General features: G+C 36.1%; 1 protein-coding gene, 1 non-coding gene and 1 pseudogene across 2 annotated transcripts; all 3 read left to right on the forward strand.

The window, feature by feature from the left end:
- The first annotated feature begins 7,955 nt into the window (after nt 1-7,955).
- Nucleotides 7,956-969,914, forward strand: NEGR1 (neuronal growth regulator 1). Its single transcript, XM_061121612.1, has 7 exons — nt 7,956-8,226; nt 416,155-416,387; nt 571,968-572,093; nt 645,682-645,813; nt 747,363-747,483; nt 768,308-768,459; nt 965,417-969,914. The coding sequence occupies exons 1-7, from the start codon at nt 8,051-8,053 to the stop codon at nt 965,539-965,541; spliced, it is 1,065 nt and encodes a 354-aa protein (XP_060977595.1). The 5' UTR covers nt 7,956-8,050; the 3' UTR covers nt 965,542-969,914.
- LOC133041214 (baculoviral IAP repeat-containing protein 2-like) lies at nt 55,003-102,025 on the forward strand (annotated as a pseudogene).
- On the forward strand, nt 760,106-760,178 carry TRNAC-GCA (transfer RNA cysteine (anticodon GCA)). Its single transcript has one exon. It is a non-coding gene; the product is annotated as a tRNA-Cys (tRNA).
- Nucleotides 969,915-1,153,433: the final 183,519 nt, after the last annotated feature.

A 1,153,433-nucleotide genomic window follows, 5' to 3' on the forward strand; every position in this document is an offset into this window, starting at 1 on the left:
GGTATCAGTTCAGTTCAGTTCAATCGCTCAGTCATGTCTGACTCTTTGCAACCCCATGAACTGCAGCATGCCAGGCCTCCCTGCCCATCACCAACTCCTGGAGTCCACCCAAACCCATGTCCATCAAGTTGGTGATGCCATCCAACCATCTCATCCTCTGTTGTCCCCTTCTCCTCCTGCCCTCAATCTTTCCAAGCATCAGGGTCTTTTCAAATGAGTCAGCTCTTCGCATCAGGTGGCCAAAGTATTGGAGTTTCAGCTTCAACATTATTCTTTCCAATGAACACCCAGGACTGATCTCCTTTAGGATGGACTGGTTGGATCTCCTTGCAGTCCAAGGGACTCTCAAGAGTCTTCTCCAATACCACAGTTCAAAAGCATCAATTCTTTAGCACTCAGCTTTCTTTATAGTCCAACTCTCACATCCATACATGACCACTGAAAAATCATCGCCTTGACTAGATGGACCTTTGTTGGCAAAGTAATGTCTCTGCTTTTTAATATGCTGTCTAGGTTGGTCATAACTTTCCTTCCAAGGAGTAAGCATCTTTTAATTCCATGGCTGTAATCACCATCTGCAGTGATTTTGGAGCCCAGAAAACTAAAGTCATCCACTGTTTCCCCATCTATCTGCCATGAAGTGATGGGACCGGATGCCATGATCTTAGTTTTCTGAATGTTGAACTTTAAGCCAACTTTTTCACTCTCCTCTTTCACTTTCATCAAGAGTCTCTTTAATTCTTCTTCACTTTCTGCCATAAGGGTGGTGATATCTGCATATCTGACATTATTGATATTTCTCCTGGCAATCTTGATTCCAGCTTGTGTTTCCTCCAGCCCAGCACTTCTCATGATGTACTCTGCATAGAAGTTAAATAAGCACGGTGACAATATATAGCCTTGATGTGCTCCTTATCCTATTTGGAACCAGTCTGTTGGTCCATGTCCAGTTCTAACTGTTGCTTCCTGACCTGCATATACGTTTCTCAAGAGGAAGGTCAGGTGGTCTGGAATGCCCATCTCATTCAGAATTTTCCACAGTTTATTGTGATCCATACAGTCAAAGGCTTTGGCATGGCGATGTCTTTTTAGACCCAACAAAAAACACACAATTCACAACAGAAATAACTGATAAGCTGGACTTCGATAAAACTAAAAATGTCTAGTCTGTGAAGGACAATGTCAAGACAATGAAAAGCAAGCCACAGACTGGGATAAGATATTTGCAAAAGACATATCTGTTAAAGCACTATTATCCAACACATACAAAGAACTTTCAAAACTCAACAATAACAACAAAAACCTGATAAAAAATGAGCCAAAGACATTAACAGACACCTCATCAAAGAAGACAAACAGATGGCAAATGAAAAGGTACAGCACATCATATATCACCAGAGAAATGCAGATTAAAGCAACAATGAGATACTACCACACACCTACTAGAGTGGCCAAAGTCTGGAACACTGACAATGCTAAATGCTTGTGAGGATATTTGGCAGCAAAACCTCTTGTTCATTTACTGGTGGGAATGTATACACAATGGTACAGTCACTTGGGAAGAAATTTTGGGATTTTCTTACAAAAGCAAATATATTCTTACTGTATGATCCGGCAATCATGCAGCTTGGTATTTACCCAAAGGAGCCAAAAACATATCCACACAAAAAGTTGAATATGGATGTTTATGGCAGCTTTATTTAAAGTACCCAAATTTAGAAACACCAAGATGTTCCCTAGTAGGAGAATAAATAGACTGTGGATATCCAGATAATGGAATATTATTCAGCACTAAAATTAAATGAGCAATTAAGCCATGACAAAACATGGAGAAATCTTAAACACATGTTGCTAGGCAAAAGAAGACCATCTGAAAAAAGGCTCCATTCTGTATAATTCCATGGATATGACACTCTGGGCAAGGCAAAACTATGAAAACAATTACAAAAAATTTTGGAAGTTGTCAGGGGAGAACTGAATAGTCAGGGCACAGAAGATTTTTACCATATGATATTTAAAATGATAACTACATGTCATTATATATTTGTCTAAACTCATGAAGTGTACAATACCAAGAGTGAGCCCTATGGCAGACTATGAACTTTGGGTGATTTTAATGTGCCAATGTAGGTTCATCCTTGCCAAAAGACATATGTGCCATTCCAGTGAGTGATGTAAGTACTGGGGGAGGCTACCCATGTTTGGGGTCAAGGTATTTATGGGAAATCTATATTTTCCATTAATTTTTTTGTAATCCTATGACTGCTCTAGTAAAGTCTTTATAAGTATATACAGTTTGCCCTTGAATAATGTGAAGGGTAAAGAGTACTGATACATGAGTTGTGGAAAATCCATATATAGTTTTATAATCAGTCCTTCATTTCTGAGGTTCCACACCACAGGGACTCAGTCACTATACTATAGGGTGATACTATAGTATTTATTGAAAAATCTGCATAAAAATGTACCTGCACAGTTCAAACCCTTGTTGTTGAAGGGTTAAATGTATACAAGATGTAAATCTCTGAAATCAAATCATAAACTTTTAGGAAACAAAATGAGATAATATAAAAAAAAATAGAATGCCAGCTTCAGAGTATAAGATTTTACATTCCTAATAGTCAAATAGAAAATATCAAATTTAACATTTATTTTTAAATAGATGTACTTGAGGTTCCTAAAGTCCTTCTGGAAGTAGGTGAGGAAAAGTCTTAAGTAAATAATGATAGAAGTATTTATTACTTTCTCCAGAACCCATGCAAATATATGAGGATATGTAGTTAATATATACTCACTACAAGTGAAAAGAATAAAAATTTCAGTACTTTAAAATTAATTTTCACTAACATATATCCTCAGACTTCTCATTCTGGCTTCAGAACTCAGGTAAAATTTTCAGAGCCTTTCTACAGGAATGGTTTGAAGAGCTTTGAAAGTACCCCTGCAACATCCCTCCAGCCCACAGTTCTTACTTCTTTGCTTACCATCAAGGCCGGTGGTATTTAATAGATAAGATGGAAAAAAAAAAAAAAAAAAGGTTAAGTGAAGGAATATAAGATTTTTACATAGAGTTATTCAAAAGGGAAATTACTTTTGTTTTTCCTCTTTTATTTAATAGTCGTTTCCTGAGTGCATACCCTGTAGCTGTCATTATGTAAATAATATAAAGATTTAAGTTAGTTCTTGACCAAAAGAAGCTCACCATTGATTTACATTTTTATTTAAACAACCACAAAATGTCAGTTTCTTTTAAAAGTAAGAAATATCCATTCAACTCTGACAAATAAAAGTATTCTAATGGAGACATCATGGAAAGATATTTACAGTCAGCCATTAAATTAATTATACTCCCACTAAGTTGGGCTACTCAGTCATTTGACAGGTAAATGCAGAGACCGAATTGATGATGAGGAAGATCTATTTTGTAGTATAGAATTCAAATAAACCACTTTTGTTTTGACTGCAATCTGTTTTATTATTTTACTTGAAAAGCACCAGATGGTATATATTTTTAGAAATGTAACCTATAACAAAGTGTTTCTCAACCTGGGGTATTTTTTACCACACTTCTCTACCCTGGTCCACAAAGCATTTAGCAACCTCTGAAGAAATTTTAGTTATCAGAATTACTGGCATCTACTGGTGCTATTGGCATCTAGTGAGTAGAGGCCTGGGTTGCTGCTAAACAATTTCCAATGCTAGGGCAGTCTCTACAACAAAGAACTACCTGGTCCAACATATTAAAAGTGTTTAGGTTACATCACTGTTGCACATCTGAAATTAACACAGTAATGCAAATCAACTATACTTCAATTAAGGAAAAAAAAAAAGCGCCTAGATTGAGAAAACTCTCTATAAAGTAATATTCCCCTTCCCCAGCCCCCGACATGAAAAATTTCCCAGGGTTTGTAGTTTCTCATACCAAGCTGCAAACCACCACAAGCCAACTTAAGTTGGCAAGGTCCTCCAAACTTAAACCAGCTTAATTCAAATAGAGACTCAATTATGACCCAAGTTAGAGAGCTATTATTCATATGTCCTGTTTAAAAGGGCTTCCTGACCCACTCTTTCAGGAATTACAAAGTGCTCTCATTAGCTCTTATTAGCTCCTGGAACCTGTCTTGCCTAAAATTTCTCATGCCTACACAGTAATAGAATGAAAAATGTATCTGTGTTTACTCACCATCAGAAAACAAAAGTGAATTTATATATAATTTTTTCAAAATAACAATTTCATTTACACTGTCAATTAAAAATCAAGCTTATTGAACTAAAGAAGCATAAGAAGCTTTCTTATTACATTACTCTTCCAACATACCTGAATTCAGAGGACATGAAAAACAGCGGTGTAAATCGGTCCAGTTAAAGGCATAATTAATTAGCAAAGTCAGGCTCCACCTTCCTCCTTCCATATTGGTCATGGAGTTTCTCCAAATATTAGAAGTCCAGCTTTGAAAGCAAAGTAAGGGTACCTGATTCAACAGGAAACAGTAGGAATTCAGGCCAATGTCAATTCCTAAAAACTCTTACCAAATGAATATCCTACTACACCCACTCCAACCCTCACCATCTAAAATGTTTCAACAATGCTGTTATCTATTCTGATACTTAAAAAAAAAAAAATCTGCTAAATAACTGTGTGCTAACTGAACTTAGAGGTGTTTTTTTTTTTTCTGTCATTTCTTGTTATTTGTTTTTGTTCTGGTTTTCTCTCAGGAGCTAAGACTTATAGGATTTAAGTCTCTGCTTGAAAGAAATCTAGGACCTCAAAAGCAAATACTAGAAACCCTGTAAAATCCTCTCAGATATACGCCCATAGAAAGGTTGAGGAGAAAATAAAGTAATAAGCGCTTTTAAAATAATTTTCCTCCCTGGTCAAAAGGACAGCAAAAATACACGCAGGAATAAGGTTGCCCCACTCAGTATTCTTGCACTCACTTTAAATAATAGTGATGCACATGTGAATAAGCTTTCCAGCAGTCCATGAATCTATAAACTAGGCTCGGTTACTGTTTCCCTTGGATGGGTTTTGTGAGATTTAAGTGCTTTGTGATCAGTGACTGGAAGTTGAGCTAAAAACTAGAAATAAAGAAAATAAACTCTTTGCCTTTAAACAGAAGTGGTCCCAGTTTCCTTTCACAACCCTGAAGGGTTGTTGTACATATTAAAACTGCTGCATAGCTCCATCTCTGGTCACAGATGCCCCCTTCTCCTCCCTGCCACCCCCGCCCCGAAGATGTCAGATCTCTGGGAAACAGCGGTTACAAAAGGATGCTTTTCATAGCTTGTACTAGAAAAGCTGGCACCCCCATCCCTGCATAAAATAACACGAAACTGAGTCACAATGCTGGAAGCCGCCGTGCCTTCTGCTTCTCTTCGATGGAATCCAGATATTTTCTATGAAAATACTAAATAATATTGCGAAGTTTTTGCTCCTATATACGACATGCCGATTCTTCTAACCCTCGGTTTGCCCTAGATAATTTTAGGCTTTATCTATCAGTGTACCACGCAGGAGAGAAAAACGCAGTTAACAAGATGACAGTGTTACCTAGGTATTTGGCATCAATATTAGCAAGAGTCTGTCATTTGACGATTATTTCCCTAGCATACCAGACGGTAAAGAAAATGTTTTCATTCATCCGCAAGTGACTAACATTTATTGATGTTTCAAAATGCGGTTGAATACTGTTGCACTCTCAATTTCCGAGACGGATTTGAGAGTTAAGCTTGAATACTAATAGCATCAGTAACTCCCGCGGCAAGCGTCTCGGGGGGCTTTGGAGTGTCACTTCAGCAGGGAGGTGATGCTGGCTAGAGGCTCTTCGATCAGTCAGTCTGGGTGGTCACAGGTGATGGGAATCCTTCCCTTTCCCCATATATCCTCATGCACTGCGATAAAAATCACCGCGAGCACCGTTACCGCCAAGCAAAACGACTCCCTGCCTGCCTCGTAAAGAGCTCAGTCTGGGGAGGCAGCCGGATGCTGACCCCTGCAGAGATTATTGCTTCTGTGCGCTTTGCCAGTGGACCCTGCTAGCATTATGGAAAACGAGTTAGGGATGTGTGAGGTTTTTGCTGTATTTATTTCCTCCAAGGGAGGAAGGGCTGGGGCCAGGCGAAGAAAATCTTCAAAGACTGCTTACGGCGAGGGATAAGGCTGGAGGTAGGGGAGGGGTAACCATATTTTTTAATTACTTGTTTCTCTTTTTCACTTCCCTGTCCTGCTTCCCAAACTCCTCTGTGAACAAGATTGATTGGCGTAACTGCTATTGACTCTAGCCTCGGTTCTCGCATTGATCTGCAAATGGCCCAGAATAGCTAAAGGATCGCCAGCCTGGACAGGAGTTCAAGAAGGGAAGAAGTAAAAAAGGGTAGTGGGTGGCCCCATGCCCAGCACCCCCAGTGTGCCTCGGTCCTGGACAGCGGCTCGCAGCGGCGGGGCAAGCGGCTAAGGGGATGCGGCGGCAGAGGAAGAGAGGGTAACCGCTCTGCCCGCCCGGAGTCGGAAGCCTGTCCAACCCCGCTTAGAGGCTGTTAAATGATATAAACCTGTGACTCGTTAAACCCCGTAACTTTGCCCTACCTAGATTCGAATGCGCTGATCATTCCGCCTGATAGGCTCAAATGGGTTAAGCTCCCTCTTACATAACAGGACTGCCTGGCTGTACACAATTAAAATACTTGATTGCAGTCTCTTCCCGACTCCATCCCGTCAAGACCCACCCTGTCCCTCCCAGCGCGCCTGCGTGCCGCACGCGCACAGGCCCCCATGTGCACGATTCGCGCGCATTTCAGGAACGCGCTTACTACACACACAGATCCGTGCACTCTCCGCTCTGACCATACCTCGCACACACACACACACACACACACACACACACACACAATTTAGTGTCAACATGCATGGGGTCGGGGGTGGAGGGGGACCGCCTTCCAGTCCTTAGCGACTGACCCAATAGACACGCCAGCTGCTCTACCCTAGGCTTTGCAAGCACCCCCACCCTCCTGTCCACTCAAAAAAAAAAAAAAAAAAAACAGTATCCCCCGCCACCGTCCCTACCTATTTCCGAAAAGAGGTAAAGAGTCAACTATTGGGCGGTCGCTCGGGCAAGATGGGAAAAAAAAAAAAAAAAAAAAACAAAACCTCACAGTCCCTGGCGTCATGATGGCGCCTACCACAACTTGGAGGACTTAAAAGTTACGGTGCCTCAAGAGGTAAAACACACCGGAGAGGGAAAGCAAAGCACCGCTCTGCTCTCTTCACCTCAGCCCCGACGCGGAGACTTTTCTAGCAAAGCATCACTCTAGTGCGTACGACAGGAAGGGAAGCGTTCTGTCTCCGATGTCTCTCTCTCTCTTTTTTTCTCTCAGTTTGTGTAATAATATACCTCTTCCCGATTTTTTTTTTTTTTTTTTTCGTTTTCTTTCTGCCTCCCCCCCCCCCCCCCCCCCCGCCACTTCATTTCCCCCTCCCTGCTGCATCCTCAGTCCCCGGGCGGGGTTGCTAAGGAAACGGCCGCTTGGCAACGCGCGCGAGCCCGGGGGCCGCCGGCCGCCGCTGCGCTCCGCGCTGCTTGGGCTGCTGCTGCTGCCGCTCTCGCAGCCTCCGCCGCCGATCGCCCTGCCTCCGCCGTCGCCGCGCCTCCTCTCTCACTCGCCGGCGCGCTCCACTCCTCGCTAGATAGTGCGCGAGCCGCCGGAGAATTAGACACACTCCGGACTCGGCCAAAAGCAGCCGAGAGGAGGTGTATAGTGCTGCTAGGGGGTGGGAGGGGAGGGAGGGAGGGAGAGCAAAGAGGAGGAGGGGAGGCAGAAAGGAGAGAAACAACACCCAACAACTAGGGGGGGGGGGAGAAAGAAAAGAAACCCGCCCACCCTCCAAATTAAAAAGAATAAAAAAAAGAAGAGGAAAGGGGGGAAAAAAGAAGAAGGGAAAAAAAAAAAAAATCCTGTGGCGCGCCGCCTGGTTCCTGGGAAGACTCGCCAGCACCAGGGGGTGGGGGAGCGCGAGCTGAAAGCTGCTGGAGAGTGAGCAGCCCTAGCAGGGATGGACATGATGCTGTTGGTGCAGGGTGCTTGTTGCTCGAACCAGTGGCTGGCGGCGGTGCTCCTCAGCCTGTGCTGCCTGCTACCCTCCTGCCTCCCGGCTGGAACGAGTGTGGACTTCCCCTGGGCGGCTGTGGACAACATGATGGTCAGAAAAGGGGACACGGCGGTGCTTAGGTAGGAGGAACGTCGTGCTTTTCGTACTTGTCTCCGTCTGTCTGTCTGTCTCTCCACCTTTCTTGCGGTCTTTTTAGACCAAGTCAAGAGGCTGGTGGTGATCACTCTCAAAAGACCGCATTTCAGGAAGTCCGGGTGCTGATTCTGCCTGGAGCCCTGGCCCCTTTCCTCCCGGGCAGGTGGCAAACAGAACTGGTGATGCTTAAGCACTTTGCCGGAACGCCAAGTAGCCCTGAGATGAGTGAAGTGGGAGGTTTAGGAGGGGCCGGTGCCACTTGGAAACTCAGTTCACAAGGTCTCTGTTTTACTGTCCTGGGGTACTCTTGGAGAGTCTGACAAGTTTATCAGGTTTGTTTCTATTTTGCTGTAACCTAAGCGACTTTTTTCAACTGCTGGCTCCCTGCTCCCATGTATTTTCCCTCTCTTGGACACTTAGGCTCAATTTCTCCCTTTTCAGTTTTCTTTCTTTCCTCTTATCGCTTTGTCCCCCCGCCCCCCTTTTTTCCCTTCCTTCGTTTTGTTTTTATTTTTTTTCCAATTCCCCTCCTTCTTACTCTTTTCCATCCATTACCTCTTTTTATTGCTTTTCTGTTTTTCCTCCCATTCTGTTTTCACCTCATGTTTCCTTTTTCATCTCCACCACTCTAATTTTTGATCCTTTAATTTAATACACTTTCCTCCATTCTTTACCTTTCTCCATCCTTCGTTTTTCTTTCTCCTTAACATCCCTGTTCTGCGAGCTTGACTTCTGTCTCTCTCTCTTTTGACTCACGTTTCCCGTCTCTTTCCCCATATTGTTTCCCATCCCTGTCACACACACATGTGTGCTCCCTCTAACCCCTTACAGTTCCATTTTTCTCTCCCTCACAGATCTCTTTTTCATAACCACACTCCCTCACATATTCTCTGTTTCACATTCTCATACATGCTGGCATTTCCATACTCTCCCTAACAACCCACTTTCACATTCAGATTCTCTTTTACTCTCTAAAAAGGCACCTGCTCGCTCCTTCACTGTTCCACACATTGTCACTCACACATGTATACACACAGTCTCTGCCTCTCTCTGCTACTCTCTATCCCCTCATCTTTCCCTTTTCCTCCCTTTTTGCATTTTAAGTCTTGCTTCTTTTTCTCACTCTTCCTTCTTCCCTTCTTTTCCCCAAGCTTGGGCATTGAAATGTTTTGTCACTAATGAACATCCGTAGCCTAATTATATCTATAAACAACATTGCTCTAAGAGTCTGGTAACGTTTTTTCTACTGTGAAAATATAAATTGATGATCAGCAGTGCTTAGATCTAAACAAGACTAAACACCCTTATTCCTTCATTTCCCATCACCCTCTCATCTGCCTGTGACACCCCCACCTGACATAGATCCTGAAATCTCCCTGAAAGATATCCTTTCTCTCCACTGGGTGGTAGTTGGCTTATAAGTATAGATTGCAGAAAACCAGTGTATGTGGCACGTTTAAGGTGAAACAGAGAGGGCTATGTTTTATTTGAAACATGCAATATATTATAAATTTGATGATCTTGGATCTGGGTGTGGTAAACGATTTACACCTTCTTAAACATGCTTAGGAGTCCAAATTCATGTAGAATACTATTACAGTTTCTAATAGACACTAGTTTAGAGTGTATAGCCCTACTGTAAACAATGCCACTGGATGTGTAAAAAAGTAACAGCTTGTTGTCACTTAGTAAAATACCTTTCATTGCTGGTAAAAGAGATGAACTTCTGGTCACACTGAGGATATAAATTAAACCCTTGGTGATATTCTTTATATTAAGTTTGTTTTGGAAGTTTAAACAACAGTGGTAAGGATGAAGTGCTGTCTTCAGAGCCTGCAAACACATATCATGGGAACTGCAATCTATATGATTGTAGTAACATATTGACTATTTGTAATGAGCATTAACATTTTCAGTCTAAAGGATTTGATAGACTGCTTGTCACTTGATGGTATATCTTGGGTGTTTTGTTTATAAAGAATAATCTAATGAATACTATGGCTAATTAAAATAGCTGAACTCAGGGTCTGCTTCTAGGAGACCTATGTGTAGTTCACTCACTGCTGCCAATAGTGAAGCTTCTCTAACTAGCGGCAGCAATATCTTTCCAGTTTTGTTGATTTGGTGCAGTCCTTGTTTACCTGTGTTCACCTACCTCATCCACTTATACTCTGTATCCTGAATTTTGTCATATCTTAGTTTAGAGAACTTTTGACTTTTAAACTTTTTAAAGAGAATAGTATCTCTGTTTCTTTTGAATAATGTTTCTTACCAATTACGGTTTTCTTAAAAAATAAACAGAATCTTTCTCTTTTTTTTTGTCATATGAAACAAATCTGATCCGCATTACTCAAAGTAATTAGTTTACAGTAATTCTAGAATCCTCTAGGAATTGATTCCATTTTTTTTTATCCTTTTACAATGACCATAGGTTTTAAACACTTTTAACATATATAGTTACAAGAACCCCTCTCTCTCTTAAAAAAATGTTAAATTGCATCAGTTATTTTTCCTGCAACTGGTATTTACTCTGTTCATAGACCAGTACAGAAGAGCTTAAGGACTATTTGAGTGTAAGTCAGGTGAGATATTTTTCATCAAAAGTAATGTCTCAGAGTTATAGTTTATGTTTTCCACTTTGAATACTTGGAATTGTATTTAGTGTAATTATCTAATTCATTAGAAAACAAAACAAAATCTTCCCTCATGCAAACACGCCTTCGCATCAAAGTATAGAAATCTAGTACTCAAGAGTACACTTTACTGAGTTATGTGATATTGTTTATTAAGCTTTACATGTTATACTTTATTTTTAATGTAACATATTCCTCCAAGTGTCTCATAAAAAGCAAATAGTGGCATAACAGTTATCAAATAACTTTAAGTGCTAAAGGCCTGAAAGTGCAAATGTGTCAATCAGTGACTCTGTTGCTTGTGGTTACACTAATGAAACAGAAGTTTAAAGGTCAAATGATACATTTCTATCTCCTAAATGCCAGAGTGTCTGTTTTAGAGAAAAGAATCAAGAAAAGCAAACCTTTTCTTACGTTTTGTTATCATACAAAAGGGAATCCATTCTGTGATCCACCAACTATACCTATCATTCTATAAATCACCTTCTCTGTTTGGATTAGAAGACTTATAATGAAGTTCAATTTAATAATTTCAACATTCTTATCATTTTAACTTTGCCTGTTAAGGTTAGTTAAGCAATATATTAAATGTCAAAATGTCCCTTATGTCTAATAATGATATTCACTGATAAGTCTCTGAAGGATTCACTTGAGGTATTTGGACATTCTTGTTGAAGTATTTAATGATGCATCTATTCAGTACAATAACACTTGGTACCTCCCTTACTTTAAATAAATGCATGGATGTCTGGAACACATTGTAATTTGCTACCAATACAAATTAACATTTTCACTAAATTATGAGATACTAGATATTAGATTGTTACCACATTTACTACTTATTGATATTTTATACTTAATAGAACTTGTTAATCTGTATATGGAGAAATGAACTTTTTCTGTAGTCTTCAAATTGTATTTTGTAGTACCTGGAAGATCTAACTTGATGTTTCACCAGGTGATGTAGCAAAGAACAGGACATTCCAGAACCACACTGGTCATGCATTAGCACCCAGTGTTTCTAGATCTAGAAAATCAAGGGGAACATAACTCTGCTCTAGCTTAATACATAAATTTCAGATGACTTTTTTTTGTAGCTTTGCAGCTGCTTTAATGTGAATCAGTCACTTTATTCTTACCTTAGTAACAAATACAGTTATGTCGACATGCCCAAAAACATTTAATATTCTTTTGAGATAATACAAGGAACAACCTCATTCATATCCTCCCAGTTTTTAAAAAGACATGTCATTTTTAAGCAAGTTCTTTCATCTGTTTCTACTTCAACTCGTCTATGAATTTTGTACATTTTAAGCTGCCATCCTGATATGAATTCAAAATATCCTATTCTCTACTTGTCATCCTTTAATAAAGGAAAGGAGATTCTTTTCTTAAATGTGATATCTTCTTTTACGTTAGCAAAGTTGAACATAACTTTGTCATTTTAATGCAATAGATTTCAGTGAAAGTTATATGAGATCCTAATAATGATATTGCAGTAGGGCAAAAGACTTTTGCGTCAATCACAGAACATAGAGTGCATTTACACAGAAGCCATTTCCATTGGAAATCACAAAACTTTTACGAGTAGATTTATAAATGTATATCACAAGTATTTATTACTTCTCAGACTTTGCTCAATTCATTTGCCTTTTGATTAGACTACATTGAATTAGTTTTGTTTTGAAATGCATGCTATTGGATACAAGAAAGTAAATGATGTCTAAGAATGCAGAATTGTCAATAGCAATATACCTCGATTATACTGTACTTTCTGAATATCATTGAAGAGTGTCTTCAATGGTAGAGTCTCTTCAAACTCATCTGTTGAGTCATTCCTACCTATTTATGTGTTCCAAATATACTGTTCAACTCTACAGGCTTTTGCAATTTATAACATTAAGGCATTATTTAAAAACCTATATGCTTATTGAATAGTGTTATTGAGCAATTTTTTTTTTTAATTCTGAGGTTTTTCTCATTCTTTTCAAAAGAGAAGGGGTAATAGATGGTCATGCTGAGTCATTTTGGAAAAATATGCTCCAAAATATGGAATAAAATGCTACAATGTTACCTGTAGTGATATGTAGAACTGTTGTATTAGCATGAGGCACTACTTGATACATTAATACATAATCATTCATTATATTAAAGAACAACATAGCATTTTAAAATTTTCGAGATGGATTTGTTTTTTTCTAGTCTTTTTAGTCCAGAAGAACTAATTAACCCATGTGGTTGTATAAATCTTTGAGCACAAGCATGTTAATGAACTACTTGTTTTAAATAGTTGAATTTACAATTAAATAGCTCCATGAACTAAGTTAATTCTGAAATACCTGAGTTGCAAAATGTTTGAAGAATTACTCACATCCTGTAAGTGACAGTTCTGGGCCTTATTGACCAGATCCAACTTTTATCCTTCTGCTATCCTCTGCTATTGGAGATAGACAATGAATCTAATCCCCAGGCTGTATTCCCTCGTTCTTCATGTCAGCTGTTTTCAGACTGTGGTTGTCCAGTGGCTGGTAGTTTTGGGAGAAGGGAGTACATGATGAGTGAGAGGCCAAGGTGTTTCTCCCCTCCTACATTGCTTTGGGCAGTGTTCAGCAGTGTCTCCATCTCCCATTGGAACCTCTTTGCTCCAGTTTCCACTGGATAACCAACTTGGGCTTCTGTATACAGCTTCACCCATTTCTTCTTCCATCCTAAGAGTAGTAGTGGCTTCCTAACATTCTAACTGTCAGGTTATCTTACCATCACCTATTCTTCTCAACTTTTCCATCATCTTTGCAGTCAGTTCTCTGTATTAAACCCTCTAAGTTTTAAATATTCAGAGTGGTTTACATTCTTCTGATAGAACCCTGATTAATATGTGTTGAAAAGTAAGAGTTTTAGCGATTTTTAATTATATTGAATATTGCTCATGGTAACATAAATATTTGCTTCCTAGCACTGGATATAATTATTGTTTAAAGAGGCAAGAATAGAACCATAATAACACTGGAGCATATTACAAAAAAGAAAGATGGATACTTGGGGTATTGTCCACACCTAGATTATGGTGAATACAATGAACCAATTATATACATTTTAAATTAAATATAATGTTAAATAATTAAAGTATAAATAATATAGCAATGCTATGAATGGGAAAAATAGTTGATGAATATAAATTGGAAAGAATCAATAATACTGTATCTTTTTTTTTTTTGACTGAGCAAAAGGAGAACCAGGGCTAAACTCTGTTTGTGGATATGTGATCAAAATTTTGAACTAATTCCTACAGTGTTGACATTGAAATCAATAGGAATTAAAGACCTTTCTTTTTTTGTAGCTTAATACCTGAAAAGCAAATCAAAGTTTCCAATTTCTTATGAAATATATGAAGTGTATGATCATAACAGTGCATGTAACCACTGTAGAAATAAGCCTCTCGAGCCATTTGAAACTTTTGGTTAGAAATCAGATCACCTTTCTACCATATCCTGTTCAAAATGTCATACATACAATAAAACATTATAGACAACATATTTCTAACATGGAAGAGCTACGGGAAGCTTTATTTGTTGGTATTTTTTTTTTTCAACTCTCTCGTTTAACAGAGTATTAGATGATGCAGTGGCCTTGCCCTTACATGCTTCAAAATAATATCTTTCTAAAAGATATTATATAAATGTCTGGCTCCAATATAAACAGCAGTCATCATAAAGTCCTACTTTTGCTGCCTTTCTCCACACTTTTGCAGGAAAGATGGTAACTTTAAACCATAAATGATGCAGTTATTCAGTTGCTACGTTGTACCAACTCTTTGCAACCCCATGAACTGCAGCACTTTAGGCTTCCCTGCCCTTCACTATCTCCTAGAGTTTATGCAAACTCATGTCCGTTGAGTTGGTGATGCTATCCAACCATCTCTTTCTCTTTCACCCCTTTCTCCTCCTGCCTTCAATCTTTCCCAGCATTAGGGTCTTTTCCAGTGAGTCACCTCTTTACATCAAGTGGCCAAAGTATTAGAGCATTTGCTTTAGCATTAGTTCTTCCAATGAATATGCAGTGTTGATTTCTTAATAGTCATCTCTAAAGGATGCTCTAGAGAAGATTTTCCTGAGTTGGGACAGAAGTTGGACTTGACTCATTTCTGCATTTCATTGTTCTTAAAGCTTTGTTGATCCATTACAGATTGCCATGGACATGTCTATGTATAAGAGAAAATAAAATGTATTGCTCTTTTTTTTTTTGGAGCACTGTATTGCCTGCTTTCTTGCTTTTGTAGAAGAATTTTTAAATGGGATCACATGCTTTTTTGTCAGAAATTTTATGTGTTTCAAATTCAACAATGGTACTAAACTTCCCAGGCTATTAAGAGAGTAAAATCCAGGATTTTTCTACATAAGCACTGTCATTAGCAAATTGGATTTTAATTGGACTTCCCTGGTAGCTCAGTTGATAAAGAATCTGTCTGCAACACGTGAGACCCTGGCTTGATTCCTGGGTCAGAAAGATCCCATAGAGAAGGGATAGGCTACCCACTCCAGCATTGTTGGACATCCCTAGTGACTTAGCTGGTAAAGAATCCTCCTGCAATGTGGGAGACCTGAGTTTGATACCTGCACTAGGATGATCCCATGGCAACCCACTACAGTATTCTTGCCTGGAGAATCCCCATGGTCAGAGGAGTCTGGCGGTACACTAATTAATTAGTACACCATATCTAAAATATGACAATTTATAGGATATTGGAGAAATTTAATAATAGAAGTTTTTTGATGTTTTGTTCAAGTATATTTCTTTTATACTGTGTTAAATTTGATTGGCAAAACACCTGGGTTTGTAAGCTTTATGACTGCTGTTCATCCAATTCTAGGGCCTTAATATTGAACCTTGCCTATATCAAGCCAGCTTCCCCTATATTTTAAATTAATGAATCTTTGGAAGGATAAGCAAAAGATTAAATGTATGTGTCCTTTAGATGATTAATTATTTCAAATTTTAATAATTGTAGTATCTTTATTGCTACAATAGATCTGTGTGCTTATCGTGATTGAATACTTTTTATTGACTCCATTTATCAATAGTCTCTGTCTTTAAATAATGCCTGCAGAAGTCCTATTGGATTGAGACACACACATTGTAATCATTCAGTGTCTTTAAATTGCAGGATACAAGCTATTAGTGAGCCTTGAAGAAAATGTATTAGCTACTAAAGGTATTTTTTAAAATAAATTGTACTAAAATAGGGTAGAAAGCATTATACATAGTAAAGGTAAGTATTATTTGATTAAACTTTTATGTTTTATGTTTGTGTGTTTGTACTCTGTCAAGATTTTGGATGTATTTTTTACTGTAGGTTTCATCAGAAAAAGTTTGTAATGCAATTGTAAGGTACAGATTTAAGATTATTGAGATGCATTTAATAGTTTTCAGAAGATCTAAGATTTTAAATTTTATAGGAAGGCTATTACTCTTTGCAATTATAATTAGTAGATGACAGGAATAATTCAAAGTAGCAAAATGTCCATTGTAACCTTCTAACATATTTTCTTTTCCTGCCTCAACTCATGGAGTCTCCTCTTCCTTTCTCCTAAGGTCTCAATTAAATAAAATCAATAAAGATACAGAGGTAGAGAGAATTGGCTATTTGTTGAGAATGAATAATCTCAATTGTGAAAAGTAGCTACACTCCCCAAGCCAGAGCTTAACTTTTGTATCGTTCTGACTATCTCCCAGAGGGAGGTCAACTGTACTTTATAAGCCACAGTGTATTGATACTAGCTGATAGAATTTTAATGTGGTCATATGGCTTTGATTTATAATGTTGAGGAGGTTATCTATTAGCATAGTGTTTTCTAAGCCATATCAAGTTCTGAATCCTGACAGAAGACCTTTGACGCTCTTAAGCATCCAGCTGGCATGAAATTTGGTCTTTTAATCACTTTCTCTAGGAAAAGGGGAATATAGGAAAGGAGGAATTTGGCAGTGTTGCTAGCATTATTGTTGCTCTTTTGAAGAGAAGCCAATGCATTATACTTTCTGGATAGCTGGTAATTTGTTCAATTTAAGGAAGATGTTTATAACCCTTTTTCGTCCAGAACTAAATTATTTTTCACTGAATTTCACTATCCTTTGGACACAGGTCTAGTGCCCATACTCATGCTACAAGATTGGGCTTATTTAAAACTATAGATACTGCCATAAAGTATTGAAAGATTTTGGATGATTTAAAGGGCACTGAGGGGAAAATGTGTTTGTTCTGTTGTCTTCAGAAACCCCCTTTCCTCTCATGCAACTAAGTTAAAAGATACTATAAGGATTTAAGAGATACTGTGATCGTATGAGCTATAATCAGAAGTCAGGAGAGTATTTTCTGTATATTCTCTCCGTTATATCACATACTATTGTTTCAAAATATTGCATAAATAAATCAAAGGGATCATAAAGTTTTCCTAATGTTATGATATTTCTTATAGGAGATCATATTTAGATATATCTGATTTGTAAATAACTTATTTTCAAATTAATGTCTTGGTAACTGACCAGCTAAATAGAAAGTGACATCTGTATTACTTAACATATTGCTGGCACATTGTTAGTTCTCAAAATCTGAATAGGGAGTGAAAGAATTGAAGGAGAGCTGAAGGAAAAGAGAGAGGAAGAAAGGGCAGGAAGAAAGTATGTTATGATATATAAGTGACTTCTAATCAAAACCTAAGACTTTAGATCAGTGGGATACATAAAGTTCAGCCTGTATTATCCTACATGGAATAATTGCAAAAACAGGGAATCAATTTTATTTCATATAGTTTATTAAATAATCAGAATAATCCTAAATTTATACCCTTCCCATGATGAAGTGATATATATATATGTGTGTGTATGTATATATATATATACGTACATATACACACACTGTGTATTCTGAAGTTCTGAAAAAATACTTTACACTAAGTATATATCTTCCTTCGATGTTACTAGTTCATTTATGTTTATTTTAAAAGGCAGATTAGCACATTACCTTGGCCTGCCTGTAGTTAGGTCAGAGGCTAATATGGAGAGAATGTGTTCACAAAAAGAAATTATATATAAGTCATTGAGTTAACTGCTTACTTGTCTTCTTCGGTATATGTTCACACATTGCTTATATGAAATAATGGATACAAAGAGTTAGTTTAGCTTATCCACAGAGTTTGTCTTTTATTGTAATTGTTTAGTTGCATTGAAACCTGTGATGCTTTGAGGTGTGCAGAATGGGAATAATGAGAGTTTGAATATCTACTTCTCTATTTCCTGGCTATGTGACCTTGAACAAATGCCTTTAGTTTGCACCTCCCTGGCAGAACAACATGGATCATATGAGGTAATGCATGTAAAATGCTAACGTATTATCTGCCTTTTAGTAAGCACACTTATATCAGCTGACGGTTTTATTCTGCTTTTGTTCTCCTAGTCTCAGTCTGAAATTTGTTGGCAGTACTTATTGATATGGGCATATTTTCCTCATTTAAATCATTTTACCAGTCATTTGTGAAATCACTGTATAGTATCCATTGAAGATATATTTTTGTTGTGATATTGTTAAATAATGCTTAAGTGAAACCCTGTGGTATCAGATAGTGAGCTGAGCGTTGGGTCAACAGAAGGCTGCAGGGAAATTTGAAATAAAGAAGTTTTTACTCACAGGGCTTAGAGGAAGTAGACTGCACACCTCTAGGGGCTGCACAAGGAGGTCAAGGCAGGATGCCTGTCGAGAGAGCAGCAGGACCGGGGGCACGTGACTTTATCGTGGTTCCTGGGTGAGATGATTTAGGGTTCCCTGGTGAAGGACAGATTGGTCAATTCCAACCAAAAAGAATTAAATTTCATCTAAAGGGAAGGCACAGGTCAGGAGGCAGGGGAGAATGTTGGTCACAGGGACTGCTGAGAAAATGATGGCAGGAACTTACATTTGCCTGTGAGTCTTCTCAGCTTATCTAGGACATGCACTGGCCAGAGCGACAAGTGTCAGCTCAGGGTCTCTTTGGCCACTTAGCGCCCACTTAGTCACGCAGGCTGGACGCATGGGCAGCGATAGCATAGAGTGGTTTAGCTAAATCTTGACATTTTATGTTTTAAAGATCCTCTTTAATGGGCATACTCGTATTTGTTGTTGCTGAGCCCAATGACCAAGTCAGAAGACTCCAAATCTGGAAGTAGAAACACTCTATAAAAGGTTTTATCTATAGGGTGCAGACCCAGATAACTCAACAGTAGCAAAACCCCAAATTTTAAGCTCAACAAACTGATGGTGATTTGATTCACTTACCAGAAGTAAGAGATCCCTGTAATTGGGTATTCACATGAAACATCAAGGACAGAAGGAAAAACGAGAAGAGACAGAAAAGAAGAAATAAGAGGGATTAGAAAATACAATGAGATGGCAGTGGATGAGTTTAGAGGGTGAAGATGAACATTTGTGACAGAGTTTAGAATGGAAGAGGTGATGACTGGTGACAACATTGGAATTGTCGATAAGAGGGTTAGAATAAAAAAATAGCTGTGTATTCTGGATAAGGCAGCAAATAATTATTCAGGATTAGACATGAACTTATCGTTTCTTAGGGCATCTATATCTTATGCTAAAGCAGTGTAGTTCAGATAGAGTCTATGGGCAAGAACACTCTGTCTGTATTGCTATTTTTATTCATAGACAATATATTCAGTAGAAGCTCAGAAAATATGAATGCTTGCTCTAATTCTGCACATTTGCCAAATGCACAACAGCAAGATTTAAGTTCATAATCATGACGAAGCCATCAACATCATGATTCAGATTCATCTAACATGTATTGAGTACCTACTATATATGACATAGTTTCACGACAATATGCAATAAGGTATTGCTTTTCCAGCTTTATAGCCAAGTAAATTCAGGCTTAAAAAAGCAATGTAACTTGCCTCAGATAGAACAGGTAGTGACTGAATCAGAATTCAAATCTAGGACTTTTATTCCAAGCCTCATGACTTGATTATTGTGTGTCTCTCCCTAAAAAGATATAAAAACAATTGATAAATTTATTGCTTACTGGGCTTTAATGCTTATTAAACATCATTAAGGACCAGCTGCATTTTAGTAACTAAGTTGACAATCATTTTAAAATAATCAAGAATGTGTGTTATGTATTTGATGAAGACTGTTAAATTATTTTAGATGAGAGTAAGTATTAAACTATATCATATAGTCATAACTATTTAGAGGGCTTCCTTGGTGGCACAGATGGTAAAGAATCTGCCTGCAATGTGGGAGACTCAGATTTGATCCCTGAGTCGGAAAGATCCCCTGGAGAAGGGAACTAGTAGTTGGAAAATAGTGAATTCTTAAAACTGTAAATATGCTGGGGGAAAAAAAAAACCCTCTCATCCCCAAATGATTTTATCCATGATGATTACAAGGTATTTATAATACAAGAAAAAAAATGAACAGCTTTTGAATGTCATCTGTAGTTAGGCATTATGTATTTGTTACATCCTCAGATCTTTGCAACAACCTACAATTTTTCTCCTTTGTAAGTGGAGAAAACAACTCAAAGAAGATGAATATCTTTCTGAGCTTTAACACAGCTAGTAAATGGCATAACCAGGGTTTGATTCTAGACATGTGTGTCTCCAAAGCCCTTGCTTATTTTTTTAAAACCATAATATTTCTTGGAGCTTTTTGTATACTGTAGTCCTTAACAGAAAGGAAAAGAAGCTGTTACTTGCTGTAGTATTCCACATCCCCAAATTAGTCTTTTGAATGCTAATTCTGGTATAACTAAACAGCTGAATCAAGTTGAATTATAACCCTCCTTTGAAAAGTATTAGGCAGCCTAGAGTGTTGAGCACTATTTCCCAAGATGGGAAGATTAAAAAAAAAAATTAAGGATGAATAAAAGATGCACTTATACCAAATTCATTAAACATGTCAGTAATATGTTATAAAGTTTTATGTTTAATTAGAGTTGAATAAAGTGAAACATTGGAATTAGATAGTTTGCCTTTTTCTGATGGCTGGTAGGAGTATATAGAGTTTATAGCCTAATTGAATGAAAACTTTTTTTATCTGATGCTGTGTAATTTAAGAATCTTCTGAGATGTGTTTACATATCCACTTTCTATAGATTTTATCCCAAGAGGATAGTGTATTTTATGATGACTTGTTTTTCGGCTATCTAAAGTTCTCCCAATATAAAGTCCTGTTTTTATCACAATCATTCAAGAAAATTTTCAGCCCTCTATAACCCAATTCTAACTCCTCCTCCTCCTCTGAATTCTGTATTCTTCTACATTTTACTTATTTTATAAATTTCACATTACAGTATATTGTTATCTATTTTGCCTTTGCAAAAGACTACAACTATCTTACATAGCAATCATTCACTTCTATTGTTGAAAATTCTTCAAGAACTTTGTATTTTGTAATTCGTATAGAATATGTTTACTAATTTCTAGGATACTTGAATTGATTTTTTCATTTTCCTTTGTTCTTTCAGGAATTTCTTTTGTGTTTTTTCCATTCATTTTTTTTTCCCCTAGAGAAGCATGTTCTTTTTCAGACATTCATTCACCAGTTTTTCAACATATATTTATTGAGTCCTTGGCTTATGCTAGATGCTTTCTTTGAGAATACAGTGATATAAGAGATAAGGTCTTGGCTATTGAATTTATGTTGTAGTTCAGTCTGTATCCTCAAATAGTATTGTGTAAACAAGTTATGTTTGACTTTTTACTTCACCGACTATTAGTTCTATGGTCACAGGGATGTTATTTGGGTTTTATTAGACTCAGTTTTCTTGTCTGTAAAATAGAAATACTTACAGCTACTCCTATATATTTCTGAATCCTGGTAATAATTCATTGGAATGTGCCCAAAGCAGTATTTAGCACACAGTTGGGACTCAAGGTCAGTGTCTTTCCTTTCTCTCTTTCTCACCCTTCCTTTAACATTATAGCTGTAACTAATGGCCAGGACTATCTAGTTAAAGAAATTGTTGCATGTTATATTATGCTTTTGGTGTTCTATTTGTTGCCTAATACCTCCTGAGGCTCACTTACTTTTAATCCAAGGCATCCTTTTGATGCCTTGAAAAAGTAGACTTATTCTGAACATGTGATGACTATCATTCATCTTGTTTCTATTTCTCACTCATTTTTTCCTTCATTTGAGATGCTTTGCCTTCATACTGTCCTCTCTTTAATACTATTTTACATGGATTTTCCCATAAACTTATTGTCAGTTTTTGACGTATTCTGAATGTCCATGAGAAATGTATTTTCTTCCTGACAGTTGCTTCTGCAGGCATCAAAACCATCTTGTCATCATTAAATGTTTCTTCTAAAATCCTACACTTTTCTCAGTATACCTGAATTAATCATTTTCTTGGTTGGAATAGTATTTTATGTAAGGAACACTTGGTAATTATCACCTGTTCCTCTGTTTGATCCTCTGTTAGAACAAACAATATTTGATATTCTTTTGCAAATAATTCTTCATTACAATAGCATTTCCATGCTTTAGCCACTTAATTTTATGAATTAATTTGAACTTTCTACCGCCAATGGAAAGTATGACTCTTCTCTCTAATCTCAATAATTGGTGAACTGATTTTCTGACTTCCTGGGCATTCTAAAAAAATCTCATCATATTTAATCATTTGATTTCTGGCAGACAATATCTAGTCTGTTCTATATCACCTGGCTTCACATAGCATACAATTTGCATGATTTTATATGAGGAAATCACTAAAATGTAAATTATTGTTAATTTTCTTCATTTGCATTAAAATTAAGGGACTTCCAGCATATTAAAAAGCAGAGACATTACTTTGCCAACAAAGGTCTCTCTAGTCAAAGCTACAGGTTTTCCAGTAGTCATGTATGAATGTGAGAGTTGGATGATAAAGAAGACTGAGTGCCAAAGAATTGATGCTTTTGAACTGTGATGCTGGAGAAGACTCTTGAGAGTCCCTTGGACTGCAAGGAGATCAAAACAGTCAATCCTAAAGGAAATCAGTCCTGAATATTCATTAGAAGGACTGATGCTAAAGCTGAAGCTCCAATCCTTTGGCCACCTGATGTGACTGATTCACTGGAAAGACATTGACACTGGGAAAGATTGAAGGCGGGGAAGAAGGGGACAACAGAGTATGATATGGTTGGATGGCATCACTGAATGGACGGACATGAGTTTGAGCAAGCTCCGGGAGTTGGTGATGAACAGGGAAGCCTGGTCTCCTGTAGTCCATGGGGTTGCAAAGAGTCGGACATAACTGAGTAACTGAACTGACATTAAAATCTCGATTCACTTTTCGTCTCCTATACAAAAAAAGAAATTTTTCAAATTTATTTAAACCTTTTTAATATCCTCATCATCTTTTTTTTTTACTTCCAGCTACGAATACATGTGCACTTGAGCTTCATTGACAGCTCAGTAGGTAAAGAATCTACCTGCAATGCAGAAGACACAGGAGACAGGAGTTCGCTAGCTCGATACCTGGGTCGGGAAGATGTCCTGGAGGGGTAAATGGCAACCCACACCAGTATTCTTGCCTGGGAAATCACATGGACAGAGGACCCTGAGGGACTACAGTCCATGGGATCACAAAGAATCAGACCACACCCAGAGACTGAACACACACACACACACACACACATATGCATTTAGGTTGGAATCTTAAAAACAGTGTCATACTTCTTTGAATCATTTAAAAAAACAACTGGATCAGGAAACTGATTAAGTTTAGTTACTGCTCAATAAAATTATTTAATGATAATATTCAACCTACAGGTTATGAGATAAGCTTTGCAAACTCCTTGTCATCATTCCTGATACAAAGTAAATAATAAATTTTAGCTATTATAATTTTTATGAATATCATTAGCAATAGACTTTCATTAATTTAGGGGATTAGCTGACAGCAGCCAAAATGAAGATCCTCTGGTAATGTGCTTACTTCTATATGCTCCAGCATACTTTAGGGACTTATTTCATTACTTATTCTTTATTTTAGGTAGGTCTTCTTGCTATGGTCTCATCTTTTATGGGGCTTTCTTTTCCTCATCAGTTGATTTTCCAAAATGGCTTTTCAATAATTTCCAAGTTCTATTCATTTTCTAAATGTAGCTAATGCTGTTTTTTCAGTAATCTTTATTAATTGCTCAAATTAAAAAAACAAAATTTAAACACATGGAGGTATATATATCTTCATCTTTATATACCCAAATACCTATACATGTACATATTTACAGATTTACTTCACAATTTTGTAAGACCACATAATTATTTTGCATTATTGTTGAACTTAATAAAATATGTTTGAGGAACATAAGCAGTTCTTTCTTTGCATTTTAATTATTTTTATGCGTATAAGATACCTCTATCCCACTATAGGCCTTGAAAAGAAAGAATTTTTACCTTACTTGCCCTTGTATTCTCTGGTGCACTGAGTGGCTTGGTGAGTGGGAAAATATTTGTGAAATGAGTAAATCAATCTACAAAAAACTAGTTTCTCATAATAGAGTCTTTTGCATGTTTGGTTTTTGGGTATATCTACTTATGAGATACATATGCATTTTTAATTTGTGAATTTATTATAGTTTATACTAATTAACATATTTTATATACAAGTCCCTCTTGGAGTATAGGTTAAGGTGGATATGTATCCACATTTCTGTTTCTTAGTGTTCATTTTACTGTTATACAAATCACCAGAAATTTTGTGAGACGGGGGACATGTTTGCCCTGTAAATGTTACTGTTCAGTTTAGCTCAGTTGTGTCTGACTCTTTGCAGCCCCATGGACTGCAGCATGCCAGGCTTCCATGTCCATCACCAACTTGGAGCTTGCTCAAACTCATGTCCATCGAGTCAGTGATGCCATCCAACCATCTCATCCTCTGGTGTCCTCTTCTCCTCCTGCCTTCAATCTTAATATTACTATTGTACTCCCAGAAAATATTGATATCAGTAGCATTATAATGATACAATAACATGGATGGAATATACTCTCACAAAAGATCATCTCAGGAATTAATCAGTGTGTTATTATTTTTTCAAGTAACACCACCTAAAAATAAGAATTTTGATATTTAGTTAAATAAAATAACAACTATGTCATAATTGTTAAAATATATTTAATTATTTTAGTATTAATATTTACACATTCAAAAGCCTTCAAAATAGAGTCTCTGGTTATTTATTAACAAAATTCATTAAAGGAGAAATCAAGATATGATTATGAATATATATTATAAATTTTGAATTAAAATTTACACATTTATTTCATATTACCAAGTAATAATTATATAATAAAATATTGCTCATATGTTTTCTTATTTAAATATTGCAACATTTATTAAGGAAGTAGGACAATTGTTAAAATTCCAATTTTACAAATGAATAAACAGGTTTAGATGTTTAAAGACTTCTTTTTGGTTATGAATGATAATTGTTTCTTTGAAATATCAAAACTTGGGCAGAAATTCAGTCTGAATTCTTGTTCAATATACTTTATTCTTATTATTGATTGCATAGATATAAATTACTCCATGATGCAGATTTTATTTTAATTTAAAGGGACTCTAGAACATTTCATTTTGGCCTCCATATTGAATGTACCTTTCATAACTGACTTAGTGATGTCTCTAATCCAGAGGCTACTATTTCCTATTTTGATCTATTCCCCACTAGTTTTTACCTGTTCCCACTGAAAAAAATTATGTGTGGAGTAAGTAATGGACACTTCTAAGAAGAAATGAAACCACATAATGAAAAGAAAATTAGGAAAAAGGAATGAAGTGAAATGACCTAATCTTTTCCCACTATTACACTATTGTCATTATCATTCTCTCTCTTTTTTTTTTCTCTTTGATGCCTTCTTTCCTTCAGTCTGTACCCCAAAAGAAGAAGGCAACAAGAGATGATAAATTACTTTTAATGCTATTCTTTAGCCAATTGCACAATGGAGAAATTATCTTATCGCTTCAATTAATTTGAGAGAAGGAGGTCAGAAGATAATACTTTACAGAAAGAAGTGGCTGGGTAGCAGTAGTTTGAGAAAGATAGAACAGGCTATTCAAGTAAAGAGAGCATTAAATTCTATAAGTGTTTGTTCTTTGTCGTTTTTGTTTGTTTGTTTTTTTGACTAGATACATGCATCACAAGCTTAAAAAATGTATATTATTTAAGTTTGTTTTTATTAAGCATATATTTAACTTTGACAGTGGATTTTCCCTTATTAATTAAGGGGGAAAAAACCCAACAAAAACAGCAATCTACTTACACGTAAAAAAGGAATATTTCCTTTGGAGAAATAAACTTCCAATTTGTATAGGTAATTTCCAATAATAAAATAAAGGACTGATCACTGTGATCAGCATTCCTCCAGTGTTGTTATGGGGAAAACTGATCTATACATTATTACTACAAAATAAACTATTTCAGCTGACCTGTGTTTGATCAACACTTTATTTCTTCTAAAAAATTCTAACTGGTGTCCGTAGCATGCAAATTCTCTTTAATATATACATGGAAGTTTCTTCCTGTGAGTTTTAATTCTGAGATTAGCAGAGTCAAAATATGAAATGGTTTCTGAAAATACTCAGCAAAGACTATTGGTAAAAATAGATATAGGTAGAGTAAGTAATAGATTTGTAGACAATTAAAATCTAGATGCATTCTATATTCAGAATGCTTCATAAATGTCTGTAAATTCTCATTCCACTTTGAGGAATGATAAACTGAAAGTACAGTCATCTTAATTAGAGCCTTATGGGAAGGACAGGGAAGCCTGGAGTGCTGCAGTCCGTGGGGTCTCAAAGAGTCAAACATGACTGAGAGGCTGAGCAGCAAGTGGGATATAGAAAGATAGTGTGGGACTTTAAGCAGCAGTCATACTTGCTGTTTTGTTGTCAAAAAATTAATTTTTAGAAAGATTTTTAAATTGCAGGACTTCTCAATATTTGACAAGATGATGTTGTTGTTCATTAACATGACAATGTCAAAATGTCTATTTTACCAAACATGTAGCTTTATCAAAAACATTTTATCTTGGATTTTTTTTTTTTTTCCTAAATACCTCTTCAGATTGGGGCTTCCCAGGTGGCTCAGTGGTAAAAGAATCCAGCCTGCCAATGCAGGAGATAGGAGATGCAGATTCAGTCCCTGGGTCAGGAAGATCCTCTGGAAAACCATTCCAGTATTCTTGCCTGGAGAATCCCATGGACAGAGCAACCTGATAGGCTACAGTTCATAGCGCTGCAAAGAGTCGGACACTGACTCTGTGTGTGTGACTGAGCACGCACATACACTCTTCAGATCACTGTTCTGTATAACGTTTGGGAAACATATACATTAGAAGAGTTGCCTATTAAATTTTATCTTAAAAAGTGATCAAACTTAGAATATTTTAAGCACATTATCTTAGGTGTCAGAATCACAATACTAGTCTCCACGTTGGTTGTGGATTTAAATGATAACTAGTAAATGTGTAAAATGGTAGTAAAGAAAAAGTTATATGTTTCCATAGCCATCTATTTACTTTCTAGTTGTGTATTCAAGCAATTCACTTAACATTTCAAAGCCATGCTATCTATAAAGTGAAAATGAAAGTCCCTCTCCTGTTTGACTCTTTGCAACCCCATGGACTATACAGACTCTTTGCAACCCCATGGACTTTATAGTCCCTGGAATTCTCCAGGCCAGAATACTGGAGTGGGTAGTTCCCTTTTACAGGGTTCTTCCAAACCCAGGGATTGAAGCCAGGTCTCCCACTTTGCAAGCGGATTCTTTACCAAGTAAGCCATCAGGGAAGCCCATCTATAAAGTGGAGATTAATCTATACTTCACAGAATTTCTGTGAGGATAAAAGGAAATTACATAAAGCACATGATGCAGTGAAGGATATAGTAAGCCACTGATGAAATTTGTTATTATTACTGTTATTGCTTTAACTTTAAAGAAACAAATCTACAACTGCAAAAATCACAAGGTAAAAATTCAAACAATTACAAACTACTAAGAACTGAAGAGTAAGAACAATAAAAGAGGTGACACCTCTGAGAAAAGATAAACTTTACTTGCTTTGCAATCTTGCCTTAAGGGAAAATCACATACAGTGAAGTCGTTCAGTCCTGTCTGACTCTTTGTGACACTATGGACTGTGGCCCAGTAGGCTTTTCTGTTCATGGAATTCTCCAGGTAAGAATACTGGAGTGGGTTACCATTTCCTTCTCTGGGGCATCTTCCCAACCCAGGGGTCGAACCTGGGTCTCCCGCATTGCAGGCAATGCTATTCTTGTATGTGGTTTTTTTCTGCACCCCCTGCAGTTTTGCCTAAGGGAAAAACCATACAAGAATAGTTTATTTGCATCTCATTACTATCAGTAGACACTTATTTGGCTTACTCATGATTGTGTTCTTATAAGGATCAATTAAATAGGATACTTACTCTTTAGAAGACTATAAAGAGATGTATGTTTTCTGTGTATAAGCTTCCTTTCTATGCTAAGTTTGGTATGTTGGAAAACTTTCCTATGTTGCTGTGGAATATAATAAAATAATTGCATTTTCTCCTCTCATTACAGATGAGGTAAAACTCTCCCTCTGACTTTGAGAGACAGCCTTTAAATACTAGAATCCACTACCGTGGTTTAGTTGATTCTTTGATGTCATGAAGCATATCTTCAGTTATCACAGTCAGTCACAATGTGACTGAGTGTGTATAAGAAAAAAGGGATTTGAGGAACAAATAACACATACCAATGTATAAAAGGGAAAGAGGAGAGAATGGTAGTATGAAGAGGACTCTAAAGTGCTATCTAGACTCATAACTACTTCCTCATCTGTTAACCATTTCTTTAGGAAGCTGGCTTTTTCCCAGTTGTATCCTCAGCACCTAGCATACTGCCTTAATTAAGTATACTGCACTGAATTGAATTGAATTGAACTGATTACTATTCATTGCTTTTTGTTTTTAATACAGTTTTCAATTGCTGATCTGAGATACATGGTAAATGTTGACATATCCTACACTGCAAACTTTGGCTTGCTTAGGTATAGTCATAAACCATTTACATACATATGTAGTCTTGTCATTGTTCAGATCACATGATTTAAAACAGGAGAACATAAACTATAAAAATATGTAACAATAAAGATCTTGGATGTCAGCAGAAAAAACATTTTCATATTTTATATGGAGATACATTTTTAAAAGAACTTGCATAATTTTCTCTTTGTTTCTGGTGATCCTCAGAAAGGCTCAATGTGGGGAGAATTATAAAAGAAATCAAATTACCAAGGTCATGTAGCTATAAAGTAAACAAACTAAAATGAGATATCCTGCCTCTTGTTGTTTTATGAAACTAAAAAGTGAAGGGTTTATTTTAATGCACAAAAATGTTAGTACTTTTAGAATTTAATAGATTATTTTCCAATTATAGGTTGTTTTCTCAGTATTCATTATTCTTTTCTTTTAAGGTGGAGTTCCAAAATAACAAATTACTTAGATTCTATATATTTGTATCACATTCATTACAAACTTATGGTACATATAGTACTTCTGTCATAATACCCTGTGGACTTCATGGTAATTACTAATTTTATTTCATAAACGCCAATGGCTTATTTATGTGAAATTTTTTTTTTTTGGGGGGGGTGGTTCCCAGGTGGCACTAGTGGTAAAGAATCTACCTGCCCAAGCAGGAGATTCAAGATATACGGGTTCAGCCCCTGGGTTGAGAAGATCCCCTGGAGTAGGAAATGGCAACCCACTCAAGTATTCTTGCATGGAAAATCCCATGGACAGAGGAGCCTCGCAGTCTATCGTCCATAGGGTGGCAAATAGTTGGACACGATTGAGTGAGCAACTTACTTAATCTCTTTTTTCTTTGTGTACTCTCTTTTTTATTGATAATATTGATAAGAACAGTGGTCCAGAAGTGGGGCTGGGGGGTCAGTGAATGTTGAAACCCACGTGAATTCCTCAGTCTAGGCACTGATGATGTTTTGGTCTAGTTAGTTCTTTATTGTGGGGGCTAGCCTGTATGTTGAAGATGTTTAGCAGTATCTGAGACCTCTGTCCACTTGTACCAGTAGCACACAACCCCCTGAGTTATAACAACCGATAAGGTCCCTACATATTGTCAAATGTCCTTAGTGGGCAAAACAACTCTAGAATATGTTTTGTTAACTGCTTTGTTACCTAGATTTTATTTGCATGTTCCCATTTTTGTTGTATTTATCCTTTAGTATAGATTCAAATGTTGTATCTATAATGTTGTATTCAAATGTTATATCAAATGTTTCAGTTGTATTATATCTCTAATCAAAATTTGATTAAAACAGTAGATAAAACTAATAATTTTGTTTACACACAGAATATATATTCTAATTTTTATATGCATTTTAAATCATTGAATTTCTTTTCCTTCTGTGAACTGCAGTAATGAAATAAATGTTAGGAAGCAAATTATGGTTCATATGTATAATGAAGTATTGAAGTTAAATTGTTAGGGTAATTTAATTCAATTTTAATGTTAAATGTGTATTTTCTAGCTCCTCATTGATTTAAACTAGATAAATTACATAAACAAAAGAGAAATTTCTGTTCTCTGCTGTTGAGAGTGGGATAAAGGGAGAGGATCTGGCTGGCTGGTGAAGTGTTAAAATTTACAGTGAATGGCAGTGAAGACAGACTTGTTTGCAATGTTCAGCTGGGTGAGCATTGTGTCAACACTTTTCTGGTATTTCTTGATGATATCATGTTAATTTGAAGAGGACTTAGCAGATACTAATTATCATCTGGTGAACACTCTTCAGTGGGAAAGGTGAAAATCAATTCAGTAGGTACAATGCCTGCTCAATTGTTAACCCAAACTGCAAGCTACCAAGCCTTAATGTTTTGGTGATAGTTTAGGTGTAAACAAAACAAATTCTGTGTATTGTTTTATATAATATATATTTCCTAGTGATAACATTACGGTTTCTGTTATTTATATTTAAGAGTGGGTCAAACAACTTAACTTTGCTTATTGCAGATCATGTTATTGTGTGATTACTATATAAAATACAAAATACAAATTTCCAGATTGCTCTTCATATGATTTTAAGCTATTATTTAGTTTTCAGAAAAGTAATAGTCATTATATTTCTGTGAAAGTTTAATGTTTTAAAATTAATGTGCATTTTGATAATTATAGTAGACATTCTTAAATGAGCAAATTTTAAGCATCATATGTGAGATAGAGTACATTAATACCTGTCTCAACTTCAGCTGAGTTTCTCTTTGTTGATTCCTTTTTCTTCCAACAATGTATCCAAGACAAGTCCCAATTTCTTGAAATTTCCACTTCAATATCTGGAGTTGGCACACATTCAATTATGATTTTTTGTATTATTATTGACTCTGTTATCAGTATCCTGATATCCAAAAATTATTTTTACAGATTTTGATTAAAAATGTATGTATTGGATTAAACTTTTCCTGTACCTTTTTTCTTATGTATACTTAGTTAAGAATGACTTAAAAATCGGTTACACTTTCTTATTTTCATTACTGCAACACAAATGTTCTAGTTTTTAGCTCGTCCTGTGTGAACACTTATTTATTCCTGTATGAGTACTTCCTATATAACACTTATTCCTGGCTTGTTTTTCTATATCTCCATGCTCTCTTCTGTAATTGATTGGAAAAGATTCATACTTAGCTGTGTCCCAAGATATGGCAGGAAGAATTCTATATTGAGTGAAGATGCATGCATGTGTGCTTAGTCACTCAGTAGTATACGCCTCCTTGAGACCCCATGGACTGCCTGTAGCCTGCCAGGCTCCTCTGTTCATGGGATTTTCTAGGCAAGAATACAGGAGTTGCCTTGCCCTCCTCCAGGGGATCTTCCTGACCCAGAGATGGAACCTAGGTCCCCTGCATTGCAGGTGGATTCTTTACCGTCTGAGCCACCAGGGAAGCCTGAAGTGAAGATGAGTTTTGATTTATTATTTAATCCTGTTCAGACTTATTGTCACTCCGTAAAAGTATCCTGATTCTGTGACTTGATCTGAAATTCACTGTATTACTTTATGCCTAAACTTCTGGGCATTTAGCCTAATGAAATGGAAGGATTTCCTAGAGAGTGCACAAAGCATCCCAACATGAACTTTTCCATTCTTAAAGAATTTTCAAAAGAGATAGAATTGAATTCTACTATTAGAGATGCTTTGTCAACAATGAGGAAGAAATAATGGATGAATTATTACCCCATATCTTAACACTGTCCAATGAATTCAGTATAAATTCTGCCCCTACATTATCAGATGATTTGAAAAAAGCTCCACATTTTTGGACCTATATGAGCCAACTCACCCAACTACATGAAATTTCTATAGTATTTACACTTGTCAAACTATTGCTTGAGGTAAAAGGTTTTTTTAATGAAAATGGCAAATAAACTCAATAGCAACAATAAAACAACCTGCTAATGTGTATCCCTCTTAAGTAGGCATCACCATTTCAGTATTCAATGTCCCTTAGCAATTTAATTACATTCTAGTCTTAGAAAATGCCACCTTTTCTTAAATGTGACCATTTTGTAATCAGAGGTCTGAACTGGGTGGTGGAAGGATATAGCATATACTACTAGATCTATAAATCTGTATACTATGTAGCATAGATCATATATTACTTATGGAACTATATCTGCAGACCCTCAAATGAGCCCTCATCCTGGTTAATCTGGAGTGCCTAAAGAAATACTGTTTTTTTAATTAAAAACCATCCTCCCCTGCCTTCTCTCTCTCACACACACAACAGTGCCTCCTGTCTGGAAAAAAAAAAAAACAAAAAAACATTTAAGATAAATGTATAAAGGATTAGATGATTGGATGAGATGAGATGGTTCGATGGCATCACCTACTCAATAGATGTGATTTTGAGCTAACTCTAAGAGATAGTGAAGGACAGGGAAGCTTGGAGTGCTGCAGTCCATGGGATCACAAAGAATCGGACATGACTTAGTGACTGAACAACAACGAAATGTATAAACTATAGAGTCCACTTTACATAGGAATTGTAAAGTAAGAGAACTTAATTCTTAATTGTGGAAGAAAAGAAATCAACATACATGTTACAGATATAAATTAGAATTCTAAGTAGGACTGGAGTTTATCAAATTCAAATCATGGTAGTAGGGCTTGGAACACTAATGTTTGAAGTGGTTTTTGAGCCCTGAGATAACCCTGATGTAAGACCACAGTGGTAACAGGATTTTTTAATAAATTCACTGATAAAACCTAAGAGGCAAGATTGTACATATTTTTATGTAAAAATTCAGAAATGGATTTAAATAAGATATGCCTAATGTGAAAGTGTGCTTTTATATAGTCAATTATTTGTAGCCAAAATATCATGATGTCTGCAAAAAAAAAAAAAAAAGTGCTGAAATTTTTCTAAATAAAACTTTTTTCTATAGTCAGTCATCTTTTTGAGGAAGAAATTTAATGTTTTCCCAGACTGTATCCTTTAGTACAAAGGAAAATTGTTTTGAAGAAATATGATGAGAGAAATGTTTTGTTGTAAGGATATAATTAAATATATAAATAGTATGTATTTTTGTCTTTTATTGTGTTGCTTTTGAAAATATATTTTTGTAAAACATATTTTGCAACTGTGTATTAATAGATTGTTAATCTGATTTTTATGACATGTAATTCATAGGACAAATAAGATCTGCATGCTGCATAAAGCTTCTTTTGTTTAAAATGATCCCTTGCTTCAAAAAAATCTATGTGAAACTGATAAAGAAAAGACATAGTGGTCAGCAATACATAATATGCCCCTTTTAAGATACATTACGACCTTGCAAGTTATAATATGTTCCTAGCCTGCTCTTTCTTGTATGCATTCACAAGAGAATTTCTAGTAAATAGGAGTCGATTTTAATGTCTCATTACTCTTTCCATACTTTTTCTATTTTGCCAAAGGATCTTCACACAGGCATGAGAAATCCTCTGGTGAATTCTGCTGGGGTTCCCTACAAGAAAATAATTCATGAGTTCATCAATCTTTTAGTCCCTTCAATTTATCTGGAGAGTTATGGATAGCATGCTGGGTGGCAGTACATGGAACAGATCATCTTGAAAAATAATGCCATCTCCATAATGGGGAAGTTGCTATTTCCCAGTGGGAGTGAGCTGTTTAGGCTCTATAGATATGGTCCTATTGCAGATTGCTGCTGGCAGAGAAAATCACATTCTTCTTGGTTTCCCATATTACTTTAAAAGTATTTCAGTGACTGAGACTTTAATTATGCCAAAAGTAGTACATATAGTCAGTATAAAAGTCCTAATAAAAATCGACAAAAGGAAGGAATTTCATAGTTAAATGTATCATTCTCTTATTAAAACTTTCTAATGTATGAAGGTATTACAGGATCCTAAGATTATTAAATAATGTTTTACGTTGTATATGCTGTTTCTGTAGACACAATGGCAAACAAGAAAGTTGGCTTCCCTCGTGGCTCAGATGGTAAAGAATCTGTCGGCAGTGCAGGAGACCCAGGTTCGATCCCTGGGTCAGAAAGATCTCCTGGAGAAGGGAGTGAAAATCCACTCCAGTATTCTTGCCTGGAGAATTCCATGGACAGAGGAGCTTGGCAGGCTACCGTCCTTGGAATCACAAAGAGTTGGGCACAATTGAGTAACTAACACACACACATGCTGTGTCTGTAGACACAAGGGCAAATAATAAAATAGTCTTCGTTGGCTTGTTTTGTATATTTCTTTTAGGTTTGATTATTTATTACTTGAAAGAATGGATTTGTATTTCATTGTCGCTAATTAAGCAAAATAACTGTTAAATTACCAATTATTTATTTTAACAAACTATCATTTCTCTTTTGCTGAATGTCACAATATCTGTGTATATGTTGATGTAAAAATCCTTTTCTTCTCCCTAAGTAGAGAGAAAAATAATTAGTTGAAACTCAAAGGTAGCATATTAGTCTGAGTTCTCCAGAAAAATAGAATCAATGGAATATGTGTGTGTGTGTGTGTGTGTGTGTGTGTGTGTGTGTATTCCAATCCCAAAGAAAGGTAATCCCAAAGAATGCTCAAACTACTGCACAATTGCACTCATCTCACATGCTAGTAGGTAATGCTCAAAATTCTGCAAGCCAGGCTTCAGCAATACATGAACCATGAACTTCCAGATGTTCAAGGTGGATTTAGAAAAGGCAGAGCAAACAGAGATCAAATTGCCAACATCCGCTGGATCATTGAAAAAGCAAGAGAGTTCCAGAAAAACATCTATTTCTGCTTTATTGACTATGCCAAAGCCTTTGACTGTGTGGATCACAATAAACTGTGGAAAATTCTTCAAGAGATGGGAATACCAGACCACCTGACCCACCTCTTGAGAAACCTGTATGCAGGTCAGGAAGCAACAGTTAGACCTGGGCATGGACCAACAGACTGGTTCCAAATAGGAAAAGGAAGGTGGCAATATACATCAAGGCTGTATATTGCCACCCTGCTTATTTAATTTATATGCAGAGTACATCATGAGAAACGCTGGGCTGGAGGAAGAACAAGCTGGAATCAAGGTTGCCGGGAGAAATATTAATCACCTCAGAAATGCAGATGACACCACCCTTATGGCAGAGAGTGAAGAGGAACTAAAAAGCCTCTTGATGAAAGTGAAAGAGGAGAGTGAAAAAGTTGGCTTAAAGCTCAATGTCTGGAAAACTAAGATCATGGTATCTGGTTCCATCACTTCATGGGAAATAGATGGGGAAACAGTGTAAACAGTGTCAGACTTTATTTTTTGGGGCTCCAAAATCACTGCGGATGGTGACTGCAGCCATGAAATTAAAAGACGCTTACTCCTTGGAAGGGAAGTTATGACCAACCTAGATAGCATATTAAAAAGCAGAGACATTACTTTGCCAACAAAGGTCCATCTGGTCAAGACTATGGTTTTTCCAGTGGTCATGTATGGATGTGAGAGTTGGACTATAAAGAAAGCTGAGTGCTGAAGAATTGATGCTTTTGAACTGTGGTGTTGGAGAAGACTGTTGAGAGTCCTTTGGACTGCAAGGAGATCCAACTGGTCCATCCTAAAGGAGATCAGTCCTGGGTGTTCATTTGAAGGACTGATTTTGAAGCTGAAACTCCAGTACTTTGGCCACCTCATGTGAAGAGTTGACTTATTGGAAAAGACCCTGATGCTGGGAGGGACTGGGGGCAGGAGGAGTAGGGGATGACAGAGGATGAGATGGCTGGATGGCATCACTGTCTTGATGGACATGAGTTTGAGTAAATTCTGGGAGTTGGTGATGGACAGAGAGGACTGGCGTGCTGTGATTCATGGGGTCGCAAAGAATCGGACATGACTGAGCGACTGAACTGAACTGAAATGAACTATATATATATATATATATGTATATATACGTATATATATATATCCTGTACATATTTGTATTTCTTGTGTGAGTGTATCCATCAGTTTATCTATTGATCTGTACCTACCAGTGTAGCAGTCCTGAGGAGAATTCCTTTGGAAAAATGCAATCTTTGTTCTCAATACTTTCAAACAATTGGATGAGGCCCACTCACTTTATGGAGGGTCATCTACTTTACTGGGTCTACTGATTTAAATGCCAATCACACTTGAAAAGTACCTTCATAGTAAACTCCAACTGGCTTTAACCAAATAGCTAGACACCATATCCCAGCCATGTTGACACATAAGATTAACAGACTCAAGTAGTAAAAAGTAGATTTTGTCATTTCTGACATCCATGCACATCTCCCAAGTACTGAATGGAAGATCTGGAGTATTTCTAAGAAAAAGAAACCTGATATTAAAGTGAATCTGACTTTTTTTCCTAGGAAATATGTTGTATTATTTCTTAATTCTTTTTTTAACCAGTACTTCTTTGCCTGAAACTATATTTCTCCTTTCTTTTTCCCTATTTAAACTCAATTTAAACTGCAATATAAATGTTAAGTTTTATTTACTGTTTCATGCTCACATTAATCTCTCAACCAATGTTCACATATAATTATTCATATTCGATAAAAGTAGTATGTTAACACAAAAATGCATGTAAATGTATATACAATTAGATTGTGTTTCTTTTTGCCCTAACATATTTATTTGTTAAGACAAATAATTAGCATGTTTTTTAAACAGAAAAATAAGAATTACTTTCTGTGAGGTTATTTCCCATGCTCATACATTTATCCCTTTAATAAATGATCAAAAATATAATATAGAATGCATTAATGATATTATTATATATTTAATAAATATATTCATTTAAAATATGATTGTTTCTTCTATAAAAGTCACTAATCTATGACTTTTTATTACCCTGTGACTTTAAATACTAGACCAGTCACTCATTAATTTATTCAACAGATATTTATTTTTTTATCTCTAGAAATTTTAACAAAATTATGAGGAATATTTTTAGAAAGGCTCATTAAATATTTTATGAATACATAGATATCTTAAAAATTGCTCAAATCATTAGATTTTCTTATTGCTATATAAACAAATTCATATGCTATCCGTGGGAAGATGAAATTTTCTGAGATATTTATTAGGAACTTTTATTTATTCATTTTGTGTGTGTGTGTTAGAACAGATTCAGAATGAGAGAACCTCTCCAGTTATAGAGGCTCTTTGATCCTCTTTGAACGTTATTTAAAATACTTGTTTCCATTCATGAAACAAAGTTATAGACCAGCACCTGTAAAGTATTCAATGTCCATTATTTATAGTATCATTAATTTTGCTTTTTTCTCTTTTCACAACGTGTTCTGTGTGTTTTTAACTATATTTATTAAATTTTAAATTATATAGTTATTTGGGGATATATTTACCCAATGCGAGTCTCACTCGTTAGACTTCTATAGAGCAAGGACCAGAGGTTACCCAGGTTTACTCCACATGTATCACAGGGCCTACCACATAATAAACTTTTAATTAAATTTGAGAATGGATTGTACATGTTTTATAGGTTTAGAGAGCAAAGATAAGAGGGATAAATTAATTTGTTGACATCCACAGAACTAGGAAGTGGAAGAGACTGGTTTTCGGCGTGTTTGACTGCAAAGTTTATAGTGTTTTTGTACCATGTCTTGCTGACTCTCTTTTTGTTGGTCCTTAGGCAAAAATTTTGTTAATAATACATGGGATGAAAAGTTTTATCATTTATCATGGGTTAAATAATATTCAAGAAATGCCTTATTTGGAAGAGCCATAAAAGACTTACGCTTGTAAATTAAATAGAACAAGAGAAATGCATTTATGACTATTTTTGTGTAGACTGTGTATGACAGGGTTTTCAGCAGTTATCTCCATTTGCCTAAAACCTGCAGTATCTGCCATCCGACTGCTCTCCTTGCTACCACTCTTCTACCGTGACCCTCCAACAGTCTTTTCTCAACACAGCCGCAAAATGTTGAGCAATCCTTTATGAAAGGGTAAGTCAGAAAATGTCAATCCACTTCTCATACTCTCCTAATTACTCTCTCATCAGATGTACAATCCAAAGACCTTAAAATGACTCCGAAGGCCCTGTATGATCTGCCTGCAATTTATTTGATTTCATCTCCTACTACTCTGCCTCTTATTTTTGCCTTCCTAGCTAACCATGCTCTTGTCTAAAGACCTTTGTACATGTTACTCAGTCTTGAAACATTGTTTCCCTCATCATCCCCATGGCTTGCTCCCTTACCCCCTTCTGTCTTTTAATCAAAGATTATACTTTTGTGACTAGTGCTTATCACCACTTGACATATTATATTTTTTATATATTTATTTGTTTACTGTTGGATGTAGGGTATAAGCTCATAAGGGGAAGGGTTTTATTTAATTTGCTTGCTGCTCTATGCCTGGCACTTAAAAAGGCATCTGATGCAAAGTATGCAGTAAAAATTTGTTGACTGAATGAATGGATATTTGAAAGTTTAATAGGTGTACAGTCTTTTCATAGCTCTTGTGTTTTTGTGTGTTAGTTGCTCAGTCATATCAGACTCCTTGAGACTCCATGGAATATAGTCTGCCAGGACCCTCTGTCCATGGAATTCTCTAAGCAAGAATACTGAAGTGGGTTGCCTGGTTACCTCATCCAGGGAATCTTCTTGACCCCAGGGATTGAATCCAGGTCTCCTGCACTGCAGGCAGATTTTTTTTTACTGTCTGAGCCACTGGGGAAGCCCATATTCATAGCTCTAGATACTTCAAACTTATTCCTTACAGTAAGTTATAATATCTGAACTAAAGAATTTGGGTAATTTTAGCTTAATTACTTACAGAAATAAAAATATTCACTGAAACTCAATTTAAACATCTAAATTTCCATCCAAAGTTGTTTACTCTGACAATGAGCAAATCACCTAAATATGCTTTCTTTTCTCAAAAAATAAAATGATACTAAAGCTATTTTAAAACTTTTATTCAATTAATCAAGAAATAGTATTTATTAAGATAACCATACATGTCCCTGTACTATAGAATTGTTTTTGTAGAATTATATGTAATGTATTTGTTTCAGAGTAAGATTTTGATAACCAACACGCATTTGCATTTGCAATGAGTCAAGGAAAATGTAGACTGTAATTTAATGATCAAATCAAACTGTTCTTTCATAGTAAATGGTCTAGTGACATCTACTGCATCTTTTTTTTTCCACCTGAACCAGAGAGAGTGTCAAGTAGTGATTAAGAGCATAAGCTTAGAGTGGGACAATTGAATTTGATTCTGGCTCATACACCCACTGGCTGAGTAATTTGGGGCAAGTGTTTTGTTTTATTTATTTTTAATTTCTCTGTTTTCATTTTAATTTGTTTGTAGTGAGGATGGAGAAACTAGCACCTGTGTAATTTCATGCCATGAAGATTAAATGAATCAATATAGCTAAAGTGCTTATAAGAGTTCCTAGCTGATAAAAGCATTCTTTGTTAGCTGTTATCTGTCCTATATTTTATTGCATTTAATTTCTACACTTACACAATACTTCCGGTCTTTTTGAAAGTATATGGTATTTGAATCTAAGATAAAAATAAAACTAAGTTCAGTTAGTGATATTTATGAACTTCTCAAAAAATGCCTAATACTTTTAATCTTCTTAATGTGGTTTTTGCTAATATGTATAATGAAAATATTTCTCCATTTTATTATTGATGAATCTTTACTGCATGGAGAATTATTAAAATACTATTGTGTTTTGTATTAAAACAAATGGACAGTGAATATGCAGTGGACAAAGGGTCTTTTGAATTTCATTTTGTCATTCAGTGAACATTTGTTGACCACCTACTTTGTGATGAGCTTTGTGCTAATATTTGGGTTACAAAATAAAAATGCAAACTAAAGAATATTAATAAATAATAACACTCTAAGTCTTTTGAAAGTCTGTTCGTATTTGATAAAGGCGGCACCAAGTGGATATGAAAAGCTCTAAAGTAAAAAATGATCAACCTATTTCTCAAAGCAAACAGGCAAAGCTTCATAGAGAAGGCAACGCTGGAGCTGAGTTTTAAATAAGTAAGAATTCTTTAGGTAGGCTAAAGGGAAAAGGATTCTAAGATAGAGATGCAGGGAATGGAGATGTAAAATAATAGCACAATTTGGGGTCAATTAAAGTTATTACATTATTATTAGGGTATAATGTGTGGAGGAGGCATGGCAAGAAGTGAGGTTTGAAAACTAGACAAGGACACTGTCATAAAGGGATCTGTAAGACTGGCAATTGTTTGGATTTAATTGTTGTCTCTGAATTATTCCAAGCATCAGAATGATCTGGTCAAGATTATATTTTTGGAAAAATCAAGGTGGAAAGAAAAAGCAAATGACTGGAAGTTGGATTGTTAGTTTTTAAGTGTTAATCAGTCATATTTGACTCTGTGACCCCATGGACTGTAGCCTGTCAGGTTCCTCTGTCCATCAGATTCTCCAGGCAAGAATACTGGAGCAGTTTACCATTCCCTTCTCTAAAGGATCGTCCCAACCCAGAAAAAGAACCCGGGCCTCCTGCATTACAGGCAGATTCTTTACCATCTGAGCCACCAGAGGTTATTGCAAACAACCAGTGGGCAGATAAAGTCAAATTTATTTCATTGAATGGGATAAAACACTTTCTATAAGATAACTGTAATTCATCTAACTGTAAAAATGGGATTTAAATATTTTAAGGGAGCAAGCACTTTCTGACAAATACTGATAAGTATTTAGTTGAGTAGCTGATTATTAATATTTTGATTTCTTATTTTGAAACTTGTGTTTCATTTGTATAAACTATTAATTTACTTTCATCTGGTATTTCATTTTTAATAATATATAGTTTTTGTCAATAATTTTCTGAAACTAAGGTTGAGAGAGAAAGTTATAAAACTTACTTCTAGAAACATACTAGAAGTCTAGAATTTAGAGTTGCTTTGGTTAATAGAATATTTACTTAGCAATTTTGTTTGATGAAATATTGCTATCATATTTCATCACTAGATATGCAGAGAATTTAATGCCAAGTTAAAATATTTATCTCATCTATATGTATTTCTCCTATATTTAAAATTGATACTCAGATCTTCTAAATGAATACCAATTTTATTTTCTTATAGCCAATAGAATTCTTCTATGCTCTTTGAAATAGTATTATTTAATAACTGATGTATTTGAATACTGTATTTGCAAAATCTAATTTATTAAAATATAATTTTATGCCATACTACACGAAAATGTGATGCCCTCTGTTAGGAAATATTATTGGTGCTACATCACTCATTGACTCATAAGCTTACTAGAACTTGTGACATAGAGGAATTTTCTTTGCTTATGTAACTCATACTGTTCCAGTAGGAGTATCATTATAAGTTGTTTTGTCCTATGGATTTCTTTAATAAATTTTAGTTCATTTACTTAATACATTATTTAGAATCTATTCATTCTAATCATTCCTCAACCAATTAGAAAGCTTTATCAGACTTAATGACCAGCATGGAAATTAAGACAACATAGAATTGATCCTTACTATTTTATCTGCAAATATTATTCCATATTTGAAGAGTCTCTTTATTTGTAGCCCCCAAAGTGATACTCAGGGCACTTCACAGTCATTTGCACACAAGTGCAGATTAACAAAAAATTTGTACACATTCCCAGGTGAGGTCAAAAGAGGTGATGTTCTGTCTTTCTGTTTCAGCTTTCATACTGTAAACAATTTTGCAGTCTATTTATGGTCTCATATTCTCCATCATTTTTGTTCTTGATTTCACTGTTTAAAATGGCCCCCAAGCATAATGCTGAAGTGTTCTTACATATTCCTTGGTAGAAAACACTGTGATGTATCTTATGGAGAAAATGCATGCCTTAGGCAATTTCATTCAGGCATGAGTTATAGGGCTGTTGGCTGAGAATTCAATGCGTTAATGAGGGTTCAACTCATGTTAAGGTTGTGAGTGTTAATGCCTTAGATGCTAAAGGATCTTTAATCAGAAACACACACACAAAAAAGGTTATGTATTTATTGGGTGATAAAAATTCTGTGGCCAAAGGTCCCCGTGAACATAACTTTGTATTTCCCCCATAAGCAGTGGTTCACTATTTGCTGATTCATTTGGTTGCAGCAACTTAATTAAACATAAAAACACCATGAGTAATAAGAATTAACTTTATTTACAATTTCCCGCTAGTAACTTTGGCTATACAAGATAGAAGATGCATAAGCAATGTTTTGCTTTCATGCATAATATATTAAGCAAAGTTAAAAATATGTGTAAATTCATACTGTTGGGTAGAAAATTACTGAATCATTTATCATCCCATGTAGAGCAGATTGAATAAGATTATAGAAATTAACAGATCTAAAATTTCTTATTCTCTTGAATAGTTAAAATAAGATATCAAAATGTCAGAGAGGATAAGTTATAAAAAAGTGTATATCTCAAAATTAATAACTGAAAAGCTAAGTCATTTGTAGCAGCCTTGATGCAGTAACCCTCCCTTGCATCCTGGTATATATATTTTAAATATGAATAATAAGGAACTCACATGTATATGTCAAAATTTTTCTACCACATGTTGTTACCAAAACAAAGCAAGAATGTTAAATAAAATATATTATTAATGAGGAACACAGAATTAACTTGGGATCTGAGACTAAACATGGTGTACTGGAAAATCAGATTAAGAAGCTATACTTAGGTAAATCTGAAAGGATAAATCTAGCTTTCCCTATAAATCTCCTATTAACCTAAAACAAAGAGAATTTAATTTCCAATTCAAACTTAAAAACTGTGATCAAACATATACTAATAACATAAATATATTTATCCAGACTTCACATAATACAGAAATTAATATGCTTATTTTTAGAAATAGTGTGGAGTGACATAAAGCAATTCTACAAGTGATATAATATTTGAGATTCTTAATGCGTATAATCAGATAATGAGTTAATATTTATAGTGGATATAATCCAGTAAATTTATATACATAACAGACCTCATTTTCCTACATTGTTATAATTGTAGTCAAGTTATGGTTTTGTTTTTGTACTTTTTTATTGGAAAAATAACTCCACTTAGTCATAGTAGCAAACATGATGGATAGTAACGCAGAAATGTGACTCTGACAGACTCAGCCCCCAAATCTGATAGTGAAAACAGACACATAAACCTTTCTTAACATTCTAGATTATTTCCTATTTAGCCCTCAGAATAGCCATGTAAGATAGATACTATTTCCCCCCATTATATTAATATCAAAACTTATTCATATGCGTATCTAAGACTTACCTTTTGAAGAATTGAAGTAACCTTTGTATGGTTAGTGTTTGTAACGACATGTTCAGTGATTTTAGTTGAGACAAGAAGTATACCTTTATGGTATACAAATAATTTGATATGATTTACATGGCCTATTTTCATTAACACAACTGAATCATTCTATATTATTGTAAATATTATCAGAGTCATACAGAGATATACAACATGTTATTGAAAATTATTTTAAGATACATAAATAATGAAAAATAAGGGCAAAAGTTATTTATCAATACGTTTAATTTATAGTTCACTCATTTGTCTGTTATAATCGCATGAATTATATGAGTATTATTAGCATGACTTTCACTAATCATATTATATAATGGTTTTCAAATACAATATTAATATAAAGCAGTCTTTGTCTTTCTAGACATATATTACTTTATAGAAACATAACATTATATGCTGGGAACTTAATAACAATATGCTACAGGAATATTTACAGTTAAATTATTTAATTCACTTCCAGGCAGAGCTAGTGCCCTCTTTATCTGTAGCTATAACTCTTTGCAGTTGTGTAAGGCATGTCAGAAATGAGACAGAGTTAGAATTTCAGCTTTATCATTTACTAATTTAGTAACCTTGGGCAATACAGTTAACCTGTCTATGCTTTGATTTTTTCTCATTATACAAGTAGAAATAAAGTATTTCATAGCTTTGTGGTGGGGATTAAATTAAAGAATGTTATGTTGATCTACTAACATAATCTGGCACATAAGTTCCTGATAAGTGTTACAAGTTACTATTACTTTAAATATATTTTATATAAAATGTCATGGGTCCTCATTCAGAATCTGGTGATAGAGATAGAATCCAAGTCTTGCTCCAGAGTTTGAATTATTAACCACTTCTATGTCATACTGTCTGTATAATGGAGTTGTTTCATTTTGGATATTCTGGATATAGAGGATATTAGGATTCACTAAGTTTGGATTTAACTCCCCCTTGATATCTTTTTCATTCTTGTATTTAAAGACCTAAAATATGTAGAAGAGTAACATATGCAATGACACATTTCTAATTCTAAAATATGGTAAAAAAAAAAATTCAAGATTGTTTAATAACATGCATTGGATAGATTTATCTTGCAAGTTTAAGGATTATTATATTGATTAGTCCTTATTAATTGTTCAGTAGTTCTATACAGATTATTAATTAATCTAAAATCTAAAGTCAAAATAGATCTATGCAGTCATAGATTTCATTTTATGATGAAAGTGATTTTAAATTTGAATGATTTCTGAGTAAAGTATCAGCTCAAGAAAAAAAAAAAAAATACTTCGAGGATTTAAACTGTCTAAAACACATGTGCCGTGTGCTGTCGCTTCAGTTATGTCTGACTCTTTGCAATCCTATAGACTGTAGCCCACCAGGCTCTTCTGTCCATGGGGGTTCTTTAGGCCAGAATACAGGAGTGGATTGCCATGCTTTCCTCTAGGGGGTCTTCCGCACCGAGGGGTCAAACCCACGTCTCTTTTGTCTCTGCAATGGCGTGAGGGTTCTTTACCTTTAGTGCCGCTTGGGGAGCCCACACACATGCTATCCCTCTAATGTGATTGTGCAGATATTGCCTGCTGATTATAAACCAAGGCACAGCTTCAGGCTTGTGACACATCTTGGCAGCCTCTAGGCACTGGTCAGAGTTAGTATATAGCAAGAAAAGCATTCGTGTGCTCTGTTTCATGAATTTTGTAGAAGATAAGAAGTTGTGCCACATTCTCAGAGTTCAAAAGAAGTGAGAACATTAGAACAAATATATATATATATATATGTATATATATGTTTGTTATGTTTATTTTATATATATATTTGTTACATATATATTTGTTATATACATAAATATCTGTTATACACACACACACACACACATATATATATTATATATATTCGTTCCAAAGTTCTCACATGGAATTAATTAATCAGTGCTGAATTAGCTTACTTACAACTTTGGTGGAAAGGGAAAATGGGTATCTGAATATCTGGGTTCTGGTCCTATTTGTGATTTGAATTTAAGTAATTCATTTAATCTCTAGGACTAATTTTTTTTTCTTCTGTTAGAACAAATAGGGGAAATCCTCGTTTATAGAGTTATATTTGGAATGACTGTATAAGTATAGCAACAAATACTAGTTTCCAAAACAAAATACCATGTTTTAGACATTTTTTTATATTAAAAAAAGCAAATATCTCTATAAAATTACCATGGTTCAGTTTCCATTTCCATTCTTCCCATGTTGAATTTATGCATATTATGGTGGGAAACAGTCAGACTTTTCTCATTAGATGTTTTATTTCTTTTACTAACTGAAAACAAAAGTCAGTTATAACCTTTTTTTATATATATATATATATATATCCCTTTGGAGCACAAAATAGTGGAAGATAATGGGGCAATTTTTAGGTAAATTCTATTCCTAATTCTAATATTTCCTCCTTTAATATATGTTTATTATTTGAGGAACTTTGCATTTCTGTGGAATGAAATTTCATTGCTTTTCTTCAGATTGCCTTTGCAGATTCTGGTTTCAGAGCAGTTTTTGGCCACTCAAAGCAATAGAAATTTATGTGATCAACATAAGAAAAAAAAAAGAAAGTGGTCGATAAATCATTATGTTGAAAACTTAAAAGATTGTTTATTTCTAAAGCTTTGGGCTTCCCTGGTGGTTCAGAGGGTAAAGCGTCTCCCTGCAATGCGGGAGACCCAGGTTTGATCCCTGGGTCAGGAAGATCCCCTGGAGAAGGAAATGGCAACCCACTCCAGTGTTCTGGCCTGGAAAATCCCATGGACAGAGGAGCCTGGTAGGCTACAGTCCACAGGATCGCAAAGAGTCAGACATGACTGAGCGACTTCACTCACTTTCACTTTTTCTAAACTCAAGCTAAACAAACAAAAAAGTACAGAGAAAATAAGCAGATAAGAATAATATCTGATTTTCCTGAGTGCAGAGAGTTGATTGCTTTCATTTGCAGTTTGTTGTACTTTGGGATGGGCTTCCCAGGTGGTGCTAGAAGTAAAGAACGCGCTTGTCAATGAAAGAGACATAAGAGACACAAGTTCAATCCTTGAGCAGGAAGATCGGCTGGAGGAGGGCACAGCAACCCACTCTCGTATTCTTGCCTGAACAGTCCCATGGGCAGAGGAGCCTGGAAGGCTACGGTGCATATGGTCACAAAGAGTCGGACACTACTGAAGCAACTTAACATGCTTGGGTTAAAATTTTGTTGATCTTGGAAAAGGAACGAAGATTAGGAATACATTCTTCTCATGTCAGAAATTGAGTTTCCATACAAAAGAATGATTGGCTGACATTGTCATCTTTCACTTTTTCTTTGCCTTTTTTCTTAGTTGAGAAATAGGATAATCTTTTTGGAAAAGCCATTTCCTAGATCTGAAAGACCATGTGAGGTAAGATTTCTCATGGTGGTTTTGAATGTAACGCAAACCTTTTAGGGTAGATATCTTACTGCGAAATGCCTTTTTTCCTATAACTCAATCTGAAATGATCGCTAGGCTCTGTGATGTGAAGTACACAGGATAATGCTTCTGCTCCACAGGTTTTATCCTATCCAATTTCAGTACTTTATATTTCTCTTATTCACAAAGAGTCCTCTTTGCATTTTGTCTAAGTTTGGGGAAGACAAGTACCTTACTGACTTGTACCAAAATGAGGCTATTTTTGAAGCCTGTATGAAGGGAGAAACACTGATGCCCATGAGTCATTATTCCCGATTAAATGCAGAAGTCTTTATCCTAAGTCACATTGCTGCATCTCCAGTGACAAATGGAAGGTGACACCAGCGTCTCAGGAACACCATACTGACATTCCTGAGTCACATATAGCTCGACTTTCATTGTGGTCCCCGAATGTTGTGTCCTTATAGAGACTATTTTTTAAAAATTCCATCAGCCTAGCACATAGCAGGTAATAAGCAAATATTTACTGAATCAATTAGATATGGATATTTTGCATGGTTTAAAGAGTACACTGTAAAATTAAAAGATGGTTTAAGCTTTGCATGCATTTTAATGATCATTTATTTAAGTGTATTTTAATTGTTTGCATGTCTGTTTCTCCTACTAGAAGCTGAGATTCTTAAGGGCAGGAACCATATGCTATCCTTCTTAGTACTGTTAACATTTACCACAGTACCAAAGAAATGGATGCTGTATGATGAAGGAAGAAGTTATGAGGGATTCCTTATAGAGACCTTACTGAATGGGTTGCATAGTAAAGCTAATGATTTGACCTTTGTCAGAGTACCTGATGGAAATTAAACAGCTGTAGATTTGTCCACCTTATGTAAACAGCCAATTCATTAGAAAAGACCCTGGTACTGGGAAGGATGGAAGGCAAAAGGAGAAGAGGGCAGTAGAGGATGAGATGGTTGGATGGCATCACCAACTCAATGGACATGAACTTGGGCAAACTCAGAGAGATTGTGAGGGACAGTGAGGCCTGGGGTGCTGCAGTCCATGGGGTCACAAAGAGTCAGGCACGATTTAGCACCTGAACAACAGATTTGTAGATATTTAAATAACAAATAACTAATTTTATGTAGGGAACAAAAAATGCAACACAGTCTTCAAGGTGGAGAGAAGGAAGTAAGGAGAACAGTTATTGAGTACCTGCTGTGTACTGGAACTTTACTAAATTATCTCATTTATTGCTTAGAGCAACACCACATAAGGAAGTTATTGACTTCACTACACATATGTATTATTGATATATAACTTGCCTAAGTCCATGTGGCTAATGTATAGCAAAACCAAAAGGAGAACATACATCTCTAGGTCTTACAAATTTCTCTACACCACTGTTTCCCTAATAAAATTCTCTGGAAAGAAAGGGTTTAGCATGAGAAAGTTATAGACAGTTGTCTTTCACACTTTTAATAATTGGAAACTGAGTAACAATGCCTTCCATTTTATAATATTCTTAATATATACAAACCAGCAGTTTTAGTCTGATTTATACCTAATTGATACTGATTTTAAATTCTCTGGTTTAAGAGTCCTCATCAGATCGCTGCACCTGTAAACAAATCATCACATGTAATAGAGCAGCTCAGTATTTAGAGGAAGCTTGACTCCCATAGCAAACTATAAAAATCGCACTTATTTTAAATAGTTTTTACAATTCTGAAATTTACTTTGGTTTTCATATGTGAGTCTTATCTGTGAAAAATTAAGTGTGTGTTATGACTTTGTAAAAACAATCCTGTATGTCTTTTATTGGAGTAGGAAATGGTAACCCACTTAATTATTCTTGCCTGGAAAATTCCATGGACAGAGCAGCCTGGTGGCCTATAGTCCATGGAGTCGCAAAGAGGCAGACATGACAGCACACAAGCGTGATACCAGTGGTTCTTTTATTCAAAAATACTTTCGTTACTAGTGTGGCATAGGACTCAGATGAATCTGTATGTTGTTATGATCATCCCCAATTTTAACCTTCATAATTTGTGAAAACACTAGAAAACTTTATGTAAGATGATACATTAAATAATAAAGAAAATATGAATATTAAAGGTTGAAATTTTGCATTTTCTAATTAAAACCAGGAATGTTTGTTTTATTAGAAAAATTAGCATAGTATAGAAAGCATTTTTTTACTCTCCTGATCAAACTGAAACTAGAATTAGAACAGTATAATTTAACCCTGGGTTAGAATCCTTAACTGCATAGAACATAGTTCACTTGAGTCTTAATAGCCCTTTCTTCATAATAGAAGGCTCTGTAGATTATTTTGCACATGGAAACTAAAATTGTATTCTGAAATATTAGAAAAATGAATCTTCTTGTATTAGAAAATGCCCAGGAAAACTGAAAGTGACTTGTTCAGACTTCCGAGGATCTCAGTGGAAAGAGAACCCAAAGATAAACTTGTTAATACCCTTTTGCACTCTCATTCCTGATATAGCATAGACAGCATCTTCTCAGAGAGAAGTATTCCATAATCAGGATTAATATTGAAATGATAAAATACAATTACGTGTATGACTGAATACACAAAGGATAACCAATCATTGATCCTTTTGAATTTTGGACTAGATATTAGCATAGGTATTTTAAAATTGTGTTTAATTCAAAGTCTTCACATTTGGTTTTTTAGATCTCCATAATGTCACTTTAAAAGATTAACCTTCATAAATATGTTTTGCTTAAGATTATTACCAGTTCTTAGTTGTCTCAACACATAATCAATCATGTTACTTTGTGCACAGAACCTACAGTGGCTTCATCTTAACAATGAAGTTAATAGGGGACTTGTCAGAACTCAACCTTATTCACCTCTCTCATTATTTTTTTATTTTCTATTATCAAAACGTAATTCTGTTTGCTATGCAAAGTACCATACTTCTCACCTTCAGGTCTCACTGCTTGTTTGTTCCTTCTTCCTAAAAATAAAAAATAGTTCTATTTTATTCATGGTTAATACTTCATAAGTTTTAAAAAATACTCTTACAAATCTGATTGTATTTTTCTATCTCCTTGCTACCCTCCCATTGTGTCTTCAAAGACATACCAGCCTTCACAGACACACCAACCTTCACAGACACTCAGTATTCTACCACAGTATATGTTGATATACCCCCCAAATGGCTACACATTCCCATTTCTGTGCCTTAGCTCAATTTTCTGCTGAAATCTATAGTGATACCTTTCTCCTTCTATCCTTTCTCTATTCTCTTCATATTCAATGCATTCTCTCCCTCTCTCTCTCTCTCTCTCTCTCTCTCTCTTTCTCTCTTTCTCTTTTATTAGGCTGCACTGAGAGGCATGCAGAATCTTAGTTCCCTGACCAGGGATTGAAACTTGCAGTAGAAGTATGGGCTCTTAACCTCTGGACTGCCAGGGAAGTCCTCAAATTCTTCTAGGCCAGAAAGAAACACAATTTCCTTTGTAAAAATTTTCCTGCTCAAAGCTGTCATAACAGATTGCTATTCCCTCCTGAAAACTATCTCAATTTTTATATTTTACTTTTAACAGGGACTGCATCTTGATATATACTCAAGTATGTGTCAGTATCTCTTTGTAGATTTTTAATTCCTTAAGGATGGAAGTTACATTACATTTCTCTATACCTCAGAATTGCCTACATTATTCTGTTTGTAGTCAGATTATAAATGCTTATTAAAATTTGGTTAAAACCAACGTGTGACAAAGATATCTTTACTTTGTAACTATCTGGATTGAGAAATGAGAAGCTGGCTGTATAGCCAGCTGGCTATTTTTCAAGACATTACTGTGCACACCTTTTAGTTCACTTTGATCTTCCTGCCTTTCAGATGCCTCATGTCCATCTGTTGTTTTCTTAGAGGGTACAAAAAATAGACTCTGAGGAGATTAGATAACTTCATACTTGTGTGGTAACAGGATGCTATTCATAGGTATATAAGGATGAATAATAGTCTATAGTGTTTAGTTATCTCCTTTCTCCTTGATTCTGTCCTGTCCAGCTCCACAGAATGGACTGTATATTATTTATCCTTTCATATATACAAAAAAAATTGATAAAAGTTAAAGCAACAATAACAACAACCACAAAAAAACACAACTGAAATTATTTTCTGTTACTTTGAGGGGAAAAAGTATTACTTAAAAGTCTATCCCAGCACATGCGTTTATGGACATTGTTTTTCAAGGCCAGGCTATGACACAATTAGGATCATGGTAATAGTTGGTAACATAGCTCTCTAAAGAGACTTTTCTCTGTCACCTTTTCTCCAAGGAAGCCAACTATCCTTACTTGAGTGGATTAAAATGTAGCATAGACATGGCTCAGGCTTCCCCAGTGGCTCTGTTGGCACAAATGCAGGAGACCTGGGTTCAATCCCTGGGTCAGCAAGATCCCCCAGAAAAGGAAATGGCTACCCACTCCAGTACTTTTGTCTGGGAAATCCCAGGACAGAGGAGCCTGGCGGGCTACAGTCCATGGGGTCACCAAAGTCAGACACGACTGAGTGACTAAACTACCACCACCACCATGGACATGGTTTATGTGCCTGACTGTGCATTGGAATTACCTTTAAACTTGTTAAAATGTAAACTCTAGGGCCACTCTAAGAGATCTTGTGAGCGTGTCTTGTTTGTAGTTTTTAAAATGCCCATCTTCCATATGATCCAGATGCAGGCAGTTTACGAACCAGTGTTAATTACTAGATTCCTTCTGACTCTGTTTGAGGGAGTCTGTATATTAGTGACTCATATGAGGACTTTACCAAACTTATGCTATAAAGCAAGACCAAGACCTTACTTCCCTTACAAAGCTCTACTTTATTTATTCCTTCTTTCCTTTTACTTCCCATTCTTCCTAAAAGTTAATTAACAACCATCTATGTCCAGAAGATCATGATTCATATGACCTGACTCCTGATCTCTGGTTGTTCATATTACATGGGAACCACACAAATTAAAAACAAAAGTTATTACAATGTTATATATTCTGAAATAGATATGAAGTAATTTGGAAGAAACATGATAAATTCTGTCAAGGTGAACAAGCTCTCACATAACATCAATAACTGTAAACAGAATAATAATTGCAGACACTCAAGTAGCACTTGCTATATTTGTAAGTTCTTTTCCTATGGTGGCTCATGTAATCTTCCAAACAATCCTGAGATAGGTACTACGATTATCCTCATGCTAAAGAAGAGGGACGAGAAGCAAAATGAGGTTATTTACTTGTTGCAGATCTTAAATAGTACAGCAGGGACTCACATCCAAGCAATCTTGAATCATAACTTTTTCTCTTGATCAAAAAGAATTTACAGTGGAGTCAATATTTTAGTAGATATTAAAGGGAAAGAAAAAATCATTTCACAAAAGGAAAGAAAGATAGAAAGGGAAATGTGAAAAGAAGCTATGGGAATTGCTGGCAGGGCAGTCTTAAAGTGTTTGTTTAAGGAACAAATATGTAATTGATAAAAATACAGTGACAGTCTAGCTCTTTGTTCTGTTCTCCTTGGTTGCTTCTCTAGGCAACAAGTTTCATGCATTTGTTAATCATAAACTCACTTTGTTATTCTGGATAGAGTTTGTATCTCTGATATAAACCCTCTTGGTCACCTTTGGAATTATACCATGACCATTAGTGAAAGTGAAAGTCACTTAGTCATATCCAACTCTGCGACCCTATGGACTATAATACAGTCCATGGAATTCTCCAGGCCAGAATACTGGAGTGGCTAGCCTTTCCCTTCTCCAGAGGGACTTTCCCAACCCAGGGATCAAACCCAGGTCTCCCGCATTGCAGGCAGATTCTTTACCAACTGAGCTATCAGTGAAGCCCCATACTATGACCATTAGAGGTTACAACAAAAAACTTTTAGAAATACTAATGATTGTTAGCAAAGTGAACATCTTATTGAAATAGTTTAATGTTGTATACTTACTAACAAGCTAATGTTCAGCACAAAGTTATATTGAATTTTAAAAGACAGAATGTAGTTCCAGGATCAGTATTATTTCATAATACTTGGGAGACTAAAACAAGAGACTGATTATTAAGTTTTGGACAACAGGAAGTTGGACACAGTTGATGGAATCTTGGATACCATGAGATTAGAATTCAAATTAACTTTGACAAATTAGAGAAATAATGAATAAGGCCAATTCACTTCTTTGGATTTCTAAGATAAAATGATGGAGAGTGACTAGCTAAGGGAAATATTTTAGAAAGAAATCTGAAATTCAAGGACTAGCTAAAGGCCATTTTTTCTTTGTTTATATTAATTCAACAAGTCTATATTTTTGTTTGTAATTAAGAACACCATAATTGATTTCTATATTAGAGGACTTGTGAAATACATTCGAAACATATCTGGGATTAACTTATATCAGCAAATCAGTTATTAGAAACAAGGTTATACAGGTAGTTTCATAAGTGTTATTTGTACCAATCAGCACTATAAGTTTTTGAAAGTTAGGTATTAGTTATAAGTAATTTTTGAAATCAGATGTATCATTAAGCTAAAGAGAATTTGCAAGGGATATAGGTAATTCTATTCTTAAAGAGCAGATTTTAACTTTTAATTTGAACTTTGGACTGCTTGCTTTGCTAGAATTAGTTTGATTCGTGTTATATCAAATGCTTCATGTGATATTTCCAGCAGTGAAATCTGCCATGTGTCCTCCTCAGTGTGGTTACTTAAACAGTTAAGTCCTCTGTAATCAAAGAACTCCCACTGAACTAGTGATTATCTATACTATATATTCTAATGTACTGAGCAATTGTGTAAAGATCATGTGAATTGATTGTTCATTTTACTAACTTCTTAAAGGGAATGACTAGAAAAAATTACACAATGTACGATTCACTGTACAAAATCTGCTTTTTGATAAAAGCAGTATGTCTTAGAAAAATGTGGAATTTAGAAATGTAATTTGCATTACATTTTGGAGCAGATTTTCTTATTTGGGAAAATGTCTTGAAATCAGAAGCTAATTCTCTATACGAATTTTCATTTACAGGCATTTTAGAATACATTAAAAACTGTGATCATTAGGTCTCTTTAAAAATCAACTGAAAAAAAAACCCTGAATAAAATGATATATTGATTAACATGAATATAAACTAAAGGAGTTAACAGTTTAAGTGCATATTCCATACTATAATTTTACTTGTTTCAGACTTGAGCATTGCTTTTGTAATAAAGATGAAAAATTCTCAATTGATAAATGCTACCTTTGTGGAGATTTGGAGCATTTATTTTGGAAAAATATGAAATTTATATAATTCTGACCTATTTAAAGATATTAGGTAATAGAGTTGATTCTTGATAACTAAACTAACATTTACAATTAACATGTTGATTGACATATGTTCACATCTCTGTGTAATTATCTAACTGTAAAAATATCAATAAGAGTTAATACTATAGATTCCAGGATCACCTTGCTTAAGCATTACTATAGCATGTATGTGTGTGTTAGTTGCTCAGTCATGTCTCTTTGTGACCCCCATGGACTGTAGCTCACCAGGCTCCCCTGTCCATGGAATTCTCCAAGAATAATGCTGGAGTGAGTCAGCATTCCCTTCTCCAGGGGGATTTCCCGACCCAGGGGTCAAACTAGCGTCTCCCACATTGCTGCAGATTCTTTACTGTTTGAGCCATGGAAGCCCACTGTAGTATGAGTGATATTACTCATGTCAAAATTCTCTGGGCAGAAGAAAAATTTCATGTAAAGGATTTTAGCTGTCAAAAGTAAAATCACTCATGTACAAAACTACCTTCCAAAGATTTGTCCCAGATCCCTTGTATCAAAAAATTTATAGTGTGATGGAAAATAGCACAATCTTGTCAAATTGGACAATTGGCAACAAACAAACAGTGACATATGACTTTTCATGTGAACTCTACCAAATGTCTACATATTCAGCTTTCCCCACTGGTGTTCCTGTCTCAGAAAGGAGTCTTGCTCATGCTGGTTTTTATTACATTGGTGTGAATAACAAGGTCAAATGCTTCTGTTGTGGCCTGATGCTGGATAACTGGAAACAAGGAGACAATCCTATTGAGAAGCATAAACAACTGTATCCTAGCTGTAGCTTTATTCAAAATCTAGTTTCTGTTACTAATCTGGAATCCACTTCTAAAAATGCTTCTTCTTCAATGAGAAACAGTTTTACTCATTCATTATCATCCACTTTGGGACATAGTAGCTCATTCAGTGGTTCTTATTCCAACCTTTCACCAAACTCTATTACTTCTAGAGCAGTTGAAGACTTTTCCCCATTGAGGACTAACTCCTACAGTTATGCCATGAGTAATGAAGGAGCGAGATTTCTTACTTAACCAAATGTGGCCATTAACCTTTATGTCACCATCAGAATTAGCAAGAGCTGGCTTTTATTACATAGGACCTGGAGATAGGGTAGCCTGCTTTGCCTGTGGTGAGATGCTAAATAGCTGGGAACCAAAGAATGATGCTATGCTAGAGCACTGGAGACTTTCCCCCAACTGTCCATTTTTGGAAATTCTCTGGAAATGCTAAGGTTCAGCATTCCAAATTTGAGCATGCAGACACATGCAGCTTGACTGAGAACATTTATGTGCTGGCTATCTACTGTACCAGTTCAGCCTGAGCAGCTTGCAAATGCTGGTTTCTACTATGTAGGTCACAATGATGATGTCAAGTACTTTTGTTGTGATGGTGGCTTAAGATGTTGGGAATCTGGAGATGACCCATGGGGAGAACACTCCAAGTGGTTTCCAAGGTGTGAGTTCTTGATACGCACAAAAGGGCAGGAGTTTGTTGATGAGATTCAAGCTAGATATCCTTATCTTCTTGAACAGCTATTGTCAACTTCAAATACTCCTGGAGATAAAAATGCTGATCCACCGAGTTTTTGTTTTGGACCTGGAGAACGTTCTTCAGATGATGTAGTCATGATGAATTTAACTGTGGTTAAAACTGCCTTGGAAATAGACTTTAGTAGAAGACTGGTAAAGCGGACAGTTCAGAGTAAAATCCTAACAACTGGAGAAAGTTAAAAAACAGTTAATGATATTGTGTCAGCACTTCTTATTGCTGAAGATGAAAAAAGAGAAGAAGAAAAAGAGGAAGAGACAGACAAAGACAAAATGAAAGACAAACTGAAGAAACAGCATCAGATGATTTGCCATTACTTTGGAGAACAGAATGGCTCTCTCAACGGTTGATGTGTGTGCTTCCTATCCTGGATAAGCTTTTAAAGGCCAATGTAATTAATAAACAGGAGCATGATATTATTAAGCAAAAAACACAGATACCTTTACAAGCAAGAGAACTGATTGATACCATTTTGAAGATGTGCCTTCAACATCTTCAAAAACTGTCTTAAAGAAATTGACCCTACATTATATAAGAACTTTTTTGTGGAAAAGAATATGAAGTGTATTCCAACAGATGTTTCAGGTCTGTCATTGGAATAACAGTTGAGAAGGCTGCAAGATGAAAGAACATGTAAAGTGTGTATGGGCAAAGAAGTTTCTATTGTATTCATTCCTTGTGATCATCTGGTAGTATGCTGGGAATGTGCCCCTTCTCTAAGGAAATGCCCTATTTGCAGGGGTATAATAAAGGTACTGTTTGTACATTTCTCTCATAAAAGAAAAATAGGCTATATGTTAGCTTATATATAAAAACCTTTAAAATATTGTTTGAAGCTCTTTGAAGTTAAAAAAGGGGTTACTGATTCTTTAATTACTAACTTGTGTTTTCTGCTTTCTTTGGTACTAGTTATTTTGTTTCAAAAAAAAAATGGTGTCATATATAATATTTAATCTTAATCTCTGTTTATATGAAAAGTCAGATTTATGTTTGAGCTATATTAGTGTACATGTGTGCACACAGAAGTTAAAGGAGCAGTGTTAATGCTGTTATGTATCATTTTAAGAATGACTGGATCTGGTATTCTTTCTGAAAGCATTGAGTACTACTTTAGAGTATACTTGAAAAGAATTGGAAACCAGGAACTTTGGAGTTTATCACAGTTACATTGCCAAATTCTCTCTCTCTCTCTCTGTTTTTTTTTTTTTTTTCAGTTTTGTTGTAAGGATTTTTCTCATACAGGTATAAAAGTTTCTCCCCAGTTTGTGAGAAACATTTTAATAAAAGGTCTTTAAAAAGACTACATCAATTAAAATAAAACAAATTATCGGCTTTTCTACTAGTGGAGTTGGGAAGACTATTTTGGTAATGTTTTAAAAAAATTAAAATTGGTGATTTAATGAACTACACATGTGGAAATGTAAGCCTCAAGATTTATTCTTTCAGAAGAGAGAGGTGGAATAGGATAAATTAAAAATGAATACTATTCAGATCCTTCTTTGAATTTTTTTTTTGAATAGACATTTAAACAATATAGTGAGAGCTGTATATTCAGCAGTGTGAATTTTGGTAGTAATTCCCTTATTCTATCTTCTGTCCCCTAATAATAACCTCTACCTTAATAACCTAAATTGTGAGAAGCAAAATTTATTGAAATGCCACAGCATTAGAATTTTGGATTTCATTTCTCTCAAAGAAATACAGCTGAATAAAGACATGGGAACTTTACTGTTCAAGTTTCTGATCACCTTTGGTCATAGGTGTCTCAATACTTCCTTATCAGGACGTTTAAGATTTTTATGTAACTCACAATTATAGCTACTGATAGAAGGTTGACTGCAGTTTTCCCCATAATAGCAGTAAGCTATATTTAAAATTCTTTGTATATGCCAGGCATTGTTCTAAAAGCATTGCTTCTATTAACTCATGTAATGCCTACAAAATTGTCAGTAGATACTGTTATAATTATAATAAGGAGAGTAATTTATTTGCCCAAGGACATAACAATAGTTCAGTTCAGTTCAGTCGCTCAGTCATGCCTGACTCTTTACGACCCCATGAACTGCAGCATGCCAGAACTACCTGTCCATCACCAACTCCCGGAGTTTACCAAAACTCATGGTCATTGAGTTGGTGATATCATCCACCAATCTCACCCTCTGTTGTCCCCTTTTCCTCCTGCCTTCAGTCTTTTCCAGCATCAGGGTCTTTTCCAATCAGTCAGTTCTTCGTATCAGGTGGCTAACATATTGGAGTTTCAACATCAGTATCAGTCCTTCCAAAGAATATCCAAATATTCATGACTGATTTCCTTTAGGATGGACTAGTTTGACCTACTTGCTGTCCAGGCGACTTGCAAGAATCTTCTCCAACACCACAATTCAAAAGCACTAATTCTTTGGCGCTCAGTTTTCTTTATAGTCCAACACTCACATGCATACATGACTACTGGAAAAAACATAACTTTGACTAGGTGGACCTTTGTTGGCAAAGTAATGTCTCTGCTTTTTAATACGCTGTCTAGGTTGGTTATACTTTTCTTTCAAGGAGCAAGTGTCTTTAAATTTCATGGCTGCAGTCACCACCTGCAGTTATTTTGGAGCCCAAAAAATAAAGTCGGTCACTGTTTCCACTGTTTCCCTATTTATTTGCCATCAAGTGATGGGACCAGATGCCAAGATCATAGTTTTCTGAATGTTGAGTTTTAAGCCAACTTTTTCACTCTCCTCTTTCACTTTCATCAAGAGACTCTTTAGTTCTTCTTCCCTTTCTGCCATAAGGGTGGTGTCATCTGCATATCTGACATTATTATTTCTCCTGGCAATCTTCATTCCAGCTTTTGCTTTATCCAGCACAGCATTTCTCATGATGTACTCTGCATATAAGTAAAATAAGCAGGGTGACGTTATATAGCCTTGATGTACTCCCTTCTGGATTTGAAACCAGTCTGTTCCATGTCCAGTTCTAGCTATTGCTTCCTGACCTGCATACAGATTTCTCAGGAGGCAGGTCAGGTGGTCTGGTATTCCCATCTCTTGAAGAATTTTCCAAAGTATATTGTGATCCACACAATCAAAGTCTTTGGTATAGTCAATAAAGCAGAAGTTGATGTTTTTCTGGAACTCTCTTGCTTTTTTGATGATCCAGAGGATGTTGGCAATTTGATATCTGGTTGCTCTGCCTTTTCTAAATGCAGCTTGAACATCTGGAAGTTCACAGTTCACATACTGTTGAAGCCTGGCTTGGAGAATTTTGAGCATTACCTTACTAGCGTAATGTGTGAGACGAGTGCAATTGTGCAGTAGTTTGAGCACTCTTTGGCATGACTTTTCTTTGACATTGGAATGAAAACTAACTTTTTTCCAGTCCTGTGGCCACTGCTGAGTTTTCCCAATTTGCTGGCATATTGAGTGCAGCACTTTCACAGCATCATCTTTTAGGGTTTGAAATATTTCAACTGGAATTCCATCACCTCTACTAGCTTTGTTCATAGTGATGTTTCCTAAGGCCCACTTGACTTCGCATTCCAAGATGTCTGGCTCTAGGTGAGTGACTATACCATTGTGATTATCTGGATCATGAAGATCTTTTTTGTACATTTCTTCTGTGTATTCTTGCCACTTCTTAATATCTTCTGCTTTGGTTAGGTCCATACCATTTCTGTCCTTTATTGTGCCCATGTTTGCATGAAAGGTTCCCTTGGTATCTCTAATTTTCTGGAAGAGATCTCTAGTCTTTCCCATTCTATTGTTTTCCTCTATTTCTTTGCACTGATCACTGAGGAAGAGGAACTCTTTCTTATCGCTCCTTGCTATTCTTTGGAGCTCTGCATTCAAATGGGTATATTTTTCTTTTTCTCCTTTGCCTTGAGCTTCTCTTCTTTTCACTGCTATTTGTAAGACTTCCTCAGGCAATCATTTTGCCTTTTTGCATTTCTTTTTCTTGGGGATGGTCTTGATCCCTGCCTCCTGTACAATGTCACGAGCCTCTGTCCGTAGGTTTTCAGGCACTTTGTCTATCAGATTTAATCCCTTGAGTCTATTTCTCACTTCCACTGTATAATCATAAGGGATTTGATTTAGGTCATACCTAACTGGTCTAGTGGTTTTCCCTACTTTCTTCAATTTAAGTCTGAATTTGGCAATAAGAAGTTCATGATCTGAACCACAGTCAGCTCCCGGTCTTGTTTTTGCTGGCTGTATAGAGCTTCTCCATCTTTGGCTGCAAAGAATATAATCAATCTGATATCAATACTGACGATCTGGTGATGTTATGTGTAAAGTCTTCTCTTGTGTTGTTGGAAGAGGGTGTTTGATATGACCAGTGCATTCTCTATTAGCCTTTGCTCTGCTTCATTCTGTACTCCAAGGCCAAATGTGCCTGTTACTCCAGGTGTTTCTTGACTTCCTACTTTTGCATTCCAGTCCCCCATAATGAAGAGGACATCTCTAGGAGAGGGCAATATTCTTAAGTCAGAAAGTGTGGCTCCATTGTCTGGACTCTTACTCATCGTGCTCTGATTATCACTGGCTAAAACTATGTGTACACATCCTAGGAAATCAAACCTTTTCCAATACTTTGTGAATTCACAGTGATTTTTTTAAAGCTCACTCATGCTTGTTTGCAAATATGCAATCACTTATCCATACCACATCAACCAGTGTCTCTTACTTGATTTCCACAAGGTAAAACCCTATTTAAGCAAAAGGTTTGTTATGGTAAAGGAAGGATCTAAGCAAAGCCAAACACTACAAATATAATACAAACATTCACAGTCTCAGTATTGTAAATTTTTCTTTTTAAGCCTCATCACTCCAAGACAGTGTCAATGCCTGTTTCCCTATATAGTCTCCAGCTTTGTAATACCAATCCTGGTTTTCCTGATCCTTCCCTCTTGAGAGCAAAATGATTCTTCTTATTGCGTGCAAAGCAATCTCTTCCCAAACTTTTCCTTCATGGCTTCATCATCAGAATGGACATTACCTTTTGGCTCAATCTGTCTGTTTTGGAGGTATTTTCCTAGCAAGCACTTCTCATCCATAGAGAACTCTGGGAATAACAGTCAGAATGATTCAATTTAAACAACTTCCTCTACCACTTATTAAGTGCTTATTATTTATTAGACACTGTGTTTTATAACATTGATTCTCACTCTCCCACTTTTTTCCATGGGGTAAGCTTTTATCATTCTCATTTTAGAGATGGAAACTAAGTTCTAAGAAAATTAATTCACTTGTCCAAGGTTTGAAAACCATCAAACACAGCAGTGCCTGTCCCAGCTCTGATTCCAAAGTCCAGACTGTTTTCAATATTGTCTTCTCATTTAGGTCATGATTATTCTTAAATTTGTGATTTAACTATAGTGTGTTGTAATCAAATGCTTTGTAGGCATGCAGGTCCTATTTTTCTCTGAAGGAGATCCATTTGGTAGCTGTTCTTTGAAAATGGAACGGATAGTCAATTTTCCTATTAAATTATTATAACAATTAAGCCCTTACAGTTATTTGTACCATTTTTAAAGTTATAGAAGTGTAACAGAAACAATACTTTGTTTTGTTATAAATGTAGAGCTCAGAAATATAAAAGTAAATATACATGAAAAAAGTCATTTAGTTTCTGAAGCACTTCCTTTTTTTTAATTTCAAAAGCCATTATGAATGGGAATACCATCATTTTACCAAGAAATAAATATTTAAAGAGTATATTGTGAACATAATTATTTATTTTTGATAGTTGTATATAACTAATAAATATAGCTAGTTATGACCAAAGGTCAATCAATCTAATGAAACTTGAGAATTTCTGAATGTATGAATTTATATAAGGAGTCAAATGTAAACTTTCCCTAGATAATTAGGAATCGAAGGTTATAACATTTGCCATTGAGAAGATCATTATTCTCTAAATATTCACTACAGTCTGTGCCTTGATGACATTAATGGCTCAGAAAGCAGGTATATGTCTTCTGTGAAGTATTGATTTTGAACACAAAGAGGGCACATGTGTCATATGTAACTTTTTGATACTTAAGGTTTTTGCTTGATCTCTCATTTTTATAGTCATTTATTCCTGATGTTCTTATTTTTAAAAAGATCTATGATAGTAAAATGACATTTGAGCTATGTCTACAATTTTCTGCTTCTAAAAATGGTTGCCTTTTGAATAATTTAAAAAATTCATAATTTGTAGTATATTTTAAGGATACATAACATAAATACCCACTTCCATAAAAGTTTAGATCCTGATTAAGCCATTAGATATTTTGAAGATTTGCTCTCTCCTTTGACTTCCACTCTGACAATATTTGTGGCTACTTTGACTATAATACGTTTAAGCCATAAGTTAAATATTTTTTTTCTAAATTTTGTCTTCCTAAGTCTTTTATTCTAAAATGTATTTTCCTTCCTAAGTCAATTCCTTCCTATAAGCTCACCTTAATATAATTCTGTAAATCCTCAAAAACATATGCTCTTTCAAAATCAACAAATATCAATCATTTTAAGTCAAAACTGGAAGTTAATTTGGGTTAAATTTGAGCCTAATTATTGGGAAGAGTAATTGCCCTGCCCAAGAATTGATTTTCTTCTCTATGTCATACAATAAGTAATGACATGAAATGACCAGGCTTAAAGAAATAAAAATTACTAGCCAAGATTAGCTGAGTCATGTCCAACTCTTTGCGACTCCATGGACTACAGCACACTTGGGTTCCCTGTCCATCACCAACGCCTGGAGCTTGTTCAAACTCCTGTCTGTCAAGCTTGTGATGCCATCCCACATCTCATCCTCTGTTGCCCCCTTTTCCTCTCACCTTCAATCTTTCCCAGCATCAGGGTCTTGTCCAGGTCTTTTCAGAGAGTCAGTTCTTCACGTCAGGTGGCCAAAGTATTGGAGTTTCTAGCTTCAGTATCAGTCCTTCCAGTGAATATTCAGGACTAATATCCTTTAGGATTGACTGGTTGGATCTTTTTGCAGTCCAAGGGATTCTTCAGTCTTCTCCAACACGACAATTCAAAAACATCAATTCTTCGGCACTCAGCTTTCTTTATAGTCCAATGCTCACATCTTTACATGACCACTGGAAAAACCATAGCTTTGACAATACGGACCTTTGTTGACAAAGCAATATCTCTGCTTTTTAATATGCTGTCTAGGTTGGTCATAGCTTTTCTCCCAAGGAGCAAGTGTCTTTTAATTTCATGGCTGCAGTCACCATCTGCAGTTATTTTGGAGTCCAAAAAATAAAAGTCAGTCACTGTTTCCATGGTTTCCCCATCTATTTGCCATGAAGTGATGGGACCAGATGCCATGATCTTAGTTTTCTGAATGTTGAGTTTTAAGCCAACTTTTTCACTCTCCTCTTTCACTTTCATTAAGAGGGTCTTTAGCTCTTCTTCACTTTCTGCCATAAGGGTGGTATCATCTGCATATCTCAGGTTATTGATATTTCTCCCAGCAATCTTGATTCCAGCTTGTGCTTCATCCAGCCTGGCATTCTGCATGAGGTACTCTGCATATAAGTTAAATAAACAGGGTAACATTATACAGCCTTGATGTACTCCTTTCCTGATTTGGAACCAATCTGTTGTTCCATGTCCAGTTCTAACTGCTGCTTCTTGACCTGCGTACAGATTTCTCAGGAGGTAAGTCAAGTAGTCTGGTATTCCCATCTCTTGAAGAATTTTCCTCGGATTGTTATGATCCACAGTTAAAGGCTTTGGTGTAGTCAGTAAAACAGTAGTAGTTAATTCAGATACAGCCCCTTAGTAAAATGTATAGTAAAATACACATTTAACTATATATATATATATATATATATATATATATATGTGTGTGTGTGTGTATATATATATATATATATACACATACATACATACATACATACTAGATACCTGTTAGTGATACTGAACATATATCTAATATGTATATTTATAAATGGCAAATATTTAGAAATAGTCTTAATTTCTTAACTATGTTTTTTCCTTATTTTTCAGTTTCTGTTTCTATTCATAGGAATAATCTGCAAAACACAGGATATGTTAGGGGAATTTTGGTGAATAGTTTCTTTTATTCAGTCAGTATATGGTAAGATGAGAAGCTATTTTATATATATATTAAAATTGATTTTTATTTTTTTAAAAATAAAATACTAACAAGGTACTGTTCAAATATACTAGTGTAGAATTCATTTAAATGAAATAGTTTGATGTACATTCTAGTTTTGACAATCATAAGGTAACTTTATATATTATTATTTATAGCTAACACTATAAATTTATCTCATTTAGTTCAACTCTGATGAGAAATGGACACTTCATTTTGAATAATAATTTACAGTTACTTGAGTCAGGCAGTCCTGAGTTCACATTAAGTTCTGTCATTTATTCCTGAGGAAATCTTTAATAAGTTACTTCTCTGTTCCTCAGTTCATTCATCTGTAAATAATAATAGACATTTCCACAAGACTATTGTAAGAATTATATGAAGAAATATATACATGGTATGTGGCAGTTATAATAGTACTGAACCTGTAATTTTAGCATACATAATTTTAAAGATATTTTAAAATTGTCTTAATCAAAGCCCAGATGTGTTCTTTTTGAATCATTTTTAGAATACTTTCTAAAGTGCATTACCAATTTATTTACTTAGTATGCAAAATATGTTAAAATACTTAAAATTTTTCTTGACAGAAGCATTAACAAGAATATTATTATTATTTTTTTTTGGCTCATAAGTAATAACAGTACAAAGACTATTGTTTTTAATTATAAAATTTTTTTTTTACTATATGATATAGATACTGCTTGAAGGCCTCAGGCACTGCAGCCCAGCATGTGTATAAAAGCATGGACATTCACTTATTCAATGCACATCTGTTAGATTTCCGTTGTCTGATGGAAAAACACAGGGCCATAAAATTCAGCTTTGTAATCAGGTCTTTCCTTTATGTTCAGATATTTTCATTCAATCCCTTATTCAAAACTATTAGAGAAAACTACTGAAAAACATTCCAAAATAAATTGAAAGGCATCATTTTTAAAGCCACTGGAAAAAATTAATAGTCTGTAACATAAATCATGGCAATAGTTATTATAATCACTCATGTCTTTGCGTAATGTTTACTTAACTCATCTTGGATATATCATGTTAAACCTAGAAATAAACTGTCTTTAGATGGAAATAAATTATCAAGTAAATTTCAAGTGTACTTGAGTTTTTGTCTCTCTCTCCATATCTATCTTCATCTCTGTCTGTCTCTTTTTCTCTGTTTCAGGTATCAGAGGAAACATCTTTTTGCAGTGAATACAATGAGCTCTGTAAAAAAAAAAATCTTTTACTTCAAATTGTAATACACTGTATAACCTCAGTGAGGTTGCAAGTTACTTAGTTTTGTAAGGTTGGATTTATTCATACAGAAAGAATGATTTTACTTTTAATAGGACCTACCTATGGTGGCTCAGCTGGAAAAGAATCTGCCTGCAATGCCGGAAACCTGGGTTCAATCCCTTTGTTGGGAAGATCCCCTGGAGAAGGGAATGGCAACCCACTCCAGTATTCTGGTCTGGAGAATTCCATGAACTGTATAATCCATGGGGTCAAAAAGTGTCAGTCACGACTGAGCAACTTTCACTTTTCACCTATTTTGATAGGAACTACCTCATGGGGCTTCCCTGGTAGCATAGTTGATAAAGAATCTGATTGCAATGCAGGAGACCCAGGTTCGATCCCTGGGTTGGAAAATCCCCTGGAGAAGGAACTGGCTACCCACTCCAGTATTCATACCTGGAGAACCCGTTGGACAGAGGATCCTGATGGGCAACAGTCCGTGGGGTCACAAAACGTCAGACATGACAGAGCAATTAACACTTTCACTTTTCACCTCATGGGGAAGTTATGAGAATTGCATAAAATATTATATCTAAAGAGCACATAATTCAGTGTATTTGTATTTCTGTATCTCCTGCTGGAACTCTTCTTGCAGATACTTAAGGCACTTTATCAGAGAATTTTTTTGACCCCATGTTAAATAGCATCCTCCACTTTCCCACCTCCTTTCGTTACCTCTAAAATAACCTAACCGTACATTAGGAAAAGAGGTCAATGAATTTGACATATTTCCTGACCAGATTTCTTTACAGGGTCATTCTTACTGACATGATTCTCAAGATACATGTTATTAAAGAGGAACCTACTTTTTAAAACTTAGACAGAAATGTTGGATACATACATCAGTGAAACCTTGAGTTCTTGGGAGACAGAAACTTTAGCAGTCAATCTGGTATATTTAAACATGGAGTAGTCCTCTAATCTTTGTAAAAAAATTCTTTTTTAATTAAGGCAAATGTCATGCAGCTGTAATGTTGTCATTTATCAGCATAATGAATTTAAACTGAAGGCTACTCTTACTGTGAGAATGAACTGATTAACTGGAGAGACTGCATTGATAATAATTAGTCAGAAAAGTGCAGTGGCGCAAATCAATATCTTGGTGCTGAGACTTTCCTTGGGGAATGTAAACCATAACAAAGCTGTCAGGCTGCTGAGAGATGGGGATGTTGCTTATTTGTGTTGCTAATTTATTCTGTGATACTTTTAAGTTATATACTGAATGCATCAGAAATGAAAAAAAGATATTTCACTTAATAAACTGTATTGAAAGCTTAAATGGTAAACTGATCGTAACATTTCTTTTGAGGAGTGGGAGAGGAGTATCAGGATTATTGTGATGTCTTTTGTTAATATTTAGTGACTATGTATCACGTGCTATTTAGTGTTATAATTTCTATGGAAGTAGTTTTAATTCAAAATTTTCGATTTTAAGGGAAGATAATATACAATAGGCCGGACCTGTATTTGACTAGTGGAATGGTAGTCATTCTTCTGGACACTCATATACCACATTTCAGGAGTCCATTAAGTAGAAGAGAACTGTCACTCATCATAGTCTTTCAGGTCTCCACGTTTGATAACTATTAAAAGAGTCCATTCCTGGTAGGATTTACTCTTTCCTGTATTATATCCTTTTTCCAGAATCCAGTAACAAAATGTTGTGTAAAGTGTAATTTTTGGACCTCAGTTTTTCTCTAATACTTAAGAGGTTGGAATTCCATTTCAGTTATCTATTGCTGCATGACAAATTACTCCAAACTTTGCAGAGTAACACAAAAATGCTCATAGGATTTGTAGCTCATGAACTTGGACAAGATAAAGCAAGATGACTTGTCTTTGCCCTATGATCTCTGGGAAGCTACAGAGGGTGATGCAAATGGCTGGGGGCTAGAATTATCTGCCCATTTTCCAATAGGGTAGCCACCATTTATATTAAAATTTACATTAACTAAATATAATTAATTATTTAGTTCTTCAGTCATACCAGCCATATTTTAAATGTTCAGTAGCCATATTTTAAATGTTCATGTGGCTAGTGATTACCCCTTGGCCAGTGTGTATATATATGACATTTCTATCATCACAGAGTGTTCTCTTGGACAGAGCTAATCTAGGGCATCTTTACTCATATGTCTAACATGTAGCCTGGGATGACTCAAGGGTTGGGGACAGATGAGATTGTTGACTAAAATACATAGATGCAAGATTTCTATTTAGGGTTCTTGGAACCTAGAATTTGAGATCTGAGAGGAACTTCTCAAGTGCATGTGTTTGAGCCAGGATGAAGCTGTGTGGCCTTTAGGACTTAGCGTCACAAGTCACAGAGATCACTGTGCCTTACTTTACTGGACAAATAAGTCCACTGGTAATGAGCCACTAGATTCAAGGTATGGGGACTCCTCCAAACAGGAGGAGTGTCAGATGTTCTGAGGCCATGGTTTAGAACCACTGCAGACTAAATCTTTGTATCACAAATGGTGCTTTGGAAAACTAGACTTTATTTTTATTTTTTGAAAACTAGACTTTAATATACATGATGGGAAAGGTCTCAGTGATCAAATAAAGAAGACTTCGTTTAAATAAAATCTAACACTTCAGGATTTTTATGGTACTTAGTACGCTGATGTTCAAGGTTAGTTTCTAAGGTGGCATTGTATGTTATGGTTAGTGTAAGGTAAGGGAGTTAGAGAAGGCGAGGTTCCGAAAAAGAACGAGACCAGCACTTTACAGGAACAGATCACCTTTAATGAGGCGAGAAGGGGCAGCAATCAGATTATTGGGCTGCTGCGCTAAGTCAAGAAGAGAGTAGGTATGTGTAGAAAACATATATATGTGGAGATACATCATTTTGAGGGGGTCTTTTGCTGTTTGTCAGCATTAATATAATTACAACAAAGTCAAGTGTGAGGTTGGTAATGTTTTAGCCATATGCAGGATCCTTTTCACTTAAATTTAAATATTTCTATTCCTATATTTTGATTCATTCATAGATAAGAGTGACATATAATAAATAGTATAGTAGATATAAGCAGATAACTTTGTATCAACTAATATTTTTTCCCATATAATCCATATATAATCCAGAATGTGTTATTACTGTTCAGTTGTTGTCAGGTTTCTCTGTCAGGTTCCTCTGTCTAAGGGATTTCACAGGCAAGAATACTGGAGTGAGTTGCCACTTTCTTTTCCAGGGGATCTTCTCTGCAACATCGTAAGAGGGTTCTTTGCCACTGAACCACCAAGGGAGCCAAAACCCAGAATACTATTGCTTAAATTAATTTCAGTTTGTAAAGAAAGTATTTACAAAATATCAAGTTTGTCTTGGTACTATAAAATAACTTAATACATATCACTATTGTTATATATGAGAGATTAGATATAAAATTTCTATAATATGGCAATTCTAATAAATATCAATTTTATTAAGAACATAGAAGATGTTCAAACCATCCCTGTAATACTTTATTATCTACGGCAAGAAGTCCAAGATGGACAAATTCTGTTTGCTTGGAGATATTGTTTCTCAATGATTTTATGGTCCTGGCAACAGTGCTTATACATTCAATAAGAAGCTGTTGAATACCTACTGCTAAATGCAGGTCTGAAAGCTACCCTCACAGACATTGCAGTGTAAGCGTGTAGTCAGACAACTTCAGCTACTACGATGAGGGCCATATTAGAGGTAAGAAAGAGTACTCTGTGAGTATGAGGTTGGAGGACCTCATGTGTGCAGAAAACCAGCTTTGTGGCAGAGAGAATGCCATCCTTAGTCCTGACATTTGTGTTTATAGGCATATGTGAATTCAGCTGGTCATTATGACTGCATTCCCTCTCTGTGATGACAGGGATAGTTCTTTACGTGGTAGATTTGTGAAAGCTTGTGGTACTACAAGTTCTTTGCAATTAGGTATTACAGATGAAATTAGTGGTAAAGAACCCACCTGCCAGTGCAGGAGACATAGAGATGCAGGTTTGATCCCTGGGTGGGGAGGATCCCCTGGAGGACGGTGTGACAACCCACTCCAGTCTTCTTGCCTGGAGAGTCCCTATGGACAAAGGAGCCAGGAGGGCTACAGTCCATAGGGTCACAGAGTCGGAGGTAACTAAAGTGACTTACCATGCACACAGGAAATAATTATCTCTTGAAAGCTAACTTTTATAATATAAAATTAAAATATTTATGAAAAAAAAATTTATTGTTGGATGTGCTGGGTCTTTGTTGCTGCACATAGGCTTCCTCTAGTTGTAGCAAGCAGAGTCTACTCTTTTTTGAAGTGCCCAGTTTTCATATTGCAGTGTTTTCTCTAGTTGCAGAGCACAGGCTCTAGACACACAGGCTTCGCTAGTTGCGGGACGAGGGCTCAGTAGTTGCCACTCCCAGGATATAGAGGATGGGCTCAGTAGTGATGATGCACAAACTTAGTTGCTCGAAGGCATGTGGAATCTTCCTAGACCAGGGATTGAACTCATGTCCCCTGCATTGTCAGGGAGATTCTTAACCACTGGACCAAGAAAGTCCAAGTTTAAACATTTTTAAAAAATTCACCAAAGTATGCCATTGTATGAACAATATACTTAATTTCTAGATTAACCACATTTATTGGTGTTTGAAATAATTCATTTTCAATGTACCCTTTTTCCCTGTAATATAATATACCTGGATACTTTCTCCTAGGAAGGTGATTTAATAGTTGATACTAACCAGAGGTATGTTTATAAGTAGATGTATTTCTTTTGTGAATTATGTTCATGAGTGTCTTCACAATTCCTAGTGTGAAACTTTTTGTTAAGGCTTTTTATACACTGCATAATTTATCACCATGTCAGATCCATGTGTATTATTTTGTTGGAAGAACAAAAACAATAACAGCAAAACGATCTTCTAAGCATATGGTAAGCCTGAGTCAGTTTTGCAAACGTTTCATAAAAATCAACAAGACAAAAATATATCTGGCTCCATAAATACTGAATTTGTCTTCCTTCATTCTTCTGAATTACACCTTGCTTCTACAATATGCCCATCCTATCTTCTGGTCCCCAATTAAATTTCCAGAAAAGAATCTCAACATTTGACTGCAATTAATAGCTTTAGAATTTTTATACATCACTGAACTTTTCAATAGTGTGATCAGAAAGATGCAAGATTTATTCCTCTCCATAGAATTATTATTTTCATGCCCTTGGCTGTGCTTATTCACCTTGAATTCCCTCTTACCCTTCCTGCTACCCACTGCACTACTGCCTTCCTGATTTCCTGCCTCAATTGCCTTGTCTTACGTAGTCTTTTCTGACTGTTCCATGAGGGTACTTAGTCTCCATCATACACCTGACACAAAACGTGGCCTCTCTGTTAAAGCCTCTTTCCTTTATACTTTTAAAATTGTGACTTTGTAAGTCTTAATAACATTAAAATGTTTTAAATTTCAGGAAATGTGAATATTTTATATTTTTCTTTATCTTATTCATGGCCACAACTCTTTCCATATCATATTGTTTGTATGAGTGAAAAGACTTTCAAAATTTTTATTTGATCTTTCATAATTTTATATTTATCAATTCTGCACAGTTTTCATGTGAACACTGTTTTGATTATCACCTTATTTTTCTACCTGCCTAGAAAAAAAAAAGGCAGAAAAGTTTATAAACAATTAAATACTCAGAATGTGGATGATAATGAAAGGTGAATGTTCAGTAGTGATCTGGATTATAAGACTCTCTTTGGACATTGAACATTTGTTCCTTTAGAGATTAATCTTGGCTTCAATTGTTGTTGGTTTTTTGATAAATTTGGTGTCCAGCTGCCCACCACCAAGCTTGGCTTCCTGAGATAAGTTCCAGCCAAATGTGTTAATTTGGTCCTGTCCATTTTAGGCACCTAACCTATGAGCCATCTGCCATCCTGGATATAAGTATTGAGAAGAAAATTATTTCAAAGCACAATATGACAAAAGACAAAAAGACTTTGGAAGTATTATTTAGCCAAAAAATGTTCATTCAATAAAATTAAAAATTGTTTTTAAAGGAAAAAGGGCTCTGTGACCTTGCTGCAAAATTCGATATGATATTGTTTGTAGTATACCAGTTTTTTCAGAAAATTAGCTGTTCATTCTAAAAACTAGCTTAGATTTTTCATTATAGTCTTTTATTAAATCTAAAATAAAGTGAAATTACTTTCATGAAAAACTTACGTAAGACACCAAAGAGATTATGTGTATTTGGGCTGTGTCTATATTTATCTTATTGGAAATTAAAATTGATAAATTAAAAAAATAACATCTATTCATTTATAAATAAAAAATGAATCCATTGCATATTAATACTGTATAAAACATATTATTATAAAACAATATATATACATATATTATTTTAATGAGATAAGTGGCTCTGTCTTACACTTTTAATGCTCTTAATAACTATTGTCTGCCTTTGTAGAAGACAGCTGGATTCTCATTTTAAATCTGCATTTAGTCTGTGAGGATATTATATTTGATTGAGTATAGAAAGAAAATCTTGCCTTAACAAATACAGAGTTCATAAAGGATGACTACAGTAATAGTTTTTTTCCAGAAAATGTTGATATTCTTCTTTTATAGTCCCTCAAAACTCAACAAGTAGTAAATGATTAATTGCAATGTGAAATCTCAAACCATATCAATAAATTTTTCTACTCTATTACATTAAAATTCATTGGTTTAGCCTGTACTTTGACTATATACTAACCCATGCTTGCATTTGTAAGGTCATGCATTGATCAGTTGGTTCAATTAGTCTACAATTACATTAGAAAATATAAGAAAAAGAATTATATTTATTAATATTGCCACCAGTATAATCTAAGCATTACTGTGTGAGCTAGAAAGCCCTCAGGATTATGATGACAGAATCAAGATGTCAGAAGTTTTAAGTTTTGCTGGTTTTCATCCTTATAACAAAAACTGTTGTAAGGACAGTGACTTATTTCCAACCAAATGTTTGCCAAAACCCTAACTTAGTATAATGTTGATTTTTGTCCATCAGTTATTCATTTAAGTAAAAAGTGATACGCCATGAAAAATGTGACTAATTCAGCTTGCATCTCAAACAATCACACAAGTACTCTTTTTGAGACAACCACTGTAATGTGAAATTCATAAAAAGTACTTTATACATACCTTCCATTTCATTTTCTTGACTATTGAAAACATATATGCTTAAGGTTTTAGTATTCTTTTCAACCCAGTGATACACAGCATGCCTGAGTTGATTATTGCTAAAATTCCAAGGGTTTTACCCACTGTTGCTTTTGCAATGTATTTGCAAATGTCAACATAATGAAAAAGGCAAGCAGTGTCTCATAATTATTATAAAAATAGTTTTTTACTGATAGAATAGGTGACATCTGGGGACACCCAGGTGTCTGTATGCTTCCCTTATGGCTCAGATGGTAAAGAATCTGCATGAAATGCAGGAGACCCGGGTTCAATCCCAGTGTCAGGAAGATCCCCTGGAGAAGGAAATGCCAACCCACTCCAGTATTCCTGCCTGGAGAATCCTATGGACAGAGGAGCCTGGCAGGCTACAGTCCTTGTGGTCACAAGGAGTTGGACATGACTGAATGACTAAGCACACACAAGTGTTTGTAGACCAGTTTGAGAGAACTGCTGCACTAAAGAATAAAAATTAACCTTTTTTGTTATTGTAGGGACATCTTCCAAAATCTACTTTGTTCCTTCATCACCTAAACCTTATTATATTAAAGTGAATAATGGGCCTAAAAGATCAAATGCATTTCAGTGAGTACTGTATTTCTGTTGTTTGATTAGTACAAGGAAATGTGCTGACATAATAATTGTTATATATTTATAGCTACCATTTACTGAATACACAGTATGTATCTGATATATAGACCCTGGTACTATAAAGTACATTGATTCCTTTTAATAGTCTACCAAGTCAGTACTACTGTTGTCCTTTCATAGGTAAGCAAACTGAGACAGACAGATTAAGAATTTGCTTTTAACTTCAGTCTATGTATTCTATATTTACTTAGAAAAATGATTGAAAAAAAGGATTCCTTAGTCTATTTTAGTATTGAAGAAGTATATCTCCTCAAACCACCCAGAAATAAAAGTGCCCAGTTACTACAGAATAAGTGCATCTTTTTCCCCCATTAGATTTTATATCACTATGAAATCAATGGAAAACTAAAGTTATCAAAAACTTTAGAAATTGCTACATTAATAATTGTGTTGTGGAGGAAGAGGTGACAAGTACTTAACTGGTTTTTTTTGTTTGTTTTTGCTAATGTGCTATTTTTAACTGATGAATCACCCATTGTTTTTAAAATTCTTGCAATATACTATGTCAAAATAAGACAGCTTGACTGCTTAATTTTGCATCTTGTAATCATACATATCAGATTATTTTCTAGTGGCAGTGAATATAAAATAGCTAGCACTTTGTTAGAATATAAACATGTAAAATAGCCTAACTAGAAAAACGCTTTAAATTATTATATCATTTTCAAAAGAAAATAATGATATATTTCTCTTTGACTCAAGGTTACCTCAGGAGACTGGTATAGACTGTAATGAAAAAATATTTTCTCATTGCTTAATTAAACCATATTTCATAGATAATGCTCTTTAACTATAATCTACTTTATTTAATATTTCTATCAATGAAAAGATACCAATTCTTATCTTCCTAAAAGTGCTTTATTAGAAATTCTAAGGTCCTTCTACATAAAAATTATACAGGAAGAAAAAATATCTGCATATTTCTGTGGAGAGCCAAAAATGTGTAACTCTATTTCATTACTTGTGTGAATCACTTAAATGTAAAATTAAAAAATTCTATTTCTTTCTATTCAGAGAGTTAATAACAAATCTTATCACAATGTAACAGAAATATGTTGACATAAACTTGAAGTATACTTTTTCTGGTTTATCTGTATTTTTAAAGTTAAGATCACAGAGACTAATATTTGAAAACTTATATCACCATTTCATAGTTTGCCAAGTTCTACATGTATATAATTATTTCCTTTCCATTCTATTGATAGTATCACTAAATATGCTAAATTATTTAGTATAGATTATAGTCCCACGTCACAGTTAGGACCTCTAGTTTATGGATAAAGAGTAGAGATGTCAACTTTTTCCCAGATCTGAAAAATTATTCTTAAAATCAAATGGAATTATGTCTAGTTTCTTATAGTTCTATTTTCTGTTCTTTTGTATTATTGAATCTTCAGATTTTACTCAACAGCATAGTCAATAAAATTACTGAGCAGTATTTTTATGAAGGGGATTCTTTGTTCACTTGTTCTGTTACGTATATTAGATCATGAGGATAAATATTTTTCTAAAATATAGACGTGCAAATTATTGGTTAAAAAGTTATTAGCTATGTTTTCCAATAAATTGCTTTTTTAATCCAAGAGATTTTAATTGACAGTGATTCAATAAATATTTTTCAAGAGATGAACATAGACACTGAACAGAAGGGCATATCAAATATATTACATCTCAATATTTTCTCAACAGTCACCTTTCCATAGTATAAAATTAACATTTTGTTGAACTTGGATTTCACATATTTGTAAAATATTGTTAAAGTGCTATACATAATATGTATATCATTATTTAATATAAATGGATTCTTTATAAGCTTAGTTTGCTATGATTTGGTTTTATGAAGCTTTGTTAACTGTTTTTGTTTTATCCACCAAAGTTTTTCTAAGTCTTAAATAACCTGCTTATCTGTTTCCATTTTTTTCTGTCTCAAAAAATGACTGCAATTTTTATCTTAAGTAGAAAGACCAAAGACCTCTCTGTGAGAGTGTACACAATACCCTCCACGTCTGTACTACATGTTCTTTCTCTGTCCTGGCGTCCCCTTTTTTGGAATGATCTCATTCCAGATGGTTCATAGACACAGTGTTTGTCCATTTTTACCCCTGATCCAATCCATATTTCCTTGAGTACTGACTCAACGGACATAAGTTTAAGCGGACTCCAAGAGATGGTGAAGGACAGGGACGTCTGGGTGCTGCAGTGCATGGGGTTGCAAAGAGTTGGATACAATTTAGAGACTGAACAGCAACAAATAAGTACTTTGAAATGGTGAAGACATCATATATAATCAGGAAGAAGGACTAATGAGATACATGTATTGAGACCATCAAGTGAATAAAAGTAAGACAAACTCAGAAGCAATTTTTTTAGGTTCTCTGCACTGATGACAAAATAAAGATAAGTAACTTTAAAACACCAGCTATTGTATTATGCCCTCTTGAATGAAAATGAAGCTAAGATATAATTTCATAAAATATAACATGAATAATTCTTCTCTCTCTTTTAATGATTGTCTCAATTATGAGGACTCAGCCTCTTTGATCTCTAATTCTTTGCTCATCTTTGTATACTGAAAAAAAAAAAAAAAAATCAACTCATGGAGTGAGAACAAAATAAGATATCAAAGTTAGTTCATTGGAAGATGTGGACATTAAATAATTCAAGATTATAAATGTAGAAAGATAGCAAGTCATGTACGTAGCAGCATCTAATTATGAGGCACTTTAACACCCCATACAAAATTAGTATCACTGGGTACTTGTGTGCAGTGAAGTTTAGGATGCTGCCATTTCTTCAACAGTCAGTGTTCCTATTGGCTCAAATATTTTCATAAATTATTTGTGTTTTCTTCTTATGCTACATTTTTCAGAAATAGGTCTGTGCCAAAACTCAAGTATAATCATCTGGTAACAATGTGTATTTGATGCTTTTAAAAATAGCATTTCTCATACACACTCACAAGATTGCCTGACCTTCCTCCTCCACAGAATTAATCATGCCATCTGTGCTCACATTATATTTAATCATACTTCTGGTATAACATTTATCACATCACATTGCATTAGAGTTAGTTTTATGTCTCTTTGTTTTTCCTATTAAACCATGTGCCCATGAGAGTAGAGACACCTCATTTGCCTCTGTGTTTCCACGAGCTCTAGCATCAGGTCTGGCACATAGTAGGCATTCAGTAGGACAGCATTTGCATATATTTGGAAAACCAACCCAGTAAATGGATGGAGGTTTTTGTTTTTGTTTTTGTTTTTGTTTTTAACAAAAATCACCTGTCACATCTCACTCCTGAGTATGAAACTTTGTTTACAAATAACAAAGGATTGTGACTGTAAAGAATATTAGAAGATTAACACAATTGAAGTTCTGATTCCAATTTAATGCACATATAACTAGGCTTGAAGCTGCACTTCTAGTCTTTGTCCAGTATTATGTTCAAGGCAACCTTTAAGTGGGTGAAGTTCAGAAAGTCAGTCCCTCACTCTTCTGACTCTTAAGAATCTTGCTGTGTCAACCCAATCTGGTTTTCTGATACCTGAAAATTCAAGTAGGGAATGACTGTAGAATGAGACCTTCTAATACCAATATGTGGGTTGGATGAGAAGATAAAATTAGAAGTACCTTGTCACTGTAAATTGAGCATCAGTATTTTATTTAAAAATAACTTTCAAACTACATATTAGCCTTGAAATTTAGTGACTGTTTTTTCCTAAATACAATCATTTATTTTTATTGTCTTTCTAACTCTAATCTTGTGTTAGAAAAATTCTACATTTGCAATATAATAGAGTTATTCATACTTCAAGCACTTAGCTATGACTGTCATCAAAACAATTTCATGTTTGCTTATTGTTTTATATTGTATTCCACAAGGGCATATAATTTTATTTTTAAGCATTGTTATATGTCCCTGTGGTTCTGAAAACTTGACTAAATCTTCCATGACAAGTTGTAAAAGGGAGACTGAAAATATTTTTGGTGTTTCTCACAAATAAGAATCAATGACTACAACCTAGTAACATCTTTAATTCCATAATATTTTATTCTCATTTGAAAGTAAATGTAAGACTCTTAATTGTTATGTATGTGTAAGAGCTTTGGAGTAGAAGTGAAATCAGCATATATGTATATACACATCACATAGCTCATTGACACTATTCTGATTATTTTTACATGGTTTTTTTTTTTTTTTTGGTCCTTTTAACACAAACTGGAACAATACTGGAAAGAAGTCAGCATGTAATTAGTCTGAATATATGAAAAACAGATTGTATTGTTTCACATGCTGTGAACTGTGAGTGAGCCACAGTGTTGTGAGAAATAGCAAGAATCAACAGTTTTCCCCCCTTAAAATCTCAGCATTCTTGACTTTTTCACACATCACTGCTTAGGGAGCTGAAAAACACAGAGGTTCTTCTACTGATATGATGACTATTGACTGAAATGGCTGGATTGGTTAGCATTTATTGACTTATGGCTTATCTCTAAAGATTCTTTCATTCTTGAAATCAATTTTGATCTTATTTGAAGCCTATGTGCTGAAGAAAAAAAATGATGGGGGAGAAGGAAATGATGAATTTTTTTTCTCACTAAGTGGAAAGCTTAGAAGATCTAAAGATCTTTACAAGGAACCTATTGAATGATCTTTATGATTATAGGCAAGAAAAACATTATGCAGTCATTTACATAATTCAGGTTGTCATAAAGGCATCACCATATAGCTTTGTTATATGCAGTTTTAGCATTCTAACATTTTTATTCTTATCCTAACATTTTCTCTATATGACTCTCTAGTAAAATTAAGCCAGTCATATTAAGCTTGAGGGATTTGGTGATCATGACCATTCCTATTTTAATTTCTTATACTTGTCATTAAAATCAGATGTTTCATTAAGATGAATTTAATCAACTTTTAAGCATAAAATGACTAGGCAGAAAATACATATACTGCATTTAATTGATTTTTAGACATTCCCCCCACCCCTCCCACATTTTAACACCTTTAAAATAATGATGCTTCTTAAGATCCATGAATCTTACACTTGTGGTTCAGTCAGGCAGTAATAAGGGCATAGTTGTCCTTGTTTGTGCATGTACAAACCTCATCTAAGCTATCCTTATTTTTGTCACTTCATTTGAGTTATATGCATTGTTAAGAGTACAAGGGTGTAGTTTAGTTACCATTTAAAATGTTTTCAAATGTTGAACTAGTGATGTTAAATTCATGAGTATTCTGTTCACAGAAGGCATGAAAAAAAGAACAAAATGTATAAATTTGATATTAGTGGAGAAATTAATGCACTTTTTTTTTTCAAAGCTGTAAGCAAGGACCTTATAGGACCTAACAAGAGAAGATACACTTAATTGAAGATGTGTTGTTGTTTCTGAAATACTTGTAACATAATTGTATGACATTTTCATATCAAATGAAGGCAGTAAACATTGGCAGATCTTTTGGACTAAATGAAAAAAAAATTCAAATTTTATAGAGCTAATATTAACCATCATATATCAAATGTAACTATTTTAAGTCATTTTATAATAGCACATAAGGAGAATTTTTATCACTGGTAATGCATAAAGAAAGGGTCCATCTTACAATTATAAGAAACTTAAAATTATTGGAATATCCCCAGTGGCTCAGATAGTAAAGTATCTTCCTACAATGTGGGAGACCCAGGTTTGATCCCTGGGTTGGGAAGATCCCCTGGAGAAGGAAATGGCAACCCACTACAGTACTCTTGCCTGGAAAATCCCACTGATGGAGGATCCTGGCAGGCTACAAGTCCATAGAGTCGCAAAGAGTCAGACATGACTGAACAACTTCACTTTAAAATAAAATAGACTCCAAACTCATTCTTTATTGAAAAATTGAAAGATTATAACACAAAATAATAATCTATCTTACATTATTGTCAAAATCCTTAGTTGCCTTATCTTCCATATAGTTGGGGTGCTTTTTAATTTTTTAGTTTATATTGCATTTCTTTTTAAGCCTAGGGTAACAATGTCATTGGTCACCTCCTCTTCATGTTCTGGCCAGCAACCTCTCCAGATTTATCAAATTGTTTTCTAAGCTGGTATGATATATTTAACTTTTTCTAATTGTTCTTCTAGTCAAAAACATGAAGTAGAAAAAAGATAAAAGAAGAAAATGATAAGCTGGAAAACATATTTTTAAGAAAAATCAAATTGAGTATTCACTTCTATATCAGGAGTAGCTTTGGCTACAACTGAGAGAAAGCACTAAATGACACTTATTAAAACAAGATAGCAACTGATTTCTGTCACACGTTAATTTCCAGAGGTAGATGGTTCATTGTTAGTGTGGTATTACTGAGTGTCACAGAACCAGGCCCTTTACGCGTTGTTAGAGTTTACATCTTCTTTATCCCCAAAGAGACCTCATGGCCTACCGTCTCTCCAGTACCAATATCACAGTATTGTTCCAATCATTGGGAAAGAGGACAGGAAAAGAAAAATCCATACATTCTCCCATTTTGCCAGACCAATTGTCCTTTCCATTTCCTCTACCTCCAATCTTTAGGACAGAAGTGTGTATGCCCCTGGCAATGCAGAAGGCTGAAAAACGTGACCTTTATTATGGGCAGTCAACTCAAAAGCAGAGGTAGTTTTTCAGCTCAAGAAGCTGAGAACTGGTAGGGAAATTTTCCGGCTCATTTCCCTACCAGTCATAGGAGATCTTTGAACAATCAAGAGAACAATGATACATTATGGTCATTGAGAGAAAGTTTTGTCTTATTTTGCTTGAAATTTTTGAGAAAAATATTAATTTGCCATTGGAAGTGAAAGTCACTCAGTCGTATCTGACTTTTTGTAACCCTATGGATCATAGTCTGCCAGGCTTCTCTGTCCATGGAATTCTCCAGGCAAGGATACTGGAGTGGGTAGCCATTCCCTTCTCCAGGGGATCTTCTTGACTGAGGGATCAGATTGTGGTCTCCTGCATTGCAGGCAGATTCTTAACTGTCTGAGCCACCAGGGAAGCTCCAGTTTGCCATTAGGGCTTGGTTACTCCTGAAATGTCTTTAAAAAACCATTTCATTTAATAAACATTTATTAGTTATGAACTCTGTGCTTGTTACTCAGGCACCTTTTTGAACAGTTCCGGGATTACTCTTCAAATTGAATATCTTACGAATGGTCCTGATGGAGTTGTGCAGTGCAGTGGTCCTGACACTTTACCAAAAAATGTAAATATAAATACTGAACTGAATTTTAACTAGTTTCATCAAAATCTGCTTTTGATGTGAATAATCTAAATTGGCTCAATCTGTAGCTTTGGAAAAACCTTATTTTGTCTTTTAGATCATAGACTCTTAGCAAATGTAGAGGTGTCTTTTTCTGCTTTTAAGCAAAATATCTTCATTACTCCTTTGTTGTGATCTTTTATTCTTAGATCTATAAGTTGGGCATATAAGTGCTTTTCCCTGTTGGAATATCATGTAGAAGATATTTTTTCCTATAGATGAGAGTAGGGAAAGTTTCAGCATTTAGAAGCTTATGTCGCCAAGTGTTGGACCATGCACTGACATGCTGCTGGATTAAGTGGCAGGTTATTAGCTGTATATATTTAGCCAGTTTATGAGCAATTGCTTTTAAAAAGCTCATTTTAAAATATTTAATCATCAGTCTACAAGAATCTACGTCTTTTGTCAAAGATACTGTAAGGTGTCTAAAGTAAAATATACTGTTTTGAAATCTAAAAGTATAGTGGTTAAAGTAGAACTTCTGCTGATTAAGGTTTTATTTTCAATCATGCCACTTTGCAAAATAAGATGGAATAAATTAAGGTGTTTTACGCAATTTTTTGCTTTTGCTTTTTTAATACTGAAAAATAAGATTTTCTAATCTTTGACTAGCATTTTTAGTACTATAATTGCTAAAATTAATTTGAACACTTATTCTCATGTCTCATCACCATATTTTGAGAGCAAGAGCAATAAAACATTAACTGTTGGTAGAACAAAAAGGACTCATATTACATAGCTTTTTGTACTTTCCTCAATTTCTGTGACTGAGGTAATATCATTAAAATTTTCAGATAATTTTAACTACGTAGTCTAAGGAAATCTTATAATATTCTACCGAGATAGAAATTTGAAGCTAAGTTCTTTGTTTAATTATCCTGAAATACATGTTGTCTAAAATCTACTTGCCACTATTATATGGAACACAGGGAAAGGAGGAAAGGATATTAAAAATTTAATTTTAATCTCAATTATTAAAATGACTTCTTGTGAGACTATGTCTTATTATCTCAATTTGCCAGAAATTCTTTTATTATAGTTACACTTATGTCATTTTCTCTCCTTCAGTGATTATTTTTGTAAGTACAAAATTGCATTTTCTCCATAATTTTCACAAAGAAATAGTCAGTATCTCACTCAGCATGTATTAAGGCAAAAATAAATAAATGTTAAAATGAAGTTCAAACTTGAAACAAATAGAGCATTATTAAGAATTTCCTGTGGTACTGTTGTGCTTAGTCTCTCAGTTGTGTCTGACTCTTTGCAACCCCATGAACTGTAGCCCACCAGGCTTCTCTGTCCATGGGGATTCTCCAGGCAAGAACACTGGTGTGGGTTGCCATGCCCTTCTCTAGGGGATCTTCCCAACCCAGGGATTGAACTCAGGTCTCCCACATTGCAGGCAGATTCTTTACCAACTGAGCCACCAGGGAAGCCTTAACCTTTTCCAAATACTTTCTTCATTGTCATAACATCATTTTTTAAAATTGTAAATTGCTTTTAGTGTTCTTCCTGGTGTCTCGGATGGTAAAGAATCTGCTTGCAAAGCAGGAGACCTGGGTCGATTCCTGGGTCAGGAAGATCTCCCAGAGAAGGGAATGGCTAGCCAGTCCACTGTGCTTGCCTGGAGAATCCCATGGACAGAGGGGCCTGGTGGGCTACAGTCCACTGGGTCACAGAAACTCAGACATGACTGAGCGACTAAGAACAGGCATGCATTGCTCCACCCAACTTAGCTCATTTGGAGGAAGAAGGAGGCAGGGAGCTGGTGACCCAGAGTGAGGAAGAAAACACAGATTTCCGGAAAGCTAATATTGGAAATATCTTTGGGTTATGCCTATGTAACTGCTCTCAGTTTTCCTTCAACTTGAATCACCACCATCACACCAACAGAGAGAAAAATTATCCTTGGTTTTGATTTTTAAGACACAGTATATACCACCTTAGAATTATTGCCCACAATAAGATAAGCATTGTTACTCAATCTACAGATGAAAGGCTCTAGTCATGGCTAATTCATTTTGAATTTCTAGGAATTTCATATTGAATATGATCTTTGGATATCATGATGCATTTCCCCCATCCCCCAAAAAAGTTCACTGTCTATATCTTATAGGGCTTTTCAGAAATACACCATAAAATACTTGAGTTCTTTTCATGCTTTTATAAAAAATACCTCATTTTTCTCTCCAAGTTTTAAATTTTATGAGGTTTTTTTTTTTTTGGGGGGGGGGGAAGGTGGTCAGGTTGCTAGTTTAAAAATGAACAAATTATATTACATAACAAATTTTTATTACATCCTAGAAGAATAATTTTAATTAAAATTAGCATAGGTGTTTAAAAGAATTTATGCTTGGCAACTAAAAATGTAGAAGCAGTTTAAATTTACCACCCCCTAGGAAAATAATTTATCTGAACTATGTACTGGAAATTAGGAATGTGTAAAATGTGCAGTTATTAGGAAATGTTGAATAAGCACCAGGAACAGTAACTCTTCACCCTCAAAGTGATATACTCACTTTTCTAAAGTACTTTAGTGATGGTTGTGTGGTATGTCATGATTATGTCTCCTTCAATTAAGCCATTATTGACTACACTGAAGACTTTGCTTGTGTGGATCACAGCAAACTGTGGAAAATTCTCTAAGAGATGGGAATACCAGACCACCTTACTGGTATCCTGAGAAATCTGTATACAGGACAAGAAGCAATGGTTAGAATTAGCCATGAAACAAAGGGCTGGTTCAAAACTGGGAAAGGAGTACATCAAGTAAGTACACTATCTGCTTCTTTAACTTCTATGCAGAGAGCATCATGTGAAATGCTAGTCTGAATGACTCACAAGCTGGAATCAAGATTTCTGGGAGAAATATCAACAACCTCAGATACGCAGATGATATCACTCTAATGACTGAAAGTTGTGAGGAGCTAAAGAGCCTCTTGATGAAGATTAGAGAGGAGAGTGAAAAAGCTAGCTTAAAATTCAGCATTCAAAAAACAAATATGGCATCTGGTCCCATCACTTCATGGCAAATATATGAGGAAAAAATGGAAACAGTGACGGATTTTACTTTCTTGGGCTCCAAAATCACTGTCGAAGGTGACTACAGCCATGAAATTAAAATATACTTGCTCCTTGGAAGAAAAACTATGACAAAAGTAGGCAACATATTAAAAAGCAGAGATACCACTTTGTCGATAAAGGCCCATATAGTCAAAGCTATGGTTTTTCCAGAAGTAATAATTAGAGTCGAACCATAAAAAAAAAACTAAGCACCAAAGAGTTGAGGCTTTCTAATTGTGGTGCTGTAGAAGACTCTTGAGAGTCCCTTGGAGAGCAAGGAGATCAAACCATGAACTCGACCCGGAAGATTTATTGTAAGGGGTGATGCTAAAGCTCCAGCTCCAGTATTTTGGCCACTGATGCAAAGAACTGACTCTGATGCTGGGAAAGGAGAAGGTAGAAGACCATCAGTGAAGACCCTGATGTTAGGAAAGATTGAAGGCAGGAGGAGAAAGGGGCAGCAGAGGATGAGGTGGTTGGATGGCATCACCGACTCAATGGACCTGAGTTTGAGCAAACTCCTAGAGATAGTGAAGGACAGTGAAGCCTGGAATTCTCCAGCTCATGGGATCTCAAAGAGTCAGACATAACTTAGTGACTGAACGACCTATTACAGTGAGTGAATGTGGGTATTGAATAAAGTGCTATGTGATTATCCTTGATAAATCTCTGTGCCTCATTGTCACGATAAGACTGTGATATGATTGACAGAAGGGTGCCAACAGATATATGCATGAGAGAGGAGTCCTTTTAATTTTTAAGATACAATGTACTGTGCATGCACAGTGTGTCTGTGGATCTCATGCCATAAAACAGATTAGGCAGCAGCCATTGTCCTTATTTGGGCCCCATATGCCTGGCCTTTCATGAGGCCAATGAAGCATCTGTTAAACATGAAGATCAAATTAGAAACTTTGAGAATCTCTTTTTTTGCCATTCACATGACATATAGTTATAAAACCAGGATCTTCAGAAAAACAGGGATAAACAAACAGAAATTAAAAAATGCCCTGTGTGAAAGGCACAGTGAGCTTCCCCCCAATCCTGACCAGAACTTCACGTTTATCAGAAGCTTTTATGATACCAGTAGTCTCCTTTGTGCTGAAGAAGACTTTCTTTACTGTGAGGTTGTGGAACATGGTTCATTTCCCTGTTTACTATCCCCTTGGGAAGCCAAATGTATATATGTACCTGGTCGCAGACTAGTTCAAAGTCATATAATTGTTTCATGTTTTTGAGAGAACCAGCTTGCAAATCTTGGCAACTTCTCAGAACATGTTTCCTCTGAACTTTGACTCTTAACAGGAAATACTTCCTGATAAAAATTTCACTTCTCTGGATTCTCAAAGTTAGATATAACATATTTAATTAGAACAGCATGCTACCACTAAAATAAAAACTTCTCATTAGTTTCATCCTGTGGTTTAGTACTTTTTACGAAACAAGCTAACGGAAATATCAGCCCTCTTCCCTTTATCATTCTGATATATATATTTACAAAGGAGAGCAAGACTTGTAGCTCTGTAACATTTATCTTCTTCTAGGAAAGAAATAGGCCCCTGTTTTCATACATATGGGGAAATTATGAGAGAGATAAACATTTGGACAAATATTAATGGCACTTATTGTGTTCAAATAGTTTCTGCTGTAATTTCATGATGGATTGCATTTCCTGGTGATTTTAATGGATTTTCCAATTTTATACTCTTTTCAAATATTTATAAGAATATTAAAAAGTTTACTTTATGTATTATTTTTATGTTGTATAGGGATTTTATTAATTGAATTAAAGTAATGAAATGCTACCCTAGACCAATAGCATCCATACATTTTGTATCTTCCTAGATTTTGTATTCCCTGAGGATGACTTTATATTATGATGGTAAACTCTGGGAGTTGATGTATAGGGCTAAGTCCCAAAGAGTTAAAATGCTGTATTGCAGATGTTTTTAGGGTTATAATTTGACCTGGGGTATATCCGTATGTGATTACAAATGAACTATTTAACAAAGTATACCTATAATCTTCTACAACAAAGAATACAGTATCATCTAGGAATAAAGGAGTATTACATGAAAAAATCATGTCCCTGATACTAAGTTAGAAAGATAATTAAATTATAATTCTGACCTTAAAATGTATTTTTCTTTTGTAAGGATTTTATGTGTGCAATTCTTTCCTGCCCAATAATCTCAGCAATATGGGTGGTTAGAAGAAATAATAGAATAATATAGTTCCTGTATATTCCATTTTGAGTCACAAGAACACCAATACTAAAGTGATATTAAGAAGTGTGTGCCTATTTGATACTTGCTGTTACATTATGTTGAATTATCAGATTTTTTTATATACTGGACTTTCTTGATTAGTCTGTATGAAATTATTGCAAAGATAGGCAAAATTCCTATTTTTTTTAAATTATAATTCATCCTAATATAAGATTACCTTGGTGACACAGACATACCAAAAGCTCTACATATTCAATTGCCTGAAAAATCAGACAAGAATGAAAATTCTTTTGTCTGTTGGAGGTGTTTGCTTCTTTTATTTTAGGCACAAAAGGTTAAGTGTATACTTAGTGAATGATTCCATCACTTACTTGTTCTATAATATGACTTTAGAAAAGTATTTGTCTCTCTTCACAGAGATCAAAAATCATAACCTAGAAATTGATGTTCTTTTACATGAAAAATGTGTTAAATATTGCTGAGGTACTGGATAAAAATAATAAACAGGAGAGACATAATCATCAATAACTTTATACATGGAAATAAATATCAGGAATTTAAACTGAGGGGAAACTATCCTAGCATTCAATGCCAGAATACCCAGGCAGTTATAAAGAAAAAATGTAGGTTTGATAAACCCTTTAATTCCCAGGTGGCGCTGGTGTAAGGTGCCTAACCAATTCAGAAGATGTGAGAGATGTGAGTTCTATCCCTGGGTCGGGAAGATCCCCTGGAGGAGGAAATGGCAACATACTACAGTATTCTTGCCTGGAGAATCCATGGACAGAGGAGCCTGGTGGGCTACAGTCCATGGGGTCGCAAAGGCTTGGACTAAAATAACAGTACTAAGTCATACACACAGGCATAATTCATAAACTGTAACCTGATAAGTCAAAGTAATAGCTAAAAGAAAAAAAACCACCATTCTAATTTGGCATTACCTAATTTGATTTAATAGTGGTAATACATAGAATATTTGAAACTTAATTAGTATTTTAGTTGCATAAGTGAAATATTATTCTTCTTACTGAATCATTGCTAAGCATATGTCTTGTAAAGACATATGCATATGCCCTCCTAGACTGTAATTTACATTTTTAATATTTATAATTTGCAATTAACACTATCATTTGCTTTTTATTTAGGAAAGTATACTGAATCAGCACTCTTAAAATTTTAAGGAAAAAAATCCGTATTTTGTAATGTTCTTCCTAGAGTATATTATACTGTGATGTATTTTACTGTCTGCCAAAACTGCTCTCTTTTAAAGCAGAAGATAAATTGTTCTTTATCTCTGAGCAGTGCCTTTTCACCATAGCCAGTGGGATTCAATACCACTGATTCTTTTTACAATCTTGGTTTAGAAAATTAAAGAAACGCAAGTAGCACTGCTGCAATCCATTCATGGCTAATACATCTTGTCTCGCATGACTGAGGACAAGTGCCCTCCAGATTAAATTTTGCTGCTCAGCACCCTGCATTTTCATAAAATATAGTCCTTACATAGCTCCATGAATATCCCAAGCATGTGGTTTAATTTAAACTAACATGCTTGAGTCACCTATTTAAATAAAAGGTTTGTAATGTTCCAAAACTATTTTATAAATGAATCTTCTTAAAATACAATAAGCAAACACTATAATTTCAAATGAGATAAAACAATAACTATAACAGGAAGATCTCCAGGGAGGATTACCTGAGTTACTGAAGGGAGTAGGCATTTGTTTCTGAACGTTGATCTGTGGAAGGGGATAGTGGTGCTGCCAGCTAATGCTGAAAGTCATTTTAAGTGCTGGACCAACACAGCCTGCTTTCTTATCCTCTGTGGCTATGCAGCAGAGATATAGTTGAGATGAATGGCCTAAAAAAGTTATCCTTTCCTGCAAGGCTCTATTTAGGTTGCATGCTGCCCCATTTTCAATTACCGTTTAAAGCTAGGCTTGATATGTACTTTGATAAAGTGTATTCATAAATTGATAATATGTATGTGATTTCCATAAGGATAAATAAGAGAAAAAGGGATTCAAGACTCTGTTAAAAAAAAAAAAAAGCCCCCAATAGGGAGTTACTTATTGTGTTGTATACATATGCCAAATGGATGTTTTTTACTATGAAGTATACATCCTGAAGTCTAAGCATGCATGTTAGATTTTTGTGTGCTTGTTAAAACAAAGCAGTCGAAGTAAACTTAGATACTGTAACTTTCTCTTCTGTGTGTGTGTTTCTGGTTTTAATGTAATCAGTCAGATAATGCCTCACAATTGTAAAAATTAACTTTGCTTTAGAAATTATTCGTGGAAATTTTGACCACATAAGAATGATGACATGATCAACATGAACCTAATATTTTATGGAGAGAGGATCAGTTCACACTCTAATGATCTGTGTACATACTTACTAATGTTTTATAAATCATTTGGAGGGATAGATTATTAGGAGAATATTATGCATACTGGACCCTGTATGAGTATTGGAAATTTTAAGGGAATCACATCAAATGATCTGTTGTATAGTTACTGAGTCATCATATAAACTTTTAATTCATTTATTGTTTTGCTTTTAAATGCTATCCAGAACTGGCAATAAATCATTCAAAAATTAAATGCCAATTCTCACTTGACTAGTGTTTAATAAAATAAAAATAATAATTTAATTCTATTTATAATATTAGAAGTATAATGCTCAGAAAATTATACATCCATATTAATATCACTATGAAGTAGAAGGGTAATAACTCAATATAATAGGGAAACAGCTATTCCTTTAGATTTTCATGAATCGTGCAAATAATGTAAAGTTTGCAAACATCCCATGAGAAGTAATAATAACATATAGGACTCAGAAGGCTGCCAACTCTATCTCAGATATTCAGGAGAAATAGACATCATTGACTTTAAAGGAAAGTCACTAAAAACTCATTTTTAGAAGTACAGGTACTAAGAGGAAGAATATTATTCATTTTCTTCCAATCAAGAAGCTGTAGCCAAGAATTAAACAATGTCAATTCCATAGGGGGAGTTACCTTCAGGCAGGTAACTTATTAAATATAGAGCATGTGAAGATTTAAAAAGAGATATGACATTGGTGGTCACATTGAAAGAGAAAGTTGTGCCTGTAGTTATTGAGAAAAATTCCAAGCTTCTTGATCTCTATACATTTATAATTTACTGATAAAACTGAACCGTTTGAATGATTCATCTTTCTGAAATAGTTTAGCTTTGAAACTTAATTATGCCATTTTCAAGCAAAGACAAAGCTAGAGAATGGCATAGGGTAGCTAGTATGAGTCCCTTCATATTCATCTCATGAGAGTACAGTGATCAGCATTTAACATCAATTTAACATTTCTTTGGCTTAAAGAACCAAAATTGTCCTAAGGCTTAGAATTATTTAAATATGCTTGATTGCACTAAACTCTCCCTTATGCATTGGCTAAATTGACCAGAGTGGAGAGGTCAGAAAGAACAATGCATGAAGCATATATGTAATTAACAAAGTCTATCATGGTAATTATGACTTTTTACAACAGCAAGATATGCCTGGATTTGAATAGTGATTCTACCACCACTTAATTTCTTTAAGTCTCAGATACCTATTCAAAATAGGAGTTTGAAAAGTACCTAACCCAGGAGGGTTTGGGTGAAGATTAAATAAGATCATGCATGTGCAAAGCTCTTTCCACTCTACCTGGCCAGTGGTTCAAATGTTTGTTGCTATTATTGTTAGTCCTTTAAAATATACTAACTTCAATTAGGTGTTACATGGAATGTTCATAAAAATAATGTTTGTAATTCTTTTGTCTTGGACATTTAATAAAGAATTAAAAAGTAGAAGAAACTCAAAATGTTATTGTCTAAATTCAAGAAAATATAGCAAAACCAGACTAGGTTGTACTATCACTTGTTAACTATTTTGTGTAGCATTCGAGTAATTCATAAGGCCAACTCTTTGGTATAATTGATCAAATCAAATAAGTTTCAAATTAAGTTTCAACAAATATGCTTCAACAAATTGAATACTTGACATGTTTTGAATACTATGTTAAGACCTCACCCATATTATTTCAATAACTGTTTTCTAGGAAAAAAAAAAAAAACATTTAATACAAATTAAACATAAATAAAGGTCCCTTGGGTGATCAACAATGGTAGAACTTGCTGATAAACTTTTGTAAGTTAAAAAATTTTGTTATTAAAGGCTGAGTTCTGTAGAACTCTCAATTGTGATGGATGAGGATAAACCTAAAATAAAGAAAGCCCTGCCTGGCTAAAAAGAAAGACACTGGGAACCAGAACACCTCCTTTCTAGTAAAAGGAGAAAATGTATTTTTAGCGCATTGAAATTGGTCACCAAAATGACAACATCCTAAGTTCAGACCATTGGACTACAACAATGATTTCCTTTGACTCAGCAAAACAAGAGAAATTTGACCTTGATTTTTATATTTCCTGTTGAAGAAGAAAATTGGCAAGCATTTTACCTGCAAGAAAGAAATAACAGCAATAAAACCCAATATGGATATCATTTTCCTCTAGTGGCCAGTGAAGATCTCATAAAGGGCAAGACTGATGACAGTCTTGTAGAACATTTATTTTTACATTTTCAACATTTTTCTAAATGTACTATCTGAGTTCTCAAAGAAACCTATGAGGTTTTATCATTTCTATTTTAAAGATAAGGAAGTATATTCTTACGATAGAATAGAGCACAATTCTAAGAGTAATGCATTGAGAGTTCAGAAGTTTCAGATTAAGACCGTATTTTAACATTAATTAGATTTTTAGTTTCTTGAATTTATATAAATCAAGTGGAACAGCCTTAGGAAAACATTAAAATGCATCATAATAACATATTATATCAGCTTCTGTCAGTTCTGTGTCTAATTAGTGGCTGAACTGAGATATTAGCACTGAGGAGTCATATGGCCCAGTCCACTTTTTTCCTATTGCTGCCTCTCCGGAATGATTTAGGATATATACATTAGCTTAGTCAGGAATGAATGCGATGTCCAAGATAAACTGTCCTTAATGATACAAACTGTGTACTAGAGATCAGTGGAGAAATAACTCCAGAAAGAATGAAGAGAGAGAGCCAAAGCAAAAACAACACCCATTTGTGGATGTGACTGGTGATGAAAGTAAAGTCCGATATTGTTAAGAGCAATGCTTCATGGGAACCTGGTATGTTAGGTCCATGAATCAAGGCAAACTGGAAGTGGTGAAACAGATGGTAAGAGTGAATGTCGACCTTTTAGGAATCAGCGAACTAAAATGGACTAGAATGGGTGAATTTAACTAAGATGAGCATTACATCTCCTACTGTGGGCAAGAATCCCTTAGAAGAAATGGAGTAGCCATCATAGTCAACAAGAGTCTGAAATGCAGTACTTGGATGCAATCTCAAAAAATGACAGAATGATCTTTGTTCATAAAGATGATGCTGTGAAAGTGCTGCACTCAATATGCTAGCAAATTTGGGAAACTCAGCAGTGGCCATAGGACTGGAAAAGGTCAGTATTCATTCCAATCCCAAAGAATGCTTGAACTACCACACAATTGCATTCATCCCACACACTAGCAAGCAATGCTCAAAATTATCCAAGCCAGGCTTCAACAGTACTTCAACAGGGAACTGTGAACTTCCAGATGTTCAAGCTGGATTCAGAATAAGCAGTGGAACCAGAGATCAAATTGCCAACATCCGTTGGATCATCAAAAAAGCATGAGAGTTCCAGAAAGACATCTACTTCTGCTTTATTGACTATCCCAAACTCTTTGACTGTGTGGATCACAACAAATTGTGGAAAATACTTAAAGAGAGAGGAATAGCGGACCACTAGGCCTGCCTCCTGAGAAATCTATATGCAGGTCAAGAAGCAACAGTTAGAACCAGACATCGAACAACAGACTGGTTCCAAATAGGGAAAGGAGTAAGTCAAGGCTGTTTATTGTCACCCTGCTTATTTAAATGATATGCAGAGTACATCATGAGAAATGCTAGGCTGGATGAAACACAAGCTGGAATCAATAATGCCAGGAGAAATAGCAATAACGTCAGATGTGCAGATGACACCACCCTTATGGCAGAAAGAGAAGAACTAAAGAGCCACTTGATGAAAGTGAAAGAGGAGAGTGAAAATGCTGTCTTAAAACTCAACATGCAGAAAACTAAGATCATGGCGTCCAGTCCCATCACTTCATCGGAAATAGATGAGGAAATAGTGAGAGACTTTATTTTTGGGGGCTCCAAAATCACTGCAGATGGTGACTACAGCAATGAAATTAAAAGACCCTTGCTCCTTGGAAGAAAATTTATGACCAACCTAGACAGCATATTAAAAAGCAGAGACATTACTTTGCCAACTAAAGTCCATCTAGTCAAAGGTATCATTTTTCCAGTAGTCATGTATGGATGTGAGAGTTGGACTATAAAGAAAGCTGAGTGCTGAAGAATTGATGCTTTAGAACTGTGGTGTTGGAGAAGACTCTTGAGAGTCCCTTGGCCTGCAAGGAGATCCAACCAGCCTATCCTAAAGGAAATCAGTCCTGATAATTTATTGGGAGGACTGATGCTGAAGCTGAATATCCAATACTTTGACCCCCTGATGCAAAGAACTGACTCATTGGAAAGATCCTAATGCTGGGAAAGATTGAAGGCAGGAGGAGAAGGGGCAATAGAGGATGAGATGGTTGGATGGCATCACCGACTCAATGCACATGAATTTGAGTAACCTCCGGAAGTTGTTGTTAGACAGGACAGCCTGGCGTACTGCAGTCAGTGGGGTCACAGAGTCGGACATTACTAAGCACTGAATTGAACTGTCCAATAAAAGCTACGTAGATTGAGTAGGGAGGAGAACAAAATAAGAGGAAAATAGCAATGGGTATTCATGTATCACATGCTTTCTTGAGAAGCAACTAGCAAATTTCTATGAGTAGAGAGAAACATGATAGAACTTGATTTTTGTTATTTTTTTGAAAATCGGGTAGGAAGTTGGAAAAATAGCAAGTTAACTTTAGTACATTGGGGCAACTCAAAGGCAGCAGAATGATCTAAACTTTGGTTAGATAAAATCTTTCAAGTTAGATGTGAAAAGAACAATTTCTATCAGATGCTTCACTGAATGGAGATAGGTCTACTGTTCTGTCTCCTAAGATACATTTCTGGCTTGACAAGTTACAGAATGAGTAATAATTAATCATTTCTGATGATCTTGAAGATTGCAACTACTGTTTAGCAAATTCAGTAATTTTTTAAATCTAAAGCCTCATTATATATAATCTTTTATACTTCACATTATATCAGATCAAATGAAAACGTACAATGCCAACATAGAGCAATTATTTTTTGCCTATTTGGGTGATTGTAGTTCATGTATGTGTAGACTTTAAGTCAGCCAGTGATTGGAAGGTTTTATGATTCATCTCAGTTTCTTTGGATGGAGGAGGATTTATCATAAATATGGGTCTTCCACATGTCTGTGTTTATTATAAAGCTGGGCAATATATTAAGAAACATCTAAATAGTAGTTTAAGAATAATTCTCACCAGATACTGCATTTCATCTCAGATTTTGATGTAATAAAATATCAAGTTAGATTTTAATATTTTTCTCCTCTAGTTTCCTCTTATGTTGGTAACCTCATGTTGGAAATATCCTGGTGATGTTGGAGAGCCCTGTTTAATGCATGGAAACATCCCGGTGAATATCATTTCCATTTATGCAGTTTTCCTCCTGCTTTTCTCTTAGCCTTTCTACAGCTCTCCTGGGAAACGGCAGCTCTTGTTGTTTCTAAATTCTCAGACCCTGAGCAAGTAATTGCTGAGTTCATGAAGTCAGTCACGAAAGGTATATCCATATCTGATTGATTACTTTGGAGAGTTCAGCTCTTGGATTGTACCATATTTTGTTGAACTATCATGCAGTCTTCCTTGTGCTTATAGTTCTTTAATGCAAAGGGAAATATCACTACAGAAGTGAGTAATTTCAGCTCTATTTTCCTTTGATAATTGGATAGCTTTGTCTAATAAATGGCAAAATAATAATAATATTAGTAATAATTAAGAGCATGAAGATTAACAGAGAAGGGAGGAAAAAAAAAAAAAGAATTAAAACCATACCATGTGCCAGGCACCATGGTAATTGCTTTGTACTCATTGTCTTTAATCCTTACAACATTTAAAACTAGTGTTGTTATCCTCACTTTAAAAATAAGGTATTTGGGGTTTGGAAAGGTTAAATGACATGGCAAAGACAAATTAAGCTAGTTTTTTTTGAGAATATCTTGTATGCCATGACTGAGCTAAACCCTTTTTCATGTGTCATCTCATTTAATTCTCAGAATAACCCTGAAGTAAGCATTGTTTTTATACACTTGTGCAGGTGAAGAGACTACAGATAAGCTAAATAATTGCCTGAATTGACAAACTAGGTGGAATTGCTTAGCCTGGATTCAGAGCTTAGTAATTAGTGTAAGGGCTTCCCAGGTGGCTCAGTGGTAAAGAATCCACCTGCCAATGCAGGAGATGTGGGTTTGATCCCTGAGTCAGGAAAATCCCCTGGAGGAGGAAATGACAACCCACTCCAATATTCTTTCCTGGGAAATCCCATGGACAGGGCATCTTGGTGGGCAACAATCCATGGGGTCACAAAAGAATCGAACACTTCTTAGTGACCAAACGACAGACTGGTACAAGGACCAGCTTGTTCAAAAAGATCAATCAGACATTGAGGATACTTGCTGGAGTTTGCTTGATACAAGTTTGTAAAAGTATGATATTATTAATATGAGCTAATGTTGTGTAACTCATGTGGATTTTGCTATGCTTAAATCACATTAAGAGAAAATCAAAACTCTTAGCCAGGAAAGCCAATGGCTGCTGTTCCAAGCCTGTTATCTAGTGTCTCTAATGTCCTTCCCATCTTTTTCTTCTGTCATCTCTAGTGCATGGCATGAAGCTCAAACTCTAGTTATTCAGGACCTAACCATTATTCTTTCTCTCACGAGTGATGTCCTTTACAAAGCTTTAATTTGTCATGCTCTGTCTTGGAGTTCACCAAATGTATCCTTTCTTGAGCTCTCTTATCCTGTACTTTTTCCTCAGTTCTCTGGCACATTGTCTGTTTGGCATCTCCTTTACTAAATATCTTTCTTTTGGCTTCTTGCAGCCATCCTCTGTGTCCTGCAGTGAAAACAGCCTCTCTGTTGCCAGTGGTGTTACTGTTGCTGCTACTGACCCAATTAAGCACAGAGATAAATCTTCATACTGAATGTACTCCCTTATAGCTTCTTTTATTTGCGCTTGCTGCCTGTGAAACTCTGCTTTCCCCTCAAAGCTCCTTCCAAAATCTGTGGCACAAAACTGCCCTCTCCCTAAAGCCTGAGGTTCTTTTCTTAACCAGTTCTACAGAGAGAAGGAACATATATCTCTTGACAACTAAGAAAAAAATATAAAGGAAGTAAATCAGTAAAATTTTGTCCTTGGAAGCATCTTGTATGTGGTTTTTCATTATAGCTCACCGATAAGTTAAAGTTGTTGGATATCCCTTTAAACATGTCATGTGCTTTCACACGGCTTTATCTGTATTCATGCTGATACTGCTACTCAGGAATGTCCTCTTCCAGCCTCCTTCCCCATAACTATTTTCCATTTAGGAAATATTATTTGTACTTGAAGGCCAATTTCAAATGTCAGTTCATTTGTGAAAGCTTTTATAGCGTCTCCTCTGGCAGAAGAAATAACATCTCCTCAAGTTTTTATGCATTTTTTAGACCTCTGGGTTGTAGGATTTAGCAAATTGTACTGAAGGTGATGCAAATAATTGCTGCTGATACTAAACTTTAAACCCCGTTAGTTAAGACAGTTTTTCTTACTTGTTGACCTAGTACTCAGCATCTGGTATTTAAAACACAGTTGGTGATCAACAGTGTTTGAATTATTTATTTAGAGTGTGTCATGTTAGGTTCTCTGAGATGTAGTCATCAACCCAAGATTGGATGTGTGATACCTGTAGACAGAACACTTGAGAAGGGCAAATGGGATGAGGTAGAAGTAGACAGACAGAACCTGCAGACACTAACCTGGGCCTGACACCTGTGGAAGGGGAAATGGATGGAACAAGGATTGAGGAAGTAGAGTCTCAGAATGTGGCACAGTTCTGAGACATCTTGGCCTTGCTGATGTTAAGTCCCTAAGCAGAGTCTGGAGGGACTCCCAACAGTAAGAAATAATTTAATTCTAATGTCCCTGTGCTTTGTCATTAACTGTAAGAAACGCAACATGCTTTTGTTGTTCAGTCGCTCAGTCATATCCGACTCTTTGCAACCCCATGAACTGCAGCATGCCAGGCTTATCTACCCTTCACCATGTCTTGGAATTTGTTCAAGCTCATGTTCATTGAGTCGGTGATGCCATCCAACCATCTCATCCTCTGACATCCTCTTCTCCTCCTGCCTTCAGTCTTTCCCAGCATCAAGGTCATCTCCAATGAGTCATTCTTTGCATCAGGTGGCCAAAGTATTGGAGCTTCAGCTTCAGTATCAGTCCTTCCAATGAATATTCAGGACTGATTTCTTTTAGGATAGACTGGATGGATCTCTTTGCAGTGCAAGAGATTCCCAAGAGTCTTCTCCAACAACCACAGATTTAAAGCATCAATTCTTCAGTGCTCAGCCTTCTTTATGGTCCAACTTTCACATTCATACATGACTACTGGAAAAGCCATGGCTTTAATTGTTCAGACCATTGTTGGCAAAGTAAATGTCTCAGCTTTTTAATATGCTGTCTAGGTATGTCATAGCTTTTCTTCCAAGGAGCAAGTGTCTTTTAATTTCAGGGCTGCAGTCACCATCTGCAGTGATTTGGGGGCCCCCCAAAATAAAGTCTGTCACTATTTCTGTTGTTTCCCCAGTGATTTGCCATGAAGTGATAGAATGGGATGACATGATCTTTGTTTTTTGAATGTTGAGTTTTAAGCCAGCTTTTTTACTCTCCTGTTTCAACTCTGTCAAGAGGCTCACTAGTTCCTCTTTGCTTTCTGCCATAAGGGTGGTGTCATCTGTTTACCTGATATTAATTGATATTTCTCCCAGGAACCTTGATTCCAGCTTGTGCTTCATCCAGCCTGGCATTTCTCATGATGTAATCTGCATATATTAAATAAACAGGGTGACAACATACCGCCTTAACACACTCCTTTCCAGATTTGGAACCAGTCTGTTGTTCCATGTTTGGTTCTAACTGTTGCTTCTTGACCTGCATACAGGTTTCTCAGGAGGCAGGTAAGATGGTCTGGTATTCCCATCTCTAAGAATTTTCCACAGTTTATTGTGATCCACATGGTCAAAGGCTTTAGCATAGTTAGTCAAGCAGAAGTAGATGTTTTTCTGGAATTCTCTTGCTTCTTTGATGATCTAGGAGATGTTGGCAATTTGATCTCTGGCTCCTCTGCCTTTTCTAAATCTTGAAAAGTTCTCAGTTCACTTACTGCGCAAGCCTAGCTGAGGGTTTTGAGCATTACCTTGTAGCATGTGAAATGAGTGCAATATGTGGTAGTTTGAACATTCTTCGACAATGCCCTTCTTTGGCATTGCAGTGAAAACTGACCTTTTCCAGTCCTGTGGCCACTGCTGAGTTTTCCATTTTTGCTGGCATATTCAGTGCAGCACTTTAATAGCATCATCTTTTAGGATTTGAAATAGCTCAGAATGCTTGACCTTGGCATAAACACCATGGTGGATCTGAAGATGCACAGCTAGAAATTGTCTATCAACCATACTCTCTGAAGCAGAATATCTTAAAGGGAGTTTTGAGGTGCCCAAATCCCCACCACAATAAAATGGTCTAATGGAATATTTCACTTTGTATTCTCAGAAAGTTAGTATACTGGAGGAAGGGGACCTACCTTTGTAATAATTATGCCAGTAGTACCAAATTTGGAGGCGGAAACCTAGATTTTGGTCTTGTTTTTAGTATTTAGCGTATGAATTCTGCATGTCACTGTCCTTTGTGTGCCTGAGTTTTCTTATGTACATTAATATAAAAAATGCTTTGTTTCCATTTTAAGGAAAATATAGTGCCACAAGCAGTGTGACAATTCTTCTAGACTGCAAAGCAAGTCCCCCTTTTCATCCTTTCCTTTTTTAAAAAAAAGCTGTATACATTAATTAAATATGTATACATATATGTATGTATACATTTATACATCTCACACACAAGTAAAGTAGTGCTTAAAATTCTCCAAGCCAGGCTTCAACAGCACATGAACCATGAACTTCGAGATGTTCAAGCTGTATTTAGAAAAGGCAGAGGAACCAGAGATCAAATTGCCAACATCAGCTGGATCATCAAAAAAACAAGAGAGTTCCAGAAAAACATCTACTTTTGTTTTTGACTATGCCAAAGTCTTTGACTATGTAGATCACAACAAACTGTGCAAAACACTTAAAGAGATGGGAATACCAGAACACCTTAGCTGCCTCCTGAGAAATCCGTATGCAGGTCAAGAAGCAACAGTTTGTGCTCAACATGGAACAACAGACTGGTTTCAAATCAGGAAAGGATGGTGTCAAGGCTGTATATTGTCACCCTCCTTATTTAACTTATATGCAGAATACATCATGAGAAATTCCAGGCTGGATGAAGCACAAGCTGGAATCAAGATTGCTAGGAGAAATAATAACATCAGATTTGCAGATGACACCACCCTTATGGCAGAAAGCAAAGAAGAACTAAAGGGCCTCTTGATGAAAGTGAAAGAGGAGACTGAAAAAGTTGGCTTAAAGCTCAAGATTCAGAAAACTAAGATCACAGCATCTGGTCCCATCACTTCATGGCAAATAGATGGGGAAACAGTGGAAGCAGTGAGAGACTTTATTTTAGGGGACTCCAAAATCACTTCAGATGGTGACTGCAGCCTTGAAATTAAAACATACTTGCTCCTTGGAAGAAAAGCTATGACAAACCTAGAGAGCATATTACTTTACCAATAGAGATTACTTTACCAACAGAGGTCCACCTAGTCAAAGCTATGGTTTTTCCAGTAGTCATGTATGGATGTAAGAGTTGGACTAAAAGCTGAGCTCCTTATTAAAGCTCAGCTTAGAAAGCTGAGCACCAAACAATTGATGGCTTTTGAACTATGGTGTTGGAGAAGACTCTTACTTTGACTGGAAAATAGAATGAAGTATCTGACCTTTCATGCTGAAGTAATTTCCATAATTTTTTATCCATTTACTTTTATAAAATGTTTTGCACCTTCTTTGTAAACAGTGTTCTCGGTATTCTGAAAAAAATGAAAATAGCTGAATAATAAATCAGTATTTATTGAGCACATAATAGCATTGTTCTGAGCATTTCACAGGCATTTTGCTTCTAACTATCCTGTATTGGTTAGTTATGTTCACAAATATGCAGTGTAGAAAATAATTGCAGGAACTCAGTGGTAGTCAAGAATAAATATATAATGAGGCTAAAAATCTACAGGACTGAGGAGTGTGTTGATCTATTCAGAACCTTTGTTCTGTTTTCAGCTTAGCTGTTTCCCAGAGTTGTGGTTTTCTGTGCAGTGACTCTGGCTCATGTTCCTCTCACTGTCCTCCTGAGAACAAGAGTAACCTGGACATGATCTTTTTTATTTTTATTTTTTAGTTATGTCAAAAGTGCTAATGGGTAAATAAAAACACTGAAGGCATTTTAAAGTCTAGAACTAGCCCATTATCAACCTCATTTTATTGATCAGTGCAAGCCCAATCTTCTAGTCACAAAGAAGTAAGGCATGCCCACAGTGGAAGTGTCCTGCAAAGTTCCATGGCAAAGTGTGACTGTAGAAAGAGTTGAATTATTGAGACCAATAATATAGGAGCAGAAATTAAGAGCAGATAAAATCCTAAAATATGTAATTGCCTCAAATACTACAAACACATCTACAAAAAATTACTGGGTTTGACTTTTTTAGGGTATTGTTGATCTAAAAGAATGCTGTTTCTAATAAATTCTGCGTGTTTAATTAGAAAGAAAAGAATGAGTGGCTGGAGAGGCTCGAAAGGGACAGTAAATGGATCATTCAAATGTTCAGAAATAAATAAAGATAGCACAATGATTAACAACATGGGGAGTAGAGCCAGCAGTTGTTCCCAGGAGGAGGAAAATGTATCAGTCCCTGAGGATAGTTTTAAAAGGAGCATTTGGGCTTTTGTCCTGCTTTTACACCTCTTTGACATTACTTTTGCGGTGATGTGGAAGATCAACACTCATATATGTACATACATTTATTTGCTCATTATTAACTTCTGTAAAATAAAAACTTACCTTGAAACAGTATATATCATCACAGTGATAACAGTGAATAGATTTTTAATTTTAATTAGATTATATTTTATATCGTGTTGGTTATCCTGGTAAAGACTTTAAATGGTACATAGTGATAGATAGTATGCACATAGTAGTAGATCTGCACGTAGTAACAGATCATTTCATGTAAATGTTATACATATGCAATAAATCAAGACTATCGGCCAGAAAACAATTTCATGTAAACATCTTACAGTCCCTATTAGTGTGCCTTTCTATTATTCTTTACTTGATTAAATCAATAAATGTCAAGTCCTGTAATAGGTGCTGGAAATAAAACTGTACAAACCATCGCTTTCCCAGCAGTAACACATATATAATAATGTCTTTTGCTTTGTGTATGTGCTTAGTTGTGTCCAACACTTTGCGACCCCATGGAGTGTAGCCCGCTAGGCTCCTCTGTCCATAGGATTCTGCAGGTAAGAATACTGGAGTGGGTTGCCATTTCCTTCTCCAGCAGATCTTCTCAACCCAGGGGATCAAACTCACATTTCCTGTGTCTCTTGCATTGGCAGGTGGATTCTTTACCAGTGAGTCACATGAGAAGCTGAGTAATGTGTTTTATATACGTACAAACACAGATATAAATACATACAGAAATTATACCTTACTTTATTTAGTTAATAGTGCCCATAATTTAAGTCACTAAATTACCTGTGTACCATTTCATTGAAGACTCACACTTACACTTGCTTTTTGAGGTAGATCAGTACGTAATTGAAGATGTACCTTTTCAGTCCTATTAATGAGCACTTTTTCATCACATTCTTGATATATTTTATGTAGTGAGTCAGTCATTTCAAATATTAAGTGCTTTTAACTCACACCATGCATCATTAGAGTGTAAAATTTTCATTTTTTAACTTTTGAGTTAATGCAATCGAGATCATAATAATGATGATAATAATAATGATTAGTGCTAGTGCATTCCAGTCTAAAGCATTTTGCCAACATTCTTTGGTCTGTTTTATCAAGTCTCTGAGTAAATTCTGTGCAGTACCTAGCAGGATGATAAAAATGTAACCAACACATCTAACGAGCAGATAATTTTTAGAGGGAATCTCCTAACACATGGGAGAAAAAGAAGTACTGCAACATTCCTAGATATAATGTAAGGAAGAAGAGCTGTACAGGGTCCCAATTCTCTGTGAGTCATTGGGATCCTGATTTAGCCTGCTTGTTCATACCAGCTATCAAGAGGAATCGGGAGAGAAAGGGAGGTGCTGTGACAAGGTGCCACTGAGAGGAAACTAATTGGATTCTGCATGCCAGCCCATATGGGGTTCAGAGAAGTGGATCAGCTGATGGAATACACCGTCTTTAGGGACTGACTGTAAAGTTCACAAAATACAATTGACTATTGATCACAAATTCAACATCTGGGATTTTTTAAAATAAAAATTAACTGCTGAGGATAAAAGAGTATAGAAAATAGTGATAATTATTTTGATTAAACTTGACAAACTGTTTCTCTGTGTCTAAATGCCTCCCACTAAAAAATGAACAAAAACACAATAGAAAAAAAAATATTTATGCAATATCCTTGACTGCCAATTTCACTGTATTATATAAATTGCATGCATGTCTTTGAAAAAACTGCCCTTTTAAAGGCTTCTAAGAAATTAGTTAATACTATCCTTTTTAATTTTTAAGATCTTGAGCTTCTAGAAAGGTATGCCTTTTTCAAAACCCCTAGTTAGGATCTAAGAAGGAACAAGCTAAGGTTTATCTCATTGTCATCGTGCACGTCTCAGCAAAGACCTTACTGGCCCTCCTTGCACTGCATGTGATGCAGGTGTCCTCTAGTGATTGTAAAAATAATCTGTGGATGCACTGACCTTTTAAAGAGGCTTAGGGAAAGAAACAGAAAAAAAGGATATGTTCTATAATTAGATTTAATAGTGTTGCTGTTATTTTGGGGAGGAGGGTTATTTTTTCATCCAGAAGGTAAGACAATTAACATTTTAGGAAGAAAAATAATAGCCAATATGAGTAAGCTTTTTGAAGAAATTATTACTTTCATATATTATTGGTATAAAGATTAAAAATACATACATTGGTTTCTATAAGAAATAATTCAAAATATACAAGTGTATATATTCACTGAGATCCAATACAACATTGCTTAGAAAAAAATATTGGAAATAAATAAATGTCCAATAGGAAAATGGTTGAATTGTGGTATACATTAAAATGAGCTTTTCTCATTGTTTCTCCACCTCAGTTTGAGGCATTACATTCTAGGAAATTTAACTAGAAACTAGGCATTATCCTTGCTCTGTTTTCTTACTCATCATATTACATCACATGTGCCTGGTTTTGAATCTTGACTCTGCCTGTTCCATACCTGCTCCATAACCTAGTTTATTCATTTGTGATGTAAGGGTAACAGTAGTACTCAGCTCATTAGGTTAAACACGACCTTATAGCTAAAGCACTTCAAGCAGTGTCTGACAATTGATAGATCCTCAATGAATATTACTTTTCAATATTACAAAGGTGATAATATAATCATTTCTTTAGTCATTTCATTTTATATGCAGAAAGTTCATTGAATTCATCTTGAAATGGACTTTAACTGTTTCTAAATTTGACTTCTTGCTTCATGTAAATCTAGCTCCTATTATGTAGCCATTATATGATATATTTGGATTTGGCCATCTTATTCTCCTGCTTAAAATCTCAGTGAACTTTCCTGACTTATAAGACGTGTAGGCTTTCAGTGACTGTCACTGCTTACAAACTCAAGCTCATTTCTCACCATTTATTTTATGTTCTAGCCATCCTAAAGTGTTTATTCTTTCTTTTGCGGAATTCCAGGCTGTTTTTCTTAAGCCAGTGTGTTTGTCTGTGTCTCCTTTGCCTGGAAATACTCATTAATACTTTAATTTTGACTGACTAACTTCATATCACCCTTTAACAGTTAGCTGTATAAATTTGACATCTTTCTGGAGTTAGACTTAGTTTGGGTATCCCTTTTCTGATTCTCATGATTCTATGTAATATTATCACATCCACTGCCTTGTATTTTAATTATTTAATGTCTTTCTTCCCAACAGAGTTTGAGTACAGTGATATAAAGTTCTTAGTATTATGTATCCCTTGTGCTTGGCACAGTGCTTAGAGCATAGTAGCTGTTCTTTAAATGCTTTGAACAAATGAATATTATTTAATATAATTGTTATGGACATTTAAAAATAGTTATGAAAAGTTACATAGCCATAGGAAATGTTTGCGATATCCTATGAGGTGAAAAAGCAAGGGACAAAATTCTATATAGAATTCTACGTACCACTGTTAGAATTGTGTAAAAAAAGTCAGTGGCAAAATTGTATTAGTTTGTGAATATATTTATATAAATTTTCCAATTAATTTCTAAGATAGAATACTTAATATGTACTTCAGTACTAGTGCAATGTATATACTTAGAAAATCTTCCTAAAATATTTAGTCATCTCGTGATTTTTAACTGTCTTCTAAAGGCCTGCAAAATATCATACAGTGTTCATAAATCTTCACTTCTCTGTTCTTATGTACATGAGGGTTACATGGATACATTCAAAGCAATGGCTTGCAATAGTTGTATTCACAGTGCCTTGCCTCAATGCTAGGTTGGTATAAGATATGAAGTGTACGGAATCTCAAATTAAAAAGTGTAAAAATCCATTTAGAGAAAAATAGCTATAATTCTAATTTTCAATGCCTTGATTCTGTAATATTTCTCAAAATTAAAGTCAATAATTTTTCTTATAGGTACAAAATATCAGCATTTGTATTCACATATGATTCCTAAGTTTACCTCCAGTGTAAACATTTATTTGAAACTAATGCATAGTTTTAATCTCCAACATATTTTATCTCAACACTTTAGTGTGATGGACTATTTCCTAGAGAACTCCAACCAGTCATGATGCTATCACATTAGTAGCAATTTTAGACAGTTTGAAAGAGGAAAAGTGAACATTTTTCCTTTTAGATGACTTTTGGAAACTACATCTGAAAGCCCATTTAGACTATCAAACTTACCATTGTCATAAATAAAGGCAAGGACAGGAGCGACAGAACATTGACTGGAATCAGGAGGCCAGTAGTGACTTCTAGATACCATTTCGCTTCTCTGTGGTTAGTTTTGGATAATGGCTAGTTTCTGGTCATTTTCTTTCTTTCTTTCTTTTTTTTTTTTTTTTTTTTGTGATCATTCAATTGGTGAGCATTGTCTGAATCCACTCAGACTGCATTCATTTTTTATTGATGGCAAGCACATCTAATAATTACAATGATCCATTATGCTTAAAATAACTTTTTAATTTATAAAGCAATTACAGATGCACCATGTCTAGACCTAATCTACACAGTTCTTACTGGTAGAAAATATTTCCCTCACATCACAAATCAAATCTCAAAAAGTCTGAAGAATGTGCAAAAACTTAGTGAACTCTTGCCTTCTAATTCTGTGCTTTATTTTTTCACTACCCCACACTGCCTTTCTTGCATCATGTTGTGCAATAAAATAGAGGTTCAAAGTTGTGTTAAAATTTTCTTTTCCATCTTTTGAAATTTTTATATAATATAGCATCCTGACCTTTTGATCCATGTATATTTGGATGCAAACTTATAACATCATTTGGAAAGACCAGTGTAGTTTACAATAAATGCACTTAAGTAAGTAGGACCAAAATATCTTTGCACTAATTGAGTTCCAGACACTTGCATTTCTCATGAGGTGAAGTAAAGTGAAAGCCGCTCAGTCAATATTTGATATTTCCTATAAAACTTCAAGAAGCACATTAGTGTTCCTATGAAGGTTCTTAGAAATATATCAATTTTTCTCATTTTTTTTTTGGAGTTCTAAAGGAGATGGTGAATAGAAGTTGGGCAACATTCAAGTGTTGATGTTTTCGTTAAAACCTTACTTTTAAACCTTCTGTAAGTGTATCAGTAGTATTTGTCAAGAATGAATTATAATAATTATCTATGGCAAAAATAAAAACAATACTTAGATAGAATCTGAAATTATTTTAAATAACAGCAGATTAACTTCATTTAAACTTCAGGAGCCTAAGATTAAGTATCATTGCCTGTTTCTAATAGAAAAACATTTAAATACCAATGCTATTTCTACATTTCCACAGCTTTTGAACTTGACATTAATCAATATTTCTTTGATAGAATCTTCAGTAGATACCAGAAAGGGAAAAGGAAAACTTTTGTGTGTTCTTGTAGCCATGAATCACATGAGGATTTTTGGTCCTCAGTATATACACCCAGATTTAGAGAAATATAGGATTCTAATATCATTATATTGCAATTCTTATAAATGGAGTATTATTTGTAGCAATTAGCAAATTCTTGAATGGACACTTCTTTTTTTTTTTTTTTTTTTTCTACATTAAATTAGTTTAGAGACATAGCCCCTCATCCTTCTGACAGGAAGGGAAAAGTAGTCATTACTGAAAAACTGTTCTCCCTCAGTGAAGCATTTTACCAGAGCCTACCTGACTTGCAGAAGTGGGAATATCCAACTCCAATCCCTGCAGTCTTCCTGTTTCATCTAAGGGTGGGTAGAGGGAGCAGGGGAATGCGAAGTACTTGTTAAGGTCACAAGCCAGGGGCACAGGCTCATTTACAATACTGAGACTCAATCACAAGGAATACTAAGTCCTTCCTTTTCCCACCACACTTCACCACCATGCCAGTAGGGTTCCTGTATAACAATAGGTGATTAGACCTGAAAAAACTTATATCTCATATTTTATCCCATAAGAAATCTCTTGATGGAAACTCAAAGACAATGGGGATGCATAACCAAAGACATCAGAGGAGATGTGACCTCTGATATGTAAAACTATGGCAAGCAGTAAATATGACCAATTAGCCAATTTGAGCACTTAAATGTAGAATTGTAAACAACTGCAGTTTTTTGGTTTTTTTTTTCCCCCTTTGCTCATTGAAAAGAAACATAGGGCTTCCAAGGACTCACAGATTCATGTCAATGTATGGCAAAAGCCACTACGATATTGTAAAGTAATTAACCTCCAGTTAAAATAAATAAATAATTTTTTTTAAAAAATAGAAAAAAGAAAGTGTTTTCCTGGTTTGTGCTTGTGCTATGTTGCTTCAATGTGTCCGACTCTGCAACCCCACGGACTGTAGCCCGTTAGGCTCTTCTGTCTACAGGATTCTCCAAGCAAGAATACTGGAGTGGGTTACCATTTCCTTCTCCAGGGGATCGTCCCAACCCACAGATCGAACCCATGTCCCTTAAGATTTCTGCAGGTGGGTTCTTCACCCCTAGGGCCACCTGGGAAGCCCCTTGCCTGGTTTAGCAATCCCTAAAAGTTTCTGAGTTTCAAGAGTGATAAAATATGCATTTACCTGTTCATTCCACATTTCATTTTTGACCACCGGGGTTCCCTGGTGGCTCAGGGGTTAAAGCGTCTGCCTGCAATGCAGGAGACCTGGGTTCGATCCCTGGGTTGGGAAGATCCCCTGGAGAAGGAAGTGGCAACCCACTCCAGTATTCTTGCCTGGAGAATCCCATGGACGGAGGAGCCTGGTGGGCTACAGTCCACGGGGTCGCAAAGAGTCGGACACGACTGAGTGACTTGACTTAAATTAACCATGGGGTAGACACTGGTGTTGCTGTAGAGATCACAGCAGCCCAATACCCTGTCCTCATGAAGCTTACATTCTAGCTATAGGGAGGCAGACAATAGAGAAATAAATGAATAAAACATACAATGTTTTAGATGGTAATAAATTCTGTGAAGTAAATCAGGGGAAAATGAGTGTTTGACATTTCAAGTAGCATGTTCAAGAAAAATCTTATAAAGGTTATAGTTAAGGCAAGTCCTGAAATACAGCAAAGATGTATATTAGACATTCATTCCTTAAAATTCAAAACATATTTGAATAATAGGTAGTGTGAGCCTCTGAATGCTTTGGAGTAGCTCAAAACTACCTAATATTGCTTAGGCAGGGGGAAGATTGCTAATGCCTGGAGGTTTTATAATCTATTAGGACAAATTTCACAGTAAAGTTTTTAAAATAGATACAAATAAGGGGATTTTGTGTGTGTCTAAATAAAATAATTTATATAATGTATAAGGAAATGTAGATTTGAATTCTCTGATTAATTATAAACTGAATGGTTCTACAGTTTCATTATTTTCCAGCATGATAGTCTCAAGAGATACCTCTTATTCCTCTTCTACTGAACATTTGTGTGTTAAGTCATTCATTTGTCTTTCTATTCACCTCTAATTTGTCAGTGAACCTTTAACTGACATTTGTTAAAGTTCACTAAATTTGGAAAAGATTCTTGAGGATTAAGAAGTGTCAGAAATAATTCTGTGTTAAAAACAAAGGGTCAGAAGCAAAGCCTCATTAGTATAGATCTATTTAATGGAGAGCTTGGCATAAATTTTGGATTACATAAAAAGAAAATAAAAACTTTGCAGAAAAAAAAAGAACTATTTGGATAAAGATAGCCATTGGAGAGTTTATACTTCATTAACCTGTTGAATCTTATAAAAGGTCAGAAGCAGAAATCATATTAAAAACCATAAAGAAGAACTCAGTAGAGATAATATACTTAATTCCTAGGTTATAAGATTACTCACTGAATCTAGGCCTGAGGTAAAATACCTTAGAACAAATAATTTTCTTAAAAATAGGAATTGAAGTGCTCTACAAAGTATATGTATTATTAAATTAATATATAAAATAATAAAATGTTTATCAAGGACATTTGAAGTCTTTTTAAAGTTCAGTAAAGCATGCTTTAATAGAGTATCCAGAAAATTGCACTTTGCTGATATTCAGGGAAAAAGTTATCTAAAGCTGATTCAAAAATAAGTATCATTTTTAAAGGTCTGATTTACATTTAACAATTTCCTGATATAAACATTATAAGAATTTTGTTTAACAACACTTATTAAATTTTCTTCATAATAACTGCTGAATATGTATGACTATATGACTCCTTACAAGTTCTTACTAATTACCCTGATATTTTATTGTGGAAAATAAGTTTAATGTATTTTTCTTACCCTAGATTTTTTTTTTTAATACAGCAATTATTGATTTATTGTCTCCTTTCTCTTTTACATCTTCCATTATTCTCAGTTTCACCCTAATTATCTCAGCTACTCTGCATTTGATAAATTTTCCAAACCTTCACCAAATGTGTAGCTACTTTCCCTACCTCACAAACAGTTTCTGTAGACTGACGTCACCTCCATGGCTGCTTCTATTTAGAGCTGCTGCTGCTGCTGCTAAGTCGCCTCAGTCATGTCTGACCCCATAGACGGCAGCCCACCAGGCTCCCCTGTCCCTGGGGTTCTCCAGGCAAGAACGCTGGAGTGGAATGCCATCTCCTTCTCCAATGCAGGAAAGTGAAAAGTGAAAGTGAAGTCGCTCAGTCGTGTCCGGCTCTTCGCGACCCCGTGGACTGCGGAGCCTACCAGGCTCCTCCGTCCATGGGATTTTCCAGGCAAGAGTACTGGAGTGGGGTGTCTACTAGAGCAGAGTGCTTTACTAAAAAGATATTCCCACTAATTCTACCTAAATCAATGTTAACTTTTTTTTTTTGGGCAGCCACGCTATTCAGGTCCAAAAGAAACTATCTTCATTTTCCTCCCTTCAAAATTACTCATGTGTACATACTTGTGGTTGTATTTAGACAGAGAGAAAAGAGAAGTGAACAAGAAAGAAAAGAAGAAACTGTCTTTTTTTCCACTTCACCAATTGCTCTCCAAGACTTAATGTAAATGCCTTCTAAATAATGGCCTTGCTTTTCTATTTCTGGAATATAAGTTACTGCAAAATTTGTGAAAAGTTTCACCTGTAAGTTTGGAACAGTTAATGAGATTATTTTATATAAACCAATCAGAGTGACATATTCATTTGAAGGAAATCAGTTGATTCCAAAGTAAGAGTAATATATAATCCTTAAAATTTATTAGAAGGATATTAAGTGAAACTCTTTCAAGTTTAATTCAAATTCCACATCCTAAAGAAAGCTCAGTTAAAATAAACTGTCTTGAGCAAACAAAAGTTTTTGTTGAAGAGATGCAAGAAACCAGAAATTAGAGAGCAGTTTTACAATGTCAATAAGAAGCACTAGACATAGTGGCACAGACAGTAATGAATGCCTGCAATACAGGAGACCTGGATTCTATCCCTGGGTCCAGAAGATTCCTTGGAGAAGGGAATGGCTACCCACTCCAATATTCTTGCCTGGAGAATTCCATTGACAGAGGAACCTGGCGAGCTACAGTCCATGGGGTAGCAGAAGAGTCAGAGGTGACTTGAGTGACTAAAAAACATTTTTTTTACAGTGTCAATAAAAAGCACTAGAAAGACAAATATCATTTGCATTTTCTCTTTTGCTTTAGATATACTAATTTGATCATTAAAATTTATACAAATTATCATGTATTATATACCACCATATGTCCCATTTAACAATTATTTATTTGATTTACTATAAAATTTTTACTCTGCAAATACTGTAATAATGTGTGAAAATACTCAATTATCAAGTACTTATTTATCCATATTTCAATAATTTAAAAATTATGTTTCTTGATTTTTTTAATTTAGCTTCTCTGTATTATAAAATAGCTGAGCAATTTTTTTTAATATTTATTTTATGATGTTTTCATGTCTCTTTATACTTTAAAGAGTGGAGCCTAAGGGAATCTTAGTCAAATAAAAGATTAGAAGGAGGTTTTGTTTGTCATACAGTTAATATGGTAGGACATTGTAATCTGGCCAAGCAGAATTTCTTTCTCATTATTGGAATAGTATCTCCTTGTTTTTAACAATTGCTTCCTACCTCAAGCTAGCAGTTAGCAGTATTTTCTGAGTGGTAGTGGCCATGAGTTTATAAAATCTCAGCCATGTACCCTCAGGGGCTTTCTAAGACATTAGGGTCTAACCTAGGGTTGGTCATGCATAGCACTTAATCATTTTTGACCATAAAAATTAATTCAGGAGACAGTCATTTGAACCAAACTTTTTTTTTTTTAAACTGGGATTTTATCTTTTCAGCCTGATTCTTGGCAGTAAAAGTCCTTTTGCTTTTTAGTGATTAAATGAAAAATATGTGCCCAAAGCTTCACTGGCTCCAAATCTAAAGAAAAATCTCTGTTTTGAGATTTCTTGTTTAAGAGAATGATGAAAAGGAGAGAAAGTAGACAGAAAGTGCCTGATCTCTAATTTAGTCAACTTTATATCATTTTCTTTCCTAATCATATAAACTCTTTACTTCTAAAGTAGTTCAATTTGAATTCCTGACACTGGAAATCGAAAAAGTTCCTAATAAGATAGTAGTTAACCAAGCAGGAATATCATTTATTCACTCATACCTAATCACAAGTTAATGTGATAGTTGTCGTCCATGAGACGCACATTTAGAAATTACCCACAGTCCTCCTTTCCCTCTTGCTACCTGTCTCCCAAGATAACAGCACTAAAGATGGAAAACAGTGGGGAGGATACTTCCCAAATTAAAGGATATATTTTATCCAACACACAGAGTGCTGCTGCCAGTTCCATAAATATTTATTTAGATGCCAGGGATAACATCACATCTTGTTACAAGATCTATTTCCAGCTTTCAAGAAGTCAGACTTGGTAAGGAAGAGGCAATTGCTTAGAAAAATGGAAGGGGTAGAAGAAAGGACAGTTGCCTAGAGGAGTGTGGCAATGAAGGAAAACAGAGTAGGAAACTCTTCTTGAACTGATGCAGGTGCAGGAAAAAATAACACCTAAAGGAAATTTGGAGTGCTTCAGCCTCTCCAGAATTCCCTAGGTGTGGTATTGAACTAATGATTTAGGAAACCTGGTGTCACAGATGTAGCAAAATCACTGGTTTTCCAACTCCTGATGGCAATCTGTGTATATATATATCTGTACTCTCTCACTTGTTTTTATGAATATCTTATTATTAATTAATATATATAAGATTTTTTTGACCCATTGTTTTCCTCTACCTAACCAATGTATATTCTGTGTAACAAATTACGCTTCACCACAAAACTTTTCTGAATGAGAGTGACCTTTCTAATTAAAAATTTTAATGCTGCATTCCATATAATAGTTGGGTACAACTGTTGTTGATGTTTTGCTATTCCTCTTTTCAGTACTTTTATTTGTTAATAGTTATTTCCCAGCAGGTATTGTTCTGATAAATCACTGTTTAATATAATACCAATAACTCCTGCTCCAACAATTCTATGGAAGAGAAAATGGTTATACTTAGTTAACCTCAAAAAAATTACTGAGTGTCAGATTTTAAAAACAGAGAAAAAAACATTTTATTTATTTTTAACTGGGGAGTTATTATCGTGCCATAAGCAAATGATGTTTTAATTTAAAAACCTTCGTTTTTTCTGTAAGATTTTCAGTGTTATATCTACTAGCCTAACCATTGCACTAGTCAAAAATCCCAAATAGATACACTTTATTTGTTTCCTCCTACCTTGATTATCTTTCTGTTATGGAAAAAGAAGTGAGAAAAAATGGAAGAAATAGCAAAACAAGAATAGATATCTGTGAATGTAAATATTTGAGATCCTGATAATATAGACAATTGTAAACATTAGGTACTGTACAGAAAAAAAAAGGGGGGGGGGGTTAAGCAAAGAAACTATTTAAATAGCACTGATTTCATGAGATTTTCAGGTTGAGCTTAAAGTATTTGTAGGAGTGAAATGATAAACATTTGGAAGTTGAAAAGGACTGAATGTCATTTAAAGGGGCTTCCTTCATAGTTCAGCTCGTAAAGAATTCACTTGCAATGCGGGAAACCTAGATTCCGTCCCTGGGTTGGGAAGATCCCCTGACGGAGGGCATGGTGACCCATTCCAATATTCTTGCCTGGAGAATCCCCGTGGACAGCGGAGCCTGGTGGGCACACAAAATACAAAATGGAATATTGGGGAAATACCAGAGTTGACTTCAGATGTTTGTGAGACAGCTTTTGAGAAAGTTGGTCTTAAGAGTGAAGACAGCAGATGGAGCCAATAAGTAGGGATGACAAACGTAGCATTACTTGGCCTCAGACCACTCAAGGATATCCCTACTTCTGTGACACTCACAGAAAGAAAAGAGTTTTCAAGTCAACGAGTTATGTGTTGAATGTAAGTTACATTCTTTTAGAAATGCATTAGGTCTTCTAGAGGGTCATTTGGGCTCTCAGAGCAGGAGTTCAACATAAGCTGCAGCTTGAAGGTAATAATAGGCTCCATGCCAGACTCCAGGGACACTTAATTCTGCACACTTGCCAAACCTGATGATGCCTACCTTCACATCTGCCCTGTGGTTCTTAAATTTTAAATGATCTTGACTTAATTTTTAAAATATATTTATCTGAAGATTTATGTAAGTTAGAATTATTTTACAGTCCTCTTGTATTTAGTCCTGTGGTATATCTGAATGCCAAGCGTGAACCTGTATTTACAAGAAAATGCTGTCTATGATGTATTGTTGTTCTGTTTTTGCAGTTGTTCATTTCCCATCTTCTCATAGAAAATATGACCCATGTTGCAGTAATCAAACAACACACTTTATTTTTATTTTCTTATGTTAATAATTGAAAAAAAGAAACATATATATGTGCATATTTGACCCAAGGAGAATAGTGTATCATTTGCCTTGACATTGTTTCAGAGAAAGACAAAACTCATGTCTGAGTTTTGACTTGGCTTTTGTAAAGAGACACCTTCAGATAACTTAATAAATCAAAGTGGTTCAGCTCTACTCCAAGCCTAGCTTAGCTATTAAATTGTTCTAATACAACATTCTCGTATCTTGGTTCAGTTTATATGTTGTTCACATTTCTAACTTGACTATTTTCAGTAATTAATCCTTTCTAATCATATTTGTGTGTTTGTGGTCTAGGGCATGGTAGAAAGAAACCAGATCAAAGAAAAATAAGTATAAAATAATATCAAGAATTCTTTTAAAACATATGGTTATTAACCAAAGGCTTTACTGCAAATGCTTAACTTCCTGTCAGAGGTTAGCAGTATAAGAGTGTAAAAAAGAAAAAGGTCTGCTCTCTTGAAGGCAAGGTTAGGATCAAAGCCCCATTGCTTACCAAAAAGCTGACCGTAGGCAGGTTGTGTATGCTGAGTTTCCTTATATGGAAAGCAGGAAGAATATGAGTATCTGTTACAAGGAGACACTGGCAATTTAATGACTATGCAATATATGTAATCATCTTACTCTGCTTATTGTAAAATAAATATAATCCAGGAAACTAGTAGCATAGGATGGCACCATTATAGAGTACTGATGAATTAGTGTATTACAACATTTTTGGTGACTTTCACAATGTTTTTCTCATCCTTTTCCCAAGAGAAAGCTGGCTTTTATAAAATTTTATTATATAATTTTATTTCAGGAAGGCATAATAAATGAGAGATAATATAAATCTGTATTTCCTAAACACCAGCAATCTGTAACACTACTCAGAAAATTGTCTAGGATATAGCTTTCCCATCTTAACAGAAAACTATCTCTCTCAAAAACATGCAATTTTCACTAATGATATTTTAATTATATACTTTCTTGTTGCTGTTCAGTCACTAAGTCATGTCTGACTCTTTAAACACCCATGGACTGTAGTACTCCAGGCTTCTCTGTCCTCCACTATCTCTCAAAGTTTGTTCAAACTTGTTTCCATTGAGTCTGTGATGCTATCTAGCCATCTCATCCTCTGTTGCCTCTTCTCCTTTTGATATACTTAGGTATATATTATTGCAGTTACTTTTAATTTTATTTTATTTTTTTCTTTTTTTTATTTTTATTTTATTTTATTATTTTTTTTTTCCAGTGGGTTTTGTCATACATTGATATGAATCAGCCATGGATTTACATGTATTCCCAATCCCAATCCCCCCTCCCACCTCCCTCTCCACCCGATTCCTCTGGGTCTTCCCAGTGCACCAGGCCGGAGCACTTGTCTCATGCATCCCACCTGGGCTGGTGATCTGTTTCACCATAGATAGCATATATGCTGTTCTTTTGAAATATCCCACCCTCACATTCTCCCACAAAGTTCAAAAGTCTGTTCTGTATTTCTGTGTCTCTTTTTCTGTTCTGCATATAGGGTTATCGTTATCACCTTTCTAAATTCCATATACATGTGTCAGTATGCTGTAATGTTCTTTATCTTTCTGGCTTACTTCACTCTGTATAAGGGGCTCCAGCTTCATCCATCTCATTAGGACTGGTTCAAATGAATTCTTTTTAACGGCTGAGTAATATTCCATGGTGTATATGTACCACAGCTTCCTTATCCATTCATCTGCTGATGGGCATCTAGGTTGCTTCCATGTCCTGGCTATTATAAACAGTGTTGCGATGAACATTGGGGTGCACGTGTCTCTTTCAGATCTGGTTTCCTCAGTGTGTATGCCCAGAAGTGGGATTGCTGGGTCATATGGCAGTTCTATTTCCAGTTTTTTAAGAAATCTCCACACTGTTTTCCATAGCGGCTGTACTAGTTTGCACTCCCACCAACAGTGTAAGAGGGTTCCCTTTTCTCCACACCCTCTCCAGCATTTATTGCTTGTAGACTTTTGGATAGCAGCCATCCTGACTGGTGTGTAATGGTACCTCATTGTGGTTTTGATTTGCATTTCTCTAATAATGAGTGATGTTGAGCATCTTTTCATGTGTTTGTTAGCCATCTGCAGTTACTTTTTAATGTTGCCATCAAGAAAGCAGTCCTTTATCTTTTTATACTGTTGCATTCCTAACGCTCAGACATTGTTTATGGTATTATAGATACAGATTTGTAAGAATTGGTTTTTGAATGAAGTGTCATTTAAGTGGTTCTAGCTTTTGCAGTCTACATGAGGTCATGTAATGAAATCAAGATGACTCTTATACCCAAATTATTAGTATATAAGTCTCCTTGGTATAAATATTTCCACATGACTCCTGGTGATTTCTGATGTATCTTGGAGCTTATTTCATGTGCTTCTAAGAGCAAATCTCATGTTCTACTCTAACTTCCCATTGTCTTGGTTGTATTGCTGTGTTTGCTCCCCATGTTACGTAAGATGTCGTTGCTGAGCGCAACAGTTTTCACCGATGGTGGTAGCTCTTGGTTTGGTGCACTGGAGCAATGTTCTTTGTTTCTCTTGTCATTTCCTCATGCATTCAGTTAATATATAGCTTAATTTGACTGAATTAAATACTTTAAAGCTGGCTGTGACTATTAACTTTTCGATAATTTTTGATAGCACAACTAAGCTTAAACTGTAATTTTTAGCACTAGTTGAGGGAACAACAGGACATGCAGAGAAAGTAGAAAACAGAGAGAGGCATAATACCTGGCCTGCATATAGGCCTGAGTTTCACAGCAGCTATAATATGGACATTTTGGGTTGGATATTCTTTAATGAGTAGCCACCCTATGCCTGGTAGGATATTTGGTAGTATACATTACCTAGAAGCCAGTAGCATCATTCCAAGCCATAGCAATCAAAAATGTTTCTGGACATTGCTAAACGCCCCTGGGGAGCAAAAATTCTGATTGAGATCCATTCATCTGGGGACAAGGACAAGCTTACTTCTATCCCTAGAAATATTTCAAGCCATCACATACCTAAGAATTTAGACCCAAACTTCCACAAAGGTTGCTAGAGAGGTCCATCCTCAAACCAATCTGAGAGCCACAACTTAATATCTTTTCTGCTATTGCAGAGGTGGCCTCTTCACAAAGCATAGGTACAAGTCCATCATTTTTCAAAATCTGTCCCAGACTATGGTGAAGAAACTCCCAGGGCTTCAGGCCTCTTTGGCAGTAATTCTTTTTATTCAAACCCTGGAGTTCCGGAAACAACTGCTCAAGGTATAACAACTTGTGACTATGGAATAAAAGTATCTACCTAATTGAATTGTGCTAAGCACAATAATTCTCTTCTCCTTTCACAGAATTCAATCTGCCATGAAACATGAGTAGATTCTTGTTATGGAGCCACTTAAATAATAGTTTCAGTGTCCTGTTTTTATCTATATTTCCCTAAGTACCAAAGGACTGATGACAAATAGAAAAACCCAACTCTTAGCCTTATTTTCACACTTCTATGTGGCATTGTTCTACCTTCATGTAGGAGAGATCCCCTGGAGTAGAAAATAGCAACCCTCTCCAGTATTCTTGCCTGGAATATTCTATGGACAGAGGATCCTGGCAGGCCATAGTCCATGAGGTCACAAAGATCTGCACAAGACTGAGCACACATGTAATACATGTAGTCTTAAATTCTAGTCTCAAAAATAATGTTTTGTTAATACACTTTTTAACATTCTGAGAATGCTCCATTTATATAAAATGCTTTCTAATGACCTTTCTGGAAAAATAACACAAGTGGAATCTCTTTTGTTAATGTTTTCAATGACATGACATTATCATAATATAATATATATATTTATTATTGGAATTGAGTTTATTTTAAAGTTCAAAATTTGGATTTTAATGTTTGGACCATTTGACTTATTTCTTCTTTTTCTCTGGTACTTCTGCTATTGAAACCAATTTTTTATTTAAAAATATTTTCATATTGAGTCATATAAAAAATAAAATCCCTGCAATGTAATATTCTTTTTTAAAAGTTATATTTCATATAATTGTATATTGGATTGATAAGGGGAAGGAGAACTAATGAAACTATTGAGATATTCTTAGACTTTTTAAAGTTTAATTTGCCTGTTCACCTGGGCACTTTAGGGAATTTAAAAGTATTTTGATATAATATTCCAGTGAGAAGAGTCATCTTCAAGTGGCCTGTTCTTTTTAGTGCTAATATTGTTCACGCGTCAACACCTGCTTCTTCAGAGATGGTAGCAGCTGTTTGAGCTGGAAAAAGGAATGAAACCTTGATAGTTTCACACTCAGTACTGCTATCTAATGAGCTCAGCCAGCTTCTGAAAATCCACTTATCTTTTGGAGGAAAGTGAGACATTGCTTGCAGAAACTTTGTTTATTCATTCATAAATGAATCGTTATAAACATATGAAGGCACATTTTCAAAAATACATATGTAATGAACAAATTGTATAAAACCTATTTAATTTAACCAAGAATATACATTATCATGGTGTCAAAGAGACAGGAAGTTCTTTTTGAAGCCATAATATACCTTGGTTTTATGTTCATTTATAGTATGCATATAGTCTGTGAATTTATGATTTATATTCAATGGCTAAATTAATATATAAAACATAATGCTCCAAATGTTCTTCTAGCCATAAGATTTGTATGTTTGCCCATCTATGTCCTTCTGATACAGTCTTTCGGACAGTATCTCATTTAAATATGAATCATAATGTCCCCTTAAAATATCCAGTAGTGCTTAGAAAACAATCATAGCATTTAATAATAGATTATATTCAAATGAAATGTATGACATCAGGCACAAAGAATATTGAGATATGTAATGCCTAAGCAAAACTGCATTCCTCTGTGTTTTTTAAATTTGTAGAAACAGAAAGAAGTAGTTAGTTTGTGGAGAATGGGTATGTGACATTACTTGCAGTATTTAACATTTGAAGTTAGCCAGCAGTTGTCCTTCTTACTGAAATCCTGTAATACTTTAAACTTGTAGTTGTCCTTGAAGACCATGGGGAGGTTTTGTGCAGAACTCAGTGACCCATTTACTTTACGAATTTGAACCCAATATTGCACCTGTGCTTTGCAGTGCTTGTTTTACCTCTGAGTGATATTCAAGGTGTTGTGTTTAATCAACCAAAACCTATATGGTTTGGCCTATCATTTTCTTAGAGATAAGAGTTTCTTCTCACTTGTGAAGGATAGAGGTTACAGAAAAGTGAGGAGACTGTTGGAAAGACAATTTGTAACATAAATACTCTGATTCTCTGCTGGAAATAAAAGTTTACAGCTGAGACTATAACCTAAGTAGATTTTTAAACCAAAGTATCAAAATTGGAATGGCAATAGACATCTACTAGGACTGAGGAAAATGCTGTCTAACCTTTAGTAGACATTTAGGATCTATTATACTAATTTCACATTATCTAGCCAAAGTGCTTACCACCTGCCGCATCGGCAGATGTATTATTCAGCCTCTTAAGGACCTTACACCTGTGTTTGATTTCATTTCAGCTTTAGTTTAACATCTTGAATTAGATCCTCTAAGGTATCTTCATTATCACCTGGATTTTTAGACAATTTATACCACAGAGTATTTATGATAAAACACACACACAGAGCAGCATCTCATTTCAATTCTGGTCATTATATTTTTAAATGCAACCAAAGTAATGACCTTAGGAAACTTGATCAACCAATGTATACTGTAGATCACAGTTTTTATTATTCATTTTCATATAATAGCTCAGTTTACTACACAAATCTTGAATGTAGTGATCTAGCAAAAAGGCTTCATTGTTATTTCTGTGGGAACAGTTCTGTTTCATTCTATCTGATTTAAAATTGAATCCAAAATTTTAGAAGCGGGCGCACCATGCAGGGGCAAAAAGAGAAAGGGGGAAGAGGAGCAGGGATCACTGAGTGTGCTGTGCATAGCTGGGGAGGGAGCAGGGCCGCGGGGCCACAGGAAAGGCAGTGCACCATCCTTAGGCCCAGCCCTTTTCTCGCCCAGTAGCGAGGTGCTACCTGGCCTGCCCCTTAGGGCAACCAGGCAAGCACTATGCCTGCATCTGAGAGCTCCACTAAAGGGTACAATTTCCACACAATATCCTGGTTCCTGTACTACATCATCTAATACACTTCACATCCTGCCAATATTAGAGAGTATTATATTCATAGAATGTTTCCTCAGGATGTCTTTTGACCTTGAGCCAACACCTCAAAGACTTTAAGTGCCCATCTTTCACAGATGACAGCTTATTCTCTCTCAGGTGGCAAAGAATGCCTGGCTCGAGCATAGAGCTTTTCATATGGGCCTCAGAAAGACCATTCCAGAACTTCTAAGCCCTTCCAAGGCTAATCTTCACGTGTCTTTTTTTTTTTTTTTCCTATATAGGCCTACATTCTGGTTTGGAAAACCTTTGCTCTATCTGCTAGGACTTCTGTGAATCACATGGTGAAAATGCAGGAGATATGCTGAAGCAAATACTGCCAGATGTTTTTTCTGACAATGGCTATTTTCTGTACACGTGGACAGATCATTGTGTGTGTAGCTTTGTTTAAGAAGATATGTAGCAATGATAACTTTATTTATCAGGTTACCTTCTGTTCTCGGTCTGTAAGGAGAATGGAAAAGTCTTCAAAGGGCATCAAATAGCGTGTACTTTAGAGCTGATGAATGATTTCGTTCTTACTCCCACATGATGGGATGGTGCCATCTTGGATTCATAGCAAATGGTAGCTGTGATAGGGCCCCCAAATTCATTTTTTCAGTGTCCTCATCATGGTAGCTCAGCTGACATGCTCACATCAGATAGAATGTTTCACCTGGCCTTCCTCAAACTTAATGAATATTGTATTATCTTCATGATAATAAGCATAGCAATTTTACAATCATGCACCCAGCTCTAAGCACCCAGTTCTAAAGGGCACTCCAATTAAACTTACATATGTATCTGTGTATAAGAAATATACTCAGAGTCACAACATGCAAAAAATGTCTTTATATTTTGAAAGTGTGAAGCGTTTCTATTAGCGTCCAATATAACATTAAAAAAAAGAAAGAACCCACATGTGCTCTGTATTAGTTAGAGTAGAACAAGTAATCTGAAAGAGTAGGGAATTTTACATCAAATGAATTGCAATAATGTCTTTATTATCAAAAAATTGAAAAAGCAAGACAATAACAAAAAACAAAATTTTTATGTTAAGAATTAGAAAAGAAAAACATTTTTGTTATTGTTGTTGTTCAGTCACTTAGTCATGTCCGACTCTTTGCAACCCCATGGGCTGCAGCACGCCAGGATTTCTTGTCCATCACCATCTCCCAGAGCTTATTCAAACTCATGTCCATTGAGTCAGTGATGCCATCCAACCATCTTACCCTCTCATCTCCTTCTCCTGCTTCCTTCAATATTTCCCAGCATAAGAGTCTTTTGCAATGAATCAACTCTTTGCATCAGGTGACCAAAATATTGGAGCTTCAGCTTTAGCATCAGTCCTTTCAATGAATATTCAGGATTGATTTCCTTTAGGATTGACTGGTTTGATCTCTTTGCAGTCCAAGGGACTCTCAAGAATCTACTCCAACACCACAATTCAAAAGCATCAATTTTTTGGAGATCCTACTCTTACATCCATACATGACTACTGGAAAAACCATAGCTTTGACTATACGGACCTTTGTTTGCAAAGTAATGTCTGTGCATTTTAATATGCTGTCTAGGTTTGTCATAGTTTTTCTTCCAAGGACCAAGCATCTTTTAATTTCATGGCTTCAGTCACCATCTGCAGTGATTTTGGACCCCAAGAAAATAAAATCTATCACTGTTTCCACTGTTTCCCCATTTATTTGCCATGAAGTGATGGGACCAGATGCCGTGATCTTAGTTTTTTAAATGTTGAGCTTTAAGCCAACTTTTTTACTATTTGTGTTTATTCATTTGTGTAACTTTATTCTCTTCCACTTGTTGTAGTCTAGTAATGGTGCTAACTGATTTGTATTGGATAGAATTTATGAAGTGAAGGAGGACCATTCTAGAAATATTGTAGAACCTTTGTAAAAAATGTAAATAAATAAAATATTATGGTTGTGACATTAATGACAACCAAAAAAGCAATACAAATTGAACTTTTGCATTGATTAAAGACATAGTTCCTGTATGTGAAATTTGCCATAGACATACTATAATGCTATCAAGTAAAATCAATTTCTCACTGTAGAAGAGGAAGAATATTTTGCTTATTAGCAAAGTACATTTAAAAGATAAAATAATTTATCATTTAAAAGATAAAATAATTTATCTACAGAGATGGTGTTTTTTTCTACTGCTTGCAAAACAAAATAGTTTTATTTAGTTCTTATTCAAGACCTATGTTAAGTAATTCTTTTAAAACCTTTTAAAAAAGGTACTAGATACTCTTCTTGACTCTTAAATCCCAAATTAGTGCTAAATTCTAAAGACTGATTTTTATATAAATTGTAGATTTGCAACAGCTCTGAAATATTATTCAGTATATAAAGTATAAAACAATAAAACATGATTGAAAACATGAAACTAGAATATATAAAATCTGTGAAAGTTTCCAGAACCTTTACTCCTATATTAATTCACCATTTGTTATAGAATATCTTCCTCCCAGTTGATTACTGTTCTTTTTATAAGGGTAATTGTTGTTGTTTCGTCACTAAATTGTATCTGACTCTTTTATGACCCCAGGCTCCTCTATCCATGGGATTTCCCAAGCAAGAATACTGGAGTGGATTGCCATTTTCTTCTCCAAGGGATCTTCCTGACCCATTGATTGAATCCTCATCTCCTGCATTGATAGGCAGGTTCTTTACCACTGAGCCACCAGGGAAGCATATGGGTAGCAGATGTTTTTCGAGTGTTATCATTCAGACAGTTTTCTTACATGTGAACCTCCTACCTCCTTTATAAACAGGATCACTCTTATGCCTCAACCTAATGAGCTTCCTACAAAGGTGTTTGTTTGTTTCATTTGCTTTGCTTTGATTGCTTAGTTTGGCCTGGCTTGATTTGGTTATCTTGGTTTATTTTGGGGAGAAGGTGAAAATAACCTTGCAGGAAGAAAATATAACAAAAGTTATATGTTGAGGCAAGGATTGTGCATGTGTCAATGACAGTTGACATGTAGTCTTGGCATGAAGCTGATATCTGCAATGTATTTGTAAAACGTTAGTTCTTGTATCCCCATTCAGTTTTTTTTTGTCCCTATGAGAACTTTTTAGTTAAGTATCTAAGGTATAGGAAAATGGCCAGGCATACCTAGAAGACCTGAAATGTGAAACGGAGAAGTATCCAAAGCATATTTCCTAATTTTGTTCCCTATTTCTTGAATGAATCAAATGTGACACTTCATTTACACCTGCTTTCTCACTTTTGCTACATCTTGACTGTCAATTTAATTTTCCTCTTAATAGCTTACCCACTATTGAACATTTTCTGTGTATCAGGCACTGATGTTATATTACTTTCATGGTCTTATATATTATCTGTGAAGTACTTAATATTCCCATTTTACAGATGAGAAAACTGAGGCTTAGGTTAAATAATCTGTCCAAGTTCTATGCTCTTACTTAGCACATCATTATGCCTATAAAGAACTTGAAAACCTGAGCTGGCTCTGCAAATAGTAGAATAAATTATTCCTGGCTTAGCAGATACATTAGCTATTTTATATAAAAGAACAATGAAGACAAATATTTAATTTTCAGTTAATAATCTCAGTAGGTGAAAATGCCCAGATCTTATGTGAATCACAATGTGGTTAATAGATAATTTTTGAAAAATTTGAATTATGATAAAATAACCTGCTATAAAGAGATACTATCCTTGCTAAAATGTTAATTATTTCAAAATGGAAATCTGATTGTTCTTAGGATAATTGACTAGGCCACTGGGTTACGTGATTTGGCTGTTCATGACATTTCTTCCCTTAAATTGTGCTTTGGAAATATTATGAAAGATGGGCTTCTTTCACTGAAGTCGATAGTTAATTTTTCAGTGTCCCTTAACTGCTAACATTTGAAGTGAACATTTTTATTACTGAGAAGAGATGCTCTTGGAATCACTACCGGAATAAGAGTCATAGTGGTTTTTGCAATGATGGAAAGGTTAGAACAATTAGAAAGTACTCATGGTATAATTGGGATTATGAATTACTGGTACATTATGAAACTGTTTTAAATGATTGGAGAAAAAGTAGAGTTAAAATAATAAAAGAAACACTAATTTTAAATCACAAAGGTCATTTAAGGATTGTTATTTACTCTATCATGTATTTTTTTCCTTTAGGGGACACATTTTTTCTTTAATATTTATCATTGTGTACATTATATTTTGTATTTATTATTATGTCCAAAAATAAAGTTATTAATAGCCATTCCTCTAATAATAGTCTCATCTTTCATCTATTCTGTTAGAATATGGCATGCTGACATTCATTCTGAAGGATAATTTATTAATGTATTAATGTACCCAGTGACCTGTAGACATCTAATAACTGCCAAAACAGCAGGACTGAGATTTGTCCTGTGAGTCATATGTAAAAAATATTAACCTAATGTACCATCTTGGGATGTGACTCTGAGATAGCATTATAAAGTTCTATTTACGCACTCATATTCTGAGTGAAGTAGCTTTTTCATGACATTCACAATCACTAATATTTTGTTGATGTTTGAAACAACTCAAACACTTTTCCGACTGTTCAGTGTTTGCTTGGTTTGGACATTCCTAGTCTCTTTCCCAGTATGAGAGTATTTGTTATGCTTCTTCTCTTGAAATTCAAATAGTCCCAATGTGACCTGAAAGAAGTACAGCTTTCTGAGTTACCTTGATAACGGAAATGAATTCTGTTAGAGGTCTGGAAGGACTGAATTCAGCAACATAGACTCGAAGTTAGAAAAAAATTATTTGGTCTTGATTTGAGTATCAGTGAATTTGGGTGAAACAAATTCCTGGATTCTCAGGGACTATACCTCATCCCTTAAAAGGTTCACTCCTGTGTTTTAAACTTCTCCCTCTTTATTGCTTCATAGTTGTTGATATATGTACATGCTCAACTCTTGCTAAAAATCAAAAACAACCAAATTCATATACCAATCTTCTCAGCCCAGATATATCCAGGTACTACAGTACCTCTGTCCACAATCTGAGAAACTGTTTATACTTTATCTAGATTATCCTTTGGCATCATTGATCTGCCCTACTGTCTATTTGCTCCCAATTTCAGTATTTATTTTTTTCATAGTTTCACTTTTCCTCTCCTAGTTTCCTTATGTAGATAATTTTGATTCCTCACCTCTTAAATTGGATACTAGCTTATTTACACCTGTCTTCTTTTCAAATATATTTGTTTAAACATGCATATGTCCCTTTTAATACAATTTTCACTCCATTCCTTAGCAACTGAGATGTAGAATGTTTGTTGTCATTCAATTCTAAGTCTTTGAAAAATCCCATTATGATTTATGCTATGATTATACATCAATTATTTAATTAATGTATAATTCTATTGTTTTTGTTATTTATTTTTTCAAAGCCATTTCAATTGTGGTCATAGAAGGTAATTCTTAGCTATTTCTTTAGATAAGTCAATACTTAAGTCTCAGTATTTAGACATTTTGGTAATTGCCTTATATAAGCTTGAGAAGGATGAATATTCTCCATATATTTTATTCATGTCCATTAAATTTATGTTATTGATTGTGTTTTTAAAATATTTTATACCTATATTTTTTTTCCAACATGATGTCAATATTGAGAGAAACATGTTAATATCTGCTACTTTGGTAGTTCAGTTCAGTTCAGTCACTCAGTCCTGTCCAACTCTTTGCAACTCCAGGGACCACAGCACGCCAGGTCTCCCTGTCCATCACCGACTCCCGGAGTTTAACCAAACTCATGTCCATTGAGTTGGTGATCCCATCCAACCATCTCATGTTATGTCGTCCCCTTCTCCTCCCGCCTTCAATCTTTCCTAGCATCAGGGTCTTTTCAAATGAGTCAGTCCTTTGCATCAGGTGGCTCAAGTATTCAAGTTTCAGCTTCAACATCAGTCTTTCCAATGAACACCCAGGACTGATCTCCTTTAGGATGGACTGGTTGGATCTCCTTGCAGTCCAAGGGACTCTCAAAAGTCTTCTCCAAAATCACAGTTCAAAAGCATCAATTCTACAGTGCTCTGCTTTCTTTATAGTCCAACTCTTTCATCCATACATGACCACTGGAAAAACCATAGCCTTGAAGAGACAGACCTTTTTTGGCAAAGCAATGTGTCTGATTTTTAATATGCTGTCTAGGTTGGTCATAACTTTCCTTCCAAGGTGTAAGTGTATTTTAATTTCATGGCTGTAGTCACCATCTGCAGTGATTTCAGAGCCCCCCCAAAAATAAAGTCAGCCACTGTTTCCACTGTTTCCCTATCTATTTGCCATGAAGTGATGGGACTGGATGCTATGATCTTATTTTTCTGAATGTTGAGCTTTAAGCCAACTTTTTCACTCTCCTCTTTCACTTTCATCAAGTGACTCTTTAGTTCTTTGCTTTCTGCCATAAGGGTGGTATCATCTGCATATCTGAGGCTATTGATATTTCTCCCAGCAGTCTTGATTCCAGCTTGTGCTTCATCCAGCCCAGCATTTCTCAAGATGTACTCTGCATATAAGTTAAATAGGCAGGGTGACAGTATACAGCCTTGATGTACTCCTTTCCCTATTTGGAACCAGTCTGTAGTTCCATGTCGAGTTATATCTGTTTCTTCTTGACCTGCATACAGATTTCTCAGGAGGCAGTTCAGGTGGTGGTATTCCCATCTCTTGAAGAATTTTCCACAGTTTACTGTGATCCACACAGTCAAAGGCTTTGTTTTGGTGTAGTCAATAAAGCAGAAATAGATGTTTTTCTGGAACTCTCTTGCTTTTTTTGATGACCCAGTGGATGTTGGCAATTTGATCTCTGGTTCCTCTGGCTTTTCTCAAACCAGATACTTTGGTAATTACTATATAAATTTTCTTCTGATTCTGTGAATTTTTGTGTATAAAATTTTCGCTTTTTTATTAAGCGTATGCATTCTGGGGGTTATTATGTATTCCAAATGGATTGACCTAGTTATTGTTATATAATGACATTCTTGTGAGGTAGTAATAGTCATAAAGTTTTTATGATTTGTCTGATTTTTGCCTTATTAAAGAAATCAAACCTTTCTGAGCTCATAGAAATATTTTCTATATTTGTTTGAAATGTTGGCAATACTGTTTATTTTTTAAATAATCATATCTTTCCTTTGTTTCTCTTGTCTTACTGTATTGACTGTAGTTTCAAGTAAACATTGTATAATAATAATGTTAGTAAGTGTTCTTATTTTTTAAAGTGTTTAATTTATGAAATGTCTTTAATATTTGACCAAGTATTATGCCTTTCTAAGCATGTGTGTATATATATGAGTACATATAATTTTATACAATATTGCATTGTCATTTCTGATTTATCTATCCAGCAACATTTTGAGCTGTAAATTCCTTCAGGAGAATTTTCTTTTTTCAACAATTATATATCCATTGGCTAGCATAATGCCTAATACATTAATGAGACATTAAATTAGTATTTATTAATTAAATGCATATTTATTAAATAAATGAGTAGATAAATATATACCATCAGAAGAAAGTGTTTATGCACTAAGTAATAGATAATGAGAGAATTGTTGTACAAACCTTTGATCATTATTTCAGGGGGTTGTTTTTGTTTGTTTTTCTTTCAACAAATTACTTCTCTGACATAATGCTCCCTGTGTAGCATTTGAGATATTAGTTCCCCAGCCATGGATTGAATCCATGTGCTGTGCAGGGGCAATCTTAACCCCTGGACCTCCAGGGAAGTCCCATCTCTGAATTTGTTAAAATATGAAGTTATGAGAGTAGGGTTTGTCTGTTTAGTTGGCTAGTGTTTATTGTTGTTGTTTTTGTTTTGTGGCTCAGTGGTACAGAATCTGCCTGCCAGCACAGGAGAGGCAGGTTCAATCCCTGGATTGGGGAGATCCCCTGGAGAAGGAAATGGCACCCCACTCCAGTATTCTTGCCTGGGAAATCCTATGGACAGAGGAGCCTGGCAGGCTACACTCCATGAGTCTCAAAGAGTCGACATGACTTAGCGAGTAAACAGCCAACAGTATTTATTTTATTTTTATTTTATTTATTAAAAAAAAAATAATCCTTGCTAAGGTGTTGTTGATGAACCAAGATATAAATCAAGCAACAAAAAGGCAGATGAGTCAGGAAGATGGTAATTATATAAGCTTTGTGTTATTATTACATTTTGTTGTTCAAGTTGCAGAATGACATTGTGGAAATTACGAGAAAATAATTAAAATTACCATTTTGAGTTTATACAACTGTTAGAGCCTTTTTATAGTGTAAACATTAATGTGAGTGTTCATATTTTAAAAACCAAAAAATCAACACAGAATCTAACCTTGTTATAGTTTCTGGTCAATTATGACTGTAGAAATTCAGGTTTTTCATAAGACTCTAATCAACAATGTTACAAAATCACTCATTTTATAAAGTGACTACTAGCCAAACACCACCAAAAATACCTCAGTTACAAAATTTAAGATTTCAAATAGACTTAATAAAATTTGACATATTGTCTTTGACATTTGCTAAGGAGCCATGTAAACTCATTTAGTTTTGTCTTGCTTGGCAGTCATCAAATAGTTATTAGATCTGTCCTCTTCAAATGCATTTCAGTTAAGTTTTGTAATGGTTATATTTACTCATTGTAGAAGCAAAAATTCCTACCACAGTCCCCCAGATTTCACATTCTTAAGAGGAATTCTCAGCCAGGTTGCCTCCTTTATTACACATTCTTTTTTAAAATAAGCAATGAGTGGCTTTTCCTCTCAAATCAATGCATGTCAGTTACAAATTCATAGTAGCTTGAAAGGCTTGCGCTTCATGACAGGTGTCAAGACTGGTGATGATTTAAATTAATACTAAAGAATAGTCAATGAGAGACAGAAGAATTCTGCAAAGTCTTCTCTAAGACACTCAGTTTTGGGACTTTAATGTCCATAAAAATGAATTGCTACTAGGCAAATTATGAGAGGATTTAGAGTAGTGATATATGAAGAGAACAACACAAAGATATGTGTGACAGGCTTTTTGGATGTCATTCTGATATTCAAGTTATAAACTTGTATTATAGTTATTATACAAGGATATTAGTAATTGACAGATTCAAAGTACTAACTTTCTAGGTAAGATTAGCTGGTGTTTTACTATTTCTGAACAAGGCTATATATTAATATATATTACTTCTCAATGTTAATTTTAAATTTAGTATATAAAAAGTGTATGGCACAGAACTCCTGAAGATTTTAAGAACTTTCTGTATTTGATTTAGAAAATTTTATAAATCCTTTAGGAAATATTTTATCAATGAAGATACCTTTTTATGAGCACATATATTTCTAACTGTGCAATTTTAAAATAAAATAACAGTGTGTGTTATGCATACAAATACTAGAATACACAAAAAACACACACATTTTGCTGTTTCTAACAGTAAGTGAGATTATCAAAGCCAGCCAAATCAATGTACATTAATTAAAAGTGTAGGTCAATGAAGAGAGTATGCTGAGTCCTGTGGAATTGAAAGAAATTGCACAGCGTCATTTAGTAGGAAATCCCTGTTTTCCCCAAATCCTAAATGCATTCTGCTTATAAACGCAGCCTCTGAATCCTGTGAATTCACACAAAATTACACCCGCTATGTTCATTTATGCCACCTACCCACTAGTGTTAAAATGGCAAATTAAAACAGATTTGCAGTACAGCATTGCTGTTGACACAGTCAAAGAATTTGCTCTGCCTTGAATTACAATGTAGTTTGGTGAAGACATCTTACCCCACTTCCCACCACCACAGCCAACAACAACAACAACAACAAAAATAATAAAATCACTACCACCAAGGAAAAGAAGAAAATCTGAGAATTCTGAGTAATATTCTTCAACTTGCAAAGAAATGATAGCTTACAGTGAATGGTGTCAGACTCATGATCTCCAAAGATGATTTAGCTTCAGGACCAGGGACTCATGATTACTCAAGAGCTTTTGTGTAGTAGAGTTTTATTAAAGTAAGAAAAGGGCCAGAGAAAGCTTCTGACATACACATCAGAAGGGGGACTGAGAGTGTCCCCACTTGCTAGTTTTATCAAGACCTTATATACTTTTACCAGACCCACTTCCACAACATACATCTTAAATTAACAAGATTAGAACTAAAAATAGAAAGGTTTTACAAGACCTACTCCCACAACATTTGTCTTAAAATAACAAGATTAGTCAGAAAACCTTCTTGTTAAGGAGAAACATGTCCTCAAGCAAGATACATTGTTATATTGACTAAGACAAAGCAATGTAGAAAAAAATGTTTGTACTTTTCTGCTTGAGAGCCCCAGACCCCTTTCTCCTTCTCAAGGACTCTGGACCCCTTTCTCCTCTTCAGGGACCCTGGACTTCTTATCAACCTACCTAGGAATTGATTCTCTCAGAAAGATGAAAGTAATTTTATTCCAGAATGATGAGTCAGGCAGATAAAACTTTTTTGTTTGTAAGTAGAAATAAAACTATATTTGAAAAGTAGGTGAAATTGGTAGAAGTAAGCCCTAATTGGACTGACAATTACCGAAGAGAAAATCCTTCAAAAGAAGAAACAGGGTGATATTTAGGAGTGTTATTTTATGATAATACTGAATAAGGGGAAAAAAGAAAAATAATAAAGGGCAGAATAAAGATTAGAAAGGGATCACACAGAAAAATACAAAGTCAAAACAAAATTGTTCTTAGATATTGATGTCCTCTGAGATGGGCCTGTACCACCAAATGCTCATTTATCTATGGCAAGGGAAAAAAGCAATTTTTACCAGCCTAGCACAGCAAAACTTAATATCAAAATACACCACTTCATGTAGCACAAAAAAACAACATATATTTTAGAAAAGCATGTTGTATGTGTGCTCACCTGTGTGTGTGCTCAACTTCAGGTTTGTACATGGCTGCTGAATGACCAAAAAGAGAAAAGAAAAAACCTCTCTTATCACCTCGAAATTCTGTTTTCTGTCATTATGTTTAGTGTTCACAGCCAACAAAATCGCTGTTCAACAACTTGATTTATTTGAAATGAACTCTCAATGATTAATGTATCTGGAATAAACATAAAACTACATGGGCATACCTTAGTAAGTCAGAGGAACACAAACATATGTAAATTTTAAGAAGCTGAATCTAAGGATTAATGTTTTTGAGCATGTCTTTCTACTTACTACCCAGAACACTTGATGTATTAGTATTATCTTATCCCAGATAAATAGGCATTTTATACTCATTCCAGATTCATTATTGTGAGTTACATACAGTTTTTTTACTAAAATTGACGATTGAATGACTCTCATGTGCTCTTATGATGGCTCATTTTAAAAACATATAAACAAATATGCAAAATATATAGTAGGACAGTCAAAGCCTGGGTGTTGAGCAGCATTTGATTTGAATGAAGGATAGATTTGAATGAAGGGCTGGGATCAAGTCTTGCCTTGTAATTTTCTAAGATAAGAAAAATCATACAGAATCAGAAAAAAAATGGTATAGGTTCTGAGGAGTGTAGAGGAGAAGTCAAAGAAGCAGATGATGTTTTATTTTTGTTTTTTCCCAATTATTTTTATTAGTTGGAGGCTAATTACTTTACAATATTGTAGTGGTTTTTGCCATATATTGACATGAATCAGCCATGGATTTACATGTGTTCCCCATCCTGACCCGCCCCCCGCCCCGCCACATCCCTCCCCGTCCCATCCCTCTGGTTCATCCCAGTGCACCAGTATTTTATTCTTTTTGTTGCAATGGTGAATGGTATTGTTTCCTTAATTTCTCTGTTTTCTCATTGTTAGTGTATAGGAATGCAAGGGATTTCTGTGTGTTAATTTTATATCCTGGAACTTTACTATATTCATTGATTAGCTCTAGTAAGTTTCTGGTAGAGTCTTTGGAGTTTTCTATGTAGAGGATCATGAAATCTGCAAACAGCGAAAGTTTCACTTTTTCTTTTTCTCTCTGGATTCCTTTTATTTCTTTTTCTGCTCTGATTGCTGTGGCCAACACTTCCAAAACTATATTGAATAGTAGTGGTGAGACTGGGCACCCTTGTCTTGTTCCTGATTTTAGAGGAAATGCTTTCAATTTTTCACCATTGAGGATAATATTTGCTGTGGGTTTGTCATATATAGCTTTTATTACGTTGAGTTATGTTCCTTCTATTCCTGCTTTCTGGAGAGTTTTTATCACAAATGGATGTTGAATTTTGTCAAAGGCTTTTTCTGTGTCTATTGAGATACTCATATGGTTTTTATCTTTCAGTTTGTTAATGTGGTGTATTACATTGATTTATTTGAATATATTAAAGAATTCTTGCATTCCTGGGATAAAGCCCACTTGGTCATAATGTATAATCTTTTTAATATGTTATTGGATTCTGTTTGCTAGAATTTTGTTAAGGATTTTTGCATCTATGTTCATCAGTGATATTGGCCTGTAGTTTTCTTTTTTTGTGGCATCCTTGTCTGGTTTTGGAATTAGGGTGATGGTGGCCTCATAGAATGAGTTTGGAAGTTTACCTTCTGCAATTTTCTGGAAGAGTTTGAGTAAAATAGGTGTTAGCTCTTCTCTAAATTTTTGGTAGAACTCAGCTGTGAAGCCATCTGGTCCTGGGCTTTTGTTTGCTGGAAGATTTCTGATTACAGTTTCGATTTCCATGCTTGTGATGGGTCTGTTAAGATCTTCTATTTCTTCTTGTTTCAGTTTTGGAAAGTTATATTTTTCTAAGAAATTGTCCATTTCTTCCAAGTTGTCCATTTTATTGGCATAGAGCTGCTGGTAGTAGTCTCTTATGATCCTTTGTATTTCAGTGTTGTTTTTTGTGATCTCCCCATTTTCATTTCTAATTTTGTTGATTTGGTTCTTCTCCCTTTATTTCTTAGTGAGTCTTGCTAATGGTTGGTCAATTTTGTTATTCTTTTCAAAAAACCAGCTTTTAGCTTTGTTGATTTTTGCTATGGTCTCTTTTATTTCTTTTGCATTTTTTTCTGCCTTAATTTTTAAGATTTCTTTCCTTCTACTAACCCTGGGGTTCTTCATTTCTTCCATCTCTGGTTGCTTTAGATGTAGAGTTAGGTTATTTATTTGACTTTTTCTTGTTTCTTGAGGTAAGCCTGTAATGCTATGAACCTTCCCCTTAGCACTGCTTTTACAGTGTCCCTTATGTTTTGGGTTGTTTAGTTTTCATTTTCATTCATTTCTATGCATATTTTGATTTCTATTTGATTTCTTCTATGATTTGTTGGTTATTCAGAAGCATGTTATTTAGTCTCCATATGTTGGAATTTTTAAGTTTTTTTCCTGTAATTGAGATCTAATCTTATTGCATTGTGGTCAGAAAAGATGACTGGAATGATTTCAATTTTTTTTTAATTTACCAAGGCTAGATTTATGGCCCAGGATGTGATCTATTCTGGAGAAGTTTCCATGTGCACTTGAGAAAAAGGTGAAATTGATTGTTTTGGGGTGAAATGTCCTATAGATATCAATTAGGTCTAGCTGGTCCATTGTGTCATTTAAAGTTTGTGTTTCCTTGTTAATTTTCTGTTTAGTTGATCTATCCATAGGTGTGAGTGGGGTATTAAAGTCTCCCACTATTATTGTGTTATTGTTGACTTCCCCTTTCATATTCGTTAGCATTTGCCTTACATATTATGGTGCTCCTATGTTGGGTGCGTATATATTTATAAGTGTTATATCTTCTTCTTGGATTGATCTTTGATCATTATGTAGTGTCCTTCTTTGTCTCTTTTCACAGCCTTTATTTGAAAGTCTATTTTATCTGATATGAGTATTGCGACTCCTGCTTTCTTTTGGTCTCCGTTTGCATGAAATATTTTTTCCAGCCCTTCACTTTCAGTCTGTATGTGTCCGTTGTTTTGAGGTGGGTCTCTTGTAGACAGCATATATAGGGGTCTTGTTTTTGTATCCATTCAGCCAGTCTTTGTCTTTTGGTTGGGGCATTCAACCCATTTACATTTAAGGTAATTATTGATAGGTATGGTCCCATTGCCATTTACTTTGTTGTCTTGGGTTCACATTTATACAACCTTCCTGTGTTTCCTGTCTAAAGAAGATCCTTTAGCATTTGTTGAAGAGCTGGTTTGATGGTGCTGAATTCGCTCAGCTTTTGCTTGTCTGCAAAGCTTTTGAATTCTCCTTCATATCTGAATGAGATCTTTACTGGGTACAGTAATCTGGGTTGTAGGTTATTCTCTTTCATTACTTTAAGTATGTCCTGCCATTTCCTTCTGGCCTGAAGAGTTTCTATTGATAGATCAGCTGTTATCCTTATGGGAATCCCCTTGTGTGTTACTTGTTGTTTTTCCCTTTCTGCTTTTAATATTTGTTCTTTGTGTTTGATCTTTGTTAATTTAACTAATATGTGTCTTGGGGTGTTTCACCTTGCGTTTATCCTGGTTTGGGACTCTCTGGGTTTCTTGGATTTGTGTGACGATTTCCTTCCCCATTTTAGGGAAGTTTTCAGCTATTATCTCCTCTAGTATTTTCTCATGGCCTTTCTTTTTGTCTTCTTCTTCTGGGACTCCTATGATTCGAATGTTGGGGCGTTTCACATTGTCCCAGAGTCTCTAAGGTTGTCCTCATTTCTTTTGATTCTTTTTTTCTTTTTTCCTCTCTGCTTCATTTATTTCCACCATTTTATCTTCTACCTCACTTATCCTATCTTCTGCCTCTGTTATTCTACTGTTGGTTCCCTCCAGAGTGTTTTTGATCTCATTTATTGCACTATTCATCTTTAATTAACTCTTTTTTATTTCTTCTAGGTCCTTGTTAAACATTTCATGCATCTTCTCAATCCTTGTCTCCAGGCTATTTATCTGTACCTCCATTTTGTTTTCAAGATTTTGGACCATTTTTATTATCATTATTCTAAATTCTTTTTCAGGTAGATTCCCTATCTCCTCCTCTTTTGTTTGGCTTGGTGGGCATTTTTCATGTTCCTTTACCTGCTGGGTATTTCTCTGCCTTTTCATCTTGTTTAGATTGCTGTGTTTGGAGTGGTCTTTCTGTATTCTGGTGGTCTGTGGTTCCTTTTTATTGTGGAGGTTTCTTCCAGTGGGTGGGGCTAGATGATTGGCTTGTCAAGGTTTCCTGGCTAGGGAAGCTTGTGTTGGTGTTCTGGTGCATGGAACTGGATTTCTTCTCTCTGGAGTGCAATGGAGTGTCCAGTAGTGAGTTTTGAGATGGGTCTATGTGTCAGGTGTGACTTTGGGCAGCCTGTGTGTTGACGCTCAGGGCTATGTTCCTGTGTTGCTGGAGAATTTGCGTGGTTTGTCTTGCTCTGGAACTTATTGGCCTTTGGGTGGTGGTTGGTTTCAGTGTAGGTATGGAGGCTTTTGGATGATCTCTTATTACTTAATATTCCCTGTAGTCAGGAGTTTTCTGGTGTTCTCAGGTTTGGGGCTTAAGACTCCTGCCTTTGGATTTCAGTCTTATTCTTCCAGTAGCCTCAAGACTTCTCCAACTATACAGCACTGATAATAAAACTTATAGGTTAATGGTGAAAAGATTCTCCCCCGTGAGGGACACCCAGAGAGGTTCACAGAGTTACATGAAGAAGAGGAGAGGGAGGAGGGAGATAGAGATGAGCAGGAGGAGAAAAGGGGGGACTCAAGAGGAGAGAGACAGATCTACACAGTACTCTGTTCCCTAAGTGTTCTCCGTAGCCCAGAACACCCAAAGAGATTCACAGAATTGGATTGAGAAGAGAAGGGGGAGGGACAAAATAGAAGTGATCTGGGGGAGAAAAAGGAGAGACAAAAGGGGGAGAGAGTAATCATCACACTCCTGAGTAAAAATAGGTACTGAATATTGGATTCTTAAATGTCCAAAATTGATATCAAATACTGAAAAACAAAGATTAAAAATCTAGAGTAGAGGTTAGACTCTTAAAAACACAATATTAAAAACAAAAACACAAAAAATTTAAGAAATATATATGAAGTTTGCTTTAAAAATAGGGTCTTTTTTTTTTTGGCAAGGTTATAGTGAAATGAAAATGAAAATTAAGGAGTAATAGAGGAGTAACAGGGAATTTTTAAAAGAAAATAAAAGAGAAAAAAAAATTTCTTTTTTTTTTTAAATTAAAAAAAATAGTAAAAATATATCTAGGAATTTCTCTGGAGCTGTTGCGGGCAGTGTGGGTTCAGTTCAGTTTCAGATAACTCCTTGTTCCAGCTTACACTTGTCGATATCTATAGGCCCCTTCAGTGTAGTCCGTGTTAACTACAGGGATTTTAATCTGTTGCACCCGTCACTTCTGAAGCGGCTCCCTTTGTTTATTTGGCTTCTGTTTCCAGGTCTCTTCAGTGTCTAATTTCCCCCCTGACACAAGCCGGCAGAGGTGGTCTCTTGTTTAGGTTCACTTGTTCAGTCGCGCTGCGGGGAGGGAGGGGCGCTGCAGACAACTGTCACTGGCCTGTGTGGGGAGCACTCAGTGTTGCGGCCACACTGGGTTTGCCCCCGCTCACGGCGTGTGCTTTCCCCGTCCACACTGCTCAGGCTCCAGGCTGCTCTATAGGGAGCAGGCCCTGAGTTGCGTGTGGTTCCAGTTTCCGGGTACTCCACAAAAGCGCAGACTCGGTTGCGCCTGCGTTTTGTGCCTTCCCCACCCGAGCAACTCAGGCAGCCAGGGGCTTGACAGGCTCACTCTCCCTGAGTGCGGTGCGCCTTCTCCCCGCCGCGGGCCCAGCCTCAGTTTCCGTGCACGTGGGTCCCCTGCGCCTTGTGTCTGTTCTGGGAAGCCGGTCTCTAGCTGCGACCCTCCAAGGCGGATGTTAACCATCCAGGATCTCATCTTTGGTTAGAAACTGGAAGCCTGTTTGCCGTTTGGTAGGGGATGCCGTCTCTGGGGCCGAGTTTGCCCCTTTCCCCTCCCCCCTGCCTCCTGCCTCCTGTAGGGGATGGGCCCAGCTAGCTCTTCTCTGGAATTGCTCCGTCTTTCCTTTGTTCTGCGCACAGGCAGGCCATGTGTTCGGTTAGCGCTTTTCACCGGTTAATTTTCTCTTTCTCTTTCTGCTATCCCACAGTTTAAGCTGCTATCTCACGTTAGCTCCCTCCGATTGCCCTCAGGACAGTCAGGCCCAGTCCTTACCCTTAGGAGCACTGCTGCCCGCTCCTCTCCGTGCCGCCCCCATTTGCTGGTGGCAGATGCAAGCGTCTGGGGTACTTTTCTGCTGGGAGTTGCTTTTAGGCATGTAATCTGTGGGTTTTATTTATTTTTCCTCCCAGTTAGGTTGCTCTCCGAGATTCAAAAACTTCCCCCAGACCCACCAGTGAGAGGGTTCCCTGGTGTTTGGAAACTTCTTCTATTACGACTCCGTTCCCCGGACGGGTCTCCATCCCTAGCTCTTTTGTCTCTCTTTTTATCTTTTATATTTTGTCCTACCTCCTTTCAAAGACAATGGGCTGCTTCCTGGGTGCCTGATGTCCTCTGCTAGCGATCAAAAGTTGTTTTGTGGGGTTTGCTCAGCGTTCAAATGTTCTTTTGATGAATTTGTAGGGGAGAAAGTGGTTTCCCCGTCCTATTCCTCCGCCATCTTAGCTCCTCCCCCCAGCAGATGATATTTACAAAGAAGACACATGCTTTTCCTTCTGAAGTGTAGAGATCAACAAACCCCTCTTCAGTGATATTTTCATCTGTAAAATGTGTATATTATCAGAGAGGTGAGAAACTATCTGTGGAAAGGTGGTCAGGTCTATGCAGTTTGTTTGTAAATGGTGGACTATCAAGTAGCACCAACTTTGTTAAAACTCTAAACTGTTTTTGTTTTTCTTCTTTCACATGGGTAATATGTGGATATCTGATTATAAAAGTGTGTGCTCCGTGCACTTATGCATTTTATGTGCTGAATTTCCAATTCATATCCCATAGTAATTACAGTTTATATGCATATATAGGTGATTCATTACTCATCCATTTTAACAAGATCTCTTGTAGTTTTGTGATTATATCTTCTTTGCACTAGTAATAAATACTTCAAATGCAAATAATAGTAAGAATATGATATTAATTGATTAGGTCCTTTCACTCACCTTTGTATCACCACATGTAGCCTCATAGTCGAGCATATTCCTATCTGTTCAATCTTATATTTTTTAGGAAAAACAGAGAATGAATGAAATGGAATTTGGGTTGCATGCAAGTCATTTAAGATTTGCATAATTTAGAATAAGTAGAAAGACCATGTTTGTTTGGAACATTCAACTCAGGGTTGATTATGCACTTATTTCTCTGATATCTTTCCACTTTCAGCAGTGATTTTCTTTAAAAAAAATTCTACTCCAAAACCTAAGGGATCCATCACTTCTCCTATCAAAAGAGAAATGGGCATTAAGAAAGTCCCAAGTCATTCTGACAGATCCTTCTCCAATTGAAAAGTACTAAATTAATATGTATGTACATTTAAAAACATTTCCTTTGTTGTCAGTACATTTTCTTGAAATAAAACTAGAGTGACATCAATTCACAGTTTAATTGAATACTAAAACACCAGTAATATTGAATAAACTGTGTATCTAGGAAAAGATTTTTCTATTGCTTTTCATAATTATTTCTAATGTATTCACTGTTGGGTAGAAAAAATGGCTGCTTTAAAGGATAGTTTTTTTTTTAAATCATAAAATGTGGCTACTTAATCATGAGATGCAAATCCTACAAAAAGTTAATTACAAAAACAATTGGCTAGAGTTACCCCTTGAACTCCATGGGCTTTAACAGATCAACATATAGGTGGATTTTTTTAATGGTAATGCCACTGTGCTATACATTAGCAGTTGGTTGAATTCACAGATGCAGGAGGCCAACTCCTCCCACATATTTGGATTTCTGACTGCATGAAAGATCAGTGCCCCCTATGCCCCACTTGTTCAAGGGCTAGCTGTGGTATAATTTTTGCAAATTAAAATAATTTAAAAATCTAAAATTATTTTTATTTTATTAGAAATATTCAGTATAGTTTTGGTTTTGTTTGGCCACAGTGACTCCTTATTCCCCTCTCACGACATTTTCTCCAGTATGAAGGTAGATCAATTTATGTATCTATATCCTGTCCTCACCTTCTCACTCATGCTACCTTAGGAGTAACTTGACTGTCTTGATTGGTGAATATGAAAAAAGTATTTGCGAGTGCATGGCCAGAGAAATATGTTTGTATAAATCTATCATCTTGGGGTTCAGATTTAGTAAGCATAATTGCTGGCATACATAAGTCAGTTTCTCCATTATCAACTTTAAAAATATTTCTGTGTACATCTGCCTTTTTGTTTTCCTTGTTTTTTTACAGGTAGTTTAGAATTGAAGCAGAAAAGAGAATAATTACAGGACTCCTCAGCTCTGACAATTTTTTTCCCAACACTTAGAAATTGATTTTTATTGTGTTACAAATACAAAATATGGGAATCTACTCTTTTAATTGATTTTGAAATGTACAATGTGTGCGTGGTCAGACATGTCCAACTCTTTGCGACCATATGGAATGTTGCCCATCAGGACCTTTTGCCATGGGATTTTCCAGGCAAGAATACCAGAGTGGATTGCCATTTTCTACTCCAGTGGAACTTCCTGACCCAGGGATCGAACCAATGTCTCCTGTGGCCCCTGCATTGGGAGGCTAATTCTTTACTACTGAGCCATTTGGGAAGTAAAATGTATGATACAGTGTTGTTAATTATAGTTACCATGTTGTAGAACAGATCTCTGAAACTTATTCATTTTATACAATTGAAACTTTATACCCGATGAACAGCAATTTCCTGTTCCCCCTCCTCCCAGTCCCCAACATCCACCATTCTATTCTGTGTTTCTGTGGTGTTTGCCTGTTTTAGCTATCTTATACAAGTGAATGCATGTAGCACTCAGCTTTCTGCAACTGGCTTATTTCACTTAGCATAATGTCCTCTAGGCTCATCCATGTTGTCCCACATTGCAGAATTTCCTTCTTTTCTAAGTCTGAATAATATTGCTTATTTTATTATATATACACATACACAATATATTTATCCATTGATGGGCACTTCAGTTGTTTCCAAATTTTCACTATTGAGAATAATGTGATGAACATAGGAGAGCGTATATCTCTTTGAGGTCTGGATTTCATTTCTTTTGGATATTTACCAAGAAGTGGGATTGCTAAACCTATAGTAATTCTATTTTTAATTTTTTGAGGAGCTGCCATAACAGCTGCATTATTTAACATTCTCAGCAACAGTGTGCAAAAGTTTTAATTTCTCCACAAATCCTTGTTACTTTTCTTTTTCTTTTTTTGATAAGGCTTTTGACCATTTATGCACCTTCTTTTAAGGAATATCTCTGTTAATTCCATACTTCAAATTTATCCTCCCCACTTCCCCTTTGTTAACCATATGTTTGTTGTATATGTCTGTGAGTCTGCTTCCACTTTGTATATAGAGTCATTTGTATATAGAGTTGTTTTGTTTTATTTTTAGATTCCACAGATAAGTGATATCATATATTATTTGGCTTTTTCTGTCTGACTTACTTTTCTAAGTTGAATATACTCTTAGGTCCATCTGTGTGTTGCAAGTGGCAATATTTCATTCTTTTTTTTTATAACTGAGTGTTACCCATTATATATATATATCATATTTTCTTAAGCCAAGTATCCATTAGTGGACACTTGGGTTGTTTCCACATCTTGGCTATTTTAAGTAGTGCTACTGTGAACATTGGGATTTACATATCTTTTCAAATTGGAGTTTTTCTTTTTCCAGATATATACCCAGGAGTGGGATTGCTGGATCATATGGCAGCTCTACTTTTAGTTTTTCAAGGAAACTCACTGCTCTTTTCCATAATGGTGGCAACGGTTTACATTCTCACCAGCACGTAGGAGTTTTTCCTTTCCTCCACATCCTCTCTAGCATTTATTATATCTAGACTTTTTGATGAGTAAATTCTAACCAGTGTAACATGTTACTGCATTATGGTTTTGATTTGCATTTCTCCAATAGCATTGTGGAGCATCTTTTCATACACCTGTTGGCTATTTGTATATCTTCTTTGGAAAAATGTCTATTTAGATCTTCTGTCCATTTTTTGGATTGAGTTGTTTTTTCAATATTGAGTTGTATGAGCTATTTGTGTATTTTGCTAAAATTTACTGAGGATGTTTACATTTATGTTCATCAGATATTTGGACATTTAGTTTTCTTTTTCTGTAGCATCTTTGGTATCAGGATAATTTTGTCTTCATAAAATGAGTTAGGAAGTGTTCTGTACTTCTCAATTTTGGGGGAGATTTTGAGAATTGGCATTGATTCTTAATATGTTTGATATAGTTCAACAGTGAAACCATCTGATTGTGGGCTTCCTTGTTGGAGGTAGGGTTTATTAAAAAAAAAAAAATAACAAGAAAACAAAACAGAAGGAAGCTTTCATTTCAATATTTTTATCAGAATACTTATACTCCAATATTTTAGCAAAATGATGGGATTTATGCAGTTTTTCACAGTTTCATCAAACTTCTATAAAATGTCCCTCTTTCATGTCAATGGTAAAAATATTTCATCTAACTATCTGAATGTTAATCACTAGACTGATGTAGTTAAACCTGAAAGTGAAAGTTGCTCAATTGCGTCTGACGCTTTGCGACCCCATGGACTATGTAGTCCATGGAATTCTCCAGGCCAAAAATACTGGAGTGGGTAGCCTTTCCCTTCTCCAGGGGATCTTCCTAACCCAGGGATCGAACCCAGGTCTCCCACATTACAGGTGAATTCTTTACCAGCTAAGCCACAAGGGAAGCCCATTGTGTAGTTAAACCTAGTTTACCTTTACTTACTTCCTGGTTTACACATCACCTAGCCACTATCCTTTTATCATAAAGAACAATTACATGATGACAGATATTCTCATTGTATCATTATCTGACACAGCAAAGTCTTCCAAAGTGTATTCAACAAATGCTGAGAGAACGTTTTCTATTTTACAGGTGCATGGTAAGTTTTCTGTACATATCTACTGAATTAATAAGTAAACTATACACATTTTTTAAATATGTGTATTTATGGATACTTACATATAAGATGAAAATAATCCACTTCATAAGTAGTTTGAAAAATCTAAAAGACAATAGAAGCTACTATAGAAGTTTCTTTTTTAATTTTCACTTTAATCCTCAAATTATTAAATACTATGTTATCTTTCAACTTGATGTTTGTATATTACTGAATTTGAGTTGGGGTGATGTTTATTTAGGCTAAAGTCTACTTCACTAAACATTTCCAAAAATCTGAAGAATGTAATAAGGTTCACAGCAATGTTATCCATAATTAGCTTTATTTTTTGTTAATTTATGTCAACTGTTTGAAGTTTATTGCTTGCCACTTGAAGATTAATAGCTCAACAAGTGGAACTCTGTACTTTGAACTTTTTGGAAATACACTACATTATTTTCTATGTAGTATGATTAAGTATTTATTTATTTGGATAAATATAAATCCTTCATAATAATAATTTAATCCTATAATAGACACTATTATAATCCCCATTTTAGGCAAGAGAAATGGAGGCACGTAAGAGATGGATACATTCCCACAAGATGTGTCTCTGGAGTCTGTGATCTTCAGTCAGTCATTTCAGTAGTGTCCAACTCTTTGTGACCTTATGGACTGCAGCACACCAGGCTTCCCTGTCCATCACCAAATTTCAGAGTTTGCTGTGATCTTAACAAATTCAAATACTGCCTCTCTGAAAAGCTGTTTGTAAATAAATGGTTATGATCATGGGTGAATGATGGTTCGCAATTTTTTGTCCCCTTTGCCATTAACTAATTGATAATGAAGGATAATTTATTCCTGGATAATGAGAGTTATTTTAATATTTCATCCTCATGTTATTCAGATTGTGTTTGTTCATGTGCTTTTTACTATCTCACTCACTAAACACCACCTATGTGTTAGGTTCTGTGCTATGCATTGAACAAAACCAAAAGGTTTCCTGTGTTTGATTACCTGAAGAGTGAGGAAAAGCTAAGATACATAAAGAGAATCAGTTAGTTATTTATTATTAAAGGCTTGTTGTTGTGCAGTTGCTCAGTCATGTCTGACTCTTTATGACTCCTGGACTGCAGCATGCCAGGCTTCCCTGTCCTTCACCAGCATGCCAGGCTTCCCTGTCCTTCACCAGCATGCCAGGCTTCCCTGTCCAGGAGCTTGCTCAAACTCATGTCCATTTCCATCATGTCAGTGATGCCATGCTGCCATCTTGTCCTCTGTCATCCCCTTCTCCTGCCTTCAGTCTTTACCAGCATCAGGGTATTTTCCTACGAGTCGACTCTTCGCATCTGAAGGCCAGAAGTATTGGAGCTTCAGCTTCAGCATCAGTCCTTACAATGAATATTAAGGACTGATTTCCTTTAGAATTGACTGGTTTGATCTCCTTGCAGTCCAAGGGACTCTCAAGAGTGTTTTCCAACACCACAGTTCAAAAATATCAATTCTTCGGCACTCAGCCTTTTTTATGGTCCAACTCTCACATCCATACATGACCACTGGAAGAACCATAACTTTGACCATACAGACCTTTGTTGGCAAAGTAATGTCTCTGCTTTTTAATATACTGTCTAGGTTTGTCATGGCTTTTCTTCCAAGGAGCAAGCTTCTTTTAATTTCATGGCTTCAGTCGCCATTGATAGTGATTTTGGAGCCCAAGAAAGTAAAGTCTGTCACTATTTCCATTGTTTCCCCATCTAAAGGCTAAACAAAATTAAAACCACAATGTCATATGTGAAGTCTCATTGCTGATGGTACAGGAATAGCAAAACTTGTGAAATGTTATCTCCTGAGGTGACCTTCGTTCTGAATCTCTATCAATCATAAAACATATTTATGAAGCACTCATTGCCAGTCATTGTACCAGATGTGCAAATAAAGCAACACAGAAGATGACAAACATATCTCTTACCTCCAATGAGTCTAACCACCCCCAGCCATCTCCATCACCTGTTGCCCATTCACTCTCCATTTGCTAGTGCTCTGTCTGTCTGTCTTCAGTTACTATTTCTGATTGCTTGCAGCACAGACACAGATGCCACACAAACATGCTCACACACATTCAGAGATTATGAATCACTCATCAGATAATGGAACTAATTGGAACATGCTAGCAAGAAATGTCTAACAGGAGATTTTGGATACTCTCCTTCTTTCTAGGTATTGTGCATTTTAGCTAAAGGGATATGTTTTCACATAAAGATGATTGGACCAGGAACTGAAAAAAAAAAGACATGTTTAAGCCAGATTTAGTATTTGAGTGACTGTTGCAGTTAGGATTAAATGATATTGTGTACATAATGTTCCTTCGAAGATAATAGACATTCAACAGAGTAATTTGTTGCTTAAATGAGAAAATATATGAAAGCATTTTTAAACCATAAAGCGATATGTATTCTCTCCTTTTATCTTGCTCTCTCCTATCTCAATCAATCAATCAGATTATTATGTTTAATTTTCAATTTATTTTATTGCCTGTTTAAAGTGACTGTGGTAGTGGAAAACTATCTTTTATGTTGAGTCATTCACATCACATTGTTTGTGGGACAGTTGTTCTGGTAGCAATAACTTCGTTGTATCCTAAAATTATGTTTAAAATATGAAAATTGGCTTATTTATGTGGAATATCAGTAGTAGTTTATTTCCATGCTTTCTGGTTCAGAATTACCTGTTGCTTTGTATATATTTTTTTAAATCACACTTTGACCAAGGGAAACCTCCCTAATAAAGCATTAAATTATGAAATCTAAGTATGAATTATCTCTGTGGTTAGGAGGGCATGGAGTTAGAGTCTGATGAAGTAGAATGAAAAATGATCTACGGATCCTCTCCAGTTTCTGCTGTTTTATTCTCTGATACAGAGTTGCTTTGTTAAAGAGACAGCTTCTCTATCAGGATATTTATGATGATTGCATGGGTATGGTGTGCATGAAGTTACTTCATTCCCTTTCTTTATTAGCTTCTGACTTTTTTATTATCATGCTTTTTCTTTTTGCTATAAATAGTTAATTATTACCTTGATAGCACTGAGTAAAAAACTTCTAGTTTTTCACTTCCAGTAACTGTCATTGTTTGACTAACTGTTACAGAGATTTATTTTTGCTAAACCCCTGCCATGCTAGACAGCCATAAACCAAGGGACACATTAAGGGAAAATCCTTCTTTTGTGGCAGTTCAACCCAAGGGAGTGTGTATGATTCCAAGTTCATTAAAAGAAAAAAAACTTTATTAAGGGCCTGTAGACTTTGTCAAAGAGGTGTAGTTACCATCATTTAAACAAAGAGTTCCACTAGTCAAATCCTAGAAAAATATATTGCTTTAATTAAGCTGTCACTGTTGACTAATATTATTATTGTTGATTTGTTAAAATAAAGTTCAATAAAAGGTCTCAATAAATTTAGTAGCAATCCTGTTGATTGTGGAGTATTGTAATAAGAGAATAAATTATTCAAATTTTAGTAACCAACTGCCAAATAAGTTCAAGATAATGCATACCATAAGGATGAGTGCGCAATCCTCTTTATTGAAGGTGTGATATGTTTCTATCTTTTAATCTAATTCCATGGTGTAAATTCATGTCATATCAATACTAAAATGTCTCGATAAAACTTAGCATTTATAATTTTGTAATTCCTTAGACATGACAGGTACAGAAACTTGCTTACTTCAGAAATAAGCCATGTCCATGGATTAGTCCATGTGTTTCCAGTTGTATCTTTGGTATTCACGGTCTGTCTGTCTGTACTAGTGAGCTACTTGGTGGTTTCTTGAATTGACCATATGGATTACATATGAATTATACACATGAGTCTTTTTCCCTGGGACATCCCCCTCTCTCCCCTTTTCTAACATGATATTCTTAATTTAATATGCTCCCAGGTAGTTTGTGCTTACTTCTGTGTTGCTGTTTTTCAGCGGCTCAGTTGTGTCTGACTCTTTGCGACCCCATATACTTGTTTCTCCATCTATTTGCCATGAAGTGATGGGACCGGATGCCATGATCTTAGTTTTCTAAATGTTGAGTACTTCTGTGTTAGTACTTATTATATTACATAGCATTCATATGATGTTGGTGACTATAATTGTAGTGTCTACATCTTTAATCTTTATAGCCATATAAAACAGAAAATTATCTGGCACATGTTAGATGTTCAAGATATCTCTATTGAAAAAGATGAACAATTTTAACTTCCTTTCAAATCTAAATATATCTTTTTGAAAAATTATACTGAAAGAATGACAAGGTGAAAATTTCCTTTCTTATCTAACCATAATATTTATTAATAATGTATCTAATTGATGATGCCCCAGAAATAATTGGTTATTATTTTTTATGTATTTCATTGCATACAGTGAATTGAATGCATTGTTTCATTAAAAAATTAACAATTTAGTTCACATGAAAGATAATTTATAATTTATATTCAAAATAACTGTCTAAAAAAAGTATTTTTTTTTTTAAAAGTGGTTTTTATATTGTTCATGTTACTTGGTATAAAACTAGATTTCCTGAAACAAATATATATGTATTATAGTCTGCCTTTAAAAATAAATTACTAAAAATATGTGTCTTTTTGGAATCAAGATAGAATCTGACCCAAAACTTAAGTCTTTGCCCAATTTCTACTTATTTCTAATACTATATTGCTATTAAACTCTTTCCCTTTACTACAGAATATGTGAATTTCATGAAAGCAAAATTCACTTCAAATATCTATCTTAACTTATCTAACTTAAACAAGAGCATGTTTGTTATTTTTAAGCAATAATATACATTTTAAATAAAATATGGAAAATTTTCAGTAAATGAAAATTTTCTAGTATCTCTCAAAAGTGTTCCTTAATTATTTCCTCTTCTTTTTTTTTTTTTTTTTTTTTTATAAATATGAAATTGTCTGAAGTCATTTGAAGTGCAGAGTACAGACAAAAGAAGAAATAGAGGCTGGGGAACTGATAACGGTGACATAGATTCAGAAATCAGATCCTCCCTTCACAACCAGTTTTTCTCTGTGGTTTAGTTTATTAGAACTAAAGGTCTCTTTCAAAATTATTTGATCATTTAATTCTTGATTATTGGATATAATTTAACAATATGATGCTTCTGGAGACTAGCAAGCAACAATGAGATGGTAAACTTACCTATTGGCTAGACTCCAAGAACAAAGGAAAGTGTTAGATCAGCTGTAGTTACCAGTACTAAACATCTAAAACAGGATAGAGAAAATTTTAGCCCAAACCTGGCTATTGTCAAGGGATACATTGTAGATGGAGAAGGAATAATTTAATTGAAATTATTTACAATATATAATAGAAACATAGTCTAAGGAAATAAATACTCCTGTTTTATAACTTCTTCCATGCTTTTGAAATTTTTGTAATGTTTAAGTTCTACTGCCTCAGATTAAAATATTTTATGTTTAAAAATAAATGAAGAATAAATAAAGTATAAAGAATAACATAACACCCTACCTCCCAAAAAGATATAACAACTGCTGACACTGCTTATTTTGTATATTTTATTTTTAAAAGACTAGCATATTACAGCAAGAAAAACATGAAAAATAGAATATTATAGATCAAACTCAGAATTTTTCACTCCATAATTTTTTCTCCTAACCTTATGTCATAAGCAAAGTGAAGTTGGCATGTATCTATACCTCCATTTTTATGCTATATATAAGAATAATACTAATTTTTTAATACACTTAAAATGCATAAATTGTACCATGCATGCATACTAAGTCATTTCAGTCATGTTCAACTCTTTGTGAGTCCATGACTATACTCCGCCAGGTTCCTCTGTCCATGGAATTCTCCAGGCAAGAATACTGGACTGGATGGCCATGGCCCTCTCTAGGGGATCTTCCCGACCCAAGAATTGAACTTGCATTTACTGAGGTTCCTGTGTGCAGGCAGATTCTTTACCTATGGGAGATTGTACCATACATTATCTATATTTTGGCCATTTCCCTTTTTTCCCACTAACATGCCATTTTGGTGGCTTATTCATGTCAAAAATATTGCTCTAATTCATTCGTGTTATCTGCTTTATAGTATTGTATGAATATATTTTCCAGGATTTTTCTCTTTATTCATTCCTCCCTTCTTTTCTCTCACCCTCCTTCCCTCCTTTCCTTCCTTCCTTGCTTCCTTCTTTTAGATATATTTTATTTTGTTGTTGGGCATTCAGTCTGATGGTTGTAATTCATATTCCTTTCCCCATGATACCACTTTTAAATTGTGCATATTTCTGTTCTTATAATAGTTGTCTTTGGATTTTAACAAATATATTCAATTTGACAATACACAAAAGTTGTTTGTAGTTTTATCCTCTGCCTAAACATTCCAGGATTCAGAATGCTTAAATATTTATTTGCCTCACATGTAACCTTTGATGTTATTCTATATTGTCTTAATTCTATAGTTTTAACTCACCATTGGATATTATTGTGGTGCATATTGAGATTTACTAAAATCATTAATTTTTATGCTTACTGTTGATATTTTCACCCTACTCCCTTCTGAGTTTTGTATATTTCTTTCTTTTCTACCCAAGTACATTGAGCAACAATATATGAAGAACATTCTGTTGTATCAGAAAATGTCTTCATTGACAGTGAAGTTCAAATGGGTCTCTTCAGTGACAGTTCAGATGGGTCTAGAATTCAAGGGTCATAGATATTTTCCTTAAGCAGCTTGAAAATTATATTGTATTTATATCTTTTATTAATGTTGGTTATAAATCACTTAATAATCTAATTGTTGTTCCTCTATATATATTTTGATTTTTTGTATGATATTGCTTGTATGTGGAATAAAAAAAAAGAGATACAAATGAACTTATATACAAAACAGAAATAGACCCACAGACACAGAAAACAAACTTTTGGTTACCAAAGGGGAAAGCAGAGGGAGGGATAAATTAGGAGTTTTGGATTAACATATATACACTGCTATACATTAAGTAGATAAACAATAAGGACCTATTGTATAGTACAGGGGACTGTACTCAATATTTTATAATAACCCATGAAGGAAAAGAGTCTGAAAACATAGATATACATGTGTCATGATGCATGTATACACGAATCAGTTTGATATACACCTGAAACTGGTACAACATTGTAAATCAACTGTGCTTCAATAAAAAAAATCAGTCAATCATATGATTATCTCAATAGATGCAGAAAAAGCATTTGAAAAAACTCAACATCCAATTTGTGATTTAAAAGAATTAACTCATAAAAGTAAGTATAGAGGGAATATATCTCAACATAATAAATGCCATTTATGACAAAGCCACAGTTAAAAGCCTGCTCAGTATTTTCCTCTAAAATCAGGAATGAGGCAAGGATGCCCACTCTCACAGGTGGGAGTGTGGGACTCAGAGATACAACCTACTATGTATAAGATAGATAAGCAACAAGGATATATTGTATAACACAGGGAAATATAGGCATTATTTTATAATAATTTTATATTAAGTACACCCTATAAAAATATTGAATCATATGATGTATGCCAGAAATTAATATTGTGTTATCAGCTATACTTCAGTTGTAAAAATATGGCTGTAAATTCTGTTTCTGGCATCATATAATTCTCCCATTTATATGTAAGTTTTGGAACTTCAAAAATATGAATATTTCTAAGTCACTTTATAAAATATGTAATTTAGTATTTTATATTTTTGTAATAAAAAAAAAAACTCCACATCAGCTAGGGCTGCTTTATTGTCTGATGTGCTTCATCACATACTTAAGTCTTAGAATTTGTTCACATCATTGGCTAAAATTCTTAGTACTGTGGCAAGGGACGTGGTGCATGTGCATCTGGAGCCTGAAGAATTGCTTACGTCACACTGTGTGTGTATGGAGGTTTGTTTGTGCATGTGTGTTTAGGATGTTAAGTTTTGAGTATTCTTTTTTACCAATACATATTTAAACAAAATTTGAATTTAGGTCACTTGTTAGATAATTTATCAATATCAAAGCTTTATGATCAGAAATAAGCATTACAAAAATCCCCCAAAACTCAATTGCAGTGAAATAAGGAATTGAAAAAAAAGACTAGAGCTTATATTTCTGTTTTCTTTAATGTTATGTTTTATGTCATATTAAGAATAATCTGAATTTCCTTGTGTAACATTTACAATAAAAGATTGTGTCTTTCCCTTCTTTTAAAATTTCTTAAGAGGAAGGCTGACGTTACTGAATTGAGACCTGTTTTACTTCCAATGTAGGCCTATGAAAGTGAAAGTGAAAGTCACTCAGTCATGTCCGACTCTTTGTGACCCCATGGGCTATACAGTCCTTGGAAATCTCCAGGCTAAAATCCTGGAATGGGTAGCTTTTCCCTTCTCCAGAGATTCTTCCCAACTCAGGGACCAAACCCAGGTCTCCCACATTGCAGGCAGATTCTTTACCAACTGAGCCACCAGGAAAGCCCAAGAATACTTGAGTGGGGAGCCCATCCCTTCTCCAGCAGATCTTCTTGACCCAGGAATGAAACCGGGGTCTCCTGCATTGCAGGCAGATTCTTTACCAGCTGAGTTACCAAGGAAGCCCATCTAGGTCTATAGTGCTATAAAATTCCCCTGAATACTGTTCAACAGCATGCCATACATTTCTTATTTTTGTTTTTTTGACTCATGAGTTATTAGAAGTATTTATCTAGTTTCTACTTTGGGGAAATTTCCAGAAAAAAATTTTTTTTTTTAATTGTAATTTAATTTCACTATGGAAAGAGAACATATTGTCTATGACTTGAATTTTTAAAAAATCTATTGAGACAATTTTTTATGACTCAGAATAAAGCCTATCTTGATACATGTTTCACTGGCACTTGAAGAGAATGTATACCATGCTGCTGTCTGGTAGAGTATTCTATAAATATAAAATTACATAAGTTCATTGATGATGCTAAAGTGTTTAATATCATAGATGATGCTTTTTCTTATTCTATTAAGTATAGATATTTAAGAAACCTGTAACTTTAACTGTGGATTTGCCATTTATTCTTTCAGTTTTAGAGCATGACTTTATGTATTTTGAAACTTTGTTATTAGGTGAAAATAATTTAGGGTTTTGTCCTCTTGATTTATTTACCTCTTATAATTATGAGCTCACCTTCTTTATCTCCGTATATATTCTTTGCTCTGAAGTAAGGTTTTTTTTTTTTTTGGTTGTTGTTGTTATTCTGTTATTTGTATAATCATCCCAACTTCCTTCTGATTAGTCTTGTGTAGAGTATGTTAGCCCATCTTTGACTTTTAACTTATTTATGCCTTTATATTTATAGTATATTTCTTCCTGGCTATATAGAATAGGTCCTTGCTTTTTTTTTATCCAGTTTGACAATCTGCCTTTTAACTGGGATGTTGAGAACATTTTCTATTTAATGTGATTATCAGTATAGTTACATTTAGGTCCATGATCTTGCTTTCATTTATTTTATTTTTTTGTCTTATTTGTTCCTTATTCCACTTTTGCTCTTTTTTTTTTTTTTTTTTTTTGCCTTTTGGCATGTTAAATATTCTCACCACCAAACAAAAAAAAAAAAAAAAAATGGTAGCTGTGAGATATGGTAGAAATAGTGGTGTAAACTACCTTTATGGTTGTACTCATTTTGATTTATATAACTGTATCAAATCAACACGTAGGACCCCTTAAACTTACACAATGGTATGTGACAATTATATCTCAAAAAGCTGGAAAATAGTATTTGACTATATAGTATAAAAAATTTTACTTTGTTTTGTCTCATTAGCTTACCTTCATGAAAGAAGAAATTTTTATGGGAAAAAAAGGCATTTCTCATTGCATTTTTATTCTCACTATGAAATGCACAATTTAACATCAAAAGGTACATTTTTCAGATATGAAAAGAATTTTGTATTTATTAATTCATATCAAAAGATTTGGCTTCCAAGTAGTAATTTAGACTGTAGGAGCTATATATTTAAAGCTAATCAAATTTATGATGGATTTTTTCCTGCATATCTACAAAAGTGACAAGCTATTTAATTTAAAAGTATGGATTGATTAATAACTCTGTTTATGAGTCTTTGTAAATGAATATAGTCATGACAAACTAATTTTTTAATTTTAAAAGAATGATATGTACATATTGTTAAAGCTATTTTTAAAAAGTCTTGTAGTTTTTCAAGAAAAGAAATCTTAAAACTAGCTGAACAGATATCTTTACTTCAAATAAATAAAATCTCAAAAACAACTTGAAGACTCCATGACTGTTTAATAAAAGAAAAATTGTTAGCTCTCTTCCACTATTGGCTAGTTTTTACTTTACCAATAGATCTTTGTAATCCTCTGGCCCTTGCACTACACACTTTAGATTCTGTTTCAAATTTTAAAATAATCATCTTTTAATTTTACAGCATAAGTGCCTTATATGGAAGGTGGCAACTGTCTTTTAGAACATAATTTACATGTTATTTTTGTTCTTGATTGCTATAAAATCAGCTGAGGTTTGGTGATTTCTTTTCTCCTCACTCACTGGAGTTATAAGCTGCCCTGTGTTAATAGTAAAGTTCATGAATAGTGGTATCATATTAATTAAAGAAGTGTCATTTCAAAAGTGTACTACATTTCAAAATGAAGCGAGGAGCATTAGGGAGTTTGAGCAGAGGGCTTCCAATAACAGAGCTATGTTTTTAACAGGACCATTATAACAATAGGACTAGGTGTGAAGCTGTCTAAGCAGGGTACCGAATTTCAAACTATTGTCATAATCCCAGCAAGAGGTAATGGTAAATTGGTTGGGGTACTAACAACTCAGTGAAAGGGATTATATTCTCAATATATTTTGAAGGCAGAGTTAGCAGTATTTTCTGATAAACTGGATATGAAGTATGAGAGTAAAAGAAGGAATGAAGGACGACTCTAAGCTATTTCTTCTGAACAATTACAAGTGGAATAGATATGCCATTAACTAAGAGCGTAATAAACACTATTTATTTCCATTCATTTCATTCTTAAACCTGGCAATTTGATTCTACTACAAACCCTGGAAATAAATTGAACCTTCAAATGCCTTCCTACTTGCTTACCCTGCAGCATTTTATTACTTTGATCTCTTAGGAAACTCTTCCCCTTTAACCTTCAGATCACTTATTATTACTACTTGGTCAAAAGTCTTTGCTCTATGTTTCTTTCTCAGTCGCTGTTTGTGATTCACTTTCACTGATTTTGGTATACAAAGCAATTAACAAAATTGTGTACCTATTAATAATTAAGTATAACTTAAATGCTTTTGAACTGTGGTGTTGGAGAAGACTCTTGAGAATCCCTTGGACTGCAAGGAGATCCAACCAGTCCATCTTAAAGCAGATCAGTCCTGAGTGTTCATTGGAAGGACTGATGCTGAAGCTGAAACTCCAGTACTTTGGCCTGATGCGAAGAACTGACTCATTTGGAAAAGACCCTGATGCTGGGAAAGATTGAGGGCAGGAGGTGAAGGTGACGACAGAGGATGAGATGATTGGATGGCATCACCAACTCGATGGACATGGGTTTAGGTGAACTCCGAGAGCTGGTGATAGACAGGGAGGCCTGGCGTGCTGCGGTTCATGGGGTCGCAAAGAGTCGGACACGACTGAGGGACTGAACTGAACTGATAACTTAAATGTTGACTGAATATGATTTATTCTTTTTTGCTCTAGGATGTACTGCTCTTAGCATGACTAAATATAGAAAAACAAAGACATTTTTCTTGAGTGACTAATTATGTATCAATCAAACAATATAAATATGGCTTCAGAAATTTTAGCCTTATTCAAGAAATTTAACAATATCATTTAAAAGGATTAAGCATTCTTAAACCAGAGCAATTTAATAGAAAATGTTTGTTGCATTTTGTAAAATGACTTTACTTAAAAATGTATAGAATTTCTGAAATGATTTCAATTAACATGCATGGTCACTTTTAAATGGCCTCCATATGTATTCATATGTATAAAAATCATTTCATGCAATTTAGGAATATTTTCTATTATTCTGTCAATTTCAAATAGTTACTGTTAGTTATGTTTATGTTGTGGCACCTCTGTTTATTATCCTTCACACATGGGGCAGTGATTTATTTTTCAGATATACAGATTTCATGATTTATTGGTGTACTTTAATATTTTCTGTCTTGATTGCCCAAATGTTCTACACCTGTTCTTGTGAATATGTTAGTCTTAAAGTGATTTAACACCATCATAAACCCTTAATGTAATGCTTTATCATGATCCAATGTGATTATATTGTGTAATGCTACCTTAGCTTATGTTTTTACACTCCTTGAGCTTTTAACAACCTATATCCTGCAGCTAATGAGAAATATTTCATGCTTTACTTAATGTGATCATCAAAGGGAGATAAGATTTTTATCCAGATAATTCAAAGTTTAGATTAAGCAGTTCTTTAAGATTCTCTGGGCTTCCCTGGTGGCTCAGAGGGTAAGCCTGTGAAAGGTCAGTATCTTTAAATGAAGTTATTAATATTCATTTGAATATATATTCTCATACCATTTACTTTCTTCCTAAAATACTTTTCTAATTAATGTTTAGCAGTGATTTGTTTTGTGTTTTGTTTTCCTTTAACCAGTTAGAAATAATGTTGTTTACTTCTACTTTCTTGTTTAGATTTTGGAAGGGATGGTATAGGATTGTAAATATATGTTTGTGTTTATTTCCCTTTAGTTTTAGAAAAGAAACATTGCCTGTTAAATATTCTCTGATTGTGATGAACTGTGTGTCTTTCCAAAGATGTTTTATCAAAGACTTGAGGGCACTAAAGGCAGTTGGCTGCTTCTTTGTTAATTTGTTTATTTTACATATAAAATGCATATGTGTAAAGTGGCAGGCCTTATTGGGAGTTAATTAACAAATTAGACTACAATGCCAACATAAGAACTTTTTAATTTTCAGCATTTCATTAAACAAAAACTAAATATTTTTAGAAAATTTCTAGTGGTAATAACTAATAACATATAACAAATTTCATTTTTTTGCATTTGTGAGTGCCAGTATTCATATGGACTGGCTCACAGGGATGGTGTTATTACTTGTTGGGAGGCAATTTTTCATGGTATTTCTGTACATTGTGTGACAACTTTTGTCCTTGACTATCTTTTCAAGGATGTTTCTGAAACAGACTTAGAAGAAAGAGATATTATCTCCCTCCATGGCAAAAAATGGATTGTTTTGAGTTTACCTTAATCAAAATAACATCTCCCTCTTGGGAAAGTGTTGAAGAGGCTTGCTGAAACCCTCTTATAGAATTGGGTTTTTTCTAAATTCAGAAATCCTCCACTGTGACATAAGCCTACTTTATAGTATCCATCTAAGTCATTCAGCATCACCTCCTTGGTTCCTGGGATGGAAGGGAATTGATGAGAATCTGAAGCTTGTATTGAGTAATAAGTTTCTTGTCTTTGATCCAAGAGTCTACTGTCAGTCTCAAGTGTGGAATGCTGACATATTAACTATCAAATAGGATAAAATCTTTGACCTTTGACAGTTCTTGACACTGCAGTCATTTTACAGAAGAAATAGCAGGCTCAGGCAAGGTAAAAGACTAGCCCAACTCCCTAGAAGTCATTAATAACATATTATAGAAGTAGAACCTTGTCTCTGGCTCTAGGTCTGTGCCATTACATGATGTTGTTTCTAAGCATGTGGACTTTTACCCTATAATGTTAAATTTATGTATCGTGGAAAGTGACTGAAGCTGAAAACACAGGACTCTTTCTGGCAGTTAATTTTAGTAGTGAAGACTTAATCAGACATTAATAAAACAACATATATTCATTAAGCTTCAGTTATGTATTCAGTATAGCTAACAGAGATAGTTTTAAAATAATATTTTTTTATATTTAAAAAATTGACAAAAAATAATGATGTTTCAAAGTTTTGTGGCTGTAGTTTTAAAATTGTAGTTTGGTTTTGAAAATCTTGTTCCTAGAATTTGTAAAGATCGAGAAATAGATAATATGGAGAAAGTAATACAAAAATCTCTTCCCCACCAGTACCTTTTTACTCCAAAATGCTTCTCTCACTCTCCCTCTTTTGCTCTCTCTCTAATAAGTGCACACGCAATTGTATTTTGTGATGACTTTCAGGAGGAAATCACATCGCCTAATAGACTATCACTAGTAGTCCTCCAGTTTTTGTTTAGGATTTAGTACTCTTGCTATCATAAGGCAAATTTACTTCAGTGTTGGGAAAGCTGTCTGTGAGGAACACCAAAATGTAATAAAATTTTGAATTAAAAGTTTAGACACCACAATCTACTCTCATCTGTGTCACCCGCTGTATGACCATTGTCATATCACTTAACTTGTTTGTTTTTTAATTTTTTGTCCTAGGGGAAAAAAGTATTGATCTCTTTCAATTATGTTAAAGGGCTTTCATACACTTTCACCAGTTCTAGCAGTTGAAATATCTTGATTTGGGGTGAGAAATATGAAACTTTCAAAAGAAACATAGGTCTCATTATTGCATTACATTACTTCATAGATAATTTGAATACAATAAGCATTAGCTTCCCTCATAACTGTCGGTAAAGAATCTGCCTGCAATACAGGAGACCCGGGTTTGATTCCTGGGTCGGGAAAATTCCTGGGTTGGAGAAGGAAATGGCTATCCACTCCAGTATTCTTGCCTGGAAAATCCTACGGACAGAGAAGCCTGGCGGGCTACAGTCCATGAGGTCACAAGAGTCGGACATGACTTAGCAACCACCACCACCAAGCATTAGCTACTACTATATTTGATCTATTTAATATTCCTTTTGTGTTCTATTTATATCCATACTGGCAGTAATATTTCCTTGCAATTTTCATAAAATAAACTGCTGTTTTATTTTAATGCTGAATTTCATAATAATCTTATTTGCCAATAACTTATAGATAGTAGGTGTATGTAGTTCATATATCACTACCATGTAATTTATGGACCAAATTTAAAATTTTAATTGCAAATAAAATAAAGGGCATTTTATATTGTCCTCTATATTGTAGTCCAACTCTTGGCATCCTATGGTAATTACAGTGCTATGAAAATTATGTTATTCTATTATTACTATAGAAGCCGTGAACAAACTTTAAGATAAAATAAAATTCAATCTTAAAAAAGTGAAAGTAATAGCAGTCACAAATTAAAAGACACGTGCTTCTTGGAAGAAAAGCTATGACAAACCTAGACAGCATATTAAAAGGCAGAGACATCACTTTGCCTACAAAGGTTTGTATAGTCAAAGCTATGGTTTTTCCTGTAGTCATGAACAGATTGTGAGTTGGACCATAAAGAAGGCTGAGCACCAAAAAATTGATGCCTTCGAATTGTGGCGCTGGGGAAGATTCTTGAGAGTCCCTTGGAAAGCAAGGAGATCAAACTAGTCAGTCAGTCCTAAAGGAAATCAATCCTGAATATTCATTGAAAGAACTAATTCTGAAGTCAATTCCAATACTTTGGCCATCTGATGCAAAGGGCTGACTCATTGGAAAAGACCCTGATGCTGGGAAAGGTTGAAAGCAGGAGAAAAAGGGGACGACAGAGGATATGGTTGGATGGCATCACCAGCACTGAGTTTGAACACAACTCCGGGAAATGGTGAAGGACAGGGAAGCTTGGCATGCTGTAGTCCATGAGGTCACAGAGTCAGACATGGCTTAGTGACTGAACAATAATGAAAATACATATGCCTCAGCTTATGTGCTCATGTAGAGTTTTATTTGGGACATTCAGTTTTTCATTAAAGAAGGAAGGCTTTTTACATAGCTTGTATAATAATCTTTCTTTGTGTTTTGTTAGGTAGATATAGTAGGAAATTTGAATGAAAAATCATCACAGTAATACATTTAGCAATAGTGACTGTATACATATGTCACTTCTTTCATCCTAACAGTTTGTTTACTAAGGTTGTTTCTGGGTTACAAGTTATTGAGTGAAATGTATCAACTAATAAGTAATTTAGAGTAACTTCTGACTTTAATCAAACATGTTATCATTATTGATATTGAAAAGTATAATATTTTTAAGTGGAAAATTGGTACTTATTCTAAAATGTGACTTATATGTTATACAATAATGAAATTATTAATAATGAATAGTCCCTTGATCATTCAGGTGATTTTGTTCTTTGAAATGAAATTATCTGTACCAATATTTTTATCAGTGAAAATGTTAGCTCAGAATTCAACATCATACCTCACATATTTATCAATGATTTTGTTGTAAAATCCAGTCTAATTCTATAAATGAAAAATATTCAGTGCCAAGAGTGAGCTAACACATATCATTTCCATCACAAACTTACTTAAAGGCAGTTATTAATATAACAGAGTATAAACAATGGAATTAGATTTCTTGTAATGTTGTTCATCCATATTGGCAATCAAATTCATTTTGGTTAGAAGTGTGTGTTAGTCACTCAGTCCTGTCTGACTCTTTGTGATCCCATGGACTGTAGGCAACCAGGCTCCGGTGTCCATGGAATTCTCCAGGCAAGAACACTGAAGTGGGTTGCCATTTCCTTCTCCAGGGTATCTTCCCATCACAGGGATTAAACCTGGGTCTCCTGCATTGCAGGTAGACTGTTTACCGTCTGAACCACCAGGGAAGAGGATCATTTTAGTTAACTTAATCCCAATTCTGTGAGCTATTTGCTCTTTAATTTCTGCTTAAATGTTTCTATGTATTATTGAGTTTCCAAGTAATTTTATTCATCGTCATATTGCTCAAAGTTTTGCTGCTGTTTTGCTATTTTGTTTTGTTTGTATGTTTTTTTTTTCATTTATTTTTATTAGTTGGAGGCTAATTACTTAACAATATTGTAGTGGTTTTTGCCATACATTGACATGAATCAGCCATGGATTTACATGTGTTCCCCATCCCGATCCCCCCTCCCACCTCCGTCCCCATCCCATCTCTCTGGGTCTTCCCAGTGCACCAGCCCTGAGCACTTGTCTCATGCATCCAACCTGGGCTGGTGGTCTGTTTCACCCTTGATAGTATGTTTTATATACCCCAATTCTAAAAACTTAAATTTTGTTCTGAACTTTTTAAAAAAATTTTCTTTAAAAAGAATTCTCAGGAATTCCTAGTTGTTATAACAAAGCATCTTTTGAATTCTATCTTTTAAATAATTACATGAAACAATATTTTACCTCCTCCTTTTAGGTAATGATTTTCTTATCAGTTCAGTTCAGTTGCTCAGTTGTGTCTGACTCTTTGCGGCCTCGTGGACTGCAGAGACTATGGAGATTATGTACTTACAGAGTTACAGAGATTATGGGAGAGCAAAAAAACTTCATTGGTTATGGCTCAAAAATTCTCTATTTTCTAATTTTCTCACTATTAATTATCATCAAACCTTAAGGCAAGAGATTTGCAAGACAGCAGCTTCTACAGTTGAAGGGAAAAGTATGTTTTCATTATCTTTCCAATTCTTCAAACATTATATCTCACATTATATAAACTATACCAATGATAAATTTCTAGTTTCAAAAAAGATGATTTATACATAACTTTAAAAGTCATCTATTTCTTATTGTGGCTGAAGCAGTACCAATACTAACCGAGGCTAAATCACCCCGTTGGGCCAGTGGTTGTCTTTCGCTTCTGTAATTTTACACGTTTAGAAAATACCAAATAAATTCATCTTCCCCTTGTGCTTTTATAGGTATTCAAGTGCTCACAACCATAAATCTAGTTGTTATAACAAAGCATCTTTTGAATTCTATCTTTGAAATCAATTACATGAGACAATATGTTACCTCCTCCTTTTAGTAATGAACTTTTCATAAGTTCAGTTCAGTCGCTCAGTCATGTCTGACTCTGTGACCCCATGGACTGCAACACACCAGGCTTCCCTATTCATCACCAACTCCTCCCGGAGCCTGCTCAAACTCATGTCCATCCAGTAGGTGATGCCATCCAACCATCTCATCCTCTGTTGTGCCCTTCTCCTCCCACCTTCAATCTTTCTCAGCATCAGGGTCTTTTCCAATGAGTCAGTTCTTCACATCAGGTGGCCAAAGTATTGGAGTTTCAACTTCAGCATCAGCCCCTCCATTGAATATTCAAGACTGATTTCCTTTGGGATTGATTGGTTGGATCTTCTTGCAGTCCAAGGGAATCTCAAGAGTCTTCTCCAACACCACAGTTGAAAAGCATCAATTCTTCAGCACTCAGCTTTCTTTATAGTCCAACTCTCACATCCGTACATGACTACTGGAAAAACCATAGCTTTGACTAGATGGACCTTTGTGAGCAAAGTGATGTCTCTGCTTTTTAATATGCTGTCTAGATTGGTCATAGCTTTTCTTCCCTGGAGTTGTTTTTGCTATTTTGTTTTGCTTGTGTGTTTTTTGTACTCCGATTCTAAACACTTACATCTTGTTCTGAGCTTTTTTTTAGTTCTCATTAATGGAGTTCCTCAGAGTTCTTTGGGAGCAAGCAGGGAAATTAGAATGGCCATAACAAGAAGAGACAAGAGAACTTATCTTGAATATGCAGTTAGCATGGAGAGCACACTGTTTTTACTCACTGTACATTGGTTTAAGAGTTGGAAGGGTTACAGAGATTATGGGAGAGCAACAAACCTCATTGGTTATGGCTCAGAAATTCTCTATTTTCTTATTTTCTCACTATTGATCATCAACAAACCTTAAGGCAAGAGATTTGCAAGCCAGCAGCTTCTACAATTGAAGGGAGAACTGTATTTTCAGTCTCTTTCCAATTCCTTAAACATTACAGCTCATATTATATAAACATATCAATGATAAATCTAGCTTCAAAAAAGATGATTTATACATAACTTTAAAAGAACATCTGTTTCTTGCAGTGACTGAAGCAGTACCAGTACTAACTGAAGCTGAATCACCCCCCTGGGCCAGTGGCTGTCTTTGACTTCTGTAATTTTACATGTGTGGAAAATGCCAAATAAATGCATCTTCTCCTTGTGTTTTTATAGGTACTCAAATGCTCATAATCATAAATCTAGTTGTTGTAACAAAGCATCTTTTGAATCCTATCTTTTAAACTAATTACATGAAACAATGTTACCTCCTCCTTTTAGGTAATGATTTTTTCATATTTCAGTTCAGTTCAGTCTGTCTGACTCTTTGTGACCCCATGAACCACAGCACGCCAGGCCTCCCTGTCCATCACCAACTCCCGGAGTCCACCAAATCCCATGTCCATTGAATCGGTGATGCCATCCAACCATCTTATCCTCTGTCGTCCCCTTCTCCTCCTGCCCTCAACCTTTCCAAGCATCAGGGTCTTTTCAAATGAGTCAGCTCTTCACATCAGGTGGCCAAAGTATTGGAGTTTCAGCTTCAACATCAGTCCTTCCAATGAACACCCAGGACTGATATCCTTTAGATAGAACGCATCACCTCGTGAGCTACCAGAGAAGCCTTGATCTCCTTTAGGATGGACTGGTTGGATCTCCTTGCAGTCCAAGGGATTCTCAAGAGTCTTCAACACCACAGTTCAAAAACATCAATTCTTTGGTGCTCAGCTTTCTTTATAGTCCAACCCTCACATCCATACATGACCACTGAAAAAACCATAGCCTTGACTAGACGGACCTTTGTTGACAAAGTTAATGTCTCTGCTTTTTAATATGCTGTTTAGGTTGGTCATAATTAAGACTAATTTATTAGGCTGAGACTACAAAAGGGATACCATTTCCTCAGCTACATCACACCCCTCTGAAGGATTTTTTCTATTGCTTGAAAGCTGAAAGAAGCTTTGTATTTTTTAAATTTTACTTTCCTTCGTAAACATTTAGAAATGTAATATATTGTTTCCTGCTGAGTTCTTCATCTATACCTAAAGCATTTGCCTTTATCTCCACGTAAATGTCCACCTCTAGTTAGAATTTATGTTTGCTATAATCTTAGAGCATTTTTAAAGCACTTTACACTGTGTGATATTAAGCAAAAGATATTTCTGTGTTTGCTCGCATGTTTCTAGGGGAATTTTATCTTTCTACTTGTATATACCTACATGAGTTATACTAACATAATGACGGGATTGTATAATATAAAGTTAAAATTCTATTGGAATTATTTTATTCGTGAATTTTTTACTTACATGACCAAATTTGATTTGTGAAATAAAACATTCTCTCACTGTAGCAAAAATGCATGGAAATTAACAGTAAGGGATAGAAGCAATTAAAACAATATTTGGGTCTATGGTTATAATTAAAGAGGTGCTTATCAGTTTAGGAATTTTGCATGAAGATTGAATAGAGCTCCCAAATAAAATTCTGCCATGAGACTTACTTCAGATGATGTAAGACAATTAAAGCTTTTTAAAGGAGTATATTCCAAAAAAATAAAAAATAAAACAGTATATTCCAGGAAGTGTTATGTGTTCTCAAAGTATATCTTACATTATTTTGACATGTTTAGAATATGTCTACAACCTGTTAGTCATCATTATGAAATACAGAGTTATTTTATTTTGTATTTTGAAAATTATTTTAGACGAATCACAGTTTAACTGCTACTGGACCTCACTGTTTTGTGTTAAGGTGGTTATAGAATTATAGAGACGAACTGCATTCCAACATGTTAAGGAGTAGTGACATTTGCTACTGTAAATACTTTCTGATATTCAGAAAAATTTTTAAATATAATGATCCCTAAAAATTACTTCAGTGGTAAAGTGGACCACCCTGTCCAACATAGTTTCACTCCTATTCATGTCACGCTGATAGTTTCTGTAAAGAACTTACTGCGCAAGTCCTAAGAACTGCTGTTAAATCATATGTATGGTACATATGTATGTAGAATCCAGTGTTTGTGTCTGCATAACTATATACTATCATGTAAATATGCAGTCATACATACAGAATCTCATATATATATAATACACACACACACACACACACACACACACACACACACGCACGGCCTTCCCTGGGGTTCAGCGGTAAAGAATCCAATGCAGGAACTGCAGGAGACGCAAGTTGGAACCCTGGGTTGGGAAGATCCCATAGAGGAGGGCATGGCAACCCACTCCGATTATTCTTGCCTGGAGAATTGCATGGATAGAGGAGCTTGGCAGGCTCAGTTCATAGGGTCACAAAGAGTTGAACATGACTGAAATGACTTAGCGTGCATACACACATACAGAGACACACACTCACACATACACACACACACACATATGTACATAAGTATATATGATCTTCATAAACATGTCCAAAGTCACAAGCTTGTGTATGTTTAGGTATATGAAAAAGTATAAGTTTACCAAATGAATTAGTGAAAAAATTCACAAGTTTTCTACCAAATCTGACACTGCACGTTTGTGCATGTTCTTGCGAAGGCCATTTCTTTACAAACAGGGATCTGTGGGATTGTTAATGCTAGCTGAAGCTTCCTGTTTATTCACCCATTCTGGGATTTCCCGTTTGCCAGCACTACAAATGCACTGTATTATAAATGAGAACAGCTTGTTGAAGGCTGCGTTTTAATGTTTTCTGGAAATAGATGAAGACAACATGTTCTGATATATTTGTAGCAAATCCAGTTAGGAGCTTATTTAGGGAGTTTTTGTTTTTTCCTTCTTTAACAAACATAGGAAATATGTTTTTGTAATGGGATCAATAATAATTACAAATTCTTCGTAAAGAAAATAATTATGCATGCTTTAAAGTTAACTTCCTTTTTGGAATACAATTGATATTCAGTGTTTTGTCTAGGTAAACAATATTTACATAAAAATACTAGAAAGTTATTTTTCATATAAACCTTAAAATTCCTCTGCATTGCCCCACAAAAAGTTAAAGTAGTTATAAATTGTTTATATTAGTATAGTATAGTAATGATATTTTTAGTAATGGTTTTGTTTAATGATCATAAACTCTTGTTATTCCTATTTATTTATTTTAGTGGATTTTGAAGAAGTATCTGGATAATAATCATTTTTCTGGAAAAAAAGAGTGAGAATATGATAAAGTCCCTCCTACTTCACCTGCCAACGTATTTTGCTTTCTGTATCCTTACATTTTTGCCTGCTTCAAAATCCTAATCTAGACTGTCACTTCTTAGGAATTCCATACAATTTTTGAAAGTGTTCAGCAATTTTTAAAAATAGTAGATAAAATTTTGATATTTGATAAAGTTGACCTTTGCTTTTTGATATGTGTGGGTGTTTTGTGGATGAGTATGTGTGTGTTTATGTGTTTCAAATGTCAATGGAAAAGATGTATCACAATATAATAGTAGAATTTTAGATATATTAACAAACCTAAATTTATGCAGTTTTAAATGGGACAAAGAGTTAGCGTTATAAATTGTAGCAGTTTATAATGAAAGTTGTTTACATTAAAACTGCACGACAAATGTAAGAAAATGACTAAGTGCAATATGAAAGAAAAATTACATCATTGAAAAGCCCCAAATTTGAAGTTTAAATATAATCATGGTATATATAAATATGCAAAAATTTGTTCTATTCTTCCCCAGTGGTTTATGTTTCATCAAGTGTAGTTACCTTCATTACTGATCATTTTTTAAAACAAAATTTTATATGACAACACTGTTTGTTAAAGTGAACAACAAAACTATTTAAAATTGTGCAGCTTCAGAATGATGCATGGTTCACTGCAAATTGCAAAGGATAAGGAAAAATGGAATGAATTTCTAATAGACCTTAATTTCATCTTTAAAAAATAGCTTTTGTTAAATGAGCATCTTAAGAAGTGTTAAATTATGCACACATATATAAAACATTAAAAGGATATTTGTACTGGGTGGCTAATTTCATCCTTAATTGTTGAGTTTATTTACAGGATACATGGTACCATTACAGATTCCTATCTTTTCAGTTATATTGTTAAATTGCTTACACATTTTTCCTAAAAATTAAACTTCATCAGTAAATCACTCTTTCTATTCATAAAATATATTTTGCAGATTGACCTCCTTTTTGCAGTGCTGTCAAAATACTTTTTGGATGTGAAAAAAAAATGTTTAACCTTCTTTTTAAAATATTCATTTTACAGTATTTATGCATGGTGTTTTCTTTTTTAAAGTTTATCATCTTTTAAATTATGTCTAAAATAGATATAATAAGAAAGTGTACAAATATGAAGTGTACAGCTCAATTACTTTTTACATATGATTCCTCTGAATAACCATCATCTTGATCAAGATATAAAACATTTCTATTACATTAGAAAGTTCTTTCCTGCTCCTTATCCACCCACCAAGGGTAATCACTCTTCTGACTTCTGTTAACATCAATTCATTTTACTTGGGACAAAATATCTGTGGGATTCACACATGTTGTTGTGTTTATCAGTTATTCATTGCTTTTAAATTGCTTGTTTGTTTTCCGTTATAGGGATACACAACAGATTAGTATGCCATTCTCTTGATAATGACCATTTGAGTAGTTTCTAGCTTTCTTCTGTAATGAATAAAGGTATAGATATTCTTGTTCTTGTGCTTTGTTGGACATATATACTCATCTTTCTTGGTCATATACTTGAAGTACAATTGCTGAATCATAGAGTAGGTATATGGTTAGCTGTAATAGCTAAAATTTTAATAGTTTTCAAAAGTTACACTTCTACCAATAATCATAGGAGAGTTCTAGTTATTCCACATCTTTCCCAATGCTTGGTATTTTCAGTTTTTTTTTAATTTAAGACTTTCTGGTAAATGTATTATATAGTGTATTGTGATTTTAAGTGGCATTTCCCTGATGAATAATTGTATTGACTATCTTTTCAATGCTTATAGGCCATTTGGTCAGTTTCTTTGGTATGCTACTTGTTCAAGCCTTTTGACTATTCTTTATTTATTTTTGTCTTACTTGATTTGTGCTAATTCTTTATACATCCTAGATATAACCCCTTTGGTAGATAGATAGATAATGAAAGTGTTACCCTAATGTGTGACTTGTCTTTTCAGTCTCCTACTGATAATTTTAATTAACTGAAGTTCTTAATTTCAATGAAGTCCAATTATATTTTTATTTTGTTATGGTTTTTTACTTTGTACCCTGTTTAGGAAACCTTTGCTTACATTAAGTTCATGAAAATATTCTCCCATGATGTATTCTATATGCTTGATTATCTTAATTTTGCACTCATATTTATGAATCATCTTTCATTAATTTTTATGTATGATGTAAGTTAGAAGTAAAGTTTGTGGGTTTTTTCCTCCCATATAGATATACATAAGTTATAGCCACATTTGTTGAAAATAAATCATAGCTCTTCTTCCATAGCTTTGCACTGGCACCTCAGACGGAGAGTATTCAATAGTTCACCACTAAATATATCAGCTGTAGCTTTTTTATTTTTATTTTTGCCAATAGCTTTATTGAGATATACTTGATACATGATAATGTATTAGTTTAAGGTATGTAACATAATAATTCAATATATACATGTATATATTACAAAATGATTGCCACAATAAGTTTAGTTAACATCCATCAGCTCACAGTTATAATTGTTTATTTTTGCAATGAGAACTTTTAAGATTTTCTCTGTTAGCAGCTTTCAAATATATAACACAGTCTCAATATTTTCAAAATTCCATGTTTCCAAAAGAGTGGCCAGCTTAGACTACATGTGCTGTCATCAGCACTGCTCTGACAGTAGGCTAGCTATGAGAAAGCCTAAATGTGATTAAACCTGCATGTATCCCAAAAGTTTCTCATTTTTTCAGGTTATAGCTTGAGATTTAATATCCATTTAAGTCATTCTTCTTATTTATTCATTTATACATGATTATTTTAAACTCATCATGAGACCCAAATAAGTGAAGCTATCATCCTGCAGCTTATGCAGCCATTTTAGATGATGACCAAGTGAGACAATGGTCTGCAAATTCACTATGAAAAGCCCTCTTTAAAGATATTTCAGTGTTTCTCAAATTTGACATTTTGAGCTGGTTACCCAAAATGCCAATTTTGTGTGGAGTACTGTCCTGGGCATTGTAGGATACTCAGCGGGATTCAAGTCCTCTACCCATCATGTACTAAGACCAGTTCCTGTTGTGACAATCCAGAATATATCCAGACATTGCCAAATGTCCTTTTTGAGGGGTTGGAGATGGTAGGGAGGATAAAATAATCCCTCACTGGAAAATCACTAAGATATTTTGATATTCACCACAATACAATTACTACCTATCTTTTGTGATATAATTTATTCCAATATGATAACCTGATCAGTTTTTGTATCATACAAGTAACATGGTTTTCCTCTAATTTAGACTGTTTTTTATCCTCATAACCACTCCACCCTGCTTTTTTAAAATATTGGGGTAATCAAACCATTAATCTTTCCATGTATATTACATTTTGGGGATGGGTGTCTGACTTCATCATTTCTTAAAAGACAGTCTATAAACATACTATAATTTTTAATCTAAATACCTTTACTAATAAGCTTTTGTCATTTTTTGCTTATTTAACAAAATAAGACCAGTCTTATTCTTACCAAAACAAAAAAAAAATGATTATTATATTTTTATTTCAGGAAACCTAGGGCTTATGGAGAGCATTAAATTTACTTGATGTTTACCTGTTTCCATTTGTTTTGCCTTTACTGCACTATGAAGTTACAGTGTATAACATCATTTTCCTTATTTAAATTGACATTTATACTCATGGCTTCTTTCTTCATGTGCTAAATTTCTCTTCATCCTTCGAGACCCATTTTTCACTCACTTTGATAATGTCTTCCACAATCCATTTGTTGGGGAAAAAAAACACACCTCATCTGCTCCTAGAACAATTTGTTCAAACATTTATAATTGCATTTACCATATCACACTGTAATTTATTGCTTCCTCTTAGCCTCTTAGCTTATCTAACATATCATATCCTAGAATGAAATAAATCCTGATCAACTTACTATAGTTCTTTAATTTATAAATTAGCATTTATTTTCCAACTGAGGGTTAAATATTTTCAAACTGCCAATATCTAGCTTAATACCCAACACAGCTATCATATAAAAAATGTCAGTATTTTAAATATTAAACCTGATGGACAAGATCATTAGATGAAAATAAAATAACCTTAATTATTTTTTAACTTTAAGGCTGGTTAAAAATCTAAATAGATTAACTATAATGATAAATTTAAAGATCTTAGGTTATACTCTAGGAACTAAACAATTTCAGTACGATTCAGAAAATTTAAGATTCTTTATATACACACACACACACACACACACACACATATATATATATATATATATATATATATATAATAGGTAGGCCTAAATTGTATGAAAGTTGCTTAAGAATAAAATGTCTAATCATCATAACAATGTTTATTTAAAATTTGCTTAGAAATAGCTCCCAAAATATAAATACATATCTGTGTGTGTGTGTGTGTGTGTGTGTGTGTAACATATGTATATATAATGAAATGAAGTTGAAGTGAAGTGTTAGTTGCTCAGTCCTGTCCTGCTCTTTGCAGCCCCATGAACTGTCACCCACAAGGCTCCTCTGTCTGTGGGATTCTCCAGGCAAGTATAATGGAGTGGGTAGCCATTCCCTTCTCCACGGGATCGTCCCAGCACAGATCAAACCCGAGTCTCCCACACTGTAGGCAGATTCTTTACTGTTCATATTACCTGTATATTGTATATACATGTAATTAATTTATACAAATTATGATTTATGTGTATATAATAGTAAAGATATATATATATATATATATATATATATATATATATATATCTCAGAGTTTAGCCAAGAGAAATACCTACAGTCATTTTAAACAAAAGAGATCTAATTTAGGAAATTGGATGCTTACATTGTCAGATCCAGTGATGATCCCTAGGGAACATTGTAGAACTGCTACTTTGCCACAATTAGGAAGTAGGGAGCTCTGGGAATAATCCACTCTGGCCGCTATCAGAATTGTCATCTAAGACAGAAAATACCTGCTCAGTTCAGCTCAGTTCAGTAGCTCAGTTGTGTCTGACTCTTTGCGACCCCATAAACCGCAGCACACCAGGCCTCCCTGTCCATCACCAACTCCCGGAGTCCATCCAAACCCGTGTCCATTGAGTTGGTGATGCCATCCAACCATCTCATCCTCTGTCGTCCCCTTCTCCTCCTGCCCTCAATCTTTCCCAGAATCAGGGTCTTTTCAAAGGAGTCAGCTCTTTGCATTAGGTGGCCAAAGTATTGGAGTTTCAGCTTCAACATCAGTCCTTCCAATGAACACCCAGGACTGATCTGCTTTAGGATGGACTGGTTGGATCTCCTTGCAGTCCAAGAGACTCTCAATAGTCTTCTCCAACACCACAGTTCAAAAGCATCAATTCTTCAGGACTCAGCTTTCTTTATAGTCCAGCTCTCACATCCATACATGACCACTGGAAAAACCATAGCCTTGACTAGACGGACCTTTGTTGACAAACTAATGTCTCTGCTTTTTAATATGCTATCTAGGTTGGTCATAACTTTTCTTCCAAGGAGTAAATGTCTTTTAATTTCATGGCTGCAATCACCATCTGCAGTAATTTTGGAGCCCCAAAAAATAAAGTCTGACACTGTTTCCACTGTCTCCCCATCTATTTCCCATGAGGTGATGGGGCCAGATGCCATGATCTTAATTTTCTGAATGTTAAGCTTTAAGCCAACTTTTTCACTCTCCTCTTTCACTTTCATCAAGAGGCTCTTTAGTTCTTCTTCAATTTCTGCCATAAGGGTGGTGTCATCTGCATATCTGAGGTTATTGATATTTCTCCTGGCAATCTTGATTCCAGCTTGTGCTTCATCCAGCCCAGCGTTTCTCATGATGTACTCTGCATATAAGTTAAATAAGCAGGGTGACAATATACAGCTTTGACATACTCCTTTTCCTGTTTGGAACCAGTCTGTTGTTCCATGTCCAGTTCTAACTGTTGCTTCCTGACCTGCATACAGGTTTCTCAAGAGGCAGGTCAGGTGGCCTGGTATTCTCATCTCCTTCAGAATTTTCCACAGTTTATTGTGATCCACACAGTCAAAGGCTTTGGCATATTCAATAAAGCAGAAATAAATGTTTTCTGAAACTCTTGCTTTTTCGATGATCCAGCGGATGTTGTCAATTTGATCTCTGGTTCCTCTGCCTTTTCTAAAAACAGCTTGAAGAATTTGCTGAAGCCTAGCTTGCAGAATTTTGAGCATTACTTACTAGCGTGTGAGATGAGTGCAACTGTGTGGTAGTTTGAGCATTCTTTGGCGTTGCCTTTCTTCTAGATCCTTACTATTAAAGTGAACACAGTATGACCCGCCACCTCTCTTTCCACTTTCTAATTCTGACTGACTGAACCTAAGACTCCCTGTTGGAGTCTCAGCTGCAAGGAAGTATGGAAGATATTCTGAACTCTATATCCACTGTCATGCAGAATGGTACAAAAAGGAGATTAAAAGAAAGACTAAAGAAGCCAACTGGATCCATTCCAGTTTGTAAGTGGCTGAGTCAGGATTTGTCCACAAATAGAGTGATTTCAAGGTCAGAGTTTTACAGTTCAACCTTACAAAGTGGATTTACAAGACTCTACTATATTCTCCTTAATGAAACTTGTATGATCTTCAGCATATGCCACTAACCTGAGAGCTATAGGGAAATGAGTCTGGGGACACAGAGACTAATTAAGTCTGGGCCCTCCAAAATTGTATCTGGTTTGAAAATTAGGAGGGGAAATATGGTTTACTGCTTAAAGAGAATCTCAGCTATGCTCCATGACTTGCTTTCCTTTCACTGCTAGCAAGGCTATGCAGGTGAATTTCTAGAGTGAGTAGCTGCAGTGTTTAGATAGTCCACTATCGTCACAGGATTTTTTGCCATACTTTATGCCTCTTCTCTTAGATAACACTTGGCTGCAGTTTCTGGAGCAGGTGGCATTTGAGAATCAAAAATACCTTGAGGCAAGTGAACATCCCTCTGCTTATAGTCTGGCCTATACAAGGAATGTTAAACTAGCAGGTGTCCACTCCCTGAAACAATCTGCCCACAAACCCAAAACAGATATTTATTTTTCATTAGGGAGTATATTTCTGACTTTGCGGGATTAAGGAACAGAGGAAACTTCCTGAAATATTAGCATTGTAAGGAACATTGCATGTGCAAGTGGACAAGCTGTCCCAAACTCCTGTCATACTGCAGAGGTGGTGTCCAGACACTGGTATTTTCCTTTTCTTTTTTCCTTCCAGAGAACATTAGACATGTCTTTGTAGATGTTTTCTTTGTGCCTAGAATGCTGGCAGATTAAAGCACATAAATTTTTGTCAGTCTTGCTCAAGTCTTGTGTATGTTAATACTCTATGTTCGCACTGCTAATATGAATAGTAAAATTAAAAAATAAACACTAAATAAACCCTTTTGTTTGGAGATCATTGAGGAAAAAAAGTAGCCAGGAATAAGCATCTCCAGATCTTATAAAAATAACTGATCTAATTAGACATAACTTTAAAAAAACGTATATAAGTTGTTTTAGATCTGTGAAAAGAATGGGAATGAATTGTTCCACTGAGTTTTTAATGTTTGTTAGTAAAAATCACCAAGTAGATATAAAGTTAAGAAGATGGAAGAAATAAATTAAATTCAGCATGGTTTAAAACACTATCACCTGTGTTTTGAGTCAAAGGATGCAGAAAACTACATAAGCATTTACTTGAGTTTTTGAAGCACCAATAATAATCTCAGGTGAAATGCATTCTTAGAGATTCAGTTCAGTTGCTCAGTCGTGTCCAATTCTTTGTGATCCCATGGACTACAGCACTCCAAGCTTCCCTATCCATCACCAATTCCCGGAGCTTACTCAAACTCATGTCCATCCAGTCAGTGACACCATCCAACCATCTCATCCTGTGTCATCCCCTTCTTCTCCTGCCTTTAATCTTTCCCAGCATCAGGGTCTTTTCCAATGAGTCAGTTCTTGCATCAGGTGGCCAAATTATTGGAGTTTCAGCTTCAACATCAGTCCTTCCAATGAATATTCAGGACTGATTTCCTTGAGGATAGATTGGTTCGATCTCCTTGCAGTCCAAGAGACTCTCAATAGTCTTCTCTAACACCACAGTTCAAAGCATCAGTTCTTTGGTGCTCAGCTTTCTTTATAGCCAACTCTCACATCCATACATGACTACTGAAAAAATGATAGCTTTGACTAGACAGACCTTTGTTGGCAAAGTAATGTCTCTGCTTCTTAATATGCTGTCTAGGTTCTTAGAGGTATATGGTACTAATATATGTATATGTGTATATGTATACAGATATATGGCAATGAGTGAACTATTTTATTAAAACATTTCAATTAATATTTTTATTTTTAGGATCAGTGGAAAAGCTTTATTAATCTCTCCTATGATTGTAGATATAGTAGGATATTTTTGTTCTAGCTGATTGTTCCTAAAGAAATAAGTGGAAATAAATAACAAAAATAAACATTTTCACAAACTAGTCATTTCAGCATTTAAATGTTAATCTCTATCAACTTATATAATGTAAATGTGTTTTTAAATATTAAGCTGTTATTTGAAAGTCCATGTAAATACTCCACTTAAAGCAAACTAATTAAAATAACTTCTTATTGTTAATGCATTTTTGACTAAATCTCTTTGTATGTGTTTGTGTGTGTGTGTGTGCGCTCCTGTGTGATGCTAGGGTAGCATAATGTTGGGATATTTTATTTTCATGAGGCAGGGATTAAATTAACTATGGTTAAAACTACTTTGGGCTATTTTTATTCAACAAATATTTATCGATTATTTTCTGTGTATAAAAATGAGCTAATGATTATCTAGCTAAATCACTTAGGTTGCATATAACTTTTAAGGAATTCCAAATTGCTAAATCTGAGATTGTAAATTGAATGTTATTACTCACAATTCAAAGGAATCTGTGCTTTGCAAAGCAATTCTTTTAAAATGCCATGACTAATTCATTTGCTACTTTACAGATCATAGTTACTTTTCAAAGAGATTTGATGGATAGATAGATACATTTTTAACTCAGAGTTGATGACTTTACTTTCCTTCTAAATGATGTTTAATGTGCACAAATTGAAAAAAAATTAAAAAGTGCAGAATGTGATAAAAAAAATAAAGTCTTACACCAACATTTCCCTCTATTGCACTCCCCAGAATGAGACTTTTATTACTGTGCTTATTTGGAGATTAAAAATATATATTATCCTTCTATTGAATCTTCAAATGGAGAATCATATTATAATACTATCCAGGATTGTTTCCTTGCTGACTCAACATGCACCTTCTGTTTTTAAGAGGCTGATCAAGTTTTGCTTAATATTATTTTTTGTTAAAAAATATAACTTGTTAATTAATTTATTTATTTTTAGCCATGCTGGGTCTTCATTGCTATGTGCAGGCTCTCTTTAGTTGAGGCCAGTTGGGGCTACTCTGTAGTTGCAATACAAGGGCTTAGTTATTTTGCAGCTGGTGGAATCTTCCTGGACCAGGGATTGAAACTGTGTCCTCTTCATTGACAGGTGGATTATGAACCACTGGATCTTCAGTGAAAACCATGCGTAATTTTAAATTTAGGTTCTATATTAGAATAAAATATATTTAACGTAAAAATATCTAAAGTTTAAATATAATCCAGATTTTCTTAAGTGAAGTCCTATTCCTAGGTAAATCCTACTTACTCTCTTGACTTCATGACTCTACATGTGTGTTATCAGAACATTCTTACCACCATCTCACCATCAGGATAGCATGGCAGAAAGGTCAAGAGGTAAAACCTGCACCCTCAGCACTCCGTATTTGAAGTTTCCTTTCTTTGGTGGGTACCCCATACTTGACTGGGGTCATTCGATGCATTTTCACCTGGAGTGCTTCCTGTATATGGCAGACATACTGCCATCCCTGACATACTGACTAAAGGCCTCAAGCCTTCTCAGATATGTCAGTCAAAACTACCATCCTCCCCTACTCCCAATGTACACACTTTTCAGGTACTGTTCCCATTTGAGACCCGGGTGTTTAACCTCCTTTGTCAGATTGTAATCTGCTCATGTCTGTTCTGTTCAGAAGCCATTGCTAGTTCCAGATTTAGTGGCACAAGTAATATGCCCTGTATCCGCTGCTACTATCCCTGTGTTCTTGACAAGATTAGAGACCCACTTTGTTGAGACCAGGCTGAAACTTTGAACAAAACTTTTCATACAATTGGAGGAATAGAAGAGAGCTATAACATGAATAAACTTAAAACTTGCTGTTAGATATCACTATAAAATCTAATACCAGTCACATTCCCTTGGGTCCATTTAGGATATCTCCATGTCTGACTTTTGATCTGTGAATTATGGTGGGAATTCTTATTCTTTTCAGGGATATATTCATCTCAACCCAGGACTGTGTGGCATTATTCTATATGCTTAATGAAAAAGTATGTAAAAATAGAAAAGGCCAAAATCAGTGCATTGATCCCAGCTGCTCAAGGACTTACATTCCTGAGTTTGTCCTTTTGCTTTTCACTGACATAACTAAAAGATTCACTCCAGGAAGTTTAACAAAGCAAAAATCTGAACCAAAGGTAGTTCAGGTCTCTATCTTTTACAACATGAAAGGAGCTTCCAGGTCTGGAAGGCCAGGTTTTCAAGATTCTACTGATCCTACTTTGCTGTCAAAAGCAACAGTGACATATATGATACTACATCTCCTTGTAAGACTCAACTTGGTCAAAATTTCAAGCTTTTCATCAGTACAGTAGCTTCTTTTTGCTGATAAAAGACATGTTTGATAAACTAGAAGTGTGATTCTTCTGTGTGATCAGTTTACTCCTAAGGAATATGTGCTTCTGTACCAGAAGATGGAGGAAAGTAAGATAAGTAGAATAAGGGCCAGGAAGATCCCCTGGAGAAGGGAATGGCAACCCATTTCAGTGTTCTTGCCTGGAGAATCCCATGGACAGAGGAGCCTGGTAATCTACAGTCCATGGGGTCACAAAAAGACAAGACCAAGCACACACACACACACACACACACACACACACACACACACACACACACATATATACATAAATGTGTCTTATAGCCTGATTGGAGGTATACAGAGTAGACGGTGGTGGCAGTTGGGAAGACTGAAGGACTGTGCGGGAAGATGAAGCACGCTGAGGCCTGGAGTTGGCTTCATTCTGTTTAGGTGTTCAGTTTGGGCATGGGTCTCTGAAGGCTAATGGTTTGATGTATTTGGAGGCATGGAGCTCTGCAATGGACTACATGACTGTTTTCTGCACCTATATTACTTCCCATTTGAAGTAATGGGAACTGTGCCATATTGCAAATAAGAAGGGTTAACAAGTCCCAAATCCACAGGGTAAGCCCAAAGAAAAATTTCAGTTTGAGTTCAGGGACAGTTTTCAGGCAGCATCCTTCTTGTTCTTTGCTCTATTAAGGCCTCCAGCTGTTGGATGAAGCACAGTCACACTGTTGATTTAAATGTTAATCTTATCTAAAAAAAAATCTTCACAGAAAATTCTAGAATATTATTTGATCTAATATATGGCCAGTGTGGCCAGCCAGATTTATACATAAAATTAACCATCACCTTTAGTTAGTTAATTCTGAACTTTTCAAGCATAAAGGTACATCTTACATTGTTTTAGGATTAGATGTTTGTACATTAAAAAAATAGTAGATATAGTTCATATGGTAAATGTATAAGCATGATACAATAGCAGTAGTGCCCTAATTGATAAGTCAGTCTGTGCGGTGCTGAGTTAAATTTAGTTTTAAGTATTATGTGAAGTTATCCTGGCTGAGACACTGATAGCTTGACAATATTTGAAGAAAATGAAAGCCACCTAACTTTGAGAGGACAAATTCTACAGGAAATCCTGGATTAGGTAGGGAAAGATTGAAGTCTCAATTTGTTTAGAAAAAAGTAATTTGAGATACTAAAGTAGTACAATTTCTTAGCTTTACTGTCATGTTCTTACCTACTTTTCTCCTTATTATTTTCTTTTTTGTCTGACATTGCTTCTAATATTCTCCCTTTTCTCAGTACACACACACTATATTTTTTCCTATAAACACCATTACCATCCATAACTCCACTCACCAAGAACAGCAACTGTAGATCTTAGTCCATCAACTCATATATGCAACAAATAAACTTTATTTACCTTCTCCACTTTATCTGAACTTGTGATGTTGAGACAACACTCAACTAGGTTTGCTATAAGCCCAGTTTTTCTTCTGTCTTTCACCAACTCCAAAGCTGAGTCCCCAATTCAGAGCCTCATGTGGCACGATGACTTAGGCCATTGGTTCAAATAGTGCTAGTAATAATAAATCCATATCCTAGTCCATGAAACTCTTGGATCTAGCAGCTCTCTGTACTTCTCTCTGTCTAGGCTGGCATTCTTGATTCTGTCTCCCCAGGGCTCATTTTTCCTAGATGTGTCGTGTGGCAAGACTGAGTATGCAATACTGACTTTCCAGACTGCTGAAGAATAAATACATTAAAATCCAAAACACTAAGTGAAATATATCAGACTCATTCTGAGTCATTGCCTCAGATAGCTTGTTGCCAAAGAAAAAGAAAAACTAAAGAAAATTTTGGTAGGTTGGCCATGTAGTTGAGGCTTAAAAGAAGGAACTTGAAGAAAAGGAAAAATTGAAAGGCAACACCTCAAAGTAGGAGGGAGAAATTTTGGAAAAACTCCAATTTCCTCACAGAAAACCTATTTAAGACACGATCCTAGATTACCAACTATACTTTTGCTAAAGGTGGTGGTGAGTAGGGGAGTCGGGGGTGAGAAAAGTATTTTCAGTGGGGACACCATTTAAGTCTGAAGAAGAGAAATCAAGGGTATAAATATATTACCTGTATCCACCAGAAGTACTCCTCAAAGCTGAGATCCAAAACCTTCACATCTTTTCCAATAAGCCACCCCTAGTTGACGGGCTTTTTCAGGTAGAGGAGAAAGAAAACAGGCATGGAGGGTGAAAACAGGCTGTGTAATCAGCAGCAAATTGAGATTGAGAGGTATTCTTCAATGGTTGGGATGTTGCACACTGCTATTTCTTGCTCCTAGGAAGAAGGAGTCGACCCATTCTCTTTAATAACCTGCAGACTACTCTCTATCTTCTCTCCACCCCCTTTCAATCCAGATAATTTTTTTCCCTCTGTTGTTCATCACTCAACATGTCCCTTTATCTATGTATGTCAATTCATGTATGGATGTCATTCCTACTTTATTATTAACAAAACAGTCCTTAAAATCATCTCTGCATATAGATTAGTCCTTACAAAATAAATGTTATCTGGATGCTATTCTGACTTCAAAAGCCCTTTGCTCATTTGAATGAAAAGTTAGACATTGCTTCTAAGAATGACAAAATTTGATTCCCACCAGTGAACCCAGGTGGTAAAACCCTTGTTACTCCATATTCGCATATAGGTATTTTGTTGGTATTACCTTTTATATCTACTCCATTCTTTTTTCATCACCATTGCCACTCTCCTGGTTTAGATTTTAAATTATTTAATGCAATAGTGTCTCCTTTTAAGATGAAAATAGTGTCTTCTTCAGGCTTATTGATATGTTATTGACACAAAAAATATGAAAGTTTAAGGTGTCCAAAGCAATGATTTGACATGTGTATATATTGATAAGGTATGTACATATTGATAAGGTTACATACCACAGTAAGATAACAAAAATCTCCATCCATGCACATTGTTAATTTTTGTTTTGGTGGTGGTAAGATTTATAGTCTCTTCTGGCAACTTTCAAATATATAATATGGTACTGTTAATTATAGTCACAAACTGTACATTAGAGCCCCAGAATTTATTATCCTTAGAGATGGAAATTTTGGGGAAATTATTTTACAGTAAGAAAAAGTTATCTCCCTCTGTGTTTATGACCAAGAGTCATATTCATATGCTCTTTGAATCAATGGGCATTCAGTTCAGTTCAGTGGCTCAGTCATGTCTGACTCTTTGCAACTCCATGGAGTGCAGCACGCCAGGCTTTCCTGTCTGTCACCAGCTCCCGGAGCTTGCTCAAACTCATGTCCATCCAGTTGGTGATGCCATCTAACAATGTCATCCTCTATTGTCCCTGTCTCATCCTGCTGTCAGTCTTTCCCAGCATCAGGGTCTTTTCCAATGAGTCAGTTCTTTGCATCAGGTGGCTAAAGTATTGGAGCTTCAGCATCAGCATCAGTCCTTCCAATGGATAATCAGGACTGATTTCCTTTAGGATGGACTGGTTTGATCTCCTTGCAGTCCAAGAGACTCTCAAGAGTCTTCTCCAACACCACAGTTCAAAAACATCAATTCTTCAGCACTCAAGCGTTCTTTATGGTCCAGCTATCATATCTGTACATGACTACTGCAAAAACGATAGCTTTGACTAGATGTACCTTTGTTGGCAAATAATGTCTCTGCTTTTTAATATGCTGTCTAGGTTTGTCACATCTTTTCTTACAAGAAACAAGTGTCTTTTAATTTCATGGTTGCAGTCATCATCTGCAGTGATTTTGGAGCACAAGAAAATAAAGTCTGTCACAGTTTCCACCATTTCCCCATCTATTTTTCATGAAGTGATGGGACCAGATGTCATGATCTTTGTCTTTTGAATGTTGAGTTTTAAGCCAGCATTTTCACTCTTCTCTTTCGCTTTCATCAAGAGGCCCTTTAGTTCCTCTTTGCTTTCTGCCATAAGGGTGGTGTCATCTGCATATCTGAAGTTACTGATCTTTCTCCCAGCAATCTTGATTCTAGCTTGTGCTTCATCCAGCCTGGCATTTCACATGATATACTCTGAATATAAGTTAAATAAGCAGGATGACAATATACAGCCTTGATGCATTCCTTTCCTAATTTGGAACCAGTCTGTTGTTCCATGTCCGGTTCTAACTGTTGCTTCTTGACTTGCATACAGATTTCTCAGGAGGCAGCTAAGGTGGCCTGGTATTCCCATCTCTTTAAGAATTTTCCACACTTTGTTGTGATCCACACAGTCAAAGGCTTTGGTATAGTCAATAAAACAGAAGTAGATGTTTTTCTGGAACTCTTTTGCTTTTTTGATGATCCAACAGATGTTGGCAATTTGATCTCTGGTTCCTCTGCCTTTTAATCCAGCTCAAACATCTGAAAGTTCTCAGTTCACATATTATGGAAGCCTGGCTTGAAGAATTTTGAGCATTACTTTGCTAGAATGTGAGATGAGTGCAGTTGTGTGATAGGTTGAACATTCTTTGGCATTGCCTTTCTTTGGGCTTGGAGAAAGCTGACCTTTTCCAGTCCTTTGACCACTGCTGAATTTTCCAAATTTGCTGGCGTATTGAGTGCAACACTTTAACATAACTTTAGCATCATCTTTTAGGATGTGAAATAGCTCAATTGAAATTTCATCACCTCCACTAACTTTGTTTGTAGTGATGCTTCCTAAGGCCTGCTTGACTTCACACTCCAGGGTGTCTGACTCTAGGTGAGTGATCACACCATCGTGGTTATATGAGTCACTGAGATCTTTTTTGTATAGTTCTTCTGTGTATTCTTGACACCTCTTCTTAATATCTTCTATTTCTGTTAGGTGCATACCATAGGTCCATAAGTCCTTAGACTTAGGTATTTCCCTTAGTACAGGAAAAAAACAAAATATTAATATATATATATTATCCAAGCCAAACAAATAATACATCGACTCAGAAGCAGCTGATTATTAGAAAACTTTGTGGGAATGTAGAAGAAAAAATAGGATTTTAGAAAATGAAACATGAAAACAGTGAACATGTGGAAAATTTTTGGTGAATTATGGAAAATATACTGATGATAAAATCTGTAATGAAGATGTACTGAAGACAGGATTCTATCACTCAGAATTTTCAGATAATTATGAGACAAATAAGTCAAAAAGGTAGAAAAAAATAAAAACAATATGACTAAGAACTTCAATATTCCAAACATAAATGAAAATTTTGAAGAATTAGTTCTATTTTGCAAATGTTCAAGTTGAAGAATGAAAATGGAGAAATTAAATAGACTACCTTGTGTTATACATATACCATGTAATGTACAATAAATCAGAAGTGAATTAAAAATCTCACTCTGCTACTTAGCCATTCTGTGGCCTTCTTCATATTAACAACTCTGAGCCCCATTTCCTTTTCTGTAAAATAATTTCTCTTACAGAACTACTATGACGTGATGATCACCAAAGTGAAAACAACTTAGCACATGAGAGATGATCAGGAAAGTAGATTACTTTTCTGTTGCATATCTCTTTTAGGAAACATAGGGATGTATGTATGTGCCACAAGCATATCAGGATATTTGACAATAATCCTTATCATTCTCTGCAATTTTCTTTGCATGACTCTCAGACGTTCCTTTGAAAAATCATTAGCTCTTTTACTCATGTCCATAAGGGGTTTTTATGAAACAAAAAGTTTTCATGACTTCAAGTTATGAAAACTTCCACATAATGGATTACAAAAAAAAATGAGGATTTTTATATTCATTATTAATCTTTGGAGATGTTTTTTATCTGTTTGCTACCATTCAATTCCAATGTCTTTGTATATCCGTGTTATATCTTATTCATCTTTTCGTATCATACTGTATCTGATACTTTGCCTAATACTTATTAAAATTTGAAGCAAATTGACTTAATAATAATATTTTATGCATGTTGCTTTAATTATATAAATTAATCATTTTTCTCATGCTATTAAATTCATATTATACTGTTTTAAGAAGGGAGAGAAGAAATGAAGCCAAATAGTTAACTTTTATAAAACCTTGAATCAGAAGCCAAAATTCATGTAATGATTATAATAGCTAATATTCTTTAGTTTCAGTGACATACTCTGCTACCTCTTTTTCAAGGGTTACCAGACTTAATCCTCACAATTCAGTAAAAATAAGGAAGCTAAAACTTAGAAAATTAGAATAAAAGCCTAAAGTCAGGCCACTCATGTACAGTATACACGGGATCCTGAATAATCTGTATGTTGCTCTCTAAAACTATCAGATTTCTGTCACTACCATTAGCTCCTATTCAGTAAGTCAGAACTAAATACAAAGAACCAAATTATGCATGCAATAGGATAGAATAACTGATTCATATATTGTGTTTCCATTTGTTTTCCAAAGATAATACCTATGTTATTGCTAATTGTATATTGATTATGAAAATAGTTTTTCATCAATTAATAATAAATTATTGGAATTAACATAATTTGCTGAAAAATCATGGCTCTAATATCAGTAATGTAAAGTCAAAACAGAGCGGAAAGTTGTGAAAACCGAGTATTTTGGGATCTATACATTTTGCAAGAGTGTCCTATTTCTAAGTATGTGTATTCATAGGTTTAACAGTATCCTTAAATTTCAAAATTAATAGAAATTTTCTTAGAAGTAATTAAATGCTGATTATATAACTTTTGATTAGAGAAAAAAGCTGTTTCTGGTTTACAATATTTTTAAATTGTGCACAAACTGAATTTTAAAAATAGTTCAGCATCAAAAATGGCTAATGCTGGAAAATCACTTCCTCCCATAGAGAGCAGTTAATTACCATGGCTACCATAATAAATAAAAAGTAAACAAGTCTGAGAGATTTTTTTCTTACTTTTTCATCCCTTTATTATTTTGTTTCTACTTTAGACCTATCAGTTTATCAAATGCGTTCATTCTAGTGACTGTTGTTTTTCGGTCACTGAATTGCGTCTGACTCTGCGACCCTATGGACTGCAACATACCAGGCTTCCTGTCCTTTACCATCTCCCAGAGTTTGGTCAGACTCATCTCCATGGAGTTGATGATGCCATCCAATCACCTCATTCCCTATGGCCCCCTTCTCCTCCTGCTCACGATCTTTCCCAGCATCAGAGTCTTTTCCAATGGGTCAGCTCTTCACATCAGGTGGCCAAAGTATTGGAGCTTCAGCTTCAGGATCAGTCCTTCCAATGAGTCAGTTCAGTTCAGTCCAGTTGCTCACTCCTGTCTGTTTCTTTGCCACACCATGGACTGCAGCATGCCAGGCTTCCCTGTCCATCACTACTCCCAGAGCTTGCTCAAACCCATGTCCATCAAATTGGTGATGCCATCAAAACATATCATTCTCTGTCATCCCCTTCTGCCTTCAATCTTTCTCAGCATCAGGGTCTTTTCCAGTGAGTCAGTTCTTTGCATCAGGTAGCCAAAGTATTGGAATTTCAGCTTCAGCATCAGTTCTTCTAATGAGTATTCAGGGTTTATTTCCTTTAGGATCTAGTGGTTTGATCTTCTTGCTCTCCAAGGGACTTTTAAGAGTCTTCTCCAGCACCACGGTTCGAAAGCATCAATTCTTCGGTGCTCAGCCTTCTTTATGGTCCAACTCTTGAATCTGTACATGACTACTGGAAAAACCGTAGCTTTGCGTGTATGGGCCTTTGTTGGCAAAGTGTGTCTCTGCTTTTTATTATGCTGTCTAGCTTTGTCATAGTTTTTCTTCCAAGGAACAAGCATCTTTTAATTTTGTGGCTGCAGTCACTGTCTGCAGTGATTTTCAAGCCCAAGAAAATAACATCTGCCACTGTTTCCATTTTTCCCCATCTATTTTAATGACTGTACATCTGCAATTAAAAGAATAATTCTTAAGTGTCACAAGGCAGGCGTGTATATCTTTCTCATCATAGGAAGCAAGGTTCTTGTACATTGTGTATTATTTTTATACACATGAATATTAAAAGTGATGGTGGAAATTATATGTGTAAAACTCCTTTTTGTCCTCATATCAAACTAAAAATTAATCTTTTAGAGTTTTATAGTTGCCTTACTTCAAGTTTCTCTGACCAGGAAATGGACACATTCTAGTATTCATTTTTAAACCTTTGCATTCTTATCAGTATGAACAATAGAAGTTCCACATTGTGGGTTTCTAAGCAATAATATCAATAATTTCATTCTGCCATCATCTGTAAGCTTGACAGAAAAAAAAATGGAAAAGAAAAAGGTTTTTAAATTACATTTAAGAATTTCTAGTAACATAACTAGGCTTTTACATAAAGGCATAAACCACTTCAAATTTTTTTCAGTGGTCCTAATAATCACATTTTCTTGACTAAAATGAAGAAAATAAATATGTTCTTTCTCAATATAAACTTTGGGTAGGTTGTTTACGTCAGGAGCTGACCACTATCAGTAATTTTTAAATTTCTTATAGTGGTTTCTTATTTTAGGGAGGAATTAAAGACAATTCTAAAGTTGCTTCCTTTTTACTAAGAACAATTAAATTTCTGAAGCAAATAGAGAGATAGAAATAGTAATAGCATTTGTACTTTGGGAAGATAAAAAAAAACTCTCCAAGAGAAATAGTGATTATATATATATTTTTCTCAAGAAGACTATGGGGAATAAATTGAATGTTAATAAGTTTCTGTAGCCAATTTTCCAGAAAATTGTCATCAATATACTCATTTCTATAGGTCTTACAAGAGAAACTATAGGGTATGAGTCTGTTGTACTTAACACATGTTGAACTTTAGATAAAACATTTTTATTGATGATTCTTTCTTCTTTTCCTCTGAACCAGTAACCTCAGTCCTCCCTGGAATGAAATGAAAGATTCAGATAAATCATAGTGACATAGTGCTATTCAGTTCAATTCAGTTCAGTTGCTCAGTCGTGTCTGACTCTTTGCGACCCCATGGACTGCAGCATGCCAGTCCATCAAAAACTCCCAGAATTTACCCGAACTCATGTCCACTGACTTGTTCATGACATCCAAACATCTCATCCTCTGTCGACCCCTTCTCCTCCTGCCCTCAATCTTTCCCAGCATCAGGATCTTTTTAAATTATTTAGCTCTTTGCATCAGGTGGCGAAAGTATTGGAGTTTCAGCTACATCAGTCCTCCCAGTGAACACCCAAAACTGATCTCCTTTGGGATGGACTGGTTGGATCTCTTTCAGTCCAAGGGACTCTCAAGAGTCTTCTATAAAACCACAGTTCAAAGCATCAATTCTTCAGTGTTGAGCTTTCTTTATAGTCCAACTCTCACAGCCATACATGACTACTGGAAAAACCATAGCCTTGACTAGATGGACCTTTGTTGGCAAAGTTATATCTCTGCTTTTTAATATGCTGTCTAGTTTGGTCATAACTTTCCTTCCAAGGGGTAAGTGCCTTTTAATTTAATGGCTGCAGTCACAATAGCTGCCATGAAGAGATGGGACTACATGCCATGATCTTAGTTTTCTGAATGTTGAGCTTTAAGCCAACTTTTTCATTCTCCTCTTTCACTTTCATCAAGAGGCTCTTTAGTTCTTCACTTTCTGCTGTAAGGGTGGTGTCATCTGCATATCTGAGGTTATTGATATTTCTCCCAGCAATCTTGATTCCAGTTTGTGCTTCCTCCGGCGTAGCATTTCTCATGATGTACTCTGCATAGAAGTTAAATAAGCAGGGTGACAATATACAGCCTTGACGTACTCCTTTTCCTATTTGGAACTCATCTTTTGTTCCATGTCCAGTTCTAACTGTTGCTTCCTGACCTGCATACCAATTTCTAAGGAGGCAGGTCAGATGGTCTGGTATTCCCATCTCTTTCAGAATTTTCCACAGTTTGTGATGATCCACACAGGCAAAGGCTTTGGCATAGTCAATAAAGCAAAAGTAGATGTTTTTCTGGAACTCTCTTGCTTTTTCGATGATCCAGTGGATGTTGGCAATTTGATCTCTGGTTCCTCTGCATTTTCTAAAACCAGCTTGAACATCTGAAAGTTCACGGTTCATATACTGTTGAAGCCTGGCATGGAGAATTTTGAACATTACTTTACTAGCATGTGAAATGAGTACAATTGTGCAGTAGTTTGAGCATTCTTTGGTATTATCATCAGACTTCTTGTATGTGCGTCCCACATGCATAGGCAAAGAGTTGGGCATGACTATAAAACTAACATTTTGAGACTTTGGACATCTTCTGAATTCCGAAGAAGTTTGTAATATTCTAAAGTGCATTTTAGCTCTAATTTATTATAAGTATGCTTACCTTGCCAAATAACCCTGCATATACTCTTGAATCACATAAAACATTTTGTCTGAATTATCACTTATTTCTTCTTATAAACATGCCTTATCATTGAATTGGTATGAAGTATTCCTTTTGCTAAAATTTTATATTAGAAATGAATCATATTGAGCTGTTTTGATATATTCCCAGATTCTAGTCTTATGTTCTAAAGTATAAATATTGTATTATTTATCTAGTCCCAGAATGATAAATCATATTGCTTATATGTTGTATTTGTCATTGTAATGGTATACTTCTGAAGGTACTCAAATGATTATGACACAAAATGTATAAAAATAGCAACTAGAAGGAAGAACTCACCGAGAATGCCTCTAATGAACTTAAGAGAGAATGTTTAAAGTATTAAAATATTCACTTAAACAATGAACACAATGATTATTGTAAAATTGAGAAAAAATCTTTCTGAATCTCTTTGTCACAGTTATGTGATGTTATGGTTGTATGAGTGCATGAACAGGAAATACAAGGTCACTTTAAAAAATATTCAGTTGTTTTCATCATTCATTAAGACGTCTTAAAAATTATTTGGCTGTAAATTTTATAGTCCCCCTCTAAATCTTGATCTTTACTGAAAATTGGTCTTTTTTCTAGAAATCCCTGCCTGCACATTAAAAAATATTAGCCTTTATTAGACGTATTTTGCAGACTGAACCATAGATGTCAGAAAAGAGTTGAGATTAAAAAAGGGCTCAGACCAATGTAGGCTCAGACCAATGTAGTCTAGATTTAAATAAAAATGGTACACATAAAACAAAATGTACTAACTGTATATATATATACACACATGCATGTATATACATATATATGTGTGTATATATATATATACACACATGCGTGTGATTGAGGATTCTATTAATACAATGATGTGCTTAAATAAGTAAAGCAAAATAGCTTTAGAGAAGAAAGACTAATTTTAGAGATGCTCAGAATAAGAAAACAATTTTTAAGTCTAAAGCACAATGGATATGACATCTTTTTGCCTAAAAACTGCTAAATTAAGTTGGTCTTTGAAATGAGACTAGAAACCCAGCCAAAGGAAACATGAAACTTTGGCTTTAAGTAGGTAAAAGTGTTTAGCATATTTTAAAATTTAATGTAAAAAGTTTCTGAAAAATTACATTTATGCATCTATCATAATTTTCCCAGACTATTTTTTTCATATTGCTCAATACAATTTTTTCCTTGTTCTTTAGCAGTTGAATATGCTGAAATGTATGTAGGATTTATGAAGTTTCTGAAATAGATTATTCTATTTATAAGTATGATTTCACAAATCTTTAGTGTTGTAATTTCATATAATGAACTTTTTAACATTCTTAATATAAGTTAGTTTTCTTCCTATGTTATAACTGCAAAGCAGTTTTGTAATCAGTTGATTTACTGTAACTTACTTTTAGAAAGATGTGTGATTATTTTCCACCTTAATGATATTTCATTCAAATCATTGTATATAGACTTAAGAAGGAGACAAATTTTCTTATCTGAATAAATGGTTTCTTAAAGAATAAATGGTTTCTTAAAGAAGCTCTATAAATCAACCTTGAACCTTTTAGAATTTGAATATTCTTGGATTGTTACAAAGCAACTGAATATCTCTTTCTGATATTATGATAGGAAACAGGAAAGTTTCATATATCTAAATCTGTATTTATCTATGTTTTAATGACACTTCTGATTTTGATAGAGAGGGAACACTGAAAATATTGAATCCTAATGATACTTCATTCACAATTGTGTCTAAAGATTTATCCAGAGTTTAGAATTCCAAAGTAGTAAATTTATCTCTAAATTACCATTGTTCTGAGCCATTCAATTTTTCTTTGTTGAAAAGGTTGATGAGTTTCTTATTCTAAATGTGTTACTGTCTTCCTGAGTCATATTTTTATTTTAGTTTTCCATTCAAGGCAATGGGAATAAATTTATAACCTGTCATTTTAGAGGCTAAATCCAATCATCCTAGAAATCAAAACTCTTATTATTCAAGTCAATTTTTTTTTCCTCTCCTCGCCTCCCCATTCCATAACCAGGATTGAGATCAGATATCTTAAATTTAAAATACATAATTTAAACTAACATAGTTAGCAATATCTACTGAACTTTTCCAACATAATGAGGCATGCCTGTGAACAAAGAACTTTGGAGACGTGGACAGTGAAAATTTCACATTGCATGTTCCTGGGTCACTGCTTCCTCAAATTGAATTTGAGTGTTCCAAGGCATCTACAAAATAGAATAGCAGGAAAAGTTAACTGTTAAATTTCAAATCTGCCACTGAGATGAAACTTTCATTCCTTTTGTCTAATAACTTTGATGTTGCTTACAAATGATGAATATTTTTACTCTGTGCTGTTGCTGCCTTTCTTAAATGTTTAACATTGCTGTTATTGTTTCTTTAGAGTTAAAGTCAATATGTCAGCTAGTACTTATCCTAACAGTTCTTTACTTTTTCTTCAAGTGAATGCATTAATTTTAGAAAAGTTATAATCTAATATTTTTTTCCTGCTCAAAAGAATAAATGTAGATTCTAATTTTTGAGGGTAAATTCATATTCATCTTGGTTATAACTAGGTTTTCCCTGTCATCTAGTATCCCGTATAAACCTTCCATTTTGTTTATATTAAATGTTTCCAAAAATCTTCTGCTCTCAGTAAACTTAACCCTGCCCTTTTGTCTCATTTATGAAAGTAACTCTGCTAAGATTAAGATCATTTCTCCTTTCTTGGCTATGCAACATCCACCTCCATCCTTCCTCCTTCTTTTTCCTGTCTCTTCCCTTTATTCATACCCTAATCTTCTTTTGCTATCATTATCTATGTAATTATATTTATATATGCTTTAAAAATTACAATCCATGGGATTGTAAGAGTCAGACACGACTTAGTGACTAAACCACCATGTCCATGCTTAAAAATATCTTCAAATTTTTCACATCCTAGGGAAGATTTTGGCAAGCCTTGCTGATCCCTACCTTTTATTTATTTAATCTTTCTGTTAGTTTTTCATTCACTTCAAAACACTTTTGGTAAATAATCTATATATTCTGCCAAATTTTTTTCATCACTTATTCCTTGTAGTCAGATTTCTATCTTGTGTTGAAATTGTTCTCTTAAGTATTGACGGTAACTTCAAAATGCAAACATATGTTCTGTCCTCTTCCCAACCATCATTTTCAAAACATTCAACACTGAGTGTCACTTTCTTTCATTAAAAACTGTGTTTATCATTAACTCTGACTCTTTTTAATACCACACACTTTAGGACAAGCTAGATTCAGTAACAGGTACTACCAAGTCCCATTAATTTTACAAAACAAAGTTTTGCATTTTCATTCACAGACTACTCTAGTTGGCAAGACTGTGCTATCCAGGCTGATGGAGACTTCATAATCATAGAGCTACACCAGCAGGAACACAAGGTAGTCTCAGTTGTGGGTAAAACATTAGTCAGAGAAATCTTTAGGATAAAAGGTAAGATAAGTAGATCTAGAAAGCTCAAGAAATTCAGTAAGGCTGAAGCATACAATGTTGGAAAGGGAGGAGAAAGACCACAGGTAGACTAAATGTGAAGGAAAGACCACATCTTAACAATTTCTGTTTGCCTAGACCAAATGATTCATTCTTTATCCTCAAACGAAATAGGCTACATGCAGAATTTAAGGATGGAGATGACACAAAGTCAGACATGGTTCCATCTGTAGTGCAGAGAATAGATTAGAAATGGGAAATATTGAATTTATTGTGGAGGCATTATGATGAGAAGTTTTATATATATATATATATATATATAAAGAGAGAAAGAGAGAGAGATACAATTTTATCCTTTATTATTATTTATTTATAGTAAGAAAAAAAGTTTTAAAGCTCCATTTAAACCATTCTTTGTGGGAATGGGAGTCTGTCTTCATTCATTTTTAAGAACATAGTGACTGAGGCCAAGGACTACTTTCTCTGTCCAGAATTTTTTGTTTGCACTTATTGAGTTACATGCTTACAGAGAGATGTGCTTGTTTACCAACAACAATTTGTTTTCATAATTAGAAAAGTTAATTTAATACTGTGTTAAGCAATTTAGGTACAAGGGCAGAAAAAAGAAAGTATTTTCATTTTTATAAAACTAAATGGAATGATTAAGAAATAGCAATTCAAGGTTCCTAAAGGATTTTATCAGATGAGTTGCATATATGAAAACTGCACAAGAAAATGGTAAAAAAAGATGTATTAATATCCTACTGTTGTTGTACCATATTACCACAAAAATAGTAACTTAAACAACACAAATGTCTTATTTTACCATTTTAAAAGTCAGAAGCCCATAATAAGTCTCAGGTAGCTAAAATGAAGTTAACAGCAAGGTTGTATTCCTTCAGGAGGCACAAGGGTAGGATCTAGTCGTATTTGCCTTTTCCACCTTCTATAGCAATGGTCCCCAAGCCTTTTGACACCAGGGACTGATTTCGTAGAAGATAATTTTTCCAAGGACTAGGGGTAGGGGGTGGTTTGGGGATGATTCAGTCACATTACATTTATTGTACACTTTTATCTAATGTTGCTGCTAATCTGACAGGAGGTACCAGTCCACAGCTTAGAATTTGGGGACTCCAGTTCTATAGGTTACCCTTATACCTTGACTTGTGATCCTTTTCCATCATCAAAGCCAATAATGGCATCATTCTGGCCTCTGCTTCCATGGTTACATCTCTTTCTCAGACTCTGACCTTCCTGCCTCCTTCTTATAAGGACCCTTTTAATTACATTGTTGTTGTTATTTAGTTGCTAAGTCATGTCCAGCTCTTTGTGACCCCCTGGACTGCAGCCTGTCGGGCTTCCCTGTCCTTCACTGTCTCCCAGAGTTTGCTCAAACTCATATGTTCATTGAGTCGGTGATGCTATCCAACCATCTCATTCTCTATTGTCCCCTACTCCTCCTGCCCTCAGTCTTTCCCAGCATCAGAGTCTTTTCCAATGCGTTGGCTCTTTGCTGACTTTAATTACTTTAGGACCAATCATATAGTACAAGGTAATCTCCCAACACCAAACTTCTTTACCTAAGAGTGCAAAGTCATCTTTGCCATATGAGATTACATATTCTCAGGTTCTGGGGTCTAAGATATGGGCATCTTTGAGGGAATCATTATTTAGGCTGCTATGTGAATAAAAAACAAAATTTATAATGATTCTGTACTCAAAACTGTATGTTATCCCTGGAAAGAACAAATCCAGAAAATCCCAAGAAGCATATGGATATGGTTTATAGAAAGGAAGGAACGAAGAAAGGAAGCCCCAGAGGAAAGAAGGGGCCCACATGCCAATTCTTAGAACGTAGCATGAGTTTCAAAGTCCTTAGTCCTCTCCGAAAACACACATATGTTCACAACTTAAAATCAAATGTATCACTTTTTGAAAAATATTCCTGATATACCTTAATAAAAAAAAGATTCACAATTTCTTCTTTAAAGCACCATTCCCTGTTGACTTGTAATCATCTGCTAGATCTAGAGAGAGTAAACTGACCTAAAAAGTGTTCCCCTTAGAATTGCTCTGTTTCATAGTCACTCTTCCCCACACCCTGTCTCCCTCCCAGGACTGAGTAAGACAACAGTTCTCAGGAGATGGCAGGGAGACTGAAGGAAAGAAGAAAACTCTAATCCTGAAAAATAGGAAGATACTAACCATTCTCTCCTGTGCCACTGCAGATATTCCAGCTTAAAGCAGGTCTGGGTCAAGGGAGGAGGTTACTTAACACTAAATCAAGTTGAGAGTCTTGATTAATATTTTGGACTTGACATTCTTAGCAAATTGAGATGGTGACCCAGTGACTGCCTGTTATCTATGAGTGAGCGGGAAAGTCATGAAGCATGCTAGATATCTCATCCATGAGCAGGGGCAGACTTTGCCATAAATAAAGCATAAAGGAACTGGTGGGAAATAGAATATAAGACTGTATATCGATTCCCTAGTGATTTTTAAAATTATTTAATATGCCCTGTCAGCATACTATAATAGGAAAGGAGGGTTGGCCCCAAGGAGAAATGAACGCTGTGTATTTTTAAATTTTCTTCATTCACTCTTTATTCAGTCTTTACCTAGACGCTGTGGGACACAGTACAAAATGAGAAACATGCTCATAAGTTTTAATACCTTACTAGCCAAGTGAAGTGATCAACAGAGCTGCTTTAGACAACATCATTTCACTCAGTGGCAGATAAAAAAGACATGGTGTGATGTTGTGTATTAAAAAAAAGCACTTTTAATAGGGAAACAAAAGCATATATGTTAAAATAAAAACAGAGTTGGAGGTAGTGGTGAACATTGCACAGTAAGAAAATAAAGAGTTAAAGGGTGGTTGCTTATGTTATGCACCTTTTTCCCCATCTATTGACTTTGCTTTGATTGAAAACAGTTGCCATTTACCAAATGCAGAAATTTTTTCTTTTAAAATGATTTCATATAGTAAGTCTGCTGCTGAAGTGGCTTGCATCAGATATTTCTGGTGCTTATTGAGATGGAAGTTCATTTTACTTTCCATATTACTGCTTCAGCAATAACATGAGCAGTAATTAGGTAAAGTTACTATGTGAGTAAACATAAATATATTCATTCCATTAAAATATAGATGTAAATATATATGTCTGTGCATATATATGTATATGTTAGTATGTGGTATTTTATTTCTTTGTCACATAATGAGATGTGACACCGCAGTTTGCTTTGGTGAGGATTAAGCTCATGAAAGCCTCACTTTAAAAGCTTTTCAGTTACAGCCTCATTAGCAGAGTTATATTGCTAGCATGTTTACCGACCCAAGCTCTTTTTAGTATCTTCCAAATGTGGAGTATTTCATTGAACCTGAATGTTCTTTTCTCCCATTTTATGGGTGCAAGGTCACAGTTATAGCATAAGATATTGCCTGAGTTTCTTTTAAAATAGCAAGGCTGCAATATTTATGCAAATTGGCACTTTTCTCAATTTAGCATTTTAATTTTGAAGGTCACACTCATAAAGACCATGGAGACTTCTTACCGTAAGGCTTCTGAAATTTTTAGAGCACAACTGAATTGTCTGGATAGGTGGCAGATTGAAATACCAGCTATGTCATCTAACTCATAATATTACTTACACACATTTTTTTCTTCATACTAATAAAAATTTTTATAAGTATGCTTCTTTCTTAAATTGGCTATTTGGTTCTTTGTAAAGAACACTTCTTTGAGAGGTGTTGAGAAACAGAAGTGTGTCTTTAGTTTTCTATAGAGTAATACATTTCTCCTGCCTGTGTCCTCTAGTGATCAAATACTACTTATTAGAGACATAACGTCAGCACAGGAATTTAGGATTAGATAAGAGATGAAGGAAATATAGAAATGGAAAGATATACCCATCTGAATGCAAAATTCCAAAGAATATCAAGGAGAGATAAGAGAGCCTTCCTAAGTGAACAATGCAAAGGAATAGAGGAAACAATAGAATGGGAAAGACTAAAGATCTCTTCAAGAAAATTAGAGATACCAAGGGAATATTTCACACACAGATGGACATAAGAAGGGACAGAAATGGTATGGACCTAACAGAAGCAGAAGATATTAAGAAGTGGTGGCAAGAATACACAGAAGAACTATATAAAAAAGATCCTATTTACTCAGATAACCATGATCTTGTGATCACTCACACAAAGCCAGATATCCTGGAGTGTGAAGTCAAGTGGGCCTTAGGAAGCATCACTATGAACAAAACTAGTGGAGGTGATGAATTCCAGCTGAGTATTTTCAAATCGTAAAAGATGATGTTGTTAAAAATGATTCACTCAATATGCCAACAAATTTAGAAAACTTAACAGTGGCCACTGATGCAAAGAGCTGACTCATTTAAAAAGACCCTGTTGCTCAGAAAGATTGAAGGCAGGAGGAGAAGGGAACGACAGAGGATGGCATGGTTGGATGGCATCACCAATTCAATGGACATAAGTTTGAGCAAACTCCAGGAGATAGTGAAGGACAGGGAAGCCTGGAGTACTGCAGTCCATGGGGTCGCAAAGAGTCAGACACGACTGAGCAACTGATCAAAAAATGAAGGAATGGATGGATGGATGGATAGATGAATATTGAAGATGTAGGAAATGGCAACCCACTCCAGTATTGTTGCCTGGAAAATCCCATGGATAGAGGAGACTGGTGGGGTAAAGTCCATGGGGTTGCTAAGAGTCGGACACAGCTGAGCGACTTCACTTTCACTTTCATGCATTGGAGAAGGAAATAGCAACCTACTTCAGTATTCTTGCCTGGAGAATCCCATGGACGGGGGAACCTGGTGGGCTGCTGTCTGTGGCGTCGTGCAGGGTCGGACACGACTGAAGTGACTTAGCAATAGCAGCAGCAGCAATGTCTTTAAAGTATCAATGTAGTGTTGTTTAAACCTCAATAAGTCAATTTATGCAAAAACAGATTGAAAATCAACTATGAAAACTGTAACCATTTCTAATTTGACTTTGGGCATTTATTTTAATGTGTCTATATTAGGAGTGCCTTCAGTCTCCTTAGGTAAAATTGTCAGTCAGCAGTGCCAGTTCTTTGCTGTGTTTGAGGGAATATGTATGCGCTGTCTAGAAGAATCGAAAACAAAGCTCTCAATGTGGTTCATCATTCTGGATTAAGCATCTCACTTTCTCTTTGAATTTTTAAACAAATTCCATATTTTTATTTTCCTATTAATTCTTGAAAATGAAAAATCCTTAAAAGTGTCTTGAAATCTTGGCAAATTCAGTTTCCTTAAGTTTATTTTATTTAGTTCAAATCTTCACCCTAAAGTAAGAGTAGGGACTTAGTAATTTAGATTTTTAAAGAGCTAAATTTGATTTAATACAGTTATTACATTCAAAATTGATCACCCAGCAACTAGTTTGTATTCTTCTTGTTAAGTTTTTTTTTTTTTTTTTTTTTTTATGATAAATATTGAGAAAACTTTTACAGGGCAACACATCTTTTCCTGATGAAGAATTATTCATTATATATTTTATTATGCAATAAATTTTCATCTTTACAGATCTCAGGTTTTTATTTTGATTATTGTTTTTGTTGGAACTCAAGTACCCAGTTGCCTTCTACTGATCGTTATTCTTTAGGATGTTTTATAAGAGAGGAGAGAGAAAGGCAGAGTCAACTGCATTTGTTGTCCCTGAGCACTGTGATGGGATGAGTTGTCCAATTAAGATCCATGTTTCCAGGAGGGACCTCTCATTGAGAGCCAATTAGGATCAGATGAGACTATGAGATTTTGTGAGATCTTATGAGAGAGGAACACTGGTCTGATGATGATGTCTTATAAAAGAGTGAGAGACCATGGAGCTCTCTTTGCAGGTACATGAAGGAAAGGACATATGAAGACACCACAATAAAAAGTCCAGGAAAAGATTTCTCATCAGAAACTGAATCTGGTGGCACCTTGATCATGGACACTAGAACTGTGAGAAAATAAAATTCTGTTATGGCAGCCCAAGCTGATGAATAAAAACAGGCAGTATGAATATAACTGCAGAAACTTGCCCTTTAAGTCTTAGCTCATTTTGTCCTCAGTAGATGAAGTTTCATATCTTGAAAAACTCACCAAATGATTTATAAATAAATAATTTAGAACTGTTTATATGGGTAAATGATGGAAACCAGGCCTACCCCCACAACTGGATTGGGATATGTCATTGAATTCCACCTAAAACTGATGTTAAAATCTAAATATATACTAAAAAAGTGCCAAAACTTTGAACCCTGCAGTATACTGAGTGAACACATGGTTAAGTGTATCTTGTGCTGCTCTTTTTTTATGAGCAGATACCCAATGAGTTAATGGTTTGGGGTGATTGTGATAATGTGCAATAAAAGGAATATGCAATAAATAATTTTGATAATTTGCAATAAGAGCAAGAAAGTACTGAAATCAGATAAAAATCAATTTTAAGTGAAAACAAGAACATTCACGTATGTGGTTTGCTCTGCGGAGACTAGCATGGGATATTTACGTTATATTCCTAAAACTTCCCATGTGAGTGTTTTAAAATTAAGTATTGATTTGATTTTTAGCTACACTCTCAGGGCCTTAGTAATAACTATAGTTTCAAATTTTTCTCTTTATGCTCAGAAATAGAGAATCAATCAGAGAGACCATGTAAGTGCATTTTTAAAATTTATTTATTTTTAATTGAAAGGTAATTGTTTTACAGTATTGCACTATTTTCTACCAAACATCAACATGAATCAACCATAGGTTTACCCATGTCCCCTCCCACTTGAATATCCCTCCCACCTCCTTCCCCATCCCACCCCTCTAGGTTGTTACCGAACCCAAGTTTGAGTTCCCTGAGGCATACAGCAAATTCCCACTGGCTATCTATTTTACCTATTGCAATGTTGTTTCCATGTTATTCTCTCCATGCCTCCCACCTTCTCCTTGATTCCCCAGCAACCATGTCCATAATTTTGTTCTCAATGTCTGTGTCTCCATTGCTGCTTTCAAATAGGTTCATCAGTACCATTTGTTTTTTTAGATTCCATATATGTGTGTTAGTATTTGCAATAGCTAGGACATGGAAGTGACCTAGATGTCCATCAACAGATGAATGGATGAAGCAGCTGTGGTGCATATATATAATGGGATATTACTCAGCCATAAAAAGGAATACATTTGAGTTGGTCCTCATGAGGTGGATGAACCTAGACCCTATTATACAGAGTGATGTAAGTGCATTTTAAAGAGTTATTTTAGTTCTTAGAAGACTGAAATTTAAATACTATAATGCCAAAAATAAAACAATTTTATTTTATTCTGTGTTGGCAATGCCAAGAGCACTATTACTTTTTCATATTTCAGTGGTCATATAATATTAAATGTAAGAACATTTGCCACTTAAGATCTTCGAAGATTGAAAGATATTTGAATTTTTATTTACTTAAAATTGTATCAATTAAAAATATTTTCTCTTCTGTTTGTACAAGACAAAAATAAATTTGCTTGTATCATATTTAAAGGTAACATCAAAATTTTATTTTATCAGATATAAAACAGCTTAGATGCTAATAACTACATTAGTAAGAAGTAAACTGGTGAGCAAATCAAAGTTATAATGTATATGAAAGGTCAAGTCATTTTGTGTAGTATTAAACCTGTGAGGCAAAAAGTTTTCATGAAGTTTACTTACCAGACCCAGTGTGAATGATGTCATTTATTGTGTATTACTAAAGATGAAAATTCACAAGTGTAAAAGAGTCTTATTTATTTTATGATGTTTTTATATCATCCAGCTAAGAAATTAGCAGGGCTAAGGCTCTATCTGTTTACAAATATGCTTATTTATTTCCTTGAAACAATTACACTTTTTCCATTTTCCATTTAAGAAAAAATCAGCCTCAAGCAATTTTTTAATTCTTAGTTAGTGAACAGGACATATTCTTTTTAACATCTCAAACCATGGAATTCTCTAGGCCAGAATACTGGAGTAGGTAGCCATTCCCTTCTCCAGGGGCTCTTCCCAACCGAGGGATTGAGCCCAGGTCTCCTGCATTGCAGGCAGACTCTTTACGGTCTGAGCCACCAGGGAAGCCCCCTTAACATCTCACCCATGTTTAAGTCTGGAGGAGAAAGTGGCAACCTACTCAAGTATTCTTGCCTGGAAAATCCCATGGACAGAGGAGGGTGGCAGTTTACAGTCCATGGAATTGCAAAGAGTTTGACACAACAAAAGTGACTGAGCATAGCAAAGTATACAATTAATTTGTGCAAGGTTGGGAAAAATATATATTATTTGATACAAAATCATCTTTACTCACCAAGGAATTCTAAAATCTATCAATGAGAAATGATAAGGAACAAAAGAAAATTCCATTAAATTCATTCCTCAAAATAGTCCCAAATTCTTAAAAATTATCCTGTGAAACTTTACTGAAATGGCTTATAACAATTTGAAAGAATTGAGAATAATTATAAGATTTAAAATTCCGTATCTTGCATTACAGCCAATTTCAAAATGAAACATTAGTAAATTTAAGGAAAGTTAGAAGTTTTTTGTTTTGCTAAGTTTATTTTTAAAATTTTTGTTTTGTTGTGTACTTTTAAAGAAAAAGGCCATTTACCCACAGAAGCTGAATTTTAACACAAATGTAAAGTTTGGTCAAAAGAAAGAAAAGAAAGAAAAGTAGCTGTTAGATTTGCAGAGAAAAATAAATGAATTATCCTGTGACTTGAAATAACTTTTGTTATAATGAGCCCCAATCTGAATAGAACTTATAATGTAACTCTGTTTACTTACAACTTAACTGTTATTATTAGATATTATTTGTTGTAGACTTCCCAAATGCTACTAGAAAAGCTTGCTGATAAAGCAAAGGCAAACATCACATCCCTAGATTCTTAGATATCCCAATTAGGAAAATCAGAAAGGCTATTAGGAGGTTTTTGGCTTAGTGATTTTAATATAAGTATTGCAGAGTGAATGACTAATTGGTGTTGGCTAGAACTGTGTAATGATAACTTGGGATTGGGAGGCACAAAATTGTAAGAGTGTTGAAGTAATCCTTGGTGAACAGTCTGTTTCATATCCAGCGAATAAATATTTCTAAGCCAGCACACACACACACATGCCCACACACGCATATATATATCACAGTAAGTGGACCTGACCCCTGTATTGTTTAACATTGAGCCAGGAGAGGATGGCTGATTCTTGTAGCGTTTCCTACAGGCACAGGAGTTATGTTGATTAGTTCTTTGTTCCTCACTTTGATTATTATTCACCCTAAGCTAGAAAATAAATCATTATGGTCTGGAGACATGATAAACCCAGGTCTACACAGTTGTTTGATTTGTCATGGTCTTAGATTTTCTGAGGGTAGATGTTTTACATTCTTGTTCTTGTTAAAAAATCACTTTACCATTTTGCATGATGGTGGGTGTGTGGTAGCATTTAAAACTTGGAGGTCACATTTGACCCTTAACACAGACAAAAACTGAGAGAAGGGCTATAATTAGAGTTTTTAATCCTGGAGCCTAAACCTAGACAGCATATTTAAAAGCAGAGACATTATTTTGCCAACAAAGGTCAGTCTAGTCAAGCTATGGTTTTCCCAGTGGTCATATATGGATGTGAGAGTTGGACTAGAAAGAAAGCTGAGCCCTGAAGAATTGATGCTTTTGAACTGTGGTTGGAGAAGACTCTTGAGGGTCCCTTGGACTGCAAGGAGATCCAACCAGTCCATCCTAAAGGAAATCAGTCCTGGGTGTTCATTGGAAGGACTGATGTTGAAGCTAAAACTCCAATACTTTGGCTACCTGATGCAAAGAGCTGACTCATTGGCAAGACCTGCTGGGAAAGATTGAGGGCAGGAGGAGAAGGGGACGACAGAGGATGAGATGGTTGGATGGCATCACCAACTCAATGGAAGTGGGTTTGCGTGGATTCCGGGAGTTGGTGATGGACAGGGAGGCCTGGTTCACGGGGTTGCAAAGAGTCAGCTAGGACTGAGCGACTGAACTAAACTGAACTGAACATAGAAAGACTTATGGGAGTATTAAGCAAAATACTTACATTCTTGATTCCTTTGATCATTTTTAAGATCAATTTAATGATCTCAGAGATCTCTCTGAAAGCATGGGGTGTTTATTCCCTAAAAATAAATCAACTCACTAAACCAATATTATATGCAAAGTAGCTTGTTTGATTTCATAAACCTTTCAGGCAAGGTATTCTTGGGTCTTTGTGAAATTCCCTGATTCTCCTGCTATTCTCTGAACAAAAAACATGTAAGAATCTTCCCACTTTCTAGGCCTTTCATAAAGCATGATGTGGGAAGGCTTGGTGGCTGAAGAAAACTTCAAAATTTCCATTCAGTGGTAAAATTTTTGAACTCATACCAAGGCACAGTTGATTTTCTGTTAGGAATTAAAGATCTCTTTGTCTTAAAGCAGAAATTGATGGGTAAAACTGAACCCTGGAAGCCCCAGAGTTCTGTTATAGAAGAAGGTAAAGAAGCAGGGCAGAAAAAGCCTGATGATTTTCCTTTGACAGTATATACTGTCAAGGAATCTAGACAGTCTGGAAATGATAGTTAACATTTGTACTTTGTGTGGGTGTCAAACATACAGCTGTTTCTTGTCTGTTACTGTCTTTACAATAACCCTAAGAAATAGGGTACTTCTATAGCCACCAACTTACTGAGACAGTTAGTTTAAATAACTTCCAAGTATCTCTTAACTAGTAGATAGTGATGATGGTGGTGGTTTCAAACCAAACCTCAGGAAACTTTTTTAACTATTATACAATATCACCTCTCAGATAATAGATATGTTAATTAACTCACTTGAGGAATTCCTTTCACAAAGCATATATCAAACCATCATGTTGTACACTTTAAATATATTACAATTTTGTATGTTCTTCATAAAGTTAGAATAAAATAAAATAACCTCCATATAGTTAGAATAAAATAAAATAATCACCTCTCAAAAGTCAGTAGGACTTTAAGGAATTTCCCTGGTGGTTCAATGGTTAAGACTTCATGACTCCGTGCTTCCAAAACAGGGAGTACAGATTTGATCCATGGTTGGAGAACTAAGATCCTGCACGCCATAAGGAGCAGTCAAAAACAAACAAACAAAGTTAGTAGGACTTTAAAAGAAAATAAAAGTTAAAACCAAACAATCTTTGCAAGCCTTTATAAAATTTATTTTGCCTGGAAATTTAAAATAAAAAGTCTTAAAATATCTACTCAGTATGATGGACTTTTGGAAGCAAAAGAAGATCTGAATTTTCTGAAAATTCAGAAAATCTGAATAATAATGGATGTACTATTTTTCTAATGAATTAAACTGTAAATATATCAGAAAGAGTAATTAATAGACTTTTCAGTGACTGTACTTATGAATTTCTGATCTATATAAAAACTATTCTTTAATGTGGAGTTTTATATTAGGCTACATTTGTTTTGACTCCATTTAATGTGAAAGTAAAGTTGGACAGAGCTTGACAGTAGTTTTTGAATGATTCTAACCAAATTTCACTAAATTGTCCAATTAATTAGCCAGTTATTCATATAGCTAAATTCTATGTTGAGATTTTTTTTATATACTGAAAATAATTCTTTGCTTTATTATCTTATCTGATCAAGTTTTTGTTTACTCTAGGTATGAGGTCTTCATAAGCCAAAAAAAAAAAAAAAAAAAAGAGCTAAATGAAGCATTTGCTATTTTAAGAACATTTAAAATGAAATGAAGTTCAGGTTCACCTTGAAACATCAAACATCGTTTCTAATTATTTGGTTTTTCTTCAAACTTAATTGGAAAATTGATCATTTAAAACTTGTATTTGAAGTGTAAAGAAATGTGATCCATGGAGAAAAGAAAAGTACTACATACTGGATTTGAAGCTTCGTGAAAGTCTTAACAAGATGCTTAGTCATACTTTAAGAATCATGTACCCAATACTTTGGATCAGAGCTTAAAGACAAAGACATTTTTAATCTATTATTTTGGCTATTAGTGTTAAATATGGGAGTGGAGAAGGCAGAAATAAGAGGTAGAAGGAAGGATTGAAAAGAAACACATTCATGCCTAACTTGGAAAGCAATTTGTTTTCATTACAAATAAACCTTACTAGACATTCATAGGGAGAAGGCAATGGCAACCCACTCCAGAACTCTTGCTTGGAAAATCCCATGGATGGAGGAGCCTGGTAGGCTACAGTCCATGGGGTCTCGAAGAGTTGGACGTGACTGAGCGACTTCACTTTCACTTTTCACTTTCATGCATTGGAGAAGGAAATGGCAACCCACTCCAGTGTTCTTGCCTGGAGAACCCCGGGGACAGGGAAGCCTGGTGGACTGCCATCCATGGGGTCGCACAGAGTCGGCAACAACTGAAGCGACTTAGCGGCATCAGCAGCAGCAGACATCCATAACCCAGTGTTGGCTGGGGTTATGGCTTCATATCAAAATGGCAGCTGTTTTGGACTTGGTAAATTTCAAAGTTTTGCAACCTATTAAATGTTTAAGAAAAACTGAAATGCCAACTGTATAAAATATCTAAGTTTCTTTGTAAGGTCTAATTTAAACAAAAGCATAATGTAAAATATGCTAGGAAGAAGAGATGCCCTGACTTTGAGAAATGTAATCTGCCTGCAGTACAGGAGATGCAGGAGACATGGGTTAAATCCTTGGATCTAGAAGATACCCTGGAGGAGGGAATGGCAACCCAATCCTGTATTCTGGCCAGGAAAATCCCATGGACAGAGGAGCCTGGCCGGCTACAGCCCATGGTGTCTCAAAGAGCTGGACATGACTGAAGCGGACTGAGCACACACAGAACAATCAATATGCTAAACTGGCATTTTGTAAATACAAAAGGACAGAACTTAATCTAAACACAGATTTTTATTACAAGGGGTAAGTAAGTAAAAGGGAAATTTACCATATTAATCAATTAACAGAAGTGTTCCTAAATCTTTGCTTGATTTCTATAGTAAAAGATATATACTCTTACAAGTTGTATAATTTTTCTTAAAAAAATTACCAATCAGGAAATTAATGATAAAGTAAGAAAAGCATAGCTATATACTCTAAGGAGTAGATAACAGATTTTCTTTTAGATGTTCAAATTAATATTCATGTTTGACGATGCAAAGTAAATATATCAATTATTATTGAAGTCTTTGAAATATAGTATTTTAATCCAGTGCCCATTAATATGTATATATATCCTAAAATGTGAGTTTTAATGGAGATTTATATAGATAATATAAAAAGGCAGCTAGAAAAATTAGATGTGCTATTTCATGTTCATGTTTAGATAACACAGCTTTATTATTTTTAATTGGTACATTTTAACTTTCAGATGTCATCACAGGTAGAATAATCTTTTTTGTATATTCTGGTGGTTTGAAGAATACTACAACATGTTGTATTAAAAAGGGAACTCACCAGATGAAGTTTTATGATGTTCATATATAACATTTTGGGAGCTATGATGCACTAACTATTTACCTTTATGCATTCTGATATTTTAGGACATAGATATCCCACTAGGCTCCTCTGTCCATGGGATTTCCCAGGCAAGAATACTGAAGTGGGTTGCCATTTTATTCTCCAGGGGATCTTCCCAACCCAGGGATCAACCCAGGTCTCCTGTATCTCTTGAATTGGCAGCCAGATTCTTTACTAATTGCGCTGCCTGGGAAGCAAAATATTTTACTAGTTTTAACAATTCACTTATTTTTTTAGTCCACTTTATATAATTATTACATTTATATTTTCTGCTAAAATTGATAACTTTCCTAACATCAGCTTTATTTAAATATTATTGCCTTTCAAAATTATTTGCAATGAGATGGTGATCTTTATAAAGAAATTATTATTGAATATTGAGCTCTATTTGTTTGGTTCACTTAATTTTCAAGTGTTGAGTCAGAAGAGAAAACAAAATTCCATGTTCTTTTTAGAAGCCCATTATAGTTTGCCAAAATGTCAAAGTACTCAACGTTAACTTGAATAAAGTGAATTTGAATGATTGTTGAGCAATTCATGGAAGAAAATTTGAGGTGAAAATGGGGGATAATTCTGTGACTGTTAGGAAGAATAGTTCCTGGAGTTAGCTACTTAATGCAGTTACTTAAGTTCAATTAGTATATATGTGTGTGAAGGCTAAGGGAAAACATTTTTCGGTTCTGTTAGGACATGAAGAAAAAGAGGGAGAGGTGCAGATAGCCATCCAAAAAAATAGGTGCTAAAATAAGCAGAAGATTAAGTATCTGGAGTGAGTGCTAAACATTTAACTAAAACCAGACAATCAAATGCTTGTGGCGTAGATAGATATTTTACAAGGAAGGTGAGGATACACCTAGGAGAAAGCATTGCGGTTATTTGGGGAGGAGTCTTGTTTCCTATACTAGATGGTTGAGTTATTTGGATCAGAGTAGTTTCAAGATTAAGTGCCAATATGAAATAAATGGGCTTCCCTGGTGGCTCAGATGGTAAAGAATCTGCCTGCAAAGCAGGACACCTGACTTCGATCCCTGGGTTGGGAAGATCCCCTGAAGGAGGAAGTGGCAACCCACTCTGGTATTATTGCGTGAAAAATCCCATGGACAGAAGAACATGGCAGGCTACAGTCCATGCGATCACAAAGAATCAGACAGGACTGAGTGACTTTCAGTTCACTTCATGAAATAAATATTTTTTGTTTAAAAAAAAGCTTACATTATTAAAAATTGTTTTCAGAAGCAATCTTTTAATTGGGATATGGAATTCAATTCAGTTCAGTTCAGTCACTCAGTCGTGTCTGACTCTGCAGCACCAAGGTCTGCAACATGCCAGTCCTCCCTAACCATCACCAAAACTGGAACCTACTCAAACTCGTATTCACTGAGTCGGGGATGCCATCCAACCATCTCATCCTCTGTCGTCCCCTTCTCCTCCTGCCCTCAGTCTTTCCCAGCATCAAGGTCTTTTCAAGTGAGTCAGTCCTTCGCATCAGGTGGCAAAAATATTGGAGTTTCAGCTTCAGCCTCAGTCCTTCCAATGCATAGTCAGTATTGATCTCCTTTAGGATGGACTGGTTGGATCACCTTGCTGTTCAAGGGACTCTCAAGAGTCTTCTCCAACACCACATTTGAAAAGCATCAATTCTTCGGTGCTCAGCTTTCTTTCTAGTCCAACTCTCACATCCATACATGACTACTGGAAAAACGATAGCTTTGACTAGACGGACCTTTGTTGGCAAAGTAATGTCTCTGCTGTTTAATATGCTGTCTAGGTTGGTCATAACTTTTCTTCCAAGGAGCAAGTGTCTTTTAATTTCATGGCTGCAGTCACCACCTGCAGTAAGTTTGGAGCCCCCCAAAATAAAGTCTATCATTGTTTCCATTGTTACCCATCTATTTGCCATGAAGTGATAGGACCAGATGCCATGATCTTATTTTTCTGTATGTTGAGTTTTAAACCAACTTTTTCACTCTCCTCTTTCACCTTCATCAAGAGACTCTTTAGTTTTTCTTCACTTTGTGCCATAAGTGTGGTGTCATCTGCTTATCTGAGGTTATTGATATTTCTCCCAGCAGTCTTAATTCCAACTTGTGCTTCATCCAGCCTAACATTTTGCATGATGTACTCTGCAAATAAGTTAAATAAGCAGGGTGACACATTGCAGGCTTGACATAATCCTTTCCTGATTTGAAACAAGTCTGTTGTTCTATGTCCAGTTCTAACTGTTGCTTTTTGACCTGCATACAGGTTTCTCAGGAGGCAGATCAGCTGGGCTGCTACAGCATCTGTGCTCATTAAATATTTCACTTAGGTAGAAAGAGTAGAAACCTCATTTCTGACTTACCTCAGGGCCTTTGCACCAAGCTATTCCTCTGCCTGGGACTCTTTCTCTGATTAATGCCTGTTAATCCCTAGAATATTAGACTTTTCTTTACAGACCCCTACAAAACATAGATTAGTTTTCCTGTCATTATTTTCTCTTATAACATTTTCTCTTATAATTGCTCACACTTCTCGGCACTTTACTTCATAAGTAAAGTGAAAGTCTTTCAGTTGTGTCCAACTCTTTGTCACCCCATGGACTATACAGTCCATGGAATTCTCCAGGCCAGAATACTGGAGTGGGTAGCCTTTCCCTTCTCCAGATCTTCCCAACCCTGGAATCAAACCCAGGTCTCCCGCATTTCAGGTGGATTCTTTACCAGCTGAGCTTCAAGGGAAGCCCAAGAATATTGGTGTGGGTAGCCTACCCTTTCCATATTTGTAATTATGGGCTTATTTTTGAGATTGTTTTTCAAGTCAGTTTTTCCTATTTGTAAATGCCAGCAGTGTATCAGACATACTATTTTAAATTATGTGAGGCTATGTCTGATCTCTTATTTAATAAATGACACTGTTAGTCATTAAGTTATAAGAAAAAGGGAAGAAATTAGTCTAAACATTTATACCTGGATATTTTATTGTTACTGATTTTTAAGCAACAAAGTTTTACAAAGTTTGTTAAATTGTTCATATCTTTATAAGAGATGAATTAATCATTTCTATGATTTTCCTTCTGTTTTGAAGATAGATGTTCATTCTCCCAGAAATGTTAGGATGTATGCTGGTTGAACACCAGCATGATAATTATCTAACCTTTTCTGTTGCAAAGAGCTCATTAGGAAATCAGAACATTAAATTGAGAATATTTACTGACAAGATTTATAAATTTGATCTATCCCAGCTGTGGTTTTAGTAAAATGCTGATTTACAAGTAATGGCCTAAATGAGCCTCACTATTTTATAAACATCTTTTTAGGTAGAAAAGCATGGTATCTCATAATACCATGTTAGAATATTCTCATATCTCATTAGGTTTTGATATGTAAATACAGTTTGCATTTGGAATAATAAGTCCCTGACATCAGAAATACATAATAGCCACAGAATAATCTTGCTTTTACACATTTGTAAGCAACTGATGAATTTTAATATGGCTTGTACATATATTCTTTCCTAAATCTCTAAAGGGTCAGAAGCTGGTTGCACAAGTTTGCTAAGGGAAAATATTAAATAATGTGAAATTGTTACACTCATTTCCCTAAAATATTTTATATTTTGCCTTAACAGTTGAGTCTCTCATTTTAAGGAACTTTTGTAATAGGTACAATGTTTTTAAAATATGCAAAGAAAAATTAAAGGCTCACAGTAATGATAAGAATTTGTGGAAACTATACATTTTGTTGTAAAGCAGACAGAAAGAATGTGTCTCTAATGTGTTCATTGTGGACTGGGAATAAGAAGCATAATTGCATTTCACTTGTTGATTGGGTCCTTTGTATTAAGTAAAACTTTTCTAGGTAAAATTGTATGACAACATAGTTTTTTTTAACTTATTTATTTATTTATTGAAGGATAATTGCTTTACAGAATTTTGTTGTTTTCTCTCAAACCTCAGCATGAATCAGCCATAGGTATACATTTATCCCCTCCGTTTTGAACCTCCCTCCCATCTCCTCCACCCCACCCCTCTAGGTTGATACAGATCCCCTATCTCCTTTACATATGGTAATGTAAGTTTGACAACATAGGTTTTAAGACAAATTTCTTTCAGAATAAAACCTCACTGCGTAATACAAGAAATATATGTATTTCCGGTTCATGTAAAACTCTTCCGTGTTTTACCGGTACCTCACAGTGTGTTGTTCACAGGAAGTGGAGCACATTGTGTCAGAAACTCTCACTGACTGGAAGAGAGAGAATATGGACTAGACTGAAACGTGCTTGTAGTCATCCAGCTGTCATAAAAGTTGTCTCAGGATGCCCTCTTCCTGCTAAGGAGGGTATTCCAGGCTGGTCTCTACCCTTCCTGTCTTTTTCCTGACACTTCCAGACCTGAACCCTATTGTGATGAACTGTTTGTATTACCTGGGACATAGAACCCTTACCTCTCCATCACTCAACTGGAATGACACAAAGCTCACCTGCTTCTTGGTGTTATGGACTGAATGTGTATGTCTTCTCAATATTTTGAGACCAGAATCCCCAGGGTGACCATATTTGGATACAGGGCCTATAGGAGGTGAACATGAAAACTGAAAGTCTTAGATGCTCAGTCATGTCTGACTCTTTTTGACTTCATAGACTGTAGCCCACCAGGCTCCTCTGTCTGTGGAATTCTCCAGGCAAGAATATGGGAGTGGGTAGCCATTCCCTTCTCTAGGGGATCTTCCTGACACAAGGATCAAACCTGGGTCTCTCGCATTTCCGCCAGATTCTTTAGCATCTAAGCTACCAGGTGAAGATAGCTGACCACCAAAAAGTTGATGCTTTTGAACTGTGGTGTTGGAGAAGACTCTTGAGAGTCCCTTGGACTGCAAGGAGATCCAACCAGTCCATCCTAAAGGAGATCAGTCCTGGGTGTTCATTGGAAGGACTGATGCTTAAGCTGAAACTCCAGTAGTTTGGCCACCTCATGCGAAGAGTTGACTCATTGAAAAAGACCCTGATGCTGGGAGGGATTGGGGGGAGGAGGAGAAGGGGGAGACAGAGGATGAGATGGCTGGATGGCATCACCGACTCGATGGACATGAGTTCGAGTAAACTCCGGGAGTTGGTGATGGACAGGGAGGCCTGGCGTGCTGCGATTCATGGGGTCGCAAAGAGTCGGACACGACTGAGCGACGGAACGGAACTGAAAGCCATCAGGAAAGCTCTGGTGATTAAGGTTAAATAAGGTCATGGAGGTGAAGCCCTGATTCAGTAGAGTTGGTATCCTTATAATAAGAGACAGAAAAGCACCCTCTTTCTGCCTCCCTCTCCTATTCTTTCTCCTCTGGCACACAAGAGATCACAAGAGAACTTGATAAGATAGCAGCCACCTAGAAGCCAAGAAAAGTGGCCTCAGAATAAAACCTACCTTAACCGTACATTGATCTTGTATGTTCCAGCCTCTAGAACTTAAGAAAATAGATTACTACTGTTAGACTATCCAGTCTATGGTATTTTGTTATGATAGCCCTAGCCAACTAACATAATTAGTTTGCTTATTCTTTAGAACTAAGATGGTTAAGCTAAGATAAAGCCTCTGGAATCCTCCTGACTTTCCACTCAAGCAAAATCTATTTCTCCCTGCTTTGTACTCCTATGAGACTTGCATACAACTGTATTATCCAAATGTCTGGTTTATTACTGTAATTACTTATTAATTTCTATTTTTCCTTTGGGGTTGTTATGAACCTGAAGACACCAAGCTCAGAGTCTTATACAAATGAAGAAAGGAAAGAAGGAAGGAAAGAGGGAGGAGGGAAAGAGGGAGAAGAGTCAGGAAGGGAGGAAAGAACAGATGGAAGAAAAAAGGAAGGCAGAACCTGGTAAATAGGAAATCTATGATATAATCAGAACCTGGCAAGTAGGAAATCTGTGATATAATCAGCTTCACCATCATCATATATTTGTAATATGTATGAAAACTAGATGCCCTAGTATATCTGAGAGAATATAATTTTAAATATTTAAGCGTGTCATATTCTTTTATTGAGCAGTCTGTAGCTTTGTCCCTATCCCTAGTGTAACTTCTCTAGATTTTTAGAAAGATGGAAAAAAGACTGATTGAAATCATCATTTACAATTTTGAGGAGAGAAAGATTGTCCAAAAATATGAAATATTTTCATGTATCACAGGCAAGTGATGATACATGTTTTTCCAGAAAGCTTCATATCTGGGTATTATGTCTTTTGGATACTGAAAGTTATTAAAATATCTGCAAGAGAATCCCCCAAATTTTTTCAGGGATACTATGGCATTTCATGAAATATGATCTTGATGAATCTTGGCTATTAGTGCAGTCCCTTATTTTTTTCGATGTGAAAACAAGGCCCGGAGGGTTAGATGACTTACCCAAAGCCCGACAGCTCTCAGGTTTACCCAGAGAGAAGGCAAGTAAGCAAGTGTTCCGACTCCCTGTAAGTGGGCCTATTGCCCACTGAGAATGTGCTCATTTTAATTTTCATGAATCTAAAGTTGTTGTTAGGCAAGCTTAGCAAATGTGTTCAGTGAGCATACTTGCTTCCTGTTAAAAAAAATATATATCCAAATTATCAGGTAGATGATTCTAGAGTTATTTTAATTAAAGGCAATGGGGAAAAAAATTAGGCACTTAGATAGGTTTCTTGGACTCATAAAATTAAAGAGTCTCTTCTGTCAATATGTTAGGTTAGAGGTAATTCCTGTAAATGTGAATGTAAATTAACTGTGTAAATTCCCATGCATATTAATTACAAAATAAACCTTTACTACATTATCTTTTATTTCCATGGTAGAAGCTCCTATTTTTTAAGAGAGAGAAAAACATAAGAATACTTCTCTGAAGTTGACATATTTTAGATCTCCTCTTTTGATTCTCACTGGCTCCAGACACTGATATATAATTACTCTTTGATAAACTTTTTGCCTCAGGTTATTCCATTTATATGAAGATAATATACCTAAAGGACTCAAGTGGCAACATCCTGCGGAAGTCAGTAAATCTCTAGGGATTCCTGCTTGTACATATACTTAAAGAGAGAAATACACTTCTAGCCTCTAAATAGGAAAATGTGAGTTAGTTGTTTGGAGTAATGATTTTAGATTTTTGTCCAATTTTTTGATAGAAGTTAAAAATCTAATGGTAAGCTGTTTGTCATCTGGCAGATTCCTAACTTCCAACTTTAATTTCCAGTTTGACTACTTACATGATGAACAGGCTTATAAAATATAATAGTAATCATTTTCTATTTAAGAAATTAGGAGAATCTAAACCACAAATCCCTGAAGTTAGGTATGATTCAGGATTTCTTACCTCAACTAAATTTGAAATTAATCACTGAACTAATTAGTTACATATATTTAATAGCCCATAATTTAATCTTCTGTCTTCAGGGCAAGAAATTATTTAAAGTGCCCCAAGTGGACATAGACTATAACTAACGAGATAGAGTTTAGAAAGAAAAAAGACTATCCAGGAAAAAGGTTTATGTAGAATTTATTAGGATGTCATTGATGGAGACAGATATAAGCACTAAGAGTATGTAATTTGAGCTAGGACTCAAACTGTATTTCATAAAGAATAAAACTCTATTATTCTACAAATTTAGTAATTATCCTTTTTTTCTTTAGGATTTACTGGTTCAAATGCAATATTTATGCATTACTTACATGAATTAGTCTCTTGAAGTCATGCTTGAAAATGACATATATTTTGTAGTGATAGGTAACTTTTTGGTCTAAATATTAAAAGCTAAAGATTAGTATTAGCTTGTGTGTCAGACTAAGTTACTTTGACTATCTTAAAAGATAAGCATTTCTTAATTTAAAATATAGAGGATATTCCTATCTGCATTTTAGAGATGGCACCTAGAAAACTTTTATAACTGGCTTAAACTCACACTGTTATAAGTGGTAGCTGGTGGTTCCAATCTGACTCCAGAGTAGGCCACTGCACCTCTTTATACTTTCTAGACAAACATTCATGGAACAACAGCAGGGACATCCTCTAGGAGCTTGTTAGAAATTCAGAATCTAAGCCCAACCCAGGTCTAATGAGTCAATATTTGAATGTTTTAAGGTTTTCAGGTGATTCATTAAAGTTTGACAAGCATGACTTTGTAAATGTTGCCTCTTCATAAAGCATTTTTAGAGTTACATTATATATTGTTTTAAATTCTTAAATGATAATTGTATGTTTCAGTTTTTCTTAAAAAACAAAACAAAATTAAATTTCCTGAAGTCAGCATATTTAAAATAGAATTTAAACTCAAAGCTAAGATTTAAGGTATGGGACCAGCAATGTATTCTATTATTATTCTAATATCCTTGTTCTTGTTTCTTAATGGGTGGAGTGGCAGTAACACAATTGAACTCCTGTTTAAGGCAGATTTATGTTCATCTGGTTCACTTAGTGCCTGCTGGCTGCTCACCTAAAATTTGTTTTCCATGATATAACTTAGATGATGTATTTCAGATATATTAGAGATTAATTAGGTCTGTGGGTGGTAGTTGCTCAGTCATGTCCGACTTTGTTACCCATGGACTGTAGTCCATCAGGCTCCTCTGTCCATGGGATTCTCCAGGCAAGAATACTGGAGTGGGTTGCCATTTCCTTCTTGATGAGATCTTGCCTACCCAGGGATTGAACCCAGGTCTACTGCACTGCCGGCAGATGCTTTACAGTCTGAGCCATCACAGAAGCCCGCAATTAAGGTCTAACATACATGAAATATACCATGTAAGTAGCTGCTTTCTTCATCATTCATAATGCCAGCCCACTGATAACCTAAAGTCAGTAATTCTTAAAGTTTAGCATGTTTAAGCAAATTCTTAAAGTTTGCTGGAAGGAGGACTCCTTCCAGGACCCGAGAGTGTGCTCTTGTCTAACACTTGGAAATGAATTGTCCGAGGAGACTATGTGTTGACAAATAAAGGTACTTTGGGAAGTGACACCCAGGCGGAGAGCAGATGGTTAAGGGAATGCAGGAGGACCACTGTGCCATGTGGCTCGCAGCCTCGGGTTTTATGCTGATGGGCTTAGTTTCTAGGTTGTCTCTAGCTGATCATTCTGACTCAGAGTCCTTGCTGGTGGCACATGTATTAATCAGCCAAGATAGATTTTAGCAAGGAAGATTCTGGAAGGTTGGTAGAACATACGGAGCAAGGTCTCCTCTCTCTTTTTGACTTTCCCTAAATGCTTCTGGCTGGTGGTAACTTGTTAGTTCTGAGTTCCTTACCAGGACCTCCTATTCAGGATAACACATGTAACTGTTTACTATGGAGGCTGTCAGTGTTTGTCCCAACAGAATCACTGTGCATATACTTGCATGTGTACTCAGTCATGTCAGACTCTTTGGATCCCATGAACTGAAGTCCTCCAGGTTTCTCTGTCCATGGGATTTTCCAGGCAAAAATACTGGAGTGGGTTCCCATTTCCTCCAATCAAACTGTGTCTCCTGCATTGACAGGCAGATTCTTTACCACTGAGCCACCTGGGAAGCCCCAATAGAAGCATTGAAGATGTTGGTGAGCCAGATTATTGCTTTATTCTCCCAGAGTTTCTGATTTCTGTAGGTGGGGGGTGAGATCTAAGAATTTGCTGAGAATTTGTTTCTAACAGGTTCACAGTGATGCTCTTAGCTACTGAACTAGGAACCACAATAACAAGTCACTCTCATGTTTCCTGATTTCATCTATGTTGATTACCAATGGTATTTCCCAAATTAACTCAATTAGCCATTAAGTAAGGCTTCAGGCTATCCAAGAAATCTCATTCTATAGAAGAAAATTCTGAGTCTACAAAGTTAGAGAAATGATTCCAAACCGAGTTTTGGAATAATCATAACCAAACTTCAGAATTTGAAGAACAGCTAGAATTTTTAACACAGATATTCACAGATATTCTCTTCAGTCATTCATTCTGTTTATTCTTCCATAAAGGACATCATTTCCATATTAAGCAAAAATGCTCTTATAAATTTGTACTGATTGTCTCTTCAAATGTAGTTCTTATCGGTTAATATTCTAGTGTCATTTCTTAACAACATTTTAATTCTTATTGAAATTTTTGAATATAAGACCTGCAATGTGCGTATGACTTTTAATATACTGAGGTAAAGCCAAAATATTTTACTTGTAGAGTCATAGGATTTTGAGATCATTAGGATTTATCTTGGCCATGTATTTCACAGATAAATGCAATCTGGTGAATCATACAACCAACCACAGAGCTAGTCCTACAATTGAAATATAATGAGATAATTACAACCCATATTTCCTAAATCCTAGCCATGTTTTTTTTGTCACAGTGTAATTTACTGTACTGAATGACAACTTGTTTGTGTTGTCACAGAATTTTTAATAATTATATTTAAGTTATTAAATCTGTATCAAAATAAAAGTTACAGTGTTATGATAGATGGGATTGAAACAGAATAGGACACTATGAGGCCTTCCTGAGTACAAATGTCTTTTTATGTCCCCAGTTTTTTGTTTATGGAAAAAAGGCTTCAAGCCTCCTGACTTTCCCTGCATTCCAAAGGGCAGATTGAAACACTTTCTAATTAGGGAAGTTAAGAGAATGTAGAAACAAAGAACAGTCTAGAAGCAGTACTTCAGCAATGGGGCAGGGTCCTGTTGTTATACATAACAATTGTTATACATAACAATGTGTCTTTGAGATCTTCAGGAACTGAGGTCCCCACCTTGGTGGAGGATGGTAACTTCAGTCTGAGCACAAGATTCCTGGGACACCTACTATTATCTCATCACCAGACAATCAGAAGTCATACACACCACAGCCCTCACTCCAAATTTTGCCTGTAAAAACTCCCTGAAAATCACTGGAGATGTTGGAATTTGTGTCCCTGAGTCACCTATTCTCTTTGCCTCATCAACTTGCAATCTGTAATAATTTTGACAAATTCACTAGACAACAGGATGCCTGATAAAGATTAGGAAAAAAAAAAAAAAAAAAGATGTGCTAATAATAAATGTAATATCATCTTATACCAAAAATGGCTCCCATAACTTTAAATATTCCTATCAAAAAATTCAAGATTCAAGAAAGTGTCAAATTGACCTGAACAACCCTAGTTTTAAAGGAAGACAAGTAATCAGAAGTTACAACATTACTTGTTAGTGAAATATTTTTGCAGCACAGAGAATGATAGCAATGGCAGGTTATCTGAGTCCACGTAGTAAACAAAATATTTGTTCAAGTTATGAATATAGTTGGGTATTGAATGTTCTAAACGACAAGAATGATATAGGAAAGAATCAGTGTCTCTTTTTCTTTTCCTCTCTCTTCTTCTCTCATTTTTAGTCTTATAAAGTATATTAGGGATACTTAATAGAAATTTCTAGAAAACAGCAAAACAACAAATATTGCAAACAGTGAGTGGAATGCCATTTATGCCTTTACAAATCCAGGCAAGGCTAGTCTAGAATAGTCTGTTTATGTTCTTCCAAAGAGATTATATTATTCGCCTCCTGGAGAGAGCATGTTAGCTGATAGTGTTGACAATAATTGTAAATGATTCTGTGATACAACTCCTAACTGGTAGGTTCAGTTCAGTTCAATTGCTTAGTCGTGTCCAACTTTTTGGGACCCCATGGACTGCAACACTCTAGTCTTCTCTGTCCATCACCAACTCCCAGAGCTTACTGAAATTCATGGCCATGAGTTGATGATGCCACAAGCTGGTCATCAAGTCGAGTGAGTACCATAACTGGTCACTCAAATACTTTTATTTTAATATAAAAATGACCATAAATGTCATAGAAATGAGAACACTCTTTTAGTAGGTGGTTTATGAGAAATGACTACTGTTGCTCTTGTAAGCATTCAGCATTAATTAAAAGTCCTTAGTCTGAATTCTTATTTGTAAGAATCTAATTTGTTGGGTAAAATAAAATTTGAAGGAAGAATATTAGTATTTGTAGTTTCATTTATTTCTTGATTGTATTATTTGTAAAGCAGTCAGTATTGTTAGATAGTGAGGAATATGGAAGCAAGCAAAAGACAATTTAGCTCAGAAAAAAAATTGGCTAAGAGAACAAAGAAACATGCAGCATAATACTTGGACTGACAATAGTAACTGAGGGTAATAAAAGAAAATAATTTAAAACTTTTTCAAAACTGAAACTACAAAGTAAGCAGTCTTTTAATAACTGGTTCTGATAAGAAGTATTCTAGTGCATACCTAGACCAAAGTTAATACACAGGAGAATTGTTAAAACACTCTCAAAGCTGAAGCTACAAATAATGCCAACTTTTTCTGTAAGACTAAACCCTCCCTGAAAATATAACAAATGTTAATCATTTTATCTCTCTGTCTATGTAGGAACTTATATCTGTGTATATGTGCAAATATTTATAATTATGCATCAAATTCATTTCAATGAAATGTATCATCTTAATTGAAGCAGTCTCGCTAAAATAAAATAATCAATCATAATCTCCTGCTCTTTTTCACCTCTTGAGACAACCATCTTCCTAAATCAAGCTTTATCTATAAAAACCTGAACTCAAAATCTGCTCAACCCACAAATGTTTTACTTTTTCATTTTGAGCTGTACATCTGTCTGACCACTCCACAAAAGGTCTTGACCCTAAAACATTTGTGTTGGTTTCACTAAATTTAATGCTTACTTTTATAATCATTTCCTATCATTCTTAATGTGACTGAATTTTTACTTTATGATCTTGGTAATGTGAATTTTTAACATATTTTAGGTAATAAATGATCAGTTTTTCATTTCTTTTTCTGTTCAAACAATTCAATATGAATTTCTTTTAAGACATGCATAATTAATTGGTCACCAATTTAGAAATTTTAAATGATGTAATGCCTTCAAAAATGTTAATAGATTTGTATTAACTTTTTTTTGCAAATATTTTATTCCTTTAATGAATACATTATTATTATGCAAAACATTCTAGGCAGTAATATGGAATATAGGTATGAATAAACTAGACAAAAATTCACTTTCTAGTATAGGAAAACAGACAAAAATTAAAATATATATTATCTTAATTAATGATAATTATAATTGATAATGAAGAAAAGAGCCTAAGGGTTATGAGAAGTAGCTTTTATAATTATAGGTGGAGTGTACACGGAAAGTCTCAATGATGAGATAAGATTTAAGTGAAGTCCTGAGAAGGGGGCTATGTTCATAGGTAGAAGTATGTATACCTGTGCATCTGTGGCTGGGACATATGATGGACACATAGGCTTAAAACCTCATGAGCCATCTCTGGGACTGAATGTAAAAGTCAATCCTTTCTATACTCCAAGGCTGAAAACTAGGATGGGTGAATTTCTCAATAGACAGTTAAAATAATGCTGAAAAGTCTATATAGTGTATTTGATTCTAGCTATATTACATTCTGGAAAAGACAAAACCATGGAGATAATAAAAAGATCAGTGGTTGCCAGGGGACTGCAAAGAAGGAGAAATGAATAGACAGAATGCAGAAAATTTTAAGGTCAGTGAAAGTATTTTGCATGATACTAAAAATGGTAGACACGTGTAGTTATACTTTTGTTTAAAACCTTAGAATATATAACACCAATAGTGAATCCCAGTGTAAATTATGGGCTTTGGGATATGATTGTATGAGAGCAAATAGTATTAGGGAACTCTATATTTTCCACTCAGTTTTTCTGTGAACCTAAAACTACTCTAAAGATATATTTTTAAAAGTATATAAACCATTGAAAGATACTCTCTCCCTAAAAATAATGCTAATGATAAAGGAGGGAACAGACAATTAACATCAGTTAATTGCTAGCAGACAATTAACAAAAGCTCACTATTATTAAAGTAAAATTGGAGAATATTTTTCTTTATCAAATATGATTGATATTTCTTTTTGGATTTTTTTTTTTTAATTTAGCTTTTAAGTACAAGCACTGACTCTGCCTATAGTGCAGGAGACCTGAGTTTGATCCCTGGGTTGAGAAGATCCCCTGGAGAAGGGAATGGCCATTCACTCCACTATTCTTCCCTGGGAAATTTCATGGACAGAAGAGCTTGGAGGGATACAGTCCATAGAATTGCAAAGAGTGGGACATGGCTAAGCGACTAATACAAACACACAGACTCTTTTACTCTAAATTTGTCTTGTGTATTATAAATTCATACTAAATATTTTAATTATTCATATAAACCATTGGGAGAATTAGCATATGCAGCTTGTCTCTCTAATACAGAAATATTAACTTAAGATTTTTAGATCATGGTCAATTAGTATTTTAATTGATTTAATTCACTTATTAAAAAGAAACTCAGAGCATTTTTTTGTGTGTTTTGGAAAAATCAATTGTTATACTGAAGCAAATGACGATTTATTCACCAACAGTTAGACATACAGTCCATAATTTCATATTCTAGTATTGAAGTGTACAGTTAAATATTTAGGTTATAGCTTGATTTTGGATGCCATTTCTATTGGCTTTGAAAAATGGAATTTAAGCTTGAAATTGATACAAAAAATGATTAAGAAAATACTGAAGAGATATTTTATATAACAGCATAGCAAGAAGGCTAAAGGAAATTATTCTTTGATATAATTTTTTCATTTTTTGTTGTTTTGTAAGCATAAAATTTTTATGTTCATTATTAGTATCCTTTCCTTTCAATGAATACTCCAGGAAGAAGTATTGTTGAGAAAATAAAATACTTGCTGCTGTGTTGTGGTAGAAAGACTAACATAAATTGAAGGTTTTCTTTTTGGACAGCTTTTCTTTTTGTGTGTCCTCAGATAATACCTTGGTTTCCATCTTCAAGGTGGAATTTTGGTTGAAAAGAACAGCAAATATCTTTAGACAGAATGCAGGTTCTTATATGGACATAAGAAATAAGTAACTTCTTGTACATAAGTTGACATATTCATAAAATTACATCTGAGATACAATAACATTATTATCTCTTCTCACTTTAATACCATTCTTTATCGTCATCTTCTAAAGAATCACTAGTTACTGAACACTGCATGGTTATAGCTGTCAGTCTCCAATATTAAGGGTCTCTTTCCTTCTCTTCTCCTGCTCCTTCCTTGCTCTACCTCTATGCTAGTCCCATTGCTTAAAAACTTGTTTCTTGAGAAACAATGGTGCGAACAAAAAAGCGTATTACCTACTCTCATGATGGTCTTACCATAGTAGGGGGAGAGACAGAGATTAATCAGGTAATTATGCAGATATATAACTTCAAAATGGGTAAGTGTAATGAAGAGAATTTATAAAGAGCAGTAACAAAGTTTTGTGTGGTTTGGGACAGTATGGTTTCTGAAGATCCTTTCAGTTTTAAAACTTTATAGAGTAATTAGATAATTTTGGATGCAGTGGGAGAGATACTTGCATGATGTGTAGAGGTAAGGAAACCTCATCTAGCTCCTCTTACCCTATTCTAGAGATAACTTTATTTTCTGCTTTCATTTAGGAGGAGGCTTGAGGATAGCATGTTACAGTATTCATTTACTTGGTTTCTCAGAATGTCCTGAATTTAAGACTCTGCTTTCTCTGTATGACTTCTAGGAGAGACCTCCATGTCACTTCTAAATTGAGCCCAGGTTTATTTTTCTGAACAGTACTATTGGAAGTGTCTGAACAGTTATAACCTGTTCACAGTGCATTGTATTTTTTCATCTATATGATATTGCCTCGTGAAAATATTCATTGTGTCATTGAACCTGCTCTTTCATATTTCTGTTCTTTCTCACATAGTGAAAGTGAAAGTAGCTCAGCCGTGTCTGACTCTGCAACCCCGTGGACTCTGCAGTCCATGGAATTCTCCAGGCCAGAATACTGGAGTGGGTAGCCTTTCCCTTCTCCAGGGGATCTTCCAGACCCAGGAATTGAACCAGGGTCTCCTGCGTTGCAGGCAGATTCTTTAGTTGAAATACTAAAATATTATATCTCTCAGAGTTCCCTCCACTCACTCATTCATTTCCGGCATAATGCTAATTGCTAGAGACCAGATTATCTACTAGAACTTGTAGGAAGCCTTCCTTGATTCCTGTAGGGAAATTTCATTGTAAGATTATTAAGTATCACGTATTGAGTGCTTTCTTTGTATGAGCCTCTGTGCTAAGCATTCTTTTTTTTTTTTTTCTTCTTTTCATTTCATTGAAACCTTGCAACAATCTAAAAGGTGCAACAACACTATGAAATGATTCTTATTGTTATTCTTATTTCACAAGTAAGGAATTTGCAACCCATAGCTGGTGGATAGCTAGATCAGAATATAACTCTTAAGTGTGTAATTCTAGAACCACAACTCCTAACCATCACATGACCCTTCTTCATTTTCATAACACTTGACTTATCTCAGAATAGTGCTTAGTGCTAAGCATTCATTGTATGCTTAATGTATATAATTAATGCATGCTTAATTCATTAAATATGAAATTATTGTTATCAAGACACATATTAAGTTTTCTTATTATCCACAGTACCTAGAAAACTATGTTTTACAAATGCATGAATTAATGAGTCTTCTATGGTATCTGAGAGTCTGAAAAAAGTGTTTAAGTTTTGAAGGCTTAATGCAATAAGTTTTGAAAGCATACTTCTAGAATGAGTATCTCAATAAGAAGCTATCTGAATATTTGTATTTAAACATTTAAAATACTAAAAGTTATCAAAATAAAAGGCTACTTTCACTGCATCATGATATTGAATATTTTATTTATATTAAAAAAAAACCCTAATGTAAACTCTACAAGGATATCAAAGGGATGTATTTATAACATCAAAGCTCAGTTGCAAAAGTCTGATAATAACAGCACCAACATATAAATGTAATAGATTGTATACATTGTCAAAAAAAAAAAAAAGAAGCACTCTTAACAGTAGGTTTGTATAAATTAGCTGAGGGCTCATTGACTCAAAATAGCTGACACTTCTCCATTTGGTGAAAGAAACCATAGTAATTGTCGGGAGATATTTTTTCAAATAGACCAATACAATTTGGATCCTATTAAGACATCTAAAAGGTTAAATGAAATTAAAAAAAAGAAAAAAACATGTTTCTTATTGAATAATCTCTAATTTTTAATATATAAAGTTTAAGATAAATGTATATACATATATGAATAGATATAAATGGATATGATTAAAATGAATGAATAAAACAATTTCATTTTGAAACTTGTCACAGATCACTTTTTAATACATGGATATTCAAAGCAGACTTTGTGATTCTCTTTTATGCAGGTGGAAGGTTGTAGAGGTGTATTTAGATCTTTCTTTTGCTTTTTTAATTGCTCTGAATCCAAAAATAAATTAACTGGCTCAAATTTTGATTATTTTGAAGTAATTCACACATGGTCCATCCATTTACATTTGTGTTGACTTAATACTGAATGTGAAATAAAGGAAAACGTGTGTTTATTTTAGTGACTGGCATTATTTTAGTTATATAATTCTTAAGAAAAAATATGGACTTCTCTGTAGTTAATTATTTTTTTGCTCTTGTACTAATATTTGTAAGTAGTTCTGATTTACCTCTAAAACTGATAGTGCTTTTTATTTTTAAAATGCAAGGAAAAAATGATTACCAATTAGCATAATATTTTCCTATGGAATTTTGATAACTGGGACAATGACTTAATTGGTATATTTCTTTTCCCATTAGTATACTAATTAGGTGAGATATACTGAAAATTAGAACTGATGTGATGTTGTAGAGTTGCTTATGAAAGTAAAAAAAGTAAACTCTGATTATCAACCAACTACATATTACTTAAAAATCAACTGGGAGGTATATTCTTAAGTTAATGAGTATTAGGAATGCTGAAATTACTGTCATTTTTAACTTGAATTTGTATTATTTAGTCATAGACATGTGAATATTACATGTGGCACTAATTTAATCTGGGGATATATATAAGGTTAAAGGTAACCTTGGGGCTTCCCTGTGGCTCAGCTGGTAAAGTATCCGCCTGCAATGTGGGAGACCTGGCTTTGATCCCTGGGCTGGGAAGATCCCCTGGAGAAGGGAAAGGCTATTCACTCCAGTATTCTGGCCTGGAGAAGTCCATAGGCTGTATAGTCCATGGGGTTACAAAGAGTTGGACATGACTGAGCGACTTTCACTTTCAAAGGTAATCTTTGATGTAGAGCTATTAAATATGTTTATATGTTTGTGATCTAAATAGTATCATTCACTTATTCTTCTAATTTTTTTATTCATTACCATATCTTTACTTATGAACTAACAGTTTATTCAAAAACAAGAGATCTGTCATGAAAGGGAAATAAAATTAATATTATTCTATATGTACTTAATAACCTGTGGTAATAAATTATATAAATAACTATTTATATATTTTAATTTATACTGACAGTGAATTTTCACACTTAAATACAAATTCTTTCAACCAATACCGGTGAAATTTGTGAACACATATCCAAAGGCAAAAATAGATCCATAGAACCTCTGGTTTTCAAGTTTATGTTTTTATGTGTATGTGTGTATATTTTTGTGTACATATGCTTTCTAAAGAACCATGTATGAATTTTAATGGGACTTTAACCTCAAAGGCAAAAGGTTGAAAGGAATCAGTGATGTTCAGATTACTTTCAGTCATTTTGTGTCCTTATGTAAAGTAACTCTCTGAGATGCTGCAATGCTACAGATGCTTTTTCTGGTTTTGATCTTGGCATACTGAGAAATTACCTTCAACATCTCTGCTGCATTTGACTTTTCCTGTGACTTGGATAACTCTTTGGGTTAAATTAAGGAGTGCTAAATTTATGCTCATAGTTGATCATGCATGAAAAGACTACTGTCTAATGGATGGGGATCTCAGGATTATACTTTTTTGAACCAAGACATTGTTATTCTAGGCTAATAAGCAAGGAATATGCATCTTTTCAGCAGGGTTGTCTTTAGTTGTTCCACATATACACTAAGTTCTGATTATTTCTAATTATTTACTACACTGTAATACAGAAAGGCTATAAAAAGAGGCTTAAATCAGTAGATGATGTATTCTAATTTCTAGGAATTGTCCATTGTTCGTTTCTAGTAATTTCACTTCCAATTCTTTGTGCTTGATTTGAAAAAGAACAGTTCTAAAAATAATTATGCAGTAGGGAGATTTACCCTGATGTGGCAAGGGTTTGAATACTTTTTTTCTAGCATTTTGTAGAGGTTTTCTGTGGAGAAAAGGAGGGCTAAAGGGTTGTGCTTCAATTAACTTTAGATCTGCCTGAAAGTGATAATACTTGCCCCGCCTCCTGCACCCCAAACAGTAGCTCATTCTACGTTGATCCACCTTCCTTAACACGACTGATATCTCATTGTCCTACATGGCTGCTCCAGTCACAGACATCGTATTCATGTTTCATTATCAGGATGAAAAATCATATGAAAAGAGTATGAAAAAAGTGCACACTTCCCTTTATTCATAGTTGTTGAGGTTTCTGAAAGTTGAATGCCAGTTGTGCTCACCTATCATTGGCTGGGCTTTGTTTATGACTACATTTAATTGCAAGGGATCCTAGGAAACATAGATCACATTTCAAAGTTAAGAATTCAAAGGTCTTTGTAGAAAAGGAGGAGAATGAATACTGGGGGGAAACCAGTAGTTTCCTCCACAGGGTCAAATAAAAATCTTATCAAGACTTAGGCAAAGAGAGGCTTTGTTCAGAACTGTTGTAAGAAGAATAAAAGGCACTATTGCAATAGGGGGATGAGGACTTTTACTATATGCTCTGACCAGGAGATCTGCAAGCATGTCAAAAATTACTCAGAAAAGGGCTTTTCTTTATTAGGGAGAAATCAACAAAGCTAGAAAGAAGCACATGTCCGGAAATGGGATAAATGAGGGTCCTGTGATTGGACAGCAGATCAATGAGTGTTTTACCCTCAAGTCAGCCTGTTCTCAGGGCTTCCCAGGTGGTTCAGTGGATAAAGAACCCACCTGCAATACAGAAGATGCAGGAGACACGGGTGTGATTGCTGAATCAGGAGGATCCCCCACTCCAGTATTCTTGCCTGAAGAATCCCATGGACAGAGGAGCCTGGTGGGCTATAAGCCATAAGGTCTCAAAAGAGTTGGACACAACTGAAGCAACTGCGCGCACACATCCAGCTTGTTCTCTGGAGTTTTATGCTTAGGGTTGAGGGCAGGCCAAAGTCCAATAGTCTGGGGGAAAGTCTGATAACAAGCATTTTATTCTGATTGATTGGTGGAGACAAAACAGTTCAGCTAGTCATTAATGAGGCGAAGAAAAAGAATTTGAGTTCTGTCTGACCGTTGCCACAAGTGAAAAGGGAGCAGCCATAAGTCTTATCTAAGCTATGTAGGAAAGAATGTTTCTTTCTTTTCTCTTTTAACTCTTTATTTAAATTCAATGGCCTATTTTTTTAAATGAATTATTTTATTTTAATTGGAGGTTAATTACTTTACAATATTATGGTGGGTTTTGCCATACATTGACATGACTCAGCCACGGTTGTGTACATGTGTCCCTCATCCCAAACCCCTCCTACCACCTCCCTCCCCATCCCATCGTCTGGGTTGTCCCAGTGCACTGGCTTTGAGTTCTCTGTTTCATGCTTCAGACTTGGACTGGTCATCTATTTCACATATGGTAATATACATGTTTCAAGGCTATTCTCTCAAATCATCCCACCCTTGCCTTCTCCTACAGAGTCCAAAAGTCTGTTCTTTATATCTGTGTCTCTTTTGCTGTCTCACATATAGGATCATGATTACCATCTTTAAATTCCATATATATGCATTAATATACTGTATTAGTGTTTTTCTTTCTGACTTATTTCACTCTGATATTAGGCTCCAGTTTCATCCACCTCATTAGAACTGATTCAAATATATTCTTTTTAATAGCTGAGTAACATTCCATTGTGTATATATACCACAACTTTCTCATCTATTTGTCTGCCAATGGACATCTAGGTTGCTTCCATGTTTTAGCTGTTGTAAACAGTGCTGCGGTGAACATTGGGGTACATATGTATGTCTCTTTCAATTCTGGTTTCCTCAGTGTGTATGCCCAGCAATGGGATTGCTGGGTCATATGGCAGCAGCATGGCAGTTCTATTTCCAGTTTTTTAAAGGAATCTCCACACTGTTCTCTGTAATGGCTGTACTAATTTGCATTCCCATCAACAGTGTAAGAGGGTTTTCTTTTCTCCACACCCCCTCCATCATTTATTGTTTGTAGACTTTTTGATAGCAGCCATTCTGACCGGCATGAGATGGTACCTCATTGTGGTTTTGATTTGCATTTCTCTGATAATGAGTGATGTTGAGCATTTTGTTAGCCATCTGTATGTCTTTGGAGAAATGTCTGTTTAGTTCTTTGGTGCATTTTTTTTATTGGATCATTTATTGTTCTGGTATTGAGCTGCATGAGCAGCTTGTGTATTTTTGAGATTAACTCTTTGTCAATTGCTTCATTTGCTATTCTTTTCTCCCATTCTGAAGGCTGTCTTTTCACCTTGCTTATAAGTTTCCTTTGTTGTGCAAAAGCTTTTAAGTTTAATTAGGTCCCATTTGTTTATTTTTACTTCTATTTCTATTACTCTGGGAGGTGGGTCAGAGAGGATGCTGCTGTGATTTATGTCAGAGAATGTTTTGCCTATGTTTTCCTCTAAGAGTTTTACAGTTTCTGGTCTTACATTTAGATCTTTAAACCATTTTGAGTTTATTTTTGTGTATGGTGTTAGAAAGTGTTCTAGTTTCATAAATATACATGTTCATGGATTGGAAGAATCAATAGATTGAAAATGAGTATACAACCCAAAGCAATCTATAGATTCAATGCAGTCCCTATCAAGCTAACAATGGTATTTTTCACAGAGCTAGAAAAAAATAATTTCACAATTTGTATGGAGATATGAAAGAACCTTAAAGAGCCAGCAATTCTAAGAAATAAGAAGGGAACTGGAGGAATCACCCTGCCTGAATTCAGACTATACTACAAAGCTACAGTTGTCAAGACAGTATGGTACTGGCACAAAGACAGAAATAAGGATCAATGGAACAAAATAGAAAGGCCAGAGATAAATCCACGCAGCTATGGACACCTTAATTATGACAAAGGAGGCAAAAATATACAATGGAGAAAAGATAATCTCTTTAGTAAGTGGCTGGGAAACTAGTCAACCACCTTTAAAAAACTTTTTATCTTGTATTGGGGTATAACTGATTAACAATGTTGTGTTAGTTTCAGGTGAACAGTGAAGGGGCTCAGCCATTCATATATGTGTACCCATTCTCCCTCAAACTCCACTGCCTTCCAGTCTGCCACATAACATTGAGCAGAGTTCTCTGTGCTATACAGTAGGACCTTGTTGGTTAGACATTTTAAATATAGTAGTGTGTACAGTGGTAATAGTGGCAAATTTTATTTTCTTGGGCTCCAAAATCTTGATTGCAGCCATGAAATCAGACGCTTGCTCCTTGAAAGAAAAGCTATGACCAACCTGGACAGCATATTAAGAAGCAGAGACATCACTTTGCCAACAAAGGTCTCTATAGTCAAAGCTATGGTTTTTCCAGTAGTCACGTGTGGATGTGAGAGATGGACCATAATGAAGACTGAGCACCAAAGAACTGATGCTTTCAAATTGTGGTGCTGGAGAATACTCTTGAGAGTCCCTTGGACATCATGGAGATCAAACCAGTCAACCCTAAAGGAAGTCAACCATGAATATTCATTGGAAGGACTGATGCTGAAGCTGAAGCTCCCAATACTTTGGCCACCTGATGCGAGGAGCCAACTCATTGGAAAAGAACCTGATACTGGGAAAGATTGGGGGCAGAAGAAAAGGACCATAGAGTATGAGATGCTTGGATGGCATTATGGACTCAATGGACATGAGTTTGAGAAACTCTTGGAAATGGTAAAGGGCAGGGAAGCCTGGCATGCTGCAGTCCATGAGGTCGCAAAGAGTTGGACACAACATAGTGACTGAACAACAGTTCATTATACAAGTCATTTTCCAAAACACAAATGGGTGGGTGGATTTCTTTAACCATTTCTGTTTTTATTAAGATTATAGGGCTTGGGTAAAATCTATGTTGTCACTGGAATGAGAATAAAGTTAACTCTAAATTCTATGTGTATTGACTTAGAATGCATTGGATATTTATAGTGCTAATATATAATAACTGAATATGTTAGTTAAACCCATCCTGCTAAACCCATTGAATCAGTCAGTGTTTATGGGGTTCACTGGAATGGATTGTACCCTAAAGGAGGATTGAATTTACTCATGAAGGCTGAACCTTGGACAAACTAGATTTCCAAAGGCAGAGTTTGCAAATTAGTAGAAACTTTTTTTTTTCTCTCTCTTTTTGACCCACTCTTTTGAGTCTGGACTTTCAGTTTAGGCTATAAACTTAAGAAAAATTTAAAGATAGTCTCTGACTATGAAGGGAGGTGGGGGTTTAGGCCAAGGATATGCTTGAATGTGACAAAATGTGGTCCACTGGAGAAGGGAATGGCAAACCACTTCAGTATTCTTGCCTTGAGAATCCCATGAACAGTATGAAAAGGCAAAAAGATAGGACACTGAAAGATGAACTCCCCAGGTCAGTAGGTGCCCAATATGCTACTGGAGATCAGTGGAGAAATACTCCAAAAGGGTGAAGGGATGAAGCCAAAGCAAAAACAACACCCAGTTGTGAATGGGATTGTTGATGGAAGCAGGGTTCGAGGCTGTAAAGAGCAATATTGCATAGAAACCTGGAATGTTAGGTCCATGAATCAAAGTAAATTGGAAGTGGTCAAACAGGAGATGACAAGAGTGAATATTGACATTCTAGGAATCACTGAATTAAGATGGACTGGAATGGGTAAATTTAACTCAGATGACCATTATATCTACTACTGTGGGCTGGACTCCCTTAGAAGAAATGGCGTAGCCATCATAGTCAACAAAAGAGTCCGAAATGCAGTACTTGGATGCAATCTCAAACACGACAGAATGATCTCTGTTCGTTTCCAAGGCAAACCATTCAATATCACCATAATCCAAGTCTATGCCCTGACCAGTAACACTAAAGAAGCTGAAGTTGAACAGTTCTATGAAGATCTACAAGACCTTCTAGAACTAACACTCAAAAAAGATGTCCTTTTTGTAATAGGGGACTGGAATGCAAAAGTAGTAAGTAAGAAACACCTGGAGTAACAGGAAAATTTGGCCTTGGAGTACAGAAAGAAGCAGGGCAAAGGCTAATAGAGTTCTACCAAGAGAACGCACTGGTCATAGCAAACACCCTCTTCCAACAATATAAGAGAAGACTCTACACATGGACATCATCAGGTGGTCAACACTGAAATCAGGTTGATTATATTCTTTGCAGCCAAAGATGGAGAAGCTCTATACAGTCAGCAATAACAAGACTGGGAGCTGAGTGTGGCTCAGATCATGAACTCCTTGTTGCCAAATTCAGACTTAAATTGAAGAAAGTGGAGAAAACCACTAGACCATTCAGGTATGACCTAAATCAAATCCCTATGACTACAGTGGAAGTGAGAAATCGATTTAAGGGACTAAATCTGACAGACAGAGTGCCTGATGAACTATGGATGGAGGTTCCAGACATTGTACAGGAGACAGGGATCAAGACCATCCCCAAGAAAAAGAAATGCAAAAAAAGCAAACTGGCTGTCTGATGAGGCCTTACAAATAGCTGTGAAAAGAAGGGAAGGGAAAAGCAGAGGAGAAAAGGAAAGATATTCCCATTTAAATGCAGAGTTCCAAAGAATAGCAAGGGGAGATAAGAAAGCCTTCCTCAGCAATCAATGCAAAGAAATAGAGGAAAACAATAGAATGGGGAAAACTAGAGATCTCTTCAAGAAATTAGATATACCAAGGGAACATTTCATGCAAAGATGGGCTCGATAAAGGACAGAAATGGTATGGACCTAACAGAAGCAGAAGATATTAAGAATAGGTGGCAAGAATACATAGAAGAACTGTACAAAAAAGATCTTCACAACCCAGATAATCACGATGGTGTGATCACTCACCTAGAGCCAGACATCCTGGAATGTGAAGTTAAGTGGGCCTTAGAAAGCATCACTACGAACAAAGCTAGTGGAGGTGATGGAATTCCAGTTGAATTATTTCAAATCCTGAAATATGATGCTGTGTAAGTGCTGCACTCAATATGCCAGCAAATTTGGAAAACTCAGCAGTGGCCACAGGACTGGAAAAGGTCCGTTTTCATTCCAGTCCCAGAGAAAGGCATTTCCAAAGAATGCTCAACCTACTGCACAATTGCACTCATCTCAAATGCTAGCAAAGTAATGCTCAAAATTCTCCAAGCCAGGCTTCAGCAATACACGAACCATGAACTTCCAGATGTTCAAGCTGGATTTAGAAAAGGCAGAGAAGCCAGAGATCGAATTGCCAACATCCACTGGGTCATCAAAAAAGCAAGAGAGTTCCAGAAAAACATCTATTTCTGCTTTATTGACTATGCCAAGTTTGGACTGTATTGATCACAATAAACTGTGGAAAATCTAAAAGAGATGGGAATACCAGATCACCTGACCTGCCTCCTGAGAAACCTGTATGCAGGTCAGGAAGCAACAGTTGGAACTGTACATGGAAAAACTGACTGGTCCCAAATAGGAAAAGGAGTACATCAAGACTGTATATTGTCACCCTGCTTATTTAACTTATATGCAGAATACATCATGAGAAATGCTGGGCTGGAGGAAGCACAAGCTGGAATCAAAATTGCCCGGAGAAATATCAATAACCTTAGATATGCAGATGACACCACCCTTGTGGCAGAAAGTGAGGAAGAACTAAAGAGCCTCTTGATGAAAGTGAAAGAGGAGAGTGAAAAATTTGGCTTAAAGCTCAACATTCAGAAAACTAAGGTTATGGCATCTGGTCCCATCACTTCATGGCAAATAGATGGGGAAACAGTGGACACAGTGGCTGACTTTATTTTTGTGGGCTCCAAAATCACTGCAGATGGTGACTGCAGCCATGAAATTAAAAGATGCTTGCTCCTTGGAAGGAAAGTTATGACCAACCTAGATAGCATATTCAAAAGCAGAGATATTACTTTGCCAACAAAGGTCCGTATTGTCAAGGCTATGGTTTTTCCAGTGGTCATGTATGGATTTGAGAGTTGGACTGTGAAGAAAGCTGAGTGCCAAAGAATTGATGCTTTTGAACTGTGGTGTTGAAGAAGACTCTTGAGCGTCCCTTGGACTGCAAGGAGATCCAACCTGTCCATCCTAAAGGAGATCAGTCCTGGGTGTTCACTGGAAGGACTGATGTTGAAGCTGAAACTCCAGTATTTGGCCACCTAATGAGAAGAGCTGACTCATTTGAAAAGAGCCTGATTCTGGGAATGATTGAGGGCAGGAGGAGAAGGGGACGACAGAGGATGAGATGGTTGGATGGCATCACCGACTTGATGGCTGTAGGTTTGGGTGGACTCCGGGAGTTGGTGATGGACAGGGAGGCCTGCCGTGATGTGGTTCAAGGGGTTGCAAAGAGTTGGACACGACTGAACGAGTGAACTGAACTGTTCTTGAATGAGCTTATTTTGAAACTAAATGATCCAGTGATGTATAGCTTTCTCTGGGTATCCCATTTTTGTTGTTGCTGTCAGTATTCCAAACCTAGTAGAGCTTTTAATATCTGTAAATCACTTTTAAAATTTAAGCTCTCACTGGTGCAATAAAGAGGCTACCATGGTGGCAATTGAAATAGTTTGGAAAGAATTTAAGCTGCTCTTTTGGTCTGAAGATACTTCCGCTTTGTCATTATTCTTGATGTGATGGGTTGCAGGTGAAGAGTCTGCTGCCTTCCTTGAGAATGATATTTTATTCATGGAACCTTAGCAAAAACATACTGATAGATGCATGGCCCAATAAATGTGTTTTTAACCAATTGAAAAATTAAGCAAGCAAACAAAATCTAATGTAAATGGAGTTCTAACAAAATTACTAATAAGATCTAGATTGGAAGACATAGTTTAGTGTGAGTCAGATTAGGTTTGCTAATTCCTTACCTTTTTGGAGCATTATTCAGGGATTTGGATGAGGGAGAATTGAGGGATAAAATCATCTTTCTTGGAAGTTTTAATAAATAAGAAGTTTTATTAAAACTTCTTAAAAAAAACAAACATAATTTTTAAAATGTGTTCCAATGATTTTTGTTCACCATCTAACTCACTATTGTATGTAATAACTGGAAGGATCTTGCCTTTTTATCACATGGTCCCCATACTCTATTGTGTTAACCTACATTCTCATACAAAATTATATGGTAAGATCATTTTGTACATTTTTTGACTTGGACCTTGGAATGAGCCATTTATCAGAGGAATCTTATTTACTCTAGGAGGAAATTAAATTTAGAGGCTACAACTGTATACTAGGAGTAAGCTTCATATTATGATTTACATTCTCTTACTTCATATAAAGTATTCATCAGTGAATGATTCTTATGGCCATTCTTATATTTTTCTTATACAAATTGCTTTTCTTTTAAATTACATAACCATTTAATCAAGCAGAATAGTAGTCATAATATGACAGACACGTAATCTAAGATTTAACAATGTTAGTATTTATCTTACTTGCTTTATATCCTGTAGATAAAGATACATACAAAAGTAGCTATCTAGAAGTTGATGTGAATTATATACAAAACAGTGTGTGTGAATGTTTTTTATATTGAAAATGTAGAGAAATGGCATAATGAGGTATGCATATTTTCTCAACCTCCTCTTTTAGTCAATGTGCTATTTTTGAGACTTGCCCATGTTAATATGAAAATGTGGTTTGATTGCTGTATAATATTGAATTGAATGAATAAACATCAGGTTAATTGTCTATTCTCTGACTGAAAGACTGTTAAAGTTGTACCATGTTGATCTTATATACAGTACTGCAGCAAGACATTCTGTCTCATGTCCCCTTGTAATTATGTACAAGATTTCCTCCAGGGAGGTTGTCTACAAGTAAAGTTGCTGCCTTGAAACAGGATAATAGGTACCTGTTTCATGTTACTAAGTATTAATAGAATTTCCTCTGAAAATTGCTTGCACAAACTTATACTTTTACCATTATCAGTGTTTCCATTACTTCAAGTCCTTATTATTATTTGAAGTTATAAGATATTAACATCTGTAGAGAAACAGCTTTTTAATTTGTATTTTCCTGATTAAGTAAAATCCTGCAGTTTTTTTAAAAGTCTATTTGGATTTCTTCATCATATTTATATTATTTGACAGTACTAGGGATAGTCAGATTTTCTTTTTCATAAGTCACATTTGATAACTTATTTGTCTAGAATGTTGTTTAGTTCTTCTGAATTTTTATATGTATTTGAATAAGTTAGTTCCAACAGTTGTTTATGATTTTAAATATGCTTAATTTTAGTATTTGTGTTCTGCTTTTCACTGGACATTTATTTGTCCTTCTCTATTTTCTTTTTCCTCTCAGCTTTATTGAGATATAAGTAACATGATTTTATGTACATTTAAAGTGTAAAAAGTGATGATTTGCTACACATGCACATACACATATGTATATATTGCAAAATGATTACAAAATAAGGTTTATTAACATGTCATTGCTGCACATAATTACATATTTTGGTGAGAATATTTAAGACCTAGTCTCTTAGTAACTTTCAGATATATAATACAGTTGGTCTTTGAAAGACACAAGTTTGAATCATGCAAGTCCATTCATATGTGAATAATTTTTCAATAAATATGAACTATAGTACTAAGATATTAGAAAGAGGTGGGGAGAATACACAAAAGGACTCTACAGAAAAGATTGTATTGACCCATATAACCAGGATGGTGTGATCACTCACCTAAAGCCAAGCTTCCTAAAGTGTGAAGTCAAGTGTGCAAACTTAGTGGAGGTGATGGAATTCCAGCTGAGCTATTTCATGTTCTAAAAGATGGTGCTGTGGAAGTGCTTCATGCAATATGCCAGCAAATTTGGAAAACTCAGTAGCGGCCACAGGACTGGAAAAGGTCAGTTTTCATTCCAATCCCTAAGAAAGGCAATGCCAAAGAATGTTCAAACTACTGCACAGTTGCACTCATCTCACACGCTAGCAAAGTAATGCTGAAAATTCTCCAAGCTAGGCTTCAACAGTACGTGAACCAAGAACTTCCACATGTTCAAGCTAGATATAGAAAATGTAGAGGAACCAGAGATCAAATTGCAAACGTCTGTTGGATTATCGTTAAAGCAAGAGAATTTCAGGAAAAAAGAAAAATCTACTTCTGCTTCATTGACTATGCTAAAGCCTTTGACTGTGTAGATCACAACAAACTGTGGAAAATTCTTAAAGAGATGGGAATACCAGACCAGCTTACCTGCCTCCTGAGAAATCTGTATGCATGTCAAGAAGCAACAGTTTAAACCAGACATGGAATAAGGAACCTGTTCCAAATTGGGAAAGGAGTACATCAAGGCTGTATATTGTCACCCTACTTATTTAACTAATGTGCAGATTACTTCATGTAAAATGACAAAATGGATGAAGTACAAGCTGGAATCAAGATTGCTGGGAAAAATATCAGTGACCTCAGATACACAAATGACACCACCCTTATGGCAGAATGCAAAGAGAAGCTAAAGAGCCTCTTGATAAAAGTGAAAGAGGAGAGTGAAAAACTGACGTAAAACTCAGCATTCAAAAAACTGAGATCATGGCATCCAGTCCCATCACTTCATGGCAAACAGATGGGGAAACAGTGAGAGACTTCATTTTCTTGGGCTCCACAATCACTGCAGATGGTGACTGCAGCCATGAAGTTAAAAGATGCTTTTTCCTTGGAAGAAAATCTATGACCAACCTAGACAGCATATTAAAAAGCAGAGACATGACTTTGCTAACAAAGCTTCCTCTAGTCAAAGCTATGGTTTTTCCAGTTGTCATGTAGGGATGTGAGAGTTGGACCATAAAGAAAGTTGAGTGCTGAAGAATTGATGCTTTTGAACTGTGGTGTTGGAGAAGACTCTTTAGAGTCCTTGGACAGCAAGGATATCAAACCAGTCAATCCTAAAGGAAATCAGTCCTGAATATTCATTGGAAGGAGTGATGCTGAAGCTGAAACTCCAATATTTTGGCCACCTGATGCAAAGAACTCACTGATTAGAAAAGACACTGATGCTGGTAAAGATTGAAGGCAGGAGGAGAAGGGGACGACAGAGGATTAGATGGTTGTATGGCTTCACCGACTGGATGGACATGAGTTGAGAAAGTTTCAGGTGTTGCTGATGGACAAGGAAGCCTGACGTGCTGCAGTCCATGGGGTGACAAAGAGTTGGACACAGCTGAGCGACTGAACTGAACTGATAGTACCACGTGATCCTCAGTTAGTTGAATTGCAGGTGAAGAACCTCAGACGTGGGGGGCATATTGTAAAAGTGCTATTCAGATTTCCTACTGCACATGGAGTCAGTGCCCCTAATCACCAAGTTACTCAAGGGTCAACTGTAAAGTATTAATTATAGTTGCAATGCTGAATATTAGATCCTCAGAGCATATTCATCTTCTAACTGGAAATTTGTAGCCTTGGACAATATCTCTGAATTTCTTCCACTCCTCAAACTGCCATTCTACTCCATTTCTATGAGTTTGGCTGTTTTTTCATTCCATATATAAGTGAGACCATACAATATTGTCTTTCTTTAACTTATTTCACTCAACACAGTGTGCTCAGGGTCCATCCATGTGGTTGCAAATGTCAGGATTTCCTTCTTTTTATCGTTGAATAGCCTTCCATTGTGAGGGTGTCTCTGTGTATGGTATGGTACATTTCTTAAATTTATCATCCATCAGTGGATGAATAGCCATGTCTTGGTTATAGTAGGTAACGTTGCAGAGAACATGGAAGTAAAGGTATCTCTTTGAGGTAGTAATTTCATATCCTTTAGATATATACCCAGAAGTAGGATTGCTGGATCCTCTGGTAGTTCTATTTTTAACCTCTCAAGGAACCTCCGTATTGTTTTCTACTGTAGTTGTACTAACAGTGCACAAGGGCTCCCTTCACATCTTCTCCAACACTTATCTCTTATCTTTATTATAACAGTCATTCTAACAGGTGTGAGGTGATATCTCATTGTGGTTTGGATTTGCATTTTTTCTGAAGGGTAGTAATGCTGAGCTTTTTTTCATGTACCTGTTGGTCTTCTGTGTATCTTCTTTGGAAAAATGTCTTTTCAGATTCTCTGCCTGTTTTGCTTTGTTTTATTTTGCTTTTTTGCTATTGAATTGTATGAGTTCTCCATATATTTTGGATGTTGTTGCTGCTTCTTAGTTGCTGTCATATCCAACTCTTTGCAACTCTATGAACTATAGCCCCCAGGTTCCTCTGTCCATAGGATTTCCCAGGCAAGAATACTGGAGAGGGTTGCCATTTCCTTCTCCAGTGGATCTTCCTGACCCAGATCAAACCCATGTCTCCTGCTTGGCAGGTGTTTCCTGCTTGGCAGGCACATTTTTTACCACTGAGCCAGCTGGGAAGTCCATATTTTGGGTATTAACACCTGATATGATCTATGATTTGCAAGTATTTTCTTCTGTTCTGTAGATTGCCAATTCAGTCTGCTGATCCTTTCTTTCTATATTGTAGTTTTTCTTTGATATAATTTCACTTGTTGATTTTTGCTTTTATTGCTTGTGCTTTCAGTATAATATCAAAAAATAATCATTGCCAAGATTAATGTCAAAAATCTGTTTCTCTATGTTTTCTTCTATGACTTTCTGATTCTAGGTTGGCCTTCTCTGTTTCTCAATCAGCCTTACAAATTCGTTTCACTGTTATTCGTTTCACTTTATAAACAAACAACTGCTTTGTCTTCCTTATTTTGTTTGATTCAAATGTTATAACAATTTGTCAACTACATATTATTATCCCTATGAAAAGATGAACATCCTTGAGTTTAGAGAGTTAAGAGTTTTTTTCTCTCTCACACACACACATGTACACACACACACCAAACAAACAAAAAACAGGAAAAGTGTTAAAATTTGACTTAAACCCAAGTACTGTACTCTGACTCCAATCTTAGTTTTCTGAATTTCCTTACCAGTAACCAGGAACTGAAGTCTTATTTATAAAGTTTATAGAAACATAAATTAATATGTAGAAGAGAAATTCTATACAGAACATACCCAGGCACATTTCCACTTTTCAGCATGTTGACAAATTGACTTCCTAAGGATCAACCAAAATATATTTTTCCATAGCAGCAGGCGTAACTTTAGCTTCTGTTGAAAGGACCTGGGTAGTCATCTGTAGCATTCATTCATCCAGATGGTCAGCACCATAAAAATTTGGATGAAAATTAGGATATGCAGATGAGCTCTAGATGCTTCACAGCTTGACACTGCTGAAATGATTTTTTTTTTTTTTTTTTTAAACTGTGCCTGAAAGCTCAGAGTCTTAGTGTGGAATGGAGGGAGAAGCTATTGTTTACATAATAATTGTTATAATTCCAGTATAAAATCTTCTATAATCTCAGTTGTCACTTTGTGTCATATTTAGAGGACAGTTGTCTTAAGCTTTTTTTGTAACACAGACTTTAGAGAAAACTAGTCTCCCTCATTAGACTGAGTTGCCTATTTGCTATAACACTATAGGTAAGCATGCTCTTTAGTATAACAGAGTGAAACCAAACTTCCTTGAAAAATTCATCAAAGCTATACCACTTCTTTGCTGTCTAGATTATTATTAATTTTAATGCTAATATGGTGGGTTTCTAACTTGTATGAATAAATATTTATTAAGCTTCTTCTAAATGTTTGGTAGCTTGAAATATTATGTTTTAAAAATATCTAAAATTGTTTAAATGTAATTTTCAGAGAAAATTTTAACTCATTTTATTCCATGGTTCAAATGTCATATCTGTTGGGGATTAAATTAATTAAAACTGTAATATTTTAAGCTCAATCATTGTCCATATTTTGTTCTTAAATTTGAATTTAGAAATGTCAGGTAAATATATACAATATATGTCTGACTCTGAAAAGAATTCTCACTTATTTAAATTAGAAATATTAAGAAGAAAAAACAAAGAATGTAAAAGAATGAAAGTAGAACATTCATTAAAACCATATACAAAAATAAACTAAAAATGGATTAAAGATCTAAATATTAAGATCAGATAATGTGAAATTCCTAGAAGAAAACATAAGCAGCCCACTCTTTGACATAAATCACAGCATTTTTTTTTTTTTTTGGTGGGGGGGATCTATCCTCTAAAGTAAAGGACATAAAAGCAAAAATAGACAAATGGAACCTGATTAAACTTAAAAGCTTTTGCACAGCAAAGGAAACCATTGACAAAATGAAAAGACAACCCGCTGCATGGGAGAAAATATTTGCAAATGATACGACAGATAAGGGATTAATATTCTAACATATTTAAACAACTCATACAACTCAACATGGAAAAAAAACAAACAACCTGATTAAAAAATGAGCAGAAGAATTGAATAAACATTTTTCCAAAGAGGAAATGCAGATGGCCAACAGGCATGTGAAAAGATGCTCAGCATCACTAATCATCAGGAAAATGCAAATCAGAACCACAATGGGATATCACCTCACACCTGTCAGAATGCCTATCATCAAGAAGAACACAAATAACAAATGTTGCGAGGATGTGGAGAAAAGGGAACTCTTGTACAATGTTGGTGGGAATGTAGATTGATGTAGCCATTGTGAAAGACAGTATGGAGGTTTCTCAGAAAAAGAAAAACAGAACTACTATATGACCCAGCAATTCCACTGCTGCCTATATATCCAAAACAACAAAAATACTAGTTGGAAAAGGTATGTGCACCCCAGTGTTCATAATAGCAGCATTTTCAACTGTGAGGATGTGGGAGCCACGTAAGTGTCTATCAATAGATTAAGGGATAAAGAAGCTTTTGTACACACACACCAACACATACACAACGGAATACTAATCAGTTATTTAAAAAAATAAATAACAAAAGTTTGCATATGCAGCAATATAGATGGACTTGGAGGGCATTATGCTAAGTGAAATAAGTCAGAGAATGACAAGTACTGTATGATATCACTTCTATGTGGAATCTAAAAAATACAACAAACCTATGAATATAACAAAAAAGAACAGACTCAACAGATATATAGAACAAACTAGTGGTTACTGGTATGCATGTGGGGGGTCGGAGGGCGATGGGGAGTAATTTAAGGGTGCAGAAGTGAGACTTTAAATAAAGAGATTTGTTTGAAGTCATAAAATCATCAATTCATAATAAAACATATTACAGTAAGGCCAAAAATGGAGAATGCATTATTTTCTGAGTTGTGTAATATAAGAATAATAATCTTTTGTGAATACCATATTATAGCTAAGATGTGTTTGAAAAACATAGAGTAAGATAAAAATAAATAAAATCTATTCTTATTCACAATTTTGAATAGGCATTACGAGACATTCCTTTTCACTGTCAAGACCCAGCAGGAAGAATGACAGAGAATACCTTCTAAAACTAAAGCAATAGTAGACAGATATAATTTTTCCCTTCCTGACAATATATGTGATATATCTGCACATAAAATATAATGGTAAAGACTAATATTAATGATAGTATAATTGAACCATATAACTTTATCTAAGGCATCCTGAAAGCCTAACAATTATTTCATAGCAGTTCTTATATGAAAAACTTTATCTTGATTTGGGCTTTGCTGGTGGTGAAGGATGTGGAGAAAGAATCCACAGAATTGGCAGTGGTAAAGAATCTCCCTGTCAATGCTAGAGATGGGTTCAATCCCCAGGTTGGGAGGATCTCCTGAAGAAGGAATAGCAGCCACTCTAGTATTCTTGCCTGGGAATTCCCATGGACAGAGGAGCCTGGTGGGCTATAGTCCATAGGGTTGCAAAAGTGTTGGGCACTGCTTAGCAACTAACCACCACCACCATATCTTGTGTTGCAGTCAACTGACCACCATATAAACCTCAGGACTATAAATCAGAGTCATTTATAAATTTATCAGACTTATTCAATTATTTTCATATTTATCAGTTTTGAAACCCATACCATATTTCATCAAATCCAGAATGATCTCTGTTATAAGACATACTATTTTTTTGTCACTATGAAAGAAAAAATTCCAATTAAATGACCCTCTATTAATTCTAAATTCAATCCTAATTTCAGGGGTGATATAATGTGACAAGTCACATCTTAAAATTGAGGAAATGTGATATTCCCTTATGGCAGAAAGTGAAGATGAACTAAAGAGCCTCTTGATGAAAGTGAAAGAGGAGAGTGAAAAAGCTGGCTTAAAACTCAACATTCAGAAAACTAAGGTCATGGGATCTGGTCCCATCACATCATGGCAAAGAGATGGGGAAACAATGGAAACAATGCGAGACTTTATCTTGGGGGGCTTCAAAATCACTGCAGATGGTGACTGCAGCCATGAAATTAAAAGATGCTTGCTCCTTGGGAGAAAAGCTATGACCAACCTATTCAGCATATTAAAAGTAAGAGACATTACTTTACTGACAAAGGTCGGTCTTAGTCAAAGCTATCGTTTTTCCAGTAGTCATGTATGGATGTGAGAGTTGGACTATAAAGAAAGCTAAGCACCAAAGAATCGGTGCTTTTGAACTGTGGTGTTGGAAAAGACTCTTGAGAGTCTCTTGGACGGCAAGGAGATCCAACCAGTCAATCCCAAAGGAAATCAATCCTGAATACTCTTTGGAAGGACTGATGTTGAAGCTGAAACTCCAATACTTTGGCCAACTGATGCAAAGAACAGATTCATTGGAAAAGACCCTGATGCTGGGAAAGATTGAAGGCAGGAGGAGAAGGGGACGACACAGGATGAGATGGTTGGATGCCATCGCTGACACGATAGACATGAGTTAGAGTAGGCTCCGGAAGTTGGAAGCCTGGCATGCTGCAGTTGCAGAGTCGGACATGACTGAGCAACTGAACTGATATTGTCTTAATATGCTTCTTCTTGTGCTTAATCTTCCACATTTCAGCCTCCTCATTTTAAAGTGTTGTATTCCATTATCAAGTATTATTTGTCATTTTGTTATATTAGTTCATCTCTCTGTGGTTCAGTATCATATAAAATCAACTGATAGTCTATAGTGTTCCATTTTGCTTTTGTATGTCACTTATTTTTTTTAATGAAAAAGACAATATTTTGTGTTATTACAGTGACACTTTAATGAATATTAAGGACATCTCTTACTGAGTTGTAACTTAGAAATGCTTCAGTTTTTAACCCATTTTTTTTAAGTTGACTATGAACTAATTTATTTTGTAGAAATTTAACAATGAATCCATGTGTGTCACATTGAACATAAAATGAGTGTGCTACAAAGATTTAAATGTCATTTTAAATTAATGTATCAAATTATATAACTCTTGTAATAATTATAATAGCAAAGTTCTTATAATATTGCTAAATGTTTTAGTTTTAGACTTTTTCTTATCTTACCTTAATGCTTTAAGATAGATATGTGGATAATAGAAAAGCAAGTACAGAATGAAAACAAATAAAAATTTAACTGTGATTGATGTACCACCCAGATTAGTTTCAGGAATTAATAAACAAAACAAAACCTGCCTTGCTCAAGGTCATATATTGTTCTAGAAAGTCTGCATCCAATGATTGATCATCCCAGAGCATATAAAGGCCAGGTGTCCTTGATCCAAATGGAAATGACTATGAAAGCTTGTCACATCTTCAGAGTACCACATAGAGTTGGTTGAAGTCTTTCTTTAGACTGCATCATTGATCAGATTGTCCCTCTGTTCAGTCCTGTCTCCCACCTTTAGGTGTTTAATTCTAGGAGCATCCCCTAATAAATATCCTATTTTCAAGTCCCTATATAGAAGTCTACTCCTTGAGAAACCTAACCGGGACAGCAAACTGACCAAAATTTACAAATGAAATACATAAATGTTTTCTCTTTACCCAGGCTATAAAATACAAGATGGACATATTTTGTGGTCATTGTATATGGAGGAAGAATTTAGTCATATTCCTTCATCAATTGCTTAGCAATATTTCAGTGAGAGTACACTGACAAGTCATTCTGTTAACAATAACAATAATGCTATTAGTGAACAATAACGAAAGGGAATTATCTTTTCTATAAACTAGGGGTCAGATCCACACATTGGAAAACCCAAAGGATAAGCAACTCTAAATTGGAAAACACCAAGTGAAGAAGACAGCCTTTGTTTGACCCAATGAGTCCAAATCCAAGAGCTTTAGAAGCTAGATAAATCCCGTTATTTTCCTTAGTTTTTATTCTGAGGGAAGGATTGTATGCAAAATAAATTGAGTTTCATTTCTCTTGGATTTTGTTTGTGCAGTTGTTTTCCCAAGTGATTGATACTGGTCTGTGTACAAATAAACTTTATTTGTAAATTGCATATTGTGAATATTTAAAGAGTTGTATCCTGGCATGAGAAATGATGTTTTATTTAATCTTCCATGTTTTGGTCACTATTCTAGGTATTGGGAATTCAGTGATGATTAAAACTGATCTGGGTCCTAAATATCTTGGGGTGAAGACAATTTATTCTACTGCTAAAGGTATATTTGAGAGATGTATAAAAACAAAATACAGTGTGATTACAAAAGATAAAATAAATTCTGTCTGATATGTTGGGGTGTCTTACAATATAAAGGGGTTATATTACAGCTGAATTTTAGGAAATAAATAGAAATTCACTATATTTGGAAGGAAGGGAGTCTGTCTCAATGCTAAGAAACTGAAGTTAAAGAAAGCAGAATATATTCATATAGACGGGCTTTCTCCAAATGTTCTTGGAAGAAACTGACAAAAATATAGGAAAGGCTGAGGAGTCTGGACTTTATTCTAAAATCCACCAGAGCCATCAGAAGTTCTGTAAGCAAGAAATCATGATGTTTAAATTTGTTTCAGAAAGCTTGTAGCGCAGAGGAGGATTGGGAGAGTAAATTAGGGAGTAAAGAAATTGATGTCAAGAAGACCCTTTAAAACACTAGTTGTAGAGAAAACATTAGAGTTTCTATCTAGGGAAGTGATTGTGAAAATAGGGAAAGACCTTTTAGAAAGATATTTCAATGGTAGATACAAAAGGAATAGGAGACTAATCAGACATAGTACAAAAGTGGGGTGAGAAAAAGAGAAGAATCAAGACAATAAGATTTTGTCTTTTTATTACTATTGTTATTATTTTTAATATTTGAGTATTGGGTTTCCTAGTGGCTACAATGCAGGAGACCCAGGTTCAGTCCCTGAGTCAGGAAGATCCCCTTGAGAAGGGAATGGCTACCCACTCCGGTATTCTTGCCTGGAGAATTCCATGGACAGATGAGCCTGGTGGGCTACAGTCCATGGGATCACAAATTTGATCAGATTTGACTGAGCAACTAACACTCTAACTTTTCACTTTCATAGCAGATTAACCAATGTTGTGATAATTTCAGGTTGGCAGCAAATGAACTCAGCCATACCTATACATGTAATCCATTCTCCCCCAAACTGCCCCCCACATCCAGGCTGCCACATATCATTGAGCAGAGTTCCATATGCTGTATCTTGTTGGTGGTCCATTTTAAATAGTAGTATGTACATATCGATCTCAAACTCCCTAACTATTCCTCCCCCATCCTTCCCTCCTGGCAACCAGTCTTGAGGAAGAAGAAGAATACCTTACCAGGAATCATCATAAGCAGCAGGTGTATTTAACAGTCTCTAATGGAGATGCTGAGAAGTGGGTCAAAAGAATGCCTAATGCAGTTTTTATTTGTTTGTTTGTTTTTAAACTGAACTACATTGATTTATAGGGCTTTACAGGTGGCACAATGGTAAAGAGTCCATGTGTCAATGCAGGAGATGCAAGAGACTTGAGTTTTTCCCCGGGTTAGGAAGATCCCCTGGAGTAGGAAATGACAGCCCTCTCTAGTATTCTTGCCTGGGGAATCCCATGGAAGAGGAGCCTGGTGGACTACCGTCCATGGGGTCTCAAAGAGTTGCCCGTGACTGAGCACACATACACACACACGCATACACACATTGATTTATAGTCTTAGGTCATTGACAGCTAAAATATGATCATTGAAAGGAAAGTGTATATGTATTGAGTTAACTTGGACTAGTTGTTTCTAGTGGTATTGTGATTAAAATGAGTATGTTGTTCAGTTGGAAAATATATACAAGGACATGTGTATTTGGTTTTGATAGAAATTTTAGAAGAAAAGTTGTAACATTATAAGAGAGTACTAAATAAGAGAGTTCTCTTATTCAAAGAACTTTAAAACTCTGGGTTCTGTGCTCTGGTTGTTAAAAACAATGTTCTACTTACTCATAGGAGGCTACATAAGTGTAAAACAGTTATTAGTTGGGTTTTGACATTCAGGTTCTTAGAAATTGCCAAGGTTGGACAAGTTTATATAAATTTAAAGGAAGGATTTTACAAGCTGGAAGTGGCATAAATTTTTACATTGTATACCTTCATTGCAAGTATATATATGTGTACACACACACACATATGTATGTATAACTTGCTTTTAGAAATTTTAATTTTTAAGATTGCTTAAGGGCTTCCAGGCGGCGCTAGTGGTAAAGAACCCACCTGCCAATGCAGGAGATGTAAGAGATACGGGTTTGATCCCTGGGTTGAAAAGATCCCCTGGAGGATGGCGTGACGACCTGCTCCAATATTCTTGCCTGGAGAATCCCACGGACAGAGGGAGCTGGTGGGCTACAGTCCTTGGGGTCACAAAGAGTCAGACGTGACTGAAGTAACTCAACATGCATGCAGGCAATATTCTTAGTACGTAGCAAATAACACGATTAAGCAACTAAAAGTTTAGTTGAATGTGTTTGTATTTTGAGTTATATTTTGTCTTTGATTTTATCGTGGGTTACTAGTAGCAGTGTTTCCTTACATTAGCATTAGTCTGAGGTTTTATGTTGTACTGGTATAAAGCTTAATGTATAATATCTCATATTTTATGTTTTTATATAAATATTCAGATTTTTTTACTTCATAAACATAGCTCTTTCTTTTTAAAATTATATCCAAACCTTCTGCTAAACAAGTCTATAAAACTGAAACATAGGAAATTACAATATTAAATGTGAAAACTTTCTTGACCAAGTTACCACTGATATCTAATATTGACATAACTTCAAATGAGAATCTTATTTCCCTTTTGGGAAAAGAGAGAACAAGTACAAGAAACAGCCATTAGGAGAGAAATTTCAATTTTGCAAGTGCAAGAAAGAAGCATTAAGCTATAATTAAAAAGAAGTTACTGGAGACTTCTATAAAGCTCGAAGCCAATTTAATTAATGCAACCAATCTACTTTTCTCTGTACACTATAAAAAAAAAAAAATAGTAATCTGAGAATCAGCTTTCAAGGTCTATGGAATTTTGCAACATATATTTTAAAAGCTAAATAAATTTTAATTTTCCATGAAATTAAAATAATCTTAAAATTATCCTGGGTTATAGATTATGATATAAGTAAATCATTATGTTACTAATAAGAGTCACACATGACAATGTGAAAAATTAATACAACATATTTTAATAGAACTAAAATATAAAGACACATATTTGATTTTATCTTCTGAGTTTTGCTATGCCATAGAGAAAGAGAACTACACTGACGGACTGCCAAGTAACATATCATGCAGTTCTGAAATGACTAGATCATCAGTGTCCACAGGTTTTCTAATAAGTAGAATCAGTGGAATGCTCAAATTTCCTTTCCGCAGTAGTTTTAGTGTTCACACAGTAGACCTCAATTACAGACACAAAACAAACTCTTTTACTAGGATACCATTTTTTTGTACTCTAGAGTGCTGTTTCAGTGTAGAATACTTGAAAGGCATATCGAATAAAGAGAGAAAGAAAAGAAGGCAGAGATAGTGTGCATGGCAGGAGTCAGATGGAGAGAGGAGGGTCTTCATTTGGCAGGTAATAGAAGTAGACTGATGACAGGTATACACAATATTGATATAAACTCCCTTAAGATTCCTTCGTATAACAAACATGAGTAGTTTTAGACACTGTCATTGATTTAAAAGATACACAATAAAAGGACATTATTTTAGCTTAATTATTTAGTTGTGAATTACAATCTGAAGATTCCTTTGTTAACCAAGATATTAACCATAAAACACAGTGCTTTATCTAAGAAAAATAATCATTTTGCCAGATGTTAGTTGACTAATATATTACTAGTTTAATACATCCTTAGATTTTCTTCCTATTAAGTTTATATAGTACTTTCAATAAACATGTTACATTACATTTATTATTTCAATATCAATATGTGCTTTTATCTATCCAGTTTCTCAAAGATAATTCCAAGGTGGTATTTGGAGATGAGTCATTTGATAAAATTATTGTATAATTGCTAATGATAACTATCAACAGTTATTAACTCAGATAAAATATTTTCAACCTACTTACAAAGGTACTCTTCTGTTAGAATAGCTTCTGATTATATAAAGTTGTATTTTACTTCAGGAAGTTGTGGTATCTTATGCAAGCTTTTTAAAGCATTAAAGTAGAATTGTGCATGCTAAAATTTATAAACTATCTATTTCTTCATTCTCTTACCCACCTATGTATCCACTGACATGATAAAGTGTACTGAACTATAGTCAGTGAAGCACTAATTGTATTTTGTGAGATTACTGAAAAGACATGATTCTCTTCTGTAGCGCTAGTTTTCTTGTGCGGTATGGTGCTAAAGAAAAACGTGTCCATAAGCATTTCACAGCTTAATGTCAAAACCCCTGCATAAGATGTAAAGGAACAAGAACTGTACTTTGATACTTTCTAGTAGGAAAGTGCCCATCAGATATTTTATAATGAATACAAACTTCAGTATCAATGGGTATTATACCCAGTTCAACCAAATTTAAAAATAGATATCAGCTATTTATTCCCATGCCTTAAATAGAATAAAAGTTTTAAACAATTTAATTCAAATGCTATCTTTTAAGAACAGTTTGATTTTTTTTTCTTCCCTAGAATGTCATGTCTATTCAGATCAACAAACCTGATATTATTATGCATCACTGACTATGCCTCTTGTTGGAGTGGACAACAAAATTGATAAACTCAAGCCCAGATTAGGGAAATCACTCAGTGTAAAACCACAGTTCAAGAAGGATTTGGAGCAAGTAAATTATCTGTAAATTATGGTACCTTATCTTCAAAGTTTTACAAATTGAATAAGTTGTACTGCTTAAAATTGGAGTAGACATCTAGTCAATTTTTTCCTGTAGTAAGAAATGGTTATGGTGTTAAAATATGCGTTTTATCTTCTGTATGGAGCTTGAGGTATGGCAAGATGAATCTCATCTTTACATAAAATCAGAATGTATTTCACACTGTCAACTTTTTACAAACCAGTTTGAGCAGAACACTCATTAAGAGTAATGGAAATTGAACATATACAGATACTGTTACACCACAACAAAATTTAAATCTCTAATATACAGGATATTACCAAGTATGAAAGATTCATGAGTTAAGTTAGGATCTTAAAATTAAAAGGTATATAATTTGGTTTACAAATCAAGTTGATCTTTCTCTTGTTTGCAGAACTTGCTATTTTGTCACCAGTGTTGCTGCAACTAAAAAGGTAGTTCTTTACTGCACTAACCAGGTGTGACACATCTAGCATGAAATAAGTGTAGGGTAAATGAATGCCTGTGTGATCATATTGGGAATTTTTGGCAAAATTTTCAAAGGGTGTTGAAGGCCTAAAACATATCCTTCCCTGCTCTGGAAATGTTTCACTAGCATTCCATCTAATTTTAAAATTATTTTTAGGGCATTCTCCCCCACCCCCACCTGTTCTTTAGTTAACAGATTTATATTAGATTTTGGTGAATATCTTAGTCAGCTGGCGCTGCCATAACAAAGACTATTTAAATAACAGAAACATGTTTTCTCCCAGTTCTGAAGACTGGAAGCTCCAAAATCAAGGTGCCAGCAGGATTGGTTTCTCCTGAGGCCTCTCAGCTTGCAGACAAATGTCAGCTCACTATGTCTTGCATGGCCTTTGTTTTGTGCATACATATCCTTGATGTCTCTCTTCTTAGAAGGCCACCCAGTCCTATTAGATTAGGGGCCCCACCCTTATAACTTTATTTAACCTTAATTACCTCCTTAAAGGTCCTGTCTTCAAATACAGTCACACAGGGGGTTAGGACTTCAACATGAATTTTGAGGTGAAAAAAATCAATCCATACAGTCAATCATTATTCTTTATCTTTTTACACTAAAAAGTTAAAAGCTGGTCTTGTTTGCAAGCCTCCATGGGTGTCGGACTCATTCCATGTATTCAGACCTCATTTTACACAATTATTTTGCTGATGGAAAATGTTTAAATTGAAATGAATGTTAATGATAAGCAGTTTAGTAATTGAGTTTAGAAATTAATAAATACCTTGGATCTAGGCCAAGCTGTCTGGATTTGGATCCCATCTCCACCATTTGTTGGTTAAGACCTTGAGGAAAGTTATTCTCTGTGCCTGAATCTTATTTGTAAAGCTGGAATATGTAGTGCTTTAAAAGTGACTCACAAAGTATTATAAAAACTTCTGACAAATAGTAAATACCTTATAAGCATTGTACACTTTTCTATATATTCTAATACTTAAAGGAATACATTTATTATAAGTGAAGGAGAATTAAATAAATACATATTTTCTGTTGCAAGTTGGTGAAATGTATGGACTCTGGTGTCTGGCTGCCTTGATATGTATTCCTGGCTCTGTCACTTTTTAACTTAATGTTAGTTGAGAAGTCACTTAATCTCTCTAAGCCTAATTTTGCTTATGGGCAAAACGACAATTAGAAATAGCACTTCATGGGGCTGTTGTGTACATTACATGAGATAATGTAGATAAAACACTCAGAGCATTGCTAGGCACAAAATGGAAATTATTACTCATGACATTTCACTTATATAAATATTAATAGAAAGATGAACATCCTTTGATTTGACTATACTAAATGCTTTAACTATACTAAATGTTTCATGCTTGGTTTTATTTTTTAATTCAGCCAAAGCTGAACCATAGTCAGAGTCTTTCTAACTGCCATTGCTGCAATTCAAGGTTTTCCTTCTACTTTTGGGGATGGCTCTGAGTAGGAAAATGGAGAAGGTGTTCAGCTCCTAAAGCAGTCTCTGCAGGTTGATTCTTTTTGTCTGTTTGAAGTTTGGGTAGATGATGAGCAGTGCCAGTGTTTCATTTCAAAATCTGTGGCTAGGAAATGGTTAGGTAGATATGGTATTGTGATGAAACAAATCCAAGTCACCGTATTTATGGCCAGTCACTAAACTGTTGGTGCAGTTGGGTAATGATTTCCAAGGAACTATAAAGTTTTAAGGAGGAATTGGGTGATTTAACTGGGTCAACAAACTTAATAGGGTCCTTACAACTTTGCCCACTCTTTGACCCAAAAGTTACACATCTTCTAATTTATCCTTAGAAAATAATAGGTCAAGTGCACAAAATGTAAATATGATGTCCCATAAAAGATGAAAAAAATAGTTTGCAATCTTGTATGATTACACTTATTTATATGCCTGCTTTTACTGTGTATGTATATGAAAAATATACATATATATATGTATATATATATATATAGTGTGTGTGTGTGTGTGTGTGTGTGTGTGTGCACGCTTGTGTATGTGCTAAGTTGCTTCAGTAGTGCCTGACTCTTTGCAACCCTGTGGTCTGTGGCCTGGAAGGCTCCTCTATCCATGGGATTCTTCAGGCAAGAATACTGGGGTGGGTTGCCATGCACTTCTCCAGGGGATCTTCCCAACCTAGGGATAGAACCCATATCTCTTATATCTCCTGCATTGACAGGCAAGTTCTGTACCACCCAGGTGGCACAGGGGTAAAGAATCTACCGGCAATGCAGGAGACCCAGGTTCAATCCCCTGGGTTGGAAAGATCTTCCAGAGAAGGGAATGGCAATCCATTCTAATATTCTTGCCTAGAAAATTCCATGGACAGAGGAGCATGGCAGCCTACAGTCCATGGGGTCACAACGAGTTGGACACGACAGAGCAACTAACACTTTCACTTTCCAATATGCTTGTCTGAAAAATTCCACGGACAGAGAAGCCTGGCTGGCTATAGTCCGTGGGGTTGCAAAGAGTCAGACACATTTGAGCATGCATGCAGACCTATATATACTATCAATAAAATAATAGTGGTTATCTTGGGATGCTTATAGTTTGATTTCTCCAGATGTTTGATATTTGATCTACAGTTATATATGCATTCTAATAACAATACTATTAATAAACAAGATCTGAAATTAATGATAATTCATAATTCAGACACTGCAAGTAAATGTCATGACCCTAGAATGAATGATGTACACTTTCTGTTTCTTAGTTTGCTCATTTATTGAAAGAAAACAAGAAAACAGACCTTCTCTGCCTCATACGATTGCTGTAAGAATAATACAGAATGAAGAATAGAAAAATACCGTGCAGTGTTGAAGGAGCAATTAGGGTTAGTGACAATAGTAAAAATAAGAATGATGATTCTCATCTGAGATGATTAAGGGATACAGTGTACATTTTGGAGGTTTTTTTGGAAAGCATATTCTTTAGAAACACAAATTCCATTAAAAGCCCATTCTGGGCAGAAATTTAAACTAGGGAAGATTGACTGTATTTGGACACCGCTGATAAAAGAATGGGGCCAGCATAACGAAGCCATGGCACTTAGGGCCTCTGCGCTCTGGTTTGATCCCAGCTGGCCGAGCCACAGGAGCTTTTGCACAAACACTGTCAACATATTGCTTGTTCAGTCAGAGTTTATCTTGCTTCAGTTATTGGGGCACTAACAAAGCCTTAGAGGTAAAAGAGCCTTAGCTCCTCTACATGCCTGGAGAGAGGATTAGAGGGCTTCTTTCCTTTAGGTAACTGTGTCCGGTTTCTGTGTTTGGAGGGCTTATTTTTAATAACTGAAGAGAAAAAGGCAAAGTGAAAATGTTCTTTCTGAGAACCTGGAAAGGCAATACAATTTGTGATAAAGGACTCTTCTTTCTTCAGAATAAATGACACAGACTTAATTAATTATCCATCACTTCTCTGCATCCGACTTAAAGCCTTGTCCTCTTGGATAGCACAGTTTTGAGTAAAACAAATTTAAGAAAGGAGGATTTTTTTCTTATTTTAATTTTTTTGTAACTTTTAGATTTTTTTTTGATCCAGTGTAGGAGAATTTATAAACAAAACTTTTGGATTGTTCTTTAAGCTGAAATTGGGTCTATAAAGGCATCTCATCACTATGTATTATTTTATAGGATGGTAGTTGTCAAAAACTACATTATATTGAATATATGGCAGAACGCATCTTGGAGGGAGATTTTTGGTTATAAATCTTAGGAGGAGCACATAGCCATGTAATCAACACTAAAATCTTGGCTTTATAGCTGGTTACTACATTGAGAAACCTATATGCAGGTCAGGAAGCAACAGTTAGAACTGGACATGAAACAACAGACTGGTTCCATATAGGAAAAGGAGTATGTCAAGGCTGTATATTGTCACCCTGCTTATTTAACTTATATGCAGAGTACATCATGAGAAATGCTGGGCTGGAAAGAAGCACAAACTGGAATCAAGATTGCCAGGAGAAATATCAATAACCTCACATATGCAGATGACACCACCCTTATGGCAGAAAGTGAAGAGGAACTAAAAATCCTCTTGATGAAAGGGAAAGAGGAGAGTGAAAAAGTTGGCTTAAAGCTCAACATTCAGAAAACTAAGATCATGGCATCTGGTCCCATCACTTCATGTCAAATAGATGGGGAAACAGTGGAAACAATTTCAGACTTTATTTTTTTGGGCTCCAAAATCACTGCAGATGGTGACTGCTGCCATGAAATTAAAAGACGCTTACTCCTTGGAAGGAAAGTTATGACCAACCTAGATAGCATATTATAAAGCAGAGACATTACGTTGCCAACAAAGGTCCGTATTGTCAAAGCTATGGTTTTTCCAGTGGTCATATATGGATGTGAGAGTTGGACTGTGAAGAAAGCTGAGTGCCGAAGAATTGATGCTTTTGAATTGTGATGTTGGAGAAGACTCTTGAGAGTCCCTTGGACTGCAAGGAGATCCAACCAGTTCATCCTAAAAGAGATCAGTCCTGGGTGTTCATTGGAGGTACTGATGTTGAAGCTGAAACTCCAATACTTTGGCCACCTCATGGGAAGAGTTGACTCATTGGAAAAGACCCTGATGCTGGGAGGGATCAGGTACAGGAGGAGAAGGGGACATCAGAGGATGAGATGGCTGGATGGCATCACTGACTCGGACATGAGTTTGAGTAAACTCCGGGAGTTGGTGATAGACAGGGAGGCCTGGCGTGCTGCGATTCATGGGGTTGCAAAGAGTTGGACATGACTGAGTAACTGAACTGACTGACTGACTGACTGACTGCATTGAGGGCCAACAGTCATGTTTCAATTTGTGCACATATGCAGTTGTTGGCCAAAAAAGTTTGTTTGGGTTTTTCCATGACATGTTAGAGAAAAAACTGAATGAACTTTGTGGCCAACGCAATACATGTTGGAGAACCCCTGATGCTCATTTTAGGATGGCATGTCATATGGTTTTATGAGCTCCTAAAATGTTTCATCTGCATTTTTAAGTCTACACAGTTACATTTATAAGAGAAACTACACCCTAGATTCATAATGTGCTGGGAATAAAAGTGGCTTTAATATATATGAGACTTGGGTTTGGATTCAGGCTCTGTCGTTTATCACTTTTGACCTGAGACAAGTCCCTAGTGGCTCAGATGGTAAAGAGTCTGCCTGTAATGCAGGTGGGGAATATTCCCTGGAGAAGGAAATGGCAACCCACTCCAGTATTCTTGCCTGGAGAATTCCATGGACAGAGGAGCCTGGTGGACTACAGTCCATGGGGTCAAAAGAGTTCGACACAACTGAGTGACTAACACTTTCACTTTCCAGTTAATTAAATTATGGAAGTCCAGGGTTTTTATCTTATTTTGTACAGTACAGAATTTTAGAGGATTGGAGAATAAATATGTAAAACACAGTGCCTATGAATCAAGGGTTTTCAAGGAGGATATTTAGTTTTAAAACTTGTAAACATATCATATACATTTTTTTAATGATCCTTATTCATGAATAACTTGAATCCAAATTGAGCTTTTTTGTTTCAAAATATATGCTGCATCCAAACATTTCCAAAACATTTGAATCTTTAAAAGTTCAACATATAGGACCGACTTCTTTCTTTGCCTTCCCTCGCATTTTTTAGTACCATTGATTGATATCATTTCACTCAGTTTACATACTCATGTGTGTCCTTCCAAATGAATAAAGAAAAGAGTTGGAGATAAATTCTCTCTGAAAGTGGACACCCTTTTAAGAGATACATGCACATATATAACTGAATCGCTTTGTTGTACACCTGAAACTAACACAACGTTAATCAACTATACTCCAATATACAATAAAAATTAAAATAAATAAAACATACCATATTACACAATAAAATGGTCATGGAAAGTAAAATAAAATAAAATTGGTTAATAAGAGTCCTTGAGCAGGCCCCTAGTTTCTCCTTCAATGCAAGCTATCTTGGGAAAACATACCCACTTGAGGTTTGACAGGCAGAGGCCACTATGGTCGGCTCAGTTGACAAGTTGGCTTCTGCCCCAGGTATTAGAGGAGCAGTCTATCTGCATTTACTTTGTACTCAAAAGTGATTTGCCAGCAAGAGGCTACTGAGACACCTGCAGAGCTCTCTTTCTCTGACACTGGCAACAAAAGACTACAGGAAGCTGCACATGTCTTTTGGGAGTGCATCAGTCTAGTCACTGGGCAAAGCATGTGTCCTCAAAGTCCTTTGTGACCTCTTTATTTCATGCTCTGTTTATATTTATTGAACTCATCTGCATCTTCACACTATTCTAGAAGCTAGGAATTTAAAGATGAATAAGGGGAGTCTGTTTTCCTCTCAGAAGACAGAGAGATATAAATGCATGTAGGACAAGTTATAGCACCTAACAAATACTATTATTGAATATGGTCAGTCTTGTCACAGAAATACATAGTAAATATTATCATATCACAGAGTAGGGAGTGAATAATTCTGCCTGAATGATTCTGGAAACCTTCAAAGAGTGGGTGATATTGGAGCTGAGTTTGACAATTGAATATTGAGGGTTGGAAATGGAGAAATATTTTGTGGGCAAAGGAAACAAACTAAAACTGAGAGTGTTAGTTGTTCAGTTGTGTCCGACTCTTTACGAACCATGTAGCCCATCAGGCTCCTCTGTTCATTGGATTTCCCAGTCAAGAATACTGGAGTGGATAGTAATTCCCTTCTCCAGGGGATCTTCCTGACTCAGGGATCAAACCTGGGTGTAGACTTAGACCATCTGAGCCATCAGGGAATCCCAAACTAAGGCTGAGAGAAAGGTAAATTTGTAATTCTTAATAACACTCCTATGTGCAGACTGTAAGTATATTTTGTTTAGAGTTGTAGTTCAAGAAATTAAGTTCAGACCCATTCAGGAAAGATCTTGAATAATGTACTATATTCAGTTCAGTTCAGTTCAGTCACTCAGTCTGTCTGACTCTGTGACCTCACGGACTGCAGCACTCCAGGCCTCTCTGTCCATCACCAACTCCCAGAGTCCACTCAAACTCATGTCCATTGAGTCGGTGATGCCATCCAACCATCTCATCCTCTGTCGTCCCCTTCTCCTCCTGCCTTCAATGTTTCCCAGCATCAAGGTCTTTTCAAATGAGTCAGCTCTTCACATCAGATGGCCAAAGTTTTGGAGTTTCAGCTTCAACATCAGTCCTTCCAATTAATATTCAGGATTGATTTCCTCTAGGATGGACTGGTTGGATCTCTTTGCAGTCCAAGGGACTCTCAAGAGTCTTCTCAAACACCACAGCTCAAAAGCATCAATTCTTCGGTGCCTGGCTTTCTTTATAGTCCAACTCTTACATCCATACGTGACTACTGGAAAAACCACAGCCTTGACTAGACAGATGTTTGTTGGCAAAGTGATGTCTCTGCTTTTTAATATGCTGTCTAGGTTGATAATAACTTTCCTTCCAAGGAGCAAGTGTCTTTAATTTCATGGCTGCAGTCACCATCTGCAGAGATTTTGGAGCCCAAAAAACTAAAGTCTGTCACTGTTTCTGCTGTTTCCCCATCTATTTGCCATGAATGCACTGTGTAGCTTGGACTTTATTTCTGAAGCAGTGGTATCCCAGCTATTTCAAAACTGTTACTAGGGAAAGGTAAGAATGAAACCATGTTGCAGAAAATTATCTCAAGTAGCAATGGGGGAAATAGCCTAGGGTTAAGGATTGAGCTGAAATTCCAATACTTTGGCCACCTGATGTGAAGAGCTGACTCATTTGAAAAGACCCTGATGCTGGGAAAGATTGAAGGCGGGAGGAGAAGGGGACGACAGAGGATGAGATGGTTGGATGGCATCACCAGCTCTATGGACATGGGTTTGGGTAGACTCCAGGAGTTGGTGATGGACAGGGAGGCCTGGCATGCTGCAATTCATGGGGTCACAAAGAGTCGGACATGACTGAGTGACTGAACTGAACTGAACTGAAGGATTGAGCTAGGAGGAAACTGCAGGCAATGAGTCCATTATAAGAATCCTGAAATAATCTGAGAAAGGAGCCCAATAAGGTCAGCATTGCTCATAATTTGGTATCAAAGTCATGTGGCTCTTCCTTGTAGAATATGATTTTGTTGACTGTAGAACATTAAGAATCTCCATGAGGCAAGAAAATTTATACCAGTAGTAGACATAATTGTAGATAAATTATTTGGATGAGGCTGAAATTTCTGAAATCTTTTTTGAAATTTATGTTTTTCATGTATTCAGTCTTCATTCAATAAATCTTTATGGATTGTCTTCATCTTCATAAGATAGACACTGTGCTAAGTGTAGGATGTTGAATTAGGCACAACCTCTATGTATGGGCATTTCCTTGTTCAGTGACTGAAAAAAAAAGTGATGCTATTTGTCAGAAGATGTTATTGTATTGATTTTAAATTTCAAAATTCTACGTGTTGTATTTCTGGGGAAAATTCCCATTAAATATCCAAAATAAACCCATTTTTCAGTGCCCAATTTCTCCATTATATTTTGAGGAAGTAATTGTACACCATTGGTAACAAAACAGATGTCATTGTGCTAAACTATCAGTACAGAGAAAGGTTAATCAGGTTACTGTATTCTTATATTTTAGCTAATTTTGGACCATAGAAAACAACTCTTACCTCTTTAGTTTAGCATGTAAATGGAGGATGTTGATTTTCTTTTTACTCTCTTTCTTTATTCATCTAACCTAAATCCTTCCTACAAGATAAAACTAGAATGCCCACAATAGATATCAAACATTTTATTGGAGGTAAGGAGTGACTATGCCATAGATTCTAACCCAGAGTGAGAAAATCCAAAAGTGACCATTTATTTCCCATTTAGAGACAGGATATATTTACCCAACCACAACCTTTGCACAGCAGAAAATATAGTTTGGGAGTAGGTGAGCATTTGAGATTGTGCTGCAGAAAATGTTAGGATAGGTTGCAATAGTTTTGTTGCTGAGGAAAAAAATCACCTTTAAAGGAATATTTATCCATAAAATAAATGAATTTTTCATATTCAGTCTTATCAAAATGGTCTTGCTTAATACCAGGAGTCGAATTTACAGAGTGGAACACAATAGATGACACTAATGTACTCCTCTTAGTTAATTACATAGAAACTTTTGGAACTTGAAGAATGTTTATTGTTGATGTCCATTTCCTGCTGAGTGCTGCTCCAACTGAACATTACAGAATTTTATTTATCCTCAATTTTAAAAGAGTGTTCTATAATCTGGGAGCTTATTGTATTAACTCCTCTAAACAAGGGCAGAGATGCAAATAAAGAGGTTATTAAAATTGTCTGTGAAAGACATAGATCTTTCATTAAAAGTTTCTAGACAAGCAGGAACACATAAGCTTAACTCAAGGAGATTAACATGGTTAGGTTAGAGGCTAATTGTGTTTTGCATCTGAAATGTAATAAAAGTTTGTACCCTTCGGGGGGAAATACAGCTAAGGTTCATCAATTTTTACCATCTTTAATTCTGCAAACCCTCGAAAACTAATTCAGAGCAATAGTACAGCTAGTTAAAATGATAAATCTCTAATTAAACAAGAAGCTATCTTCTTAAATGAATAATCTGTATCTAGATCTCAATGTCTCTCGTTGTGTTTAACTGTCTGTGTGTGGGAGAAAAATCAAAGTAGATTCATAATTTTCAAGGTAGAGAGCTTGAGTTATTTTGGAAATGCTATTGACATGAGTGTAAATTATTAATATCGTAATTTCCTAAAAGCAATTTTTGTCACTTCATGAATGTGAACTTTATGAAAATTTTATTATAATTTTTCCAGCCAATTACTTTGTCAGGACTGCAAGATGGAATCTTTAAAGTCTGAGTTTCTGTCTAAATAGTGTTTAAACCTGAAATGCTTCAGGCCCTGTCAATGGAGGGACACTGGTGTTGTGTGAAACAAAAGTTGCAAGTCAAGCAGGAATGTTTTGTTCTCCAGATGTGATTTTTGCTATTTGATTTATGTCTGTAAAATAACCATTAGGAAAAAAATGTTTTAAGATTTAACATGCATGTGTACAAATGTATTAGAAGTACTTGAATTTATAATTATTGAAACACATTTGTTGAATGAATATTCATGGTAGTTCAATCTTCAATAAACTAAAGCTAGAATTTTATTTATTTACTGATTTATTATTTTTATTGGAGTTTAGTTCCTTTGCAATGTTGTGTTAGTTTCTGTATAGCAAAGTGAATCAGATATATATATATACATATACATACACACACACACACTGATGTTTATAGGCTCCCCAGGTGTCACTAGTCGTAGGGAACCCACCTGCCAATGCAGGACACGTGAGAGACCTGGGTTCAATTCGTGGGTCGGGGATGCCCCTGGGGTGGGGGGAGTGGGGCATGGCAACTGACTCTAGTATTCTTGCCTGGAGAATCCCATGGACAGAGAAAGTTGGTAGGCTACAGTCCATGGGGTTGCAAAGAGTCAGAAATGCCTGAGCGACTAACACACGCTATACACATATACATCTACCCCCACTTTGTCACCACAGAGCATTGATTAGAGTTCTGTGTGCTTTATAAAGCTGGAAATTTAAAAGGGAGGAAACCAGTCTACTTAGCTTTGCTATTAATACTTGTATATATTATTATGTACTCAAGTTATGTATTAAAAATTGTGTATTATTGTAAAAACAATTGTTGGCAAGATTGTCCATGTGTGTATAATTGTATATTGGATAAAGTCAACAATACTACAAAAGGAAATATTTTAAACTTTAAGTAATTATTATTTATAAGTGAAATGAGTAAATCAGGTTTCATTTGAAAGAGTGTCTGGATCTGATAAGCAACAACTGGGCCTGGTGAGGCAAAGAAATTTTTTTTTTTTTTTTTTTTTTGAGACAAAGAAATTTTTACCCTCCTAACCCCCAAAGAATTAATGGTCTACAGGAGAAAGGGTGTAAAAAAAAAAAAAAAAGATGGAGGGTCTGTAGTGTTAGTGGTCATTAGACTATTTTTTGTGGACTTGGATTATAGACAGAAATTACTGACTTTAGATGCACATAATCCTTACCCCCAGGCTTACAACTAGATAATCAAAGACTCTAATAAAGTAGATTCAAGTTGTAGCTAGCTGCTGGCCTCTATGCAGCTGCTTTGACACCTTATCACATTAAATTCACTAGAAGTTTGAAGTAAGATAAAGACAACAAGAAAAATGGGGGGGAGAGAATCAATATGTTCACTAGGTCTGGGGACGAATCTGAAAGACAAGCTTCTAGTTGTATTTCCGATGTGCCTTTTTCATTCTGTGATGTTGTAAAAGTAAGGTCTTCATTAGATACCTCTGGTGTTTACAATCCCCACAACAGAAATAAAAAGGAAATGAGATGTTCCATTTTTAATATTACACATACAATCATTTTAGAGTGTGGAGGTTAATTCCTCCCACAAAAGTGCATAAAAGGAATTAAAGGAAACAATTTGAACATTTTAATGTTTTTCCTGGATTTCAAGGAGAGGAATTAGGCACCAAAACACAAAACAATTATATGTGTAATTTAAAATACATATTGATTTTTTTTTCCAGAGCAATGCCACTGCAGTGTAAAGCTAACCTTGCATAAATGAAATATTTGCCTACCTAATAACAAAACACTTAAAAGGACAGCTGTAGCAGATTCCTAGCTCATCAAGATAATACTGGAATGATAACATGGAGCCTAGTATTTGTTATTTAAAAGGAACACATGGAACAATCTAGACATCAACTAAACTATTTACATCTTTCTTTAACTCCCTACTATATTACCAACTTTACTGCTGTGTTTCTTCAGAGACCACTTGAATTTCCAGAAATCTTTGACACAATCGGCAGACTGAAACCCTTCAACTTGCTGATAATCAGATAGCATTCCAGACATCATAGAATCTAACCAAAGTATGCTTTGCGTTATAATGTTAGAGATTATAAAGGAAGTCTTTCTTGTGATACTCTTCACCAAGTTCCTCTACTTTTGGCACTTTCAAATGCAAAACGTTTATTAGCTCCATTTTTGTTGGTTTCTTCATTTTATTCCAAATTACCAGAATGAGTCATATTATATGCAAAAATTCATCTTGTATTGGGATGGTGAAATTTCCATGTGAAGAGAATACCCAGATCTGAAGCCCAAAGGCAAATGTATTCTCTGAACTAAAAGGTGTGTCTTGTTAGGTATATTATGTTCAGGTGTATTCAATTAAGTCAAGAAATAACAGAAAAGGAAATGCATGAGAACATCAGAGTGTGTATGTTACAGACTGATTGTGTCCCCTAATATTTATGTTGAAGCCCCAGCTCCCAACCCAAAGATCCCCAATGTTATTGTATTTGGAGATAGGAACGTTAGGAGATCAGTTCAGATAATTGAGGTTAAATGAGGTTGTTAAGAGGTCTTAATTCCATAGGCCTGGTGCCCTTATAAGAGGAGGAAGAGGTAGTAGAACTCTTTTTCTTTCTGGTGTGTGAGGACACAGTAAGAGGGCCGCTCTCTGAGAGCCAAGGAGAGAGCCCTCTAGACGCTGATCCTGCTGGCACCTTGATCTTGGACTTTCAGTCTCCAAAACTGTAAGAAAATGCATTTCTGTTGTTTAAGCTACCTGGCATTGTTGCAGCAGACCAAACTGATTAACAGTGGATGTTGGGGCAGGTTTTGTGGATGTCTCCTCTTGAGTTGTGCAGAACTGAGGAAGATAACTCCTATTTCTTAGGTCCAGCAGACTTTCAAGTATACATAGTGGTAGAGAGTGAAGAATGAAGAAATCTTTATCTTCAGCCAGATCCTAAGCTAAGGGAATTGTGATAACATATTTGTGTGCATGCTTAGTCGTGTCCGACTCTGCGACTCCATGGTCTGTGGCCTGCCAGGCTCCTCTGTCCTTGAAATTTTCCAGGCAAGAATACTGACATGAGTAGCCATTTCCTACTCCAGAGGAACTTCCAGACCCAGGGTTCAGACTCATGTTCTGGCATCTGCTTCGTTGACAGGCTGATTCTTTACTATTAGCATCAAATGGGCTTATTTGAAACTATTGCCTAAGGAAAATATGAGCATTTGAATGTTTCTGTAGAATCCAGTTATGCGGACTAGTACAGAATATTACTTGTGCCAATCTAAGGTGTAGAAAACATTTGTTTAAAATGTTTTTAAAAATATGTAGTTGAATTTAAATGTATCCCAGTAATGCATGATCTAAATTTCATAACCATGAACATAACAAGGATTTCCTTTTTATACTAAAATTTAGACTATGGTAAGCAAGTTTTTCAGTTCGTTATATTATCCATCTACTCATCCTTCATCCCCAAAATAATTTTATGTACCAGTAATATTACCAGATACTTAGAAAACTAATAAGGTACTGCTGCCCTTTTCAGAAGTTTCAGCAGAGGAGGTGTATGTGGGAGGGTCTATAAAGAAGAGTGACTACTGCTGAGATAAAAAATGTATCAAGGGCTATGCTAGCACAAAGCAGAGAGGGCTGGCTCTAACTACAGAGAGTCTTGACAAAGAATGTTAACTAAAGGAACAGTAGTTCATGGACACGAAAGAACTTGTGCAATTTACCTGTGTGGAATCAGAAAAAAATGGTTCAGAAACAAAGTAAATAGAAGGTAAATTATTTGACATATTAGTGAGCAAGTAGAGAAAATAGGGTTCAAAAAGACTTCAAAACAAAAGTTAACTTTTGCACCCTATTTTTATTTAAAACACTGTTATGTGTAATGAAAAGGAACTGATTCAATAAAATTAATTAGTGGCTACTGTTCTACATTTTAAATGTAATCAAAGGACATAGATCTGTGAAGATAATATTTCTTAAAATAGTAACAATGAGAATCTAATGATATTCTTATCACTTTGATAAACATCTAAAGTTATAATTCCAGCAGGGACTTCACTGACTAGATAGATTATTCTAATTTCAATTTCCAGCACAGTATCTGGAAAATCACTAACACTGAGAAGTTTTGAAGAAAAACTGTTCTCATATGCTTATCCAGGCCCAGCCAAGAATCTCCCTTTTATCCTCTTTGTGGTCATTAACAAAGTAACCCTCCTTTGAATTGCCTGGAAAAAGAAAAAAAAAAATTCAATAAATGAATAGTTAATTTCTCATTCTATTTCAGGCATGTGCAAAATTAAGGTCTCTTCACTCAGTCTCTCCTTTGAATCAAGCAAGACCCTCACAAGAGAAAAATTGACTAATCCTCAAGAGGAATAGTTTATTAGCTAAAATCAAAACATTAAGAAGTGTTATTGACCCATTATACTTAACTTATCCTTTTGGAACTCAAATCCCACATAATATATACTCATATCTTTCACAGAGCTTACTGACTTACTGATGTAGTAATAATAATAAATAGGAAATGAAGAAAAATACACATTCAAATTAAAATATCATGGGATTAACTCTGGAATTTTAACAATGATGCAACTGGAAGCCAGAAAGATTAAAAAATAATAATAATAATCAAAGTAACAGAGCTAGTTATTTTCAGACCTGGTATTAGAAGCCATATTTCTCAGTATGTTGAGCTTCCATTTTTGTTTTTTTATGCTTTCCAAAGGGCTAAGTAATTGGGTTGTACAGATAGCATGTATAATGTGAATTTTATTTTACAAAAAAGATTTTGTCCAAACTATATATTTTCCCAAAACATCCTTATTGATTAAAAATATATATATATTAACATTATTTGGTATTGATAGCTTACAGTGAATGATGTCAGATTCATGATTTCCAAAGAAGATTTAGCTTCAGGACCAGGGACCAGGCTTGATCACTCAAGAGCTTTTGTGTCTCAGAGTTTTATTAAAGTGTAAAAAGGGACAGAGAAAGCTTCTGACATAGACATCAGAAGGGGGACGGAGAGTGTCCCCACTTGCTAGTGTTACAAGGGAGTTATATACATTTTTTATTTAGTTATTATAATAAATCAAAAGAATGTCTCCAGTTGTAAAGATCTTACTAGACCCACTCCCATAATTTACATTTTAAGATAACAAGATGAGCTAGAAGGTTTCCAAGAAGGAAAAACTTCCTCAAGCAGGATACATTGTTGTAATATAATCCTCAGTACAGAGTTTAAACAGTTATTTGTTGTGTAATCATGAGTTCCAGGCTTAAAGAAAAACATGTTTTATGTGACTAAGACTAAGGAATGTAGAGAAAAAAAAGATGTTTGTCCTGTCCTCCTCCTTGAGAATTCCAGACCCCTATCTCCTCCTTGAGAGCCCCAGACCTGTTTCTCCTCCACGGGGACCCCAGACTTCTTATCAACCTGCCTAGGAATTAACTCTCTCAGTATAAACATTTAACATATTTGAGAATAGAAACCGCCCTTTTTTCACCTAAAGTTGTCAAAAAATAGCATTTGGTGTTTCTGAATGTTGAAATCAAGACATAATGTATGTATCTGAATATTCAGATATATTTCATTTCCTCCATTTTGTCATTAGTTTTTTTTTTTTAATATTACATTTTTATCTCCAAAAAAATCAAAGGAAAGTGCTTAAAAAGCAGAGAGTTCTAGAATGGGTCAACAGAATCACAGTAGAGAGGGAAAAAAATGCCAATACAGGGTAAAGATTTAGTTGTGTTTATTGAAGCTAAGTATAAACACCTTGTTCAAAAGGCCTGCATATCATAAAAGACAAAAATAATGTAAACTTCACCTTTATCTTCAGTAACTATTCTTATAATAGTAAACTTGAGCAGACATTTATAATGACTAATAGAGATACAAATTTGTGGTATTTATTATGTGCAATGAATATGTACACAGTTTGCCACAAACCATAATTTTATAGAGAAGTCTGTGGTTCACATGTCACCTATTGAATGTGTAATCTTGCTAATTAATTAATATTCAGAAATAGGCTTTGAAGATGAGAAGCACTATATGTGTTAATATTATTACTTGAGTATTATAGCCTTCATAAACTGAGTGTATTTGCAAATGAAATACCATTTCTTTGATCTCTAGGGGTAATTAGTGATTTCTGCCCTCTTCTAAAGTTGAAAATCATAACTGCTCAAACTTATATTAGAATTCTGACCTAATGTAGGGAGAGTACTTTTAAAAATATGGATCTTAGGGATAAGTTTTTATTTGATGTACAAATAAGGAAGATGATGTATTCAAAGATGGTATTTTTATTGTATAGATGGCATAGATGGAAATTCAAACATTGGTTAAAATCCCACAGCATATTAACAATGAAATACTGTGTGTTTATGATGAATACCATCTGGTTAGCAGAGATTGGAAAACTAACTTTACAGAAGAAATCTATCATCAAAACAGTTATATATAAATAAATAGGGAACCGTGATATTTGTAGATATTAATTATATGTGTTTGGCAGCAATTTTGAAAAATAAAATTCACTTCAAAAATTAATTGTTTGAAATCATGCACCTTAGTTTGTACAACTGAGCCAGGCAAGTTAAATAATAAACTATTCTAAAGAATCTGTTTCCTAAGATTAAAAGTTCCGGAAAGGTTCAAAATAGCCAAAATAAAAATGAAAAACACAAGCAGATGGAGAAGGCTATGAAATAGCTACAGATGTGAATATGTAGAGGGTCAAATGCCTCACTCATCTGGTCAGCAAAAGGGAATTCCTAAGTTACGTTCCTACTCACTGAAGGTTTTCTGGTTCAGCATGAAAAATCTCTGACTTACTTTGTGCTAGGTTAGAAAAACAAAAAGACAAAAAGATATGACATTGAAAGAAGAACTCCACAGGTTGGTAGGTACCCAATATGCTACTGGAGAAGAGTAGAGAAATAACTCCAGAAAGAATGAAGAGATGGACCCAAAGCAAAAGCAGCACCCAGTTTTGGATGTGACAGGTGATGGAAGTCAAGTCCGATCCTATAAAGAGCAATATTGCATAGGAACCTGGAATGATAGGTCCATGAATCAAGGGAAATTGGAAGTGGTCAAACTGGATGGCAAGAGTGATGGCCAAGATGGCAAGAGTGAACATCAGCATTTTAGGAATCAGTGAATTAAAATGGACTGAAAGTTCAGTTCAGTCGCTCAGTCTGTCTGACTCTTTGAGACCCCATGGACTGCAGCACGCCAGGCCTCCCTATCTATCACCAACTCCAAGAGTTTACTCAAACTCATATCCATTGAGTCAGTGATGATATCCAACCATTTCATCCACTTTTGTCCCCTTCACCTCCCGCCTTCAATCTTTCCCAGCATCAGGGTCTTCTCAAATGAGTCAGTCCTTCGCATCAGGTGCCCAAAGTATTGGAGTTTTAGCTTCAACATCAGTCCTTCCAATGAACACCCAGGACTGATATCCTTTAGGACGGACTGGTTGGACCTCCTTGCAGCCCAAGGGACTCTCAAGAGTCTTCTCCAACACCACAGTTCAAAAGCATCAATTCTTCTGTGCTCAGCTTTCTTTATAGTCCAGCTCTCACATCCACACATGACTATTGGACAAACCATAGCTTTGACTAGACGGACCTTTGTTGGCAAAGTAATGTCTCTCCTTTTTGGTATACTGTCTAGGTGGGTCATAACTTTTCTTCTAAGGAGCAAGTGTCTTTTAATTTCATGGCTACAGTCGCCAGATGCAGTGATTTTGGAGCCCCCAAAAATAAAGTCGGTCACTGTTTCCATTGTTTACCCATCTACTTTCCATGAAGTGATGGGAAAGGATGCCGTGATCTTAGTTTTCTGAATGCTGAGTTTTAAGCAATATTTCACTCTTCTTTCACTTTCATCAAGAGGCTCTTTAGTTCTTTTTTGCTTTCTGCCATTAGGGTAGTGTCATCTGCATATCTGAAGTTATTGATATTTCTTCCAGCAATCTTGATTCCAGCTTGTGCTTCATCCAATCTGGCATTTCTCACGCTGTACTGTGCATATAAATTAAACAGGGTGACAATATACAGCCTTGACATTCTCCTTTCCTGATTTGCAACCAGTCTGTTGTTCCATGTCCAGTTCTAACTGTTGCTTCTTGAGCTGCATACAGATCTCTCCAGAGGCAGGTCAGGTGTCTGGTATTCCCATCTCTTTAAGCCACAATTTGTTGTGATCCACACAGTCAAAGAATTTGGCATATTCAAAAAGCAGAAATAGATGTTTTTATGGAACTCATAGTCAACATCATAGTAAAAAAATGAGTCCAAAATGCAGTACTTGAATGCTAACTCAAAAACGACAGAATGATCTCTGTTCTTTTCCTAGGCAAACAATTCAGTATCAGTAATCCAATTCTATGCTCCAACAAGTAATGCTGAAGAAGCTGAAATTGAATGGTTTTATGAAGACTTAAAATAACTTCTGGAACTAACAAGAGGACAACTAAAAAGATGTCTTCTTCATTATAGGGAACTGGAATGCAAAAGTAGGAAGTCAAGAGCTACTTGGAGTAACAGGAAAATTTGGCCTTGAAGCAGATCAAGGGATAATAGAGTTTTGCCAAGTGGATGCACAAGTCATAGCAAACACCCTCTTCTGATCACACAAGAGAAGACTCTACACATGGACATTGCCAGATTGTCAATACCAAAATCAGATTGATTATATTCTTTGTAGCCAAAGATGGAGAAGCGCTATACTGCCAGCAAAACCAAGACTGGAAGCTGATTGTGGCTCAGATCATGAACTCCATATTGCCAAATTCAGACTTAAACTGAAGAGAGTAGGGATAACCACTAGACCATTCAGGTATGACCTAAATCAAATCCCTTATGATTATACAGTGTAAGTGAGAAATAGATTCAAGGGATTAGATCTGATAGACCGAGTGCCTGAAGAACTATAGACGGAGGTTTGTGACGTTGTACAGGAGGCAGGGATCAAGACCATTTCCAAGAAAAAAAAAACAAAAACAAATGCAAAAAGGCAAAATGGTTGTCTGACGAGGTCCTACAAATAGCTGAGAAAAGAAAAGTAAAGGCAAAGGAGAAAAGGAGTATGATTTGAATGCAGAGTTCAAAGAATAGCAGGGAGAGATAAGAAAGCCTTTCTCAGTGATCAATGCAAAGAATAGAGGAAAGCAATAGAATGGGAAAGACTAGAGATCTCTTCAAGAAAGTTAGAGATACCAAGGGAATATTTCATGCAAAGAGGGGCTCAATAAAGGACAGAAATGTTATGCAGAAGCAGAAGATATTAAGAAGAGGTGGCAAGAATAAACAGAAGAACTATACAAAAAGATCTTCATGACCCAGATAACCACCATGGTGTGATCACTCACTGAAAGCCAGACATCCTGGAATGTGAAGTCAAGTCGGCCTTAGGAAGCATCTCTATGAACAAAGCTAGTGGAGGTGATGGAATTCCAGTTGAGCTATTTCAAATCCTAAAAGATGATGCTGTGAAAGTGCTGCACTCAGTATGCCAGCAAATCTGGAACACACAGCAGTGGCCACAGAACTGGAAATGGTCAGTTTTCATTCCAATCCCTAAGAAAGGCAATTCCAAAGAATGCTCAAACTACCACACAATTACACTCCTCTCACACGCTAGCAAAGTAATGCTCAAAATTCTCCAAGCCAGGCTTCAGTAGTACGTGAACTTCCAGATATTCAAGCTGGATTTAGAAAAGACAGGGGAACCAGAGATCAAATTGCCAACATCTATTGGATCATTGAAAAAGCAAGAGAGTTCCAGAAAAACACCTACTTTTGCATTATTGACTACACCAAAGCCTTTGACTGTGTGGGTCACAGCAGACTGTGGAAAATTCTGAAAGAAACGGGAATACCAGATCACCTGACCTGCCTCTTGAGCAACCTGTATGCAGGTCAGGAAGCAACAGTTAGAACTGGACATGGAACAGCAGACTGGTTCCAAATAGAGAAAGGAATACGTCAAGGCTGTATATTTAACTTATATGCAGAATATATCATGAGAAATGCCAGGCTAGATGACGCACAAGCTGGAATCAAGAATGCCTGGAGAAATATCAATAACTTTAGATACACAGATGACAGCACCCTTATGGCAGAAAATGAAAAAGAACTAAAGAGCCTCTTGATAAAAGTGAAAGAGGAGAGTAAAAAAGTTTTCTCAAAACTCAACATTTAGAAAATTAAGATCATGGCATTTGGTCCCATGACTTCATGTCAGATAAATGGGGAACCAATGGAAACAGTGAGAGACTTTATTTTTGGGGGCTCCAAAATCACTGCAGATGGTGATTGCAGCCATGAAATTAAAAGATGCTTGCTTCTTGGAAGAAAAGCTGTGACCAGACTAGACAGTTTATTGAAAAGCAGAGACATTACTTTGCTGACAAAGGTCCATCTAGTCAAAGCTATTGTTTTTCCAGTATTCATGTATAGATGTGAGATTTGGACTATAAAGAAAGCTAAGAGCTGAAGAATTGATGCTTTTGAACTGTGCTGTTGAAGACTCTTGAGAGTTCCTTTGGTCTGCAACCCCTGAACCCTAAAATAAGTGAGTACTGAATATTCATTGGAAGGACTGATGCTGAAGCTGAAACTCTAATATTTTTTCCACCTGATATGAAGAACTGACTCATTGGAAAAGACCCTAATCCTGGGGAAAATTGAAGGCAGAAGGAGAAGGGGATGACAGAGGTTGAAATGGTTAGATGGCATCACCAACTTGATGGACATGAGTTTGAGCAATCTCTGGGAGTTAGTAATGGACAGGGAAGCCTGGTGTGCTGCAGTCCACGGGGTCACAAAGAGTAAGACATTACTGAACAGCTAAACTGAATTAGAGATAGAATTTGACTGGTGATATGTTGCCTTTGAGTTTAATGTAAATTACCTTACCCTGGTTTTTGACACTTAAGTCTTACAAATGGATCAGTTGAATTGGATCTAGAACCAAGCACAATTTTGTGTTGTGAAAACTTAAATGGTGATTTTATAAAATTTTCATATTACATAGGTTTTAAATTTAACTTAAATAGGCTTAATTGCTATTTTTCTTAGCATAAACTGTTCTAATTTCAATATACTCTAAAGTATATATATATATATATTTATTTTAATTTTATATATTTATTTTAATTGTGGCTAATTACAGTATTATGGTAGTTTTTGCCATACGTTGACATGAATCAGACATGGGTTTAGATGTATCCCCCATCCTGAACCCCTTTTCTATCTCTGCCCCCATCACATCCCTCTGGGTTGTCCCAGTGCACTGGCTTTGAGTGTCGTCTTTCATGCATCAAACTTGTACTGGTGATCTATTTCACATATGGTAATATACATGATTCAATGCTATTCTCTCAAATCATCCCACCCTCACCTTCTAGCTCAGAGTCCAAAATTCTGTTCTTTATATCTGTGTCTCTTTTACTGTCTCACATATAGGATCGTTGTTACCGTCTTTCTAAATTCCATATATACTGTAAAGTATTTTTTTTTATAATTTACAGTTGACAGCTTATTTGGTACTAGAGAAAAAGAAAAACTTTTGCATATAATTCATTCATGTATGGTTGGCCTTCACCAGTTAGAGATCAATTCCCTTTACTAACAATGAAGAAGGACATATCTTCCCACATATAGTCATTTTTCCTATGAACATAGGCTCCTAGGAAAAAAAAATTAAAAAGTAAATAAAAAGTGTGTTCATTTGCATTTATTCACTCATGAAATATTTTGTCAGCACCTATCATTTGTAAGGGGATACTAATTAATATGTATACTGAATATATATTTCCTGTCCTGAATAATATCACAATCCAGTGACATGAAATAAAACAAAAATTGCAATAAAACTTGATCAGCACAAGGTAGGAACAGAGTGTGGTGGGAATACAGAGAGTGGCAATGCTGCTGACTTGGTCTAGGAAACTCAAAGCAAGCTCTGCCTAAGAGGTGAAATTCATGGCTCTTAATTAGTATGGTTACCAAATCCATTGGGAATCTATTGAATCCAGTGGAGGCCCTAAACTGGAAAAATGCAGATATAACATAAGCACAACAGTATTCATAAAAGTTAGCATATGTCTTATCCATACACCATGTTAGGCTATTCACAGAATGTTGTTATTTTTATGCAAAAGTGAATGGGCCAATTCTATAAGAAAGAATAAGAAATAGAACTCAGACAAATTAAAATAAACTCTGTTCAAAATTAATTTTCTTTTTTTTTAAATCTACAATGCTACCTATTCTCTATTTATTTACACATTTATCTTTTTGTCAGTAACCTGTTGTGTTTATTAATTATTTTAATTTTTTTTTATTGAAGGATAATTGCTTTACAGACTTGTTGTATTCTGTCAAACCTCAACATGAATCAGCCATAGGTATACATATGTCCCCTCCCTTCTGAACCTCCCTCCCATCTCCCTCCCCATCCCACCCTCCAGGTTGATACAGAGCCCCTGTTTGAGTTTCCTGAGCCAGACAGCAAATTCCCATTGGCTGTCTATTTTACATATGGTAATATAAGTTTCCACGTTACTCTTACCATACATCTCACCCTCTCCTTCCCGCTTCCCATGTCTGTAAGTCTATTCCCTGTGTCTGTTTCTCCATTGCTGCCCTGTAAATAAATTCTTTAGAACCATTTTTCTAGATTCTGTATATGTGCATTAGAATATGATATTTATCTTTCTCTTTCTGACTCACTTCACTGTATAATAGGTTCTAGATTCATACACCTCATCAGAACTGACTCAAATGTGTTCCTTTTTATGGCTGAGTAATATTCCATTGTGAATATGTACCACAAATTCTTTATCCATTCATCTGTGGATGGACATCTAGATTACTTCCATGTTCTAGCTATTATAAATAGTGCTGCAATGAACAATGGGATACATGTGTCTTTTTCAACCCTGGTTTCCTCAGGGTATATGCCTAGGAGTGGGATTGCTGGGTCATATGGTGGTTTTATTCTTAGTTTTTTAAGGAATCTCCATACCATCTTCCATAGTGGCTGTATCAGTTTACATTCCCACCAACAGTGCAAGATCATTCCCTTTTCTCCACACCCTCTCCAGCACTTATTATTTGTAGACTTTTTGATGAAGGCCATTCTGACCAGTGTGAAGTGATATCTCATTGTGGTTTTGATTTGCATTTCTCTAATAATGAGCTATGTTGAGCATCTTTTCATTTGTTTGTTAGCCATATGTATGTCTTCTTTGGAAAACTGTCTGTTTAGGTCATTTTCTCACTTTTTGTTTGGGTTGTTTGTTTTCCTGGTATTGAGTTGTATGAACTGCTTTTACATTTTGGAAATTAATCTTTTGTCAGTTGTTTCATTTGCTATTATTTTCCCATTTTGAGAGTTGTCTTTTCACCTTGCTTATCATTTCCTTTGCTGTGCAAAAGCTTTTAAGTTTAATCAGGTCCCACTTGTTTACTTTTGTTTTTATTTCCGTTACTCTAGGAGGTGGGTCATAGAGGATCTTACTTTGATTTATATCGTTGAGTGTTCTGCTTATGTTTTCCTCTAAGAGTTTTATAGTTTCTGGTCTTACATTTAGGTTTTTAATCCAATTTGAGTTTATCTTTGTGTATGGTGTTAGGAAGTGTTCTAATTTCATTCTTTTACATGTATCTGTCCAGTCTTCCCAGCACCATTTATTGAAGAGGCCATCTCAAAATTAATTTTCCTGGTGAGACAGCTGCTTGAATGAGAATTTGTGTATCGTGTGTATGTATGAAACATAGGTACACATGATCTTTGACATCATTTGAGGTTGTCCTCCTTTTTATTGGAAATGCTATGAATGCCACCAGTGATACCAAAAAGAAGCAGGGTCCCCATATTCAGTTCTGTGCATGCGGTGTTAGCTAATTTCTATGAAAACAACAAAGTTCCCCCTAAATCCTTTATTTGAATGCAAGTGCCCAAGTTGTTGGGGTCAGATTTGACCAGTGCTTCTTTAATGTCAGTATCAGAATTAATTCAGTCTGTGCTTAATTTTAAAGCTGTTTTAGGCAAATTGAGAGTTCTCTTGTGACTCCAGGGGTCTAAATATATCTTCCTGAAAGAATTTGGCAACATTTGGCACTATCAACCCTGAAAGAGTGCTTTCTATGGCATTTGGCTCGTGTAACTGTGAACCTCCAGATTTCTCTTCAAATTAAGTGGGACAAAAGTGTGTGATTTATGTCATTTGTGGTTTAAGATTGCTGTCACAGGTCCAAACAGAAGAGAGTTTATTCATTCTTACAACCAGAAATACCTGTAAGTCAGTCAAGCCACCAAGAAGCTCTATAAAATTGTTCTGATGATAAACTTTCTTTCTCTTGAACTTTTTTTTATTCAAAATTCAATCAAGGGCTTTGGAACACATGCTCTGAAAAGTTGGCAAACTTCTGTGTAGTGAGATGAACTTTGTATTCTCTTTTCACCTTTTTGACAGATTTCTTTAAAAGGCAGTGATTCAAGACCCTTGCTCTGGAGAAGTTGAAAACTTTTAGGGCAGTAGACAAAAATCCTCTCAGCTTTGCTGGTAGTGTTTCTATCGCCAGTATATGCCGGCACAGAAAGCAGTGAGCTTCAGTGTGGTGAGGGGCTCCTTTCTTCACCAAGGCAGCAAAGCCATGGATGTTGCCAAGCCTCACAGGTGCTCCTACTGTGCTCAAGTTACCAGGCCTTTTCTTCCAAGCTAGGTTTTCTTCGGCAAAGAAACTTTTCACATTCCAAGCGTGTCAGTGGGCCTTGTTATTTTCAAAAGGGGATCTAGAAAATAGACAGTGTTCTTCACTGCAATAAAAAGCAATACATAATGATAGAACTGCCAAAAATTTTGTGGATATATTGCTGTTCGGTTGCTAAATTGTATCTGACTCTTGGTGACCCCATGGATTGCAGCATTCCAGGCTTCCCTATCCTTCAATATTTCCTGGAGTTTGCTCAAATTCATATCCATTGAGTCGGTGATGCTGTCTAACCATTTCATCTGCCGTCATCACCTTCTCCTTCCTAGATACAGTCACTGACAGTCTTGCTGCAAACCACAAACAAGCTAGATTCTTTCTAGGGTTCATAGAATCCTCAAGGTCAGTCTAAAAGATGCATGTCTTACTTTGTTTGGAAATGTAATACTTGAAGATTTTTGTTGAAAGAATCCAAAGTACAAATGCATCCATTTTATATCAAGTTGTCTTCTCATGAGAGAAACTTTGATTGTACTGTATATTTATTTCCATGATGGACAAATGTAATATGCTTCATCAAAATTTATGGCCTCAGACCTCTTTTCACCATTCTTGCTATATATCAAACACTAACTATTTGTTCTATAAAATTTAATGATTAATGAGTTACTATTAGCCATTCACATAAGGCCTAAATGCTGGGCCTAAAATGCATAGAGAATGTCATATGCAAAGGCAAAAATTGGAAAGTACCTGTGAGATTTTAAGGATTGTGGGTAGTTTAATGGGGTAGAAGTTTAGCCTATTTGGGGATTAGGGAGAGGATAACTCCAGAATATAAGACAAGGATCCATGAACAAGCTCCTCAGGTTTATGAACCAAGTATCAAAAAATGATAGATTTCTTCTATTTTCTTTATTAACTAGGAAAAAGTTTCATGCCAAATGAAGGCAACCTATTGTTTAAATTTGAACATATTTATAGTATCATAGGTTTAATTATTTAAAGTGAGATCTGAAGGCTTGATTGGACTGAAGGATCTGATTCCAATATGGCTCTCTTACATGGCTGGTGAATTGGTGCTGGCTCTTGGAAGGAGATTTCAGTTCTTTTCTATGTGAACCTTTTCATACTGCTCCTGGAGTGTCCTCAAGACACCAGCTTCTGCCAGAGTAAATAATTCAGGAGAACACAGGATAGAAGTCAGAATGTCTTTTGTGACCCAGTCTCCGAAGTTGCATGTAGTTCTTTATCTGGTAGACAGTTGATAACAGCTTTCTTTAACGAGGGGAGGAGCTATCCAAGGGCATGAATATGAAGAGACAGATTATTGAGAGTTCTTTTGGAGACTGCACACTATGTGTGAAAATACTCAATTGCTGCCATCGCACAAGTGGAATGTCTGGAATAGTTACCCACTTTCGTTGTTCAGTCGCTCAGTCAGATCCGACTCTTTGTGACCCCATGGACTGCAGCTCACCAGGCTTCCTTGTCTTTCATCATCTCCTGGAGTTTGCTCACACTATTATCCCTTGAGTCGATGATGCCATCAACAACCTTGTCCTCTGTCATCCCCTTTTCCTTCTGCCTTCTATCTTTCCCAGCATGAGTTACCCATGGGTAAGAATAAACAAATCACTTTTCTAAGTCACTTAGAATTGAAGTGGACAAAACATTTTAGAGAGTAATCTAGTTCTTTGAGGAATTGGAGTAAGTCAGCTAATAGATCTGGCAACTTTCAGTGAAATTTGCAGACAGAACATAAACAATTATTCATACATTTATTTGAAATGGTATGAGGATGCAATTTTGTGACAGTTGTTCCCAATTTAAGGTTTAAAAGCTATTTAAAATAGGCTTATTGACTTTAATTGTAGAAATACATTTTGATATCAGTGAGTATATTATGTCTATCTGCTAATTCATAAAACATTTAGTTTATTAATGATTTAAATTTATTTTCTCAATATAATTTTAATACTATAACTAAATTTAATTTTGTATAATCTGTTAATTTGGGAAACATTTATGATTTTCTTAAATTGTTTGACCTTTCCTTTTTAGAATAGAAAAATACTACTTTCTCCTAAAAATCAGTAATATTTTTAAACATTTACTAATTATTAATTGGAAGATAATTGCTTTATGGTATTGCATTGGGTTTTGCCATAAAGCAATATGAGTCAGCAATATGCTGTATTGCTTTAATGTCCAACTCTTTGTGACCCCCATGGATCATAGCCCAACAGGCTTATCTTATCTATCCCACGGACAGATAAGTCCATGGGATTAACCTGGCAAGAATACTGGAGTGGGTTGCCATTTCCTCCTCCAGGGGATCTTCCTGACCCAGGGATCAAACCCACATCTCTTATGTCTCCTCTATTGGCAGGCCAATTCTTTATCACTAGTGCCACCTGGGAAGCCGATAACATGAGTTAGCTGTAGGTATACACATATTCTCTCCCTCTTGAACCTCCCTCCCACGTTCCACCCTATCTCACCTCTCTGAGTTGTCACAGAGCACCAGGTTGAGAGCCCTGTGTTATGCAGCAGCTTCCCATTAGCTATCTATTTTACATATGGTAATATATACATTTCAGTGCTACTTTCTCGATTCATCCCACTCTCTCCTGCTCCTGCTGTGTCCATAAATCAGCAGTAATGCTTTAACAGAATCAAATATTATGAGGTAAATTAAATTTATTTTTATCAAATATCGGGTGCCATGTTTCGCTATTAACAATGCAAAAATGCTCAACTATTTATCTCTACTAGTCACTCAGTTGGACCTGACTCTTTGCAACCCCGTGGACTACAGCCTACCAGGCTCCTCGGTCCATGGGATATTCCAGACAAGGATACTGGAGTGGTTTGCCATTTAAAAAGAAGTCTTCCTACCTAATGCAGAAGCAAAAAATGTTAAGCACTTTCTTCCACATGAGCTATATATATATATAGTTTTAGCACTTGTTAAACTTGCTGTTATGAAAGATTCTACCATTCTGGACTTTTAGTTAATTTATGGAGTGCAATAAAATGTAATACAACATTTCAGTTTTATGAATGCAGTGCAGTATACTAAGAATTAGCATACAGAGATGACTAAGAGATGGTTCTTACCCACAGAGATTCATTTTTTAGCAGGGAATTGACATATCTATATTTAGCCTGCTTAGTGATGATGAAGTGATGGTTCTTACACAAATCTTCATTTTTTAGTGGGGAACTGACATGTCCATATTTAGCCTACTCCTTGGTTAAAGAGATACACATTAGCCATGTGCACAATGATGGTGGGAACACAGAGGAATGAGCCTGAGGCTACCTGCTCTGTGCTGTGGTGCCCTACATCCAGATCAAAAATATATGCAGACAACTTTCCATTCTACAACTTGACATGGTTGATTCATTTCATTTAGAACCATGGAAAAATTTAGTTTCTGATCAACAAGCCACGCTACCACCTGTGATCATGAAACTCTATCTTTGCATTTACTGTTAATATTTCCTTAGCCTTGAGTAAATGTCTTCACATTCTTCCTGAGATTGGTTCACTTTCATCTCCCATTCTCAATTTAACTGTCAGATAAATCTTAATAACCACTCTATCTAAATTGGGCCCCCAAATTATTTTCTATTTCATTGTCCTATGTATTTCATTAATAAATTGCACAACCTACCATTTCTTGCTCATTTCTATTTACTTTTCTGGCTACATTATTGAAGTGAAAGTGCAGCCTATATGATTTGGAGCAGAAGGTTTAAGGGTTGTACTGGGAGAAGGACTACTCTGGATGTTCTTTTTTGGATATTTAAGGCTGTTTAGTTGTCCAAGAATATGGTAAAGGCAGAAGAGAACTAGCTTTCTGACTAGTACTTTACTTTAAAGATGACATATATGTCCCACTGCAGTTGGGTAACAGGAAAAAAGCTTTTTTTTTTTTTTTTTTTTAGTTCTAGTGTGTTACTGATAATTTATGAAATTTCATTTATTGGTATCTGAATTATGCATGATATTACTAGTTTATTTATGTTAAAATGTGTATATTTCTTTAACATACAATACATGCTATTTAAAAATCATGGATGAGGTACACTTTTAGCAAACAGGATCATCTATCATAATTATTAATTATAATTGACCTTTCTTTAGATTTTAACTCTTATTTCTCCTCCTCTTTTTGATTGGCATATATACTGGGTTACAATGGGTACTCGATATAAATATTGTTATCTAGGAATTTAATTTTATTTATCTCATTATATAGAGCCCATTTTGCATTAACTGTTCCCTTGGTATTTCTAATTTTCTTGAAGAGATCTCTAGTCTTTCCCATTCTATTGTTTTCCTCTATTTCTTTGCACTAATCACTGAGGAAGGCTTTCTTTTTCTCCTTTGGTTTTTGCTTCTCCTCTCACAGATATTTGTAAGGCCTCCAGAGACAGCCATTTTGCTTTTTTTGCATTTCTTTTTCTTGGGGATGATCTTGATCCCTGTCTCCTGTATAATGTCATGACCTCCGTCCATAGTTCATCAGGAACTCTATCAGATCTAGTCTCTTAAATTTATTTCTCACTTCCACTGTATAATCTTAAGGGATTTTATTTAGGTCATACCTGAATGCTCTAGTGGTTTTCCCTACTATCTTCTATTTAAGTCTGAATTTGGCAATAAGGAGTTCATGATCTGAGCCACAGTCAGCTTCCAGTCTTGTTTTTTCTGGCTGTATAGAGCTTCTCCATCTCTGGCTGCAAAGAATATAATCAGTCTGATTTGGGTGTTGACCATCTGGTGATGTCCATGTGTAGAGTCTTCTCTTGTGTTGTTGGAAGAGGGTGTTTGCTATTACCAGTGCGTCCTCTTGGCAAAACTATTAGCCTTTGCCCTGCTTCATACTGTACTTAAGGCCAAATTTGCCTATTATTCCAGGTGTTTCTTGATTTCCTACTTTTGTATTCCAGTCCCCTATAATGAAAAGGAATTTTTGGGGGGTGTTAATTTTGCAACATCTTGTAGGTCTTCATAGAGCCGTTCAACTTCAGCTTTTCAGTTAGTGGTAGGGGCATAGACGTGGATTACCATGATATTGGATGATTTGCCTTGGAAATGAACAGAGATCATTCTGTCGTTTGAGATTGCATCCAAGTACTGCATTTCAAACTCTTCTGTTGACTATGATGGCTATTCCATTTCTTCTAAGGAATTCTTGTCTGTGGTAGTAGATATAATGGTCATCGGAGTTAAATTCACCCATTCCAGTCCATTTTAGTTCGCTGATTCCTACAATGTCAACGTTCACTCTTGCCATCTCCTGTTTGACCACTTCCAATTTTCCTTGATTCAGGGACCTAACATTTCAAGTTCTAGCATTATTGCTCTTTACAGCATCAGACCTTGCTTCTATCACCAGTCATATCCACAATGAGCTCTTGTCTTTGCTTTGGCTCCATCTCTTCTTTCTTTCTGGAGCTATTTCTCCACCCTTCTCTAGTAGCCACTGTTTCCCCATCTATTTGCCATGATGTGGTGGGACCAGATGCCATGATCTTAGTTTTCTGAATGTTGAGCTTTAAGCCAGCTTTTTCACTCTCCTCTTTCACTTTCATCAAGAGGCTCTTTAGTTCTTCTTCAATTTCTGCCATAGGGTGTCATCTGCATATCTGAGGTTATTGATATTTCTCCAAATAATCTTGATTCCAGCTTGTGCTTCCTCCAGCCCAGCGTTTCTCACGATGTACTCTGTATATAAGTTAAATAAGCAGGGTGACAATGTACAGCCTTGATGTACTCCTTTTCCTATTTGGGACCAGTCTGTTGTTCCATGTCCAGTTCTAACTGTTGCTTCCTGACCTGCATACAGGTTTCTCAAGAGGCAGGTCAGGTGGTCTGGTATTCCCATCTCTTTCAGAATTTTCCACAGTTTATTGTGATCCACACAGTCAAAGGCTTAGACATAGTCAATAAAGCAGAAATAGATGTTGTTCTGGAACTCTCTTGCTTTTTCAGTCATCCAGCAGATGTTGGCTATTTGATCTCTGGTTCCTCTGCCTTTTTTAAAACCAGCTTGAGCATCTGGAAGTTGACGGTTCACATTTTGCTGCAGATGGTGACTGCAGCCATGAAATTAAAAGATGCTTGCTCCTTGGAAGGAAAATTATGACCAACCTAGATAGCATATTAAAAAGCAGAGACATTACTTTGCCAACAAACATCTGTCTAGATAAGGCTATGGTTTTTCCAGTAGTCATGTATGGATGTGAGAGTTGGACTATAAAGAAGGCTGAGTGGCTGAGTACATCATGAGAAATGTTGGGCTGGTGCAAGCACAAGCTGGAATCAAGATTTCTACCAGAAATACCAATAACCTCAGATATGCAGATGACACCACTCTTATGGCAGAAAGTGAAGAAGAACTAAAGAGCCTCTTGATGAAAGTGAAAGAGGAAAGTCAAAAACCTGGCTTAAAGCACAACATTCAGCACAACCAAGAATTGATGCTTTTGAACTGTGGTATTGGAGAAGACTCTTGAGGGTCCCTTGGAATGCAAGGAGATCCAACCAGTCCATTCTAAAGGAGATCAGTCCTGGGTGCTCATTGGAGGGCCTGATGTTGAAGCTGAAACGCCAATACTTTGACCACCTGATGCAAAGAGCTGACTCATTTGAAAAGACCTTGATGCTGGGAATGATTGATAACAGAAGGAGAAGGGGACGACAGAGGATGAGATGGTTGGATGGCATCACCAACTCTATGAACATGGATTTGGGTGGACTCTGGGAGTTGGCGATGGACAGGGAGGCCTGGCGTGCTGCGGTCATGGGGTCACAAAGAGTTGGACACAACTGAGTGACTGAACTGAACTGAACTTCTCTGCTAGCATATTGGGCACCTACCAACCTGGGGAGTTCATCTTTCAGTGTCCTATCTGCCTTTTCATACTGTTCATGGGGTTCTCAAGGCAAGAATACTAAAGTGGTTTGCCATTCCCTTCTCCAGTGGACCACATTTGCAGAACTCTCCACTAAGTCCTGTCTGTCTTGGGTGGCCCTACATTTTCTAGCTTAGTTTCATTGAGTTAGACAAGGCTGTGTTCCATGTAATTAGACTGGTTAGTTTCTGTGATTGTGGCTTCAGTCTGACTGCCCTCTGATGCCCTCTCTCAGTGGCTATCATCTTACTAGGGTTTATCTTACCTTGGATGTGGGATATCTCCTCATAGCCGCCACTACTAACCTTTGACGTACGGTATCACCTCTCGGCCAGAACCACACAGCTGTGCCACAATCATGGGCTCAATAAAGGACAGAAATGGTATGGACCTAACAGAAGCAGAAGATAGTAAGAAGAGGTGACAAGAATACACAGAAGAACTATACTAAAAAGATCATCACGACACAGATGATCATGATGGTGTGATCACTCATCTAGAGCCATACATCCTAGAATGTGAAGTCAAGTGGGCCTTAGGAAGCATCACTATGAACAAAACTAGTTGAGCTATTTCAAATCCTAAAAGATGCTGCTGAGAAGGAGCTCCACTCAATATACCAGCAAATCTGGAAAACATAGCAGTGGCCACAGGACTGGAAAAGGTCAGTTTTCATTTCAATCTCAAAGAAAGGCAATGCCAAAGAATGCTCATAATACTGCACAATAGCACTCATCTCACACGCTAGCAAAGTAATGCTCAAAATTCTCCAAGCCAGGCTTCAGCAATATGTGAACCGTGAACTTCCAAATGTTTAAGCTGGTGTTAGAATAGTCAGAGGAACCAGAGATCAAATTGCCAACCCCCGCTGGATCATCGAAAAATCAAAAGAGTTCCAGAAAAACATCTATTTCTGCTTTATTGACTTGCCAAAGCCTTTGACTGTGTGGATCATAATAAACTGTGGAAAATTCTGAGAGAGATGGGAATACCAGACCACCTGACCTGATTCCTGAGAAATCTGTATACAGGTCAGGAAGCAACAGTTAGAACTGGACATGGAACAACAGACTGGTTCCAAATCAGGAAAAGAATATGTCAAGGCTGTATATTGTAACCCTGCTTATTTAACTTATATGCAGAGTACATCATGAGAAATGTTGGGCTGGTGGAAGCACAAGCTGGAATCAAGATTTCTACCAGAAATACCAATAACCTCAGATATGCAGATGACACCACTCTTATGGCAGAAAGTGAAGAAGAACTAAAGAGCCTCTTGATGAAAGTGAAAGAGGAAAGTAAAAAACCTGGCTTAAAGCACAACATTCAGAAAACTAAGATCATGGCATCCAGTTCCATCACATCATGGCAAATAGACAGGGAAACAGTGGCAGCCTTCTTTTTTGGGGCTCCAAAATCACTGCAGATGATGACTTCAGTCATGAAATTAGAAGACACTTACTCCTAGGAAGAAAAATTATGACCAACATAGACAGCATATTAAAAAGCATAGACATTACTTTGCCAACAAAAGTCCGTCTTGTCAAGGTTATGGTTTTTCCAGTAGTCATGTATGGATGTGAGAGTTGGATTGTAATGAAAGCTGAGCACCGAAGAATTAATGCTTTTGAACTGTGGTGTTAAGAGAAGACTCTTGAGAGTCCCTTGGACTGCAAGGAGATCCAAGCAGTCCATCCTAAAGGAGATCAGTCCTGGGTGTTCATTGGAAGGATTGATGTTGAAGTTGAAACTCCAGTAATTTGGCCACCTGATGCAAAGAGCTGATTCATTTGAAAACACTTTGATGCTGGGAAAGATTGAGGGCAGGAGGAAAAGGGGACGACAGAGAATGTGATGGTTGGATGGCATCATTGACTCAGTGGAGATGAGTTTTAATAAACTCTGGGAGTTGGTGATGGACAGGGAGGCCTGGTGTGCTGTGGCCCATGGGGTCGCAACGAGTTGGACAAGACTGAGTGACTGAACTGAACTGATTTCATCATATTAAATCTTATTCTTTCTCTCTGTGTTTGAAATCCTTACTAAAATGGTTGAGTAGATATTTGAAAGGCTAAGAACAGAATACTGACATTAAAAAAAAAATAGAGAAAACACAAAACTAATCTTTAAAATGAACTTGAACAGAAACCAAAAATACAAGACTGGTCAAATTAAAGTAATCTGATCTTTTTTTATGGTAGGCATGGGAGAGCATTTAATTTTTTTATATAATCTTTATACCATTCTGCCAGTTCAAAAATGATAGATATAAAAAGGATTAGATGTTTATAGGTCACAGACCCCATCCCAACTAGTCCATAATATAGCATCTCAATATTTTTGCCTGTTATAATTTTCTTTTTTCTTATTGTAGATATTCTATTTTATTAGAATTTATTTTCTTTCTTTCTGGGATTTTTTTTTTTGAATTAATTTTTCCTTTCTCTAAGTTTATTATTTTTTAACTGTGTTCATCCTGTTAAAATAGAGAGTAATATACATATGATATACACAGAACTCCATAAAAGTTCTGCAAAAACACCCAATTACCATTGGAAAAAGGCTCATATCCTATTCTACTTTGAATTTTTTCTTTATTTTTTTCTTTAAATGTTTAATGTTTAATCTTTAAACAAATAAAGATTACTTTATTCACTGCTTACTAAATTGAGTCATTTGCCTGATTTAATATATTCTAAAATAGACTCCTGCTGCATCAGGTCATTTTTTTGGCTATAACCTAGAACCTATAATTTATTATTTTGAAAGACTGCAGTGACCTGAACTCAATGTCGCTGAACTGAAGAATTATCTCTTTCTGAATTTCTTTTTCCTTATATCAGTTCAGTTCAGTCACTCAGTCGTGTCCAACTCTTTGTGACCCCATGAACCACAGCACGCCAGGCCTCTCTGTGCCTCACCAACTCCCAGAGTTCACCCAAACCCATGTCCATTGAGTTGGTGATGCCATCCAGCCATCTCCTCCTCTGTTGTCCCCCCTCCTCCTCTATTTGTAACAGGACATTTATATTTCTTTGGACTAGGTCTGGTAATTATATATGTGGGAATGAGCTTTGTGGTGAATGACTTGTTTGACAATCAGAAACATAGGGTTATTTTTCCCACTCTTCCTCTCTTAAGACACTTTGAATCATTCTGGCTCCATTTGCTCTATTTAGATTACTGTATTTTCTATGATGCTTTTCTTTCTTATGTATCTTATTTTCAGATTTGAACATTTCATTCATTTACCAAAGTAATTCACAATATCTGATGAAATATTCCCTCAAATTCCTTGAAAATATATCTGGATTCATGTTTTTTTAAGACAATATGACATATTTTTATATCACATAAATATGTAGAGAGAGGTATAAAATTACCTATATTTCTTTCTAATCTCTTTTACACTGTTCTTTTCAAGATCTCCTGTTTTGGATATTGAATTTGACCTATTGTCAAATGACCAGTTCAGTTGCTCAGTCGTGTCCAACTGTTTGCAACCCCATGGACTGCAGCACGCCAGGCTTCCCTGTCCATCACCAACTCCCAGAGGTTGCTGAAACTGATGTCCATTGAGTCAGTGATGCCATCCAACCATCTCATCCTCTGTCGTCCCCTTCTCCTCCTGTCTTCATTCTTTCCCAGCATCAGGGTCTTTTCAAATGAGTCAGTTCTTCATATCAGGTGGCCCAAGTATTGGAGTTTCAGCTTCATCATCAGTCCTTCCAATTAATATTTAGGACTTGTTTCCTTTAGGACTGACTGGTTGGATCTCCTTGCAGTCCAAGGGAGTCTCAAGAGTCTTCTCCAATACCACATTTGGAATGAAACTATGAAATGTGGTGAATTTAGATGCCCTACAAGTAGATAAGAAGATAGACACTGACTTATCAAACTTGTTTACTTCCTAGTTTTAAATAGATTATTTGATGTAATGTTAAAGATTTTCTCCCATAATACTTTTTTCTTATACTAGGATGTACCTTTGAGTTGTCATTGGTATATATACTTTTGACCCCTTGAGATTTCAGAGAGTAGGAAATTTTAATGTTGCAGAATTTTAATTCAAGTTGTGTCATGATGAATGAGGTCAAAATAATGTTGAAAAGGTAAAAATCTTCAAGTATTATATAATTGCATATACCTAATAGTATGGTTATTAGCAGTGTCAACACAATTATGCTACATTTTGCTATAGAATATAAAGGTTTTTTAAGGAAATTCTATGTTTAACGTAACTTTTACTTTTTTTAAGTATGAGTTAAATTGATCTTTAATATTCATGCTTAAGTCCCTTAATATTATTTAAGAAAATGCTGTACATTTATTTCAACTTTATCCTCCAATATTTATATTAATATATTCAATTAATATGTAAGCCAGAGTTAGTGAGTCTATCAATCATGGCTCAGTCAGGGAAGCTAAAGCAATGCTAGTTATTTTAAACAGATTTGATAAAAAATAAATGATATACAAATGTACTGAAAAGGCTAGAATAGTAAAAAAAAAAAGGGAATATGAAATAATCCAGAGATTCCTAATTACAGGAGGAAAAAAAAATTGTGAAGAGAGAACAAGAGTGAATTTGGGACAGCTGTGCTCACTTGCAGGGGCTTCCCAGATGGCTCAGTGGTAAAATTAATCTGCCTGACAGTGCAAGAGGCTCAGGAGCCTCCAATTAGACCTCTGGGTTGGTAAAATCCCCTGAAGGAGGACACAGCAACCCATTCCAGTATTCTTGCCAGGATAATCCCATGGATAGAGGAGCCCGGCAGACCACGGTCCATATAGCTGCAACGAATCTTACATGACTCAGTGACTGAGCTCGTATGTGCACGTGCTCACTTGCAGACTGCGGAGTAGTTGCCTAAACCACAGTAGATAATGGACTGGCATAGACAGCTACTACTTGTCCTTAGGGATACATGACCTAGTAGGTTTCCCAAAAGCAAAATAAGTGCAGATTCATATGTACATAACTGGATATGCTTTGAAAATGTAGAACTGTAGAGTGCAGCTTTGAAAAACAGTTTCATCTCCATCTGTGTTTCTCATGTTTGAATCTACTGTATGACACAGGCATGTTGGCTGATACTTAGGATAGATCCTTTGAATTCTCAAGATGATTTAAAGAAACAAAAAAGTGTCCTGGTCATATTTATTCAGAAATCATGTGCATGTTAGGAGCTAATGTGTCTACTATTCCTAGGCAAGTGTAATTGATACAATTCCAAATCTTATTCCCTTAGTTTAGGGGTGTCTTGAAGTTGTAGTCTGTTCTGGGAAGGAGAGACAGTATTTCCAAGTGACTTTGATTTCTCTATTTCCTACTCTAGTGCTTATGTGATTTCTGAACTTTCCAGAATTGATGAGAGAGATGATAGGCTGAGAAGAGATATGAAGTAAAGAAATTGCTTTTTGCCTTGTGCTGTTATGTTCTGATATCAGTGTTCTCTGTGCTTGGCAGATCTTCAAAACTAATAGTTTCTTGAATGTTTGCCTTGAATATATCTGCACTGAGAATATCCACAGATATTCCCTCTTATGCAGGATAAACATTCTCTTGCTGAATTCTTAGGACTTTACTTGTTGTTCACTTAAGTGGTGTTGCGCAATTTGCGACCCCATGGACTACAGTAGCACACGAGGCTTCCTTTCTTTGTCTACTGGAATTTGCTCAAATTTATGTCCATTGCATCGGTGATATTATCTAACCATCTCATCCTCTATTGTTCCCTTCTCCTCCTGCCTTCAGTCTTTCCCAGCATCAAGGTTTTTTCCAATGAGTTGGCTCTTTGCATCAGTGGCCAAAATGTTGGAGCTTCAACTTCAGCACCAGTCTTTCCAATGAATATTTGGGGTTGATCCATTAGGATTGCTTGGTTTGATATCCTTGCAGTCCAAAGAATTCTCAAGAGATTCGCCATCACAATTTGGAAGCATCAGTTCTTTAGCACTCAGTCTTCTTTATGGTCCAGCTCTCACATCCTTACATGACTACTAGCAATATCATAGCTTTTGACTTTATCTCTCCTTCTGTAGTTTCTTTAGGCTCACCATGACACAAGAAGCAGTATCTTAAGTTAGAACACCTCTAAGTTTTCCCAGGCTGTTTTTTTGTTGTTGTTGTTGTTTGTTTGTTTTATCTTCATCATGGTCTACAAATGGTTCAATTGATGTACTTATGCCCCTTTGTTCTGACAACCTCCAGAAGTGTTAGAAATTCCTTAGCTGGTCACTTTAGCAGCTTTTGCTATTTGAGGAATATAGGAAATGCAATATATTTCCTTTGTATCTGTGGCTCAAAGACTCCATTCACTGAGTGTTGAAGGTCCTTTCACCTTACATGAAGTGAAGAGATTCATGCCCATAAACCTGCAAGCATTTCTCTCTCACACACACACACAAAACCCTCTCCCAGTGTCTACAACATCAACCATTAGTTGCTGCTTGAAAGCAATAGCACAAAGATGGCTTAGCATCTCAGTTTGGAACATCAGAGTGCCTTGTCATTCATGCTTTAGTCCTCAGTCTTTGAATATGCAAACAATTTGAGAGGGAAAACATCCTGTTTTAAGAGAATTTATAATTTTGTAAATTGGAGCTGAAGCTCCAATATGTTGACCGATATGAAGAACTGACTCATTGGAAAAGACCCTGATGCTGGAAACGATTGAAGGCAGGAGGAGGAGGGGACGACAGAAGATGAGATGGTTGGATGGCATCATCGACTAGATGGACATGAGTTTGAGCTGGCTCTGGGAGGATGGTGAAGGACAGGGAAGCCTGGCATGCTGCAGTCCATAGGGTCACAAAGAATCAGATATGACTGAGCAACTGAAATGAACTGACTGACTGACAATTTTCAAATACAAAAGAAAAGCAGAAGAAAAAGACACGGGTTAAACTGATGTAAAAAGAAGAAATATTAAAATCCTCAATATTTGTAATAAAGAGAGCAAAACAAAACAGGTATATATTAACTGAATATTAAACATGTGAAGAAGCCCTCTAAATCCTTGCAAATTGTGCTCTAGAGTAGCTAAAGGGATATAAACAGAAAATAAATGACACATGATTGGGGTGGTGAGATTGGCATTCAATTGATTACAAGAAAGTGGTAGAATTTCTTGTTTGCCAATCTATTACAAACAAATAGAAAACAGATTTGATAGCCAAAGCTAACCTGGTATGCATATGGTTTATTTTCAATTATTTTATGCTTAATTTAACTTTTTGATTAAAAAGGTGCTATGTTATCTGTAGGGAAATTGGTATTCTCAGAAAAATGCCTTTTTTTGAAACAAATTTCAGTTAGAACACTGAAGTATGTACCATTGACTGCTTGAAGCATATTGACATGTGAATGAACCTAAACAGAAACGAGATTATTAAACTGTTTTAATCAGAGAGGAATAAGACTGTTTTGTTTTTACCTTAACTCATGGTCTTTAGTGGTGAGGGGAATGTTTAAGATTCTGAAAATAATGTCCTGGGAATAGTTATAAGGTGTTGTTTGAGTTGGATTCAGCTTCACCAAATTTAAAGTGCTGTTTTTTATAACTTCAACTGGAGTTTTCTTTTGTATTCATTATAATCTGCACATACTTAGTCACATATTTCATTACAAGAACCTTGTAATAATCATTAGTCTTCTTTCTTGCATGTGTATGCATACACACACACACATACACAATTGCTTTCCTTTTGAGAAGGTTCAGGGTTGATGGACTTGTTCTCTGATTTTTTTGTCGGTGCTCTTACTGAACTTGCCAATTTAACTGCTGAGGGTTAGCAGCTGACAAATTCATCATAATCAGCATCTATTCCATTTCCATTTTATACTCAAGGTCTATTGTTGCCAATTCATTCAAGAAGGTGTTTTTATTTAAGTGGTGCTTAAGTGCTGGCTCTGTGCACTGTGAATGCAGTCCTCCTAGGGAACTATTCTGTAGAATGGTTCATTCTATGTGATTCTAGGCTACTGTGATGCTCTTGTCTATTTCAGATTCATCTGAGAATTTTCTTTCTCTAATTCAAGAAATGTTTATCAGGCTTGAACTATCCTCCAGCACTTTGTGAGCTGTGTGAGTGTGGAATTCAGAGGAAGATTTTGACAAAGTCTTTGCCAGCAAGGAGTTCCATATGTATTTTGGATTTGACAGTTATAGTATGTAGTAGACAATCTATATGTAAATATTAAGTGTGAAAATATTCAGTAGTTTATCAGGAAATAAAATTATGGAAGAGTTTTTATGTCTTAATATCTTATTTTTTTCATCTGCTTATGTGTCTAGCAATTATGCTTTGCAGCTGGGTGTATTGAATACTTTCTTTACCTCAGGATATATAGGAAATCTTTTCTGAGTTAAATGCCTACAACCAGCATTTTATTTCATCAGGACCTCTTAAATATTTACCAGAATTACCAATGATTACTAATATAAGTAAAAACTGAATGTCTTGTGACTCCTTTGATCATAAAATAATTCCATATTTCTGTGTATCTGAAGATCTTCTCTCCATGTTCTTGACATGCTATTGGTGTTTTGTACTTAATACAAAAAGATAGTCCTTGCGTATTTATTACTTGATAACATGTCATCAAGTTGCTGAGTTTCTCTATCATGCTTTATATCCTTCAGGGATTCTGCACAGTAGAAAATCCAAAATCCTTTTTGTCTTCTTGATCACAGTATTGAGCTGGTGTCCAGGAACACAAAGGATTCTGTTTTTTTTTTTCTTTTTTTCTTTTTTTCCTTGAACATTTAACTGGGTACTTATTGTTAAGTGAAGAATAGATTAATGTTGGAAAATTTTAGATGCCTGATGAAATGTAATTCTTCATTTTATAGTCTTATAAATATCTCAGTTTCTTTTATTTTCCTGTTATTTCTAGCTTGATCTTCTGTCTGGACATCTACAATAGCCACGCCATATCCATTAATGCATCCTTTATCTTGCTTACATATTGTTCTCTCTGAAATGAAGAAAGGCTCATGTCCCTTACCTGCTTAGAAACCTGAATGGCTTCTCCAAATTTAGAGGAAAGAAATTACCTTCCTTAGCATAATATTCACATTCCTTCAACATCAGACAATCACTGTTATCATCTACATATACTAAATGTATTTTAGTTTAGTATCTTAACATGTACTAGACTCTAATCACATCGCATGACTTGATGTTTTCTGAATTTTTCACTATCTATTCCACCTCCATGCATTGATTCATTGTGTTCTGTTTGCCTGAGATGATCTTTCCCTATGTAGTTACCCAATAAGATCGTAACAATTTTTCAAAGTTTAGGTCAGATTCTACTGCCTTCATTCTTAGGGAAAATTTCCCTTTCAAGTACTCACAATTTGTTTTGTTTCTATTCATATTAAAGAATATATCATACTCTGATTCATATGATTGTTAGATATAAGTGTTCTCCTTATCCTCCCTCAAGAACATGGCCATATCTGCACTGGTAGGCAGTGCCTTCTGTTTGGTGTTACATTGGAATCTCTTTATTTTATTAAAATATGTTGAATCATGGAATATTGGTAATAATGTCTTTCCTGTATTTTTCTAATGTTTCTTGGAACACAAAGATCTTTGAAGGCTTGTACTTCAGTTATCACCAGTGCTCATCAATGAAATGATTATTTTAGAAAGATTACATGCTTTTGGAGACAGAGATGATCTCTTTCATCTTTGTACACCAATGTGTTTTGAGCAGAAATCATTTTCAGATGGAGATATTATATAAGTGATATTTTTTAAAAAAATTTACTGTTCTTGTACATTAACTGGTGGAAGGCAGAGCCCAGTGCAGAGCTGAATCCCCTAACATACAGAGTAGTTCCTTTGACATTGAAAACTACTTTTTATTGAAGCATCATGGTTTAGTGGAAGGGATATAAACTTCCCCTGGGAATAGATCCAGCTCCAATCTCAGCTTAAACATATTAACCTATGATTTGTTATTTAATTAAATATAATAATGTTATTTATGCATATAATGCTTTGCAACCTGTTATTTAATACTTCATCATGGGTATTTATCCTTGCCAGTGCATGCAGAGCTAGCTCATCCTTATTTATCACTACAGAAATTCAGTGGATGTAAGAGACTTATTTAAAGGTTTTTCTAAGAGGGAAGCCACTTAGAAAGCATTGACAGCTTCATTTAGATTCATACTTTAAACCTTTTAAACCTTAATGCACTACTTACCGGTTATGTGACACCTTTGCTAAGGTCTGACATGGGAAAACACAGTATTTAGAAAATTGCAAAGAATTACTAATGCTAGAAAATATTTAGCAAAAGAAACTTTTAGCCTTTGTATAATAAGGGAATACTACCAGCAGGTGGCAGCAACTTTGAGTAGTAATCAAACTCCAAAACCAGTGCTTTGTCAATTATAGTTGACTCAGGGAGCAAATAACCTGGTAAATATTATATCCTGGGATTTCACTTTGTGTTATATTGTTACAGACTGTAGTATTATATAAGAATGAAATGACATGTGTGCCATCCAAAATGAAAATACAACAGGTGGTCTTAAACTATATTTTGAATTTCTTTCTATTAAATATCTTTCTATGCCTATATTTTATTCAGATCTTCTGTGCTTGAGTCAGTCTCATTGTTTCCTGGATTTTATGCTTATCAGAGTTGATTTAAAAACTATGCATTTAAAATAAATATCCAGATACAAATTGTTTGTCACAAAGATGTTGAAGTGGCAAGACACTGTAGTAGCCAGAACACAAACTAGCATCACCATAACCTTTGTACCATCAAATAGATCTGACATGTGTCTGAAAAATTAGTAATTTTCTTATTAAGTAAGAAAAATATTACTTACATCATCCATTTTAAAAAGTTCTCATTTTACTATGTTTTCCTCTACTTTGGTGCTATATACTTTAAATTAATATACACTTAATTATAGCTGGTCTTTTTAATAAGCAAAAGAGAGAATTAAGTGTGCTGCTTATTTGCAATTATTTGGCCTTATTTACAGAATCTTTAATTTTTGCTTTAGAGTTGAGAGAAACAATTTAGAAATATATATATATATATATACACTCATATATATATATATTCCTTTTGCCTATCCTAATAGCATAACATGATACAATTTTTAAATAAATATTTAATTTTCAATTTGTGTAATTTAATACAGCTTTTAACTGTGACCTAATATGTTATGTGTGCATTTTTTGCTACACCATAGCATTAGAAGACACAGAACTATATAATAATTTGTGAAATTCAGAAGTGTTAAATGCTTATTGGGAATGCTTCACACACGTTTCTGTAGAGATCTTGCATTTGAAGACTAAATTCACTTCTATATAAATAAACACTTTATATGGAATATCTAAATAATCAGGCTAGGAAGAAAGTTTACTATACACATTTCTAACAGCTTTACATCTGGGCTCACTGAAATGTACTAAATCAGAGTACCAGTTGACTAATTGTGAATTGTTTTCATGGTATTTGAAAGATTCAAACATTTATAGTATTTGGGAAAACAACTTTTGAATCATGTACCTTAAAGATTTTCAACTATGATGCAATTGCTTACATTTGAAGTTATTCATAAATGTGCAATTGCTTACATTTAAAGTTATTCCTGAATTCCCATCTGTGATCTGTGAAACTAGTGTAAAACAGTGAGTGGGGCCAAGGGCATAACTCTCCTGAGAGATGCGTGCTGGTCTTAGTCGCTCAGTCATGTCCTTTGCTGCCCCATGGACTGTAGCCCACCACCAAGCTCCTCTATGGGATTTCCCAAGCAAGTATGCTGGAGAGGGTTGCCATTTCCTTCTCCAGGGATCTTCCCAACCTAGGGATCAAACCTGCATCTCGTGAGTCTCCTGCATTGCAGCTGAACTCTTCACCACTGCGCCACCTGCGAAGACTGGGAAAGCTAAAAATTCTCCTAAGCAAGGATCAGATGAGTTTTCACAGATTATTTTAACTTTCTGGTCTGTTTTCTCATAAGTAAAGGTGCATTGTAAAAGAATCTAAGCTCATAAAGAATCTGCCAAGAGACTTGGGTTCAATCCCTGGGTTGGGAAGAGCTCCTGGGGTAGGGAATGGCAAACCACTCCAGTATTCTTGCCTGGAAGATTCCATAGGCAAAGCAGCCTGGCAGGCTACAGTCCATGGGGCTGCAAAGAGTTGGACAAGACTGAGCAACTGAGCATACACACACAGTGAAGATTAATGGAATAATAACGTGCCAAGCAGATCTGGTTCATAGACTTTATCAATTCATGGTCGTGATTTTTATCTTTATAGAATGTGTCAACCCTTTAAATATTTTCTTTCTGAGTCTACTTTCCTAGTGGTACCACTGGTTTCCTGCCTCATACCCATCCATGCTCACTTCTAAGTCATGATGTGTAGAAATAACTCTAGACATAAATTCTAAACGAATAGGCTTTTGTGTCTGAACTCCATGATGTATTAACTATTTTAAGAAACACAGTCAAGCTTCTTGAGCCTTGTATATATCTATAAACCAGGGGAAATGATCCTTAATCCAATGAAATCATGGGGGATATGTCTCAGTCCTTTCACATTACCAGATGTGAAAATCATTTATAGACTGTCATCAGCTATCCATGATTCCTTCGTGTCATTCCACAGTAAGATCCAGAAAAGGTCTTTTGAGTCAGGGAGGTAGTAGCACTCGTCCACGAACATTCCGGCTCCTTATGAAGAAATACTTCTTGCCTCCTCTGTCTGTCTGACATTCTGTTTAATAAAGTGTCACAAAATAAAGTTTCTTGGATAAGAAGGAAATGTAATATGTTTACCAGAAGAGAAAAACAGATATATAGAGGTTGTGATTTTTCCAAAATTGACCTCTGAGTTAATTAGTGACAATCCAGGAAATAAATACTCAACAGCATGCTTCCCTTTCCTTTCCTGCTCATCTAAAAAGAGATACAATTTATACTCCACAGTAGGTGATCACACCTGCATGCACAATAGAACCCCCTTCTGGTGTTTTCCAAGGGCTAAAGAAATAAAAAAGTAATACAAGAAAGTAACGCACCTGTGTACTTTTTGCTACAACTGCCATGTATTGTAACTGGCCAAATGTTTTCAAATAAGAGTATTCTGAAGCTAACTTTATATAAAAACAAAATGAAAAAGACAAAAACTCTATCATTTCATTCTGCCTGTGCTCAGGATGCCTCTGCCACATGACTGCTAATGTTATTTTCATTATAAAAAGGGAAAAAACAAAATAATGTTGTTTGGTTATTTTCCCTCCTTCTTGAAACACATGCAAGGAACTGGGATTTACATTCTTGAGCAAAAGATTATTTTGTTGCTTTTCTTATTTAAAGTTAAAAAAATAAAATTAAGCAATAAATCATAGCAGATTTGTGTTACTAGATGATTATAGCACACTTTAGGGCATATTTTAAAGTGTGAATCCAAGTGGCTTTATCCCCTTCAGGGACATGTAGTAATCCCTCTGAAAAACACTGCCTGGAGTATTATATTGATATTATGAAATATAACTTATTTCAAAAGGAAATCATGTAGATCTGTGCTTTTACTAGGTGATATACATATGGCAAAAGATGGATAAAATATAAAAATGGTTAAAACAATTTTGTTGATATACCTAGTTAAATGTCTTACACTATTGATGTCTCAAGTATTTGGAGCATTTCTTAGAATCAATTAAATGATTAAAACTAGACAATTGATCATAAGTTGACTACCTCTGTTAATGTGGTTAAAATTCAAGGTGTACGAATTTACTAGAAAATGAAATGGTGTGAAAGTTGAGGATTAATGTTTCATACTTTAAGAAATGGCATCATTTATGGAAATACATAGTTTCAGAATAAAATTCTAACCTGTAAAAGCCTCCCTTTTGACAGAGCTTTAAAAAATCTTTCCATTATTGCAGGGTAATAGCTTGACTGTAATGTCTGCTGTTAAAGGAGCAAGTGCCTGTACAAATATTAATCTTACATTATTACTGCTAAATATTCAACTGATTTGAATATTAAAATAGCCCAAAGGCTCTTCAATAAAATATGTGATTACTGAAATAGTACAGTCCTTTTTATCATGCCAGGCATATTCCATACATATATTAACAGATTTCATAGTTGCTTCAGTTAAGTAAATATATTAATTTATAATAGTGGCAAAGCCTGAAGTTTAATTTGGGGCCTTTAGAAATGTTCTTCCCATTATTATTTGAACTTATCTAGTACATTGTAATAAAATTTTGATTCTGTGGGTAAAAGTTTAACTGTGGAAACTTTATATTACATTTTTATTTCTGGAAACTCAGATATAATTCTTAAGAATATCTTTTAAAATAATAATAGCTAACACTTATATAGCAATTTCTATGTCAGGCTCCAGTCTAAATACTTCAAGTTATTAACGTTTTTAATACTTGTAACAAATGTATAAGGAAGGTTCTATTAGTAGTACCATTTTGTAAATGATTGAATTGAATCTGAGAGTGTTTAGGTCATCTCTTCAAGGCCATACAGTTAGGAAGTGTTTAAGCCAAGATTCTAGTCCATATGGTCAGATTTCATAGTCTCTGCTTTTGCTCAGATTTATTTAATGAAGATGGATTTTAAATAACCAGGATGCTTTTTTAAAAGAATATATTCAGATGCTAAATATTACTCTGTGAATTATAAAATTTTGTGAAAACACTTTATGTGTGTGAAATGGCCTCATCATTCTATGTGTGAAAACTGAAAGGAAACTGACTAAAGTGAACTATGAAATTGTGTCCCAGTGTCCTATTTTACAGTATGTAACTTAGAGTCTGTAAATGACTCATTAATGCTGAGGAGAGTACAGAAAAGCTGAAGAATTTACCTGAAGTGCTCTATCGCTAGCTTTCTCTCTGCCATTGCAAGGTTAGAGAAACTATAAGCAAGGACAAACAAGTATAATTTCAAAGTTGGCAAATGTTCCTTTCAGCTTCCCACCGTAGTCCTTATTCTCTAAGTTCTCCGTGGTTCTTGCTTTCCCTGTTCACAAGTTTCCCGTCTTCTTTATTTGCATCTCAGTTATTTAGAATTCTTAGTTTGGCTTGCCCTAGATTAACCCATACTCACAGAATCCAGATTTTAAGGGTTTTTAAGTTGGCAAAGCCAGTTATCTTAAAATAATTGAATCAGTTATAGAAACATACTCAATGAATAGTCTTTTCTGTATTAACAGGATTTATTAGCAGGATGCTTCTTGTTAATGTCGACAGGCAAGTGTTTTGTAGTCAGACAAATCTGAGTCTGTTTTCCAGCTTTGCTATGCTTTTCACTCTGTGAATTTGGGTAAGTTACTTTATCAATTCATTTTCTTATCTGTAAAATTGGAGAAAATAGTATCTACCTCCTTGAGTTAAGGTGTTGTTTTTTTTTTTTTAATGAGTGTAAAGTGTTTACCACATGGTAGACACTTGATGAACAATTCTCCTTTTTCTCATATTGAACATTGCCAGTGGTGGAAAACACGACATGCTGAGGCAGTTCTTCCATACCATATCCTTGCATTAGCCTCAGCCCTCCTCCCTTTAGATCTCATTGGCCTTTTCTGGTTATTTTTGTATTCTGCAGGGTTTCTGACTCATGTAAACTGGTCCCGGTACCTGTCTGGATCTCAGTGTTCTCAGCTGAAAGGACAGATTTCACAGGACAGGTTTTACAATCTCTTCCCCTCTTCCTGTCTATAATATTTGGCAATACTTTGTGACACCCTTAGATTTAAGTCTTTCCCATTTTGCTACTCAGTAACTGTGAAGCTAGTGACAATGTGAATATATTTTCCTGCCCTTAACTTGTCATTTTTGGAAGTCGATTTTAAGGAGGTAATTCTAATGACAGTGTTTGAGGCAGAAAAGCATTTCATTTTCAAGCAAAATCTTAAGTTGAATTTCAATATCCAATACAATTACAAGTGGAATAGCTCCTGAATAAAGTAGGGTTGAATATAAAGGACACCTCTCTGTTTGGCTTCTTGGCCTCAAATTCATCTTACTGCCACAGTTTCCTTATAACGAGTGGCTCTTAAAGTAACTCCATGGAGACTTTGAATTTCTTGAAACATGATTTTTAAAATTCTTATTTGGCTGTGTTGAATCTTAAGTGCGGCTTGTGGGACCTTCGTTGTGTCAGGCAGGCTCTTGCATTGCAGCACATGGACTTTGGTTATGGCACAGCAGCTCTGTCGTGTAGGGGATCAGGAGTTGTGGTGCTCAATCTTAGTTGCTCCTTGGCATGTGGGGTCTTAGTTCCCAGGCCAGGGATCAAACCATGTCCTCTGCATTACAAGGTGGATTCTTAACCATTGGATCACCAGGAAGCTCCTGAAACACAATTTTTAAACCACTGCTTTAAGTCAAAGATGGTTTTTATGGGGGGTCTTTCAATAACTATGGCAAACCGAAGTGAACTACCTGTTCTACTCAGGGGCTTAAGGGCCCAGGGGAGATTTAATTTCAAGGCAGCCTCAAGCTGCCATTTTTCTTTCTCCTGCTTCTCAAAGAACTGATTATCCTAGTGATTAAATAGGAAGACCTTTTAGGGTGGTTAAAGCTCCATGTAAACAATAGAAAACAAACATGCAATAGAAAACTTTAAGACAATTTTAAGAAATAGTGCATAAAATATGGTTGTTTTAAGAGTACTACCTCAAATGTCTCTTTTCTTCTTTTGGTGTTCTTCCTATGTCTGAGGTCAGTGTCTTCCTTCCCAGGAAAGTGTGTAGAATTCTCAGACACTATTGTTGTATGATTACAGTGAACGTTAAAATATTTGTCATTCTTTCCAAGGTATGGAGTGTTAACCCAATGATGTGACAATTTCATTAACTCTAATTACATTTGGTTGAGTTAGTGTTCTCACGTGGTTTCAGTTTTCTTCTTTGAAAAAAAGTATCTTTAGTTTTTTTCAGCATAATTATTACATTTAGGAAGAGCCAGGGTTGTTTATCTTACTTGTATAATTGATAGACTTACTCTTATTACTCCATGAGTAAGTATAACCTTACATCATATACTATTATAAGTTCTAAATTATAAAATTACATTTCTTCTCATGCTACTCTTACACAACACATAGTGGTATGTGGTATTCTGTCTTGAATATGCCTCCCCATAGACTTTTCTATGTTTCTTAAACCTTAAACAGATGATAGTAGTTCAGTAGTATTCCTAGTTGTGACCTGACCTGTAACAATTTTGCAATCTGGATTTTCACTTGTGCCAAGTGAACAATAGAGAATGCTGATTTGACATATTTTGCAGCTATACGAGGACTGGCTTCGTATTTTTTACAACCTGTTTGCAAAACTTTATGCATTTCTCTACATTTCATCTCCTTTATAACATTTCTTAAGACATATTTTAGACGGGAGAAGGAAATCAGTAAAAAATTTTATAACAGGTTTACATTTTTCAATACAAATATATTTTTTTCACATACTTTTTGTCCATAGACCTACTTCAATTTCCAAATTAGATAAGGCATAAAGACTGAATTGGGTTACTATTTTTTCATGTTCTAACTTATTTCTCTTTAAGATATTATTATCCCCTTAATTAGATAATGCATAAGCACAATTTCTGCACAATTGTGAGGATTTCTGGAAATAGGTTTCAGTTTTAGAATTATCCCATACTATTCAAACACTACTTTTTCTTCCATTCTGTTGCATATATCTTTTGAAGCACAAAGTATAAAATTTGATTTTTTTTTAACTTGGCACATTGTTTTCTATGAAAAAAAAAAACATATTTTCTAATGAAATAAGCTTATAGAAGGCAGAATTATTTGTCAAAAAATACATCAAAATGACTCTGTTATGGGCACATGATACTTGATAGAGTGTTAATGATCCATTCTATGAGTGCCACAGATTTAATGACCCAGAGTTGCCTACTCACACAGCCATTCTAGTTGCTAACTAGCCATCCCCTTACTTGCTTTTTCTTGTATCTTGATCAGCACACAAAGCAGTACTGAAGTTGCCCCTATTCCTTTCTCTTTTCTTCTTTCCATCTCTAAGTAGATGTCTTTCTTATTTTGTTCCCTTTCTCTTCTTCACTAGTCTATTCTATATTTTTCAGTTTTTGTCTGTGAACTTTAAGATTCAATCTTTGCATATGAATTCAAATAATTGGTTGATATCTTCTTTAACCAGTCATTGGACTCAATTGTCTTTGTCCCCAAACATTTTAGAGGTATTTATGCTATTTAATATTCTTAACATTTGATTTTTATGATTGGTCAATTCTTTTGCACCTTTCATTTTATTTAATTCATTTCTTTACACATTTTGTTGAGCATCAGGCCGTAATTAGGGATATAAGACACAGTTCTTGCCTTCAAAGAGCTCGTGGTTTAATAAGGGAAATAAACATTGAAACTCTTGCAATTTTTGAATTAACAATCCGTTTACTAGAGCTGGAAAATGACTGCTAAAGCAACCAGACAAAATGTTGTATTCTCATTTCTTTCCCATCTTTCAATTCTTAATAATAAATCAGTTAAATGAGAACAACTTCACAGGTAGAACAGGGTAGCACTTTAGTTGATCCAGCGAACTATCTGCATTATGTCACTTCTGGAAATGTTTTTGGTAGGAACCACAAAGAAAGACAAAATTGCCCTTCTTTGTATCGGTAATATTATCAAATGCTGCTAAGTGAAAATCAGAATTCAGTGTGTGATTCTAGGTAGATCACAGAAATTAGAGCTTTGCTTTATTTTCTCATTTTAAACCTGGGCTTGTTTATCTCCCTCAGTTACTTTTTCTGTCTTAGTGCTATATACTGGTTTGAGATTGATGGTGAATTCAGAGTTTTGATAATATCTTGTTAACTTTTGATTTCCAGGGATTAGCACAATGCCTGGAAACTTAGAGATGTTCTCTCTAGAGAGTTATTTACTAACTCATTCAATAAATTACTGTATTCCTTAATAAGGACTTTTAAAACCATGATACAGTAGTATCAAGCTAGTTAAAAACCGTTTTGTGAATAAGTTTTATGTGACTAATTAGGCACTTTGGAAATACCTGGTCTTCAATATGGTAAGAACATTCTGAGATAATTTGGGTTCAGTATAAAGTTCAGTATCTGTATGTGTGCTAAGTTGCTTCAGTTGTGTCCAACTCTGTGATTCTATGGACTGTAGCCCACCAGGCTCCTCAGTCCATGGGATTCTCCAGGTAAGAACCTAGACTGGGTTGCCATGCCTTCTTCCAGAGGATCTTCCTGACCCAGGGACCAAACCCACAGTTAAGTCTTCTGCAGGCAGATTCTTTACCACTTAGTGCCACATGGGAAGCCCCCAGTATCTGTATCCAGTTCCAGTTCAGTTGCTCAGTCATGTTCAACTCTTTGTGACCCCATGAATCGCAGCACGCCAGGCCTCCTTGTCCATCACCAACTCCCAGAGTCCAACCAAACCCAAGTCCATTGTGTTGGTGATGCCATCCAACCATCTCATCCTCTGTCATCCTCTTGTCCTCCTGCTCTCAATACTTCCCAGCACAAGGGTCTTTTCAAATAAGTCAGCTCTTCGCAGCAGGTGGCCAAAGATTTGGAGTTTCAGCATCAGCATCAGTACCTCCAGTGAAGACCCAGGACTGATCTTTAGGATGGACTGGTTGGATCTCCTTGCAGTCCAAGGGATTCTCAAGAGTCTTCTCCAACACCACAGTTCAAAAGCATCAATTCTTTGGCACTCAGCTTTTCTTACAGTCCAACTCTCACGTCCATACATGACCACTGGAAAACCCATAGCCTTGACTAGACAGATCTTTGTTGGCAAAGTAATGTCTCTGCTTTTCAATATGCTATCTACGTTGGTCATGACTTTCCTTCCAAGGACTAAACGTTTTCTAATTTCATGGCTGCAATCACCATCTGCAGTGATTTTGGAGCCCCCCAAAATAAAGTCTGACTGTTTCCACTGTTTCCCCATCTATTTGCCATGAAGTGATGCCATGATCTTAGTTTTTTGAATTAAGCTTTAAGCCAACTTTTTCACTCTCCTCGTTCACGTTCATCAAGAGGCTCTTTAGTTCTTCTTCACTTTCTGCCATAAGGGTGGTGTCATCTGCATATCTGAGGTTATTGATGTTTCTCCCAGCAATCTTGATTCCAGCTTGTGCTTCATCCAGCCCAGCATTTCTCATGATGTACTGTGCAAATAAGTTAAATAAGCAGGGTGACAATATACAGCCTTGACGTACTCCTTTTCCTATTTGGAACCAGTCTGTTGTTCCCTGTCCAATTCTAACATTGCTTCCTGTCTTGCATACAGGTTTCTCAAGAAGCAGGTCAGATGGTTTGGTATTCCCATCTCTTTCAGAATTTTCCAGTTTATTGTGATCCATACAGTCAAAGGCTTTGGCATAGCCAATAAAGCAGAAATAGATATTTTTCTGGAACTCTTCATTTCTGCCATAAAGTTGGTGTCATCTGCACATTTAAGTATCTCTATAGACCTCCCTATTTTTAAACTTGTAAATACATGGAATTTAAGCAGTGTCTGGCTTTTTTTTTTTTTTTTTTTTGATAGGGTCAATGAGAAGGTTATACTACATGAGACATAAAACTTAGCAATATGTTTTTTTTTTTTTTTTTTTAGCAATATGTTTTATGAGTTATGTTTTGGTGTGTAGACCAGAAAGTGTTCCTTAAAAGTTTAATAGACTTTCTTGGTTTTTGGACCATAAATCATCTGTGGGAAAGTGAAATTTGATTGTTTCACTGTAACTCCCAAGTGGCAAATCATTTCAAGAGCTCTATGAATAGGTGCATTTGCAATCTGATTGGCTACCCTAAAGGCAAGAGCAATTATATTATGCTAATGTGCATGTTATGCTCAGAAATCTGAATGTACCATTCTAATACATCAATGTATATTGTCTTTTTCAAGAGGTGAGCTTATAGCTGTCAAGTTTTGTGTAAAGAAAGGTTTCAAAGATTAGCAATTGTCAAGTTTAGGGAGCTTGAAGCAGTCTTACATTTCATGATAATGATTGAACCTTTCCTTTGACAGTAAATACAGAGCTGAATATAGTGATAACCTTGACTAAGTATAACGTGGCTGTGCAAACATTCTGGGAAAGGCTTTTTACATCTTTATGTGACAATGATAACAACCTGAGGAAAATTATTTGGAAATTTGCTCATTAAGAACTTTGCAAAATAGCATTTTGTTTGCATTGCCTAATAAAATGGAACAGTGGATACATAATTTTTCCTAGAGCATACAATTTATGCTAAAAAATGCTGCAACTTTTTTGACACTGTTTACCAAGGATTTTTATTTATTTTATTTTATAGCTCATCATAATCTGTAACAGGAAGTTCAGTTCAGTCACTCAGTCATGTCCGACTCTTTGCGACCCCATGAAGGGCAGCACGCCAGGCCTCACTGTCCATCACCAACTCCCGGAGTTTACTCAAACTCATGTCCATCGAGTCGGTGATGCCAACCAGCCATCTCATCCTCTGTCGTCCCCTACTCCTCCTGTCCCCAATCCCTCCCAGCATCAGGGTCTTTTCCAATGAGTCAGCTCTTTGCATCAGGTGGCCAAAGTATTGGAGTCTCAGCTTCAACATCAGTCCTTCCAATGAACACCCAGGACTGATCTCCTTTAGGATGGACTGGTTGGAGCTCCTTGCAGTCCAAGGGATTCTCAAGAGTCTTCTCCAACACCACAGTTTAAAAGCATCAATTTTTCGGCGCTCAGCTTTCTTCACAGTCCAACTCTCACATCCATACGTGACCACTGGAAAAACCATAACCTTGACTAGACAGACCTTTGTTGGCAAAGTAATGTCTCTGCTTTTTAATATGCTATCTAAGTTGGTCATAACTTTCCTTCCAAGGAGTAAGCGTAATTTCATGGCTGCAGTCACCATCTGCAGTGATTTTGGAGCCCCCCAAAATAAAGTCAGCCACTGTTTCCACTGTTTCCCCATCTATTTGCCATGAAGTGATGGGACCGGATGCCATTATCTTAGTTTTCTGAATGTTGAGCTTTAAGCCAACTTTTTCACTCTCCTCTTTCCCTTTCATCAAGAGGATTTTTAGTTCCTCTTCACTTTCTGCCATAAGGGTGGTGTCATCTGCATATCTGAGGTTATTGCTATTTCTCCTGGCAATCTTGATTCCAGCTTGTGCTTCTTCTAGCCCAGCGTTTCTCATGATGTACTCTGAATATAAGTTAAATAAGCAGGGTGACAATATACAGCCTTAACATACTCCTTTTCCTATTTGGAACCAGTCTGTTGGTCCATGTCTAGTTCTAACTGTTACTTCCTGTCCTGCATACAGGTTTAACAGGAAGAATCCCCTTTAAAATTCAGGAAACAAAAGTAAAAGCTACATCTCTTGCTTCAACTAACACAGAAACATAAGAAGATGTATAGTATACACTACAGACTTTTCACTTTTTATTTTAGATGTAGAAAAAAGTGAATGATGTGATGCTTAAAATCTTTAGTACATAAAATTTTTCTCAAATAATTTCTAATACATTCTTCAGTAATAAGTCATGTAGCTAGATGACTGTGCATGAGAAATTACTTGTGTAAGACAAACATTTTATTCTAAATTTTGCAAGGGTGATTCCATGAGTTAAGAGACAATAACTTATGTAATAGCTGAGTTATAAAAGGTGATTTTATTTTGAAATAGATTATATGGTGCTTTTAAAGGTTTTTCTTAATATGATGAAGTAAGTGATATGTACCCTAGTTTTAAGCAGTTGGTTGAGTTCACTATCATTGTCTATGACTATGATTACTTTTGTTTAAACGATATAGTGTATCAAGACTGCACTGTGGCATAATTTGATAGGAGAACATAATAAAATATAATGACATTTACTAGTCCCTTATACTCCCACTATGTTATTTTGTTAGTTTATTAAAGTGTTTTCTCTTTCAGTTTAATTTTTATTGATCCCCAGTGAATACAAAAGCCTTTATGTAGCTCAACTCTTTAATTTGTTATTTCAGTAATTATTATTCTTGTGTTGTTTGTTAAGATTTTTTTCATTAAAATGTTTTAAACATGGAATGTATTCTAGCAGGGAAGCATTATATTAACTTTAAAAATCCCTTGCTTTAATTTACAAGATTTTTTTTTAATCTCATTATGGGAGATTTAGCAGCAAAACTCTCATTTACACAAAAACAGGCCTATTGGCCTCTCTATGTAGGGGAATTTGCATCTGCATTTTAAAGCACTAAGCCTTTTTAATACCCCCTTGATAAATTAGCTTTCAGGATTCATCCAGCAAATAGGTGTGGGGAGAAACTGTAAACACTTAGCTAAGTGGTTACAGATACATAAGCAATTAAAACGAGGTAATTTTATTTGTGTAAAGGGTTTGGGCTTAATTTGAATCAGAAAGTGTCAAGGGGTCTGCTCGGGATCCAATGGCACCACTGCCATTGCCACCACGGTAACAGTAAAAATCCATTAACAGTAAATAAAAATCCAATGACAGTAAAAATCCAACAGAGAAGTTAGGAGTTATGTCAGTTTCTTTTCAAAAACTTCTGTCACAGAAATGACGAAGATGACACTGAAATGCAATGAACGGAGAGAATGGAATACTCTTTAATTAAAATGATTTGGATATGTACATATTTTATACTTCAGGTGTTTTTATTACTTGGGACATTCATTGGACTGAAATGTGATGACTTAGAAAGAAGAAGGATATGTAAATATTTTATTCTTACTGTTTGAGTCTTTCCATTGTTCTATATCACAAGTCTTTGGTAACTTTAAAAAACAATAAAATTAAAAGACCTTAGAAATTATCATATCTTAAGAATTTTTCAAATTCAGTGAATTTCTTATCTTTGCTTTTTTCAAAACACTTAACTTGTTAATTTTTAAATGTTGTCTTGTCAAATTTATCCTTAGATAACCTGCAATTTTGTTGTTTATCTTTTTAAGGTTAAATAATTCAAAAATTTACCACTAGTATGTAAAAATGCAATTTTTTCTATTATGTTGATTTTTATAAACAGCAACCTTGGGAAGTAATTATCGAATTTAATTACAAATTGTAAAATTCTTCTGATACCTCCATGTAGATACTCATCTCTATGAATAATGATAATCTGGATACTTCTTTAACAATGTATACTTCTTATTCTCTTGTCACATTGTACTGGCTAAAATTTTTGTTAGATTTTAAAAAAAGATTTGATTATAGCAAATATTTGTGTCAAGTTATAAAGGAAATAATTCAGTTTTTCATTATTGACACTACTATTAACCTTTCATTACTGACAATACTATTAAACTTTACACATTTAAGCTTTTTGTCAGTTTTTGAAGGTTTTAAAAAAATAGATATGAATTTTATTGACTGTAATGTCATCCACTGGGATATGAGACTTAGTAACAACCTAGCGGGGAGGGAGGAGGGATGGATGTCCAAGTGCGAGATGACTTCGGTAAATCTATGGCTGTTTCATGTTGATGTTTGGTAGAAACCAACACAATAATATAAAGCAAGTATCCTTCAATTAAAAATAAAGAAAAAATCTATTATCAAAGTAATCAAATCCTCAAATAACAATGTGGTCAGAAGGCATGATTCTTTTTTACAAACTGTTAGTTTCAGTTTACTTTTGAACACTTACTTTCATATTTATGAAATTTGGGCTTCCCAGGGCGCTGGTAGTATAAAGAATCCACTTGCCAATCAGGAGATGTAAGGGATGCAGTTTCAATTCCTAGGCCAGGAAGATTCTCTGGAGAAGGGCATGGCAACCCACTCCAGTATTCTTGCCAAAAGAATCCCATGGACAGAGGAGCCTGGCAGGCTACAGCCCTTGGTGTTGCAAAGAGTTGGACACTACTGAAGTGACTTAGTATGCATGTGTGCATGCATTATGAAATCTGGTTGTAATTTTGTAGTCTGAGAGTTTGTTTGCATGGTTTTGGAATCCAATGCATAGTTGTACCAGTGAATGAAAATAGAGTATTTCCTTTACTTCTAGTCTTTGAAAGAATTTAACATTAGATTATCAGCTCTTCAAATAACTGGAAGAATTTTCCAGTAAAACCTGAGCCTGATGGTCTTTAGGGCATGATTTTTTTTTTTTTTTTTCTTCACCAGTGGTTTGTTTGCTTAATAATTACATGAATATTATAAAAGTTCTAATTATTGAGTAAGTTTTTTGAGTAAATATTTCCAACACTTAGCATTTTGCCTAGGTTCTTAAATACATTGACTTAACATTTTCCAACATATTTTTTTTTTTTTTTTAATTAGTTGGAGGCTAATTACTTCACATTTCAGTGGGTTTTGTCATACATTGATATGAATCAGCCATAGATTTACACGTATTCCCCATCCCGATCCCCCCTCCCACCTCCCTCTCCACCCGATTCCTCTGGGTCTTCCCAGTACACCAGGTCGGATATTTTTTTGTCAATTAATTTCTATCACACCTATAATTGTTCTCCCCTTTCATTTGTATTATTGTTTTTATTACTTCTCTCTTATTATTTATGTTGTTAGATATTTGTTATTTTTCTTAATTTTCTGAATCAACATTTAATTATTTGGAAGTTATGATCATTTCTGTATTTGGTTTACTCATATTATTTCTGCTGTTTTCAAAATCAATTTCGTGTTTTTACCTCCTTTGTTTGTCCTCTTGTTCTTTTTCTGGCATAAATTTAAATGCTTCGTGCATTAATTTTCAGTCTTCTGACAAAATATAAATAATTTATGTTTATAGTTTTTTCTTTATGCTGGGTATGTATGCTCCTCAAGTTTTGATAACATAGTATATTTAATTGTTGGTATTGAGTTTTTTAAAATAATCATTATTATTTTCTTTCACTCCTAAATTCTTAGAATTTATTAAATTTTCAACAAATAAGGTTCTTAAAAATGAAATTTTCTAGTTTTCATTTCTAAATATTATTGTAATCATAGGATAGTCATTATGAAATTTTCAGCTTTTTAGTATGCATTTAATATTTGTAAACATTTCAAGAGTTCTTAGAAAATTGTATTCTTTCAAGTATTGTGAACCCAGTTCATTTATGACCATCATGTCAGTCTCATTACTTAATTTGTTCACATCTTCTGTGTACTTTCCTATTTTTTTCTTTTAGTCTTCGTGATCTGATAATTACCAAAAGAGTTGTTAACACCTGCCATTATAATGATATATTTGTCATTTTATTCTAGAGACAGTGTTGATTTTTTGCTTAAATATTTTGTAGCTGTCTTACAAGTCCATCTAAAATTAAGCAATTTTAAGTAGTTTTTCTGTCTGCTGAATTGAACCTTAAATCAGCTTGTAGTGACTTTCATTAGCTCTTTTTTGTGTGTTGATTTGTTACAGTATTTTTTCTCTTGATTTACTTTGAAATTAAAATAACTATATCAGATATTTTTTGTCTGTTTGTGTAGAAATTGCCTGACATCTTTATCTGTAACTTTATCTTACAGTGTACTTATGTTTTAGGCATTTTCTTGTAAATGGCATAAAGCCAGGCTGTGTTTATTTTTAACTAGTGTAATAGTTTTTGTTGGTCAATTTATTAAGGCCCAATTTAGCAAGTATGCCTACTATACTTTTTTCCTAGGGGGACAGGGGTTTTCCTGTTTAACTTACCAAGAGTATTGCTTTTTAGAAGTCTGGTATTATGGGAACTTAATTTTTTCAATCTGCCACATTTTCTAGGTTCCAGGTTTTATCTGTTGCCTTCCAGATTAGCTTGAGAGATCTACACTATGCTTCTTAAGATAAAGGGGAATTTTTAGGATTTACTTTTCTTTCTCCAGACATTCTTATAATTTTGGCCTCTGAATATTTTCTTTCCCTGAATTTTCTATCATCTCAACCACACATGTAATAATTTTAGGTGATCTATATCAAGACTGTTTTTCTTAAAATCTGTTATGCTTTATTGCCAGAAACAAAGGGATACTTTATTTTTTAAAAATTTTTGGAAAAAGAATACTTTAAAAAATGTAGTATATGAAATTAAAATCTTAGACTCCGTAGGAAACTTCAGTGTCCTAGCCAATTTTTAAAATTTATGTAGGCCCATAGTTTCTTCATCTGAAAAATAGGAATGTTAATATCTTTTTTCAGCATTAGTGCTTTTTATTATAACTTGAATATGTGAAACCCTTGGCTTATCATTAGCCATATAATAATTGGTAATTAATGCTATTTTCATAAAGACTATTATGTTAAAAAGAGTATTAAGTGAGGAATGCTTTTAAAAACAGAACAGATGTGATGAAACATAAGCTGTCAATGACACTGTGATTTTAGGTTAAAATGTATAGCTTCAACTTTGCAGTGATGCAGGGAACAAAATAAGGAAATGTGATATTGTATGGCAAATTAGGCACAGTATTGGAGCCCAACCATTATTCAGTTTTTATCAAAAAAGAAGTGGCAACTTCAGAATTAATACACAGCCAATTTAATCATGCCATTACTATCTCAAAGCTTCTAACTGGGTTGAAATTTATTCACTGACCTGATCAAGAATTCATGTCTGTCTTTAATACTTTCATTTTATTTGTTCTTCCTAGCTTTTATTACTCTTAAAGCATTTCAGCTTCATATTGATGAAACTAGAATTTGGTAGAGCTGCCTTAGAGCAAACTATTGACTTTGTCTTTTTTTTCCTGTCACTGTTTTCTAGCATGGAACAAGAAAAGGCTCTTTAGAGTGTTTTATAGCTCTGCATATACTTATGAAAATATGCTGTGTCCTTATGATTATTCTACATGTCCATGTGAAAGAGAATCTTGAATAGATTGTTTTACCATTCTGTTACGAGACACTAAGACCCATTTTTATTTTTTCAGTTAGGTGAAAATACATAAGAAGGAATTCCAAGAGTTAAAAGCATAATACTGCTATCCACTTCATTGCTTGAACGAAAAACCCTGGGATCATACTTGACCATTCTCCTTTTTCCTCACATCACAAACATGAAGATGTACTCATTTCTAACATTAAAATACATATTGAATCATATTTCATTATTTCCAGTGCAACCATCCTCTCCAAAGACACTGTCACCTCTTGTTACTTCCTGACCTGTCTTGCTGTTTCTACCGTTTCTCTTCTATAGCATACTGTCTGCAGAGCAGCTTGACAGATGTTTTTGAAATCAATGTTAGATAATGTTATTCTTCACTAGGATTCCTCCATTGTTCTTTCATTACAACTAAATGAAGTATAAAATCCTTATTGTGGCCCCTGACTATCCCTTTGGGGCGGGGGGAAATTCACCATCCTTCTTTCTGCTTCATTCCAGCCACACTGACTTTCTTTAGTGTTCCCTGTTCCCGAAATGTTCTCCTTCAATACATACATGGCTTTCTAGCAGCACTTAGCATTTTTCTCCCTTGACTTCTGTTTTGCCTCATGGCACTTATTATTTGGCATTGTATTTTATTTCTGTTTATTATAGATGTCTTTACCCTAGCTGACCATCAGAATTACCTGAGATGTATCAAGAATCATGAATTACCCCACATAGCAGAATTACCTGAGACATTCTATATATATGAATCTTCTTGGTGGGGTAGGAGGAGACATTTTAGACATTGGTAGCTTAAAAACTCTATACCCAGAGTTGAGAACCTCTGTGTATTTTTTTTTTCCTGCTCTCAATAGACTATAAATTCAGTAAAGGCTTGGCGTTATGTATTTTGTTCACTGCTCTGTTTCTAGCTTTCAGAATAGTACCATGCACATAGCAAACTTTTCATAACTATTTGTTCATAATTTTAAAAAATAGTAACCCCTTTTCATCTGGAATATATTTTTAAAAATGAACTATTGGCTCTACACCTCTCATTTCTTCATCAGTTTTTTTCACTAATTTAAGAAATATTTACTCAGTGCATTTAGGGAAGCAGACAATATTCTAGGCTCTAAGATACCAAGAGTGAAATAAATGTCTCTGTTGTTGTGAGGTTTTCATTCTCATACTGGTGGTACACTTTGTAGATAATTATAGTTTTAGAAATTAAAAAAAAAAAAAAACTAAGTTCTTTCAAATAACTTTTCATCATTCCCGTGTGCTACTTTGAGAAAAACCACTTCACCTCTTCGGGACTAGTCATAAAACTATTTTAAAGAATCCTTTTCCTTTAAATCAGTGTAATTGGAACTGTTATTTTTGTTTTGCTATTAAAAAAAATTTTTTTAAGTAATTTCAGAAGATTCTTTCTTCAACTATGACCAGTTAAAAGAAAATCAATTTTTTGCAAAAGAAAATCATTAGCTTGTAACAGATTTATAAGACCCACTACATCTGTCTTAAGAAAAGCTCATAATCTGCAGAATAAAACCAGCTTGAGTGATAGCTCTGGGATTACCCAATGGCAAAAGTGTTAGAATCATTTAAAAGTTCATTTGAGTTTCGCACTCACAAACTGATCATTTATTTTTTCTTCATTCATCTATTAAACAAATATCCCTGGTTGGTAAACATTACTAGGCTGTTTGCCAGGTCAGAAAGTAATAATGTATATTCTCTGTTTTTAAGAAGCTCATCTTATCATTAATTTTGTAAAGAAATAATAGCAAATATCACATCAAAGATAAATACTGCAAATTGCAAAAATGTACATAGAGTTAAACTTAGCCCTTGCCCTTAACAAGGTCACAAAATCTCTCCCTCTTTTGATTTTCTATAACATTCAGCTTGTTTCATGTCAACTAACATAGTCTACTTTTATTCTAGTTTTTCATCTACTCGTGCTATACTTTAACTCCTTATAGTGTATGCATATGAGTATTACATGTATATTATATTTACATGAAATATTCACATTGCCTTGTATACCATATTCACTCAATACATATCTTGTATCAAATTACATAGAATAAATTTAAGTGACTATAAGAGTTATAGTTATAAAAATCTAGAACAAATAAATCCAAATGCATATCACCCTCAAAGGCTTCCAAAAAAACTAAATTCAAATAAATAACTGTGCTCAGGTATAAAACAATAATAATCTGAGTTTGTAATTAACTGGTTACAAACCAGAATGTCTGGAAAGCTTAAAAGCCATGTGGCATTGTAATGACTATATATGAAATGCAATTCAGTAAACACTTGGGCTGTAAGGTAAGGAAGGAGTTAATCTAAGCACCAGTGCTCTTGGAAGGTGGGCTTTTATAAATTGTTGAACACCTTCTTCCAGGATTACAGGTTAGTATTTTCCCTGAGCCTGAAAGCAGATCTCGATATTAAGAGGAAAGTATTTTGGGCCCAGTCCTTCTACCTTCATTCCCAAGTATTTGGGGAGAAATTCCAGATACTTCAAGGCTTCCCAGGTGGCGCTAGTGGTGAAGAATCTGCCTGCCAATGCAGGAGACACAAGAGATGCAGGTTCTGTCCCTGTGTTAGGAAGATCCCCTGGAGAAGGAAATGGCAACCCACTCCAATATCCTTGCGTGGAGAATCCTCATGGGCACAGGAACCTCGTGGGCTGTTTCCATGGGGTCTCAAAGAGTTGGACATGATGAGTGTTAGCACTCCAGGATCTTCAGTTTTCCAACTTATTGACTATTCTATCAAATCTTTAATGGTTTTCTGGTCCTTTTTGTTTGGGGAAGCAGAAGTGTAGAGAAGAGCACAGGCTCCAGAGGCATACAGACCTGAATTTCTAATCTGTTTCTGTTACTCATGATTGTTCCACCTTGAAAGAAGTAACTTTTCTAAATCTCAGTTTCTGTTTGTAAAATAGGAATATGATATTTCTATCACAGGTTTTTCCAAATGATTTCATTAGACATTATTTTGTTGTTGTTATTAACGATGGTAGGTAACAAATGTTAATTACTTCCTGCCCTTTTTTTTTTTTTTTTTTGCATTTTACATAAATTACATTGAGTTTAATTCCTGGTCTCATTTGGGTTAGTCTGGGTTATTGTTCCTCAAAGATTATATTCAAATCTGTCAGTGATACAACAAGAACTTTAATAAATAAAGGGCATTGAAACACAGAAGTGTAAAATGACATGAATTCAGAATGAAGGACAAGATCTTAAATTGAAAAAATTAACTTTATGTAAAAGTCACTGCACTATTTTTGCTCTTCTCATTTCTCTTTGGACCAAACAAAATGTCACCTTAGTACTGTATTCATATTTAGAACTGACTAGATAATTTTGGGGACCTGTTTTCACTCTGATATTCTTTGTGACTGTTTTGGTTATGGACATTGGAGCTACTAGCAAATTAGGCTAAACAACATTAACATTTTCTCAATGGTAAAAATCTGAAGGACAAGGTTGTCAATGACTTAAAGGTTTTACCCACCTAATAAATTTGGTAGAATAGAGCAAATGGATATGCAAGTCCATAAGACAACAAAACCTGCATTTTTTGTGACTGTAGAATTTTATTACATCAATGTATTTGTCTTTAGATTTAAAAAAATATACACAGCAAGACAGTAACTAATTTCACTTATGCTTATAAAAGCATCACAACTGTGATAAGTTCTTTCATTCATTGTGTTTCTTCTATATAGGTTTCTATGACAAATTCAAGGAGTTCTTTTTTTCTAAAGTATTGAATTTTCTTTTTAAAATTCTATTTTATAGTTTAACTCATATTAGTGTGTCTTTCTAAAATATGTTTCCTGGATGTTGACAGTAATTGGAACAAATATGATGTTAGCTGTGTTATTACATGGAATATAGTCTTTAAGAAACTTGAAGTCTTTAAGAAATGTGTTTCTTAAAATAGATCCTTAGAAAACAACAGTGTGGAAAATACCCTGAAATATACTTTTAATGACAACCAAGTGCCTGTCCTTTTGGTGGTGCATTGCTTTATGAAAGAATATCTTCATTTGACATATTTCAGAGACCTCTTAATTGTTGCATTTCTCCTCATATTAAATCTGTGAATGATTTTTAGAAATTATTTTGCAATGAACATATACACAGTGTTTCTGACTTGATGGATGCATCATAATAAAGTGGAAAAACTACCTTGAAATGCCCAATAGCTACACTGGTTTAATGAGAATACAATATGTTAGTATATAAGAATATATTAGTATGGAATTATTTGAACATATTTTAAACTAAATCTTGGTATATAAATATTTTAATATACCTAATGAAAGTTCAGTATTTTAAAGATTTCATAAATATTTAAATAACCATTATATATTATAACATATACAAGAATATATGTTGACTATAACTTAGAAAAACATTAAATAACTTGAATTTTTAAGTGAGATTAGTAGTAAAATATTAACAATGTAACTAAGAAACGTTACATAAGCTCTCTCAGAAAGCAGTTTTCAAGTGAGTTAAAAGAACAAAAATTCTTTGTAAGTAACATAGTATTATGTGAGACTTGTCTAAATGTATAGCTTGTGGAACTCAACAGTCCTAGGTTTACTCCCTGTTCTGCCAGTTGTGGGACTTCAAAATAGTTCCTTACATGGGCCTTAGATTCCTCATTTGAGCAGAGGTATGAAGGAGACACAAAAGACATGGGTTCAATTCCTGGGTCGGGAGGATCCCCTGGTGTATCAAATTGCAACCAACTCCAGTTTTTTTGCCTGGACAGTCCCATGGACAGAGGAGCCTGGTGGGCTACAGTCCATGGGGTCACAAAGAGTCAGACACGCCTGAGCACACACACGCGTAACAAACCATAAACAACAGGATTATTACCCAAGATAATGTTTGTCTGGCAAAATTCTTAGTAAAAAGTAAGCACTCAATAAGGAATAGTACTATGAAGATGATACTTTAAAATAAAATAAGTTTTATGGCTAAAGAAACTTTGGAAATGCCCGGTGCAAAAAAGACAGTTTCTTTTCCCTCTTGGTGTTCCTCAGAGCCTTTAAGATGCTAATGTGCTTGTGACTCACTTAAAATCCTACAATGCCCAAGTTTAACTATGGAGCTGCTTTTTTTTTTTTAACATAGAGCTTCTCTTGGAACTACTATTCTTCCCACGCACTTTCTTAAATGACTTCTTAGGTAAACACCTACCTATTAATCATAATTCATGTGAGATTAATAATGCTTAGGTTTTCAGCTGCTTGAATTTTTTTTTAATTAAATGTCAAATGTCAGACTAGTGAATGTTTAAAAAATTTTTCATGAACATGACAGTCTGACAACCAGATTTTTAGGAGTAAAGTCTTCAGTGGCATCAAAACTAGTCTTTCCATTCTTGAAGTGCTCATAATCACCAGAGTATAATATTCCATGAAGTCCCTATCATTAATAATTATGCATTAATAAAATATTTTGTTAAAAAATAGTAAATTAGAGTGTTTGAGATTGTTTACAGTTACAATTCTATTTAGATTTCAACAGTTTACTTTTTTTGTAGAAAAACAATTATAAAAATTAAGAAGTACTGAGATGAGTATTACTTGACTCTCCAAAACAATTCATGGATTATTTTTTATGGCTGATTTTAAGACTAGACTATTCAATATGTTCATGTTTGATATATATACTTGAAATGTAAGCCTTAGAGTCTCAAATACTGCCTTAATCTCGTACTGTATTTATTCTAATTGGACTGCCTGTCTACAGTTTGGAAAATACACCATCCATATTACACCAGAGGGATGTACTTTAACAAAGAGCTTTTTCTTGCTTTCAAGGTAACCCCTAGCTCTTTGACACAACACAGGACTCTCTGCAGCCTTGCACATGCCCGCTTTCCATCTCAATCACCACAACCACTGCTGTGCACTTAAGCACTTTATGCTCTCTCACCACTTAGATTTTGATAGGTCCCTGCACACTTTATGTATCTTTGTTGGCTTGCCTCTGTGCCATACTGCATATTGTTCTTATCGGCAGCTAACTACAACTCATTGTTCAAAATTCCACTGAGATATCACCAGTTCTGGAAGGCTTCTCTAACCCCCAAAGTCAAAAACTAGATTTAACACCATTCAATTATGTTCCCATTTCATACTATTATTTGTTATTTTCAGTGACTGTGATGTAGTTTAGTAAATTATTTGTGTGCCTTTTCTTAGGAATATAAGCTTTTTTTTTTTTTTTGCAATTTTTTTAATTTACTTTTTTTTTTTATTGAAGGAAAATTGCTTTACAGAATTTTATAAGCTTTTTGAGGGCAAGTATTATGACCGGTTAATTCCTAGCATCTCATTGGTATCTTGCTCATTCTATGGTTGCTGTCTGTGATCTACTTCACTGTGTATTAGGAAATATCTCCATTAGGCAGGTTAACTTAGATATTTGTGAACCTTCCAAGTTCCCTATCTAGTATCTGGCAGTGTTTCATCTACTAAGTCATTATTCCTATGTGAATGTTATTGTATAACATTGAAAGGCTGTTCTTTCAAACCCTAAACTTCCCTTTCCCAAAGATATCAGCTCACCCACTGATTTTATGAAACATTCAAATACCAACTGCATCTTACTCAGGCACTTACTAGTAATGAATTTCTCAGACACGCTGAGCCCAGTAATATCCATTGAATTCTTATATTCTCCCTCAACCCTCTTTCTGGGAAGAATCTCAGTGTTCATCTGCCCCCATGGTGCACAAATTGGTCTTCATTGTCATGACCAAAATCATGCAGAGGGTGCTATATTTGATAATCCAAAAGCAAGAACTTGAATGGAATTTTCATTTTAAATACATACTTAATTTTCTTGTCTTCCTTTATTCTTTAGCCTAAATCAGTCATTTTCATGGTATCACTCTTACATTTTCTACAGTCAGTTGCACTAAAGTCCTATTTCTAGGTCTTCTTTTAGAACAAAATTATCACAAAATGAAGATACTGATGAAGGTTAGGACACATTTTATCATGAGTTGCTATGTGTAACTTTGAAACTACCTTTAAAATCTAACTGTGGTCATGATAAGTGCATATGCACTCCCCAACCCCCCACCCCCCACCAAAAAATCATTCCCACCTACCCAGTCCTCTTCCAGACTTCCATCAGCTAGTAAATGCTCACATCTCCCTATACCTGTGCCCACATGACCCCTCGGAGCTGTAGCTAAAGTCAAAATTCCCTTGAGTTCCACGTGTTTCTGCTCACAGAGAATAGATCTTTTATTTTTACTGAGCTGGTGTGGGTGAGAAGGTAGGGAAATGAGGGAGGAAAAAGAAATATAAATAGCAAGCACGGAATGTTGCAGTGTTTTAGTTGAGCCTGGCAGGTATGTAAAGTTGTATACAGCACATAAGGCCAAAAAATTTATTTTTATCCATTTTCATCACATTTTCTTTAGTGAACAGAAGGAGGAAAAAGAAAGAGTATGATTTTGTACTAATTAGAAAAACAAAGATAAAAATGGACATTTTGAAATTGGACATTTTATGGGTACCTTTTGTTCTTTTTCTTCTGTTTTTATCCAACACCATTTTTCTTGTGACTTGCTTCACCTACTTGTGTCCTCACCTCATTTTCTCAGCTGTCTTTAGCTGCTTCTGACCTATCTCACAGGCATGGGATGTGGCAACCACAGGTGTCAGCAGCTCTTCATAGCTGATAGAGCCATGCTTTCACTTGATTTTCCCCCATTAAAAAGAGAAAAAACACAAACACCTGTTTTGACTCATCTCCCTTCCTTTTCTCCAATTGCAAATTAAACTGACAAGCTGGCTGGACAGTGGCAGAGGGGACTTACTTTTCAGTCAAATTATTTTAGTCTCTTTTTTGCCAATGTATTCTCTACCTGTCATTTCCTCCATGTAAGTTTTTGACAGCTAGAATTGTTTTTATTGTACATTCCAGTCTGTGCTTTTAATAGCTAAGAATTTTTTTTTTTCTACTTCCCGGATTTAACTAGCCTAAAATAACTGTCTGACCTCCATTTTGAGCTATGTTGCTAAAGTTACAAATATCTACCCTGGATTTTATTCATTCTTTGAGAACACAAGTATCTATAATATGTCAGTGTTGCCAGGTGTTTGGGGCCAAATATATGAATAACACATGATTCCTGGCACTATTTCAGCCTGTAATAGCCAGTTAAATACAGCATGAGTGAATACGGAGCCATGCTGGGAGGCAAACCTGGATGTCCTGATTGGATAACTCCTTAGGATGCATGGAAACTATCATGGAATATTACTTGCCCTAGTAGCTTTAGGATGCTACTTGTATGTTTGTAGATTGTCGTGTAGGGTCTTTGTGGGCTACTTTGTCCAATGAGGGTTTTCCTGGTGGCTTAGTAGTAAAGAATTCACCAGCAGTGCAGGAGACTTCCTGCAATGCAGAAGACTCAGGTTTGATCCCTGAGTCATGAAGATCCCCTGGAGATGGAAATGGCAACCCCCTGCAGTATTCTTGCTTGGGAAATCCCATGGACAGAGGAGCCTGGTGGGCTACAGTCCATGGGACTGCAAGAGTTGGACTCAACTTAGTGACTAAACCACCACCATTGTATGATGAATTTTTTATCTTGAGGTTGTGCCCAAGCCAAAACCCCTACATTTAAAAAGAGAATGATTTTAAAAAGAAAAAATATGGAGAAAAAATATTTTAATTTTGAATTTCAATGAAATTAAAATTAGAGTATTACATAAGGATCCATATGCTAACCATCACTTTTCCTCAGTCCTCATGTGCCTCATTATTACCTCAAATACATGATGGGTCACTTAACATATTTTCTTTGAGAAACAAATTGTAAGAGTCAAGTCTTTGGTAAAATATTAATATGCTTAATGAAATAGCTAAAATTAGTAAATGACAGAAATTCACCTTTATCATCAGAGTTTATTTTTGTAGAATGAAATTAGGTTTTCTTTAAATTTCCAAACTGGAAACATTTAGTTTTTGAGTATAAGAAAATAAATGAGTAAATGATTTTACCTAGCTCAGTTTTATGTATAAAGCTATAGTTTTGGTTCTCTTCTTTCTGTACTGGCTGCAGTACTTGGCTTCTTATATCCATTTATTCAAATTTGGCCATAGGACAGTGGGTAACAGCATAGCAGTGGCAGAAAAAAGTCACAGCTGGTGGAGAAAAGTGACCTTCTTCAGGAGCACCCTGGCTTCCCCGTCTGCCAGTCAACCCAGCTCACAGTGAGCCTGACCCAGAAAAGTGGTCAGTTTAGCTAAGAAAGAAGAAAACTTCTTCTTCTTTTGTTTTTATCCTTTTGACTTAGAGAAAAAGTTTTAAATGGATTTAATGCCTCCATTCATTCTGAGATACTAATTAACAAAAAAAAAAAAAAAAAAAAGAAAAGAAAAAAAAAGAAAGAAAGAAAGAAAACACCTCTAAACAGGGAGAAACATATGAGAAGTTATGAAGGAAATAGTCAATCTAAAAAATGAGCCCAAAGACATTTATGATTGCAAGTGAATTCTTATCAGCATGTTTCCTTCTAGGATAAATTGAGGTATCTAAACGACCCCTTCTCATTTTAATTGCCCCAATGTTAATGTTTACTCTCCTTTTCTCATGAAAAGATAGCAATTATTTTAGATGGAGATTTTTGACCTCTGAAAAGAAAAAAAAAATAGATCTCACTAACATAAACACATATGCAGTTAAATATAGACTTATTGACACACACAAAAACAAACAAAAATGTGTACCATTAACTTTGACCTTGATCTCTCATTTTACACTCTCATCAAAAAACAGTTAACAATGTGCTTATCCCCACTGTGCTCCGTAAGGAAGGTAAGAATGCTGCAGAGACGATTTGACACTGGGTCAAAGAAACTTGCTAAAGACAGTCTAACCTTGTCTTTGCAAACCACATTATTTTGAATAGTTTTTCCCCCAGTAAGTCATGCCAGTACCTTAGAAATGGAGACTCACCTCCATGTTACTTTATTTATTTTTTTATTTTTATTTTTATTTTTTTTTATTAGTTGGAGGCTAATTACTTCACAACATTTCAGTGGGTTTTGTCATACATTGATATGAATCAGCCATAGATTTACACGTATTCCCCATCCCGATCCCCCCTCCCACCTCCCTCTCCACCCGATTCCTCTGGGTCTTCCCAGTGCACCAGGCCCGAGCACTTGTCTCATGCATCCCACCTGGGCTGGTGATCTGTTTCACTATAGATAATATACATGCTGTTCTTTTGAAACATCCCACCCTCACCCTCTCCCACAGAGTTCAAAAGTCTGTTCTGTATTTCTGTGTCTCTTTTTCTGTTTTGCATATAGGGTTATCGTTACCATCTTTCTAAATTCCATATATATGTGTTAGTATGCTGTAATGTTCTTTATCTTTCTGGCTTACTTCACTCTGTATAAGGGCTCCAGCTTCATCCATCTCATTAGGACTGGTTCAAATGAATTCTTTTTAACGGCTGAGTAATATTCCATGGTGTATACGTACCACAGCTTCCCTATCCATTCATCTGCTGATGGGCATCTAGGTTGCTTCCATGTCCTGGCTATTATAAACAGTGCTGCGATGAACATTGGGGTGCACGTGTCTCTTTCAGATCTGGTTTCCTCAGTGTGTATGCCCAGAAGTGGGATTGCTGGGTCATATGGCAGTTCTATTTCCAGTTTTTTAAGAAATCTCCACACTGTTTTCCATAGCAGCTGTACTAGTTTGCATTCCCACCAACAGTGTAAGAGGGTTCCCTTTTCTCCACACCCTCTCCAGCATTTATTGCTTATAGACTTTTGGATAGCAGCCATCCTGACTGGCGTGTAATGGTACCTCATTGTGGTTTTGATTTGCATTTCTCTGATAATGAGTGATGTTGAGCATCTTTTCATGTGTTTGTTAGCCATCTGTATGTCTTCTTTGGAGAAATGTCTGTTTAGTTCTTTGGCCCATTTTTTGATTGGGTCATTTATTTTTCTGGAATTGAGCTTCAGGAGTTGCTTGTATATTTTTGAGATCAATCCTTTGTCTGTTTCTTCATTTGCTATTATTTTCTCCCAATCTGAGGGCTGTCTTTTCATCTTTGTAGTGCAAAAGCTTTTAAGTTTCATTAGGTCCCATTTGTTTAGTTTTGCTTTTATTTCCAATATTCTGGGAGGTGGGTCATAGAGGATCTTGCTGTGATTTATGTCAGAGATTGTTTTGCCTATGTTCTCCTCTAGGAGTTTTATAGTTTCTGGTCTTACATTTAGATCTTTAATCCATTTTGAGTTTATTTTTGTGTATGGTGTTAGAAAGTGTTCCATGTTATTTTAGTTACTAGTATTATTCTCTTTACGGCTTTCTCAGGTGGTAAAGAATCTACCTGCAAAGCAGGAGACCTCAGTTGAATTCCTGGGTCTGGGAGTTCCCCTGGAGAAGGGATAGGCTACCCACTCCAATATTCTTGGGCTTCCCTGGTGGCTCAGATGGTAAAGAATCTGCCTGGAATGTGTGAGTCCTGGGTTCCCATTCCTGAGTTATGAAGATCCCCTAAAGGAAGGCATGGCAACCCACTCCAGTATTCTTGCTTGGAGAAATCCATGGACAGAGGGACCCGGCGGGCTACAGTTCTTGGGGTTGCAGAGTCAGACGTGACTAAACACAGTACAGTGTGATTCTTTTTAGTGGAAATTTTGAAAATATTTTTATTCTGTATTAATTGTAATATTCTTCCTCATCAGATTGTACAGTTAGGTACAGTTAGGACTAATCACTGTGTGTTTAATGTCCAAATATAATATACCTGAATGGAGCATTCTCTTCCCTTCCTAACACCCTCACCAACATTAAGCTATGTACTGACCAGGAGAGAATGTGAACAAGTCAATTGCTTTAGTGGCACTGGTACTTATACAGGGAAATAATTATTCTGATAGAACATATATTACATTTTGTGGTGGAGAATTATGATTATAGGCATTTAAAATGCATGGAATGTTTCTGCTTTAACTACGTGGTCTGGAAGGCCTTTTTTAACACAAGGCTTATTTACGCTCAGAACTCTAAATTTACCATGTCATTTTAACACATTCTTGGGGGCTGACAGAGCTGGAATACTTTCATAGGCTAATGTAAGTGGACACACAGAAGTGCCAAAGTGCATTAGGAAAATGGAAATCTATTCTGCTTCACGGTTGAATTTACCCTTCTCCAGAGACTGAATTTATTTGCATATTTTATTTCAAATATATGTGAGTTACACTGAAGAGGGTTTGAAATTAAATAAATGCCGCAATTAAATGACAGACATGGCAATGGCACACCTAGTAGCCTCTCATAAATTTTTCTTTTCATAGGAATTTACATCTTTCTTACTTTTTTGATTAAAAAATCTGTCCTGTAAAGTGAGTGAAATATTATTGGAAAAGGTTGGCCACTGACAGGTTTATTTGAGAATTACTGTTTGGGTTACTAATACTTTTTGAAGAATTAAAAGATAAATTGAATCAAAATATAGGTAAAATTATATAGTTTATTTTTCTAAGGGGTTCCTTTTGCTAAATATTCTTTCCTAAATCTGTGCATGATAGTCTGTTGCTGAATATTTTCAAATATTGAAGTCACTGACATTTTACAGATGATTGACTTACTACTTAACAGCTTTCTGTGGCTCAGATGCAAAGAATTTGCCTGCAGTGCAGGAGACCTGGGTTCGATTCATGGTTGTGGAAGATCCCTGGAGAAGGGAATGGCTCCCTTCTCCAGTATTCTTGCCTGGAGAATTCCATGGACAGAGGAGCCTGGCAGGCTACAGTCCATGGGGTTGCAAAGAGTTAGACATGACTGAGTGACTAACACATATTTATTTAAAAAAAAAAAAAGACACTTTTATACCATGTATTTAGTATAACTCAACTAAAATTCTTTATAGCAATTTGGATCCAAGTTTTAAAAATAAGCTTTTATAAATTTCAAATACATACAAATCTAAATGTGTTTAATTATAAAACATGAGTGCTTGCTTTTTATAAATAATAAAATAATTATTAACACTTTGATACTTTACTGTTTTCTTTAATACTTGTAAGAAGAAATATTATATAGGTGAAAGTTGCTCCTAATACCAAATAAGTATCTCATCAATTAGGATTTGTATTTATGACTTAGAGTCATACATGCATTTACCTTAGTAGTTTAATTCTTGATTTTGTTGTATACTCACACACACACACACACACACACACATACATAGTAAATTGGGCAAAGGGAGAAGATAAGAGACAAATCAAATTGTGACTTAAACTAGTTGGTTGTTATGGGAAGTTTACTGACCTCTGTTGATAGGACTGAATATTTGCGTCTCCCAAAACTTCATGTGTTGAAACACTAAAACACTAATCCCTAGTATGATGGAACTGAGACTTTTGGGAGGTAATTAAATTATAAAAGTGGAGCTATTATGATGAGATAAGTGTCTTTATAAGAAGAGCAAGAGAGACGTTGCTCCCTCTTTCTCTCTGTCATGTGAAAACACGGCAAAACAACTGTCTGCAAACGAAGAGAGCTGTCACCAGGACCTAACTGTGCTGGCATCCTGATCTCAGGCTTTCTAACCCCAGAATTAAGGGAAATAAATTTCTGTTGCTTAAACCACCCCATCTATAATATTTAGTAGAACAAAAACACTAAGTTACCTGTTTTCTCTAAACTTGTTTCCTCCTCAACTAATAAGAGATGTTGATCATGCAAGATAAAAGAATTGGGAGGAAACTGCACCTTTTGTTTTCTACCCATTAATTTCTGAGTCACTTATCTATTAATTTCTCCCTTACTACATGAAAAATGTCTGCTGTAAATGAACTATAAGTCTGTGGTACTAAGTTGACTAAATAGTGCTATAACAATGTAAATTATAAGCGTTATAGTATTATAAAAATATTGCAGTGTATATTCCTTTAAATTGATGTTCCTGTGTAAGATTTTGTATCATTTTCTTGTATCATGGTTGTTTGCATAAGCCCAACACAATGAAGAAAATCTACTAATGTAACCAACTTCAATTAATATGATCAAAAAACAAAATTTAATCTGGTCATCCAATAACTTCATGCTTTCCTTCATGGCTTTTTTGATTTGCAAATTCCCAATTTTTCTTAAAAATACCCAAAGAGTAGCTTTTTATTTTAATGTCTTAACTTTTGTGCTGCCATCCTTCTCCTCTTTTTTGTGTTACCCTCCCACCAGTATTTCCTCTTTGCTTATTTAACTCTGTCTTTAAAGTCTGCCAAATCCCTTGAGAGTAACATTGAATGTTTGCTGGAAGGCTGAATCTTGGTGTATTGCTTCAGCTTGAGTTTCACTACAAAATGTTGAAATTTACAAAGCATCCCATAAATGTCTGTATTGTATCAGGCAGGGCACAGCTGAATCAGAATTGTAAAGGCTAACTTGCAAGTTCAACATTTCAGACAGGTTTAAGGACATCAAGGCTAAAAAAATACTTTAATCATTTGAAGAAGTATTTTAGGTTATTCCTGTATCAGAAAGTTTGTAAAAGAGCCGCTATCTAAACACAGACTTGAATTTCTTTCAAGCTTTTCTATAAATCTGTATTTCAGTTGTGATTTGCTAACCTTTAAAGTGTCCATCTGACTGTTGCTTAGTTTTAAGTGCTACTTTCAAGTCACTTTACAGGTTAATAACAGGTGTAACCTCTCAAAATGTTTTTATTCATGTGCTATTTAAATTGTAGCCCATTAGCAGCAATTATTTTGAGTAAACTTAGGGGCATGGAGCATTTTACATTTGATGTGTCCTTGCATTGATTTAAGGAAACTGTGAAAGATGTGTGGTCAACTCTTCAGTTCAATTTGTAAAGAATAATTAATGAATTGCTGAACTGCATTTTTGAAAGTTAGTATTGATTTACATTTAAGAGTAGACAATCCATATGACATTATTGATTAGCAATGTGAATAAATTTTTAAATATCATTTCCTCATGCAATATGGTTGTATTATTCCAACACTCCTCCACCCAATTCTTTAAATTGTTGTTGAACATTTAGTCTATAGGCCACATAATAAAGTTCTACCAAATACCTATATGCTATTCTTTCTTGTTCTCTAATGATCAATTTATCACTCCACTGGACCATGTGTTCCTTGAGATTCTATCATGTTGTTCTCCTGGACCAGGCATTGAACAGCTCTTATTAATTAGTTGACATTAGAATTATCTTTTTATTTTTCCAAGTAGCATTGCTGAGTTATGCTTTACTCATTCTCTATAATTAGGGGGCTACTAGGAATTCAGTGGGGGAAACTATAGAGAAAAATATGTAATCGGAAAAAAGGCAAAAGCTATCACCTTGCTGTACTTTAAATTTTCTATTTTTCTGATTTTATAACAAATCTCCTACCGTTGATATGAAACTTTATTAAAATAATAATAATTAGTAAAGTTACTACATTCCCAGATTCCCAAGTTGTTTTCTGCTCCTGTTGCATCATAGCACAATTTAAAGGCAGGAAAGAAATGAGTTTAAGTCCATGCCAAAGATATTTTTCTCTAAAGCAATTTAAGGATTTTTGCATATGATCAAAGAACTGCTTGTATTAAACTTTGAGAATCAGTGTCAACAAACAACAAACACCAGAAGGCTGGAATTTGATTAATACCACAATTTTATATATGTGTGTGTGTGTATATATATATATATATATATATATATATATTTATGTATGTATGTATGTATGTATAAATTTATCAGTTCAGTTCAGTCGCTCAGTCGTGTCCGACTCTTTGTGACCCCATGGACTGCAGCACGCCAGGCCTCCCTGTCCATCACCAACTCCCAAAGCCTACTCAAACTCATGTCCTTCGCATCAGTGATGCCATCCAACCATCTCATCCTCTGTCATCCCCTTCTCCTCCTGCTTTCAATCTTTTCCAGCATCAAGGTCTTTTCCAGTGAGTCAGTTCTTCACATCACGTGGTCAAAGTATTGAACTTTCAGCTTCAATGTCAGTCCTTCCAGTGAATATTCAGAACTGATTTACTTTAGGATGGACTAGTTGGATCTCCTTGCAGTCCAAGGGACTCTCAAGAGTCTTCTCCAACACCACAGTTCAAAAGCATCAATTCTTCAGCGCTCAACTTTCTTTATAGTCCAACTACACCCATACATGACTACTGGAAAAACCATAGCTTTGACTAGATGGACCTTTGTTAGTAAAGTAATATCTCTGCTTTTTAATATGCTGTCTAGGTTGGTCATAGCTTTTCTTCCAAGGAGCAACCGTCTTTTAATTTCATGGTGTAAATTCACATGCTATTTAGCATAATTTACTTGGAATGAGACTTGAAAGTAAATCTCGAGTATATTCACTGTAGGCTAGCTTCTGTAGAGAGGCATTCTTGGTATAGCTTTTGGTCAGTAATCATTTCATTCTCTTCAGTTCTCTGAAGTCCTGACCCACTGATGGGCTGGTTCGTTGTAACTACTATGTTTAGCAGTGCCTGCAGTATTTATGGTGCCCTCTGAATTTCAAAGGACTTGACGAATACCTAGTTGCCCACCTATCATTTTGTTTCCTTTTGCCTTTCTTGGATAGTGTCTGACGATAATGTTTATATTTTAATATTCAGCACTTTTTTTCTCTGTGGCAACTCCAGTATACTAACTCGCTGTGGGTCTGTAATTATGCATCAAATTTGATGCCTAAATGAGTACTCCTCAATATCAGTGTGTATGCAGATCACCTGGTAAGCTTGCTAAAATGCAGATTCTGATGTAATGGGTCTAGTGTGAAGCCTGAGATTCTGCATTTCAGTAAGATCCTGGTGATGCTTGTTTTGAGTAGTTACTCTAAGCATAGAGACTGAATGGTGGAAATTATACACTAAAATAAACAAGGGATGCTCCAAAGCACCCTTACCTGAGGATAGGTTAGTGAATCGCTCATAGGTTCATTGTTGTATACTATTTAAAAGAAGGAGGGTCTGTGACATAAGACTAAAGAAAAAATTAATGTTTCTTTTAAGAGCATGACACATGTTGAAAAGAAATGCATTCCTCTGATATAGGTGGTAAATAATTGATGAAAACACAGAAAAATTAACATATTATTAAATTTGTAAAACTAGGCATTTAAAAGAAATTTAAATAAACTTTCAAATTATGTTTTTTGTTGGGTATGTTTATACTAGGGCTTCCCTGGGTGCTCAGTGGTGAAGAATTAACCTGCCAATGCAGGAAACACAGGTTAGATCCCTGGGTCAGGAAGATCCCCTGGAAAAGGAAATGGCAACACACTCCAGTATTCTTGCCTCAGAAATCCCATGGACAGAGGATCCTGACAGGCCACTGTCCATGAAGTCACAAAAGAGGTGGATATGACTTGGAGACTAATCAACAACAACTGTTTATACTGTCAAAGTTATTAAAGCTTAGACTGCACAAAGTTTTTTTGGACATTTCCCTCCAAATCTATTTTCTCATCTGTAAAATGGAGATAGTGTAATTATGGGGTTTCCCTGGCAGTTTAGTGGTTAACACTTTGACTTCTAGTACAGGAGGGGTGATTTCTGGTTGGGGAGCTAATATCACAGATGCCTCTGGGTCAAAAAATCAAAGTTATAAAATGGAAGCAATATTGTAGAAAAAATCAGTAAAGTCTTTAAAAATGAAAAAAAATATGATTATATGAGTAATATGCTTAGCACATAGTGAGTATTCAATAAATAGAATTCATTTTAATTATGGGCATACTTATTACCTTTACCCAAAGTTCAAAATTAAGAAATAAGGACATTTATTAAAATGGCCTCAAATCATGACTTTTCTAGAACAGCCATCACCATGATATTCCAGTTGTCAGAGTAAGCTAGGGATCTAAAAATAGAATTTGATGTCAGATTTGAGTGTATACCTAGACCCTTGATTATTTTGCTTAGCTTTCATGAGCCTTGGATTTAGCATCAATCTTAGTATAAATAAGATGATGGATGTTCAGTTCCCAATATGGTGACCAACTCAAAACAGAGGTCCAGGTGTCTTGAGAGAAAAAAAAAATGACAACAGTGAACACAGTGAAATTTAAAGCAGATTAACTGATTACAAAATAATAAAAATACTATACCCCATCAAGGGGAAAGTCTTAAGAGTGATGCTATAAAAGCTCAATAAGTGTTGTTAGTATTCTGTAAATTGAGTGAAAGGTACATATTTCAATGATCAAAAGTGACTGATGGAAAGCCAAGACCACACAGATCAAGAGGAAAAAAAAAATATGTTGGTCAAAATGCAAATACCTTGGAATCTTGGGAATAAGAAATAGTGTATTTTAATATTTTTAAGAAGACAAAATTAATAAACCTGAATGAACATAGATGCTTGTAAATAGATGAACTTTAGTTCTGAGTGTTTCCCTGGTGGCTCAGTGAGTGGAGTTTGCCTGCAATGCAGGACACCCAAGTTCACTCCTTGGGTCAGGAAGATCCCCTGGAGAAGGAAATGGCAACTCACTCCAGTATTCTTGCCTGGGAAATCCCATGGACAGAGGATCCTAGCAGACTGCAGTCCATGGGGTCACAAGAGTCTGACATGACTTAGTGACTAAACCTACCATTAGTTCTTAAGCCAAGCACCATCTGTTAAAGTCCTTGCATATTGTGATTAACTTCCTTAAAATCTTCTGGTGTTATGTTATCTTCTTAAGACAGGAAAAAAATGGAGAAAAAACACAATAATGCATCAATTACCTTGAGAAATAATCTCAAGACTGTCTGCAAAAACTAATAGTGGACATTATTAAACATGAAAGGGTTGAGTGAAAGGGGAAAGTTATAAAATCCTATTCCAAGTTGAACTCTTTAAAATATAAGATATTTCCTAGGTAATGATGGCCTCATTGAAGCCTGGGTTGGACATTATTGTATTCTTTTTCATTCCTATAATTCTGTGAAGTCAAGATAATTGGTACTCAGAATGTACATCTTAGAAATTGAAACATATCAATGAGGCAATACTGAGAACCAGTATAAAGCCTGGTGTTTGTGTGTTTTGCAGATGATGAAATAGAAGGCAACTAATTCAATCTCATATTCACAAATTTTAGAAAACTATTGATCATTTAATATAGGCCAGATGCTATGCTAAAATATATATGTCACATGGCTCGTGACCTAATGGAATAGAAACTCATGTACCTGAATTATTATAATCGTAGTGTTTATGCTAAATAAAAATGTTTTGTATATAATATGTACACACATGATTATAATTTTTATAAATTTATGTGTAAATTTATACATTTTATATATATAACATATTCTTAAGACATAATATGTAATATATATAAGTAAGAACCTATATAGGAAAAGGAGTAGGGGCCAGGACAGGCATTGTAGGGAGAAAAAAAAATAACATGAATGTAAAAAGTACAAAAATAAATCTTTTATTTTGCTTTAGTGTACTGTGTGTGAGATAAACAATAGCATTGTAAGACTGGAATGGTAGATTAGAATTCTGTTATGAAAGGTATTGAATTCTATTCCAGCAACTTTGGGTTTTATTTTGGCGAAAGTAGGAAGCTATGTGAATTTCCTAAGCAGTAGAGAGTCATGATGAAACTTTGGGTTAGATAGGTAAATCTGACAATAATAGGAAGAGATAGGAGTTGTCAATGGCCAAGATTGGAGATGATGAGAGCCTGCCCTAGGGTAGTAGCAACAGGAATAAGAAACTGAAAACTCAATCACTGAAGATCTGATCAATTTTCATAGAGATTGCATCCCCTTAAAAACTGACCTTTATTAATTACAAGAATTCACAAAGTTACAAGAGACCTCGTAGTTACTGTGATAGCTCTTGCTTGTTTTTCTCCTTGCATACTATAATATTTCACTATATAAATGGGGGCTTTACTTAAATGATAAAACCAGAAGAAATGGGTAAGAAAAGATTTTCAGGCTATTTTCTGAAATTTAATTTTTATGACCTGAATTATTATTCAGGTATATGTAAAATTATTCTCATTGAAAGAGCCTGTCTAGAAGATGGGGAATAAAATAAAATTAATGTATAAAAACATACATCAATTATTGAATTGCATGTCACCAATCACGGAAACACTTTATATGCATAATTTTGTTTAACCTTCACAAAAACCTTTGAGATAGTAGTAATGCTAGTCATACATAACAAAAATTCAGAAAAATTTAGGGAATTTAAGTATATTGAAAACACAGGTTGTTGATTTAAAAATTCTGGTGTTTTTCCCTTATGTCAAGACTCTTAGCCTTACCATTCACAATTGTAACTCCTTCAAAAGTTTCTTCTTGAATAGGGAAAATTAAGAACGAATTTTAGAATTATTAACTTTTAGAAACTAAAAATAAATCTATACAGGTTAAGAAGTGTTAGTGCAAAACCTTCAAGAGTTAATTATACTCGGTATGACTATAGGTAGGATTTTCCTGGTGGCTCAAGGTAAAGATTCCACCTGCAATGCAGAAGACACATGGGATTGATCCCTAGGTAGAGAATATTGCTGGAGAAGGAAATGACAATCTAGTATTCTTGCCTGGGAAATCTCATGGACAGGGGACCCTGGCAGGCTACAGTCCATAGGGTCACAAAGTGTAGGACAGGACTTAGTGACCAAAGAGCAACAGCAGCTACAGGTAGAGTTAGTACAGTGTCAAACCTTATGTCAGTTTTGAAACATTATTGGCAAAATGTTAGAGATTATGATGACAAAATATCTAATTTAATAGATGTAAAACATTTATTGAATGCTACCAAATAAGTAATTTATGCATGTAAAAAGAAAATGTAAGGAAGATAAGTATAAATTAATATATGAATTCTGATGCCATGTTATTTAAAAAATTCAGTGAACATTCATTGGATTCTTAATGTGTACAAGATATTATAATGAATTCTCAGGGAAAAACAATAATCATATGGTTTCTATCCTCAGGAAATTCATAAGAGAAAAGTACATTGGGCTTTTTCCAAAGATGTATACTATGGGACATACAATTATAAGCACTACTGAAAAATTTTAAATAGTGTTAATAGTAGATTAACTCACCATGAAGTAGATGATGCTTCATGGGGAAAGGATATGAATTTAAATGATGGATAAGATTTGTTCTTGGACACTTGATGAGAAGGGCATTGCATGGTAATTGAGATATGACTTTAAAAAAAATATTTACCGTTTGGAATGCAGATGTGATTAACTGCGGTCTACATTTTAGGAAGAAAAATGAGGAAGTATTGTGGGATTTAGACTTGGAAAAGCAATTTGAAACTAGATCGTGTGGAGCCTGATATAACCCCTTAAGGAATTTGGACTTTATTCCATTACACATTTTGACTCCATAGATCGATAGAAGCCTTTGAACTTGTAGTCACCTGATTGATGGTCTATGACTATTAATCTATCAGCAGATAGAAGATTCATAATATGAGAGAAGATATTAGAGGTAAAAAAAAAAAAAAAAAACAGGATAAGTTAGAAGAATTTTAGATAAAGCTAAGCATGAGTGCTGAGATCCTAAGTACAAAAGATAAACACGAAAATAAAACAACAAAGTTTGTTATCTAACTGGTTTCTTGGTAGGAATCAGGAGAACTTCAAAGTTTTGAGGCTGGGTGAGTAGGATAATTTTTTTGTTTGTTTGTTTTTGACATATACAGACCTAGAGAGAACTGTTGAGGTGGAAAAGTAATTTCCCTTCTACCTTTCTAGGTTTTTGGCTGAGACCTCCCTTTAGTAAAAGATAGGTTAATGGGGGAAAGACAGAAATTTTAAGATATGCTGTTTTTATTGTTGTTTAGTTGCTAAATTGTTTTCTACTCTTGTGACCCCATGGACTGTTTCAAGAGGGAGGGGACGTATGTATACCTATGGTTGATTCATGGTGATGTATGGCAGAAACTAACGCAATATTGTAAAGCAATTACCCTTCAATTAAAGAAAATTAATCCTGGAGTAGTGGTCATTTCCTTTTCCAGGGGATCATTCCAACTCAGGGATTGAACCCACGTCCCCTGCATTGGCAGGTACATTCTTTACCACTAGTGCCAAACATATGGAGGTGAAAGATATGGATAATGGGGAACCAGTTTGGGGAAACTGTGGGGAAAAACATGGTGAACAAGTATGAGGTTGTTATACATGCTTAGGTAGGAACCTTCTCCATTGGTAAGGTTCTAGTGATTTAGTCATTCTCTTTTTCCTATTACAGAAGAAAACACCCCTGTAAATGAAGATTTGTAAAAGGAAAATAAAGCTTTGGTGTTTTTCCACAAATGTTCAAGCTTTCCTGCAAACTTGAAATAGAAAATAGTACAATAATAATAATAATAAAACAGACAAAAAGCTTAAAACACTGCTTGTAAATGTTACTTACAAAAGGGTAACCTCTGTTAGGTTTACAGAGCTTCTCCTTTGTCTGGTGTTTCTTAAAAATAAGCAGCCTAAAATAATCCTTATGTCACAGAGGAGTATTTTGGATTGACAAATTATGCTCTCCTTCAGAACCATATAATTTTAGGGGTAAAATGAGAACATTGATTTAATCTATGTCAAATTATAGATAATGGCAGTTATTCAACAAGTCATTTGAGTTATGAAACTGAAGCTGATGATGGGGATGAAGGCTGGATATTTAGTGATAAGAGATATCAAATAGCTGTGACATTAATGCTGTGTAATCCTATTGTTTAGAAACAGATTGGGGAAAAAATGGAGCATACTTCCTTTTGTTGGGTTATAGTAAGCAGAATGTGGTTGGAAAGAAAAGGAATTTTTCAAAATAAGTTTTATAGAAATAAAGGAAGGAACATGTTTAAAAGCAGATCAGGGAAAAACAAAACTGGAAAAGAAATCATTTCAGAGATCTTTAGTACATTTAGAACACATTTTACTCAAAGTGTATGGGTCAAAAGTGAGAGGTGCTTAGAACAATGAAAGGGAGCTCTTTGAAAGGAAAGATCATCTTATTTATTGTTGTGGCTTTTGATCCTTTTATAGTTCCTGGTACTTGGTAAAAATGAAAGATTAAAGATTTCTCAGAGGTGAGGATTGATGAAAGACAATGAGAAGGAATGAAATCAAGATCATATATTGAAAAAGTAGACTTTAAGGATGGTTTCCCTGAAAGGAAAATTGAGCAAAAAATTATATTGTTGAAGTGCTTAGAAAGACAGATTGTAAAAGTATCCACCTTGGTGACTTTGATTTTTTTTTCCAAGTTGTAGAAAGAGAAGTCATCTATTGAAATGATGAAATTGATTAGATGTGGGGTTTAGAAAAAAGCTAATAATGAATGGGGAAATAATAGGCACAAATAAACAGAAAAATTAGTGGCGATCTATTGTAGTAGGATAGCATGACCCTAAGTTCTTTCAGCAAAGATAATTTTGTGACTTCTTAGTTATGTTTGACTGCAAGTGGGCCATATATATGTATATATATACATATATATGTATATATATATATCATATTTTATACAATTTGAGCATCTTGGCTTGATTTTTAAGTAAACTCATATTTTTATAGTGTTGTCATTGTTATTCCATTTTATTATACATTCAAAGGTAGACAATGTCTACAAAAGACTATATAGAAAATAGTTATTCCAATGCAATTTCCAGTGAGTAATGTATTATTTTTCCATCAAGTTAATTGGTATCCCCAACTCTTCTTGCAATTGCAAAGTTAACAGATTTACATACATAGATATTTCCAATTATAAAGGAAATTTATTCTCTAAAATAATGTCAAATCATTTAACATTTTTAACAAAGCAAACTACTAGGAAAAGCAAAGAGATTTTTTTTATAACTTCATGAATGACATTAAAAATTGTTTTTAAAAATTCAATAATTTTATTTTGAAAATTTTAGAATATTAAGACTGAGTTATAATTGGTGACTGATGAAATAATCAAAAAAAGTAAATGTTGATTTCTTGTAGCATTAAAAAAAATGAGTTCAGGGTTTTTTTTTTACCATAATTATGCACACATAGAAAGCACCAGTGGTATCTTTTTAGCATTTTTTGAAAATGTTTCAGGCCTGAATGATAAAGGAGGATGAAGGAAAAGAATCAAAATCATCTAAGATCTATAGTGATACACTCTAAATAAATTAATTCTAGTTTATTTAGTACAGTGAAGATGTAATGGGAAAAAAATTAAACATGTAAGAATTTCAACTACTCTTTACATCCATGTTTATTTGGCCTATTAGTATTTCTCTAATATATATGCCTGTATCCTGATTTTTTCCAAAATATTTTTCTGTGACAGTGTTTCCCTAGGCATGTGTAGAAAGCAGTGCTATTCATTGTGTAATCAAAAGGCATGAGATTGTGTTTGCAGATTTCCTTCATAATCTGTACAGAGGTTTTAAGCCATCAGGTTCACCACTAAACAGAATTGAACTGGACTACCCCAAGATGGTTATCCAGCTGAAGCTTCTAATGTCTATGCTTAGTCTTTTGAACCATGGATGAATGCAGCCTCTTAAATCTGATCCAGATATGACTTGGTTACTACCTTGGAAGGTTTTCTCTGCAGGTAAAGGCATTCCTGGGATTCATTGCTTAGGTTTGATCTGAGATCGTGAATTAGGTTTGACTTTAGACAGTCTTCTTTTAGAAAATGTTATCTATTTTGGGAGACTTCCTTAAGTAGGAAAGTTGCTACTTTTGTCATACAGGCAGTTTAAGTGAAAGTGAAGTCACTCAGTCGTGTCTGACTCTTTGCGACCCCATGAACTGTAGCCTACGAGGCTCTTCCATCCATGGGATTCTCCAGGCAAGGATACTGGAGTGGATTATCATTTCCTTTCCCAGGGGATCTTCCTGACCCAGGGATCAAAACCGGATTTCCCACATTGCAAGCAGACGCTTTTACCATCTGCGCCACCAGGGAGTTTAGGATTTCCTTAAATCCCATATTCTTCTGCTGTAACTCCTGGCATACTGACACCTGTCGGGAAGGGTTAAATGTCTGCTACTGATGCTGCTATAGAATTCGAGGTAAGGGTGAAAGAAATGAGTCATGATACCGTCTGTTTCTAAGGAGCCCTGACACTGTCATAACAGGAAATTCACAGAGCAGTCCCATGATTTTAGGTACTGAACATTGAAATGAGCACTCAGTCTAGGTTTGTGTGATGTGGGGAATTTATTAAGTCTTTTCATCCAAGTGTGCCAAGTGGAAGCCAATAAACAGTGACGCGCCACCCACCCACCAAAGTCTTATAGTAATACCAATAATCTTGTGCTGTTCAATTTCTTGGCTCTGAACAAGTGAGAGGATGTTCAGATCCTAGAACAAATAAGGTATACAGGCATGTGAGTTTTTTGAGTTTTATACGTCATATTTAATGTCTATGGCTTTTTAGGCTCACAATTCTAGAAGAAATGGGTACTGTCTCATTCATTTGAATAATACAATAGCAGACTGAAGATTGCCATTTTTTAGAGGTAATTGATACACTTCAATTGTAGGCCTCATTCATTCATTTGTTCATACATTTCTTTAATTAAAGAATCATGCTGGATGTTCTGTTAGCTCTTGAGGATATAAAGACAAGACTTTTTCACATTGTAAGTGGTAGGAAGAATGGAGAAATTATAAGAGACATATTAGTGGCTAAATTGGACATGCCCAGATAGAGAAGAACAGTTGAGAAATGTAGATTTGGGAAATGCTCTAAATGTCTTTGGGTATCTTTCATAGATAATAACTGTGGTTAAGATCATGGCATTGGAGTTAATTTTTATTTGTATCAGATCTGCCACTTGATAACTTCATGACATGGAGGAAATTCTTTATTCTCTCTTAGTTTATTCATCTTTATAAAGGATATAATAATAATTCCTGCTTTCTAGTGTACCTCTGAAGATTGTCAGGTAATGCATTGATCACATTTTGTGGCACACAGAAAATAATTAGCATGTGGCTGTTATCATTATTCAGTTCAGTTCAGTCACTCAGTCATGTCCGACTCTTTGTGACCCCATGGACTGCAGCATGCCAGGCCTCCCTGTCCATCACCAACTCCAGGAGCATACTCAAACTCATGTCCATCAAGTCGGTGATGCCATCCAACCATCTCATCCTCTGTCATCCCTTTCTCCTCCCATCTTCAATCTTTCCCATTATCATTATTACTATTAAAATCATTTCTTAAGTGTTATCCATCTTCCATTTTCAAATAAGCAGATAGTATCTATACTTAATTTTATTTTTATGTATAGTGTTAATTTTCACAACATTTGGTTTTTCATGGATCTGAGTCTTGCAGATCATATTATCTTTACAAGTAAATTTTTGTCAAGTAAATAAATGAGATATTCTTTTTCCAAGATTAGTCATGTTTAGATTGAATCACAGAGAGAGTAAATTGCTGACCTACATTGCCTATCAGTGGTCAACTCGAACCAGAAATTGCCCCCTATAACTCCTCTCTCTCTTCTGTGCCCATTATATCATGTTCCCTTGCTTAAAATAATTAGTTTGCTGCCTGCCAAGTCCTCTTAGACAGTCTATGATGGTTATTAAGGAAATATGTAACATTCTAATAATTTAGAAGTTATTTAGGTCCATGACTAAGGAAGACATGAAGACTGAATCCTCGACTGAGAAGACTATGAACTGCCAAAGTAAGCCATGCCAAATTGAGCCTTGAAGTGATCTGCTGAGCAGTTTTCTTCATAGAATAAACTATGTACAATATTAAAAACTGCCTCAGGAAATGTCTAGTAGAGGAAGCTGACCCTCCTTAATTTGCCTTCAAATCTGCAATCAGTATGTTTTGTTCCTTGGATGTAACTTATGATAATGTGACAGGGAAATCCCATCTACCACTGTGTGAGTCATCCTTAAATTATACGGAAGCTATCCCACCAGGTTAATTCTTTTAAAGTAATTTTGAGTTTACTTTGGTCATAGTTATTACTGAAAAAACAAACAAACAAAAATGAAATTCCCTAGCTGTAATTCAGATTTCATTCAGAGCTATAGTTGAATGGATTTGTCATGAGTAGATTTTAACCTAACAATCTTTATGAGTGCCCCAATCAAGTAGCCATTATTCGTGTAGTTGCTAAATGTTACAGTGTAGCTATTCTACATTTAAATGGGTTGTAACTATAAAAGTCACATCAAAAGTTGAAGATTTATTAGAGAAACTGTTTGTATAACTCTTGCATGATTTTGCATTGATTACATACTGAAATGATATTTTTGATATACTGAACTAAATAAAATATATTAAAATTAATTTTACCTGGTTTTGTTTTACTGTTTTATTAAAGTAGCCACTAGAAAATTTTAAATGACATATGTGACTCCCATTATATTTTCATTGGATATTGCTGTTTTAGACATGTAATTATGGATACCTTAAGGGATAGTATGCATTAGTGATTCTTTCAAATATTTAAGAAATTTTATTGGTGCAAGGTTGAAGTCTTAAAGTAACTTATATTTAAAGTCTAATTTTTCCCTTTTATATTTTTATATATTCCTACTCTTGAGAGTCCCTTGGGCTGCACAGAGATCCAACCAGTCCATCCTAAAGGACATCAGTCCTGGGTGTTCATTGGAAGGACTGATGCTGAAGCTGAAACTCCAGTACTTTGGCCAACTCATGCAAAGAGTTGACTCATTGGAAAAGACCCTGATGCTGGGAGGGATTGGGAGCAGGAGGAGAAGGGGATGACAGAGGATGAAATGGCTGGATGGCATCACCGACTCGTTGGGCATGAGTTTGAGTAAACTCCAGGAGTTGGTGATGGACAGGGAGGCCTGCTGTGCTGCGATTCATGGGGTCGCAAAGAGTCGGACACGACTGAGCAACTGAACTGAACTGAACTGAAAACATTTCTGATAATTCAGTTTCTGATAGCAAACATAAGATATACACATATATATGCTATAAATAGTATTAATCATAATGAAATGTTGTTACTGAGCGCTGAAGAATGCCGGGATTCTTGGCCTCCAGAGGAGAGGAATTCAATCCAGAGCCAGTGATGAGGCTTGATCACTCAGAGATTTTGTGTAATAAAATTTGATTAAAGTATGAAAGTGATAGAGAATGTTTCTGACATAGACATCAGAAGTGGGCAGAAAGAGTTCTCCCCGCTAGTCTTTAACTTGATATTATATAGCTACTTGAAGTCTGCTAACTAGAGAAAGGAAATGTCTCAAAACTCAGAGACGGGCACCAGACCCCTCACACATAACATGCATTTTGAGATAACACTGGCATAAGGTGAGTTGTCCTGGGCCATAAAATGATTGACATGAATCTTGAAGAAAGGCAGGTTTCCAAGCAAATACAGGCTCATTAGCATTCTCAAATAGCTTAAGAGAACATTTGCATGAGTAAAACATACTGGTTTGTCAAGTAGATTCTGAGTCTTAGGCAGAACCAACTTAAAGACAGGGTCTAGGGTAAATACAAAGTTTGTTAACATTGCTTAAGACAAATATTTCATGTAAAGATGGGCACAATAAAGGACAGAAATAGTATGGACCTAGCAAAAGCAGAAGATATTAAGAAGACCTGGCAAGAATACACAGAACAACTATACAAAAAGATCTTCATGATCCAGATAATCATGATGGTGTGACCACTCACCTAGAGCCAGACATCCTGGAATGTGAAGTCAAGTGGGCCTTAGGAAGCATCACTATGAACAAAGCTAGCAGAGGTTATGAACTTTCAGTTGAGCTATTTCAAATCCTGAAAGATGATGCTGTTAAAGTGCTGCACTCATGTGCCAGCAAATTTGGAAAACTCAGCAGTGGCCAAAGGACTGGAAAGGGTCAGTTTTCATTCCAATCCCAAAGAAAGGCAATGTCAAAGAATGCTCGAACTACTGCACAATTGCACTCATCTCACATGCTAGCAAGGTAATGCTCAAAATTCTCCAAGCCAGGCTTCAACAGTACATGAACCATGAAATTCCAGATGTTCAAACTGGATTTAGAAAAGGCAGAGGAACCAGAGATCAAATTGCCGACATCCTCTGGATCACTGAAAAAGCAAGAGAGTTCCAGAAAAACATCTACTTCTGCTTTACTGACTATGTCAAAACCTTTGACTGTGTAAATCACAACAAACTGTAGAAAATTCTTAAAGAGATGTGAATACAGACAACCTTTCCTGCCTCCTGAGAAATCTGTAGGCAGGTCAAGAAGCAACAGTTAGAACTAGACATAGAACAACAGACTGGTTCCAAATCAGGAAAGGAGTACGTCAAGGCTGTATATTGTCACCCTGTTTATTTAACTTATATGCAGAGTGCATCATACGAAATGCTGGACTGGATGAAACACAAGCTGGAATCAAGATTGCCAGGAGAAATATCAATAACCTCACATATGCAGATGACACCACCATTATGGCAGACAGTGAAGAAGAACTAAAGAGCATCTTGATGAAAGTGAAAGAGAATGAAAAAGTTGGCTTAAAGCTCAACATTCAGAAAACAAAGATCATGGCATCTGGCCCCATCACTTCATTGCAAATAGATGGGGAAACAGTGGAAACAGTGGCTGACTTTATTTTTTGGGGCTCCAAAATCACTTCAGATGGGTACTGCAGCCATGGAATTAAAAGATGCTTGCTCCTTGGAAGAAAAGTTATGACCAACCTAGACAGCATATCAAAAACCAGAGACATTACTTTGCCAACAAAGGTCTGTCTAGTCAAAGCTATGGTTTTTCTAGCAGTCATGTATGGATGTGAGATTTGGACCATAAAGAAAGCTGAGCACCAAAGAGTTGATGCTTTTGAACTGTGGTGTTGGAGAAGACCCTTGAGAGTCCCTTGGACTGCAAGGAGACCCAACCAGTCCATCCGAAAGGAAATCATTCCTGAATATTCTTTGGAAGGACTGATGTTGAAGCTGAAACTCCAATAATTTGGCCACTTGATGGAAGAACTGACTCATTTGAAAAGACCCTGATGCTGGGAAAGGTTGAAGGCAGGAGGAGAAGGGGGCAACAGGATTAGATGGTTGGATGGCATCACAAACTCAGTGGTCATGAGTTTGAGTAAGTGAGAGTTGGTGATGGACAGGGAGGCCCTGCATGCTGCAGTCCACGGCGTGACAGAGTCCGACATGTGGAGCGACTGAACTGAACTGAAGACAAACATTTCCATAAGAAAAACATATTGGTTAGCTCTAGGTTTGAGCAAAGTTAAGTTCAGGTGTAACCAGGTGTCATTATGGCAACCTAGAATTTTAAAAGAAACCTCTTTTTAAATTTGTTCAGCAAAGGGGAAAAGAATCTAACACTTGTAGTTTGTTTCCTCCTGCTATTTGAGCGAGATAAAAAACATCTAACACTTGCAGCCTAATTCCTCTGTTTGTAGACCCCTGGCCTTCCTGCCTGTTACCTTCTCAATAATATTAATATCATTCTTCAAAAATTACACTTATGCCATTGATGTTGCTAATATATTATGTATTTAGTGGTGACATACACTCACTTCTGTCTTTGCTGACATTCTAAGAAGGCCTAGAATATGTTACATTTGGAATTAAAATTAGGTAATACTTGGTTCTTGTTTTCAAATACCTAACAAAGTAGTAAGTTAATCTGACAGGAAAATATAAATGAGAGTGTACAGAAATGCATTTTGATAGAATTCAATATAAGTTGCCATGAGAGTACAGAGAGTAAGAAAGTCTTCCCAGCTGAGTTGAAGCTGAGTGATAGAAGCTCTGTGGACCAATTAATATTCATGAAATGAGAAAAGCTAAAAGGATTTGAGGAGCAACATTAACCAAGGCACAGAGGTGTGAAATGTGACCTATTTATGAAATAAATGTATTTTCTGTGACTTCCACAAAGGGAACAATTGTTTTTGGTGAGAGGGAATAGAGAAAGGGAAGGAAATAGTGGCAAGGGCAGAGATTGGAACAGATGATGCTAAAATATGTGATTCTAAAAATAGAAGCTCTATCATATAAGAGGTGTTAAGGAAGGGGTAATTTGCTACTTGGGCTAAGTGTAATGGAAGACCTGAGTTAGATTTCAAGAGAAGAATGGAGGTGAGGAAGTCAGTTAGGAGTTTACTGCAATTGTACAGGCAAGAATCTAGGACCACTTTAGCTAAGGGACTTGTATGCTATGAGACAGGTCAGGGAATAAATACAATATAGACATCTAGGTAACACTTAGGTTTCTGTCTTGGATTATAGGATATCATTTTCAAAGGTACAGAATACAAGGAAATGATCAGCATTGGTATAGGGAAGATTATTCAGTTTTGAACACTGTATTTGAGATTTCTGTGACTATCTAGTCATTAATTATATATATGAATATGAACTTGGAGATATAGAATAGGAGAGTCATTACTTAAGAAATAGTGTTTGTGGGTTGAGCTCTCTCAGAAACAAAATGCAGAGAGACAAGAACAGAGGCCCAGGAACTAACTGAGTGTTTTGATGAAAATTAGGACATACTAATTCATTCGGACATGACTGAACTACTGAACAATGAGGAGATATTAAAGATGTATCCAGAAAAAATTCATATTATGTATTTTTCAAACTTACTAATGTTATCCATGGGTTTGGTTGCTGCTATTCAGTTGCTCAGTTGTGTCTGACTCTTTGAGATGCCATGGACTTCAGCACACCAGACTTCCCTGTCCTTCACCATCTCCTGGAATTTGCTCAAACTCATGTCCATTGAGTGGGTGATGCCATCCAATCATCTCATCCTCTGTCCTCCCCTTCTCCTGCCTTCAGTGTTTCCTAGTATCAGGGCCTTTTCCAACGAGCTGTCTCTTTGTATCAGGTGTCCAAAATATTGGAGCTTCAGCTTCAACACCAGTCCTCCCAATGAATATACAGAGTTGATTTTCTTTAGAATTGACTGGATTGATCTTTCTGTCCAAAGGACTCTCAAAAGTCTTCTCTAGCACCACAGTTTGAAGGCATCAGTAATTTTGATTTATGGGTTCAGTAGCCCAGGACTTGTTTTAAAAGAGAGACAAATTAGTGAAATTTTGTAATTTCACCTAATTATCATCATTTTTCCAGTGATAAATGATAGGAACCCATACTGTTATTCAAAATTATGTAAATCAAATATATAAATGTATTTATGGGCATGAATTTTATGGCTATGACCCACAATTTCCCCAGCAAATCATAACTGATATTAACGTTAGGTCTTAAGATGTCCCTTATAAAGCTGACTGAGAGCAGAGGCTGGGACTATGGAAAGAGTAACAAAATATGCAACTCTCAATTATAACTACCATTTACAAAAATCCAAATAAAATGGTAGCTATACTATAGAGAGTGCTGTGTTTTGTTTACAGATATTAAATAATGATGCTATTGAAGAATATAAAACTACTGAGGTGTTTCAGCACACTTAAAGCATTCTAGGGGATCAGATAGCTGTCACAGATGGAATTCAACTTCTCTACGTAAGACCAACAACTTTCATAAATCCGACCTGCTGTTTGTAGATTAAACTGTTGAAACTTTTGTATTTCAACCATTTGGATTCTGTGAGGAAAACAGCACTGCAGATGCTGAAGACAATTTTCTGCTGCACTTCAATAGTTAATAGCAAAAGTGTTTTGTGCACAAAGAAAAATCTTTACTAGTAAAATGACATAATGACTTCATATCAAATGATGCATCCTTATTGCATATGGTCCAAGTTAGAGAATTTCATCTTAAGACATATATCAGAGATCAACAAGGTGCAGATAAAACAGCCAAGAGAGTTAGAAATGCATTAGAATTTACATATGATGAGTGATTGGAAAACTACCATTGCAATGTTATATAAATGAGAAAATCTTGACAAAGAGCTTTGGTTGAGAGAGTCACAAATGCAAAAACTATGATAGAAAATGAACCCAAAGTCTTCTTTATTCCTATAAAATTTACATTTTATAAAAGAAAAATGGAGACTTTTGCTTTTTAACTTTGTTAGAAATATACTGATCATTGCAATTTAATAGAAATAATTTGTAGTGATTTCAGTAACGTGCTTATTGATGCAATCTATGGTCAGCTATAGGCTTTATCTTCCCAAAATTTAAAGAACAAGCAGGCTGGCAGGAATTTTTTTTAATGAATTGGGTCATTTTTAAAGATGGATTAGAATCATTAATAACATTTTCAATTATATAAGCTCATGCCATAAAATGCCATTACTCATTTGCTCTACTTAGGCAACACAAACTGCAGTTGCTAGATTGATCAGATCTGCAGCTGGATCACTTACTGGCTCATTAATTTTTATCATATATCGAGTATTCTGACCTGGAACATCAACTTTTGAAATAGCCACTTGTCTTCTTTCCCTGGGCAAATAGCTACTGGATGCATTTTTAAAATGTTGATCTAATTCATTTTGTTCTCATTGAACATCTGTGGGAGAGGAAAGCTGGTAAACATGTGTTTAGGTTTACATGTACTTTGGGACTCATATCACCTCTGTGTACATTCCTGCAGGATTGACTTAGGCAAATTTGTTTAGATGGTAAAACAGGTCTTCAGCATTTTATATCTTTTCATTCTACTTTTCCGTTCTCTTTCAACACCTACTCCCAAGCATTTAGTTTTTTCTGTTCATGTCCCTTGGTAGTCCCAGAGAAACAAAGTAATTCGGATGCTTGAGATGAAAAAATATTTGTAACAATACTCTGTCTCCTTAGTCTTGTGTTTCTCCCCAGTGTTTTCCTCAGTGCTCAAGAAAACCTTTCCCACCTAGTGTGATAAAGTGCAATGCCTCAACATCATGAATCTGCATTCCAGATTTTCAGTCCCTCCTCCTTCAGAGTCACAGGGCACAGGATGACAGTGTATTTTAGGGACTTCACCTCCCTTTTAATGTTTACTTCTGCTGTGCCAGTCAGTTCAGTTCAGTTCAGTTGCTCAGTCGTGTCCAAGTCTTTGTGAACCCATGAATCACAGCATGCCAGGCCTCCCTGTCCATCACCAACTCCCAGCGTTTACCCAAACTCATGCCCATCGAGTCGGTGATGCCATCCAGCCATCTCATCCTCTGCCCCCCCCTTCTCTTCCTGCCCCCAGTCCCTCCCAGCATCAGGGTCCTTTCCAATGAGTCAACTCTTCACATGAGGTGACCAAAGTACTGGAGTTCCAGCTTCAGCATCAGTCCTTCCAATGAACACCCAGGACTGATATCCTTTAGGATGGACTGGTTGGATCTCCTTGCAGTCCAAGGAACTCTCAAGAGTCTTCTCCAACACCACAGTTCAAAAGCATTAATTTTTCAGCACTCAGCTTTCTTCACAGTCCAACTCTCACATCCATACATGACCACTGGAAAAACCATAGCCTTGACTAGACGGACCTTTGTTGGCCAAGTCATGTCTCTGCTTTTTAATATGCTATTTAGGTTGGTCATAACTTTCCTTCCAAGGAGTAAGTGTCTTTTAATTTCATGTCTGCAGTACCCATCTGAAGTGATTTTGGAGCCCAAAAAAATGAAGTCTGACACTGTTTCCACTGTCTCCCCATCTATTTCCCATGAGGTGATGGGCCCAGATGCCATGATCTTAGTTTTCTGAATGTTGAGCTTTAAGCCAGCTTTTTCACTCTCCTCTTTCCCTTTCATCAAGAGGCTTTTTAGTTCCTCTTCACTCTCTGCCATAAGGGTGGTGCCATCTGCATATCTGAGGTTATTGATATTTCTCTGGGCAATCTTGATTCCACCTTGTGCTTATTCCAGCCCAGAGTTTCTCATGATGTATTCTGCATAGAAGTTAAATAAGCAGGGTGACAATATAGAGCCTTGACGTCCTCCTTATCCTATTTGGAACCAGTCTGTTGTTCCATGTCCAGTTCTAACTGTTGCTTCCTGACCTGCATACAGGTTTCTCAAGAGGCAGTTCAAGTGGTCTGGTATGCCCGTCTCTTTCAGAATTTTCCACAGTTTATTGTGATCCACACAGTCGAAGACTTTGGCATAGTCAATAAAGCAGAAATAGATGTTTTTCTGGAACTCTCTTGCTTTTTCGATGATCCAGTGGATGTTGGCAATCTGATCTCTGGTTCCTCTGCCTTTTTTAAAACCAGCTGAACATCTGGAAGTTCTCGGTTCACGTGTTGCTGAAGCCTGGCTTGGAGAATTTTGAGCATTACTTTACTAGCGTGTGAGATGAGTGCAATTGTGCATTAGTTTGAGCATTCTTTGGCATTGCCTTTCTTAGGGATTGGAATGAAAATTGACCTTTTCCAGTCCTGTGGCCACTGCTGAGTTTTCCAAATTTGCTGGCATATTGAGTGCAGCACTTTCACAGCATCATCTTTCAGGATTTGAAATAGCTCAACTGGAATTCCATCACATCCACTAGCTTTGTTCATAGTGATGCTTCCTAAGGCCCACTTGACTTCACATTCCAGGATGTCTGGCTCTAGGTCAGTGATCACACCATTGTGATTATCTGGGTCATGAAGATCTTTTTTGTACAGTTCTGTGTATTCTTGCCACCTCTTCTTAATATCTTCTGCTTCTGTTAGGTCCATATCGTTTTGGTCCTTTATCGAACCCATCTTTGCATGAAATGTTCCCTTGGTATATCTAATTTTCTTGAAGAGCTCTCTAGTCTTTCCCATTCTGTCGTTTTCCTCTGTTTCTTTTCACTGATCACTGAGGAAGGCTTTCTTATCTCTCCTGGCTATTCTTTGGACCTCTGCATTCAAATGGGAATATCTTTCCTTTTCTCCTTTGCTTTTCACTTCTATTCTTTTCACAGCTATTTGTAAGGCCTCCTCAGACAACCATTTTGCCTTTTTGCATTTCTTTTCCTTGGGGATGGTCTTGATCCCTGTCTCCTGTACAATGTCACGAACCTCCATCCATAGTTCATCAGACTCTCTATCAGATCTAGTCCCTTAAATCTATTTCTCACTTCCACTGTATAATCATAAGGGATTTGATTTAGGTCATACCTGAATGGTTTAATGGTTTCCCCTACTTTCTTCAGTTTAAGTCTGAATTTGGCAATAAGGAGTTTATGATCTGAGCCACAGTCAGCTCCCAGTCTTGCTTTTGCTGACTGTATAGAGCTTCTCCATCTTTGGCTGCAAAGAATATAATCAATCTGATTTCAGTGTTGACCATCTGGTGATGTCCATGTGTAGAGTCTTCTCTTGTGTTGTTGGAAGAGGGTGTTAGCTATGACCAGTGCGTTATCTTGGCAAAACTCTATTAGCCTTTGCCCTGCTTCATTCTGTACTCCAAGGCCAAATTTTCCTGTTACTCCAGGTGTTTCTTGACTTTCTACTTTTGCATTACAGTCTCCTATAATGAAAAGGACATCCTTTTTGGGTGTTAGTTCTAAAAGATCCTGTAGGTCTTCATAGAACTGTTCAACTTCAGCTTCTTCAGTATTGCTGTTTGGGGCATAGGCTTGGATTACTGTGATATTGAATGGTTTGCCTTTGAAACGAACAGAGTCATTCTGTCCATTTTTGAGATTGCATCCAAGTACTGCATTTCGGACTCTTTCCTTGACCATGATGGCTACTCCATTTCTTCTAAGGGATTCCTGCCCACAGTAATAGATATAATGGTCATCTGAGTTAAATTCACCCATTCCAGTCCATTTTAGTTTGCTGATTCCTAGAATGTTGACATTTACTCTTGCCATCTCCTGTTTGACCACTTCCAATTTGCCTTGATTCATGGACCTAACATTCCAGGTTCCTATGCAATATTGCTCTTTACAGTGTCGGACCTTGCTTCTATCACCAGTCCCATCCACAACAGTGTGTTTTTGCTTTGGCTCCATCCCTTCATTCTTTCTGGAGTTATTTCTCCACCGATCTCCAGTAGCATATTGGACACCTACCAAGCTGGAGAGTTCCTCTTTCAGTATCCTATAATTTTGCCTTTTCATACTGTTCATGGGGTTCTCAAGGCAAGAATACTGAAGTGGTTTGCCATTCCCTTCTCCAGTGACCACATTCTTGCAGACCTCTCCACCATGACCCGTCCATCTTAGGTGGCCCCACATGGCATGGCTTAGTTTCATTGTGTTAGACACGACTGTGGTTCTGTGATCAGTTTGGCTAGTTTTCTGTGTTGATGATTTTAGTGTGTCTGCCCTCTGATGTCCTCTCGCAACACCTAGCGTCTTACTTGGATTTCTCTTACCTCGGCCATGGGGTATCTCTTCACGGCTGCTCCAGCAAAGTGCAGCCGCTGCTCCTTACCTTGGACGAGGGGTATCTTCACATGGCTGCCTCTTCTGACCTTGAACGTGGAGTAGCTCCTCTCAGCCCTCTTGTCAACTCTATCTCATTTCCCTTCCCTCAATAGTCTGTTTCAATTTCCCAAATCAATTTATACCAGGATTAGTTCCTGATATGTTACATTACCCCCAAGAGAGTCAAACCAAGATCTTCAAAGAGGGCAGGCAGGGTTAGCACAAAGAGATGACTGATGTGATTTCATTGATAATAAGGGATTAAGACATGGATATGTAAATTTTCTTGCATTCCAAATCATGTATGTTCAACTACATTATCATAGTCATTTTATTATCTGATTTCCCTTTCTCTGGCCATGTATTTCTCTATTTTGTTGTTGTTAACTTTGTTGTTGTTGTTGTTCATTGGAGGGTAACTGCTTTACAGTCTTGTGTTGGCCTCTGCCATATACATCAACATGAATCAGCCACAGGTATACATATGTCCCCTGCCTCCCTTCTGAAACCCTTCCTTTTCCCAGCCTGTCCCACCCTGTCCCACTCTATAGGTTGTCACAGAGCACTGGGTTGAATTCCCTGTATAACACAGCAAATTCCTTCTTGCTATCTATTTTACATATGGTAAAGTATATGTTTCCATGCTATTCTCAAATTCATCCCACCCTCTCCCTCTCCAACTGTGTTTGCAATAGACTTTCTTGGCATGAGGACTATTGTAAAATCTATACCTATATTCAGATCAACACTCTGCTCCCTCTTTAACTTTAGCCTCCCTCCTCCCTTTATGTACTTCCATTTTATATTTTTCCTCACCTGCAATGTTTATAATTGTATCCTCTCTCTTTCCATTTCCTTACTCTTCAGGTCATCCCCAGGACACCTTATTTTTCCTTCTTCCTTTATTCAATGTCTCTGGTCTCTGTTCTTTGTGTTTGTGTATTTGACGGAGACGACCCATCTCTTGTAGGGAATTCGTAACCCAAAATGCAAGTGACACGTATATGATTGCCACAGTGTCAGCAGCATGGAAAACTCTTCTCGGTGTAAACAAGACAGCGGTCACAAGAGCCAGAGGCTTCTTTCCTCCATGTTCACCCATACCCTTGGAGTGGTCTTGAGAACAAGACACGGTATCTTTCTTCATGAGATACTTCAGAGCTGCTGATGAATTTCTGAATGATGTTCAAAACAGCCCCCAAAGCATCCTTTATGAAGGGCTGTTCATTCCAATTCTGTGTGGCAAAACTGATGATTTAACACACATCCACATCTTTTCAATGAGTTAATTGTATAGAAAAGGAAATAAAAAGAAACTCAGAAAATAAAGCAGATTTTATAAAAAATCTCCTGATTTCTTCAATTCATCATACTATTCCAAAGACTTTCCCCTGGCATGAACGGATATAATTTTCCCTTTTCTGTCGCAATGGGGTGTTTATTTTCCTCCTGCTCAATGGTAGCTGAAATGCTGTGGGGGATGTGCTTTCAGGCCATCTCCTCCAACGTGCTCTATCCCTGTGCAGTCAAATAAATTGGATCATTGAACATCACTAGGTGCATTCATGTTCCAGCTGTAGTGATTGAGAGGGTCAGTGTCCTGTATTTTGTGTCTGCTCCTTTCATTTTTTTTGCTCAGCAGTGCACTATTTGGTCGACATTATTTAGTCGTATTTCTGTAATGTCTCCCCCTTTGCCTACCCTTTCCACTGTATGAGTGGTTTGTATTTCTCCCTGGTAGCTGATGCTTTCCACTCTCTCTCCTGCCTGTCTCTTTATCTCCTTTCCTTGTTTGCCAGACATGAAGCTGCCACCAGGCCTTGATTGAAACCCTTGAGTAGTTCTTTCACCTATTCTATTCACCTATGCTATTCCTTTTCATACTGTTTATGGGGTTCTTCGGAAAAGACCCTAATGCTGGGAAGGACTGGGGGCAGGAGGAGAAGGGGATGACAGAGGATGAGACAGCTGGATGGCATCAATGACTTGATGGACATGGGTTTGGGTAGACTCCGGGAGTTGGTGATGGGCAGGGAGGCCTGGTGTACTGTGATTCATGGGGTTGCAAAGAGTTGGACACAACTGAGTGACTGAACTGACTGACTGATGCTATTCTTACATCTTGTTTCTTTTATCTAGATTCAGTAAGTGTTATAGAGCATACAGGATTAAGTAGGTCTGGGCGAGAACTGGACATTAACTCTTTAGGAATTCTAGTGTGGCTGATGAGGCCATCTTGTTAAAAAAGCAAGGTAGTAACTTTTCAAGCAGCTTAATTCCAGAGACAGTAAAGCAGTGCTGCTTCCTGGAAATCTTTTGTTCACAAAACACTCAAAGCCCTGCTTTTAATGCACTGAGGTCTCGAGTTAAGTGTTTCTCTCTCAGAATATCAGCATTAAGGTAGACATAGCAAATTTTTACTTTTATAGTTTGTTATAATGATCTGGCATTTCTGCAGTTCCCTGTTGCAAATATATCATCACCTTTTTGCTCTCAAGAAGTTTGCATTCAAGCAGAGTCAAAGGACAGAAGGACTCTGAGAAATCTCTGTCAGGGGAATTACTACAAAGCAACACTTCAAAGATACTGTGAGAGAGGGCTCTGGAAATCTACAGATCTGGTACAGCCCGATGAAGCTGCCTGTGGTAGATCAAGATGTCAAGAGAGGATCTCCCATAGGTGTCACAGGGAGACCAGACACTTAGGAATTAGTTTGAAACATCAATCTTCTTTCTATACTACTTGTATTTAATGAATAAGCTCATGAGCCTCTCTGCCTGTGTCTTAAATTTCAATCACTTCATGGCATGTGTTCTGGGAGGAAAACAAGAAGGTATGTGGAGAGCTATGAGAAGGACCAAATAGGTAAGCAGTAAAGTTGCCAAAGGGTATAGAGAGGAAGGAGGGTCCATAGGACCAGGCCACATGTGGCAGGATGCCTTAGTTGTAGAGTCCAAGATACTGGAGAAGAAAACTTTTAAACAGTTGCTCAGGCAAGACAAATGTTTCTCTTAAAGTCTCATAATGCACTATTCTGTAGAACATATCTGGTAGATTAATGACCAGCTGTGGTGAAGGCCTAAAGCCCAATTTTAGGCTAGTGATAAATATCTTGGATTTAGAGGTTTAAATGTTTTTAGTAGCTAAGATATACTTTATGAAATGATAAAAACAATTATTCTACCACATGTAGAATTCTCACACACCAAAACCAAATTTAATTAGCTATGTCTGTCCAGATGAGATTGGAGAACAAATAAATATAAATATATATAAGCATTTTCAGTTTCATGTATACTAAAGATTTTGCCTTTCCCTTTTACAGTATTTTCTTATATATTTTCTCAGCTAGCATATTTCAAATGCTCTCTTTTCCAATTTCCTTCTCATGAGCAAAGTTATCCTCATTTCAAACATGAGAAACCCTGGTGGTTGGAGAAAATTATTTCATCAAGTATAATGCACTTCCAAGTAAGGTGAAGCAATGTAAGTTGTCTATGAATTAGAGACTGAATAAACAAGTCTATCAAATACCCTAATTTCCTAGATAGTCTGGGGAGGCACTGATGTAAAATAAATAGAATTCTTAATGGATTCAATGAGATAAAGTACTTTTGCTTCTTTTCTATGCATTACTATATGGTTACCATTTCTACAGACCATAAAACTATATATGTGTAATTTAATATATTTATCCACACATTTTGAAAGTTATTACATGAAAATCTAGGGCATGAATATACTCTCCCCATTTCCCATAGAAACTGTAAAACAACATACAGCTATGTAGACTCCAGTGTTTGCTGCCCACCTCTAAATCTTGATTCTGAGATTTATCTATGGTTGAACCTTGGTTAAATAATTTAATCTCTCTTTATACTCCTATGGATATTAAATGAACATTAACAACTAAAGTGCCTACCACAGTGCTTTGAATATTTTTATTTTATAGAATTACAGGGTAAGATTTTCATGACTTGAAGGTAAAATGAAGGGAGAAAGTTCAAGGGAAATAGATCCCATCTTCATATGTTTACAAAATTTAAAACACTTTAATATATGTGATACTTCACAAATTTTTATGATTTATGCTGTTTTTTATTCTGATTATAATCATAATATGAAATTATGATTATAATTTCACCTAAAAGGGGGAGATCATTCTTTTATTACATAAAAGAGGAATCTAAAGCTCACAGTGATTAATGAAAAGTGATGTAAAGATTCAGAACCGAGATCCTGGAGACAGACTGCCTGGTTCAAAGTCTGGTATTCTGTTGCCATTTACAAGCTTGCTTACTGGGTGATTAGCCTGACTGTGGGTCAAATTCCTCATGTGTAAATTGGGGATAATAATAGTACTTATCACCTCTGATTGTTACAAGGATTAATTTGGTTATCATATAGGTAAAGGGCTTACAAAAATGCTTGACTCATAGTAAACACTCTATATGTATTAGCTATTATTTTTATATCATTAATGCTATTGAAAGCATACTTACATTTACACAGTTGGAAAGCAGTGAACAGACCTAGAATACAGGCCTTGTGATTAAAAATATTTATGTTGCTATTAGAATATCAGAATTTCTCTGAAAAATAGTATTGGACATTTACTCGGCTCTTACTGTATACCAGGACTTCTTACATGCACTTTACATGGATTCTTTCAATTATTCCTTACCACAGCTTTATGAGAGAGGACTTCATGTGCCAAATTTTATGGATCATCCAGCTGAGACTGAGAGGGGTTAACTTATTTGATTAAGGCCTTCAGAATTCCTGCAAAAGTAATCTAATTCCAGACCTTGCATTGTTGTTGTTGTGTTCAGTCGCTCAGGCAGGTCTGATTCTTTGCGACTCTAAGGACTGCAGAATGCCAGGCTTCCCTGCCCTTCACTATCACCTGGAGTTTGCTCAAACCCATGTCCATTGAGTCAGAGATGACATACAACCATCTCATCCTTTGTTGTCCCCATTTCCTCCTGCCTTCAGTCTTTCCCAGCATCAGGCATAATATTATGCAAATTTAAATATTTTTCTGTAGTTTCCAAATTTTCCATGATATACATATGTTAGTTTTAGAAGTGGAAAAAATGAATAATAAAAGTTATTTCAACAAAATAACTATTTTGTCAAGTAGAAGAAGCTGAGGGAATTGCTTACAGTAGGTGATGGCTAAGTTGTAGAACCAGCAGAAGTTGGAATCAGGTAGCTATGGGTAGGCAGGAAGCTGTATAACGGGAAAAAGGGGGAGAACCAAAGGTGGTAAAGAGATAACTGAAATGGCAAACTGACTTCTCAAAGCTTTTACTCAGGGCTAGATTTATATCACAAGATGTAATGCACAAAATGTTTCAAAGAGACACATTTTATCATCCTTGGATTAATGAAAGCCTTGCCATTCCTTTGACATTGTGATTCTGACTCATAGAATTTCATGAGTGTTTTAAATCACAAATCACTTGAAAAAAGAGCCATTTTCAGTTGAAAAAAATGTGTCGAGTATATTTTAAAGTTATGGATAGAAAAATGAAACTGATCAATTATGAAAAAAGTGAGCTTTACTCCAGTGTTTCTTGTCTGAAGACATACTTACTCTTGGGCTCAGTTGATTTCATGTTTGTGAATACCTGTGCACTGCTTGTATATACTCATATCCCTTTGCCCAGTCTCTGAGTGTGAGGCTCACAGTCATTTGTTCTTTGTACGTCTTTTCTTTCTGAGGCTGTACTTGACCTCAAAGCTGTCTGAACTCTTAAAGGCTTGACAAGAGCAGTTAGGGGTAAATTGTATCTGATTCTATTTACTGAAAGTAAAACTAACTCATGAAAGTAAAGCTAACTTGATGAAAGTGAAAGAAAAGAGTGAAAAAGCTGGCTTAAAAATCAACATTCTAAAAACTAAAATCATGGCATCCAGTCACATCACTTCATGGCAGATATATGGGGAAAAATGGAAACAGTGACAGACTTTTTATTTTGGGGCTCCAAAATCAGTTACTGCAGCCATGAAATTAAAAGACGCTTGCTCCTTGGAAGATAGCTATGACAAACCTAGACAGCATATTAAAAAGCAGATACACACACACACACACACACACACAGAAGCAGATGATACATTACTTTGCCTACAAAGGTCCATATAGTCAAGCTATGGTTTTCCAGTAGTCATGTATGGATGTGAGTTTTGGACCATTAAGAAGGCTAAGCACAGAAGAATTGATGCTTTTGAACTGCGGTTTTGGAGAAGACTCTTGAGAGTCCTTTGTACTGCAAGGAGATCAAACCAGTCAATCCTAAAGGAAATCAATCCTGAATATTCATTAGAAAGACTGATGCTGAAGCTCCAATAATTTGGCCACCAAATGTGAAGAGTCAACTCATTTGAAAAGACCCTGATGCTGTGAAAGAGTGAAGGCAGGAAGAGAAGGGGACAAAAGAGGATGAGATGCTTGGATGACATCACCGACTCTATGGACAAGAGTTCGAGCAAGCTCCGGGAGATGGTGAATGACAGTGAAGCCTGGTGTGCTTCAGTCCATGGGGTCGAAAAGAATCAGACACGATTGAGCAGCACAACAAAGTGAACTCAAATCCAGCCTTATGGAGGATGCTGAGATTTTTGGAAGGTGGTGCATTATACTCTGCTCTACAAATCCCAAGCCACTTATACATGGCCCAAAGGAGTAAACTATCAGTTAAAAATCCCATTTTATTTGTCTTTGCCAGTAGATTAAAAAAATAACTTATCAATCTGATTTTTCTCATGGAAAAATAAATGTGTTTTCCATTATTTCATCTTCCATATATCACTGTATACAAGTATTTATATCTTCATCAATGTATATAAGTGAAATTGCTGTTTAACTATTAAGTTTTACAATGATTAATAGTTTTAATAATTTGAAGTTTAATCTTGAATCAGTATATTTCTTAGCTGTTGCACATATTGTCTACAATAAGTAAAATGATTTCAATTACAAAGTGATCTTAATGATTAACAAATGATTATGATCATGTTATTTTCTCTATGGTTAAACTATTAAACATCATTTTAAGAGTACAGTTATTATTTTAAAATTATCAAAGCCATCTGGCATATTTAGGGATTTTGTTTTATGTATTGGATTAATAAGAACAACAATGATCCAAAGTCACATAAACAGCAAAGAGAGTTCCTGGAGGAGAAATATTCAGTGAATTGTGCATATGTGAGGTTGAATGCACTTATCTTTCCATCTGTGCTGATAGAAGGAGGCTTAGTATTTTCTTGATCTTGAATGTTTAGCCCTTCAAGGATTTCTCCCCTTAGAAATAGACTTTTGTGAATTATACTTCATTTGTACTTGTTGATATCCTACTTAATTAATCTTTGTGGCAGGCACTCTCTAATTGAACCCAATTCAATTAAATAATTTTGCTTTGCTTGTCCCTCTGTTTGAGTATCTGAATCTACTTGGAATTTTAAATATATCTAAACACTGTGCAGTCTACTTCATGTTAATCAGTCCACATTTATTGAACCCCTACTGTATGCAATGCAATAAGTATTGAGGAGTTGTTTGAAGGAAATAATAGGTAGAGCTGCTAACTTTATGCACCTGGGAAAGCAAGTAGAAAACAGGACACAGGCATTTCAAAATTTAAAAAAAAAAAAAAAGTTCTTTTGTAGAGAGAGAAATGAACTAAAACTAAAAAATGTTAGAATTTTAGACTGGCTTCCCTGAGCTATCAAGGTGCTGTGTTTTCTGTGCTGTGCCAAATACCAGTTGGGGGAAAGGAATCTGACTCTGTGAGCCAGGAATCAGTGGGGATTAATGAGAGGTTCATTGTGATATGCTGAAAGTTTCTTGGAAAACCAAGAATCATGTAAATTCACATGGTTTTAAAATTGAACTTGGATGTTTTCAGGTTCAAGCAAGCCCATATTTATAGCTGGAATTGAGTTTGAATTTGTAAAGCCTAAAGGAAGAAATACTTCATTTTTAAAAATTAGATTTTAATTTACTATTATATTTTTAAAATCGTATATCTTGACATTCTTATTTCTTCTATAAAATGAAAGACCCAGATAGTTGCAATGTTACAAATTACTTGTTTATGGGACAGTACTCATTCATTACATGTAAAATTCAAGGGTAATTGAATATTGGTACCTCCACGATGTTATGCAGTGCTAACATATGTGATTCATTATCCTCAATGAGAGTAGAATGGTTCTAATCTAGGTGTGTATGTAAAATCCTTAAATAGCTCACATCATAAATATAAGCTGCATGGCAGGTTTCGTTATGTTTCACTGTGATCCATGACACGTCTAGCCTCTTTCAACTGTCCCACATCTCAGTAGATGACCTTACTTTCTACTGACTGGAAAATGTTGGGGAAACCAGATATAAGATGTAACTCTCTTTGTAGTCCTATATTCTTCAGAAACTAAGATTCAAAATCTCATATCCATAGTGACATCGCCCTCTTACTTCCATTATTGTTCCCACTAAACCATGTGGAGCCTATCACCTAATAGGTCTTCCATAACCCTCCTTTGTTTCTCTTCACTTGTATGTCATGATACTTTCATAAATATCTTTTTCATCAGTTTCATTTTCACCACTAACTCCATTCCCATCAACTATACATGTGTCAAACACTTCTTCAAATACCAAGTCCTATTCCTACCATTCAAGTTCCTCTAAACTCTGGAACTAAACTTTCCACCCAACACATTCATTGAACTAAACTTCTTCCCTGAAAAGAGACTGTTTTCTGCTGGCATTGCTTAAGACCTTCTTCTTTCTTTCACTGGACATTTCATCCTGTTTTGATTACATTATCAGCCTAACCAAGGCTTCCTCATGCAATAAACTCTGAGATACCACCTCTCCCCAAACTCTCAAAAATGTTGCCCATTTCTCACAGTAACTCTCAATATTTGTCTCCAATTATAGCTCTCCATGTAATTTTTCTATCTCTACTATTAGATTATAAGTTGTTTACAGTGAAGCGCATTGTTTGTTTTCCACAGTAGCTCCTGAGGTACAGTAATTAATATACAAATTCTCTCAGAAAAAGTATTAAGCATCTGGTGTGTATGAGGTGAGAGAGATTAAGATATTGTTTTTATGAAAGCACAGAAGAGGGACATGTAACTCAGGCTCAGAGTTTGAGAAAACTTCTAGAAGGGGATCACACATAGGCTGTATTATAAATAATGAAAAGGAGAGTGCCAATAAAATAGGATTAAAATATGCTTACTCCTTGGAAGAAAAGCTATGACCAACTTAGACAGCATATTAAAAAGCAGAGACATTACTTTGCCAACAAAGGTCCGTCTAGTCAAAGCTATGGTTTTTCCAACAGTCAAGTATGGATGTGAGAGTTGGACTATAAAGAAAGCTGAATGCTGAAGAATTGATGATTTTGAACTGTGGTGTTGGAGAAGAATCTTGAGAGTCCCTTGGACAGCAAGGAGATCCAACCAGTCAATCCTAAAGAAATCAGTCCTGAATATTCATGGGAAGGATTGATGCTGAAGCAAAAACTCCAATACTTTGGCCACCTGATGCAAAGAACTGACTCATTGGAAAAGACCCTGATACTGGGAAAGATTGAAGGTGGGAGAAGAAGGGGAAGACAGGATGAGATGGTTAGATGGCATCACCAACTTCATGCACATGAGTTTGAGTAAGCTCCCGGAGTTGGTGATGGACAGGGAAGCCTGGAGTGCTGCAGTCCATGGGGTCAGAAAGAGTCGGACATGACTGAGTGACTGTAGTGAACTGAAATGAATAAAGTAGGATAGGAGAATATTTTAGGCAGAGGGAATGACGTGGGAAAACGGGAGCATTGAGTTATGATGTTCAGTAAAGACTAATTAATAGGGCTAAGTGTATGAAGAAGGAAATGGTGAACACATTAGGCAGCTTGAGTCATGAGTTTATTTATAATCAAACTATCATGTGTGATATTGGAGTTGAACTTTGGATTATAGTATATGATATGCTAAAGAGCTTGGAGTTAAACATTTGATAAGTGAAAACAAGACACTGAAAGATTGAAGGTGGGGACTGGTTATGATAAAGGGTCTTTGAAAGCAGACTCAATATGTTTATACTTCAGCTTTGCCACATTTTGTGTACCACTGTGTATTCATGTATATGTGTTTGTGTAGGGGTTTTCCACAATATCTGCATATCTGTAAAATATGCAAATTAATTTTGACTTATTGTTGAAAGAGTTAAGTGATATCTTATGGAATACTCCTTAGATATTGTTATTTTCCTCTATTGGCTAGAATAGATCCTAGCACATGGAAAAACAATACTCTTTGTTCATTGAATGACAATTCTGTGCATGAGAAAAAGAGCCTTCATTGACACTGAGTTGTCACCTAGTAAAGATACACATTTGAATTTTTCTTGTGTTTTTCATTGAATTTTAATTTTTATCAAAGTAATATAGATTTATAGTTTAAACATCAAAGAGTAATACAGTGCTTCCCACTATGACATCTGGCTCTTCACAAGCAATTCTTTATAACTCTTGTGGTTGTATCTTCCAGCATGTATTTCCATTTTTCTAAAACATATTCAATCTATGTATGTTTTATTATTTGGGAATTTTTCAATTTGAGCCAGTTCTAATGAGTTATAAATTTGGAAGGTGAAAATTAAGTTGTCTTGTCCCCTCCCCACTTGTATGTGTTTTCCTACTCCTTTGTCTCTCTTAAAACTGTATTGCATTTTGAAGTTATATGAATAATCATTGACCAGAATAGCATTACTATACAGATTGAAAGAGATGGGAATACCAGACCACCTGACCTGCCTCTTGAGAAATCTGTATGCAGGTCAGGAAGCAACAGTTAGAACTGGACATGGAATGACAGACTGGTCCCAAATAGGAAAAGGAATACATCAAGGCTGTATATTGTCACCCTGCTTATTTAACTTATATGCAGAGTACATCATGAGAAATGCTGGACTGGAAGAAGCACAAACTGGAATCAAGATTGCTGGGAGAAATATCAATCACCTCAGATATGCAGATGACACCACCCTTATGGCAGAAAGTGAAGAAGAACTAAAGAGCCTCTGACGAAAGTGAAAGAGGGGAGTGAAAAAGTTGGCTTAAAGCTCAACATTCAGAAAACTAAGATCATGGCATCTGGTCCCATCACTTCATGGCAAATAGATGAGGAAACAGTGGAAACAATGGCTGACTTTATTTTGGGGGGCTCCAAAATCACTGCAGATGGTGACTGCAGCCATGAAATTAAAAGACGCATACTCCTTGGAAGGAAAGTTATGACCAACCTAGACATTATATTAAAAAGCAGAGACATTACTTTGCCAACACAGGTCCCTTCAAGGCTATGGTTTTTCCAATAGTCATGTGAGAGTTGGACTATAAAGAAAGCTGAGTGCCGAAGAATTGATGCTTTTGAACTGTGGTGTTGGAGAAGACTCTTGAGAGTCCCTTGGACTGCAAGGAGGTTCAATCAGTCCATCCTAAAGGAGATCAGTCTTGAGTATTCATTGGAACGACTAATGTTGAAGCTGGAACTCCAGTACTTTGGCCACCTCATGGGAAAAGTTGACTCATTTGAAAAGACCCTGATTCTGGGGAAGATTGAGGGCAGGAGGAGAAGGGGACAACAGAAGATGAGATGGTTTGATGGCATCACTGACTCGATGGACTTGAGTTTGGGTAAACTCCAGGAGTTGTTGATGTACAGGGAGGCCTGGTGTGCTGTGGTCCATGGGGTCACAAAGTGTCGGACACAACTGTGCAGCTGAACTGAACTGAACTGATACTGATTGTTTATACCTGAACTACAGAATATACTGTGATCACACTTTTTCATTTACATCTTTTAAAAAACTGATAAAAGTCTTTATTTATACTTGCATAATAGTTTTACACCTATATTTCAAGTTACCTGAAGGCTTTCTAAAAACATTGTAGATGTTCTATTTTTTTCTTGTGTACTTATTGTTTTCATCCAGTAACTCTATTCTTTGTTCTCTGTGGCTGCAGTATCCTCTTTCACTTCTCTGAAACCATTAGTGATGTGTTATTTTTTTTTCTTTCTTTCTTTTTTTTTTTGTTGAATGTTCTGCTTATTGCATCAACTTCTTTTTGGAGTGTTTATTTTGTTAAGTTCATTTGTTTTTCTCAAGTGCTCGATGATCCTTTCTGTTTAATTATGAAAGAAATTCTAGGCAACTGACTGGTAGAAATGTGTGTAGGACTAGTAGGCTTCACTGTTGAAGAATTAAGTGTATGTAATCCAGTTGTTTCTTTTGTTTTGTTCAGTTGCCTAAGTAGTGTCTGACTCTTTGTGACCCCATGGTTTACAGCATGCCAGGCTCCTCTGTCCATAATCTCCCAGAGTTTGCTCAGATTCATATTCTTTGAGTCAATGATGCTATCTAACCATTTCATATTCTGTCACGCCCTTCTCCTTTTGCCTTATGTCTTTCCCAGCATCAGGGTCTTTTCCAAATATCAGTATATCCTGATTATGTCTTTGGGATATGACCCAAAGTTTACTTCAAAGAAAATCTTCCTATCTTCTTCCTGTGTATGGGGAGGTTGTGGGGGGTGGGGGGGTGGGCAGTGTGGAAGTGGGATGAGAGCTTGTCTTCCAGCTTTCTCATAGATGCACATAGATGCACAGTGATAGAAGCTATGCATTTCATTGTTTAAATAATGTTTACCCCTATATTCATTATGAAGTTTTATCCACTATTGGGCATAGGGTCACCGTATTTAGAGTCTCTGGTGTATTTTCCCTGGAAGTATATGGTAGAAATTTGTCTCAGTTATGCCAAATTTGAATCAGATATCTTTTTATTCAGCTCTGATTCTCACTCACACTTTGTAAATGAGCTGGTGCCTCTGATTTTCTAGGCCTCCTAAGGCTCTGTGACTCAGATTGGTTTGCTTCTTTTTGGTCATAACCTCAAAAGGAACTTGGTTTTCAGCCCTATCTACTAAGTTTTTGGCCAGTCATCCATGAGTTTTTCATCATCTAAAAAGATTCCTCATCTATCGTCATATCTATTTTTGTCTTTGTCCTCATGGGTTATTCTTTGATATTGTAGTTGTTGTGGGAGAAATTTTAGATATAAGCACCTTCAGTCTAGAATCTTAAGCCCCCATTTGAAAATGTCAAGATGCTTTTAGGTCGATCATCTTATTTAATTCTCACAACTTCTGGAATGTTTCACAGTTGGAATAGCATTCATCTCTGTTTTATGATTTGTGGAAACCACTTCTTGAGTTGAGTTTGGTAGTTGTTATATGGCAATTTTAGCTCAATACTTCCATTATATCTTTAGTGCTCCTTATAGGAAATCACAAGGTCCAAGGGAGAAAACATGGGAATGTTTTTAGAACCTGAGAAATACATACAGGAAGTGAAGATATAAACTTTAGGACCTTGACTCAAAGATATGGTCTTTGCATATCAAAAGAGCAGACCACACTATTGAAAATTTACATATGACTCATGTTCACTCAAAGAGGACAGAACACTCTCCATATTTAAACTAAGTGATGTTTGTTGCTGAATCTCACATGTTTCAGGCAGCACTCAAGTTACAGTACTTGGTATGACCTACGTCTCTCTTGTGGTGTTGGAGAAGACTCTTGAGAGATCCTTTGGACTGCAAGAGGATCCAACCAGTCCATCCTAAAGGAGATCAGTCCTGGGTGTTCATTGGAAGGACTGATGTTAAAGCTGAAACTCCAATACTTTGGCCACCTCATGCAAAGAGTTGACTCATTGGAAAAGGCCCTGATGCTGGGAGGGATTGGGGGCAGGAGGAGACAGGGACGACAGAGGATGAGATGGTTGGATGGCATCATCATGACTCGATGGACATGAATTTGAGTAAACTCCGGGAGTTGGTGATTGACAGGGAGGCCTGGTATCTGCGATTCATGGGGTCGCAAAGAGTTAGACATGACTGAGTGACTGAACTGAACTGAACATCTCTCTTACCATTACGAAGAGACCTTTGATTATGAAACAAAAAGCTCCTATTTCTTAAATGGTAGAGTTCATATAAAAGGTTCTAAGAAGATTTCATCCTGTGTTAAGCACACTTTTGAAAATATAGGGTTAGCAATTTCAAAGATGCTCACCACCAATAAGCATAGGCAGCTCACTTGGATTGTGCTGTTGGTAACTCATCACTCATACCTGCCCCATCTTACTGAGACAACAGCAGTGGCAACTGAGGAGACACTATTTGCAATTAAATTTATTCAGGTAGATAGTGAAATTGGCTATTGAATTGTATCTTTTAAGGATGCTAGAGTTTTCTTTCTTCTGCTTTTGTTTTTTTTTCTCTTTGTTCTATTCCTTGAGATTCCTTTTTTTTTACTTCTATCTTGTTATTATTTTCCCTAGTATTTTGTCTATTATGGTTTTTGGAAAGAAAAATATTCTTATGAAATTTTTAGTAATGATAAGACAGCAAAATCATGCAATATGATATGTGATTAAATGTATATATATATATATATATATACATTGTTTATATATATATACACAATACAATATGCATTGTATTGTACAATATATATATTATACTATATATATATATATATATATATATATATATATACAATATATATATATAGACTTAGCTTTAAAAAATGAAGGTTGTCTAGATTTAGTCTTTAAAATAATCAGCTAGAAAATTCACTTGTAAAGTATACTCTTTGACCATTATGAAGGTCCCTAGACTTATTTCAGGGAGTGAAGACATCTCAGCAGTAGCAAATAACATCTCTAATATTTTACAATCTTTGAAGTCCATGAACAAACAAGGATTTTCTAGTTTTATTCTTTATACTGTATAGCATTCTATAATCATTATATACATTTCCCAGATTTAATTTGCTTTGAAAAATCTCCAGTGGATGAAATAAATAGACAATAAGGCACAATACTGTCTAAATTAAAAGTTGTTTCTGTTTTTAAAGGGTTTGTATGTGCAAACTCTGCAATTAAATTCATTGACAAATATACTGACTTTTTTTTTTTTTCTGCTGACATTTTACTCAAAACATATCTGTTGCTTTTAAAGGCAGTGAGATAAATGTTTGGAAAGAGAGATTTGTGCTCCAAAAGTCCTATTGCAAAGACAAAAGCAAGTTGTAAAAATAAAATTGCACAGTAAAATGTCTATTTATTTTACTTACAAACTGCAAAAGCATTTTGTTGTAAAAGTAACTTTTTAAAAAACTGTACTAAATCCCAAATACTTGAAAGAGAAATAATTGTCTATAGTTGAAATCACTCAGAAGCACTCCTCCAGCTCTTACAGCTGGAGACCAGCCAGGCTCCCTCAATCAGATTCACTTATCAGGTGTTAAAAATAAATGAAATGGAAATTCGCAGGTTGTATCCGGTGTATTCCAAGTGTGCATATTCACAGGAACTCTTCCAGTAAATCATAAAACAATAAAACTGAAATTTTGGAGAAGTGTCAAAGGCACCTGCCTCATTATTCTTTTATCTCTTGGTCCATGTACATATTACATAAGCTTATGGGCTCTGCATTGCATCAATGACCTATGTTTGCGTAGAATCTCATAGCTGTTTAAAGGTTATGATGTAGTGATGTGAGTTCTTAACATGAAGGAAAAAAAAACCACAAAACTCAAGAAAACACACTTTCCCTTTTGGGAGTTTTAGATTAATTCATTTTGTTTTTATGCTTATGAGTCATATAGGCTTACCAGGTGGCACAATAGTAAAGATTCTGCCTGCCAATCAGGAGATGTAGGTTAGATCCTTGGGTTGGGAAGATCCCATGGAAAAGGAAATGGCAACCCACTCCAGTATCTTGCCTGGGAATTCCACAGACAGAGGAACCTGGCAGGCCACAGTCCATAGGGTCACTGAATGTTTAGTAACTAAACAGCATCAGTGGCAGCATATCTAAACTGTTCCATTTTCAAAATGAAAAAATGTAATTATAGAGCCCAATCAGTCAATCAGTTCAGTTTAACAGTCATGTCCAAATCTTTGCAACCCCATGGACTGCAGCTTGCAAGGCTTCCTTGTCCATCACCAACTACCGGAACTAGCACAAACTCATGTCCATTGAGTCAATGATGCCATCCAACCATCTCATACTTTATTGCCCCTTTCTCCTCCTGCCTCAATCTTTCCCAGCATCAGGGTCTTTTCCAATGAGTCAATTCTCATCAGGTGGCCAAAGTATTAGAACTTTCCACATCAGTCCTTCCAATGAAAATTCAGAACTGATTTCCTTTAGGATTGACTGGATCTCCTTGCTGTCCAAGGGATTCTCAAGACTCTTCTCCAGCACTACAGTTCAAAAGCATCAATTCTTTGGCTTTCAGCTTTCTTTAAGGTTCATCTCTCACATCCATACATGACTACTGGAAAAACCATAGCTTTGACTAGACAGTCTTTGTTGGCAAAGTAATGTCTCTGCTTTTTAATATGCTGTCTAGGTTGGTCATAGCTTTTCTCCCAAGGAGCAAGCATCTTTTATATTCATGGCTGCAGTCACCATCTGAAGTGATTTTGGGAGTCCAAGAAAACAAAGTCTGTCACTGTTTCCATTGTTTCCCCATCTATTTGCCATGAAGTGATGAGACCAAATGCCATGGTCTTCATTTTTCGAGTGCTGAGTTTTAAGCCAGATTTTTCACTCTCCTCTTTCACTTTCATCAAGAGGCTATTTAGTTCCTCTTTGCATTCTGCCATAAGGGTGGTGTCATCTGCATATCTGAGGTTATTGATATTTCTCCCTGTAAACTTGATTCCAGCTTGTGCTTCATCCAGCAGGGCGACAGTATACAGCCTTGATGTATTCCTTTCCCGATTTGGAACCAATCCATTGTTGCCAGTCTGGTTCTAACTGTTGCTTCTTGACCTGCATACAGATTTCTCAGGAGGCAGATAAGGTGGTCTGGTATTCCCATCTCTAAGAATTCCACAGTTTGTTGTGATCCACATAGTCAAAGGCTTTGGCATAGTCAATAGAGCAGAAGTAGATGTTTTTCTGGAATTCTGTTGCTTTTTTGATGATCCAAGGGATGTTGGCAATTTGATCTCTGGTTCCTCTACTTTTTCTGAATTCAACTTGAACATCTGGAAGTTCTCAGTTCACATACTGTTGAAGCTTAGCTTGGAGAATCTTGAGCATTACTTTGCCAGCGTGTGAGATGAGTGCAATTGTGCAGTAGTTGGAACATTCTTCTGCATTGCCTTTCTTTGGGATTGGAATGAAAACTGACCTTTTCCAGTCCTTTGGCCACTGCTGAGTTTTCCAAATTTTCTGGATATTGAGTTCAGTTCAGAAGGTGTCTGACTCTGTGACTCCATGGACTGCAGCACCCCAGACTTCCCTATCCATCACCAACTCCCAGAGCTTACTCAAACTCATGTCCATTGGTTCAATGGTGACATCCAACCATCACATCCTCTGTCATCTCCTTCTCCTCATGCCTTCAATCTTTCCCAGCATCAGAGTCTTTTCCAATGAGTCATTTCTTTGTATCATTTGGCCATATATTGGAATTTCAGCTTCAGCATCAGTCCTTCCAATTAATATTCAAGACCAATTTCCTTTAGGATTAACTGGTTGGATCTCTTTGCAGTCCAAGGAACTTTCAAGAGTCTTCTCCAACACCACAGTTCAAAAGCATCAATTCTTCAGTGTTCAGCTTTCTTTATAGTCCAACTCTCACATCCATACATATTGAGTATAAGATATACTTTAACAACATCATCTTTTAGGATTTGAAATAGCTTAACTGGAATTCCATCACCTCCACTAACTTTGTTTGTGGTGGTGGTTCCTAAGACCCACTTGACTTCCCATTCTAGGATGTCTGGTTCTAGGTGAGTGATTACACCATCATGATTATCTGGGTCATGAAGTTATTTTTTATACAGTTCTTCTGTGTATTCTTGCCACCTCTTCTTAATATTCTGCCTCTGTTAGGTCCCTACCATTTCTGTCCTTTATCGAGCCCATCTTTGCATGAAATGTTCCCTTGGTATCTCTAATTTTCTTGAAGAGATCTCTGGTCTTTCCCATTCTATTGTTTTCCTCTATTTCTTTGCATAGATCGCTAAGGAAAGCTTTCTTATCTCTCTTTGCTGTTCTTTGGAAGTCTGTATTCAAATGGGTATTTCTTTCCTTTTCTCCTTTGCCTTTAGTTTCTGTTCTTTTCTCAGCTATTTGTAAGGCCTCCTCACACAACCATTTTGCCTTTTTGCAATTCTTTTTCTTGGGGATGATTTTGATCACTGCCTCCTGTACAATGTTATGAACCTCTGTTCATAGTTCTTCAGGTACTCTATAAGATCTAATCCCTTGAATCTATTTATCACTTTCACTGTATAATCATAAGGGATTTGATTTAGGTCATACCTGAAGTATCTAGTGGTTTTCCCTACTTTCTTCAATTTAAGTCTGAATTTTGCAATAAGGAGTTTATGATCTGAGCCCAGTCAGTTCCCAGTATTGTTTTTGCTAACTGTACAGAGCCCAATACTGGTACACTAATGGGGACTTGATTTGTTAAGAAAGTATTTGTTGAGAATCTGTTGCATGCCAAGCACAGCACTTGGGAGACACTGGAAATATGTACCTTTTTCTTTCCAAATATTGAGTTATTAAATTTATTGATATTTTCTTCTCAAAATGATAGTTGAATTTGGTTGCATGCTAAAAGAAATCTACTAATTAAAAATTTTGTACTGGAGGGGGTCTTGGAGATGAGCTATCTTAACTAAAGCCTTTGTTTTGTAGAAAAGAAACAAATCAAGAGAAATGAAGGGACTTAACTTCAGTCACAAGGCTAATATATGTATGTCTGTCACTCAGTCGTGTCTGACTCTTTGCAGTCCGATGAACCATAGCTCACAGGCTCCTCTGTTTATGGGATTCTCCAGGCAAGAATGCTGGAGTGGGTTGCCATTCCCTTCTCCAGGGGATCTTCCCAACCCAGGGATAGAATCCAGTCTCCCACATTGCAGGCAGATTCTTTACTATCTGAGCTATCAGGGAAGAGGGTCCTGCAATTAGTACTCAGTTCAAAACAGTGAAAAATAGTTCAGATTCAGAGTCAGGCCTATTTTCTTCTTCATGAGATAAATTTTATGGAAGACTGTGGAAATTTATCTAATACTAGATTATGCCTGTGTTGGTTCCTAGATTATGCCTATGCTGGTTCCATTGTGAATATGAAGAAGCTCCTGTAAGTGTAGATAACTTTTAAAAGGTGGCTGATTTCCAAATTTTGCATGAAAAATGGGTCAAAATAGCTGTTAATAGAAGTGATAGTGATTCAGGTTGATTCTATAATACTGCTCCTATTCCACAATATCACATCCTTCTCATTCTAATTATCTGTACCTTTTTAAGTTGCAGTATTTTTAAGGTCCTAAGATAGCCTGTGTATGTTAGACACAATTTTAGAGGACTATGAATAATGCAAAAATAAATATAAGAAAGCAAAAAGAAATGAGAAGACATGACCAGAAAGAACATAGCCACCATCAAGGCCCATTCACCTAAGAAAATGTATTTACATTGTTTTTCTACCTGAAATTATGGTGACTATATTCTTCTTTGCCATAGAAATGCATTTGTACTCCTTCTTTAGGTGATTCTTAGGGGAAGTCTGAATTCCTCTTTGACATTTGTAATTCTTGTTCAGTAAGTGATTTGGCATGCATATCGTAGAGATAAATCTTTCTGAAAGTGAGAACTGTGACTGAAGACAATCCCAAGGTTAAGTTTTCCACTATACTCCTATTAGCATGAAGTCTTTTCTGTGAATGCCAAAATGAACATTTAAGTATATTAGTGAAGAAAGCACTGACATAAAGAGGAAAACATTCATTCTAAGTCTTGTGTTATTCTCAAGCTACTTAAAATTTCCATTAATTTCAGTGGGAATTTGAATAAAACAAGGTGGAACATCATGATAAGTTAAACATCTTTTAATCAATCACCTGTATTTTTCTGTCATATTTATGGAAAAAGCAAGAGATGCTAGTCTCTGATGTTGATTAAATATATTCAGATGTAGGTATTTGTAAAAATAATTAATACCTCATTGGATAACACTGATTTTAAAATGAAAATAATCATTAATTTTATAAAGTTTAGAAATATCTTGCCTTTAAATTTTAAATATTGGTAGCTGATTGGACATATGACTATTACTTTCATTAATTTTTAATAGTTATATCATTAGTGCTCTAGGCAAAGCTAGGAAACATCATGTTTAATTATAATTTTATACATGATCAATTTGTGGAATATTTTTATATTGAACAATTCTTCTATCAAAATAGTTAAATTTAGTGATCTATAAACAGCTCAAAGGAATAAAACCTAAATTTAAATTGAAGTTTTAAAACTGTATAGAGATTCATTTAATATCCTTAATGTGTAGAAATATGATTTTTTTAAAATTTTATTTACTCAGATAAGAATAAATGTTATTAATCAGGGTCTAACTAATTTGGCTGAACTCTTATCAAGATAGGAAAATCTCAAGCCTCCTTTATGTCAAACAGATACTGAACTATTTTATAGAGAAAACTGGCATGTCAGAATCAATAGTTATGAATTTCTTGAGTTAATGTGGTTAATGTTCATGGACCATTCTTTAGACTAGATTACTGAGGCAGTGATGTGAGTGTCTGCAGTGAGAAGATAAATAACTCTAGGTGAGTAGATATGATGGTTTTGCAAAGCAATCTACTTCCTTGACTGCATTCTGTAAAACATTAAATTCTTGTGGTAAAATTTCTTTTGCACATGAATAAATAAATCAGTTGGAAATACAGCATGAAAGGCTGCTCAGAAAAAAAAAAAAAAAAAAACTTAAGGGAGGAAAGAAAAGGAGGGGAAGAATGGAGAGAAAAGGAAATCATCCTATTAAAAGTAGCAGGCACAGGAAGCCATAGCAAAACATCAAAACTAGGTCCATTCAGTCTCTTTGGGACACCCTTAAAGTCTAAAATGCCCTATTCTTATGTTCTGTGCATATAGTTCCAAATAAAATTTCAAATTGTTTCATTCATATTTCATGCATTTGGCATCTTTTTTATCATCTCCTGGTGTTCTTTTTCCTGAGTACTGAGGAAAAAATATAATCATCAGTCATTCATTTTATATTCCCAAACAATTTTCAAAATTCTTTAAACATGTTAAAAGTAAATCTTTGTTCTGTTTTTGCATGGTAGATTAAAAATCCCAGTGGGGTCTGAATTAAAATTAAAATCTGTATTAGTTTCCAAACTCAGTGTCTTAAAACAACACAAATTTATCCTCTTGCAGCCTGGAAACCAGAAGTCCAAAGTCAATGTAACATGGGGCTATGCTTCCTCTCAAGGCTCAAGGGGGAGATTCTGTCCCTCGCCTCTTCTAGCTCTTGGTTATTCCAGGTATACCTTGGTTTCTGGAAGCATCACTTCAATCTTGACCTCCATTGCCTCCGTCTCCTCCTCTTCTGTCTGTGAAATACCTCCTGTGTGTCTCTTATCCTAATACTCCTCAGTGGATTTACGGCCTATTTGGACAATCCAAGAGTTTCCCTTGTAGCTCAGCTGGTAAAGAATCGCCTACAGTGCAGGAGACCTGGGTTCGATCCATGGGTTGGGAAGATCCCTTGGAGAAGGGAAAGGCTACTCACTCCGATATCCTGGCCTTGAGAATTCCATGGACTATATAAACCATGGGGTCGCAAAGAGTCAGACACGACTGAGTGACTTTCACTTCACTCACTGGACAATCCAGTAGGATCTTCACATCTCAAAGTCTCTAACTTAAATATATCTGCAAATAACTTTCTTTTTTTTTTTTTCCAAATAAGGTGATATTACCAGATTCCAGGAATTAGGATACAAAACACATCTTTGAGGGGCCAGATTTTGTTTTGATTATTTAAAAATGTTTCCTTCTATATGCAATCCAATGAGAAGTATTCAATATAATTCTAGGAAACAGTGGAGCAAAAGTAGAGTTTTGCTCCAGTAGAGCAAAAACAGTAGAGCTGAAAAGATCAGTTTCAGAGTCAGATGGACCTGGGTTTGAATCATAGACTTTATTACTCAATAGGTATGTGGCATTAGGTAAATAATTTTAATCTTAGAAAAAGATATAAAATATAGTATTCTAGGTACCATGGCAATAATACAAAGACTTCAGATATGGTACAAATACCATCAGGGTCCATAGTAATGTTCTAAGGCCTATGTAAGTACTTAGCAACTTCTTGGTGTTATATTTTCATATGATTCTTTCCTGGGCTTCCCTGATGGCTCAGATGGTAAAGAATCTGGCTGCAATGCAGGAGACCCAAATTTGATTCCTGGGTTAAGATCCCCTTGAGAAGGGAATGGCTACCCACTCCAGTATTCTTGCCTGGAGAATTCCATGGAATGAGGAGCCTAGCAGGCTACAGTCCATAGGGTCTCAAAGAGTTGGACAGGACTGAGTAACTAATGGTTTTTCCTAGAAGTGATCCACTTGAGAATAGGCCTGTGGCTGGCCTGGTTCCAGTTCCAATCTTATGTAATTATGATGAAAATTAAATCAGATAATATGAAGTTTCTGGATCTATGTCTAAACACTGAAAGTGGTCTGTAAAATATGATTTTTCAAAAAACTATCTTTATTCCATTGTATTGTTCTTCTCCTTTGTTAAAAATCAACTAACTATATACGTATCTATTTCTGTGAAAAATTTCATTGATATATTATTTTTCTATTCTTTTATCAATACCATAACTTCTTGATTATTGTAGCTTTAGTACAGATAATGTCTATAACATAAGATAAAGTCAGATAATGTCTGTCTTTCAATTTTGAGCTTCCCCTTCAATATTATGTTGACTATTCTGGATATTTTGCTTCTCTATGTTAACTTTAGAATCACTTTCTTTCTCATATATGCTAAGTAATTTTCTGATATTTTGATTGAGATTGTATTGAATATAGAACAAGTTTGGAAGAACTGACATCTTGACCATATTGAGTCTCCCTATCCATGAAAATGAAATATCTATCCATTGATTTGGTTCTTATTTTCTTTCTTTTATCAGAGTTTTATAGTTCTCATATAGAATTTATACATATTTCATTGGATTTGCATTCATTATTTCATTTTTTGAAGCATGTATATAAATGGTATTACATTTTTCATTTCAAATTCCACTTGTTCATTGTTAGTATATAGGAAAAAAATTAAATTTTTATATTAACCTTGTATTCTATAAACTTGCTATCATCATCTATTAGTTCTAGGAGTTCCTTTATTAATACTTTTGGATTTTCTACTTAAATGACATGTCACCTGCAAGCAAAGGCAACTTTATTTTTTCTTTCTAAAACTATATATCTTATATTTTCCTGTCTTATTGCATTAGTTAGGGCATCTGGTACAATGTTGAAAGAGCAGTGGTAAGAGGGGACAACCATGTCTTATTTCTGATTCTAGGGGAAAGCTTTGTGTTTCTCACATTTAATATGATGTTATCTGGAGGGAGTTTTGTAGTTATATTTCTGTTGAGGAAGTTCTCTATTCCTATTTTGCTAAGAGTTTTTATAATGAATGTATATGGGATTTTGTCAAATATCTTTTTTACATCTATTGATAAGATCATATAGCTTTTCTTTTTTAACTTCTGGATGTGCTGGATTATATTAATTGATCGTTGATTGTTAAACTAGCCTGTCATACCTGGGATAAATCCTACTTGGTCATGGTTTAATTATTTTTGTGCATCATTGGATTCAATCTGCTAATATTTTGTTGAGGACTTTTGCTTCTATATTCATGAGAGATACTGTTGAAAAGTGAAAGTGATTGTTGCTCACTTGTGTCCGACTTTTTGCCACCCCATGGGGCCTCTCTTTTCTTTCAGTGTCTTTGTCTGGTTTCAGCATTAGTGTAATGCTAGTACTAGGATAACTCATAGAATGAGTTAGGAAATACTGCCTTTACTTCTATCTTCTGAGATTGTAAAGAAATGTTATAACTTAGTCCTTAAAGGTTTGTTAGAATTCATCGGTGAATTCATCTGAGCCTGATGCTTTAATTTTGGGGAAATGTTAATTATTGATTCATATTTTTAATAGATACATGTCCATTCAGATACTGGTATATACAGGATTTGTCTGTTTCTTCCTTTGTACATTTTTTTAGATTGTGTCTTTTAAGTAATTGGTCAATTTGATATCTACTTTATGAAATTTGTGAGCAAAGAATTTTTTGTAAAATTTCCTAATTTTTCTGTTAATGGTCATAGGATCTTTAGTGTTGGACTTTTTTTATTTCTGATATTAGTAGCTTGTTTTCTTTCTCTTTTTCTTAGTTAGCTTGGATAAATACTTATGAATTTCCTTGGTCTTTTAAAAGAACCATGTTTTAGTTTTATTGACTTTCCTATTAATTCCCTGCTTTGACTTTCAGTTATTTTTGCTCTAAATTGTATTATTTCATTTCTTGCTTTGTGTTTAACTTGATCTTTTACTAGTTTCCTAAGGTGAAAGAGTTGGACACAGCTTAGAGACTAAAAAACAACAACAACAAAGGTGAAAATATAGATTACTGCTTTTAGATATGTCTTTTTTTCCAATATATGCACTCAATATTCTAAATTTCTCTTAAGGCACACTGCTTCTACTTCATCTCACATATTTTTGATAAGTTGTATTTTCATTTTTGTTTAGTTCAAAATACTTTTAAACTTTTTTTTTTTTTTACTCATATGCTACTTAAAAACATTTTTTTTTTAAAAAAAATCTCTGCATATTTGGGGACTTTCCAATTATCTTTTTGTTATTAGTTTCTAGTTTAATGCCATTGTTTTTCTGTATGGTTCCTATTCTTTTAAATGTGATAAAGTGTGCTTTATGGTATAGAATGTGGTATATCTTAGTAAATGTTCCATGTAAGCTTGTGAAGAATGTGTGTTCTGCTTTTGCTAGGGAAGTAGTCTATAGCTATTAATTATATTCAGTTGATTTATGATACTGTTGATTTCAGCTGCCTCCTTAATGCTTTTCTACCTTCTAGAACTTTCAGTTTCTGAAAGAGGGTGTTGAAGTCTCCAACTGCAATAGTGGGACCATCTGTTTCTCCTCGAACTTCTATCAGTTTTTGCTTTGTGTTGTTTGTCACTCTGTTATTAGATATGATAGATATTAGATAGTTATTAGATTAGATAGATAGATACATGTTAAGAATTATATTATGTTCTTGGAGAATTGACCCTTTTATCATTATATGATTCCCCTCTTTACCCCTGATAATTTTCTTCACTTTAAAGTTAGCTCTTCCTCTCCTTCCTCCACCCACAGACTTCTTTCAGAATTTTCCCTTCATTTTTGATTTTCTGTAGTTTTAAAATGAAATGCTAAGATGTCCTTTTTTGGCATTATCTTGCCCGGTGTTCTCTGAACTTCCTAGATATGTGACAAAAAACCACAGGGTTTAGTGTCTTACATTAGTTTGGAGAAACTTTTGTATTGGTCCCACAGTTATTTGGATATTCTTTTCAGGTTTTATCAGTTTTTGTTCCTTTTGCTTTTCAGTTTTTGGAGCATCTATTGAAATATCTTCAAGCCCAGACACATTCTTTCTTTCACCATTCCAGTCTGCTAATCCACTCATGAGCCCATCAAGGCATTCTTTATTTCTGTCACATTTATTTTTTTTTTTTTTTTGCCATTTCCATTTGGTTCTTTCTTAAGATTTTCATATCTCCCTTAATGGTGTGCATCTATTACTATATGCTGTCTATTTTATGCATTAAAGTCTTTAGCATATTAATCATTGTTTTAGATTCCTTGTCTGATCATTCCAGCATTCCTGCTGTACATGAGTCTGAATATTGTTTTGTCTCTTCAAATTGTATATTTGTGGGTTTTTTTGTCTCATTATTTCTTATAATTTTCTCTTGGTACCCTGATATGATGTACTGGGTAAATGGGAGTGCTCTAAATTGGATTTTAGTAATGTGGTGATAAGACAGGTGTGGGGGGGGAGGGGACAGGAGAGTGTTCTATAGTCCAAAAATTAAGTCTTGGTTTTTAGGGAATCTGTGACTCTGGACTTTGAACTTTACCAGTGCTTCTCCATGTCTCCCTTCTCCACCTCCACCTCTCCAATTATGTGGGACAGTATATCTGAAATAGTATGGAGTTAGATATTTATTCTCTTCCACATAGAACGATACAGAGTGCTGGAATTATTTCCCTTTTCTTTTGGGAAAGCTTAGGCTGGCAGAGTTTAGTGTTTTCCTTCCCCAGATTACTTAGGCTTTAATAACATCCCAGGAAGTTAGACTCTGGTTAGACAATTTCTCCCGAGGGCATAATGTCTTAGGAAGACCAGAGTGCTCTAGTGTATTTCAAAATGGTTCCTTTTCTGCTCCCATTAGAATTACAATAGCTTTTTTTTTTTTCCTCTCCCCAATGTTATTATGAGACTCTGGCTAGGCTCCTGAAGATACAGCTCACAAAAGCATGGGGGCCTCTCTATTACTGGGTACTCATGAAATTTTTAATTTTCTGCACCAAGCCTCTAGAAAATTATCAGTTATAGTTGAAGTTTTCAAACCATGGCAGTCATTTCCACTTGCGAATATCAGCTCTGGTAAACTGTGACTCCTAGTATTCTCCCATCTGTCTCTCTAATCTTGGGGGCAACAGTTTCCTCTCTGTCCTCACCTTTATTCCAATCTTGGAAGAATTATTGATTTCTCAATCTGTTCAGCATGTTACTCATTGTTTTAGTGTTTTACAAGTCTTTTACATGTAGGACTGGAGACCTGAAGTACTACTATGAATATGAATATATATATATATATATAATTTTTTTTTGAGCAGAGAAATATTGGATTCACCAAAATACACTTGAATTTTATTTTAATTAAAAGAATTGCAAACATGCATTGGGAAAAAATCATTAAGATGTGATAGCTTTTATGCCAACAATTGATTTCTTGAAAATATATAAAGATAATTCTCAGAAATAAAAGCTTTCTCAGTAAACCCAAATTTTCACTTTGTCACATGCCTATTTATTTTTGTCCAAATAATAACCAAACCTACTCAGAGAAATCTAATATTAAGGCAGTTTATAAAAAACAATGTAAGGACTATAACAAAAATTCAGGCTAAAATGATTTTAAGAATAATTAAAATCTTTGTGCATGTTCTCATTTTATTATAATTTGAAGGAAAATTACATAATTTATATTTTTAAATGGTACCCTTTCCTATACCATTCTATATGTATTCATCTCTTCACTCATTTCTGCAAATGGATCTTATCATAACTCTTGAGACTTAGGAGACTTAAGATGAGACTTAGGAGAGGGAAACCTTAAACATCACTATTAATCCTACAGTTTAAAAATGTGTTTACTGCATTTCTATTTTCCAACCAAAGGCAACAATAAAATGTACAGTGTATATCTTAAAGTGAAAAGCCAACTTGGGAAGAAATATTATTACTGAAATAATCTGTATTTAGTTCTACCTCATAAATTAACTTTGATTTCTACTATATCAAAATAAGTGGAAATTTCATAGCATCCTATAGTAAATAGGGACTGGTTGAATATATAGTATCTATGGAGCAGAAAATAAAATTGTAGCTGTTATGCAAGATTTTGAAATCTTCTCTAGAGAGACAAATACCACCAGCAAATGTAGAGTGACCCTTTATATACATCAGAAAAGCAGCACAAATAAAATATAAATTGTAAAAGGAAAGAAACAAAATGTAGTGGAAGTTAGGTATGCTCAAATTTTTCTAAAGTGATATAAAATTAATTTAATGTGATATAAAGGGTGTATAAGCAGAGGATTTATTTTTTAGTTTCTTCTGTTTTACATTTATCTCACTTATATATCTATATCTTACTTTATAGATACAGTATTCTGACTTAATATCTAGGTGTCTATTTATATACCTGCCATTTATAATATGAAAAGCTTTGTAATAACTAGTAATAAATGCATTCAAAACCACATCTTCTCTAATCACTACAGTGTCTGCACTATTTGGCACTCATTAGCTGAAACTGCCATTCACCTCTAATTTATGACTAGCATACAATTATGCATTATCACTATTCCAAGTGATTACTACACTGAATCTTTCTCAGATAGTGATATGCAACACTCCATGATAAATTGTTCTGCAGTGGATAGTTCATTTCTGTCATTTACTCTATTATTTTCCTTAAAATAATCTCAAGAGAATTATACTGAAATGTGAGTACTTTCTTACAGTAGACTTCCCTGCTGGCACAGGTGGTAAAGCGTCTGCCTACAATGCGGGAGACCCGGGTTCCATCCCTGGGTCTTATGATCCCCTGGAAAAGGAAATGGCAACGCACTCCAGTACTCTTGCCTAGAAAATCCCATGGACGGAGGAGCATGGTAGGAAAGAGTCGGACACGACTGAGCGACTTCACTTTTCACACTCTTCAGTTCAGTTCAGTCGCTCAGTCGTGTCTGACTCTATGCGACCCTATGAATCACAGCACGCCAGGCCTCCCTGTGCATCACCAACTCCGGGAGCTTACTCAAACTCATGTCCATCGAGTCGGTGATGCCAACCAGCCATCTCACCCTCTGTCATGCCTTTCTCCCACCCCCAATCCCTCCCAGCATCAGGGTCTTTTCCAATGAGTCAGCTCTTCGCATGAGGTGGCCAGAGTATTGGAGTTTCAGCTTCAGCATCAGTCCTTCCAATGAATATCCAGGACTGATCTCCTTTAGGATGAACTGGTTGGATCTCCTTGCAGTCCAAGGGACTCTCAAGAGTCTTCTCCAACACCACAGTTCAAAAGCATCAATTCTTCAACACTCAGCTTTCTCTATAGTCCAACTCTCACATCCATACGTGACCACTGGAAAAACCATAGCCTTGACTAGACGGACCTTTGTTGGTAATGTCTCTGCTTTTTAATGTGCTATCTAGGTTGGTCATAACTTTCCTTGCAAGGAGTAAGTGTCTTTTAATTTCATGGCTGCAATCACCATCTGCACTGATTTTAGAGCCCCAAAACATAAAGTCTGACACTGTTTCCACTGTTTCCCCATCTATTTCCCATGAAGTGATGGGACCATATGCCATGATCTTAGTTTTTTGAATGTTGAGCTTTAAGTCAACTTTTTCACTCTCCTCTTTCACTTTCATCATGAGGCTTTTTTAGTTCCTCTTCACTTTCTGCCATAAGGGTGGTGGTGTCATCTGCATATCTGAGGTTATTGATATTTCTCCCAGCAATCTTGATTCCAGCTTGTGCTTCTTCCAGCCCAGCGTTTCTCATAATGTACTCTGCATATAAGTTAAATAAGCAGGGTGACAATATACAGCCTTACAGTAGGATTATTGGATCAGTGCTATTCCTACATGAAGAGGGGAAAACTATATTCATAGAAGGAAGCAGGCTTGGAGTTAACAAACATATTTGAAAATATTCTGATAAAAATGAAAGATTGGGGCAACATTAAGGACAGAGCTTGAATTTTTCTTTAGCATGAGCATATTTTGTTTGAAGACTGACAAATTTATTTAGTAATTTGACAATAAAAGTAAATATTTTAATATTAAAGACCATGAAGTATGTCATGAATAACTGGAAAAAAAAAAAAAACACAAAACTATTATTTTGGATGTGGTCATTTATAATCAAAATGTTTTATATTTTTTAACACTTTCTTTTCATTATCTACCTAGGATTTTCATAGTAGATATAAGTACTAACATTAACTATTTACTCTGTGTCTGACAAAGTTGTGCACTAAATATTTCACAGGCATAATCTCATATAATTCATATAGCAACCCTGTGAGTTTGGTATTAATATCTCAACTGTACAAAGAAGGAAATAAGAGACAATAAAGTTGCATAGCTTGCCCAAGAGCAAAGCAGGACTGCATGATTGTATTCATTTCCTAGGGTTGCCATAACAAAGTACCACAGACTGAGTTTCTTGAAAAAAAACAGAAATGTAATATTCTATTAATATCAGAGTTCTGGAGGCTGCACGTCCAAAGTCTAAGTACTGATAGCTCCAACCTACCTCTGAGGTTTGTAGGAAAGAATCCGTTCTTGCCTCTTCCAGATCTGGTAGCTGTAAGCATTCCTTGGCTTGAGGCAGCATCCAATCTCTGGCCCCTCCTTCACAGGCCTTTTCCTGTGTGCCTCTCTGTGTTCTTTCCTTATAAGGACACCAGTGTATTAGTTTTAGGTGCCCATTACTCCCCCACCATGTACAGGAAGAATCATCTCAAGGTTCTTAACTAATTACATCAGCAGAGATTCTATTTCCAGATAAGGTTGCATTCTGAGGTTTCTAATGAAATTGACTTTGTGGGGAATGCTCTTCACCTTGCTACAGTGGCGGAGCTGGAGGCTCTGTTCCCATGCAGGCATACTCTAGAGTCTGTTCCCTTTAATACCACTTCTGCTGTGTTGTCCCTTCTAACAACCTAAAGGAGGCCCTGTGAATCAGCTGTGGGTTCCCATAGTAATCTAAGCTGCACCTACCCTAACCCATGGTACCTTGTTATGATTGCTTCTTTAATCGTCCATCAGTTTGTAAAAGCAAATATCACCAGTGTATATTCTCAGCTGCATTTTCAGTACCTAAATAGAATGACTGCCACTCAAATGTATGTTGAAAGAACAAATGAATGCAGTGAATTAAAATGGAATGCATAATATGTTTATGCATGAGACAAAGCAGAGACAGAAAACTACCTAGCTACTCAAAACAGTATCTTCATCTTGTTTCAAAGAGGCTTATTCTGACTTTTGGTGCACTGCTCCTCAAGAAGGAAACACCTGTGGGCTTCCAGCAGGCAGCTGACTTGCAGTGTATCCTTAGTGTCATTTAGACCTCTTTTTTCATGGGCCTAGAACTTCCTAATCATCTAAGAATTCATACGGAATACTCACATTTCTTATTCTATTTGTCCCCACTGCAATAGTAAGTGTTGAAATACAGTGAGAAAAGTATGGCAGCAAGGAATAATGTGCTTGATGGGACAGTCATGACTAAGAAGGTGATTGAGCTTGTTGCTTGGTCATGGTCCTGCCTGCATCCGGGAGTTACACAAAGCCTATACCCCACCATATGCTTCTTTCAGAGCTCACCAAATCTTTTAATGAAAGGGCAAGGAAGCACTATATGAAGTGCAGGGAAGATCTATTTGACAGTTTGACTGAGGAATTTCAATTGGTAGAACATGATGATGGACATATACCACCTGTAGTACTGTGTGTGATGTGTGACCTCCACTCACTCAGTATGGTAACACTCATGTGGAATTCATGCAAAACATTTTACCAGGAAGCCACCTTCCCCTATTGTAGAATACACCATTTTGAAACAGCATGACATGTGTATTTCAGAAAACATTTTTCCCTGAGAAAAACATCACCACCTACAACAGGGTCTCTGGTCAATTTATCTCTTGCCCCCTACTCCAATTCCAAAAAAAAAAGTTTGTCATTGTGAGAGTATTTATAGATTTATATAATGCAACCTAATTGTTTCCAATTAGAAAATATCAGAGCACATTTATGGAGGGGTAACCTACCTTGCCCGGAGAAGGCAATGGCAACCCACTCCAGTACTCTGGCCTGGAAAATCCCATGGACGGAGGAGCCTGGTGGGCTGCCGTCTATGGGATCGCACAGAGTCGACCACGACTGAAGTGACTTAGCAGCAGCAGCAGCAGCAGCAACCTACCTTTCTGAAAAAATAATAAAACTTTTTAGACCTTTTAATCTTTTTTAGCAGTATACTTTGTAAAATGTTTTCTATGCAAAATGTGGTAAATCTCTCTTCCTAACAGTGTTGTTAAGCTTATTAAGGGTTATTCCCCCTCTAATGAAAATTGGGAATTGATGAGTTGATTTTCAGTTCCAGAAGATATGTAGGTATTCTATTCACTGTTGCACCCCCAATGTCTAAAATCAGTCATAGTAGGTGTTCAATAAATATTTAAATAAATACACATCTATGAAAGAAATGTACTATTGCTTTAACTCGTTCACTGACCACAGAAAACCTGATATCCCAAGGAACTTTTCAAATTTTTCATATCAACTTGAGAATTTATTGTTTACCATTTAAATCCATTATTTATGTATATCATTGGAGGATTGTGTCTCACACCAATCGAGGGAATTGATTGAGAAGTTTTTGCTGCAGTGAAGGATTGGAATGGAAAGTCTAAGCGACATTTTCCTGTTTCATCTTCCCAGCACTACTTGTACATTTTCTTATAATTACACAAATTTAACTTCTAGAGGGAAAGTTGTTAAAGTTTTGGAGGTGTTAGAGAAACAGATAGTTGAAGTGATTTGATAGCAGGCTGAGCGTGAAAGTGATATTCTTTAAGGCATATTTGTTTAAAACATGACAATCTGAGAAATTTGCTTGGCTTCCACAATGCTATTCTCCATAGTTACAGAAAGGTGTGGTCTGGCTATATTGCAAGTGTTCTATGTGATTAATCACCATACATTACTACAAAATGGGTTGCCATTTCAGAACATGAGTCTTTAAAAAACAAAGTTACGAAGTAATTTCGAGAACACTGACTATAAGCATTTGGCATAGCACTTTGCAACCACTTATCCTCCAGTCATATGTTTATTAAGAAGATAATATAATTTACCATCATATATTTGCTTCATTCACTTTATGAAGAAATATAGTACTTATGGATTATTTGCATTTAAAGTAAAACATTTAAATGAAGGACAAGTACTGACTAGTCCTATTCCCTGGATGCATTATTTTATTCTATTTTACTTTATTTTCTTTTCTTTTGGAATTAAACAAAATTTAACCAGAGTTTTTAATAAAATGGAATTTTTTGAAATTTATTTTATGTTTAATCAAAACAGATTCATTTTCTGATTGTTTTATAATTTATAATTGATTTATGTTTAAAAATTATTATAAAGTATGATCTCCAGTTATTTAACTTGTCCATAAAAAGATTTCCAAGTTAAATAAGATCATATTTCTTTAAGAAATCCAATCTTAGTTTTTCCTTCCCCACAAAGGCCTGTGGTGACATATACATATGCACCATTCTCTGAAATACCATAGAAGAAAATTATTGGTGCCTTTGGATGATGGTTGGGTTGAATTTCTCTATTTTCTTTCCCTACATGCTTACTATGAGTAGGAATACCCAGCATACCCACCATCATAATCCATTTATTTTATAGTTGTGGCATTTAGTTGAATTTTGCAAGTATAATATCAGTTCTCCATTCATTATTTTTTCATAAGTGCATCTTAGTGTAATAATCCTGTACTCTCTGCTCTCATGTTTTTGTCAGAACATATTACATCAGTGAAGAAATCTTTGTTTCTTTCGGGTCTTGAACGTGCTCAGAGCTCATTTAAGTTTTCTAAAGCTGAAACAAATCCAGCTAATTATCCCTTGACCTGTATTAACAACCCAGCTGGTGGAGCCCATATTTAGCCTATTGAATATAAAATTATAATAAAATTGACTTGCACCCTTCCTCCACGTTGTGAGCATGTTAAATATTACAAAGAATTTTAAAAGCTGCTTATTTTTTTCCCTTTTAGGCTTGATCAATCATTTTTATATGGTCTCAAATCCTATATTGCTTTTAAACTCCTTTAATATCTGTTCCTATGCGACAGAGGAGAAAATCAGAGGGGAAAAGTTACCATCTGCAATGGTTGTCATCACCTGCAGGAGTTTTTGACTTGCCTGCTGATGTGCTTGAGGCATGGTTGATTTTCAGCATACTACAAGCGATTTCTTTGTTTCTCTGAAAACTCAGTATGTGATATCTTATGTACACTTTAACTCTTTAAAAGGCCATTTGATTCTTTTTTATGGGTTGATAATAAGTTTATTACTTGCAAAAACACTTGGAAAATCAAGTGTAAGACATTTTAAAACCTGCTTTTGAGGACTGTTGCAAAAAACCACCATCAGTTATTCAGGAAACTATACCTAAAATATGCATGGTAGGCATAAGCAATCCTCTACTCAAGTCTGGTTGAAGGAACACGAATTCCATATTTTTCTCAAGGTATGGAAAATTTTGTGTTTCATGCACATATTAAAAGAAAGGTGATACTTTGGACAAAGGACATGTGTTAGCTAAAAACCATAAACTGAATTAAGTTTGTCAGATTAACTAGCTGTCATATGAAGAGATAGCTGTGTTACAATGAAATTAGAAGGATCTATGTTTGATGAAGTGCTAAGAATCACGAATTGTACCTCAATTCAGTTCAGATGCTCAATCGTGTCCAACTGTGCAACCCCATGAACCGCAGCATGCCAGGGTTCCTGTCTACCACAGACTCCCGGAGTTTAACCAAACTCATGTCCATTGAGTTGCTGATACCATCCAACCATTTCATCCTCTGTTGTCCACTTCTCTGCCTGCCTTCAGTCTTTCCCACCATCAGGGTCTTTTCAAATGAGTCAGCTCTTCGCATCAGGTGGCCAAAGTATTGGAGTTCAGCTTCAACATCAATCCTTCGAATGAACACCCAGTACTGATCTCCTTTAGGATGGACTGATTGGATCTCCTTGTAGTCCAAGGGACTCTCAAGAGTCTTCTCCAACACCACAGTTCAAAAGCATCAATTCTTCGGTGCTCAGCTTTCTTACAGTCCGACTTTCATGACTACTGGAAAAACCATAGCCTTGACTAGACAGACCTTTGTTGGCAAAGTAATGTCTCTGCTTTTTAATATGCTGTCTAGATTGGTCACAACTTTCCTTCCAAGGAGCAAGCATCTTTTAATTTCATGGCTGCAATCACCATCCGCAGTGATTTTGGAGCTCAGAAAAATAAAGTCAGCCACTGTTTCCACTGTTTCCCTATCTATTTGCTATGAAGTGATGAGACCGGATGCCATGATCTTAGTTTTCTGAATGTTGAGCTTTAAGCCAACTTTTTCTTTCTCCTCTTCCACTTTCATCAAGAGGCTCTTTAGTTCTTCTTCACTTTCTATCATAAGGGTGGTGTCATCTGCATATTTGAGGTTATTGATATTTATCCTGGCAATCTTGATTCCAGTTTTTGCTTCCTCCAGCCTGTTTCTCATGATGTACTCTGCATATAAGTTAAATAAGCAGGGTGACAATATACAGCCTTGATGTACTCCTTTTCCTATTTGGAACCAGTCTGTTGGTCCATGTCCAGTTCTAATTGTGCTTCCTGACCTTCATACAGGTTTCTCAAGAGTCATGTCAGGTGGTCTGGTATTCCCATCTCTTTCAGAATTTTCCACAGTTTGTTGTGATCTACACAGTCAAAGGCTTTGGCATAGTCAATAAAGCAGAAATGCGTGTTTTTCTGGAACTCTCCTATTTTTTGATGATCCAGCAGATGTTGGCAATTTGATCTCTGGTTCCTCTGCCTTTTCTAAAACCAGCTTGAACATCTGAAGTTCACGGTTCACATATTGCTGAAACCTGGCTTGGAGAATTTTGAGCATACTTTACTAGTGTGTGAGATGACTGCTATTGTGCAGTAGTTTGAGTATTCTTTGGCATTGCCTTTCTTTGGGATTGGAATGAAAACTGACTTTTTCCAGTCCTTTGGCCACTGGTGAGGTTTCCAAATTTGCTGGCATATTGAGTGCAGCATTTTCACAACATCATCTTTTAGGATTTGAAATAGCTCAACTGGAATTCCATCACATCCACTAGCTTTGTTTGTAGTGATGCTTCCTAAGGCCCACCTGACTTCACATTTCAGGATGTCTAGCTCTAGGTGAGTGATTACACCATCATGATTATCTGGGTCATGAAGTTCTTTTGTATACAGTTCTTCTGTGTATTCTTGCCACCTCTTCTTAATATTCTGCTTCTGTTAGGTTCCTACCATTTCTGTCCTTTATTGAGCCCATCTTTGCATGAAATGGTCCCTTGGTATTTCTAATTTTCTTGAAGAGGTCTCTGGTCTTTCCTATTCTATTGTTTTCCTCTATTTCTTTGCATTGATCGCTAAGGAAGGCTTCCTTATCTCTCCTTGCTATTCTTTGGAACTCTGCATTCAAATGGGTGTATCTTTACTTTTCTCCTTTGCTCTTCGCTTCTCTTCTTTTCATAGCTATTTGTAAGGCCTCATCAGACAGCAATTTTGCTTTTTTGCATTTCTTTTTCTTGGGGATGGTCTTGATCCTTGTCTCCTGTACAATGTCCCAAACCTCTGTCCATAGTTCATCAGGCACTCTGTCTATCAGATCTAGTTCCTTAAATCTATTTCTGACTTCCACTGTATAATCATAAGGGATTTGATTTATGTCATGCTTGAATGGTCTAGTGGTTTTCCCTACTATCTTCAATTTCAGTCTGAATTTGGCAGTAAGGAGTTCATGATCTGAGCCACAGTCAGCTCCCAGTCTTGTTTTTGCTGACTGTATAGAGCGTCTCCATCTTTGGCTGCAAAGAATATAATCAATTTGATTTCAGTGTTGACCATCTGGTGATGTCCATGTGTAGAGTCTTGTCTTGTGTTATTGGAAGAGGGTGTTTGCTACCCAGTGCGTTCTCTTGGCAAAACTCTATTAGCCTTTGCCCTGCTCCATTTCATACTCCAAGGCTAAATGTGCCTGTTACTCCAGGTGTTTCCTTGTTTCCTACTTTTGCATTCCAGTCCCCTATAATGGAAATGACATCTTTTTTGGGTGTTACTTCTAAAAGTTCTTGTAGATCTTCCTAGAACCGTTTAACTTCAGCTTCTTCAGCCTTACTGGTCGGGGCATAGACTTGGATTACCATGATATTGAATGGTTTACTTTGGAAACGAACAGAGATCATTCTGTCACTTTTGAGACTGCATCCAAGTACTGCATTTCGGACTCTTTTGTTGATGGCTGCTCCATTTCTTCTAAGGGATTCTTGCCCACAGTAGTAGACATAATGGTCATCTGAGTTAAATTCACCCATTTAGTCCATCTTAGTTCGCTGATTCCTAAAATGTTGACGTTCTCTCTGCCATCTCCTGTTTGACCACTTCCAATTTTCCTTGATTCGTGGACCCAACATTCCAGGTTCCTATGCAATATTGCTCTTTACAGCATCAGACCGTGCTTCTATTACCAGTAACATCCACAACTGGGTGTTGTTTTTGCTTTGGCTCCATCCCTTCATTCTTTCTGGAGTTATTTCTCTACCAATCTCCAGTAGCATATTGGGCACCTACCAACCTGGGGAGTTCCTCTTTCAGTATCCTATAATTTTGCCTTTTCATACTGTTCATGGGGTTCTCAAGGCCAGAATACTGAAGTAGTTTGCCATTCCTTTCTCCAGTGGACCACATTCTGTCAGACCTCTCTACCATGACCCTACCGTCTTGGGTGGCCCCACATGGCATGGCTTAGTTTCACTGAGTGAGACAAGACTGTGGTCCTGTCATCAGATTGGCTAGTTTTCTGTGATTTTGGTTTCAGACTGTCTGCCCTCTGATATCCTCTCTCAGCGCCTACTGTCTTACTTGGGTTTCTCTTACCTTTGTTGTGGGGTATTTCTTCATGGCTGCTCCATCAAAGTGCAGCCACTGCTCCTTACCTTGGACGTGTGGTATCACCTCACGGCCACTGCTCCTGATGTTGGATGTGGGTTATCTCCTCTCGGCTGCTCCTGAGCCACACAGAATTAAAAAGAACCCATATTTTAAAAATTTAAGCCTGTAAATTATTTCTAGATTCTACAAATATGAAATATTAGTTGAATGAATTAGGGTGGTTATTGATCAAATGATGGCGTAGATGTTAGCATTCTACATCAAAGTTTTGCACATGGTTACTGAATTACTGAATAAAGCAAAAGATATAATTATTTCTAGATTGGCCATTTTATCACATGGTATACTACACAAGCCCAGAAAAACACTGATGCATTTGTAACCTCTTACTCTTTAAATATGCTGGATGAATACTGGCATTTTTATTATCTTTGTTACCAGCATCAAATGATGCTATTGCCTAAGGCGAGGAGAAAGAGTAGCCTCTCAAACATTTTTCAGGTGATTGGGATTTGAGTTCAATATTCATTTCCCAAATGTAACATTCTAAATGCTAGTTTAAATTAGTGGGTTCTATTAGGAAGATCATACATGCTTAATTAAAAATGAACCATTATATTCCAACATAGGAAATAATATGTAAAATCCTAAATTGCAAGAAACAACGGGTAGATGAACAACTCAGGCTTTCCTTAGCCCTTTTCCATGAGCAAGTAAAGTATATTACCTTAAGCCTCACAAACTTCCATGCAAAGCAGAGATCCTAGGTCCAGGATATATAATCGGTCAGGAGAAGCTTAAGGAAAATCAAACATCCTTGAGAAGTTTAAGAAGGAGACTCCAAAGCATTTTTTCAAAGGATCTTTCAGACTAAAATGTTTCTCCAAAAGAAACAAAAATTTGTTGAGGGTTGGGGCAGTTCTACAATTCATTTTGGAAATCCACAGGAAGTATTTAAAATGTGTGTGATACAAATCCAGTATATCATTCACATCATAAATTATGAAGAACTGCCTAAGTATCCATCTGTGGAGGGTAACTTTGTCTAAACCCTGTGTTGCATTTATAATACATCAAGCTGCAGGTGACAAAACCCCCCTAAATCTAATTGAACTTTACAGACATACATTGTCTTGCTTAAGACTGGAGATAGAGTAGTCCCTTGGTATGTGCAGGAAATTAATTCCCAGACTTCCCTGGGATATAAAAACCTGCAGGCACTTAAGTTCCTTTAAAATTGCATAGTAAAGTTGGCCCTGTGTCTAGGGGATCCAGTGATAGGGAGGTTTGACTGTACATGCTTCTAGGTTTTGTTTAGTGGATCAATACTGTCATACATTTGATTTGGTTCAGAATTTTTGTATTTCCCTTGGCTCTAGCTTTACATTCACAAGACAGCCAGCATTGTTTCCAACATTAAATCTCAAGTCTTCATATACCAAATATTAAGCACAAAGACAGTGATTATTAGAACAGGAAATAATTCTCTGTGTGACCCTTGATTACTGTATCAGGGAAGGAAATCATTTCCCAAAACTTCTCAAATGGTTCTTAATCTGGTTTTATTGTCCAGAACTTGTATAGAAGTTAAAGGATACAAGTTCATGGCTAAACTAACAATTAGCCGAAGGAATAGAACCCTGTGTGGTTTAGACCCATTACTGATCACCATATAGGGCTAATGGATAAACAACTAATATTGACCACTGCACTGTATCTGGTATTTCCTTAGGGTGAGCATGGAACTCTCTTTCATGAACTCTCAATCACTAAATATACTATGGAGAGTATTTTCTTTTGTTTTCGTATGATTATATGTAAATGAAAAAGTTAAATATTCTTTTTATTTTTCAAATATAAAACACTCTGTAAGTGACATAGCTATCTATTACTGTGTAACAAACCACCCCAAACATAGTGGCATAAAATAGTAACAACTTGATTTTGCGGACAGTTTCTGTGGATCATGAGCTCATGCAGGGCAGAATGGGGTTGGCTTGTGTCTTCTCAGAAACGGTTGAGACCTCATCTGGGAAGAGTTGAATATCTGGGAGTGACTTGGAAGACTGAAAACTCTTCATTCATATGCTTGGCACCTCTGTTGTAGGAGTCAAATACTGGGCTTAGGTAGGACTGTTGACCAGGTTATCTATAATGGCCTTTCCCTGGCAACTGAATTCCAAGAAAGAAAAATCTAAGAAGAATAATCTGAAGAGTGAGCACTACAAAAGAACAAAGTAGAACCCATATGGCTTTCTTTGATCTAGCCTTAAATTTCTTGTTTCATGATTCTATCACATTCTGTTGGTAAGCTAATCACTAAGGCTCAGCAAGATTTGAGAGAAGGGAACTTAGATTCCACTATTTGATCAGGGTCTTAATGCAGAAGAAGAACATGTTGGGTATAAGAAACTACTGTTTTTGTTATCTTTGGAAAATACCATCAGCTACAAGTATAAGATGAAGGTGATAAACATGGAAATAATAATGGCATTATGATTGATCTTACTTAAACATTTTCAGGTATGATCTTTGTGCAACTTGAACTTTCAACTCAAGATATGTTTTGAGGCTAGAAAAGAGTAACACCCCTAATAATGTTGATGTTCAATATTCTTCATGTAGAATGGAGTCTGATGTAATATAGAACCATAATTCCTGAGCAACATTGCTGTACAAATTAACAGAAAGATTCACAATATATTATTTTTTGGATCTCAGTTCATATTTACTTCAGAACAAGTTCTGGAATAAGTCATGCTTGTCTAACAAATGTATGGTTCAAAAATGAGGAAGTGATTCTAAATATGTTTAATCAATAGGGTTATCTTTGGGAGCTTTTAAGAAATGAATATGTGTATTCAATATAAATAGTCATAAAATGTATATTTTATTTTATAAAATAAAAAATCCCACAGGGATGGTGGGAGTATTAATTAACATGACATTTCAGAAAGCAATGTGGCAAAATGAAGGTTCATATAACCTTTGATGTAGCAGTTGCACTTGTATGAATTTATGCTTTAGCTGTATCTACATTCTTAGCATTCAAAGGCTATTTATCAGCATTGGATAAGCAAAATATCTATTTATTCCACCTAAAAGACATGAAGGTTAACAGTGTTCTGCCCTCTCTCTGTAAAACAAAATGAATGCTGATGACCTCTCAGAGCTAGTGGCTGCATTTTCTCTAGTACACCCCTGACTCCGGGTCATGAATCGTCTAGGGCATTTTCTACAGTTTTTGGGTGACTCTTCAAACACAGAAAAGAAAGAAGCTATATCTACATGTATGCATTATGGAAAGATATTTTAGGTATATTGTAAAGGTAAGCAATCTGTTTATAGTATATTATGTATAGGATGATCTTATTTATGTTAACAAAAAGTCTTAGATATAAAATATTCTCATTTATATACTTTCTGGAAAGATATGCAAAAATTAGTTCCCAATTTCTTGGAGGAGTGATACTGGTGGTTTTAGAACAAGGAATGATTATTTATACTTAAAAAAAAATAGGAATTAAAAAAAAATTTTAAATGATTAGAATATTTTTGTTGGTGGTGTTTAAAATACTACAAAGATGATTCTAATACTCATTCAGGCTTGAGAACCATTGTCATTAATGTAGCCAGATTTTTAGGTGAGAGGAAGAAAAATGAAAGATGTACTTCCAGAAAAATACATGAAAAACTTAGAAGGAATGGAGTAAAAGTCCAAGATTTTTTTTAATGGTGTATTCTTTGAGGGAAATCAATGGGAGACACTTTTTATTCTCCTAAATTAGCATTTGTAAATGCAATAATAAGATATGCTTTAGCATATCATTATCTAAGAAATAGGTGCATCTTAATTTCTAAAGGATTTTTAAGTATACTGAATAGTGCCAGCTAGGACAGATTTTCATTATAAAGTGATACCATTATACCAATGATTGCAGGCTAATTCCCCACTTATACAATCTGACCACTGACCATGCTAGATCAAGAGGGTTTAATTTCCTTTGTAAATGTTCATTCCTACTCATTTTACATGTGAGCAAGTAAAATGGTAGTTTAATAAAGCAAGAAATCATTTTTAAAGGGAGAATATGTAAAAGCAAATGCTGTGGATTTTTGTCACAATAATTATACACTTCCCTTTACCATCATCCCCTGACATATCTGTGTAAAACCAAAAGGAAATCATATTTTCTGATTTGTTTCCTATAACTTTTTAAATGATGCCCATGACTGTATTGACGTTTAGTGTTGGCAAATGCACATTGGACTATTGTCTTTAGGAAATAGGTTGTAATAATAGATCCTTTTCCTCCTGTCTTATCTGACATTTTGACATTCATCACTTTTAAAGATTGTATTGGATTTTTTTTTTCATGAAAGCCGTACTTTTACTTGCCAATAGTAGAATTTGTCTGTCATTTTCCCCCATTCCCAAGGATTCTTAAGATGAATAAAAATATTACTATTAATAAAAATAGCATATTTAGATATTACCTTCAAGTTTAAGATTATTTTATTAATTCTTATAAAAACTGTTGTCAGATTTATTATCCCAGTTTTACAAGTGAAAAATATTGGAGCTCAGATAAGTTTGTGATTTTTCTCAGCTCACATATCAATGCGTATGTGCTAAGTTGCTTCAGTAATGGACTATGGGGCTCCTCTGTCCATGGGGATTTTCCAGGAAAGAATACTGGAGTGGGTTGCCATACCTTCCTCCAGTCATGACCCAGGGATTGAATCCACGTCTCTCTTTGTCTCCTGCATTGGCAGGCGGGTTGTTTACCACTAGCACCACCCCAGCAGTAAATGTCAAAATGGAATTCCAACGGAGGCCTATTTGATTCCAGATCTCTGCTGTTATACACCTTTTTTTTTTTTTTTTTTAATAAGGATGTTATCTTTGCAAAGTTCTTTGCAGTTTACCAAATATTTTTATTTATAAACATCTCATTTAGTCATACAAACTTCCAAGTATGTTAAGTGACTAGAAATAATAAATGACAGTGCTAAGGGCTAAAACCCCTATCTACTGACTCCAAAATCACTTCTCACTGGAAGGCCTCTAATTTAAATCCTCTTAGCATTTTACATAGTAGACAAACAACGTTGCCCATAAACATAGAAATTAACTTTGTAGCTCTGTTTTCAAGCCAGGGACAAGCAATGGTCAATAAAGCCTGTATCAGAGATGATTCAAACATTCTACTTCAAGAAATAGGCAGAGAAAATTCTTGATTTGGAATTAGACACAAACTTTGGGAATGAAAGTGCTAAATGATGGGCAGCTAGGGATTTGAGCATAACCTCTGCTCACTCACAACTTAAGTTCAGTTCAAATGGATGAACTTCATAAGTTGTTTCATCTGTTTGGACTGCTATAACAAAAATACCATAGACTGGGTTGCTTACAAAAAGCAAAGATCCATTTCTTATAGTGCTGGAGATTGGGAAATCCAGGATGAGGGCACTTCCAGATTTGGTGTCAGATGAGGGTCTTTGTTAGTTTGCTTGCTAGTTCATAGACAGCCATCTATTTATTGTGCCCTCCCAGGGCAGAAGGGGAAAGTGAGCTCTCTGGATCTGAGTCTCACTTATCTGCACTCTAATCCCACCTCCCAAAGCACCTACCTTCTAATGCCTTCACATGGGGGATTAGATTTCAACATATGAATTTGGGGAAGACACACATTTCCAGCATATAGCAATATGTGAGTGATGCTTCTTAGTGAGCCTAAAATATTACCAAGGAACTGCTTAGGCACTGTGACAATATGATAAAAATCTTCTTCTGTTTCTGCTTGATAGAAGTCTGATATATGGGCATTATCGTAATTTGTTTATGGGAAAGTTAAGAGTCATCAAATTACACAAGCTATGGAGTTAATATTATGCTAAATGATGCCTGAGGAAAATGAACATAATTTTATTTTGTATTCTGGCTTTCAAGGAATCTTGTCTCAATGGATTTTTTTTTTTTTTTGCTTTCCACAAAATACATAGTACATTTAATAAAAGGTAATTTTATAAGAACTGTTTCCAGACTGAGCTGAACTTACTACTATGACCTAGGCAATAAAATTATCCAAATTAGATTCCTGCTTATTTCTAAGTCTGGGAAAAATAGACCTTAATGGTGGAACAAATGTTTAGCCCAGCAGATTAACTCTAAGTGTCCTAATGAGCCACCAATGTTCATGGGAATGTTGGACAGAGTTTAGGATGGATACAAGAAATAAAAGCCCTATAATAGTAAAATAATTACTTTGAGACCTGTTCTGGCCATTAAAAATTCTACTTTAATAGGAAATAAAGGTAACTTACATTTTCATTTTATGCTATGATAATTTTCTAGACAGTGTAACACCCTTGTAAAATTATATGTAGTTGCTTTTTATCAGATACAAATTTGTGTGGCAATAAACCTATAAGGAACTACTTTATTAACAGATGTCTTCTTGTAACTTTGACCTTAGAATATAAAACAAAGCACAAAGAAGCTAGTAATCTTATTTTTAGTAGGATCACTAGAAGAACATTTTTATTCAAGAACCAATTTCACAAGAAGTTTCATAGGTCAAGCCCCCATGTCTTTTACATAGTAGATGGTCAATAAATTTCAATGAGTTAATTTGATTAAAAGAGGTGTGTGAGGTGTTAACATTTATATTAACATGACAAATACTCTATAGACTGTTTTTTAGATAGTTTAAGACAATCTTGTTGACCTAAAAGTGTACCATACACTAATGCTAATACCATCTGTTGACACCTTTCTGAGTGAATACATATTTGCCTTAGTGCCTACCCATAAAAGTTCTTAGTTTGAGATTTAGGGGATCAAAGATTATCTAAGTGAATTTACCTTGATATCATTTCTATGATGTATAATTTTTGACATAGCTGATAGAGAAAATATTTAATATAATCTGAACTGAATTTTCATCTTTTGATTATATCCTGCCTTGTGGTTTTTACTTATTTACTCAAATTACCTGTGGAAACTATTGGGGAAAAAAATGTTTTCCTATGTGTAAAGGTTTTCATTTCACAAAGTATCGGTCAGAAATAATGTCTTAGGTCACTTAATGGGATGTTGTCATGAAAATAATTAAAATAAGAATTAGATATGAAGAAATAGGTATGAGTCTTAAAAACTCTGTGAAAACTTGAAAAATAAATCATTGGTAATTAAGCCATTAAGAAACACCAATGTTAAGAGGATGACAAACTTAAATATCAGGTTTTAATGTTAGCATTAGTTGTTCAGTCATGTCTGACTCTTTGTGACCCCATGGACTGTAGCCTGACAGGCTGCTCTGTCCGGCTGCTCTGTCCGTGGGACTTTCCAGGCAAGAATACTAGAATACTCCAGGGGATCTTCCCAACTCAGGGATTGAGCCTGGGTCTCTCATATTGCAGTCAGATCCTTTACTGTCTGAGCCACCAGAAAAGACCAAATTAGGTTTATTTAGACTAAAAATAGATCAGACTCCAAAGACACAGAAAATTATATTTAGCATGACCATGTGTTAATATTGTATTTTAAATTCTTTGCCATACATGTTTATAAAATAACTTACCTAACTCGTATCTTCAAACATTAAGGAACATTGTGGAAAAAGATATTGTAAAAGTTTGACTGAAATTTGAAATTCCCCAGTTCGGTATAGACTAGGAGTAAAAAATATATATATATTGTTTAACCTGGTGGGTTGTGTTACTAGCTTGAAAAATAGTGAAGGGGTGAAGAGATATAGGATTTGGAAGAATGATTAGTTCATTTTTTTTTTTTTTTTAAATCAGATGGTTCCAGAGGTCTGGAATTCATGGGAGAGATCTTGACTAGATGTGTAAATTGTCATGTTATAAACATAATAACAGACGAATGCAAACACATTAGATCAGGCAGAGGGGGAAAAATCAGCAGTCATTTGTCCTTTGCAGACAAAAAATACTGAGATAATATCAATAAAGGATCCATTTAATCTGTCTGGGAGGAATTAAGGAAAATTTCATATAGATGACAACATTATGACCAAAAAGCTTGGTCCCAAAAGATTAATTAGATCTTGCAGTGGTAGTGTAGGACGAAAGGGAGATTAATATTCTGTGAGTTGATGCCCCTGACATTTTTGAGACTAAGTACTCTACTCATCAAAATTTTGAAAGTGATGAATCAGTGTTATATCAGACAGTCTTGGGAGTAATGTGATTCCCTGGACTATAAGAAAGTCTCCTCTTAGTCATTTCTTTATCTCCATTATTTCATAACTTTTGTTTGGACTGATTTATGGGGAGACAAAAGTTTCATTTTCCAGTTAAAAGTTAGGCTTAAATGTGAAAATGTCTGGTTAAGTTAACATACAGATGTGAATAAATATACATCTTGAAACCTGTTATCTCTCATTTTGGGGAAAGGGATTAGAAAGTTAGAAGATATAGGTGCTAAAGGAAATGATATCCCTAAGTGGGAAAATACAATAAAAAGGGAAGGCTAGAGGCATTGAATTTCACCTCACAATTTTGTCATGAAAATGCTACAGTTATACTCAGGAGATGTAGACAAACAGAAAATGTTAAAAAGGTCCTTCATGACCTATACTAATTGCATGCACTTCTGTGAAAACCTTATTAATTTAGAATGATACAGGAGAACTTGAAAGAAGAAATTTATAACAGACATTACAGGATGGATGAGGTTCTAAAATATGATAAATACAATGTGGATATTTTAGAAAAATTTATCATTAATGGCTCAATTTAATAAAAATATTCATGAAAGACAGAAAAAAAAGTCTATTACCAGTCATATTGTAAGGTTGTAGATGAAATATCTGGAAAGTGGTTGAAAGTGAAAAGTGAAAGTTATTTGCACTCTTTGTGATTCCATGAACTATATAGCCTGCCAGGCTCCTCTGTCCCTGGAATTCTCCAGGCAAGAGTACTAGAGTGAGTTGCCATTTCTTTCTCCAGGGTATCTTCCTGACTCAGGGATTGAACCCAGGTCTCTGCATTTCAGGCAGATTCTTTATCAACTGAGCTACTAGGGGAGCCCAGAAAGTAGTTAGAGGTCATATTATAAAATATCTTTAATTCTAGAATAATGCCTTTGAACTTGAATCTGTGGCAATGAAGAGCTATTTGATGATATTAAGCACAAGACTGCATAATCAATGTAGAATTTTAGAATAATTAATTAAATAAAAGTGCCTCAAATGGTGGTAAAATGGTAAGGATACTCTGTAGGTTCTCTAATGGCAAGGGGCCTTATTGATTTGCTAGCAGTAAGTTTTTATTCATATGAACATTTGGTCTATGTTAAACAATTTTATAGTACCAGTGAATATAGGTAGGTGTGTTGAATTGTTTCCTAATTGACATGTAAGTTGTAATTATTGAGAAATATTTGGCCACATATAATACACTGTTTTACAAAGAGATTAATTAGTATAGGCTTTATTCCTCTAACTGAAAAAAAAAGGAAGCATTCTCTTGCTATATGTCGTCAACAGTGTTATTTTCACTGATCATGAATCACTGTGTATTGATTTGTGTTTACCCATAAAACTCTGATTTTATATCTATTTGTTTCAGTCCATTTTTGTATTGTGTGAAATTCTCCACCAAGAATTGGTTTATGTAACTTTAGTGCTTATAAAGCTGGGTTTTAGAGACTCAGATTACCCAAGTAGAGCAAATAATCTGATGATATCTTGCTTACCCTTGAATTTAATCCTGTACTATGGCTACTTTGTGTTCAGTTTTCTGTACTATAGACTAAGCCTCAAAATGAGCCGGAGTGGACAAAGCGAAACTCACTGAAGTATGCACTAGGATATAGGCATGGCTTTCAGCCTAGCATCCTTTCTGCTCTCTGAGGAACACTAATTGACAAGATTAATCTTGAATACCATGTTCAGAGACAAATCAGTTTTGGAATACCTATGGATTACCTCTATGGCAGAGCCCTTATTGATATTAATATACTAAATGCTCTGAGAGTCCCTGTGATAAGGAAACCCGATTATTTTAATTAGTTTTTATGTACACAAATAGTTCATGTAACCCATTTTGGAAAATGCTTATTTTGCTTCATAGATAAGGCAAACGAGGTTTTCAGAGACCAAATCCTTATAAGCAGTTGGTAGCAGAATAAAAACCATAGTCCAGGTCTTCAGGTTTTATTTTCAAGCTCTTTTTCCTAGGCTGTGTTACTACAAATCTCAGAGGCTCTGCAGTGAGAATTTAGACCAAGTAAACTTTGCTGACCATTAAGATGCACAGAAGGTAAAACAGGGATATTTCCTGCTGATGTACCTGACATGTACTGACAGATGATTTCACAAAGCCTGTATAGCTTTTGAAGTATCAGTGTTAAAAAAAAAAAAAACATTGATTTTCCTTTTTTATGTTGACTGTTAAAGCAAATTTTTACTAATCAAGTTACTTATTTCTTATTATTTTTTTGATGTATAGAAAGAGTTCTTCACCACCCTTAGAGAATCTGCAGCTTTAGCCATAAATATGCTTAAAAGAGAAATTGAAAGTTGCAAATTTAATTTTGTAAGAGGATGCTCCTTCACCATTATTACTTAAGGTTGGTGATGTGTTTTTCAGACCCTTTAATAAACTTTGATATGATATATGGATCGTTGTTGTTTAATCTTTAAGTTATGTCCTACTCTTTGGGACCCCAAGGAAACTAGTCCACCAGGCTCCTCTGTCCATGGGATTTCCTAGGAAAGAATATTGGAGTGATTGCCATTTTCTTCTCCAGGGGATCGTCCCAACCCAGGGATCAAACCTGCATCTCCTGTGTCTCCTGCACTGGCAGGCAGACTTTTTGCCACTGAGCCACCAGGGAAGTCCATGATATATTGGTAATTTATGTCATTGATAATTATGCTGAAAGAAGATTTATTCAATTAGTAACCTGTGCAATAATTGCTGAGCACTGGGTAGATGTCAGACACTGTGCTAGGCTCTTTTAATATATTGGCAGCAAGAAAACCCTTATTCTCAAGAAGCTGGCAATCAAGTTTATATTTTCAAGCCATATTCAGTATGGAGATAAATCAGAAAATAAAAGATCAATTTGTTGACATATCATTTGTTGGCACAAACTACTCAATGTTAGCACTGCCTTCTTAAAATATGTACTTATATTCTTGTGATATACTTGGTTTCCTGGTAAACTCAAATGAAAAGAAATGGACATTAATGCTGTCTTTAGCATGTCTTCATTTATTGAAACAGAGCAAGTGTCCTGTATAGACAATAGGTGAACATACCTAAGTATGATTTTTTTATAAGCCCTTTCTTTCCTAGGCAATAGCACAGTTAACTAAAACTGATGTATCTGTAGAAACTAAATTTCATGCTCTCAGCCACAAAAAACAAAAGGGACTCACATCAAAGATGTGTATCATGGTGTGTGCCATTGCTGACGTTTAATTGAGGTTTGGATAGTTTAACAAACATGATTCTAATAATTTCCATTGCTAAACTGCTAAAGCAGACAACTGATCTAAAGCAACTCTCAAATGACCTTTACTGGTTCATTTGGAAGAGTAAAGACCTGGACTGTGTTTATGGCCCCTGGAGTATCAACTCAGTTGCTCAGTCGTCTCTGACTCTTTGTGACCCCATGGACTGAAGCATGCCAGGACTTCCTGTCCATCACCAACTCAGGGAGTTTACTCAAACTCATGTCCATTGAGTCAGTGATGCCATCCAACCATCTCATCCTCTGTCATCCCCTTCTCCTCCTACCTTCAATCTTTCCCAGCATCAGGATCTTTTCAAATGAGTCACTTCTCATCAGGTGGCCTGAATGTTGGAGTTTCAGCTTTAGCATCAGCCCTTCCAGTGAACACCCAGGACTGATCTCTTTTAGGATGGACTGGCTGGATCTCCTTGCTGTCTAGGGGACTCTCAAGAGTCTTCTCCAACACCACAGTTCAAAAGCATCAATTCTTCAGTGCTCAGCTTTCTTTATAGTCCAACTCTCACATCCATACATGACCACTGGAAAAACCATATCTTTGACTAGATGGACCTTTGTTGGCAAAGTAATGTTTCTGCTTTTTAACATGCTTTCTGGAGTAACAACAAGTGAGCAAACAAAAAGTTTGGAAGTCTATGTAAGATACAAGTGTATAAGTGAATAGAAACATTCCACTCTTTCTTCCTTTGTTTTGTTGGGGAGTCTATTTAACCTTTGGTCAAGGCTGCCTTTAGGGAGTTAACAGTCTGTTGTGTCAGATGATTCCAAAGCCCCAAGTTCACTCCCATCTGTATCTATAGGCTAAGGAAATAGCAATGTTAATTTTCAAGATATTATCCACTAATCTGTAAGAGCAATTACTTTCAATACAATAGTTCCCCCCCCCCCCCCCCAGCCACCACCCCAACCCCCGCCCCTCCTCTTTTGTTACTATGCTCTTGGGCCCAGGCAAAATCTGACCATGGCCTAACAAAAAGTTCTTTTTTTTTTTTTTTTTTAAATTTCCTGGCCACATTTAGGCAATTTCCTGTAACATATTAGGTCAAAAGAGCTGCTCAGTGACATATAGGTAAACTGAAAGATTCTTTAGAAAATTACAGTTTGTATTATTCTGGAGAGTCTGGTGGAAAGGGCGAGGAATTTGGAATCAGTTGGACCTTGAGTTCAAATCCCTGCTCTTACTATTTCTAGTTTTTAATTTTGGACTATTAATTTCCTTAAGACTCATCTTATTCTATAAAATATAGCAACAGCAGCAACTTTATAAAGTACTTTTGAATATTTGATTAGTGTTAAGAATATCACTAATGATGAAAAGATTGTGATCATCACTTGATCATCTACTATCTATGATTGACAAACATAAGATTGCAATACTCTTTGTTAGAATTGATTGTATCTTGCACTGTGTATTTTCAGAAATGTGCATATATGGATTTTTGTTTCTAATATCTTTGTTCCTCCAATTTCCTTTCTGGAAGTGAGAAAAGCATAGATCGTCAAAAATGATAATTATTCCCACACTTCCCTCATCCTCAATTTAATTCTCTTTAGTTCTGAAGTTATTATCTATTTGAATTATCCCAGTAATTGCTTAAGTCAGTGAGGTTTTATAAGAGTCTTCCATGTTATTTAGGCTTATATCCAAACAACTTTAAAATAAACTTTTCAAAGCCTAAATTTATGAACTGTATTGTATGGTGTCTCAGGAAGATGGAAAAGTTGGACTCATGATAATCAGTATGCAGTAAATCAATTTATGTGAAAGCCCTTTTTCTTAAAAAAAGTAAGTTATTCCCTCCTTGATTTGTCTTTGTTCTTCAAATATACCCATATAGCTGACTATAAAGTATCTATGTTTTATTTCAGTAAGAAATGGGAAGAAATGTAAGAATTTAATGATTAAAAATACCCCTCTGCACACAATAATTGAAAATATAATGAGGAGAAGACAAACAATCTAACCATTATTATCTTTTGAGATCCTAAATGAGTATGAAACAGTGTCATATGCTGGTCCTAAATCCATGTACTTACAATTATCCAAATTACTTAAATGAGATAGAAATAAAAGATATGGAAATTATATTACTTTGAGAATAGGAATATTTATTAAATGCTAAAGAAGCTTTAAAACAAAAATGTTAGTTGCCTGAAGACAGACTTTGAATACATTTTTTAAAAATAAAATTGCTGGCAATTAAGTGATGCCTACTAGTTGGACAATGGCCAGATGGGGAGTTTGTGATTTCCGGTTTCAAGGGATGCACAAGATCATCTATTTGGTCAGCTTTACCTTTAATTAAAGCCTTTTGTATATAAGTAGTAAACTGAAGGATGAATATTTAGGAACATCAAAATTCAGTGAGATTGAAATGGAGAAAGATTGGGAATGCTATTAAAAATTCCCAGTTTGCATGCATCTAGTTCTTATAAAAAGAATATGATTGAATACTGATGAAACTATAGTTTTCTGTTGATTCTCCTTCTCTCCAATAAAACCTTCTGGAAGGCTTACATCTTTGCATCATCACCTCTGCACTGAAGCTTCTCTCAGTAATGCGACTGAGAAATGATCATCTAGGTCATGATATATTTTTCAGTCCGTCTTTTGACTTCTTCATAATGTTAGAGAATTAAAAAACAAAAAATACCCATTCTTGGTAAAACTTTCCTTGGCTTTCATGTTTGGATATGTTTTTTCCTATTCTCAATACTACAATATTCAGTATCTCCAAGCTCCTGTCCTTTCAGTTCCTCACCTATTCCCATAGGTGGCTCAGGGGTAAAGAATCTGCCTTCAATGCAGGAGACGTGAGTTTGATCCCTGGGTTGGGAAGATCCCCTGGAGAAGGAAATTGCAACTCACTCCAGTATTATTGATTGGAAAATTCCATGGACAGCAGAGCCTGGCAGGCTACAGTCCATGGGGCCACGTGAACTGGACATGACTTTGCAGCTAAACCACCACCACTACCAGCAGCATGATCATACTCACATAAATTGTAAAAAAAAAAAAAAAGAAAGAAAGAAACTCTAAGTGTGCCTCTTTCCCAGTTACTGCATTTATAATTATGTATTGACCATCTCCTCTTGGTGATGCCAACAGTGCCTCAAATGCAATATCTTAAAGAAAGAAATTATTACCTCTGCTCTCAAGCCAAGTCTTTATTCTAATTTCTCTAGATTTAATAGTATTTGTATTTTTTTGAGATATATAAATGCACAGAGTTAGAAAGAATGCCATCTGTTTGTTCTATTTTTTTTCTTTTTTTGTTTAAACTTGATCTCTCATCTCTTTCAAGACCAAAATTTCTACCTCGACTGTGACCCCCTATCCATCTTTTCCTTTGAATTTTCTTTATTGACAAGTCAATCAAGACTGTCACAACTTCAGGCTAAGATCATAGCTTCTAACTAAATATTCTGCCTGCCTTAAGAATCCTCATCTCAATTCAGACTACACAAGGATTTATGCTTTCCTTTTTTTAATTCTCTTTGGACATTTTACCTATGTGCATTATATTACTCATCACGGTATATCTTTATGATCTGTTTACCCCTGTGTCTCCATGCTGTTCTGGGAATTTCTAGAATTTCTGGACCATATATTTCCAACTCAGCATCCCTTGTCAAAAAGCATCCCTGAAAACAAGTGGGGAGCTTAATAACTTCCTGTGGAAAATGATTAAATGACTGAAGGTAGAACATTTAAAATACTTCTGATTCTCCTCCCTTGGGAAAATTATTAATAGCTCTGAAGCCTATTTTTTCAGTATAAAAAGGGATAATAATATATATTTCAGAGGGTTATTATGAGAATTATAATGCATAGAACATATGAAATCACTTAGCTTACTATCCAGTTAATATGATATAATAATAATAATAATAAGTCCTCCTCTCTAACTCCTTCAAGGATATCCCTTTTCTACTCTAAAACATCTTTACTAACGACTGACATTGTTCCAAAATTCACTGGTCAGCATCTGAAATCATCTATCATTCACCTCCAGAAGAATTTTGGAACTTTACTCCCCACTTTTCTCATACACTCCTATTCAATAGTATCAGATTGCATGTTCCACTAAAACTCATTTCCTATTTTGTACTTCTCTCCCTGTGCTTCTCTTGTTCTCTCATGCCGAGAACTGTTCTGTTGGCAATGCGGATTCATCCCCTTTTCTAACTCTATAAAAGATTCCTGTCTATAAAGAACTGTCTCAAACTTCTATATCCCTAGGTAGTTTTCCTAATTCTTCTGATGCAGTGAAATATCATTGCAACTCTCTTAAAGTTCTATAAACCATTAAGTGTCTTAGAGCACTTCTATCACATCTGTCCTGGCATAAATATTTTGCATATCCTCCATTGCTGATCATAAGCTTATTTAAAGCAAGGAATTTTTGTTTTGTCTTTTACTTTATTGAAGAAATTGAAATGGAACTTGACTCAGACTATCTCAAAATAAAAATCTTGAATTCATTTTGAAGTGTGGTTATTTTTCAGTAACATTAGACAGGTATATCTCAGTTTCACCTTGATTTCTGTTCAAATACAAAGTGGAATTTAATCGGTGGTTATATTGGTGATTTGCCTGCCATAGCTGCCTGCCCATTACAGCTGATTGGGATGACCACCTTATTTCACATGGGTCACTGAACATCTGTTAGATAATGATGACTTTCAGTCATTGCTCTAGATGAAAGACAAATGTTTCTCATTATTTATAAGACTATTTGGAGTTTGGCAAAAATCAAAAGTATACTTTGCCAAAAATAGTTTCCTTTAATTATTGGACTCATGTGTTTCAAAGGAAATTAAATCCATTCACTATATGTAACTCCGTAAAATGTCACTTTAAAATCTATTAGCTCTCCATAGAGTCCTATATTTGTTTTACAATCCATCTTTTTTTTTTTTTAATTTTGTAATAAGTACATAAAATATAAGGTAGGCCTTTAAAGAATTGTGCAGTGTTGATTTGAAATCCTGAAAACATACTTATGATAAACTGGTATTTTAAAGAAAACAGAAAGAAAGATATATTAGCTTCTTTCAAAAGCTCATAATTAGAGTCCAATTAGAGAGAAAAAAGATTCATGTGTAAATATGGTATGACATCCATGAAGTCCTTTTGAATAAGAACTGAGTTGTGAACTAAGGAGCTCAGGAGACAAGCAAGCCAGGGAACAATAGTCCTGTATGTTCAATATTGATTGCAGAGACAATTGTGAAATGTTAGCAACAGAAGAGGCGGTAAGGAAAGTGTGGCTGTATTCCTAACATGATTTTTACAAGGCAATTTGTGCTTAACTAACTTGCTGGGATGCTTGAAAGTAATGCACTGTGAAAGATAAGAAATGTGGATATAGTATAGTTCGATTTTCATAAAAGATTTTGACAGCTTTACGTGAGAGATTAATGGCTTAAGGTAGAGAATTGTAGAGTAAACGCTTAAGAAGTGTCTTACATAGAAACCATTTCAAGAATAAGACAGGGTCTTTGAGGATGAAATAATAAAAAAGAATTTCAAATGTAGTAACCCTTAAAATTATAGGGGGTCCCAAGCTTTAAATTTCTAATTTTAGAAAGCACTCAATTTTCATTCTTCTTCATGTTCTACTCTAATTTATCATGACCATGTATTTATTACATTTAATTATGTTCCCCAAATATTTATTATGTTAACTACAAATTATACTAAAAGCAATTGCTAGTGTGTTTGCACAAAAATGCAGATACATTTAAGGACAGTGAGTGACGTATTTATCTTTTTCTGAGAAATGAAAGGCTTACTGGAGGAAGAACATAAATATGGATAATGAGTATGTTGTAGATCATCAAATAAAAATTTAAAAACATATCTTTATATGTGTAAGAACAACAATTAAAAATATCATATCGTTCCAATCAAATCAGGACCAAATGAGCAAGGTTTTTCACCAAAGATTTTTTCATTTATTTGGTTTTCTTTATGCCTTTACCTTACTATCTACTTAACCCAGCCCTTGAGCATTTTTCCCATGTTCCAGAAATTTAAGAAAAAAAAAAAAAATACTGTGATTGTGAGTAGCTTCCATTTGTTTTTCTGAGACAAATAGGAGTTTGTTCTACTTTCATCAAAGCTAGAAGTTGGCCTCACTAAGTGATATATATAGTATCACCATACTTTTACCTATAGTATCACTGTATTTTTACCTACACAGATAGGTCAAAACAAACTTGATAGACAGTGGGCATTCCTGTTTGTTCCAAATGATATATTCCATTTTGAAACCATAGAGGAAATCCAGAGATTTGTGTGTGTGTCTCAGTTTAGAATAATCAGCAGCAAAAGCTCTAAAGTACAGTGGGAATTGGGTGAATGCCAGTGCTTCTTCTTGTACTAATACTAAACCTACTCTGGACTATTTGTACCCTTTTGGTATATGCAGAAGGATGTGATTTCTTCTCTTTTATAGAACATTTGTACAGTCTCTTATTTCAGTTATTATATTATTTGATACATACACATATGCTTTTTTACACACTGTGTAATAGTGCTGCAAGCATGCGTGCTAAGTCACAGAAATCGTGTCCAATTCTGTGCAACCCTATGGACTATAGCCTGCCAGGCTCCTCTGTCTGTGGGATTCTACAGGTAAGAACCAGTAATAGACATTGTGCTTGTTACTGGTCATCATAGTGAATGAGTCAGTCAGATCTTTAACAGTTTAGCAGGGGTGATATAATCAAGCAAGGGATTTTACAGTGCAGGGTAATAAAGCAAGATAGTTAATGCACTGGAGGCAATGCAAGCTTTAGGAAAGGTCCCTTAAAACTGTCTAGGGGCATGGTGCAGACGTTACAGAGGGTTTTTCAAGAAATGACATCTAAGGTGAGGTGTTTAAGTCTTATCACCTGGGACATTTCAATTAATCTTCACAAAATACCTTCTTCAATTACATATTACTATCCCCATTTTAAAGAATGAAATGTGAAAGCTTAGAAAAATTAAGCAGCCCCCAGACTCCTAAGGCTAGTCAGCATCAATAACTATGATTCAACCCCATGTTGTTCTGAGTTCAACATAAATTTACCTTAGAGAAACCATTGATAAATATTTCCCCCATATTTCAGTTCATTTCTTTTTAGAGAACATCATAGTGATGGCTTTCTTCTTTACTCTTCAGATTTGATTTTTATAGTGACTCAAGGAAGTAGTGACTAATATCACAAGAGTTCTGACCTTGGGAGATGATACAGTCATGGAGTTAGGAAAATATATAGCAATCTAGTAAGGAGAAAGCCATGGCTGAAATTTCAGCTTTTCCTAAATCACAGTGGAATTTAGATTCCTTTTTTTTTTTTTTGCAATTTAGATTCCTTGGAAGCACTTGCTCTCCTGAGCCAGCCAGGCACTGAGGTATAAGAGGGTCAGCTCTCCATCAGATGATACTACTAGATGGATCGTCTAGCAAGAGAAGGATTAATATTTGTAGAGGTTCTGGTACTTTCTGTAAAGAAAGCACTCAAATGAAAATAATATAAATTATATGTTGGTTACATATTCAGATTTGGCTATCCTTTACTATTCTTGAAATTATAAATATTCATTTTCATTTCTTATGCATTTTACAATGAATATGTCTCTCCCTCCCTTCTTTCACAGCACAAACATGCACAAAAACACAACTTTTGAAGCACACAGATATGTCTTGAAGCAGCGAAGATTTAACAATAATAAAAGAACTGGTCGTGGAGAAAAGATAAAGTATTTTAGAGTTCTGAGAAGGAAAATAAACTGAAGAGACTAACAACACATATTTAAAATACATAGGTATTGGCTAAATTTTTTCAAGTGTGTTTTAGTGTTGAGTAAACCAAAAAAATAAATAAATAAATAATTGCACTCAGAACATTTAGCAAATTAAGATATTCTTATCAGTGGTTTTAAGAGACTAGTTAATTATTTTTAATTTACTGATAAGTAGATACTTTTAATGTAGCTGGCCTCAGATTTCCAGCAACCTTAAGCCTACACTTGAAATAGAAAGAAGTGAGACTGTTTAAGCAATTATTCAATAAGTCCATGTTCTTCATGAAGAATATCTTCAGGGCACTACAGGCAATCTGTAAACTAATATTCTAATAGTTCTTACATAGATTCAGTTATCTATTTTTCCTATACCTAGGCAGATAGAAGCTGAAGGTTGAAAAGGAGAAAAGTTAGAGGAAACTATGCTGATAGCTTTAAATAAGTAGTTAAATGGTTTAATAGTGGGAAAATATACAAAATATAGCATGCCAAGTATCAAAAAGTTTCAAACTATGATATAAATGTCCTTAGGCTATATGATGACTTTAAAAGCCCTTATAGGAATATATAATTTTTTAAAATAAATTTTTGACTTAAATTTTCATATGTGCTCTTATCGAAAATTGGCCTGCCAGAGAGTATAGATCTGAGAGAATTCTTTCCAATTCCTACCTCTTGCTTTTGCACTCATCTTTTGCTAAATCTCTCAAACATACAAAATCATATCGTGAAGCATAGTTCAAAGTATAAAAACTAAAGGAAATGAAACAAAGAGACTCTATAAAATATTGTTGTTCTCTTGATCCATGCATGTTGCTGAAATGACATTATTTCATTCTTTTTTATGGCTGAGTAACATTCCACTGGGCTTCCTAGGTGGCACAGTGGTAGTGAATCCACCTGCCCACGCAGGAGACGCAAGAGATTTGGGTTCGATCCCTGGGTCAGGAAGATCCCCTGGAGGAGGAAATGACAATCCACTCCAGTATTCTTGCCTGGAGAATTCCAAGGACACAGGAGCCTGACAGGCTGTAGTCCACAGGGTCACAAAGTGTTGAACACAACTGAGTGAGCATAAATAACATTCCATTGTGTATATGTACCACATCTCCTTTATTGATTCATCTATTGATGGACATTTAGTTTGCTTCCATGTGTTGGGTTATTGTAAGTAGTGATGCAGTGAACATCGAGATGCATGTATCTTTTCAAATTAGAGTTTTATATAACTGGAAGTGGGATTGCTTGATCATTAGGTAACTCAGTTTTTATTTCCTGAGGAACCTCCATATTGTTTTCCATAGTGGCTATGCCAAATGACGTTTCCACTAACAGTATAGGAAGTTTCCAAAAAGAGATTTATTATAAAACACCTCTCAACCCATAACTATCCTAACTCTAGGAACTACCTACTCTCTTCTTGGCTATAAGGTACCTCATTGTCTTTGGAACAAAATGCAAATTCTTATGTAATGGGCCATAAAGCTTTACACGATCTAATTTCTGCACTCTTTTCTACAATCTTGAGAGAGAAGAATGGAGCTGGAAGAATCAGGCTCCCTGACTTCAGACTCTACTGCTGCTGCTAAGTGCAACCCCATAGATGGCAGCCCACCAGGCTCCCCTGTCCCTGGGAGTCTCACTACAAAGCAACAGTAAAACAGTATGGTACTGGTGCAAAGACAGACTTAGAGCAATGGGACAGGATAGAAAGCCCAGAATCAAATCCACACATCTTTGGTCAATTAATCAGCAACAGAGGAGGGAACAATATACATTAGAGAAAGAGTATTTTCAATAAGTGGTGCTGGAAAAACTGGACAGCTACTTGTAAAATGATGAAAGTAGAATGTTCTCTTAACACCAAACACAAAGAATAAACTCAAAGTGAATTAAAGACCTAAATGTATGACTGGATGCTATAAAACTCTCAGAAGAAAACATAGGAAGAACATTCTTTAACATAAATCATAGCAATTTATTTTTTGATACACTTCCTACAATAATGAAAATAAAAACAGTAAGTAAGACCTAAATAAACTTTTGTAGTGCAAATGAAACCATAAACAAAACAGAGAGATCACAGCTTGAGAGAAAATGTTTGCAGATAATACAACCGACAAAGGATAAATCTCAATATATACAAACAGCTCATGCAACTCAATATCAAAAATACAAACAATCCAATCAAAAAATGAGCAGAAGATCTAAATAGATATTTATACAAAGAAGACATAAAGATGGCCAAAAACCTATGAAAAGATGCTCAACATCACTAATTATTAGAGAAATGCAAATCAAAACTACATTGAAGAATCACCTCACACCAGTCAGAATGGCCATCATCAAAAAGTCTGCAAACAATAAATGCTGGAGAAGGTATGGAGAAAGGGGCCCCCTCCTACATTGTTGCTGGGAGTGTAAATCGGTATAACCACCATAGAGAACAGTATTGAGGTTCCTTGAAAAACTAAAAACAGTTACCATGTGATCTAGAAACCCCACTCCTAGGTGTATATCTGGATAAAACAGTAACTTGAAAAGATACACGCACACCAGTGTATACTGCAGCACTGTTTACAACAGGCAAGACATGGAAGCAACCTAAATGTCTATTGTAAGAAGAATGGATAAAGAAAATGTGTTGTGTGTGTATACAATGGAATATTATTCTCATAAAAGTGAAATAATGCCATTTGCTGCAACACGGATGGACCTACAGATTGTCACAGTAAGTGAAGTAAGTCAGACAAAGACAAATATCATAGTATGTCACTTATATGTGGAATTTAACAAGGTGATACTGACGAGTTGGTTGCAAAGCAGAAACAGACTCAGAGACTTTGAAAATAAACTCATGGATAGCAAAGGGCAAAGGTTGGGAGCAGATTAATTAGGAGTTTGGGATTGACATATACACACTACTTTATATGGAATTGATGGTCAACAAGGACCTACTGTCTAGCACAGGAAGTTTTACTCAATATTTTATATAAACTATATGGGAAGATAATCTAATAAAGAACGTGTATATGTACACGTATAACTGAATCACTGCTGTACATCTGAAACTAACACGACATTGTTAATCAACTATACTCCAATGTAAATAATACGGTAAAAATAAAACACTGGTGTCAATGTTGATACAATAATTCTAGTCTGCTAAATTCTACTATAATTTTGGCAGTTTCCAATTTGCTTTTAACACACCTTCATGAACACCTATATGAATGTATAATAGAGTTATAAAAGATACCGATTTGGTAGTGTTTTTGATGATAGATTATTATAATCATATCACTCAGATGGAGTTAAAAAAAATGGAGTGGCATCACTATAACAGGATTCTTTCCATCTCATAGTTTTATTTAAGAAAACAAGATTTCCCAGAATTGAAACTATACTCTATTTCATGTAAGTAAATAGTATCCTCATTTGTGTAAGAAAGTTTATCTCTGCATCTATAGATAAAACCAACTCATTAAGATATCCATGATTAATTATGTAAAATAAAAAAAATTGAGTATTTATCAAAATGTATTACATATAACTTGTTCAACTGTACACTATTAATGACTGCAGATGGTGACTGCAGCCATGAAATTAAAAGACACTTGCTCCTTGGAAGAAAGTTATGACCAACCTAGACAGCATATTAAAAAGCAGAGACATTACTTTGCCAACAAAGGTCCATCTAGTTAAAGCTATGGTTTTTCCAGTAGTCATGTATGGATGTGAGAGTTGGACTATAAAGAAAGCTGAGCACCGAAGAAGTGATGCTTTTGAACTGTGGTGTTGGAGAAGACTCTTGAGAGTCCCTTGGACTAGCAAGGAGAGCCAAATAGTCCATCCTAAAGGAAATCAGTCCTAAATATTCATTGGAAGGACTGATGTTGAAGCTGAAACTCCAATGCTTTGGCCACCTAATGCAAAGAACTGACTCATTGAAAAAGACCCTGATGCTGGGAAAGATTGAAGGCAGGAGAAGGGGATAACAGAGGATGAGATGGTTGGATGGCATCACTGACGTGAAGGATATGAGTTTGAGTAGGCTTCCAGAGTTGGTGATGGACAGGGAGGCCTGGCATGCTGCAGTCCATGGGGTCACAAAGAGTCAGACATGACTGAGTGATTGAACTGAACTGAACTGAATGATTGTAAAAATAAATTCCTCCATAGTATTTTTTACTTAGATCCTTACAGTCACAAGAATTTTTATAGCCAATTTACATATAAGGTATCAATAATAGATTTTAATTTTTAAAATTAGATTAGGACCAAATTATATGGCAAAAGTGGATTAAAAATATGAGTTTGAGGAGAAAGAGAAACAATGTAGCATTTTTTAAAAGATAGAGCTTGTTCTTTTTTTATTTTTTTAAAATTACTGGTATCACTGTTATGTAGATTCTTGGATGCATTTAAAAGTGAGAATTAACACATTTAAAGTGAGGATTAACATTTTTATTTTAATATACCCATGTTTATAGTAATCAGAAATTATAATTTTTGCAAAGACCTTAGCTTATGATAAAAAATTTAGTTGACATTTTAAAAGCATGCAATACTTTACATAGTGTAGAAAATCATTTTATGGATCATAAAAGCAAAAAGAAAGCAATTGCTCACCTTTACTTCATCATCCTGAGTTTGGGAAGATCGTTGTACTCATGCAATCTGCAAACAGAGATGCATAACCATGTCCTAGAGTTATGAGGGAAATTAACTCATAAAACCTCATAATAATTACAAAGTATTCATATACATATTTTGCCTTAAAACTTTATAAATCTATCTCCTGTGCACAGTCTCATTTAATCTTTTACCAAAATAGGAATTACTTAGTATAAGTGGTGCTATCTCAATTTTGCAAATATGTGAGTAATGCTTTAATAGTTACTTTTGAGTTGAGTTTACTTGCCCAAAGTAATTGCTAATAAACCAGGGGGTTGATATCCAAAACATAAGTTTTAAGTTTCAATATAACTTTTAAAAAAGGTAATAACACGGAAGCTCTCTTTTTCTTAACATGTTCTGCCTATAACATGAGGAAATACAAAAAAAAAAAAAGGAAAAGCTTGTTTGGAAGTTCAAGGAAGGTAAAATAGGAGTACTTTAAGGTATAACCTTCATTTATGTAAAAATTCTTTCTCATGAACCAGCCCCAGGTTATGACAATGTAGATAAGTAACATTTTGCTCTATCAAGCCAAAATTCCGAATGCCTCTTTTTTATTCCTTTTAAATTATACTTCACAGCATAAGGGATTTTGGTCATTGAGGATGGTGGTAGCTTGTTTTGTTTTAAACATCAACTTAACTGTAGGAAGGTGATGGATGAATAATTGCCCTTAATTACACACTTACCAGGTACATTTAACAAACATCCTAACAATCTTGTCAAATAATTTTAGACAATCTTGTCAAAAAATCTAAAAACCCAAATTTATAGATGAGAAAACTAAGGCACATTAATTTGCCCTACGTCCCACTGCTAGTACACAAGAAAGCTAGCATTTGGACTCCAACATTGGTAAAGAATCTGCCTGCCAATGCAGGAAAACAGAGACACGAGTTCCGTCCTGGGTCTGAAAGATTCCCTGGAGTATGAAATCGCAACCCATTCCAATATTCTTGCCTGGAAAGTTCCATGGACAGAGAAGCCTGGCAGGCTGCTCAGTCCATAGGGTCACAAAGAATCAGATATGACTGAGCATGCGCGTGTGTGCCCCTGCGCGTGCACACACACACACACTAACTATAATTGATCACTCTGCTATGCTGCTTCTCAAGGACATATAATGTGTCCCTGTGATCTAACAAAAACTCCAACTTGAGATTATTTTTAACTTTTAACAAATTCTGAAAAAACATAGTTTAAATTTGTTTGCAGGAAGCAGATTAAAAAAAGAAAACCTACACTATTTTCCCTCTGAGATACATTCCCTAATTTGTATTTTAAGACATACCTCATATTGAAATATGACTTAGTCAATTTTCTCAAGAGAGGACAGATAAATATGGATTAATGGCTACTTTAGTTAATGATTGCAAGGCTGGTTTTAATTAATTGTGCTATATACTCATTCTTATTCATAAAATAAAATTCGTGCACAGAATATCTTTTATTTAAAAAAAAAAGGCAAGAAGAAAACTCCATCAGTGACCAGTAGAAAGTTTAAAGGTCAACATAAGCAAAGACAGAATAATTATTTTTGCTTTTATTGATGCTGTAAAGTGGCATATACTTAGTTTGACAAAACAGTTGAGTTTGTAACATTTCTGTATATCCATTTGTTATGTTTCTTATTTTATCATCTGTATTTATATGCAAATAGAATGCTTTCCAAATGATTTAAACACAAAGATATTTAATGAAAAGAAGTAGATGTTTGGTGGAAGGCACTAGGATTGCTTATATTGCTTTGGGTACAGAGTTCCATGTGTGTGTGTTTTTTTTTTCCTCTTGTTTTAAGAGTGAGGTGTCTGTATGTGGCTCCATCCCTAAGAAGATGGTATAGAAAGACTTGCCTGGACCCTAGAGCTTTATCTCTGTCACTTCTCTGGACCTGGCTGCATTCTCCTTCTCTGATGTTGCTATTTTAAACACCTCCTGCCTGCATTCTGAATGTAGTGTTCATTCCTTTTATAGCACCTGAGGTGAAAGTCCAAATTATCCAGGAAGTAGCTGCCAGGGAGATAGCTCTGCAGACCGAATTCTCCCCACAGTGGTTCAGAGCACCTGCCAGTTAGCAAAACTCCTGAAGCCCTTCCAGACCCAAATATCTCATACGTAGGTCCATGTGGGAGAAAGCAAGCTGGTTTAGTTGAATTCAAAATCTAAAAAGTAGAAACAAAAAAAAAAGTTCCCAATCTGATTATTGATTCTTCTATCAGCTTTGAACAAAGCTAGTCTTTAACTTCTCAAATATGTGACGTCTTATCCTTTCTACATGCTCTGCCTCTTTTATCCATCATACTTTGATGAATGACCACTTTTAACGTTGAAGTAATAAGACCTTCCTCCCTCTCAAAATGTTTTTGTGTTAAATGAGATCATATATAAAAGTATTTTCCATATCACTTGACCTAATCATCATTTCATTCAGAAAATAGAATTTATTATTATTAATAAGACAAGCTGATCATAATTAGATTTTTAGTAATAGTCCGAAAAAGTCATTATGTTGCACTAAGACTTTTTTTTACTTTAGTCAGTATTACTCTATCCATGCCTATTTTACTGAATGAATCTTAATTCATATGTTGAGTGGTTTATAAATAATGTATTGAAACGTCCTAAATATAAAACTCCCTTGTCATTGCCTCTTCTAAACATAGTCAGACAGGCTAACATGGAAGCTTGACTTTAATGAGACAATGTAGAGAAAAAGGATAAAGCAATTCATAGTATTATGGAAAATATGGTTTAATTACAAATTAAAATGAGTGATTTCAGTGTTTGGAATTTACAGATTAATACAAAACCAATATTCGATGATCTCCTAGGCATTTAAAATGTTGAGTTTTGCATATACAAGTATATATATATATGTATATGTATATATATATGTTCTTAAATATATATATATGTTTTTAAAAATGCAGACTTACTTTAAATTGTGCATTAAATTAAGTTAAATGTATGCATTTATGCCATTGCTTGATCATTATTAAAGTTCACATCTTTTAGGAATTAGGTATAGAATGTATGAGAAAACAAAGAAAACCTTTTTTTAAACATTCATTAATTTCAATATTCTTTTCTCTGACTTACAATATTAAAAATATGTATGTTTGAGAATTTGGTGTTATAATTAGATAGTAGCTCATATTTTCAATCTCTTATCCAAGACATTTTTAAAATAGCTTTATTATTTCAAAGAAGTGCTAGAATAAAATATATAGGAAGTTGTTTTTCTTTCACAAAATAAGAAATCAATATTATTTGTGTTTTTTTGGTAAAAATATAATATTTAAAAATTAAAATATACTTAACATGACATAATTCCCATTCTAAAAATAAATGTATGTATGTCATTAATATTATATATTTATGCCTGGAGGTTAAATAAAATTATGTCATAATAAAGGTAATGCCATGCATTACAAATTTCTATAAGCATGTCATTAGTAACTTACATGGCTTATTTGTACCTCATGTCCTTCTCTCTAAAAATGGACAAAATGATAGTACTTGATGATACCTATCACAAAGGATGTTGTAAAGATTGAAAGAGAAGTAGATATAGAGAAGTAGAAGTAGATACTGTGCTTAGAACAGTATCTGACAGATCATAATGGTTCAGTTCAGTTCAGTCGCTCAGTCGTGTCCGACTTTTTGCGACCCCATGAATCGCAGCACGCCAGGCCTCCCTGTCCATCACCAACTCCCGGAGTTTACTCAAACTCATGCCCATCGAGTCGGTGATGCCATCCAGCCACCTCATCCTCTGTCGTCCCCTTCTCCTCCTGCCCCCAATCTCTCCCAGCATCAGGGTCTTTTCCAATGAGTCAACTCTTCGCATGAGGTGGCCAGAGTATTGGAGTTTCAGCTTCAGCATCAGTCCTTCCAATGAACACCCAGGACTGATCTCCTTTAGGATGGACTGGTTGGATCTCCTTGCAGTCCAATGGACTCTCAAGTCTTCTCTAACACCACAGTTCAAAAGCATCAATTCTTCAGCCCTCAGCTTTCTTCACTGTCCAACTCTCACATCCATACATGACCACTGAAAAAACCATGGCCTTGACTAGATGGACCTTTGTTGGCAAAGTAATGTCTCTGCTTTGTAATATGCTATCTAGGTTGGTCATACCTTTCCTTCCAAGGAGTAAGCATAATGGTAGTAGTATATTATTATTGTCTACACAATAATATCGAATTGTTTCCTCCACAAGTATATTTCTCACTTAGAAATCTCTTTAAATATATTTTAAAATATAATTTTCACCATCTGTAAGGGTGAGTGCTTCACTTAATAAAAAAGATCTTGGGACAGATTACTAATTCTGTGGATTTCTCTTGTGTGTGTGTGTGTGTGTGTGTGTGTGTGTGTGTGTGTGTGTGTGTTTGTGTGTGGATTTCTCTTGACAAAGTCACACATGCCCTACACCTGCCAAGACAAAAAGATAATAAGTGTTTCTGCACCAGAGTACCGTCTGCCACAGAAGTATTAAAAGTTAACTCAAAATATCATCAATCATAATATTATATACAATATTATTTTCTGGGGAATATTGCACATTATGTAATTGTATGACTTACAAATACTTATATAAATATATGTGTATATTTATATCTATATGCTTATTCCTATCTACATCCATATCTATTATACTATCTAAGGAATAACTGGCAGGAAATACGTTAATAAGAGAACACTTTAAAAACAAAGGCAAGTGGGTGAGGAGATAGAATTTGTTCTGTTCTGTTTAATCTCTGCTTTGCTCTCCTTACCTCATTTTCGGCTTGAAACCAGGATATCAAAGCTCTTTTTGTATGCAAAATTAGCGTGGAGGTTCTATGAGCTTCTGAATTTTTTATTTTTTCTGTGTGCTTTTGAACATTCTTCTGTCAAATATAGAACTTTGTGATACAATGAAGACAGCTGTGAAGGTAGCTGGCCAATTCCTTCACAGGAATATCATTTGCACACAATTTAGCTTTGAATCCAAGGGAAATTGTACTTTTCTTTTATTAATTAGTACCTTTAATAGGAGCTTTCATTAATCAACATGTCTTGAGAAACGCTAGTCTTTTTCCATTGAGTTGAATAAATCCTGCTGTGTAGGGTGCTGGAAGCAGTGCTAAGGCTTATGTTTGGGGAACGTGTTACAGGGAATTAGAGATACGAAAGGAAAAAAAAACTCATCCTTTGGCAGTCACAGGCTTAATTTCTTAATCAACTTAAAAAAGTAAATAACCCAAATATGCTCATTTCTACTAAGCTTTCTGATGTCTACCTTTCAGATTTAATCACATAGGAGATAGTGTCACAGAGTCTATTAGGATAATTCCAACATCATTTTGTTCGAATAGCACCTCACCAAGTGGGACTTTATACCCCGCCAAATAAGAACTTGACTAATGTGTACTAATGGGTTTACTGGGTGACTCGATGGTAAAGAATCTGCCTGCCAATGAAGGAGACACAGGAGACAGGGCTTTAATCTCCAGGTTGGGAAGATTCCCTGGTGGAGGAGGAAATGACCCACTCCAGTATTATTGCCTGGAGAATTCCCATGGACAAGGGAGCCTGGCAGGAAGCAGTCCATAGTGTCTCAAAGAGTTGGACATGACTGAGCAGAGCAGCACAACACAATGCGTACTAATACCATTTATAAAGGAATTCCTTAAAAGAGTTCAGATGCAGCAACGTCAGTTTTATTAGAAAAGTATTAACTATCTTAAGTTTATGTTTAAACAATCTTGAACTATTAAATGTAAAATGAACTATTAAAGTTATTTTCTATACATTTTTCAACAACCAGATGTTTGGAACTGTGTATATAAAACATCCAGATGACTGACTAAAAATTTAAAAGTATTTGTCATGATGATTGTCTTGGTGTGAGCACAGATTATGTTGAGGAGGGTATCTTTAGAACTGCTTCACTCATGTCCCTATACAGTGGGTAGTTTAGCAGATTTTTTAAGTGGAGCAAAAAAAAAAAAAAAAAAGCTCTCAAGAAAATCCATGCCATACGCAATTAAAGGATATCTTCATTGCTAAGCAATTTTTATTCATATTATTTCATTGTCTAGACTTCAAAGGGATCTTAGATCACTAGTTGTTAAAATGTTCTATTTGAAAGTCCAGAGATGAAAAATGATCCAAGTTTGTAACCTGAGAATTGTTGCTTCATCTTTCCCCTATTAATGATTTGATCATCTTTGTTTTACCAACTTCTCCCTCACATATTAATCCCTCCGTCTGAAACAGAAGAACCCATCACCCTTGCTGCAGTCTGACTCTAAGAATGAATAGAATAGTCTATCACTGTGGTTAAGAGTACAGGCTGATCGGCTTTGTTCTAGTTACAATTTCCCAGTATCTTCATGTCTTTGTAGATAAAATGAAGATACTAGTGTCTGGCTCATAATTTATGTGAGGATTAAACAGAATATGGAAGGTAAAGTGCCTAACAAAGTGCCCAGTACATACTAAGCAGAATATTTACTGGCCTGAAGTGGTTCATCAAGTACAGAGACAAATGCTGTGGGTCTTTCTTAGTTCAAGTAGTTATGAACCGACCTCTAAGCCCCACCAACCACTTGACTCTGTTCACTCAATGCTGAGTTTAGTTCCCCACCAAACACTTGATTGCTTAGGCCTTCCTCTGTGTTTTACAACAGTTATTGTTTGTGCCACAAATATCTCTGTTTAATTACTTAGTGTAATTAAATGTAATTAATATGTAATTAAATTAAAGTGTAATTAATATGTCCATGACTTTTCTTGCCGAACCAGATTGCACTTTGGAAATTTTGATACACTTTACGATATTATTTCTTCTTCTAAAAGTATGTTAATTTTTGCCCTCATTCATCCACTCAACAAGTATTTATATTTATTGTCCATTATGTATAGGGCCTTAGAATATATAGAAGTGGCTAAATGGACAGTTCCTGGATCTTACTTTTAGCAGGGAGAGACAGAAAATAATAACCCAGTAAATAGGTGCGGCCAAGAGGAGCTACCCCACCAGGTAAGGGGCAGCAGCTGAGCTTTGCTGCAGCAGCCCTGAAGAGATAGCCCATATCCAAGGTAAGAGAAACCCAAGTAAGATGGTAGGCACTGAGATAGGGCATCAGAGAGCAGACAGACTGAAAACACAATCACAGACAACAAGCCAATCTGATCACACGGACCACAGCCTTGTCTAACTCAATGAAACTAAGCTGTGCCTGTGGGGCCACCCAAGACGGTCGGGTCATGGTAAAGAGGTCTGACAGAATGTGGTCCACTGGAGAAGGGAATGGCAAACCACTTCAGTATTCTGGCCATGAACATGAACAGTATGGCCCATGAACAGTATGCAAAGGCAAAAAGATAGGACAGTGAAAGATGAACTCCCCAGGTCGGTAGGTGCCCAATATGCTATTGGAGACCAGTGGAGAAATAACTCCAGAAAGAATGAAGGGATGGAGCCAAAGCAAAAACAACACCCAGTTGTGGATGGGACTGGTGATAGAAGCAAGGTTCAATGCTGTAAAGAGCAATACTGCGTAGGAAACTGGAATGTTAGGGCCATGAATCAAGGCAAATTCGAAGTGGTCAAACAGGAGATGAGAAGCGTGAACATCGACATTATAGGAATCAGCAAACTAAGATGGACTGGAATGGGTGAATTTAACTCAGATGACCATTATATCTACCACTGTGGGCAAGAATCTCTTAGAAGAAATGGAGCAGCCATCATAGTCAACAAAAGAGACCAAAATGCAGTACTTGGATGCAATCTCAAAAACAACAGAATGATCTCTGTTCATTTCCAAGGTAAACCATTCAATATCACGGTAATCCAAGCCTATGCCCCAACCAGGAACGCTGAAGAAGCTGAAGTTGACATTTCTATGAAGACCTACAACCTTCTAGAACTAACACCCCAGAAAGATATCCTTTTCATTATAGGGGACTGGAATGCAAAAATAGGAAGTCAAGAAACACCTGTAATAACAGGCACATTTGGCCTTGGAGTACAGTATGAAGCAGGGCAAAGGCTAATAGAGTTCTGCCAAGAGAATGCACTGGTCATAGGGAACACCCTCTTCCAACAACATAAGAGAAGACTCTACACATGGACATCACCAGATGGTTGATGCTGAAATCAGATTGATTATATTCTTTGCAGCCAAAGATGGAGAAGCTCTATACAGTCAGCAAAACCAAGACTGGGAGCTGACTGTGGCTCAGATCATGAATCTCTTATTGCCAAATTCAGACTGAAATTGAAGAAAGTGGGGAAAACCACTAGACCATTCAGATATGACCTAAATCAAATCCCTTATGATTGTACAGTGGAAGTCAGAAATAGATTTAAGGAACTAGATCTGATAGTCAGAGTGCCTGATGAACTGTGGGCAGAGGTTCCTGACATTGTACAGTAGACAGGAATCAAGACCATCCCCAAGGAAAAGAAATGCAAAAAACCAAAATGGCTGTCTGAGGAGGCCTTACAAATAGCTGTGAAAAGAAGGGAAGGGAAAAGCAAAGGAGAAAATTAAAGATATACCCATTTGAATGCAGAGTTCCAAAGAATAGCAAGGAGAGCTAAGAAAGTTTTCCTTAGCGATCAATGCAAAGAAATAGAGGAAAACAATATAATGGGAAAGACTAGAGATCTCTTCAAGAAAATTGGAAATATCAAGGGAACATTTCATGCAAAGATGGGCTCAAAAGGACAGAAATGGTATGGACCCAACAGAAGCAGAGATGTTAATAAGAGGTGGCAAGAATACACAGAAGAACTGTACAAAAAAGATCTTCACGAGCCAGATAATCATGATGGTATGATCACTCACCTAGAGCCAGCCATCCTGGAATGTGAAGTCAAGTGGGCCTTAGAAAGCATCACTATGAACAAAGCTAGTGGAGGTGATGGAATTCTAGTTGAGCTATTTCAAATCCTGAAAGATGATGCTGTTAAAGTGCTGCACTCAATATGCCAGCAAATTTGGAAAACCCAGCAGTGGCCACAGAACTGGAAAAGGTCAGTTTTAACTCCAATCCCTAAGAAAGGCAATCCCAAAGAATGCTCAAATCACCACACAAATGCATTCATCTCACACGCTAGTAAAGTAATGCTTAAAATTCTCCAAGCTAGGCTTCAGCAATATGTGAACCATGAACTTCCAGATATTCAAGCTGGTTTTAGAAAAGGCAGAGGAACCAGAGATCAAATTACCAACATCTGCTGGATCATCAAAAAAGCAGGAGAGTTCCAGAAAAACACGCATTTCTGCTTTATTAACTATGCCAAAGCCTTTGACTGTGTGGATCACAACAAAGTGTGGAAAATTCTGAAAGAGATGGGAATACCAGACCACCTGACCTGCCTCTTGAGAAACCTGTATGCAGGTCAGGGAACAACAGTTTGAACTGGACATGGGACAACAGACTGGTTTCAAATAGGAAAAGGAGTATGTCAATGCTGCATATGTCACCCTGCTTATTTAATTTATATGCAGAGTACATCATGAGAAACGCTGGGCTGGGTGAAGGACAAGCTGGAATCAAGTTTGCTGGGAGAAATATCAATAACCTCAGATATGCAGATAATACCACCCTTATGGCAGAAAGTGAAGAAGAACTAAAGAGCCTCTTGATGAAAGTGAAAGAGGAGAGTGAAAAAGTTGGCTTAAAGCTCAACATTCAGAAAACTAAGATCATGGCATCCAGTCCCATCACTTTATGGCAAATAGATGGGGAAACAGTGGAAACAGTGGCTGATTTTATTTTTCTGGGCTCCAAACTCACTGCAGATGGTGATTGCAGTCATGAAATTAAAGGATGCTTACTCCTTGGAAGGAAAATTATGACCTACCTAGATAGCATATTAAAAAGCAGAGATATTAATTTCTCAACAAAGGTCCATCTAGTCAAGGCTATGGTTTTTCCAGTGGTCATGTATGGATGGGAGAGGTGGACTATAAAGAAAGCTGACCACTGAAGAGTTAATGCCTTTCAACTGCAGTGTTGGAAGAAGACTTTTGAGAGTCCCTTGGACTACAAGGAGATCCAACCAGTCCATGCTAAAGGAAGTCAGTCCTGAATATTCATTGGAAGGACTGATGCTGAAACTGAAACTCCAGCATTCTGACCACCTGATATGAAGAACTGACTCATTGCTGGGAAAGATTGAAGGCAGGAAGAGAAGGGGATGACAGAGCATGAGATGGTTGAATGGCATCACTAACTGAATGGACATGAGTTTGAGTAAGCTCTGGGAGTTGGTGATGGACAGGGAAGCTTGGCCATGCTGCAGTCCATGGGGTCGCAAAGAGTTGGACATGACTGAGTGACTGAACTGAGTCACCATCTGCAGCGATTTTGGAGCCTAGAAAATAAAATCTGTCACTATTCCCATTGTTTTCCCATCTATTTGCCATGAAGTGATGGGACCAGATGCCATGATCTTAGTTTTTTGTATGTTGGGTTTTAAGCCAGGTTTTTCACTCTCCTCTCCCATTTTCATCAAGAGGTTCTTTACTTTCTCTTTGTTTTCTGCCATAAGGGTGGTGTCATCTGTCTATCTGAAGTTATTGATATTTCTCCAAGCAGCCTTGATTCCAGGAATTGTTGATGATTTGGTTTAAATTCTGAAGTTCATTCTGTTTGTTGTGGGGAGAATGGTGTCAATGGCAGAAGCCAGAAACCTTCAGATAATTATAATAATCCATTATAAGAACCATTTAATTACTATATTTTCTCTTCCTAATCTTCATGATGGCAAGTCATGAATGTAATTTATCCTACTTGCTGAATTATAAATTCTGCATGAGTCAGGATTCCAACAGATTATATCTTTAGATCACTAGAGTTCTTCAACCAAAGGGAAAAAAAAAGTTTGGTGTCTAAAGAGTACAAAACTTAATTTTCACCACTTCTGTCCTTCTTGTGCCCTCCCATTACCCTCTGTCATACCCTAAACTCTTTTTTTCTTTCCAGAATTTCTTCTTAATAGAGCATACACATATCAAGCAGCATTTCTTTGTATAAATGGAAAAAAATAAGATGGATGTGGAGAACAAAGAGGAGCGAGATAGGAGACATATATGTATATGCCTATGTAATACATTTTACATGATCATCTTATAGTTGACCTTCAGTTCAGTTCAGTTGCTGAGTCATGTCTGACTCTTTGCGACCCCATGGACCGCAGCACACCAGGCTTCCCTGTCCATCACCAACTCATGGCGCTTATTAAAACTCATGTCCATTGAGTTGGTGATGACATCCAAACATCTCATATTCTTATAGTCTCTGTAAATATCTAATAATTTTATAAAATAGAAAGTCATGCCTAAGTGTTGCTGTTCCCAATTTGTTAAATTCCATATATGTCAATTTGAGGTATTTAAGTTCTACCTCAGTGATCTGACATAGTTCTACACAAATCCAAGGAAATGATACACCAGCTTTCTTCCCATGAGTCTCATTAAAGGGTCTTCCTAATATATGTTTTGAAAAATTTTGGATTGGAGTCAATAAAATTTATGTACTATAATTATCTTAGCCAAGGAGACATAAAGGATCCTTTTTTTTTTTCATGTTTTTCTCATTGAAGAAGTTAGAATTTATTCTTATATGAATATCCCTGACATGCCACAGCAGAGGAGCAGTGCTTATACTATGAGTAAGAATTATAACTCTGATCAGTTCTATGAAACCTCTAATATCTAAATACCAGTTACTTTTTGTAGTCTTCTTGATACCCCCACCCCCAAATAAAGGTAAAACTGCTGCTGTCTCTAGGGAAAGGAAAATACCAGACGGAGTGTTCTAAATCAGACTTTCATGGTAAAATATCCATTAATAATTAATTTTCTGCTTCCTTTAGAATAGGACAGGTTAAGCAGTTGGTCACATTCAGTAAATAAGAAATTACTTGCAATAATTTCTGCAACATTCTAATCATCTTCCCATATTTGAAATCTATTTTAAAAGCCTTTGATCTTCATTACAGTGAAAAGGACATTGAATGTGAAGATACAAGACTTGATTGCAAATTCAACTTTGCCACCCACTAACAATGTGGCTTGGACAAGTCATTTAACCCCAAAATTCTATTTATATTCTGACGATGAATTGAGCATAGCAATCTATACCTCCCAGTGTTGTTAGGAACACTACATATGATAAAGTTTGAAGGCCACAAATGCAAAGGCCACACAATAAACACTTGGTGAACCCACATATTAAATGTAGACATTGGAATTATCACAATCCTAGTAGAGATAGTCCCATGTTCTACTCATACCAGTACACGTGTGATCTTGTGAAATGAAAACTCTCCCCTGTAGCTTCTTTCAGCATATTATTAAGAATGACAATACACTATAATTATTTAATTATGTCATTAAAATGGGTTTTATTTTCTTCATTAAATACATCAGGAAAAGCTTTTCAATTAACAGTGACCTTTATGACTTCTACTAGTTTGCATTCTGTAGATGGTGAAGCTGACTGCAAAGTAGATTCAGCAATGTATCTTGTTTCTTATTTTTTCACCCACTGATTAGTTTGATACAGTTGGCAGTAGTCTACCCTGTTGCTTTCAACTTGCAATTTTGTACCAGTCTCAAAATGCTGCCTTCAATCCCCTAAGGTGTTCTGTAGAGATACTGTCAAACCATTTCCTTGTCTGTGTATTTTGATTCTGTAGCTGTGCTTTGTACTCATTTGAGAGAACCAGTCTTTAATTTGTACCACAGTGTTTTCAAGATAAATTTAAAATTCCAGGCCTCAGCAAAAATCACTGATACGTGACCACAGCCTTCTGTTTCAAATCTTAGCATGCCTGATGTCTGGTGGATGCAAAGCTATATTTTTGAATTTTGTTACAGAATTACAACTCTGAATAAATGACTTCAGATTTAGCCTTAAAATCTACTAATAGCCATCATGCTTGCTATTATCACTTAGGTCTAGTATACCTTTTCAATTTTATCTCTCATCCCTCCTAGCCTATATTCCAGGCTTTCTACTTGCTTGAAATGCTTGGTTCTCCTCTCTCACCTTTCCCTGGTATTATCCACATATTGCACCTCTGTCTAGAACATCACATCTTCCACTATTCATCTCCTTATCTTGGGCATTGTCTATACTCGCAACAACCTTTCTATGTCAAGCACCCCTCTTTTGTTTCTCATGTGTCTTGCATCTGATTTAATAAAAGTATTCTTTCTGTGCTTTATTCATTGGTTGACTTAATTAGTAATTGGTTGATTTAATTAGTTGTCTTCCTTAGTAGACTAAAAGTTTTGGAGAGCAAAGGCAATGTCCCTTGAATAGTAGGTGCTCTGTAAGTATTGTTGGATAAAATAATGCTTTCTGGAAAAACTATTGATCAGTTTATTGAAAAGATGGCAAGAATTTACTACTAAAAGTATTATATTAGCCTTGCTATATTTAATTGCAGCAGGAATATTATTAGTAAAATGCAGTTTATAGTTTCGGTGTACAAGTCTACTGCTCTGCAAATGCAGATAATTTTAAAAATAAACATAAAAAAACAAAAAAAAATAAACTTATATATGGTACCATTTTGTGTTTTATACATCTGGTACAGTATATACAGAAATGGATTAGGTTAAATCAGGCTAGCTAATGAACATATGCTACTTCTTATAATTTCAAAGAAAGAAATGTGTTTTAATGTTGAAATTGTTATTTGAACTAATTTAACCTTATTTAAGTTTACTTGTCCTCCAGACTGAATAAAAGAAGATTTTGACTGGCTTTGATTTAAATTAAACATACTGTGTGAAGGTATTGTTTCATATTTGTTTTGAGGATGAAAAATGTACCAGTGTGTTCATGTCTCCTGTGTTTATGTCTGATGTTTGCATTTGCAGCAGTGCCATAATTCAGCATATGGAAATACACTCAGAACAAAGATAATGTCTCTCATTTTCATTTTGATTAATAATGTTCTATCTCTGGTAATTTGCAGGTGTTATTTGGAAGATGGAGCTTCAAAGGGTGCCTGGCTCAATCGGTCAAGTATTATTTTTGCGGGAGGTGATAAGTGGTCAGTGGATCCTCGGGTTTCAATTTCAACATTGAATAAAAGGGACTACAGCCTCCAGATACAGAATGTAGACGTGACAGATGATGGCCCGTACACGTGTTCTGTTCAGACTCAACATACACCAAGAACAATGCAGGTGCATCTAACTGTGCAAGGTACTCATTTCCATATCTGCTATATTGTGAAGGTCTATGCTTAGAAATATTTGGTATTTAGATATCAGAATGACTGAGAGGTAACTGACAATGTTGAAAGATATGTTGTCACTGTTTTCAGGGATTTATGTTCTTAGATTCCATTAAGTATAATGGCTATTATAGGCATACAAATCCCTACTTACCGAGGTAAAAAATTATCCATTAACACCACATTATGATTCTTTTGTATACGATTCATTTTGTTTCTTCCTATGAGTCACCCCTTCAATAAATTTTTGAGAATACATGATTGATACATTACAATAAATTTTTGATAACCTGTGATGGCTACATTAAAATATTAGAACTTTTTGCAATATGAATAGTAACTTTTTAAAAGTAATCCTCAAGCTTTCCAACACTTTGTCTCAATTCAGCTTCTTTTTACTTTGATTCAAGTTGCAATGAAGAGAAGCACCCTTCTAGAATTTCTTTAATTAAATATAGAGTAATTGAAAAAATATGGTTCACAATGTTTTATTTTTGATTTACATCCAGTAGATCATAAATCATAGCTAACTTACAATCTCCAAATATAAACAGAATCAGCAAATTATTTTCTTTAGCTTGCATGCTAAAATGTAAGAGCATATTTACCCTCAACACATTACTTTTCATGGAAAATGTAATTAAAATGCTAGTAAAATTAAAAATGTATATTTTTGCCCTTTTGCATTGTTTCTTTGTGCCATATAGATTAATCATGTGCTGGGTGCATAAAAATAGAATACTATGGAACTGAAAATGATATCGCAGTATTTCTAAGTAAAACTAATAACAAATTATATGATAATATAGTGCCAGTGAATGCCTGTTTTACTCCTATCAGAAAAGCTGAATGAGCAAGTTACTGGTATTATTTTTTAGTTTACCCTTCAAAAATCAACAGTAAATATTTAAGTTACATGGCTTACATTCAGAAAAGATTGTTATTCTACAACTTTACTATTTTATCACATAAGGGTAAAAGTGGATTCAAGCACAGCTTCAGTTATTAGTAAATAGTTCAACTTTGTGATGATTAAACTTATCAAACAATTAGCTTTAACAAGAAAATTATACACTGAAGGGTAAGTCAGTGAATTTCCTCAGTGGTTTTTCTTATTACAGATCATTGAAGACTTTTTGGTGTTTTTTTTTATTTAAAAGCATATGAGAAAATAAAATTTTCACCAAAGTCAATTTGTATCCAAAAATTATCTGGATATTCCAGAGGGCAGTGGTTTTTCCAGTTTCCAAAAATGACATGAAGTTACAAGTCAAAGGCACATTTCTTCAGTTATCCACACCCATTCCTGTTCTCTTGTTTTGTTCAGTGCCTTTTGACTTGAGTTTCTAGTTCAAACACTATAAAAAATAATTTATAATATGAGGGAAAGTACACTTTGACAGTAATATTTGAATCACTTAAGATATAGATATTTTACTTCTTGTGTATTTAAATGATATATTTCTGAACACTAAAAAATCTCTCCTTCCTTTTCTTCATTCTCTCTTATCCCATATTAGGCCCACATTTTGACCAGACTATACATATGTATGTTCTGGTTGCAAAATTTATATTTATATATATATATATACATGTATATGCCCTGCTAATACAAATGCTCAATTTTCATAGAATTTCTTCATAATTTTACATTACATATATTGTTCAGTAGTATTGAAATTGTTACATGCCTTATTTCAGCACTATTTTTTGCTGGCCATTGTAAACTTTTGAGCACTATTTTAGGAGGAGCATTTTACAAACGCACTTACTGAATTTTTATCACTGTATTTTGTTCCTCTAGAAGAATAAAATTAGTGTTACTGTTTTGACATATGTGGTTGGGTCAAATTAAAAGCTAATAATTTTACAGTATTTATGAACCTAATTACTTATTAGAAGTTGATTGACATGTGGGCAGTTTTCCAATTACATTAATAAAGTTCAAGGAACAAATTAATAGGCTTGTCAGTCAATTTCAAGAACTAAATAAATGTCACAAAAAGTCAAACCCTACTTAAACTACATTTCTTCACTGTAAACAGAAATAAACTGATGTGCACATCTCTTCAGTCTCTAAATTTGTTAGGTTGTCTGATACTCAGATGTATTTGGATAGTTTTAAAGTGTATGCTCTTTGCCTAATAATATGTCAAGCCTTGGGTGACCAAGGTAAGGAAATGTTAACAAGTAAGAGAAGGCTATTTGTTAATCACTGATGTCAAACACACCTTGGCTGGTAAAAACAAAGCTCATCTTTAATTGTTGAAGCTATGTACTCAAGGGAGCTATTTTTTAAAAGTCATTTTAGAAAGGGGAAAATAAAAAGGATATCTTGTCAACACAGACTGTGCATGGGATATTTGTTGGTATTATTGTTTTCTCAGAGATTTTAATATCAATAAATGGAATAATGGGGGAGAAAAGACACTGGAACAGGAGTTGGAAAACCTGGATTCCAAACGTATAATTGCTCTTGAAAGACTCTCTAAACTTTAGTTTTCTCATTTGAAGAAAGTGGACTCAGATCAGAAAATCTTGAGGTCAATCCTAATCCAAACCAAAAAGACAAATAACAGGGGAAAAAATCCACTGTGGTTATTTGCTTTTGATTTGAAAGAAAAATAGTTATTTAAGTTAAAAAAATGAAAAACAAAACATAACACAATGTATAACACTTGTATTGAGAACTATGCAAAGTAATTTTTACATAGTAGCACCTTCTAGTACTTATTCTACTAAGTATATTTTATCTCGGACTTCCCTGATGGCTCAGATGGCAAAGAATCTGCCTGCAATGCAGGAGACCCAGGTTCAATCCCTGGGTTGGAAAGATCCCCTGGAGAAGGTAATGGCAACCCACTCATGGATTCTTGCCTGGGGAATCCCATGGACAGAGGAACCTGGTGGGGTCTCATAGAGTCAGACACGACTGAGTGACTAACACTTTCACTTTAGTGCTTTAGTTATCTCCATGTTTTCTTTCACAAACTGAGGTATGTATGTATGTATGTATCTATGTATGTATGTACTCATGGAATTTGAAGAATGTGGTATATTGGAGTTTTGCTTCATAGAGATGGAAACTGGCTGATAGATGTAGTAAGAAAATAAATTTTTCATTGTCCATATTTAATGCGATTAAATCAAGTTACCTATTTGTCCAGCATTTCAAACCATTTGGTATAGCATTGACTAACAGCAGTCTTTATTGTTCATGAGTATAGAATATATATGACTTGAATACTTATTATGAAGGGAGATCTCTATCATAATACTGTCATGATAACATAAAATTTAAATGTTCAAACATTTAAAAATTCAAATATAGAACACAGTTAGTGTTAGTTGCTCAATCATGTCCAACTCTTTCCCACCGCATAGACTGCAGCCCGCCTGGTTCCTCTGTCCATGGAATTCTCCAGGCAAGAATACAGCAGTGGGTCGCCATGCCCTCCTCCAGGGGATCTTCTGACCCAGGGATCAAACCCAAGTCTCTTGCACTGTGGTTGGATTTATTACTTTCTGAGCCACCAGGGAAACCCATATAACACAATGGTTTCTACTAAAGTCAGCATCTAGAATCTAGGTTGTATACAGCCCAAAATAAGGCACCTAAAGATATTGTGTAACACGTGAATATATATACAACAGTTCCAGCCAACACCCTGACTGCTGCCTTGTGAGACTCTGAGCAGTTAAAACATTCTAGGATAGAAATGGAAATAACAAATGTGTATTGTTTTAAGACACACACGCATTCACACACACAGAGTATATGGAACATTTATCATTCAACCTGTGCCCTTTAAGGGAGATATACTCTAGGTTTTCTCTAGGCAGAGTAGAAGGAGTTTTGACCAGCACTCAAACATGTAAGCAAAATAATGTCTCACAGAACTGGAAAAGGTCAGTTTTAATTCCAGTCCTAAAGAAGGACAATGTCAAAGAATGTTCAAACTGTTGTACAATTGCACACATTTCACATGCTAATAATGTTTTGCTCAAAATCCTTCAATCTTGGCTTCAACAGTATGTGAACTGAAAACTTCAGATGTACAAGCTGGATTTAGAAAAGGCAGAGGTACCAGAGATCAAATTGCCATTATCTGTTGGATCATAGAAAAAGCAAGGGAATTCCAGAAAAAAAAAAAAAAAATCTACTCTGCTTCTCTGTCTACACTAAAGCCTTTGACTGTGTGGATCACAACAATCTATTGAAAAATTCATAAAGAGATGGGAATACCAGACCACCTTACCCATCTCCTGAGAAACCTGTATGCAGGTCAAGAAGCAGCACTTAGAACCAGACACAGAATAACTGACTGGTTCAAAATTGGAAAAGGAGTACAACGCTGTATATTGTCACCCTGAATTTTTAATTTATATGCAGAGTAAATCATGTGAAATGCTTGGCTGGTTGAATCACAAGCTGGAATCAAGACTGAGGGGAGAAATATCAGCAACTTCAGATATGCAGATGATACCATGCTAATGGCAGAAAGTGAAGAGGAACTAAAGAGCCTCTTGATGGGGTGAGAGAGGAGAGTGAGAACATTGGATTAGAACACAATATTCAAAAAACTAAGATCGTAGCATCCAGTCCCCTCACTTTCTGGCAAATAGATGAGGAAACAGTGGAAATGGTGACAGACTTTATTTTCTTGTACTCCAAAATCACTGCAGATGGTGACTGCAGCCATGAAATTGAAAGACATTTGCTCCTTGGAAGGAAAGCTGTGACAAACCTAGACAGCATATTAAAATGCAGAGACATCACTTTGCCAACAAAGGTCTGTATAGTCAAAGCTATGATTTTTCTAGTAGTCATGTACAGGTGTGAGAGTTGGACCATAAAAAAGGCTGAGTGCCAAAGAACTAATGCTTTTGCATTGCAGTGCTGGAGAAGACTCTTGAGAATCCCTTGGATTGCAAGGAGATCAAATTAGTCAATCCTAAAGAAATCAACTCTGAATATTCATTGGAAGGACCGATGCTGAAGCTCTAATACTTTGGCCACTTGATTTGAAGAGCTGATTCATTGGAAGAGACCCTGATGCTGGGAAATATTGAAAGCAAAAGGAGAGGGGAGCAGCAGAGAATGAGATGGTTGGACAGTATCACATACTCAGTCGTCATGAACTTGAGCAAACTCCAGGAGCGAGAGACAGGGAAGCCTGGCGTGTTGCAGTTCATGGGGTCACAAAAAGTCAGACATGAGTTAGAGACTGAAGAGAGGAAAGATTAAGTTCTACCTGGAGCAGCAATGACTGATGACTCATTAAAGCAGGGGTTATAAAATCTTCTGTCTTCTGTCCAGTTAGATAACTGATGCACCATTTTGGCTCTAGAGCAGCTGAAGTCACTGAACAGCATCCACCACAGCTCAAATTCTTGCTCTGTTCAATCTTCCCTTTTCTTTCTTCACCAGCAATTTAGTACAAGAATACTCTCTAATGTATATCCTAGTTGTAAATTCCATCCTCTTTCAACTCAAAGATCTTTAACTATGACCATGTTAGATCCTTGCCTCTAGCTTAGTCATTGTTGAAAGAAAATCTTTATAATGTCAAAAGACAGCACATTCAAATATTATTTATTATTAGCACTCTATTTTATACTGGATTGGAATTAAAAATGGCTTATAAAAAGTATTTAGTACACCAAGGTGAATAGGATAAATCAGAAACAAAAGATAAGGTAAGAAGAGTAGGATATAATTATATATGAGGTTGAATCATAAAATTTGTGCTATGATTTCTTTATATATTTTAGGCCTTGGTAAAAATTTTAGTTCTAAGAATTTTAACACCCAACACAGAAAGAGAAGCAAGATCAGTTAGAGTTCCTCTGGTGAAATCCAAAACTAGTACCCATACACAAAGGTAAAGAAGAGACCTGGGAAAGAGGCAGACCAGTTCAGATTGAGACCAGTTGAGGTTGGTAGGGGGCAGCTTTAAAAAGTGAGAAAACTTACATATGAGGCTAGTCTTGAGTGATCATAAGATGAGTGGACCTCCATACATACTTGGAAGAATCTTAAAAGTTTATATTGAGCCCTTAAGAGAGTTCAGGCATGTTTTCAGTCTAGACGGTCCTAAAAAACACATTGCTTTCTTAAGGTTGAGTCCTTGAAATGGCTGCTAGTAGTGCAAACAGTGAGCAGAACTGACGGGAGAGGGAGAAGAGTCTCCGATTGCCTGAGTCCAGCTCTAGGGTCAGCCTGTTGTCATGTCCTTTCCATAACCTCCTCCAACTGTCAACATGTGGAATATTATATCCCCATGACTTATTTATTTTAGAGCTGAAAATTTACTTTTTAATCCCAGTCACTTGTTTTGCCTTTCTCTTCCCAACCACCAACCTGTTCTCTGAATTTACAAGCTCATTTTTGGGGTTTTTTTGTTTGTTTGTTTTTATGGGGAAAATAATCTCCAAAAAATGACCTTAGTTTTTAAATAGGATCTATAGCTTTATTTCATCAATTTGAAACAGAGGTAAATTTATAAGACCACCTTATATGTGATAATATATATGTATATATACATATATCATTTGCTTATGAGAAAATATTAATCATTTACTCTCCAAAATTATGTTATGAGTGGTATCATATAATTGAGATCACAGTTACAGGGTTAGGTGTGTACATACTCATTCTCATTCCCTCTGTAAGGAATTACTACCTATTCTACCATAAATCATTTTTTTGTTTACCCCAATTCATTCGTGCATGCTCACTCATGTCTGACTCTTTGTGACCTCATGGACTGTAGCCTGCCAGGCTCCTTTCTCCATAAGGTTGCCCCATGAACTGGAGTGAGTTGCCTTTTCCTCCTCCAGGGGATCTTCCCAACCATGAATCAAGCTCATGAATTCTACATCTCTTGTATTGCAGATGAGATTTTTACCACTGAACCACCAGGGAATATGTTACCCCAATTCACATTATGGTAAAGATCCTGTGGAAGGCAAAATGCACTAAATTAATGCAGACTAGTCAATACCTGAATACCAACCACTGGCTCAAAGTTCAGTTATAAGAAAAATGATATAAATAAAGTTGTATTAGTTCTTATAGATTTTTTCCCACAGTGATTTACTAGTAACAGTGGAACCTTACCTAAACTTCCCCCATTTTTATATTTTATGTTGGTCTAAAATATACAGATTTTCAATTTAGAAAGAAAATCATTTGTAAGCATTTTGGAGCTTATGCCCCATTAGTTAACAGGATTGTCATATTTCCCAAGGGTTTTGTCCAATGGAAATGTCAGGGGAGTGTGTAATTTCCTCGGTCTGTCTTGTCACAAGAAAAATTTGAAGCAATGGATGTTAAAGCCCTCGGCGTGTCACTACTCTTGGACAGACTGTGTCTCAGCTCTCAGACAGATCAGTGTTACAGCTCCATGTTACAGCTCAGTTTTATTTAGAAAATAAAGGAAAACACATCCTCGAGTGTGAGGGCATGCCAATCCAAAAGACACAAAAGAACAGAGAGAGCCCTGGCCCTTTGGCTCATCCTTTATATGTTTTTCCTCCTGTCTCCTGGGCCTGCCCTATGTAAATTGGGCTAGCCAGGGGTACAGTTTCTTCTACCTGAGGTCCTCACTTTGGCCCTAGGACCTTCCTTTGTTCTATTTTTGCAGGCTTTCCCCTTCCTTATCTTTTAGCCACCGCCATTCTGGACTCCTTTTTCCTATTCTAACTACCTAACAGAAACATTTACTCTGTTAATATGTTAATATATAAGGTAGTAATAGTAGCTACTGGTGGCACTAGTGGTAAAAGAACCTGTCTGCCAATGCAGGAAACATAATGAGACTGTGGTTCCATCCCTGGGTTGGGAAGATCCCCTGAGGAGGGCATGGCAAACCCACTCTAGTATTCTTGCCTAGGGAAGCCCATGAACGGAGGAGCCTGAGGGGTTGCAGGCCCTGGGGTCCGAAAGAGTTGGACACAACTGAGGTGACTTAGCATGCCACACTATAAGATATTAAGTAGTATTGATATCCAGAAAGATAATGGTTTGGGGTCTAAAGATTTTAGAAAAAATATGCCTAATCTGTGAAAATGAGAAAAACAAATCCTTCAGACATCATTTGTGATCTAGACTTCAGCAAAATATTCACTCAAATGTACCCGCACAGAAAAGCTCAGGTCTACTCATATGGACTTTATATGAGCTAGACCTTTGAAAGCAGTAAAATCTTGCATACACTTTTAAAATTCATGCACTTTTCAGGTAGACTGTTTCACTTTTCTTTTCAGATATTTCAGTCTGGCTAGAAATGCTATGGTACCTGGCAGTGCATATCAGGCCAGCTTCCAGAAAATCATAACTTCATTTTATTTGTGAGTGTATTGATATTGAATAGGTTATTGATGTAGCTACTAAGGTTCATAAGAAATAAGATTCATTGAACTAATTTTTAGTGAAATTTTTATTTGAATATTGGTACTTCTTCCAGAATAAACATTTTTATCTCTTCTAAATATTCGTTTTCTTTTATAGTCTTTAGAAAAAAATATTGGCCATGCCTTTTCTGCAGTTGAGGTAAAAACAGTAGCAGAAAGAGATGGTAGATCTCAATAAATAGTACTTTTCTTTGAAAAAAAAATTATCTCTTTAAGTGTAGTGGTCATATATTCCTAACCAAAAGTTAGTATATAGTTATATTTATACATATATATATTGTTTAATATAAAAGCTTGTATTAAAATCACATTATTGATCAAAACTGTGCAAAAATCCAAAATTCTACATGGAGGAAATGAGTAATTTGGTAATATTTTCTTATAAACTTTCAATATGTTGTCATTAGTAAATGAGAGAAATGAGAAAGAGCGAAAATAAATATTGATAGATATTTCATGCTATTGCCTGAACTATGCCTTTTTTCTATAGAAGGAATTTTATGAAAACTACTGCTAAATTTTGTGATTTGGTAACAGTAAGGGGAACAGTGTCAAAATTTAAATTAGCATCTTTGTTACTAGTAAATTGTGCCAACAAGGAAGGTTCTACTCCAGTACGTCTGATCTACTCATGATTTGGATAATTTTTTGGGAGGGTGTAGAAGTGGGACAAGAAAAGCAAAGAGTTTTACAGTTTGCAGTCAGCGTTGTTGGGGAGCAATTCTGGCTTTGTCCTTCTCTTCTAAGCTTTAAGTTTTAAATCATTTTGGCAAATATTAACTAAAAGGATACCTGAGAATGGGGTGTGTTGAAGAGGAACAAATTTTATCACTCATTTTGATATTGAGTAAAGCCATATTTCCAGTTTTGGTAATAAAGAGTTCAAAATGCAATTTGAAACTATTTTAAAATAGATAACCCTTTAAGCAAGATTTGCTGCCCATTGAAAATCCCTTCAGAGATTGATGGATAGTCATTCTGCTTCTTGAAGCACATAGTTTGATAAGTATCTGAAGTCCTAGACTGATCATATTTTTATTTTTTTGGTATTAATTGTTTGGTTTTGTGTTATAATTAAGAACAGTTACATTTGTTGCCTATCTTGGTATCTTTATTTTTCCCTAAAAAAAAATAAACAACTGTGTAAATAATACATGTCAAATCCCAATGCAGTATACACCATCAGTATGAAAATCTCTCTATAAATAAAAGATTACCAAGCTTTAGCTAGTCCACTTATTTTGAGAAACCCTGCAAATAATATCTTAGTCTGGTGAAATAATTTGTGTTCTCCTAGGACAATTATTGCAATAGGACAGTTATTGCAATAGGATTTGACCTATGAAATAAATTTACTGTTTTCTTCTCCAAGTTATGTGTATAGTCAAGAAATTACTACAAAGACAATTAGGGTTTTGCTGTTTTTATTAACTACATTCTGAATGAAATGACACTTGTAACCTTTATGATGGATAAAGACAAAAATTTAGCAGAGGAGAAATTTTGAATCTGCTAATGATATTGCTTATCATATGATTTGTAGCAGAACAATAAGAATTAATTATGTATATTGTCAAGAGTTAAAGAGACACAATTAAGACTAATGGTAAAGTTCAATGTGCAGAATACGAGTCACTCTGTGATCTGATGCCTCTCTGACCTGTACCACAAGTCACTCTGTGTCCTGACCTGCACCACTTCCCTCCCATTCCTTCAGCAGTCCTTTCGTTACCTAGTAAGAGCAGAAGATAGATACAGGAAAGGTGGCTCATGTGTCTGAACTAAGCTGTCAGATGTTCTAACCCACATTAAGAGTGCATGCGTGCTCAGTCGTGTCCACCTCTTTGCCACCCTAGGACTGTAACCTGCCAGGCTTCTCTCCAGCAAGAATACTGGAGTGGGTTGCCGTTTCTTCCTCCAGGGGCTCTTTCCAACCCAGGGACTGAACCAGTTATCTCCTGTGTCTCTTGCATTGCAGGCAGATTCTTTACTGCTGAGCCACTGAGGAAGCCAGTTTGCATCTAGACCAATGGTTCTTAAGCATTTTGCAGTCATTGACCCATTTTAAAATTTGCAGACCTGGTCTCTAGAAAAATGTACATACCCTCTACATTTTATAGACTTCTGTGAGCAAAATGCTCGTGGAATCACTAAATTTGCCCAAATAAGAACCTCAGTTACTCTTTGTGGGTGAGGACTGAGTCTTAATCCCTTTTGACTCCCAAACATCCAGAACAGTTCCTGACAAATATTAGGGACTCAGCAGAAATGTATTGGTTGTATATGTGTATGTACTTCTTTCTCCCTGCCTTCATGCTAATCACTTTGCTTAAGCTGTGATTTAATGTATTGATGCTATCTTTAGGGCATAACACCAAGAATGCTGACATAACAGGAAAATTTTTAAATTAAAAGGATTAGTTAGACATTTATGACTTAGGTTGCTTATTTTTATTCCAGGTCATAGCATCCTTATCCTCTGCTAATCCCCATGTTTTTGCAAATGCAGAATAGTGATTGCATGTTGCAGTGAAAATATATTTAAATTGGATAGCAGTATTTTACTATATATATATATATATATGTATATATATATATATATATATACACACACATATATATATATTCTCTTAGCAATGTTATTTTGAGAATACTAATACACTTTGTATGGGACAAAGTCATTACTAATATTGTAGGCAAAGGTTCCTAATGCCAAACAGAAGTAAGAGGCTATCATTTTAAAGGGTTAAGAATACCACTATTAGAATTTCCTCTCGGGTATTTCACTTATTCTTTCAGATTTTGATTTGAGCAAGTGAATGTGAAGATGTGTTTTAAAACAGCATGTTGAAGATTTGAGGAAGAACTTTTTGTCAGTGCAGAGCTAACATATGTATACTCTTTTACTAGACTTAGGACCTTACCTTTTAAAGGTAGTCTATTTTAAAAAGACATCTAGGATTAAGTCAGTTTAATTTTTTTTTTTTTTTTAGATCCCTTGGGCAGTTCACTTTAGTTCAATACCTCCAAGGTACAAATAACTTTGCTAAAAATTGCACATGTATCCTTCTTTGTGTAAGCAGAATAACAGTCCCCAAAGATGACCATGACTCAAAGGAGAACTAAGATTACAAAGCAGCTGACCTTAAAATAGGGACATTATTTTAGATTATCCAGATGGACCCAAGGATATCACATAAGTACTTAAAAGTGAAAAAGGGAGGCAGAAGAAGAGAATCAAATGGAGATATGACTGTGGAAGTGGGTCACAGTGATGGAATGTAAGAAATACTCAACCACCCTTTCTGGCTTTAAAGACAGAGGAAGGGGATTGTGAGCAAATAAATATGAGGACCCTCTGGAGGCTGGAAGATGAAAGGAAATGGATTGCCTATTAGAGACTCCAGGAAAAAACAATTCTACCAACACCTCAGTTTTCACTAAGAGAGATTTATATTGGACATCTAACCTATAATTATTGGATAAATTAGTGTTGTTTTAAACCACTCTGTGGTAATTTGCTTTGGCAGCAAATAGGAATCTAATACACACACACTCAAAATTAGAAAATACTTTCATATCTATCTAGAACAGGGTTTCCCAACCTTGGCACTGTTAACATTTTGAATCATATAATGAATGTGTGTGTGTGTGGTAGAGGAAAAGAAATTTTCTGTATATTGTGAGACATTTAGGAGCATCCTTGGCTGCCTGACTGCTATGTATTGAATGTCTGTGTCCTGCCCAAATTCATATGTTGAACCCTAGGGCCAACATTATGGCATTAAGAAAGGGGCTTTTGGAAGGTGCTTAGGTCACAAGCATGAAGCCCTCAAAAATGGGATTAGTGTTTTTATAAAAGAAACCCTAAAGAAATCTCTCCCCCTTTCCACCATATGAGGTTACAGTGAAGAGACAGTTATCTAGGAAGTGAGGTTTCATCAGACACCAAATCTGCCAATGTCATGCTTTTGGATGTTTAAGTCTATGAGAAATGATCATTTCCTGTTTGTAAGCCACTCTGTTTATGATAGTTTCTGATGGCAGCCTGAATGGACCTATACACTGGCCTCAACACCTAAGACATAGTAGCATGCCCTAGTTGTGACACTCCAAAGTATCTCTAGATATTAGCAAACATTTGCTGGGGTAAAAAATCACCCCAGGTTGAGAACCACTTGACTAGTAGAAAAGATGTATACAAGTTTTAATTATCCATTGTGTGGCAGGTTGTAACAAGTTCCATGAACGTAGGGATCTTATCTCTGACAGCCCTACTCAGTGATTACAATAAGGGCTGTCATGTAAGTTGAGCTAAAATAAATATTTAATAAATGATAGAATGAATGAGTGAAGGCCCCTAAGAATACAAGTTAGCCAATAATCAGACAAAATTCTTCTCATGTTTCTCATTCAGTATTATTTAGGATATATCTCCCTTTGAAACTAGTTAAAACCAATATTCTCCTAAGTAGTCTAGTGTGGTTTATGCATTGGATTGACCTCAGATGATGTTCAGCTCTGATACTTACAAAATATATGAAGTTGGTTCTAAGTGTCACCGTCTTTTTAAGACTCAATTTCATTCGCTGAGAAGTAAAAAGTAATATCCAACTCTTTGGATGACTGGGAAAATTAAAATAAATTAGACATATAAGAAATTTCTCAGATTATCTGACTCAAGTAGATATTCAAAAGGCTTTACCTTCTTTTTCCAGTGAGCTAATAATGTACAGATACATTCTGTCCTCTTTTTATCCTTTCTATTGGGATATAATTGAGATTGTTCTCATTGATTTCAAGTGACTTTTATTTAAGAATTAGACAATGAAGTTATTCTGTAAAACATTTGTAAAATTAATTACTCTCCCTTTCTGTGAAGAAAATCTATGAAAAGATATAATAAATTTATACCAATGCAGGGTTTTGGGTTATAGTAATTAGGGGGAAAAAAAAAAGTGTACTAAGAAAAAAAAATACTACCTAATATGAAAGGAAAGATGATAGTAACAGTCATTTTTCCCTATTTGGTCTCAAAGCTATTCTTTGTAACTCTTTTGTTATGTTTTGTATCATGGGACTGGCTGACCAACCCGGCCTCCATGGGTGTGTTCCCAAGCTTCTTTGTTTTCTGGCAGGATTCATCCAGTGGAAGACACTGGCAAGAAATGAGACAGAAGAAAGGGAGAAGGCAGACTATTTTGCTGTCTCATCGCCCCATGCCTTTTTCCTTGACTCCAGCTCATGCCAGATAGTCCTCTGCTGTGGATCTAGCTCCCGATGACCAGTCCCCACCTCTAGGATCTGGTAGTGATACCTGCTTACAAGCAGGGATATCAGTGGCTTCCTGTTACAAGTCTCTGAATTGCTCATCTTCATATGCTTTGTCTGTTTAGTCCTTCATTACTTGTGTAAACAATTCCCTGTATTAAACCCCCTTTATGTGAAAGACTTATATTGGTTCCTATTTTCCTGACTGGATCCTGACTGATACAAATCTTTTTCCTAAGATGTCAAGTGTTTCTGCTTGTAAGTACTCTCAAGAAATATGTTTTAAGCTCTATCATCTACATAGGTAAGCATTTTATACAATAATAATTACCTCTTTACATTCTTGAAAAAATATATATTATTAATATAAACCCAACACATGTATATATCATTCCTGAGCATACAAAGCAAATTTAAAAATAAATTTAAAAATTAATTACACATATATTGGGGTCTGAAACTAATCATCAGAATGGAAGATAAATTAGGAAGGAAAAGATAAAAGTGTGCATAAATATTAAATGCTGGTATTTATGTGAGCCTTGGGCTTCTCTTTATTAGCTTTTGGGTGTAATTATGATTAACATTTCAGTTGTATCCTTAATGAATATTACAGCTACAAATACACAATGGTATGAGTAGAAATGGTAATCTTTTATTATCTACACAGACTGAAAATTTAAGAAAAATAACCTAAAGAGAGGCTATAAAGCTGTGGTAGTATATTTACCCTGGGATCTATGAGTTGTCCAGCTATATCCCAGGCCTTAATCTTTACAGCTTCATCTGTGCCTTGTGGGAAAACTAATGAAAAGCAATTTGGGACTCTTCTCTGGTAAACCAGTTACCTGACTTTGGACACTAAGTCTAATGCAACCAAAGCATATTCTTTAAGATTTTGCCTTTGGCTAAGCATTGTTCTAGGTATTAGGAAAACAAAACAAAGATCCACAAACAAAAATTAGCCTTTCCCTTCAGGGAACTTACAAACCAGTGGGGCAATACTGACAGGAGGCATATGGCAAATAAATGCCCTAAAGTTAGATAGGAGCTGGAACAGGTGTATATGCAGGGTACTGTTGACTGAAAAAATACACAAAACCTAAAAGTTGAGTTATGTTTATTTGGTGGGAATTTTTTAGGACTTCGAGCCCCAGGAGACAGCATCTCCTGAGAGAACTGTTTCTGAGGAAGTAGGGGGATGAGTCCATTATAAAGAAGTTTTCAGCAAGGGACAGGTAGTTTGCGCCACCTAGGAGGCCCATAAACAACAAAAGATTGTTGTTAAGTAAGGAAAATCAGATATCTAGAAGTAAGGAATTTAGCAATCTTTCATGTATGGGAAGATGCAAGTGTCTGGGCTCACTGAATTCATTCGTTCCATATGCATCTCAGCTATCTGGGCCAAATCTTACTTCCTGATTATTCACATCCTTAATTCCTTGAGGAGTGGTGGGTGTGGTGGATGGCTGCCTCTTGTGCTTTCTCTCATCCTCCCAGCTCCTCAGGAGCTTTCCTGAGGAGCTGTTATCACAAGTGACTAATGGATGCTGGATAGCCGTTATTGTTCTTCCTGGGCTCAAAAATTTACATTTGGAGGGCTGGAATCCCTGATGACTGTGGCATCCTTGTTTACTGAAAAGGATGAGAAATATTCCATTTCACAGTACTATGAAAGTAGTCTTCTTCCTGTGGAGAGTCACAGTCAACTTTAGAAATGAGGCAGCTGGTGGGGAGAGGGGCTTGAGGAGTGACAAGGCAAGGATATAGTTAGCTATAGGAAACTGCTTGGAAGTTACTCTTAGTATGCACAGTAAATCATTTGGAGCTAAAGGAGAAGCTGCTTCAAGACCCAGCAAGCGCTGAAGAAGCAGTTAGATGTACGATGCCACATAGTCTTGTTCCATCAAGTGGAGTGAGGGTAGGGGGATGAGCAGTTTGAAAACAGAACCAGCTCCTCAGATTAGGGGAATGGCTTCATTAGAGCATTGCCATAAGACATCCTTTAGAAGTGCTGCTGACAAAGAAATGCTCAAATGTGCAGCTCCTGAGAGATCAAGATGCTGTTGAAGGTCATCTGAGCATGTAAGAAGCAATGGGATTCTTGGGGAGCAGCTGTAGGAGGCTGTAATTGATGTGCTCAGCTGCTGACTGGAGCCATTCATTGCTGAGAGGAGCAGCTGCCTGGAGTTTAAACAGAGAGCCCTGGGGAGCCACGACTGGGAGCTTCCTCGGATTAAGAAGCTACTGTAGGAAGTAGACGTTATGAGTGTCATCATAGGGAAACGTTAGAGTAATCCACCCAGCTCCACCATCTCGGTGGTTGGCAAAGGTGGAAACAGTCTTCCATAGATAAAGAAATGGTGAAAGATTGAGGAGATTGACAAAATCAGTTTGAGATTTTTAAATAGCAAATTTCTTCAAACTCTGCCACAGTCTTCCTTGGCTGATATGGTGTGACTATTTGTTGTCGTTTGCTTGTTTATTGAGGTGCATTTTTACCCTAAAGAGTAGCCATTAAGCTGGCCAAAACAAGGTGATAAAATTGTAAATCAAGGGATTCTTTAACCTTAGAATCATGACAGTGTGTGTGGAATTTGGTTTTTTTTTTTTTTTTTTAATATATTTTTCCCCTAGGAAGAATAACTATCATTTTTATCCCATTCTCAAAGTTCCTGACACTAAAATAGGTTACAATTGTTTTGCTTTAAGAAGCCAGAAAAGGGCAACCAATGGAGAATTTGATAACATCTATCAATAACTTAACCACAAAAAGGCACTGTTGTTTAGCTGATGAATTTATGCAATCATCATGTTGAACAATATCTAGCATTACTATAATGATTTCCCATTGAAATGTGTGGGATAATATAGCTAGGTGCATTAATGACTGGTTTATCTTTTTGGACCAATACAGGCTCAGTAAAATGAGGGAAATAGAAGCAGAATAACAGATTTTTAATTTTTCTATTTGAATGGAACAAAATTTTGGTGTAAGGTCCTGAAAAAGAAAATTGAGTTGGAAAACTGTTGTGATGGTCCACACCTGATTGAGATTGTGAGAACTGGTGTGGTTATCATGGAAATGGAAGAAGTGTGTGTGGAAGTAGAGATGTTTACCTTGTAGATGTGAGCATCTTAATTTCTAGATGTTAATATATGTAGTGATATTTTTGTTTTGTTGCAATTTTATAATGTTGCTGATTTCTGTCAAAATCACTCCATCTAGAAAAATTCCATGTGGATTGAGTCACATGGTTGTCAGTTACCTTGGGTTTAATAGATACTTCATTGCTGTAGGTTTTAATCAATAATCTTGACCTTCTTGCCTGTTATACAATCTGTTCTGAGCAAACAATGAAATGAAGTGAAGTGAGTCAAGCTTTGAGTATATTAGTGAATTGGGATTTGACTGATCAAGAATGAAATATCAGAATTACAACACAAAAGAGAAAATGCAATTTTTTAGGTTTGACATACCATGCTTTCTGTTATAAAAAGAGCATTTTAACAGAACAGCTATATGTGGTTTTCTAAGTAACATAAATCTACCCTTGAAGTGCCTGACCTCCTAAAGAGTCATGGAAATAGTTACTCTAACTCTGCTCTGGACGAATAAAAATTGCTCTCAAAGGTATTTATTTAGCTAATGAAGACACCTTGCCGAGCATTTGAACAATTATTTGAAGGCAGACAACATTCCCCGGCACATCCATCTCTCACGGAGAGTTGTCGGTTTTGCATGCCTTGGAGTGCTTTTCCCATCTCCAAAGGAGACGCTGCCCCACTTTCTGAGACTTGGCATGTGGTTGAGATTACTGCGAGGCTTTTGAGCTTGCAGTTCACACAGCCCACTTGTCTTTGACAGTATGATATGTTCCTCTTTTAACTTTGCCGTACACAGCAGTGAGGTCTCCCTTAAAGGCAACCTAACTGAATCTGTGGTTTCTGAAGTGTGGTTTGTTATCCACTTTGGCTGCTGCCAAAATATGATATGACTTACTTTTTGCATTTGCATGTGGCTGAAAAAATTGGTGTGGCCTCATCAAGATCAAAAGGAGAGTGTGCATGAATGCCTGGAACTTTTGAATTCACAGAAACTTTTTGGAACATACTTAAGGCTTAAAATATGAAATTAATTAAGTGGAAGGGCTATATATCTCAGAAGTAAAATGATCTCCAATTTTGTCCCTTCAAAATAAGTTAAGGAGCCAGACTTCCGACCCATCACCTTCTGAAAGAATGAGAGTTATTTGTTAATACTTGTTATTAAAATGTTATATTACTGTTCAAAGAAAACTAAATATACCAGTTTGATTTCATGTGCTTCATAATGTTTCAGTTCTCTCCTTGTCTGACTGCAGTACTTAATATGCCATCTCATCACTATAAAGTGATATTTATGTGTAGCCATAGGATACAAGTGCAGTGCTATGCACTTTGCCAAGAGTAGCCACAGTCCTATATGACTACTACATAAAACCAAGAACATTGGCACAGCAAGAGCTATAGAGGGCATATGCATATACGTGAAACACCAAGAAGAAAATGTTATATCCACCTGCAACTTTTCTGTTTTCTGGACTGCTTTTGTCAATCAAATAATTAAAACATTGCCCATCATATACATACTCATGAAATCCTTTTGACTGAGTCCAAAGTGAACACATTGCATGTGACTGAATGAAACCCTAGACCTATCATTTGGAATCAGTTCAGTTCAGTTGTTCAGTCATATCCAACTCTTTGCCATCCCATGAACTGCAGCATGCCAGGCTTTCCTGTCCATCACCAACTCCCAGAGCTTGCTCAAAACTCATGTTCATTGAGTGGGTGATACTCTCCAACCATCCGATCCTCTATCATCCCCTTCTCCTCCCACCTTCAATCTTTTCCTGCATCAGGGTTCCAATGAGTCAGTTCTTTGCATCAGGTGGCCAAAGTATTGGAGCTTCAGCTTCAGCATCAGTCCTTCTGTCAGGGGAGTGTGTAATTTCCTTGGTTCTGTCTCATCACAACAAAACTTTGAAGCAATGGACGTTAAAACCCTCAGCATGTCACAACTCAGACTGATCATGTCTCAGCTCTCGGACAGATCAGTGTTACAGTTCTCAGACAGAGCAGCGTTACAGCTCCGTGTTACCGCTCAGTTTTATTTAGAAAATAAAGGAAAATACATCCTCGAGGTGTGAGGGCATGCTGACCCAAAAGACCTGAAGAGAAGAGAGAGAGCCCCGGCCCTTTGCCTCCTCTTTTATATGTCTTTTCTCCTCCCCGCCTCCTGCCTGCTCTATGTAAATTGGGCTAAGCCAGGGGTGCTGTTTGTTCTACTTGAGGTCCTCACTCTGGTCCTCAGACCTTCCTTTGTTCTATTTTCATGTTCTTTTCCCTTCCTTGTCTTGTAGCTACTGCCATTCTGGACCCCTTTTTCCTATTCTAACTACCTAACACTTCCAATTCAGAACTGATTTCCTTTAGGATTGACTGACTTGATCTTGCAGTCCAAGGGACTGTCAAGAGTCTTCTCCAATGCCACAGTTCAAAAGCATGAATTCTTTGGCACTCAGCTTTCTTTCCAGTCCAAGTGTCACATCCATACGTGACTACTGGAAAACCATAGCTTTGACTAGATGGACCTTTGTCAGCAAAGTAATGTCTCTGCTTTTTTCACTGTCTAATGAAAAGAACTGTCTATTTGGGGTTAAAATATTTCTGGGTTTTTGTATTTTGATCTGATGATTCTATACATAATCTTTATAATTTCAGTGTTTCATGATAAATGAGCACTTTTTAAAGATCTCCATATCATCTTGAACTTTGCCACCAAAATTGGTCATTGCTTATTACCCTGAAGGTTAGTAAGGAAGAATACAAGGCACTTTGTTTTTGTTAAGGCTTATTGTGCTTTTCACCTTGTGGACCTAAAAAAATATTCACAACCTAAGCATTGAAACATTGAAAGTTATGTTTTATTTGGTGGGAATTTTTAGGACGTCAGGCCTGGGAAATAATATCCCAAGTAACCCTGAGAGAACTGCTCTGAGGAGGTGAGGAGGGGAGCCAGGTTATATTGAAGTTTTGCAACAAATGGCAGGTAGTCTGAACTTCAAAAGATTATTGTGAATTAAAGGAAAACCAAATATCCCAAGTTAAGGAATGTAGTGCTTTTCTATGTGTGGGAAGATGCAAGAGTCTGGTCTCAGTGAAATAATTTCTTTGATATGCATATCACCTACCTGGGCCCAGTATCCTATGTTTTCACATCCTGAGTTTCCTCTGGGCTTGCCAGCTTAGCATCCATGGTGACTGCAGTCACTGACAAAAGGCTATGTATGATAGCCTTTGTTTACTGATATGGCAGGAAATATTCCACTTCTCAACCTTATGTTTTATTTGATTTTAAAAATCACACATTTATTAAACTTATGAGAACATTAAATACTATAAAACAGTCTTCTAAATAAGTGACTAGAGTTTGAAGCTCTCTTTCTAGGAAGCAGTGTGGCCAGAATGGCAAGCAAACCCTTCACTGCCTGTCCCCCCTGATGCAACAATCCCTTCTATCCCCTCTTCTCTTTCTACCCTTACCCTATGGGAGTCCTGGCTGTCTACCCTTAGCCTATGGGAGTCCTGACTATCTTGCTGTACCCTTAAAGAACCTTGGTGTTTCACACCTCTACATTTTTATTCTAACTTGAGTCCTCTTTCCTCCCTTTAAGCAGAATTAATCACTCCATCTTGAGTCCTCTTTGACCCTTTCCCTCATCTGTCATAACCCATTATTGGTTGATATTTCTGTGTTTCTGGCTAAAATGTAAACCACAGGAGGACAGGCAATGTGTTTTAATTATAGTTCTCAATAAATATGTTCAAAATGAAGTAATAAATGCTTACAAGATGTTCTTGATGAATTTAAGGTAATTCATCACAGAAATAATTCAAAGACAAAACAAAAAGGTTAAGGAAGTAAAGTGAGGGTTTATTTAAGCAAAATTTATGCTCTCAGCAGGACAGCAGGCAAACAGGTGAGTAGCTCTTCCTTGAATTTCCTTGGCAAGCCAGTTATGAAGAGGATACAAATAGAGGGAGGAATATTCCCTAGGGAAGGAGGATTTGGGGGATGGATCATATTCCCTGATATTTCTAGCTTCATCTTCCCAAGGGAAGGAGGGATTTTTGTGCTTATTTAGCTTAGATCAGGAGTGTCATGGCATCAGTGTTTGATGGGTACTTCTAACCTGCAAGGCCAATTTTGTTGTAATGAGAGATTTTTAGCAATAGGTTACATTCAGATACAGAGGATTCCTGCCTTTCCCCCTCCTTCTTTGTCTGCCTCTAGGACACTTACCATCCAAAATGTGTGGTTTCCTATCAATCTGGAGGTTCCTGCTTTTGTTTGTCTGCTAATGGCCCCCACTGTTTACAAGATGTGTGATTTCATGCCATCTAACCCTTGCCCCCATTTCTCTGCTCATATCTAGCTACCTGTCTGCTATAACAGTAACTGAGATGAATCAGCTAATGTTATTATGCTTTGTAGAGAAAATGACTTCTCCAGAATTTTGATGTCATTCCATGGAAAAATATTAGACTGAGATAAACCTGAACATGAGTCTTGGCTCTGCCTCTTGTGAACTGTGTGAACTCAGGATTGAGATACTTAAACCTTAGATTTACTTTAAGAATTAAGAGATGAAATCTGTTAAGTACTGGACACAGAGTCAGTACTCAATAAACTGTTGTTAAGTAGTATTACTATTTGTAATGAAATTCTTTCAGGAGCTCTATATGTGCATTTATATTCAGTTGAAAAGATCAGTGATTCAACTCCTGTTTCTCATTTTCATCCCTCTAACTTCATATTTAACAGATGTATTGTACAGCTTTATAATAATTATTAGCCTCCTGTTTCTCTAACTTACTATTTTTCTATTTCTTTTATTTTGGAGGGACGATGACAGCACAACATAGAAAATTGCATGTGCCAAGCCAGCCATTTTTCAAATTTGACAAAAAGGCTTCTTGTCAAACCTAAATATATTAAAATGACACCCAACCATGTTGCTTATTAGAACTAATGAAACTCTTGCTAACCTTTTTATTTTAGACCAATCATCTCCCAGTCTGACAAACACAACAATTAGAAAAATAGATTTCATTGTTTGGCCTCTAACTTTCATAAAGACAGACTAATTGTAGGCCATGTTATTTGAAAAACTTTAGATGTCAACTAGAGGAAAAAAAAAAAAAACTTAATAGCAGCCAAAGTCTTTTATGTACAAAATGGTAGACATTACCAATAGCCAAAGTAAAAACACAAGAGCAAATAAATCCATCAATTAAAATTAAATAGTTGATATGATGGGGAAACAGTGGAAACAGTGGCTGACTTTGTTTCCTGGGCTCCAAAATCACTGCAGATGGTGATTTCAACCATGAAATTAAAAGATGCTTACTCCTTGGAAGGAAAGTTATGACCAACCTAGATAACATGTTAAAAAGCAGACATATTACTTTGCCAACAAAAGTCCGTCTAGTCAAGGCTATGGTTTTTCCAGTGGTCATGTATGGATGTGAGAGTTGGACTGTGAAGAAAGCTGAGCACTGAAGAATTGATGCTTTTGAACTGTGGTGTTAGAGAAGACTCTTGAGAGTCCCTTGGACTGCAGGGAGATCCCACCAGTCCATCCTGAAGGAGATCAGTCCTGGGTGTTCATTGGAAGGAATGATGTTGACACTGAAACTCCAATATTTTGGCCACCTGATGCAAAGAGCTGACTCATTGGAAAAGACCCTGATGCTGTGAAAGATTGAGGGCAGGAGGAGAAGGGGACAACAGAGGATGAGATGGTTAGATGGCATCACTGACTTGATGGACATGGGTTTGGGTGGACTCCGGGAGTTGGTGATGGACAGGGAGGCCTGGGGTGCTGCGGTTCATGGGGTCGCAAAGAGTCGGACACGACTGAGTGACTGAACTGAAAAGAACCGAATAGGCACTGATTTCAAAGTAAAATTATGTCAGCATGGGTTTTTCTATGTGAAACTACACAAAAGGAGGCACAGGTTTTCCTTACTTTTTTGATATTATAAGTAAAAAACAAAGAGAAGTGCCGGGCCTGCCGGCTAGATGAACAGGTCGAGGACGCAATCACCACAGCACCTGAGAAATAAAAGACTAAGAAAGATGGGGTTGAGAGGGACGGAGTCAGCTTGTGACTGATTCCGACGACTTTATTGAGGGGTAACATACATATATATACTAACAGGATTCACCAAATTTTAGATCAAAGACTTGCATACATGCAGAACTGCAGACACTAGTTTTAGCTCAGGAGTTTTATCTTAACTCCAGCAGAGCATGGCACCAGGGTCTTACAATCAGGTAAAGACTACCTAGACATAAGCCATTCACAGGAGCCCGATAATCTTATCAGAGTCAGGAAAATGGGCAAATGGTGGCTGCAGCGATTTCCTTGAGGGAGGTGAGAAAGGCCAGTTTGCACTTTAACAAATCAGGGGTGGCAGGACAGAGAGGGACCTTTTGATCTCTCTCAGGGCCGAGAAGGGGCCTGAGCAGTCAGGCCGGCTCCCCGCAGAGAAGGAGAGAAACTAATGGTGAACGGGAGAGACACAGAGACTACCTTGACCATGGTAGTTCCCAACTCCTGTGGTCCTTTTGAGTCCATGCTAAAGTAGCGCTGTGTCTTTTCATAGGATCAAGTACTGTTGTGCTTTCATGCTTGGTTGCTTGTATAAAATCATGGGAAAAATAAATTAACACCCATAAATTTCCATAGAAAAGATGGAGGGACCTTACATTTAACAGTAAAGGAAAGTAAAAGCACAAACTTAAAATCATATGAGTAGTGGGATGTTCAGATAAATGGTAGTGATGGAGAGCATCTGGTATTCATTGCCTAGACCTGCAGCTTATCATCAGTACATGACCTGCAGTCTTGAGAAGCTGGAGGGGGAAAGGGGATAAAAAATATGGTACAGTGTATAACAAGGACATGTTTGCTTAATATATAGAGATCCTGAACCTCTATGGATTCTTTTTTTTTTTCCATAAATTTCCAAAAGTTCTAATTAATGAGAAACCATGTACCTGTTTCTATCTGCTTGGTTTAGTTTCTTTTTTGTTGTTGTTGTTAATAATCAGATTTCCTTATGAATATTATTTTTGTATATCCATGTCTCCTGAGAAGCAGCCTATAGAGATGTTATGACTTTGCTGGCATACTTTGGAAATTCAGGAGCAAATGGTGTTTTCAACTAATTTATTCATTCACAGGCACAGGTGGTGCCTCATTTACCTCTTTTGTGAAATAAGGGAGAAAGAAAAATAAAAGAAATTAAGTTGACTGTGCATTAATGTAACAATCACCTAAATTTTGACTAAGTAAGGGATGGATGGAGTATATCTATGGTGGGATTATTCTTGATATTGAATTATAGTTGGTTTGGGCTTCTCTGATGGTTCAGTGGTAAAGAATATACCTGCCAATGCAGGAGACCTGGGTTTGATCCCTGGGTAGGGAATATATTCTGCAGAAAGAAATGGCAACCTACTCCAGTATTCTTGCCTGGGAAATCCCATGGACAGAGGAGCCTGGAGAACTACAGATCATGGTGTTGTGACGGAGTTGGCTATGACTGAATGACTAACCACCACCAACAACATGGCTGGTTTACAATGTTGTGTTAGTTTCAGGGTCCTGTCTTTCACGGGTGCTCTGCCAGTATATTCTGATAGGATGCAAGTAGTAGTGTGTGTTGGTTCTGAAAGAGTTAATTCTCATTCAGGTTTGATGTCTCAGAATCAAATCCTAGGTTAACCATGAACTCTGGTCTCAAAACCAGAAATATCACAATCTTCTCATATTGTTGAAATTAGAATGTCTTTGTTTTACATTAGTGTTTGTTATGTTAATGGAGAGAATGTTGGTACTGTGATCAACTCTTCAAAGACACAGTTATACCACTGAGGGATTAGAGACATGCTGGGAAAAATATCTTTTGTCTTGCATACACCAAGGGGTATACTTATTTCTCAGTTTTTTTTTTTTTTTTTCTCTTTTTTTTTTTCCAGAGGAAACATTGTGTAACTAGGGTTTGCAGCCATGTGTTAATGACTATAAAATTAACTTCACTTCAGGAATGGCAGCTCTATTTGTTTTCCTTTGTGTCTATGTGCCATCCTTTCCTTTGTTATAAAAGATTAGAAAGAAAATAATTGGAAATGAAATCAGGATAAAATGAGTAGAAAAAAATTCTAATCAGTTGATGAAGGCATGTCATTTGGCATTGGGGCTTCTTTCAGTTTTAACATATTTTCTCATTCCTTCAAAATCTAATGTCTAAGATTGAGAAATCTAAAAATAAGAACAGCATGGGTATATCACACAAAAATATGGGTTTAAAGTGACATGATGCTGGCTTCTCTTCTTGTCCATTGTAAACAAGTATAGAAAATGTAATGCAAAAAATGATTATTTCTATATTTTACTAAATGTATGAGAGGCTAGAAATATTTGAAAGTAGTGTGTAGAAAGTGAAAGTGAAAGTCACTCAGTGGTGTCCAACTCTTTGCAACCCCATGGACTGTAGTCCATGGAATTCTCCAGGCTAGAATACTATAGCTCAGTTGGCAAAGAATCCGCCTGCAATGCAGAAGACCGCAGTTCGATTCCTAGGAAGATCTACTTGAGAAAGGATAGGCTACCCACTCCAGTATTCTTGGGCTTCCTTTGTGGCCCAGCTGGTAAAGAATCTGCCTGCAAAAAAAAAAAAAAAAAAAAGAATCTGCCTGCAATAGAGGAGACCTGGGTTTGATTCCTGGGTTTGGAAGATCCTCTGGAGTAGGGAAAGGTTACCCACTCTACTGTGTAGAGTGTATCTTTAATATTATTCAAACTTATATTTGGATTTCCTTCAGACAATTGTCCTGAATCAAACAGTTGTCATTAGTGCTAAAGATATGTCAGAGAAAATTATCTTAAAGGGTAAGATTGCAAATTATTACAATGAACATGAAACTATTCAATCTAATAGTAAATACATGTCTATAAATATAGCTTCATATGTGTGTACATGTATATATATGCATATACTTGCATACACACACACACACACATATATGTATATATGTAAGTTTAAAAACTGTGAATCCTATATATGAATGGTAAATGTACAATGATTCTCTAGGAGCAATTTTTTTCACTGTAGCATCTGTAGTAGCTAGAATAATGGCCTGCAAAGATGTCTATGTCTTAATTCCTGGAACCTATGGATATGTTACCTTTCATGGGTAAGAGCTGGAATCTTTCATGGCAAAGAAAGCTGAGTGCTGAAGAATTGATGCTTTTGAACTGTGGTGTTGGAGAAGACTCTTGAGAGTCCCTTGGACTGCAAGGAGATCCAACCAGTCCATCCTAAAGGAGATTAGTCCTAGGTGTTCTTTGGAAAGACTGATGCTGAAGCTGAAACTCTGAACCGATTCATTGGAAGAAAACCCTGATGCTGGGAAAGATTGAAGGCGGGAGGAGAAGGTTGGATGGCATCACCGACATGATGGACATGAGTTTGAGTCGGCTCCAGGAGTTGATGATGGACAGGGAAGCCTGGTGTGCTACAGTCCATGGAGTTGCAAAGAGTCGGACACGACTGAGCGACTGAACTGAACTGGTGGGAAAAAAGAGTTAAGGTTGCAGAAATAATTAAAGTTCTTAACACCTAGGGAATAACTATTTAGTTCAATGTAATCGCAAGGAGATCCAACCAGTCCATCCTAAGGGAGATCAGTCCTGGGAGTTCATTGGAAGGACTGATGCTGAAGCTGAAACTCCAATACTTTGGCCACCTCATGTGAAGAGTTGACTCATTGGAAAAGACCCTGATGCTGGGAGGGATTGGGGGCAGGAGGAGAAGGGGACAACAGAGAGTGAGATGGCTGGATGGCATTACTGAATCGATGGACATGAGTTTGAGTAAACTCCAGGAGCTGGTGATGGACAGGGAGGCCTGGCATGCTGCGATTCATGGGGTCGAAAAGAGTCAGACACAACTGAGTGACTGAACTGAACTGAACTTAATCATAAGGACATATATAACTGAAAGAGAAAGATAGAAAACAAGTCAGAACAACATGATGTGTGAAAGACGGACCTGGCTTTTAATTAAAAGAAGAGACTATAAACCAACAGATACAAGGAGTTTCTAGAATTTGGGGGAAAAAAAAATTTACATTCACTGCTAGATCTGGAAGGCAATCCTGCCTACACTTTGATTTTAGCTCCTAAGCCCAGTGTTGAACTTTTAACCTACAGAAATATAATATTAAGTTTTTGTTGTTTCAAGCTATGAAGTTTCTGCTAGCTTGTTTCAGTGGACATAGGCAACCAAGATGCTAGCTATGGCTAGTTGAGTGGTTACTGTATGTCAGATATCATGCTAAATGCTTAATATCTATTATATTTAATCAACCCAAAATGCAATAAAATGTTATCATTATACCTATTCTATGAAGAAGGAAATTGGTGGAGAGCTAATGTAGGTTAGGCAAGTTATGCAAAACAACACAAACAGGAGTTACAAGAGCTAAGCTCAAATTAAAGACTGACTGCAAAATTTATGCTTTACATTTGTCACTATTCAATTTGGTTTTTACCAAACTTGCTTGGCCCTATGCCTTTTCATGTCTCTCCCAGTTTACTTTTTTATTTTGGGAAACCCTAGTACTGTATGAAGAGAGTACCCTTAAGAGAAAAACATCCTAATTCCAACTTTGCTACTAAATAACCATATCACCTTGACTAAGAAATTTTGGATTTCTTGGTCTGAATTCTTTCAGGTATTGAGGTCCCCAGAACAGTGACTGCTCTTGTGAGGTTTTGAGTCTACTATTTAACTTTATTTGTGCCTAAAGTTAGAAGTGTCTTGCATCAATTATCTTATTGCATTAACAATTCCCTGAGGATCAATAAATAGGAATAACTATTCTCATTTTATAGATATAAAAGTTGAATGCCAGCAAGTTGAAGTTCTTGCTACAGATCAAAGACACAGTAGGTAGCAGAGAGCCAGGTCTTAAGTAGATATCATCTGCCTCCTTACCAGATCTCTTTTGACTGTTTTCTATTTAGTCATATTTTAATAAACGTTGCAATGCATAATTATTACTAAATGCTTTATTTTCTATATCAATCTAAGCACTGATAAAACTAATATATTTATAGTTATCAATGTATATTTTAATCAAAAACATTAAGTATAATTGACTAACATATTTTCTTAATTTTTTGAATAAAATATTTGATGTATTTACATCTGAAGAAAGAATTCAGTGAAAGATTACCAGTAGAATGAAATGTCTTTTACTAGGGTGATGCTAAACTTGGATTTTTTTTTTTTAATGCACTACAAGAAATTCTGGCTTAAAGTCAAGACTCTAAGAATAACCTTAGGCATGGTCACTTAACCTACTCTATAATCTCATGATTTTGCCAGATAAATTGAATGTAGCTTTGAATGTAATTGTATTTATTAATTGACTAGAATAGTAGGTGGAGCTATAAAACTGAAATAGAATGGATTTCCAAGTCAAATTCCTGGACTTCAATTCATACTCTACGACAATTAGCATTGTCATTGTTAGCAGACAGTTTTAAGTTATATAATCAATCAGGGCCAGTTTAATCATCTGTAAAATGAACGTAATCAGCTGTGTCTTTGAGTGTTCTTGGCACCTAAAAGGTATCTGAGTATTTCATCTCACTACTCGTACACTTCTAAAATCAGTTTGGGCTAAGAGCCTTTCTAAAGTTTTCTAGTGTTCATATGTTCGTACTTTAATTTTAGTTGTTTATTTATCCACTGGATTCTTAGTGTCTTAAAGGTTGAGATGGATGTCTTATTTAAAGTTTATCATCAGTTTCTAGCATGTGGTCTAGTCTCCAATAGACACTTGTTAAATATTTGTTGAATAAATGAGTCATCACTGAATATTACTTGGCTGATTTATAATGTGTGCTTTTGCATAGTTACTTTTAGAACTCAGTGATATGGAGAGAAGCTTTTTTTTTAAAAGATACAAGACACAATATCCTATTCTATCTGTTGATTTTTATTTTAGTTTATTTCCTTTTTCTGTATCTAATCATGAATTGAATCTAATATTTAAGTAACTCTTGTTATAGCCTATACATAATTAGTTCTTATGACTTCCCTGTAGCTCAAATGGTAAAGAATATGCCTGCAATGCAGGAGACCAGGTTTCGATCCCCGGATTGGGAAGCTCCTCTGGAGAAGGGAATGGCAATCCACTCCAGTATTCTTGCATGGATACTCCCATGGACAGAGGAACCTGGTGGGCTACAGTCTGTGGGGTTGCAAAGAGTCAGAAATGACTGAGCGACTAACACACACATACATAATTACAATGATGACATTGATTAAGCCTTTTTAATATTTCTGATGTAATAGTTGCTGTCTTTTTGTGGTTAATCTTTCCAATGCATCCTCAATATTAATATATTGATTCAGTATTCATAGTGTTTGTGAAGTCTAATTTATTTCCCCAATCTGGCCTAGAGAGACTTACATTTGGGAGTAACAAGATAAATCTTATACAGATTTGTGTAAAATGGAACAAAATAAATATTCAAAAGACTTCTAAAATCACATAAAAACCCCTTTCCAGTTAAAACTGACACCTCATTACTCTTAAATTTTGGATACTTGAGTGGAATGTCAGTTTTGGTTATAAAATTAACTCACTAGTGCCAGCCACTGTTATCATCTTGTCCTAACTCAGAAGAAAGCAAGAAGGATGGAAGAAATTTCTTTTGAATTTAGAAGTGGTTTTGTGAGATTAACCAAAAAATAACAAAGCAATAACATTCAACAAACACAAAGAACATTAAAAAGCTATGTTTTATTCCAGGGTGCATCTTTGAAGAAATGTATAATTGAATTTTCAAAATCATGCCCAATTTCTCTACAGTCCTTTATTTCCAGTCCTATTTTGCTTGTTTTGTGCAATACTTTATGAAAGAAAATCTACCAGCCATTTAAAACAGACTCCTGCAGATATGCCCTGCCATACGGCAGCATGAGGCAATGCCTTCTCCAAAGCGTACTCTCTGTAAATTGATCAGTGCATCTTTCATCTTTAGGATTGTGCCCACAGAGCACTGTAGCAAAGACTTAATTGTTTCAAAAGTCTCACAAGCAATCCAGAGGGAATTGTCCAAGTATCTTAGCAGCAAGTGTCCTTAAACTTCAATTAATACTGTTGGGAGATCCATGTTTAAAAACCTGAGTGAGTGCTTTCAAATGATTTACCCTTTGTCAACATTGTTAAACTTCCTACTATTTTAAGAATATATGTGTGTTTAAGAAATAAGGAAAAATAAGCCAGCTCATTTCCTTAGATTTAAGAAGAGAAATAGCCCCCAAATTCTTTTGTATCTACTTTGGTAACAACAAATAACACATACATTACTTTAGAATCAAGAGAGGTAATGATTTAGATGCTTCTCGGAGAGATTATTAACTGTGACAATTTATTACACAGGTTTTAAAAGAATAGACTTTGTACATGGAAGAGGTTTTGAAGTCAATTGTCTTAGTTTACAGAGAAGGGCACTTAGACCCACTGGAGTTGAATAGTTTCAAAAGCTCATAGAGATAATAATGGAAGGAGTTAAGTAGACCCAAGTTTAAAATTTGTTTCTTTCCTAGTTGGAGGACTTCTCAGAGCCTCCTTTCTTTAGCCAACTGAGGTCAGTTGACCACCTTCTGAGGATGTTATGCATCAAGCTGAGTTCTCATTACAAGTGAAATATTCAACTTATTAGTCCTTGCCCTTTCTGCTTTACTTTTTGTCTGGAGTTCCTTCAATTATAACACATTTGCTAGAATTAGTTCAGTGTTTTGATTGAATATTGTCATAATTCAGACTTATAATTGTGGTTAAACTTATGGAAATGTTTGTATTAAACTAGGAAGAAAGCTATGCTGGGAAAGATTCAATGGCATAGTGTATAGAAGAGACCCAGGGACTACTTCATAGGGACTTAAACCTGTATGTTTTTCAGATTCTCTCTCTGTCAACTTTTCCTCTGTTGCAAATCAATTGTTTGATGTTTCTAACAATGGTTAATTCAATATTTTGGCCAATTATATTGTCACATTAAATTGCTGTCAGTAAGAGCCATGTAGCTTCTAGACAACTTCTATGGAGATTAAATAATGGAAACAGAGCAGACCTCAGATTACTTAAGATCTCTATGAAAGGGCTCTCTTTCAGTCATGTGGCTTCCCAGGTGGCTCAGTGGTAAAGACTCCGCTTGTCAATGCAGTGGACCCCAGAGACATAGATTCAATCCATGGGTTAGGAAGATCCCTGGAGGAGGAAATGGCAACCCATTCCAGTATGCTTGCCTGGAAAATCTTATGGACATATGGTCGCAAAGAGTCAAACATGACTGAGTGACTGAGCACATACTAGAAATAGTAAATTCTCTTGTAAATATTATTGATCACTTTCAGTTTAAACTTTTTCAAATAAGTCAAGTACAGATAGAGAGTTAAAGGACTGACTGTGACAGAGCCAAGACAAAATAATTGATCTGTAATTTTTTTCCTAGAGCTGAATGAAGTTGACTGGTGGGTTGATGGCAGTAGCAAAAGAGCAAGACAATTTTAGAGGTAAAAATAGATGGTGGGAATGTTTTGAGAGAACAGCATGTATATTATCTATAGTGAAACAGATCACCAGCCCAGGTGGGATGCATGAGACAAGTGCTCGGGCCTGGTGCACTGGGAAGACCCAGAGGAATCGGGTGGAGAGGGAAGTGGGAGGGGGAATCGGGATGGGGAATACATGTAACTCCATGGCTGATTCATGTCAATGTATGGCAAAACCCACTGCAATGTTGTGAAGTAATTAGCCTCCAACTAATAAAAATAAATGAAAAAAAATAATAAAAAATAAAATAAATAAATAAATAAAACTCATATAAAAATGCAAAAAAAAAAAATAGACGGAGAGTCTTCCCAGTTTCCAAATGACTTCCAAAGACTCTTTACTAATTGCTTCTGAATGCTAGGTAAGATTTAGGTATAGCTAAGAGATAGGGATTAGGTTTAGCACTAGAAACACCTAAATCCAAGTTGAAAAGGATTTAAAGTATATACTTCACCTTATACTATATTTTGTTGTTTAGTTGTGTGTGTGTGTGTTTGGTCAGTGTAAGAGTTAATAGGACATGTATTTCTAGTGGGCCTCCAAAATGTTATTTTATTAAATTATAACTGTATTTTAACTATACACCTGAAACTAATACAACATTGCAAATCAATTATACTTTAATTTTAAAACAGTATATCTTAAAAAAATTTCCTTTCCAATGAAGATATGTTAAACCTCTTATCAAATATGAATTCATTTATTGGGAAAGCAATTATCAGTGAATCTTATTTTAAATGTATTCTCTTTTTGTTAACTTTCTTACTGTTTCTTGAGCAGAGAGACTGTCCCAAAATATTACTAAACCCAGAAGCTAAATTTAAGTTTATTTGCCCCATCCCAAGACTGAAGGACTAATTAGTAATGAATGGGCTTCATATTAAGTATTTATTAACTTTCAATAATCTTCATGAGTTTTTTTATTGATTATATTTGCATTGTTCTAAGTGTTAGATTCTGGATAAGAGGAAACTTCCAAATACAGAGTGAATTTCCTTGGTATGGATGATATATAAACATAAATGAAACACTTAATCTTAGAATTTGAGATGGAAATTTATATTTAATTCACTAAAAATGATTTATTGATCAAGATATTATGCATTTAAAATAAATTAACTATAGCTAAACATAACTTCTAAAGAAACAGTTAACTTTTTTGTGTTTGCATACAAATAAGCATTAAAAAGTGCATTGAAAAACAGCATCAAAGAATAGCATAAATGATACTTTGAGTCTTTTCCAAACATCTCAGTGAAAATATTGGGTCAAATATCTTTCTTCTTAAGACAAAATTACAAAATGAGAAAAAACAGTTAGACTATACAAAAATGCCCTATTTAAAGAAGAAAAACTCTTTACAGTCCTTTGAGAGCATTCTAATTATACAAAGAATTAAGGTGACTGCTTTAGTACCCACCCACAGGCTGTATTAGAGATGGACTGAGATAAAATATCTATGTCATAATGACTCCCTTGCAAGTTGCCATCTTAGGTATGATATATAATAGAATCCACACTACTGATTGTGAGATCATGCAACCTTGTTCTTCTATATAAATGGATTTTTAACTTCTTTCTGGACACCAGATTGAGTGGGTAGATACCAATAAGTAGAAACTCCTATAATTGTGACTATTCCCTAGAGAGTTTGCTTGAAGATGCAGGCACTTATGTAAGGATTGGCTTATAAAAACTCTAAATTTGTTCCCAGCAACCTTTATGGAGACAGACATTACTTATTTTCTTAAGAGACTGCTAATCTTGCCAAGTCCTGTATTGGAAGAGACATAGAGATAAACCTTGAATGATAGTGTTCAAAAGTTTAAGGGACATTGCTACTGCATTGTTTATATTACTCTATCAGACTTTGTGTCTTACCAGGGGGCAATTGTATTATCTTTCATTTAAGAAATGATAGTGTTATGTTGTACCATAAAGCAAATTTGATTATTTTTTGGAGATCATACCTAAATATCAAACAATTTTATCCAGTTGTATAGAATTGACAAATGAAAGTTACTAATCATACTATTTAATAATGTACAATACATATCTTTATCAGTAATATAAATTAATTTTATTAAGTAGTATCTATTTGAGATCACATTATTAATAAATATGCCCAAGCCACCTCTTTTCCCTTCATGTAATGCTCATAAATACAGTTGCTCTGCTTAGTGATGGCATCACGATTGCTTTCGTTCCCTGAGGCACTGCTTCATACTGGATTTCATTTTGGCTAGATAAAGATAGACTAAAGGATTTCAATAACAAAGTGATGACATGGAGTCATCACTATAAATTCTTGTACCATATAAATAGGGAAGAAAAGTAATAAATCAATTGTTATTAAGGGAAAGAATAAGACTGATACAAATTTTAAGTCTATAAATCCATTTCTGCACACTAACATTAAATACATAAAAGATATATCTGCCTAGTTAATGGAAGGTAATAATTTTAATTATTATAGACATATATATGATATATGTAAACATGTTTATTATAAATATCTATATATAAAATATCCTTTAAAAAAGGAGAAAAAGCATCTAATGTAAATGTATTTAAGTATATACCAAAATCCATAGATGATTATTCTTGTCACATGATTTAAAACATCACCTTAGTCATGGAACTTCCAGGACATCTTTAGATGAAAGATTGAGATCACAATGGTACTCTTTGACTGATTTAAAACTAATAATATCTGGCATATTAAATATCTTAGTTGAACTGCTAGCATCATATACAAATCTTATGTCAAGTTTGGTTAATATTTTATAGAGTGAAGTGCATAGAAAATAGCTTTGAAAATAAAATTTCTGCTTTAATTTTTCTGGAGAAAAGAATTATTTTAAGCTAAATAAAATGTATTTGTTTTAGTAAACATACTAAAGATATAAGCATGCATTTACAAAATGGTAATATACCATCAGATCCCTTGCAGGAGGAAATGGCAACCCACTCCACTATTCTTGCCTAGGAAATCACATGGACAGAAGAGCGTGGCCGATCACAGTTCTTAGGGTTGCAAAGAGTCAGACATGACTTAGCAACTAAACAGCAACAACAAATTATACCATCACAGTGTCATCAAAAGTCAAAAAGATGTTTGTGCTGGTGTACAAAGGTGAATGTGTGCTTAAATGCTAGAAATACGAAGACTTAACCTAGATTTCTGGTCTTTTAACTGGGTTCCTGGAGGCTTACATACTTTGGATTAAGTTTCTTTATTTTTATTTGATCTAAAAAAATTCCTCTGCTTAAGAGAAATTTCATAGACAGATAAGTCTAAAAATGGGAAATTAATAAAAGAGACTTAATCATAGCATTTCAATAATTCATTGATATATCCTAGCCTAGAATAGTTTTTACTGTTCCAATACATAGCTAATAAGTTATTATCACAAGTATACATGAAAATATATAAATAGGGCTTATTTAGAAAAAGTAGTAACTTTTTATAATTTAATATATATTTGAAAGTGTACTATAGAATTAGCAATAACATCTTGTGCACATTGTACTTATATACTAAAGAAATTTGTTAAACTAATTTACAATTTGTATGTTTTCTAGTATAATAGTTAGCAACGACGATTTTAAAAATTATTGCTATTGTAGTAATGACCTTAGAAATATTGGGTTAAAGCATGAAAAGGAAAACTGTGTTAAGTGGTAGATTAATCTTTGAGGTAAAGTAACAGATTAGGTGGTTAGCTCAAAAGTTGGATGGATCTAAATGACACTGAATTTCCAAGTAGAAAAAACTGACAATATCTGACCAAGCAATTCATCACATAGAGCACAACTGCAACGTATAGAGTAGCTATAATAGATTTTGGTTTCATATAAGTATGAATGATTCTGAATATTTTGTGAATTAAAATGAAATTAAATTATTTTTAAGAAGTAATTATTTTGGGAAAGGATGAATAAATGCCTGTCTTTGAATTCTTAGAATCTGTTAAATTTAAAAGCACACTGATCATTTACGGAACTTATGTTCTTTAATCTATAAATAAGTACTTGAACAGCGGACTCTGGAACAATGATGTCCAGTCTTGCAATTACCATTTTAATCTTAACTTTGTGTGTGCCTCTATGCTGCCCTCTTTCAAATCTAAGTCTGTGAAGTGGGAGAAAGAAGACCATTTCATTCTTAATTTCTTTGAGCATGAAGTTAACAATATAAATATTTATAATTTTTAAAGAAAAATAAGCACTGTAATTATTCTATTTTCCTCATTTTTGTTATGTTATGGTTAAAAAATCAAACATGAGAAGCTTACATCTTCCCTGGTGGCTCAGATGGTAGAGAATCTGCCTGCAATGCAAGAGACCTGAGTTTGATCCCTGGGTGGGGAAGATCCCCTGGAGAAGGAAATGGCAACCCACTCCAGTATTCCTGCCTGGACAGAGGAGCCTGGCAGGCTACAGTCCATGAAGCAGTGAACAGTCAGACATGACTGAGTGACTTACACGTCACTGCATTTCATTTTTTAGGAAAAGGGTCTTTGACATGACACTCATCGAATAGTACGTGCCTGTTGTGGTTAGGAGGTCACTTTTATCCCAGAATCCCAGCATGATGATTGTTTCATCTTCTGTAACCAGTTGCCTACACTAGAAATCAATGATATTGGTTGTTCATTCAATAATTGTGTTTCAGTACTTGGTTTGTAGCATATGTAGTGTAGCAGCTAGGGATTTCATAGCATAAAAAATAGCTTCAGGAAGCTGCTGTCACAAGCTTACATTCCAGTGGAGAGAGATGCATAATAAATAAAAAATAATAATAGTACCAATCTGTCTTAATGTAATTAACAAATAATACCTGCTATTAGCAGGAGGAGGAGGAAAAACAGAGGAGTAGTGGTGATAGGCTCCTATGGAAATAAATGATACTTATTTTTGGATCATTTTGTTTCTACTCATTATGTCTGAAATTCAAACCTCATTTGCAAACTTTGTGCATTGATAATATGTTTTGAACAATTTCATATGACTGCTTCACTGACACCTCAACAAATATACAAAACAAAGATTAATGTCATCTTCAGATGATTTTAATGTAAAAAATTGAACTTTAAAACATGAGCTGTGTTGAAATAATTTACTTACATATTATATGAAGATAAAATAGATATTTTTAAACACTTTAACACTACTTATCTACTAGTGATATGCCAGGCTTCCGCAATACATGAACCATAAACTTCCAGATGTTCAGCTGGTTTCAGAAAAGGCAGAGGAACCAGAGATCAAATTGCCAACATCCGATGGATCATCGAAAAAGCAAGAGAGTTCCAGAATAACATCTATTTCTGCTTTATTGACTATGCCAAACCCTTTGATTGTGTGGATCACAATAAACTGTGGAAAATTCTGAAAGAGATGGGCATACCAGACCACCTGATCTTCCTCTTGAGAAACCTGTATGCAGGTCAGGGAGCAACAGTTTGAACTGGACATGGAACAACAGACTGGTTCCAAATAGGAAAAGGAGTATGTCAAGGCTGTATATTGTCACCCTGCTTATTTAACTTATATGAAGAGTACATCATGAGAAGTGCTGGGCTGGAGGAAGCACAAGCTGGAATCACAATTTCTGGGAGAAATATCTATAACCTCAGATATGCAGATGACACCACCCTTATGGCAGAAAGTGAAGGAAAACTAAAGAGTCTCTTGATGAAAGTGAAAGAGGAGAGTGAAAAAGTTGGCCTAAAGCTCAACATTCAGAAAACTAAGATCATGGCATCTGGTCCCATCACTTCATGGGAAATAGATGGGGAGACAGTGGAAACAGTGTCAGACTTTATTTTTCTGGGCTTCAAAATCACTGCACATGGTGATTGCAGCCATGAAATTAAAAGACGCTTACTCCTTGGAAGGAAAGTTATGATCAACCAAGACAGCATATTAAAAAGCAGAGATATTACTTTGCCAACAATGATCCATCTAGTCAAGGCTATGGTTTTCCCAGTATCATGTATGGATGTGAGAGTTGGATTATAGAGAAAGCTGAGCACCAAAGAATTGATGCTTTTGAACTGTGGTGTTGGAGAAGACTCTTGAGAGTCCCTTAGACTGCAGGGAGATACAACCAGTCCATCCGAAAGGAGATCAGTCCTGGGTGTTCATTGGAAAGACTGATGTTGATACTGAAACTCCAATACTTTGGCCACCTGATGCGAAGAACTGACTCCTTGAAATAGACCCTGATGCTGTGAAAGATTGAGGGCAGGAGGAGAAGGGGACGACAGAGGATGAGATGGTTGGATGGCATCACTAACTCAAGGGACATGGGTTTGGGTGGACTCTGGGAATTGGTGATGGACAGGGAGGCCTGGCATGCTGCAGTTCATGGAGTCTCAAAGAGTTGGACACGACTGAGTAACTGAACTGAACTGATAGTGCAATGATGGTGATGGCTATGTATTAATATTTTCTTTCACTATTCTCTATTTTATGCCTTAATACAACTAGAATCTACTAAAGTCTTGTTTCTTTAAGTCTTTTCCCTTCAATGTATCTTTTTCAGGACAAATTAATATGAAACAAAACACCTACATTTTGTGTGTAGTAATTCTGTACATATTGAGAGATGAGTTAAGCAAATAAATGTGCTTTCTATCTTTAGCCTCTATAATTGTGGTTACAGCTTAAATCTTATGTTTCCTCTTAAAAGTTATTAAAACATGCAGATATTCTTTTCCCACATTAATTGGAGCCCTGCCCTCATTTTCCAGTACATAGATGACTACCCTGAAAGTTAAATAACTCTAATTATTAAGATTCAAAACATTACATGTATCAGTGAAGGCAATTAAGATGATTTGAATATTATTAGAAGAAAATGAGCTATTTCTGTTTCAAAAACCTAAATAGATATGCTTAGGGATTTTTACATTGTTAAGTTGCCTCAAAAATAATTGGACAATTCAATATAATAAAGTGAATGCAATAAATAATTTTAATTCATAACAATAAAGTAACATGCTTATTTGCATGATTAGGGTAAAGAATGCATTGTACAAATACTAAACAGAGACTAATGGGAAAATCTAGATTATTATACTTCTAAAAACATTACTGTGATTAACTATGGCATAATTCCACTGTAGCTTCCTGTGCAAGAGTTCTTAAGCCTCTCCTATGTACTGTGTGAGGAAATGGCCATATATCACATCAGAGAACCTTCATAGGACTTCCACCGGATTTCACACTCAGTGGCATATTATAGAGTTTGGCTGGAAATACAGAAATGGGAAACTACCTAAGCAGTCAGTGCATCAGCAAAGTTTTTTTATTGGTTATATATAACTCAACTGTTTTTCTTCACTAGCTGTGTTTTCTCTGTAGCCCTTTAGAAAGACCTGAAGTACCCAATGGCTATTCTATTGCAAGGACATAGGGAGAACTGCAGGGCCAGAGGAGAATTAGCACCAGTGACAGTGGACCATTGAACAGTGAAACTGACATTTTGGACACTTGACGAAGAAAAACAGTAGTTCACATGTGATAAAATCTTGATGAGACTAAAAGGCAAATATGTAAAATTTCATACAAACTTGCTATTAGAAGAAATACGATGGGATCAGAATAAAGTGGTTCCTACTATGAATAATATGGCCTTAAAAACATTCTAACACTAATCAAAAGTATTTCTATAAAAGAAATTCTATTTAATTAAAATAGTAAATGTTAGTTTAATTTTGGTAAATGAGACTATACTCAGATACTATGAAAGCTGAAATGTAGTTGTGAAACTTTTTTAACCATTTTAAGCAGTTGGAGGTTTTGGTATATTTCTTAATAGTTTCTTCCTCAGTATTGTTTCCTTTCCATTGTGACAATATCCAGCTCAAGAAATCTTTTAGGGTCAAATCCCTGTCATCTTTTCCTGACCACCTGGCCCTGGTCTGGTATCTTAAGAACATCTGTCTACTGTTTATTGATCCTACCTGTAGGCCAGCCCATACAGACCACCTTGCCCTGTCTCCCTTTATACTTTTTCTGGGGTCATCCTCCTCACTCTGAAATTCAAAGGTTAGTGATATTCTCTGAGCTCACCTCTTTTCCAAGGTTTCAGTCTAAGGTTCACATTCTGAATTCCTGAATATATATATGTATATAGATAGATAGATAGATAATTCAGAAGACAATGACAGATACCTTTGTTCAGCTGTGTAGCAGATATCAATGTAGGAGACAAAGATTTGGTTTCTCAGTTTTCTGAAGGTGGTTGCAAAATGAACTTCTTTCTATGAATTTTTACCTTTGAGGACACCTTTCCCATGGTAATCCTAGACATATATGTAAAAGATTGCTCTGTTTTTCACCCACACAGAATCTAAAATTTGGATCTCAATTTTTACAAGATAAGTTTTAAGCTTCCAAAATTTATTTAAATTTTAAATGGAAAAAAATAAACAGATGTAAACTGCATAGGAGTTTTCTCATATTTTTTAAAAAATATCTACTACTTTGATGTCTATCCTTTTCAGACAGTGGGCATAGAAATGTATTAAGGAGAGAAAATAAAAAGTCACAGCCATACCACTGAGAGAGACCATTTAACCTCCTTAATGACTGATATAAAAAACAACAATCAGACTGACTTAAAAATGTCATTGAGTGCCTTTAGCCATGTATTTGAAAATAAAAATGAATTATGCACTATTTACAGGCTCTTTTTCATTACTACTTAATGAGTCTTCACTATTAGCGATGATACACTAGTAAGTGACATTTGAGAACTTAAAATGTATCAGTTCCTTCAAAAAAATACTCTCTGTAAGCTAAAATCCTGATTGAGTTTCTAAAGGAATCAAAATAATTATCTTTAAATTTCTAAATTAGAAATATTTTTCCTCTGAATTCACAAATATGCTATGTGCCACCTTTCTTTAAAATTCAGTGTTGATTATTAGATGAGTGTGCAGTTAAACCTATTAGTCTAGATTGGAATTCTTTAAATTTGTTAGGGGTCTAGTATCAAAGAGTTTGATCAAATTTTGGATTAAAAAAATTTTTTTTAAACCCTAAAGTTTTTATGTACTTTTTATGACTTGTAGAATTACTTCATTTTTATACCATTAGCAAGCTTTCACACTAGGCAATAAATCCACTCTATATTTTAAAATATGAGTTAATACCTTTAAGATTGTAGGATTCATGTGTGTTTCTCTTCCTTTTGTATATATATTAAATATAAAGTTACAGTCCTTATTTGTTACTAGCTCTAAAGAACACCTCTCAAACAAGGTTTATAAATATAGAAAGGACTTGAGATATTTTAAACTAGTATTTTAGGCTTCACCTTTTGCAGGGGAAAATAGTTAGGACAAAGCAGTTGAGGGATTTATCAAGGGACGAGTAACTTAACTAACTGCACAGCTGGCATCAGAGAGCTATTCTTGTGGATTTTAAATCCAATGTAGAACATTGCCTTCTTGTCCTGGATTATTTGACCTTTGTGTTATATTAAGTTTAGTTTTTACTAGGTATACATGTTAGGGGATGGAAGGGCAGGGGAAATCACGTTCTTCCATTTACTCGTGTTTTTGAAGTAGAAAAAAAAGGGCAGTGTTACTTTGAGCTATAAAATACAGAAAGAGATGTCTATACTTAAAATCTGAACAGAGATTTACTCAAATACTATTTTATCAACTATGATATTGAAAAGAGAATCAGTCCAATAGGAGATCATTGCAGATGATACCTATAAAATGGCATCAGAATCAATGCTTAAGGACATAGTGTTTGGACTCATAGCATTGAAAGTCAACCAACTCTGAGTCCCAGCTTACTAAATTCTGATACTGGCTAGTTACTCAATCTTTATAGGCCTCAGTCTTCTCAATTCTGGAATGGATACAATAATCTAATTTGAGAGTACAGAACTAAAACCTTAAACTTATGGTCAGTTGATTTGATAAGGATGGGAATATAATTCAATGGGGTAAACAAATGATAATGAAACAACTGGATATCCACATGCAAAAGGATGAAGTTGGATGCCTACCTCAGATTATATATCAAATGTACTCAAAATGGATTAAAAATGTGAAGGTAAGAGCTACAACTATAAAATTCTTGCAACAAAACATAATAGTAAATCTTCAGGACCTTAGGCTAGCTAATAGTTCCTTACATGTGGCATCAAGAACACAAACATCAAAATTTAAAATTTAAAATGACTATAACAAAAATGATAAACGATAACAAATATTAGCAATAATGTAGAGAAATTGGAATTCTCATACATTGCTAGTAGAAATGTAAAATGGTATAGCTGTGTGAAATATAAGGCAGTGGCCATTACTCAAATAAGTAAACAGTTACCACATGATCTAGCAATACTACTGGATATAAGAGCTAAAATCACAGGTTTGCATAAAAATGTATACATGGATGTTTTTAGCAGCATCACTGGTAATAGCCAAAATGTGTAAATGACTCAAATGTCCATTAATTGATAAAGAGATAAACAAACATGATAAATTTATAGAATGGAACATTATTTAGCTAAAACAAGGAAATACTGATGGATATGCTATAATATGGTTGAATCTTGAAATATTTTACTAAGTGAAAGCAGTCAGACACTAAAACCACATAAACTGGGATTTCATATATATAAAATGTTTAAAATAGGCAAATCCCTAAAGTTGGAAAATAGATTACTAGTTGCCAGGGCTAGAGTGAGGGGGAATAGGGAGTTAATGCTAAAGGATAATATTTTTTAATATTTTTGTAATTATGAAAATATGCTGATAGGTGTGAATATTCTGAAAAAACATTCAATTGTACATGCAAAATGGTGACTTCTGTGATATTTAAATTATATATGAATAAATATGAAAAATAACATTACCTAAATGTGTTGTGTTAGAATAAAATAAGATCCTGCATAAAAAGGTAAGTATGAAGTACTGTACCTAGTAAGTAGTAAGCATACATTAATGATGGCAATAATGAATAAAACTTGAACTAACTGAGGCGCATAAGTAGGAAACACATTAGGATCTAAACTAAAGCCTAAACATACCATTACCTTAGTCATTCCTGTCCAAGGGCTTCCAAAGTGTCCTATCGAGGGACAATGATAGGTAATACCAGAATCAGGCCATCTGTATGCCTGAAGACTATTTTTAGATATCCCTTATATATTTTACTAAATCATGTATGCTCCGTTTCCTGATGTAGGCTCTTTCTTTTTTTTCCCTTTCTGCCCCCCTTCTCCCCTCCCTCCCTCTCTCTTTCTCTCTCTCTCTTTCTTTCATGTTTTATTCATGAAAGATATTTGTCTTTAAGAAGTTAGCCAGCTTTTATAATCAAGATCCTTGAGTCCTGGTTCAATTCAAGCAGTTACTTAACTTCTTTGGTCTTATGTTCCTTATGTGTAAACTGAGGATGATAATTTATACATCTCATTGTTGTTTTAAGGGGAAGTGACATCATGCACCCAAAGCATTTGTATAGTGTTTGTTACAGGGCAACTGCTTAATAAATGGAAATATTGTCATTATTATTACTTCTACAGGGATTTTTCAAAGGGCTCTATTCCCATTTGAATGCATGTTCTCTTGTTCATGAACACAGGATGTTTTATTTTGGAACTAATTGTAGAACTCAAGAGAATACCAAAAGATCATGTGTTCTGGACTCTCTATAGTCCAATTTAGTTCCTTTTCTGGTCAGAGATAATTCAGAATTAGAAACGATAGAGTAAGTTGGCTAATTTCTACTTTGGGAGAGTGGCAAAATGGAAGTCTAGATATGGCACTGTCAGACTATTCAGACATGTGCTTGTGATTCTGAAGGCATGTATATATGTGGTCTTTCAAACAATTTGACCTCCCCTGGCTTGCTTTGGTACTTTCTATTGTACCAAGATTGCAGCAACAAAGGGCAGGTGACCACGACTCCTAGTAGGATTATAGCAGTTAGACTGCAGAGATTCCACATTAGAAGGTTTATTTCCACCTGGTTTTCTAAGAGAACATATATATTTCTTATCCTGAGGTAACAAAGAGAAGCTGTAGAATACAATACTGGAAAGCAAGAACCACAGAAGTTTTTTTTTAAAAAAATGGTTATTTAAAAAATCCTAGTACAAGGAATGGGCTAGATACATGCTTCTATTAAAAAACTTCATGTGTGGGATGAAGAATAAAGAAGGAGCAAAAAAAAAAAAAGTACTTGAATTTTTAAAAAGGTATTAAGCTTTTAGATCACTAAGTCAATATATTGCACCTCAAAGTGGCATCTTGTTTTAGTCAGCTTCTTGTTTTAGTCAGCTTCCCAGGTGGCTCAGTGGTAAAGAATCTGCCGGCCAATGCAGGAGACCTGGATTCCATACTGGGTGAGAAAGATCCCCTGGGGGGAGGAGGAAGTTGCAAGCTGCTCCAGTATTCTTGCCTGGCAAATCCAATGGACAGAGGAGCTTGGCAGGCTACAATCCATGGGGTCCCAAAGAGTTGGACACGACAAGTGACTGAACCCATGCACACACACACACACACACACGTGTACATACTAAACAACCAAGTGACAAGAGGAGTACACACAGTCTCTACTCTCTGTTCTCATCCTCACTTGCTCGCATCACTCTCTTCCCTATTTCAGAAGCTTAGTAAGTACAGGAAGTGCATGCGTGCATGCGCAGTAGCGTCGGTCCTGTCTGTGCCATCCCATGGGCTGCAGCCCGCCAGGCTGTTCTGTCCATGGAATTCTCCAGGCAAGAATACTGGAATGGGTTGCTGTGTTGTTCTCCAGGGAAGCGTAGTAAGTATACAAATATAAATGTTATAAATACCCCTCACACAGTTTTATATTTTATTTATTGTCACTAAAGCTATTTTTGTCTGTTTAAGGCAAGTTTGGGAGTGGACAAGTTGTTTTCAAAGTTTAGTGTGCCTTGTATGACCTCTGATACCATTTCAGAAGCTGACTGATGTTAAAGAATTAGGGTGAGTCTTCCACCCAAAATAAATAACTTATCTGATTAGATATGAAGAACTAAGGACTACTAATTTATTTGTCCCATCCCCAATTCCTGCTTCCACCTCTCCCTTCTTTTCATCATTTTTTCCCCATAAGTCTTGATTAAATACATAGTCTACTCAGGCTGCATGTGTTCCAAGTTGCTTCAGCTGTGTCTGATTCTTTGTGACCATGTGAACTGTAGCTCACCAGGCTTCTCTGTCCGTGGGATTCTCCAGTCAAGAATACGGAAGAGGGTAGCCATTCCCTTCTTTTGAGGGGATCTTCCCAACCCAGGATGGAAACTGCCATCTCTTTTATGTTTCCTGCATTGGCAGGCATGTTCTTTACCACTAGCGCCACCTGGCTATTTCAATGTAATCTGAGTCCACAAAGACAGGCACTATATAAACAGTTATCAGTCTCATGGAATACGTCTGTTAATACCATGGAAGAAAAATGCAACATAAACTCTAAGTCTTGCATTCTTAGATTATTACTACTAAAGTACACACTAACATTTTCATTTACCAATCTTTTTAGGCATAAATAAGAATCATAATTCTCAAGAGAGGACATGTTTAGCCAGTTTTAACTTCAGGAAATTTCCCTGGACTAGTCTAAGCCTTTTTGGTAAAGTTTTCAACACCTTTTGCTCCTTTGTGTATAATTAGCAACTCCTTTGAAAGCTTGCAAACATTAGAGTTCAGGCTTGTCATAAGGACTATTAATGGTTGATAGTCAGTTCCCAGTAGTGCATAAGTGAAAAAGCTGTCGTCTTTTGATATAGAAACTTCTTTGCAAGATTTAATTAGCAATTTAAGTATAAATCTTTTCAACTAAGTCTTCTACCTGCTTATTAAAAGCATTCCTATATTTCACTCATTTTTATAGTATAAAGATATTTCTGTAAAAAAATTACATGTTTTCATGCTAAATATAAAGACTCATATTTTATTATGAAAAATATCATGGTAATCCAAGATCAGATAAAAAAGTTTAAAGTTGAGCATATACTATTTTACCAGCTATTTGGATAAATCATAGTAATGCTAATGTGTACAATCAAGGAAAAGTATTTCACTACAATATTGAGTACTTCTCTAGTGTTTCTCTGCATATTAAAAAATTGTGTTCACTATGATTAATTTATGGCTTGTGAGCCATTTTCTAGGAAGTTTGAAGATTTCATTGCATTTTTCAGCTTTTACATATAAACTACGTTCTTTTTTATTCATTCAGATCCTCTCACTTATACTTAACATTGCTAAATTTGTGTTTTACCACAGAAACTTAAAAAAGAGCTAATGTGAAATTTTTTTCCTTGTGATAAAAAATCTTTAAATTGAAACAAGTAGAAATCTGCAGGAAACATTGCTCTGTGAGTCAGGTCTTCTGGGAGAATTGCAAGCTGGCATTCTGCCCACTTGTGCAGGGTTCCTTAATTTGTTCTACTATAAAAATAATGTGATGTTCTCCCTAGCCATAAGTACCTCACTGGTTTGAAATGCAGGAAGTGTAATTAGACTTGAAGCTGAAAAGGAAGGTACCTTGGAGAGTCCTGGCTCTTATTAGCTTTAGAGCTGGGGACAAACAGATGCCACAGACTATTTGAGGGCTGTTTCTTCGATGATGCTAATTGTTTACTGTGCTCATTATTCTGTGACATCCTTAGAATCACCCAGGTGGGGAGATGTTAGACTAATACTGCCAGTATCTGTGCTAAGACAAACTCACCTTTCCACAGTTTAACTCCATTTTGGCCTCGGCAGAGGGATTCAAAAACCGTTCTGAATTTTATGAACAAGATTAAGGAATCTCTTGACACTGGTCTTAGCTTGTACAAATGGGGCTTTCAGTAAATTATTACAGATTCTTTCATGTTCCTAGTTCAAATACATAGAGAAAAATGTTTATAAGAAGAAATAAGATCAAGGACAAGCCCAACTATTCTCTATGTGAATTTAAATCAATAACCAGACAACTGCTTTGATTCATTGGATGTGATTGCTTATTGACATGCCTTCCAGTCTCATTCTGAACAATCATTAAATACTTTTTCTTCAAGTTTAGATATCTTGTTTAATTTTTTTTAATGTAACTTTGTGTACTTGTTTTTTGAAAGTGGTGAATGTGATGTCTAGTTTTAGCTCCCCACATGCCAACTACCAATTTTTACATACCATAGATACAGGTACAGAATAAGAAATTCAGTCCTTTTATTGGGGCGGATAAGAGGCTTGTGCAAGCTTCCTGATGGGAAGAACTGGTTGTAGGGCAAACTGGGCCTTGTTCTAGTGGGCAGGGCCATGATCGGTAAATATTTAATCCAATTTTCTGCTGATATGTCTGGTTAAACCTCCTGGTAAAGGCCATGACATGGAGGGTAGACTGTGCTTCTCCTCCATCCACAGCTGTATGGTTTTATTTATTTATTATTTTATTTATTTATTTTTTAGCTGTATGGTTTTAAACATGGGTATGACCATTGCAAATAGATGGGGAAACAATGGAAACAGTGGCATAGTATATTTTGGGAGCTCCAAAACCACTGCAGATGGTGACTGCAGCCATGAAATTAAAAGATGCTTTCTCTTTGGAAGGAAAGTTATGACCAAACTAGACAGCATATTGAAAGCAGAGAAATTACTTTGCCAACAAAGATCCATCTAGTCAAGCCTATGGTTTTTCCAGTAGTCACGTATGGATGTGAGAGTTGGACTATAAAGAAAGCTGAGCACAGAAGAATTGATACTTTTGAATTGTGGTATTGGAGAAGACTCTTGAGTCCCTTGGACTGCAACAAGATCCAACCAGTCCATCCTAAAGGAGATCAGTCCTAGGTGTTCATTGGAAGGACTGATGTTGAAGCTGTAACTCCAATATTTTGGCCACCTGATGCGAAGAACTCACACATTGGAAAAGACCCTGATGCTGGCAAAGATTGAAGGTGGGAGGAGAAGGGGACGACAGAGGGTGAGATAGTTGGATGGCATCACCACCTGGATGGACATGAGTTTGAGTAAACTCCGGGAGTTGGTGATGGACAGGAAAGCCTTGCATGCTGCAGTCCATGGGATCGCAAAGAGTCAGACACTACTGAGTGACTGAACTAAACAGTGACCAATTAGGGTATGAATTTAGACCATGGGTGAATTCATATGTGTAGGTATAGGTGTGGTCCAGTTATAATAAATAATAGATGCCTTGTAAAACAATGTGTTAACAATTTTCATACAACTGTCTTCCAAGAAATTAAGCAAATTATAACTCTTGAAACAAAAGAAAGAACCAATGTTATAAGAAGGAAGATATTAGCTGCTTATAAGCCAAGGTGGTGGAAACCATAGCTGATCAAAGACAGTCTTAGGAAAGATATATGGTAAGGAGGTACGGGAAAACTGAGCCATTTCATTTCACTGATTTGACTAAAGCATAAAAGCAGAATGGTATTATGTTTGAGAACACAAAAGAGTAATAATATCAAGGAGTGTAAAGAAAATCATTGAAATTAAACCATTGTTAACTCTTCTGTTTATTCTTTTCAAAACTTTATCTCATTTAAGTATTTTTTATTGGTTCTAACAATGATAGCAAACAGTTTTTGTTCTGTATGGTTTATCAAGTTAAGTAAATTTTAACTTTAGGGGAATATCTCCTTTGTTTCACTGAAATTACATTTTAATGAAATAACCTGTAATTATCACTATGCTAGACAAACTACATCTCTTCTGGGGAGTTTATTGAATGGCAATTTCTGTTTTGAATTAGCTATCTGTGATATAACTGCTAGTTGAACAAAAAGATTAGCCCTTTTATTTTTCTATTTAGTTAACAAAAATTCCAAAATTAGCTAATGTCACAGTTTATCAAACAACAGTAGAAATTTAATGTATATAACTATTATGTAGTAAATCATGTATTACAATCTAGATGAAGTTATAGAAATAATTTCATTACTGCATCTAATGTATATCATTACAAAATCAAGGTGGCAGTTTTATTCTCTAAATGGAATATAATTGAGGAGATATATTTTTGTAATGAATAAATCCTACAGTAGTGGTATTGATGATATGCATTAATACATATAATTCACATTTATTGAAATAATGTTGTATACATAGAAGAAACTGAGGCCCAGAAAGATTGAAGTTTCCAGGGCCAAGCAGCAAAAACCTGAAATTATACATAAGTTCACATATATTGAATTGAGTTAAACAGAAGTAAGGAGAAGGAAATGGCAACCCACTCCAGTACTGTTGCCTGGAAAATTCCATGGATGGAGGAGCCTGGTGGGCCGCAGTCCATGGGGTTGCAAAGAGTCGGACACGACTGAGCAACTTCACTTTCTTTCTTTTTATAGTTCCTTTTGGAGAAGGAAATGGCAACCTACTCCAGCGTTCTTGCCTGGAGAATTCCATGGATAGAGAGGCCTGGTGGGTGTATGGGGTTGCAAAGAGTCAGACACGACTAAGCAACTAACACACACAAACAGAAGTAAGCTCTGTGGCATTTAACAAATGGTCGCAAAGCATCCGTTCAAGTACCTACCATACACTAGGTGTTTTACATAAATTTTCTTCAATCTTTATAACCTGGTGGAGTAGGTACCATGGGTTTCAAATGAAATAACCGAGCTTCTGAAGGCAAAGGAAATATTCGTAATCACATAGAAAATGTTAGTGAAAATTATTCCTGTAACCTCCTCTAGATCTAGGTTGAAACTGACTCTTTGGGAAGAACTCAAGATGCTTTTTTTTTTTTTTCTGGAGATGACGATATTTTTGGTATGTGAAATAGCTAACCTGTTATCTGAAGGGTGCGGGGGTGGGGGGTGAGAAAACAGGAATACTAAAAATAGGTCCCTTATTAAATTTCACAGTGTCTATTTAATTTTTAAGGAACTGAAATTTTTACACATTGTGTTTGCAAGAAAAGTCAGCCATGAAAGATTCAGTGATCTTATGGGAAACATTCTCTTCTCTAAATGAAAAAATAAATTCTCTGTTAACTCTCTTGAAAGGTCTTCTAATTGAGGAAGTCAATTCTTCCCTCAAAGCACGTGGTCAGTTCCCATTAATAATAAAGCCCTTAGGGGAAAAATGATTCCCTAAGATGCTATAAAATGCCCAAATAGGATGAAATCTTCTGCCAAGATTTACACTGGCTTTGAGGTTTGATATAAGCAACTCACTGTACCTTCCACAGGACTTAGGAAAATTTTATCGGCAGTTATTCAAATAACTGAATTAAATGGAAAGGAGCAAATGTGAGTGTCAACAGATTTAAACTGCACTCTCTAACTACAAAGGATGGTTTGCATCTGTTTATTTAGATGACAGTCCATCTTGGTGCCATGCTTTAGGATCCAAGAGCCTAGGAAAGTGAGATAACAGCGCTCTTGAATTCCACAGGAAGGCAACATGTTTGGAAGAGAATATTCCCAAGCTGTGCTAATATGAAAACATCTGTCGGTTACAGATTAATTTTCTCCACAGATTTTCTACCTTTGGAAACATCTGCAGCTGAAATGTATTTCTCTAAAATGTAGATTACAGAGGTCAACTAGTTTATCAGCCATTCTAAGAACTGGCTGCCTTCCACAGCACACAGATATAGCTGAAATAGCAAGAGTAAGTGCAAACCCTTAAAACCACGAGCAAAAAGCAGTTGGGTGAGGGGGAAAGACTTTCAAAAAGATCACATTAGTACTAAAATAATACAGTCAGAAACTCACTTGAGGTCTGTCACATTATTTCAATAGAGGAAAATCAACCTGTTACTCATATTCAAGAAATGTTTACACCAATTTTCTTTCCCACATACATTTTTTCTAGCAAAAACGTACTTTTTCAAATTTAAGTAAATAAATGAAAATAAATTTGGCAAACAAATGCACTTTGCAGAATCTTTATTAGTAAGTTTATACTTAAGTATTCAGTGTTTCCAAATGCACGTGTATAATAACAAGTTGCTGCTGCTGCTGCTCCTAAGTCGCTTTAGTCGTGTCTGACTCTGTGCGACCCCATAGACGGCAGCCCACCAGGCTCCCCCGTCCCTGGGATTCTCCAGGCATTAGGAAAATGTAAATGTAGAAATCTATCCAAAGGTCTAATTAAGGTGAACCATACCAAACAATTAACAATTGCAATTTATTTTAGACTGAGATTTAAGACTGTAGGGAACTTGCACACAAACGTCTGAATTTTTGGTGATGTCATCAGCATATAAATATAGAAGAATCTATAGTTCTTATTGTTTTAATATTCTTATTAAAAGCTACATTTGCTGTGAAGCATTGTCCTCTTCCAATTATCCTCCTTCTCATCTGTTCTTCTAATCATTCTCCTTTCTTTTTTTCTTATTCCTTTCTGCATCCAACCCTTATTGTCCCCCCCACACCCCCAAAAAAGCCTCTTATAAAGCCTCTGCATATTTGGGAATCCTGTTATCTAAATAATTTTTAGAAAGAACATTTTCTTAAAGCTTCAAATGTTACACTATAGGAAGGATTCTAATTGAATAGAACTCTTGAGAATCCTTTATAGGTAAAAAATATGAGTGAGATACAAAGGAAAGGTGAATCCATAAAATAAAATTCTTGTTATAAGAATACCACCCATTTTTTGCCATTATGAGTATCTTCTGTTGTTTTTATATTTACTGGATATATTACCTATCATTTTCATAGAACTCCAGAAGTTTAATTTTAGGCTGGAAATCTAAATATGCATCAATATTAATAATTGAATATTAACTCCCCACCCTGCACTGCTATGCATTCTTTATTGTGGAAAGAAGATGTGAAGTTGTAAGGAAAATGCTAACAGCCATAAGCGTAGAGCCTTTGTCGAAACTTTTACCCTTTTTTATGGTGAAGGATTTATGAATAGGAAAAAGAAAAACATTTAGGCATACAGCCAGAATTGAAGGCAGTAGGTTATCTTGGTAGGAAACTGCAAAATAATGTTTTACCAGAGGGTAAAGCAGTACTTTGAAAATTCTCATTGAAACTATAAGGTTTTCTATCTGTATCAAAGTGCTTGGAGATCATTTCAAAAGAGCTAAAAATAAATAATTGCCAAAAAAAAAAAAGTCATCTAGAACCAAAGGTCTTAAATTTGAATAGAGAACAGCAAAAGAGAAAAATCAACAAAGGATATCTGTTTTGTCAAATCTAGCTGCATATGCTGTTAAAGGATTTATTCGGGTAAATAATTAGGAACATTATCAATTTTATCTCTAGACATACACCTTTAACGGATTAAAGGAATAATTTTGTTAACCCTAGGAGGATGGTACAAAATGTACTTCATAACGAAGCCATTCATCTTTGAAATATGAACAAAAGTATGCTTTATTAAGAAAGCTATCATGAAAAGATGAAAGATTATAAGATTTCTGTATGTGAAAATTGTTATTTTTTATTATGAAAACATATCCTCAAAGCTTTCCACCTTGATGTCAGGGTGTGTTTTGAAATACAAGACCTTAAATATTCCCCCATTATGAAATACTGAAGTTTGAACTTATATGCTTCTAAAAATATTACTGGAAAGGAAATTTATTTTATATTATTACCTATATTGGTAATCTTGAAATATTTCAAGACAAGCCATACTAAAATTAATATATTTGGCTGTGATGAAAAGCTTTATCTTCATATAGAACTCATATGAAAGCTTCAATTTCTGAAGCAAGTTTTAGAAATAACTCCATGCTGAAATTTACATTAGTCTCTTTAATGTTTCTAAATTGGGCCATCTGAAAATAAAAGAGAATTTTAGTCTTTATATACTTTGTCTTTAAATAAAAAAAATTTAATTGAAAAAAAAAAACTGAAGTTTTATTCAGTATTTCGTCTTATGATAGAGGAAAAAAATTATACAGCCCAAAGAAATGTTGTGAATGCCATGTCAAAAATTTGACACTTCTAAGACTTTTGTGAAATGCTTTAGTAAAGAACAAGAAAATTATGTTAAGATTTGTCATAGAGAAAAAAGTTCTTTTTAACTTTTGATAAATTAGAACTTTTTTTTTCATATTCAGGGATCTTAAACTCTTGAGTAAGGGAGTATATTGTATAATGATCATGGTGCATTTATCTCTCCACCCATGGTGTCAGCGTAAGGGTCATTAGAAAAATCCACTTTTCCATAAATGTCTCCTCTGGTTGATTGCCCTCACTAAAAATAGCTGGGCTTGAGCTGACCCTCTGGTAGGTCTTGTCTTATTGAAGACACCCTTAGTCTTTAAAAACAATTATCTTTTCTTAAAGACCAGACCTTGTAAAGGCTGACAGCCTATTTCCTTTTAGTTGTCATTTTATATTAATGAATGGAGGGAGGTAGGGAGAAACATCTTTTATCCTCACTTTGGTCTTTAGTCTTTATCCCAGGACAACAAGAAAAAGAGGTAATGCTCACCACTCATCATTCTTCACACATTTTTATAATTTATTTGATGACTTAACTGATAAGATGTGCTTATGTTATACTCGTTGCTGTCTTGAAGCTTTCAGGATTGTGTTCTAAATCTCATATATTGCTATCTGGTGATAGAACCATTTATTTCATTGACCCAGGGATCTCTCTTTCTAGAGTAATTCACTGATAGATATGATATTGATCCTATATTCCTTTTCATTGTCCTCACAGTAATGTGGCTAGGACCAAGGTGATATATGATCAAGCAACAAATATTTTAAATATACACTGACTTAGTGTTATTAATCCTTTGAATTCGTTCTTGATGGTAACTTCAATTAATTTCATATCTTCTAAGATGCCATGCATTTCATTACTATTTCCAGAAATTTCTCATTATTCATAATGGTTATTTTAATGAGTCTATTTAATTAAAGCTTTATGTTTTCACAATGGAAAATACTTTTTCAAAGTAACATAATTTGATTTTATAGTTATAAACATTGCTATAGAGCAGAGGTTTCTACTGAGAGGTCCCTGGATCAGCAGTATCAGTATAACTGAGAATTTTAAAATGGAAATTTTCAGCTTGACTTCAGACTATGAATAAGAAACTCAGGGTGCCAGTCCTGCAATCTGTATTTTAAAACACTTTCCAGATTATAATTTATGCCAAAGTGTAAGAACTACTACTGGGAAAGATGTATAAAAAGTACTTTGTCCAGAGATGGATCATCTCTGTTAAACAAGTTTATGAAGGAAGCAAATATAAACTTATGTGTCCTAATAAACTTTTCAAGTTAAAGAATATATTAGCTCATGATATTGACCAGAATTGTTTTTTCTTCACCCTCCACCCACCAAAAAAAGAAAATAAATAAAATAGTGAGGGCAGACTATTCTAATGTTTGAAATTATCAGAAGAGGATGATTTTAAAGTCATTTCTAATTTAAGAAGACCAAAAATAGTAAAGTATTGCCATGACATCACTACATAAAGTCTAAATGAAACTCAGGCCATGACAGGCCATGGGATTTTTTCCTGGAGTTCTTAAATTATAATATAAAACTTATAATGCCATTCCTGTCAAGGCTCAACAGAATGCTTACATTGGATATGGACTGTCTGCCAGGGGAAAAATAATCTCCAAATAACTTTTAGTGTTCTTGCTTTATAAAAGTAATGTGCATTATAGTAAAAATTATAAATATCAAACTAAAACCACAGAGAATTCTACTCTATTGTCTGTTCTACTTTCTTGATCATTAAGAGTGAATTCCTTGCCTGCAGATATTCTAGATGTTGAAGTCCTAAGCACAGTACTTCAGAATGTGACTGTATCTGGAGATAGGATCTTTAAAAAGGTGATTAAGGTTAAGTGAAATTCTGAGGATGGAGTCGAAGTCCCATATGACTGGTATCTTTATAAGACAAGATGATTAGGACAGGCACAAACACAGAGGAAAGACCATGTGAAGACAGAGATACCAGAGCGGCATCTACAAGCCAAGGAGGGAGGCCTCAGAGGAAATTAAAAATGCTGACACTTGATCTTTGAATTCTGTCCTCTAGCACTGTGAGAAAGTTAATTTCTGTTGTTTTATCTACCTTGCTTGTGATTCTTGATTATGGCAATCCTCTCAAACTAATACAGTCAGTAGTGATGATTGTAGTTACTGTCTCTTCTAAGGCCATAAATGGCTATGTCTGGTTCCCTGTTGGCATTTTCTCCAAAGGAACTGCTGTTATTGCTTACCCTCATGAACATTTTTCTTTTTTTCTTTTGTCTCCTTCTGTTTTACTGCTATGGATTTGAAAGTGTTTTGATTCTTTTGTCACTCACCATCCTCACACTCTACCCCTTAACCACAACAGTCATTATTGCAAGAGTTTCATGTTACTTTCATCTTTAATCCTCACTTGGGGTTTTTCAGTTTGGTTTTTTTTTGTATTTTTGTCTGTTGTTTTGATTTGGTTTGGGGGGTAGTTGTTATGTTTTAGTTTGTTTTGTTTTTGTTGTTTTGGGGGAGCAAGAGAGTGGCTGCAACACACAGCTTGTGGCATCTCAGTTCATTGACTAAGGATTGAACCCAGACCACAGCAGTGAAAGCCCAGAATACTAATCACTAGGCCACCAGGAATTCCCCTCATCCTCATTGCTGCCATAGTTCATCATCTCCTCTCTGAAGTAAATCTTTTCATAACATATACTTTCTCTAGGTCTCTCCTCACTTCAGGCTGGCCCCAAATATGTGGGTAGTATGTGTGTTCTAAAGCAGAGGTCTGATTTACCTCATTAAATCGCTCATCCTCCTATTTTAGAGTGTTTTAAGTGAAAAGCAATGCTTTATTCTCCATTAGGAAAGACTAGAGATCTCTTCAAGAAAATTAGAGATATCAAGGGAACATTTCATGCAAAGATGGGCTCAATAAAGGACAGAAATGGTATGGACCTAATAGAAGCAGTAGATATTAAGAAGAGGTGGCAAGAATACACAGAAGAACTGTACAAAAAAGATCTTCATGACCCAGATAATCCCGATGGTGTGATCACTCACCTAGAGCCAGATATCCTAGAATGTGTAATCAAGTGGGCCTTAGGAAGCATCACTATGAACAAAGCTAGTGGAAGTGATGGAATTCCAGTTGAGCTATTTCAAATCCTGAAAGATGATGCTGTTAAAGTGCTGCACTCAATATGACAGCAAATTTGGAAAACTGAGCAGTGGCCACAGGACTGGAAAAGGTCAGTTTTCATTCCAATCCCTAAGAAAGGCAATCCCAAAGAATGCTCAAACTAATGCACAATTGCACTCATCTCACACGCTAGTAAAGTAATGCTTAAAATTCTCCAAGCCAGGCTTCAGCAATACATGAACCATGAACTTCCAGATGTTCAAGCTGGTTTTAGAAAAGGCAGAGGAACCAGAGATCAAACTGCCAACATCCACTGGATCATTGAAAAAGCAAGAGAGTTTCAGAATAACATCTATTTCTGCTTTATTGACTATGCCAAAGCCTTTGACTGTGTGGATCACAATAAACTGTGGAATATTCTTAAATAAATGGGAATACCAGACCACCTGACCTGCCTCTTGAGAAACCTGTATGCAGGTCAGGAAGCAACAGTTAGAACTGGACATGGAACAACAGACTGGTTCCAAATAGGAAAAGGAGTGTATCAATGTTGTATATTGTCACCCTGCTTATTTAACTTATATGAAGAGCACATCATGAGAAAAGCTGGGCTGGAAGAAGCACAAGCTGGAATCAAGACTGCCAGGAGAAATATCAATAACCTCAGATATGCAGATGACACCACTGTTATGCCATAAAGTGAAGAGGAACTAAAAAGCATCTTGATGACAGAGAAAGAGAAGTGTGAAAAGGTTGGCTTAAAGCTCAACATTCAGAAAACTAAGATCATGGCATCTGGTCCCATCACTTCATAGGGACCAGATGGGGAGACAGTGGAAACAGTGTCAGACTTTATTTTTTTGGGCTCCAAAATCACTGCAGATGGTGACTGCAGCCATGAAATTAAAAGACGCTTACTCCTTGGAAGGAAAGTTATGACCAACCTAGATAGCATATTTAAAAGCAGAGACATTACTTTGCCAACAAAGGTCCATCCAGTCACGGCTATGGTTTTTCCAGTGGTCATGTATGGATGTGAGAGTTTGACGGTGAAGAAAGCTGACCGCCAAAGAATGGATGCTTTTGAACTGTGGTGTTGGAGAAGACTCTTGAGAGTCCCTTGGACTGCAAGGAGATCCAACCAGTCCATCCTAAAGGAGATCAGTCCTGGGTATGATTGGAAGGACTGATGCTGAAGCTGAAACTCCAATACTTTGGCCACCTGATGGGAAGAGCTGACTCATTGGAAAAGACCCTGATGCTGGGAGGGATTGGGGGCAGGAGGAGAAGGGGACAACAGAGGATGAGATGGCTGGATGGCATCACTGACCCGATGGACATGAGTTTGAGTAAACTCTGGGAGTTGGTGATGGACAGGGAGACCTGGCCTGCTGGTGATTCATGGGGTCACAAAGCGTCAGACACGACTGAGCGATTGAACTGAACTGATTCCCCATTGATTACATGATGAGCCCCAAATGCTCTAATATTGATACCATGACCTGTAGAAAGCAATTTCAGTTTCTTTCATTCCCCTACATACTACTTATGCTCAGGCAATCCAAAAAGCTTTCCCGTCCAACTGAAATACACTTCTAATTCCTATTGTCTTTTCAAGTAATTATCAGACATATCTGCAGATCCTCAGATTGATAGCTAAGAGTGAATGAATTGTCATCTCTACAAATAATAGAAAATAAAATCACATAGAAATGTGCTTTTAGGTCTAATTCAAATCCTGCTTCCTCTTAAAATCCTTCTTAACCACTGCTACACTTACTCTGTCTTCTGAAATAATGTTAATCTTGATCATTAATTAACACTATAATGAACTGATTTGTGTTTCTCATTTTGTTATCTTGAAGTAAAAGTGTTATTTGCTCAGTCGTATCTGACTCTCTGCAACCCATGGACCATAACTCTCCAGGCTCCTCTGTCCATGGGATTCTCCAGGCAAGAATATGGAGTGGGTAGCCATTCCCTTCTCCAGGAACTCTTCCTGACCCTGGGATTGAACTCAGGTATCCTGAATTACAGGCAGATTCTTTACCATCTGAGCCACCAGGGAAGCCCTAGTTAGCTTAGAATCACAGAATTATCGTAGTATAGAACTGTAATAAAATTTTCCTGGTGGCTCAGAACTCTACTAGACTTGAAGGAAAATCTCCTATCTTATATTTAAGAACTGCTATATTTTAGGGCCAATATGTTTTTTTAAATCCTCAAGGATACCCCTCACCCCCACTAAAGAAACCAGAATGTGTTATCTTCACTAGTTTAAAAAATTGAGAACATAGATAGTGCCAACTTCAAGGGAGAAGCAGAGCCAAGTAGAGGAAAGATTAAGACTAAGAAAAATATCCTGTTTGACACTGAAACTTTCTTTACTTGGTGGGTCAAGACAAGTTCATGATGATGATACAGAATGATACAGTTTCATTGAATCTTTCCATCTTTGTGCTTTGGCTTGGAACAGGAAGAGATCTAGGGACAATGTATAAAGTTATATTCCAGAGATGGGTCCTAGTTAGCCCAGGTGTTTGGGTAAATCCTTCATCAATTTTGGTACTTAGTGTTTCTAGTAATTAAACTATATGCTCTGATATGCAGATGTTTTCAAGTCTCTAGGATCTAAACCAGGACTGCAACATGCAACTTTTCAAATTGCTCAATTGTTCAATTTACAGCTGCTCCAGAATGCCTAGTTGTAAGAGCAAGGTAGGGCTTCATTCAACTCACATCTGCTCACCAAACTGTAATCCCTAGCATTGGGCCACACCTTTTCTTATTTTATTTGAAGACTTCTTACTGATTTGCAGCAGCCCAGTTGAAATCAATTGGTGCAATCAACTGCTACCGTTGCTATTGACAGCATGAATTGGTTAAATTCCAAAGACACAGAATAACTAAAAATCTGCTTTTACAGAGGGAAGCAGGATTATTCTGTAACTAACTTATGAGTTTTAGTTTAAGAAGTTTTTTTTTTTGTTTGTTTGTTTTAATCAGAGACCTGCGTAAGCACAATTAAAGCAAATAAACACAACAGAGAGGAGAATAACAATTGCGGCTAGGATTTATTTTTCTCAAACCTCATTATAAAATAATGTTTACTAGGTTGTCCTAGTAGACATATCAATTTATTCATATTTTTCTTTGTGACTTAGTAAAAATATATGTATTTTATATGGAAAAGAAAAATTTTCTGTGGACACCAGATGTTTTCCTTGAAATCAATATCTTTAGGACATTTCCTTGTGTTGTTATAATACTGCTTTGCCACAGAATAAAACCCCACATTTTCTAGTGTTGACCATTTTTTAATTGAAGACACTTGAACCTCTAGGAAGCTAACATACATAAGAAGCAGATCTGACAGCTTCAACCCAGTTTATTGAAAGCAAATTCACATCCTTTCAATACTTTTTGGAATAGTCTAATTATAAAATTAGGTTGGCATAAATAAAAGGAAAAGTTAATAATGGAGATCACATACCATAAGGTAGAAGAATCAGACAATGTTGGCTTGTAAGTAAGAAGACTGACCACCAAGAATGTAGATAAAGAAGACAGAGACCCACAAACCTTGTAGACAAGGAGAGAAAATGAGAAATTGATGGTTGTAGAGCATAAAATTAATGAGCAGCATAAATGTTTTACACTCAAACATAAGGGTATTTTTTAAAATTTTATTTTCTACTTTGCATATCATTCCTGAGTATGGTATTGCATTTTTCTGTCTTCCTACATTATAAAATGTACTTCCATACATATGTACTTCCATACATACAGAGTGCTTTGAGATCCTTAGATGAAAGGTATTATCTAAGTGCAAATTAATGTCATCTAAAAGCTGTCTTAATGATTTTATAAGCAATAGTGAAATGGTTTCCAATTTAGTTCTAAGTAGGTATGAATCATTCACGTGAAGAACCAAGTGAATTAATTGTAGAAGAATAGTTCAGCATGCACGAAATCTATTAGGATACTTGAACACAGCTGCAACTCAGAGGATAAACTAGATTAGAATACTGTTTGTAGAAAATAGCAAATCGAAGCACTCTTTGAGGCAATTAACAAAATCAGAGCATCCTTTGAAGGAAATAAGCATGAAAAATGCCTTTTTTACTCTGATTTCTCCACTTGCCTAATTTTGCTACTGTCTTGAGTGTCTTGGCTTATGTTCAAAGCCCAACACAACAGAGTTTCTGTCATACAGATGAGATTTTGTTTTGTTGTGAACTATTCAACCACAACTAAATGTACATTTTCAACCATAGCAATGATGAATATGAACTATTATAGTAACACCCACTACAGTTTGACTTACTACCCATCACTACCCAGTGATATTACCCATCCTATCCTCTTTGTATTTTTCCATTGGTTGGGGTCAGGGGTATAAGCCAGTTGAGGGGGAAACTATAGTAAACTATTAACAAAACAACAATAAATTATGGTAATATTTTCATGTGTATACTAGGTTGTTTGAGATATACACCAAGTCTTTATATACTTTATTTGTATATAACTACCCTTATGGAAGAAAGTGAAGAGGAACTAAAAAGCATCTTGATGAAAGTGAAAAAGGAGAGTGAAAAGTTGGCTTAAAACTCAACATTCAAAAACTAAGATCATGGCATCTGGTCCCATCACCTCATGGGAAATAGATGGGGAGACAGTGGAAACAGTGTCAGACTTTGTTTTTTGGGGCTCCAAAATCACTGTAGATGGTGACTGCAGCCATGAAATTAAAAGACGCTTACCCCTTGGAAGGAAAGTTTTGGCCAACCTAGATAGCATATTTAAAAGCAGAGACATTACTTTGCCAACAAAGGTCCATCCCGTCGAGGCTATGGTTTTTCCAGTGGTCATGTATGGATGTGAGAGTTGGACTGTGAAGAAAGCTAAGCACCAAGAAATTGATGCTTTTGAACTGTGGTGTTGGAGAAGACTCTTGAGACTCCCTTAGACTGCAAGGAGATCCAACCAGTCCATCCTAAAGGAGATCAGTCCTGCGTGTTCATTGGAAGAAATGATGCTGAAGCTGAAACTCCAATACTTTGGCCACCTCATGCGAAGAGTTGACTCATTGGAAAAGACCCTGATGCTGGGAGGGATCGGGGGCAGGAGGAGAAGGGGAGGACAGAGGATGAGATGGCTGGATGGCATCACCGGCCCGATGGACATGAGTTTGAGTAAACTCTGGAAGTTGTTGATGGACAGGGAGGCCTGGCATGCTGCTATTCATGGGGTCGCAAAGAGTTGGACACGACTGAGCTACTGAACTGACTGACTGACTATATGAATCAGTAAAGGTATATGTCATTTTTTATATTTTAAAGAGAAGAAAATAAGCCATATATACTAATTAACTGGTGCAGTCACATAGTGAGACAATTGTACATCAAGGATTTAACATAATGTTTTGTTTTGTTTTTTAACTTTTAGGAATCTTCACTTTGCCTTATTATCCACTTTGCCCCGTCAATCAACCCTTTGTAACAGCATCTGGTTCCTCTAAGCCTCTTTAGCATCCTCATCTTCTTTATAATCAAGCTCTCCCCCTTCTTTTCCATGACTCTGGCTGCAATGGTTCCTCCTTCTGCTTGCCTTTCTCCCAAGACTTTAACATCTTGGCTGATTAAAGTTGAGCTTCTCTTAGCTTTCTGCCAATCAACTTTTAGGAATGAGTCAAAATCAATATTATTTTGGACTTACCATAAGGACTTAACCTAATGTTTTTATTCCAAAACATTTCTACTAACCCATGATACAATAAAATTTCTCTTTTTAAAAATTCTGCAGTTATTTTTTTCTTGTCAACAAATATTTTAGCTCTATATTGCAAAACAAACCTTAGATATAATGCTTTGCCATGGGCTCTATATATTCAATGTATCATTTCTAAATTTATTTTCAAATCTGAAACTCAAATTACTTTGCAAGCATAAATGTTATTCTATAAATGTAGGTAAAGTAACTCTTGCACCAAACAAAATGTTCAAAACATACTATTTGTCCTTTCTCTTTTACATCTTTAGGAATGCATAAGAACTGAGAGGCATAGCAATAAAAAGTATGTCTGAAATATAAAATACAGGTTCTGTTGTCTTTGAGTATGAAACATTGGTAAAGCCTAAGGGTAGCCCGACTTCTACTAACCTCATAAGGTTTTTTCAGGAAGAGGAATAAGGAACAAATTAAGTAGAATAAGAGGAACAACATTGACTATGTGGGAACAAGTGAGAATGGACGTTTGTGGCCATGTTGGTTTATTTTGCAATCGCAATCTTAGATAACATAAATTGTTGCCTACATTTGTTCCACAAACTGCTCTTCTCAGCAGCATGGCCAGGAGTGTGTTACTGAAATTTGAAGTGGACACAGCCTATATCTGTCAGAATGGGCTAAATAAATTATACTGAAATATTATAGGATGTTTAATTTTCAGTGACTTAACATAACCAAGTTTTATTTTTTGTTCTGTGTCTGCCATGGTAAATAAAGGAGCTTTTCTCATTGTAGAATGAGAAATTTTGAAAACAGAGCAGCCTGTCTGTCTGGAGGGAAAAGAGAGCATGCTTGACAGGGTTTCCAACCAAACAGGAAGTGACACACATCACTTCTGGTCATAACACATGCCTCTGCTTACTGTACTTCCTGGGCCCCTTGTGGCTGGATTGTCACAGTAATATTTAGTGACTAGCACTATTGTCTATAGCATAACAATACTAGTCTGTTAGGATAATCCACAGAACTGTGTCTTGGGGAACCATAAAGTTCAAAAGGACAAGTAATTAATTCAAGAGAATATATTAATATCTGTCACTTATGCAGACCTGGGTTCAATTCCTGGGTCGGGAGGATCCCCTGGAGAAGAAAATGGAAACCCACTCCAGTATTCTTACCTGGAGAATTCCATGGTCAGAGGAGCCTGGTGGGCTACAGCCCATGGGGTCACAAGAGTCGGACAAGACCTGGTGACTAAACAATAGTGTTACTTAAAAGGTTTCCCCAATGACTCAGGAGAAAAAGAGCACACCTGCCAATGCAGGAGATGTGGGTTCTATCCTTGGGTCAGGAAGATACCCTGGGGGAGGAAATGGCAACCCACTCCAGTATTCTTGCCTGGGAAATCCCATGGATGGAGGAGCCTCGTGGGCTAGAGTCCATGAGGTTGCAAAGAGTTAGACATAACTGAGCAACTGAGCATATATATGGCACTTAAAATGTTGCCATTAGAGGTGCCCCGAGAAGATAAAATTATCCCAAAGTATTGTAGTCCACACATAATCTCTACCTGAAATATTTTATCAACTTACAGTTGGAAGAACAATTGGATTTTAGACATCTAAGATTTAGATAAGCCCTTCTAAAATGATTAGGTCACTCACTTCTGAGACCATTCCTTGGATAATATCTTTCCATGGCTCAGCTTAGCATGTCACCTACAGTTGTAAACCTACTTAAGTGGCACTTTACAAGATATACCCTGCATTCCCAAATCACTGAGCCGTTGATGATAAATAGTACAGTACTTGATATTCTTGACATAGGGTGGAGAAAAAAACTCCAAGACGAAGGAGAACTTCTGTACAGCTCTTCTATTTAATGCAACCTTGCAATAGCATTTAACTTCCATTAGATTTGTTTCTCACAGCTCTCATATCCCCAGGTGTTCATATGAAAGCTGAGATTCTTACAGACAATATTCTAGCCCTCAGGGTGAATTTTCAAAACCCTGCTTAGGTGAGGCACATACAAAATCTGTTTATTACATTTTGGGCACATTTGCTTCTGCAGTGTTTTGAACATTCACCTTTTCAGGGTAGCACATTCATTAAAAAACATCTCATGAGTGTGATATAAACTCAAATTTGAGCACACGGATTTGAATGAATAAAAAGGCACTTACAGATTCAGATAATAGTCACATTCATAGTGTTTTAATTTTTTTCAACCTAGCTCTAAGCCAACATAATTTCACACAGTGGAACAGAATGAATAGTAAAATTATTACCTAGTCCTTAAGATGGTGTACAGTATCAATTTCTGGAATTAAAAATATGAGACAGCTATACTTAATGACTCCCTCCTCCTGATAAAACTTTAAACATAGTGTAAATAAACAACAAACCTAATTTAAGCTAGCTTTTTTAAGTCTTCAACTTATTTTGAATTTTAAGATTTTTTCTCTAATGGTTAGTGATTTTTTTTTTTCAGACTAATATTTGCTCCTTCACCAAAGTTCAGGGGAAAACCTATTGAATGTTCCTTGATTATTAATTACATAATCCCCAAACATAACTTTGTCATGTGCTTATTCCCTTAGTTTTGTCCAACTCTGTGACCTCATGGACTGTAGCCCTCCAGGTTCTTCTGTCCATGGGGATTCTCTAGGCAAGAATACTAGAGTGGGTTGCCTTGTCCTCCTCCAGGGGATCTTCCCAACCCAGTGACTGAACCCAGGTCTCCTACCTTGCAGCCAGATTCTTTAACATTTGAGCCACCAGGGAAGCCCAGGAAACTGGAGTGGGTAGCTTGTCACTTCTCCAGGGGATCTTCCTGACAAAGGAATCAAACTAGCATCTCCTGCATTGTAGGCAGATTCTTTACGAGCTGAGCTACAAAGGAAGCCCTGGACTGCTTTAATTACTTATATTTAAATTAATCTTTTAAAACTATAAAGCTTTTAGGTGAACACAAGCAGATTAGGGGAGAATGGTAGGCCTGGAAAGTACCTGGAAGTTCTGAGCCCTTTCCCCATACCTTGCCCTCTGCATCTCTTGCACCTGGCTGTTCCTGAGTTGAGCATACCAAAATCATTACATACAAGGATCTGCAGAACATGCACAACCATCTTCAGAACAACCATCCATGAGAAGGAGAGAAAGACGGGAACCTACTAGAAAGATCTTCTATAGCTAAAGACATAAAGAACTACAAGACAAGTAGGGGGACAGATTTGCAATAGATTCAAATCTACATGAGAGCCTTGCTGGATGGAGTATTCTTGGTTGTAGGTTTTTCTCTTTCTTCAGTTTAACTCTGCTTTGCCACTCCCTTCTGGCATGAGGAGTTTCTGTTGAAAAATCAGCTGATAACCTTATGGGAGTTCCCTTGTATATTATTTGTTGATTTTTCCCTTGCTGCTTTTACTGTTCTCTATCTTTAATTTTTGTTGTTTTGATTATAATGTGTCTTGGTGTATTCCTCTTTGGGTTACTCCTGTATGGAACTCTGCATTTCCTGGACTTGGCTATTTCATTTCCTAAGTTAAAGAAATTTTCAGTTATTATCTATTCACATATTTTCTTGGGCCCTTTCTTTCTCTCTTCTTCTGAGATAGCTATAATGCAAATATTAGTGGGGTGGAAGCTGTCCCAGAGGCTCCTTCAAACTGTCCTCATTTTTTTTTTTTTCTTTTTTGTTCAGTGGCAGTGGTTCCCTTAACTCTATCTTCCAGCTAACTGATTACTTCTTCTAAATTATTTAGTCTTCTGTTGATTCCTTCTAGTATATTTTTTATTTCAGTTATTCTTCATCTCTGTTTGATTGTTCTTTATATTCTCTAACTCTGTTAAAAGCTTCTAATTTCTCACGCTGTACACCCATTCTCCTCCTGAGTACTTTGAACATCTTTATGATCATTACTCTGAACTCTTTCTCGGATAGATTGCTTATCTCCACATCACTTGGTGCTTTTTCTAGGCTTTTATCTTGTTCGTTTGCCTATAACATGTTCTTCTGATGCCTCATTTTGCCTAAGTTGTTCTTATATTTTTATGTATGTGATAGGTTAGTTAAGTTTTTCAACTTTGTATAAGTGGCCCTCTATAGGAGACATCCCGTGCATCCCAGCAGTGCACTCTTCTCTCTTTATACAAGCTCTATGCTCTAGGGGTTCACTTTTAGAGGGCTGAGTTGGTCCTTCTGTAGTGGCAGGCTAGCTATGTGGGCAGTCTGTTAGGCCTTGTGTGGATGCTGCTAACTGCTGCTTAGTGGGACCTGACCAAGAGGTGGCTGATTGCAGAATCCTAGGTGGCCAAAGGACAATGCTTGTTCATTGGTGGGCAGCATTAGGGTCCCAAAGTCCCAAAGTATCTGGGGTTAGTACAGGTTTACTGGCAGGTAGAGTTCCTAAAGTCTGGCTGCGGGGTCCAGGGATCCCAGAGCTCCTCTCAGATTACTGGAATAGGGAGGGGGTGGATATTTGGCTCCTGACCCAGTTGGGTATAGGCTTGAAGTTGGGTGTCCTGAAGGTTGTATTTGCCTGCTATTAAGCCAGGCCAGGGTCCAGCTGATCCCAAGGTAGGATCTAGTCTCTGTTCAGGATTGTCGGTTTTTTGCTTCTGGTGTCTGTCCCCTGGTGGATGTAGCTGGTGGAGAGGCTTCCTCACTCAGGCTTTCTGGGTGGAGTGGCCAGTGCCTCTGTGCTGGTGGACAGATGATTCTGGTCCCTGGTGGGATGGGCTGTGTCTCTGGGGTGAGCCCAGGAGTGCCTGTGAGCTCTTTAGTCTTCGGGCAGCCTGTCTGCTGATGGTGAGGCTGTGTCCCCACTCAGTTGTTTGGCCTGAGGTGTCCCAACAGTGTCACCTACAGGCTATTGTGTAGGGCAGGTCTTTGTGCCACTGAACCAGGATGTCAGCCACCAATATCAACAGTGTTTATATGGTTGAATATTCGCTAGTATGTCTGCCATCAGGGTCTATGTCCCCAGGATGAGCTGCAGGCGCTCCCCTGCCCCTCCAGAAGATTCTCTAAGACAAGCAGGTAGATCTGGCCTGGGCTTCTATCAAATTATTTCTTTTACCCTGTATGCCTGTGGACATGAGACTTTGTATGTGCCCTTTAAGAATGAAGTCTCTATTTCCCATGGTCCTGTGGGGCTCCTGCAGTTAAGTTCCACTGACCTTCAAAGCCAAATAGTCTAGGGGTTCATCTTCCTGATGGCATACCTCTGGACTGGGATATCTGGTGTGGGTACAAAACTGTTATTCCTGTGGAACACTTGTAATATAATTATTTTCCCAGGGTGTATGGGATTTGAATTTATCACAGATCTGCCCACCATACTTGTCTTTTTGTAGTTCTTAACATATTTAGCTACAGAAGATCTTTTCTCATAGGTTCCCGTCTTTCTCTCCTTCTCATGGATGGTTGTTCTGAAGATGGTTGTGCATGTTCTGCAGATCCTTGTGTGTAACGATTTTGGTATGCTCAACTCAGGAACAGCCAGGTGCAAGAGATGCAGAGGGCAAGGTATGGGGAAAGGGCTCAGAACTTCCAGGTACTTTCCAGGCCTGCCATTCTCCCCTAATCTGCGTGTGTTCCTCAAAGATTTACATATGGGCTTCCCTGGTGGCTCAGATGGTGAAGTGTCTGCCCGCAATGCGGGAGACTCGGGTTCAATTCCTAGGTCGGGAAGATCCCCTGGAGAAGGAAATGGCAACCCACTCCAGTATTCATGCCTGGAAAATCCCATGGACGGAGGAGCCTGGTGGGCTACAGTCCATGGGCTCGCAAAGAGTCAGACACAACTGAATGACTTCACTTTCACTTTACTATGTGTATATATATATCTATATATATATATATAGATATATATATACACATATATGTATGTATTAACTTTTTTGTATACCTGAAACATTGTAAGTCAACTATGTTTCAGTTTAACAAATTAAAAAAAGAAGTGGTTAAACAGCCATCTTTTGTTCCCAATCTTTGAGATAATCTATAATATTTAACAATTAAGTATACTTTTACCCATGGATGTTCTTTATCTGATTGAGAAGTTCTCTTCCCTGGCTACTTTCTTAATCAATCACTTTTATGTGTATATTGTCCTTGGGGACCATTTCTGGAGACCTTGCTTAATCAGGCGGACAGGTGAATGTTAGGAGATTGTTTTAAGTTTGATCTGTCCAACATTGCTATATAAAATTAATGACAATTTTTAGAGTTAAAAATAAAAAAAAATTGTAAGCTTTTTACCAGATTTTTGTCAATATTGCATTCCTATGTTTAAAAATAAAGCAGGTGATACGTTTCACAGGGCTAATAGATGCTCAATTTATAATACATGCTTCATATGAACTATGCAAACAAGTCTGGGAAATCCATTAATGTATTAACACTGCTGTTACATATCACAGATTGTCAGAAAAATGATAGTATTTTCCTCATTATTAAGTAAAATGAAGGAAAAAGGAAATCAAAATAATTATTCTTTAGAGCAATTTTGTTTTTATGACCTAAGTATATATTCCATATGTTTTTCTATCATGTTTTAATCTTTATTGACACAAATATATCAACCAGGCAAATTTCCAACATCTACTCTCTTTAGCTACCTTTTCTACACTATTCTATTACCTGAAAATAAAACCTTTATATAGCACTGTCAACATTATCTAGCAGTCAGTATCCATCACATTAAATAAAGGTGAGACTAATTGCCTTTCCCTTATCGACAACCTTTCTGTCTTCCAGAATTTTAGTAAGATATTCACTTTTGCCTGCTGTGTTTTCCAGTAAGATTTAATCCATGAGGCTCTATCCTGGGACTTTTTACTATTCTACAATTATTCATTTTTTTACACATATTAATATAAATTTATGAGTTAAATATACTTACCTATATTTATCAGTTTCTCTGTATATATAATTAAGGTTTTGACCATTGTATCAACTGACTTAAATAACTAGTTTACCTAATTTCTTCTAGAATCCTTTCTCTTATGTACTCATTCAGCAGATGTTTACATAACAAGTATTTTAATCCAGGAACTCTACTTGATACTGAATATTAATCTATGTATAGGACATGGAAGGATCCTGCTTTCATAGAAACAGGCGAAAGATGTGGAGCATTCAGGAGGAATTCCTAACTAGAGTTTTGGAGATGCGGGAATATTCCTAAGAGAAATACTGTCTATGCTATAACATGAAAGCTACGGAGGAGTGAACTAGATAAAAAGGCTGCCATCACCATGTGTGTGTTTATGAATGAAAGAGAGAAACAGAGAGACACTATGTGTGTGTGTATATTAGGGTAGGGAAGAAGGCAGGAGGAGTGCAAAGTGAAGGCAGGCTAGGGAAGAAGGAATTTCAGGAATAGGATATAGCTTTTAGTGAACTAGAGGCAGTTGAATATTAGTTAGGATAGGAGTAGAAAGTACATAATACATTTCTTGACAACATAAGTAGATTTTCCATGAATCTCGTGAAAGTTGAGCTTTTTAGAGGCCTTGGGAGGGACTGTAGTAATATATTCATATATCTAGATTTATATCTATACACAACTTATGAAGATGAGGTTGTTGTTTAGTCGCTCAGTTGGGTCCTTCTTTTTTTGCAACCCTGTGGACTGTAGCCTGCCAGGCTTTTGTCCATGGGATTTTCCAGGCAAGAATACTGGAGTGGGTTGCCATTTCCTCCTCCAGGGGACCTTCCCAACCCAGGAATCGAACCCACATCACCTTCATTGCAGGTGGATTCTTTACTGCTGAGCAACTGGGGAATCCCATGAAGATAAGGTATTTTACCTCAATTGATTAAGACCACTGTGTATTTCTATGCTTTCCTTTGTGTTAGAAGACATTGGGGTGGCCAACAAAATGAAAATTGAATTGGGGATTCTCTTGATTGAGGTGCTGTGGGATATTTTTTGTGGTTCACAGTTATTTCTGTGTTTAGTAGTTATTTTGAGTTATACCCACAGAAATATCTTCCAAAAATACTCTATTAAGTAATTAGAAGGAGTGGATTTAAAAAACTCATTGGAAAGAGATTTAAATTTCTTGTTGTTTAGACATGAAATAATGGCATTGGTGAAGATAATGTAAAATTCATGTGTACCACTAGAAAGAGGACATTGATCAAAAATTGTTTAATGATGTTCAATTCAAAGGGCCAGTCAAGCAGATTATATTGACAGAAAATCAATATAACTTTTTCCAAATTTGATAATAATCCTAAACTATTTTCAGTACAAAATAATAATAATAATAATAATGAATTTATATGCTGATATAATCTTTTTATGGGCTTCCCTGGTGGCTCAGTGGTAAAGGATCTGCCTGCTAATGCAGGGGATGGGGGTTCAATCTCCATGTGGGGAAGATTTCCTGGAAAAGGAAATGGCAACCTACTCCAGTATTCTTGCCTGGAGAACACCATGGACAGAGGAGCCTGGAAGGCTCTGGTCCATGGGGTCGGAAAGAGTTGGACATGACTGAGCCTGAAACAAGTACTCTTTTTATATGACATAATGGTTTACATGTTTTGGTTTAGATTTATATACATTCTTGTATATAAATCTCCTTTAGGGTAGCAAAAATGTACCTCTCTTTGTATTTCCTCCTTCTGAAGCAAAATATTATTGATACTTATCATTTGTATGGCCTTTGTGCCTCACAAACACTTTTCATTTACCCTGCCTCATTTAATTATAACAATAAAAAGGAAGTATGTTCTCATTTTTCAGAGATGGAAACTACAGTTTGGGAAGGTTAAATGACTTAACGAATTTGTAATTGTAAGTGTAGAACCTTGATATATCTTCTGACACTGCATCCAGAGAGCATTCCATTGTCCCATCTCTTCTCAACATATTTATTTATAAAATATACAATAGTCATTAAAATACACTAGAAGATTTTCTTTTATAAGTATTATTTACTGACCATAAAGTCAGTCATAAATCACAAGCTAAACATAAAAGTAACTTTGGCCTCTCAGGATGAAACCATAAATTATCAACAACATTGGTGAGAGTTATTACATAGTATAGATTATTTAAAGGATCAAACTATTGGAGAAAAATTTTGATGAAACAATTTAATATCTCCATTATTTTAGTTAAAGTATACAAAACTTGTTAGGTCAGATATTTGTATCATTATTTAAAGTACAGCTTACATTATTCATGCTAGATATGGCCTTTTATCATTTTTTTGAATATTGAAATATTAAAAGAGTTAAATGGTTGGGAAAGTATCTGCTCTTCATTATTATTTGATTAGCCTATTCTTACTGACATTATAATGGATGAATATGATATGTTGTGGAAGATAATGTCAAAAACAATTCCAACACTGCCTCTGAAGCCAAAATTCTTTTTTCTAATAATTGCTAATGGTCTAGTTAGGAGACATTTTACTATTCTTCTCATGATTTTTTAAAGTATTCAATTAGAGATTTTTTAATTATTCAAATAGATTTTTTTAACCCAAAAGAGACTACTTGGCATTTAACTTGCCTCTTTGCCTCCTCTTCATCTCTTTCTTTAAGGGGAAAATCTTCTTTATTCACCTTTTTTTTTTGGATATATAGTCATATGAGAGCAAATAAAAGTATATCAAACTTGGGTTCAAAAAACTGTATTATATTTTAAATGTTGGCATTTTAAAAATAATGCTTTCAGCACAAAAGAAGAACAGTGGAGCATAACCATATTATTCACATGACATGTTTTAAGATGTATATGTCTTTGTTCCATACTAGAAGCAGAAACCACTCAAGATATCTTAAACCCAAAGGGATAGGTGTTTGTAGACTTGTTGGAGAGGCTCTATATTGAGACTACAGGCATGACTAGAAAAACATTTCAGGACTGATTTACTGGGGAACTAATGCTGAAAATAAGGGAGATGATGAGTCAGGAACTACCACTGGAAAGATCTAATTACTAATATTTTATCACTCTTACTCTTTCATTTTTTGTTCACCTTGTTTTTAGTTGTTGAAGTAACGCAAACATCCAAATCAGATCTGACCTTGAACTTCTCTTCATTGGAAAACCTATTAAAGTGTCTTCTCTTCTAAAAAGTGACTTACTGAACTGTTTTCAATATATTGCTTTTCTTCGTATAAAATAGTCCATACAATACCCCAGTTCTCAATGTGTCCCTAAATCAGAAGCCCTACAGGACACTGTTTTTTGTTGTTTGTATGATATTCAGCCTGGTATATAAAGCCATGTGCACCTAGAGCACTATATAAATAATAAATAATAATATTTATGTCCTTCAGGGGAAGACTGAAAACTTTTCTACTTTAATTGAGTTCTTCTGTTTGTACTCTTGATGTTTTATTTATTGTATGCTTTGTCAGAAGGATTTTTCTGTTTATTGTAGTTCCTGTTCTATTTCAGCACTGGAAATAGCTCCTGTCTTGTGTTGCCCTTTTCTTTGAAATTCTGTTTAATTTCTGTCAGATGAAGGTGCTTTGGAAGCTGGAGGGTACTTGTGTCAATAAATTAAGGATATAAAAAAATTCTGTCTTTTTTTTTTTTTTTTGCCTACTATACAACATTCATCAATGTACCAGGAAAAATTACTTTAGTCACAAGATAAATTTATTTTCTTGTTTTCCCCTGATGACCTTCTAATTTTTGGGTGTAATCAAATTGTAGTGAAAGCCAGTAAATTGTACACATGTTATTCTTCAGTCTAAGCTTTAGCCAGTGCTAGAGCCTTCAGACCCTGGAGATAAAGTGGGAAACAGAACAATACCTCCCTTTCAGGGTGCATCTGTGACCAATAACTGCTTGCCCCTAGCCTCCAAGGGGGATAAGCTGCGTGGTCTTAATAATTGCACATCCCTTGGCCTGAGTAATGTCAATCAGAGTTACTGTGGAATTGTGTAAGTCTTTTGCTGCCATAGCTTTCTGGCAACCATGCGGTCAATCCATCAGTGCATGCTGCTCACCATAACTAAGGCAGAAACCAGGGACAGAATATAATTTAGTTCATATAAACAAACTTTCTTTTCAGAGATATGTGAGGTAGTGTGACTTTGGGCAATTTATTGACATTACTGACTCAGTTTTCTCATCTATAGAAGCATGAACAGAAATATCACCTTAAAGTGTTGTGGGGAGGAATGAATAAGGTAACATATATAAAGTGATTAGCACATAATAAATGTTAAGAAATGATATTTTAATGTCCTATTAATAATGGACAGTCTTCCTGTTCATTACTTATAATCATCACTTTGGGTGAATGCCAGAGTAGTCAACGTTATCCTCCCTTAGGGAGTATTCCTGATTGAGGAAGATCCATCTGCTCTGGGAACTTAATAACCATGCATAGGAATTCTAATTGAAAAAAAGAAGAAGAAGAAGTATACTCTTTCACTCATCTATGTATTCAAATAAAATTTTTGAGGATATATTATGTGATCAGCATTGTGCTATCTATTGAGTCTCTAAAGATGAATAAGGGTATGTCCCTCCTTTGAGAAGCACACAGATATGTCACCTGATTTATTTCAGTGCAATATAATCTAAAATATAAAGCAAATTACACAGAATAGACCAGAAAGCCACCAACCTTTTAATAGGAATACAGTGTAGAGGAACCACAGGCAGTATTAAGACCTAACACAGGAAGCAGACAGGGTTGTGTTTGTAAAAATCACTAGACCAGGACAGTTTTGGGTAAAAGACGTCTAGGAAAAATGAGTGAGGGAAAATGAGAGATTATATCATTTTAATTTTTTAAGTGGATGAATAATGGCATATTAGAGATAAGGATGGAAGGGAAACTTAATATAAAGAATATTAATATATATATAATATGAACAATATAAATAAAAAGATTTAGGAATGCTAAGTGTAAAGTCAGCACATCTAGGTTTTATTCTCTCTTTTGCCCTTTCCTAGATGTGTCTCCTTTTGTTCAAGTTTCTTTATATAGTAAATTTGGCAGGGACATGGTAAAAAGTTAAGAAAGTAATTTTTTAAAAATAATTACAGGAGCACCTGCATATAATAAACATTAAAATTTTGGATTGTTATTCATATTGAAAAAAATAAGCTATTATTATGAATTTCATGCAAATCAGGAAAACATATGCATAATTAAATAAATTAAGATTTATTTTGCCTTTTATATTAAATAAATAATTTTTCATATTGTCACCTCTGTTTGTGTAAAACTTACACAATGTCCTAGGATTTCTGGTATGATTTTTATAAATGATGTTATGGCAGAGTCTACTTTATCTAAATGTGTGATTTCTCCTTTCATGGCGTGAAATTTGGTTCATTCAATTCAACTCTATGGAGTCAGACCTCTTAAATGGTTAAAAAGAAAAATGGAAGCAGTGATAATTACTCACTAACTTGAATTAATGTGACTGCATATGCCCTAATAACTGTAGTTTACTCATGTGTCCTCTGTAATATTTAAAATTAATTTCATTTTATGCTTGCAAATAAGCAGTTTATTTATAAAGGTTAGCCATCTTTCGTAGCAAAGTTATTCCTTTCTCATTACTTCCTGGGTTGTGAAAATGATGCCAAATTTAAAAATGAAGACAGATCTATTTCTTCTGCTCTTGTTGGTGTTGAAAGAGCAGCGTGGGAAGAGAATAAGTCTGTGGACAACTAGGGTCTGGAAATCTGATTCCAGTCTCAGTCGTTTGCAATGCATGTAGGCACTTCAGTGTCTTCTAGTACCTCCAATGCAGGGAGCTTAAAAGTTCCTGATGCGAGGGAACAGGTTTATAAGCAACCCAAACATTCCCAATGAGCTGTGCAAGCCACCCACTTAGATTGTAATAATAGCATATAGAGATTACTGTATGCTAGACACTTATCTAAGTGCTTTACATTTAGTTCTCACAATGACTCTAGGAAGTAGGACTACAATCATCCTCATTTTATAGGAGGAGAAGCTGAGTCACACAGAGACTAAGGAGACTGCCCAAGGGCATACAGTTATTAGGTGTTGAAGCTGTGATTTAAAGTTCAGCTGCTGGCTCCAGAATCAGTGATCTGAAACATCAGGTTCTGTGGCTTCTCAATACGCAGATTTCATAAAACATTTTAGAATTTACAGGTAATCATTCATTTTCCTAATGTAAGATGAAAATAAACCATAGTCAAAAGACTGTAACTTCTTAGCTTTTAGTATTTAACAAACTAGTGGTCTCCCCTGTAGCTCAAACGGTCTTCCCTATAGCTGAACCAGTAAGGAATCTCCCTGCAGCACAGGAGGCCCGGGTTCGATCCCTGGGTCAGGAAGATCCTCTGGAGAAGAGAATGGCAATCCACTCCAGTATTCTTGCCTGGAGAATTCCATGGACAGAGGAGCCTGGCGGGCTGCAGTCCGTGGGATTGCAGTCAGGCATGACTGAGTGACTAACACTACTAAACTAGTATTTATCCTCTTTTCAGCCTCTTTTCCTGTTTGGTTTCATTGGATGTCCAATTACACTACTTTAATTTGATTATATAGATACACTGTTCTATAAAAATAGTCTCCAATTTTTTCATGCCCATATGGTCCCTACTTTTAAAAGAGATGTTCCTTGATTTGGGATACTGTTTATCCTTTGGGGGACACAGTTCCTTAATCTGTATAGAAATAGCAGAAGTATCACTTAAATCTCTAAAGACTTTTCAACTCTAAAATGTTACCCCTCTGTAGTTTCATAAGAGTCAGATCGAAAATATATATAGCTTTGCTTTTTGCACTTATTCATTTTATCAGTCTAGTTCTTTGCATTACACACAATAAATTAAAAGTCTACTATCTCTCATTGTATATTGTGACAATTTAAATTGCAATATAGTGATTTTAAAAACTATTTTATTTAGATATTGGTGTTAAAGAGTTATTCTAATATAGCCACAGAGTAAATTTGAATCTTACATTTAGAAACATAAAGTGTTCCAAAAATGCCCTGTCACCATGCTTGGAGAATATCAGATGGTCCGTAAGATCTACTGGACAAAGACTGTGAATAGGCTGCTGAAGAAATCACTATAGAGAGACAGTAATATAAAGAATACTTGTTATGCAATAATCCCTCTTAACTCTTAAGATATTTGTGAAGTCACATAAGTAAGTGACTTCAGAAGTAAGTGCTCGAAGGAAAGAAGTAAGAGTATATTGCCCTTCACAAACTCCCCCTTCCTGGATAGTCCATAAATGTCTCTGTCACTCTCCCCTAGTCACACATGAGTATGTACACTGTAGGGCTATCAGCTTCCTGGTGCTCCCATAATGATCACAGGGTCATGTATGACTTGGATGGGCAGAATTTGGAAGGGAATGCTCAGGCATATTGCAAGAATTTGCAGAGCAGTAGGAATCTGGAAACAGACTGTTGGCAGCTCTGCATCCCTTATTAATCATTGTGAGCATGGCAGATGGTCCTCGGGTTATTTTCCAAGAGAAATGGGAACAGGGATATGGAGAGAGGTCTTCCTCTTCTACTGTCTTCATTTGAGTGAGCCATTACCTTGATATTTAGATGGATAAATAAAAAGCTTTTATTGAGCAATTAATTTATCGAATGTCACCTAGGTTCTAGGTACTATTGTAGGCAGTGGTGATAGAGTCATGGGCAAACTTTTACCTTCATGGAGTTTACATCCAAAATGTAGCCAGAAACAGATGACAGGTAAAACAAGAAAAAATTAATCTGCATTCAATATGTTACATTGAGGGTCAGCAAATTAGGACCTGTGAACCAAAAGGGCTCTACCTTCTGTTTTTGTAAATAAAGTATTGGATTGAAAGTCTGAATGAACTTTTTGACCAACCCAATAGTTTCAGAGGGCTTCCTTGGTGGCTCATTGGTAAAGAATCCACCTGCCAATGCAGGGGACATGGGTTTGATCCCTGGGTCAGAAAGATCCCCTTGAGAAGGAAATGACAACTCACTCCAGTCTGGGAAATCTCATGGACAGAGAGCCTGGTGGGTACAGTCCATGGGGCTGCAAAAGAGCCAGGCATGACTCATCAGCTAAACAGTAGTTTCAGAACACAGTCTATACTCTCTCGTTCCCTTTTTGCCTCTGGCTGTTTTGTGTCATAGCGCCAGTGTAGAACATTTGCAAGAAAGAGTATGTAGCTTGTGTCTGCCTTTACAGAAATGTCTGCTGACCTCTGGATTAGATGCTATGAAATCGTATAAATAAAAATACATCCAGGAAGGGGAAGAAGAGCTGGGTATTTTTTAGGCAGAGTGATCAGGGGACCAGTCACTAAGAAGGTAGAGTTGGTGTAAAGCACTAAGGAGATGACAGAGCCACTCATAACACTTTTAAAGAAAGAGGGTAGCAGGTTCATAGGCTCTGACATAGAAGGGTGCTTGGAATCTTCTAAAAGCAGCGGAGAGGCCAACGTTGCTAGAGAAGTAATGGAGTAAGGGAGAGAGAGGCAGGAGATCCAGTGGGGGGCCCAAAGTTATCGAGTAATCACGTAAGGCCTTGTAGGCCACCATGAGTCCTTTGGCTTGTATTCTGAGTGAGTTGGGAAGTGTGTGGAGGGTTTTGACCAAGTGACATCTGACTTAACATTTTAAAACGATTTTCTCTGGCTGCTGAGTTCAGAGCACGCTGAGGGAGAACTAGGCCAGTGCTTAGGAGAGTTCCTGGTAAACGTTATAAGGAGCCAAGCATCACAAGAGTTGACTAGAAAGAAAAGAGTGCTGGTGATTAAAAAAAAAATAGCAATGACAACAATAGAGAACTGATTTCTAATTAAATACCACTGTTATTTAGGACAAGGAGATTATGTCATTTAAAAATGGAATAAAATAGTGTTTCCTATGTTTATGCAAGTTTATTTCTATTATATAACTTACTGCATAAACATCTGCCTGACTATTCGTAAGGTATTTACTAATTAGGATTTAAAAGTGTTCTGTTCCTTCCTTTGTTTCCCATAAGTGGCTGTGATTTGAATGTCCTGTTGTAAAAATTCAGGTAGTCTGTAAGGGGGGAGGGATTGGATATCAGCTAAATTCCTTTATATTTTCTTGCCTTCACTTTTCCCCAGTTATCACTGAGAAGTTTGGTAATTTAAAATATGAATCTCCATCACTAACATAAATTATCAAGTCTCCACAGTAATAATTTCCCATTAAAATCCATGAAGTTCAGGTTTTACATGATGAGCTCAAAGATGGCTACATAAATGTGTGACTCTGCAGGCAACCTGTTTAATCTCATGTAAAAGCCATCATGCCTTTTAAAACTTACCCCAAGAATAACTGGAAGATGCAGTATGAGCAATAGAGTCCTGAGCTTTAAAAAGGAATATTAAAAAAAAAGAAGAATAAAAATAGGAAGAGTGTATTCCATTGCGAGTTTTGGGTAAGTGTATGAGAAGGACATCTCAATCATAGCTCTCTAGGCTGTTGACCTGAAGGATCAACTAGTCAAATATGTGGTCTTGCTGATGCAGAGAGTGACCACTGATGATCTTCACTTCAGCAGAACACTAGAAAAAATATGTTTAGAAAAATGGAAATTTGAATAAAAGAAAGTGAAAGTCAAATCATAACATTTGATGTTAAAGAGTCAAAGGGAAGGCTGCCAATCCAATGCTCTCCAGGATATTCTAAGGGATCAGGAGTCCTGTGAGATTCTTTAGTATTCCAAGGAATGAAATAAGAAAGCAAGACTTTAAAAAAATCCTCTTATTGGAAAGATTCTCTAGAAATTATCGGGAAGCATAAAATTTATAATATTCCTCAGATAGAGGGATAATGTATATTTTGTTGAAATCTAGCTGGATAGAATTAATTTATTTATGTATTTCTACAGAGTTTATAATGTATACGGCATTTTACATACATTCTCTCATAAAACCAAGGGCGGGGTCTGACCAAGATCAAACCAGTAGTCAGAATATTTTTCAGATGAGAAACCTGACTCAGGAAAATTAAGTGACAGAGAATTTTGGAACCAAGATTATAACCCAGTTCTTTTGAATTCTAACACAGCACATTTTTCAATACCTGTGTTCTCTTTAACATCAATTGAGTTCTATATTATAAAATACAATATTGGACTTTTATACTCAGAAAGTTAGAGGGAGATAATCACTAACCACCTCCACTTTTTATTATACTTTTCTGCTTACATATTATCACTGTACTATCTCCTTTGCTGTTTCAATTTTCCAGATGAGGAAACTAAGTCTGATAGTTGTCCAAGCTCAATACAGGAGGGACTGCACAAATCCAGCTCTTCTGACTCCAAAACTCCTGCTTCTTCCATTATACCATAGAAACTGTGCATTAGTCTACCTTTAAAAATTTCATGATAATGGAAACCATATGCCAGCAGATCCTAGTGATGTCAACACTGATAAAAGTAAAATAATTTACATTACATTAAAGATTTCCTCTAGATTCTAAATTTCTCCTAGAGGAGCTAACATTTGAACTAGGACTTGGGGATCTGTAGAGTATTTTCAAAAAAGCAATTAGCATATAGACAGTTTATGAATGTTAAAATGGACAAAAGGATAAATGGATAGGTTGATGATATTTGTTACAAGCCTGAAATTCTGTTTATCTCACTATTGCTTCATTTACTCTTTAAAAGCTTTCTTTGTATTCTCCTGCATACTCCCGGAACTGTTAGAACATCCTCAACGCTTCCATGATGTGAGGTATATTAGACAGTGAGTTCTTTTGCACAAGGATTGAAATCTTGCTAATCACTATACCTGGCACATTTTAGAGGATTTGTTAGATGATTTAGAGGATTTGTTTATTAGATGAAATGGATAAACCAAAAGGATAATAAATAGTACAACAGTTATCTGAAATCTTGTGTTTCCTCATGCGAGAATGCCCTTTTCTCTTTTATGAAATTTTCCCTGATGTCTCCCCAGGGAGACACTCTCCCCAAGAAGAGTTCTGCCCCTGTGATCTCTCAATATTGTATGAATGATTCGTTATAAACTTCATATATATATATATAAAGAACTGGTAGAACACTTAATTGGGTAGATAACTGTCTTTTCACTAGACCAAATACTCCTTGAAAATAGGCATTATTTCACTCATTATTTTGATGTCAGTATTTTTAATATCTGCTTTCCTGGGAAATCAGATGGCAAAGAATCTGTCTGCAATACAGGAAACCTGGGTTCAGTCCCTGAGTCAGGAAGATCCCCAGTATTCTTGCCTGGAGAATTTCATGGATAGAGGATCCTGGCAAGCTGCAGTCCACTTTCAATGGAGACACTTTGTAAATATCCATCTTTTTCTACCCTATCCTTACTGTTATCTAGAGGGACTTATAAAGGTGGAAATTAAGAAGTAAAGAGAGGAGACAGGGACAGCTGAGGATGAGATGATTGGATGGCATCACTGACTCAATGGACATAAGTTTGAGCAAGCTCTGGGAGTTGGTGATGGACAGGGAAGCCTGGCATGCTTCAGTCCATGGGGGGTCGTGAAGAGTCAGACATGACTGAGCGGCTGAACTAAACTGAAGAAGTAAAGAAGTATAGCAAATGCAGGATGCCAAAACACAGAATTGTAAAAAGTCATCTTTGAGATTAGGTATGGGGTCCTGTGGTATGGCTGGAGACTAAAACACAGTACTTATTTTGGAATCATGGGTCATAATTATATTGTTGCTCATCTCTGGTGGCTCAGACAGTAAAGAATATGCCTGGAATGTAGGAGACCCAGATTTGATACCTGGGTCTCTGGGATGGTTCCCTGGAGAAGGGAATGGCTACCCATCCCTGTATTCTTGCCTGGAGAATTCTGTGGGAGAGGAACCTGAAGGGTTACAGTCCTATGGGGTCCAAAAAAGTCAGACACAACTGAGCAACTAACACATATTTAATTATGTCTTTAAGCATAAAATTTCCAACACAAGTCTCTTGGAACACAAATTAAACCATTTTCTAACAGAATTAGTTTCACTTTGTTGCCGCCCTATTATTCTATTAAAACAATTATTTTTTTCTTGATGATATACATATTACCTTTGTCCTCTAAAATGCTTTGAGTACCTTAAAGAGATGGCTTCCCCCATTGGCTCAGCAGTAAAGAATCTCCCCTGGAGGAGGGCATGGCAATCCACTCCAGTATTCTTGCCTGGAATCCCATGGACAAAGGAGCCTAGCGGGCTACAACCCAGGGGGTCGAAAAATAGTTAGACATGACTCAGCAACTAAACAAGAGCAACAACGTTAAAGAGAAGTATAATTCAAATTTAAGAGAGTATTATTATTATTTTCAAGACTTAAAATGCATAGATACAAAGTTATGGTTTATTTGCCATGAGATAATTAAACATAATAAAAAAACAGCATCATATTTAATACATTGTAGGTCTCAAACATTTTTTCAATTAATTTTTCAACATCTTCCAAATATCAATGTTCATATCTTATAAAGGGCCTTTTATTTTGTTTCTAGAGGTTAAATGGCCATTTAAATGGCCATGGCAGCATCCTGCAGACTTGGGTTGGCTATTTACACTTTATAAATCAACAGCTTTTCTCCTAGGACTGAGAGAGGCTCCAGATGTATGTATTCCATTTTGAAAGAAAAAAAAATATTATTAAGAGTTTCCAGATAACCTCACTAGTGGATAAATAGTAAAGTTGCCTCAAGGTCCATCAGGGAAGCCCAGAGATTATACAAACGTTATTTGTCAGCAAATATATATCGACTGAATAAAAGTTGGTTTGCCTTCTAATTGCTATGTTTCCTTACAAGGAACTCTGTAGATCAGGGATTTTAGTTTATCAAAAGAAAATGAAGTGGTTGCAGTTTGACCTGACAGACTGCATATGGGGAAATATACAACAGAGTTACATTTTTTAAAAGGGACTTTGGGCAATGAAAGTGATTTATAGAACCTCTACATGCCTAAACTTGATGTTCCTGGGGAGTATTTAATGATAGGGAGTATGCAAGAGCTTAAATATAGGCAATAAAACTCATAGGTCAAGGGAAGGGTCAACTCAAACACTTATAGCTGACCTTGTGCTTATATCCCACAAGTACTTAGGTCTTGGTTCTAAGATACATTGGATATTACCAGTCTTTTTTTGATACCTTAGATTTTTTTTACCTTGGAAATTATTTTGTATTATCTGAAATGCAAGTAAAATTTTAAATTCTAAGCATAGCCAGAACAATTATTTGATAGTTATATGTAAACCCATTATGGTGGTGGTGGTTTAGTCTAACTCTTGCAACCCCATGGACTGTAGCCTGCCAGGCTCCACTGTCCATGGGATTCTCCAGGCAAGAACACTGGAGTGGGTTGCCATTTCCTTCTTCAGGGCATCTTCCCAACCCAGGAATCGAACCTGAGTATCCTGAGTTGCCAGCAGATTCTTTACCAACTGAGCTATGAGGGAAGCCCCGTAAATCTACTAATATAACTGTGCAAACATAAGATAGTGTATTACTTAATCTTAGCAACTCATTTTTATTCAGAACACTTTTTTTAATGAATTTTATGTTTTTTAATGAATTCATATACTTTTATTTGAGGATAATTACAATATTGTGGTGATTTTTGCCATACATCAATATGAATCAGCCATAAGAAATATGTGTCCCCTCCATCCTGAAACCCCCCCCTACACCCTATCCTTCCAAGTTGTCACAGAACACTGGCTTAGGGTACCCAGCTTCATACATCAAACTTTCTCTTGTTATCTATTATACATATGGTAATGTGTATGTTTCAATGCTATTTTACATATGGTAATGTACATGTTTCAATGCTATTCTCTCAAATCATCTCACCTTCTCCTTCTCCAACTGAGTCCAAAAGTCTGTTTTTTACATCTGTGTCTCCTTTGCCCTGTATGTAGAATCATCAACGCCATCTTTCTAGATTCCATCTATATGTGTCAATATACGGTATTTGTCTTTCTCTTTCTGACTTATTTCACTCTGTTCAAAAGAATTTAGACCTAAACTATGAGAGTTTATGGTTAGAGGAAGTAATTCTAGAGCTCCCAGGGGGAAGTAATACCTTTTCAGAATGCTAAATGTAGAAATAGAAGTATGTGAAAAGTATTACTTTTGAAGGAAGCAATTAGGAAAGTTTCAAAGAGGATGGAAGCTCTGAGATGGATTTTAATGAGTGGATATGAGTTTTTCTGGTTGACAAAAATTAGGGCAAAGCAGCATAAGAAAATATACAAAGGTGGTCAGATATAATATTATGTTATATTTTCAGGGGAAGCATTCCCAGTAAAAATCAAATTCCTAACAGAATCAACAACATGATCTGAAAATCATTCTTCCCTTTGCACTGAGGGCTAAAAACTATCAGTTTCATCTCAAGTCTAGTAATGCATTTTGCATATCTCATGATTATTCCATTTTGCTGTGAACTAAACACATTCATATTAAAACAGATATCCAGCAGTGCTAACAACAGAAGTGGGTGCAGCATCATAAATGTAATCCCCTCTCAATGGCAGAACAGATAACTTTCCATAGCTATTATAGAGAAATTTTGGTTTGTGATAACAGAAAGCTTTCTTCCTTTGTCTCCTTTCTTCCTGTTTCTTGACCCTTTCTTGGATCTGGCTATTGCGAACAGAACTCTTGTAAATTCAGATGCACAGAGGAAAGAAACAAACAAACAAAAAATCAAGATATGTCCAGTTAGCCCTAAATTTTCTCTAGTGAGAGCTCCTCATCTCTGCCTCCTTTCAACTACTCTGAATGAATTAAATCCGCAGTGTACTGTATAGCTCATGAAATTCTGGAGACAAAGACACAGTTTGCTGGAATTCTACTCCATTTTAAATGACAAAGCTGTCTCTATGAAAATTTTACCACCAACATATATCTTTTAATGGACTTCTAAACATAGCTTGGAATTCTTAGAATTATCATTCAGCAAAGTCACATTAAATTCCTATTTGTCATCACTTTACATCGAATAATTAACAAGCATACAGTTGTATCTGAGAAGTCATTATGTTGTAGATTTGAAATTATTGTCTTTTAGAAAAATTATGAGCAGATCTGTGAAAATATGACAACATTTAAAAATTTATAAAAATGTATTCATATTTTCTATAATTTAATTCAATCATCATTTGAAGTGAAGTGAAAGTAAGTCAGTCGTGTGTAGTCCATGAAATTCTTCAGGCCAGAATACTGGAGTGGGTAATCTTTCCCTTTTCCAGAGGATTTTCCCAACCCAGGGATCAAATCCAGGTCTCTCACATTGTAAGCAGATTCTTGACCAGCTGAGCCACAAGGGAAGCCCAAGAATACTGGAGTGGTTAGCCTATCCCTTCTCCAGGGGATCTTCCTGACCCAAGAATCTCCTGCATTGCAGGTGGATTCTTTCACAACTGAGCTATTAGGGAAGCCCAATAAGCATTTACTGAGGGCATGCTAGGGCTTCCCTGGTGGCTCAGATGGTAAAGAATCTACCTGCAATGCAGGAGACCCAGGTTTGATCCCTGGGTTGAGCAGATCCTCTGGAGAAGGGAATGGCTACCCACTGTGCATACTGTTTGCCAAGCTCTGAGATTACATGATGAGGTACAGTTCCACCCTTGTCATTCAGATTCACAGTTTATTGTCACTGATTAGGATCTACAAATATTTCTGAAGGTCAACATAGATTTTTATTATGATTCATGATAATTAAAAATGTCCTTAAGTTTGAATATCTAATTTAGCAGTATGCCCCCAAATGAAATCTCTGCCATCTCTAGTCATATTCTGGCTCATTCCATTTTTATTAAGTATACCAGCTATCATATAGTAACAATAGTCTTTTGTTCTTTTTTCTCCCAATCAGTTGTCAAAGTCCTCTTGATTATATATTTGGAAAACATTTTAAAGCAACTCTTTGCTGGCCATTTCTGCATTAACTTGACACTTCTTTACTTCTCATCTATACTATGAAACCCTTCCATTTACTTATCTTCAGTCTTCTCCTTTCTCAAATCAAATTTGCAAATTGCAGAGGCATAATACTCCTGAAGGGGCTTCCCAGGTAGCAATAGTGGTAAAAACCCACCTACCAATGCAAGAGACACAAGAGATGCGGGTTTAATCCCTGGGTCAGGGATCCCTTGGAGGAGGAAATGGCAACCACTCCAGTATTCTTGCCTGGCAAATCCATGAACAGAGGAGCCTGGTAGGCTGCAGGCCATGGGGCTACAAAGAGTTTGATACAACTGAGTACAATACTCCTGAAAAATACCTGCACAAACAACACTTGGTTAAAGTAAAATCAACTCTGTCCAGTTATGACTGTTGTGTCCAGAAAAGTCACAAACTCAAGTGTGTGAAAGGGCAGGTGCATGGGTAACAAAATGAGGCAAGTGGGTAGAATTAAGACAGTAAGGGTTGGTAGGGACCCTGACATACATAGGCTCCAAATAAGTCACAGACGGAACTTAATTCCAGCTGATTGCTTTTCTATTGGATTTCAGGCTTATTTTTTAATTTTTTCTTTCTGGAAAGAATATAGAATTTCCTAATTTTTAAGTCACTGTGTATACCAAACAAAATACAGCTATATATGTGTCAGTAGTTCTAATACACACCTCTTGTTGGATATGGAAGGCTGATGGTTGTGAACTCGGGTCTATAGCACTGAACTAGTTAATGTTATCTGGATTGCATGGCCCAGCAAAACCTAGCCCTGTTGTCTCTTTCTAATGTCACCTCTTATCATTATCGTTACCTAACATTGATGCTGTGCCTATGTTTTATGAACACTGTGCCTGGTATTTGCTCTCGACAACAATCAATGAAGTAGGATTATTATACCCATTTAAAAGATGCAAAATGTGTTGCAAAGAGGTTGAAAAGTTTAGTAATAGTGATCAGTAGTTGATTCAAATACAGAATTGTCCAATTTCAAAGCTTCTGCACCTTATACTTATTTCCCTCTGCTGTTTTGCAGATACATGCATACTAAGAATGTATATTCTTCCAAGAACCCTGTTAGAAAGGAACTAATTTCATCTTCATTTTACAAGTAAGGTTAATGATTATATGATTTGACTAAAGTCACAAAACTGTTAAGAGGTAGGACCAGAGAATGAATCCACACAGCTTAAATTTAGTCTCCTTTCTTATTAAGTTTTATAGTACACTAAATAAATATAAAAATGAATAAACAAGTAAGTTTTTTTTTTTAGAAAAGCTTATTTTTAAATCCACCTCAAATGCCACTTTTCCTATAATGATTTTCTTGTTCCTCTCCACTGGAAGTAATCTCTTCTTCTGCTGAGCTACCATATTACTTTGCTTATATTTCTCTCATATACGTTGTGTTTAAATGTGCCTGCATCTAACCTCTTTTACTAAACAAGATCCACATGCTGTGATGATGAACAGCACCTTTCTCATAGTTGGAGCCTGGCAAAATTGCTGAATGAATTCAGAAATATACAAATTACAGGGTTTTGTCTATTTCTTGATACAAGAAGTATCTGTCTAAATGTAATAAAAATGATAATTAACAATAAAGTGCTCTTTAAGAAATCTGTATTTCTCAGCATACCTCTTGCTGGCTATGCTTAAAAACCTGGTTTGATATAAACCATCAAAACTGTTTATTAGATTGTTTAGAAAATAGATATACTATGTATTAATATTAGTCAAATAGTAAGAGGAAAAAACTCATTTGGTTGGGAAAAAGTTGGGGCTTAATGGTGGGCAGTACTGTCAACATGCAAACCAATTCCCCTGTAACACATTGCATAAAAACATTTTGTTCAAACCAGTTATCCTGCTGTGTTCACGTTGTTTCCTGCCAAAATGTTCCTTCGCTGTCATGTAGATAGCCAAAGCTATCTGTTAGGAAAAATCCCTTCTCTAATCACACAACCCGACTCAGCACTTTCAAATGTCCATAGGAAATAGCTACTCATCTTGAAACCACCAGGGATGGATAACCTGATGTCATATAGTCCAAGAGACTACCCTCTCCTAAACTCTGAATCAGAAGTGACTTTAGCACTCAGAGAAATCTCAGGCTTGAATGCTCTAGGATTGGACTTATTTTTAATTCTATTTTACTGAGAAAATTTTATAAGATAAGGTTAGGATCTTTATAGTCAACTATGGCACTCCAAGATAGAAAACCAGTTAACATTCACTCTACGCCCTGCAGTTTTATTAGAGTATCTTAGTGAATGATATTGCACCCACTGTTTCCTACTGCATTGCTGTCTTTGTTATGTTAACTTGAAAAAAAGCATTATAAAATCAAATGCATGAGTATTAGAAATGATTCCCTATTATTCTACTCCAAAATAAATAAGATAAATAGCATGTAACAGTAATTTATACAGATTCACTTAGCAGGAATTCTGATTTATACATCGAGCAGAAGAGGTTCCTAGCAGGGCTGTGTAGGCCTTTATTTTGCACTACAGTTAACAAACTCCCAGGAAGAGTCCAGTTGATCTCAATACCAAAAGTGTTGAGCCCCTATTTCCCACTGTGGTAAAATGTTCACAACCTTGGTGTTACTGATTTACAAGTCCATGCTGAGGGATAAGGGGCATTGCTTGGCAAAACTGGTGAAGGGGAGTATAATACGCATAGAAGGAAGAGAAGATTATTTCTGAGAGAAAGGTACAGTCTAAGAAGGAAACATTGAATGAGGTATTTGAAGGTAGATGGTGGTAAAGAAAAGTGAAATGCAAGAAAGATACATGTATAAAATTGTTCCTTAGGGTTGTGGGGTGCAATATCACCCAAACATAAGAGAGACATGAAAGAAAGTGTAAAGTGGACAATGACTGACTTTACTCTTTGCTTATTTTTCTTGTCCCAGAAAACATATTCCAGAAAAACATATCAGCAGTCTTTTTACTTCTATAACCATGTATGCATGCATGTGTGTGTGTGTGTGTGTGTGTGTGTGTGAGTATGTTTGAAGCTCTGAGGACCAACACAGATAATCACGTACAAGTAGTTAAGAGCTCTTATTCTTTCAGGGAGATGTGAGTAGCAGTACTCCATGGTACTTGGTGTGAGAAAAGCAATCCAATTTAAACACTTCATTATGAGAAGAATTTTGGTTCGCTCACAGTGGACACTTGCCTTTCATTCACTCAACTTCTAAGGACATCCCTAGAGCAGAGAAGGGGGAAACAACATTTCTGACTCCCAGATCCATAGCAGAGAGAATAAGAGCCCTGGCCCACGGTCAGACTACATGGTTTGAATCTGGCTCTACTGTTTTTTTACTGGGTGAATTGGGTTAACTTAATATCTTTCTGCCTCAGTTTTCTCATTTGTTTAAAGATGGGGATAATATTACATATATATAGGATTTTTGTGAAAATTGCATTGAACAACTGTTTAGTTGTTGCATTGAACACAGAGTAAGTGCTCAAGAGATAGTATTTTTCATTAACACTTAGTTTAATACTACTATTAATTTTAGTGTTACCTGTGAAGAAAGTGGGGTCCTTGTTTTCCCTGGGTTACAGAAAAAGTCTTTGTGGAGTCCACAACATCGGACTTCATATTTTTCCCACTTTCTCCCACTCTTCATTCTACTTTCTAAATATAATACATTTTCATTTTAACTATTCACTAGCTTTTATGCATTGGAGAAGAAAATGACAACCCACTCCAGTGTTTTTGCCTGGAGAATCCCAGGGACGGGGTCGCACAGAGTCGGACACAACTGAAGTGACTTAGCAGCAGCAGCAGCAGCAGCCTGATTATTATTTCTTCCTATTTTGTACAATGTGTTTTTCTATACCATGAAATCTGATTTTTCCAGACATAAAAATCTATAATTAATTATCAAAAAGTTAAGACAAAAATTAAGCTACTTTCTCTTGCCATATAGTTATGTAGAAATTAACATGGGAAATATGTTATAACTGCATACTCTGCAATTAAAATTGTGTGAATCATTATTTATAAAGATTAATTTCCATAAAAGTTTAATGATTTCACTGATTGGTTTTGAAAAAAGATTCATTCATTATATATTATTCCTAATTTTAGTAGAAACCTCTATTTAGCTTGTCTTCAGATTGACATGAAATAATTTTAGTTTAAGTAAACCTTTAAATTGAAATAAACTTTTTAATAGGCATTGCCAAAACCTCAAAAGCTGAAAACCATTTCTCTCTACAAATGTGAACTCTTGGAGCAATGCCATTTCTTAGGTCTACCATGTGTCTTCCCCTCTGTATGTTCAAGGATTTTCACCAGGATGGCCAGTGGGTCAAAGGAGTCTTTGTTCATGGCTTGACCAAGGCAAATCAGTGCCTGTTAATGCTGACTTTCCTCACTGCCGTCATCTCCCAACCCTGCTGTTTTCTTCCATTAGGCTCGCCGTAAGCTGTTGGAAAGGTGTAGTGAGGAATCTCTTATTTCTTTTGAGTCCTGAAAGCATAGCATCCACATTTGCTTGCCGTTTCTCCTACTCTAGACTTAGCATTAAGGCAGAATAACTCAGAATGGTCTAGAGATGTGCAGAAAGATCAAGTCCCCATGTTAACACATGATCAGATCCTATTTCCGTGAAACAACTTCCTCTGTCCTTAGCAGTATCTTCAAAACTTGAATGATCACTAGTAAGATTTAGATCACTGAGAATGGTTTTGCAATGCCTTACCGTTGCAAAGCAAATGGGATTCTTTTTTTCTTTCTTCACCATAGATAGAACTGATTTTGATTCAGTAAAACAGTCTTCTTCTTTAGGGAGTATGAAACTGTTGGAAGGGCCAGGAGGTGCTGATTTGCATGTGTGGTGTGACTCAAACCCAAGTGTTCATGAGGAAAGGCCTACATCATGAAAATCTGCTGTTCTACCCCTTTCCCACTGAGGCATTATGTCTTTGTTAAGGAACAGTTACATCCATCGTTCTCATTAGTTTGATTAATGGTCTACCTCTAATAGAGGCCACCACCTGACATTTGGGGAAAAAATACATGGCAGGTAATTTTTAAAAATACAGAACCTGTCCCCTTAACCTAGTTTCATTCCCTTTGGTAAGGGTGGCAATTGGATGTGACACTCATCAGTGAGAGAGGGCTGACATCCTTTCTTTCCCTCCGTCTCCAGTTCAATTAAAAGAATGATAGTCTTGCTTTCTGGAGAAACTGAAGCAAAGGTAGAGAGAGAGCCGTTAAATATCCCAGCACAATAAACACAGGCTATAGTGCCCACAAATTAACGTTTCCTGTCAATTAGAGACCTTAAGGTTTCACTGGAATATTGAATTAATGAAGTGATTCTGTTCCTAATAGGTAACGCATCTCATGTGCCTTGCTTGTCTTTTCAATTAGAAAAACTAAGAGGTGTAAAAATGGGCCAATTTCAACTTTTTTAATGCTGAACTAAAACTTATATTCAAAAGTCTTCACTTCAGTGTTGTTTATGGGTCTCACTACTTTCTTCTGTTTTGGTCTTTAGAATTATTACAATTGTTTTCTCTAACCCTGATGGTTATTGACTGTTTTAATAACAGGATGTGACTTTAGTTTCAGAATCTATTCTGTTCTGAGATAAAGCTCTCTAACTCTTGAAACAGAAAAAGGATATAAAATTGGCCTTTGGTAAACCCTTGCCTAGTAGGCTTGTCTTAGTATGTAACTACTAAAATCACCCTGTTTGCTTCCATTTCCATGCACAGGAGTCAATAATCCCAATTTATGTCCTCTCATGACCTAATGGGAAATGGACTTAAATTCCCCGGAACAAATTACAAGTTCTTTTGTTGTTTTTATTGGTTTGCTTTTCCATTTAATGCTCTATTTCCATACCTAAGTCTATTTTCCCTCCTAAGATTGGAGAATCCGTGTTTCTAAGCTATAGTACAAGCTCTTCCCTGCCCCCTTGCCACAAGCAGGATGTTACTTCAGCCTGGAAACTGATGACAGCAGCTGTCCTTGGGCATGGACGTCCTCTTTAATCAAAGTGAGTTCCCTAATGGGCACTATAATGACATTCATTTGCCATTTGGATGTACCTGATGTGACACTTCAGGCAACATCATGATTACTTTCCCTTAAAAATGTAAAATAATTTTACAAAATCAAAAAGGCAGAAATATTGCCTAAAGAAGTTCAGTTTAAAAAATAGCAATATTATCATGGTTTTAGAAAAAGTGCTGTAATCTTCTATATCACAAATTATAATAGTGTGATTTTATATTTAACTTGGTAATAAGATTCTGTATTTGAAAGTAATAGATCTTTTGGTTACCAAAAAATGTTGTCTATAGACTCTATAACAGGATTTCCTGAGTTAAGATATAGAATGACATTAATTTAATGATAACATTGTTGGGCACATCTTAGAAATAGAACATTTTGAATTTGAAATAATTTTGATAATGGAGAAAATTGCTATATACTACAACTAATATTTAGAACCAGATTAACACTTACAAGGTTTCCTTTTACATAAAATCTTCACTTCTACTCTAACTAAAATGCATGCAGGAAAGTGTTCCATGAAAAGCTGAAAGGGATGTTTACCAATGAAAATGGGAACATTTCTCCAGAATTTATATTAATAAATTTATATTAATAAATTTATTAGCTATAATGGAACACAATTTTTTAAAAAATTTAGGGAAGTTTCTTAATAGTTTCTTATTTTGTTATAAACTTTGACCTGGGGGTTTGGAACAATCTTTAGAGCACACACAGTTTATCTTCAGCCTCCTGGAAAGATAGATACTGCCTGTAATGAGTTTGTGTCTTGTCCAAGCATGATGAATCTAAAAATTAAGCTCAATAGATAGTGTGTTTTTCCCTTTATAAGAATCACCAGGGAACATACTTTTATAATCTTCCCTTTTACTCTGTTCCACTGTCTAACAAACCTTAACAGCCAGACTTTTAGCTACCAAAGTGTCACAGAACCAGTCATCAAGCAACATAGAAAGGAAATAAAAGGACAGAATATTGTGATCAATGGCAACTTCCCATGTGATTTTTGAAACTAACAAACACCCATTACTAAGCATCCAATAAGCAGTGATATCAAGTTGCAATACAAATTGATTATAGCTTTGAGTTAGACCTGAATTAAATGCTGACTCTACTGTTGAGGAGCTGTGTATGATCTTCAAAGCTATTGCTATTAGAGTCTCAGCTTCCTCATCTTAAAATGGGGATAACAGGACCTGCTTTGAAGGAATGTTATGAGACTTCTAAAAAAATCCTTCTGGTGTATCATGAACACACAATAATTGGTAGCTACTATTATCTTTGGTTGTTGACTAATTGACTAGATGTAAAGCACCACATTGGATGATCCGTGCAATGGTTAGTTAGGATTGTATATAAAACACAGTTCTAGCCTTGTAAGGAGACTAAAAGTGAGAAACATTCTATATTAAGAGTATTATTCACATTATGCTCATACTGACCCTGTCAAGTAGATACTGTTAAACTACAGATAAAGAACCTTAAAATTGGAGAGTTAGCTTAACTTGACAAAATTGTTACTCCAGAATGGGTACTCCTGACTACTATGTTATACTGAGTGGTATGATACTGTATTGTCTCCAAGTCAAAAATATGTACAAATATGTCTATAGGAGAGTAACTGAGGGAATCATTGTTGCTAGACATAGACAAGCGCTTCTCTGTAGCAGTCTTTCAAATCTGGGATTTGACACTATAGTGTGCAATGAGCTAGTAAACTCAACCTGATTTTTGGTCATAGTCTTTAAACAGCCAGTTTCTTGAACACTGAAATCATAGAAAGTAGCAACCCCCTTTCCCATAAGGAACCCCATTTCTCTTGAAAATAAATTAATAAAATAAATTTATATTTGAAGGCATTAGTTTTATATGGAAGCTGGAGAGACATTTGTATTTTATATCATCCTCTTTGCAAAGATTCTTCTTGCAATCCTTTGTGCCTTCTTCTGAGTGGATACCTGATGGTCATGCATGTTGTATTAGTCAAGGTTCTTCAGAGAAACAGAACTAGTAGGATGTATATACAGAGAGATTTCTTTTAAGGAGCTAGCTCATACAAGTATAGAGGCTGGCCAACCCCAAATTTGCAGAGTAAACCAGCAAAGTGGTGATCCAAAAAAAGTTTCTGTTTAGGTTCAAGTCTATAAGCCATCTGCTTATAGATTTCCCTCTTGCTGAGGGACATTAGTCTTTTGTTCTATTCAGACCTTTAAAGGATTAAAGGAGGCCCATCCACATTATGGACAGCAATCTGTTTTAGTCAAAGTCAACCAATTTAAATGTTAATCTTATTCCAAAACACCATCATGGAAACATCTAGAACAATGTTTGACCAAATATCTGGGCACTGTGGCCCAGCCAAGTTGAGACATAAAACTAACCATCACAGATTCTATTGTGGCCCAGACTGATCAGTAGCATTCCAAATATCCTAATGTGGTCATTCAGCCACTGTAATTTTATAGGTTATGATTACTATGATATCATAACCTTTATTTAATAGAGTGATATCTATATTTTAAAGTAAAAATTAAGCTAGGTATATAAGATCATTAATTTTTCAAGATAAAAATGGAGAAAGAGAATAAAGATTTTGTTTTCATACCTGAAATGCCACAGACATATGTTAAAGTCATTGAAAAGTGACTCAGTCTCTTTCTTCAATGAATCCAAAATAACAGAGTGAATTTACTTATTAGAAATATTTTTATGTTTTAAAAAAATTTTCTAGAGATTAAGTAAGAGTTATTTGGGGATATATGAAAAATAGTGGTTTTCAATAAAGACATGATGATTCTGAACATTTTAGTGTATGTATGGTGTGTGCAGCAGTTGAAGTATATTTTACTCACTGTGCATAATCTTACAGATGTTAATGTGCAGTGTTTCCTGATTCACTTAAATCAGGCATGGAAGAGAAACTCAAACTGAGCCCACTTCTATAATCCTTCTGTAAGACAACACTTCCAGGAATTATAGTTACAGAAAAAGAGAAATCTGCTCTGGAGATAATGTATATAATCACAATTTCTAAAAATGGAAAAGCCTTATTGTATTCTTGTTTGGTATCTATTTTACATCATCACCTGCAGCTATGTTATGTCGCCATTATTTTATTACTAGTAAGAAAAAAAAAAAGTCACTGCTAAGAACCTCAAAATAGAGGACTTATTTTCTTAAGCTGTAATTATGTAACTCAAGTTTCAGTATCTTTTTCAAAGAATAATAATGTGAAGGCTCTAAGACTATTGTGGAAGAAATACTTTGAAGAACCCCTTGTGAATATATTTTGTCCAAAAACATAACTTGGGTCTTGGCAGAAGGGTGAAAGTTCTATCAGAGAGAAGAGTATCAATGTCCTGATTGAAAAAAAAATCCTCTGGAATATTTACAAATGATATGTTCAGTTCTGCTAATGAAGAAACAGCCGATTTTATCAGAATTAGAACTGTTCTGTCTCTAAGTGCCATATCTTTTTGTTTATTTTGATTTGTTTTCCATGATTTTAATTTTTATCACTTGTTTAGGAAAGTTTGATTCTTTTGCTGAGTTTGTAGAAAATTATCACAACAAATCTGATGTCTTTTCATCCAGCTGTACTTCTTTCTCAGTCTTCTTTTCCAAGGATTCTTCATGGGACTCCTTATTCCTTTTGTTGCATAGATGTCTGATGATCATAAAGCTTCTGTTATAGCACAAGTTGTCCACAACTTTTCAGCTTTCCCATTGTGATCATACAGCCACTGGAAATTTCAGTGATGATTACTATGAGAAATTTTTAAATCATTTCTATTTTAAAAACAGCTTCCATTTTCTTAAAGCCCATTATAGGATATCAAATCAACTTTATATTAACTATTGGAAATATCTATTTATTGAAACTAATTTTTAATTTTCCTTCAACTTTTATTGAATCTATTTTTTAATCAAATACTGGCCTCTGCAATTCAAGATTAAATCTCATTTGATTAATTTCAAACCATTTTTTCTAGACTTTTGTACTATTATATGATGTATCATTCCTAATATCCTCTCTCATCTAAGAATTTAATTACTGTCATTAACAACCAACTGCAGATCATTTATGAAGATGTTTAACAGAGTTCAAGACTACTCTGAATGAAACAAAACACTTCACACTCACTGCCAAAGACTCAAAATAAGCTTTTATATTTCCTGTGTATCTCATTAGTAAGCTAGATATAACCTTCTATTATGACCTACATGCTTCCCAATGGAATTCTCATGATCCTAACATAGCAATGATTTTACTTTCATCAAAACTAGAAGTTCTTTATTTGACCTAAATAATGATTTTGTATACATTCATAAATACAGGGTTTTTTTTTTTTTTTTTTTTTGGCCAAAAGAGTTCATCCATAGTGTTAAACTAATTTCCAAAAGAGCACGTGACTCCAAAAATATATAAAATCATGTGCTTTCCTATAGTGTAGCTGCTCAGTCATGTCTGACTCTTTGCCACCCCATGGACTGTAGCCCACCAGCCTTCTCTGTCCTTGGACTTCTCCAGGCAAGAATACTGGAGCGGGTTGCCATTTCCTTCTCCAGGGGATCTGCCTGAACTAGGGTCTCCTGCATTGGCAGGTCAGTTCTTTCTAGAACCACCTGGGAAGCCCTAAGGTTATATTTAAAAAATAATTTATGATGCATTTTACCTATGTGGTAGAATGTTACTATTTCCCCTTAGTGTATAAGCTCTGGGTTATTCATGTTGCCTGAATTCATTTTCTGGTAAAGCAGGTATTTTTCTCAAAAGCATGTAATTATGATTGTTGAAAAGGTAACTTTTCAAAATGCATATATTAAATATATACTATTTTAGATTTTAAAAAAAGACTAGAGCATCAAAAATGGAAAAATAAGATCATATTTTCCCATAAATGTGTCATGTGAACAAATGGGATATTATCCAGGGATTATAAAATGTTTAGAAAAATAAATCCTGTCTTATGTAATGGTCTTTTCTGAAATTAATATGCTTAGAACAACAGGGAGAATCCAAATTCATCTTACTTTAAAATGTCCTTTCTACTGATTTATCCAGAAAAGAAATGAAACAACTAGATTGTATATTTCAGTATTTTTATAATTAGATGAGTGTCCAATTGTGAGTGACTAACAATAGCTCAATATCTATTTCATGAACCTTGCTTTACTGTTTTAAATGGATGGTCATTAAGGTTGTGCCAGTGGTGGGAGGAGGGGGGATTGTAATGGTATATTCAAGAATATTTAAAGAACATTTCCTGTAGGAAATATACGGCTGTCTACTCTTTGTTTATTAATATAGGATTCAGTTCAGTTCAGTTCAGTCGCTCAGTCGTGTCTGACTCTTTGTGACCCCATGAATTGCAGCACGCCGGGCCTGCCTGTCCATCATGAACTCCCGGAAATTACTCAAACTCATGTCCATCGAGTCGGTGATGCCATCCAGTCATCTCATCCTCTGTCATCCCTTTCTCTTCCTCTCCCAGTCTCTCCCAGAACCTCTTCACATGAGGTGGCCAAAGTATTGGAGTTTCAGTGTCAACATCAGTCTTTCCAGTGAACACGCAGGACTGATCTCCTTTAGGATGGACTGGTTGGATCTCCTTGCAGTTCAAGGCACTCTCAAGAGTCTTCTCCAACACCACAGTTCAAAAGCATCATTTTTTGGCGGTCAGCTTTCTTCACAGTCCAACTCTCACATCCATACTTGACCACTGAAAAAACCATAGCCTTGACCAGATGGACCTTTGTTGGCAAAGTAATGTCTCTGCTTTTCAATATGCTATCCAGGTCGGTCATAACTTTCCTTCCAAGGAGCAAGTGTCTTTTAATTTCATGGCTGCAATCACAATCTGCAGTGAGTTTGGAGCCCAAAACAATAAAGTCTGGCACTGTTTCCACTATTTCCCCATCTATTTCCCATGAAGTGATGGGACCAGATGCCATGATCTTAGTTTTCTGAATGTTGAGCTTTAAGCCAACTTTTTCACTCTCCTCTTTCACTTTCATCAAGAGGATTTTTAGTTCCTCTTCACTTTCTGCCATAAGGGTGGTGTCATCTGCATATCTGAGGTTATTGGTATTTCTCCCAGCAATCTTGATTCCAGCTTGTGCTTCATCCAGCCCAGAGTTTCTCATGATGTACTCTTCATATAAGTTAAATAAGCAGAGTGACAATATACAGCCTTGATGTACTCCTTTTCCTATTTAGAACCAGTATGTTGTTCCATGTCCAGTTCTAACTGTTGCTTCCTGACCTGCATACAGGTTTCTCAAGAGGCAGGTCAGGTAGTCTGGTATTCCCATCTCTTTCAGAATTTTCCAGTTTAAGAAAGCCTTCCTCAGCAATCAATGCAAAGAAATAGAGGAAAACAACAGAATGGGAAAGACTAGAGATCTCTTCAAGAAAATTAGAGATACCAAGGGAACATTTCATGCAAAGATGGGCTCAATAAAGGACAGAAATGATACAGACCTAACAGAAGCAGAAGATATTAAGAAGAGGTGGCAAGAATACACAGAAGAACTGTACAAAAAAGATCACAACCCAGATAATCCCGATGGTGTGATCACTCACCTAGAGCCAGCCATCCTGGAATGTGAAGTCAAGTGGGCCTTAGAAAGCATCACTACAAACAAAGCTAGTGGAGGTGATGGAATTCCAGTTGAGCTATTTCAAATCCTGAAAGATGATTCTGTGAAAGTACTGCACTCAATATGACAGCAAATTTGGAAAACTCAGCAGTGGCCACAGAACTGGAAAAAGTCAGTTTTCTTTCCAAATCCCAAGAAAGGCAATCCCAAAGAATGCTCAAACTACCGCACAATTGCACTCATCTCACACACTAGTAAAGTAATGCTCAAAATTCTCCAAGCCAGGCTTCAGCAATACATGAACCGAGAACTTCAAGATGTTCAAGCTGGTTTTAGAAAAGGCAGAGGAACCAGAGATCAAATTGCCAACATCTGCTGGATCATGGAAAAGGCAAGAGAGTTCCAGAAAAACATAAATTTCTGCTTATTGACTATGCCAAAGCCTTTGATTGTGTGGATCACAATAAACTGTGGAAAATATAGGATTAGTATAGTGCCATGCTTAATCAGGGGCCTATTATTAAAGAATGACACAGCAACTGCAGAGAGTTAACAGGAGAACAACAAACATGAGGGAATGTTCTGAAAGTGATAATGAATGCATTTCAAGTGAATAGAGTCTGAAGAGAAATACAATGTCAGTGTTTAAGTATTTTTATAATAAGAGCATGAGATCTCGACTGAGAGAAACTTGTATTTGAATCTAGGTCCTACTCTTATCAGCTGGCCAACTGTGACTATTTCCTCTATGTAAAATTGGAATAATGTCTATTTTGCTAGATTATTGTGAAGAAGAAGAAGAATATAGCTGACATATCCAGAGTAGTGAGTGTCAGACATGTATAAGTCCTTCTATAAATGAATTTAGTATTATTTATACCCTTTTTATCAGATATTCATCATAGCAGTTCCAAAGCAGAGTTGTTAATTTTGGTGGAGGATGGAAAATAAAAGGATGGGGTTTCATAACCACAGAAAACCCTGGATCAGGCAGTTATTTATTTAGCATACTCATACACGGGTGCATTTGGTAGAATTCAAATTTTGCTGCATACTATGAGGTACAACATTTATTTCTGTTTTTCTCCCTCCTTTTTTCCTTCCCTTCCTTCCTTTCTTTCTTAGAAATGTTGCTAAATATAGCTATGTTCCTTGGCAGGGGATTTAATCATCAAGTCTGATTTTACCATAATCTTTTCCTCAGATTACCATCTCAGTAGTAGGTAATAATGTATGACACAGAAGGAATCAGGCATTGGTTAGATTTTTTTCCTGCCTTTTGTTTAACAACAGCATGGAGTACTATATATGAAAATGTTGTATATTAATGTATACTAAACCGTTGGCAAAAATATAAGTGCAATATTGTTAGATTAGAGTAATAAGCTTTTTCAAGTAGGACTTTTCCTCATTTTTAAAAAAACTGGATCTCAGTAGTCTTGATTTTTTTCTTAGGTAGTCTTGATATACACTATAAGAAATAATGTTTGATGAGCTTGCATCGTTTTCCAAAACTGTGCCTATGCTGAGGATTGACTTACAATAATCTTGGTTAATGATTTATTTCATTACTCTTGAGAAATAATTATTTCTCAAAGTTCCTTGTGTTACCATTGCATACACACACACACACACACACACACACACACACACACATCTATATAATTGCTATCTAATTTGTACAGTTAACACATTTCTATGAATCCATCAGAGTAAAGAGTTTTATAAGGAAATGAAAATAGAACATTGTGAACAATAAAACTTCATAAAGAGGTTAGGAACTGAAGGCAGTGTTGAGAAAATATGTGAGCCTAGTCAGCCACCCAAAGGAAACTTTGCCTTGTTTTCTGTTAATTATCTGAGAGACTTGATTCATAATTTTATACCTTACTGAAATAAATTATTAAATGTGACACACATTCAGCCACACACACACTCCAGGCTCACTATATATCAGGTACAGATATTTGTATAAAATCTCATTTAAACTTCTCAGTAACTCCATTTCAGGATTAAGAGATAAACTAATCCACTCAAGGTCACATTGTTCCAAAACAAAGTAGTCTAACTCTAGAGACCATTGTTATGGCATTAGACATCTCTTAGCTTTGACTGTGAATTGGAAGATTCAGAAAATGAAGGATGAAAAAAACTACAAGAGTCATTCCTTGTGGGTAGAGATTGCCCTATATTGCTTCTTGAATTGGTTAGTTTGGGGGAACGACAGAGGGTATAAGCAAGGTGGTTTTCATAATCATCCGACCTCTTTGGTCAAAATCATGAAGTTGAACACATAAAAGGATGAGGTGAGAGTGAAAGAAAAGGACTTACAAGGAAGCATAGGTTGTAGGTTAATTATAGCAATAAATGTCATTGATTAAACACATATATGCAGGTACTGTGGCAACAATTTTTTGTGTTGTGGCGGATTGCAAAAATGGCCACAGTTCTCGACTGTCCTTGCCCGTTTGCAGTGTGATTTTGTAGCTCTTTGCATTAAGAGATAGAGCTGTTTTCCCCATCCTTGAATCTTGGCTGGTCGCCCTTGTTACTTGCTTTGACCAATGGAATGTGGCAGAAGTAACATTTTATGCCATTTCTGAGCTTTGGTTTCAAGTGGACTCAGGGCATTTATTTGTTCTCTGTCTTGAAACCTCTACCACACCATGAGAAAACACTAATGAAATTGCATGGCCCCATTATCCTCAGCACCCTAGACAGAAGTTAGCCAGCTGCCAGGCAAAGACCCTGAGAAACTCTTGATGAGACCTGTAAAGTCCAGCCTAAATCAGCAGATCTGCTCAGATGTTTTATAAACTTGTGAGCAGAAATAAATAAGCCACTAAATTTTGAGTGTAGTTTATGCAGCAATGGATACGTGTTACATACATGTTACCTCCTAAAAATCTTAAAACAGCATTTTTTGTAAGTATCCATATTATTAAGGTTCCAGAGATAACAAATCTCTTTACTAGCAATGTAGCAATGATGAGGGCTGGTATTTTCTGTGCAGTTTTGACTTTATGCCCAGGGCTTGTTCCTCTCAGAAGGGAAAAAGTTAAGCAATTGTCTGTTAGTGAAGATCTAGATATAAATTTCTCCTTACTTTCAATTCAAATCTTTAAATCATGAATCAAGGCAAGTTTTTTGAAGCAAATTCTAATATCCATGGAAATGGCTTCACATTCCAACACAAGCCAATTTATTTGGTTAACATTATAAAAAGATAGGCCAAAATCCAGAACTGAAGCAAAGCTCATTTATTTATTCAACAAACATTTATTAAGTGCCTGCCATATGCTGGGTCCTGTGTTTGGCACTGTTGTGTAATTAATTTAAAAAGAATCTATGATTTCAGAAACAACTTTAAGCTGAATAATTTAGGCAGAACAAGGCAAGTTATTCATAAAGATGCAGACTAATTGGAAATGTCCTAGTTTAAATGCTATACTTATGGGGCAGTGAGAATGCTATGGATCTAAAGGGAAATGCACATGAAGTTCTAAAACAATTTGTCAAAATAATTAAATATATTAAGAGTGGTACTTGGAACCAAATTTCTTCAACCTACTCTGCAGAGAAGTCAGTATAAATTTGGTGCAGCATTTTATAACACGAGGTATAGTGCAGCAGTAAGCCCAAGTCAAATGCTGAAAGATGAACCCAGCTTTATATATTGCCATAGGCAGAACCGGGAATCACACCAAGTACCAGCAGGCTAGAGCCACCAGTTCAAAATGGCATTTGCCATTTGTTTGGTATGCAGCTCTGCTTTCTTCTCATTGCCTCCAGCTCATAAAAACACTGGCTTCTTCCAGAAAGATTCTCGCTGTAGAGAATTCTAGGCTTGACCAACCATGGAGAAATAAATTTTCTTTTCTCTCACAGTGTATAATTTTCTCTTTCTAACTCCAGAGAAGGAACCATTGATAGCAGTTAATGGTATTTGTCTTCAGAAAACAAAAGGGTCTGACTCAGAATTTTACAAGATCTAATTTATTTTCTTGTTACAAAGAAAAGTTTCAACCCCTTGTCACTGCCAGACCCAAAGAGTCTTTCTCTCAGGTTAAAAAGAAAGTTTCTACAGTGTTTGAGTTATATTACTGTGAATAAATACATAGTAAACAACACAAATTCTATTTTATGATGATCTCAAAAATAGTAGCCTATGTCAAGGAAAACAGAAAATTTCTCTTTACTGGTTGAAGTAATGAAAAGACAATCCCTATGTGTCACGTCTCTGAATATGTTTAACCACATGTTTTATCCACATGCGGCAGTATGACCTCAAATCCCAAAAGAAGGACTCGTTCGTTTCACTTTGAGTTCACAAATATATAGATGCCCAGTTATTCAATAATGCTACATGTTTTTTTAATGTGTTGTTTGTAGTCAAAACCACTTACTCAAAGCCAAGCATGTAGGTAGAGTAAAAAGAGAAAACAAATTCCAGATGTGATAGGCTTCCTTGATTGAAATTCTCCGTGGAGTCATTGCAATATGTTTAACACCTGAGTTTCAAAAGATGCCAGCCCATTTTGCCTAAGTGGGCATTCGCCATGTTATTTATTCAAGCTGTGCTTTCTCTGCTCTGCGCTCAAGGTGCTTGTGTTAAAAGAGTTATACCTCATCCCCACTGACTTGTTTTTAACCCCTGTAGCCTCAGTCTGGTTCAACAAATCTTTATTGAAGGCCTACCAAGCATTGTTATTTGATGTTTTATTATGGTTTATAGGTGACCTGGATGAAACTTCACAAGGAGAATGTGATGTCTATTTGCAGTTCTAAATTGTATAGACATCAGAGCTGACCCTCACCCTGTGGGCCTTTAATTTGGTTTGACACATGGGGTCGCATCAGCCAGTGCCTTAGAGGACTTCTTTTTGTCAAGTTCATCATTTACCCATAGACACCTGAGCAAGAATAATCTAGAGACAACTTTCCTTTCAGCTTTGTATCTCTGATGAAGAGCTTTCAGACACATGGCACAAGTGGTATGTCACTTTGATCATCTGGCTGTCAGTTCGCCGTGCTGTGTTGATTCTGTCACTGGTATCACCATTTTTCCAGACTCTCTTTTACTCTTCCCTCTCATTCAAACCTAGTGTTTAATCTGTCATTGCATCCTGTCATCTCCTCCTTTGAACCATCTTTCAGTTTCGGTCCTCCTCTCCTTTTCCATTACTACCACATCCACCCAGACTGGTGATAGTTGCAAGGGTGCTCAATAGATTTTTCTCACTCTCATCTCTACCATTTCTTTTATTCATCATAAGTATTTATTTCAGCCCATTTTCCTAAAGCCCTCTATTCCTTTTGTTATTTCCTGTTCAGTAACCTAGAATTGTTCCCTTTTCACTGTCTTATAAAACACATTCTTTTTTTTAATATATATAAAACACATTCTAATGGGCACATGTTACTCCCTTCAAACCAGAGGTCCCACTCACATGAGAAAACTCCATATGCCCCCAAAATTTTGACTCCTAGTAAGTTCTCAGTGAAAAATTATTTAATAAATCTCTTCTCTAAATGCTTAACTTCAAAACAGAGCATAAGGTTAGCAATATGCCAGGTATCTGAAGATGAGAAATATGATGACTAGCATGTAAGGCTCCAGGATAGAAGAATTTTCATGAACAATGCTTTATTTGTAATTGTCTCCCCCCACCACCCTTGCCAAAGCTCCTTAGCAGTAGAAATCATATCTTACTAGCCCTTTGATCTTTTGAAAGTGTCTTTGATCTAGTGACATCAGGGCTTCCCAGGTGGCTCAGATGGAAAGGAATCTGCCTGCAATGTGGAAGACCCTGGTATGATTTCTGAGTTGGGAAGATCTCCTGGAGGAGGGAACAGCTGCCTACTCCAGTATTCTTGCCTGGAGAATTCCATGGAAAGTGGAGTATGACAGGCAGGCTATAGTCCATGGGGTTGCTCAGACATGACTGAATCACTGTCACTTCCTCTCTTTCTTTCTTTCTTTTTTCTTTTTAGTCTAGTGACAGGGCTGGTAACTGAGAACCTGGTGATTTGAAGGTTTAGCCTTCTAGAGAACATGATTCCAGTGTCTTATCATAGCAGCCACTGGCTGAGCTTTTAAACACTTTCCTAAAAATGGAATACCATCTCTCTCATTATTTTTTTATATATGGGCCTATCAAATCAAAGAAGGCTACTATGTGTTTTATCTTCATGAGTCCATGGAATGGGCTCATGTTTAAGGCTGCTTTGAAAAGTGTGGAGTCAGGCTTAAGAAATGTTTCCTAATTTAATAAGGTAAAATATCTCTAGAACACTTGGGTTCAAATGTTGCCTATGATTTGCAATTATGGTGTGACCTTTTAAAGGCAGGAATTTGACTCATACAATGGTTTTTCCGTAATAAATGGTAAGTCTGCACACAGTGCAGGGTGAATGACTGAATTATAACAACTAAGAGGTAACTTAGTAGCAGCGCAGAGGGAATATCAATGTGGAATAGAGGAGTATCCTAATGGAACGACATTTCAATCCTTCTCATATAAATGTTTCTTAAACCCCTTTATGTCCTACTGAACATAGCCACTCCTATTAAGTTTCTCTATGGCTGTTCTTGTGCTATAATTATCAAAATAGAATAGTTGCAACAGACTTTATGGCCCACAACACCAACAATATTTACTATCAGGTCCTTTATAGAAAAAAGCTTTTCAGTTCTTAGTCTAGAGCAATGCCTGATGCCCAATAGATATTCAGTAAATGTCTGTTATATGAATTAATGAAATAATAAATAGATACATCATAGATAAAACTTAGATAACACTCCACTATGCCCTCACAATGCTTTGTATGTCTTGAAATGTTTGCAGACCCTGACAGATATGTTCAGTTACATGCTATGATCTAAAAGGAGTCCATATTCCTGTGGAAGGGAATTTGAATTTAGCCCACAACTGAGGCTGATTTGTATAAACCAGAGAATCCTATGGATAGAGGAGCCTGGCAGGCTACCGTACATTTGGTTGCAAAGAGTTGGACATGACATAGCAACTAACACACACAGAGATGTCCTTAAAGAAGATTAGACTAGAGGAAAAAATAAATAAGGTTTCTGAATGAAAAGTCCCCATTTAGTAAGGAAATTTGGTATAATGCTGGATAAGCTATAAGTGGGATTACTAGGGAAAGCAGAGATCCCACTAATAAAAGTCAGAGCCTGACATTTCTTTGACCCTACTGCCTTGGGAAAGATTTTGTTGCAATATCAAAAATGGGAATATGCATTTTACTTTGGATCCCAAAACTAGACTGAAATTTCCCTTCTTGGAAAGAGAAGTTAACAAAGCAAAGATTTTTCCCTACTGGTTAAAGAAGAAAGAAATCTTTGTTCCTTAGCTCAGGTTGCTATAATAGAATACTATAGGCTAGGTGGTTTACAAACTACAGGAACATATGTCTAATAGCTCTGGAGGCTGGAAGTCAGAGATCAGGGTTGCAACAAGGTCAGATTCTAGTGAGAGCTCTCTTCTTTGTAGATCGTTATGTACATAATGTTCTCATTATGTACATGCATGAGAAATCACTTCAGTTGTGTCCAACCCTTTGAAACCCTATGGATTTGTAGCCTGCCAGGAAACTCTGTCCATGAGGATTCTCCCGTCAATAATATTGGAGTGGGTTGTCTTGCCCTCCTCCAGGGATCCCACCCAGGGATCGAACCCACATCTCTTATGTCTCCTACATTGGCAGGCAGGTTCTTTACCACTAGCGCCACTTGGTAAGCCCTCTTTCTCATTACATCCTCATGTGAACAAAGCAGAGAGCTAGAGAGAAAATAAGCAAATTCTCTCCTATCTCTTTTTGTAAGGGCACTAATTCTATTCTTGAGTGATCTACTCTCATGACCTAATTATCTCCCAGAAAGTACCACCTCCTAATGCTCTCACATTGGAGGTTAGAATTTCAATATATGAGTCTAGGGAGAACCCACGCATTTGAGCCATAACACTTTTGTCATCACTGTTTGGTGGAAATGAACACCCAATTATGGGGTAGACGAGGTCGAGAGACCAACATTTCCAAAATATTGTTTGGAAATTTGAAATCTAGAGCTGAGGCATCACAGAAATGTAGGCAGCAACTATGATTATATATCAGAACCCCTTGCCAGAAATAATTGGAGTGTGATATCTCTGAAAAAGAGTAGCTGTCTGCCTCATCAAGTTGATATGAGCTTATTGCATTGAGATTTGGAGTACTGCTGCAATGTAACAGAGTCTTACTTACTGCTTGGTGATGCCAGAGATATGCTGGATCCAGTAGCTGTTCAACCTAAAAGGAAATAATAGTTCAGTTTAATTTTTCACTGGAAAAAAGAAAACAAAAAGGAACTTATTATATGACAATAAAAACCTGTGGGGATTTAATTCTAATTGAATTCAGTTTTATTTCACATAATGACCAGATCCAAACAAACTTCTGTATCCTCCAAACTCAAGAATTTTTTTTCTAATCACAAAGTACATTGAAGGCTTGTTTCCAAGTTAATTTGGATTCAGACTACAGATAATAGCAATAGACTGTGAGATGAGAAAGGAGGGATAAACTAGACTTATGTCATACAATTTTCAAATGTGATCATGTTTCTCCCCTCCCTCTCTGTGAGTGGAACCTGCCTTGAAACATACACACAGGCCCTTGACTTTCAGGCCTCAGTCACATCTCATCGCTCAGCTGTCTGTAGTATTCATTGTGCATTGATTGGGAGGAAAACATAAGCCAAACCTTTTTTCCTTGAAGGAGCACGGCTCACACTGCAGGCAATAAATAATGACACGGAATCAGAACAAACAGCGGCTCCTGTGGAGTGCAGGACAGCAGGTGTACTTTGCTAGAAAGTTAGAATCTCAAGAATTTGGCCTCTGATGGTAATAGGCATAGGCTACTGGGAAATATGAAGCAATGTGGACTTGTAACCTACAGACATGACCAACATACTCATTAGAAGAGTGAAAAGACAGAGTGGAATTGTGCGGAGCTGTGTGGTTTGTATAGGTGAACAATTGAAAAGAAAAAAGGTAGAAAGAGGAAGGGAAAGAAAACCTGTCTTTTGGAGTAAGAGAAAAAGAAAAGGTCAGGAGCCTATGTAAAAGCAACAGGGTGTTGTTCTGTGTTCTTTTGGGGACCCAAAACACTACTGCTCTTTTCTCTTTATTATGTCCCTTTTCTTTGTCTTCTATTCCTATCCTTGCCTTCCATATGAAGGAGTGAAAAAATAGAACTAATTCAGGACCAAAAATATCATTAAGCATTTACTGAGTACTAACAATAAACAGAAAAGTGAATTAAACACATTGAACACACACAAACACAGTCTTGCTCAGAGTAAGAGAAGAATTATAATACAGAGTAATAATGACCAATTAGTTATTCCATTCCAATTATTCCAAAATATTTAGTTTATATTTTTATTATAGTCCATATTACATGGTATTTATAATGGTGTAACTTCATAGTTTGAATGTTCCTCTGACTTTAAAAGTAAATTCTGCCCTTTATATGAGTCTGAGATTTTAGATATGTTAGAAAGGAATTGTTAAATTCTTCTAGAAATTGTCAGAAATGGAGTATTTATTTGCTGAAGTTTTGACTTGATCTTAAACTTGGTTTCATGCTCCTTTTCTTTTTTGCATATTTTCCATTGGTATGGAATTTGTATCTTTATCTGGGTCAGTGTAAATAAATAAAAAATCTTGACTATCTAATGCTGTTTTTGGTTTGTTTAATGCATGCTGATCTCTAGCTATAGATACTTAACACTTCTGATCCAAATAAAGGACATAGTTTGGAAAAAATAAAAAGTAAAAATTTTGTGTTACTTGTTTTTATTTTCCAATAGTCTAACTCTGGAGACAAATCTTTTAGAGACAAGTTCTATGTTGTCATTTGTTCTTGATTTCTGTGTTTTCAGCTTGATAAACTGTAAACAAAAACAAAAGATATATATGAGGCTGATGAAAATGATTCATCAAGTATTGGTGCTAGTCTTTGCTCTTTCTCTCTCTCTATGTTGATATTTACCAGGAAAACACTAAGCCACAAAATATGGGGAAGACTCTATGGCATCAGAAAATGAAGAATGATTATCTATAGAGTCTTTCTGCTTCTTCATTGATTTAACAGGGTTGCATGACAAAATAAGAGTTGGTAAGGGGTGTAGACCCTTTAATTTACTTGGGAAATGGAAAGCTAGTCATCCTTGTGAGGATTTTCTGCAGCCTATGAAACTTTACCCATCACAGGTAAAGTTGGGACTGTTTCCACCTTTGACTACTAAAAGGCATTGTGTTTCTCAAGGAAAATTATTTCTTTTTCTTCACTGCTCCAGTTTTGAATATATAAAATAGAAAATAAAAGCTTCTTTGCACTTCTAATAATTATTGAATATTTACTGAGCATTCATACAGAATGGATTTCACAATGAGTGTCCTATATGTCAAAAGTGGAAAGGAGAAAAGCCAATAGTGGAAACTGATCTGTGAAAAATATAAGCTTAAAAGCAGTATCTCGCTAAAGATCCTATTTTTAAACAAAGTTAACTGTTTTCACTCTGTGTGACAGACTCTAGGTCCATCCAAATCACTACAAATGACCTAGTCTCAGTCCTTTTCATGGGTGAGTAATATTCCATTATACATATGTACCATATCTTCTTTATCCATTCATCTGTCAGTCAGCATTTAGGTTACTTCCATTCCTGGCTATTATAGATAGTGCTGCAGAGAACATAGGGATAATCTGGAAACAAGGACTAACCAATTTTAGTTTGGAACATCAGACAGAAAAAGATAATTGAGGGGAAAAAATAAGAGGTCATTCATGAAAACTTGCTTTGGTAAAGTAAACAGCTTGTCAGAAGCACATTTAGTACATCCACCCTGCATAAAAATTGAGAATGCCAAGATACGATACAATATCTCAACTCACAAATATTCTATAGGTGAAAGAAAGGTGAAACAAAGTAAGAAAAACTTTTTGGAAGATTATCTGAAATGATTAGCTTAAACAGTAGTAGTAAATGGGCCATATTAATATCAGTGTACTAACATTAGGTGTTCTGACTTCTTTAGCTCCTTCTTCACAATATTTTCAGAGTTTTCTCCTTCTCTCTAATGAGCATTGAGTGTTTATTATGAATTTGGATAAATGGTAACCATTTTATATTTGTTATCACATTTGATCCTCTTCACAACTCTCTGGGTTAAGCATTGTAATTACCCTCAATTTGTATATTAGGAAGGTGATTTCAACTATATAACTTGTCCAAAAGCACACAGACAGTAAATGGGGACTAGGATTCAATATCTCATCTTTATTTTAAGGTCTATGTTCTTAATCATTGTATATTGCCTTTTTATAATCTAATAAATAGGTTAATAGTGTTAAAAAAAAAAAAAAAAAAACCTGTCATATACCTGGAGCATAATTCAGTGGTTCATTTGTGAATCAGAATTATATTCCTAGGCATTTAATTCAGATCTTTTGAAATAAAATGTTTGCAGTTAGAACTAAAGCATATGTTGTTTTAAAAGCTACATAGGTGAGTTACAAAATACCATGGGAAAACAAAAGAAGAAACAAAAATTAGACTGTTTTTGAAGGAGATTTAAGCCATGTCTAAGTTCTATGTGGTTTACAATGATAAGAAACTCAGCCGCATCAGTCATCTAGAAAATGCAAATCAAAATAATTATATCCTATTTCACACCCACTAGAAAGACTAAAAAAGACCTATAGTACCAGGTGCTGGTGAAGATGTAGGGCCAATAGAACTGCTGCTGAGAGTGAAATATGGTATCACCATTTTGGAAAACTGTTTTGGCAGTTTCTTATGAAGTTAAACATACATAAACCATTACATTAACACACACACACACACACACACACACAGATTAACCAAAGTTAAACACACAAAAAATTTCTGCTTGGCAGAAATTCCACAACTCAGCATGTACTCAGGAAAAATGAAAATATATGTTCACAAAAGACATATACATGAATGTCCATAACAACCTAACTCATAATAGTCAAAAATTAAAAATAATCCAAATATCCATAAACAGGAAAACAGATAAACAAGCTGTTGTATATTCATGATTGGAATACTACTCAGCAATATTACAGAACAAGTAAATGATTCATGCAGCATGGAAAAAATATAGAGACATTAACACAGAGTAAAAGAAACTAGATGATTCCATTTATCTGAAGTAAAAATAATTTTCAAAACTAATCTATAATAACATAAGTTAGAAAGCTGCAGCTTATGAGTGTGGACAGGGTCAGGGGTATACAGGAAATGGGCAAGAAAGAAAGGCAATGCCAAAGAATGCTCAAACTAACACAGAATTGCACTCATCTCACATGCCAGCAAGTAATCCTCCAAATTCTCCAAGCCTGGCTGCAACAGTATGTGAACCGGGAACTTCCAGATGTTCAAACTGGATATAGAGAAGGAAAAGGACCCAGAGATCAAATTGTCAACATCCTTTGGATCGTTGAAAAAGCAAGAGAGTTCCAGAAAAACATCTACTTCTGCTTTATTGACTATACGAAAGCCTTTGACTGTGAACCACAACAAACTGTGGAAAATTCGTCAAGAGATGGGAATATCAGACCATCTGACCTGGCTCCTCTGAAATCTGTATGCAGGTAAAGAAGCAACAGTTAGAACTGGACATGGAAAAGCAGACTGGTGCAAAATAGGGAAAAGAGTATGTCAAGGCTGTCACCTTGACATATACAATAAGTATACAATAAGTATATTGTCACCCTGCTTATTTAACTTACATGCAGAGTACATCATGAGAAACGCTGGGCTGGATGAAGCACAAGCTGAAATCAAGATTGCTGGGAGAAGTAGCAATAACCTCAGATATGCAGATGACACCACCCTTATGGCAGAAAGAGAAGAAGAACTAAAGAGCCTCTTGATGAAAGTGAAAGAGGAGAGTGAAAATCTTGGCTTAAAACTCAACATTCAGAAAATGAAGATCATGGCAAACGGTTCCATCACTTCATGGCAAATAGATGGGGAAACAGTGGAAACAGTGACAGACTTTATTTTCTTGGGCTCCAAATTAATTTTCTTGGGCTCCACAAAATTAAAAGATGCTTGCTCCTTGGAAGAAAAGATATGACCAACCCAGACAGCATATTAAAAAGCAAAGACATTACTTTGCCAACAAAGGTCCATGTAGTCAAAGCTATGGTTTTTCTAGTAGTCATGTATGGGTGTGAGAGTTGGACTATAAAGTTGGTGCCAAAGAATTGATGCTTTTGAACTGTGGTGTTGGAGAAGACTCTTGAGAGTTCCTTGGGCTGCAAGGAGATCCAACCAGTCCATCTTAAAGGAGATCAGTCCTGGGTGTTCATTGGAAAGACTGATGTTGACATTGAAACTCCAACACTTTGGCCACCTGATGCGAAGAACTGACTCATTGGAAAAGACCTTGATGCTGGGAGAGATTGGGAGAGGAGGAGAAGGGGACAACAGAGGATGAAATGGCTGGATGGCATCACCGACTTGATGGACATGAGTTTGAGTGAGCTCCAGGAGTTGGTATTGGACAAGGAAGCCTGGCGTGCTGCAGTCCACAGGGTCACAAAGAATCAGACACGACTGAGTGACTGAATTGAACTGAAATATTCTGGGGTGATAGAAATGTTCTGTGTCTTCTTTCAGATGATGGTTACACAGAAGTGTTGTTGTTGTTCAGTCACTCAGACATGTCTGGCTCTTTGCAACCCCATGGACTGAAACATGCCAGGCTTCCCTGTTCTTCACTATCTCCTGGAGTTTGCTCAATCTCATGCCCATTAAATCAGAGATGCCACGCAACTGTCTCATCCTCTGTTGTCCCCTTCTCCTCCTGCCTTCAATCTTTTCCAGCATCAGGGTCTTTTCCAATGAGGTGGCTCTTTGCATCAGGTGGCCAAAGGACTGGCACTTCAGCTTTAGCATCAGTCCTTCCCATGAATATCCAGGATTGGTTTCCTTTAGGACTGATTGGTTTGATCTCAGTCTTGTCCAAGGGACTCTCAGGAGTCTTCTCCAGCATCAAAATTCTAAATCATCAATTATTCTGTATTCAGCCTTCTTTATGGTCAAACTCTCACATATGTACATGACTACTGAAAAAACTACAGCTTTGACTATATGGACCTTTGTTGGCAAAGTGATGTCTCTGCTTTTTAATATAATATCTAGGTTTGTCATAGCTTTGCTTCCAAGGAGCAAGCTAGGTGAGAGTATAATACTTTCAGTTTATAGAACTCATATTAGAATCCAGGTCTCCTTATTATGAATCCATTTTTTTCCATTCTCCTACAGCTCTGATATAATTGTGTCTGGCCCTTACAATGTGTCTCTAAAAATAACAAAAACTCCCAAAAAGCAAAATACCAGACTGCAGCATTTTTTCCCAACAATAGAAGTGTTAAAAGATTAAATTACAAAGGCTAAAATGTCAAAACTAACAGATACCCACCCGAAACTCTGAAATTCTCTTTGTATACCTGACAGTAGCCTCAACATCCATGAGTGGCCAACTGTTTTTCCCTAAGCACCAAAATCTATGTCTCTGGAGACAACCAAGGAACATGACTTGGTACCTTCCTCAGATTACATTTCGTGTTAAAGGAATCCCTCCCATGCTGATGCATGTAATGAATACAGTGCATTCCATTTCATCGAATCACTTCTGTAGGCATTCACAAAATATCAGCTTCTGTGCACTTCAGTCAGACGTGCCGTTGTGAAAGTGCCATAAAACCTGTGTGATCACCACCTGCATGTAAAAAAATGCTAGCAATAACTTACCAAAATATTTCCAGTGAAAATATGACTTTGACCCAGATGGCAAAATAGGCTCAGTTGGCCATAAATCTACAGGCAGTAAACGGGCAGGTGGTAAATCTGCTATCATCGCTACTGTTTTCTCAACACTTTATCTGTACAGACTTTTCCTAAGGAAATAAAGATTCTGGAAATATGGAAGAAGAAATGAAACACTGGCTACAAACTCTTGCTCAAGGCTGTAAGTTTCTTGAAATTTAGGAAACCTGTCCTTAGCTTATAGATTCGGGCTTGAGACACAGGGAAGTAAAAAGAAAAAAAAAAGGAAGTGTGCAGAGACTGGAGAAAAAAATATATAAAAGGCTTTGAGTTCGTTTCTGATATGTTTTGGCAGCAAGGGTCATCATACAAATGCAGTTTGATTTCTTCTTTATGTGAAAAAAGTTAAAATTCCCCAAATATTTAGAGTTTCTCTACCTTTCAACTTCTATTTCGTGTTATACTTGCTTCTACCCAGAATGAGAGAAAGGATATAGAATGGCTATTGCAGATATGCAGGAACAAACCATACTCAATCAAGGATGAATTTTGTGGTCATCTTGTTTAGATTTGGGGCTGGATTGTACCCTACTTAGTGGGGATTTGGTTTTCTTCAGAAGAGAATGGATGTACTCACTATTATCATCCTGTAAAGAAGTGTTTGATCCTGGAGAAAGCAATGACTCAGAAATCTGGAATCTGGAGGGAATCCCCCATTACTGTTTAAACCTGTGCTACTTGAGTCTGAATCTGAGGCAAGTGTTTTAGTGCTCAAGGGGGAGTTATCATGCCTACACAGAGCTAGATTAAGGTCAAGGGATTCCCCTCTTTTGACTCCTGCACCTATATATTCTTCCCCTCAGTGACACAGCACAATTATAAAGAACTGTGATCCAGTTCATGTCCTGCATTATTGGAGGATGGTGCCTCCTCTCCTCACAATAGTGCCTCCTACTTGGCACTTTAGCTGTTTCTTCAGAAGGCTATTCTAACATATCATAAGGTCGGCAGTCTGGGTGAACTGTCTGGTTCAACCAGTGGCTCTGATGGCCATCCGCCAAGTCATGCACCTCCTTAGCTGTAAAAGGGAAAGTCTGGTCAGTGGGATTCCATGTGTGTGTGTGTGCTAAATTGTTTCAATCATGTCTGACTCTTTGCGACCCTGTGGACCATAGCCCATTAGGTTTCTCTGTCAGTAGGATTCTCCAGGAAAGAATACTGGAGTGAGTTACTATGTCCTCCTTCAGGGGATCTTCCCAACCCAGGGATCCAACCTGCATCTCTTATGTCTCCTGCATTGGCAGGTGGGTTCTTTAGCACTAGCAGCACCTGGGAAGTCCAGTGGGAATCCATGACAGTGGCTCAAATACACTGACAACCTTTGAATAGTGGGGCTGGCTAAGGCCCTCACAGCATGAAAGGCAAATCTCTATGGAGAATGGATGCCTAGTCCCATGATGACAAATCACTGGTCCTTCCAGGATGCAGGGAAAACAACATAGTCAACTTGCCATTAAGTGGCAAGTCTCAAGAAATAGTGCTATATCCAGGGCTCAGCATTGGTCTCCATTGTGGGCACTTGGTCACATCAGCAATTGTAGCTATTTAACTTTGATGAGTGGAATCTGATGCTCTTGGACCCATGTGTAATATGTTCATATTTGCCTTCATGATCACTTTGTTTATACATCCATTGTGCCAGCACTTGTGTGGCAAATGGCACACGACTCATTTTATCTACTTAGCCAGATTATTTTCTCTACTTTGTTGTCTAGTGCCTCTTCCATTGCATATGTTCTCTAGCGGATTTTAAGATGTGGTACAAAGATTTTCTCACTTTGTGCTCAGTTGTATAGGTCCATCTATGTGCCTCTGCTTCATCCCTCCTTGTCTATAATATTCCAGTCTTTTGCTTCCAGGCCATTTGCATAGGCCACCTCTTAACCTCTTTCCAGGGCAACTTCTCTTTCCACGTGAAGCAGACAGCACATAGCCCTGCCTGAGACCTACACTAAAGGAGAGAATTTTCTCAGACTGTCTTTTAAGAGTACCGCAAGTGTTCAAAGTCTGCAGTGTAGTCACTGTATGTTTTTCATTCACATACCAAGACAACCTTTCTATATCCCAAATGGGGACTTTTTTGCCCTCTATGAAGTGGTCATACTTCTCCCTGATGTGGGCAGAGGAAGGGAGCTGTTACAACAGTGACGGGCACCATGAGGTTCTGAACTGTTTGCTCATGTCTCCTGGTCCTGCTCATGCTCCATCCCAAGTGTTCGACTTCCACCTGGTGATGGTTGTTTCCATTTTGTGATGGATGATCTATCTTTCAACTCAATCTCAACTCTTTTTTCCCCCTGTAAAGCAGTGCTGTACAATAGAAATAAAGTATGAGCCATATAGGCACTTTCAAATATTTTTATTCATCACATTTAAAAAAGTAAAACAAAGAACCCAGATGGAATTAGCTACAATGCATTGCCTTTATTATAAAAAATCCAAAATATTAGCATAAAAACAATGAGATAGTTTACATTTTGTTTGTAATGAGTATTTATAATCTGGTGTGGTTTTTGTACATATAGCACATCTCAGTTTGGTTTAACCAGATTTCAAGTTCACAATAATTGTACATGCCAATGGCTTATTGAGTTGGGCAGTATGACTATAGAGCAACTGTGGAATTTAGTAGTAGCTATGAAACCCTGTTATTTTTACATCTGTTATTTTTTCCATACATTTTGACAACAATAGTGATATCATCTGCTAGTATATGTCCTTCTATCCATATACCCTTATTCTTCACCATATTTCCAGAAGTGAAAGTTTCAGCTGGTAGGCCACTTTGTCCCAGGTGCCATTTGTGTGCCCCCTTGTACTAGCGATGCCACGTGGCATTTTATTCAGTTCCAAACACTAAACCCCACCCTCCAGACTGCCATCTCCAATTGCTCCTGGTACTGACTGTCACAAGTTACATTCTCTGCATGCAGATGCTGCCTTTGGAATGTAAGATGGTTTTTAGGGAAAAACACCTGTGAGAGAAAGGCGCAAGGAAGCAGGACTTGGCAGAGGAATATGTCAAACTGTGATGACTGCTAAAAGCTTAGGCCAAACTGGAGGGGAAATTTGAGAGCTAAAATGACCACCAAAATTATCCCATGTCAGTGAAATGGCTGGGACTCTATATTCCTACCTTGCTCAGGCATTGAATCTCAGCTGTTTGGAACAGGCCTGTCTCCGCAGCTGATGCCAGCTATGTAGAAGCTGACAGCTGAATGCAGTCTGCTCAGCATCCCCCACTGGCAGCTGCACAGGGACTCTTTTCTTGAAGAGAACTGGGGGGAGCACAGTACATAGAGGCCATTGGTCATCTTCAGATGTAGAGTTTCTGCTAGCGTGGTAGAAGCAAAACCCTAATTGGAGTGGGTTAAGGAGAGAATGCAATTATAGAAAACTTTTCAAAATGGTTTACTCCAAACTCAAGGGAATGGGGGAGAGATGGAAGGGGTCAAGACAGTTTTTATCTTTTTTAAAAAAATAGCAGATATCAAAAGATGATCCTCTAGAAATTAGGAAATTATACTATTAATTTAAAAATTACATGATTTGGAGAAGAAAGTTTTTGTGAAGCCATAAATGATGTAATAGAGGCACAATTTTTAGGGCTGGGCTTTGATAGAATCAGGGATATTTTATTCATGGTAGTAGTCAAGAAGGCATATAGTATGAGTGTAGATGCAAATCAATAGATTTTGGTGTGAGAAAAGGAAAGATTTCCTAATTATGTGTAGGAAACAAATTTTTCAGTAAAAGGATATAATTTGAGTAGTCAGAGGAGAGGTGAAGAGGGAGGAGAATAATACTGGAAATCTGAGGTAAAAGAAGGTGAGCAATTGTTGAGCACAGGGAAAACAGGATGCTAAGGAAGTGAAATAGGATGACGCATATCATTAAATTCTCATTTGAATTTTGTGGTTATGAATTTGAATTCAGACCAGATGGCAAGTAGCTAGGCAAATATTTGGATCTTACTGGGTATTATGACTTTCCTAGAGGAATGTGATGAAAAACAATCAGGGTGAGGGGATTAAGGATGTTTGAAAGGAATCAATCTCACTGATGCACTTGGAAACCCAATTTGAGTAAAAGGCAAATTAAAGACATTAGGAGGATGTTGAATGATAGTGGAAAAGTAGCAAAATTCAAGATGGACGATGGTAAACCCTTTACAACCTCTAAGCATGATCCAGTTTATCAGAGATCAGATCACTGGCTGACTTAAATGGAAAGAGAAGCTGACATGTAGGAAAAGAGGAGGGAGAGGACTGATGACAGATTTTACCAGGACCACGTTGGGCTGAAGAATTGTTTCCAATGTACATGCAAGGAAGAGATTTGATCTGAATTTTTGAATTAAGAATATCTCAAGGCAGTGTGACAAGAACATTGGATATTGAATCAAAAAACCTGGATTTGCCTTCCAGTGCTATTATTTTCATTCATACACGCACATATTTATTCAACAAATATTAACTTAGCGGCTACTAAGTATTAAACACTTAAAAAGCTGTTTAAAATGCAGCAAAGCAACAATTAATACATTGTTGTTGTTGTTCAGTCACTAAATCATGTCCAGCTCTTTGCGATCCTGTGGACTGCAGTATTCCAGGCTCCCTGTCCTTTCCTTTCCTTTCCGGAATTTGCTCAAATTCAAATCCATTGAGTCAGCGAGGAGTTGTCTTTTCACAGGCTTACATTCTAGTAACAGGGTGGAGAAGGGAGAAAGAACATACAATGAGTGAATGAAAGGAAGAGTGAAAGAATAAATGAATGAATGGTATAATTTCAAATTATAAGTACTGTACTACAAAGAAAAAATAAATAAAGTAGGGAGATAGTCCCTGATTTGGGCTGAGGATATGCAATTACTTTTTAATAAAGTGGTCAGGGAAGGCCTCTCCAAGGAGGTGATATTAGTGTCTGGATATGAACAACAAGAAGGAACCTCCATTGAAAAGAAATATTTCAGTCAGTGGGGAAAGCAGCTTTGTCATTGGAGATAAGGAACATGAATTTTCTAAGCTTTAATTCCTTCATTAATTAATGGTAATAATATTCCCTTAGAGGTTGCTTTCAACATATGGCACTGTGCCTAGGAGATAGTAAGTAATCATTAATATGATATTTGTCTTTAGTACTTCTTCACAGAGATAATACAGTTCCCTGAAAGTTTTAAGGGATAAATAAATATGATCTACCTTCTGTACTGACTCCTTAAGTTCATACCTATTAAGGTATTTCAGAGAACCTATAGCAGAGACTTTTGCTGATGTAACTGTTGTGAAAAATGACCAGAATACCAATGGAAGTTTTGTTGATATCTAGGCCTAGGCATGTCTCTAGGCCTAGGCATGTCTCTAGGCCTAGGAATTTTAAGCAAGTTTGACAAATACATACCTTAATAAACAAGGGTTAACAAAGTTGATGTCTTATAAATATTGCTTGTATAATAATTTCAGTAAAGTCATTAAAAAGCCTTTAATGCATTTCAATACTGTATTTTTTATATGGCTTTAATACTGTTCCAGTTCTATCCATGGTAGTGATTAGATTACCTGACTGGAAAATTGCAAAATTAACTATAAGTTGAGTGGCTCAAGCATAGACTGGAGATCACGGAGGGGAAGCACACCATGCTGTTAATTCCATTCTCTGTGTAGAGGAAAAACTATGATTAAAAAGTAACATCACAGTATCATTGGATGTGATTTTTTTCTAATTTAAAATGAGAAGAAAAACTGTCATTAAACCCTAAAATACAAAGAAACTCAACCTCAGGGCAGGAGTCCTCTTTTGTCCCCCAAAAGCTGCTCCTCTGTCTGCCATTACCAATTAAGTCAGAGTTTTAATAACTGTCAATAGTGCAGATTACTAAGTTGATAAATGAAAATGTATTACTAAAAATAAAAAAACAACAACAACAAAAAAAAAGAAAATGTATTACTTCCTCTCACATAAAGCAGCCCGTGGCTCATAATCAACTTCATTTGGATCAACCATTACAGCTCACTGACAAAACCCTTTGGAAAATCTTTGTATACAAACTAGTTCATAAAAGTGATTTGTCCGAGATGGTTTTAGTTTCCCTCCATACAAAACAATATGTTTCTTCTTTATTTTATAATAAATAAAATGTGCACTTGCTTAAAGCAATTTTCCCCAAACTACAAGTGTTTTAGGATCACACAAGAGTAAACAACTTTGAGAAGGCACGTATTATGTGTTTGTATCTGTAACCCAAGCCACACTGAAGTCCTTTAGAGTGTTGAGCTTCTATACACACACTTCTCAGTACCAAATTGGACATTTCAGCTTCCTTTTAGCAGAAAGTCATATGCTGTATATAACAATGATGCCACTAGAAACACAGAGGAATGGTTGATAAATTTCTATTTATCCGTACTCATTATTTCTATGAATACCTTGGATAAAGACAATAATTTTTAGAGTTTAGATGTTTAATCAGTATTCTTTAATTATCTAGATTCAATACACTGCAAGGATTTGGGGGTATACATACTTCATTTATCTTAATAACCTTAATTCCTAGGACAGAGCCTGAGAAATAGTTGATTCATCAGAATTGTTTGTGAATGAATGAATGAATAATTATGGCAATTTAGTTTACTGTTGCATCATGTGGGTGGCACTTAAATCACTCTTTGAGAAGTGAGATAGATGAGACAGCAAGCTGAATTTCCATGGCAATAAATTTCTAAAGATGAGAGCAAAGCCTATTTTGACCGTTTACTTAACCACCTTCTATAATGATGATTGGAGAAGTATGATGATACAGGTTAATCAAAACCTCACAAAGCACGGCTTTCCATGAGGGCCCACAGGCTTCTGCAATACCAATAAATTGGAAACAAGCAATGAATGGAGGCATAGCCATTTTTCTTTCCTGTGAATCCATCACGTATCTTGTCAGTCCCATTTCTGCTTTTACACACATGGATATGTATGTTTAATAAGCAATAGGTGGGGATCTTTAAAGGGATACTCTTCAATCACAATGCTGTTAAGGATCTAATCATGTATATGGCAAAAAGACACATCTATGCTCTTGTATTAGGGTTTTGCTAGCCAGTGACAGATGGCCATATATAGAAAACAAGCTACAGAGAGACACGTATTGTTGTTGTCATTTTTATTTGCTTTCAGTCAATTTAATATGCGTTGATTTAAAAGCTTTAAATAATTTACTCTAGGGGGAAAAAAAATCACACATCCCTTTTAGGTGTCTATCACTCTGTGAAAAAAGCTCTCATATCCACCTATTGTTCTTCTCTTTTCCTGAAATAACAACATGTAACAAGGAGTTGGGGGAAGTAATTATGCAAAAGATCCTATTCATTTTCACTTTAATGCTTTTAGAAGTGAAGAACTGGTGTTACCTTGGATTCAAAGCAGATGAAGTACATTCTCTTGTTTGTATAAAAATTATGCACCTACAATAGAAAGCATGATAAAGAGCCTTGGTGCAAATGTGTAGAGTATACCTGCAAGCCTGAACCAGTTTTGCCTGTCAGGGTTCCTAACTGTTCGTCTTGGCCTTAGTTTCTGCTCCTGTAAAACGGGGAAAATATTTACTTAGCACAATGATTATGGGAAATGAAATAGTATATTTAAGTCATCTGAGGCTCTTATAAAAAGTATTTGTTTTCCTCTCCATCATACCTAGATTATAATTGGAAGGCTAGAGCAGTCTTCAAAATGAAACCTGAATTTGAAGTAACAAATTCTCTAGTTTGAAAAATCTTGGCACATGTATTTCATCTCCTTTGATTTGGCTTTAAGTCCTCATTTTAGGTAATTGTAGAGCATTTTTCCCTTTTCTGAGTTTTAACTTTATGGTAATTAGTGATGATGTTTGTGAAGGTTGGTGTTTTACTCTTTCCAGTAAAAAGCTGTATACCTATGGTGTTAGAAAGTTTTCTAGTTTCATTCTTTTACAAGTGGTTGACCGGTTTTCCCACCACCACTTGTTAAAGAGGTTGTCTTTTTTCCATTGTATATTCTTGCCTCCTTTGTCGAAGATAAGGTGTCCATAGGTATGTGGATTTATCTCTGGGCTTTCTATTTTGTTCCATTGATCTATATTTCTGTCTTTGTGCCAGTACCATACCATCTTGATGACTGTGGCTTTGTAGTAGAGCCGGAAGTCAGGCAGGTTGATTCCTCCAGTTCCACTCTTCTTTCTCAAGATTGCTTTGGCTCTTCAAGGTTTTTTGCATTTCCATACAAATTGTGAAATTATTTGTTCTAGTTCTGTGAAGAATACCGTTGGTAGCTTGATAGGGATTGCATTGAATCTATAGATTGCTTTGGGTACTATAGTCATTTTCACAATATTGATTCTTCCAATCCATGAACACGGTACATTTCTCCATCTATTTGTGTCCTCTTTGATTTCTTTCATCAGTGTTTTATAGTTTTCTATATATAGGTCTTTCATTTCTCTAGGTAGATTTACTCCTAAGTATTTTATTCTTTTTGTTGCAATGGTGAATGGTATTGTTTCCTTAATTTCTCTTTCTGTTTTCTCATTGTTAGTGTATAGGAATGCAAGGGATTTCTCTGTGTTAATTTTATATCCTGCAACATTACTGTATTCATTGATTAGCTCTAGTAATTTTCTGGTAGAGTCTTTAGGGTTTGCCATGTAGAGGATCATGTTGTCTGCAAATCAAAATGGATTAAAGATATAAATATAAGACCAGAAACTATAAAACTCCTAGAGGAGAACACAGGCAAAACACTCTCTGACATAAATCATAGCAGGATTCTCTATGACCCACCTCCCAAAATATTGTAAATAAAAGCAAAAATAAACAAATGAGACCTAATTAAACTTAAAAGCTTTTGCACAACAAAGGAAACTATACACAAGGTGAAAAGACAGCCTTCAGAATGGGAGAAAATAATAGCAAATGAAGAAACAGACAAAGGATTAATCTCAATAATATACAAGCAACTCCTGAAGCTCAATTCCAGAAAAATAAATGACCCAATCAAAAAATGGGTCAAAGAACTAAACAGACATTTCTCCAAAGAAGACATACAGATGGCTAACAAACACATGAAAAGATGCTCAACATCACTCATTGTCAGAGAAATGCAAATCAAAACCACAATGAGGTACCATTTCACGCCAGTCAGGATGGCTGCTATCCAAAAGTCTACAAGCAATACATGCTGGAGAGGGTGTGGAGAAAAGGGAACCCTCTTACACTGTTGGTGGGAATGTAAACTAGTACAGCCACTATGGAGAACAGTGTGGAGATTCCTTTAAAAACTGGAAATAGAACTGCCATATGACCCAGCAATCCCACTCCTGGGCATATACACCGAGGAAACCAGATCTGAAAGAGACATGTGCACCACAATGTTCATCACAGCACTGTTTATAATAACCAGGACATGGAAGCAACCTAGATGCCCATCAGCAGATGAATGGATAAGGAAGCTGTGGTACATATACACTATGGAATATTACTCAGCCATTAAAAAGAATTCATTTGAATCAGTTCTAATGAGATGGATGAAACTGGAGCCGGTTATACGGAGTGAAGTAAGCCAGAAAGATAAAGACCAATACAGTATACTAACGCATATATATGGAATTTAAAGAGATGGTAATGATAACCCTACATGCAAAACAGAAAAAGAGACACAGATGTACAGAACAGACTTTGGGACTCTGTGGGAGAAGGCGAGGGTGGGATGTTCTGAGAGAATAGCACTGAAACAAGTATACTATCAAGGGTGAAACAGATCGCCAGCCCAGGTTGGATGCATGAGACAAGTGCTCAGGGCTGGTGCACTGGGAAGACCCAGAGGAATGGGATGGGGAGGGAAGCAGGAGGGAGGATCAGGATGGGAAATACATGTAAATCCATGTCAATGTATGGCAAAAACCACTACAATATTGTAAAGTAATTAGCCTCCAACTAATAAAAATAAGTTAAAAAAAAGAGTTGTATGTCATTTGCAATTTTGTACATTAGAGATCAACATCTTTTCTTATAATCATCTGCCTCAGATATTTTCTGTTTAGTGTGTATAAATAATATTTTTAAAATATTTTAAAGAATAATATATGTATGTGAAGCAGAGTGTAGGATATTTTGGAGTACAGCATAACAAGATATGACCTGTCTCATCTCCTTAAATTTTTATATTTATCATAATGGAAAAAAAGGACCTCTTTAGAAATCTCAAGAGTCCCTGTAGTACCCACTGCTTTTCTCTTTAGTTGCAGATCAGTTTCTATACTGTGAAAGTTGCTTGGGTAGGAAATAGGAAAAGGCATTATTAAGAAAAACTGCTCACCTGGTTTATCACCTCTCATTTCTAACTGTTTATCTAAAGCTCAGTTAGCTGTCCTTGTTTGAAACGTTAATGTCAAATGTTTTGAAATAGCTTGTTATCTCAGACCTTAATATACGAAAAAACACAAGTTTGGAGTAAATCTATACCATCGAAAAATAATCACATAAGGCATTATATGCAATTAAACATGAAAAACTTCTATTAACTTTGGTTCATCTTCATAAAGAATTAATTAAATAATTAGATATGTAATGTGATATTACTCTTATTATTTCTACTTTGTGCATTGTGACTTCTACTTACAGCCATTTCTAGTCAGTCTTTTTTCTAGACATTCTGCTGTTATTGTTGTTTGAGTTGTATTTTATTACTCAGTCCAGAAAATATTTAGTCTTTCTGTGTATAAATGCTCAAAATTTGCATTTTAAATCAAAGGTCTTTATTAGCCATATTTTGGTGCAAAATTACACAAAATTAGTATTATATGCTTTCTAGTAACTTCAAAACCTTTCATAGAGTATTGATTTCAAAAATAGATGTATCTGGGTGTTACTTAAATTTGTGTGGTACACTGGCATTAAAGAATGGTGATCATGAGCAAAGATTTTAGTGCCAAAACGGATCTAAATATGAGCCTAGCTCTGTCATTTGCTTGTGTTATAACTTTGGCAGATTATTCAACTACTCATTCTTTACTTAAAATCTGTTAAATAGGGATGATAAGAATATCACCTTATGGGGCTGCTGTGAGGATTTAAACAGCTAATGTATATAAAATCCTTACCACAGTTCTGGAAAAATAACAAATTCTTCATCAGTATGAACTATTGTTTATGTTACTATTACAGCAATTTTCTAACAGTTTCTGGTTCTGACACAAGGCACAAGGAGGCTATAGATGCAACGAGGGAAATATCTGCTGGTTTTTTTTTTTGGGGGGGGGTGGAAGCAGGGGGATGGTATTCCCCAAAGAATTTTGAGTTGTAATTATTTCTTCCATTGCATATATCTACACATTCATTTGATACTTCTTATATTACAGTATTAAAAATCTGTATTACTATAAGGCTTTACTTTTTTACCATTTTAAGCTCTAATTCATAGAGATTCCAACTTTATGAAAGAGAACTTTAAGATTTTTTAAATTCAGATGGGGCTTAGCTTCAGGAGTTAGATTTGTGAATGTTTTGTAATGTATTTTCTTAAAAAATCTCAGTATCATCTTGGCCAGACTGAATATTTTCTTCTTGGCCAGACTGGAACAGTGACTGATTAAAAGGCTTAGGCCAGGGAACTAACACTCTCTGAGTGGGGATAGCAAAGACCTTGTTTATTATGATGTGAATTTTCATGACATATCCTTAATTATTTATAGTCTATCCTCAAACTGAGGTTATTAAATCGGATATTCCTTAATTTCAGAAATATAATGGGAATTTCTTGGTAAATAGATGGCAGATATTTTATATACAAAATCGCTACAAAAAAGGTAATGTATTTAAAGCCTTATATTGTTTTGATATTATTTTCAATCAGTTTTATTTTGATGAGGAGAGCCTGAGAGATTTGCAAAAGCAAATTTTCTATAGTCATTATTTTTTTCATTAACCACTTCATTTCTGTTTGCCTTTCCAATGCCTATTTCTGAGGAATAAAAATGTGTCATTTAAATAAACCAGGTGCACATGGATTTCAGTTCTCTTCCTAGTATACATTACAGCAGACAAGTAGTTAAGCATTTTATACAAAGAGAAACATGAGAAATTGTAAATATTGTTTGCAAACTATAATGAGCTTGCAATGAAATCTCTAGCTAAACACAACATTCCAATTATCTCTAAAACTATGCTAGTGTGTTATTATCATTGACAGTGATATTCATAAGGAATGTAAAGCCATCTCTGTGATTACACACATGAAACTAGATTTGTTGGTATTTACATATGAACATATACTTTATTTACATTGTGCTGTGAGGCCAGCAACTGGACCATGGCCAGCTGATCTCTCATTTCATTTCAGTTCCTTTCAGTCACTCAGTTGTGTCGCAGTCTTTGTAACCCCATGGACTGCAGCACGCCAAGCTTTCCTATCCATCAACAATCCTCAGAGCTTGCTCAAACTCATGTCTATTGAGTCGGTGATGCCATTCAACCATCTCATCCTCTGTCGTCCCCTTCTCCTCCTGCCTTCAATCTCTCCCAGCATCAGGGTCTTTTCTAATAAGTCAGTTCCTTGCATCAGGTGGTCAAAGGATTGGAATTTCAGCTTCAGCATCAGTCCTTCCAATGAATATTCAAGACTGATTTCCTTTAGGATTGACAGGTTGGATCTCCTTGCAGTCCAAGGGACTCTCAAGAGTCTTCTCCAACACCGCAGTTCAAAAGTATCAGCTCCTCAGCACTCAGCTTTCTTTATGGTCCAACTCTCACATCTGTACATGACCACTGGAAGGACCATCGCTTTAACTAGACAAACCTTTGTTGGGAAAGTAATGTCTCTGCTTTTTAAATGCTGTCTAGGTTGGTCATAGCTCTTGTTCCAAGGAAAAACTGTCTTTTAATTTCATGGCTACAGTAACCATCTGCAGTGATTTTGGAGCCCAAGAAAATAAAGTCTCTCACTGTTTCCATTGTTTCCCTGTCTATTTGTCATGAAGTGATAGGACTAGATTCATGATCTTTGTTTATGAATGCTCAGTTTTAAGCCAGCTTTTTCACTCTTCTCTTTCACTTTCATCAAGAGGCTTTTTAGTTCATCTTTGCTTTCTGCCATGAGGGTGATATCATCTGCTTATCTGAAGTTATTGATATTTCTCCCGGCAATCTTGATTCCAACTCATGCTACATCCAGCCCAGCATATTGTGTGATGAAGTCTTTGTATAACTTAAATAATCAGGGTGACAATATACAGCCTTGATGTCCTCTTTTCCCAATTTGGAACCAAGTTAATATTTCTAAGCTTATTTCTTAGAAATATTAAATATATTACACATGTTCTTACTGATTAATTCACCTTGTTACATTCACAGTGGTTGGGAAGATTGGCAACAGGACATGTGATTGCTATTTAGTATCAAGTTTATAAACATGAATAAATAAGCACAAACACGGTCTAAAGTAAGTGTTGTATTCTTAGTAATCATTTCCAAATATTGCATAGATATGTTTATATAAATATCAGAATTGATGGAAATGGTAGGATTATGATTTTAGATTCCTGAAACCATCTCTAAACTCATCAAGTGTTTACACTTTTATTCAAGACTGATGTCTGAATTATTACTTTATTTTATTTCTATTTTATATGTGTGTCTGCTTTGCTAAGTCACTTCAGTCATGTGTGATCCTACAGACTGTAGCCCACCAGGCTCCTCTGTCCATGGGATTCTCCAGGCAAGAATACTGGAGTGGACTGCCATGCCCTCCTCCAGGGGATCTTCCTGACCCTCAAGGATTGAACCCAAGTCTCCTGCATTGCAGGCAGATTCTTTACCATCTGAGCCACCAGGGAAGCCCTATTTAATATTTAATAAAATATAAAGTATACTATTTTATATTCACCCTGTAGACATTTGGAATATAAAGATGAATGCAATTATCCTCTATCAGAAAAGAAAATCTAAATCTAAATATATTTCAATTAATTTAATAAAGGCTTATTGAGCATCTACTAAGTGAAAAAATCTGAAGATTGAACAGAGACAAAGATTGATAAAAATCCCTGTTAACATGGAACTTTTGTTTTACAGGCAGAAGACAACAAGCAAAATGCTCAAGTGATTAATACAGTATGTTATTAATAGAAGGTATAAGTTCTGTGGGCTTCCCAGGTGGTATTAATGGTAAAGATCCCACCTGCCAATGCAGGAGAGGTAATAGATGTGAGTTCGATCCCTGGGTCGGGAAGATCACCTGGAGGAGGGCATGACAACCCACTCCAGTTTTCTTGTCTGGAGAATTCATGGACAGAGGAGCCTGGTAGTCTACAGTCCATGGGGTCGGAAAGAGTCAGACTTGACTGAGGTAACTCAGCAGCAGCAGCAGCATAAGTTCTATAGAGGAAAGGCAGAAAGTTAAGCTTGTAAATAGAATGTGTAACAGGAAAGTAGAAAGCTAAACTTGTAAGTAGAATGATTAGGAAAAAATTACAAGTTGACATTTGACCAAAAATTTCAAAGAGGAACAGGAGAAAAGTCTGTATATATCTGAAGGAAGACTCCAGATACATGGATAGCAAGTTATAGTCCCTGAAGCAGGGGAATGCCTGAAAGCAAGGAGCTAGTAACTAGTGGAGCTGGAGCAGAGTGGTAAAGAGTAATATATGATATTAGAAAAGTAATGGAAAGAGGAGAGAAAGGCCATTGTCAGTGACTGAAAGGATTTGAAGTTTTTCTCTGAATGTGATGGTTTGCTAGGTACCATAGTGAAATACTACACATTGAATGATTTAAACATTCATGGATGTTTAACAACCATAGATGTTGGTTTTCTCACTCTTCTGGAGGATGGACACCCAATATCAAGGTATCATCAGGGTTGGTTTCTGGTGAGAACGTTCTTTCTGACTTGTGTACACCTGCCTTCCTGCTGTGTCCTCACAGTCTTTCCTCTGTGCAATGCACTTCTGTGTCTCTTTCTAGAGGAGCTCCAGTGTCTCTTCCACTGATCAGGTCAGCAGTTTGGTCAGATTATAGTCCCACCCTTAGGACCTCATGTAACCTTACCTCTTTATCTCCAAGTACAGTTACACTGAGGATTAGGGCTCCAACATATGAATTTTGTGGGGACAGACTTCAGTGACCTGTCTTCCATTCATCCTCCAAATTCAAATCCTTCTCACATGTGAATACATGCATCTGATCACAACTACCCTAATGTCTGAACTCATTTCAGAATCAGTTCCAAATCTGAAGTCTCCTCTAAATATTATCTAAATTATTGATGAAACTTCTGATATGGTTCATCCTTAAATGTAATTCCCCTCTAGCTATGAAAACTTAAGAAACCATGTAAGTAATAGTGTGTTTTTGAAATACAATAGTGAGACAGGCATAGGTATTCTCACTCCAAAAGGAAGAAATTACAGAGAAGGGGTAACAGGACCCAAGCATATCTAAAATTTATCTAGGCAAATTCTATTGTATTTTAAGGCTTTGAGAATAATCTTCTGTGCACTCTACAATCTGGTCCCACTGGGGTGGCAGTGTCACTCCAGCTCTAGGCTTCTGTCTTATCCCTTGGGCTCTTTGAGATGAGCCGGTGGTCTGACTAACTCTGTGAAAATGTAGCCTCAGACTCTGAAAAAGGAGGAAGAGCCTTGTCCTCTGGGCCTGTATGCTTGGTGTTCTGGAGAACAGATATTCTCAGTTTTTTCAAGATAGGCTGAACATTTTCCAAATCTTTAATTTCTCATTCCTTTTTGCTTAACTGTTCCTTTTCACTTCATCTCTTGCTTCAAAAGAACATATCCATGCCCTCAACACTTTGCTTAGAAACCTTCTCTGCTAAATATCCAATATCATAGTTTACATGTTCTACCTTCTGACAATCCAACCTTATTCTTAGTCATTGCCTGTCTTCTTCAATTTCCAATAACATGTTCCTTATTTCCAAATGAGACTTTACCAGAAGCATCCTTAACGTTCACATCTCTACTAGTATTTTGTTCATGATGATATATGTATTCTCTGAGATGATAGAAGCTTCTGTATAACTCTTCTCTTTTCTTTCTGAGCTCTCACCAGAATAATCCATATTTTGACTAGTAACACAATTCACTGAACCACAGATGAAATACCATTAGAACGTTTTGAGCAGACTAGCAATGAAATCTGATTTATTAGAATAACTGTGGCATCTACATTGAGAATTGATTACAGATGACAAGAATGGTAACAGGAAGAGCAGTCAAGAGGCTCTGAAGGCAAAATCAAAGAGATTTGTTGCTAGTGGATATGTAGTATGGGAGAAAGAGAATCTAAGTTGACTTTAAGGATTCTGGTTTGAGCAAATTGGAAACACTAGCTATCATTAATTGAGATAAAGAAAGCTGACAGCAGAGAATGTGTGAGTGAGGATAGCAATAGTTCTCATTAGAAACGTTAAGGATGAGTGTATGTTAGCCAACCAAGTGTAGATGACAAGCAGGCAGTTATGTCTATGTCTGCAGTTCAGCTCTGGGGGAGATCTGTGTCCATATTTTAGGCATGGGTGTCTACTTTTGACATGGTAACTAAAACTGTGAAATTTCATGGGATCACTAAAGGAGCAGTGGAGATAGAGAAGCTCAAAGATCTACCCCTGAGATGCTCTAACATCAGAGGTCCAGTGAGATAGGGATGACCTGCAGAGCTGACTGGGAGAGAGACCAGTGAGGGAGAAAAACCAGAACACAAGATGCTGAAAGCAAAGTGAAGAAAGGGCTTCAAAAGGAGGGAGATGAGCAACTAGGTCAAAAGTTGGGTAACAGACCAAGTAAAACCAAGACTGAGAACTGATCACTGGATTAAACAGCATATGTGTCATCGTGGAGTAATAAAAGAGAGGGTAATGTAGAGGAGTGATGCTGCCGGAAGTCTAATTAGAGTGAAATCAAGAGAGGAGGATATTAAGATAACTGGGAGCATGAGCATGGACACCATTCTGATGGGTGTGCAGGTTCAATTTCCTGGGTCAGGAAGGTCCCCTCGAGGAGGAGATGGCAACCCACTTCAGTATTCCTGCCTGGAGAATCCCTTGGGCAGAGAAGCCTGGTGGGCTACAGTCCATAGGGTCACAAACAGTCAGACACGACTGAAGAGACTTAGCAGGCATGCACAATAGAAATAATGTTGTATTTGGAGGGGGAAGAGGGCTTAAGAGTTTTTTTGGTTGTTTTTCTGTTCTATTTTTATAAAGATTGCATAAATCTCAACATATGTTACAGAAATGACCCAAACAAGGTGAAATGCAGGACGATATAGGAGAGGACAGGAGACTTAATGAAATTAATCCCTTGAGTAGTTGAAGTGAATAGGTTTGGCACTCAGCAGAGGGCTGAGTCTGCCCAGGAACAGAGAGACACCTCTGTTAAAAATGAAGAAGGCAGAGCATATGGGCACAGAGGATTACATGTGGGAAGAAAGGAAGTAATTTTGACTAAAGTGAATATAAGGATATGAATTGTCTGTTATGGAGATAAAGAAAAGAGATGGGGAGTAGAGCCAACTAGGATTTTTGAGCACTTACAAAATACCACAGCTCTGCTTAAGAACACAGATCAGTGTAAGACAGCTCTCCCTACACTCAGTCTATGCATGAGGCTACAGATTTAATTTGCATCGTGGTAAATGTCTGCATGTATTAGCTGCAGTTGTGCCTTCATCCCTGTCATGAATGCATTCATGGCTACACTCATGAAATAGGAGGCTGGAAAGGATTATAAGGGCAGAGTACCAAGACCAAGACTTTTCTCCTCTGAGAGCTGCTGAGGTTTCTCTAGGCAGTATGCTTCCCTTCTCTTAAGGGTTTGTTTTATAAAACTCTTTGTTTCCTTTTCCTCCCACATAGCCTTAGAGGCAACAATTAGGTTTGAGTCAGATCAGCTCAGTTTGAATCCTAGATTCCCAGTTAGCAGTCAAGTGATCTGAGCAAGTTAATGAACTTGTCTCAACCCCATTAACAAAATGAAAGTAGTAATGCCTCACATAAATATTGTGAGAGTGGAATTCTTTAATATGTAGAGGTGTTTATAAGAGTGTCTGTGCACAAAGTGAATGTGTAATCAATATTAGTTATCATATAGCCTATTCTTTTATTGCGTGCTATTTTATGCTGTATTTTCCATACAGTGGCTTAGCTTTCCTTCTCATGTTTCTTTTTTTTTTATAACCTTTCTCTTACTCTTTAGTACAAGTTTCTTTTTCAAAGATCCTTTGTGCATCTTTTGTTTCTCATTGAAGATGATTCGTCACCATGAATGTTCTCTCTGACAATAATTACTTTTGTATGTTTTTCAGTCTCTGTGTAACGTTGGATTGTGGGCACATTCAGTTTCTTCAGGTCTGCCTTCTAAATGGGCTGGAGTCAGTGGTGATATCAAAAGCCAGCCAGAGCTTCAGAGGCCTGGCTTCTCTACAGCTCTCCCTCCCACCCAGCTGTGCTCTGTTAACTTTATATGGAGAGAGGGCTCCTGGGTCTGGAAGGTGAGAATGTTTGTCTCTTTGTGTCCTTTAACATTGGCCATCAATTGACCAATATTAGAGATGCTTTTCCTTTTTTTATGACAAGGAATGATATGTAATGAAAGAAAGCAATTTATATCTGAATGCATTCTGTAACTAGATACTATAGAGATTCTGGTTAAACAAAATAATCCCTGTTTTGTTTTTTTTTCTAAAACTATTCCATGATGATCTGCTCAAATAGAAAATGTATGACAAAGTTTATGGTGCAGGCTACCTAATCATAGATAAGGAGCCATTGCCCAGCAGGGTTATGAGAAGGAAATAAAAGCAAATAAATTGAGAGAAATATAAACTTTCAGAATCATTTTGAAATTGAAAAAAAAAAAAACTGGAACATGACTGCTGCAGCTATTTAATGCAAGAATTTAAGTTCTACAGAGATAACATTTATCAAATGTATAATTTATACCAAGTAATGTTCTAGTTCTGTAAGTATATTATCTAATGTATTCTTATAAAAATATTGCATAGGTTAAATAATTATTCCAATTTTTAAAGAAGAAATCAAAGATAATAGGATTTATATTGTTGGTACTATGTTATACACATAGTGAGTAGCAGAGTTTCTAGGCAGCCTAACTCCAGAGTGCCTGACCTTAAACTGAACATAGGACATTTTAAATTTGAATCCTATTAGCATGACTTCAATCCTTATGTAGCAGGCAGCATGATTTCATATATAAAACACTGAGGAAGACCCAGTCTTGTCACTTATTATCTGTGTGCTCTGAGATTTATGATTAATAATTGTTTTCAGATTTGCATAATTAATGATTAGCTTAATAATTTCTAATCCATAACATGGCTTTAAGAAATAAATTAAGAAATGGATAATAAGTACATAGCACAACATTTTACTCATACTAAGTATTCAGGAAATATTTCCTTCTCTCCTTTAGGATTCCCATCTGTCTTTCTGCAAACAATGCTGGCTTGTCTAAAGTCCCTTCTCATTAGTGATATCAACCTTTTTTCCCCACCATCTGACAACTATTTAATGAGTTCCAATGATATAAGTGTCTTTTGTAAAAATTACTAGCCCATGGTCTGTACTCTTTAGTCCCTGCTAATCTTTATCAGGCCCATGTATAAAACCTAGGGCTTTTGAAACATCTCTCCTAGCACTCTAAGCAAAAGCACTCCTCAATTCTTCCAGAACTTAATTGGTATCTTATCAGTTGGTTCTGAGCAATTTACCTCCTCCCTTTGTGCTGCATGTCTTTGTACTTGCATGGTCCCTGGCTGGCGAGGAGGTGATGGGGTATGACATCTGCCTTGTTTAAAACAGCACAGTGCCTTGTACATGATAGGTATTTACCAACTTTCCAATGGATAAAATCAACAAAGTATTTTTCACCTTGGAATTCATTTTGAAAAAAGTTTCCAACTAATTATGTGCCACTCTTCACTGTGTTAAAACAAGCAACTGAATTACCCCAGGTTATGCTGCATCTGGATTGTTCAAACTTCTCTTTTGGCTTTTCATTTCACTCCATTTTCTAGATTTTCTAAACATGATGAAAAATACAAAATCAAAATTGTTTTTGGCTGGGTTGAAAAGAGCAATATCTTTATCCTTACCTCCAAAATTAAGGGGGAAAATAAAGATGATTGATGAGAATGCTGTACATTAGAAGAGTGTCTTCTTCTCAAAAGTGCATTCCACGCCTCCCAAGGAGAGATGTAAATAATAGGACTCACTCAGCACAGGCTGAAACAGTCCAGGATCCATAATGCCTCCTGAAACAAGGGTAGGTAGCACGCAGAAGTCATCTATTCACATAGAGAGTTGTGAGTGTGTGTGGTGGCCAGGGCAAGAGACTGAATGAGAATTCAGGCTGGCTGAATGCAATTAGAGTTGAGAACTGTATTAAAATGCAGTCCAGAAAACTAGGTGAGCATCAGCATTACTGCAAAGGCTAGATTTTCATGATCAAACATTGGGTTATCTTAGGCCAACATGTGCAGGCAGAAATGCACCATTTCTCTGGGACTGACCGAGACTTTTGAAATGATTTCCGAATATGGTCTGGTATAAATTATAGCTGTTCTTTCTTTCACAGTACACCATTAAATGGAACACTGCTTCCTTCTGGAAGGACATGGAATTTGAGTTTCCCAATAATTTGCAGAAATTTTATCTTTTTAATGACCTCTGTGTCAATCCATTGCCCTGATGTTTGGTCATGCACATCACAGAATTTATTGGAAATCCAATGAAAAAAAGTTAATTAATATTTTTTCATTGATTTTATTTATGTTTATATATAAATAAATATAAGAGTTTCTTGATGAAAGTGAAAGAGGAGAGTGAAAAAGTTGGCTTAAAACTCAATATGCTGAAAACTAAGATCATGGCATCCGGTCCTATCACTTCATGGCAAATAAATGGGGAAAGAATGGAAACAGTAACAGACTTCGTTTTCTTGGACTCCAAAATCACTGCAGATGGTTACTGCAGCCATGAAAAAGAAAGATGCTTCCTCCTTGGAAGAAAAGCTATGACCAACCTAGACAACACATTAAAAAGCAGAGACTTTACTTTGCTAACAAAGGTCCATGTAGTCAAAGCTATGGTTTTTCCAGTCATCATGTATGGATGTGAGAGTTGGACTATAAAGAAAGCTGAACACTGAAGAATTGATGCTTTTGAACTGTGGTGTTGAAGAAGACACTTGAGAGTTCCTTGGACTGCAAGGAGATCCAACTCGTCAATTCTAAAGGAAACCAATACTGAATATTCGCTGGAAGGACTGATGTTGAAACTCAGTACTCTGGCCACCTGATGCAAAGAACTGACTTATTGGAAAAGACCCTGATGCTGGGAAAGATTGAAGGCAAGAGGAGAAGGGGACGACAGAGGATGAGGTGGTTGGATGGCATCACTGATTGGATGGACATGAGTTTGAGTAAACTCCTGGAGTTGGGGATGGACAGGGAAGCCTGGTGTGCTTCAGTTCATTGGGTTACAGAGTCAGACATGACTGAGTGACTGAACAGAACTGAACTGATAAACGTATACATTTTTGTTTAGATTAATTTTTATGGTTTTAAAGATTTCAATTTTATCATAACATTAGTGATTACAAACAAAGCTAGTGGATGTGATGGAATTCCAGTTGAGCTATTTCAAATCCTGAAGGGTGATGCTGTGAAAGTGCTGCACTCAATATGCCAGCAAATTTGAAAAACTCAGCAGTGGCCATAGGACTGGAAAAGGTCAGTTTTCATTCCAATCCCAAAGAAAGGCAGTCCCAAAGAATACTCAAACTAACGCACAATTGCACTCATCTCACACACTAGTAAAGTAATACTCAAAATTCTCCAAGCCAGGCTTCAGCAATACATGAACAGTGAACTTCCAGATGTTCAGACTGGTTTTAGAAAAGGCAGAAGAACCAGAGATCAAATTGCCAACATCTGCTGGATCATGGAAAAGGCAAGAGAGTTCCAGAAAAACATCTATGTCTGCCTTATTAACTATGCTAAAGCCTTTGACTGTGTGGATCACAATAAACTGTGGAAAGTTCTGAAAGAGATGGGAATTACCAGACCACCTGACCTGCCTCTTGAGAAACCTATATCCAGGTCAGGAAGAAGCAGTTAGTACTGTATATGAAACAACAGACTGGTTCCAAATAGGAAAAGGAGTATGTCAAGGCTGTATATTGTCACCCTGCTTATTTAACTTATATGCAGAGTACATCATGAGAAAAGCTGGGCTGGAGGAAGTACAAGCTGGAACGAAGATTGCCGGGAGAAATATCAATCACCTCAGATATGCAGATGACACCACCCTTATGGCAGAAAGTGAAGAGGAACTAAAAAGCCTCTTGATGAAATTGAAAGAGGAGAGTGAAAAAGTTGGCTTAAAGCTCAATATTCAAAAAACTAAGATCATGGCATCTGGTCCCATCACTTCATGGCAAATAGATGGGGAAACAGTGGAAACAGTGACAGAATTAATTTTTATGGTTTCCGAAATCACTGTAGTTGATGATTGCAGCCATGAAATTAAAAGACGCTTACTCCTTGGAAGGAAATATATGCCCAACCTAGACAGCATATTAAAAAGCAGAGACATTACTTTGTCCACAATGGTCTATCCAGTCAAGGCTATGGTTTTTCCAGTAGTCATGTATGGATGTGAGAGTTGGACCATAAAGAAAGCTGAGCACCAAAGAATTGATGCTTTTGAACTGTGGTGTTGGAGAAGACTCTTTTTTTTTTTTTTTTTTAAACTGTACCTTGTATATTTATTTTTATTATTATTATTATTATTTTTGTCATACATTGATATGAATCAGCCATAGATTTACACGTATTCCCCATCCCGAAGGAGATCCAACCAGTCCATCCTAAAGGAAATCCGTCCTGAATATTCATTGGAAGGACTGATGTTGAAGCTGAGACTCCAATACTTTGGCCACCCGATGCGAAGAGCTGACTCATTGGAATAGACCCTGATGCTGGGAAAGATTGAGGGAAGGAGGAGAAGGGGACGACAGAGGATGAGATGCTTGGATGGTGTCACCAACTCAGTGGACATGGGTTTGGGTAGACTCCGGCAGTTGGTGATAGACAGGGAGGCCTGGTGTGCTGTGGTTCATGATGTCACAAAGAGTCAGACATGACTGAGCGACTGAACTGAACTGAACTGAATTAAAATGTATCAGTTTCCATATGCCAATACATTGAATTAACCATTTGATAATATTGATTTACTTCTCTTATAAAGTGGAAATAATATGTGAAATTAAGAATTCACTCCTAGTCCCCTTTCATGATTCCTCTTTGTATTTACTCTTAGTGTATATCCTTCCTAATGTTTTTGTGCATTTTTATTGTATATACTTAATCATAATAATTTACAGAATATTCAGTGTAGTTTAAGCATTTTCAAAAATACCATCATATGTTCATACTGCATACTGCCTCCCAGTTGTCTTTTTTTCTTTTGAACATTTATCACATTTGAAATATGTGAGATCAATACATATAATTTATATTTTAAGACTTTGTTTTTTAGAGCAGTTTTGGAATCACAGTAAAAGTAATAATAATGTGAAACATATTTTCACTTGGTTATTGTCATTTATTTATCTTATTTGGGGCTTCCCAGATGGTTCAGTGATAAAGACATTCCCTGCCAATACAGGAGAGTCAGGAGATGTGGGTTTGACCCCTGGGTCAGGAAGAACTCCTGGAGGAGGAAATGGCAGCCTTCTCCAGTATTCTTGCCTGGGAAATATAATAGACAGAGGACCCTGGCAGGCTACAGTCCATAGGGATATAAAGAGCTGGACACAAGTGAGCAAAGAGTACCTTTTATCCATATCTTCTTTGGTGAGGTGTCTGTTAAAGTCTTCGGTACATTTTTTTTTTTTTTAATCAGGTTATTTACTTATTTTTGAATTTTAAGGATTATTTGTATATCTTGGGTAATAGTTTTTATCAGATATGTCTTTGACAAGTATATCTTCCCAGTCTGTGGCATGTATTTTGATTCTCTTGACATGGTCTTTTGCAGAACAGATGTTTTTAATTTCAATAAAATCCACCTTATCAATTGTATCTTTCATGGATTGTGCCTTTGGTGTTACATCTAAAGAGTTATTGTTGTACGGAAGGTCACCTAGATTTTCTATGTTACCTTCTAGGAGTTTTATACTTTTGCATTTTGCACTTATGCTTATAAGTCCTTTCAGTTAATTTTTGTGAAGAGTATAAAGTCTTTGTTTAGATTCATTTTTTCATATTGTCCAGGTATTCCAGGAAAATTTTTTGAAAAGACTATCTTTGTACCATTGTATTATCTTTGCTTCTTTGTCAGAGACCAGTTGACTTTATTTATGTGGATCTGTTTCTGACTCTCTATTCTGCTCAGTTGATCACTTTGCCTGTTCTTCTACCACTGATTATTATTATTTTTTGCACGCAACCTGTTTTCTCTTTTTTTTAATTGTAGCTGATATTGATACGCATAAAAAGAAAAGTGAAGTAAAAGTGTTAGTCTCTTAGTCATGTCTGACTCTTTGCGATCCATAGACTGCCAGGCTCCTCTGTCCATGGAAATCTCCAGGCAAGAGTGGAGTGGGTTGCCATTCCCTTCTCCAGGGGATCTTCCTGGAGAAAATCAAACTGGGGTCTCCTGCATTGCAAGTGGATTCTTTACCATCTGAGCCACCAAGACCCCATTAAATATTTTGTCTGCAGTTGAGGCTACTACCGTATAACCTAACAGTTCATAAATCCAAAATTTATCCAGGTTTTTGCTGTTTCAAACTATATGATCTTTGATAAACTTCCCTGTGCATATGTGAGATTTTTTTTCTAACACACAGGTTCTCAACCATGGATGCACAGTGAAATCATCTGGGAAGCTTTTGAATATATTTAGTTTTCTGTAGTAGGACCCATGCATTGGAGTGTTTTAAGAACATCCCATATGATTCTAATATGCATCCAATTTTTGAGAACCAGTACTCTTGTCTGGGGCAGTGAGTCTCAAACTTTAATATGCTTATAAATTACCTAGAGATCTCATTAAACTCTAGCTTTTGATTAGTAGACATGAATGCACCTGAGATTCTGCATTTGTAACAAACTCCCAAGTGATGAAGGACCACACTTTATAGAAACTAGGTTCCACATATACAGTGCTTAGAAATGAAATTATATGGATATATGTGGATTTTAGTTTTAGCTATTTTCACATTATTTATAGATTTATACTGATTTCATCATTGTATGATATTTCAGTTTCTGACATTCACATCACCTTGGTATTTTCTAATTTTTCAAACTCTATCAACATTATGGATTTGAAATTATATTGTTTTAATTGAAAGCTTCCTAACTATTAATGAATTTCTGCTTCTTGTCAAATAATTAAACTTGCAAGTTTATTCTTTTATGAATTTTCTCTTTGTATCTTTATCCATTTTATTAGTCTGTTCTTTGTTTTTAAATTCTTTTTTTTTTTACTTATTAAACTGTTGAAAATTTTTATGTATCAGGATATCAATATTTTTTATGTGCTTACATTCATTATAGTACCTTCTACAGATTTGTGGCTTCGCTTGAATGTTTTATGGTGTCTAACATTTGCATAAGTAGGTATGTTTTTATGTTTTCAGTTCGGTTCAGTCAGTCAGTCAGTCATGTCTGACTCTTTGCAACCCTGTGAACTGCAGCATGCCAACCTTTCCTGTCCATCACAAACTCCCGAAGCTTGAACAAACTGCTGTCTGTTGAGTCAGTGATGCAACCCAACCATCTCATCCTCTGTCGTCCCCTTCTCTTCCTGCCTTCAATCTTTCCTAGCATCAGAGGTTTTTCCAGTGAGTCAGTTCTTTGCATCAGGTTGCCAGAGGATTGGAGTTTCAACTTCAGCATCAGTCCTTCCAGTGAACACCCAGGACTGATTTCCTTTAGGATGGACTCTCTCAAGAGTCTTCTCCAACACCACAGTTCAATAGCATCAATTCTTCAGCGCTCAGCTTTCTTTATAGCCCAACTGTCACATCCATACATGACTACTGGAAAAACCATAGCTTTGATTAGGTGGACCTTTGTTAGCAAAGTAATTTCTCTGCTTTTTAATAGGCTGTCTAGGTTGGTCATATCTTTTCTTCCAATGAGCAAGTGTTTTTTTAATTTTGTGGCTGCAGTCACCATCTGCAGTGATTTTGGAGCCCCCCCGCCCCAAATAAAATCTGTCACTGTTTCCGTTGTTTCCCCATCTATCTATTTGCCATGAAGTGAGGGGCCCAGATGCCATGATCTTCATTTTCTGAATGCTGATATTTAAGCCAAATTTTTCACTCTCCTCTTTCATTTCATCAAGGGGCTCTTTGCTTCTTCTTCACTTTCTGACATAAGGATATTGTCATCTGCATGTCTGAGGTCTTTTATGTCTTACTCCTTCCCAATTTCAATATATATAATTCTAAAGATTTAAATATTTAGATCTTAATATTTAGGCTTTAATATTTAGGCTGTCCATCTTACTTTTGTGCATAATATGAGGTCAAAATCTGTTTTATGTTTTTTCTAATGTAGCCATTGTCCTAGTACCTCTGGTTAAATGGTATGTTCTTTTTCTCTGAGCTATAATCTCTGTTATCATATTCAAAACTTCTATGTGTGCTCTGTGCATGTTATATGTTTTGTTTGTATCAGTATCATTCTGGTCTGTTTTTTTCTGCCAGAGTTTTATAACTTCTCCTGAGAGTATGATGGAATAAATTCCTCTCTTTATTTTTTCTTAGTCAAGATTATCTTGGCTACTTTTCATTCTTTACCTTTCAATATTAATAATAGGTTCATCTTATTGAATTATGTGAATAAAAGTAGAAGTTTTAATATATGATTGTATCACATTTGCAATTTATTGTGGGAAGAATTAGCATTTTTTGTAGTTGAACTGAATTCTCATCAATTTCAATATATATAACTTCTTCTGAATATTCTATAAAGGCCATTATATTATATATGGTTAGTGACTCTTTTGGATCTTTGTTTCCAAAACCTACACTTCTAACTTATTTCCTAATCTTACTAAACTGGCTAGGAACTCCAGTATAATGTAAAATAGAAATAATAAAAATGAGTTTCTTTATCATATTTCAGTTTTAATGAAAGATGTCTATAACACTTCACAATTAAAGATAATCATTTGTGAATTTTTGGTAGACCCTTTCAGTCATATTGTACAAGAATGTTTCTATTCCTAGTTTGTAACTTTTATGTTATAAATTATATTGTTTTTCTTATATAATTTGTTCTCTATTTCTACTGACATATCATGTATACTTTTTCAGTCTGTTTCTGTGAAGTATTAAATTGATACATTTTTGAATATTATTCTCTTGGAACAAGGCAAGGTTTCTTATGTATACATTTCTGGATTCACTTGGTAGATTCAATATTTTAATTTAAAATGTTCTATGTTCATGAGTGAAATTACATTTCTTGTACAGTTCATGTCCATATTTAATATCATTTTATATTAGCTTCATAAAATGAATTGGTGTTATTTTCTTCCTTTTGTTTTCAGGAATAGGCTTACAAGATAATTATTTCCTTGCATTTTGTTTCTTTAATCTTCTTTTGAGTGGGTTATAAGGTATAGAGATTAGAATTCCTTAGATATAGGTTGATCTCTTCTATAACACAGTCTGGGCATAGTTTTTATTTGTTACTCATCGGACATCCAAATAATTTGTTTCTATAGGCAGACCACATTCTCTAAAAACTTATTCTCCTCTAACCTGCATTTCCACCATCTTCAAAATGTGATCTCCAATTTCCAAGGTCATGTGTGTGAAGCTGTGTAGCGGGAAATTACATGGAGGATCATCCATGAGAATTTTTTGAGCGTGCAAGCCTAGAAGTAGCACACATCATGTCTGCTCACATTCTGCTGCTTAAAACTCAGTCCTAAGCAACCACAAAGGATTCTGAGAAACAGAATCTAGTCATGGGCCAAGACGAGAACATGGATTTGTTGATCAACTAGCAACCTTGCTACACCCAGAGAGGAACAGATCATATGTCTGTTCTTTACTACAAAAGTTTGCTTTTTCTTTAATAAGTTTTTTTAATCTTTCGTTTTTAAAAACTACCATTCAGTAGCAAGCACACAACTCAGTTCCTTAAGTTACCATTTGAGTATTACAGCTCTCAGCCTGATAGAAACAGTTTGATATTACAGCCATAACACAATTCTGCTGAGTCCTACCAAAAGCAGAACGTTACACACATAATAAATCTTCTCATCAGCTGGTGACTCTGCTGTCACACGGTACATGTTTTCTTTGATAAAATAATGAACTAGCAAAAATCAGCCATAATCACTGCTGTTTTTGCAATATGTTTGAAAGGCAGGTGGTCATCCCATCTCTGGAGATTAAAAACAATTCAGAGATAAATGTGGCAAATAAAAAAAAGAGAAACCAGGGCAGAAAGTGTGTGGGTTTAAGTGTTTGGTGAAACAGGATGAGAAGGACTCTTATGTTACTCATCAACCAAGAAGCATATTTCCATCTGTTTATACTAACACATTGATTCGGATGCATACGCTGTGACTGCTGTAACGTACACAAACTCACAAAAATTTGCTTAGGTAAAAGCACTTGATGCACTCTTTGTATTATGGTGGAAAAGGCAAATATAAAATTGATCAGTGGAATTTTCAAATAGCAGAGAATAGTCTCTCTCTCTCCTTGTTTTTCCTTCAGTTCAGTTCATTTGCTCAGTTGTGCCCGACTCTTTGTGATCCCATAGACGGCAACACCCCAGGCTTCCCTGTCCATCACCAACTCCCAGAGCTTGCTCAAACTCATGTCCATCGAGTCAAAGATGTTACTCAGCTATTCTTTGCATTCCTGGAATTCAACAAGAACTTATTTTGTCTCATTATCTTGTGAACATTTAGTGAGGGAAGTTGCTCAGTCGTGTCTGACCCCATGAACTGTAGCCTGCCAGGCTCCTCCTTCCAGGAGGAGGATTTTCCAGGCAAGAATACTGGAGTGGGTTGCCATTTCCTTCTCCAGGGGATCTTCCTGATCCAGGGATTGAACCTGGGTCTCCTGCACTGCCCACAGACTCTTTACCATCTGAACCACCAGGGAAGTAAACACTCAGGGGAAACGTAATAAATAATCATTTGCCCAGGTTCTTTACTGTGTTCACAGTCTTTTACTTGGATGTGTTTCTTCATGTACAAATGTATAGATTTCCTCAGTGGCTCAGAGGTAAAATTCCACGTTCAATCCACTAGATGCAGGAAATGTGGGTTTGATCCCTGGGTTGGGAATGATCCCCTGGAGGATAGAATGGCAGTCTACTCCAGTATTCTTGCTTGGAGAATCCCATGGACAGAAGAGCCTGGCAGGCTACAGTCCATGGGATCACAAAGAGTCAGACACAGCTGAAGTGATTGAGCACACACGTACACATATACAGTGCAACATAAAGTCAAAGAACACAGCACTTCAAAATCCTTAGAGCGTGTTGACACAAGAATTCACCCAAATGTAGTAATCCCTTGTCTACTCCTACTGATTGTCCATATTCTCAGAATCTTTTGATGGCTGGGAGTTTATAGTCTGATAAATATTCTCTTTCATTGTAAGGTCATTCTTGGTTAGGCTACTTCACTGTAATGACCTGAAAGTTACCACTCTTCTGTCCACAAGAACAACCTAGAATAAATCCACAAATCCAGTCAAAATTTTTTCCTTCTTTCCATTCCTTACCTTTATGTAAACATCCCTAGCTCCTACAGCTGTGTCTTTATAAGGTATTAAGGTTGGTGCATTTTGAACCAGAGATCACATTGCCAACAACTGTTGGATCATTGAAAAATCAAGAGAGATCATGCCATTTGGTCCCATCACTTCATGGCAAATAGATGGGGAAACAGTGAAAACAGTGAGAGACTTTATTTTTTTTTGGGGGGGGGAGGCTCTAAAATCACTGCAGATAGTGATTACAGCCATGAAATTAAAAGATACTTGCTCCTTGGAAGAAAAGTTATGACCAACCTAGACAGTATATTAAAAAGCAGAGACATTACTTTGCAAACAAAAGTCTATCTAGTCAAAGCTGTGGTTTAACAAGTAGTCATTTATGGATGTGAGAGTTTTACTATAAAGAAAGCTGAGTGCTGAAGAATTGATGCTTTTGGACTGTGGTGTTGGGGAAGACTCTTGAGAGTCCCTTGGACTGCAAGGAGATCCAACCAGTCCATCCTAAAGGAGATCAGACCTTAATGTTCACTGGAAGGGCTGATGCTGAAGCTGAAATTCTGATCCTTTGGTCACCTGATGCAAAGAACTGACTCATTGGAAAAGACCTTGATGCTGGGAAAGATTGAAGGCTGGATGAGAAGGGGATGACAGAGGATGAGATGCTTGGATGGTGTCACTGACTCAATGGACATGAATCTGAATAAACTCCAGGAGTTGGTGATGGACAGGGAAGCTTGGCGTGCTGCAGTCCATGGGGTTGCAAAGAGTCAGACACAACTGAGCGACTGAACTGAGCTGAGCTGATGGTTGGTGCAAACATAATCGCTGTTTTGGACCATGAATTTTAAATCATTTTAACTGGGCTCAAACACATATTTATTAAACAAAATAGTAACCATTACAATCAACACATTTTTGCCAACAAGAAATAAGTTTGTTTATTTCTGTAGCATAAAAATCCATGCTTCAGGATTCAGTGAATACTTGGAAAGCATTATCTGCATCCTGCCCGTTGTGGAAGCATTTTCCTTGCAAAATGTTGTTGAGATGCTTTAAGAAGTGGTAGTCATTTGGTGAGAGGTCAGGTGAATATGGCACTTGAGGTAAAACTTTGTAGCCTAATTAGTTCAACTTTTGAAGCATTGGTTATGTGGCATGCATTTGGGCATTCATTTTGCTGCGTATACTTCTCAGATATAATGATTTCTCTGGGATTCAGAAAGATATAGTGGATTAGGCCAGCAGCAGACCACCAAATAGTGACCAGGACCCCTTTCTTATTACAAGTCTGGCTTTGGGAAGTGCTTTGGTGCTTCTTCTCAATCCAACCACTAAGCTGGTCATCACCAGTTGTCAGCTGTCCACTTTTCATAGCATGATTGATAAATGGTTCATTGTTGTCATGTAGAAAAAGAGAAGACACATCAAAACAACGTTCTTTTTTTGTTGTTGTTGTTGTTTTTTCCTTTTTGGATCAGCTCATGACACAGTCACTTATTGAGATCTTTCACCTTTCCAGTTTGCTTCAAATGCCAAATGACCATAGAATGATTGATGTTGAGTTCATTGGCAACTGCTCATGTAACTGTAAGAGGATCAGCTTTAATGATTACTCTCAGTTGGTTGTTGTCAACTTTCGATGGGCAACCACTGTGCTCCTCATATTCAAGGCTCTCGTCTACTTTGCAAAACTTCTTGAACCACCACTGCACTGTACCTTTGTTGGCAGTTCCTGATCCAAACGTGTTGTTGATGTTTCAAGTTGTCTCCACTTCTTTAGGACCAATTTTGAATTTGAATAAGAAAATCACTCAAATTTCCTTTTTCTCTAACATCAATTCTGTAATCTAAAATAAATTTAAAACAAGCAGCAAGTAATAAGTTATTAGAAAAAATACATAGAGCAAGAAATGGGCATTAAAATGATGTGTAACATAACATTTATTTAAGAATGTGTTTCAATATAAAACAGCAAAATTCAACAGTGCAAAACTGCAATTACTTTTGCACCAACCTAATATTGGTATAATTATATTAATATTATTGTATTTATATAATGTATATTTATGTATATTGAATTCATAAATATTATGTGCATTATGTTTATAATTATTATATTATATTTATACATTATACTTAATATGATTATAATAATATAATATTATAGGGTTGCCCTGGTGTCTCAGATGTTAAGGAATCTGCTTGAAATGCAAGAGACCTGGGTTTGATCCCTGGTCTGAGTGACTAACAGTTTTCACTTTTTATAGGGTCTGGGCACTTTACCATTCTGACCAACCTCTAATTGAAAATAGCGTATCAATGTGTCACTCTTAAATTGTAGTGACTATGACTAAGTGATAACCCCTGATATGGTTTTATCAATAAACATCCAAGATGTTGAAAATTGAGGAAAGGAAAGACCCAGACACAGATCCTCATGCCTTCCTCTAACATTCTTCCTTCATAATTGAATCTGCCCACCAACACTGGTAGTATTCTTCCTGGAAGTGAAGGCTTCTTGTCCATGCTTCTCCATTCTATTGCTTAAACTGTCATTAACAGCTGTCAAATGACTCTAGAATTCTATATACACTCAATACATTCATAGAATTCCCTTTGTCTACTATGCTATTCAATCTACCCAGAAAACTACTCTACAATGAAGAATGTTTGCTGTGTGCTGTGCTTTGAAGATGAGTCATGTCCAACTCTTTGCAACCCCATGAACTATATGTAGTCCACCAGGCTCCTCTGTCCATGGGATTTCCCAGGTGAGGGTCCTGTCGTAGGTTGCTATTTCCTTCTCCAGGGGATCTTCCCAACCCAGGAATCGAACCCAGGTCTCCTGCCTTGGCAGATAGATTCTTTACCACTGGGCAACCTGGTGAGCCATGGCATTTAGAACTGGTAAAAACATTCAATATCTTCTGAACAGTTACTGTGTATTAAGTATGATCCTTTAGGATACTCAGAGAATATATGAAATAGTTCCTCTCTTCATATGAGTTCTCCAGAAATCTGTAGGAAAAATATACATAAACTGAATATGTGTATATGTATGTTTATATGTATTTTGTAATTGTGTGTCTTACAATTAGATTTGCCCCTTTACTACCACCTTCTATCATTAGCGAAGTTACATAATTATGTTACAAAATACACACAATCCAATCTAACATTTATCAACTATATGACAAATACACATGCATGTATGTATTCATATATAGCTCATTGATTATACAGTTTATATATTCTACTCAAAAATAGTGATGTAGGCCAACAAATTTCACTATTTATATGGATTTTTTGTATTGTTTTATCATGATTTATAAGGAATTATATATGAAGACTTTCCCTACGACTGGTGAAAATGTTCATTAGAATAGCAACTAGATACAAGACATTATACAACATTTACTCTACTTGATGGAAATGATTGAGTTAAAGAGACAACTACATTTTCAAAGCCAGAAGAATTATGAGTATCTGAAATTTCCAGAGTTCTTGTGATTCATATTTAAATGTAAGTCCCAAAAGCTAGCCCCAGTATAAAACAGTTTCTGGCAAGAGACTGACTTTTTTCCAATGAATAATTTAAAATGGAACTTTTTCCATGTGAACTGTCTTATATCTTGGCAATAGGCAGAGTATTTCAATAATTTATACAATTTTGAATATAATATAGTTAATGCTACAAAAGCAATTTCTTTGATATTGAATTATAAGAGAATGCACTTAGGCCACTGTGACTAATGATCTAGGGGCCAGCAACATAGCAAATTACCTTTTAACCCAATTTTAGAGAGAATCTGTGCATATAACCATAGGACTGCACTGAGATATCTTGGCATATAATTACACAACATTTGGTTGCTACATTATAAGCACAAATAAAACATTCTCTTTGAGAAAAGCAGATGAAGAAACATGATGACTTAAAAGTATATAATTTGGGGAGGAGCAAAGTATCAAAGTGAATCATGATTTTATTATTTAAATTTCTGAATAAGATCTGTTCTCAGAATATTTCCTAAGGTGAAACTCTAGTCATTCTGGGGATGTCATCATAGTTATTCCATGACAGGTGAGCAACCACACATTAGTGCGATAATGCACAGCTTTTATGAGAAATCAAGCAATGTAATGTGAAAATGAGTTTTTCAAGTCAAATGAACAGTCTAGAGGTTTGCCAGAATGCAAGGCATTGATAGCAAATTGTGACTCTATGACTGCATTAAGACTATAAAAGGCTTGCAGTGGCTGGTGAGGATTTTGTATACACATAAACCTGCAGGCACTGTTTATTGTCATAGACCATGTAGATTTCTACATTATAATTTTCCAGTACATGATGACCAAGTGTCTTCAGTAAGTTGCAAATTTTCCTAAATCCCAGAATGGTGCCATTTGAGTTTGTGCTAAGATAAGTCCACACTTATTTTGATGAATGTGTGGTACAAAATAATAATAAAATAGCTCATATCTAAAAGTCGACAAACCTGCACTTCCATTTCTAAAAGAAAATTTTGAGTGGTATCTGCCTTCTTTAGACTGGTGCTTTCCAGTGTACACGTGCACTTTTTTTTAACCTACCAAAAGGCAAAATTTTAGATGTTTCAATCTAATAGATGATATGGGGTTTTTCTTCCTCATTCTTATTTTTTTCCACATTCTTTTAAATAAGTGTGGACTACCTCTAATGTGGTGCTAGTGGTAAAGAACCCACCTGCCAATACAAGAAACAGAAGAGGCATGGTTTGGAGAAGGAAATGGCAACCCACTCCGGGATTCTTGCCTGGAGAATCCCATGGACAGGGGAGACTGGTGGGCTACAGTCCATGGGGTCGCTAGAGTCAGACAAACTGAAGTGACAGAGCATGCAGCTTTATAATTAGGAAAATACGTATTATGTACAAACAACAGAGAAACCAAAGCACTTCAGAGAAGCCGTTTTTTTTTTTTTTTTTTCTGATTGTACCGACAAGACACATCTTTTCTGCAAATGCAGGAAAGAGCATAACAGGCTTTAGATATAAAAATCTACTAAAACACAATTATGGAAACCTGAGCCTCACAAAAAGAACTCATATTGAACTGGAATGGATTTACCTCATGAAATCCAGAGCCAGGTGTTTCAATATAACTCTATGAGTCCAAGGATAGACATTGGACTCTCTGGTGTTTCAAAAAATGCTAAAGCAAGCTTTTCACTATGGGAAATATTTGCAAAGAAGACAGCTGGGTTCTAGCATGACACAGCTGGGCTGTTTCCTCTGGTTTATGTAGAGAATATTTCACTGCCAAAGACGAGGCGAGAAAAGTTCACCCGGGCCATTCCAGAGGGCATTTGCTGGCACATTTTTAAACAGAGCAAGGAAGCTGGCCACCAGGTTTATGTGAATAACGACTATACAGGAGGGAGGTACCTGCTTTCCTTAAGAGAAATTCCTGGAACAGAAACCATTGGCTCACTGGGTTGGATTCTTTGAAGTTCTTAAAGTATACTGCCAAATTGTTTCCAGGAAAAAAAACTCATTATTAATTCTTAATAAAATGTCATCATCACTGAAGATTTTAATGATATACAGTTGGTTTCTTAAGAAATCTTCCTCAGGAATGGATACCTCCATTTGTGTGCTGTAAGGCTTTTCAGTTGTGATATTCTTCCTAGGTATTTTGTAACTATTTTCTACTGGGGAGAAGAGTGAGTTACAAAGACATTGTAGATTCCCTGTGATATACAGCACTGCAGTAAATGTGCTCAGCCTTCCTGCTGCTGCTGCCTGAGGGAGCAGCTGCTATTATGGTCCTGATTTTAAGTAATATTTTATATCTTTGAACCATCCCAGTAAGTGAAGCTGAAGCTAGCCTGAGGTACAGCAGGGATTTGAACTCTGGTGTATAAACACTCTTGTGTAGAGGCCAGCTCTTGATCCTCTAGCCAAAATGAAGCAAAAATAAAATCTTTATGTCTAAAATATTAAAAATCTTGTATAGCAATGTTATCTTTCTACTTTAAAAATGTTTATTCAGCAGGTGAGTTACTTGCCTTCAACTGAAAAATCTGAAATCTTTAAATATTAAGCTAACAAAACCTATCCTTTCTAAACCAGTGACCTTTCTTTATTCTTTTATCACATTTAATTATCACGTAGGCTAAGCTGTCTTAATATAACATATATGCATATATGTGTGTTTACATACATGTATGTATATATAATCTATAAATATATTATTATAATAATTATAATAATTATGATTATATTTAATAATTATTTGATAATTATTATAATATATTGTTGATATATATTATCTATGCATATTATACATATATATACATATTAAATATATATACAAATAGAGAGAGAGATTTGCCACTGAAAATCTACCTAGCAAACACCGATGGCTTTCCTCAAGAAGAAAATCTGTCTTAAAATTTAGAGATTAGTTACTTATAACCCATATATTAGGTAGTCAAGCAAAGATGGAGTGAAAGGAAAGAGAGAAGGAAGACATTTCCACTTTGATGTTTTCCATAATTCCATATCCTGTAGGGTTTATCATTTTCAGATGATCACTTTCTTCTTTTTATTGTTGATTATCTTGATCCCTGTGACATGAACCAATAACACAGTGGGGGAAAAGTTACTCACAGCACCCTTCCATCTGAGTGCAAGCTGTTAAAGCATCATCTCTTCTTATCGAGATAAGTTGTTGGTATCTTGTAAATCAGTTGCCAAAATCTGTAAAGTTTGAAGCTCACTCCAAACCATCAGCCTAGGATCATGTGAGTTGTGCCCTCCCCTCTCCAGGATTCTAAAAATCTTACCAGATCATCCTGAAACATAGGACACCACTGTTTTTAACCATCAAATGTTATCTGTTTTCACTCAAATGTCATCTGTTTTGTAAAGCCTTTCTTAAGATCAGTATCCCCTCCAATTCTGACTCCACAGGCAGAGTTTGATTTACTACTCTTGTTTCCCAAACACCTTGCTGTATAGAATCTACTTTATAGGGTTTATTACTCCATATTATAATTAATAGTGTTAGATCTTTCTAACTCTTTAGACATGGACTCCCTAAGATTAATCTCCCTAAGTCAAAGTGGTTCTCGATGAATACTTGTTGAATGAATGTATGAGTGGATTAAAATAGGTCACTTGCCTGTTCTAAAATTTTATGTAGCTCATCCCCTGAAGGACACGGTAGATTGAGAAAATTTTATACATAGGTTTGATAAAAAAGGAGAAACACTAAGTTAAGTAACATGGTTCAGTTTGAACTGCAGTCTGAAAGACTCATTTTATTTTTATTTTTCAAACATGTTCTTTGCCCCCCAAAGAAGTTCTGGCATATTCCATCAGTTGGTAAATCACAAATCTGGCAAGTTTGCATTTACGAGTCACACTTAGCTATTATTGTCCTCCTATCAGTGATGGGATGAGAGGAGAAACCATAGAAATCTCGGAAATGTCACAAACTATAAAAAGTCAGTTTGTAGTCTATGAGCTGGAGAAAACAATATTGCTAGTTAGATGCAGGCCAGGAAGCCATCAAGCACCCACCAGCAAGCCAATTTAGGGGGAAAAAAAATCATGAAACAATTTCTTCTCTCAGTTTGAGAACAGCACCTTTTACAGGAGGTTTGTTATGTAACGAAGATCTGCTTTCACTTTCTGGGGGCTGGCCAAGACTGAAAAGGGAAGTGCCAGCCTAGGGAAAGAAAGACTGTTCTTTTGATATTGCCAGCCATTACCAGATATGGGAGTACAAAAAAAGCCAATTCTCCAAAGATTTATAGTTATGTCTAGCTTGTTGACTCAAGCAGTTTGGAAAATCTTTAGAGATATAGTTTATTCGAACTAACTCAGACTCCAAGCCTATGGAGAGGGTAAAAAAACAGAAATAATATGTACACAGCTTCAAGTCAAATACTTTTGACCTTAAATTTACATAGCTCCTCAAGTGGAAAAAAAAAATGCACTAAACAAAATACATACTCCTGCTTAAGATGTGGCAGTTCATTCTGTTGAAAATAAATTGATGATTATTGTTCAATTATTTTTCTTGGCTTGCATGGCAAAACCTCTAGTAGGCAATACAGTAGGGAACTACCATGCTTTTATATAAGTTAAAAGAAGTATTGAATCCCCAATCTCAGAGAATCCTTGAAAAAAGTCACATAGGACCCTTGGCACTATAATTACATTTTCACTATATTCTCAGAATATATATTATATCATACTTGCAATGGTATGAAATTATATGGGAAAGCATCATTATGAAGCCAAAGAAATATTAGCTCAGCGTATAAAAACAACAAAACAAATATTGTTGAGTATCCCGTATGTGTCAGGCTCTTTTCTAGATGTTTGTAATAGGCTGTTGAATAAAGTAAACAAGGTCCCAAGGTCTTTACTTATGTTCTGTGAAGAGAAGACAAGTAATAAATAAAGAAATAAATACCAATAATAAACTGCAAAGAATAAAGAAGAAACTATAAGAGGAGGGGAGTGAGAAGGAGCAGTATTTTTTGAGTGCAAATTGTTTATTTCAACAAGCACATACCCAGAATCTATCTTCCTTTAAGATGAATACTTTGACCATTTGGAAAATAGGTCTAGTGATTGTGTGCGTAATTTGATTAGATGTATTGGGTTTTAGTAATGAGCCTATAGCTTTAGCGATTGAATGGGAAGACACTTAGTCCACCTGCTTATAAATCACTGCTTTGCTTTGTACACCCTGATTTTGGAAGCATGTGATTTTTGTGCCCAGACTGTTGCTATGATAAGTACTCAACTAATGTTTTTCCACAATCTTTCAGTGTTTGTGGGGCAGATTAAACACATACACTTCATTCACCATTTGGCCCTGGTAGCCTAAAGAAGCTCTCCTAATGGATTTGTATGTACTGTGGTCTTTCATGGACTCTTACAACTTAAAAACTTGATGAAGCATTTAATTGATTCTAGTGAGCTAGTGCAACTGTCTAGATCCAAATAACACTTGTCTTGCATTTATTTAAAGTTACGATATCCATCAGGCTTCCCAGGTGGTGCTAGTGGGAAAGAACCCGCGTGCCAATGCAGGAGACATAAGAGATATGGGTTCTATCCCTGATCAGGAAGATCCGCTGGAGGAGGGCATGGCGACCCACTCCAGCGTTCTTGCCTGGAGAATCACATGGACACAGAAGCCTCGTGGCACACGGTCCACGGGGTCACAAAGAGTCAGATGTGACTGAAGGACTTAGCACATATGTACGCAAGATCACCATCAAATACATTCTCTAGGGACTTTCACTGTTATGTGTGACACAACCTCACATCTCATGCAACTTACTATAGATGGGAACTCTGTTTATTATTTCTGAAAATCATCTGTGTGGACTTTAAAAAAATATTTCCCACCAGCTTCCATCCTGTTAGGAAGCAGGCTGGAGCACATGGACACTGCTAGGCTCCTGCATTCTGACTTCCTCACACCAGGGTCCTGGCCACAGTCCCTGCACAGACTTTTCATATAAAATAAAACAGTGTGCTCATATGATTCCTGTGATGTACAGATTTGTCACCCTTATTTTGACTTCTCAAAATTTTAATGACCATGTTCCAGACTACAAGATGAGCTGCTGGAAGAAATCTAAGTTAAATCTGTGAAGGCTGCTCATTAAACAAACAAAAATCTTATTTTTTTTTTAATACAGTTTAGAAATTATGTACAAGTTTAAAACAGTTTTAAAAAGCAACCAAGAGGACACTCAAAAACTCAATTGCCTCTCATAGTTCAAATAGTAGGGAATAATCCCAAGTGGCTTGGTTGTGCGGAAATCATTAGCATTTGGTTTAGGTATGTATTCTAAGATTTTCCTTACTGATGATACTCTATACCCTGTCTAAGGACACTGATAGATGGTTTCAAATGGAGAAGGGAGTTGGGGCAAGTCGTGTAGCGTAATTTTTGATGAAAGTGAGACGAGTAAGAGATTTGAATCATTGTAATGAATCAAATAGGGCTTCCCTGGTGGCTCAGATGGTAAAGAATCCCCCTCAGTGCAGGATACCCAGGTTCTATCTCTGGGTCAGGAAGATCCCCTGGAGAAGAGAATGGCTAACCACTCCTTATTCTTGCCTGGAAAATTCCATGGACAGAGGAGCCTGGTGGCTACAGTCCATGGAGTTGCAAAGAGTCAGACACAACTGAGTGACTAGCACTTAATGGATTTAAATCTATAAATGCATCTAAATATATATAGATCATCCTCTCCCACCATGGCATCAACTGAATAGAAGTTGAGAACAGGGCAGTAAACAGTAGTTGAAATTGAATCTTGTGAATGACTAATTAAAGGCAGAGTAGGTTATTAATTCAAAGGTATAATAGTGATTCCTTTAAATGTATAGCAATTTTAAGGTTATAATCATAGTTTCCTGAAAGTTAAACAAGTGTATATTTAAATGGAAAGCTTACTCCTTTATTGCTCTGGTTCAGGTCATAAGTATTTAACTATTAATAATTCTATAGCAACCTGAAATACTCATTAAAATGTTGTTATTTAGTGACTAAAAATTATTAAACTGATTGAACATGCTTTTTTTAAACAATTGATTTTTAAGTTACATTTATAAATAAAAATGTTGAAGGATTTTGAGATATATAGAAGAGAAGTAGATGTCTAGAATAGTCATTTTAACTCATTATACTTTTTTCTATGCTATTGGACATACAAGACATAATGCTTTGTCATTTAGAAAGTTCAGTGGAGTTCTTCCTAGATGTGCACATGTGTCATTTATACACAAACTGTTATCCGAACCCAGATGGTCTTACGACGTCTGAAACATTACCATTCTTCTCTGTTCCTGCCACCCAGAGTAGAAACATCACCTTTCTCTTCCTTTATATCTTATTCCAATGGTCCCTAGATTCATCCCAAACCCTTCCTCAGTAACACATCTTATTTTGGAGGCAGAGCTAACCAATATCTCTATTTCTTTGTCTTATGTTGAGGTTATTAATAGTTCTTTTTTATTATAAATAACACCACAATGAATAACTTTGTGTATAAACTATCCTTCATGGTTTGCTTTAAAAGAAATGAACACAAAATTAATCTCTGATGATTTTGAACCCTGAAGGCATACCTGTTTAGACATGTGTTCCTCATGTAAAATGAGAAAGAAAAACATGGTAAATATTTGTCTTCTCTTAATTACTTATCTATCTGCCTCCCTATTTAAATTTTAAGTTTCTTGAGGTGAAGGATTATGTTAGGAAATTTTTACATTTCCTGTGAGTCTAGAATAATTCCCTCCCTAATTCTCAGTAAAAGTTTGAAGTCTTGAACTGAATATGCAACGACTGAATGTTCAGCAAAGGAACACCTGCTTTTGCCTCCACAAGCTACAGTGCATGTGAGGATTTTCATTGGCTCTCTCTACACACATCTGTTGCCAACAGGTGATGCATTTGGGGGAGAAGAGCCTTGCCAGAGGGATTTTCTCTTACTAGCATCCTCTTTCCAGATGTTTCTTTACCATAGCATATCCTGACTTATGAGGCCCCAGGAGGTGGTTGCAATCACTGGACTGACATGTCACACCTGGAATTCAATAGTATTCACCAACCACAGAATTTCCTATAGTTAAATGTTAAATCTAAGTTTATTGCTAAGGGATTTGGCTGTTTTTCTGTGAAGTCAAATATTGTGCTTAATATTAGTTTACCACTACTTATGTTTACCACTTTAAGTACATGTGTAAAAAATGAAAATAAACTGTTTTAAGATCAGATAAAACTTGAGAAAATCATTTAATTTAGAGGCTAGAATGCATGTCTTATGGCACTCCATAACTTCTCTTAAATATTTATACCTCTGTCCAAAGTTGAATTAGTTTTATGTTTGAAATAAATAAACTAGTCAGACTAAACTGATACCACTGTGCTACATAAAGAAGGAAAGTATCACATAACTTCTTCTTTGTTTAATAGTAGACATTGGTATATATGTATTTACATATACATATATATACATACATACATACACACAGATGTATGTGTAGATACCCATGTATATCATAGTTTACTATATTAAATCGATACCTACATCCATCTATCCAAAGGATATTTTTTGTTTAATGCTATAATTTTATTAAATCTTCAGTTCACCAGTAAATCTTACACATTTTTCTCTACTTTCTTCCTAAGGTATTTTAATATCTTTATTTCTGTTCTGTTTCAGTTAAGCTAAAAAGAGTCTTCTGTTTGGAATCGTTTTTAGTTTTTGCTTATTTGCTTGAGACAAGCTCACTGAAGAATTTAATCATAATATGTTTTAAATGCCAATTAAAGTATGTAATTTAGAAACAGTTACAACAGTATATCACTTAAGAATAAACCTTTTCCTCAATCATATCACCAGTTACATATAGTCAAATACATTGTGTTTGTAATCAAATCCTCCCAGATTTTCTTGTAGCAGAGTTTGGGTTCCATTAAAAAATCAAAGATGATATTCAAAGTATGAGCAATTTAATTTATCCCTATGACAGATTATTGATACTGGTTTTCAAAATAGCTACAAAAACACATCTCTTGCCAAAAGAAACCCTAAGAATGGAACAATGAGAAAAAATCCACTACAAAAGTATGTTTTTATAATAGTGATCAATATATTGAATTGCCATTTATTTAGCTTTGACCTGAAGCTTCAACATACTATAATTTTTATGTAGAAACCAAAACTGGTACAGGGCACTCATGTATACCATCAAAGTGGTAAAGTATGGAGACAAATTTTAAGGCATGGGAAAGAGCAATAGTGAAATTAAGTTCAAACACCAAATATGTATTTTAAAGCTTATAATAATAATATCTAACAACAATTCCAGGAACTTTTCTAAACCCTTTAACATATGTTAACTTATTAATTCTCACAGCAGCTACATGGGGTTTGTACTAATATAACCTCCAGCTTTCAGATGAAGAACTCGGGCTGAGATAAGACAGCTAGTCTGCAGAGGACATATCCATACTGTTTAAGGATTAAATGCGATCATTTGCTGTTTGAGAGAATACCGACATTCCGGAAGTTAATTTAGGTATTTTTCTATCCAACACTCCCAAAGTTTATCCTGGGTCACTACTTGTGTCACCTTCTCTGATATAAAAGTTTCTATAGCTTGATACCTCAGGGAAAATAAAACGCATCACAGTATTTCCCTTTTCACTCTCATAGACCTACAGAGCAACAGGTCATAACAAATGTTCCAAGAAATCTCAACATAAAGAGACTTGTTTCAACCAATTTCCATTCATTGCTGAAGAGAAAATACATATTGGACATTCTTTCACAGTCCTTAGAATTTGTGTTCCTTAGAACATAAATGATCAGAAAGTCCAGTCCTGCTCTTTGGCAGATAAGAAAATTGAGGACCCAATTGCCTTTGTGAACTTGAAAACGTATATCCTAATTCTATGTTTTACCTCACTTAGTTCATAAATTAGCATATAGGCATAGCTGTCCTGCTATTTTAAATTTCTTCTAGATTTTCATTTTTCTTTAATCGTTTCAACTGGAAAACCATCATTATAGTGAAGTATGTAGATGGAACAGACAGATGACTATATTCTAGTTTACTTAGTACAAAGTATTCACAATAACATTTAAACAACATATAAACTTTCATTATTAAATATTTAATTTATCCTAATATATTTCATAGTTAAATACTAGAGAAATTTAAAACCAATCAAAAAGCGAAAAAAAAAAAAAAAAAAAAACCTCTGGGATAATCTTGAAGATCTAGAGAATCTATTGTTTAGGTGATGATCCTGAGCCATAAGTTCATTTCACCACTGCAGTTTGTTTGCCTAACATGGAGCTAATCATATGTAGTTCAACAGACTAATATATATATATACATATTTTTTTCTGACCACTGCATGTTTTGCCATTTCAGTTCCTCCGAAGATTTATGACATCTCAAGCGATATGACCATCAATGAAGGAACCAATGTCACCCTTACTTGTCTGGCCACTGGGAAACCAGAGCCTTCCATTTCTTGGCGGCACATCTCTCCATCAGGTAAAACAGAAGTGTATCAGTGTTGTTCCTGCTGTTCATATCATTCTGCAAACTCACTTGTTCAAAACTTAAGCGACCACTAATTTTTCATATCTTTTTCACGAAGTAGACAGGATGCATATTTTTATACTTATTTTTTATACCCAAATGTCTGCAGTTCACAAAAGTTAAATGAACATTTTCTGTCACAGTCCAGGGTAGAACCTAGGTCTCTCGATGCCTAGGCAAGGTTACTTTCAGGGTAGTATACTGGATAATCACACATCAATAGACAAAAGGCTCAAATGGAAAATGTCACAAGAGAGATATCTTCATTTAAATGTGTAAGGCTTTTATTCAGTCGGCATTCACATGTTAATAGGCCAGTGTGAACTGCTGAGGTAATCAGGGGAGAATGAAATTATGAGGTTGCTGAGTCTAATTTCAAACTGTAGTTCAGAATCAAGGATTTGGCAGTTAACAATAAATTTTGACTGACGAGGAATCTAAAAACCTAAGAGTTAAGGAACTTGTAAAAGATCACATAGCTAGATGAGATAAGGGATATAACATGTTTATTAGTGTCTTGTGCTCTTGATACAAGGCACATCCTCCTAAAGAGATTGTCAGTTTTAGGAAGCTGGGGATAAACATCATCAAAACAAGTCTATTTTCACAGAACAACTCTAAGCAAGTCATCTGTTTGTATAAAATCTAAATATTTGAATAATATAGCTTTAAATGTACCATGGAAGTAAGAGTGGTACTTTTCGTGAATAGGACCCCACCACATTTCAGATAGACAAAATCTGATTTTTATTTGTTTTGTATTTGGGGTAGAAATAAATTGAACAAGGCTAGTATGAAGAAATCTCTTTTAAAGGAATCAGAAAGACATATTTTATAGAGAATGTAGAAAAAGTACAATTAGAACATCTCTTCTATCTGCTAATGCTTTCTTTAATTTCACTTATCCTTAAGTGTCTTTCAATTCCCTCATTTAGGCAGTAGTTCTAATGAGACTTCCTCACATTATACATTTAGTATTACTATCAATGTGAGAAAAAAACAATATAACAGCAGTATATGCTTATATAATATGCATTACGGCCCCTGTAATATTTCTGAAGCATGAGTGTGCTCTTGACTGCCAACATTTTCCTCTCTAGAGTGGCTAAGAATCATAGAACTGATATGTGAGCCCTGAATTAGTGGAAGGACTCTCCATGGAGTGTGAGACAATCCCAGGACTAGCAATTAGAATACATGTGCTCCAATCTCACCTTCCTTATTCATCAATTCAGTAAATCCTAGCGCAAATCTCTTAGCCTCAGTTAGCTGGTTTCCTACTTTCCAAAAATCGAATGATAAAAATCTCTGACTGTTGTGAGACTCAAAAAAGATAATACTTATAAATGTGCTTTAAAAAGTATAAGGTGATATGCAAATGTAAGGCTGATTCTTAATCATCTTCCCGGATTTAAATCTGATATGAAAATATAATTTTTCTAAGAATGAAGCACATAATCTCCACATTCATATAATTTAAGATTAATATTTTGGATTTAACTCTTCTTTGTGGTACTTATTATTATGCATATTCTTTTTGTAAGTGCTTGGATATATTTTAGTTTAATTAAATACCATGAATGTTGGTTAGTGAAGTTATTAGAATAATGATAATGGATAACATTTTGAAGCCGAAAGAAGACAGATTGGGTTATAAGTTAAACTGTACATAGTTTTTCTGATCCTACCATACAGAGCAAATGAGTAAAATTAGCATAACTATTAACTGTTATTTAATGAATAGCTACACATAGCTGATATTTTTATAAATGCTTCCAATAATTGCAAACTGTAATTTATTAATAATCTAAATTCCAATGCTCAGCAACATGGAGTTTCTGCTTTAAGTAACATGTCATCATTCTATTACCTTTCCTCAATTTATATATTTATATTTGAAAGCAAAATTATAAACTTCATTAATCTATTTTTTAATTTAAGGTAATCAATATTTTGCACATTCTCCTCTGTCCTTTTTCTGTATCACAAAAGAAAATGTGTCTCAAACAACCATCACCATGTGAATAGTGTTTAGTGTTAAAAGTAGATATAGATAGATTTCCTGTCAACATGAAAAACAATGACTAATTTTTGTACATGTATGATTTGTTTATTCTACCAGTACTTTTAGTAATTCTTACCAATTCATTTATGGTCTATTCTGTTTTTAAAATCATTAAAAAGAAAAATGACTGATGACTGGAAGGCAGCTCCACAGAGCTTCCTCCTTATCTGTGGAAAAGTGGGTTGTGGATTCAACTAAACCACAGACACTGCCTGAACAATTGAAATTGCCATTCCACTTGTTAGTTCAAACAACTTAGTGTACTAGCCCCAAAATACCTTTCCTGAAAAGTTTCTGGACTTATGAGCTTCCTTAGAGTTACTTATAGTCAGGATTTCTTCCTTTCTATTTTTTTTCTTTCTATATGTTGAAATTTATTTCAAATTCATATTTTAAATGTTTGGGATTAGCAGATGTAAACTATTATATATAAGATGGATAAACAGTATCCTACTGTATAGCACAGGGAGCTATATTCAATATCCTGTGATAAATCATAATGGAAAAGAATATAAAAAAGAATATATACATATATATGTATATATACATGTACAACTAAATCACTTTGTTGTACAACAGGAATTCAGCACAATATTATAAATCAACTATACTTCACTAAAATTAAAAAAATACAGTAAGAAAAATAAAGTGTTAATAGAAATAATGCAAAATCTACCCTCTGTCCTTTACTGTTTCATCCGTCATTTTCCCTCTTCGCGTCAACATTTTCTGTGTGTAGGGTATGCAGAAATACTTTTTTCATTGAATTATTTGAGAAGAGAGCACCTTGCAAACATCAAGCCCTTTTCTCCCTATTTATATCAGTGTGCATTTCTGAAGAACATTTTATTGCGTAACCATAATGCAATTTTTAACTTTTGCACCTTGAATGTTGGCATTTTACTTTTATCTGATTACTATCCATATTTCAGTTTTGTCAACTGATCAAATAGTGTCCTTTAGAGAATTCTTTTTCTTTTAGTACAGAATCCAAATGTTGTATTCAGTTATCATATCACTTTAGTCCTCTTTAGCCTGGGGACTAATTCCTTGGTCATTCTTGGTCTTCCTTGACATTTTTCTTTTCTTTTTTAAAAAAAAAAACAGAATATTTCTCATGTTGAGTTTGACCCCTGTTTCCTCATGACTAGAGTCTAGTTGTATCCACCTGGGATTAAACAAGTAAAGTTGTAACGTCTCAGGAATATCTGAAGGTACAGGATATCCAAGCCTGCTTCTGAAATTGAGGGATCTCTTTTTACAGTTCTTGAATGCTCTCAAATGCTGTGATACCATGAAGCAAAACTCACTTAAAACTTCTAGAGAACATAGGCAAGTTTACACAAGGCACTTGATTTTGAATAGAAAGACAAAATAAAATTCTTATTCACACATCATTGAATTGATAAATCTAGATCCAGTCAGAAAAAATAGAGAAACTTAAAAAGCCAAATTTTAAAATAATAGTTTGTATATAACAAATACGGAAGCATTCTGAAAGCCTTTGTCAAATTCCCACTCACTCATTGCTATTTATCTTAATCTCAGTTTCCCAGTTCTTTCCTATTCTTTGATACCTGGAATCTCCAGAGATATTCTTACTTTACCCTGGTGATGTTTATAATCTAGTAAAGATATTCTCTTAGCTCTGAAGCTGAAATTTCGCTGAATGCTGGGCTGTGCATCTCAAACTCTTTTTCTTCTAATTTCTATATGACTAGTGCCTTTTGAAAGAATGATCTCCTCCTAATTTTCCATAGGCGTTAAGAGTATTGCCTAACTCAAGGTAAAGGCTGTTCCTTTGTTCTGTTATGTTTTTTCTCTCCTTTTGTATTTGTCAGGTCCTTGTTACAGAGCACTCATAGAGGAAACCACAAACAAGTGGTCAGAGGTGTAAGAATAGAATCAGAAAGTCATGATTACAAGAAGACAAAAGAGGAAAAATTTCCTGGAGCAGTGAGTGGTGAACAGTATCAATCAGGTCAAATAAGATCAGATATTTGGGTTAGGTAGTTTGGTGATCATCGTAGCAATTCAGTGACATAATGAGCCAGAAACTCAGTAATAGAAGAATAAAGAGCAAATAAGAAGTGAATAACTTAGCTATGGAGGTAAGCTATTGATCCAATTAGTCAAGGTTAAAATTTTGTTTTACTACTTTTTTTTTTTCGGCTAGCTTGTGGGATCTTCTGACCAGGGATTAAATCCTGGACCATAGCAGTGAAAGTACCAAGTCCCAATCACTGGACTGCCAGGGAACTTCCCATATTACTTTTTTCTATTAGGAATATCTTTTGTCCCACTATATAAGTGTCAAACTTGCTCCTTCTTCAACTTTTAACTGTTTCTAAGCAGCCCAGGAAAAATTGGGTGCTTCTTTCTCCATGGTCTCATGGTTCCTTATGCCACCACTCATGCAGGACTAATTCTCTGAATTGTAGCTTTTGGTTTTGTATGTGGTCCTGTGGGACAGAGACTCCTGTCCAGAAACAAAGTCAATTGGCCTTTGTATCCCATGGCTTGGCACAGAACCTGCTCAAAGTAAGAGCTCTGTAAGTACTGCAGAGGTAATAGATGCCACTCTCTGCTCTTGTTCCCACATGACTTCTTAGAAGTAAAAATTAAAATTTGAAGAGATGACATGGTTGGGACACAAGCAAGTATTTCCTGTCTGATATCTCCATTACCTTTATCCCCCTGATATAAACCCATAAACATATCCCTAAATATGAATCAGCCCTTTATTTTCCTTATGCCTTCAATATGGCTGCACCTCTATGGTACTATGATTTATAAGAGATATGTATTTGACTTTCATGCCATTTCTGGCACTGAACTCCTAAAAATCTTGGAATTTCACATCAGAGGAGTAAGCTATAAAGGCGTTTTTGTTATGCTAATGAGCTGATTTGGGGGCCACACCTTAGATTTATTGTCAGGAGAATCAACTATGTGATTGAAGGGTTGGGATTTTCAGTCCCACTACACTGACTTTTGAGGTGGGAAGAGAGGCTGGAGGTTGAATTAATCCTCAATGGCCAATGATTTAATCAACCATGCCGGTGCAATTATACCCTCATGTGTGTTAGTCACTCAGTCATGTCCAACTCTTTGCAACCCCATGGACTGTAGCCCGCCAGGCTCCTCTGTCTATGGGGTTATCCCAGCAAGAATACTGGAGTGGATTGCCATTCCCTTCTCCAGAGGACCTTCCCAACCCAGGGGTCGGACCCAGGTCTCCTGCATTGCAGGCAGATAAAATGCAAAAGGACAGACTTTGGAGAGTTCCTAGATCCATGTACATGGGGAAATTCAGGAAGAGTGGTACATTCACAGAGCATGGAAGCTTCTCCCCTCATCCTTTCCTCATACTTTGCCCTATGTATCTGTTTCATCTGGATGTTTCTGAGTTATGTCCTTTTGTAATAAACCAGTAATCTAGTTAAAAAAAAAAAGAAATGTTTCTTGGAGAGCTGTGAGCTACTCTAGCAAATTAGTCAAACCCAAAGACAGAGTCTTTGAAACCTCTAATTTATAGCTTCCTGATCGAAAGCATGTTACTGAATGAACTTGAGATAACTCACCTGCTATATAGCAAAGACAATTTGCTAACAACAGGTTGTAGTGAAGGAAAGGATAGCATTAATGAAGCACACCAAGCAAGGAGAATAGACAGCTCATGCTCAAAAGCACCTGAAATCCCTGATGGTTTTCAGAGAAGGGTTTTTTAAGACAACATTTAAAAGTGAGTGAGGGCTGTAGGGAGCCTGATTTTCTTCTGATAGGTTGATGGTGTGGTAACGAAGTGGTGTTTCAGGACACTCAATCATCAATCTTCTGGTTCCAACCAGTCTGGGCTCTGTGTGCTTATGGTCAGTATGTAATCACCATCCTCTTTCTGGGAAGGGTGGGAATTAGTTTCTGAGATATATATTGGATTGTTATATATATTCCTTGCTCTGTCAAGTTCAACTCTTTGCAACACCATGGACTATAGCCCACCAGGGTCCTCTGTCCATGGGATTTCCCAGGCAAGAATACTGGAGTGGGTAGCCATTCCCTTCTCCAGGGGATCTTTCTGACCCAGGAATTGAACCTGGATCTCTTGCACTGCAGCCAGGTTCTTTACCATCTAAACTACCAGGGAAACCCTGTCTTTGAGGAGAAACTAGGATTTTATTTTATCACCTGACTATTGTTTCTTGACTACCCTTCCTAGGCTTCTGCATCCTCTCACTAACCTAATTAGTAACTGTATGAATTTGCTTTTTGGAACTCAGAAAAGACCTAGGAGACCAAAACCTTTTCCTCTAAATAAGAAATTGCGTACACAGGGGGGCTTTATAGCAGTGAGGGCTCCACAGAGTCCTGTTCAGTTTCAAGCACAGGTGATAACCTGAATTTGCTACTGACATTTGTTGAGGGTCGGGGACAGGGCAGTCTTGTCTTCCTGAGCTCTTCATCTGTGAAATCCAATGCTCTTTCTGGGTAGAGTCAGAATTGAGTTGAAATGTAGAACATCCAGGTGGTATTGGATAATTGCTTGGTGGTGTTAAAAAAAGATGCACAAGGTGAGAATAGCCAGTTAAGATTTATTTGAGGCAAAATGAGGAGTTCAGCCTGGGAGACAACACCTCAGATAGCTCTGAGATACTTCTCTAAAGAGGTGGAAGGGGAAGGTCAATATATAAGATTTTGGTGAAGGGAGAGTTCACTGCAATCAAGCACTTATCTTACAAAAGGTTTTGTGTTAGTCATGAGGAGCTGATGTCACTATGAAGGGATTTAGTGCTTTTCCAGTTATGCGGAGCTACAAGAATTGGACTCAAAATCAGTTCCTAGAAGTATCTGTTCCACCAATTTTTCTGGAGCACAAATTGCCTCATTTCTCTCCCCTGAACTCCCTTTGGGGTGTGTGTAAGGTCAACAGCTGCAACAGCACAGGATTCAATCTTCACAGAGGCAGATGGCAAATGCCCTTGGCAAGCACCAATTTATAGTTGACAGAGGTATGGGAAACCCCTCATCAACATGTTTGAATTACATTCAAAACTTTAACTCCATTAATGTAAACAGCAGTGTCACCAAAGTTATTTTAGTTAATATGATTCAACAGCAAAACAATGGTTCAACTAACATGAATTCATTACTTTATGTACTCTAGGAAAACTAAGGATTACTTCTTTGCTGTTGTTGCTCAGTTGCTAAGTTGTGTCTGACTATTGGCAACTCCACGTACTACAGCATGCCAGGCTCCTCTGTCCTGCACTATCTCCTGGAGTTTGCTCAAATTCATGTTCATTGAACTGGTGATGCTATCTAATCATCTCGTCCTGTGCTGTCCACTTTTCCTTTTACCTTTCATCTTTTCCAGCATCAGGGTCTTTTCCAATGAGTCAGCTGTTTGCATCAGGTGGCCAAAGTATTGGAGCGTCAGCATCAGTCCTTGCAATGAATAGTCAGGGTTGACTTCCTTTAGGATTCACTATAGTTCTTTCATTAAAGCCTCAAAACTGAACTGTGAGATGGGTATCATTATCTTCATTGTGTGGATGGACATGGGACTCAGAGTACGTAAATAAATTGCCCCAAATGAGTATGAGATGCTTTTTTCCCACTTTTTATTTTGAAATAATTATAAGCTCTTGGGAAGTTGTGACATTAGTGCATTGGGTTTCCACCTATCCTTAACCCACTTTCTCCCATTATTACATTGGATATAACTGTAGAATGACAGCAAAACTATGAATGGGTATTTAGTACAATGTGTGCACGTAGTTTTATCATATGAGTTGAGTTGATTTATGAAACCACCATCACAATCAACATACGAAACTGTTCCCTCACACAAAGATTTACTTTATGGTATCCTTTTAGAGTCAAGTCTACTCCTTTTATCATCCACTAGCCCTAGCCCCAACTAATCCATTTTTCATCTCTTTAATTTTATCATTTATAGAAAGTTATGCAAATGAAATAATTGTGCGTGACATTTTGAAACTGTCCTTTTCATCCTTAAGGTTTATTATTGGAGTTGTGGCATATACCTCAATAGTTTGTTTCTCTTTGTTGCTGAGTAGTGTTTTGTTATTTGAATGTATCCAATTTGTTTAACCATAAATGTATTATAGAGTATTTTGATTGTTTCATTTTTTTGGCTGTAAAAATCTTGCTATTATTCTGCTGTGAACAATATTGATTTTTTCCATTCTTTTATTTTCAGTCCACATATGTTATTATATTTTAAGTAAGCCTTTTGTAGACATCATATAGATGAGTCAAGTTTTTTATCCACTCTGACAATCTCCATATTTTTATCAGTATATTTAGTTTATTTCCATTTAATTATTGATTCACTTGGACTTATGTCTAATATCTTTTTTCTTTTTGTTTTCTGTTTGTCCCTCCTTCCTTTTTTTTTCCCTCTGTTTTCTTTTTCTAGTTAACTTGAGCACTTTTAGAATTCCTCGTTGTTGTAGGCATAGTGTTTTGGGGTATGTCTCTTGACATAATTTTTTTAGTAGTTCTCTATGAACTATGTCATATATATATATATATTATCATAATATGAAGGTATTCATATTTTACTAGTTCCAGTGAAGTATAGAAATCTTACCTCCATTTGCTCTCCCACTTTTCTAATATACTTATCTTAAATGTTTTCTACACATCATGAGAACCACATCAGACAATATCATAGTTTTTGTTTCACCTGTCAAACATATTAGAACACTAAAGAGAAGGAAAATAGTTTGTATTTATCTGTCTCTACTTTTACCATTGTTCTTCCTTCCTGATATTCATTTCCTTCATTTCTATTTAGACAACTTCCTATAGACATTATTTATTTATTTATTTATTGGTGGTAAGTCCATTGGGGACAAATTCTCTTAATAGCCTTCATCTGAGAATGCCTTGATTTTGCCTTCATTCTTGAAGGATATTTTTACTTTGGATAGAATATTGATTTTAATAAAAACAGATCAGTCATTATTTAACATCAAGTCGTCTTAAAATGGCCATAAGGCAATATTTGAAAATCACATGGAGTAAAGTATAAAAACTTTGGAAAATAAAAAGTAACTAGTATTTTCCATGCTTTCTGTAAATATGCTAAGGGTTTACCTCAGCTATAAGTTAAATAACATAAACTGTTAATCAAGAATAAAATACATTTTTCCTAACTAAAAGGTTTTAAGGATTTTTTTTTTTTATTTTATGAGAGCTGTTTCAGGGTAAACAGAGTGAACATTTTTCAGTAACCTAAGACCTATGGGCCAAACTGGCCTGTTTTTGTTATTTACTCGCTAACTTGTATCTGACTTTTTTGACCCCAAGGAGTGTAGCCCGCAAAGCTCCTCTGTCCATGCGATTTCCCAGTCAAGGATACTGGAGTGGGCTGCCATTTCTCTCCCCAGAGAATCTTATCAACCCAAGGATCAGATCCGGGTCTCCTGCACGGGTGGGTGGATTGTTTACAACTAAGCCACCAGGGAAGCTCCCCGCAAACTGGCCTACTGCATGTTTCTGTAAATGAAGTTATTGGGACCGCAGCCACACTCACAGCCTCACATGTTGTTCGTGGCTGTTTTCTTACTGCAATAGTAGAGTTGAGTAACTAGGGTAGAAACCACATGGCCCACAAAACCTAAACCAGCTATTCTCTGCATTTAAGAAAAAAGATTGCTGACCCCTGCATTAGATATTTTAAAAGAGATTCTTACACTAAACTGCATAGCATGCAAGTTTAGCACATTAAACTTCTCATAATCTTTAAAGATAATTAAATATAATCAAAAAATAGAAAATGGTAATTACTAATTATAAGAAAAATAGACTGAAAAAAATGAAAATTTTTATCTAAAAGCTAAGAACACTGCTGAAATCTATTGTTTAAAATAATTCTGAAAATAGGTCAAGTTATCACAGACACTAAACATTAGTGCTCTTGATTCCATTGTCTTCCCCTTTTATAAAAGAAAGACTTTTTTGAGATGCTTGAGTGCTGGAACATCACCAAGAATGATATGATTGAGAAGCTGTATGTGACAGCCTGTCCTCTAAACACTATAATTCTTTAAGAGCCTTTTTTCAGGTTTACAATCCTGATATTGCACTTTGCTCTTTAATATTAGGAAGAAAAAATTCAGTAAAGCCAGCAATTTATGGTGATGACATTTCAACAATACCAGATCTTCAGGTTATAAACTATGGTTCTAGTTCCATTGTAGGTTGCACTCTATGTGGGGCTTTTGTGAATTTCTGTAATGGCTTTACATAATGGATAGTTGTGTAATGAATAAATCTACATAATGATGGCAAGTTAAACTTTTACCATAAGATTGTACACCAATAATTTATATATATACAATTAAAATTGCCTCTTTGTTCTGAGAGTTTTCTTTATCATTTTAACTTTCATTTGTCTGTTTCCAGAGTCCCCTCTACTTTTCCATCCAGTTAGTAGTGGACTATTCAGAACTGTTTGTATTCAGAACTGTTAATGCCTGCTATTTGAATATAGAAAGCAAGAATGATTTCAGTATTTTAAGACAAATATAAGGCTAAACAATGAGCCTGATGATATGATGAATCAATATAAAAATAATCCATTATTTTCAGAGGAAAATGCTTACCCATATAAAGTAGGAAACAGGAACCCACCAAGCATTTTAAAGCATTTCATAAAAGATCCTTTTTTTCTTTTTAAATGAAACTTGATTTTCTGAGAGAGCAGGCACATTAGGGGAAACAAAATAATACCACTCTAGATTAGGTCTCTGTAGTGGTCTGAATATAGGGATAATGATTTGCATTAGACTGTTTATATTTTAGGAATTAGATTTTCCTCATCTTTTTTTCCCAAGTGATTTCAATGTCATGTTTCATGTATTACAGAAAAGTATTACATGTTATGTCTAAACAAGTTAGGGGCTCATTTAAAGTTATCATCTTAGAAAATGCAACTTTTACTTTGGTTGTAAACTACATGCTAATTCATTCTAAAGTGGGACTCCATGGGTAAAAATGTCATTAAAAATACCACAATAGATTGTATGAGAAATGAAAGAGCAGCAGTTGGTACTGTGAAAGCATAAAATGAACCTAACTAATACTTAATTTTTATTGAGCACTTAGTATGTCCCAGGCACTGTTACAACATATGTTAGATTAACACACCTATTAATTGCTTTAATGTGAAGAAGTATTATAACTTCATGTACCATATTCATGAGGAAAGGAGCATAATTTTTATTTGAACCCAGGTTGTGATGATCAGGGTTCAAAGAACCCTGACAGTCAGTGAAGATACAATTTCTTTTTACTTTCCCATAAATGTAAGATCATAGCCATCAAGATTACATTTTATACAAACAAGGCCTATTAGAATTTTAGTGCTATTCCTGGGTTATTATTAAAATATATATAAGAAAAATATATTAAATAAAGACTTTAAAAAAATCAAGGCCTATTCTGTCTGTGACAGTTGTAGATGAGCATATTGTTGGTTTGTAATAAATTTTTATTAAAGGAGTTATGACTGCTAGTGTAAAAGAGCAGAGTATCCATTTTTCTTTATTCAAAATTAAAATTTTGCTGTCGAATCTTAATTAAACTCCAGCTTGTTTAAAAATAATATTATTTTATTAGTTTGACCAAAATTGACAGTAATCATCATTGGTAGAAAATTAGGATCACTTTAGTTATGATAGATCAATAAAACTATGGTGAGCAATTTTTATTTCTTTCAACTTTTGTGTGCTCTCTTTAAGACCCATGATTCAGGTAAATATAGCTACATAGTAGACAGTCAATAAATATCTGTTAAATGACATAATATTTTCAGTTCAGTTCAGTCGCTCAGTTGTGTCCGACTCTTTGCAACCCCATGAATCGCAGCACGCCAGGCCTCCCTGTCCATCAACTCCTGGAGTTTACTCAAATTCATGCCCATCGAGTCAGTGATGCCATCCAGCCATCTCATCCTCTGATGTCCCCTTCTCCTCCTGCCTCCAATCCCTCCCAGCATCAGGGTCTTTTCCAATGAGTCAACTCTTCGCATGAGGTGGTTAAAGACTCTTTTCATGATTAATAAACTCATATTAACTCATGTTTTAAAATTAACATTGGAGTAATAATCATATCCTCTTATAACCTTTGTGAATAGATTATTACCCAGAGAGGTTATAGAAAAAGCCGATAGTATTTTGTAATTATCAAACTCTTATTTAAAGAGGAATATAGCAAAGTGCTTAAGAGGACATAGTTAGTACTTGCACTACTTGGCTTCAAGTCCCTGCTTACTCTACCTTTCATTGTGTGTGTTAACCTGGGCAAATTTCTTAAGTTCTCTATGTCTCTGTTTCTTCATCTGCAAAATGGAGATGGTGATGATGATGATGGTTATACCACAGGAGATGCTACTGATAAAGTTTAAAAGAATACAAAATTAAGAGTGCCAAATTCTTAGCTATCGTTATTAAAAGTTATTTTACCATTCATCTTTACCTAAAAGTTACTTGAGGACAGATAAGATAGAAATAATAAATACTGTGAAAAAAATCAGATCAATGCATTATAATGATTGCATTTCTAAGCTAGTGAGATGTTATTTTATGTTTAAGGTTTCCTACATAGAAAGTAGAAGAAGGATTATTTACTGAGAAACAACCAGGGTGACCTTAAGAAACAAAAGTTTGAATTATTTATTCAGATTCTAATAAGTAGAGGGTGATGAGAGAGTAGGACAAGAAACAGTGTATTGGAGGAGGGGTAGATCTGTTTTCTTTAGTTGCATTCTGTGCTGTATGAAAAAAAAAAATCTGTAAAATTACAGAACAAAATAAGAGTCTTTCACATCTTTCACATGGCTTTAGATTTCCAAGGTGTTGCTTTCACAGTAAAGGAGCAAGTCTCTCTGAAATTTCTGTGTGATTACTGACCTAACAAAGCCAAGGTTAAGGAAATGAGGATATGGTGACCATGAGACCATGGATTATGGTGCTCTGTATTTCTGTATTACTATTGTCTATAAATTCTCTAATCCTAGTTTACTATGCAACCCCATTTCAACCTATTAAAGTTTCCAAAAATTATGGAATATTTTTTATCAGAAGCTGTATGTTCACCCTCTATGAAAATATTGCAAAGGGAATTTTGTACTAAGGGAGGAGGTTCAACATTCATGAAATGCTTCCTAGGGTAATACATAATGTAAATGTCTCATGAAATGTTCAGGGACTAATTTTCCTGACTGACGGAAGAAGCAAAAAGCAACACTTACTGCATGTAAACCTTGTAAACTTTGCCTGAGAGATTGAGACTTTAAAAAACTAGATTTGTTGTATATTTTTTGTCTAAGACTGTGTTTTGTTGTAATCCTCAGATATTTATAGAGTATACTCTTGCATAAATTTACAAATTCATAATAGGCTATACTAAAGTCTTGAAAACATGCCATCAAATATACAAGAATATAGAATTCATTAAAATAACTTTTTATTTAGGGTTTTTTTTTTCACCTTCATTGTTAGCTATTTTTTTATTTTAATGTTTCCCTTTGGATTAGATTTGAATTTAATCCAGTATGAGCTGTATTGTTTCTGGACAGTGCTGAAGCTCTGAAGATGTATTACACCCATGCATCACCATAGCCTTGTCATTCTGACGATATATTAGTGCCATACATCTTCAAAGCCCTCAAATGAGAAGCTGTCTGGAAGGAATGGGGCGAGCAGAAAATTCAATTCAATTACAGGACAAAAGAACCAGCTGAAGAAAAGAAGAGAACTCTCAAAGCAAGACTCTCAGTGTACTTGATTACAACCAAGTATTTCATGGAAGTATATTCTGTTTTTCCTTTTGTGACATGACAAGGAATAGTTGCAGATTTTGAACACACATCTGTAAAGAGAAAATGGCCTCTCAACTTTGCGTTTAACTCAGTAGAAACTGGATGGTTTGTTGGGAGCCATTTCATTGATTTGTGGAAAGTCATATGAACATTGCTATTCATTCACCATATAAGCCTAAGGCATATAGTTAATTTACAGATTGATTTATTAAAGTGTGCTAAGTATAAAGGAATGTTTACCTTTCAAATAAAGTCTTAGTTGGCACTTTAAAATTTTTCAGATGTATATAAACACAGTTGCTAACTGAAAAGTGATCAGCAGGCAAAAATGTGAAAACTAACAACTCTTCATAGCCACCTCCTGACTATTCCCACTAGACTGGGCTGTCTATAGTAATCAATAAGTCTTATTGTTAGGATAAATTTTTCTTGGATGTCTTTCATGCGTTAAAAAACAGAGAGACTCTTAATTTCATCACAGTCCAAATACATTCAGATTCTGAAGCCTTCAATCTGTCTTAGATACGTTGCAAAAAATAATTTCTTCAGTAACCACCCACCCCTTATATAAAGCTTATATTATGGATAACTATTTTACATCTATTTTATTAAAAAAATCACCAATGTGCCCTTAGTGTCAGAGAGTTTGCTAAACGTTGAGTAAATAGATGTAAGAGGATAAAATACAGCTACTACCTTCAAGAAGTTTACAGTTTTGTTGGAAGAGATATTGGTGGAGACGGAAGCAATTACAATTCACGTTAACTTAAGACAATGAATAAGTTATGTTTTAACCCAAGCCTTGAAGTTAAAGGAAGGAATGCTGCTATGTGAAGCAGTGCTGTGCATTCTGATTTGAGATAACAGCATTTGTAAAGTTTTGTCAGCAGGAAATAATTGAGTGTTTTGGCAAACTAAAATTTATGGGCCTGAAACAAGCTGAAAAAGGGCAAATAGAAAAGAGGGCTTAAGGTGAGGCTGGAGAAGATAAAGATGAGAATGGTCATCAGATCAACTAGGGTTTGTAGGCCATGTTGAGATCAGATTTGTTTTTTTGTTGTCTTCCCCCTGCTGCCTCCCAAATAACAAAGAAGCTCATGGGACCTTTGGAACACAAAAGAGACATGATTTGATCTTAATATTTAGAAGATGTTTTTGGTGCTGTGTAGGAAATGAGTTGCTCCAGTATTCTTGCCTAGAGAATCCCATGCACAGAAGAGCCTAGTGGGGTACAGTCCATGGGGTCCCAAAGAGTTGGACACAAGAGTGTTAGTTGAGCCACTAATACTTTCATGTTCACTTGAAGCATAGTAGAGAAACCATTTAGGAAACCACCATCATAGTTGAAGTGGGAGATGATTTGACTTTAACAAGGGTGATGGCAGTAGATATGAAGAGTCATGGGTGGATCCCAGATTACACAAGGTAAAAGCAAAAGACTGAGAGATGGGAGATGGGGAATGCCTCTTAGTTTTCTGGCTTTATCAATGTGAAAAATAAGCTTGTTGTTGACTGAAATGAGACTAACTGTTACAGGAGAGCGGGGTGAAAAGACAGCAACGACAAAATGATCTCATCATGTCCTGGGACCCACATAAGTTCCTGGGACAGGCCACCAAGTGAAAGTCCTTGGTTTCCTGCAGGAAAAAAATTCAAGAGAGAGCCAAAAGAAAACATGAAAATTAGTTTTATTTAGAGAGAGATGCACTCCGTAAGCAGAATGTGAACCTTCTCAGAAAATGAGAGGGATCCCAGGGTATGGGGATATTGGGCTGAGTAGTTTTATATGCTAATGAGTGGGAGGACTATTTCTGCTATTTTGGGAAAGGATTGGGCCTGTGTCCATGTTTTGACCTTTTGTGGTCATCCTCAGAACTGTCATGTTATAAGGGGGAGTGATTTTTAGTACACTAATGAAAGTATTATGAGCTAAAGGTCAGTGACTGGACTGTCTAGAAACCACCTTGGTTTCAGTCAGTTCTAGTCAGTTTTTATCACATCCTAACAGCTGCATCCCTCATTCATTTATCTAGTAGTTGTGGCCTTCTCCTTTATTTCCTGTCTCAAAACTGGGAGAAAAATATTTTTCAGAAAAAAAAATGAGATTTCTATTTTGGCCATGCTAAATTATAAGACATATCAAGCATTCAAATGGAAATGCAAGTGAATAATGGGATCTATGAGACCTGATCCCAAAGACAAGGCCAGGACAAGAATGAGACTTAAAGTCATGATTATAAATAAGTTTGTCCTAGGGAGAGAAAACACACACAGAAGGTCCACAACCAATGTCTGAGGATTTGGACAACAGGAGAGCAAAAGAAACATAGAATTGCTAGTGTGATAGATGAACACCTAGGAGGATATATCTCAGAGATGAGATTGTTCTGGTAATTAGAAACAGATTTAGTGAATTGAAAAGTAACGAGAGGTAGGATATGATACAGAAAAGTCTCTATTGCATTGGCAATATGGAGATTATTTTTGACTTTGAAAAAAGCCATTTCAGTGACATTGTGGAACAGGAGTCAGACTGAGTTTGTTAAACAGCAGATGTAGGTGGAAGATGGTGAACAAGTAGAGAAAGCTTGTCTCTTTCAAGAAATCTTGTTGTGTTGAGGGAAGGGGAAGTGGGATGTTTGCTGGACTGTTGTGTAAAGTTCAGGAGAGGGGTGCATTTTTAAGAGAAAGAGAATAATATAACAAACTTAAGGCTCTGATCATATGGACTCAAGCAGTTATAAGTGCATGACTAATTTTGTTCATCTGTGCTGTCTCTTCCAACTCACAGGAGGATTTCTTTTCAATGCTTATTTTAAAAGTACCATAAGCAGTAGTAATTGCAGAACATTTGAACATTTGATTGCAGCCCCAGTTGATCAAAAATCAAATAGCAGCAACTATAAAAGTGATGGAATCACTTCTAAAGAACCCACCTGCCAATGCAAGAGACATAAAAGACTCGGGTTTGATCCCTGGGTCGGAAAGATCCCCTGGAGGAGGGCATGGCAACCCACTCCAGTATTCATGCCCGGAGGATCTCTTGGACAGAGGAGCCTAGTGGGTTACAGTTCATGGGGTCGCAGAGTTGGACACAACTGAAGTGACTTAGCACACAAACACATAAAAGTGATACCCCCTTATCTTTTATGTTTTGTTCTTAAACTCATGATACAGAGGCTTCTGCTGAACTGATACAAAGTGCATAAGGAGCTGAAAGCTCTCAGGTGGGTATTGTGTGCTGCTTCCAAGCTCCTTCTCCTCAACCTTCTCACTGGAGCGTTCCTGTCACTTACATGGGACACAAAGCTCCTCAGTACCAGCTCTTTCAGGAAAGCTTCTATTCTTCTCTTTTTATAGCATGCTATGTCTCTTAGTTCTGTTCCATTGCTTTGCCCTGAAATTGTGTGTGCTTTATGCTCAATTCATCACCCCAGTCATCTGCTGCCCTGACTGGCACCAGCCTGGAAATATCACCTGGAAGTTTATTGCTCAAAGGAATCACCATCCTTTTTTTTTCCCCTGTGGTCTGTAACAGGAGGTACAGTCTTCGGAAAAGTCAGCCTTTCTCTTCCCAGGTGTTCTCTTGCTCTGCGGCTATCACATATTGCCAACTGTTCCTATCAAAATTTTGAAATGTTACAGGGCATATGTTGGATACGTAGAGTTAAATCAAGAAAGAAGAAAGTGATTTGATGTAGTTTCCAGGTAGAAAAAAAAATGCTTCTGTCTACACACTTGTTGAATCTGATTTGTATAGTAATAGGTATACTAGCTCATTGTGAATAAGAATAATACTTAAATAATTTGTGCATATAATATAAAAATGAAACTTCTATGTGATATGCTTAGTGCAATTTTTAGATTCTTAAATTTGTGTTGAAATTCTCAAATGCTGCTTCTGTGGTACATAGAGCCCATGCATACTCTAAGAGTGTAATCTAACAGGGTTGAAGTGGAATTAAAATTCCATCTCAGGTAGTTTGGTAATAGAATTGGATTTCAACCTTTACTTGGCTTCAATATGCAAATGAATCCTCTCTAGGATTTTTTCCTACAGATGGTGGGGTAATGAGATGTAAGGGGGTTGAATAGGATGTGATTTCTCCAAACCCCACTAAAAAGAAGAAGGACACATGTTAACGCTTGTTAAGGCCCTGACATAATCATCTTTAATCATGATGTCTAGACTAAACATCAAACATGCTTAGATTAAGATATGCAATTCGGAGTGTCTTTCAACATCAGCTTTCTTATGCACTGCCTTTCAATTTCATTATTTTAAAATTATTTTTTTTTTCATTTATACCTCTCAGACATTCACAAATTTTGAAATCTATTCAGGAAAGGAGTTAGTGACCTACTAAATATAGGAGCAACCCATCCTCAGAATACAAGCAAGGATGCACATATGATCGTTAGATAATCAGAGGAGGAATCTTGAGAACAATCCACAGGCAGAAGACAGTATTAGAATCAGTGATTCCCAACAGTAAATGTTGAAAAGGCAATATGTAGCTCTATGAATGCTGATAGGGATATATATTATCATTTGGGGAGTATTCAGACACGGGCAAAATACTCCAGAGATGAGGAAACCCACAGACTTGGCTAACTTTTGAAGATTCATGTGGATACAAACAACACCATCTTTTACCTTTGTTAGGGTATAATAAGTTCTATAAGAGCTAAATCTACTTCTGTCTGATTCTTCATTGTGCTTGACATGTGATAGATGCCTAAAAATATCTTTGAATGAATGATAAAACCTAAAAATTACTTCCGATGACTTTGGATAATGACTTGATTTCTCCTATTATCACTGACAATAATAATGACATAAAGTATCCTTTATGAGCACTTATTATCTGCCAGGCAATTTATATTCATTTACTTAACTGAGCCTCAAAAATAGTCTCGATATTGTAGGCAGTATTATTTGAATTTTTGTGCTAGAGAAACTGGAACTTAGCATTTAGTAATTTTCCCAAGGAATATAGGTAGTGTGTTTCAGAGTTAGAATTCGCACTCAATTTATCAATAAAGGAGGACATATGATGTAAATTACTGACTACTTGGAGATGCTAATAGTAAAATTAGAATTTCTGGCTATTGGGCTTATTATTATAGAAAGAAGTTCATCTCAAAATGGGCAAAGTATTTTGGAACCACAATGACAGCTAACATAAAATTGAATTGAGACACTATTAGGGAGTAAACTCCCTATTACAGGAATAAAGACTTCATAATCTCTTATCCAGAAGGCTGCCTAAGTGAACTCTGGCATTTATGAAAGTGAAAGGATTCACTAACAATTGATATCATAGTATTTTACTAAAAGACCAGTGTACTATCCAGAGTTCTCCAGAGAAACAGAGAGAAACATATGTATATATATTCACATACATATATATGCACATATATACACACCTATTTTTAACTATTTACTTTTACATAGCACCTTTTTTCTTTTATTGTAAATGTATGTCCTACTTATTTTTATATAATAAAAATGAGGCCAAGTGACAATTTTGTTTCATGTGTTTTTGTATATATACACACACATATAAATTATATATATATACATTAAAATGATAAAATGCTATTTAATGTATATACACACATTTTAATGAGGTAATGGTGATGCTAAATGTTAGTAAATGACATTTTATTTAATGTTTATATATGATATATATTTGATATATATATTATATGGAGAAGGAAATAGCAACCCACTCCAGTATTCTTGCCTGGGAAATCCCCTGGACAGAGGAGCCTTGTGGACTATAGTCCATGGGGTTGTAAAATAGTCAGACATGCTTTATTGACTAAACAACAGTATATAATATATACACACATTTGGTGTCACCATTATTTCATTAAAATGATTTATTAATGCTGATAAAGACAGGACAAATATTTAGTATAAAAGATCATCCACTGTAAAAACAGATATTTGATAGTCTTACATTAAATGCTCCTCTTTGTCTATCTAGTCAGTAAACTGAAACTGTGTATTTACTGTGGATTAAGAATCAACACCCTACAGCCTGTGGGGAGAATTTCTTCTGCTCCCTGTTTCTGCAAATGAAGTTTTATTGGAATGCAGGCACATCATCTATGGCTTCTTTCTTGTTGCAACAGCGTTTGACTTGTTGCAACAGAGACCCTTTGTTCTGCATCTGAAAATATTTACTACTTGATCCTTTTACATGAAAAGTTTATTGAACCCCGCTGTAAATTATAAAAGGATTCCATCTCCTATTTTTAGTACAGATTTTCTTCTCAGTATCACCCTGAATGTAGACAGCTGCAGCTGCATCTTTAAAAGGCCAAGATTTGATTTCATGGTTAGTGCCTTCCAGGTATTATATAATTCCAGTAGAGGTCTATGTCTCCATTTCTTCTTCAACTAATTCTTCAAATATGTCCATTTTTTTTCCTTTTATTTTGCCAGATTTCAGCCAACCAGTGAACCTGTTGACCACTAAATTCCCTTCAATCTCTGAGTTTTAAAATTTCACATTATCGTGTTCTTGTATGTTACTTTCAACTTCCTCCATATCTATACCAAGAATCATTATTTTACAGAATTTGGAAAGATTAAATCTTTGACTGCATTGTACTATTGATAGAAAAAAAAAAAAAAGCTTCTCTGGACTTTTCTCCAGGAAGAATGTAGTTCTGAGCCAATTTATGTGGCTACTTTTGAGGGAGGCAGGATTTCTTTCTTGGAAAGAGACCTGGGAGCTGGCACATTTGCCCAGAAGGCCTGTGGAACTTCACTGACTGACAGGCATAGAAGCATCTCTGAGCTGAATAATTCCTGCGTAGTGAGACAAAAGTCGCTGTTTGATCAACATCCAATGGGTAGAGAAAGCCCAAGAAGCAAACAGTGGGGGAAAAAAATATTGTCAAGTAAAATCAATAAGGCCTCTGTCTGGGACCTGGGAAGCCAAACAATGGGAAAATATGTGATTTAATAGTATTGATCTTCAGAGGCATCCTCAGTACTGCCTCTTCTGCCCTTAACAGGGATTCATTGTGTTAAATGTTGTTCACTCACTATTGTAGGAGTCAAATACATTTCTTGATGCGTTCAAATTATACGGCAATCTAAACTATCATAAGCACTATGTCTATACTTCAGAGATGAAATAAGTAAACTGTATAAATAAATTTGAAATGGCAGATTAAAATAGCAGATCTTGGGATGCTTATTACTGACCTTCGCCAAGAGTTCATCTCTTACTGAAGAGGAGAGAAACCTGAAATCACTGAATTTCTTAATCACATTGATTATTACACTGTGCTGGGGGATGTGGCTGAACAAGAAAATGAAAACCACAAAACAGGGAATGGCAAGTTTACCCCAAACATTGTACTATATTCTTATTTGATAGGATATCTTTTTAAGAGCAAGATATTATGCTTAGTGAAAAACAAGAAAGTCATAAATTTAAACCCTGTTACCTTATTATGGCATCTTGGGCAAGTCGCTTAACTACTTAAGAACACAACTTTCTCACCCCTAAAATAGAGGTACAGGAGAATCTTTATTGTATTTCCTGCTTCAAATTTCTTTGATTTTGTGAATCCAGTTACAAGCTAAGTTCCAAAAATAGGGCATACAAATTCTGTCTCATTACATTATCCTAAAATACAAATATGTGAAATTCACATACATGTGTGTACACAAACACAGAATCATGATCTGACTAAAGAAAACTTTGACAGGCAATCAAACCAAACTATCTTAACAAAATATGAAAGACAGAAATTAAGTAATAGATATGCTTTCTGGGAAAACATATAGCAGCTCAAATCTAAAATTTGAGCTTATTAGCACACAGGGCAAAAAGAGTAACACGATGATGTATGTAAAATTTTTTGTCCAAAGATGGGAGCAAAACATTGCATCAGGTGAGACTGATTTCTTTTGTGAGGTTTCAGAGTAATTTTTACATGTGTCAGTAGTGTCTGTCAATAAAGGACACTAAACAATACACAAGGCTCTAATGACTGTTTCTATATTAATCCTTGGTAAATGTTAAAGAGAAGCTCCAATACTTTGGCTGCCTGATGTGAAGAGCTGACTCATTGGAAAAGACCCTAATGCTGGGAAAGATTGAAGGCAAAAGGAGAAGAGGGTAGTAGAAGATGAGATTGTTAGAGACCATCACCAACTCAATAGACATGAATTTGAACAAACTCAGGGAAATAGTGGAGGACAAGGGAGCCTGGAGGGCTGCAGTCCATGGGGCTGCAAAAAGTCGTACATGACTTAGACCACTGAAAGCAGTCATTTGGGAGGGAAAGAGTGATGCAGTTGTTACTTTACAGTGGTCTAACTTAATAAAGAGATACAGCATTTAAATACTGGAGGAGAAAAATTTCCAACACAGCCAGTTGTTTTTTTCTAGATTTTGAACTGAATTGGTGCTTTAGAAATTTTAAAAGTAAAGTTGAAATTATCTGATCAGGTTCTATGATATGGAGCTAGATCTGAGGCAGAAAGTTTCTTCCCAAGAAGAAACAGAGTAACTGAATCAAGATGAATATACCAGTCTCATCCAAGAATAGGAAATGTGAATAAAAGGTAGAGACTCCAGGTAGCATCAAGATGGAGCTGCCTACTTTATCAAGGAACATAAAATACGAACTAAAGTTTGATGCCCAGGTAGCAGTCAAAGATAAGGTATCTAAGACAAGAGCTTAAAAGTGTAAATAGCTTTTCTTTCTTTAGTATGTACATCATGCCAGATACTATGCTAAATGTTTTAGGTACACTATATGTTTTTATAACAACCCCCCAAGAGATGTGTTGTCATGTCAATTTTACTCACAAACTGAGATTTAGAAAAATTAAATGAAACAGTAAGAGACACCATTGTTATATATTTGCCATATAAATTATTTTTTCCTTGAGATAATATCATATTCAGTGTTTAAGATGAAATTAGCCCATGAGGATTCAGTGAATAATTATGATATCACCATAATAGTTTAAGGGAAAGAACTGTTTTCTTAATTAAATCTCTTGCTCACTCTCAGTCACTAAGTTGTGTCCAGCTTTTTGCGACTCTGTGGACTTTGCCTGCCAGGCCCGTCTGTCTATAGGATTTCCCAGGCAAGAATACTGGAATGGGTTGTCATTTCCTTCTCCGGGGAATCTCCCCAACCCAGAGATTGAACCTGAGTCTCTTGCATTGACAGGCAGATTCTTTACCACAGAGCCACCAGGGAAGTCCATCTTTTAAATAAATATGCCCCTCTAAATTGCAACAGAGTACTTCATTCCAGATTTTATAGTTATAAACAAGGTTTTGGTTACTTGTTGGTCATATCAGTTTATTTTGATACATAGTAAAAACATCCTTTTTAAGTAAAACTCTTTATCAGTTTTCAAAAAAAAAAAGACAATAGCAATATGAACTTCTTATAATATTTCTGGTGAGACTTTGCTTCAAGTTTGGCTCTTTTCTTCTTGTGCAATATTTGATTCTATTTTTCTTCAAATAATTCTCCTTGATTAGTCTCTAAATTATTTTTTTTCTCCTCTTTTGTGAATCATAAGTATATTATGGTCCTTTATACAACTCACTCCCTTCATTAGAGCTTCCAAGGCACTATCCATTTTTCTTACCAAAGTGAAATTGTGTTTGTTTCATTTCATTTGCTCTAAATTATACCATCATGTAAGAACCAAAGAGTCCCTGGGTATTCTTTCTGAAAATGATAATAAAACATTATAAGGCCAAAAAAGGCATTTTATTGGGATTAGTCAACTAAAAACTAATAAACCCACTCAAATAAATAAACATACAAAATCAAAGGGCATAGTCTTTGAACTTTTCATCTATTTTTTTTCCAGGGTATAGATATCACACATTATTGAGAAGGTCTCAATATGTAACATTTCTCCATTTACATGGAGACTGGCAGTTTTTAATATATACAACAAAAGATAGCAGTCTAACATTTAATTAAAAGATTGAGAGTAAAGATACATATATTTCCTCAATGATTTAATGCTAACTTACTTGTATTTTTCATCAGGAATGAGCTTCATATTTGCCCAAAGGGAATTACATTGTAAAACAACATAAACAATTATCAAGAAACTTTAACAGTAACATTGGAGAGAATGACTCTCCTTAAAAGTTAATTACACACTGTCAGAAATTCGGTAAAGTGAAATAAGAAAAATAGAAAGAGCACTGGACTGGGAGTCAAAAAGAATTGTCTTCTCTCAAAGTTCTGCTCTTATGCCAAACTCACTGAGTAAGCTGCTTAACCTCTTTAGAATTAAATCTTCTTATATCAGAATAAGAAATTTACATTTGCCCAACTGAATTATTTCGATGACAAGATGAAATAATCAACACGAAAGCACTTCCAAAGTCAGAAGTCTTCAATGAATATAAGTAAAATACTAGCAGACTTATTGTTTCCCATAAAATTGGATTTGAAAGGACTTAAACGCTCAGAAGTAGTTTTAATTTCCCCAACTCTCTCTGTTTTTTCCCCTGAAACTTTGTAACCTAGATTTTCTTAATAAAACTTAAATGTAAAAATTCAGGGTTAAGGGAGGGGTGTGAATGAAAAAAAATTTAAAGTAATTTTGCAAAATTAAGAAATAAACTCATCCTACTTCTTATATTCAATGGTTTCTGTTATTACATAACGACATTGAAACAAAATTTCCCCACACCTCTGTTTACACTCAGAAATGACATTAAGTGATTTCAACACATATTTATATGAGTTTTAAATTGATTCTATGTGCTATACTAAGCTGGATTTAATGGAAGAAGATTGACTGACTGATCTGCCTATTTAAGGCATCTGAACCCTTCTGGTAAATATTAATATCTACAAAGAAAAGAATTGACTTTTTTTTAATGAGTTTTATATACATGACATCAGAATAGCTCTCTTCAAGTGTGTCTATTTGTCACTAAGTCAATTGCCCCTTTATATGGTAAAAAGCTGGTGCATTTTACTACTCACTAGAGGAAATAGTCTTAAGGAAGATAGACTCCCTCCTACACTCAATTAAATTGTCATTTGAAAGCCAGTAATGTAACTGAATCATTTACACTAGCTAGCTATATCCTTTATTTTCAGAAGAGGGTTGGAAACTTCAGTGACCCTTAGAATCAGATAAGCTTTTTATGTAATTGAGACAAGCAATATTCCATTTTTAATGGCTAATACCCAGGCAGACTGAAAGGCACTTTAGAGAGGGAATCTGCTATATAATTAAAAGGAAATTCGTACTGCAGAAAACATCTATGGATTTCATTTGGAAATGTTAATAATATATAAATACAGAACTATATGTAAATATATATTGAGAGAGAGAGATATTTACATTTCAAGTAAAGTGATATTATGTGAATATTGTAACAGAACTGATTGAACAGAGGAAAAAGATTTATCTGTGAATTTGGAAGTTAACTTCCAGGGAGAGTTAAGAGGACCCTTTTTTTTTTTCAGCTCAGGAGTTAGATAATGAGCAATTAAAGATAATTGGCACTTCTTTGCTTAAAAAAAAATAAACTGTAAGATATTTAATAGCTTTCAAGTATAACCAGATAATCTCAGACAAAGAATACTTCAGATAAACTGAAGCAGTCTGCTTAGGTTTTCTATCTTCTGTTAGAAATCCCACTACTTCCTCCAGGTAAGCTTTAGCTTGTAGTCCTAAACAATGAATTTAATTACTCTACGTATCCCTTAAGTAAATATTAATGTAAACCCTGCCACAAAGTGCTATGCTAAATTTCAAGCAAATACATGACCAACAGCAGTCATGGTTCAGCAGTTTCCTTGCTGTGCCCCTGTTTCTCTTGGTTTGAACTTCAACTCTGCCATGGTCAAATCACTTTTAGTGTACTTGTTTCTTTCCTCAAAGACATCATTTTTTCTTGATTATGATAAATCTTCAATCTTAAATGCTAGCTATCCTTCCTGTTCATTTGATTGCCCCTTTTAGTCAACTCAGATATTTTCCTATTTCCCCATCCTCAGTTTCTTCATTAATTCTCTGCTTCATCCCTTCCCTGGTCTCTAAAATCATTCACTGTTGGAAATCAAGGACCGCATCTTCCTTTTCATCTGAATTTGGATGTACAACCGTATCTCTTGCAAGGACTCTCTTGGTAACACTTACTTTCAGATGACTAGAGTTGAGCTCACAGATGACTGAGTCAATTCAGAAAATACAACATATTTAAAGTAACATTCTTTTTTTCTTCAAGCTGCTCTTGATAATGGATTTTCATGGAATACACTGGTTCTTTAAAATGTTGTTCTACAATTTCATAATAAATCTGTTTCTTATTTGTTAGGGAATAGTTCAGACCTTTTTTTTTTTACTGCAAATTGTTGTCATTTGCTTTCTTTTAAAAAACTTAATTTCACATTTTACAATTGAAATTCTTGGAATATTTAAAGATTGTTAGCCACACAGGCATGTCCAATTCTTTGCAACGCCATGGACTGTAGCCCACCAGGCTCCTCTGTCCATGGAATCTTCCAGCCAAAGGATACTGGAGTGGGTAGCCATTCCCTTCTCCAGGGGATCTTCCTGACCCAGGGATTGAACCCTGGTCTACTGAATTGCAGGCAGATTCTTTACTATCTGAGCCACCACTGGAGGGAGCCCACTTAAGGTTTAATTCAAGTGTAAATTTAAAGCCCATTTAGAGTTTGATTCAAATATAATTAAACTCTATATTGTTGTTATTGTTATTTAATTTTTAGAACTGCGTACATAATGCTGAGATAATAGTTATTTTCCATTTCACAGCATATTGTCATTGGTCCACGTGTAACCTCTTTTATTTACTTTTGTTTTATATCTTTTATTCTCAATCCCCTTTCCCTCTCCTGCCTTAAATCACTCATTCTAATGTGTTTACTATAAATTCGTGAGTGTGAATATTTTCTTATAAAGCATATAGAATTATTTTGACTTTAAATTTATGTAAATGTCAATGCTTAAAGTTTCCATTCCCAAATATCCTTCCAAAACTTCTCATTAAGAAGCTTTGTGATTTTTGCAAAGATTCATAGATGTGATTTTTCATTTTATTTGAATTAATCTGGTTACAAGTGAATTTGAGCATCTATTTATACATTATATTAATTATTCAGATTTTCTACTTTGAGGATTTTCTTTTGATACATTTGACTACTTCTCAGTTTTTAATTTTAGTCATTTTAACTGATGATTTAATGATATTCTTTGTATATTATCGATATTGATTCCTTGTTTGTCTTAGACATTTTGAATAATTTTTCCCAGTCTCCATTAATTTTACTTAAACATTTTTATTTAAAATTCCTTGTTTATCACCAACATTTTAAAATAATGCTCCTAGTCTGTCAAGTGTATCTTATTTCTGCTTCAATTTTCTTTTGTTTAAAGTTCACAATTTCAATATGGCTAAACCATTAATTTCTTACTTTATAGTTTGTTGTTTTTTAGATCATAAATATACTCTGGTATGCTTTTTATGTGTCACATTTTTATATGTCATATTTAGGCATTTAATCTATCAAAACATTTATACATAGTATAAGGTGAGGGTCCCAACAATGATTTCCTCTATATGGTGAACCAGCTTCCCTGGTATTATGTAACAATTTATTCTTTCTCTATTGATCTGAGGAGTGACACTTTATTCTGAACAGATGATTCTCTTCCATAAAAGTATAATCATTTCTCCTTGAATTTTGTTGTTCAGTTGTCAAGTCGTGTTCAGCTCTGCAACCCCAGGGACTGCAACATACCAGGCTTCCTTGTCCTTCAGCATCTCCAAGAGTTTGCTCAAACTCATGTCTGTTGAGTCAGTGATGCCATCCAATGATCTAATCCTCTTGATGCCCCCTTCTCCTTGGCCCTCAACTTTTGCCATAGGTTTTATTAAAATGGATTTATAGCAGCAGCCCCCAATCATTTTGACTTCAGGGGCTGGTTTTGTGGAAGACAAAGTTTCCATGGATCAAGGTAAGGGGATGGTTACAGGATGACTCAAGCATCACATTTTTTGTGCACTTTATTTCTCTTTATTACATCAGTTCCACCTCATATCATCAGGCTTAAATCACAGAGGTCGGGGCCCCTGTTTTATAGCATTCCTTGACTATCGTATGATAATTATCCCCTGAAATTTTTCAAGATGACTTAGTTCATTTTTGACTGTTATTCTTCCATGTAAATAAATGTGAATGTTTTGAAAAGTTCTTCAAACAAAAATAAAACCACAGGAATTTATGGAGTAAATAGGGAGAAGTTTTCAAGATTAAGTCATCTATTCATGAACCTTTTATAGCTCTTCTTTAATAACAATCTTAATTTATCATCTTGAATGAAATGTTAAATTTTCCAATATAATGATTATAGAGATATAAATGCTAAGAAGCATGTATATGTAATGATCAAAGTCTATACTATTTCTCATATGATTCTTTGCATTTTATCAATGAAATTACAAAGGAAAGTCATCAATTAAAAGTGAGGATAAGAAATAGGTGTTAGAGATTGAAAGAAAACAAAAGAACTGGGAAAACTATTTGGTAGGTGGAGAACATGTTTTTTTGTCTCCTTTTGTTCTATTTTATTTTGTGGAAAAGAGAAATTTTCAAATATCAAAAGACTATTACATGGATAAGACTTTCAACTGTTTATGTGTGATTCTGGAGGTTGTACAAAAAGCTGTCTACATTCTAGAATTTACTTTTATGTAAAGAGTGTTCTCTATTAAGAGTTGAAAAATAAAAGAAGTTTTCATTGAGTTAGTGAGATTAGGAATGTTCAAAGAGGACATCTTGCTTTTTTGGAATATATGAGGTATGACAGAGTATCAGTACATACATGGGTTAAGGCTTGGACTAAAATTTCTTAAAATTCTTGAAAATTTAGAAATATAATTCTAGAATGTAATAATGAAGTGTTTTCTTTTAAAATTGAAATAATTGTGCACTATTTTTTTTTTGCCCATGCAAATTCTGTTGTTTGACCAACAGTGGTGGTGTTGGTATTAATAGAATCATCTTATTATGTAATCAAATAAAATTATTTTAAAATAATTTATATCATCTATTACCATCAATTTCTCAGGTAAATGTTTTAGCACAAAAAGAGAAGAAAGGACAGTTGGTATAAATGGAATCTCTTTAACTTAATATTATCTTTTGAAAAAAAAATTTATGTGTTCTCATTTCTCTAATAAAACTTTATCATGGACAGGCATTTGTCATTTTACTAGTTGGGTCTAGGGACAATATGCCAGAGAGAATGTGGGTTGGAGACTTGTGTGAAAGTCTTCCTGTGATTTAGAACAGAGTCAATGTCTTTGTCCACTTGGGTTACTATAACAAAAATACCATAGGCTGGGTTACTTAAACAGCAGACATTTATTTCTTACAGTTTGAGAGGGTAGGAACCAAGATCAGGGCCCAGGCAGATTCTGTATCTAATTGAGTGCTAGTGTTGTCTTTCTGCTTTGTTCCCATGTGGCAGGAAAGAGTGAAAGAGCTCTCTGTGGTGTCTTTAAGTGTTTTTAAATAATTAATTTTTTTAGAGCAGTATTAGTTTCACAGCAAAACTGAGAGAAAGATACAGAGATTTTCCCATATACCCCATCACTTGTCATAGTGGTCATTAATATTATACATTTGTTACCAAGGATGAACCTACATTGACATCATAACCACCCAAACTCCATAGCTTACTTTAGGGTTCAGTCTTGATGTTGTACCTTCTATGGAATTAGACAAATGCATAATGATATATAGTTATCATTGTAATATCATAGGGAGAATTTTCACTTGCCTGAAAATCTCTGTGTTCTGGCATCTCATTAATTTACCCTCCTTGCATCCCTGACAATCACTGTTGCTATAATTTTTGCCTTTTCCAGCATTTCTTGCAGTTGAAGTGATTCAATATGTGGTCTTTTCAGATTGGCTTCTTCACACAGTGATATGTATTTAAGATGCCTCCATGTCTTTTCATGACTTGATAGCTCATTTCATTATAGCACTGAATAATATTTCATTGTTTGGGTGTACCACAGTTTATTTATTCCCCTAGTGAGGAACATCTTTGTTGCTTTTAAGTTTGGCAATTATGAATAAAGCTGCCATAAGCATCCATATGCAGGTTTTGGTATAGACACAAGTTTTCATCTTTTCTGGGTAAATACCAAGGGACACAATTGCTGGATCATATGGTAAAATATTTTTAATTTTGTAAGAAACTACCAATCTGTCTTCCAAAATGGTTGTATAATTTTGTATTCCTATCAATAGTATATGAAAGTTTGTGTTACTCTGCATCCTTATCAGCATTAGGTGGTGGCAACATTCCAAATATTGGACATTGTAATAGGGGTATAGTGGTATTTCATTGTTGTTTCAACTTGAATTTTCTTGATAGTATATGTAGGACATCTTTTCCTATGTTTATCTGTATATCTTGTTTGGTGAAGTGTCTGTGCAGGTGTTTGGCCTACTTTTTAGTTTGGTTGTTGGTTTTATTTTTATTATTAATTTCAAGAATTCTCTGTATATTTTCAATAACAATTCTTTATTAGATTTTTCTTTTGCAAATATTTTCTCCCTACTTGTGACTCATTTTCTGATTCTCTTGACATTGTCTTTTGCAGAGAAGACATTTTTAATTTTAATTATTATCAATTATTTGTTTCATGGATAGTGTTTTTGGTTTTGTATGGTGTCTCTTTTGTAAGGGCACTAATCCCATTTATGACAGCTCCACCTTCGTCAATCAAAGGCCTTACTTGCAGATACCATCACATTAGGGATTAAGCTTTAACATTTTAATTTGTGGGGACACAAACGTTCAGTCGTAGTAATCCACAAATTGTATAGAGCTTAGCTTCATGAATAAATCCATCCTCCTATATTTGTAAATAAATTTTCATTGGAATATAATGTTCTTGGCTCCTTTCATGCTATTACAACACAACTGAGTGTTTGCAATAGAGACAATATGCCCCACAAAATCTAAAATAATTACCCTCTGGCTGTTTATTGAAAAAGTTTTCTAACCGCTGTTTTAAAAAATGGACCTGAAAGATGAGCAGATGTTGCACAACCTAAAACTGTCTGTCATGAATAGGAATAAACAGTGTTGATATTGACTTACGTGTTTTCAATTTACATGGCCCAATATTGCTAATATTTATGGAACACTCACTATGTAGTACATTTGCCAAGCACTTTATATCTTTATATCATTTAATAATTATAAAGGAGAAATTAAGGCTGAAGAACAGAGTTAGGACTTGGAACCTAAGGTTTATAATTATACGATCCATGCTTTTATTCTTTATGTTAATATCTGAGGCTTAAACTAATAATAATCATGTCCAAATGTCATCTGCCCAGGCTCAGTTGACAACTTTTGCTCCCCAGATGTAGAACTATATCAGCATTACTTTTTAAAAATAATTCTAAAGTTATTTAGGCCATCAGAGGAAAAGGATAGCAGGATTAACCAGAAGGGAGGGCTGATTAATTGCAAGGCAGATCATATAGCCAATTCTTGACAGAAAGGATAGAGTTATTTTATCTTCAATTTCCAGTGTAGAGATGATGCTTGAGTGAAGAGGAGCTTAGAGTACACTGCTTCAATTATCTGACTGAGGGAGGACAATTCAATTCATAAGACCTAAGTGCCAATTAGCTAAATGAGAAACTCAAGCATGATACCCAGTATTTAGGCAGAAAGAGGCTCAGAAAAGCAACAGAGCCCTGCAGCTGTCGGCTGATCTGCAAGGACAACAACACCTGGGAAAGATATGACCCATTGAAGATAGTGTTGGAGGTTGTTACAGCCTGAGAAGGGCGCTTGAGAGAACAATTCAAACCTTTTAAAGGGAATCTATAAATAAAGTTCTATTTGGAACATAGGGAACATTATTTTTAATAATACTATGCTTGAAAGACATTTTGATATTCAGCATGTTCAATTTCGTATTACACATTAGGTAAATTTAAAATTCATTGTTAACAAAAAGATTGATCTGGTTATGAAAATTTCAGTTGTTCTTAAGTCTAAGAAATCAATGAGAGCTAAACTATTAACTTTCCAAATCAAAATCTTAGTGACTAAACCAGAGGAATGCAATTGCCTAGTTTGCATATACTATATGAATCTCTGTAAAAGTTATTTTGTAAGTACATTCAACTACATCTTACCCTCCTGAAGAAATATAACTATGCATTACTTATTTTTGATCCTCCATGCTGCTGTTGCTGCTAAGTCATTTCAGTCGTGTCCGACTCTGTGCAACCCCAAGAGGGCAGCCCACCAGGCTCCCCCGTCCCTGGGATTCTCCAGGCAAGAACACTGGAGTGGGTTGCCATTTCCTTCTCCAATGCATGAAAGTGAAAAGTGAAAGTGAAGTCACTTAGTCGTGCCCGACTCTTAGTGACCCCACGGACTGCAGCATACCAGGCTCCTCCGTTCATGGATTTTCCAGGCAAGAGTACTGGAGTGGGTTGCCATTGCCTTCTTTGTTGATCCTCCATAGTTTTTATTAAAAATCAATGCATGTGGTAGGTATTCAGCAAATACTTGCAGGAAGGATGAACGGATATTTCAAGAGATGAATAAGTTTTCCCAGGAATATGAACCTGGAAAAATTAAAGCCCAGATCATTTACTTTTGAAATAGAAAGGAATGGGAGGGTTGGGGCTAAATGAGGAAGGATCTATCTCATGACTTAAAAACAGATTGATGAGTAGTACCAAAGATGAGGAACACAAATGTGGTAATATTCACTGGCATTGGTATTATTTTGCAACACTTATCAGTGCACAGAGCACCATATCGTTAGAAAGGTTTTAAGCTATTTTCTGAACCCTCATCTTAGTGTAATTTTGCACCATGTTCTGCAAGTACAATTTTGTTGAAGCCGAAAGGACCCACAAGGGTCACAAGAATTCTGGTGTCTTTTCCTTAGAGAAGTAATGAATGTCCTGAAATTTAGTGAAAGATGAAATCAAGCAGTTCAGTGCCTAACTGGGACATAGTAAATTAGTACACTGACTCATGCTGAAGTAAAGCAGTAATTTTACAAAATAATTCCTGAAAATAAATTTTCACTTGTCAACTCTAAAATGTCCAATGGCTTAACTTGACTGTAGACTTATTATTTAAAACATCCCTATCATTTGTTATGAAGGTAATGCAAGGATAATATTAAAATGTGCCTGTCTCCTGGTTGCAAATGAAACAAAAGATGTGGTCCCCTGAGATTTGCTGGAGACAATGTTGAATGATATATTTTTTAAATTAAATCTTTACTCCATCAAAGTGTCAGTCACTCAAGCATTTATTTAATTTTCTTGTATACAGCAGACAAGCTCTTCCATTATTGTCCTAGGAAGCATCTTTGTTGCATGAATAAGCTCATGTTTTTTTTTTTTTCCTTAGGTCCCAACCTTGTTCCTAGGATGTAGGTTATTCTTGACGGAAATTAGGCTTCATGTTTTTCATGCAAGCTAGTTTTTTAATTCCATTTACTTTTATATATCACTCTATTGAATCATACTTATTTTAATCTCTAAATCTAAATTTCATGTATGGTCTTAGAGAAGTAAACCTAAAGAATATACAGATATTACATAGCAATGGTGGAGTAATTCATTCACAGTTTATTAAGAACTATCTATATTTCATGCTCTATTAGAGGCTCAAATGTGAAGAATGCTTGAAAAAATTGAAAAACCATATTAACTACATTTGAAAGTTTATGTGTTGGGAAGATTAAGGCTAAACATATCTATATTATAGAAACAAATGATGTAAATTCCCTAAGAGAAATATGAATCAAATTCAAGGAAATGATACATGAGAGAGAGCATACTGAGAAAGGACAAATTTATTTCTGGCATCATGAGGTATCTGAGGATTATAATATCCACCCCCGCACCCCATGGGTCATAGGAGAGGAAGAAATATCTGAGTGTTTAAGTTTTAGCATGCAAGGAGTGTTTGGGGTACACCATGAGGATGCTTAGGGCAAATGGTAGGGTTTGGGGCTTTATGTTTTATTTGGTAAAAACGGAAAACCAGTAAGTTCTGTGGACAATGAAGCAACATAAGTGAATTGTGTGCTTTATGATGATTTACTCTATAGAGATTTGGGAGCAAAAAGACAAAAATCTATTGACTCTATGAAGGTAATGCTTTTTATCTTTGTGGTTCACTATGATACTTCTGTCACCTAGATCTTAATTTGTGCCCAATAGCTTTTTTTATTGAGTGAATGAATCAATTTCCTGATTTTGGGAAAGTTAGGAAAGAAAAATAAACTTTTATTTGAGATGCTTCTAGAGTTCATTGGAACAAAGGTGCAGTTGCACAAAGGTAGGATATGAGGGAAACAGCCAGTCTTTTGAATGAATGAGAATGGTTTAAGAGGGTTTTGTTTTTTTTTTCTAGTTTCTGGACTGTTTTTTGTTAAGTTCTCCCTGGGCTTTCTTTAGTCGCTAATAATAAATAGACAGGCAATAATTTAAATTAAATAATGAAAGCAGTGAGCTCATGTCATGTAATTCTGTGTAATATCAGTAACTGGAAAAAAAATCGAGGTTCATAAAAGGCTTCACATAGAGGGCAAGAGAAGTCAGCAGGTGTTCTAGAGGTCCACATCCGGGGAAAATAGATGAGATAATAGTAACCCAGAGAGAAGCAGGAAAATGGATGATAAAACTATTACTTCAACAAGGCCTGCTCCCTCCATGGCTATGCAGATAGATAGAAAGTCATCTGATATAAGTAGCAAGCTCTGACTTGGAGGCAGAGGCATGGCTGCCTCAAGGGACTAACCTTGCCAGCCAGGTAGCGTATAAACCTGAATCAGAGAGATCCCATAAATGGGTCAGAAAGAAAGAGGGGGTGTTACCTATGGAAGAATGGTGAGCTGTTGAATCTAAATTTTACCTTCATGATAAACAGCACTTAAAAAAAATTAGCTCCTTTTTTTCCCTTTCTTTGCCTGAAGGAAGAAAATGTAAAAAAGTATAAAATATGTTTTACTCTCTGTTTCATTTGTTATGTTTATACTGAAAAATTCTTAAAAATGATGGCAAGATAAACGACCAACTTGCATAGTGAGAGCATTCTCCAATGTACTTCATTAAATTCTTCATTTCATTATTTGTCACTGTAACATATCATTTCTACACCTTTATCTACATTTTAAGGGATGGAACAAACTAAAATCTAGGCCTTCAGCCAGCATTAGCATTCCTCTCCAAGGACAAAGGTTATTTTCTTACCTCCATCCAAGAAGTGTTGGAATATGAAATATATATAAAAATCAAGATCAGAATTTGTAATTCTAGAATTATTGAAAAGCTAGTTGAGTAAAAGGTCACATTTTAACAGACATTTTGGGATATAATATGGTTGAGCTGGTTTCATTTCCTTTTTCATAAGTTGAAAAATCTAAAGGGTTTATTTTAAATTCAGGTTGCATCTCTACTTTTGCTTGGAGTTTATTATAGCTGAAAGACTGGATTTTTCACTTTTTTTTTTTTTTTTGCTTGAAACATGCATGAATAGTTTCTGATTTCTTCTCATCCAGATATTGAAGAACAATTTTAGGAAGGACCCAACTTTATTGCATTGCATCCTCAAGTTTCCTCTCTCACTTCTCTTACAGAGCTCATCCAAAATGTGCATTCATGATGTTAAATACCACTTGGCAATTTTAGTTTGGTTGGAATAGAATTGCAGAATTTTGCATTTCTTAATCATGAAAAAGGCAGATAGATGTGTACATTTTTCTCCTGCATGTCTAAAAATGCATCAGGTTTTTCAGCAAATATTTAGTTCTCTTATTCCAGATAGCAGAAGTCATTAACCCAAAGGACGGACTACAGAGGAGATTCTGTGTTGTAAGTTAATCTCCTGTGGAAACTATATCTAAGAGGATCTTCCTGATTCCATTCTATGTCCTAGAGGCAAACATCATATGACTTCACAACTTGCACAGCACTGAGAGGATCAGATAGGAAATATAACTTTTGTAGAAACTATGCTCTGTTCCAATTACAAAGCCATTTGCCAGTTACTGGTTATTGACGACATTATGATTTTCTCCAGTGTTGCTGCTGAACCTTAGAAAGAAAAAGTACATTTTGAATGATAATTTAATGGTGAATCAACTTTTAAAGCCAAATGTATTGCTTACATCTTCATAATCTCTGAATTAATGCATAAAAAGAAGAAAAATGTTTTTTATAAATATATATACACATACACATAAATACAATTTGACAAGGTCTTGAAATGTCAAAACCCAAATTCTGCTTTGGACTTAAAATTCATCAAAATATTTTCAACAAATAAATAAAAGTAGAAAAATCTAATCCTATAATGTATAGTATTATATGCAATAACAGGAAATAGCCAAAAATTTGATATAATTTCAAACATTAAAAGATATTTTCCCTTATTTTTTAAATGAGATAAATAATAAAATTGGTTTTGATCAATGCACCTGCTAATGTTGATCTTTTGCACTGAGAATGATGAAAATATTGGAACAGTAGCAATCAAAGGAGATTATGCAGCACATGGTCAGAAATTCTATGGGTATTCTCTTTTTCTGAATATTAATCAATCATTTCAACAGAATGTAAAAACTTTCAACCCTGAGGCATAGGTATAAAGCAGATGACTTTCTCAGTTCCTCCTAGCCCTTTGATTCATATGGAACAATTTAAAAATAATTTTTCTCAAATGACCTTGAGCACATGATATTATTCTAGAATGAGTCATCTTCATTTGTTGCCCTCTAATACTGTCATTACAAAAATAGCACAGGTAATGGCATATCTGAAATACTAAGCAAAAATATATTTATATATTATACATATTTCACTATGTATTTGCATAAATAATCTTGTGTGTTAACATTTTATATGTTTAATTTTATGTGTATACATTAGTTAAAATGTGTATATAAATATTCATGTTGACCATTCTTATCATACTTATTAGAAATTATGTTCTTTTTTTGTATTCCAATGACTGTAATTGTACTATGTTCCTGTATGTTTTTGTATAAATCATGTAATCACTCCATTTCATTTACCATTTTAAAAGGTAATGTTTCCCTTTACATTCACCATCCAACTTAGCAACCGTTCATTAAATATCAAATTTTTTGTTCACCCTGTCATTTTTTAAGTACTTTGAAAATTATAGTTTTTAGCCCTCAACAGCTTTTATTAGTGGTGGTTAATTTGATATATAGTAAAAAATAACCACAAATAAGAATGAAATTCAAATGAAGAGTGGAGTACTGATAAAATTTAACTGGAGCACTTAGCTTTGTAAAGGAGGTTCTATTTGAAGTGTGTATTGAAAGGTGAATACTAAATCTGGCAGCATTGTAGTGGATGAATCAGGGAATCAAGAAACGGGAAAAATTCATGCTGAGTTAGAGGTGTTCATAGGGCATCCATGTGAAAATGTCAAGGTAAATGGTAACTGAAAATCAAGAAATAGGCCACATCTAGTGAAGATAACTTAAGAGTTAGCATGATATAACTAAAGAGGAAAAAATGTTTCCCAGGTAGAAAGGATGTCATTTAAACTTAAAGATGCTGAGGGTAGGGACTTAGGAAAATGATTATAATTCCCAAGTGGAGGGAAGAATCACTTTAGGTGACTGAAGAGATGTCCATGAAGAGAAGGCATTTAAACTTATCAAAGACACTGATGGCAAGACTGTGGGGAACTTGTTGCTTATAAAATCAAAATAATAATAATTATTTGTTGAGTTATTACTGTATGCTAGGCAGTATTTCCAGCATCTTATGTAAAATAAGTTAATATATTCTAATTCTGAGAGGTAGATACTATTATTACATCCATTTTAAAGATAAGGATATTGATTAAGTGGTTAAATAGCTTGCCTAAAGTCACCCTACTAGGAAGAGATAGAGAAATAACTTGAATGGAGGCCATCTAGAATCAGAGCTCCAATTCTATAAATAAACCATTTTATATCTTTTGCTCATTTAGTTAATAATTCCCAGTCAAGTCCAATCCAAATTTTTTAAACACAATTTTGAACTTGAGAAGAAGATCAAATCCTTCTCCAAGTTATTTTGTACTCTGAAAGTGAAAGTCACTCAGTGGTGTCCGATTCTTTGTGACCCCATGAACTATACAGAGCCTCTTGATGAAATTGCAAGAGGAGAGTGAAAAAGTTGACTTAAAACTCAACATTCAGAAAACTAAGATTATGGCATCTGGTCTCATCACTTCATGGAAAATAAATAGGGAAACAGTGGAAAAAGTGACAGCTTTTATTTTGGGGGGCTCCAAAATCACTGCAGATGGTGACTACAGCCATGAAATTAAAAGACACTTGCTCCTTAGAAGAAAAGTTATGACCAACCTAGACAGCATATTAAAAAGCAGAGACATTACTTTACCAACAAAGGTCCGTCTAGTTAAGCTATGGTTTTTCCAATAGTCATGTGTGGATGTGAGAGTTGGATTATAAAGAAAGCTAAGCACCAAAGAATTGATGCTTTTGAACTGTGGTGTTGGAGAAGACTCTTGAGAGTCCCTTGGACTGCAAGGAGATCCAACCAATCCATCCTAAAGGAAATCAGTCCTGAATATTCTGATACCGAAGCTGAAACTCCAATAGTTTGGTCACCTGATGTGAAGAGCTGACTCATTTGAAAAGACCCCGGTGCTGGGAAAGATTGAAGGTGGGAGGAGAAGGGGACGACAGAGGATGAGATGGTTGAATGGCATCACCGACTGAATGGAATGAGGTTGAGTAAGCTCTGGGAATTGGTGATGAACAGGGAGGCCTGGCATGCTGAGGTTCATGGGGTCGCAAAGAGTCGGACACCACTGAGTGACTGAACTGAACTGAACTGAACTATGCAGTCCATGGAATTCTTCAGGCCAGAATACTGGAGTGGGTCGCCTTTCGCTTCTCCAGGAGATCTTCCCAATCCAGGGATTGAACCCAGGTCTCCCGCACTGCAGGTGGATTCTTTACCAGCTGAGCCACAAGGGAAACATTCTGTACTCTGGGCCATCCTTATTGTCCTAAACAATGTTTAGACTTCATCACTCCCCCTCTTCCTAGATTCCAATCATGAATTGATTGTTCTCAATGATGTGAGAAAATCTAGGCTCATTTATGTGATTTTCATAAAAATACGAAAAGTATTAAAATTAACCAGATTTTCTGGATATTAATAATGTTGAAAGATTCAGCATTTTCCAATTTGGGAATTTTCCACATAGTGTTTGGAAATGAATAAGTAAGTTGTCCATGATGGGGGTTGGGGGGGTGCACATGGCATCTCAAGATTCTTGTTTGTAAGAGGCTGTTATTGATGTGTTCTCTTCTTTTGAAATTGATACTATGCATACAGTTAGAAAACACATCTAATTCTATGCCACTTGATTTTGGTATGTTATTATATTACTATTGTTTTCATATTCTTCCATTTTAATAAATGAACTCTGAATACTTTGTCAGTATTTAGCTCCATAACTCTCTTATTTGTACTATCTTTATCCTAGGTTTTCTACTCTTATACTAACTTCCATCATTTTTGCTTTATTGAAAAGTTCTTAGAGCCTTGGGCTCTTCACCAAAAGTGTGATATGAAGCTGGAATATAAATAATACATCAGATCAACTTTACTAACTTCCACTCAGTCTGGGCAGGTGACATTTACAATTTTAACAAACTGGAGGCATGGTGGTGAATGAGAGAATATCTGAAACAGGGTAAACTGCAGTTAGAAAATAGACCAAAATTCCTAAGGAAGTGTTCCTTTTCATTTGGCTAATCTAAATAATTCAGGTTCACTGGAGGAATGTTGCCTTTCAGATGCTAAAATGCACATCTGCAAAATGTTAAGCACAAATACAATCTGAGCAACGCCACCCTTGGAACCCTCCTTTTCTTATCATTTCTACAGTGTTTTTCCTTCCAAAGAAGAACCAGTACATCAGATGTTGGAGTATTAAAATGTAGATACACTTGCTGTTTAAATCTCAACCTAATCACTGAAGTTAATCAGCACACTGCAGCTTTCCAAAGTGCTTTCTTTGGAAGAATAATTCCAATAGACGATCTATAGGGGGACACAAAAAGCACTGTCCTGTGACCAAATTGAGTTGAGAAAAACTGAGCCCTCCTGTCTTCACAAAGCATGTTAGCGTATAAAAGGATCCAGGAAATCGAAGAATATGGAAACATGTTCCTTCTGCTTAATCTACTATCTCCCAAGCTGATCTGCAAATGAGAAATCTCATTCAAGAAAACTTCCTGTAAACTGGATTTTTACTGATGGAATTTGTTTTGAGGTCTCTTATCCACCCCCTAAAACACATTTTGTGCAATGCTTCAGTCTCCGATTAGCCCTGTGCTTTCTGGCACAATAGGGATAAAAAGAAAAGTCATATTCTTCAGTATTTATGTATTATTCTTATAAATTCATATTTTAGTAACAAGAAATTGACAAATCTTTGCAAAGTATCAGAGAGGTAAATTTGATTTCTTCTAAAGGCACTGTGTTCTCATAAAGCTTTGATGGAAACTTGCAAGAGACATGGCAGTTTACCAAGGCCAATGCCAATACCTTTAATAAAATCGAGGAAATGCAGTCTTCTACAATTGATATTTATATTTTTACTTTTTGATGGAAGGATATGGCATTAAAGGTCCCCTTCCAATTCCTCTTTAAAATTACCAAGTATTAGGTTAAAGACTAAATAATATATGCACTTACAGAAAAATAATAGCATACTAATTGGGTAAGCAATTTTATTAAACTTTATATTCCCAGTATAAGGCTTCTCCGGTAGCTTAGGCGGTAAAGCGTTCTACCTATATTCCCAGTATATATCATGGAAACTAGCCAAAAAAAAAAAGGGCACTCAGTAATGTGAGGTGTGTGTGTGCTCAGTCATGTCCACCTCTTTGCAACCCCATGGAGTATAGCCTGCCAGGCTCCTCTGTCCATGGAATTTTCCAGGCAGAATACTGGAATGGGTCACCATTTCCTCCTCCAGGGGATCCTTCTTACCCAGTGATCAAATCCATGTCTCCTGTGTCTACTGCATTGGCAGGAAGATTTTTTTTATCACTGAGCCACCTATGAGGCCCCAGTAATGTGGCACTAAGAAATTAAAAGCAGTAATTGTTAACATATTGGCTGTACCTTGGTCCCTGATACAAAATCCAGATATTTTTAATTAATATTTGCTTGTAAAATATAAATACACTATCATTGCTGATAAGCACCAATGTCATATGAAAACTGGCGGCTTCTATTTAAATCAATTAATATTAATATCTCCCCAGTAAAAGTATAACTAGAATTCTAATAGGTGATCAAACTTATTGATTCACCCCTTTCTCTTCCCTTTGCTTATCTGTTAAAGTTAAATCCCAACAGTTTTACACCAGTTTTGTGTAATGGTTATGTGCTAGTAAAGCTCTGGTCTTAAAGAGTTGCCATATATGAAAGTAACATGTCAGGCTTGTATCTTTTCCTGGAGTAGAGTATAACAGTACCCATCATTTTAGGCATAAGTAATTTTGTCTGCTCCACTGGTGGGAGCCAAAAAAGAAGCAACATGCCTTTTAAGTGAAATTTGTACAAACAGAAAGGGAACTCTTGTCCCTGTAGTCTGTACCGAGGACGTTATTCCTTTCCTCTTATATTGTTTTACCAAAAGAGTTACCTCTAGTTAGCAATACTTTCTTTTAAAATATATCTCATTACATTCTCTCTGCTTTAAAAAAAAATGATACCACAAGGGTTAGGAAAGTATGATTTGAGGTATCAGAGTGGGTGGTCCTCACCCTAAGTGTTCATTAGGAGAGCTAAATTGCACCATCACGTAGTAATCATGCAGTGATGGCCACTTGGCAAAAGTGCCACTCTGAATAGAGGGACCTCCCTGAAGGACAGCACTGAAAGTTGATGTCTGAGTTGTAGTTTTATTCTACAAAATATGACATATGTTGGTTTAAAAAATGAGGAAAGGTTATCGAATATACCACAGAAAATGCATCATGTACACTTAAACTTCCGGACTTATATTGTCTTGTTAATAAGAGTGATATCCTTGGTTTTCTCTTCATTAAATTGCTGTAGTCACTATGCTATGTAAGGACAAAATCCCACAACATTCTTTTCTTGTTTTCTGAACCTCCATACTTATTAGAAGAAAAAATAAAACAAAATAAAAAGCCTAATAATGACAAAATTAAATCACTTCTTACTTGCTCTTGATCTTTCACTTTATTTTCCATGCTTATTTCATTATAAAGGTAATCACACACACACACACATATGCATCCTTGTAATAGAAAGAATGGATAAAAACTCATATCTAAATACCAAACAATTTGGCTACTAAAGCTAAATTAAAACAGATGTTTGTAAATATTGGAAATAATTTTTATTTATATTTTGTGGCTTTTCATAAAAATTATGGATGTTAATGGTCTACATGATAATTTTTTGGAAAATATGGCAGTGAATTTAAAACACTTTTCAAAAATGTGTTTGCAGAGTGTGGAAAGTAGATTAACTTTCCAGATACAAATTATATATATATATGTATATACATATACATATATATGTAGGGTTTCCCTTGTAGCTCAATTGGTAAAGAATCTGCCTGCAATGCAGGAGACCTGGGTTCGATTCCTGGGTTAGGAAGATACCCTGGAGAAGGGAATGGCAACCCACTTCAATATTCTTGCCTGGAGAATCCCATGGACAGAGGAGCCTGCCAGGCTACAGTCCATGGGGTCACAAGAGCTGGACATGATTTAGCGACTAAACCACCACCATATATATACAAGGAAACTGTATGATAATGAGATGTGTCATATGCATGACTGAAAACTTGTCTTTCATAGAACTTGATTCAAAAAAGAAGGCTATAAGTTTTGCCATAGCCGGTTTGTGTTTTTCTGTGTGTGTGTTTTATCATGGTAATCACTACTATGATCTCATGAATTGCAGGTTAGAAATGATCTATTTCTAGTTTTCCTGAATTTTATCTCTTCTTCCAAATTGTTTCTTGATTCTGTGCTATTGATGTTGTGAACTCTTTTTTTGATTAAAGTGAGAAATAAACATTTCTACCCTCCCTGTAATATTCTGATCATCACTATCCCCTTACTGGACAAAATAATATCTATTTGTAATATCCTGTACACAGGTAGTTATTTTTCTAATAAATCACTTTGGATTGTTTGTTTCCCTTTTTTGTAGAAACCATTTTTTAGAGTCCTTACATGCTCTTTTGCATTAAGAGTTTGTACCTGTCGCCAAATTCCTCTTTCTGCTCCCCATTTAATTAAAGTATTTAGCAGAGGCTTTTTCATTTGAAATCGCTTTGATTGACTTTTACCTGATTTCATTTCAAAGTTAGTTTTGAACTCTCTCATAAGTATTGTCTTCCAATCAAAAATCTGTAATTAATTACTTTCTCACTAAAACTAGATCTCTTAATACACTTTTTTAAGTTACTAATGTAAATTTTGCATGTTTATCTTAAAAATACAACCCTTACTAATTCAGTAAGTACTTACTAAGAGCCTAACATGTGCCAGGACTTAGGATAAGGCATTGAACAAAGCAGAATAAAGCTTCTGTCTTTGTAAAGCTTTTATTTCAGTAAGGAAGATGGACTATAATTAATACATAATGAATCACATAATACATTAGATGATTAGATTAGATGGGGTAAAAATTTCAGCCCAGTAGAAAGGATTTGGAATGCTGAAACAGGAAAGATGATTTTGCAAATTAAATATGGGTGTCAGAGTAGCCTCACAGAGAAGGTGACATTTGAACAACGATGTGAAGATGGACAGGAAGTTATCCTCACAGCTACTGGTGGAAGGACCATGCCCAGCAGGGGCAGCAGCCAGTGCAACATCCCCGGTACAAAAGAGGTAGGGAGGCCACTGTGGCTGGAGGAGAGGGAACACAGGAGAGAACGGCGAGAAAATCAGACCCGAGAGAACCCAGAGCAGGCCAGATCACTAAGTTTTAGGCTATTGCGAAGATTTTACATTTCCTCTTTTAAAAAGATTGGGCAGGATACCGACTCTTAATCAGTATCATGGAAAATGCCTGGCTCCCAGCTCCATGATCCTTCTCCTCCTGTCAGAAATTTCTCAGGGTAGAATATCACTATGAAAAGAATAACTTGATTTTTCAACTTACTGCTTTTCTTAGCTCCAACATCTTTCAGTACATGGAGTGAGAAAAAGGAAAAAGAAAGAAAGTCGTGAAGAACTGAAGAAAACTTGGATAAAGTAGCCTGTTTCATGTAGCTTTGTGTGATTTACTGGGATATATTTTATATAGTTTAATCTTCAGAACTCTAAAATGCAAACATTATTTGTTTTCATTTTAAGAGAAGAGTAGAATGAAGTTCAGGGAGGTTGAATAAGTTGCCTAAAATTGCACAGCCAGCAAAGCCTCCTTTAAAATCAGGAGGAGAAAGCAGCATTGTTAATTCTGGTAAAAAAAAAAAAAAAATTACAAGAATATTAATAAAAGATGGGTTAAGAGCATGTAAGAAAAGATAGAAAATCAGAATATAGAACTGTGTAATGTGTTAGGTCTGTGGCCTCCATCTTATATACATCCAAAATTCAGTTCTAGTTTTAAAAGGGGAATAAATAAACAAAAATTCAACAGTACTTTTCTCAGCAACAAGGCCAGTCCTATTTTTGTTACCTCATCTTTCTAATGCATTCTGCCAGGACCCCAATTCTGTTGTTTCATCCCTCTACATCTCCAGTTTTTTGCACAAATCTTACTTCCAGAGTCTGGTTGTATATTTGCTGAGTTGAGATGAAATGAAGCAACGTTCTGCTTTCCACTGGCTCTTTGGGTCTTTGCCTATCTAAGCAACCCACTTCATTCAGTGCCTCCTATCTCACTAGACCCTCTGAGTCATGATTTTCCTGCTCAGACAAAGAACTTTTGCTCTGCTGTTTGGGATTCAAGCATGAGCCTGAGTGCTGCTTGATTCACGGTTTCAATACGGTGCTCCTCATACCAGATGGTTCAGGCTCATGGCTCTCTGCTTTGTTACACTTTGCCCTACTCTGGTGCATCTCTTTTTATTTTTATTTTATATTGGAGTACAATTGATTAACAATGTTACTTCAAGGTGTACAGCAAAGTGATTCAGTTATACATATACATGTATCTATTCTTTTTCAAATTCTTTCCCCATTTAGGTTGTTGCAGAGTATTTAGCAGGGTTCCCTATGTTATACAGTAAGTCCTTGTTGGTTATCTTTTAAATATATTTATATTTTAAATATAGCAGTGCCTCTTTCTAATTTTATCCCTTGTTTGTGCAGTTTCTTCCTAACTTTTTATACTGATAAAGCTTCATACCTCACCAGCAGCTCTCAGAGCATTTCCCACTACTATTTAACATAAACCAACATTCTGCTCAAAAAACAGACTTAGGACTGGATCCTACACATTTGAAATGAAATCATTCTTGCCTCTGAACCTGTTTCCCTTGCCACTAATAGGAAATGCTTTCCGTGAAAGCAACTCCTTTCTTTCAGACTGCGTGACTCTTGCTTTTCTCTCAAAATCTTCACTGAGTAGTTCATTGTATGAGTGCCTAGTACATGTAATGGTTTAGGCCATGCCATACTAATTTGCTTCAGTTGTGTCTGACTCTTTGGCACCCTATGGACTGTAGCCCTCCAGATGCCTCCGTCCATGGAATTCTTCAGGCAAGAATACTGGAGTGGGTTACCATGCCCTCTTCCAGGGGATCTTCCCTTCCCAGAAATTGAACCTGTGTCTCTTATGTCTCCTGCATTGGCAGGAGAGTTCTTTACCACTAGTACCACCTGGGAAACCCACATGTAATGTTTTACCACAGAATAAAAATCTGACTGTTCTTTTAATCATGTTTTTTTTTAATGCTTATGTACCTTCTGAAGCATGTTTATCTCAGGATATTGAATATCGTTCCCTGTTCTATACAGTATGACCTTGTGGTTTATCTATCCCGTATATAATAGTTTATATAGGCTAATCCCAAGATCCTTCCCTCCGTCATCTTCCTCTCCCTTGGCTACCAGAATGCTGTCCTCTATATCTGTGAATCTGTTTTTGTTTTATAAATAGGTTTATTTGTGCCATATTTTAGATTCCACATATGTGACATTATATTTGTCTTTCTCCTTCTGATTTACTTCACTTTATATGATAATCTCTAGTTGTATCCATTTTGCTGCAGATGCCATTACTTGCTATTTTTATGGCTGAGGAGTATTCAGTTGTCTACATGTAGCACATCTTCATCCATTCATCTGTCCATGGATATTTAGGTTGTTTCTATGTTTTGGCAATTGTGAATAGTGCTGCTATGAACATAGGGGTTCATATATATTTTTTAATTATAGTTTTGTCTGGGCAGATGCCCAGGAGTCAGACTGTTGAAGCATATGGTAATTCTATTTGTTAGTTTTCTGAAGAACCTCCACACTGTTTTCCGTAGTGGCTACACCAGTTTATATTCCCGTCGACAATGCAGGAGGGTTCCCTTTTCTCTGTGCTTTCTCTGGCATTTGTTGTTTGCAGACTCTTTGATGGTGACCATTCTGAGTAGTATGAGGTAACATCTCATTGTTGTTTTGATTTGCATTTTTCTAATAATTAGTGACATTGAACAACTCTTCATATGCCTCCTGCCCATCTGCATGTCTTCTTTGGAAAACGTCTATTAAGGTTGTCTGCCCATTGTTGATTTGTTGTTTTTTGTGTTGTTGTTGAGCTGTGTGACCTGTTTGTATATTTTGGAGATTAAGCCCTGGTCTGCTACATCACTCACAAATGTTTTCTCTCATCTGTGAGTTGTCTTTCGTATTTTTATGATCCCTTTGCTCGTAAAAACTTATAAATTTTATTAGATCCCACTTGTTTATCTTTGTTTTTAATTCTGTTGTCTTGGGAGACTGACCTAAGAAACCACTGATACAATTTATATCAGAAAATGTTTTGCCTATTCTCTCTTCTAGGAGTTTTATGGCATCATGTCTTGTGTAGATATTTGCTACATTTGTATGCCAAGTATTTCTTCTTTCTCTTTGGGTTATAGAAGTCACTTCTTGGAAGGAAGTCTCTTTTAGGTGGCCATGTGTTCTGACTTCTGATGTCAAATGTCTGCATTCTTGATACTAGCCCTTAACTTTGAACTCTTCAATTACCTAAAGCAGTAAAACTTTTTTTGTTGTTGTTGTTTAACTAGTTTAAACCAAGTTTCTGTCTCTGTGAAAGAAAAGAATGGTGGACATGGTAACCAGTAGAGCAACAACTCATTGTATTAGTGGGATGAGCAAAGCAAAATCAGAAAAATCTCTCATAATTTCTTTCTCCTATTCATACCAGAACTCTATGGGGAAAAAAAAATCCATACTTTATTACTTGCAAAAGGTTAAAAATCTGGATTTCACAGACCAAAACATTATAGTTAATATTTGACAGTAACAGCTGTACCTAAATTTAAGAGTCATGTAAGCACTCTCAAAGTTTTCTAAATACTAACTCTAATAACTCAACAGCAGTAATTTGTCATTCAATGTCCTTTCCAAACATCAGTAATGAGAAACTATCTTTGGTCAATCCTTCAGCACAACTTCACTTGTTGAAGGTAGCAGTTTTGTTAATATTTTTCAGTCATGCTACTGACAGACATAAGAACAAGTATATATATAAATACACACACACACACACAGAAGTACAGAGAGAGACAGAGACAAAGACAGAAACAGACAGAGAGATCCTGAGCACATAAAGTTAATTCTTGTATCCCAGAAGAGCAGCAAGAGTACGGACCTTGTTTAGCATATCATAGTATCCTATTCAAGCTTCAAAATGTATACTAGAACTGTGCCATAATCCAAGATGGATTATGAAGTATATAAAAAAAAGGAAGAAAGGATAGCAAGTTTAGATCCCTCAGAGTATTTTCAAAAACAATGATAGCAATAACAATAAAATCCCAGCCTATAGAGATTTGCAATAGTGGACTCTGGTAATGAATTCTCCAGAGATTCTGAGATAACTAGCATTGTGTTTGTCTGTTTTGTTTGTTCTTAATATAGTTACTTAAAATAGAAAATGATTGATATTTAAGTTCAGGATATTTTCTTCACTTACGATGCAACCACATGTTCATAAAACAAAATTAAGTAGAAAACTAAAAAGGCCATTATTAACTGATGGTTAATATTGCAGCTAACACATCCCTTTAAACTTCATCATTTTGGATGGAATTTAAATCCTCAGGCTATACACAAAGAAGTATTAGAGTGAGGAATCTATAACTATAAAGAAAGTGAAAGTGAAAGTGACTCAATCATATATGACTCTTTGCAACCCCATGGACTATACAGTCCATGGAATTCTCCAGGCCAGAATACTGGAGTGGGTAGCCATTCCCTCCTCCAGGGGATCTTCCCAACCCAGGGATGGAACCCACGTCTCCTGCATTTCAGGCAGATTCTTTACTAGCTGAGCCACCAGGGAATCCCAGGTGGGTAACATAAAACTTCTCATCAAATAGAAATGGATGGAATAAGTAGTGAGAAGAGGGTCATGCAAAGAAAATACCATGTACATGAAAGACCTGGTGTAGATACTTGTATACCTAGAAGATCAAGTATAAAGTCTGGCACATATTAAAATGTAGCCTTTATAATTTGTTGGTATCCCCTGTGAGCCATCTAAGGATGTTTTGAAAATATTGTGACTTCCATTTCAAGGCAAAAAGTAATAGAGATCAGATTTCATCTCCTGCTGATACACCAAAAAGTTGGCAAAATATGGGAAAGAGAAGTTTGGAAGAGATTGGACACTAGCGAATTAAGAATGATGATTGCTCAGAAAGAAAATGCAGAAGAAAAGCCCTCTAGTTGCCCAGTTAGTTACTGCTTTGAGAGGGAACCAGGCTGTGGTGCAGGGAGGTGAGACTCAAGCAGAGCCTAGTGGACTCACTGAGGGGCAAAGCTGAAGCCAAAAGTCCGGGGAGAACACGATGGTTATCTCCACAGGACAGAATTCCAAAGAGAGCTAGAAAGGTAAGAAGGGGAGGGATAAAGAGAGGAAGATGAAGGGAGAACAGTTTAGAGATCTGCAGAGCATCTTCCTTGAGTATCTGTACACTAACATATACAGGAAGAAAACTACCTGAGGCTATACAAAGAATCACCAACAGGGATGAAAGGCAACTGTACCTTGGTGTGGTGGGGGAATAATCAAACCCAGACCAAGCACTGTGCTGGTCCCACCTACAAAATATATCCAAGCCTAAGAATATTTATAGGAATACAAAAGTATCCAACAATCAGTCAAGGAAAATTAACAATGAATGCTATCCACTAATAAAATTGCTAGGCATGCAAAGAAGCAGAAAAAATGTGACCCATAAGAAGGAGATAAATCAATTAATCAAAACTGATCCAGAACTGACACAGATGTTGGAATTACCAGATAAAGTGTTAAACAGTTTTTAACACCTGTATTTCATATGTCTAAAATGTTAAAGACACAGAATATATCTGTATCCCTATCTATGTATTTTTATATTTATCTACTTATCCATCCATTTCTCTATATTTTTAAAAGACCCTAAATGAACTTCTACAAATGGAAACTACACTATATGGTACACAAATATACTAGATGCAAATAAAGGTAGGCTAGATGGCACAAAATATTGATAAACTTTAATATATAGTCATAGAGACCATCCAAAATGAAACCAAGTTAATTTTAAAAATTAATAGGATAAATAAGCTTTGGAATAACTGCAAACAGCCTAATCTCTTTGTAAGTGGAGTCCCCAAAGGAAAGAGTGGTAAGTATTAGAAAAGAGGGAAAAATGTTAAGAAATTAAGGACTTCATGATGGAAAGCTTTCCAAACTATAAACTCAGTGAAATGTTTTCCCTTCTGACACCAAAAAAGTGTGGTCTTTCTAGGACCACCAGTTCTCTGACAGTTCTCAATCCTGACACTATCAGAAGTTAGCATTTTATCCCACAAGTGGGTTCAGTCCTGCATGACTTCCCTCCACTTCAGGCATCAATCACAAATCCCAGGAAACCTGTGCTTCTGAATGACTGGCTATAAGTTCGAGATTCCTATGACCCCCTCCTCAGATTCAGATCAACTAACAAAACTTAGGAGGCAACTTTACTTATGGTTATGGTTTATTATAGAGAATACAAATGAACGGCCAGATGAAGAGGTACCCAGAAGGGTGCTGAACACAAAAGCATTTGACCCCATGGAGTTGAGGTACACGACCCTCCCAGAACACAGATGTGCCCACTGATCTGGAAGCTTTCTGAACCCCATCATTTAGGGTATTTCATGAAAGTTTCATTATGTAGGCATGGCTGATTAAATCACTGGCAACTGACCATTATCTCAATCTCCATCCTAGTTCCCTTTCTGGTAGTTGAGAGGTGAGACTGAAAGTTCCAATTTTTTAACCATTGTTTGGTCTTTCTGGTGACCAGCTTCCATCCTAAAGAAATCTAAGGGGTATACCAAAAGTCACTCCATTGCTGGGAACAAAAGACATTCCTAGCACCTTTAATCCCTTGGGAAATTCCAAGGGTTTTGGGAGCTTTGTTCAAGGAACAGGGGGGAAAGACCAAATATCTTTCTATTAGACCACACTCAGAGACCAAAAGTGTTCAATAATATACAAGCCCAAGGAAGATGAAAAAACCTTACAACAATGAACACCACCAACAAATGGCTAAAATAGGGTGAAAGGAAAATCTTAATAGCATTTAGGTAAATGGACAGTTTAAAAAGAAGAGCAAAGGTAAGAAAGACAGCATATTTTTTGAAGAACTGTGCAGGAAAGAGTATGATTCTATTCATATAAAACACTAAGTATAAACTAGTGTACATGAAAAGCAGTATTCCTGGGATGTGGACATACACAGGAGAGCAGGGGGGAAGGATTACAAAGGTACATGGGGCCACTTTTGAAGGTAATGGATATACTCATTATCTTGACTGAGGTGATGGTTTAATACATGCATTTATATCTTATTTTTCTTTATTTTTTTATTTTTTTAAAATTTATATCTTAAAACTTGCAAATTGTTTCTCAGTGAGGGCAGTTTTCATTGGAAAAGACCCTGGTGCTGGGAAAGATTGCAGACAGGAGGAGAAAGGGACGACAGAGGATGAGATGGTTGGATGGCATCACCAACTCGATGGACATGAGTTTGAGCAAGCTCCGGGAGTTCGTGATGGACAGGGAGGCCTGGGGGGCTGTGGTTCATGGGGTCACAAAGTGTCAGACACGACTGAGTAACTGAACTGAACTGAATGCAGTTTATTATATGACTGCTATATCTGAATAAAAATGTTAAAAATAAAACAAAATATGCATTACGTGGCCATTTTTTTCTTCTAATTCATACAACATGAGGCAAAATATATAGTTCCTGTATTTTATAGATAATTGAAGAAATCAAGCAGTTTTAAAAAGACTTTCCCACAGCTTAAAAAAAAAGAACACATCTTTTGGCCATCTTAATGGCCATTTACTCCTATTATTCCTTCCTGTCATAGACAATATGAGAAAAATTCTAAAAGATCTTTCTGATTATAGGAAATAAAAATTTGGACATAATATATTATTATATAAAGCATTATATTCAGTGAAAACTAATGACAGGGATAATATGCTGTTTCTTAAATCCCTTAATTCAACTCAATTTTATTCAATAAATAAGTGAATTAACTTTAAAAAGTTGTATAAATGATTGAGGAAAAAATAAATATTTATGAAAATAGGAAAACATATTGCAAAGCATAGGAAAGAGAAGAGATGCCTATGCACAAGAGAAGGAGAAAGGAAGAAAATCAATATGTAAAATGTATAAATGCTGATCATGCTTACTGAGGGAGAATTTAAATTTGCAGATAATTGAGACCATCATCATCTCACAGTTTCTACATTTATTGCCTACTAATTAGTCTTCCTTCTACTCACAGTGCCTCAATTCATTCTCCAGACAGAAGCAGGAGTGACTGTTTTAAAACAAGTCAAGTAGTATTACTTCTTGGTTGAAAACTTCCTCCAATGGCATCTCATTATACTTAGAATAAAATGAAAAACTCCTTACCTGGCAAAAACCCATATATGAACTGACTTCTTTTCTCCACTCTCATCTCATTGTTCTGTTCTTTTATTGGCCTCCTTTCAGTCCCTCAAACCTGCCATTCTCGCTCCTGCCTGGGAGCTATGACACTAATTGTCCCCTTTGACTCTATCATTCTCTCTCTTGTCTTTACATGGATAACTCCTCCATGACATTAAGGACTCAGCTTAAATGGCCTTTTGTGACCATCAAATGTCACTCTTTCAGTGACAAGGCAATCATTCTCCATCATATTACTTTACTTCATTGATTCTCAACTGGGGGAAAAATACATCTCCTCAAGAGGCATTTGGAAATGGGTGGGGGATTTTTTGAGATAGGTATAAGATCATACTGGAATCTAGTGGGTAGAGGTCAAGGATTTCCTAAACATCCCACAGTGTAAAAGACAGCACCCTCCCACACAAAGAATTACATAGGCCAAAATATTAGAAGTGCCAAATTTCAGAAAGTGTGCTCTATTTTAATTCTCTGTCCACCATGTATAATTACCTTATATTATCTTCTGCATTTACTTTTTTTCTTTCATTTTTCATACCTTGGTAGATTAAAAATCCAGCGGGAATAGCAGCAGAAGCTATGTTGCCTTGTCTTACATTCCCATTTCTTAAATGTAATGACTGTCCCAGAATGTTTTATTGATGTGTTTACTGAATGACTGAATGCCACCTACGTTTTCCTTTAAAAGCATTCTAAAGAACTAGTTGAGTATTTCTGCAAGTGACCTCCATCATCGATTTAGACATGTTTTCCCCAGGGTACGATTTAAGACTAAAGGGCAGGGGAATCAACTTTTATAAATTTTAAAACAGAAAAATGGTGTCAATATCAGAAATCTTCAGGAAACGAAAACTGTCAAGCATATGTGATTTTTGAGTTAAATATTTTTCATAACCTGGAAATAAATCATTAATCTGGAAATAAATTTGCTCTCTCAAATCTCTGGCATGATTGATATTTGTGTTTAAACATGCAAACTTGTTGCATCTCTGATTTTCCCTCTGTCATGCTATAAATAAATTAACATTTTATCTAATCTGACTTGTTTTCACTATTGTATTTGACAAGATATCGCAATGCTAGCCGATGTGTTCTCTGGAGAAATGACTTTGACCTCATAGTTTCTAGTAAAAGTAGTAGTTTTAACTGTTGATTTTCTGTAGGAAAAAATTCCAGAGGAAGCAAGGATTGTGAATAATGGTGTTAACATGCCATGATTTGCCATGGCAAATCATAATGCAAGTAGAAGTTTGGAAAGTACCAAAGCATCTGTCTACAGTCCCACATAAGAAAAAACCTGGTTCTACTTAATTTTGTCCATTATTCTCTTTACTCCTGAATAGTGGCTTTGGCATAGCATATTTGTTGTTGTTATTTAGTTGCTAAGTTACATCAAAGTCTTTGCCACCCCAGAGACTACAGTTCACCAGGCTCCTCTATCCACGGGATTTCCCAGACAAGAATACTGGAATGGGTTGCCATTTCATTCTCCAGGGGATCTTCCCAACTCAGGGATTGAACCTGTGTATCCTTCATTAGTTGACAGATTCTTTACCACTGAGCCACCAGGGAATCCTATCATGTATTTATCAAAGACAAAAATCACGGCTGTTGAAATGAGGTCCAACTTAGGCTCACAGAGTGGTAGAGCCAAGATTTGACTTTAGGCCTATTAAAAAAATAGGCACTAATAGGTTCACATGTGTTGCTTCTCAGTTAATGTATTTACATTTTAAACAAGTATTTCTAGGGGAAAATGCCTTCAATTAAAAGAATAATTAATAATGATAAATAATTTTAGGTACCAAGAAAGCCAGCAGTGAACATAGTTGATAACCAGCAAAGCTTTTGATGCCCATTACATCGTCTCAGCCATGCATATACGTCAATCATTTGCCTTCCGCTCTCTAATTTAGCTTATATAGACACAAGCACTTACAGTTTTGAACAGTTTTTTTTATTTTTTTCCTTCCTGTTGCATAAAGATGTCATTCATGGTATCAATATATTATACCACTTTTTTTTTCCATTGACTTTTATTAGTTGGAGGCTAATTACAATATTGTAGTGGTTTTTGTCATACATTGACATGAATCAGCCATGGATTTACATGTATTCCCCATCCCGATCCCCCCTCCCACCTCCCTCTCCACCTGATTCCTCTGGGTCTTCCCAGTGCACCAGGCCCAAGCACTTGTCTCATGCATCCAGCCTGGGCTGGTGATCTGTTTCACCCTAGGTAATATACATGTTTCGATGCTGTTCTCTTGAAATTGAATCAGTATATTATATCACCTGGTTTTTTTTAATGCTTATTTATTTCTGGCTGTGCTGGGTCTTGCAGGCTTGTCTCTAGTTGCTGAGAGCAGGGGCTACTCTCTAGTTGTGGTGCACGAGCTTCTCATTACAATGGTTTCTCTTGTGGAGCACAGGCTCTATGTCACATGGGCTTCAGGAGTTGTGGCTCCCAGTCTCTAGAACACTGGCTCAGTAGCTGTGGTATACAGACTTAGTTGTCCCACAGCCTGTAGGATCTTCCCAAATCAGGCATCAAACCCATGTCTCCTACAGCGGCAGGTAGATTTTTACCACCGAGCCACCAAAGAAGCCCTCATTACCTATTTTATATCACAATATATTTCTCCATACATGGTCACAATATTGTACAATGGAAACAGTTGTATCATTTGTTTAAAAACTTTGTTGTTAAATATCATTTCTGATTATTTTTTTCTCATTCAATATGGTTGTCATTTTCTTATTTCCTTTTCTCACCATTTAGTAATATCAAATAATCAAAATGAAAATGATTGTATTCTACTATATACATACATCACGATTGCCTTTTCAGTTGAGCTTTCTTTTTCATAGTGAATGAATGCTATGTGACATTTAGCCATCATGTTGAGCACATGATCTTTTATGGATGTATGAAATTATATTTGATAGAACCAGAATATTTTGAATTCTAAGTACTCTAAATTATCTTCCTTTATCACTTTGGTCTTGACGATTCAGAAATACTGGGGCTTATATAATCTGTCCAGAAATATTTGAAAGATATAGGAATGCAATGGTGATGGGAGGTTTTTCCATCACTGCTAGCTTGAGGTCACCAGAAGTTGATGGCAACAATTGTTTTACCTCTATTTTTAGGTATTACTTTCAGATTCACCAAGAAGTTACAATATATTAAATATATCAGTTAAGTTCAGTTCAGTCATCAGTTGTGTCGGACTCTTTGCGACCCCATGAATTGCAGCATGCCAGGCCTCCCTGTCCATCACCAACTTCCAGAGTCTACCCAAACCCATGTCCATTGAGTCGGTGATGCCATCCAGCCATCTCATCCTCTGTCGTCCCCTTCTCCTCCTGCCCCCAATCCCTCCCAGCATCAGGGTCTTTTCCAATGAGTTAACTCTTCGCATGAGGTGGTCAAAGTATTGAAGCTTCAGCTTCAGCATCAGTCCTTCCAGTGAACACCCAGGACTGATCTCCTTTAGGATGGACTGGTTGGATCTCCTTGCAGGTGGGGGCAATTGCACTGATGGTCAAACTCTTGAAAGGCTACTTCTGCTAAGTCACTTCAGTTATGTCCAACTCTGTGCGACCCCATAGACGGCAGCCCACCAGGCTCCACCATCCCTGGGATTCTCCAGGCAAGAACCCTGGAGTGGGTTGCCATTTCCTTCTCCAATGTGTGAAGCAAAAAGTGAAAGTGAAGTCGTTCAGTCATGTCCGACCCTTAGCAACCCCATGGACTGCAGCCTACCAGGCTCCTCAGTCCACAGGATTTTCCAAGCAAGAGTACTGGAGTGGGTTGCCATTGCCTTCTCTGCTAGAAAGGCTAGGCAATTTATTACTTTGTACATTCATTTTTACTAAATTCTATTTCTCTTTCAATCAACTATCTTTCATTCTATAATGTAACAAATGTAATGAACAATTAATATATGTTAATAAGCCAGAACTTGCTAAATTACTGCCTGTAAAGTGAGTAGGGAGTTAAGAGTAGAACTTTTTCATTGAGCTTCATGTATTGGTTCATGTTCAAAAAGGGCTAATCCAAAGGCTTTTGCAGAAACTGAAGGCTTAACATGTTAAGGGATAAAGACATAAAGAATTTTTTAAAACTTTCCCCAGAGAGTGGCACAATTTTATTTTCTCAAATTCTTTTCCATAAAACTTATAACTTAAACTCTTAGTTTATTCCTTTTCACAGCACTAGCTTCAACAATGAGGTAAATAGTACTTTTTACAGAAAGTGTTGTGGGTTTTTTCCTTTCAATTTGGCTGAAGTTCTGTAAGAGGGAGGGGTCAAGGGATTGGTACACATAGGCAGACTCTTAAGCATATAGAGATACTTCATTTACTGAGAAGAAAATTGGTTATAAGAATAGAGACAGAAAAATATAAATGATACAAACATGAAATAATGAAAAGATCACGGCTACTTTGGTTTCTTTTACATGTTAAAAGTGTTATGTAAACAGAAAAACTGAATGCATTATAAAAAATGACTGGTTCTTACATACATCTTGCAATAATTTACTTGATGTTTGGAGATAAATACTGGAAACAAATAGTGGAATTTGTTAAAAAATAAAATAGAGTCGAAGGCAATGTATCAAATTTCTAGCATTTTAAATACAAATAGTGTATTCTAAGAGACAAGATTTGTCATTTACCGCTACATATATACTATTTGTATTAGTTTATTAAAGCTGCCATAACAAAATACCCTACCGGGCAGATTTAAAAAAATTTACATTCTCAGTTTTGAAGCTAAAAATTCAAGATCAAAATGTTGGTGAAGTTGCTTCCTTCTGAGATTCATGAGGAAATCTGTTTCAAGCCTCTCTCCTTAGCTTATAGAGTCAACTTTTCTATATGTCTGCTATTTGTCATCACTTTGCACATCTCTGTGTCCAAATGTCCACTCCTCTTTTTATAAAGACACAAGTCATACTGGTTTATGGTCCACTCTAATGATTTCATTTTAACTTAATTGAAGAGTTTCTTTTAAAACCTTATCTACATTCTGAAGCACTGGGTGGAGGAGGTGATTAGTATAATACTACCACATACGAATTTTGGGAGTTAAACAGTTTAGTCCATAATATTCCGTGATGTTAGTCAAAAAGCATCTACTGAAGTATTTAGATTTCTTTCTGAAACCAAAGCATTTTAGATATTAGGTGCAACTTTAAAAAAATACTGGTAGATTGAATCTTTTAACTTAATGAAAATTATGAAAAATATATAGGCACACAGGAGAGATATGGCACAAAATTAGGATTAGCTCTACAGATCTCCAAAGGCACTAGGCTGTTTTACATAAGAGAGAAGACAAGACTGAGGTTTACTCAACAAAAGTAATACTAGGAACAAAGCAATTCCTATTTTTCAGATGCAAAAATAAGCAACAAATATACAGAGACATGTAAAGCCATTGAGTGAGTTATAGGCATAGTAGAAGTATAAACAATATTTTTCAAGACCCAGCTGAACCTTCTATAACTGCAACTGTTGTTATTTGGAAAAGATAGTTTTATTAAGCTACAGTATATATAGACTAGTGCTTTCAGGTAACTTATAATACTTTCAAATGGAACATAATAGAGGTTTCACATGGTGCAGACCAATAACAGATGGCTCCATTCAGAAAGACAGTAAATAATGCGTTGCTAGTAATAGATTCCGCCTGGTCAGAACAGAACCTAGCTGCAAACAGCCATATAAACAGTAACACCCTGTTCCTTTGCAGGCACTTTCATTCCATAATTTATCCTTCTTGAAGAAGGTGTGTGTGTTAGAGGCAGGTAGGGTGAAGGAGGAGGGGTAATTCTTCCCCAGAATCATGTACAATATGTTATTTTGCTTCTCTTTTTGTGATTTGAATTTTGAAAGGAAAAACAATGACTAAACTTGCCTTTGAAAACGGAATCTCTTACTTTCTGGGGAAAATGAGCCTCAGACCACCAAACGTAGAGGCCAGAAAAATAGTCACAAAACCCAAAATGTGAGATGGCAGTTAGAAAGGATCTGCTTGGGCTGTATTGAGTCAATATGATCTCTACCTTACAGGAATAGGCATATGTGTTGTGTCTTCCACTTTAAACTGCCTTTTCAGCTCTGTAAGCTTAGTGTGTGTGTGTGTGTGTGTGTGTGTGTGTGTGTGTGTGTGTGCAGTCGTGTCTGACTCTGCGACCCCATTGACTATAGCCCACCGGGTTCCTCTGTCCATGGCATTTTCCCGGCAAGAATACTGAGTGGGTTGCCACTTCCTCCTTCAGGGGATCTTCCTGACCCAGGGATTGAACCTGAATCTCTTGCATTGGCAGGCAGATTCTTTACCACTCAGCCACATGGGAAGTCTGTAGGCTTTGGGTAGAAGAAAAAAATTAAGTTATGAGCTCATACAATAGAATACTTACCTCTTAAATACAAACACTATAGGCATTAAATGATGTGTCTTAATTTTAATCTTATTTTTATTAATATTTTTATCAATAGAAAATTGTTTTAATTTTATTTCAGTTTTGCACAGGACTTTATGCATTTTCTCTTAGTCAATGCTCATAATGACTCTATGAAATACTTATTGTCTTCTTTGTTTATCTAGGGAAACTGACCCCAAGAGAGGTTAAAACCATTACCCAAGATCACATGAAACCCAGTAAATCTACTCTGAAGTCCACATTGTATTGTTACCTATTATTGTTATATAATCTCTCCTTTTTTTCTAATAAGGATATCCATATGAACATATTTATTTATTTTTTCCTATGATTATTATTAAGTATAGTGGATTTATAGTGTTGTGTTAGTTTTTGATACACAGGAAAGTGGTTCAGTCATGCATATGTAGGTATATATCTTTCATATTCTTTTCCTTTATGGTTTGTTATAGTTTATTGAATATAGTTCTCCATGCTATAAAGTAGGACCTTGTTGTTTACCTATTTTTATATAGTAGTGTTTATCTACTAATCCCAAACTCCCATTATGTCCTTTCCACATCCTCTTTCCATTTTGATAACCATAAATTTGTTATCTATGTCTGTGAGTCTCTTTCTCTTTCATAAGTCAGTTAATTTGTGTCATATTTTAGAGTCCACATAGAAGTAATATCATATGATATTTCTCTTTCTTTGCCTGACTTCACTTAGTATGATAATCTCTAGGTCCATCCATCTTACTGCAAATGGCATTATTTCATTCTTTTTGTGGCTGGGTAGCCATTTGTATATATTATATCTTCTTCACCCATTCATTTGTCAATGGACATTTAGATTACTTCCATGTTTGACTTTTCTAAGTAGTAATGCTATGAACAACAGAGTGCATATATCTTTTTTAATTAGAATGTTCTCCAAATATATGCTCAGGAGTAAGATTACTGGGTCATAGTAATTCTATATTTTAGTTTTCTGAAGAACCTCCACACTGTTGTCCATAGTGCCTATACCAACTTACATTCCCACCAACACAGTAGGAGGGTTCCTTTTTCTCCACATTCTCTTCAGCTTTTGTTACTTGTAGACTTTTTAATGATGGCCAATCCAGACCTAGGTAAGGTGGTACCTCATTATAATTTTGATTCAGTTCAGTACACTCACTCAGTCATGTCCGACTCTTTGCAACCCCATGGACTGCATCATGCCAGGCCTCCCTGTCCATCACCAATTCCTAGAGTTTACTCAAATTTATGTCCATTGAGTCAGTGAGTCCATCCAATCATCTCATCCTCTGTTGACCCTTTCTCCTCCCACCTTCAATCTTTCCCAGCATCAGGGTCTTTTCAAATGAGTCAGTTCTTTGCATCAGGTGGCCAAAGTTTTGGAGTTTCAGCTTCAGCATCAGTCCTTCCAGTGAATTTTCAGAACTGATTTCCTTTAGGATGGATTGGTTGGATCTCCTTGCAGTCCAAGGGACTCTCAAGCGTCTTCTCCAACATCACAGTTCAAAAGCATCAATTCTTCAGTGCTCAGCTTTCTTTATAGTCCAACTCTCACATCCATACATGACGACTGGAAAAATCGTAGCTTTGACTATACAGGCCTTTGTTGGCAAAGTAATGTCTCTGATTTTTAATATGCTATCTAGGTTTGTCATAACTTTTCTTCCAAGGTGCAAGCATCTTTTAATTACATGGCTGTAGTCACCATCTTCAGTGATTTTGGAGCCCAAGAAAATAAATTCTGTCACTGCTTCCACCTTTTCCCCATCTATTTGCCATGAAGTAATGGGACCAGATGCCATGATCTTCATTTTCTGACTGTTGAGTTTTAAGCCAACTTTTTAACTCTCCTTTCACTTTCATCAAGAAGTTCTTTAGTTCTTCACTTTCTGCAATAAGGGTGGTGTCATCTGCATATATGAGGTTATTGATATTTTTCCTGGTGATCTTGATTCCAGCTTGTGCTTCCTCAAGCCCAGCATTTCTGATGATGTACTCTGCATATAAGTTTAATAAGCAGGGTGACAATATACAGCCCTGACATACTCCTTTCCCTATTTAGAACCAATGTGTTGTTCCATGTCCAGTTCTGTTTCTTCCTGACCTGCATACAGATTTCTCAGGAGGCAGGTCAGGTGGTCTGGTATTCCCATCTCTTTAAGAATTTTAAACAGTTTGTTGTGATCTGCACGGTCAAAGGCTTTGGCATAGTCAATAAAACAAAAATAGGCATTTTTCTGGAACTCTCTTGCTTTTTCGATGATCCAACGGATGTTGGCAATTGGATCTCTGGTTCCTCTGCTTTTTCTAAATCCAGCTTGAATATTTGGAAGTTCATGATTCACATATTGTTGAAGCCTGGCTTGGAGAATTTTGAGCATTACTTTACTAGTGTGTGAGATGAGTGCAATTGTGTGGTAGTTTGAGCATTCTTTGGCATTGCCCTTCTTTGGGATTGGAAAGAACACTGGAAAAGAGTGTTCTTTTCCAGTCCTGTGGCCACTGTTGAGTTTTCCAAATTTGCTGGCATATTGGGTGCAGCACTTTCACAGCAACATCTTTTAAGATTTGAAATAGTTCAACTGGAATTTCATCATCTCCACTAGCTTTGTTCATAGTGATGCTTTCTCAGGCCCACTTGACTTCACATTCTAGGATGTCTGTCTCTAGGTGAGTGATCATACCATCATGATTATTTGTGTTGTGAAGATATTTTTTGTATAGTTCTTCTGTGTATTCTTGCCACCTCTTCTTAATATCTTCTGCTTCTATTAGGTCCATACCATTCCTGTCCTTTATTGAGCCCATCTTTGTATGAAATGTTCCCTTGGTATCTCTAATTTTCTTGAAGAGATCTCTAGTCTTTCTCATTCTATTGTTTTCCTCCATTTCTTTGCACTGATCACTGAGGAAGGCTTTCTTATCTCTCCTTGTTATTCTTTGGAACTCTGTATTCAAATGGGTTTATCTTCCCTTCTCTCCTTATACTTTTCTTTTCTCTTCTTTTCACAGCTATTTGTAAGGCCTTCTCAGACAGCAATTTTGCTTTTTTTTAAATTTTATTTATTTATTTATTTTTATTAGTTGGAGGCTAATTACTTCACACCTTACATTTCTTTTTCTTGGGGATGGTCTTGATCCCTGCCTCCTATACAGTTTCATAAACCTCTGTCCATAGTTCTTCAGGCACTCTGTCTATAAGACCTAATCCCTTGAATCTATTTGTCACTTCCACTGTATAATCATAAGGAATTTGATGTAAGTCATACCTGAATGGTCCCTACTTTCTTCAATTTATGTCTGAATTTGGCAATAAGGATTTCATGATCTGAGGCACAGTCAGCCCCTGGTCTTTTTGCTGACTTGTATAGAGCTTCTCCATCTTTGGCTGCAAAGAACATAGTCAATCTGATTTCAGTATTGACCATCTGGTGATGTCCTGTGTAGAGTCTTCTCTTTTGATTAGCATTTCTCGAATATTTGGCAATGTTGAGCATTTTTTCATGTGCCTATTGGTCATTAGTGTTTCCTTTAGAAATGTCTAAGTCTTCTGTCCATGGTTCAGTTGGATTGTTTGTTTTGTTGCTGAATTGTATGAGCTGTTTGTAGATTTTGGAAATTAAGCCCTTCTTGGTTGCTTCATTTGCAAATATTTTCTCACATTTTGTAAGCTGTCTTTTCATTTGGTTTATGATTCCCTTTGCTGTACAAAAGCTTATAATTCTGATTTAGGCCCTTTTCTTTATTTTCACTTTAATTTCTGTTGCCTTGGAAGACTGACCTAAGAAAACCTTGGTGGAATTTATGTCAGAGAATGTTTGCCTATATTCTCTTCTAGGAATTTTTTTGTGTCATGTCTTATATTTAATCTTTAAGCCATTTGGAGTTAGTTTATTTTTTTGTGTGCCATGAGGGTGTGTTCTAGCTTGACTGACATACATGTAGATGTCCAACTTTCCCAAAACCACTTCCTGAAGAGAATGTCTTTTCTCCATTGTTATGTTCTTGTATCCTTTGTCAAAGATTAATTGACTGTAGGTGTGTGAGTTTATTTCTGGGCTCTCTATTCTGTTCCATTGATCCATATGTCTTTTTATACTAATACCATGCAGTTTTGATTACTGCAGGTTATAGTATTGATACAAACACATTTAGAATTAATTATTGTCATATGTCTATTTCCTCAAGATGCTAAATGACTTTTAAAAGCCTCAACATGATTAATTATTTGAAAGTTATCTGATGACCTCAAGATGGTGTCATAATTATTGCAACATTCCTGTTAGGCACCATGCTGCTTTTTTTTCTGTCTGCTCAGCAAATATTTTTGCTTGTAACAAAGTAAGATCCAAAGGTTCTATAGTAATATCCATTATAAAACCATCTAATTTATTTATTTTAATACAGTTATGCTTATTTATGTGTAATACAGCTTTTTTCAAAAATCGTTACCTTTATATTCTTATTTGTGATGTTTACATATTATTACTTAATGATCCTCAAAACATGCTAGGTATAGAGAAATCAAAAATATAGTTTCCTTTATCTTGGTTTTAAATTATCTAGTGGCCTATAAAAAAGAAGGAAGAGGGGAACAAACAATGTATACAATCATGTATCATAATATCAAAGCAAATTCGAATGTCAAAAGTAAGAGCTTTTCCTGGTACTAAGATATACAGTGAATTTCTCCCACGGGTCTTCAGTTAAGTGGACACATCAGTTACAGCAGTAGGACCTCAGTAACTTTTCTGATAAAACTATAATGAAAAATTTCATATGGTCATTCTTATAATGGCCTTCAAAGACTGGTATGATAACACTAAAGCAAAGTTTGAGAAAGGAAATTTTAATAGAAACTGTAATAAAATAATGAAAGGGAACAGTCTTCTAATATGCTGGCTTTTTCTGAAAAGAAGAAAAAATTAAACATCTGAAGAAATAAATGAATTCCCTTCAAGTAATCCCTTATGAATGTTATTTCTCTATGTGAACTTGTGATAATAGAAATCAAACTTCCATTCTCTAGCCAGACCCTGGAGTACAGAGTGTATTATTCACAAAGGGCCTTAGGTCACAAAGCTAATGTAATAGGATGCTAAAAGAAACCTTCAGCTGAAATCCTAAGGCAACAGATAGCAGAGTGAGTTGTAATTCACATCGCTGCTGCAGAACTTCTAAAATATGTTCACCGTGAACTGACAGGTACTCCTAAAACTCCCCTTCCCTATAGGACTGAAAGGATTGGGAAAGAATATTTCATGTGTTTTCCTTAGAACTGAGCTGTGTTATAGGCCACATTTCATCACCAACATTTGGCATTGTCTTTTTTATTTGGGTCATTTTATTGAGTATGTAACTGTATATTACATATCAATATGCTTTGTCTATTAATTTACACAAAGTAAATAACCACTCTTAAGTATCATAAAATTCTATGGGTTTTAACAAATACTTCTACATGTGTTCACCACCACAGTCAAGATACAAAAAGTTAAAGCACTCTAAGAAATTCCTTCATGATGTTCTTCTATAGTCAACCAGCTTTTCCATCTCTAACCCCTGTCAAAAACTGATCTATTCTTCACATCTACAGTTATATGGAATGTTATACAAATGAACTCATACATGTAGGCTTTTGGGTCTATTTTCTTTCATTTAGTAAAATGTATATGAGATTAATCCATGTTTCATATATATATATGTGTGTATATATATATATATATGCAATAACATCTATCAGTAAAATTATTTTTATAAATAATTTTGTTGACAGATATTATTGCATTATAGGGATGTACCACAATTTGTTTCTTCATTCACTATTTGAAGGACCATTGGGTTGTTTCATTTTTAGTAATTGCCAATAAAGTCAACATAAACATTGTATACAGGTTTCTGTGTAAATGTGAATGTAATTTTCTCTAGGAGTAAAATTGAATTGTTAGGTAACATGGTAAATGCATGCTTAATTTTATAAGAAACTGACAAACTTTCAAAGGGACTGTGCCATTTCACATTCAACCAGTAATATAGATGAGCTCCAAGTACTCTGCTTTCTACCAGCACTAATTAGTGTTGTTTGGTGTGTGTGTTTGTGTGTGTATGTGTTTCCCATCTTAATACATATACAATGGAATCTCATTTTGATTTTCCTAACTTTCATAATGACTAAGGATGTTTATTGGAACTACCCTGGTGGTTCAGTGGTAAAGAATCTGCCTGCGATAGAGGAGAAGTAGGTGATGCAGGTTCAGTCTCTGAGTCGGGGATATCCCCTGGAGGAGGGCATGGCAACCCTCTCTAGTGTTCTTGCCAGGAAAGTCCCATGGACAGAAGAGCCTGGTGGGCTACAGTCCATGGGGTCAAAAAGAGTTGGACATGACTGAAACGACTGAGCACTGATGTTTATCACCTTTTGACATATCTATTTAATAATTGATTTTCTTTTAAAAAAAAGACATCTATTTAAATCTTTTATTCATTTCTTTATTAAGTTGTATATTTTTATTGAGCTTTGAGAGTTCCTTATGTATGCTTGATATAAGTCCTTTGTCCAATATGATTTATAAAGTTTTGTCCTGTTATATGGCTTGACTTTCTATTTCATTAATGGTATGTTTTATAAAGCAAAGTTTTGTTTAATTTTGATGAAATCCAGTTTATCCATATCTTCTTATATATCTTGTGCTTTAGGTGTCATATCTAAGAAACTTCAGCCCAAAACATATTTTTTTCTGTTTTCTCCTAGAATATTTATAACTTTATGACTCACATTAAAGTCAATGATGATTGTTGACTTAATTTATATATAAGATATGAGCTTCGGGTCAGAGTGGACAACTTTGCCTTGACCCTCATTTTAGGGGGAAAACATTAACATTTACATCATTAAGTATGAGGTTAGATGTAAGGTTTTCACAGTAGTTTTTGTCACGTTGAGAAGTTTCCTTCATATCTCAGTTTTCTGAAACATTATCTTGAATGAATGTTGAATGTTTTCAATGATTTACCTGCATTTAGAGTTAATGTAGATTGTTGTTCTTGATAAAGCAAATTAGATTGTTTGACATTTCAGTTGTATCACCAGCCTTTCAATTCTGGGATAAACCATACTTGATAATGGTATATTATTATTTTTTATATGTCACTGGGTTTGTTTACTAAGATTTTGTTAAAAGATTTTCGTGCTTACATTTATGTTTTTTTCTCTTTTGTTGTCATTAATTTTGATACTGAGGTAATGTAAGCCTTACAAAATGATGTGGGGAATTCTCCTTCTCCTCCATTTTCAGAAAGACTTTGAATAAATCTGGCAGTATTTCTCTTTAAATTTTTACTAAACATGATTCTGGAGTTTTCCATGTGGAAACTTTTAAGTTATAAATTGAATTTCTTAGGCTTCCCCTGGTGGCTCAGCTGGTAAAAACTCTGCCTGTGATGTGGAGACCTGGGTTCAATCCCTAGGTTGGGAAGATCCCCTGGAAAAGGGAATGGCCTGGAGAAGTCCATGGACTGTATAGCCCATGGGGTCACAAAGAGTCAGACATGACTGAGCGACTTTCACTTTTAATTTATTATAATTGAATATATATTGAATATTGAGATTTTCTATTTCTTCTAAGTCAGTTTTGAGATTTGTGTCTTTCCAGCAATTTGTCCATATAATCTAAATTCTTGAGTTAAATGTTAGGGAGCTTTTCTTCATATTTGTTTAGTAGCTATTCAGTTTTTCTTATGACTATAGCAATATCCTCTCTTTCACCTCTGATATTGATAATTTGTGTTATCTTTCTATTTTTTATCAGCCTGGCCAAGCTTTTTCCACTTCAGTGATTTTTTAAAAGACTGACTTTTGGTTTCATTGATTTTCTCTATTGACTGTCTGTTTTTAATTTTACTGATTTCTGCTTTTTATTATTTCCACAAGTCTATTTAATTTAGGTTTCATTTGTTCTTCTTCTTCTAGCTTCTTCAGATCGAAGCTTACAGGACTGATACTAGAATTTTATTCATTTTTGTGGTCTTCCACTGTCTTCTGCCTTATGAACTTCAGACAAGTGCAGCAAATATTTATTTCTGTTTCTTGACATGTACTGTTTATTTTGTCTCTGGATGCTTTTTAAATTTTCTCTTTCTCTTTGGTTTTCAGCAAGTTGATTATATTGTGCTTTTGAGTGAAATTTATTTGTGTTTATCCTGATTGGAGATTATTAACTTCATTTATCTGAAGTTTTATTGTATGTGTCAAATTTGGAAAAAAAAAAAAAAACCCTTTATTTCTTCAAATATTTTTTCTATCCCCTTTAGGGGGCTCAGTTATCCATATATGAGAGAAATTTATATTTTCCATATATCACTGAGGCTCTGTTGGTTTAAAGATTTGTTTGGTTATCTGTACTCTTTTCTCCATCTGCTTCAGTTTAGATAAATACCTCAAAATGCTTGGATAAATACTTTAAAGTTTAATAAAGTTTTTTCTCAGTATCTAGACTTCCAATTAATTTCAATCAATATTTCATTTGAGATATTTTATATTCCTATGTTAATAATTTTAATTTTTACTATTTCCCATTCCTTTTTTCATTATAGTTCTGCAGAGTGCTAATATGTATATATAATATTATATTACATATTAGTAGTTTGTGCATATATATGTATGTATGTGTGTATATATATATATATATATATTTCCTATGATGTATCAGTGTTTCAAACACTTTACTTGCATTAACCCTCTTAATCCTCACAACAACCATACCTATGAGGCAGTTTCTATTATTATCCTCACACATTATATTGGAGTAAACTATTGATCAAATACCTTGTATCAGGTCACAGAGCTTGTAAATGACAGAGCTGACATTTGAAGCCATATAGACTAGCTCTAGAACCCACATCCCTAACCACTCAATATGGTAAAATGCATAGAGGAGATACTTGCACAAATATGCTGGTAGACAACCAGATGACAGAAAATGATTACAATCATAAATGTAAGTGAAGCATTCAAAGAGTGTTTTACAATTCAGTTGCAGAGTAGTAATAAATGGCTGTGAGACCCTAAAAAATAATATTCCTGCAGGGCAGCCTTGAAAAATGGGTTGACTGTTTCTGAGCAAGAGTTTTGGGAAATGACTGAAATGACTCTGCAAAGCACTATGCAGTCAGTGGCACATCTGAGTATCTGCATTCAGAGATAAGTAACTGAGACATAGGGGCTCCTAGGAGAGGTTTGAAAATTTATTCAGGAGGTAAAATTGACAGGACACAGTGACTGATGGCTTATGAACTAAGACAAAAGGTGCTGTCAAAGTTAATGCTAAGATTTGTGGCTTGAGCAACTGGATGATAATCAGATCACTCACTGAGACTTAGAACTCAGGGGGAGTTTCAAGGATGGCAGGAAACGTAAGTTTAGCTTTGGTGATTTGATTCTGAGATGTGAGACATCTTTGATGTGAGACACCCAAAGGGAGATGTCCAGCTGAATCACTGTGCCCAAGGTTCGGGACACGGATATAAGTTAAATATATCAGTCAGATACTAATCAGTATGTGGATAATAATGAAATGAAAATGAGTAAACAAGATCCCTTGAATTTTGAAAAATGTGCTGAATGAGGAAAAAAGGAGGTCATAGGACAGAAGCAATATTTGGGAGATTTGAAGGATTTTGAAAAAGTGAAAAAGTTAGAGAGATGAGAGGAAAATAAGTGAAGGATAATGTGCTAGAAGGGCTTCCCAGGTGGCCTGAGTGGTAAAGAACCTACGTGCCAATGCAGCAGACATAAGAGACAGGGGTTTGATCCCTGGATGCAGAAGATCCCCTGGAGGAGGGCATGGGAACCCACTCCAGTATTCTTCTCTGGAGAATCCCATGGACAGAGAAGCCTGGCAGGATACAGCACATAGGGCAGCAAAGAATTGGATACCACTAAAGAATCGAACTGAGCACACACACAGTGTACTAGAAATGAAGGGACCCTCATGCGAAGAGTTGACTCATTGGAAAAGACCCTGATGCTGGGAGGGATTGGGGGCAGGAGGAGGAGGGGATGACAGACGATAAGATGGCTGGATGGCATCACCGACTCGATGGACATGAGTTTGAGTAAACTCCGGGAGTTGGTGATGGACAGGGAGGCCTGGCGTGCTGCGGTTCATGGGGTTGCAAAGAGTCGGACATGACTGAGCGACTGAACTGAACTGAGCTGAAAGAATCCAAAGGAGCACACACACACAGTGTTCTAGAAATGAAGGGAAAAGAGAGTTATTTTTTCAAATGTTTTTTGCAAACATATTAGCACTTTGTAGAAATATGATGTTGTTACTAATAATTTTCACATGCTTTTCCGAATCATAAAGCCAAATCTAGATATCATTTAGTGGCCAATATAGAACACTTCCTGGCCAGATTCTTATCAGAAATCAGTATGAGAGTGAAATTATAAAGCATAGCTGCATCCTATTTTTCAGCTTTCCCTTTGAAGAGGGTAATAATTGTGGCATGACTGAAAGCTTGTGGAATTTCTTCAGTTTTCTATTTTCTGGAGAAGCGTCTACACATGTCTAGAAGACATTAAACACAAAAGAAAACTATTGTTTAGATTACAGGCAATACTTAGCTTTTTTTCTTCAATATTGTATTTAAAGTTTTTGTTAGACTTTATAATTTTAAAAAAGGATCTATGATAGCTACATAGTCTGTTCTCACCACTGCCATCACTGTCCTGTCAAGAAGTCAGTAAGAATGATAACTCTTTAAAGTTCGTTCCCTTCCTCTCAACCAAAAGAAAACTGACAACTGCTTTGAATATGGGCATTTACTTTAGATTCTTTGTGCACTACCTTTATAGGACTTTATTAATTCTTTTATCAATATATGCATTTACTTATTCAATAAATATTTACCAAGTGTATACTGTTTCAAGTACTATGCTAGAGCTAGGGACACAGAGATAACAAAACAGGAATTGTTGTTTGCACTCATGATGAACGGTAAAACCTATAAGCAGAAGAAGTCAAAATAGTTTATGTCTCACTAATATTTATAATTAGTACCCTAAGAAATAAAAATACTCCACAATTTTTAATACATCTTCAGATTTATAAGTAGTACCCTAGGATAGTATCAACATCATAAACATTGTGAAATCTTGGCAGTGGTAAGGATTCCAAGTCACTATATCCCTTCGGCCTTGGTCTTTCCCCTCCATTTGTGGGAAAAATTGAGTTAGATTGCATGAACTGAAATGTTAATCTCTGCATTTCAGTGTACTATGCCAAATTCTCTCACCTTGCTAGGAGAGTGATGGGAACAGAGGGAGACTCTGACAAGTATCTGAGGACAAGTTTGGTTCCCCTGAGTCTAAAACTAAGGTAAAGAATTATGACTCAGGAAAACTGAGGATAACAAAAGCCAAAGAGACAACCAAGCAAATTATTGACAACCAGTATACTCCAGGGTATAAATTCTAGGCAAAACAACTCCAAGTTTCAAATCTGGAATTCAAGCATGGCTCGATTAGACTGAGAAAAGAGCAAGATGAGTTCAGGATAGAAACAGAGAATACTTAGAGCACACCTTTGTGAAGAGCTGATGCATAGTAAATGGAATTAAGGGTGTGGATAAAGTCTCAGGAATCTAGTGAGGAAAATTAAGATGTTGGCCATACATTTATGCTTCTTTTTATTAGTGTCATCTTATTGATAGCTAGTATTGGCAGTGTCACCCATTCACTGGCTCTATAGGGATTGATTTATGCAATGCATAAATATCTTTTGATATTTCTGGTAGTTGTAAATACATTGTTCCCTGATGAGGTTGGAGAAGGATCCTTGACTCTAGGTGCATAGATTATACAGTGAACTCTACTAACAAAAAATATTCAATAGCTGTAAATGGTGTTCTCTAGAGTTGAATGAGATAGTGGTTTTGATATTGGTGAAATTTTATCACACAATTTCTTTAGTTGCTGTCAATCTTTCAAAATATGCCATTTAACCATTTAGGAGAGAAAAAAATACTTCCTTTTATATTTCAGGAACCTATTTTCCCTTTTTTATTATATTTTATTCCTCATAGGCATACAAATCTAATGTATTTCTTTAAACAATAGCATACACTAATACACATCATATTTAATGATTTATTTATCAAAAACATGCATTTTAGGGGTAACACTTCCTGAAATTTTATCAGTACACAAAATGGGAATATGCATGTAACATTTTCAGATACGCATTTCTTGTTGTTTTTCTGGCCACACTACACAGCTAGTGGGATCTTATTTCCCTATCCAGGGATGGGATGTATGCCCCTACAGTGGAAAGGTGGACTTGGAGTACTAACCACGGGACCACCAGGGAATTTCCCATGTAACATTTTTTTGAACAGTATTTATTACTAAAAAGCTATATCATTATTATGATGTATATGTATCTATGTATATCATATACATTATATACTCTATAATATACTATAAAATCACATTATAACACAAATTTACTAATTTTATGCTGTTCTACACAATTACAGTTTGTTGCACCTTTCTATTTCTTTGGTCCTATGAAGTTTTCCTTCTCATTCCCAGTCATTTAAAAAAAAATTAATATATTTATTATTTGATTGAAGGATGATTGCTTTACAGTCTAACACTGGAGAAGGAAATGGCATCCCACTCCAGTGTTCTTGACTGGAGAATCCCAGGGATGGCAGAGCCTGGTGGGCCACCATCTATGGGGTCGCACAGAGTCGGACACAACTGAAGTGGCTTAGCAGCAGCAGCAGCATGTCTAACTTTACCATGAATCAGCCATAGGTATACATATGTCCCCTCCCTCTTAAACCACCCTCTCATCTCCCTTTCCATCCCACTCCTATTGAAAATAGGTTTAACCCTTATAAAGTTTGCTTTTACCAGTTTTCACAATATTTTACCTTTTCACTTATGATTGGCTTCATTTTATACTGCCCAATGAGATTATTTAATTCTAATATAGGATATCAACTTTCGCCATACTTTAATTTCTGTTTAATATCCCCATTCATAATTTGTTATATTTTAAAGTTCTTAGATGTGAATAAAGATTGTGTCCTCTCTATATTGCAATAGTTTTTACAGACACATTTAAGCCTAGATTATCTTCATTGTATAAGTGAAAAATAAGAGAAGCAGAAGGAAACAATAGACAATCAATATTACATTAGTGAATTGGAGTCAGATAAAGGAACTAGGTTGAGCAAAGAAATTATTATAAAATCAGATTTTAAACATATGAATTTGAAGACAATTGCTTCTTTTATAAGCTCTCCTCTGTATACCTGCAATAGCTTATTAACTGACTGTCATCTCAGAAGTATAATTCTCCTCTACCTACAAGTTGTGATTGGCCAGATAAACGGAGAAATGACTTAATCATATATATTCTAAACACTGCAGATTTCAATTAGCAAAGTCACAGTTACCTAGAAGGCAACAGTGCAGCAACTGGTGGACGAGGGAACCTACAGGGGAAAAAAAAAATTAAATGATATAAATATTATATTTGAAGTTCCTCCTCCTGAAAATAGCATAGGCCCATTCTTCCCCTGTTGTGTCTCTAATAATCAGGAACCTTCCTGCCTGGTGATTCTTTACTTTCAAAGTAATAAATAAAAATTCTTTTATTTCAGAAAGGAGCCTTTTTTTCTCCCCAAATCCCACTCATTTGGGAATATTCTTTCACCTGTGATTATGGTTCTATATTTTTAATCTGTTATTTTTAGTCAAATAAAATGTTTTCCCTGGAATATTGTAAAAGAAAAATGACTCAGTGTGGGGACTTCCCTGGCGGTGCAGTGGGTAAGTCTCCATGCTCCCAAGGCAGGGGACCAAGAAGATTCCATCCCTGGTCAGGAAACTAGATCCCCACATGCTAAAGCTAAGCCCTGGCACACCCAACAAATAAATATATTTTTTAAGAAAATTCAGTTTGTATTATAGCCACTTAACTCAGTTTGAGATTTGTAGTGTTTTTTGTTTTTTTTTTTTAGATTTATTAGGTGGTTTATAGGGCTTCCCAGATGCCGCTGGTGGTAAAGAACCCACCTGCCAAAGCAGGAGACATGAGGGTTCAGTCCCTGGGTCGGGGAGATCCCCTAGAGGACAGCATGGCAACCAGCTCCAGTATTCTTGCCTGGAGAATCCCATGGACAGAGGAGCCTTCAGTCCGTAGGGTTGCAAAGAGTCAGAATTGGACACAACTGAAGCAACTTAGCATGCATGCACTAGTGGGTTATATATAGTGTACCTTCCTTTGAAACCTTAATAAGTATGAACACTGAAATATGGCAATGTTTTAATACACCTCCATACTTTATTAAGCCATCTAGCTTGAAACCTTGTGAATGAGTGTGAGATTTCCCCAAAAGAAAAGTAACATTTAGTTAGGTTAGATGTCAAGTTGCTAGCTTACACTATATAAAAGTCAATACGTACCAAGTCATATTACTGAATTTCATCTACACTGCTAGGAGGTTGTTGAACTCAATTACAGAAATGTGCAGAGCTTGATTTGATGTGTGAGGAGGTTAGGAGACCACAATCAATTAAAAAGAACACATGTATATCCTGTTCTGGGGAAACAGTTGTTTTAGTATCCCTTGTTCAGTTTCTGCTTTTTTCTCTGACTTTACCTCTGAACATAAGAGAACAAAAGGTTTAATAATTCCCCAGTTTCATTTGGAATTATTTTGTCAGCAATATCTAATAGGAAGACATGTGATTGTTGTTTTACTTGAATGAAGCCTCAGGCAGCTACAATTAAACACGCTGTACTTTTTAAAATTTTTCTCATGTAGCGAAACCATTTGAAAACGGACAATATTTGGACATCTATGGAATTACAAGGGACCAGGCTGGAGAATATGAATGCAGTGCAGAAAATGATGTGTCATTCCCAGATGTGAAAAAAGTGAAAATTGTCGTAAACTGTAAGTTCCATCACCTTTTATTAAAAAATTTCAAAGGGAAGATTAAACACCTGGAAAATACTGTCTGAAGTTTATGTTGCTATTTTTCAAGAGGAAGTCTATTGATAAATAGAACCTATTGGCAGTGCAAATGTTTGCCTGTTAGAATATTGATTGAATTGTTTTAGTAACATTAATTGCCCGAAGTAATCCTAAAATAATTCAATTTAACATGTAGATGGCAATGTTTTCAATATCATCCCAATCCTGAACTGTGGTATCCTTATTTCTGAAGCATTCTAGACTCATGGGGTTGTCTTCATTCTCCTGGGTCTCACTTGGAGTGTATTCTGACTAAATTTAAGTGTGGAATTCCAGAAGCGTGCTGTTTTATGCTTAAAGAGAAAAACTGTTACTATGATGCTCCTATCATTTGAGTATTTAATTCTGTTTGGCTTGGGCAATATTGAGAAAATGAAAAGAAATAATTTTATATTAACATCATTATTAGGAAGTTAGAATATTAAGTGATACTTGCAGAACAATCAATGTCATTATGTTACACCCTTTCTCTAAATGCATTTCAAAACACTGATGACAGACATTTTTTTCACTAATAGCTTATTTCATATATTATGATCTCAAAAGTAGTGACTGCAATAGTTTTTACTTTTCAAAGATACTCCCTTAGTCTTTCTCTCAAAATTGTTCACATTGTTTGACTTATTCAAATTGAGTATTTGGGGGATAATAGTTTTTTACTAGAAGTGTTTTCAAGCTACAACTTCCAATTTTTTTCCTCACATTTATAAATCTTTCTCTATACAGTCAATGTTAATAATGAATACATAGATTTGTACCATAGATCAGAAGAAATTTTTCCAAATACATCCCCAGATGCTAACATTAAGCATTTTTCATATATTTAATCTCAATTTTATGGGTCAAAAAGAATCTACCAAAACACACTCAGTAGTTGAATATTGCCAGGGCAAATTATTGCCACCAACTAACATTTGTCAGTGGCTAAGCTATACATTTAGTATTGACTCATTGAAAAAGACCCTGATGCTGGGAAAGGTTGAAAGCAAGAGAAGGGGATGACAGAGGATGAGATGGTTGGATAGCATCACCTACTCAAGGGACATGAGTTTGAGCAAACTCTGGGAGACGGTGAGGGACAGAGAAGCCTGGCATGGAGTGGCAAACAGTTGGACATGACTGAGTGACTGAACAACAACTGGGCAAATGTGCATAATGCCGGAAGGAGGCAGTTCCTAGAGCAGAGTTTCTTATATAATATTCTGAGACAAACTTCAGAAGAGTCACCCAAAAGGTTACTAGGAATGGAAAATCTGTGCCCTACCAGGCCTACTGAATCAAAATCTTTAGGGAATATGGCCTGGAAATATGCATTTATGATCAATTTCCATTGAATCTTAGGACTCTTGTTGCAGTGAGTTACTGCTCACCATTCTGGAACTCTCTAAAATAAGAGTTAATAAATATCATTCACTCAAATAAAAATTTCTGATTATTTTATCACTAGCCATGCTTATCTGAATATGAGTCTACAGATTTTATTGTTGGGGGGAGTGAGAAAAAGAGGTGAAAAGTAAGACTGAAAGGAGGTAATACTTTTAGCAGTGAGCCCTAAGGAAAGAGGAAGCAGAGTCAGTCTGTCAAACGAGCAAGACACCCAGCCTGACAACTCCCAACTCCTAGAATTAGTGTATGTCTACAGTGAGGTCTCCCACGGGGATACAGTTGAAAACAAGCTACCAGATGGATCTACATGGGTCTGTACTCCATGTATAATCCACTTGTGTGTGTGTTCACACTTTTGTTTCTATGCTTTTTACCTCTCTGGCTTTAGTTCATTGTCACTTATTATTTAACTTGATTCTTATTTGTTTTTGTTTTTTATGCTGGACAAGTTGGTACTTTAGACTGAAACAGTTCAGGTAAGGATGCAGAAATATGGAGAGAAATTGAATTGCGAGAAAGACCGACCAATGAGTTATCATCTGAAGGATTTCTGGGGAGAAAAGCATCCTTATATAAAGCAGGACAGAAATTAGGCAGACAGATGTCAAGAACTATAAGGGATCTGCCACAATTTCACAAATGCTGACAGAAGACAGAGACAAAGGGCAATTTATTACTCACAGAAATAGCAATAGCCAGAGTATTGTCATTTTCTTACGTCCGTTCCCCAAGTCCCAATTACTGCAAGGTGATATGATGAAGGTTAAGAGAAATCTATACACACAGTAGGTTTATGTCATAGCTGAGGTATCCATCGGCTTAGAAACTCAATTTTTTTCATATATAATGGCGGCAAGCAAACCAGCCTTTGCCACAGAGGGAGAAATTATCTTTATGATACTGGACCATAAACAAACCTGCCCTTTGCTTCATGGAGAGAACCACTTCTATCTGCCAAGACTATTAGCTATACAAACATTCTTGAAAAGATTGTCAGGAACAAAAGCTGTCAGGGCCTCTGCTCACAAGATGTGCAGAAATGCAGGAGACCCCTGGAAGATTGCCTTCCAACACAAAATGGGAGGAGGAAAGTTTGAAGCATAGCCTCGAGACATTCCATCAGTTCAAAAGGGTGCTTCAGTGGCTTTTGTAGGGTTTCAGACATCTAAAAACAGAAAAGAAAGCATTGTTAACCAAGTTTACCTTGAGAAGGAAAATCAGAAGGAAAAAAGGGGAAAGAAAAAAAAAAAAGTTAAGGATGTGTTTAATATAGCTGTAATACAGACTGTGTTTTATAAGAACTGATTTCAGTTGAAGTATAATAGTAAGTGGAAATATTGGTACTAACATAATATTAAAAAATATTAAGAAAATGAACTCAAAAATAGGACTTTTTACATAGATTTAAACATTCAATGTTTACTGTTGCTTCTCAAATTATACCTTTGGTAGCTAACATTTTCTTAAATGTGCCATGAAGAACTGAATACTGATTGATCAGTTAAATTTACATCTCTTGAATAAATATTTTATGTATGGTTGGTCAGATTTCTGGTCATGCCCTAAGTTTTGCCTTAATTTGGAATAATTGTGTCACATGTATACCAGTGATATCTAGCCTTGTAGGTGTGTGAATGTAAGTGTGTATGTTTCTGGTTTTGAGGACATTTGAAAAGTATTAATTTTGTGAATTCACCCCTTTCGAAGTCAGAAACTGAGCACCGTCCATGGATTTTACTGATTTCCCAAAGGAAATTAGCCAAAACCTACTGAACAAACTTCCGTTTGTCAAAGCCCAAAATTGAGCACAGTGCTCTGTAGCCAGCATGAAACTTTGTGTCCCCTGATAATCTGAAGATTCCCTGAAGATAGAATTATACCAGGTTCAAGGCAGCCCTCTTTTCATGGTTATTAATCAATATTGATTGTGCATATAAAATTGCAGTAGCTTTGTGAATAACTTGAAGAGAAACTTTGTCCCTGTTCCCAAATGAGGTTCAAGATGAAACGTAATAAATTTTCATAAGCTCCAGTACATTCAGTTATGCAGAAGTCATTTGAGGAAGAGATTTATGTTCCCTGTAATTTAGAAATATGTAATATGTTAGTGTTTATGTAATACATCTGCCTCATTCATTACATATAGGCACATGTATATTTCTTATACCTACAGTAAATAATATTCACCACATACTTTGTACCCATAGCACTCTCCTGTGGATTTCTATTGATTAAACAACACTTTAATGAAATAATTAGTATATTTAACTTATTGTGTATAGATTGGACTAGTTTGTTGATTAAATAAGCACATTTATTTTGAGTTATTTACAGATATTTAAAGAATAAATTTATTTACTTACATATAAGTTCATTTTGAGTTATTTATTAAACTTGTAAGATTTTATACAAAACTTTGTTTCTGGGTAGGAAGATTTTATAGATGATTATTCTCCTGTTTTTCTCTGTATATTCTTTTATCCATTTGTATGTGAATATAGTATATTCATGATTTATAATATACTATAGCTATAATAAATATATGAATATGTACATTTTTAATATTTGCTTATGTATGTATATACACACATCTACACACAATTGGATAAGAAATATATATGTACATACTTCTATGTCTTGGACTTCCCATGTGGCTCAGTGGTAAAGAATCCACCTGCCAATGCAGGAGATGTGGGTTCAATCCCTGGGTCGAGAACATACCCTGGAGAAGGAAATGGCAACCCACTCCAGTATTCTTGCCTGGGAAATCCCACAGACAGAGGGGAGTGGCGGGCTAGAGTCCACGGAATTGCAAAAAGTCAGATACAACTTAGTGACTAAACAACAACATATGTATTACATATGTAACTATGTAAAATATGTAACTATGTATGCATATTTCTCATCAAATTGAAAAAAAAAACTCAAAAGAAATCATGACATTTATCATAAATAGACCTTAAGAGAAGGAAGAAAAAAATAAGAAAGAAAAAAATGTGAACCAGTCGATTAGCTATGCCAAAGGAAGCTAGTGGATTCAATTTGGACAGATTCTCTGTTTTATCTGCATTTGCATCCCAACCCTGGAAGTGGCCTAGAGGATACTAGTTCCATAAGTTTATTAAAAGTGGAAAAATGAATATCCATAAAGCCCATGGATTCAATTAAATTTCGATAAACAGGAAATGAGAAACCAGGGTCTAAAAAATAGGTAAAGCTGATTCATGGAAGTCAAATCTAGAATCTGGAAAATGTAGATTATATCGTAGACTAATCAAGATCTCCATAGGGAAGCAGAATCGCAGATGTTAGAAATCAGGAAATCCTGCAAAACCTAGCCCTTCAAAATGAATACTGCTGATAAAAAGGGCAGGGTTCTCTGATCTTGTGACAAGTTGTTTATTCTCCACTTTATTTGTATGTACTTTTCCAGTTAAAAGTAACTCTTTTAGAGCTTCCCCAGTGACTCAGAGGTAAAGAATCTGCCTGTAATGCAGGAAACATGGGAGAGGCCTGTTTGACCCCTCAGTGGGGAAGATCCTCTGGAGGAGGAAATGGCAATCCACTCCAGTATTCTTGCTGGAAAAAATCCCATGGACAGAGGAGCCTGGCAGGCTCCATAGTGTTCCAAAGAGTCAAATATTACTGAGTGACTAAACACACACACACACTTTTAGAAATGCAGGCCTTATAGTCAGGTATAACTTATTTGAACCCTTGTTATATAATTTACTGAACTTTGAGATCTTGGGAAACCACTTTACCTTTCTGAGTCTCAATTTCCAATTCTGTAAATTGGGGCAATAATAGATAATTTTCAAGGTTTGGGTAAAAATTAAATGAGATGATACGATGTACATACAGCACCTATCACAGTGGCTGGCCTACTATTAACAACTGAAAAAATATATCTCTCTCTTTACATAAATTTACTCTAGAATGTAAGCTCTGTGTCATAAGGGATTTTCCTTTCCTTTCTACAATGATAGGTTCCTGTCACATAGAGCAGCATCAGGTTTATAGGAGGCACTCAAAAAATAGTTGACAGGTGAACTCTTTTAAAGATTAGCATTAACAAAGTGCATTATTATATTAGACAATACAGGGAAGAGATATTAGGTTTGTTCCAAAATTATATATATTTTTCTCCTGGGACAATAAGACTAACTTTTTTCTGATACCATTTTTTTAACCAAAATTTTCCGGTGGATTCAATAGATTGCCATTTATATAACGCTTTCACCCAGAAAAAAAGCTTAATTTCATTTTTTACAGATAAGAAAATTGAAGTTCAATGAGATTAAAATTATTAATAGCATCCTGATTTTTAAGAAGAAAAAGACATGGATAAAAGAAGGTGTTAATTAACCAGAAAAAATATAGAGTCAACTAGTGTAAGGTAAAAAGATATGTGGACATTATTTCAGTTTTCACTCATGTCAGTAAGACTTATATATTGATCATTGTATTTGGAATCAGAAATTATTTTGCACACATAATATCCAATAAAATAGAATTGAGTAATTCTTCCTGTGGTCAAATGGTAAAGGTATTTTTGAATGCACTATGAACTAAGACTTTATCCAGTAAATCGCAGGCACATATTTGTGCATTATTTTGCATCTGATACATATTCATTTATGCAAATGTGCACTTTATCTTCCAATATAACTAGCTCCAAACATGTGGAATAGAATGTACCAATTAGTATAACTTAGTACAATTGTATCAAAGCCTGAAATGAGGGGCCACCAGGGAGAGATAAGAAGAGGAAGAGGATTCTGAGGAAATGACCAAATTCTTAGGCTGTTTGTAAAGTTTTTTCCAAAACTTTGGGCAAGTTAGATATACATGTCCTGTATAAAACTAGAAGAAATGGCAGGTGACAAATATATGCTTTAAATACAGAGAAAAACTCAGCATTTAGAGTTGGAATTGGACAACAATACTAACTATCATGGGACCAGAAGAAAAATGAGCATTATTTGTATTCACAATCATCACCTAAGCTTTTGTTTCTGTTCCATTTTGTGCCCCTACCTTAACTTTCCCTTTTTTTCATCTTTCACATGGGTTATAATTTAAGCTACTCTCCTGTTTTTAAATTTCTTGATAAGCTAATTAACACCTGGAACAACTCAGGACATAAAAACACATATTGTTTTCTTCTAAATGAAGTACTAGTACATATGACATTTATAGAGTAATGAAGCACTTTAGTAAATCTACATGTATCTATGTATTTATTTTCCTATTTACTTATTGCTTACTATGACACTATCAAGGTCTTAGGGCCAGGGGTATGAGTCATCAGTCAGTTCAGTATCTAGGAGAGGATAAAGACAAAAGAAACATGAAGTTGTAATAAACTGTGGCAAGTTTTTTGATAAACCATTCATAATGTGGTAGTCAAGGCTATCAGAAAGATGCCTTTGGATATCAATGAAAGCTTCCAAGAGGCCTTGGCCTTGATGATGTCTGAAGGATAAAACTGAACTTGATAGGTACTCAACAAAGGTACAAAAAAAAAAAAAAAAAAAGATCCCTGGGTTGGGAAGATCCCCTGGAAAAGGGAAAGGCTACCCACTCCAGTGTTCTGATCTAGAGAATTCCATAGACTGCATAGTCCATGGTGTTGCAAAGAGTCAGACATGACTGAGTATGAGACTTTCTTTCTTTCCAAAAAGAGTAAATAAAGGAAAGGGTGGTCTCCCTGACAAAAGCAAAAGCATTTGCTTAACTCCATAGGAATTAGGGAGCATGGCTCCGCTTGATCTGTCAGGCTGCCATGAGCTGGAGGAGACCAGAAAGGGAAACAGAAAGAAGGGAGGGGTGGGTAATGTAGAGGAAGCAGGACCAGATTCAATGCAAGTTCATGAATTTTCATAGGCAAACATAGATCCAGTGCTTCACAATCAAAGAAGAATAACTTCAAGATAATAAAACTATTCAGAGATATATCTGAATATTAAAGAAACATATTTAAATATTTTTATTTCCTACATACATGGGTTGTACTTGAAAGACTTCTGTTTGGTCATGGCAAGGACAAAGGAGAGAATGAAAACGATATCACTGAGAACAAGAACTGCATCTAAGAAAGATGTGAAGAGCTAAGAAATTTGAAGGAAAATCCCTATAGATATTGAACACAGAATATTAGAAATATATGATAATCACTCAGAAAACATATTTTTAAATAAAGGATTTTTCTCAATCGAACAACATAAATATCTACAAATTAAATCTTTTCACCTTGGGACTTTCATGGTTTAACAATTACAGATTTAATTCTATGGTTAATATAATCCCTCATTTGAAGCAAAACTGTGTTATTAAACATACAGCTATGGAATACATGATTTCTTCTATTGAGGGCAACATAATTGGTCCTTTGTTTTAAATCTAAGACTTACAATTCAGTTAATGACTAGGGTGCAAAGATATTTTTACTTAATGCATCTGCTACCCAATTTAACTCTAATCTATTCTTCAATACTTTTATTGAGGTTTTGAAAGGGTCTTTAGTGTTAAGGGTCTATGAGTGATCATTGACTCAGTTGTTCATAGAAAGTCAAAACGCATCTTCAGTGACCAGATGTCCAATTTTTTATTATTCCTAGTTGTTTTTTTCCTAAAAGTGAGAGATGAAACGATTTTGTTGCTTTAGTACATGACCAAACATTTGTGCTCAATGACAATCACTGTTTGTTGTGTTTGTTTTTGGTTCTTCCTAAAGTAGCACTTATCCTTTTAGAAAAAAAGATATATATCAAATATTAGATATAATAGAGGTTGACTGTCAGAGACTGACCATCAACTATCAGTACGAAAGCAGTTTCTAACAGATTGCAAATGCTTTAGGTTGAAAATGATTCCATGTCAAACTGAAGAAAAGTGGTAAAGTCAAAAAAACAAAAACCAAATATTAATATGTGTCACACACTTGTGACTTACAGAAGCATACTGTAAGCACACATACACTTGTGTGTGTTTATGCTTCTGTAATATTGTTCTCATCCAGATCCATGCTCTAGTAAGCTGCCCAAGGGTCAAAATCTGAGAATTGCAAGGTGGCTCCTTCTGAGTGTATTTTTCAAACTGATCTTGGAACTTGAAACCTTGCACAAACATCCAGCTTATAAACCTGTATTTAAGTCCAACTTTATCAGCAAACTTTCTCAGTAAGCATATATATCAAGCAAGGTAATTAATGGAACTGAATTCTTTGTAACTGAACACTTGAGAGCAACACAGAATTAATCTTCTTGAATCTTTTCTGTATCATCATAATTGAACTTCACAAGAATTCTTAAGCTGTCTGTGTCTGCTATTGCACATGTGTGCGTGCTTTGTGTTCAGTTCACTTCAGTTGCTAAGTTGTGTCTGACTCTTTGCGACCCCATGGACTACAGCACGCAAGGCTTCCCTGTCCATCACCAACTCCCAGAGCTTACTCAAGCTCATGTCCATTGAGTCAGTGATGCCATCCAACCATTTCATCCTCTGTCATCCCCTTCTCCTCCCGCCTTCAATCTTTCCCAGCATCAGGATCTTTTCAAATAAGTCAGTTCTTCACATCAGGTGACCAAAGTATTGGAATTTTAGCTTCAGCATCAGTCCTTCCAATGAATATTCAGGACTGATTTCCTTTAGGATGTACTGGTTTGATCTCCTTGTAGTCCAAGGGACTCTCAAGAATCTTCTCCAACACCACAGTTCAAAAGCACCGATTCTTTGGTGCTCAGCTTTCTTTATAGTCCAACCCTCACATCCATACATGACTACTAGAAAAACCATAGGTTTGACTAGATGGGCCTTTGTTGGCAAAGTAATGTCTCTGCTTCTTAATATGCTGTCTAGGTTGGTCATAACTTTTCTTTCAAGGAGCAAGTGATTTTTAATTTCATGGCTATAGTCAGCATCTGCAGTCATTTTGGAGCCCCCCAAAATAAAGTCTGCCACTGTTTCCATATTTTTCCATCTCTTTCCCATGAATTGATGGGACCAGATGTCATGTCTTAGTTTTTTGAATGTTGAGTTTTAAGCCAGTGTTGTCATTCTCCTCTTTCATTTTCATCAAGAGGCTCTTTAGTTCTTCTTCACTTTCTGCCATAAGGGTGGTGTCATCTGCGTATCTCAGTTTACTAATATTTCTCCCAGCAATCTTGATTCCAGCTTGTGCTTCCTCCAGTCCAGCATTTCTCATGATGTACTCTGCATTTGAGTTAGATAAGCAGGGTGACAATATACAGCATTAATGTGCTCCTTTCCCAATTCAGAGCCTGTCTGTTGTTCCATGTTCTGTTCTAACTGTTGCTTCTTGACTTGCATAGATATTTCTCAGGGGGCAGGTCAGGTGAAAAAATCCTCCTGTGATGCAGGAGACCCTGGTTCAATTCCTGGGTTGGGAAGATCCACTGGAGAAGGGAAAAAGCTACGCACTCCAGTAATCTGGCCTCAAGAACTAGTCCATGTGGTTGCAAAGTCAGACAGGACTGAGTAACTTTCACTTTCCTTTCTCTGACACAAGTATCTAAATTTATTAGGAACAGCATGGATTCAACTGCCAGCAGACAGGAAGCAAAGGTTTAAAGTTATTTGACTTTGCAGTTTTTTGACTGCAGTGTAAAGCCATTCTAAATAATCCTGTTGTTTTGGTTTGTGAATTCTTTGAGCAGTTATTAAGAATGATGATTTTGTTCTTTCATGCATTGTTGGCAAATTTGGGCAACCTATTTATTTCTTTAAAATTGTAATTTCATGGAAAGAATAAGTACAACAACAATAGAGAAATAAATTTCAGAAAATTTCAAACTAGGGTTGCTGTGTATGCAGTGGAGTGTAACAGATGGTAACAAAAACAGGATGTGAAATCAGGCAAATATGATTTCTAATCCCAGCTCAGACCAATATAGTACTGGGAAAATTAATCAAACTCTCATAGACTCAGTTTTCTTACATTAACACACACACACACACACACACACACACGGGGGATAGTTATACCCATTTTGAAGATTTGCTCTGAGGATTGTGTCATAATATTCTTAAAACAGCAGTGTGACTAGCCCAAAGCAAACGAGCTTCTACATTGTATGCATTAGTGTTAATATATGGCATGCATCACATTACCCTAACTGTTTACATGTTAGCTTTCACCTGTGGCCTGTGAGCTCTTTAAAGAGTGAGACTCCCCTTTCATGCTTAAGGCAGTATACAGTGGTTCCGGGGACAGGCTCTACAGCTGCTCACCCTGGCTTTGAATTCCAGCTCTGCTGCTATGAAGCTTGGTCAAATCGTCAAGCTGTGTGTGTGTCAGTTTCTCAACTATTAAGTGGAGATGATGAGGTAAGTTGGACTTCCCAGGTGGTGCAGTCGTAAAGAACCCGCCTGCCGATACAGGAGACATAAGAGATACAAGCCTGATCCCTGGGTCAGGAAGATCCCTTGGAGGAGGGCATAGCAATCCACTCCAGTATTCTTGCCTTGAGAATTCCATGGACAGAGGAGCCTGGCAGGCTACAGTCCACAGGGTGCCAAAGACTCAGACATGACTAAAGCGACTTAGCACACACTTGAGCTAAGTTAAGGCATAAAAAGTTTTATTATATTATTTTTAATCTCAATATCTAACATATTATCTGGTGATGCAGGTCTATAGGTTTAATACATAAATAAAATAAATATAAAACAAGCACACATGAAATTCAAGATAGTAATTGTAAAATAAACCCAAGTTTTTGTGTCTTATGGATGTATGCTTGGGTAACTTTTGAAATTAGGTCATAGAGTTGGAATGATCCATTCAAAATGGAATCTTGAAATCCTGATTCTAGGTCTGAGGCTATTTCATTATACCAGCCTGCCTCCATGTAAATCAAAAATAAAATTTAATTATTTTCAGTAAACTGTGTAAACACCAGAGACTTTGAGAAAGATAGTCTCATCTGAAGGGTAAGGAAGCAAGATCACTGTGGACAAGGAGAAAAAGGTTTGAATAACCAGAATATGCACAGATTCTACCTGTCAGAATGGCTGTCACTGAAATAAAGAACCAAGACTATTAAGATTCTCAGTGAATAGATAAAGCAATCACAATAAATAATCCTTGGGAATGACGCTGCACTCAAAATAAGTTTGTTCACGTATTGTATGAAAGAAGAGATTTTAATAGCGAATGTAATAAAGTCTCAGCAACCTGTCTGCTTGCTCTACCTAATAAAGGTAACAGAAATGCAAAAACTCCCCAAAATAACCCCCCCAAAAAATGCCCATTGTGAGGAAGCATGAAACAGTTACAGTTTTTATAGGTAAAATGAAAGATGATAGAGTTCTCTTTAGAATACTCTGTATCTTCCAGGCTTAAGATTCACTATTCAATTCTTATTGCTGTGAGGTCATAGTTCATTCAGTTTATCAAAAACTTAAAAAGAATCTCCACACTGTTCTCCATAGTGACTGTACTAGTTTACATTCCCACCAACAGTGTAAGAGGGTTCCCTTTTCTCCACACCCTCTCCAGCATTTATTGCTTGTAGACTTTTGGATAGCAGCCATCCTGACTGGCGTGTAATGGTACCTCACTGTGGTTTTGATTTGCATTTCTCTGATAATGAGTGATGTTGAGCATCTTTTCATGTGTTTGTTAGCCATCTGTATGTCTTCTTTGGAGAAATGTCTGTTTAGTTCTTTGACCCATTTTTTGATTGGGTCATTTATTTTTCTGGAATTGAGCTGCAGGAGTTGCTTGTATATTTTTGAGATTAATCCTTTGTCTGTTTCTTCATTTGCTATTATTTTCTCCCATTCTGAAGGCTGTCTTTTCACCTTGCATATAGTCTCCTTTGTTGTGCAAAAGCTTTTAAGTTTAATTAGGTCCCATTTGTTTATTTTTGCTTTTATTTCCAATATTCTGGGAGCATAAGAAATCTGTGGTACATATACACAATGGAATATTACTCAGCCATTAAAAAGAATATATTTGAATCAGTTCTAATGAGATGGATAAAACTGGAGCCCATTATACAGAGTGAAGTAAGCCAGAAAGATAAACACCAATACAGTATACTAACACATATATATGGAATTTAGAAAGATGGTAATGATAACCCTATATGCAAGACAGAAAAAGAGACACAGATGTATAGAACAGACTTTTGGACTCTATGGGAGAAGGCGAGGGTGGGATGATCTGAGAGAACAGCATCAAAACGTGTATATTATCTATGGTGAAACAGATCACCAGCCCAGGTTGGATGCATGAGACAAGTGCTCGGGGCTGGTGCACTGGGATGACCCAGAGGGATGGGATGGGGAGGGAGGTGGGAGGGAGGTTCAGGATGGGTAACACATGTAAATCCATGGCTGATTCATGTCAATGTATGGCAAAAACCACTACAATATTGTAAAGTAATTAGCCTCCAACTAATAAAAATAAATGAAAAAAAAAAAAAAACCTAACACTACAAAAAAAAAAAAAAACTTAAAAAGTAGTTTGGTGGTAATTTCTATCTTATACACACTCCCCAGTTGTTTCAGAATTGGTACTAGGGATTTGGATAATATTTCTAGATTTTTAACTAATACAGTGAGACATGTTAGTTTAATGCATATAATTCTTTTCTTTAATAAATCGTACTTTGACCTAGCCTAAACAAATCAGCATTCTGTAGCCTAGAGCAGATGTTCAAAGAGTTTCTGCATTTGGTTCAAGCAGCTAGTGTACATTTACATGACAGGATGGAGGAAGTGTACCAGTAATTAGCTGAAGTTCACAAATGCTACGTTTGTTAATGCTGTTTCACATTTGCGAGCATATTGGTTTTGCAAACTGTTCTATTTTTCTCTGTGGTTGTTGAAAGGACTTTGAAGCTCAGTGCAATTCATATGCAAATGCAGTCCTTGCTAAAGCCTCCCATGAACTGTTCTGCACAGCCCAACAAAAAGAGCTGAATCTGATCATCTGTGGCTTTGGGGGAGTCAAGTTGCATAACTCTAAGAATTCAATGTCCTGATGGGATTTTCAAGATAGTCCAATGGGGCAGAAATTTCAAGTTGTTTATCAAAGCCTATTTTTATCTTCTTCCAGAACAGCCCACCTTTCTCCCCCGTCAATCTTGGACTGCAGGGACTAACTTGTTTAAGGGTTTGTTCTGGCTCTGTGACTGAGTTCCAGTGAATGAAAAGTGAGCAGAAATGACCTGGGTCACTTCCAGGCCTTACCTACAACTGCCCAGGTGGAGTTCTATGCATGTTGCCCTTCCTGGCTAGTTGGAATAGTAACCACCAGGGTGATCTTGAAAGCTAAAGATTGGCAAGAAGAAAGCTATCATTTTCTTGAGCCTCTGAGTGATTTTATACCAAAAAATACCCGTACCTCATTGTCTCATTTCACTAATAGCCTTTTATTGATCTGAAACATTATGAATTATTAGGTGAATGAGAAATAACCTTCCTTTTCACTGACTTATTGCATATTTGGGTCTATTCGTTATCATAGCTTAGCCTCTTCTTGGAGAAGGTAATGGCTACTCCAGGATTCTTGTCTGGGAAATCTCATGGACAGAGGAGCCTGGAGGGCTATAGTCTAGGGAGTCACAAAAGAATCAGACATGACTTAGTGACTAAACAAAGAATGGCCCCCTCTGACTGGTGTCATCAAAGATTTGAGCTCAAATCTTCTGTACAGACTAATATTTTTGCCTCATATAATTCTTTAAAAATATAGCCAGAAGAAATGATTAAAAGATTCCTGAGAAGAGTAAGGAGATAATGAATCTTTCCTTCCTACAAAGTGAGGCATAGCCTACTGAATTTATTTGCAAATTTTGTCAGTCATGGTACCAAAAAAAAAAATATAAATATCATGCCTTTGAGGCTTCATATGATTTTGCTCAGAAAACACAACCAAATTCAAAATAGCATCTGGCCATCAACCTCTGATATGAACTTTCTTGACATATGGAGGCATAGAACTTTTGGAGGCATAGAAGATGGAACAACTGTTGGAAAACCTCCAAAACTTAATTCTGGCCCCAAGCCAGTATTGAGTAGGCATGTCTACAAAGTATAAAGCTCAGAAAGTTAGAACACACACACACACACACAGTGGTATACTTCACTTTGCCTCATGGAAGAAACAACTATACCATCTTGAAAGAAACCAGAGAACTTAAGTCTCCTCCCTGAGCTTCTGCTCTCTGGCTCAGAAATTTCCAGCCAAAACTGGAGTTCTCCTCTCTGTGTATGGCTGCAGTTTTGAAGGTAGTCAGAATATTATTCCCTTGTCCTCAACCTGCTTTCCTTCATCCACTGGCCCACTGCACATTATGGGCTATGTTTTCAGAATTTAAAATTTTGTATTTAGGAAGAAAAAGATGACAAGAGTACTAAAACCAGACAATGGGGCCTGTAGTTTTCCATAGTTTCCAAGTATTATACTCTCAGGGATAAAAGGTCAGAGAGGAACTCAGGTTGATCCTGTAAATTGTAATTGATTCATCCTGCTAGACACAGGACAGGAGATGCTAGCTGTGACCATGGACATGTTCTACACATTGACTTAAGAAATGCATCCAATCAGGGAGACAGGGCTGGGATATTTACATTGCATACCTCTGTGCTAGGAAGCATCAATTCAAATCAGAACTCTACACAGTAAGAAATGGGATGTTCAGAGGAGCTGTAAATATACAAATATGCTCCAAAATAGGAAAAAAAAGAGCACACTTAAAAAAAAAAACTTGAATGAATATGTTATTTAAATAATTGGCTATAGCAATAGGGAGAAAATGTTTGAAAACTTACTAAACATACTTCATACGAAATAAGGTATTTCCTCCACAAAATAACATCACAAACCATAGAAAATAGGCTGAGATGAAAGGAGAAGAAAAACACCAATAAGGTACATTAGAAAAATGACCAATTGTGATGCAGAGAAAGCTCATGAAAGCTGGTGACCTGTTATTTCCTACCATCAAAACTATACTAGATACAGAGAAAAACCCCTCCCGGTACTGAACATAAGAAATTGCAAGGAACTATATGAACATTACAATATGCCTTTTTTAGCATAGCAAAGCTTGAGTCAATATAACAAACACAAATTGAAGCCTGAAAGTACCACAAAATACTATTCCATCAGGCAAGGAGCCCTGACCAGCTTCTCCCTGGAGGTGTGGAATCTGGTTTTAACTTGCCAATGTTAAGAGACTCAACACAAAAACTGGGTCTTTTTTGGTGCAGAAACTCTGCACCAAATAACACCCCTCTTCCATAAATGTGAGGCAATGAATGGATAACATACTCGGATAAAACAGAATACAAAAACTCACTGTTCTATGCCAATCCCTGTCTTGATACAGGGAGATGGGGTGAGGGACAGGTGGCCATAGGAAAGCAAATCATTCTCTAGGAATTCCCAATTGCAAGGTTCCCTCGTCTAGATTTAGGATTACATTCATATTCCCTGTAAAGTCTACGATATGCTAAGTAGAAAATTCAGTTTAAAGTGGTTCTATGGAGATTGGCCCCTTAGGTGTCTGACAGAAGAAAAACTAATGCACTCTGTAGAACATATTTTAAATACAAAGCTCAAAATTTTTTCATAAGGTCTGTTTAACATGAGTTTTCAATCAAAAATGTAGTGCACAAATGAGAAAGCAAGTCATCAGCAGAAAAACAAACAATAAAATAAAATGTAAGTAATAGAATTTCAGTTGGAAGATTTAAAACCCTAAAAGATGATACTGTGAAAGTGCTCCACTCACTATGTCAGCAAATTTGGAAAGCTCAGCAGTGGCCACAATTTGGGAAAAGGTCAGTTTTCATTTCAATCCCAAAGAAAGGCAATGCTAAGGAGTGTTTAAACTACCTTAACACTTGTGCTTATTTCACATGCTAGTAAGGTTATGTTCAAAATCCTTCAACCCAGGCTTCAGCAATACAGGAACCGAGAACTTCTAGATGTACAAGCTGGATTTAGAAAAGGCAGAGGAACTAGAGATCAAATTGCAAACATCTGTTTGATCATAGAAAAAGCAAGGGAGGTCCAGAAGAACATTTAATTCTGTTTTACTGACTATGCTAAAACCTTTGTGTGGATCACAACAAACTGCAGAAAATTCATAAAGAGATAGTAATACCAGATCACCTTATCTGCCTCCTGAGAAATCAACATGCAGATCAAGAAGCAACAGTTAGAACTGTTCATAGAAAAATGAACTGGTTCAAAATTGGGAAAGGAGTATGTCAAAGCTGTATATTGTCTGCCTGCATATTTAACTTATATGCAGAGTACCTCATGTGAAATGCTGGGCTGGATGACTCATAAACTAGAATCAAAATTGCAGGGAGAAATAGCGGCAACGTCAGATATGCACTCTAATGGCAGAAAGTGAAGAGGAACTAAAGAGACTCTTGATGAGGCTAAAAGAGGAAGGTGATAAAGCTGGCTTAAAACAACATTAAAAAAAAAAAAAAAAAAAAACTTGAGTGATGGCATCCAGTACCATCACTTCATGGCAAATAGATAGGGCAAAGTGAAAACTGGCAGATTTTAGTACTTTGGGTTAAAAATCACTGTGGATGGTGACTACAGCCACAAAATTAAAGCTTGCTCCCTGGAAGAAAAGCTATGACAAAACTAGACAGCACAGTAAAAAGCAGAGGCATCATTTTGCTGACAAAGTTCCATGTAGTCAAAGCCATAGTTTTTCCAGTAGTCATGTATGGCTGTGAGGGTTGGACCATAAAGAGGGCTGAGTGCTGAAGAACTGATACTTCTGAGTTGTGGTGCTGGAGAAGACTGGAGTGGCTTGGACAGCAAGGAGATGAAAGCAGTCAATCCTAAAGGTAATCAACTCTGAATACTCATTGGAAGGACTGATGCTGAAGCTGAGCCTACAATACTTTGGCCACCTGATGTGAAGAGCTGATTCATTGGAAAAGACCCTGATGCTGGGAAAGATTGAAGGTAGGAGGAGAAGGGTGCAACAGAATATGAGATGATTGAATGGTATCACTGACTCAATGAGTTTGAACAAGCTCCAGGAATTGTCAATGGACAGGGAAGTCATCCATGGGGTTGCAAAGAGTCAGACACCACTGAGCAATTCAACTGAACTGAACTGAATACATCAACAAAAAACTATAGCAAGTGGACTCTAGTACACCAGCCTTTTATGTTCATGGAATTCTCCAGACAAGAATACTGGAGTGGGTAGCCATTCCATTCTCCCAACACAACCATGGGATCTTCCCAGCATAGGGATCAAACCCAGGTCTCCTGCATTGCTGGCTGATTCTTTATCATCCAAGCCACCAGGAAAACCCAAGTATCATGCACATGAATGAAATGTAAACACATTTCCTTTAAAATCCACTTAGACAAGAATGATTCCTTTCATTATTTTTCCTAGCCAAGCCAGGATAATAAGAGCAAGAAAAAATTCGGAGTAAAATTATTTGAAAAAGGAGAAGTAAAACTGCCATTATTCCAAGATGATGTGATTATCCATGTACAAAAACCAGAAGAATTTATAGTTAAATTAATAGAATAAGAGTTTGTCATGATTACTAGATATAAAATCAATATACCAAATTAAAGTATATTGTTATGTTTCAGCAAAAAAGCAAATCCAATTGAGAAAAATAATAATATTTAGAATATCAACAAAATATAAGTGTATTAAGCATATATGTGTATACATACACATATATATGGACATATGCACATATCTATATATACAATGGGCTTCCCTTATGGCTCAGCTGGTTAAGAATCTGCCTGCAATGCGGGAGACCTGGGTTCTATCCCCGGGTTGGGATGATCCCCAGGGGAAGGGAAAGGCTACCCACTCCAGTATTCTGGCCTAGAGAATTCCTTGGACTGCATAGTCCATGGGGTCACAAAGAGTGAGACACAACTGAGTGATAATAATATATAACAATATATTATTTAAATAGATTAAAAAATAATTAATTAATTGGAAAGATGTAACATACCCAGGGATATTTAGAGATGTTGTTACTCTCAAAATAGAGATACATTAGCAATCAAGTGAAAAAATTTAACATGTTTTCTTCATTAAATTTGACAAGCTATTTCTGAAATGTATATTGATAGTATAAGAAACATCAAAAGAAAAAACCAAATTGGGAATATACACTACTGTATGTCAAAATGTATTGTATAACTACATGATAAGTTAGAAGTAAGACGTTAGTGCAGTGGTTGACAAATATATAACTATGGCAGAACAGGGAGCCCCAAAACAGATCCATGCATATATAGAATCCTGATATATCAAAAAGAAGATTTTGTAGATCAGTAAGGTAAAAACAAATCATTAATAAATGATTTGGAACAATTACTTTTCATAAATAAAAGACAAAAGGAAGTGAAACTTTACTTCACCACATAAAATCGCTTTCAGATAAATTGAGGATGTAGTTGTGAAAGGCAAATCATTAAAAACTTCTAAAAGACAATGTAAGAGACTGTTTTCTGGACCTTGGTAGGGACAGCATCCTTAAACTAAACAGGAAGATAAAAACTAAAAAGACATGACATATATCACATTAAAATTAATACTGTTTGTGAAAGAGAGCAATAAGAAAAGCCACAAACTGAGGAAGGTTTTGAAATACATAAAGCCAACAAAGATTAGATATACAGAAAATATAAAGAACATATATCGGAAAAGAGCCAAAAAATCTTATAATATAAAAAGATACAAGATAGGCATTTCACAGAAGTTGAAAGTCTAGTGGATTGTAAATACATAGAGATGTGCAATTATGCAAGCTTATTTTTATTAAAATGGAAATGCAAATTAAAATCATAATCACTTATTCCATATAAACAAATTAGCAGCAATATAAATCTTAAAATATCATGTTTTGTGACAGTATAACACTAAAGGAACTCTTGAGTACTGTTGAGGAAACTATAAATTGAGATAATAATTGCTTTCGGAAGCAATTTTATATCACCTGGTGAAGTCAAACATGTGCATACTCTGAGCCCTGGTAATTTCTCTCTGAGATATGTTTTCTGCATAGGTGCACAAATTAACAAGAAAATATGTACAAGAATATTTGTAGAGAATTGCTTATAGTAGCAACAAATTTTAAAAACCCAAATGTTTATCAACACTAAATTGAGATATAACAGACATCTATATAGAAGTGAAAATAAGTATATCTACATGAATCAGTCTGAATGTATCTAAAATTATAATAATAAGTTTAAAATAGAAAATATGTATAACATGAAGTTGTTGATATAAAGTTCAAAAATAATTAAACAAAACAGTATATTATTTAGGGATGGCTGCATCAGTGGTAAAACTGAAAGATAAAGTTTTCCAAAATATAGATGAAAATGACAAAGAAATAAAAAATATAAAAGAGAAGATGAATGATTTGGAAGACTCTGTATCTAAGTTAACAATTATATGTGTTTCTAGGGTGAGACAAGAACATCTAAAGAAGCAATATTCAAATAAATAATTGAAACAATTTAAGAATTGAAAGTAGTACTGAGAATGCAAATTTATACAGCCCACATTCCAAGATCTATCCCATTAAAAGTCTTTTTTCAATCATATGAAATATAAAATGATTTAGTCTTCTTTAAAAACTCATTCCTACAGAAAAGTTAAAAAAAATTTAAACTATCTTCAAATTTCTCCTCTCAATAGTAAATAACTACTGCTAATAGAACAATGCTCATAGTATGTTGTTATGTGAGAACCAATCATTAATGTGTGATAACAGCAGGAAGGTATTATTCCTATGCAAGATCTCAGCATATATGCCCTCCACAGGCCTGTCTAGTTTGCAATTGCCAGATTAACATTAGTGGTTTAATGATAGAAAACCAATAGAATCAAATTAATGGCAATAGTTTTTGAAACTAGCTAAGTTTAGATATAACTCCAAATACTTGGTATAAGCAAGATTTCATAAATTCCTCCAAAAAAGTTTTGTATTTAAATCCATATTGTATAAATAAAGAAACTGAACCCAAAAGGTTGGCGTTTGAAGCTCAAATTATACTCTTTAAATGACAAACATTGACAGAGACATTGAAGAAATGGAAGAATGGAGAGCAGTATGGTTGGACAAGCAGGGGACATACATAGAGAGCATGGTAAATGTTAGCTTACATATATCAAAGAAAATAAAAACACTTAATTATTCAATTTTAATACTCCAAGAAACATAAGTAATATTGTTAAAGGCTATAAGTAAACCCCAATAAAAATAAATGCAGGAAGTATGAATGCAAATCTCTTCCACACTTAGTAAAATGAGGAGAAATCCATGACATCAACATGTGAATTCTCACACACAAAAAAAGAAAAGCAATTGAAAACATGAATTATAATAGCTAATATGATTAATTGTACTCTTAAAAGGAAACTATATGAACATTACAATATGCCTTTTTTTAGCATAGCAAAGCTTGAGTTAATATAAGAAATGCAAATTGGAAGCCTGAAAGTACCAAAAAATACTGTTCCATCAGGCAAGGAGCCCTGACCAGCTGCTCCCTGGAGGTGTAGAATCTGGTTTTAACTTGCCAATGTTAAGAGACTCAACACAAAAACTGGGTCTTTTTTGGCACATTCACATTAATAACACCCCTCTTCCATAAATGTGTTTTGTTGTTGTTCAGTCTCTAAGCCATGCCTGACCCTTTGCAACCCCATGGACTGCAGCACACCAGGTTTTCTGCCCTTCACCTACTCCTATAGTTTGCTCAAGTTCATGTCCATCAGTCAGTGATGCCATCCAACCATCCTATCTTCTGTTGCCCACCGCACCTCCTGCTCTCAATCTTTCGCAGCATTAGGATCTTTTCCAATGTGCCAGCTCTTCTCATCAGGTGGCCAAATCATTGAACTTCAGCTTTAACATCAGTCCTTCCAATAAATATTCAGGGTTGTTTTACACTAAAAATGGATAATTGAATTTATTCTGATCCAAAATAAGTAGAGTCCATAGAAAGCTCTCAAAAAACAAAAATGGAAAACTAAAATTAAACACAAAAACAAAAATTGTCTCAGGAAATTGTGTATTTTCATTCTAGTCCTTAAAAAGTTTCTATAGGGAAAGTACCAATTAAAATGAAAATTTCAGAGCCAAAAATGACATAACTTGCAGGGAAACAATGAGCTATGAATGAAAATCAGCAAAACAGAAAGGAAAAGTAAACTTATAAAAACTTCTGATACTGAATTTCAGAAATATAAATTTAAATAAGAATGAAGTTTGGACATCAATAAAGAACATGCAATTGTGAATGAAAATCTTAAAAAACTTATAGATGTGAAAATTAGAATAAACAAAATGAAAAAAAAAATCACAAGCAGAAAAATGGATTAGCTGTAGCTAAAGAGAGAATTGATGAATTGGAAAACAAGTGTTCTGGAGAAATTATAGGGAATACTATTCTGATATATGAAAATATAGAATTTATGAAAATGATATAAAGAATATTATATGAATGTCTAAAAGATATAAAGTATAATTGCATAAGGACATGTTACAGAGAATTGAGGAAGTAGACAATAGTCAATACAAAAACAATGACTAATAATTTTTTTAGTATTATTGAAATATATGGGAAACATGGTAATATAATTTTAGTATATTCAAGAAAAATTATAAAATTCAGCATATATTTACCATACACAGTATTAGTACACTATGAAGAGAAGGAGGCTTAGTTAGCCTGATATGAGGCATGTACAAAATTTCTACCTGAAGCATCTTACTTAATATTGAGAAATTTTATGCTTTCCATCTCAGATTAGGAAAAAGACTTGACAATTAGCACCCATACTCAACATTTTAGTATAGGTTCTTACACTAGTAGTACAAAAAGACAAAGAAAAAAAGATGTAAGAACATAAAAAAAAAAATTTTTATTTGTGAATGATACCATGTTTATATTGTAAGCCAAAATAATCTACATTAAAATTATTTAAATAATAATAGATTTTAGCAGTGATACTGAATAATCTGCCTATAATCAGAAACTATTTATTTTTATGAATTTATTTAATATTGTAAGTGTATATAAATATATATACATATATATATATATTATAGAAAGGATGTAAACCTTTATGGAAAAACTGAAAACTTTATTAAGATGAATTTAAGAAACTTGAATAGAGAAGTATGTTGTATATGTTGATCTGAAAACTCAATATTGTAAATATATTGAACATGTTAATTGTTTCCAGATTAATTTATAAATTAAATTAAGATCCTAACAGATTTTTTAAACTTGGAAAACATTCTAGAACTGACATGGAGGAGCAAGAAGACAAGAAAACTCAAAACAGTTCTAAAGAAGAAAAAATTGGGAATATAGCATCATTATAATTTAGACATTATGGTGTGGATGGAAGGAAAGATAAATATAGCATCAAATAGATTAGAGATACCAGAAACAAAGTAATAGGCAAAGATTACAACAGAAATTCAAATCCAAGTCTGTTTGATTTCCAAGCTCCTGTGTGTAACATTCAGAGTAATCTTTACAAGACACAAATCAAAAAAAAATCAAAAAAAAAAAAAAAAGATGCAAATCACATACTCTTACTATCCTGTTTAAAATCTTCTGTGACTTTCCTGTCAGTCCATTGATGTGGCAAGCTACTTTCTCTTGTATCTAGCCTCTGCCTGTTTGCTCAGTATCCTTCCAGATTCTCCATTCCTTATTTTTCTTATTACAGTATGATGTCCGACCCATTCAGAGGTACCTATAGTTTCCTGAATTCACCATGGTTTCTTAACTCTGAGTGTTTGACCATACCATCTTGAAGATTTCCTTTTCTGCTCTCCTACTAGAGGGCTGATTTCTGTTCTGTCCTATTGCTGTGCCTGACACCCAATAAATAACTGTTGAATGAAATGTTTAATAACGGAGACAAAAATGGCACATTCTTGATGGCCTGTTCAAAATGGAAGGAAATTTCCACACGAGTCTTATTCCAGTTCAGTCACTCAGTTGTGTCCAACTCTTTGCGACCCCATGAACCGCAGCACGCCAGGCCTCCCTGTCCATCACCAACTCCCAGAGTTCACCCAAACCCATGTCCATTGAGTCGGTGGTGCCATCCAACCATCTCATCCTCTGTTGTCCCCTTCTCCTCCTGCTCTCAATCTTTCCCAGCATCAGAATTTTCAAATGAGTCAGTTCTTTGCATCAGGTGGCCAAAGTATTGGGGTTTCAGCTTCAAGCATCAGTCCTTCCAATGAATATTCATATGCAATTGAATTATTTATTATGGCTGTTTCACTAGACTTGCTCTGGCAGACTTTACAAGCAGTTTGTAAGGGGATATTACTAAATTTGCTGATGATCAGTCACTTAGAATGTGTCCGAAGTTAAGCATTTTAGATAAATTTTGAATAAGCACTTCATTAGTTCTTGCATTATACCAATTTTGCTTTAAAATAAATCAGATTCTTACCACACTATGTAATTGACTAATGAAATAGGTGCTAAGCTTCAATGTAATATAGTAAAGAGAATAGCTTTTAATATGAATATTAATTTTACCATATATCATAGCTTCTCAGTGTTCCAAATACACATAAGAAAAGTATGTGGTTTAAATTACCTCTATCACCTTTTGATTACCTCTAAATAGACATAAACAGCCAGTTCCCTTTCTTTCCTCATAGTATGAATGTGATAATGCATACATTTTGTATTACTTGTTTGCATAAATTGTTTGAGAGGTGTGCTCATTCTTTTCCTTTTATTACTGTGTTTTATAAATCTATCACTGTGTATCTGCACTGTGTATCTTTGAGAAAAAAATGTAATAGAATCTGATGCTCAGTCCATATCAGGACACTAGTTTTGAGGCCGATTTTCAAATTGACTTAAACAGATAAGTTATAATCCAATTTCCTGTTACCAGTAAATCTTATTAGCATTTTTCTATTACATTTTATAAGGCAAATGCTGATTTATGCTTGATAACTTTGATTCTTCCTTCACAACTTGAGTCTCAGATTAACAAGATTTTAATGTCATAGGAAGCTATGCTGCAAGTTATATATGCATTACTCCAGCTCCACTTACTTCTTCATTTGTAAATTATGTTTAAGGACATTACTAAATGCTGGAATCAGCATGGTCATGCTGAGACAGTGAGGAATGAGACACATGCTCCGTGAAACAGGCTTTTATTTTAATTTATGTTAAATTGTCAAATCCTAAATTAATGAATAGTAAATGTGTAACTCCAAATGGGCTCATGTGGAAATATTTCTATTTGCAGTTATCTTTTTAAATTAAAGGGTTTGCTCTTTTCTGGCTGTAAAATAAATATGATAACTTCGCACCAGAACCCAGTGTTCACTCAATGAAAGTACAGCAGACATCAAATAAAAGCAGCCATGCAACTAAAATTAAAGTTCAATATCATTAATTTAATTATAGTACATAATCATTTGACAGTGCTATGGATTGGATTTAAAGGATGATATTGTAATTGATTGTTAATCATTAAAAAGCATGCAGTAAAGATAATGCTGCCTGGGTGGTGGTGAGTTACGATTTTATCCTATCCGGGGACCAGATTGTGGGAACAAATGGCTCCTGTCACCATCAGTGAATTATGGAGGATAGAAATTTAAACAGAGGGCTGCCCTACAAACACATGGGGGCAGAATAATGACTGCCATTATGAAGGACTGACAATGTACCAGCCCTGAGCTGAGCATTTACTTATATTATCTCATTTAATCTTCTCAACAGTCTAAGGGAGTCGATATTACTATCTCCATTTTACAAATGAAGGAGATGATGTTCTCAGAGCTTAAGACTCACACATGATCATACACTGCGTAATGGGGAGTGTGATCTTTCTGATTGAAGAGCCTAAGTTTGAACTGCTATTTACACTCTCAGCAGTGAAAATCTGCAAAGTGAGCTTTATAATTGTAATGTGCTTGGTACTTGCCAGTCATGGCATTTATAATTTACATTCTAACAGCTGTTTTCTAGGAATATTCTTTTCCTTAGAATTCTTTTAAATGTATTTTCTCCCTTTCTCCCTTTCATGATTTACAAGGGGGACTTAGTGAGTAGAATTATTTTACCTTTTCATCTATTTTATCAGATAGCTGTATTTTGTAAGAAAGGAATAATCATAAAAGTCCTGTGATGTACCCTTTTGGTTACATTAAAAGGAAATTGTGGTTAGCAAGGCAGTAGATACCGCTGGCTGGGAGACTTGTACCAAGCAAAACACTCAGCGAGGATTAAAAAAAAGTACTGATAGAAAAGAAATACCCTACTTCATGGAGAGTCACCCTCCCTTCCTTGTTTTTTTTTTTTTTTTTTTTTTTTTCCCTTGTCATAAAGCAATCATTTCATTGTGCAGTCACTATATTTGCATTGACTATACCTCATTGGAACTTGGAGCTTAGAGAAAATGTGATAAGGAGGTTATAGGATATTTATTTTTCTTACCAGCTATGAATAATCTTTAGTTGCTGCATTAGTGGTGAATGGGAATTATTCTCTCTCCTATTCTCAAATGTCATGGATGTTTCTGTGAAGGGACTCCTGGGTACCTGTGGAATCCAGAAGATGCATATGCAGAATAGGTGATAGGTCTGGTGTCACACCACACCTGAGTTAAAAGATACCTAACTCTGTACCAAAAGAGTTACTTAACTGAGTTTCCTATTTTTAACTGTACATACTTTGAATATTGTATCTCAGAATGCTGTGTAATATATATAAGATAACTGGCCTATATTCAGTTTTTAAATGGTACTTAATGTTAGAATGTTACAAGTACTGCTGGTGTCACTAAGGATAAAAACTGACAAGTTTTAAGTCCTTACATTCTCTTGAATGAAAACATACATATAATATGGCAGGTGATGATAAGTGCTATGAAGAAAAAAAGAAAAAGGTAAGCATTAGATAAGATAAGAATGAAGGAAAGTGACAGAGAAATCATGTGTAGCATGATCAGAGAAGACCTGGTAAATTTACATTTGAATTACACTGAAGAATGTAATGGAAAGAACCGTGTGTATATGTTTGGTTCATTTAAGGGAATCTTATCTATACAGTAAGTTAGTTCTCATTTCATGATTATCATTATAATTCCTACACTTGAACTCATTGATCAGGCTAGTTTGCACAATACACATTACAAATTATAGCGATCAGTGTATTTATATGTGTCTCTCTGTGTATGCCCTCCATTTATAGCCTCTAGAATCTGCAGATCGGTTGAGCCAATGAAATTATACAAACATTCATTGCATAGACTCATTAGATATACAAAGCAATATAAAATATGCACAGTATGAGAAAAAAATACTTAATCATCTTAGATAAATAAAAGTTGAGTGGAGTAACTGGAAAAATAACTTCAACTGAATTCAATAGTAAATGTGTAAGAAGTACCAACATATCCTGATTAGAGATTATACTACTCATTTGATATATTGATCTAATGATCATTTGTAATTTTCAAGATCTTTCTGAAGAAGAAATATTAGAGAATGCAGTAGTTTCAGTATTTCAACCTATTTAAAATAGTAGTGAATGTCAATTTTATATGGATGCTTCCAACAGGTGAGAAGAAGTTATACATCTATATAATCTCTGGAAACATTCTTTATTAACAACATTGAAGGGCGTGTCTAGATCTCCATACATTTTAAAACAGAAGAAACAAATGATGCTATTTCTTATAAGCAAATGCTTTTTGAGAAACAAATACATTTTCCAAAACTTCCTTTTTTGGTGTTAAGAGAGAAAATGTTAAGAGATTGTTTTTTCATATTAAGTACCAACAATGGCATTCTGAGACCAATATAACATTGATATTAATATTTAATCATATAAATGATAACAAGTAAGGTGCAAAAAATGTGTTCCTAACACTTTCAGTTCAGTTCAGTCACTCAGTCATGTCTGACTTGTTGCAACGCCATGGACTGCAGCACATCAAGCCTCCCTGTCCATCACCAACTCCCGGAGTCTACTCAAACTCATGTCCATTGAGTCAGTGATGCCATCCAGCCATCTCATCCTCTGCCGTCCCCTTCTCCTCCTGCCTTCAATCTTCCCCAGTATCAGGGTTTTTTCAAATGAGTCAGTTCTTCACATCAGGCAGCCAAAGTATTGGAGTTTCAGCTTCAGCATCGTCCTTCCAATGAATATTCAGGATTGATTTCCTTTAGGATGGCTGGTTGGATCTCCTTATAGTCCAAGGGACTGTGAAGAGTCTTCTCCAACACCACAGTTCAAAAGCATCAGTTCTTCAGTGCTCAGCTTTCTTTATAGTCCAACTCTCACATCAATACATGACTACTGGAAAAACCATAGCTTTGACTAGATGGACTTTTGCTGACAAAGTACTGTCTCTGCTTATTAATATGCTATCTAGGTTGGTCATAACTTTTCTTTCAAGGAGCAAGTGTCTTTTAATTTCATGGTTACCGTCACCATCTGCAGTGATTTTGGAGCCCCAAAACAAAGTCTGTCACTGTTTCCACTGTTTCCCCATCTATTTGCTATGAAGTGATGGGACCAGATGCCATGATCTTAGTTTTAGGAATGTTGAGTTTTTAGCCAGTTTCCTCACCCTCCTCTTTCACCCTCATTTAGTGGCTCTTTAGTTCCTCTTCACTTTCTGCCATTAACGTGGTATCATCTGCATATCTGAGGTTGTTAATATTTCTCCCAGAAATCTTGATTCCAGCCTGTGATTCATCCAGCCTGATATTTTGCATGATATACTTTTCATAGAAGTTAAATAAACAGGGTGACAATATACATCTTTATCATATTCTTTTCCCAATTTTGAATTAATGTGTTGTTCCATGTCTGGTTATAACTGTTGCTCCTTTTCCCACTATTAGGTTTCTCAGGAGACGGGTAATATGATCTGATACTCCCATGCTCCCATGTCTTTAAGAATTTCCCATGGTTTGTTATGATGCATACAGTCAAAGGTTTTAGCATAGTGAATAAAGCTGAGGCTGGTGCTTTTCTGAAACTTCCTTCCTTTCTCCATGATCCAAAGAATGTTGGGAATTTGATCTCTGGTGTCTCTCTTTTTCAAAACCCAACTTGTACATCTGGAAATTCTTGGTTCATATACTGCTGAAGCCTAGCTTGAAGGATTGTGAGTAAAACCTTCCTAGCTTGTGAAATGAGCACAACTATACAGTAGTTTGAACATTGTGTGGCATTGACCTTCTTTGGGATTGGAATGAAAAACTGACCTTTTCCAGTCCTATGCCACTATTGAGTTTTCCAAATTCGCTGACATATTGAGTGTTGCACTTTCACATCATTATTTTTTAGGATTTGCAATAGTTCAGATGGAAGTCTGTTACTTCCACTAGCTTTGTTCGTAGCAATGCTTCCTAAGGCACATTTGACTTCACACTACAGGATGTCTGGCTCTAGGTGAGTGACTACGTTATCATGGTTATCTGGGTCATTAAGACTTTTCATATATAATTCTTCTGTGTATCCTTGCCACCTCTTAATCTCTTCTGCTTCTGTTAGGTCCTTGCTGTTTCTCTCCTTTATTTTGCCCATCTTTGCATGAAAATTTCCCTTGATATCTCCAATTTTTCTTGAAGAGGCCTCTAGTCTTTCTCACTCTATTGTTTTCCTCTATTTCTTTGAATTGTTCATTTAAGAAAGGCCTTCTTATCTCTCCTTGCTATTCTCTGGAATTCTGCGTTCAGTTGGGTGTGTCTTTCCTTTATTTTCCCTTGCCTTCTGCTTCTCTTCTTTCCTCAGCTATTTGTATAGCCTCCTCCAACAACCACCTTGCCTTCTGGCATTTCTTTTTTTGCGGGGGGTTGGGGGGGGGAGGTTGGGTGGGGGTTGTGGATATTGGCTCTGTGCAATTACTATAAGCACTGATTTGGCTGTTTCACATATTGTCAGAAGTCAAGTAAAACCTGCTTTATACCGTTATAATTATAACAAAATATTAAGTCTATAAATGCACTGAGTCTTTCCACCTTTCTTGTATAGCTCATCGTCAGTGTTTACAGGAAATAATGTTTTCTCTTATGAAAAAGAATGTTCCCAATTTTTAGGAGACTGACACTGATGAGTGAACTATCCTACACGCTATAGTGCTTTATTAGTATATTTGTTTATATAGCTTTCTTTCCTAATAGATCATGGGGCTTCTCAAATGGTACCAGTTGTAAAGAATCCACTTCTCAGTGTAAGAAACACAATAGACAAAGGTTTGATCCTTGGGTTGGGAAGATCCCCTGGAGTAGGAAATAGCCACCCGTTCCAGTATTCATGCCTGGAAAATTCCACGGACAGAGGAGCCTGGTAGGTTACAGTCCATGGGATTGTAAAGAATCAGAACAACTGAGCAAGCACAGGCCCATACATCATAATAGATTACAAGCTCCATAAAGGCAGGAACCAAGTTGTATTTATACTCTCAGTACCTGACACAGTGAAGGTTGTAAGGCTGCACCATGACAGGCAGCCTAGAATAGGAGTAGGCCTGGTTTTCCAGGGTGACATGATTATCAGGCCACCTGGAGCCAGCCAATCAACATGCAAGAAAAAGGGAACCTATCAGGGGAAAGCAGAAAAGCCTGCGAATGCCCAAGTTTGAAAAAAAGCCCGCGAAGGGTTGGGCCAATAAGATTACTTTGCAAACATGTAACCAATCCACTTAAGCCAGCTACCAACGGCTTATGCACACCTTATAAATTGAGTAACAGTTTGGGCTCAGCGCTCTCTGACCCCGTACCACTGTGTTGGACGCGCGGCAGGAGCCCTGACTCGAGTCAGCAATAAACTTCCCTTCTTTTGCGAGTTGCATTGTCTTGGAAGCCTTCTGTCTTCCCGCTCAGGGATTCGGACATCGGGCATAACAAAGGTATTAAACATATTGAATGTTAAAATGTGGACAGAGGCTAAAGTGTTTGGACTCTCATGCCTGCATCTCAATGCCTGGTTGACTTTTTACAAAGATATTCATTAGTATGCTAATAAGTTGATGTCCTTGACACCCTGTGTAGAAACAGTTACTAAGCGGCGTTTGTTAGGTTCAACCCCCACAGTGTCCTGCTATTCAGTTAATTGTGCGGTGATGAGCAATAAAAATTCCAATTTAGCATACCCTCATTCTAGCTCATTAATGATCTATAGTTTTATTATATAATTTACTGATACCAATGATTTGTTTTTCTGGCATCAGTTTAGCTTTGTCTTGAGGAATAAGCCTGTATTAAAAATAAAAGTGATAATAATAAGCCTTTGTCAAAGCACTTACCACATGTACTATTTTAAAACCTGTGTTTGGCAAAACATAATATTCTATCCCTCTACTGGGTAATCACAGCAAACTTCCCATTGAAATGTTCTGAGAGATTGTGAAGAATAGAACACTGATTGGCACTATTGACATCAGTATTTCACTTTCACTTATTTTTGGATATAACAAATATTCTTAAGCACCTACAATATAGCACTGTGCAAAGATCTGGATACATAGAAGTGAACAAGATTGACATGGTCTCTTCCTTAATAGAACTTATACTATAGCAAGGAATGAATATCTTTTGAAACACATTTTTAAAATATTACTCCAGGATATCTTTTATATTTATCTAAAAGTTAGAAAGATGTGACTTGGTTAATTTTTTAATGAATATAAGTTTTTAAATTTTATCTCTACCTGAAGCATTCTTAATTTAAGCAAATTATAATATTATGACTGTGGTTTATTAATGCCAGTTTTCCCAGCAGCAAGATTACTAACTTTGGAAACCAGTATTAAAGAATTAGGGGCTTCTGTGGTGACTCAGACAGTAAAGAATCTTCCTGCAATGCAGGAGACTTGGGTTCAATCTCTGGGTTGGGAAAACCTCCTGGAGAAGGGTATGGCTACCCACTCCAGTATTCTTGCCTGAGAAATCCCACTGACAGAGGAGCCTGACAGGCTACAGTCCATAGGTCTCAAAAGTTGGGCACAACTTAGTGACTAAACCATCACCACCAAGATGAACAGGACCAAAATTTAAGAAACTAAACAGGAGGCCTCAAAAAAAAAAAAAAAAACCAGGGTGTAATTTTTCACAAATCTGTCTATACTAAGGAGAAAGATTTGATATTTCAAAACTATCAGTAGGAAGTGCCCTGGTAAGTGCCCCAACTTTTAGCTTGTACTTCAAAAGGGCTCCATTGGTGATGGACAGGGAAGCCTGGCATGCTTCAGTCCATGGGGTCGCAAAGAGTCAGACACAACTGAGTGACTGAATTGAACTGAACAAAAAGCCATAGAATGAGGGCCAACTAAAGATATATGGAGGTTTTAAAACACCTCAACCCAAACCTAATTGAGATCAGTTACATTTGATTATACAACCAGTCCCCTTTCCTATTTTATCTAGGACAAAGGTGATTTTTTTCCCCCTGGAGGAAGATAACATCTAAAGTCTGTGTAATTTTTAATATATAATGTAGAGCATTCAAGGAAAACAGCATATGAAAGATTGTACAGATAGTAAAACTCTAGAGATTAAAAATATATAACAGAATTGCCAGGGGAGAAGAATGAGGGGAAGGAATAGTAAGGGATTTGGGGATCACATGTGCTCATTGATATATTTTAAATGGATAACCAACAAGGTCCTACTGTATAGCACAGGGAAATATACTCGATGTTATATGACAGCTTGAATGGGAGCGGAGTTTGAGGGAGGATGGATACATGTACATGCATGGCTGAGTCCCTTTTCTCTTCACCTGAAACTATCACAACATTGTTAACCAACTATACTCCAGTATAAAAAATAAAGTTTAAAAGAACCTAAAACTAAAATAAAAGTAGATAATATAGACCCACAAATATTCCAGAAGCTGAAGTAGCAGACAGTGATTATAAGGTAATTATGATGGATAATCTCAAAACAATAGATGAAATGATGGAAAATCTTTTCAGCTTATTTAATCAGTGGAAACTATCAAGTTGAAATTCTAAAAACTAAAGATAAGATAAAGTTAGAAATCAATAGATGGGTTAAATAACATGCCAAACATAGAAGAAGAGAATATTAATGTATTAGAAGATAATAGCAAATATTCAAAGCAAACCCAGAGAGAAATAAGACAGAGGTGCAGAGAAGAATTTGAATCACAGTAGACATAATATCATTTACACATGAATAATAGTAATTTCATGAGAAGACAGAAATAACAGACTAGAAGAAATATTTGATAAACTTAGTTGCTAAGATTTTTTTCAAAACTGACGAAAATTGTGAAATCACAATTTGAAAAAAGTATGAACCACAAGGGTGGCTAATACAAAGACTTCTGTGCTAAGAACATCATAGACAAATTTCTGAAGACAGGGGGACCAAAAAAAACAAAGTTAATAATCTTCAAAAGGGCATCAATAAGATTAACAGATAATTTTTCAATTAAAAAAAATGGGATATAAGTGATCTTAGTCAAATAACTGTAAATGCTGGACAAAAACCAAACTAGAATTGTATACCCAAAAAATACTATTCAAAATTGAACATTAAAAAAAAAAAATCTAAAAAAAAAGTTCAGAGACAAAAGAAAAGTGATCAGAGATGGTAATACAGAAATACATGAAGGGATGGAAAGAGTAAATTTACAGTACATAGAAATGAATATTGAAGGTACAAATAATAATATTTTAGAATATTAAAAATAATGCCTAGAATTAAAATGCATAATGGCAACAAAACAAAAGATGGCAGATTAATAAGCCTAAAGTGCCATAGGTTCTAGTTTTTAGGTGAAAATGATAAAAGTAATCATTTACATTAGAATGCAACAATACAAGGCTGTATATTTTAGTATCTAGAAAAGCCACCAAAAACAGAGTAAATATCCTGAACTAAAAACTTGATAGAAGAAAAGTAAAATAATACAAATACTCTAAAGGAAGAAAGAAAGAAGATAAAATGGGATTTAAATAGACAAAACAAATATTAAGACAGTAGATATATACTAAAATATTTCCTTAAATGTAAATCAATGTATGCTTTGATTAAAAGACTAAGGTTGTTTAGACTTGCCTTAAATATAAAGATTTTAGCATTGAATGCAAAATGATAAAAAAGTAAACCAAGTAACAGGGTGTAAAAGAAAAGCTTGTGTAACCTTACTGATGGAAAACAAATCAAATTCTAAAATAAGAAGGCTTGGACTTCCCTAGGGGTCCAGTGGCTAAGTATCTACCTGCCAATGCAGAGAACATGGGTTCAGTCCTTGGTCCAGAAAGAACCCACGGGCCACAGGGCAACTCAACTCAGGATGTGTTCTAGAGTCCACATGCCACAACTACCGAAGCAGGAGTATCCTAGAGACCATCTCCACAACAAGAGAAGCTACCACAATGAGAATCCCATGCACCATAACTGGCAAAAGCCCACACACAGCCATGAAAACCCAATGAAACCAAAAATTAATTAATTAATAATTTTAATAAATAAAATAAAATACCTTATTAGAAATAAAGAACATTTCACAAGAGTAAAGGGTTTTACCACTATATGTACATCAAAATTTTAAATCTGCATGCACTCAATAACAGCACCTAAATATATAAAGAAAAAAAAACCAGTGCAATTAAGAAGCAATATAGGCAAATCCACAATTATCTGGAGGATTTTAACAAGCTTCTCTCAATAAATAACTGATAGAACAAGCAAACCCAAAATCAGCAATGCTATGTTAGATGAGAACAACACAGACAATATATGTGACCTAAAATGTCTCACAAAAGCAGACTGCTCTCAGAAACATTCTCTTCATTCCCGGCCTGGCTTTCTATCCTCATATGCACACCTATAATCACAAGTCTCCCTCTCTGGAAAACTTTCCTCTTTTCCTTGGGAAAACACCAACTCTTCTAAACAAGGCATACTCATTTTTGGCCTTTTCCTAAGTCTGCAGGAAATTCCAGGTGTCTTCCAGATGACTCATGCTTCCAGGATCTAGGTAAAGGATGGGTTCTAGGCCCCATGGAAAAAAGAGAATATAAGACCTCTTAGTCAAGTTTTATTTTCCATTAGTGAGAATGTGGAACTGCTATTTCCAGAGCTGGTAACCTCTTTAATGACATTTAACTCTCAAAGGCAAACATTCTATCAATTAAAAAAAGAGTAGCTATCTGACAATGAACCCTAACTTTAGCATATTTAATCCTGCACCCTCTTGATTGCTCTAAAGAGCACTGGGCTCTTTCCTCTTCTGTCAGCCAAGAGTCACAAAAAATAACATACTAGTTTTCAATGGCTGCTTCCACTGCTACTCTGGGGATTGCACAGGCTTTAATTACTTGGATCTTTCTCTAATAAAAGGAGAGTGAAACAGTTTCAGTGTTTTTTGATCAAATAAGGATGCTTTCTTCTCCCATGAGAAAGAAGAGAAAGAGTAATGGGCAATTTACCAGCTGAATGAACTTCTGTGATACTCTTGATAGCTGTTCAAACATGTCCAGATGAAACACACTAGAAAAGATTTTCTTAAGGGAAGAAGGAAGGGGTAATACGGGAGTAGTGGGTTTAAGAGGTCCAAACTATCATATATAAAATAAAATATGCTACAAGGAAATACTGTATAACATAGGGAATATAGCCAATATTTTAATTTTAAATGGAATATAAACTTCAAAGATTATAAATCAGTATATTGTACACTTGTAACTTATATAATATTGTACATCAACAATATTTCAATAGAAAAAACAAGGTTTTCTTATCACAAAGAAATATTTTGCTAGCACTGACTAAAATAGTGATTTTTAACTGTTAGTGTCTGTCTAGCATATATTAAAAATAAATAAATAAAAAGAAAAAGTAAAAATGTTGGATACTTAAGCAAAAAAAGAAAAAGGGGATAAACGGATGGATTATATAAAATCTATTGATACTTCCATGTAGATTAATGATATTTGTATTGATAATGCAATACCAATGAAAACATATAGTGCCTAAACTATGTCAAATATTGTTCTAAGCCTTGCAATCTACTCTGATGCTTATTTTACAAGTGTGAAATTTAATTATAGGAGAGGTTAAGCAGCTTGCCCAGAGTCATAAAACTAATGAGTATAAAGAGGGATTTGAACCCAGTTTGTTTGGGGAGCCTATATGGGAGGCTGTACCTTTCATCATTTTGCTACAACAGATTCAAAAGTAAAGGATGAGTTTTAGTAAAACTTTCATTCAGCAATACACTGTTGAGACACCTTGTTCTGGCTTCCTCTCAAAATTATGTAATGATAGATTTTCTTTAGGATCTTTCTAATAATTCTTTGGTACTGCATTTTTCCCATTTTGACAGCTCTCCACAAGACGTCAAAGCATAAAATTTGAGCTAGAATCCAGATCTCCTGATCCCATCCAGGGCTCTGTCTACATGTCATCAAACTGCACCACTGATTTTTCTACTTGGCACCATGTTTCTGCAATTATTATTCACATTCTCACTTATGTGTATTTCACAGACTTCAGTTTTATTACATAGCTACATAAAAGAGCTTAATTCATTATCATGTCTTGGAAACCAGCTTTTTCTGTCACTGTGGCAGTTTGCATTGCATCACTCAAAACATTCTGAATATGCTTTCAACTGAAAACAGTAACATTGAAAACTAAATCTTTGTAATTCTAGCCTTAAACCTTCCAAGGAATAAATTATTTCATTTCAGCACTTGGTAACATTCTATGTACTCAGTATATGGTTTTCATCTTTTCTTTTAGGGAACACAATATTGGTGAAGCCCCCTGCCTTCTCTGCATAGTCTGCTCTGGTTTCGTTTGCCTTATAGACTTCCATTTACGACCAGACATAATAATTAATATTTCCCTATAGAAAAGTACATTGTAATAATATTAGAAATGTTGATACCTTACCAAATATTTGTCAAAACCTGTGGACAGTTGCCTTCAGAATACTAGAAATTTGTTTGTTAAATATGAGGTCATGAGACATTTTTCTGTAGGCTCTGATAGTTGGGAAATAATAGAATGGCTTCACTAGCAAAATAAATCTTGGATTGGAATGTGGTTTACAATGCAACTTAAAAATGATTCCAAATTACGCTATAAAAAATGGTGAAGTGCAAAAGTTTTTCAACCCTGTCTGTAGAACTTTTTCTGGTATGTTAAATCTCTAAAGTAATAACAAGAACTATACTTTGGCATAAATTTACAGAACAAAAGGAGAGTGAGCTTTTACTACTGAGTAGGTATATTGCTAGATGAAGGATTTGTAGTAAATCCCAACAAAATTGCAGTTTGGGTTGAAATATTTCACAGTGGAAGCAGTGCTTATGGCTGTGAAAGGCTTCAATGCCATTTCCAAAGATAAACACTCCCTATTCTGTGCCCCAATCAAAATAAAAGGTCTGCAGTAACAGACCCAGAGTGGATGTTATTGCATTTCATTTTTAATGCTGATTGAGTGCCTATGCTTTGGCTTCTAAAATAACTGACTATTCTATTTCCATGGTGGATTTTCTTTTCCACACTTTGCAATCAAAGGTAGACAAACAGAGGCCCCTTCAAAAGGCTTTCTTAGTAGGTAGCTTCCATAAACAAGCCCTGGGTTTCAGACCAACGCTCTAATGCAAATGAATATTGTCAGGAATGGTCTTCAAAATCCTAAAGATTTTTTTACCTATTAAAAAAAAATCATACAAAAGGTCAGACCATTGTTTAGAACTAGATTGTAAATATTATACTTGATTGACTGAGAGGTTTAGGTAATCAGGTTCTCTGAGGCATTAATTCATGCATTGACATTGAGGAACAGTGTTAGTGTTTAATGTGAACAAAGAGGAGATGAAACTGGTGACTGAACTGATAACATCCTGAAGACAGGGGTGCTCTTTAGTTTACCACTGATTCTCAAACGTACAACAGAAAATTTGACAAATAGACATTTAATACTTTAAGGAATGAATGAGCTCTGTATTAGAATTTGGACTCTACCTTGTAGGCATGAGGGACCCCAAAGAACTTCGAAAGAAAATAAAATGCATACCTTAGAAGATAACTAAGTTCAGTGGTCTGGAGCAACTGGTCTATCAGCTGCAAATGACATAACTGGGAATATTCTGTCCAGAGAAACAAAGATTTAGAAAGCTATAATTACTTTCCAAATATATGAAGTTCTACTCAATGACAAGAAGAATAAACATCTGTGTAGTTCCAAGAAAAAGAATCAGAACTAACGGGTGAGTATTTAATGAAGAACAATGGAGTTCAATTTAAAGGAAAATTTGTTTTTTTTTTTTTTTTTTAATTTAAAGCTGTCCAACATTGGAACGAACTGTGTGCTGTGAGTGGGTACTATATCACTGTAAGTGTTCAAGCAAAGTTTAATATGAGTCCCTGAAAGCCAAAATTCTTGTTGTATCCCTGTATCTATAACGTATTTATCATATTGAAAGATTTAATGCATGCTTATTGTATGAATATAGCACAGACTTGGTAGAAATCTCTCTGGCATATTGTAGCCCTGCTCATTACCCCCTATTTAACTTATACCTCTGTTGTGTTTGCAGAAACCCTACTAGTTCCCTATAATTTAAAGTTAGTAGGAAGTACACTGAACCTAAAAACTGAACTAAAGTCATATGCATTTTTGTCCCCAAATAGCCAAGATGAGTGAAAATTGTGTGTAAAGGAAACTATAGTTTTAAAGAAATTAGTTTTATTATTACAGAAGATTGTACTTTTACTTCTTAAGTATCCCCCATTTGTCACTTGAAAGTTAGCCTGTTTTAAAGTGTTTAATATATTTTCATGAATGATTTAACTTTGCAAATAATTTTAGTAAATATTTGATATGCTGTTATTAAATTTTCTTTTGCTGACCTAACCTTTTGACAGTTATTTTACTTTAGTCTGATCTTACTGGATTTAAGTCATTTCCACATTTGGATAGTCATTCAAAAGAAAGATTTGAGAGAATATGTGTGTTTATACCTTCTTATTAAAGGTTATCTATCCTAGAAACTTACATTTTTCTAGATAAAGTAAGTCCAAATGGCAGGCTACTATTCTGGTTGCTATTCTACTGCAATAATATGATCAACTTAAACAGATCAAGGGAAAGAGAGTGTCAGAAACACAAAGAAATATTTTGTACAATATACCTTAACCTTGCCAGGGAGATATGATCTTTTTTTTTCCCCTTAAGAGGCCAAATAACACAAGGCAAGTTTTGGATTGTTAGTGAGAAAAAGAAAATTAGTGAATTCTCATACAGTCTCATTGTAAATTATATTCAATAGCAAATTTAATTGATTTATATCATTTATTTTAGCAAAAAATAACAAATTGGCAAGCATATATTTCTCTTCTCTTCTAAATTTCCATGGGAATAAGGTATATTTTATCAATGCATATATATATGGGATATATTTTATGAACATGTATACATATGAAAATATGAAGAGCTTGATAAAATCATAATAACAGTGAGAAAAGGGAGCAGTAGCAAACCGGAAAATTAAAAGGAAATATAAGAATATTAAAATATTAGACAAAACAAGATTAAAGTAGAAAGCAATAAAATAACAAATACAAGGATAGGATCTGTCTTCTCCAAGTTCAGAAACATTATATGCCAATTTCAGAAGTGAGCTTTCTGGCAATCATGGAGGTAATTAATTAAAGAACTACTTCTAGAACAGCTAATATAGTAGGACTGTATTTTTTCATCCCACTTGCTTTGACTCAACAGACAAAACCCAAGTGTTGTATATTAAGAAAAGAATTTTCTGTGTAGAATAAATTTACAATGTGGATGGGGGAATCTAAGACAAGAAGTAGTTTTTGAAAATGTTGGATGTTAATAGGAAACATGGCAAATGCAAGTTAAAAAAAAAACAAAAAAAGAGGTCAACTTTACATTAAGAGAAAAATGCACTGGAGTTCTCGAACTAACAGACTCTTTTTTTTTTTTTCATTTATTTTTATTAGTTGGAGGCTAATTACTTTACAATATTGTAATGGTTTTTACCATACATTGACATGAATCAGCCATGGTGTACCCCAATGTTCATCGCAGCACTGTTTATAATTGCCAGGACATGGAAGCAACCTAGATGCCCATCAGCAGATGAATGGATAAGAAATCTATGGTACATATACACAACAGAATATTACTCGGCCATTAAAAAGAATACATTTGAATCAGTTCTAATGAGATGGATAAAACTGGAGCCCATTATACAGAGTGAAGTAAGCCAGAAAGATAAACACCAATACAGCATACTAACGCATATATATGGAATTTAGAAAGATGGTAACAATAGCGCTATATGCAAGACAGATAAAGAGACACAGATGTACAGAACAGACTCTTGGACTCTATGGGAGAAGGCGAGGGTGGGATGATCTGAGAAAACAGCATCGAAACATGTATATTATCAAGTGTGAAATAACATAGACTCTTATTTTGACAATAAAAGGTAGCATGTGTTACAGCTTCGTTTTCATTCATTCTGAAATGGAAGTGACCAGTCAGTATACTGTCAGTATATCACCCAGCAGGCTCCTCTGTCCATGGAATTTCCCAGGCAAGAAAACTGCAGTGTGTTGCCATTTCCTTCTCCAGGGGATCTTCACCACCCAGGGATCAAACCTGGGTCTCTTGCATTGCAGATGGTCCTCTGCATTGCAGGCAGATTCTTTACCAACTGAGCCACAGGGAAGCCTTTGGTGTGGTATGGTAGATGGCCAATGAATGTTAATAATTTCTATTATGTTTTCACTTATCTATCCTTTGTGTAACTATGTCTAGTAAAATTCATTCAATGGTTTACAGAATGAAAAAAAAATGTTTGCACTAGGTATAGAATACTGTTTTTTTACATTATATGATGTAAGTTGATAGCATAATTAGTTGGTCCATAATTTGTTGATCTCATTGTTATGTTGTTGTGCTCAGTCACTCAGTTGTGTCTGACTATGCAGACCCTGTAGCCAGCCAGGTTCCTCTGTCTGTGGAATTTTCCAGGCAAGGATACTGGAGCAGATTGCCATTCCCTACTCCAGAGGATCTTCCCAATCCAGGGATCAAACTCTCATCTCTTGCATCTCCTGCATTGGCAGGTGGATTGTTTACCACTAGCGCCACCTGGGAAGGCCAGTTGATATAACATGCATTATAAAAAAAAAAAAAAAACGTTCAGTTCAGTGGCTCAGTCCTATCTGACTCCTTGGGACCCTATGGACTGCAGCACACCAGACCTCCCTGTCATCACCAACTCCCAGAGTTTACTCAAACTCATGTCCATTGAGTCAGATGCCATCCAACCATCTCATCCTCTGTTGACCCTTTCTCCTCCTGCCTTCAATCTTTCCCAGCATAAGGGTCTTTTCTAGTGAGTCAATTCTTCACTTCAGTTGGCCAAAGTATTGGAGTTTCAGATTCAGCATCAGTCCTTCCAAAGAATTCAGAACTGATTTCCTTTAGAATGGACTGGTTGGTTCTCCTTTAGTCCAAGGGACTCTCAACAGTCTTCTCTAACACCACAGTTCAAAAGCATCAATTCCTCGGCACTCAGCTTTCTTTCTAGTCCAACTCTTACATCTGTACATGACTACTGGAAAAACCATAGCTTTAACTAGATGGACCTTTGTGGCAAAGTAATGTCTCTGCTTTTTAATATGCTGTCTAAGTTGGTCATAACATTTCTTCCAAGGTGCAAGCGTCTTGTAATTTCTTGGCTACAGTCACCATCCGCAGTGATTTTGGAGCCCCAAAAAATAGTCAGCCACTGTTTCCACTGTTTCCCCATCTATTTGCCATGAAGTGATGGGACCGGATGCTGTGATCTTAGTTTTCAGAATGTTGAGTTTTAAGCCAACATTTTCACTCTCCTCTTTCACTTTCATCAAGAGGCTCTTTAGTTCTTCTTTGCTTTCTGCCATCGGGTGGTGTCATCTGCATATCTGAGGTGATTGATGTCTCTCCTGGCAATCTTGATTCCAGCTTGTGCTTCATTGAGCCCAGCATTTCTCATGATGTACTCTGCATACAAGATAAAAAAACGGGGTGACAATATACAGCCTTAACGTACTCCTTTCCCTATTTGGAACCAGTCTGTTGTTCCCTGTTCAGTTCTAACCATTGCTTCTTGACCTGCATACACATTCTCAAGAGGCAGTCAGGTGGTCTGGTATTCCCATTTTTTAAGAATTTTAAACAGTTTGTTGTGGTCCACACAGACAGAACTTTGGTATAGTCAGTAAAGCAGAAGTAGATGTTTTTCTGGAACTCTCTTGCTTTTTTGATGATCCAATGGATGTTGGCAATTTGATCTCTGATTCCTCTGCCTTTTCTAAAACCAGCTTGAATAACTGGAAGTTCATGGTTCAAATATTGTTAAAGCCTAGCTTGGAGAATTTTGAGCATTACTTTACTAGTGTGTGAGATGAGTGCAATTGTGCGGTAGTTTGTGCATTCTTTGGCATTGCCTTTCTTTGGAATTGGAATGAACAGTGACCTTTTCCAGTCCTATGGCCACTGCTGAGTTTTCCAAATTTGCTGGCATATTGAGTGCAGCACTTTTACAGCATCATCTTTTAGGATTTGAAATAGCTCAACTGGAATTCCATCACCTACATGGGCTTTGCTCAAAGCGATGCTTCCTAAGGCCCACTTGACTTCACATTCCAGGATGTCTGGCTCTAGGTGCGTGATCACACCATCGTGATTATCTGGGTCATGAAGATCTTTTTTGTGCAGTTCTTCTGTGTATTCTTTCCACCTCTTCTTAATATCTTCTGCTTCTGTTAGGTCCATACCATTTCTGTCCTTTATTGAGCCCATCTTTGCATGAAATATTCCCTTGGTATCTCTAATTTTCTTGAAGAGTACTCTAGTCTTTCCCATTCTATTATTTTCCTCCATTTCTTTGCACTGATCACTGAGGAAGGCTTTCTTATCTCTCCTTGCTATTCTTTGGAACTCTGCATTCAAATGGGTATATCTTTCCTCTTCTTTGCCTTTTGCTTCTCTTCTATTCACAGATATTTGTAAGGCCTCCACAGACAACTATTTTCCCTTTTTGCATTTCTTTTTCTTGGGGATGGTCTTGATCCCTGCCTCCTGTACAATGTCATGAACCTCTGTCCATAGTTCTTCAGGCACTCTGTTGAAGAGATCTAATCCTGTGAATCTATTTGTCACTTCTACTTTATAATCGTAAGGATTTGATTTAGGTCATACCTGAATGGTCTAGTGGTTTTCCCTACTTCTTCAATTTTAAAAACAAAAAAAAGCCAGAAGTCTTTAAAATGGGTAGTATTTTCCCTATGTGTAGGATTCAATAGCTGCAGTTTCTGGGTTTTTTTTTTACAAGCTGGGTTTCACCTAGCCTATATGGCAACATAAATCAATTAGAAAAAAGAGCTCCTTGTCTGGTCAGTTGTAGCCTTGATGGTACAAGATTGGGTATACAGAAGGAAACTTTGGAAAGAAAAATACCTTCTTTCCTCTGGACAGATGAAGCCTACTCTAGGACTCATGATTTGGTTGTTGAAGAACAGACTGGATTTTAAGCCCGTTTGTTCACTTTGATGGGTGACTTTGTACCACCTGTTTATAGTTGCCCTACTCAAAAACGCTGAGGATTAAATTTTTTCTTTGGCTGTTTATAAACTGAATTCAAGAAGTGAAGAACTTGAATAGGGTCAAATGGGCACTAAGAGTAATGAGCAGGGTCCTATAGGGCCTTCCCAGGACAGGCCCTTCCCCCATAGCTTCTGCTTTAGCTCAGCTCTGAAGTACCTAGACAATAGTATTTGATGCATATTTTCTGACTTGTTTTACAAACGTTGAAACCTCTCGCAAATAGAAGATATTAACTACTTGATGACCATGAGCATCAATAAGCCCAGGTTTTATAGAGCCTAAGTGGCTCACACAGTAAAGACTCTGCCTGCAATGAAAAAGAGCTGGGTTTGATCTGTGAGTCAGCGAGATCCCCTGGAGAAGGGAATGGCAACCCACTCCAGTATTCTTGCCTTGAGAATTCCATGGACAGAAGAGTGGGGCTGGCTACAGTTCACGGGTTGCAAAGAGTCAGACAGGACTGAGCAAACAACCCCATCACTGTTATCACACAGATGACAGTGTCATTATCATGACTGGTAATGTTAATGGTGGTGGATAATCACACCAACCTGTTACCTCACCATCAGCTGATCAGAGAATTGTGCACGAGATGGTCACAAACCTGGATCCCCTTCCCTCACCTGGCTTTTAAAATTGCTTTCCTGAAACCCTTCTGGTAGTGGTGGGTATTTTACAGCGTGAGTCACTGGTCTCCTCACATGACTCTGCAATAAACATTTCTGCGTTCCAAACTCCAGTGTTTTGGCAGGCTCACAAACTTGCGCTAGCCTAAGTAAGACAGTTGAACACCAATAAAGGCCCTCCAAAACCAATCCAGTGATCTCTCCGTAGCAAGGAGAAGCCAATTCTGACTCTATGTTGGAACTGTTTCTTTGACTTGCTTTTCATTGTTTTTGTTATTACAGTCATACATAATGGCCTGTCTCAGAAGACCTTGTCCCTCTGCCTAACTGTTAAACTATAGTGCCTTTGTTTAGCTCACAAGGAGATAATCTGACCTTGCCCACCTGTGAATGACTACAAAAAAGAAGAGATTAACACGTCCCTTCCAAAGGATTGCCTTTCCTGGAGATGTTTTCCAAGATTGAAGACCCTTTTTACTTTACTTCCATACTACATCTCCCACTCTATTCTGCTTTTTTACTTTAGTTCCTCACCACTTCTCTCTCTGGTTTTATAAAAGAACCTAGCATACAGACACTGACAAGATGGCTACTTTGAGACATTAGTCTGCCGTATTCTCAGTGAGCCAGCTTTCAGAGTAAAGTTATATTTCTTACCTCAACAGCTTATCTCTTGGATTCATCAGCCTGTTGTGTGTTGAGCAGAGCAAGCTTGGACTCAGTAACATTTCTATGAAGTCACTACCTGCCATTCATCAGATTGGTTCAAGTCTTCTATTAAAAAAAATAAGCATAAAAAGGAAGATTTATAACCTGTACAGTTGTGATACAAAATAATAATTTAAACTTTCAGATGTGAGACTTCTTACTTCACATTTTGGTTTTGCTGTATAATTCACTTGAGTAATAATTTTGTGTCCTACAATATTTTCACAATAACTGACAAGTATGTGACTTACCAAAGTAGAGTATATCCATAAACCCATAGTTCTCTAAAGATTTTTAGCTTACCAGAGTTCTTTGAAAATGGATAAAATAAATGTATAACCTTGTAGAAAACTGTTTTATATTTTCAAAATGTTTATTGTTAGTATTTTATTTAATTATTAAGTAGCCCTACATATAGTTAGAATCCTTAAGATTGTTCTGCCCAGCAAAAAAGTAATCATATATATATATATATATATATGAGATAGAAGTGCAGTAGCCAGTATTTGCTGTAATAAACAATTCAGCAGCTCTTTAACATGGTCCATATTAAATGACTGAAAAGTCTGGCACATTTACAAAAATATTTGGCAGAGACTTGAAAATGCAAGTTTCTGAATTCTTTGTTGCAAAAAGAAAAAAAAGAAAAGAAAGAAATGTAACTTATTCCTGCCCATGTAAGATGATAATTATTGCCAAATTGATGAATAAATCATAAAGCAAGTAGGTACCAGAAAGTAGTTCATTTAATTAAGAATTTAATCACATACTCATTTTCCCTTAAAAAATAAACAGAAACCCTAAATGTAGGGCAATCTCTATACATCAAGCACAATGCTAAATATCATGAGTCTGATGATAAATGAAAACTTCCTGCCTCCAAGGAGCTGACCCTCTAAAATGAAGTAAAACATATAAAGAGAACTTGCAGTTCAGTACGACTGTACATATGATATTATGGATGCATAAAAGCAAGAAGCAGTTATGCTTTGGATAGGGTTGTGCAGGGGCCTATGGAAGAAAATGACAGTTGAATTGTGACTGAAAAGATTAGACATTTAGTAGAGAATGTCTAGCCCTGGGACATTGGACAAGTGAATGAATCTGTTTCTGGGTTAATGTTATATTACACAAGAAAGTATAAGGTTTTCAGCTCTGCTGTTATAGTTATTAATCCAGGTCTAAATCTAGCTACAGACGTTGAAAGCAATAATTCTTTCCTCTATTGTGAAAGTACTTGTTAAGCATTCCAAATAGTTTGTTGTAACAAACTTCCCCCTTATTATTTATTACTAAAGGAGGGGAGCCACAGGAAACATCGCACCATCAAGGCTGGCATATGTAAAATTCACACCCAGTGTCTCTAGCCTTCTCTTTGTAAACTTGTGTCCTTACTTGTTGCTATCTGCTCCCTTCTCTTGCCAGAAGGCCTAATGTCGCCTTCCTTTTTTATCTTTGCCATTATTAAAATCATCTTTCCTGAAAGATTTTTTTGTTTCTAAATTTGTTTCTTCAGTGTTGGACATTTCTCATGAGAGCAAAACTGAATATTTCTTTCTAAATATAGTAACAGAACTTCAGGCATCTTTTATGACTTATGACTTGGTTTTATAGTAGTTTCAAACAATAAATAAATCAGTGTACATATTAATGTTATCAGTGCCTATTAATGTAATGTTTTGAGGTAATGTGAGTATTTGATTCACCAAAGGACAGATGTTTAGCAAAGAATTCTATTTTATTCTTGATCTTCAGACTTTTTTCCCAACACTTATTACAGTTTTTACAAAGGTCAAGATAAAATCACTTTGAACCATTGTTCGAGTCCATTCCCTGAGATGATTCCTGTGAAGAAACATGAGGTTTTGTTTGCCTTTTAAAGAATTCACTAGTTCTTTATACTATTGTGATTCACTGTCTGAGTGTAAAGCTATTTCAAGATATTCTTTGTGGACTGCTGTTTCAGATCTCCTTTATCAAGCTACAGTGGCCCATGGGGTTCCTTGCTCAATACTCTTCCATCTTTCTATATTCCATGTAACAAATCCTAGCTATTTTTTTGAAGTGAACAATATTATTAGACGTCCATGTTGAAATATCATGACCTTGGGGCCAATATGGAGTCACCGATTTTGTGTGTTAATAAGTGAGTTAGAGAGACATGTTGCAATTATTTGGAAAATTCAGGTCAAAACCTCCCCTAAGAATATAACCAGATACATCCTGATAACTGAGAAGACTGCTTTGTGATACAACTATTCTGTTTGTTACCTGTACAAAATGTTTATTTTATATCTGTACCTGAGCTGGGGGGCTCATCTTCCGGTGTCATATCTTTTACCTTTCTATACTGTTCATGTTCATGGGATTCTCATGACAGCAATACTGGAGTGTTTTGCCATTCGTTCCTCCAGTGGATCGTGTGTTGCCAGAACTCTTCATTATGACCCACTCATCTTGGGTGGCTCTGTGCAGCATGGCTCATAGCTTCATTGAGTTATGCAAGCCCTTTCACCATGACAAGTCTGTGATCCATGAAGGGGTTGGATGCAAATATATTTGTGTAAATGGTACTCTACAATTCTCAGTCAAGGAATCTATTCTTTGAAGTCTATCTTAGGACTTTAGACTACAGCTGGTATTATTTTCATGGAATTCCTGCCTGTTTAGTACATTTGACCCGATCATTTTTCTACATCAGATACATCAATACACAGAGCCATAACATGCTATCATTCCCTTTGCTTGAGATGGTTCTTCAACTTTTTGTAAGCCTCTTAATGATTTAGAACATCACTGTAATTTCTTTTTAACCTCCCACTTCAGCAATTAGTTCTGGACTCTGCTGAAATGAAGATACTTCATAAATGCTTCTTGAATAAATGAACACAAGTCCAATAAATCCTCCTCTGAGCAGAATTAAAAGTATGTAGTTTTGACTCCATAGGAGGAGTTTCAATTGAATGTAGCCAGAAACAGAGCTGAAAATTAATTTGACAAACATGTAGATTTAAATGTATATAGATCAGCTGTGATGGGCAATTTTCCTGTAACTTCAGCACTGAATCTCACAGTATAAAATGTGCTGTATTTGTTCATCACCATTTAGCTACTGAATTTTTTTTCAGGGGGAAAATACTTAGTATTCTATCATTGAATTCATGTGTTAGAAAGTCCCCTCCCAAATTTATGTATTCATTGAAAAGCAGCACCTCATAATGTCAAAACTTTATTTATGCTTAGAATATATCTACTTGCCTTAAAAGTATCACTTGTCATTTCTGTTGGAATGAGTTCAGAAATTATCTATCACTTGACCTATTTGATATTAACCCACAATAAATCTTGCATCCTATCTCATAGCTGGCACTGTCTTTCCACACCACTGAATATGTTCAGGGTATCAGAGTATGCTCTTTCAAAATCAGATAATGGGCAGAGGAGTGGAGATAATTGTGAGTGAAGTCATAACTGTATTTATGGTTTATTTATTTTATTCTTTTGTATATTTTTCCAAGGACTTTATTTTTTAGAGAAATTTTAGGTTTACAACAAAATTGAGAGGGAGGTACAGAGATTTCTCATATACCCCTGCCTGAAATACATGAATTTCTTCACCATGATCAACATTACCCACCAGCATAGAACATTTTTTTTTTACCAAGGATGAATTTTACATTAACACATAATAATCACCCATACTCCATAATGTACCTTAAGGCTCACTCTTGGTGTTATATATTCTGTGGGTTTGGACAAACATATAACATATATCCATCATTATAACATCATACAAATATTTTCACTGTTATAAAAAGCCTCTGTTGCATATACTCATCTCTACTCACACCTGGAAACCACTGATGTTTCTATATTGTCTCCTTAGTTTTGCCCTTTCCAAAATGACATGTCATTGAAATCATACAGCATGAAGACTTTGCATACTATATGAAAGCAGAGACGTTACTTTGCCACAAAGGTCCATCTAGTCAAAGCTATGGTTTCTCTAGTAGTCATGTATAGATGTGAGAGTTGGACTATAAAGAAAGCTGAGTGCTGAAGAATTGATGCTTTTGAACTGTAGTGGGGAGAAGACTCTTGAACCGTGATGTTGGAGAAAACTCTTGAGAGTCCCGTGGACTGCTAGGAGATCGAACCAGTCAATCCTAAAGGAAATCAGTCCTTAATATTCATTGGAAGGTCTGATGCTGAGGCTGACACTCCAATACTTTGGCCACTCAATGCAAAGAACTGACTCACTGGAAAAGACCCTGATGCTGGGAAAGAGTATAAGGTCTGTGTCATTTTTCAGCGTGTAGATGTCCAGTTGTTCTAGTACTCTTTGTTGAAAAGACTATCTTTGCCTCATTGTTCTGTCACTGTACCTTTATTAAAGATCAGTGGACTGTAGTTATGGGGTCTAATATTGGCTCTCTGTTCCATTGATCTATTTGTTTATTCTTTAGCTAATACCCACTATATTGACTACGGTCATCTTATGTCTTAAAGTCTGGTAGTATCAGTCCTCCAACTTTATTCTTGTATTTCACTATTACAATGACTATTCTGAGTCATTTGCCTATTCATATAAATTTTGGAATCATATTGTTGATATCCATAAAATAGCATGTTTGGTTTTTTATTGGATTGCACTGAATTAATAGATAAAGTTGAAAAGATCTGACATCTTTCTAGTGTTGAGTCCTCCTATCCATGAATATGAAATATCTCTCCATTTATATAGTTATTTGAGTTTATTCATCAGAGTTTTGTAGTTTTCCTCATCTAGATCTTGTACATATTTTATTAGATTTATACTGAGGTATTTCATTTGGGGAGGTGCTAATGTAAATGGTATAGGGTTTGTAATTTCAAATTCTACTTGCTCATTGTTGGTATAAAGGAAAACAATTGCTTTTTCTATATTAACATTGTATCCAACAACCTCTTATTTGTTTCTTTTGGATTTTCTACATAATGATCAGCTTTGAAAGAAAGATTTCTTTCTTCCCAACTTGTATACTTTTTATTTCCTTCACTTGCTTTATTGTATTGGCAAGGAAGTCTAATGTGATGTTGAAAGGAGTATTACAAGAGAACAGTTTTGCCTTGTGCCTGATCTTGGTGTAAAAACTGCAAATTTCTCAACATTGAAGCATGATGTTAGCTGTAGGACTTTTGTAGATAGTATTTATCAAGTTGAAGCAATTCCCTTCTATTTCTCATTTACTGAGAGTTTATTTATTTACTTTTAACCTGAGTGGGTTCACATTTTTTCCTTCTTTTGTATCATTGTATGATTTTTCTTGGGAGAAGGCAATGGCACCCCACTCCAGTACTCTTGCCTGGAAAACCCCATGGACAGAGGAGCCTGGTAGGCTACAGTCCATGGGGTCGCTAAGAATCGGACACGACTGGGCGACTTCACTTTCCCTTTTCTTACTCAATCTGTTGATGTCATGGATCACATTGATTGATTTTTGAATGTTGAGCCAGTCTTGCCTATCTTAAATAAATACAGCTTGATTATGGTGTATAATTCTTTGTACACATTTTTTAACTTAAATTACTAGCTTTGGGGGAAGATTTTTATACCAACATTCATGAGGAGTATTGGTCTGTAAAGTTTTTCTTGTAAAGTTATCATTTGATTTGGATATTAGGGCCATATAAGATAAGTTAGGAAGTATTGCCTTTGCTTACATTCTTTGAAAGCGATTGTAGATAATTAGTACAATTCATTTCTTAAATGTTTGGTAGAATTTACCAGTAAAACCATTTGGGCCTATTGCATTCTCTTTTGGAATGTAACTAATTGTAGATTCAATTGATTTAATAAATATAGGCCTATTCAGATTATTTACTTCTTTCTATGTGAGCTTTGTCAGATTGTGTCTTTCAAGAAACTGGTCTATTTCTGGATTATCAAATTTATAGTCATAGAGTTGTACACAGTATTCCTTTATTATCTTTTAAATTTCTGTGGTGAGAGGGTGATATTAGCTCTTTGATTTCTGATATTAATATTTTATGTGTTCTTTTTTATTAGATTGACTAGAGGTTTATTGGTGATATTGATATTTTTGAAAACTCCAGTTTTGGTTCCATTGCTTTTTTTCTACTGGTTTCCTATTTGTAATTTCATTGATTTCTGCTATAATTCTTATTTTTTCTGTATTCTGATTGTTTTAGATTCAATTAGCTCTTCTTTTCCTCGTTTCCTAGCATGGAGACTAGGTTATTGATTTTAGATCTTCTTTTCTAATAGATACATTCATTGCTATGCATTTCCTTTAAATACTGATTTTGCTGCATTCCACAGATTTTGATAAGTTGTATTTTTTTTCCACTTCAAAATATTTTAAAATTTCTCTTGAAATATTTTGACCCATGTATATTATTTAGAAGTGTGTTGTTTAATCTGCATCTATCTGGAAATTATTCAGTTGTACTTCTATTATTGATTTCTAGTTTAATTACAGTGTAGTCTAAGAGTGCACATTGTATGATTTCTGTTAAACTTGTTAAGGTTCATTTTATGCCACAGAATGTGTTATATCCTGGTAAATCTTTCATGTGGCCTTGAGGAAATTTTTGAATTCTGATGTTGTTAGATGGAGTATTTTATAGTGTCATGATGATATTCTGCTGTCAGTTATATGAAGTTGATTGATAGTATTGTTGAGTTCAACTATTAGTATTGTCTTTTGTTTTTCTACTGGATCTGTCCATTTCTGAGAGAGAAGTGTTGAAGTTTCCAACTACAATAGTGGATGTATCTATTTCTCCTTACAGGTCTATCTGTCTTTGTCTCATTTTAAGGCTCAACCATAAAAACATTGTTATGTATTCTTGGGTAATTGACTCCTTTATCATTATGTGATATCCTTCTTTATCCCTAATAACTTTCTTTACTTTGAAGTTTCCCTAAATTTATACACTTGCTTCTGCTTTCTTTTGGTTAGTGTTGCCACTAATCAAAATATATAATGATATATTTGCCAAATGATAATGATATATTTGTCTACATTCATTTACTTTTAATCTATATTTGCCTTTGTATTTAAGGTGGCTTTCTCTTAGTAGTAAAAGAGTCAATGTTCCATGATCCATTCTGATGATCTCTTTTAATTGGTGTATTTAGACCATTGACATTCAAGGTGATCATTGATATAGTTGAATTAATATCTGTCAATTTTGTTATTATTTTCTATTTATTGCCCTTGTTCTTTGTTCTTATTTTTATCTTCTACTTTTTCTGCTTTTAGTGGTTTTAATTGATCATTTTATGTGATTCCATTTTTCATTCCTTCCTTAGCACTTCAGTTACACTTTTCTCTTACTTTTTTTTAATGGTTGTCCTATAGCTTGCAATACACATTTTCAGCTAATTCAAGTCAACTTTAAAAAAAAATCATGTCACTTCACAGATAGTGTGAATGCCTTATAATAACAAAATAATAATTCCTCTCTCCCATCCCTTGTACAATGTTGGCATTCATTTTGCTTATATATAAATCATACATACTTACAAATACACACACATATGTAATATATAAGTTAAATAATTAAGTATATCATTGCAATATTTTTGAACAAACTAGTATCTCTTAGCTCACTTAAGAATAAAATAAAACAAAAATCAGTTTTTATTTTATTTTCACTTATTCCTTCTTTGGTGTTCTTTCTTTCCTTTTATAGATCTGAGTTTCTTGCCTGTGTTAATGTCTTTCTGGATTCCTTCTATTTTTTTTTTTTTTTTTTTTTTGGTCTGGGAAAGTTTTTATTTCTCATTTTTTTTTAATGTGGACTATTTTAAAGTCTGTATTGAATTTGTTAAATACTGCTTCTGTTTTATGTTTGGTTTTTTGTCCACAAGGCATGTTGGATCTTATCTCCTCAACCAGAGATCAAAACTGCATTCCCAGCATTGGAAGCTGAGGTCCCAACTATTGAACTACCAGGGAAGTTCCCATTTCTCCTTTACTTTTGATGGATAATTTCACAGAGTATAGAATTTTAGGTTGCCTTTTTTTTTTCTCTTAACATTTTAAATATTTCACTCTGCTCACTTCTTGCTTGTGTGGTTTCTTAGGATAATTCAGTTGTAATTCTTGTGTTTATTCCTCTGTAGGTAAGGTGTTTTTTCCCCTTTTGCTTCTTTCAGGATTTTTTATTTGTGTTTTGTCTTCTATAATTTGAAAATGATATGCTTATATGGGTTTTTGTTTTGTTTCTTTGCTTTTATCATACTTCGTGTTCTCTGAGTTACCTGGATCTGTGGTTTGGTGCCTGACATTCATTTGAGAAAGTCTGATTATTATTGCTTCAGACATTTTGTCTGTTTCCTTCTTTTTTTCTCTTTCTACTTCCTTTATGCATATGTTACATCTTTGTAGTTATAACAAAGATGTTACAATATTCTGGCAGAATATTCTGTTCAGTTTTCCTCAAGATTCTGTTCTGTTTTTCTTAGTCTTTGTTCTCTTGTTTTTTTGTATTTCAAAGATTCTCTTGGTATATCCTCTAGTTCAAAATGGTTCCTTTTCCCCTTCCCTTGCTGGAAGCGTGCAGGCATTTTTCTGAGGCAGTTACTGTGGGAATCTGGTAACCAGCTAGAGGTAAATCTTACGATACTAAAGAGGTCCCTTTAAGTCCTCTCCCTCAGAGCTTTCCCCATGGAGGAGCCTCCAGAAATTCACCAACTACAGTTCAGATTTTCTTTCTCCAACACGGGTTCTCTGATCAGTTTCTGCTCACCTAAGCCACATTTCCCTGTATTCACCTGTCTTGACAATATTATGTGCAGTGGTTTGCTCTGTATCCTCCCCTTTCTTAAGTTCCAAGAAGAGTTTTTGATTTTTCACTTTGCTCAGCTTTTTACTTATTTTTAGGACCAAGAAGATACTTCCAAGATTCTTATATGCAGAACTGTAAACTGGGAGTCCTAGAATTTGTTTTTTAGAGCCAATGTTAGTTTTGAGGAAATTGTGCAGAAAACGTAGAGTCCCATATATTCCGTCCACCTCTCCAACCACTAATTTGCTCTATTATTAACATCTTGCATTAGTGGAACTCTTGTTTCAATTGAACCGATATTGATACATTAACACTAACTAAATCTATAGTTTACATTAGGGTCTACAGTTTGATATTGTACATATTGTGGGTTTTGACAAATATGTAATGTCATGTATCTACACGTACAGTATAACATAGAATAGTTTCACTGCCTTAAAAATACCCTATGTTCCATTTATTCACCCTTTTCCCCCTTCCCTTGAAACCTACTGATCTTTTTATACTCAACATAATTTTGCTTTATCCAGAATGTCTTATAGTCAAAATCATACCATATGTAGTCTTTTCAGACTGGCTTCCTTCACTTAGCAATATGTATTTAAGTTTGCTCCATGTCTTTTCAAGTCTTGATAGCTCATCTTATTTAAGTGCTAAATAATACATAGCCATATTTATATAATGGCTGCTGTCCAGGAACAAATGGGATTATTTGAGGTGTCATGTATGGGAGAAAAATAAGATTTTGGAGCCTATAGCCATGGGTTTTAAATGTAACTTTGCCATGTTTTAGCTGTGAGCTTGGACAATTTACCAAAGATCTCAGAGCTGCAGTTTGCCATCTCTCAAATTATAATATTAATATCTACCTTGAAATGGTCATGATAATGAATAGAATGTAACATCATGGCATAGCACCTGATCATGCCAGCAGCAGCAGAAGCAGCAGCTGGGATCATCAAGAAAGCAATAGTAACATTCTTGGCATGACATTGTCTTTTCAGTGATAAATGCCTACTTTTAATAAAATCACTTATTATGTAAGTACAGCTAGACCAGTACAATAACAAATAGCAATCAGGTAAGGCTGTTCAATCAAATGAAAAATACATAATAAATTAAAAATAAAAGGCTTCAATCTATTATAAAATAATAGGCGTACAGAAAAGGGTATGAAGTGGGAAAAGAGTTTCTATTTAGTACATCTAGTTGGATAGGGATTTCTGAAATGGAAAGCGTTTAAAGTTTCAATGTAATTGTTTAGTTTCAGAAAACAAAATTTATTGCATATGAATTTTAGTTTCTTCTTAAATATGTTAAAGTTATTCATATTTACTGTATATGAGTCATGTCCAGCTATTCGTGATGCTATGGACTGTAGCCTGCCAGGCTTCTCTGTCTATGGATTTTCCTGGCAGGGACACTGGAATGTATTGTTATTTCCTCTTCCAGGGAATCTTCCTGACCCAAGGATCGAACCCAAATCTCCTGCCTCTCCTGCATTGCAGGTGGATTGTTAACTGCTGAGCCACAGGGAAAGTCCAACTATGTATTAATATATGTATACAATATGCCTTCATAATATCCAGACAAATGTTATAGTTGAATCAGACTACAGCTTAAAAGGAGAATTAAGAGTTGCAGATTCACAGACTGTCTATCTATAGGAAGTCACCATTTTCTCTCTTTATTCTTTAGCCTTTATTGAGATTACAATAAATTATGAGCTTAAAAATATTTAAGATTTTAAAAACAGAAAAAAATGATGAAATAAAATTATTTTTAGCATTGATATTGGTTATACATTGCATTTGAAATACTGAAGACAGAACTTTGAATTCTAAGACTTGGCCCCAAGACCTTAAATCTACTTTGAGGTGGTGGGGAGTGAGTCATGAGATAATGAATGTCAACTTTTTCCAAAATGGTTTAAAATACTGAGTTCATAGAGAAGGAAATAATTCGCTAAAGATAAGACCGTGAGATAAAACCTCATGATGATATAGGACAGGAACCGGCAAACTTTTTCTACAATGGGGCAATAGTAAATATTTTTAGCAATGTGGATCCTATGGTCTCTATTGCAACAACTATTCTACTCTGATATTATAATGTTCAAGCAGCCACAGATAATATATAAACAGATGGGTATGCTATGTTTCAATAAAACTTTATTTATAAACATAATCAGATGACTGGGATTTGACCGTAGTTTATTGAATCCTATATTAGAAAATGAGAAAAATGTGAAATTTACCTGAAAACATTTCATTCAGATTATAAACTGAAAAGACTAATCAATTTTTCTGTTTGTTTTTTTTTTTACCAAAGACTCCCAACACTGGATAAAGAAAGATACAGTTTTATGTTATGACATAATAAAAATAATGAATGATCACATGTGTGAGAAGAAATAGTTTTTCAAAAGAAGTATTTATTGAGTATTTGGCAGAAAGAAGACTACTATTTGTTGGGTAAAAGAAGGATGGGGTTTTAGAGTTGGAATTGGATATATCATGATTTTTAATCTTAACTGTTAATTTACAGGTTATGTGATCTTGGGTATGTTATTTAACTTTTTTGAGGATCAATTTCCCTATTTGCAAAATATGGATAAATCCTACATCATGAAATAGGTACATTCTTTAAGCAGAAGAACATGTGTAAAGCATTTGATATAATTCCTATAATATAGTAGGTACACTCAGGTACACTCAAAACCTAATATAGTAGGTTTTGTTGGGTAACTGAAACTTCAACACAGAAAGTTGAAATAAATAATAATAGCACCTTATATAAACTTGTGAGGATTAAATAGGATAAAGTATAAAACACTTAAACACTCAGCACAGTGCTCAGCACCTAGTAAATGTTCAATTGATATTAATTACTGCTGTTACTATTGTTGCTATTGTTATTAAATATAGTAATGCACAGGATATACTGATTCATCTGCAAGTTTAAAATGTGCAGGAGAGAATGTGACAAATGCTATGACAAAGATACAGAAGTCCCATCTGACTGGGGGAGTCAGAAAAAAATTCATAGAGAAAACACATTTGAGCTTTCTGGATAGAATGAATTGTATTTCAATTAGAGGAGATGGTAAGTGTTAAAACAAAGGAAGAGAGTGAAGAAAAAAAGCAGAGATTTGATAGGCATGTAAAATGAGTAGTAACTTAATATGATACCATTTATTGAATCTACTTATTTCTTATTCAGACCTCAAAGCAATCTGTGTGTTGGGTATTATGATATATACTACAGAAAAGCAATGTGGATTCAGAAGATTTGGTAACTTTCTCAAGGTCATACAAGTAATATGCTGATCTGAATTGAACTCAGATCATTTTTCCCCCAAATTCATTGTTATTACCACTCCATTTTACAAATGTTCTGAAAGCAACTAGAGCTTTTGTTGTTGTTGTTGTTGTTTAGTTTCACAGTTGTGTCTGACTCTTTGCAACCTCATGAACTGTAGCCCATCAGGCTCCTCAGTGCACGGGATTTCCCAGGCAAGCATACTGGAGTGGGCTGCCATTTCCTTCTCCAAAGTGGAGCTTAGTATAAGCTTAATAACCACATGTAGGTCAATGTTTATTCTTTGATATGATAAATACATTTATATCTCACATTTAATTCATTAATCAAAAATAATTATATATTTGAATTTAATTTCCTTATTCATTCAAGAAATATTTTTGAATTCTTACCAGGTACAATCAATATTCTAACAGGTGGCATATATCAGTTAAAAAAAAAAAAGGTATTTTTGCCACAGAGTTACGAGTTTTGGTTTGTTTATTACTTTCTGAAAATTATTTTTAAGATTGAGGTAAGAATATATTATTAAAACACTGCTACAATTTCCCTCAAAGTACAGAGTCATTTGTTATCTAATTGTTATTCTATTCTCTAAAATAAAGATATTAAAAAAACTGGTGTCTCAAGTTATTAGAAAACAAAATTAGAATCTCCATAGAGTTGGGAATAGCTGATATTTTTACTTCTAAATTTGTTTTTTTAATTTTCATTTTACACCAAAAATCACAACTCTGTTTTAATGAATGTGTAATTACATTATATTTATTTTAATCAAAAGTCAGAACAGTACAACTCAAAGAATAAAGCCTCATTGGTAGAAACGTTTCTTGAAATATCGAAAGGTGAAAAGAAAAGTAGTGTCTACTCTCAGAAGCAAACAGTAGGAAAAACAACCTGTTCTCATTAATGGCAGTAAAAATACAAGATCTGTTTATAATAAGACAGACATGGTCAAGATTTCAAAATTTGTTATTTCTGCATTTATATCTTCACAGGTTGAAAATGCTCTTTAAAATGTGAAACTTGTGCTTACTAGTTTTAAGGCATAGAGATTCAGTTTCCATGGAACAGCTGGATCTAATTAGAACCCAAAGTTCTGATTCCACTTGATCTGATTTCCCCATCTGTATGGAGTCATTACACCATAAATAGTGTGAGCTGCAGCTTCCAGTTCAAACCAGACAGGAACTGGCAATCAGGGCTCCTGCTCCAAAGGGTCACTGAAAGTTCTGTTGAACAGCCCAGCATTTCCATATGGGCTGATTCAATCGTTTAGAACTTTCCACCACTAAGTGAAGAAGGGAGAAATAAGCTTTTTTTCTGCCATCCATCCATTCATTACTTTTTTTGGAAGATTTAGACCTCTGAAGTGTCAGATTTAAGAATAAAATATTCTCTATTATCACCAACTCCTCATCGTATCTTTTTATGTGTATTTATTTTTGTTTCATGCTTTGTTTACAAGAGTATAATGCTTCGTTTCACTTTCATAAGTTGAGTATTGAATGAACTTATAGAACAAATATATATTAGGAATATAAAAGAAATCATCCTTTCCAATCACATCATTTCAGAAATGTGAAGACTGAAGGTCAGGGAAGTTCACTTCAGCTCACTTATAGGAGACATAAGAGAGAAGTTACAGACTTCTGAGTTCTCAACTAGTATTCATACTGTGTTCTAGCTGACTAGGCTAGGAAACCCTTCCAGGGAAAACATAAATATCTGGCTTTTCTGAATTTTACAAATAGGAGAATAAAGAGAGAAAGAATATTCATTTAAAAACAATCTGTTAAATTTTTGGATTTTATGTTTCCCTACATTTTTGTATGTATAATTTTGTGTCCTTCCCATTTTAAAGTTTTATCCTTTTCCTATGTGATTAATCAATTTTTATGAACATGTTTTTAATGGTAAGAATGGATCTTACATAGGTGTACCAAAATTTTAGAGAGTTTTTTTGTTTTATAAGTTGTTTTTAATTTGCTAATTTAATAATGCTATGATGATAATCCCTGTACACTGCTCTTTTGTACATTTTTTTATGTCTTTAGGATAAATTCTTTTAATTGGATTTCTTCAGTCATATGATATTCATTTTAACCCTCTGATATTTGTTGCCAAATTCCCTTCTGAAAAAACCATACCAGCTTACAATTATTCTCTCAGAATATGAAAATTTTGTGTTTCTGCACATACAGCTACCATTTCCTAATAATTTCACATTGGATAGGATAAAATGTAGCATCTAATTTTAATTTTCATTGATTAAAAGTAGAATTGAACATGTCTCATATGCTTCTTGGCCTTTATATATATATATATCTAATTAACTACCATCTGAGCCACCATCGAAGCCCAAATAACTAAATGGAAAGTGGTAAAATTAAGAAACTATGGACAAGAAAAGAAATACTCAATTTCAGTTGAGATGATCAGAAAACACATTTATCTAGTGTCTAGAAAAGACAAGTAAAAGTTTCTATATCCAGCCCTATGAGTAATTGACAGGAAGAATTGTGGTCAGGGCACCATTAAAGGCTCATGGAAAAACAAACTAAAAGAAAGAGAAACCGTCTAGCAATTTCTGTAATTGAATCATGGCTCTTCAGAGTTGGAAGAGATTTCTGGAGTTGTTCTAGCCCAACTATGCAGTTTCTGCATGAGGGAACTGGGCAGTTAAGTGCCTTGCTTAGGGTATCATCTTGTTCAAAAAGCCAGAAATAGAATTTGGGCCTCATCATTCCCAGTCAAATGCTCTCTGAGCAATTTTACAGGACTGAAAACATCATCAAGCAGAGAACTGTAATGCTATGTTTGTTCCTTGAATGAATCATTTAACTTCTCTGAAACTCAGTTTCCTCATCTTTAAAATGAGAAGACAGGACCAAATGAACATGAACACTCTTAACATTTTCAAAATTACTGGATTTTACCTGCCTATATCTGACACTCAAGTTCTTTGTTTTCTCAGCCATACTAATATTAACAAAAATGTGTTTCCCTTCATATACATTTTTTAGATAGTTAAATTGCTTCTTCTTCCCTGTGGTCAGGTAATTCAGAAACTGCTGGGGTTTTTTTGTTTGTTTGTTTTAAATTGAATTTTCTGAACAAAATTGTTTCTTGGTCAGGATGATTTATAAGATATTTTAGCTCCCAAAGCATTATTTTAAGAAAGTTATAAACAACTGTGAATGGGGACAGTGCTAGTTGACTATATATTTTTCTAGCTCAAGAAAAATGAGTAGGATATATTAAATATTATTTTTCCTTAAAATTGAAGGTGTCTTGCATTGCTTTTCCCCATATATATTTTACCTATTTTCCTTGCTGTTTATGCTTTTATGGGTAGTATTGGAAGTAGCCATGACATAATTTGATTTCCATGAGGGCATATCAGTAACATGCTCCTATGCACAGTTTAAGTGTAGAAACTGTCACAAACCACCTGTTTGACTTTTGTTGGTATGAAGTGACAGCCATAAGTCAGTGTGTTGTGCTAATAAAGCTAAGATCATTCATTCAGTTCTTATTCCTTGGTTCTCTTTCACCCATAACTGCATGTAGTAACTTAGCTGTAAAGGAGAATAAAGAAGAAAGTGCAGAGGACTGAGTATAAATCTATCACTAATGGAGGGAAACTAACAAATGGACAAAAGCTCACACATGAGTCGCTGAATGATCCCAGCCGTTTGTCAGGAGGGAGAAGAAAGTAAAGAGGAAAATGGCTCATAGGTAGTTCATCTATTAGCACAGAACCAAAGTACTAATTGTTTTTTAGTTGCTAAGTTGTGTCCGACTCTTTTGTGACCCTATGAACTGTAGCCAACCAGGCTCCACTGTCCATAGGATTTCCCAGGCAAGAATACTGGAGTGGATTGCCATTTCCTTCTCCAGAGGAACTTCCATACCCATGTACTTATATGTGATCTCAAATGTTTATTGTGAGCAAATGACTATCTCTTCACCAATAATCACATAATTAAGAATGTTGGGGAAATATATGGCTCTCTTTCCACACCAAGGATGAGGCCAATGCAGATCTGTAGCTTCCACTAAACTTTTGCTGATCAAACTTCTGAATGTTTTATAAGGTTGGTCAGTCCCTGAGATAGAAAATAATGATATCTGCCAGTAAGCACTTACAAACCCCACCAAATGAATTAGGAGACCCAACTTGTTCCCAAAGACAGAAAATAGTGAGAAAAGAAACTTTCCTATAACTTAGACTTGGGGCTTGGGATATAGCATATGCAGAATGACTGGGCTTGAGTCAAAAGTGTTTTGAATACACGTGGTTTAATATAGAGAATTGTTGGTTTTCCTTTTATCAGAGTAAGAAGCTTATTCCTTTGGCATATATTTTTAAATAAAGCAATATGACATAACTAGAGTCAACACATTCTAAACATGAAGATTGTTGTTGTCCAGTTATTAAGTCATGCCTGACTCTTTGCAGCCCTATGGACTGCAGCACACCAGGCTTCCCTGTCCTTCACTATCTCCTGAAGTTTGCTTAAACTCATGTCCATTGAGTCAATGATGCCATCCAACCATCTCATGCTCTGTCACTCTGTTCTCCTCTTGCCCTCAATCTTTCCCAGCATCAGGGTCTTTTCCAATGAGTTGGCTCTTTGCATCAGGTGGCCAAAGTATTGGAACTTTAGCTTCAGTTTCAATTCTTCCAAAGAATATTTAGGGTTGATTTCCTTTAGCATTGACTGGTTTGACCTCCATGCTGTCCAAGGGACTCTCAGGAGTCATCTCTAGCACAATAATTCTAAAGTATTAATTCTTTGGTGCTCAACTTTCTTTATGTTCTGTGAAGTTTGTTTTTTCCTTAAAGTGAAATACCATATCCATAGCTAACTAGTTGCTTATCATATTCACTCAAGGTCTGTATCTGTAATAATAATTAGTAGAAAGATTAATATATTGGAGGGACAATATTTTAAGTTAGAAACATTAATTCAATAGTTTAAAAGTTGTTCTTTTTTGGTTTCATTCACACTCTTTCTATATTTCTGTTGTAAAGTCCCAGGAGATCCTACTCAGCATGAATGTAGCACACTGCTCCATTTTCTCTCTGAGACTTAGATTTTTGTGTCTAGTCAAAGAGAAACAGAGTCTATGCTTTAATTTGAAATAATATATGTATTTCTAAGCATGTATAGAGTAGCTATTTTTCAGATACCTAGTACTCATACAAGGTACTAGGTTTGTTCTCTGGTACATGTTCTAACTTGGAGGAGCCAGGATGAACCCAATGTGTTAGGTCCTATGTAAGATCAGTCTTAATTGTCACGTTCTATAGTTCTCAGAAAAAATCAGTTAATTTCCGGGTATTTCTTGCAGATTTTCTTAAGTAGTGAGAGTTCAGATGAGTTGTATTTGAGTTAAATTCCTGGGAAATGCTCCTGATCCAAGAGACAGTATGCTAGTTCAGAGCAATCTACCAATTTGGATTCACTTAACACTTGTGTGAGTGCATGTGTATTCAGTTGTTTAGTAGTGTCCGACTCTTTGCAACCCAGTGGGCTGTAGCCTGCCAGGCTCCTCTGTCCATGGGATTATCCTGGCAAGAATACTGGAGAGGGTTGCCATTCCCTCCTTCAGGGGATATCCCTGGGTTTCCTGCTTGGCAGGCAGATTCTTTTACCACTGAGCTACCTGGGAAGCCCGCTAAACACTTAGGAGATAACAGAAAAGACAACTAAATGCCTCTGATTCCAGATAGAATGACTTAGGAGAAGGATCTTGGTCCTTATCTTGTTTGAAGAAAGAATTCAGCAGAGAGGCCAAGATTGTGAAGCAGAGACAGCATTTGTTAGAAGCAAAGTACATGTGGTGATCTAGGAGTGACTTATGCACAATAAAAATGGCTTAGGTTGCTTATTATGGGGGTAGTTTTTTAGGTTCTTTGGTCAATCATCTCAAAATGTCAGCAGGACACTGGCTGCAGCTTCTCATCCTGAGACCTATCTCCTATTTCACCTCTTAAAAATTAGTTTATATCATTCATATATATATATCTATATACATATATATAGATATAGATACACACACACACATATGTAAACACACACACATAGTTGAAGATGTTTAAAGAGTTTATAGTATTCATCGACCAAAATACTGCATATTTGGGCACAAAGTGTCAATGCTAATTACACTTCTCTAAGGTAGGGGGAACAGTATTAGAGGAATAGGATAACATCCTGAAAACTAAGTTTTCTTTCCTAAGATTGTTATAATCTAAAAATACCTTCCAAAAGTGCGTGACCTATGCAGGGCAAAGCAGCCAACCAATGATTAAATATGGAACTTCCCAATCATTACTCAATTTTTCACCAGCCCAGAGTGTGTCTGCTGATTAACCCTGATTGAAATTTAATACCCATTTTTCCTGTTCTATCTAATTTGACAAAGAACTCCAGACAATGTAGAGATAAATGTTAGCCTCTTACTTCCGGTCTATTCTTCAAATGTCCAGACACTTCAGCTTAGTCATTTCCTCTAAAAGAAATTAAATCTTACCATGGGCTTCAAAAATGGTGCTATTGAATATTTAAAAGACATAAAACATCCTAAGGTAATGATTTATTTCACCCATTTGTCACAATTATAAAAATAAGTATTAAGGGACTACTATAGGCTGCTGCTTTGGGAATGAGAAAAGCCACCTAATTCAAGAATATGTCGTATTCCTAAAACTATACTGATGTAAATACAACTCAGTATGTGACACTATTATTAAATGTTTATATCTCTTTCTGCATTCCAGGATTAAAGTTTTTGAGGAGACACTGCTGTCCTGAATATTTACTATATTGAGATATTATACTCAAAATATGCCAGAGAGTTTGATTTACCTACTGTTCAAAAGATGTGCATTCCATGCATACTGTGTGCAAAGCACTCTGAGTGCTTGCATTTTTCAAAAGTCAGAAAATGTGTGGATTCTCTAAAAATAACCCCAAACTGGAACATAATCTAAGATTTCTGCTTGAAACAAAAAAAGCAATGCTGAAAGGGCGGGCTGCAAACCTGGCTTACTACATGGGTCGGTTCCTAATTTGGGTTTGAGGGGTAGGATGCATCAGAAGATGTCTTAATATAGCCTGTAAGGTAGCAAAATTGCATGAGATATAGAATTGTGTAAATGTATAAATGGTGTGAGAGCAGCTGGTAGGAAAAGCCAGTGGGAAAATGACTAAAGAGGGAAGTTGCGTAAAGGGGAAAAATTAGTTCTTTCTAGCGTACTTCAGAATTCCTCTTTTACAGTATCTGAACACACACCAGAATAAGTCCCGGGAAAAGGGTCACTTGTACTGGAAATAACACAAGAGGATGTACGAGATCCTTTTCATGTTAATAATAAGGATGTTATGTTTTAGAAGTGTTGTACCAATCTTGATGATAAACACTTTGATACCTCTCCCACTTAATCCTCACCACATTAGATAGCATTTCCATTTAAAAGATGTAGAAATTGAGGCATATATTTCAAGAACCTTCCTCAAGAATTCACACCTATTTATTCCACAGCTATGTATTCAACACTGATTTCATGTCAGGCAGTGTCTTAGAGTCTTGAGATTAAAAAGTAGATACAGTAGAACCTGGCTTCATGAAACTTTCACTTTAGCAGAAGACAAACAACAAGCAATTGACTTTAACAGAAAAATGACAAAGGTAATTTATGTATTAGAAAATAATGCCATTATGGAAAAAATTTAAAAGTAGAAAAGGCAAAGGGAGATTGAGGGTTGGGAATTATGTTTTTGATGGTACTTTTCATGTAGGCCTCCTTGAGAAAGTGACATTTGAGCAGGAACTTGAAGGAAGGTGGGCCAGGTAGGTATGAAGGGAAGAGCATTCCAGCCCCAGTGAAAATCTGGAAGCCTGAGGACCAGTACAGCTGGAGAGAAATGAGATCAGTCACAGACTAGAAGACAGAGAGTCACTGGGGTGGACATATGTGAGGATGAGGGCCGTTGTAGTGGTTTTGGCTTTTGTTCCCAGGGGTAAAATGGAGCTTCCCCAGGCTGTTAGGATCTCTGCCATTGTCACAGAGATGAAGCTCTATGCTTCTGCCACATAGAAGAAGCTCTAAACTGGGCAAGAAAAGAATGCTCCATTACTCTGTGCTTGCTTCCCTGTGGCAGATTAATGTTTTTCCACAGGAAACATATTATAATTTCTGTAAGTAATAAAATCTGTCATCAATTGTTTATTGTTCATTTAAATTTGATTCAGTTTTTGCAAAATCCATGAAGAAAGCTAATTAATGATTTCTACTGACTGTTTATGATTCCAAATCATATCAAACACCAGTCCTGAAGGCATTCTATTTACCACTAAATGAGTCTGGATCAGATTTAGGAAAATTACAATATTTCTGAGCCAGAATTTGAAGAAGCTTAAATTTTACAAATTGCAGCAACCACCCACATGCATGTACATTGGTGCTTGGATCATGATTGGAGTAGCAGCGGTTTAAGAAGAGCAATAGTCTCCCTTTTCTTTCCTAAATATTGATTCTCTCCTCAACGTCTCCTGCTTCCTAGGAGTAGTGTCTTAAGAATTTAGAGATAACATAATAGGATAATGTATTTTATCAAGGAGGTTTAGCCCCATACAATTGAAAAGTCAATGAAATATGCATCCAGTGCAACCTTTGCTGCTTGCAATAAAGTCCCAATTTTAACCACCAGTTTCTCAATGGTCCATTTTTTTTTTTTTTCTAGCCTAAGGTACTCCTAAAATGACTATACCACCAACACCACTGTCATCACACAAAAGACATGTGATCTGAAACATAAAGTCTCTTCTGGCTCAAAAGTACCTTGGCAGTTTTATTCTATAGACTTGTTGAAAATGCTGACATGGAGAGAAATGGAGGAACTTCAGGTCAGGTAGGGGAAGGCAAGGGCAAATATTGGGAAGTATGTGTGTTTCACATCACCTGGTGTTTTACTAAACAAAAAGCTGCCTACTTCTTTAGGCTGATCTGGTTGCTGGAAAGAGAATAGCAACTGTTTCCATTTCAAGGGGTTTATAATACCAAGTTTTCACAGTTTTACTCCTTTATCTGGTCTCTTTTGTGTTCCTTCTTTATTTTTGACTTTCTTATTCACTTCAGAATGTATTTTTCAGTCAGTTCAGTTCAGTCGCTCAGTCATGTCCAACTCTTTGCGACCCCGTGAATCACAGCACGCCGGGCCTCCCTGTCCATCACAAACTCCCGGAGTTTACTCAAACTCATGCCCATCGAGTCGGTGATGCCATCCAGCCATCTCATTCTCTGTCGTCCCCTTCTCCTGCCCCCAATCCCTCCCAGCATCAGGGTCTTTTCCAATGAGTCAGCACTTCGCATGAGGTGGCCAAAGTACTGGAGTTTCAGCTTCAGCATCAGTCCTTCCAATGAACACCTAGGATTTATCTCCTTCAGGATGGACTGGTTAGATCTCTTTGCAGTCCAAGGGACTCTCAAGAGTTTTCTCCTACACCACAGTTCAAAAGCATCAATTTTTTGGTGCTCAGCTTTCTTCACAGTCCAACTCTCACACCCATACATGACCCCTGAAAACCCATAGCCTTGACCAGATGGACCTTTGTTGGCAAAGTAATGTCTCTGCTTTTTAATATGCTGTCTATGTTGGTCATAACTTTCCTTCCAAGGAGTAAGCATCTTTTAATTTCATGGCTGCAGTCACCATCCGCAGTGATTTTCGAGCCCCAAAAAATAAAGTCAGCCACTGTTTCCACTGTCTCCCCATCTATTTCCCATGAAATGATGGGACCAGATGCCATGATCTTAGTTTTCTGAATGTTAAGCTTCAAGTCAACTTTTTCACTCTCCTCTTTCACTTTCATCAAGAGGCTTTTTAGTTCCTCTTCACTTTCTGCCATAAGGGTGATGTCATCTGCATATCTGAGGTTATTGATAATTCTCCCAGCAAGCTTGATTCCAGCTCATGCTTCTTCCAGCCCAGCATTTCTCATGATGTACTCTGCATATAAGTTAAATAAGCAGGGTGACAATATACAGCCTTGACATACTCCTTTTCCTATTTGGAACCAGTCTATTGTTCCAGGTCCAGTTCTAACTGTTGGCTTCCTGACCTGCATACAGGTTTCTCAAGAGGCAGGTCAGGTGGTCTGGTATTCCCATCTCCTTCAGAATTTTCCACAGTTTATTGTGATCCACACAGTCGAAGGCTTTGGCGTAGTCAATAAAGCAGAAATAGATGTTTTTCTGGAACTCTCTTGCTTTTTCGATGATCCAGCGGATATTGGCAATTTGATCTCTGGTTCCTCTGTCTTTTCTAAAACCAGCTTGAACATCTGGAAGTTCATGGTTCATGTGTTGCTGAAGCCTGGTTTGGAAAATTTTGAGCATTCGAGATGAGTGCAATTGTGCGGTGGTTTGAGCATTCTTTGGGATTGCCTTTCTTAGGGATTGGAATGAAAACTGACCTTATCCAGTCCTGTAGCCACTGCTGAGTTTTCCAAATTTGCTGGCATATTGAGTGCAGCACTTTCACAGCATCATCTTTCAGGATTTGAAATAGCTCAACTGGAATTCCATCACATCCACTAGCTTTGTTCATAGTGATGCTTTCTAAGGCCCAGTTGACTTCACATTCCAAGATGTCTGGCTCTAGGTGAGTGATCACACCATTGTGATCATCTGGGTCATGAAGATCTTTTTTGTACAGTTCTTCTGTGTATTCTTGCCACCTCTTCTTAATATCTTCTGCTTCTGTTAGGTCCATACCATTTCTGTCCTTTATTGAGCCCATCTTTGCATGAAATATTCCCTTGGTATCTCTAATTTTCTTGAAGAGCTCTCTAGTCTTTCCCATTCTGTTGTTTTCCTCTATTTCTTTGCATTGGTCACTGAGGAAGGCTTTCTTATCTCTCCTGGCTATTGTTTGGAATTCTGCATTCAAATGGGAATATCTTTCCTTTTCTCCTTTGCTTTTTGCTTCTCTTCTTTTCACAGCTATTTGTAAGCCCTCCTCAGACAACCATTTTGCCTTTTTGCATTTCTTTTCCATGGGGATGGTCTTGACCCCTGTCTCCTGTACAATGTCACGAACCTCCATCCATAGTTCATCAGGCTCTCTGTTTATCAGATCTAGTCCCTTAAATCTATTTCTCACTTCCACTGTATAGTCATAAGGGGTTTGATTTAGGTCATACCTGAATGGTCTAGTGGTTTTCCCTACTTTCTTCAGCTTAAGTCTGAATTTGGCTAAAGGAGTTCATGATCTGCGCCACAGTCAGCTCCCGGTCTTGTTTTTGCTGACTGTATACAGCTTCTCCATCTTTGGCTGCAAAGAATACAATCAATCTGATTTTGGTGTTTTATATTTATATTTATAAATATATAGTTTAGTCCCACCTTAAAATCCCAATGCTCCTCCCAAGTCTAATCCTGGATAAAACAGTGACTCTATCCATTTAGGACTCTTGCTGCCACAGGCTCTCAGAAAAAGAAATATAAAAAGAGATGAGGGAGAAACACAGTCATCTTTTATAGAACAGATATTTATATATTGCCTATGTTAAGCTATAATAGCCATTTATAGATTTCCTACCACATGCTAAATACTCAAGCAAGAACAGTATATTTCATTGGTTCTAATGTATCTAGGGAATGGTTGAATTAAGGGGCAAATTAAACAAAACAATAACAAAAAACATGATTCCCTAATTGCTTTGTGACTCACTACCATTTAAAAACTATTTCATTTATATACAGATGTTTGTCATTCTTTTTTTTTTTTTTTTTTTCTTTTTTCACTTTTTGGCCATGCTCTGAAGCATGTGGGTTTTTTTAGTTCCCCAGTCAGAACTGAACTCATGACCCCTGCTTTGAAAGTGTAGAGTCCTAACCACTGGAATGCCAGGGAAGGCTCCTTTTCCCTCTGTTTTTTCTCGCTCTCTCCCTTCTCTTTCTTTCTCACACTAACCAAATTATACCCCATCCTAAAGGAGATCAGTCTTGGGTGTTCATTGCAAGGGTTGATGTTGAAGCTGAAACTCCAATACTTTGGCCACCTGATGCGAAGAGCTGACTCATTTGAAAAGACCCTGATGCTGACAAAGATTGAGGGCAGGAGAAGGGGACGACAGAGGATGAGATGGCTGGATGGCATCACCGACTCACTGGACATGGGTTTGGGTGGACTCTGGGAGTTGGTGATGGACAGGGAGACCTGGCGTGCTGCGGTTCATGGGGTCGCAAAGAGTTGGACATGACTGAGCGACTGAACTGAACTGATCCTTCTTTTTTAAACATGATCAGTTTTATGATTTATTTCATTGTTTAAACACTTGACCATTGACTCAAGCAGTTATTTTTCAGCCATGATTCCACTCATCGTTAGCAGCACCTGTACCAAGAGCAGTGGGGTTTGCCAGTAGTGAGAGGTACAGCCCTGCCAGCCTACCCCAGTCAATGTCTGAGTGTAGCTGCGCTGTTCCCCTGACCCTCAGGCATGTTGGTTATTCGGATCCTGTCTTTCATTTGTATAGAGGCCAGCAACTCTGCCAAATTACTTGACGATGACAAATGGGAACTTGGACCAAGCTCTCACGTAAATGTATTAACTCGCCGTACTACCTAAGGCCCCAAGCATATGGATCATTCTCAGTAAGAGCTTGGGGAACATAAGTTAGTGAACCTCACAGAAAAGTCCAAATGAGTGAATCTGGTGCTTCGTGTTCCAGGAAGATGTCATTCTTGTCACATTTCAAGTAACCCCAGAATATCTGAACTATTCTTATCTCCATATTTCTACTCATGCAGAGGCCCTGCATGGCTGAAACAGAGACTTCTCAGCACTGAAATATATTGTCAAGCCTGTGCTCAGTAGCACACGCCACACTTGCCTGCATTAGATGACTGGTTCTGCTTACTGATGTCATCCCTGCTCCGTTCACAGTTCTTCTACCTCGAGTTCAAACCTTAGCAGGGACACCCCCGACCCCCAACATTTTTCTGTGACAGTCATAAGACTTAAGAAGTGGAATGACTGTGTGTCTTCCAAAGGTGTGTTTTCCCATTGGCCTCATTTGGTTGCAAATAAAATTCCTACGACAGGAAGACTGATTTAAACAACGCAGAGGAAACCTTCCGCTGGGTCACCTGTTATGCTTTCACATGCTCTTTTATTGGTGTCTGCTTTTCCATAAGCAAAATGTTTTCATATAGTGATAGACCTGCTTTAGAAGAAATTCAGTCTTTTTTAATATGGCTGATAGAGCTGTAGCTTCTCAACCTTTCATGGGTATTCAGCAACTGTCTCATTTTTCATGAGCTACATATGTATATCAGCTATAACACACTGTCAGTGAACAGTGGTTTTCAATCAGATAGGCTGTCAGTAAAGCTGATTCACTAACAAGAAAGCTGTCAAGCTGTGACAGCTGCTGTCTTTGCTCCCCAAACAATCTGTTCTGTGCTAATGGTGACTTGTGCCATCCCATTTATTATACAGTCATAATGAGCAGTGTCCTCAGAAACACAATCTGAGTTAGAGGATTTACATACTTTGTTGTGTGAGTTCTGCAAAATCAACACCAGCAGAATTAGCAGCTGGTTTTCTACAAAGATTTTGGGGGAATATCTTTGTTTAAGAAGTTTTGGTTAATTGTCCATTGGTAAGGAGTCATCCACCATTCACCCCCTAAGTATCCATGGAGCTTTTAACTATGTATGCAGTTCTCTTAAGTATTGCTAATGTAAAAAGAAATGATAATAATATCTGTTTTCACCCATTTGTTTCAGTCCACTAATAAAGCAGATATATGGCCACTCCAAGTTATAGTGACTAGACATTGTGTAGTAGTCAGAAGCTCTTTTAATTTTTAGTAAATAGTAAATGACTTCTTAATTTTCCAACCTGGGGTTGAATATGTAAACTCTTATATATTCAGTTCTCAAAATAATATTCTCTAATAATAAATCATTAATGAAGAAGTTTATTTTTCAAGTGATTGACTCCCTGGGAGAAATTTAGATCGGTGAGAATATTCAACTCCAAAGACTGAAAATTTAGCAACTACTTATCATGTTCTGTCACTTTTGTTAAGAAAATAAGTTCCTACCATTAATAGAAGCCAGGATACTCCATTTATGTGGTTTTCCTGGCTTGAATCACTAGGGGTGAATGGGGAAGGGTGTAAAGGGGAATAATTCATTTTGACACTCCAAGACATCTCCTCTGCAATGTATCTTGAAGCCAAGAGCTTTATTTCAGTTTCAAAGGAGCTCTATGTTCTAGGAAGGTTACAGTCACTTCAGAGCCAAATTCCGCATACCACACAGCTCTCTCCACAGCCAAGGATTTCACTCTCATTGTGATAGCAGTGTGGTCACAAGTCAGCCAAGAGAGAATCCCACACTGAACTGCATTTAACACATGATCTGCTCTTGCACTGGAAACTTTCGAGTGAACAGAAGTTCACTCCCATTACAAACATTGCTTGCTCTTAGAGAACTATAATAAAGGCCACATAGTAGGCCCATAATTGTAATAATGAAAATATGACTTGTGAGGGCAGGTAATTATAAGTCTGGAATTGAGATTTCCAGAAAAGGAACAGTGCAGTTCTGCCTTAATCCATGGATGTTTGTTTGCAGAAAGAGTAGCAAATTTAGGACTGAGATGAGGAAATGTGGGTTAAGATGAGTGACCTGATTTTTCTCTTTGGATAGTCTGATTGGTTTTGTATTCTCCCATCCCATTCCTCCACTCCTCTACTAATACATCATGAAGACACTAGATGAAATGTATGCCTCCATCCATGCGCCTCTGGTCCTCAGGTGTGTTAATGACACATACTTGTTGGGCCTGGAGCCCAAACACAAGTGAGTAATGGTTGGTGATTCTGATTTCTCCCTTCACCAGCAGTGCTGTATTTTTTCTGAGGAAAACAATTTTAATACAATAATGTCCAATTGCCTACACACACACACACACACACACACACACACATACACACACACACACTCTCTTCTACCATACTGCCAGACCACCATGCACTCTAACCCACACACCACCAGAAACATTGATACTGAGAAAATATTGACAAGATATCTTCAGCAAGAACAACAACAAAAGAAATAAGAACATGAACTTTTGTTTTGAAAAAGGTCTTTATTAAGCCATTCTTCACCTTGAAGAACTGTGAAAATGCTCAGTAATCGCAAGTTTTTTTGCTGATGAAAATTGTAAAGCATAAACTCACTTAGCTGACAAAGCCTCTAACTGGGCATAGGGAACATGCTTTGAGCCCTGTTTCTTTTCCCCTGCATGTATATGCATGTGTGTGTCAAGTCACTTCAGTCATTTCTGACTCTTTGCAACCCTATGGACCTTAGCCCGCCACACTCCTCTGTCCATGGGATTTTCCAGACAAGAATAGTAGAGTGGGTTGCCATGCCTTCCTCCCAGGAATTTTCGTCACCCAGGGATTGAACATGCATCTCTTATGTCTCCTGTATTGGCAGATGTATTCTTTACCATGGACTCCACCTAGGAAGCCCTCCCCTGCACATATACTCATCATCAAATATACAGACACCTTCTTTGCAAAGATGGTGCACTTGTCTGTTTTCTCCTGTAGTACTCTGAGCACCGGCACACGTGGCTGAGAAAGTGAAGGTGCGTTTTCTTTGGCACAGATGCTTCAGCACTTGTGTGAGGGTGTCAGTTTGGGGAATAGATTGATCCTCAATTGTGTCTTTACTTTATTCCTTCCCCTTGTACCAGGTGAAATTAATATGTGTACAGCTACGTCATTTCCCTCAGTAGACGCTTAGATATCATTCAGTAAAAGATTCTGAATGTGTGGAAATAAGAGATTCTTAAAGAATCCAGAAAGTAGTAACAGCTAGGATTATGGCCACATGTGAAGCATGGGGAAAGCCACAGTATGCTCATAATGGCACTTTCTAAGAATAGGAAGGGTAAATGCAAAGGTTTACCATCAGCAAGACAGTAGAGCTTAAGTGTTCGATCCCAGATACCATTGTGAAATGTAAATCATAAGAATACTTATAGAATCATTGTGAAAAATTAAAGGAGTTAGCACATGAAAAGTGCTTAGAATTACTTCCTCAGTTCAGTTCAGTTCAGTCACTCAGTCGTGTCCAACTCTTTGCAACCCCATGGACTACAGCATGCCAGGCTTCCCTGTGCATCACCAACTCCCAAAGCTTGCTTAATCTCATGTCCATCCAATCACTGGATGGACTGGATGCCGTCAAACCATTTCATCCTCTATCATCCCCTTCTCCTTCTGCCTTCAATCTTTCCCAGCATCAGGGTCTTTTCTAATGAGTCAGTTCTTTGCTTCAGGTGGCCAAAGTATTGGATCTTCAGTTTCAGCATCAGTCCTTCCAATGAATATTCAGGATTGATTTCCTTTAAGATTGACTGGTTTGATCTGCTTGCAGTCCAAGGGATTCTCAAGAGTCTTCTCCAACATCACAGTTCAAAAATATCAATTCTTTGGTGCTCAGCTTTCTTTATGGTCCAGCTCTCACATCCACACATGACTACTGGAAAAACCATAGTTTAGACTGTAGGGACATTTGTTGGTAAAGTAATGTCTCTGGTTTTTAATATGCTGTCTAGGTTTGTCATAGCTTTTCTTCCAAGGAGCAAGTGTCTTTATTTTGTGGCTGCAGTCACCATCTGCAGTGATTTTGAAGCCCAAGAAAAGAGTCTGTCATTGTTTCCATTGTTTCCCCATCTATTTGCCATGAGGTAAGGAGACTGGATGCCATGATCTTAGTTTTTTTAATGTTGGGTTTTAAGCCAGCTTTTTCACTCTCCTCTTTCACTTTCATTAAGAATAGTTACTGGCATAGAATAAATACTCAGTCCATGATAGCTTTTGTCATGTACCTTGTTTTGATGGGGACAAATTTTAACTTTCTCTGCTCAGATGTGCTGGATTCTTTGGTTAATTTTGAGGATATAAAGAATGGCTGTGTTCTTATCACCATGTAGCTCATGTCCTACTTGGAGAATCAAGCATCAAATGGAAATTCTTGTTTTTAAGTTTCTTTTTTGAATGTGACACTTGTTAAATGCTTTATTTTCATGATCTAATTCTTACAATGTTCTAAGAGGAAGGTTTTATTCCCATTTAACCAGTGAGTTAACAGTATTATCAAAGTTAGAGAACATGGCTCAAAGACTCGTACAGAATTGAAAACCATTTCAGGATTATACTGTCTGCCATGCTAACAGGTCTCAAGTGATCGATTAGAGAAGAACACACCAGAAGGATGGAGAAAGTCCATCTGGAAGGATTTAGTTGGGCTTCAAAGAAGAGGTAGTATGTTAGTTAGTTGAGATGAAAAGAATATTCTCTCATGCTGAAATTAAACAGACCAAACTGCATGTGGAATAATCTATGTTTATCTGTATAATGAGCATTTCTAAGTGAGACTGATCTGGATTCAAGTCTAATTTGTCAGCTAAGTGAACTTGGAATGGTAACTTGTCTCTAACTTCAGCTTTTTCATCTTTAAGATAAAAATAGCACCAGACATTCGTGGTTCTTAAAGAAGAGGGTCTTTAAGGAATTTGCTGTTTCTGACATATAGCATATGCTTAATTTATATTCATTTTTTATGATTAGTATTTGGCTAGGGACTCTGTGAATGAGGAGAGATTGGGTTTATGAAGCCTTGAGACAGTAACATGGGTTAAGTGAGCTCTGCACGTCTCTACCAACCCTATTACTCAGATGCATCTTCCTTTTCTTCCTCTTTCCCGTTAGCCTGTCCACCTTCTTCCCTTTCTTTTCCTTCTTTTATTCTCCTAGTTCTCCTAGAGTAAGATATACTTTGTAAATTAACTATAATAACATCAGTTGGACTGCTTTTCTCTTCTACCTTTATTATGACTATAATTACATAGCATATAAAAGTTATATATATATTACATAATTTTTATAAATAGTGAACATTTAGACTTCTTTTCTATTGTCACTACCTTGCTATGCATAGAAATCAAATTACATAATACCAATTTACATACCTAAAGATATTTACTCTAAAGTCCATCTTGATTAAACTAAGTACTCCTTTGATTTTATATTAGGATTTTACTTTTGGGTGACCATATATAATTTGGCAAATAATCAAACAGTAGGGAAAGTGTAAATCTTTGACATGAAAGAAATGTATTTTATTCATCAGTAAACTCCCTGAAGTTATAGGACATATAGGTTATTCAATAAATATTTATTTCTAAGAAAACTTGAAGTTCAGTGGTACTTAATAACATCCTGGTATATTTGGATTGTTTAGACATGCATATAATAGGAGGCCAATCAAAGTCTATCAAAGCAGTTTACATCAACAGTTTGTGTGGAGTTTCATACACTGTATTATGGCTATGGGAAACATTGTTAAACCTGATTTTTTCCCCTATCTGTAATAAGAAAGGAGACATAGAAGAAATCTGTTGGTGCTTTTCACACCATACATTTCATACAATACATTTTTCCTTATTCACCCTATTCCTGTTCCCCACATAAAGACTTGTAAGGATCTGCATTAGCTCCAGTTCTTTTCCTGACTTCAAAGAACTGGACTACTATTATAGAAATAGTAGTTTTGGGCTGATGGGGAAAGATTTCTCTAATGAGCTCCAAGCACATTTATAAATATCATCTAGCTTTTGCTAAATGGAACACATATTTTATGGTAGTTACTAAAGTTTCCATTGAATAACATTCATTTATAAAAAGTATTTCACAAATCTTTTAAAAATGTCAAATGGTTTAGTCAGCTCAAAATAGTACAGGTATTCTATAAAGTTGAATACAAATATACAATGTATATCTGGAAAAAATTGTTTGAAAATGTCTCTTAGAAAACATTGGAATCTGACAGGGTCTTATGTAATGTTCCCTCAAAATGGAGAAACTTGTTTTTGATGGTAAAGTTTCAGTACTAATTCTCAATCTACCATTCCATGATAAATCTCACCCTGATAGTAATGCTAATCTTTCACAGTTTTACTCATCACATGGAAGCCTAATTATTTTTGTCTTTCAAAGAAATATTTCCACCATTTTGATAATAAAAATGAAAAGACTTAAAAAGTGAAATGATTTAAAAAAGACTAAGAAGGTATGAAATACATGTATTAATAGAAAACTTTTAGATGATTAATTTCCCTGAAAACAGAGAGAGCAATTATTTTCTTTATGTCTTGAAATTTTTATTCTTCTATTATTTACTTTATCATTTGACAAGGTCAACAATATTCTTTCTCAGAACTTGTGGTAATATATTTTCAACAAAATATTTATTTCTAGATTTTCCCTAATACTACCCCTCTAAGTATTTCTATTCAGAAAATATTTAAAAGGTATGAAAAGTGTATCTATATTTGTATAATGTAGATTGTTGTGTATACCTGAGAAAGATTAAGAACACTTTTGAGATACCAATGATTTCATCTTTGCATTAATTTGTCTTTGAGTGTTTGCTTTTTTTTTTTTAAAAAAAACATTCTCTTCTTTTGTGCAATGTTATTTCTCCTGGGGCAAAAACTTAATATATTTTTTGGTAATCAAGATACCACATGAGCAGCATGATTTAGACAACATGAGGGATTCTTGTAGTGCATAATAACAAAATAGGAGACACCAGATTTTCTTTTTTTTTTTTAATCTCTCAGTCCTCAGTCTCATGGCTATCTATGACATCAGTTAATACCTTTGTGTAGGTGACTCATTCATAATCTGGGCTAGCCTTCTCCTCTGGACTCTAGATATTTCTACCTATCTCTTCATTTGATATTAACTCTTGTATGTCTCAAGAATGTATCCCAGAATAGTATATTCCCAGATTGAATTAGGATTCACAGCCACCTCCTATCATCAACTACTACATTATTTTCCACTGCCATGATCATCCATCCAATTGTGCTAGCCAAAAACCTGAGAGTAATTTTTAACATCCCCATCTTCCTCTCCCTCACATTCAACCTATAACCAGCCCTATTCATTTTGCCTCTTAAATAATTCTCCCCTATCCTTCCTTATCTTGCATCTCTGCTACTGTTACTCCACTTCTGTACCTCCACCTTGATTGCTACAATGTGTTCTTGATACTTCTCTCTCATCCTCTGTCTCTCCTCCAAAATTAGATTCACCCTGCAACCAAAGCCATAGCTTGTTTCATTTTCGTGTTTTCTTTTCCGTGGGGGATAGGGTTGCTTGTTTTGTTTTGAGCTAGTAAGTAACTAATGCATATATCCCTGTTCAGATACCCAGATTGGAAGCAGTTGAAACCTATATAGTTGAAACTTGTATTCTTTTTTCCCCTATATATTACCATCTTCAGGTTTTTAATATGCCATGTTCCCCTTAATATCTATCTGGACTGCTGCTAAGATTTCAACTGTTTACTGGTAGCTTCTCCCTTTTATGCAATTGAATTAGTCTGGATTCTTTTTTTCTGTTTTAATTTATCCATTGCACCTCAGTCATGACTGAAACAAATGTTTTTTATCTTACCATTTCTTCCCAAAGTTTCTGAACAAACCTGATTCCTTATTTCTGCCCAGGTGGTTTATTTATTTATTTATTTTTTTAATTTTTATTATTATTATTTTTTTTTTCCAGTGGGTTTTGTCATACATTGATATGAATCAGCCATGGATACATGTAAATCCAGGTGGTTTAAAAACTGCCTTTGTTATTGTTTGAATCTGCAGCAATATTATTGAATTGTTTCTTTACCACCATCCAAGAAGATGGAATGTTCTCCTTATAATAAGGGTCCTTAATCTTTTTTCATTTATTAGTAAAATCAAAGGCTCTTCTGCGAATAAAGTCACAATTTTAGGAATCAAAAGCTATTTCCTGAGCTTGTTTCATTAATAAGTCTAGACCAAACTTGGCACCACAATGATGAGAAATGACTCTTGAGAGCCTTTGGACAAACCTCATGTTTCTAAGGTTAATCCATTCAGAATCTTCTCTGAGTCCTGATACAAATTCAAATCATAAAAGAGAAACCAAACTGCATTTGAACTAGCAGTTTCTACCTACTTGGGAGCTCAGGATCTGTGCTGTTAAAAGGTTCTGGGCTTTCATCCTACAGCCCTGGCTGAGAAACACAATAGAAATGTGGATGATTCCCACCGCATCTGCATTATCAGACTATGTGTGCCTGTAGAGTTCCAAGTAAAGCTTTCGCAGCCTACACATTAAAGGCAGCTTGGCTGGTGCCTGCAAGGCACCCTCATGCTGCTTATGTTTGCCATATTTGGCCTGGCTTATTGTTCCAGAGTTTTGTTGAGACCACTCACTGGGCCCACCTGTTCTTTGCTTAAGATCGGGCATGGCCCATCTGCTTGCTCAGGCCACTCCTGTTAGTTTTTCTGATCACCTATATCATAAAAGTCATTTTCCCAGGACAAAGAGCCAGGACAAACACCCACAAGCTAATGTGAAAATTCTATATGGCTCATATCTAAGACTTAACGCTGCATTCTTGGTCAGAGCAGTTCAAGGACAGTTCAATTCAGTTCAGTTCAGTTGCTCAGTCATGTCGAACCTTTGCGACCCCATGAACCACAGCATGCCAGGCCTCCCTGTCCATCAACAACGGCCAGAGTCTACCCAAATCCATGTCCTTTGAGTTGATGATATCATCCAACCATCTCATCCTCTGTCATCCCCTTTTCCTCCTGCCCTCAATCTTTCCCAGCATTAGGGTCTTTTCAAGTGAGTCAGCTCTTCACATCAGGTGGCCAAAGTATTGAAGTTTCAGCTTCAACATCTGTCTTTCCAGTGAACACCCAGGACTGATCTCTTTTAGGGTGGACTGGTTGGATCTCCTTGCAGTCCAAGGGACTCTCAAGAGTCTTCTCCAACACCACAGTTCAAAAACATCAATTCTTTGGTGCTCAGCTTTCTTTATAGTCCAACTCTCACATCCATACATGACTACTGGAAAAACCATAGCCTTGACAAGATGGACCTTTGTTGGCAAAGTAATGTCTCTGCTTTTTAATGTGTTGTCTAGGTTAGTCATAACTTTCCTTCCAAGGAGTAAGCATCTCTTAAGTTCATGGCTTCAATCACCATCTGCAGTGTATTTGGAGCCCCCAAAAAGAAAGAGATGGCAAGAGTGAACATCGACATTCTAGGAATCAGCGAGCTAAGATGGACTGGAATGGGTGAATTTAACTCAGATGACCATTTTATCTACTACTGTGGGCAGGATTCCCTTAGAAGAAATGGAGTAGCCATCATAGTCAACAAAAGAGTCTGAAATGCAGTACTTGGATGCAATATCAAAAACGACAGAATGATCTCTGTTTGTTTCCAAGGCAAACCATTCAATATCACGGTAATCCAAGTGTATGCCCTGACCAGTAACAGTGAAGAAGCTGAAGTTGAATGGTTCTATGAATACCTACAAGACCTAGAACTAACACCCCAAAAATATGTCTAAGATGTCTTTTTCATAATAGGGGACTAGAATGCAAAAGTAGGAAGTTAAGAAACACCTGGAGTAACAGGCAAATTTGGCCTTGGAGTACAGAATGAAGCAGGGCAAAGGCTAATAGAGTTCTGCCAAGAGAACACACTGGTCATAGCAAACACCCTCTTCCAAAAACACAAGAGAAGACTCTACACATGGACATCACCAGATGGTCAACACCGAAATCAGATTGATTATATTCTTTGCAGCCAAAGATGGAGAAACTGTATACAGTCAGCAATAACAAGACCGGGAGCTGACTGTGGCTCAGATCATGAACTCCTTATTGTCAAATTCAGACTTAAATTGAAGAAAGTGGGGGAAACCACTAGACCATTCAAGTATGACCTAAATCAAATCCCGTATGACTATACAGTGGAAGTGAGAAATAGATTTAAGGGACTAGATCTGATAGACAGAGTGCCTGATGAACTATGGATGGAGGTTCATGACATTGTACAGTAGACAGGGACTAAGACCATCCCCAAGAAAAAGAAATGCAAAAAACCAAAATGGTTGTCTGAGGAGGCCCTACAAATAGCTGTGAAAAGATAGTCACAGGACTATAAAGATAAACCACAGAGTACCTGTAACTCCAAGTCCAAACCTGGGCCCTCCAAAAGACTCTATCTCTGAATGCTAATTTTGTTCCCTAAACCCTTCTCCTTGTCTGTCTCTTGAGGATTCCGGTGCAGTGCACCAGACTGTAATACTCATGAAGAGTGAATGTATCTACCAATTATAGACAAAACTAGAAAACCACAGGCTGCCCAACGTGGGCTGCCTGATTTTTTAAAACTCCTCCATGGAGTCACTGAGCATAATGCTTATGTCCTGTTGAGAATTAGTAGTCCCACACTAAAGAGAAAGAAATGGTCAATTTTGTACATGGCCATTCCTTGCCTATACTTGCAAACACCAGGCATTCCTCTTTTGGGTGGGAGTGAGCAAGGGTGTTGAGAGAAGCCAAATATAGTAAATTAAAACCATTCCTATATTCTTGACTTTCCATGAAAATGAATCTTTCTGAACAGCTCTCAAATTCAGTTAATTTCTTCCCTCAGGACTATCCATTTTTGTGGAAACTATTGTAGTTTAGTCCTTGACTACTAAAGTGAACAGCCAATTTTCATATTTTTAGATTCAGACTTCCCCAGGCCACCCTGGTCTTCCCTGATAGCTCAGCAGGTGAAGGATCCACCTGCAATGCAGGAGACCCTGGCTCGATTCCTGGGTCAGGAAGATCCACTGGAGGAGGGATAGGCTACCTACTCCAGTATTCTGGCCTGGAGATTTCCATGGACTCTATAGTCCATGGGTTCGCAAAGAGTCAAATACAACTGAGTGACTTTCACTCGCTCACTCACTCAGTCCACCCTACCCACAATATAATCAAACAAAATTTAATTTTGCACCAACAGGAAATTTACCACCAGTGCAAGTAATAGGCCTTTGAAACCACTCACTGAAAGTTAAAAAGTGTAAACATAAGCTCCATGACTGTCAGGAGATGGTACTAGTTAATTACTGAAGAGATGACAAAGACTTCCTGAGCATCTGCTGATAACAGGGAGCTCCAAGTATGGAAAAGGTACAGACTGTTCGGTTATGACAATAGTAGGATTGGACATGTTGGATCAAATGCATGGATGGACAAAGAAATGGGTAAACAAACAATAATATTTTAATTTACTCTTGTACTGCTGTATATAAATCACCACAGTTCAGTTCAGTCAGTCATGTCTGACTCTTTGCAACCCCATGGACTGCAGCATGCCGGGTTTCCCAGCCCATCATCAACTCCTGGAACCTACTCAAACTCATGTCCATCACGTCGGTGATGCCATCCAACCATCTCATCCTCTGTCATCCCCTTCTCCTCCTGCTTTCAATCTTTCCCAGTATCAGGGTCTTTTCCAGTGGGTTGGTTCTTTGCATTAGGTGGCCAAAGTACTGGAGTTTCAGCTTCAGCATCAGTCCTTCCAGTGAATATTCAGGATTGATTTCCTTTAGGATGGACTGATTGGATCTCCTTGCAGTCCAAGGGACTCTCAAGAGTCTTCTCCAACACCACAGTTCAAAAGCATCAATTCTTTGGTGCTCAGCTTTCTTTAATATCCCAACTCTCACACCCATACACGACTACTGGAAAAACCATAGCTTTGACTAGATGGACCTTTGTCGACAAAGTAATATCTCTGCTTTTTAATATGCTATCTAGGTTGGTCATAGCTTTTCTTCCAAGGAGCAAGCATCTTTTAATTTCATGGCTGCAGTCACCATCTGCAGTGATTTTAGAGCCCAAAAAAATAAAGTCTGTCACTGTTTGCATTGTTTCCCCATCTATTTCCCATGAAGTGATGGGATCAGATGCCATGATCTTAGTTTTCTAAATGTTGAGTTTTAAACCAACTTTTTCACTCTAGTCTTTCACTTTCATCAAGAGACTCTTAGTTCTTCTTCACTTTCTGCCATAGGGTGGTGTCATCTGTGTATCTATAAATCACCACAAACAATGTATAATTTTGCACATTAATTTTCAAAAAAATTTTTAGAATTTTATCTTGGTAGAAATAATTTAAATGATTTACGCAGTTATGTCACAAAGTATAGCATTATTAGCTAATCGTATTACTATTTTGATAGTGATTCTATAATAATAATATACCATATTACTATTTTGTTGTTGATCAGTTGGTAAGTTATGTCTCTTTGTGACCATGGACTGCAGCCTGCAGTCACTGTCCCTCACTATACAACTATATATATATATATATATGTATATATGTATATTTATACATAATTTTCTAATAGAATTTGCACAAAGTATTGTAATAGTTAAATATAATGGCTTTACTATTAAAGCTATGATACTCATATCATAGAAATTCAACAAAATAATCCAATAGCATGCATAAATAAGTCTCATACAAGGCTATTGATGAGGGTTTTCATCAGAGTAAGACAAAAATTGAACTAGGAGTTCAAGTATATGGTAAACAATGGAATGGTATAGGAGATTATATATATATGTATATTTCCTCAGTGATCAATTAATGGCAAGTTAGTGGTTTTTAATAAAACATTTATGCAAATATATACATATATCTTGTACCTATAATATACAAATAAATATGTAATAGATATATGTATACATAATTATATGTGTATGTGTGCATTTACCCCATTGATTAGTAAGTCATAGATCATACTGGAGGATTTGCATAAGATGAATGTTAGCTGCTTAAATTGCTCTGAAAAATAAAAAACCTCTTTGAATAAGGATGGCAATAGTATTTGTGTAAAAGCACCTCACATTTTCAGCTGTTCATTATATGCCAGGCTTTCTTTATCCTTGTTCCTTGTATACAGTGTCTCATTGAATTGCTATAACAAGTCTTTGAGGTATGATAGATGGTACCACACCTGTATTACACAGGTGGGGATTCAAATTTTTAAATTTTGCCATATTTGCCTACCATCCCATAACTAGTAACTAAACATAAGCTAGGATCCTAAATTATCTTTGTCTTTTGTACCCTCCTTTGTTCACTGAAGATAAATATTACCTGGGTCAGGAATAAGACTATCTGGATTAAAATAATTAAAGACCTCATCTGACAAATTTATTGTCTAATTCACATTCAACTTCTAGTTATTCTTTTTTCCCCATAAGTGAATGCAAATTTTAAAAGAATTTTTTTTCCTTTCTAATTCTCAGTTATTTGACAAGAAGTACATTGACTTGTGGAAATGCATTGTGTAAAATGGGAAAAGAAATGCTTGTTGATAAAAGCCAGCTATTCTTAATAAGATATAATTTTTTAATTGTATCCCTTTATACTTAGGATATAAATAATCTAACATCTAAGAAAACCACTTAACTTTACCTACACTGCAATCATCTGACAGTGAGCTTCCTGTTGAAATGTCTCAACAAGTTTGTAGCCTTTTAAATAATTAAGAAAATTAGTAATACAGTAATATTTTGAAATTAGCTTGTCTAGTAATTAAATAAGCTACAGAAGAAGCTAAAAATAAAATTTGATGAAAATTGGCAAAAGGCAAAAGAGTAGACACTGGTTTTGACATTTACAATTAATTCCACACAAATATTTGTTTAATCAGACAATGTGGTTAATCACCAAGGTGAAACTGAAAGTTACCAACACTGAATGCTGGTATAAAAGTTACTAAATTCAGTTCATAATCAGTATGCACATGCTAGTTATAATGATTTACTGTCCATACCAAACCTTTATAAGCATTGTAATTAAATATAAAATGCACATTAGAATTATAATGAGTAATTAGGCAACATAACTAATATGCATGAAAATCCCAAAGCTCATTAAAATGTAAGAAGACAAAACCTGTTCTACCTAGTGTTTCACATATTTTCTATAGCTAAATGAACGCCAGTATAGTCTGTACATTGTTTACCATTTTTGTTTTTTTTTTATTTTTTTCCATTTATTTTTATTAGTTGCAGGCTAATTACTTTACAATATTGTAGTGGTTTTTGTCATACATTGACCTGAATCAGCCATAGATTTACATGTGTTCCCTATTTTGGTTTTTATGAATAATGCATTTAAAACACACCCTGGAAACATTTGGTTTAGTTACCAAAAACAGGCTTATTTCCATTTTGGAAGAAACAGAGCTAGCACACACGTATAAATACATGCACAAAACCACACTGAAATAGTTATTTGATGCTATTAGTAGACGACCTCATAGGATTGCTTCAGTAAGGAGGACATAAAACCATAATGGACTGTTATGTCATGGGGCACACAGTGGACCACACTGGAAAGAGGCTGAAGATAACAGACCCAATGGGGAGGATTGTTTTGACACGTCTTTACTCTTTTTACATTATAGTCATACTCACCTCCTACTATGAATTTCCATTTATTAAAAAATAATGATGAAATCAAATTCAGGCAGAAATCCTAAAGCAAGCATTTAACCAAAATGATAACAGAAATAGCATATTGCTTCTCACATTGTTTCTGCTTCTTTTATATATAAGCACATAAATTGCTTCTAATATTCCAAGTATATACAGATCACCTTTCTAGTTTATATCATATCCTGCAATTTCAGATCAACTAACAACAAAGATTTCTAGTCAAAATAAACACTTATTTCCTTGGAAAACATATCCATTTATTTGACCAACATACAGCCCTGTATTTCTAAAATGTAACTTTTTCAGATACATTTTTAGCTTTAGATTACATTTTAGGTGAAATATGCCCCAAATTCTGTTATTTTCACATCCTGACTCAACTAAATTCTTTATTAAAAAATTCCTTAAGAAGTATAAACAACACAATACTCTAAAGCAATTATCCTTCAAATATAACTAAATTAAAAAAGAACACTCATAAAAGAAGTAAACATTGTTAATAAATGGTGCTAATGTCAATATTTGCCAATACAACATAAATGTACTTAAGTATCATTTATATATTACATGAATATAATAAACCCATTAACATTGAATCTAATTCATTGGAGTTAACTGTATTGCATTGAAAAAGCCTGGAGGGTAAATTATAGCAAGATCATAGAATTATAGTATTTTATAGAAGGTATCATGCATCACATTCATTTATTCAATCAGCATTTTTAAAGTGTCCACTATGTCCTCTACACTGGGCTTAAAGAAACACAGAAGATTATGACATATTATTGGACATTTTTAATTCCACTGGAGCCCTGAGCTTCTCTAAGGCAAGAATCACTTTAATCTGTTCTTGACCAGGGTGCTGTGCTCAGTCGTGTCCGACTCTGCAATCCCATGGTCTGTAACCCGGCAGGCTCCTCTGTCCATTGAACTTCCCAGGCAAGAATTCTGCAGTGGGGTGTCATTCCCTTCTCCAGGGGATCTTCCCACCCAGGGACTGAACTGGTGTCTCCTGCATTGGTAGGTGGATCCTTTTACCACTGAGCCTCCTGGGAAGCCCATTCTTGACCAATCAGTTCAGTTCAGTCATTCAGTCGTGTCCGACTCTTTGCAACCCCATGAATCGCAGCACGCCAGGCTTCCCTGTCCATCACAAACTCCCGGAGTTTACTCAAACTCATGCCCATTGCGTTGGTGATGCCATCCAGTCATCTCATCCTCTGTCATCCCCTTCTTCTCCTGCCCCCAATCCCTCCCAGCATCAGGGTCTTTTCCAACGAGTCAACTCTCCACATGAGGTGGCCAAAGTACTGGAGTTTCAGCTTCAGCATCAGTCCTTCCAATGAACACCCAGGATTGATCTCCTGTAGGATGGACTGGGTGGATCTCCTTGCAGTCCAAGGGACTCTCAAGAATCTTCTCCAACACTACAGTTCACTCATTATTAGAGAAATGCAAATCAAAACCACAATGAGGTACCATTACACACCAGTCAGGATGGCTGCTATCCAAAAGTCTACAAGCAATAAATGCTGGAGAGGGTGTGGAGAAAAGGGAACCCTCTTACACTGTTGGTGGGAATGCAAACTAGTACAGCCGCTATGGAAAACAGTGTGGAGATTTCTTAAAAAACTGGAAATAGAACTGCCATATGACCCAGCAATCCCACTTCTGGGCATACACACTGAGGAAACCAGATCTGAAAGAGACACGTGCACCCCAACGTTCATCGCAGCACTGTTTATAATAGCCAGGACATGGAAGCAACCTAGATGCCCATCAGCAGATGAATGGATAAGGAAGCTGTGGTACATATACACCATGGAATATTACTCAGCCATTAAAAAGAATTCATTTGAACCAGTCCTAATGAGATGGATGAAGCTGGAGCCCCTTATACAGAGTGAAGTAAGCCAGAAAGATAAAGAACATTACAGCATACCGACACATGTATATGGAATTTAGAAAGGTGATAACGATAACCCTATATGCAGAACAGAAAAAGAGACACAGAAATACAGAACAGACTTTTGAACTTTGTGGGAGAATGTGAGGGTGGGATATTTCAAAAGAACAGCATGTATACTATCTATGGTGAAACAGATCACCAGCCCAGGTGGGATGCACGAGACAAGTGCTCCGGCCTGGTGCACTGGGGAGACCCAGAGGAATCGGGTGGAGAGGGAGGTGGGAGGGGGGATCGGGATTGGGAATACATGTAAATCCATGGCTGATTCATATCAATGTATGACAAAACCCACTGGAAAAAAAAATAAAAAAAAAAAAAAAAGCATCAATTTTTTGGTGCTCAGCTTTCTTCACAGTCCAACTCTCACATCTATACTTGACCACTGGAAAAACCATAGCCTTGACAAGATGGACCTTTGTTGGCAAAGTAATGTCTCTGCTTTTTAATATGCCATCTAGGTTGGTCATAATGTTCCTTCCAAAGAGTAAGCGTCTTAATTTCATGGCTGCAGTCACCATCCACAGTGATTTTGGAGCCCCCAAAATTAAAGTCTGCCACTGTTTCCACTGTCTCCCCATCTATTTCCCATGAGGTGATGGGACCAGATGCCATGATCTTAGTTTTCTGAATGTTAAGCTTTAAGCCAACTTTTTCACTCTCCTCTTTCACTTTCATCAAGACCAACAGCATGGAATAAATAAATGATTAAGAAAACAAACAATAACTCAAGAAGAAATATTAAGTCAATAGATGATACATGAAAATAGAAAAACCTCCCACTTTTTTCAAATGCATTGCATTTGTAGTAGCTGAAGAAATGGGGAGTCTTCCTAAGGTGAGCCCTCGTCAGCCTTTCCAGGGTGTTTTAATAACACCTTCCTGACAAGCTAGCTTTCCACAGTACTTGGTTTGGGCAGCATTTACTATTCTCTTGGTTTCCGTGGTACCTCTGTTCTCTATGATATATCCTCAGTCAGACATTCTTCACACTAGCTTACTATCAAATCTATAATTTGTTTTGGATGCTTCAGATAAAACAAACTTTCCTATTCAAGGCAGACCCATAGAACTCACTTTGGCTTCAGAATGGAAGAAACGTTGAGCACAAATGGCTGTAGAAAATTCTTCAGAATTCCCTGGCAGTCCAGTGGTTAAGACTTTCACTGTGGAGAGCCCCAGTATGATGGAGGGGGAACTAAGATCCCATAAGCCATGCAGCACAGCCAAAAAGAAAAGAAAATTCTACCTACAAAAGTCTAGATTGTTCCTTGGCAAAGTTGACTTCCATCCCAATCCAAATGTAGATACAATAATATTTCCCAGACCTATTGATGATGTGCTTGACCATGTGACTGTTTTGACTAATGGGCATTATTGACATGACAGAGTAAACATGTGAGAAATAGATGTTGACTATTATATGTCACCAAGATAAATAGTGATCTGTTACACAGTATTATTGTGGCAATAGCAACTGAAACATGGCTTAAGACTATAGGCTATCTGTGAAGGCTTTCTGAGTCCCATATATTGGTGAAAGCCATAGACAAATACTGCTCGAATTTTTTCTAGAGCTGTGCTTTCCAAGTACATAGTATTTTAATGCTGAGTTATATAGTATTCTGTAGAGTTACAGTGCTACATGTGTGCTAAGTTGCTCCAGTTGTGTCCGACTCATTGTGACCCCATGAACTGTGGACCAACAGGCTCCTCTGTCCTTGGGATTCTCCAGGCAAAAATACTAGAGTGGATTGCCATGCCCTCCTCCAGGGGATCTTCCTGATCCAGGGATGGATTCTGCAGCTTCTACATTGCAAGCAGATTCTTTACCACTGAACCACCTGGGAACTCCACATATAATGCTACATGTGATATTATATAGTATATATAAATAAAATGCTAAAGTTAACCATTTAATTTCAGATACTTTGTTCCAAATCATATCTAAAACTCTAAGGAGTATATTAAATTTGATTACATATTAATAAATGTAATATATTTATATGCAATATATAACAAATATATCCAACATGCATTTATTATTATATAGATGGCTGGATGGCATCACTGACTCGATGGACATGAATTTGAGTAAACTCCAGGAGTTGGTGATGGACAGGGAGGCCTGGCATGCTGCAATTCATGGGGTCGCAAAGAGTCGGACACGACTGAGCGACTGAACTGAACTGATCATTAATATAGTATACATTATATATATGTATATGAATATTCATCTAAATAAGTATGAGTGCCTGCATTCTAAGTCACTTCAGTCATGTCTGACTCTCTGTGACTCTATGGACAGGAGCCCACCAGGCTCCCCTGTCCATAGAACTTTCCAGGCAAAAAATTGGAGTGGGTTGCCATGTCCTCCTCCAGGGGGTCTTCCTGACCCAGGCACCAAACTCATGTATCTTATGTCTCCTGCATTGGCAGGTGGGTTCTTTACCACTCGCACCATGTGGGAAGCCCCTCTAACTAAGGATAAAGTGACGAAAAAACATAAGTTATATAGAGAATGGCCTGTGGAAGAGCAAGGGCAGAAACGGGGCCAGCTGGGATACTTGCAGTATATTAAGCAAGAGGTAAACTTAGGTTGTTGGGCTCCCTGGTGGATCAGCGGTTAAGAATCTGCCTGCCAAACAGGAGACTCAGATTCAATCCCTGAGTTGGGAAGATCCTTTGAAGAAGGAAATGGCAATCCACTCCAGTATTCTTGCCTAGGAAATCTCACGAAGAGAGGAGCCTGGTAGGCTGCAATCCACTGGGTCAAAAAGAGTCGGACATGATTCTGGAACAACAACACACTTAGCTTGTAGTAGTGTGACATTAACCGTGATATTAATAGTTATGGGGTGATGAGGAGTGATCAGTTCAGTCGCTCAGTCGTGTCCGACTCTTTGCAACCCTATGGACTGCAGCACATCAGCCTTCCCTGTCCATCACTGGTTCCTGGAGCTTTCTCAAACTCATGTCCATCCAGTCCGTGATGCAGTCCAACCTCTCATCTTCTGTCGTCCCCTTCTCCTCCTGCCTTCTATCTTTCCAAGCATCAGGATCTTTTCTAATGAGTCAGTTCTTCCCATCAGGTGGTCAAAGTATTGGAGATTGAGCTTCAGCTTCAGCATCAGTCCTCCCAATAAATATTCGGGGTTAATTTCCTTTAGGATTTATTGGTTTGATCTCCTTGCAGTCCAAGGGACTCTCAAGAGTCTTCTCCAACACCACAGTTAAAAGCATCAGTTCTTCAGTGTTAAGCTTTCTTTATAGTCCAACTCTCACATCCATACATGACTACTTGAAAAACCATAGCTTAGACTATACAGACCTTTGTCTGCAAAATAATACCTCTGCTTTTTAATATGCTGTCTAGGTTGGTCATAGTTTTTCCAAGGAGCAAGCATCTTTTAATTTCATGGCTGCAGTCACCATCTGCAATGATTTCAGAGCCTGAGAAAATAAAGTCTGTCACTGTTTCCCATGCTATTTGCCATGAAGTGAGGGGACTGGATGCCATGATCTAAGTCTTCTGATTGTTGAGTTTTAAGCCAGTTTTTTTACTCTCCTCTATCACTTTCATCAAGAGGCTCTTAGTTCCTCTTTGCTTTCTCCCATAAGGGTGGTGTCATCTGCATATCTGAGGTTATTGATATTTCTCCCAGCAATCTTGATTCCCACTTGTGCTTCATCCAGCCTGTCATTTTGCATGATGTCCTCTGCATACATGCTAAATAAGCAGGGTGACAATATACATCCTTGATGTACTCCTCTCCCAATTTGGAACCAGTCTGTTGTTCCATGTCCAGTTCTAACTGTTGCTTCTTGACCTGAATACAGGTTTATCAGGAGGCAGGTAAGGTGATCTGGTATTCCCATCTCTTTAAGAATTTTCCACAGTTTGTTGTGATCCATATAGTCAAAGGCTTTAGTGTAGTCAATGAAGCAGACATAGATGTTCTTCTGGAATTCTCTTGCTTTTTCAATGATCCAAGGGATGTTGGCAATTGGTTCTGTGGTTCCTCTACCTTTTCTAAAACCAGCTTGAACATCTGGGAGTTCTTGGTTCACATACCATTGAAGCCTAGCTCGGAGAATTTTTAGCATTATTTTGCTAGTGTATGAGATGAGTGCAGTTGTGTGGTAGTTGAACATTCTTTGGCTTTGCTTTTCTTTGGGATTGGAATAAAAACTAACTTTTCCAGTCCTGTGGCCACTGCTGAGTTTTCCAAATTTGCTGTCATATTGAGTGCATCAGTTTAACAGCATCATCTTTTAGAATTTGAAATAACTCAGCTGGAATTCCACCATCTCCACTTGCTTTGTTTGTAGTGGTGCCTCCTAAGGCCACTTGACTTCACATTCCAGGATGTCTGGGTCTAAGTGAGTGTTCAAACCATCATGGTTTTCTGGGTCATTAAGATCTTTTTTGTATAGTTCTGTGTATTCTTGCTACTTTTTCTTAATATCTCCTGCTTCTGTTAGGTCCATACCATTTCTGTCCTTTATTGAGCCAATCTTTGCATGAAATATTCCCTTGGTATCTCTAATTTTCTTGAAGAGATCTCTAGACTTTTTTATTCTATTGTCTTCCTCCATTTCTTTGCATTGATCACTGAGGAAGGCTTTCTTATGTCTTCTTACTATTCTTTGGAACTCTACATTTAGATGGATATATCTTTCCTTTTCTCCTTTGCCTTTTGCTTCTCTTTTCTCAGCTGTTTTTAAGGAATCCTCAGACAACCGTATTGCCTTTTTGCATTTCCTTTTCTTGGGGATGGTTTTGATCACTGCCTCTTGTACAGTATTATGAACCTCCATCCATAGTTCTTCAGCGAGAGTGATAAAATGCATTTTAAAGGAAGAACCTACAATATTATTGAGTCTCTCAAGACTTGGAAATGTTTTGTAATGACATTGATGAACTGGTAATAGTAACTGTTCATCAAATGCATAGATAAGTTTTGCAGGATGAGAGCAGTAAAGAGCGAGGAATCTAGTGATTTTGGCTTAAGGGGCACTAAATAAGACTGAGATTATAAGGATGGTATCAGCTGCACATATTTATTTTTATTTCTGAGCAGAAGAGGAAAGAGCCTAAACATTTCGTTAATAATTTATTCATGTGCTGGTGTTGTGCTGACATGGAATTTATTTGTTAGTCAGACTTCTCCTTTCTTGACAAACCCATCAGTTGTCAAATTACTTTTGCTGTTAAACAGAGTATTCTCAAACCACATTTTATTTAATCATTTCAGGAAGGATGACTTTTTTCCCCCTTTTAAAACATTCTTAGTCTCAAATAAACCTTTGCTATTGTTTCTTAAAATTACAGTTTTTCTACCATCCCTCCTTCCCACATCTTTCAATTTCTTTAAGACACAATATTTGTAGTGAAATGTCTCTCCCACTTTATGTCTCCTTTTTCTTTTGGTCTTAGCTACCTACTGTGTTTGCTCTGATTTAGCTTTCATTATCCATAAATAGAAGTGTCCAAGACAGTGTTTTTCAGATAGGAAGAAAAATTACCTCTCAATTCTAAAACTAGTATCACTTCTTGCTAGATTTTTGTCCTCCTTGTTCAAAGTCCATGGCAAGTCTGGATAAAGCATGTCCATTTCATAAGTATGACTTCTGTTGCTTTGCTCTTTGAACCATGTAGAAATACTGTAACAGGACAGCTTCCAGGATACAGGTCTGAGAGTACAGCTGATTGACACCTCAAGGTAAATGGAAAGGTAGAAGCAATTCAGTTTAATGTTCACCTTCTTACTAGAGAATCTGTGCCTATAGGTGTAGAAAATGTCATTAATTTAACATATTTCCTATAGTCTTGCTAGACTTCATGCATTTGAGGGCAGTAGGCAGGGAAAAATGGGTAGTTTACAACTAGATTTCTGTAATGTAAATCTTAACACTTTTTCTTTAATCCCCTCCCTTTTTTCTAGCTACTCAAAGGTTTTCTTTTCATTCCCTCCAAGACAGTGTGTTTGGAAAGTAATTCCTTAGAATATATTAGCAATATGAATTATTCATTTCTCAGAATTAAACAATTTTAATAACTGAATTTTAATCAACTTTTTAAATGTGCTATTTTAAGATTATTGAAGGCCACAGAAACAAGAAGAAATAATAAACCATTCAGTCAACTAAGGTACTTTCAGAGGAAGCTGGCCCTGAGGCCAGAGAGAAATATCAACAGATTAAAAATTAGCCTATGGAAAGATTCCATCAATGTTATCCCCATCTATTACAGATTATATCTTTATTGCTATCATTTTTTTTATATTGATTGATTGCAAAAATGTTAAATTTATATATGTTTAGCTTATTCACATTTTGAGAGATCAATATTAATCTTTAAAAGTGTACCATAACTTAAAGCATCACAATAAGCATAATTGAAATGTAAACAACTTATTTTAACTGATTAATACAACTAGAAAAATGTCCCCATCAGAAAAATAATGCCAAGGATATTTTCATATTTTACAGGTAATCTAAAGAAATCATCTCAATTATTCTAATCATTCTTTGGAGGGATTCACTAAAAAGTAATTTTTATATCAGTTGACTGAAGCGACTTAGCAGCAGCAGCAGCAAACTTATAATAGCTTCAATATGTAAAGAACATATTCAAATGTTTAAGAATTTGAACATTTGCACTGATGGGCAACTTTTGTTACAAGATCATATGTGCTAAGAATCAAGATGCCTTTGGAGAATCCCACTTCACAATTCTTGCAGACTTGTTCAGTGTACCCAAATCAATCACATACTGCTGTAACTCACCATTACTGACAAGAGAGAAGAGAGCAAATCATGAATAAAGTCTAAAGAAAGAAAGCTTGGTGAACAGCTAGGAAAACAGTGAACCATTTAATTCCTATTGATACAGCTGGTGGCCCAATAAATCTCAGACATATTTTACAGTGGATGCATCACTGGAGTGAGCATTGCTGACTACAAGGGATCAGCTACTTCAAGCTGTAATTTCAGTAGTGCTGACCCTTGCCAAAGCATGATATGAATGAATTCTGCCTAATCATGAGCAAACTCCTCATTACATAACCCTTTCTTTCCTGTTCTTTTATCTACTTCTTCATGAGTCACAAATAACATAACTGTCCATCCTTAAATGGCTTCTCACAGATGCACATTCATAATCAACACTATATCAGATCATTCACACCACAATATATATGACTTTGAAAAGTGACTAATGAAAAGTTAAGTATATTTAACTGCCTTAAAATGATTAAATGTTATAATAGAGTTAAATCTTGAGTTTAGAAAAATAATCCCTTATGTTGTAATTTCAAGCAGTGCACAGATTTTTTGGGGGGAGTGTAGGGGACCAGTTCTAGACCTTCACCAATGCCCCTTAAATCTGACTTAATACACAGTTATGTATCTTAGTTCTGAGTTTTTAAATAAAATATTTTACTTTTTACACATCTGTGTGAACATAAGGGAATTAGAGAGCACAGCTCAGTACACTGTCATAATGAATATTAAATACTGAAGTTTAGTTTACATGCAAAATTATTATCATTGTCATTCTTTTGAAAGAGACAATGATCTCATCATTTGCTTAACTGAATTAGTATATTGATCTTGTATATGCCCTAACACATGACATACCTCCACAATTGCACATCTTTCTAGAAGGGACACCTATGTGTTCCATGGACTTTTGATGTTCTGTCACATTGTTGAATCAAGCCTCTTACTTCTTGGTCAGTGAGACAGGAGACTACGTCTACTATATATATGTTAACAAAGAATTTGCCCTTGGGAGAAGGAAATGGCAACCCACTCCAGTGTTCTTGCCTGGAGAATCCCAGGGAAGGCGGAGCCTGATGGGCTGCCATCTATGGGATCGCACAGAGTCAGACACGACAGAAGTGACTTAGCAGCAGCAACAACTATAGTGAAAAAAAAAAACAAAAACAAGATATTTATGGATTTCTGGAGAGTAAACTTGATGTACAAGTTTATCTTTGAATTAATCGCATGCTTGCTGTACCAAGACAATGATTTAAAAAAAAGAAAACTCAGTTTCCTTTCTATCCATATCTGATTTATCACAATTCTGTGCTTTTAAAGGGAATACAGCTGTGATACCCTGTTCATTTGCAATAATTCCTGTTTAATAATAGACAGGTTTTATTGACTTCTAACTCAGCACAGAGAATTATAAGCATGTAACATGGAGTGTTTTGCATTGCCTATACAGCAATCCTATGAAGTAGTCACTATTTACTTTTCAGATGCAAAAACTGGAGTTTAGAAGGGTTAACTAACTCAGATGGTGAATATTAGAACAACTTTCGCTTGACAAAAAGTGGTGTCTTATAAGAAAACAAAGTGGGCCTTTTTATTAATACTACTGTTGCTATTTGTTTATTAATACTACTGTATGTTGCCACTGTGTAAATGCTTAAGGTCCTGAGGAAGCAGGAAACACCTTACACATTGGATTATTTTCATTCTCTGTGAGAGCTTACCAGAGGTGTAATTCAATGTGAAAATTCTTTATGCCATGAGTCATGAAGACTATGTCTATATTACAGTATTTTAATTTTTTAAAAGTCCAATTAGATAAATATTTAAAAGTTTTCTCTTAGTAATAACATGGAGTCCTTAGCTTTCTTTAAAATCAAATTAGTCATTGAAATAAGGACATGTGTACTTCATTGAAAGGATTTATTGACCTTGTGATCCATTTCTGTGAGATCTGTGGAAACCTTAGAAAGATTTTCAGGTTTCCTGCCCTGAGTTGCATCTTATCTTCAGGAAAGAAAGTCTTCAACTATCATCATCTTCATTTGTAGCAGTAGTATATTGAGCAAGTACATCTTTTACATCATGTGTTCTCTGGTAGATGCTAGAAACCTTATTTTATTTTTCTCAGAAACTGTTCATTTGACCAAGTTTGCCATAGTGTAGTTGACAAAGTTCAGAATCTAGACCAAGGTCAACATGCTTATTTACCACAGTGTTTTCCTATGTAGCTTCTCTAGGATGGATTTCTTCATGATTTACTTCTTATTACTACCCCTCACTCTTCTTTATTGTTTTAATTATTTATCATGGCACCTTTATCATTGTCCATCATTTTGAGGAGGCAGGGTGGTGATCAAACGCCTTTGAAGTTCTAAAGTTTCACTGTAGCTAACTCACTTCACTAAGGCTATTAAAGTAACTCTCTGATTCACTCATTTTTTATAATAAGACTTTGTACAAAACCAAACTTCCCAATCAGGATGGCAAGAGAGGAAGAAGGTCTTTGTGGCTATTGTCATGTAACTAAGAAAGCCTGAATCTTGATTAGGCTTGTTGGGTGCCAAGTGCAGAGGTTCTATTGCTTGCACCTGCAGAGCCTGGAGTTTTGGGTAAAGAACCTTTAATTATCTTCATCCTGAAATGACTGGCTAAACAATGATAGGAAATATCCCACTGAGTAAATGAGAAGGGAAGACTCCTTTTCTATGAGCATCTAATCACACAGGTGTTAAATATCCCTTCTTGACCCTTTCACTGCTGGTCTTCCTGAACATCTGTTCTTTGCTGTTCCCTGCATTTGTCTAATAACATTCATCCAAAACTGAATTTTTTGTCCCCTATACAATTGCTTCAATTTATAGCCATATACAATTTGATACAAGGGTAGGATGCCTAATTTCAGAATTGCAAAGGAATCAGTCTATTCCAGAGGATGTCACTGTCCTCATGAATTCGAGGAATCCAAGTAATCACCTTCTTTGCCGCTGTGGTGTAATTAAAAGTTACATTTGACTAGAACAGCACCAACAACAAAAAGATCTCCATAGAAAGAAAAAAAAAAAAAAAAACAGTTCCAGAAATAAAAATGCTTGTATATGCACATGTTTACACTCCTACTCCTACTTCTATTCCAGGACCAAAATTCACAGAACAAAACGATACGATGGGGAAAGAAAAAAGCTCTGGGAGCAACTACTCAGGTTTTATCATTTGATTGTCTTTTCTAGGAGGAGCCCAAGATGATTTCCTAAAACATGGACCATTTCAGGGGAAACTGAGTGCTTTGTACAACTTTACCCAGCACACATAAAATTCACTGTTATAGCTCCAGTTAGAGATGTAATTAACCATAATTGTTGTGAGATATATATTTCTGGCAAAAAAAAAAAATGGCCATATCCTTCTGATGCAAATAAATACATAAAACTCATTAGTCCCTTATAGCTCATGAGCATGCAGAAGTTAAAGCAGTGATGACCGTTGACTTGAAAAGTCATGTATCACATAACAGAAGATGTGGAATAGACCTTCTTGAATGGTCCAAAATATCCAGAATATGCCCTACAAAATTTTTGGCCCTCAAGAACTCGGTATAAAATGCTCTGTAATTCTGTGGTCTCATAAATTTGGGAAAGCTCCATACTGTGAGATTCACAAGGAATACATGAGCATCACAGTCTCTGAGATACACATAACAGAAGATGTGGAATAGACCTTCTCCAATGGTCCAAAATATCCAGAATATTCCCTACAAAATTTTTGGCCCTCAAGAACTCAGTATAAAATGCTCTGTAATTCTGTGGTCTCATAAATTTGGAAAAGCTCCATACTGTGAGATTCACAAGGAATACATGAGCATCACAGTCTCTTAGATATGCTCTAGAAAAGAAAACTATTGGGTTTGATTAGACATTTCAGTGGCCACAGAACTCTTATTTATACAAAGCAATAGGATTCAGAATGGTGTAAACTTGGAATTTCACTAAACATGTCTTCTCACTGCCAGTTAACTAAAATGAGTTGACTCAAGTCCAATGTGACCAATGATCTATTTAATTAAATTTTCTCTCAAGTCCTGCCTTTTCTATAGCTTGGCCAATGATTTTCTCACCATCCTAAAGATTACTACAACAGGCTTCTAGCCATTCTGCCAGTTTCCTCTTCTGCCTCTCTGCAGACCATGTTCCACACAGTGGCCAAAAATCTGTATAAAATGTTAATCAACTCATGTCATACATCTGCTCAAAATCTCCACAACCTCATCTTCTTAGAATAAATTTCAAAGGCTTTACCATCAGCTACCAGACCCTCCGAATTTGAGTTCCAGTTGCCTATCCAACCTTCTCTTCTGGATTCTTCGGCTCACTTAATCTGCTCACGTCACATTGACTGTTTTGCCGCTCCTCAAACCTGTTAAGCATGTTTCTACCTCGGTGATTTCCCCTCAGGGTCTTTGAGTTTTCTTCTTTTATTTTAATAATTTTCTATAGAAAACCACATGATTTCTTCCCTCACATCATTTAATTCTCTGCTCAAATTCTCTGCCTTATCAATAAGTAGCTCTGTAACTCCACCACATAAAATAACCCACCTTGCATTCCTTTTTCTTTCATCTTGCTCAATTTCCATCTTAGTCTGTATCACTCCCTTACTGTTTATTTATTTACTGTTTGCACATTCGTGTACATGTATGCATACATACAAACTCAAGAATCTTAGTCTTATGAGACCAGGGATGTTATGTTTTTTATTAATGTAGTCTTTAGTAAAAAAGTACCTGTTGATTTGATGAAGGAATGAAGAATAAATAAAGGGATGGATCTACTTCCTCTTGTACAGTCATTTTCAAAAAAGGCAGAATAATATGCATAAGGGTTCATTCATGTCCCAAAGAAAAATCAGTACAGTTTTCAAGTTCAAGCTTATAATTTTAGCCTCAAAATGAAATGTATTTGAGACTTCTCTTTCCATGTTGATTATTTACACCCCATGGCCCTTTAATTCTCTAACACATAAAACACTCTGAGGACCTTTTCTTACTCACAGTGTTAATTCCTATTTCATTCTTTATCTAGGCTTCCATATGTCATATTAGTATCTTTCTGTTTTTCAGTGTCCATTTCAGCACCCATGAACTCTCTAGACAACATGATTGTGTCCCTTTAACTTGTATGTTTACCAAGTGTTGAACCATATGCACACTGTACTGCATAAAAGGCTTTTAATGACAAATTAGATTTTTATTTAGGTTCATTATGCCTGGGTTTTCAGGCTATGTTCCGGATTTCATGGTTTTGTTTGTAATGAGTCATGGCCCCCTTGACAGACAAGGGAGTAATTAAACTAGCTAGGTTTTCAATAGAAACTTGTGATGGATCTCCTGTTGCATATGTTATTTCATCTTCAATAATAGTTGGATATCATAAAAGATTATGGCCTCATAGTGTGACAGAGAGAGAAATACATGAAAGTCTGTGAGAACAGAGTGAAAATACAATCTTACCTATATCTCTTACAAGCAAAACAGTGTCATAATAATTGACAATGAGTTTTTATTTGTAGATATCTTTTGTATTGTTATTGCCTGATAAGGGGGGATGTGCATCTTTACCTAACAAAGTTAAAACTTATTAAATGGTTCTTCATGTTGAATTAGAGAGTATGTATGTGTTCGTATTTGTGTATATATAAATGTGCTTATGTATATTCTTTCATTTTCTTATTCATACTTCTCAAAATTATTTTTCACCAAGTTATTAGCAAAACATCTATAAAAATATTTCTTTGCAAATATCTTTCTAATTGAGCCTACTATTAAAATTAAAAATACCACAGAGAAATAGAGGTGCTATAAATTCAAAGTAAAGAATCACCCTTAACAGAAAATGATTAATCTGCTCAGGTATTTTTAAAAGGAAAGGTAATGTTCTGTTGGAAGAGTGTTTACAGTTTTTATATTCACTACATATTGAAAAATCATTAAACTCTGTACCTTTTTATTGCTTTCTAAAGAAACTTAAAATATATCCAAGGTGCACACTTAGTCAAGTCTTTTGTCTGAATGAATTAGTATTTGCATATTCCAGGTTCCTGTTATATTGAACTTTTTTTCATTGTGTTATTTGAAATACGTACTATGCTAAATGTAGACTGGTAGAAAAGAAAATATTTATGGAAAAACAGAGGCATACAAAATGGGAAAAATAAAATAGGAAAAATCTAGATGACCTTGCAATTGGTGATGACTTTTTAGATACCAAAGGCATAATTCATGGAAAAAAAACAGTTGATAAATTGATTAGAATTTCTGGCTCTGTGAATCACATTATCAAGATAATGAAAAGACAAGCCACAGACTGAGAAAAATACTTGCAAAAGATGCATCTGATAAGAGACTGTTATCCATAATATATAAAGAATACTTAAAACAATATAAATAGTATAAACAATTCAATTAAAAAATGGACCAAAGAAGATGTATAGATGACAAACAAGCACATGAAAATACACTTCACATTATGTCATTAGTAAAGTGCAAATTAAAATAGAGATACCACTACAAACCTATTAGAATGAACAAAATCTGAAACACTAACTCCAAATGCTGATGAGAACATGGAACAACAGGAATTCTCATACATAGTTGATAGGTATGCAAACTTTGGAAGGCAGTTTGTAAGTTTCTTACAAAACTAAACATACTCTTATCCTATAATCTATCAATTTTACTTCTTGGTATTTACCCAAAGTAGTCAAAAACTTACATCCACACAGAAAAATGGATGTTTAGTGACTTTCCATGTGATTGCCAATGCTTAAAGCAACCAAGAAATTCTTTAGCAGGTGGATGGATAAATCAACTGTGGTACATACAGACAGTGAAATATTATTCAGTGCTAAAATGAAATGAAAAGACATGGAGGAAACTTAAATAAACTTAAATAAAGCATATTACTAAGTGAAAGAAGTCAGTATCAAGCCAATATGAAACATATGAAACATGTTATATGACCCCAACTACATAACATTCTGAAAAAGGCAAAACTATTAATAAAAGTAAAAAATCAGTGATTGCCAGTAATGGGGAAGTAAAAATGAGTGAGCAGATTTAGGAGGATTTAAAAATAGGATAATTTTAAAGGCAGTGAAAATATTTTAAATAAAATGGCTTATGGGTACAACTCCTAAACTCATCTACCTAACTTTTGAACCCATCTCAGTCAATGGGTATTTCTAACCTTCTACCTAAACCAAACAAAATCACCCTCATTTTTTTTTTACATCTGTCAAAAAATCCTGTTGGCTCCAACTTCACAACATACCTCAAAGCCAGTAACTTTCCACTACCTCAGCTGCTACCACCGTAGTCTGAGCTGCGAACATCACTTGCCTTACTTACTGTAGCCGCTTTCATCCTGGCCTCATGATAATCTTTTCTCAACACAGCAGCCTGAGTGATGTGATACTTTTAAAAGAAAAGCCAGATTATGTCCCCCCTGTGTAGTAGTTCACCATCTCATTCAGAGTAGAAATCAAGTCCTCAAAATTGCCCTCAAGTTCCCATCTAATCTTCCATCCTTCGGCTCCATTTATTATTCAGGGTTCTCACAGAAAAATAAAGCCAATATATATGTGCATATCTACATATACATACATACAAACAAACATATATACACATATGTATATGTTAGTCCCTCAGTCGTGTCTGTCTCTTTGTGACCCCATGGACTGTAAGTCTGCCAGTCTCCTCTGTCCACGGAATTCTCCAGGCAAGAATACTGGAGTGAGTAGCCACTCCCTTCTCCTATGCTATTTTTAAGCATCATTTTGTGCCAGACACTGTTCTTTGACCTCTGAATAAGCAGAGATAAATTAGATATTTATCCTGCCTTTAGGCAGCTGACAAGGAAGCCTGGTGTATCCATCATTACAAGACACAAAGTGTATGTTATGAGAGATTTAGAGAAATTATTCTGAACAGAGGAGAGCTATTTCCTGCCAGAGCAATAAGGAAGAGTAAGGCGATGGTGACCCCAAAATTTGGGCCTTGAATCTGTGGAAATGGGGAAGAATAGCATTCCAGGTAGAAGGAAACACAGTTTAAAAAAGCACTAACATGATAGTGCGTAAGGAAAAACATAGAATAGGAAGAGCTGAGACTTTGAGTCAATATGCCTGACATGAAATCCAAACTCTGCAGCTAAGTAGCTGTGCGACCTCAGACAAATATTTAACCTCTCTGAGTTTCAGTTCTCACATTTGCAAAATGAGGATAATACCGTTTAGCTTAGAGCATTACTGTGAGGAAATCATGAACGTAAAGCACGGAGCCACCATGACTGGCTCCCAGCCGTCACTCAGGGAACAAGAGCTATTATTAAAGTGTAGTTTGACTGGAGTACAGATGAAGTGTTCCCCTCAACAATGCCATTTTTCCAATAGGAAGCAAGGCCAAAATGTATTGCATTTACTCTGCACTCCCTAGGAACATTTGTCTATTTGTCCAACGTGAAAAATGAAGCTGAAAATAACTGGTCTCATATGAGAAGCATAAAATACTGAAAATGTGATGCATTGGTCTATCAGGCATAAGATTGCTTTGAATATAGAAGGAATAAAAATATGTGTGCTATATTTCTGTTGAATATTATTTTAACTAACCTGCCCGTTTCTTTCTTTCTTTGTTTCTTTTTCAGTTGCTCCTACAATTCAGGAAATTAAATCTGGCACCGTGGCCCCTGGACGCAGTGGATTGATAAGATGCGAAGGTGCAGGTGTGCCGCCTCCGGCCTTTGAATGGTACAAAGGGGAGAAGAAGTAAGGACTCTGTGATTATTACTCTGTTTCAAGCACTTTGAGCTAATGGTTTTGTGTTTCAGATATTTACTTTAAGCAGTTCCTTTATCTGGCTTGAATGATTCTTAGCAGCCTTCTCTGGAGCACAAAGAGGCCCACGTGGGAGGGATGAGTAGCTATAGCATCCAGAAGAAATGTCCACTTTGGTTTATATGATCTCAGAAATGCCAGCAAATTCCCCATCACTGATGCCTTTCATTTCTTCCCCTCCCTTCGGAGCCAGCACAACATTGCTCTTTCTGGAAACCATGTTTACTTGGGAAATAAACCAGCTCTTAAAGGACTTGGGCCCAGCTTCCATGAGAGCACTCCAAAAGCAATCAGAGCTGCTGACTCTGCCTGGCTTCCTTGATCAGCCTAACCCTTTTACCTGCCTCCCTCTCCCTCAAGACACTTTAACATTTTGTTTTTACAGAATATGGCATTTCAGGTATTCTATCACTAAAGGGACTGTAGAGGGATAAATTGCATGGTTGAAGGACTAACGAAGGGAATTTTAGGGCTACTCTAACATCAGCTCTATGTGATTGTCCCCTTGAGGTGCTTCTGAAAGCCTTAGCAAGAGCTGTTGAACAAGAGGAGACAGAACTTAAGGACTTTCTCTTTACTTTCAACCAGTGGGCTCATTCAGACCTCTTCACCTGTTTTTATCAAGCCAACAAAGAAGAATGGGACCCCTGTGGATTAAATGGAAGATGTAATGGAAGATGTAATACAGAGGAGAAGATATCCTCTATTATATATATATGTATATAATGGCTTCAAAATTAAGGAGGGAATGTATTCTAGAAAATGTTAGCTTGGACCATATGAAATTTACACTTTTTTTTCAGTCAAAAAGGCTAAATATTTGCAATCCCATACTGTTCAACATAAACATATGGGGTTTATTAAGTGTCATGTCTCGTAACTAATTACAGCTAAGCATCTGAACAGAAAACAGGTGAAATCACATAAGAAGTTAGATGTTGCCACATGGATGAAAATGGATGTGACATAAGTAGGTACTTTGTTTCTTAAACTGTAATCAAAAGAGGTTTTATGGGAAATATTCTACTTTAACATCAGCCTTAACAATAAAACAATAAAAGGTATCCCCATAACTATCTCATTTGTTTTGGATAGCTGATAGTGGATTCACCTAAAATTTTTTTTGCAGTTATTTTATATGCAACCTCTTCTACAATTTGGGCTACTTAATTTCTAATTCTTTTTGCTAATTAATTAATGCTTTTATTAATTTGAAATCTTGGTGGCTTTTGGAAGCTCCCCTGTATTTTTATATACCTAAAATTAGATAAACTCGTCTGTGGTCACCCTCATCCCAACCCTACAAGATTATATATCTGGCAATATAACCTTCCTCAGATTTCCAGGTTAAGAAGTTTTCAGTTTGTGATGATTGGTGAACATCTAGGAGCATGGTTCTCAATCTTTTGAAAATTATGAAACCCTTTGTTCAAATATAGTCCTATTTGAAAGCCCACTAAGTAACATCTGTGAAAGTAGGGGTGAATGGAGTCCCAGTTCTATCTACTCAGAGCCCCCCTTCCATTAGGATGTCCTTGTAACTCCTTCCCCCATCCCTGGTTCTCCACAAAGCACACTTTTTAAAAAGTGGCTTAAATTATTTTACATATCTTTCAAATTCACTTTCGAAACTGTGTCATGCCTTTCTGAAAGGTTAATGAGCAGGATTATTCTTAGTAGCACAAGTGAGAACTCCTTTGTTAAAGTCCATTTTATTTCTACTATTTTTTTTGTGTGTGCTATATCTCTCTCTTCCACTTTCCTAAATTCAGTGACCATTGTCAAGAAGACTACAACAATCCTCACCCCACTTGCTTGGCCTATACAAAGACAGAAAAGAGCCAAGTGGTGTCTGCAGTCGTGGCTTCACTGTTTTTTTGTTTTTCCCAAGTGGGGAGATGGACTATAACACTTCAAAGGAGTTTAGAACCACTGCTAAAAAAAGTTGATTAATTCTCCCCAATCAGAGCCCTTCCCTAATACACTCATTCACAGAAAAAAATCTAACAGCTGTGAAAATCAAATGCACTTTCAAAGGCAAATACATATTTTATTTAAGAATGAAGTATACATTTATCATTTGTTAGAGTTGTATTTGAAGAAATATCCAAATTCTCAAATACCACTAGAATATATAAATCTATCTTCTCAAAATTACAAAAAAGCAAATTTGAATATATTTAGGGAGTGAGAGAAAGAAAACTTCTGCTTATTGAATGATTGTTGTTACACTCACTAAGTGCATCCACCATGCTACCTTCAGGGTCCAGGATATTTTAAATATTTATTTTATCAAAATGAAAAGCTATCAATGTGATAAGCACTTGCTGTTTAACATTAACCCATTTTATTTTCACAACAAATCTATAAGAAAGATAATATTTTTATTCTTACTTTTTGCTGAAGAGAAATCAAAGCACAGTGTATTTATAATAAATACTTTGCACAAGTCTATAGTTAATGACAGAGCTGGAATTTGAACCCAAGAAGTCTTGCAAATATTCAGACAGAGTTCATGGATTTAACCTCTATACTGTGACACACAGTATAATCATGGGACCTCAGGATCTATCAAAAATAATTTGAAGTGTCAATGTTAAATGCCAGGATAAAAGCATTTCAGGTAACTTATCAGTTAGCAAAATAAGACTGCACATAGAAACACTCGCTTATACTTTCTCAACTGGTTTAGTCAAAGACACAGAAATAATGGAGTCAAGATAACTAGACAGAAAAGAAACATATACAGCATGTTTTCAGGTTGTTTTCTTGACCTCAAGATCGTTAACAGGAGCATGAGGCTGTCAGAGACTCTCTTGGAACAGAGCAGAGTTTTTACAAGATCTGGAGAAGTTTTATTTTCTTAGTTTTATTTCCTTTTATACTTGAGGCTTACAGAAAAATATTCAGAAATAACTTACTCTCTTCATATACTTTTGTGCGTACATGCTCAGCTGTGCCCAACTCTCTGCTACCCATAGCCCACCAGGTTCCTCTGTCCATGGAATTTTCCAGGCAAGAATACTGGGGTAGGTTGCATTTCCTACTTTAGGGGATCTTCCTGTCCCGGGAATCAAACTCGTGTCTCTGGCAGCTCCTGCATAGGCAGGTGGATTCTCTGCCCCTGGCACCATCTGGAAAGCCCATGTACTTTAATTTAAGAGATGTTTATAAAAATTCATCTTGCTTAGGTCAAGATTTTCAAGGCCAGATTTTCATTCAGATAAATATGAGCAAATAAACACAAACAAATAGGAGGAAATACCTGATCATCTCTAATATTATCTTTGCCTATAGTTGTACCACATCCTGTAAAATCTTCTGTGCACTGAGAATAATCTGCTTGAAAACTTAAAAAAAAAAAAAGACTCTGCAAAATTAAGCATAATTTATAGACAAGGAGGAAACATTACCAAGGATAAATTACTTTCCTGGACCTTTAAATTCTATCTAATTATTTTTCAGACCTCTGTGAGGTATGATTCGTTATCTTCAGTTTACTGATGATGAAACTGAAACATAAGAAACTTATGTTTCTAAGAGCACTCACATAAAAGATGCTGTCAGGACACATTTTACTTTTGTCAGCCTCTCAACCTATGTTCTGTCCTTTGTTTACATTGCCCTTATTAGTTTTCTGTTGCTAAGTAACAACCCAAAATTAAGCAACTTCAAACAGTAAGCTTTTGTCCTCTCAGTATGTCTGGGTCAGGAATCCAGGAGCAGTTAGTGGGGTATGGCTCAGGGTCTCTCGCTGGTTCCCGTCAAATGTCCCCTGGTGCTGGTCCTCTGAAGGCCTGACTAGGTCTGGAGGATCAGCTTCTAAGACAGCTCACTCCCACGCCCCACAAACCGGTGCCTCTTATTGACAGGTTGTTTAGTCACTGTCTTGTCCAACTCTCTCGCAACCCCATGGACTGCAGCCCACCAGATTCCTCTGTTCATGGGATTTCCCAAGCAAGAATAACGGAATAGGTTGTCATTTCCCTCTCCAGGGAATCTTCCCCACCCAGGGATCAAACCCAAGTCTCCTGCCTTGGTAAGTGAATTCTTGACCACTGAGTCACCAGGGAAGGAACCATTACTGACAGAAGGTGTCTGTTAATCACTATAATAGATCTCTAAATAGGGCTGCTTGACGTCTTTATAACAAGACAGTTGACTTTCCCCAAAACTAGTGATTCAAGAGGATACCATAGAAGCTGTTTATGACCTAGTCCGAGAAGTCTCTGCCATTTCTGCAATATATTATTGGTTACAAAAGGTGACGCTATTCAAAGAGGGAGAGATTACAGGGGAACATAACTGTCAAGAGGTGAGAACCATCAGATGCCATCTTCAAAAATGTCTGTCACACTGTCTCCCTTATGAATGATGTAATTGTTTATACATTGGAAATATTAGCCATTTGACCTTTATACATTGGAAATATTAGCCATTATAGCAATGACTAAAGTTATATATTTGTTACGAAGATATTATTTCTTTGTATAAAGTAGTCCGGGCTTCCCAAGTGGTGCTAGTGGTAAGGAACCTACCTGCTAATGCAGGAGACATAAAGGATGCGGATTTGATCCCTGATTTGCTAAGATCCACTGCAGGAGGGCCCAGCAACTCATTCCAGTATTCTTGCCTAGAGAATCCCATGGACAGAGGAGCCTGGAGGGTTACAGTGCATGGGGTCTCAAAGAGTTGGACATGACTGAAGTGACTTAGCACGCATAAAATGGTCATTTTTTTAACACTATAGTCACTTTCAGCATACCTGGCAGGAACAATTCTAGTAGGCTAAATTTTACTCTATTAAGTGTTGGGAGAAATAGAGTTCAGACTTTGATTATACATAGAACTAAAAATTTAAACATTTTTTAACTAATTTATTATAGTTGGAGGCTAATTACTTTGCAATATTGTGGTGGTTTTTGCAGAGAAGATTGATAAGAAGAAATACACTCCTTATCTGTAGTGAAAGGACACTTTAAGTTAAGTAAATAATGTTTTTGATGATATGAAATTAAGTTAATCTATGGCTTGAGAATAGTACATTCACTTAGGATTAAGACTAAAAACATGAACTAAATTTTAATAGCCTAAGATTTAAATAGGTTACAAAAACAGATTTTATATCATTTTATGGAGATGATAATACCATCTTGACTTACATAAGAATTTTGTTATTTGTCTACTTATTTGGATTACCTCCTATTGATTTTTAGCCATCCTCAAATCTAGGCCCGCAATTTAGAAAGACTTGCCTTCTTATTTTGTATGAAAAGTTTAACTGCTCCAGTGTTTTAGAATGATGCATGCTTTATTCACTGCCTATTTTTAAGCAGTGTCCCATGTGGCTATGCTTTTTAGAATTCTTTATTCTCAACAAGGTTTCTTTCCTAATAATCTATCATAATTTAAGATAAGGATACGAAAGTTACAAATAAGATAAATAAAAATTACATCCCTGAATGGAAAACAAATATGCAGTAAAAAATTAAAATGATCAATATATCTGTTAAATAGCAAATGTGTAACTACAATTGAATGTATTTGATGATGAGAACTTATAAAAAGTTATAAAAAGTCAAAAAAAACTTTTGACTTTTTAAGCAATGGATATCAAATTTAGTCTATGAATTTTTGCCATTCTTTACTACAAATATCCATGTCAGCATACCTCTCACTTAAGAATCCTATAATTTGTTCATCTTACACCACTACTTCAAAGGGAATATGATGAGCAGTACCTTATTGCCTGTTTTAAAGGATTTATTATCTATGTGCATAAAACATGCATGCACATGTTACACAATGTATTCACTTACCACTTAATGGATAGGAAAATGCCTAAAATCAGCCAGGTGTAGTATGCCGGGTTCACATTACACAGAAGTATGATGACCTTTTTCAATCAGGTAAGGTTTTCACTTTAGGGAATGATGATTTTTTTTTTTTACTGTTGGCTTTACAGAGGTGAGGTGAACTTGAGAAATCATAATGAAGAGGAAAAGGATTCCTCTCCTTTTTCCTATTCTAGATTACTTACTACTGGATCATCTAGACAGGCCAAAAATTTCATTTGAGTTGTTCATTTTGATGAAGGAATATAAGAAGGACAGTCTTCTTCCTTTCTTTTATTTTCAAGGGAACCAGAAAAGTGAGATAAAATATTTCTCTGTGTCTTCATTGATCCTTTTTTTCTTTGCTGTTTTTCATGTAATTTGTGTGTGTCAAAGTTATGAATACATACATCACATTTATATACCACTATGATTTTCAAGGACTTCCCCTGTGGCTCAGAGGTTAAAGCATCTGCCTGCAATGCAGGAGACTTGGGTTCAATCCCTGAGTCGGGAAGATCCCCTGGAGAAGGAAATAGCAACCCACTCCAGAATTTTTGCCTGGAGAATCCCATGGAGGGAGGAGCCTGGTAAGCTACAGTCCATGGGGTCGCAAAGAGTCGGACACGACTGAGCGACTTCACTTTTCACTTTCACTTTCATGATTTTAAAAGCATTTTGATATATGGTAATTTAGCAAAAGAAGGACATTTTTGCATTTCACTTATGATAGAATCAGCTCTTTAAGCTTTGGGTGCTACTTGAGAGGCAGAAAAGGTAAAAGAAAGAGATAAATATATAATAGTAACAATTTAAATGGTATGGACTCGGTACTCCACTCAATATATGTTTCAGAAAGACATGCAGTGGGAGATATATTCCTGCTACTCCTTCGATCAGTCTTCATTTCTATTTCCTCTGATAGTGTGAGTATCTCTCTATTCTCAGTGAGATTTTCAGGTGGAAAATGTGTATATAATATAACATGGTTCTAAAACAAAAACCAACTATTTCATCCAGTGCTCAACAATGGAGAATGATGTAAAACAGTATTTCACAACTGTTTTAGAATACATATCCCTATGAGTGAAATTTAAAACTTTGCAAAATTACCAAAATATGCACACTTATTTGTAAATTATGTACATGCATTTCTGAACTAGTGTATTGCATACATTAAATGAGCTAAAACAGATAAAATTTAGGAGATGAGATATAAATGAAGCTTAAATGGACATTTTATTATCTTTTTCTCATACTCTAAGAGATCACTGTACTCACCCTGAAGGGCTTGCCTTCCATTTTGGAGACTCTTGTGAAGTATGTTAATTTAAAATAAGGAAGTTTATGGAATTGTCAGTGACAACCCATTCTTGCCTTAGAATTCCATGGACAGAGGAACCTGGAGGGTTACAGTCCATGGGGTAACAGAGAGTTGGACATAGCTGAGCGACTGAACGCACATGCAAGAACAGTTTTAATGGCATGCAACTTTTATCCTATATGCTGACTTCGAAGTCTTACATCACATATTATATAATCACTGCATATTATGTTACTCATTCCTTGCATAATTCTAACTAGATTATACCTAAGAAAAATACAATCTCATAAAGGTAAAATGACTTGTGAAGGGAATTAAAGAATGGGAAGTAAAAATCTAATTTCAAGGAAAACTTGGAAGGTTGATGAATATATTTATGGCCTTTATATTGATGGTTTCACTTTATATTGAGGTTATCCAAACTCATTGAGTAGTATATATAAAATATGTAGAATTTTATATATATCGATTATACCTCAATAAAGTGACCTTAAAATCAAAACAACCACCCCCCTAATTTCCTGACTCTCATGTCAAGATATCACTCTTCTAGATTTTATACCACAATTTGATTATTCAGAGGGGTCTAGAATTATAATTCTCCAGATACACACACACACACACACACACACACACACACACGCACACACACCCTGCTCATCACCCCTCTTGTCCTCTCATTTGCAAGGCTGTTACTATGAGTCAGTCATTATATATTTTGATTTAGAAGGGTACTGGATCATCTAGACAGGCCATAAATTTCATTACCACCCCACATTAAAAATGATCTTCTCTGCCTACCTGAGATTTTCTTTCTTTGCATCAGGCACTTATCTGTGAGGTAATTTGTGAAATCTGAAAAAGGAATAAGTCCCCACATTGAAAAAACTTGAATTTCTAATATTATCTCATTATTATGTATTTGCTTATTTTTATTAGTATATTAATTTCATTCTGATGATATTTCACTCCTTTTTACAACCAAAGTCTTATCAATACAATTTCATCACACCTGTGATGACTTAGTCATTCAAGGCCAAGTTGATAAAGGGTAAATATCTGAAACAAATATTGGGATCTGGAGAGCACATATCCAGGTAAAACATAAGGACATATTATATTGAAAACTTTGGGCCAGTCAAACAAAGTTGAAAGTGGACTAACTCTAGTTTGCATCTCCTGACTTGCAATTTGTGACCTGTCATAAAAATCACCAAAATGAAGTAAGTACCAAGAAAATCCTAAGAGAATCCTAAGTCAATTCCTTAAAAGTGCATAGCAACGGTCAATTCAACTCAAATCAGAGCATTAACAAATGCTTCCAGAGGGTGGGGAAGGTAGTTTTTGTGCTGGAAAACAAAGAATGACTGGAATTTCCAAATATTGCAAGGAGTTGAAAATAATCATAAGCAAGGAAAGAATACAGTCAATGCATATGAGCATTGTGTGGAGAGTTTGTTATGCCTCAGGATATAAGACATGAAGTCTGGTGTATGTAATAGGAGGTAGGTTTAGAAAGGACCCTTAGGGCAAGACTTGAGGGATCTTAAATATCGTAAGACATTTGGGCTTGATTCCATAAGCCATTTGGGGCCTTTTCAAGAGTAGTAAAATGATCTACTACTCATCGTCACAAAACATTTCTGGAATCAGTTGGGAAGAATGGATGGGAAAGATATAAAATATGGTTTAAACTGGGGTATTTTTGTGCAGTTTAAAAGCAAGAGAGATAAAATGTAGTATTTGTGTATTTCAGTGTCTGATTAGATACAAGAAAAGGACAATTTGAAGCTAATTCCAAGTTTTCTGTCTCAATAACAAAGTTGAATGCTAAGTTATTAGCTGAGATTAGGAACACAGGAATGGAGAAGGCAATGGCACCCCACTCCAGTACTCTTGCCTGGAAAATCTCATGGATGGAGGAGCCTGGTAGGCTGCAGTCCATGGGGTCGCGAAGAGTCGGACATGAGTGAGCGACTTCACTTTCACTTTTATACATTGGAGAAGGAAATGGCAACCCACTCCAGTGTTCTTGCCTGGAGAATCCCAGGGATCGGGTCGCACAGAGTTGGACACGACTAAAGTGATTTAGCAGTAGCAGTAGGAACACAGGAAAAGAGATTTGGAAGAATTCTGAGTGCCGAGTTTGCTTGGGAAGCATACTGAATGCAGGTGTTAATACTGGATACACGGTCCACAAGCAAGCAGGGTTTTGGTTGTGTTCTTAAAATGCATAGTGATATTTCCAAAGTAAATACTTGGCCTTATCACTTTGTTCTGGAATCCTTCAGTGATTCCTGACTGCCCCTAGAATAAAGTCCTAAGAGTCCAGCACGCATGGGAGACCTTCACTTTCGAGCCCCTCTTGACCTCTCTGGCTATGAATCTGGCCATTCTGCTGTCTCAAAATAGGGGTTTATCCATCCTGAAATATTCAATTACCAAGCTGTGATATGATCTCTGTCTTTCAAGCCTCTTCATATGTTGGCTGTTTTGCTTATAAGCAAAATGGTTTTTTTTGCTTATACACACACACACACACACACACACGCACACACACACACACACCCTGGCTACCTTTGACAGGTACCTCTGCCTTCCACTAGTCCTTTTGTCTTAACTCAGATGTCACCTTCTCACAGAAAACTACCCTGAGACTTGTGCTAAAAGAGGAAACTCTCCAGATGTACTCCCATTTGCTCACCTCTATCAAAGTACTCTTTCAAAACTCTTACAGAATTCATTATTTATTTATTTATTTATTTATTTGTGGCTGTTCTGTGTCTTTTTGTTGCCCGGGCTTTCTCTAGTTGAGGTGAGTCGAGGCTACCCTCTAGTTGTGAGGCACAGGTTGCTCATTGCAGTGGCTTATTTTGCTGCAGAACTTGGGCTTTAGGATGTGCAGGCTTCAGTAGCTGCAGCATGTGGGCTCACAAACTGCAGTCCTGGGCTCTAGAACACAGGCTCGAGAGTCATGGTACACAGACTTTGTTGCTCTGTGGCATGCGGGGTCTTCCTGGATCAGAGTTTGAACCTGTGTCTCCTGCACTGCCAGGTGGATTCGTTACCAGTGAGTCACCCAGGAAGCCTCCCTAAAATACTGTTTTAAACCATACTCAACCTTTTTACTTGCCCATCTCTCCTCCTAATATAATCTACCAGGTAGTAAGAGTTCTGGCGTGTTAACCATCATGCTCACAACATCTAACAGGGTGTTTGTAACAACCTCTGTTGTGAGAATGAGTTGTGGCCTTTTCATAACGATAAAGTAGAGCCATTCTAGTCTTGATACATCTTCAAATTAAGAGACTATTCATAGAAATGTATCATCACCTTAGAGTGTGGAACACTGTAAACCCAATGTGTGATTACAGAAAGGAAGCTAGTTTCTGTTGCTCAATTCTGATTTCCTAGGATTTCTTCTTGTCAACTCGGTCTCTGCAAAGTGGTGGTGTTGGTATATTGTAGGATGAAATTTGACATTAAAATCATAAGCACGTTGATATTAGAAAAGCAGTTGAAGCAGAGAAGAGAAATCTAGACACAGGCCAGGCTGTCAGGGATACAAGACTGACTGCAGTCAGGGAAATATTGACATCTGCACTGTAGCCTTTGTTTATTTGGTATAGGGTTAAAAGGCTATTTAATATCATTCCTGTGCAAATCAAACTGTCACAAGGAAGGCAGCCCAAAGGTCTCTGATCTAAAATTATTAATTTCATTAAAATTGATGAAATAAACAAAACATACATTTTAAATAGCCTAATAAAGTCTAAAATCATTAAAATGTCCTAATATATTATAATAATATTAATTTATTCAAATATGCAACTAAAGATAGAAACCCCTTGGGGCTAAGACAGTGATGCATGATATCCTCCAGTCTGTTCCTGGGAATAAATGATACATTGTTTTTTAGCCTTGAGTGCCAAACAATACAGTAAACCAATAGGTTGCTATAGTAGCATGTTCACATAAATTTTCATGTCTCTCTGGTTTCTAGCAGTTCCTCTCCTCCCTCTTTTTACTTTTTTTTATCTACCCTGCACATCTGTGAAAAGCCTAGATGAGGTTGTTAATGTGCATATAATTGATACTGAGTTTGGCATATCTTGAAATCATGATGCCATGATCCTTTCAGTCACTCTCCTAGATCTTTTCTTTAAAAATAATTTCCTGTGTGCTCAATATTTAATATTTTTCTGCCATCTGAGAGGAAATGTATCTGTTCTAAGAAACAGACTCTATCATTGAACAATAATGACACCTATCATATATCCAGTGCTTACTGTGTTTGATATATATGTGTATATATGTGTATAATATTGCATTTTGTATGTTTAAAAATATTCTTTTATTAACACTTTGAAATTGGCTTCATTTTTTCCATTTCATAGATGAAAACCTAAGCACTAAAAAATGTAAAAACATAATTCAGTCAGTCAAGCACACACTTACTGTATAATTATTAAATGCCCAGTACTCTGTTACATACTTAGAATATGATGAATAACAAAACCAGCCAGGATCCTTGCCTGAATGGAATTATACTCTAATGGGGAATGTGGAACACAATCAAAAGCCACACAGATATATAACTTACAAAGAGATGTATTTGATGTTATGATGATGATTTGATCAAGTCAGAGAGAACACAGTAACTTCAGAGCATCACTAAAATTCAGACTTTAGAGACAATTCTGGGCTTAAATATATTGCTTTCTTGTTAATCTTCTAGATTCTGGGTTGTTTTTTTTATTGTCTGTCAGTCTTGATACAGCATGCATGTACACTATGGGGAGAGATTTACTACCACCCAAATATTTAGTGAAGCTAGGGGAAAAAAAAAAACAAGCAATAATTGATACTCAAGAGGTATGTGTGTGTGAAGGAAGGTGACCTGAGGAGGGAGGTGAAAGCAGATTTCATGCTTCTCATCTTGGGACCTTGAGTAGCCTGAAAGGCTGACTCCACTGGAGGCTAAAGACACCTGATGTAAGGGGTGGCCTTGCTGTGCATAATTAAGCCCATAATAGATAGTTAAGAGGCCTTTAGCTTATCTGAACTGCCAGAGAAATCACCAGACAGCTATCTGAACCAAACCCTACATTTTTGTTTGACTGTCTATCCCATTTGTTTTACCTCATGGATTGAACCTGGCTTTCTTGGTATGAATGCCACATGAAAACTTGGTTATTTAGCACCATTAGTTTTATTCCTTGTTTTAACTTGATTTCCTTCAACAACCCATGATTTCTGACTTGTCTCTCCAAATTCACATACAATATCCTGATTTCCATCGGTGGTTTCAAAATATCAGTTGCTACTTTTGGAGGATACCAATAATCAGAAGACCCAGATTTTAATTTTGGTTCTACAACTTATCAAATGGGCTTCCCTGATAGCTCAGTTGGTAAAGAATCTGCCTGCAATGCAGGAGACCCAGGTTCAATTCCTGGGTCAGGGAGATCTACTGGAGAAGGGATAGGCTACCCACTCCAGTATTCTTGGACTTCCTTTATGGCTCAGCTGGTAAAGAATCCGCCTGCAATTAGGTAGACCTGGGTTCAATCCTTGGGTTGGGAAGATCCCCTAGAGAAGGGAAAGGCTACCCACTCCAGGATTCTGGCCTGGAGAATTCCATGGACTGTATAGTCCATGGGGTCACAAAGAGTCAGAAGTGACTGAGCAACTTTCACTTTCACTTATCAAATGGTGGAAAATAAAATTATTTATTTTTTTCTAAATTGTTCTTTTTTGTCATCTGCAAAATAGGACTAATAATTCTTAGCTCATAGGATGACTATGAAGATTTGTTGATCATACCTTTGAAAATGCCTAAATGTCAGTTTCCCACACTCTTAACACTAAAAGTGTTTGTATAATGTTGAAGTTTCTTAGATTAACTTCTGTCATAAATGTGTTGAGAATGGCTATTATTTTCCACATTCATAAACCATTCCTGCTCACACTGAAAAGACAGAAATAGTCATGAATTCAGAGCCAGATATACATATTTAAGCTGAAACTTTAACATTGAAGGTGTCATTATAAGATGTGTTATACAAGGACCCATATGCCATCTCACTGTCATTTTCAGATTTTCAGATGTAGCTAAAACCCTTTAGATGCTACTAGTATTATATTTGTCTATTTCTCTTTGGTTCCTAAATCAGTGCCTCAAGCATAGGAGATAGTTAATAGTCATTTGATGACAAAATTAAACTTTTATTTCCACTAATACCATATCAGAGTATTTAACATCACCCGTGACTTTCTCTAAAGCTCTTTTTTTGAACTGTACTTTTAGTTCATACTATGACTTGGAACTCCACAAGCCTGAAATCAATTTCTGGAAGTAATGTTCCTTTTCTTTGTAAATATAACTCTTATGATTCCAGGGCTGCTTGTTTTCCCCTACCACCTTCCATATTTCCTATGCTATCACCCAAATACCAGTTAGTAAGCCTGTATTCATCTTATCCAGTTATATAATTTGATATATTATTATCAGGTATGTGCATGTGTGTGTGGGTGTGTGTTTGTGTGCGCGCGTGTGTGTATGTATAGTCACTCAGTCATGTCTGACTATGACCCCATGGACTATAGCAAGCCAGGCTCCTATGTCCATGGAATTCTCCAGGCAAGAATAATAGAGGGGGTATCCATGCCCTTCTCCAAGGGATCTTCCCAACCCAGAAGTCAAACCCAGGTCTCCCACATTGCAGGAAGATTCTTTACCATCTGAGCCACCAAGGAAGCCGTATTATTATCATATTCTTTTGTAATTCTAGTCTGATAAAAGATCTATTATCATTTAAGAACACCTCTCCCGTTCCTATTGAAAGTTGTTTTTTTATTTTTTTGCAAGTTATTTTAATAATTTAATTGTTGTTATCTGACACACTCATATATGGTTCCTATACTAACAATGGAGTTTTCCTGTGACTATTTGCACCTGAAAGCTTCAGTTCAGCTCAGTTCAGTCGCTCAGTCATGTCCAACTCTTTGCAACCCCTTGGACTGCATCACACCAGATCTCCCTGTCCATCACCAACTTTCAGAGTTTACTCAAACTCATGTCCATCGAGTCAGTGATGCCATCCAACCATCTCATCATCTGTCATCCCCTTCTCCTCCTGCCTTCAATCTTTCTCAACAAAAGCTTGCTTCTCTAGAAATATCTATTGTTACTCCTGACCTGGAAAGGCAAATAAAAATTATAGTCCCAAAATTTGTAGTGAGGCTGGATTTATATTTTAAATGAATGAGGTCCGGTTTAGTTGTCCCATTTATTTTTGCAACTTTAACAATCAGTGCTAATGGCTAGATGGCCAGTTTTGCTGTTGTGATGTTGCTCTGGGTTCTTCTGGCTATCCCAGATGGATACTGTTTAAGAGAGGTTATTATTATTAAGTTTGTTAACGTTTCATGTACCGAAAAGAGAAGTACCATAGTTGTTAATATGCTTTCCATGTGCTGCTTCTGACTGACACTGAAAATATGAAGAACTGTTCTAATTCAGAACTAGTTAATTGGTCAGACTATGTCAGTTATGAGTTGGCAGAAGTGAAGTGAAGTGAAATGAACATTGCTCAGTTGTGTCTGAACCCATGGACTATACAGTCCCTGGAATTCTCCAGGCTAGCATGCTGGAGTGGGTAGCCTTTCCCTTTTCCAAGGGCTCTTCCCAATCCAGGAATCAAGCTGGAGTCTCCTGCATTGCAGGCAGACTCTTTACCAACTGAGCTCTGAGGGAAGCCAGAATCTGCTGGCAAAGCAAATAGCCTTCAGTTCACAGATATATGAGATATTAACAAAAGACAGAAGAAAGAAGAAGGAGGGCAGTGGTCCTCGGTATGTGTCTCAGTCCATTTGAGCTGCGACAACAAAATACCACAGACTGGGTAGCTTATAAACCAAAGAAATTTATCTCACAGTGCTGGAGGCTGAGAGTCCAAGATCAGGGTGCCAGCATGATTGGGTGAGGATCCCTTTCTGGGTGTCAGACTTCTCATTGCATCTTCACATGGCAGAAACAGGTAGGGATTTCTCTGAAGTCTCTTTTATGAAGTACTGATCTCAACCATGAAGGTTCTACCTTCACCACTTTTAGGTTCCTCCCAAAGACGCACCTACTAATACCATTGTCTTTGGGACTTAGGATTTCAATATATGAATTTGGCAGTGGGGGGATGCAGATCATAGTGGTTTGAAACAAACTCCTAGAGGTAGCAGAGGGTAGAGGAACTCAGAGTCCACAGTAGTAGAAGAATCTTATGTCCGCGGGGCCCAATGAATAGTAAAAATGCAAAAACAATAAAAAAAAAAGTTCAGGCATTTCCAAGCAGGCACCATATGCTAAGGAATGTCATATTTAATTCCTAACGTAGTAGAGTTTGGTTTTTTTGTTTTTGAGTGGAGGGATTATAATAAAACATCTCTCATTCTATAAGCTAAGTATAAGAACCATTCTCTTAGAACTTGAAAGGGTTAAGTATCTAGGCAAAGAGAATGAACTCCTGAAAAGGCAACATTCTAGTTTTTTGTTGTTGTTGTTGTTCTCTGGTTTCACTGCAAATTGTGTTGTGAACTATTTCTTGAGTTGCCACTTTCAGATTTCATATCACTGATGCAAATAAAGAAGTCTGGATTCAAACAAATCTAGAATAAATATGAAAAATCCAGTGGGTCCAGGATCATCCTGTGAACAGGCTCATGGCACATGCTTGAAGCCAACTAAGGGCTTTTTTTTTTAACACAGAACAGCAATTCAATTTGTCAAATGTATGTTTGATATAAAAAGAATGACTCTCTTTCTAGAAAATATAATTATATTTAAACATATTAGAATAAGCCTGTTTCATTAAAAAACTCATCATAAAGATCTCTTTTCTTATTTATTTTCAGTCAAGCAGTGAAATTACATTAGGGTTACTTGTGATGGGACTTCTAGGCATAGTTCATTTTTTGTATCTATTAATAATAAGTATTAATAATAATAACTAATATATTCATATATATATGAATATATATGATTCTTTTTGAAAAAGCTTCAGTAATAATGTGTTGTTCAGCTTAGACCCTAATCACCCAGCACAGAACTCATTTGTGTAGTAATTTTTAGAATTGATTTAAATAGCTGAGAAAGCTTTCTCTACCACTATCTCCAGATAACTGTAGGAAAATCATAGAAATACACGCTCCAGAGATATATCCCATCTCAGAAGTCACTTTCCCTCCAGGTCAGCTTTGGAAAGAGTTCCCCAGTCATCTACCAGGCAAAGACTGGTTCTTCAATGATGCGTGAGCAGTCAGTACTTCTAAAACTCCCTGGTATAGAAGAAAGTAGGCTTTGGACTTTTCCAGTTATCTCAGAGATAGCTTCCTCTTAGGGAAGAAAATCCCCCCAGGGAAGATGCTTTTCTTTTTTATTGGCCATAATCACCTGCCAGGCTGATCAGAGCAGAAGGAGCTGCTACTGCTAAAGTGCCACTAATGTGCCACTCTGGTTAAGAATGCACATAACACTGCTGGCTAGGGGTCAAAAATGGGCCTGCACATAGAGAGTGTGGAGTCACTGCGTGGTTTAGCAACATCTGGGGCTTTGCCTTCAGATACATTAAAGGGCAGAAAGTTGGAACCCAGCTCAGAAGAACAGCCATAAGGAACATAAGCAAACAGTGCCATGAAGTAACGGAGTATACCCCCTTGGGATTTTCTCTCCAGAGTCTAGCCAAATGAAGACTAACAAATCTCTTCTCAATTCTTCAGCAGCAAAATGAGTCTTGGTTTTGGTAGATGGGACACAAAAGGGAGTTAGTAGTCTAAGGAGTTGCTGAGTCCTCTGGAGGATGCAGCCACAGCATTTTTTCCCCCTATTATTTTTATTAGTTGGAGGCTAATTACTTTACAATATTGTAGTGGTTTTTGCCATACATTGACATGAATCAGCCATGGATTTACATGTGTTCCCCATCCTGATCCCCCCTCCCACCTCCCTCCCCATCCCATCCCTCTGGGTCTTCCCAGTGCACCAGCCCTGAGCACTTGTCTCATGCATCCAACCTGGGCTGGTGATCTGTTTCACACTTGATAATATACATGTTTCAATGCTGTTCTCTCAGATCATCCCACCCTCACCTTCTCCCACAGAGTCCAAAAGTCTGTTCTATACATCTGTGTCTCTTTTTCTGTCTTGCATATAGGGTTATCGTTACCATCTTTCTAAATTCCATATATATGCGTTAGTATACTGTATTGGTGTTTATCATTTTGATGTTGTTTAGTCTGTAAGTCATGTCCGACTCTTTTGTGACCCCAAGGACTGTAGCCTTCCAGGCTCTTCTGTCCTTGGGATTTCCCAGGCAAGAATACTGGAGTGGGTTGCCATTCCTTCCAGGGGATCTTCCTTGATCCAGGGATCAAACCTGTATCTCCTACACTGGCAGGCAGATTCTTTACTGCTGAGCCACCAGGGAAGCTATTAGACATGGGCTTCCCTAATCCTGGGTGGTTCAGTTGTGAAAGAATCCACCTGCCAGTGCAGAAGATATGGGAAAGGTGGGTTCAGTCCCTGGGTCAGGAAGATCCCCTCAAGGAGGAAATGGCAACCACTCCAGTTTCTTGCATGGTGAATCCTATAGACAGAGGAGCCTGGTAGGCTGCAGTTCATAGGGCCACAAATTGTTGAACATGACTGAGCATGCACACACAATTTGATTTAAGCCATCATGCTAAAGCTTGAAATCTGCTATAAAGCAGGACAATGAAACTGTGGATTTTTATACATACCATATACTATTGTTTAAAAGTAAATTTACTGGTGTGATGTAGAAAAATATGTAAGAATCACTGTAGGATTTTATCATACATATTGATAGATTTGCAATATGATACTATATTGAGAGGTATCAGTCTCAGTAAAGTTGCTCAGTTGTGTCCAACTCTTTGCAACCCCATGGACTATACAGTCCATGGAATTCTTCAGCCAGAATACTTGAGTGGGTAGCCTTTCCCTTCTCCAGGGGATCTTCCCAACCCAGGAATCAAACCAAGGTCACCTGCATTGCAGGTGGATTCCTTACCAACTGAGCTACTAGGGAAGCCCCATGATATAGATGTTTAAAATTTCCATGTCCTAGATATTTTATGCCATATTTTCTTGTGTCAGAATTGGAGGTCATTAGGTTTATAGGTCAAGTGAAATTTTTTCAATACTTATTAAACTAAAAATTTTATTAATCTGATTAAAATTTGAATTTTGGATAAGCCAAATTCAGCTATGACAGGAAATATAAGTAATTCCCAGAGTAATCAGCATGGTTGCTTATTTTAATCTTCATTTAACTACAGTATATTTTATCTAAATTCAGATGCAAGTCACATAACATAATGCAAAGGAGTTCAACCTAAACTCTCAGGGGAATGTCAATTATTAGCATCTTTGTGATTAAAGAAATACTTAATACTAAGACTTAACACATTAAAGAAGAAAAATTAACAAGCCATTTGAGCTAAGAGCTTCTGTAGCCCATGTTATGATTAGCACTTTCTTTCACAATAAATTTTGGGGTTAGTTAGGGAGAAGTTATTATTTGGTTGGTTTCTCATTATAGCAAATTTCATATTTAGGGAGAATTTATTATTTGGTTGGCTTCTCATTATAGCAGATTTCATAGAGAGAAACATTCTTAAAGGGGCCACTGAAGGGGACTTAGTGATCCCTGTGTTGTGGGGATGTCATTCAACCTTCATTGACATACGTTGAGAGTGTTAGTCACAGTCATGTCCAACTCTCTGCAACCCCATGGTCTATATAGCCCACCAGGCTCCTCTGTCTGTGGAGTTCTCCTGGCAAGAATACTGGAGTGGTTTGCCATTCCCTCCTCCAGGGGATCTTCCCAACCCAGGGATCAAACCCAGGTCTCCTGCATTGCAGGCAGATTCTTTACCATCTTAACCACCAGGGAAGCCCTATTGACTTATGAACTATGTATTATTCACCTAAGATACCACTATTACATGCTATGTAGAATTCAAACATAAAGTATGTCCATATGGCCTTGCCTTTTGAGAAATTTAAAGCAATTCAGTTTATTTGGGTAGACTTATAGAAACTGCTAGAGAGAACAATGCAATATTGTGGTTTTGATTTTATAAATTCTACAACAATTTGGAGAGTGATATGCACAGTAAGAGGAAGAGATACAGAGAGAGGAAAGTCATTTAGAGAGCAGTAGACTAGGAGAGATAGGACATAGATCAGGCTTACATGAGGATGGAGAGATCTGGCTGTGAGAGATAAAAGGGAATGGTGACCACTGGAGAAAGATTCAGGAAAAGAGTGAAGCAGAAGCAATCATGTGAAGCATTGAAAATGGTAGAACTATGCCAGCCTATCTGAAAGTAAGGGCCTCTACTGCTAAGTGTAGAGAAGGAAAGTTGAGCATTCAGGGTGGAATCAGGTAAGATTGAATCCTATATTGAGGTCTAGAAAGGTTAAAGGACTTTATTAGGCACATTACTAAAATGTGGCACAGATAGGCTGCTGCTGCTGCTGCCTAATCACTAAGTCATGTCCGACTCTGTGTGACCCCGTGGGCTGTAGCCTGCCAGGCTCCTTTGTCCACAGGATTTGTCTAGGCAAGAATACTGGAATGGGCTGTTATTTCCTTCTCCAGGGGATCTTCCTGACCCAGGGTTTGAACCAGCCTCTTCTGTTTGGAAAGCAGATTCTTTACCACTGAGCCTCCTGGGAAACCAACCAAAGATAGGACTCAACTTTAAATATTACCCTCAATATTATATTTAGCTTTTTTTTTTTCTTTTAGTAGATTTAGCAAGTCATCTATTTGGGTTGTACTTACAAAGTAGCAGTAAAGTGTTGAGTCTGGACTCAGAACCATCCTACCACAACCATAGGATTAACTTTCATGAAAGTTTTCTAAAATTATCATTTGAAATAGCCTAGGCCTCACTAGGTGACGCTAGTGTTAAAGAACCCGCCCCTGCCTATGCAGGAAACATGAGAGACGGGTTTGATTCCTCAGTCAGGAAGATTCCCCGGCGGATGGCATGACAATCCACTCCAGTATTCTTCTCTGGAGAATCCTATGGACAGAGGAGCTTGGTGGGCTACAGTCCATAGGATGACAGAGAGTCAGACACAACTGAAGCAACTTAGTACACAGATATATTCTAGTCAACTTTTTAGAAATCAGGAGTTTGCGTTTACTTAATTTTTAATATTTAATCCCTTTTATTTTCCCTTGGTTGTAACAGTTGAGATGACATTGCTGTAATGTGTTTCATTTTCTAAAATGCAAATCAGTGTATGAGCAGGACATGTGGGTATCTAAGTCTGGTTTGTTATCCAGCACAGATAATCCCATAGGAAGAGTCTGCCACTGTCATACAGTTTCCCTTCCCCGGCATCCACTACTGTAAGGAAAATATAATTACACTATTATCATGCTATATGCTAACAGCAGCATGGGCAAAACTGTCCATGGGTTGCCATGACAACCCCATCTAAGATAAAAATGAAAATGGTATTCGCAACGCATATTTACTTAGAGTTTATTTTGTCTTTTAGGCTCTTCAACGGCCAACAAGGAATTATCATTCAAAATTTTAGCACAAGATCCATCCTCACTGTTACCAATGTAACACAGGAGCACTTCGGCAACTACACTTGTGTGGCTGTCAACAAGCTGGGCACGACCAACGCGAGCCTGCCTCTCAACCGTAAGTAACACAGAATTACCAAAGCGCTCCCAGGGCCTTCTGGCTCCTGTCTGGGAGCTCAGCCTGATGTGACGTGTTCCTTACACAGAGGAAATTTGGCCCCAAAATAACCTGGATGTTGGAGAAATAATCCCTATAGAATTACATATGTGCTTAGAAAAATATTTTTGGTCTGAGAGAAGGAGAATGTTACATAAATAATAGGATCCACTAAAGATGTCTTCTGACTGATGATGGCTGGTTGGTGGAATTTAGTTTTTGTTTTGTTTTGCTTTCAAAAATGCGTTATATTTAAGCATAGATTAATCTGGACTGAATTTACTCTTGATTGACTTTCTCTAGATATTTTGAAATAGAATTTCACCATGACCAAGGTATAATAGTGAATAAATGATGTAATAGTGAGTAAATGATGATGGACAAAATATTTTATCCATATATGTAATGTTTTTACTCAAAACTGTATTTTGAAAAAGAACTTGAGGTTTTACTTAAATAGGTACTTTAGTTCTAATGTATCTTAGTTCCTAAGGAACAGAAATGAAAAAAAAGAAGACCAAACACAAGGATTAGGGGAAAGGAGAGCATTATATTTTAACATTTTCAATTAGTTTTAGTACTTTTTAGAAGCTGTTGTTCAAGAATTGTTATAACCATAGAATATTCCTGATTTTGAAGTGGAATTTTACTCAAAATGTTCAAAGAAGACTCCAGAGAATATGCTGTCTTTTTAGTTGTACAGTTATCTAAACCATTCTTATCTTTGATAGTTTATGTTTTTATGGTAGCCTGACATATGTATATGTATGCTGTCATCCTTTGATAGTAAGCTATCTCTGAAAAAGGCAAATATTATGAGTTCGTCACAGACATGATTGTTTCTATTTTGCAGAAATGAGAAATGGGATATATAATGCTTCTACTACTTAAAAATATTAAATAACAAGTTTCATGATTTATGAACTCTGAATTACCAAGATTGAAGAATCTCTATTGTTAAATAAAGTATATCAGTTGGTTGTTAATAGAAAATAATAATTTAAGGTGATTTGTCCTATATACACTTTTAAAACATCACATCATTTATTATTTCAGTTTAATATTATAAAATATTTCTTAGTACCTCCTACTCTGAAAGAAAAGCATTGCTTGCCACAAAATAGTCAAAGTATAATATACTTGCTTAAGTTTCTTCCATGAAGATTATTTACTTAGTGTAATTATGAATAATAACATTGCAAATATTATAGAGCAGTTTGAATTCCAAGTTAATGTAAATATTGATACTTCTTTTGTAATGTTATTAATATTTTAAATTGTTTAAACATTCAAGAACCTGAAAGAGTAAATGAATTAAGCCAAGTAAAGAAAAATTTAAGGCTTAATAACACATTAATTTTTGCTACTTAAATTTCTAAACCACACTCTGATTTTCAAAACTGAAGCATTAATGAATGTAACAAATTAGAAACAAATGTCATTTATTTGTTTGTTTTACTCTGGCAACCTTAGCACAGTCAACTGGATATAATGCACTGCTGAAAAGGCTTCTAAACGTGGTATCTTCAGAATGGACTCTGATGATCTTCCTTTGTCGCTGACTTTCTGTGTATAGAAGTGCTAAGGATAACTAGAATAATTTGATTGAAATTCATTAAGAAAGACATAGTATGCAAATTTTGTCTATAATTTTGAACACACCCCTAGAAGTTTGAAGAAATGTCTGTATATTCAAAACTCTTGTGTGACCTCACCTGAAACTCTTATTGCACTGAGTTTCTATTTTTTACAATAATTACTTTTGTATAGTTTGTATCTCTCTACCAAATTATGTTTGTTGAGCAGACAGAATCAATATCTGATTAATTCTCCCATATCACTAAGCACAGTTCAGTTCTGTTCAGTCGCTCAGTCGTGTCTGACCCTTTGTGACCTCATGAATCACAGCACGCCAGGCCTCCCTGTCCATCACCAACTCCCAGAGTTTACTCAAACTCATGCCCATCGAGTCGGTGATGCCATCCAGCCATCTCATCCTCTGTTGTTCCCTTCTCTTCCTGCCCTTAATCCCTCCCAACATCAGGGTCGTTTCCAATGAGTCAATTCTTCGCATGAGGTGGCCAAAGTACTGGAGTTTCAGCTTCAGCATCAGTCCTTCCAATGAACACCCAGGACTGATCTCCTTTAGGATGGATTGGTTGGATCTCCTTGCAGTCCAAGGGACTCTCAAGAGTCTTCTCCAACACCACAGTTCAAAAGCATCAGTTTTTCGGTGCTCAGCTTTCTTCACCGTCCAACTCTCACACCCATACATGACCACTGGAAAACCCATAGCCTTGACAAGATGGACCTTTGTTGGGAAAGTAATGTCTCTGCTTTTTAATATGCTGTCTATGTTGGTCATAACTTTCCTTCCAAGGAGTAAGTGTCTTTTAATTTCATGGCTGCAGTCACCATCCGCAGTGATTTTGGAGCCAAAAAAAATAAAGTCTGACACTGTTTCCACTGTCTCCCCATCTATTTCCCATGAGGTGATGGGACCAGATGCCATGATCTTAGTTTTCTGAATGTTAAGCTTCAAGTCAACTTTTTCACTCTCCTCTTTCACTTTCATCAAGAGGCTTTTCATCAAGTGAAGTTCCTCTTCACTTTCTGCCATAAAGGTGGTGTCATCTGCATATCTGAGGTTATTGATATTTCTCCCGGCAATCTTGATTCCAGCTCGTGCTTCTTACAGCCCAGCATTTCTCATGATGTACTCTGCATATACGTTAAATAAGCAGGGTGATGATATACAGCCTTGACGTACTCCTTTTCCTATTTGGAACCAGTCTGTTGTTCCAGGTCCAGTTCTAACTGTTGCTTCCTGACCTGCATACAGGTTTCTCAAGAGGCAGGTCAGGTGGTCTGGTATTCCCATCTCTTTCAGAATTTTCCAGTTTATTGATCCACACAGTCGAAGGCTTTGGCATAGTCAATAAAGCAGAAATAGATGTTTTTCTGGAACTCTCTTGCTTTTTCGATGATCCAGCCGATATTGGCAACTGGATCTCTGGTTCCTCTGTCTTTTCTAAAACCAGCTTGAACATCTGGAAGTTCATGGTTCACGTATTGCTGAAGCTTGGCTTGGAGAATTTTGAGCATTACTTTACTCGCGTGTGATATGAGTGCAATTGTGTGGTAGTTTGAGCATTCTTTGGGATTGCCTTTCTTAGGGATTGGAATGAAAACTGACCTTTTCCAGTCCTTTGGCCACTGCTGAGTTTTCCAGATTTGCTGGCATATTGAATGCAGCACTTTCACAGCATCATCTTTCAGGATTTGAAATAGCTCGACTGGAATTCCATCACATCCACTAGCTTTGTTCATAGTGATGCTTTCTAAGGCCCACTTGGCTTCACATTCCAGGATGTCTGGCTCTTGGTGAGTGATCACACCGTTGTGATCATCTGGGTCATGAAGATCTTTTTTGTACCATTCTTCTGTGTATTCTTGCCACCTCTTCTTAATATCTTCTGCTTCTGTTAGATCCATACCATTTCTGTCCTTTATTGAGCCCATCTTTGCATGAAATATTCCCTTGGTATCTCTAATTTTCTTGAAGAGCTCTCTAGTCTTTCCCATTCTGTTGTTTTCCACTATTTCTTTGCATTGATCGCTGAGGAAGGCTTTCTTATCTCTCCTGGCTATTCTTTGGAATTCTGCATTCAAATGGGAATATCTTTCCTTTTCTCCTTTGCTTTTGCTTCTCCTCTTTTCACAGCTATTTGTAAGGCCTCCTCAGACAGCCATTTTGCCTTTTTGCATTTCTTTTCCATGGGGATGGTCTTGATCCTTGTCTCCTGTACAATGTCACGAACCTCCATCCAAAGTTCATCAGGCTCTTTGTCTATCAGTTCTAGTCCCTTAAATCTATTTCTCACTTCCACTGTATAGTCATAAGGGATTTGATTTAGGTTATACCTGAATGGTCTAGTGGTTTTCCCTACTTTCTTCAGCTTAAGTCTGAATTTGGCAATAAGGAGTTCATGATCTGAGCCACAGTCAGCTCCCGGTTTTGTTTTTGCTGACTGTATAGAGCTTCTCCATCTTTGGCTGCAAAGAATATAACAATCTGATTTCGGTGTTGACCATCTGGTGATGTCCATGTGTAGAGTCTTCTCTTGTGCTGTTGGAAGAGGGTGTTTGCTATGACCAGTGCTTTCTCTTGACAGAATTCTATTTGCCTTTGCCCTGCTTCATTCCGTACACCAAGGCCAAATTTGCCTGTTACTCCAGGTATTTCTCGACTTCCTACTTTTGAATTCCAGTCCCCTATAATGAAAAGGACATCTTTTTTGTGTGTTAGTTCTAAAAGGTCTTGTAGGTCTTCATAAAACTGTTCGACTTTGGCTTCTTCTAGCATTACTAGTTGGGGCATAGGCTTGAATTACCGTGATATTGAATGGTTTGCCTTGGAAACGAGCAGAGATCATTCTGTCGTGTTTGAGATTGCATCCAAGTACTGCATTTCGGACTCTTTTGTTGACTATGATGGCTACTCCATTTCTTCTAAGGGATTCCTGTCCACAGTAGTAGATATAATGGTCACCTGAGTTAAATTCACCCATTCCAGTCCATTTTAGTTCACTGATTCCTAGAATATCGACATCACTCTTGCCATCTCTTGTTTGACCACTTCCAATTTGCCTTGATTCATGGACCTAACATTCCAGGTTCCTATGCAATAGTGCTCTTTACAGCATCGGACCTTGCTTCTATCACCAGTCCCATCCACAACTGGGTGTTGTTTTGCTTTGGCTCCATCCCTTCATTCTTTCTGGAGTTATTTCTCCACTGATCTCCAGTAGCATATTGGGTACCTACCAACCTGGGGAGTTCCTCTTTCAGTATCCTATCATTTTGCCTTCTCATATGTAGTCCACTGGAGAAGGGAATGGCCAGCCACTTCAGTGTTCTTGCCTTGAGAACCCAAGGAACAGTATCACTAAGCGCAGTGTCTAATATTTCACAGACAATATTAAACTATGTCTGATATTCACATAGACAACTTATTTAGTGAATAAATGAATTAATCAGTGATTGAATAGACAATTAATAAATGAATGAATAGACTGAGATTTAGCTGTACAATGTGTATTATAATCTCCAGCTATATAAAGGAATATTACAGTGATGGTAATACTTATTGTGAGCTTACTGTAAATCAGACAATATCTTTAAATGAATTTGTTCCAATATCTTTATATGAATTTGTTCTTTTAATTCTCACACTACCAAAAAGGTAAATTCTAAAATTCTCTTCTTACAGATGAGGAAATTAAAATGAAGGGAAATTAAAAGCTTGGTCAAAGTCAAATGGCTAATAAGTGACAAAGCAGAAACCTGATCAACAGTCTGGTTTCAGAGTCCCAGGTTTTAACATCTATGTTTCACTGTCTCTCACTGTGATATACATAAAACCACTATGGAGATAAATTGTATCATTTGCAACATATTATTGAAAGGTAAACCTCTACATGTAACATGTTTGCCTTTCTTAGCTTTTTTTTTTTTAATGAATTGTAGTAATTTAGGGTGCTATTCTTAAATATATAAAAACTATTTTAACAAATGGTTAGAAATGGGCAATATACACCAGATATAAAATTTAAATTTATGAAAGATGAATGAGGTTAATGTTTGGCAGAAATATTTTTAAAAATGAGACTCAGAGACATTTGAACACACATTTTTACGGGATTTTAAAACTCCTTGGAATGGTACAGTTCTCCAACACAGGCACTATGAATCTTCAAACTATGTAGAGAAAGACAGCTTTTTTAAAGTTCATGTGAAGCTGGTTGTTCCTTGATAGGAATTCCTGTCATATCTTCACAAGGTCAGTGGATGGGAGAGCCTTCAACCTCTAAACTGATCCAAGATAAGCGGTTGGTTCTAAGCTGATCTAATGTTGGGCCCATGACCTGTTAATTTTTTTTTTAAATCTGTTATTGAATATTAGCCCTTCTTATACTCAAGGGAGTGTTTAAAACCAAGTGCTCATCTTCCAATCTAGGAGAAAGGAATTAGACTCCAAAGAGCCTGCCATTTGTGTAAATAATGATATATGGAACAAGCCATGAATAGAGAAATTCACATTATTATTATTTGTATCCATGAATATTAATATGCTCAAAGAGAGTTAATAAAAAATGTGAGTTTCCCTTCATAGTGCTTATGCATAGCAAACACTATATTGAGTCACTGAGAATCAGGTCCCTATCCAAAACTATTTAGAATAAATCCTGATTCTATTAAAATCTACTTCTTATGTGTAATAACCTACATTTTCCAGGTCATCAAGAAGGAAAAGTCAACATAACTAAGACCACCAAGAAGGAATGTAGCACTTTTTTGTGTGTAAATGTTTGTGTGTCTATGTTTCACACATAATGGGAGTCAAGCAGGTCATAATTTGAACCACAGTTTCATCACATATAGTTATATAATCTTGAGTAAATACCAAAGTGAAAGTGAAGTGAAAGCGGTCGCTTAGTCGTGTCCGACTCTTTGAGACCCCATGGACTGTAACCTATCAGGCTCCTCCGACCATGGGATTTTCCAGCCAAGAATGCTGGAGTGGGTTGCCATTTCCTTCTCCAGGGGATCTTCCTGACCCAGGGATCGAACCCGGGTCTCCTGCATTGCAGGCAGACACTTTAGCGTCTAAGCCACCAGGGAAGCCCTGAGTAAATGCCGAAGCTTCAGTTAATTCATTTGTAAAGTAAGGGCAATAATAGCTCCCACTTCATTGTTGTTCAGTCACCAAGTCATGTCCACTCTTTATGACCCCATGGACTGCAGCATGCCAGGCCTCTCTGTTCCTCACCATCTCCCAGAGTTTGCCCAAGTTCATATCCACTGAATCAGTGATGCCATCCAATCATCTCATCCTCTGTTGCCCTCTTCTCCTTCTGCCTTCAATCTTCCCCAGCATCAAGGTCTTTTCCAATGAGTTGACTCTTTGCATGAGGTGGCCAAAGTACTAGAACTTCAGCTTTAGCATCAGTCCTTCCAATGAGTATTCAGGGTTGATTTCCTTTAGGATTGACTGGTTTGATCTCCTTGCTGTCCAAGGACTCTCAAGAGTCTTCTCCAGCACCACAGTTCAAAAGCATCAATTCTTTGGCACTCAGCCTTCGTTATGGTCCAACTCTCGCATCTGTGCATGACTCCTAGATAGCTCACACTTCAGGATAAAAATAAAATGGGATGATGCATGTATTATATGTTAGCCATTGTTATTATATCACACCCCCCAAGAACACTCAGTTCAATTGCTTTCAAAAACTATATATATAGATGGCTGAGATTATTTGATGACTGATTGACCAGTACTTTACTGAGGGGTTAGGTAGTAAGTTGTCATTGGCAATCAAGGGAGAAGGCATCCAAATTTGATATAATGTCTCAACTCTAGCTATAACTTAACTTCATCCCTTGCTCAGTATGTGAACCAGACTTTGTAGGACTAATTCCAGATTAAATATGATGTTTGCAGCATAGAAGTTCAGACATCTAGATTTAAAGCATAAAGACAGAAGTAAAGCAATTGTTCTATTATGAGACTCTGACATTTTATCAGTGGCAATAGTCATCCATCAAATATATAGACTGCCCACAATATATGAAGCACTGTGCTAGATGTTGAAAAGAAAAGTATTCATAGAATGCAAACTTCATCCTCAAAGAGTCCTCAGATGAATAAGAGGAGAGGTACAGAAGCAGATAACTAGTGCAGTATAGTCAACAGTAAAGAACAAGGGCAGAGAAGAGGCTCTTAATCTATTTTGAGGACCATGAAAGGACTGTCATCTAGAGTAGGTAATATCGCTGTATGAATTACAACTAAGTTACAACTTCAAAATGTTATTTTATCCACCACTGTTGTATTTTCAGAGGCAGAACTTTGTAGAGTTCATTCAACAACAATCATGAGCACAATGTACAACGTCACAAATGAAAGAATGAGACACTCAGTCTTAATGACTCAGGGCAATTTATAGAGAAAACCCTTGAGACATGGATGTGATTGGGTTGAGCCTGGGTGTAAGAATGGGAGGGAGAAAAATACTCCTGTATGGAACAGCTCATATAAAGGCATAGCAGCGTGAAACAATCTGATACCTCTGAAGAAACGGTAGTAGTTTACTACGGTTAGAGGAAACGGAAGGGGAGAGCGTTGAGAGATGAGGCTGGACAAGGTGGTAGACTTAGGACAGAAAGGGCCTGAAGGTGAGTTTGGACTTTATCCTTCTAGTTTTGGAGAGCCATTGAATCACTGTAATAAAGGATGGACATAAACATTTATTTTCTGAAATACTTTCTTAGACAATGTGGAGGGCTAAACCTAAGTATTAGACTTACAAGAAGGATAATTGCACAAAAAGAGTTACAGGGATGACAGAGATAATTAGGACAGAGGAGTTAATGACCAAACCTGAAGGCAATAGGAATGGAATTGTGAAAATCTAGATAACTCCCTAAGTTTAGTTTGGGTATCATTAACCAGGCTAGAATGTAAGAGGAGGATTAACCTTTTGATATCGGGGGAGAAGGTGAATATTGAAAGAGAGAAATGTGTTTAATTTTAGACATCGTCAGTTGGAGGCAATGTCCAGTGGGTAGCTGTACTTAAGTCTAGAATAGAGATATGATTTGGAAGTACCAGCATGGACATGGTAGTTTCCAGTATGGGAGTAAATAAAATTTCACATAAAGGCCACATAGAGTGAAAAGATGAGTAAAAACATGTGCAATAAACTACTGTTTCTATAGGCTAGGCTCTGAAAGGAAGAACACAGATTTTCAGATTTTCTCTGGCCTGGTGTAGCTGATGATCTCTCTGCCTTAATGCCTCAGCAGCTGGCCTGTTGTGAGATCTTTTTCTGATCAATAGGCCCAGCAGTCTGGTGTATATCAACAACTCCCCGACCTGCAAAGATGCAGGACCCCCGTCTTTGGTGAATGATACTCAACAGGCTTCTTGCTTTTTTTCAAGCTTCCCTCATTCTATTTTCTTGGCCTCTTTTCTCACATCTTTCTTTGGTCTCCAAGAAGCAATAAACAGCTTTGATTTAATATGAAGTCAACTTAAATTCTTTAGCTTACCATGGCCTATAGGCTCTAGACTGTAATTGCAAGAGGAGCTGTAATTTTAAGCTGAGATGTCAGTAATTTCATCCATAGAATTACTTCAGGTGGAGTATTTCCTCAAGTAAGAGGAAAGTAAAATTTATAGTGAAAAAACTATAGGAGAGCTAGTATACAATGAATCCCTCATTCTCTAGATTACCTGTCCAGAAGTTTCTGAAATATGTCTGCATTATAAAAAGTCTTTGTGAGAGAGAGGTAGAGAAAGAGACAGAAAGAGTGTGAGAGTGAAAAAGAGAATATTCTGCAGATCACTGTAGATCAGCCTCAGGGAACAGTGCTTTAACAAACTTAATGATGGATGACAGCATATCAACTATTCACAGCAAAATTCCTTATTAAGTAAAAAGTTGGGGATTCAGAATTATGGGGGTTTTATTATTACTTTTAATTGTGTGTGTGTGTGTGTATGTTTTGCTCACTGAACATGAGCAACCAAAGGAGATGCTTCCTCTAGGTCTGCTCCTTAAAGAATATGAACACGATGGTCCCATCCTGCCATCTATGGGTCTAATTTATCAAATGTACATCATCATTGGATTAGTAATCTCATAACCAATAAAAGTCATTTTCATAAGTAGAACATGTATATACTTTGTTTCCTGCTTTGATTATAGGACATGTATTAAAAGACTCACAATCTAAAGGGAAATAAGGAAAGATAGTTAAGAAGGAAGAAATCTATATAAACAATGTGCTTCATATTTACATCAGTTCAGTCGCTCAGTCATGTCTGATTCTTTGCAACCCCATGAACCACAGCACGCCTGGCCTCCCTATCCATCACCAACTGCCAGAGTCTACCCAAATCCATGTCCATTGAGTCAGTGATGCCATCCAACCATCTCATCCTCTGTCATCCCCTTCTCATCCTGCCCTCAATCTTTCCCAGCATCAGGATCTTTTCAAATGAGTCAGCTCTTCGCATGAGGTAGCCAAAGTACTGGAGTTTCAGCTTCAGCATCAGTCCTTTCAGTGAATATTCAGGACTGATTTCCTTTAGGATGGACTGGTTTGATCTCCTTGCCGTCCAAGGGACTCTCAAGAGTCTTCTCCAACACCACAGTTCAAAAGCATCAATTCTTTGGCATTCAGCTTTCTTCATAGTCCAACATTTACATAGCTTTGGTTTAATAGTCTTCACATGAGACCTGATATGTGAAAATGTTTGGAACAACTCAAGCTTTAATATTAACAAAATCTTCTCTTACAGTCTCAGATAAAAATAAATGTTGTTACAACATATGATTGCCAAACCACTTTTTACTATGTTTCTTAAAGTGTGGTGTCAAATATTTTGCTAGAATATAGGTCCTAATGTTGCTATAGAGGCCTTTCTCCTTCCTTAATTGTATGCATGTGTGGGAGAGGGGAGGGGCGTGGAAGCACACATGTACATGTACATGCATTTACTCAGATAACAAAGTTATTGCCTCTGAAATATTACACATCAGATATTCAAAGGAGTCATCAAAACTGTCTTTTCCTCTCTTAGCAACCCTTTGGAGACAATAACAAAGTCCAATTTTAAATGCTTTTACGATCAAGTACTATTTAACTTTCTGAAAAATCTCTCATTTTAGAGACTATTTCTTCCAAGTCTATTTAATTTGATGATACCTCCTCTTTGAAATAATAAAAAAAAGTCAGTAACTGTTATCCAAAGGGAAAATGGGAGAGACTATTGGAGCAAGTAAGAATGTGTGTAGCATAAGAGGTTTTCCCTGTTTAGATCTGACTGATGTAGGCAAACTTTATTTTTTGACTGATTTGTTGAATATGGAACCAGCTGTGCCCTTGTAAGTAATATTTCAGCTCTCTGCTTGCTTCGAATGTCCCCACATGCCACTAAGAAACTGTATGAGCTGTTACTTTTGCCTGCTATAATGAACCTTGGTTCCATGTGAAAGGTAAACCCACAAATCTGAATGATTCATATTTTATATTGAAATTGATCTCCCCTCCTGCAACTTAAAAGAGATAGGGTTTTCATTTTGGTTGAAAGAGGCAGTAATAAATTTAGACTTGGTGGTTATTAAAGATAACATGCTATATGAGTAAACTTGCTTTATCCTCACAGCTTTATGATGTTAATAGCAACCCTTTCCTGGATGCTCTAGTAATAAGTATTTGACAAAAAATTAGGCTTGAGGATACAGGTAGATTCTGATATAGCTAAATTGGCCTATTAGATGAAATTCAACCAAAGTGAAATATACATGCATTCATAATCATCATACAAGTAGTGGATATATACAAATTCAACGAACCAGAGTATGAGTGAAGCCAGAGGAATTTATGCTCCCTGATCTTATACCTTTCAGTTCAATTCAGTCGCTCAGTCATGTCCAACTCTTTGCAACCCCATGGACTGCAGCACACCAGGCTTCCCTGTCCATCACCAACTCCTGGAGCTTACTCAAACATATGTCCATGGAGTTGGTGATGCCATCCAACCATTTCATTCTCTGTCATCCCTTTCTCCTCCTGCCTTCACTCTTTCCCAGCATTAGAGTCTTTTCAAATGAGTCAGTTCTTCGCATCGGGTGGCCAAAGTATTGGAGTTTCACTTTTAGCATCAGTCCTTCCAAAGAATATTCAGGACTGATTTCCTTTAGGATTGACAGATTGGATCTCCTTGCAGTCCAAGGGACTCTCAAGAGTTTTCTCCAACATCACAGTTCAAAAGCATCAATCTTCAGCACTCAGTGTTCTTTATAGTCCAACTCACATCTATACATGACTACTGGAAAAACCATAGCTTTGACTAGATGGACCTCTGTTGGCAAAATAATGTCTCTGCTTTTTAATATGCTGTCTAGGTTGGTCATCACTTTTCTTCCAAGGAGTAAGCGTCTTTTAATTGCATGTCTGCAGTCACCACCTGCAGTGATTTTGGAGCCTAAAAAGATAAAATCTGTCACTGTTTCCATTGTTTCCCCATCTCTTTGCCATGAAGTGATGGGACTGGATGCCATGATTTCATTTTCTGAATGTTGAGTTTTAAGCCAACTTTTTCACTCTCCTCTTTCACTTTCATCAAGAGGCTCTTTAGTTCTTCTTCACTTTCTGCCATAAGGGTGGTGTCATCTGCATATCTGAGGTTACTGAGATTTCTCCCAGCAATCTTGATTCCAGCTTGTACTTCATCCAGCCTGGCATTTCAATTATGTACCCTCCATATAAGTTAAATAAGCAGAGAGACAATATACAGCCTTGACGTACACCTTTCCCAATTTGGAACCAGTCTGTTGTTCCATGTCCAGTTCTAACTGCTGCTTATTGACCTGCATACAGATTTCTCAGGAGGCAGGTCAGGTGGTCTGGTATTCCCACCTCTTTAAGAAGCTTCCACAGTTTGTTGTGATCCACACAGTAAAAGGCTTTGGCATAGTCAATAAAGCAGATGCAGAGGTTTTACTGGAACTCTTTTGCTTTTTTGATGATCCAGTGGACCTTGGCAGTTTGATCTCTTTTTCCTCCGCCTTTTCTAAACCTAGTTTGAGCATCTGGAAGTTCCCTGTTCACATACTGTTGAAGCCTGGCTTGGAGAATTTTGAGCATTACTTTGCTAATGTGTGAGATGAGTGTGATTATGCGGTAGTGGGAGCATTCTTTGGCATTGCTTTTCTTTTGGATTAGAATGAAAACTAACCTTTTCCAGTTCTGTGGCCACTGCTGAGTTTTCCAAATTTGTTGACATATTAAGTGCAGCACTTTCATAGCATCATCTTTTAAGATTTGAAATAGCTCAACTGGAATTCCATCACCTCCACTAGCTTTGTTCGTAGTGATGCTTCATAAGGCCCATTTGACTTCACATTCCAGGATGTCTGGCTCTAGGTGAGTGATCACACCATCGTGATTTTCTGGGTTGTGAAGATCTTTTTGCATAGTTCTGTGTAGTCTTGCCACCTCTTAATATCTTCTGCTTCTGTTAGGTCCATACCATTTCTGTTCTTTATTGTGCCCGTCTTTGCATGATATGTTCCCTTGGTATCTCTCATATTCTTGAAGAGATCTCTAGTCTTTCCCATTCTGTTGTCTTCCTCTTATTTCTTTGCACTGATCACTGAGGAAGGCTTTCTTATCTTATACCTGTATCCTATGTATTCTCAAGAAGCTTAGACACAAAATGGACATTGATCGCCACACTTGAACGATGGTATCCTACACTGTGAAGGCTTATAGGACATTTGATCCTGTACAGAACATCCATAAAACTGTCAGTCAACAGTAAAAGTTCCTTGACCTTTGGCCTGTTCAAAATATCCTTGAGCATATTTGAGAATGCCAGATGATTTTGGAGAGTGCTAAATATCAAAGACCTTTGGGCATGCACCAATGTATCATGGACAGTTTGGACAAAGTGAAATGTATATTAACTAACTGAAGTAGTTACAGCAACCATTGAATGCTGTGGTGAGCCAGATCCTCAAATTGCTTGTGATGTTGAAAGGTTGTTGCTGAACCTGCGAAAAGATGACGGGATTCTTGGCCTCCGGAGAAGAAGAATTCAGTCTGGGGCCAGAGACAAGGCTTGATCGCTCAGAGCTTTAGTGTGATAAAGTTTTATTAAAGTATAAAGGAGATAGAGAAAGCTTCTGACATAGGCATCAGAAGGGGTAGAAAAAGTACCCCCTTGCTAGTGTTAGCAATGGAGTTATATACTCTCCAATGAATCCAAAGAATGTCTGGAGGTTGTAAAGACTTCACCAGACCTACTCCCATAATTTACATTTTAAGATAACAGGATTAGCCAGAAGGTTTAACCCAGAGGCTGTCCTCAGGCAGGATCCATCATTGTTTTATAACCTAAGGAAAGTAGAGGGAAAAAACGTAAAAAGTTTGTCCTTTCTTCCCCCTTGAGCATCCCAGACCTCTCTCTCCTCGGGGACCCCTAGACTTCTTATCAACCTGCCTAGGAAGTGACTCTCTCACTGTGTTGTGCTCAGTCACTCAGTCATGTCTGACTCTTTGTGACCCCATAGACTGTAGCCCACCAGGCTCCTCTGTCCATGGGAATTCTCCAGGTAAGAATATTGGAGTGGGCGGACATGCCCTCCTTCAGGGGATCTTCCCTACCCAGGGATCAAACCCAGGTCTCCCACATTGCAGGCAGATTCTTTACCATTTGAGCCACCGGGAAGCCCAAAAATACTGGAGTGGGTAGCCTATCCCTTGTCCAGGGGATCTTCCAAACCCAGGAATCGAACCAGAGTCTCCTGCATTGCAGGCGGATTCTTTACCACTGAGCTATCAGGGAAACCTCAAATTGCTGCTAATGAGAACCAAATACAGATGCTAACAGAGCTGAGGTTATTAGCTAGTCAACTTTTTCAAACTTTTTAAAGCAATGGACTCTTTCCTTTCCCAAACTAAAACCTCATGCAAACGATTAATATGTGTGTATGCTTAATTGCTCAGTTGTGCCTGACTCTTTGTGACCGCTTCAACTGCAGTCTGCCAGGCTCCTCTGTCCACGGGGATTCTTCAGGCAGAAATACTGGAGTGTAATATATAACAAAGACAGATTGGAATTCATTTAGTTGATTTGGAGATAAATCTGAAAAATCTTTCCAAAATCTTTTTCTTTTCTTTCATATTACACTGCACAGTAACCCAGAGGCCTGTCAAAAAGGTGTAGAATTTAAGAAAATTAGATTTGAAAACTTCCAGTCTACTTAGTCCTTTTACCTCGTATGTGAGTGTACTGGGCCCCAAAGAAGGTGACTGAGAACCCAAAGTCGTATGTTGTCACAGGAGATCTAGAACTTACTTTTTCTACTCTTGTGCCCATGTTCTTTCCACTCTCTAGGCCATCTACCAAAAACTTTGGAATCAAACAGATCTAAGTTGAAACCAGAATCCTCCATGCAGGATGCTGGACAGTTCTCTCAAACTCAGTCTCTAAACCTCAGTTGTCTCACCTATAAAATAGGGAAAATCACTTTTCCTTACAGGGTTATTGGGATGATTTATTGAGATGTAAAATGGTGTATACAGAACCTAATCCAGAGCCAGTGGTCATTAAATGCTAATTTGCTTTTCTTTCCTCTCGATTACATATAATCCAAACATTGAAAAGTAAACCTATAGAAGTTTGGATCTATATAACCTCAATAACTCTGTAACTTGATCTCACTGGATATCCAAGCACTTCACTAGTATTTTTTTTTTAAATTTATTAATGTGCTATGTATATTGCTATGATAGCATCTTTTTTATTAGAATTATTAATTAAATCAGCCATGCATATAAGTGTTCATTTGTAATGATATAAAAAAAAAAGTGATCAGGTTGATAGAGAGGGTTGTACAAAATTACTCTACCAATTTGTTCCCCTCAGGTTAAGAGGCAGTTTGACAGCTGCCTCCTCAAGCTACTGAGACATCATATACTTCCCTATAGCTGACAAAGGGTCAGTAAACACCAAAATGTGAAGGGAGCTTTGGTATTTGCTGTCAGTGATCAGCCTTGAAATGTAGCAGGCTTGTGGAAATTAGGTACCAAAAAGATCAAAAAGTGTTTTAACTGTAACCACAAATTTTTATTAGGAGCTCTAGCCTAAGAGGCAGAGAATTTAGGGTCTGGCCCTTACTTGGACAGGTTCTTAGGCAAAACACTTAATTCTCTGGCCTCAGCTTCATCATTTAAAGATGGGGAAATAGAATATATAATCTCTAACTTCTCTTTCATCTGTAATGCTTTAAGATTCTAAGAAATCTATATGTTTTTAAAAAGAAGTATTTATGGATTGTTGTTAAAAACAGTTGTGCTTACTTCTTGAAGTAGAAATACAATATTTTTCCCTTCTTTACAATTTTTTGTCATTGAATTTGAAATTATTTTTTATTGACAGAAAAAAATTGTACTTTAATGTGCTTTGCTCTTTGGTGAGTTTCCATAAAGTTTAGCTAATGGCACTGCTGGTCTAATTATTTTGTCATCTGTACAAAGAATTTCACTCTCCAGGGAAATTTCCTTTATGTTCACAGTTTCAATTCTGTTGGCCAATAACCTGTGAAAAGGCATGAGACTAGACCTCCTTGCTTGCTATTTTATTTCACAAAGCTCTAACCCTATAACAACTTAGGTCAAAATGTGACCCTGTGTATATATGGGAGCTGTCGCTATTAAGACTTTGTAAAAATGAGAACATGCCAACATTTCCAGCCTAAAGAAAATATATTAGCAGCCCCACCTTCAGTAAAGCCTTTGCTAGTCTTTCTCTGACAGAGGTCCTGTGAGAGATTTCCTCTCCTATTATTTCTAAGATGTGTCTTAGAGAATATCTTCCTTGTTTTCCCTGAAGCTGTGACTAGATTTGAAGGCTGATCTAATGGTACCCGTCTGAGCTGCTCTCCCACCTCCACTTCTGGCCTGTGATTTCTGTATCTGAAAAATGTAAATGGGGCCCCAAATATAAGATCCAGGGATAGGTGTGAAGAAAATGGTAATTATGAGGTGCCTAGTGCTATTATTATGAAACATCATTTCTCCTCAGGCAATGTGAAGCAGAATTAATAGTCACCAAAAAGAAAAGGAAAGTAAATTAGCTTTTTTTTTTTTTTTCTGTTTTGATGCTCCAGATAAAGGAAAAAAAGAGGAAGAATTAATTGTGCAAGCAATGATATTTCAATGGGCCACCCTTTCTCTAAAGAACTGTAAATTCTGTTTTAGTAGCCATAAAACTGCTAGAGAAGGGACTGGAAATCACATGTCTTCATTGAATGTGTCTATTCAGCATAGGCTAGATTTCCTTCCTTATAAATATTATTCAATTGGGATTTGTCTCCCAAGACACAAATTAGGTATCTGTCCAGTATATATTTAAGTAAGATTTGAATAAATCAAGCAAGACTGCCTGGTATGCAAATGTTATTTCATTTCTGGCATGGCCAGATATTTTCAATAGGTAGAATTTTTTTTCCAATTTTTTTTTAAAATCAATCCAGTTAGTGCATATGTGGAACAGCGTAATTAGCAAGGCAGATCATAATTCTTGTCAAAGAACCATTAGAATCACCACTCAGTCCACTTAGGAGGAATTACAAGTTTTCTAAAATACTTCATAAAACAAGATGTAGCAACATATTTTCCTAAAACTGGCAGGATAATAGCCTCTGTTTTAAGAATGAGTGGTCATACCTGTGGAGAAATTTATATTTTCTAAAAAAAAGAAATCATAACTTCTTGGAGCACTATAGTTTATGATGTAATAACATGCTTACCCAAATGTTGATAAGATCTATAATCAAACTATTTAATTGAGTAAACACGTTTTTAGGGAGAGTTGCATAAGCTATGGTTGCACAACAACTCTGCAGGCGTGACTCTGCTGGAAAATGATAAATTGAAAGGGTTTGTTTCTCTCAAGCTAGCACATTGACTGTTGGAGTGCATATTTGACATCCTTTCTTACACCCATTTAGCTACATACTTCAAACCACCTCTATTTTCCCCACATTCCTCCTGCCAGCAGCACCTGAAAGAACAAGTCTCATAAGGCAAAATATTAGACTGTCACATATCATTATCATAATAATCTTCCATATATAATTATTTTTCCTGTTAGCAAGCTCGCTGAGTCTTTCTCCCTCTTAGTCTTATATAAATTTTTAAACAAATAAAATAAACCACTACTGATTCATATATTATTAGTGATAGGCTCTCATCTGCTGTTTTTTTGTTTTGTTTAGTCTCTGAATCATTTCCTCTTTTTTTCCTTTTTCTTTTTCTCTCATTGTTCCTCAACTTTGGAACTTAATCATCTCCAGAGAAGATAGATAGATAGATAGATAGATAGGTAGATGCTTCTCTAATCAGAAATATAGGTTCAAGATAGAACCAAACAGCCTCTGAATAGGCAAGCTCAAAATTGCTTTTGAAAGCTTCATCACTGAAAATGTAATCAAACTTAGTTTACCCCAAATTGATTTAAGTTGCAGCCTAAGGGCCAACCTTTGACCAGGCCAGCATTCACACTCGCATCGATTCTGCCTGCAATCAAATTACTCAGGCAATTCTGTGCACTTTCAGCTCTAGCCCTGGAGTGCAAATGGCCAATTTGGGAAGCAACTTGGTTGTGCTTGAAATTTACAGGAAGATTTTCTCATACATTCCTGAGAAAAGACAGGCATATTTTTAAAAATATTCTTAGTCACAAAATGAACTACCCAAAGGATATTTTATTTGTTTTTATGTTTGTTTTGATTTGGAGAAACTTTGCTTTTCCCAAGGAGTTTCTACTGACTTTGAAAAGATGACATTTTGTACTAAACTCACCAGTATGTGTGCTAATATTTAGGGGAAGTGGAAATTAATGATGAAAAAATAAGGCGATACAATAATCTGCTATTGGAGAAAGAAATATTACATTGCGTTTTATAATTCTAGGAGCAGAAATTAAAAAACAAATTTGTTTACTGTGGTGGTAACAAAGGAGCCTTCTTCATAAGATTGTATTCTGTGACATTACTTCCTACCCTTCCTTTCTAAAATATTCATGATTGGAATTAAGAAACATTACAGATATTCTTCTAGGGCGTAACAGACTTTTGTTATGCATTTCTGTTTCACATATCTACCTCTTTATACGGTATACAAGTTGTATATCATCTCCCCTACTCACAAAACTCCTTTTAGTTCTACATAAACCTTCTTATCTTTATGTATTTATTTTACATACTTATAATTATACAATAGATTTCATTTGTTACCTTGCAAAAACTTCCCCATGTTTCTATTCAGGCTTATTGTATAATACTTTGGTGGCTTCACTATTTATATATTTAGTGCTACATTGGTAGCTGAAATGAATTTGCATCACAAAATTTACAAATAGTAATAAATTATGGAATGCATTTTATTGTAAATCCCATATAATCAATTTCTTCTCATAGAATGCTTTCATATTTTTTGCCAAAATCTCATGTATATAGCCAGCCTATGGCTGCAATTTAATCATGATCTAACAAATGGAGCTGTATTATTATAATATTCTAAGTATTATTCTGACATAGAAATGGGTTGGTATTTTTATTTATGATAATACAGTAAAAGTAACTCATTTGTTAAAATAGGTAATAATTTTTGAATCCTAAAAGAAAATTCTGTTAATATTTTTGCACTATTTACAATTTAATGGCTACAGACATGACATACATTTTAATGTTAAATATCCTTTAACATTTATCCATCATTTTTCTTAAGTCTAGACCATCTTGTTGATAACTCAAACCCTAATTTGGATCACTTGACAAATCTCCATGGTGTCATTGGTCTCATTATGGCAGATTTTAAGGTACCAAGGGATGTTACTGAATACAGGGTTGGAAAAAATATCTACAGAATGACACCATGATGTAATATTTTATATTAGAGATATAAGGTAAAAACCTTAAAATCATAGATAATAGTAAAACTGTACTAAAATACTTTTGAAATAATGTTTTCAGTAGTTATTACATCTGTTTTTGATATAATAACAATGTCCATGTTTAATAAACTGCTGGCAAAAGTCTTTCAAAAATAACAGTTGACTCTCATGACCTGGTAGAAGGCAGTTTCAGTGTGACACTATCTACCTCAGTGGACATAAAGGAAAACTTGGCTTCTCCATATGCAAATAGTGTTATTATAGGCAAATTACATAAGCTCTCTGATCTTCAGTTTAATCCTGCAAAATGAAGTTAGTTATACCTTGCTTATATGGAAGAGGAAGTACTATCAGCCATCCATATTTATGGGCTCTATATCCATGGACTCAACCAACCATGAATTGAAAATTTGTGTTTTTTTAAAATTCCAGAAAGTTCCAAAAAAAGCAAAACTTGACGTTGTCATGCTACCAGCAACTGTTTGCATAATATTTACATTGTGTTAGGTATTGCAAGTGCTTCAGAGATGATTTAAAGTATACAGGAAGTTGTATGTAGATTATATCCAAGTACTTATTTAGTTGTTAAGTCATGTCCAGCTCTTTGAGATTCCATGGGCTGTAATCCACCAGGCTCCTCTGTCCATGGGATTTCCCAGGCAAGAATACTGGAGTGGGTTGCGATTTCCTTCTCCAGGTGATCTTTCTGACCCAAGGATCAAACCTAAATCTCTTGCATTGGCAGGCAGATTCTTTACCGCTGAGCTACCAGGGAAGCCCCATACACAAGTACTATAGTATTTTCTATTAGGGACTTGAGCATCTGTGGCTTTTGGTATCTGTGAGGAGTCCTGGAACCAATAGCCAAAAGATATTGAGGGATTCCTCTTTCTTATATTAAATAAGATATGTGTAAAGCACTTGGTCCATGATAGGGATTCTTACATTAATTGCCCTCCTTTTCCTCCTATTTTACTTCAGCCCCCCTCATTGTATCTATAACTTCCTTAACTTTACTGTGAAGTGGCAATTATTTGATTCAGAATCTCCAAATCCATATAGGGACCCTGATACAATGGGATTCTGTCTATGACAAGCTCATGCATGTATGTCTATATCCACACATGCAGCATTTCTTGTTTACATTTGCCACACTGTAGTAATGCATTTCCTCTTAAAATGGACTCTGTCACTATGCATTTTTCTTATCCCACAGTAGCATTTAAGCAACGTTTTAATCCAAAGTTGTGAGTCCTCAGGAAATGCTTATCTTATAATGTTTTAATCCTGTGAAGCCAGAGGGAAAAAATATATTACCCTGTCATAAAAAATTTCAGTGTCTTGTGTTAACATCACAATAGGTTCCAGATCCAATGTTACCTTTCCTCCAATCTGGCCAGAGTCAGGGGAGAAGGAGTACATATTTTAAGTTGCTTTGAAGTAGGTGGAATCAATTCCCTTCCATTGTCAGCACTCCCACTAAAAAGAAAAAGAAAAAAAAAAATCTTATTTTTTTGTGTTTGTTTCCTCATTGATACCTATTTAAATCAAGATCCTTGGGTTGGGAAGATCCCCTGGAGAAGCAAATGGCAACCCACTCCAGTATTCTTGTCTGGAAAACCCCATGGATGGAGGAACCTGGAGGGCTACAGTCCATGGTGCTGCAAAGAGTCAGACACGACCGAGCAGCTAACGCACACACACACTATAGTTTGTAAGTTGCATACTTTGGGATAGAAGATTAACCAGTAATGCCATAATTTTAAAGCTTGACTGTTTATTCATTTATTAATCTATTGACCAGCTAAATGCCTAATCTTCCTGTGCTGATTGGAAATACAAAGGTGAGCTAGCAAGACTCCTATTGATTCGTAACCTTTTGAAGACTGCTCTTTTTGAAGGGGAGTTAGGGACACAAGAAATTACCAAACAGTATGGTCAGTTTCCAGAGCTAAGAGGGAGAATGATAAATATGAATGAATAAAAGAAATCCCATATGACTGAAGCACAGAGGATAATTAGAGGTAAAGTAGACAGACATGAGGATAGAGAGATGGATGCTAACTTGTGAATGGCCTTGTAAGCTAAGGCTATCTGCTTTAGTCTGTCATAAAAGTGTCATCAGCCAAAAACATTTTTTTCATATTCTTCTGATAGCTTTTAAAATGTGAGTAATATAAATACTAAATAATAATAATAATATAAATACTAAATAATATTTATTTTTTATTTAAAATAAAATTTTAATTTTTTATTTATAATAATTTATTTAAATTATTTAATATGTATTAACTGAAATATAGTGATACTTTGGTTCTTTAGATATCTCATGATGCCTGTGAAACCACCTCAGTTGCTAGGATAAAGACAATATTTGGTCTGACTATCAATCCCTCTGCCACTTTTGGCACTCCTCAGACATGTATACTACTTATTTATCACTTCCTCATATGTTTCTAGAAAATCATAATATAAAATGTGCCAATTTATTTAAAGGAAGAGCAATTACTTCACTCCGTTGATCTATTATGCTGATCAAATAGTAAAATAATTAGTACTGAACCATTTAATGAGATGTTTAACCTTTTTCTAATACATACTTCTCTAACCTTTCTTTTTTCTAGTACACTCTTAACCTGTTCAATAATGCATACTATAATTGTTCAGTCTAATCTCTTTTTCATTCCAGTTATACAGGATGTTGCAAAAAAAAAAACTCTCTAAAGATATTTTGGAGCAAAATCTTTATCATTGAATACTGTGATAAATTTAAATACTCTCGCCCCTGAAGTAACCCGTAGACAACTTTCCTATATACATTCATAACACCCTGTCTTCTGATTGCAGAATCACTTGACTAGTAATGTCATGGTAACAGCTAACAGCTAAACAATAAAAATTATTTCCATGTCCTGAAAAAAGGCTCATAAAGATAATTTTACAGATTTAGTGATGTCTGTTCTATTCCGTGAAATATTTGGCATAGTTTGTACTTTCTCCAGTCCCACACAAAAGAAGAGTTAGGCCCTCTGGGATAACTTGCATTTGCTTTTCCTTACATGTTTGGTTTGGTTTTGCTTTACTTTTTAATAACCTATATCTCTAGTCCCAGTTTACCATCTTGTAATTCATTAGGGTAGAAACCTGGTGTCAGTTCAGTTCAGTTCAGTCGCTCAGTCGTGTCTGACTCTTTGCGACCCCATGAATTGCAGCATGCCAGGCCTCCCTGTCCATCACCAACTCCTGGAGTTTACTCAAATTCATGTCCTTAGAGTTGGTGATGCCATCCAGCCATCTCATCCTCTGTCGTCCCCTTCTCCTCCCGCCCCCAATCTCTCCCAGCATCAGGGTCTTTTCCAATAAATCAACTCTTCACATGAGGTGGCCAAAGTATTGGAGTTTCAACTTCAGCATCAGTTCTTCCAATGAGCACCCAGGACTGATCTCCTTTAGGATGGACTGGTTGGATCTCCTTGCAGTTGGATCTCAAGAGTCTTCTCCAACACCACAGTTCAAAAGCATCACTTTTTCAGTACTCAGAACCTGGTGTAGTTCAGCACAAATCCAGCACCACTATTAATCAGTAAGTAAATATAAATGCCTGTGTATACCACACTCTCCTAATAGCTAGAGGGTAAAGATATGGAGAAAGAAGCATGTTAGGACAGAAGTATAGCATCTTTTGTCAGTATGGCTGGTATGAGATCAGATTTAGTATCTAAGCTCGATTAGAGAATGAGGAAAGGCAAAAAGTAATGCAGAGCTATGTCTAGGTATGATAATGATGGCCTTTAGAGACTTAGTATCAAGCCACTGGAAAAAGTAGAATAGCTTCAAGCATATATTCTGCTGATGGTGACTCAGAATCATTATCTTCAAATACAAATGTCAACTTTGCTATCTTTCCTCATTTACAGTAGTCAAATTCAATGTGAGATGCTGTTGCTGCTGCTAAGTCGCTTTAGTTGTGTCCAACCCTGTGTGACCCCTTAGATGGCAGCCCACCAGGCTCCCCCGTCCCTGGGTTTCTCCAGGCAAGAACACTGGAGTGGATTGCCATTTCCTTCTCCAATGAATGAAAGTGAAAAGTGAAAGTGAAGTCACTCAGTCATGTCCGACTCTTGGCGACCCCATGGACTGCAGCCCACCAGGCTCCTCTGTCCATGGGATTTTCCAGGCAAGAGTACTGGAGTGGGTTGCCATTGCCTTCTCCACAATGAGAGATGGGTATAACTTTTAACAGTTTAAAAAAAAAAACTACATTATATTTTTGTTGTTATTGTTGCTTTTGATAGAGGAAAGTGCAGGAAAGTGGCAACTTTAGATGGAGAATACTTTCAGGGTGGACACTGGGCTAATTACAACCTAGATGAAAAACAAACAAAAAATTGGAACCTATTGTAATGTACGAAAATAACTCTGATAGCAATACATGTGTGTTTGTATGTGTGTGTAATAGAGCTAGAGTAAAAGTCACCTAATATTGATTTCTTCATGATCATCATTGTGTGAATTGTTTATAACTTACCCATTCTAAAGGACCATCATACAGGCAGGCAGTTAGGTCTGTTTATGTTTGTCACTTCACAGGGGCTTAGTTGTTTCTCCAGTATTGTTGATAGCTTATTGATGGTTGGAGCCATGCTATAGGCTGCGTAGCCATGCCAAAAGTCATAGGTGATCCTTTAAAGCAGTAAAATCCTGACACTTGTTATTTAAAATGACCTTTGAAATTGAAATGCCTAAAACAAAGGTCTCAAAACAAAAGCAAATTGTTTTATCTACCCTCTACTTCACCCTAAAATTATGTTGAAACCTTCCATCAGAAGGGCAATAGTCTAAAATCTAGCATCAATTTTGGTCCGTTAGTATTAAAATCCCACGAAACTTGTAAAGAACTAACACAAAATTTTTAAATCTGTAAATAACTTGCTAGATTATTTTTCTAAAGCATCTGTGCTGGTTAGAATTAGAAACAGTTGTGAGTGACAAAACCTAAAATAATGACTTAAAATACTATTTTATTTCTCTCTCACATGAAAGCCTGCAATAGACAGTCCAGGACTAGAATAGCATCATAATATCCAGGACATAGACTCCTTGCTTGTTCTGCTTCATAGCATCCATTCCCAAGTTACTTGGTGGTGTGAGGTATCCCTTCCAATTCACAGCATCATATTGGTACTTCAGACTGTAGGAAGAATAGAGGAAAGGAGAAGAACTCCCTCTTTTCATTTATAAATGCTTCCCCAAGTCTGTGCCCACTGCTTACGTGTTTTTGGATGTAAAAGTGGTGGGTTTTTTTTTACATTTTTAATAAAAAAATATATAAGGTATATAAAATGATGATTTATATATATATATATAGTAAAATGATTACTACAATCTAAATTATTAGATCTTTATCTCCCATAGTGACCATTTTTTATTTGTGTGAGGAGAGAACCTGAAATCTACTCTCGTAGCAAGTTTTCAGTGTTTGACACAGGATTATTAACCACAGTCATCATGCTGTGCAGTAGATCTCTGGACATTCACCTTATATAACTATGACTTTGTACTCTTTGGCCAGCATCTTCCTATATCCCCCTCCTCCCTGCCCTCAGTAACCTCCATTCTACTCTCTGCTTCTATGTTTTTTTATTTTTTCAATTCCACATATACGTAGGATTATATCATTTTTTTGTTTGTTTGTTTCTGTCTGGCTTATTTCATTTAGTATAGTATTCTTTGTTAGTAACAACTGAATGTTCTGCACCCCCCCAAAAAAAATATTTTTCTTTTCTTATAGGAAAAAGATACAATGGATAATGAGGGACAACTAGCAGTTTTTACCAGCATCAATCTCTTTGTGACCCAAATATCCAATCATGCCCTTCTTCCTACATCTACTAATATCAAAGGTAGAAGAACAGTCTTCCATCGTATGCTGACTCCAGCTGAGGTCTCGGATCTCTGAATGATACATGGTCCTCTCTGTCAGCCTGAATGTGACATGACGTGGTCAGACAACCTTGAGATTAAAACAGATGTTTTCTGAGACACACAAGTCCAATATGGCATGTAAACTAGAACACTGTAATAATACTCTTTCTGAGAAGAGGATGAAGGGAAAGCCACAGCAGCCACTTATCTGTAGCAATGATCTGATACTGCTAGTGAGAAGAAACTAGACTTCCTTTTCACAGGCTGACTAGCTGATGCAGACTGAGGATAGAGAACTCATTTTAAGAGTTAAAAACTATAGTAGTAGACCAGGTTTGTGGCTTCTTCGGCAAAACAATCAGCTCAAAAATTTAGTAGGCTTCCAGCCTAGTGAATTTTATTATCTACCTTAAAAAATGATTTTGGTAAAAAGAGTTTTGAATACTGATGGCATCAATCTTTTATTTACTATCATCTTTGCTCTCTCTGTCAAACAGCATTTACATCAAGGAGATCTGAAATACTGGATTTAGTTGGAAAGACAATACCATTATGGGGTTGTCTGTCCCCTCAGGGTTCACAGATTTCCCATGATAGAGCATTGCCTTCTTTCCTGTTGAGGCTGATGCCTTGCAACTACTTCTTTACAGTTTTAATTGGAGACAGAAGTGATTGGCTTTTCAATGTTGGGAGATATGTTACCAGCCTCTCCATCAGTTTAAATTGTAGGATACAACCAGCTCCTCCCTTAGCATAAATGTATCCCTTCCATCTCTGCAGACCAATTAGCACTATGCTGAGTGCAGGGCTTTGAAGTTGGGGGTAGTGCAGGCAATCTATGTTAGCTTTCTAAATTCTCCTATTGTTGTCTATTCCTTGGAGATCACCATATTTATAGGTTTAGACTCGGAAGAATTTCATATTATATGTTGAACAAATGGTTGTTCTCCAAAAGAGGTCATCATTTCAAAAGAAGTCATCAGCCCAAATGAATAAGGACCTGAAAATTATCAACATTAAGCTGAATCTAAACAATTCATGTATTTTCAATCCAGTAAAAAATCAATTATTTTTGCCAAGTTAGGCACCATGTGTGCACAGAACATGGACACCACCCTTAATGTAGAATTAGAGTGGGTAAGGAAAATACAGTGAACTTACAATGAATACACTGAAAATACAATGGAGTAAACTTAATGAAGTTAAGAGAGAAAAACTGTTTCTCAAGTCCTTGTGGCCAAAATAGAGCATATATTTATCAATATCATCAATAATCAAAGAAATGTGCTGATTCTTACTGCAGATATTGATCACAAAAAGATTATGATGTGGACCCTGTCCAGAGGAACTAATGATCTACAAACTAGCATCAACTACTTTATCTGCCTCCCCCCTTTTATTTTATTCATGAAGAAATCATTCTAGAGAGGAGAGGTAATAACTATTCTTTGGCATAACTAGTAACCATCCCTAGTTAATAGTAGAACTTGGATAAGAATTCAGTTCTCTTAGCACTTCACTTTTTTGCAACTGTGCTAAAAAAAAATGGGGGTCAGGGAGTGGTCAGAGAAATCTGTGTCATCAACTGTGAAAGGTCTGCAATTTTACTCTACTTATAAGCTAATGTTAACTTGCCACAGTATCATGGACGCTGGCAGAAGACACAAGACTCCTGGGTCAGAGATGTAAGACTTTTTATTCCTTGCAGCAAAAACAGTAGCCAGAGTCAGCATGCTTGCATTCATTCTCTGAGCCACAAATTCCCAGAGGAGCAACATGGATGACCTACATGGATGCTAGCACATGCTGTGGCCTCTGTTTAAAGACAAGAACACTGAGCTTCAGGAACCAAGTGTTTTACAGTTGCTAGTAAACAAGCCTGCTCAGAATGAGACATTACCTCATCCTACAAGAAGTGGCCTGAATAAAGAGTGCTTATTCTTTATTCTTTACTGTGGCCTTACATCCTTGCCATTCTCAAAAAAACATGTGGTAATGGGAAATACCCCTGAAGGAATGTCTCCCAGTAACCTCTAGAAATAGATTAAAATGGTGGATGTATCCTTGAAAGTAGCACTTCTTAAATTGTATTGTGCATACAGATATACTGAGGACTTTGGTAAAATGCAGACTGATTCAGTGATTCTAGAGAAGAGGCTGAGGTTCTGAATTTCTTCAAGTTTCCAGAGATGTTAATGCTACTAGTCCATGGACCACATATCATTAAGTCACAAGCTCCAGAGGAAGTCTGGTTAGACCTGAGAATGGCTTATTTAGTTCACCATAATCTAAATCCTAGACTTCTATTTTGAAGGTGTAGAGAGTCTTTCTAGTTCACTGCCTAGGATTTAGTAGACGGTGAGGGACTCATTAAAAATGTATAGGAGACCATGACACATATTCTGAGTAGACCCCTGAACACTGGTTCATAAATTTACAAAAGAGTTTGACTGGGATTGCAATGTTCATATCAGCATGATCAACTCACTTTGTTCCTAAAATGAAGCTACATTAGAAGTCATATCATGTCCATCAACAGATGAATGGATAAATAAGATATGATATGTATATACAATGGAATATTACTCAGCTATAGAAAAGAATGAATTTGAGTCAGCTGTAATGAGATAGATGAAACTCAGACCTATTTACACAGAGTGAAGTCAGAAATAGAAAAATAAATATCATGTTAATGCATATATGTGGAATCTAGAAAAATAGTACTGATGAACCTATTTTCAGGGAAGGAATGGAAATGCAGATGTAGAGAACAGACTTGTGGACACAGTGGAGGAAAGAGATAATAGGATGAATTGAGATAATAGCTATGACATATATACATTGTCAATGTGTAAAAGGGATAACTAGTGGGAAGCTGCTATATAACACAGGTAGCACCCACAGGGGTGGGATGGGAAGGGGGAGGGAGGCTCGGGATGGAGGAGATTAGGGCTGATTCACCTTGTTGTATGGCAGAAACCAACACAACATCGTAAAGCAATTACCCTCCACTTAAAAGAAAATAAAAACCACATCATAATCAGAAGTTATTCTATTAACTCTTCATGAGGAACCACTGTCTGAGAACACAAAACACTTAAAGTCTGTAATATCAACCATTCTCTCCCTGTAGCCAGACCTACACAGGACAGTAAATCACCATCAGCAGGTTGTTTGCTGAGCATAGAATCAGAACAAGGGGGAGATAAATAAATCAAACAGTAAACGGCATTAGTCTAAAATCAACATTGCTTCATTCATCTCACAAAAAATGATAATTTTACCAATGGGAGAAAATATGCATGAAGTTCAACAACTCTGCTCCCTTTTCTCTGAGCGGAACAGACATCCCATCCATCTCCAAACCCTTCCCCCAACCTCCAATCTCAGATGACCTCTGTGACTTTCCTTTGCCTAGGCAGGCAACTGAGCAAATCCTATATCTCTACTTCTTTCCCTTTAGAGTAATACATTTTTTGTTTAGATGTGTTAATATATTCAATCAGTTTTTTGTCAAGTTCTATTTACTGCATAATCTTTTTGTCTTAAAAAGGTAATTTTGCATATACCTGTTCTGATCTGTTCCTTTCATAATTTAACTCTCAAAGGGCAACCTGATTTCCCTCATTTTCAGTTCTGCAAGTGAGATGAAGGCATAGCCCAGGCAATTCAGTCCAAGTCCAGACAGTTATCTTGTTGCTTATTTCCACATCAGATTGTTTAGGGACCTTATAAGAGTAAACAAATACTCTCAAATAAAAAAAAATTAAATGAGCTTTTCCTACCCCTTTTATTTTAGGAAATTTGCCATTGTAAGCCACATGCATGAGTTGTCTTACCTCAGTTCAACCACATCAGATATTGTGCAATATTCCTATAAAAGTCTAAGACTAATCCAGGCAGAACCTATATATACTTAGCAAATTTATCTACAACCTGGTTCTATGAAAATGTTTCAATTTTTTGTATATGTACATCATAAACACTATAGCCAAACTGTCTCTACACCGAAATATACCATGTTTCATTGGAAAGTACTGCTTTATTAGTCCACTTTATAAAAATCAAAATATCCTTTTCCTACAGAAACAATATTTATTCACCTTTTCATCATTAAATATATACTCTGTGCCTGATGTGCATTAATTGCTGGGATACAATGACAGTAAGGCAGACACATCCCCAGTCTTCAAGAAACATATCATCTGTGATAGATATAAACATGTTATCAGACACATATGATACTTAAGGGTCAGTATGACTTTCTGAAGAAATTGCTATGTAGTCTGAAGAATGAGGCAAAAAGGAGACTAGAAGACTTCAGGTGATACAGTATGTATAAATTCCCAAGGTAAGAAATACTATTTCCCAGATAGGGTCACAAAAGTCCATTTAACCTATAGTTTCCTTAAAATGGAACCACAGATTAAGACAAGGGGAAGGGAAAATATCTAGTTGTTGAATCCTAGCTATAAAGGCTGTAAGAGTCCTAAAAAGGTCATCTTATTATTTTATCTAACCCCTAATATTTGGGTTAGGGAAATTGATGCCCAATAATGAGTCCAGCATTTCCCTGAGAGTTGATGGCATATCCCAGATCAGAAGCCACATCACCTAATTCTCTCTACAAACATTGCCTCAAGGATAGGATTAATTGTACAATGGAATATGCCTACTCTGTTAGGCATAATTTGTACAGTAGTAATCAGAATCTTAACTTAAGATAACATGCATTCATAGTATCATGCATTAGACTCAGAAACTTTAATTAGTGTGTTATGTGAGCACATGTATGTATGGGATTAAGTTTAGTTTTAAGTTAAATTGCAAGTAAGAGATGCCTGATAAATAGTGTTGTCGGCTTGTTTTGCTTGTGTGACTGAAAGTCTAGAGTTAAGTAAACTAGGCCATGATGTTGGCACTACAGTGTAAACAGGGACCAAACTATCATCCTTCTACCTCTCCCTGGTATATTCTTGTTACCTCATTTGCACAAGAAGGCAGATATCACTCCAGCAGCACAACTATGTTCCAAATAAGAAGGGAAGGGAATAGAATGGCTGAATCTGCTATCTTTTGAGGAACTTTTCCGGAAGTTCTACATGTGCTTCTTTGCATAACCACTCTATTTATAAGGAAACCTGGAAAATACAGTTTGTTTTTTAGTTCAACCCATTGCAGCCCCAACAAAATCAGATCTTAAAGTCTACATCAGAAATCCAGCCTGGGATTTAGAAAAGGTTGCTTCTTTTCCTGGGTTAGCTACTTCCTTGATTTGTGACTTTGAGCGAATTACCCCATGTCTGTGAAATTCACTCTCCTCATTCATGAAATGGAGTGAAATTAAATGAATATATTTAGTTTTGAAAGTTTCAATAAACTAAGTAGTTTCCTCTGATTATTGTAGCTGACCTTTTGACCCGGAAGTCCATCATGAAGAAACCTAAAGTAAAAGTAGCTCAGGCCCGTGTGTGGAGATTTTGCTCTTTGCTGTGACTCCTACTCCTTTACCCAGGAGAGACAGTGAGACATAGGGCAGATACAGACGAGGCCGATAAAAACAGATTGGGCTGACAAGTTTTCTGATTTAATAGTGCATCTCACACCTCTGGATATATTTGACTGGAGGAGATAGCTGCAGAAGCCTTGACTAAATCTTTTAACATTTCAGATTGCCCTCAGGAGATGTGGAGCATGAGCACCCAGATGTCTGAGGTCTGTCCATTCATGTAATTACAATCTACTTGGGTCTCACTTCCATAGAGATAGCTGTTTATTTCTAGAGAGCACTGTCTTTATTGCCCTCTGAGGTGACATACAAAGATAAACTCACATTTTATTCCTTATACATCTTTTTGCTGGTTGTGTAAACTTCCTAATTTCAACCTCATACTACTTCTATTCTTAACACACAATACCTCATACCCATTTAAGCAAACCCACAAATTTCCTAAACAAGAGGTAGAGCCACTCTGTAACTTTCTATGTGGGAAGGAGATGCTTCCAGCAAATGAGGATTGTCTATAAAACCCTTTTCTGCTATGAGAACTTAGTCTCTGGAAGATTCCTTTAGTCCTAGTTTCTTCCAGGGTTGTTTTCTTTGCTAGTCATCCAGGAACTAAAAATTACTTTTAAGATAATATTATCAAACCAATCTAAATGGTCATCCTTTTTCAAGTTTTCATTGATTACCCTTCTAGGGGTCCCTTTATAGATATAACGAACCAGAAGCAAGGTGCCTTATCTATTCATGTATTCGGATCTAGCACAATGAGAGGTACAGTCCAGCATTTATTCACTGGTCCGTTTCCATAGCAATGACTCCCAGTCGGTTAATAATATACTTACACATTTGTGAAATAAACTTGAACACATAGATGTATTTAAATGAACATGTATGTCTGCTACAGAGAGCCTCTGGACCTCAAGTGTACATGTCTGGTGCCTATGCTACAAATCGATGCTTAAGCAAGAGTTTCCAGTGGTATAAAATGCCCAGCAATTAGCAGCACCAGATGCTTTGCTTTTCTTGATAGTGAGAAAGGAATTAATGTGCAGGGTACTGGTATTTAGCATATTATCTCCTGTTCAGAATCCTGAAGATAATTGTGTGTTATGAGCTTGTGCTCTCCTCAGACAAAGAAGCCCTTTGAAATAGCAATGATGGTGAAGTGGTCTTGGTCTGAACAGAGCCTTGTATTACTGTTGTGTACTTATTCTCTTCCCTAGGAGCAATTAAAATTTCCCAGAACCTCAAGAGCCTGCTTTCTGCCTTTGTTTAGACTTGCTGTAAGTCACAAGCCTAACGGGCACTTTTAGTAGTTGTGATTAAGAATAAGGAATGAGATCAGAGAGGTCACAAATGCTTAGATGGCTTGTTAGAGTTGTAAATTCTAAAGAACAAATCTCAACAGCTAGATAAAGCCTATATAAACCCAGAATCATCAGTGTTCTAATATAGGGACAAAAGCTGATGCTCAGCATTAATTTGAAAAATTGAAAAGCTCCAAAATGTGGACTAAATATATTGATTTGCAGTACAAAAGTTGTCTCTCACCCCTGCCCCACTCCAGGTTTGTACTGGAGATCGAACAAAAATTAGCTACGATATAGGCAAGGCATAGGCTTCCAAGGTGGCTCAGTGGTAAAGAATCTGCCTGCCAAGCAGGAGACTCGGGTTCAATCCTGGGTCGCAAAGATCCCATGGAGAAGGAAATGGCAACCCATTCCAGTATTCCCTATTAGGAAATCCTAGGAAATCCCATGGACAGAGGAGCCTGGTGGGCTGGGGTCCATGGCGTGCCAAGCTCAGTCGCTTCAGTCTATGGGGTCACAAAGGAGTCAGACATGATAGTGACTCAACAGCAATAAGAGGCAAGGCATCTTAGTTTGTAGCAGTGTCATGCCCTTGACTTTTGAAAAATGAATGTTCTAAGACGTGTACTTTGAAAGTATCAGCTTTGTGTATAATCATCTCAAATTTCAGATTTTGAAATATTTTTATTGTTTTGGTTGCTATTAATCTTGCATGTTTGGTCAATTATTGTGTTTGACCTAAATCATAACAAAATCGATTTGGTTAATCATATAGAAAACAACTATTTGTTTCTTAAAATGGTAAATTCATGATGCTGACTCAGACTCTGATTAACAATAGATGTATTTGTGCTCCAGGGAATTATGAGAATAGTCATATTGATTAAATAATGTGATGGCCTCTTTCCTAAATATGCTTTGTGAAGTAACTAAACACATGGCAGTTCATCCATCTTAACTTTCAGAAAACTCTAGACAAGTCAGTCCCAAAATATATTCATGACCAAAAAGGAACTCATAGTAAAATGCTATTTTAGGCTAAAACATATCCCACTTCTAATAGGAATTTTCAAGCGGTATATGAATTCTTCAGTCATTAATAGTTTGTTTAATTCAAGGTTCAAAATGAAAACTTATTTTATTTCTTGACACATCATCAGTTTAATCTGGCAATTAGCTAACATACCAAGAATCAAATAGACATCAGGAAACTGTCTTTTTCCATGAATGTGAAACAGTAAACAAAAACCACACAAGCACGACAACTATTACAACAATTACAAAAACTTTGGACTAAGCCATTAGCTATAAAGGAAATGCTTTATTAACTCGAGTCTTTCAATTTGTTAACTCTTATGAACATGTTAGCTAGTTTTCCCTTGGGAGTACGATGATTTGTTCTATAAAATTTAATCATTATGCCTTTATGCATTAAAAAGAAAAAGATATATGAAATACAGTCATATTCAGAACTTTTTTAAAGTAGTAATAATAAGTACCCAACATAAACAAAGTTTATATGTCCTATTAAAGAAAAATTTTACTGTGCAACATAAAATAATTTGACAACTGAACATATGCATTTACAAGTAAGAAAAGTATTTACAATACAAAGATTTCATACAGTATCTGTTACCTGAAAGATAACTACTGGGTAGTAGTTTATGTCACTTTCCAATTTGTAAATGTAGGTAATTTTATTACTTGTAAAACCATACTGACCCATACATTACTGAGGTTGATGTATAAAGGCTAGTAGGAAAAAAAGGTATATTTAAACCCCCAATGAGTTATGCATAGTCTTAGGCAGGGAGGATAAACATCAAGTTCTGCGAGAGTATCAGTAGCATTGAGATACAAATGTAGCTATGTGCCACTTGTCAAAGAAAAGATCTTGCATAAAAAATCCAACCCAAAAGACTTCGGGGACAGACACGTGATTAAGACTCTGGGCGTCCTTCCCACTGCAGGAGGCCCAGGTTCCCTCCCTTGTCAGGGAAGCACAGTCCTGTATGCCCCACAGCACAGCCAAAAAAAAAATTGTTTAATCTAAACCTATAATAATAACAAATTAGAAGCAGCTTCTTGTATCAATGTATGACAAAACCCACTGAAATGTTGTGAAGTAATTACCTCCAACTAATAAAAAAAATAAAAAATAAAAATAAAAAAAATAAAAGACAGAAAAACTACTAAAATGTTCTCTTCCAGAGTCTCTTTTTTTTCCTTTATTTATTTTTTTATTTTTTCAGTGGGTTTTGTCATACATTGATATGAATCAGCCATGGATTTACATGTATTCCCCATCCCGATCCCCCCTCCCACCTCCCTCTCCACCCGATCCCTCTGGGTCTTCCCAGTGCACCAGGCCGGAGCACTTGTCTCGTGCATCCAGCCTGGGCTGGTGATCTGTTTCACCATAGATAGTATACATGCTGTTCTTTTGAAACATCCCACCCTCACCTTCTCCCACAGAGTTCAAAAGTCTATTCTGTATTTCTGTGTCTCTTTTTCTATTTTGCATATAGGGTTGTCGTTACCATCTTTCTAAATTCCAGAGTCTCTTTAAAACATGTCTGCCCTTGGAAAGCTCCTGTGTGTGTCAACAGATGATGAAAAACAACAGAACATAGCATTGTCCAAATGATAGTAAATGCTTAAAAACACTTTATTTGATCCTTAAAACTTTCTTGCATAGGAACTTTTTCTTTCCCAGTTTTTCAGAAAACTAAGGCATGAAGAGATTAAGTAAATAGCCCAGAGTCACAGAAATAATTAGTGGCAGTTACGAAGCTGGAACCTTGCTTTGTAAAAATTAGTAGTTGCTACACTGCAACCACCACTGCTGGAGAAGAAACAGCCTGTGCTTAAGCAAGAACAGGGAGGATGGAATGACCGCATCGGTGAGAAACACGTGTGTCTGGACTATTTGAGGGTCACATGAAACAGGTTCAAGTCCCCAGTTAATAGCTCATCTGGAAAGAAAATTCCTCAAAGACTTCACATGGAATGATGCTTTCTGTCTACCCTGGCCAATGTGACACTTTGCAGTTCTCTCTCAAAGTAACCCAAATAAAATCTGAACACCAGATATTTGTTATCACAGCTCTACACTCAGAGAGGGCAGGAACCATGTGCAACCCCAATAAAACTGGGTTATCTTGTTTTGAATTTAAATAAATAATTATGACTTTAAAAACCTTGAAATGATCATCTAGATTATTGTTGAAAATTGTCTTAAGAATGTGGGAAAGTTATCAAATTATTCATTCCAACAAAAACAATAATAAATCTCTGTATTTCTCTCTGAAATGCACTAAACCACATGCTAATTACTCAAATATATATATTTTTTCCTTCCTTCTTCCAAGCTATAATGGCTAACATTCTCTCTTTCTCCTTTCCTTTTTTTCTTTCAGCCCCTCCTTTCACCACCAATTAATTTTTCTTTCTTAGTTCCTTTCTTCTGTGAAGTAATTTAGTTATTATTTATCTCAAATCCTAAAATGTATGCAGTATCTTTGACAAGAGATAACAAACTCTTTTGCCTCTAAGAAACACTATGTGTGTACATATATATAAAATGTACACATATATGCACAAACACATACACACATATGAATGTAATTCTAAAATATAGTACATGTACATATACATAGATGTGTGCACATATGTAGACATATAATACATGCAATATATATATAACATACTATGTATATTTGTATACACTCACACATACATAAAACCATATTTTTACACTTTTATTTTGGGGTGTTCATTCACATTCCTATTTATATATTTTTAATTTACCATTGGAAAGCTTATTTCCAGCACTGGATTCATCACTCAGTAATCTCAATAAGTATTTGACTAACAATGAACAAATTACTTATTTCTGAATTTGCTCATCTGGAATATGTGAATGATTCTAAGCTCCTTGGGGACTCCTGAAAGCCCAGCCTTGTTCCTGCTCTCCTAGTTTTCTCTTTGGGTTCTAGACAATCATTTATGGGTAAAAGAATAGAATCAGTGGTATAAAGGCTAAACATTTAGCAGAAATTATTCTCCAGTAGAGCTCAGCATACTGAGGGGTTTGAAGTCTCAGCTGTAGAATGCATATTCCCTGTCAAGGAAGCCTGAAGAGGCTTCTAATCTGCTCATCTCATAAACAGGTTAATAAGATGATTTCTCTAAAGCAATCAAAGAAATCAGTAATCTAACTGACAATAAACAAAAACGCCTGGCCGATTCATGTTGATGTATGGCTGAAGCCATCACAATATTGTAAAGTAATTATCCTCTAATTAAAAATAATTTTTTAAAGTGCATTTTCTCTTGATACACAGTGTGATTGAATGGATGGGATGGAAATGCTATCATTTGATGAATCTTTGAATTAATATACACTGCATATGCTGATATACTTTACTGTCAGTGAACAGTGACAGACATCAATTATAATATGAAATCTAGAATGAATAGCACAGAAAACTGTGAATTCCTGTGTGTCTCCATTATGTGAAAATCAAGCAGTGGTGGAGCAGTTGCAGTTCACCTGAATTTTATTCTGAGCATCAAGAAAGCAGAAAAGCAGCTACATATAAACAATCACTACTGAAAACATAAGTAACTAAAAAAATCACAGATGATTGGGTTAAAGTATAGGTAATAGCAAATGCTTATCAATTCCTGTATCATTTCTGTCTTTTCTGGGAAATACATTTTTAGAGCAATCTTACCTCAAGTCATTTTTCTAATACTCAGCTACTACATTCATAGCAAAATCTAAATATAAAATACATTTTGAAACTGCACAGAACTCTGCAATACCTGATAAAATTTATCTCAAGTTGTTAGTTTGGGAATATAACAGAAGTAGGGACAAAAGGGTGAAGCAAACACAACAAAAAGCAAAGAAAATAATGTTGATTGGTCGGCACTTCTCTAAACAAAAATGAGGCATTTTCCTTTCTTTATTTTAGTTTCATATTGTCCTCAAGGAATCAGAAAGCATTTTCTAGACCCCTAATGCTTAATCCTTTGTTCATGTACTGTATGATCTACTTCTGTGTCAGTATCAGTTAAAAAGGTTTTATGTAATAGTAGATTGATTATTTTACATTTATAATTATAAATCTGATTTAAAAGAGAAAGTTGTGGGCTAAACCACAGTTTTAGGATATTAACAACAAGGCATCACTAAACATTTCCTTAGCCCAGGGAGATCATGACTGTGCATTCCACCTCCCATAACATCAAATATAGGAGGTTGAGTCCATGGCTACTCTGATCTTTCCAGATGGCCTGCAATATGGTGCTGTGGTACCTACAGGGGGTAAAAAGAGTCAAGAAGGGATATAGACATCTCTTGCTCCATCTGGGATCGGTCTTGCTGTGCAGTAGACTGATGAGTCTTAGGAAAGACAAAGTGGGGTTCCCTTCTGCAGGCAGGACTGGAGATTACCTGGCTTCTGACTGGGTTGCAGGTATTTTGAAGGCAGGGCTCTTCACTGGCAAGAAGGCAGGTGCAGGTGTTTTCCTGGTCAATCTAAACTTGCCATTTACTGTTGTCTCCAGAGTCCACTTTCCTGACATTTCCTAAACCACTTTCTATCCATCCCCCATAACAAGTCTTTGACAACACCCAAATTGTTGCCAAGAACCCCTCTTCTCCAGCTAATCTGCCCTGTCATGGCCCCTAGTAGTACTCTGTCTTTTTCAGTATCTTCAACTTCTACTTCATCCATCATATTCATTTTCCATCATAAGCTTCCCTCAAGCTTATGTGCTGCCTCTTTTTTCTCTCTACGTACCTGGTGATGAACCTGAATAGTCAACTGTCACTCTCGGCATGTTCCTTGTCTGAATGCCAATACTTGTTGCTCTGTCCTGTTTAGAGGACCTAAGTTCTTGATGAGGAAATATGCTCTGCACAGAGACCAATACCACGTTGGCAATCACAGGGAGAAATACTTATTTTCCTTGCTAAGCAAATAGCTTATTACTGAAAACCACTAAGAGCTGATAGAAGCCTGTATACAAGAAATGGCTTGAATCATAAAAATCTTAGTTAGGCTTAACCTATTATATGTATACATAGAAGCATGCACAAGCACGCAAACTCCAGCTGTTTAATATTTTTTTCCTTTTCTTTTGAATATGCCTTCTCTGGAAACCCCAAGCCAAGGATTAAATCAAGTAGTATCTCAGTGGGAATCTAATCCAGCCCTGTTTCTGGCTGGAATTCACACAAAGGCTCAAAGCAGTGGGGGCATGGCTTCCTCTCAGGAGTCATCAAGGAATGTTTTTTTACTAGTATTTTATTCTACCTGGTTACTTCTCAATAAACGGACTGTTGACTGGTACAAGGAGAGAATCTCAGTATTGGTTCTTCACCTGAAAATACTATGCAAGATTTATTTGATTCTCTAATGATTTCTAATTGACAGGTACTCTTAGTATATCCTTAGAGGTAATAAATACTATATAATAGAAATGGATGAACCCCACAGTGAGAATCAGAAGACCTAGACTTTAACCAGAGCCCTGCAGCAGGAGAGCTTGGAAAGTCACCTTATGGTTTCAGGTTGTGGGATAAGATTATCTCTAAATCCCTTTCTAGCTATCAGTCAATGATTATATGATCTGCAAGTTCCAGTTTTATTCTTGTGGGACATAGTTATAAATAGCCTAACATATCCACACATTATTTGTTGCCTTGGCTGTTTTATGAAAATTATTGGTTCTGGAATCAAAAAAACATACTTATTCATAAAATTTTACTGCAAAAGAGAAATTTGATTAAATTTTTCATTTTTTTTTTTTCCCTTCAGTGTCTAGAGTACATCTTTTTACCTGTGAGCACTAAGGGAGGACAGGGAGATAAATAGAGGGGGCACTGGGTTTTAAATTGTAGAAAACTGAAGTGTTAAAGAAACAGAACTTTTCTTTTTCTCTGTTGTCAGAGGAAAAAAAATGAAAGCAAATGAAGATGACAGAGGGGGAAATAAAAACTGGTGGATTCATTAGTTATTGTGTATATGGCTTTGTTTCTGTTATTGTTTAGTCGCTAAGTCCTGTCCGGCTTTTTTGCAGCCCCATAAACTGTAGCCTGCCAGCGTTCTCAGTTCACGGAAATTCCCAGGCAAGAATATAGGAGTGGGTTGCCATTTCCTTCTCCAAGTGATCTTCCCCACCCAGGGATCAAACTTGCATCTCCTGCATTGGCAGGTAGATTCTTTGCCACTGAGCCACCTGGAAAGCCCCAGGAGATGCACACAATGCAGGTTCAGTCCTTGGGTTGGGAAGATCCCCTGGAGAAGGAAATGGCAACCCACTCTAGTATTCTTGCCTGGAGAATTCCATGGACAGAGGAGCCTGGCGGGTTACAGTCTATGGGGTCAAAAAGAGTCAGATACAACTGAGCTACTGAGTGTACCCATACAATTTTGTAGAATTTATGAGACCTGATACCAAGTTCACTAATTCTTAAATTTTGGAAACAAAGGTTATGACTGTTTGACAGTTGTGTTGGATGATGTACATATAGGCCCTAGCAAGGAGCCAGTCATCCTAGGGCAGTTCTTGAACTTTCAAGTTCATGCAAATCACCTGGGAATCTTGATAAAATGTAGATTCTAACTCAGTGGGTCTAAGCTGGGGCCTAAAACTCTACATTTCTAAAAGCTCCCAGATAATACCAAAACTTTGTGTAACAAGGGTACAGATTTTTAATAAATACAGAGTGCCTTTGCCCTTCATCTTTCCCCTGCGAGAATAAATACTTCTTTACTTTGAAATGATAGATTGGAAGGTTGGTTTTGGTTGTTTTGAGTTTTGTTTTTTTCTGATCAGTATGCCTGTTTTGTATCAAAGCTATCTGTCACCTATAGTCAGGACAAAGGACACCAGCAGTGTATCATTTTCAAGTCATCTCATGTCAACCTGCTGGGACAAGTTCCCCAAACTTTCACTCAGCTCTGTGATCCTTTCCGTCTTTCAGCCACTGCTGCCAGCTCTCAAATGCTAAAAATTATTGATTAAAGTCATCTCTCTCCTTTACACTAGAAAGACAAGTGTTCTCAGTAAAATTCTTTGCCTCTGCTTGTTTCAAACTTTCCCCTGTTAAAAAAATGTAACAACAACAAAAAACTCTCATGCTCTTCCAGGCTTGTGGTTTTACAATTTTTTAATTTTTTCTGTTTCTCCGAGCGATAGCAAAAGGCCTAGCAACCATTTACTTGACTTTCTAGCTCTTTCAGTAAATAATAGAAGATAATTTACTCTCCTTCTGTGTGATTGGAGCATATTTTAAATTATCCATTTAAGCTGGGTCTGTAATTAAAATTACGTGGGCATTTAGGACATTATTCTGCAAAAAATGCTCTGTGGGCTTTCTTTGATCTAGCTCATAGAGTCCAGATGCAAAGCAGCATAAAAACATTGAGGGAAAAATCAACCATAACTTGGGTTCATATACTGATCAAGTTATTTGCCATCTCTTAGGCAAAAGCCATAGATATGTCTTTCCAGGAGATTAAGTTTCTCCCAGAGTCAGCAAGAAACTTGGAATCTTCTCTTACTGCACTTAAATTGAAGGCAGTCCTATTTCTTCCTGTCCCAATATGTTGATAGAGCAATAGCTCTTTAAAAATAAACAGCAAACAAAGAAATATATGCCTGTAAGAGATTCTCTGATTTTTTTTTTTTTTACAAATATTCTCTTCCCACCTGACAATAGGATTACACATCTCTATCATTTCTAAATGATGTGCAAGTTTCCCTCCCATTAATATCAAGTGGTTATGTGACTTGCTTTGGCCAATGAAATAGCAGAATTTGTGTACCCCCTGTATGCACAGAAGCCCTGAGTACTATTAATAGTTCTATCCAGGCCCTCTGCCATGAGTAGGTCATGAGCCAAGTGAGAGCTATTCCTTGAACCTGGCACTAAGATGAAGAAGACACATGGAGAAGAATTAGAGTTGCCATTGACTTACAGTCAACAAATCACAAGAGGAAGAAATAAATCTTCTTGTCAGAGTCACTGAGATTTTAAGATTGTTAGCACAGCATAAGATGAAAAAGCAAAAGATGGCCAGATCAGTGCCATGAAACCTATACAAGTAATTTAAAGGGAAGAAGAATGAAACCCCTCAACTACAGAACAAAAAGTGAGCAAAATAATCATATAATTATCTACAGAAATTTTCAAAGGTAAGAACTCGAAGGTCACATTCTGCCTTGTGCCTCAGGAAATCTATACTAGTATACTAGGGAAGGTGTTTATATTTCACGTGGATTATTTTGCTGCTTACTTAGGAGTGTCTATCTTGAACACTTGAGAGGAAAACGACTGTGAGGTGTGTATGGGAAAATAAAAAACAGACTATTAATATTCTCACATATGTAATGGGTATAATTGTAAGTGCTGTAATATATTTACTATCCTTGATCTAGAACCAAGAAAAATAGCAAGGTAAATCTGAAGATTTATATGCAGTATTTTAAAAGAAGGAAATAAGATTGCTTTGTATTCTAGGGAAAATTCATTCTTTCTAATGGATGTCAACATAACAACAGAAAAGATAAAGCAGACTAAGATCTATGAGAAAGTTTGTTATGATGATTACTTATAATTATTTAAAAATTATTATATTTTATTAATATTATTTTGCCAGATAATCTATGTGATTTAATCATGATAATCTGACTCAAATCTTTGGCACCTACATTGTAACTAGAAAGCTTTTTAGTCACAAGGGAATAAAAAGAGCTTTAATAATTCATCATTAATGTAACTTTATGCCTTCATTTCACTTCAGCCCACAAGCTAGTAGTGGAACAGATTCAAAAAAATGACCTCTAAATAAGGAAGTGTAATTACTCAGAGTCAAAAGTATGGTTAATCATATGTTTTTTTAAACTCTAGCAAAAATGCAATTTAACAGTCTCCTACGTCTCAGTGATTCATGAATGCTATATTTATGCATATTCATGAAAGAAAGACATAAAAAGAATACTTTGTCACTTTTTCCCCTCATTTTGATGTAGGCAGAACAGATACTAAAATGACACCTAAGCCATCTGTGCATCTGAAAACTCTAGAACTCCACGTGACTGGCCAAACAGTACCCTGGTGATCTGTGCTTTCAGGACTTGTAGTTGCCTTTAGCTCTTTGGACACAAAAGTTGGAGAAATAACAATATCAAAATTTGGGATCCTAAACATTTTATCAAATGACTGTTTGTTTTTAATAGCTATTTTCATTAAACTAAATGTTTAGAGTTATCACTCAAATTTGACTCAAGGTTGGTATTTTATGAATTCAATTGAGCACATAATTTTATCCAGTTAAGAAAGTCTCTTTTGTTTATCCCCAGAGAGTAAATGACATTGGAACTGGTGAGTATAGAATTAAAAAAAAAAAAAAAAAAAAAAAACCCTTTTAAGTAATGTGACCATATGTTTTATCATCTAATTTGGAAAACTTTTTAGAGTAAAAATGTTCCTACTAAATATTATCTAAGGATTGTCCCAGGCAAACCAGGATATATAGTCATACTGGCTGTAGGAAGGACTAGAATATAAATGCTGAATCAAAATTAACACAAACATTGACCTGTGTCAGAAGTTTGTTTTAACTGGGTTCATGGGAAACTTCTTACATTCGTTCAACCACTTTACTGACTATGAAGAAAGGGGGACTCTCAAGAAAGGGCTTAGTGAAATTGAGTTGCCTGCTCTCACAGCTGATGGCTTTGACGATGGACAGCCTGTGTTAAGGACTTTATGGATGGTGTGTTATTTATGCCTTACTACAGCATAATAACATAGTTTCTCTATTTTACAAACCATAAAATTGAGGTTCAGAGATATTAAATAACTTGTCTAACTCCATTCAGCTAGTGTAAAGTAGAGCCTGACTCAAACTCAGTTCTATCCAGTTAGCAAAAACTACACTCTTTTTTAAAGCTATTGAGAATTTTCCCCTTAGGTCCAGGCTTTATCAGACTAGAAGGCAGTCAGGAGAATCTTTCCTACTTCAGAGAAGAGAATGAATATCTGGCTCACTCTTTTATATAGCATCAAATCCATCCTCAGATTAGCAGCTATAAGAGTCTTGGCTTGTCCAATGTGAGACACAAAATGTTGGGTCTGAGAGCTAAAGGTACTTCTAATCATCTCAACAGAAATCCAATGTAGTCTAGTGGACAAAAGCTGGAATTCGTGCTCAAACAACTTGGGATTGATAACTGATGGGTGACTCTGGGAAAATTGTTCTGCCTGTCAAAGTCCTAGTGTTCTCATCTGGTTGTATTTACCTTACAGAATTGAAAGAACGACAGTAAATTAGATTAGCTCTATGGTGGAAAACTATACAATGCCTGGAACATATTAAAATCATGTATAGGGAATATTAATTTTATTACTTCTCCTTACTGATAGCAGTGAAGGGCTTCAACATAGATAATGGGAAGGGAAAGAAATTTGAAAAAGAAGATCTGGGTTTAAGTCCTAGTTCTGCTGTTTCTCAGCTATTTAGCCTGGAGATAATCTCTGAGACTCAATTGCCTCACCTTTAAGTGAATATTATAATAATAGGTTCCCTTAATATCTCTCAGGATCACTGTAAATTACATATGAAAGTTCTTTATAAAATTGCATGTAAAAGTTCTTTTGCAAATATGCACACAAAGTTCTTTATAAATAAGGATTCCAAATATAGTTATTATCACTGTCCTCTTCATCATCACTGCATCTTCTTTGTACTAGAACAATAGCTTTCTACAGTAACTGTAGTTGTTAACTGTGAACACCGGACTTCAAATGAAAGTGATACATTGGTCTCCAGACAACACTTTGAGAACCACTTAATAGAATACCACTGAGTGGCAACCCACTCCAGTATTCTTGCCTGGTTAATTCCATGGACAGAGGAGTCTGGAAGGCCACAGTCCATGAGGTTGCAAAGAGTTGGCAAAGAGGGAGGGGTAGAATCCAAGGTTGAAAATGCAGGTTTAAAGAGAACTTGGGAATCTTTAAAGACATATATGTATATATATATACATATATATATATACACATATATATGTATATATATATACACACATACACACACACACATACACACACACTTAACATTTGGAATCCCTGAAGTTTTTTTGCCAGGATGGTAATATGTACTGTTTTGGAGATAGAAGATAGTCACATGGAAATGTGTACACATTTGATGGTGTTTCCTGAGTAATAAACCCACTGCAAACAGTAGGGTCTATCCAGAGCCAATAACAGTTCAACCTGGCAAGAACTTCAAATACATATCCTAGGAATTTGATAAAAAACTTGATGTGTTATTTTTTTTGTTGGTTTCAGAATACTTCACTGGGAACTTTTGTGATGATGGAACTATTCTGGGTGGTATTGGGATAGCGGATATATGACTATGTTTTTGTCAAAGCCCATAAAAGTATATACCATAAAAAGTGAACTTATTGCATGCAAATTTAGAAAATCAAACAGGATGTTGAGAAAACCCAAGATAGAACACAGACTATGACAAATGAATCTAACTGTGTAACAAATGAATCATATAACCACACTGAAACACATGAGGAGGAAAGGAGCTGATCTGAGGAACTTCATAAAATTATCTTTTGATTTGATACTGTCAGGCTAAAGATAAAGATGAACTGACTCAAGCTGGTAAATTTATTTCTCATGAGATTGTGGTTAGGAATTCTAAAACTAATATTACACATATACTAGGGTTGAACAAGTAATTAAATATATTAGACTAGAGTCAGCTTTCACATTATCTAAGAAAGGAATTACAAATAAGCACAAACAAAATGCTAGAATTAACTATGTGGTAGTTTATTGGAGTTGGAGATACCAATGTGAACTTATTTTGATTTTAATACACACAGAAATAGATACAGAAAGAAATATAGATATATATCCCCTAGTACTGCTTTCTGAGATGCCTAGAGCACTGATACCACTTTAGTGGCAAGTACATGTATCGATAGCACCCAGATCTAGGTTCCTATTACCGTTCTCCAATAAAAGAGAGCAGGCATCCTTGGATAAATGGCTGATTCTAGGACTGGGCAGGTAAAATGCAAGGTGAGCCTGGAATATTTTGTGATGCCAAGATATAAGGAAGTAAATTTTTTAAAAAGATGAGTGATGTTGAATAACATGACAAAAACTGGAATAATTTTGAGCTACAAAATAAATGTTGATAGTACTGAGCTATAACTAAAAGAATAAAATTAGTATCCATTATTCATACTGATAAATGATTTAATACATAAATGAAGGGGAAGGAGTAATCCTCCCTTACAGAAGAATTCCAGTTAATAAATTTAAGAATGAGGGAAATACAATACCACTGTCAGAGCACCATAGTAGTAATTGTTGCTGGTATGGATGTTAAAATAAGGGGAAATTTTAAAAAAGAAAGAAGATATCTGTATATCCTCAAAATATTTCCCACCAATTACTGTGGTGATTATAACATATGTCCACAAATTCTTTGATACTCCCCCCTTTAGAAGTAGAGTTTAATTCTTCTCCCCTTTGCTACAAGGGAATCCCTGGTAGCTCAGATGGAAAAGAATCTGCCTGTTATGAGGAAGACCTGGGTTCCATCCTTGGAGTGACTTACAGCAAAAGAATGGAGTATAAAAAGGAAAAATAGTAACTTTACATTGGAGAAACATCATAGAACCTGTCATATTAAACAACTATAGTTAACCAGTAAGAAGACATATTGATAAAATACTCCCCCAATATGATAGGAAAAGAAGGGCATATCAGTTCTGTGGTATTCTGCCCCAAATATATAAATCTAAATTGACGAACATCCTGCAAAACATATCAATCAGTAAGTCTGAGTGTAAAGATTAAAAAAATAAAAAAAAAGAACCAAATGCATATCGCAATTGGAGGAGGCCAAAGAGACAAGAGAAGAAAATGCAATAGGGTACCCTGGATTGGGTCTTGTAAGAAAAAGGATATTAGTGGGAAAACTGGGAAAATCTGGATATAATCTATAGCTTACTTAATGATATTATACCATTGTTAATATCCAAGTATTGATAATTTTGTTCATAGCATCACTATGAACAAAGACAGTGGAGGTGATGGAATTCCAGTTTAGCTATTTCACATCTTTAAAGATGATGCTGTCAAAGTGCTGCACTCAATATGCCAGCAAATTTGGAAAACTCAGCAATGGCCACAGGACTGGAAAAGGTCAGTTTTCATTCCAATCCCAAAGAAAGGCAATGCCAAAGAATGTTCAAACTACCATACAGTTGCACTCATCTCACACACTAGCAAGTTAGGTTTAGTTCAGTTCAGTCCCTTGGTCAAATCTGACTAATTGCCACCCTACAGACTGCAACACGCCAGGCTTACCTGTAAATCACCAACTCCTGGAGCTTACTCAAACTCATGTCCGTTGAGCTGGTGACGCCATCCAACCATCTCATCCTCTGTCGTCCCCTTCTCCTCCCACCTTCAGTCTTGCCCAGCATCAGGGTCTTTGCGAATGAGTCAGTTCTTCACATCACGTGGCCAAAGTATTGGAGTTTCACCTTTAGCATCAGTCGTTCCAAAGAATATTCAGGACTGATTTCCTTTAGGATGGACTAATTGGATCTCCTTGCTGTCCAAGGGACTGTCAAGAGTCTTCTCCCAACACCACAGTTCAAAGCATCAATTCTTTGGCACTCAGCCTTCTTTATATTCCAACTCTCACATCCATACATGACTACTGGAAAAACCATAGCTTTGACTAGACAGACTGTTGTTGGCAAAGTAATGCCCCTGCTTTCTAATATGCTGTCTAGGTTAATCATAACTTTTCTTCCAAGGAGCAAGCATCTTTTAATTTTGTGCCTTCAATCATCATCTGCAGTGATTTTGGAGCCCAGAAAAATAAAATCTCTCACTGTTTCCATTGTTTCTCCATCTATTTGCTATGAAGTGATGGGACCAGATGCCATGATCTTTGTTTGCTGAATGCTGAGTTTTAAGCCAACTTTTTCACTTTCCTCTTTCATTTTCATTAAGAGACTCTTTAGTTCTTCTTCACTTTCTGCCATACATGTGGTGTCATCTGCATATCTGAGGTTGTTGATATTTCTCCACACAATCTTGATTCCAGCTTGTGCTTCATCCAGCCCAGCATTGCACATGATGTACTCTGCATGTAAATTAAATAAGCAGGGTGACAAAATACAGCATTGACATACTCCTTTCCCGATTTGGAATCAGTCTGTTGTTTCACGTCCAGTTCTAACTGTTGCTTCTTCACCTGCATACAGACATCTCAGGAAGCAGGTCAGGTGGTCCAGTGTCCCCATCTCTTTAAGAAGTTTCCACAATTTGTTGTGATCCACACAGCCAAAGGCTTTGGCGTAGTCAATAAAGCAGAAATAGATGTTTTTCTGGAACTCTCTCGATTTTTGATTATCCAGCAAATGTTGTCAATTTGTTCTCTAGTTCCTCTGCCTTTTCTAAATCCAGCTTGAACATCTGGAAGTTCATGGTTCATGTACTGTTGAAGCATGGCTTAAAGAATTTTGAACATTACTTTGCTTGCATGTGAGATGAATGCAATTGTGCAGTAGTTTGAGCATTCTTTGGCATGGCCTTTCTTTGGAATTCTAATGAAAACTGACCTTTTCCAGTCCGGTGGCCACTCCTGAGCTTTCCAAATTTGCTGGCATATTGAATTCAGCACTTTCACAGCATCATCTTTTAGGATTTGAAATAGCTCAACTGGAACTCCATCATCTCCACTAGCTTTGTTTAAAGTGATGCTTCCTAAGGCCCACTTGACTATGTATTCCAGAATGTCTGTCTCTAGGTGAGTGATCACACTATCATGGTTATCTGGGTCCTGAAGGTTTTTTTTTATATAGTTCTGTGTATTCTTGACATCTCTTCTTAATATCTTCTGCTTCTGTTGAGTCGATACCATTTCTGTCCTATGTTGGACCCAACTTTGCATGAAATATTCCCTTGGTATCTCTAATTTCTTGAAGAGATTTCTAGCCTTTCCCATTCTATTGTTTTCCCCTATTCTTTGCATTGATCGCTGAGGAAGGCTTTCTTATCTCTTCCTGCTATTCTTTGGAACTCTGCATTCAAATGGGTATATCTTTCCTTTTCTCCTTTGCCTTTTGCTTCTCTTCTTTTCACAGCTATTTGTAAGGCCTCCTCAGACAACCATTTTACCTTTTTGCATTTCTTTTTCTTGAGGATGGTCTTGATCACTGCCTCCTTTGCATTGTCACGAACCTCCATCCACAGTTCTTCAGGCACTCTGTCTATCATATCGAATCCCTTCAATCTAATTGTCACTTCCACCGTATAATTGTAAGGAATTTGATTTAGGTCATACCTGAATGGTCCAGTGATTTTCCCTACTTTCTTCAATTTAAATCTGAAATTGGCAACAAGGAGTTCATGATCTGAGTCACAGTCAGCTCCCAGTCATTTTTTTTTTTTTTTTTTTTTTGCTGACTATATAGAGCTTTACCATCTTTAGCTGCAAAGAATATAATCAATCTGATTTTGATATTGATCATCTGGTGATGTCCATGTGTTGAGTCTTCTCTTGTGTAGTTGGAAGAGTGTGTTTGCTATGATCAGGGCATTCTTTTGACAAAATTCTTTTAACCTTTGTCCTGCTGCACAAGGACATTCTGTACTCCAAGGCCAAAATTTCCTGTTACTCCAGATATATCTTGACTTCCTATTTCCTACAAAATCTCCAAACCAGTCTTCAACAGTACGTAAACCATGAACTTCCAGATGTTCAAGCTGGATTTAGAAAAGGCAGAGGAACCAGAGATCAAACTGCCAACATCTGCTGGATTATTGAAAAAGCAAGGGAGTTCCAGAAAAACATCCACTTCTGCTTTATTGACTATGCCAAAGCCTTTGACTGTGTGGATCACAACAAACTCTGGAAATTTCTTAAGGAGATGGGAATACCAGACCACCTGACCTGCCTCCTGAGAAATCTGTATGCAGGTCAGGAAGCAACACTTAGAACTGGACATGGAACAACAGACTGGTTCCAAATATGGAAAGGTGTACATCAAGGTTGTATATTGTCACCCCGCTTATTTAACTTATATGCAGGGTACATCATTTTCAGTGCTGGGCTGGATGAAGCCCAAGCTGGAATCAAGATTTCCAGGAGAAATATCAATAACCTCAGATATGCAGATGACACCACCCTTATTGCAGAAAGAGAAGAAGAACTAAAGAGACTAAAGAGCCGCTTGATGAAAGTGAAAGAGGAGAGTGAAAAAGTTGGCTTAAAATTCAACATTCGAAAGACAAAGATCATGGAATCTGGTTCCATCACTTCATGGCAAATAGGTGGGGAAACAATGGAAACATTGAGAGACTTTATTTTCCTGGGTTCCAAAGTCACTGAAGATGGTGACTGCAGCCATGAAATTAAAAGATGCTTGCTCCTTGGAAGAAAAGTTATGATCAACTTAGACAGCATATTAGAAAGCAGGGACATTACTTTGCTGGCAAAGGTCCATCTAGTCAAAGCTATGGTTTTTCCAGTAATCATGTATGATGTGAGAGTTGGGCTATAAAGAAAGTTGAGCACTGAAGAATTGATGCTTTTGAACTGTGATGTCAGAGAAGGCTCTTGAGAATCCCTTAGACTGCAAGGAGATCAAACCAGGCAATCCTAAAGGAAATCAGTCCTGAATATTCATTGGAAGGACTGATGCTGAAGCTGAAACTGTAGTAATTTGGACACCTATTGCAAAGAAATGACTCATTTGAAAAGACCCTGATGCTGGGAAAGATTGAAGGTAGGAGGAGAAGGGGACGACAGAGGATGAGATGGTTGAATGGCATCACCAACTCGATGGACATGATTTTCAGCAGGCTCCCAAAGTTGGTGATGGACAGGAAAGCCTGGCATGCTGCAGTCCATTTGGTCGCAAAGAGTCAGACATAACTGAGAAAATGAGCAGAACTGATTGATAATTTTATTATTTATAATTGATATTTAATAACTATCTGATAATTGCATACGATTTTAATTTTAGAGGCAGGTAGGTGAAAAGTATATGGGGACTCTCTGTTATATGACCCCTCTATACATCTAAAATTAAAAGTTTAAAAAGTATGTCAAAATAACGACTTTGCCTTATTAAAAATGATGAACAAATTTATTTATCCAATGGAATTAAGCAATTAGAAACACTAGAAATATTTTGTTAGTATTTGCTTTCTTCCTCACATTGATTTATTTTCCCCAAGTGTCTGATGTAATTTTCAGAGCAATTTGAACCTGCCATTCCCTCTCTCCCACACTACCTCCAGCCAGCATTTATCTGGAATAGAATCAACTTTCCCAAGCTTTACCATACTCAAAAATCAGCAATTCCAAGCTCTCACCAATACCAACCCAGGATTTACTCTCCTGCTTTCCTACCTCACCCAGTTATTTTGTGCCTTTTCTCTAGGTGGTGTCGCTCAGATAAGCCTTCCCAAAGGCATTTGCATTTTCCATAAAGATATATGAAAGATAAACTATACCTTCCTTAGGGGACTAATTTTTTAACTGCAAGCTATTAGGCTTTATAGTATGTGGGTGCCTGTAGTGGAGGAAAGTCTTTCCTGAATTCTTCAAATCCAACTATAAAATATTTCTAAAGCCATTCCAACTCACAGACTTCCTAATTTAAGGGTTTCTCATCCTTTGCCAAATGTGCTTTCCACATTCCTAATCATTTCATGCAAAATAAAAATTATACATCTGTTGAGGTATTTTCAGTTCTCTATTTTACACATCTGTTGTTCTGTGACCCTTCTTATTAGGAAGATTTGTCACCATATGTAGTCATAAAAAAGACAGGAGAAATAGGTTAATTGAATATTTATGTGTCACTTCAAAACAGAATATATACTCCTCCCCTTCATGGTTTGCACTTTGGGAATACGAGTTTCCCTCTCTTTTCCTTTCGGTTTCACCTTCCCTGAGTGGAGTTGTGTGAGTATGAGTATGTGTTTATTAACTTGTGTGTGTAAGTAGAAAATATATAAAAATTTCATTTCAAAACATTGTCACCGAGAGGATAGAACAGTAACTTGTTGTACATAGATTCTTTTTCTTAGAATTGCATATATATCTAAGACAGTATGTGCAACGGGATTCATACATTATCATGATAAATGCTTCTGAAATTGCCGAGTAAGCCAGGAAATTTAATTTGACATAATGGTCATATTGTTTCAATTTTTCACATAGTAAAGAAATTTGTTTCCATTCACTGATAGAGCTATGTGCACCTCTCTCTTCAGCACACACTTCCCACTTTCTGTCTAGCCAATCTTTTGACTAGGTAATAAGTACATTGTCTCAGACATATAAGAATTTCAGACATGTTACATGGAAATATGAGTTCTATGCTTCAAATGCTAAAATCTATCAGGGAAACCCATTTTCAGTGCCATGTAGAGACTGCTATTGTGCATTAAGTTGTGATGAATCTGGCTCTCAGAATTCACCTAAAAACTATTTTATTTTCATTTAAAGAGAAGAGGTTTAGCAAATGATAGCTTATAGTACATTAAATAATATTTTCTCGAGAACAAATGTATCAGAGAAGGCAATGGCAACCCACTCCAGTACTCTTGCCTGGAGAATCCAAGGGACGGGGGAGCCTGATGGGCTGCCGTCTATGGGGTCGCACAGAGTCGGATACGATTGAAGAGACTTAGCAGCGGCAGCAGCAGCAGAGAACAGACGTGTAGACACCAGGAGGGGAGGAGCGGGCGAGGTGAATTGGGATTGACAAATATATATACTACTATGTCTAAAATAGATAACTGATGAGAACTTACTGTATAGCACAGGGAACTCTATTCAATGTTCTGTGGTGACTTCAATGAGAAGGAAATCCAAAAAATAGGGGAAATATGTATATATATATATAGCTTATTTGCTTTGTTTTTCTGTTTGCAGCAGAAAATAACACAGCATTGTAAAGCAACTATACTCCAATAATTTTTTTTAAGTATTATCTAGATAGGTATGTCAAGTTCAGGACTTTGTACCATCTTTTATAATCTAGTTATATCAAGTATAAGATGATCTCTATTCATTATATAACACTATAGAAAATACCTTTTACTAAATATACAGGCTGATATTTAAGAACATTATCAGATAGAAACCTAAACAGAAACTTGGAAGAATTTCTCAAGGATCTTCTCCTCAAACCTATGTGTTATGAATACCCCAGTGAGGGTGAAGGTATTGAAGATATTTCCAATCCATAGGGTTACAAAGAGCAACAAAGGAACACTAGAAGAGATTTTTATCTGTTCAAAGATAGAGTGCAAACAGTCTTACCAAAGAATATTTATCTTCTTTCAATGAATCTTTGCTAACTTCACTTTCTTAAATAACCTATGAAAGAAATAGAATTTGACAAAATATTAAACTTTGAACATTGACAGGCTGTTTCTGTGTTTTGTGTATACTTAGCTGGAGTCGAGTGGAGAGGGAGGTGGAAGGGGGGATCGGGATTGGGAATACATGTAAATCCATGGCTGATTCATATCAATGTATGACAAAACCCACTGGGAAAAAAAAATAATAATAATAAAAAAAAAATTTTCATTCCTGGTCACTATTTAGAGTAGCAGGTTAATTTTCTCCTTCCTTTAGGCAGTGAACATACATATGGCACCTTTAGCTATATATCTTTTCAAATAGTAAATATTCTAAAGGGCTTCCCAGGTGGCTCAGTGGTGAAGAATCTGCCTGCCAATGCAGAGGCCACAGGAGATGTGAGTTGGACCCTTGGGTTGGGAAGATCCCCTGAAGAGGGAAATGGCAACTCATTCCAAGATTCTTGTCTGTATAATCCTATGAACAGGAGCCTGGGGGCTATAATCCAGGGGGTCGCAAAGGGTGGGAAATGACTGACTACACATACACACAGACATTCTAAAAATGGTATGCTTATGCTTCAGATAACATTATGAACCAAGACTCAGAAAGAAAATTCTCTTTCTCTGTCTAAGGCAGGGAGGGTGGCATGACACACAGACATCGTTCCTCTTCTCTCCCCTGGCAGACATTGCTAATCAGCCTTGATCTTTTTTGCTACTTAGCTAATTGCAGCCTCCAAATACCCACTACCAATCAGTCATGATTGGCATGTAAGAAATACCTATTTGCTTAGAGACATCTGAGAATGACTAGCTATTTAAACTGGGATATGATGTAAAATATATGTGATCTGTAATTTGGTACTAAGTGGAGATCAGAGCAGCCATAACTACAGCTTTTCAATTCATTACTTCCAAGGCTAGTAATGCTTTCTCAAATTCAGTTCCAAGTGGCTGCTCCCCATCTATCAGAAGAAAATGAATCCTTTGAAAGAGTTGCCCTTAGAGGAGGAATGGAGAAAAGCAAAACTGTTGAGTACTTTGGGGTACTTGTTTTTCACTGGTGATAACTGAAAAGATCTTGAGCTTAGAGATCTTGATTTCCTGGGTTTGTTGCGCTGAAACTTCCTCTTTAAATACCCGAACTACTCTCATTTCAACCTTCTAGCAGGCTCTACATGCAGGGCATCTTTGGTTCTGTAACCTGGCTAATGAAATCCAGAGGAGAAAAAATTCAGGAGCTTGATGCTCAAAGTGATCCGCTAATTAAGAGAATTAAGAAATTCAGCCTCAAGGTTTTCTCGTAGGTTGTCTAAATCTTTTTACCAGGAAAAAGGAGAGCGTAGGGCTCTGTGAAAAAGTACTGTCCCAGAATAGAGATTTAATACTCTATCCTGAATTTCTTGGAACGTGGGGGCAATAATAGGATGTAGAGAGTGAAAATTCCCAATGTAACAGATGATTTTCTGGCTGCAAACTCTTCACTTTTGAACAATCAAGTGACTCATTCTTCCTTAAAACAGAAACTCTGTATCTTGGAAGCTGAAGAACACCCCCTGATAATTAAATGGCCTCTGCTAGTTGACGTATACTAAGAGAGTAATAAGATTGTTTGATTTTTATATTAGTATTTCATTTTTTAAAAAAATATTGTCTCTAATTAGCAACTTAATATTGTCTAATTAGCAAAAATAGTATGACCCACAATTAGCTCTTGATTGATGTCTGTCTCATTTATACTTCATTAAGGCCCAGTTTTTCTGAAAGGCTTTAAGATGAAAGTCAAACAACAAAATTATTTTTATTTGCAAAAGTATTCATTAGAGCAATGAATCTTCATTTAGGATCTGATTTGATTGTTGCAATATAAGTCCTTTTCTGCAAGCCAAATTTACAATTAAATATTACTTTTAAATCTTTTAAATGTTCTATGATGAAGATATTTGATACTAACCAAAGGAAATATAATAAATAAGGACAGGAATTCTGTACCTAATTAAATGTAATTATTAGGAATATGTTAATAATATAAAGACACTGGGATGTATCTACACACTCAATTTTGAGTTCAATAATATAACAACATAAGTTATTTTGAAAGCCATCAGCTATTAACTTTCTTTTTTTTTTTTTTTTTTTTGCATGTTGGCTTTGTGTACAACCAAATTCTCAGGTAAAAATTGCAAAAATTATGCACAAACAGATGTGAATCCTTGTCTGTATTCCTAGAAAAGGATAGAAACTGTTACAGCAATATATTTCAGATGACTTACGTCTCAGCTATGACTTAAAAATATCTCCATTGTACCATTGCTTTTAAACCTTTTCATCTGAAAGGCTTATCTATGAGTCAGATTTCTGCTCTAATGATACATGCTGATAGTGCCTGGCCTACTTCTACAGCTTAAAGTGGGTTCATTAAAATGAAGTACATTAACATACAAGCCACAGACTGAAGATGAAATTGCCTTAAATAACTACCAAGGAAGTAGGTGTAAATGAAAACAGTTATAAGTTGAAAATTAATTCAGGCACTAATACTTTGATATCAGATGGATTCCAGCCTAGGCAATTAATTACTAATTCTGAAATTCTGGAAATAGCCTCATTATTTAAGGACATAAGAAAATGTACAGATGAGACTGGTCACTTAAAAAGAGGATAAGTATAAAACATTAGATGCAATGATACACACTGGTAGGAAAGGTGTTCTATGGGAGGAATGTAGTTCAAAATGTAATATCATTTCTGGATGGTGCATACTCAGTGGAAATTTAATAATATGGAAAAAAGAAAAAAGTAGGAAATTGTGTAAGTATATGTATATTTTACAAGCTAACTTTATTCTTTTGCAGAAAATATAGAATGTAAATAAATGAAATCTGTGTTATAAAATGTCAAGAATAGAAATATAGTGTATGTCTCTGTATTTAGGTCAAGTACAAAGAAACATCTTTTCCTGACAATGCCAATTTTCTATGTTGTAAAGGAATTGGAAAGTTTCAGTTGTGAAATTTTCTGGAGAATATAAACAAAATCTATTTTTGCCTATTTATATTCAATGTAATTTAAGAAGAAGGAGAAGGAAACGGGGAGGAGGAGGAAGGGAGAAGAGAAGAAGGAAGGGAATTGAGAAGAAGAAAAAAGGATAAAAAGGAGAAGAACGAGGAAGAAGGGAAAAAAGTATATATATCTGTGATTAAAGGTACAGAAATTTTCATACTTTTTGCACTTATTTTGCAAAAATAAGTGCACTTATTTTTGCACTTATTTTACACGTGAATGTAAGTGAGTTCTTTTCAGGCTGCAAATCCTTTTGGAATGAAAGAAAATATACTTTTAAAAATTAGCTACAAAAGGAAGCTTTAAGGTCATTTGACCAGATGACCAATGAACTTTGTATCTGGTGTAAATCCAAGTCAGTTGGAGGAACTGCCTGGAGCCTAGTACCGAAAAGGATTTTGAGACTGCCATTCTGGCCAGCAGAAATGAATGCCCTGATCGCTAAGTGGTGACTAGTATTGTGGGAACATGGAAACTCACATACTTGTTCTCTGCCCTGATTTAAAGTTTTCATTCTATAGCCCATTAAAAAATGGGATTTGTCTAGAATTTTAAACATGAATAAGCACAGGAAAGGATAAGACTTCAGACCTCTTGATTTCTAGTCCTTTTTTTTTTCTTTATATTGCACAATAGTATATCTGAATATTCTTTGTGTACATACTTATATACTGTGAACTTCAGTTTGTGCATATATGTATATGGCAGTCTGCATATGCCTTTGAAATACTCACGTATACAAGTGGTCTCTCATGCAATGTATCTCTTAAGTTCTTGTTCTCATTTACCTAGAAATAGAGCAGACAATTAAAATTCCCTCAAATAAATAAAATCACAACTGATTTTTCCTTCATAATTGTCTGTAATGAAATCTGGTTTATTTTCAGAAATTTCAAGGTTTACATTTTTTTTAAGAAAATCACTGTGAAAGAATGCATGCTAAGTCATGTCCGACTCTTTGAGACCCTATGCCCATAGCCTGCCAGGCTCCTCTGTCCTTAGGATTCTCCAGGCAAGAATATTGGAGTGGGTTGCCATGATCTTCTCTAGGGGATCTTCCCGACTGTGAAACAATAAAGCTTGCATGTGATAAAAGAGTAATGCTTACACATTTGTTTTAAGGTAGGAGAAATTCCACTGGCAATCCATATGGAGTTTGCAATGTTATTTCATTAAGTACTTATAAATAATATCTATAAAAATTCTCCTTCAGGATGTGAAATGTAGAGTCCCATGCTATGGTATAGTAAATTTCTTTTATAATACTGGTGTCTGCAACAGCATAATGTCCATGATGTAGGTGTTCTAAGTTACATTCAGAGAGATGTATTATACACTTAAAATAGTGATTATGTAGGTAGGGCTGACTTCATAGCTTGCCCAGGTGTTATATTTCAAGATGCTAGAAAGGGAACAATTTCCCTAAATCTTTGCCCACAAGCTGATTGTTACTCTCAATACTACAAGTAGCTTTTCTAATCCATGGAAAAGTATGGTCCAGTCTCTCCTACTAAGTGATTTGGATAAGGAGCTGAAAGTGGATGTCAGGAGATATCCTGTGAACACTAGTCTAGGCTGTATTCTCAGGAAATATAGATATGCATGTAGCAAGGCAATAAATATTATTCTAATTCCTTGAGATTTTAAAATTACTTACTACCGCAGCACTGCCTAATTTATTCTAGATTAGATGAAGCATTTGTAGTATTTAGCACAATGTCTCAGATAAAACAAACACCCAATTTTTTTCTAACTTTTTTGAACATTCTATGGTTATTAACACAGAGCTGGAATATGGATTGCAAATTTTAACCTCTAGTCTTTCAACTAAGTCCTAGTTCAGACCATGAATATGCAATGTTTTGCAAAGGAAGTAAGAATTTGGGAGCCATGTATCTCAGGATACATCTCATGTGGATGTTTTATACTTGTGGTCACAGTGTTCCTGCATGAAGGGCTGAATTCAAGAAAAGTCAGGCCTACAACAGTAGACAGAGAAAAAAATGGGTTAGAGGCAAAAATAAGTGTCACCTTCAGGATCCTGTGGAGCAGGTGTCAGTTGGAACCTGTAGAGGTCTCTTGAGGTAATAGTGTTTCTAGGAAATGGGCACTCCAGGACCTAGGAGAAGAAGAAGGTCTTAAGGACGTAACACAACAAGAACCAGAGAGTTTCAACTTTGCCATTTATGGAGTAGCATGAGTGATGAAGAAAAAAAATCTGTGAAAGATTCAAAAGGTAATATGGCAATGAAGAGAATTTGAAAATGGTCATAAGTGGATAAGTGAATATATGCTAAACTTGAGAGCTCCAAATAACATATGGTTGGTGATAAAGGATGGAGAAGCCAAAAAAAAAAAAAACCTCAAAGACTAACTGACCACTCTACCATTTGACCTTTGACAGTTGAAGGGATTAGCCTACAATGCTGCTAAATTTATGGAGGAGTGGGCAATTTATAATATACTTTAAACTTACTATGTTACTATATAAATAAGGAAGGAAATGTAGATCATTAGAAACTTCCTTATCATTCCTAAAGCAGAATCAAATGTCCTTTCTGGATTCTGGTTTATATGGTACTATGTAATTCATGTCACAAATAAGACATCCGTTTGATAGATTTCAACCAAAATTTACTGAACACTTGCTATGTGCCTGGTGCTACACTAGGAACTTGAGCTTTCAGTGGTGGTCAAATTCTGAGATGGTCCCTGTTGTCATTCACTTAGGGGATACAGAATAAATATCTGAAAGAATCCATGAAAGAATATTATGCAGACAGAATAGATGCATTATGACCATCCACCTCCCTTCAATTAGTGTTGTTGTAAGCCAGGAATTCTCTCCTCCATATATAGTACTCAAGAGCATGAACTTTTAGTTTTAATAGGCCCAAACCACTTGTGAGGTAAATGGCCATGAAAAATCACTTTACCTCTGTGTCCTGGTTTCTGCACATATGCAGTGTCTGTTAAAAGAAATATTTTAGCAGGAATATTCTAGCAGAAAAACCTAGATCTGATTCTGTTCTACTTCTAGGCATAGGGGATATTTAGGCAAGATTATGTGATTTGTTTCAACCAATGAGATTTTGAGCAACCATATGTGGAGTTTATATATCAAATCAGAGAAGAACCAAAACTATGTTCTCTTTCCCTCTCAAGCTGACCAAGGAGAACATTTGTTCTTTCCAAGCAGTAAAATAACATGACAGTTATCCTGATCTCTGAGGGAAATATAGATATGCACGTAGCAAGACAATAAATATTATTCTAATTCCTTGAGATTTTAAAATTACTTATTACCACAGCACTGCCTAATTTATTCTAGATTAGATGAAGCATTTATAGTATTTAGCACAATGTCTCAGATAAAACAAACACTCAATAAATGCAAGCCTTCACTCAAGACACAGACGGTTTCTCTGAAAATGCTTAGTCTATTTTCCTGGTGTTTAGGAGGCGGCTGTTCTAGACATTTCTCTTGTATAAAAATTCTCTTATTCTTTGTATGGGGAAGCTATCAACTTCTCTCCACACAGACTCATATGAAATGACTAACTCCTTCTTTTATTTAAATCACTGTACGTTGACAATATTTGCTCTACCAAAGGGGCTCATGTTATTCAGCTCCACAAAGTCGCAAATAATATATATTTGAAAACAAGTAGTAGCTGATGTAAGCACCAGATGGCTCAAACATAAAATCAAGGGAGCTGCTTTTAGCTCTACCCCAGGGCTCTTAAAGCTGCCTTCTCAGGGCTCCTTTATATGTTGCAGTTTATTTCCGAAGTGACAATAAAATTGGGAGCAGCAGAATGGAAAGGAGCACCACAGCCTCGGCATGTCTTAACAATCTGCTATGCATATGAGATGAAACTTTGCCATCACCAGAATCAACAACATCTTGACACATGATTCAAACGTCAAGAATATCCAAGAATGTAAGATGTCTTTGAAACAGTGACAAGAAGCTGAAGTCAAATCCAGATTGGAGTCCAACGCCTGACAGAATTTTGTCTTCTCTTTTCTGAAAGCTGATAAATACGGAGGGCACAGTTTTGACCTTGGGGGCTCGACCCCTAGGAAATCCATTTTTACAAACCCTTGCATTGGATGGCTGCATGGAATGAATTTAGTGTGAAAGTGTCTCAGAGAAGTGTTATGCCCTGAGAAGCAGGCATGTGCCTTCTCAGATATGCACCAGCTATGGAAAGGCTCACGAGGCAGCAGAACTGGCCCCGTGTCAAGAAGAGAGCTGATGGGACTGTTCTGGTGTTATTTTGCTACATGATAAATTATCCCTAACTTATTGGCTTAAAACAACAAACTTTTGTTATCTTAGTGTCTATAGATCAGAATTCCAGGAATGGTTTAGCTAGCTGGTTCTAGCTTAGGTCTTTCATGTGGGAGTAGTCCAGGTGACAGCTGAGGTTGTAGTCATCTGAGGTTTGATGAATCTAGAGGATTTTTTTTCAAAAGCATTCAGAGTGTTGTTGGTAGGAGACCTCAGTCACTTCCACATGGCCTTTTTTAGCTGCTTGTAGCAGGCCTTTTCCCAAACTATTAATCAGAAAGGTGGGCAGTGGGTGAAGCACTCAAGACAGAAGTTGTGTTGGCTTTTTTGATCTAGAGCAAAGTGACATACTATCACTTCTGCCTCAGGTTATTGGTCAAACACACCAGCTCTGGTACAGACATGTGAGTATCAAGATCAGGGTCATTGGAAGTCATCTTGAAGGTGGCCATCACAGGTGCCATTGGCTGTAGCAGGACTAGCAAAGCAGTTCTCTTCATTGTTCCTCTCCTTTCTCCTGCTGGACTAGCAGTCTAAGATGTGCATGCAGTCTACACTTCTGTTTGGATCACACTGATGCAGAAGAATATCCTATACATTAGTCTCTTGTGTTTACTTTAAAATGTTTTTTACATCTCTAAATATCTCTCACTTTATCTTCTCTTTCTATGGTGGACCATTCTTGCTTTGATTCTTCTGCAGGAGATATTAAAGCTGCAGAGCTAGTAGTCCAGTTTTTGGAATGCCTTTTCCCAAATAGGAAAGAGACAAGAATAGACTGTGAGTGGCAGAAACAGTCCATCCTCTTTCCACTCCAGTTATTTTGCTAAACTGCAAAATACTTGTGCCCTCATTTCCAATTAATTATCCACAAACAAATACTTCCCGATCTATTGTCTCTGTCTCTTGACAAATGAATAAATTAGATGGACAGTGTCAGACAAGGAAAAGGACTGTTGCATTGAATTGTCAGTAAGAGAAAGATTCAAACAAAGAAACTTAAATTAGAAGAATAGAACCTATTCATAAAGGATTTTCCACCTCTTACTTTAGCTGTATAAAAGCATCCAAAACATCAAAACATTCCGGAAGAAAGGGAAGCTGTAGACACAGTTATTGGCCATAATAGAAATTTTAAAAAATAAAATACAGACAATTTTAACAGTGATTTGTGTGTCAAACCAATTTGCCAACTTCACTGTAGTTTTTCACTTCATTCTGATCCATCTAAATTTGTAGTCCTATTAGCCCTTAGCTTGAAATGATTTACAGAGACACCAACAAATAGGGCATTTCTTTATACAGAAAACTGATAGTTGGTGATGTAGATCTTAACTCAAATTACACGTGTTCCTTAAGTCTGGAGAGCTACCCTTTAACCAACAGCATCTGTGAACTGTAAAATCTTCTGAGGCTTAACTGCTAAGTGCTCAGGCTCTAGTGAGTCCAGACACTCTGGTTTTTAGCTAGGCCACCTACTTTCTGTGTCACCTTAGACAGGTGACTCAATTTATCTAGGCATAATTTCCTTCTCTTTAGTAACGGGGATTATAATGGTATCCACCTCTCTGGACTATTGGGATGAATAAATGAATTTACATGTTTAAAGCATTTAGACTATTGCCTGGCATGTAATCAATACATATATGCTTCTAAAATCACAACCTTTGAAAACACATTTGACCTCTTTATTTGGTGACAATTTACATTTTATGTTTATGTTATATCAATTTTATTTTAATTATTTTGCCCCAATTGAAAGTGTGTGTGTCTTAATTATTTTTGTATCCTCAATGCATAATATATCACACATTGTAGGTACTTAGCTTTTGAATAAATAGATGAATTAATTAACAAAAATATCAAGTGATTTGATTCTTCATGGTCAAAATCTTATTTTATCCTTTATTTAGTGAATGAGTATTGTTCATCATTATACTAATGACAATTAAACCAGGTTAAATAATTTGGTAGGGACTCTAGTGACTTAGAGCTGCTGTGTTAAAATTTTTTGAAATCATAAATAAAAGATTACATTTCCTTTTGGTAGTATACCTCTTATATGCTTATCAGACCAGATTCCTCTTCACAGATATAGCCATTTAATCCTTAACATTATAATATCTTTGAGTTGAATTCTATCATGGATACAGTATACAGTAAGTTCCCTACATATGAACCTTCAAGTTGCAAACTCTCAAAGATGCAAACATGCCTTCCATCAATGTCAGATGTGAGTGAAAGTGCAGCTTTAACCTCCAACTCCTATTACTGATGATGCTTCATCTCCACCATCTCCCATCTCCTCTCCGTCCTCCAGTCAATAAGTCTTCTTGCCTCTTCACTCGATGCCAGCTTCTCGATGCCAGCTGTTGTACTGTACTACTGTACGTTTCAAGGTGTCGTACTATAAGATTAAAAATGTTTATATTTTGTGTTTGCTTTTGTGTATTATTTTGTGAAAAGTATCATAAACCTATTACAGGAAAGACCTACATAGCCGTTGGTGTTAGTTGGGTACGTAGGCTAACTCTGTTGGATTTAGGAACAACTTGTACTTACGAACGTGCTCTCAGAACAGAACTCGTTCTCATGTAGGGACTTATTGTAGTCAGATTGCTAATTTACAGGGAAGAATGAAGCAAGTGATGCCAAAATCACATAGTTAATTTGGATCTAAAATGCAGAAGTATATACAAGGGAGGAGTTGTAGAGAGAGACTCCATCCTTGTCAACTGTCAAATTATGCTTCACTTCTTTGTAAGTGTCCTAAGTTTCTCTCAACAAGGTTGGTTCTTCCTATAAAGGCAGCTGTTAGGGCGTCCTGCTTCATGTAGCTCATCAAATCTATAGGAAATGGAAATCTGGGGAGATTTATCACAAGATGAATCATTTCTACAAAAGTGTCACAGCTCACATACAGTTAAAAGACAAAGGCAAAAAAGTTAAGGCAAGAATATGGTGGGAGAGGGATTTCCAGTGGTTGACTCCAAGCTCAGAATGCAGTGGGTACAGGTTCAATCTCTGGCCAGAGTACAAAGATCCTCATGCCACACAGCATGGCTAAAAAAATTTTTTTAATTAAAAAAAAAAATACGGTAAGATATATAGTGACAGAGAGACAGAAAGAGATACAGAAGGCAGTGGACTATCCAAAAAAAAAAAATGAGATTTAAAGGAATATATGAAGCTTTGAAATCAGCAAAGGGCATTAACTTTCAAAGCAGTCTAATCACTTCTAAGCTGGGACAGTTCAGGAGAGATTATTTTCCCACAAAATCTTTTCGGCCGTTGCCGAGGAAGCCAACAAAACTCAAAGTGAAACTCCTATTAATAAAAAACAGAGGGCCGTATGTAGTATGCCTCTTCCTGATAAGAACAAAATACCAGTGTTCCTTCTATGGACTGGTCAGCGGCAGACAAACAGATCCTGATCTGTGGTTTTATGCTCAGCCCAGGTTCTGTAAATTCAGCATGAGACACCCACTCCACAAGCCATTCCTCCCTCTTATAACAGACTAGGCTTTATCAAGACAGAGACACTGTCTCTCTCTGCACACTGTTGTGTCTCTGACATCTAGCATAGCATTTGGCTATGCTGTGTTATATGCTATTATTAATTAACAATAATTAAAAATCTTTGAGCATGAACCAATGAGTGAAATGCTTCAGATGGAATCAGCAGCCAATCAGTTGGTAAAGCAGGAGAGCTTACCTGGCAGTCAGGAATACTGACTTTTCATCTCGGTTCTGATCCCAACTAACATTGTGGCAACTGACATGTTCTCCTTCTCTCTCTCTCTCTCTCTCTCTCTCTCTCTCTCTCGGCTCTATGTTAAACAATGTGATTAAAGAAATAGTGCTTCAGAGCTTAGATAAGTTGCCCAGAGCTTCAGAGTTCATCACAGAGCCAGGACAGATTCCCAACTCTACCTTCTTTTCAGTATACTTTGCTATATTCCTATAAAGTAAGTTGAATCTCAATAGAATTATAAACTACTTGCTACTACCAAGCACAGCTACTCAGACTGCTTCCTACCCACCTCTCCAACAATCTTCTATCCTGGTCTGTCATTAAATAGATAAGAATAATAATTATAATGCATAAAAAGAATGTGTATGTAGTCTATTTACATTATGTTAATAATAATTACTAACTTTTTTTTATCTCTATTACATGCCAGGCACTATGCTAAAATCCTTACAGAAATTGCTTAATTTTCACTGTCGTCTTATAAGGCAAGTGTTTTTTTTCCCATTCTATAGCTGGATGGTTCAGTTCAGTTCAGTCGCTCAGTTGTGTCCAACTCTTTGCGACCCCATGGACTGCAGCATGCCAGGCCTCCCTGTCCATCACCAACTCTGGAAGCCTACTCAAACTCATATCCTTCACGTCAGTGATGCCATCCAACCATCTCATCCTCTGTTATCCCCTTCTCCTGCCTTCAATCTTTCCCAGCATCAGGGTCTTTTTCAATGAGTCAGTTCTTTGCATTAGGTGGCCAAAGCATTGGAGTTTCAGCTTCAACATCAGTCCTTGCAATGAATATTCAGGACTGATATCCTTTAGGATGGACTGCTTGGATCTTGCAGTCCAAGGGACTCTCAAGAGTCTTCTCCAACACCACAGTTCAAAAGCATCAATTCTTCGGTGTTCAGCTTTCTTTACAGTCCAACTCTCACATCCAGACATTACTACTGGAAAAACCATTGCTTTGACTAGATGGGCCTTTGTTGGCAAAGTAATGTCTCTGTTTTTAATATGCTGTCTAGGTTGGTCATAACTTTTCTTCCAAGGAGCAAGTGTCTTTTAATTTCATGGCTGGTAAACTGAAGCCTAAAAAAGGTAATTTTACTCAATGTTACCACTATGAGACACTTTCCTCATTTTTCTAAGTGATGAAATGAAGCTCAAACAAATTATGACTTTTCCAAAATTACTGCACTAGGAAATGACACTACCTGAAGTCAGGTTTCCCAACTTCCAGCACGGATTTTCTTTTTTTCTTATCCATTGCCTCTAGGCACTTTTGATGCAAAGGTATGTTAATTTGGCAAAAATACATTATTCAAATAATTTATACAAATGAACATGAAATAGTCACTTAAAACATATACTATTTCAGTAAGTGGTAGGAACATTTAGTGAACAGAAAGGGAAAGGAGAGCCTACAAGTTTGAGGAAAGATGAGAGGTTATTTAATTTGACGAGGCAACATATAGAAAATGTTTTCTGACAGTTCCCTTTATAACTCTCTTTCTCACATACAGCTATGGTGAGCAAAAATAATGCTGAAACAACTGCTTTGACTCCATATAAGGCTGAAAGCCTAATAAAATGTTAATAGCTTAACTTGTGTGTGCATACATATATATGTACTTTATATGTGTGTGTGTGTATATATATATACACATACACATGTATATACACCATATACTCTATTATATATACACATACAGACAGTCCCAAACTTCTAATGATGTGTCCTAATTTTTTTACTTTATAAAGGTGCAAAAGTAAAACATGTTCAGTAGAAACTGTACTTTACATTTTAAATTTTGATCTTTTCCAGGACTAGCGATTTGTGGTATGTAGTGTAGTATGATGTTGAGCAGTGACAACAAATCAAAGCTTCCAGTCAGTGCAACAGTCACAGGGGTAAACAACTATTACCCTTACATGAATTCCATCCTCAAATGACCATTCTGCTTTTCACTTTCAGCACAGTATTTACTAAATTACATAAGATGTTCAATACTTTATTATAAAATATGCTTTGTGTTAGATGGTTTCACTCAACTGTGAGCTAGTTTAAGTGTTCTGAGCATATTTAAGGTAGGCAATGCTAAACTTTGATGTTTTCAATAGATGAAGTGTAATTAAAAATGCATTGTTTTATTTATTATATTTTCATCATTTTATTTATGATGGTTTATTGACACAAATCTCATTGTGAATCAAAGGAAATCTGCTGTATGCATTTGCACTTTTTCAAGTCAATTTAAGACAGAAAGGAAAATTTTTCCAAAGTTAAATGTGCTCCTGAATTTGTTGGGTCAGAAATTCACACAAAGTAAAATTGTTATGGGGTCCTTGATCTTCAGTTGCTTGTTCTCCTTGCCACGTGGAATGATCAGGACCAAATTTTAATGACAGAAGTGAAAGTATGATACCACCTAGCCTGGCACATTACTAAAGAGACTTGACTGCTTTTGATTTTTCATTTTTAGACTAATGTTGCTGAGTAGAGCCCTGTGAAGGTTTCTGTGTTCGTCAGTATCACTGGATTGGGAGTAAAGGCACTGAGCCTCTAATTCCATCGCTGTTATATACTTGCTGTTTCGGTCTGGGCCTTGTTTTCCCCATCTGTTAGATGAACAGGAGGGATCAGAACAGCCTCTAAGGTCTCTTTAGGCTGTAACGTCCTTTGCTTCTAAGTGGAATCATTTACTTGGGACCTTGCTACTCAAAGGCACAGCATGTCATGTCCTCTCAGCATCTCATATTCTCAAGAGCACTGCCCAGCACAGACTGTGCTGTAGCTAAAATTGATGGTAGCAGACTCACACCAGCAATGAACCCATGCGACATCTCCTTCTGCTGTCTGTCACCCACCTGAAAAAGTACATCATTCAAATACAGACACTAAAGTTTAGTGTATTGGATCTCAGGGAGGTTTTCCCTAGGTGGATATCATAGTTACAAGATAGATTCCCCTGCTACATGCTCCTGAAGTACCCTGTATTTATTTTCCAGGGTTGTTCAGTCAGTTTAGTTGCTCAGTCATGTCCGACTCTTTGCGACCCCATGAATGACAGCACGCCAGGCCTCCCTGTCCATCACCAACTCCCAGAGTTTACTCAAACTCATGTGCATTGAGTCAGGGATGCCATCCAGCCATCTCATCCTCTGTCATCCCCTTCTCCTCCTGCCCCCAATCCCTCCCCGCACCAGGGTTGTTAGCACACTGTAAATTATGTAATTATTTTATTGTTTTTATTTATTGCCAGTCTTGCTTGCAATATAGTTTCCAGAGAAGGGACTTTGTCTTAGTCACCACTGTATCAACACACACAGTATAATGTCTGAAAAATAGAATATCCTCAAATTTGTGTTGAAAAGATATGAATAACTTCATAATAACCTGATTTGTCAGTGCAGCAATATCAGGCAGCTCTTCTCTAAGAAAGCCTCTGTAGTCACCTCTCGAAGCTCTACCCTTGGCCTTTTGTATTTTTCCGAAGCTGAGCCAATAGCATAGCTGCTCCTTGGCAGGCCTGGCTTTCTGCTAGCATTGGAATCCCAAAAAGCTGTATTGTTGCCACATGGATTCAAACAGAGTGTTGGGAGGGCCATAGTTACTTATATTCTGCCAGCCTATTCTGTTCCTCCTGTTTATGTTGAACCTGTCCTTCAACTCACCTGGCTCATAGAAGCTGGATGCAAGTATGAACTCACTTTACTGCCTGTGAGAGATATCCCATCACATCCTTCTTTGTCAAGGAGTTTGCAATTGTAGGCCATTTCACACTGGCCAACAGGTGGACTCATTTAACATGTCTTCGGTGGAGCCAGCACTTGAAGGACATTTACCAGCATCCTCAAGCTGCCTTTTAATGACTACTTTTCAATTTTTCTTTATGACTTGGTTGTTCACAAGTATATTGTTTAAGTAGAGTCTAAGAATAACTAGAGATTAAGATCTTATTTCTATGATATCAGAAATTTTTGCCCTCAATCAGAGAGGAAGGATACAAAGCTCGGTTTTGCCCTACTATAATTTGTTAATTGTCTTATCTTAGTTATTCAACATGAAAAACCCATCTTACCCATGATCGTTAACTTGTGAAAGATCTTGTAGCTAGTATGTGGTGGAGATTTGAGTTCATTTCTCTCTGACTCCAGTCATATGAAAGGCGTGCTTTACATGGCTATTTTAGTAACAGTGTTGATTTCAATTCATCAAGCTACCCTTTAGATACAACGTGTCATACTGGTGAGTGAGTACTAATGCAATGAGATGGGTATAACAAAGCATCTGGAAATTCGCCAACTCCTTGGGGAGCCCTGTGCCAACAAAAATCTAAAGGCAGTCACTAAAAGCCATTCCTCTGCCCAGTCATATATGGGGGGGGAATTGGAAAAAGCACACAGCTTGCAATTCAGTTCTTGAAAGTAACTGGGATTTTGTAGGTTTAAGACAGTGAATAGTCCAAGTATTAATTACCAGGTGTCTAGGCCCCACTTTTCCTTGTGCAATATCAATACAGTGGACTTTTATAAATATATCAGTGGTTAATACTCCTCTTTTGGATCCTTGTTGTATCCTTCTCTCTATTTCCTTTTTGTTCTGATTTTTATTCTGATTTGAAAGAGAGAGAAAACCAAGTGTGTTTGCTGAAAGCTGAGACATTTATTCTTCTTTGATATTGAGAGGTATGCTTCAGGAATAACACCACACTCTCATCAGATTCTTTTTAAAGATTGTCTACATAATGATGAAAGTTACACAGTCTTCATCATCAGAGTACTGTATGAAATATTCACTAATACTGTTTTTCAATGGCCTTTGGAGTCAATGTTACAATTACTAAAATCTGGTGGTTTATTGGAAGAATTCTGGAACAACCATGTCAATCCATAGTAATCCAAAGCATGGGCCAAAATTTTTCCAAAATTCTCCTCTCAAAACCTCATCCACTAGAGAAATATGTTGGAGCAACTGTATTTCTAGAAAGTGATTGTATTAATATTTTTAAGCACGGGAATGCACCATTTGTTGTTAATGCCCCTTTGTTACTACAGAAAACGTTTTCCTCACTCATATCAAACTGGCTTTAGGTCGACTGAGAGGATATTTTTATAGTCAAAGAGGTAGTTTTAACCAAGGTTAAGTATAGCAACATTTCTACTGCCTCAGGACATTTGCCAGAATGACTAACAGACGTGGGTTTGTTTTTGTTTGTTTGTTTGTTTCATTTTGAACATAGGACTTTGTTTTCAAATGGATCCCAGAGGTATATACACATGCAGAGATAATGCAACCCTCTAATTTTTACATCTCTGTAAATTCCTTCACTTTGCCACACACACACATACACTCAAATGTCTGCAAACAATAGCTGCATGTAGCAAATTCCTTCCACTAGGCACAAGCTTCCTCTCAGAAAAAAAAAGAAAAAAAAAAAAATGCTGAATAATCGTGGGCCTTTGTAAACTTACAAAGAATTCTTGGTAGTTGAGTGCAGCTAATGTTAACATGTAGGCTTTCCCTTTTAAGCATTTGAAAATACTTTAAAATTTTTTTAATTAAAAGATGTGATTTTCTTCAGGGAAAAATACTTTTAGGGTTAAATTATATGATAGTCACTTATAATAATATAAAGTATTGATAGTGCACTAATGGTTTTAAAGGTCATTTACCATTGTTTCATTTAAAAAATAGGTTAACTGTTAGAGATCCACAATTACTTGTTTTCCCAGCAGTCACTATGTTAAGTGATTTGTATGCATTATCTCTAATATTTACCCTCACTACAGTATTAAATGGTAGACACTATTGTTATCTCCATTTTATTAAATGTGCAAACTTACTGAGGGGGAATAGCATTTTAAATATTGGATTCAAGATTTGGTCCTAGGTAGGCTTCCCCCAGAACCTCTGTTTTCAACCACTGTGCTAAAACACCTTTTAAACGACCACCATATAATGGGAACCAAAATAACTCAGGGAAGTATATGAACCAATATTATAACTTCTTAATTATATATCAAAAAAGTAAAAAGCCAGAGCTTGGGTTAGAATCACACACCTAAGGTTGGCAGATGGGATGGAACCTAAGTCTTCAGACAACCAGAACAGTTGTCATGCATTCTTTCCCAGAGGAAAAAGTGTAATATCTAAATTGACCTCTTTGCACAGAGTCTCTGGTATTCCAGTGCCCTAAGACGCCTGACATACTCTTTATGGGCCTTTCCATAAAGGTAAAAGAGAAGGGTTGCCTTTCCTGACTTCAATGTCCAGCTAGGTCACAGTCTGTCTTCTGTGGCTCCCATCAGCATTAACTCTGGTTCAGGGCAGCATCTTCTTCATTTCTACTGTGGAAATGACATTACTTCCACTCCACAATGATTGGGAGTCAGAGTTTTCAAATGAAACCATGACAACCAAAAAGATTAATTTCTGCCTTGTCTCAACACACAAGCATGTTATCACTCAACAGTCTGAAACATAACTCACACACATCAGGGCTATATAATAACAAAAAGATAAAATAACAACCCCCAAACCAAATATGACCTTCCAAAATACATATGAATGAAGGGGTTTGATATTGGATAATTCTAATATATTGTGCATGCAGAGTTGTAAAACAGTAATTAATGGGGTCTATAGAAAGAGTCATTACAAATGGCTCCTTCTTATAACACCACTCTATGTCCTCAATACTTTGTTTTAATATAACAGCATTTTCTCCTGTCATGGCCAAAATCACATTTACTAACAAAGTAAAATCTTGTTTTACATGACACCTCATTTTTCCACATAACTGTTGAAAATGTCTGTCTTGTGAACTTCTCTTCACCTCTGTTTTATGTACAATTAAAATCATCTCTTTGCTGAGACCATTCCCTACAGGAAATGCAATTGCCCAGGATGATATATTCTGTCATTAACCCTGGAGCGCTCACTCTGATTCTCCACATAATGAGACACATAAGAAAGTCGCACTGAAAACCTTACTGTTGTTCATCAGGAGAGCCCACTCGGCGCCTCCTGAAGAATATTTCATGGCTTACAAGTTGATTACTAAGACGACAGAACTACAGCTCAAATTTGATCCTTATAAAAATAACCAAAGTTCTTGAAAGCTAAGCAGTCTCTGGTCAAACTACTATGCTGGCAGAGCGGGAGTTTACAAGTTCAAGATTCTTATTTGATTGTGTAATCTAGTTATGATAACCTCCTCTAAGCTATTTGGAGATTTGTCCTTCTATGGCATCAAAGTTTATACAGACGCAAACAACTATATTTGGTATGGGCTTGGAATATGAGAACAAGATTGGAAAATCATGCGTTATAAACCCTTTTCTCTATGTAAAGTCCTCTATTATAGAAGCTTCCAGAAATTAACATTAAATTTGCTCTCTTTCATTTTTGGTTGCAGAAGAGTCATCCATTTATTGGGTACCTAAAATAGAAAGACTATAATATTGAGAAAGCTAGTATTAGTGAAGAGTTGTAAGATTATCCAGTTGCGTAGAATATCCCATTTAGGTAATGATAGACATAATAAAACTGGGAAGTTTATTTATTCTGGAAGGTAAGAAATGCTAAGATATTCTAGCATTGCATCTCTCCCATCACTACTCCTTATTGGCTGAGACTACCAGCAAGATAGTTAACCTCTCTGTGTTCCATTATCCCATTTATAGAAAGGGAATTAATAATAGTATGTAACTTACAGCATTGTTAGGAGAAGGAAATGAGTTCATATAGGGGATTATACCTGGTATATAATGAGTTCAATGTATGTCATCAAGTGTAACTAATATAATAATTTTTGTTGTTGCTCAGTCACTAAGTCGTGTCTGACTCTTTGTGACCCCATAGACTGCAGCAGGCCAGACTCCTCTGTCCTCCACTATCTCCTTCAGTTAGCTCAAATTCACATCCATTGAGACAGTGATGCTATCTAATCATCTCGTCCTCTGCCACCCTCTTCTCCTTTTGCCTCAGTCTTTCCCAGCACCAGTGTCCTGTCTAATGAGTCAGCTCTTCATATCAGGTGGCCAAAGTATTGTAATAATATTAATAATATAATTATTGTATTATTATAATTATAACAATATAACTATTCTTATAATTACTAATAATAATTGCATTGTTATAAGAGCTGTTAAAAAAGTAGGTTATAAAAAATTGAATTGATATGGCTGATTCGCGTGAATGTATGGCAAAAACCACCACAATATTGTAAAGTAATTAGCCTCCAATTAAAATAAATAAATTTAAAAATAAATTGAATTGATATTTAAAGAATATAATACAATTTATAGCAGATTTGGACCTAGTCAGCTTCAACTATTACCCAGACTATATTTTCTAAGGGAGCTTCCCTGCTGGCTCAGATGGTAAAGAGCTGGCCTGCAACATAGGAGACTCAGGTTCAATCCCTGGGTCTGGTAATAAAATATTATGATTCTAATTTGTTTGGAATTATAAGGGGGAAATTTTAAAATTTATGCTAATAATATATGCCTACAATTTGGGACAAAAGTCCCATTTAAAAATTAAAGTGCATTTGTCTTTCACAAAAATTATAAGATCTTGATCTATAAATTTCTATTCTTACCTAAGTTAGAACTGTTAAAAGTGCTTTATATTCTGTAGTTATGTTCCAGGAGTCAGTGTGACTCCTAAATAATTACCCTGTAGCATAGTATATTAACCTTTAAATTGGAAAAAAATTAATGCCCATGTTCTGGTGGAATTTTGTTATCTATATAGTTTCAGTTATTCCTGATGTTCTGCCATCTTTCCTTCTACTTGGTAAAGTTAAATTCTCCCCAAATCCCAACACTCTTTATTTTTTCTTCATTGATTTAAATACTAATTTTTCCTTTCACTTCTATAATTAATAACAAAAACTACTGCTGCTACTCACTCTCACTTGGTTGTTTGTATAAAATATCTTTAATCCTACCAATATACCTACAAAGTAGGAGCTATTATATAAATTCAATAAATGAGGACACTGGGGGATTGGAGAAGTTCAGTAACTTGCTCACCGTCATGCAGCTGAATATTAACAGGTTTGAGATCTGATCCCAGTTTTACCTGATCCTATTTAACTCACCCAACTGTATCAAGGTCAAGGAGTCTAGCTGAGATTCATTCATTGCCCACACTCTCAGCAACAGCTTTTTCCAGTCTGGGTGCTTTGACTGTACTCACCATGATTTCTCCCTTCATGCCCTTGTATGACCTCTGGCTTTTTATAATCTGAATCTCCAACTAACCAACTTCTTTAGTCCCAATTCTTGTTTTACATAAAATTACCTCAGGAGGGATTCTACTATGTCCTTGCTTATGTGGGGAAAAAATAGCTTGCTTTGACTGTGAAACTGTGGATCCTGTGTGCAACATAATTTTTCATGCACTAAATTCCTGTATTCTTTTAAAAGCCCTTTCTATGAGACAATGTGGCTTTACATAAGCAATTTTGCTTTACATAAGCAAGCACAATGAAGAGCTTGGTTCAGTGGGATAGCTATTTGTTTCTACCATTCTTGCACTGAAATGAAGTTGTAGTTGCATGCCACGCCATCTTTTTCAATGAACTCTCAAATCAGCATTAGGAATTCAAATCAATGGAAGCCAAACAGTTGAAGAAATTGAAGTTCAAATGTCCAAATTACTGAACGTACAAAACTCTGTTCACTGTCCTACTGCATTTAGTTTTCCCATGAATAAATATTCCAATTAAGCTTTTACCTTTCAAGTCATTTTTTGCTTTCATTTCTTTTGATTATAAAATCCTTTTATTTTCATAAACAGTCCTAGCACATATTAATTAGATTTAATATATAACATTAAACTAAGTTTAATGTAAGTTTTCATTACTTTTGAAAGAGTTTTTTTTTTCTCAAATTTAAAAGTAAAAGAGCATAAAAATATTTGAGGGTTTATGCCAGCCTAACAAAAGAATAGTTTCTAAAAGAGAGCAGTATTTCTCTATGATTTTGTATTTCAAATTTTAATGTTCTATAATTAATTGAATTTTGACATAAGGATTGAATACTTTAATATTTCAAAGCCCTACATTATACAACCCATAGGCTCTATGAGACCAGGCATTTTTAACTGTTTAATTAGCCACTGTAATCCCAGCTCCTAGAATATTGCTTAACACATGGAAAGAATTGAAATATTAATTGCTGTCCTTGAAAAAGGAAAATAGAAAAACTTCTACATTTTTAAGTAAGGTTATGCAGAACTGACTTAATTAGTTTTCACTTCTCAGCAATACCAAATCACACGGCCAGATGGATGGCTAGACTATCGAATTTTTAATTGTAACTTGTTATCTGGTTAATTGTGGTGCTGGAGAAGACTCGAGAGTCCCTCGGATAGCAAGGTGATAACCCAGTCAATCCTAACAGAAATCAACTCTGAATACTCATTGGAAGGACTGATGCTAAAGCTGAAGCTCCAATACTTTGGCCACCTGATGCGAACCAAAAAGCCAACTTATTGGAAAAGCCCCTGAGGCTGAGAAAGATTGAAGGGAAAAAGAGAAGAGGACATCAGAGGATGAGATGGTTGGATAGCATCACTGACATGAACTTGGGCAAACTCTGAGAGATAATGAGGGACAGGGTGGCCTGGAGTACTGCAGTCCACGGAGTTGTAAAGAGTAGGCATGTAATAATAACAACAACATCTGCTATTTGGCCGCTTGAGAATGTCTCTCTTCAGAGAATCAACTTTGTAGACTAGGACACAGACACTTTGCCTCTCAAATAATTGACACTCAGAAATGTTTTTTAGAAGCTCCATTTCATAATGCTTGCTAAACTGAAGTTTTATTACTCAAGCCAGCTCATGAAAAATTGTTCATATTCTTTAGGATAGTCAGTGATGCTATTTGAATGACTACTGTTATTTTTATTAGGCTCAGTCACTCGGTCATGTATGAATCTTTTCAACTCTATGAACTGTAGCCCACCAGGTTCCTCTGTTCATGGAATTTTTCAGCGAATATCATTTAACACTTGAAAAATAAGCAATCCTATTAAAAGATAAGTTAAAATGTAAATCTTAAATAAAAATACATACCTGATTTAGGGAATTCCCTAGATGTCCAGTGGTTAGGACTCTGCATTCTCACTGCCAAGGGCCTGGATTCAATCCCTGGTCAGGGAACTAACACTCTACTAGCAGCATGGAATGGCAAAAAAAAAAAAAAAACATGATTTAAATATATGCCATAAATATATATGACATGGTATTTATTATTTGTTAGATAGTTACTGGAAAATTATATTTATACATCAAAGACAAAGTTGCCCTTTAACTATGCATAAACTATAGCCAGCAATGTCTTTTAGACTTGCAAATATATTTTAGGTCATTCAAAACATGTACATGTTTGTGTATATGTATGTGGTATGTGTGTATGTGTTTTTTGTTTTTTTTTTACACAGACAGAGATAGCGGGTTCTCCAAGTAGCCAAATTCTATAATCTGCTTGTAAAATATCAGCTTTACTTCAAAAAGTCATTTTGAGAATATCTGAGATTTACCTATGATTTAATTTTAGTACATATTAAGAAGAAACACATGATTGAATGATTATAGGAGCTGGCATCAGCTCTCTCAGAAGAAGGCATTCTCCATGTAAGTTTTGCTATTTTTCCAGAAGGAAGCCTTGAAAACTGTTGCTTGAGAACTCTGAGCACAGGCTCTTAACTTATCACAGTAAAACCAGATGCTATAGATTAGAATGTGAGAATGACTCCTAAATGTTGGCTCAAAATGAAAGATCAAAGACATTGATGAGGTGCTGTGTATCCCTCAGAGACTGGATTTTGTTTAATGGTTTCCATGGTCAGGGAAGTCTTCAAATAAAAGACCACCTGTGTATATGTTGCATGACTGTTGATTGTCTCATGAGTGTTTGTCTTCTTTGTAAATAACACACAAAATGTTTTTCTTTTCTTTCCTTTTCCCTTTTTGTAGAAATTATTGAGCCTACTACCTCTAGTCCTGTCACAAGTCCAGGTCAGTATCCACATACATTCACAAAGTATGTCTGGGTACTTTCTCCATTAAACAAGACCTCTGCATTGTCATAGAAATAAACTGAGTTGAATATGGGCCGCATGCTTGCGGCACTGCTCTAATGTCTGTTATTTGTCCTCGTCTATCTGTGGTTTGTCCTCCCTTTGGATTTGTGATCTGACCCTGATTTGAGGCTAACATCTTTTACTTTATTCTTTAGGGCTTGTGCAGTAAATCTGTGTCACATTGTGGAATAGTTACAAGGTGATTAGCTTCTGTGATATCTTTGCAAACAGCTGTAGAGAGTTTACAAGGCTTTCCAAGTAAGAAATAGCTATTAAGAAACTATTTACTTTGGTTTGGTATTTCATTATTATAAAATCATTATGAAACAGAACAATGTTTAGTGCCTCTGAAGGAAACAATAGCTGGGGAAAACTTATACTTTCACTCTTGGAATATTATAGTGGAAGATTTGGTCTCTTGAAACTAAGTCCAAGGACTTATTTCAGTTGTTGTCTTTAATTTTCAGATAGTTCCCAGTTCAACCACAAATACTCAGTCTGAAAAGATAGACTATTGTTATAAATGTGTTTTTAAGCATTGTTTCCAGCTGAGAACATTTCTGGGTGACATGAAATCAAGATAAAAGCTATTGATATGAGAAACAAACTTTATCTTGTTATATAGGAATTTAGCAGTTCATTTTGAATGTTGGCTGCTGGCTATTTAAAGAAAAAAGTGGAATTGCTAAAGTTATTTAACTTTGAAAAGTTCATAGGGATTTCTTTTTTTTTTTTTTTTTTTTTTTTTTTTAATTTTTATTATTATTTTTTTTTTTTTCCAGTGGGTTTTGTCATACATTGCTATGAATCAGCCATGGATTTACATGTATTCCCAATCCCGATCCCCCCTCCCACCTCCCTCTCCACCCGATTCCTCTGGGTCTTCCCAGTGCACCAGGCCGGAGCACATAGGGATTTCTTGTAACTGCTGAGTTAAAGGATTTGTTGATGCTGCCGATCCATAAAGAGGTATAAGTTGGTTAAATAGTTGTTTCTCCTCTCATTCCAGAAATGGCTCTAAATTTTAGTCTAAAACAGGATTTGCTGATCTGAGAAACTGAGTGTTTTAGAAATTAAAAAAAAAATTCTTTCTCAAATTGTAATCAATCAAAAAATGCTTAAAATTACTTTAGATGATTATAAATTACCCCCACCCCCCAAATGAAACAATTTCGAGCAAGTCTATGATTATGTATTTAAAGAATCTCATAATATAACACTTTCTGGTCAAATTATAAAATAGATTTTTATAACCTCTCAAACTGAACCTTACTTGAGTAGTCTACTTTAAATTATTTTATAGTTGATCCATACAAGGTTTAAGTTATATGATTAATAACATTTTTTCATTTTACAGATAGAGTTAATAGCCTCCTAAGTTTGAGGGTCATGATAATATAATTAGAACTCTCAGTGATTTGAATATGATTTTTCTCTTAACATAAAAAACTCACTAAGTCTGATTGCTATTAACACGTATGGGCTTCACAGAGTTACATAATCTTAGGTTCATATGAGAACTTAGAGTTATTAATCTTATTAGTAAATTTTTTTATCCTTTTTCTCAATCAGTTTTAAAGAGGATATTAAATTATTTCTGTGTTGCTATATCACCTAGATGACTGAAGTGGAGATTAGATAAGTACTTATTTTCCTTCCTAGGCATTGCCTGAATTATTGAATAAAGACTTCATACACTAAAAGGATATATTACCTTTCTTATCTATTCAAATAAAAAAGAGTAGAATGCAAAGTAGTTTAAGAGTAGTGTCTGGTGGCATTCATTTCATAGTATTCACTAACTTCGTGGTTTTGGAGAAAGTTTTATTGAAGATAAGTATAAAAATACTCTTTTTCAGTGGGCCATCTGTATCAAGAAATCATTGAAAGAAAGTACCTTTCAATAGTAGGAAATCTTACAAAAACTTCACATCATAAAGCAAACAAAAAAATTACTCTTACCTCTATAAAGATTCATATTTCTTCAAACAATGAGGAGCATAACAGCTAAGAACAAGACTTCGGAACCAACTGCCTAGGTTTGAATCCTAGCTTTGCTACCTTTTAGCTATATAAATGTAATCAGGTTACTTAACCTCCCTCTGCCTCAGATTTTTCATTTGTAAATGGGATGGGTTAGGGTAATAATATTACCCACCGCATAGAGCTATTATGAAAATTGAGTAAATTTTGAGGAAAAATGTTTATATATATATGTGTATATATATATAGCATATATATGTATAAAATATACATATTATAGCATAAATACACATTGATAGATTCAGTTCAGTTCAGTTCAGTCACTCAGTCGTGTCTGACTCTGTGACCCCATGAATCGCAGCACACCTGGCCTCCCTATCCATCACCAGTTCCCGGAGTTTACTCAAACTCATGCCCATAGAGTTGGTGATGCCATCCAGCCATCTCATCCTCTGTTGCCCCCTTCTTCTCCTCCCCCCAATCCCTCCCAGCATCAGGGTCTTTTCCAATGAGTGAACTCTTCTCATGAGGTGGCCAAAGTACTGGAGTTTCAACTTCAACATCAGTCCTTCCAATGAACACCCAGGACTGATCTCCTTTAGGATGGACTGGTGGAACTCCTTGCAGTCGAAGGGACTCTCAAGAGTCTTCTCCAACACCACAGTTCAAAAGCATCAATTTTTCGGCGCTCAGCTTTCTTAACAGTTCAACTCTCACATCCATACATGACCACTGAAAAAACCATAGCCTTGACTAGATGGACCTTTGTTGGCAAAGTAATGTTTCTGTTTGTTAATATGCTATCTAGGTTGGTCATAACTTTCCTTCCAAGGAGCAAGCATCTCTTAATTTCATGGCTGCAATCACCATCTGCAGTGATTTTGGAGCCCAAAAAAATAAAGTCTGACACTGTTTCCACTCTTTCCCCATCTATTTCCCATGAAGTCATGGGACCAGATGCCATGATCTTAGTTTTCTGAATGTTGAGCTTTAAGCCAACTTTTTCACTCTCTTCTTTCACTTTCATCAAGAGGCTTTTTAGTTCCTCTTCGCTTTCTGCCATAAGGGTGATGTCATCTGCATATCTGAGGTTATTGATATTTCCCCCGGCAATCTTGATTCCAGCTTGTGCTTCTTCCAGTCCAGTGTTCCTCATGATGTACTCTGCATATAAGTTAAATAAGTAGGGTGACAATATACAGACTTGACATACTCCTTTTCCTATTTGGAACCAGTCTATTGTTCCATGTCCAGTTCTAACTGTTGCTTCCTGACCTGCATACAGGTTTCTCAAGAGGCAGGTCAGGTGCACTGGTATTCCCATCTCTTTCAGAATTTTCCACAGTTTATTGTGATCCACACAGTCAAAGGCTTTGGTGTAGTCAATAAAGCAGAAATAGATGTTTTTCTGGAACTCTCTTGCTTTTTCAATGATCCAGAGGATGTTGGCAATTTGATCTCTGGTTCCTCTGCCTTTTCTAAAACCAGCTTGAACATCTGGAAGTTTTCGGTTCACATATTGCTGAAGCCTGGCTTGGAGAATTTTGAGCATTTCTTTACTAAATTATATAATCTCAAATACTCTGAGACCTTATACTTATTTGCACTGCTTATAGAATGCCTGAAGCAACAGTCATTCAAATGGTTAAATGTCCATTGACCCCAAATTGGTCTATTCATTGCTAGGATTCAATGTTCCAAAATCGTGAATACATGAAAAATAGTTTAAAATTGAATTGCTTAGCACTGCAACCTTTGAAGAAGATAACATAAGCTTTTTAAAAGAATATTATAAATATTATTGTAGAAAGAATATTAAATACACATTGAATTGAATTGAAGGGTAGAGAAATAAGTACAAGTTTCAAAGAAACTCATCCTTCATTATTTGTGAATTGGCTAAAGGCCTCCAGAGAACAGTTTAGTTAGTCAGGGATTTGAACGTGTAGTTATAGCAAGACTTAAAGAGTGGTATAAATGATAAACAAAACCTTTTAAAAGTATGTGCAGTCTGTTCTGAAAGGTACAAAAAAAAAAAGAAGATGAAAAATTTGACAATATATAACTCTAAGCAAAAGATCATTAAAGGTAGATGGGAAAATAATTTACCCTGTGAATATCACCAAACTGTTAAAAGTCCCAGTCATTTAAAGCAAAGCTTTAAAAACACATTATCCAAATAAAAATAGTACATGAAATCTCACAAAGATAAGAAATAGTAGATTTTTTCAAACTAGTCCATTTATTGTTTCTACATAAGTGGAAAAAGAGAATGTTAAATAAGTCCAGACAGATTTCATATTTTGTAATATTACTGACAGAGAGTTAAAGATAAAGTGGATATAGTTATGACAATACTAGACACATTGAAAATTATTGGAGAAAGTGGATTTATATCATTTATACCCATAAGTTCTAAAGAAATGAAGGTCTTGAAGTCATAATTTATATTTTTATATATTCTTGACAAGTCAGAATCTGTTTCAATTGAAAGGAATGAAAATTGAATTATTAACATCATTATTCAAGAAAAGGCCATGAAATATAGTAAGTAATAAGAACAAAAGAAAACTCTTCTTTGATCACTCTGAGTCTCTAAGTTTGAAAGGTAAGGGACATTTTGTGATGAATGAGATAAGCAGTGAATTTGAAAACTTATTTTTATTGAAATTACTGTGCTGGATCCTATATTATTCTAAGTAATGGCCATCAAGTTTAAAATGCCTACCTTTGAGCAAACTCTAAGAGATAGTGAGGGATAGGGAGGTCTGGTGTGCTGCAGTCCATGGGTTTGCAAAGAGTCGAACACGACTTAGCGACTGAACATCAACCATTAGGACAATAACTACTGTGCTCTATCAAAGCAATTTAACCATTTCCATGCAGTTTTTTTAAATTACATTTTGTGATCACTTTTAATATTTTAATATAATACTATTAATTTAATAATTAATAGTATTTTAATATTTATATTTGACTTTTTTTTCTTAAAGGATGGAAATGAGATTAAGGCTGAAGTCTGTCTACCTGGAATATATACTTAAATAATATACTTAAAATTTTCTATTTGTTTGCTAGTGAAGTCTGTCTGAGAACATTACACAAGTGAGCTCTATTGTAACCTTGAGCCCAACAAATCAAGGCTGAAATTCCATTCCTAGAATCAAATTCACAAAATCTAGGTTTTATACTCCTAGGTTTTATATATACCTGTATATCATAGGGCAGATCCCTTGGAGGAAAGCATGGCCACCACTCCAATAATCTTGCTTGCAGAACCCCACGGACAGGGGAGCCTGGTGGGCTGTGGTCCACAGGGTTGCAAAGAGTTGGACATGACTAAAGCAACTTAGGACACAAGCACATAGCATCAAAGTGATTATTCCAGAAGTGAAAAGTCCAACCAAGCCAGCATTTATTTGGCTTCACTTAGACACACACACACAAAGTTAATTCTGCCAACATTTTTTAGTCTATAGACAGAATTTGGGGTTTGTTAATGCATTACAAGATGTCCCAACTAACATTTATCCTTTGTCCCTAGAAATAATCTTTAGAAGTCATCAATTAAAATTGCTTTGTAAATTAATTTTAAGGCCATTCCATTGTATTTCATAGTAAATGGCTTTATTCATAAATCTTTAGACAAATGAAAGTGTCTTTTAAAAATATGATTTTTCCATATCTAGAAACAAGCAAAAAGTCAATTCTGTCCCTTCAGTTGCACTTGATTAAAACGTCACTGTTTAAAACTGTCTACTGTATTTGTCAGCATTTTAAGATCATTTTTAAGTCCATGCAAGCCTAGTTCCATTTCTGAAACAAGATGATTGTTTTACTCAGGATCATTCAGCAAGTACATGACAAAAACCAAAATTAAAATACCGAATATTTGATGACCAACTATGTGTGTCTCACTTTAAACAACAGAATTTGTTTTGAAAGACAGAATGTAGTCTTTGTACATAGAATCAATTAAATTCACCAGAAGATACCGTATTATATAAAGAAATTCTACTTTAAATGGAATAATTCCTAATATCTACTTTGCAAATAATTTTTCAACTTTGTTGACATTCTGGGTGTTTTGAAAGAAAAATGCTTTTTATTCAGTTTATTCCAGGAAGCCTGTTTCCTGTCTTCCTCTGAAGGATATTATTCATCATTGAACAAATGTTTGTTGAGCAACAACTGTATATCATACACTGAATGCTGGGAGCATAAGGTTATTCTCTTAAAGGGGCTTGTACTCTATTAAGGAGACAGGCATATGTGTAACTAATCATTATCTAAGGTAATATATTCCATAATCTCTGTCTATAGAAGCAAGAAGACAATTTTACCTGGATGAAATCATTATATAAATGAACAGGATCTTCATAGATTAGGCATGGCTGGTAAAGAATGGGGGTAGAAAAGTGTAGAAAAGAAAATGTAGAAAAGTGAGGGTAAAATCTCATTTGATTTCTATATCTTTATAATCTACTACTGTGCCTGGTACTTAGCAGGTTTTCATGTATGACAAATTGTTTCAATGAAAATATTGAACCAAAACACTCAACAAAACATTTGAACCAAAAATTACATACAAAAGTTAGGAGATTTTTTCATCACTAACTTTATAACACTTTTTGGTTTACATTAGGTCATAAGTAACTTTTACATTTTTTAACTTATCTAAAGAGTAGATAGTAAAATTAAAACTAAAATTTTAATGTCAGCTGTAATTTACTACCCAAACTCACTCTCTTGTATCAGTCTACAGATATTAAAGGTTCCTAAAAATACTTTTTATGGTAACACTTCCTATGGTAATTGAGAAAGGATATTAAACCAGTTTTAAATTACATCATCCAGTTATACGATAGAAAATAAAAATGTCCACCTTTTTCTGGGCTTATCTTTCCTCATGAAATGGATGAAAGAGTGAATGTTTAGAAATCTATATGTATCCCAACTGGTTATAGAGTATCATAAGTATAAAATAGTAATGTGCTTCAGTAAAATACATTCAGGAATAGAGATGGGTGAAAATACTCAAAAATCAAGTAATTATATGATAGAAAAGGGTGGGTAATTTATCCATTTATTTACTAAACAGAAAACTTAAAAAATCTCAATGCCTAAAAAATAGCATATATCTGACTACCCATGGATGGATGGACAACAAAATTACATGTGATCCATAGGGCTAAGAAAAGAGAAGATACTGGCAGAAATTGGAAAAGTAAACCAGCTTGTGAAGTTTCTGTCAATCCCCCGGAAAATGGTAATAGAGCACCTGAATGTGTCAGATACCTTACTGTGTATTAGAGATGCAAAATGGATCGTCCCACTGCTTGTCTGTCAAGAATCTCACATTCAAAATAATGAGAAGAAGGAAAGAAGAAGAAATTAACATTACACAGTATGTACCCTAACAGATATATGTGCAAAGGACTATGGAAACTCTGTTCCTGCCTAAGGAAGTCAGAAAAGGCTTTCTGCTAGTTTTAACAGAGAGGTAAAGTTGAAAGCCATTCTAGACAGCTCAGCTTGGGCAGAGGAATAGAGGCAAGTATAAAACAGCACAGTGTCATCGAGAGAGATTCCTGGTAACTTCTGGAGTGCAAATTGAGCATCAGAGAGTATAATGGAACTTGGGATGTAGACAGGAAGTTTGGTCTCTTTGACCTAAGACGTCAGGCAGTTTGCTAGACTTCCTAGTAACTCCGAGGGTTAGGGGAAAGGATGAATTGATATAAGCAAAACTGGCATCAGGAAATGTTATTGTATAGCATCAGGGGAGAGATGATGGGAGCCTGGTAGAGGACGACTGTGATAACAAGGAAAGAATGCAATCTAGTCAAAAGTTGCTTAGAAGAAAAATTTATCAAGGTTTGGTTACTACTTAGACTTGGAGGGCAAGGAGATGGTCAAGCAAAGACATACAGATGTCTAATACAGATAGTGGAGACACCAGCCAAGATAGTGAAAATAACCCAAATATCATACCAAATGGTTTGGACTCTATCTTATTTGGGAAAGGATTCAATGTTTTAAGTGGGAATGATATCACTGGGTATTTTGCAAATATAATTCTGTGAAAGTAGGAAAGTAAGAGTGGAGGTGAGGACACATCAAGCAAAGTGTGTGAAAGCACAGTCCCTAGTTACAAGTTTGGTGCCATCTCTTAGGAAAATGGCTGGGTAGAAACACGTCTCTACAAGCAGAGGTTGAGTTACTGCAAGATAGCTCTCAAACTTGTGCTATTATTTGAAAATTTATTTTAAGGTTTATGAGGTATTTTTTCTAATTTGAAACAATCAAGGTTTCATTATTCTCTGATTGTTAGCATGTAAGGAATTTAAGATCGCTCAGAATAAATTTCAAATTCTAATTAATATGCCTGAGTGTAATGAATTCAGATATTAATTATAATTATTCATAATTAGTTGATTAATTTCCAGATAAAACTATAGCAGAAAATCTATGATGCAATTTAGAATATGATGCTCTTCTTTTTAAAGATGAAGAGAGTAGGGTGTTCTCCACTTTCTGCTCTAACTATTTATTCAACCTTTTCTTCCTTAATATATATTCAGTTCTGTCTCAAAATGTCACTTTAGGTTATTGGTCCTTTTACTTACTCTGGGTTCAAATTAAAGCACCACTAAGCATACAAATCAATACCACAAAGTCAAACACCTCATGTACTAATAACAAGTCTTTAAATCAAACAATGGATACATAGCCAAAGTATTAAGATTACTGATAATAACCACTTCTACTTTATATACATAAAATAATGTAGACTTATGAATATACATATTAGTACATTGTACTTATAAAAACTTAAGGAGTTTTATCATAATCATAAAAGCACTTAATGCTTTGCATTATATTTGGAGATATGTGTCTCGTACTTATGGGTCACAAGAACCTTTACAGAAGGAGATCAGCTTTTGTGTGTTTGTTTAATCTTTTTACCTACAGTATCTGAGTAATTGGAACAGTAAAATTTATTGCATGAATGTGTACATGAATCGGTGAGTTTATGCAAGAAAGATTATACCAAGATGGATGCTTAGAAGAATTGAAAGTTATATTTATATTTTAAATCTCGGAAGGAATAGGTATGAATTATTCCAAGTCTAGTGTAGACCCCAGATTTATATTAGGAGAGAGTTCCCATAATATATGCTAAAAAATGGAGAAAACCAAACACTGATGAAAAGTAGAATTTCCTCGCAATATTCCTGTAAAAAAGGGAAAATCTATTCTTCATTTAGTCCCTCCTGTTTACCAGTGGAGAGAAAGAAAACAGAAGCCTGCAAAGGCCACACTACTGGCCAAACCCTGGTTACATGAATATGGCTGCTGCTGCTAAGTCACTTCAGTCTGTCCGACTCTGTGTGACCTCATAGACAGGAGCCCACCGGGCTCCGCCATCCCTGGGATTCTCCAGGCAAGAACACTGGAGTGGGTTGCCATTTCCTTCTCCAATGCAGGAAAGTGAAAAGTGAAAGTGAAGTCACTCAGTCATGTGCGACTCTTAGCGACCCCATGGACTGCAGCCCACCAGGCTCCTCCGTTCATGGGATTTTCCAGGCAAGGGTACTGGAGCGGGGTGCCATTGCCTTCTCCGACATGAATATGGCAGTGTCTTACAATTAGAAGCCTTGTGATTGTTGGATGAATAAATGAATAATTTCCAAAGCATAATAGTTTCCTGCTGGTGCTTTAACAAATTATCACAAACACAAGAGCTTAAAACAACACAAATATATTATAGTTCTGGAGGTCAGAACTTTGAAATGAAGCTTCCCAGGTGGCACGGTGGAAATAATCCACTTGCCAATGCAGGAGATGCAGGAGACTCGAGATGCAGGTTTGATCCCTGGGTTGGGAAGATCTCCTGGAGAAGGAAATGAAAACCCACTCCAGTATTCTTGCCTGGAGAATACCGTGGACAGAGGAGCCTGGAGGGATACAGTCCATGGAGTTGCAAAGAGTCGGACATGACTGAGCAGACACAGAGTTAAAATCAAAATATTAGCAGGATTGTAGACTGGACACTTTATGGGAGAATTGTTTTCTTGCCTTTTCCAGCTTCTAGAGACCATGTACCATTACTTATGTTCCTCTTCCATCTTCAAAGACAACAATGGCCATTCAGGTTTCTCATATTACATCACTGTAACATTGACTCTTCTGCCTCACTCTTTCACATATAAAATGAAAGTGAAAGTGAAGTCACTCAGTTGTGTCCAACTTGTTGCGATGCCGTGGACTGTAGCCTACCAGGCTCCTCCGTCCATGGGATTCTCCAGGCAAGAATACTGGAGTGGGTCGCCATTTAAGGACTCCCGCAATTACATTGAACCTACTCAGATAAACCAGAATAATCTCCCTATTTTAAAGTCAGTTGATTCACAACCATAATCCCATCTGCCGTCTTAATTCTCCTTTTCCGTGAATGTAATAACTTCATAGGTTCCAGAAATTAGAATGTAGTCATCATTGTTGCTGTTATTGTTTAGCCCCTAAATTGTGTCCAGCTCTTTGTGACCTCATGGACTATAACCTGCCAGGCTCCTCTGTCCATGGGATTTCCCAGACAAGAATACTGTAGTGGAGTGCCATTTCCTTCTCCAGGGGATGTTCCTGACCCAGGGATCAAACTCATGTCTCCTGCAATGGCAGATGGATTCTTTACCATTCTTTACCACTAAGCCACTAGAGAAGTCCGTAGTCATCAGAGGGAGGTCATTATTATACCTCCCACATCAGGTGATCAAATAACTCCTTTTTTCTGCATCTAATATTTTTTCTCAGAAACTGCCAACTTCCTTGGATTTTTCCAATATTTAGGTAATGAGTTTTTGAAATTTTTTTGAATATTGAATTTTTGAAAATTATTTGAACACTGATTTTTATATTAAAAGTTTTTAATAAACTATTTCTTCATAGAAGAGATAAAAGTATATATTAAGATTATATTTGTCAGACCACATTATTGTCAGCATCATTATAATTATTTTATAAAACTAATGAACTGATATTGTACATATACATACACACTCATAAAAAGAAGACTAAAAGATCTTAACATCAGAGATAAATCCCAACTGACTCTCTGGTCAATTAGAGAAAGAATCTATACAGGAAAGAATCGAAAATACTAGTAAATCTTGAAACAATTGGAGTTAATGACTTTTGGTGCAATAAGTGATTAGTCTCTCAATAATACATGTAGGAAACAATTCCTTTGTTCTTGGATACAAAATTCTATAAACGCCAACAAGCAAATATTTGTCTGTAGGTCTTCCAAAGTATGCATGCATATATTTTAAGATGACTTTAATTATGAAATACTAAAAGGAAACTGAAAAGGAAAAAAAAAAAAAAACTGTTTTAATGGAGATTTTGCATTTAGCAGAATAGGGTAAAATTGCTTGGAAGGTAAACTCTCTAATTTCTGATTTTCTCTATCACCTTGGGAGAAACAACACTTTACTGCCTGTTTGACTCCTGTTGTTTGTCACTAAATAGTGTCCAACTCATTTGTGACCTCATGGATTATAGCCTGCCAGGCTCCTCTGACCATGGGATTCTCCAAGGCAAGAACACTGGAGTGGGTAGCCATTCCCTTCTCCAGGGGATCTTCATGACCTGGGGATCTTCATGACCCAGGGATCCAAGCCACGTCCCCTGCATTGACAGGAGGGTTCTTTACTACTGAGCCACCAGGGAAGCCCCTTAGCTCCTGTAGAACACCTGTATCCTCCATCGGGCCTCCTAGCCCAGAGCATCTCACTCTATTAAGAATCTAGGATAATGCCTGTAGCCTGAAATGAACAAATTTCAGCCAGTTATTATTAGTATGTCTGTTAAACCAGTGCATGCTGGTGTGACAGTCTTAATGACAACTTCAGTATGCACCTTCCTATTTGTGTTTTAAAAGGAGCTGCCTATTTAATCCTAAATAATTTATGTCTAATGATGCAAATTTCAAAATTAGCTATGCACATTGAATGAATATGATTAGGCAAAAGAATGTTTCTATTGGCACATAAATCAGTAATCTAGGGATCCAGATGCCAGGCCTCTGCCTAATCACCAAATCAGCTATAGTATTTGATTTTGGATCTTTTCTCCATTATTTACCTTAATTAGCCTAAATAGAGGCTTTGCAAATAGACAATGCTGTTTTGTGCTTGTTTGAAGATGGCGATAAATATAACTCATATTTCAAAGTGAATTACAACTTTAAAATATATTTTCAACAAGCATCTACTTCTCAGAATAATCTTGTGATATGTGAATTATTTATATTAACATTTTACAGGTAAGGAGTTTGAAATTTAGGGAAGTTAAATAATTTACCCAAAGACCCAAAATTCAGTATTTTTTGTAAGGCATTTTCCTACATAATGTTAAAATTTTTATTTGTATCCCCACCCCATTGTCACAACCATCTAACAAGCCCAATTATCTGCTGAGTGGCTCCTTGATAATGATCACAAATCTGAGCCATTATAGATTGAGAAGCCCCTGTTTGGGCATTTTTTTCAAGTAATACATCAATTAGTTTTCTTCCTGAAATATTCCAACTGTCTTTTGCTCATCTAAACAAACAGACAAACAAAATAAATGCCATTCTTTCATATCACATCTTATGGTTTATGGATTTGGAAGAGAGATAATGTTAGTGTTTTTCAAAATACCACTAACTGGTTCATGGATGTTATAGGGCTCTCTACCTCTGATCATGCAATTGGGCAATCAAAATCTTTCCAATTCTGAAATTTCATTGCATTTACTTATTGCTTTTAATTCTATCAGAGTGTTGTTGTTGTATTGTTCAGTTGCCCAGACGTGTCTGACTCTTTGCAACCCCATAGACTGAAGCACGCCAGGCCTCTCTGTCCTTCCCATCTCCCAAAGTTTGCCCAACTTCATGTTCATTGCATCAGTGATGTCATCCATCCATCTCATCCTCTGTCACCCTCTTTTCCTTCTGTCCTCAATCTTTCCCAGAATCAGAAACTTTTCCAATGAGTTAGCTGTTCTCATCAGATAACCAAAATACAAGAGTTTCAGCTTCAGCATCAGTCCCTCCAACAAATATTCAGGGTTGATTTCCCTTAAGATTGACTGGTTTGATCTCTTTGCTGTGCAAGGGACTCTCAAGAGTCTTCTCCAGCATCACAGTTCAAAGGCATCAATTCTTTAGCACTCTGCCTTCTTTATGGTCCAGCGCTCAGAGTTTTTTTTTTACCAGAGTAGCACCAATCAGTTCAGCAGGACATTACAATTGTGAGGCAACCATACATGTAAACATAAGAGCCTGTGCTTTTACTAATGGCATGATTTTAAAAAAGCATTGTGTGTGTGTGTGAAAGAGAGGGAGAGAGAAGAGATATAGAGAAAGGAAGACAGAAACATCTTACATAGCCACTTTACAATTCATAACAGTAATTTGACTAGACCCAAATCTTGAATAAGAATATTTTATTAGAAATTATTTCCGCTGCCAAGAAGAAATCAGGGTACATCTTAGCCATCCTCATATTTTATTTATTGCCCTTTTTATGTCCTGTCTCTGGTTTTACTTCTTCTTCTGCCACTCTCCTCAACTTGAATCATCAGAGATCTTTGGTTTGCAGATTTCTCTCAGATTTCAAAATGAGACTATACCCTATCCAGACAGATATATGTCTTACTCCTAGCTAGATATATGTTATCTAGCTAGGATAATCTTTCCTGTACAATTTTCCAAGGTAATGTCTCTCTTGAAATTCCTTATTTAAGACTCATTTAGTTATCTATTCATTAATTCATTCACTCATTCAGAGCCTTTTATCAAGTATCTATCATGTGCTACACAGTGTGATGGGCTTCCCTTGTGACTCAGCTGGTAAAGAATCCTCCTGCAACGTGGGAGACCTGGGTTTGATCCCTGGGTTGGGAAGATCGCCTGGAGAAGGGAAACGCTGCCCAATCCAGTATTCTGGCCTAGAGAATTCCATGGACTACAGTCCATGGAGTCAAAAAGAGTTGGACATGACTGAGCGAATTTCACACAGTGTGATAAACTAAAAACAATAATAATCTTAGGCGATAATACTAAAATATAATAGTGAAGACAGGAAAATCTACTATCCTTTTCATCATGTTATGTGTTAATAATTCTGTGTATGGTATTTATTTATTTATGAGGATATATGCATGCATGAGGAGTAGAAAGCTTGTATAAACATCTTACAAATTTTTTTTTGTTTTCTTGAAGTGCATTACTCTATTTATCTTCTGCATTTGACAGAGCAGAGATAATTATGAATAGATATTTTGTACTATAATGTATTTAAAGGTGACCTGAAATATATGCAAATCTCATTCTTCATGCTAACGAATGTGTGTTTTTTAGAGCCAGAAGAATGCAGTCACTAGGTGGCATCTCTGTGCCATAGTAGCTCCTGAAGACTCACAGGTGTCCTTTTCATGTACTACTGATTTTTGTTGACATTTTTTATCATCTTCTTGTCTCCTACAGTAATATTAAACAGAGTGTGATTTGTGCTAACCCCTTGAACAAAGGTTGCTTCTACAGACTTAATAGCAACATACGAAATAGTTGCCCATACCCACTGCCAATTGAAAAATGAAAAATATAGCTTGGTTACTGAAGCACACCATATCACATTTGCATTCAATATTTCATTTGTTTGAGACTAAGAAATAGGCAAAATGACACAGTGATTAGGACATTGTTAGTTATCAAAAAAAAAAAAAAAAACAAAAAACTCAAAAACCTGAAATCAAGTTCTTCACTAGTTTAGGATTTTAGGTGTGTCTCAACTCATTCAAAATATTGATTAATAAGTTGTGGTTCTTGTCCTCAAGGAACTTCCATTCTCCTGGGAATATAGACTGTAGAATGGAGTGACTGGCCAAATGATCTTAAAGTTTGCTACCAACTCTTAAATTTGATGACTTTCCTGTAAAAAGTGTATAAAAGGTTTATAGATCTGAATCAGCTGTGAAATTGCCTTAGTGTTCTTTATGAGCTTAGTTAAATTGACTATTTCCCAGTAAGGTGCATGCATAGCACTTTTTTTTTTAGCACTTTTGTGAATATAGCTTATTCTGAAATATCTGCACTGAATCCAGGAATTTAGAATGAGAAATATTCAGCTCAGACAGAAGTCTCTAGCCCAGGTCAGAAGCCCTGAAACTAATCTCAAGTGAAAGAAAGCAGTTCTACAAATTCCCATACGATCAGGCTACTAATTGAAATTCCCAAGACTGGCAAGTCCATCTAACTTGTCCATCACTCTGGCAAATTGCATAACCATGGGTCTTGTGCATGCAAATGTAAAAATTTCCACTGGGCTCATTTAACTAGAGAGAAATGACCCTTTCAAAGCCTGCTAGATTGGGATGGAGTGACAGAAAGCTCCTTCGAGTAGATAAAAGTAGGATACCTTTTACCTTCTTAAGGTAGATTTCACATCACTTTCCCATTTTCTCCCTTTGCACTTTTCCTGTTGCCTTTCCCTGTCTCAGCCATACCTGTAACACCAGATAGGAGCTGTGGATTAGAGGACTTTACACATTTTTCATCCAGATATTTTTCATAGTAAGTAGTACACATAAACCAAAATTAAGTGCTACTTCAAAAACTTAGAAATATGTCTGCCTTCCAAGAGTAAAGAGCACAGGCTTAAACATTACCTACAACAAAGAAGGGTTATAGGCCTTTGACTGTCTTATAAACAGTTTGTAGATCCTAACCTGTCTAATTAAAGAATGTAGGGTGGGGATTGGTAGGCTTCCAAGGGAATCATTGAAACAAAACCCTTTGCTGTCCATCTAAGTCCTGTACAGAAGAGTTTGTTGTTTTTGGCAGACAAATGCACCTGGCTTTACCTCCTAGAGAACAATGGACTCCTGGGGTTGAATTTGATGAGGAACATCATGATAACCAGGAAGAAGGTTAGCATAACTTAGTGGGGACAGCACTGAGGTGAAAACCCAAACCACAGTCATTATCATTTATTAAGCATTCACACTGTGGTGGACACTGTATTAAATAATTTTAAATATATTTTCTCAGATAACCTTCATGACAACCCTAAGAGTGTATATTTTCATCCCAAGTTACAGAAGAAACTGAAGTTGGAAGAGTTAATAAGTGAGCAAGCCATTTGTTGTCAGGCTTTATCTGACTCAAAATCCTGTGATCTTAAAAATATACCAGCTTCTCAGCTGAGATTCTCACCCATGCTGTTAAAGGCTCACAAATTCTATGAGAATTCTAAAATTTCATCTTTCTTTTTTTTAAATGATTATCCTTTCCTTTTCCTAATAATAATCATCAAAATATGTTGCAAGATACATTCTGTTTACGGTGAATAATGAACAAGCTTTAAAAATTCCAGATCTATGCACATAGTCTCATGTCCACAAGATCATATTACTGCTTTAAAAGGGATTCATACATATCTTAGGAAACACTGTATCAAAATAAGCTAAGACCTCAGTTTGAATTTGACTTTGTGATTTACTACCTGTGTGATCATAATTTCTCTGAGCCTCAGTTTCTTCTATAAAATTAAGATTAAAATATATCCCTATTAGGGCTTTGAGATATTTTTATAAGAAATATATAAGCTCTAATGTTCTTAATAAAGGTAAATATCAGTGGTAATGTTGGTTTGCTTTCAGGAGAAAGATCTGATCAAACACAGTTTTTAATATACATTTAGATGGCATATATTCTTCAGCTTCTTCTAAATTTATGCAGCAAGTTTCTTTCACCCAATTCTAACAGAGAATATAGAAAAAATAGATCTCCGGTCTTAAAAAACTAAAAGCCAGACTCTAAGTAATGGCTGATTCGCCAAGATAAAAACCACTCTGGGTACTTTTCCTTATAAGCTCACTTTTTGGGAGGTAGAGATGGGAACAGATTTCTGCATCAGTCAGACAGAAAATAGGTATGAAAATATAGTTAACAAACTAGTGAACTAAACATGCTCAGTTTACACACACACACAAAAAAATCTCAGACTTTAATATTTTGAGTTATTATATGAAGTCTACTTATAAGATAATGCAACTAATAAATATGACATTAATTTCTAAATATTTCTCCTGAGAGGAGAAATTAATGTCATATTTATTAGTTTGCTATGTATTTGTGGAATTTCTTATCCATGCTATATATTCAACAAAACTGTTAGTTTTTTAATAACTATAGTTCCTTTTGTGTTTTATCCCTGTAACATATTTTATGTACACAATTTTAACATTTCTGTTAGTATTTGTTTCCAAGTGTTACTTGGCTTAATACTTAATATTTTTTCTCTGAGCAAACAAAATACAAATTTCGTGTCACTGTTGTTCAGTCCTTGCATATACTGCATTCAGCTGAATACCGTTAAAAACAATGCAAAAATAGACACTAAAAAGTAGAGATTATTTTTCCTTAAATACAGTCCAGCTATTACAAATAATATGTTTTTATTTCTTTTTTTTTTTAATAAAAGAAAGAAAGTGAATGAAAGTCACACTGTTTTATCCAACTCCTTGGGACCTCATGGACTAAAATAGTTCATGTAATTCTCTAGACCAGAATACTGGAGTGGGTAGCCTTTCCCTTCTCCAGGGGATCTTTTCAACCCAGGGATCGAACCCAGGTCTCCTGCATTGCGGGTGTATTCTTTACCAGCTGAGCCACAAGGGAAGCCCAAGAATACTGGAGTGGGTAGCCTATCCCTTCTCCAGCAGATCTTCCTGACCCAGGAATCAAACCAGGGTCTCCTGCACTGCAGGTGGATTTTTTAGTAAAGCATCATGTTAAATATTTTTATATTGCTTTACTTAAAAAATATGAAGGGGGCAGTAAGAACTATTTTTACATTTAATATTCCCAACAGAACACATTTCTTATCAGAAAATATTTATTTTCATATAATTGACAGTTATTTTTAAGATGTAACATTTGATTCTACAAAATGGAAGAAATATTTCTATTTTGAGAGAAAATCTGCAAAATTCAATTTATAAGTTACCCACCTATGTCTACAGCATGTAATTATACTGTATATACTAAAATATAAAACTCTAAAATGGATGTATTCTTTGAAGTTTCTTTTTTCTAAAGTGCTCATATAGAACTTGTCCAACTTAAGTTTGCATGAAAAAGGAGAAAGATATGCCTTACTATATGTTTATTTACACTACAAGGCTATTCATATAAGTTATATTTAATATTGGCTCTGTGTGTCTTTCACTAATCATCTTGGTGGAAACACAGATGCTGATATTTTGTGACCATGAGAACATTAGCAAAGGATATCTCTCTCTTTGATTCAGCTTATCTCAACACACCCAGAGAAGCATGATTTATTTTAAAATATCCTGACAGGGATCTACATAGAATCAGTAAGTAAAAATAATGCTTCAACTCTGTGGAACTTCTGTGGAAGTCTCAGGGCTCTTGAAAACTAAATTCTTTCCACTTTGTTTAGTTGAGTCTCTGATGAACAATTAAATGCAATGCCTGTGATGTGTAACAGTGAAACAAAGGCTTTTGAAGATAGAAGGAAATTTATCTACTTGGCCACAAATACTAGTCCTCCAGCATATTTTGAGACAAAATGTTTCTATTGGCCAAATAGATTTGGAGATTCTGGGTACTAGGTCATTGTCTTGAAGATTTGGGTTATAGATTAAACACACTAGAGATGCTGGGGGGGAAAAAAAAGTCTGCAATGAACAAACCTAGTAAATTGTTTAATTCAGGATTTCCTAACCTCACTTAAGCATAGAATGTTATGCTTCCTTTTGTATTAGCCAATCACCTAGCTTTGCATAGTTTATTAGGCTGAATGTGCTATGGAGTGCAGTTAAGGTGTCTGCGCAGAATGTCTTGTCTTCATTTTACTGCCTCTTCCCAAGTCACACTCCAAAAAGTTCTTTGTAGCATGGATAGGCAAAGTCATCAAGCCAATCCCAGGAGTCAGCCCTAGATTTGAAGAGCATTGTAACCTTGTTTCAATCCAAGAGAGTTTTACTGACTAAAACTGTGCCTAAGGAGACATGTCAAGGCTTGAGAGAATTATGTGTACACGCAAGCTTACAACCTTCAGGTCCAAGTGTATCTTTCTTTTCTAAAAGATTTGGCTTCTGACTGAATAACCATAGGTCATATCTAATTATATTTTCAAATTTACAAACAAAAAACCCCTGAAATTTAAATAGAATCACGTTTACTTTTTTGTTGATTATTTCAATGTATTTTGCCCTCTGAAAGTGGGAAAAACAAGTTGATAGAACTTCATACATGTGGCAAGATACTGATTTATATTTAACTTTAACATATAAGTAAGTAATTAATGTGTTTTATTCTAACCAAGGGTTTTGTGAGATTTACAATAGCTGTTATTAAATCTATAGAGGGCAGATATGTAAATGGTCCCTATATATTTTTTCCTCTTCTCTACTTATGTTTCATGATGTTTTTTACTATTTATATTTTTGTGAATGTTGTCTTTTCAATCTCATGTTGTATATTCTGGCATTTTTTGACATATTACCAAGAAGTAGACATATTAACACAGAAGCATTGTTTTTTTCAGTTGTAAAGGGCCCATAGAGATCACCTATTTTCCATTTTATAGATAGATAAGGTAAGATTTCTCAAGACTGACTGACTTGTTTGGTGTCATGCAGATATTAGAAGCAGAGTTGAGTGATAAAACCTAGGTTTAATATTTCTCAATTCAGAGCAAATCTATTTGACAACCCAGAAAACTGGCAGTTGAGATCTGCAGCAATATTCTAGACAGTGGTATCATTTAGACCTCAAATTACATTCAGTTCAGTTCAGTCACTCAGTCATGTCCGACTCTTTGCGACCCCATGAACCACTGCACGCCAGGCCTCCCTGTCTGTCACCAACTCCCGGAGTTCACCCAAACCCATGTCCATTAAGTCAGTGATGCCATCCAATCATCTCATCCTCTGTCTTTCCCTTCTCTTCCTGCCCTCAATCCTTCCCAGCATCAAGGTCTTTTCAAATGAGTCAGCATTTCGCATCAAGTGGCCAAAGTATTGGAGTTTCAGCTTCAGCATCAGTCCTTCCAATGAACACCCAGGACTAATCTCCTTTAGGACGGACTGGTTGGATCTCCTTGCAGTCCAAGGGACTCTCAAGAGTCTTCTCCAACACCACAGTTCAAAGCATCAGTACTTGAGCCCTCAGCTTTCTTTATAGTCCAGCTCTCACCTCCATACATGACCACTGGAAAAACCAGAGCCTTGACTAGACGGACCTTTGTTGTCAAAGTAATGTCTCTGCTTTTCAATATGCTGTTTAGGTTGGTCATAACTTTCCTTCCAAGGAGTAAGCGTCTTTTAATTTCATGGCTGCAGTCACCATCTACAGTGATTTTGTAGCCCAGAAAAATAAAGTCAGCCACTGTTTCCACCTTTTCCCCATCTATTTGCCATGAGGTGATGGCAAATACATTATCTTGTTGAAAATACTTACTTCATCATAAGGTTAAAGTTTATTTTATTCATTGAATTATCAGGGATAAATTAGGAATTTGGGATTAACATACATGAACTGGGGAACCTGGCAGGCTACAGTCCGTGGGGTCGCAAAGAGTCAGACATGACTTAATGACTATCACTTTCACTTTCACTACTATATATGAAATAGATAATCAACAAGGACATCTTGTATAGCACAGGGAACTCTACTCAATATTCTGTGATAACTAATATGGGAAAAGAATCTGAAAAAGAATGAATATATGTATATGTATAACTGAACCACTTTGCTATACACTTGAAACTAACACAACATTATAAACCAACTATATTTGATTAATAACTTAAAAAAATCACTAATATGTCATTGAAAATAATATATATAATACAGCTGTAGCCATATTAATCTATGTTATGGTAAGTTAAAAGTTAATCACCGATCACTTTTCTGAAATATATTTATATGTACAGAAGAAATTGTGCAATTTCTTTTTTGTACAATTTGTACAAATTTCTTTTTGTACAATTGACTGTTTTGGCATTATATTATTATTTTTTTTTTTGGTTCATGAACATTTCTCTGTTATTTATTACAATCTGTTAACAAATAAGCACTTTATATTTGTAAAATTGAAGATTAAGTCGATAAACAGAATCACATTATTCAGCAGTTTAGTAAAATTTAGTGTCGAGAAGAAGTTTTGGTTAAATAATCAGTGGCCCATATGTTGATTTAGCATTCATTATGGCTTAAATATTTTGGTTCAGGTGTTTCCGTGTAAAGAAGTGTAAACATTTTTTTTTGGTTGAGCTTTTTCTCTATCACTGCACTAGATAGAGATGACTACTAGGTCTCTTTCTGCCTGGGTCTTCTCACTGATTGGTAGTAACCATCTGGAGCAAATGTTGGGAAGGATGCCATGGGTCTGTCAGGCTCAAGAAGAAATAAGGCTGGATAAGGGAACCAATGTTTCTGTCCCCACTAGAATATAAGCATGCATCATGAAGGCAGGAACATTGTCTTGTTTGTTTTCTGTTCCATTCTTAGTGCCTATGATAGTGCCATAGGTGTGTGTGTGAATATATACATTATATTATATACACATTATATTACACATATATAATAATGTGTGAAGTGAGAAAGGAGAATAGTAACACACGTGATAAATCTTTGCCTTCTCTGTACTAAGTGATTATATACTTCCAAGGTCTATAAGTCAAAATCCCTGTGTATGTGTTGAAATATGATGATCCAGTTCACTTTTTAAAAATAATTTTATGAGTACAAAAAACAAGTCAAACTGATTTAAACATATGGAAAGGTAGCACAAATCCAATAAATTCCAACAAAAGGCTTGATTTTTAGAAGACTATTCTGTTAAGGAAATTTTATTTTGCTACATAGAATAAACTCTTGCTGAAAACTAACACTAATTTTAAAAAAGAGAAAGAGAGAGAAAACAAAAAAGCCTGAATCCTGAAGTGTCCTCAAGGTCTTTGTATTTATCCTCCTGCCTCAAAAGTCAGTTGTCAGTGGAGGGTTTCTTACTGATAGCGAATGGATTTGCCTTTGAAGTGACTTTGGCTAGAACTGGCTGCATCCAAAATTGGAAAATAATAGAAGTCAAGAGAACTGGCAGGCAGCTGGATAGTGGGCACCCCCCCCCCCCCCCGCCATGACTATCTCCACTGAATATATTCCCTGTGGTGGAGTAATCACCTCGAGGTCTCCCATGATTAAGGCAAATAATCTTGTGAGTGGTCATGAGTATGCACATTGATTGGGTTTGGCAGATTGGATCATCAACTGCAAATTACCTTTTGGAAATGACTGGCTATACCCAGTGGGCAGAAGAAACGGAAGCAAGGGGATCTGGCAGACAGCAGGTACCCAGAGCAGCTGCATGAGTTACATTCCCATAATATACTGATGAAGAGAGCCAAACTGGACCTTTCATAGCTGTGCTTTTCATTTTTGATATTTGGAGGGACGGTAGGAGGTTGCTGCCCACTCAAGCAGTTTACCTTATAGCAGCACAGCGGAGTGTCAATATCCTGCTTATATTGGTACACCTCCTGAAGCATGATGTATGCATCCCTTTTCTTTATACCCAGCAGAAAAGCACAACACCTGCTCCACTGATAATTGGATACCAGCCTTGTCTGATGAAAGGATATTAATTTTCACTTCATAGATTAAAAGACCTTGGGAAGTCAACTAGTCCATCACAGTATCTTACTGCAGGATATGTCCTAACCCGAAAGGAAGTGTTTGAGAGAGACAAAGCCATGTTTTACATTGCTGTGATTTTGAGTGCAATGAACTTCATCATGACACATGCAGAGAACTGCTAAACCATTCCCAGGAAATGGGATACTAGATGACCATTACCTCTCAGCTGTGAGACAGTCCCTGTTGTTCTCTTTGTACATTTTATTAGTCAGGCCCAATATCAGAATTATAGAAGCAATATTCATTTCAATAATTATTAATAAACTCATCTGAGTTTTTAATACTGTGTTAGGGGCAATGGAGGCTATTAGCTCACAAGTGTTAATTCACCATATATTTATTTCTGTAATATAAAAAATATGAGATGAATTCTATCTCACTTAGCTCCTATTCTGAATGAAACATAGAAATTATACAATTTAACATTCTATTCTGAGAGAAACAGATATTAACAAATGGAAAAGGATATCCTATTCATAGAAAACAGTGTTTTATTTTACCTGAGGTATTTTGTTTGATCTATGTTCATCTTTCTGTAAGAGGAATGTATTTACATCTGTATATTTTACAATTATGTATTTTTCTTCATCTTTTCTATCTAGCTTCTTAAAACCGTGGAGATTATTTATTTAAAACAAAACAAACTATGAGTTCTTAGACCACCAAAATTTAGAGAAACAACAAACCAGTTCTAGCCTGGGGAATCATTTACCTTGATTAAGTGAAAGTAATTTATTCATCTGACCTTAGTAAAGAAATTAGAAGCCCTCAGTTTCAAAAAGGTTCTCAAATTGTCTTAAGAAAAGCATATTTGGAAAAAATTTAAACTATGAAATAAGCATAAGTTTTTCTTCTGAAAGGAGAAATATATATTTCAAACAGTCTGCAGGGTAAGCCCTGATATTCTCATATTTATTTATGATAGCATATGGTATTATTTCAGAAAACTATATGAATAAAAATATCATAAAGATATATGTTGTTTGCTGAATAAATGTGTCTCTTTCATTCAAAAAGAATGGTTTCTCTTTACCCAAGAATATCACCATCTGCCAATTGATTAATATTTACCAGCCCAGTATGTAAAGTATTAGCTAACATCACTTCAACTAAATATGCATTTCTTATTGGAAATGTCAACATTAATAAGCTTTTCCCCCAATTCTTTCTAGTATTTGGAGTTAGACAGTATTCTGAAACTGGACACACTGGGCTCTGCTTATCTAATTCATAAAAGCTAATGCTTCAAATAGAAACCAAATTAAGCACATCAAAATTGAATGCCTTGTTTTGATTGATCAATTTTCCAGTATAGAGGGTAGATGTTAGCAAAGTTGCAGGTGGTTTAACTATCTAGAAAAGGGTCTAGTGGAATGCGATGACTGCTTATAAAGTAGGGATTTACACATTTATTCTGTTGGTAGGTTATCATTGGACTCTAGCAGGTAAATAATGAATTCTTGCCTTGTTACTGATCTACTGCATATCTCCCTAGCTCAGCCAGGACCTGTAGTGTTATTTGAACAGAACGAGCAGGTAATCAAACATTCTGTTTTTACAGAATTGTCCCAATTTAGGGTCCTTCAGGACCCTCCAGGATGCCTATTTGAGATGTTTCTCTCTCTGAAAGGCATTATATTGGGATGAAAATAAAAGAATACAGTCTGTCATAATCCCAGACCAAGGAAATGTGAATTCTGTCCCCCTTACAGTTCTCTAAGAAGTAAAAGTAAAACCAGGAAAGAAAGGATATCACACTTCTAGGCAATAAGTATCTTCATTCTTTCTACCTCCTCTTTCACAACCCACTGTTGTACTCAAACCAAGAAGCAACTCATCATCATTTCTGATTTCAGAACTTTTCTAAGTTTCCATGACTACTGTTCCCAAACTAATTACAGATGCCAATGGAGCCCATTTCTGGCCCTTTAACTCCACTCTTCCTTCTGGTTTCTGATGCCCTATTTCCATATTGCTTTACTTATATGTCGTTCATCACTACTCTTTCTGTCTATCTTGGAATATGATATATCACTTAGAATTGTCCCTTTCTGTTAAACTGGACAGGAACCCCTCATTGACCACTGGCATCTTACGTAGGAAAAGGAAATAAGAAAAATTATAATAAAGGAGTAAACTACCAGCCAGAGGCAGCATCTAGAATAATTTTCTATCAAAAAACAGAATGTTGGAATAATTATCAGTTACTTTCATATTATCAGTTATTTTTATCAGGTATTCATTATTGGAGAGTTGCTGGCACATTTTCAGTGTCTACCATGTGCTCATTAAATGTTAATAGAACTGTGGAACTGTTTCTTTATTGCAGTTGTTCCTTAGGAAAATGCTAATATCATCTTGCCGGCATCACTACCCTCTTATTTTTCTTTCACCTTTAAATAGCATTATGTAGATAGTTTTTTCTTCCCTTCTTGTACTTCCCTCTTATTTTTGAAGTTACTGGATTACTAAATTTTATTGGTTCCCCAAATCCAAACCTTTGATTATCATATCTGCTTATTACCTAACTAACAATGATACTCAGTATATACTACTGTAGATAATTAGAAGAATAGGGTATCAGTGAGGGAGAGTGGACTTAGAGGATGCTTCAAGAAAGAAGTGGATCTGTGCAATGAGTTTAGCCAGCTGTATAGTTTGAGGAAACAGTTCCTGCAAGACTGCCCTCACTTCAGACATAAGCCATAAGTTTGTGGATCCCCAGGACCACCTTCACTTCAAACCAACTGGCTATGAATTCAAGGATCCCCACCTTCATCCTTGGGTATGATAATGCACTAGAGAGACTCAAGTACTCATTGAAAGCTATTATGCTTATGGTTAATACAGAGACAGTATATAGAAAATCAGCTAAAAGAAGAAATACATAGGGCAGAATCTAGGAGGGATCCAAATACACAGTTTCTGGACATCTTTTCTTTGCAGAGCACAGATGGTTTTACCTCTTCTGGCCATGATGTGCAAGGACACATACAGAGTATTGGCAACTAGGGAAGCTCACTTGAGTGTTGGTCAAGTGAGCTTTTGTTAGGACTTAGCTACACCCTGCCCACGTTGACTAACTTTTGGTCTCCAGCCCTTCACAAAGGTCAAGCCACCTTTAATCATCAGTTTTTCCAGAGGTCAGAACTGAAAAAATGTGGCCTCAAAGTCCAGGTCATACATCATGTTTCTAGATTATCTGGTGGTGGCCAAAGCCCTCAGGCAAACAAAGATACTTCCATCAGGCAGGGCATTCCAGAGGCCTAGAGATCTCCTCCCAGGACCCAAAGGCAGAGTCGAAACTTCGCTTTGTGTGATTCCAGATTTCACACTACAGAGTTGGAACTGAGTTTCAAAGGAAGAGAAGATTAAGATGAGTCAAGAGGAGAAAAGTCATTTCAAGTAAAAAGATAACAATCAGGAGTGGTTTGGAAGTATGAGTGAATGAAAGGGAATGCTAACTTGAGCATCCCAGTTTAGCTAAAGCAGGAGATGTTTTGTAGAAAAATGAAGATGAATTTGTTGGGCTAGAGATAGAACACAGATTCTGAATGGCCTCAAAAGTTAAGTAGATCCAAGTAGTTGTGCTTTGAAGAAATAAGAACTCGAGATCTTTAAAAGTCTTGAATTGGTGAGATAAGTAGAATGACTAAAACTCTATATAAAGAAATTCCAAAGTAGTCTCTTTATTTCTGGATCCCTTCCCCATTTTAAATAATGCTGACAATTATAAAGTACAAACAGGAGAATAATCAAAATGGTGAGGCCTAAAATTTATATCAAGCCCAATTATGGGAACAGTGTGTATCTATAAATTTTCCAAAAATAGGACTCAAAGAGACAAAGCAACTTTCTTCAACAGCCAATAGAGTTTTATATTACAAGTAAGCAAAACTAGGATAGAAGGGAGAAAAATAAAGCAAATACAGTATAGACCTAGCAATATAAAGAACATTTATTTGTCAATTAAAATAAAATATAAATTAAATGATAAGTATTTCCAGGAATTATGTTTGCATCAGTAACTATTAAGGAAGTGGATGGCTTTTCATCTATATTTCTAAATTAATTTGTAGAGGTTTTTGCATTGGATGGTAGTGTGTCTTTCTATTTTTGAATTCTGTGGTTCTTTGAAATGCACAGAATAGTTTAGAAGAGGGAAGGCCTGGTTCTGGTCCATAGACATCTACTAGGAAATTTCAGGAATATAGGTATGAAGTGATCCAATTTTGGACTAGGGAGGCAGTAATGACCATAGGACAGAAGGATAAAAGATACACTTCAAAAGATAAATGAACAGAATGTGGTGAATGGCTAGATGGGGAGCATGATTCTGAGAAAAATGCAAAGAATATCCATCTTTCAAGCATGAGTGATGAGCCTAACTGTGAAACTGCTAGTAGAAACAGTCATCACAATGGAGAACAATTTTTATAAGAAAGATGGTGAATTCTTTCTTAAACATAGTGAGGCACTTTACATTTAGACTACAGTGGGAGGCCAGTGACTTCTATTTTTGTTGCTTTAAGATTTTTGTTATTAGTCACAGTATGTTTGATATTCGAACTACTTAAGTATCTGTATCCTAAACTTGATTTGAGATTTTCAAAAATGGGGTCAAAGCTTCATATATTCTCTTATTTTAGAAAATCAGTTTTGTGTCTTGCTCATTTCCAGTAAATATTTTGGTATTAAATTAAGTGTGCAAATTGTAAGTGCATATGGGGAAGAAAGTGGCAAAAGAATACTGTTTAGAGAAAAGAAGGGAAAATTGCTGATTTAGGAGTCAAGGAGTTGGAGAAACAGGAGAAAGATCAGGGCCCTGCATTGTTATGGATACTTGAAACTTTTAAGATCAAAGGCGTGGCTGATTATGAGGTCTTGATAATGAGGATGCAGAAAAGACTTTGTGTTTTTTCAATAAAGGTTTAATTGATCATTTTCCAGAGGTACTGACACTATTGTAAATGGTTTAGAACATTCCATTAGAAGGAAAATGCCTCAGGGACACTTTCAGAGGCACACAGTTTCTCTCTCCCTTCCTCATCTGAAACTCTTTCTTGCATTTTAGTTTGTATTTTCTCTAAATACAAACTAAACAAGTCTTCAAGAGACAAGTGTCTCTCTCCTAGAATGCTAATAGAAGGAAAAACCAATAAGTACATTCTTCTGTTTTATTTTATATTTTATACATTTGGTGGCTGTCCTTTTTTTTTTCCCCCCCATTCTGAAACTATAGCCCTTTGGGAATGAAAATTTGCTAGTATGATGCCTATAGGCTAGAAATGTGGAGGGTTGATTTTTGCCATGAACATATTGAACGACATCCACACTAGGACAGAGGGTGAGAAAAAAACACTCTTCTGTGAGTTCATGTTTTCACTTCAAGAGAAAAGGGTCAAGGCCCGAGGTGGTCACTAAGTGAAGTCTTTCAGTCGTGTCCGACTCTTTGCAACCCCATGGACTGTAGCCTACCAGGCTCCTCTGTCCATGGGATTCTCCAGGCAAGAGTACTGGAGTGGGTTACCATTTCCTCCTCCAGGGGATCTTCCTAACCCAGGGATCGATCAAACCCGGGTCTCCCGCATTGGAGGCAGGCGCTTTAAACTCTGAGCCACCAGGGAAGCCCAAGGTGGTCACTAGAGGTTCTAAAATATGCTTTTTCTTGTCTTCTTCCCCATCATACTACTTACTTTGTATCCATTATTTCCTTGTAGTCACTATTATTATCTGTAACCCCCCAAAAAATAATGGATTTATTAAAGTTTCCTCATGTCTTTAAGTACTAGATAGCATTAACCTCCTTGTATTCATTTTTTATTTAAGGAATAATAGTTGAACACTTGCTATGAGCCAGTCAATGTGCTGAGATCTTCCATGAAATACTTGCTATACATTTGGTTAAGATTCTTTGGGCTGTATGTAAAAGAAAATGCCAAGTTAAAGTTCCTTAAACAGTGAGGAAACATTATTTCATATAACAAAAAGCAACTCTTAGAGTTAGTTAGTTCAGTGACTCGAGGAGTCTGCTCTTTCCATTAATTCTGTTCTGTGTTGGGATTAATGGCCCTTATCATCACAGACTGGCTGCTGAAATTACAAGCTTTCCCATGCAAACATATCCATGTCCAAATGAGGAAAAGGAACCATTGCTTCTTGTGTGTTTCCTTTCATCACTGGGGAAATATTCCTCCAAATCCCATGACTGTCTTCCCTTCACATGTCATTGCGAAGTGCTGATTCAGTCATTGTCAGAGCTGTCACAAGTCCCTTCCTAAACCAGTCACACATAAGAGGAATTACAAATTACATTACCTAGACTGGTTGAGGCTAATGGAGAGTTACATCACATATCTATAAATGCTGTTTTATAGATCAACGAAAAGTTGGAGAAACAATGTTCATCTAGGTCACACTATGCATCTCATTGTTTTTGTTTTGTTTTTTTGAAGAATGTCACTGGTCATGCTCATTGTATCCTACTGTCATGAACACTATTTTAATAAGAATAATGAAATTTCAATTTCAGTTAAGTTGGTAGCAAATGTTCTAAATTTGTACTTTAAAATTGAAACATATACATAATAGCCATTGTCACCTTTGGTTGGATATCATATAATTTTGGTGTAAACAAAACACAAGTTCTACAAAAGAATCATTTAGAAAATAATACATCATTATTTAAGAACAAGAAATTTATCAGTATTTGTAATAGACATCACACTGACTTTTCTAAGATTACTTTATAATATAAAGAACAATGCATAGCAGGTGTCATACATTTTAAGTGGGTTATATAGATTAGTATCTAAGTGATAATGTGATTCAGTTTAAATCATGGATTAACATAAGGTTATTGCTTTATTTGAAGGTGAAGAGCTGTTTTTTTTTTCTCTCCAGCAAGTGCAATCATTTAAGCTTTATCACATTTTGGTGCCAATATATGATGAATTGAAAGCAATATAGGAAATCTTCCTCCTTTACAACTTTATGGGCTTTTGTTTTCTGCTTTCCTATTTTAAAGTAACTCAAATTGGCTTTAATGAGAGCATCCTGGGTATACTCCAGGGAAATAAAACCAGTTAGACAAATTCAGATTTAGTAAGACAGCTCTATTTAAGCAGAAAAACAGCTTTTACTAGAGTTTTGCATTCTGAAAGACTGCTTTTAATCATAGTTTTACTACTTATTAGCTTTGTGACCTTGGATTAGTAACACAATCATTCTGTGGCTTAGTTTCATCTTTTATGGAAAAGAAAATTAATGCTCTCTCAATCAGTGTTCTTTATAGGAAACAACAGAAACGAACTATGACAAACTTAAATAAAAGGTAATTTACTGAACAGACATTTTACAAGCTAACAGCATCAGCAAGAGACTGGGCAAACAGGCCTGAGAACAGACCAGGAGCGCGAAATGCTTGAAAGCCAAGAATTAGGAAATTAGAAACTCAGCATGAAACTATCTGGGCAGGGCTGCACTGCTACTACCTTGATCTTTTTAATAATCTCCAGTCTCCCTGGGGGATTTAAAATCTCAGAAGGAGCTCCTGATTCACTGAACTTAGGTCGCTAGACCCATTCATTATGTAGCCTGAGACAGACAAAGGAAATACCTCCTTTGGCTTATATTGTAGAACCTAGTTATCTTGAATACTTCTATAAACAAAGCTACACACAATGAAGAAGTAGTAATTCTTCAATAGGAAAAACATATGCTATGTTCATGTGCATATGTTTCTCATTTAATATTTGTAAGGACTCTATGAAACATTTTAATCTCAGGAAACAAACTCAAAAAAGTTGAATAATTATTCTCAAGTCTTACTAATAGTAAGTAAAATGGTGGAGCCAGTTTTCATATCTAGATCCGCTTGTCTACAAATTTTACAACCTATTTTTTTTATTATTATTATACAGTATGATCTTTGTGGGGTTTTCCGGTGGCTCAGCAATAAAGAATCCACCTACAATGCAGAAGACGCAGCAGACCAAATTCAATGCCTGGGGTGGGAAGATCCCCTGGAGGAGGGCATGGCAACCCACTCCAGTATTCTAGCCTGGAGAATCCCATGGACAAAGGAGCTTAACAGGCTACAGTCCATAGGGTCACAACAAGTCGAACATGACTGAGCAACTGAACATGGAAGCATTCATGATTTTTGTGGTTGAAAACACTCTGTAATTTTAAAATTGTTTAATGATATAATCTTTCTAGTTACAAGAAACAGAGATAGGAATTTAAGATGGATTATCTGAATGGTTTTTTGTTTAAATTCAGGGGAAATCCATTTATAATAGAAGAAGGGATAGAAGTAGTCATGGTACATAGTGGCCAAAAAAATAAAAATATTGAGTTAATTCAGCCAATAATTGATAAAGAATCTGTTTCTGTGAGTTAGTGAATGACAGTGTAGGTAGAAAGTTACGTCAGTGTTAGGAAAACAAGTGGACTCTTGAGGAATGAAATGGTAACTTTGGAGAAAATTCAAGAACATTCAATACTTCAAATCCTAATTTCAAGAACTCAGATTTGAATAACTGAGAGTTCTATTATAAAAAGCACTCTAGACTCATCAGCTGAAAGTGACTTTTACAGGGAATTAGGTTGACAAGATTGAGAGGGCTGCAGTAATAGGCTCTAGGCTGGCCTCCAGGATTGGCTGCCAGAACATTGTATACCTTTCCACCAAGGAAACTACTACACTAGCAAAGGTCAGGAAGCTGGAGAATTCAGCGAGTCCATGACAAAACTATTGCCTCTGGAAAAAATCCTGCCTTAATTAGAATTTTGAGGTCAGCTGGGAGTAGCTAGCACTGTGAACTCCAGAACCACATCATTCCTATTGAGTTTCTCAGGAGCAAAAGGGACTCACATCCTCCTTCCTCCCCCTCTGTTAAATTAGTTCTGAATTTAAGTCTTGAACATATACATTTAATTATTGGAATATAAATCACATCTTAAAACCTAATTTCAACAGAGTCAGAGAATGTCATTTTTAGCTTTCCAGCTTCTGCAGTACAAGAAAACACATCAGAAGGTTGTTGGAAAAAAATGCCAAGTAAGCTAATCTGTTCTATTTACCACATTATTAGCATGTTTTTAGAAAATGTATATTTCAAATAGAATTTGATTGCTGGAAATTTATTACACTGTAAAGAAAATTAATAAGGAAATATAACCCCTTAAATTTCAAGGAAAATTTCATTTGCTTTTTGCTAATTTTTATCAAAATATTATATTTTTATTTATTTGTTTTGCTGGATGCTAGGATATCAACAAACTACTTACACCATCAACAAAGTTTTTGAGCAAAACTTTGTCATTTGTAAGTATTATTTACTCCTCAGCTAGCTCATTATTTTCATTTTGAACCATCTGGGCAGCTTTTATATTAGTCAGTTTGGCTAATGTTACAAAAATAAGGGCAAATACTATGGAACAGAGTGTGCAAACTCAAAAGGATTTGAAAGACCTGGATTACAAGCAAGTAAGTGACTTGTGTAATTTAAAATAACAATGAGCAAAAGGCATGAAACTCTGGGAATAACATAATCAGAAAGGCTACAACCTAAAAGGGTTCAGAGAAGAAAATAAATATCAGGAGAGAGCTTTTGAGCAGCTACAGAAATTATACTAAAACCATCAGCCTGAAATAAAATAAAATAAAATAAAATAAACCCATCAGCCTGGAAGACAGCAGTGAGGATATAAGGAAAGAAAGTAGTCCCTTAGTAAGTGAAAAGTGAAGTGAGATTGGCTCAGTTGTGTCCGACTCTTTGTGTACAGTCCGTGGAATTCTCCAGGCCAGAATACTGGAGTGGGTAGCCTATCCCTTCTCCAGGGGATCTTCCCAACCCAGGAATCAGAACCGGGGTCTTCTGCATTGCAGGCGGATTCTTTACCAACTGAGCTATCAGGGAAGCCCTTAGTAAGTAGAAAGTGAAAGTGAAAGTGAAGTTGCTCAGTAGACTCTTTGCGACCCCATGGACTATAGCCTACAGGCTTCTCCGTCAGTGGGATTTTCCAGGCAAGAGTACTGGAGTGGGTTGCCATTCCCTTCTCAAGAAGGGTGTAAAGCTTCAGAAGCTACTGTGGCATTAGACAAAGCATTACAACGTAGGACTATTTCATCAAGAACATTCCAGATTCTGCTCTGCTGGGCTCTCACAAAGATTCCTAGGGATTAATTCCTGAAAATGTGATGTGGTCTTATAAAGGAAAGACTGGATATTTTTAAGATAGATCTTTCATTTTTCAACCACATAAGAGGTGCAAAAATGTCTCCTTACTCTGTTTCTTCTTCATTTTTCTGTCTCTTTATGGAGTAGAAATGGCAAATGCCTTTCTAACTCCTAAATTACTTTACTGTTTTGGACAATCAAGTCAAAATAGTCTTTTACCTGACCAATATCTCAAGACTGTTGCATAGAGCATCATGGGGTAGAAATATCTAAAGATATAAGAGACTATACGATTTTACATAATAAAAAGTGGAATAATAGCATTGTTAATTACAATTTAAAGTGAAAGTTGCTCAGTCGTGTCCAACTCTTTGCGAACCCATGGACTATGCAATCCATAGAATTCTCCAGGGCAGAATACTGGAGTCAGTAGCCTTTCCCTTCTCCAGGGGATCTTCCCGACCCAGGAATGGAACCAGGGTCTCCTGCATTGCAGGTGGATTCTTTACCAACTGAAGTATGAGGAAAGGCCAAGAATCATTAATATTGTTAATGGCATTTATTGACTTGTTAGTGTTGCCAGGAACTGTGCTAAATACCTTACATAAATTAGCATACATGTTTTTTATCTCCAACTCTTACTTGGTTTGCATTCAGGAAAAAAAACAAAAAAACCCTGAGCTCTGAAATGTCTATGTGGGACTCACACAACGTAAGAAAGAGATTCCATTAAAAACCAACTTTCTAACGTAGGAGCTGAATTAGCAATAGAAAGATTCCAGAGACTAACAGGGCAAAACCTGCTTTGTGCCTAGTAGGCTATGTTTGTGGAGAAGGAATGGCAACCCACTCCAGTACTCTTGCCTGGAGAATCTGAGGGACGAAGGAGCCTGGTGGGCCACCATCTATGGGGTCGCACAGAGTCAGACACGACTGAATCTCAGGAATAACCTCAATCTTGGGCAGTTATAGGCAGTTATTTAATTAGTAATTTTTATATCTCCTGTTAGTAAACACTCTGTACAATCTTTATACTGGTTAAAAAAAAAAAAAAAGTCCAGTTGTCACCTCCAAATATTAAAAAATTTATTGTCTTTTGTTTGATTTCTCATGAAAGTTGGAGAGAGTTTCATGTAAGAAAAGTTTGGCTCAGTTCAGTGTACTATCATGAAAAGAGTGCTTAGTTAGATGTAGTTTCTTGTCTTTGCTGTTCATTGTGTCGTTTGGAGTATCAGTCATCTTCTTTAGGCCTCAGTTTCTCCATCCTTGTAAAGAGGATAGAGATTTCAATTTGTACAATGCTGTGCTGATTTGCCTGGCTATGAAAAGATGAGAGATTATTAGTACTATTGGATAGAGACTGATAATATATTTTTTAAATAAAAACCTACATTGAGAATTCAGCAATAAATTGTTGTCTTAGAACATTTGAGTTGCACACACTTTCTGGTAATATCCAATATATTAAAGGCCATTTGTAAGGTTTCCATATCTTGATTTATTTTAGCCTGAGATTGCTTTCTGAAGGGATAATCTCATTTATGATATTGCCTTTTTAAGATGTAGCAGAATTATACAGAAAGATAAATTTGCACTGCCTGCTAAATGCAAATGATCTCTATTTTGAAGAAATAATTTCAAAGCTTTATTTTATACAGATGCATATGGAGATTCTTATATATTTAATGGTTACAGGGAGTAGCAATAAATAAAGTTAGTTGACCCTGAGGATGAAAAATATAACATTATGTGAAGGGGAAAAGTATCCCAATAATATTAGAAGGTAGCATCTAGCTGGTATTTTATCCATGTGCCCAAATGGAGTACTTTAAGATTGCTCAAAATGCCATGAAAATTGGTGTACATAAAGCCTAGTTGAAAAGCTGAAATAGAATGGAGGGTTGATGTCAGCAAAGCTAGTTCTCAGTCAAGGCTCAAAATTCAAGTCCTATTAAGAAGAATATGAAAATAGTTGATCAGTTTATCTTAAAATCCCATATGGTTTTCAAGTTTATACTCCCCAAGAGCATACCAGTTATTTATCAGAGCATAGAAAATGACCTATATATTTTTGCTCTTTAGTTCTAAGGAATAGAAATCTAGGTGAAGGAAATTCTTAGTGAAAGTGCCATTTAAAGACCTCTTTAGATACTGCTATTGTGGAAATTACTATTAAAATGCTGAGTAGTTTCACTTACGTTATGTGTTTTAAACCAAAAGAAAGAGTGTTAGCTATTTAAAATCCATTAATGACAATTGCCTTTGAACAGAGATGGAACATACCATACATCAAACTCCCCTGCCTCCTCTCACAATCATGGGACTCCTTCCTTCTGAGCATGAACATGGTCTTAGACTCTTTCTTATCATAGCACACCTGGCAGCCATTACCAGGAGATGAGATTTGGCACTGAAGATAAAGCCTATGAGCCATGCCTGCCTTAAAGGTTTCATACATTCATATACATAGATCTACATGTGTGTATATACAAATAAATGCCTCATTGGAGTCCAGTCATCTCTAGAGAGTAAGATTTAATGCCAACATTTAAATTATAAACCATGTCATCTCATTTTTTTTTTTTTTCTCAAAATTGTCCATAGGTGTCTCTTGCACTTGGAATAAAAGCTGAAAACCCTATAACATAACCCTACATGATTTGACACTCTGCCATTACTCTGACTTCATTTCCTAATTCTCCCTCCTTTGGTCAATGTTTTTCAGCCAGACTGACCTCTGTGACAGTGCTAGAACGTCCATGCCAGGCAGACTCTATCTCATGGGCTTGACGCTGGCTCTTCCTTACCCAGAATGCACTTCTTCCAGATATCCACATGACCTCTTGCTGACTTCAGGTTTTTGCTCACCCACTTGGTGTGCCCTGCCCTAAAAAGTTAATGTTGAAAGTGAAAGTGTTAGTCACTCAGTTGTCTCTGACTCATTGCAACCCCATGGACTGTAGCCGTCCAGGCTCCTCTGTCCATGGAATTCTCCAGGCAAGAATACTGGAGTGGGTAGCCATTCCCTTCTCCCGGGGATCACCCCAACCCAGAGATCAAACCTGGGTCTCATGCATTGCATGCACATTCCTTACCGTCTGAACCACCAGATGCCCTACCTTGAAAAGTTACCCCGACCACCCTCTTTCTAATTGCATCCCACCCTACCACTCTCAGTTTCCCTTCCCTGATTAATTTATTTCTTTACTCACTTATATTAAATAATTTTTGCATTCTTTAATTGCCTTTTCCCTCCTCAACTAGAATGTAAACTTCATCACAGCAGTGCTTTTTCCCCCACAACTTTATACTCAGTATCTAGAGCAGATGGCATATAGTCAATTATTAGCTGACAATTACTTGTTGAATTAATGCCTACATGAATCAATGAATTAATAACAGTTATGCCCAGAAGGACTCAGGGAAGCACAGATGTGGTGTAAGTAGTGAGAAAATCTTGATAAACACAGCTTCTACTTATTGTGTCCAGTTTAGAGGCTTGCAATTTGTGGCTTGAAAATGATAGAGATGAAAACATTTTTATCTCATAATACGTAATCTCAAAAACCTCTACTGGCACCAATTCCAATGAAAACTGAAGAAATGAAAATGTTAAATGAAAAGGCAGAACATAAAAATTTCTCAGTCACAACATTTGATAGTGGAGTTTGTTTAAAATAGTGGTTATTTTCTTGACAAGTATAAAGATTTTTTTAATCATAAGAGACTTTGTGAATTAAGTAAATATATTTCTTCACTGTTTCCTACCACCTAATGTTTTTTTTTTTTTTTTTCATTTTGTTTAACAAAAAAAAAAAATGAGCTGTGGCAGGTGCTTTTTTTCCTCTCATGTTAAAAAAAAAAAAAAAAATTCTGTATTTGCAAGATGTTTCTCAGCGACTCAGCCCAAAATACCTTCTTCCTACTGTTTCCTAAACTAGTTGTTTAATATTAATGTGTTTCCACTTTGGCAACAATGAAGATGAACAGCTATTTGTGGTGTGGGTTTTGTTTCTATTCTTTGGCTATTTAGTGTATAGAGGTATCAGTATGAAGAGCTAATGGCGCTTTAGAAAATAAGTGGGGGTTTAATCTTCATTGCTGTTGATCTGGTGTTTCATCAGTATCAAAAGACCTAGTGCTGGAAATGAGACGGTACATTAGTTCTAATGCTCAGTGGTTTATAATTTGCTACAGAAATTAGGCTTCTGGTCTTTACAATTAGGCAAGTATCCAGAAAATAAAGGTACAGAAGAGTGAGACAAATAAAGTTCAGAAAATAAAGGAGAGGAACAAAAGGCAAATTAATAAATTTTCAACCAAAGGCATGAATATAACTTTACCTGCAAGATGACTAAAGACCATACCTCACCTGACAAGCAAATGAAATGCAACAGTTTAAATAAATGCAAACAGTTTAAATAAAATTTTATATTTATAAAAGCAGTGGCCCAAATAAATACTTAGGAGGAAAAAATTGGGGAAAGGAGGATCAAGCAAATCAGTACCTAAGATTCTATATCATCTCTTAACAATAAAGTTTACAAAGAAGTTTTATTTAAAAAGAACATACAAGCAACGTGTCCATTTCCATCATTTTTTTAGATTCCACATATAAGTGATATCATACGATATGTCTTTCTCTGACATACCTCACATTGTCTAATCTCTAGATCCATGCATGTTGTTACAAATTACATTATTTCATTCTTTTTATGGCTGAGTAATAATTCCATCATATATATTTACCACATCTTTTTTATCCATTCATCTGTAGATGGACATTTAGACTGCTTCCATATCTTTATTGTAAATAGTGCTGTTATGTATATTGGGATGCATGTATCTTTCAGAATTATGTTTTTCTCCAGATATATGTCCAGAAGTAAGATTGCAGTATCATATGGTAGCTCTATTTTTAGTTTTTTAAGGAAACTCCATACTGTTATCCATTGTGGTTGTACCAATTTATATTCCCATCAACAGGGCAGGAGGGTTCCCTTTTCTTCACACCCTCTCCTACGTTTATTATTTGTAGACTTTTTGATGATGGTAATTCTGACTGGTGTGAGGTGATATTTCACTGTAGGTTTTATTTTCATTTCTCTAACAATTAGCAATGTTGAGTGTCTTTTTATGGGCCTTTTGTCCATTTATATATTTTCTTTGGAAAAATGTTTATTTAGGTCTTCTGCCCATTTTTGTTTAGGTTGTTTGTTTTTTTATATTGAGCTGTATATGAGTTATTTATGTATTTTGGAGATTAACCCATTGTCAGTTTCATTATTTCCAGGTGTTTTCTCCCATTCCATAGGTTGTCTTTTTGTTCTATGGTTTCTTGTGCTGTCCAAAAGCTTTTAAGTTTAATTAGGTCCCATTTGTTTATTTTTGCTTTTATTTCCATTAGTCCAGGAGACAGATCCAAAAAGAACTTTCTATGATACATGTCAAAGAGTGTCCTGCCTGTTTTCCTCTTAGAGTTTTATAATATACAGTCTTGCATTTAGACCTTTAATCTATTTTTGTGTATGGTATTAAAGAATGTTCTAATTTCAGTTCAGTTCAGTTCAGTCTCTCAGTCGTGTCTGACTCTTTGCAACCCCATGAACCACAGCACACCAGGCCTCCCTGTCCATCACCAACTCCTGGAGTTTACTCAAACTCATGCCCATAGAGTCGGTAATGCCATCCAGCCATCTCATCCTCTTTTGTCCCCTTCTCCTCCTGCCCCCAATCCCTCCCAGCATCAGGGTCTTTTCCAATGAGTCAACTCTTTGCATGAGGTGGCCAAAGTACTGGAGTTTCAGCTTCAAACATCAGTCCTTCCAATGAACACCCAGAACTTGTCTCCTTTAGGATGGATTGGTTGGATCTCCTTGCAGTCCAAGGGACTCTCAAGAGTCTTCCCCAACACCACAGTTCAAAAGCATCAATTTTTCAATGCCCAGCTTTCTTCACAGTCCAACTCTCACATCCATACATGGCCACTGGAAAAACAATAGCCTTGACTAGATGGACCTTTGTTGGCAAAGTAATGCCTCTGCTTTTTAATATGCTGTCTAGGTTGGTCATAACTTTCCTTCCAAGGAATAAGCGTCTTTTAATTTCATGGCTACAATCACCATCTGTAGTGATTTTGGAGCCCATAAAATAAAGTCTGTCACTGTTTCCACTGTTTCCCCATCTATTTGCCATGAAGTGATGGGACCAGATGCCATGATCTTAGTTTTCTGAATGTTGAGCTTTAAGCCGACTTTTTCACTCTCCTCTTTCACTTTCATCAAGAGGCTTTTATGTTCTAATTTAGCTATCCTTTTTTCGCCACACTATTTATTAAGGAGACCATCTTTCCACCATTGCATAGTCTTGCCTCCTTTGTCATAGATTAATTGGCCATGGGGCATAAGTTTATCTCTGGGTTTTCTATCTGATTCCATTGGTCTATATTTCTGATTTCTTTTTCCCAGTACCACACTGTTTTGATCACTCTAGCTTTGTAGTACAGTGTGAAGTCAGAAGCAGACTCACAGACATAGAAAGTAAACTTATAGCTACTGAAGCAGAAAGATGGTTTACTAAAATGTTCACTGGTAGAAACATCTAAATATCTACAGACTATTCATATAAGATCACATGCCAAGGAACACCAGTCAACTCAAAAGGTTTATTTTATTTTGATACTTGGTAGATGCAATTCATTTTGGACATTTTGGAAAGGCAAAAACAAAGTGACATCTACATATACTGAATATATATGTACAAAAACAAGAAAGAGTTACAATTATCCAAATGATTTAGTTCCAAAAATATCATTGCATGGAGCATGATTATAGTAAAGAGAAAGGATTACAGTTTGCAAAAGTATTTGTCTATAGATGCTAAATTCATCACATATTTTATCCCATTTTTTTCAAGTGACAGCCCTGACTGGGCACCCCCTGCACCAGTTTCTGGGGCAACTTCTATTGGAAGAATATGGTGGCCTGGCTTGGGACTTTCTGAAATGCTTTCCTCATTCACCAGCTCGTGACCTCACACAAATGCTACATCCATTTCTTTACTTGATGAAGGTTTAATAATAAAGTCTACCTCATGGAGTTATGAAATGACATTTATTACATGAAATAAGCATGCAAAACAGTTTTAATAATGCTTATCTCTTAGTAAGCATTAGTCATTGTTATTATATAAAACAAAAAATTAGAGTTTAACAGAAGAAGCCTAAAAGAAGTTAAAAAAAAAAAAAAGCAAATCAGACTTAAGCTCCAATCTTTATTAGTCATAGGACTTTTAGGTCAGTTATTTGACTCTCTGAGATGTTATTTCATTAATTCTAAACTAAGAATAAGTATTCCTACTTTTAAGGGTTCTTTGAGAGAATTAGAGATTAGAGATATAATATGCTAAACACAGTTTCTGATGTAGCCAGGATTCACATGTTATTGTTTTATCTCCTGAGCCAGCATAGTGTTGGGGATAAAGACAAGGACTCCGATGTGTACACCCTGTATTTTAATGCTGGTGCTATAGATTCATTCATTCAACAAATATGCATGCTCATCTGCTGTGTGCCATCACTGTTCCAAGTCTGGGGTATAGCAGTAAACAAATAGATTCTATGGCCTCATGGAGCTCCCCTTTTAGCAGAGGAAGACAAAAAATATATAAGTAAATTTTATAGTTTATTAGAAGGTAATACATGCTATTTAAGAAAGAGAGAGAGAAGGAAAAAGGGAAAAAGAAAAAAGAGGAAGGGAAGAACAGCATAAAGTAAAAGAGATGAAGATTTGCAATTTTAATACTGATTATCTTAAAACCTTATGCATGTTACTTTACCTCTGTGGCCTCAGTTTTTTTCATCTGTAAAATGGGTAATATTTCCATTTGTAATATTGCCAAAGTAATATTGTGAATAACAGAATTGCTTTGGTGTTTATTTTTTTTTTAATTTATTTTTATTATTATTTTTTTTTTTTTCCAGTGGGTTTTGTCATACATTGATATGAATCAGCCATGGATTTACATGTATTCCCAATAAGTGAATCATTCCCTATGTAGAACTCAGAACAGTGCCTGACATGGTAAACACCATGTGTGTGTGTTTGCTCAGTCGCTCAGCTGTATCTGACTCTTTCTGACCCCACGTATGGTAGCCTGCCTGGCTCCTCTGTCCATGGGATTTCGCAGGCAAGAATACTGGTGTGGGTTGCCATTTCCTATTCCAGGGGTTCTTCCTGACCCAGGGATCAAACTCATGTCTCCTGAATTGGCAGGCAGATTCTTTACCACTGAGCCACCTGGGAACTCCTAGTAAACACTCAGTAGGTATTAGTTATTAATATTAATACTATTATTGTTAAATGGAGCAGGATATGGCAACCCATCCAGTATTCTTGCCTGGGAAATCCCATGTACAGAGGAAACCGATGGGCTACAGTCCACGGGGCCGCAAAGAGTCAGACACAACTGAGCAAGTAACACACACACACACACACACACACACACACTGTTATTAATAATAGGAGTTAGGGTATATGGCCACTGTAGTTATATGCATTGACTAAACTGTAGTCTATTAACTTCACTGTTTTCAGCCATTCTAATTACCTAATTTTCACTGTTTCAAAATCATGAAAATGTTACGTGAGCTGTCCTTGAAAATTTCATAGCCAAGTATAATTTTTTTAATAAATCATGTAAAGGAAGTGCAGATAGTCAAAGCATGCTAAACAATTGTGTATTGTAGTTTATAGGTGTGTTTTAGTCGCTCAGTTATGTCCGACTCTTTGTGATGCCAAGGACTGACTGTAGCCTGCCAGGCTCCTTGTCCATGGAATTCTCCAGGCAAGAATACTGGAATGAATTGCCATTTTCTTCTCCAGAGGCTCTTCCCAACACAGGGATTGAACCCAGGTCTCCTGCAATTGCAGGTAGACTCTTTACATTCTGAACCTTCAGGGAAGCCCGTAGTTTATGTACATGCAAGCAATCACAGAGATATTAGGATACTTTAAGCAGCAACACCACTGTAGATAACAACACCAATGATAATATTGATTGTATACTGGCAGGGAAAAAAGATCCCTTACCAGTCAGGGTTTCTGATTCTTTCAGAGAATTCAAATAGTTAAAAATATATCTACTACCTATAACTAAAGATTTTTAAGTCATAACTCAATTGGACTGGGATTGGTGTGAAAATACTTTCCCAGAAGCAAAGTTTTCTTCTATAGCATATATTTACCTTAATTGCCCATCACAAGATAGGATTGGGTGTCAAAAGGACCTAATAAAAGTGAGTAAATAACACCTGGATTTCTGTTAAATATCTAGCTTGTCTGGAAGAGAAAACAAGCAAGTGGACACACTTTTATAATTTTTTTTTTTTTTACTGATTAATTCTACTGGATAGTGAGTTTATCTGGATTACATCCAATCAGCTAAAACGGGATGCTGTTTTTCTGATTGGTTTTTCCAGCCCATGTCAGAGTATTGCTGTAGTGCATAAGTGAGTAAGAGAGATGCAGCAGGTGAAAAGAGCAGGCAAGAAAAAGACAGTAGGAAGCTAATCCAGGACCACTGACAAAACATAATGAAAGTTATTAGAGCAGATTCAACCATCGGCACAGCTAATCAGACCCTAGGATAAGTAGAGTTAAGATTTGGAAACTCGAAAAGCCCAGTCAGTTTCCTTGATCTAGATTATTTTTACAATAGTAAGTGGAATGATCTTCTCCACCTAGCTTATATGGGAAAATATTTTTTTAAAAAAAGAAATTTTTACCATTAAATTTCACATTTTATATGTTTTAAGCATTGGTTTTTAGGACTGAATTGCTGTATTTTAGTGTCACAAAAAAATCTAAAATGGCTTAATGAAAAAAATATACTGATTCATATAACTGAAATGATAAATGAAACTAGCTTCAGATAATGTTTGATTTATGGTGATAATCATTTTGCAACATGTAAGTGTATCAGATCAATACACTCTACACCTTAAACTCGCACAATGTTATATATCAATTATATTACAATAAAGCTTTAAAAAATATAAGAGGGTTGGCTTCAGGGAAGATCTGATCTAGCTGCTCATTAAGTATCACTGAGAATTTATTTTCCCCTTTGTCTCTCTATCATTCATGATATCAGCTTCATCATCAGGCATCTCCACTAACAATTGGCAACTCTACTTCTCTCTATAGTAGCAAAATGATACACAAGTTACAGACTTCCCATTCTCACATAATACCAAAAAAAAAAAAAAAAATATGGGGCAAAAAAAAAGTGATTTCTTCTCGTTGTTCCTAAATCGTGTATTCTGGGAACTGCTTTCACTCTGTGACCCAAAGTGGTTCATTAACCATTTACTATGTCCAGAGGAATAAGATATGCTGATATATTAAGTCAAGTGAGAGATTAATCCTATCCAAACGGTGATTGGAAGAAGAGTACAATTTCCCAATAAATATCAACTTACTGTGGACAAGGAGAAAGAGACCGACACTGCGAAGGCAATTAAATCCTTTTTAAGGGCTCAATCCATTTACCACTAGAAGTGTTTTATATGAGAGTGAACAGTGTCAGTGTATTCACAAATAATCTTTGTGAACTATTTTTCATGAGATCAGATCATGAGATACTTTAAATGCCATGCTAAGTAATTTGAGATTTTTCCCTTGCTATTGGGAATTTTGAAGGACTTTATTTAGGAAAATAATATGCTCAGCCTTTACCTTCTTTAGAAGGGTCAGAGCATTTTTATGCCATATATATATATATATACATATATATATACACACACACACACACATGTGCACACACACATACACATGTCTTGAATTTGCTACAGTGAGTGCTTTTTAATAGCAAAAAAAAAAAAAAAATCAATAGTATGAGAGAGGTCAATTCCTAGAGAACAAAGTAAAGTGGGCAAAAATAAAAGCATAGGTTTTTCTTGTGAGGAACCTATGATAAAACACCCCAGTTAACAGAGACAGTCCTCTACTTATTTGAAGAGAAAACACTGATAAAAATGATTCAAGAGAAGTACAAGATCATTGTGATTTAAAAAAATAAAATAAAAAATCCTCATGCCCTCGGGCTCCCTAGATGTTTTGATCTTTAACCTTGTGCGTAAAAATTAAAACCACTTCCCAGAGTGAAATATTGTTGTCTGATTTGGGGGATATCTCTTCAGTCTCTCAGTGAGACAAATGAGATCAAAACCCAAAATGTATACTGAAAATAAGTATAACAAAGCACCGAAGCACTGTAATCTACTAAAGGAAAACAAAATGCCTCAAGCAGAAGGGTCATGGAGTTTCAAGCAAGGTCTTCACTTCCTACTAAGCCTGATTCTCCCTAAAACCACTGCCCTGCCCATCTAACATCAACTGCAGCTAACTAGGCTAAAGGAACTAGACACTTTCTCCCATAAATTCAGTAGACAGGCATAAGAAAGGGTGAAAGAGGAAATCCCAGCAAACCAGGGAGGTGGCAGCCAGCCATGCTGCAGGCATAAACAGTGCAGTGAGTAGGCAAGAAGCATGGACTCAGAGGAGTCAGGAGGCAGGAAATGCTAACTTGCCTTCAGCGTTCTGGCAGCCTCTAGGGAGACAATTAACGTAATGTCACCAAAAGCAAACCTCAGCCTTTGACCAGACCCTGTGAAAGGCAAAAAATAGCTTTTCATATGTGGTTGTCAAGAAACCTGCTGAACAAAAGCATCTGCCAAATTTTCTGCCCTAAGGATGGATTTTCAGTGAAAGTCAACAAAATTTGCTACTAAAACACACACCACAGCAGTCTTGGAAATATCTGCCAGTTACCTCGTATTATCAATAGCAAGCAAGGCAGCCTTTTTAAAAAAAAAAAAGCTTTAAAACTGCATAGGTTAAGCAATTTATTAATATAAGAAATGCTCACCAATAGCTTTGGTTAGTGTTAAAACTGACTCATGGAGAGTAGTCTTCTCAGTGTAAATATCAAAATGATACTCAACAATACTTATTCATTATTGACATACCATGATGAAAGAAAGTTATAATTGCATGTGAGAATATGTATTAATATTTTACCTATTATTAGTTCAGTGGGTTCCCAAAACCACCCTTAGTGTTAATGTTAATAATTCACTAGAAGGGCTCACAAAACTCACTGAAAGCTGTTGTATTCATGATTACTGTTCATTACAGCTAAAAGATACACATTAAAATCAGTCAAGGGAAAACCGTAGGGCAGAGTCCAAGTAAAGTTTCAAACATGGAGCTTCTATTGTCCTCTACCCAAGCAATCAAGACCGAGTTACTTTCCTGGTATTGATTTGTGACAATATGCACTGGGTATCATCAACCAGGGAAACTTACCCAGCTCTTGGTGTCAAAGCCTTTCATAGAACTCCATCATGTAGACACAGTTGACTGCCCACATTAGGGATCCAGCCCTTCAGAAGATGGAGCTGATACCATGTGAAACAAAGCCCCCGCCCTAAGTTGCATTTTGATGTTCAAAGCTTCCATGCCACTTTGTTACTATCTGGCTACTCCAAGACCCCCAGCCAAACAAAGAGCTTCCTATCAGGCATGCCAATCCGAGGGGTTGAAGGTTCTTCTCAGAAGCCAGAAGCAAAGGACAGATCTGTTGTTGGGTGAGGTTAAATTCCTTAACCACATACCTAATAAAATATGAGTGGTTATATTTTTGTTTGTTTTTTTGTTTTTTTACTTATCATGAACTACAATTCAGTTTAGGAAAGAGAGAGGAGGCAAGAATGGACTCCACAATCTATTAATGCTATCAAATGCCAGTATGATCTTTCTCCTTTTTTCCCCTGCCATTCAAGTATAAACAAAACAAGTAATTCACATGTTCTCTAAGTAGACCAGGTTGATAAAAGAAAAAAATTATAAGAAATTATATAAAGCGTGAGACATATCTGAGATGTTTAAATATTCTTTAAAGAAAAATATATTTTAAAGAGAACTTGAGAAAAACAGAGCTCCAAATTCCAAGAAAATTCTCAAAGGAGAAATCAGGTTTTATGAACACCAAATGCATATTACTATGAGATTCTGAATGGAATCTCATAAATTAAAGCCTAAATACTTGAACAAGTGAACATGAAGGAAATAAAGAACAATTGAAGATATTATAGTCTCTAGAGGAAAACGGTATGGGAATAAAATGTAATGCTAAATTATTAGAATATACATTGAATAAATTAGATAATATCAAATGTTTATCAGAAAGGAAGGGAGGATGTAAATGGTTAATTGAGTTTGGTGATAACATCTTGTATTTTACATTTTAGCCTAAGATTTATTTTTCAGACCCAATTAAGAATAATAGTACTTTTTAAATAAGATGCTGTTAAGAATGTTTTACTCCTGCTAAAGCAAATAATTGAAATCTCTAATGTTACATCTAAATTTTAAAGTTGTACTCAGACATACTAAAGTAATGCTATAGTGTTTGTTGTCATTGTTTTAACTTCTATAATTTTGAGCAATAGTGTATATGAGGAAATATCATTCAGAATATTTATTATGTACCCAAAAATGATACACAAAATTATACATTGTTAGTATACAAATATAGCAAGTACATTCTATGCTTGTCACAAAAATCTCAGATTGATTGTAATGAGTTCTTCATATTCCCTATTTGGAAAAGCTTTGTTTGATAACACAAATTTAGAATATTTTTCAAACTTTCTCTTAACTACTTTGAATAAGAGCCCATCTACTCAATGGGTTTCAAATCACATTTATGAAATGTTTAATAGCCATAGTTAAAAGTAATATACTTTCATTATTTAAAAACATAAATCATTAATTATTCAGAAAAGTATAGGGATTAATATAAAAATCCGTGTACACACCAATCAGGCTTAATAAAGCTAATGCTTACTGTTATTCGCTTCAGATCTCTTTATGTGGTAGATTTGAAGTTCACTTTGTCCTATTCTCCTGCACTCCCCTCATCCTGAGTTTAGGATGTACCTTTATCAACTGTATTTTTTTTGTTTTGTTTTGCCACTTAATTTATTTTTTAATTGAAGGAGAATTGCAGAATTTTTGTCGTTCTGTCAAACATCCACAAGAGTCAGCCATAGGTACACCCATGTCCCCTCCTTCTCGATCCTCCCTCCCATCTCCCTCCCCATCCCACCCTTCTAGATTGTCACAGAGCCCCTGTTTGAGTTTCCTTAGCCATACATCAAATTCCCATTGGCTATCTATTTTACATATGGTAATGTAAGTTTCCATGTTACTCTCCATACAACTCACCCTCTTGCTCCTCCCCCACTCCATGTCCATATATCTGTTCTCTATGTCTATGTCTCCACTGCTGTCCTGAAAATAAATCCATCAGTACCCTCTTTCTAGATTCCATATACATGTGTCAGTATACGATATTTTTCTCTCTCTTTCTTACTTACTTCACTCTGTATAATAGGCTCTAGGTTTATCCACCTCATTAGAACTGACTCAAATGCATTCCTTTTTATGACTGAGCAGTATTCCATTGTATATATGTACCACAGCTTCTTTATCCATTCATCTGTCAATGGACATCTAGGTTGCTCCCATGTTCAAGCTATTATAAATAGTTCTGCAATGAATATTAGAGTACATGTGTCTTTTTCAATTTTGGTTTCTTCAGGGTATGTGCCAAGTAGTGGGATTGCAGGGTCATGTGGTGGTTTTATTCCTAGTTTTTAAAGGAATCTCCATACCATCTTCCATAGTGACTGTATTAATTTACATTCCCAACAGCAATGCAAGAGAGGTCCCTTTACTCCTTACCCTCTCTACCATTTATTGTTTGTAGACTTTTTGATGATGGCCATTATGACTGATGTGGGGTATTTTTGCCAACTATATTTTTACGAACCCATACAAAATACATTTGGGTAAATTTGTTTTTCTAAATTTTACATGTTCTTTCTTTCTCCTTATGCGACCTCTTATTTATTTATTTATTTTTTTACATTTTTTTCTCTGTTGAGTTGGAAGTTATACATTTGTATATCATATTTCCATTCTTTTAGTGATTCCTCTTACATTTTAATATGCTGAGTTAAGCTTTTCTAATTTGCTCAAATTTATTCAGTAATTTTTTCCCAAGCAAGACAAGAAATAGTATGGTTTAGTCTCCTCTTTCATTCTTCCTAGTGCAGTTTTTAATTTTTATTTTGCCATTTAATCACACAAACACATACACACACACATGCATGAACATATACTAACTAGTTTTATTATGTTCTCATTCTCAACAGTTAACTTTACTAAAATATATCACTTTCTATGTTTGCCACTATTCTTTCACACCATCCATCCTTCTCAGTTAACTTGTCTTTTTGCTAAAGTACATTCTTTTGTTCTTTCAGTGTGAGTCTGTGGGTAGCAAGCTTTCTTACCCTGGGTATGCTTGAAAATTTGTTCAGGATTTTTGAATGATAGCTGTGTTCACCCCTGGGGTTGAATTGTCAAAGAACATTCATACACATTATATAGCTCTTACCCAGCACTGTATTTTATTAATGATTCAAAGGATATGGGCAAGCAATAGGCTCAGGCAAAACATTCATTTCTTATAGGAACTCAAAACCAACTTACTCAGTTACCAAAAATGTTCCTTTCTCTATTTCAGGATATGTTTTCATTTCAGATAGAATAGTGTTGCACAATATATGCAAAATTGTTCTCAAAAGAATCCATTATGGATTTGGAGTACTTTGTTTTATACCCTAATAGTTATACAAATAGAGGAAAACTTAGATGACTGCCCCTATTCTCCAGCAAGTTGTGCTCCATAAATCCATAAAGCCCAGGTTCATGTACAATAAGCAATCTAGTTATTCCAAGTACATCCTACAAAAAACACTTTCTAAGTAAAGACTCCCGATCTGTGGTTCGTCACTCAGTCGTGTCTGACTCTGTGACCCCATTGACTGCAGCCCACCGGCCTTCCCTGTCCTTCACTGTCTTCAGGTTGCTCAAACTCATGTCCACTGAGTCCATGATGTCCCTACCTGTAATAAACACCATTGTCATCCTGCTGAGAGGTCTAATCAAGTTCATTATCACGTTCATAAGGAAGGACAATAATTGAAGATCACTTACTTCCAACTTTCCACACTCAACCAGGTCCCCAGTAGAGAATGAGAGTTGCAGGCCTAGTATTAACCCTTTTTCTCCTGGTTGTTTTACGGGGTGTCTAATTTTGAGTTGATGGGCTTTTTGTGTTTAACTGAAGGTTTTACCTTCAGTTCTTTGAAGCTGTCATTCATTATCTTCTGATGTCTATTAGTTGCTAATGAGAAACTTGTTGTCAGTCTAACTCTTGCTCCTTTGTAGGTAATCTATTTTCTATTTCTGTAGCTTTTAAGATAGGCTCCTTATTATTGTCCTTTACAGGTTCATTATAATGTTATACAGTGTCTGAGTATGTATTTAATTTCATTTATCTTGTCAGGTGCTCAACAGGCACTTTCAGTCTTGGTACACATATACTTATTTAATTCTGGAAAAATCTCATCTGTTTTCTCTGTTCCCACTGTCCCAAATAAAGCTCACCACAATTTTAGTCTTTGTTTTAATTTTTCACTTCAAAACATGAATATGTTTTCCACATTTACACTTTTATTTCATTTCTACCTTTTTTTGTTTTATAATTACTTCTTTTTTTGAATGGATGTTTAAGTGATACCTGGGTCTGAATTCTCACTTGGAAAATATATATATATATTCTTTTTTCATGATTCAGAATGAAACAAAAATCACTTTTTTCTACCACCACCTCCCATACAATATAAGGAGAGGTTTCTGGTGCCCTATACTTTCTAAATAAATAGAAACCAAAGGAACTTCTATAGATTATTTAGGTTCTATGACTTAGGGAGATAATAGGGCTGCAGATAAATCCAGTTGCTTTCAATTTTCAAATCTGTAAAATATCTTGGAAAACTAAGAAAGAATCAATACATCTTTATGAAATACACAGCTTACTAGACCAGTTGGATTTCATCTTTCATACCACAATCAGAATCTTTAAGGGTAAAGAATCAAAAGATTATATATTGAGATACAGAGGCTACATTTAGGCAAATTCACCAACAAACAGTGGAGGGAAAGGTAAAGTGAAAGCTCAAATTTGTAAATATCTCTAAATTAGGGGGAAAATAGTAGCTTGTCAGGTGATTTTGTCATAGACATCTTATCATTAATCAAAGTCATTCCATTCTAATAGCCAGTGCCCCTTCTGTCTTTCACTCCTTATATTTCTGTTGGTACAGACTCAAAGATAGATCTTAAATTAAAAGAAGTTAAAGCAACCGTAGAGATTATCTAATCCTAATTGTTTAAGTGTTGTAAGCTTTCCACAAAAGTTCTAGTGAAAACTAAACTGAGGGAGGATTTTTGGTATCAAGGAATAGCAGGTAATGAGAAGGGTCATGGCTTCCCAGTGCAATGGTAAAGAATTTGCCTGCCAATGCAGGAGACACAGATTCCATCCCTGGGTCAGGAAGATCCACTGGGGAAGGAAATGGCTACCCACTCCAGTATTCTAGACTGGGAAATCTCATAAACAAAGGAGCCTGGCAGGCTATAGTCCATAGAGTCACAAAGAGTCAGACATGAAGAAGGATTATGATGTTTGCAGAGAGTGCATGTTTGCCCACATGGTCTGGAACATAAAGAAGGTAAAAGAGCAGTAAGATATAAGGTCAGAAAGATAGCTGGGGTTTAGTTTCTTCAAGGTCTGGAATGCCCGGCTGAGAAGGAATGCTGGGACGCTGTTCTGCTGGGACTGAGGAGCTATCAGGCCCTGGCTTCCCAAATGTCACTAACACAATGTTCTGATAAAAGACCGAGTTTGTTGAGTTTGTTGCCTCATCTAGGTAACTGAGGAAACTATTTCATGAAATTGGTAGTGTCTGGGGTGGGAGGGGGAGAGTCAAGTTTTACTGAGCACTTGACATTTGTTCTAAGGTAGGTCATTCCATGTAGGATTTGGTTAGGATTGTATAAGGATCACAATATGGTCGTTTAGGACTGGTGAGCATAGCTAGGAAAGAACTGTGAGGGTTTTGAGATGAGGAGCTCAAGAAGTCTTAGGGTATAAACTATTGATACTTTTTATTGAAGAGTTGAAGATTCCCAGACAGTCACTATCATGAGCAAGAAATTTCATTTATGTATTGGTCAAGCATCTTTGCTAATAAGGACAACGGAATAGTTACATGGCATTATTATAACTAGTAAACTATGTAAGGTTTGATGGTTTCAGCTGGAGTTATCAGAGGTACTTGAACAGTGGCATAATGATGAGAAAATAGTGAAAGTGAAAGTCAGTCGTGTCTGACTCTTTGCAACCCCATGGACATCCATGGAATTCTCTAGGCCAGAATACTTGAGTGGTTAGCCTTTCCCTTCTCCAGGCAATCTTCCCAACCCAGGGATTGAACCCAGATCTCCTACATTGCAGGCAGACTCTTTACCAGCTGAACCACAAGGGAAGCCCAAGAAAACTGGAGTGGGTAGCCTATCCCTTTTCCAGTGGATCTTCCTGACCCAGGAATCAAACCGGGGTCTCCTGCATTGCAGGTAGATTCTTTACCAACTGAGTTACCAGGGAAGCTCATAATGAGGAGAGTTGTAATTATAAAGATTTATCTAACATTTATGAATAGAATTAAAAGATATGTGAGAGACAGAAAATACAGCATTAGCTGGAGGAATTCTTTTGTTATAGCAAATAGTAATGTGCCTGAATATCTGAAGCAAAATGAGGAGAGAGAAAAAGGAAATCAAAGAGGAAAAAACAGTTGAGTGGGTTGATAGTGGTGGGATGAGGAAAGATTAAAGGATGTTAGGAAGAGAGAGGAATTCATGATGGTGCTAAATTTTAAATGTACACGATTATGAGATCACTAATTCTATTAACAGAAACAGACCTTTCTCAATCTTCTTTGAGGATAGTTTCATTCGTTACACATTACTTGAGCACTGCTGCTCAACCACTGCTTCTTAACCCCGGCTAAACATTAGAAAATAAAAATACCAATGCTTTGTCCCATACTCCAAAACAAAGGAAGTTCCACTTATGGAAAATGCATTTATAGGGTCTAGACACCAGGTTTTTTAAAAGTTCCCGGATGATTTTGATACACTGTGAGCATATGGGCTTCCTTGGTAGCTTGGTTGGTAATAACAACATATAGTCACCACTGAATCAGTGCGAAAAAGGACTGAGAGCACTGTAATATGCAGGGATTGGTGACCCTCACATACTCAACTTTAGCACTCAAATATACACATGCTAACTTTTTAATAACTTTTGGACACAAAAATTAATATATTTTAATACCTTCCTTTCTACCAAATATAGACTTCTTTAGCTTAAGATTTCATGACCTCTGCTATTTCCTCAATAATACCTCAGTCGTCCCTTTCACTCTGTCCCAGGCTGTCTGTGACCATATTATCCAAGCTTTAGATGAGGTCTCAGATGGGTCCACAGGGATGTAAATGCTTCTGATGAAAGTACTTTTCCCCTCAGATAATTCTAATTCAGCTTATTGCTTTTCATGTGCAGCCTGTATTTTGCTGTAGATACTAGATTCAACTGGAGAATTTTCTCTTCTCAGAAATTTAAACATCTGCTAATGAAAAATGACCAAGAATAAAGTACTTATTAGAATTTAATTACAGAGCAAATTATGTTTTTTTCATAGTTTACAAAGTGATCCTGCTTACTAAAACTGGTGCACTCTATTTTACAAATCTTCAACTTTATCCCCATGCAACAACCAAATTATCTTAATGGGTGTCCAAGTGACATATTAGATGAATGTCTTCCCCCTGAGTCATTTTCTGATAAAGACACATCGTTTAGTTGCAAGATGACAAACTATGTGTTCAAAGTGACAAATCATTTAATTAAAATTTACAAGCGGTTAAATACTGTTTGACCCAAATGGAGGCTGTTATCATGAATCAATTTCAGAGGAGGAATAGGCTTTTCAGAAAAATCAATCCCAAATAACTATAACACTTTGAACATATTATACAATCTCTTTATGGTGTTTTTGAACAGTTCTTCAGGTCAGTGACAGTTTTTACCTGGTTCAAAAAAGAATTCCAATCTAGTTGAAAAGAATTTGAGTTTTACTTAGGACTTTAACTCTATTCATTTCATGAATATTTAATATCACGTTCAATGTTCAAGCAAAATACTCTTCTATCTTAAGAGAAAATAGCTAAAATTTTGATGAGTTATGGTTTTTTATTGCATATACAGGCCAATGGAAATTGCAATCATCTTTCATGAAAAGGCTGGATAGTTTTTATTGTTTGAGAATAAGGGTGGCCATTGCATTTACTTACTAATACAGTAAATGTAAAATTGCTTAAGTAACATGCTTTATTATTTATGCTGCCAACCACATAATGTGAGGGTAGTTTCATAAAAAATATAAATTAGAGAAATTTCACATGCCAGCAGGCTGTAGATCTGTTTTATGGCTCTGACTTAGCAGGTGCCCTTCTATTTCAGTTGTGCCCTGTAATGAAGTACATATTTAAGCAGTATTGAAATGCAGATAAAAATATGATTCATATAAGGCAAGTCAGTTCCTTTCTCCAGAGATTCTGTACTTTACAGGCTCCATCATTATTAGCTAATGATTTGGGATACTTTTTATCAATTCAAGTCAGCTTTTTGCTCATCTGTTCCATGGCAAGATTGATAAAGTCTTAGGAAATGTGTTTGCTCAATTTTGGGAGTAAGACTTTTAACATTAATGGATTCATCAGACATGGAAAACTCATCTATGAAAAAGAAAGTGCATTAATAGTAAGGGTTAGACATAGTCCATGGTCTAAGCTAACATAATAAATGGAAACAATCAATGAAACATCAAAATTGTCATCTTATTATATATATATATATACACATACATATATATATGTATATATATATATACACACACCATTTTTCCTCCCAAATAATTTAATTTGATTATAAAGAAAAAGCAAGTGATTATCTATTTGTATATATGGAATTTATTTTGTGTTCTCATCTGTGGAACAAGAAACTAAGTTTTTCATCCTTAGATACATGAAGAGGAGTGATAGTAAATATGCTGAAAAGCACAGGATTTTCACTAGAAGGTAACAACAACTTATTATTTACAGTGTACTATATGACTCCTTTTCAAATGTGCAAAACTAGTGAAGTATGATTTATGAGGACAGCTATCAATGGTTACCAAATACTTAGATTTACCATGCTATATGCAAGTTGAGCATTTGTTTACAATGCCAGATATCTATTGGACAGATAACTATAATTTTGACAAGCATTTTTTTTTCAAACAGAATATTTTATAAAAGGTCAAAAGTATAAAGTGTTTCAGACTCTGTTGAAATTAATGGTTCAGCTAATGTCTGTAATGCTGTTTACAGTATTTTGAAAAATACACAACCCCTAATTATCCATAGTAGTCATAAATAATTGTCAAAAATGCAAATGAGAAAAATTTTATCAAATTAAAATAATTAGTTCACTATTTAAAATTTCCTTTCATATTAGAAACCTCTTACTTTCTAAAATATGACAGTGAAAAATGAAGGCATCCTTTAGCATACCATTACCAAAGCATTATTGAAATTTGACTCTAAAATACAACCACAAATGACAGAAAACAAGTGCAATGCAGATTATGCTCTGGGTATTCATTTATTACCTTGTTTTCCATTTTTATACCATGACGCCTTCTTTAGCAAACTAACAGACCTCAAATGTACTTCTCTTGTACCTTAAATACTTCTCTTGTACCTCAGGATTCATTCATATTTTAGTTCTAAATTTAACTTACTAACCTAGTGAAGGGGCTTCCCTGGTGGCTTAGTCGGTAAAGAATCTGCCTGCAATGTGGGAGACCCGGGTTCAATCCCTAGGTTGGGAAGATCCCCTGGAGAAGAAAATGGCAACCCACTCCAATGTTTTTGCCTAGAGAATCCTGTGGACAGAAGAGTCTGGTGGGCTACAGTCCATGGGGTCGCAAAGAGTCAGACATGACTCAGCGACTGAACAAATAACAATAGCAATAATAACCTAGTGAAACAATTCAGTCTCAAGCTTTGTGCCAAAATGTATGACTTCTGAGAAGACAAAGATCAGTTTTATCTATTTTCCTTTTATTTATTAATTTTATAAGTAATACTTTATGAATACGTATTTTGTAGCATTGCCACATAAATGTTGACAATGAACAAGGACTATCTGACTTATGACCTATAAAATAAAAATCTGTTAAAGTTATAAGAGAGAGCTTCCCAGGTTTAAGAGCTGGCTTAAGGGCAACAACCCGCAGTTTACACCAAGAGTTGAACAATCTTGGGTGAAGGGTTATCTGAATCTTTACACCACTCCACAGACTTGATTTAGACTCTCCTCCTCCAGCTTTAGTGAGCAGTAGTGGAAACGTGGCCCCTGGGCTGCTGTGGGTTCTCACCACACAATTATCTTCACAGGTGATCTCCCAGCCAGTTCGCTTGGCTTACTCTGCTCCGTGTACACTGGCTTCCTTGCTGTCCTTATTACACATCAGACAGCCCCACTTCAGGGCTTATATTCCCTCTACTTGTGACATTATTCTCCCATACATCATGATATCACGTAACTCTTTCCCTCTTGCCTTTCAAATCTTTCTTTAATTACTACCTGCTCACTGAGGTCAACTCTGGCCAGGTATATAGATTGGCTACACTTTCTAGAACACTCCGTCTCACTTATCATGCTCTATTGTTTTCATAGTACACATACCATATTCTATTTATAAGTTAATTATCTATAATGTTTCTGTTCTATAATCTATCTGCTCCCACTGGAATGTAAGCTCCAAGAGGATAGGAATTTGGGGGTGTTTTAGTTAAGTAAATGTGTCCCCAGGGACCAGAGAAGGAAGGGTCTGACATAAAGTCAATGGTCAGGAAATGTCTGTTGAATGAATGAATTAGAAAAAGTAAACATATGCTTTAACTTCTGAACATTGATTATATGCAGCAATAAGCATCTTAGTAATACTGTTACTACAACTATGACTTCTTTTACTAAGGCTTCATACTGTGTGCTAAGCACCATTAACTGTTTCACACAAGTCATCATATCTCTATTCGGTGCCCCTGTTACTTACATATTATTATCACCATTTTGGATATGAAGAGGTTGGAATTCAACGAGCTTAAGTGGTCATACAGCTAAGAAGTGGAGCAAGTAGGAATAGCACATGAACCTGTCCGTCTCTAGAGGCTGTACTATGAACTATTAGACAACACTTGAAATGCTTATCTCTAATATCAGTTTGGTAAAGTGGGTCATGATAATAGTTTTTTCCTTAATATCCTTTGTATGTACACCCTCATTCAAGTACCTATTATTTGCCACATGAATGATGAATAATTTCCTAATATTGCTCTCTTTCTATTCCAAGCCATTCTGTGCCCTGTGGTCATTTATTTGGCCTGAAACAGTCATGCCATTAATGTGAGCAGAGGCCTCCAAGGTATCTCACTGAGCTTATAAATTCTGTCAGGGTTAGGCCAAGAGTCTAGCACAGAGCCTTGTACAAAATATGTAGCTACCTCATTTCATCTCAATGTAGAATTGCTTTTAATGAACTATGAGTTTACTTTCACTACAAAAAGAAATGCAGATAAGTAACTCTCCTAGTGAATAAGTAGATATTCTCTTTAGTGTACAACCCCAGTTTACTTACTGATGCAGCTCTCCCTCCCACAAGTAAGAAAGCTAGACTTGAAGGAACTAGTAATGAAATGAGTAGGATCAGTGTTCAAAGTTGAGTCCTGTATATAACTTAATGAGTTTATGAATATTCAGTTTTAAAAAGGCTGTGACCCTAGTACCATCATTGTTTTCAAAAAGATTATCATGCCTTTTCTGTAAATCGGCACATGTACTTGTTAAAATGAGATACAGAAGACTAGAGTAGATACAGTACCCAGATCATAACTGCTTCAATATTGACCACAAACACAGGGGACCAGTTTTAGGCTCCATTCTGTTCCAAAAATGATTAAACAGATAACTTAGAGAAGGTGTCAATAGCCACCCAGGAAGAATTGAAAGCTCCATGAGGTTAGAGCCTGTCCTATTCATTGCTCTTTCTTCAGAAACTATTGCAGTGACTGGCCCAGAGTAAAACTCAAAAAATATTTTGTTTTTATGGCTACTCTTCTCATCAAAATTTTTTTTCATTCTCTTTTTCCATTATATGTACAATATTTGCAGTCACATTGCAAGAGATGCAGGAATTTGAGATCTTTACTGAAATAGATGGTACAAATTCTGTGTTTTAAATGGCATACAAGCTTTCCCAGAATGGTCCTTTCTCAATGAAGGAAGGATCTGAAGTGCTTTGTCTTGAATTCTGGGTTGACATGGGTTTTCTGAAGAGTGAATGAACAGCCAAGCTCCATTTTCTCCTGCAGAGCTGTATACTTCTACCTTTGTTGGTATTTCAGCCATTAGAGATCAGGTTTCATTTGTTATTATTTTATATTAGATTCCATCATGTAGACTTTCCTCAACACCAAGACCATGCAATGTGAATTGCTCTGTCTAATTAACAGTATACACAAGATTGAAGTAGGATGTTTTTACTTGATTCTGGAAAGTGTATTTTTCCAGACAAATCAGTTCACAGAAGTGCTCTTCATTTTCTGCACTCTACTATGAAGAAAGCTCTAAAATAAAAACTTAATCTTTCATTTTCCATTTCTGACAGCTTTTTAAAAATATATTGGTTTAGTTAATTCAGCAGTGTTAAATCAAAATGGGGATGGAACTAATGAGGATAAAGCTATAATTTGATTAGGCATTATTCTCTGGATTTTATCTTTTCCTTAGCCCTTTCCTTTGGTGCATATTCTTTAGTAATCTTTATTTTTAGTTTACTTTGCTCTCCTTTTTAAACTTACCATAGCCACTGCAGTCTTTCTTAATCCAACAAATTTGTCATATTCCTTAAATCATTGTGAGGTATACTTAAACACAATCGGTACAGTCATATGTGATCTGGTAATTGTAACATGTGGTAGTTTTGCAACCCTGACTTGATGATACAATACTAGGTCAACTTTGATAGGAGATTCTACTTCACTTTGCTTTGTTTTGTTTTATTTCTTTTATGAAGAGACTGGATAAGCAAGCTGTTTACAGAAGAGGAAAACTTGACTCTAATCTACTTTTATTAACTACATAGAGCCTTTGCAGATGTCTTGAAAGCCGATGGGGGTTTAAAAGCAACAGCAGCCCAGGAAAGAGGAGTCTAACTCTGACTTTCTGTGTAAAGACATGCACCACTTCTGAGTGATCAATTCTCCCTTGGATTCCTGGCTTTACAATTCATCTAGTATAGCTCCATCTATTTAGTTTCAGTATTCTTTGGGGCCTTTTCTCTCTAATTAGCTTATAAATTCTGTCAGGGTTAGGCCAAGAGTCTAGCACAGAGCCTTGTACAAAATATGTAGCTACCTCATTTCATCTCAATGTAGAATTGCTTTTAATGAACTATGAGTTTACTTTCACTATGAAAAGAAATGCAGATAAGTAACTCTCCTAGTGAATTTGTTAACTGTGTTTCTCATATTCTGTAAAAGAATCTTTAGAAAAAGTTTCATGCATTGGGAGTCTCATGCCCAGGAAGAGCAGTCTACATTTTCTGAGCAATAATATGAGCCATGTGATGTTATAAGGTTCAGCAAAGACTTTCTGTAAAGAGTCCAGTAATATTTTAGGATTTTCAATCTCAGTTCAAGTATTCAGCCCTATCACAGCTACTCAACTCTGCAGTTATGGCAGGAAAGCAGCCATAAACAATGCATTATGAATGAGTATGTCTGTGTTCCAACAAAATTTTATTTATCGACACTAAAATACAAATTCTATATATTTTATGATTCACAAAATAGAATGTATCTTTTGATTTTTTTAAAACTACTTACAAAATGCCAAAATTATTCTTAACTCCAAAGTCTTACAAAACAGGCGGCAGATCAGATTTGGTTTAGCAGGATTTATGGACCCCTGCTAAACTCCATCATTTAACATTGCCTGCTGGTAGCCTGGATAACAACTTGGCAGCCTGGTTCTGTGCTTGGTTGCTCAGTGATGTCCAACTCTTTAGGAATCCGTGGCCTATAGCCTGCCAGAGTCTGTGGGGATTCTCCAGGCAAGAATACTAGAGTGGGTTGCCATGCCCTTCTCGAGGGGATTGTCCCAACCCAGGGATCAAACCTAGGTCTCCTGCATTGCAGGCAGATTCTTTACCATCTGAGCCACCAGGCAAGCCCAGACTGTTTCTAGCAACTATTTAAAATTGACTCTGACCACCTGTGCTTCTCAGATGGGTGGTAATAGTACCATGACAAATAACCATCAAGTCTGACTGTTTCTTGCTCACATTTCATGAACATCAGCATTAACAGAGGGCACTGCTTCCTGTCTTCTTACTCCTGGATTCAGGAAACTCTACCAACAAGTCAGTGATTGATAGAGTAGGAGGAAGAAAACTTGGAGAACCATGAACTTTTTAAAAAGATTTCTGTTCAAATACAATGCGCAATTTCTGTTCACATTTTATTGGACAAAGTGGGTGACATGATCATGTCAAAATTCACTGGCGTTGGGGAAGTCCTAGCATGTTCCTGGGAGAAGAGGAACTAGAAAATAGTGTTATCTCCCTAAGCACTAAAATACCACTCTGTTAAAATGGCATGCCCCTCTCCCATCATTCCCCAGTCTCCTTTTCACTGCTTCAATTTGCTCCATAGCTTTTGTCAACTTTTGACATATAATGTGTATAATTTACAGAAGTATTATGTTTATCCATCCTTTCCACTCCCATCCAACCTGCACTGTAATTTACGTGAGGGCAGATTTTCTTATCTTCATTGTTCACTGCAAATTTCCTAATGTCTAGAAGAGTGTTAAGTACATAAGAGATACTCAATAACTGTGTATTAAGTAAAAGGACAAATGAACCACATAAATCCTCACAGCATGCACACATTCAACTTCATCTTATTTTCTTACCATGGCTTTCCCTCTGACTTCCTTATATATTACTTACATTTTATCTAATGTTACTATAAACACACACACACTTATGTGTGCATACAAACAACAGGTACATGTGCACATATCTTTGTAAATCTCAATTTTGCCATCATGAATGGACTTTTGAGACTAGCAATGATAAATGAAATTTTGTTCATCAACTAGCTGATTGTTCTTAAATAATTTGTGCCCAAAAGATGAAAAGTGCTCCTTGTTTTCTCTGAGGAAAGAATTGTTGGGTTATGGTCTTCATCATGGCTTAATGTTTCATCTAACTATAATGTGAGTGTAATTTCTGGCTTTTAATACAAAAGCCTTTCTCACTACACTCCCATGGTAAAAATCATGTGAAGTATCTTCTATGTTTAGGACTTCCCTGGTGGCTCAGAAGGTAAAGCGTCTGCCTACAATGTGGGAGACCCAGGTTCAATCCCTGGGTCAGGAAGATCTCCTGGAGAAGGAAATGGGAACCCACTCCAGTATTTTTGCCTGGAAAATCCCATGGACAGAGGAGCCTGGTAGGCTATAGTACATGGGGCCACAGAAGAGTCGACATGACTGACCGACTTCAGTTTCACTTTTCACTTTTCTATGTTGGGCCCAGTGCTCACAGTCACCAGACAGGTAAGGGGCTGTCCTGCTGGGCAAGGCCCTGCTTTCTAAGACCTGCTTTGCACTACAAAAAAGAATTACCTTAAGAGCACCTATTAGTGCTGGATTTTTCTCTTTGCATCTCCATTGTTCTCTAACTGGCACACTTCATGAAAGGCTCTTCTTCTGAAAGTGTTATGTTGAATTTCTCAAATACCAGCTATTGAATCTTCACTTGATCCTAAAAAAAGTTGTCCTATCCTGAAGAAGGATAAAAGGAATACCTAACTACAGATTTAGGCCATTCTGATTTAAGAAACAGTTACAGGTTTCAGATTAATAGCACTGAGTATTCCCATCCCATTCCCCAATGCATTAGATTACGTCAGTGATTTCACTTACAAATGGATTTTATTTAAAGTTCTTATATGCAATTATTACTCTAATAATGCTAACTGTTCTCATACAGCTAGTTTAAAAAAGAATAGTTTAATGTAGTCAAATTCATGTATGATTTGGTGGCTAAAATCAGTAATGAGACAACCCAGGTTTCAAAGCCCATCTTGCCACTTGCTCTGCCCCTGTGGCAACTTGGGGTGTTATTTGACCTCTTTAAGATCCTATTTCTCACAGGCTAACGGGCCTATGAAGATTAAATGAGATAAGTTATATAAAGTCTATAATAATGCTTATTATAGGACATTTATAGAGAAGATGGCGTTGGCTCAGCTGACTCAATGATATCTTTATATTTCTCTTAAACTTTTTATTTTGTATTGGTGTATAGCTGATTAACAATGTTGTGATAATTTCAGTGGATAGCAAAGGGATTCAGCCATACATGTACATGTATTCATTCTCCCTCAAAATCCCCTCCCATCCAGGCTGCCACATAACACTTAGCAGAGTTGCCTGTGCTAGACAGTGAGTCCTTGTTGGTTATCCATTTTAAATATAGCAGTGTGTATATGTCCATCCAAACCTCCATAATTTTCCCATACCCTCAGTATCTTTATATATCCCCCCAGTATCTTTAAGTATTTCTGAATGTAAATCCTCCTTCAACACTCCCTCCACACTTCTATGCTCTCCCCATTCTGTACCCCAATAATCTGTTTCTCTCACGCTAAAAACCCATCTTCTTTCATCAGTCCTAAATGAAGATTACCTCTTTCCTGGACTATCTTATGGATATTTGACATTGGATATGTGTCTGAAATTCATTTGTGACATTTTTATATCAGATGGGAAAATTAGTCATAAGCAAACAGTGTGTCCCTCTATCAACATTTGTTCAGCCTTCTGTGAGAAATACCAAGAGAACTTATTAGAGTAATTTGCAGAATTTTGTGGGCCAGTTTGCTTATTCAAATTAGAAACTGATTATGCATACAAGTTTTATAAGAGAATAAGTTAATTCAAACTTCTTCAACAAAAATGGAAGTAAGGCCTTCACATTTGGCAATCATGACCAGGTTCAGGATGTTAATTTAGTTTAGCTAATTATGCACATCTTAAGAACAATCATTTAGAAGTGATCTTTCTTTTAAAAAGTATGCATTAGGCATGATTCTGGTGGGGGGAAACTTTGTGACATGATAGACTGGCAGAAAAAATATATGATATTTTTATTAATTTAGTCAGACTTTGAATAGCTGCCCTTTTTTGAGAATAATGATTACATTTTTATACATTAAGATGTTTTACCCTTGATATTGTAAATAAATAACATCAGATGAACACCCATTGATTGAAAATAAAGCAGCAGTTTTTCTATCAGCAAGACAAGAAAGCCGTGAGTGGAAAGTTCATCATCCATGAGAAAGTCAAGGTAGGTTTACTTCAGGATCCAGTCAGCCTCAAGAAAAAATAAAATTATTTGGCAACAATGTGGAACAAGTGTTGAAAAATTATACACCTAGAATTAAGCAAAAAAAAACAGAACACCAAATTTTTTTTTTTACTGTTAGTATAAATTGTTCAGGCCTAAGCAAATTGTGAAGTAAGCAAATAAGTTTGTTTCTGGCATTTTTCTGCCGCTCCTTCCCTTATGCCTGGTGTCTATATGTTTCTTCCAACTATCTGAAGTGCCTTTTGACTTCTTTCTCCAGGTGACTTCAACATATTCCCTTCAGGTCATCCAAACCTACCCTATGCCCTCCACCTCAGGTCTACTTTAGACTTGGTAACAATGGGTAATAAAGCTAATATCTACTGAGAAGTCCTACCCACCCGGGTGGCACTAATGGTAGAGAACTTGCCTACCAATGCAGGAGACATGGCTTGGGGAGATCCCCTGGAGAAGGAAATGGCAACCCACACCAGTAGTCTCACCTTTGAAATCTCACGGACAGAGGAGCGTGGCAGGCTGCAGTCTATAGGGTCATGAAAGAGTTGGACACGAATTAGCAACAAAACAACAACAGTTTACTCTCTGAGATGTGAGGACATACTTAAATTCTATGTCCTGACTCTGGTCTTACCTTAGCCCAATCCTTGCTGCCAATGGTCCCACAAATGATATTTAAAAGAACCGAAGCAGTCTAGTTCCAGTGCTTGTGCTTGGTCCATTCAATGACGCTGCCCAACTCAGAAATGTTGTAGGTATTGCTCAATAGACAAATCACTTTAATATATTATTCTTTCTAGGAAACATCATCTCAGCCTGAAATAAAGATGTGTCCCTTATTCATTTAGTCAACTAATACTAATTAAATCACTGCTACAACCTAAATACTGTACCTGGTTCAAAGTATACACATTAACAGGGCAAAAGATATATTACTTTATGTTTTATTGTTTTATGCAAAGAGAGAAGCAGACATTAATGAAACAATCATACAATTGAGAGTAAATTTCAACAGTGACAAGTGCCAAGAGCAAGCACACAGTGCTATTAATGACTAATTCCGGTATTTGTCCTGTTCAGATTTTAGGATTATGAGAAAGTGATGATTAAACTGATGTCCAAAGGATAAAGAAATTACTACCTGAGAATAGTATGGACATTATAGGCATGGGCACATGTAGAAAAAGACACATGGATGAGTAATTCATATACAATACAGAATATGATAAATTGTACAAAGGAATAAGTTTAGTAGGGTGTCAGTTTAGTGCTTGGGTTGGGCGGGGGGCGTCTAACTGGAAGTGGTTAGGGTAAGCCCCATGAAAGGGTTTGGCCTGTGTGTTGTTGGATTGGCAGGATTTGGATATGCAGACATGAGGCAAAGGAAGAATTCTTGGAAAAAGGATTTATTAAGAGCAAAGAAATAGAGGTAAGAAAACTTTTCCAGGATAGTAGCATGGCTGGTATGATATTGGGTCAATTAGGACTAGCTCATCAGAGGCTTTAAATGCCAGCACAATTTGATGGACAGCAGAAACTCTAAAATATATGGAGTGAGAAAGTGACATAAATTGGAGCTATAAAATTTCACTATACAGCTTCATATGAGAAAAAAAGAAAATTGAGGCATAAGATCACTCTAATCTCATATTAGTGAATGATCTGAGAAGTGAACTTGGTATATAAAGAGGGACTTTTTTTTCTTTTCTTAGAGGAGGGTCAGAGAAGACTTTATGGAAGAGAAAAACTCAGAGGTCATCTTTTAAAATTAAGAATGGCTGTAATTTGAAGAAAAGGTATCAGCAAGTTGGAATAATAACAAAATATCAACTAAAAGATGGAAGGGGGAGAATTTAATTTTTACTTAAAAGAAGAAGATGCCTCAAGCAACGAAAAGAGATAAACAAGACAAGGAAAAATATAGCCAGAACTGATAAAGAACTTGAAGCTTGCAGTTTGTAACTTGGTTTAGTTTTGTGTGTCAGGGGAGAGTTTTGAGAAATGGGATGACATGATCCAAGAGGCAGAGGAGAGATAACTTTGTCAGAGACATATGGGACTGATGGGAACTGGGAGATACTGAGGCTTGAGAGCCTTTAAAGAAAAAGTTAAAGTCATTTAGCTAACAAATGACCAAGTTCTGGATCCAATATAAGTTCATGTCAAAGTTGCATTTGATTAATATTTGAATAAAGACCTAGAAAATATGTCCCTTGTTACCAGGGACATCAGAACCCCTAATTCAGTCATTCATCCATTTAAGGAATACCTATTCTGTATCATGTGTACTAGACCCCATGATAGGAACTGAGTTCACCAAAGTTAATAAAGATATAGCCACACTTTCAAGATACTTATGGCATACTGGTATGGTTAAAGCCATATCAAAATTGGGCAGAAAAGTGACAATCTGATTTGAATTATGTAGAACATGACAAGGCAGTTTGACAATCAAAAATATATTTAATAAAAACCTAGTATGGTATGTAAGCACTATAGAGGCCATTGTAAAATAAATAGCTCAGTGCGGGTCACTAACAGCCTACACCATGTCTAGATTTAGATTGAAGCAAGACAATCTTTAATCTAATGGCAAAGGTCTGGTACAGATAATAAGAGTTTATGGGAGTTGAGAGACCAACCACATGACTCTCAGGGAAGACATTATAGAGTAGACAGATATTAATCTGCACTTTAGTGGACCAGTTGGATTTGCATCCAACTTAGGCAAAAGTCTAACAAAAATCTAGGGATGAAAAATGAGCTCCTTGGAGTAGCAGTTTGGTGCAAGGAAAAAGACATGAGCTTGCAGTAAGACAGACATAAGATAAAATATGTATATATGTGCTTTGTGTGATTTTGAGTAGTGATGTAGCTTTTTAGTTAGCCTTAGTTACATTTCTTATTAAATAGGAAAAATAAGGAGGGCCTTTTTCATATAGTTGTATGAAAACTAAAGAAAACAGTATATATAAAGTCAGATCCAAGTATGCATGTATAAAATGCCAATTCTTTCACTAAATCTGCAATTAAAAAAACAAAAACTTGCTAGACAACAATCTATGTAAGGATAGAGCCCCTGTCTGTTTTCCCTAGGACCTAGTACAATTCCTGGATCTTACAAGGACTATAAACATGTGATAAATGACTGAAAAAATTAAAAGTGAATTTGGGTGTCATGAGTGTACACATTTGTGTAACAGAGTTCACATTAGAGAAAAACTGAGAACCAAATACTGGAAATTGAAGTTTGAGGCTGACCCTATTCTTTGGATCTTAACTTCATCTTTTGGGCACTGAAGCATCATTGAAAGCCCATGAGCAAAGAGTGGTGTGATGGGGTGGTACATTACAGATATTGTTCTGGCATCCAGGCAGTGGGGAAAAGTCAGGAGGACTTAGAACAAGAGAGTGGAAGGAGGGAAAATGTATTTGTGAGGCTTCGTGAATGCAGAATCCCAGGACTTAGTGACTGTATGAAGAGAGAGAAAGGAAGTGAGAGGTATAAGAATTCTTAGAAACCAGAAGGTCTTAGTGCTTCCCATAAAAACCAATCGGGGAAGCAAGATAGAGTGACCAAACATCCTTCTTTACCTAGTTCTGAGGATGTTGCCAGAACAGAAGACCTTCAGGGGCAAAGGAAATTCTGAGATTCTCCACAGATTTCTTATAATATACACAACTAACTACAACCAGCACCAAAGAACACGTTACCACCTTTTTTTACCATATTCCTCAGTACGATAAGTCTCATTCCTTTCAAAGTTCGGCAGTTTTGTGTAATAGGAGTCTAGGAACTATCCAACAAACATGTTAGGAAGACTTGCCATGAGCCAGCCATTGTGGGAAAAAATAGTTGATTAAGGCACACTCACCACCTTGGCTCAGATGGTAAAGAACCTGTCTGCAATGCAAGAGACCTGGGTTCGATCCCTGGGTGGGGAAGATTCCCTGGAGAAGGGAATGGCTACCCACTCTAGTATTTTTGCCTGGTGAATACCATGGATAGAGGAGCCTGGTGGGCTACAGTCCATGGAGTCACAGAGTCTGACACAACTAAGGAATTAACACTTTCACCATTTTCCAAAACAGTCAAGACCCTCATCATTGGAGCACATCTGTGTGTGCCTCATGATGCAGGAAGACATGCCCTCTACCTGCCCTCTCAACAAAACAGGGCCGCCAGTCAGAGCCTTCAGTATACTAAACACCCTTACTCAAACCTAGCCATGATTCTCTTTTGCGCTCAGATTTTTCCGAGAGTTCCTCAAGATAGATCTTTCTGTACCATACTTGAATAAGCATTTAACCATATTTTTAAATGTCTAAGAGATCTTAGAAGTCTTCTAATTTGGCTCCAATTTTTAGTTTTGGCTACACTGCATGATGATATTTTTAGTGCCATTTTCTAAGAATTACAAAGGTACATGTCTGTTGAAAAAGTGCTTTTTATAACTAAGGAAACTTTGTCCATACATTCAATCCTTGACTTACACAATGGTTCGATTTAAAGATTTCATTGATTTTACATGGTGCAAAAGGGATATGCATTCAGTAAAAACCATACTTCAAATTCTGACTTTTGATTTTTCCTGGGCTCAGGATATGCAGTGCACACTCTCTCAGGATGCTGGGCAGTGGCTGAGCCACAACTCACAGTCAGCCACACCATCACAAAGGTAAACAACCAGTACACTTGACAACCACTCTGTATCCATACAGCCATCCTATTTTTCACTTTTGGTGCTGTGTTTGACAAATTATATGAGATATTCAATGTTTTACTACAAAATAGGCTTTGTGTTAGATGATTTTGCCCAACCACAGGCTAATGTAAGTGTTCTAAGCATATTTAAAATAGGTTAGGCTAAGCTATGATGTTCTATAGGTTAGGTGTATTGGACGCATTTTCAATTTACAATGTTTTCAGATTATGACGGGTTTACCAGAACATAATTCCATTGTAAATTGAGGAATATCTGTATTTTGAAATTCTGAACCAAACAGCATTTCTGTGGAGCAACACAAAATACTTCATTATCAACCAGAGAAGCATACACATACTATATGTAATCTGGAGTTTCATGTCTTTGGGTTTATGAGTCACAGAAAATAGAAAAAAAATAAGAAAATAAGTTTATGATTTGACAATGACAAGTCATAAATTAAGAACTATTATTTAGAGATGTGAAAAGATAACAAAGAAAATGCAAATAAAAGCACCAGCTTGATAGAAGATCTTAACTCAAGTACCACCTTTGTTAAAAGCTAACTGGATGAACTTGAACAAGCTCTCAATGATATTAGCTTTCCATCTGTTCACCCACATGTATTTATTCAGTCATTTAGTCTTTCAATTAATATTTACTGAGAAACTCAGTAGTGAAAGGAAAGATGTATTATAGACCAAGAAATAGATACTAGGCTCTCGGGCAGAGTTTCTCAGTCTCAGCACTATTGATTCTCTGGGATGAACACTGTGTTTCTTCTGGACTTGTAGGAAATACTGAAAAACTTGTCTTTGCGATAAGATGGAAAACAGTTCATGGAATCTACATCGTACAAAATAATGGATAGCTACTTCAGAATGCCATCATTGGACTCACTCAAAAACTCACACCCAACTATTATTTGATACTTATAATAAGTTTTTGGCAGATAGTCTTACTGCCTCACTTGCCTCTGTGGGTGCTGTTGTTCAATCACTAAGTCCTGTCTGACTCTTTGTGACCCCATAGACTGTAGCATGCTAGGCTTCCCTGTCCTTCACTATCTCTTGGAGTTTGCTTAAACTCAAGTGTTTCTTAAACTCAAAATTGGTGATGCCGTCCAACCATCTCATCCTTCTCCTCCTGCCCTCAATCTTTCCCAGCATCAGGGTCTTTTCTGATGAACTGGCTCTTTACATCAGATGGTCAAAGTATTGGAGCTTCAATTGTATCTGTGCCTACCCCTAAACTTGCATCTGTGCCTATCCCTAATGCAATTGGCCTGTGATCTGATTGGCCAAACCTGGAAGCATGCCTACTCCTAAGCATGGCTGAAGGAGGCTAGAGCCATCCCTACTAAAACCACAAGCTATGAGAGGATAGGGGTGATGCCCTGAGAGGATACTGAACAAGATGACACATCCAGTGTGCACTGCAGTGGTTTACAAAGCCTCATTGCATTTTTTATCACCTTTGATCCCCCAGTTCACTCTGGGGTATAAGAAGGGCAGATGGTATGAGTACCTTCATCTTCTAGACAAGAAAATAGAGAGGAGTGATTTATTCAAGCTTGCACAGTAAGTGGCAGAGCCAAAACCTGAAGCTAGGTCTTCTGATCATAAATGTTATGCTCTTTCTCTTTTTCAATGCTCCTCTTGAGTGATTTCTACGCAGCTTAGAGTTTAGAGTTTTGGGATCCATACTGTGAGAGTTGGACAATAAAGAAAGCTGAGCACAGAAGAATTGATGCTTTTGAACTGTGGTGTTGGAGAAGACTCTTGAGAGTCCCTTGGACTGCAAGGAGATCCAACCAGTCCATCCTAAAGGAGATCATTCCTGAATGTTCATTGGTAAGACTGATGTTGAGCTGAAACTCCAATACTTTGGCCACCTGATGTGAAGAGCTGACTCATTGGAAAAGACCCTGACGCTGGGAAATATTGAGGGCAGGAGGAGAAGGGGACGACAGAGGATGAGATGGTTGGATGGCATCACTGACTCAATGGACATGGGTTTGGGTGGACTCCGGGAGTTGATGATGGACAGGGAGGCCTGGCGTGCTGCGGTTCATGGGGTTGCAAAGAATTGGACACAACTGAATGACTGAACTGAACTGAACTGAACTGTAGGAGTGGAAGGTAAATAAAAGAGATTTCAGAGGGAAAGCTGGATATTTGGGTAAATGGTAAAGGACCCATATGCAAAAAATTAAAGTGTTTCAAAGAAGTGATGTAAGCGAATGTCAATACATAAGAAAATGTCAGAGAGTAGAAATGATACCTTGGAAAGTATCTATTTGGAAGATATTATAGATGTTGAAGACTCTTCCCATCAAATATTGAGACAGGGAGCTGAATCAAATAGAAGAAAGGAAGTGGAATCCAGAATTAATGACAGTAGCCACAGTATCAAAAGTTCTAAAGAAAAGGAAAGCAGGAAATCCTTTCTAGTAAGGCTTTCTTAAACACAAAAATGCACAGGAATTCTTAAAGTTAGTAAAAATTATGTGTAGTATGTCATTTGATACTAATGGAGAAAAAGTTGCTGTTAAAAGTGGTCAGGAATAAATTAAGACTATGAATATCCTTGAGAAATGGAGAAATCAAGTCGACAGAATAAGATTTAAGTTAAAATATAAAAAAGTGAACTCATGAATTAAGGCTGAAGAGAAGGGGGGAAGAAAAGCAAAATAGTGGGGCAGTTGGCCACCAGTTTTTGTGGGTCAATGTGAAACTAACATTTGAAGCATAATTGTGGCTTAATTTAGAGTAAAGGAAAAAGGCAGAGGTTATTTCTTTTGTGAACAATTCTGATTTCTAACCTTTTCACTGATGAGTGTGGGGCTCTATCCATTTAGTAATGTTCCCTGTCAGTGAACAATCTGCTTAGAACAATTCCAGATTTCATGCTGATCCTTATTAGCTTTTCATTTCCCTGGGAATTTCTCTCTGACATGAACAATACTTTCCAGTTACAAACTGTTCTGCCACATAAAATATCATGAAGGGCAATAACACTTGTTTATATTTCTTTTCCCCACATCTTATTGAAAAAGCTGCAGGTGTTTGTTTTTGTTTTTTTTTTTTTTTTGCTTTCAGACCTTTCTCCAGCCTGGTATAAGTTGAATTCCACCATATGAAAAACCAATTTGTCCCCAACTTTTCCATTTCTTCACCATCTTGGAATAAAAACTTGGTCCAGTCCCTATCATCTTCCTATGAAATTAAATCTAAGTTTATTTATATCCTGGAGAGTGGATGGCATTTTCCAGAGTATTCTATGTCAGGGTGCTTACTCATTAGAGGGTCAGTGGTTTGAGAAATTCAAGTCTTATAATACAAGCTATATAATATTATATGCAACCCTGTCCCTACAACCTAGGGACAGTTTACTTTATGATTAAAGGAGCTATTGCACTAAAGCCCCACTGCATGTCCTTGTTTGCAGTTCAGGTAAAACATAAAGATGACACAGAACTTATAAAGAATGAGTGGAAGAATATCCTGTTCCCTGAATCCATAAAGCACGTCTCTGAATCCAAGCCTATATCATCTGCCCTTAAATGCATAATGGCTTCTTCAGTTTCCAATCGTCACTGCATTTCTGTACTTTCAAAAAGCTATTGAGATACTTGAGGTATGAAAGATGCTGTATAAAACCAAATTTAATTCTGTACTATTCCAGTAATTTGTCTCATAAATACTTCTTGAAGTGGTGAAATACTTTCAGTTATAGAAATAAAACTTATGTATTCATGACCTACATATTATTTCATCTTGGAAGTCAAAGGACTCTTCAGTGTTTATGCTACTGAAATAAATCTGCTATAGGTATTTTTATAAAGGTTGTTAGTACAAGTGACACTGTTGAAACTAGCACTATTTTTTGTTGTATATTTCCTGCAATCACTTTTTATGCACTTTTCTTAGTTATTTTAAATGAATAGATGCCAGTTTTTCTCACTAATAACTACCTTCATTTCTCTGAAACTTCATAATTTGATAAATAGTAGGCAGTGTTAATGTGATCTGATGGTCAGGAAATAGGCATGGGGGCATGTCATTCAAAATGGGCTTCAAAATCAGTACTGAAGGGACAGTTGTGAACCCTAAACAACTTTGAGACAGAGGCATGGATTTAATGATAACACAAGACCATGTTTCCCCAATGAATCATGCCTTTAAAAAATATTTTCTCCTACTCTGAGTATGTCTAGTGACAATTATGTTATCTTGCCCCTGTGGAAATCCCTGCTTCTATCTGGACCATTAACTGAGAAATGTCACATTTTAGTTATAAATGAAATTATTTTCAAACCTTATAGCAATGTGGATTGCTACTTTAACAAAAATGCTTGTTGAAGTAAAAGCTAAAGACATTTCATGGAGTTTCATGTGTAGTGATTTCACTGAGGATTATCTTTGCATCTCTGCAGTAGGAAAACCTAATGGTGTGAAAATAAGCCAATTGAATAGGTACTTAAAAGAATAAAATAAAGAGTTTCATGCTAATCATGAGCCTTTGTGAATGTGTGCGTATATTGGGATTGGTTTATAAACTAGAACAATTCATCAGGTATCAGTTCAGTTCAGACGCTCAGTTGTGTCCGACTCTTTGTGACCCCATGAATCGCAGCGTGCCAGGCCTCCCTGTCCATCACCAACTCCCAGAGTTTACTCAAACTCATGTCCATCGAGTCGGTGATGCTATCCAGCCATCTCATCCTCTGTCGTCCCCTTCTCCTCCTGCCTCCAATCCCTCCCTGCATCAGGGTCTTTTCCAATGAGTCAACTCTTTGCATGAGATGGCCAAAGTATTGGAGTTTCAGCTTCAACATCAGTCCTTCCAATGAACACCCAGAACTTGTCTCCTTTAAGATGGACTGGTTGGATCTTCTTGCAGTCCAAGGGACTATCAAGAGTCTTCTCCAACACCATAGTTCAAAAGCATCAATTTTTCAGCGCTCAGCTTTCTTCACAGTCCAACTTTCACATCCATACATGACCACTGGAAAAACCATAGCCTTGGCCAGACGGACCTTTGTTGGCAAAGTAATGTCTCTGCTTTTTAATATGCTATCTAGGTTGGTCATAACTTTCCTTCCAAGGAGTAATCGTATTTTAATTTCATGGCTGCAATCACCATCTGCAGTGATTTTGGAGCCCAAAAAATAAAGTCTGACACTGTTTCCATTCTCTTCCCATTTATTTCCCATGAGGTGATGGGACCAGATGCCATGATCTTAGTTTCCTGAATGTTAAGCTTTAAGCCAACTTTTTCACTCTCCTCTTTCACTTTCATCAAGAGGCTTTTTAGTTCCTCTTCACTTTCTGCCATAAGGGTGGTGTCATCTGCATATCTGAGGTTATTGATATTTCTCCCGGCAATCTTGATTCCAGCTTGTACTTCTTCCAGCCCAGCGTTTCTCATGATGTATTCTGCATATACGTTAAATAAGCAGGGTGACAATATACAGCCTTGACATACTCCTTTTCCTATATGGAACCAGTCTGTTGTTCCATGTCCAGTTCTAACTGTTGCTTCCTGACCTGCATACAGGTTTCTCAAGAGGCAGGTCAGGTATCAGGGACTACTATTTTTCTCCACAGCAAAATTACAACAATTTGCAGTATAATATGGAAGACTGTCTTATGATATTCAAATGCAATTAATATTCACCTTATTCAACTGATAATTTTGAGCCCCTACTGATGCTGGGGGAAAGGGTATAGGTGTAAATGTATATAAGATATGGACCCTTCCCTGAAAGAATTCACAGTCTAGTGAAGATTACATGTTTAAAAATAAAATCACACTTAGGACTCATCTGTTTTTCAACATTATGTACTAGAATATAGAATAGGACTATTGAATCTTTTAATGGTCATAATCAGATTTAAAATATCCTTTTTCAAAGGAACTTTAAATGATTGCTTCTATTAACCTAGTAGCATAGTTTTCACACGATCTGCTTAAGGACAACAACAGAACACTGGCTATTCTATCTGCATAGTATTGGCCTCAAGATCAATAGTAAGGTTGTAAAATGGTTCTCTTTGGAGATCATTTTCTTCCCCTGTACACTTGCCTAAAGAAAAGAAACTCAGACTTTTGTTAGAAGAGTTCTAGAACAATTTAAGAACTTCTGCTATTAAAGTCCCATCTTGATCAAGGCAATCTGACCTACCTGAGGGAGATCTGAATTACTTTAGTGTTTGAAGGGGCATCTTCCAAATACTCAGTTGTTATAACTGACTAAGAAATGAACGGTAACTCCTGATTTGGAGAAGAGGAGATGAGAATTGGATTTTTCTATGAAGGCCAATACACTAGAGGTTAGATCAGGTCAAAGATTTAAAACACATCGAAGACTATGCAGAAGTCACATGCTTTCTTTTAAAACATATATTTTATTAATACTATACATATTACATAGTCATTAGAGATTATCTAGATAATAGAGAAACATAAAAGAGTCACTGACATTTTCAACAACCAAAGATAATCATTACTCATATTAAATCGACTTTTAGAATTGTATATTAATAATCTCTCTTGAGAAAACGTTTTTCATATTTTGGTTATGTACAGCAGGGGTCCCCAAACCCTGGGCCACAGACTGGTACCAGTCCATGGCCTGTTAGGAACCAGACTGAAGCACAGGAGGTGAGTGGTGGGTGAGCAAAAGAAGCTTCATCTATATTTACAGCTGCTCCCCATTGCTCACATTACCACATTATCACAATGTAATAATAATAGAAATAAAGTGCACAATAAATGTACTGCACTTGAATCATCCCAAAACCATCCTCCTACCACAGTCTGTGGAAAAAATTGTCTTTTACAAAACCCATCCCTTGTGCCTTAAATGTTGAGGACCACTGATGCACAGTATTTATGATTTAAATTATATATCACATCCTACCTTGATATGCCATAGATTTTGCTCTGCTCTGAATTCATGACAGAAAGATATCTTGCTGGTAAAAAATAATAATGTATATAAAATTCCAATGAGTTCCTAAAAAATTTGAAAATAAACAACAAATATAAATTTATTCATTTAAAAACAATTAAATTCCAGGTTTATATTAATCAATAAGAATGCAAAGCAAAAAGACAGTCCAGGCTGAGACAACTGTGTTCAATAATGGGGCTGAAGATTTGGAGTTCAGGGATAGGAGCTTGAGTCTTGAGTCCACTGAATGTCTCTCATACTGAGCACATTAGTGGCTCTTGCTCAGCCTCAATTCCACCATCTGTAAAGTAGGAGAAATAATAATGCTTGTCTAAAAACTTGTGAGAATTAGGTGATATAATGTACATGGAGTTGTGCTATAAACTTGAAGCTGCTAATCGAGTGACGATAGCCCATAGTAGCTTTAGTTCAGCTGAACTTAAAACTTTAGTAGCTGAACTTAAAACTTAGCTCTTAAACTTAATCCTTAAAATTGAGTAATAGTTCTGTCATTGCATAGAGCCTAACTTGAAATTAATACTACCAACAAGGCCTGTCTTCCAAGTTAAAAACTTCAGAGGTGGTTTTGATGCTCAGATTTGAAAAATCAGTAAATGCAAGTAACAGCCTTGAATGAAGGTTTACTTTATTTTTCCATAATAATGATTGTTCACACCTTTAAACATATTACCACTGAATATAGTTTAGTCAATGTAAATAGTGTCAGACTAATTGACATTAGCAATTCCTCATCAGGCTAGCTTACACAGTGAAACAGTGAAATGTCCACATGGATGATTAAATTTTTGAATTAATTCTTTTTCATACCTCTCCCAGTCTTGATATAGCAATAGTGAATTCTGCTGTGATCAGATTAGAGTTTGTAGAGTTGAGAAGAGCTACTGATTGTATGAAGTATCTAACATCTACATCTCTTGTGATGTGGATTATAACATGACATCTGCCCATGAATAGTAGGCAGACTAAGTATGAGAGCATTATACTTTCAGACTATCTCTGTGACAATCTCACATTCTCTTTGACAACTCAAATAAATTTGACAAAGACATAGCCTCAAACCACATTATAAGCCTCTTGAATGGATAAAATGGGAGGTAATGAGATTTTTATCCTATATCCTTCTATTATGCAGTTGTCACTGTAATCAAAGATTCCAGAAAACTCTTCCTGGTGTAATTTAGAAAGTTTACTGTTGGCTCCAAAGGTACAGTTGGAGCCAACTGTATAAATAATATCTAAGTTGGGGAGTGCCTTGACCTTCTTTGTGTTTTTGTCAGACTGTGTTTGCTGTAAGCCTGCCCTGCATCCCCTGGGAGACCTTGCGCTGCCATTGGTCTCAGAGTTCGCTGCTTCTGGAATGTTATATCAGCTTCTCTAATCTCTCTCAGCCACTTCTTACCAAGGACCTCCCTTATCTGACAGGGCACAAGGAGTAATGCCTTTTTTTCCTAAGGAGGTACTGTAAGCCATCTCTTTCTTCTAAACTCTGTTAATCCTCACTTCTACCCTTTCAACACTTATCTTTCAACACTAACCAAATACTAACATTTATAAATAACTTTCAACAACCAGTAAACAAGGCTTCTCTTGGCTAAGTGAACAAAAGAAAAAAGTTTATGCTGTTCTTTTTTGGGTCATTTTATTCTTTACCATAAGGTTATCATTCAGCTCTGTGAAAGTATCAAAAATGCAAACTTATTCAAGACTTTCTTCTTCCAGTGAAAGTGAAAGTGGCTCAGTCCTGTCCAACTCTTTGTGACCCCAAGGACTACACAGTCCATGGAATTCTCCATGATAGAATACTGGAGTGGGTAGCCTTTCCCTTCTCCAGGGGATCTTCCCAACCCAGGGATTGAACTCAGGTCTCCTGCACTGCAGGTGGATCCTTTACCAGCTGAGCCACAAGGGAAGCCCAAGAATATTGGAATGGTTAGCCGATCCCTTCTCTAGGGGATCTTCCCTACCCAGGAATTGAACCAGGGTCTCCTGCATTGCAGGCAGATTCTTTACCAACTGAGCTATCAGGGAAGCCAAGTATGTAGCTGTATTCTTTACTTTTTAATTATTCCTTATTGTAGGAGACATAATTTCTGGGATATAATTTTATTGATATTCTTGAAGTATTTTGGAAAGGAAAAGAAATTTACAGGAAAGAATGGTAAAGTTATTTATTCAATACATTTATACAGGACACTTTATTAGGCCCATTCTAGGCACTGTGGACACAAAAATGAATAAGATATTTGTCTCTGCCTGAAACTTCCCAGTTTCTGCGGAAGAAAAAAGATTGTATAGGCAGAAAGATAAGTATGGATTATATTCAAACATTTGAGGAGCACAGTTACGTTTAGGAAGGTCAGGGAAAGGCTTTTCAGATGTACAGGGACAGAGGTTTAAAGAATCAGAGTCTGGCAGGTAGAAAAAAACAGGGGGAAATTCATTCTTCCCTGGTGATTCAGATGGTAAAGAATCCACCTGCAATGCAAGAGACCTGGACGGGATCCCTGTGTTGGGGAGATCCCCTGGAGGAGGGCATGGCAACCCACTCCAGTATTCTTACTTGGAAAATCCCCATGGACAGAGGAGCCTAGTAGGCTACAGTCCATGGAATTCTCCAGGCCAGAATACTGGAGTAGGTAGCCTTTCCCTTCCCCAGGGGATCTTCCCAAACCAGGGGTTGAAACCAGGTCTCCTTCATTGCAGGTGGGATTCTTCACCAGTTCAGTCACCAGGCAAGCAAGTGACTGAGCACCACACAGTCATTCTAAGTGCAGAAGGGTGCTATCCTGTGGCTGTTCAAGGAACTGTATGTAAAGACAGGTGATTGGAGAAGAGACAGACTGTCTTATTCATGATCTCTGTGCTGGACCAAGGGGCTTGAATTTTATACAGTGTTTTGACCCAGGAAGTATTTTATGTCAATGTACATGTATAAAGATATCTCTGGAAACAGGTAAAAGGGTAGGTAGAAGTGGAACAGGCTCTGCAGGGACATTAGTCAGGACGATAGTACAAAATATAACAGGCTTCGAGGAGTCACATATAGTGGCTGAAGAGGTTATAACATAGAAAGACTGAGTAGGAGATATCCATAGTCATAAAACCAATAGGCTGGCATAACTTTTATTTTCAATGATCTTCAAGTCTTTTTGAACATTTATTTATATTTTGAATAGAAAAAGATCATATTTTAAATATGAACATAATTTCAAACTAAACACTAGGATGAAATTAATTTGATGATTAAAAAGGTAAACATATTTACAGCCTGATTTTTTAAATTATACCTTTGGGACAAAATTCCTAAATGGGATTTTGTAATACAGACAAAGCTTGAAGCTGTTGATTAAATAGATCTGTCTATCCAGGGCTTCATAAAACTCAGATATACAGTGTGTTTTACTATAACAAGGGAGTAAAAGAAAAATAATAACTGAAGATAATGTTAAAAAGTGGCAATGTCTCTATTCAATAATATGATGCAAGACAATCAGAAAAAGTAAAATGGCAAACTAGAGTTTTGTAGAGGTATTTATAATACACATAGCCAAGAAAGGACTTATATCTTGAAAATATCAAAAGTTCCTATAAACATTAAGATTAAGGCAGACTACGAAATAAAGAAATGGGTTTAAAAATATGAATATGCACAAAAGAACATATCCAAATAGTCAATAAATGTATGAAAAAAACATTCAATGGCATTAGTCATCAGGCAAATATAAATTAAAATCATAATTTAAAACCTCTCCAGACCCATCAAGATGACTAAAATGAAAAAGAAAAAAAATACAGTGGTTGGCTAGAATCAAACGGCATTTTTAGACCCTTGGATTAGGGTGTAAAATGGGACAGACAGGCATTTGGGAAAACTGTTAGACAAAATCAACTAAGCTAAACATATTACTACCCTATGACCTAGCAATTCCATATCTAGGTATACCTACCGAAATGAAGATATATGTTCACCAAAAGTTTTCTATAAGAATGTGCATAGTTGTATTATTTGTAACAGTCCAAATCTAGAAACAACACAAATGTCCATCAGCAGAATAAATGTTGTGATATATTTATACAATAGAATGGATATATAAGATGAGCAATGAGAATAAGTGAACTGTAGCTACACACAAAATCATGATTGTTGCAAACATAATACTGAATGAAAATATCAGACACAAAAGAGTATATGTTGTTTGATTCCATTTATTTAAAGTTAAAATATTGCCACAGTAGGAAATCAACACAGTGATTACTCCTAGAAATTTGCTCAGTTACTATAAGGGGAACAGGGCAGCCTCAGGAGTACATTCTGATCTGGATGAAATGAATAGATATATTTCCTTTGTGAAAATTTATCACACTACACAGTTACAATTTATGCAAATTTCTGATCTATTTCAATTATAAGTTTATATCAAGAGTATAAAGGAATATGAATCACCAGATTCCATTATGAACATACAAGAGCCTAATATTGTCATCATTAATTAAAATCTAAGTATGTCAACTAAATTTGTAGTCACTTAAATTGGTCATAGTGACATAATTCATGTAAACCATGTCAGTTTTGAATTATGTCCCCTTCTTAATAATATTGTGTGCAATTCTTAAAAGTCAATCTTGTCAAAAATAATTCGTTTTACTTTCTCAAAATCATGGGCACATTGTAGAGGCTTGTCTCCTGATTTGGTGAAACAACTCTCTATTTGATGACATTTAAGAAAATATAGCTTTTTCATTCTAAAACAACAGAAAACCTCCCCAGCTCTGTTTTCCTGAGACATTTGTCTCAAAACAAACTAAACAAATCTATTTGATACACAACTGATTTGAAATGGCTCCTATTTCTTCTTCCTCACGGTTTTCTGTGGAATGATTTCCAATGAGTTCATCTCAAATGAAACAGCAATGGCTTTGATAAAGAGAAAAATATCCTCTAATGTGGTCATAGATGCCCTAAAGGCCACATAAAGACTTCTATACTTACAACTCTTTACAATAACATGATTCAAATTTGATATTCTTATTGGTCTTGGCTATTTTAAAACAATAATACTATTCCTTTTAGTGCTACTTTGATAAGACCTTACAAAGGATAATCTAACAACAATGTAGAAATATAACAGACAATTTGAAGATAAAGATTGATATGGCCTATTTTCTTCTTTTATCATCCATTTCCAATTCTTACAACAGAAATCTAGGAAGTTCAGTGACAGAGGATTTGCACCACAGAATCACATCGAATAGAAATTTTATTCCAGTGTCCTTGGGACATATGTCCAGAAAGTCACATAACCATGACTGCAACATCAGGCTTGCCTATTTGCTCTCCCACAGATCTGCTTCAAGAAGTCAACCACTTGAGAGAACATAAGAATAAGCATATTGGGATTTTCTATTTTTCTACAAAGCCATATACATTTTCCAGGTCTTCTTTTCCCAGTATCATAAATTGAATTCCTCTCAAACCTCCTCAGTTTAGATTGAAGTTTCTTGTTTTGAGAACTTTTCTAAAGTCAGAACACTCAGGAGTCATTGTGTCAGACCCCAAGCAGATCATTTACCCTGTGTCCAGTCATCATTTCTAGTTCAGTTTTTTTATGATACATCCAACCTCCTTCTCTAAAGACATAACTTTAGAGATGTCTTTATCTCTAACTAACGTTACAGATGTCTTTATCTCTAACTAATGCAACTAACTTCAAATGCAGCAATATGTAGAGATCTTTATTTCCAGAGTTCCATTTTACTGTTTTTCAGTCGCTAAGTCGTGTCTGACTCTTTGTGAGCAACCCCATGGTCTGCAGCCTGCCAGGTTTCCCTGTCTTTCACTATCTCCTGGAGTTTGCTCAAATTCATGTCCATTGAGTTGGTGATGCTATCTAACCATCTCATCCTCTGCTGCCCTCTTCTTTTACCTTCAATCTTTCCTAGCATCAGAGTCTTTTCTAGTGAGTTGGCTCTTCACATCAGGTGGCCAAAGTATTGGAGCTTTAGCTTTAGCATCAGTCCTTCCAGTGAATATGCAGGATTGATTTCCTTTAGGATTGACTGGTTTGATTTCTTTGCAGTCCAAGGGACTCTCAAGAGTCTTCTCCAGCACCACAGTTTGAAAATATCAGTTCTTGGGTGCTAAGCCTCCATTATGGTCCAACTCTTACATCTATACATGACTACTGGAAAAACCATAGCTTTGACTTATACGGACCATTGTCAGCAAAGTGATGTCTCTGCTTTTTAACATGCTGCCTCAGTTTGTCATAGCTTTCCTTCCAAGGAGCAAGTGTCTTTGAATTTTATGACTGCAGTCACCATTCGCAGTGATTTTGGAGCCCAAGAAAATAAAATCTGTCACTCCTTCCACTTTTTCCCCTTCTACTTGCTATGAAGTGATAGGACCAGATGCCATGATCTTAGCTTTTGAATGTTGAGTTTTAAGACAGCTTTTTCCATTCTCCTCTTTCACCTTCATTAAGAGGCTTTTTAGTTCCCCTTCTCTTTCTTCCATCAGAGTGGTATCATCTGCATATCTGAGGCTGTTTATATACGTCCCAGTAATCTTGATTCTAGCTTATGATTCATCTAGCCTGCATTTCACATGATTTACTCTGCATGTAAGTTAAATAAGCAAAGTGATAATATACCACCTTGACATACTCCTTTCCCAATTTTGAACCAGAGTTCCATAGAGAATTCCAAATTTCTCTAATTGTATCATCCCATTGTCTACAATCTTTGCTTTAAGATGATTTGGTAGTTTAAGCCAATTAAAAAATACACATATTTAACCTGTGTCTTAACTTTATGTTTGTACTTTCTCCTTGACGTATTGTAGTTTCTGAGAAGACAAGGTTTTAGCTTTTCCTCATAAGTCATTAACCCCAGCTAGAGTCTAAATGGGCGGGCTGGTAGCATCAAGCCTGGATAACCTTATAAGGGGGATGTTGGTACTGCTACTATCATTTCCAATTTTTCTCAGAAACCAGAAGCGTTTGTGAGAATGATTTTGCCTGTATGTTACATTTATGCATTGTATGTGTACAGTGCAAAAATGTAGACTCCAGGAAGGGCAGAGATTCTCTTCACTTACCGTCTGGGTTGTACTATTTCTGATGCTTAAAATAGTGTTCAGCACACGGTAGCTGCTCAAGACATACTTTTTGAGTTCACAAATATTACTGAGTTATGATGTTTGTTCCTTTTGAGCAAAAAGAGTGATTTATATTGTACTTTACACAGCATATCATTTGAAAGCACATTGCTTTTTGATGAAAATATATGACTGTCTAAGCCAGGAACCAGAAACTTTTTTTGAAGGGCCAGATAGTGAAGAGTTTTGGCTTGTGGGTCTTATGGTCTCTCTTAAAAAATATTCAATTCTGCTGCAGTTGTAGCTCAAAAGTAGCCACAGATAACATGTAAATGAATAAATAGGCAGCCAGGCTACCCATCACGTGTTTTTGTATGGTCCTTAAGCCAAACAGGGTTTTTAGATTTTTAAATGGTTTTTAAAAGGCAAAAGTCCCATGACACTTGAAAATCAAGTAAAATTAAAATTTTATTGGAACATAGGCATACTCTTTGATTTTTATGTTGTATATTAAAGTATTTGAGTTCTATCGGCAGAGTTGAGTAATTGCAACTATTAAGTAAATTGTACAGCAGAACCTTTGAAAAATAAGCCTAGAAATGATAGGAAATTTGTCCTCACATTCTCTGATTATAGCAATCTCCATATCTTGAAATGTGTAAGAAGTTGAAAACTTTTGATTTGAGGGGTTGATGTTCCTATAATTAAACTTAGTAATGACACAAGAGAAAGAATAAGATGTTATATTCCACACCTGATGTTGAGAATCTTTAAATATAATACAACATTCTCAAGTTACTGATAATTATTGATTCAAGAATCAAATGCATAAATGATGTTCCCAGGTGATGCTCAAGGATCTCATAAATCAATAGGGCTAGGCTTCTCATCTCTCTATCAACTTTACAACAACAATTCTTTACAACAGAAATTGAAATTATTCACTTTTATCCTCCAAAACAGTTGAAAGTGCTAATGAAAAAATCTAGAAACTGTGTACATCAGTTGATCAAGTATTGGCTATAGATTACCATCTTCTATAAACTGTAAACATCAAATAAGCATTACTAAGTCCACTGGAAAAAAATAAACTAATGTATGTTTCTCAACAATTATAAAAATACCATTAGAATTAGATGAAATATTTCCAAGGAAAACAAAAAGTGAGCTTTTTCCAATTAGAATACAAGCTTCACAAGAACAGGCACTATAAAATGTAATGAAAAAATTAATGAATGATGCTCATGAAGCCTCTCATTCATTCATTTATTCATTCAAGCATTTGATCAACAAATATACTCTGATGGCTATTTTGCATTAAGTGCTGTGGGCACACAAAGATAGATGAGAAACTGTCTCTGCCCCTCAGAAACATTTCAGTTGGATAGATATAATTAACAAAAGTGGATCTAATGAAAGGTTTTAATATTAACTTAAAATAGAAGGCATTTGAAGGCAATGCCTTTTTAAGTATCAAATAAGTAATACAGGAAATAAAGGCTGGGACAGTTGTGGGGAGGAAAGGATCTCAGATCTCGCGTGGTTGGTGAAGTCTTCCTCATAGAGAAGAGGCTTACAAAGGAATTTCAAGGGTAAATAAACACCCAGTAAATATTGGATGCATAAATAAATAACTCTTAGGAATTTACAGAGCTGTAAAGAAAGGACACAGAAAATAAAATTGCCAGCTTTCAGGACCCTGTCCCTAGATCCAACCAGGAAGTTCAAGGCAAACAAATCTCCACCTGGTGGCAGAAGTCATCAGTTCCGCCCTCTGTCCTCCCGTCTCCCAGGCTGACTGGCCTTGAGTGTACAGAGGACAGGTTAACCTGGACACAGTAGGGTCCTGAACAGAGGCAGAGAAAAGGAGCACAGGACTTTCTCTGAAAGCTCAGACCCTTTAACATGTAGGAAGATAACTGTTTACAGTAACCCTCAACTGTGTCTGACAAAAGGTGGGAGTCAGTTATAACTTTCTACCAAAACAATGACCAGGAGAAGGATTCTTGGTGTTGTCTTGGAACTGCCTCACCTTTTTGTCTCAAGCTTTTTTTTTTTTTTTTTGTCTCAAGCTTTTCTAACCATGGCTAATTCCCATTACCCTGTTTACAGCCCCTGCAATTTTAAAAGGCTGCTATGTTTGTACCATATGAGGTTAAAATGTCTAACTTTTTAATAACAGCAAATTTTTCCCATGTTGCTTAGAGAAGATAAAAAGAAGCATATAATATCCAGTTTTTTTATAAAAGTGATTTCAAACAAAGTATTTTCAAATATTTCATATTTGAATGTTCATATAACAAGAGGAATTAATATTTGCTAATGTATTTGTATACAAGTGATTTTTTCAAGGTAAATAATGGAAATGTGTTTCCTAATATGGTAAATGAACACCTATAGTTTTTAATGATTCAGTTTCTTTTATAGGATATAATAGTCAGCAATTTTTAAAAATACTGACATACATGTACTCATTTTGGTTACCATTTGACATATTTACCAAATGTCAATCATGTGCTAAGTATGAAGAATCTATAGTGTTGTATAATTTAGATTCCCATCTTCAAGGATCAGAAAGTACAAAAGATTTGGGCAGGATAAAACAGTCTTTTGTAATTTTGCAGTATTTTTCCTCTCTGATTGGATTGTCTTTTTTGTAAATGCTTGTCTATGTTTGTGTTCTTGGTAATTTATTAACACATGTAACAATTTGAGTTACCTCTTGGCATATTTACCAAATACCTTGTGCTTCCATGGAAGTATTCAATAACAGATAATATAGATTCTCATCTTCAAGGAGCTAAAAATCTAGTACAGGTAATAATATGCATTCAGATACCTATGCTACTGAGCAGAATGGGAATCCTTAAAAAAAAGAAGAACTGTGATCACTAAAAGTAAAATCCAGTTCTATTACTATTGCTCTGACCTCTGCTCATCTCCCCAGCCTCAGTTCATGCACTTGTGCTCATCAGAGTTCACTAAGTTCTTTTTGATGCTGAGAGTCAGAACTGACACATTGTCATTTCTCTCAGGTCATTGACTACAGTAAGTCTCATAGCTGAACCAAAGTCATGAGAGACAGGAGTACATCTACCCGCAGTGGGAGGCTCTGAAAAGTGGATGGCAAAGGGTATGGGTACTGGGAGGGCTAAAGAACTGGGGCCAGTAATACAATCACCACCCCAGACTATGTGTAAATGTATATGATTGTGTGTCCTTATTCCCATGCTTTTCTGTACTTTGCCACACTGATTTCAAAATAGCTCTTATCCTCACATCACTTCTGAATAACTGTTGATCACACAGCACATCGGTCATGTGGTTGACCACAGTTCCAGACAGTGCTGCGCATTTTGCCAGGAAAAAGTATATTATGGCCTCATGTGTATGATAATGATTTTGGACCTATGTCTCCTATATTTGACTAGAGGTACCTAGAAACATGTCTTCCAAGAAGCATTCATTACTGATGACCTGAAGAGCCTCACCTAAACCTCTCCACACAATGAGCACACTATAAATGCTATCTCTTAACTGACTGCTTTCTCCCATTTCAGAAGATAGGTGACCAGTAGGTTTCCAGGTGACCAGTATGTTTCCATGATTCTGCTCATATGGAAGCACTAACATTCAAAACCTCACTAAGCTGCTTACCTGCATTAACTAGGCTGATTGAGATTGTAGGGCCAGTCAAATTCAGACACAGTAAGATTTGAGATCTACCTTCCTAGCAACTCCAGGTCATGTTGATTCCTATTGGTACCCAAACCACCCTGAAATGGTAAGGGTCTAAAGGACTCATTAGTATCCTTTTCTGAATAAAATCCTTATCTAAGAGGCTTGTAACAATTGCATTTTTAAAAAGTAGTAAGAATTGATCTCAACATGTAAATTTTTATAGATTTTTTTTTCATATATCAGAGACCAGCTATATTTTTGTGTGATGGAAATAAATATATTTTAGAAATAGATCTCTAATCCAAATAGAGTCATATTCACCAAATAGCAACCACTTTATTGCTTAATCACAGGTTCTGGTTGTTGGCAATTACTCCAGAATTACACCAGGACCAGTAATGCTCATGAGAATTTACTGATAATTCAGTATTTCTCACTTCACAGTAAATCAGCGGTTGTGTTTATCAGCTAACAAAATGTATTAATTTACTTGCAGAATAAAGTGCAATATATTTTGGCACTCAGTCACTCAAAAATATTTAGTACCTACTGGGATATGACAAGGTGATGGGTAGTGTAGGTGAAACAGTGATAGATGACACATGACACCAATTCCCAATAACAAACCAGGGAACAGAACAATGCAGGAAACACTAAATTTCCAAGGAATGAACAGAGGTGCTGAGGATATCTATACAAGGAGAAGTAAGACTCTCTCAGTTAGCGTCCTACTTAGGACCTTTAATGAAGCTTGGTAAGGTAAGCATATGGCATCTGTGTTGAGTGGAGTATTAAGTGGTTTTTAAAATTTATTGAGAGAAAAGGTAACATAATGAAATTCCTTTCAAGTCCTCGAAACCCAACCAATAAATTATAGTCATACTTTACACGTCCGCTCCTTCCTCCAAAGTTACTTTTCCTACCACCCTTTCTCAATTTTTTGCTTCTGTAAAATGAGCTGATCTTCTAATATACAGAGCCCTACTCAAAATCAATTACAGCCCTGTACAGTCCTTGAAAGACATGATTAATTGAAGTGATTTGGAGAAGAATAAAAGCAGTGATAGAAAATGGAATCAGGAGTAAAGTTTCCAGAAAATGGAAATTGGGGATTTGTTCACTTGAGAAAGTCTGTAGGGGAACTTTACTTTTAGTGTGAATTTGAGGCTATGAATAGTGAACATCTAGCTATTTGCTGGTTAGGGCAGGACAAAAAGAAACACAGTCTAGCTAGACACGCAAGTAAGCACCTATCCACGTGTGTTCCTGCTTCTCCAGCCTACTCTTCTGTGGGCATAACAAAACAACCCAGGTTTCCATGCATCATCACTAGCCAGGGACACCTGCCCATATTCTGCATCAGCATATTCAGGTTCCAGCCATAATAGCACCCAGGGGGACAAGATGCTCTCTCGAGAGTACCTGGCCCCATTTCACTTGTGACAGTCTCTACAAGATGTCTAGGCTCCATTGGCAATTAGAATTATGAGCTTGGATTGAAACCAATTCATCATAGCACCCTAATCCAGGGCCATGTTTTGTCTGTTGCTCCAAACCAGTACAAAATACTATTGTGCCTAGGTGCTTTTTCAACATGAAACAAAACAACAACAAACCCTTTAGTTTATTTCCCTAAAAGTAGTTCTTCATCCTCCTTTTCCTTGGGATAAGAAAGCAATTATGTCTGTTTAGCGAGTTTATTAATATGCAAAGTAATTTTTCAGCACCACAAAGGGTGCTAGGATTCTTTACATTTGAAGTATCATTATAATCTGATAGAAATGCTTCACAATAGGGAAATATTCTAGGAGTTGGGATGTAAGTACAGATGTACTTTTCAAAGAAGCAGTTCTAATTACCTCTGCATTAGATCCAGTAATTCTTGGTACAAAACTTAAGCATAATAACAGGTCTAAGAACACCTGTTATTTTTTCATTTGTACACCACTCAGCTCAGCAGCCTTTGACTCGGGGCTTATAAACTGTATTTATGCATCCTCAAATCTATCCAAACAGCTTACCTAGATTGATCTTACAATATTACTGTTGAAACTCTCAACAGATATAATTTGGTAGGCAGCTGGTTTGAACCATGGATTGGCAGCTTTTGGTAATAGAAATAGATGAAAGAACCAGGTCCATCAGATCATGCAGGTCCTGTGAGAAAGTATCTCTAGATAAAAGTTTATTGCCAATAGTGAGAATTCTTAAGAAGCCTCTGAAAGGCAGTGTTGCTTCAGGAAGTATGTGTTCATTATAGATCGCCTTTCCTGACTTAAAAAAAAAATCCTACTTCTCTTTCTCAATGCCTGACTTGGAGAGCACTCCTTGCCTGAAATTTACCATGAGCACTAAGGATACCTTCTAGGCATATCTAACACAAACACAAATTCAGGCAGTTAATTTCCTTGAGGCAGTTAATTACTGATATATACAGTATGTATGTATGTATACAGTATGTGCCTACTCAGTCCAACTCTTTGCGGCCCAATGGACTATAACCTGCCCACCAGGCTCCTCTCTCCATAGAATTTCTCAGGCAAGCATACTGGAGTAGGTTGCCATTTCCTATTCCAGGGGATCTTCCTGACCCAGGGATTGAATCCTGTGTCTCCTGCACTGACAGGAGGATTCTTTAGCACTCTGCCACCTGGGAAGCCTAATGATAAATGGTAGTCAACTAACGGTTAATGATACTTTTTTCTTTCCAAAGAGTTCATGTTCAGTCTGACTTGTCCTTCTCCCCAACATTCCCAAAAAGAGAATATAAAATACATAGATGAGCATAACCATTCCCAAATGCAAAGCGGACAGATAGTTTGTAAACATTCTCAAGAAATTTAGCACAAAATCACTTTAATTTCTTAACTTACTGATACATTAGCTTTTAAAAAAATTAACATGAATTATGTATCCACTGTTTTATATAGATGAGACTCCATCAGTTGTATCATCATCTTTTGGACAACAATTTTATTAAGATATAACTCATAGCATACAATTCACCTATTAAAATTGTACAGTTTTATTTGAGATATGAGCTTTTAGATAAACTATTAAAAATACTTATACTTAAAAAAAAGTGTACAGTTTTATGTTTTTAGTACAGTTGGTCCTTAAACAATGTAGGGATTAGAGTGGCAAGTCCCCACCCAACTAAAAATTTGAATGTAAATTTATAATTGGTCCTTTGAATCCCTGGCTCTGCATCCAGAGTCAACCAACCTCACGTCATACAGTACTGATTGAAAAAAAATCTGTGCAAGAGCCAACTGAATGTGTCCACAGAGTTGTGCACCTATCACCACAATCAATTTTAGAATATCTTTAGCACTGATAATAGAAACCTTGTACCTCTAGCTATCTCCCCCCTATACATACCTCCCATCCTTCTCAGCTCTAAGCAAACACCATTCTTTCTGTCTCTATATACTTGCCTGAAAAGTGAAAGTAAAACTCGCTCAGTCATGTCCGACTCTTTGCAACCCCATGGACTATCCAATCCATGGCATTCTCCAGGCCAGAACACTGGAGTGGGTAGACTTTCCCTTCTGCAGGAGATCTTCTCACCCCAGGGATAGAATCCAGGTCTCTCACATTGCAGGCTGATTCTTTGACCAGTCATTGAAACAGGACTTATTTCTAACTTATTGTCTCATTACTGATTCAACAACCTCAATATGACTTCAATTTTTAAAAAGATATTTCACTAAAAAAATTTTTTACTAAAACATATTTTCAGTGGTTTCTATTTGCCTATGAAGTTGTTTTGGAATATAGAGACTGCCATGATTATTACCAGTAACAACAAGTGTTTAAGCTTGCAGAGAAAGACAATCTCTCTGTCTGCCATGCACCCTGGGTGCCAGGAGCCATATTTCTTTATTACACAGAGAAGATTTTGGGCAGTGTGAGGCACAGTGATTGGTGTCCACTTTGAAGATTTCTTAAAAGCAACTGCTAAAACATATGCCTCACTTGGACTATTACTATGGACTCCTAATTCATCTCTCTAGCTTCCCACATTGCCTCATCTCAATCTACTCTCTCCCACAAAGAGCCTGAGTGATATATTTAAAACTTGTCACTCCTCTGGTCAATCCTGTAATAGTTTCCTATCTCACTAAAAATAAAATCCAAAGTTTCCTGTATAATATGTTTCCTAGTTCTATAACCTAATCTCTTGCAATCACCCTCTCACTGGACTCTCCTACTGTACTCCAGCCATTCTGACACTGCTGTTTTTAAAAACACCAAGTATGTGCCTACCTTGGGGCATTAGGGCTAATTGGTCCCTCTGTTTAATACAATTTTCCCTCGAATATTTTAATGGCCCATATTGTTACTTTATTCAAATCTCTGGTCCAAAATCTCCAAATTCCTGGTCATACATAAAATATCACCCTTCCCTTCCATTCACTTTCTATTCCCTTATCCTATCTTCTTAACACTTGTCACCACCATCTGACAATTGTTCTCTCTTTCCCTACCCACATGTAAGTTCCCTGATAGCAAGAAACTTGTTTGTTCACTGCTGAATCCCTAGTGCTTAAGTTGTACTGGAACAATTGTAGGTAATTAACAAATGTCTGCTGAATGGAAGGATGAATGAATGGATGGATGATTAATTGGATAAATGGGTGAATGAGTGAAAGAGAAGAAATATCGATCCTCTTCCCTTCAGATAAAATACCTCCAAAACAGAAGTATGGAATTTCTATAAGCTGTTTTATTTTTTCTGAGTACAATTCAAAATGATTAACTCTGTTTTTAGGGCTTCAAATTAGCCTTCAGCCCTAAAATTATTTCTGATATGGTGTAATATGAGTTGTTAGGTAAAAAAGAATGCCTGATTTGATTTTAACCTGAAGAAAACTTTGAAAGATTTAAAAGACAAGAGAGTTTTCTAATCCAGACAAGCTAACTGCAAGCCTGGTTTTAGAGCTGGCATTTTATAGTCACTGTATGAAATATTAGAAGCAATGAGGAAGCTTGACCACCAATGTCCTATAGCAGGGTCTTGGGTAGACATTTTTCATTTCTTCTTCTTTTATTAGTGCATGTTTCGCTAAAAAAAAAAAAGGGAAGCTTATAGCCACTGTTCACTTTATTCAAACTGAATTTTTGTGTACTTTAACATTAAGTAAACTGGATTCATGATTCATGCTGCTGCTGCTGCTGCTGCTAAGTCACTGCAGTCATGTCCAACTCTGTGCAACCCCATAGAGGGCAGCCCACCAGGCTCCTCTGTCCAGGGGATTCTCTAGGCAAGAATACTGGAGTGGGTTGCCATTTCCTTCTCCACTCACGATTTATAGCTGCATCATGTTTTCAGATACATTTTATTTTCTTTGAAATCAGTATCCGTGGGTTTTGAGTACATCTAAACAATGCCAGGTATCATCAATGGAAAAGAACCCATCTTCCAAGGCAGGAGATATAAGACATGTGGGTTCAGTCCCTGGGTTGGGGAGATCCCTGGAGAAGGAAATGGCAACCCACTGCAGTATTGTTGCCTGGAAATTCCATGGACAGAGGAACCTGGTAGGCTACAGTCGATAGAGTTGCAAAGAGTCAGACACAACTGAAGTGACTTATCATGCAAGCAATTCAGGGAATATGTACCTATTGCCTGATTACAAAAAAAAAAAAAAAAGTGATCCTATTTTATTCTTATATGAAGACTCACAGCTATAAGAAAGGCACAAAATACACCATTCATGAAAGTTTATTAAAATGTGTGAGTTATACACTTTCTGTTACTGAGTTAAAATTTGGATGTTTTATAAGCAATTCTGTGCTATAAACTTTGGCATATCTGGATAATCTAAAAGATTTAAAGTGAAAATGCAGCATGTCTACTTTAACTGCAAACTTTTCAATTCCATTGGAAAAAAATCTAAAACATGAAATTTAATTTTAAATATCAACAAGAAAAAAAGGCACCCAGCTGAGACCCAAGATCAAAGAGCAGAGAGCTGCAGAAGAAGTTATTAAGGCAAAACCCAGGAAAAGGAGCCAGGTTAGGAAAGAAGCTGAGGTCCAAATGAGACCATAGAGTCAAAAACAGAAAGAAAATATCTTTGAATCAGGCATGCATCCATGCATGCTAAGCTGCTTCAGTCTGATTCTGTTCAACCCTATGGACTATAGTCCTCCAGGCTCCTCTGTCCATAAGATTCTTCAGGCAGAACTACTGGAGTGGGTTGCTATGCCCTCCTCCAGGGGATCTTCCCAACCCAGGGATCAAAACCACGTCTCTTACATCTAATCTGCATTGGCAGTCAGGTTCTTTACCACTAGTGCCACCTGGGAAGACCTTGAATAATGCATCAGAAGCTCCAATGGCTAAAGATTGATAGAAAATTTTCATTGTTCAGAAATGAGTTGCCCAAATGGAACAGAAGGCCACCGTCTCCCTTTGATACTGCAGTACTGGTCATAAACAGTGGCCCTGAAGTTGCAGGAGAGGTGAGATTTGGCACTTGTATCACATTTACTTGTGCCTTTGCTTTACCTGCCCTTCCAGGCAATTAGCATTCCCTGAAGAGAGACCAAAACCAGGGCTGGCAAAGGGCCTTGAACCTTGTAAGCATGCAACACATTTCGTGGAATAGTTAAGTATAAATTATTCTCCCAGTGAATCCTTAATAAATAAGCAAGGGTAACCCACGAGGATCTTTTCACTTGAGTACAAAATCAGTTCAGTTCAGTTCAATTCAGTCACTCAGTCATGTCCGACTCTGTGACCCCATGGACTGCAACACGCCAGGCCTCCCTGTCCATCGCCAACTCCCAGAGTTTACTCAAACTCATGTCCATTGAGTCAGTGATGCCATCCAACAATCTCATCCTCTGTAAGTCTCTTCAATATTTCTCTTATAGAATCACTTTGAGCTGAAAGAAAAGACAAAGTTTCCATGGAAAGAATATTTTGGGAAAGTTTTAAGCACTACAAAACAGTGTGTGTTTGTGTGTTTTAAATAGAAAGGCTTTTCAACCATACCTTAGTATGTCATCCCTATTAAGATGTTACAGTTGCTACCATTTGTCTGGCTGAAGGATAATGAAGTATGGATAGGTCAGGGAGTGGCCAGAGAGCTCCCAAAGTGAGAGTAAAATGGTATGCACAGCACAGTGGACCTAACAGATGGAGAAAACCTCCCATGGATGGCTTTCTAGACAGATTGTCTCAGAGGCCACAGGCTCTGCGTGATTTGGCTCAAGTGACTAACAAAAAGAAGTTTTACTCAGCCCATCTTTCATTGATAAGGATTTCATTGTCAATAAGGATAAGGACGCAATCCACTGAGCATTTGAATTGAAAATGAAATGCTATTTAGACTTTGCATGTTTTTAAGTTCTTTTTTGGTCTTAAATTTACCTTAACAACAATAAAAACTGCTATGGAACATAGTGATGTATATTCCTGACTTGGAAAATAATTCATTTAAATATTGGGTGGTAGTTTTTTCCTTCTTTAGACATAGATTGTTCAGTGAATCTAAGTTCATTGGAAATAGCATGGCTACACTTGTGAATATCAATCATTCTAGTCAGTGCGGTTTGTGAAAAAAATTCTAAAACTACCCAGATGTTACCTCTGAATCATAGAACCAAAAAATTATGTGTTGGTCATACCAAGGTTTTTTCCTTACTTCATACTGATATGTAAAGAGAAGTCTTAAAAAAGCTTTACTGCATGTATGTGACAAAGATTTTTAAGTATCCTTTTTTTTTTTTTTTCTTAGAAAAACTCTGAAGGTAGTTTTGTTTGCTCATTTTTAATGGCAAATCTTACTCTGAAATTTTTAACTTTTATATTTTAGGCTTATATATCTGAGGGGCAGTGAGTAAAATGGTTAAGAGCAAAGACCTTAAAAATTACACACACTATGTTAAAACAGATCTCCAATGCTTATGTGGATCAGTCTTCCCTATCTAGGAAATGGGAAAAATATAAACTATTGGGAAGATCAAATAATTTTATATCTGTGACATTTTTAGAACAATATTTAAACATAGTAGGTATTATTTTCTTCCAAGTCCCAGAGATACCCAACTATGCAAATTATTCCTTCTTTAGCTGTGTATTTCACTGACAATATGGCCTCAGAATTTGAAATTATTAAAGCTTACATTCAGTGCCTTACTCTGACAGTTGTTTTATGGATAAAGGCAAGTCTTATTTCTGTGAAGCTTTGGTTTGAACACTGTTACTGCACATATGTTATTTAGGATGGGACTGAACACAGACTGCCTTTACAGCAGGTGTGAAAACCTTCAGCTTGCAGGTTAATTATGCACCTAGTTTAATGTCATCTAGCCAAAAGGGCAAGCACCAAAAGCTGGTGTTGCCATTCATATCTTAAGCTGTGAATATACAAGAGGGCACTTGCAGTCTTTCAGAGCATTAGCCTATAAACATATATGCTGTAGCTATCCCCTCTCTACTCATAATAATATTTCTCCATGTCCCTTTGACCTTTCAATAAGTGTCTACGTGTGTCTCTAAGTCATTGGTATATATGAGTTGTGTGTGTGTTGCTCAATTGTGTCTGACTCTTTGTGAGCCCATGGAATATATAGTCCATGGAATTCTCTAGGCTAGAATGCTGGAGTGGGTCACCTTTCCCGTCACCAGGGGATCTTCCCAACCCAGGGACCAAACCCAGGCCTCCTGCGTTGTAGGTGGAATCTTTATCAGCTGAGTCACAAGAAAGCCCGTTGTCAGTCTATCTGTGTGTTATATATGGCTGCATAATTCCCTTTAAGCACATCTCTTACTATTATTTATTCTACTGTCTTTGTTGGCCATTCTCTTTGTATGGCTTATACCATACAAAAGTACAAAACACTTTCTTTAATCTCTTGACATCACTGAATGTCTATCGCTTAAAATTCTAGAGTGTTACAGTTAGAATGGAGTATTAATTTATTTTACAGTTGACACAATTCATTAATACAGAACCACAGTTTATCTTTGTTTGCTTACTGAATTACTCAACAAACATTAAACTATCTACTGTATTCCAGGAACTGGAGTTTGTTTTTATTATTCTCATTTTTAAAGGATGCATGGAATACTATGCATTTCTACTGAGTGAATCATAGCTAGTAATTTAAATGTCTTTAAACCTATTGAGGGCTTCCCTGGTGGCCCAGTATGGTAAAGAATCTGCCTGAAATGCAGGAGAGACAGGTTTGGTCCCTGGGTCAGGAAGATCCCCTAGAGAAGGAAACAGCAATACAACTCTAGTATTTCTCACCTGGGAAATCCCATGAAGAGAGAAGTCTGGTAGGCCACAGCCCCTGGGGTCGCAACAGTTGGAAACAACTTAGCAACTATTGACCTAGTCCTGGGTCAGCTTGTCATAGAAAATGTAAAGGATTTCTTCCCTTGCTCTAAACACAAAGTAAGAAATTACCAGTGAAAGAATATAGGATTTGATATATATTTATGAAAAGATTAAGCTATGTTAGTGCAAATAAATGTAAATCCATAATAGGAATGAACTTAACCCATTAACCTTAATATCAAAGATTTTTCTTCTTTAGATTGATTGAAGAATGAGAGCAGTCCATTCTTTTGGCAGGGTTATTGACACAAGATGCCTGTGCAGTCTGGCTCACAGTCTTTGACTTCTCTCACCCAGAGAGCAGACTGGCCACGCAGTGGCTTCTGTGACTATAAGGACAGTCTCTGAGTTTGGACCCAACTAGTTGCATGTACTTCTGTGTCTTTGAAATCTCAATACTGAGCATCTAGGTGCAGACATTTTAAGGGTGCTAACAATAAACATCTGTTATTCAGGCAGTGAGTCTAAATAGGCTTAAAGGAGATAGATAAGAAGCAGAACAAACTAAGGAGGAGATGAAGAAGAACATGGCTGCTATGTGGGCTTCCTGCTCCCCGCTGGCATCTCTTTGATATGGGATTTTCAAAGCAGGTGCTATTTTTATTGCAATCACATTGTCACACTCCATTATGAGGAAGCAATTAAGCCCATAATAAGTTAAGAGGTGATGTTTTGTATTTTTTTTTTAATCTCACACAACCGCTGATTTGTTAGCTTTTGAAAATAGATAGGAATTTTTCAATTACACCCTGCAAAATACCTTTTTTCACTCTGAGTGTTTGACAAGCAAATGTATCTTGGATCCAGTGCTTTTGTGTTTACAAATCTGGATATGATTTAGTAAGCTTTAAAGAGATAGCAAATGCATAGTAAGGAAATCAGATTTACATAATTTTCTGCTTGCTTACAGAACACAGCAGTTGAGATTATCTTTTACATTTGGCAAGACTGTTTTAATATGGTAAGATGAAATACCACCTACAGTACACTTGATCTTGCTAGTTTGACTTCTTAAAATAAATTATGGGCCGATTTGTCATAGTGACTTTTAACATAAATTGCTATTATAATCTAAAGAAGCAATTCTAAAAGAGGCTGTTTTTTCACCTCATCTACATAAAAAGATTTAGGTTATTTCTACATTTATTCTTTCCTCGGTGGAACTTATTTGCTGGAACTTTACATGACAGGAACAATAAAAATCCACCCTTTCTTCATTCTATATATTCTTCTATTCATGCATGATAAGTAGCAAATAGCAGTTTAAGTGGAGAGATGGTACAAGTAAAAAAGTATGTTGACTTTACTTTTAGTATGTAAAAGAATGTTTGTTTGTTTGTTTATGAGAATGTGTGTGTGTACCTTTCCCCCCACTGGAAACACAATTAGCTTGCAACCTTGGGGAGATAAGATGAACCCAGGACTCTACTCTTTATCTTCTACACATTTATTCACTTACTTATGTACTTACTTATTCTTGCAGCACCAACAGCTACTGTAAATAGTGACTGCTATAGTCCAAACATCTTTGCTATAGGAGTGTGACTACTAGGAAAAAGAGGATGTCCCATTAAGCCAAAGAACTCTAGAGGCAGACTCTGTCATGAAATCATAAGCCTCTGGGGAATATTTGATGGTTTTTGATCCTGATTTTTATTTTATGTTTTGTGAGCATTATGCTTGACTAAGCTGTCACTGTCTCTAAATTCTATTTGTCCAAATTTGCCATGGTGTCTGTTTTCTGTATCATCTGTATTCATTATTTGACCACAAAGGAGTTAGAAAATGAGCATGGTTATGTGTTTACTAGGATTAGTTATTCACTGGTAAGTGTTCAGATTAAGGCATTTTATATTTTAAAAGTGTGGAGAAGTGCACCCAGGGCTTCTGGTCAAGCTTTCTTGCTGCACTCTGAATAGAGATTGCATATATGTACATATTATCTCATTCAGGGCTCAGCATGGAATTGGAGTAATCTTGGATTTATAAGTGGCTCATGATTATTTCCTTTCAACTCAATGGAATAGTACTGACCCCTGGAGTCTCTGATTGGAGGCTTTGTTTTTATCGTTTGCAAAGGTGAGGAAAGCTTTGTAGGAAACATGAACAGACATCGGATTATAGAATGTCATCTAAACAAAAACTTGAATGAAAGATAGACAAATAGGTCCAAAGAGAGATTTATTGGAAATTGTAAGAGAAATTCTTCCCTGCCAAAACTTCCATGCTTTTTGTGCACCCTGCTCCAGGAAGAATTCAAAACAATCCATGCCACTGTGAAACACTCTTCTTGGAACTATAGAGCACTTATTACATGTGCCGCTTATTTAATGCTCAGTCATTTCACCTTGATATGTCTTTTGGTTTTTCCATTTTTGCCTCTTTAATTAACCCTTGCATTGCTTTCAGTAGTTTATGTGATATGTCACAGTATGTAAGGAGATCAATGATTGCTACCTTTTTCTCTTGTTATGCAACAATTGTCATGTATATTGTTGTTGTTCAGTCACAAGTCATGTCCAACTCTGCGGCCCTGTGGACTGCAGCACACCAGGCTCCCCTGTCCTTCAGCCTCTCCCAGAGCTTGCTCAAACTCATGTCCATTGAGTCGATGATGCCATCCAACCATCTCACCCTCTGCTGCCCTTCTCCTACCGCCTTCAATCTTTCCCAGCATCAGGGTCTTTTCCAATGAGTCAGCTCTTCTGATCAGGTGGACAAAGTATAGGAGCTTCAGCTTCACCATCAGTACGTCCAGTGAATATTCAGAGTTGATTTCCTTTAGGATTGACTGGTTTGTTCTCCTTGCTGTTCAAAGGACATTCAAGAGTCTTCTGCAGCATCACAGTTCAAAAGCATCAATTCTTCAGTGCTCAGCTTTCTTTATGGTCCAAGTCTCACATAGCAAACTCTCACATATAATAAGAGCTCTTATTACATACATGACTACTAGAAAGACCATAGCTTTGACTAGATGGACCTTTGTTGACAAAGTGATATCTCTGTTTTTTATTATGCTGTCTAGGTTTGTCATAGCTTTTTTTTAAGGGAAGCAAGAGTTTTTTTAATTTTGTGGCTGCAGTTACCATCCACAGTGATTTTGGAACCCAACAATATAAAATCTGCCACTGTTTCCACTTTTCCCCCATCTTCATGTATATAGTGGTTTTTAAAAAAGCAACATAAATGTATTCGCTCACAGTTGTGTTCTGTACTACTGTACTATAATATGGCTCAACTGGGTTCGCTGTGTATAATCTCAAAGGGCTGAATACAAGGTGTCTATAATGCTCCAGGGAAGAATCCACTTTCAGGTTTATTCAGGTTGTTGTCAGAATCCAGTTCCTTGTGACTTTATTCCTGAGTTCTCATTTCCTTGTTGGCTGTTGGAAAAAGGCTACCCTCTGCTTCTAAAGATCACTTGTATTTCTTAACACATGGGCCCCTCCATCCTCAAGCCAGCAATAGCAAGTCAAATCCCCCTCAAGATTTTAGTCTCTGACTTCCTTTCTGCTGCATGAGACTAGGTTAGGCCCACTCAGATCATCTCCAACCAACTTGGTCAACCAACTTGGGACTTTAATTACATCCACAAAAATCCTTTCACAGACATATCAAGATTAGTGTTTGATCACCCAGAGGATGGGAATCTTGGAAGATTGGGGGCTACCTGTGACACCCAGGCAGTTCTGTGCAAAATGGATACTAAACAAATATTTCCTAAATGAATCATAAATGTATGTATGAATAAATGATAAAAGACCCTTGTAGAAGTCAGATCTCTTACCACATCAATTACTAATAGATAAAACTGAGCCTCCAAGCGAAAAGAATGTTATTTTACCTGAATAAATTAGTTTAGGGGCATTACAATTCAGCTTATGGCCAGAATTGAGTTGGTTGGTCACCTGAAGACATACCATTCTTTGTTTCAGTTCAGTTCAGCTCAGTCACTCAGTCGTGTCTGATTCTTTGTTTAACAAATGACAACCTATTTAAGAGGGATTTCTTTCCTTTAAAGACCCAATTATCAACATCTGAGAATTATGCCCTGGAACAAAATTGCTTTTATAAACTGATTTACATATGACAAGGAGTTATCTCCTCTAACACTCACAATGACCCATGGATATTAATAACCCCATCCTACAGACAGCAAATTGAAGTTCACAGTACTTCAGTATTTTGTTGAAGGTCTTAATTGTTTATACTAAAAATTTTGTAAAAGCAATTTACTTTGCAAAAGAAAAGGAAGGGTCATAATTATGTAGTAAGAAAAGTAAATGAAGTGAAAAAATATTTTTTAAAAGTTAATACCCTGGGCAGTCCTTTACATGCCTGGCTCAAATGTTTGATAATTATAATGCGATTGTTCATCTGGTCTGTAATTAACACTGGAAATACATCACCTCAAGAATTAAAATAGTTAGTTACCTATGTCAAATAGAAGAGTCTAGTTTTTCCAGCATCATGTGTAACCAGCTGGAAAAGGACCAATGATCGCTACCTACCAGTGAAGTGATGAAAAGGTAATATCTTCAAATGAACATCATGCAATTAAACATGTCTCTAATTAGCACTTAAATAGTGACATTCAACTTTTTCTTCTAGGGTTTAGTCATTTCCCTTGTTTTAAAATAGCTTTTTGAATATATTTCTAAATGATTCAGTGACCTAGAGTTCAAACCATATTTACAGACTCAAGATTTCTGTAACTTAAAAATGAAATGCAATTCAACAATGTAAAATGCATTTTAGGATGGATATTCAAAGGATAATTGGAATTACTAGATTTGTATAATTTAGTGACCATACCTAAGGATAGAAAGGGACTCAAAATTTCCAATAAGAAGAGATGTATTTCGGAACTCCAAACAGAGTATGTTTGTCTTTATGCTGATGTTTTCAATCATGGGGTCTCCCTAGATGGATGACTCCTTCCCCCAACATTGCTTAAGCTTCAGTATCTTTTCCAATGCTACCTTGCATCTTCCCAATCATTCCCTTTCACTTTCAAAACCCTTTTCATAGTAGGTCCATGTTATATTTCATTTCATTGTCAGAAAACAACATAGCAAAACTTTCTGTGGTTTTTTTTTTTTTTTTTTTTTCCTATAGCTGCTAAGCCCAGATCTAGTCTGAGATGGTTTTTCATACTCCTTTAAGTGACTTTGAGCTTGACCCGGGGGCCCTGTTTCTAGCATTGGACTGTGAAATTTCACAGGAACTGTCACCTTGTTCCCAATGAAATAAAAAGGGCATTATGGTTGTTGTAAGGAAGGAAAACACTCACATAAAAACCATTATGACAAATTGAGAGATATTGAACTAGCCAATTTGTGCATTTCATTGAACATTCTTAACCATACAAATTTGAAAGAAGCTTTCAATACACAAATAAGCCAGTTCTGTAACAATAGACACCACCATTGTATATCAGACATTATGCATAGTGCAGCCAGCTGCATCAAAGAGACTGGGGAATTGGGATTTGTTTTCAATGTTAAATTGAAATCCAAAAATTTTATTATTGTTGCTCTGTAATAAACAGGCATGCTGCTTAATGAAAAACTCTATTTGTATTGTTGGTGAGTTTCTTGTTCCTAATTCACACATGTGGGAAAAGCTCTTCTATTACTCTTTTTCAGCTGGTAGCTGCCATAATGCTTAAACATTAACAAAGGATCATCTTGGTCAAATGTGAAGCATATCAGAAGAACAGTTTAAATAGGATAGACAAGAAATAGTTTAATATAGGAGGAGATTCTGGTAAGATTAGTAGGAACATGCACAGTGATTGTTGTGTTCTTTTTATATCTCTTTATCTTCAGGAAAAAGTGTAACAATGAGAGATTAACATTTAATGTCTTTTCTTTTTTTGATGGAGAAAATAATCATCTGTCTTTTTAAGTTTAAGATTAAAAAAATACACCCAAGTGCAATTATGTAGCCCAAACTTTATTCTAATAAGACATGTTTCTAAATACACACAGGAAAGGAAATGACTTTATGGTTGCTTTATTTAAGTCCTACACATAAACTTACAGGGAATTTTAGAAATTCATTTTGACCATTAGAATGATGCTAAATTTTCTCATTAATTGTGATCATAATTATATTTAGTGTGAAATGGAAAGTGTATATTAGAATACAGCCATTTTTAAAATGTGTCTTTCTGATTTCTTTAGCAATTACTCTTTAACTATTGGTATACTAGGAAGGTGGAGAAATGTTATTGCAATAAAATCAAATTAACACATTAACCGTTTTTAAATGAAGTTTTACTCTCTAGTAATCTACTGTTACTTTAACCCCTTTTCAGATTTTCAAGTCTCCTAGTCCTGACTCCAAAACAAATAAGAAACTGAAGTTGGTCTTTCATTTGAAAAAACAAACCAAAACCCTGCATTTTATACAAAGATGTTCTGAAAAATTTTCTGATTTTATGTGTATCTTTGAGAATCTGATGAATCAAGACATTTGGCTATGCCTGACCAGAAGGGCTGGCGAAAACACCTGAAAGTTGTGTAGCCTGGCAGTGTTCAAGCCAAGAAAACAGCAGGCAGAGCCAGCAGTTTGCAGAGCAAAGCCAGTGGCCCTGACCAGCCAGGGAACTTGGGGGTGGGGGCCAGCTCAGCTCGAGTTAAGACAACAAAGAGCTTACTCGTTTTAGAACTGCTTTTCCTGCTGAGCTTGGCAGTAAATATAACTTATAACCTGCTCATCACTGAAGACAGCTTTCCATCTGCCTGACTAGGGAAGCTAACCAGAGCACAGAGTCCACACAGAATCCAAAGCTACAGAGTCCACCCAACTATATATAGAATCCTCTGTACAGTGACACTTGAACAGGTAACACAACCCATGACTTCCCCTGTATGCAGAGCAAAACAGGTGGCCTCACTGCCCAGGGAATTCAGTGTGGACTCAGTCCTGATTCAGGCCCCCCAAACCACAAGTTGTACTAGCCAGGACAGAAGAGCTAATTCAAAGCCCCATCTATTACTAAATATAGTACCCACTTCTGACCATCTAGTCAGGCAACCTCATAGCCCATCCTAACGCATATCTTGGGTAGGGGACCAAGCCAGCAATCCTATCCTTATGTTCCCAACCAGTGGTATACTCCACAACCCCCATCCTCAAAGTTCTAAGTGTTGTCTCACCCAAAATAAACCCAAAAAGCAGAACCCACCTGTTCAAAGACATTATCAGCAGACACATCTAGAAACCCAGAAAAGCTGATTGGTAAAAAACTGTCTCTGCCCAAACAAATCTGTAAAGTGTGAAGAGTAACTCCATTACTCAGATTCACAGATACTAATGTAAGAAATCAAAAATCATGAAAAATCCAGCTAAATATGACAACACTAAAAGCAACTAATAAAGATCCAAACAATTTGGGATTCAGAATAATCCTTAGGGGAGTTAAGTGAACTGTAAGAAAACACAGACAGAAAGCAGAACAAAATTAGAAAAACAATGCATGAACAAAATAAGTTTGACAAGGAAATATCAAAACAAACATAAAAATAGATATCTTAGAGTTGAAAGATGAAATAGCTGAACTGAAGAATTCAATATAAAGTATCAAAAGTAGACCCAACCATGCAGAGGAAAGAATCAGCAGCCTAGGGGATAGGACATTGTAAATTAATTATTCAAAGGAGCAAAAAGAAGGAAAAGAATGAAAAAATAGTGAAGGAAGCCTACAGGAATTATGAGACACAGTGAAAAGAAATAATATTCACATTATGGGAAATCCAGAAAGAGAAGAGAAAGAGAAAGGGACAGGAATGTATATTTAAAGCAATGATGGCTGAAAAGTTCTCAAACCAGGAAAGAAAAATGGACCCAGATCCATGAAGCCTAAAGTATCCCAAATATTGATATGTTGAACCCAAATTGAGCTGCACTAGGTATAATTAAATTTTCAGAAGTCAAAGGCAATGTAAAGACTTTAAGAGAAGCAAGAGGAAAGAGAAATTATATAGAAGGGAAAAGAAATTATATAAAATATTATGGGATAACATTATTGATTGGCAGATATCTTAGAAACTTTCAGACCAGGAGAGACTGAGATGACATATTCAAAATATTGAAAGAAAATAACTGTCAGCCAAGAAATCTGTACCCAGTGAAGCTGTCCTTCATAAATGAAGGAGGGATAAAGACTTTTCTGAACAAGCAAAACCTGAGAGAGTTTATTACCACTAGACCTGTTTCACTAGAAATGCTAGAGGGAATTCTTTGAGTGGAAGTAAAAGAACATTAATTAACATCATAAAAACACAAAAAGTTAGCGTAAATCTCACTGGTAATGGTAAATATATAAGAGTTAGATTCTTCAGTATGATAATAGTGGTGCATACCTCATAAATAATCCACTTTAAAAAGGAACTGAAAAGACATTTCTCCAAAGAAGATATTTGAAAGGCCAAGAAGTACATGAAAAATGCTCAATGTCACTAGTCATCAGAGAAATGTAAATTTGAACCACAATGATATATCACCTTATACCTGGTGGACCATCATCAAAAAGATGAGATAACAGATGCTAGCATGGATGTGGTGAAGGCAATGGCACCCCACTCCAGTACTCTTGCCAGGAAAATCCCATGGATGGAGGAGCCTGGTAGGTTGTGATCCACGGGGTCACGAAGAGTCAGACATGACTGAGCAACTTCACTTTCACTTTTCACTTTCATTGATTAGAGAAGGAAATGGCAAACCCACTCCAGTGTTCTTGCCTGGAGAATCCCAGGGAAGGGGGAGCCTGGTGGGCTGCCGTCTATGAGGTTGCACAGTCAGACACGACTGAAGTGACTTAGCAGCAGCAGCATGGATGTGGAGAAAAGGAAATCCTTGTAAACTGCTAGTGGGATTGTAATTGATAACAGTCATTGTGGAAGAGCCTCAAAACTTAAAAATAGGATGACCATATGACCCAGCAATTCCACTTCTGGGAATAAATCCAAAGTAATGAGAACATTAAATCAAGAAGATATCTACATCCCCATGTTCACAGTAGCAGCATTTACAACAGCCAAGACATGGGGACAATCTAAGTGTTCAAATAAAGAAGTTGTGGTGTATATTCATACATATAAAACACCATTCAAACTTTAAAAATGAGTAAATCTTATCATTTGTGACAACATGGATAGACCTTGGAGGCATTATGCTAAGTGAAATAAGTCACTATAAGAACACTATGATCTCACTTATATGTGGAATCTTAAAAAACAAAGAAAGAATAAAACTAAACAAAAAAAAGAGACCTTACTCTTCTGGTTACCAGAGGCAGAAAGTGCGGAAAAGAGGAATTGGAAAAGGGTGATCAGTTATAAGATAAATAAGTGCTAGGGGTATAATGTACAACATGATGACTGTAGCTAATTCTACTGTATGCTATATATGAAAGTGGTTGAGAGTCAATCCTAATAATTCTCATTATAAAGAAAAGGATTTTTCCCCCCATTGATTATTTTATTCTTTTCTTTTTATTGTATCTGTATGAGAAGATGGATGTTTGCTGAAACATATAGTGATAATTTTACAATATATGTAAATCAAACCATCATGCTGTATATCTTAAATGTATACAGTGATATATATCAATTATTTCTCAGTAAAACTGGGGTAAAAAAGAAGGATGCATGGGAAATTTATCACTTTTGACTAATAATAGTTTATAGGAAGAGTTGGAATATTTAGCATGGGATAAGAAAAATGAACCAAATATTTGTTGACCATAAGGGTGCACTGCTGTAATCATTAGGAAATATTTTGATTATCAAATATTTTGAATATTTTGATAATCAAATATTTTGATTATCTTTCTTCTGAGAGCTTGGGAAGACTGCACCCACTTTGAAGTTAGATTTGGTCAAGTGATTTGTTTTTGCCAATAAAATATGTTAATTCAAGGCAAAAGAAAAAAGCAGAAAAGAAATACTATGAACTTCACATGCATGATGGATGACAAAAAGAAGTCTAAGTTGAGCACATAATGAGAGATGCAAATAAAGTATATGTTGACTACAGATCTTGGAAATTATATCAAACACTTAATATTTCAAAATAATTGTATCATTGTTAACACATGTGTAGAGCAAATTCATTCTGTATCTTATTGGTTGACATAACTAAAGTGCTGTGTAACTGTTGTATAATTTACTAGACTATAAAATTATTTTATCATATTTTATTTAGAAACATTTTAAGGTTGTTATTTGATACATTCAATATTAATAATCAAGTGAGAGTTATCAAAGCCTGAAACACAATACTAAATAAATAAATGTGGGCAGTGCAATGTTCTGGAAAGGACACCTAACTCAGTATCTAGAGATTTGTGTTAATTCTCTGTGTAGCTCTCTAGGCCTCAGATTCTTCTGGCTTTAAAGTGGCATAACCCTAAAATATCTTTCTGTAACTGGATTTTCTGATTTGATTATATGTTGAAAAAAGCTAATAGAGTCCTTAAGTTCTTTTAACCCTGGGATTCTAATAACATCTGATTTGGTGAAAATTATCCTTTTTCTTTTAGAATAGAATATTTTGTTTCTACTTGACTTTAAATTCCTCAGAGCCTAGGATTAAATCTTGTTCATCTTTGTATATTCAACAACTGAGCACAATGACTATCACAGAGGAGGTGCTAAATAAGCATTTGTTGAATAAATAATATGATTACTGTTCTAAAAGTTAGTTATTCCTAAATTCATTTTCTGACATATCTAAGATTAATTTTCCAGTTTTAGGTTTAAGTGTATATATTTAGGTTAAGGATAATTGGAAAATACTCCTAAATTTAAAGAATCTCTTAAGTAAAGGCTTTGTCTTAAGAAATAACAAGACTTCAACTAGTTGTTAGTGGTCAAAGGAACTGTGGATATAAACTTATCAGCTAATAGCCTGCAAAACTTATCAATACAGTTCCAGGAAGCCTTATTTCAGTTTTAGTCAAAAATCCTTTCAAATAGTAAGTGGCTAAATTTGCAATGTCTAAAAAGTGAGGCAGAGGTGAGGTGTTCTGATGTAATAGTTGGAAAAGATTCCCACCCTTTAAAAAAAATCTTGATTAGTGTCCAGAGAAATTATGATCAGCATATTTTCTTTATTTTGAGAAAGAAAATTACTAATCATTCTTTAAAATCAGTATGAATTCAGTTTGCAGTATATGTTCATTGCTGAATCATGATGCAAATGTGTTCTTCTTTTTTTCTGTTCATCCATTGGTGGACCATCCACTGGACTAGAATTCCCTAGCATGTGATTTTTGTGAGTCTGTTCTTAATTTCCTTCCATAGAAATTGTATACATCCCATTTTTCCATTTTAGAACTTGGATCACCTTAGGCAGAAAATGTAAGACAAGCTGGAGACTTGAGAAAAGAGCATTTTGATGTTGTAGGTAGAGGAATAGTTAATAGTTGAAGTCATAATAAAAATATAAATACCATAAGTGCTTTAAAATATTTAAGAAATACAATGGGAGACAGAACTTTCATTAGGCATTGTTGCCAGTGTAGCAGAAACCAAAATGATGGTAGTGTAAAAAACAGTGGGTATAATATTCTTAGGATAAAAATCTATGAGAAAAAAAATCAGACTTAATTAAGATTTTAAGACTATTTTTTCATTATTCAGGATATTTGCCTAATAATAAAATTATTGCCAACCTCATAAAAGTGGTGCAGCTCAACTACCAGGAGCTAAGAAAAGTGGAAGCAACGAGATAGGATAATTGATTACTTTCAATCAACTTATTTATCCAAAATTAATTTATTGCATATCTACCACATGCAAAGCACCATGCACTGTAGGGGAATATGAAGTACAGTATTAGTACGCTGTACAGAAGTTACTCTTCTCTTCTTCACAGAAGAGTGTTATCTTTGTCTGGGGATGGACAAAATGAGCAGATGGCTTTAAGTGATTATGCCAGGGCTATTGTCTTTCAGTCGCTAAGTCGTATTTGATTCTTTGCGACCCCATGGACTGCCGCACACTAGGCTTCCCTGTCTTTCACTGTCTCCCGGAGTTTGCTCAGTCTCGTGGCCATTGAGTCAGTGCTGCCATCCAAACATCTCAGCCTCTGTTGCCCCCTTCTCCTCCTGCCATCAGTCATTCTCAGCATCAGGGTATTTTCCAACGAATCGGCTCTTTATATCAGGTGACCAAAGTATCGGAGCTTCAGCTTCAGCATCAGTCCTTCCAATGAATATTAAGGACTGATTTCCCTTAGGATTGACTGGTTTGATCTCCTTGCTGTTCAAAAGACTTTCAAGAGTCTTCTCCAGCACCACAGCTCAAAAGCATCTGTTCTTCAGTTCTTAGCCTTTTTTATGGTCCAACTCTCACATCAATACATGACTACTGGAAAAACCATAGCTTTAACTATACGGACCTTTGTTGGCAAAGTGATGTCTCTGCTTTTTAATGCACTGTCTAGATTTATCATAGCTTTTCTTCCAAAGAGCAAGTGTCTTTTAATTTCATGGCTGAAGTCACCATCTTCAGTGATTTTAGAGCCTAGGAAAATAAAATCTGCCACTGTTTCCATTTTTTCCCCATCCATTTGCCATGAAGTTATGGGACCAGATGCCATGATCTTAGTTTTTTTTAATGTTGACTTTTTATTTTTTTTATTTGAAGGATAATTGCCTTACAGAATTTTGTGGTTTTCTGTCATACATCAATAAGAACCTAGAGCCTATTATATAGAGTGAAATTAGAAATAGAAATAGAAATATCTTATGCTGATGCAGAGTCTTGAGAGTCCCTTGGACTGCAAGGAGATCCAACCAGTCCATCCTGAAGGAGATAAGTCCTGAGTGTTCATTAGAAGGACTGATGCTGAAGCTGAGACTCCAATACTTTGGCCACCTCATGAGAAGACTTGACTCATTGGAAAAGACCCTGATGCTGGGAGGGATTGGGGGAAAAAGGAGAAGGGGGTGACAGAGGATGAGATGGCTGGATGGCATCACCAGCTCGATGGGCATGAGTTTGAGTAAACTCCGGGAGTTGGTGATGGACAGGGAGTCCTGGCATGCTGCGATTCATGGGGTCGCAGAGTCGGCCACGACTGAGTGACTGAACTGAACTGAACTGATACTGATGCATATATATGGAATCTAAAAAATGGCATGGACAAATTTAATTTCAGGGCAGCAGTGGATAAACAGACATAGAGAACAAACTAATGGGCATGAAAGGAAGGGAGGAGGGGGAGGGGGAGATGTATGGAATGAGTAAAATGAATGTTGACTTTTAAGCCAGCTATTTCTTTCACCTCTCTCACCTTCAGTAAGGGGCTTTTTAGTTCTTCTTGGCCTTCTGCCATTAGGGTGGGATCATCTGCATATCACCAGCTAAAGTAAAAGGTAATGAGAAGATGTAGGGCAAGACACAAAAGGTGAGTGAAACAAATATACTGCAAATTTATGTCATGTGGAGAGAAAAAGAACAATTATTTATTAAGTCCTTATTAGGTGAGGTCACTGTTAGCCACTGTGGAAGGAAAAAAAAAAAGAAGTAAAGAAAGATGAACAAAACATGATCCTTGTCCTTTAGGAACCCAGTCTAGGTGATGAGGCAAATCTGTGAGCAAGGTCAGGAAAGAGGAGTTTGAATTTTAGAGATCTCAAGAGAGAAATCAAGTAACGGTTAAAAGGTCAAGTGCATTATCACAGAGGCAACCCTGGAACTGGGTTCTTAAAGAGAAGGAAAGTTGTGTCAAACAGAGGCTGGAAAACTGCAAGGAAGTAGAAGAAGGTGATGCCAAGTAGAAGGATTGCAGCCCAGGGGATTCAAGGGTACAGTTAGTTCAGAGTATTGTGATCTACTTAGCAGACTGTGAGGAATTATATATGAAGATTGTGACCCAAAACACAGAACGGTGCATTGGGCATAGTAAGTGCTCAGTTCAGTCAGTTCAGTCGCTCAGTCATGTCCAACTCTTTGTGACCCCGTGGACAGCAGCACGCCAGGCTTCCCTGTCCATCACCAACTTCTGGAGCGTATTCAAACTCGTGTCCATTGAGTCACTGAGAGTGCTCAATAAGTATTTATAGGTACTCAAGCATTGTCTGTATATTGAGTGAATTCTCTGATCTGTACCCTTAGAGGTACTATAGAAGGAGCGTATTGTTGGTATGATTGTTATTGTTTCAAATGTACAGGACTTTGAGGCACACATGACCTCCTTCCAACAACTAGGTATTTCTTCTTGGGTCAAGGCTTACATTGGTATGTCTTGTATAAATACCAATGCATCTTAAAAGCTACCATTTAATGAACAATTAAATTTGCACTAGTTAAGTACTTTACCTAGTTGGCAACACCATAAGGAAGATACTTTTATCCCCTCTGTTCAGCTGGGGGAAACTGAGGCACAGAGGTGCTAATGCTAGTTCATGTGCTTGATGGTTACAAATATGTTCTCCATTTCTTTACTAAGAAATTCAAGTAAAAGACACAAGAGGGATTCTTTAATAGTTCTCTTGGGGTTTGTGTGTGTGTGCATGTGCATGTGTGTGTATTTATGTAGGTTTAAGGTATGATGTCTTCAAAGACATCAAAGAATACATGATTCTTCATTTCTCTAAACTAGAACCAACCTTCCTTTATGATGATAGCCAATGTTTCCAAATCCTGCATTATTGCTTGATGATATCACCTTCCCTATAGTGCTCTTGAGCTTTATAGTAAAACCTTATTAAGCTGCAGAAATTAAAATTATTTATCTATAGTTCTCTTAATAAATATTTTGACAGTGCCAATCACTTAATCAAATCTGAGGAATAATAAAAAGTAAATTAAATATTACCACTGTTTTTAAGAAACTTAGTCTCTGTTTAAGGAGATGAACACAAGGGGGATAAAGTATAAGTAAAAACAAATGGCTATGAGAGAAAAGAGGAACTGGCAGAAAATTCCAGCTAGAGTTAGGTAGTAATTCAGCAATTCAATAATACCACAAGGGAATGGAAACATAGAGATTCAGCATACTTGAATTCTAGTCTTATTTTTGCCTCTAACTTAAAAACATCATTCAATCTTTACCAGCCTCTCCTCTTCATCTATGGAAGTGAAGGTTTGAACTAAATAAATGATCCCCAGTATTCCCTAGAGTTCCAACAGATTCTAACTTTGTAAGCCAAATGCATTTGAGATGCACAATGGAAGATGGGTACTATTTCAACATATAGAGGTGCAAAAGCCCATCCCAGATGAAGGCAGAGTGTGAACAAATCTGCAAATGAAGCAAAGGCCTGGGCAACATCCTGCGAATAAAGAACCTTCCTGCCTAGTGTGCCTGCCATGTCAGAGAGCAGCCAGCAATAGGACTGGAAAGGTAGCTTTGGGTAAGTCTACAGAAGCTTTTGAGTTCCATACAGAGGCATTTGGATTTTATTAAGGTTTTTTAAGTAGCCAACATATACTGGCAATGATTAGAGAATCATTGAGAATAACTGAAAGTCAATCTGGAGCATAACAAGTGGAACAATTTAAGTAAATCAGAACTACACAGCCAGATAATCACTGGTCTTTATTGCATTTGAAAAGCTAAGAAAAAGTGGAAGGTACATGGAAGATTCCAAAAGATGGAAAAAGTAATCTAACCTTATGAAATTCTTTATCCTGAATGTTGAAAGAACCATGTTACAGAATAATAGAAAAGAAGCCATTTAGGATAAGCTTCCTAACAGAAAAGGTGAAAAAAAACTTAATAAGATAATTCAATCATTAAATCTTCAAGTTTAAACACATAAAAGCTTAAATAATTTCACACCCACATAGCCACACATATTTGGTCTTACAAACTCCTTCAGTTTGTGAAAATGTTTACCAGTTTGCAATTTCACCCATTTTTTACCACACTAGCAATGTCACACTGATGATACAGCTGACGGTAGTGACTATTAGTGACCTTAAGAACACAGCTGGGTTTCTATTTTTATTTCTGTAAAACCTTCTTTCTGCAGCTAGATGATGCTTTAAAGGGCCAAACTAAACTCTAGAGTCAAGGCAGCTTGTATTTTATGTTTACATATGTATTTTACACAACAAAACCAGATTTTAAAATGCATATACACACTCCCACACACACAGAGACTATGTAATGACAATAAAGAAACCCATTTGCAAACCAAGGTGGAATAAACAACTGGACTTTGACCAAGTTCAAAGAACCATTTCAGGTTATACACAATTACCTCTATTGGCAACAGACTTTAAAATGGAGCTACTTTAGATTCAGGTACATCACTGATGATTTGCTAAAAATAAAAATATCTAACATAGTCAGAAGATAATGATGAACAATACAGGCTGAAATATTTTTTTGATGACTATGAAGGACAGAAAAATGGGGACAGAATTTATTTCTATTTGGGTGGTTACTTACTCTCTTTCACCCAAATGGAGAGTTTCATCTGTCTATTTGCAGAAAAAAGACTGTATCTACAAATAGGCAGATTTCTGAATATAGGTAATACAGAGACAAACATATATTTAAAATTACTAATGTAGGTTGATGCTGAGTAAACAGGATTGTATACTGTGGACTTTGGTAAAATCGCTATTTAGTAAGCAAAAACGGATTCAAGAACAGTGGTTTGCCACTGAAATAGCTTAGTAGTTGCTAAGAACAAGCTGGCAGGAAAATTCCATGAGTCAGAAAAAGAAAGGAATCGGGTGATTTCTCTAGCCATTCTGCTCATTGTTTACAACACAAAATGTAGATACTTTTTGTGAAAACAATTATTTTATATTTTCATGCTTGTGAAAGCTTGGTTTGTAAAAAAAAGTCAGAATTTCCTGAAGGTAGGCATTTGGTTTTTAACCAAGTGAAAAAGTAAAAAAAATTAAATGTTAGGTGGTGGTTTAGTTGCTAAGTTATATCCAACTCTTGGGACCCCTTGGACTGTAGCCCACCAGGCTCCTCTGTCCATGGGATTCTCCAGGCAAGAATACTGGAGTGGGCTGCCATTTTCTTCTGCAGGAGATCTACCTAGCTCAGGAAATCAAACCCAGGCCTCCGGCATTGCTGGCAGATTCTTCGCCAACTGAGCTACAAGGGAAGTTCAGTTCCTACTCAGTCAGTCAGTCAGTTCAGTCGCTCAGCCGTGTCCAACTCTTTGCGACCCCATGAATCGCAGCACGCCAGGCCTCCCTGTCCATCACCAATGCCCAGAGTTTACTCAAACTCATGTCCATCAAGTCAGTGATGCCATCCAGCCATCTCATCCTCTGCTGTCCCCTTCTCCTCCTGCCCCCAATCCCTCCCAGCATCAGGGTCTTTTCCAATGAGTCAACTCTTCGCAAGAGGTGGCCAAAGTATTGGAGTTTCAGCTTCAGCATCAGTCCTTCCAATGAACACCCAGGACTGATCTCCTTTAGGATGGACTGGTTGGATCTCCTTGCAGTCCAACGGACTCTCAAGAGTCTTCTCCAACACCATAGTTCAAAAGCATCAATTCTTCTGCGCTCAGCTCTCTTCACAGTCCAACTCTCACATCTATACATGATCACTGGAAAAACCATAACCTTGACTAGAGGGAAGCTCAATTAGGATATGTATGTAAATACAGATTTTCTATAACCTTAGGTCTCTTATTTGAAAAAAAAGTGCACCGATGTGCCCTTGTTAGCCTGATTCCTTCTAAAGAAAATAAAAAAGGCTGACTGACAGGAATTCAAAGTCAGTTATCCAAGTCTTTCCTCTAAGTATGAGTGGAGCTATAGCTATGGTGAAGTGAAAGTGAAAGTGTTAGTCATGTCTGATTCTTTACAACCCCATGCACTATAGCCTTCTCTGTCCATGGAATTCTCCAGGCAACAGTACTGGAGTGGGTAGCTATTCCCCTTTGCCAGGGGATCTTCCAGACCCAGGGATGGAACTGGGTCTCCTGCACTGCAGATGGATTCTTCATTGTCTGAGCCATCGGGGAAGCCCTAGCTGTGGTAAGAACTCACAAATTAAGCCTTACTCTGCAGGGTTGAGAGCTGCTTGAAAAGTGCATTATGCTATGTTTATTTCTCTGTATTTCAGGAAACAGTATATGGCACAAAAAAGGTGTGTTGAGTAAAAACATCTGAAAATCTCTACATTGGTAGCCCTACTGCATGACAGCTATGCTTCTCAAGCATTACTCAAGTCCAAGCCTAAGGAAGGAAGATTTTGGAGGGTCCCAGTATGGGAACATGCTGTAATGACACAAACAAAGCCCTCCCCCACACAGAAATAGCTGTTCCATAGGTGTGAGATAAGGCATGGTTCCTGATAAGACATGGTTTGTGCTGTGTCTTTAAAGCAATACATCCTCTCTTAGGGTGTAGGCTTAAGAGAGAAATAGCTCAGAAAGGAATAATTAGATGATGTCGCTGATGCTGAGACTTGTCTGATTCATCCAGACACTGTAATCAAAAGTTGTACATCCGGTTGTAAAGCATATCTCAGTGCTCCTCTCATCCCCAAATCGCCACCCAGTATTTAGGAAGGTGTAAAAAATTTTGGTGTGATCTGAGCTTCTGATATGTTATCCCTGACACCTGCTGATGGTGTTAAGGGGTGGATATTGCTAAAGAAAGGATCAAACTATCTTTCAAGCAAGCTACTCCCACAGTATGAAATGGAGTTGCACTACATTTAGACTGAATCAGTGTTGCATAATTTCTCAGTAAACTAATATGCACTCTTTTGAATCACTCTCTATTATTTAAAATCTAATTTAGGTGTAAATCATTCACTTTCCATTAAAGTATAAGGTTTCAGTAAAATGCAATTTGAGGCCAGATTTTTCTTATGGAAGCAAAGTTAACGTAGCTAAATAACTCTACCTAAGATTGCAACAAGAATCTTACAAATATGACTCAAAGTTAGTTTAGTTAAAGCTTCAGTAATTTAAGGAAATTGCCTAGGCAAGTAATTGGTATTATACCAAACTAAATATTTCACAGTTACATTTGCTTTTGCCTAAAAATAAAAACTGGAGCAATACAAGGGAAAACTGCCAAGACTGAAAATAATATGCAGCAGCTGTAAGTAATTGGGAGTGATAATCATAATTAGACAAGATGTAAGATATGTATTAAAGCCCAGATTGGATCTTCCTGTTGGCAACTGGGAGAAATCCCAAAGGCATGGACCCTCCACATAGCCCGCACACTCTGCTTCATGCCTCAAAGCCCTTCTATCACCAAGCTCGGCATTAGATGAGCCATGAAACCACTCCCAAGGACATGTGCCACACTGTTACTCTTGAGAAAAGATAGAGAAAAAGAAGAAATGGAAGAGGGTCATACTCTCTGCCTTCAAGGAGCCTGCTAAGAGAAGAAACAGCCAATTATCTTGCAGTAATTGGCATCCAAGTCCTCTGAAAGAAGTCAAGATAATAAAGAAAACAAATATTTTTGTAAGATAAAATGGAGGACAGCTTTGTAAGACCGGAGAAACATTGATTCAACCAAGTATAGGTGAGGAATGAAGAAAAACAGCCTTGTTCCGTGGAAAACAACTCAAGCTAAAGAGAAAGCTCTATGGGGACAGGAGCCACTTCTGTTTTGTTCATTGATTCAGAGAATGTGTCACACATAGCACATGCTCAACTTGCTAAATGAATGAGCAAATTAATAGTGCTTAGATAATACTTGAGGGAGTGTTTAACCTGTATTAGATATTGTACTGGATGTTTTCAGTGTATCAACACATTTAATCTTCACTTTTGAGATACTATCAATACCAATCCTTATTTGCTAATGAGGATGCTAAACTAAGCACAGCTAAGAAACATGCCCAAGTTACTCTAGTTAGAAAGAGGTGGAGCTAGACTTTGAACCAAAGTCCTCTGGATATACAGTCCATGTATTATGCACATTATATTTTAAAACTAGAATGTCTTTAGCTTTACTAAGAAAGTGGGAAACCTTTTCTATTGTTTGTTTTAAATTTTGATTATTAAATGACACCAAAGTAGCATCCTTGATGTACCCCCATTTCATTCCTTCTTTCTCTTCTTTTGCTTAAATAAAATGGCAAACTTGAAAGCATCAAACACATTGTTCAAGGGCTGTGTATTCTCATTCTCTCTCTTTATTTTAAAACTTCACCCTTTTTTCTTCTTCCTTTTCCTTCCCTTGCCCTTTTTTCTTCTTCCTTTTCCTTCCCTTGTCTTTCTCTTTTCTTTCTTGATTTAAATATCTTCTTTCCCTATTCTTCTCCTTGAAATCAAAGACAATTAAACAGGTATAGGAGAAAAACAGAAGGGTTTCTTCCTTCTACACTTTGCCTTAAAAGTAAGACATCATAGCAACAACTATTAAAATATGGTATTTTATCAAAATAGTATTAAATTAGACAAATCATATTTTTAAGAATGTTTCCCCATGTTCAATTCAATATACACCTTTTAAACACATTTGGTATAAAATAAAAATGCACACATGACAAGGAGGAATGTTCCATAATTTCATCATGCTTATAGTCCAAAAGAAGAGAAAGATACACATATCTTTATTATAAAAATAAATTATATATATGTACAAATATATGTGTATCTTTCTTTTCTACAGGTCTATAAGCATAATGAAATTATGGAACATTCCCCCTTGTCATAAAGGGCTTCCCAGGTGGTGCTAGGGATAAAGAACACATCTGCCATTGCAGCAGACATAAGAGAAGCGAGTTCGATCCCTGGGTCGGGAAGATCCCCTGTAGAAGGGAATGGCAACCCACTCCAATATTCCTTGCTTGGAGAATCCCATGGATGGAGGAGCCTGGTGGGCTCTAGTCCATAGGGTTGCAAAGAGTCAGACACAACTGAAGTGACTGAGCACACACATAAGTAAAAATGGAAGTAGTTATGAAATCAGGTAGAAGATTAAAAATTGTTATTAGATTAGGTGGGCTTTATGGGGGAGGTTTAGTTTACATTTTTACAGAAGAATAGGACTTTGATAAGTGGCTAAGGAGAATAGGAAGTAAGGCCTTTTAGGCTTAAGGATATAGTATGTGCAAGTGACAGGGAAGACTGTTTAGAAAAATATCTCATGTGCCTGAAGCTAAGAGTGTATATGAGTCTGGATAAGTTGACTGGAACCAAATATCAGACATCCCTGAATACTGAGCTATACAACTTTAGCTTTTCTCAACAGGCAATGGAAACCTGTGAAGGTCTGGGACTAACGTTAGATTCCTACTCTTGCTTATGCTGGTACAATCTACTGTCCACAGAACAGTCAAGGGTATATTTTTAAAATCTCAGCTAATCCCTATGCATGTAACTGTGCTGTGGATTCTCATATCACTCAGAAGGAAAGCAAACTCTCACTATAGTCCAACTACACCTGTGATCAGATGCCGTTCCCCTCCTAATGTTACTTAGGATGGGTAGCAGTATGATACTCAAAGGCGACTAAAAAGATGGCAGGAACATACAGCAGATCTGACCATCACAGAGCAAAGATGGATGTCTCTAAATTCAAGACCGTATCTGGGGACCCAGGTTCATCTATACTCTCTGTCTTTTGCTGCAAGAGGATGATGCTACAAAGTTTGTTTGATACGTGATTTTCCCCTATCATCTACCTCATGATCTGTCTCCCTTGTTGTTGTTCAGTTGTTCAATCCTGTCTGACTCTTTGCGACCCCATGGACTACAGCTCGCCAGGCTTCCCTGTTCTTTACTGTCTCCTGGAGCTTGCTGAAACTCACATCCATTGAGTCCGTAATGCCATCCAACCATCTTGTCCTCTGTCGTCCCCTTCTCCTCCTGCCTTCAGCCTTTCCCAGCATCAGGGTCTTTTCCAGTGAATGGGCTCTTCGCATTTGATGGCCAAAATATTGGAGCTTCAGCTTCAGCATCAGTCCTTCCAGTGAATATTCAGGGTTGATCTCCTTAAGGATTGACTGATTTGATCTCCTTGCAGTCCAAGGGACTCTCAAGAGTCTTCTCCAACACCACAGTTCAAAAGCATCATTTCTTTGGCACTCAGCCTTCTTTATGGTCCAATTCTCACATCCGTACATGACTACCGGAAAACCAGTAGCTTTGACTTTATGGACCTTTGCTGGCAAAGTGATGTTTCTGCTTTTTAAAATGCTGTCTAAGTTTGTCATAGCTTTTCTTCCAAGGAGCAAGTGTCTTTTAATTTCATGGCTGCAGTCACTGCAGTGATTTTGAAGCCAAAGAAAATAAAGTCTGTCACTGTTTCCATTGTTTTCCCATCTATTTGCCAGGTAGTGATGGGACTAGATGCCATGATCTTCGTTTTTTGAATGTTGAGTTGTAAGCCAGCTTTTTCCTGCCTAGAGAACCCCATGGACAGAGGAGCCTGGTGGGCTACAGTCCATGGGGTCACAAAGAGTTAAGCGGAATTGACTGAGCACACACACGTGCAAGGTATATGATAAAAAGAGCATATTTGGAGATATGTGAAATTGAGTAAAAAAAGAATCATATGTACATGTACATGAGTAATCAGTCAAGTCCAACTCTACATGACCTCATGGATTAGAGCCCCCCACCCCCAGGCTCTTCTGTCCATGGGATTCTCCAGGCTAGAATATTGGAATGGATTGTCATTTACTACTCCAGGGGATCTTCCTGACTCAGGAATCAAATCTGCATCTCCTGTGTTTCCTGCATTGGCAGGCATATATTTAGCACTGTGCCACCTTACCCACATTATTATTGGTTGTGTTTCCAGTACTTAATACAGTCCTTAGTACCTAGTTCAATAAATACTTGCTGAATGAATGAAAGTATATGGTAAATCCTCTAACTTACAGACAAGTGGCTTGCTTGCTTCACAAAAAAAGATTTTATTTTGTAGGAGAGACATATATTCCTTTTGAAAATGAAAGTGAAAAATCACTCAATTGTGTCCGACTCTTTGTGACCCACGGAATTCTCCAGGCCAGAATACTGGAGAGGTTAGCCTTTCCCTTCTCCAGGGGATCTTCCCAACCCAGGGATCGAATCCAGGTCTCCCACATTGCAGGTGGATTCTTTACCAGCTGAGCCACAAGGGAAGTCCAAGAATACTGGAGTGGGTAGCCTACCCCTTCTCTAGTGGATTTTCCCAACCCAGGAATTGAACCAGGGTCTCCTCCATTGCAAGCAGATTCTTTACCAACTGAGCTATCAGGGAAGACTCTAACCTACCTATTTATTTATTTAATTGAATTGTTCATTCAATAGATATTTCTTGAGTACCCACTATGTACCAGAACTTACCAGACTTTGTATCTGGAAATAGTAAGATGAACAAAACATGCCCTAGGAGAGTTTATAGTCTGGTGAAAGAAATAGATATGCATACAAATATCTGTAATGCAATATGATAGTTTTATGAAAAGGAATATGTATTGTGACCTCATAACACAATAGGGTAATCTGTTCAGCTTGTTGAAAAAGGAGAGGAGATTCAGGAAAGATTGCCCCAAAATGCATTTTAAGGGTTGAATAAGGAGTTTTGAGAGTTCTTTTTATTCTACTCAATTAATGTACTATTTAATTTGTCATGATAATAAAAATATTATCTTTGCTTTGTGTGCTTGGCTTTTAAGATCTGTTTCTTATTTATGATATGATTTTATGTGCTTTGCTAATTATTAGTCCTTTATTATTATACTGGTTTTATTGCACTCAAGATTCCTAAAAAACAGCAACAGTAACTATGAAATAGATGTCACTGAGAAGGTAACAGGCCAATTAAATATTTATTTATGTTTTAAAAAATACAACGTCATTCTAAGTCCTGAATAAGAAAAAATAATTTAAGTAGTTTCATGGTTTTAAATTAGACTTCTTACATATCAAAACTTGAAAAGCTATCTGTTCAACAATAGACTTATTTTCTTCATCATCTTCTCATTGTTTAAAGCTCATTTGTGATGCAAAGAGAAACATAAATAGTTGATTTTGCTACATGTTTACTAAAGTGTAGTAGTTTTAGCCCTTGAATCCCACTTACATGGAATCAACAATTGTATTTTTAAGAAAACTCCCCACTGGCAGGGGTCAAGGCATCTTCTATCTCCTCTAATTTCTTAGAGTTATAAACAACACAATTTATTCTTCTTGTAACATGAAAATATAGGCATTGGTGAAAGTTCCATTAAAAACTAGCTGCTGGCAATTCAAACTCAGTGTGACTAAAAGAGCTTCCAGATTTGAATTTTTGAATTTGGGGGTGAAACAATATTCTTTCATTACATTATTCATTTCCTACTAGAAAACAGTACTTGAAATCCAGGTTTCTTTAAGAAGAGGTAGTTAAAAATACATTGGTGGAGTTGTTTTATTATTACTATTATTATTCTTACGGTAAATGAGAATCAGTCTCAAGCATAGCTGAACATGCCTGAGACATTCAGTTTCTGGAACACAACATAATTCACATTCAAAGAGGCAACTGTCCTCTTGTAAAACAAAGTGGAATCCATTTAGTAGACTCCCACAGTATCCCAAGCTTGGTGAATCACTAGGTGCAATCTCTAAGTGAAAATTCAACATAACTGTTAGCCAGGTACCCACAGGAGTTTCTGTGTATAAGATTGTGATCTTTCCAATATATAAATATAGTCATACAATGCAACAGCTCCAACTTCTTCAAACTCTCCTTCGGTATAAAAAGCTAAACATTTTTTTTCAATCCAGTCAAGTTCATTCTATCTGCCTAGAGTTCCGTTTCAATTTTCTCCACTCCAGGCCTCAAACTTCACAGTCCAGCAACACTAATCTACTTTTAGAGACTAGAATACATGCCGTGATCTTGCCTTTCCTCATGCCTTTGAATATATTGTTTTCTCTACTCAGATGATGGTTCCCTTTGGTAAAACTATCTGTTAAATCATCTTCCCCTTGCCCAGGCAATTTTAAATGCACAGTTTTCTGTGTCACTGCAGTTTGCCCCAGTTCTAATATTCCTAAGATTGTATTATAATTGTTTGATATCTTTCCTCACCAAAAAAAAAAAAAAAAAGGTCTTGGAAGAGAAAATCTCTTTGTTTTTTCAGCATTTAGTATAGCATCTGAGCAATAAAAAAGACCCACAAATATGTGTGTGTGTGCATTTATATATATATAAATATATATATTATATATGTTATATTAATATAATTTTATAATTATATATAATAATTATAATTATAATATTATATATATATGTGTGTGTGTGTGTGTACCTATCCCTGGTATCTCAGTCAGTAAACAATCTGCGTGCAGTGCAGGAGACCCAGGTTCAATCTCTGGGTTGGGAAAATCCCCTGGAGAAGGAAATGACAATCCACTCCAGTATTCTTGCCTGGAAAACCCTAGGAACAGAGAAGCCTGGCAGGTACAGTCCATGGGCTCGCTAGAGTTGGACATGACTTACTGACTAAACCAAACCATATATATATATATATATATATATATATATAAAATATCACTTAGATGTGGAATCCAATAAAGCAAGCAGAACTTGTAAAAGCACAGAGTAAACTAGTGTTACCAGAGTCTGGAAGCTGGGGAAATTGCAGAGATTGTTGTATAAGGGTATAAACTTACAATCAGTAGACAAATAAGTTCTGTAGATCTAATGTACAACATAGTGACTGTAGACAATAATACTGTGCTATAACCTTCAAAGTTGCTAAGAGGCTAGATCTAAATTGTTCCTACAAAATGATCATTTTTTTTGTAACAGAATTCTTTATTTTTATGATAGTACTTTAAAAAGATTTTGTTTACTTATTTATTTTTGGCTTCATGGGTCTTAGTTGCTGTGCACAGGCTTCCTCTAGTTGGGTGAACGGGGGCTCCTTTCCTGTTGCATTGAGTGGGCTTCTCATTGAGGTGGATTCTCTTGCTGTGGAGCGCAGGCTTTAGGGCGCCTGGGCTTCACGAGTTGCGGCTCAAGGGCTCCAGAGAACGGAGTCAGTAGCTGTGGCTCATGGGCTTAGCTGTCCTGTGGCATATGGGATCTTCCTGGACCAGGGATCAAATCCATGTTTCCTGCACTGGAAGGTGGATTCTTAACCACTAGACCACCAGAGAAGTCCCCAAAATGATAATTATGTGACATGATAGAAGTGTCAGCTACCGCTACGGTGGTGATCATTTGCAATATACAAGTGTATCAAATCCACACTGTTGTACACCTTAGACTTACACACTGTTATAGTTCAACTATATCTCAATAAAAATAAAGTTAAAATATATACATAAATGAATATTGTCCACTATGAGAAATAGTTACAATGCATATAAGAGAAATAATGTTAGCTGATATTTGCTGAGTACTTATGTCCAGTCTAATGCAATGTGCTGCATGTGCTTCATCTCAAATTCTCACTGCAGTCCTGCCAGGTGGGTTATATTATTTCTATTTTGTTCTTGTTCTTTTGTTCTGATCTTGAAGATCAGAGAGGTTAGTCAAATAGGCCACACATTGTCATACCGCAGAACCAGATGTGAATCTAAAATCTGACTCCAGTGCTAGTTTTTTCCCCAGAATACCCAGCTGCTCTTTGATTATTGTTAAGATCTTGAAAGACACAAATTAGATTTTGATTTATTCTTCTCCGTTTCTTTCCAGCTCCAAGTACAGCCCAGTATGGAATTACCGGGAGCGCTGACGTTCTTTTCTCCTGCTGGTACCTTGTGTTGACACTGTCCTCTTTCACCAGCTTATTCCACCTGAAGAATGCCATTCTACAATAAATATAAAGACCCATAAAAGGCTTTTAAGGATTCTCTGAAAGTGCTGATGGCTGGATCCAATCTGGTACAGTTTGTTAAAAGCAGCGTGGGATATAATCAGCAGTGCTTACACGGGGATGATCGCCTTCTGTAGAATTGCTCATTATGTAAATACTTTAATTCTACTCTTTTTTTGATTAGCTACATTACCTTGTGAAGCAGTACACATTGTCCTTTTTTTAAGACGTGAAAGCTCTGAAATTACTTTTAGAGGATATTAATTGTGATTTCATGTTTGTAATCTACAACTTTTCAAAAGCATTCAGTCATGGTCTGCTAGGTTGCAGGCTGTAGTTTACAAAAAAAACGAATATTGCAGTGAATATGTGATTCTTTAAGGCTGCAATACAAGCATTCATTTCCCTGTTTCAATAAGAGTCAATCCACATTTACAAAGATGCATTTTTTTCTTTTTTGATAAAAAAAGCAAATAATATTGCCTTCAGATCATTTCTTCAAAATATAACATATCTAGATTTTTCTGCTCGCATGATATTCAGGTTTCAGGAATGATCCTTGTAATATAAATGGCTGTGCAGCTCTGCTTCTCTTCCCTGTAAGTTCAGCATGGGTGTGCCTTCATAAAATAATTTTCTCTTCGTCTCCAACTAATAAAATGTTTTTGCCAAATTCTACAGCTTGAAAGCAAAAATAAACCACAATGATAAAGTTAATACTAACTATATCCTGTCTCTAAAGAACAAAGGAGCTATCAAATTGTAAAAATCTCTTCCCTCATTACCAATAGGTTTTGAGAATTTTGCCCCACGATAGCTCAGCTTTGTGATGAAAACAATTTAACAAATATAGTACAGGTAAATTCACCGTATGATTTCTTTAGTTGTAGCTAAATGTTAGATCCACTTTGGGAAATAATTCTCTTTAAAATGATAGCACAGTCCATCCAAAATTGTTTGGCAATACAGCATCTTTTCCTTTCACTATTATAGGCTAAAATTTTTAAGACGGTTTGTCAGAAAGGACACGAAGTCCAATTACCTAACATTAAATGAGATGGTAAGCATTCAAAATTAATTTGGTTCTGTGGCAAATAAGTTGGTATGCTAGATATAGTGTTCCTGTGGACAGGAGCATTTTGCATATTTTTCAGCTGAAAACATTACTCAGTTGATAGTTTGGCATACATGTTGTACAAAAATGCTCCAAAATATATTATAACAAATATTCGATCCTAGTATGCAGCAGATCAATCCCTGAAATAACTAATTCTGTGGTTAAATCTTTCTCTATAGCCATATCTGCTTAAACAAGCAAAGCTAAAATGAAAAAAAAATTATCATGCTTTATTTTTTACATGATATATGTAAGATGTGCTCAAATGAAGACAAGCCATCAGTGATGAAGAATATCTTAAAATAAATTAATTGCTAAATTATCATGGATATTAAATTATTTCTATCACAAAGAATGAAAACTACATTTTTGAAGGAAAATGCTGTTATTCTACAAGTATTATATTACAAGAATAGTTTGATGGTTTTACTCTTCACTAAAGACAGACCATAGCCTTGAAAGCCATTTGCAAGTTCGATAAAGTTACCAATTTTAGTATCCCTAGAGAAATTTTTGCAAATAGCTCCCTTTTGCAAGTTATAACAACACCTGCTAATATAGTTAGAAACAAGATATTTCACAGAGGTTGTATACATTTAAGATAGCTAATGTAGATAAGTAAAATGTAAGTAAAATTTTGTCCCAAAGTACACCATAAATCTATTTTAATTAGAAATGTGAATCCTAAATGAGAAGGCATATATATACAACAAAATGATAATTATATGGCCTAATGCTATTAAATTTACTGTAATAATTTATTATGTTATTTTGACTAATACACTAAGAAAGGTTTTTACAAAAACCACATATGACATTTTAACTTTGATTATTATTGATTTGCTTTTCAAAATGTTTTTGTGGAACTGGTGAGTAAACTACAAAATATTTTTTGTGTGTATTGCAGCTTTAAAGTGGCACACTCCATAATAATCTACTTACTAGAAATAGTGGTGCTACCACAGATGTGTTAACCATCAGTACCATTGTCTGGGAGAAAGAAACAGATCAAGAATGCATATTATACAGTGATCGCTTTCCTAGAGTAAAAATACCTCCTCTTTGTAAGGTTTGTAGGGTAAATGTGAGGTAAATTGAGGTATAAACTATGGATGAACCAAATAATTAGTTCAAAGTGTTGTCATGATTCCGAATTTGTGGAGTCTGGTGTTTTTCCCATAGAATGTGACAGAAGTACAGTCATAGCTCTGTAGCTATATGTATTTGCCTTTATGTTAGAAGAGACTTTCTTGAGTGACATTTTTAAATAGAGGAGGTATTCACTATGTTTTTCTGTATCAAGCAGCATTCCTAGTTGTTAGGCCCCTGGACAGAGTGAAATCATGAGTATTTATGAGTTCAATATTGTTCAAATAAGGCTACAGTATTTGCTTTTTTGTGTGAATGTATTGCATATAATGTTCAAGTAGATGATTTTACATTTATGGACATTTGAAATGTCTGATTACTCCATTTTATCAGTCCTGATTGTACAAGATTGTTGCAATTTCAAAATAGCAGTTTTATGAAACTGATTTATCTTTTGATCTGTAACAATTTTTCTAGCTATTCATTTCAGCATTATATTTCTACAGGTTCGATTTGTGGGACTCTTTTTGTTGCCCCTGACTTTTTTTCAAAGAAAGAAAAAAGAAAAAGAGCAGTTGAGAAAGTAGAGTAGAAAGAAAGAAAAAAGACTGAAAGGGGAAAAAAGTAAAGGGAAAAGAAAAAAAGCAAGAAAGGAAAAGAAGGAAGGAGGGAAGAAGAAAGGAGAGGATGGGAGGGAGGGAAGAGCCAGAATATTAGGGTAGTCGACTTAATTCACTTGCATTCTTTTAACTGCAACTGGTGTAATTATGTTTTATTTACAATGATCCCATTTGAAACATAAGTCCTGTTACACCATTGAGTTACTATTATGCAGCAATTGTATAATGAATAGTACTGCCCAAACTACAGTATTGTGTTATGGCGGGGACACACAAGATTTGAGAGAGAGAGAGAATATCAAACTTAAAGCCACTGTTGGGGAGTTCAAACTTAGCTGAAAAATTAATGCTTCATCATAACATTTAAGCTATATCTAGAAAGTAGACTGGAGAACTGAGAAAATTACCAGATAATTCAGGACAATATATATAAATACCCCAGTGTGTGAACTCAGAAAACTCTGAGAAATTTATCAAAGCCAATTATCTATATTGATTAAATTTACTGAATAACTGTTAATTTATCCATTGTGCTTAGCTTTGTGACACAGCCGAAAGTTATCTATTTAATCTTTTCAATAAAAATTGTTTTTTGAAATTCAGAAATGATTTAAAAAGAGGTCAGGTTTTTAACTATTTATTGAAGTATGTGGATGTACAGTATTTCAATAGATATGAATATGAATAAATGGTATGCCTTAAGATCCTTTGAATATGTATTTACTTTAAAGACTGGAACAAGCTCTTCCTGTCTTTTAGTAAAACATCCATATTTCATAATCTGATGTAAAATATGTTGTACTGTTTCCAATAGGTGAATATAAAGTCAGTTTATCAATTAAAATATGTACTTGACTCATTTGAAAATTCTACTAATTTGAGGGAAAAGGGAAGAAATAGTAAACATATTTCTGCTATTCCCTTCTTCATTTTCCGTTGCTTCCACTGTACCATACTCACATCTTTCAGATACTCCAAAGCAACACAAGATGAAAATGTTAGATGCTACAATTTAAAAATGATCCACTTTGTAGCCTTTCCCTCTGTTACTGATTCCCCAAAGGTCTAACAAGCTGAACTACATCTAGCCTGAAGAAGAAATTTTCTGGTAAGATTTTATTATCAATTATTTAGAACTTTAACCTCCTAAAATGCATCACGGTAAGCAACAAAGACTGATGATGAAATCTTGTTGGTTTTACAAACTAAACATCTGAAAATGGAAATGCCTATAGAAGTTAGGCAGAGAGTACAATTTCATGAGCTCGCTGGGTGTAAAACAAGGAGTATATATTCCATTTCAAGGCATTCAGATATGATTTCAATAAAAAATACCTTGCTTTCCAAACAAAATGTGATTTGACTGAAAGCCCATAGTTTGTAACAGCTGTAACATTTGTGTAAAACGAGGGCCACTCCAAATGAATGATTTAATCTCTCTTTTCCAAATCTGTCCATTTATACTCATCATCCAAATAAAAGGGAACAATGTGGTCGATAAAAGAACAAACTGTGAAAAGATTTACACTTGATGCATTAAGCTATTTTGAAGTATGGGTGTCATTGCCATTCTGGGAAAACCATATCTACCAAATCTCTTTCCCTTTTCAAAACCAAAAACATGCACAAATAAACATCTTATTTTCCCTCTGGCTCATTATTTCTCCCTTTGTAATTTCTATTCTGCAAATAATCGAATGGAAACATAAGTATTAAGTCTCAGACTCTAAAAGCTAGCATGTGAAGCAGAACTATTTTTTTCTCTGAATATCAGAGGTCAAAACACAGATACTTCAAAATGACATCCAGCTACTTGGAAGATAATTACTTACTTTTGCCTGGCAGGCAGAAATTTAAAAATTTTAAGAGAAAAATCCGAGAATAATTCATTCAAGACCAGCTATTTGGTCTTGATTGAATAATTGATTCAAACACCAGAGTGTCAGTGTACTCACCCTGAACTTCCCAAGAAGCATACACCTTCATACTCATATGCACTTTTTCCTAATAATCCCAGATTTATGGAAAAATTTTAGAAATTGACATGTGTAGTAGAAAAAGAAAACTACAACTGGCAAATGAATGAAATGAATACTTTGCATTCTTCCTGGAAAGGAAGAAAGAAGGAATTGTTTTCAGTTTTCTACCTAAAAGCTCCTCCCACAGTTCTCCTAAGACTATCATGACTCTCCCAAGGCCTTCAGTCTAAGAATTCTACTCATTTCTGCTCACCTCAGAGACAGAAGTGTCAGCTAGAATTACTCCTGAAGTGTCATAGCTATCTCTATTTTGAATTTTACCATGGCAAAGTACTTTAGCAGACATTAAATGTACTTTAAAACATTATTATTGTCTCATTGATGATGAAACAAGATTCAGAGATTTTAAGTTACTTGCTGAAGGTTATGCTTCTACTAAGTGGCAGATTTGAACCAAATGTGCAATGCAGAATATTCCCAATTTGTTTCAATGTCCATGAGCCTCCTTAGAAATAAATATGACCACATTACTAGCTTTACAAACAAATATATGTACATTTATATTTATATACAAGTAACTTTGTTTACATGTAGATATTTTTTTCTCTTTAATGCCATCCTTTTATTTTCCAAAGCCTCCAGAGGTTATGTGGTTTAAAGATGAATCACATTATCCATCTCATCTAAAATTTGGGTGTGCAACTGTCTTTGCACACATAGCCCTTGATAATATTAGGCCCATCACAACAAATGGAGGCTCTTGTCATAAGCATATGTATCTTTTTTATATAGCATTTTTCAAAAGCCTACCAAGTTTTGAATAACCCACTGACTATTCCTCAGGCATCTGCAATCAACAGAATTCTTAGAGAAATGGTGAGTAGAATATATACACACATTTTTTAAAATACACAATAGAATACTGATTTTAATCTTAAGCGATGTTGTTTGAGCCAATTTATGCCAAAATACTAATTATATGCACATCTGTTTGTGCTGGGGCAGGAGAATGAGAGAAAGATTCTAATTTTAGAAATTAAACTATATACAACCTAAGGAATACACTTGTATTTTGTTGTCAAAATAGAAATATAATGCAAATTCTGTAAATGTCACTCTAGTCTGAAAAAATAGAAAGCAAAGCTTTCACATACATGTAAAATGAACACATCAATTCATTAATGAAGGATGCATGAAATCTGGGTTCCATCCTTGGGTCAGGACAATGTGGAGAAGGGAATGCAACCTACTCCAGTATTCTTGCCTGGAGAATGGCATGGACAGAGGAACCTGACAGGCTATATAGTCCATGGAGTTGCAAAGAGTCAGACATGACTGAGCGACTATCACTTTCAAGATGTTACAACCAGATAAAAGGACCATCCAAAGAACAGGAACATTTACAGATCAAGAGTATTGAAATTAATACGTTTATAGAGGCAAAACTGGATTCTTCCAGAGTAAAGAGAAGTATTAAATTGTAACCTTAACCAACAGAACTTATTTATGTGTTGGTTGACAAGATATACCTTGCCTTGCTATCATTGTGTTAGTCACTCAGTCGTGTCTGACTCTTTGCGACCCCATGGACTGTAGCCTGCCAGGCCTCTCTGTCCATGGAATTCTCCGGGCAAGAATACTGGAGTGGATTGCCATTTCCTCCTCCAGAGAAACTTCCCAACCCAAGGATCGAAACCTGGTGTCCTTCCTCACAGGCATATTCTTTACCATTTGAGCTACCAACTTGTAAAACTGTTCAAATGCAGTGAAAGGTGGAATCGCCATAGAATCAGAACCTGGTAACTGCAAGGGTGTTTGCTAAGTAGTGCCTGGGTTTTTCACGCACACAGCTTTTCCCCTAAAATAATGAGATGCAAAAGTCTTAAAAAGTACATGAATTAAATGAACTGCCAGTATTTTAAGGTTTGATAATATAACCTCTATTGTAATGATTCAGATAAAACCACATTATCTATATCTAATATTTTACATTTTTTATATTCTAATTACTCATTTTCTTCCTTAATCACAAACCAATACCCAACTGTTTGAGACATATAGGAGAAATAAACAATTAAAATATAAAAAGGATGACATTCTTCAATAATCTACCTTGCTGAAAAATGAATATATTTTGAACACTTGTTAAAAGAAGAAGTTTTTTATCATTTGGAGGGAGGAGCATTTGATTCTTGGAATAACAGGAATTTTTATGAAAAATAAGGAGAATGAAGTAACAGTTAAGATGGAAATATCTCTTCAACCAAATACAACAGTAATGTTGAAAATATTGCAAGACACCATTGATGAACTGAATGGTCTGCTTCCACTTACTGCTAATGAACCTAGTCCTTGCAAATTTTGGTTTGGTAGAAGCTACAGGAGGTAACATGGTTCATTAGGCTTTCAAAGCTTTAAAATGCTAAAGGAGGTGGTTTTCCGCCTTCATTTCAAGTGAATTGCTAAAAGCATCATGATGTTCCTCAGTGGAACTTTGAATTTGTTAGTTTCTTCATTAATTTTGACTTTTTTACATTCAAAAAAGTTAACTTTACACTAAACGCAGCATACTTCAACTTCCTGCAGGTTTGAATTGTGCTTAAGCAAATACTCCAAGCACATGGAATTTCCTGAGAAAATTTTGGGACCTTATTTTAGAAAAAGGACTTAAGCAATATTCTTTACAGACTGGAATATGCTAATAAAAAGAGCAATTTTCTTGATTGCACCTGATAGGATCCATAGAACTCTTACATTGTTTTCTAGGTAGTCTCATAAATGTAGGTTGCAGTTGCCCTGAAACTTGACATCTCCCTACTACACATTTGACAAGTGACCTGGCAAAAAATGCGGTCAATAGCTCATTTATGGCATACTCCTTAAGAAATTGTTGCCAGAGATTTGAAACTGCTTCAAGCTGATGTCTTGCAAAACAAAGCACATACTCACACATACAAACACAAAATCACATTGCTGTCAGTGATCTGGAAAATAAGCTTCCAAGCCAGCCATGTGGTGTTCTGGATAATTCAAAAAACGAAGAAGAAATGACAACAGTGCAGCCAACAGTTTTTGTTTAAGTTTCATTTGCTAAGATTTTCGCATAAGTAACATCTTGTGATTTAATTAATCAGAAGGTGGCACCTGCTTCAATTGCTGATATGGAGAAAAACAGATCTTTTTTGGAATAAAAATTATTTTTGGAAATACATTTTTCCTGTTGATACTATGTAACTAGTTTATTATGCTTTCAAAAGTCTTACTATCTAATAATTTTAAATGTTGACAAGGAGAAAGACTGGGTTTATTTTTTCAACTTGGAATAATTTTTTTCCTGGAAATGTGTATTTCCAATTTGTAGACAGACAAACTTGCATGTATGTTCACAAATTTCTATTCTCTCATAATTCAATTGTAACAATATATTAATAAAACTTTTATGGTTTAATATGTGAAATATATCTTTCACCAAGTAACACAAGAATTTATATAATGACCTCCATTTTTACATTGAGGTACTCAGCTAGTATCTCAGGCTAGCGTCATTTCAAGAATCTAGCATCTGTTGGTTATGGATATGTTAAAAATCAACTTAGTTTAGAATAAGAAGACATTTATTTAACTTTTGTCAGATAACTCAAAATGTTCACATGACACCCATCTTTCAGGCATTCATTCTATAAGAAAGTGTGATTACATAACCTTTGAAGAGATTTTTAAAAGGAATTAACTGATAGAGTTAATCTGGATGGTTAGAAGACAACCACCAAACTGCAGCAAAAGGTCTCTGTTTCTCTAATGCTTTCTCTAGGAAGCCAATCTCACCTTAAATTTGAAAAGAGAAAGAAGGAGAAGAAAAAGAAGAGGGAAAAGAGGAAAAAGAGAAGGACAGAGGGAGTAAGAAGCAAGGGAGGAGGGAGGGAGAGAGAGAGAAAAATTAACAATGTATTTTCTGTTCTGAAAAATAATAGGGAAATGTTCCCAAAGAAAGACCGTGTGTGTGTGTGTGTGTGTGTGTGTGTACTTACTGCTGCCCAGATCTACGTGAACAATGCCTTTTCTTTGCAATATGACTTCAGTTTCCACATTTATAATTACTAAATACAGTGAGGCAAATAAAGTTTTCTATTTTGTATTTTGCAATTGTCATTTCTCTTATTTCTTTCAAAGTTTAATTGACATTCATCTATAATAGATTTTGGGTATTATACTGTTTTCTGAAGAAAATATGACTATTTCATCACACATAATGAAAGAGATAAAACATCCATTGCTCTGTGACTTGGAGAGTTAATAGAGATTTCTCATAAGAAATTGCTTAGTAATAAAATAAAATCTGAATTTGAATATGTTCCCACTTTGTAAATAGTCACAGTAAAATAAAGAGTCAGATCTTCTATAATTGTCAGGAATAAGATTTTGGTGATGTTTGAAAAAATCCCCAAAGGCCTGTGAATTTAATTCTTTTAATTTCAGGCTTTCAGAAAAACTGAAAAACATTTTTCAAATGTAAATAAAACTTTATTTTAAGGAGTCTCAATATTTCATGTCTGCGATACCAGTATAGTCACATGTCATAGCCTATCAGTCTTGGTTGCAAACAGCAGAAACAGATTGGCTAGTTTGAGCAGAAAAGGAATTCATATACTCTTGAATAACTCTCAGAATGATGGAAAACCTGGAGAACAGGATGACGTCAATACAGGAAATGCAAAAAAAAAATGCAGCCAATAGATAGCCAAGCACACAGGTAAGGTCATTCTACAGGTAAGAATACCATTTTCATGGACATCTGTCATCTCCTTTGGAGTCTCAGCTCTACTACTGCTACTCTGAGTAATGCCCAAATATTCTCATATCTGCTTCATTTCCCCAAGATCCAAATCTAGGCCAGTTGACCAAACCTAAGTTTATATAATCAAGAACTGTGTCCTTTCACTTGAATTTTAGAAGCAGGAGGAGGGGCCCTTTCTTTCACTAACATTCATTTGTAGAAGACATTTCCAAGTGATAGAATGCTTAGATACTATCTAGCCAATATATGAAAAAAGCCATTACATATGCTTTAAGCAGATGAGTTTGTAAAAACTTGTACGTGAAAGATATATATTTGCTGTCAAGCTAATTTAGTGGAGATTTTCTATTTTAACTATTATCTAAGAAAATAGTTCAAAATTCCTACATATTTAGATTCTTCTATACAAAATTCTTTGACTTATTATAATGAACATATTGAAGAATTTATCAGATTTTCTATTTCATTTGATGTAGTCTTGAGTAGTGGAGTTGATGTGAATTTTAAGCTTAATTCATAAATAATAATAAATTAAATTCGGGGAGATAGATTTATATAGATAGATATGTTGTTGCTGTTGTTCAGCCCCTCAGTCAAGTCTGACTGTTTGCAACCCCATGGACTGCAGCACGAAAGGCTTCCCTCTCCTTCACTATCTCCTGGAGTTTGTTCAAACTCATGTCCATTGAGACGATGATGCCGTCCAACCATCTCATCCTCTGTCATCCCCTTCTCCTCCTGCCTTCAATCTTTCCCAGCCTCAGGGTCTTTTCTAATGAGTCAGTTCTTCACATCAGGTGGCCAAAGTATTGGAGCTTCAGCTTCAACATCAGTCCTTCCAAGGGACATTCAGGACTGATTTCCTTTAGCATAGACTGGTTTGATTTCCTTGCAGTCCAAGGGACTCTCAGGAGTCTTCTCTGACACCACAGTTCAAAAGCATCAATTCTTTGGCACTCAGCTTTCTTTATAGTCCAGCTGTTACATATATACATGACTACTAGAAAACCAGTAGTTTGATTAGACAGACCTTTGTTGGCAAATATCTCTACTTTTAATATGCTGTCTAGGTTGGTCATAGCTTTTCTTCCAAGGAGCAAGCATCTTTTAATTTTATGGCTGCAGTCACCATCTGTAGTGATTTTGGAGCCCAAAAACATAAAGTCTGTCACTGTTCCCACTGTTTCCCCATCTATTTGCCATGAAGTGATAGGACTGGATGACATGTTCTTCGTTTTTAGAATGTTGAGTTTTAAGCCAGCTTTTTCACTCTCCTCTTTCTCTTTCAAGAGGCTCTTTATTTCCTCTTCACTTTCTGCCATAAGGGAGTTGTCATCTGTGTATCTGAGGTTATTGATATTTATCTTGGCAATCTTGATTCCAGCTTGTGCTTCACCTAGCCCAGCATTGTGCATGATGTACTCTTCATATAAGTTAAATAAGCAGGGTGACAATATACAGCCTTGACATACTCCTTTCCCAATTTGGAACTAGTCTATTGTTCCATGTCTGATTCTAACTGTTGCTTCTTGACCTGCATACAGATTTCTCAGGACGCAGGTAAGTTGGTCTGGTATTCCAATCTCTTTAAGAATTTTCCACAGTTTGTTATGACCTACACAGTCAAAGGTTTTGGCGTAATAAAAAAAGCAGAAATAGATGTTTTTCTGGTTTTCTCATGCTTTTTTAATGATCTAACAGATGTTGGCAATTTATCTCTGGTTCCTCTGCCCTTTCTAAATACAGCCTGAACATCTGGAAGTTCACTATTCATGAACTTTTGAGGCCTGGCTTGGAGAATTTTGAGCATTACTTTGCTAGTGTATGAGATGAGTGCAACTGTGTAGAAGTTTGAACATTCTTTGGCATTGCATTTCTTTGGGACTGGAATGAAAACTGATCTTTTACAGTCCTGTGGCCACTGCTCAGTTTTCCAAATTTGCTGGCATACTGAGTGCAGCACTTTCACAGCATCATCTTTTAGGATTTGAAATAGCTCAACTGGAATTCCATCACCTCCACTAATTTTGTTCATAGTCATGCTTCCTAAGGCCCACTTGACTTCACATTCCAGGATGTCTGGTTCTAGCTGAGTGATCACACCATCGTGGTTATCTGGGTCATGAAGATGTTTTTGTACAGTTCTTCTGTGTATTCTTGCCACCTCTTCTTAATATCTTCTGCTTCTCTTAGGTCCATACCATTTCTGTCCTTTATCGAGCCCATCTTTGCATGAAATATTCCCCTGATATCTCTAATTTTTTGAAGAGATCGCTAGTCTTTCCCATTCTATCATTTTCCTCTATTTCTTTGCACTGATCGCTGAGGAAGGCTTTCTTATCTCTCCTTGCTATTCTTTGGAACTCTGCGTTCACTCGGGTATATCTTTCCTTTTCTCCTTTGCCTTTAGCTTCTCTTCTTTTCTCAGCTATTTGTAAGGCCTCCCATGACAACCATTTTGCCTTTTTGAATTTATTTTTCTTAGGGATGGTCTCGATCACTGTCTCCTGTACAATGTCCTAAACCTCTGTCCATAGTTCTGCAGGCACTCTATCAGATCTAATCCTTTGAATCTATTTTTCACTTCCACTGTGTAATCATAAGGTATTTGATTTAGGTCATACCTGAATGACCTAGTGGTTTTCCCTGTTTTCTTCCATTTAAATCTGAATTTTGCAAAAAGGAGTTCATGGTCTGAGCCACAATCATCTCCTGGTCTTGTTTTTGCTGACTGTATAGAGCTTTCCCACCTTTGGCTGCAAAGAATATAATCAATATCATTTCAGTATTGACTATCTGGTGATATCCATGTGTAGAGTCATCTCTCATTTTGCAGGAAGAAGCTGTTTGCTATGACCAGTGTGTTCTCTTGGCAAAACAGTGTATATAGATAAATAAGATACTTCAGTATAGAGATAAATAGAGATAACTTTCCTTTTCTCAATGTTCCCTAGTATGGGAAAAATTTGCAAGCCATGACTTTGCTTAAAGTTTCCTTACTAAAAACAACAATCAAAACAAATAGGCAAAAATCTCTCTCACTCAAAATATGTCTACTGTTATTTAGAATATAATTAGCATTTTATCTTGAACCTTTAGTTCAAGTAATGGTTTTCTTAGTAATAGTTTGGCTTCCATGACAATTACATATTTTAAATGTAGAGAAGTATAAAATATTTTATTATCACATTTAATATTTCAGGGTTTTTTAAATATTTTTATTTTATATTGGAGTAGGGTTGATTAACAATGTTGTGTTATTTACAGGTATATAGCAAAGTGGTTCAGTTTTATATATATATATTCTTTTTCAAATTCTTTCCCCATTTATATTATTACAGAGTATTGAGTAGAGTTCCCTGTGCTACACAGTAGGTCCTTGTTGGTTATCTATTTTAAATATGCAGTGTGTACATGTCAATCCCAAACTCCCAGTCTATTCCCCCACTCCTAATATTTTAGCTTTAATATGCATTTTTCTTGTACTCTTAATTCAATGCATCAAACAGGATCATGTGTGTGAACAGGCTGTAAATGAGTCATATTAAAAATAAATATCAAACCTTATCACCCTTGGGAATGTAGCTTTCCCAGTATTCCAAATCAAATCAGCCTGTCTCCCTTTTATATTGAAATTATAGTAACATTAGTTTTAGCACAGGTAAGCTCTGAAGATATGGAAATTTTCAGAAAGCCTATAAACTGAATTCCAGATTTCTGTCCCAGAGAAGAAACTTTACCAAGATTCTGTTATCTATGAAATTTCTACATTAATAATTTGAATACTGTTACAATGAGAAAAAAAGAGTCAAAAATTATCAATCTGAAAAAAAAACAACAAAAAAGTAAAAGCACAGTAATTAGTTGGATAGCACATTCATGGCTAATTATTTTGTAGGTTCTTTATTTAATAACAAAGGGACAATGAGGGGCTACAATCAGAGAAATAGGTGTCATTATTTTCCTAATGCAATGGGCTTTAAATCTTGGGGAAAGTGATTAAGGCTCCTGTATATACCTATATTCCTTAACAATCAGTTATTGTTATTCAGTCACTCAGTTGTGTCTGACTCTTTGGGACCCCATGAACTGCAGCACATCAGGCTTCCCTGTCCTTTACTGTCTCCTGTATCAAACTCATGTCTACTGAGTCAGTGATGGCATCCAACCATCAATCCTCTGCTCCCCCCCCCCCCATTCTCTTCCTGCCCTCAATCTTCCCCAGCATCAGTCTTTTCCAAGGAGTTGGCTCTTTGCATCAAGTGGGCTGAGTATTCTAACTTAAAATGTGATATTCTTTTATTCACCACACATTTAGTGAGCGCATACTTTCACCAAAACAGTGTTACTGTATAAGGATGAAGGATCACAATAGAGTGAAAGAGATCCAAAATGATTAGAACACAAATTCTACAAAGTTTGTAACATAACATCACAACACAAACACTGCAAATATGTTTATGATGTGTTTGGGGAGCACTGGACACACAGCAATTAACTGTATGCAGGAGGCAGAAAAGACTTCCTAGAAGAGCTGACATTGAAGTTTGATCTTGCAATATGGCAATGCTGTGCTGATTGTAAACTGCAATACACTTTTGATAAATATGAGATTGATTCCTCATTTAGAGCAATATATGTCAAAATAGTAAAATTCATTTCAATTTATGGCCCAAACATTGCCACTTATATACATCAAATGCAAAACATTGCCACTTATACACATCAAACGCAAATCTGAAACTTACTGCCTCCCACCATTTCTTTCTTCCCATCCCTGTTGAATTCACTGTAGTGAGGTTTCTGTTCCTACACCTCAGTAAAACTCTGTCATAAGTGATCTTCATGTTGCTAAATCCAAATGTAATTTCTCAGTCCTTGTCTTACTTGACCTGGTTAGTATATTGCTTGAAGAAAGTGAAAGTCACTCAGTCGGTGTCCGACTTTTTGTGATCCCATGGACTGTCCATGGAATTCTCCAAGCCAGAATACTGAGTGGGTAGCCTTTCCCTTCTCCAGGGGATCTTCCCGACCCAGGAATCGAACCGGGGTGTCCCTCATTACAGGCAGATTCTTTGCCAACTGAGCTATCAGGGAAGCCTGCTTATTTCTTTTTAAAAAAATATTTTTAAAAGTATTTTCAAGATTCAGCTTCCATAAAACCACATGTGTCTATTTGTCTCCTTTTTAGCTACTCCTTTTCAGATTCCTCCTTTTCTTCCAAATGAGGGTACATTCTTCAAACTGCTTCTTTTTCTACTTCACTCAATCCCTAGGAGATATTATTCAATCTCTCAGCTTTAAGCCGTCTCTGTATGCTGCTCCATATCTGTATCTCTAGCTGAAAAGTGAGCACCAAACTCAAGACTGAAGTAGCCAACCACACACTCAGTAGCTCCACTTGTAATGGTCAAGGAAACATCCACACTTAAAGGTGTTCAATCTGATCTTTGCATATTTCCCTATAAACTAGACCCTCCTGCTGTCATCCTCATCTCAGGAAATGGAATTCCATTCTTTCAGCTGTTTGAACCCTAAAATTTCAAGTCATCTTTGACATCTCTCTCTTAGACTCCACATCTGGTTCATCATTAAGTCCTGTCAACTCTAACTTCAAAATACATCTAGAACATGATGACCTCTCTTCGCTACCCTGGTCTCAGCCACATTGTTGCTTGCCTGGATTTGCATAATAGGCTTTGAACTGGTCATGCTGATTCTAGTCTAGGCTTCTTCACTCTATTTCAACATTGGAATCATAGCAAGCCTGTCAGATCTGCTAAAAACCCTCTCATACCTCTCATATTTCTCCATATCAGTGAGTAGAACCAAAATTTTTGCTATGAATCTCAAAGTCCTATGTTATCCAATATTTTGTTTTCCCTATGCTATAATTCCCTATAACTCATACCCATGTTCATTCAACTCCAGTCATACTCGCCTTCATACGGTTTTTCAAATAGCCCAACATGCTCCCACTTCCAGTATCCACATGTGCTCTTCCTTCTACTTGGAATGAACTTCCCTGCAGATCAGCATGGATTGATCCATACTTTTCTTTAGTAGGAAAAAAAAGAAAAGAAAAGAAAAGTGAAAGTCACTCAGTTGTGTCTAACTCTGTGATTCCATGAATTGTAGCCTGCCAGGTTCCTCTGTCCATGGAATTCTCCAGGCAAGAGTACTGGAGTGGGTTGCCAATTCTTTCTCCAGGGGATCCTTCCAACCCAGGGATTGAACCTGGGTCTTCTGCATCACAGGCAGGTTCTTTACTCTGTGAGCCACCAGGGAAGACACTTTCCTTTAGGCCATTCCTCAGCTTCACCTTTTCAGAGAAATCTTACTCTTTATAAACGTGTAATTTCCATCGTAATTATTTGTATCCCAGTTTGTTTTAATTTTCTCTTTTAGCACTTGTAACTGTCACTATGTAATTTACTAATTTATCTTTTTTTTTACTTTTTGTCTTTCCCAACAGAGTATGCTTCATTTTGACAGAGAAATTTTTATGTTTTTTTCACTATATCTCTAATATTTAGAAGCAGTGTCTGACACATAATAGATGTTCAATAGATGCTTATTAAATAAATATATGTACATAGCAGAGATTCAAGATTATAGAAATAAGAATCAGTACTATTTACTCTTCTGTGCTGTGAACGTTACTAAAAAAGAATTCTGAATATGTATGTTGTTGTTGTTTAGTTGCTAAGCCATGTCTAACTCTTTGTGAGCCCATGGCTGCAGCCCACCAGTCTCCTCTGTCCATGGGATTTCCCAGGCAAGAATACTGGAGTGGTTTGCCATTTCCTTCTCCAGGGGATCATCTTGACCCAGGAATTGAACTTGTGTCTCTTTAATTGGCAGGGAGGTTCTTTACCACTTAGCCACCATATTTTCTGCTATATAAGAGACCCTTTCAACTGGAAGGGCCTGTCCCAAAGTCTACACTGATTTCTTTCCAGGCCAGAATTCCAGCTGAAAGTTGAGGTGGTGACAGTTCTAAAGCTGAAATTTAACAAATATTGGCATTCTTTTCATGAAAGAATGTGTTTCCAAACTTTCCCTCTATTTTCTCTAAAAACTTATCCAATTTTAACCCTGGCCAAAGACTCATTTTATTTGGCTTGATGTTTCTAATTGGGATTATTCTCTCCACTGAAGGATTTGCAAATATATACATGGTCAACCTTGTGTATAATATTGTGATTTTGCCACCTCATGTTCTCTTAGCTTCCAGAAATTCATACAAAATATTTCCACCAGAATATATAAAATTAACTCCCTTGGCTTTCAAATAATTTCAATTAAAATCAGCAATACACTATGCTAGATTTCTTAATCTTAAAAATTACTATTTTCAGCGGGATTTTTAAAAGTTATCTATCTCGACTGGTATCTTTTTTTAGATGCCCTAACTTATATAATGGCAACCCACTCCAGTATTCTTGCCTGGAGAATCCCATGGACAGAGGAGCCTGGCACGCTACAGTCCATGGGGTTGCAAGAGTCAGATATGACATAGCGACTAAACCACCACCACACCAACTTATATAACAGAGAAAAGTTAAGATCTCAGTCGCTTATCTCAACTGAAGTTTACTTTTCATTTATGCCAAAGCCAAGTATGTAACAGCACACCTGAAGTGACAGGTACTTTCTTCCATGGAGGTATTCAAGGACCAGCTAATGAAGCTTCCATGATCTTCCACATTCAACTTTATTTAGTTTAGTCGCTCAGTCATGTCCAACTCTTTATGACCCCATGGACTGCAGCGTGCCAGGCCTCCCAGTCCATCACCAACTAACAGAGTTTACTCAAACTCATGTCCATCGAGTCAGTGATGCCATCCTACCATCTCATCCTCTGTTATACCTTTCTCCTCCTGCCCTCAATCTTTCTCAGCATCATGGTCTTTTCCAATGAGTCAGCTCTTTGCATCAGGTGGCCAAAGTATTGGAGTTTCAGCTTCAACATCAGTCCTTCCAATGAACACTCAGGACTGATCTTCTTTAGGATGAACTGGTTGAATCTCCTTGCAGTCCAAGGGACTCTCAAGAGTCTTCTCCAACACCACAGTTCAAAAGCATCAGTTCTTCAGCACTCAGCTTTCTTTATAGTCCAACTCTCACATCCATACATGACTGCTGGAAAAACCATAGCTTTGACTAGATGGACCTTTGTTGGCAAGTAAAGTCCATAAAATATACACAAATGATTGTTTCTCAAGTATTTTAAATATTTTTCTCTGTTTATATTTTATAAATCTGCCACTTTCAAAATATTTTTATTGATATGTAGCTTAAATCACCGTCTTAATTTTGACCACCAATTCTCCACCCAGAATAAGTAAATGAGTCTCCATTAATTTAATGTTGAAATTAATGTTACTGTTGAAGCCTGGCTTGGAGAATTTTGAGCATTACTATACCAGCATGTAAGATGAGTAGAATTGTGTGGCAGTTCGAGCATTCTTTGGCATTGCCTTTCTTTGAGATTGGAATGAAAACTGATATTTTCCAGTTCCGTGGCCACTGCTGTTTTCCAAATTTGCTGGCATGTTGAGCGCAGCACTTTCACAGCATCATCTTTTAGGACCCAAAGTAGTTCAACTGGAATTCCTTCACCTCCACTAGCTTTGTTTGTAGTGATGCTTCCTAAGGCCCACTTGACTTCGCATTCCAGGATGTCTGGCTCTAGATGAGTGATCACACCATCATGGTTATCTGGGTCATGAAGATCTTTTTTGTATAGTTCTGTGTATTCTTAGTATCTTCTGCTTCTGTTATGTTCATACAATTTCTGTCCTTTATTGTGCCCATCTTTGCATGAAATGTTCCCTTGGTATCTCTAATTTTCTTGACAAGATCTCTAGTCTTTGCCATTCTATTGTTTTCCTCTATTTCTTTGCTCTGATCACTGAGGAAGGCTTTCTTATCTCTCCTCATTACTCTTTGGAACTCTGCATTCACTTAGGTATATCTTTCCTTTCCTCCTATGCCTTTAGCTTCTCTTCTTTTCTCAGCTATTTGTAAGGCCTCCTCAGACAACCATTTTGCTTTTTTGCATTTCTTTTTCTTGGAGATTGCCTTAATCCCTGTCTCCTATACAATGTCATAAACATCCGTCCATAGTTCTTCAGGCAGCCTGACTATCAGATCTAATCCCTTGAGTCTATTTCTCACTTCCACTGTATAATCGTAAGGGATTTGATTTAGGTCATACCTGAATGGTCTAGTGGTTTTCCCTACTTTCTTTAAGTCTGAATTTGGCAATAAGGGGTTCATGATTTCAGTCACAGTCAGTTCCTAGTCCTGTTTTTGCTGACTGAATAGAACTTCTCCATCTTTGGCTGCAAGGAGTATAATCAGATTTTGGTATTGACCATTCAGTGATGTCCATGTGTAGAGTCTTCTCTTGTGTTGTTGGAAGAGGGTGTATGCTATGACCAGTGCATTCTCTTGGCAAAACTTTATTAGCATTTGCCCTGCTTCATACTGTACTCCAAGACCAAACATGCTTGTTACTCCAGGTATTTGGCTTCCTACTTTTGCATTCCAGTCCCCTATAATAAAAAGGACATCTTTTGGGGGTGTTAGTTCTAGAAGGTCTTGTAGGTCTTCAGAAAACTGTTCAACTTCAGCCTCTTCAGCATTACTGGTCGGGGCATAGACTTGAATTACTGTGATATTGAATGGATTGCCTTGGAAACAAGCAGAGATCTTTGTGTCCTTTTTGAGACTGCAACCAAGTTCTGCATTTCAGACTCATTGACTTTGATATCTACTCTATTTCTTCTAAGGGATTCTTGCTCACAGTAGTAGGTATAATGGTCATCTGAGTTAAATTCACCCATTCCAGTCCATTTTAGTTGGCTGGTTAGCATTCAATATCCAGTTTCCAGGCAAAGGAGAGAAAGTGTGGAGGAGTATACAGGGAGTTTTTATGAGATAGGCTTAGACGTGACATAAATCATATTTACATTGCATCAGCCAGCACTCAGACTTCCAGCTTCTTCTTATGTCAAGAGAGTGGAAAACCAATACCAAAGAAAAATGGGAAACTGATTTTTTAAATTTAGCCAGTCTCTGCCACAATCTCCTCTGTTGGTCACTAATATCCATTTTCCCTTTTGCTCCCACATATGGAACTAATTCATCCACTCTCCTAAAGTCCTATACAGTCATTGCATTCAGTTTGACGTCCAGTATCTTCTAGTGATATTAATACAAAAGCTCTCCATTAAATTCAAATGTGGCTCTTATGAATATAAAACAACATATTTCCATCTTAAACTCCCAAACCATATACATACCCACTTTACTAAGGTAGTGAAAAAATACATAAAATTTTCCATTCAGAAAAAGAAAATAGTAACCACGGCAAGAATTTGTCAGTTCAGTTCAGTCGCTCAGTTGTGTCAGACTCTTTGTGACTCTATGGACTGCAGTACGCCAGGTTTCCCTGTCCTTCACCAACTCCCGGAGTTCACCCAAACCCATGTCCATTGAATCAGTGATGCCATCCAACCATCTCATTCTTGTTGTCCCCTTCTCCTCCTGCCTTCAATCTTTCCCAGCATCAGGGTCTTTTCCAGTGAGTCAGTTCTTCGCATCATGTGGCCGAAGTATTGCAGTTTCAGCTTAGCACCAGTCCTTCCAATGAATATTCAGGACTTATTTCCTTTAGGATCGACTGGTTGGATCGCCTTTCAGTCCAAGGGACTCTCAAGAGTCTTCCCTAACACCACAGTTCAAAAGCATCAATTCTTCAGCACTCAGCTTTCTTTATAGTCCAGCTCTCACATCCATTCATGACTACTGGAAAAACCATAACTTTGACTAAAAGGACCTTTGTTGGCAAAGTAATGTCTCTGCTTTTTAATTTGCTGTCTAGGTTGGTCATAGCTTTTCTTCCAAGGAGCAAGTGTCTTTTAATTTCATGGCTGCAGTCATCATCTGGAGTGATTTTGGAGCCCAAGAAAATAAAGCCTGTCACTGTTTCCCCATCTATTTCCCATGAAGTGATGGGACCAGATGCCATGATCTTAGTTTTTTGAGTATTGAGCTTTAAGTCAGCTTTTTCACTCTCCTCTTTCACTTTCAAGAGGCTCTTTAGTTCTTCCTCACTTTCTGCCATAAGGGTTGTATCATTCACATATCTGAGGTTATTGATATTTCTCCTGGCAGTCTTGATTCTGCTTGTGCTTCATCCAGCCCAGCATTTCATATAATGTACTCTGCATATAAGCTAAACAAACAGGGTGACAATATACAGCCTTGACATATTCCTTTCCCAATTTGGAACCAGTCTGTTGTTCTGTTTCCTGTTCTAAATGATCCTTCTTGACCTGCATACAGATTTCTCAGGAAGCAGGTAAGGTGGTCTGGTATTCCCATTTCTTGAAGAATTTTCCACAGTTTGTTGTGATCTACACAGTCAAAAGCTTTGGTGTAATCAATAAAGCAGAAATAGATATTTTTCTGGAATTCTCTTGCTTTTTCTATGAACCAGCGATTGCTGGCAATTTGATCTCTGGCTCTTCTGCCTTTTCTAAATACAGCCTGAACATCTGGAATTCACAGTTCACATTCTGTGGAAGCATGGCTTGGAGAATTTGTGAAATTACTTTGCTAGGGTGTGAGATGAGTGCAATTGTGTGGTAGTTTGAACATTCTTTGGCATTGCTTTTCTTTGGGCTTGGAATGAAAACAGACCTTTTCCAGTCCTGTGATTTCCAAATTTGCTGGCATTTTGAGTGCAGCACTTTCACAGCATCATCTTTTAGTAGTTCAACTGGAATTCCATCACTTCCACTAGCTTTGTTCATAGTGATGCTTCCTAATGCCCACTTGCCCTCGCATTCCAGGATGTCTGGTTCTAGCTGAGTGATCACACCATCATGGTTATCTGGGTTATGAAGATCTTTTTTGTATAGTTCTGTGTAATCTTGCCACGTCTTAATATCATCTGCTTCTGTTAGGTCCATACCATTTCTGTCCTTTATTGAGCCCATCTTTGCATGAAATGTTTCCTTGGTATCTCTAATTTTCTTAAAGAGATCTCTAGTCTTTCCCATTCTATCGTTTTCCTCTATTTCTTTGCATTGATCTGCGAGGATGGCTATCTTATCTCTCCTTGCTTTTCTATGGAACTCTGCATTCAGTTGGGTATATCTTTCCTTTTCTCCTTTGCCTTTAGCTTCTACTCTCCTAAAGTCCTATCCAGTCATTTCATTCAGCTTGACATCTAGTATCTTTTAGTGATATTAATTTTAAAAATTAATACAAAATATTAATACAAATCCTTGCCTTAGAAGCTAAAGGCAAGAATTTATGAATCCCTGCAAAGCAGACGTTTTGAACAGCTCATACACATGAGGAGGTGCACTTTGCCTGATGAGGCTTGGAGTTTAATTTCTGGGAACATCTCCTTTATCCATTTTTCCCCTGGTTCCTTCCTCCATCCTTTGAAAAATCCCTGATCACTATAGCCAGGTTGATGTGAGATCAGGCCCTCCATTGGGGCTGCAGAAGATTTGGAAGTCTGATTTCTGCTTTAGTGAGAAGGCCACATTCTTAATCTGATATCTATCATAGGCCATTAGATTGTCCAAAGCTATTTCAATTTAATTTCCTATTTTTGCAAGTATAATGGCAGCTTTTTTTCCATCCCTTTAAACTCCCAAATTTCTGTGCTTTCTTCATTGTCTTTGATTTCTTGATCCAGGCCTGGAAGTAGGATACATCATTTCCATTCACAATCTATGGGCCAGTGAGCCAGATGTCAGTCATGTGGCCCTACCCAACTTCAGGCAAGGCTTAGAAATGAAGTCTAGTTGAGGACTCAGCAGAAAGGAAACCAATTTGGTAAGCAGTCAGCTGATTTCCGCAATAACTATTTAGTTTAAAGGATTGTTACAGTTTGGAGGGTAAATGTTTTTGTTTTCTTTTGTTTTAAAGTTTCCTGATAGAAAGACAATGATGACAAGAAAGTCTTAGAACTTCCGTGAAATACATTGTAATGTTCTGAGGATTCCTATTCTGCAAACTTTTTCTCTAATAGTAATAGCTTGATTTTTAAAACTGAAAAATACAACAGAAGTAGTATAGTTTTGAAGTAATAGAAAACTCATTCGGCCCTTTCTTTGGCTTGGTTTTAGAATCATGTACCTTGAATCTCCTTCTTGTCTGTCTTCCCCACTATATTCTTAGTTCGTGAAAGCCAGTTTTCATTGTTGTATACCCACACTAATCTGGGGAGTTGTTCAAGACTCAGGGGAGTATAAGAGAGTATGAATGCATTCTTATGAATTTTTCAGAAATCAACTAATAAACCATAATACCACTGTGATCAACTGTCCCTAATGAAATATTTAAGCCTTAGAAGAAACATGTTTCCAAGACAGTATGAGTTATTCTTTGGTGAAAGTACAAATTCATCAAGTCAAATTATCTTTTTAATTTATGTATGAATGACTAGTGTGTGGAATTTTTTCATGCAGAAGTCCCAAGAACAATCTTGGAATGAGGAAAAAGGCTGCAGGGTGTTATTTCCAAGATAGGTTTTCCTATTAGAGCACTATAGATTCTAGCTCCTTTTAGTAGTTCAGCTACAATTCATGACAGGGATAAAAATATGAGCTTACTGGGAGACCCTGCAAGCAAGTAGTTTTTTCCTTGTGAGCAGGAATTAAAGTACGACCAGCCTAAATATCTCTAAAAATACCTTGATGGGGGCTTCTAGGACAAATCAACAAGTAGTAACATTTGCCTAGGCTTCCCAGGTGGCACTAATGGTAGAGAACCTGCTTGCCAATGAAGGAGACTTAAGAGACACAGGTTTGATCCCTGCAATGGGAAGATCCCCTGGAATAGGAAATGGCAGCCCATTCCAGTACTCTTGCCTGGAGAAGCCTCTAGACAGAGGAACCAGGTGGGCTTTGGTCCATAGGGTTGCAAAGAGTCAGACACAACTGAAGCAACTTAGCTCTTGAAAAATAATAAAAGACAATTACCTCTAGCTTTCACCTCTAATTATCATTTTACTTTCATCATCATTAGTTTTAATATCTAGTAGATAACCTGTGTAAAGCTAAGGCTTGATTTCATTGTGAATCACTTTCAAGGTTATTGACACCTTGTTATAGACTGAAAGAGTCTGTCCCTTCAAAATTCATATTGAGCTGAAATCCTTATCCCCAGTATGATCGTATTATGTGAGGCCTTTGAGAGGTGATTAGATCATGGGAGTGGAACTTTGATAAAGGAGATACATTGAGCTTCCCATGCGGCGCTAGTGGTAAAGAACTCCCCTGCAAAGGCAGGAGATGCATAAGAGATGCTGGTTTGATCCCTGGGTAGGGAAGATCCCCTGGAGGAGGGCACTGCAACACACTCCAGTATCGTTGCCTGGAGAATCCCATGGACATAGGAGCCTGGCGGGCTACAGTCCATAGGATCACAGAGAGTCGGATATGACTAAAATGGCTTAGCACACAAGTACATGCCCTACTAAACAAACCACAGAGAGCTGTCTTGCCCCTTCTGATAAGAGAAGACACAGCAAGAAAAATACAGCCTGTGAACCAGAAGGCAGCGAGATCTCAACACTTTAAGACTTTTCAATCTCCAGAACTATGAGCCATAAATGATGTTTGTATCAGACACCCCAGTCTATAACTATATCAGTTCAGTTCAGTCGCTCAGTCATGTCCGAATCTTTGCCAACCCACGAATCGCAGCACGCCAGGCTTCCCTGTCCATCACCAACTCCCAGAGTTTACTCAAACTCATGCCCATCGAGTCCATGATGCCATCTAGCCATCTCATCCTCTGTCTCCACCTTCTCCTCCTGCCCCCAATCCCTCCCAGCATCAGGGTCTTTTCCAATGAGTCAACTCTTCGCATGAGGTGGCCAAAGTACTGGAGTTTCAGCTTCAGCATCAGTCCTTCCAATGAACACCCAGGACTGATCTCCTTTAGGATGGACTGGTTGGATCTCCTTGCAGTCCAAGGGACTCTCAAGAGTCTTCTCCAACACCACAGTTCAAAAGCATCAATTTTTTGGAGCTCAGTTTTCTTCACAGTCCAACTCTCACATTCATACATGACCACTGGAAAAACCATAGCCTTGACCAGACGGACCTTTGTTGGCAAAGTAATGTCTCTGCTTTTTAATAAGCTGTCGAGGTTGGTCATAACTTTCCTTCCAAGGAGTAAGCATCTTTTAATTTCATGGCTGCAGTCACCATCCGCAGTGATTTTGGAGCCCAAAAAAATAAAGTCTGACACTGTTTCCACTGTCTCCCCATCTATTTGCCATGAAGTGGTGGGACTGGATGCCATGATCTTAGTTTTCTGATTGTTAAGCTTTAAGCCAACTTTTTCACTCTCTTCTTTCACTTTCATCAAGAAGCTTTTTAGTTCCTCTTCACTTTCTGCCATAAGGGTGGTGTCATCTGCATATCTGAGGTTATTGATATTTCTCCTGGCAATCTTGATTCCAGCTTGTGCTTCCTCCAGCCTAGCATTTCTCATGATGTACTGTGCATAAAAGTTAAATAAGCAGGGTGACAATATACAGCCTTGACGTACTCCTTTTCCTATTTGCAACCAGTCTGTTGTTCCATGTCCAGTTCTAACTGTTGCTTCCTGACCTGCATATAGGTTTCTCAAAAGTCAGGCCAGGTGGTCTGGTGTTTCCATCTCTTTCAGAATTTTCCAGTTTATTGTGATCCACACAGTCGAAGGCTTTGGAATAGTCAGTAAAGCAGGAGCAGATGTTTTTCTGGAACTCTCTTGCTTTTTCAATGATCCAGTGGATGCTGGCAATTTGATCTCTGGTTCCTCTTCCTTTTCTAAAACCAGCTTGAAGATCTGGAAGTTCTCGGTTCACATATTGCTGAAGCCTGGTTGGAGAATTTTGAGCATTACTTTACTAGTGTGTGAGATGAGTGCAATTTTGCGGTAGTTTGAGTATTCTTTGGGATTGCCTTTCTTAGGGATTGGAATGAAAACTGACCTTTTCCAGTCCTGTGGCCATGGCTGAGTTTTCCAGTTTTGCTGGCATATTGAGTGCAGCACTTTTCAAGGCATCATCTTTCAGGATTTGAAATAGCTCGACTGGAATTCCATCACCTCCACTGGCTTAGTTCATAGTGATGCTTTCTAAGGCCCATTTGACTTCACATTCCAGATGTCTGGCTCTAAGTGAGTAATTACACCATTGTGATTATCTGGGTCATGAAGATCTTTCTTGTACAGTTCTTCTGTGTATTCTTGCCACCTCTTCTTAATATCTTCCACTTCTGTTAGGTCCATACCATTTCGGTCCTTTATCGAACCCATCTTTGCATGAAATGTTTCCTTGGTATCTCTAATTTTCTTGAAGAGATCTCTAGTCTTTCCTATTCTGTTGTTTTCCTCTATTTCTTTGCATTGATCACTGAAGGAGGCTTTCTTATCTCTCCTGGCTATTCTTTGGAACTCTGCATTCAAATGGGAATATCTTTCCTTTTCTCCTTTGATTTTCACTTCTCTTCATTTCACAGCTATTTGTAAGGCCTCCTTAGACAACCATTTTGACTTTTTGCATTTCTTTTCCTTGGGGATGGTCTTGATCCCTGTCTTCTGTACAATGTCATGAACCTCCGTCCATAGTTCATCAGACTCTCTGTCTATCAGATCTAGACCCTTAAATCTATTTCTCACTTCCACTGTGTAGTCATAAGGGATTTGATTTAGGTCAGACTGGAATGGTCTAGTGGTTTTCCCTACTTTCTTCAGTTTAAGTCTGAATTTGGCAATAAGGAGTTCATGATCTGAGCCACAGTCAGCTCCTGGTCATGTTTTTGCTGACTGTATAGAGCTTCTCCATCTTTGGCTGCAAAGAATATAATCATATACACCCATACAAGCGGGGCTTTTGTCTGTAAACAGCTCCTTGCATTCTTCTGGAATGCAGGGAAAACCTCTTTGGTATTGATGTGAAGACCCAGTACTTTTCATGCTTCTGCCTTCATGGAAAACATACGTTTTCTTTCTCAGCTACTCAGCGAGTTATATTTTCTCTTTATTTTTCTCAGAATAACAAAAGAGTCAGTACTCTTTAATATATATATATATATATATTTATAATGTCTCCTAGAACCACTTCAACAAATTTCTATCACATTACAACCTGGATAAAATTTTAGAGCATCTTAATTCAGTAATTTGTCTTGCTAAATATGAAAAAGTGAAGAGTTTTATTTCCTTTGACTAACATGAACTTGGGAACTAGAGTCAGGGTTTGTTTTTTTTTTTTTTTTTTTCTTTGACTCATTAAAGCTTGAATTCTATCATCCATTTAATTTTATCCTCATTATACATTTTATTTTTACTAGTTACCACAGACTTAATGATTCTAAATATATAGTCTGTCAGCTCAGGACATCTGCAATAAGCATTTTTTTTTTTAACATTGATTATGGTACATAAAACCTTTAGAAAATTACACAAAGCCTATACTATTCATTCCATTTTTAATTCATCCCTTCAAATTAATTGTTTCTATTAATTAGACAACAAAAACTGAAAAGGGAAAAAATTGAAGGTGCAGTGTTTTTCATCTCACGGTACACTGCTGTAAGAGATGGTAAACAGTTGAGCCCGATTTTAATGAATTCTGAGGTAAGTTTTAATTAGGGCTGACATATGAACTGAATAGTTCTACAGTACCCTATACATTAAGGGTTTTTTTAAAAACTAAAACCTAGAATTATTATATGTAATTAGTGTTACAAATGAAAAGTTATGAATGGCACATTTTTGGTGCCAGGAGAATATTAATTCAGATCTCATTCCTAATAAGCTTCCAGTTCACACTGGCCACCATTTGCTAACTGTACCATATTTCATGAAAGTTACATTTGGACATCTAGTCCCTGAATGAAAAGTACAAGGACATTAAGCTTCTGCTGCTGTTTAGTTGCTCAGTCATGTCTGACTTTTTGCAACACCATAAACTGTAGACCTCCAGGCTCCTCTGTCCACGGGATTTCCCAGGCAAGAATACTGGATTGGGTTGCCATTTCCTTCTCCAGGGGATCTTCTCGACCCAGGGATTGAACCAAAGTGTCCTGCCTTGCCAGTGGATTCTTTAGCAGTGAGCCACCTGGGAAGCCCCCAAGGACCATGTATCTGTTGTTATTGTGCTTGTCGTTTCTCTAATTAATTTAATTCTAGATCTACATGATTTTTAAACTGTTGTTCTTTAAAATATTCTACACATGCCAACTGGCAGATCCAGTCTGATCTGAAAGATGGTGAAGAATTTCAACAACCACACAGTTCAGGTAAACTTAATAGACAGTAATGCTGCAAATGTACCAACTGTGCCAACTTCTATTAGAGCACATGTCTTGTTAGTTAGTCAACAAATAAATGACTCACTTTAAAGGAGAAATTTATCTGGCCCACTGGACAGTGAGGTAGAATTCCTGCAACTCATCTAATTCAGTACTGAAGAGACAGAATGAGGTTATTTTAAAATACTGCTCTACCCCACACTTTAGAAAGTATTCAGACAAACATTCAAAACTGCTTTCAAGGTCATCTAATAATTTTATGTCACAGAAAATCACAAAATATGGTTCTTGACAAAAACACTTTTTAATTCCTATCAAAATTAACAACTTGAAAAAATACATGCAAAAGTATCTTGTTGAAGGAATAAAAGATCTCCAGGCAGACTTTATGATAGTGACAAAAATGTGACCTAGAAGAGTTTCAAGTCAGTTTTAAGAAACCACAGATTAGATTAAAATATCACCAGAAACATCATTATCAACATCAGTATATAATACAGATAATAATATACATAGGGATTCCCTGATAGCTCAACTGGTAAAGAAACCACCTGCAATGCAGGAGACCCTGGACTTCCTGGGTTGGGAAGATCGGGTGGAGAAGAGATAATATACACACTGCAGTATTCTTGGGCTTCCCTTATAGCTCAGCTGGTAAAGAATCTGCCTACAATGCCAGAGACCTGGGTTCGATCCCTGGGTTGAGAAGATCCCCTGGAGAAGGCTAAGGATACCCACTCTGGTATTCTGGCCTAGAGAATTTCAAGGACTTATCCCCATGAGGTCACAAAGAGTGGGACACAACTGAGCGACTCTCACTTTCATTCTTTGAGCTATACCACTTCATGGGCACTATAAAAAAAATAAGGATCCTGTCCTACTGAAACAAATCAGGCTATGGTTAGTATTAATCTATATCAAGGGTTAGTACACTTTTTCTCTGAAGAATCAAACAATAAACATTCTAGGCAAAAAGCTGCATTGCAACTATTCAACTTTGCCATTGTAGCATGAGAGCAGCCATAGGCCATAGATAAATGATTTGATGTGACCCTGTTTCAATAAAACCTTATTTATGTACACAAATTACTCTGTATAATTTTTGCTTTGTAATATATTTTCTTGATTTTTTTCTAACCATTAAAAAATTTAAAAATCATTCTTAATTTGTGGGCTGTTCAGAAACAGGTGGTACCCTGGATTTGGTCCATGGAACAAGATTTGATCTATGGGACATAGCTTTCCTGGTACAGGCTCACTTTATATCTATTGACCCAACCTAATTATTGTTTCCCCTTTCAATCTCATAGTTTTTATTGTAAATAATAAATTATATAGTCACCCAAGCTACAGTGAAAATTTATCCAAATTATATGGTCACCCTAGCTATAGTGAACATTTATCCAAACAAAACCCAACGAAACATGCAAGATACCAGTTTTACAGCAGAAATACATGTAAAAAAAAATTTTACCTATAAATATCAATAAATCAGCATTATTCAAAGTAAATGTTATTTGATATCTAACTTACAGTTGAAGTGTACATTTGAAGGCATAGTTGAGTAAATAAATGAAAGTATTAGACAATTAAAGAGAGGATTCAAAGTCTGAGATTACTACATACCACAGATAATAATTAGGCTTATGTGAAAGGAGCTGAAGGGATATTCAGAAGAACAAGGAGAAATGAAACAAATTAAGCCAGTCTTCTACTTTTATATTGATAGAATATTATTTATAAACACCATGTTCTGACACAGATCAAGCAGTCCTATTTAATATTGAAAAGCATCACTGTAGACAAGGTAAAATTTGACATGTTAAAGAATGTTTATTGTTTATTGTTTATTGTTTATTGTTTATGTTTATTGTTTGATTCTTCAGAGAAAAAGTGTACTAACCCTTGATATAGATTAATACTAACCATAGCCTGATTTGTTTCAGTAGGACAGGATCCTTATTTTTTTTATAGTGCCCATGAAGTGGTATAGCTAAAAGAAAATAAAAATTTTGGCCTGAAATTTTTTCATGAGTTAAATGAGTTAAAAATAAAATATTTAATAAACATAACAGATAAGTAACAGAAAGTAAGCCTTTTTGAAAGTTTCACACATCAAGAGTATTTTCTCCTCAAGACTGCATAATTAGTCCAACTCTGATTTTTATAATAATCAATACTATATAAATGATATTTCTTCCAGTCTCAGTATTCTGTAATTACATTTGCTGGTTTGACTCAAAGTACTACTGAATTTTCCATAGAAAGGTTTTTCATTTGTCACTAAAAATGACCAATAATAATGACGACATATGACAACATAAACTTCAGGATGACAGCCATAATTTCATCAGGAGAATGCACAATTTAAAGAACCTATTTTTTTCTTCCAGATCAAAGGTTAAAATGTACCATAGCAGATAAAAGCAATACTTTGTGCCTGTGAAGACAAGAAATAATAGCCATACTTTAAGGAAAAACATGCTATGTGGTCTTGGAACCTATAGTAAAAACTCATGGGCAACCCCATGAGGTATCATGAAAACTCCATAATTTACCCTTCTTCCCTCGTGTTCAGACCAGTATAACTCTCTGTAAAGTGGTTTACTGTTAACAACAACAACAACAAAAATGTCTTAGCTTCACTTCCACATTCTTTATTTTATATATTTTTTCTCTTCACAATAACAACAGGCTCCACTGCTATATACCATACTGAGAAAAGTCTGAGGAACCCAGCATAATTCAAAATCATCAAATACCAAGAGGACTGAAAACCAGAGCTCCTTTTACAAACTACATTCCATTAGTTCTATGACTTTATCATCTGCTGACTGCTAATTTACCCTATGTTTTAAGAAAATCATTATTAACAACAATGGAACTAATCACATTTGCCTTCATATAATTATCATATTGTGAAGAAAAGAGATAAAAATATAAACTGACAAAACAATAAAAGAAAATTACAGTAAATGAGAGAGTGAGATTTATAACTTAATCAAAAAGACATGGAAAGAATGTATAGGGCACAAAAATAGTATCCAGATAACTCGTGTGATTCAGTGGTAAAGAATCCTACCAACTCAGGAGACACAAGTTTCATCCCTGGGAAGGGAAAGATCCCCTGGAGTAGGAAATGGCAACCCACTCCAGTATTCTTGCCTGGAGAATTTTACGAACAGAGGAGCCTGGCAGGCTAGAGTCCATGGGGTCGCAAAGAGTTGAACATGACTGAATGACTGTGCACACCTAACTCATTCCATAGCTGAGAATAATTCACACTAAAATTACCATTTCTCCCACTTCAAGTATTTCCACATTCTACTGAAGTACTCAGATATTGATATCTAATCCCTACACAAACGTTGCCCTTTCATTGATTTCCTAGTGTGATGACTAGGCACAAGAAATGCACTTACTTGAAAAAGTGTTTTCACTAGAATCTAGCCTCAGTGAATCTTACTTCCTTCTTGGATGCAGTGTTAGGTGTTAAAAATATTTATACCTGGCATCAGAAGGATTATACTGACAGCACTACTTACATAAGCAAATATCTTTTTACATTTTTATTCCATAGAAAATGACAGTTAAATTCAACATTAAAGTCAAGTTTAACAAAACGAAAATTTCAAAGTTTATAATGCACATATTTCATTAATAAAATTTTAGAACATGTCTGTTTGATGACTTCTTGGAGTATTTTTACATAACAGTTCCAATAATCAAAACAATGACTAGTTTTTTCTTGAAGTGCAAAGGCTAAAAGTCTATGTTAGCTTAACAAGGACTTACAAATCTATTATCTTTTTTTGGAGTTCTTTAATTGCAAAAAAAGTATAATTCTTTTTCAAGCAAGAATTTGATTATCACATAACTTCAGATGAAAACATCTACCATAAGGTCAACTTATATAAAGTAATAGTAGTTAATGATTTTGTACATTTATCAAGGGCAAGCTATCTGCTATAATTGCACACAATTCTCATATATTCCTCACAGTAAGCCTATGACATATTGAGAGCTATTATTTTGCCCATTTGGCAGGTGGAGAATCTGAGGCACAAACAGATGAAATAACTTATTCATGAATGATGAGTGGAACTATATTTAAAACAAGGGGGTCTGAATCCAGAGTTAGTTGTTTTAACCATAACTCTATACTATCTTCCTGCATCTTATTTTTAAAATGATAGATCACAAATCTTAAAAATTCTAGGACATTATTTGTGACTGACTGATATGCTTCACTAAAATATACCAGAGAATGAACCATCTGTATCAAATCTATATATGAATAGTCACTTATACATAATTCTTTATATTTACTATATTTAATAGACAACAATTAATTCATTTAGGTATTGAATCTGTCAATTTCCTATTATTGAGAGCTGTCAAACAAATAGCAAATATCTTCTATTTCTACTACACCATTTCTCTCCAGCGATGTGTTCATTACTTTCACTCTCTACAGAGGTCATAGGATTTTAGGAGAGTCACTTGTTCTATCTGTTGAATCTATTGTTGATATCAGGAAGCTATTGGCTGAACCTGTATAAAAATGATAGGGTTACTACTTCAGCAATGCTGTTATTATGTGTGACTTTTCAAGTCAACATGTACAGAGAATACAAGCAATAAGGTACATTCATTTGGAAGATTTCAGGTTGCAGGAAGAATAGGATTCAGTAGGGTCCCCGAATTTCCACTCTAGTATCAATAACTTGAGATAGGGGAACTTGTATTTTAACCTTTATTGAGGAATCAAATCTAAAAAGATTCTAAATTTGAAATATGGTACAAATATCTAACCTATGAATCTCACAGACTCTTGTGTAATCGTGACCTTTGGTAAAAGTATAATTTTAAGGCAAGATATTGCATTAAAGTATCATTCAAATGGTTCAATCCTTTTCTTAGTCTCATTTCAGTGCTTTTTTAAAAGTAAAAAAAAAAAAAAAAAATGGTTTTTCCACGAGAGACTCCAGAAAGGAAGGCAACCCTGCCAATAAATTGATTTTAGCCCAGTGAGAAATATTTGGTCTTCTGAGCCCCAGAATTGTAAGAAAACAAATTTGCATTGTTTTAAGCTGCTAAAACTGTGGTGAAAATTTGATACTAATAGCAGAAAGGGAAGAAGAACCAAGGAGCCTCTTGATGAGGGTGAAAAAGGACAGTGAAAAAGCTGGCTTAAAACTCAACATTCAAAAAACAAAGTTTGTGGCATTGAGTCCCCTCACTTCATGGCAAATAGAAGGGGAAATAGTGGAAGCAGTGACAGAATTTATTTTCTTGGGTTCCAAAATCACTCTGACCATGACTGCAGCCATGAAATTGAAAGATACTTGCTCCTTGGAAGGAAAGCTATGACAAACCTAGGCAGCATATTAAAGAACAGAGATATCACTTTGCTGACAAAAGTCTATAGTCAAAGCTATGGTTTTCCCATTAATCATGCACAGATGTGAGATTTCAACCATAAAAGCTGAATGCCAAAGAATTGATGCTTTTGAATCATGGTGCTGGAGAAGGCTCTTGAGAGTCCCTTAGACTGCAAGGAGATTCATCCAGTCAATCCTAAAGGAAATCAACCCTGAATATTCATTGGAAGGACTGGTGCTGAAGCTGAAGCTCCAATACTTTGGCCACCTAATGGGAAGAGCTTATTGGAAAAGACCTAACGCTGGGAAAGATTGAAGGCAGAAGAAGGGGTCAACAGAAGATGGGATGGTTAGACAGCATCACTGACTCAATGAACATGAATTGGAGCAAACTCTGGGAGATAGTGGAGGACAGAGGTGCTTGGCCCTGGTGTGTTGCTGTCCATGGGGTCACAAAGAGTCAGACATAAACTGAACAACAACAAAAACAATTTGATACAACCACAATAGGAAAATAATACAGCATCCAGTTTCATTCTCTTTCTGCCATTCTATCCCTTCTATATCTATATATTAATATAAAGAGAAAGGAGAGAAAGAAAAGAGGTGAGAGAGAGAAGGAGAGAGAGAGAAACTATGGAACTATGAGTTTGCATAGTAGGAAATAAGTTAATACATGCCCTTATTGATTATATTTTAGATTCCAACATCAGCTTCTTCTGCTTTTCTCTGCTAGATAATATTCAATCTTAAAAGTGATCTTGAAAGAATTAAATAGGCTTTAGAAGTTCAAGTTAATAAAGGTTTCTTTTAGATTAATTAACTATACAAATAGAGAGCAGAGTGCAGATCAGTTTGGTGCTCCTACAGGATGCTATTAGAGAGAAAATATTGCTGTCATTTTCACTAGAATGAGATATAATTTTGTTTTTGTCTGCTCATTCAGTTTGTAATACATAGAAATTCAGATACCATTGTGTCTTAATAATAACTTAATGCTTTACCTAAAAATACAATAATGGGAAATTCTGATAAATTAAACCAATATCTTCTGAAATTAAAGTTTAGAAAAAAATGCTCTCGTGTGATAATTACTAAATAAGCTGTTGCTAGTCGTACACACTATCTGTTATATCATAAGGGCAATTAATGGTCCTGCTGAAATAATTTTATAGCTATAAAATGTAACAGCATTTTATTTACCCAATAAGAACATTTTCCTCAAATGAAAAAAATAAGTTCAAAATGCTAGTTTCCTTATTTTATTTCTAGCCAAAGGACTAGTCAATTAATAATTATGTGTTGCCTGATTAAGATTTCTTAAACTTTTATTCCTGAACTGAATTTCAATTTATATCAGTACCTTAAAACAGTAAAGATAATTTCATCTCACATGGAAAATTTGATTAATAAGAATATGAGGTATAAAATGACAATGATGTTGGTACAATTTGCATAGTTAGGTCTTCAAGTGCAGTGCTTTTGAAATAAGACCTACAGAAATTTTATTGTAACCCACCTTCATAAGCAGTTCAGTTAGCACCTTACCATTTGTGATCTTCTGCCTATTATTTAATTGGAGTGTTTTCATGCTGTTAAGTATCATGAGCTGTTTGTAAGTTTTGGAGACAAATTTCTTGTCAGTCTCGTTGTTTGTAAATATTTTCTCCCATTCTATAGGCTGTCTTTTCATTTTGTTTATGGTTTCCTTTGCTATGCAAAAGCTTTTAAATTTAGTTAGGTCCCATTTGTTTATTTTTGCTTCTATTTCCATTACTCTAAGAGGTGGATCCAGAAAGATATTACTGCAATTTATGTCAGAGTGTCCTACCTATATTTTCCTCTAGGAATTTTATAGCATCCAGTCTAACATTTAGGTCTTTAATTCATTTTGTGTGTATTTTTGGGTAGGGTGTTAGAGAATGTCCTGATTTCATTCTTTTACATGCAGTTCTCCGGTTTTCCCAGCACCACTTATTGAGGAGACTGTCTTCGCTCCACTGTATATTCTTGCTCCCTTTGTCATAGATTAATTGACCAGAATGCATGGTTTTGCTTCTGGGTTTTTTACCCTGTTCTATTGATCTAGATTTCTGTTTTTGTGCCAGTACTACATTGTTTTGATGACTGTAGCTTTGCACTATAGTCTGAAGCCAGGGAACCTGATTCCTTCAGCTCTGTTTTTCTTTCTCAAGATTTTGTTGGACATTTGGGGTCCTTTGTGTTTCTACAAAAATTTTAAAAGATTTTGTTCCATTTCTGTGAAAAATAGATTTGTGAATTTCCACAGCTAAATTATACTTTCAATATGGTTGCAATAATCTTAAGGGGGAAAAAAGGCTCATATAGACTAGAATTATTGTCATAAAGCTTAGTCTTAAGCCAGGTTTACTCTCTGCATATGGTGACTTTTTTGATAAACACATTTAGGTAACAAATGGTCACAACCAGATGAATAAAAGCCAAAAGTGCCTTTTTTCTAGAATGGAATACTTGCAAAGGATTTATATTGATAATAATAAGTTTCTAGAATTTTCAGTCTCTTTTTCTCCTAGTAATTTTTCCAACCACCCTTTAGTTATAGTAATTTTCTTTAAAATATTTTAATTTAAAATATTTTATTGTAATAAAACACTTTATTTTCTAGATATCAGAATCTTTTAGTAGATGCTCATTTTTTATGGAAGTTTTAACTTTTGAGATTATTAACCTTTAAAAATGCTTAAGCATTAAAATAATTATATACCTCTACATGACTTTCAGAATGACCAAAATGCAAAACACTGACAACCAAATATCAGCAAAAATGTGGAAAAACAAACTCTTATTATTTATTACTGATGAGAATGTATTAGTACAGACCCTTTGGAAGACTTTCTGGAAGTTTCATACGAAATGAAACATATTTTTAACATACCATCTATAACTGAGCTTTGGTGTTTACTTGAAGGAACTAAAAACAAGTGTACCCAAAACCCTGCATGTGGATATTATAGCAGTTTTACTCATCATTGCCAAAACTTGGAAGCAACCAAGATATTCTTCAGTAAGTGAATGGATAATAAACTGTGGTACATCCAGACAGTGAAATAGTATTCATCATTGAAAAGAAATAAGCTACCAAGCTATTCGAAGATATGGAAGAAGGTGAAATGCATATTACTAAGTTAAGGAAGCCAAACTGAAAAGTTTACACACTATGATTCTAACCATATGACATTCTGGAAAAAGCAAAGCTATGGAGATAGTAAGACAATCAGTGGTTGTTCAGGGTTAGGGGAGAGGGACAGAGGAACTATCAGAATACAGAGAATCTTTAAGGCAGTGAAACTATCATATATGATACTGCATGGTGGATATATGTCATACATTTGTCCAAATCCACAGAACGTACAACACCAATAGTGAACCTTAATGTTTAAGTTATGTACATTGTGCGATAATCATGTGTCAACGTAGGTTCACTTATTATAATAAATGTACCACTGTGGCACAAGACCTCAATAATGGGAGAAGTTGGGGGGTGGGTCAGGGAAAGATAGGGTTTATAGGAACTCTCTGTACTTTCTGCTCAGTTTTGCTGTGAATCTAAAACTGCTCTAAAAAATAACGTTAATTTTAAAAATACCTTAAGCAGGGATATGACCATCCAGTTCAAAAATGGTAGCAGCTGGCCATTTTCTGAGTTTCTGGGCTAGCCTGGTCACAGCCACTCAGCCTAGGTTGACTGGCCCAGGATGAAGTGGATTAATTTTGTAGTTGGAAGGTTCTCACCTACTTGGTTAAGCTTCCCTTGACGGGAGTGAGAATGCTAAATGAAATTGCACCAGAGCATGAGAGACCCAGGCTCACTGCCCACTTCCATCTCTACATGAAGCCTGAGCCCTTTCCCTGGGGAGATGATAATCTTTCGATTCTGTAAGCCTTATGAGAATTAGCTTCCATTTGGCTGTGAAGATGATTAAAGAATCCTGTACCACTATCAAGGTACCACAGGTAAAGGTGGTGATTTGAACCATTACTTCGCACATTGGATCAGAAAAGTGTACAGGATTTTAAGTGTCATTTATTAATATCAAATTATGACCATTTCCTTGCTTGTGGCAGAACACATCTTAAACAAATAAGTTATATTTTTAAAACACATTACCAAATTTAACTAATTTGTTTATTCATTTTAATAATGGATACAGGTCATTGACATTACCCCTTGTTCAGTTCAGTTCAGTTCAGTTGCTCAGTCATCTCCAACTCTTTGTGACCCCATGAATCACAGCAAGCCAGGCCTCCCTGTCCATCACCAACTCCCGGAGTTAAACTCATGTCCATTGAGTCAGTGATACCATCCAGCCATCTCATCCTCTGTCGTCCCGTTCTCCTCCTGCCCCCAATCCCTCCGAGCATTAGGGTCTTTTCCAATGAGTCAACTCTTCGCATGAGGTGGCCAAAGTAGTGGAGTTTCAGCTTCAGTATCAGTCCTTCCAATGAACACCCAGGATTGATCTCCTTTAGGATGGACTGGTTGGATCTCCCTGCAGTCCAAGGGACTCTCAGAGTCTTATCCAACATCACAGTTCAAAAGCATCAATTCTTCATCGCTCAGCTTTCTTCAAGTCCAACTCTCACATTCATACATGACCACTGGAAAAACCATAGCCTTGACTAGATGGACCTTTGTTGGCAAAGTAATATCACTGCTTTTTAATATGCTGTCCAGGTTGGTCATAACTTTCTTTCCAAGGAGTAAGCATCTTTTAATTTCATGGCTGCAATCACCATCTGCAGTGATTTTGGAGCCCAAAAAATAAAGTCAACCACTGTTTCCACTGTTTCCCCATCTATTTCCCATGAGGTGATGGAACCAGATGCCATGATCTTAGTTTTCTGAATTTTGAGCTTTAAGCCAACTTTTTCACTCTCTTCTTTCACTTTCATCAAGAGGCTCTTTAGTTCTTCTTTGTTTTCTGCCATAAGGGTTGTGTCATCTGCATATCTGACGTTATTGATATTTCTCCTGGCAATCTTGATTCCAGCTTGTGCTTCTTCCAGCCCAGTGTTTCTCATGATGTATTCTGCATATAAGTTAAATAAGCAGGGTGACAATATACAGCCTTGACGTACTCCTTTTCCAGTTTGGAACTAGTCTGTTGTTCCATGTCCAGTTCTAACTGTTGCTTCCTGACCTGCATATAGGTTTCTCAAAAGTCAGGCCAGGTGGTCTGGTGTTTCCATCTCTTTCAGAATTTTCCACAGTTTATTGTGATCCACATAGTCGAAGGCTTTGGCATTGTCAATAAAACAGAAATGGACGTTTTACTGGAACTCTCTTGCTTTGTTGATGCGCCAGTGGATGTTGGCAATTTGATCTCTGGTTCCTCTGCCTTTTCTAAAACCAGCTTGAACATCTGGAAGTTCACGGTTCATGTATTGCTGAAGCCTGGCTTGGAGAATTTTGAGCATTATTTTACTAGCGTGTGAGATGAGTGCAATTTTGCAGTAGTTTGAGCATTCTTTGGCATTGCCTTTCTTTGGGATTGCAATGAAAACTGACCTTTTCCAGTCCTGTGGCCACTGCTGAGTTTTCCAGATTTGCTGGCATATTGAGTGCAGCACTTTCATAGCATCATCTTTCAGGATTTGAAATAGCTCAACTGGAATTCCATCACCTCCACTGGCTTAGTTCATAGTGATGCTTCCTAAGGTCCACCTGACTTCACATTCCAGGATGTCTGGCTCTAGGTGAGTGATCACACCATTGTGATTATCTGGGTCATGAAGATCTTTTTTGTACAGTTCTTCTGTGTTTTCTTGCCACCTTAATATCTTCTGCTTCTGTTAGGCCAAAACCATTTCTGTCCTTTATCGAGCCCATCTTTGCATGAAATGTTCCCCTGATTTCTCTAATTTTCTTGAAGAGATCTCTAGTCTTTCCCATTCTGTTGTTTTCCTTTATTTCTTTGCACTGATCGCTGAGGAAGTCTTTCTTATCTCTTCTTGCTATTCTTTGGAACTCTGCATTCAAATTGTCCCTTGTTAAACACCCTATTTCTTAGGGGACACTACAAAAACTTTGAAAGTATTATAGATCATTTACTTAATATATTAAATACTTCCACAATGTGAAATTATTAATGTATTCTAATTTAAAGAAAAGTAATTTTGTCATCATTTAGCTGGTATTGTTAATACCATAATGTGCCATGAAGGTGTTTTTCTAATTAGAGAGTAGTGTCTTCAATGATGTGTTCTTTTATAACAAAGTTGGTTGCATTCCCTCAAATCAACTATGGAAGCCAAAGCAACATAATGTATTATTTATAATACAGAGTAATTTCCTAACAGTACTATAAATGTAGGACACCAATGATTGGTTTCATTCATTTTTAATGCCAGTTTTCTCAAAGAAATATTTTATCAGTGCATTCCCATGTCATTCAAACACTGTACTATCAATTGCTTCAATGCCAAATATTCTGATACGATATCAAGTAACTATAAACAAAGGCAATTTAGAGAAAATAAAATCAATTATCTAACTCTTAAACTAAATATCTTTATATTTATATATACATATATATCTTTATATCAAACTATTGTTAAAAACATAACACACATGCACACACACATACATGCAATATGTTAACAGAAGATTTCCCTGATGGTTCAATGGGTAAAGAATCTTTCTGCAATGTAGGTGTCACAGGAGATGTGGGTTTGCTGCCTGGGTTGGGAAGATCCCCTATAGAAGGATATGGCAACGCACTCCAGTATTCTTGCCTGGGAAATTCCAGGGACAGAAGAGCCTGGCAGGTTACAGTCCAAATGGTCACAGAGAGTCATACAACTGAGCAATTAAGCACACAGTGTTCTTTATAGTGCTTAAACTAAAAAGAATGCAAGCAAAAGAAATTGCAAATATGGCTACCTAGATTTTCAATGCACTTATTTCACACACTAGTAAAGTAATGCTCAAAATTCTCCAAGCCAGGCTTCAACAATATGTAAACCATGAATTTCCAGATGTTCAAGCTGGTTTTAGGAAAGGCAGAGGAACCAGAGATCCAATTGCCAACATCTGCTGGATCATTGAAAAAGCGAGAGTTCCAGAAAAACATCTGCTCCTGCTTTACTGACTATTCCAAAGCCTTTGACTATGTGGATCACAATAAACTGTGGAAAATTCTGAAAGAGATGGGATTACCAGACCACCTGACCTGCCTCTTGAGAAATCTCTATGCAGGTCAGGAAGCAACAGTTAGAACTGGACATGGAACAACAGACTAGTTCCAAATAGGAAAAGGAGTACATCAAGGCTGTATATTGTCACCCTGCTTATTTAACTTATATGCAGAGTACATCATGAGAAACACTGGGCTGGAAGAAACACAAGCTGGAATAAAGATTACCGGGAGAAATATCAATAACCTCAGATATGCAGATGATACCACCCTTATGGCAGAAAGTGAAGAGCTAAAGAGCCTCTTGATGAAAGTGAAAGAGGAGAGTGAAAAAGTTGGCTTAAAACTCAACATTCAGAAAACTAAGATCATGGCATCTGGTCCCATCACCTCATGGGAAATAGATGGGGAGACAGTGGAAACAGTGTCAGACTTTATTTTTTGGGGCTCCAAAATCACTGCAGATGATGACTGCAGCCATGAAATTAAAAGACGCTTACTCCTTGGAAAGAAAGTTATGACCAACTTAGACAGCATATTAAAAAGCAGTGATATTACTTTGCCAACAAAGGTCCATCTAGTCAAAGCTATGGTTTTTCCAGTAGTCATGCATGGATGTGAGAGTTGGACTATAAAGAAAGCTGAGCACTGAAGAATCGATGCTTTTGAACTGTGGTGTTGGAGAAGATTCTTGAGAGTCTCTTGGACTGCAGGGAGATCCAACCAGTCCACCCTAGAGGAGATAAGTCCTGAATAATCATTGGAAGGACTGATACTGAAGCTGAAACTCCAATATTTTGGCCACCTGATGCGAAGAGCTGACTCATTTGAAAAGACCCTAATGCTGAGAAAGATTGAAGGCGGGAAGAAAAGGGGATGACAGAGGATGAGATTGTTGGATGGCATCACTGACTCAGTGGACATGAGTTTGGGTAAACTCCAGGAGCTGATGATGGAGAGGGAGGCCTGGCATGCTGTAGTCTATGGGGTCGCAAAAAGTTGGACACGACTGAGCGACTGAACTGAACTGAACTGAGATCTCAATGAGTCACTGAGGAATTAAGTGAGGTATTGTGAAGACATTAACACTTTTGTTAATAGCTTCAGAAATAGCTACATAGAGGCAGATAAAAAATATTCTTCTTAAATGAGTCTAATTTACCCTTTGACTGAATATAACAATGCAGCCATGTCACTAATTGCACCAGATATAAAACAAACAAACAAACAAGCTTTCTACACATAAGTAGAAAATTAAAGGAAATACCATATTTAATCTACAAACCAAACTACTTATCCAAATCAGAGAGGTCTGGGCACTGAGTTGCAGAGAGAGGATAAGCTGAAAACATTTTTACAGATTTTGTTTCTGCCATCAGCTTAGTTCAGTTACAGTTCAATCTCAAAGCAGTAATACCAGGTAACTGAGTTATAAATAGACATAAAACAGTAGGAAGTGGTATATCACCATATGTGGCTTTTACAAATTGTATGGAATGACTTCATTATTAGTACACAGTTTGCCCCATGATCATTATAAATCATTTCATTGACAGAGATAATAATAATGGCATATGATATTATCCCTTCATCTCTGTCACAGCTTTTCTATGAGGCTCAGCAGGTAGAGATAAAAACTAACAGATTCAAATCTTTCCTTTGGTTGCTTAGTCAGAGCAATTGGCACTCATGAAAAATTTTATAAAAGTAAGAAACTACAGTACTCCCCCCCCAAAAAAAAGATGTCATTAAGAGATCAACACATATTTGTAAAAAATTCTTGATCAGGATTTTTTAAGTCAGTTTCAGCCATTCATTAAAAAACACCTCCAGCTTTACATGGTATACTGAGAGTAAAAAGGAAGGTAAAAGGCCAATCTGTATCCTCTTGGTGAACACCTACTGTGTGCCAGGTATTTTTGCAGTACTTACCTCCCTTGATCCTCATAGCAACCCTAGAAGGGGTACTATTGACATTACAGAGTAATGTCAGTTTAAGGAAGGAGTAATAGTGACTGGATTGAACCTGTATCTATTTTGTTCCATATTCCACTTGGCAATTTTCCTCCTCATTCCTAAATTAATGCACATTAATTAAATTAGGAAGAAACCATGCATTTAAAGTTAACAACTAGCATTTTTCCATAGTGCTGGCATTTGTGAAGCCAGGCATTCAGTAGTTCAGTGAAGGACCACCCCTGACACTTTCAGGGTAGATTCTGAACAGAGGGTAACAGACTACTCAAGGTCCCAGGTGGTTAGATCAGTGCTTCTCAAATTGTCTGTGATGAAGAATCTTTTGTTTTGCTTGTTTTAATACCCAATCCATTGTACACCACTACTTTGTGAAATGCAATAAAAATCAATTACAGAAATGAAGTGAAAATCAGCAGTAAGATACACAGAAAGTAAGCATAATTACTTTATAATTAGATTTAACAAGCAAACCTACTGATCACGTGCTTATAAATAGCAGCAATGTCAAAGTGATACAAAAGCTTCTAAACACCCACACTCAACTTCTGTCCTATCTTATTGTGGATTTTTCTATACATCACAGAAACACTGAATTGTAGAACTTGATGGAAACCTATAATTTTTGTTTTTGTTTTTCCTTTATCTGGAGACAACCTCAGCCAGTGCCCAAATTTCAGAGCCCCCTAACTTCTGGGTCATTATGCTTGGAAACGTATGAGATTTTATCAATTTCCACAAATGCCTCTGATTAAAAGCAAATTGAATTTAAAAATTAATTTCAGAATAATTGCTTTACAATGTTCTGTTCTGCTGTCCAGCAACATGAATCAACCATAAGTATACATATGTCCCTTCCCTCTTGACCTCCCCTCCCACTCCCTACCCCAACCCATGCCTCCAGGTTGTCACGGAGCACCGGGTTGAGATTTCTGTGTTATATAGCAACTTCCCAGTAGCTCTTTTACATGTGGTACATTTTGAACTTTCTAGTTATTTCATAACACAGCCCTATGTGTTGGCATGGCCAACATACTCTGCTTTTTGCATCCTCCCTCTCCCTCAACCCCAGGAAATCATTAAACTATTCTTCAGGAAAACTTTCTTTGACTGATTTGAGCAGTGGACAATTTACTCTTTATGTCTTTAATTACAAATAAAAGTGTTGAATAATCTTTGTCTTAAAATGGATCTTTAGAAATCAAAATTACAATGTCTAAGACAGGGAGACAACTGAAGTACAATAGACAATTGGTTTAAGAAGACAACGGTATAAAGCCTACAACCAACATGAATCTCATTCAGATTTGACAGAGAAATCAAAAGCTTTACAGACAAGCAAAAGTGAAGAGAATTCAGATACCATCAAACCAGCTTTACAACAAATGCTAAAGGAACTTCTCTAGGCAGGAAACTTAAGAGAAGAAAAAGACCTATTAAAACAAACCCAAAACAATTAAGAAAATGGTAATAATAACATATTTATCAATAATGACCTTAAATGTAAATGAACTAAATGTTCCAACCAAAAGACAAGACCGGTCCGTATATATGCTATCTACAAGAGACCCACTTCAGACCTAGTGATACATACAGACTGAAAGTGAGGGAATGGAAAAAGTGAGGGAATGGAAAATCATGTAAATGGAAATCAAAAGAAATCTGGAGTGGCAATATTCATATCAGACAAAATAGACTTTAAAATAAATACTGTTATAAGAGACAAGGAAGGATACTACATAATCATCAATCCAAGAAAGGATCAATCCAAGAAGAAGATATAACAATCATAAATATGCACCCTACATAGGAGAACCTCAATATGTAACAATCAAAATCAGAAATAAAAATGGACTTTGTAACATGAAATAGAAACATAGGACTCTACTTTCTTTTGACTTTCTTCTTTTCAATATATCTTGTACTTAAAAGTAATGACTGTTAGAAATCTATTAAAAATTGGTGTCAATCATGTTTTGTTATTGAAATGTATATTGTTACTTTTAATTCCATATTAAAATTAATTTATATTTAAGATGTTAAACAAACTGCTACCATGTAAAAAATAAAAGGACTCATTTTTCAGAATTTCCACTAGCATTCAGAGGACAGTGGTCTTAAATTAGAAATAGTTTTTTTAAACACAAAACAAAACTGCTGGACATCTTAGCTAATGAGATAATAACTATTTTGGTAGTATTTCATTGTTTGCAAAAAAAAAGTAACATTTGCACATTTGTTGCCATTAGCAAAGTGACTGTTTAATGGATATTAGCTTAAATAAGATAATTCAGTCTATCCTGTTGAATATAAAATTAAACAACATGCTTCTATCTTACATAAATATTTATTCCATTTCCTTAAAGAACTTAAAAAAAGAAGCATTGCTTCTTCCCAATGGTCTGTTAATGTAACAATTATCTTTGTGGTATTGCTGTGATCCACCCAATCTTTTTTCCTAAAGTTAAAAAACAAAACATTAGTTTAGATTTTACCTATTACAAACTCTTACTGCTTCAAACGTAAACATATTTACTTACAGAATAAGACATGCAATTGCCATGTGAATCTAAGAATAATGAACAGGTAAACTTTAAAACCAGATACCATAAAACCGAAAAAGTTTTAGCCTAATAGGAAGAAAATCGACTGCGGAGTACTGTTGTGGTGGTGGTTGTTAGCTGCTAAATCATGTCCTACTCTTCTGCAACCCCATGGATTGAAGCCCGCCAGACTCCTCTATACATAGAATTCTCCAGGCAAAATACTGGAGTGGGTTGCCTTTTCCTTCTCCAGGGGATCTTCACCATCCAGGGATGGAACTCAGGGATTGAACCTAGGTCTCCTGCATTGCAGATGGATTCTTTACTGTCAAGTCACCAGGGAGGCCCATTCTTGCAGACCACACTTAAATGAGGCAATGATTTAAAAATAGAGAAAGAGTGGTATCTAGTTTTAACTAATGGAAGAGACAGTCTTACGATCTTTGCACCATAACATAACTGGTTTCAACTTCATGAAGGCAATGGGTAAATTACAGTACCTCTTCCAAAGGAAGAAGCCCAGGAGTCTGGATATCTGTCAGCTTATTAAAACTGAGTTCATTGCTGGCAGTTGACAAGCAGAATCAAATGTGTTTTATTTACCATTCAAATGTGTTTTATTTGGCTTGCACAATATTCAGTGCTTTAAACTTTAGAATGTATACTAATATTTACATAGCAAGAGATTTCTCATACAAATCAGATTTCCAGTTTTTCTTGGAAATTAAGAGATCTGGCAATATAAGGCCTACATTTTCCCTTTGGTTACAACTGACTGAAGCAGGAGACCTGCTGCCTACCCTCTTTAGATAAAAACGAATTCTTCTTAGCCTAGCCAACTGCTACTAGCCCAGTCACTATATTGGCATGAGTCCATGTCACGACAGGTCCCTGGGTGAGGCTTCCCTGGGTGATCTAAAAAGTAGGAGTAAAAATGGCCATGCTTTTCAATCAGTTACAGATTGTCACATAAAAGAGAAAATGAACTTACTCTAAGTTTTCACGGAAAACATAAGCAGAACCTCATTATGGAGTTTAGAGACAGGTTTGAAGAAAACATAAGATCGAATTGTATCATTTCAAACAGAACTATTTGGGAATACAGATGTCCTTTTCAGAAAGAAATGTGTCCCCCTTACACTGGAGATACTCAGGCAAAATTTTGGGAGCCTATAGCATTTGTCCCCTTAGTCCTGAAAATTAATGACTGTGTTTTTTTTTAAATGCATTATATCTATGTATATAAAAGTGGTACAGCTTTAGTTGTTACACAGATGCTCAACTGAAGAGTTCCTTTTGTCCTGCTCTTGAAGGTCTTCTCCCTCTTTTGGATGCCATGTAGACAAAAGAAATATGATTTTTTTTTTATAGGACAAAGATCATTGTTGTTCAGGATTTTCTACTTTTGATGTTGAAATTGCATATGTAGTTACATTTTCTGGCAGTTTTCTCTTTCTTTTATGGCCATAGGCTATGGTAAGATGCTTATGAGCAAGAACACATTGATTTCAAACTTGTCCCATTCCTTACACAGTGAATTAAGCCTAAGAGTGATAATATTTTCTACACAAGCAGGGAACCCTTAGACACTGGATAGAATTGTGTTGTTTTTGGTCAGACCATTGGAAAATAAAAAATTAAAATTCCTCCTTTATGAGATACATAGAAAGTTATCAGCACCACTTATGAAGTATATGCCTTTAAAAAATAAGAAATGGAATTTAATCAAGTCTCCAGACCTCAAGACCAGTTGACAGTTTACCAGTATGTCAGTTTATATGGGAAACAGAAGATCAAGTTGAATATGACACAAGGAAATGATCACTCTACAGTGTAAGTGACCCAATAAAAAATATGAAAAGAGAATAAGTGTGAGGAAAGCAGGAAGTGGGCTGTTACAGAAGAAAAGAAATTTAAGAGACATCAAAATGAAATAAAATGTGTAAACCTTGTCTGAATCATGATTCAAAGAAAACAAGACATTTATGAGACAAGTGAGAAATTTTGAATATAGATTGGGTATAAAATAATATAATAAATGATAGGTCCTACCAAGTGAGAATTTGTTGAAGAATAGGATATTCACAAATTCTTGAAGTTTCACTCCACATATTATATTTATATATTACATTAATAAATCTGCTGGACACAACCTTAACCAAATGAGCAAATGTAACATCATCACTAATAGAACAAAGTTACATCATGTATCTCTTGATGTACTGCATCCATGTAATATTCCTGCTGAAAAAATAAAACATTAACTGAAATCTAATGAGGCAAACATAAATTGAGGGTCGTTTTGTGAAAAAAATTGCCTGAATTATTTTAAAACTTCTGGATCAAGAAAGACAAAAAAGGCGAGGATAGGGAAGGAACTTGGGAAAACACTAGATTCAGGGAGGTGAAGGGCAAAGTATGATCCATGATTGGCTCCTAATGTATAATAAGATAAATAGCTATAATGGAGAGTTCATGCAATTGAGAGATACTGAATATAAATTGTATGTATATAGGCAGATTACATTAATGTAAATTTTTCTGTATATGACCATTGTATTGTGATTGCGTGGGATAATACTTGGTTTTTAGGAGATATCAGCTGAATTGTTTCTTTTCTTTTTCTTTTTGGCTGCCCTGCTGCATGGCATAAAGGATCTTAGTTCCCTGATCAGGGATTGAACTTGGGCCCCAAGCAGCAGAAGACTGAAACTAACAAGGATTTCTCTTTTCTTCTTTTCTGGTTAATTATTCAGAGATGAGGTATCATGATGTCTGCAGCTAATTCTCAACTGCTTTCAAAAGATAAAATAAGAAAGTGCTAGAGTACGTGCAAGTACTCCTGAGCAAGAGAGAGAAGCAGACAAAGCAGATATGGCCACATTTTAACAACTGCTAAATCTTAGTGAAAGAAGACAGGTGCTCAATGCACTATTCTTACAAAGTTTTTTCAAAAGATTTGGTATTTTTTCTAAAACTTGGGGAAATAACTACTTTTTAATTGCATAAAGTATGCAAATTGAAAAAAGTTGTTGAGTTGCTAAGTCATGTCTAACTTTTTGAGACCCCAAGGACTGCAGCACACCAGGCTTCCCTGTTCTTAACTCTCTGGGAGATTCCTCAGACTCATGTCTATTGAGTCAGTGATGCCATCCAACCAACTCATCCTCTGTCAATTCCATCTCCTCATGCCCTCAATCTTTCTTAGCATCACCTTCTTTTCAAATGAGGTGGCTCTTTCTGAGAAGTGACCAAAGTGTTGGAGCTTCAGCTTCAGCATCAGTCTTTCCAGTGAATATTCAGGACTGATTTCCTTTAGGATTGACTAGTTTGATCTCCTTGCAGTCCAAGGGACTCTCAAGAGTCTTCTCCAGCACCACAGTTTGAAAGCATCAATTCTGCGCTCAGACATCTTTATGGTCCAAATCTCACATTTGTACATAATTAATGGGAAAACCATAGCTTTGACTATATAGACCTTTGTCAGCAAAGTAATGTCAGCAAAGTTGTCTAGGTTTGTCATAGCTTTCTTTCAAAGGAACAAGCATTTTAATTACATGGCTAAAGTCACCATTCACAGTGATTTTGGAGCTCAAGAATATAAAGTCTGTTACCATTTCCATTGTTTCCCCATTTATTTGCCAAGAAGTGAAAGGAGCAGATGCCATGATCTTCGTTTTTTGAACGTTGAGTTTTAAACTAGCTTTTTCACTCTTCTCTTTCACCCTCATCAAGAAGTTCTTTGGTTGCTCTTTGCTTTCTGCAGTTAGGGTGGTACCATTTGCATATCTGAAGTTGTTGATATTTCTCCCAGCAATCTTGATTTCAGCTTGTGAGTCATCCAGCCTGGCATTTTGCATGACAATAAACAACCTTGACAATCCTTTCCCAATTTTGAACCAGTCCATTGTTCCACAGAAGGTTCTAACTGTTGCTTCTTGACCTGCATACAGATTTCTCAGGAGGCAGGTAAGGTGGTCTGGCATTCCCATCTCCTTAAAATTTTTTCACAGTTTGTTGTGATCCACACAGTCAAAGACTTTGGCATATCAATGAAGCGGAAGTATTTTTGGAATCCCCTTTTCCTATGATCCATATGGATCACATACTGTTGAAGACTCGTTTTGAAGGATTTTGAGCATTACTTTGCTAGCATATGAAATGAGTGCAATTGTATGGTAGTTTGAACATTTTTTGGCATTGCCTTTCTTTGGGATTGGAATGAAAACTGACTTTATTCAATCCTGGGGCCACTTCTGAGTTTTCCAAATTTGCTGGCATATTGAGTGCAGCACTTACACAGCATCATTTTAAATAGCCTAGATAGAGTTTTAAATAGCCTAGATACAATTCCATCACCTCCATTAACTTTGTTCGCAGTGATGACTCCACTTGACTGTGCACTCCAGGATGTCTGGCTCTAGGTGAGTGATCACACCATCATGGTTTTCTGGGTCATCAAGATCTTTTTTGTACAGTTCTGTGTATTCTTGCCACCTCTTCTTAATATCTTCTGCTTCTGTTAGGTCCATACCATTTCTGTCCTTTATTGTGCCCATCTTTGCATGAGATATTCCCTTAGTATCTCTAATTTTCTTGAAGAGATCTCTAGTCTTTTCCATTCTATCGTTTTCCTCTATTTCTTTGCATTGTTCACTTAAGAAGGCTTTCTTATCTCTCCTTGCTATTTTCTAGAACTGTGTATTCAGTTGGCTATCTCTTTCTCTTTATCTTTTGCCTTATGCTTCTGTTCTTTTCTCAGCTATTTGTAGGGCCTCCTGAGACAACCATTTTGCCTTCTTGCATTTCTTTTCTTTGAGATGTTTTTCCTCACTGCCACCCTCCATAATTCTTCAGGAACTCTGTCATTAGATCTAATTCTTTGAATAGATTTGTCACTTCTACTGTATAATCATAAGGGATTTGATTTAGTTCATGTCTGAAAGACCAAGTGGTTTTCCCTGCTTTTTTTAATTTAAGTCTGAATTTTGCAATAAGGGACACATGATCTGAGCCACAGTCAGCTGTTGGTCTTGTGCAACTGACTGTATAGAGCTTCTCCATCTTCAGCTGCAAAGAATATAATCAATCTGATTTCAGTATTGACCATTGGTGATATCCATTTGTTGAGTCATCTCTTGTGTTGTTGAAAGAGAGGGTTTACTATGACTAGTGTGTTCTCTTGGCAAAACTCTGTTAGACTTTGCCCTGCTTCATTTTGTATTCCATGACCAAATTTGCCTGTTACTACAAGTATCTCTTGACTTTCTACTTTTGCATTCCAATCCTTTATGATGAAAAAGACACATTTTTGATGTTAGTTCTAGAAGGTCTTTTAGGTCTTCATAGAACCATTTGACTTCAACTTCCTCGGCATTAGTGGTTGGGGGCATAGATTTGGATTAATGTGATGTTGAATGGTTTGCCTTGGTGAATGCTATGTTAAAAATACAAGTCCTTATCAATTTAAGATGCATATTGAACTGTTTACAGGTAAAATAATGTCTTTTGAGATTTTCTTTAAAATATTTCAGTTTAAAAAGACAGTGAGAGAATAACTGAAACAAAATTGGCAAAATTGTTAGAGCTGGGTGATGAGTATGTAGAGGTTTATCCTATTTAAAAGCTAATTTTCTAAATGGCACATTAAAATTTTACCATCTTCAGTTTCTTCGCTTTTGCTGCTATTGCTCATTTTAAACTATAGCTCATAAAGCAGTTTTGAATACAAATTTTAGTAGGTAAATAACATTTAGAGTCAAGTATTGGCAGGTACGTTAAGTAACATTTTCTGGCATTATTCACACGTTTGTTTAAAGACAATGTCCAGCCAACTTCTGGCTGTCTTCCAGATTCAGAAGAATAAAAGATGTTGAAAGTCTTTAAGAGCATGCATTTTGAAAGTGAGAAAGCAACATTTTGCAACTTTGAATGGTACCTTCTTCTCATATAGGAAATATTCAAGTTCTAAGGTAGCATTCTGCTCATGTTAGATGGTTAGAATCAAGATTATCATCAGAAGATGGACTTCATCATACTCACTACTTTCATACCTCTCTAAATATACCCTATCTGAAGTTAAACTGGGCATATCCAATTACACTGTCTTATCATAGCAAATTATCAAAGTAACTTTTCCTTTCTATAAAAATTAGTATTCATAATATAGCAAAGGTCTTTGTACTTAGCTAGACACAGAGTGAAATTATCTGTTCCACAAAATCCTATAAAAAGTATAATACAAAAGATTATGATTATACCCTCACAAGACAGTGAAGTAGGAGGATGTACACTCATTTTCTCCTGTGAGAACAGCAAAACCACAACTAGTTGCTGAACAACCATTGACAGGAGAATGTTGGAACCTAGCAAGAAAAGGATATCTCACATCCAAGGGAAAGGAAAAGCCCATCCCCAAGGGGAAAAAAATGAAAAAAGGTAAAATGGTTATCTGAGGAGGCCTTATAAATAGCTGAGAAAAGAGAAGCCAAAGGCAAAGGAGAAAAGGAAAGAAATATCCAACTGAATGCAGAGTTCCAAAGAATAGCAAGGAGAGATAAGAAAGCCTTCCTCAGTGATCAGTGCAAAGAAATAGAGGAAAACAACAGAATGGGAAAGACTAGAGATCTCTTTAAGAAAATTAGAGATATCAGGGAATATTTCATGCAAAGATGGGCACAATAAAGGACAAAAACATGAATCTAACAGAAGCAGAAGATATTAAGAAGAGGTGGCAAGAAAACACAGAAGAACTATACAAAAAAGATCTTCATGACCCAGATAACCATGATGGTCTAATCGTTCTCCTAAAGTCAGACATCTTGGAATGAGAAGTCAAGTGTGCCTTAGGAAGCATCACTACAAACAAAGCTAGTGGAGGTGATGGAATTTCAGTTGAGCTATTCCTAATCCTAAGAGATGATGCTGTGAAAGTCTACACTCAATATGCCAGCAAATTTGGGAAACTCAGCAGTGGCCACAGGACTGGAAAAGGTCAGTTTTCATTCCAACCCCAAAGAAAGGCAATCCAAAAGAATGCTCAAACTACCGCACACTGCACTCATTTCACATGCCAGCAAAGTAAAGCTCAAAATTCTCCAAGCCAGGCTTCAACAGTATGTGAACCAAGAACTTCCAGATGTTCAAGCTGGATTTAGAAAGGCAGAGGAATCAGAGATCAAATTGCTAACATCCATTGCATGATAGAAAAGGCAAGAGAATTCCAAAAAATATCAACTTCTGCTTCATTGACTATGCTATAGACTTTGACTGTGTGGATCACAGAAAAATGTGGAAAATTCTTAAAGAGATGGAAATACCAGAACAATGTACTTACCTGCTTCCTGATGAACCTGTATGCAAGTCAAGAAACAACAGTTTGAACCAGACATGGAACAACAGATTGGTTCAAAATTGGGAAAGGAGTACGTCAAGGCTGCATATTGTCACTCTGCTTATTTAACTTTTATGCAGAGTACATCATGCGGAATGCCAGGCTGGGTGAAGCACAAGCTGGAATCAAGATTGTTGGGAGAAATATCAATAACATCATATATGCAGACAATACCACCCTTCCAGCAGAATGCAAAGAGGAAGTTCATGTGAAAGAGAAGAGTGAAAAAGCTGGCTTAAAACTCAGCTTTCAAAAAACTAAGATCATGGCATCTGGTCCCATCACTTCATAGCAAATAGATGGGGAAACAAAGGAAACAGTGAGAGACACTATTTTCTTGGGCTCCAAAATCACTGCATATGGTAACTACAGCAATGAAATTAAAAGACACTTGCTCCTTGGAAGAAAAGCTATGACAAACCTAGCAGCATATTAAAAAGCAGAGACATTACATTGCCAACAAAGTCAGTCTACTCAAAGCTGTGGTTTTCCAATAGTCCTGTATGGATGTGAGAGTTGGATCATAAAGAAAGCTGAGTGCCAAAGAATTGATGCTTTTGAACTGTGATGTTGGAGAAGATTCCTGAGAGTCTGTTAAACTGTAAGGAGATCAAACCAGTCAATCCTAAAGGAAATCAAACCTGAATATTCATTAGAAATCCTGATGCTGAAGCTCCAATACTTTGGCCACCTGATGCAAACAGCTGACTCTTTAGAAAAGACCCTGATGCTGAGAAAGATTGAAGGCAGGAATAGGCTACTACAGAGGACAAGATGATTGGATGGCATCACTGACTCAATGGAAATGAGTTTGAGCAAGCACTGGGAGATGGTGAAGGACAGGGAAGCCTGGCATGATGCAGTCCATGGGGTCACAAAGAGTCGGACATGACTGAAGGACTGAACAACAACAAAGATTGTGATTGTCTTTCAGAAATACTACAGGAATTGGATATAACTTTTTTCCAATCAGATGTTACACTATAAAACACTAAATAAAGAATTTTGAAAGTAGATCTAGATATAGTCTTGATTTTAATTTTATAGGAAATGTAGCCTGTATAAGACAAGATTTTCTGTCAACTCTTTAAACACATCCTGTACAGTATTCAGTTGATATTTTCTTTTCCTTCCCTTTCCTGACATATAGTGAGAAGCTGTCCCAGACTGGGAAAGACATTTTTGTGTTCTCTGTACATGCAGCTCAGAGACAAGAGATGTAGAAAGTATCTATTGATAAAGGAAAACAAACATCAATAACAAAAGCTAAGACATTTTATGAGAAAGACATATAATGTCACAACATATATTTCAAGGTTTTGCAGATTATGTCTCTACACTGCCAACATTTCCAGGTAAATATTTTTTAAAAATTGATTATCTGTAACTTTTGTTCAGAAATGGCTTCCCTGATAGCTCAGTTGGTAAAGAATTTGCCTGCAATGCCAGAGACCCTGGTTTGATTCCTGGGTCAGGAAGATCTGCTGGAGAAGGGATAGGTTATCCACTCCAGTATTCTTAGGCTTCCCTTGTGATTCAGCTGGTAAAGAATCCACCTGCAATGCAGGAGACCTAGGTTCAATCCCTGAGTTGGGAAGATACCCTGGAGAAGGGAATGGTTACCCACTCCAGGATTCTGGCCTGGAGAAGTCCATGAACTGTATAGTCCATGGGGTCACAAATAGTCAGACATGACTGATCGACTTTCACTTTCTTTTTGTTCCCATAGTGGTGATTATTCAGATATTTCCTCAGATCTAGTCTATAGCAATTACTGTTTTTGAAAGATTACGATGGAAATCAATATTCAAAAGTACTATGTGTATTCTAAGATTAAACATGTTAGGAATTTTTTATCTTCTCTTTTATAACATCTTTGCCAAAATTTCCCTTCATTATTGCATAAAATCAATATCTTGTTGCTATTAAATTATTTGTGGGTTAACTCTAAAATACCTCCTTGTATTACTTAGCAGTCATAAATAATCTTATGAATATAATTTAAATAATCACTTAGAAAATGATTATTTAGAAAAAGTATTTTGTAGATATTCTTAGTCACTAAGTGTTAAAACTGGTGTTGGATTTTGACATAAATAATGCTACACTGAAAAATAAAAAGCCTTGGTTTGAAGCCATCTCCTTCACAGTTCACAAATATATTTCCATTAGTAATTCTATGTGGAAAACATTGATGTTCAAGAAGATACCTCAATATAAGAATAACTCTATTTTCACATTTGTTAGAATGACAAGGATAATGAGTGTATATACAATCCTAATATGGTTTCATGTTTTTAATAATTTTAAAACAATATAGGCTTAAATTTTCTGAATGTTTAGCATCTGTCTGTATCATCCTTGGTTTTTTTTTGTTTGTTTGTTTGTTTTAAACAGGATATTAAATTTACATTTGTAGCTCAAAAGCAAATCATGTACAGGTAATGAATATGTTGACGAAGGTTCCAAATATTTCCAATCAAATAATGACCTTAATCTTACAGGAGAGAGACACTGGGTTCCATGGAAGGGCTTGAGATTCTCTTCCTAAAGATTTTCTCCATGTGAGAAAACAATTTTGCTGTCATTTTCTTTTCCTTTTTCTTTTCCTACTCCTAGCCCTCTATGACCAAGATTGTAGAAGTTACTTCCCCCTCCCCCAATTTTGAATATCATAGAAGAAATAGAAAGATAATAAGAATACTTGTGTATTTTCAGTTCAGTTGCTTAGTCATGTCTGACTCTGCCACGCTGTGGACTGCAGCATGCCATCCTGGAACTTGCTCAAACTCATGCCCATCAAGTCAGTGATGCCATCCAAGCATCTCATCCTCTGTCATCCCCTTCTCCTGCCTTCAATCTTTCCCAGCATCAGGGTCTTTTCCAATGAGTCAGTTCTTTGCATCAGATGGCCAAAGTATTGGAATTACAGCTTCAGCATCAGTCCTTTCTATGAATATTCAGGACTGATTTCCTTTAGAATTGACTGGTTTGATCTCCTTGTATTTTCATAAGTCCCAAAATGGTTGAGCATTACAATAGCTGCTTCAAGCCTCTTCAAGATAAAAAAGCAAAACAAGAAATCATTAATGTCTATTCCAAATTCTCTAGATCCTCCAGAAGAAACAAAATCTGACAGAATCAGAAAACAGTATCTACAATAATACTATTTTATTTAGGACATCCACATTTAATCCATCCATTCAAAACAAATTTTACTGAAATTTACTATGAGCTACATATTCTACTGAGTTTCCCTGGTAAAGAATCCATCTGCCAATGCAGGAGATGCAAATTTGATTCTTGGGTCAGGAAGATCCCCTGGAAAAGAAATGGCAACCCACTCCAGTATTCTTGCCTGGGAAATCCCATGCACTAGGAGCCCGGCAGACTACAGTCCATGGGATCACAAAGGGTTCGACATGACCCATGTTGTTTAATAACTAAACAATGACAACAACATATACTTTACTAGACACTAAAATAAGAGCTGGTGCGCAACACAGCTGTGGTCTCAGTCCTTGGGAAATTCAAAATCCAGGAAGAGAGTTCACACTGAACTAATAAAAACAGGTGAAATGCACATTAGAAAGTAAGGGTGAAGATTGCTAGGGGTGTGTACACACAGTGGATTAATGTACTCTGTAGTACAGAGGTGGGGTTAGCTGAAGAAGTGAGATATAAGGGAAAAGGCTAGAGGATAAGTAGAAGATTGCTGGGGGAAGGAGTGGAAAGCATAATAAAATCTGGAGATTATAATTAATGGTAAGACACTATGTCAGGAAGCATGAGAAAGTTAAAATATTTTGTCATTTACCAAAACAAACACAACCTCTTTTATTAGCCTTTGTTCATTAAATCATATATTCAATGAAACATGATAACTGAAAGATCAAGTGCAACCATGTATCTCTAAGCCCTAACACTAACAGGGAAAATGCAGCAGACCAATGATAATGTGGTATTGATATATTTCTGCAACTAACAATATATTTTTTACTAATATTCTGAATAATGTCAAAATAGTTAAACTATGACAACTTCATGTATACTTAATTACCAATTTTGCTTTAGATAAAGCTTAATTACTTGACTTTCTAATATTTCTTATCTGGAAATTAATCACATGAAACCATTCTATATGGAAAAGTTGACAAATTCTTTGAGTGGAACATTAAGCTACATGTATAAGCATTCATGGAGAGTGAAAGTTGAAATCATTTTGATCTTTTTAATTAGATATTTTTTGAAATTGGACAACTTTAATTTTTTGTGTGTTGAATTTAATTCATTTAAGATTTTTTATTTACATAGTAGCTCCTTCTGCAATGAAAGCTAATGATATTTTCAAAACTGCATTTTAAAGTCTTAACAACATAAAATGTTACTTAGGGTAATATTTTATTTTTAATATTAAAAGACATTTTATTGAAGTAATACAGATTTTTTAAAATAAGCAAATCATAAGAACACAGTTCAAGAAATTGTTACAAAGTGTATATTTCCATTTACTCATTAATCAGGTCAAGAAATAGAGCATATGGCTTAAAACTCAACATTCAGAAAAATAAGATCATGGCATCTGGTTCCCATCACTTCATGGCAAATAGATGGGGAAACAGTGGAAACAGTGAGAGACTTTATTTTTTTTTGGCTCCAATATCACTGCAGATGATGACTACAGCCATGAAATTAAAAGACACTTGTTCCTTGGAAGAAGAGCTATGACCAACCTAGACAGCATATTAAAAAGCAGAGACATTACTTTCCCAACAAAGGTCTGTCTAGTCAAGGCTATGGTTTTTCCAGTAGTCATGTATGGATGTGAGAGTTGAACTATAAAGAAAACTGAGTGCTGAAGAATTGATGGTTTTGAACTGTGGTGTTGGAGAAGACTCTTGAGAGTCCCTTGGAATACAAGAAGATCCAATCAGTCCATCCTAAAGGAAATCAGTCCTGAATAATCATTGGAAGGACTGATGCTGAAGCTGAAACTTCAATAATTTGGCCACCTAATGCAAAGAACTGACTCATTGGAAAAGACCCTGATGCTGGGAAAGACTGAAGGCAGGAGGAGAAGGGGACGACAGAGGATGAAATGGTTGGATGGCATCACTGACTCAAAGGACATGAGTTTGAATAAACTGTGGGAGCTGGCAGTGGACAGAGAGGCCTGGCGTGCTGCAGTCCATGGGATCGCAGAGTCAGATACGACTGAGAGACTGAACTGAACTGAACCCCAGAAATGCCACACAGATGATTCTCAATCATTACCATGCCATCTTTCCCAAAGTTAAATGATCATTCTGACTTCTAAAATACTGATTGATAACTCATGCCTGTTTTTAAACTTCATTTATAATGAAGCACACAGTATGATAACTGATAATAATAAAAATATGAAAGACCAAGGCTTCTAGTATACAGATTAAACTATTCTTATATGAATATTTGTAGCCTTAAAATGCATTTTTATTTTTATTTTTTAAAATGAATTTTTAAAAGGCCTAAAAATCAATGATCTAATTCTCTAGCTCAAAAAGTTTAAATAAGAACAAATTAAGCACAAAGATAATAGAAAAATATAATATTAAAGACATCAGAAATTAATATAACAGAATATTTATAGAAAATAGAAAAGATCAATAAAGCCAAATGTTGATTTGTTGAAAAGTCTAATAAATTTGATAAAATCTTGATGAGAATAATTAAGACAAATAAAAGTCATTAAGTAAAACAATATTAGGAGCTTAGACAAAAAAAGAACATCACTAAAAATCTTATGGACATAAAAAAAAACTAAAGAAATATTTTTAAAATGAAGTGTAATTGACCAACAACACTATTTAGTTCCAGGTGCACAACATGATTTGATATTCCTACACATTACAAAATGAACACCATGGTAAGTCTAGTTATCATGTCACCATACAAAAATATTGCAGTTTTATTTACTCTATTCACCATGCTGTACATTTCATCCTGTTAACTATTTATTTTTTAATTGGGATCTTGTACCTCTTAATCTCTTGCACCTATTTCAATCACCTTCTCAGCCCTCTTTCCTTTGGAAACCACTTATTTTTTCTTTGTATCTATGAATCTGTTTCTCTTTTGTTGCTTGTTCTTTTGTCTTTTAGGTTCCATGTAAAAATTAAGTCATCAGTACTTGTCTTTCTCTGCTTGACATTTCATCTAGCATAATAACCTTTAAGTTCATCAGTGTTGTCACAAATGGCAAGATTTCATTTTTATGCCTGAGTAATATTCCACTGCGTGTGGTTGCTGTTGGTTAGCCACTAAGTCATGTCTGACTCTGTGACACGGTGGACTGTGGCCCACCAGGCTCCTCCATCCATGGGATTTCCCAGGCAAGAATACTGGAGTAGATTGCCATTTCCATCTCCAAGGGATCTTCCTGACCCAGGGGTCAAAACCTGCATCCCTGCACTGGCAGGCAGTTTCTTTCCACTGAGTCACCACGGAAGCCTATGTATGTGTGTGTGTTCATATACAAATAACACGTCTTCTTCATCCAGTCATCTATCAACGAACACGTAGATTGTTTCCATATCTTGGCTATTGTAAATAGTGCTGCTATGAAGATAGGTGAGCCCGTATCTTTACGAATTAGTGTTTTTGTTTTGTTTGGAAAAATACCCAGAAGAATTGCTAGACCATATGGTAGTTCTATTTTTAATTTTTAGAGGAATCTCCATACTGTTTTCCATAGTGGCTGTACCAATTTACATTCCCACCAACACTGCACCAGGATTCTCTTTCCTCCACACCCTCAACAACACTTATTATTTGTTGTTTTCCTAATAATAGTCATTCTGACAGGTGTGAGGTAATATGTCATTGTGGTTTTGGTTTGCATTTCCCTGATAATTAGTAAGATTGAGCATTTTTTCATGTTTCTGTTGGTCAGTATATGTCTTCTTTGGAAAAATGCCTTTTCAGGTCCTCTACTCATTTTTTAATCAGGTTGTTTGTTTCAATTTCCTGAGTTCGCTGTACATTTTGAATATTAACCCTTTATCAGACACATTGTTTGCAAAAATGTTCTCCCATTCAGTAGGTGGTCTTTTCATTTTTTGATAGATTCCTTTGCTGCACAAAAGCTTTTTAGTTTGATATAGTCCCATTTGTTTATTTTTGCTTTTGCTTTACTTGCCTGAGGAGATACATCCTGATAAGTATTGCTAAGAGGGATGTTGAAGAGTTTACAGTCCATGTATTCTTCTAGGATTCTTACGACTTCAGGTTTTACATTTAAGTCTTAAAACCATTTTGAGTTTATTTTTGCATGTGGTATGAGAAGGTAAATCAGTTTGGTTCTTTTGCATGTAGCTGTCCAATTTTCCCAACTCCATTTATTGAAGATACAGTCTTTTTCCCAGTGTATAGACTCACTTCCTTTGTCATAGATTAAACAACCATATAAGTATTAATTCATTTCTGAGCTCTCATTTCTGTTCCATTGATTTACATTTCTGTTTTTGTGCCAGTATCATGCAGCTTTGACTATGAAAATGTTGCAGTTTAGTTTTAAATACATAAAGAAATATTATGAACAACTTTGTGCAATTCAGTTTTTATCATTTACAAATTATCTAAGCATAAATAAGAATAATCAAAATAGTTATTTTTAATTATTTGAAAGACTAGAATATTATAATTTGATTTGATTTTTTTTTCTCATTGATACTAAGGACTAAAACCAGAAATTGTGAAAGAAAACAATATGAAACATATTTACGCTTACTCTGAGAATATAAAGAAATTACATCCTTCATCAGAGAAAGTGTCCCCATCTAGGTGGGAAAGCCTGAGATGGATGCGCTTAGTCACTCAGTCACATCTGACTCTGTGACACCATGGACTGTAGCCTGCCAGACTCTGTCCATGGGGATTCTCCAGGCAAGAATACTGGAATGGGTTGCCATGGCCTTCTCTAGGGGATCTTCCCAACCCAGGAATCGAATTCTGCATTGCTGGCAGATTCTTTACCATCTGAGACACCAGGGAAGCCCCACGGTTGGAAAGCCTGAGATAAATAATCAAGTTCATAACATTTTTGCAATTATGAAGTTCTGAGAAACTGATAAAAACTTTGGACACTCTTTACAAATGAACACATATATGGATATAGATATAGAATTTAACATCAGGAAGCCTCTTTATGGATTCATCAGTTAGAAAGACCAACGGTAGAAGATATCAATTATCAGGTAAAGAAATGAAGCTTTAAGATATGTATCTACTCTATGGTAATTCTCACATTCTAAATAAATGGATAAATAACATCTAAATGCTATTCTATATTGCTGAAAGGCAACAGATGAATGATTTAGTTATCTTATCAAATTAGTACGTGCCCTATTTAAATATAATCCAGAATGTTCTCAAAGAATAACTGAAACACTATTTTACTAAGAATTATTTATATTAATATCCTGGTGGTCTCTGAAATAATAGTACTGCCCAAGACTGAATAATCCTTTATTTCCATTGAATCTTCATGGCAAAGGGTAAAATCGAATAAATAGAGTTAGTAATGCAAACGTGTTCCCTTGAAGTTTAAAAAACACTTTTAGAAACAGTTTGAAATTATTGGGCCCACTTAATCAAAAACTAAAATACAAAGAATAGACCAGCTACAATCTTCCAAATTTATGGTCATCAGAAAGAAAGCTGTAGTATATTTCAACTGTGAAAGCAGCCACAAAGCAAAAATCAACATGTATTTTAAAAGAGAAATTGTTAAGCAGAAAAAAAGCAACCAAAAACTAGAGTGATCAGTCTTATTCATAACCAGGTTAAAAATATCTAGCAAGAATAGGAATGTGTGTTCTCGATGAGTATTCCAAGTAAATGGAGGCATATTTGAAAAGAATTTCTGTAGGTTTTTTTACAACAGGATGCTGCAAAACCTTGGGCTTCCTGGTAGGGCTCAGCAGTAAAGAATACACCTGCAATGCAAGAACCATAGGAGGTGTGGGCTCCGTCTTTGGGATGGGAAGATCCCCTGGAGAAGGGAATGGCAATCCACTCCATTATTCTTGCCTGGAGCATCCCATGGACAGAGGAGTCTGGCTGGCTACAGTCCATAGGGTCACACGGAGTTGGACACCACTGAAGCAACTTAGCATGCACACTGTGAGACCTTATTCCAAAAATTAGAAATTTCAACTGTAACATACATGATTTGTTTCTTTTCTTATGCTGATTGCAGTGTGTGTCCAAAAAGTAGAATCCTAAATGCACATAGCATTTGCTTTTGTACATTTAATGTGTCTGACCTTTGTACCACATGAGCTTACAATTTAATTATATGATGGTACTAGCAAGACTACAAAATAAAATCACTCAGTAGTAAAACATACATACAATATAATGTTGCACACTGTGAAGTACAGCCAATATTGCCCAGTATGACTCCTCAAGCATCTGAGAAACCATTCAACAGAATTACAACTTTTGAGAGCAAATAAGGTCAAAATTTCATTAAAGGACATGAAACACAGCCTAGAGTTATTAATCAATATAGACTATAAATCCTATAACAATGGCTCTTAGACGTTAAAGAAAACATTTACGTAGCATTTCACTTAAAATAAATCAAAGTAATAATAGAATTATTTGAGTTCTGCCAAATGATTTCATTCCAAATAAGGTGTTTCAGTGAAAGAGCAATGGCATGTGAAAGGTCTTAAATGAGTACTTTAATAAAGATTTGCAAGTACTTTGGAAATAAAGAGTATGCTATAGAATGAAGGAAATACATACTGATTTTGGCTTCTAGTGTAATACTTTTACAGGGGAAACCAAGATTTGCCAGTAAACAGGTCTGAATTAAACATCTTACATGTTGTTTTGTATCTGTTTTTGCTAGAATAACAAGCCATTTCAAAGGTTAATGACTTAGAACAACAAGAATGTATGATTTCCATGCTTCTGAAGTTGACTGGATTATTTTTCTGCTCAATATGGGTCCACTGCAGTCACTCCGAGGTTGCGTTCAACTAGACAAGTTGGGCTAGAAGGTTCAAGGATGCTTTTCTTATTACTTATTTGGTCCTTGGAGTTGACTACTCCAGTCAACTCAGTTACTGTCATTGTTGTCAGCACTTCATGTGATATTGCATCCTCCAGGGCTTCATCACAAGACCTCTCTCCAGCAGGAGAGCTAGGACTAATTTATACAACGGATCCTAAGTTCCAGAAGGGAGAATTTTAAGAGGAAAAGCCTCCATGCAGAGGTCCATATACATGTCAAATCTCTTTCTGCATCACTTTGGCAACTGTATCATTGACCAAAACTCTGATATGACCAAGCCCAGCATCGTTGTATGAGGGCATTACAAAAGACATAAATGTGAGAGGAGAGGGCATATTTATTGCTTTTTCTCAACATAATATCCTCCATATATGATATATTTTTTACATGTACATAGACTGTATGAGATTAAGTTTCTATATCACTGCATCTTCTGTGATAAGGAGAAGAACATCCTATTATCCATTTACATCTCAAACAAAAACAATTCCATAAATATGAAATACTGAAGGTGAAGAGTACTTCATTTTTAAAGAAACAATCATCACTTTTTAATGTAGTAGAATGTAGTAGAATATGTCTAAAATCAACTGTTAAAGTGAATTTTTAAAAATAACAAAAACTAACTACCACATGTTCATTCTGTAAGAATCATTTCCCAGACACTTAGAACTAGATCTTCTCCCTCCTAAAGAATAGTTTATAAGCAAAAAGAAGGCCCAAATTAACATAGCCAGGGTTTTAAAAAGTTCATTCACAAAAAAAATAAATAAAATAAAATAAAAAGCTCATTCTCTCAAAATAGCTTCTTGATGTTGTTTATGAGAACTGCAAATAATAATAACAATACTCATAAAAATGCAAAGTAAATGAAGCATAGTGACTGATTCCACTCAAAACAACTGAACATCAAAAAATTCACTTAAAATTCACTTAAATTCACTTAAATAAACTTAAAAGAGCATTAAGTACAATTGTACCAAAAATGTAGCAAAGGAAGGAACTGCCAACTAAAAATGGCACCTGCCATCTGTCCCTATAAGGATTAGCTCACTAGCCACCGCATTCACTGATCTTCAATGTACCCTGAAAGGAGTTCAGGGTAGAGATCAGGAATGAGGCACTCTGTGCTCTGGGAAAAACTGGCAGAACAGACCTTTCAGATAGATATTTTCAGGAGAAGATTTTATGAACCCAAATTCTTGCATCCTCTCATATCTAGAAAAACATTAAAATCATTAATGATGATATCTGTTCTTCATGACTAGCAGCAAGCCTCTGTGAAAATGTGTCCTTGACTCCAGGTATGCCCCCTTCACTAACATATAATACTGCTTTTCTCCTTGCCTCTTTGGAATCAGTACCTTAGAGTTATCTGAGATTTTCTCTCCTGGGCTATAGTCCTTCTCTTGCCCCAAGTTAAACAACTCACAACTCTCATATTATGCTTTCTTTTTTCCAGTCAACATAACCAAGATAACTTTCTGAGTACTTTATTCAGCTTTTGTCTTGAGGTCATTTGATGAATGAGATGAACTTAAACTGTAATCTTTAAGGCCACTGGGAGCCTTGAGAACAGTAAACAAAGCCTGTGGGTCTGCTACTTCATTACAGGAGTGAAGTTAAAATAAATCAATCCTTACTCAAGAATACTGTAAGAAAAGTTGTTTGCCTTGAATTTTGATACTAAATAGTCAGGAGAAAATATCTTATTTGAGAATTGCTAACCCAAAAACATTTCCTCAAAGTGGATTTGGCATGAAAATTCATACTACATGAACCAAAAAAATTTCATGTGAAGAATTTAATATAGTAACCCTAGATTAATACCCCAGGTTCCAGGAAGAAGCAAATTCTAGTGTACTCTAGAGAAACCCCATTTTCCTCCTAGAACTCAAAAGATTTTCACAGATATACTTCCAAAACATATAAGTTCACAGTCAAACGTGGAAAGAAGACAAAGTACTATGAGTGAGAGACAGGTGATAAAGTCACATTGCAAAATACCTAGAAAGAGTTCTGATACTATAATTATCAGAGTCTAAATAAATGAAAGGTGTTGAAAGGCAAAGATTGGCAATGAAACTTTAAAAGGTGACTAATTAGGTTTAAAGTAATAATTAAAATTTCTACAAAAGGAAACTATATTTGTTACATTAAAAAATCAATATATTTACAGGAAAGTAGATATAACTGAGTTTGAATAGTGATCATCAGATAGTATGGGCGATGCATGGATAACATGATTAGAAATGTGAAAGGGAGGTTAGAAGATGTGAAGAGTCTAATGTGTGACAATACTGAGTTTCAGAATGAGAGGAGAGAATGAGGCAGCAGCAATACTGGAAGACATAATGGCCAAGACGGTCCTGAACTGACAAAGACATCAAATATACAGACCTTAGAAGCTCCATGAACCCCAAGCAAGAGAAATAAAAACAAAGCTCAAACCAGCAGAGAGAGAAAATAAGGCAAGAATTAGATGATTAAAACATCAGTAAGAAAGAGTCTGACTCTCTTCTTTATGTTTGTCTGTTAATGGCTTTCAAGTCCCACATCTGTGTAAGCTAAGAAAGCCCAGATAACTCTCTCCTTTGGTATCAGCATGAAGTTCAAACTATGCAGCTCCAGCCCTTATTCACAATAAAAGCCTAGTCAGTCTTTTTTTTCTCTGCTCCTTTGGGACATTTTTAGATCATCCTCAGAGCATACTCTGCTCTCTTCAGAAAGTTTCATCATGTGAGTGATAAACTGATTCACATCTTCTTGGGGGCATATGTGGCATCATCAGTCTCAACATCTGAACTAAATCTGGGGTGAGTGTTTATATTGCTTATAGCGATGCTGGCAAGTTTATGCTTAAAGCTGTGCTGGTTTGCGCTGCACTTATAAAATCCTACTAAGCCTCTGTTTAGATTTAACCAATTGGCTCAGTTAGATCAAGCTGCCATAACAAAATGTCACAGACTCAAGCAACAGAAATTTATTTTTCACAGTTCTGGAGTATGGGAAGTCCAAGATCAATGTGCCAGCCAATTTGGTTCCTGGACTGCAGATGGCTATCTTTTCATTGTGTCCTCGCTTGAGGAGAGAGAGAGAGAGAGAGAGAGAGAGAGAAAGTAAGCTCTGCAGTAGCTCTTTATAAGGACACCAATCTTTGGGATCAGGGCTCCACCTTCATGACCTCATTTTATCTTAATTAGCTCCTATAAATGCCTTATTTCTAAATATAGTCACAAATGAGGGTTGGGGCTTTAACACATGAATTTTGGGAAGACACAAACTTTCAATGCACTATACAAACCTAATTTGGAAGTTTTTGCTTAGAGACAGGACAAACCCAGGAATCCCATCCCAGGAATCGAACCTGCATCAACAGATGGATTCTTTACTGCTGCCCCACCAGGGAAGCTCATCAACCAGGCATTTGTCCCTTTCTATAGAATGTTCAGACTTCCCTGGTGGCTCAGATGGTAAAGCGTCTGCCTACAATGTGGGAGACCTGGGTTCAATTCCTGGATCAGGAAGATCTCCTGGAGAAGGAAATGGCAACCCACTCCAGTTTTCTTGCCTGGAAAATCTCATGGACTAAGGAGCCCAGTAGGCTACAGTCCATGGGGTCAGAAAGAGCTGGAAACAACTGAGCGACTTCACGTTCTTCCTATAGAATGTTCAAGGGAAAGACTGATGCCCTGTGCACTATGTAAGCCCACTGGACGACGGCTCATGTAGAAGAACAATTACAGTGTAGCATGCTGAGGTTATACTACTAAAAGTAAATGCCTCACTGTGCTGTGCTGTCCTCAGTCACTTAGTCATGTCCAACTCTTTGCAATCCCATGAACTTAGCCTACCAGGCTCCTCTGTAAAGGGATTTTTCAGGCAAGAATACTGGAATGGGTTGCTATTTCCTACTCCAAGGAATCTTCCCAACCCAGGGATCAAATCTGCATCACCTGCATTGGCAGGTGGATTCTTTACCACTGCATCACCTGGGAAGCCCAACATGGCTCACTAGGATCTTACAGCATACCACTGTTACTGCCTACTAGCTATGCTTCTGTCACAATAAAGATCCTGATCCTCAGGGATATAAGGAGCACAGCATCCCTGTGCAACAGCCACTGACCTTACATTGGTGAAGTTTCCTAACTCTAACAATATTGATTTGAGGCTCTCTGGAAGTTCAGTTCAGTTGCTCAGTCATGTCCAACTCTTTGTGACCCCATGGGCTCTCTGGAAGGAGAAACATAAATATGAGAAGTATAGAGAGGACACCCCTCTCCTTGCTGAAATATATACAACTAGTAGCCATCAAAAAAGGCAAGATAAAAAACCTGAATATAGGGTGAAAAAAATGAAAACAGAGGTTCAAAATCTGTCCCAATTGAAAACCCCAATTTCACTAAAAGGATTTATGCAGGAAAAAGATAAAAGGGCGCTGATTTGCATTTTGCCTCTATAACAGGTTCTAAATTAACTTTAATATCTGCTGAAATTAATCAATTGGCAAAACTTTGTGGCCTTCATCATTATGGAGACTGAAATTAAAGTTATTCCTAGAGATCCCACTAAATTTAAACAAGGTACCCCTATAACATTATGGGAGTTACTGAACATAAAATAGAGGATAAACAGGTATGCCTTACCTTAGCCACTGGAACTACTTTGCCTCAATTCCCTATAGTCATTGTGCCCAATTTTCTAAAGTATCCCATAGTGGTCATGGCTGCTCTGAATCAATGAGCAATAAATTAAAATTAAATTAAGTCTTTGGCACTTAAAATTGGATTGATAAAATGAGACCCTAAGGACCTTTCCCCAAGATAAAATAGTTCATACAGCCCAATATAAATTAAAATAGGGGCTTCAAGGATTGAAACCCATTATAAAAAACCTACTTAAAGAAGGGGTGAGTATTGCCACTGTTTCCCTATTAACAGCCCTGCTTATAAACCTGCAAAGAGTGAATGGCACCTCATAGTGGATTAATGTAATGTTAATGCTGTAGTCACACCAATTAAGCATCCCCCCATACTCAGTATTATCAAAAGTACTGACCCCATCCAACCAGCAAGTGGCAAATAATTTGCAGTAATATTTGGCTAATATTTTCAGTGTCTGCTTCAATAACCCCTCAAATGAAGTTTGCTTTCATCTTCTAAGGGACACAATGCTATATCTTATCTGGTTACTCGTGGGCTACCTCAACATCCTTGTGATTGTACATAATCTTTGCAGGTACAATCTTAACTGTATCCAAATTTCTCCAGAAATACAAGTTATGTCATCACACTGATAACATCCTTCTCCAAGGAGATTCATTTGATACATTAATTCAGAACATATAAATACTCACCAAGGAGTTCACAAAAATAACATGGGCCATTGTTCCATACATATTACAAGTCCTCCCAACTTTAGTTAAATTTCTGAAAATTATTTGATGAATTTAGAGCTGCTCCACCTCTGACACTATCAAGAAATAGCTATGGACCTTCTCAGTACCCATGATGTTAAAGCACAGTTAAGATCTTTTATGCTTGGGGTTCTGGAGACAACATATTCCTCATTTACAGATCTTACTGTTACGCACAAATCAGCTCACTATAAATAGAACATCCTACAACAAAAGGCTCTAGGATCTGTCTAAATTACAATATAATAGGCACTTCCATTAGTGTACCCCAAAGACTCCTTCATTCTAGGGACTTTAGCATCCTCCTTTCATTTTTCTTAGAGTCCCTATTCCAACCATGATGCTCATAAGTTGCCCACTGGCTTCTGGTACAAGAAATTGCCCTTACTGGCAATATATCATATCCATTAAAGTGGCTGCACGCTGAGTTCTCCTGAAAGCAGAGGCTCTTCAGGACCTGAGTCTATGGCAGCTTTCAGGACCTCAGGAAGCTTCATACCCAGCTGCCCATAATGCATTGGGCCATGGAAACAAGTACCCCATGAACTCAGCAGAGATATAGAAGTCTTCCTTCTACAAGAAGGAAGGTTTATCACACCTGTAAGAGTGAGAGAGAAGGTGGGAGGAGAAAGTATTGTCCTGTCCTCAATCCCTTGCCAAATGACACAATGACAGAGGAAGTCAACTTCTTCTTCACCCTTTAGACTCCCAAAGAGCTCTTTGGTATCAAGAGTGAGCACCAAAGGGAGTTTACATAAGAGGGATAGAAGAGCCACCACACATGAGACCGAGATTGTGGGAGAGATGCTGCTTTTTATCCTTTAACTTCATGTTCTACATCCAGAAAGGAACCAAGAGTCAGCAAAACCAGCTGAATGCCAGTCAGCCATCTTAACATAGGATACCCTGGCCAACAGTCTGCCTCATTTGTACAATTTTACCAACTTCTGAGTGTCATCCAGTCAACAACAGCAACAATTCCTTATTCAAGATTTGCCTTTGGAAGAAAGGGCTTTAGGTATCTCTTATTTCACATACATGCAAAATATAGATCAAGGTCATAAATGTCCCTGCCTGTGCTAAGACCATAGTACAAGGCCTCACTAAGATATCACTTATCCCCTCCAGAGATTCCAAACATGATTGACAGTGACCCAGACACCCATTTCAATTCTTAGAATATACAATCCTGGGCTCTTGAACAAAGTATTCAACATAACTTCCAACACTGTTACCAGTTTCAGGCTACAGGCCTCATAAAGCTTCTTAATATCTTACTTAGTGGAGGTCAAATTCAATTAAATAAAACGGCACATTTTAGTCATTAGTCAAATATCAGGAATAAATTGTAACACAGAGTTTGACTCTATTTTTGATGCTTGACTGCTCACGACTTTCAAGCCCCACCAGTCTCTTTTCCCCACATGTCCCAAAATTGGACAAGATGATAAGAAAGCCCATTTGTTCCTTCCTTTGGTACCAGCAAGTTCAAATCACAGAAATCCAGGCCAGCACACAGGAACCTTTGCCCCAGTCCCAATCCTAAAATAAAAGCCTATCAAGTCTTCCTTCTGTGACCCTCAAAACATTTTGAAACCAGATGGAGAGGCTGCCCTAGTCTTCCCACAAGCCTCATTAAAGGATTATGAACTTTTCCATACCATTTTGGTGTTCACACAGTGTCACTAGTCTTAATATTCAGAACAAATCTGGAGTGAGAATATCTGTTGCATCTCTGTAGGCGACTACCATGGACAGAGGAGGCTGACGGGCTACAGTTCAAAGGATCGCAGAGTTGGACACAACGGAAGCAACTAGGCATGCATGCACATTATCTATTTTTTAATCAAATGAAAAAGGTAGGGTGGAAGTGGAAGTCTTTGTTCAATCACGTCCAACTCTTTGTGACCCCATGGACTCTAGCTTGCCAGGCTCCTCTGTCCATGGAATTTTCCAGGCCTCCAACTAATAAAAATAAATGAAAAAAAAAAAAAAAAAAAAACTTCTTCAAAAAAAATAAAATAAAATAAAGGTTTTCACTGAAATGTTACTTGTGGTAATTATTTTTTCCAAATCTAAAATAGTCTGGTTCATGGTATGACAAAAAGTATGAAAAACCAACTGATATGAAATAACCAACCTTAACTCCATCTGAAGACTTAATCCCTCTTTGCCATGTGATGTATTTACAGCTTCCAGGAATAAAAAAAAAAAAAAAAAGAATATTAGAATGGGTTGCCACTCCTTTCTCTAGGAGATCTTCTTGACCCAGGGATGGAATGCAGGTCTCCTGCATTGAAGGCAGTTTCCTTACCATCTGGGCCACTTAAAAGTGTCCTATAAAACTCGTACTGTTTGAAATCAGAATGAAAATATTTAGCATATGCCAATTTCAATAAGCTAATTCTACATGCTAAAATTTTCTAAACTAATCATGGAAAATATGAATGTATAACTTAAAATCTAGTATAGAAAAGAAACTGATAGGAGAAAAATATAAATTCATTTTAAGGCAAGAATGAAGAAACAATATAGAAACAGAACAATGAAAAATGTAAAATAAGATGTTAGAAGTTAAAATCATTAATTACCAAAACCAAAAGTTGATTAAATGTTAACATAAAAAGATGAGAATTTTCTAGTCATATTTGAAAATTCTGCTCTATTTTATCTACCAGAAGTACATCCCAAATCTAGAATATATACATGCTCAAAGAAAAAGGATACAAATACAAAGCAAATACCAATTTTTAAAAGCTGATATAGCAATTAATATCAGATAAAATAGGCCTTCAGATAAGATTAATTAGAAAAGAAAAATATAACATTACATAAGAAATTTAAATGTAAATGTACCAAATAACATAATATTGTATAAAACAGAAAAACACATTGTATAAAACAGAAAAATCCTGATTAGAATGATAGATATTAACATATTTTTTCAGTAATTGTTACTTCAAGCATTAAGTTATGAATATCCCAGATGCTTGGGAATCTTGCCAAGGATCAACATGGTCAGACTTCACATTAGCTATTTTAAAATGTGTGTAGGAATATAACCACTGATTATGATGTTTCCTTATATTTCTCATCTGTATGTTCTTTGAAGTATCTATTTAAATTTTTGTCCATATTTTTGGAGCTGTTTTTTGTTTTTTATTAAAGTATAGTTGATTTACAATATTATATTAGTTTCAGGTATACAAAGCAGTGATTTAATATTTTATAGATTATACTCTATTTAAAGTTATTATAAATAGAGGCTGTATTCTTTTTGCTGTACAATATATTCTTATATCTTACTTATTTTATACATAGTAGCTTGTGTTTCCCTGTTGATTCAGTGGTTAAGAATCCGCCTGCAATGCAGGAGCTGAGGGTTCAATTCCTGGGTCGGGAAAATCCCTGGCAAAGGAAATGGCAACACACTCCAGTATTCTTTCAGGAAAATCCCCTGGACAGAAGAGCCCGGCAGAGCACAGTCCACAAGGTCTCAAAGAATTGAACATGACTGAGTGACCAAGCACAGCATACAGTCTGTACCGGTTAAGTCCCTATCTTGCCTCTCTCCACTGGTAACCGCCAGTTCATCCTCTATATCTGTGAGTCAGTCTCTGTTCTGTTACATTCATTCATTTGTTTTACTTTTTAGTTTCTATGTATAAGGGATTACAGTATTTGATTTACTCTATCTGACTTATTTTACTAAGCATACTACCCTCCAGGTCCATCCATGTTGCTGCAGATGGCAAAATTTCCTTCTTTTTATGTTCTTGTTGTTCAGTCACTCAGACGTGTCTGCCTCTTTGCGACCCCATGAATTGCAGCACACCAGGCTTCCCTGTCCTTCACTATCTCCCAGAGTTTGCTCAAACTCATATCCGTTGAGTCAATGATACCATCCAACCATCTCATTCCCTGTTGCCCCCTTCTCCTCTTGTCTTCAATCTTTCCCAGCATCAAGGTCTTTTCCACTCTTTTTTGTGACTAAATCATATTCCAATGTGTGTGTGTGTGTGTGTGTGTGTGTGTGTTCGAGTGCATGCGCATGCATGCTACATGTCTATATGCATTCATCTGTAGTGGACATTTAGTTTGCTGCCAATTCTTGGCTTTTACATATAATACTGCCATAAACACATAGGTCATGTATTTTTTTGAATTAGTTTCTTCATTTTCTTTAATATATGCCCAGGTGGAGAATTGCTGGCTAATATAGTAGTTCTATTTTTTTGTTGAGGAATCTCCAGAAAGTTTGGAGTTTTGAGACAGTCTATATATTCTAGATATAGTCCCTTATGAACTATCTGATTTGAAAATATTTTCTCCCAGTCTATGGATTTTCTTTACATTCTAAGCAGTGTCTTTCACAGATTAGATTTTTAATTTGGATGAAGCCCTATTTATTGATTTGTCATTTTATATATTATGTATCAAATTTTGGTGGCATGGGCTCAGAAATCTTTACCTAAGCCAAGTATACAAGAGTTCTGTGTTGCTTTCTTCTACAATTTTTGTAGCTTTAGGTTTAATGCTGTAAATTTGCCCTTAAATACAGCAAGGAGAGATAAGAAAGCCTTCCTCAGTGATCAGTGCAAAGAAATAGAAGAAAACAATAGAATGGGAAAGACTAGAGATACCTTCAAGAAAGTTAGAGATAGCAAGGGAACATTTCATGCAAACATGGGTTCGATAAAGGACAGATATGGTATGGACCTAACAGAAGCAGAAGATATTAAGAAGGGGTGGCAAGAATACAAAGAAGAACTGTACAAAAAGATCTTTATGACCCAGATAATCACGATGGTGTGATCACTCACCTAGAGCCAAACATCCTGGAATGTGAAGTCAAGTGGGCCTTAGAAAGCATCACTACAAACAAAGCTAGTGGAGGTGATGGAATTCTAGTTGAGCTATTTCAAATCCTGAAAGATGATGCTGTGAAAGGGCTGCATTCAATATGCCAGCCAATTTGGAAAACTCAGCAGTGGCCACAGGACTGGAAAAGGTCAGTGTTCATTGTAATCCCAAAGAAAGGCAATGCCAAAGAATGCTCAAACTACTGCACAATTGCACTCATCTCACACGCTAGTAAAGTAATGCTTAAAATTCTCCAAGCCAGGCTTCAGCAATATGTGAACCGTGAGCTTCCAGATGTTCAAGCTGGTTTTAGAAAAGGCAGAGGAACCAGAGATCAAATTGCCAGTATCCGCTGGATCATCGAAAAAGCAAGAGAGTTCCAGAAAAACATCTGCTTCTGCTTTATTGACTACGCCAAAGACTTCGACTGTGTGGATCACAATAAACTGTGGAAAATTCTGAAGGAGATGGGAACACCAGACCACCAGACCTGCCTCTTGAGAAACCTGTATGCAGGTCAGGAAGCAACAGTTAGAAGTGGACATGGAACAACAGACTGGTTCCAAATAGGAAAAGGAGTACATCAAGGCTGTATATTGTCACCCTACTTATTTAACTTATATGCTGAGTACATCGTGAGAAATGCTGGACAGGAGGAAGCACAAGCTGGAATCAAGATTGCCTGGAGAAATATCAGTCATTTCAGACATGCAGATGACACCACCCTAATGGCAGAAAGTGAAGAAGAACTAAAGAGCCTCTTGATGAAAGTGAAAGAGGAGAGTGAAAAATTTGGCTTAAAGCTCAGCATTCAGAAAACTAAGATCATGGCATCTGGTCCCATCACCTCATGGGAAATGGATGGGGAGACAGTGGAAACAGTGTCAGACTTTATTTTTTGGGGCTCTAAAATCACTGCAGATGGTGATTGCAGCCATGAAATTAAAAGATGCTTACTCCTTAGAAGGAAAGTTATGCCCAACCTAGATGGCATATTAAAAAGCAGAGACATGCATGTATATTATCTATAGTGAAACAGATCACCAGCCCAGGTGGGATGCATGAGACAAGTGCTCGGGCCTGGTGCACTGGGAAGACCCAGAGGAATCGGGTGGAGAGGGAGGTGGGAGAGGGGATCGGGATGGGGAATACATGTAACTCCATGGCTGATTCATGTCAATGTATGACAAAACCCACTGAAATGTTGTGAACTAATTAGCCTCCAACTAATAAAAAAAAATAAAATAAAATAAAATAAATAAAAAGCAGAGACATTACTTTGCCAACAAAGGTCCATCTAGTCAAGGCTATGGTTTTTCCAGTGGTTATGTATGGATGTGAGAGTTGGACTATGAAGAAAGCTGAGCACCAAAGAATTGATGCTTTTGAACTGTGGTGTTGGAGAAGACTCTTGAGAGTCCCTTGGACTGCAAGGAGATCCAACCAGTCCATCCTAAAGGAGATCAGTCCTGGGTGTTCATGGAAGGACTGATGCTGAAGCTGAAACTCCAATACTTTGGCCACCTGATGTGAAGAGCTGACTCATTGAAAAAGACCCTGATGCTGGGAAAGTTTGATGGTGGGAGGAGAGGGGGACAACAGAGGATGACATGGTTGGATGACATCACCGACTCAATGGACATGGGTTTGGGTAGACTCCAGGAGTTGGTGGTGGACAGGGAGGCCTGGCATGCTGTCGTTCATGGGGTTGCAAAGAGTTTGACACAACTGAGCGACTGAACTGACTGACTGACTGTTCAGTGAAATCTCAACCAATTCAGATACATTGTCTTCATTGTTATTCAGTTCAAAATTATTTCTATTTTGACCCATTGTATGTGTGTTATTCAATTTTCAAATATGGGGGAATTTTCCAAAGATATTACTATTATTTATTTTAAATTTAATTTCATTGTAGTCAGAAAACATATTTGAATGATTTGAATACTTTGAAAATTTATTGACATTTGTTTTATGGTCCAATAAAGATGAAAAATATGTCACATTAGTTGATGTGCTGTGCTTAGTCACTCAGTTGTGTCTGACTCTTTGCCACCCCATGGACTGTAGCCCACCATGCTCCTCTGTCCATGGAGATTCTCCAGGCAAGAATGCTGAAGTGGGTTGCCATGCCCTCCTCCAGGGAATCTTCCCAACCCAGGGATCGAACCCAGGTCTCCTGCATTGCAGGTGGATTCTTTGCCATCTGAGCCACCAGGAAGTGTTGTTCAAATCTTCTCTATCCTTAACAATATTTTGTATCAATTTGCTGTATCAATTTGAGAGAGGGGTATTGATATCTTCAACTATAACTGTGGACTTTAATTAGTTTAGTTCTAGTGAACTAATTATTTCTAGTACTTTTTGGTTCATGTATTTTGTTCTAGTAATTTTTAGTTTAGTTCTAAAATAATTTAGTTTAGTAATTTTAGTTCTAGGAAAATTAGTTTAGTTTTAGCTCTAGTAATTTAGTTCTAGTAATTTTTGATTCATTAATTTTGAAGTTCTATTATGTGCATAAACATTTAGGACTGCTATACCTATAATACTTAAAAATATAAAATACAATCTCTAAATGGTAACCATGCTGTGTTCATAAATGGGAGACTCAATATCACATGGATTAATTTTCTTCACATTAACCCAAGGAGTCAATACTATTTTAATCACATTCATAACTCCTTGTATAGACTTTAACTAGTTATTTTATATTATATATGAAAAATAAATAGCTAAGTATGATACAGACACTCAAAGATAACGGGGATATTTATTTCTCTGCATGTTAAGATTTACTATAAATTTATAGTAATTAAAACATTGTACTGCACTCAGGAATAGAAAATTACTGATTGAACACAACAAAGAACTGAAAATCAACTTGTAATTACATAAACTTGAGTATGATAGAATTATTTCTGTACATCAGTAGGAAAGAATAGATTATTCATTCAATAGTGCTGTGGTAAATCTGTGTATATGGAAAAAAAAACAAGTTTCTCTTCTGTCCCACATAAAAGCAACAATTAATTTCACACAATTAAAGCCCTAAATATGAAAAGTAAAAGTAAAATTTGGGAAAACAATATTAAAAAAATCAATTTGGGGGTAAAAATGGGTTTCTTAAAGAAAACATGTTTGTAAGGCAAAGAATAATTTTAGCTAAATGAAAATGAAAACTTTTAAGAAAATTACTATGAAGAGAATAAAAATTCAAATGACAGATGATAATAAAAAATAAAAAATTGTATGTAGAATATACTATTTTTAAATCATTGAGGAAAAGAAAAAGACAAGCATAAAAAGAAAGGGACTTGAAGAGGCATGATACAGAAGAAGAAACCTTAACAGTCAATAAACTTAAAACATACTCAACCTTATTAACAATCAGGAAAACAGAAATTAAATCTCTAGTGATTTGACATTTCTTACCCAACATATATCCAAAAGTTAAAAAGTACAGCCACTTTAGAAAATAATACAGCATTATTTTATTCTTATTTTGTTGTATTCTTATTTTCTATAATGCAATAATTTCACATACATATATATCCTAAAGAAACTTAATGGACACATGTCAGGGAAACTGTTCAAGAATATACAGCAACATTATTTGTAATAGAAGAAAATTGTAAATAAACAAAATACCCATTGGAGTAAAATTACAATAAATTTTGATATACTCTTATGCTAGAAGGGTATGCAGCAGAGAAAATAAATTATTAGTGAGTAAGGAAGTGTTAGTTGCTTCAGTCGTATCCGAATCTTTGCAACGCCATGGACTGTAGCCCACCGGACTCCTCTGTCCATGAGATTTCCCAGGCAAGAATACTGGAGTGGGTTGCCAGTTCCTTTCTCCAGGTGATCTTGACCCAAGGATCAAACCCAGATCTCCTGTATTGTGGCAGATTCTTTATGGCCTGAAACACCAAGGAAGCCCAAAAGTGTTTTATGAAGGTGTGCTATTCACTCAGTAGTGTCCAACTCTTTGTGACCCCATGGACTATTGCCCACCAGGCTCCTCTGTCCATGGCATTCTCTAGGCAAGAATACTGGATTGGGTTGCCTTTCCCTTCTCCAGGAGGATCCTTCCAACCCAGGGAGCAAACTTGGGTCTTCTCCATTGCAGGCAGATTCTTTACCAGTGGCTCAGACTATAAAGAATCTATCTGCAATAAGCTATTGCTACATGCTGAAACATAAATAAATCTTAGAAACATAAATTTAAGCAGGAAAAGAAGTCAGCTTTAAGGAAATTTACAAAGAATGATTATGTTATAATATGAAGGGCAAGAAAAAGTAAACATTATTGTATATTGTATAAATATACAAATATATAGTAAAACTAAAGGAAAGGAAGAGAATAACAAATACAAAATTCAGAACATTGTTGAAAGAAACTGATTGGTGTCTAAGAGCATGTATAAGAGATTACCAAGCAAATGACAATATTCTTTTCTTAAAACCATTAAATGAGTACATACATGTATTATATGATATACATATATTTTATAAATATTATTTTATAGACTCAAAATTTAAGTAATTAAAGACTCAGAGTTATTAAATAAAAACAGCTATAAAAAGGTTTTTATTTGGCCTCAGGCTTTTAAAAAGAGCATGAGAATAGACGAAAGAAAAGAATAAACAGCAGTTTCCTTTGTGAGACAGTGGAGTTCTAACCTTCGACCTAGCCAGTCACCAAGAGCTATTATTATTTCATGTATGTCTTTGGACAAAACTGTTTTAATTATCAGTCTTTGTTTGAACCAACTGCATTGTCATTGGATAAGAATGTGATGGGACATCTTAGGCATAAATGCTTGCAGTGAATGCATACATATCAGATACTGTCCTCTGTATTTCAAACAGCTCCATATGCAGCATGTATTATGTTGTGTGTATGTACTGCTCATTCTCAATTATGCTATTTTTATATTTTTAGTTAATCATTTTTAATTTTGATTAAAGAAAACAGAAATACAATGCACTGACATTTGCTTTATATCTACGCATAAAGTTATATAACAGAGAATTTCTGCAAGAAGTGGTTACTTATTTATTGGTGTGACTAAAAACGAGAATGATGAAGGAAGGAAAGATCTATAAAAGTTTTAAACATGGAATATCTCTAGACAGATCATCACTGAAGTAAGTGAATAATGCCTCATATGGAAAAATAGGAAATTCATAATTTGTTATGAATATACAAACAGAAATATTAAAGGTAAAAATATAACACTAGGAGAATTAAAGTTAAAAAATGAATGTATGACCTATGCACTATGAAAAATCAACTTAATTATAGTTTGTTACAATAGTCCTTTTTGAATGAAGTCCAGTTTTAATTAAAATCTTCTCATTCGATCAGATGGAGTTGCAGATTTGATCAGTTGAATCTATCTATTGTTCTTATTCATTTTAATGTACTACATTTCAGCAGTAAGGAGATACACAAAAGAAAAGCATTCCACTAGCTCTTCAATAGGGTCTGTTATGATTCTAAGTTTAATTAAATTAGTTGCATATCATTTATATTACTAAAAATATCAAGCAATTTCTAAGAGATTTCATTTTCCTCCGGTCCCATGGTTACCCTCACTCATCACACCCAAATTCAAAATTACAAAAGCTATGTTGAACTCCTGTTTTTTCTTCTAGTGAACAACAGACTATTTCTTATAGTCTTACTTTCCTTTCATCTGTTCAGCTGAAAGCAATATAATATGAATAGTAATATAAATATAAATAAGATTCAATCAGCAAATCACTTAATATCCATGTTAACAGAATAGACAACTTATCAGTTTGAAAAAGTTCATTTGCAGTTATGAAATCTCTCTTTCATTTATAGCTTCTGTGCTTAAAAACATACACATTATACTTTGCTCATTTCTTTAACCTGCTTCATATGAATAGAGTTGGACAAAATATATCTAGAAATAATCCACTGTATACATATTTCTCTGACTAAAGTTAATCCAGCTGCCTCAGAGGCGATTTAAATATTATCTTTCAGTTGTAGGATGACACTGTCTCAGAGATCCAATTTGAATCTCTGTGTAAATGTTGGTTGAAAAATACAGCAATGTTTATATATTTGATGCTGTTTTTAAGCTGCTAAATTATGGAACAACTTGTTATATGACACTAGATAGCAAATACTAATTTTAGTATTTGGATGGAGAGGCAAGGATCTTTGAATAGAGTATTAGTAAAAATATAAAATGCCTTAAATAAACTGTATCAGATGTATGATGGTTTTCAGGAGGCCATTGTGAGAACTTAGGTAATAATAAAGCTTTTATTGGAAATCAAAGGACAAAGGTCTCTAGTATTAACAGTAGAAAGTGTGGTAATGTTGTTGCTTATGCTAATGTGGAAAGTACAAAATGTATCTAATTTACTAGGTGATCTAGCTAAAAAGATTTCATGGTAGAATGTTGAAAGTACTACCTGGTTACTTCATTTTTTGCAGTAAACTGTGATTGGAAATAGAGAAGGATCATTAAACAAAAATGATCCAGGAATTAGTAGTTTTGAAATTGTACAGTGCCTTCAGATGACAAACAATACTAGAATAAAGAAAATGGCTTCTGAATAAAGATCAAATCCTGAGCAATCTTAGGAGAAAACGACTTAAAGAATAAACAGAGGGTGTTACTGTTTTGCCAAAGATGAATAAAAATGCTAAAAACATCCATGTGTGACTTTGCATGTGGACATATTTTCATCTCTTTCAGATAAATACTAAATCCTTGTCAGCATTTGTATTGTGGTCCTTTGGATTTTGGCCTTTCTAATCAACATGTAGTGGTATCTCATTGTTTTGATTTGCATGTCTCATGTTGATGAAAAATTAATCAATAGTCAACCTAGGAATGAAGGAAAATTTTATTGACGTCAACTTGAGGACTATAACACAGGAGACAGTCTTTTAGAAAGCTCTGAGAACTGTTCCACCCATCGGAGGTCAAAGTACAATTAAAAATGTTTATGACATAAGAGGTTTTACATCAAAACACAATGTACTGACAGTTCACACAATCCAAATCGCCATGTACAAAGCAAACTTTTACAATTAAGAAGGAATCGTTACCTCCTAAGGAGGTCAGGTTAATGCAGATTCACAATAGACTCTAAAGGGGAAGAAGGAGGCCCAAATGGGCAGAGAAAATTTCATATTTAAATTTTTCTGTATTGCCATAAAATATTAATTTTATTTCATCACAATAATGATATATGGTATGGAATATCTTTTCATACACTTATTTTCCATTTGTATATCTTCTTTGATGAAGTGTTTGCTCAGGTCTTTTGTCAAATTTCTAATTTTCTTATTATTGAGTTCCTTACATGTTTTGTATAAAAGATCTTTATCAGATATATTTTTGAAGCTATTTTCTCCCATGCTGTGTCCCATCTCCTCATTCTCCTGATAGTATCCTTTAGTAAAGCACACACTTTTAATTTTAATGAAGTTCAGGTTATCAATTATTATTTTTATAGATAATGCTTTTGGTGGTTTCTCTAAAATGCCATCACCTCCATACAAGGTCATCTAGATTTTCTCCTATACTATCTCCTGGGAGTGTTATAGTTTTGTGCTTTACATTTAGGTCTATGATGAATTTTTAAATAATTTTTGTGAAAAGTGTCTGGGTTCATATTTGTATGTGATGTTGAATCGTTTCAGTAGCATTTGTTGAAGAGAATATCTTTTCTCCAATTGATTGTCTTTGTCCCTTTGTCAAAACTCAGTTTGCTATATTTGGGTTGGTCAACAACTTGGTTCTCTAGTCTGTTCCATTGATTAATCTGTACTTTCACCAATACCACACTGTCTTAGTTACTGCAGTTTTATAGTTAATCTTTATAATATTGTGATTTATAATAAAAAATGTATATTTGGCCTTCATTCCCATTTCTGTCCTTGGTGTTGTTGTTCAGGCACTAAATCATGTCCAATCCTTTGTGAACCCATGGACTACAGAATGCCAGGCTTTCCTATCCTTCACTATCTTCTGGAGTTTGCTCAAACTCATGTCCATTGAGTCAGTGATGCCATCCAACCATCTTGTCCTCTGTTGCTCCCTTCTCCTCCTGCCTTCAGTCTTTTCACAGCATCAGAGTCTTCCCCAATGAGTCAGTTCTTTGCATTAAGTGGCCAAGAGTATTGGAATTTCAGCTTTAGTATCTGTCCTTCCAATGAATATTCAGGGTTGATTTCCTTTAGGATTGACTGATTTGATCCCCTTGCAGTCCAAGGGACTCTCAAGTATCTTCTCCAGCATCAATTCTAAAGCATCAATTCTTCAACACTCAGCCTTCTTTATGGTCCAGCTCTCACATCCATATGTGACTGCTAGAAAAAGCATAGCTTTGACTAGACAGACCTTTGTCAACAAAGTGATATCTCTGCTTTTTAATACAATGTCTAGGTTTGTCATAGCTTTTCTTCCAAGGAGCAAGCATCTTTTAATTTCAGTCACAGTCTACAGTGATTTTGAAGCTCAAGAAAATTAAAAAAGTAGAAACACTTTCCCCATCTATTTGCCATGAAGTGATAGGACAAAATGTTATGATTTTAGTTTTTTGAATATTGAGTTTCAAGCCAGCTTTTTCACTCTCCTCTTTCACCTTCATCAAGAGGCTCTTTAGTTCCTCTTCGCTTCTGCCATAAGGTTGGTGTCATCTGCATATCTGAAGTTGTTGATATTTATCCTGGCAATCTTGATTCCAGCTTGTACTTCATCCAGGCTGGCATTTTGCTGCATATAAGTTAAATAAGCAGGGTGACAATATACAGCCTTGACATACTCCTTTCCCAATTTTGAACCAATCTATTCTTCCATGTGCAGTTCTAACTGTTGCTTCTTGACTTTCATACATAGGTTTCTAAAGAAGCAGGTCAGGTACTCTGGTACTCCCATCTCTCTAAAAATTTTCCACAGTCTGTTGTGATCCACCCAGTCAAAGGCTTTGGCATAGTCAAGGAAGCAGATTTTTTTTTTTTTTTTTCTGAAATCCCCTTGCTTTTTCTATGATCCAAGCGATGTTGTCAATTTGATCTCTGGTTTCTCTGCCTTTTCTAAATCCAGATAATACAGCTGGACTTTCTCAGTTCACATACTGATGAAGCCTAGCTTGAAGGATTTTGAGGATTACCTTGCTCGCGTGTGAAATGAGCACAATTCTACAGGGACTTGAACATTCTTTGGCATTGTCTTTCTTTGGGATTGTAATGAAAACTGATGTTTTCCAGTTCTGGGACCATTGCTGAGTTTTCCAAGTTTGTTGACATATTGAGTGCAACACTTCAATAGCATCATTTTTAGGGTGTTAAATAGCTCAGCTGGAATTTCTATACTAGAGCTCCTAAAATCTGAAATTTCCTAAGTTATAAGAGCAAAAAAGGGAAAGGAATGTATTTTGTTATTCATAAGACCATTTTACCATACATGAGTTTATATCAATGAGATAACTTTTGTGAAATCTCTATGGATGGGAGGCTGCTTTCTAGGGGAACCACCATGTGATGAGAGGACTGGAAATTTTAGCCCCAAGTAATTGAAGTCCAGGGATGGGGGAGAGACTGGAGGTTGAATTAATGGTTTAGTCAACCATGCCTATGTAATGAAGCGTTCAGAAAATTCCTAAAGTACAATTTTCAGAGAACTTCCAAGCTGGTGAACAAATGGAAGTGCCAGAAAGGTTCAATTCAGTTACTCAGTCATGTCCAACTCTTTGCAACCCCATGAATCGCAGCACACCAGGCCTCCTATCTATCACCAACTCCCAGAGTTTACTCAAACTCATGTCCGTCGAGTCCGTGATGCCATCCAGCCATCTCATCTTCTGTTGTCCCCTTCTCCTCCTGCCCTTAATCCCTCCCAGCACCAGGGTCTTTTCCAATGAGTCAACTCTTCACATGAGGTGGCCAAAGTACTGGAGTTTCAGCTTCACCATCAGTCCTTCCAATGAACACCCAGGACTGATCTCCTTCAGGATGGACTGGTTGGATTTCCTTGCAGTCCAAGGGACTCTCAAGAGTCTTCTCCAACACCACAGTTCAAAAGCATCGATTCTTCAGCGCTCAGCTTTCTTCACAGTCCAACTCTCACATCCATACATGACCACTTGAAAAACCATAGCCTTGACCAGATGGACCTTTGTTGGCAAAGTAATGTCTCTGTTTTTTAATATGCTGTCTAGGTTGGTCATAACTTTCCTTCCAAGGAGTAAGCGTCTTTTAATTTCATGACTGCAGTCACCATGGGCAGTGATTTTGGAGCCCCAAAAAATAAAGTCTGACACTGTTTACACTGTCTCCCCATCTATTTCCCATGAGGTGATGGGACCAGATCCCATGAAATTAGTTTTCTGAATGTTAAGCTTTAAGCCAACTTTCTCACTCTCCTCTTTCACTTTCATCAAGAGGCTTTTTAGTTCCTCTTCACTTTCTGCCATAAGGGTGGTGTCATCTGCAAATCTGAGGTTATTGATATTTCTCCTGGCATTCTTGATTCTAGCTTGTGCTTTATCCAGCCCAGCATCTGTCATGATGTACTCTGCACATAAGTTAAATAAGCAGGGTGACAATATACAGCCTTGACATACTCCTTTTCCTATTTGGAACAAGTCTGTTGTTCCATGTCCAGTTCTAACTGTTGCTTCCTGACCTGCATACAGGTTTCTCAAGAGGCAGGTCAGGTGGTCTGGTATTCCCATCTCCTTCAGAATTTTCCACAGTTTATTGTGATCCACACAGTCAAAGGCTTTGGCATAGTCAATAAAGCAGAAATAGATGTTTTTCTGGAACTCTCTTGCTTTTTCGATGATCCAGCGGATATTGGCAATTTGATCTCTGGTTCCTCTGCCTTTTCTAAAACCAGCTTGAATGGTAGCATGTCCAAAAATGTGATGAAAGGTCCATGTCCCTCCCATATAATTTATTCTATATGTCTCTTTCATATGTCTGTTCCTGAACTGCATCCCCTCAAAATAAACCAGTAATATAGTAAATAAATTGCCTTTCTGAGTTCTATGAACTATTCTAGCAAATTATCAAACCTTGGGAGGGGGTTATGGGAAATTCTGGATCTACATCTGGTCAGTCAGAAACAACTAGACTTGTGAATTGGCATCTGAAGTTAGTGAGGGGAGGGGGAGACTGTGGGACAGAGTTCTTAAACTATGGGGGAAAAAAAAGTGAAAGTATTACTTGCTCAGTCCTCTCCAACTCTTTGTGACCCCATGGACTGCAACCCATCAGGCTCTTCTGTCCATGGGATTCTCCAGGCAACAATACTGGAGTGGGTGGGTAGCCATTCCCTTCTCCAGGCCATCTGCCCAACCCAGAGACTGAACTCGGTCTCCTTCTTTGATGTCTGTGAAATATGTTACTTACTCTAAGTAGTACCAGAATTGAATTTAACTGTAGGACAGTCAGTTGGTATCTAAAAGAACTGGAGAATATATTGGTGGGTCAGACTCCCACACATATGTTATCAGAAGAATTGATGAGAAATGAATAAGGAGAAAGATTTTTCCCTTACAATTTTAGAGTGGGATAGTATCAGTTCTCCAATTGTGCTCTTCTTCTTCAACCTTTTGTTGGTTCTTTCAGGTATTTTACCTCTCCACATAAATTTTAAAATGAGTTTATAAATATCCATAAAATGTCCCACAAGGATTATGATTGAGGTTGCATTGAATCTCTAGATCCGGTCAGGAAATGACATCTCAACCAGTGTTGCTATCCATGAACATGAAATATCTCTCCATTTATTTAGTTCTCCTTTGGTTTTTTTTTTATCAGAGTTTTATAGTTTTCTGTAGATAGATCTTGTACATTTTTTAGACTTATACTGGTTTTATTTTGGGGGATGCTAATGTAACTAGTACTATGCCTTGAATTGCAAATTCCATTTTTTCATTGCTGGTATATAGGAAAATGAATAACTTTTGTAGGTTAACTTTGTATGCTTCCATCTTGCTTTAATAACTTACTAATTTCAGGAGTACTTGCTTTAATAATGTACTAGTTTCAGGAGTACTAGTTTCAGTTCACTTGTGAACCCCAAGTGAATTCCAAGAATAATAAACACAAAAAGATCTATACCTAGACACATTATAGTCAAACTGCTCAAAAATAAGGACAAAAGTTAATCTTGAAAGCAGAAAAATAACTCATATATAAGGGAATAACAATATAATTAAAGACTGCATTCTTCCTCAAAAACAGTTAAAACTAGAAAGAAGTGTAACAGTATATTTAAAGTACTTAGGGAAAAACCAGTCAATCAAGAATTCTAGATCTAGCAAAATTATAGTTACAAAATGAAACTAAAATAATGACCATTCCCACAAAAACAAAACTGAGGGAATTTGTTACTGGCAAACCTGATCTAAAATAAAAACTAAAAGCAATCTTTCAGGTTGAAAGGAAATTTTGGCAAACAGTAATTCAAAAAAGAAATAATTAAAGTAGGGAAAAAGTCAATAGTGTGAGTAAATATAAAAGATTGAAAGGAGGAAAAAGGAGGGTGGCAGAGACAGAGAGAGACAGAATGAATTTCTCTTTGATTCTCTGCATTTCTCAAGAAAGCTTTTTTTTTTTTTTTCCTATTCTTGCCCTAGAATCTTAATCTAGTTCAAAGTTACATGAAAACTGAAAACACTCAACTTATTTTGACAACAGTGCCTTTGGGAAACAGTCCATCAATTTCTACATTCTAGACTCCTAAAGTGGCTCTGATTTTTGTCTCAGTATTTCTTTTGATGAGATACCCAATATCCATCCAAGAAATTGCTTTTGTACCTATGTTAGCCCCAAATTTTGAGCTGTTGCAATTGAAGGCAGTTAGATAATATTTCTTTCTCAAGAAATATGTTTACTTCATCATTTATTCATTAATAGTTAGTTATATTTATTAAGCAACCACCACACAAGCTTCTGGATTACATTAATGAAAATGATGGATGTATTTTCTGCTCTCATAAAGCTAGCAATTATCCAGGTGATTAGAAATTAAACCAAAAAAATCATATTTCTTTCCAATTAAAAACATATTAAACTCTACAAAAGAAAAGATACAATGAAATTAAAAAACAGAGCACTTAACATGGATGATCAGAGAAAATTTCTTTCACTTTTAAATTGAGATTGTGTGTGTCCTCAGTTGTTCAGTTGTGTCTGACTTTCTGTGGCCCCTTGGACTGTAGCCCACCAGGCTCCTCTTCCCCTGGAATTTTCCAGGCAAGAATATTGGAGTGGGGAAATTGAGATTAGAGGATGTTTAAAATTAGAATCTTTTCTAGGGTTACAAATTATAGCATACTTAACTAAAGTGTCTTATCTTTTAGTTGATTATATCAGAAAATCATTTCCAAACTCCAGAAACACTCCATGAAGAACCATAGCATGTTTTTTTCTTCATCTATTGTCTACTCATCTAATAAAACATCTGTTTATACAAAGCTGATCTCTCTCCAACCCCTAGAGATAGTCTTAGAGCATATTTACATTATTGGAACACTCGATGTTATTGATCTGTGGGTAGTGAACTAGCTGGAATCTTTCTTCAGAAAAGTTTTCTCCTTCTATATCTCACTAATTGTCAGGGAAAAAAATGACATGTCTGCAGATCTTTAACATGCCATCCATTTAAAAACAAACCGCAAGCCTGCAAGCCAGAAAAGAAGGTCAAATGAATAGCCTCAATGTCGTATTGCCAACACTTGCTATCACTTGAATATTTGGACCATTATTTTTAATTGTGTCTCTAGATACAAAGAGGGTCAACATGCCACATTTTCAAAGCTATGCTTTAAAACTTAAAAGGAAGTACTATGTGAACCATGAACAATTTAAAAAGTTCAAATTTCAAATAACATATAGGTTTTATAAAATATATAGTATTTATAGTAGCAAATAATGTGACATTTGCAAACTAGCAAATATTACTGCTTTCCATGTCTATGTAATACTTGCAGTAGGTGTAATAGAAATAAACACTATTGTAAATTATAAAATGTTTCTTATCTCAAAGACATATGTATATTTATTATGAGAAAATATTTATTATGAGAAAATATATTTTATAAATGTTATAAATAATGTTATAAATATATATAAATATATATAATATAAATATATATAATATAAATATATATAAATATAAATATAATATAATATATATATAAATATAAATATAAATAATGTTATAAAAAATGTTATAAATGTTATAAATATTATGAGAAAATATTTATTATGAGAAAATATATTTTATAAATGTAAAGTTTTATAGCTGCAAAAATGACAATTGTTCAAAGTATAAATATCTGTGATTTTTAAAAAATTTTCTTGCATAAGCAAAATATTATAGTTATATTACATTAAGATAGCATTTTTTACAAAAACATTAAGCAATTATACAGATAGACTACAAATAGGATTTGTCAGTTGTGACAACAGGTGAGTCTTGTGTAAATACAAAGCCAGCTCTTGTCAAACTTTCATGTAAACATCAAGAAACTTTTATTTTACATTATGCCTGAAATCTGGGTTACCTAAAACTATAGAATAGTATTTTTTATATTATATGTTATATGAAATAGATCTCATATAGTATAAATGTATTTATTACAATTTATTTTTATTATAAGAGTAATAATTTAAAGAACAAAGACAGCCTTTATTTGCAGACATGTTAGTTATATATGTAGGCTTCCCTGGTGTCTCAGATGGTAAAGAATCTGCCTGCAATGTGGGAGACTCAGGTTCAGTCCCTGGGTCAGAAACATACCTTGGTGGAGGCTACCCACTCCAGTGTTCTTACCTGGAGAATTTCATGGACAGAGGAGACCGGTGAGCTACAGTTCACGGTGTTGTAGAGTCAGACACATCTCAGTGACTAACACTTCAACTATTTAGTTGTATCTGCAGAAAACACAAGAAAATCTACAGGCAAATTATTAGACTTAATAAAAGTTCAGAAAAGTTTCTAATTAAGCAAAAATCAACTGATTTCTATAGGTCATGAATAAATATTTTAAATAAACAATTTTTAAAAACTGACACTATTTCAACGACAGCATTAAAAAGGGCGTGCATGCTCAGTCGTGTCTGACCCTTTGTGACCCCATGGACTAGTAGCCCGCCAGATTCTGCTGTCTATGGAATTTTCTAGCCAAGAATACCAGAGTGGGTTGCCATTTCCTTCTGCAGAGGATCTTCCCAACCTGGGAACTGAACCTTTGTCTTCTGCATCTCTTGTATTGGTAGGTGGATTCTTTACCACTGCACCACCTGGAAAGCCCCATTAAAAAGTATTTGGGAATAAATGTGTGCATGATCTTAAAAAATTATAAAACTTTACTGAAAGCATTGAAAGAAGACTAGATATTTTCAGAGCTATATCATATTTATACATATAATAACTCAATATCATGAAGATGTCAAATTAATATCTAAACTTAAAGCAAGTGTAGTCAAAATGCCAAAGAGATTCTAGCATTTCATATAAGAGCAAAGGGTCAGATGAAGCAAAATATTCTTAATGAAAATAAAACAAGATTGTGGGACTTATTTTACCATTGATATCAATACTTACAATAAAGTCATATTAACAAGGTGGTCCCCTGAAGGAGGGTATGGCAACGTGGACAGAGGAGCCTGGTGAGCTACAGTCCATGGGGTTGCAAAGATTCGGACACGACAGAAGCAGCTTAGCATGCAACAAGGCAGTAGCACAGAAATCAACAAACAGCAATGAAACAAAACAAATGTTCCAGAACACACTATATAGTGAAATGTAATATGGTACAAAAGTGGCATTGTAAATCAGAGGAGGATAGAATGGGGTATTTGATAAGTGGGGCTGGAATTATCCACATGGAACAAAGTGAATTTTAATTACTACTCCATAGAATACATACAATAAATTCTGTGTATGACTTTGTAGCATTAACTTGGCTACGTTTTCTAGAATTCTCTTCCTATAGATTTTTGGTGGTTAGGTTTGGCCACCAGAGAAGTTTGCTTGAGATGTGACAGGAGGAAGACAACAGAAGCCATGCTTACTCTGAAGGTTAATGTAAGGCAGGCTCTCTTGCAGCTCCTACACATTTTTGCAATCTTCTGGCTAAATCTGTTGGCTTAGAAGAGTAGCTGAGTTTCATAGTTCCTTGAGTTCCAATAGGATATCTTCTTTTACATTTTCTACATCCCAGGTCCTATGCTATTGTAGCTCCTTGACAAGAGTGGCAGCCAGCCCTTCCTGCAGGTTATCCTCAGCTAGAAGGTTGGTGGCTTAAAAAATGGGAGAGGCCAAAGCTGTCCGGTGAGAAACTAAGGTAGGTTCCAGTTTGTTTCACACAGTTCGTTTTTCTTGCTCTGACCATTTCACATTTATCATTCCAATCTGCCCTTTGACTTTAGGCTCAGCACCAGATGCAGAAAAGACAATGGAAATAAGACTATGTTACCAAATCCCACAGTGACAGAAGTTCAAGTCCCTAAAGAAAATTCCTCATTCTACATCATTCTGAGTGGTTCTGTTTTCCTGTATATATCAATTGATACACCACTTTAATGTCAGAGGCAAAATTACAAAAGTTTTACAGGTTAATGTGGGGAATATTTTTATGACTTTGATAGAGAAACTTTTTTTTAAAACAAGACACAAAACCACAAAAATGATATTGGTAAATTCAATAATGTTACCATTTTTAAAATGTCTATTAGTCAAAAGTGATCATTTGAAAAGGCAAATCTCAGACTTGGGGAAAAAAAGATACTCTCAACACATGTAACTAAGAAAGCATTATTACCCAGGATAAAGAAAAAAGAACACCCCTACACATCAGCTCAATAAAAATATGAGAAACGGATAAAAATGGATAATTTACCAAGGGTTTACCTCAAATGGCCAATAAGCCTATTAGAAGATGATTTATCTCAGTGATAGGAAAATGCCAATTATGAGTAAAATAAAATTTTCACACCTATCATATTAGCAAAAATTAAGAACCCTGAAAATATTGTGTTGACAAAAGTGTGGATAAAAGCCAACATTTATATACTATTGGTAGAAATGTAAATCCATACCACCACTCTGAAGAAAAATGTGACAGTAACTAATAAAGATAGAACCACTCTAACCCAGTAAATCTGTCCCTAGGTTTACACCCTAAATAAACACGTCCATGTCATTGTGAACACAAGGGGACATGTGTTTTTTTTTTTCAAAATGTAAACTCTTAACAGGATTATTTAAAACAGAAAAAGCTAATTTTTACACTGACTGAAGAATGATAAATGTATTATGTTAGATTTATATAATTCTACACAGTAGTGAAAATGAATGAATTAACAGATCAATCTCATGAACATAATGTGAGGAGGATAAAGCTACAGAAGAATACTTGAAGAATGCTGTGATTCATATGTAAATATATTCACATAAAATAATATAGTAGTATATAATTAGGCCTTCCCTGGTGACTCAGTGGTAAAGAATCCATCTGCCAATTCAGGAGACCCAAATTCCATCCCTCAGTCAGGAAGATCCCCTGGAGGATGAAATGGTAACCCACTCCAGTACTCTTGCCTGGGAAATCCCATGGACAGAGAGAACTGGCCGATGGGGTTGCAAAAGAGTCAGGCAAGACTTGGCAACTAAACAACAGCATTGTATAATTAAGGAGATATACATTGATTAAAAAATGTAAATACGAAGGAGTGATAAATACCAAATTCAGGGTAGTGATTATCTTAATCAGGGAGTAAGTGGGTTGTATATAAAATAGAGGAGATTCTTATCAGGAAGAAGTCCACGGAGCTTCAATTCTATAAGAATATTAGTCTCTCAAGCTGAAAGCATTTCTGCAGAAGCTGAAGACATTGCCCTTAGGCTGAGGATCCATAAAAGACTCAGATACACACCACAGCATCAATCCACTAATGGAGCATTGCTTCTGTCACAGCCAAGGCACTACTGAATCAAAAAGCTGCCCCTGGCTGCCAGCTCCAGAACCACGCTCTCAGAATCACATGTGAAAAAACACTGACATGTGATTGCAATGCCAGTCAGGGACCCCGGGCTTCCCTGATAGCTCAGTTGGTAAGGAATCTGCCTGTAATGCAGAAGACCCTGGTTCGATTCCTGGGTCAGGAAGATCCGCTGGAGAAGGGCTACCCACTCCAGTATTCTCAGGCTTTCCTTGTGGTTCAGCTGGTAAAGAATCTGTCCACAATGCAGGAGACCTGGCTGAAACAGGAAGCTGCTGCCACAGCTATTGCTTCCAGAATCGTGACGTCTCTACCACAATCTGCTCCAGTTAAGGAGTGCCCTGAGCTCTATGTCCTCCCCCAGATAAGTCAGCTCCAAACCAAAGCATCACAAGGATGCTTCCAATTGGTGTAGCCTAATTCACATATCTGTACTCTGGATGAAAGAAAAACTATTAAATATAGGTTTGTTCTTTTCCTCTTTAGAAAAATGAGGATAATACTGAGGAACATTTATGAAAAGAGGGTGTTCAAAAAAGTTTAAGCAGACTACAATGACACATTTCATTAAGTGAGAGGGAAATTTCAACTCTGCACATTTATCCTTCTATACTGTTTATACTTTTTTTGTTTTTTTTTTAAACCACAGACAAACATTTTGTTCTGTTTTTTCTTTACCATGTCACAAGAACAGCTAGTTGCCTTTCAATATGTAGCTAAGCCTCCCCCTCATTAATAGAGAACCCAGCTAATGAGACACACAGAAATGTGTGTGCAAATTCCAAGAAGTCTCCTTAAAGGAAAGAATGGGTCCTTCTAGGCTTCATTTTCTTCCTACTTGCTGGAATGTAAATATAATCACTGATTTGGTCAGTCACTTTAAATGATAGTTAAGATATTTAAAATGGTAAAACAGCAAGAGAGAAAGAACTTAGGTCTCTTGAAAATGGAGCTAAGGTTTGGATGAATTGTTGGTAAGTTTTACTGGTATAGAACCCTCCTGCCAATGTAGGAGACATAAGAGATTTGGGTGTGATCCTTGGGTCAGGAAGATCCCCTGGAGGAGGGCATGGTAACCTACTCTCCAGTATTCTTGCCTATAGAATCCCTTGGACAGAGGATTCTGGAGGGCTACAGTCCAGACAGTCACAAAGAATCAGAAACAACTGAAGTGTCTTAGCATGCTCCTATGCACATAGCAGAGTTTACATGACAGAAAGTGGTTTACATTCAAGCCACTTTTGTGGCCGGGGTAGGTGCTGGGAGGTGAGGTCTTGGTTACTGGCAGCCAAACCTGATCCTAACTGATATAAAAAGTAGCATCATTGTTTTAAGTAGCTACTTAAAAGTTAATCCTAAAAACAACTAAATAGATTTTAGGATTTGAAACCTTGAGATTAAGAGCCTTGCCCTTTTATAAATCCCTATAGCAAAATACCAAGGGAATTGCTAAACCTTTTGAAGGATTTGATCAGAATACAAGCTTCACACATCTCCAAATAGTTAGGTTCTTAATTTATTTCTCTCTTAACACTGTTATACATTAATTTTATTATGTTTTAGTTTAGTTTTGTTATATTTATTAGTAATTAAGTTATTAACACATAATGAATTCACTACTTTAAAAATTAAAATAAACCTGCCCTGTGCCAGGCACTGGATTAGGTGCTGCAGATACAACAACAGACATTATAGTCCAATCCACAGAATGAGCTGACACTTTAATGGGGAAGATAGGTACATAAATCTCTACCATGTATTGTGATAAATGCTACAGTATGCTCTTATTAGGGCACTAAAGTACTATTGGGGTATCACATCCTACTAATAGCTAATTGACCTTTAGCGCTTTCACTCTGATGCCCAACTCTTTTAAAAAGTTTACTTAATGTGTGCCTATCTGTTTCTCCCTGTGTTGTTGCTATTTAGCCTGGTACCAATCCCTGGATATGTTACCATATGAAAAATTTATAGTCAATGTTTTTATAACATCAAAGTTATGAATTCTATTCCCACCTTTGAAGTAGAACAACTTTTACCTAGAATTTTTAGTCATCAAAAAATGTATCTCTAATACCCAGGTAAAATAACATTTAAAAAATGCATTGATAAGTATCAAACATTACACATTTTCTACTCATTGTCTGAATTTAAAGCAAGTCCTCTAGGTTAGCTACATAAAATTGCCTTTTTCTCTTTATCTATAATTGTCTTATAAATAATGAACTCACATTGTAGTAGAATGCTTTCTAAGTCATTAACCTTTAGTTTGTGGATGAAAATATGATATAAGACAGACTCAAATCTTCCTGAAAATGAGATACTTTAAATGTATTGTTTTTGCTTTGTTTACAAGGATTATCACATCATCATTGTATAAGGTAACTTTGCATCTGAAAATTCACGGTCTCAGTAGTGTATTACAGTATTTGGGGGTATCAAAGTCTTTAGTTGTAGAACCAATATCAAGTCTAACTTATTTTTGAATGCAGTATAAGAAAAATAATCATATAATGATTAGGAACTTTGTCAGGTCATTATGAGAATTAACACAGTCTTAAGGAAGCTGAGGTACTTTAGTAAGCCTTGGTGTGTAAGCACAGTTATTCCTGACTATAAGCACAGCAATATATCTCTTATTCAATAAGCCAGCAAGATGCATTGGTTTTTTTAAAGGCCAGATGCTTGGGGGCAAAATAAATGGCTAGCATGAAAGGGCTAAGCCAGCAGATACAATCACATAATGAAAAAAGTTTAAGGAAACAAGTGAAACGTGAATTGTTTGGCTATCAATAAGAGCAAAATATTGACACACTACTTCTTTGGGAGGCAGTGGGGAGATTTGGGGAGGAGTGGTAGGCTGAGAAAGCCTGGATCTCAGGAGACTTGGACAAAGCAGCTGCATGCTAATGCATTACACTTGATGAAGTATACCCTCAGGTAACCTAGCAAATAACGAATTACAATCATCTAATGGAGGCTAAAAATAAGGAATCAACTCAATTTCCCCTCTTTCTATTGAGCCGAATGCTGGCAGCATTCTACAAAAAGAAAGAGTGGCACAACTTTAGAATATCTTTCCATGCTCAAAAAATTCTATTATAATAGGTCTTCCATATTTGTGTGACATTAAATATCATAAAGGGCTTCCCTGGTAGTTCAGCTGGTAAAGAATCTGCCTGCAATGTGGGAGACCTGGGTTTGATCCCTGGGTTGGGAAGATCCCCTAGAGGAGGGCATGGCAACCCACTCCAGTATTCTGGCCTGGAGAATCCCCATGGACAGAGGAGCCTGGAAGGCTACTGTCAATGGGGTTGCAAAGAGTCAGATATGACTGAGCGACTAAGCACACAGCAAATATCATCAAAACAGATGATATGTGTTAAGAGTTTTAAAACTCGAGCAGTGTTATTCAACAATGTTGAAGAAAAATATAAGATATTTCAGTAATTCTCTTTCTGCTAAATTCACTTGGAAAGTTTGGAATAGAGTATTTCTATTTGTATTTATTTATTTTACTTATTGGCCATGCAATGTGGCATGTGGGATTCTAGTTACCCAATTAGGGATTGAGCCTCATGCTGCATGCAGTGAAAGTGCAGAATCTTAACCACTGAACTGCCAGGGAAGTCCCCAAGTATTTCTACTATTAGTCAACTCTGTTTATGAAAACAGCATGATGATCATTCATTATATGTACTATTTATTTAGCTGGATTTACTTACAACAAATATTCATTCAACATATACTCACTGAGCTCTTATGTCAGATACTTCCAGGAGTGTGAAGTCAAGTGGGCCTTAGAAAGCATTACTACAAAGGTAGTGGAGGTAGAATTCCAGTTGAGCTATTTCAAGTCCTAAAATATGATGCTGTGAAAGTGCTGCACTCAGTATGCCAGCAAATTTGGAAAACTCAGCAGTGGCCATAGGACTGGAAAAGGTCAGTTTTCATTCCAATCCCAAAGAAAAACAATGCCAAAGAATGTTCAAACTACCATACAGTTGCACTCATTTCACACGCTAGCAAGGTAATGCTTAAAATCCTTCAAGCTAGGCTTCAACAGTATGTGAACCAAGAACTTCCAGATGTGGAAGTTTGGTTTAGAAAAAGGAGAGGAACCAGAGACCAAATTTCCAACATTCATTTGGTCATATAGAAAGCAAGGGAATTCCAAAAAACATCTACTTCTGCTTCATTGATTATGATAAAGCCTTTGACTGTTGAAAAGCTGCACAAACAAACAGTGTGGAAATACCAAACCACCTTTATCTGTCTCCTGAGAAACCTGCAAATGGGTCAACAAACAACAGTCAGAAGTGGACATGGAACAACTGATTAGTTCAAAATTGGGAAAGGAGTACAACAAGGTTGTATACTGTCACCCTGTTTATTTAGCTTACATGCAGAATACATCATGAGAAAGTCCAGACTGGGTGAATCACAAGCTGGAATCAAAACTGCCGGGAGGAATATCAACAACCTCAGTTATGCAGATGATACCACTCTAATGGCTGACACTGAAGAAGAACTAAAGAGCTTCTTGATTTGCATCAAAGAAGAGAATGAAAAGGCTGGGTTAGGAAGGGCATCTAAGACCATGGCATTTGGTCCAATCACTCCATCACAAATAGAAGGGGGAAAAGTGGAAGCAGTGACAGATTCTATTTTCTTGAGCTCCAAAATACTGCAGTCACTGAATTAAAAGATGGCTTGCTCCTTGGAAGAAAAGCTATGACAAATCCAGACAGTGTATTAAAAAGCAAAGACATCACTTTGCCAACAAAGTTCTGTATAGTCAAAGCTATGTTTTTTCCAGTAGTCATGTACAGATGTGAGAGCTGAATCATAAAGAAGGCTGAGCTCCAAAGAATTGATGCTTTCGAACAGTAATGCTGGAAAAGACTCTTCAGAGTTCCTTGGTCTGCAAGGAGATAAAACCAGTTTTATCTCCTTCAATTTTAAAGGAAATTAACCTTGAATATTCATTGGAAGGACTGATGCTGAAGCTGAAATTCCAATATTTTGGCCACCTGATGCAAAAAGCTGACTCACTGGAAAAGACCCTGATGCTATAGGAAAGATTGAAGGCAAAAGGAGAAGATGGCAACGGAGGATGAGACGGTTAGAGATCATCACTGACTCAATGAACATGAATCTGAGCAAACTCCAGGAGACAGTGAAGGACAAGGGGTCCTGGCATACTGCAGCCCATGGAATCACACAGAGTCAGACACAACTTAGCAACTAAACAATAAAACAAAGGCGTGAAGAAATTAGAAATGAACTTAAGAGTATGTGTGCTCAGTTGCTCAGTCATGTCCAAGTGTTTGCGACCACATGGACTGTAGCCCACCAGGATCCTCTATCCATGGAATTTTCCAGGCAAGAATACTGGAGTGACTGCCATTTCCTACTTCAGGGGAATCTTCCTGACCCAAGGATTAAATCAGCATCTCTTGCATATCCTTCATTGGCAGGAGGATTCTTTACTACTGTGCCACCTGGGAAGCTGGCGCATTTAACATTGGTTCATACTAAAAACAAAGAACCAAACAAAAAGTATCAAAACAACCTCCCTGATAGGTCCTGAGTGTCTGAATGCTGCATCCTAGCTTTCTTCAATAAGCAATGCTTATACTGCTATCCAATGACAATTTTTTGGTTCTGAATGATGATGCTGTGGTATTGGAATTATTGAAATTGACCCAATTATGTGCACTAAATTTTCTTAAGTAGAATAGACCATTAGATTATAAGAATATTTTTAGTGATGAGAATTAAATCAAAATTTATTTTCTGGTTAGTCCAAGGAAGTAAGTCCATCATAGTACCTAATTCCATAACCATTGTGTGTAAACTAGTAGTATTTTATAAATTTAAAAGACTATTGATATTATTAATATTATATTTTTCCAAATTCCTCAAATTCTTACAGACTTAGAATATCTTCCTTAGATTATCTCTTTAAAGACACAAATATTAATGATTAATACTTAGTACTATTTCTGATTATTACAGTAACATTAGAATGTTATTTTAAAGATGTGGAAACTAAGGCTCTAAAAGTGAAAATATCTGAAACCATAATTCAAATATAAGTTAACAAAATCATTTAAAATACTAATAGGTCTCAACTAAGCTATACTTCAAAATCACCTGTGGACCTTCCAAAAATACAAATATCTGGTGCCTTGCTAAGAACTGTGATTCAGAGTCTCTATAATGGAGTCTGTTGTTATTTTTAAAAATCTTTGCTGATAAACCTGATCTAGCTTAATGGAGCAAACCTGTCAAATAGCAAATTGAATGCTCTAGTATCTAAATGAAATACAAGCTAAAAACATAATGGGAAGAGTTAAACTGGAAGGATCATCTGCTTCTCTGAGCATAAAAGAACTAATGAGAGAAACTGCTCATGGTTTACAAAATTGGGCTTTAGATTGTTAGCAACATAGACTTTCTCTGAGGCCAATCCTTCCAAGATGAATGTGGTAAGATTACTTGTCTCTTCTAATTAAGAGCAAGTGAACACAGAAGGAACTACCATCTCCTCAATTCCAACTTCTTATTTCTCTTCTTTACTAGATTAAGGGCCAAGGCCGGGGTCAGTGCATCAGTAAGTACTCATGCAACTGTTCCCTGTACATGTCTGGCAGATTGACTGGTGCATCCAAGCTAATTTCCCTATTAATTCTTTCCGGATCCTACAAATTAATCAGATTTGGAACAGAAGAATGAAACTTATTTTGGTTCTCTAGATTATCCATTCATTCATTTACTCATTTATTGAACTAACACTGAATGCTCACTATTGTTTTAGAAATAGTGCTTGATATTGTGGAACACAGTGATAAATAAGTCATGCACCCTGCAAACAATAAATGGCAGAAAAGCCCTTTCTACTTATGCCTGGCTTCCATTTCTAAGGTGCTTTTTACAGCACTCATGTGCCACATGTCATAGCTCTTCATTCAAAGATGTTTAAAACACATTAAAAACATATTATAACATATAAGTCTTATAATATGGTCAGTGCTACTTTTTATCATTTTTAACTCTCAGAACAAACCTCTATAGTAACTACTATTATTTGGATTTTACAGAGAAGGGAACTGAGATTTACAGAGGATAAGTAATTTGCCAAAGGCCACACAGATAGCAAGCGATAAAGACTTGAACCTAGTCCATTGATTTCAGTACTCATGCTTTTTTTTTTTTTTTTTTTTTAGTACTCATGCTTTTAACCACCAAACTCATCTCTTTGACATATTTTCAGGATAAGATTATTAATATCTAAGACCTGGAAAGAGCCTGATGGAGAGATTTTCATCTCCATAAAGTAGGAATAATATGATCTTATTAGTAAATGAGAAGGAAAGAGGAAGGAAAGAGAAGGAGGGAGGATGGGAGGAAAATGGATATAAAGAAACTGAGGGTGAGGAATTTGCAACAAAGTCCACTGAAACTGCACACTCCCACACACCTCCATTCATACAAAATTTCAGCCTGGCTCAGTTGCAACTTTATCAAGGAATGAACAAAGCCTTCTTACTACTGCTGTGCAAAATCTAATTACAAGAAGGCACTGGCTATCTTCTCCAATTCACTCCCTCTTCATGTCCCTCCTATTCATTATCTGTGATGCCATATACAGTTGAGTTTCCAGGCTCCCTAAAATTGGCTACTTAGTTTGTTGGTTTGGTTGGTTGATTTCCCTTTCAAACGTGATTAATTTAGTTTTTCTCTCAGTTAAAACTGATATATGCATTTGGTGGTCTCTAGTGGCCCCAAGGTGGCGCTGGTAGTAAAGAACCCGCCCGCTAATGCAGGAGGTGTAAGAGATGTGGATTTGATCGCTGGGCTGGAAAGATTCCCCGGAGGAGGAAATGGTAACCCACTCCAGTATTCTTACCTGGAAAATCCCGTGGACTGAGGAGCCTGGAGGGCTACAGTCTATAGGGTCGCAAAGAGTCAGACACGACTGAGCGACTTAACATGCATGCAGTGGCCCCCAAAGGCCATGATTAAGGTGATCTCTGCCATGGCTATTGTGAATTTCTAATATATAGACTAAAGAAATTAACATGTGAAATTAATAAACAGAAATTTCAACAAAGTGCAGTTGGGCAACAAGAAGAGGGCTTTCCCGCAGCCTGGGGCAATAGCAGAGCCAACAAGAAGAAGAAAAGACTTATTTCTTGGCAAATACTCAGCCAATGAAAAGCCACGGACTCTGTTTACTACAGTCTTCCTGAACTTTTTTCGCCTCTTTAAAAGAGTTCCCCTTCCTTTGCCCTGCAGGTACTTGCACCTGGCTTGCTGTGGCTTTAGACCCTGAATTGCAATTCTCTACTGATACCCAGTTAACCCATCTTTGCTGGAGAAATATATGTCTATTTTTTTCACATTAAAACATATGTAACTAGACCCTGGGTCAATGTTTGCCAGTAAAATCACTTGCTAGTATTTAGCCAGATAAGAATTCTTTGCTAAGGGTTGTAGGAAGGAAAGCAATCAGAACAGTGTAAAGGGCAGTGAGAAGAAAAGGAAGACATGAATATACCCTTTGAGTGCTGAGCACCCCGCAAGGCAAAGCAAATGATAATCAAACTTAAGACAAGAACTGAAAAACCTGCCTTTAGATTTATCAGTGGTGAGAATTAAACTTATTTTCTTTTGTCAAAAGTGAAAATATGTTTATGCCAAAAAAATTTCAGCATGAAGAGAGATAAAAAGAAGTTATATTCTTACATTATTATGAGAGGAAAATGTTTTCAATCTCAACTCTTTGCAGAAAGCAAAATTATAATGGTGGGGCAGGGGTTGTTTAGAGTTCTGAACATAGTACCTCAAACATTGTGGGTGCTCAGTAAATATTTGTAGGAGAAATGGACAAATGAAAGGAAATATTAGGAAAGCCAATTGAGTGTTGTGCCTTAAAGTATCATAAGAAATGATATCAGAGAATTTCTAAGAATTCATTTCATTGTGCCTTCAATTAATGAGCTGAAAACAAAAAGTAAGTGATCACTGGGAAAGAAAACACTTATTTAAAACATGAAATCTTTGCAAATAGTAAGTTCAGTTCATTTTTAAATGAAAATCATTTGTAATGTAAGTGACTAGGAGATGAGACTGTCCCTCGCTCTGACATAAATGAGAAAACGTCTTTACCTAATTCCATTTGTTATCTCAGGAGGTCTTCTCCTTTACCTACTAAATAGTCACTTTTTTTTTTTTTTTTCAAAACACAACAGAGAAACTCATTGAACTTTAATCAACTATTTAGAGTAGCTATTCTCTTGTATTCTGGCTTTGTAATTACCAATTACATTTTTTTTTCCCCTCAAGTAGAAGAAATACTTCTGGACTTATTTTGATTGATTTTCATCAGGCAACTCTCTTGCATCTTTAAGTAGCATCTTTTATAAAAGAGTTTCAGTTTTGCTTAGTCTGTGCTAATAATAACATTTACATTTTTAGTTTTTAATAGACTCAAATGTCTCATTCATGTTTGAAAACAAAGACATAATAAAAAGGAAAATATTAATTAATTCTGCTTTTGTGCAGTTTGAAAACCAGATCTCAGTTAAACATCATTTGCAAGAAAAGTGAATGTTACTGAGAGGCTACAAGAGCCAAAATTGTTTTTGCTTGTTTAACTTAGTTTTCCACATTATAAATAACAAATATTTACATGTTCTTCTTCAGTAAATCCTGTTTTTCTCCTTGTTTGCGCATGATAAAACAAGAAAAATGTGGCATTGGTTTATTCCTTAGTTCTGAAGGAAAAAAAAAAAAAACTACCCTTCAATAGAGAGAGGCAGAATGTGATTCTTTGGTGCTCTACCCAATTTTGGCATTGTTTTGTATGGAGTAACAAGGGTTCCTGGAGCTCACCCAGAAAAGGAGGATTCGGGTGGGGTATGGAGGTGGTGGAGAGAGCACAAGCATGAGCTGAAACTTTTAAGTATTCCCCTAAAGCTTGGCACATCCCAGATTTGGAAAGGGTGACAAAGGAGAGGTAGCTGATTCTTCTCTTCAAGAAATATATCTAAATCAAAGAATAATTTGGGGAAAGCAGCATGTTCCAACATACAGCTCTTTCTAAATAGTACTGGGTAGTTGGAGAACTGATGACCATATCGAGAGAGTTCTTGATAAAGCACTAAAGTCCTCACTAGGTGGCCACTTGAGTTCCCCAACTACTGCAAAATTTCTGAAACCTGATATTTTAGAAATGGTTGAATTGCAGATCCTGAATAGCAGGAATTTCTTAGTCATGGGAATACGTGATAACATCTCCTGTACAATGTTTTGTCAAACTACTCAGACCTGTCCAGTGTTGCATATTATACTCCTGCTGCCCTGGGAGAACCTCCCCAGCTGTGTGATGACAGGTCAACAGCGTCACAGGCCACAGTGTCTTACTGTGTGACCATCTGATCCCACAGAGGTGACCTCTCCCTTACCGTTTCCTCTTTCCAATATAGTATATCTCAGGCTAACTAATCTCCCAATTTTCCACAAAATAATTATAGTAAGTCCCCTACATACAAACGCTCAAGTTGAGAACTTTCAAAGATGCAAACACGCCTTCCATCAACATCAGCCTCTGTCCCCTATTCCTTCAGCTCTACCATCTCCCACTTCCTCTCCCTCGTCTAGTCAGTAACTCTTCTTGCCTGTTCACTTGATGTCAACTCCTGCATGCCAATTATTGTATTCTACTACTGTACTTTTCAAGGTATGGTAAGATTTTAAAAGTTTTATTTTTTGTGTTTGCCTTTTCTGTATCATCTGTATGAAAAGTATTCTAAACCTATTACAGTATAATACTATATAGCCAATTGTGTTAGTTGGGTACCTAGGCTAACTTTGTTGGACTTATAAACAAACTGGACTTATGAAAGCACTCTCAGAACAGAACTTGTTCATATGTAGAAGACTTACTATATTCCTGAATCTCCCTCTTTCCCCTGTAAATTTTTTGCCATGCATTTTGTACACGCCTCAAATTATTCCTTAAATATGGTATAATCCAGTCTTCTATTTGTACATGCCTCAAATTATTCCTTAAATATGGTATAATCCAGTCTTCTATTTTTAACCATCTCCAGTATTAATTCTTCACCTGCCACTTCTTTTAAAAGTTCGTAATCCATGTTACCTAACTGCTGGGTGTTTTTCCCATCCAGATACCGTATCAGACAATCAAGCAACATGCTCCAACATATAAAAACTTTCCCCAAATAAAACTCATCTTTTTCTCACTTTTCTTCTTCTGATCTTTTATCTGCATCTCTCACTAAATTCTCACATCATTTTCTTCCTAAACAGTCACAGAGGCACTGTTAGATCCTCTACCTCACTCATTCTTCACATTTGCTGCGGCAGTATCCTATTAATGTTATCACCTACATTTCCCTCACTTTTCACTGTCAAGCCTCTATCATAGATTAAAACCTTATCTTCTCTCTGATGACACTGGTGAGTTCCTTCACTCCCTGCCTCCCAGTCTCTGGACTACATTTTTCTCTCTAGCTGGGAGTGATAGCTACTCCTTTCCAGGTCCTGTTCTATTTGATGAAGTTTCATGGCAAAATTACTTGAGTGATAATCTTGTCTATCTTACCATCTAGCCCCTTCTTTCCAGGAGCATATGTTCCTCTAGGAGTCAGTGTTGTGAGAAGAGTTTCAAGTACAATTTCCTGCAGAACTGGAACAACTGCTCCTTTGCACGTTTAGCCCTGCTGGTCAGCTTATCCTTTACCCTACACTTATGAGCTGTTTCTGCCAAGGATCCTGGTGATTCTCCTGCATGCATATTTCCTGAGAGTCTACTCCATGAGCCATCCCCTCTCCCTCCCACTGTCCTGAACATCTAGCCCCTCCCTAGGTTTTTCGGCTGTATCTGTAATGAACTCTAATTGTGGATGAGTTTATAGATTTCATATGTGGCTCCTGAGACCCAGACAAATCCAGGATTGTGGCTGGACATCTGTTTGTGTCCCTGAGCATCCTATTACAGTTAAGGAGACAGCCTGCCCAGAGCAGCTGGAGGACTTCCAGCAGGGTGTTTCCTAATTCTACTTGCTGGCACACCAGGGAGATACCTCTAGTCCAGCCCAGACACACTCTTTTACACACAATTTCCCCAAAGCTTCCAGAAAACAGAAAGGATGTTAATTCAGAAATTTGATTCAAGAGTCATATTTTACAATTTTACATATTTCATCTTTAGTTTGTGGTCCCTCTCCCACTTCCTGGTCTGCCTCTTCAGGTCAAAGTCCCTCTTCCTGCCCTGCCTAATACCCTGGATGCTGTAGTAGCTTCAAATATATTAAACCTCATTAACATTCAGGTCCCAGACTAAGAGAAGCCCAGAGAGAAACAGCGATTCTCTCTCTAGTTGTTCTGAGGAATGCCTTTCCTAAATGAGGTACACCTGAAACACCCTCTTTAAAGGGCCCCCAGAGGTGTACATTAATCCAGAGGACAGCAATATCAGAATCCAGAACAGCACAAGAAAAGCCTAACATCTGTCCAAGACATTAGCAAACACATAACAGAATCAGCTTCCTTTCCAAAAGTGCCCATTGGCTGCTGGATTAAGTCCAAATTCCCAAGCAAGGCAAAGCAGACCCTCCCCAACAGCAATAACCAGATGTTCTAGTCTCCAGATGTTCTAGTCTTATGTCCTGCCTCCCCACCTGATCCACTTTCCAAGCTCTGCTCACACTACACTTCACCATGCTAAAGTACCTGCCATTCCCCAAGCACACTCCATGCTTCCTGCCTCTCTGCCTGTGTATATTCCACCTTCGACATCCGAGGAGCCCTGTTGTGCTCCTCCTATGGTAGGAAAATTTGTGTCATTTCTTTTCCCCAACCTCTTTCAGCAAAGTCCGCTTTGCTTTCTAGGCTTCCACAGCCCCTTTAAGGAGCTCTAGGCAGTGTCTATTAAATTATATTTTAATTGTTTGTGTGCATTATTGGATTCTACCTGGTATACAGCTGATATCAATAAACACTTTATGAATAAATCATTGACTCTTTCTGGTATTTTTTCTCCCACAAGATTCCAGTCTTCCCTTTGATGTTACTCTCAGGGCCAGAACACTACTAATTCTTCTTCCCTGATGGCTTGAGGCTTAAAGAATACCTTTCTTCCTCAACAGCAATGACTATCCTTGTCATGGCAGACATCACAAATCAATTACAAATCAATTTCCCTGCACCAAGGTCTGCAAGCTGAGCTCTCTGGAAGGAGACACTGAGAGAGAGAGAATATGGGTCTAGGAAATTCATTAGGGATCAACCCCATGGAAGGTGGAGGAAGAAATGGGACTGACGAATGCCTGCCAAGCCTTAGACATCATCAGAGTTGTTCTGCTATGGGTCAAAATGGCTGGACCTTTGTATCCTCACCATGATTGACCACAGGACACATGCTGCCTTGGGAAGGACATGGCTTTGGTCAATGTGATTCTCTGCAGCTGAGGCAACCCCTGAGGTAGTTGAATGCTGGGAGCTGTCAGCTGACTGCTCATCCAGCAGCTGGGGCAACAAATCCTTCTTGAAGAGTGATCTGAAAGGTGAATCTCATGTCTACCATACCCAGAAACGGCATTGGACTTTTTCTCTGCACATCACTCCGAGTAGATCAATAGGTGAAAGTTAAGATGTAAGATGCTACCCCTGCCCTTAAGGTTTTAGACGCCAATCTTTGAGATATTTTCCTGTTTGAACTTTCAAAATTGTATCTCTTTTCCAGATTTTCTGAGGTAAGGATAAAAGGGTTGTATTTAAAATTCAAAAGTGCTGTTAATGTTGAAACAGCAATTTCAGCAGTTTTAAATTTTTTAATTAAGTCTTTTCTACTAGGCAGGAACTGAGACAGCTCCCTATTTCCTCTGTATCTGGGAGATTGTAGGGAAAATCGCCCTTATTCTCTAAGGTAGGTTCTACTTTCTTCTTTGCTTCCTACCCCTCCCTCTTCCCTGTTTCCTTTTTCCTTTTCCTCTGCTCTCCCTCTCTCTCTCTGGCTTTATCTCCTCTCCCCTACCCCTTTCTCTGTTTCTCCTTCTCCTTTCCTTTCTTTTCTCTCCCTCTGAAGTTCTATCAAAATTAATCAATCGTAGCCACTATAGGGTTGATATTCTGATCCATATCTTTACCCTAGAAAATTGCAAAAAAAAAAAAAAAAAAACCACTTCAGATTAAAATATTATGAAGGAAGTCAAGAAGAAAAGAAAATGGTGAAAGGAATGCTTGACTTTGTCCTTCTTCATTTTATTTGGATTTTAGACTAGAAATGTATCCCACAGTCTGAAATACCACTAGCATGTCAAACTGCTTTAGGTACTGAAGGATATGTTATAAACTGTCCTTGACAAATGATACCCAGTTCCATCCCTGTCAGTGATGAAATCCAGTTACTAGGCTTCTTTACCCCTCTAAAGGAAATTAGGGACTTTGGTGAGCACATTTATTTGAACGAGTGCAGATGTTAGTAACCTAACTGTGCTTTCTGTATTTGTCACAGTAAACTCCAGTTTAAGTGGCAGTATCTACTGAAATGGGGGTGGAAATACTAGCAGTGCTGAATCACACTTAAAAATTCTGGGTTTGTGATTGCATTTAACTATGACACATCAGTTAGTCATTTCTTTCTGTCTCTAAGATAGGATGGACTCAAGTTCAGCCAGAAGTTTATTCTTATCTGTATGAAATGCCACTTTTTAAAAAATGCTTAGTTTTATCTCACAATATTGCTTTCAAGAATTTTCTAATAACATTAAGAGGTAATACTATCAGCATGAGTAAATTATGTATACCTGAGCTAAATGAAAAATATGTTCATTTTCCCATGTTCTTGGCCTTCTGAGAGAGCAGGTCTCAAGGAAAGCATTTGATTTATGCTTATTAGAGATGAAGAATAAAATAAAGATGGAAGAAAAATAAAGGAATAAATATTAATATCAGTAGTCTTACATAACAAGTAACTTGGAGGTTCACTGATGGGAATAAAATGGCCTAAGATCTGGCAGAGAAAAAAAGTAGAAAAGGAAGATGAACTTGAACACTTACCATAAGAAATGGAACTCTGGCAAGAGGAAGGTGTCTATAAACTATTTTTAGGAATATTTGCTGTGACCTGTTTTTGGCCCTGGTGCCAAATCCAACCTGCAATATTTTTTTAATAGCCAGTAAGTTAAGAATGATTTTTATGTTTTTAAGTAGTTGAAAAAAATAAGAAGAAGAATAGTATCTCACACAGGAAAAAACTGTATGGATTTCTGTCTGTAAATGGTTTTATCAGAATGCAGCTCTCTCATTTGCTATGAATTGTTTATGGCTGCTTTTGCACTATAGACAACCAGATGACATGACCCAAAACCTAACATATTTACTGACTGGCCCTTTAAAGAACCACTGCTTTAACTGCTCATTCTTATGGATCTGCAGACTGACTGAGGAAGCTCTGCTGATCGAGGATGGCCTCAGTTGGGCAGCTCTGCTTCCTTCATGAAGGCCTGTTGGTTGGCTGGAATGGCTCTGCTGCTCTTGCGTTCATTCTAGGGTTCCCATGGAAGGAAAAGACACCTGGGAAGACTTCTTCTCATGGTGAAAGAGGAGATACAAGAGGTCAAATGGGAATTTTACATGGCCAAGCACAAAGTCAGAGTAAGGAAAGACTCAGATGACGCATGACAAGGTTGCAGATGCTACAAGAAATGAGAAATCAAGGTCAATAAATCAAACTACCATAAGCACCCTTATCCAAGGACTCCAAAAAGTCTAATCCAATCATAGCATCAAGCTCAAAGTAGATCTGTATCAGTGTCTCTTAATCCAGAGACTTATGAATTAAAAGAAAACAAATTATCCCTCCTCTTCTTCCCACTCTGCACCTAAGGAACCCAATATACAAATGGTGAAACAGGAACAAGCGCATCACACTGCAGCCATTGTTCCAATAGCCATTAGAAAATCTGACTGATCAAAAGCTCCAAGTCTCCCTACTTTGTGATGGGGAATATTTGTATTTTAGGTCTTAGCTTTGATCCTCGGGAGTGTATCCTCAGTCCATTGCTATCCGCAGACTTTGGTCCCATCCCTTGAGAGCTACTTTCCTGTCCATAATTCTCATTGTCCACTTCTGAAGAACATTTTGGAAAACATGCTCTTTTTAGACTGTTGAGCAGTTTTCTCAGCTGCCTCCTGCTTGTAGAAATTTGAAGACCCAAAGTTCTTTTTAAACATCTAGGCTCAGTTTCTGTTAGTTCCAACTGGTTCTTTCTTCAAAACTATATGTTTGATGCAAGTCAAAAGCCACACTTAAACAATTATTTTTTAGACATGTCTCTCTCTTTCCTTCTATTTAATCAGGTACTTCAGGCCTCTGAGGTATCAACAGCACTACAAGTTTTCTGGATACCATTTCAGAGGTCTTAACAAACGTTTTGAGTCTACTTCCCTGGTTTGGTCTGGTTATATATCATCAGGTTATACATAATCTCATACACTTGATTGATGATTAAGATTGATTCTCAATCTTAATTTGAGAATCTTTTACTGACTCCAGAAACTGTGATAACAAAAGTCTTAATTCTCCAACTCTGCAAGCTACATTCCCTCTAAATTCTCCTTGCTGTGCCATGCTGAGTCACTCAGTCATGTCCGACTCTTTGTGACCCACCAGGCTCCTCTATCCATAGAATTTTTCAGGCAAGAATACTGGAGTAGGTTGCCATTTCCTACCCCAGGGGATCTTCCCGACCCAGGGATTGAACTCACATCTCTTACACTGGCAGCCGATTCTTTACCATTGTTGCCAAATGGGCAGCCATAATCAGTTAACTGTTGGCACATTACAACTACATTTTAAAATGACTCAGTGCATAAAGTACCAGTGATTCAATTTTCGTGGGTCAGCAAGCCAGCTGGAGTGATTTTGCTGATCTTGATTGGGCTGAACTGGGTGACTCTTCCTGCTGACAGTGCCTCTAGTAGCTCTGCTCTCTGTATGTTCATTCTGAACCAAGCTAAAGAGGCTCTTCTCATGGTGATTACAGAGCACAAAGGGGCAAATGGAAACCCACAAGGTTTCTTAAGGCCTATAAACGTCACATTGTTACTTCCACTCATCTATCACTGAACAAGTCACATGACAAAGACCAAAGTCAATAGGTAAGGAAAAAATATTCCATCCATGATGAGACAGTGGCATGTGTATGGATGCAGAGAGAAATGAAAAATAGGGGTCAGTTAATTCACCACAGACATATCAATAGATGATATAAAGATATTTTATAAAATACAGAAACAGTATCTAATAAAAATACTTGGCGAAATATAAACAGAAAAAGATCAATAAAAATCTTTCCCTAAAAAATAAAAGATCAAGGATTTGCAGTTATGTCAAACTATCTTACTTTTGAAACTCAGTTCAGGAATGTTGTTAAACAAGTCTGATGTATCCCCTTGTCTACTTTACCCCACAACCATTTAATTTAGAGTAAGCATTAAAAGAGTGTTCTACAATTATTTCTGGAATTTTCTTCTAAGCTGCTGATACTCATTCTATAAATTTTGGTGCTTTGGTTCTTTTGAGGTTTACAAATGCACAGGCAACCACCATGTGATCACTACTGTCTGGCTGAGAGTAGCATTTCCACGTGGAAATTCCTTAAGAAATTTACATATGTCTCTGAATCTGAAATCTTGTGGAAAATTAATAGAGAAAACAAGAAAAGTATTATAATTCTCCTATTAAAGCTTAACAATCAATAGAGAGACATTACTAGGCAACCATCTTGCTTGCAGTTGTTGCCATATTATATGTGAGTCTGTGGTCCTTTCTGCAGGTAACTTTCGTAATGAGCCATTTTTTAAAATAATTATTAAGAAGTTTATAAGCAGAGTATATTAATATAAATTTTATGAGTGGTTTTAAAGAAAAAAACAAATCTCTAATCCTTAAATCAGCAATTTCACCATGTGAATCTGTACAGCAGTGCTGACCTTGCTAGGAGATCCAAATGTTATGCTATTCTAATACTACCCCATAATATTCACTGGCATTTTGTAATGCTTGGATATTTGCTACAGGTACACTTATTTGTAACTACCGTAACAAAAAAGAGGCAACAATTGCAAATATCCTTGTAGAACATTACAACGTGAAAATTAGAAACTGATATAAAATATGAACTAGCAATGGCAATATCGATTTCAACAGCAGAATCAAGACAAGCTGAAAATACATCTTCACTTTTTAATTTTATTTTTTATTTTAAAAAAATTTATTTATTTTAGTTGGAGGCTAATTACTTTACAATATTGTAGTGGTTTTTGCTGTACACTGATATGAATCAGCCATGGGTGTACATGTGTTCCCCATCCTGAAACCCCCTCCCCATCCCATCCCTCAGGGTCATCCCAGTGCACCAGCCATGAGCACCCTGTCTCATGCATCAAACCTGGACTGGCGATCTGTTTCACACTTGATAATATATATGTTTCAATGCCATTCTCTCAGATCATCCCACCCTCGCCTTCTCCCACAGAGTCCAAAAGACTGCTCCATACATCTGTGTCTCTTTTTCTGTCTCACATATAGGGTCATCGTTACCATCTTTCTAAATTCCATATATATGTGTTAGTATACTATATTGGTGTTTTCCTTTCTGTCTTACTTCACCCTGTATAATATGCTCCAATTTCATCCACCTGATTAGAACTGATTCAAATGTATTATTTTTAATGGCTGAGTAATATTCCATTGTGTATATGAAGTGCGCATGCTCAGCCATTCAGTCGTGTCCATTGTGACCTCATGGACTGTAGCCCACCAGGATCCTCTGTCCATGTAATTTTCCAGGCAAGAATACTGCAGTGGGTTTCCACGCCAGGGAATCTTCCTGACCCAGGGATCAAACCTGCTTCTCATGAGTCTTCTGCATTGGCAGGTGGATTCCTTACACTGGGAGGCCCTTTATATGAAGCAGCCTATGCCTTAACAAGAAACTTGACAAAATTGAGGTTACTTTGGACATACTCTTAACATAATCAGATCAACATCAATGCAAAACAGAAATATATTTTTACACCTAGAATATTTATCACAAAACAAAAATCAGGATTATCAAGTGGGCAAGAAATGCTTTGTGTTTTAAAATTTCATTTTAGGAATAATAACTTTTAAATATTAAATATTTGGTATAATTTTTATATTGTAAACAATTACTTCATGTTATAAATATGTCTTATTATGAAATGTCTATGTCAAGTAGAGATTTATGGGTTATTAAAATATTTTAATTGATAATGCCAATAAACCATGCATTTTCCTGTTTTGAAATAAGAAAATCCCAATACAATCCTATCATACAAAAAAATGATTCACTGTTTATTATTATGGTCATTGATTATTATTTAAAATATACAAATAGTATGTTATAGAAAAGGCAGAATAACATAGTTAAGGGAGTTTCTGAAAATTCCCCAAACTCTGATTTTTCATTTATAAATCCCAAAGATAAGTACCTATTGGAAATTTGAAAATACTGACAACAGCAAAAATAAAATACTTTTGATTGTAAGATGCATTTAATTTCAATAATGCTAAAATGAGGGGAAACATGGTCTCAGAATTCAGGAAATGCAGTATTAAATGACAACATCATTTTAAAAGATAATCTCCCTCACATTTCTTCCAGGTCTAAAATATTCAGTGAGCTTATGGATTTAATTTTCTAGGAAGGACAGCACACTAATAACTGCCCAGAATGTTAGTCATGTTTCTCTTTTCTTCAGTCTTTTTCCTCCATTCTTATCTTGATAGTTTTTCTGGGTTTTTTTTTTAATATTTCTTTCTTCTACTCTAAGTAAATTGTAACCAAACCTTAATTTGTAGGTTTTTATAGTGTTCATTAATAGTTTTAACTGTTTCATAAGTATATATTACATTCATAATAGAAATATATTGACTTAATTTTTAATAAAATATTTAATGTGCAATATAAATATGTTCTGTAGAATGTAAATAATTCAAAAAAATATACTTTCCTCATTTTTTTCTTAAAACAGCAGATGGCACAAAACCAACCATCCAAGAAGTATTTTTATCTGTTCACTTTAAAACTACTATGATAAAGTTAGAGCTAGAAAAAGATGAGGGATAACAGGGATAATACTTAGTTTACTTGGTAGTCGTAAAATCTATATTGCTCCTTCTTGGAATGTCCTCAATAGAAGAGATGTTTTTCAAGTATTTTCTGATGGGTTGAGCAATAGTGAGTTTTGGGTTCACTCTAGGTTGTGATGATTAAAAAACAAAAATAGATTACAACTTTAGAGTTTTTGTTGGTCACATTACTTTTATTATAATCTCATTCTTTATGAATTAGAAAAATACAAACATACATGGCAGAGGCAAAGTGTGAAAATACTTAACTAAATAGTCTTTAATATCTTCATGTCTCTATACTCCACTCCTCTTTAGGAAATCCAAATCCAAAACTGGCTTTGCTAATACTAGAATGTTGATTTCAGTAATTTCTGGTCCTAGAACTTCTATCTCAGTCCTGTCCCTCACTCTTTTTTGCAATTATAGGAAAAGCCAGCTGTTCCTTCTCAGAGGAGTCATGTGAGATTTCCTGGTTAATATTTGCAAAGTTCTGTGGTGATTAAAGGGATTGTCAAATTGATAATTATTATTATAGAGGCTGACATAGTAAAGGGGTCTACCTGATTGGCAGCCAGAAAAATTTCAGGTTGGTTGAAAAATTTTAGGTTAGTTCTCATTATCAGAGAATAGCTGCTTTCAGAAAATGTATATTTAAATATTAACAACACTTGAGAAGCAAATACTCCCAGAGATAAACATATGCTTTGAATCCACAATTACTTACGCATCTTCCCTGTGCCTCCTCCTTGTCTGTATTTTTAAAATTCTGCACGCAAAGAAATGAGGTTCAGTCTCAAGGTCATTGAAGCAACTGTGATTGTATTATTATGCTCATTGAATATGCTATAGAAATGTAATTTAAGGCATTAATATGTACACACTAAATAAAACCAGACAGTCTGTGGAAAAAGTTATTAATGGTGCTGGAATTTTACCAGTTTGGGAAATAAATAATATAATGTGTGTATCTCTGGAAACAATGCAAACTCAGCCTACTCAACAGACACAGTAAAAGAAATCTAAGCAATTCTGTAATTCTATGTGGAGGGTAATTTCACTGATGACAGCTTTCCATAATTTTACTCTTTTAGATAGCAAATAATTTTCCTTATTCTTTATTTTATTGCTATTTTGAATTGCACTCCTTGTTGGAGTTTCACCTTTTACCAATAATTCTTCAGGAGATGTATTTTCACTGTTTTTCATATGGCAGTTACTGCTGGCAGTACCTAGTTGAAACCAACAGAATTACAACTCTCTTCAATATCCCTACATGACACGGGTAATATTTCAGTTTAATCCAGGGTCATGAATTGAGCCAGGAACAACCATTTCAATTTCTACTGCGGTTTGTTTAGGCTTAACATGGACTAGCTACCATACCCTCTCTCGGTGAACCACATTAAATTGCTTACAGAGACCCGCTCAGAAAGCAAAAGGCACGGCTTTACTATTCTCCTGACATGCTTTTGCCTAATAATCATGAAAGCTATAAAAAGAAATCCACCACAAATGCTCTTGAAAAGCTCTATACTACCGCCCAACGACCAAGTTCCCACAAGGGAAGTTAAAAAGCTATTAAGGTAACTTCACTTTTATATAACATATGTTTAGTACAATTTTTCTTACAAAACCAAAGGGTCTCATCTATAATAATAGATCAATCCTGTGCGGGGCTTCCCTGGGGGCTCAGTGGTAAAGGATTTACCTGCCAATGCAGAAGACATGGGTTCAATCCCTGAGTTGGGAAGATTACCTGGAGAAGGAAATGGCAACCCACTCTAGTATTCTTGCTTGGAAAATCTCATGGACAGAGGAGAATGGCAGGCTACTGTCCATGGGGTCACAAGAGTTGGAAATGACTTAGCGGCTAAACAAGGCAAGATTTCCCTGTAAACCTGTGTGTAATAATATGACTCTGCTACCATACTTATCATGTAAGAGACTGAATGGATATGCAATGATTAATCCATACTCTCAATAGTTCCAGAAGTAAGGGCATTAGTTTACAAATGACTGACTGATGTAAAGGAATTTTTTTATAGCCATACAGAAGAAAATAGATTGGGTGCCAAACGAAAAAGATCTTAAGCAAAACAGGGCCAAGCTCTTTATAAAACCTACTTGTTTTCCCTTAAACTGTATGAATGCATTTGTTTGAATCAAATACTTATTATTAAAGATATCATCAATGAAAACTTAAAATAGATTTTTGCTAAAACTAACATATAGTAGGAATGAAGTAATAAATGTTGGTTAAGTGACTGAATGAAGGCATATGGTTATAATTCACTCTTTCTAGCTGGAGATAAATACATAACACAACACATACAGATAATTGAAGAATTATATAAATTGTCCTGACAAATTAATGCATCAAAGTGATTTTGGGGTAAATTATCAGAATAGTTGTTACATCTATTGCTCAATAACCCTGGCTTGTTTTTGGTAGTATAGTGGGTAGAAAAAGTATGAAAAGTGAACCAAAAAAAGGAGGAGGCTGGAATTCTAGTCCTGACTTTTAGCTTTAGGCTAATTAGCTTTTGACACTGGACAAAAGATTATAACAACCCAGGTACTAGGCTCCCTCATGCATAATGAGGAATTATGACTTATTTAATGTTATAACCTGTTTTAACAGGCTATCTATGGAGGGAACATGAGTTGCTAACTTCCAAGATATAGAAAAAAATATTTTGGTTTGTGTTATTTCTTTCATATCACCTTATAACTATCAATGATAACTATAAATTAATACTATCATCATTGATCAGATTTGAGGCATTAACCTACTACTCATTTATTGAGCAGATATTTATTACAATCTATAATGTGACAAGATATCATCATCACCTCAATGGACATGAATCTGAGCAAATTCTGGGAGATAATGAAGGATAGGGATGCTGGCATGCTGCAGTCCATGAGGCTGCAAAGAGTTGGACACAACTTAGTGACTGAACAACATAATGTGACAAAGTACTGGCCTATTACTCCTTGTGCTTAATTTTTATCAATGCCTATTCCTCTATCTTCCTATATTCTCATTTTCCTCATGTCATATCACTACTTTGTCTGGTGTATAGTGTGCCCAAAATGAAATTTGCCTTATTTTGTCCCTGATGGCATAGCCATGGAATAAACAAGATGAAGAAATCATTGGTTATCACTTGATAATGCTGTGCAATGCTGAAAAATTATACCATTTGTTACATTGAAATGTGTGCTGTTTTTAAGGAAGCCAAACTCTTCTGAAATTATTGAGACTGTCCCGTCTCCACTCCTCTGAATATCCTATTTTGTGGCACAGATCAATGCACTGAAGCTTCATGATTCCCTGAAGGGCTGTTAGTACATTGGTAGTGCCACTTCTTTATACTCAAAACCTCTTGGGGGAAAACTGCGAGATGTATCATCTGCCTAGTTCTGCTCTATTCCCTTCTTAAACCATTGATCTCTGCTCCTAATTCTGCTTCAGCAGGAATATCTCTTAAACAGATGTCTTCTCCATTTTCTGTAGACACTCCTTAGGTCTTTTGAACTGAACAGACTTACAAGTCTTTAATCCTCTATTCAATTTGTTCTAAAACCTTCGCTTATGAATCTATGCAACCAGTTTTCAAGACACTTTCCTTATTTTAAGAAATGTAAAAAACAAAAATCACCAAATTATCCATGGAATATGAAAATGAAGTATGATTTTGCATTTACAATATTTTGGTTTGGTGCATTTACAATGTTTTGGTTTGGGTTTTAATTTGGCAGGGGGGTGCATAATAGTATTATCAACAGATTTAGTTTTCTAATTATTTCATAGAGATAAGTATTCACAGGCATATCTCATTTTATTGCTTCGCTTTATTGTAATTTACAAATATTTGCATTTTTTACAAATTGAAGACTTGCAGCAGGGCTGCATTGTCAGATGATGGCTAGCATTTTTTTTAACAAAGTATTTTAAAATTAAGGCATGTGCATTGTTTTTTAGGCATAATACTATTGCACAATTAACAGACTACAGTATAGTACAAACAGAACTTTTAAATGTAATGGGAAAGCAAAACATTTGTGTGACTTGTTTTATTGTAATATTCATTTTACTGAGGTGGTCCGGAACTGAATCTGTGCTATTACCAAGGAAGGCTGTAAATAAGTTTATATTTCCCAACACTTATCAACTACAAGTTCTTGTGACTTGGGAGTTCAATTTACATCAACAGATTTTATTGAGCTCTTACTAAATGTAAAGTAGTGCCATTAGGTACTCATGAAGAATTGATGAGAACTTTTTCTATATCCAAGGGCTTCCCTGATAGCTCAGTTGGTAAAGAATACACGTGTAATGCAGGAGACGCCAGTTCGATTCCTGGGTCGAGAAGATCCGCTGGAGAAGGGATAGGCTACCCACTCCAGTATTCTTGGGCTTCCCTTGTGGCTCAGCTGGTAAAGAATCTGCCTACAATGCGGGATACTTGGGTTCAATCCCTGGGTTGGGAAGTTCCCCTGAAGAAGGGAACTGCTACCCACTCCAGTATTCTGACCTGGAGAATTCCACGGACTGTATAGTCCATGGAGTCGCATAGAGTCAAACACAACTGAGTGACTTTCACTGTCACTTTTCTGTATCCTAGATGCTTATAGACTAACAAGAAAGATAAATCAAGTTTCCACAGTACTTGACTAGAGTCAAGTAAGGACCAGAAGAGAAGTATAAGTACTAATTCAAAGGAAAGACAGAATATCTAGATAAAAGCCTCAGGGATGATGGATTTTGAGGTGGGCTTTGAAAAGGAAAGGACTTTAACAAATAAGGATGAATCATTCTAAGAGTAGGAAGTACGTTAAATAAAAGCACAGAGGCTGAAATGTGCAGGCATATTTGGAGAACAAAAACTGATAATTTGGTTGGACTACATACAGGCTTTGTCTATGCACAAAACGAGAACCGAAACTGAAATCTACTTTGAGCCAAATATCATTTTAATGAATCTAAATGTTATTATGTGATGTGATACAATTTTGTTATATATAGACCCAGGTTTATACATAAAAATTTCACCAGATCCACAGTACCTAAAGCTAATGTTAGATACAATATTTACAATTTTCTGGATAATATCCAAGAAATTTTAATAAATTAAATACATGATTTCTTATGTAATTAATTTTATAAAAATAAATGGATTGATTATTAATAATAGAATTTTCACACAAGTAATAATAAGGAATTCTCCAAGATTCAGGAACCAGAGTTAAGAGCCTTAAAGTAATTTTAAGCAAAGCTAAACAACATAACAGATTTTAAACATGAAGCACTGAATATGTAGACTTATCTTCATAGAATCATGAAACACTACAAAAATTATGGTGAAGGAAGGAAAAACTGTAAAAAATCAAAGTGATAAAGTAAGACACATCAACAATATTTTATAAGTTAAGAAGCAGGTAGATGACTAGTAACTGAATGTGCTTAGTCAGTCATGTCCGACTCTCTGCAACCCCATGGACTGTAGACTGCCAGGCTCCTCTGCCCATGGGGATTCTCCAGGCAAGAATACAAGAGTGGGTTGCCATTTCCTCCTCCAAGTAACTGAATAGGATTTGGGGAAAGTGAGGTACAGAAAAATTCAAAGAAGAAAGTTGATTCATGCCATTAGCATCATAAGGGTTAGGAGTTAGAGATGCTAGGTATCTCTCAAGGTGGGAGAGTAATGATTAATGTAAGTAGGAGGACCCCAAACCTCTTCCTTAGGCCCACAGCCAAGCCAGTGTCTCTCCCTAGAAGAAAAAACTAGTGATAGTCTATCTATCCATCTATCTCGTATGAACTGAATTGTATCCCCTCAAAATTCACATGTTGAAGTTCTAACCCTTGGTACCCTAGAATGTGACTGTATTTGGAGGCCTTTAAAAAGGCAGTTAAGACAAAATGAGGCTATATAGTTGGATCAATCTGACTAATCCAATATGACTAGTATCCTTATAAGAAAAGAAATTAGGACAAAGATGCACAGAAAAAAACAAACAAAAAAACTATGTTGGGACATAGTAAGAAGGCAGCCATCTGCAAGTCAAGAGAAGCCTCAGAAGAGACGAAACCTGGAAACAACTTGATGTTGGATTTCCAGCCTCCAAAACTATGAGAGAATGAATGTCTCCTAAGCCACTCAGTTTGTGGTATGGCAGCCCTAGATTACTAATACATTGTCTATCTGCCCATCCCTCTATTTATCTGCTTTATGATGACTCCTAAGAAGGAATATAAAGGAAGGTAATTGAGAGTAACTGTTTTGTCATAGAAGTGAGTGTAAGAGAAGTTTCTTTCTTTCTTTTTTTTTTAGAAGTTTCTTTTTATTTGGTTCTAAGGGATAACTTCTCCTGGGAAATGGCACTTAAGGTAAGACCTAAAAGGTGAGGAAAAGCCAATCATGTAAATATTAGGTGGAGCATTTTTTAAGGCAAAAGGAAGCTGAATGGCAAAGATCCCCAAATAACAAAGGAGCACAGCAGACTGGGAACTAATCAGCATGGCTAGAGTGCAGTAAGGAAGGAGGGTGGTAGAATGAGGTGGGTTTGCAGATAGAAGAAAGGCTACAATATCACTTTATCATAATGATAAATTTTTCATTTTTCAGACCCAAATAAGATGGGTCTGAGTTTTAACTGGTAAACTATGATAAATAACAAGTTTTATTTATTTCTCTGTTCTTGTGCTTAGATTGCTCAGTCGTGTCTGACTCTTTGCGACCCCATGGACTGCTCTGTCTGTGGGGTTTTCCAGGCAAGAAAGCTGGAGTGGGTTGCCATTTCCTCCTCCAGGGAATCTTCCTAACCCAGGGATTGAACCCACGCCTCCCATGTCTTCTGCATTGCAGGTGGATTCTTTACCTGCTGAGTCATCCGGGAAGCCCAATATTTATTCGTTTCCCTAAGTCCACTTAAATCCATCTCTCAAGCCCTTATCCTACCACACTGGATGGGATTTTATTTCACTTGTTATTGTTCCCACTCTCACATCCACTCAAAGTATTTTGTAAAGTTCTAGGGTCTTGGGCAACATCACATCAATGGCTCAGGAAGGTCCTTCAACAAGTGGTTATTTGGCAGCAAGGGTCACTGCTGAGACACACACTATCTCAGTCCTCAGGGTCTCCCGGGATTTGAAGGCTGAGCTGAGCTCAGTGTGTGTGAAACTTAAGTGAAACAGGAGGATCCTGTGCTCCAGAGGTGACCACAATTACCTCCCCTCTGAGGTTTTACCCCTTTTGATGTCACTGTCATGAGCACTGAACGAGTCACTACCACCAAAAAAGTTCTCGCTATTTTGGTCACTACCACCAAAAAACTTGCCCCTCCTAAGTTCTCTTAAAGACATGCACTTCCCTCTCCTCCCTTCCGTAATCCCTTTAAAGAGTTTAGGCTTTCACAAAAGACAGAGCAGTTGCCTTCAAGTAGCTTCTAACTCAGGTTCTGTAAATAATCATGATAGTCTGGCTATCCAGCAATACTTACAAAAGGCCAGACATAGAAACAACCTAAGTGTCCATTGATGGATGAATGGATAAAACATTCAAGGGAATATTATTACCCATCCCCCACCTTTTTTTTTTTTTTCCTGGGTCGGGTCTTCATTACAGCATATGGGATCTAATTTCCCAGCCAGAAATCAAACTTGAGTTTCCTGAATTGGGAACTTGGGAGTTTTAACCACTGGACCACCAGAGAAATCCCAAGAGTACTATTCAACCATAAAAAAATAAGGAAATTCTGCCATTGTGACAAAATAAATGGAGCTTGAGTGCATTATGCTAAGTGAAATGAGTCAGACAGACAAATACTGTATGTATGACCTCACTTATATATGGGGAAAAATTTCAGTGAAAAATAGAGCAGATTTGTAGCTACCAAAGGTTGGGGTGGAGGTGAGGGGAGAAGAAATTGAAGGAAAGTGGTCCAAAGGTACAAACTCCCAGTTATAAGATAAATAAGTACTATAAATGTACTGTATAACATGATGATTTTGGTTAACACAGGTGAATGATATATATGAAAATTGTTAAGAGAGTTAATCCTAAGAATTCTCATTTGTTGCTGTTAGTAACTAAGTCATGTCTTTCTGTGACCACATGGACTGCAGCCCGCTAGGCTCCTCTGTCCATGGGACTTCCCAGGCAAGAATATTGGAGTGGGTTGCCATTACCTTCTCCAGGGGATCTTCTTACCCAGGGATCGAATCTACATCTCTTGCATTGGCAGGTGAATTCTTTACCACTGAGCCACAGGGAAGCTCCAATAATTCTCATTACAAGGAGAAAATTTTTTCTTCCATTTCTTTCTATTATATCTATATGAGATGATGGGTGTTAACTAAACTTACTGTGGTGATTCTTCTGCAACGTATGTAAGTCAAACCTTTATGTTATACACTTTATGCAATGATGTATTTCAGTTATGTCTCAATAAAACTAGAATAAATAAAAGAGAAGGGAAAAGTACTGCATTTTAAATATTGATTTATTTTGCTATATAGGGTCTTAGTTGTGGCATACAGGCTTAGTTGCTCTGCAGCATGTGGGATCTTAGTTCCTCGCATTGCAAAGCTGATACTTATCCTTAGTTCCCTGCATTGCAAAGCAGATTCTTAATTCTTCTGTGAACCACCAGGGATGTCCCAAGAACTGCATTTTTAAAAGGCCTGGCTATCTATTTGAAATGAAGAAAGAAATTAAGAGAGAACAACCAAAAATTAATATCTCAATAAATTATTTTGTCTCACTAGCATAATTTTTTTTCTTTCAAACAACAATAGTAACACTTACCTAGTGGAAACATGAGGCAGTCTTCTGAAAGTTTATATTGTTTATACAGTTTACTACTTGGGCTTAGAATCCACAATCCCCTCTCTCTCACCATTCCCTCTACTCTGAAAGGTGCTGGTGTTCTGAGTGATAGATCATTTGGCCTGTCCAGATGTTTTAGTTAGTACTCAGCTAATTTATTCACCTATTTTTCCCTTTTGGCTATTGGAGCTGACTAAATCAAATTATTGCTGACTCTTCTTCCCAAATAGTTTAGACTTTGGCTAAGCATCATTTCAAAAAATAGGAATACATGAGCCATACAAAATCAAGAACTTAAACCACTGAAGAGTTAACAAGATGAAACACTATAAAAAAAAAAAAAAAAAGCTATTCTAATTTAGAAATATATCCCCAATGAAATATGCTGTATTCTTTCAGGAATCTTAAATCAGTCTTCATGCAGAGTTTACAGAAGACATACTCTCCCGACAGTCCTGATGTAGGAAAAGCTTTTATTTTGAGGCTAAAAAAGATGAATTTTCTAAATTGTCATAGGCTGTGGTTTAGCAGCTGCATTCTGCATGGTCCCTATGCAGCTTATTCTTCTTCTTATGCTGTGACAGCTTCCCCAGTGGATTAAAATCCCAACACAGAATTCTCTTATCTTTAACCTTTCATCCCCATGACTCCTTACCCCTCAGATGCCTCTCCTAATGTCTAGTTCTAAGTCTAGGGACTTCTTCGATGGGGACTTCCACAATAAAAGAAAAAGATGACTGTAGTCTTTCTCTGATCTTCAGTGTCTAATTTTTACATACATATTACACATAGAAAAAAGGAAAAGGTAATCTATTTTATAATACAAATGCTATCTGGTCCTCCATTCAGCTTTTAAAAAGTAATGAACCTTTGATTAGTCTATGTGGGGCAACTTATTTTTAAAAAAGAAAAAAGAAAAAAAAGCAGGCTTTGCTATGCAGTACAACCTAGATATAGTATATTAAAAAGCAGAGACATTATTTTGCCAACAAAGGTCTGTCTAGTCAAGGCTATGGTTTTACCAGTGGTCATGTATGGATGTGAGAGTTGGATGGTGAAGAAAGCTGAGCGCCGACAAACTGGTACTTTTGAACTGTGGTGTTGGAGAAGACTCTTGAGAGTCCCTTGGACTGCAAGGAGATCCAACCAGTCCATCCTAAAGCAGATTAGTCCTGGGTGCTCATTGGAAGGACTGATGCTGAAGCTGAAACTCCAATACTTTGGCCACCTCATTCGAAGAGCTGACTCATTGGAAAAGACCCTGATGCTGGGAGGGATTGGGGGCAGGAGGAGAAGGGGATGACAGAGGATGAGATGGCTGGATGGCATCACCGACTCGATGGGCATGAGTTTGAGTAAACTCCGGGAGCTGGTGATGGACAGGGGGGCCTGGCATGCTGTGATTCATGGGGTTGCAAAGAGTCAGACATGACTGAGAGACTGAACTGAACTGAAACCTTATTTGAATAGCATAAAAGAAGGCCAGAGTAGCCTGATGTAGGTAATTAGTCACACAACTAAGACTTACTTCTTAATAAGTCAAATCATTAACCATTTTGGGGGGTTCAAAATCTTTAAGGAGTTATATGCCCACCTTAACCAGAAGGTGCCAAAAACAATTTAATATTCCTTTATTCAAGATAAATATTCACAACATCCAGACCATTGGGGAATACCGTTTGGTTCATTTTGGCACTTCAAAATGATGTTTATTGTTTCTTTACCCAATCCAGGCTTACCTGTAAGGATATGTGTATTTTTGTATTGTTCCCATTTTCCTCATCCCCCTACAATGCTCTCAGTTTTGAAACTTGCTGAGGTTAGGTAAATTAGATATACAAGCCCATTAAGAATTCTACAGTAAATGTTGGGGGGTGGGGAGAGGGGCACCTGTGCACACTTAGTCATGTCTGAATCTTTGCAATGCTATGGATTGCAGCCCACCAGGCTCCTCTGACCATGGAATTTTCCAGGCAAGTTCTGAAGTGGGTTGCCATTTCCTACTCCAGGTGGTCTTCCAACCCGGGATTAAACCCGTGTCTCTTGTGTCTCCTGAATTGGCAAGCAGATTCTTTACTATTCTGCCCCTTGAGAACCCCAATAAATATAGCCAGGGGTCAAGAACAACATTTCTTGATTTTTCAGCAACTATTTAAGAATTAGTCTTCTTTTATCCAGTCATAGGCATTGTTGGGAAGAGTTACATTCATCAATGTTATGGTAGGGTTTTCTAGCACCTAATATGATGTTTGGATGTATGCTTTTAAAGTAAATCAGGTTCCCTGGATTTAGGATGACGAATTGGAAAGCTGGAAGGTTCCCCTGAAGAGAATGAAGTGAGAGATCTTAAGAAAATTCTCATTCCCTGCATTCATCTAAAGGATAAATTATTTTCTCTCAGAAAAAAAAATGGGCAGAAAAGAGATGGATTCCAAGACATCCATAGAATAGGAAGGAAGAAGCATTAGAGAGAATGCAGACCCTGGGCTGAGGCTGAAGTCTCTTTTCTGATCTCTACCAGGTTTCAAGGGACCTTTAAAAGGTCAGAGTAGGGAAATGAGGGAGGATAGAGAGAACTGCAAGACTCCTGGACCCCAGGGGAAAAAGACATGGATCTACTGACATCTCAGTTAAGTACCAATGTATCAGGTAACATGCTATGGGTACCGGTCCTAGGACTGTTACTGTCTGAGCCATTCTTTGACCTTCTATTGTCTGTGGATCTCAGGGGAGTTGTGTCCAACAGGCTAATGGATTTCTTAGGCTGGCTTGGAGGTCTAGTGGCTTCTGGCTTAGTTCAACTGATGGGAGAAAAAGGGTGGAGACTGAGGGTGGGACTGGGGAGAAGTAGAATGCTTCTCTTCTGTTTCAGAGCATCATTGTTAGTATGTCCCCCATGAAGATGTACTGGCTAGAGTTCTGGCTTGCCAAGACCAACATGGTCCCTGAGTTGTAGTAATGGTGCCCTCAGCAGAGGAGTGGAATTTGCTTCCTGATGCTATTAATACTAATCACCAAGTTGCCTAACCATTCCTTGTTTGGCTTTTCAGCTATTCCATAATATTTGTATCACATTCTCTATATTTCAGTTCCCTATATAATACATTTGTGGTGTTTATACACTAGATCATAGGTTCATTTTTCCAGTCAGAACTTAATGAAACCAAAGACATTTTATATTCTATTTAATCCTTACAAGTTCCCTGGAAGGTAGTAATCATTACTTCCATTTTACAGATGAGAAAAAGCAAAAGTCTATAAATTTAAAGTCTTTAATGAAAGTCACAACACTGGTACATGGTCTAGCCATGATTCTAATCCAGTCCTGAACTTACCCTTAATTTGCTCTTCCTACTGAAGGAAATGGCAACAGCAGGGTGAAAAAAAAAAAAACCCAGGCCTGAAAACAGCCATTTAACTGCAGCATAGTTGTCCTAGGCCAGAACAGTGCATTATAGGGAGCTCCACCCACACTGAATGCTGAGAGCCTGAGGGGAGAGGTGTCCTTGCTTCAGAACAAAGTGCCCTGCTCCAAAGAAGCAATGCCATCTCTCATTATTAGAGAAATACAAATCAAAACCACAATGAGGTACCATTACACACCAGTCAGGATGGCTGCTATCCAAAAGTCTACAAGCAATAAATGCTGGAGAGGGTGTGGAGAAAAGGGAACCCTCTTACACTGTTGGTGGGAATGCAAACTAGTACAGCCGCTATGGAAAACAGTGTGGAGATTTCTTAAAAACCTGGAAATAGAACTGCCATATGACCCAGCAATATCACTTCTGGGCATACACACTGAGGAAACCAGATCTGAAAGAGACACGTGCACCCCAATGTTCATCGCAGCACTGTTTATAATAGCCAGGACATGGAAGCAACCTAGATGCCCATCAGCAGATGAATGGATAAGGAAGCTGTGGTACATATACACCATGGAATATTACTCAGCCATTAAAAAGAATTCATTTGAACCAGTCCTAATGAGATGGATGAAGCTGGAGCCCCTTATACAGAGTGAAGTAAGCCAGAAAGACAAAGAACATTACAGCATACTAACACATATATATGGAATTTAGAAAGATGGTAATGATAACCCTATATGCAAAACAGAAAAAGAGACACAGAAATACAGAACAGACTTTTGAACTCTGTGGGAGAAGGCGAGGGTGGGATGTTTCGAGAGGAATCGGGTGGAGAGGGAGGTGGGAGCAGGGATTGGGATGGGGAAGACGTGTAAATCCATGGCTGATTCATATCAATGTATGACAAAACCCACTGAAATGTTGTGAAGTAATTAGCCTCCAACTAATAAAAAAATTAAAAAAAAAAAAAAGAAGCAATGCCTTCTCCAACCTTGGACACCTTCGAGGACAGCAGAATCAGAGCTGCTGTTAGATAAGATGTCTGTCTAAGCTTAACTCTCCAGACAACCTAATTTTTACCTTTGCCATTTAAAAATAGTTTCTATCTTTTGTCATGCTGTCTCAGACTTACAGACGTATTTATGAAAGGGACGTTATACTATCTTAATGGTAATGATTAACCCCTTGTATTCACTCTTTATACTGCCTATAAAATATTACATCAGAGACAGTCCTGTTTAGTTACTGACTTCTAAGTGATGATTTTTCACAAAATGACATGTTAGGACAGTAAAAGAGAGCTGAAAAATCTGTTAAGAGATACCTTCGTAATATCTTTCACACCACTAGAGATATTCTGAGACCTCATTATTCCAATATAGCATAAATAAGAGGAGGTTTGGTTGTTGTAAAACAAACAGTTGCTCATAAAAATTCAGATTGGTTGGTTTCCATTCTATTATTAATCCTTGACTTTCTAAATGCCAATAAACTTTCTATCTAATAAATGCTCCATGTAGATTGTTACCATAAACTCAATTACAAGGATAAATGTATGTGTATACCCAACACTGAAATTCTTCATGAGTACACAGACTAGAAGGGACACTAGTTCTTTCAAAACAAATAAAACAACACACCAGCACATATCCTTGCTCCAGTTTTCTACCCAATGAAACAAGAAAGATTATGCCAAAAAATAGACATCATTTTAAAGATTTAAAAAATCCTCTGGGGTTTTGTGTGCGTGTTCCACTCCCTACTCCCCATCGCCCCCCACCCTTATTTCTCTGAACAAAACAGCCTCTGTTGCTCTGCCAGTCTCTTCTTTTATGTGCTACAGAACACCTGGTGGCCAATTGCTAGGTAGAGGATAATTAGCCTCTCAATTATCACCAGTTTATTTTCACCTGTTCTACTAGCAGTTCCCTAGAACTTGAGGCCTGTCTAATTAGTCTTTTCTGACCCATTCCCCACCATCACACTCAAGAAATAGCCCTTCCACTAATTAATTAATCCGTGGTAGGCCAATCCTCCAGCTTTGGTTTCCACTCCTGTTGGAATCATTAGAATCAAATAAACAAAGAAACATCATGGGATAGGTTAATAAGAAACTAAAAAGTTCTGCCTTCCTTCTCTCTTTGCCAACCTCCAAATCCAAATTATAGAAACCTAAGCATAGTGACATTTAGTCAGACACATATGTGCTTGCTGTTGAATGTCTTGAAAGAGCAAAATAGCACTGCCAGAATTATCAAGTTCAGTTCTCCAAAATGCTGAAGGAAATATGGTGTTTATTTTATACCCAAAAGGTGAAAGAGATCAAAAAGAATCCAAATTTTAAAATAGAGGCCAAAATCTCAACTTGTAAAGATCTTTTCATGATACTGTAATTGAATCTAACAAATTCCTCTTTAATTTGGTAGTGTATGAGTACTTTTTTCCAAATTATTTTATACATATGTATAGAAGTTCTTATTTTGCTTTTTCACACAAGTCAATAGAGAAGTCCAGCAATGATTTCTATGAGGTTAAGGGGTGGCTCATGTTTACTCACTCATTCAAAAATTATTGATGAATATCTACTTTATATAAGGCACATTGTTAAACCACAAGGACACAAAAATAACAGATGGTCCTTGCATTTATGAAACTGAAAGTCTAATATACCTCAAAATATAATCTATTTTAAAAGAATGTATTGAATCCATACACATGCTTAAAATTTGACAGAAAACATTCCTCTATGTGCTAGACATTTGTTATATTTTAGCCTGCCATTTTCTCTTTTTTCTTCCCAATAGTATTCCAAGTTCCCTTGAAGAACAACTTTTCTTATGCCACATAGATTGGTTCAGAGCTGGGCACATGATCCAGATTTAAACCAGTGAGAGCCAGGCTTAAGACATTTGTTCCACTGGTAGCTCTCTCTCTCTCTTAAAATTAGAGTATGTGAGGTCTTGAGTTAATGCTGCCATCCTTTAACCATTAGAGAATAAAGCTAAAGCTACAGTAAAGAGTATAGCTATAAAATAATGGAAAGGAACCCTGGTAACATCCTTTAAGTCCTGTTTAGCCATTACTTTGCCAACAAAGGTCTGTCTAGTCAAGGCTATGGCTTTTCCAGTAGTCATGTATGGATGTGAGAGTTGGACTGTGAAGAAAGCTGAGTGCCGAAAAATTGATGCTTTTGAACTGTGGTGTTGGAGAAGACTCTTGAGAGTCCCTTGGACTGCAAGGAGATCCAACCAGCCCATCCTAAAGCAGATTAGTCCTGGGTGCTCATTGGAAGGACTGATGCTGAAGCTGAAACTCCAATACTTTGGCCACCTCATGCAAAGAGCTGACTCATTGGAAAAGACCCTGATGCTGGGAGGGATTGGGGGCAGGAGAAGAAGGGGACGACAGAGGATGAGATGGCTGGATGGCATCACTGACTTGATGGGCATGAGTTTGAGTAAACTCCGGGAGTTGGTGATGGACAGGGGGGCCTGGCGTGCTGTGATTCATGGGGTCGCAAAGAGTCGGACACGACTGAGCGACTGAACTGAACTGATTGAGCCATTTCAAGCTTCGAAACCATTTGCATTTGGGCTTAGGTCAACTTATCCAAAAGTGTTCTAATTGATAGAAATGTATCTTTAATATCACAAACAAAAGTTTAAGAATTAAGGTAGTTATATTTTCTCTTAAGTAATTAAAGATGACCTGCATCTTATCTATGTGTGAACTTTTAAGCATTCAGATAGGAATATGATCTATTTGTAAGTATTTTTATACTTGTTTTTCATCTGTAAACACACCAGTTCATTTCTAGACTGTGCATTTGCTTGTGTGAATCTAGTAAATCATATCATTCTATAAAGCATGTTGCCAAAATGTTGTATCCTTTGTCCTTATGTCATACAATGGGCCTGTAAATGGTTTTTAACATAGCAGCTAGTATTCTGTCAAATCAAATAATGTTAGATGTAGCTCCATGACTTCCATTCATTCTATAACTACTTACTGAACAATATAAATGTAATGGTATTGGTGATCCAAAGTTAAATAAGAAGGGTTGCTATTTTCAAGGAGCTTTTCTAGACTCTTTAAGAGAGCATTAAGTGATATAAAGGGATGACTAAATACTGTGTGACAACTGCTATGTAGGTTTAAATCTTTCAAGTACTACATCTAATAAGGTGCTACTCTTTTAATCACTTCTCACATCCAACATACCAACAAGTCCTTTCAGTAGAGCCCTCCAAATCTCTCCCAGATTGGACCATTTCTCCTAGCACCATTCTTGAAAACCCTAATCAAAGCCATCATTCTCTCTTACCTCTACTACTGCTCAATCCCTGGGTTGGGAAGATCCCCTGGAGAAGGGAAAGACTACTCACTCCAGTATTCTGGCCTGGAGAATTCCATGTATAGTCCATGGGGTCACAAAGAGTCGGACACAACTGAGCAACTTTCACTTCACTTCACTACTAAAACACTGTCCCAACTAGTCTCCTTGTCTCAACTCTTGTAACCTCACAATTCCCAGTCTATTCTCCATACAATAGCTCAAATGATCTTTACACAAGCATAAATCAGGTCAATACACTCTGCTGCTTAAAACACTTGAATGTCTTTTCACTGCCTATAGAGGGAAAAAAAAACTAAATACCTTACCACACCCAACCAGGCCCTGCATGACCTGACCTTTACCTACCTTTTCAACATCAGCCCCTACCTTGTTCTCCCTATCCAGTTCATCCAACCACACTAACTTTCACTTTATACCTCAGAAGTATCCAGACCCTTCTCATTTCAGGGTCTTTTAACTTGCTTTTCTGCCTGTAGTATTCTTCTTTTATCATTAATTTCGTCTCACCTCTTCCGACAAGTCTTTCCTGACCATCTTAGCTGAAGTAACTGCCCCTGTAACACCACTCCACCAACTTCCTACACCATTGCCACATTGTATTTTCTCCACAGTCCTCATCATTATGTCAAATCAGATTCTTCATTGAATTTCTTACACAATGATTATTGGCCTTTCTCTGCCCTCCACAGTATATAACTTTCCTCTTTGCTTTTTAGTCAGTGCCAAGAATGCCTGACTCAGGGTAGCATTCGGTACAAATTTACTGAATGAATACAAGATTACAGATGAGACCGAGCTCAAACTTGGAAATTCAGGAAATAGGTTAGAAAGTTAGGGAAGATAAACTTTTGGATAAATGGAACTACTAACTGAATAGAATATAGAATATGTGAGTTAGAGGGGAAATTTGAAGAAAGTACAATAACTTGCGGGATTAGTTAAATGTTTCCTGCAATATCATTCCTCAAAGCAAACTGACCACTAGACCACAGAGTAGAGAAACATGAATATGAATAAATTAGACTACAGGAATGTTCTAACTAGTGTTATTGTGAGATTCATGTTTAACATTACTATCAATCAGCTGGAAAAGAAAATCTGTATCACAGTAAGGAACTGTGCATGCATGCTCAGTGGCTAAGTCATGTCCAACTCTGAGACCCCATGGACTGTAGCCTGCCAGGCCCCTCTGTCCATGGGATTTCCCAGGCAAGAATAATGGAATGGGTTGCCATGTCCTTCTCCAAGGGATCTTCCTGACCCAGGGATCAAACCTCTATCTCCTGCATTGCAGGCAGATTCTTTACCACTGAGTCACCTGGGAAGTCCAAGGGAACTAAAACTGAGTTTTGCCTCAAATATCAGTAAGGATCCAATTATCAAGCAATAGCAATTACATCAAAAACCTAAGTTGACTAAAACTTGAAAACTGATTTGAATTCTTTTTAAAATATAAATATTAGCATAAAATTCATAAAATTAGCTGAATCTAATTACTCATCAAGCAGGAGAAAACTGAGGACTTAAAAGAACCAGTGGCAGATACTGGGCATAAAATTAGATACCATTTGACAATCCAAAAGAATACATGTATTTTTAAATTTTTTGAATATATGAGACATTTATTGAGTGTCTACTATGTAAGGAGCTATATGTATGTTTGTTTTATGTTAAGTCTAACTCCTCAAAGGTTCATGGCCATTTCATATAGGAAAATTGGTGGAACTGAGATTCAACTCTTCATCTACTTATTCCCAAATTTCTTTTTCATTATTAACATTTTCCTATTGCAAGCTCTAGTATATACAGCATTGTATAGGTATAATCGGAAAATACCATTTCACTTCACTTAAGACTTGGGAACACATTCAGTGAAAGCTATTAGGAAATAAAAGTAAGAGAATGAAAAGGATTCCTGAATGAAAAATAAAACAAACAAAAATAAGTGAACATATTTTCTAGGTCACAGCTAAGAAAGCAATAGTATGAAAAAATCCAAAAATATTGACCTACAACAAGAAGAAAATATTTATAAACTAAAATTAAGATCAGATTAATTTATACTGGAAAGCAAAGAAAAACACTACCTGCCAACAAACTTGTAAAGAGTAGCTTCCCTTTACTGTGGCATTTAGAAGCAGATTGATGAATGAATGAGTGAATGGATGAATGAATGAACAAAGATACTTTAGCCTATATTGTTGAAAATATCCTTGAACTGGCAGAATAAGGGCTAGAAGGAAAAACTCAGAGATGAATTTAGAATCATTACTTTTTTCTTCCTCTGCCAAGAATTTTATGTTTCTCAAGTGATTCTGTGTTACCTTTTCAACGAAGTAAATGAGGTTTTAATTGGTTCCTTTCCTTCAACTAGAAGATAGGCTCAGGTATCACTATCAGTGGGAGCTTCTTCACCGGTATTTTATGTGAACTTGGACGCTATGTCTATAGTATTTTCAGCCTTCACATTTTTAATTTTTGTCAGGCAGTACTGTAACAAGATCCCCTAAGTCAATGTGTTACCTAAAGGAAAAAAAAACTGAAATAAAAGAAGCATCCATATAAAGTAAACAAGTTAGAAAGGCTCATTTTTCATGTGTTAACTAGCCTCCACACAACTGTTGGCTCTGACAACAAATGATTTAATGAGTCCAATTTAAAATGGCCTTGTCTGTGTGAGATAGATGTCTTGGAAATACTTTTTAAAAAATCTCACAGCTATAGCAAAGGCTGCTTCGATATGCCCTGAGAAAACATCTGCACAGCAGTTCTACTTTTTTTCCCCTAAATTTCATATAGGCCAGATATCAAACCAGTAACAAGCAGCAGCATACTATTTCCATTGTATATGTGAACATTTCTTAAAAGCAACTGTTAATGCAATGTTTCAGGAATACCCACTCAAGAAACCATAAAGATTTAGCGCGTAGAAAAGTGATTGGTCAACAAGAGTCCTTCTGAACTACATGTTATCTTCTCTTCAATCATTTAAACAGCCCATCAGAGTGACGCTTTGTTAGAAAAGAAGGGTAGTAAGGAATGTGTGGTAATAAGGAAAGTGATACTGGGCAATGACAGGAAAGAGACTCATCTCCAGGGGTGGGTACTATCTATACTATGGCATTTGGTTTTGGAAAGCTTGCAAATGTATTTGATTGAAGAGATGAAACCTTCCCAAATCTGTTTCCTGAGTTTAGAAATACATATCTTCCTCCTCATGTACATTTCTTAGGTATTTTAAGATTTATGAGCAGGTTAAAAGTGTTATCTCTGAATTCACATGATGCTTCCTTTCATATAAAAAACACCTCAGCTTCGGCAATAGATAAAACACATCCTACAGCACATGATAGGGTCAGGTAAATTCAGTTTTGTTGAATGACCTGCTTCAGCTCAAACCTCAAGGTCTTGTTTTGTTCTTGGAACAGGAATAAATCTAAAATTGATTAGTTTAAATGTGTATATTTATATTTTAAATGTCTGGATAGGGTGTTATCTAGAATTAAGCACCAAAAGTAATATTGACTAGGACTTCCCTGGTAGTCCAGAGGTTAAGACTGCACTTCCACTGCAGGGGGTGATCCCTGGTCTGAGAAGTTCCACATGCCCCATGGTTTGGTCAAAAAAAAAAAAAATGAGAAATTAAAAAGATAGTGGTAATATTGACTAAAGTTTACTTAAAATGCTTTAAGAGTCCAGGAATAAGAGACCTGAACATCAATACTGAAGGATTTATTCATTGACAGCAGATATAATTCAGAGCCAGTCGCATGATAAAATTTATTCAAGAAGTCAAAGAAAGAAGCAGCAGCAGTGTCAAAATATTTTCACATGAAAAAAGTAATTAACATATACTGCATAAATTAAAGCAATATAGACAAACAGATGTACCATAATACAAATACCTTTTCAAACCAAGTTTTAGTTTAAATAAATACAGTTTATGCAAGGAGAAAATTTTAAACTACCCATTTACCAAAGTTATACATATGTGTCTTTCCTGACTTCTGCAACAATTACCAGGAAACCAACAGGAAAGCTAAAAGGTGGAACAAATGCTACCAGGAAGACGAAGCAAATTACCAACTGTCTAGTCTGTACAGGGCATTAACTTCACCATGCTCTTTTTTGTGGTCCAAATCTCAGACCAGCATTGCAGTAGGCTATTCTTTGCATGGAATTGGTAGAAAACAAATTTCAAAATGTCAAATGCTGCATGCTATTTTCTCACTCAATATTTGTCTCTTCAGACTGGAATTTTTTTTTTAAAGAAAAAGAAATTTAATCTACCAGACAAAAACAACTGTTTTTGTTTGGATAACTATGAAAATATCCTCGATAATATCCTCAGTAATATATATGATGCATAAACCCCAAAATATTTTTGTCTTATTTGAAATGGAAATAGAATTCTAACCCTCAATTATATGCATTCATTTATCATGATAAAAATAAAAAAATTAATAACTGATACTTTCTAAGCCTTAGTCCAGCATCTTTGACAGTATCAAATAATATATGTTGACCCATACTTTGTTCTCTGTAGCTTGCAACCTCCACCTTCTATTTTCATTTTCTCTTCTGTCATCTTCTCTGATTTCTCATTTTAATTTAATAATACTATATAAATTTCCTCATAGCATGAATCTCTTGTGGAGAATCAGTTTTTCCTTGAGTTTTTGTTTCATCTAAGTTTTGTTTTGTCTTATGCATTGTACATTTTTTTAAAAAGGTTTTTTTAAGTTGCTTAGATAACAGTGCCAGGTCACTTCTTACATCTGTTCATCTTCAGTGGTTTTATTCCAGTTCTCTAATTTATCTTTTCTCTTCTACAGTAAGTGAATTTTTTTTTTTATTTTATTTTTTCCAGTGGGTTTTGTCATACATTGATATGAATCAGCCATGGATTTACATGTATTCCCAATCCCGATCCCCCCTCCCACCTCCCTCTCCACCCGATTCCTCTGGGTCTTCCCAGTGCACCAGGCCGGAGCACTTGTCTCGTGCATCCCACCTGGGCTGGTGATCTCTTTCACCATAGATAGCATACATGCTGTTCTTTTGAAATATCCCACCCTCACATTCTCCCACAAAGTTCAAAAGTCTGTTGTGTATTTCTGTGTCTCTTTTTCTGTTCTGCATATAGGGTTATCGTTATCACCTTTCTAAATTCCATATACATGTGTCAGTATGCTGTAATGTTCTTTATCTTTCTGGCTTACTTCACTCTGTATAATACGTGCACCCCAATGTTCATCGCAGCACTGTTTATAATAGTAAGTGAATTTTTGATTGCTCCTTTTAATATCAGAAATCAGTTTGTCTCTTCTAAACTACCCATAGTTTGAGGTGTTACAGTGTTTTATATTCCATGTGCATTTTCTGTAACCTAAGGACATGGTAGTATGGATGAGGTGAAAAGATCAAAGGTGGCATGAACTAAGCTGCAGTCTCTTCTGTAATCCCTCAGTTCTCCTCTTCTAGAATTTATTAAATGTACTCTACTGGAGAGAAATTATTCTAATTGTAGAAAACATGCCATTCCCCTAGAGAATAGTCTCAGACTCCCTGTTGGTCTTTAAAATCAATATTAGAATCACTTTTCTCCAGTATCCATTCTCTTTTCATAGTAATAAAACTCCTGATATTAAGGTGTGCTTTTGCTGATCAGAAGAAAAACTACATTTCTGTACCTGCCTTGCTGTTGAGTGTAGTTACTAATCTCTGGCTGGTGGGATGCAAGAAAAGTATATGAAAGCTTTCAAGAACCTTCCTTCGGAGAAAGCTTGTTCTTTGCTCCATCCCATTGCTTAGAATGAGAACGTCATCTTCTCTTACAAATAGTCAAGCCAGCAAACCAGTGGTGCTTCAAGAGAAAAGAAGGCTCAGTTCACCCATACACAGTGGCATAACCAGGGCCATTTACTGCAACATTTAAGTGTGAAAGTAATACAAAAACACCTGGAATAGCTATTAGTTCCCATTTTCTGTCATTTATATCCTTTGACCTTAACAATACAACTGCTTTCAGGAAAAAAAAAAAAATCAACACTTGTTCATTTCCATGGTTTCATATAGTCAATCAACCAGTTTGAGAAAGGAAGACACAAGTATATGCTACTAAATTTTACTTTCTCAAGATGCGAAAGAAAGAATTAATGGGAATTCTCAGGACTTTGTTAACATTCTCAAATGGATTCTCAGTCCTGAAGACAGGACTGCTCCACTCTAGAATCTTCTAGATTCTATGGAAATTTTCATTTCCATGGCTGCTGCCTTCCTGAAATGTCTATTACTGTACTATTCCCATTTTCTTGATGGTAATTAATGACTAGAATTTTTAGTTGACTTTTTGTTCACGTTTTTCTTTTCCCCCTTCTATTTTTGGTTTGTAATGTTAGAGATCCTGTGACACAGCTCAATTCTACATCTCCCCAAAGCCCAAGGTTCCATTTTTGTAGCTTCTGGGGAACTTGTTTACCTTCTATCTGGGCCTAGAGCTATTTAGTAGGGAAACACATGTTTTGAGAATGGGAATCAGGGCATGTGACCTCTTGGATGGTTCACTTTAGGTATCAATGTAACTGGACCATCTAGGGGTGACAAGATATTTGGTCAAACGTTATCTTGGGTATGTCTGAGAGGGCACTTCTGAGCAGTATAAACATTTGTAGACTGAGTTAAGCAGATTCCCCTCCCTAATTGTGGGTGAGCTTCATCCAATAAGTTGAAGGCCTGACTAAAATGAAAAGGCTGACTCACCTTTGAGTGGGAAGGAACTCTTCCTAACTGACTGCTTTCAAGGTGGGACATCAGTTTCTTCCTAAATTCAAACTGAAACATTTGCTTTTCCTGTGTCCTGAGGCTTCTTACATTTGGTCTGGAACTATACCATTGGTTCCCCTGAGTCCCCAGCTTACTAACTTCAGATCTTGGGACTTTTCAGGTTCCATGTTGTATGATCCAATTCCTTATAATAAATGCATATATTTGGAATATATATTTATGTACATATATATATTCCCTATTGATTCTGTTTCTCTGGAAAACCCTAATACAGTTTCCAGCACTTCTCTTCAGTCCAAACAAAACAGTGATTCCAATGAATAAGTGAGTATAACCTCCAAGGAGTCTGGCTATGGATAGACATATCTTGGGACATAGAAACAAAACCTATTACAGTATTTTACATGATGAGGCCACAGCCAGGCCAAGGCTTAGAGTCATACATGTCTGTCATATGGAGTTAGATGACATCCTACACATTATTTGTTTCACTGATTTACATGGGGGTTGATTCACAACATGAGAGGAATTCAGATTTACAGACATAGACAGTTTTTTTGGACTAGATTGGAAAGGGAGAAAGTAAGATTGCCAGATGGCACATAAAGCTGGCAAAGACCTTGAGAAAGACTTCATACCCAGCAAAGAAGGAATCTGGAATGGCAATTTCACAACAGGGTTTGAGGATCAGATGACAGCAAAGATATAGTGAGGCAGCTGATAAAGAAATCTCATCCCAATCTGGCTACCTTTTTGGCAATATACACTCCACACAGACAAAGGATCAGGATCATGAGTTTGAGACTAGAAAGTGAATCTCTCCCTAAGTAGCTTAACATTTCAGGATTCAAACTATCCAACTGAGCATTGGGTATGCTCAGCCACTCAGTCATATCTGAACCTTTACAACCCCCTAGAGAGTAGCCCACCAGGCTCCTCTGTACATGGGATTTCCAGCAAGAAATTTCCAACAATTTCCAGTATTCCAGCAAGAATACTGGAGTGGGTTGTCATTTCCTCCTCCAGAGGATCTTCCCAACCCAGGGATTGAGCCTGCGTCTCCTCCATTAGTAGAAGGATTCTTTACCACTGAGCTACCTGGGAAGCTTCAACTGAGTATGCTATATGTATTTTTTTGCTCTCACAGGAGACTGCCAAATTTTATAGCACCATGAAGATTAAGAGCATCAGAACTTGGGTGAATCAGGAGGGTCCTGAGTGAATGCAGCAGAAGTACAAATGAAATGGCACGATAGAAGCCTATATTAATTCATGAACTTATGTAAGAAACTCTTCTGGATTATCCAAAGATATCTGTGGAACGGTGGGACTTTGAAAGTACTGGAACTCTTGCATGAGCTTTGAAGTGAAAATCTTCAGTTCAGTTCAGTCACTCAGTCATGTCCAACTCCTTGCAACCCTATGAACTAAAGCACCCCAAGCCTCCCTGTCCATCACCAACTCCCAAAGTGTACTCAAACTCATGTCCGTAGAGTTGGTGATGCCATCCAACCATCTCATCCTCTATCATCCCCTCTTTTTCCACTTTCAATCTTTCCCAGCATCAGGGTCTTTTCAAATGAGTCAGCTCTTCGCATCAGGTGGCCAAAGTATTGGAGTTTCAGCTTCAGCATCAGTCCTTCCAACGAATATTCAGGACTGATTTCCTTGAGGAATGACTAGTTGTATCTCCTTGCAGTCCAAGGGACTCTCAAGAGTCTTCTCCAACACCACAGTTCAAAAACATCAGTTCTTCAGTGCTCAGCTTTCTTTATAGTCCAACTCTCACATCCATACATGACTACTGGAAAAATCATAGCTTTAATTATATGGACCTTTGTCAGCAAAGTGATGTCTCTGCTTTTTAATATGCTGTCTAGGTTGGTCATAACTTTCCTTCCAAGGAGTAAGCATCTTTTAATCTCATGACTGCAGTCACCATCTGCTGTGATTTTGGAGCCCCACAAAATAAAGTTTGACACTGTTTCCCCATCTATTTGCCATGAAGTGATGGGACCAGATGCCATGATCTTAGTTTTCTGAATGTTGAACTTTAAGCCATTTTTTCACTCCCCTCTTTCACTTTCATCAAGAGGCTCTTTAGTTCTTCTTTGCTTGCCATAAGGGTTGTGTCATCTGCATATCTGAGGTTATTGATATTTCTCCCAGCAATCTTGATTCCAGCTTGGGCTTCATCCAGCTCAGCATTTCTCATGATGTACTCTGCATATAAGTTAAATAAGCAGGGTGACAATATACAGGGTGAAAATCTTGGGTACTGCTATATTGACCATATTCATACCCAAAGATTAGTGAGATTTTGGAAGCTTTGGGGGATAATATGCTTCTTCTGGATCTCCCGCAGTACCATCTTAGCCAAAAAAAAAAAAAATCAACCTGCATTGTTCCACTTTCTCTTTAAGAGAAGAGTGTGGGGACCTAAGATTCAAAAGAATGTATACTTCATATCTTAGTCTACTTGATCATCCTCTTATGATTAACATTCTAATTAAGATGGAGACATTTTTAGGATTCAGGGAGTGTTTTCTCATATTTAACTTCTGTCATGCATAGTTCTATCCCAAGTCTTTTAAGAAACTTGATGGGCATTATAGTAAAAGATTGAGAAAACTTTTCTCTCCTTTTTCTCATCTCAGTCTACCACCTTCCGCTTGCCATTGGAAGTGTCCTTGTCGATCTTGCTTTCTTAAATTTTGGCACACAATAGTGGACAATGAAGGAGATTTTAGGTTTTCCAAGGAAAGATGCACAGTGGTATTAAACCCCTTTCCTCCTTAAGCATTTAAAGCCAGAAATGCCTAATTTGTTTCAGTTTTGCTTGTTGACACTGATCAATCAATAAATGTCTTTCAGACACCACTGTGACTAGCACTGCGCTTCTGGGAACTTAGTGGTAAACTGGACAGCCCAGTCCCTCCCTTTTCTTGTGGAGCTTGCAAACTGATAAAGGATAGACGCACAGAAGTACAGGTTCACAGAAAGCTATAATACAATATGCAAAAGAAATAATAATAAAAATACTATATTTAGCAGTATAGTATAGTGTAGTAATATATAATATAGTAGTTAAAAGCATGAGCCCTAGAGTCAGACTGCTTTTGCTTCAAACTTTAACTTTTCTATTTGTATATTATCTTTTTAAAATATAAGCATAAACACATACACTAGGTGCTAAATAATTCTTGACTACCATCATTAGCTCTACATTTTCTCTGGAGTTGTCTGTTTCCATATTGCCATTATGTGTGTATTGTCTCTCCCATGTATTGTTCTAATTGTTATTGTTTATTTAAATGATGACCACTACCACCTGAAATCTCTTCTTCTAGCAGCATGCATTAATTTTTCTGGGATTTTATTTCAACCTTCTTTGTAAAGTTCTAGGGCAGAGATTCCCTGAAAATGTTACTCACCAGCAATCTATTGCCTGATAATCTGAAGAGGCAAAGTGTTGCTGTTGATCTTGTTCCTTCTAAAACTGAGTCAATTGCAAGCATTATTCATTCGCCCAGGCCCAGTGTCTCCCTTCCCTGTTTTCCTATCAGAGTCCTGTTATGCTCTCAGAAAGACTCATGGCAGATTCTTTGCTACTTTTAACAAGTTCAGTGATAGTATCATCAGAAGGGTAACTGTCATTAGTGTCTCAGACTTGATGGGCATTACTTGATCTTTGAACTTGTGTGTCTACAGAATCAACAAACTGAAAGTACTTAGCGATGACTCACCAGAGCCATTCCTAACAGTAATATATTTTCTGCATAACACTAAGAGCTTGTTTGTGTATTTCCTTATTTTAAGATAAAATTAATGTTCTTATTGAAACCCTGCTAGTGCATATCCCTGATGTGGGAAATCAACCAACGAGAAAAAATGATCATGTTGTCTCTCTCTCACTGTTTGGCAGTTTTAACATGCCCAAACAGAAATCCTGGTGGGAAAAGAAACTGCATTGCTGTATCTATAATTTATCAATATGGAAACATTATGGTTCTAGTCATAAAATTTGAGAGGCCAGTCTTATCTCCACAACTGTGCTCTCAAGATTTTCTAATAGAAGATGTATTTCATAAGAGTAAATCTGTAATTACCGAAAGTTGGTAAAAGGAGAAGAGATGCAGATACAGAACATTTTGTGAAGATACAAGTACAAACTTTAAAATTAGGGAGAGTGATTACAGGGCATAGGCAGAGGAAGTAATAAAGAGGGAAGTGGCCACCTCAAAACGTTTACATGAGAGAATGAGGAGCAACAAACAGGTTAGAAGAGGGAGGCTAGAGGTCTGCTTCTGAAGCTACAAGGATGCTCCTTCATTTAGAATAGATTTAATTTGGGGTCAAAGAGACCTTGGGAAGGGCTGCACCTTACAAATACCTTTTTGATTTATGCACTAGGGAGGAGAGAAAAGGGTCATGAAAGCATAAATATGATCTGCACCAAGATATGTATTATGACAGAGCAGATCATAAAGTTAACAAACATAACATAGCCCTTCCCTACACTGGAATACTCTATCTTCAAAAGTATATTGTTACTAGTGAAGGTAACAAAATGTTCAATCTATTTACAAGGATTGGCATGGGCTCCAGCCTCCATTTTCATCCTGTACTCATTCTTAGACCATGTTTTTAAAGACCATTCAAATGAAAACCACCAGTTCAGCAAATATTTCCTAAGCATATCTACATTTTCCCAGATCACAAAAGCCCAATTCATGCAGCACTATTACTATAATTGGCTTGTTACACACCTGTATCTTTCTCTCTAGACTGCAAACTGTACAAAATTGGAGACAATTTCTTGGTACCATTAGTAATGATAATAATAGCTAACATTAACTTATCACCTATTTTTTTTGCCAGACACTCTGCATTTAACATTCTTAATAACCTATAAAGTGTTTATTTTTTCACTTATGCATACAAGTCTATTTTGGGAGTACCTAATTGGGTTGAGTACTGTGCCAGACATTGTAACTAGATTAGCAAATAGCACACAAGCAGGCTCAAACTTGATGATGCTTACCTTCTGGTAGGGGAAATAGGCCACCAATACAAAACAATCAGACCCCTGAAAAAGTGAAAAAGATAATAGCAAAGAATATCTATTAAGATACATAAGGTCAGAGAGAATAACTGGATGATGAGGGAGATGGTAAGCCGAGGGCTACTTTAGATAAAGTGGTTCGTAAAGTCTTCTGAGAGAAAGTGTTGTTGAGGTCAGCAAGGAAATGAGACTACCATGTGCCAGTGTGAAAGACTAATATGGAAAGTTATTCGTCTTGCTTGAAAGACAGAAAATAGTCCCCTCAAAGCAAGCAAATGAGTGGTCAGAATGGTATGGATGGGTAGGGAGGAGTCAGATCTTGTAGGTCTTGGCTTTAGGCCATTGTAAGTAAACTGAATTTCATTCTATGAGCAACAGAAAGCACCAGCACATTTATCTCCATTTAATCAATTTATAGTTGAAGTTTGATGTCAAAGACATTAGTTCTTGATCCTGATTCTGGCCCAGTACACAGAACATTAGCCATCCTCATCATCCCCACCATAATCATATTGTCACCATTATTTTACAGATAAGGAACTCAAGACCTTTAAATTCTGAAAAACTTGCCCAATGTCACAGCCAGTGAGTAGAAGGGATAGCATTTGAATTCAGGTTCTCTAATTCCAGAACTAAAGTGCTTGACCTCAGCACCTATAGTTTCTAGCAGGTAGTAGACATTTAACAATTATTTCCTGAGAAATAAATAGAACAATAAGTATACAACATTGTACTTGACTCTGAAGCAAATTGACAAATGAGTAAAATAGAGATCTAACTGTTACAGTGCTTAAAAGGGGGATAAAGTAGGAATGATAGATTAATCAAATGTACAGATAACCATACTACAAGGCAGATTTTTGTTTCTTATTTTTAGCAAATTTTTTTTGGCCTCCTGATATCTGTCTCTATGTCAAGCTCAAAACCAAGAGAAGAGAATACTGTCAACAGTAGTAACATAACTGCGATTGAAGACCACATACCACAACTAGAAAGTAGTCCCCACTCTCTGCAACTGGAGAAGGCTCGTGTGGAGCAATGAAGACTCAGAGCAGCCATAAATAAATAAATGAATATAGATAAATCTTTTTTAACAAAGGCTTCATGGAAGGACCTTAAAAGAGGAAGACAATTTTGGGGGGAGGCTATACCAACTGCCAAGTGGAACTTCCCTGACTAGAGACCAAACCTGTATCCCCTATAGTTAATGCATGGAGTCTTAACCCCTGGATCACCAGGGAAGTCTGAGGAAGACAGTTTTGACACACGAAACTAAGGACAGTGTGGCGCATTCTAGACAATGATAGTATAAAGGGAGGCACAGAAGTAAAAGAGTTTAAGACCTATTCACTGAACAGTCAATGGTTCAATTTAATCTGAAAAGAAAATGCATGTAGCAAAAATCAGGAGAAAATCTTGAAAAGGAAGTTTGTGGCTATATTTTGAAAAAACTTACTATATAGTAGACAGGTCCATTCTCCATAGAACATTTCCTAATAAACTTCAACTGAACTTCAAACAAGGAGTTAAAGAATAGAGGATTCAGGTAACTGATAAGTTCCACGTATTTAAAAGACTTGTCTTGGTACAAACCAAGGAAGAGTATTAAGTGATCAATATCCATTCTTAATATTCCTTCTGTTGTTTATATTAGTTCCTTGAGGGAAGGTGAGATACTGTCTTGTTCACTGCATCGCAAGATAGCACCTAGAATCCCTTCCACAGGTAGGTAGGTGCTCAGTAAGAATTTGTTGAATGAGTATGTAAATGAATAGTACAGTGTTTTGATGAGTTTTTGCCACAAAACTTACATTTGTTTGTTCAGTTCAGTTCCTCAGTCGTGTCCGACTCTTTGCAACCACGTGAATCGCAGCACGCCAGGCCTCCCTGTCCATCACCAACTCCCGGAGTTTACTCAAACTCATGCCCATCGAGTCAGTGATGCCATCCACCCATCTCATCCTCTATTGTCCCCTTCTCCTCCTGCCCCCAATCCCTCCCAGCATCAGGGTCTTTTCGGAATGATATTTTAAGTCCCTCATCTAGTGACTTTCAATAGGACAGTATCACCCATAAAAGGTGTTTTAAAAATTATGAAGGTGTTTCTGGTAATAATAATGAATAGGAGACACCAATGCTATTTAATATGTGAAGGCCAAAAATGCATAAGAGTATTTTACATAACATAGCATTGCTCATGCAGGTACAGCACGTGAGCTTCCCTCATGGCTCAGATGGTAAAGAATCTGCCTCCAATGCAAGAGACCCAGGTTTGAGCCCTAGCTCAAGAAGATACCCTGGAGAAGGGGATGACAACCCACTCCAGTATTCTTGCCTGGAAAATTCTATGGTCAGAGGAGCCTGGAGGGTTATAGTTCATGGAATTGCCAAGAGTCAGACACACAAGAGCTACTAACCCTTATAATCATTCAAATTTTATACCTAATCCCATTTTACATGTAAATACAAGTAAATTATATACAGTTTTATGTGAACTTGGAAACAGATACTTCAGTTGAGCATCTCATAAGAACTTAGCCCTTGCTGAAACCTTGATTAAAGCCTTAAGAGACACCTTAACCAGAGTATCCAACTATGGCATGCCCCGATGTCTGACTCACAAAAGTATTAGTCACTCAGTCGTGTCCGACCCTTTGCAACCCCATAGACTGTAGCTTATCAGGCTCCTCTGTCCATGAAATTCCCCAGGCAAGAACACTGGAGTGGGTTGCCGTTTCCTTCTCCAGGGGAACTTCCCGCCCCAGGAACTGAAACCAGGTCTCCTGCATTACAGGCAGATTCTTTTTTTTTTTTTTTACAGGCAGATTCTTTACTGTCTGAGCCACTGGGGAAACCCACAAAAGTTAAGTGGTATTATATAAGTTGTTTGAAGCCACTGAGTTTGTGGTAATTTGTTATGCAACAATAGAAAACTAATATAGATAGGATAAAATTTTGCCCTGATTTGTATAACTAGCAAGTGATGAATTTGGAAAAAAAAAAAAATCAAAACAGCTCTGTGTCCAGGGCCAGTGTTTTTTTCAATTATCAGAAACTTGACTGGAGGGAGAAAGGAGGTTAAGATATTTCATGCCAAACAGTTTCAAGATACTACCTAAAGTGAGAAGAGGCAATATGCCAAGAGTGGGAAGGAACATAATGTTTTGATCCCCAGGAAAGTGGTCTAGACTGAAGATACAGATTTGAGAGTCATCATATTATAAATAGTATGTAGCCAAGAGCTATGAATGAAAACACCCAGAGGGTAGTAAAGTTGTGAAGAGCGAGAATGAATATTTAAGAGATGAACAGGCATGAACTCAGAGAAGAAAGAGGAAAACTCAAGAGTTGAGCAGGAAACTAGAAAAATGATACCTTAGAAGTTGAAGATACATTTTCTAAAAATAGTAGTCAGTGCCACATGAGGCAGCAGATACAAGAAGGTTGAAAAAGACTTGTGAGATTTAACTATGAGGAAGCACATGGGTCAACAAGTTGGTCTTGGAAATCTTCACACATCTGATCAGCATACTGAACAGGACAAGGTTTAGAATGTACACTACTGTGGCATTCTGTATAGATGAACGTAGATCGGTTCATTTCAGTTTAGCTCCACAACCATCACTGAATATCTATAAGTCAAATAAATTACCTCAGCACAGTTGGGCAGATGCACTCAAATACACCTCATTCCACTCACATTTTTCCAGCTTAGTGAAAATAATATGGAGGCACTTTGTCAAATCTTTTGCTGAATTTAAGACACGATATATGTACATATTTCCCCTGATCAATAGCTCTGCAGCCAGTCTCCCAGAAGAGAGTCTGCAGAAGGCTTCACATATGAAATTCTAATTACTTTTTATACCTACGTACAGCTGCAATACAAGGAATTAAGCAAGATTATCTTCACTGCAAAATTATGCCCATCTTATTAATTTCACTGTAGCCCCCAATACTTTCCTTTTAGATATATGTTCTGCTTTCTCAAAATCTGAATAAAACTTTTCCTTAACAGCAATATAAATTTGCAATTAACCATAACCATGTTATGTCTGCTAATATATATATTTTCAACCCAATTAAGAAAATTGTTATTTTCCAGACATTTCTGGTATCAGCCTGGAGCAATGTACAAACCAACAGGGTTGTTTTTGTTTTTATTTTTAAGTTTTGCCTGAAGGCTGAGAGTCCACTAACCTGAAAGTGATGGCCACTGGTGAGCAACAGGGCATGAGATAAAATAAAATATACAGAATCATTGCACGCTTCCAAGTAGCATTAATTGATGATTAAGTAGAACAAATCTCCAGTGGTTCTGGAGCATGACATATCTGTGTAACATGATTATGAAATCTAAAAATTTAAAGTATATCCATGCCTAAAAACTATTCTCTTATACAGAAAAATTAGTGATGGCCATGACTACATTAAATGTAGATCATACATTCAGGTTAGAAATGTTTTGTTTAGAAGGCAGTATGAGAATTATCATGAATGTATAGTTTAACATGAAGGTAGTAAGAATGTGAATGTGGAAAATTACAAATTTGGCAAAGATTTAAAAATAACAACAAATCTAAAAAAAAGAAAAAAAAAGAAACACCTTAGAAAGCAACTACCAAATGTACCCCCAATCAAATTCCATTTTCAAAGTTCTGTTCCATTTGTTAATGCACTTTGAACACCTAGACCACCACCTGGCATATAATAAGTGTTCAAAAATGGTGCTGGCAGAAGTGGGAGTTCTGAAGAGGAGCACACTGCTGGGGAGAACAACTCCAAAATGATCAATTCAGGAAGGCATCAAAGTCAACTTTCCTCCTCCACGCCAGAGAAGGCTGCCTCTAGGAAGACTTGGTATGTGTGGATCGACATGACACATCTAAAACAGTTAACCTTGGAATTGGCACATGATTATGTCTCAATCATATTGGTTGTCATTTTTATTGTTTTTTGTTTTTGTTTTTTGGTGGAATTGTCTTAAATGCAGGTCATTTCTTTACAGAGGCTGCTCTCCTCTCCAAGCAAAAGAGCTACAGAAGGTTTAATATAGACCACAGCCACAAAAGTGGCCCAAGTTCAAGCTGCTATAATATCATACTTCAGAGAGAATGGCTTAAACAATATGAATCCTAAAGGAAATCAACTCTGAATATTCATTGGAAGGACTGATACTGAAGCTCCCAATACTTTGGCCACCTGATGCAAAGAGCCAACTTACTGGAAAAGACCCTGATGCTGCGAAAGATTGAGGGCAGGAGGAAAAGGGGGCAACAGAGGATGAGACGGTTGGATGGGATCATCAACACTATGGACATGAGTCTAAGCAAGCTCTGGGAGATAGTGAAGGACAGGGAAGCCTGGTGTGCTATGGTCCATGGGGGTCACAAAGAGTCAAACAATTAGCAACTGAACAACAACAATTTGGTTTAGAATGACTGATTGCATTGTTTTAGTGTTGCAAAAAATTATTTCAGCTTTACATATTAAAGACTTTTCTAGATTATCAATAAAATCATTCTTTATATACTTTTTTAGAATTACTGTAAAATTTGGATATACTCTATTCAGTTTCTTTTCTATATGGGCTGTAGGATTTCAAAGCATTTCCACTTTTCTTTGAATCAACAGTATCATTTCCCAGTTTGCTATCCATGTAAAGTATTGTGATTACTGTGTTATCTTCATGTAAGCAAATGCTCCTTCTTAAACATCTTTCACATTATGTTCCCATAGTTCAGGTCTTCATTAATTAGATTGTCAAAGAACCTATTCAGTACTTTTACTTCAACTTTATCTCTTCCTCTTAATGAATTTTGTATCTCCTGAAAAAAACTTTTGCTGTTATTTTCTTCTCACCATCAGAATAATTTTTACTAACATCACTAAACTCTGCCATTTTCAAATCAGATTCTATTAACTTTTATCTGAATTTTCTCTCAATTCACAAAGAAAACACCAACATAATACTGTAAAGCAATTATTCTTCAGTTAAAAATAATTTTTCAAAAGATGATAAAATATAGTTTTTATATACTTCCAAATAGAAAGGCTGCTTCCCACTTGTTTTACTGAAACATTCCAAAATGTTTTCAGAAGACAGTTAAATGGCACACTCAAACTTCATCAATTATTTCAATAAACTTTCTGCATATTATAACTCTTGGGAAAAAATACAAATTGCATGTGTTTAAAATACTCTATTGTTTAAAATACTCTATGAGGTGAATCTGGAAGGAAAACATAGCTGTTGCAAAATAGTAAAGTAGTCAAAAAATTTCATTTACTGTCACAGTAGCTTTTTCTCTGACAAGATTAAGGAAATGAGCTGGCATGGCACATATTCTGCTTACTTATTAAAGTTTTTAAAGAGTGTTTTCAGCCCTTTGTCCTCACCTTTCATAACAACTGCCTAGTCAGAAAATTTATTGCTAATATTTTTCAGCAGCTGGTTTTCACATTCCAGAACTTGTTTAATTTTTTAAAGTTTAAAGTCACATCAAGATGGCTTCCAATGGACAAAAAAATATTAAAAATTATTCATTCTTTGTTGTTGTTAATTACTAATTAATCAATGTTTCATATTCAGTTTAGAATATTTAAAAAAGAATATTTTGTGTCTTTTCTGTTTAATTTTATCTTCTCATTTTGTACACATTTTCCCATTATTAAAGTTAATTCTCCTTAAACTGTTTTAGATATGTCACATTTACTTTTTTCATTTTGACATTTCCCAACTACTCATGTAAAAATGGTCAAGTTTAACAACTTAGAGAAAGACGGTCTTTATTGTGAAAGCTGAAGGGCAAATGTCCTTCTCTTAAAAATTTAATAATCCTAATTAATTTTGTTAAGCTCTTCAAAATAATACTGAATGTTCTTTCTTATCTTTTATTCAAGACACTAGTGTAGTGGCATTTGTAATTGATTTCCTTTTTGGTAATCCAAGTAAATATAGATTTCCTTTGCTCTGTGGAGTCTTCATGACTTTCAAGGGTTCTCATTATACACATCTGGTCTGGAAACTCATCTTTTGTAAGTAATGACTGTCTTGTTAAAAACGGCTTAAACAAAACAAGAGATGTAAGCTTTTAGTCTTGGTATAGACAAGCCATGATCTACAGTAGTTTAATCATTTACTTTTCATAATAACTCCTTGAGTTTTTTTTTTTTTTTTTTTTTCTGATTTTATGTTCTATTTGCTTCTCTGTGAAGTTATTAATTTTAAGCAAATAATCTTTTTTATTAAACAATGTTGAGTGGAATTATTTCTTAATAAAGAAGACTACAATGTTTAAAGATCATAATAATTACTGAACACAGTGACTTCATCAGTATATAAAGCTGTTCCTAACCTTTGTGATCCTAAAACTCAGTTCTCAGTCTTTTCCCTATCCTCAGATTTACTCCTGTCTCCTAAATCACCCACTTCCTTTCTAAGGTAACCTGTGTAAGGTGCCACCCAAACTGTGTAAGTATTGTGTAAGTATCCCACCAAATGGGAAAAAGTATCACCACTTTCCCACAGAATCTATAAAGGAGGAACCAAGGAGGAGGCTTTGGCCTACACAACTCACAAAACACCACAGGCATGGGCCAACTCTCGAAGAAGTACAATTTTCTTTGCAATCTTACTACTAAAGGCAGAAGGAATACTTTTGTAACCAAACTACGCACAATCCAAGGAAAAATATTCATTCGTGATGACAGTATAGTCTGAATTCTTAAGTAAGCCTGCCTATCTTCCCTTGAATTATGCAAATTGCATCATTATGTACAGTTGAGCATATTCCTTTTAATGGCTTTCTCTTTTAGTTAAAAAAAAAAAAAAGCTTTGTGATTACAGTTCTAATAAGGACCTTATGAAATCTTTAGCTATACATCCCTTACTCTCCAGAAGAGGGGGAAATCCCATTTATTTAATCCTGACAATAGCTAATTGAGTGCTTCCCTGGTAGCTCAGATGGTAAAGAATCTGCCTGCAACGTAGGAGATCCAGCTTCGATCCCTGGGTTGGAAAGACCCCCTGGAGAAGGGAATGGCTACCCATTCCAGTATTCTTGCCTGGAGAATTGCATGGAGTGAGGAGCCTGGAGGGCTACAGTCGATGGGGTCGCAAAGAGTCAGACACAATTGAGTGACTAACACACATACACAGCTAATCAAAATAGATATAACTTTTACCCTTATCTTTTGTCTCACTGTATCTCACTGTTCACAATGTTTGGTGAACCCACGGTAGGCAAGGCGTGAGCAGGGAAGCTGGAAGAAAACTCCAAGGAGTGGTAGGAACTGCGGACACATTTAGACTCTCCTGACCGGCAGAGCAGTCATCGCAGCAGACACGCTGTAGTCTCTCCTCTCGTGGCTGACCCAGCAGACACAGCCATAATGCAGCCTCAACACAGCCTCAAAGGCTTTTCAGGTGGAGCTTTTATATGTTTATAGATCAAAAGGGACCTGTGGCAAAGCAGGTACATCGAGACCACATGTGCAGTGCTATAAGTGATCTCAGCTGTCACATAACCATGTATTTACAAGACGTGGGGCGAGAATGAGAGGCTGTGGGGCAAGAGCCTGATCACTGCCACCTTGGCTAATTCGCTCTTTCCCTAAACCTTTCATTTGAGAAAACTAAAACTTTAAAAAGAAATATAAACTTCACATGGCCAGTTTTTTTTTTTTTTTTTCAATTTCTCTTTTATTTATTTATTTTTTTTTCCAGTGGGTTTTATCATACACTGATATGAATCAGCCATAGATTTACACGTATTCCCCATCCCGATCCCCCCTCCCACCTCCCTCTCCACCCGATTCCTCTGGGTCTTCCCAGTGCACCAGGCCCGAGCACTTGTCTCATGCATCCCACCTGGGCTGGTGATCTGTTTCACCATAGATAATATGCATGCTGTTCTTTTGAAACATCCCACCCTCACCTTCTCCCACTGAGTTCAAAAGTCTGTTCTGTACTTCTGTGTCTCTTTTTCTGTTTTGCATATAGGGTTATCATTACCATCTTTCTAAATTCCATATATATGTGTTAGTATGCTGTAATGTTCTTTATCTTTCTGGCTTACTTCACTCTGTATAAGGGGCTCCAGTTTCATCCATCTCATTAGAACTGATTCAAATGAATTCTTTTTAATGGCTGAGTAATATTCCATGGTGTATATGTACCACAGCTTCCTTATCCATTCATCTGCTGATGGGCATCTAGGTTGCTTCCATGTCCTGGCTATTATAAACAGTGCTGCAATGAACATTGGGGTGCACGTGTCTCTCTCAGATCTGGTTTCCTCAGTGTGTATGCCCAGAAGTGGGATTGCTGGGTCATATGCCAGTTCTATTTCCAGGTTTTTAAGAAATCTCCACACTGTTCTCCATAGTGGCTGTACTAGTTTGCATTCCCACCAACAGTGTAAGAGGGTTCCCTTTTCTCCACACCCTCTCCAGCATTTATTGCTTGTAGACTTTTGGATAGCAGCCATCCTGACTGGTGTGTAATGGTACCTCATTGTGGTTTTGATTTGCATTTCTCTGATAATGAGTGATGTTGAGCATCTTTTCATGTGTTTGTTAGCCATCTGTATGCCTTCTTTGGAGAAATGTCTGTTTAGTTCTTTGGCCCATTTTTTGATTGGGTCACTTATTTTTCTGGAATTGAGCTGCAGGAGTTGCTTGTATATTTTTGAGATTAATCCTTTGTCTGTTTCTTCATTTGCTATTATTTTCTCCCAATCTGAGGGCTGTCTTTTCACCTTACTTATAGTTTCCTTTGTAGTGCAAAAGCTTTTAAGTTTCATTAGGTCCCATTTGTTTAGTTTTGCTTTTATTTCCAATATTCTGGGAGGTGGGTCATAGAGGATCTTGCTGTGATTTATGTCGGAGAGTGTTTTGCCTATGTTCTCCTCTAGGAGTTTTATAGTTTCTGGTCTTACATTTAGATCTTTAATCCATTTTGAGTTTATTTTTGTGTATGGTGTTAGAAAGTGTTCTAGTTTCATTCTTTTATAAGTGGTTGACCAGTTATCCCAGCACCACTTATTAAAGAAGTTGTCTTTTTTCCATTGTATATCCTTACCTCCTTTGTCAAAGATAAGGTGTCCATAGGTTTGTGGATTTATCTCTGGGCTTTCTGTTCTGTTCCATTGATCTATATTTCTGTCTTTGTGCCAGTACCATACTGTCTTGATAACTGTGGCTTTGTAGTAGAGTCTGAAATCAGGCAGGTTGATTCCTCCAGTTCCAATCTTCTTTCTCAAGATTACTTTGGCTATTCGAGGTTTTTTGTATTTCCATACAAATTGTGAAATTCTTTGGTCTAGTTCTGTGAAAAATACCGTTGGTAGCTTGATAGGGATTGCATTGAATCTATAGATTGCTTTGGGTAGAATAGCCATTTTGACAATATTGATTCTTCCAATCCATGAACACGGTATGTTTCTCCATCTGTTTGTGTCCTCTTTGATTTCTTTCATCAGTGTTTTATAGTTTTCTATGTATAGGACTTTTGTTTCTTTAGGTAGATATACTCCTAAGTATTTTATTCTTTTTGTTGCAATGGTGAATGGTATTGTTTCCTTAATTTCTCTTTCTGTTTTTTCATTGTTAGTATATAGGAATGCAAGGGATTTCTGTGTGTTAATTTTATATCCTGCAACTTTACTATATTCACTGATTAGATCTAGTAATTTTCTGGTAGAGTCTTTAGGGTTTTCTATGTAGAGGATCATGTCATCTGCAAACAGCGAGAGTTTCACTTCTTTTCCTATCTGGATTCCTTTTACTTCTTTTTCTGCTGATTGCTGTGGCCAAAACTTCCAACACTATGTTGATAGCTTTTATTATGTTGAGGTATGTTCCTTCTTTTCCTGCTTTCTGGAGAGTTTTAATCATAAATGGGTGTTGAATTTTGTCAAAGGCTTTCTCTGCATCTATTGAGATAATCATATGGTTTTTACCTTTCAATTTGTTAATGTGGTGTATTACATTGATTGATTTGCAGATATTAAAGAATCCTTGCATTCCTGGGATAAAACCCACTTGGTCGTGGTGTATGATTTTTTTAATATGTTGTTGGATTCTGTTTGCTAGAATTTTGTTAAGGATTTTTGCATCTATGTTCATCAGTGATATTGGCCTGTAGTTTTCTTTTTTTGTGGCATCTTTGTCTGGTTTTGGAATTAGGGTGATAGAAAGTAAATGGCAAGAGGACCACACCTATCAATAATTACCCTAAATGTAAATGGGTTGAATGCCCCAACCAAAAGACAAAGATTGACTGAATGGATACAAAAACAAGACCCCTATATATGCTGTCTACAAGAGACCCACCTCAAAACAAGAGACACATACAGACTAAAAGTGAAGGGCTGGAAAAAAATATTTCACGCAAACGGAGACCAAAAGAAAGCAGGAGTTGCAATACTCATTTCAGATAAAATAGACTTTCAAATAAAGGATGTGAAAAGAGACAAAGAAGGACACTACATAATGATCAAAGGATCAATCCAAGAAGAAGATATAACAATTATAAATATATATGCACCCAACATAGGAGCACCACAATATGTACGGCAAACACTAACGAGTATGAAAGAGGAAATTAATAGTAACACAATAATAGTGGGAGACTTTAATACCCCACTCACAACTATGGATAGATCAACTAAACAGAAAATTAACAAGGAAACACAAACCTTAAATGACACAATGGACCAGCTAGACCTAATTGATATCTATAGGACATTTCACCCCAAAACAATCAACTTCACCTTTTTCTCAAGTGCACACGGAACCTTCTCCAGAATAGATCACATCCTGGGCCATAAATCTGGTCTTGGAAAATTCAAAAAAATTGAAATCATTCCAGTCATCTTTTCTGACCACAGTGCAGTAAGATTAGATCTCAATTACAGGAAAAAAATTCTTAAAAATTCAAAATTATGGAGGCTAAATAACACGCTTCTGAATAACCAACAAATCATAGATGAAATCAAAAAAGAAATCAAAATATGTATAGAAATGAATGAAAATGAAAACACAGTAACCCAAAACCTATGGGACACTGTAAAAGCAGTGCTAAGGGGAAGGTTCATAGCATTACAGGCTTACATCAAGAAACAAGAAAAAAGCCAAATAAATAACCTAACTCTACACCTAAAGCAATTAGAGAAGGAAGAAATGAAGAACCCCAGGGTTAGCAGAAGGAAAGAAATCTTAAAAATCAGGGCAGAAATAAATGCAATAGAAACTAAAGAGACCATAGCAAAAATCAACAAAGCTAAAAGCTGGTTTTTTGAAAAAATAAACAAAGTTGACAAACCATTAGCAAGACTCATTAAGAAACAAAGAGAGAAGAACCAAATTAACAAAATTAGAAATGAAAATGGAGAGATCACAACAGACAACACTGAAATACAAAGGATCATAAGAGACTACTACCAGCAGCTCTATGCCAATAAAATGGACAACTTGGATGAAATGGACAAATTCTTAGAAAAGTATAACTTTCCAAAACTGAACCAGAAAGAAATAGAAGATCTTAACAGACCCATCACAAGCAAGGAAATCGAAACTGTAATCAAAAATCTTCCAGCAAACAAAAGCCCAGGACCAGATGGCTTCACAGCTGAATTCTACCAAAAATTTAGAGAAGAGCTAACACCTATCTTACTCAAACTCTTCCAGAAAATTGCAGATGAAGGTAAACTTCCAAACACATGGCCAGTTTTTAAGTGACAGAGCAAGGAATCAAATTCAGAGCTATCTAATGATAAACTTCACGCTCTTATCTGTGTTGTATGGGAGACACCTTGTACTAGCTTAGGAAGTCAATTGTTAAATATTTAAACTTTTCTGAGTTGGCTGTTAAACAAAACCATTAGTGAAAATCAAATTACGCAGGGGTTAATAGTCAGCTGCCTGTCGCTCTGGCTAAGCCATGAGAAGAACATCATGGGAAAAGAATAAAAGTGAGATACAGCAACTAAGTATAATCTAAACAAAAAGTCCATCAGGCTGATTAGTTGGGATCCTCATGCCTTGCTGAGCTAAGGAGGAACATAGCGTCGACCGTGGATCACCGGGTCACAGCAAATTCAGAATGCTGCCGGAGCACGCTCTGATTGTTCTCCCGATGGTCATGTGAGGACTGCTGCGCCTGGCTGTTTGATGCCCTTGGTACTAGGAAATAACAAAAGTACAAAGAAGAACATTAACTCTGGGACGTGACTGGGTACATGGGAACCATATGTTATCTAAAAACCAGATACTTTCTGCATACCAAGAGCTCAATAAAAGCAATGTGTCAGCAGGGCTCTTGATTCTAGAGGTCTTGAGTCCCCCAATCCCATCTTGAAAACTTTAATTCTCTCTCTAGTTTCCTTTTTCCAAACTGTGTGTCGACCACTTCGATCCCTACCTGCTGCACTAGGCGCAGCAAAATTATACAAGCTAATTAATTACAAAGGTAATAAGTAGCCAAAAATACATTGCTTCCTCACTAATTAACTACACTACTATTGCTGTTCCTGAATTTGTTATTTTTTTAAATATCTGCAAGGTAGAACCCCTATAAAATGGTGGGCTACTGCACATCTGTTCCCAACTCCAAGTTCAATGATTTCAAGTTCATAACTTGAAAGTGGCCAGGATGGCATTATTTACATCATAGAAATTAGCAGTACTCCTCTTTCCTACCAGAGGGTGGTTGTTAAATATTTATCATTACACTATTTCTCTTAACCATTACTCTATCCAACACTTGAACAGTGATTATTTCTCTCTATGAAAATGCTTCACCACAACCCATGTATCAGAGAATTGATCTTATCACTGCCATGTAATCTGGCACCTCTGTGGTCTAAAGAGTTAACATAATCTTAGATATTTCACATACTGTGGACTAGGGTAGGTAAATAAATGTTCTACTTTCTATAGTAATAGAAAAGAACAAAATCCATTCTCCTCAAACTGACAGATGCCCAGGACAGTAAATGTATTACTTACATGACAAGTATCAGTGAAGTGATATATTGCTGTCCCTCTTAAATGACCTTTCTGAGCAAAGGAGTAATTTAATATCTAGAAAATGAAATGAAAAATACAAAATATAAAACTTCTTGTTTAGACTACAGACAGTAAAAGAAACATATTGAAAAATCTTAAATCAACTCTCTGTGTGCAGAAAATTCAGATATTAAGGAAGAAGTAACTGGTGGAATTTTTGCCCAAAGAGCCTCTGATTCCCTCACACACACACACACACACACTCCATTGATTACCCACCTTATTTCAAATCTAGTCACAAAAGTCAGAAGAGCCAAAATCTTTATCCTCAATTCCCACTTGAACTTAACAATTTATTTTGCATAAAGTCATGTGCTGACATATGCCCTGTGAAATCAAAATGAATTATTCTTCTCTATTAATCCTACACAGTACTGTTGTTCAAAGATATTTATGAAATTGTTTTATATTTTCAGAACTTGATATATATGAAGCACTACAATAGCCAAGTGTTTAGTAATATGTTCTAAATTTTCCTCTAAGCCATGTTTCTAGCAAACCATAGGTAATATGAAAAGCAGAAGATAACGTGAAATTAGAAAATTGCTTCATTAAGAATAATTCTGTGACACAGTTCCTTATTCTCCAATAAAGAGCAGCTACAAAATATAGAATAGCAACTCTGAAAATTAAAGTTTAGCTAAGGCTATTTTTTAATTGAACTTATTGGATGACAGGTTCAATTCTGAAAGTTTCATAGAACCAAAAACTAGGAATATTGTCAGGAAAAGTCATTTAGTTTACCTTATTAGGCAGGAATACATCTATACCAGTATTTTCCAAAGTTCCACAAAATGGTAATAGATGTTACATGAGAAAAAAGATTAGTCAAATAAGCTTGAAAAAGACTGAATTTCTTTATTTTATTTTTATTTTTTTAACAGTCTCTCCTTTCTAGGTTCTGGGAGCCACTCTGTCACCTTGACCCATCAGGCCCTACAAAGATAAAGCCCTACTGTAACTAGCCATAGGGCTTAGTACTATTTTTATTGGTGCTTCTAAATCTGTCCAAACCTTCATAAATGTAATTAAACTCTTCTTAAATTATCCAATTAAGTGTCTCAACTATTTCCTGCCAGGTTCCTGACTAATAGACACATCTCAACCATTTCCTCACCAGGTGTATAGAACACCACTTTTTGACTAAAAGATATGGTAGGCCACAAAAGTGAGGCCATTCACATCGTCCACGTCATTTAAAGTCTAAACAAAATCAAGGATTCAACCCTGCTGGAAGACAAGCAAGCACCCTGATGACAACTGTCAACAGGTGATCCTCATCGATGGGGACAAAAAGTAATCCTAATAGCTGTTCAATCTAAGCAATGCATACCACTCATTGGAATGGAGACTAGATGACATGCAGAAGTAGCATAAGTCTCTGACATCTTGCAAGAAATAGTCACAGAGATGTCTGGCATGGACAGAGCTTAGTGTTCTCTTGAGGCTAACATCATGCCAGCCCATATAGCTTCTCTTCTCTTCCCTTTCCCATTGCATGGAGTCCTACACAATCTAGGACAAGAAAATAATATATCTGCCCAAGTGTTTTCTGTTTTTCACTTTGGATTTTTTAACTTAAAATGAAGAATTGCTTCTTGGAGTCTTATTTTCATTATTCCAGGACTGATGGGTAGTCTCCCAAAATATAGGAGAAGAACTGTAATAAAACACGAAGTGGAAGGAAACCTATCAGTTTATCCCCCAATGCATTTTCTTGCCACATAAATTTTGATAGGTTCTAGTTCAAAATGATGGAGTCTATACATACGTTTACTTCTCCTCTCCTCCCCAAAGTCCTCTTGAAATAATGCTATAAATCTATAAATGGAATAAATTTATAAAGGCACTGAATGTATAATGACAAGTAAAGATTTTAAGATACCTGCAAAACCAAAGGTAGTAAAACTAAATCAACAAAGAAATAATAATTGAGGAGACCAGAACTTAGATTATGCATAGGAGAAAATTGCAATAGAGATAGAAACTCTTTTCTATAACAAATCAAAAACTCTTCCTGAATTTATAGGTAGAGAAACCAAGAGTAAGAGAAGAAAAGCTACCAGAAAGAATAACAAACTGGCTATTGCAGGAATATGCTTCAGGCAGGCCTGAAGCCTAAAGCCTGCCAAAGGGGGTGGCAAGCCTAGAATTTGCCTTTAATCTCTCCAGTCCTACAATAGCACTGAGGGATGCTTTAGGAATGCTAACAATTACAGTATTTTCAAATGTTGGGCAGACAGGCACATAGCACAAATCTCTAGAGAGAGCAGTCATAAGGGACCAACTATGTATAAAACAAGCATAAGGTTGTCAAGAGAGTGTCCTGAAGAGTCATCACCCAGATTAAGTAGTAGTATCAGTAGGCAGCCAATTTCATGGGCATTTGAAAGTGAGAGGGTCTTACTCATCCAGCTGAAGTGCTGCAGTGTATAGCCAATTTGTGTGCGGTAGCTTTGCCCTTTACATGTCTAAGGAAACTTGTCCAGTCTGTCCTATGTTTAAACAGTGTTCTGCCAATCACATAACCATCCTATTTTGACTAACTGCAGATTGGTATCAAGAGAAGGATTCACATACACATACACACACATGCATACCACCCCTCATAACAACCAAACAAGACAGATCAGATTCTGAGGGCATATAGTATAGTGGTTATAAGTATAGTCTCTAGACCCTAACTGCCTTTAGTTTTCTTCAAAATGAGGATGATACTTTAACTCTCAATATATTTAAGCTTCCTCTGAGATTGCAATGAGTTAATACACACAAAATTTCATGTACTTGTCACAAAGAAAACATTATCTATGTGATTTATGAAAAAAAAAATCATCATTCTATTACAGCTACTTGAAGGTTTATAGATTTTTCTATAAAAGGCCAGATAGTAAATATTTTAGGTTTTGTAGGCCAAATATGATCCTTGTTGCATAGTATTGTGTGTATGTGTGTGTGTGTGTGTATTTACAAGTCTAAAAATGTAAAAACCATGCTTAACTCACAGGCCATACAAAAACAGCCTGCAGGCAAAATTTTGGCCCACGGTCTGCAATTTGTCAACCCCTGTTTTAAAACATCATTTCACTTTCTATTGTAGGGATAAACATCCACCCCTTTTGTATTAAGAAGTGGCAATCTCACACTGAGACTCTAAATCACTTATTAAGAACATGTATGAAAAGATAAAGGAAAATTATTCCCCAAGATTTGTAGACTTAGAGAAAACAAATACATTGCCAGTATCCTCCTTATCTCACTTGGGCCTGTCCAAGAGAATCATCTCTTCTAAACAAAATTATGCCCATGAGAATAAATTGCTTATCCTCTTTAGATAAATTATTTTGACAACATTACAATTCAGTACTCTTCGGAGACATGTATCATCCTGTAAATGAACTTACAGATGTCAATTTCTCAGACATATCTATCTAAACATTTTTCTATTTGGACTGAATAGGAGGGGTTATCAAATGGATAATAGTTAACAGAGATAAAATATATTACACAAGGCAGTTAAAAATGAATTATAGTTAACAAAACGTCAGGAATTCTAGCATCAGGAATATAGAAAAGGAAGGAGTAGGGGGAACAGTTATATGCTGAAAACTGGTACAAAAGAACAGAGCAAGTTGCCTCAGAAGACTGAAAATAAGGCCAGCAGTCTTTTGTGGACGTGACATATGAATGAACCTGGACATATGAATGCAAGACCTCCCAAGGCCCTGAAATGGCAGCATCTCTCCTAAACAAGGTCTGATGCTAATTGGACATGCAAAACAAGAGATAATTTTACAAGGTCAACCTGAAAGCATTTAATTTCTTGGGAATCTCTTTGGTGGTGAAGCCTTTAAAATAAACCACAAAATCTTAAGAACAAATTTCTGATCATGGCCAAAAACAGAAAGCTCAATGCCTGGTCAACTTCATCAAGATTTTGGCAAAACTATATTCTACATTTGTGTATCTTTTTGAGTTAAATTTACTAAGTCACAAGAATAAGGTAATTGGAGCTTTATATTGGGAGAATCACTCAATTAATACAAATTAACAATTTGGGAGTATAGGCATACTATGCATTGATATATGATATGTACATAAATACACACACATAAATATTAATATATTCCTTTCATATATTCATATTCTGTATATAAAAGAACAGATATTTGAATCGAAATTTCCTGTTGCTAAAAAATGGTGAACTCTCTGTTGTTATCTTATGTGAAAATGAAAACTATTAGAAATGGGCCAAACATTTCTGGAATTATTAGTAAAGGAATTACAGAATATTTAAATAAAATTTTAAACATAATATTAAATATGTTGTAATGCAATGTGCTCTTGTTTATTTCAGTTGAGTCTTGTGGAACCAGGGAGTGTTACTCACATAAATTGTTCCACTTGAAACTTTGGAGTTTGAAAACATTCTGATGATTCTTGGCATTTACTGAGATATACTATCTGACATTCTCTAACTGAAATCTTAGACCAATACAATAGCATTGAGCTAATAATTATTTGTATATATCATTTGTAACTCAATACCAAAACTATCTGATACAAAAGATGTGTACTGACTGAAGTTTCCATAGAAATAAAAAGTTAAAGGTTATTTTTAGGCAAAATCTCAAAGACATCCTTTATTGCTGGTGTCTTCTGTTAACAATTCCACTTAAAATATTAGATGTCGTCTGCCTTTGCTGTTGTTGAGTTGCTCAGTTGTGTCTGACTTTGCAACCCTGTGGACTGTAGCACACCAGGCTCCTCTGTCCTCCTCTGTCGCCTGGAGTTTGCTCAGATTCATGTCCACTGAGTCAGTGATGCTATCTAACCCTCTCATCCTCTGCCGCCTCCATATCCTTTTACCTTCGATCTTTCCCAGCATTAGGATCTGCCTGTACCTTCTTTATAATTTCTCAGGAAAAAAAAGTAGAATATTTTTACTTCTCAGAGAGTCCATCCTCTAAAATGCTAATACGGGGAATGGTTTAGGGTAATACATTCTAAGGTACTTGAGGAAGGGAATAATAGAATAAGAAAGGACTTATAAAAATGATACAAAAAAATGAGACGAAATCTTGCTTGATATGACAATATGCTACCTTAAAACTGCTGGAAAAAGAAGAAATTAGATTTTTAAAAAATCTCATATTAGGGCTAATATAGAAACTTTGTTTAAAAAGATCATAAAATTATCTTATCTTTAAAAATAAAAAAATGTATTTTCTGCTCTGTAACTCAGTTGGCTTCATCGGCATGCTGTATCCCCAACTCTCATACAAAATACTAAAATTTCTGTGTTGAGTCCCTGATTTGATCTTTATTGTTATTTCTAAACAAAAACAACTAGAGTCTTGTGGCAAATGTGGCATGCTAAAAGTAGATATGGTGATAGACAGATAGTCAATAGTCTCAGGATGAGACTGAAACATCACACTGAAGCTAGAAAACAAGGACGTTTATTTTTGTTTTTGTGCCTTCCTGTACCATTTACATGATCATTACTGTGTCTGTACACATGCAAGTATATAGATATAAACAAGTAAATAAAACATAGTGAAAGAAAGTGTTAATTGCTCAGTTGTGTCTGACTGACTATGACCCCATGGACTGTAGCCTGCCAGGCTCTTCTGTCCGTGGGATTTTCCAGGTAAGAATACTGGAGTAGATAGCCATTCCCTTCTCCAGGGAATCTCCCCACCCAGGGATCAAAGCTGGGTATCCTGCATTGCAGGCAGATTCTTTACTGTCTGAGCTCATGTAGGTACTATTATATAAGTCAAGTCCACATTATAAAATAATAGGGTGAAAGGAGTGGTACCTTTATGTACCATGTCTTCTCACAGAATGGCAGTATGAAATTTATTTAACAGAAAATGACCTAATAAAAAAATGGGCCAAAGAACTAAACAGACATTTCTCCAAAGAAGACATACAGATGGCTAACAAACACATGAAAAGATGCTCAACATCACTCATTATCAGAGAAATGCAAATCAAAACCACAATGAGGTACCATTACACACCAGTCAGGATGGCTGCTATCCAAAAGTCTACAAGCAATAAATGCTGGAGAGGGTGTGGAGAAAAGGGAACCCTCTTACACTGTTGGTGGGAATGCAAACTAGTACAGCCACTATGGAGAACAGTGTGGAGATTTCTTAAAAACCTGGAAATAGAACTGCCATATGACCCAGCAATCCCACTTCTGGGCATACACACTGAGGAAACCAGATCTGAAAGAGACACGTGCACCCCAATGTTCATCGCAGCACTGTTTATAATAGCCAGGACATGGAAGCAACGTAGATGCCCATCAGCAGACGAATGGATAAGGAAGCTGTGGTACATATACACCATGGAATATTACTCAGCCATTAAAAAGAATTCATTTGAATCAGTCCTAATGAGATGGATGAAACTGGAGCCCATTATACAGAGTGAAGTAGGCCAGAAAGATAAAGAACATTACAGCATACTAACACATATATATGGAATTTAGAAAGATGGTAATGATAACCCTATATGCAAAACAGAAAAAGAGACACAGAAGTACAGAACAGACTTTTGAACTCAGTGGGAGAAGGGGAGGGTGGGATGTTTCGAAAGAAGAGCATGCATATTATCTATGGTGAAACAGATCACTTTAGCCCAGGTGGGATGCATGAGACAAGTGCTTGGGCCTGGTGCACTGGGAAGACCCAGAGGAATCGGGTGGAGAGGGAGGTGGGAGGGGGGATCGGGATGGGGAATACGTGTAACTCTATGGCTGATTCATATCAATGTATGACAAAACCCACTGAAATGTTGTGAAGTAATTAGCCTCCAACTAATAAAAATTTTTAAAAAAAGTATGTGAAATTAGCACCAAAAAAATAAACAAATAAATAAATAAAAGTAAAAGATACATGAATCCCCAAAAAAAAAAAATGAAAAGAAAACACCATGGAAAATGTTATCAATGGCCAACATATGGATTGAAAAATTGTCCTTCCCCAAATGACTATTATCCACTCATCTAATGGTCTTTGGCTTATTCCTGATGATCAAAGAAAGCAGTGGGTGGGCTACATGGGCATCATCAGTATGTCCTCTATCTCTATTCTTTTCAGCTCCATAAGTTCCCTGCTACTCTGGTACCCATGGATAGTTCTGCAGTCTCTGGTGTATCCTCAACTATCATATTGCCTCCTTTAAAAATTCACACACAGAATACTCATAATTTTGACCACTAGGAAAGTGGAAAAGTCTTGGATTTGTCATTTCTACTGGTAGGCTGGTAGAGCAATTCACTGCTGTTTGTTTAAGTTATGATTTGTAGCATTTGCTTCTTGCTATGATGTAAATATCAATAACCTCAGATATGCACATGACACAACCCTTATGGCAGAAAGTGAAGAAGAACCAAAGAGCCTCTAGATGAAAGTGAAAGAGGAGAGTGAAAAAGTTGTCTTAAAGCTCAACATTCAGAAAACTAAGATCATGGCATCCGGTCCCATCACTTCATGGCAAATAGATGGGGAAACAGTGGCTGACATTTTTCTGGGCTCCAAAATCACTGCAGATGGTGATTGCAGCTATGAAATTAAAAGACGCTTACTCCTTGGAAGGAAAGTTATAACCAACATAGACAGCATATTAAAAAGCAGAGACATTACTTTGTCAACAAAGGTCCGTCTAGTCAAGACTATGATTTTTCCAGTAGTCATGTATGGATGTGAGAGTTGGACTGTAAAGAAAGCTGAGCACCAAAGAATTGATACTTTTGAACTGTGGTGTTGGAGAAGACTCTTGAGAGTCCCTTGGATTGCAAGGAGATCCAACCAGTCCATCCTAAAGGAGATCAGTCCTGGGTGTTCATTGGAAGGACTGATGTTGAAGCTGAAATTCCAATACTTTGGCCACCTGATGCAAAGCGCTGACTCATTGGAAAAGACCCTGATTCTGGGAAAGACTGAGGGCAAGAGGAGAAGGGGATGCCAGAGGATGAGACAGTTGTATGGTATCACTGACTCGATGGATATGGGTTTGGGTTGACTATGGGAGTTGGTGATGGACAGGGAGGCCTGGCATGCTGCGGTTCATGGGGTCACAAAGAGTCGGACTTGACTGAGCAACAGAACTGAACTGATGATATAAATACTTCCATCATGGCTGGTTTTAAGCTACCAACAGTTTAACAACTGTCTCACAAAATTCCTAAGTAACTGACAAGTATATTTCATAAATGTGAAGAATCACCAACACAACACTGGCACTGCTTTCTTTAATTTTCCTTATGTCAGCCATTTTCAGTGGCTTTTTACATGCAAAAAAAGTTACATCTGGCTGTCTTAGAAAATATTGCTGTTGTTCAGTTGCTAAGTTGTGTCTGACTCTGTGACACCATGGACTGCAGCATGTCAGGCTCCCCAGTCCTTACACCATCTCCTGGAGTTTGCTCAAATTTATGGGAAACACTACTCCCTATAAATTCACAGATCCCACTTTATTTGCCCTAAATTTTTTCCTCAGTGTCCATACGCAGTGTTGGCAGCAGAAGCTGAAATTGTCAACCTAGTATTTCCTACTTGTTTATAAAACTTTTACACAATATATATGCAAGTATTGATTTTTAAAAAAGAAATGAAAGTAAAGGGAAGAGAAGAAAAAAGAAGAGAAAGGAAAAAGAGAGAAGAACAGAGGAAAGGAAGTATTGTTCTCCCGTCTTTTTCAAACTTATTACATGCCTTTTGTCACAATCATTCTTGAACATGTACTATCACTTTCTGAAGTTAATTTCTGTGTCTCCAAAGCCTAGCCCACAGTGAACCTTCAATAAATATTGTTGAAAAAGGAATGAATGATAATTCACAAGCAAAAATGATTCCAAAAAGAAATCTTGTCTCAGTACCAAAGCACAAAATAAGTAGTCCACATTCTGATTTCCAAATTTCACTTCGTTTGCCATAAATTCTCCACCAAGGCTGGTGTTGCCAGCCCAACCTCAAGATCCTCTTACAGGAGACCTATTGCCTTTGCATTTTCTTCCTAAAATGGGAAACACATACTGTATCTTTCTTACTCTATTTAAGGTAATACATGCTTCACTGAGATAATCACTCCTTGCTGAAAATAGATCAACTCTGTTGTTTGGTACTCAGTGTTACTTTTTTTCTTCCAGATAAAGAGGGATGCCCCCACAGACAAGTGCAGCACGATGTGACTATCAGAATGGATTAGATTTGAGTTTTATTTCTAAGTCTTAATCATCAAGGTACCATTAAGAGCTGTCTGCTGCTGATGAGATCAGTTAGTGCAGTAGATAGTTAATGCTGAGCTCTTTGAAATACCTTGTACATTTCACTCAGAATTTTTAAAATTTTTAAATAAAAATGAACCATCCCCTCAAAATAGGAAGAAAAGACTAGCGTAGCTTTTGTTGTTGCTATTGTGGTTCATTTGCTTCTTGGAGCAGGTATGAATCTTTATCAGATAAATTAGTAAAACCACATTTTATTATTGTTTGTAAATCATCTAATTTCTATTCTGAGAACCAAGTCATATTGAGTTTGTGAGAAATTCAACTTCAGGTAATTCCAGACTTTCTCCCACCCCCGGGCTTTGTATTGAGGTTCTAATGTCTTACTCCAGGTCTGGGCATTAGAACACTGATCACAAGCTCTGATCACATTTGCTAACAGCTAGATTTTGCTGCAGCCACATGATCCCATCAAGTCCACCAGTGTGTCGTTTCCATGCCACGTGCAGAGCAGGGGCTCTTTAACAAAGCTAGGACCCTAAGCTTGGCATCTAACGCACCTGATTTATCACCTGGAGATTTCCCCTGGAGCCCTGCTACAGCCTTGGGTACTTCCAGGGTGGACATAAGCGTCCGCTCTGTTCAAGAACCAGCAGACTTGTTTCCTCCCTGAGACCTGGAGAAAGCTCTTTTTCCTTTGGCGAACCTTCTGTCTCTCTTGGTTTCACATAGAGATACCAATTTCCGCTCTCTTCAAGTTTTATTATCCTCAGTGGGCAAACAGAAGCCAGGAAACCCTGCCAAAGACTTTTCATGTGGCAAGGATGCATGAAATGTGCAGTCTGCTTGAATGGAGGACAGAAAAGACAAAAATTCAAGGAGAAAAAAAAATGAACATCTCAACTTTCAATTAATATCTAAAAAAAAAAAAGAATCCATGTTAGCAAAATATCTACCAAACATCTTCCTTCTGCTTAGGAATATATTTAGGGATTTCAGTGTTTCAACAGAGGTGACCTAGCTTTTCTACCCTCCACCCTTCTCCCTCAAAACACTACCTCAGGTACATTTCTGTCCTTTCTATCTTATTCTTTGCCCAATGAGAGAAACATTCTGCTATAAAGTAGGAAAATGCCTAAACAGTATAATGTAAGGGATGGGAGGAAGGTATGTCCCTACTCAATGATACTTGTTTCCATTACTGATGACTTCAGCTCTATCACTATGTCTCAGTTAACTCAAACAGGGGCTCTGTATAACCTCGAGGGGTGGGATGGGGAGGGAGGATCAAGAGGGAGGATACATATGTCCACCTATGGCTGATTCTTGTTGATGTTTGACAGAGAAACAACAAAATTCTCAATTTTCTCAAAATTCTCAAAAAAGCAATTATCCTTAAATCAAAAAATAATAAAAATTTTAAAATACTTTGAATTAAGGCATAGCTACAGGGTACTTGAGGCTTTCCTGGTGCCTCAGTGATGAAGAATCCACGTGCTAATGCAGGATACATGAGAGATGTGGCTTCGATCCCTGGGTCAGGAAGATCCCCTGGAGGAGGAAATGGCAACTCACTCCAGTATTCTTGTCTGAGAAATTCCACAGACAGAGGAGCCTGGAGGGCTCCAGTCCGTGAGATTGCAAAAGAGTGGACACGACTTAATGACTAAACAACAGCGACACCAGGGTACTTAAAAACAACCCAAGGATTCAACTATTCATTCAACGAATATTTAATGATGACTTATATATGTCAGACACTCTGCTGGCACAAGATATACTACAATAGATAAGCAAGCACGATTCCCTTTGCAAGGAGTCTACAGTCTACTCATGAAGAGAGACATGGTAAAACATTTCTAAAATGATTATGTGATTACAATCATAAGGGCTATGAAAGGAAAATGGAGAAAGCCGTGAGAATATACAATAGGGGACTTTTGTAATAGGGACTTTCTGATGTAGCCGCTTTTAGACCAGAACTTAAAAAGTAAATGAGGAGGAGAGGAGGGTTTTAAAGCATTGCACACAGCAAGTCTGGAGGCTTGAAATAAATAGAATGTTGTTTAGAATTAAACAAAACAAACAAACAAAAAAAAACCCACCTCTGGTAGTTGAATCTTAAGGGTGAGAGAGCATGCCTCAAAGTGAAACCAGAAGTTGAACAAGGGCTAGGAGTAGTCAGGGTTGTGTAAACCATAAGAAAGATCTCAGTATTTATCCAAAAAGGCACTGAAGTGTGTTTTAAGCAGAGCAATGAATGATCAGGTTTCTGTTTAAGAATTCCAGTTGCTGTGCAGAAAATGAATTGGAGAGAGGCAAAGAATGAATATGTAAAACATTATGCCATTATCAGCTATTAGCATCCTAGTCTCTCAAATTCTTTCTGAGTAGCTGTTGATATACAAGTGTGACAATTAGGGCCCTCAGACTAAGAGTCCTCACAATTCCACATCCTCACTGAACTGCTTCTCTCTATGTATAGCTCTCTTCTTTTTCTCACATCCCTTTTCTTATAACAAAGTCTCTTCTTGGCATGACAGGTCCATTGCCAGGATCCCTGTCTTAATCAGGGAGGTTCACAAACTGTTGCCAATTAAGCCTCGTCTCACTCTTACCACTGGTGCCCTGTGACCTTGGACTGGAGTCCTGCCCTTGAACTCTAGTCTAGGGGATGATGCTTTGTTATCTGCCAAGAGGTTCAGCTGATAATGCCTCTTCTTAGACTTCATGTAACTATGCTTCATGTTTTGAGACACTCCCTACACTCTACTGACACCTCCTAGTTCAATGTAATATCGTTTCTCACCTCAGTTATCCAAACTGTCTACTGACGCATCTTCCTTTATCAAGTCTTGCTTCCTTCCAATGTTTTGACTCACACTGACACAAAAATCTCTAAACCAAAAATTTTGCTGTGTCAACTTGCTTCATTGGTTTCACATTTCTTATAGACAAAATGCAAACTCTTCACATGTCATACGAGGCTCTTTATAACTGGACCCCACTTACCTTTTCAGTCTTGTCTCACACTCTCCTTTGCACTCGATGTTTCAGTCATCCTTAACTTATTTAAGAATTTAAGTAGTGTTTGTTGCTCAGTCATGTTTGACTCTTTGCAACCCCATGGACTGTAGCCTGCCAGACTCCTCTGTCCATGGAACTTTCTAGGCAAGAATACCAGAGTGGATCGCCATTTCCTCTTCCAGAGGATCTTCCCGACCCAGGGCTCAAACCCAGGTATGCTGCATTGCACACAGATTCTTTACTGTCTGAGCCACCAAGAGTTTAAGTAGAGACTGGACCTACTGGGGTACTCACCTCAGTGGAGCATGTTGAAAATACTCGCTTGCTAACTGGGGTCTTTAACTCGTTGTTTATGCTGGTGTTGCTCCTAAAAAAAGAGTCAGCTCCCACAAATGTAAATAACAATATTCTTCTTGTTCCCCAGACACACTAAGTTAATAAGTATTTCTGCAAAACATATTTCTGCAAAATAACTAGAAGTTGGCTGTAAGTTGAATTTCCAAAACCAAATAATATGTGGCATAGTGCTGTTTATCAGAGATGAGTAGCTTATTTTATTATCTAAATTTTGCATTTTTAGCACACCTCCCAAGAAGCTCTGTGATTCAAAACACACACAAACTGAAGAAAAAGATGAAAATGGGGAACATTTCACTGAATAATTCCACAATATCGACTCTGCTTTGACCCTGCTGAAGTGAATTACTAAGTGAATGTGTTTTGCATATAATTTTTTTGTAATAGAAAAATCAATTTCTCCCTGGCCCCAAGAAATAAATATTGAATGAACAGTTTTTAAATATCCATTTTAAGGGGTGACAAAATGTTAGCCTGCCTAACAGGCCCTGATTCTCAGCACGCTCTTGCAAGCCCCCTGTGCTTTTTCATGGCTATTTTCTCTCCCCGAAACAAACTTCATTGCCTCTTGCTATTGCCTATTCAGCTTAAATAATATTCCCTTTAAGGGGACCTCCATGACTCCCAGACTAAGGTAGATCCCTCTGAATACTCATCTATCTTCTCATACTTTGCTTAGGATTTCACTGTGTCCCCATTCTTCCAGACCTTAAGTGGGACGTTCTATCTTCATTTCATTGACTTATATATCCCAAGGACCTTCCTGGTGACTCAAGTGGTAAAAAAACAAAAATCCACCTGCAATACAGGAGTTGCAGGAGACTCAGGTTTGACTCAGATTTGATCCCTGAGTAGGGAAGATCCCCTGGAGGAGGGCATGGCAATCCACTGCAGTATTTTTTCTGGAAAATTACATGGACGAGGAGCCTGGTGGGCTATAGTCCATGAAGTCATAAAGAGTTGGACATGACTGATGTGACTGAGCATGCATATTCCAAGGACTTAGACCAGTGCCTAGAACATGAAGTTCCTCAGTAATTATTGGATGAATAAATAAATACATGAATAAAAGATTAGTCCATGTTAGACCTCCTGACTCTTTGACTGAACTGCCCCTGTCATTTATCTTTATAACTTACAGTTACCATCTTCTGCTTAAAGCTGTGTCTATGAATTGAATGAATGAAAATTTAGAATTAACTGTACGTGCACCCAGGTACATGGATGTTTTCAACCATAAACACAGAAAAAGTAAACGAGAATACACTAAACAGCATGAATTGTCTCTTGCATAATCTTATTTATGGCTAAACCTGCTCACATTTCTCCCCAGTTTTTATAGGGAACACCCCACTCCAGGTGTTGGGAAAACAATTGAAGTCCCAATCCTGTAATTTCCAAAGTACTATAGCTAGTGTGGCTCCAACGAATTCAAAGCTACAGAGAATAGCAAGTCAAAACAACTGCCTAGGAAATGATTGATGAACTAAGAAATAAGCAGTTTTCTTCTAGCTGATGCGATCACTCCAAGGTTGCAGTAAGTGCTTACTATATTCCAGGGCATTGTGCTATCTTTTGCAAACATTATTTGATTTTAAAAAACATTAAAACCTTACAAGGTAGGTTGCACTCATGTCATACCCATTCTATATTTGTGAAAACTGAGGCCCAGGGAAGTTAAATTGTTCAAGATCACCTAGTTAGGGAATGGCTGGGCTTCCCAGGTGGCACTAGTGGTAAAAACAACAACAACAATTAAAAAAAAAAAACCCTCCTGCCGATGCAGGCGACATAAGAGATGTGAGTTTGATCCCCGGGTCAGAAATATCTCCCAGAGGAGGGCATGGCAACCCACGCCAGTATTCTCGCCTGGAAAATCCCATGGACAGAAGAGCCTGGTGGGCTACAGTCCACGGGGTCGCAAAGAGCTGGACAAAACTGAAGCAACTTAGCATGCACACAGAGCCAAAATTCCCAACGGATCTGACTCCAGTATTCAGACACCCTTTACAGAGCTTAGTCCTTCTACCTCCCACCCTCCAATTAACTTCAAGAGAAATGAAAACTAGTTTCAAGAACCAAAACAAATTAATGAAAAAGAGAATTAATCTTTCTGTTTATAATGTCATAATTCCTCCTTTTGGGTTCTTTTCAACCAGCTGTTGCATGCACTACTTTTGTGGTAAATAACATTTCTTTAAACAGAAAAGATTTCTCATTCTGTTTACATCTAAAATTAATTAAGAATGATTAGGAAGCATACAGGAAAAAATATCTAACCAAATGACTTTGAATGCATTCTATAAAGTACATGAAACAGAACCATTGAAAGATCTTGCCATTATTTCAAAAAGAAATACATTAAAATTGCTTAAGTTATTATTAATAATAGGCTTGTTAAATAATTTGTAATACTATTAAGTGTAAACAACCATGAATTGTGGAATATTCTATGGAGAGAGAGGTTAGTGTATTGATTAAAGAGAAAAATAAATTCAGAAAATGCTAAAAATGATACTGACTATCAAAAAGAAGTATTACACTGGGGAGTGGGAGGGGGGAGATAGTAACCCTGAAGATATTGAAGTAGAGCTACCCTTTCTCCTTGAGACCTTGGAGAAGGATGTGTGGGCCTGCATGTATGTTTAGAGGGGACTAAGCAGGGAGTACATTCCATGTTGACACAAACCGAGCCATTGGAAGCAAAGCCAGTGAAGCTGACAATAATAAAGCTGAACGTATGCCAGGGTCTGTACTAGGCTCTTTACATGGATCTTCACAGATCTTCAACAGAGTTCAAAATCAATGAAAGACACAGCTTTGGGAGATCAAAGATGCTTTCATTTGAATTAAAAATTAAAGAAACAATTGTTAAAAATCATTTAGACCTTGGCAAGCAATAAATAAGAAAATTTGTTTGAACTTACTGTATTTCTAGCATTTCATTAGAAGTCGTGACAAGTTTTTTCAAAAACATGCTCTGATATCAGAGGATCCTATAATCTATGAAGGAGTTAAATCTAACAAGTGAAGTTAAAATACAGTAATAATTCAGAAAAAGGAAATTTATGTGAGGTCGAATGAGGCAGGCAGCACTGGATCTGTGCCTTAAGAGAAGTATAGGAATTAGTTGAATGGGGGCATAAGAGAGAGACTGCTATAGACCAAAGGGATCACATGAGCACAGAAACACAGAAGAAATTCAATGTACCTTATTAAAGGCTATAAGATTTGACTGGTTGGAATTAAGAACAGGTTCTGGGGGAGAAATGAGAAAAAGTTAGACCTATAAATTGGAATGAGAGTACGGCTAGCCTTAATTAATTAAAATATGAAGTACTTGAATTCGAATTGGTCTTTGCAGTTTCTCCATCACTCCATCCATCTCACTGAAATCTAAGTGAGTAACTGCCCATCCAGACACCAACTGGGTAGCTTCCATCTATATTCATTGCTAATTCAATAGCTTCATGTCCAATTGCTGTTCAATAGCTCCAACGAGGGGACTTCCCTGGTGGTCCAGTGGTTAAGAATATGCTGCCAATGCAGGGGATATGATTTGATCCCTTGTCCGGAAATTAGGATCCCACAGGCCATGCACCACAACTACCGAAGCCCGTGGGCCCTAGAACCCACGCTCTTTAAGAGAAGCCACTGCAGTGATAAGCCCAGGCACCACTGGAGAGTAGCCCACACTCACAGCAACTGGAGAAAGCCCACAGGTACCGCAATGAAGAACTAGTGCAGCCAAAAAAAAAAAAAAAAAAAAAACACATCTCCAACTAGGATTTGGAACAGGTATAGAGGTAGTACCATATCCCTTATGTGGAAATAAGAAGTTGATACCCAAAGACGGTTTCTCTTCCTAATAACAGCATCCTCTGCATGGTATCAAGCCTCTCAGGGCATTGCAGCAGCTTCCCTGGCCCTCAATGCCTGCCTCCTGGAGGAAAGCATGGGTATCACTGTGCAGAGAGCCCCGACGTGTTAACATGAGCCATGGGATTCATCAGCCTAAGACACCACCTGGTAAGCACAGCTCACCCATAAATCCAGCCCACGCCTGTCATGATCTCTTCAGAGAGTCTCTGAAAATAGAATGTTCTACACAGCAAAGCAGTTTTCTTTCTCACATTTGGTGGGGAATGGAAGGCACGTTTTCCAAAGACAGAATAATGTGAATGTGAAAGCTGGACTCCTGTATAACTCGACACCCTTTCTGCCTTCACGGCAAGCCACCTCTGTCAAATGCACTGAGTCTCACGTCAACAGTATTCACTATGTGGGAAAAGGTGCTCCTTGTAGCCACTGCAAGCTGTCATAGTGAAAGATACTGAAATCTCGAGAACTGTTAGATGGTGAATTTGTCACTCTAAGTAGGATAATGCCTAATGGTGGTAAAGAAAATGAAGCAAACACCTGACGTTAAATCTCTTTTATGGTATTTTCATAGAAATTGAAGAAACACCTACATAATCCCTAACCTTAGGAAGGAACATGAAAGGGAAAATATAGTCTTTAGTGACATGGACTTTCATGCTGGATGGGATGTTCAGGATCATTAATAACAACTCTTTTGCCAGGTGAAGGAACTGAGACCTAGAAAAGGAAAGAGATTTGACCCAAATCCATATCGCTTTTATAGGCAGAGCACAACTGTTTGGCTAAATGTCTTGCTTTTTCTAATGATGCCATGCTAGTAACAAACATTTGCAGTCCATAAAACAATAGGGCATGTATTATTACAGTTGATTTTTACTGCAGCTTTGTGAGGTTTATTATCGTCCACTTCATACAGATCCAAAACCCAAGGCTCAGAAAAATCAATTGACATGTCAAAGAGCTCATGAAAAGGTAGGGCTCACATGTGCCTCTTCAGCCCAACATTCTGAGTCAGTTCCCAGTACCATGTTTTCCCAGTGTCTTGCAGACAGAACTCAATAGAAACCTCTCCACTTCCCCAGTGTACCTATACAGGTGAAGGTAGCTATTAAGAGGAGGCAGCCGTTCATCAACCGCTTCATTCAGGAAGTGGTGCTCTGGTATGAGCACCTACTGCATACCAGAAAATTATCTAGGTCATGGTGATAGAGCAGTAAGAACCATAGATGAAGTCACTGGTCTCATGGAGACAGACAATAAACAAAAATATAACATATTTAAGTACAAGCAGAAATGAGTGCTAGAGATGGTTAGACAGCATCACCGACTCAATGGACATGAATCTGAGTAAACTCCAGGAGATAGTGAAAGACAGAGGAGCTTGGAGTGCTGCAGTCCATGGGGTTGCAAAGAGTTGGACACAACTTAGTGACTGAACAACAATAAATATAGTTAGGTAAGATCATAGAGATGATGAGGGACAGGGAAGCCTGGCGTGTTGTAGTCCATGGAGTCACAAAGAGTTGGACATTACTGCATGACTGAACAACAACAAGAGTTTAGAGAGTGTTGGGAATAGCAATTCCTACTTAAAAAGGCTCTGTCTCAACCTGAGCAAATCAGCATGCACAGATCTTATAAACAATGACCTGTAAACAAAAGTAACAAACTCAAGTTCATTAATCTTTAGGGATCTGCAAACTACAGTCAGTGTTTCCAATAAATAAATAAATGGACAAACAAACAATGAAAGCATAAGTTGAATATTTCTTAAGAGAAAACTCTAGAGGTTACTCTTAACTTTTAAGACAGATTCTGTCAACTTTGCAAAAACCCAGACTATCTAGACTTAATAAAAATTCCTGATTAACAGATATCCATGTCATAAAACACAGAACCACAGCCATTATTTAATAAATGCAATTTGCATAGAATCCTTCCAAAACTTAGGGATTCTACCAAGTAGTCCTTGCCCACAATAAGGTTGTAATTCACCAACTGTCCTAGATCAAAATAGAAAGGATTCTTGCCCTGGTATCTCTTGCTGACAAACTCCACCCTTTCAGAGTCAGGCAGACTACTCTGAAAAGAACCTAGGCATGCTCTTGCAAGAAATATCAATAACCTCAGATATGCAGATGACACCACCCTAATGGCAGAAGGTGAAGAGGAACTAGAGACTCTTGATGAAGGTGAAAGAGGAGAATGGTTTAAAAAGCTGGTTTGAAACTCACCATTCAAAAAACTGATCATGGCATCTGGTCCCATCATTTTATGGCAAATAGATGGGGAAAAAATGGAAACAGTGACAGACTTTAATTTCTTGGGCTCCAAAATCACTGTGGGCAGTGATTGCAGCCATAAAATTAAAAGACACTTGCTCCTTGGAATAAAAGCTATGACAAACCTAGATAGTATCAAAAAAGCAGAGACATCACTTTGCTAACAAAGATGCACCTAGTCAAAGCTATGGTTTTTCCAGGAGTCATATGTGGATGTGAGAGTTGGACCATAAAGAAGGCTGAGTGCCAAAGGATTGATGCTTTCGATCTGTGGTGCTGGAGAAGACGTCAGAGTCCCTTGGACAGAAAGGAGATCAAATCAGTCAATCCTAAAGGAAATCAACCCTGAATATTCATTGGAAGAACTGATGCTGAAGCAGAAGCTCCAATACTTTGGCCACCTGATGAGAAGAGCCAACTCATTGGAAAAAACCCTGATGCTGGGAAAGATTGAGGGCAGGAGGAGAAGGGAATGACAGAGGATGAGATGGTTGGATGGCATCACCAACTCAATGTACATGAGTTTGAGCAAACTCCAGGAGACAGTGAAGGACAGGGAGGCCTGGTGTGCTGCCGTGCATGGGGTCACAAAGAGTCAGATACAACTGAGTGACTGAACAACAGATGCTCTTATTGCAGCTGTCAATGCTGGCCCTGGGAAAATCTGAATAATCAATGAAATAGAATCCTTTATTATCTTCTACAGCCGTCCTTATTAACATGATTACTTATCCTATACCAATATTTCCTCAGGAGCCAAAGTACAATGTGTGGAATTGATATCCACCACCTGCAATCATTTTAAGGCTAATCGCTCCATCCTCAAGACATTGCTGAGAGAAAATAAAATTATTAAGCACCACAGTAGGTGCTTTATACGTATTATATGTTATTTGCTCCTCAAAACAACCTGACAGAATATACCTGCTATTTTCATTTTGCAGATGGAGAAACTGACTTTTATGGAGACTAGGTATCATGTATGTGGTCACAGGCATAGTCTTTTTCTCCTTCCAATGTAACATGCTAAATGATCATGTAGTTAATCTACTAAATAAATGGGTAAGATCTACATTTTTATGTAATATTTCAATATATTTAACATAGTAACAGTATGTATGTATAAGCATTATTAAGAATTTCATTGTTTACAGATTCCTCACACATTCAAAATCACAGTGACGCATCAACAAGGGAAAGAAAATATGAGTCCTTACCGTTCTCAGCAAATAAATGTAGGTTTCTGTGTAGCTGTACATTCTTTAAAAGTTTAGAGTTTATATTTTTGACTTTCATTAACATGAAGACTAAAGGAAATAGCAGTTTGTGTATTTGGTATTCTTTTCCTGACAATGTTGTTAGATTTATCCTTCCCCTTAAATTAGAAGCAGGCTTCCCTGGTGGCTCAGAGGGTAAAGCATCTGCCTGCAATGTGGGAGACCTGAGTTCGATCCCTGGGTGGGGAGATCTCCTGGAGAAGGAAATGGCAACCCACTCCAGTACTCTTGCCTGGAAAACCCCATGGATGGAGAAGCCTGGTGGGCAACAGTCCATGGAGTTGCAAAGAGTCGGACACGACTGAGCGACTTCACTTTCACTTTTTAATTAGAAGCTAGGTTAAGATAGGCATATTTTTGGTTGAATGGTGAAAAAATAAAGTTAGTATGTAGAATACAAAATAGGTTAGAGATAACTAAAATCTAGTTAAGATGATCTGACTAGAGAAATGTGCTGACTTCTAGCATTGTCAAGTTTTCTCTCCCTAACTAGGTTGATAACAGCTCAGCTAATGCAATTTTAGATCTCATTTAATCCTCACAACAAGATGAGAATTATGATCCTCATTTTACAAATGAGGAAACTTGGGCTCAGAGAAGTAAAATAAATGCCGAGGTGACAGAATCATCGTTTGGACTTTGGTATATCTTTCCCCAAGGTTTGTGCTCTTAAACACTCTAATGTATTTTATGTAACTCACTCCCATAGCCCAGGCTTCCCTGTTGGCTCAGCTGGTAAAGAATCCACCTGCAATGTGGGATACCTGGGTTCAATCCCTGGGTTGGGAAGATCCCCTGGAGAAGGGAACAGCTACCCACTCCAGTATTCCAACCTGGAGAATTCCATGGATGGTCAATGGCAGTCCATGGGGTTGCAAGAGTCAGACATCACTGAGTGACTTTCACTCACACCACAGCCCAAGCCTTACACAAGATCTGACTTTAAACATCTCCAAGCAGTGCCCAGGAGATCTCCAAAACTAGACACATACCAGTGTCTGTTACAAATTAACAATAATATTGGAATTCAACAAAGGGCACTTCCAGAAGAGATAAATACACCATCACTCTGACAATCCAAAAACATTTTTAAGTGTTAAGTGCATTTTTCCAATCATAAATGCAGATGAATCATATTCTTGACTTCATATTAAAAGTAAGTATCCTTTTTTGCATGATTTTTCCTAAAATTATTAATAATATACTGATGATTCACAACCCCTTGTAATATCACCTTTGGCCTACCATTTTTCATCACTGTATTATGATAAAAACTGTCTCTGAGTTAAAGCATGTTCATCTGGAGAAATGTTATTATGGTCTGCAAAAATAGCATTCAGTTATTTTTGAAGAATTATTTTCCCCATCTGTTCAAATCTACTCTATATTTGTTATCCTGAAACAGGTTAACATTACCTTATCAGAATTCCTGGCTTTAAAAGACCTAGTCCCTTCCCGGATCCTTTATTAAATGACCTGGATCTGTTTTACTTCTTTAACAAGTTTTGCCTGACTGTTGTTTTAGTCACGCAAAAAATGATAACCCAAGAGTTTTAAAAATACTGTACAGATTGCACATGGGGAGGCTGGCAGTCTTTCACGCAGTGTTCATTCTCGGCAGCACAAATCGTCACCACAATAGAGAGCCTAAAACAAAAGCCAAATGCTGCATAAAGGAGTACTTTTGCTCCTAAAAAAATTCCAACACTGGGGAGCATACTTTCCTCTGGATGCACAAGCATAATTTCCATTATTGTTAATGGGAGCTATACATGCATAACACCCATTACCGCTAATGGGAGCTAAGTGCACACACAGGGGTAGAATACAGTGAAATCTGTCTTAGAAAATCACCCAAGAGACTAGCAAAAATCAGTTGCCTGGTAGAGAATGGTTTTAAATTAAAAGCAGAACAGAACTGAACTTGAAACCACAGGGGAACTATTTAAACTTCAGGGAGCTGTGGGAATTGGCTTCTTTCTTTCTTGCTCTATTCTGAAATCTTGTTTTCCTCATCCATGTTCTTGATGAGAGCCAATGACCTTGTGATCTCCTAAAGAGATGATCTGGAAATGAATTTCGCACCTCCACTGTTCCAATGGTCAGCTTGGGGATCCTTTGGTGGGGGAAGGAATACAACCTCTGGATGATTACATCACAGCACATGTAAGATATGTCACGTGGTAGCTTTAATAACAGTTAATGAACCAGGAATGAAAACAGTACAGCAATGTTATTATGGCAATTTATATCAATCATTCACTAAACATCAAAAACATCTGTTCTATTACAATGTTATTGTAAAAGTCAATGAAAGATAAACCAGAAAGTGATTTCCATCTAGCCAGTGGCCTCTAGATTTTCCTTGGGCATCTCAGGGCTTTGAAAACATAGACTATTCCTAAAATATCTTAAAATCATAGAATTTTGTCCTAATTCAGTCTCTTCATTTTGCAGACAAGGAAACTACAGAGAAATCGAGTGTTTCTTCCCCAAAGTCACAAAGTACCAAAGGCAGATCTTGGACCCAGAATCCAGAATTTTCCTGACTCCAGATCCAGTGGTTCTAATGTTCAAAAGCCCAAAACTCTGAAAGACTTTCATCTTTTTTGGCTTTGATTGGTCTCTGAGGACCAAATGCACAGATGGGTAGTTGAATTTCAGCCTCCAAAAGGAACAAATCTGGCGCTCTAGAGAAATGGGGACTTACTGTTCTGCACATTACTCAAGTGACTGCATGCTCCAGTTATTTCCAAAAATAGTTTCAAATACAAATTTCAACAAGTACTTTAAAGAGGCAGAAACAAAATACACAGGGGAAATGGAAAGTTCATTACCTCATGTTTAGAAATGAAGAATGGAAATGTGCTTGGGATGATTTTTCTGTTCAGTATCCCATTTCCTAGGAAATCTTTCTAAGACTGATGACAGAACACAAGTCATGAAGTTATTCTTGTTCACTTGTATCACATATGTGACTTAGTTTGGTTTTGATTCATACACAGATCTTCCTAGTCAGCCTTGTTTTGACCTGGCCCTCCCAGAAATGGACAAGAGCACACAGATGACAACATTGGGAACTATTTTGCGAGAACTGTCAGTTTACAGAAACCCATGTTACTTCTTTCTTGCTCTTTTCCTATGGAAAGTGTCCTAGCTGTCAACCCCTTTCCCTCACAGGCAAAAATATCATACCTACAGGAGAACAGCAGCTCAGTGGAACAGTCAGAAATGACTGAAGTTCCGTTCCAACCCAGATATTCTACATATCCTGGGTTATGATTCTACAATAATGATAATCCTTTCTATGTACTTATTTGGAATCAACAGCCCTGCTGATTCAAATCACCAAAGTGGGGCAGTTTGATGAGAGAAGTCTGCCCTCAGTAGCTACTGTCAGTCTAGTTATAAATTTCAAGCAGAAGAATAAAAAGGATGGCAGGAGTGCGGGGGGGGGGGGGGGGAGTGAAAGAAAAGAAAGACAATGAGAAATAAAGACTGGAATGACGAAAGAAGCAGCAGGAAAAAGAGGATATAGATGAAGGGAGTAGAAAAAGTAGAGGAAAGCAGAGAACAGGGCACGATAATATTTGAGGTATTACAGAATGAAGTAGATATGTTGGATTGCAAAAAGTAAAGACTTTGGAGCCTGAATAGCTAGGTTTTACTCTCATTTTGGTTTTTATTCTATATGCGGTATTGGACAAACTAAGTAAACCTGCTGTTCTCTCAGCCTCACATTCTGTCAGAGAAGGATAAAATCTACCTGTCTTATATCACAGGGATGTTGTATGGTGAGTAATGCACTCAGTTCAGTTCAGTTCAGTCACTCAGTCATGTCTGACTCTGCGACCCCATCGACTGCAGCACACCAGGCCTACCTGTTCATCACCAGCTGTCAGACCTTACTCAAACTCAAGTCCATCGAGTCGGTGATGCCATCCAACCATCGCATCCTCTGTCATCCCCTTCTCCTCCCACCTTCAATTTTTCCCAGCATTCGGGTCTTTTCAAATGAGTCAGCTCTTTGCATCAGGTGGCCAAAGTATTGGAGTTTCAGCTTCAACATCAGTCCTTCCAATGAACACCCAGGACTGATTTCCTTTAGGATGAACTGGTTTGGTCTCTTTGCAGTCTAAGGGACTCTCAAGAGTCTTCTCCAATACCACAGTTCAAAAGCATCAATTCTTCAGTGCTCATCTTGCTTTATAGTCCAACTCTCACATCCATACATGACTACTGGAAAAACCACAGCCTTGACTAGAAGGACCTTTGTTGGCAAAGTAATGTCTCTGCCTTTTAATATGCTGTCCAGGTTGGCCATAACTTTTCTTCCAAGGAGTAAGCATCTTTTAATTTCATGGCTGCAGTCACCATCTGCAGTGATTTTGGAGCCCAAAAACATAAAGTCTGCTGCTGTTTCCACTGTTTCCCCATCTATTTGCCATGATGTGATGGGACTGGATGCCATGATCTTAGTTTTCTGAATGTTGAGCTTTAAGCCAATGTTTTCACTCTCCTCTTTCACTTTCATCAAGAGGCTCTTTAGTTTTTCTTCACTTTCTGCCATAAGAGTGGTGTCATCTGCATGTCTGAGGTTATTGATATTTCTCCTGGCATTCTTGATTTCCAGCTTGTGCTTCCTCCAGCCCAGCATGTCTCATGATGTACTCTGCATATACGTTAAATAAGCAGGGTGACAATATACAGCATTGACGTACTCCTTTTCCTATTTGGAACCAGTCTGTTGTTCCACGTCCAGTTCTAACTGTTGCTTCCTGATCTACATACAGATTTCTCAAGAGAGTCATTAAGACACTTCATAAACTATAAAGAGCTGTGATACAGAGTCCTAGGATTCTGACTACTTAACAAAGCAGATGATCAGAGAGTCACTCTGACGAGATAATCATTGCCCAGGTATCAGAAGACATCTTGATAGCCTCTGACCATCAGTCTAACTTTCTAGGTGTACCTTTACCCCAACTCTATTCTATGAGAAAGGCAACCCAAAGGAGACCCAAAACTTGTGCCAATCCATCAGTTAGTCTACTCTACTGTGTCCACACCAGGGGACAAGTCCCTGGATGAAGGGCTAAGGTCTTGGATTAGAGTTGAAGTCATTTCTACTGACGCTACAAAACACCAACTGCAACTTCGCAGAGACAACTACAGTTAGGGAGAGACCCAAACGGCCATAGCTCAGCCCAGTGGTGATCCAGAGAGTCAAAAAACCTATTCTGATGGTGCGTAAGTCTCACTGACTTTTCCCAGTCTTTGCAAAAAAGCAATCAGGGTCCTAATTCATTCTCTAGAATCTGGATATAATGGTTTGTTATTTTTGTGACCTATAATACACACTAGCTTTTGCTGAGCCTCTTTTATAGATTACATGATATATTTTCATTATTCATTTTTCTCCTCTATCAAACAGAAACCACTCTGAGTGCAATATCACTGTGTCTTCCTGTTGCTGTTAATCTCTATGGCCTAGCACAGTATAGAGTCTGCAGAAGGAGCTCAGTAAATATTTATTTGATTTATTTACATATATATTTATTTACCTGTCTTCCAATAGATAAAAGATCATGTAGATATAAGCCATCTTATATAGGCATAGACCAGCACATATTTACATTTTAAAATAGTTATATAATTGATCATTTGCATAGTAAATTAACCCATCTGTATATAAACAAGTGTCCACAAAGCCAATTAGAAAGAATAACTTGTTCTATAATAAGCATGAATTCCTGCCAAACAGTGCTAGAACATATAATAATCATGCTCCTAAAACCCATCTTGTAGCTCTTAAAAAAAACAAAGGAATAGTGATTTGATCCTCAATACAAATTCATGTATAAATATCTTCTATGAAGAAATATTGAGATTCTTGTTTTGTTTCTAAGAAAGATTATTTCTTTCAATTCTGTTTAACGGTTTATTTGCTTTGATTGGGAGCTGACACTTTTCCTTTCATTAATATTAGGTTTGCATAAACTATGAAAATGCTACTTATTCATCTCTTTTAGAGACTTTAAGAACACTGCTAAGGAATTCCATGGCAGTCCAGCGGTTTGGACTCTGTGCTTCTACTCCCAGGGTCCAAGTTCGATCTCTGGTGGGGGAACTAAGATCTTGCAAGCCATGAGGCATGGCCAAAAAAAAAAACAGGCTATATTTAAAACAGATAGTCAATATTGTATAGCACAGGGAATGCTGCTCAATATTCTATAATAACCTAAATGGGAAAAGAATATGAAAAAGAATAGATACATTTATATGTATAACTGGTTCATTTTTGCTGTACATCTGAGACTAATAATCACTGTAAATCAACTATGCTCTCCAATATAAAATTTTAACTTTGTGTAGGAAGATAGCACTATTCCTTCCCTCTTAGTTTATTACATAGTGAAAGAAATACATTCCCATATCAAAAGATGTGGGTGTGTATTCCAGTTTTAATGTTTTGTCAACATGTGACTTGGCAAATTGCTAATTTTGCTAATCTTGCTGACCCTCCACTTCTTATCTGTAATTTTTTTCTTTCAAAAATTGAATGAGAGAACATCTGATGTAAATGTTGTCTGTACCCTACAAAGGACCATAAAAAGATTCATTAGTAATAGTTATAATAATAGATACCTTTTGTTTAATATCTACTGGAAATTAGAAATGGAGCATCCAATGTTTCTAACACATAAAATTATTCAATAGGGGTATTATTATCTCCATTTAATAAGTGAGAAAATGAGGTTTAGGGAGTTTAATTAAGTAACATGTCCAGAATCAAGCAGTGATAAGAGGGAGGAACCACAATTTTAAATCCAAATTGACTGGTTCAAATGTCAAAAGAAAAATATCCCACTGGAACTCACATGAGCTGTTCACAATTTGGAGTCAAATTGCTTGCACTGTGTTCCCTTTTTTAAAATTTTCTTTTCCTTTATCAATATGATTTCCAATATCCTTTATTTTTCTAACTTTGGAAAGGGCCATCTGGGGATAATCTGTAATACATTTTGTCACCTTTTAAGGTTTATTTTACTCTCCTTTCATTTGATATATAGGATTCATGTAATGGTAATGTTCATGTGATCAACTTTAATTTTAGTGAACATTGGAAAGAATACATACAGATACAAGCAATATCTTATGTGACCAGAGATTAAGAATGGTCAGATTGATGAGGGAAATTTTCCAGGTATTTATGAGTAGACACTGTATGCCATAAAATGACAAAAGACCACAATATCAAGATAAGATTACTGAATGGTACTTCTAAGGACAAATTTCTGAGATGAGATGAACGTTAAATTCACAAGTTGATTTTCCCCAGATCTTTTGAATGCCCTCATTGTTTGTCATGGGATGTGGGTTAATATGGTTTAGGGAAATAAACTAAAGTATAAGCTAAGTAAAAGCCTTTACAATGAAGAAATTTGGTGGATATTAACATCATCAGTGGGATAAAGTAACACAATATAGTTCCCTAAATAATATATCTTAAATGATATTATATCATACCATCTATGTAATATTAACTAATTATGAAGAAACATTCAGGCAAATTTAAATTGAAGGTCACTCTACAGAACTGGTCTGAACTCTTCAAAAATAGTAATGCTATAAATTATCAAAAAAAAAAAAAGGCAGAGGAAATAATTTTAAGAAAACAAAAGAAACACACAACCAAATTCAATGCATAATTTCTGGTTGGATCCTGGATCAAAAAAAAGAACATTCTGAGACAACTAGGAAAATCTGAAGATAGATTATATATTTGAAATACTGTAACAATGTTAAATATTTACAGTATGATAATTATATTGTGCTTTGTTGCTATTAAGTGAAAATTTTTGTGCTTAAAAATACATCCTGAAAAAAAAAAATCCTGAAGTATTTATGGGAGAACTGTCTTGAGGTCTGCAACCAGATTTCAAACAACTGAGTTTTAAAAATGTATATTTTTATAAATATGATTGTATATAACATATTTATACAATGAAAGAGAGAAGATAAATGTGCAAACTACAATTGATTAATCTAGATAAAGTATACTCTCACACTTTTTGTGAAGGATTGAAATTTTTTAATTTGAAAATTCTCAAATTAAACAGTTGTGGGACATATAGGCTGTATGTATTATGAAACTGTTTATATACTGACATGAAAAAAAACATGATTTATTCAAAAAACATAAAAACAAATGGCTGTGTATAAAGAATGAGTACATTTTCGTACATATATAAAGATCAAATTTTGTAAAAATCATATACACATATATTTGCATGTTAAAAAAACAAACACTGTGGACGCTGACTGCAGCCATGAACTTAAAAGATGCTTTCTCCTTGGAAGAAAAGCAATGACAAACCTAGACAGTGTATTAAAAGCAGAGACATTATTTTGCTTACAAAGGCCTGTATAGTCAAAGCTATGGTTTTTCCAATAGTCATGTATGAATGTGAGAGCTGGACAATAAAAAAGGCTGAGCACTGAAGAATTTATGCCTCTGAACTGTGGTGCTGGGGAAGACTCTTGAGACTCCCTTGGACAGAAAGGAGATCAAACCAGTCAATCCTAAAGGAAATCGACACAGAATATTCATTGGAAGGACTAATGCTGAAACTGAAGCTCCAATATTTTGGCCATCTGATGTGAAGAGCCGACTCACTGAAAAAGACCCTGATGCTGAGAAAGACTGAAAGCAGGAGGCGATGGGGTCAACAGAGGATGAGATGGTCGGATGGCATCACTGACTCAATGGACATGAGTTTGAGCAAACTCCAGGAGATAGTAAAGGACAGGAAGCCTGGCGTGCTGCGGTCTATGGGGTTGCAAAGAGTCAGACATGACTAAGTGACTGAACAACAACTACGTATGTTTTTGGAAGAAAAAAAAAATCCATCCATTCTCACTTTTGCTTTTTTTGACCACAATTGAAAAAGGGCTAGTCAAATTGCAGATAATGGCAAACCTTCTCTTTCATGTTTTGTTCAGTGAATACCAACCATCTTTTATGGGATAAAATTCATGGTTTGGGGTTTATTATCATTGGGCCTTGAGAAGTAGAACTAACCTGCCCAAGAGAATAAATTAGGAGATGTCATTAATTGAAGGGTATGAAGCAAAAGCATGTCCAAACATAAGTTAATGTATTACATCCCTGGGCAGAAATCAAAATATGTGTTTTTTCAGATGTAACATTTTAATTGGGCTACCTGATGGAAGGGTAAATAAAATGTACACTAAACCTCATTACTACTCAGTTGTCAAATACCCTCCCCGAAAAATAACTCAAACTAGCAGTGAGGAGTGCAACCCAGAATTATGACAGACTTAAAGGTTCTCTTTTGCAACACTATTTGCAACATAGAATTTTAAGTGGTCCCATTAGAACAACTACACTCTTACTATAATCCAAGAGTTTTAAGTACAGAGCTGGGTTTTAAAAATTCCTTTTCTATAGAATAATCCATTTCAAATGACCTTCTGGAAATTATCTGTGACAATACATTTCTGATAAAATGCCACTGTTGAATGAAGCCTAACCATGTGGCACAAAAACAAATTCTATATCTTAGCATGAGGTTGAAAATTTTTCTGGCATGAAATGGTTCTGAAAATGAGAGATTATTTTCTCCTACCCATCCCCCAACCTTCTCCCAAATACCCGTAAAAGATTACACTGCTCATAACAAAGATACATGTATAAAGATGAATGCCATGGAATACCAGAAGCCACAGAACTCTCCAAAATAAAGATGATACTTAAATGAAGGTTAATTCAAAATTTGCCATGACTACATCTTCCAAGCTTCAATGAATGAGCTGCCCACACTTTCTTTTTTTTCTGCAAGTCAGCTACCTGGTTACTGGTGGCTCTAATCATCTATGCTGCTCTACAACCAGTAAAGAGAAATACAATGGCACATGGCACTATGCTACTGGAATTCCTTCTGTCAGCAAATGTTGACAGAGCCTCTACTTTGTGCCAGGTCCATGGGGCATTAACCTAGTGAAAAAGACAAACCCTGTATTTCAGGTATTCATTGTCTAGTATGGAAGAGCACAGAAAAAGAAATAATTGCAATATAGTGTGATAAGGATTAAAAATGGTAAAAATACAATGTGCAATGGAAAAATTGAAGAGGGATATCTGGGCTTTCCACGTTGACGCTAGTGGTAAAAAAAAAAACCTGCGTGTCAATGATGGAGATACAAGAGACATGGGTTTGATTCCAGAGATGTTTCCAACCATCCCTGGAGAGGGAAATGGCAACCCATTCCAGTATTTTTGGTTGGAAAACTGCATGGACAGAGGAGCCTGGTGGGCTACAGTCCATGAGGCAGCAAAGTGTCAGGCATGACTGAGCTCACACACACACACACACACACACAAAAGATATCTAACTCAGTCTTGCAGGATGAGTCAAGTTAAAAATCTATAAAGGAAGTACTAAGTTGAGACCTGAAGTGGAATAAAGAACAGGATTAAAGAAAAACAAAACTATGGCAAGGGCAATGCCCATGGGGTAAGACCAAGAGTGTCAAATTTGTAGAAACTCCACTGATTCACAGTTTAGTTTTCAAGGTGAGGTGGGAGGCCTTAGTGAGAAATAAAACAAGACATGTACGTTTACAAGGTAATAGAAGACTTGCAAACTGCCTTACAGACTTTGAACTTTATTTTAAAAGCATGTGGAGCACAGAAAGATTTTAAGCTGGTAAAGCACAGGATCATGTTGGCATTTGGAAAATCACTCTGGCTGAGATATGAAGAACAGATTGGACTGAGGTACAATGGGACGCCAAATGGCTGGTTATAAAAAGGCTATTGCAGCAACTCAGAAGCAATAGAATGAAGAAAAGAAGATGAATTCGAAAAATATTTAGGAAGTAATTTTGACAGGTCTTAGTGATTGTCCAATATGAAAAATGAGGACCAAAGAAGAGTCAAAGAGTGGAATCAAGTCTCTGGCATAAGAAATTGAACATGTTGGATAAGCAAACAAGGATGAAAGAGAAGGGGTATGGAATCATGGAGGACTATCTTTCAAATAAGATTCATAGTTCCAATTTCACTGAGAGATGTGAAACCAAGGAAGAAATGGTTTAATGCAATAAGTTTGTAGGTGAGGTGGCAGAACTTTGAAGTAGTTCTAATATAATGAGTTCTTTTTATTAAGTCAGAAACAAAGTCATCTACTGAGAGGGAGAGAGACAGAAAGTATGAATGTTTGAACAGAGTGGATAAAAACTGATGCAGGATCCGTAGAAGGAATTTTGGATGGACTGATCCATTTGAGGTTTGGAGGTCATGAAATTAATACCAATCAAATGGCTTTGAAACAATATGGATGGACCTAGAGATTCTCATACTCAGTGAAGTATGTCAGAGAATGATAAATACAATATGATATTGCTCACACTTGGAATCTAAAAAGATAAGGCTATAAATGAACTTATCTACAAAACAGAAACAGAGTTATAAATGTAAAAAATAAACTTATGGTTACCAGAGGGTAAGGGGGAGAGGCATAAATTGGAAGATTGGGATTAACACATACACATGACTATATATAGAATAGGTAACCAATAAAGACCTACTGCATAACACAGGGAACTCTAATCAGTACTCTGTAATGGCCTATATGGGGAAAGAAGCTAAAAAAGAGTGGATGTGTGTATAACAATTCACTTCTCCGTACACCTGAAACTAACACAACATGGTAATCAACTATACTTCAATAAATTTTTTAAAAAATAACAATCAAATGGCATTAATTTTTAAAGTTGTGTGATTTTTTTTTAAAAGTAATGTTCAGCATTCTGGATAAAGAGAATAATCAAAAACACAATAGACTGATCTAAAATTGGGGCTTTTCCATGTGGTTGAGACTTAAGAAAACAGGACAAGAGATCTGAAAATAAGAGCAAACAAAAATTCTGTCAAGTGACAGACAACAGTGTTTAGGCTGTGTAAGGAAGTGACAATGAGAGGGAGCTGACAGAGGAATAATAAAGATTCAGAGGATTAGAGGTCCTAAGAGCTCAAAGGACAGATCTAGTGAAACTATAAGAGGAAGATGCTAAAATAAGTAAAGAAAAGATAGGAAGATGCTGTCAAAGATTAGGATGTTTTAAATTAATATTTTCAGAATTGAGCCAGTGTCAGATGACAGCATGTTCTAGGGAGTAAGTTAACAAAGGTTAAGATCCCTGAACCTGAGGAGATAAAAGAGAAAATGGAAAAGATGTACTATCCTTGTGTATACTGAAGTTACTCAGGAGAGAAATAGGGTGAAGAAAAAAATTATAAAGCTAGGCCAAATTTTTCAAGGAATGAGGGGAAGTAACCAATTAATCAGGTGATAACAGTGACAATTTGGGGTGGAGGATAGAGTGAGCCTTAATGAACAGAGATTTTGTATGGAAGTGAGAGAGCAATGATCTGGAATTAAAACTAAGGATAGTCAGCATTAAACTACCAATACACCACTAACTCAGGCAGCATGCTGGGGACAGGATGTAGAGGGTAGTGGTCTTTTCTTCTGTGAATATATCTTAATCCCCTTCTCAGCAGTTCTGAAGAAGACTGCTCTGTGGGTTTATTCAAATTTAATCACCATTTTGAATTAGAATTACTGTATCTATATTCATAGATAATAAATCCTTTTCTCTCTCTCTTTTCAAAACTAGCTGGATTTTCATGGCATAAATACCAGGGATTCTACACTACAGCTGCCGCACATCAATCTTACATGAACCATAACAAAAAAAAAATGCGTGTGCTAGCAGAAGGTAAGGACCACACTGGGTTTTCCCACCCAGGGATGGTCACCCTGATGTGTAATCAATCAACAGGAAAGGTGTGCCTTTTGCAAAGAACCTCCAAGAGGTCACTTTCCTACGTGTGATCAATCTCCCCCATGCTGATCGTGTTATAGCGATTACCACTCTACCCTAACAGCTTCTCCAGGGAGAAACAAAACTGTGTCTGTGAATGTTTAGTATGGTGTGTCTTGTCAGGTTAAATTACCTTGTAACATAACTCACTGCAAATTCACCTCATAAGTAAAAAGCAATTGGAGATTTTAAAAGACCATCAAAAAACATTCTATTTGGGGGTAGAATTATGTTGTGCAATTACAAATGAACCATGCCAGTGACCCTCATCATTAGTAAGAGAGTCAGCATTTCTTTGGTTCAGCACATAAAGGAAAAAAAAAAAAGTTCACATATGCTTTATGGCTTGAAATGTTCTTGCTGGGAGAAAAAAAAAAAATTGTTCTTATGATCTTTGAAGAAGATGGAAAGAAAATTAGCATTTAATGAGCATCTAATGTATGTTAGGCAAATACTTTATACATATTCTCTTATACAAGGTTCATAAGTACCACCTCCTTTGGGAAACTTTTCTTAACAATCTCTCAAATCAGGGTATGATGGTTAATTTCTATGAGTCAATTTGACTAGTCTAATGGTACCCAGGTATTTGGTTAAGCATTATTCTAGGTGTGTCTATGAGCGTGTTTCCAGATGAGATTAATTTTGAATCAGTAGGCTGATTAAGGCAGATTGCCACCTCCCAGTGTGGGTGGACCTCATCTAAACCGTTGAAGGCATGGATAGAACAAAAGGGCTAAATAAGGGAGAATTTAGTCACTCCACATATCTTTGAGCTGGAATATCAGTTTTCTCCTGTCTTCTGACTCAGACTGACGCTTACACTATTTGCTCTCCCGCTTCTCAGGCCTTTGGACTCCACATTGAAACTAAACTATCACTTCTCCTGTGTTCACAGTTTATTAAGTGCAGATCTTGGACTTGTCAGCCTCCATAATTATGGAGCCAGTTCCTTGTAGTACGTGCATGCATATGTGCTAAGTTACTTCAGCTGTGTCCAACTCTGCAACACTATGGGCCATAGCCCATGTGGCTCCTCTATCCATGGAATTCTCCAGGCAAGAATACTGGAATGGGTTGCCATGCCCTCCTCCAGGGTATCTTCCTGACCCAGGGATCAAACGCGAGTCTCCTGCATCTCCAGCCTTGGCAGGCAGGTTCTTTATCACTAGTGCCACCTGGGAAGCCCCCATGTAGTACATCTTATAATAAGTTATACAATACATATCCTACTGGATCTGTTTCTCTGGAGAACCCCTACAAATATGCAAGGTTAGTACCTCATTATCTCTGCTCCTCATCTGCTCTATGCCACACAGTTATTCCTCCTTTATGTTGCTCTGCACTGTTTTTGCTTCTAGATTACAGCTGAGCTGTTTGAGTGAATCTTACTCATTGCAGTATTGTCGGTGCCTAGAACAAGATCTAGCACATAAGAGGGCTCAG

The sequence above is a fragment of the Dama dama genome, chromosome 20 (assembly GCF_033118175.1).
Source record: "Dama dama isolate Ldn47 chromosome 20, ASM3311817v1, whole genome shotgun sequence".
Classification (NCBI taxonomy): Eukaryota; Metazoa; Chordata; class Mammalia; order Artiodactyla; family Cervidae; genus Dama; species Dama dama.

What these genes read in the sequence shown, in the direction of transcription:
- NEGR1 (XM_061121612.1), top strand. Translation starts at nt 8,051, where the DNA reads ATGGACATGATGCTGTTGGTGCAGGGTGCTTGTTGCTCGAACCAGTGG. An exon ending in GGGGACACGGCGGTGCTTAG is followed by an intron (nt 8,227 to 416,154) that starts GTAGGAGGAACG and finishes GGTAATTTGCAG; the next exon opens with GTGTTATTTGGAAGATGGAG. An exon ending in TGGTACAAAGGGGAGAAGAA is followed by an intron (nt 747,484 to 768,307) that starts GTAAGGACTCTG and finishes TTTGTCTTTTAG; the next exon opens with GCTCTTCAACGGCCAACAAG.